Here is a 1,150,830-nt window from a genome sequence, read left to right as displayed (position 1 = left end):
GGTCTTAAAATGTTAACAGGGCTCCGGGCCAGAAGATGATGCAAATCACCTAAGCTTTTGCATATGATAAGTTTGCAGGAAGAAAGCCTGGCTTGCTGCCTGACTCTACCCCTTCCCCCATTATCCTCTATGCATAACTTAAGGTATAAAAACTGCTTTGGAAAATAAAGTGCGGGCCTTGTTCACCGAAACTTGGTCTCCCCATGTCGTTCTTTCTCTCACCTTCTGGCTGAATTATTCAGCCTCTTTTCTCCACTGAATTTCCTCACTGAGCTATCCTTATTTCAGCCTCTTTTCTTCACTGAATTTCCTCACTGAGCTATCCTCATTCTATTACTCTTTATATCCTTAATTAACGTTTAATTAAGCAGTTGTTTCCTGATCCTCGCCGACGCTGTCCCCGCTTCGAATTCCCTGGATCCACTGGGGCTGGACCCCGGCACCATTTCCTGAAAGGAGGTTAAAAAAGAGCAGAGGGGGTGGTCACAGATGGGGCAGTGGGAAAGTCCTCAAATTACCTGCCCTGGTCTGGGCCAGAGGGCAGCCCTGCTGGGGCTGTGGTCCTGGTGTTGCCAGCTTCCCCGGGACCCAGCGTTGCTGCTGTCTGGGCTAGAAATCATCATCAGGCTGTGGGCCTGGGGTTGCTAGTGCCTGTGATAGGCTGAGGGTCTCGTGGGACCTTATGCGGGGGGTGGGGGGAGGGAAGGATGTCCTTTGAGCAACAGGACAGCCCTGTCTGTTGACTCCTGGAGGAATCTTCCTTTTCCTCATTTCTGGATCTTTGGTCTGTAAGCCCTCAAGACAACGACCAGGAACCTCAGGGCACACCTAGACATCTCCCGAGCTCCAGTAAGGACGAGAAGAGAAGAGATTCTTAGCGGCAGAAAGTGGCAGGAGGGACTTCTGTGGCAGTCCAGTGGTTAAGACTCCACTGCAGGGGGTGAGAGATTGATCCCTGGTTGGGGACTAAGACCCCACATGCCAAGTGATGCGGGCAAAAAAGAAAAAAAAGGGGGGGGGGCACAAAGATGACAATCCCAGTGACCCAAGTCAGAGCTGACTGGGATTAATTAACTGGCTAGAGGGCAACTCTGAGTGTCAGACTACAGTCCCCCACCACACCTCACAGAACCAGACGTGGTACTGAATACAGAAATTTTCAGATTGTACAAAGGTATGACTGCATGTGCACCACACATTGTGCAGCACGCCCAGTGAGGTCCGGGGCTGCCTTCTGTGGTCTAACGCATTCGTAGTTCTGCTGTATGCTCTGTGCATATCCGCAGCAAACGGGACAAAAGCTATAAAAAGCTTCATCTCAGTTCAGATTAAGCATTATGCCAAATGAAGAAAGATTTGGTTTCCAGATTTTTCTTGGATTCCAGGGTGGTCCCCTCTCTCCTGCTGTGGGGAGTCGGGATGGGAGGTGACATCTTGAGGAAAATCTGTTCTTCCAAGTTGGAAAGAGGGGCATGCAGATGGCTATGGTCCAAGGCTCCCTCTGGTGACTGTAAGGGGCAAGTCCTGAGTTTTATTTAACAGGTTTTAACAGTGTGATAAAAACGATGCCTCCTCAGTTTAAAATAAACAAACTGGATGCTAAAACATTGTGAGCATCTCCTCCACCTTCTACACGGCCCCACCCTTCTTCCATCAGTCCACTTGGAACCCTTCTAGACATCACACTTATGTATATATGTATCCATGTGTACACTAGATGCTGAGGCCAGTAGGAACCCAAGTTTGGTTGCTTGCTGCTCGAAAAGTCAATACTCAGAGATGAGTGTTGGTGAAAAAAAGTTGCTTTATTCAGGCACTATTGCATGGCGCCTGGCACGAAGTAAGCCCTTGATTAATATTAGCTATGATGGACTATGTCTGAGACCATCTCCTAGTTGTGGGTTAGAGGAAAAAGGTTTTAAAGGGGAGTTTCAGGAGTGCACAAGCAAGGGGCTACATGCAGAACAGCACAGTCAGTTCCAGTAATTATCTCCAGACTGATTGTGCAGCGGTGTGGTCAGCATCATCTTGAAGGTTTTATGTGTAATCAGTCAGTAACTCTACTCCAAGGGTGGGCTGTTTCCATCTCCTTAAGGCCAGCCCCTGGAATTCTCAAGTGAGCGAGATGAATTCTCTTCTACTTACACATGGAAGGACTTCTGTACCCAAGAAGGGCTCACAGGCTCCTGCTTGGTTTCCCTCTTCCCTTTTTTTTTTTTTTTGCTGCTTTTCAATCCTGAGGGGAACACGGGCAGGACAAGAAAGGGAATAAAGTTTTGGATCGAGAGACTCATCATAAACTTGTCAAGGGAACTCATTTTAGGGGTCCTTGGTAGGAGTTGAGAGCTGGGCACCGGATGGCAGTGGTGGAGCCAACACTGACAAGGCCCCAACCTCACGGGCTTTACATTCAAGTTTTGGCAGTCCCAGGCCCTGTCCTATAAATACCCCTGACATATCACGTAAGTGGTGGTAATATGGTGTAGTGTGGAGAGAACTGTCTAGAGTCAGATGTACTTATAACTGTGTGCTCTTGATCTTAGCCTGTTGTGCCTCAGTTTCCATCTCTGTAAAATGGATCATAATAATAGTGTCCTTAGGATTGTGTGAGAGTTCAATGAGATAATGTAGTTTTTTGCATAGTGCCTGGCCACAAAGTAAGCACTTGATTAATATTAGCTATAATTATTGAATACACATGGTATGTTTCATGAGTACAGGGGCCATATCATCTTGTTCCCAGTACTTACCACGTAATAGGGGCTCAGCAAGTACTTATTCAGTTAACGAATAGATGATACTTGGTTTACATTTGGAAACAGAACCATCTGGGCTTTTTATGTTAACCCAGACAGAATACCTACTATGCGCTGGGAGCCACAAGAGACACCGAGAAAGGGTCTTGCCCTTGGTGAGTGCTTTACATAGGAGATGCTCACCAGAAGAGACGCCAGATACAAATTTTTTTGAATGAATGAAGGCATGAGTGAGTGAATGCTCCTGGGCAGAGTCCCTTACCCCGCGCAGACATCTGCACACACGGCTTTCTGCAGAGTGGGCACTGCTGCTGCTGCTGCTAAGTCACTTCAGTCGTGTCCGACTCTGTGCGACCCCATGGACTGCAGCCTACCAGGCTCCTCCATCCATGGGATTCTCCAGGCAAGAACACTGGAGTGGGTTGCCATTTCCTTCTCCAAGAGTGGGCACTAGAGGGCACTAAGCATGGCGAGTCTCAGATTCAGAGTTACTCCTGGGTCCTTAGGAGAACTCCGCGCGGTGGCGTCACATCCGCTCTCCATGTCACGCTTCCGGGGGCGGGGCAGAGGAGCCAAACGTAAACACCCCGGAGTTTCCCCAGGCCGCAAGCTGCGCGGTAGCTCCACGTCTTGGTGGATTCTTGCAGTGAGTAAGAGTCCGGGAGGCGTCAGACTAGTCCGACGGAGAGCCGGTAGGCGGAAGCCCACAGCGGGGCGACTGTTTTCCGGGAGTGGGCTCAGTTGGCCGCCCTGGTGACGTATGGACGTGCGCGCCACGGGAGCGTGCGTAAGGCGGAGGGACGGCGGGCAGCGAGGAGCGGCCTCGGGTATCTCCCGCTCCGGCCGCGGACGCCACGGGCTAAGGCGAGGCTGGGTCGCGGACCATCCCGGGCTTCTCTGCAACACGGTCTCAGCCGCACCGGACGGCTGAGAGGACTGAGCGAGACCACGTGTGCAGAGCGCATGCGCCTGGTCTCAGGCGGGCGCGAAATCAGTGGCGGAAGTTAGAAAAAGTTGAAAACGTCTTCACCTGCCCAACAGTAGGGAATCGAGAGCTTTTTTTTTTTAATCATTGATTTCGTCTCAAAATCATATATTGAATGCTTGCCTTATGCGATGTATTGCTTTAGGTTTTTGGGAAACAACAGAACACGACAGAAAACCCCGTTTCTTTTGGAGTGTATATTCTAGTAGGGCTGGGGAGGGAAATTGAAATAAAGAACAAATGAACTTGACAGTTAATATTGGAGGGTGGTGAATGCCTTGAGGAAAAAGTAGAGCAGGGGCACGGGGCGGTGACATAAGAGAAAAATGCCACTGGAACAGATCGGGGGCTGAAATTGAACAAAGTCATGAAAGAGGCAAGGGAGTGAGCCACGTGGCTATCTGGAGGAAGATTATTTCTAGCATGTGGAAAAGCTAGGAGATACGTCCAGAGACCGGAAGGAAAAAGCTGGAGCTGGGGAGGCCGGCGTGGTGGAAGGAGCTGAGCAGGGGAGAGTGGTAAGACACGAGGTCAAGGCGTTGGAAGTACCGGGTATCGATCAGGTTGGACGTTACAGGGCTGTAAAGACTTTGGCTTTACTCTGAAAGGGGAACCTTTGCAAGGCTTCGAGCAGAAGAATGATGTGGCCTGTTTAGTTTTTAACAGGGTCACCCAGGCTGCTGTAGAGACGAGACTGGGGAGGGAAGCAGGGACACTTGTTACTAATAAGTCAGGTTATGAGTATCCCTGCAGCTACCAAAAAGGCTGACTTGAGAGATGGTGATGACAGCCACCGTGGAAGTGCTCACATTTTCCCGATGAGCCTGGTGACTGAGCCAGGCTGCAAGGGAGAGCTTCCCAGCCGTCTTCTCCTTTACTCTCAGGACAACCTGCAGAGGGCAGTGCTGTCAATGACGCTGTGGCTCAGGCCTATCAGAGGCCAGTCAGAAGTGACTGCTCAATAAACATCTGCTCCTTAAGTGTTTTGTGGTTTTGTTTGTTTTTTTTTTGTAAAATAAACGTAACATAAAATTTTACATTTTAAAATGTACAGTTTGTTGGCATTAAGTACATTTATATTGTTGTACAGCTATCACCATTATCCATTTCCAGAATACTGTGTGAGCCTTTGTTGTTATTGGCATCCTAAGCCCCAATCTCACTCATCTGCCTCAGGCAGCCAACTCTTCTAAAGTACTCAGTAACACTTCAAAAATAGCTGTTGTGTGCTGGGCAATAAGTGGAATGACTGAGAGTCCTGTTCTCCTTGCCCTTTTAGTTAGGGAAGACTCTGGTGGTGGGGAAAGAAGCAGTAGGTAGTCTGAAATCAGAGATACTCTTGAATATACAGGGCTCACACTACTACCAATTGGTCAGTCGGGTATTTTAGTAAGTGTTGGTTGAATATTCTGTGCCAGACTCAGTTAATATTCATGATTGTTGAATGGATGGTTGGATGTAGCTGCTTGACCCTGACTTCTCCTTTTCTCTTGCAGTCATCATCTGGGAGTGATTGGAACTGGGCCCAGAGATGTGTTTGTAAATGCTGGTTTATAGTTATGTGACTTTGAAAAAGTCCCTTTCCATGGTTGGGCCTCAGTTTCCTGGTCCCTTTAGTGGGGGGAGCAGATATTAAATAAATAGGCAATATTAAAAGACTCCATAACAAGAGAACTTAAAACAGGGTGTCAGAGGAGACCTCCTTGAAGAGATGATATTCCTGGAAGAGGTGAACTTTAAGTTAAAAAGTGAAGGCTGAGTAGGAGAGGTCCAGAGTGAGAGTGAGGTGGGAGTGGAGCCAAGGACAGGATTCTGTACAGGGGGACCAGTGTGTTCTGAGTTCTTGAAAGTCCCATATCTGTTAGAAATGGCTTGAGTATCCATTCCAGACATTCCTCTGCAGACCTTTGCTGTTGAAGCTCAGTCTTTCAGGAGGCTGCCAAATAACCCTGTGCAGGCCTGGCCTCCAGACAGAGAACAGGCAGGTTCAGCGCTGGGGGAGTCCAGCAGAGGTGCCACCCCTCATTCTCCTCTTCGTGTTCTATGTTGACTGAGAGTAAAGAAGAAGAGGTCCCAGATTGTACTCCTGGATGCTTTTATTTTTATTATTTGCATTAAGAGGCATCATGCCTGGGTGGTCTTGAGGGGACTCAGTAGCAGTTAGAATCTCTTTGTGCCTTTGGGCAGGTAGTAGCCATCTTTGCCAGCGCTCAATGTTCTCATCTCAAAAATGGGGTTACTAATAGCATTTACCTGCTGGGATCATTTTGAAGATGTGACCTAAAGTATGTGAAGTATTTAGCACAGAGCTGGGTACTCAGTAAGGGAAAATGTTTGCTGGGATTTAAATAAGAATACAGTGTCTGGCATATGTAAAATATAGAAATTTCCTTTGTGTCTATACAGGTAACATCAGCTTGACCAGAATTAGATGAGGTATTGTACTAGGAGTTCTTTTAAAAAATCAGATAGCTCAAATTATCTTTTAAAAAAAAAGTGAAAAATGGCTTATATCTTTGTAATTTTTAGCCTTCTTGACTCAAGGTAGATGTGATCAGCACTGGAAAAAGATGCCAGCCCCAGCTACCTCATATGAAAGAATTGTTTACAAAAATCCCTCTGAGTACCACTACATGAAAGTCCACCTGTAAGTTCCGTCCCTTAAGTTTCTTATTTTTTTAATTGAAGTTTAGTTGATTTACTTAAGTTTTATTTTGATTACTTTTTTATGAATCTGAGTAGTATGAAATTTAACACAGTGCATTTAAAATTTTTTTCTTACAGAGAATTTCAAGATGGTGGTGTTGGACTGACTGCTGCACAGTTCAAACAGCTGCTTATTTCAGCCCTAAAGGACCTGTTTGGTGAGGTATGAAGTCACTTGGTAGTTTGAACACCACTGAGATTTTGTAGGGACTTCCCAGGTGACACTAGTGGTAAAGAACCCGCCTGCCAATGCAGGAGACATAAGAGACTCGGGTTTGATCCCTAGGTTGGGAAGGTTCCCTGGAGTAGGGCGTGGCAACCCACTCCAGTCTTCTTGCCTGGAGAATCCCATGGACAGAGGAGCCTGGCAGGCTGCAGTCTATAGGGTCGCACAGAATCAGACCTGACTGTAGCGATTTAGCCTGAAGATTTTGTAAGACATACTGGAAGGAAGGACATTTTTCCAAAAATTAGTTTAAAACCACATTTGAAACTGCAGAAGCAGAGTTTTAGAAGTGATGAGTTTTGAGTAGGCTTTTTCTAATATGGCTTTTAGTTGACAAGAAACTTGTGAAGCAGACGATTTAGTGTAGTGCTACTCAAACTGTGGTGCAGACTGGCAACCTACAAACTGTTTTCTTTTTCTTTTTCTTGCCCACTGTGAGGATTAGTGGCTTGTACCAGAATGTCAGGCAGCACACCATTTCCTTTACTGAGAGTCTTCAGTGAGAAAATGTGACCTGAGCTAAACAGTATGTCCACTGATATTGTCAATTTCCACTCTGGTGTGGCTCCTTATCACAGACCAGCGCTTGTGAGTAGCGCTGTTTTAGCATTCACTTGAAAACAAGTAGAGTTTTGAAGAGAAAACAAAGACAGATGATTCTCAGGAAATTATTTCCTGGTACATGTGTTTTATTAAATTAAGATCTGTCAAGCACTCATCAAAATGAAAACCTTTTACTTTGCAACAGCCTTGGTTCAGAGGCTGAAAAAACAAATTACAGACTGAGGGGAATATATTTGCAAACCACATAAGGACTGATATCTAGAATATATAAAGATCTCTTAAAACTCAAGAGAAACACAAACAGTCTGATGAGAAAATTGGCAGAAGTGGGCATTTCCTGGAGGCCTAGTGGTTAGGATTGAGACTTTGACTGCAGAGGCTAGGATTTGCTCTCTGGGGAACCATCCCACATGCCACGTGGCTTGGTGCAGCCAGAATACAAAAGCCAGTCCCCAAAAGTGGCTTGCTATGTTGAGTGATTCCATTTATATAATGCTCCCCAAATACTGTAATTATCATACATAACTATATAGTCTGGAGACAGAGGAGTGTTTGCATGTGAGGGCTGAGGACAAGTTGAAAGAGAACCTTGTGATGGTATAGCTCTTTATCTTGATTATGGTAATGGTTCCCTTAAACAATCTATATGACAGTGTTGCACAGAACTACACATATGCACATGTAAACAAATGAGTGCATGTATCACTGGCAAAGTCAGAATAAGCTCTGATTTATTAATTTTGGTTTTCCGGTGTTGATGTTATACTGTAGTTATGCAAGATGCTGACAGTGTGGGAGGCTGAGTGAAAGGTGCATGGAACCTTCCTGTACATTTCTTTGCAATGTAATATGACTTTAGTTTTTCAAAGTAAAAAGTGTGAGGGAAAAAAAAAAATCCATGCACCTTCTATATGTCAAGTATGAAAGCTGATTCCTGGGGATGTAGCTGTAAACAAACAGACATAGCTTGTGCCTCACGGGCTGTCGGTGTTGGTTATGTTAGTAGGAAACCATGGTGAACAATTAATGGCAAGAATGGTGAGTATTATGAAAGGAGTGGTGGGTCCTGTATGTGAAAGAGCATAGCAAGCTACTGAACTTAATCTTGGGCATCAGGGAAGGGACAATGTAAACAAAGACTTGAGAAAAGTAGAGAGGTCTTAGCAACATGGAAAGGTATAGGAAGAATGATCCAGGCAGAGGGAGCTGTAAAAAAGCGGGCCTCGTGCTCTAGCACCATTAAATAAAATACAGATTTTTTGGAGGAGAAAAGCAACTAGAGTTCAAGAGTAAGGATGATACTCATCTGCTAACGGCATCATTCTCTACTTAGGTCGATGCTGCCTTACCTCTGGACGTTCTGACCTATGAAGAGAAGACCCTGTCAGCTATCCTGAGGATATGCAGCAGGTATGACTGACGGTGGAGCCCTTCTAGTGTAACAGCAGAGACGGATGGTAAAAAACAGAAGTGCTCCCTTCTGAAAATGAGGAGAGTTTTGTGCCTGTGAACTCCAAGCAGCTTTTGAAAGTTTAAATGGGGGAGAATGTGAACAGTTACCCACCAGGAACTTACAGTCCAAAGAGCCAGACTTGGGATTTACTTACTGTTGTAGTGTTTCCCAGTTGATAGTCATGGTTGCAGAATCAGAAGTGGGAATTTTACAAACATGCCTGATTGAGGTTCATTCTGTCCTCTGCCTTGACATGGTATGCTTTTATTTGTAAAGTTTTCTTATTTAAATCAGGTTTCTGGTAGAAACTACTTTCTGGACCATCACAGAAAAAAGTATGAGTGAGATGCTGCAGGAACAAATCTTTACTGACGCTTTCTTGATCTTTCCATAGTGGTCTTGTCAAATTGTGGAGCTCTCTGACCCTGTTAGGATCCTATAAAGGCAAGAACTGTGCTTTCAGAGTGATTCAGGTAAAAACACCTTCACATACTCCAGTTGAAGCTGAGTAGTAGACCAAATTGCTTATTAATACATGTCCCATTTCGGCTTGCATAAATCTAGTGTGGCTAATGCCATCCAGCTGGGAGGGGGAAACCCAGGGTGTCAGTAGTTATGAAAACGTGAGACAGAATGCTTAGGCTTTAGGTGTATGGGAGAGGTTTGGGGATAAAACTTGGAACACCTGTGGAAAAGTCTTTTATTGCTTAATGCCTCGTGCCTAATGTATTGAAATGTTCTCTCTGAGCTTGTCATGCCCATTTATTTATCTCAGGCTAGCTCTCAAGATGCTCTTTAAAATGCTACTGCATCGATTTGGCTTATCCTATAAAACAGGGCATATTTCTACACTGTCCTGGATTTCCAGGCAATTTTCTCCTGATACTGCCTTAAAATTTCTTTTCCTCTCTTACAGGTTTCTCCATTTCTCCTTGCATTATCTGGCAATAGTAGGGAACTAGTATTGAATTGAGTAGTCTTCAATTTGAGAAAATATTCCTCACTCTCAAAAGTACTTTTTGGTGCCAGCATAATGTTTGGAGACCGAAGCAGCCCAAAAGCTCCTGTCGATGAGATTTGAGAGTGCTGAAGATGTTCCCAGTAATGTCCAGCCATCGCCTTTGGTGGGGTAGGCTTCACAGGAGAATCTGCCTGAGCCAAACAGTGCTGAACAGGCAGCCCTTAGGGCACATGCACCTCAGAGTTGGAGACCGGGCTGAACTCAGGAGGGCCTTCACACAGAGGGACGTGGCCACCTTCTCAGAATTAACAGGGGATGTCAATCCTTTGCACTTAGACGAAGATTTTGCAAAACACACCAGATTTGGAAAGACAATTGTCCATGGAGTTTTGATCAATGGACTTATTTCAGCTCTCCTCGGTACTAAAATGCCAGGGCCAGGCTGTGTGTTTCTTTCCCAGGAAATTAACTTTCCAGCCCCTTTATATGTTGGGGAAGTTGTTTTAGCTTCTGCAGAAGTGAAAAAGCTGAAGCGGTTCATTGCCATTATTGCAGTATCATGTTCTGTACTAGAAAGTAAAAAGACCGTTATGGAAGGCTGGGTTAAAGTTATGGTCCCAGAAGCTCCCAAATCCTGAAATACGTCTTTAGAGGTACAAGTTCAGGCATCAGTGTTGTTATTGAAAGCCTCTGGGGAAAACAGGGATTGCTGTTCGTCAAGTGCAGGCTCATAAACCTGTACTGGGGGAAGGGAGCAGGTAGAGAGATGTTCCAGTGTCCACTTAGGCTTCACTCCTGCTTAAGTATATTCATCATCTATCTAGGTTTTCAGCACTGAAAAAAATAGGCAATTCCCTGGTGGTCCAGTGGTTAGGACTCTAGGCTTTCACTGCCAGGGGTATGGATCCAATCCCTAGTCAGGAAAGTAGGATCCCACAAGCCATGTGGCACAGCACGCCCGTGTGCACACAGACACACACACACAAGTGAACAGAGGAGATCAGAGGTGATTCTAAGGTTGCACACTGTTAACCAGGCTCCCATAAGGTGCCATTAAAAAAGAAAAAAGAAAAAACTGAAAAAAGTGTTAGGAAAGTTATCGTTTAGCTTAATGTTCTACTTTTAGGATTTCAAACCTAATTAGATTTGCATTCAGATAACACAAACCTACCTATATCCGTGTAGAATAAGAATTTACTAAAGTCACTGAGTTTATAAATAGCAAGCATTTAATTATTAAAGGCAATGATGGAAGATAGGTCATCTTTGAACACCTATCTTTTAACAGTAAATATTGTTAGATCTTGTTCTTCAGCAGTTTCTGAATCAGAGTTTATTATAATTTGTTACTGTTTACACCAACATGGTGATTTATTGACTCTTCAGTGTCACCTGCCCTTCAGATTGTTTTCCTGTCACTGGGGGAGGGCTTGTGTGCATCTTTGGACTCGGTTCTGCAAGCTCTCTTGGTTTCATCTATAAAGCAGTGATAACGACTCCATACAGGAGTGCTGGAGATGACAGATAAAAATAGGTAAGCACAAGGCCCAGCCTCTGAACAGCAGCTACTGCTGTTGGCATTCTCATCTGTGAGCAAGGCTACAGGTTTCCTGAGTTTGGAGCTATCTGGCCAAAAATTAAAGAACAGATGAATCTTTCAGGATGTCAGCCAGTCTCCATTGGTTTTCTAAACCTGGAATAGATCTTGAGTGCAGAGTTTCTATTTTAGCAATCCAGGTGATTTTCTCTCTCCCTTGAAAATATTTTGGGGGTCCCCACCCATTATATAAATAATACATGCTTTTATTAAAATAATTATAAGATTAAAAAAATTGAAGGAACACTGTGGTGGCCAAGTTCTTAAGCATTGAGGGGTGTTAGAGAGGAAACGTGCCTAATTTGTTATTATTGGTCATCCTGTACACAGCCAGCACTATTAAGACAATCTATGGTAGAACATACAAGTAGTCCATCTGTGCTCTGTGGCTTTAGATGGTGGCTCAGACCACAGCTGGTTGCTTTGATCAGGAAGATAAGATCAAATTAATTGGTTGCATCCACCCACATTTCCTGGAAAAAAATTTTCCTGCTGCTGGATGGGTTAACTAGATTTTTTTTGTTGTTTGCATCAAGGGGATCCTTAAAACAGACTACTAGAAAGAATTGTTCTCATCACCAGAGGGCAGTGTTGTGTATAAATGAGTAGTTTAATATTGTACCATAGTCCAGTTTGTGTTGGTAATGTGGAAAATACCAAAATCAGGGTGCAGAGCAAGGATACCGTTATCATGAGTTTCAGAAGGGAAAGCTTATACGGCTTCAGGTTCACCTAAAGAAGGTGTATGTGTAGGTGAAACACGATACATGCAGATAATTGGATGTGACACTGGAAAACAAAACGGAGAACTTGAGTCCCAAACACTTGATGCTGAGACCATCTGTTCCTGCAGAACTCATTCTCTGGGACTTAATGGGAATCTTGAAGGATGGGTCTGCAAGTGGAGTGTGGTGTGATCATTGATACTATAAGTTACCATTCTTTCAATGATAAGCCAGGTTTCTACAGTAATTCTAATCCTTTAAACAGTTTTATGAATTTACTGTTCCATTTTATGGGCTCTATGACTTGCCCAGGGTTGTCAGCTAGTATGCAGTGGAGCTGGGATTCACACGGGCATGCCTGGCTCCAGAGCATTTCTTTTTTCCATTACCCTGTGGGTCTTAAAATGTTCCCATACTGGAACACTATCAGTTTCTATAATAGTATATTATGTTGCATTTGTATTTGGAACTACCATCGTACATAATTTTTTTTCTATTTAGAATATTCTAGATCTTATTCCCTGTTACAGTTTTAATGTTTTCCTCGCTGTTACTTGATGGCTTCTACCAATACGTATCGCCTGCACTTCTTCTAAGTTGATGTTCAGTGCGTGTCTTCAGAGCAGAATTACTGAAAGAGTTATTCAAGGATGAAACTGTGTACAAGTCAGGCATGGTGGGGACTGTGTACACGAGATCTGATGGATAGCTGATTAATAGTGTGTAACTTAAAGTAGCTTCTCAGTAGGAATGTTTCTTTTTTTTTTTAATTCTCCATAGATGTCATGGTCTTTGATCTTTATAAACCGAAAAAAGATGGAACAGAGAAGTAGGCAAGGATTTAGGGAGACTCTGTAAATGATGACTTGTTATTTTTAACGCTGAGCCAAGATTCTCAGACCACTTACGCTTTGTTGAAGCTGACTATAACACAAACTAGCTGGCTGGCTTTTTCATTTTGAGCTCTCTACAAGTTGCCAGAAAGAGTGACTCTTCTAATGAAAGCACGAGTGACTCTCATATAGGAAATCCTCTTCCAAGTAATTGAGAGTGGCCTTGACTGTCCAGGGTCACCAAGAGAAGTGAGTACCCAAGTACCACCTGAAAGACCAGGGCACATTGTCCCAGTGCTTGCCATGTAGGGGCGTTATAAGACTGCAGTTTATAGGATGTTTGATCACCACAGAAATACACCCATCGTAAGCAATTGCAGCCTAATGGACTGGAAAATTGCTTAACAGATTTTTGTTTTTGATTAGAAACATTTCCATATTGGTGAAACGCCACTCATTTCTTTTTCTGAGCAGTGAATCTTAAGTAGCAACAGGGAGAAAGCCTCCCCACAGCCACCATTCATCTTGCGTATTCAGCTAGAAAAATAGAACTGCTAAAGGCCCACTGGTACCTCTTAGGTAACCACAGGTTTTCATTTTGTGCTGAATTATTAGACATTTTTCTTTTTACATTCTTAGAGCATGATTAAGAGACCAATTTACTCCCAAAGAAAATTGCTACTAAATTACATCTATTAAGTTTTTATATTAAAACATACTCTACCAAAGGTTGACAGTCACTGAGCAGCTGTGCCACTCTGAATGCGTCATGTGCTGGCATAATTTATTAACTGACTGTATGCAAGTGCCGTGAAATTACTCTGGGGCTGCATTTGAGTATCTCCAGGGTCCCGGATGTTTCACTCCCTTTGTCCTTGGATTTTCTTCCTATGGATTACACACAGAGACCAGAATTCTCAACATCTTCAGAGAAATTTTGGTTTGCAGAAAAATCATAAGAAAACCCAAGACGAATGTGGACACTACATAGATAGAAAAGAATTAATAGAAGGCTCTACAAACAGTCGATTTCTAGGCCACAGTCAATTTCTTGGGTAGCTCTTAGTGAGGCCACAGTTCACATGACCTTATAAACCATGAGCAAAATTCCTCTGCGATATGATGAAAAATTCCAGTATGTAAGGGAAGTAAGAATGATCACAAGTGACTTGAATTTTTTTTTTTTTAATCCAGATCATGAATATTTAAAGAAAAAATAATTCTGAATGGGGAGGCGATGCTGCTTAGGAACCACTGAGTTTTTCACTAGGTTCTATGAGGATTTGTAGAACAGTTGCCAGGTCCAGAAGCGTCTTCACTAAAAATCATTATTTTCAGTCAGTCTGGCCAAATGTCAAGCTCTTTAACAACCTGTGGACTATCTAAACATTTGGCAGCATACAAGAATATAAATCTTTCTTTATTTTCCCTTGCAGTCCTGAGTAGTTATGTATATAGCAACAGAAGTACTGCATATCTCATTTGCTTTACCCAGTATGAGACTGGAAGCAAAGTAGATTTGATTCACATCAGCTCTGGACTAGGGAGTTTCGCCACATTCACTGTGAGCCACTTCAAAAGCCAAATGGCTTTTCAGACTATCATAGCCTAGTCTCCAGAGGATCCAGGGATCCAGTTAAGTCTAGGCTCTTTAGGGCACTGATTTGGGTAGATGAGATTATAAGGCTGCTATAGTATTTTATTCTCAGAGGCTTCAGGCAAGAATTCCTCGAGAACAGGAAAGCCTAGATTTAGAGTTGTTAGTCCCTGGCTTCATTCCATCAAATACCTGATTTCTGACTTTCAGTTTCATTTCCTTAGTAAGGAAGAGGACAGGCTGTCATTTGATGACCTTTGCAACTCAGTTGTATATTGTTATGTTTTTTCCTAAACATACAAGTAAAATATTTTTAGAGACATTTTGAAAAGTGCAGAAAAACAAAATAGCATCATGATTCTGTTTACTAAAGACCCTCAGCTAATATTTTGGTGGGCTTCCTTCTGATGTTTTTCCTATGAACATTTTAAAATCTTGAAATCATAAAATGCATATATTGGGTTTTTTTCCTACTTACTGTTGTATCTAGGGCTTTCCCCAACATCATTAAATATCCTTTGATAATCTAATTTTCAACCTTTGTAAAATACTTATGATTGTATCACGATCTGTCCAGTCTTCTGTGTTAGATATATACCTTTGAGTGCTATGTATTTGTACTGATCTCTGAATATCTCCTTAGGATAATCTACAGGCAGGATTACTGGGTGAGGACATTTTGATGTGTGTGGTCAAATCCCAGCTGCTAGTGCCAGACCTCTTACATGGTTAAGTACTCAGTAAATAATTGTTGAGTGCATAAATGCCCCAATTTATATTCCCCCAGCAGTATGCAAGAAGAGCCTTGTCTCCGGTCAGCCCACATGATACGAATAATGATTAAAGCCAAATTTTGGTTTCTGTGAATCTGTTAATGAAATAATGCATTTGCCTTAAACAGAAGTAAAAAGTGAACCCTCCCTAAGTGATACATAGTTTTAATAGGCTGCTGCTTTATTATCTGGGTGTTACAGATGGGGAGCTGGGGCTCAGAGGGGTTGGGTAACTAATTCAAGGTCACACAGCTGTTAATTCCAGCTCTCTCTTTTGTCCTGGGATGCTGCCTTGGGAAACAGCACTGTGGGTGGGTCAGAATCATGGCCTTGGGTTCAGGCAGATTGGGGCAGATTTGGGTCTGAGTTGATCGAAGTTCTCTGGCTCTGGGTTTTGAAGTTGGAGCCAGTACTGTGGGATGGAGCACCCCAAGTCTGAGGTTGAAAGTTTGAAGGCCTTGTGTGCTGAGCTTAGAATTGGGCCAGAGGGTAGAGACTGGGAGTTCTGGACCAATGCCCAGGTTTTAGGGGCTCCAGTTCAAAGAGCTTTGGGTCTGAGTGTACTGGAGTCTTAGGGCTTCAATTCTGAGGGCCCAGCTCTTAGGTTTTTGAGTCTGAAGAGCCACGTTCGAGAATTCCCCACAAAATCTGAATCTGAGGGGCTTGTAGAAAGTTTGTGGGTCTGCAAGGCACAGCATGAGATTCCCATTCTGAAGGTCCATTTTTCTGGGTCTTAGGGTTCTTTGGCCTGGGAGGCCTGGAAAGGGTCAGTTGTAAATCAGGGTGTACAGTTTTGAGGGCCTAATATGAGAAATCCATCAAGGAAATGTTTGGGATTGTTTGGGCCTGAGCGTTCCGGGAGCCTTGAGCCTTGAGCCCAAGACGCCGTCTCTTAGGCTCTGAGGACCTCTGGGGGTGATGGCTTAGGGTGAACTGTCCCGAGATCTGAGGCCGGTGCTGAGGGTACTGAGCTCGCAGTGCGGCTACGTGGAGCTTGGAGGCGCAGATCCAGGACAGCTGTGACAGCGACGGTTTGGCCCTAGGACCCCGCGGGAGGTGGCAGCGCGAAAGGGTTGCCTGTGCCGACAGCCAAGGCGGAGGGGGCGGGTCGGCGCTAGGACCCCGCGGGCGCGGCGGGCGGCGGCGGCGGCGCGTGGGGCGGCGCGTGTTGACAGCGGCGGCGGCAGCAGAGCCCGGCGGGCGGCAGGAGTCGGCGCCCCCGGTTCCTGCCCCAGGTCCCGAGGCGGTGGCGGACCCGAGTCCCGGGATGGCCTTCATGGAGAAGCTGCCGGCCGGCAAGGTGCTGCTGGACGACACGGTGCCGCTGACAGCGGCCATCGAGGCGAGCCAGAGCCTGCAGTCTCACACGGTGCGCGGCCCGCCGGTCGGGGCGGGCGGCGCGAGGCGGCCCCGGGCCTTGAGAGGGCTGCGGGCGGCCGGGCAGGGTCGCCCGGGAGGGGCCCGGGGCAGGGGTCGGCGGTCCGGGCCGAGAGGGCTTGGGCGTGGCGTCGCTTCTGGGCCAGGGTCCCCGGGGCCCAGGCGGCAGCCGAAGTCCTGAGGGGACGAGGGTGGTAACCGCAGCCCCTTGGGCCAAGGGAGTGGGAGGGGCTCGGCGGTGCCCTGGGAAGGGATCCCGAGTCGGGGGAGGTGAGGGACCCCCGGGCCCACCTCGGGCCGACTGAGGAAAGGGACCACTCAGGACCCTCTCCATTTCTCCTCTTTGGGGCGGCTGAGTTTCCCTCCTTTCAGCTGGGCATCCGAGTGGTGGAAATGAGGGTGTGCCGGGTCAAATGGAAGGATGACTTTATAGAGCCTACTTGTTGGGATGGCAGAGTGGCCGGTGTCTGAAGCTCCCTTTCCAGGTCAGCTGCTTGCCTGAGGCACGGGGAGATGGTGAGGGAGGCAGTTTGGGCTCCTGCTGAGGCAGGTGTTTGAAATTGCTCCTTCCCTCCTCTAACTTGTTCTTTAGCAGGCAGTGGTAGCATTCAATTTAGTTTAAAACCCACTGGAGTAGCATAAAGGAGTAATAGGTCCTCATAGTAAACACAGACAGTTCATTTCTGTTACATAGTGTTTTTTATGGGTCTTTAAAACCGTGGTTGTTTTCATGTGCCTGTACCTTTTTTTTTTTTTTCTTGAAAAGCACACTGTGCATTATAATTTACCAGCAATAAACCAGTAAAAAAAAAAACCCCAAAAAACCAGGAGCTGCTAGCCAGTGGGACTTTGTTTGGGAAATAATGAATGGGGAGAGAGAGATTCCTTGGATTGTAATGTTTTGTTGGGTCACCAAATCAGATTCCGGCTAAGAGGCTTGTTTGTTTACCATTGCAGGGTGTTTGGGGTTCATCATCTGGAGCCTAAAGCCCCACAATAGCCTTCTGTTTCTCTTCTTGCTCAAGCTGTTCTGGCGACTTCAAAGATATCTTTTATTCTGTTGTATTAAAGTGGGACTTTTTTGAACCTCAGTTTCCTCTTCCAACAGTCATGCTTTGTAGGGTTTGGATCGTTCAGAGTGTTCACTTCCAGTTTAGGAAAATGATCATGTATTTTTTAAAGTGCATTTTATTTCACTGTGCATGTCTTTAATTCTGTTCTACAGACTTGTGAGAAGGCACTGTGTGGGACAGAATTTGTTAACCCCTCTGTAATTTGTGCTAAGGGAATAGGGGTTAGGAGTTGAAATTTAGTGCTGGGAATCAAGAATAAATTCTGCTTTTTAAATTAGATTATTATTTTAACTTAGCTGTTGACCAGTACATCTTATAACCTTTCAGGGAGTGGGGTTGGGTCTTAGTCTTATTTTGTACTGAAAGTCCAGAGAGAGTTGGTTATAAATGCTCACAGACTACTTCTTCCAGAAAGCATTTCATGATGGATGGCCATTGCCCCACGCCCTGTGTTCACCTCCACCTTAACCTTGATCAGTTTATTCTGTATTTACTCCTTTAGTTTTCCACTCTACCGGGCTGTGAGAGGAGGGATGATTATTGTTCATTTTTGGGCCCCAGTTCCAGGCATCTGATAGGATTTCATGTGTCTGTTGAATGACTAAATGAATGAATTGTAACCGTCCTTCGTCTTCTTTTCTGTTTGTGTTAAACTGTAGTGATAAAAAATTGAAACAGCATGACATCTGAGGCTCTACATTGAGGGGTCAGTGCTTCAGCAAAGTGGTGAAAGATGTTATAGGATTCTGTTTTTGCAGAGGTTTTCTTTAAGAAATAAAATAATTTAGGGTAGAGAATGGGAGTTCCTATAATGATGACTGAACACCAAAGACAGTGACTCACAGGAGACACATAGAGGCAGATGTGGCGGAGTAAAAAAATTGCAGCGTTGTCTTGCGTAATTTTTTACTGTTCAGTGTTCTTGTCATTTTAGCTGTAAAATATGAGACTGAAAATTATTGCATCAGCCCCGAACTTTATTGAGAAAATCCTATGCTGATGCAAACTTTTTGGACTAGTAGACTCTTAAGGGTAAGTCTCTTTAAAACAGGAACTGTTGGAAATTGTTTTGAAAAGCAGTAGTTGTTAAAAGTGGTATACAGAAGAAAAAGGCATTGTTTTCTGTTGGGAAGTTGGAAGATGGTTTTCTGGCTTGTTAACTGAAGGGAGACGGTATCCCCAAAGTCAGAGGATCATCCTCCCTTTCAAATGCCAAATCTCTGTGAAGTTACTCCTTGACTGTATGTAGGACAGAAAGCTATGGAGAGGGTACATGGTAGACATCCTTTGGGTTGGACGAGGCAGGGCCCTAATATGGGTTTGGGGTGACATGTCATGTGATGACATTGGTTGGGCAAGGCACTTAAGCCTTTTTTTTTTTTTTTTCCACTTAAGCTTTTTGATGTTTAGTTTTGTCACCTGTAAATGGAGTAATAAAATGCCTGCCCTGCCTGCTTCCCAAGGTTGTTAAGAAGATCAGATGAAAAAGTCCTTACGAAGTATTTGTAAAGTACATTCCTTCCTCCTTCCATCTATTCATTGTATGGCCACATATATGCAAAGGGTTAAATACATTAACATGTTTTGATTGCAAGTAAGCTAATTTCTGTCCATGGTTGCCTTTTTTTTTTTATCAAGGTTTTATAGCAGAAAATGTTTTGTTCCATATGATTTAGAATTTATGGACTTGGGAAGGGAAAATTGTGTGGATTGGAAAATAGAGATGCCAGAAGGATGAAGGGAACACAAGGTCACCACCAGAAAGGCATGTTGGGATGAAAAACCGGCAGAAGGTGCAGGTTGGTAGGTGGTTCTGTGCCTGAATGTGGTTTGAATGATTTTATTTTCACATTTATGGAGCACGATGAATTTAGCTTCAGGAAATAGAGCAGGCTTCTGCTGCAAGGAAATGAAACTTCCATAAAATCAGAAAGGACAATAGTTAGAGATGCTTTCAGCAAGGGGAGTAGGGGAGTGGAAAGGGAAGAATTTTCCAGACAAAAGAGATTATGGTAAAAGAAGCCACCCAGGTAAATTGTGGGAAACTTTGGGAGCATTATGAATGAGATATGTAAGTTCTCGACTACATGAAAGGGAAAACTTTGGAAGTCAATAGACTGAAGAAAAATGCTTACCTAGCTGAAATAGAAACCAGAGGAGAACCTCCAGTTTTGGAGAAGGTTGTTGTCAAATGTCTGTATCCAATTTTTGCTGGTCACTATGCTGTAGTTTGATGGGTCTTAATCTCCATTTCCTCCCTTTTTAACTGTTCTTCCTTGAGGTTCATCAGAATTAGGGTCCATTGACTCTGCATTTGGTGCATTTTGTTCTTGAGAAACAAAAGATGATTTAGTGGTATTTGAGGCGTAACAGAGTATTTTACAAGTCGGTGGAAAAGATAATATTTCATGTTAAAATCTTTACTGAAAATGGATCTTACCTTGAACTTTGATTTTGGAAAGTGCATTCCTGCACAGCTTGTTTATTCAACAATACACGTTCCCTTAACAGAGATGTGCTGAGCACCTAGCATGTGCCAGACACCTGCTGGAGGTGAACTTCACAGCTCCTGTTCACATGGAACTTTGTTCTGTCAGATTCTGAGGTCTTCTGTTTTCCAGGGTGTTTGCAAGTCGACCTGAATCTTTACCTGTCATAACAAAGAGTTTTGAAGTTCCTTTTGTGGCTTGGTTTATTGAGCTTCAAGCTCTTCTCACCTTTTGTTTTTTAAATAGTCTTTTAAACTCTATTCCCATATCACCAGAATACCTTTTCAAATGTGATGCCAAAACCGGAGACATGGTTGCTTGAAGGCCTTGGCAGTTTAAATAGTCCAGTGCTCAATATCAGAATCCATCTGGGCTTCCTTTGGAGATGTTATTTGGAAACTTATTTTGATTACCAAATTATATTGAATATTAAAATTTTTTCCAGGGTGTTTGCATAGACAAGTGGAAGCAGAATGATCATTACCTGGCAGCACTCGCACACATTATAATAAGATAATAATAGTGATTTTCTGGGAACTGAATCACTCATCTTCGACTTGGTTATATATTTTTCTGTGATTGTCCTTGAAACTCCTGATGGATGCAGTCAGAAAACTGAGCTGGATGCTTAGAGACGTGTAATTAGTTAATTCATAGATTCAGTCTCTTCTTCAGTCTCTTTCTACTAAAGAATCAGTTGTTTTGTACCTTGATGTAGGGGCTGAGGACTCATAATTCTCATACATCACCTCTTTTGAGGATTATCCCACTAGAAAGCTTTCTTGCCATAGGAATACAGATAATAACCTGGCTGGAGTTACTGGGAGGAAACAAGGATTCTGGGGCTGAGGTTTATTTTAAGTGAAAAGATACTTACCTGCTTTGCTCCCCTGGGGGAATAATGAAGACAGCCACCCACGTGTACATAGCTTCCATGTGTACTGTGATCTTGAGATTGTTCAAAATACAGGTTGTTGATTGAGCGCCTCAGTGGGTGCATCTGGGGCAAGTTAAACAAACCCTCTGTTCTCCACGGCAAGCAGGTGGTGTGAGCGGTTTCCAGGCAGCTTCCTATGAAATGAAGCTCCTTTCTGTTCCATCCTGAAAATGGGCAAGCTAGACACACAGGCATTGTTTCAGAACTCGTAATTGATTAAGTGTAGGGGGGGGTGTTGTGGCAGGAAGAGCAGTAGGCTTTTCCTATTGTTTTTCCCCTTAAACTGGCATTTGTCCTTGTCAGTGACTTCTTTCATGGATAACGTGCCCACGGTTTGGGGAAATTAAGACAGCTCCTCTTCAGAGGTGATGAGGGGGGCCCTGTGTTTTCAGCTTGAAACTTTTAACGAAGGGCTAAGAAACAATTACTTGACCTTGGATAAGTACTGGGACCTGAGTCCCTGCAGGTTGGCCACTTAATCTACGGCTGACTTTCTGACCACCAAATTTGAGGTAAATCTGGCCATTTCTAGCTCAGGATCACGACATCATGCATTTCCCCCAAAAGAGGACAGTTGAAAGCAAAAAAGAATTCCATTGTCATTATTGTCTTCAAATAATCCAGTAGTTATTTTTTTAGTGGCTAACAGAGTATTCATTAACATAATGTTAGCTTGGGAAACTCACTGCAGAGTAACAGGCGTCTTCCCCGGAAGCTGTTTGCTTGTGTCACAGCTTTATGTAGTTCACATACCATACAGTTTACCCATTTAAGGTGTATAGTCTATGGCTTTTGGGTATAGTCACAGAATCATATATCTGTTGCCATACTCAATTTTAGAACACTTTTTATTATCTTGAAAATAAGCCCCTGACCCCTTAGCCCTCACCCTGGAAAGTTTTATGACATTGCTGGATGCTAACCCCAGGATATATTCTGAGTCTTTTATCTCTTTGGGTCCAGCTCCTTCCAGGTATCTGATTCATCAGAGGGACAGATTCTCTGTAAACACGTGTAAATGTGTAAATGTGTATATATGACCTCTTAGCACCTCACTGACCTGAAACCTGCTCATGGGCTCTGGGTCTTCAGGCTGGAATCACTGGAAGAATTTTGAAAACTGTTAACTTGGAGAGTTACTTATTTTAATTGGTGAGAGATGTGCATTTTAAAAATGCACTGCACTGTCACATATATTACCACTTAAAGAAAATCCTCTAAAAATGACTTTTGACCAACACAGGGGTTTGGGCACTGACCCTTCTTACACTGGGAAATCTGCATGTGACCTTATAGCCTGCCCTTTGTATTGGTGGACTCAACCAATCTCACGTGGTGTAGTACCACAGTACATATTTATTGGGGGAAAAAAAAATTCTCGTGTAAGTGGACCCACACAGTTCAAACCCATGCTGTTCAAGAGACAGCTGTGTTGAAAACAGTAGATGAATTATGTCCTGTGAGTGTGAAGAATTGCTCTGGGTCGCAGCCTGCCTAGTGCATGTAGGTGTGAGTGCCAGGTGACTTAGTGATCAGAGTACACAGGGGAAGGGCAAAGGGCTCTGGGCCAAAAAGCCCTGGCCTCAGACCCGCCTTTTACCACAGCACCTCTGTTTATGATATTCAAACAAGGCTGCCCACATTTCTTTGACATGGCTCATCAGAAAGAGGCCATTTCTCCTCATTTTTCAGCTGAGGCTTTTTCAGGGGGCCGGGGAGAAGTGGGGCTATGCTTAGACAGCTCGCCTCTTCCCCTTCCCACTCCCTAAATGGAGAGGGCCACATGGGCCGCTGTTCAGCCACTGTGGGTGCTTTTCTTTCCTTTTTTTTTTTTAACTTGAAATCTAGCCTTTCATGTCTGTCTATGTATTACTATTTTGATTCAAACTAGCACAGTCTCTGCCACAGACAGGAAGCATTCAGTAAGTATTGCTGAACCCATGAGTTTGTTGAATGAATGCATTTCTTCAGGGCTCAGCTCAGGAAGCCCTGCCTGTAGACGGCTACCTACTGTCTTACCTACCAAACTACATGTCATTTCCTTCCTCTGTCATTCCCACTTGGTTTTATTTGTGTGAAAGTCACAAGCATTTTACACACAGATTATTTCTTATTCCCTGTTCTCTGTTTATGGCCTCTCTCTCCAACACAGGGGAAACTGTAAATAGCTGGAGGAGCGGGGCAGTGCCTTAGTGATCTTGCTTAATCTCTCCAGCCTCAGTTTCTTCTTTTAAATTTATTTGGCTGCATTGGGTCTTAGTTGCAGCATGCGAGGTCTTAGTTGCAGCATGATACAGGGGTTCTCTAGTCGTGCTCGTGGGCTCAGTAGTAGGGCCGCAAGGGCTTAGTTACCCCTTGGCATGTGGGATCTTAGTTCCCCAACCAGGGATTGAATCCATGTCCCCAGCATACAGGGTGGATTCTTAACCACTGGATCACCAGGGAAGTCCCAGCCTCAGTTTCTTCATCTGTGAGGTGGGGTTAGTACGAAGATGCTCGGGCTCTGACGATTAACTGAACTCAGACACATGGGTCATTCTGAACAGAACTCAGCACATAGATGTCACTGTCTTGGTTGTAGTTTACCCTCTGTATTTGTTAGCGCCTAGTAACTTTTTAGGTATTTGTACTTTTTTAGGCACTGAATGGAAAAAGGAAAATTATTTCTTTAAAAGTTCGTCTCACTGTCACCTGTGACTGCTAGAAAATAGCAAAAAAGACCAGTGACATTTCAAAGACCCCCTCAGCCCCACCCCCTTCCCCGACTCCTTGTTTTTCCCTTTTACCCTGGAGGGACACGTTCTGGCAGCCAGGCTCAGAGATAGAGCACAGGGTCTCCTTACCAGGCCGGCCTGGCAGCAGAGCTGGCTGTTGTTGTTCAGAGACGGCAGGGGAGGTGGAAGAGGCAAGTGGGCAGGCCACAGGCTCAGCCACCAGACCAGCAGAGGAGTTCCCGGAGGCCAGGCCCACAGGGAGGTCCTTGGCCAATGCCCACTTCAGCTCCTTGCATCCCAGCTTTTGTTCATCATCAAAGGAATCCCAACATCAGGTCACACACACTTGATCTCTGGTAGCAGGGTGAAAAAATAAAATAGAAAGCCCTCTGCTTTGTTCTTTTTCCTGCCACTTTCTCTGACAAGTGACCATGCTCATCGCCATTCGTAGGGGTGAAGGGGGAACAGGGAGCTGACATCTTCTGAATGCTGCCTCCTGAGAAACGTGTGAATATCCTGTGGCCTGACTGCCTTCCTTTCCCCTAAGACGAGCACAGTCAGGCTGTGGGCTCGTGTCCCAGGCTTGGACGCAGCCTGCTCGATGAAGTGCACAGTTTCTGCCCTGTCAGAAAGCCTCGAAGACGTTGGGAACATTAGCAAGCACTTAGTTTTCTGTGTGCCAACCACTGTGTTGAGTATTCAGCTAAAAAGATGAATGAAATAGTGAGCTTACAACCCTGGTAGATGTGGTAGACCCATAAGCCAAAGGAGAAGTAGGTATGGAAAGTGCCAGTCTGCCTGGGAGCAGGGAGGGCAGGTGGGTATGGCCCCACCCACTTCTCCTGGGGGAACTAGGAAAAGCTTAACAGAGCCTTCCAGAGAGCTTGTTGTAAATCAGCATTCCACGGGCCTTTTTTTCCCCTTGCAGACTCTTTTCATAATAATACTGAACTGTAAAAACCACCTCTGGAAGTGATTTTTAAATTTAAACAATATTCTATTCAGATTAGCACGTTTTTAAAAATTATAGTATTTTATCTTTGGGATCTGAATTATACTGGCTTCTGAAATCTTACAGTAAGAAATGTGATAAGGTAAATACACCTGCTGCTTCAGACAGTTTTCAGAATAACCATTTTTACAATGATTCCCATTTCTTGTCTTACTAACTCATATTTTGCCATTGGCTTTTCCTTAAATCTGCCTTTAGTCACAGTCCATTATGGGTGTAAATGAAACCCTATATGACTAAGAAGAAAATAATTTTAAAAGCTACATAATGGTCAAAACCATCTTAAACCAACTGGAACTATGAGCACTTGGAGACCTTTTGTTTTGAGTTAAAGGGAAAAAAATACTTCAATATTTATTGACAGATTTTTTTAAGTAGAAATAGAAGCCTTATAAGCTTCAACACATAAATTTTGAAACACTTTCCAGAACCCCTAGTTGTTTATCTTGTTCCAAACTATTACTAACCCACCAAAAGGATCTCAGTTAAAAAAAAAGAATGAGAGAATGAGCAGCTGTGTTCTCTGAGGTCAGGATGCATTTTCAGGGTGCAGAAGGTCTTTAGTTCATTCATCAGATGCTGCTGAGTATACCCCTGTGTTCCTGGCACCATCCTAGGCACTTGGGATGTGGGTCTAAGCAAGGCAGACTCAGTCCCTGCCTTCATTGGTTCATTCATCACACAAAGATTTATTGTAGAGGATTCTGGTGTCAATGAAAAGATGGAAAATGAGACTAGAGCCAATTGTGGGGTCCTTCGGATGCCACACTAAAGGATCTGAATAGCAGGGAAGGGCTCAAAGCACACATGTGGCAGAAGGTGGTATTTTAGGAACTTCATTTGTTGGCAGTGTGCAAGGCTCAGTAAGAAAGGTGGAAGGAAGAGAAGAGTCCAGAGTGATCATGAAGCGGTGAAGTCAGAAAAGCCACATCTCAAGTCGGTGGCAGGAGGGAAACAGGGACACTAGAAATGATTACAAAAAGAGTATAAGGTAAGCAGTGGGTAGCTGGTCTTCCCAGAAGGATGGTGAATCTGAGTTTGGTTTTAGACAATACTTGTCATGAGAACAGTTAGCATTGTTAAAGCACTTTTTATATGCCCTGTGCTAGTTTGATAAGTTTTAACCCATGCAATTCATGGGGTCGCCAAGAGTCAGACACGACTGAGCAGCTGAACTGAACTGACACATGTAAATGTAACCACTGTGTAACGTTTTCATTACTTGAAATACTTTCTTGGTCCTCTTTGCAGTCAGTACCTGGCAACTGCTGATGTGCTTCCTGGTTACTGTTTCACCTTTTCTGGGATGTCACAGATAAATGGAATTTTGTAGGATATAGTCTTTGGTGTCTGGCTTCTTTCACTTAGTTTAGAGCTTTGCGCGTCCTCCATACTGTTGCATGCTTGTTGTTGTTTTTAAGGGGAAGCAGGTTTATTAAGAAAGATACTCCATAGGTAGAATGCGGCTCTTCTGTTGCCTGTTTTGTTGTTGTTGTGTGTTTTTCATTACTGAGTAATGTTCCACTGTTTGAAGGTTCCATAACTTGTTATCTGTTGACCAGTTGGTAGACTCTGGGTTGTTTCCAGGCTGGGGCTAATCACGAATAGAGATGCTGTGAACATACCAGTCTTTTGTAGATGCGTTTCCATTTCTCCTGGGTAAGTACCTAGGGATGGAATTGCTTAGTCACGTGCTAAGTGAATATTTAACTTTATAAAAAATTGCCAGACTTTTCTAGATTCTCATCTGATCCTCATAATCCCTCTGAATTGTGTCTGTTATCATCACCGTTTTTTCAGTTGGAAAAAAGTCAAGTGCAGGAAAATTGGAGGAAAGTAAAGTACATAATTTGCTCCAGGCCGTAAGGCTGCGGGGCAGCAGAATGAAGGTTTGTCTGATGCCTTTGGGCGATGTTGGGAGCCATTCCCAGCCTGATCTGTTGTTAGGGCCACACCTGTTTGGCGGCTCCCCTACGCCTAGGCCTAGCCAAGGACAAATCAGTGGGCCTTCCCTAATCTACAGAACCAGACACTAGCTTGAGTGACCATTTTCTCAGTTCCTCTATTCGAGTTGCTAGGAATGGAAGTATAAAGAAACAGGTGAAATTAAATAGTACGTTCTGCCTAACCCACTCTCTCTGAAATACTGTCATTGGTTATATGCAACCAATGTAAAGGTTGTTAATGTATTTTACATTGCTTGTCATATGAAGCTTTTGAAATCTGGTGTGTATTTCCCAGTTACAACATATCTCAGTTAGGACTAGCCTCATTTCAGGTGTTCAACAGCCACACATTTTTTGCGGCTACTGTACAGGACAGCACAAATATAGATATTAAAAATAATATCCAGAGGTACAGTTACTGAAATGGAAAAAAATTCATGTTATATTAAGTGAAAAAAAGCAAGTCGTAACACTGTATTTAGTATGCTTATATTTTTATAAATACATGTTTACATCTGCAAATATGTCATCTATAACCATATTGGCCAGTACTGTAGCCACTGGACTACTTAATTTTTTAAAAAATAGTTTTTCTTTATTTTTGGCTGTGCTCCGTCTTCGTTGTTGCTCGGGGTTTTCTCTAATCGTGGCGAGCGGAAGCTGCTCTCTAGATGCGATGCACGGCTTCTCAGTGCGGTGGCCTCCCTTGCTGTGGGGCACAGGCTCTCGGTGCGTGGGCCACAGTAGTTGTGGTCCCGGGCTCTAGAGCACAGGCTCAGAAGTTGTGGTGCGCGGGCTTAGTTGCACGTGGGATCTCGGATCAGGGCTAACACGTGCCTCCTGCATCAGCAGGTGGATTCTTTACCACTGAGCCACCAGGGAAGCCCTGGACTACTTAAATTTAATAAAGTTAAATAAAAGTTAAAATTCTGTCCTTAAGTCAAACATGGGGCACGTGTGCCTGGTGGCCGCCACATTCAGCCTCACATCCTTGGGTCACTACTCTCTTCAGTCTGCCAACCCGACTGAGCAAGACTGAGTGAGACAGTAGGGTCTGCCAGCCCTGCCTCCAGCAGGGCGTGGTGACCTTTGAGATCCAGAGCCTCCACGGGCTTTAACAGTGAAACACAAGGAAGAGGTTCACTTATCCTGCAGCCGCTGTTAGCGTTTAATGGGAGCAGCGTGTGGAAACACGGCAGTCCAATCAAAGACCCTGTTCTGCTTTGGTGCAACTGCCATTCAGATTGCCGAGTATTCAGAGCATCCACTTCAGGCACGTTCATGTAAAAGTGTTCCTTTCTGCTTAAGAACATGCCTAGTATTCATGGTGGGGCTTGTTTAAAATCATTTTCTTATTTATACACACTTTCTATGCAGTGCCCAGATGACATCCATTCTGGAAGCGCATAGACAACAGTTTGTGTACATGTAGCAGGAAGTGGGTTGCAAAGTGCGGGGTATTAGTGTCTGGGGGGTGTTGTGAGAGCTCCACAGCTGCGTTAACTCAGATCCCTCAGGCCCCAAGTACCCTCCTCGTTTGGCCCTCACTCTGTCCCAACCTCTTCCCAACTTGACGGACTGGTTCTGCTCGTTCAGCCAACCTCAGAATGAGGGGTAGATGGTATGAAAGCATTCTGCCCAAGGCCATAGAACCGGGGAACTCCTGTGCCCGTGGGTCAGACAGGCCTGGGGTAGAGGCCGTTCTCAGCACTTACTAGCTGAATGCCCTTGTTTAGGGCATCTACCCTCTCTGAGCCCCGGGATTGTTGTAAAAGAGTGACATCTGTCTCCATGCATTGCTGGGAGATGGACTAAGCTGAGGAACAAAAGGCGTAGAGTAAGCGCTCCATGAACAGCAGTTATTACCTTCAGCTCTGAAGACAGAAGTGGCAGCATGGTGTGCATAGTCACATATGTGGTTGGTTTGAATTGGAAGTAGTGTCTCAGGATAACACGGTGACATTTTTAGGCCAGGCAGAACGAATTTCTGTGTAGTCAGCTCTCTGTTATCCTTAATGATGGTGACCAGTCCTACTGCAAATTATTGAAAGCAGGAGGGACTCCCCTAGATTGACTTCTACTTTCAAGCTTTTTTTTTTCCCTCCCACCAAATGTTTTACTGCCCCTGATACAAGGAGAAGAGTTCATTTGTTTGACTTTCATCTTCTGGTTTTCCAGTCTTCCCAGCATAGTAAAAGTGCTGATGAATTGTAAATTGACCAAAAGTTCCCTTGCCAAAGGAAAAAAGATGCTACTTTGCTTTTATCATTGATAACATACTATACTCTTATCCAAGCTTGGATAATTTTGATCCTTATCTTACTACTTGAGATTCTTTACAGTACCATGTTTTAAATGATATATATGACAAACCAAGGAACTTAAAAAAATGGTTTTTCCTGATTTGAAATGTAATATATGCTCATTGAGGATAAAGTGAAAAACAAAAAACAGAAAATAGCTATGAGAATTTTAATCACAGATAATTTCACCTCCGGAGACAACAGATGTTAACGTTTGGTGTAGTTCCCTCTTTCTATGTCATCCCAGAATTTTTTGTCCTTTTTTTTAATAATTAACATCAGAGCACATACCTTTTCCCAGGTAATGAAAATCATTTCAGTACGTCCTTTTAAAGTCTTGCACGTTCTTCCACTATGTACATAAACCATAAATAACTTGCCCATTCTCTTATTTCTGATATCCAGGTTATCCTGGGCTGCCCTTGTGGCTTAGCTGGTAAAGAATCCACCTGCAATGCCGGAGACCCGGGTTCAATCCCTGGGTTGGGAAGATCCCCTGGAGAAGGGAAAGGCTGCCCACTCCAGTATCCTGGCCTTGAGAATTCCATGGACTGTATGGTCCATGATGTTGCAGAGAGTCAGACACGACTGAGTGACTTTCACTTTCAGGTTATCTTAGGCAGGAGGCTTTTTAATTAGCCTGCTTTAAAATTGGGTGTAGAAGCAGGGACGATTGAGGCCAGGGGAATGCTATTCCTTGTTAGCAGTCGGAGACTGATGAAAATTGTTTTCCATGTTCCTAGGGAATGGCTGTTCCTTCTTCCCTCGGTGTTCTTGGTGCTGCTGCTGACTCCTGTACTTGCAGGTTAAAGCTGTGACAGATTCCCCCTTGAACACCTTGCCTTTGCTATTTTTTCTTTTAATATTTATTTTGCAGAGCTTCCCAGGTGGCTCAGTGCTAAACAATCTGCCTACCAAGCAGGAGACTCAGGTTCAATCCCTGGGTCGGGAAGATCCCTTGGAGTAGGAAATGGCAACCCATTCCAATATTCTTGCCCGGAGAATCCCATGGGCAGAGGATCCCGGCCAGCTACAGTCCAGGGGGTTGCCAAGAGTTGGACACGACTGAGGAACTGAGCCCGCGCGCACACCGGGTCTTAGTTGTGAGATGTAAACTCTTGGTTGTGTCATGTGGGATCTAGTTGCCTCACTCGGGATTGAACCGGTGCCCCCTGCATCAGGAGCCTCAGCCACTGAGCCACCCAGGGAAGTCCTTCGCTATTTTTTTAGCAGGAAAGAAAACGAAGTTACAAAGCTGGCCTTTGTGCTGGCTGCTTTAAGTATGCGATGTCACTGAATATTTGCCACAGCCCTTTTGGAAAGGTATGATCTTGCAGATGAGGAAACCGAGGCTCAGAGGAGTTGGGTCACAAAACTGGTAAGTGGCAGAGAGCCGCTGTGCCTTCCCCTGAGGCCCTGTGGTCGTGGCTGATCACCACACAGTGACCAGCTAGAAGGACTTGGGGTGGCCTGGCTTCCAGGCAGTGGCAAACGAGGATAGAGCGAGAAGCAGCCCGAGGGAGATGAGTGCTTCTGCCCTGGTACTTAGGTTGGTAGCAGCTGAGAGTGCGAGGGGTGAGAAGTTGGCCATCTGAGGCACCAGAACCCACATAAAAGTCACGATCGCCAGCCAGATCAGAATTTGTGTGTTTGTGTTTTCTAGCCAATTACATATGGTGTGTGTGATTCTGAGTTCATGTTGTCTGCATCTGTTTCTACCCTTTCAGGGCATTGGCCTAAGAGATGTGAGGGCTACTGAACAAGCAAAGGTCATATTTCATTTTTAATTACTATTTAATTGAGTCTCCAGATTTTCTAGGGTTTATTTTCTTTGCTCTGATGTAAGATGGAATTCATGAGTTTCCATCCTAGCAAATTATGTAATGGTTTTGGTGTCATTTAGGGGTCTCTGTACTAGAGAGCAGCTACAGGAACTGCTGATTAAAACACTGCATCCATCCTGTAGTCATGTCTGAGGTCAAAAGCATTTTTGAACGCTGCTTTGCAGTATCTCTCCTGGCTGGAACGTGGGCTGTCTTTGAAGTCGGCGTGGAGACCAGCTCCCCCTGCAGAGCAGCAGACCATCTGGAAGGGGAGAGCATGGGCTTCAAAAGGCCTAAGAGAAGGATGCATGCGCAGTCGTTCTTTTAAGGACGCTGACTCAATTCCGGGATCAAAGCATGTTTGTGACGTGGTCCTTGTCCCTTCTGTGACCGCTGAGTGGAAACTGGAGACTTTGTTTTGCATAAAGTTAAAGCACAAGGTTCTATGATTCAGTCAGTTAGGTGTTTTTTTTTTTTTTTTCCAGTTAGGTTTTAAATGAAATTTATTTCATGTGGTTGAAAAGGAGATACACTTGACTTCACTCAGTTGCCAAAACCTAGGTGAACATAGCAGTGATTCTTCAGATGGCTTTTTTTTTTTTTGGCCTTTATTTATTTTACTATGTTTGTTTCTTTAATTGGAGAATAATTGCTTTACAATATTGGATTGGTTTCTGCCGTATCAATATGAATCAGCCACAGGTATACATATGTCCCCCCTGTTTTGAACCTCCCTCCCATCTCCCACCCCACCTCACCCCTCTAGGTTGTCTTGAGCACTGGGTTGAGCTCCCTGCCATATAGAGCAAATTCCTACTGGCTATCTGTTTTACATATGGTAATCTGTATGTTTCCACGCTGCTCTCTCCTTCCTACACTGTGTCCACAAGTCTGTTCACTACGTCTGCATCTTCACTGCTGCCCTGCAGATAGGTTCATCAGTACTGTTTTTCTGGATCCCATACGTATGCACTATTGACAACAGCTAGGACACGGAAGTATCCTACATGCCCACTGACGGATGAATGGACAAAAAAGCTGTGGTACACAAATACCATGGAATATTAGTCGTAAAGAAGAACGCACAGTCAGTCCTAATGAGGTGGATGAACCTAGAGCCTGTTATACAGAGTGAAGTAAGTCAGAAAAACAAGTATCGTATACTAATGCGTGTATATGGAATATAGGAAGATGGTACTGATGAGCCGATCTGCAGGGCAGCAGTCGGGATGCAGACATAGACAACAGATGCCTTATTAAAACCGTAATGCTTTCATTTGTTTGGGGGCAGGTTTTGTACATTATTGGCTTGCACAGCAGTTAAAGCACAGGCACATTCTAGCTCTGAAATCTGCAAGTGAAATGATGATAATGATTATTTAGTAGAGCAAGGAGTAATCATTTGTTCTCAGTGAAATGTTAAGGATTGTAAGCAGGTGGCCTGCACACTGAGCAGAAGTCCTGCAACCGTGAGAGTTTCTTCAGGAAGCTTGCTGTCCTGCAGGGTTGTGCCACCCACTGCCCTGCTATAACTGTGTGATGGCACAGGTCTGTGTATTGATTTCCGTGAAGTCTGAGGGCCTGGGAGATTGTGGGGATTTTCTGGAGAGCACGTTTAGACTTTACCTGGATGCGGGTGCACATGAGGGTGGCAATATGCCACCTGTTCCCCGAAGGGGCATGTGATCAGTTAACAGACACCCTTTACCGAGCATTCACTGGGCTCCTGCCCCTTGGCCTGACCTTGTGTCGAGTGCTGTTTGGAATACAGAGAAATGTGTGATTTTAGCCTTTGAAGAGCTCAGTCCAGTTGGAGAGAGACTCCCTCCCCAAACGTAGACAGACGTGGAACAAAGATAACCCTGATATAGTTAAAATGCTGGACGTCCCAAGTTTTGGCGAGGCAGAACAGTGAAGGGAGAGAAATAAATAATGGGTGTTCAGGCTGTGCGGCGTCTGATTAGGTGGAGGAGGGATCAAATACAAAGAAAGGGTTAGGACAGTTCGGGCAGGCGATAGAAGAGCATGGACGCCAGGCTGCGGAGTTTGGGTTTTATCCCGTGGCCAGTGGGAGCCCCTGCAGGCTCCTGCCCAGGGAAGTAGCACAGTGTTGGCTGTCCAGCAGGGTCACTTGTGCTCAGCATTCCCTGGGGGGTCTGGCAGTGAACTGGGAGTGCTGTGGTGCCTGGTTGCTGGAGACCCAGACCTGGCCTCCTACCCCAAATCTCCTGTTTTCTAGTCAAGGTATTGATCATTTCGGAGACTCTGCCCCTGGCTGTAAATGAAGCTTCCTGGTTCTTCCTTGCTCTCCTGAAGGGACACTGATGAATCCTGTGAGTGGGGCCACCACCGAGGGACTGTGCGGGGAGTGCTAGAGGGCTCAGGTTAGGCACCTCCCATACCCAAGAAGCGGAGAAGGCGATGGCACCCCACTCTAGTACCCTTGCCTGGAAAATCCCATGGACGGGGGAGCCTGGTAGACTGCAGTCCATGGGGTCGCTAGGAGTCAGACATGACTGTATAACTTTCAAGTAGACAACCTGACTGACTTCACTTTCACTTTTCACTTTCATGCATTGGAGAAGGAAATGGCAAGCCACTCCAGTATTCTTGCCTGGAGAATCCCAGGGACAGGGGAGCCTGGTGGGCTGCCGTCTCTGGGGTCGCACAGAGTCGGACACGACTGAAGCGACGCAGCAGCAGCAGCATACCCAAGAAGAAAGGAGAGTTCCTGCGAAGAGGCGGGGAGGGCTGGGGATAGGGGGCAGAGGGCACTGTGGATTGTGGCCGGTGCTTGGTTCACTGGTTCCCTTCCTCTCAGGAGAGGGTTTTTATTTTTGTAGTGTGAAGCTGCTTCCTATCTACAAGGTTTAGAACAGTGATTCTTGCCTCTGGCAGCACATTGGAATCACTGGGGAACTTTTAAGACTTACTAATGCCTGTGCTTCTGTAATGAAAGGGCATCTTTTTTTGGGTGTTAGTTCTAGAAGGTCTTGTAGATAGATCTTCATTGAACTGTTCAACTTCAGCTTCTTTAGAGTTACTGGTCGGGGCATAGACTTGGATTACTGTGATATTGAATGGTTTGCCTTGGAAATGAACAGAGATCATTCTGTCATTTTTGAGACTGCATCCAAGTACTGCATTTCGGACTCTTATGTTGACTATGATGGCTACTCCATTTCTTGTAAGGGATTCCTGCCCACAGTAATAGATATAATGGTCATCTGAGTTAAATTCACCCATTCTAGTCCATCTTAGTTCACTGATTCCTAGAATGTCAATATTCCTGTTTGACCACTTCCAATTTGCCTTGATTCATGGACCTAACATTCCATGTTCCTATGCAACATTGCTCTTTACAGCATCGAACCCTGCTTCCATCACCAGTCCCATTCACAACTGGGTGTTGTTTTTGCTTTGGCTCCATCCCTTCATTCTTTCTGGAGTTATTTCTCCGCTGATCTCTAGTAGCATATTGGGCACCTACCGACCTGGGGAGTTCATCTTTCAGTGTCCTATCATTTTGCCTTTTCATACTGTTCATGGAGTTCTCAAGGCAAGAATACTGAAGTGGTTTGCCATTCCCTTTTCCAGTAGACCACATTCTGTCAGACCTCTCCACCATGACCCGCCCATCTTGGGTGGCCCCACATGGCATGGCTTAGTTTCATTGAGTTAGACAAGGCTGTGGTCTGTGTGATCAGATTGGCTAGTTGTCTGTGATTGTAGTTTCAGTCTGTCTGCCCTCTGATCCCCTCTCTCAGCGCCTACCATCTTACTTGGGTTTCTCTTACCTTGGACGTAGGGGTCTCTCTTCAAGGCTGCTCCAGCAAAGCACAGCAGCTGCTCCTTACCTCAGGATGTGGGGTAGCTCCTCTTGGCTGCCGCCCCTGCCCTCATCGCAGCCACCCTGCCCGAGCACCGTCGCAGCCGCCCAAGTAGGAAGTCAAGAAACACCTGGAGTAACAGGCAAATTTGGCCTTGGAGCACGGAATGAAGCAGGGCAAAGTCTAATAGAGTTCTGCCAAGAGAACGTACTGGTCATAGCAGACACCCTCTTCCAACGACACAAGAGAAGACTCTACACATGAACATCACCAGATGGTCGACACCGAAATCAGATTGATTATATTCTTTGTAGCCAAAGATGGAGAGGCTCTATACAGTCAGCAAAAACAAGACTGGGAGCTGACTGTGGCTCGGATCATGAACTTCTTATTGCCAAATACAGACTGAAATTGAAGAAAGTGGAGAAAACCACTAGACCATTTGGGTATGACCTAAATCAAATCCCTTAAGACTATACAGTGGAAGTGACAAATAGATTTAAGGGACTACATCTAATAGACAGAGTGCCTGATGAACTATAGATGGAGGTTTGTGACATTGTACAGGAGACAGGAATCAAGACCATCCCCAAGAAAAAGAAATTCAAAAAAGCAAAATGGCTGTCTGGGGAGGCCTTACAAATAGCTGTGAAAAGAAGAGAAGTGAAAAGCAAAGAAGAAAAGGAAAGATATACCCATTTGAATGCAGAGTTCAAAAGAATAGCAAGGAGAGAGAAGAAAGCCTTCCTCAGCGATCAATGCAAAGAAACAGAGGAAAACAACAGAATGGGAAAGACTAGAGAGCTCTTCAAGAAAATCAGAGATTCCAAGGGAACATTTCATGCAAAGATGGGCTTGATAAAGGACAGAAATGGTATGGACCTAACAGAAGCAGAAGATATTAAGAAGAGGTGGCAAGAATACACAGAAGAACTGTACAAAAAAGATCTTCACGACCAAGATAATCATGATGGTGTGATCACTCATCTAGAGCCAGACATCCTGGAATGTGAAGTCAAGTGGGCCTTAGAAAGCATCACTATGAACAAAGCTAGTGGAGGTGGTGGAATTCCAGTTGAGCTATTTCAAATCCTGAAAGATGACGCTGTGAAAGTGCTGCACTCAATATGCCAGCAAATGTGGAAAACTCAGCAGTGGCCACAGAACTGGAAAAGGTCAGTTTTCATTCCAATCCCAAAGAAAGGCAATGCCAAAGAATGCTCAGACTACCGCACAATTGCACTCATCTCACACGCTAGTAAAGTAATGCTCAAAATTCTCCAAGCCAGGCTTCAGCAATATGTGAACCGTGAACTTCCTGATGTTCAAGCTGGTTTTAGAAAAGGTAGAGGAACCAGAGATCAAATTGCCAACATCCGCTGGATCATGGAAAAGGCAAGAGAGTTCCAGAAAAACATCTATTTCTGCTTTATTGACTATGCCAAAGCCTTTGACTGTGTGGATCACAATAAACTGTGGAAAATTCTGAAAGAGATGGGAATACCAGACCACCTGATCTGCCTCTTGAGAAACCTATATGCAGGTCAGGAAGCAGCAGTTAGAACTGGACATGGAACAACAGACTGGTTCCAAATAGGAAAAGGAGTACGTCAAGGCTGTATATTGTCACTCTGCTTATTTAACTTCTATGCAGAGTACATCATGAGAAACACTGGGCTGGAAGAAGCACAAGCTGGAATCAAGATTGCCAGGAGAAATAGCAATAATCTCAGATATGCAGATGACACCACCCTTATGGCAGAAAGTGAAGAGGAACTCAAAAGCCTCTTGATGAAAGTGAAAGAGGAGAGTGAAAAAGTGGGCTTAAAGCTCAGCATTCAGAAAACTAAGATCATGGCATCCGGTCCCATCAGTTCATGGCAAGTAGATGGGGAAACAGTGGAAACAGTGTCAGACTTTATTTTGGGGGGCTCCAAAATCACTGCAAATGGTGATTGCAGCCATGAAATTAAAAGACGCTTACTCCTTGGAAAGTTAGGACCAACCTAGACAGCATATTAAAAAGCAGAGACATTACTTTGCCAACAAAGCTTCGTCTAGTCAAGGCTATGGTTTTTAGGTGGTCATGTATGGATATGAGAGTTGGACTATAAAGAAAGCTGAGTGCCGAAGAACTGATGCTTTTGAACTGTGGTGTTGGAGAAGACTCTTGAGAGTCCCTTGTACTGCAAGGAGATCCAGCCAGTCCATCCTAAAGGAGATCAGTCCTGGGTGTTCATTGGAAAGACTGATGTTGAAGCTGAAACTCCAATACTTTGGCTACCTGATGTAAACAGCTGACTCATTTGAAAAGACCCTGATGCTGGGAAAGATTGAGGGCAGGAAGAGAAGGGGACGACAGAGGATGAGATGGTTGGATGGTATCACTGACTCGATAGACATGGGTTTGGGTGGACTCTGGGAGTTGGTGATGGACAGGGAGGCCTGGCATGCTGCGGTTCATGGGGTTGCAAAGAATCAGACACAACTGAGCAGCTGAACTGACTGAAGTGAATGCCTGTGCTTTGGCCCAAACAAGTTAAATCAGAATCTCTGGGAGGTAGGGTCAAAGCATGGGTATCTTTTTTTTTTTAAAGTTCTCTGGGTGATTCTAGAATGTAGCAGGGTTGGGACCCTTTGCATAGATGTAGAGAAGTAGGAACACCGACAAGTGGAATACCTCCAAACAGCTTCCTGTTCTCTCTGTGCTCTGAGTCTCAGTGAATATGATTGTTGGGCCTAAGGGGAAGAGAAGAATGCTGTCGATTCAGTGGATTTGAAATTTGGCTTTAAGTTTTGACTTTAGCTTCTTTTACACGCTTCTTTCAAAGTGGTCTGTTTGTAGCCTCACTAAAGTAATTTGGGGCCAAAGTAAGTTTTCCTCCCTAGTTTTTCCTGAAATCTCATCACACCGATGCAACTTTGAATAGCAGCTACAGTGCAGTAAAATCTTGAGTATCTTTTCGGAAACTCAGGAAATACAAAATGTCAGTCAGAATGCTTATTGGGGAAATGCCTACACTGAGGGCATTGATCAACTCTTGTGGAAATGACAGCTTCTACCCCTGCCCCTTCAGAGTGAGTCCATCTGAGTTCCCTAGACTGGTGAGGACCCCCATCATTCAGGACTGCAAAAGAGCCAGGCTCAGGGCATCCCCAGGGCCCTGGGGGTTGCCAGCCATGCGTGGTAGGTTGGAAAGTCCAAGGAATCGATGTGGGTTCCAGCTCCCAATCAGCTGCTTCCTGGCTGTGCAACCCTGGACAGCTCACTTAATTTTGCCCATCCTGTTTTATCAGAGCTCTTGCCACAAGATCAGTGCTTATCTGTGGCAATTCCATCTTCTGTCCCCTGGCTTAAGTCAGAAGTCATGTGGTCCCAGTGCCTTTCCAGATTGAAAAACTTCAGCCCCCACCACACTGACTTGCTGCGATGCCCACATGCTAGGGCTCTCTGCAGGGCAGCCGCCCCACCCCCGGCCAAGTAAAGGGATGTGGTGTCCTGAAGAGGAGCAGGAAGGAGGTCCTTTGGGGAAGTGGCCGCAGATGGCAGCCCGGGCAGCCGGCATAGATCTGTGATGCAGAGCCGCCCTGTGGGGCCCTTAGCTCTCCCTTCTGTGCCAGTGCTCTGTCATCTCTTATAGAGCCTGCAGGTTCTGTTCCACATCAGAGAGGGTGGCAGAGATGGAGGTGATACACTGAGAGATTCTGGGCTGCTAACTGTGGCTCTGGAGGTGGAAGCCTGCCTTCAAATGTTGGGTTTCTGCTGGTCTCCAGGGCTCTCTTCTCTCGGTTTTCATCAGAGCTTCAGCCTGGTAGCAGCAATAGAACAGCTGTGTTCTGTTTGCTCTACAAATCAGGGATTTGAGGTGAAGGTATTTCCTTTTAGTAAGGCTTGGTGGTGACATTCAGGCACTCTGAAAAAAAAATTTTTTTTTTTTTAATATTTAGGGGTGAACTTGCTCCTTTCCAGTGGAATGAACATATTTCTGAGCAAAATCACCCTACAGTATTCCACTGTCTTTCTATATCTGTAACCACACGGCAGATGGGACCTGAGGGCAACACTGGGGCCTTAAGGTGTCTTCATGTGTCTTTACAGGGGAAGCACGGTGAGGTTTCTGAGGCCACCAGTGATTAAGTGAGCCCTCTGGTGGGTGTGCACGTATCACCACGGTGTTGGTGTGGAGCAGGCTGCGGGAGAGGACAGGTGATGACTCTTCCACCCGCTGCGTCCCCAGCCTTCATGGACTGGACTGACCTGTTTCACTCGATGACTCTGGACCTGGGGTTCTCTGTCAGCACTGTCGACGTGTAGGGCCAGGGTGTCTTTTGTTGTGAGGCTGTCCCGTGTGCCTTGTACATGTTTAGCAGCATCTCTGGCCTCTAGCTTTCAGGTTCCCATAGCATTTCTTCATCCTGTGACAACCAGACATGTCTTCAGGCATTGCCAGATCTCTGGGGCAGATCCACCTTCTTTGGGAAAAAACACTGATGTCAACATAAAGAGTGTCTTGGCAGAAACATTAGTTAGGATGTCCTTTGGGGACATCCCAGTCTGACTATTTGTGACCCCATGGACTATATGGTCCATGGATTTCTCCAGGCCAGAGTCCTGGTGTGAGTAGCCATTCCCCTCTCCAGGGGGTCTTCCCAATCCAGGGATCGAACCCAGGTCTCCTGCATTGCAGGCAGATTCTTTACCAGCTGAGCCACCAGGGAAGCCCAAGAATACTGGAGTGGGTAGCCTATCTCTTCTCTAGGGGATCTTCCTGATCCAGAAATCGAACTGGGGTCTCCTGCGTTACAGGTGGATTTTTTTTACCAACTGAGCTACCAGGGAGACCCCTCTGACCTCAGGATCCCAGCCCCATCTTGTAGTTATTGACTTTCCTTTTGCTAAATGCTTCCCTCAACATTATTGCATGCCATTTTATAGCCAAATTACAAAACAAAACCCCCCTAAACTGTATATCTACAGAGGGAAGATTGGAGTCAAACTGTGGGAGTTATACCCCTAGTATGAACAAAAGTGCAGGAATTGGGACGTGATAACTGTTTAATTGATGTTTATCATTTGCAGCAACATCTTTGTACAACACAGGTCTAAAGTTTAAACTCAAAGTATATCAAGCAGGACAGCAGTGTTTGTTTTGCATCTACCAAGTGCTCAGCGTTGAACTGCACTTTATTTATTTACTTTTGACTGTGCTGGGTCTTCGCTGCTGCAGGGCTTTGCTCTAGTTGTGGAGAGTGGGCTGCTCTGTGGTCGCGATGCACGGGCTTGTCATTGCAGAGCATTGCTCTTGTGGCAGAGCATGGGCTCTGGGGCGGGAACCAGTAGTCGAGGCACGTGGGCTCAGCAGTTGCGGCTCCTGGGCTCCAGCACGCAGGCTGAACACTTGTGGTGCGTGGGCTTAGTTGTTCTGTAGCATGTGGAACCTTCCCCGATCAGGGATAGAACCTGTGTCTCCTGCATTGGCAGGCGAATTTTTTACCACTGAGCCACCAGGGAAGCCCTTGAACCAGAATTTTGAAAGTTAGTATTATTCCTCTGACAGATCATAGTGAAGCAATGGATGCTTGAAGTGATTTTTGAGAAATAACAATTCCCCCCAATTTGAACATCAAAACTTGTTTGTGTGTAGTTGTTTGGAAGTACTCAATTATATGTGCTGATTTTAGCTTTACTATAAGACTATAAAAGCCCAGACAATCTGCCAGTAAGAGAACCCTGAGAAAAAAGAAAATGTCAGAGCTAACAGACTGATCTCCAAATACAAGAAAGCCAGGTATTTTTAGCATTTTATCTTTATGTATTCAGAAATAATTGCATTGGCATATTGCTTAAGGGATTTGCCATACTACACAAGCCAGTTTTGAAATATTCATATTATAACCTGACATGAAACCAGCTAAGCAGGATGCCAGCCACGTAGTTGATTCACTCGTAATTGAGTGGATATTGTTGAATGTATCATTCTTAACATAGTCGAGAGTAGGCAGAAATTTCTGCTTATGTGAACTTTATCAACCTTTGCAAACTAAACAGAGTGGAAATGAATGATAGTGTAATAAGATCTATTTTAAAATTCAGCTGCCAAGTTAACAATGCTTATTTGGCTTTATTTTCTCCATAACCTATTTAATTCAGAATTAATTCAGTAGAAAGGATTTGTTGAATTCTGTGTTGATTAAGCATTTGTTGAGTAGTTACTGTGAGTAATACCTGAATCATTACCATCCCAAAATGTTAAAACAATTCTGAGCATTTGAGGAAAAAAACGTTTCTGTTTTTTTCTGTGCTTCATCCCTGTGTGTGTAAGCAGAAGGCTGAGCAAGGTCTCTTGTTTCCTGCTTATTTGATTACCTGGGGAAGCTCTGAAAACTTCTGATTCCTAATTTCTATCTTGTAGATTCTGATTTAGCAAGTCTTGGGAATGGTATTTTTAACTCTCTCGCTTCTCCTGGCTCCCCAGGATCAGGCAGCTTCCAATGATGAGGCAGCTTGGGAGGAGGGGGAGGTGTCACTGAATTTGGTTTCTTTGGAAAATGCTATAACTGCATACCTATTACTACCTTTTTACCTATTTTCTTAACCATAGCCTTTTCTAACCGAAAAGCTTATATGCAAACTTTGAGCAGGAAAAATCATTGATCTTAGTCCTCTGACTCTACTAAACTAATTTTGAATGCTAAGGTTAATTTTTAAATTTGAGATAATTGCAGATTCACATACAGTTGTAAGAAACATTGAAGAGATCCCATATCTCTGTTATCCAGTTTCTGTCATTGGTAGTGTCTTGCTAAACTTGATATGCTATCACAACCAAAATATTAACATTGACCAGTCAAGATACAGCACCTTTCCGTCGGCCCAGACATGCTCATGTCTTAGTCCATTCAGACTGCTCTAACAAAATACCAAAAACTGAGTGGCCTATCCACAATGGATTTGTTTCTCACAGTTCAGGAGGCTGAAAGTCCAAGACTGAGGTGTGAGCATGGCTGCCTTCTGATGGTCCTCTTCCTGGTTCAGAGCTAGCACCTTCTCAAATGATCCCATGTGGCGGAAGGAGTGAGGGACCCCTCTGGAGCCTCTCTTGTAAGGGTGCTGATCCCATTCTTGAGGGCTTTGCTCTCATGACCTAAGTAACTCCCAAAGGTCCTCCCACTTTCTAATACCATCATTTTTGGGAGTTAGTATTTCAGTATGTGAACCTTGTGGGGACTGAGACATTCAAACCATAGCACATCACCTTGTCCTTCTGTAGTCACACCTGATTCCCTTCCACACACACCCTGCTACCCCAGCTGTAACTGTTGACAACCAACAGACTGTTCTCCATATCTGTGATTCTGTCATTTCATAAATATTGTATAAATGGAGACATGTAGTTTATAATCTTTGGGGATTGTCTTTTTCACTCTGTGTAATCCTCCAGAGGGGCTTCCCTGGTGGCTCCGATGGTAAAGAATTTGCCTGCAATGGGGGAGACCTGAGTTTGATCCCTGGCTTGGGAAGATCCCCTGGAGGAGGGCATGGTAACCTATTCCAGTATGCTTGCCTGTATAATCCACATGGACAGAGGAGTCTGGTGGGCTACAGTCCATGGGGTCGAAAAGAGTCTGACATGACTGAGCGACTAAGCACTCACACACAGGATCCTCCAGAGATTCATCTAGTTTGTTGCATGTATCAATAGTTTATTCATTTTCATTGCTGAGTAGTATTCCCTGGTATGGAAGTAGCAAAGTTTAAACATACACCTGTTGAAAGACATCTGGCTTTTCTACTTTAGGGGTATTACCAATAAAATAGCTGTGAACATTCATGTAAAAGTTACTGTATAGACATAAGTTTTTGTTTCTCTGGAATGAATGTCCAGGGGTGTAGTTGCTGGGTCATAATAATGGCTGCATGTTTTAATTAAAAAAAAAAAAAAGTTGCCAAACGATATTATAGAGTTTCAGTGCCATTTAAAATTCCCACCATTAATTTATGTGATCCAGTTTCCCTATTTGGCTGTTTCCCTAGCCAACATTTGGTGTTATCATTATTTTTTTGTTTGAGCTATTCTGATGGAAATACAGTGATATCTCATTGTAGTCTTACTTTGCATTTGATTGATGACTGGTAATGTTGAATATCTTTTTCTGTGCTTATTTGCCTTCTGTATGTCCTCTTGAAAGGAATGTGTATTCTGCTGTTGTCGAATGGCGTGTTCTATAAATGCTGATTATATTTGTTGGTTGATGATGACATGAAGTTCATATTTTATGACAGGACAAGAAAAAAATGAGATGTAAAATTTTTTTTGCCCATTTGGGCCTCCCAGAGCACTCCCCTATAGTATGTATTCTGCTTCTGCATTAACTAGACCTGTTTAGGGAACAACATTCCTTCTTCTTCTAGTAAGAAGTCACCATAATCACGACTTGCTTTGTGTGACTTGTTTCTTACCTGCAGATCTGGGTTGTGTAAACAGTTGATATGTCATTTGGTGAATAACTGTCCGTAAAACTTGTGGAACTGTGCCTTGACCTCTAACAGGCCCAACAGTCCTCAAGAGCTTTCTGAAAGAATGTCTCCTGGGTTATAGTCCCCAGGTCTTCAATAAAAATGTTCATTGTTTGCTTAGGTCAACTGTTGATTAATTTTTCATCAGCAGTGGTTTTGTTGAATTCTTCTCTACCCTTATGGGTTTCTGTTGTTCTATCAGTTGCTGCGCAAGGGGTGTTGAAATCTCCGACTCTAATGGTGTATTCGTCTGTTTCTTCTTGCAGTCCTTGTCAGTTTTTGTTTCACGTGTTTTACAGCTCTGGTGTGTGAATGTGCATACACATTCAAGATTGCTGTGTCTTGGGGACTTCCCTGGTGGTCCAGTGGTTAAGACTCCATGCTTTTAATGCAGGGGGCACGGGTTCATCCCTGGCTGGGGAACTGGGATCCCACATGCCACAAGACTGCTGTGTCCTGCTATGACATTACCCTTTTATCTTTATGCCCCTCTCTGTCTCTAGTAATCTTTTCTAAAGTTTACTCTGATGCTTTCATATCATATTTTTGATCCCCTAATTTGGGTTTTATAATAGAGACATTTTTGTCCTTCTTTTTTAGGAATATATCATTCGGGTACAAAGAGGAATTTCCATAGAAAATAGCTGGCAGGTAAGGTTTTTTTTTTTTTTTTTGGTCATAGGAAAAATATTTAAACAAAATTCTGGCCTGGAATCATCTAAAAATCTGCAAAAACTAAAACACACAAAAATATACATCATATTTCTTTTATAAACTTTAGATCTAAGACATCTCTTACAAAAGGCTTTTCTGTTCTCAGTTGTTTGGTTTAATTCATGTAAGATGTTACCACAGAGAGTAGGAATGTGTTCCCCAGTTGGACACAGAGTAAGCAGAGTAGGCAACTGACTTGTTTTGTTCCTCGTGTTGAATAATTCAGGCCTCCTCCCCTGAAGCCATGGTGTGGGTAGGGCAGGTTAGTAGTCAGTCCACCAGTTTGAAAGATGAGATAGTGCCCTAGTCATTGTGCAGTTCGGAAGCTGCATTTCATGGACTCTTAAATCTAGTCATAGGCAGTTTCTAGTGCTAGGTCCCTCACTGACCACAGGTGATGTCTGTTCACAGCTCCAAGGCCTGCTTTCCTGATGGATTGCCTCAGAGAAAGAGAACTTGCTATATAGATCTAGAGGTCCTTTCTAACCCAGTTGACTTGCAGAGAGTGGCTGAATTCTATACAGGAGCCATTTCTTTCCTGTTGTAGTAATTATAATGACCTTTGTATTCCGTTTTCCAAAAATCTTACCTTGTCCTTCACAGCCCGGCTTGAACCTTACCTCTCACCTTAAGAAGTCTTTGACCTCAAAGGCCGGTACTTAGTCTTGTATTGGCCTGAAAATTCTAACTACTTTTAGTTGGAATAATTATAACATCACAGACTTGATGGACATGAGTTTGAACAAGCTCCTGGAGTTGGTGATGGACAGGGAAACCTGGTGTGTTGCAGTCCATGGGGTCACAAAGAGTCAGACACAACTGAGCGACTGAAGTGAACTGAGCATTTATTGTTAGGCACTGGCTCAAGCACATTAATTCACTTAGCCCGTTAAAGCCAGTTCTGTGCCATCACATTAGCCCCATTTTGCATTCAAAAGGCAAGTAACTAGTCCAAGATCACACTGAAGTCTATGATGGAACAGGGTTAGAATTCAAGTATTCTCTGTGCCACCTTTTGCTCCCTTGCACTTATTAGGTATGACCCCATGTTTAACTTTTTGATATATATGTATGCCAAGCAGGCCCAAGGACAGTGTCCTACGAGAAAAATCAACCTTATATGTAGTCTTGTAAATCCAGTACTTTAGAGGCCTGGGGAATACTTAATAAAAATGTAGATACTTAACCTCCTGAATTTGTTTCCCTTTGGGTGGGTAGGGTCCTCGATGATCTCCAAGTAATTCTTCTGCACACTAATATTTGAAAATCATCAGTAAACATTAGAAAAACTATTTGAAAGCCAAATAGCTTCCTTCCCCTCTGACTGAAGAGCTAGTGTAATTTGCGGTGGCATAATCAGTGGCATCAAGATAACTAAGAGAAAATGTGTGGACAGTGGGTATGGACCGTTAGCCAGGAGGGGAACTAGTGAAGGGTGGTGCCAGCAGGTGCATCCAGTCTCTAAACTGGTGTGGTCTCAAAGAGGGCAGTTTTATTCAGGGCAAAAATGGAATAGGTTCACAACTGTCTACATCCATTTACTTTGTTTTCATGTTCAGTTAAACTTTTTTTTTTTTTTTTTGGTAAATTATTAACTCATCTTTCTAGTTAACTAGGTGCCTAGGTAATTGAAAAAAAAAATTAAAGGGCTATTCACCCTCAAAACATCATCCTTCTCTCTTACCTGTTGGCATCTTGCGAGTTTGGCTGTCATTAACCAGTTTCCCACAGCCCAGCCAACTCTGGGACACTGCTCGGTCTGTTTTCTGGGGCTGCCAAGTGAAACAAGTTAGGCTCCAGGTATAAGCCCTGCAACCCTTAATGCAAGTGCCTTGACTCCCTTGATGCAAGTGCCTTGACTCTAGAATGCCAATAAGTATTAAATAAGGAAATGAAAATTGATGGGTTGTGCTGAATCAAAACACCACTGTTTTCTTTCTTACAGATTGTTAGGAGATACAGTGACTTTGATTTGCTGAACAACAGCTTGCAGGTAATTATTCTAAAACACCAATGACACACATTTATTGTTTGGGGTATCTTAGAAATGGGTTGGAAATGGCAATGTCAGGAACAAGAAGTTATTAGATTTCCCTAGCAAAGGAGATAAGCTCATACTTCAGACAGATGATGTGTGACTCTAAAAATAAACTTGGGGAATAAATGTCATTTATAATAGTCACCGTACAGCCGGCTACCTTTGTGCCAGACTGCGTCCTTAACTGCAATCATGGGATGCTGTGTGTTATCTCCTTTTCACAGGTTAGAAATGCCTAGATGGATAATAGAATTGTTCACTGAGAGCGGGGACTCTCAGACTCTCTTAAACTCGGCCACATAGTCAGCAGTACAGATCAGCACTCAGCAGTAACTAGAGATGCAGCCTTTTTTGGCATTAACTTTTTTCCCTTAAGTATGTATTTCTAGATCTCTTTGGTTAAATGTTTGTAACTTGGTGGCCATAATGGAAAGAGGGGTGAGCTGGAAACACATCTCGCACTGCTAGTGTCGCAGGGTCCTAGAGAAGTGTGGCCCCGGGGCAGTGCTGGCAGCACTACCACACCTTCACCTGGCAGACGGGTCTTCAAGTGCCAGGATTATTGAAGCCCACTGGGGCTTCCCTAAGGCCGTGATTCAAGAAAGATCTGCCTGTAATGCAGGAGACCCGGGTTCCATGCCTGGGTCGGGAAGTTCCCCTGGAGAAGGAAGTGGCAACTCACTCCAGTATTCTTGCCTGGAGAATTCCATCGACAGAGGAGCCTGGTGGGCCACAGTCCATGGGGTCGCAAAGAGTCAGACAGGACTGAGGGACTAACAGTTCCACTGTCACTTTCATCGGGCCTTTATTGTATCTCAACTTTGAATGGTGGCATAAACCCTTGAACCGGCTTGCTAGCTCATGACTAGCTCACCCGGGAGGTGCACTGTCTCATCACTGATTCTGAGTGATCTCTGATCCTGTCCACAGAGGGCAGGAGGATGGAGGGCTGGGAGGGAGTGACATGCTGCCTTTCCATCAAAAGGCCGTTTTTTACTGACCAGCCTTTGGAAAAAGAGCATTTGTAGAGTCCAGACTTTCACGTTATTTACAACACTGCTGAATGCCATGTTCTCCATCCAGTAGAACTGGCCTGAGTGTCTGCAGACCCTTATGTCATTGACGTATGGTCTTCTTCACACATGTTGTCTGTCTCCATTTTAATTGTAGTGTGACCAGTTTAAATATTCAGATAGAATATCGGCAGAGGTCAGATTCTCAGAGATGGCTTTAATTGGTTTCACTTGTGGATTTTAAGAGCCTAGTCTTTCCACTCAGACAAAAACTGGGCTTCTGATGACTATTGTAGGTAAGCCACTGACTGACATGCTGTTTATTCCAGCAGTGGATCTTCCCCACAAGGCTCTCCAGACATTTCCATGTGCTCAAAGTGGCATGAACATCTGGGAGCTAATGTTTGGCCTACTATGTGCTTTCACCTTTATGCACAAGTGAAGCCTTGCCTGGTTTTAAAAGAAACGGTCGTGATTTTATGCAGTGCTATTCAGCCAGGGCGGAGTAAGAATCCTGAGAGAGATCCTTCTGAAATGGAAACTGCCTGGGCCTAGACCCCACGAATATGGGGTGGGAAGGAAAGTCTTATCTCCTGTTTGTTCTTACTTTGGACATATAAAGTTGAATCTCCATGACTATTCAGTTACAGCCTTATTTAATATAATAGAAATTTATTTTTATATCAGTGTAATTTTCCCTTATAAAATGGGCACTTTCAATGTGCATCTTATTTCAAATGCAAATATCCACATGTATTGATGCTGGCTTGTGTTGGGCAGGATATGGCCAGACAGCACTTCAGTGGGAGGTTTTCCTGGATCCAAGTAAACAGACAGAAGAAAGTACATACAACTTTTTGGCAGCAAAATAATTTCAAAACAACCTCCATAAAACAGACCCAAAAGACTCCAAAACCACAAAATAAAACTGTGACTATGAATTTCAGTTTCTGATTACCCTTCTGACAGATAAATGAGTTCCTGCTGAAGGAAGAGAAATATAATACACATATGCAGGGTTGTTTGAACCCAATAGAAAACATATCTAAGTGAAATAAAGCACTGTGTAAAAGTATACATGCAATATAATAATTACATGAAATGTTTAGGAAAAGTGGTTGGGAGGAAGTATGCCAGAATGTTAACAATGGGGACCTCCAGGTGGCAGGATTATGGGTTCTGTTGTTTTTTTTTTCCCCTGGTCCTTTGTACCATTCTGTACTTTCCAGGTTCAGTACAAATAAGCACAGGCAAGTTATATAAGTGGAAAAACAGAAGAAGAGCTGTATTTTCCCAATTTTTTATAGCAAATATATCTTGTGATAACAGTGAAGAGAAACCACTACCTTATTTTAAAGGTACCATCAAATCAATGACCATACAGGGAGATAGAATGAGACACGGGAAAAGACAGCAGCAGGAGCTACAGTGATGAGAACTGTAGGGGACCCTCAGGCTTGAGACGGGGACCCAGCCTCTGCCTGGGCTCTGGTACTTCCTCTCTGTCCTTACTGTCTCCCTATGAAGCTAAGAGGCTGAACCAGATGACTTTTCAGGTCTCTTATAGCACAAATGTTTTGTGATTTGGTTTCACTGCCCATTTTTCACATGGGAGAGGCTCTACTGAACACTGGAGGGAAATGGGGACAAATTAGGGTCTGATGAGCACTTAGCACTCCTTGGAATACTTGCTGGAATGGAGTTCAAGGCAATTTGCAGATCATTAACGGAAGTAAGACATTAGCTGATTAAGAGGTAGAAGATTTTTTCCTCCAGACAAAAAAGCTAGTTTTCTTGAAACTGATAGAGTTTGCCATGGAGTTTAGAAGTTTTGGCTAGGCTAGCAAGAGTCAGGTTACGGGCTCAAGACCCCACTTTGCCTGTCAATACCACTTTGCTTTGTCACTCTGCAGGTGTTGCGAGTAGAGGAACTCTGGGGATTCTCTGCTGGCTTTACTGTTCTCTTTCCTTTATACAGGGAACTCAAGAATGGAATCCAAAGGGCACTTTAAAAAGGGAACAGTTTTTTTAAAAAATGTCATGATGAGGTGCCTTTGCTTGAAGCCGTCCCTGTGGAGGTGTCTAGGAAGTCAGTGGCTGAGGGGCTTCATCATATGTGTGCTAGTATTCTCTCACCCTCCTTTCTAACAAGTCACAGGAGTTCTAAACTTTATATTCTGTGATGGGTAAGCATTTGAGAAATTCTGGGAGAAGCTGAAAGAGAAAGTTAACTTCTCTTGAATGCTAGCCTCCTGTCAAAGGCAAGACTTTAAAATCACACTCAGATTGCAAGGTTTCAACACTTGGATAAAAATTTCTTGTGAGAACCCAAACCAGGGCAGAAAAACACCTGCCATGTGCCTAGCAGACTGACATGGCAGAGACACTCTACTCACAGCTATTGGCGAAGAAGTCTTTGTTTCACCTGCTGATTTGGAAGAGCTGATGAGGTATCTGGGCAGAACAGTACATTTCAGTTCAGTTCAGTTCAGTCACTCAGTCATGTCTGATTCTTTGTGACCCCATGGACTGCAGCATGCCAGGCTTCCCTGTCCATCACCAACTCCTGGAGCTTGCTCAAACTCATATCCATCGAGTCGGTGTGCCATCCAACTATCTCATTCTCTGTCGTCCCCTTCTCCTCCTGCCTTCAGTCTTTCCCAGCATCAGGGTCTTTTCCAGTGAGTCAGTTCTTCACATCAGGTGGCCAGAGTATTGGAGCTTCAACTTCAGCATCAATCCTTCCAATGAACACCCAGGACTGATCTCCTTTAGGATGGACTGGTTGGATCTCCTTGCAGTTCAAGGGACTCTCAAGAGTCTTCTCCAACACCACAGTTCAAAAGCATCAATTCTTTGGCACTCAGCTTTCTTTATAGTCCATAGTCACGTCCATACATGACTACTGGAAAAACCATAGCTTTGACTAGATGGACCTTTGTTGGCAGAGTAATGTCTCTGCTTTTTAATATGCTGTCTAGTTTACCTAAAAAGAAATGATGCTTGACTTAAAAAATAATAATAATTTTTTTTAAGCTTGTAAAAAAGGCCACAAAGTTTGAAACAGATAGCTTGTCTAATTCATTCTGACATCCCCACTGTGAGTGAAAAAAATAGCCCTTTTGGGGTTTAAATCTGATCTTGTCAGATGTGACTTTCCATTCTGAGTAACCTGGGCTTCAGCTGAGTCTGCTCTTGAGTGAGTAACGCAGGCAGATGTGCTGATATTGGCTGATGGTACCCACTCCCAGAGGTAGCTGCTCTAAAGCAGGTAGAGCAAGTGCTTTTAGACATTTTTCGTGTATATGTAACTGTATGCCTGGGCTTACACATAAGTGCACACAGACACGCAAATGAGATTATATCCTGCAACTTATTAAAAGAGTTTTTAAAAGAAATAAATCAATTATAACACATTAGCATTGATTCCCTTATATTACGCAGTGCTCCTGAACAAAAATAATAATAAAACAATTGACCTGGATGTGTACCAGAGGAGTGATGTGCTTTCTTCATAACTTTGCTTTTCTATTTAGTTAATAAAGAAACTGCTATTCCATAAAACGTAATTGTATGAGAGAGGAAAACAGCCTGAAATTGAGTGTCTTATCTGGCAGTGAATTTGGCCATGGTTGAAAATTCACTCTAAGTGTGTTCTGACATATTTTCATAAGTATGTTGTAGAAACAGGCAGTTCAGAATTATCAGCCAACCTTTTCATCTTGCCTAATTCAAGTTCAAGGCCTAATTCAAGTTCAAGGTTCAAACTTGCCTAATTGCCAAGTTCAAGATCTTCATTGTTTGAAAAAATGGAGTGAAGCAGGCTCAGTTAGGTTTGCTCACATGGATGATTTAGATGACGTGCTTGTCTGAATTCAAGATGCCTTTCTGTTTTAGACCTTTCCCTCGATCCGTACACATGCCACTTGGACCACTCTCAGCACAAGGGTAGACTAGTACCGCTCTTTGAAAGCAGTTTTTTTTTTTTTTTTTTCTCCAATTTTATTTTATTTTTAAACTTTACATAATTGTATTAGTTTTGCAAATATCAAAATGAATCCGCCACAGGTATACATGTGTTCCCCATCCCGAACCCTCCTCCCTCCTCCCTCCTTGAAAGCAGTTTTTTGCTCATTAAATTATGATACCAATCGGATATTTTGTTTTTACGTTTAAAAAATAGACTTAAAGTTTTAAATGATCTGGAAAATGATAGTAGATTGCACACCTGCATTTCTTTTTCTTTTCTCCCCAAGCCACTCTAAAACAACAGTAAATTTGATCTTGTGTATGTACACACACACACACACCCCTTCAAGGACAAATAGGAGAGGAGAAAATTATAACAAAAACATTAAAAACTAAAAATCCAGTGGATGAGAGCTAACTAATTAAGCAGATATGGGAAGGCAGAATTACGAGATGGCAGTAAGGGTGGATAAACCCACTGGGTCCCAGTTTTCACCACAGAACCTCCAAAAGGTTGACAGCACCAAGTGCTACCTCCAACGTGGGGTGAGGTCAAGCTAAAATCAGGAGTTGAAAGTATGTTTAAACAGTTGGATCCCCACAGCTCCCCATCTGAGCAACTTATGCCTGCTCTTCTCCAGTGGAGAAACTGGGTTTTTTCCCTCTGCAGAGGGTTGAACATTCTTTGGGCTGGAGAATGCAGGCACAGTTGGAAATATTTACATAATAAAGAGGAGACCTGTCCAAATAAAGACATTTTTTATTAACGTGCAAGGTTTCAAACAATTCTCCCTTTCTAGGAAGCTGACAGAGGGTATCTCCACCAAAAGTGAGGGGATTACCTAAGATAAAGGCAGGCATGGATATGGAAATGGGGTTTAGCAGGAGAAAGGACAGAGGCTTCTCTAGCATGGTGGTGAAGGAAGGTCCTGGGATGCCAGTCTTGACGCAGGTCTAGGGACCACCTGTCCTGCGTGGAACAGGTTGCTGGGTTCTGGAAAGTGCTCTTCAAGAAGATGACATTGATTCATCTTTGTATCTCAGTGTGTTGAAGAAAGGCTTAGATGGAGAGTTTGGAGTTGAAGAGAAAACTAGGAAAAAAGAAGTTGACAGAAAGGAGTAGTAAGCATGCTCTTTGGCTCAGTTGTATCATTTACCTAATGTAAGTGCATGCTGCACTTATTTAAATGATAGCATCATGATGGTGGAAGAATTAGGTCTAGAATGTGTGTGGATGAGATCAGGTTGTGAAAGAGAACTTAACCCTCATCTCCTATAATGAGAAACTTGCAGATAATGCCTAAAAGTGAAAAATCGAGGCATAACAATGTAAACCGTCACTTCTTCCAAAAGATCAGCTGAAAGAGTTAGATGTGGCCACCTTTGGGGAGTGGGGAATGGATATGTCACCTTTCGGCTGGGGTGGTTGGGGGCGAGCATCATGGGACTGCCAGCAGTAATAAACAAAAGTATTTGACTCTCGGAAAATATGTTCATGTGTAAATTTCATTAAAAAAATTAAGTCTTAAAGTGCTACACTTAGTATTTTATCAGTTCTAAGATGCACAGGTTTTCACATTTTTACAATACAACTGATTAGGATGTATCCTGAAATGTTGTAGACCTAACGAAACCTGTTGGCACAGGGATTCTGCTGTTCGGTCTTATTTGGGGATGACGTGAGTATAATACTTTTCTTTTTTCTTTTTAATTAAAGATTGCAGGCCTAAGTCTACCTCTTCCTCCCAAAAAATTGATTGGTAACATGGATCGTGAATTCATAGCTGAGAGGCAGAAAGGTCTTCAGAACTATCTCAACGTTATCACCACAAATCATATCTTGTCTAACTGTGAGCTGGTTAAGAAGTTTCTAGATCCAAACAACTATTCTGCCAACTACACTGGTAAGTAGAAGGATCTTATCAGCTACATTCCTGGGACAAAAGAGGCACTTTTTTTTGCCGGAGATAATATATGTGGGACAAGCTCTCCTTCCAGATGGGGAGATGTGTTCTAGGACATTATTCATCTGCTAATACTTACCTGATTGTAATTTACTGTAGATATCTAAGAAGAACATATTTTTAAACTGGAAGATAATTGCTTTACAATGTTGTGTTAATTTCTGCTGTACCATAAAGTGAATCAGCTTTATGTATACGTATATCCCCTCCCTCCTTAGCTGCTGACCGCCACCCCCAACCCACCCTCTAAGTCACCACGGAGCGCTGAGCTGAGCCTGCTGTATTTTATTGCAGTTTCCTACTACCTCTCTGTTTTCCTTATGGTAGTGCATATATGTCAGTCCTAATCTCCCAACTCATCCCACCTTCTCCTTCCCCCACTGTGTCCACATATCCATTCTCTTTGTCTACATCTCTGTTCCTGCCTTGGAAATAGGTTCATCCGTACCATTTTTCTAGACACACTTATATGTGTTAACATACGATATTTATTTTTCTCTTTCTGACTTACTTCACTTGGTATGACAACACTCTATGTCCATCCATGTCTCTATAAAACAAAAATTATTCTAAAATGTTTTTAATGCCTGTTTAGAAAAATACAGAAGGGAACTTGTCTGTGTACAAAGTCTTGTCATCATTATCTTCCCTGACAAAACTGAGAGTAAATAGTCCACAATGATCTGTACAGTAATGTCAGTTTGATTTATATTTGCCTGTTTTTGTGTTTACAATATATATTATGCCTGGCTCTTCTGGGAATTACTTTAAACACAATAGTGATTCAGAAGGGGCCTTTCTGTGTCTTCCCAGTTGCTTGCTGAAACCTGCTGTGAGCAAAGCCTAGGGAGCAGGTGGTTCCTTTCCAAACCTTCCCTGGACAGAACAGCAGCCAGAGGCCTGAGTGGGAAAGGGTGCCAGTCACACACACGGCCAGCAGCAGTTCTGTAAGCCCATTGTCAGCAGAATGAGTGATTAAATGTTTAATACACTCTGGCATGGTCTTGAACAGGCCAATAGAAGCTGTTGTAAAACCAAACCAGTGACTAGAATTCAGCCAATTTGTTAAAGCTAAACCATGCTGAGAGTCTAAGTGGAACACTGGGTATCATTAATAAGCTGATTTCCTTGCTAAGAGAATAGACTGTTTAGAGACTACATTTTGGGTCCTTAGAACACTCCTTTTGAAGTAATTAGAAGGAGACACTTTTATTCTTGTGTCAGATAGAGGGAAACAGAGGACTACTTATCAGGCACGAAACTTTTCTTTATCTTATTTTTAATTAATTAATTAATTAATGTTGGCCATGCTGGGTCTTCGTTGTTCGGTTGTGATGTGCGGGCTTCTCACTGTGGTAACATGTCTTGTTTCCGGGCACGGGCTCTAGGGCGTGAGGGCCTCAGTCGTTGTAGTACATGGACTCAGTAATTGCAGCTCCCAGGCTCTGGAGCACAGGCTCAGTAGTTACGGTGCATGGACTTTGTTGCTCCTAGGCCTGTGCAATCTTCCCGGATCAGGGATCGAACCGGTGTCTACTGCGGTCTACCAGGGAAGCCTGAAACTTCTCTGCATAATGGAATCACCTGGGGAGCTTAAAAAAAAATGCCAATGCCCAGACTGCATTCATGCCAGTCAAATCAGAATCTCTGTGGATGGGGTTCATAGTTTGTAAGCCCGCCCTCCCCAGAGATTCTAATATGCAGCTGAGTTTGAACACCACAGTTGGAAATTGCTACTCACTTCATGGGTCCTCTGACCAGCCGCACTGGCACCATCGGGAGCTTGTTAGGGATGTAGCATTCATGCCCCACCCCAAACCTAGAATCAGGATGTGGTTTTTAACAAGGTCCCCAGGTTGTGTGCATGCATATTAAAGTTTGAGAAGCCTTGCACGAGAACATGCCTGTCATCTTCTAGTGAAAGTACCTGCAGGAGTAAGAAAGTGCCTTTATAGAAAGCAACCCACTAAGGGGAAGTTTATTTCAAACTCATATTTGCTGTAAGTTATGAAACTGAACAAGGCTTGCATTTTTACCCCACTTGTTTCTTGGAGCTCATTGGAAAAAAAGCATCACCGGCCTGGAGCTCCCAGGACAACTCGTGTTCTTGCAGAGCAGGTCTCCCTTGGCTTTCATTTCACCTTACTTCACCTCACTTGTTCCAGGACTGTCACACCATGGACTCTGGGTTGACTTTTATCGAGTCCCTTGCAGCTCAGGCCTGTTCACTGGTTTGTTTGTCCACGTCGTTTCCTGACAGTGTCTGCTAGTGTCCTCCTGAGGTCAAGCGTCACGGTGTACTGTACATGTGATGATGCTGTCCATTCTGTACGCTTGACTCTCTGCTCTGCCATCCATGTGCTAGGTGCGGGGCTGGGAGTTGGGGTACAGGTGTGAGGAAAATGTGCTCCTTGTTCTCAGGGAGCTTGTACTAGAAATACCTTGAGTTGCCAGGGGATCAGAGCTAGCAGGGACCTTGAGCAGATGCATCTAGACTAACCCTCTTGTTTTATTTATTTTTTAATGTAAGTTTTTTGTTGTTTTCCTTCCAGTTTTATTGAGATATAATTAACATACAGCACTGGGTATGTTTAGGTGTACAGCATAGTGATTTGACTTACATACATTGTGACATGAGGATCACAGTAAGTTTAGTGACCATCCGTCATCTCATAGAGATGCAGATTAAAGTAGGAGAGAAAAATTGCTTCTGTGTGATAAGAACTCTTAGAGTTTACTCTCTTAGTAACTTTCATGCATAAGGTACAACAGAGTTAGTTACATTTATCGTGCTGTGTATTGCATTCCTAGTACTTATTTATCTTATAGCTGAAGTTTATACCTTTTGGCCACCTTCATTCAATTCCCCATCCTCCTACCTCCAGCCCTACCACTGGTAACCACAAATCTGATCTCTTTTTCTGTGCGTTTTTGAAGAATAATTGACCTGCACTACTGTGCTAGTTCCTGTTACACAACATTATGATTTGATGTTTCTATACCTGTCAAAATAGTCATCATGATGAGTCTACTTACATATGTCACCATAAAAAGATATTACATAGTTATCAACTGTATCCCTCCATGTTGTTGCAAATGGCAAGCTTTCATTCTTTTTTGTGACTGATTAATATGCCACTGTGATACTTAGGTTGCTTCCACATCTCAGCTTCTGTAAATAATGCCACAGTGAACACGGTGGTGCGTATGTTTTTTTCTAGGTAGTGTTTTCCTTTCCTTCTGGTAAATACCGAGGAGTGAAATTGAATAACCGTGTGGTATTTCTGCTTATAAAGTTTTTGAGGGCTCTCCGTATGGTTTGCTGTAGTGGCTGTTTCAAGTCACCTTCTCATCAGTAATGCACAGGGGTTCTTTTTCTCCGCATCTTCACCAAAACTTGTTATTTATTTGTGGTCTTTTTGATGATAGCCATCCTGATGGGTGTGAGGTGATACTTCACTGTGGTTTTGATTTGCATTTCCCTGATGAGTACTGATGTTGAGCATCTTTTCATGTACCTGTTGGCGATCTGTCTTCTTTGGAAAAATGTCTATTCAAGTATTCTGCCCATTTTTTAATAGTGTTTTTTGTTTTTTGATATTTAGTTGTATGAGTTCTTTGTATATTTTGGATATTAACCACTTGTCAGATACAATGTTTGCAAATCTGTTCTCCGATTCAGTAGGTGGTCTTTTCGTTTTGTTGATGGTTTTCTTTGCTGTGCAAAAGCTTTTAAGTTTGATTAGGTTCCATTGGTTGGTTTTTGCTTCTTGTGTTTCCCAAGGGGACATATCCAAAAAAACATTGGTAAGACCAATGTCAAAGAGTTTGCCACCTGTGTTTTCTTCTAGGAATTTTATGGTTTTAGGTCTTCCATTTATGTCTTTAATCCATTTTTAGTTTATTTTTGTATATGATGTGAGAGAGTAGTCCAGTTTGGTTCTATTGCGTTTAGCTGTCTAATTTTCTGGAATTTATTGAAGAGGTTGTCTTTTCTCCATTGTATATTCTTGCCTCCTTTGTCGTATTGATAGATTAATTGCTGATAGAAGTGTGGGCTCATTTCCGGGAGCTCTATTCCGTTTCTTCACGCTCTGTGTGTGTGCTTGTGCACGTCCTAGTACCATGCTGTTTCGATTATTGTACCTTTGTAGTGTGCTTTGAAATCAGAAGCATGATACTTCCAGCTTTTCTTTTTCAAGATTGTTTTGACTATTCAAGATCTTTTCTGTTTCCATAAAAATTTAGAATTATTTGTTCTAGCTCTGTGAAAAAAGCTAGTGATAGGGATTGCACTGAATCTGTAGATTGCCTTGGGCTGTACAGTCATTTTAGCCATATTAATTCTTCCAGTCCATGAACACAGTATATATTTCCATCTGTTTGTGTCTTCTTCAATTTCTTTCATTAGTGTCTTGGAGTTTTTAGAGTACAGATCTTTTACCTGTTTAGTTGGATTTATTCTTCTTGATATGATTGTAAATGGAATTGTTTTCTTACTTTCATTTCTTTCTCATAGTTTCTTATTAGTATACAGAAATGTAACCAGTTTCTGCATATTAATTTTGTATCCTGCAACTGTGCCAAACTCATTGAGTTCCAGGAGAACCCTCTCATTTTATACATGAGCAGTCTCCCAAGAAGGGCCTTACCTAGGGTTGCACATTTGTATGATTGTACAAGTGTCTAGTGTCTGAATGTTTCCCAATTAAAATGCTGCTCAGCCCCTGGAACATTGTCTGATCCCTATATCTCCTCCTCATGTGCCTCTCTACATGCTGCTCTTGTCCTGATCTTTCCCCTCTCTCCCAGGATGCCAGACAATCAGGAATCCAAAGGAGATGAGCATGGGAGTGTGAGAAAACTGTCAGAGACTCCTGCCAGAACCCAAACACTTAAGTAGCTGCCACTATTTAGAGGGCACAGTCCTGATGAAACAATAAGGGTTGGGTGCTGTTTTCAGAGAAGTGCTGATTAATTTCCCCCTTTGCATGAAATTTAGAACTTTGTCTTTTCTCTGTGCTGACTCACCAAGTGTCTCAGGAAAGGGAAACCCAGGCCATCTCCTCCACATCAGCTTAACTGAGCTGTTCCCCAAAGAGCAGGGCAGTCTTGTCTAGGTTTCCCAAAACTTACAGTGTGGCCCATGGCCCCCAAGGGCACCCTCTGCACCTCCAGCTCCCGGCATTTCCCCTGTAATGTGGATATTGTCTGCACCTCTCCTTAGTTTCTGTGGTCACTGTCCAGCTTCCCTTCAGCAGGATCTGAGTTCTGTGTTCAGGTGTGGCTGAAACCACCGAGGCCACGTTTCCTGCCTGTTGCTCTGACTGAGCCTGTGGGTGTTTCATCAGAGGAGACTCGTTGACGCCACCCATTCCCCAGGGGGTGGGTGACCAGTGAGAGAGTCAGTTCCTAGGCAGGTTGATAGGGAGTCTAGGGGTCCCCAAGGAGAGAGGGCTCTGGAATTCTTAAGGAGGAAGAAAGGACAAACGTTTTTTCTTTCTCCACATTCCTTAGGATTATATAACAATAATGTATCCTGCCTAAGGACAGTCTTTGGATTAAACCTTCTGGCTAATTCTGTCATCTTAAAATGTAAATTATGGGAGTAGGTCTGATGAGGTCTTTACAACCTCCAGATATTCTTTGGATTCATTGGAGAGTATATAACTTCATTGTTAACACTAGCAAGCGGGTACTCTTTCTGCCCCCTTCTGATGCCTATGTCAGAAGCTTTCTCTATCTCCTTTATACTTTAATAAAACTTTATTACACAAAAGCTCTGAGCGATCAAGCCTCGTCTCTGGCCCCGGATTGAATTCTTCTCCTCCGGGGGCCAAGAATCCCGGTGTATTCGCGTGATTCAACAACAACCTCTCACCAGCAGCTCTCAGGACATCAGCAGCTCCCTGCTCTCCTCTCTGGGACCCCAGCCTGGGATTGCTGGTCCTTTTCTTCCTTTCCTTCTGTTTTTGTTGTTGTTCAGTCGTTCAGTTGTGTCCGACTCTTTGTGATCCCATGAACTGCAGTATGCCAGGCTTCCCTGTCCTTCATTATCTCCTGGAGTTTGCTCAGACTCATGTCTATTGAATCCATGATGCCATCCAACCATCTCATCCTCTGTCATCCCCTTCTCCTCCTGCCCTCAGTCTTTCCCAGCATCAGGGTCTTTTCCAGTGAGTCAACTCTTCTCATCAGGTGGCCAAAGTATTGGAGCTCAAGCTTCAGCATCAGTCCTTCTAATGGATATTCAGGATTGATTTAATTTAGGATTGACTGGATTGATCTCCTTGCTGTCCAAGGCACTCTCAAGAGTCTTCTCCAGCACTACGTTTTGAAAGCATCAGTTCTTTGGCTCTCAGCCTTCTTTATGGTCCAACTCTCACATCTGTATGTGACTGCTGGAAAAACCATGGCTTTGACTGTATGAACCTTTGTGGGCAAAGTGGTATCTTTGCTTTTTAATATGCTCTTTGGGTTGGTCATAGCTTTCCTTCCAAGGCGCAATCATCTTTTAACTTCATGGCTGCAGTCACCATCTGCAGTGATTTTGGAGCCCAAGAAAATAAAATCTGTCACTGTTGCCATGTTTTCCCCATGTATTTGTCATGAAGTGATGGGTCTGGATGTCATGATCTTCATTTTTTGAATGTTGAGTTTTCAGCCAGCTTTTTCATTCTCGTCTTTCACCATTATCAAGAGGCTTTTCAGCTCCTCTTCACTTTCTGCCGTTAGGGTGGTATCATCTGCAGTTGGTATATCTGAGGTTGATACTTCTCCCAGCAATCTTGATTCCACCTTGTGATTCATCCAGCCTGGCATTTCGCATGATGTACTCTGCATAGAAGTTTAATAAACAGTGACAATCTACAGCCTTGATGTACTCCTTTCCCAATTTTGAACCAGTCTGTTGTTCCAGGTCTGGTTCTGACTGTTGCTTCTTGACCTGCGTACAGGTTTCTGAGGAGGCAGATAAGATGATCTGGTATTCTAATCTCTTTTTACTACCAAATTCACTGAAAGGAAATATGGGTCCTTGGTGCTTTGTTGAGGGTTGGTTTGGGGTTGTTCATTTGAATTAAAAAGTCTAATTGAGGGCCAGCTATTGTATAGGGAAATCAGTTGTCTCTTGGCCAGTCAAGCAGGGTTTATGTTGAGAAACACATACACACACATCGCTTTATTCATCTTGTTAGCAAAGTATAGCCATCACTGCACTGTAACCATCTTCCCACCTTAAACCACTCTGTAAATAAGCTTTTTAATGTCCATGCAGAAGTCACTTGGACCAGAAATCAAGAGGCCTGCATCCTGGCCCCAGCTTTCTTATTAGCAGCAGCATCTCCACTCTGTAGGCCTCGGGTCCTGACTGATAACATAAGAGATGGAGGTGGGGAGAGTGGACCACATAGCATCCAAAGCTCTCTTCTAGCTCTAAAATCCCAAGAGTCCTGTGAACAGGTCAGATAGTAGTGGGCTCCAGGATGGAGTGGAAGAGAGAGGGAGGGTTTGGGCAGGAGGGAAGGGTGGGAGGGAAGGTGAGATTATATTCAGAACAAGAGCAAGGTGCTTCAGAAAGGCTGCAGTTTGCTGTAGCATACCAGCTGGTCTGTATTGCCTGCAGTCACTTCACGGGGCTGAGATCCAGGGGGTCAAAGGCTGCACACAGTGGGGGCAGCTGGTACTTTCTGAGCTGAGAAGCCTGAGGTCTGTGGGGAGCATAAGGTAGACTTGAAGGCGTCACTCTGCGTTTCCTGTCTGGGGCTTGTTTGTCAGCGTCTAGAGGGCATGAGCAATGGCACCCCACTTCAGTACTCTTGCCTGGAAAATCCCATGGATGGAGGAGTCTGGTAGGCTGCAGTCCTTGGGGTCGCTAAGAGTCAGACATGACTGAGCGACTTCACTTTCACTTTTCACTTTCATGCGTTGGAGAAGGAAATGGCAACCCACTCCAGTGTTCTTGCCTGGAGAATCCCAGGGACGGGGGAGCCTGGTGGGCTGCCATCCATGGGGTCGCACAGTCGGACACGACTGAAGTGACTTAGCAGCAGCAGCAGAGAGCGTGCAGTTTTCCCCTGGGTCAGTCAGTGCTAATGAAATGGAGGGCAGACGCCTTCCTTTTCATGGATTTCCTGTGCTCATGAGTGAGTGTGCACACCCATGCGCATGAATTCAACCCTTGCTACTGTGGTGTAGTCGCTTAGTCATGTCTGACTCTTTGCGACCCCATGGACTGTAGCCCTCCAGGCTCCTCTGTCTATGGGATTTCCCAGGCAAGAATACTAGAGTGGGTTGCCATTTCCTTTCCCAGGGGAATCTTCTCAACCCAGGATCAAACCCACGTCTCCTGGTTGACAGGCAGATTGTTTACTACTAAGCTACTTAGGAAGCCCATTGAACCCTTGGTTAGTTCTTACTTCATCAGATATTTATTGAGCACCTGCTGTGTGACAGGTACTGTGACTGCAGCACCAAACAGGGCATAGTCTCCTAACCCAACTCCTGCCCCAGGGCACTTCTGTAGGGAGATTGACAGGTAAAGGCTGTGCTAGCTTAAAGACGTGATAGCACCTCGAGGGTGGGGGTCCAGGTGGGGATGACCCAGCTCTGAAGGTGGAGGAAGGCTTCCCAGATGAGTTGACACCTGCATGGAGCCCTGAGGTGAGTAGAAATTAGCTAGGCCAAGAGGCAAGGGCCAGTACTCCAGGAGAGAAAGAAGTAAATATTTCTGTATGGCTGTGGGCTCTGCCATGTCTAAGATATTTCCTTCTAAAGCCAACGATCACAGTCTCGTGGAAGACTAGTAGGACAGAATGCCATAGGAGAGGGCCATGTGGAGCACTGGAGAGTACAGAGGAGGGAAGGAGGAAGCCCTGGCTAGGGGAGCAGCAAGTTTGGGTTGAGCCTCAAAGGTTGGATGGGCAGGAATAGAGAATGCTGAGGATTAGGGTAGGCCAGTCTTCAGGGGCCATGGTAGGTACACTCTCAGTGACAGGAGTGTGAGGCTCACACATTATTGGTCGGTGGGGGTAGGGGGGCTAAAGACAGAAGGTGTGAGGTTTAGAAGCTTGGTCCTAATTGGTAAGGACATGGGGCGCCAACAAAGACTTCTAAGCAGAAGACGTTTAGGATTGAAATGTGTTACCTGAATCTGGGGAGGGAAGGGATTAATATTGGGAGCATGGTGGTCGTGTGGCTTACTTGAGAATAAATCATACTTCAGAGGAGAGAAAATATCCTGTCTATAATTTCCTGATCCCAAAGATAAAAAAGAAGGAAAAAAAAAAGCTATTTTCTAATCCTTAATTTGTCAGTAACAGATCTAAACATGTTCCATTTGCTCACAGCTACTTCCCCCACTCCAAAAACAATGAACAATGCGCAGTAGCAGACAGTAAACGTGGTGGAATAATGAGATTGTAGGGGATTATGAGTCACTGTTAGTTCTGAAGCAACTGTCCTTTAAAGTCTCTGAGAATGACAGTGTATCGCATTTAGAAGATTATTTTTCATAATCCTTCTCAATGTTGTGATTTTCACGTAAAAGAATATCTTTTGAAGTAGCTTACATTCAGGTTATTTTGGAAATTCTGAAAGCCTTTTATATCAGCATTACTTACAGAAAAAGTTCAGAGCTTCCAGTGTTGGTTATGAAAATTCATCTGCTGCCGCCACACCCGACCTCTCCAAGTGGTTGTCACAATGGAGTAGTTAAAGCAAATGTAAATGAAGTCTGTTCTGTGTCTGTCATCTCATGTTCAAAATTTAGGTGCAGACAGCACTGACACTTTACATATTGAGTCAATAAGATTGTTTTCTTCCCCAAATCTCTTAATTGATAATGTACTCTAAAATATATCAAAATAATATTGTCTGCCAAGCTCTAGGCATAGTAGTTCCAGACTAGGTCATTTCAACACATGGAAAGCGTTTCTGCGGAATCCCTGGTGCCTGGGATGTAACTGATGCTTTGGCAGCAGTGCAGTTCCACAGTGGATGTGCAGGATTGCTGTTTGCTTTCAGGGATCCAGTGTGGCTTTCATTCACTCACTACACTGAGGGGGAAAACAGCAAATTACAGATGTTGCTTTGCGCAGGAAATGTAAAAGCACAGTTATTCTGATGATTTTTTATACTGTGAACTTTAAAGAACTTCCTCTTTTCATTGTCTTCGTAGAAGGGGGAAACGTTCTCATGATAAACACAAAGAGAAGGACGGATTTTTTTTTTCCAGTAAGCAGATGTCCAGTGGTTTCCCACAGCAGAGCCATGTTGTTGCTGTGCATCGGTGTTTTTCTAAAACACTGGCTTTTATTCCCAATATATATATTTAAGGCTAATCGCTTCTTTGTTGGTGAAAGCTATAATTTCATGAAGAATGAAGATGGGATAAATACCACTTGAAACAATGTTTAATGCTATTCCAGGGTGACCTTAGGACACATTTTGAGTTTTGTGCTCCAGTTGTTGTCTGGTACATATATTGAATTCTTGGCTTAAGACAACTAGTTTGCATATTTTAGATCTTCCAGTTTAATTATTCTGTTACTAATTACTTTCTTTAATAAACTTTTGATTTTAGAATAATTTTAGATTTACAGAAAAAATAACAGCAGTGATAGTATAGAATTTCCGTATATGCCCTCACCCAATTTCCCCTAATGTTAACATTTTATATAAGCATGATACATTTATATAAAAACTAAGAAATTAGCATTCACACATTACTATTAATTATAGTTTTATTCAGATTTGATTAGATGTTTCATTAATGTTGTTATTCTGTTCCAGGATCCAATCTAGAGTCCCATGTTTTATTTACTCTGTGTTCATTTTTTTATAATTAAATTTTTAAAGAAGGTCATAGACCATAAGAATTTCACTTGCAAGAATAACATCTTAAGCGTATGGCACTTTCCTGATATGTTTGTCTAATAAATACGTTTCCAAAATATCTTTGCAGAGATTGCCTTACAACATGTTTCCATGTTCTTCCGATCAGAGCCAAAGTGGGAGGTGGTAGAACCATTGAAAGACATAGGTGAGAAACTGGTGTGCCCATTGTGTTAAAAAAGGATCACAGACAGAACTGGGTTCTTTGTCATGCTTTCTTATAAGTATCCCAGAAAAGCTTTTATGCAGGTAAAATGTATAAGGAATGCAGGTGATGTCTTTTTTTTGTGTTTCCATACTATTTGAGGATTCAGTCCTTAACTTTTATTGGTGAATGAATCTTGGTTACAGACGCATCTGGGGATTTGGATGGTGGTAACTAAGTTTCAGAACCATCATTCATTCCTCTTATCTTTTCCATTAAATCTAAACTGAAGTGCTGTTTTCCTTTTTCCATGAGTAATTTCTTTTATTTTTTTATTTATTTTAGTGCAGCTTTTACTATTTCAGTATTGCCAAATGGTTGCTTACAGGTTCCTATATATCTATGAATCATATTTCTGAACTTAACTTTTATTAATTATTTGGTCAGTAAAACAGAATCAGTTGGTGTTAGATCATGTAGCTATAAACACATCTCCTTTTATGACAGGTTGGAGGATAAGGAAGAAATATTTCTTGATGAAGATTAAAAACCAGCCAAAGGAACGGCTAGTGTTAAGCTGGGTAAGCTAATTTTGTTTTGTTTTGCTTTAGACTAATTTCAGGGACTTCAGGTGGGTTTATGAAAAAGCAAGAGAACTGACAAGACAAAATTGTACTGTGCTGCCGAGAGATGTAAAGGGCCCCTTGCTGCTGCTGCTGCTGCTAAGTCGCTTCAGTCGTGTCCAACTCTGTGCAACCCCATAGACGGGCAGCCTACCAGGCTCCTCCGTCCCTGGGATTCTCCAGGCAAGAACACTGGAGTGGCCCCTTAGTCATACATCGAAGAGTCATTTTCAGTCACTTTGTTTATGCATTTGGTAATACCAGTGTGACTACATTTCATCAGCTAGTAAACGTTTGGAAAGAAATACGAACAGCTTAAAATAGTTTTTTTGAACCTCTTTAGGACTGACACTTTGGCGGTTTTTTTTTTTTAATGCTTGAGCATTATTTTTGTTTTATCTATCACTTTGAGAGCTCTAGTGATACACTTGGTTAATAAAATTAGGTAACATTACAGTTAGGTGCTAGTATTTGTATGTTTATGTACTCCAGAAAGGCCATGAGGCAACACGGATTACTGTGGTTTTCATCTTCGGTTTATAGTCATGTATTTGGACAGATTTTTTTTTTTTAAGGAAAGGCTTGTAAGGAATTTTTCTTTTGATGACCAAAACAGCACCCTGATATTTCCTCCCGTGTTTGCAGGCTGACCTTGGTCCAGACAAGTATCTGTCAGATAAAGATTTTCAGTGTCTAATCAAACTTCTGCCTTCCTGTTTGGTGAGTACAAGTCCTTCTGTTATTCTTGATGCCGATGACAGATTCACAATGTTTTATTGTGGGTGGGTGGAGCTGGAAACACTCTACAGGCTTGAGAATGGAGAGGTAGAGTGGATTTCTCTTCAGACTAGAAGTGCTCAGGGCTACTCCCACAGACCATTGGCCATTTAAATGACATTCATGACTTCCAGACCACCCACAAAATGTGGTAATTTATTTAATTTTTTTATTCATTTGGCCACACCAAGTGGTATGCAGGATCCCTACCAGGGATCTAATTCGCACCCCTTGCAGTAGAAACACAGAGTCTTAACCACTGGATTGTCAGGGAATCCCAAAATAGTATTTTTGTGTTTTAAGCAAATATCAGAGTAGGAAAGCACCCACTTCTCTGAGCCTCTTGTTCCTGGTGAGGATGTTTATTATCAGTGAGTTGAGAGATCTGTTTCCAGCCTGAGAAAGCAGAACTGATGCAGATTTGGATTAACTGGAAAAGGGATTCTAATCCAAGGCTTTCAGTGGTAAGAACCTCATGAATGTCTTTCAAAAGATATGCAGATATTCTTAAGGAAAAGACTAACCTGGCCAGAGAAAATTGAGTTAGTGTTTTTGAAGAGAATGTCTTGTCAAGCTAGCAAGACCATGTGTTTCATGAGGTGTGATACCTGGCAGAGAAAAATACTGTGGTCTTTGAGTGTGATAGGTTGTGTCACACAGGCTGTGAGCACTCAATCCTAAATTTCTTTTCTTGGATATGCTTTTTTAAAAAAGAAGATAATGCAAGGCTAGTGGTGCATATTAATAGCAGAAAGTCAGAAAGCACAGATAGGGAAAAATAAAATAAAATTTGCCCATAATTCCAAGTAACCTGAAGTATGGGCCAAAGTGTCATGTTCAATTGTTACTTCTCTAGAATTTTATTTTATTTTTGGCTGTGCCTTGTGTCTTGTGGGCTCTTAGTTCCCCAAACAGGAATTGAATCAAGGCCACAGTAATGAAAGCCCAGAATCCTAATGACTAGGCCCACCAAGGAACTCTCTTACATGATTATTTTTGAAAAAATAGATACTGTTCTAAAGCTTGATTTTTGTTGTTGTTAGTGGTATACCCATGAACATCTTTTGTTGTTAATAAATTCAGTATAATACATCATTATTACTGACTGCATAAAATTATCATTGGCCATACCTCATTCACTCAGCTAATCCACTAGACATGTGGATCACTTCTAGTTTTTTGCTCTTATTTTTTTAAAAAACGCCATGGTGAACAATTTTAGCTGAACATTTGTACCCATCCTTAGTTATTTTTATAAGATAACTAGAACTAATTAATAAGCAATTGTAGGGAGTTTTTTTTTTTTTTTTGAGACTATATAAGTAGCATGCTGCTGCTGCTGCTGCTAAGTCGCTTCAGTCGTGTCCAACTCTGTGCGACCCCATAGACGGCAGCCCACCAGGCTCCCCCATCCCTGGGATTCTCCAGGCAAGAACACTGGAGTGGGTTGCCATTTCCTTCTCCAATGCATGAAAGTGAAAAGTGAAAGAAGTTGCTCAGTTGTGTCCTACTCCTAGCGACCCCATGGACTGCAGCCCACCAGGCTCTTCCGTCCATGGGATTTTCCAGGCAAGAGTGCTGGAGTGGGGTGCCATTGCCTTCTCCGTCTTTATCAAACCCACTAGCTGTAGCATTCATAGAGATTTTCTTTTATTTTTTTTTTTAGATTTTCTGACTCCATCATTTCTCTTATATTTACTGGTTGTCATTCTACTATAAGGAAGAGCTTCATGTTCTCTTTTCTTTATTTATATCAGTATGAATTCCAAGGATTTTTATTTTATTCATTGGGTTTCATTTTGCGTTGATGAAAATGTTCTAAAATTAGACTGTGTGATAGTCACACAGCTCTGAATATATTGAAAACCATTGAGTTGTATACTTTAAACAGGTGAATTATATTGGGATGTGAATTGTATTTCAGTAAAGCCATGAAAATATCCACAACAATTGCTTTGTTGTGATGATCAGGAGGAACTTCATGATCAATTTTCTGTATTTCCCTGGGCACCCCCTTCCATCCCATTCCCATCCAATCCTCACACAATCCAGCTCCCAAGGGTTTAAATCTTCCTGGTACTCCTTTGAGCTCAAGGCCATTGTAATACTTGAAGTCAGTTGGTCCATGTATCCACAATTCCAGGTCACATGAGGACTTTTCTTTTAATCATTAAATAATTTGCCTTACTCCCCACCCTGCTTTGTTGACACCCATGTCCGCCTCTCAGGAGGGCAGTGTCACTCAGACTGCACACTCCAGGGGGGACAGGAAGACGCATGCTCACTGCCCTGGAAAAGGCCACGGTGCTGAAAGATGCTGCCATTGCTTGTTTTCTGGCTGTCGTGCTCCCTGGCTTATCCCCAGACAGCAGTGTGGAGTGTTAGGCAGCACTGTGAGGGGAGACACATGTGTCCTGGTTCCCACTTGGCTGCTCTAGAATTTGGCTGTTTTTCTTTTTATTTATTTATTTTTTTTACCAATTTACAGAGGGAGAATATTAAAACCACCTTTCCTGTCACCTGAACTGTGAGACCACGTTAAAGCAGATACCTTCCCTTGGAGAGCTTAACTTCTAGCCACTTTGCTTAATCACTGTAGTTTACCTTACTTCTCTCATCTAAAAAATGATTTAGTAATTGATCATCTGATAACTTGAAAGTATCATGTGTTCAGGGAACATTCTGCGTTTACGTGCAATTAAACTACCAAGCTGGCAATTGATTCTGTATAACCAGATCCTGGATCTAAAAGGAACCTAGATGCTGATGCAGATTAAATGTGAATTTCCTTTTTTTTTTGTTTTCGCAGCACCCTTACATCTATCGTGTTACCTTTGCCACAGCTAACGAATCCTCAGCATTGCTAATTAGAATGTTTAATGAGAAAGGAACCTTGAAGGACCTGATCTACAAGGTACTGCTGGTGCAAGTTCCTGGTCATCAAGAAGTTCTCAAATCCCTTAAGAGCCTGTGATTGATACTTGAACCCTAAGCTTCTAGAAGCTAGGCCCTGAGGATTTAATTTTAATTTTATTTGGAATTTGAATTTATTTTAGCAATAGAAACTACCCAGTTTGGCTAAAGAGCATTCCTTTACGCACACGAGGAAAGGTTGAGCATTTCACGATTATATTCATTAGATTGTAGGCTGCTCTTAGGTCAGTTTTAAAGTTTAAATTTTTTTTTAAAGGAATACTGAGAAGCTTTACAAACTCGTAGAAAAAGAGATCAGATTTGTGGTTAATAGAGGTAGGAGAGGATATTTAAGGGAAATTAGATGAAGACAGTTAAAAGAGTAAGATGGGTAAATACTAGAGGTGTAAAACACAACATAATAAATATCATTAACACTGCACGCTTGCTAAGTCACTTCAGTTGTGTCTGTTTCTGTGCTACCTTGTGGACTGTAGCCCACCAGGCTCTTTTGTTCATGAGATTCTCTAGGCAGGAATACTGGAGTGGGTTGCCATGCCTTCCTCCAGGGGATCTTTCCAACCCAGGGATCAAACCCATGTTTCTTATGTCTCCTGCAATGGCAGGCGGGTTCTTTACCACTAGTTCCACCTGGGAAACCCATAATTAACACTGCTATGTGGTTTTTTTTTTTAAAAAAAAGCAATACTGAAGAATTCTAACAGTATACAAGACTTTGGGGTCTGCTAAAGTGAAGACCAGGCACATTTTCACTGGACTAGAAAAAGGCTGGAACCCTGGTCAGCCTCTTTCTATTAACTGTGCAGGCTGCTGTATTTAACAGTCCACGTCCTGCCAGCTGGACTCATCTGATGCCCCCAGCCCCTTAGTGTGTCCTGTCTGTTCAAGGAGGCCATGTGCGTGTAGAGTTCAACGTCTATACTGCCTTCTTATGTGCTCTTTGTTCCTTTCCAAAGGCAAAACCAAAAGACCCATTCCTGAAGAAGTACTGCAACCCTAAGAAGGTTCAAGGCCTTGAACTCCAGCAAATAAAAACATATGGGCGGCAAGTATTAGAGGTAAGAGGTATCTGACTTTTGTTTAAGTTGCACTGGAATTTCACCGAGCATCCCAGTATTCTTTTGGGAAAGTTTTCAGGCAATATCTAAAATAGTTGAAATTATCTGGTCACATACAAACTGGTGGCATTGTCATATTTTACCCCCAAAAGCAAATATTTGAGACTAAAGCAGTAATCTAGACCAACACAGTTCCAAAATCTTAGCTATTGGAAATTCCTAAATTACTGTGTGATTTTTAAGAACTTTATTGTGTGAATACCAAGTTTTGTGTTATTTCTGGTTGATTTATCTTTGTGCCAAGATTCTTGCTTTTGTTATATCCTATACGTAACCACTGGCCCCCTTACAGAAGTAAAGCTAACGTGAAAAAGCCTTTCCCACATCACTCTCTAGAGCAGCATTCACCAAACTTCTTGGATTATGCAACCCTATCAGTGAAAACAATTTAAGCATAAACACTCCCATGTTATATATGTTTAATTTATATACATATATATTATATATATTCTATTAGTAATGTATTTTGTCCAGTATAAGTTAAGAAAGAATGAGATTAAAATCAAAACAGACAGGGGACTTCTTAGGTGATTCAGTGGTTAAGACTGTACTTCCAACTCAAGGGGTGGCAGGTTCCATCTCTGGTCCGGGAACTAAGATCCCACATGCCACACGGCATGGCCAAAAAGTTAAAAAATAAATAAATGAAAAACAAAAACCAGAAAAGCTGTAATACTTTTCTTCCGGTTCTCAACGGATCGTCCTGGGCACCTGCTTCCGCAGGGCACTGCTGTGGTTCCCAGGTCTTTTGCAGGGCTGCATCCAGGTGTCTCTGTCACTGGCTGAACCACTGTTTATGAAATGGCAACTGAAAAGTTTGCTTCTTTTTGTGGGAGGCTGTCATGTGTTTCTATTAATAAACAGCCAAATATATTCTGAGGTGAGACAGGACTAGAGATGTTTTCAGCTCAACCCTTCTTCCTGAATAATTGGCAGAAGCCCTGGCAGGATATCTTTATTCATCTGTGCGGGAGGATCTTTGCCCTGAAGAGAGCTGGGATGTGGTGCTTAGGTAGAGAAAGTGCTTACAGTAGAGGCTTTTGGCTTCAGAGCTGTTAACCCGAGCAGATACAGGCTGCTTCTCTGTTCTTTGGAAATGAGGGAGCTTGGCTTGGATTGGCTTGGCGTGTCCACAGCTGGAAAGCACTCAGCGTCCGTCTCTTTTCCAAAGAAATGCACAGACATGTACTCTTTCTTTAGGAATCTCCCCGGTGACCGGTTTGGTCTTGTTTCAAAATATATTGACTGAAAAGGCAAAGTTTAAGTTTGTCTTGTGTCGAATGAGTTGGAGGGGAGTGTAACCACTACATACTTTTCCATAGGTCCTAAAGTTTTTACATGACAAGGGATTTCCTTATGGGCATCTTCACGCTTCCAACGTGATGCTGGATGGGGATACCTGCCGGCTGCTGGACCTGGAGAATTCCTTGTTGGGCCTTCCTTCCTTCTACCGATCGTATTTCTCACAGTTCAGGAAGATCAATGTAAGTTGATGAAAGTGGTGAAACAGCAGGCTTATTTTTAGGTGTAAATTATCCCTGCGGCAGGATGCATGATCTGTCCCTGTAAGAAATGTGTGCTAAGCAGGGTTGGGTATGGTTGAGGCAGGCAGGCCTGTTGGCCCTGTCTCTCCCACGGCACTGCTATATCTGAGAGGCTGGTTGGGCAGGGCCAAGGAAGGGTAGAACCTCTGAGTGCATCATCGTGAAGGTAGGACCAAGACTTTTGCTCAAAACGATGCTTTGTGAGCTTTTACAAAAGGCCTCAAGTGGTCACTACCAGTTGTGGGTGGGGTTGCCCCTGGGCCATGTTTCTTAGTGGAAGCCCAGGGCTAGGGATTCACAAAGCCAAAGCCTTCTGCTGTCTTTTCTTCTGCAGACATTGGAGAGTGTGGACGTCCACTGCTTCGGCCACTTACTATATGAAATGACTTACGGACGACCGCCCGACTCAGTGCCTGTAGACTCCTTCCCTCCTGCACCATCCATGGCTGTGGGTCAGTATGGGGTTTGTAAGGGTCTCTGGGCCCTGGTCATGCTCGGAGCTTCTCATCCCCTTTTCCAGAGTCCAGGGAAGGTCCAGAGGAAGTTACTGTGCTCCATAGCCAGGAAGTCTTACCAGGAAGTAGAAGTTACGGAAGTAACTTCTTAAATGTATTTCACTGAAAATTCAGATCGCTCATCTGTTTGTCAGGCTGTCTGAAATCTCAGGAGTCCTTCTGTAACATGCATCAGAATTTTGGAAGCAAGAGGATGTGAAGTATGGCTAGTGAGAGGTCGAAGCAGAAGCTAGGAGCAGACAACTTGCATCCAGTCTTGTGGACTCAGGCAGAGTCGGGAGGTATCCCAAGGCTGGAGGGTGACCTGCGAGGACAACCACAGACTGGACACCCAGCAGAGGACAGCCCACCAGGCCCAGATTAGGAAAGGCGGGCAGGAAACCCTGGATCCAGGAGTTCTCCCAGCATCACTGAGGGGCTCCTGTAGGAAGGAGGGATGTCAGGGCTGATGCAGAGTCACCCAGGGACCCTTTCCTCCCCCCAACAGCCAGCTTACAACCCCTTGGGGCGGGGGTGGCAGGGGGCAAGGCAGCTCTTGGAACATCACACCTTCCACGCATTCGGGTCAACCTCCACCAGCGTCTTTTTTGTGTCGTGAGATGGTTCCGAGAACAGGCCCCGAGACTACTTTGGGTTGAGTTTGAACAGCTGAAATGGAACAAGTGACCTGCAAAAAAAAAAAAAAAAAAATCTGGCTGTTTTTGTAAATAAAGTATATGGGAGGATGTATATAGTTTGTATGCAAATATTATATACCAATTTGTATAAGAGACTTGAGCATCTGCAGATTTGAGTATATTTAGGGATGGAGAGGTTCCTGAACCAGTGTCCCAGGGAGACTGAGGGATGACTGTATGTAATAAACGATAGTTGTGAAAACTTGCTCTGTATGAAATGTCTTTTTCATTTGTGATAATTTTTTTTTTCCTGGTATAACCAAGTATTATATTAAGTTTAGAAGTTTGCCCCAGTTTCCTTGAATGTATCTCTTTACATAAAGTAAGAATTCATTTGGATATGTGAAGAATTAAATGTGTGTATTTGTGTGGGTAAAAAGCATAATGTTAATAATAGTTATTTCTGAGTGGTCAAATTATGAATGGAAAAAAAAATCTGGCTGCTTCTGTTTACACTGTCCAAGGTGTTGGATGGTGAGATACCAACAGTTGGCACTTCGTATGTTGGTTTTGACTAAAAGCAGGCAAGCAGAGACATGTCTTTCAAGTTCAGAATTTTACTCATGTGTGGTGTTTACTTCTCTTTTATGAGAGCAAACACATTTATGAATGATATCTTGAGTCCTTCCTCCAATTATCTGTGCAATATACTTAGCTTTCTGTCAGCATGTGGTTCCTAAATCTTTTTTTTTTTGAGTCATTGGGAGTTGTCAGCATTGCCAGCAGCCCCCCTTCCCCCTCCGCCCCCTGCCACCACGTATGCCATCTGTCTGTGCGTGAAGAGTTTTGACACTGTCCTGATGAGCCCACAGACAGTTGTTGAGAAGTGGTGTCAAACTTTTCATCACCAAGTGGGTTTGCCAGCATGTTCTGTGGAACTAAAACGTGTGTCTGTTCATTTTAAGTGGCCGTGTTGGAGTCCACGCTGTCTTGTGAAGCCTGTAAAAATGGCATGCCCACCGTCTCCCGGCTCTTGCAGATGCCGTAAGTCAATCCCACGCCTTGGCTGTAACCTTCCTAACCGTGTCGAGCCCCGGACCACTGGCCCAAGTGTCCAGGCCCAGTAGAGACTCATCTGCAGTCCCCGCAGAGCCTGGGTGGCCTGCTTGCCGGTGGTCACTTGCTACATGACATCCTGACCTTCCCTCGTGGCCCCTGCGCACCATAGTCTGACTGCTCTGTCTTCACACCCGTGTCGTCTTCACGTGTGTCTTCATGTGTGTCTCTCCCTGTCCACGCAGGCATTGTGTGTGTGGACACATGGCAGCCCCACACTTGGGAAGTACTGAAGAGGGGCAGCCCTGTTTCCATTCATCGCGCGGCCCACAGCGGTGGCTGCTTCACTCGGCGCTGGTCGGGCAGGGTCTGGCCTCCAGGAGGGGGGCTGCCTGGCTTCGGCCTCACCTGCATGTGTTTATTCATTTCTTCACTGGGTAGCATATGTCTGACATGTGCCAGGCCCTGTGCTGGGGCTTAGAGATGAATGGTCAACTGAGGCGGGTCAGATAGTGCTTTGGGGTCTTTTTTAAGGTGCATGTTCCGCTCCTTCATGGAAAGGCAGCAGGATGGTTCAGAAACATGTGTCTGAGTTTAGACAGACCTGGGTGTGGGCACAGCTTTAGCGCTTTCCCCAGGTGACCTTGGGCAGGTTTCCTAACCTCTGGAAGCTGAGTTTCCTCATCTATAAATGGGGATAATAATAGTCTCCACCTCAGAATGCTGGTGGGAGGATTTATTGGGATGATTCCTCGTACAGGCCCAGTTACTTAAGAAGTGCTTATTAAAGGATAGTTAGGCAGAGTCTATTTTGTGCTCTGAGATGTACCCAGTGCTCTGTCAGCAGAGGTATTCGGGAAACAATTACATGAGGAAATGAGGCAGGACAAAAAAAGTACATAAAACCCGAGTTCAGGGGAGGCGGTGATACTTCAGATTCCTGTGTCCCAGTGGGTCTGTTCCAGTCCGAGGCCCTGGGGAGGATGCGCTGTACAGAGCAGCCCGAGCCCCTGCCCCGTGAATGTGACTTTTCAGTGTTTCACTGACATTGGGGCATGCCTCTGTGAACCAGGCACAGTCAGCAACAGTGCAAACGTGGGAAAATTATTCTAGTCATTTTCACCATTCACTTGTAGAACACATGCCTTTGTAGTTAGGAAACGGCCTCTATCCACGTCAGTTTACTTGGGTTTGTATTTGCACCCCCTGCTCCAAAGCGCTTACGTTTTCCTCCCAGCCTTCCAGTTCTAAAGCGAATCCAATTTTTTTTTTCCTTCACTTAAGTCTTTCTACCCTGTGGGCTTCAGCCTGGGATAGCATTTGGCGAGGTGTGAATTCTGCTCAGTTAAAAACGTGTTGTCTGGGAAGTAAGTGGACCCCTTGGCCTCGAAGGGGAGAGTTTTGTTTCTACCTCTAGGCCGCCCAGGGAGCGCTGTGGGGAAACGCTAACCCTGTCTCTTCTACTTGAGATGTAGTTACCCTTTTTCAAAAGCGGCGTAAGGAGAGACTTACGCCGAACCATTTGGGCAGTGCCCAAACAACCATTTAGTCAGAACAGTTCAGAATTCCTCACACTATTCTTTTTAATAGCATACTTTCAAGGAGAGAATTGATATTCTCCAAAAGCTGCTATTTCTTCTTAAGAGAGCATGAGAAGCACTACTTATCCTTAAAAGAAGATTATTTTATCTTGTTGGATTCCAATCAAAACAATTCCTTTTTACTTACTCACACATTTTTATTATATTGAGCTCTAGAATAAATTTTATCCTCCTCTGGGACCAAAAAAAAAAGGAAAATCAATCATTCTGTTTAGAAATATCTGCTGCATATATTAATTGCAGTATAATATAAATAATGGGTTCTGTGGTGGGTGGCTGAGGGGTAAAGAATCTGCCTGCAGTCCTGGGGCCCCAGGTTTGGAAGGAAATGGCAACCCACTCCAGTATTTTTGCCTGGGAAATCTCATGGACTGAGGAGCCTGCTGGGCTGCAGTCCATGAGGCCACAGAGCTGGGACAAGTCTGAGTGACTAACACTTTGACTTTTCATAACCATAATAAGTAACTTGCAAATTTCTTTTCAAAATGTGAATTAATTTACATGAGAAGACTGTTGCCACTCAGTGGGGAAGTCACCTTCCCTACAAAGCTGACCCAGCCCTCCTGCTGAGCTCGGAAATAATGGGGAGTTGGGGTTTCTGGAGGTCACTGTGGGTGGCCTGGAAACTCCTTTGAGTTTATTGATAAACCTGAGGTGGTAGGTTGGACCGGGGCTGGGGGCAATGTGGGGGTGGGGGACTTGATGGGCTAAAAATGTTGTCTCATTCTGCTCTGGTTCTGTTCTGAAAGTACACCTTGCTTAAGAAAGATATTTCTGTTTCTTTTCTTTACAGATTATTCAGTGATGTTCTGCTTACAACTTCCGAAAAGCCACAGTTTAAGGTAAAACAAATTATATCATTTCTTGGTTTGTGTCATGAATGTTTTCTTAGAAAGTTAGTTTTTTATTCAATAAAGAGAAGATACAATATTTATAATAGATGTGGAGTGGGAAAACACATACTTAAGAGTGTTTTTATTGATTTTGGGGGACCTAAGTGAGGACAATAGCTGGGGAACAGCCTCTCTCACAGCTCTAAGGAACAACTGTGAAGAGGCAGGGGAGCAGCCAGAATATGTATGAACTTTTTGCTGGAAAAACCACTTGTAGTCAAGCATAAAAAGATTGCTGCTAATCACAAAAGACAAACATCTCTAGTTAATGATTTTAATCGCTTTTTTTGGTATGAAAGATGCAGGAATCTGGGGTCATTGAAAATTTTCCTTAGGTGTGCATCTTAACTCTCTAGGGTCTGCTTTCCTGTTTTTCTCCACCCTGAGTTCTTATACCCCCCAACCCCCAGGGGTGGGCAGTTGCAGTGGGTTGCAGCTTAATCCTTGAGGAAGAGGAATGGCCAGCAACATTTTTCATTTTACATAAAGAAAAATTGAAAAGAATCTAAATGTTTTACAATCTTGAAGTAGTTTAATAATTTACAGTACATGGATTGAGTGTGTTTTATCTAATGAAAGTGAAATTTACGAAGACATTCTAGTAGCATGGAAAGTGATTATTATTTGGGCTAAGGGAGGAAAGCAGAATATAAAATACAGTGTGTAGGGACTTCCCTGACAGTCCATCGGTTATGGGTCTGCACTTCCAATGCAGGGGCACAGGTTCGATCCCTGGCTAGGAAATTAAGATCCCACATGCTGTGTGGTATGGCCAAAACAAAAATAGTGTGAAAAAATACTTCTGTCTAGAATAAGGACTGGAAGCAAGTATCCTGGGAAGTAGCCATGCTATGCAGTGTTGTGGAAACAGCAGGAGATTTAGAGCTCCCCAAAACCAAGTTGATGCCTTATTTGCTTTGGTGATAGCCTCTAATCACCTCCCAAAGGTTCCATGACATTTGACTCTTTGGACCAGGTCGGTTTTTACTGCTGGGGCTGCGCTGTGCATTGTGGGATGTTGAGCAGCACCCTGGCCTCTGACCCCACTAGAGGGGAGTGGTACTCCTTTTCCACCTCCACATTGTGTGGCAATCAAAACTGCCTCCAGATGTTACCAGCTGTCCCCTATAGAGGGGAGGAGGGCAAGATCACCCCCATTTGAAAGCCGCTGATGTATGGGCAAAGACCTGTTCTGTGGGTCTATGTTTACTCGTGTAGAGTTGGTGAGTAAAACCTGACAGCTGTCAGTGGACAACTGAGGTGATCCAGAATACCTAGTACAGGGCTGGGCCCCCCTCAGCGCTCACTTTTAGCATTGTTTTGGATAGTAGGGTGTTGCGAGTATGCTCAGTCATGTCCGACTCTTTGTAGCCATTTGGACTGGAGCTCTCTAGACCCCTCTGTCCATGGGATTTCCAAGGCAAGAATACTGGAGTGGGTTGCCTCTTCCTTCTCCAGGGGATCTTCCTGACCCAGGAATTGAGGCTGCGTCTCTTGCATTGCAGGCAGATTCTTTACCACTGAGCCAAAGGAAAACCTTTGGGTGGTAGAATGAAGGGTAATTCTCTTTCTCCTTTCTACAGTCCCCCCAAACCCATAATCTTACAATGAAATTAAATTTACTGGGAAAAAAGAAAGAAAACACCAAACAAGGTGGTGTCTGAAGACTTTATAGGCAAGGGAGAGGCTTTCTGCTGTCCTATTTTGCCAGTTAGAAGGGGCTTCCCTGGTGGCTCAGATGGTAAAGAATCCACCTATAGTGCAGGAGACCTGGATTTGATCCCTGAGTTGGGAAGATCCCCTGAAGGAGGGCATGGCTACCCACTCTAGTATTCTTGCCTGAAAAATCCCCATAGACAGAGGAGCCTGGTGGGCTAGTCCGTGGGATTGCAAATAGTCAGACATGACTGAGTGACTACGAATAGCACACAGCAGAAAGAATAGCTTCTTTGGATCTGAAGTTGGAGCGAAGGAAAAACTTTGGAATTCATGTCTTTTTTACTGAAGCTCTTCCGGAAATGCATTCAGCCTTGTAAATATACTCTCCTCAAGTCTAGTAGTCCAGCCCAGGGGTTATCATTAGCCCTTGTTCTTCCCCCAAGCTAGAGAGTCTGTGGCAAAGATACTGTGATCTTAAAAACCATGTTAATCTCTTGTGTGTCTGTTTTCTTTCTGGAAATATATACAAGAGACTGGTGATGTTGGTTGTCTCCATGGAGGGGGACTAGGTGGGATGCTTTTTTCTGTGGATATACCCTTTTTATGCCTACTGAGTTTTGAACCATATCACTGCATAGTACCTACTCAAAGCTTTTTTAAAGTTAAATTTTTTGAAGAATTTGTTGTTCTTGTTCAGTAGCTAAGTCATGTCTGACTCTTGCAACCCCATGGACTGCAGTATGCCGGGTTCCTCTGTCCTTCACTATCTCCAGGAGTTTACTCAAATTCATGTTCACTGAGTTGGTGGTACCAACCAACCATCTTATCCTCTGTTGCCCACTTTTCTTCCTGACCTCAATCTTTCCCAGCATCAGGGTCTTTTCCAGTAAATCACCTCTTTGCATCAGGTGGCCAAAGTATTGGGAGCTTCAGCTTCAACATCAGTCCTTCCAATGAATATTCAGGTTTGACTTCTTTTAGGATTGACTGGTTTGATCTTGCAGTCCAAACGACTCTCAAGGTCTTCAGCACTGCAATTTGAAAGCATCAGTTCTCTGGCACTCAGCCGTCTTTATTGTCCAACTCTCATATCCGTACATGACTACTGGAAAAACCATGGCTTTGACTATATAGACCTTTGTTGGCAAAGTGATGTCTCTGCTTTTTAATATACTGTCTAGGTTTGTCATAGCTTTCCTTCCAAAGAGCAGGTGTCTTTTAATTTCCTGGCTGCAGTCACCATCCACAGTGCTTCGGAGCCCAATAAAAAAAAATCTGCCACTGCTTTAAACTTTTCCTCTTGTATTTACCATAAAGTGATGGGACAGGATGCCATGATCTTAGTTTTTGAATGTTGAATTTTAAGCCAGCTTTTTCATTATCCTTTTTCACTCTCATCAAGAGGCTCTTTAGTTCCTCTTCATTTTTGCCATTGGAGTGGTATCCACATATCTGAGATTGTTGATATTTCTTTTGGCAGTCTTGATTCCAGCTTGTGTTTCATCCAGCCTGGCATTTCACATGATGTACTCTGCATGTAAGTTAAAATAAGCAGGGTAACACTGTACAGCTTTGTTGTACTCCTTTCCCAATTTTGAACCAGTCCATTGTTTTGTGTCTTGTTCTAACTCTTGCTCCTTGACCCCCATATAGGTTTGTCAGGATTCAGGTAAGATGGACTGGTATTCTCATCTCTTTAAGAATTTTCCACATTTGTTGTGATTCACACAGTCAAAGGCTTTAGTGTAGTCAATGAAGCAGAAGCAGATGTTTTTCTGGCATTCCCTTGCTTTTTCTATAATCCAACAAATGTTGGCAATTTGATCTCTGGTTCCCTTGCCTTTTCTAAACCCAGCTTGTACATCTGGAAGTTCTCGGTTCATGTACTGCTAACACCTAGCTTGAAGGATTTTGAGAATAACCTTACTGGCATGTGAAATGAGCACAGTTGTGCAGTACTTTGAACATTCTTGGGCATTGCCCTCCTTTGGGATTGGAATGAAAACTGACCTTTTCCAGTCCTGTAGCCAACGCTGAGTTTTCCAAATTTGCTTGCATATTGAGTGCAGCACTTTCAAGCATCACCTTCTAGGTTGTCTCTTTGTTCCATAGGTCCGTCTTTATGCCAGTATCACACTCTTTTCTGTAGCTTTACAATAGGTTTTTGATATAAATTTATTTATTTGCAATAGATTTTTGAAATCAGGGAGTGTGAGGCCTTAGGTTCCAACCTTCAAGATCGTTTAGGTAATTTGGGATCCCTTGAGAATTGACACACTTGAAATTATCCATCATGTTTATGTGTTCATTTAGTAATATACTTCTTGCTGAAAAATGCTAATGAGGTGAGTGGGTTGGGATAGCAAGAGTGGGCAGGATAGGAGTGAAGTGGACGGCTTGTAAGTGATTTCCTTCCAGGAATCCTCCTTGATGAGCAGCCATTTCTTCATTCAAACCATGACTTGAGAGAACCTCCAGCCAGTTTCCTCTGTAGATTATGTACTTTCTCTTTTTTCAGATCCCCACAAAGTTAAAAGAGGCATTGAGAATTGCCAAAGAATGTATAGAAAAGAGACTGATTGAAGAACAGAAACAGGTAAACCGCTAATAGTTCCTCTTTGTCTTTTGGTGTTTTAGCATCCCCATCCTCTGCTGTGGTGATCACAGTGATTTACTTTTAACAGATCGTTCATTCCATAAACATGTCTTGCATACTTGCTCTGGACCGGGCTCTGTGTTCAGTGCTGTGAGACAACTGAACACTTCACAGTCCTACCTGCAGAGAGCTCAGCCTGTGGCAGAAACAAACGTGTTCACAAAGGATGGTCACTCTTTATGACTGGGCAGACTGGGTGGTTGGGGGGTCATACATGTTTCATACTCTGATGGTTCTGGGGGCCACACTCATTTTCTCTGAGAGGGAAAGGCATGTAAGGACCTGGGGGTGCAGAGGGAACAGTCTTCATCTGCTGGCATACTCTTCTCCCCGACATCCAGACCCAGTGTGGAGGCAGACAGGCTGAGCACGGAAAGCGTTTTCATCCAGATAATTTGATTTGGTGAAACATGGTAGAAATTTTCATTAGCGTAGGATATGCTTACATTTGTGGTGAACTGTGGTCTCTTAAAGATCCACCAGCATCGAAGACTGACGAGAGCTCAGTCTCACCATGGATCTGAAGAAGAAAGGAAAAGGAGGAAGATTTTAGCTCGAAAGGTAAGCCTGATGTCTCTGTGAATTCTTTCTTGTGAATGCTTGACTCCACGTGAAGAAAGTTCTAGGTCAATGACGTGCATTTAGTTCATGACAGATCTCTGTGCTATATCTTTCTGAAAGCTTAAACTTTACAGATGGCTGGTTAGCTGCTTCTCAACAAAAACCATATAATAGTGTCAGCAGAGAAACGGACCATAGAATTTCCTGGCTTGCTGGCCTGATGATGGCCTTACTGTAATTGTGGGGAAGGGTTGGCCTGAGATTGTAAACTCAGCATTCTTGGTTTTTATTTCTCCCTTTAGTTTTGGCTTGTGGCTTCTTCACTGTTATGAGGCCCAATATGACCTTGTGTGTAGCTAGTTTATAACTCTGTGCCTATAAAATGTTTTTATTCCGGTATGTTCATTCTTTGCTTCCTCCCCCCTTTCTTTTTTTTTTAAAGAAGTCAAAACGATCTGCTGTTGAAAATAATGAAGAACATTCAGCAAAATACAGCAACTCCAATAATTCAGGTAACTGATTATAGGTTATAGTGGGGCCTGGGTCCCAAAGATTAGTACCAGGAGTCTAGGTTCTTGGGTTCTTCTACTGTATATAGCACAGGGAACTGTGCTGAGTGCTTTGTAGCAGCCTGGGTGGGAGGGGAGATTGGGGGAGAATGGCGTATGTATGGCTGAGTCCCTTTGCTGTCCACCTGAAGCTTTTATAACATTGTTAATTTGGCTATTCCCCAATATAAAATAAGTAAAAAAAAAAAAAAAGAGTTCCTGGGTTCTACTAGGTGGTGTGGTGACAATTACAGAAAACAAAAGAACTCTGTTCCCAGGGAGGAGTTGCCATAGCATTGAAAGTCTCACAGGACTCATGTACTAGAAGGGACTTCAGAGCTTAACGGGCAACGAGCCTCTTCACCGATCACAGGACTCGATCTGTCAAAGATGAGCATCAGCCCTGGAATAAAACCCCACCCAGTAATGCAGTGCAAGGCCTCCTGCTTATCAGGAGAGGCTACACTAACTGAAATGGCCCTAAAGCCTGCCCTCCGCTCTTTCCCCACGTGGCAGAAGGGCACGCCCTCCTCCATTAAGGAGAGGTCTTCCCAGTGTGCGGGGATCGAAAAAGGAACATTCCAGAAGGGCGAGCAAGGCACAGAGAGCACTGTCCCTGCCCCACCCAGCTGGCTTTGGGCCTTCATGTCCCCATCTCTGGAGATCAGATCAAGGGACCCCCTGGGACCTTGCAGTTGTTCTGCCTTTTGAGTCTGTGAAGTGGAGTTCCACATGGAGAAGGGAAGGTTTCATCCTCATAGGTGCAGCTTTGGCTCAGCCCTGGAGGCCAAAGGAAGGGGATTTTTTTTTGTTTTTTTAGGTTGAGGGATAGTTGCACATACTTCCAGTCAGGATAAGGACCCAGTAGAGACAGAGAACCTGAAGATGCAAAAGAGAGAGTGATTGTTGAGGGAGGCAAGGTGAGAGGGTGCTGGAAGGCCACGGAGTTAGGATCAAGAGCCCAGCTGTCAGTCTCAGCCTTGGAGAAAACCCATGCATCCTTTCCTGGTGTCAGGAGCAAGTGGAGTAGGTGAAGAGGCAGAGGCATTTGAAGTAGAAGGGAGAGAGGAAATTAAGGGTGTTCACAGACCATGCCTTCTCAGACCTTTTCAGGGAAGTCAGTGAGGAAGACATCTGCCAGGGGCAAGAGAAGAAGTGAGGGGTGTGCTAGACCTAAAGGCTGGGCTGGCCGCCACCAGAGGATGCAGGCTGTGTAGGTAGAGCTGGAGCTAGAAGAGTTGGGGTGGGAGAAGATTCTAGACTCCGGGAGGGTGGAAACTATGCTAGCACCACTGCTTGGAGAGTCAAGCCAGAGAAGGGCTCAGGGGGAGCTAGCAGGGAGGAGAAGGAGCCCCTGGAGGTCCGTGTGAGGACCAGGGCTGGCTCCCTGGGGATGGAGGCTGGGAGAGGAGGAAGGGGCTGGAGGCTATTGTGGCTGGTGCATAATTTCAGAGTTGGAGGTCTGTTTTCTCATGGTTGATGGAATGGACATGGGCCAGTCATTTTCATCATTAGCCTGAGACTCGAGTCTTCAGTCAGCCTGTCACACTGGCAGACACTCTGTCTGATGTCTGCTTCTTTATAAAGTGGAGAAAGCCTGGCTCAGTGTCTCCACCTGCCTGCTTGCAGGGCTCTATGCCAGATACATAGGGGCTTCCCTCATAGCTCAGTTGGTAAAGAATCCACCTGCAATGCAGGAGACCCCGGTTCAATTCCTGGGTCAGGAAGATCTGCTGGAGAAGGGCTAGGATACCCACTCCAGTATTCTTGGGCTTCCCTTGTGGCTCAGCTGGTAAAGAATCTGCCTGCAATGTGGGAGACCTGGGTGCGATCCCTGGGTTGGGAGGATCCCCTAGAAAAGGGAAAGGCTCCCCAGTCCAGTATTCTGGCCTGGGGAATCCCATGGGCTGTATAGTCCTTGGGGTTGCAAAGAGTCAACTTTCACTTCACTTCACTTATGCCAGATGCAGCCAGGTGGGAGGCTAAGGACTCCAAGACACCACCTCAAGGAATTTAGGAAAGCCAGGAAGCTGTTGATAGAAATGTATAGATCATCTCCAGATCCCACTGAGTCACAAATGCAAACCTTCTCCCCTTTAAAACCCATGTTAGCACTATAAGCAGTGTCCTATCACAGTGGGCTGGATTTTGCCATCTTTTTCAGTAAAACACCTCCCATGTTTTATAGAAGATGAGAGAATATTGCAAATAGTGGAAAGGGATTCAGCCGGGGGGAGGGATGGTTTAATTAGGACATTTCTCCTTGTGCTCAGTGTCTGTGATGTGGATGATGGGAGAGCTGGTGGCAGGAGGCGCCCCCAGGGCAGGTGGTGGCCTCAAGGGGCGAGGTCTCAGTTACCTGCAGGGAGCTCTGGTAGTCCTTCGCTAGGACATCCATGTGAGGGAAGGGGCTTGTGTGGGCTATTCTATTTGTTCACTGGGCTACTTCCAGGTTTAAGTCAGGAGGGTGTATTCTGGGGATTTCTGAGCAGTGGAAGTGATGCTGGGGAATTTGGGAATATTTGAAATATAACAATGTTACTAGGTCCAGGAAAAGCATACAACTTATGGGAATATGCACCTTATTTTGTAAATAAGGGTATTTGCTGAACTTCAGGTAAGAAAAAGCCTGGGAAATCCACACACTGAGGAGGCTGATCCTATCCAGTTTGGTGTGCCTGCTGGTAAAACGGCACTCCACAGGGAGCATTGCCGGGTGGATGCGCTGGAGAACTCTCGCTTCCTTTGAGGAGGCCTCCACCAGAGTGCCCTGCGCCCCTCTGTCACCTGTTCTGCTGTGGCTCTCTCATTTGTCGTTCATTACCCCGGGATAGGGGTTGGGTCCACAAGAGAGGCTATAGCTAATTGCATAAACTGTTGGATGGCACAAAGCTGATTTCAAACCAGGCAGGCTGTGGGGAGCAGTGGGAGGCAGCGAGGCCTGGGGAAGGAGACGTGCCCTGCACTGCGGTGGACGCCTGCAGTCATGGGTCCAGTCCCTGCACTCTGTCCCGCCTGCCTTTTCCCACCAGGTCCACACGTGAGCCAAGTGCAGAGGTTCAGACAGTGGTGGGTCCCAGCTCAGGCCACATTCCAGATGTCTTTCTTTGGTCCCCATGAGGGTTTTCTCTGTTTTCTCTCTTAGCAGGATCTGGGGCCAGCTCACCTCTCACATCCCCGTCCTCACCGACTCCACCCTCCACAGCAGGTCAGTGACAAGGCAGAGTGACCTGCTTGCCTCCCCTTCTGCACCAGTGGGGAGAAGTGTGGGGCTCTTGCTCTTTGTACCTTGGCTCAGACATTTGAGGTGTTAGAAGGGACCATCCTCCTCCAGAGAAACCAGTCGGGGTGCAGATCAGCAGTGTCACTTGGGAGAAATGAGGGTCTCGATTTCCAAACTCAGATTTCAAGGGGAACGAAATAGTTGGTTTTAGGGCCACTCACCTACCCCCTACCTCCAGCTCGCTCTCTTTGCTGTAAAGCCTCATGCAGGCTCCTTAGATCAGACCCTGTCTTGGTATAGGCTCAGGCTGAACAAAACAACTGTGCTGCTGCCCAGAGGCCCTATCCTGCCAGGACTCTCTCCTCAGGGAGCCCAGCCACACTGCTGGCTTTGTCACAGAGCGCAACTGGTGAAATGCCCGCCTAGGAGTGAAATACCCACGGAGCTTCTGATTTCCTGATAACCATCTGTGCTCTGTTCTGCTCTGCATTTCATCATCTGACTACTTTTCTGTGGCTAGCCAACCTTTGTTTCACTTTTCTGACTTAAATCAGGTTTCTTGGAGTCTTTTGAAAAAATGTAAAGAGTACCCCCCCCCCAACCCCAGGGAATAACCTCTAAATGTGTGCAGTGGCCTCATAACGCTATCTTTTTTCTTTTTTTTGGAACTAATATCTCTCTCCTAACTACTTTGCAAGCCCCATAAAAATGCTTTGGGGTACCAGAATCTCCTTTCAACTCCTTAACTGAACCAGATGTTCTAGATGTCAGAGGAACTGGTTCTACCACTCAGAGCTTGCTGGCTGTGTTTGGAGGAGTCTCTGCAGCCATTGGAAGGGAGAGTGGGCTGGGGTTGATTTATGAGTTGACAATACCATACTCATTAAAGCTTAAAGTGGTGCCTAGCAGCTACCAAGAGCATTACCCAACCCCTCTCAAATGCTTCTAACAGACCTTCCAAAAAGAAAAAAATAAAAAGATGACCATCAAATGTAAGGGGACTGGTTTGAAGGGCTTACATCTGGCTGTCGGGTGTCTTGATCATGGAGGCTGGTTACTGGTGGTTTGTTGTGGAGTGTTCTGGGGCTAGGGTTTATTTTAATAAAAGTGCTTGTCTCATGGAGACGTAATATCCTATTTCCTATCTGACTTTGTCAGCAGATTTTACAAGAAGGCCCCCACATATTGATCCATATAGAAAGTAGACTTCTTCTCTGTCTTTTGTAGAGGTGACCTCTATAGGCTGATCAGAAATTTTTGGAGAGCCACTGCCCACGATCATGTTGAACCATTTTCTAGATGAGAGGATGGATATTGATTTCACACTGCTTAGACATATTAAGGAAATAGGAGAGAACTAGTAGTGAGAATCCATGAAGCCTCCTTTGAGTAGTGAGGTGTCTGCTTAGAAGTGCAGACCACCTTGCTGTGTGCATTCGAGGTGGGCAGTTACCTGCCAGTTCTCATTTTTAAATACCTTGGAGAATTCAGTCCATTTGGATTATTTTCGATGAATCCTCTAATCTGAGTTCTCAGTTGAGTTCTCAGTTCTGATACAGTAGCTGGTTTGCATGAAATGAGGCAACTTTTAGAATGAGAAGAAAAAGAGGAGTCTTTTGTAATTAGAATCAGTGTTGGAATAAACTTCATCTGAGGTGAGAGGGAACAGTTGGGAATATAGTTCCATGTCCTGAAGGGTAGTCACAAGTATTCAGAGGGAAACACATGTGAGGCCCCAAGCACAATGCCTGGCAGAGATGAGAGGTGCCCAGCAGGTGTTGGCTGTCTCTTTTCCTCTATGTTCTTTAATGTTTTATTGATGAAATGATTGACTCAGCCCCAGAGACTATACTCTGACCTCTGCTGGGCATTTATCATTAATGCGACTCATAAAAATAATAACTGGCATTTGCCTATCAACCTAGCATTTAAGGCCCCAAGCAAGCCACCCACAGGGAGTTTATTCATTCAGCTACTTTCGATGTATTTATCCAGAGCCTGAAGTATGCTTGGCACTGTGCTAATAAGTCCTGGGTCACAGAGATGAGCACGCAGACAAGGCCCAACTGAGTGGCCTGGCTTTGCCAGCACCTCTCAGGAGCTCCAAAATGATAGATACTGATCAGGCAAATGCTTTCCTCAGGTCCCGTCCACGGTAACTTCCTCCCCCAATAGTTCTTCTTAAATAGAGAATCTCCTCCTGAAAAAAACTACCAACAAAGCAGCATCTCGAACTTCTGTACTGTACAGGGCCGCACAGGTGGTACCGTCATGCTACCGTTCCCATGGGAAGTGCTCCACCAATGCTGGGGAAGATGGAGAAACTCTATACGCAAAAACAAGACTGGGAGCTGATTGTGGCTCACATCGTGAACTCCTTACTGCGAAATTCAGACAAATTGAAGAAAGTAGAGAAACTAGACCTAAATCAAGTCCTTTACAATTTTACAGTGGAAGTGAGAAATAGATGCAAGGGATTGGATCTGATAGACAGGGTGCCTGAAAAACTATGGACGGAGGTTCGTGACATTATACAGGCGGCAATGATCAAGACCATCCCCAACAAAAAGAAATGCAAAAAGGCAAAATGGTTGTCTGAGGAGGCCTTACAAATAGCTGAGAAAAGGAGAAAAGCTAAAGGCAAAGGAGAAAAGGGAAAGATACATCCATCTGAATGCAGACTTCCAAAGAGTAGCAGAAAAAGATAAGCCTTCCTAAGTGATCAATGCAAAAAATAGAGGAAAACAATAGAATGGGAAAGACCAGAGATCTCTTGAAGAAAATTAGAGATACCAAGGGAACATTTCAGGCAAAGATGGGCTGTATATTGTTACCCTGCTTATTTAACTTATACGCAGAGTACATCATGCGAAATGCTGGGCTGGATGAAACGCGCTGGGATCAAGATTGCTGGGAGAAATATCAATAACCTCAGATACGCAGATGATACCACCCTTATGGCAGAAAGTGAAGAGGAACTAAAGAGCCTCTTGATGAAAGTGAAAGAGGAGAGTGAAAAAGCTGGGTTAAAACTCAACATTTAAAAAACTAAAATCATGGCATCTGGTCCCATCACTTCATGACAAATAGATGGGGAAACAGTGGAAACAGTGAACAGACTTTATTTTCTTGGGCTCCAAAATCACTGCAGATGGTGATTGCAGCCATGAAATTAAAAGACGCTTGCTCCTTGGAAGAAAAGCTATGACCAACCTAGACAGCGTATTAAAAAGCAGGCACTTTGTTACTTTGCTGACAAAGGTCTGTCTAGTCAAAGCTATGGTTTTTCCAGTGGTCATGTATGGATGTGAGAGTTGGACCATAAAAAAGCTGATCATCGAAGAATTGATGCTTTTGAACTGTGGTGTTGGAGAAGACTCTTGAGAGTCCTTTGCAAGGAGATTTAACCTGTCCATCCTAAAGGAAATCAGTCCTGAATATTCATTGGAAGGGCTGAAGCTGAAGCTCCAATACTTTGGCCACCTGATGCAAAGAACTGACTCATTGGAAAGACCCTGATGCTGGGCAAGATTGAAGGTGGGAGGAGAAGGGGACAACAGAAGATGAGATGGTTGGATGGCATCACCGACCCGATGGACATGCGTTTGAGCGAGCTCTGGGAGTTGGTGATGGACAGGGAAGCCTGGCGTGCTGCAGTCCATGGGTCACAGAGAGGCATACATGACTGAGCGAGTGAACTGAACTGGACTGGGTGAGGGCAAGGCTTTCAGCCTGCTCGCTGCCTGGGCAGCCCTTACTTAGACTGGTCCTTTCCCTTTCAGGACAGGCGGCCAGGCTTCTCACTGGGCTCATCTCTCTTGCCGCCTCTCTGCACTCTACCTGTCTTATTGCTGGAATCACAATTTATTCCAATTTATGTCTTTACTTCTAGGCCACATTTATGCTGTATCTGGAAACTAAGTCAAGCATAGTATTAATATCTTCTGGCTTTATAATATGCCATTTTCTCAAGAAATGAAGGAAAAGTCTTCATTTTCAAGGGCTAACTTTGAAAAGGAATTCCTGCTGAAGGTAGCATCTCAAACACAGCTCCATCTGGGAGCCCTTGAGATCTACATCTTGGCCTGCAGAACGTAAACTTGAGGGTCACCACTCTGTAGTTCTAGATAGAACCTTGGAGAAGACACTTGACCTCCCTGGGCTTCAGATTTCAAAATCAAGTGAGGCCCCATAGGGCTCCTGGGCATGGAGCCCCTGTTGTCCCTTGTTTCTTGTAGGCAGGACACCAGCCTGCATGACCTTCCCGGAGTTTCAAAGGGTAGAGTTGCTAATCAAGGGAGGAGCATCCAGAAACCTGCTGAGACGAGATTAAGCCCTGCACACACCTAAATCTTGTCAGGGACCCCACCCTTAGACTCTTGTTACAAAACCCCTTACCAAATCCCCTGGGGGTAGAGATACATAGCTTTTCAAGGCAGGAGCCCTCTGTGTTACCTGTGCCTGGCAAACTAATAAGGCTGTCCTTTTCTGCTTTCACCCAGAGAGGTTTGATTTAGTTTGATTTAGCTTGGGCGTACAGAGAGGCAGAGCTTTCACATCAGCTTTCCGATTGTAAACAAAGATAGCAACAATGCCTGTCTAGTGGATTTACTCTGAGGATCCAGAGAGTCCCAGGCCTAAGAGGCTAGAACAGCACCTGATACACAGTCCGTCCTCAGGGCACTGTGCGTTACTGGGAGGCCTTGAATAAGTCGATTTCTGGGTTTGGGTTGTTGTTGTTTATTTGCTCAGGCACGTCTGACTCTTTTTTGACACCATGGACTGCAGCCCACCAGGCTTCTCTGTGCGGGGGATTTATCAGGCAAAAATAATGGAGTGGGTAGCCATTTCCTTCTCCAGGGAATCTTCCTGACCCAGGGATTGAACCCTAGTCTCCTTGACAGGAGGATTCTTTTGGGTTAAAAAGGCAAAAGGGAGAGGGTTAGAGGAGCCCATCTCAGTTCTTTCTAATCAAGTATCCTCTAAACCCACTGTTTGCTGGAAAATAACATCATTTATACCAGTGGCTCAGCAGGTAAACAATCCTCCTGTAATGAAGGAGGTACAGGAGACATGGGTTGGATCCCTGGGTCAGGAAGGTCCCCTGAAGACGGAAATGGCAACCCAGTCCAGTATTCTTGCCTGGGGAATTCCATGCACAGAGGCGCCTGGCAGGCTACAGTCCGTGGGGTCATAAAGACACAGCTGAGCATACACACACCTACATAAACTCACTGTGGACCCACCCCTGGCAGTTTGCTCAGCAATAGATCAGTTGAGGCAAGATCAGTTTGACAGCATTGACTTTCTTCCTGAAATCATCAGTTTTAAAAGCATTTGTGGTACCTAAGGGTGGTTTTAAGCTCAGTTACTTTCAGGACAGGGCAGAAGAGACAGGTGTTTCTAAGCAAAGGAGTCTTACTCTCCTGAGTCCTTTCCAGCATTTGTGTAAGGACTGGGGCCTCTCCTGTTTCTCTCTGAACCTCCCTGCCCTGGGCCTTTTCTTGAAATCCTTACCAGATTGATGGGAGAAAGAGTAGAAAGATTTCCTTAAGTTTGTTGGTAGTTCTATTGGGTAGGGTGGAATTCTCTAAAGCCTTTTTTTTTTTTTTCCCCAGTGAGAACATTCCTAGCACTTTCTTTTTTCTAAAGGATAGGTTTCCTGCCTCTAGAAGGCCATTCTTTCAAGAACTTTGAGATACTTTATTCTGACTGGTTTCTGGGTCAGTGTCACCAGCTAGTGTTTACACTCTGTGTTCATGGAGCTGAGTGGTTTAGAAGGTCCTGATTTACATGCAGATATTTGCTCCTACTCTCCCTTTGGGAGGAGACAGGCGTGCTGTCTTGCTATTGTGTGTGTGTGTTTTTAAAAAGATTTGCAAAAAAACCCCAAAAGATTTGCAATAGAGTATAAAGAGTATTTGGGGAAATCTTAGGTAAGCAGGAAACCCAAATTATTGTTGTTGTTAATAATCATATTTCACATGTTTTGAGTGCTTATTTTGTGATAGGCACTGTTCTAGGAGATTTATAGTTACTGTTTTATTTAATCCTCATGAATACCTTCCTATCCAAGGAGCAGGGATTGTACTTATAGCTCCATTTCACAGACAAAGACATTGAGGCTCTAGTGGACCTTGACTAAGGTCACACAGTGGGAGATACTGGAGCCAGGACTCAGTCTTGGTTTCTGCCCCTGTTCATCTCCCTGGTTTCTCCTGAGCACCTGCTCTCTTGGTGCACTGCAGGGCCTGTGCTGCTAAAAGCTGTGCTTGGCTGGTTTGGTAAGAGCCCTGAAAGTAGCCCCAGGCTTGGGACGTAGCTCCACCACTTGCTGGGTGACCTTGCACAAGTAATTTCCATTCTTTGAAGCTGTCTTTTAAGAGAATTCCTGGTCTTTATGAGGTAGATAATGTACACAGGGCTTAATAAGCAAGAAAGTACTGTGAAGTTAAGCTGTGAATACCTTGCAAGAGAATTTAGCCCTTCTTGCTTGCAGTTTATCATTTTTAAGCAATAATTTTGAAGAGGGAGAGCTGGCAGTTTGTAGAAGGCTGGTCTGTGAGAGTGACTAAAAAGAGGGAAGTTTCATGAGTGCAGGACTGGAGGAAGAGGCAAAGCGGGGCCTTGTGGGCACAGAAAGACTGAGAACTTGAGTAACAAGAAGGAAGATTTAGGACAAGTAAGACACAAGCTATGATGTGTAAAATAAGCTACCAGGATATACTGTACAACACAGGGCATAAAGCCAAAATTTTATAATAGCTGTAAGTGGAGTATAGCCTTTAAAAATTCTGAATCACTATATTGTACTCCTGTAACTTATATAATATTGTACATCAACTATACTTCAGTAAAACAAATAAGGTACAAGAAAAGGGAGAGATTCTTTTAGAATGTTGCAGCTCCCAGGATTTATCTAGCCACATCAAAGTCTGAAACCCACTCTAGGCTCAAAATAGACATATGTGGCCCTAAAAATTGCCTTTTTCTCAAAACCACAGAAAGCAGTTTCCATGTGGGGGATGACCAGGTCTGTCTGTGGTGCTTCTTTGCACAATGTGTTGGTTCTGCTCTGCTGCCTGCCTGCAGCCCTCCTCCCTGCCTCCAAGCCCAGTGTATGAGCTCCTTTCCTGGGTCCTCAGTTGCTGGAGTGTGGTGGGCAGGCAGTGGCCCTAGCATCCTCCTGAGCTGCCCCAGGTCAGTGGTCAGCCTGCTGCACCCCACATGGGCCTCTGACCGGCCCCTTCTCAGAGGAAGGGACTCTCCTTTAGGCGAGGGAGCAGGTTGGTTCATTCAGAAGTCAGGGATTCACTGTCAGGGAAAAGGTTATCTTTCACAATTAACCTGGAATCTAGTCAGTTAAAAGGAGACAAGAAAAAAAATGTGTCCTGTTTTTTTTTTTTTTTTTTTTCGGCATAATCTTTGGTCCCCTGGCAGTGAAAGTGTCAAGTCTTAATCCCTGGACTGCCAGGGAATTCTTTCCCCTCGCCCTTTTTAAAAATAGTTTTCTAGTCTTAAGTAGATGCTGATGCCAAGGTAAAACTCCGGCCACCTGATGCAAAGAACTGACTTACTGGAAAAGACCCTGATGCTGGGGAAGACTGAGGGCAAGAGGAGAAGGGGGCGGCAGAGGATAAGATGGTTAGATAACATCACTGACTCAGTGGACATGAATTTGAGCAAACTCAAGAGGATGGTGAAGGACAGGAAAGCCTGGTGTGCTGCAGTCCATGGGGTCACAAAGAGTCGAACATGACTTAGTAACTGAACCACAAGCAAGTCTTAAGTAAGCTACTTCTGCTCACTCTCCTGTTTAGCCTCTGGATCTAAGCACCTTCAGGGAAGGGGCCCCATGTTCCTGCCCAGGTTAGACTTCCCCATGCTTTTGCTCTTTCCAGCTTTAAAAAGACACATCCCTATTTTAGACTGTAGAAGACTTGTGTGGAAAAGTGATCAGTTCTCATTGTTCTCCCTTCTTCATAAACTGGTCTTATTTAAGTAATAGAACTAGGTACACTCCCAGGACCCATTCCACTTTTCAGGGGAGATAAAACCATGTGGGTCTTCTGAATAGCACCTAACTGGTTCAGAAGAAAGAAAAAGAATGAAGAGAAAAGTGACTCATCAGTTACTCTGTTAGTATTAATATGTTTGCCATGTTCTTAAGAGGATCACTGTCGTATTTACAAACCGTGCTTCTTGTGATTCACTTAAATATACCCTAGTTTGCAATGAGAATAATCAGCATGTGATTCAGACTAATATTTTATTGTCTCTATTTGATTAAATGACACTAAATAATGTCACTAAATAATGACACTGAATAATGACTTGTGTCCCCCCTCTCTCTCTCTTTGCTATTTTCAGTAGAGCATGCACCATTTTGAACGTGAATTTTCGGTAAAGTAAGCTATACTGATTTTTCTAACTTTAAAGATGCTCTGTTTCTGTCTGTAAAATGGGACAGTGTGTCTAGATCACTGAAGTGGTGAACAAACAGGAAAGCTGATTGGAGATGATTTCCTTGCCTGGATATTTAAATGAAATACAGCATCTTTAAAAGGCGCCCCAATGACTTCATTTACATTCATTTCATTTTCATCATGACCTTCAAAATTTTCATTTTCCACTCTGATTTTAGTTTTAAAATACAGCCCTAAAACCTACACATCAACTGCATGGGCATTTTGGTATTTTAATTTTGGAAGCCAGCATCTCACAGTCCTGTTGTTGCAAACGTGCTGGTTCCTTGTTACTCTGACGAAAGGGAAAGGACGTTGGGCAGTTGCATTCCTGGTCACAGGGAAACCACTTACTGGCTTTATAACTGATATTAGGGAAAACAGTTCTTTTTAAAGCATCCTTAATAATAATTGTGACATGAATACAGCCTCCCCATCTTTCTGAGGTAAAAGCAAAGGCAGTTTCAAACAGCTGGGGGCTGCCTGCTTTGGGGGTCGCTGGCCTCCAATTCCCTCTGAGGGTCGCTGGTTGGTCTGAAGGCCAGGTGGTCTCCCCTCCCGAGTGTGGGGACCACGAAGGAACCCAGATCCGCAGGCGGGAGTTGACTGCCCACTGTCAAAGTTGGCCCAGGGAAAGGGACTCTCAGAACTCCTTTTGACACGGCTGGGGAAGGTGTTTCTACCTGGATCTAACCTATGATCTTGCTGCAACAGTCTGTGGCCTGTTTCAGGGCCACTGCTGGGCTGCTAGCCTCCCACTGGGGTACTGCGGAGGGTGGAACAGTTAACTCTAGGGGTTTTTGTCTAAGAGAGGTGAGATTGGACAGATCATGACTGACCTGGTTATCACTGTAGATAAGCTGTTTTTGAGCGTTCCTCCACCTTGAGTGTTGGAGGCCAACATTTTTGAAAGCTAGATCCAGTTGGCAGTCATTCTGCTTTGGAATTTGGTGGTGTCCACTACCTCGGGATGGGGCTTTAGGAAGCCTCTGGAGGGGCACTCACTCACATCTGGGGAGTAGGGGAGCTCAGGCATCAGGCAGTTGTCCCAGATTCATCACAGGCCCAAGAGACAACTCTGAATTTGGACGCTGGTAACATTTCCAACCCCCCCCCCCGCCCCCCCGCTCTGACATTATTGGCCATGTGTTACAGCTTAAGTTCCAGTGAACCTTTAAAGGAATTTTGTGGACCATAGAAAAGGCAAAAAAAGAAAAACTAAAAAAGGACAAAAAAAATCAATGGGACCTGTAATTAGACTGAGAGTCCCTAGGGTGTGTGTTTTTGCCTCCTCCAAGGTCAAGTGTTGACCTGGACCTCCCTGCCCGCCCCCAACCTTCCTGAGGCTTCTGAGCTGCTCCTGGGCCTGATCCTATGTATAGAGATCTGCCCTGGTTGTTGCAGGCCCAGTGAGGAGAGGCGGACCTCATGGGACATGGGGCCCTTTACGATTGGTCTGGCCCTTTGTGAGAGCACCTCTGGTGACCTTAGTTTTTTCCCTTTGGATGAGCAGACTCTCCTTGCACAGCCCCCAGCAGCACAGGTTACCCTGTGGCACTTTGGACAGTGGATTTATTTATGCTACCTACATATTCAAAGCAACTCATTTAGACAGTCTTAGCCTTTACTTGGGAGAAGGCAATGGCAACCCATTCCAGTACTCTTGCCTGGAAAATCCCATGGGCGGAGGAGCCTGGTGGGCTGCAGTCCATGGGGTCGCTGAGAGTCGGACACGACTGAGCAACTTCACTTTCACTTTTCACTTTCATGCGCTGGAGAAGGGAATGGCAACCCACTCCAGTATTCTTGCCTGGAGAATCCCAGGGACGGGGGAGCCTGGTGGGCTGCCGTCTATGGGGTCGCACAGAGTCGGACACGACTGAAGTGACTTAGCAGCAGCAGCCTTTACTTGGACAATGAGGGTCCGTTTCCTGAGCACCACCCCGTCCCCAAACTGTGGTAGTGAATGTGCACTTCTAATCTTGAGTGCCAGGTAGTATTGAGGCCACAGTCGAGGGTTGGTTCTGCGTGAGAGCCGAGCAGGTTAGTTCTGTGCCAAGATGGCAGCCTGTACCAAGTCTAGTCCCTGAGGCCCATCTCTAGCCTCCCAGAGTCCTGGGCTAGAAGGGTGGCTGGTCTCTGGATAGTCAGTCCCATGCCTTTAGTGGGACAAAGTGTTGTTTCAGCCCTGTCTTCTGGTCTGTAACCCACCCTGACGCTTCTGCCGGCGTCAAAGCCCAGAGCTGGGAGGCAGAAATGCTGGCGCTCATTCAGGTACATGTTGGGCCCTCCAGGTCAAGTCCAATTCTGCTGCCCTTTTTTGGCCATTGGCTGAGAGTGCTGGGGAGGGGCGCTGGGAGGGTATTGGCATCCACTCAGTCCTCTGGGCTCTGCACTTGAGTTCCAAGAGGCTTCAGAGGCCATCTCCCCTCCTGGTATTTCAATGGTCACTTTCCAAGAACACCCTTCAGAGGAACGCTTATATGACACACCGGTTTTCCCTGTTCTTCTCATCTCCACAGTCATGTCAGGTTGCAAGTCCTTTTTTATCTCTGTAACCCTGTAACACCAGGCTGGGAGCATCTTCCCATAATCCACCCTGGCATACAACATAATAGAACTTCATTAGTTGTCATTGTATAGAACCAGTGAAAATGACGTTTTGTTCATCTGTCTGTGTTCACTCTTTATTTGTATTGTCATATTATTATTTGAGAATTTCAAGAACTCCAGAGCATGAGTGTGTGTATCTGTGTGATTCTTTAATTTCAGCTGCCTTTAGGTTTGGGTAAAAGATGTAAAGGAAGGTAAGTGGTTTTCTATGAAATACTTTAACCATGGCTTCTCACAGTTGGTAAACAAAGGTTGCTCTTGCTGAAGTATGTTATTGATGGTCCTGAACACCCATCCATATAAAGTCAAGTTGTGGCGGGTATGTCCTCCTGTTGCCACCACAGCTGGGGAGGCGGTGGGGGAGCCACCCAGCAGACTGTCTTGCTGGGGTGGCCCTAGGATAGGGCAGAGGGTGAGGCTGGAACAGAGGTGGGGCCACAGGGAGCTGCCCGGGCCACAGGGAATGGGGCAGCTCCCTGTAGCACAGGCAAGTTCTTTGAAGCAAGGCCTTTTCTGAACCGAGTGTTTATTTTGTTCGAAGAGGATGAAATTCATTTGTTGATTTAAAAGTATACAATTCAAGTGCACAATGTCTGTGTGCCTGGAAGGAAGACAAGAGAAGTTTCAGATACCTGTTCAGTTTCCTTCTCCTTGCCCACCAGGGTAGAGCCCGCCATTCCAGTCTCCCCCAACACTTCAGCAAAGATGTAGGGTTAGTGCATTTCTGTCTTGTAGGGTTGGCTCCCAGTGGATACAAGGGTGTTTGAGGAAGACGCCTCCTTGAGAGTGCCATTGTGGGAGAAAGTCCTCTGTCCCTTGCTGAGCATTGCTGACAATTATCAGCATTTTATATTTCTTTCAGGCAACCTAGTATATTCAAGACAGATGGAAAAAAATAAAAAGACCCTGAGGAGCCCATAACCCAGCAGACAGTGGTTCCTTGCTGAGAATCCTTTGTCATTTCATGTTAAATCACATCCTTCAAATACAGTGTGCTTTGCAGCAGCTAAAGAACTGTTCATCCCTTTCTAGTAATCGATATTTTAGGTAGCCCAGCTGTGCATACAGATGTCTGTCTTTCATTGCTAGCTCAGGAGTAGGTGGAGCTGTATGGAACCTGGAAAAAGTAGGGAAGGGAACCTTTCTTTTGGGATCATTTTTAAAATCTGGAAATTCATCTATGCAGAGAATGTTACTGTGTAATTTTATGTAATCTGTGATATTTGTTTAGTCTTTTCTCACATGAGTGTTAACTTGGGAGAAATGGCAACTTCAAAAAAAAAATCACACAGTTACAAAGTATCTCGGCCCCTCTGAGGGAAAATGTTTGCAGTCTTCCCCAAGTCCTTTCTGCCAAGGACTGAGCAGTAGCACGTGTGCAGGGTGCGTGCAGAAATACTGACTGTCCCTTCTCCTCCACAGGGATGTCCGCGTTACCTCCACCTCCTCCACCTCCACCTCCACCAGCAGCAGCTCCCTCACCTCCTTCGAGCACAGAGGCGCCCTCACAGTTTCCACCCCAGGCTGTGAATGGCGTGAGCCGAGGGGCCTTACTCAGCTCCATCCAGAATTTCCAAAAAGGAACTTTGAGGAAAGCCGAAACCTGTGATCATAGTGCTCCTAAGATTGGCTAAAGCTTCGTGTTTACACTCGGAGGGAAAAGTTCTTTTTTTTTTTTTTCCTTTCACCTCCACCCCCTGAAGTATCCTCCTTCTGGATAAATAATTGCTGAGCCAGTACAGCCACATACGACTTTGCAGATGCTCACATAAGGGGCTTTTCAAGAGAGAAACACAGTCTTCAAGTAGAATGAAGTCAGGCTGGCATTGCTGCCTTAAGAAATATTTTGCTCCTTGGTTACTATCGGAATCTGGTTCACCCTCTTTTGGTGGGCAGCAGCATATCAGAATCAATTATTTCCACCAACTGAAGGAAATGGACAAAAAAACAAAAACGATGACAATATTCAGTCACCGAGGTGAATGGCCTTGGTGTTACAATCCCTCCCATCCCACTAGACAGCTCCTAGAACTGTTCCTCTCATAATTTCTCTATTCTAAAGCATTTTCTGGTTATTTCTTAGATAAAACTGTTTTTTGCTACCTTTAATTACATCTTAGACATTAACACCATAGCCCAAAGCATAGTGATGTCGCTGAGAGTCAGAGAAGCAACCGAGTTCTTCATTTCCCCCTCAAGTATAAGGTGAAAGTTCGCAACATTCTCTCAAGTTCAATCAGGAACTCCATTGTGGTTACAGAACTCAGGGCTGCTATAGGAACTACTCTAGGCTCTTCATTCCTTTTAGTTAGTACGTGTTGAACAGACAAAAAAATGTTAACATCAGGAAAAGCTCTTGCCAATTCAAGGATCTTCTTAATCCTTAGCATTTAAGTCAAGTTTGGGGTTTGTGGGGGGGTCATTATTACAAGTAAATTTGGCATCTATAGAAATCAGTTCTGATTTTTAAAGATTTATCCAAATATATCATCTTTTTAACATTACTCATTTATTAGAAAGATCCTTTATCCTATGATTTGCTTAAACCCTTAAATAAATTGCACTTTAAAGGATTATAAGTAATCCATCTAAAAAAATCAAGTTATACCCATCAGTGTTGGTTACTATGCAGAGAGAATGTCATTGTGTATAGTTTCATGTAATCTGTGATAAATGTTCAGCTGTATTTTTTATTAAAATAAACTGTGTCAAGAAAATGTGTTGTTTTAGCTTGGCTAGATATTTTAATGCGAAGTTTTTGTACCACTTACGTGCTTCTGTAACTAACTTACATCTATCTTTTCCATCTCAACTTCTGAGGAGAGCAGTGTATGGCAGAATATTATGTTTTTTGGCAGTGGGAAAAATACCTGACATGGATCTTGGTTTAACTTTGAAGAGAACCTACTGGAATTAGGCATCTGAAGAATCGGTGGGCAAGTTCCTGTTGTAAGTAAGTGATGCAGTTTAGGAGATTAGCGTTTAGTTCCTGATGGCACTAATTTCTTAACAGAATTTTAGGACTTCTATGCCACATTAATTATCTCAAGAATATAAAAATACCATTAGTCATAGTTAGGAATTCCTTTATTCCTTATCAAAACAATCTTAACAGTAAATGTAGATTAAATGCTTTTATTTTTTACATATAAGTTATCCTTTTTTGGATATATCTTTCATCAGGACTCTGCCACATTTACACCATGTTCTTCCAGTGAGAGGGTAAAATTGCACATGAATCTTATTCAAAGAACATGGTACTGTAACAGACCAAAAAAATATGTAACTTAGGAGAGTGGAAAGTTTTACCACAAACACATTTAAACTTCTTCCCAGTAAAAAAAATCTGTTGTTGCTTCAGAGATAACTTTATGAATTAAAAGGTCTTATGGGATAATCCAGATGAAGAGTCAGCAAGTATTTTAAGTAAATTCCAATGACCTGAACTTCAAGTCCAAACTAGATATTCAGTGTTTTCTTTATTGCAAATATGATGTCCTTAACCTGAGGTACAGAGTTGTCTTCTAGAATCTTTGCATAAGGCATAGGCACATCGGCACCAGTGACGCGAACTGCAGGAGCATCCAGGAAATTGAACGCGGGGCCTAAGAGGGAAGGAGGTGCAAGTCAGAGAGGCAAGGAAAACCAGCTGAGCACCACCACCTCAGCACAGCAGGTATGGCTGCCCCGAGAAGGGAAGTCTGAAATCTATGCTAATTACAAAGAATTGTTTATGGTTTTGCTTTTTTTAATTACCCAAAGGAAAAATAGCAAGCTGACAAGTTGAAAATTTCAAGTCATTTGATCATCCCTAGCTTTTGCTTGTTTTGTCCTATAATAAACAGTGTTTATTTCAGCTTAACTCTTCTGGAATCAGTGTCTCTGAAATACCTTCCATGATCCTGGCACAGATTTCAGCTCCTACTCCGAACTGTGGCCAGCCTCCTTCCACGGTTACAAGGTGATTGGTCTTCATGACACTGCCTTCTATTGTTTCAATGTCCATTGGCCTGATGGTTCGCAAATTTATCACCTAGACAGAAAATACAGTAAATAGCTTTATAGAGCCACTGCCTCACAAATACATTTTATCCCCATAAAGCCACTTCCCTTATGTGTGCGTTCTCAGTCGCACAGTTGTGTCTGAGTCTTGACAACCCCATGTACTGTAGCCTGCCAGGCTCCTCTGTCTGTGGGATTTCCCAGGCAAGAATACTGGAGTGGGTTGCCATTTGCTACTCCAGAGGATCTTCCTGACCCAGGAATGAAACCTGCATTTCCCATCAATCTTTGAGTCTAGGGAAATCTGACTATGTCAAAAGGGGAACTAATTAAAACTTTATCTCTACTACAAGCAGCTCTGTTCACTTACAGAACTCACTTGTCCTCCCTTGGCTTTAACTTCCTCCTCATCAAAATAGTAACTAACACGTGACTGCTTACCAAGTACCAGACACTACAATAAGTATAATTCCACAACCACCCTGATGGGACAGTAAATATTATCCTCATTTTATGGCTGATGACACTGAGATTTATTAAAGTACATAATAACTTGCTCAAGCATAACCAGCAAGTGGTATCTCCTGGATATCAAAGGGTTAGACTCAATGACTTCTAAGTTTTCCATTCTCCCAACCTCCAGCTCTAAGTTTGGATCTTAACTTGATAATACAGATACTAAAAAGATCCAGACACTAGTGTGGTAAAAAGCTAGGTGTTTAAAAACCAAGTAGGTTCCCACTGTTAAGCTGAGACAGAACTAAATGACAAAGCAAGATTTTATATCTAATTAACCTGTTAACAGAATTCAAACTCATCTTTCTGGGTCTCTTTAAATTTAAAGGGATCTTTCTGATTCTTTAAGAACATGTGTATGTCCACTTACCTCACATTCAATTCCCTCTTTAGACAGTACTGTTGCAGCTTCTAAGCAGTGGCCCACAGGTCTTGAATGAGCAACTATAGTTACGTGTGTTCCTGAAACAAAGTTGTCACAGATCAGAGGTCAGGTTGAAACCAAACACACTGTCCTTCTCTGTAGCCAGCTGTGGTTCTTGTTCATTTGTAAAATCTTAAACTCAACTTCATTCCAGTGAGATGAGGAACGTGATAGCCTTCCTGGAAATGAAGTACAAATCCACTAGGCTCGGATTTAGAAAAGCACAAATACGCGGTGCAGTCAGGGCATAACACACTTTAAACTCATCCTGTAATTTTCTAGTCAAAGTTAAGGCCAGTAACTTCTAGATCGAGTCTGATCAACATAAACAGAAGGAGCAGAGTGCTAATACTGTTGAAGTATATACTGATTTCACTTACCTTGCCTTTCTATTTTGGCTTTTCCAATAGGGATCAGAAAATCTTTTGACTGAGCTTCTGAAGGAAGTTCAAAAGGTACTCCGTACATCAATTCATTCTCCAGCACCACCACTACAATATATAAATATTTAAACCAGCGTAACCACATGACTAAGAATATCTATAAACACAATCTATTCATTCTGTGAGACGTTTCACTGTGCTGATTAGGAAGCATCATAGTGTCCCGTAGCCTTATGGATGGCTTAGATACAAACGTCTGTAGTCTGGTCAATCCTGATTTTACCTCTGGGGTTAAATCAGTGTTATAGGTGTGTAGTAAATTTCTCTCATACCTAATTGGCCCCCATATAGTCATAGATAAGAAAAACACTATTTTTCCCCTATGTTTACGACATCTGAGATCTCTAACATATGTCTATGCCTAACTTAATGGTCTTCAATGGTTCCTTCCATGCAGATATTTCATTTTAGTACTTTAATGTTCAAAAGAGATGCACGACACACCCCTCTACTGACCTGGGTTGTTATCCCGAATGGCTGATTTAATAAGCCCTTTTGCATCCTCTGAACTCCAGGGGCTGACCACCTTTAAGCCTGGGCAATGCCCATACCAGGCAGCAAAACACTGTGAGTGCTGGGCAGCTACACCTGCTGAGGCGCCATTGGGCCCCCTGAAGACTATGGGCACAGACTGAAGGCCCCCTGACATGTAGTACGTCTTGGCAGCTGAGTTTATGACCTGGTCGATGGCTTGCATAGAGAAATTGAAGGTCATGAATTCACAAATGGGCCGTAACCCAGCCTGTCAAATCAAAAATGTTGAAAAGACGTTGAAAAGACTGGAAAACATCAGTTTAGAGTGGCAAATAACTACTTTGCCCCCCCCCCCAACACTCAAGCAATGATTTTAAAAGGTCTTGTTAAAAGAAACCCTTTGGGTGAGATTCACAAAGAAGACTACATACCATAGCGGCACCTACAGCAATTCCAGCAAAGCCCATCTAGAAAGTAAAATGCAAATATAAGTAAAAACCCACAAAAATTAGAGTAGTATCCTTTAACAGACATGCCCCTCCAAGGTCTGCTTCCTGATGGAAAGCTTACCTCAGATATGGGAGTATCTATGATCCTCTTATCTCCATATTTCTTCCACAGGCCTCGACTAACCTATAATTAAGCAATGACCCATTACTTCTAATTGTACTGGGGGCAAATGACCACCTCAATTCTGTATAGTGGTTGTTTTTTTTTTTCCTTACTTACCTTATATGCCCCATCGTACTGGGCAACTTCTTCCCCAAGGAGAAATACCTTCTCATCTCTTTCCAGCTCCTCATCCATGCCTTGATTTATAGCCTCACGAACTGTCACCTGTCACAGGCATGGGAAAGCAGTCAATAAACTACAGGATTACTTAGGATACTACTGAGATTCTCTCTTGACCTATGCTGCCCACAGCACACGATACAAAAACCATCAGTAGAACAGGCTTCTCTTTAAAAGTTCAAAGAATTTAAAAAGTAACATTTCTATTGCTCATTGCCAGTCTATGATTAGATCTATGAATGAAAAATATACTGAACACTTCCCTTTTTAATATTTACTGGCTGCACTGGGTTTTAGTTGCACATACGGGATCTTCCGGTTGTGTCACGCAGGATCTTTCATTGTGGCTCACCGACACAGCAATTGCCATACAAGCTCAGTAGTAGTGGTGCACAGGCTCAGTTTCCCATATGGGATTTTGGTTCCCTCAACAGGGATTGAACCCACGTCCCCTGCATTGCAGGGTGGATTCTTAACCACTGGACCAGCAGGGAAGTCCCCTTTTTCTTAATGACTACCTAATCTTGAAAAATCTGCTTGCTGGCCAGACCAGTTCACAGGTGCTTTCCTAAGTAGAGAGTACACTGGATAATTTTATTTCCACATTTGGTATACTGTGGGGCAGAGAACAGTCAAGGAAGCCTAAGTAATACTACATACTGAGCACTAACTAAGTGCCAGACACTGCCAAACACTTTGCCTTCAGGATCTAGGAATTTCTCAACTATAAAGGTTGGTAGAATCCTCCAGTAACAAAAATGAGAAAAGAGGGAAATTCCTCATAAACTTGAACACAGAATTACCATATAATCCAACAATTCTAACTTCTAGATTTTATACCCCAAAGAACTGAAAGCGGGGACTCAGATAATTGCACATCAATGTTCACAGCACCATTATTCAAAATCCAACAGGTGGAAACAACTCAGGTGTCCATCAATGGTGAGTGGGTAAGAAAAGGTGGTATATGCCTACAACGGAATACTATTCAGCCTTAAAAACGAATGAAATTCTGACACATGCTCCGACATGGATGAACCTTGAAAACTTGGTAAGTGAAAGAAGTCAGACCTATAAGGAAAAATATTAAATGATTCCATTTATAGGCCATCCCTGCTGCTGCTAAGTCGCTTCAGTCGTGTCCGACCCTGTGCGACCCCACAGACAGCAGCCCATCAGGCTCCTCTGTCCCTGGGATTCTCCAGGCAAGAATACTGGAGTGGGTGGCCATTTCCTTCTCCAATAGGCCATCCCTAGAATACATGAATTCATCATCACAGAAAGTGCCGAGAGGTTAGAGGTCACCAGGGGCTAAGGGAGAGTTACTGTTCAATAAGTACAGTTTCTGTTTGGGACGATGATAAAGTTCTGGTGGTGAATGGACGACGTGCTAAATGCACTTAGCGCCACTGAATATACAGTTTAAAATAGTAAATTTTGTTATGTATATTTTACCACAATAAAAAATTTTAAGGGGAGGTGAGGGAAGAAGTGTCACGTCTTGTTCCCTCAGATCAGCCAGCTGATTCCATTAAGCCTCGCATGGGTGACATGCGACCCCAGCCTCTGCCCTGGAACCAGGGGCCCCTCCCGGCCCGACTAGAGTCCGGGCCAGTTACCTGCAGTGCAGCCGGCGCGGTCCGGTGGAACCGCCTCCTCAGCAGCCCGGAGACCTGGCAGGGAGAGAGAGAAGACGCTCAGAGGGCAACAGAGTGGGCAGGGGTCGCGCAGGGTCATAGCAAGGGAGCCGTTGCCTACCTGCTCAAGGGGTTTCCGCACCAACACAGCAGCCACCGCCATCTTGGCCGTGTCCTCTAGCCGCTGCCAAATGACAGCACGGCAGGGCCGCGGACCAGTCGGACCCCGCTCCCCCGCCGGCGCGGGCCAATGGCAGGGCACGACGCCTGCGTGCCCCGCCTCCCGCAGCGCGTCATGGGCCGAGGGGGCGGGCCGAGGGGGCGTGTGGGTGGTCCCAGTCTGCGGCGGCCGGAAAACAGCTAGGGAGCGCCGGCGGTTCCTGGCGCTAGGGCTGCACGCCCGGAGCGCGTCCGTCCGTGTTGGTATTTTGGACGCGGGGACCGAAAGTCAGACGCTGAGGAGCGTAACTCGAGGCCGTGAAAACTGCAGGCACAGAAACGCTTTGGTACGAAGCAGCACTTTATACATAATCTGGTGACTGGGTATTTACAGTCTGACAAGTTACCCTGGAAACACTGTCTTTTGGTTCCTTAGAATGTGAACTGGAGCTAGCTTTCATGTGTGCCAGGCATTATGTTAAGTGCTTTATGGCTCACTTTATTCTCATAGGAGCCCTTTCAGGTAATTAGTGTTAGTATTATTAGCTCTATTTCTCAGATGGATAGAGTGAATGAAAGGGATTGGTTAAAGGAGCCAGAATTTGACTTTACGACTCCTGACTGTAAAAGGTAGTCTTTCCCCACTGCTTCGTAAAGCGGAATTTGGGGTCCCTACCTGGGAGGGAGTTACAACAACCTGCATTTCGAGAGGGCCTATCACCTGAGAAGAGGGCGTCAGAGAATGAGATGGCTGGATGGCATCACCCATACAATGGACATGAGCTTGGGCAAAGTTTTGAGAGATGGTAAGGGACAGGGAGGCTTGCCGTGCTGCAGTCCGTGGGGTCACAAAGAGTCGGACACGCCTAGTGACTGAACATAACCTGTCTAGGGAAGCCTCTGGAAGCTTTATCTCATTGGTCTCATTTCGACTTGGTGGTGAGGGGAACGGGTCAGGTAGGACCTCTGGGGACTCCCCCAGCCCTCACTGTTATCCAGGACATTTCAGAAATGTCTATGAGGGCTGCGAGCTGCTGCTGGTCTGCAGCCTGAGAATCTGGGTGTACTGTAAGGGCCCCGAGAAGCCAGTGCCGCAGGGAGAGACTAGGTCACAGGAATCTGGTTGCTAAGTGAGAGTGAGAGGAGAGGGGTGAGGGCAGAGGCAGGGAGACCCCAGGGAGTCTTTGGTAGAGAGAACTGGAATAGAGGACAGCTTCAGCATGGAGAGGAGGTGACAGGTTTAAGATCTGTTTGGGACTGGAATCAATAGGGTTGCCATGAGGGAAGGGGAAGAGTTGAGGAAGATTTGAGTCTTCTTTGTTTTTGTTGTTGGATGGGTCGGGGAAGGGAGGCGCCTAGATGTAGGTGAGAGGTAAGACTATTCTGAATAAGCTGTATTTAGACAACTGGATCATACTCAGGTTGAATGTTTGGAGCCTAGAGCTAGAGGCTAGGTAGTGCTAGAGAGAGAAATTTGGACACAGCTGCTTGGGCATGGCTTTTAGTCTCTGGGCTTTCGCTTCATCATCTTTAAAATGGAAAATTTGTCTCTAAGATGTGAAGTCAAGACGTTCTGTATTCCTCACCTGACATCATTGCCTAGTCCCTTCAGTCTGTGGACTGAAATAAAAACATACAACGTGAGAGCTGTGAGATTCGTTTTATTTGGGGACTTAATGAGGACTATACCCCAGCAGACTGCTCTCAGATAGTGCATAGTGATTTGGAGAAGGGTATGCAGTCTGGCACACATCTGGGTAGAAGATTACTGCTAGTCATGAGTAGATATTTTAGTTAATGATTTTTAGTGCTTTTCCAAGTATGGTGAGATGCAAGAAATGGGGTTCATAAGCTTGTCTCCTGAAATTATCTGAAGGCCTGTTTTACCAGGTTTTCTCAGACCTTGGAGTGCCTCATTTTCAGTCTTTGTCCTCAATTCTTTCAGGGTATGTTGATGGTCAGCAGTGGCAGTGGCTAATAACTCAACTGTTGTAGAGCAAAATGGCAAGCAACGGTTTTTACTTGTCAAGTCCTTGACAGGAAACTAGTACTTCTCTGGCAGCCACACAGCATCCTCGGGAATAGCCTCAAATTTGAGATATCACCCCTCACTGGTTCCTGGGTTCTGCTTAGAACAAAAATGTAAGTCAGTGCTCTTGCCTGTCTCACCTCTCCCACCGTCCAGCACTAAAAGATTTCAGAAGTAAAATTACAAAGCAAAAGGAGGTATTAAGGTAAAGGAAGAAAGGCCTAAAGAGAAACCAAAAATATGGACTGTGATGTAGACGGAGGACAGTATTCCTGGACTTTATTCACACAGAGATCCTAAAAAGCCAGGAATCCTGAGACTGTGTAGCCAGCCTGGCCACTTGAGTCAGAACGGCAGTAGCAACTCCAGAGGACTCAGCTGGCCTCAGGTGAGAATTTCCTTTAAAATAAGACTGCAAACAGTTCAGACACATTGAATATCTTTATCTGTATATATACATTCCTTTCAAACTCTATAAATGGCCAGTTTGGGAAAACCCAGCACAATTTTATGTTTTGGAGTGAAAAGCACAAAAGTTGGAAGTGGTAAAGTATAAATCCATAATCTTTTTAAAGAGAATCTACATTCATAGGCTCACTGAATTTTACAGAAAAGGACTGGAAAGTGTAAGTTGGCTAACCACTTCACTCTTGCAATTAAATCTTTCCAAAGTTCCAGGAACATTTGTCCTCCAGTATCTTTGGGCTGTCACTCATCAGAAAGTCCTTCATCCAAAGTTTCAATCTCCACAGGGTTCCACAATTATTATTATTATTTTGGTCATTGCAATCAGGGTTTATTAAAGATTTTTCACTCCAGCTTTTTAGCTATAACTTAAACACATTAAAATGCACATTTCTACCACCTCAGAAGTTCTCTCATGTCTCCTTCTAAGTAATTCTCCACTCAATTCAACAGGCAACCACTGATGTGATTTCCATTGGCCTGTTTTAGAACTTGAAACAAATGGAGTTATATTTGTTTATATATATAATTATATTTGTTATATACCTTGTGCTCTTGTGTTTGGCTTCTTTAGCTTAGCAAATGTTACTGAAATTGATTCATTCATGTTAAATCTTAATGCTTTACTCCTCTTTTTATTCTCATAACTTTTTCTTTTGGGAGATCTTAAGACCCACAAGAAGTATAAAAATACGAAGAGTGTACAAGAGTTTTCCTGTATCTTCCTTCCAGCTCAGTGGTAATATTTTATATTGTTTGTTGTTATTGTTCTGTCACTAACTCATGTCTGACTTTTTTGTGACTCCGTGGACTGTAGTCCTACCAGGCTCATCGGTCCATGGGATTTCCCAGGCAAGAATACTGGAGTGGGTTGCATTTCCTTCTTTAGGGGATCTTCCTGACCCAGGGACTGAACCTAAATCTCCTGCTTTGCAGGCAGTTTCTTCACTGCTGAGCCACCGAGCAACCAACTCCAGTCTTGCCCGGGAAATGCCATGGACAAAGGACCCTGACTGGCTACAGTCCATGGGGGTCACAAAAAAGCTGGACATGACTTAGCAACTGAACAACAACAAAAATATTTTATGTACTATAGCTTGTTGTTGAAACCCAGAATTAACATTGGTACAATACTAGTTAGCTAGACACGAACTAATGTTGGTATAATACTAGTTAGCTAGACACTAACATTGGTACGATACTAGTTAGGTAGACACTCTATTCTGCTTTCACCTGTTTTTATATGCATTCTTACGTGTGTGCGTGTGTGTGAATAGTACTACAAAACTTCATCATCTGTACAAATTTATGTAGCCACCAGCACAATCAAAGTACAGAATCGTTTCATCACTGTAGAGAAACTCCCTCTGCAGACGCAGGTAGACACCTTCTCCCACCCCTAACTCCACTGTTCTCTTCTTAACCACTTTAGTTGTTATTTCAGGAATGTTTTTTACATGGAATCATGCAATATGTAATTCTTTGAGACTGACTATACTTACTCACCCTAATGCCCTGGGGACCCATTCAAGTAATTCTGTGTATCAACATTTCATTCTTTTTTATTGCTGAGTAGCTGTATGGCTTTGTTGGTTTATCCATTCGTCCACTGAAGGACTTCTGAGTTGTGTTCATTTTTAGTTATTTCCAGTATAGCTGCTGTGAACATTGGTTTACAGGTTTTTATGTGAACTTAAATTTTCATTTCTTTGGGTATCCAGCAGTATGATTGCCTGTTAAGTGTATGTTTAACTTTTAAAAAATTGTCAAACTTTTCCCAGAGTGGCTGTACCATTTTAGGTTTCCTCCAGCAATGTATGAGAAATACAGTTGCTCTGGGATCCTTCCCAGCACCTGATATTATTAATAATTTTTATTTAGGCATTCTAATCAATGTGTAATGGTGGCCCTTGTGAATTTAATTTGCATTTCCCTAGTATTTAATGATACTGAACACCTTTTAAAATCCAGCATCTCACACGATATATCCTGCATATAAATTGAATAAGCAGGGTGACAATGTACAGCCTTGACGTACTCCTTTCCTAATTTTGAACCTTTCCAGTTCAGTTCAAACTGTTGCTTCTTGACCCACATACAAGTTTCTCAAGAAGCAGGAAAGGTGGTCTGGTACTCATATCTCTAAGAATTTTTCAGTTTGTTGTGATTCCCACAGTCAAAGACTTTAGTCAGTGAAGCAGAAGTAGATGTTTTTTTGGAACTCCCTTGCCTTTTCCATGATCCAGTGAATGTTGGCAATTTGATCTCTGTTTCCTTTGCCTCTTCAAAACCCAGCTTGTACATTTGGAAGTTCTTCGCTGATGTTCTACTGAAGCCTAGCTTGGAGGATTTTGAGTATTACCTTGCTACCATGTGAAATGAGTGCAGTTGTGCACTAGTTTGAACATTTTTTGGCATTGCTTTTATTTGGGATTGGAATGAAAACTGACCTTTTCTGGTCCTGTGGCCACTGATAAGTTTTCCAAATTTGCTGACATATTGAGGGTAGCACTTTAACTGCATCATCTTTTAGGATTTTAAATAGCTCAGTTGGAATTCCATCATCTCCACTAGCTTTGTTCATGCTTCCTAAGGTCCACTTGACTTCACATTCCAGGATGTCTGGGTCTAGGTGAGTGACAACATCATCGTGGTTCAGTCAGTTCAGTTCAGTTCAGTCGCTTAGTCGTGTCTGACTCTCTGCGACCCCATGGACTGCAGCACTCCAGGCTTCCCTGTCCATCACCAACTCCCGAAGCTTACTCAAACTCATGTCCATTGAGTCAGTGATGCCATCCAGCCATCTCATCCTCTGTCATCCCCTTCTCCTCCTGTCTTCAATTTTTCCCAGTATCAGGGTCTTTTCTGGTGAGTCAGTTCTTCGCATCAGGTGGCCAGAGTATTGGAGTTTCAGCATCAGTCCTTCCAATGAATATTCAGGACTGGTTTCCTTTAGGATAGACTGGTTGGATCTCCTTGCAGTCCAAGGGACTCTCAAAAGTCTTCTTCAACACCACAGTTCAAAAGCATCAATTCTTTGGCCTTCAGCCTTCTTTATAGTCCAACTGTCACATCCATACATGACTACTGGAAAAACCACAGCTTTGACTAGACGGACCTTTGTTGGCGAAGTAATGTCTCTGCTTTTTAATATGCTGTCTAGGTTGGTCATAGCTTTTCTTCCAAGGAGCAAGCATCTTTTAATTTCATGGCTGCAGTTACCGTCTGCAGTGATTTTGGAGCCCAGAAAAATAGTCTCACTGTTTCCATTGTTTCCCCATGTTGGTTATCTAGGTCATTAAGACTTTTTTGTATAGTTCTTCTGTGTATTCTTGCCACCTCTTCTTAATCTCTTTTTCTGCTTCTGTTAGATCCTTACTATTTTTGTCCTTTACCTTACACATCCTTTCATGGAATGTTCCCTTGATATCTCCAATTTTCTTGAAGAGATATCTATCTAGTCTTACCCATTCTGTTGTCTTCTTGTAATTCTTTGCATTGTTCACTTAAGAAGGCTTTCTTACCTCTTCTTGCTAATCTCTGGAACTCTGCATTCAGTTGGATATATTTTTACCTTTCTCCCTTGCCTTTTGTTTCTCTTCTTTCTTCAGCTATTTGTAAAGTCTCCTCAGACAATCACTTTGTTTTCTTGCATTTCTTTTTATTTGGGATGGTTTTGGCCACTGCCTCCGGTACAGTATTACAAACCTCTTTCCATGGTTCTTCAGGCACTCTGTCTACCATATCTAATCTCTTGAATCTATTTGTCACCTCCCCACTATATAATGTTAAAGGATTAGATTTAGGTCATACCTGAACAGCCTAGTGGTTTTCTCTACTTTCTTCAATTTAAGCCTAAATTTTGCAATAAGGAACTCATGATCTGAGCTACAGTCAGCTCTAGGTCTTATTTTTACTGACCTTATAGAGCTTCTTCATCTTTGGCTGCAAAGAATATAATCAGTCTGATTTTAGTATTGACCATCTGGTGATGTCCATGTGTAGAGTCATCTCTTGTTTTGTTGGAAGAGGGTGTTTGCTATGACCAGTGTGTTCTCTTGACAAAACTCTCTGTTAGCCTTTGTCATGCTTCATGTTGTACTCCAAGGCCAAACTTGCCTGTTACTCTAGGTATCTCTTGACTTTTTACTTTGCATTCCAATCCCCTATAGTGAAAAGGACATCTTTCTTTTGGTGTTAGTTCTAGAAGGCCTTATAGATCTTCACAGAACCATTTGACTTCAGCTTCTTTGGCATCAGTGTTTGGGGCATAGACTTTGTTTACTGTGACATTGAATGGTTTGCCTTGTAAATGAGCTGAGATCATTCTGTCATTTTTGAAATTGCACCCAAATACTGCCTTTCAGACTCTCTTGTTGACTGTGAGGGCTACTCCATTTCTTTAAGGGATTCTTGCCCACAGTAGTAGATATAATGGTCATCTGAATTAAATTTAAACATTCTTGTCCATATTAGTTCACTGATTTCTAAGATGTCACTGTTCACTCTTGCCATCTCCTGTTTGACCACATCCACTTTACCTTGATTCATGGACCTAACATTGCAGGTTCCTATGCAATATTGTTCTTTACAGCATCAGATTTTACTTTCACCACCAGAAAGTAGAAGTGTTAGTCGTTTAGTCGTGTCCTTCTCTTTGTGATCCTATGGACTGTAGCCTGCCAGACTCCTCTGTCTATGGTATTCTCCCGGCAAGAATACTGGAGTGGATTGCCTTCTCAGTGGCTCTTCCTGACCCAGGGATTGAACCTGGGTCTCCTGCATTGCAGGCAGATTCTTCACTGTCTTAGCCACCAGGAAAGCCAGACACATCGACAATTGAGCATCATTTCCACTTTGGCCGAGCCGTTGTATTCTTTCTAGAGCTACTAATATTTGCCTCTGCTCTTCCCCAATAGCATATTGAACACCTTCCGATCTGGGAGGGCTCATCTTCCAATGTCATATCTTTTCCCTTTCATGGGTCACAGCCTTGTCGTAGCGAAGGGGACTGGGCAACTCAGTGAAGCTGTGAGTTATGCCGTGCAGGGCCACCTAAGATGGACGGGGCATAGTGAAAAGTTGAGAAAAGGTGCTCCACTGGAGGAGGAAACGGCAACCCACTCAAGTATTCCTGCCTAGAGAACCCCATGGGCAATATGAAAAGAAATTACAACCAACTAACAATAACTGCATGCGTGTGCAGCTGGGGCAAAACATGAACGTAAGATACAAAAAGACCAAAACAGAACCCGTTTCTTTATTCTTAACTGGAAAATCCCATGGCCAGAGGAGCCTGGCGGGCTATTGTGCATGGGGTTGCTAAGAGTCAGATACAACTTGGCAGCTAAAGACAACTGCCACTTCTGTGGTGTGGGGAATGAAAGCAGGGTACCATGCGTGATCCCTGCACACAGTACCTCCAAGGGTGTGGGCAGAATCCCTTAACCACCCCCCTCTATCTTTGCGCCATTTAAGGAGCCACCTCACAATTCTCCCTTGGGGAGGGGGGACGAGCAAGAGCATCAGTCACTTGTCAGTCCCTTGTGCTGTGGCCCGAGTCCCCATAAAGCTTTACCCAAAATTCCTTGTCTGGCTTCTTACCTATTTCTGTTGATTAAAGAGTCCAAGGACGCTGACTGGCAACAGTAGGACTTCTGACATAATGCTCTGTTGATTGAATCTGCAGGTGTGGAATCTGGATACTGAAGGCTGACAGTATATTCTCCTAGTCTGTGGCATATCTCATCATTTTTCAACAGTCTTTCAGAAAAAAAGGGTTTACATTTTGATGAAATTCAGTTTACCGGAGTTTTCTCGTATGGATCATGTTTTGATGTCATCTCTAAGAACTTTGCCCAGCACCAGGTTGCAAAACTTCTTTGATGCTTTCTTGTAAAGTTTTACAGTTTTCCATTTAGATCTGTGGTTCATTTTGAGGTAATTTTTGACGATGAAGGACAGGGAAGCCTGGTGTGCTGCAGTCCATGGGGTCACAAAGAGTTGGCCACAACTGAGAGGCTGAACAAGAACAACAGTGAAGTTTAGGTCCAGAGTTTAAAAAATTTTTTAAATTATTTATTTAATATTTGATTGCACTGGGTCTTCATTGCTGTGTGCGGGCTTTTTCCAGATGTGAAGAGTGGGGACTGCTCTCTAGTTGCAGTGCATGGGCTTCTCTTTGCGGTAAAGTTTTCTTGTTGATGAGCGCAGGCTCTTGGCACACAGGCTTCAGTAGCTGTGGCCCTCGGGCTTAGTGGCTGCATGGCATGTGGAATCTTCTTAGACCAGGGATTGAACCTGTGTGCCCCTCACTGGCAGACAGAGTCTTATCCACGGTTCCACCAGGAAAGTCACGAGAGTTTCTTACGTGTGCATATCCACTTGTTTAACGTTATTTGCTAGGAAGACCATCTTTTCTCCACTGAATTGCTTTTGCACCTTTGTGCAGAAATCAGTTCGTTGTTTTGAGTGCTGAAGTGGGACTCTTCTGTCCCATTGGTCTCTGTGTTTATCCCTTTTTCAGTCTTACACTGTCTTAGTTACTCCTGCTGTGAGGTAGTTTTTAAAATCAAGTAATGTGAGTGTTCCAACATTTCTTTTTCAAAGTTGTTTTTTTAACAATCAGCTTATCTGAAGCTACCCAAAAAAATGTTGATAGAATTTTTATTGGAATAGTGTTGAATCTGTAGAACATTTTAAAAAGAGCTAGTATCCTATTTATTTCAGTCTTTGATTTTTTTATCAGCCTTTTGTAGTTTTCAGCATGCACATCTTACACATATTTTATTTCTGTCCTTTTTAGGCTATTGTAAATGTTATTTTTAATAATTTTGGTTCCTAGGGACTTTCCTGGTGGCTCAGTGGTTGAGAATCTGCCTGCCAATGCAGGGGATGCGGTTTCAGTCCCCTATCTGGAAAAATGCCGCATGCTTCTGGGTAACTGAGCCCGAGCGCCACAGCTGTGAGCCCAGGCACTGCAACTTCTGAAGGCTGTGCGCCCTGGAGCCCATGCTCTGCACAAGAGAAGCCGGCACGCTGCAGTTTGAGAGTAGAGTAGCCCCTGCTTGCCACAGCTAGAGGAATCCTGCACGCAGCAATCAAGGCCGAGCGCAGCTAAAAACGAACAAATTTTAAAAACTTTATATTTTTAGGTTTCTGATAGTTTACTCCTAGTATGTAGAAATGCGGTTGATTTTCAGGTGTGGACGTGATGTTCTGCCACTTTGCTAAACTCATTTGTTGTTTCCAGAAGAAGCTGGTTTTGTATGTTCTATGGGATTGTCTGCTTAGACAATTATGTTTGTGAAAGATAATTTTTTTCTCTCTTTCTAATATTTTGCCTTTTGTTTCTTTTTCTTCCCTTTTTTGCTGCCATTCTAGTACCTATGTTGAGTAGAAGTGGTGAGAATGGACATCTTCACCTTGTTCCCCACATTAGAGGAAAAGCATTCACTCTTTGACCAGTAAGTGTGATGTTTGTTTAACGTTTTTGTATGGATGCTTATTCAGGCCAAGGAAGTTCCCTCTGTTTCTCAGTTGCTGAGTCCTTTAATCATGAATGGCCATTGCATGTTTGTCAAATACTTTCTCTGCATCAATTTATTAATATATAATCATTTGATTTTTCTTCCTTGGTTTGTTAACATTGTGGATTATGTTGATTGCAGCAGTGTTGCATTACTGGTATACACCGTCCTGGGTCATGGTGAGATACATGTAAAGACACACGTGTGCACGCATATATATTGCTGGCTTTTGATTTGCTAGTCTGTTGTGGAATTTTATGTGTATGTTTATGGAAGATTTCTTGTGTTGTCTGATTTTGGTATCAGTGTCATGGTGGCCTGCCTCAAATGGAGTTGGGAAGTGTTCCCTCCTCTTCTGCTTTGTGAAGGAGGTTGTATAGAATTGGTTTTATTTCTTCCTTAAATGTTTGGTAGAATTTATATTTGAAACCGTCCAGAGATTTCTTTCTCATGGAGCTTTTGACTACAAAATCTGTTTCTCTAATGATATAGAGTTATTCAGGCTATCTATTTATTCTTGGGTAAATGTCAGATGCTGTTATTTTTCAAGGACTAAGTCCAGTTCATGAAGGTTGCCAAATTTACATATGTTGATTTGTTCACAAAATTCACTTTTATGTTCTGTAGGGTTTGTAGTGATATCCCCCTTTTCATTCCTGAAATTGGTAACCTGTGTCTTTCTTCCTTATTTTTTTGTCAGTCTGGCTAGAGAATATTCATATTTTACATTTTTGCAGGTAATCAGATGATTTGGATTTCCACCTGCCTGCTGTGGGCTGTGGTTCCAAAGTCAGCTCAGTTTTTAAAGTTCCAAATTTTTAAAAACATTTTTATTATTTCCTTCTTTTTGGCTGCACTGGGTCTTTGTTGCTACAGGCAGGCTTCTCGTCACATTGGCTTGTCTTGCTGCAGAGCATGAGTGCAGGCTCAGTGGTTGTGGCTCAAGGGCTTAGTTCAGTTCAGTTCAGTTCAGTCGCTCAGTCGTGTCTGACTCTTTGTGACCCCATGAATCGCAGCACACCAGGCCTCCCTGTCCTTCACAAACTCCCGGAGTTCACTCAAACTCATGTGTATCGAGTCAGTGATGCCATCCAGCCATCTCATCCTCTGTCGTCCCCTTCTCCTCCTGCCCCCAATCCCTCCCAGCATCAGAGTCTTTGCCAATCAGTCAACTCTTCGCATGAGGTGGCCAAAGTACTGGAGTTTCAGCTTTAGCATCATTCCTTCCAAAGAAATCCCAGGGCTGATCTCCTTCAGAATGGACTGGTTGGATCTCCTTGCAGTACAAGGGACTCTCAAGAGTCTTTTCCAACACCACAGATCAAAAGCATCAATTCTTCGGCGCTCAGCTTTCTTCACAGTCCAACTCTCACATCCATACATGACCACTGAAAAAACCATAGCCTTGACTAGACGAAGCTTTGTTGGCAAAGTTATGTCTCTGCTTTGCAATATGCTATCTAGGTTGGTCATAACTTTCCTTCCAAGGAGTAAGCGTCTTTTAATTTCATGGCTGCAGTCACCATCTGCAGTGATTTTGGAGCCCCAAAAATAAAGTCTGACACTGTTTCCACTGTTTCCCCATCTATTTGCCATGAAGTGATAGGACCGGATGCCATGATCTTCGTTTTCTGAATGTTGAGCTTTAAGCCAACTTTTTCACTCTCCACTTTCACTTTCATCAAGAGGCTTTTAAGTTCCTCTTCACTTTCTGTCATAAGGGTGGTGTCATCTGCATATCTGAGGTTACTGATATTTCTCCCGGCCATCTTGATTCCAGCTTGTGCTTCTTCCAGCCCAGCGTTTCTCATGATGTACTCTGCATAGAAATTAAATAAGCAGGGTGACAATATACAGCCTTGACATACTCCTTTTCCTATTTGGAACCAGTCTGTTGTTCCATGTCCAGTTCTACCTGTTGCTTCCTGACCTGCATACAGGTTTCTCAAGAGGCAGGTCAGGTGGTCTGGTATTCCCATCTCTTTCAAAATTTTCCACAGTTTATTGTGATCCACACAGTCAAAGGCTTTGGCATAGTCAATAAAGCAGAAATAGATGTTTTTCTGGAACTCTCTTGCTTTTTTGATGATCCAGTGGATGTTGGCAATTTGATCTCTGGTACCTCTGCCTTTTCTAAAACCAGCTTGAATATCAGGAAGTTCACGGTTCACATATTGCTGAAGCCTGGCTTGGAGAATTTTGAGCATTACTTTGCTAGCATGTGAGATAAGTGCAATTGTGTGGTAGTTTGAGCATTCTTTGGCATTGCCTTTCTTTGGGATTGGAATGAAAACTGACCTTTTCCAGTCCTGTGGCCACTGCTGAGTTTTCCAAATTTGCTGGCATATTGAGTGCAGCACTTTCACAGCATCATCTTTCAGGAGTTGGAATAGCTCAACTGGAATTCCATCACCTCCACTAGCTTTGTTCAAAGTGATGCTTCCTAAGGCCCACTTGACTTCCCATTCCAGGATGTCTGGCTCTAGGTCAGTGATCACACCATCGTGATTATCTGGGTTGTGAAGATCTTTTTTGTACAGTTCTGTGTATTCTTGCCATCTCTTCTTAATATCTCCTGCTTCTGTTAGGTCCATACCATTTCTGTCCTTTATCAAGCCCATCTTTGCATGAAATGTTCCCTTGGTATCTCTAATTTTCTTGAAGAGATCCCTAGTCTTTCCCATTCTGTTGTTTTCCTCTATTTCTTTGCATTGATCGCTGAAGAAGGCTTTCTTATCTCTCCTTGCTATTCTTTGGAACTCTGCATTCAGATGCTTATATCTTTCTTTTTCTCCTTTGCTTTTCGCTTCTTTTCACAGCTATTTGTAAGGCCTCCCCAGACAGCCATTTTGCTTTTTTGCATTTCTTTTCCATGGGAATGGTCTTGATCCCTGTCTCCTGTACAATGTCACGAACCTCTGTCCATAGTTCATGTTGGATTAGGCCATGAACCATGTTGGATTAGGCCCTCCCTAATGACTTCATTGTACCTTCATTACCAACTGCTGTGACATTCTGTGATACTGAGGGTTATGACTTCAGTATAGGAATTTGATGGGGATACAAGTCCGCCAGTAACAGTGTGGCTTTAGTTCGTCTGCTCTGTTGTTCACTGCTTACTGCTGTTTCTGCATCTGGACCAAGGAGGACAGGAGAGAAACAGCAATGGTATTCTCTCCCTGCTCTTGGAATCCCAGCTCTTCTGCTTAGAGACAGAATCCCCCCCCCACCCCACCTTAGAATGTTAAGCCAGAGAAGGCAATGGCACCCCACTCCAGTACTTTTGCCTAGAAAATCCCATGGACGGAGGAGCCCTGTGGGCTGCAGTCCATGGGGTCGCTAGAGTCGGAGGCGACTGAGCGATTTCACTTTCACTTTTCACTTTCATGCATTGGAGAAGGAAATGGCAACCCACTCCAGTGTTCTTGCCTGGAGAATCCCAGGGACGGGAAGCCTGGTGGGCTGCCGTTATGGGGTCGCACAGAGTCGGACACGACTAAAGTGACGCAGCAGCAGCAGAGTGTTAAGCATCTGACCACCCACTGCTGCCACCAGCACTAAGGTATTGCATGCAGGCTAGGGCAGGAAACAGAGAAAAGAAAACCAAGATTGAAATGGAATATTCTCCCAATGCCCCCACCCGCCAGATCAGAAAGAGAGGGCTTCTCTTGGAACTCTTTCTGTCTGCACTCAATGAAAACTTCTGAGTTTTAAGCAGGTGCCTTTGAATTTAGGCCAGGCAGTGCTGAAGGGAGAAAACCGAACTCCCCACCAGTTTTATGGACTTTTGAATTCTGGTCTTTTTTCTGATTCTCCTGATACCATTTGCTTTCCACCATCCTTGGGTCATTGCTGTCTACGTTGAAAGGGTCTGTAGTTGCAGTTAGTATGATAACTAGGGCAGCGTGTGCTTGTCTTTCCTTGAATCCTCACCATGTACTTTGGCATATGCGTTAACTTTTCTTAAAAAAAAAAATATATATATATATATTTATTTATTTATTTATTTATTTTATTTACTTACTTGGCTGCACCAGATCTTAGTTGCGGCACGTGGGATCCAGTTCCCTGATCAGGAGTTGAACCCAGGCTCCCTGCATTGTGAGCAAGGAGCCTTAGCTACTGGAACTGTGCATTGTAAATTGTGTTCAGTATTGTTTTGTTGATTTCCAGATGTAAATTCCAATAAAGAGTATCTGAAAGTGGCTTTTCCCCTACAGCTTTGCTGATACTCGTAAGTACACATTTCTACATTGACATCGGTATTAAAGGTCCACAGGCAGGAGAAGGCATCCCAGCGCTGCCACTCACCTTGAGCTCATTGCTTATGGCATCTGTACATCATCTCTCATCTGTCAAATGAGTGTCTTGAGTCTACTTGGGCCACTGTAACAAAATATGGTAGACATGGTAACTTAGAAAACAACAGAAACTTTTTTTCAAATTTCTGAAGACTGGCAAGTCCTAGATCAGGGTGTCAGCAGATGTGGTGTCTGGTGAGAGCCTGCGTCCGGGTTCATAGCTGTCCATTTTATCAGTGTCTTCGATAGCAGAAGGCATGAGGCAGCTCTCCAGGGTCTTCTTTTTTTTAAAATAAGGGCACTGATCCCATTTATGAGGGCTTTGCTTTGGGACCTAATCACCTCCCAAAGCTTTCATCTCTATCACATTGGGGATTAGATTTCAATGTATATATTTTGTTGGGGGGGTGCAATACGTTCAGTTTATTGCAGTGGAGATAGTAGTGCCTACCGTTTAAGACTGAGGGGCAGGCGAGTTCCCCAGTTCTCTCTCTACAAGGACTGGAGGAAATCTCTGGGTTCGTGGGCAGCTGGCAGGCCCATGAATATCTGTAGGCCTGAGACCTCAGAGAGATATTGGTCATGTCCAGCAGAGCAAGTGGTGACTCAGCTGGTTTATCTACGGCTTGTTTCCCCACTAGGGTGGGAAAAGTGTTAGTCTGACCAAATATAGTTCAGTATGTGGTAAAAACCCACGTAGTCAGAGATGCTCAGTAGGTCTATAAATTGATCAATCGGTATATAATGTAAATAAAGGAACATAATGTGTCATATATTGCATTTAAGTGTGTAGAGAAAAAGAAAGGCCTAGCTAGCATTGAATCTCTACTTCATTTTTACCACATACTGAATTGTATTTTCCCTGGAGAATTTTATGCATGGAGGAGGCTGGCGGGTTACAGTTCATGGGGTCGTAAAGAGTCAGACACAACTGAGTGACTTTCATTTATATATATATATTATCTGATAACATGTATATTATTTATACATGTTAATATATATTAATATATGTATATTGTATATATGCATATTATGAATTACATGTTATTTGACATATTTAGAAATCTAGATTGGAGAAGGCGATGGCACCCCACTCCAATACTCTTGCCTGGAGAATCCCATGGGCGGAGGAGCCTGGTAGGCTGCAGTCCATGGGGTCGCTAAGAGTCGGACACGACTGAGCGACTTCACTTTCACTTTTCTCTTTCATGCATTGGAGAAGGAAATGGCAACCCACTCCAGTGTTCTTGCCTGGAGAATCCCAGGGATGGGGGAGCCTGATGGGCTGCAGTCCATGGGGTCGCTAAGAGTCGGACACAACTGAGCGACTTCACTTTCACTTTTCTCTTTCATGCATTGGAGAAGGAAATGGCAACCCACTCCAGTGTTCTTGCCTGGAGAATCCCAGGAACGGGGGAGCCTAGTGGGCTGCCGTCTATGGGGTCGTACAGACTGAAGTGACTTAGCAGCAGCAGCAGCAGAAATCTAGATAGCGTGTTTGTTTTTTTTACTACATACTGAGTTGTATTTTATATTTATTGTACTTTTTTTGAGATCAGAAAACAGTGAAAACTCATTACAAGATGGTCTGTGGGAAGAGGTGAATATCTGTAGTCATGGAGGGATTTTCCCAGAGCAGCCCAGAAGGGTCTAGTGTCATGGCCACCCCCTGCCTCCTCCCTGCTCTGCGGCCTGCCTCTAACAGGGTGGTCTGTAGGCTTTGTCACTTTCCTACGACTAAAGTGACCCTTCTGCTCTGGACCTGCCAGGAGCCTTTCAGGAGCTGAGAGTTTGGAAAAGTGGGGAAAAGGCTACATTGGGAAAAGGCCCAGATGCCAGGCCCTGCTGGGGGCCCTTGATGCCTGGACAGGTTGGAGTCACTGAGCTTTTTAGAGCCCTGTTGTCTGCTCCATAACAGCCGTGTCCTGTCTGTGCTGCTCGCTTTGGGCTAAGCAAAGGCGATGAGTTGACTATGGAATCTAAGAGTAACAGAAGGGAAATATAAGAATGATTATGCTGTTGCTGCTGTTTACTCGCTAAGTCGTGTCTGACTCTTTGCAACCCCATGAACAGTAGCCTGCCAGGCTCCTCTGTCCATGGAATTTCCCAGGCGAAAATACTGGAGTGGGTTGCCATTCCCTTCTCCAGGGGATCTTCCTGATGCAGGGATTGAGCTCGCATCTCCTGCTTGGCAGGCAGAGTCTTCACCACTGAGCAACCAGGGAAGCCCAAGAATGACTGTAGGTAGCATTTATTTATCGAGCGGGTGCTCTGTGCTTGGCACTATGGCAGGTATTTATATACTGTATATCTTATTTTGTGTGTGTGTGTGTGTATATCTTATTTAATGTAGTGTTCCCTCACAACTTCTCTCAGAGGTGGTTGTTATTACTAATATATTTATTTCTATCGATGATATACTCTACACAGAATTCAAAGGGCATAAAGATTTTTGCTGTGAGTCTCTAATTGAATAATTCTGGTAAATTAATAGTAGAGATAAAACAAATATGGTAAATGGTAACAGTTGTAGAATCTAAGTGGTCAGGATGGTCGTTATACTATTATACTATTCTTTCAACTTTTCTGTATGTTTGAAACTTTTTCATCCCAAATTTGGGGATAGAGAAAGTGAATTTCCCCCCATCCCCATCTCTCTTATGACATTTACCTTGCAGGAGACAAGCATTGCTACTAATTTCCTGCTTCTCCTTGGAGAGATAATGCGAATTTTATGAGTGTGTTCACACACACTTAGATTATGTCTGGTATTGCGTTGATAGACATTAGGTTTTGGAAGCTTATAAGGGTGCTGCCTAGAAAAGGCCATGCAGGTGAATTCCCACAGACCCTTTCCCGGGGGTCGGAGACCGTTTTGTTCCCCAGTTTCACCTGTAGAGGGCACTCTCTCCTCTTGACTGGCAGCAGCAAGCTGCAGCAGGTTCAGAAAGGACCTTCTCAGGGCTGCTGCCACGTGTCTCACGAAGAAGGGGTCCTCTAAAAGTATAAATACTTGTGTTCTCTGGCCTTAGCCACATTTGTTGTGGGAAGCAAAGCTCAGACTCTGAGCGCACATTTTGGTTTTGCAGCAGCAAAGGGAAAGGTTGCTCAGAAAGCCTCACCCACGTGCTTGCTGTACCACGAACTTTCACAGGATGGATAAAACTCTCCATTTCCAGGCCCGAGAAGCACTTCATAGCATCCTGGACATTTTGATGTAGATTACTTGACTAGAGTTAAAAAATTCTTTTTTGACCAAAGGAAAGCCATTGTGTTTAATATGTTGAAGTGAAGTGAAAGTCACTCAGTCGTGTCCCACTCTTTGTGACCACATGGACTATACAGTCCATGGAATTCTCCAGGCCAGAACACTGGGGTGGGTAGCCTTTCCCTTCTCCAGGGGATCTTCATTAGACCTCCTTTATGAAACCCTGGGGTTGGAAGGTGTCTGTGAATTAATAATACTAGCCTTATTCTATGTCTGGTTGTTATGTAACTTAGGGAGACAAGATTGCATCACATTATCTCCGAATCTGTATAAAAATGAACAGTAGTATAATAGTGAGTACATAACTTAAAGTTTTTATTTATTTATAAAAATGTTCGTGTATTTGGCTGTGCTGGGTCTCGTTGTGGCGTGTGGGAACTTTTTACCTGTGGCATGTGGGATTGAGTTCCCTCACCAGGGACCGAACCTGGGCCCCTGCACTAGGAGCGCAGAGTCTCGCCTCTGGACCACCAGGGCAGTCCCAAGAGCTTTGTCAGTTTGAGAATGTTACATAAGTGGAATCATGCAGCATGAAATTTTGTTTTTTCCCACTTAGCATAAAGCCCTTGAAATCCATCCGAGTTATTGCCTGTATCACTAGCTTGTTCATTTTTATTGTTGAATATAATTCCATGGTCAGGATGTACCACATGTGGTTTGTTTAATCATTCACCTATTGTAGGACATTTTTTGGTTGTTTCCAGTTTGGGACTATTGCAGAGCAAGCGACTCTGAACAATCCTGCACAGGTTTTTGTGTGAACATAAGTTTTCATTTCGTTGGGATAGATGCCCAGGATTGCAATCGCTGGGTTGTAGGATAAGTGTATGCCTAGCTTTTTAGAAGCTGCCAAATATTTTCCAGAGTGCTGTACCATTTCACATTCCCATCCACAGTTTTCTTTTCATACAAAATGCTATTGACTAGTGTTAGCACAACGGCACGAGGCCAAAGCCACGTGAGACTCTGAGATATTTTTAATTTCTAGAGAAAATTAATATACATTAGATGGAGAAGAAAAGAGAGCTCAGGACTAATCTCTTTGTTAGTCCACAAGGCCTCATGTTTATTATCCTGGGTTTTCAGAATGATTCTTCCCTCACCATCAAGCTAACCTTTGTTGGAAAGCCGCAGCACATTGCACAGGCCACTGGGGTGTGCCCCTGACCTCTGACCCCTGCTTGTATTCTGTCCCAAGGCTCCCTAGGAAGCTTGGTCTCATTGTGGAATCTTCTACCTCCGAGAATAGTCATTCAGACACCTTTCATTTCAGGAGTCATTTCAGAACCACCTCCTCCCAGGGGCTTCTGTACTTAACCTGCTCACCAGGTCCCCAGCACTAAACAGCATGAATGTGTCTGTCCACCCTGACCCCTATCCTCCAAGCTTTAGTTAGGGTCCAGATGTCAGGTCACGCCCTTCCTCGTGTCAAGAATGCAGGCTCCAGGTCATGCTGCCCTTCCTGATGTCCTTGGACAAGTAGTAACAGCTGAACCTGAATTTGCTCCCCTGTACAGTTGAGATGATAGATTATAACAATACCTACTAGCAGGGCCATTTGGTTGTCCTGAAGGTAGTAACAGGGCATCTACCATGGGCTGGCTGAGGACACAGTGGTGAACAAAGATGGGCCTTGTCCTCAGGGAGCAGAACTAAAAGAGAACAAAACTACAGTGTTCAGCCCAGCCTTTGACATGTAGTTGACAAACGTTAGTTGTTTGATTATTGTAGTTAAACTCAATACTTGTATATGGATCTGAATGGAATATGAACCCAGTATTATACATCAGGTCTAGTATAGACTCGTTCATTGTAGTCAGCCATTAATTACCATTAATTGTTAGGAGGTATGCTGGTTAATTGCTGACCAAGGTCACTCCATTTTGAGCTTAACACTTAGAATTATTCTGAATTTAATATCTTATGTCAAGTTCAGTAAAAGTCTCTCACTGTAAACATATAGCTTAGAAAAAAGTGTTGTTATTCACACTTGCAAAAAAGTCCCTAACAGTGTGTTCAAAGGTTCATATATTATCAAAAGCCTCCCATAACAGTAAAGAACAATTTTATTGTTCATAAAAAGTAACACATTCATAAATAATTAATCAGAATACAAAATTTAGCAGGGGGAAAAAACCCTTAGAGGAAATTAATTTTTTAAATTTGTAAAGATGTCCAAAAGTTGGCAAGAAAAAAAAAAAGAAGCAGCAGCAGATGACAGCTGAATGAATACTGACAGAGTATTTGACTTTGAGGCAAACTGTTCATTATGCACTTGGTTACTGAGCAAGCTGGTCACTAGGACATGTAGCTCTGGCCAGAGTACTCTGTTCGTAGGCCGGAACCAACATGATGGCCATGGGCGGGTTGGCTACTGTTGGTAGGGCTGGATGGAAGTGTCCTCTTGGATGAGTCTTAAGCTACACCTCTGCTTCCAGGAAGTGGGGAGAGGGATAGGGGGCCTCTCTGACTTCCACATGGTAAACTGGGGCCTTGTTCCCGTCACAACCACAGATCAGATCAGATCAGTCGCTCAGTTGTGTCCGACTCTTTGCGACCCCATGAATCGCAGCACACCAGGCCTCCCTGTCCATCACCAACTCCCGGAGTTCACTCAGACTCACGTCCATCGAGTCAGTGATGCCATCCAGCCATCTCATCCTCTGGCGTCCCCTTCTCCTCCTGCCCCCAATCCCTCCCAGCATCAGGGTCTTTTCCAGTGAATCAACTCTTGGCACGAGGTGGCCAAAGTACTGGAGTTTCAGCTTTAGCATCATTCCTTCCAAAGAAATCCCAGGGCTGATCTCCTTCAGACTGGACTGGTTGGATCTTCTTGCAGTCCAAGGGACTCTCAAGAGTCTTTTCCAACACCACAGATCAAAAGCATCAATTCTTTGGCGCTCAGCTTTCTTCACAGTCCAACTCTCACATCCATACATGACTACTGGAAAAACCATAGTCTTGACTAGACGAACCTTTGTTGGTAAAGTAATGTCTCTGCTTTTGAATATGCTATCTAGGTTGGTCATAACTTTCCTTCCAAGGAGTAAGCGTCTTTTAATTTCATGGCTGCAGTCACCATCTGTAGTGATTTTGGAGCCCAGAAAAATAAAGTCTGACACTGTTTCCACTGTTTCCCCATCTATTTCCCATGAAGTGGTGGGACCGGATGCAATGATCTTCGTTTTCTGAATGTTGAGCTTTAAGCCAACTTTTTCACTCTTCACTTTCACTTTCATCAAGAGGCTTTTGAGTTCCTCTTCACTTTCTGCCATAAGGGTGGTGTCATCTGCATATCTGAGGTTACTGATATTTCTCCCAGCAATCTTGATTCCAGCTTGTGTTTCTTCCAGTCCAGCGTTTCTCATGATGTACTCTGCATATAAGTTAAATAAACAGGGTGACAATATACAGCCTTGATGTACTCCTTTTCCTATTTGGAACCAGTCTGTTGTTCCATGTCCAGTTCTACCTGTTGCTTCCTGACCTGCATACAGGTTTCTCAAGAGGCAGGTCAGGTGGTCTGGTATTCCCATGTCTTTCAAAATTTTCCACAGTTTATTGTGATCCACACAGTCAAAGGCTTTGGCATAGTCAATAAAGCAGAAATAGATGTTTTTCTGGAACTCTCTTGCTTTTTCTATGATTCAGCGGATGTTGGCAATTTGATCTTTGGTTCCTCTGCCTTTTCTAAAACCAGCTTGAACATCAGGAAGTTCACGGTTCACATATTGCTGAAGCCTGGCTTGGAGAATTTTGAGCATTACTTTACTAGCGTGTGAGATGAGTGCAATTGTGTGGTAGTTTGAGCATTCTTTGGCATTGCCTTTCTTTGGGATTGGAATGAAAACTGACCTTTTCCAGTCCTGTGGCCACTGCTGAGTTTTCCAAATTTGCTGGCATATTGAGTGCAGCACTTTCACAGCATCATCTTTCAGGATTTGGAATAGCTCAACTGGAATTCCATCACCTCCACTAGCTTTGTTCGTAGTGATGCTTTCTAAGGCCCACTTGACTTCCCATTCCAGGATGTCTGGCTTTAGGTCAGTGATCACACCATCGTGATTATCTGGGTCCTGAAGATCTTTTTTGTACAGTTCTTCTGTGTATTCTTGCCATCTCTTCTTAATATTTTCTGCTTCTGTTAGGTCCATACCATTTCTGTCCTTTATCGAGCTCATCTTTGCATGAAATGTTCCTTTGGTATCTCTGATTTTCTTGAAGAGATCCCTAGTCTTTCCCATTCTGTTGTTTCCCTCTATTTCTTTGCATTGATCGCTGAAGAAGGCTTTCTTATCTCTTCTTGCTATTCTTTGGAACTCTGCATTCAGATGTTTATATCTTTCCTTTTCACCTTTGCTTTTCGCTTCTCTTCTTTTCACAGCTATTTGTAAGGCCTCCCCAGACAGCCATTTTGCTTTTTTGCATTTCTTTTCCATGGGGATGGTCTTGATCCCTGTCTCCTGTACAGTGTCACGAACCTCATTCCATAGCTCATCAGGCACTCTATCAGATCTAGGCCCTTAAATCTATTTCTCACTTCCACTGTATAATCACAGAGGCCCCCAAATAGTAACCAAAAGATGTTCATTATGGTAAATGAATAGACAGAGTAAGGTAACATTGACTCCAGTCACTGTTCCTCAGCCATCCAGCAATGTGACTTTGCAAAAGTACTCTAAGCTCTCCTCAGCCTGAATTTACTCATGCATAAAATGTCAGTGGACTTAGATTGTCGCTGCCATCCCTGTAAGCCCAAGATTTCCTGAGATTTCACTGCTGTCGGGACTCCTCCCATGCTCTGACCTTTCCAGAAGGCTGGAGGCTAGAATGGAGATAAGGAGTACCATTTTTTTTTTTTTTTTGAGGCGTTTGAAGACAGGCATGACTTTGCTATAGCAAAGGTTAATGTTCCGTGTCTCTAAGATCCATTTCCCTAGGCTCTCAGAATGTAAATGTTAAAGCGATGAAAACAGCGAAATCTAGCTCTGGTTCATTTGAATCAGGGCTCCTCACCCCTCATGGTGCAGTCCTGGAACAGAAGGCCTCCTCTGTGGCCTGCAGCTTCATAAACTTGGGTTTAGGTTGTCAGCACTGATTTAAACAGATTTGGTAGTTCAGTTTGCTTCTGGGAAAGAACTGACATTCACAGTGGGGTTTGGGGGCTAACAGTGAAACCTGAGCTGGCTTCTTCCCTCCCTGGAGGGGCAGAGTGAGTCAGATGTTTGCACAGAAGGCTGTGGTGTCAAATCCTCAAATTCACAGGCCTTATGCTTTCTCCACTTCAAACCAGAAAGGTGTTGCAACACGGTTTTAATTGCTAAACCCTAGCTGCAAACCCAAATCTTGGGATTTATTAAGAGTTGGGTGTGAAAGGCTATGAATACTGGCTGTTTTCTGCCAGGTGTGTTTCTTTGTTCCTCCTTCACTCATTTGCTTCTGTGTTTGTGCCTAAAACCCCGGATCAAAGGGCTGCTGTCCTCCAGGCGCTAGGCCTGTAGTGGTGGCTACTTTTTGCCTTCATTTCGCTTCCTTGCTGGAGTCTGTAGACCTTGTATTCATTCACCTCAGTCTGTTGAGAACAAGCAACTCTTGAAATCTTCTTGCCGTAGCTGGTATGCATCTCAGCCCGCAACTCAGGTGGGCAAGAAATAAGGCTTGCTTTCCTAGAACTGCACTCTGAGTGCAGGTCTCTGTCCTGCTAAGCTGGTGTAAAGCCTCTAACAGCAGTCTGTCCCGGGCACATCCACCGTCTCCTCGGCAGTACATACATACTGAGTGTCTCTCGGTCCTGGGGTTTAACCAAGGAGGAGAGGGAGAACTCTGGCTCTGGGTCATTAGTCACATGGTTGTCATTCGTCACAGGACTTGTTGGCTTCGCCCATGTTGACTTAAAAATATGAGTAGTCACGATCTGAAAGTTGAGAGTTATGTTTTATTCAGTAGGAATTTTTAGGACTTCAAGCCTGGGAGACAGCATGTCAGATAACCCAGAGGGCACTGGCTGGGAAGGGTGGGGCTGTTGGATTATATGGAAATTTGCAACAAAGGGCAGGTAGTCTAAATATCAAAAATATTTTTGTGAATTAAAGAAAACCAGATATCTCAAATTAAGGAATTTAGTGCTTCTCTGTGTGTGGGAAGATGCAAGTGTCTGGGCTCACTGAAATCATCCCTTTCAGCTGCACCTCAGCTATCTGGGGCCAGTATCCTGTGGTTTTCCTCAGTGTTCACCACAGAGAGTGGCTGCTGGATTGCAGGTATCCTTCTCCTTCCTGGTTGCTCTTAGGGCTCAGAAATTCACAATTGGAGGGCCTAAATTGCAGATGACTGTGACATCCTTGTTTTTGGATATGACAAGAAATACTCCATTTCTCACCTGTGTGGCCCCTTTGGCTCCAGGGTTCTCTGCTGCTTTCCTGACATTTTGGGGCCCCAGGAATATTTGAGGTTGTCCCTCAGGCTCTTTGCACCACCTTTCATAGGCTTGCAGACTCCAGGCAGCATTCCCAGAATCATTTCCCTTTTCAGGTAAGAGGAAGGAAGAAAGGAAAACACAGGAAGAACTGACGGTATGGATTAACAGTCTTGGCATAATCCAGGCTGGTAGTCAGTTCACCCTTTACTCCAGCTCTGTGTTTCTACATGGGAGATTATAGGCATCTACTTTTTAAAAAGGGATAATTAAATGTTAAAAAGTAGTCTCCTTTTAACATCCATTGAATACATTCTGAACCCTGGCATTATCCAATTTAATCAGCACACCTGCCTTTTGAACTAAGAACTATGGTTATATCCATTTTTTACAGATCTGCACACTGAGGTTCAGGAAGATAAGAAACTTGCCAAAGGTCACACAGTCAGTAGTGAGAGAGTTGGGATTTGAATTTCAGTCATCTGGACTCTAAAATCCAAATCCTTATTTGTAGGCAGTGCTCAACTACATCCTAAATGCTCAGCAGTAATGCCAGACCTGTAAGCCTAGGGTAGAGTTTAAAAACTTCTGTTTCTATGAAATTTGTAGTATAGTTTAGCCCTTCTCTCAGTGGGCTGTAAAACAGCACCCAGCAGTTACTCCAGCAGCCAGGCCCATGTTATGAGCTCCATAAATGCTTGTTACCTGATTGATTATGCATCTCACAAGCAATTTTGCACTTGAAATACTTTTGTGACTGGTTCAGAAGTGGCCAAAAAAGTGAGAAGTTGCTGGCGGCATTGTGTTCCCTAAAAAAAGTAAGAAATACCCTTCTAGATCTGTTAATTTTTTTTTTTTTTGCCTGTTGAGGTTCCTTCAATTCTTCTTTCATTTGGATTTCCTAGTCCTGCCAGACTCACTCAGAATGGGATGCCCTGCAGGGTTTTGGCAAGACGGTAAGAACTGGCCTTTATATTTGGCTCGGACACTTGCTGTTTGTGTGATCTGGGCTCATCATACACCTGTCTGAGTCTCCACAAAATTTCTATAAAACAGGGGCAATAATAATAACCTATGTCAAGGATATTATGAGTGTACATAATAGTTACTCGATTCCTAGTTCTTATCTTTATTAATTAAACCTGTCAATTTAGACATTAAGGTCCTTCTGAAAACTCTTTACAAATGCCATGCGTGAGAAAAAAGAAGAAGAATGTCATGGATGGATAGATTAAGGAATTCACGTTAACCAATAGAGCTTAAAGATGACATGCCAAAAGGATGTTTTCAGCTGCAAGGAAGAGAAAATGCCGACCCAGACTGGCATAAATAGTAAGAAAATATGTCATCCAAAGGTGTGGCTGTTGAATCAGTGGCTCACTGGTGTTGGTAAGGACCCAGGTTTCCCTGCTCTCTCTCATCCTTCTCTAGAGTAGGCTGTGTCTACTGGTGGTCACAGGTTAACTGGAGCAGCAGGTAAAGGCATCCTACCTGGATACAGCAATATCCAGAGGTAGAGCAGGGGGCTTTTATTCCAGTTTCTTCTTCTTAGGAGGGCTTCTCTGATAGCTCATTTGGTAAAGAATCTGCCTGCAATGCAGGAGACCCCAGTTGGATCCCTGGGTTGGGAAGATCTGCTAGAGAAGGGATAGGCTACCCACTCCAGTATTCTTGGGCTTCCCTTGTGGCTCAGCTGGTAAAGAATCCATCTGCAATGGGGGAGACCTGCGTTTGATCCCTGGGTTGGGAGGATACCCTGGAGAAGGGAAAGGCTCCCCACTCCATATTCTGGCCTGGAGAATTCCATGGACTGTATGGTCCATGGGTTGCGAACAGTGGACATGACTTTCACTCACTCACTCACTTTTTGGAAACCAGGAAACCTTTCCCACAGTCATCCCATCAAATATACTTTACATTGCAGTTGGCAGAACTGAATTACATGCTAGAGTCTAATGAGACCCCTAAGGTGGAATTAAACCAGTTAGGATTTTAACTCTGAGCTGGGGATAAGTCATGTTAGGGAGGATGACTCCTTGAATGAAACGCAGGTTCCATTAGCAAAGGAAAATGGGGGGGGGATTGTTTTGATTACCTCCTCTTCTCCCCATTAGTGGGAGGTATTCCTACCCTATGGTTGTGGGGATGGCCAGACACACGACCCTTGCGCTGGGCAGATGAGACTGACAGCAGTTGTTAGTCCCTGGTTCTCTCAGCCTTGGGAGGAGGACGCCACACACCCACGCAGGACCACATGAGAATACACTTGGGGACCAAGAATGCGTCGTCACAAGAGGCGAGGTGCCACTTAGCTGCTGCAGGAGGATCTGATTGGCTTTTTGGAATAATTCCATGGGCTGGCAGGAACTGAAGCCCACTGCTCAGGGTTAAGCAGGAACTATGCCTGATGCCCTCAACAAGAAGGGTTATATGGCTAGGGGACCTTATGGGTGCAGAAAAATGGATAAGGAGACTTGTGGTTAGGCCATTTAAGGTCCTCCCAATTTTATCAGATGTCAAGGCAGCACATAATACAGAGCTTTAATTTTAGGACTTAACAACACAGGTATGGATGTGGAATATCTTACATGTGGCAGATGACCATCCATCTGAGCAGCCATCCTTTCCTGCCTTTGTCATCCATCCAGCTGTCCAGTATCCGTCTGTCCATGCAGCCATCCTGCCGGCCTCTATATCTTCCACAATGGATTGACACTATGACTGCTTCTCTGGTTAGTTTCCATGGCGTCCAGTGCATAGTTGTTTGAGAGTAGTCAACATTTGGATCAGCCCTTCTAGTCCTGTTGCTAACTCTTCACCTTTCTCAACTCTGCATTTGCCAGTAGAATCAACTCTTTTGACCCTGGAATATGTTTGTTTTCTGCTCTACTTCTGCTTTTGCTATAACCATCCTCCTTTCTTTTAAACTACTGTCCAAATTTCCCCTCCCTTGAGCCAACCCCCTCATCACTCAAACACACTTTCTCTCCCTTCCCTGAATTCTGGTTCTTTCTCGTGTCAGCCCAGAACTGGCTGGGCAACTGCTTTGTGAGAATGCATAACCACACACTCCTGTTGTCACTGCATTTACCATCAGAATGAAAATGAAAGTGTTAGTCGCTCAGCCGTGTCCAATTATTTGTGACACCATGGACTGTAGCCTCCCAGGCTCCTCTGTCCATGGAATTCTCCAGGCATGAATGCTGGAGTGGGTTGACCATTCCCTTCTCCAGGGGATTTTCCAAACTCAGGAATCAAACCCACGTCTCCTGAATTGCAGACAGATTCTATACTGCCTGAGCCACCAGGAAAGCCCATTTACCATCAAAGTCCAGTAAAAAATATTTATGATGTAGATACAAAAGTGGTGTGACTAAAATCTCTAAGTGAGCATTTATCTAGCATCTGGCATGTAGAAGGCACTCAATAAAAAAGTGTAGAAATGGTCAATAAAACACCTGAATAGCCCTAAAATTCTAAACATTATTTTTAAAAGCCTGCATATTGATTGATCTGTAGAGAATTTCAGAGCTCAGAGAAATGATTTCTCTCAATCTAGGTCACTATTTGACTGGCTTCAACATTTGCTGCACACACCCTTAGAATTTTCACGTTATCTATGGACTATCTATGTTATTATCAACATGTTTTTTAAAAATTGATTCATTTTAAAACCTATTCTAGCTCAAAGCAACAGTATCTGTGATACTGAGGGCTTTATGTCGTAGTTATTTTCCGGTATCTTAGAAAAAAACACAATTCAGGTATCAACTAATTGTCTAGGTGACACCTGAACGTCTTTCATGCGCCACAGTTAGGAAACTGTAATCTTGCTATATTCATATTTATTCTTTTATGATAAAAAGCCAGTCAGACACAAACATACCATTGGATGTTGGCTTCTGTATGCTTCTCTATGAACATTTTATTAGAGGCAAGAGACAGCGCATCAGTGGTTGCCTGGGGCTAGAGATGGAAGTGAGGTTGGCCTTGAACAGGCACCAGAGGACTTTCTGGGGGTGATGGAAGTATTCTAACACTGGGTGGTGGTGATGTTGTACACTATATACGCTCAGTCATGTCTAACTCTCTGTGACGCCATGGACTGTAGCCCACCAGGCTCCTCTGTCCATGGGACTCTCCAGGCAAGAATACTGGAGTGGGTTGCCATTTCGTCCTCCAGAATATCTGCCTGACCCAGGGGTCGAATCCACGTCTCCTGTGTCTCCTGCGTTGGCAGGCAGATTCTTTACCTAAACTAGCGCCACCTGGGAAGCCCCCCGCACACTGTATGAATTTAGAAGAATTCATCAAACTGTGTATTTTAAATGGATACATTGAGTGGTTTGTAAATTGTATCTCAAAGAAGAGGAAGGAGGAGGAGAAGTAAGAAAAATGGTGTATGAGGGAATTTCTGGCGTCCTGGTGGTAGCCTGTTTCTTGATCTGGGTGTTGGATACAAGGTGTGTTCACTTGGTGAAAAATTCATCAAACCATTCATTTATGTTTTATGCACATTTGATATATGAATGTTATATCTCAGTGACAAAATTTACTAAAAACAAACAAAATCAGCCAAGGTTGGGGAGGGGGACACAGTTCCTCTCCAAATGATAAAAATTTATTACTTTCCTATGTATTATTTTGTATAATCACATTACCCTGCCAATTTAGTCTCGTGACATTACAGGATCAGGTTTGGTCTATCTTTATAACAGAAAGGGTTATAAGAAGATAATATTTAGCTTGTTACACAAATGCTATAAGAATGTCAGCGGAAGCCATTGTTTCTTAATTATCCACTGCTGTTATCAAGATGGACAATATTCAACTTGCAACCAAAATAAATAGATGTCTTAAGAGACCTTGGTGGAACAATCACATCACCAAGTCTCAAAAAGTAACCCCCTCTCTTAGCCCAGTTCTCCTGCTGCCTGCCAGAGTTTCGATTCTATATTTATCTTTCCAGATCAGCAGTAGAGCAATTAGTTATTAGAATAAGAGCTACCAATTTATTGTGTGCCGACTTTATGCCAGGCTCTGCATTAGCAGAGTTTTTCATACTCTAATTGCCTCACTTCACTGTCATAACAGTGAGTTGCTTTATTCGACTTTATGATGGAAGAAACTGTGGCTGAGGGTCCAGACCCATACTGCTGGTGACAGGGCCAAGTGAGTCAGCTGGAGCCCCACCCCGCGTGCTCCGCTCTGTCTCGGAACCTGACGTCAGGCACAGGAAATCAGTGACACGTGTAGAATTCTGAATCCTGAAGCATGGCTCTTTACACGGTTACTATAGTTACTTCTCTACATGATGCTGTCTTTTTTTTTTTTTTTTTGGCCAGGATAACAATGGATCCAGTATTAGCCAGTGAGGTTTGAACCCCCACCATCATCATGAAACTCAAGGACATTTCAGTAGGCTTAAAATAATGTTCCTGCCTTTTAAATAGACCTTATATTTCAGAAGTCCCTGGGACATGAACAGATCCTTTTCTGTGGCAGCTTTACTAATATTGTTATTTGCTCCTTGTGTAAAACATAGGGGCTTCGAAAGGTAATACAGCTATAGTTCAGGCAGAGTCCCACAGGACTCCTTGATAAAAGCAATGCATTTGGGTGTTGGGGGCGGGGTACACGGGTGTTCCCATAGTACATGAGGTTAGGGGGAGAGCATCCAGGCAGGAGGGCATGTGGAAAGAGAGGCCTTGGATGTGTTAAGAAGAAGAGACTCAGCCTGAGAGGGACTGGACAGAGAGCAGTGTGCTCTGCTAAGTGAATAAGGCTCTTGCTAAACTAGGACTCCCATGCCGAGGAAATGGTTTGGATTAGCAACAGGCAGGAGGGCAGCAGAGGCCTGAAATGTGTTACTGACAAGCATTTAGAGCACTGAGCTGTCAGGGAGGGTGAGAACTCAGAATCGGGAGTTGTCTTGCCTCCTGCGTGGCAGCTGGCCATGCCATGGTCAGGCAGTTTTCTTCCCTTTTGGCACAGAAGGACTCTCAAGGCCCGTGAACTTCTCACATGTGGCCCACTAAAACACTCGGGGGACTAAAGACAGAAGCTGACCTCCTGATCCCTTTAATTACAGAGTCAGAATGGTGAAGAGGCTGGTGACATCCAAGGACGACCACAGGGCCTCTCTCTCAACACTGGTGAGAACCAGATTCCTTCCCCTGGTTCTGTAGCTCCAAGCTGAGTTTTGGAAGCCGATTAAAGAGAAGATTAGACGTAATAGGTAATTAGAAACCTTATAAAAAGGAAAAACGCTCTTGTCAAATTTACCAAAGTGTCTCCATGGCTGGAAGTGGGGGAGGCGTTGGAAACCTTGCCGGCTGCAAGAGGGTGGCTCAGGGGCTGGGGCAAGCGTGCGGAGGAACTGGAGCCAGGCCCCAGGGTGGAGCCAGGAGACTGTTTAGAAATGGATTTCCCAGTCAGGGCAGCCAGTGGGCAAAAGGCTAAGGAAGCCTTTACCAGTCCCAGGAGAAGCTGAGACAGTGAAACCAGTGGCCCAAGGACTGAGGGGGAGAAAGGGAGAGACGCACACACAGAAGAGACAAGACCGAGCACCGAGAAAGGCAGAGTGGAGTGGGTTTCTCCACAGGCCATCCCCTCGGCTGTTCAGCAAACCTCAGGAGGGGTAGTTGGGAGGAGTTCAGCCAAATCTTGAAAAGTGAAGCATAAAAGTCGATCAGTCCTGTGACTCCTTGCGACCCCATGGACTGTAGCCCACCAGGCTCCTCCCATCCACAGAATTCTCTAGGCAAGAATACTGGAGTGGGTTGCCATTCCCTTCTTCAGGGGATCTTCCCAACCCAGGGATCGAACCCGGGGCTCCCACATTACAGGCAGGTTCTTTACCATCTGAACCACCAGGGAAGCCCTCAGCCAAGTCTTGGGTCCAGATAATTCACACAGCTGCTTTAGGGTCCCTTACCTCCTGAGGTCCCGAAAGAATGTCTCCATCCTGGGAGGGGTTGTGAGGAGGGTAATTGAATCACCCCAAGTGGCCTAATGTAGGTTTAGCCCCCAGATGACTTGCTTGGACTCTCCAAGCAGTTGATCAGCATCCCCTAACTTTTGGGGGGCACCTTCCAACCCAGGGGATTTTCTCAGCCTCTCTTGGATCTTTGAGACATACACTCCCTCTCTGGTTCCCACAGGACCCCCATTTGAACGCTCCACAGTCTGTTTGGGGGAACCTCCTGAAGGCGCACAGACTTTCTTTTTGCATATGCCTGGCCCACCCATCCTAGGGCCCCAGGAGGCTGCGGGGACTCTGGTGCCACAGTTGAGGTAAGGTGGCAGGGGTGCTCCCTGCTGTGGTAATCATCCAAGAGATTCATGCTGCTCTGGGGGCCACATTTCATTTGCTGGTTCCATTTCCCATCTTGTTTGAGCTTTTCTCTTTGGTGCTTTTTCATTTCTCCGCTCAGTAAACCTCACCACCCAGGCTTGTGGCTGAGGCTGTCCCAGGTGAAGCCAGACTCCCTGAATGAAGGCTGAGACACGGCCTGCTCTGTCAGCAAAGTCACATTCCACTGGGTATCTGACAGTCATAAACTGAGTGTTTATGCTCAGTGGGGGCAAGCAGAGGGGATGGTCTTGGAGCCCAGGAATGGGGAGGGGGTGAGGCAAGGGAGGTCTCCCAAAGGAAGGGGGAGCCCGTGCTCATTCCTGCTAGAGTTCCCAGATAAAATACAGGACCACTTGTTATTTAGTGCAATATTTGTGACATACTTAAACAATTATTCGTTGTTTATCTGAAATTCAGATTTAACTGAGCATCCTGTGTTTTCCTTTGATAAACCTGGCAGCCCTGGTTTCTGATGAATTATACAAGAGTTAGCTGAGTAAACAGAGCGACTGGAGGGAGGGGCACCCCTGTGGCGGGAACAGCATGTGCAAAGACGCGGTGGTGACTGTGCTTCACTTAAGGAACTAAACATCGTCCAGGGGCAGAGAGGCATGGGGTTTGGGTTGGGGGGAAGGGAGGGCGTGGAGGGAACGCACTGAACTGTCACATGGGTGTCGAGCAGGTGCTCAGCACCAGGCATGTGGCGAAGACCTCGGGTGCTGTTGTGAACCAAACGGACAAAACAGCTCCTGCTCTCAGGGAGGTCACGGTTCAGCTGAGAAGCAGTGAGGTGGACAGGAAAGGACTGACGCTGTGGAAGTTATTGCTGGGGGACGTCAGCTGGGCTGGGAGGTCAGGGAAGGCCTCTTTGGGGAGATGACAACGTGCTGAAGGAGGAGGAGATGGGCTTGCCCCGGGGGCTGGGGGAAGAGTGTTTTAGGTAAGGGAACAGCATGATGGCAGCCCTGAAGTGAAAATGTTTGCTGTGGATTCTCGATACCAGAGGGGCCGGGAAGGTGAAGAGCGTGAAGAGGTGCCTCGGGGAGAAGCTGGGCCAGTGGGCAGGGGCCGGATCACACGGGAGGGAGGGGATGGGGACCGGCTCCCCAAGGCAGTGGGAGCCAGGGACAGTGAAGTTGAAAGGAGACAGGGTGACACAGCCAGCCCTGTGTTCTTGAAGGTGACTCACGCTGGAGAGAGGAGGACAGAGGGATAGCGTGGGGGCAGAGAGCGCAAGGGAGGCCTGGGTGGGGCTACGGCAGATGCCCAGGATGGACAGTTGGGTGGCTCGGCCCCGCGCAGTGGTAGTGGAGACAGAAAGAAAGGGAAGGCGAGATGGATCCCAGCTGCACTGAGGAGGAAGACTTGGCAGGGCTGGGTGATCTGGTGCTGGGAAGTGAGTGGGTGGGAGAAGCAGGCGTGACTCAAAGCTGCTGGTTTGGACAGATGGGAGGACGGTGGCGCCACTTGCCCAGCTGAGCTGGGGACTTGGGAGGCTTGGGGGTGGTGAGGCGAGAGAATTCAGGTTTGTACATGTCGAAGGTGAGAGAGCCGGTGGTGGACTGCGGAAGGGGAGCCAGGCAAAGCGGTGTTCAAACCTCTTTTCTCGGACTTGGCCGTGTGGCCTTCATCACCAACTTGACCTCTCCTTGCCTTCGTTTTCTCATCTGCATTCATGGGATGAGGTGGGTCGTCCTGCTGGTTGTGAGGGTGCAGCGGCCTCCAGGATTACCTCTAATGATGCTGTCTGCCGGTATTCGCTCCCATGCTGCAATAGTATTGGTCTGTGAGACCAAGAGACTGTGGGTGTGTCACTCAAGGCTAGGCTATAAGAGGTGCAGGACTTTCCTGGTGCTCCAGCGGCTAAGACTCTGCGCTCCCAATGCAGGGAGCTGGGGTTCCAACCCTGGTCAGGGAACTAGATCCCACATGAAAATTACATGAGTTAGCTAGAAGCACATGTCTGTGCTCCAGCCAACAGCAGTTCTGACATCCAGACTGCAAGATCTTCTACCTACCTAATCCGCTTTCAAATTCTTGACCTTCAGAAACTGTAAGATAAAAAAGCATTTGTTGGGAATTCCCTGGCAGTCCAGTGGTTAGGACTTGGCACTTTCACTGCCCTGGCCTGGGTTCAGACCCTGGTCTGGAAACTAAGAGTCCACAGGCTGAGTGGTGTAAAAAAAAAAAAAAAAGGAAAGTTTGTTGTTTTAAGCCCTTAAATTAAATTTTGGGACAATTTATCACGCAGCCACCCTGAAAATTCATTGGAAGGAATGAAGCTGAAGCTCCAATACTTTGGCCACCTGATGCGAAGAGCTGACTCATTGGAAAGGACCTTTGCTGGGAAAGATTGAAGGCAAGAGGAGAAGGGGATGACAGAATGAGATAGTTGGATGGCATTGCTGAATCAACAGACATGAGTTTGAGCAGACTCCAGGACATAGTGAAGGACAGGGAAGCCAAGCATGCTGCTGTTCATGGGGTCGCAAAGAGTCAGGCACGACTGAGGAACTGAACAGTAAGAAGTAGATTACTGATACAGAGGATAAAAGCATTTAGCATAGGTCCTTGGCACATAGCAGGGGCTTTAGCATACACAGCATTTGTTGGTCTGGAGTTCAGGAGAGAGGCCTGGGCTGGAGGTATGGATTTGGGAGGGCTTTGGCTTTAGAGACAATAATGGCATTCATGGAGGTATCTGAGTTAGTCCACAGGGAGGGTAGATGGAGAAGAGGGTACAGCCTCGGCCAGACACCGGGGCATAGGAGTGGGTAAACCAAGAGGAGGAGCATCTTCATGAGTCTGAGACGGAGGAGGAAACTAGAACAGGGCTGGGGAAGAGGTTGTCCCCAGGAGAGTGTGGTCAGTGATGTCACTTCAGGGAGATCTGAAGGGTATCTTTCAGATTCAGCAACAAAGAGATTCCTGGTGGCCCCACAAGAGCTCTGCAGGTGGAGAAGTGGGCCCTGAGATCAGGTTGAATGCTGTGAGTCAGGATACAAGGGTAAACTCTCTACCCCCAGGCCCCAAATCAGGATGACCTATAGGAGAATCCTCTGGAAAACCCAAACAACAGAAAAATCTCAGTCTTACAGAGCCTGCTCTAATGAGTAGACACCCACTCCTTAATTTATTTTATGAGGCTCATGTCACTTTGATAATGAAACCAGACAGAGAGAGAGTATGATAGGAAAAATCGTAGGCATATCTTGTTCATAGCAATGGATACAAAAACTCCAAATAAAATATTAGCGAATGAAATCCAGTACTATACGAAGAAGAAAAAAAGCACACATCATCAAGGTGTGTTTATTCCAGGAATGCAGGGATGGTTTAATACAGTCAAAGCCATGATTGTAATTAACTACATTGGGGGGGAAATCTCACATTTGATAAAATTCACCAGGGCTTCCCTGGTGGCTCAGATGGTAAAGAATCTGCCTACAATATGGGAGACCCAGGTTCAATCCCTAGGTCAGAAAGATACAACACCCATTCATAATAAAGCAGAATAGTACTCCCTTATTCTGATAAAGGGAATCCACCAAAAATCTGCAACAAACACCATATTTAATGGTGCCATATTAGAAACAGTCAAGAACAAGATAGAAATGGCCACCATCATCGTTATTCAAATTTGTGCTGGAGGTTTTAGTGCAGTAAAATAAGGAAAAGAAAATAAAGACTGGACAAGAAGATTCCAAATGTTATTACTTGCAGACTCTATAACTGCTTACATAGAAAATTCAAGAGCGCATATAAACTTATTAGAACTCAATTAGAACTAAAGGAGTTGCTGAACATAAAATTACAGAAAATGAACCACATTTCAGTAACTATCAATATGTTATAAAATGTTTGATAAGTTACAATAGCAATAAAACTTCTAGATATGTAGGAATTGTAGTGACACAACCACTGAAAAATTAATTCCTCTGAGTTTTTAGATGAGGAAATAGACGTCCTGAGAGGGGAAATGACTCCTTCAGGGATACCAGTAAGAAAAGGGCAGTTTTGGATTTTCATTGGCACCAAATCCTGGAGGTCTGAGTGTTGGGTAATGTCAGAATTATCTTTCTTAAAAAATAAAACTTTTTTTTCTAATTATAAATTCAGCATCCACGCACTCTAGAAAAGATAGAAAATTCAGAAGAACATTTGAAAGTAATGTCACTAATATTCCCATCCTACTGCCTAGACTATGATCAATGATTTGATATATTTCCTTCAAAATGTTTGTCTATGGATATTTACATTTTTGAAAATAAAATCAGGATTGTACCATATATACCATTGCGTGCACTGCTTATTTTTACACACATTCTCCTGTATCCTCACCTAGTCTTTTTGAATATAATGGTGCACTCAGGTATATTAATGAAGCGTATGCCATTTATGGAACCTATTCAGCCAGCCAGGCTCCTCTGTCCGTGGGATTCTCCAGGCAAGAATACTGGAGAGGGTTGCCATTTCTTTCTCCAGGGGGTATTCCTGACCCAGGGCTGGAACCCGCGTCTCCTGCTTGGCAGTCAGATTCTTTACCACTGAGCCACCTGGGAAGCCCACTGAGTTTTTCAGAGAAAACCAAATATCATATAACTGCGATGATCGTGCAGATAAACACCAGAGGCAGTCACATACTCGAAATGGTGACGCACAGGTGAGTTTCCAAGGCAAGTGGTTATACTGGTAAAGTTCAGTACAGTTCAGTTCAGTTGCTCAGTCATGTCCAACTCTTTATGACGCTATGGACTGCAGCACACCAGGCCTCCCTGTCCATCACCAACTCCCCGGAGTCTATCCAAACTCATGTCCATTGACTCAGTGATGCCATCCAACCATCTCATCCCATCATCCCCTTCTCCTCCTGCCTTCAGTCTTTCCCAGCATCAGGGTCTTTACCAGTGAGATAGTTCTTCACATCAAGTGGCCAACGTATTGGAATTTCAGCTTCAACATCAGTACTTCCAATGAACTCTCAGGACTGATCTTTAGGATGCACGGGTTGGATCTTTTAGTCCAAGGGACTCTCAAGAGTTTTCTCCAACACCACAGTTCAAAAGCATCAATTCTTTGGCACTCAGCTTTCTTCATAGTCCAACTCTCACATCCATGCATGACTACTGGAAAAACCATAGCCTTGACTAGACGAACCTTTGTTGGCAAAGTAATGTCTCTGCTTTTTAATACGCTGTCTAGGTTGGTAATAACTTTTCTTCCAAGGAGTAGGCGTCTTTTAATTTCATGGCTGCAGTCACCATCTGCAGTAATTTTGGAGCCCCCCCCAAAATAAAGTCTGTCACTGTTTCCACTGTTTCCCTATTTGCCATGAAGTGATGGGATGGGATGCCAGGATCTTCATTTTCTGAATGTTGAGCTTTAAGCCAACTTTTTCACTCTCCTCTTTCACTTTCATCAAGAGGCTCTTTAGTTCTTCACTTTCTGCCAAAGGGTGGTGTCATCTGCATATCTGAGTTATTGATATTTCTCCCAGCAATCTTGATTCTAGCTTGTGCTTCATCCAGCCCAGCGTTTCTCATGATGTACTCTGCTGCAGCTGCTAGGTCGCTCCAGTTGTGTCCAACTCTGTGCGACCCCATAGATGGCAGCCCACCAGGCTCCTCCGTCCCTGGGATTCTCCAGGCAAGAATACTGGAGTGGGTTGCCATTTCCTTCTCTGGGATGATGTACTCTGCATATAAGTTAAATAAGCAGGGTGACAATATACAGCCTTGCCGTACTCCTTTTCCTATTTGGAACCAGTCTGTTGTTCCATGTCCGGTTCTAACTGTTGCTTCCTGACCTGCATACAGCTTTCTCAAGAGGCAGGTCGGTCTGTTATTCCCATCTCTTTCAGAATTTTCCACAGTTTATTGTGATCCACACAGTCAAAGGGTTTGGCATAGTCAATAAAGCAGAAATAGATGTTTCTCTGGAACTCTCTTGCTTATTGTGAAGGAGAAATGGCAAAAACCCTATACCTGATCTCACCTGGAAAGGGATGGGGATTTGGTTAGCCGGAAGTGAGTTCCGTTTGGAAGGAATCTATGTTTGGAAACCAATTAGCTCAGAGACTTTAGGTAATTCCCCACTCTTGCAGCCTTGGCTTCCTTCGTGGTGAAATGAGGACAGTATTGGTGCCAGCTTCCTCTCGGGCTGGCTCCTTCAATCCTCAGAGCCTTTGCACTGGTCGTTTTCTCTGCTGCCCTTCTCTCCAGCTGGCTGTCTTTCCCTACTCCGCCCACAAAAGACTGGAGAGGTGACCTTATCAATCCCACAGAGGGCAAGGCCAGGAGTCCTGGGACCACAGTCCCAGAGTCCAGATCTTGTATAGTCAACCGTATCTGCAGCAGAGGCCCCCTCCGCTTATTCTCCATCGAATTCATGTACCTCCCAACATTTTATAATCATAACTTTTTTTGTGTGGTCATTGTTTTGTCGGCTGTTTACTTGGGTCTTTAATGTTTCTCCTTTCATTAGGAAGCCCCTCCTTCTTGGTGACCGCTTTACTCGCCAGGCCTGGCACTTGGTCGGGGTCCCTTAAGTAAAATGACAAGAGAAACTAGGCTTGAGTCCTAGCGAAAAGTGCCGGGGGCTGGGCAGATCCCCCAGTGCGGGCGGAGGCGGGACGTCGGGCGAATTCTGGGCGGAGCACGTGGGTCTTGGGCCCGAGCTTCGGGGGCGGGATCGGGCGTCGGGGCGGGGCTTCAGGACCGCCGCGGAGCCAGGATGAAGGAGCCGCCCAGGCTACGCCTGGTTTGAGTTTCTCCAGCCGCTCGGCCCTTCGGTCACTAGCCCGCGCCGCCGTTAGGGGGCGCCCGCGCCTGTGGCGCCGCGTCTCCGCTGGAAAGGCGCCGCCCGCGCCGGGCGGCAACAGCCGCAACTCCGGGCGCGGGCTCAGTCGTCCCTTCTGCCGCCGCCGCCGCCGCCGTCGCCGCCGGGCGCGGGCTTGCTCGTCCCCGCGCTCGCGCTCTCCGGCCGCCGGCGTCTCCCGGCCCGGCAGCCACCGCCGCCGCAGCGCAGTGAGTAGGGGCGGGCCCACGGCGCGGAGGCCCGGGGCTCGGGAGGGCCGGGCTCTAGCAGAAGACCGCGCGGAGCGGCCGGGCAGCGGGGTTGAGGGGAACCCGGGTGGTGGCGGGGCCGCGCTCAGGGGACCTTGGGGAGTCCAGGCGGCGCGCTCCGGGGCTGGCACGAGCCCGCCGCGGGCTGCCCGCGATCAGAGGCCGGCCTTGGGCGGAGGATCCGGGGCCTGCCCCGCTGGGACTTGCGGGTTCGGCGGACCCGGGTTCAGGGCTCGGGTGCGCGCCCCATGCCCGGGCCCCAAGTGTCTCCCGTCCCACGCCCGGGGCCCGGGTCGGGGTGGGGGACTCTGCCAGTGGGCAGCAGTGAAGCCGGGACGGGAGCACCTCGAGGTTTGCTGGAAAATGATTGATTGTGGGTGGTGCTTATTGGCTACAGTTTACCTTATTTTAAAGCCTCCGGCAGGACTTCTGAACCCTGCCTTAGGGAATTTTTCTGCCCCAAAGAGAGACTGACCGCAGCTGAGTTAATGCCCAGATTTGTGTGTGCCAGGGCATTTTTAATGCTGGACGTCAGAGGTGATAAATGGCCATGGTAATGAGGAGCCCCTGAAGCACCTGCCGGGCTGTCAGTGGTGGAGGCTGTGTCTGAGGGGTGGGACTCGAGAAACGAAGCAGAGATCCTTTTTGGATATTGTGCTGAAGTTATCATGTTTCTGCAACTATACCAGTTATAGAACAAGTTGGATACTTCCAGTTTTAGGGCTTTGTGATGGAAGAGGTTTGAGTGCCAAGAGACCCGAGGTAACTTGGTTTGGCTAAGAGCGTTTGGGGTAGCCTGAGCGTGTCTTACCGTTTCCCCTTGGCATGTTCATTTTCTTTGCTGTCACAAACGCCCGAGTATATGAACGATTCCAAGATAGGAAAGAAGGGAGGGGACAGCGTTTAGCACAGGGCTGAGCCCAGGACTGAGATGCTTTCAAATAAACAGATGTGTAGCTAGGAAAAGGAAAATCTCTTTTTTAACTTGCATGGTTGGTAGGTTGAGACAACTTGCTCTTTGGTCAGACCATACTAGTACTTCATTTTGCATAACATCATAAATATTAAGAATTGAGTGGTGAGGACTACCATAGATGCTGTTTCTAAGGTTCATGTCATTTAAATTTTAATTTGTTGCAGCTTAAAGCATTACTGCATAAAGAAATTCTAGGGTGAATCTGTGAATCACTGAACGTGTCTTGGATTCTGATATTTGGAGTCTATTTAAAATGGAATCCAGATATTTATTTGGATTTGGCTTTGCCTTGGACATAATCCTGAGTCATGCTTTAGAGTTCCTTCCTTCTGTGACGAAGAGTTCAGGCGTCTGGTGGTCTCTGTGAAAGCCAGATGCTCTCTTTACCTGTGGTTCTCCCTTGTGGTGCTCCGGGAAAAGGAGGACTGATGAGGGAGACTGGAAGCACATTAAGTGCCCTCCTCTTCCATACTTGCCCGGTCTCCATGCCCAGGCTCAGAATTGCTTGTGTTCACTCGCAGGTTTCTCAATTAACCACAGAAACTGTATGTATGGTACTGCCACTAGCATTTTCACACTTGCCAGTTTACCCATAACTGTGGGTAAGTGATCTCACTTATTTTTTCTCCAAGCAGCAGCTGGGCAATACAGAGTGATTTACTCTGGGTCTTATAATTAGTAATGAAGCCAAGCTGGCTTAAGGATCCTCACCTGTGGCTTCTTCTCTCTCTCCTGCTCTGGCCTGCCCGTGACCTCAGACCCCAAGCTCCCATCTGTCACCCTATAGGCCAGGTGTTGCCTCTGTGCTGTGCTTAAGTGGTACTGTTCTTTTGGGAATGTGGTATTATTCTGTTTTATCTTACAGAAATTAAGGTAAGAGGAATGGTATGGTTTTGTGACTATTTGTGGTAGCTCTTCAGTAGGAAAAGTCACTTTTAACTTACAGCACCTTTTTTGTAGACCACATGGAGAGAGCAGAGAGAAAAAAGGATTCGTTTTTGGATGAAATAATCTGTTTGTGTAGTGGTTGTGGTCAAGCATCACCTAACACCATAATCATATTCTCCTTCTGTGCCTGGCTACTTAAGCCAGCCTGTATGTGAATGTTAACCCCAAAGACTCCTTTAGATGTTGCGGAACTAGTTACTATAAAAAGTATTTCACTTTCAAAAACTCCCACATTTCAAGAACAGAGAAATTCAGCACAAAGGTGATTTTGAAGGTATGTATAGATGGAATTTCTTGAGTTGTCTCTTCTGAATGCCAGCCACAAAGATTTCAGTAGAAAGAAAGGTATTTTAAAAGGGCTACCTGGAAACTTAGGGAAGGAAATAGTGATGTGTTTATTATTTATTCAAGTTTGGAGGTGTGTATTGCAATGTGTAAGTTATTATGTAGGATAGGAGCAGGAGTTTTATTCCAGAGAATTCTTAGTCTGTAGCAGAAATGATAAGCCCAGAATGTGTGTGCTAAATTAGTTCATCATAACCACGAACCCTGTAATTGAGTTCTGCTGTGGTAAGGAAAATGAGTGTCAGGGGTTCTTAAGTTATTCTTTAAGTCATTCACTTGTTGAATTGTGTGTTTTTCACATTTGCTAATGTAGAAAATTGTTAACAGTTTTTTTTAAGGCTTCCATAAATTCTTGAGTTTGTGTTTTCCTTAACATAATTATCTGCTAACACTACACTGTCAGAATTTATATATTAGTCATAATTAACCTTTGAAGTTGCATCTGGGTGAATTTTCAGAACTGCTGTACTTCCTTTGGGAACACTCTGCTGGTTGTTACCACATGTATTTTATTTGCACCAAAGGTCAGATCTTTTCAGGTGAAGTTGATTTTACAGGCTCAGAAGTCTTTGAATTTTTGTGTTTGGTTGCATTCATTGTTTTTTAAAACAAGTTTTAGTAAGGCAGGTCACTATAAAGGAAAGATGTTTTTCATGATCTTTTTCATGATCATGTACCTTCATGATCTCCATTCCTGTCTGTTTTTCTGAAATATTAGGGGTGTGTTCCTCAAATAAGACAGGCACATTTGATGCCCATTTCAAGAGCTTCCTTCTGCTGTCTGTCTCGTGGTCCTTCAATTTCTCATTAAGTCCTCCACTGCTGAGTGCCAGAAGGGAGAGAAGATGAAAAGCAAATGAATCATTTCTAATTGTTAACGGCTCTGGAAAATGACTTAGTAGAAGAGATTGAAGCTATTCTGGAAATTCTTTTGCACTGTGTTTTATTTCATTCATCTGCATTGTCTCTAAGATGGTCCTGCTGCTGCTGCTGCTAAGTCGCTTCAGTCATGTCCGACTCTGTGCGACCCAATGGACGGCAGCCCACCAGGCTCCCCTGTCCCTGTGATTCTCCAGGCAAGAACACTGGAGTGGGTTGCCATTTTCTTCTCCAGTGCATGAAAGTGAAAAGTGAAAGTGAATTCGCTCAGTCGTGTCCGACCCTCAGCGACCCCATGGACTGCAGCCTACCAGGCTCCTCCGTCCATGGGATTTTCCAGGCAAGAGTACTGGAATGGGGTGCTATTGCCTTCTCCTAACAGTCATCAGTTCAGAGGTTGATTATCCGGCTATTGGTTGACCAGGAATGTCCTTGCTTTTTTTGTTTGTGCTGTATCTGAGCATCTCTACAGAGGATGTTTAGAAGTAAGGCATAGAGATAAAATGTAAATTAATCATTACTATTTTTCCTGCTCTATAGCTCTTAAGTGAACATTTTCATTTTGAGGGTACAGTTTAGTAGTTGTTGAAAGTGATAGTAACTTCATCTTATTTTGATGTATCTTATACAGGAATGAAGGGAGGCTTTTGGGTACTTTTTAAAGAAACATGGACTTATGTAGATCTCCATAATTACTTTCCTGAATTATTAAGCTTTGAGGTTTTATTACATCTTTGTACAGGAATAGAACCTTGCCTTTTGCTGTAGAACAGATTCAGGAGCATCATCTAACTGTGTGTGTGTGTGATTGCCCAAAAAGCTATCTTGTTTTGATTTAGCAGTAAAAAAAGAAAGGATTAATAGTGGATGGTCCTTGCATAACAGCCGTGACTTTGATGATACGTGTTTCTTCGTTTGTTTTTTACTTGTCTTTGGTCTCCTTTTTTTCTTTTTTGGCATCTCCGATGTCTTATTCAACTGTTTGGATATTCGCAGAGTGGAGTTGTTTAAGATCGAAGATAGCAGTCTCGAATCACACTGGACAGTAGGTCCTTGCTATTTTGCTTCAAGGGAATTTTACAAATCCATGATAACTGCTCACTTTGGCTGAGTTACTGTTATATTTGTAAATAAACCTTTACTAGGTGGATAGCATTAATAGATGGCTATTAGGGGTTTTTAAGTTAGTCCTTTGGATTTCTCATTTCTTGGATATTATTCTTTCAGTTTCTGTTGGAGGAAGAGGTTTGTGGAAAGATTTGGACTAAGAATCAGAAAACCCCAACTCCTGTTCAGTTACTTTCTAGCCATGGGCCCTTGAGCAAATCTCTTAAAGTGCCTCTTTGTTACATCTCCGAAAGTGGAAAGTGAAATTCACTTAGTCGTGTCTGACTCTTTATGATCCCATGGACTATAAGGTCTGTGGCGTTCTCCAGACCAGAACACTGGAGTAGGTAGCCTTTCCCTTCTCCAGGGGATCTTCCCAACCCAGGGATTGAACCCATGTTTCCCGCATTGCAGGCAGAAACTTTACCAGCTGAGCCATGAGGGAACCCCAAGAATACTGTAGTGGGTAGCCTATCCCTTCTCCAGGGGATCTTCCCAGCCCAGGAATCGAACCGGGGTCCCTTGCATCGCAGGCAGATTCTTTATCAGCCGAGCCACCAGGGAAGCATCTCCACTGCTACTGCTAAGTCACTTCAGTCGTGTCCGACTCTGTGCGACCCCATAGACGGCAGCCCACCAGGCTCCCCCGTCCCTGGGATTCTCCAGGCAAGAACACTGGAGTGGGTTGCCATTTCCTTCTCCGATGCATGAAAGTGAAAAGTGAAAGTGAAGTCGCTCAGTCGTGTCTGACTCTCAGCGACCCCTTGGACTGCAGCCTACCAGGCTCCTCCATCCATGGGATTTTCCAGGCAAGAGTCCTGGAGTGGGGTGCCATTGCGTTCTCCGAATTATTCACATTCGGCTTACTATATCAGGGATGTTGTAGAGGAGCCCTCAGCCCTTTACTTAAATTGTTTCTTTATTCTAGAATCCCTTTTCAGGTTGTCCAAACATTCCTGCTGAGTTCCACTGAGACGAGCCCTTCCCCAAAGTCCTCCGTTTTCATGTTTGGCGTTCTCACTGGCTCCCGAAGCTCTCTGCCGGTCCATCTTTTATATGGGACCTTCGAATTCTGTACTTGAGTTGTTGCGTGTGGCCCTTCTTCATAGACTGAAAGCCCCACCGGGGCAAGGACCATACTTTCCTGTTTCTGTGTATGTGGATTGCACACAGGCCCCCTACCTCCCCTTCTACCCTCCAGTAAATGTTGGTCGACTGAATTATTTTTGAGGCTGCCAGTAATGAACCCTTTGGGTGATGGGAGAAGGCCAGAGGTGGGCATCTTAGCAGAACTTTTGGGTGACTGACCTTTTAAATCACTCAGTTGTTCCATCTGCTGATCTGTCTGTTGCATCAGTAACTGAATTAGGTGCACATAATACAAATTGGTAAAAACCTGTTTCTTGGTTCTCTTAAAATTCTGTTGTTGAAGTCAGTCAGAGGAATGAGAGATTGTCATCGCAGCCCTGCATTTGATGTTTGCTCCATTTCTCACCCTATAGCATGTGGAGCCCTACCTATTCCCAGCTGCTGAGTGTGGAGAATAAAAACTGACCGCACAGTTGTCTGGTTTACATTTTAGCTTGTTTGCTTTGAAGAATTTGCAAGGTAGAGAAATGGATGCTTGAGGCTCTGATTTCAGCCCCTGCTGTGCTATGCAAATGTTCTCTACATGCCTGAGTGACCTTTTGAGAAAGAGCCTTTGTGATCTTCTGTAGCCAGGGCCTGTTCTGGGAATTAGTGTGCCAGATTCCTCTAAAAGTGGGAAAAATGAATCCGTTAAAAAAACAAGACCAAACAAACAAACAAACAGTGCTTTTCCTGGTTAAATACCCTTAAGTCCATGTTTCTTATTGTCTCTTGCCAAAGCTTTTGAAATTTGCCCTGGAGTTTGCATTGCCGGGAGGTTTGGGGATTAATGTGTCTGAAGGAGAACGGACTGAAGCAGTTCAGGAGCTGAGAAACTGTTTAAGTGCTTTTAAATTGTAGATAAAAATAAAATAAAAATGGCATCATGAATATCTGGGTGTTTATCAATGTCTTCAGGCTGTCCCTTCCTAAGTGCCAGCCTAGTGACTCTCATGATAGATTGGTAAGGTTCTTTTCTGCCCCAAATTGTGCTCTAATGGTTCGGCATTTAACTTGTTTTGTATTTGTTTTGATTATTGTAGAAAATGAAATGTAATTAGGTTTTCTGTGTTACAGCAGAGCTACGTTTCTGGTGTATTTCTCTTGGAAGGACATGCTAGTGTCTTGGAGGTTTATGGTTTTTAATGCTTTTACTAAGATGTTTAGTTTATGTAGCTGAAATGCTTATGAAAAAGAGTTTACTGTTTCCCTCTGTTAACCTTTTTGATAAGGATCGTCATAGTTTTGTACCAGATAAGGTTGTAGGGTTAATCATAATGTTCTCCTGCAGGAATTCTAAAAATTGAATTTTCAGAGAAGACAGGTAGAATTTTAATAACTGGTTTACTCCCTAGACTCTCTACCTTCCTCTCAAAGTTTAGGATAACTCTTTCCTCTGTATAAACATTTGCCGGTCTCTTAGGTACCCATTGTGGTAAGGATGTCGGGGGACCCCAGAAGACCTTTGGGAAATTGTTTCTCCCCTAGATCTTTGCCTTAGAACAAAGATGAGTGTTTCTCTGGTGTTTGGCCTGCTGTTGGGTGAGAAACCTGTCTTCTGTTTTCATAGTGATATGCACTGTCTCATGTCTTTTTCTCTTCCCCAAGTTTCCCTGGAACCTGGGCTCCCCGAGACGCAGCACTGGAGCAGATGGATAATGGAGACTGGGGCTATATGGTGAGAGGCTTTTGAGGATGCGTTCTGAAGGCTGGCAAATTATTGCTGTGTGTCTTTTCTCGCTTCATATGTATTCTTAGGTATAATGCATCTCAATGAGAATGGAACTTACGAATGGTACAACCCTTCCCTCCCCCGCAATTAGTTCCTGTGTATTTTTGGGTGTTTTAACTTTGGTGTTTTTAAGTAAGCGAGCTCAGCGTGGACTCTCCATGTAACTTGTAATAATCACTGTGTTTTTGGTCTTAAAGTATCTTTCTCTTAAGACGCTTGCTTCGTAGAGTACTGACTGGTAAATGAGTGTGCGGTGGGTGACAGTCGGCAGGCCGTTTTCCTGTGGTGGGAGGTTAATGGTTGAGAGCCACTTGCCCGCTGGTACTTTTCTTTTGCATGTGCATGTGTCTTCCTATGTTTTTTTTTCCTTTGGTAAGAAATGTTTTATTTGCATATTACCTGTCTTTACCTGTCTTGCTTTATTTCTTAAGTATGGTTTTAAAAGCCAAAGGTATGTATTATTTAGAGAAGCTTGCTTTTCAAAATTAAAGGTCAGATTGTGACATTAATGTTACAAAAGTGATTATACTATCAGATTATGAAATTTGAAAGCTGCTCTTAGCCTTTGGGTATGTGAGAACCCACTCCAGTCTTCTTGCCTTGAAAATCCAATGGACAGGAGCCTGGCGGGCTGCAGTCAGTGGAGTTGCAAGGAGTTGGACATGACTTAGAGACTGAACAACAACAAAATATATGAGATTGTTTTGACCAAACTGTGTATTTTAAGTTAGTATTTGGCACTATTTCTTCCATGAAAAGTTGAGATTAAGTCCACACAAACTTTTATTTTTAAAATTTCATCTTAAAAAAAAAAAAATTTCATCTTTTCCCTTCTTGAGGGGGAAAAGACAAAAATACTGAAAATAGGTATCTTTATGTTATTCAATCATTTATATTGTTTTATGTTAAATTGAATTAAGAAACATAGAAGTTTTGTTTTTTTTTTTTTAAACTGGGGAGAAAATGAGTATATTTTAAGTTTCTCTTCCTCTTCCCATAATATACTCTAACCTGAAAACCTCTAGACCCTGGGCCTGAAATTAAATGGCTTCGGAAGTCATGCCCTCCTTTTTCAGTGTAAGGCTCTGAAGCGGTGGACATAGCTCTTTTTTCTGTTGGAAGTGAATGTTCGATCCCTTCATCTGGGTGGGTTTCTCACTGAAACTAAAGCTGTTTTGCATCAGTGGCTTGCTGGATGTGCTGTAGCCTGAATCTTTCGCTTTGCTTGTTGCCACTACTTTTCTTAATTGGTCAAAGTTAGGATTTAAGAAAAATTTATTTTCAGATGACTGATCATGTTTTAAACAATTTCAGATGACTGACCCAGTCACGTTAAATGTAGGTGGACACTTGTACACGACATCGCTCACCACATTGACGCGTTACCCGGATTCCATGCTTGGAGCCATGTTTGGGGGGGACTTCCCCACAGCTCGAGACCCTCAAGGCAATTACTTCATTGATCGAGATGGACCTCTTTTCCGATATGTCCTCAACTTCTTAAGAACTTCAGAGCTGACCTTACCCCTGGATTTTAAGGAATTTGATCTGCTTCGGAAAGAAGCAGACTTTTATCAGATTGAGCCCTTGATTCAGTGTCTCAATGACCCCAAGCCTTTGTATCCTGTGGATACTTTTGAAGAAGTCGTGGAGTTATCTAGTACCCGGAAGCTTTCTAAGTACTCCAATCCGGTAGCTGTCATCATAACCCAGTTAACCATTACCACCAAGGTTCATTCCTTACTAGAAGGCATATCAAACTATTTTACGAAGTGGAATAAGCACATGATGGACACCAGAGATTGCCAGGTGTCCTTTACTTTCGGACCCTGTGATTATCACCAGGAAGTCTCTCTCCGCGTCCACCTGATGGAGTACATTACAAAACAGGGTTTCACGATCCGCAACACCCGAGTGCACCACATGAGTGAGCGGGCCAACGAGAACACGGTGGAGCACAACTGGACTTTCTGCAGGCTGGCCCGGAAGACGGACGACTGACCTCAGCCCTGGGGGAGGTTCCTGGAAGTGGACTTCCCAGGACATCCAAGAGGCTGACTTTTTTTTTTTTTTTAAATCACAGTGTGAGATTTTTTTTTTTAATATTTGTATTTATTTGAAGGCGTTGGGGACCAGAAGGAAGTACTCCTCTATATTTTGTTCCCTTCACCCCAAGTGTGCATGTGCCTGTTCCGAGCCTCCAAATACCGTTTTTTTGTTTTTTTTTTTAATACAAAGAAGTCTGAAAATCATTATGGTCTATAATGATTTAACAAAGCTTTTTTTTTTTTTTTTGCAGTGCTAAAATGATTTCTGATTAAATAGCCCCTAAATCAACTAGAAGGCTAAAAATGCAGGAGTGAAAGAATAAACAGAGTACTCATGATGCCTTGGGGAAAAATCAGAACATCATGTAGGGTGACCTAGTTTTCAGACCAATAAGCAGTATTGTAATATTAAAGGAAAACTATTCCAATCATGTAAAAGTACTTGTTAAGTACTGCTTTTTACAGTTATGACAACTGTTTCTTTCTATGCATATAAATCAAGCAACCAAATATCTGTAGCCATGGAGATGTCTGACTAGAAATATTTATATTGGATTCTGAATACAAAACGTCCCTGTGGTAGAAATCTTAACATCTTATGCCTGGTGCAGTATAATTGTCAAGTGGTACTGTCTACCAGAAAAAAAAAAAAAACCAATAAAAATTGAAATATGAGAATTAGGTGTGTATTGGTTGATTATTGTTAAGGGGGGAAATCTTAATCCTTGTCTAAAAGGTGAATTGTTTTATGTCCTAATAAATACTGCCTATAGCATGTTTGTATTTGATTCAGAAGGACCCAGTGGGAGCTTCAGGGTGCAGTTTATGGAATTCTACTGTGCTGTCGAGTCAGGAATTGATGAAATTACTAGTTTAGTTTAAAACAGCGCATAGTTGGACAGCGAATGTACAGCTTGACAATTTTTTTTCCAATAGGACTTATTTTGAAGATCATAGATTTTTCTCCGGTTGTCATTGCTCTGTGACCCTTGTTCTAGCTTTGTATTGAGCACAGGGACAAACCGACTCGAGCCATTTTATTCTCACGTATTAATGGTGACCCATGAATGCAATTTATTATTAAGATTAACTTTCTGAGGAGAAGGAAACTGGAGTGAACGAAGGATCTAGAACAGTTGGAGATACGGTGTACTTTTATTTATTTCACTGTAGTCTTATTTTGCATAGTTCAATGGATTCTGTTTCTTGGAAGTTGCTCACAGGAAGGATTATGTTAACTATAGTGAAACTTCCTAGTTTACTAGAACACCTTTTAAATGACAGTTCAGAAATTTCCCTGTTGTCTAAGGGAGGAGTAGGGTTCTGAGGCTGTGCACCCCAGACTCCCTTTTCTTCTCTGAGAAGATTCTGAAATTCTCTTCTTTAAAAGGAGGATGAGAACACTGTCTTACATCCGTGTTTGCCCACTTCGTTCTGAAAATTTAAGGTTTGACAAGTGACCAATATCTAGAAACCTGTAATTACCCCCATTTTCACCGTTTTCAAACTAAAATCCCTTAACGTTAACTATTGGTAGGTGGCTGTGGTTTCATAAGTATGAGGTTATCATTTTAGAAAATTGTCTCCTACTTCAAATTGATTAGGGGTTACCTAAAAAACAAACAACAAGGAAAGGAACAGCTTAACCAGTCAACGCATTGTTAACAGAGGTGAATGAAAGATAAAATTAATTTGGACTGAAAACTGGTATGAAGTATGGCTATTAGTTGTTCCAGGGTTTTAAGAGTTAAACGTTTATGAGGCCTCTCCCTTGTCCAGATTACTGGAGATAAGTTTGCTTTTGGTAAATTTTCTAAGATTTATGTTATTAACGATTAAATGATTATATGAGTATATTAGGAAAAGTAGCCTGCTGAGGTTTTTTGCCATTTGTTTGATAATATTTAATTTTGAGTGTGTTAACTTGGGCAGTTGAAAATGATGTGAAAAATGTAGCGTGGTTATATTTGGATAATTTGAGACAGTTATGTCTTTTATGAAATTTTAAATGATTTTTATTGTAGAACAGTTGATTTTTAAACATTTATGTTGTATCCCTAGGGCTGTTTTTTTTCTTTTCAGGTTTTAAATTGAAGTATAGTTGACATACAATATTGTGTTGATTTCAGGTGTACTACATGGTGATTGGACATTCATATTCATTATGAATCGATCAATCACGGTAAATCTGGGGACCATGTGTCACCAGTCTCCACAGTGTTGCTGACTGTACTCCCTGTGGTATCCGTTACATCCTGTGACTTATTTTATAACTGAAAGTTTGTGCCTTCTAATCTTTCACCTGTGTCCTACCTCCCCAACAACCACTGCTGTATCTTTGAGTCTCTTTCTGTTTTGTTTGCTCATTTTTTTTTTGATAGAATTTAATAGAATTGAAATTATATGGCCTTTGTCTTTTGTCTGATTTATTTTACGTGGCCTAGTACTCTCTAGGACCGTTCATGCTCTTGTAGATGGTACAGTCTCATTCTTTTTTACGGCTGAGTAATATCGCTGTTTATGTACACCATAATTTCTTTGTCTGTTCATGTGTTGGACTCTTAGATGGTTCCCATATCTTTGCTGTCGTAAATAATGCTGCAGTGACTGTAGGTGTACACAGGTATCATTCAAGTTAGTGTTCTTGCTTTCTTTGGGCACATACTCAGAAGTGGAATTGCTGGACTGCATCATAGCTCTATTTTTAACTTTTTGAGGAACCTCCATACTGTTTTCCACAGTGGTTGCACCAACTTACACTCCCCTCCAACGGTGCACAAGTGTTTTCCTTTCTCCATATCCTTGCCAGTACTTGTTATTTATTACCTTAAAATTTTTTTTTTTAATTTATTTTTAAAGTATTTATTTATTTGGCTGTGCTGGGTCTTACTTGTGGCATGTGGGATCTAGTTCCCTGACCAGAGATCGAACCCCTGCCCCCTTGAGCTGGAAGCAGAGTCTTGGCCACTGGACCATGAGGGAAGTCCCTATTTCTTATCTTTTTAGTGACAACCATTCTGATTGGCGTGAGGTGATTGACATTTTATTTAGACTATGGCAAGTATATACACTTTTAGAAGAGGATTGTTTAGGTGCGTGTGTGTGTGTGTATCAGAGAAGGCGATGGCACCCCACTCCATCACTCTTGCCTGGAAAATCCAATGGGCGGAGGAGCCTGGTAGGCTGCAGTCCATGGGGTCTCGAAGAGTCTGACACGACTGAGCAACTTCACTTTCACTTTTCGCTTTCACGGAATGGAGAAGGAAATGGCAACCCGCTCCAGTGTTCTTGCCTGGAGAATCCCAGGGACGGGGGAGCCTGGTGGGCTGCCGTCTATGGGGTTGCACAGAGTTGGACACGACTGAAGCGACTTAGCAGCAGTGTGTGTGTGTGTTTTCTTTTAAGCCCTGGGATGAATAAATGTGTGCTGTGACAACACAAGTGATAACTAATAGATCTGTTGGCTTTTGCTAGATCTAAAGCAAAACCCTGGGATTTCACAAAACAGATGCTACAAATGGATAGTGCTTTGTTTTTAATTGTGGGAAATTTCAAACATTCGGAAGTAGAATAGTGTAAACACCCACATACCCATTAAACAGCTTTAACAATGATTCACTCCCCCTGTTTCTTCCCCTGGATTATTTTGGAATAAATCAGATATTTCATATGCTTCAGACTGTCTCTGAAGGATAATGATTCTTTTAAACAATACGTGCATGTGTAGTTGTAGATTTTAAGGACACCTGCGCCGTAGCATGACGAGCACACGGTGCTGCCTCTCCAGTGCTGCGGGTTGTCTCAGAGCCTGGCTCTCCGGCCTTGTAATAGTGGTCTTATATATTTCTCATAGGCAGGGTTCCCCTGTGAGTAGAAAGAAGTGCATTATTAAAACAGACTTTTTCTGCCAGGATTAATGACTTTCACTTTCACATTAAGTTTGTAATTTCAAAACAGTAATGTTACATAAGATTCTTAATTTTTAAATGTATTTTTAAAATCCATTTTGTGATGAACATATGGGGAAACATTTTTTTCCAAAGGGCATCCTTGCTTTTCTCATGCAGATTTCAAATTGTGGATGCAGGTGGCCAATTAAAAAAACACAGCTTACCATTTTGCTTTGGGGATTTAATACAAATAAAAGGCTTGACTCTTTGAAATTGAGCACATTAACCAAAAAACAAGAAACCAGAAGGTGGAATGAAATAAGCAGCATTCTGTGTCAGAATTGGGTGTTCTTAATATACCTTGTTCTCTCTCTCTAAAAATATTCATCTATTTATTATTTTTTGGCCCCATCGCACAGCACGTGGGATCTTAGTGCCCTACCAGGGATCGAACCTGTGCTCCCTGCGTTGGGAGTGTGGAGTAGTCTTAACCACTGGACCACAGGGAAGTGCCTACCTTATTCTCTAATGTGATGTCTTCATTTCACTGCTCTACCCTCATCTTTTATGATATTGTTTCACTTTTTTGCCTGTCTGAGCTGAAACTGTAAGCTCCCTGATGACAGGGGTTCTCCACTGTGTCCTCAGCACCTAGCATAGCTTCTGGTATACCTCATATGCTCAATAACTATTTGTTAAATGATTGAATGAGCGAATGAATCGGTAGGTGTGTTGAACATCTGGCAACCATTTTAACAGATTTCTACAGTAGAATAATTGGGGGGAGATAGGATTCTTGTTTAGAAATTATCCCCAGTGGTGTCTCTACTGCTTACATCTATAGGTAATCTCTTAGAGGAGTTCTAGTGGGTAAGGGTTAGGGTCACTGCAGATGGTGACTGCAGCCATGAAATTAAAAGACGCTTACTCCTTGGAAGGAAAGCTATGACCAACCTAGACAGCATATTAAAAAGCAGAGACATTACTTTGTCCACAAAGGTCTGTCTAGTCAAGGCTATGGTTTTTCCAGTGGTCATGTATGGATGTGAGAGTTGGACTGTGAAGAAAGCTGAGCGCTGAAGAATTGATGCTTTTGAACTGTGGTGTTAGAGAAGACTCTTGAGAGTCCCTTGGACTGCAAGGAGGTCAGTCCTGGGTGTTCACTGGAAGGACTGATGTTAAAGCTGAAACTCCAGTATTTTGGCCACCTCATGTGAAGAGCTGACTCACTTGAAAAGACCCTGATGTTGGGAAAGATTGAAGGCAGGAGGAGAAAGGGACGACAGAGGATGAGATGACTGGATGGCATCACCAATTCAATGGACATGGGTTTGGGTGAACTCTGGGAGTTGGTGATGGACAGGGAGGCCTGGCATGCTGCAGTTCGTGGGGTCACAAAGAGTCGGACATGAATGAGCGACTGCACTGAACTGAGTGGGAAAGGGGAACAGCCTTTTGCAGTTCATTACAAAGAAACGGGCTTGAGATAGCATCCAAATCAGGGGGAAAGACGGAAGACACCGAGGAGAGAGTAAACCATGAGAGTGCATCCTGCTGTCTGGGTTAGAGCTCAACACTTAACCTCCCCTAGACAGAAGAGATGCTTCCAGTTCTAACACATTTCACTCAGCATAGCATTTTCCTTTTGGTAGGAATGTCAGGGAAATAAATTCCCGTTTGTACTTTTGTGTCTGACGAGGCATATTTCAGAGTAGCTTTCATTTAAATTGATTTGAAATACCTGTAGTGTTCCTTTTTCTGCTAGGGCAAACGAGGGGGGCAAATGTCTCTTTCTGCAGTTTAAAAATTACCTACAGCAGATTAGACAATAACTCTTTAAAAGTGCTATTTTGGTAGTCCGTAGAGGAGCTGCAAATGTAAGATGAGGGGGCTGAATATCAGTAGTCAAACAAGTGTCATTTCAACTAGCTGGAAACAGTCCTTCAAGGTCAGGTGTGAACTCATGTTCCTGAAATCAGCATGTGAGCAAGAGCCACACTGCTCTCCCTTTCCCCTTTTTAGCGAGGTGAGGTGCACTGGGGTGGCGGGAGTGGCGTTACTGTGTGTGCAGCAGGGTCCTTGCCCCCTGTGCAGGTCGCAGAACCATGTTCATTTACTCCGTAATGAAAGCATCTACTCTGGTAGACCCTGGAGTTGGGACGATGAATTCCATCCTTGTTCACAGTCAAGTGGCAGGAGATCGGGGAGGGTGCCTGGGGTGTCGAGCATCCACATCCCTACCCAGTGTGCTGATGCCCTGGGTCAGTGACGCCCCTCACTTAGACAAGCCTGCAGTCATACAGTGTCCAGAGTAAATTCTTTCAAGAAGAAGGGTAGAAACAAGTAAAAGACAGAGAGCCCCCTCTGTTCTTTGGTGAAGATGAGGAACAGGAGAACTGGCATGCTTCCTCGCATTGCTGCTAAAGCAGCTTTGAGCTGGATATGGCAGTGCTCCCTGACAGGTGTTAAGGCAGGGGAGGTTTTTCTCTCAAGCATCAAAGGGCATGTGTGTCTCTTTAGATCACAGGGGCTAATCTAGAGGGATGGGATCGCTGTAGCTCTTTGCCAGGGTTTAAACGTTAGAAAGTAGAGATCTAATCATTAGAAAAAGTAACATAATGTAAGTAGCTTGACTGTGCTAACCACTAAATGTACAGTCTTTAGGTAAGTTCTTGATATTTCCTTGCTGAGTTAGAAGGGTGCCTTCCTGGAGACAGGCAAGGACCGAAACGGATTGGCCTTCTATCTGATAAGCTTCTGGGGGGTAACTGGTTGTGGTGCAACTTAAGATAACCATGTTAAATTAAGCTGTGAGGTATGACAGGATGCAGAACGTTAAGAGCAAGTCTAACACCATGCTAAGTGTGAATGGACGCCTGAGAGGTGCCAATTTGATGAGGTGTTAAGACACTTTTTCTGAAATTTGACAGAAGAGGTAAAAAAGTAAGCTTCATCATCTGAATAACACATTTGCAGTATAGAATTCAAAATAGCCTGTTGTGTAGCTATAGAGAGCCTTTGTTTTGATCATCTGTATCAAGTCAGCTGTTAAATGTTGGTTTCCCAAATTCTAAATGCAGGATCCATTTCTCTCCTCCAGTTAATGTACCCATTGATTCCTCGAGGCTCACAGCAGAGAGTCTGGGACCCTGGCCCTAGGCTGTTAGGATTTATTGGGTCCTCCGCCGCCTTCTGTTAATGAGTTCTGGTGGTCTCTCCTAGGCCGGCTGGGGATCTTTTCACCGTCACCTATGTACTTGTCATTCACTTGGCTTCCTGGGACACTGATGCACTGCGGCGGCCCCTCTGTCCCTGGGGTGCTGTTCCTTAAAGAGGAAGGAGGGCGTCTCTCCCAAGTGGTGAGATCTGAGAGAGACACCCCCCCGCCAAGCTTCCTGTCCCTCTCAACACCTGCTGTATCAACACTAAACTGAGAGTTAAAAGGCTGAAAATAAGGTGGTTAAATCAGTGCAGCCGTTTGTCTTCTTATTTCTGTTACTTAAACGCCAGCCTGCCTCTCTGTGTGTATGCCCTTGGGTATGTCAAGCTGTGATTTAGAGCTTGGTCCTTCCTCCTAATTCCCTTCACCAAATTCTGAGCAGTGCATTTTGCTGATTACAGTTCAAACTCAGAGACGCTGCCAGGCCACATCCCTGCTCCTGTTTTTTGGGTTTTTTTTGTATTCTTAAAATACTGTAAATAGATATACTATGCCAAGCAATTTCTAACCTAATGGACATCGATTGCCATGGGAAAGCATGGAGGTACAGTCACTGCTTGTTCCCTGCTCTCTTAGGTAATTTATCAAGTGTTCTAGTCAGCTACCTCAGTATTGGTGGGTGACTTCTGAGCCCACTGGAACAGACGTTCATAGGCATGTCCATCATAACAGCCGAGTGCTGAATTTAAACACTGATCCGTGAAGTCAAAAGCATCAGTTAACAAGATAGCATCCTTCCTGAGAGGAAAAAAGAGAGTTTGTGAGTATATTAGATTGCTTGATTCATCTGGAATGGTGAATAATAACATCTAATTAGAAGTTGCACCATTATCCACTTTTTGAACAGCTCAGTTTTAATTTTTTTTGCAAGTTTTAATTTTTGATCAGTTATATAGGCACAGTAGAAAGAGTCAAATAGGTTTTCAAGGCTTGTTATTTAAACTCAGCATATCCCTGCCTCTCACCTCCATTTCTTCCCCCCAGCCCCTAGAGGCAGTCGAAGTTTTACTCTCTTAGCGGCTTTTTAGGGAACTGACCTGAATGCCTCTCAGTGTCTTGTTTGTATTACTACTTCCTGTTCAGTGTTGCTAGATATCATCTGTGCCTGTTACAGAAGATTGGATTTGTTTTAGCACGCCTCTCCTCGCTTGCGCCACCGTGCCCTCCCCACCCCCAGCCTCTGCCTCCTCTCCTTGGTCGTCCTGCCTCCTAGTATAGTTAGTTTCGGCCAGACTAACATTCAGTGCTTACCTTGTAACGGCTGTGTATTCTATATGTTATTATGACTTTAGACGCTCTCTGTTCACAGCTCGGCCGTGCTCCACCAACGCTCTCCTGACACAGGGATCGCTCTCCTGGCCCTTCTGTCATAATTCTTAGTGATTTCACTGTCTGTGTGGATCCTCTAGAACTTGATGCCTCAGTTCCTTGACTCTCCTGCACTGATCTGCAGCCTCCCTCTGACTGCCAGGGTCACACACCCGGGCTCGTCATGCATGTCTTCATTTCACCGTAAGCCCAGCCATTTTCTTTTTCACCGTTTCTTGTCTTTCTAGCTTACTCCCTCTACTGCTCTGACTTCTGTAATTCTCATTTTACCTTTCAGGCAGCAAAATTATTTTCTTTTAACCTATGGAATGAAGTTATTTAAAAACTTGTTTACATGCTTCTCTTCCTTTTTTAGCAGAGGATATGAAATAAAATACATGACTGTTTACACTCTTCCTTAACCCTCATTTCACACGGCATTTGAGGTGCGTGGGATACTGTACTTACTTTAATCCTGGATGGCCTTTCCTCATCATTATGACATGGTTTTCCTACAGGGCTGTTCATAATTCTTTGACACTACTGGCACCTACTGCCTCAAGTCCCCTATCTATGTGAGCTGTCTTTCTTCATCCATCTGAAATTCCATGGTCTGTTATATTCACTCGCTGCAAGATACATTCAACAGGTTTCTTGCTTGTCATACTTGTTCAGCAAAATACCATCCCTTGTTATATCCCGTTTTCCACCGACTTTGTCCCACACCTTTGTAACAATATATGCCTGAAAAACCAATACTGACTGCCCTGAAGACTCGAGCGGGCCCTGATCGCTGCTTGGCAGTCACTCTTGGTGGCTTGAATTCATTCACTTGTTCATTCTCTTACCTTCTCTCCCACCTGCTCTTTGATCCTCAGATCTGTGGTGCTCACTTGCCCATCTCTCTTAACCTAGGTGACTTTGAGTCCCGTTTCACTGGTGTGAAAATAGAAGTGGTAAGAGGAGTCCACAAGTTCCCAAGCGTGCATGTAAACATACGGGGTTTTCTCTCTGAACAGGTGCACTGTCCTAGTTACCAGCTCCGGCCAGTCCCCCTTGTGCACTGATACCTTCCCCGCTTGCCCAATAGAGCCGTGTTCCAGAAGTCCTCCTGTATTTCCACCGCAATGTCGAAATTCCCGTCTGTACTGGGTCGTGTCCATCGGTGTACAAACAGGCTGCCATTTCTCCCATCTGTATCAAAACACTCATTTGACTCTGTTTCCCTCCCCATCGTCTCACCTGTACCTCGCCTCCCCTTTGTGACAAAACTCCTTGAAAGTGTCCAGCTTCTTTATGCTTGCTCTTTCCAGTTGTTCTTGTCTGGCTGTTCTCCTCAGCTAGATTCAGGTTTCCATTCCCTCCACTCCGCTTAAGCAGCTTTTGTCAAGGTCGTCTCCTCCTTGTCTTTGAAGGGTCCTGAGACTCAGTGCCTGGGCCTCTCCTCTTCATACACTCACCCCTCGTGATACTGTCCTTCTGGTGGCTTTAAATACCAACCGCACGCCAGTGGCTTCTGCATTTCTCTCTCCAGCCTCACCTGCTTACTAACGGTTTACATGATTTCTAGCGGGCTCTTCAAACTTGAGGTATTCAAAAACAGCCTCCTGATCTTCGAGAAATTCTGTCCACCCTACCCAATCCTGGCTCTCCTGTAGCCTTCCCCGTTTACAGTAAATGGTGACTCGGTCCTGGCCCCAAACCTGAGCTCCTCTCGGTCTCTTACTTTCCACGTCGGATCTGTTAGTAAATCTTGTTCTGTCTCAAGAATAAACCCAAACTTGGACCGCTTCCCCCGACCTCCAGTGCTGTCACGCTGGTCCAGTCCGCCAGCATCTCTCACCGGGCTTATTGCGGCCTCCTAACTGGTCTCTCCAGAGAAGGCAATGGCACCCCACTCCAGTACTCTTGCCTGGAAAATCCCATGGACGGAGGAGCCTGGTAGGCTGCAGTCCATGGGGTTGCTAAGAGTCGGACACGACTGAGCAACTTCACTTTCATGCATTGGAAAAGGAAGTGGCAACCCACTCCAGTATTCTTGCCTGGAGAATCCCAGGGACGCGGGAGCCTGCTGGACTGCCATCTTTGGGGTTGCACAGAGTTGGACATGACTGAAGCGACGCAGCAGCAGCAGCAGCAACTGGTCTCTCTGCTTTTCACCCCTCCCCAGTCGGTTCCTAACATGGCAACTGGAGTGATCCTTTATATACACACCTCAGATTCCCTCAGATTGCGTGTGTTATGCTCAGAACCAGTCACAGCGAAGGGCAGAGTCTTGTCTTTGCCGTGCCCTCCAGCCCCTGCACTGCCCTTGCCAGCACACCCGCAGCTCGCCGACCTCTGCTCTCATTCTCCACCTCAGTCATGCGACTCCAGCTGCTGCGGCCTTTTCTCTTTCCCTGGGTGTACGTGCCGAGCGTGCTCTGCCTGCCAACGTTCGTACTTCTCCCTTGCATGGAGTGTGCTTTTCCCAGCCAGCCACATGCTCCTCCTACCTCCCCACCTTCAGATCTTTCTTCAGATCATCACCGTCCCTGGGAGGCCCTCTCTGACCTCGTGAAACTCCGGTCCTCCGTCCCCAGCCGCAGCGTTCCCAATCCCCGGCCCTGTTGTCCTGCCTTTGTAGTGTTTGTGACCGCTGCCTAAATGTTTGGCCTGGTTCATGGGTGTGTGTTGCTTCTCCTCTGGCCTTTTCAGCCTGAAACTCGTATGCTTCATTTGAGGAATGTTTTCTTGCACTGTTTTATTAATGATTTGCTCCCTTCGGTATTTTCTGTCTTCTCTTTCTAGTCCCATTCTTCAGATGGACAGTTAGAATCAGTGCTCTCACTATTTTTTGTCTTCTGTCCTTTTTCTGTCGTCTTCGGTTTGCTTGCTTTCTATGAGATTTCTGCAGCTTTGTCCTCCGGTCCTTCAGCTGAGCTTCTCATTTTCGCTGTCATTGATTTCACAGAACTCTTTCTGTTGCTCTTCTCTGAATATTACTTCTTAAGAAATGACGTTCTTTTCTGCTTGCCATACGTCCTGTGAACTCTTTGAGGATGTTACTGATCTTTCAAAAAAGTTTTCACCCGGAAGATTCTCTTGTGTCTTTGGAGTTGCCTTGTTCTTGCTTGGTCTCTGTCTTTTATGACGGGTTTTCCTCGAGTGCTGGCAATCCCTGAGTGTCTGGTCATAGCTAAGAGTAGGACAGTCTAGCTGATTACAAGTCTGGTGTACTTGTCAGTGTGGAATTCCCTGTGGGCTGAACTGGGTGGACCATTGGGGAACCCTGGTGTCAGTATCTTCACATCTCTCTTCTTTGGACTGGTCAGATTCTCCAGAGGACCATGATGGCATTTTCCTACAGGACACTGACCTGGCCGCCAGTTTGCTGGGCACTTGTGGGAAAAGGGAGCTTGCCAGGTGGTGCCAGGGGTACAGAACTGCCTGCCAGTGCAGGAGACATAGAGAGGCAGGTTCGATCCCTGGATCGGGAGGATCCCCTGGAGGAGGGCATGGCAACCCACTCCAGTATTCTTGCCTGGAGAATCCCAGAGACAGAGGAACCTGGTGGGCTACAGTCCGCAGGGTCACAGAGAGTCGGACATGACTGAAGCGACTTGGCACGCATGCACATGTGTGGGAAAAGAGGGCTGGGGGAGACGGCTGTCAGCATTAGCCTATAAACATGTCTTCAGGCCCCTGGTTTCTGTAGGGTGGCCCAGTGGTCCTCACCCTCAACTAAGCCTGAGGTCTTCTAGTCTGCAGACCCTCTGCTCAGCCTTCGGCCAGGGTTTGGTCAGGGAAGGTCTTACCCCTGCTCAGAGAGGAGGAGGGGAGCGGGGATCCGGCTCCTTCTGAAGTAGACTCCAGCCCACCCTGTCGGTCCTCCCTTCACCCCCGTTGCCAGAGGGACCTGGTGCTGCAGCTCTTGGGTTCTGTGGTGGCCCTTGATGGCTTCTCGGCTTCTGCTACTTTTGGTTTGTGATTCAGTGTAATCAGGTCTGCCGAGTCACTGTTTGTCCATCTCCTCTCCAGAGTTCCTGTTTCCCTCTCCTGCGCTCTCTCTCTGGGGGTTTATGCCTTTTAACATTTTAAAATTAATTTATTGATGTTTTTAGTAGGGTTTCAGGAGGGAACAGAAGTAAATGCACATGTTCAGTCTGCCATCTTTGCCTAAAAGTGTCACCCCTGGGATTTTAGGACTGTTTAAACCACTAAAAACTGTTTTAGTCGCTAATTACCATGACGCAGAGAGCTGGTTCTTAGTGTCACTTAGAATAGTGTGCCATCCTTCGTTTGTCAGCTCAGAAATCTGAGGGTGATGCTGAATAATCAAGGCGTGGAGTGTGGCACAGGACTGTTAAAAGCCTGGAGTCTCTTAGGCTCCTAATTACCCGGCCGCAGTAGGAAGGTTACTTTAGAAACCGTAATGTGAATAAATCCGAGTGTGGGTTTGATGCACGCACATTGTTTGCGTCAGTGCTGTCTTTCTTGTCTGAATTGTAAGTCTCTGGGCCCAAGGGAAGCACTCAGCATGCTGTTGCAAATTAAAAAAAAAAATCATGCTTATCGGTGATCTTTTGTGTTTCATTATCACCAACAGTCAGGGCTAGAACGTTATCATCTTCATGTGCTTTAAATGCCAAGCGTTTCAGAAAGTTAGACACACTTGGGCTTGAAGTGTGCAGTACTCAATTATGCTATTAATGGTTTTAACCACTGGATTCTCTCTATTAGGGACAGTTTCATACCTGGGACATAATTTTACATCTGATATAGTTTTGATAATTTTTGAGTTTCAATTCACTGAGCATCAACTTGGAGTCACAAGTAACATGTTGGATATTGTTCAAAATGAAAAGAAGTTGGTCTGCTTTTTTTTTTTTTAATCTCCTTCATGAATATCTTTTTTTTTTTTTTTTTTAAGTTCAACTCTTTATTGGCTGTGCCTTGCCGGATTCGGGATCTCATTTCCCTGACCAGGAGGGATTGAACCTGTGGCTGCTTCCTGCAGTGGAAGCGTGGAGTCCTAACTGCAGGACCATCAGGGAAGTCCCCTTTTCTTTTGTTCTCCTATTCTTGTTGATGGTGTGAACTACTGGAGGTTTTTGGGGAAGAGTCGTACACTTATGCGTCATGCCCTGCGTGGCTTCCAACAAACAAAGCAGGCATCGTCTTTTCTCAGAAAAGCAATGTCACAGATTGTTTCCTTTTCCATCTTACGGACAATGGTTACTAATTAGTAATAATTTCTATTTCTTCCAGTATCCTGGTCTTTTGGGGCTTTGGTTTTCTTAAAGTGATCATTTTGATTATATATAAAGTGACAGGATGAATGTATTGCATTAGTATGTCATGGCGGTCAACTGCACTGCTTATGCTGTCTGTAAAAACTATATTATTGTTGAGCAAAGTCCAGGAGATCATTAAGAACAGCGAAGCCTAGCATGCTGCAGTCCATGCAGTCGCAAAGAGTCAGACATGACTGAGTGACTGGACAACAACAAATTGTTTTACAAGTCAGGACACGAATTACTACATTTTAAAAATGTCATCTTGAAGCTGAGGGAGTATTAAAGTGAGTTTAGTCAACTAAGCACATTCAACAAAAATAAGGATATATTTGAAATAAACAATAGCTCAGCCTTCATTTTAACATGCAGTTTAAGAGCACGTGCTCTGGAGGTAGATGGGTCCTAGACTGTGCCCTGCCCCTCTTCTGGCTGATTGTGTGACCTTCAACCCTAAGTCCCAGTTTTCTCCCCTTTATAAAGTAGGGAAATTAATAGTATCCACTTCGGAAGCCTATCAGGATTAAATGAGATGATGAATATAGAAGCTTTTGGCATACTGTCTGGTAAACATAAGTGTTCCTTAAGTACTGCTGCTGCTGCTAAGTCGCTTCAGTTGTGTCCAACTCTGTGCGACCCCATAGACGGCAGCCCACCAGGCTCCCCCGTCCCTGGGATTCTCCAGGCAAGAACACTGGAGTGGGTTGCCATTTCCTTCTCCAATGCATGAAAGTGAAAAGTGAAAGTGAAGTCGCTCAGTCATGTCCGACTCTTCGAGACCCCATGGACTGCAGCCCACCAGGCTCCTCCGACTGGAGTGGGCTGCCATTTCCTTCTCCAATGCATGAAAGTGAAAAGTGAAAGTGAAGTCGCTCAGTCGTGTCCGACTCTTCGAGACCCCATGGACTGCAGCCTACCAGGCTCCTCCGTCCATGGGATTTTCCAGGCAAGAATACTGGAGTGGGGTGCCATCACCTTCTCCATCCTTAAGTGCAGTGTCAGACTTTATTTTTTGGGGCTCCAAAATCACCGTAGATGGTGACTGCAGCCATGAAATTAAAAGACACTTGGTCCTTGGAAGAAAAGTTATGACCAACCTAGATAGCATATTACAAAGCAGAGACATTACTTTGCCAACAAAGGTCCGTCTAGTCAAGGCTGTGGTTTTTCCAATGGTCATGTATGGATGTGAGAGTTGGACTGTGAAGAAAGCTGAGCGCCAAAGAATTGATGCTTTTGAACTGTGGTGCTGGAGAAGACTCTTGAGAGTCCCTTGGACTGCAAGGAGATCCAACCAGTCCATTCTGAAGGAGATCAGCCCTGGGATTTCTTTGGAAGGAATGATGCTAAAGCTGAAACTCCAGTACTTTGGCCACCTCATGCGAAGAGTTGACTCATTGGAAAAGACTCTGATGCTGGGAGGGATTAGGGTCAGGAGGAGGAGGAGACGACAGAGGATGAGATGGCTGGATGGCATCACTGACTCGATGGACGTGAGTCTGAGTGAACTCCAGTAGTTTGTGATGGACAGGGAGGCCTGGTGTGCTGCGATTCATGGGGTCACAAAGAGTCAGACACGACTGAGCGACTGAACTGAAGACTAAGTAAGACTCATTAATACTATTCTTGATACACAGTATTAATATGTAGTATGCTTTATTTTATTCATATTCTATGGATTCTATCATTGCCGGATCATGTTAGAGTTTGAGGTAGCTAGATGATTTACTCTGAAACATTTTAGTTGTGATTTTTCTCCCCTTATTTTTTCCCCTTTCTTAATCCATAGTGTGTCCAGGACTGTTGCTGCTTTTGCCAGACCCCCATTTAGCAAGAATCTTGGAGCTGAAGGTTTTGGTGTTTGAAATGAACAGAGGGTTGAGGGTGAAGGGCAGCCACTCACCGGATGAAGGGGAGCAGGTCCAGGTAGGCTTTTCTCGCCATGTCTATTTGGGCACCAGACAGGAAGCCGTCATGGAGGAAGTCGCCCGCGTTAGTCAGGATGCCATGTAGGGCATACAGGTCAGAGAGGCGTTTGAGCACCTGGTGAATCGCTGGCTGGCTTTCCAGTTTCTCCAGAGCTTCTGTGAAAATCTTCACGGTGACATAGTAGAGGTGCGCCTACAAAGATGCAGAGATGCGTTAACCTCTGATTTCTGCCTCCACAAATCATCCCGGAAGCTTGGCAAGACTGCTGGAAGAAGGTTGCTGTGGCCGTGTGTTTCCCAGCAGTCTGACAAGCAGCCGCCTCTCTCCTAGCCCACTGCGTCTGGCTAAGCCTTTTCGACGGTGTCCGTGTGCGTGCTAGCGGCTGGTGGGCTCTGGAACTTGGCCCTTCGCTTCTCATTGTGCTTGGGGCAGTTTCAAGTTGGTTTGAAAGAAAGAATACAGGAGTGTTGGAGGCTGACCTGGGCCAGGGGGGGACAGCACCGCTTTTCTCGAGAAAATAGCCGTTTATTGTCTGCCGTGTTCACCGCCTTGCCGCCTGTACCTGGGCCGCTGACCCCGTGCCGAGTTCGCAGCAGTTGGATGTGGTTAAGGAGCGGAGGTGCTCCGCCGCCCTCCCGGGTCAGATGCCTTGGTGCTCAGGCTGCACCCGGTGTGGCAAAGTTAGAGACCCTCACTTTCCCACTTACACCCTGGGTCCCTTTTCTCACCTGAGAGCCGCATCCCTGAATTCTCAGGGCTCTGGATTGAAGAGTGGAGTGATGAAGAGCTGCCCGAGGGTGCCCGCCTCTGCCTTACGGAGCAGGAGGGGGGCCAGAGAGAGGAGGGGCTCCTTGGGGCAAGGCTGAGCTGCACCCTGGCACCGTGCTCTGAACACAGTCAGCCTTAGTTTGTGACTGTATTGGTTTCAAGCTTCTCTCGTGTCCAGGTTGGGGTGGGAGTGGGATTTATACTCTGTAGCATTTATACTCTGTGATCGGTCATGTCTGACTCTTTGCCACCATTAGACTATAGCCCACCAGGCTCCTCTGTCCATGGGATTTCCCAGGCAAGAAGACTGGAGTGGGTTGCCACTTCCTCCTCCAGGGCATCTTCCCAACCCAGGGATCGAACCCACGTCTCCTTTGTCACCTGCATCGCAGGGGGATGGATTCTTTACCGCTAAGCCACCTGGGGAGCCCTGTTTATGTACTCAAGCTGGCTCTCTAAGTTTTACATCTATTAACTCATATAACCTTCACAATAATCCTACAAGGTAGATCCTATTGTTAGCTCCATTTTGTGGAGGAAGCGTGTGAGGCATCTAGAGAGTAAGTTCCTCACCTAGGCACTGGCTAATGAGTGGTAGCAGTGAGTTCTGAACCAGGGCAGTCAGTCTCTCGATTAAGAATTGGTAGCATTACTCGCTACCCTGTGTTGCCAAAGCCACCAGAGACTGAGGCTGGATGTTACTGGGCCAGGACCAGAACTTGGGCCAGGGTTTGCTCCTGCTTGCCCACCCCTCTGCCACTGTTCCCACCAGCCCCTTGTGTTGCTCTGCTGGGCACGTCTGGTTTCCAGATGAGACCCCGTTGGGTCCTTGAGGTTTCTGTAGAGGACAGGGCCTCCCAGGGCCCAGAGCCCAGAAAGTGCGGGTTTCCCTGCCCATTATGACTTTAGAGGGTCGGCATCAGCACCGCCTTCCCAAGAAGCTGCTCATCCTTAAAACTGAGATTACGCGTCTCTCCCTCTTGGGGTCATGGGTATTAAATGAGGTAACCCCGGCAGGTCGCGCCTGGTGCCTTTGAAGGCAGGGCATGGGTTTGGAAAGCAGGTGAACAGTGGGCAGGTGCGGTTCCTTTCTAGGTGTCTGGTGAGACTGCAGCCTTTGCTTACCCTCTCCTGTGCCGATGGTGCATTGAACACAGCAGGCAGCACCTCTATGGTGGACAGAGTGGAATGGAGGTGGCAGAATCACACCCACCCCACCCATGCAATGGAGGTGATGGGCCACCAGGTGGCGCTCCTGTCTGCCTGCCGCCGGGAGCTGCTGCAGAACCCTGGTGGGCTCTCCCGTTCTAAGGCGGCTGTCTTCTGGGCGTGCTGCCTGAGGATTGAAGCGACCACCTTGGTTCTCCAGCCATAGGTAGGCCCAGAGTCCCAGCGGCCTGAGCTAGAGCTCAGGAGCCATTCTTAGCTCCATGCCACTCCACTGCTGTCTGAAGCCTGTCCCTTCTTTCTTCCACACCCTGAATATTTCATCCACCCATCATGCATCCACCCACTTCTCTCCTTGCCCTCTGGCAGGTTCATGGTCTGGGGCACCCTCAGCCCTTTCCAGACTGCTGCCTGCTCTGTACTGGCCTCTAGCCTCCAGTCCTCTCCTCCCCCTGCAGCCTGTATGATCCTTCTAGCATGAAACTCATCGCTATACTCCTCTGATGGAAACCCTGCAAAGGCTTCCCACTGGAGTGAACACAAAACCCAGACTTCTCACAGTGCTGTCGGAGGGGCCAGGCCGTGCCTATCTTTCCTTCTCGCCTCCCTCCTTCCTCTCCAGATTCGTCGTCTTCCTTTAGGTTCTCCTTGGAAGGACGTGCATTTCCTCCCAAACGCTGTGCCTTTCCTTGCCTCCACGTCTTGCATCTCCTGACCCCTTTGCTGGAAATCCTTCCTCTCCAAAGCCACAGCCTCCACCCACTGCCTGGCTGATTGCAGCTCGCCCTTGCAGTCTTGGCCTGTATGGTTTTTCTGAGAAGGCTTTCTGACTCCTTAAGGGGGGTGAACTTGGACCTGCTGTGGGACCTTGGGGCAGCCTGTATTTCCCCGTGGCAGTGCTTTCTTGATCGTAGCCATGCATGGCCTCTCTTGAGCCCCCCAGAACCCAGTCTGACGGCGGGTGTTGGAGTGCTCTAGTATTTGCTGGCAGACAGTGAATTATGCACAAACACAAAATACAGTGGAAACGGAATCAGACATCTATGGATTGTCTGTGGGGCTAAGGGGAGACTTGACCTGCTTTTCTCTCTGGGAGGAAATATTTGAACAACCTGAAGCAAATCCAATAACACTGCCTCATTACGTTTTTTCTCTAAGAGCTGCCAGCAAGACTGCTTTGGAGTTAAGTCCTTTAATTAAAATACCCGGGGCTAAAGGCTTGAAAGTGAAATGAGGGCAGCCACTGAGCAGGGCTGAGGCATGATGGCAGGTTTTCTCGGCCTGGCAGCTTGCTGGGGAAACAGAACGGGGCCCTTTCAGCTCTGGCTGACTGGCAGCTCACCTTGGTGGCCTGGACATGGATGACAGTGGTCTGGTTCCACGCATCGTGCTCATCGGCCCCGGCTTGCCTCAGCGTCTGTAAGTGATGCACTGAGTCCTTTATGAGCCTAAAGGCCGGAGAAAATAAAGGTTCTGTTTCTTGACTGAGTGGAGAAGGGATTGATGGCATTTGATCCCAGGATGCCTGGGGTCCCACAGAAGTAGAACAGTTCTATTTATTGACTGTTTGTTGGTGTTGGAAACCTAAACAATGTCCTTGTTGTATATAAACTCCTTAACCCTTTTAAGGGTAAGGCATTCCCGGTTTGCAGTGGGAAACGTGGAGTCCTAGAGAGGTTAATTAAGCAAGTCACGCAGTGAGGAAGGAGTTCATAACCCCCTAGCTGCGCCAGGCGCCCTCCGCTCTTTCTGATGTGGTCTCCACCCTGATCCCAGTGTTTTCAGGCCACTCAGTTGACTGGCTTCTGTGCCGAGCAAGGAGAGTGATTTTCCTCTAAGGCTAGTTGAAGCCTGCCAGTCACCCACTGTGCTCCAAGTTCCACCTAAGGGACTTTGGAAAGGAGGAAAGAAAACCATCGTTTGTTCTCCAGACTACAAAATTGGTCATTTGTTTAGTTAACCTTTATTCTCTTATCTTCTGTTCCCTGCCCATCCGCTCCTGACCCTTGGAATTTGTATGCAAAACAAGCTATTTATTAGGCAATACTTACGTTGCTTTGTCACGGGATATATAAGCACATGACACATCTGAGTTCTGAGCAAAAAGCAATACACAGCCATCCCTTGCTATCTCTGGGGGGTGGGTGGGGGCAGGGAGAATGGTCCCAGGACCCCCACAGATACCAAAACAGAGATGCTCAAGTCCCTGTATGAAACAGTGTGGTATGGTCACAGGCTCTGCGTCCGCGGATATGGAGGCCAACCGGGGTGGCATTTTAATTACCCCGAGCAGCCTTCTTTTGCCCACCCCTCCACTCCAGCTGAAATGTTACTTCTGTGAAGCCTGAACTTTGGTTTCTATCAGACTGGTTTACTGATGGATCCTCAGAGCCTGGTGGATTATTAAGTACTTGCTAGATATTTGTGGAGAAAATAGATGAATGTTCCAAGTTGTTTGAATGATCCAAGTTTTGATCTTGAAATAACTATTAACCATCCCTGGGATCACCAGTTGGGATGTAAGACCTCTTATTATGTACTTAAGCTGTTTTTTTCCAGGTTGTTTTTGGTGTGCTGGTTGGGGAGGGCTCAGAAGGTGTCCCTCCTAGGTAGTTAAGTCTCTTCTCCGTGGGACTGTCTGTGTTTGGCCACGCCCAGTCTTTATTCCCAGCCCCTGGCACATGTGGATGTTCTTGGAACATAGTCAGTGTCTGACAGTATTTACTGAATGACAGAGTGGAGGAGTCTTTGGTCTTGTCTATGTGCCCTGAAGCTTACTAGACCCTGGAAATAAACAAAATCCTTTGTTATACTCATATTTTAAGCATTATTTTTAGATTGTGGGATGTTTTGACCATGCAAGTACCATTATCCCTCTGTATCCAGTTTTCACATCTTCAGATTCAACCAAGGATCAAAAATACTTGGGAAAAACAAACTCCTGAAAGTTAGTTCCAAAAAGCAAAAGTAGAATTTGGTGCACACTGGTAACTATTAACGTATCAGTAACGTATTTATTCCTGTTCACATAATATTTACATTTTATTAGGTATTATAAGTAATCTGGAGATGATTTAAAGTATATGGGAGGGTATGCATAGGTTTTATGCAAATACCCATAATATTGCAAATTTGCAAATATTCCATTTTATGGAAGGGATTTGTGTGTGTATCCTGAGAGTTTGATATCTATAGAGATCCTGGAACCAATCCCCTGCCGATACAGAGGGATGACTGCAATGCTTTATTAGTATTAATATTAGTACTGGTAGCAGTACTAGTATTATCAGTATTACATTATATAATTATATATAACTATTGCATATATAATTATTATGTTACATTGTCATATATAATTACATTATTATGCTATAATATTGTCAGCATTAGTACTGATAGTTTTTGTTATTTGCATTGTATGGGTACATTCTCTGTATTTCAAACCATAATAAGAGCCTAAAGATTTAAAAAATTCCTTGCACTGGTTTGAGAGCTAATGTCTTCCTGTTATCTTGAGCAGGATGGGGAAGTGACAGGTGTGAATTTGCCTTCTCTCTGCCCCTCATGGCAGAAACCGAGAGGAGTGAGGAGGTTGGAAAAGGGGGCTGGTTTTTGGAAGAGTATTCAAGACTGTCCCCCCCAGCCAACCCCAGAGGCCCTAAGTGTAAAGGAGCCTGCCTCCAGGTGGGATAGTTGGTTTCTCCGCATGGCTCACCTGACTGCCACGTGTGCCCAGGCCGTGGTGTAGAGCTCGGGTTGGAGGAAGTCGGCTGCCGTTTGGGCTGGACACCTGGCCAGGTCAGGTGCGGTCAGGTATGCGACAGACTGAGGGAGAGACCCCTTCGATGCGGAGCCTGGGGACTTCTGAGTGTTCAGGTAGCTCTTTATCAGAAATCTGGGGGGCAGAGGTACCAAAAGGTGAGAGGGTTGGGGGGCCCCATGGGACAGCCCAGCACCCCTCTCTCCCAGCATCGTGCACCCTTAGGCTCCCCATGGGAGAACCAGGGCCACCCACGCTCTTTCCTGGGTCCCTGCTGGTGGCTGCTCCTCACTTAAAGCCACAGTGCATCTGAGGCTATAATTTCTTTCACAGTGAAATGGGCCTGGAGCCGCAGACCTTGGCAGACATCTTCAGATCCTGAACGTAAAGCCTTTTGATAATGGAACAGAATCTTCTGTCTTGGCTAGGATCTTGTGATTTGGGGATTTATGACGATTATACTGTGACTGCGGAAATTAAATTTTCTTAGCTGATAAAGGGATAGAGGCAAGATTGTGAACGTGAATGGGAGAATTACAGGTGGCTCTTAGCTTCTTCTTTATGATAATCCAGTGATTGGAGGCTCTGGGCCAGAGAAGCCTGGATTCCCATGCCACTCCACTGAGACCTCTGTGACCCTGTAGAAGTCACTTCCCTTCCCTCAGCCTCCTTGCTTCCAGCTCTAGATGACGATGATAGTCGTCTGATGGGTCTGTGAAAACTGGATGAGATAGTATTTTCTGAGCGCTTGGCACAGTGTGGGGCATTTGTATTCCTTTTGTAATTTGAAAAAAAAAAAGTAATGTTGTATAGTTACAAGTTTTTAAAGAAATGTTATATAGCAAATTTGCCAGTCCTTTCTCCCTGCCTGGAGAAGTATTTGCCCTCTGTAGTCCCCTGAGATGGAGGCACGTGAAAGGCCCCGTCAGCCACAGACGCACGAGAGAAGAAACTGCCTGTTGAGGGGATAAGGAATGAGTCATTCCTCCCTGCCTTTCAGGGTGGGGCCTCCGGCGCAGACCGTGCGCTAAACCTGGGCATGCCGCAGGGAGCCCCCCAGCACACAGAGAGACGCTCAGATCGTGTAACTGCTCCAAGGGAACGGCAGTTGCTGCCCTAGACAGAATGGTGCCCTAGACAGAGTGGTCAGGGGGAGCATCTGGAGGAGGTATCGTTTTAGCTGAGACCTGAAGGGTGAGGAGGAGCCAGCTGGAGGGGAGTGAGGCCCCGCAGAAGTGAGCAGAGGAGGAGGTGGGGAGAGGATGGAGGGAGGCAGGGCCAGATCGAAAGGTCCTTTTAGGCTGCAGTGTGGGGTGTGGCCTTTTCCTGGGAGCTGAGGGAAGTGATTGAAGAATTGGGAGCCAGGGAAAGAGGTGATCTTCTTTAAGCTTTGAGAAGGTCCCTTGGCTGCCTGTGGAGAAAGGACTGAAGTGAGGCAGGTGGGAAGCCGCAGAGCAATGAGGAGACTGATGCTGTGGTCCAGGGGGCGGGGCTGGCGGCCTGGCTGAGGCTGCAGGGTCTGGGGAGAGGGGATGGATTGGAGACACGGTGTGGGAGCTGGGCAGCCCCCACGTGGCTTTCCCAAAGTCTGCTCCCTCCGTGGGCGTGAGATGATGCTTCAACCCAGGCAGCAGCTCGGTGGGGTCCCTGGGGGCCAGGCAGAGGCCTGGGCCTTACCTGGCCGTCTGCAGGTAGAGCACCGTGTTCTCGCCCTCATAAGTGCAGGAGGCCGTCACTCTGGTGAGCAGGGAGGGCAGGCCGCTCAGCTTCGAGTAGCCGTGTCCACCGCAGGCCCTGCGGCACTGCTCGACCCCCTGGGTGCAGAAGTCCGACAGCATGGCCTTCAGACCTGCGCTCAGCGCGTGAAGCTGCGAGAATAAGAAGGGGGTCAGGTGGCGTCAGGAACGACGTGCCTGCCACTCACAGAGCGCCCACGGGTGCTGAGCACCGCTCTGTGCGGTGAGAACTGTCTCCTCAGCCCATGACTTGATGAATGAGAAGACAAAGGCTCGGGCCATAGAGAGAGGCAGTGTCACTGGAGGGCTGATAAGAACAAAGGATAAGTGTCCAGGCCAGTGTCTCCGGGATCTCAGGTAGAGAGTGCTTCCCAGGTCGGTCTCGCCATTATCCAGGAGCTGCAGATTGTCCCCACAAGCAGAGATTTGGAGAGCTTGTCTGTGAGCGTGTGGGTCCACTGTCAACCCACTGTTTCGGGTTGTAGGAGTGGCCGCCAGGCAGTAGACCTGGTTTGAGTTTTTGGTTCTTGGAGACCCTTAGCCGTCTGTCAGACTTTTCAGGTCCTTGGGAGGAAGGGGCATGTCCCTTAACCTCTCTGTGCTTCACTTTCCTCATCTGTAAAATGGGTATGGTGCCTGCTGTAGCGTGGACAGATTACTGAAGCAATGCTCATAAAACACAGGGCCTGGACGGACTAAATCTTAGTGTGTGTGTGTCCACAGTCCTTTATCTGAGAGGGCCTTGGAGCCAGATGTGTTTTTGGAATCAGAATATTTTTTGAATTTTAGAAAGGTAAAACAGGGCATTTAAGGTGGATTAAATATAACACACTTATAGGAGCCAGGGGCATCTTAGTGAGCTGATTGATGTACTGGTATTTCTGCTGCAAAATGTATTCACAGCGAGTGGGATAAATCTGGGCAGTTGCGGTCAAACCGTGCCACTCGGTGAGTTCTACGTGACTTTTGGTTTTCAGAACTTTCTGAGTTTCAGAGACACACCAGGGATTGCCCCCTGTGTTCTGTACACCGTCTGTGATTACTTCATCTAACATATTTAGAGCTTCCTGGGGGCCAGACCTGGGAGGATTCTGTGTCAGAATACGGTTCACCCGGGGCGGGGGGTGGGCTGGGATGTTGGAAATCTTCTGTGGGCGGGGAGGCAGGAAAAGCCCAGGGCGGGCAGGACTGGGGCTGTGTCCCGGGGGAGGACAGTTTCAGCCACGGTCCCAGCTTCTGCCCCTCAGGAAGCAGGCACCTCAGGCAGGAGTGCGAAGTCTCCGTCCAAAATGAAGCTGTAGGAATGGTGGAAGAAGTCCAGGAGGCTGTTGGCCACGAAGTGGAACGCATAGGCCATGGCCAGCGGGGGGCAGAGTTTCTGCTGCTGCGTCTGGTAGTCTAGGACCTTCGCCTCTGGGTCGCTGAGGGAAAGGAAAGCAGACGTAGAAGGTTGCTACCTGCCCCACCCACCTTCCCCGAGGCCATAAAAGCCTTAAAAATGACAGTTGATAACTCACTGCCAGACTTGACGTAGAGGGACATGGTACCACTAATAGCCTTAAAATTCCATCTCACATGAACACCCACACGTTTCACTGTAGAAATGCTGGCGTGTTTGCTGGTGGGTGCTGCCCCTTGTGGAGGTTTACAGAATTAGAGCATATGTACCTGCGAAAATCTGGCAAGTTCTGAATACCAACATACCTGGTCTCAAGGATTTGAGGTGAGGGCTTGTGGCCCTGAAGCCCAGGGTATTTGACCCTTGACCTTTCACTGTCCAGCTTCATGTGCTGTGTGCTGGGGAACACCGTGAAGCCTAGTCAGTACCTCTTAGGCTGTGAACGTGGGTTTGATGCAGTTCCGAGGTAGGGATTTCTCCTGCCTCGTCCATTACTGTGTCCTCAGCGCTTGAGACTCTGGTCAGCATTTGGGGCCTGTGGTAGGTAACTACTTGTGGGTTGAGAAAAAGTGTGACCGTGAGAGGCCTCCCGTTGGGGATGGGGCGAAACCTGGTGTCTCTTCCTCAGGCCAGCAGCCCCTCACCTGGACATGCACTGTTATAACCATCCTCAGGGCGTTTCTGCAGCCCATAAACCCGGGCCCCAGCAGGACACCACTGGCGATACCGTCTTCCCAGCTCGCCTGTCACCAGAGACGACTCCCTCAGCCCAGGATTCTGAAGCCAGGCTGGCCAAGGTGCCTTGGGCTTGCCGGCGAAGGACCCTGGACTGAGGGCCTGGCGTGCCTCACTGCCCTGGAAGAGCATTCTTGTCAGGCCCATTAGTAGATGGAGAAGCTGAGGGACGGGAGGGTTGGGCGGCTAGTCTGAGGTCCCGCAGCTAGCGAGCAGCCGAGTTGAGGGTGGCCCCAGGCCTGCCTGGTTTCGCCTCTCAGTCCACTTTGCATTAGTCACCTGTGGATCCTTGAGCCCATGGTGTGAAACTCCACCAGATTCTTAGACCAGATGTTCGCAAGTTCCGGTCCTGGTGGTCTCGCTCTTCCCTTTAGAAGTGAGGAAGTAGGCCTAGAGAGGGCAGAGGACTTGCCCAGGGTCACTTAGTGGAGTTGGGGCAAGAACCGCCCTGACCCCGCCTGTCTCTGCCCCACAAGTTCAGTCAGCTGTGCCATGTCCAGCCCAGCCTCTCTCCCTGAGCTCACACTGCAGCCCTGTAGGCCCAGACTCCAGTTTGCTGCATCGTGGGTGTGTGCCCGTGTGGTTTATTCTAGAAGATTCTTTGTCTACCGAAAATTGAAATGTAATGGGCAGTTCTATATTTTTTTTCTGGTGAATCTGATAACTGCGTGTGTGTGTGTGCGCCTGCATGCTTGAGGGAACATGGCTTTGTACACGTACACATATTAAAGCAGAAAAACTTATGTTTTTCTCCTGTGGATTACCTGCTACTTTTAAAATGAGAAAAATAAGTGCAAATCATTAAAAAAAAAAAAAAAAAAAGAAGCAGAGGGTATAGTCAGCCCCTCAGTGCCGTGGAGTAGACAGAGTATTGGCCAGACACAAGCGCAGACAACAGAAGGACCTGGATGTGGACATACCACAGCCAGAAGCCGACAGCCACAACCAGACAGAACCGTCTCCAATACAGTCGGATGTCACAGCGGGCTTTTCTAGACACAAGCATTCACAGCTGACAGAACAACCTCCAGGGCCATGTTCACCCACAGCATGGCGCCCAGCCCATCAGATGGCACTCAGCCTGGCACAGCCATACGGGACCCGTGTGGACAGACTGAGTCCACCCTGGCGGTGCGGGGCAGACACTGACCCGTGTGGACAGACTGAGTCCGCTGCAGGGCAGACAATGACCTACAGATACAGGTCGGGCCGGCTGGTCAGCCAGGGTTCCAGGGAGCCAGGAAGACCCCACAGACCGGATGGGCCAGGCCCAGGCGACTGTGTGTGCACGAGGGGGCTCACGTGTGCTCCTGGCACCCCACTCTGGCAGAGGGCTGGGGTCAGGGGGCAGACACTGTGGGACCGAGGGGGCCCCGGCTGCTGTGGTTCCTCTGGGCGCCCCTTGCCTGGGCCGGAGGCGGGATTGGCGGCGGATGACGGCGTAGCGGACGGCAATGGTGCAGGCCTTCTGCAGCAGCGGGAGGACCTCGCCCAGCAGAATGTCCACACGCACCACCACCATGCTGAGGTAGTTACTCTTCGGCACTCCGAGCTTGACATAGGTGCCATCTGGTAGGACCTAGTAGACGGGGGCCAGGCAATGGGTCTGAGCTGGGACTCCCCAGCCTTCCCGCGCCCAGAACTGCGGGCCTCCCTGCACTGTAGACACTGGCGTCCTCGGGCTGCTCACCCGGAGTAGACCCAGCCAGCACCAGCCGTGTGCTGGTACGACCATTGTTAAAACTGACACTCGCCTGTACTTGCTGACACATACCCACTGCCCACATGCCTCAGCTCACAGCTCCTCCCTGGTACACCCCAGACCCCCCACAAGCCACAGCTTCCCTCATATCCATGGTCATGCCTGGCAAAGTGGGGACCCCCCCAGAACTTCCTCCAGCACTCAGCTGATGTCTGTTCGAAGATTGGTTGTGTGCAGGCTGTACTGGAGGTGCGTACGCACACCATCCTCAACCTGTTTCTCTTTTCCTCACATGGCCTTGCCACCCTACCCCGTGACTGCTCTGCCACCTAATGCGGTGAGCATTTACTCTGAGGTTCAGCGAGGCCAAGTGACGTGCCCAAGATCACACAGCTCCAAAATTGGGACCTTACTCAGGTCTGCGGGACGCTAGAGCCCCTCTGGGAGGGATGCCCCAAACCCAACTCTCTAGAGAAGGACCCAGGGGCAGCAGCAGCTTTCTGTGGGGTGTCTCTGCCCCCTCGCAGGCAATGCAGGCTTGCGCCCTCCCCAGGACCCACCTGTGCGAAGCGATTCAGCATGTTCTCCCTGGGGATGCGCACGTGGTCCAGTTTGAGGAAGCCATTATCCGTGTGTTCAAAGTCCATCTTGGGCCCAATGTCCCCAATGGTGGTCCCTAGGAGGATACGGAGGAAGGGGTGGCCGTCAGTTGAGGGGTCGTATGTCAGCACACAGCCACATGCTGGCTCCTCCGAGCCTCACAGCGGCCCATGGCGTTGGGGTTATCACAGCTGCTGCAGGTGAGCAGGCTGAGGTCAGGTGCTCAATCTTGCTCGTATCCACCCAGCCTGTTAGAGCCAGGTCTGTGCAACTGGACCGGTCCCTGCCCAAGGGAGACAGGCCCCAGTTTCCCCCATGGACCTCTGGGGCCCAGGACAGGGAGGCCTGGTGGGGTCTTCTGGCAGGGGTCCTAGAGGAAGGAGCAGGAGCTTACCTGGCAGCGGGCTGTGGTCGTCGAGGCTCCGGATGGGGACAATAAAGGCATGCATGCCCTGCCGGGCTCCAGAGCAAATCAGCTGGGCCTGGACCAGGGCATGGGTGGCTGACCGTCCCACTGCAGGCAGAGAGGGGAGAAACCCAGTGTGACCCCTCATGTTACAGAGGAGCAGGCCAAACCTCCTCATCGGGACCCTGGAGGAGGGCCCAGTCTGTAAGGAGGACCAGTGTGGTGGCTTGGGGGTGGGGGATGCTCTGTGAGGCTGGAGTGGGGCTTTGTTTGGTCTGCCTAGGAGGGTGGGGGTTGGGGAGGCTGGAGGGCAAAGAGTATTTTCCAGGGGAGCCACACAGGCCAGAGTGCAAAGCAGAGGGAGCAGCATGTTCAGAAGCTTGGGGACCAGGTCAGCCTGGTGGGTCCCAGGTCGTGGAGTTGGTGGAGCCAGGGAAGCTTAGGGGTGCTTAGTCAGGATACCCCTCAGTTTATACAGCCTCCATTCATCCTTGGAAATGACTGGAACCACCCCAAGAACTTTAGTGTGAGTGTCTCGCTTTAGAATGGATGGGGTTGGAGGGATTTATGGAGAGTTGGTGGCTGGGGCTACAGAGAGTTCCGTCTAAATGTTTGGTTTGTATAGCAGCCACCCTGCGATACACGGGCAGAGTCCCCATGGGCTCGGGAAAGGAGGAAGGCTGATGGAGATCTTAAGAGGGCCCATTGCCCTCCATCCCTTCTGGCTGCTCTTCTAAAGGCAAAGCTTGACAAAGGCTACGGATTTTAATGAAAATGCCCTGAATGGAGCAATCTGGGAAAGCTTGGCATCTTTTAAAACTTGATCCTGCCACAGTCTTCTGACTGGAGTACATGCTCTTGATTATTTTCTTTGGGATCAGGGGGACAGGATTTTTACACCATGGCTGTGGGGGGGAACGTATGTAAGGATCTGTGGTCGGAACACGGGTCCCAAATCACAGGGAGATGTGTGCCTTGCTGCCCCCACCCCAGCAGGTGGGCACCTTTGAGACCTCAAAGAGTCACTGATTGCAAAGAGAGGGAGCTACCCTCAAAGAACCAAACAAATCTAGCAGTGACTTGCAAAAGGCATTGTGACAAAAGCAAGCTATTTTTTTTTGCTCCCTGTCCTCAAAAACCTATCAATGACCCTCTGTGCCATCAACCTAATAGTAGTGAATACAGATAACCAGCATTTCCAGTCTTTGCGGGCAGGTGTGCCCAAGTCCCATTTTCCAGAAAAGGAAACTGCGGCTGAGAGAATAGAGGGCTGTGCCCAAGGGCACCGACCTGAAGGAGGCTGAGCTCAGACTTGAACCCTGCCTGATTTCAGGGTCCCTTCTTCCCTGCAGTTTTGTCAGTGGTCGCTGCTCTCTTATTTCTCTGGCCTCTCTCTCTCCACTGGTCTCTCCTCTCAGTATTCATCCCTCTCTGCTTGCCTCACCCCTCTCTCTCCCCCCTCTCTCTCTCTCTCTGCTTTAGTTGGACTGCTCACGTGTGTTATATCTGTTTTTTCCAAAGACAAGTGAAACTCACTCAGTTGTGTCCAACTCTTTGCGACCCCATGGACTATACACTCCATGGAATTCTCCAGGCCAGAATACTGGCATGGGTAACCTTTCCCTTCTAGAGGGGATCTTCCCAACCCAGGGATCGAACCTGGGTCTCCTGCAATGCAGGCAGATTCTCTATCAACTGAGCTACGAGGGAAGCTGCTTTCCAAAGAAGTATTCTCAAATCAGAGGAAGAGGGCCCTGGTGGAACCCGGCTCCTCGGGTTTTGGCAAACCGCCCACACTCTGGGAGGCATCGGGTGGGGGCACAGCCTCCACCCACTGTCTGCAGGGGTGATGTGGCGCCAGTGGCCTGATGGACACTGGGGTGTCCGAAGCAGAAGAAGGCAGGCTCGTTTTTCTCCCTGGTGTGTACCCTGTGCGCTGGCTGCTGGCAAGCTTAATCATTAACTTGGAAGACAAGAAGAATGGTGAGTGCCTGGGGCCAGGCCAAGTGTGTGTAGGGTGGCAGCGTGCACATGAGAGAGGCCTTGACCTTCATCCCCAAGGTTGGGGTCAGTTTCCTCAACTGTTTCAAAGTGCCTCTGGTGGCTTCTTAGCCACTCAGTGATGAAATTTTTCATATCCCAACTGTTCTACCACGTAAGAACCTGGGGCTCTGGGAAGGGACTTGCCCAATGTCATCAGCCTAGAACAGTGCCTCCGTCTGAGGTCTGCTGGACACCACCGTCAGCGCTATTCTGCGGTCCAGCTTCGCTGTCCTTGGGGGATGAGGGGGGATACTCACGGTCCCCAGGCCACCATTTGATGGCCGTCATCGTGGGGCTGTGCACCACAAACTCCTGGGTGGCTGCATCGTAGGTGGCTTCAGTCTCCAGGCCCTGAAGATACGTCCCTGGGAATCAAGGCGGGTAGGTAGACGTTGGGCCAGGGCGGGAGTCTGCTGGGCTAGCAGCGTCTGGGTGTCCCTGGAGCTCCCAGGCACCAGCCAGTGTGGAGTGGGGCACACTCCCACTCCAGTGTGTTCCCGGCATGTCTCTCCCTTCACTGGTGGGCTCTGCGGGGACACATGGCCAGCCCACGATAGCGGGTGGTGGCTGACATTTCCAGTAGGAAGGACTTGTGCCACCACCAGTTCATACGGTATGTTCGTGTAAATTAGAAAAAAATCACCCCCTCTTAAGACCTTTACACTGCCACCTGCTGTGACATCTTGCTAGTATATCAGCCTGTGACGACTGAGATGGAAATGGGCCCTCTGGAGCTGAGCAGGGCATTGCCTGTACGCTGCATGCAGCAGCCCCTGCTCACCGTGCCCCAGTTCTGTCTGGGCGTATGTCCCCAGGATCTGGAACTTGCTGCAGAGTGGGTCCCACTTTGCAATCTGCTCCTCTGAGCCCAGGCTCCTGATGGTTTTCTGGAAGATGTGATGTATCGCGAAGCCCAAATCTCCAGAAACACTTCTGTAGGGGAGACACACAATGGTTGAACAGCCCAGCGGAGACAAGTTCCCCAGTACCCTCAGGCTGGCAGGGGGCAGGAGAGAAGGGATGCCTGGCCCTGGCTTCCCAGGAAGTGGTACCCTTGGCATAGAGCTGACTCACTCCCAGACCCTGATGCTGGCAAAGTGTGAGAGCAGGAGGAGAAAGGGGCGACAGAGGATGAGACGTTTAGATAGCATCACTGACTCAATGGACAGGAGTTTGAGCAAACTCCGGGAGATGGTGAAGGACAGGGAAGCCTGGCGTGCTGCAGTCCATGGGGTCGCAAAGAGTCAGACACGACTTAGTGACGGAACAACATCAACAACCAGTATCTTTGCTAGGGAACATAGCTCATGGGCTGGGTTTTCTGGGGGCTCCCAGGTGGACCCGTCTCTGGTGGAGGCACCCTGCGAGTAAGCACCTGGAGGCGTACTGTAATTCACTGCTGCCTTCGGACCAGCCCAGGCGCTGTGCTAGCATGAGGATGTGGAATTTCTTCTTAATGGCGGCTTCGTAACGTTCATTCTGGGTCATGAAGTAATTATCCTTCAGGCTAAGCTCTGGTTCACTGTGGATGATGCTTTCTGTGAGAGGGACAGAGAACAGAGAGCGTAGCGTCCTGGGTGAGGTTCCGGGTACCTTCACAGCTTCCCATCCACGTGCCTCATGAGTGTGGAAAGGCAGTCAGTGTACAGATGCAGTCAGAGGTCCTGAGATGGGGAAGCGACTCGCCCAAGGCTGCGAAGCTATGCCGTGGAAGAATAAGGACCTCAGGGAATACTGACATGTTAAAGCTTCCTTCATAGTCCAAAGGGACAAATCTCTAATAGTGGAATTTTAAGAGCAGAATTTGTTATTTGAAGATGTATACCGTGTGCTAAGTCGCTTCAGAGGGTGTCCGACTCTCAGCGACCCCATGGACTGTATGTAGCCCGCCAGGCTCCTCTGTCCACAGGGATTCCCCAGGCAAGAATACTGAAGTGGATTGCCATGCCCTCCTCCAGGGGATCTCCCAACCCAGGGATCGAACCTGCGTCTCCCACGTCTCCCGCACTGGCAGGCGGGTTCTTTACCACTCGGGCCACCTGGGAAGCCCATCTGAAGGTGGGACTGCTATGAAGGGACTGTCTTTCCAAGAAACGCACGTGGGCAGAAAGCCGGGGCTCCGTTCCCCAGCCTGCTCTTACCCACTTTCCTCCGGAGTGCGGTGTTCTGGGCGCCTCCGTCAAGGATGTTGGTGAGTTCCTCCACGTTGAAGGACTGCGAGTGCCTCTCGCTCTCTATGTCAGGATGCATGCTACTGCTCCAGGCGTCCCCCGCTGACACTCGGTGCACTGGATTGCCCTCCATCGCCTGGCTCTGCCTGGCATCCGAGAAGAGATACTTCCAGTCCAGCTGCTCTGAGCCTTGGACTGTGCTGAGAACCTGTGTGCAGCACGAACTGCTCAGGGCCGAATGTCAGCTCAGCCTGCTTGGGAGGAAAGCAGGTTCCTTTAAAGGCTTGCGGGCCCTTCCTCCTGCACACCCTCCCCTGGGGCCCTCGGTGGTGCGCTGGGCGCTGTCCAGCGGGCCTGCAGTGACTGCTCAGTACCCGGTGCCGCAGTCAGCTGCGTTCCAGCTGAGGTTTCGACAGAGTCTGAGGACACAGCTAGTGTTCTGCCATTGCGGCTAGTGTTCTAAGCATTGCCTGCGGGGCGGGGGATTCTCAGAAAACATCAGTGAAGGTCATGCATGAAGAAATTTCACCTTAGGGAGGCGAGGTGTGTGGCCTCTAGCCACACTGCTGGAGCTGACCAGGAACTGGGTGGTGTCCAGCCACAGAGCACACACTCTGTCGATGCTATAGCCGCACCTAGGGAGTGGGGAGGTCTCACCGGGGGGACCGGTGACCCCATTCACCAGTCCCAGGCTCAGCTGGCCCATTCCTGTGAGCCTGGAGGGGTACTGTGGAGCTGAGGGAGGAAGCTTGCCTCTTGTCTGTGACGTGTTGCCCCCAAACCTGGGTGTCCCCCACAGCCACGGTGGACCCTGCATCCTTCACAGCACCCCCTCGGCCTCCTAGAGCCCCTGTTTCCCCACAGCAGAACAGCCCCCAGGTTGAGTCTCTCAGACCCCCTTGTCCGGCCACCCATCCCCTCTGCTAACCTCCTGTGCTGCCCTCGCCTTGCGCTCGCTGCCTCCGAGCCTCCGCCCGCTCTCCCCGCGGCCAGGGTGAGCTCTGACACTGCAGTCTCCTCTCCTGCTGGCAGTCTGGTTCCGGGTGCTCACTGTTCATGGGCTGGAGTCCGTGCCCTCTGCCATCTCACCACCTCTCACCCACATGCCCCTTGCCCCGTATCCACGCCTCCCCACTCCCCTCCTGCCCTTTGCCCCCTGCTCTTTCCCCCACTTTTCCTAGTGAGCCCCAGCCTCCAGGGCCACCCCTTCGCCTCCCTGATGGCTGGGCCCCCTGGGAGAACCAGGCCCCCTTTTGGTTACCGCCCCACCCCGGCTGCTATTAGAGTGAACAATAAGGAAGGATTCCTTATTCATTCAAATGTCCCTCTCCCAAAGTGTGAGTGCCTGGGTGGCCAGCGCTGCTTTTCTGGGGTCCCCAGAGTCTAGCTCACAGGACGCCTGCTGTAAAGCTTTCCCACAGGTGGCCTCTGTTGATTCCCACTCTTCTTCACAACCCTGCAGATGCAATGGTATTATCACTGTTTATTAGAGAGGGCAGGCGCCTCGGGAAGAGAGGAGACTTTGTAAGGTCACACAGCCACCTGTGGCACATGGGATTCATGCACGGACTGAGTGGGGGAGGTGGGGAGTGCCACGGGCTGCAGACAGAGGGCCCGAAACCTTCGAAGAACCCTGTCATCTAACGCCTGGATCCCCGCAAGCCCTCATGGCCTGGCCTTGTCCCCTCTGCCACTTCCTCCCTGCGCTCCAACTGCTGCTCGCTGTGCTCAGATACACGCAGCCTCACCCCCTCCAGTGGCCAGGGCTGTGTCCTCTGCCCAGAACATTCTTTCCCGATGTTCTCACCGCTCCCTGCCTCCCTGTGCAAGTCCTTGGTCTGTGCCATCTTGTCAGTGAGGCCCACCTGACCGCCGTCTTTAAAACCCCACACCCCTGCCTCTAGCCTCCCCAGCCCCCCTCACCCTGCTCTGGGTTTCCTCTGCATCCCTTATCGTAACATACAAGATAATTTGCTCATTTACTGTTTTGTTGTTTGTTTATTGCTGTGTCTACCTGAGGGCCAGGATCTCGGTCACATTCGAGCCGTGGCGCTCATACTTGGCTCCCAGGGAGCGTCTAGGAGCAGGTGGCCGGGGAAGGACGGACTCTGAGAGTCCGTAGGGGTGGCGGCAAGTGCGCAGTGAGTCCCACTCCCTCCGGTGCCCCTGACTCACCTCTGTCCCATGCCTGCACGGTAGGCCTGGCCTGACCTCCGCAGCCGTGGCCCAGGCCTCTCAGCGCGGCTCGGCCAGCCCCTGTCTCCTCCCCGGGAGGGGCTGGACCACAGAAGACAGAAGGCGCTGCCTGGCAGGCTCCCAGCTGTCCACTGCCTGCCAGGCTCCCTCTGCTGGGTGTGGCCGGGCTCTGCCTCGCCCGGGTCTGCCCTGGGAGGATGGCTCAGAGGGTGTGAAGTGGGACAGATAGCTTAGCACCAGGCTGGCCCAGCACCTCAGTGCCAGCCTCCAAGCCTCTGTCTTCCCCTTCCTCTCACTGCCCATCCGGCAGCCTCCCAGAACCTGGTGCTGGTCAGATGCACACGGTTTCACTCTGTGTAAAAAAAAAAATAAACACCACAGGTTGTACCCAGAGTCAGAGACCAGGGTGCAAATCCTGGAGGCGTGCCTCTTGGGGGACCACTTCTCTTAACTCCTTTCCCTTAACTATAACTCACAGGATGAAGGAAAGCTCTTTTTGTTTTTTTCTTTTTTAAAAATAAATTTAAAAAGCTCTTCATTTTTGGCCGTGCTGGGACCTCGTTGCTTCATGGGCCTTCTCGAGTTGTGGGGAGCGGGGGCCACTCTCGTCTCTCGTTTCCGAGCACAGGCTCTCGGGCGCTTGGGCTTCAGTAGTTGTGGCTCGGGGACTCTAGAGCACGATAGTTGCGGCACAGGCTTAGTTGCTCTGCATGTGCCATATTGGGCTTCCCAGGTGGCACTAGTGGTAAGGAAACTGCCTGCCAGTGCAGAAGTTGTAAGGACATGGGTTTGATCCCTGGGTCAGGAAGATCCCCTGGAGGAGAGCATGGCAGTCCACTCCAGTATTCTTGCCTGGAGAATCGCATAGAATGAGCCTGGCAGGCTGCAGTTTATGGGGGTCGCAAAGAGCCGAACACGACTGAAGCGACTTAGCACGCGTGCACGTGTGAAGGTTCGGCTTGTGCAGGATGCGCAGATTCGGTTATTTGTCAGTATTTATTTTTAGAATCCACGGTGATCTGAGTTCTGGGCATAGCAGGAAGCCCAAACCAGCCCTGCCCTTGGGAATCTTCCAGACTGGGTCAGGGAGCTGCTGCGGGAACAGAGGATCCCATTAGGAATGGGCAGGCTCGCCTAGCTGGATACTCACAGCCGCTTCTAATGAACTTATAACTTTTTTGAACTTAAGGTCTCCTTGCCCTCTCTTGCTGCTGCTGCTGTTCCCAGGGTGTTCCTGCTTTGCCCGTCTAGTTTTTGTCTTTTTGGCTCACCACAGTGTCACACTCTTCTGGGAAGTCACGCTAGTCTGGATTAGAAACTCTGGGACTTGCTTTCTTAGCTCCAAGCTTTGGCTCCTTGTGGTATAATAAAAGTTATAGATTCAGCCTTTGCCCTTGGTTCCTGGCAAAGAGCTCCTAAAAATCCTTGTCATCTCCTGAGTGATAGAATTCTCTTTTGTATCCTGGCTGGGGGCCTGCACACACCTTCGGGTTGGGCGGGGGGAGTTGCTGTCAGACAGACCAAGCCTTAATAATGCTAGGGCTGGACTAGCAGTCCTTCCTACCTCCCCCACCGCTAACCGCCTGGCTGGGAGAGTTGCTGGAGACTGAACAAGTCACCAGTGGTCCATGATATAACCATTTATACCTGCATTGTGAAGCCTCGGTAAAAATCCCTAAAACAGTGGGCTTTAGGGCTCTTCTGAGCTGGTGAACACATGGAGACACTGGGAGGGTGGCCTCCCAGCCATATCTTGTCCTACCCGCCGCCTCTTGCCCTGCCTTCCCCCCACCCCGACCCCCGCACAGTGGCTGTTCCTGAACTGGGTCCCTTACAATAAACCCACAAATGCAATTCAAGTGGTTTCTGAATTCTGTGAGTCATTCTGGCAGGTTATTGAACCCCTGGGAGGGGGTCATGGGAACCCCTGAATTTATATGTAGCTGGTAGGTCAGAAGTCCTGGTGCCCCCGGGCATTTGCAGTTGTTGTCGGAAGCAGGGGCAGTCTCACGGGACTGAGCCCTGTTCCCCTCGGGTCTGCACTGACGCCCAGAGGCAATTCGAATGGAAATGTTTGGACGTCCAGTGTTGGGGAATCAGAGAACTGGTTGCTGCTGGGATGGGATACCTCATGTTTGGTGTCACAGGTGGAGGTGGAAACAGACACCACACCCTCGGTATGAGAAGTGGCTGTTTTTCCTTTAATTACTGGTTTTTGTCTGAAGTATCATTGAAAACAAGGACTGTGTCTGCTTTGCTCTTGGTCCTGAATGCAGTCCCAGCCCCAGTTCAGCAAGTAGTTCAGTTCAGTAGCTCAGTTGTGTCCGACTCTGTGACCCCGTGGACTGCAGCACACCAGGCTTCCCTGTCCATCACCAACTCCTGGAACTTGCTCAGACTCATGTCCATCGAGTCGGTGATGCCATCCAAGCAACTCATCCTCTGTCGTCCCCTTCTCCTCTCGTCTTCAGTCTTTCCCGGCATCAAGGTCTTTTCCAGTGAGTCAGTTCTTCGCATCAGGTGGCCAAAATATTGGAGCTTCAGCTTCAGCATCAGTCCTTCCAATGAATATTTAGTACTGATTTCCTTTAGGATGGACTGGTTGGATCTCCTTGTAGTCCAAGGGACTCTCAAGAGTCTTCTCCAACACCACAGTTTAAAAGCATTAATTCCTCGGTGCTCAGCTTTCTTTATAGTCCAACTCTCACATTCATTCATGGCTACTGGAAAAACGATCTTGGACTAGATGGGTTTTTGTTGGCAAAATAATGTCTCTGCTTTTTAACATGCTGTCTAGATTGGAAATAGCTTTTCTTCCAAGGAGCAAGCGTCTTTTGATTTCATGGCTGCAATGACTTTGGAGCCCCCCAAAATAAAGTCTGTCACTGTTTCCATTGTTTCCCCATCTATTTGCGATGAAGTGATGGGATTGGATGCCATCATCTTAGTTTTCTGAATGTTGAGATTTAAGCCTACTTTTTCACTCCCCTCTTTCACTTTCATCAAGAGGCTCTTTAGTTCCTCTTTGGTTTCTGCCATAAGGGTGGTGTCCTCTGCATATCTGAGGTTATTGATATTTCTCCCGGCAATCTTGATTCCAGCTTGTGTTTCTTCCAGTCCAGCATTTCTCATGATGTACTCTGCATGTAAGTTAAATAAACAGGGTGACAGTATACAGCCTTGACGTACTCCTTTTCCTATTTGGAACCAGTCTGTTGTTCCATGTCCGGTTCTAACTGTTGCTTCTTGACCTGCATACAGATTTCTCAGGAGGCAGGTCAGGTGGTCTGGTATTCCCATCTCTTTCAGAATTTTCCATAGTCTGTTGTGATCCACACAGTCAAAGGCTTTGGCCTAGTCAATAAAGCAGAAATAGATGTTTTTCTGGAACTCTCTTGCTTTTTCGATGATCCAGTGGATGTTGGCAATTTGATCTCTGGTTCCTCTGCCTTTTCTAAAACCAGCTTGAACATCTGGAAGTTCATGGTTCACGTGCCATTGAAGCCTGGCTTGGAGAATTTTGAGCATTACTTTGCTAGTGTATGAGATGAGTGCAACTGTGCAGTAGTTTGAACATTCCTTGACATTAGTAAGTACTTGGTGGATGAGTAAATAAAAGTTGGCTGGATGCACCAGTATTCTCTACCCAAGGGCACGGCCCGTGCTTGAAAGGATCTGGAGTTTGCACCCTCTTTTTTTTATTTGGTAAAGTTTATTGATTCTTCTCTGCTTTATTTTTTTCTGCCTTGATGTAATGTTTTAATTGAAGTATAGTTGATTTTCAATGTTCTGTTTCAGGTTATAACAAAGTGATTGCATTTTTTATATATAACAAAGTGATTCTGTTTTTTTATATATATGTGTATCTTTCTCTGTATAGATAGATATAGATATTCTTTTTCAGATTCTTTTCCATTGTTGGTTACTAAACTGAATACAGTCCTTTGTGCTATACAGCAAGCCCTTATTGGTTATATATTTCATTCATAATAATGTGTTGATGTTAATCCCATACTCCTAATTTATCCCTCTCCCTCTTTCCTTTTTGGTAACTCTTAAGTCTGTCTTCTATGTCTGAGAGTCTGTTTTCCAAGTAAGTACATTTGTAACATTTTTTTGTCTCCCCATGTAAGTGATGTCATATGATGTTTGTCTCTGATTTACTTAACGTGATCATTTCTAGGTCCGTCCATGTTGCTGCAAATGACATGACTTCATTCTTTTTCACGGTTGAGTAGTATTCCATGGTACATATGTATCCATCCTCTTCATCCATTCATTTGTTAAAGGACATTTAGGTGGCTTATGTGTCTTGGTTATTGTAAGTAGTGCTACTGTAGACATTGGGGTACATGTGTCTTTTCAAATTACAGCTTTCTCTGGGTATATGCCCCAAAGTGGGATTTCTGAGTCATACGGTGACCCTGTTTTTAGTTTTTAAGGAATCGCCATACTGTTCTGCATACTGCCTGCATCAGTTTGCATTTCCACCAACAGTGGAGCAAGATCCCTTTTTCTCTACACCCTCCCCATAGACTGTGCAGTCGACTCCATATACTATACAGTCCATGGAATTCTCCAGGGCAGAATACTGGAGTGGGTTGCCATTTCCTTCTCCAGGGGATCTTCCCAACCCCGGGATCAAACCCAGGTCTCCCACACTATAGGCAAATTCTTTGCCAGTTGAGCCACCAGGGAAGCCCACACCCTCTCCAGCATTTCTTATTTTAGGATTTTTGATGATGGCCATTCTGACCAGTGTGAGATGGTACCTCACTGTAGTTTTGATTTTCATTTCTCTAAGTGTGTTAGCCATCTGTATGTCGTCTTTCAAAAAAGCATCTATTTAGGTCTTCTGCCCACTTTTGGATTGGGTTGTTTCTTTTTTGGATACTAAGCTGCGTGAGCTGTTTGTACATTTTGGAAATTAAGCCCTTGTCAGTCGCATTGTTTAGCAAATATGTTCACCCATTCCATAGACGGTCTTTTAACTTTGTTTATATCAATTTAATTGGATCCCATTTGCTTGTGGAACTTGAAAACAAATGACTTCTTTGTGGCTGCGCTAGCTCTTCCTTGCTGCGTGTGGACTTCCTCTAGTTGAGGCTGCTTCCTCTAGCAGGGGCTGCTTCTCGTCGCACTGGGAGGCTTCTCACCGTGGTGGCTTCTCTTGTCGTGGAGCATGGGCTCTAGGCACGTGGGCTTCAGTAGTTGTGGTGTAGGGGCTTAGTTCCTCAGCCTGGGGGATCTCCCTAGACCAGGCATCGAAACTATGTCCCCTGCATTGGTAAGTGGATTCCTATCCACTGCGCCACCGGGTTTGCTGTTGTTGGACATGCTCTCAAATGGTGCCGCAGGAATAAGACAGACAGTTGAAAACGGCTCAGCAAGGCGGTCTTGACTTCTGTAGAAGGGTGCGCTCCAGACAGAAGTCTGGGAAGCAAGCGCACTGAGTGGGAAGCCCCCTAGATTTTTATCCCGGAGACGCAGGTTCCCTTCTCTGGCTCCTCATAGGTTGAGGACCACAGGATTACAATCTCTCCCGGATGTTGCCTAATTGTGTTTTTGTTTTTAACAATTGGTCTCCATGAGGGCTTGTAAATTCCTGCTTGGAGGATTTATGCTAACTGTTTTCCTCACCCTTTTAGTTCTTTGTGTCTGTCCAGGATAAAGCCTGAGAAGTTAGCCTGCCAAAATGTTCTTCTGAGGAAGGAGAATCAGGAAGTGAAAAGAACAAAGGCTTGGAAACTAGCCACCAAGATTTAGGCAAAAATCTTACTCAAACATTTTAGGCATCTTATACCTTTCTGTTCACCTCTTCTAAGAATGAATCGCTTCTTCATTTCTGACTTCTGCTTTGATAGAAAAGACCGCACCTTTCTTACAGCGTGTCTGTGCGTGCGCACACGTGTCCACCCTGTTTATACTTACCCAGTCCTCTAATCTCAGAGCCGACGCCTCTGGGACTAAAAAGGCTGTGTACCGAGCTCTGTCTCCAAAGGGGTCTTAGCCTTTCTGCTGCCTCTCCTGAAGGCTTCTGTCCCCTTCAGGAGCTCAAGTCGTTAATATTCCGGGACCTTAGAAGGCTGCCCTCCCTGTTTCTTCAGTTAAAGAGTTGCTGTGTCATGTGAGCAACCATGGTTCTGCTCTGAAGCTTGTCTCGTCTCGTTTACACCCAGCATTAGTATTCGCACACTCCCGTCCTTTGTTCCCTGCACGGATGTTTGTGGAGCATCTGCAGTGCGTTGGGCACAGCTTTGAGTAGGACCCAGAGGGGAGCCGGGCCTCAGGGAGTGCGGTGGGCTGTTTATAGGTTCCCTCACTTCCGTTGCACAGCACCCCTGCAGAGTAGGACGCAGCTCCACATTTTGCAGGGGAGGAAACAAGCTCGGAGAGCAACTGTCACTTGCCCAGGTTTGCACAGCGACTAGGTTACAGAGCTGGATTTTGAACCAGGTCTTTTGATGGTAAAGACTTTGTCTTAACCCGTTTGTGCACAGTTGGAAAAGAAGTCAGGAGACCCAGGGCTCCTGTCATGGCAGAGCTTCTAAGATATGGGGGCTCTGAGAGGGCGCCCTCTCCTTGTGGGTCTCTGCTTTCCCATCTGTGATGTGCAGTGTTTGCTCAGGAAGAGGCCTCGCTCCTCTCCACATGCCCCCGAGGTAGTGTCCAGCTTGTGTCCTGAGGGGAGCAGGATCCAAACTCTGAGGCATCACCTCCCAGCTGCTCCTGGGACTGGGGGGCCTGGCCCACTGGGTCTCCTGTTGCCCCTGGCAATTCTGCACACAAGGTGGTGGCCACAGGGAAGGTGGCCTTGACCCTGCTGCTTGCAGGGCACTTCTGGGGTCCAGCCTGGGCTCTTCCACTACTGACTATGGGATCAGATCAGACCAGATCAGTCACTCAGTCGTGTCCGACTCTTTGCGACCCCATGAATCGCAGCACGCCAGGCCTCCCTGTCCAACACCAACTCCCGGAGTTCACTCAGACTCACGTCCATCGAATCAGTGATGCCATCTAGCCATCTCATCCTCTGTCGTCCCCTTCTCTTGCCCCCAATCACTCCCAGTATCAGAGTCTTTTCCAATGAGTCAACTCTTCACATGAGGTGGCCAAAGTACTGGAGTTTCAGCTTTAGCATCATTCCTTCCAAAGAAATCCAAGGGCTGATCTCCTTCAGAATGGACTGGTTGGATCTCCTTGCAGTCCAAGGGACTCGCAAGAGTCTTCTCCAGCACCACAGTTCAAAAGCATCAATTCTTCGGCACTCAGCCTTCTTCACAGTCCAACTCTCACATCCATACATGACCACAGGAAAAACCATAGCCTTGACTAGACGAACCTTTGTTGGCAAAGTAATATCTCTGCTTTTGAATATGCTATCTAGGTTGGTCATAAGTTTCCTTCCAAGGAGTAAGCATCTTTTAATTTCATGGCTGCAGTCACCATCGGCAGTGATTTTGGAGCCCAGAAAAATAAAGTCTGACACTGTTTCCCCATCTGTTTCCCATGAAGTGGTGGGACCGAATGCCATGATCTTTGTTTTCTGAATGTTGAGCTTTAAGCCAACTTTTTCACTCTCCACTTTCACTTTCATCAAGAGGCTTTTGAGTTCCTCTTCACTTTCTGCCATAAGGGTGGTGTCATTTGCCTATCTGAGGTTATTGATATTTCTCCCGGCAATCTTGATTCCAGCTTGTGTTTCTTCCAGTCCAGCGTTTCTCATGATGTACTCTGCAAAGAAGTTAAATAAACAGGGTGACAATATACAGCCTTGACGAACTCCTTTTCCTATTTGGAACCAGTCTGTTGTTCCATGTCCAGTTCTAACTGTTGCTTCCTGACCTGCATACAAATTTCTCAAGAGGCAGGTCAGGTGGTCTGGTATTCCCATCTGTTTCAGAATTTTCCACAGTTTATTGGGATCCACACAGTCAAAGGCTTTGGCGTAGTCAATAAAGCAGAAATAGATGTTTTTCTGGAACTCTCTTGCTTTTTCCATGATCCAGTGGATGTTGGCAATTTGATCTCTGGTTCCTCTGCCTTTTCTAAAACCAGCTTGAACATCAGGAAGTTCATAGTTCGCATATTGATGAAGCCTGGCTTGGAGAATTTTGAGCATTACTTTACTAGCGTGTGAGATGAGTGCAATTGTGTGGTAGTTTGAGCATTCTTTGGCATTGCCTTTCTTTGGGATTGGAATGAAAACTGACCTTTTCCAGTCCTGTGGCCACTGCTGAGTTTTCCACATTTGCTGGCATAGTGAGTGCAGCACTTTCACAGCATCATCTTTCAGGATTTGAAATAGCTCAACTGGAATTCCATCACCTCCACTAGCTTTGTTCGTAGTGATGCTTTCTAAGGCCTACTTGACCTCACATTCCAGGATGTCTGGCTCTAGGTCAGTGATCACACCATCGTGATTATCTGGGTCATGAAGATCTTTTTTGTATGGTTCTTCTGTGTTTTCTTGCCATCTCTTCTTAATATCTCCTGCTTCTGTTAGGTCCATACCATTTCTGTCCTTTATCGAGCCCATCTTTGCATGAAATGTTCCTTTGGTATCTCTGATTTTCTTGAAGAGATCCCTAGGCTTTCCCATTCTATTGTTTTCCTTTATTTCTTTGCATTGATCGCTGAAGAAGGCTTTCTTATCTCTTCTTGCTGTTCTTTGGATCTCTGCATTCAGATGTTTATATCTTTCCTTTTCTCCTTTGCTTTTCACTTCTCTTCTTTTCACAGCTATTTGTAAGGCCTCCCCAGACAGCCATTTTGCTTTTTTGCACTTCTTTTCCATGGGGATGGTCTTGATCCCTGTCTCCTGTACAATGTCACGAACCTCATTCCATAGTTCATCAGGCACTCTATCTATCAGATCTAGGCCCTTAAATCTATTTCTCACTTCCACTGTATAATCATAAGGGATTTGATTTAGGTCATACCTGAATGGTCTAGTGTTTTCCCTACTTTCTTCAATTTAAGTCTGAATTTGGCAATAAAGGAGTTCATGGTCTGAGCCACAGTCAGCTCCTGGTCTTGTTTTTGCTGACTGTATAGAGCTTCTCCATCTTTGGCTGCAAAGAATATAATCAGTCTGATTTCGGTGTTGACCATCTGGTGTCCATGTGTAGGGTCTTCTCTTGCGTTGTTGGAAGAGGGTGTTTGTTATGACCAGTGCATTTTCTTGGCAAAACTCTATTAGTCTTTGCCCTGCTTCATTCCGTATTCCAAGGCCAAATTTGCCTGTTACTCCAGGTGTTTCTTGACTTCCTACTTTGGCATTCCAGTCCCCTATAATGAAAAGGACATCCTTTTTGGGTGTTAGTTCTAAAAGGTCTTGTAGGTCTTCATAGAACCGTTCAACTTCAGCTTCTTCAGCATTACTATTCTCCAGCATAGACTTGGATTACTGTGATATTGAATGCTTTGCCTTGGAAACGAACAGAGATCATTCTGTCGTTTTTGAGATTGCATCCAAGTACTGCATTTCTGACTCTTTTGTTGACCATGATGGCCACTCCATTTCTTCTGAGGGATTCCTGCCCGCAGTAGTAGATATAATGGTCATCTGAGTTAATTTCACCCATTCCAGTCCATTTGAGTTCGCGATTCCTAGAATGTCGACATTCACTCTTGCCATCTCTTGTTTGACCACTTCCAATTTGCCTTGATTCATGGACCTGACATTCCAGGTTCCTATGCAATATTGCTCTTGACAGCATCGGACCTTTTTCTATCACCAGTCACATCCACAGCTGGGTATTCTTTCTGCTTTGGCTCCATCCCTTCATTCTTTTTGGAGTTATTTCTCCACTGATCTCCAGTAGCATATTGGGCACCTACTGAGCTGGGGAGTTTCTCTTTCAGTATCCTATCATTTTGCCTTTTCATACTGTTCATGGGGTTCTCAAGGCAAGAATACTGAAGTGGTTTGCCATTCCCTTCTCCAGTGAACCACATTCTGTCAGATCTCTCCACCATGCCCGCCCATCTTGGGTTGCCCCACAGGCATGGCTTAGTTTCATTGAGTTAGACAAGGCTGTGGTCCTAGTGTGATTAGATTGACTAGTTTTCTGTGAGTATGGTTTTATTGTGTCTGCCCTCTGATGCCCTCTTGCAAGGGCATCTTACTGCCATCTTACCATCTTACTTGGGTTTCTCTTACCTTGGCCGTGGGGTCAGGGGGGGCGGCCGAGAGGAGATACCCAGCGTCCGAGGTCAGGGGTGGCGACGAGAGGAGTTACCTCGCGTCCGAGGTCAGGGGCTGTGACGAGAGGAGGTACCCTGTGTCCAAGGTCAGGGGCAGCGGCCGGGAGGAGATACCCCATGCCCCAAGCTCTTGGCCAGGGGCGGCGGGTGGGAGAAGCTACCCCACGCCCCCACGCCCGAGGCCAAGGGCGGCGGCCGGGAGGACCAACCCCACACCCGAGGCCAGGGGTGGTGGCTGGGAGGACCAACCCCACATCCAAGGAGCCTTGGCTGCACAGGCGTAGGAGAGCCTAGAGGAGCTATCCCACGTTGAAGGTCAGGAAGGGCGGTGGTGAGGAGATACCCCTCGTCCAAGGTAAGGAGCAATGGCTGCGTTTTGCTGGAGCAGCCGTGATGAGATACCCCACGCCCAAGATAAGAGAAACCCAAGTAAGACGATGACTATGGGAAGTTAATGCCTAATTTCTCTCTGCCATAGTTTCCACCTGTTGGTTGTCTTAAGATTAAGCTCGTTTTTTTTTTAATGTATATATTTTATTATGTAAGTTTCAGATATATGGCATTATAATTTGACATCTATGTACACTACAAAATGACCACCCCCAAGTCTAATTACTGTCAGTCACCATACGATTGAACTGCTTTACCCCGTGGTTCACCCCTACATTCCCCTGTTCTTCTGGTAACTGCTTATCGGTTCCCTGAATCTATAGGTTTGTTTGTTTTGTTTTTGTTTCAGAGTCCACATGAGGGTAAAACCATATGGTATTTGTCTTTTTTCCTTCTGACTTATTTCATTTAATGTAATACCGTCAGTGTGTATCCATGTTGTCACAGATGGCAGGATTTCCCATTTTATGACTGAGTAGTATTTTACTGTATACAGATACTCTGCTGCTGCTGCTGCTAAGTTACGTCCGACTCTGTGCGACCCCATAGACGGCAGCCCACCAGGCTCCCCGTCCCTGGGATTCTCCAGGCAAGAACACTGGAGTGGGCTGCCATTTCCTTCTCCGATGCATGAAAGTGAAAGTGAAGTCGCTCAGTCGTGTCCGACTCTAGCGACCCCATGGCCTGCAGCCCACCAGGCTCCTCCGTCCGGGGTTTTCCAGCCAAGAGAACTGGAGCGGCGCCACATAGGCGTTATTCACTCTTCCGCTGATGCACGTTTAGCTAAGCGTCCAGTGTAAGTAATGCTGCAGTGAACAAGTGGTGCGTGTGTCTTTTCCAGTTAGTGGTTTTGTGTTCCTCAGGTAAAGATCCAAAAGGGTAATAGCTAGGTCGTATGACAGTTCTGTCCTTAATGTTTTGAGGAGCCTCCAGGCTGTTCCCCAGAGTGGCTGCACCAATTTACAATCCGACCAACAGTGTGCGAAGGTTCCCTTTTTCCCACATCCTCTCTGTTGCTTGTTAACTTTTTGTCTTTTTGATAGTAGTCGTTCTAACAGATGTGAGGTGAAATCTCGTTGTGGTTTTTATTTGCATTTCCCTGTAATAATCCCACTCCTCATAAGCCAGTTTTGGGCTTCCTTGATGGTTTAGATGGTAAAGAATCTGCCTTTAATGCCAGAGACCTGGGTTTGATCCCTGGGTTGGGAAGATTCCCCTGGGGAAGGAAATGGCAACCCACTCCAGTAGTCTTGCCTTGGAAATCCCACGGACAGAGGAGCCTGGGGGGCTGCAGTCCATGGCGTTGCAAAGAGTCGGTCGTGCCTGAGTGACTAACACTTTTGCTTTCCCTAATAGTGAATGTTGACCATCTTTTCCTGTGCCTGTTGGCTGTCTGTGCATCTTCTGTGAAAAGGTGTCTATTCAAGTCCTTTGCCCAGGTTGTTTTGTTGTTGAGCTTTATGGGTTTTTTAATTACTGTTTTGAATACCGTTCTGATGAATGTGATTTGCAGATATCTTCTCCCATTCAGTTTGGTGGCCTTTGCAATTTGCTGACCGTTTCCTTCGCTGTGCAGAAGCTTTTTAGTTGGATGTAGTCTCATTTGTTTGTTTTTGCTTTTGTTTCCCTTGCTTTTGGAGTCAGTTCTGCAAAAACATCACTAAGACCAGTGTTAAGAAGCTTACCACCTAAGTTTTCTTGAGGATTTTTATGGTCTCAGGTCTCATATTCAATTCTTTAATCAATTGTCTTTAGCTCACGGTGTGTTCTAGGCTCCTCTGTTGTAAATGAATTGTCCATATAGTGTGGATTTATTTCTGGGCTCTCAGTTCTGTTCCTTTAATCTGTGTGTATGTTTTTGCACCAGAACTGTGCTGATTACTGTAGCTCCATTGGAATTTTCATAGAGATTGCATTGAATCTGCAGATTGCTTTGGGTAGTATGGACATGTTCGGTTCAGTTCAGTCGCTCAGTCGTGTCCGACTCTTTGCGACCCCATGAATCGCAGCACGCCAGGCCTCCCTGTCCATCACCAACTCCCGGAGTTCACTCAGACTCACGTCCATCGAGTCAGTGATGCCATCCGCCATCTCATCCTCTGTCGTCCTCTTCTCCTCCTGCCCCCAATCCCTCCCAGCATCAGAGTCTTTTACAGACATGTAAACGGTGTTAATTATTCCAGTTCATGAGCAGGGAATACTTTTTTCATTTCTGTTTTCTTCAGTGTCATCAGTATTTTAATTTCCAATGTGCTGTCTTTTACCTCCTTGGTTAAATTTATTCCTAGATGTTTTATTCTTTTTGATGGAATTGTAAATGGGATTGTTTTCTTAATTTCTCTGATAGTTTGTTGCTTTATAAGTGATTTACCCACTACCGTTAGTATACATTTACCTTTTCCAACGAGAATTTTACTTTCATATGTTTCCTTATTAATCACTGCCTTTTCTTTTCAGCCTAAAGAAGTTATTTGAAGATTTCTTGTAAGGCTAGTTTAGTGGTCATAAACTCCTTTAGCTTTTGCTTATCTGGAGAACTTTTACTGTCTCCTTCAATTCTGAATGATAACCTTACCAGGCAGAGAATTCTTGGTTGTATTTTTTTTTTCCCCCTTCTCTTTCAGCCCTTGAAATAAGCCATACCAGTCCATTCTGGCTTATAAATTTTCTGCCGGAAAATCTGCTAAAGCCTTAAGGAGTTTCCCTTGTACATAATAAGTTGTTTTTCTCTTGCTGCTTTCATTCTTCCTTTCTCCTTAACTTCTACCATTTTAGTTGTATAGTGTCTTGGTGTGGGTTCTCATGGGGTTTCTCTTCCTTGGAAATCTCTGAGCTTTCCGGACCTGGATGTCTGTTTCCTTCCTTAGGTTAGGGAAGTTGTCAACCATTATTTCTTCAAATATTTTTTCTGGCCCATTCTCTAGTTCTTCTGGGGCCTCTTTAATGGAAATGTTATTCTACTTGATGTTTTCCTTGAAGTCCTTTAAGGCCTCTTCACTTTTTAAAATTTATTTTTCATTTTGCTGCTCTTCCAAGGTGATTTCCTTTGCATTGTCTTCCAGCTCACTGATGCATTCTTCTACTTCATCCAGTCTGCTGCCCAACCCCTCCAGTGTATTTTTCGGTTCTTTTGTAACTTCTTTCTGGTACTTTGTTATATTTTATCTCTGTTGAACTTCTTACTGTGTTCCTCCTTTCTCCTGAAACTGGTGAGCACCTTAATGATTATTACATTGAACTGTTTATCAGGTAGATTGTTTACCTCCATCTTATTAAGGTCTTTTTTGAGGGATTTATCTTGTTCTTTGGTTGGGAACATGTTCCTCTGTCTCCTCATTTGATCTGTCTGTGTTCGTCTGGATATATTTTTCAGGACAGCTGCCTCTCCCAGTCTTGAAGGAGTACTCTTGTGTAGGAGATGATTCGTGGGGCTCAGATGCACAGTGGACGCTCAGGGGGTGTCCCTCATGTGGGCTGCACAGCCTGCTGGCTGTGGCGGGACTGCAGCGGCGGGGCGGGGTGTGCACACGTGCCCGGCCAGGCTCGCAGCTGCGCAGTGCGCTGGGCTGGGGGCGCTGGCCTGGGCCCGCTGGCGTGCAGCTGCTGCTGGGGCAGGGGTGGGAGGTGGGGGCGGGCAGGATGCCGGTTCCTCTACGGTTTAGTGAATTCTGTGTTTAAAAGGTTTCTTTATCGACTTTGCTGTTGACTCTGCTTTGTATGTTTTGGATGGGATCCTTTCAATTTGTTGCACCAAACTATTGACTCCTCTAGTTAAAAAAATAATTTTTTTTATTACAAAAAATTAAAAACCTATGCACAAGTGGAGAGAGCAATATAATGATTCCAGATGTACCTAACAGTCAGCTTCGACAGTTATCTCATGCACCCCTATTCTTTGCTTTTAACTTTTTGTTTCAAAATGACTTTAGACTTTCAGAAGGTTACACAAATCTAGGAGAGGTTCTGTATGCCTTTCACCCAGCTTCCTCTAGTGTTAACATTTTACATAACTGTAGTGTAATTCTGGAAAACAAGGAAATACCACAAGGAGCTACTGTTGACTAGTCTTCAGAACTTAGTTAAGTGGAACTATGTGTAACTTTGTTCTGTATCTTCCACATCTCCTGTAAATGTGTTATCATACTTTCGTAATTAAAAACCAAACAAACTGCAAAAACAACAACAAGAGAACTTACCTGAGGGTGTTGGAAGGTCCCCAGCTTCACCTGCTGGTTCAGGGATTTGCTTGAGGGACTCAGAACTCAGGATAGCTATTTGATTTGTGATCATGGTTGTTTACTGCAAAAGGATAGAGATTAAAATCAGCTAAGGCAAAGGCATGCAGGGCAGAGTCCGGGAGAGAGCGGACGCGGCCTTCCAGTGGTCCCTCCCGGCTGAGCTGTGTGGACAGCATTTGTTCTCCCTGTGTGGCGGCAGGCACACAGAACCTACGCCCAGGCGAGCTCAGCGCAGCCTTGGTGCCCAGGGCCGCAGTGCACGCGTCCCAGAGCCGTGGGAGGTCGGTGTGGCTCATCTCAGTTCCTCGGTCTCCAGCCCGTCCAGAAACAGTGGCCCAGCATAGCCCACGGCCACACAGAAATCACACTGTTAGTGGAGACTGCCTGGCACGGCCCAGCCCAGGTGAACAGAGGTTCTCTTTTCAGACAGGGTGTCCTGAGAGCTTAGAGGTGATCTCCCAGGAGCCGTCAGGGGTCAGTGCTTTCTCGGGAACGTGCAAGGTTTGAAATCCTGCTGACTTCATTCTTCCTGCACACTAAATTTTGCCAGGTTTCCGCTCATACCTTTTTCCTGGTTCAGGATCCATCCCAGGATCCCACACCGCATTTGTTTGTCCTGTCTCCTCCAGTTGGTACAGTTCCTCGGTCTTTATCTTTGTCTTTTATGACCTTGAGACTTTGGAGAGTACTGGTGAGGTGTTTCTTTTAGAATGTCCCTTATTTACATTGAGGTGTGAGAAGGTGTGGATGATAACTCCCCCGAAAGAGGGGACTGGGAGAAGGGTGGAGGGTCTTGGGGTGGTGGCCAACCATGAGGGAGGGGTAGGTGCCAGACTAGCTAAGGACTAAGAGGAATGAACCAGGGAAGTGGAACTTGGAGGGGTCTGGTCAGTGACAGATGTGACAGAGGGGTGACTGTTGAGGACGAGGAGGACGATAATTAACCTTCCTTGAGTGCCGGCCACATGCCTGCACCTGATGAACACTTTGTTAATCCATTCCTCTTAGCAGCCTGTGAGACTGGCACTACTGGAGCCCTCACTTAACTGATGAGAAACTTGGAGATGGTAAGTGAGGTGGCCGGGTCACCACCCGTCTGACGAATGGCAGAACCAGGTCCCCTGTGCCACCCCAAGTCCAAAGTCTGTGGCCTGGACTCTTAACAGCTATGCTGTGCCCCCGTCACGGTTTCCCAAGAAGGGACGACAGAAATGGGGGCAGAAGGAACTTCCACCCCTTGAAATGTGCCAGGCCCTGGGCACAGTACCCTGGGTCTATTCTCTTGTGTTCTAAGAGCTGCCGGGCGTATAGTAGGTGCTTAATGCCTGTTTTCCTCTTTCTTGCTCCTTCCCTGAGCTTCCTGGGCCAGGAGCAGGCATGTGGATTCCTGTGCCCTGTTTGGACGATCTGATCTCAAAGCTGTGAGTGGGATGGGGCTGGGATTCTGGTCCCCGGCCTGCTCTTCCTTCTCAGATTGGTTTTGGCTGGGCCACCTGCTGGAAGAGAAGGAAGGAGGAAGGCCATTTGGCCTCGGTAGGCTTGCGGGATGTTTCTGGCAACAGATGGGAAGGCTGGAATGTGGGTGCTTTGCAGAACGTTGTCCTGCAGCCTCTATCCGCAGATGCTGTTAATGCCAGAAAGACGTGCTGGCAGCAGGGCTGGGGAAGGCCGGGTAGAGAATTCATGGCTCGCTCCCTGCTGGTGGTGTGCTTTTGTGCGCTAGCTTTGCCTCTAAACCTTGGATTCTCCTGTAAAATGGAGGGAACGACAGTCCTGGGGGATTAAATGAGGAGATTCACAGAGTATTTAGCCCAGTCCCTGGCACAGACACTAAATTTCAGTGAGTACAGGTATCATTGCCTGTGTCACAGCTGTGGAAAATCTGGTTCCATTGAGTTGCCCAGACTTGTGACAAGTAGTGATTGGCAGAGCTTGAGTCCAGAGGTGGGCCCAGAACCAACCCTCTTTACAGGGCAAGCCTGGTACTGACCTTGCAGGGGGAAGTGAGCAGTTTAGTACAGGCACACACATGGGAGAGCTGGGTGCCCCGGGCCTGGGGGAAGTCCTCCCTTGGAAGGGGAAGCCAGCTAGCTTAACCATTGCCCAGCAGCCAGGGGTTGCCAGGGCCTCTCCCCAAGTGCTTTCTGGGAAATGGATGGGCAGAGTTACTGAGGGGTCCAGCACTGGAAAACAGCCCAGCCCCTCGTCCTCTCTGGGGGAGTGCCAGCCAGTCATCAGCGTGGGCCGAGGTGAGGGCAGCAACCACGAGGATGAAAGAGTTCTGTTCTCAAGAGGCGCAGCAAAAGGGAGCACTGTACAACAAGGCCCTGCTGGGCGCAGGGGGTTTGGGGTTGGTTGATGAGAACATCAAACGGCTTAGGCCACTGCTCAGTCACAGGTCTGGTTCTGCAAGGGGACGGGAATCCCGCCATGATGGTAGATGTTAGCCTGCTGGTCAGGCCCTGAGACTGGCTGGCTGTGGAGCAAGGGTGTGTACTGGGGGTGGGACCATGTCTACACACGTTCCTCACTGCAGGACTCAGGTCGCTGTACACTGGCCTGCGCCTGTAGGTCAGAGGGGCAAATGGAAGGTGAGCTTGGTTCCTGAATCCTGTGTCGAGACGGATGGCAAAGGGGCCCCCTGTGAGCCCTTTCTAGGAGCACAGCCTGGCTGTAGTTGGGAAAGCTGTAGACTTCTCAGAGAGATGGCTGTGAATCTCATCTGCCCCACCAGGGATTGTTTTGTGACTTCTATCAGGTCCAACTCAATGAACGTGAATTTGAGCAAGCTCCGGGAAATGGTGAAGGACAGGGAAGCCTGGTGTGCTACAGTCCATGGGGCCACAGAGAGACAGGCACGACTGAACAACAACAGCAATCAGGTCTTTCAACTTACCTGAGCCTTGGTTTCTTCATCTGCACCACAGGGAGGATGACACCAAATTGTTATGGGTGGTGACCTCGCTGGCTGTCCTTAAATGCAGTCACAGTGTGGATAACGTGTCACATTTATGGATAATCATAAATGACAGCTAGTCACAGCTTTTGTGAACACGTACTGTGTGCAGAGCCCTGGTTGGGACTGCTGAGGGGGAGCAGTCAGATGGGTCCCTGCTCTCCTGAGGCCTGGAATCTGTATAATGTCAAGTGTGGTGAGCTTGGCCTGTAAACCAGGCGGGAAGCGTCCCTTCACCTCCTGAGCTCTCCCGTCTCTCTCCCAAGGTTGTTTTTTTTTTTTTTTTTTTTTTTTAACATTTCTTTGGTTGCTTTGGGTCTTAATTGTGGAGTTCCCTTACAAGGGATTGAACCTGGGCACTCTGCATTGGGAGTGTGGAGTCTTAGCCACTGAAGCACCAGGTAAGTCCCCCAGGTTTTGTGTTTAGTGCTGTGTGTGTGTGTGGGTGTGTGTGTGGGCACACGCGCGTGCTAAGTTGTATCAGCTCTTTGCAACTCTAGCTGCCGGGCTCCTCTGTCCATGGGATTTTCCAGGTAAGGATACTGGAGTTGCCCTTTCCTCCTCCAGATCTTCCCGACCCAGGGATCGAGTCCTTGTCTCTTGTGTCTCTTGCATTGCAGGCAGATTCTTTACCACCAGCGTCACAGCCGGTCTGCCATCGAAGAGCGTGTCTCAGCACCAGACCGGGACTTGTGGTCTGGTGGGTGTGAGTGTGGCCTCAGTGCCAACAGGGCTCGCTGCTCTTGGCTCCCCGTTTAGGGCACGGTTTGCCGTCTCAGCTACAGCTTCAGGCCTCTCCTTCTCCAGGATCTCTAGGACAGGGTGATGCCTGACCTTGGCCTTCAGGGGTGACCTAACTCTGGGGGAGCCCAGAAAGTGGGGTGGTGGGAGCCACGCAGCTCCAACGTGCATCTGGAAGGTACAAGTGCTGGTAGGACCCAGGCATGCCGACAGAAGCCCAGGAGGCCAGAGGGGAGCTTCTGGACCACACTGACAGCTCGGCGAGGGTCAGCATGGCAGAGGTGGGTGCGGGCGGTTGCTGCACCCTGTGCCTGGGAGGAGGCTGGAGGTGTTGCGGCAAAAGAAGTGGGGAGGGGGAAGGGGTTCTCGCTCTTCCATTCAGCAGACATGTATTGAGCACCCGTGTGTGCCCTGTGCCCTCAGTGGACAGTACCTGTTCTCTGAGCCGTGAGCGGGAGGCCTGCGGCCCAGCTGCCAGAGTGGCACCAGGGAGGCCACCTGCTGGCAGGGAAGGAGGATGGCCGTTTGAGATTCAGCTGTAAAGCAGACAGACACAAATCTGTGCCCTCGTGGAGCCAGCATTATTGTTGGGAGAGATGCACAGGGGAAGTGAAATACATGGTAGATGGGGATGAGTGGCGAGGAGGGAAAGAAGGGACAGGAAGAGTGTCAGAGATGTTGAGATTCTGAAAGGGTGACCAAGGGGACCTGGTTTAGCAAGAGCATGACAAGACCTGAACGCCAGGGAGTGTGCTGTGTGGCTCTGGGAGGGAAGGCCGGTCCTGGCCCTGGCCGGGGAAGAGCAGGTGAAAAGGCAGGGCCTGCAGGGCTGGGGCGCCTGGCTGGAGCTGGGTGAGGAAGGGGAGGGCAGTGGGAAGTGGGGCAGAGGGGAGAGAGCGAGCAGGACGCACAGGGCCTTCTAGGTCACAGGAAGGACTCGACTGGGAGCCAGACGAGCGGCGCGATCTGCCTTAGATTTTAACAGGATTTTTAGCATTTCAGCTGCTCTGTTACAGGCAGTGGGGGGCGGGGGCCCGAGCAGGTGGCGTCCCCCCCACGTGGCGCGTTGCCTGCCACAGAGCAGCCTCTCGACACATACTTAGGATGTGTGAGTCGGTGATGCCCAGACACCTGTTCGCAGACCCGTGCCGTGCAGGCTGCCTGGCAGAGGTGCAGAAACAGGTCCCTGCCACTGTCGCTGGGGGTCCTGATCCAGTCGGTTTCTGATGACGGAGGGGAATCTGAGTTTCAGGACAGTCTCCAGGCAACTCTGGGCCGCAGAGCTGGGCTTCTGTTAGGGATGTTTTTCCACAGAATAGAGACCGACCAACAGTAGCTTAAACAAGGGGCATTTATTTGTATTTACAAGAATCCTGGAGGAGGGTGGCTTGGTCACAGGACAGTCAGGCCCCTGTCTTGGAGATTCTCTTGGCCATTTTCTCATGGTAGCAACATGGCTGCTGTGGCTCCAGGCACCTCAGCCTCGACGAAGCGGGGGAGAAGGGAGGGGCAAGGGCGTGTTACCCACTCGGTCTCTTTTGTCAGAAAAACAAGCTTTCCAGGAGCCCCTGTAGACTTTGTTGTAAATGTCATGGGCCATACCTGGTCACGTGGTCGCCCCAGGCTGCAGCGGAGGCTGCACCAGGGAGACGCTGAGTCTGCAGCCCCGACTCAGCCCGTGCCGTGCCGTGGGAGATGGCCAGAGAGGAGTGGGGACGGAGCGCTGGGCGGGAACAAGGGTGTCTGTCAGGCTCCGGGGCGCCATGGTACTCGCGGTCTGTTCTGATACTTCCGGGGCTTTGTCTCTGTGCCCTGCTGCCCCCGTGGAGCACCTTGGGGCCCACAGTGAACCCCCAAGCATTCCCTTGGGGGCTGCTCCATCCTAGAGGCTCAGTCTCGTTCTCCTCACACATCTGAACGACATGGGGCGACTTCTTTGGGGAAGTGGTGGTCTTTACTCAGGAGTTGTGCATTTTTAGCATGACTCTTGCCGGACAGACATGTAAAAACAGCATTCCCTCCTTCTCACCAAAATGGTCACATTCAAGAGCCTTTTAGCGTCTCCCTCCCTCCCCACACGCAGCATGTCTACATTCACGCCCCTCAGCTCACACAGGAGAAGGACAATGTCTCTGGTCACCCTCCAGCCACCCAGGTAGGAGTAACACCAGGGCGGTGTCCCTTCCCTCCCATCTTCGGTCCAGGTACCAGACTGCACCCCAGCGGCAGCTCTGTCCAGCAGTCTTGGTGGGCGGGGTGGGGGGTAAAAGGAAATGCTTTTTTACTAGTGCCCTGTTACCTTGAATGATGGGTTTACAAAGCCAGAAAAGAAAGAAAGATAGCACTAAGTCGTGTCCGACTCTTGCGATCCCATGAACTGTAGCCCACCAGGCTCCTGTGACCATGGGATTCTCCAGGCAAGAACACTGGAGTGGGTTGCCATTTCCTTCTCCAGGGGAGCTTCCCGACCCAGGAATTGAACCCAGGTCTCCCACATTGCAGGTGGATTCTTTACCGCCTGAGCTATGGGAGCAGGGGTTTTATTCTTCAGGGGAAAAGGAAAAGGCCTGATGGGTCTCCAGGTCTTTAAATATGGGACAGGAGCGAAAGTGCAAACATTTGGTCGGTGCTGGGAGGCGAGTTCTCAGAAGGAATGGGTGAGTGAGCCCACGGAGTTGGCACCGGCGACAGATCGAGTCGGGCATAGGCCTCAAGCCCACTCAGCAGGGCCAGTGTGTCAGGGTGGGGCTGGGGCCTCAGACTAGTTTCTTATGTTTTCCAAAGCCTGTTGAAAATCACTATATATTTGCTTTTTGTAGGCTTTGGGGACAGGTTCTTTTAAAAAAGTTTTGTGAATTTTTTGGCTAGAATTGCATGCATCTCTGGTCACATAACCAACACCGTTTCCTAGCTAGGGGTGTTCCCCGGCCCGGGGCCCCTGGGGTGGAGGAAAATAAAGAGCGCCTTGGGGCTGTGGAGGCGGATGGGAATCTCCAGGATCGGGGTCCCGGGAGCTGGGAGGGCTTTTATTCGCCACCCCTGGATGCTCCAGCCTTGCCAGGGACAGTGTGAGCCTCAGCGCGGCGGTCCAGGAGCTTGTTAGAAACAAGATTCTCAGCTCTCACCCCAACCTGCGGGATCAGAAGCCGTCTTCCAGCAGAGGGCCCTGGTAATGCACAGGCACAGTAAAGTTCAAGCAGCGCTGTTCTAACTTCCAGAAGCGGAGCAGCTGCAGCCCTGGGCTGCTGTGGGTACAGGGTCTGGACGGGGGAGAAAAGCGTGGAGGGAATGAAGGTGAAGTGGTGGGGAGAGGCTGGCAGACCATCCGCAGCTGTCTTTGTTAGTGTGCGTCGACCTTGGAGGGCCTTGGGCCGCCCCGCCCGTCCTGAGGACAGGCCATTCTCCCCTCAGGCTTTCAGGGTAGGTGCCCCCAAGATGCTCTGCTTAGCTGCCCCACACCTGGCTGCAGCGACCACAGTAGGGCAGCTCTCTGAGACCTGGGCTGTCCAGAGAAGCAGGGCCCCATGGGGCCTGGGCAGAATGGACGGCTCGTCCAGCCAGAGGGGCACCTGTCCCTTCTCAGCTCTGCCGGAAGCATCTTGGCAGGGCTCAGCAGCCCCTCAAGGAGGGAGCCTGGGGAAAGTTCCCTCAGCAGCGGCTGCTTCTGGGAGCAGGAGCGATGAGTGCTAGAAGGAAAAGCCTGCATTCAGGATCCCCCATCTTCTGGGGGTCAGGTGGGGGGCTGCCCTCTGGGGAGATGCGTTTTTCCAGGAGCAAGCATGAACACCGCAGAGCCGAGTCTGAGGGTCAGGGCTGCCAGGTACAGTGGGGCTGGAGGGCATAGGGGCCAGGGTGGGCTGCCGGGGCGCTGGAGCTCCGGAGCCAGCTCTACAGCGCCCTCTCTCCACTGGTCAAAGTGGTGATTCTCCGCAGGTTTTCCCTGACTTTAATGAATTCAGGGGCATGGTCCTCTTCCTTTTCTGGTGGTTTCTCCAGCTGAAGGAGAGAGAAGCAGAGATGTGAGGTGGGTGGGCTAGGGAGATTCCCACTCAAAAGCCACTGGGTTTGGACCCAGGGTCCTCTCTGGGGAAACAACCAGGATCAGTTCTGCCACCAGCTTGGAAGCTGAGGGGACAGAGCACGGGACTGTTCTCCCCAGGAAGCCTGCTTCAAATTGCAGACCTCAGCTGAGCCCTAGGTTCCTCATTTCTCAAATGGTAACTCCACTGGGCTCACAGGGCAGCTGTGAGAAGATAATCGGAATCAGTGTGCAATAGATTGGGCCAATGAGAAAACCCATTCAGAGAGGGGAAACCACTGGTCCAAAGTCACACAGCGAAGGGAGTGGCCGAGTGAGGACGCAGGCCAGGGTGGACTCTGGGTCCAGTCCTCGTCCGGCTCCGCCTCGTCAGCTGTGACTGCTGGCCGAGCGCCTCCCTGGGCCAGCGGGTAGTCTTGGAGGAAGCAGGGGCTGGGTCTGGGGGCCCTACCCACCTGGTTCAGCCTCTGCTGCCGTCTCAGCAGCTCCTGCTCAAAGGGGCACTGCAGCCGCTTGGCCTCCAGCTCCTCCTTCTTCTTCTTGATGAGCTGGTTCCGCCGGCGGTGCTCCAGGACGCGCTGCAGCTCGGGCTTGCTGTCCACGCCCAGGCCCCTGGGGAGGAGGGAGGCGTTAGGAGACTCCCACCGCCCCGCACCCGGGGCTGCAGCCTGCACTGACAGCAGCCAGTACCTCGTGCCGTCTGGTAGCCCAGGATGGGAAAGCATTACTGTCCCAGCGTACAGGGAGGGGGGGGCCCTGGACTTGAGTGAGACTCCAGTCCACGTCACAGGTGTGAACAGACTGAAGGAGGATCTCTACCCCAGCCTGTCTTGAGTGCAGAGACCAGGCTGTAGGATATTAGTGGTTATTTTCTCAGGGTAAGTTTCTAGAATTGCTAGGTCAGGCTCTCTGCAAAGATTTTGGTTACATGTTCCCATCTGCTCCTTAGAAAAGGTTATCCAATTTATAACTTTTGTCAACAGTATTTCAGAGCCTCTATTTCTCCTTACTGTCCAGTCTTCTTGTATTGCAGACTCTGGTAGGCAAGAAGGGTCTGGTGGAGCAGCTTGGAGATGGGTGCCAGCTGCTTTCATTTGTTCTGTGAATTAACTGTACCTATCTTCTGTTCATTTCTTCTTTATGGGTTTGTAAGAGATAACGTACATATTTTTGTCATTTATATTGCAAACATTTGCCCTGATTTGTCTTTAGGCTTCTGTTTTTTAAACTGTGGTGATTTTAAAAGGGACGACTCTAAAAGGGATCTTGACGAAGTACTTACAATACACAGTCAACCCTCCGTTTCCACAGATTGAATTCGTGGATACCGGGGGCGGGCTTGTGCAATGCCACTTTATACAAGGGCCTTGAGTTTTGGGGTTCTGTTGGGAGGGGGTCCTAACCAGTCCCGGCGGATACAGAGAGACTAGTGTAACCAAGGGGCAGGAGGACAGCATGGATAAAAAATGAGATCTGCTGGACGGTATGTTAGTTGAAAATAAGGACAATCACAGCCGGTGTCAATACCAAAAGCGACCACTAGAGGGAGCAGCGGAGGCTTTGCAACCTGCGTCCTGGGGCTGCTGAGCAGAGACCCTAGGGAGGGATGCTCAACCTCCCTCTCCCCTCGCCCATGCATGCTCAGTTGCCTCAGTCGTGTGTGACTCTTTTTGCAACCCCATGGACTGTAGCCCGCCAGGCTTCTACGTCCGTGGGATTTTTCCAGATAAGAATACTGGAGTGGGTTGTCATTTCTTCCTGCAGGGGATCTTCCTGACCCAGGGATCAAACCTGGGTCTCTTGTGTCTCCTGCATTGGCAGGCAGGTTCTTTACCACTGTGCCAGCTGGGAAGCCTGCCCTTCACCACAGTCCCTCAGTAACCCAGTAGTCCCAGGCCCAACACCTCCAGCCAGCCTTGCCCACTGCATGCTCCTGGCCTGCCTGTTCCACTCGTACCTCCTCTACCACGGTGACACCCAGCATTGGGACCCTTCACAGGCCCACATTCTTCAGTCTCTCTGAGCTCCTCCAAGTTCCTCTGCACTCTCACATTCTCATCCATCTGCTGCTCGTGGCCAGTGCCGACCTCCGACACTGGCTGACTCCCACCCACCCTTCGAGCCCTAGTCTGAGGCATCACTTCGTCCTTGGAGCCCAGGCTGGTGGCTCCTCTGGGGTTGCAGGCCATTCGTGCCTCCCTCAAAGCACCTGTCCCACCATCTGGTCAAACATCTGTCTGCTCTGTGAGGGCAGGAACTGGGTCCCATTCCTCTGTGTACCCCCAGCTCTGGGCACAGTGCATCCACGTAGCAGACGCACGTGGAGGGCAGGCACCTGTGGCTGACTAGGAGGGATTACGAGGCTTCTGGACCTCCATGGTGTCTGCTGCTGACCACACGGGGCACCCTCAGACCTGCCCCGTCTCTCAGAGCCCCAGGGTGGCTACCAGGCCGGCCTTTCACAGCGCGGGGGGCTCCTCTCCCACCTCCTGTGGTTCATGAGCAGCTCGCGGTGCATCTCCTGGTGGTTCCGGGAGGCCTTCACGGGGTTCAGCAGCTTCTTGGGCTTGATGAGCTCTGGGTTCCATTCTCTGTGTTCTGGCCGGGCCATCAGGCCTCCGATGTCGGCCCGCTCCCTCTGGATCTCCGAGTACATGGAGGCTGTGGAAACAACACAGCAGGGACGGGTGAGCTGGTCAGATGAGCACACACAGCCTCAGCCATTCTCGCGGCACAGCTGAAGGGCAAGGCTTTTGGTGTTTGATGGGATCTTAGCAGCCCTGGGGAAGCTACCTGACTTTCCGAGCCTAGGTTTCCTCATTTGTGAGAATGAAATAGCCTGTGCCCAGGGTGTAAGGATTGGGGATCATGGCTGAAAAGTGCTACTGGATCACAAAGTAATGGGTTGACACATGCAAATGTTTTTGACCTTTGAGGAAAAAAAATTTTTTTCCCTCCTGCAAGAGGAATTCTGTTTGAGTTTCTGTTTCTCAGGGAGCTTGTATCAGAGACAGAAAAGATATATAAAAAGAGCCATCTGTACTTGTTAAAGGTAATTTGGTAAGTGCAGTGATGTAAAGAAAACATCACCCCATATCTTCCTGTCTGTAGTTTCCTCACAGACGTGTCCAGCTTTTCAGTTTCTCCAGATCAAAGAGAAGGGTGTGAAATCCCAGGACTGCCATGTCTAATTACAAAGGGATGCTTGTCATCTTTTTTTTTTTGGTTGTCATCTTTAATGCAGATGTCTGCCTTCTTCATGGCCTCAGTTCCACCACAGTAGCTTGAAATGTCAGTGCGTCTGAAATCTGGCAGAAGGGCTCACTTCTCTCCAGGTGGGCTCCATATCCTTGAAATGCCCTCAACTAAGCAACTATGAGGGTGAAGGTAAGAGAAGAGAGTGTGTGGGGGTGTGTGCGCATGCATGTGTGTGTGAGAGAGAGTTAAAATTCCTCTAGAGAGTGACCCAGGCTGGCTATGAGCTGCATACAGTATTTTGAGTGAAACTTTAGGCCCTGGTTCTGACCTCTTCATGGGTCCTGTTTTTCTGAGGCAGAGCCTCTACAACACACTAGGCGTGGCAGTGTCTGGCTTGGTAATTGATCATGAAACCTTTGAGGTTGTACAGATGAGGAAACTGAGGCTCAGGGAGGTTGGTCTCAGGGAACCAGTGCCTTAAGGCCTGTGGGCTCCACGTTGGAGCTAAGGGGGCGTGTCTGTACTGCGCACACGAGGCTCTGGTTCCCCTCTTTAAACACCAGCCACAGCAGTGTGTATGCACCTACCCCACTCTCCCAATTCACCCCCCAGACATATTTACACTACTGTACTACTGTGTATATAGCACAGGGGGAAGAGAAGTACAGTCTGTTTATAGGAAAAATATCAAATTAACCTTAAGAATGCATTCCAATATACATTAGGTGCAGACATATACTGTTTGATTCTACCTGTGCGATAGCTAGAATAGTCAAATTCATAGAGTCAGAAAGTACATTGGTTGATTCCAGGGGCTGGGGACAGAGTTTCAGATTACAAAGGTGAAAAATTCAGGTGATGGATGATGGTGCCCGTTGCACAGCAGTGTGGATGTATTTAGTGCGTCTGAACTGTACAGGTAAGTATGGTTAAAATATATATTATGTGACTTTCACGACACCAACCACCGTGTTGCCTGTGGACAGGCCTTTACTTCTTTCCTACCTCTGGGAAGAGGATGATGCCATTCTCTGCATGATGAACAGCAGTTCTCCAAGTAAACTAGACTGGGATGGAGGTCTGTGCAAGAACCTAGAGGTGGGTAATAGGTTCGGGGGGTGGGGTGGAGAAAACAGGAGGAGAGGGTTTGATGGGCTGTGAAGTGCAAGGTGATGTGTTAGGGAATGTGGGCATCAAAGCTCTACTATGGGGTGCTGTTATGATGACTAAGTGAGACCCCCTTTGTAAGATGCTGGGAAAAGTGTTATATTTTGGATGTAGACAGACCGTGTCAGAGCCTAGAGCCATGGTTGCCAATTTTCTTCAATTCCCATTCTCAAAACCATGTCTACAATGAGAATTCTAATTTTCTCACTTCCTTTTTCATAAGGCTATTGATTTTCAGGTGTATCCTTAATTTGGGGGGCCTTAAAAAATGACCGTGGTAGTTAAAAATGGGCACTAGACAAACAGTTGGCTGTATCAACTCCTTCCTCCTCTAAAAAATGTGGGTGGATATTCTCTTAGTCTGAGATTACGTTGTCTGGGAGCCAACGCATTGAGAGTATCTTGACTCAGATTGGAGTTTGGAGAATTTTCCCCATTTCTTCTGCCTTTTCCCATTATCAAGTCTCACCAATCCTTTATCTGAGTAATTGCCAGCCACTCTCTTTCCTTCCTCTGTCTTCAACACAGGCTATTATCACAACATGCTTAAAATAAGTGCTTCCACTCCTCAGCTAGTTGTCCTGCTGTTAGTTCCTGTATGCGCCCAGAGCTTTATAATTTTCATCAGTCACACTGTCTTGAAATCAACTAACTATGGCACCAAAGCAATGAGACAGGAAATAAAAACAAATTATATAACTTTGGGAGAGGGCAGAGTTAATATCTTCTTTGTAAGATGTCATTATTTATACCCAGAATTCCCAAATGAATTAACAGAAAAGCATTTGAAACTAATGAGGAAATTCAATAGTGTGCCCAGATTCAAAGCAAACAAATAAAACCAAGAGGTTCCTGCGTAACAGGAACGACCGTTGGGAAAGTACACAATCACACAATCACTCATTTATCCCACAGTATGTTGGAGTTCCTGTAATTTACCAGGTAGGGTGGTAGAGATGAACTACGCAAGCAAGGCTCCGCCTCCCCCAGAGCTGAGATTCTGCGAGGGAGGCAAAAATAAACGATTGCACGTGGAGAGGAGCAAACGCAGGGGGCTCACCGGAGGACCTCCTTCAGCCAGGTGCAGCGGGAGGGCCTCTCGGCAGCTGACCTTTAAGAGCTGAGAAGAAAGAGGGAGGCTGGCGGGGCAGAGGAAACAGCCTGTGTGACTCATGTACCTTGAACAAGCTCGGTCTGTTCAGGAAACAAAAAGGCACAGTGTGTCCGGAGTGGCGACGGAGCGGGGCCGTGTTTGGAGTGAGGGTGGACGGGTGGTTTCAAGTGGCGGAAAGATCGGGTTTGAGAAGGTCATTCTTGCCGCTGTGTGGGGAGAACCTGTCAGCAGGTTTGGGAAGTCTTTTATATGACTTTGCTTTTTTTTCCTTCCAATGGGCAGCCTCTGTCTTTCCTGTTAAATTCCAGAGGGAAAACATCCGATTGGCCGGGCTGAGGACCTTTCACCCCATAGGTCAGCAGCGAGCCAATGAGTGGGCTGCCCGGGGCCAGTCCCCCACCCCAGCGCGGCCCACATAGGATGCGCTTACTCGCGGGTCCTGCGTTCTCAGCTTGCACTGCCAGCTAAGTCGCTTCAGTCGTGTCTGACTCTTGGCGACCGCATGGACCGTAGCCTGCCAGGCTCCTCTGTCCATGGGATTCTCCAGACCGGAATACTGGAGGGGTGCCATTCCCTCCTCTAGGGGATATTCCCAACGCGGGGCTAGAACTCAGTCTCTGATCTCTCCTGCACTGGCAGGCAGGTTCTTTAGCATTAGGGCCACCTCCTGCAAATTATGTAGCCAGCCCTGCACCCCAGGTCCAATCAATGACGAGCTCTAGGCTTTTAAAACATATCAGTGGTGAGGTGTGGCAGATGATGATTTGCTGAGACCAGGGTGGTGTGGTGATTGAGGCAGGAGTCTGAAGGACGTTACTGGTTCTTCAGCCCAGACCTGCAAGCTGGGAAAACTGCCTCTGCCAGTTAATGTTCTGAATTCCAGTAAACACGTGTGAGATCCGTGGGTGGTGTGTGTGTCTCCCTGTCCCAGGATTTAGAGAGCTGCAGATCATCCATCCTACCTTTAGTTTAACTAAAAGAGGCCTCAGACACAGTGGGGGAAGGAGAGGGAGGGACAAATTTAAAGAGTAACACTGAAACATATACATTACCATATGTAAAATAGCCCGTGGGAATCTGCTGTGTGACACAGAAGGTAAATCGGTGCCCTGTGACAACCCAGAGGGGTGGGTGGGAGATTCAAGAGGGAGGGGACATATGCATACCGCTGGGTGATTCTTGTTGATGTATGGCAGAAACTACAACATTGTAAAGCAATTATCCTCCAGTTACAATTAAAAAAAAAAAAAGAGGTCTCCATGTAGAAGAGCCTCACATAAGTGCTGGAATAAAAGAGGCTGCTCAACAAAGCACAGGAGGTAGGCCAGGGAAATCCAGCTTTCCGGGGGGGGGTTCATTTCCAGGGCTGCTCTGGCCTGGTCTCTCAGGTTGCTGGGGTGTCCTGAGCAGGGAGGTGGCTGTGATGGGGGCAGTAATGTGAGGCGAGATGAGCATAATAAGGTAATCTCTGAAAAGAGGTGAATTCTCTGAGGAGCCAGCGAGCAGCAAAGAGAACCTATTGAGAAAGTTGAGTGGCTAATGCATATCCTTCACTGGTCGTCAAAGTGAGAGGGAATGACGTTGGAGCCATTAGAACCTGGACTGAACGTTGGCTCAGCCCCTTCCTAACCTTGGGCAAGTGTCTGCAGCAGGAGTCCAAAACTCCAGCCTTTGGCTGAAACCCAACCCCTCCGGAACGCAGCCATGCCCACTCATTACTTACTGTGTGTGACTGCTTCCTAGAGAACAGCAGTGCTGAGTAGGTGTGACAGCTGCTGTTGATCAGCACCCTTCTTCATGAGGTTGTTGCAAAATAAAGGAGGTGGTGCTTAGCTCGTAAGTGCCTGGCACTGAGTTGAGGACTCAGTAAGTGCCGGCTGCTGGGGCCTCTCTCTGAGTGGGGCCACCTCATTAGGTGTTATTAGTAATCACTATTAAAAGACCCCCACTTCTCCAGTTGACAGCATCGACTGACTGACATATACTACCATGCGTTAAACGGCTAGCAGGAAGCTACTGCATAGCACAGGGAGCTCCGCTTGCTGCTCTGTGATGACCCAGATGGTGCGATGGCGGGGTGGGAGGGAGGCTCACAAGGAAGGCGATGTATTATACATATGGTGATTCATTGTTGTACAGCAGAAACACACACAACACTGTAAAGCAATTATACAGTAATAAAGTATCCCACTTGTCTCCGATTGAGCTTTCGCAGTCTTCTTAAAAACTGTACTGGTCATTTGTGTTAGAATTTTAACAATCCACATACCACAGCCACGAGGGAGAACAGAGTCTTAATAAAGTAGGTGCACATTCTTCCCAGGTGTCATTGATTTCCAGTGAAGTACTGTGTTCACTTGGGCTAATATTTCTGCACTACTCTGACCATGAAAGGTAAAGAGTAGGTAACAGCCCTATTAGGCTAAGATTTCATTATACTGGAAAATGATTTGACAGTGAAAAAAAAAAATACAGAAAAATCAGGGAAAGAGGGGAAAGTGAGTTGCCAGAAACAAACTGTTTGGTAGCATGGCTATATTTTGTTTTCTGTGCTGTAATGAAGTCTCATGAGAAACTGTCAATATTCCCACGGACCTGATATTAAAAAACTATTTTGAATCTTGTAAAGCCTTCATATATATGCTCCAATACAGAGGCAATTACCTTGTCCGGAGTACTGGCTTGTACATTTTAAAGTATTTCCAGACTGAGGGAGGTCAGGGGACTGTACTGGTTAAATCAGTTGATATTAACCCTGGCTGTATCATCCGAGGGACTTTAATAAATATCAGTGCCGGAATCCTCCCCCTGGATTCTGATTTAACTGACCTGGGAAGCAGCTAGCAGAGGACCTCAGACACCTAAGAGGACAAGAAAGATCCCCTGATAAGACAGGAGGTCGGAGGAGGAAGAGGAGAAGCAGCAGAAGGTGGGGAGATGGGCTGGGACAGAAGGCCAGCTTGGAGAAGAGCCCAGCAACCAGGCTGTGGCCGTCAGGACAGGGTGAGCGCCACGCAGGTGGTCGCAGTGTGACATAGGTGCCCACGGGGGCTGGGACGTGGAGTTTGAGAGCTGTCCGCCTCCTGGGGGGCCCGCTCGCCTTGATCCCCTGGGCCCCAGCTCCTTCCTGCCTGGTGGGCTCGTGTGCTCTGGAGCAGAGTCCAGTGGGAGGAACAGCTGCAGGGGGGTACTGAAACCACAGCCGAGCTTCCGGAGCCACCTCTGTCACTGGTTTCCTAAATTGAGCGCCTGTGAAACCCCTCAAGGAATTGTACTCCTGCAGCTGGAACAGGTCTGGCTTTTGCAGCTTCGGTCTCTGTGGACACACACTCATGGGGGTCGGGCCAGGCCGGAGGCTGCACCGCCTCCCTGGGTCCTGCAGCGGGCCCGGGTGCATGGCCACTGCAGTCCCGGGACGCGACCTCAGTCAGGGGACCCGCTCCCGGGGCCTGGTGCATAGGACCTGAGGGGCACCAGGGCCGATTGCTGGCACTCGCACAGTCATGGTGGGGCCAAAAGCAGTGCCAGCAACAGAGTGCTTGCTGAGTTCGCACAGCAGAGCTCACTCACAGGTGAACAGCTCCCGAGGAGGGACACTCAGTGGCTTCTCTCCCCGTGACGGTGCTCCAGTCCCGTCTAGGGGGCTCCACTCCCACAACTGGGGAGCAGACCCCACCCCTGACAGGGCAGTGACAACCAGAGGGCAGTTTCTGGTCACCACACCATCCCCAAACCCCCTATCAAGGGACAGAAGCACAAGCCTCTGGACCAATCTCCCTCAGCAGGGGATACACAGCAGAAGCAAGAAGAACCACAGTCCTGCGAAGAGGAAATATGATAGCAAACCAGTAACTGTAGGAAATGAGATCTGCTTTTGAAATTAAGAGACCAGGAGCTTAAAACAGTCTTGTCTGTGTGTGTGTCTTCGTGTGTATGTGTATGTATAGTGTGAGTGTCACTCAGTCATGTCCAACTCTTTGCAACTGCAGCCCTCCAGGCTCCTCTGTCAGTGGAATTCTCTAGGCAAGAACAGTGGAGTGGGTTGCCATTCTCTTCTCCAGGGGATCTTCCTGACCCAGGGATCGAACCCAGGTCTCTGCATCACAGGTGGATTCTTTACTGTCTGAGCCACCAGGAAAGGTATTGGGGGTGTGTGTGTGTGCGTGTGCGTGTAGACTGCTTTATCAAAAGCTCATGGGAAATGAAGCAAAAAAAAAATAGGTACACACACACAAGAAAAAAAGCAACCCACACACAGCACTAAATATGGTCACTAAACCACAAGAGATGAGAACAATAAAGAGAAGAAAAAAACCTACAAACTCAAAACAATTAAGAAAATGGCATTAGGAACATATATATTTATATGTTCAGTGCCTCAACCAAAGACACAGACTGGCTGAATGGATACAAAAACAAGACCTGTACATATGCTACCTGTGAGAGAGGCACATACAGACTGAAAGGAAAGGGATGGAAAAAGGGTTTTCGTGCAAATGGAAATCAACAGAAAGTTGGAATAGCAGTATTTATATCAGACAAAATAGACTTTAAAATGAAGATTGTTACACAAGAAAGAATATGCATAATGATCAGGAGATCAATTCAAGAAAAAGATATAACAGTTGAAATATACATAGCTCAGTCAGTAAACAATCTGCCTGCAATGCAGGAGACCCAGGTTCAATTCCTGGGTTGGGAAGATCCCTTGGAGAAGGAAATGGCAACCCACTCCAGTATTCTTGCCTGGAGAATCCCATGGACAGAGGAGCCTGGGAGGCTACAGTCTATGGGGTCGCGAGAGTCGGACACACTCACTACTAACATAAGAACACCTGAGTATATAAGGCAAATGCTAACAGCCATAGAAGGGGGAACTGACAGTGACACACCCTACTTACACAAACAGATCAGACGGACAGAAAGTTATTAAGGACACGCAGGCTTTAAATGACACATTAGATCAGACAGACCTAATTGTTACTTATAGAACATTCCATCCAAAAACAATACACTTTCTTCTCAAGGGCACATGGAACATTCTCCAGGACAGATCACCTCTTGGGACTGAAATCACATCAAGCATGTTTTCCAACCACAATGCTAGAGTATTAGAAATCATTCTGATATTACAAATCGAATTACTGTATTACAAATCAATTACAGGAAAATCTTAATACAAATACACTGAGGCTAAAAAGTATGTTACTAAGCAATGTATCTTGAAGAAATCAAAGAGGAAATACAAAAATGTCCACAGACAAATGACAGTGAAAACATCCAAAACCTGTGGGATGCAGCAAAAGCAGTTCTAAGAAAGACCTCTAGAGCAATGCCATCTTACCTCAAGAAAAATCTCAAAAACCTAGCTTTATACCCAAAGCAACTAGAGAAAGAACAGTAAAGCAAACCCAGAGTTAGTTGAAGGTAAGAAATAAAGATCAGAGCAGAAATAAATGACAGAGTCAAAGAAAACAATACCAATGATCAGTGAAACTAAAAGCTGGTTCTTTGACAGGAAGTAATAGAAAATATGAACAGACCAGTCGCAAGTACTGAAACTGTGATGAGAAAGCTTCCCACAGACAAAAGTCCAGGACCAGATGGCTTCACAGGAGAAATCTATCGAACATTTAGAGCAGGGGTAACACCTCTCGTTCTCACACTGTTCCAAAAAGCTGCAGAGGGAGGAACACTCCCAAACTCATTCTGTGAGTCCACCACCATCACCCTGATACCAAAACCACACAAAGACGTCACACACAAATTTACAATATCACTGATAAACACGTGTGCAAAAATCCTCAATACTAGCAATCATTTCCAACAACATATTAAAAGTATCGTACATCATAGCCAAGTGGGATTTATCCCGGAGGTGCAAGAAGTTTTCAATATGTGCAAGTCAACCAGTGTGATACACTGTATTAGCAAATTGAAGAATAAAGATTATATGATCATCTCGTTGTTCAGACATGCTAAGTCATGTCTGACTCTCTGCAACCTCATGAACTGCAACACGCCAGGCTTCCCTCTCCTTCACCATCTCCCAGAGCTTGCTCAAACTTACATCCATCGAGTCGGTGATGCCATCCAACCATCTCATCCTCTGTCTTCCCCTTCTCCTCCTGCCTTCAGTCTCTCCCAGCATCGGGGTCTTTTCCAGTGGGTCAGCTCTTAATGTCAGGTGGCCAGAGTATTGGAGCTTCAGCATTAGTCCTGAAGCTCCAGTACTTCAGGACTGATCATCTCATTAGATACAGAAAAAGCTTTTGACAAAATTCAACAGCCATTTATGATTAAAAACTCTCTAGAAAGTGGCATAGAGAGAGCCTATCTCAACATAATAAAGATCATATATGAAAAACCCACAGCTAACATCATTCTCAAAGGTGAAAAACTGAAAGCATTTCCTCTAAGATGAGGAATAAGACAAGTATGTCCACCATTATTCGATTAAGTCCTAGCCACAGCAATCAGAGAAGAAACAAAAGGAATCCACATTGGAAAAAGAGTAGTAAAACTGTCACTATTTACAGATGACACGATACTATATATAGAAAATCCTAAAGATGCCACCAGGAAAATACTAGACCTAATCAATGATTTGTACAAAGTCACAGGATACAAAATTAATAAACAAATCTCTTGCATTCCTGTAACTAACAATGAAAGATCAGAAAGAGATATTAAGGAAACAATCCCAGTTTACCACTGTAACAAATAGAATACCTAGGAATAAACCTACCTAAGGAGGCAAAGACCTGCACGCAGATAACTTTGTAAGATACTGATGAAAGAAAGAAATGATGACGCAAACAGATGGGGAGATCTGCTGTGTTCTTGGACTGGAAGAGTCGGTATTGGGAAAATGACTATACTACCCAAAGCAGTCTTCAGATTCATTGCAATCTGATCAAATTATCAATGGCATTTTTCACAACACTTTAAAAAAAAAATTTGTATGGAAATTCAGAACACCCAAGCAGCCTAAGCAATCTTGAGAAAGAAAAACAGAACTGGAGGGATCAGGCTCCCTGACTTCAGAGTTTACTACAAGGCCACAGGGGTCAAGACAGTACAATACTGGCACAAAAAACAAATACAGATCGGTGGGACAGGATGGAACGCCCAGAGATGAACCCAGGGGCCCATGGGCACCTCATACGTGACACAGGAGGCACGGAGTATACGATGGAGAAAAGACAGTCTCTTCAGTAAGTGCTGCTGTGAAAACTGGGCAGCTCCATGTAAAAGAACCTAGAACCCTCCCTAATGCCACTCACAAACTCAAAGAGGATTACAGACCTGAAGGTAAGGCCAGACACTGTAAAACTCTTAAGGGGAAAACACAGGCAGAACACTCAAAGAAACTGCACCAAGATCTTTTTTGACCCCCCTCCTACAGTAATAAAAACAAAAACAAACAAGTGGGGCATAATTAAGCTTAAAAGCTTTTTGCAGAGCAAAAGAAACCACAAATAAGATGAAAGGACACCCCTCAGAATGGGAGAAAATATTTGCAACCAAAGCAACTGACAAAGGATTAGTCTCTAAAATATACAAACAGCTCACATAGCTCATCAGAAAAACAACCCAATCAAAAAATGGGTGGGAGACCTAAATAGACATTCTGCAAAGAAGATATTCAGATGGTCAACAAACACGTGAAAAGATGCTCAACATCACTAATCATTAGAGAAATGCACATCAAAGCTACAATGAGGTAGTACCTACAAGTGTGTCAGAATGGCCATTGTTAAAAAATCTACAAACAAACGCTGGATAAGGTGTGGAGAGAACGGAACCCTCTTGCACTGTTGGTGGGAATGTAAGACTGATACGGCCACTATGGAGAGCAGTATAAAGGTTCATTAACAAAATAAACAGGTTCTTAAAAAAACTATGTTTTTATGAAGGTTCATTAAAAAAAAAGAATAGAACTACGTCATGACCCAGCAATCCCACTACTGGCCGTGTAACCAGAGAAAACCATAATTCAAAAAGATACGTGTACCCCAGGGTGCAGTGCAGCGCTGTTTACCGTAGCCAGGACATGGAAACAGTCTAAACACCCACTTACAGATGACTGGATAAGGAAGATGTGGTGCTAGATACAGTGAAGTATTACCCATAAAAAGGAACAAAACTGAGTCAGTAGTAGTGATGCAGATGAACCTAGAGTCTGTCATACAGAGTGAAGGAATTCAGAAAGAAAACAGTATTTATATTAATGCACACATATGGAATCTAGACAGTGGTACTGATGAGCCTACTTGTAGGGCAGGAAGAGAGATGCAGACAGAGAGAATGGACTTTCGGACATGGGGAAGGAGGGGGCTGAACGATTGAGAGAGCAGCTTCGACACATACACCACTATGTATAAAAGAGCCAGTGAAGGGCTGCCATATGGAACAGGAGCTCAGCTCGGTGTTCCGTGATGACCCCTGGAGGTGGGTGGGGGCCTGGGAGGGAGGCTCAGGACGGAGGGGATACATGTATACATGTAGCTGCTTCACTTTTTGTATTATCTGTTGGGTCTTCACTGTGGTTCATTGCAGCTCATGCGCTTCCTTACTCTGTGGCACGTGGGATCCTAGTTTCCTGGCCAAGGCTTGAACCCTTGCATTTGAAGGCAGACTCTTAACCACTGGACCACCAGGAAGTCCCTGATTCGCTTTTTTGTACAGCAGAAACTAACAACATTGTACAGCACTTATACTCCAGTGCGGGGGGGGGGGGGGAAATGTGGTACATAAACAGTAGAATATCAGTCATAAAAAGGAATGAAATGGGGTCATTTATAGAGGTTGGTTGGACTTAGAGACTGTCATAGAGTGAAGTAAGAAAGAAGAAAACCAAATATTGTCTATGAACGCATATGTACGTGGAATATAGAAAAATGGTATAGACAGTCTTATTTGAAAAACAAATAGAGACACAGAAGTAGAGAACTAGGAAATGGACACCAAGGAGGGAAGAGGCGTGGTGGGATGAACGGGGAGACGGGGTTTGACATCTTCCACTCTTCATACTGTATTTAAAACAGGCAAAGAAGGAGAACCTGCTGTATAGCTCAGGGAACTCAGTGTTCTGTGTTGACCTAAAGTGAGAAGGAAATCTAAAAATGAAGGGATATATGGATACACGTAGCTGATTCACTTTGCTGGGCAGTGGAAACACAACACTGTAAAGCAACTATAATAAAAATAATTTTTAAAAAATGGTTCTTTGAGAAGATGAACAAAATTTATAAATCTTCAGCCAGAATCATCTAGAAACAAAAAGGAGAAGGCTCCAATCAGTAGCATTAGAAATGAAAAATAAGTTACAATGGACTCCACAGAAATAAGAAAAAGATCACAGGAGACCACTACAGGCAAGTGTGTGCCAACAGAATGGAGGACCTGGAAGAAACGGGCAACCTCTTAGAAAAGTACCGTCTTCCAGCTGAACCAGAGGAAGTAGACAATACGAACAGACCAGGCACACGTACCAAAACTGAAACTGTGATCGAACAGCTCTGAACACACAGAAGTGCAGGGCCAGACGGCGTCACAGGCATTCCGTCAAACATTTAGAGAAGAGTTCATGCCTGTGCTTCTGAAATTCCCCAGAACACTGCAGCGCAACGAACACTCCCATTCTGTGAGGCCACCATCACCCTGATGTTAATAGCAAAAGCAGACAGAGATATCACAACAGGAGAAAATCACAGGTCAATATCACTGATGAACACAGACACAAAAATCCTCAACGAAATAGTAGCAAACCGATGCCACCAATACATTAAAAAGGATCACATAGCACGATCAAGTGGGATTTATCCTAGGGTTGCAAGGATTTTTTAATATCCACAAAACAGTCAGGGTGATATATCACAGTTAGAAAGTGAATGTAGATGGAATCTACTGCAACGTGGTAAATAACACATGAAACAAACCTCCTGCTAACGTATTCCACAGTGACAAGCTGACAGCGGTTCCTCTAAGGTAAGGAGTGGGGCAAGGCTGTCCACTTTCGCCACTTTTACTGAACATGGTTTTGGAAGTTCTAGCCATGGCAATCAGAGAAGAAAAAGAACTAAAAGGAATCCAAATTGGAAAAGAAGTAAAATTCTCACTGTTTGCAGATGACAGGACACTATAGGGGACCAGGAAACACCAGTGGTCATCAAGGAATGTGGTAAAGTTGCAGGATACAAAATCAATACACAGAAATCCATTGCATCTGTACATTAACAATGAAAGACCAGAAAAACATTCCCACCCAAAGCAATCTACAGATTGAATGCAATTCCTATTATATTATTAATAGCATTCTTCACAGAACTAGAACAAAAAGTTCTAAAATTTATATCAAAACACAAAATACCCCAAATACCCTAAGAAATCCTGAGAAAGAAAAATGGAGGAGGAAATCAGACTCCCTGATCAGACTAGACTACAAGGCTACAATCAGTGTAGTACAGTACTGGTACCGAAACAGATACACATCCAAAGAACAGGCTAGAAAGGCCAGAAATAAACCCACACAGATATGGTGAACTAACACGACAGAGGAGGCAAGGATACGCAATGAAATCAAGTCTCTTCATAAATAGTGCTGGAAAAAGTGGGCAGCTATGTGTAAAAGAATGAAATTAGAACATTCTTTAACACCATGGACAAAAATAAACTTGAAATTGATTAAAGACCTAAAGGTAAGACAACACCGTGTTTTCTTAGAGGAAAACAGAGGCAGGACGCTGTTTGACGTAAATCACAGCAGTATCTTTTTCGACCCGTCTTTAGAGCAATGACAATAAAAACAAATGGGACCTAATTAAACTTAAAACCTTTTGCACAGTAAAGCAAACCATAAAGAAAACAAAAAGACAACCCACAGAATGGGAAAAAATATTTGCAAAGGAACTGAAAAGGAATTGATTTCCAAAATACACAAACAGTGCGTGCAGCTCAATATCAAAAAAGCAAGCAAGCCAATCAAAAAATGGGCAGAAGACCTAAATAGACATTTCTCCAAAGACAGCCAGATGGCTAAGAGGCACGTGAAGAGATACTCAACATCACTGATTATTAGAGAAATACAAGTCAAGACTATAATGAGACACCCACCTCACACTGGTCAGAACGGCCATCATGAAAAGCCGCAAATGATAAATGCTGGAGAGGGTATGGAGAAGAAGGAACCCTCCTACATTGTTGGTGGGAATGTAAATTGGTATAGTACCAATTTACAGTATGTACCAATTTATAGAATGTAAATTGGAAAACAGTATGGAAGTTCTGCAAAAAACTGAAAAGTTTTAAAAACGAAAAAGAGCAATCCCACTCCTGGAAAACGGAAGGAAACTGTAATTCAGAAAGATGTATGCACCCAAATGTTCATAGCAGCACTGTTTACAGTAGCCAAGATATGGAAGGAACCTAAATGTCCGTTTAACAGAGGAGTGGATAAAGAAGATGTAGTACATAAATACAAGGGAATACTACTCAGCCATAAAAATGAAACAATGCCATTTCCAGCAACATGGATCAACCTGGAGATTATCATACTGAGTGAAGTCAGTCAGAGAAAGATACCATATGATATTGTTTACATGCAGAATCTTAAAAAAAATGATAGAAATGAACTTTCTTGACAGAAACAGATTCAGGCTTAGAAACATGGTTGCCAGCTGGTAAAGGTGGGGAGTAGGGATAAACTGAAATAAGCATATACACCCTGCTACATTCAAAACAGATAATAAGGACCTAGCGTATAGCAGTGAACTTTGTTCAATATCCTGTAATAACCTAATTGGGAAAAGAATTTTTAAAAATGCACGTGTGTGTGTGTGTATGTATAACTAAATCACTTTGTTGCGCACCTGAAACTAAATCAAGGTAAGTATAGTTCAATATGACATAAAAAGTAAAAAAGCGTCCTAAGTGAGTCTAATAGTCAGACAACTTTGTAACACAGAGTTTTAAAAAAGCTGTTTTTGCTTTGGCCTGAGTGATTTCAGCTGACTACCTGGACTGGCTCTTGGGAGTGGGTCTGATTACAGTCAATGTGCTTGGCAGCTTTGTGACCTTGGATGGGTACTTAATTTCTGGATCCTTCTCCTCTCTACAATCAAGATGCTGTGAAGACTGGACAGGCTGAAGTGGTGGGGGTGGGGCAGAGGCAGCCAACGACAGACTCTCTGCAACTGTAGCCCGCCAGGCTCCTCTGTCCATGGGATTCTCCAGGCAAGAATACTGGAGTGGACTGCCATGCCCTCCTCCAGGGCATCTTCCTGAGCCAGGGATCGAACCCGCATCGCTCATGTCTCCTGCATGGACAGGCAGGTTCTTTACCACCGCCGCTAAGGGGCACCCGTGTTGAACACCTGACATCTGATGAGGGCTCGTTCGCCTGCATCTGTATCTCACAGTCGCCCCCAGGAGGCAGCCAGTGGTACTGTTTTATTATTCCCATTTTCTAAATGTGAAAACTGAATCTCCGAGAGGCCAAGCTACTTGTCCAAAGATACACAAAACAAACGGCGAAGTCAGAAGCTTTGGGCCCCAAAGCCAGTGCTCTTTCTACCGCAGCAGTGTCTTCCAGGTGCAAGGCATCGCCTCAGTCAACCAAGCAGCTTTACATCCCTTTCCTCTCCGGACACTCGAGAAACCCCAGTAAAGAGGCAGTGGGAGCCCTTTGATAATGAGAAACCGGTGCTCCTAACCGGGGAACTCTGCGCCCTCTCATTGGGGAGCCCGGGCCGGGCCCTCACTGCTCTGGGCTTAAGCCAGAATCCACCGGCCTGTCTGCCCCGCGCTGGGCTGCCACGAGAGTCCAGCCGGTGGCCGTGCCTCCCAGGGTTCTGTCCGAGTCTTCACTCCGCCCTCCCTCCCCCTGCCCCTGTTCCTCATTACTGTTCAAGCTGCCGCGTTTATAACACAGCCAGTGATCTAGTCGGTTCAGCGTTTCATGGGATGGAGGCGCAGAGGAGAAGGGAAGCTTTGAAAATAACTACTGACCAAGGAGAAAGAGGCATTCAGTAAAAGTGACGAGCGTGGCCATCACATTTCCGAACCTTCGTACCTCTTTCCTCCCAGTCGGCAGAGTACCCATTTGTATTTCCCTGGCCTGCAGCCACAGCGTGGCATATCTGGGGGCCTCCTCCACACTTCCAGCCCCCCCCCACTGATGCCTGGCAGCCCCCGCCAGAGCGGCTCGATCACAGCCTCCCCCAACCAAACTGACTCAAGACAAACTTCCTCAACATTCTGCTTGCGTCTCCCGTGACCTCCTCGTTTGTGAGATGGGCTGGTGGGTACACAGGGTTTCAAATCAGTTCCACAGCAGAGTCCAGGGCTGGACGTGGAAGGTCCTTAGCGGTTGGGGGCGGGGGGTGGTGGAGAGCCCCGCGCAGTTGATTAAGGCGCAGTGTCGGCCCCCCAGTGGCATGATGCCAGGCACCCCACTTGACCAGTGCCTCTGGCGGGGGGATCCTGGCAGGACTTACCGCCAGTGAAGAGCCACTCAGGGTCCAAGCTGGCCAGAGACGCAGGTACGGGAGCTGCCCCACAGCTGGGAAACCGCTGGGTTTAGCAGCAGTTCAGAAAAGTGACGCACCCGACCCCATAACCCCCCGATTTCTGGCCCAGTACCAGCTTTGCCTCACACTGCAAAGTGCTGAAGCCAAATCCAGGCGGGCAGCACACAGCCGTGCCCTCACCCTGTGCCATGAGCTGCACTCAGCATCGCGGCCTCACCTCATGAAATCCTTAGGACAGAATGAGGACGTGGTGCCCTTGAGACCCCTTTGTGCCAGTGAAGACACCGAGGCTGAGGGGTCTTTCCCAGATCACACGGCCGGCAAGTGAAGGCTCCGGAGCCTGAGCTGAGCTGTCTGCCTGGGGCCGTCTGCTGGCCTCTGACCTGTCGGTTCTCAAGAGAACTACAGCTGCTACGAGGTCACACCACGCATGAACTCAGGCGCATCTGAGCATTCAGAAGAAAGAGATCAGCCAGAGCAGGACGCGGGGGAGGCTGCATCTGGGTGCTCCCTGCCCGGCCTCTCCGAGCCCTTTCCCAAACCCAGGTCCCCAGAGGCACCCGAGTCATTTCGCAGAGTGCGGTACCTGGGCTCAAAGAGCTCTGCCCCACTGCCGGCCTCCCTGGCACTGGGAGGCTACCCTCCTTACCCCGCCACACCCCTTCTTGGCACCACACCCCAGCTCAGCAGCAGGGGGGACAGAAGAGAGACGGTCTTACTCCTCAGCTGAGCCCGTGTCCTTGGGAAGAGAACTTCGGAGCGCAGCGCTGCTGGTCCTCGCTCCACCAGAGTCCCGGGTGAGCCAGGAGGGGCCGCCTCCACAGGGCGGTTCATCAAGCCCTGGGGATGAAGAGAGCCAGCGAGTGGGGCGGCTCTGCGTTCCTGTTTATTCTGGTATCATTAGAAAGGAACTGTTACTATAGTAACGGGTATTACACTTGGTGCTCGGCCACTTCCTCCATGCGGAACACTGTGTCCGAGCCCCACTGCCGGGGAGGCAGGCACAAATAAGTATCGATTTGGTCAGATCGTTGAGGGGCAAGGACATGCCAAGCTTTGTTCTGAGCAGGGTGGCCCAGGCACAGGCATTTCCCTTGTTTCTGATGGGAGCGTCAGCCAGAATGCCTTCTGGTACCTCCCTGACCTGGTGGGGGTTGGGAGGCAGGCTTCCTGCTGCCCAGCACGACTCCCCAGGGGAAAGCGGCTCTTGGTGCAAAAGGAGGGGAAACTAGGCTGGGTCAGTTCCAGTCACCCACTTACAGGCCAGCAACTCCATCCTTGGTGTTTCCTCAGTACCCTGAACCTCAGTGGGGAGCCACAGGATGGTGCCCAGGGGAGGTGGGTGAGTGGATGCTGACGGGCTCTGGGCCAGACCAGCCCTTGTGTTCGTCCCTGCTTAGCCCGGGTGTGAGCCCCTTGGGCAGCTAGTCAGCAACCCCTGAGCCTTGGTTTCTGTGTCAAGTGTGGAAAAAAACAGTGGTTGAGAAGAAACACAGATGAGCTGACACAGGGGAAGCCGGCGGTCAGTGCATGGCAAGGAGGACTTTTCCCGCGGAGAGAGCTGGACTCGGTGTGAACGGCGTGCAGGGCCTGGCGTGCAGCGCTGTGCCTGGCGGGGTCTGTGCTGGGTAGATCTCGTCTCAGGTAATCAGTGTATGAGTGTGAAAATAAAGAGCATATGTAGATACCGAAGGCCAGTGTGGGTGTTTACAGATAACAGAGGCATTCTCCTAGTTTCACAATCGGCTCACTTGAAACGTGGACGTGTTTTCTAGCCTGTGTTGTCATTCCTTAATCCCCTAGTGAGGAAGCTGACCTCCACTTAAGCTTGGCCCTCTTCCCACCTCTACTTTCTCATGAAGAGTCTGGGTGGGCTGGGACGTGATTAGACCCAGGGCATACATCCAGCATGAATGCCAACGTTAAAAATGCAATTTTGCTTCAGTAAAATATTAGCAAACTGAATCCAACAATTCATAAAAGGATCATACACCATGATCAAGTTGGATCCATTCCAGGTTCACAAGGATGGGTCAATATATGCAAACTGGTCAGTGTGGTACCCCATATCAACAAAGGACAGAAACCATATGATCACTTCAGTAGATGCAGAAAAAGCATTTGATGAAATTCAACACTGGTTCATGATGAAAATTCTCACCAAAGCGGGTACAGAAGGAACATATCTCAAAGATAAAAGCCATTGGTGACAAACCCAGCATAATACTCAACCGTGAAAAGCTGAAAGCCCTCCCACTAAAGTCTGGAACAAGACAAGGATGCCCACTCTCACCACTTCTATTCAGCATGGTATTGGAAGTCCTAGCCATGATAGTCAGGCAAGAAAAAGAAATACAAGGCACCAGATCAGAAGGGAAGAGGTAAAATCATCATATACAGGTGACACGACACAGACAGCCCTACAGATTCCACACAAAAGTGTCCGAACTGATCAACCGAACCCATCAAAGTAGCAGGACACAAGGCTGACATACAGAAATGTGTTGGATTTCTTGCCATTTGCAGAAACGTGGATGGACTCAGACATTGTCATACTGAGTGAAGTAAATCAGCCAGAGGAGGAGGAATATCGTATGACATCCCTGAGGTGTAGAAGCCAAAAAGAAATGATATGAATGAACTTACAAACAGAGACAGACTTTTGGTTGCTGGAGAGAAGGGCAGGGAGGATGGAGGGAAGGGATAGGTAGGGAGTTTGGGATGGACATGTACACAGGGCTGTGTTTAAATTGGATAACCAACTAGGACCTGCTCAGTGTTATGTGGCTGCCTGGATGGGAGGGGAGTTTGGAGGAGAACTGTCCACAGAGACAGACTCACACCATCTACAAAGACAGACTCAAAATGGCTAAAAGACTGAAGCACAAAACATGACCCAACATAAAGTACCCAAAAAACTCACAGAAAAGGACATCGGCAAAACGTTCTCTGACATAAATTGCAGCAAGATCTTCTTAGTCTCCCAGTGCTAAATACATAAAAGCAGAACCCAGATGGCGGAAGGCAGGCCGTGGAGCTCACCAATCTCCACAAATATGTCAGAGATGCAAGTGGAGTGACTGGCAGAGAAGACCACTGAATGCTGGCTGAAGACCTCCAACCTCCAAAAGGGAAAGAAAACATTAACCCACACAGGAGGAGCATAAAGAGTGATGTCTTCACAAATGGAACCCTACAAAACAATAAAGAAAGAGTAAACTACTGTTGCAAAAACATGGATGTTGAGTCCTGCCTCGGGCCAAGGTGTGAGTCCCTGTACCAAGACCGCAGAAGTGGAGCCCAGAACCAAGGACACCTCCGAAGCTATTTGGGCCCCTTTGTAACCGTTGCCAAAAGCCCCTGATCGTCCCTGACAAGCTTCCTGACTTCAAATTGGCAAATATGCCCACTCCAGTAAACACGCTATTAGCCCCCTAGCCAGTCACCTAATGCCAGCCTTCCAGCAGGAATTTTCTTTGTCTTGAGCCTATAAACTCACAAAATTGGCTGTTAACTCAGGAGAACCGTCGACTCTCCGTGGCCTGTCAGGAGGCCAGCCCGCTGCACCTGCCGTGCCCACATGGTCTCGTCTGCTCTTTGTTCCTAATTCACTCTCCTCTGCAATACTGTGTCTGGAAATTCTTTTCCAGCCTGCGCTCAGATTGCCCCAACAATGGATGCCTCGTGGAAAAAAGGATGTTGAGAGTCAGATGCCACAAGAGAATACATACTCCGTGATTCTATTTATATACATTTCAACACAGAACGCATGGTGATCGGAGTCAGAATAGTGGACACTGATTGCATAGTGTTAATCAGACAGGTGACTGTGCAGGTGAATTCCATTTTAAAAAATACATCAGGCTGACCATGTAAGATTTGTGCACTCAACTGTAGGGGTGTTACACTTAAGCAAAAATTTTGATATTTTGGTTTTCACTAATATCTAGACAAACCAGAAGTTCTCTTCAGCCAGGAATGACATCCATGATGCAGTGAATTATAAATACACTGTGCTTTTTTATCCGATGAGAATCACATGAATATTTATGAAAACTCATTTATGTCTAGGACACAAATGACTTCCAACTTCTGTCCTCCATAACCCCATAGGCTAAATTTTGATCATTTTTTAACAAGACACGTGCACTCCAGTGTTTGCTGCAGCACTATTTACAATACCCACAACGTGGAAGAAACCCTAAATGTCCATCGTCAGAGGCTAGCGATGGAAGATCGGAAAAGAAATCGAGATGATGAGATTGCTTCCCACGGCAACGAAAAGAAAATAAAGGTCCACTGCCAGAGGAATGGGTAAAGAAGATGTGGTACATACATACAAGGGAATATTACTCAGCCGGGAAAAATGAAGTAACGCCATTTGCAGCAACATGGACGGACCTAGAGAGTGTCGCACTGGGTGAAGCGAGTCAGACACAGAAAGGCAGATATGACAGCACTTACATGGGGTGGAGCCAAAAAAAGGGCGCAAACGAACTTACACAACAGAAGTCAGGTCACAAATTTGCCCGTGTTAAACAATTTTCTGGAAACAAGGTGCGTTCCTTTTATTTCTTCTTCCGAAATTGTCTCTTAACGTCCTCGTGCGTGGCGCCTCTCCCAGCTTCCCATCCTGCTGTGGCTTAGCCTGATGAGATCTGACACTGGGAGACCATAACCAGGTTCTTGTCCCACCACTCCTCCCTGTCACTGGTCCTCACCACGTGTCCCACTGAGCAGACAACTAGTATTGGGGGCAGCACTTCTCAGGGCCCACGGTGTCTTGTCTGAAGCAATCCCAGTGTCCTCTGACAAGTGAAGAGCAACACGGATGCTGGGGCAGGAGGACCTGCTGAGTGTCTGCTCACCGCCCGGGTCAGACACACCCCCGGGCCATCTCAGCCCAGAGCAGCCGGCTGTGGCCGTCCATCCCCACTGTGTGTTCCCTTTATCAGGGGGTTCTGATGGCAGCACCAGAGCAATCGAGAGCCAAGGACAGTCGGGCAGGAAACGCCCCCAGGTTGGGTGCCCTTTTCCCCAGGCAGTTGGGACCCACTGTTCTTCTTTCACTAAAGCTCTTCTTTCAGTTCAGCCTGTGTGTAGACCCCTCAGGCTCTCTCACCAACCATCAGCAGAGGGCAGGGCTTCACCTTATGCTTCTTAGTACCCTGTGCCCGTACCAGCTGCTCAGCCCCTACTGCTGACTTGCAGACAGCAGAGATCTGGATATCTCTGAACTAGGGACAGCACCGTCTTGCTGTGTGTGAGTACACACGTGTGAGCATGTAACTGTGTGAAGTCAACAGCCACCATTTCCCAAGCCATACCTCATCAGTAAGAAATTATGCTACGTCTTATAATGAGATGCCATCAATACCATATCTATTGATTAACCTAAAGAAAGATGTCTACTGCGTATTTGATGAAAAATCAAAGGGCAACATCATACATAGTCTGATTCCTCTATCTTTTTTCCCCTCCAAGATAAAGTTAGTATATACACAGAGAACCAGTCTGCAGGCATATACACTGAACTGTTTACAGAGGTCAGTTCTAGACCAACGTATCTCAGATGTCATTACTAGCCTTCACTGGGCATGAGTGTTACAGTCAAACTACTGGGCCAGGTTTTTGGATTTCTGTGTTAGAACCTAAGAGGGAGGGGCCTAGGAATGTGGAATTTTAGCTAGTTCCCCCGGGGGTCTGTTTATATTTGAGAGTCTGAGAACCACTATTCTGCAGCATAAAATTACGGGCCTTTCTCTTTTGTCCCAGTATATATGTAATGTTTATGCCTAAAAAAAACAAACAAAAAAAAGCATGTATTGCCTTTGTTATCAGAAAAAAAAACAAGATGAAAAATATGGGAAAAGAGCAACCTTTTCCAACCATAGTTAAACTTCACATCTGGTTCAGTCATGTACATTTTACATACTGAAAAATAGAGGCCTTTTGGTCAAATGAGCCTGTTAAGAGTGTACTCCAGGCAGTGGCCAGATTCAACCCAAGATGCTGCCTCCTGCCTTGGTCTGTGCGGCTTTCCCATTCTCCCATACAGCAGGACTCCAAAATACAGGGGCCTGAGGACTGGAGTTTTTGCTCAGTCCCATGGAGGACCCGAAGGGGATTCCAGAGGCTGAGCACATCTCTCCCACACTCCCCTTCCTGTCCCTCTGAAATCTGTTTTCTTGGGAAATAGATGAGCTAAAAAGAAGGTGGGTAGTGAAGACCTATCTGAGCCACCAGGGAAGCGTGAGGAACAGTCCATGGGGTCACAAAGAGTCGGATACGACTGAAAAACTAACACTTTCACTAGTCTAAGGCCAGGAGAGGCAGTCATGAGTGGGAGCTGAGGAATGTTCCCACATCTGTCGTGGGCTGGGGCTGCAGCTTGCACTGCTGCTGCTGTTGCTGCTAAGTCGCTTCAGTCGTGTCCAACTCTGTGTGACCCCATAGAGGGCAGCCCACCAGGCTTCCCCATCCCTGGGATTCTCCAGGCAAGAACACTGGAGTGGGTCGCCATTGCCTTCTCCAATGCATGAAAGTAAAAAGTGAAAGTGAAGTCGCTCATGTCCGACTCTTCGCGACCCCATGGACTGCAGCCGACCAGGCTCCTCTGTCCATGGGATTTTCCAGGCAGGGGTACTGGAGTGGTGTGCCATTGCTTGCACTAAAAACTCCAAAAACCCCTTTTCCTTTGATTTTTTGACCCCCCCACCCACAAGCAGACAGATGCCTGGAACAGCTTATCTGGGCCCACAAACACCAGACAAGAAGTTTCCATGGCAACTGCAAACTTCCTCAGCTCTGTATTCAGTCTAAATCTCCAAGGCCCCCTTTCAAGGCCTCAGTGAGGTGTCTGAGAAGCCACCCACAAAACAGCCTTAGGATCCAACCTCCCCCCCAACCACCCCCACCACCCTGGCCCCCAACCTGCTCCGCTGAAAGGACATGGCAGGAGAAGCTGTACTGGCAGAAAAACTTGTCATGGGGTCCCTGGAGAGACTATAAAAGGAAGAGAGTTGCCTTTACAACAAATTTGAACGGGGAAGAATTTACCCTGTGGAGGGATTGAAGCATGAAAACAGGAAAGCAGGAGGGAGGGAAAAGAACCAAGGGGCTTGTTTCAGAAAGCTGGCTCTCAACCCAGCCACAGTTAGGCGTGCTGAATCTGGTCTCTTAGATGCAGAAGGACTCGAAGGGACCCCGGACCTCCAGCATATTTTAACTCACTTGCAGCCAGACAAAATATGGACAGTAGACTCAGATACCAGAAAGGGGATGTGAGAGTATGTGTCTGTGTGTCAAGGGGAACCAGGACAGACCGTGGCTTATCAAGCCAAGCAAACTTCCATGATGCCTGGCAATGGGGCTGCTGCATGTATGATAGCCAACAAAAATGCAGCATCCCAACATGTGTAAATCAATGAAGTTAGAACACACCCTCAGACCATGCACAAAAATGAACTCAAAATGGCTTAAAGATGTAAACCTAAGACATGATACCGTAAAACTCTTTGGAGAGAGCGTAGGCAAAAACATTCTCTGACAGAAGTAGTACCAATGTTGTCTTAGGTCAGTTTCCCAAAGCGATAGAAATTAAGAAAGAAAAAAAAAAAAAGACAGATCTAATTAAAAGCTTTTCGGAAGCAAAGGAAACCATTAAAAAAAAAAAGGCAGAAAAAAAAACAACCTATAGAACGGGAGAAAATATTTGCAAATGATGTAACCGACAAGGGCTTAATCTCCAAAATATGCAAACAGCTCATACAACTCAGCAACAATAAACAGCTCAACTGAAAAATGGGCAGAAAATCAAAGACAGGGGTCCCCAATTCCCAGGCCTCAGACTGCTACTGGCACCTGTAGGAACCAGGTTGCACGTCAGGAGGTGAGCAGCAGGCTGATCAAGGGAAGCTTCATCTGCCCCCCTCCCCCTACAGCTCACATTACTGCCTGAACCGTTCCTCCCCTACCCATGGAAAAACTGTCTTCCACAAAACCAGTCCCTCAAGCCAAAAAGGTTGGGGACTGCTAAGCTAAGACATCGCTCCAAAGAAGACATAGGGATGACCAGTAGGCACATGAAGGACGCTCAGCATCACTAATTATTAGAGAAACGCAAATCAAAACTACCATGAGGTGTCACCTCACACTGATCATAATGGCTGTCATTAAAAAGTCTATAAATAACAAATGCTGGAGAGGCTGTCGAGAAAAGAGAATCCTACACCGAGTGGGAATATAAGTTGATGTAGCCACTTTGGAAAACAGTATGGAGATTCCTCAGAAAACTAGAATTACCATGTGATCCAGCAGTCACACTCCCGGGCATATATCCAGACAAAGCTATAATTCAAAAAGATCCATGCACCCCTGTGTTCATAGCAGCACTATTCACGACAGCCAAGACGTGGAAATGCCCATCAGATGCCAACAGATGTATGGATAAAGAAGATGCAGTACACATACGCAATGGAATACTACTTGGCCATAAAGAAGAAAGAAAGAATGCTGTTTGCAGCAGCACAGCCGCAACTAGAGATCACCATACTAAGTGAAGTCAGGAGAAAGACAGATACGGCACGGTATTGCTTGTATGTGGAATCTAAACTGTGACACAGATGAACCTGTCTACACAGCAGACACAGACTCACACAGAGATCAGACCTACAGGTGCCAAGGGGGAGGGCTGGAGGGCGCGTGATCGGCTGGGAACTGGGGGTCATCAGATGCAAACTGTCACATACGGAATGGATGAACAATGAGGCCCTACTGTATAGCACAGGGAGCTGCATCCAATCTCCTGGGATAAACCATAATGGAAAATAATTTTTTTAAAAAGGAATGTATATATGTGTAAAAAAAAAAAAACCACACAGCAGGTCCAGTTAAATTTGAATTTCAGATTAGCAAACCCATACAATATTTGGGACATATTCACGCTAAAATATTATTCATTGTGTATCTGAGATTCAAATGTAACCATTTTAATTTAACTATTTTATCTGGCAGCCTTGCTTGGCAGGCAGCAGTGAAAACGATGACCATCATCTGGGTGCAGAGAAGCACAGACGCTGACATCCACGGGCATCTGGGAAGGCGTCCCTTCGTCCATGCTGCGGAGACGCTGCCCTGCCTCGCAGGAACCTGGGCTGAGCTCCAGGTGGGAGAAGAGCCTCAGGTGGACTCTTACTCCAGCACTGCCTCGCTTACCAGGCATGGCCAAGCATAAGTTGTTCCCCAGAGGTGACCCTTTCCAGCTCAGTGGTTAAGAACATGGGCTCTGGTGTTGACCCAGATACCAATCCTGGCTCCAGTGTTGGGCAGCTCGGTGACCTTCAACTTCCTGCTTCCCCATCTCTAAACTGGGGCAGACGTTCTTTGGGGAATAAGCGGGGCATGGCGCAGGAACCACTGCACACGGTGCCTGCCGTAGCGTCAGGCTTCCAGCGTGGTAGCTGTTACCTCACTAGCCCATTTAGAAACAGGAAGATAGAAGATATTTATGCAAGTGAAGAAAGATGGGATTGAAAACTAGAGTCTGTACCAGCTCAGCAACGTGAAGCACACACCCACACACAAATCTTGCACAGCAAAGACCAGGAGACCGCCCCTAGATTACCAGTGGCTGCTTTACGGCTAGTGGGATTGTGGGTGAGCCTTCCCCGTCTTCATTCTTAATTTTCCAGAATATCCGTGATAAGCCTCTATTACTCTAATACTGAGAAATTGTTTTCAAATAATTTGGAATGAGACTTTCTCTATAAGTATTACATTACTTGAGGCTGGTGTAAATGAAAATGGGTTTGATCCTATCATACCGGTCCTCGGGGGGGCTTCTAACAGGAGGGGGCTCTTGCCTCTTTCACTCAGTGGCCCAGTTGGCTCCTCACCCCCAGCCCTTATGTCTTCCTTGTGGGATACGGCTAGAGCAGTGGCCCCAGAGGCATGTGGCCTTGAGTTTGAATCTCGGCTCTCGCCCTTGACTGGCTGTGTGACTCTAGACAAGTCATGTTACCTTCTGAGCCTCAGTTTCCACATGTTTAAAATAGAGCTTAATACCACTTAGCTCCCTGAAAGGAGGGACTTCTCTGTGTATCAGCACATGCCTGTGCCTTTCACAGGGCCTAGTGTATAACAGTGGTCAATACACACTAGCTGAATGAATAAATGAAATTGATGATGGCAGATCTACAGCATTTGGCAGAGAGTGGCAATAGCTAGTGACCAGAAATCATTTAGGGCTTCCCAGATGATGCTATTCGGAGAAGGCAATGGCACCCCACTCCAGTACTCTTGCCTGGAAAATCCCATGGATGGAGGAGCCTGGAAGGCTGCAGTCCATGGGGTCGCTGAGGGTCGGACACGACTGAGTGACTTCACTTTCACTTTTCACTTTCATGCATTGGAGAAAGGAAATGGCACCCCACTCCAGTGTTCTTGCCTGAAGAATCTCAGGGATGGGGGAGCCTGGTGGGCTGCCGTCTATGGGGTCACACAGAGTCGGACACGACTGAAGTGACTTAGCAGCAAATGATGCTAGTGGTAAATAATCTGACTGCCAGTGTAAGAGACTCAAGAGATGGGGGTTCAGTCCTTTGGGTCAGGAAGATCCCCTGGAAGAGGAAATGGCAACCGACTCCAGGACTCTTGCCTGGGAGGTCCCATGGACAGAGGAGCCTGGCGGGGTACAGTTCACGGGGTTGCTCAGACACGACTGAGCAGACACACACGCAGCAGTCATTCACCATGATGACTGTTCTGAGATGTGCAGACTTGGCATAGATGCACCAGAGTTTGAGTGTTTTCTACACATTAGTGGGATAGAAAAGTTCCCCTAGCAGGACTATGGGCATGCTGCTTAAGCTCTAGAGCCTCAGTCTCCTCATCTACTAAATGGGGATAACAGCTGTGACTTTGTAGGGCTGTGAAGACAGTCAGTGGCACAGCGCCTAACGCAGTGCAAGCGCACCCTCTGTGAGGCCCGCAAGCCAGCCTCCGCTCCCTTCCTGACAGCTGTGAGTTACCGGGCAGTGTGTGGCCCCAGGACGATATGTCTGCCCGTATCTGCCACTCTGGATGTATGGCCAGGAGAAAAATGTTCCTGTTTGAGTGAGGCTCATAGCTGTGGTTCCAGGTTAGAGAATGCAAGATCTTCAGATTAGAGCTACCTTCTCCTCACCTTAGTGAGCAGGCAGCAACTGGATAGAGGCCCTTAGGAATAGGTGTCTTGTACGGAAATCCCTGGAGCTGAGGTTTGCAATCAGCTTCTTCCAATTTCAGAGATCGCTTTCTGCCTGCTGTGGTTCAGCCAGATTTAAGGTACCCACCCCTGCACCTCCCACCCCCTCTTCCGGAAGGCGCCTCAGACCTTGGCCAGACTGTGCTTCTGGACTCAGAGAACCGTTGTTTCAAAGTTCCCAAGCAGTAACTCCGCGTGAAATCTCCCCGGGGTGGGGCCCATCTAAGTAGGCAACGCTCAGTCCCGTAGCAGACTCCGTGAGGGCAGGGGGCAAGCGCCGCAGCTGCGGACGCGCACCCACCGTCCACCGCGCCGCTGGCCGCGCTTTCAGCTGCAGGGCTGGGCGCCCAGGACTATCCTTGGGCTCCTCGCCCAAGGCAGAGGGTAGCTGCCTCGGAAGCCTAAGTCCCTTCACATTTCCTTCTCGCCTGGCCGGCAGGGAGCCGGCAGGGGGCCGATTTTCACCTCCTCTGAATGCCTGTCTCCAAGCACTAAGATAGGAATGAAACGCCCTAGATGCTTACTGCGGGAGTTCTTTTTCTTCTTTCCACATCCTTGTATTTTCCAAATTATTTTCACACAGACTCTATATTACATTTGTTTTATTTTCCTAAAGTAAAAAACAAAAAAACTATCGTCCTGAGTAGAAAAACAGTATGTGTTTACTGCAAATGACAAAAAGACAAATAGAAAAAAACACCTAAACTCGAATCCTCAAAAACCACCACCCTGTGTTTCTTTCCAAGTCGTTTTCTCCTTAAATGTGTACATCTAGAAAACTGGTTCCTCGCCTTCCTGGAACTTGTCCTCACCGTCCCTACCCTCTCCCCCGCGCCCCCCCACCAACGCACACTCTCCCCTCACAGAACAGCGGAAGCCCTTCACTGGCTGGCGTGTGCTCCTTTAGGCCACCAGTCTTACCCATATCCGGTCTCCCGTGCCTACCAATGCCTTCCCGCACTTGAGCGAGTGCAGGAACTTTTGTAGTTATCTAACGGTGAGTGTCTGTGTATATGTGTGTGTGTGTGCGCGCACCACACGATCATATGAAAGGATAAAGCAATATATCTAAGAGTAGATCCCCAAAAGAACGAATGTAGGGAGGAAAGAAGGAATGAAAGAAAAACAAAAGTAATTAAAAAGAATGAAAGACGGGAGGCAAGAAGGAAAGCACAGCAGTGAAGGACCACGGCGCCCTGCCGGCCAGAGGCTGAGCGCGGTGCGCCCGCGGTGCCCTCCTCGCGCCCTCCCGGAGGCGGGGGGCCGGGGAGACTTGCCGCCACTTACCGGACCGGAGCAGCACCGCCCGGTAGAGCCCGGTGGCCTCAGTGGGCCCCCGCACCCGCTCTCCCAGCCTCTGCGCCATGCACTCGTGCGCTGGATTGCGGAGCTGGGAGCGCACCGCGGAGCGCAGTCCTCTGTCGGAGCACCTTCACAACCGTGACTTGCCGGAGATCCAAACCCCGCCGCAGATCAGGTTACACAGGGCAGCAGCGCCAGGCCCTGAGGCGCCCGCGGGGGAGGGACTGGAGGCCGGGGCCAGGCCGGTATCTCTGCCCAGGCTGGGCATGGGTAAGCCTCTGGCGTGAGGACTCCTGGCTTCACGGTTCCAGGGCCAAGGCGAGAACCCCGTGTCCTGATTTCCAGCCTGGTCTCCTACCTGCTCTTCTCTTTCCCTGGCTGCTGGCCTTGCTGAATGCCGCAAGCAGGTGTGGGGTTCTGGAGTGCCATCTCTGGGATCAGGTCCAGCGCCACTAATTCATAGCTGTGTGACCCTACGAATCAGTTATCTAACCTCACAGAGCCTCAGTTTCCTCATCTGTAAAATGGGGATATCCATAGAATTCATCTCTCAGGGTTGTGAGGGTAACCAACACATTTTTGCTATCTCTTAGAACAGTGGCCAGCACAGAACAAAGGCAATGTATTGTTTTTATTTTTTTTATTTTTTTTTTTTTTTCAGTGTTTCAAGGCATCCTGGGGTGGGTGACACTGAGAAGCTGGGGCTTCACTGGGGGAAGTAAGTTGTGGTGGGAGGCCCCTGGGATTCCACAAGATTTCCTTCTCTGGCTTCATGGAATACCTGTAACATCCAGAAATAGGAGGACCAGTTGAGTTGAGTCACTCAGTGGTGTCCGACTCTTTGCGACCCCATGGACTGTGGCATGCCAGGCTTCCCTGTCCATCACCAGCTCCTGGAGCTTATTCAAACTCATGTCCATTGAGTCGGTGATGCCATCCAACCATTTCATTCTCTGTTGTCCCCTTCTCCTCCTGCCTTCAGTCTTTCCCAGCAACAGGCTCTCTTCCAAGGAGTCAGTTCTTCACATCAGGTGGCCAAAGTATTGGAATTTCAGCTTCAGCATCAGTCCTTTCAATGAATATTCAGGATCAATTTCCTTTAGGATGGACTGGATGGATCTCCTTGCAGTCCAAGGGACTCTCAAGAGTCTTCTCCAACACCACAGTTCAAAAGCATCAATTCTTTGGCGCTCAGCTTTCTTTATACATGACTACTGGAAAAACCAAAACTTTGACTAGACGGACCTTTGTTGGTAAAGTAATGTCCCTGCTTTTTAATAAGCTGTCTAGGTTGGTCATAACTTTTCTTCCAAGGAGCAAGTGTCTTTTAATTTCATGGCTGCAGTCACCATCTGCAGTGATTTTGGAGCCCCCCCCCCTCCAAAATAGTCACTGTTTTCATTGTTTCCCCAAGAGTCTAAAGGTGGTTGGGCAAGGTCCACCAGGCAGTTTGGAAGATGTAAGAAAACAACCATTTTGATTATCTACCCTGTGACTGCTGCTGTGCTATATATCTTCTAAAACAAAAACTAATCTTCATGTGCTTTATGTCCTCTTCTGTTTCACCTTCACAGTCCTATGAATTAGGGTCTATTAGCACTCCAGTGTTCTTGCCTGGAGAATCCCAGGGATGGGGGAGCCTGGTGGGCTTGCGTCTCTGGGGTTGCACAGAGTTGGACACGACTGAAGCGATGCAGCAGCAGCAGCAGCCTTCTTTCCAATTTTACAGATGAGGAAACAGGCTCAGAGGAGTTAAGCAATTTATCTGAGGTCACACAGTGTGGGGTTGGCATACAAACTCAGGGGCCCTGACCTAGAAATGGGCCACTCTCCTGCGTCTCTGTTATTTTATGTGCTCTTCATGCAAACATTGGAAGGTAGGTATGATAACATGAATGTAGGAATCCCATTCAAGATACCACCTTAGAGATGATGCAATTGAAACGCAGGGAGGTAAGGTAGCTTGCTCATGCTCAGAGCTAGCTGGAGAAGCCAGCTCCCAATTCAGTTTTCTACCCACAAAATGAATGCCCCTGAAATCTACAGAATCCCAGCACCCGCCCCCAGAGCTTCCCAGGCTCCTGAACAGCCTCTGTTTATGGCTGCGTCTGCGGACCACAGAGTCTTGAGCCAGCTGCTGCGACCATGGCCACACAGTACCATCTTCCTCTGCCTCCGTGTCCTCCCCGGCCGTGGTGCCACAGAGGCCAACAGCCAACTTGCCTCTCGCTCTCCCTTGACCACTGCCCAGGCCCAGCTTCTGCTATGACTCAGAGGTCCCTGTCACCACACAGGATCCCAAGGACCCAAGTACACACTTTGATTTTGGAGACCTAGTCACTGGCCAGACTGGTCATGTTTCTCATCAACAACCAGCCACCATGAAAGCCAGGCATGATGCCAGACACTGGGCATTCAATATCTCGTATCCATTCTTCAGAGGAAACTGTATCTCATGTAACCCACTTTTTGATTAAGTATGGTTATACGCATTTTAGAGATGAGGAAAATAAGGTTCAAGTGACTTACCCAAGATCACTTTTTATCTAATTATACTGTAAAATATGTTGAAATGACACATAAAGGAGTAAAGAATGAAGTAAATGTGATTCATGAACTTTCCAACCAGACATAATCAGTATTATATTGGGGACACTCCTTCCAGACTTATAAAAAATGCATATACAAAACTTACCTCTTTCTAATATTTCAAGTAGTGGAGAAGGCATTTGAACCCAGATGGTGCCAAAGCTTTTACTGAAGGAGGAAAACCAAGCCAGGTGTCGAACAAGGTGCGGGTTCAGGAAAATTATGACTAAGGAATGTGCTTTTACAGAGCATTGCAAAGAGATTAACATTAATTGCATCCCCAAGGAATTCTAGGTGAATCTGACTTACCTGAGCCATTTAGTCTCTGCTTCTCATTTTCATTATGAAATATGGCCTGGGGAGAGTATTCCTTCTGTGAACACAGAGAAAGTAAATGGCAGAGAGGACCCTCTGTTCCTTGGCAGTGAGGGGGAGTGAAGAGAAATTCACAGAGTCCCTGAGTCTTGACCATAGATGGGACTGGCCAGGATCAAAGTCCTCTGCAGAGAAACAAAGTACTCTAGTCCTTGGAGAGTGTGTGTGTTTGGGCATCATTTGTGAGACTCACTTCTTTTTTTATGAGACTCACTTAGAAAAAAAAAGTAGTTTTAAAACAGTTTTAGATTGAGAGAAAAATTGAGAGATAATTCCTTGTACCCTGCATGCAGATTCTCTATTATTTCTCTTGTTAACATCCTACATGTATGTAGATATACATGTACATAGTATGGCACATCTGTTCTAATTAACAAATTATTAGACTTAACTAATTAGTAAGTAATAACATTATTTTAAAAATATTCTCACCTCCCCCCAATTCAGGATGGAAATCACTTTACTGAGTCTGACTGGGTTGTGAAGATGCATATTCTTTTTTTTTTTTTTTTAATTTTATTGGAGTATAGTTGATAGTGTTGTGTTAGTTCCAGGTGTACAGCAAGTGAATCAGCTATACACACACACACACACACACCTTTTTAGATTCTTTTCCATATAGGCCATTACAGAGTACTGAGTACAGTTCCCTGTACTATGCAGTAGGTCCTTGTTAGTCATCTACTTTACATAGAGTGGTGTACATATGTCAACCCCAATCTTCCACTTTATCCCTCCCCCTTTACTTCTTGGTAACCATAAGTTTTCTACATCTGTAACTGTTTTTGTAATAAGTTCATTTGTATCCTTTTTTGTTTTCTAGATTCCACATATAAGTGATATCATATGCTATTGCTTGCAGCATTCTTATTAACTAAAGTCCAAGAGATAGTGGAGGACAGAGGAGCCTGGCGTACCGCAGTCCATGGGGTCACAGAGTCGGACACGACTTAGCAACTGAACAGCAACAAGAAGACCTTATTCAGAGTTCCTTAGTTTTTACCCAATATTCTTTTTTCTATCTGAGAATCTCATCCAAGATACCATGTTACATTAGGCTGTCTTATCTCCTTAGGCGCCTGTTGGCTGTGATAGTTTCTCAGACTCTCTTTTGGATGAACTTGACGGTTTTGAAGATTACTGAGAGCTGTGTTCTTTTGTGTGAGGTTTCTTCTACCTGGACTGCCTTCTCCCTACCTTCCTGGCAAACTCCTTATCCCTCAAGGGCAGTTTCAGAAGGCATCAGGGTTCAGTCCTCAACGCTGGTTCTTAGACATCTTTTTTTCTCCCTCTACTCTGTCATGACTTTAAAAAACTCTGTCAGTGATTCCTAAATGTTTATTTCTAGTTCAGACTTTCACCCTGAGCTTACACTCCATCCAGTAGGCTACTTGGCATCTCCACTTGAAAGAGGCCCAACTCACCACGACCCACATGGAATTCCTGACCACTCCAGCCCGTTTCTCCCATCACCCCATCTTAATTAACAAGGGCCTCCGTTCCAGCCCTGTGGCTCAGGTGGGAGCTGGAGGCTGCCTTGCCCTGTCTTCCTACAACCCCTCAGATCACAAAAGCATGATCAAGTCTACCTCCTACAATCTCATCAGTCCATCCACTTCTCGCCCCACCACAGCCCAGGCACTCCCACTGTGTGCCTGATGCCTGCGGTAGCCTTCCCCCTTCAAACCACTCTCCACAGATTCTAGAGCAAGGCTTTAAAATGTGATGCAGGCTCTGACCCTGTCCCTACTCGAAACCCTTTGGCTCTTCCCACTGCACTTGAAACCAAACTCACATGCCTTCCCCTGACCTTCAAGGCCCCTGCAATCTGACCCTCTCCTTGCCAACCTCTCAGACCTCATTTATTTGTTCCTTCATATGTTCAAGGACTTGGGAGTGCGTCTTTGAAAAAAACAGACAGGGCTCTTTGACCTGTTGGCACCGACATTCTATTAATAATGAGGGAGACAGAAAATAGGCATAATGTTAAAAGGGATAGGTCGGTGGAGAGAAGGAAGGTCAGAGCTGGGGAGGGGTGGGGAGTGGGGCCACACGTGATAATAAATGTCTGCTGGTGGTGCGGGGGGCGGGGGGGGGGGGCGGGCGGCGGTGCTCATGGAGAAGCTGAGATGGGAGCCTGGACCTGCAGGAAGTGGGGGAGTTAGCCACACAGGTATCTTAGGGAAGAGGGCTGCAGACAGAGGAAGCAGTGAGAGCGAGAGTCCTGAGGCTGGAGTGCGCCAGACATTCAGGGAACAGCAGGGCGGCCCGGGGGCCCAGGCGAGGCTTGTGCAGGGACAGTCACGTGAGGGGAGGCCATCGAGGGACAGGGCCACCTTCCTCCCACCGCACACTCCAGCCACCAGGAGCCGCCTTCGCTCCCTGAAAGCCATGCTGTCTTTCACTTTCCCCCTCTGTTATAAGCTGCCCCGCTACCCAGGGAGCCACTCCTCAACTCTGCCTGACTATTCCTTTTTATAAGTCTCGGCTGAAATGCCACTTCCTCAAGGAGGTCCCACTGATCACATGACCCCACGGCACCCCAAGCTCCCCTGTGTTAATATTCACCACTCAGTTATGATCATCTGAACCCTGTCTCCTTCACCAGACTGTACTCAGCTTGAAGGGGCACTGGGACCTGTTCATGGCTGTCTCCCCAGCTGGGCTTGGACTGGGTGCCCAGTAATGGTTTATTAAAAGAATTAATGTCAGAAACACAAACAACCCAATAAAAAAAAATGGGTGGAGGACCTAAATAGACTGTTCTCCAAATATTCAGAGGGCCAACAAACACATGAAAAGATGCTCATCATCACTAATTGTTAGAGACACGCAAGTCAAAAGTACGCAGTATCACCTCACATCCATCAGAATGTCCATCATCAAAAAGTCTACAAACAATAAATGCTGGAGAGGATGTGAAGAAAAGCGGACCTTCTTACACTGTTGGTGGGGATGTAAAATGATATAGGCACTATGGAGAACAGGAGGGAAGTTCCTTTAAAAACCTAAAATAGAACTACCACATTACCCAGCAATCCCACAACTGGGCATATACCCTGAGAAAACCATAAATCAGAAAGACACATGCACCCCAGTGAGTGTTCACTGCAGCACTATTTACAATGGCCAGGATGTGGAAGCAACCTAGATGTCCATCAACATAGAATAAAGAAGATGTGGTACACATATACAATGGAATACTACTCAGCCATAAAAAGGAACCAAGTTGGGTCAGTTGTAGAGAAGTGGATGGACCTAGAGTCTGTCATACAGAGTGCAGTAGGTCAGAGGAGAAAAACAATATTTGTATCAATGCCTATATATGGAATCTAGAAAAATGGTACAGATGAACCTATTTTCAGGGCAGAAATGGAGACACAGCAGTGGACTTGTTGACATAGAGGGGAAGAGAAGGGTGGGATGAATTGAGAGATGGAGACTAATATATATACATTGCTGCTGCTGCTGCTAAGTCGCTTCAGTCGTGTCTGACTCTGTGCGACCCCATAGATGGCAGCTCACCAGGCTCCCCCATCCCTGGGATTCTCCAGGCAAGAACACTGGAGTGGGTTTCCATTTCCTTCTCCAATGCATGAAAGTGAAAAGTGAAAGTCGCTCAGTCGTGTCAGACTCTTCGAGACCCCATGGACTGCAGCCTACCAGGCTCCTCCATCCATGGGATTTTCCAGGCAAGAGTACTGGAGTGGGGTGCCATCACCTTCTCCGATATACATACACTACCATGTGTAAAACAGATAGCTAGTGGGAAGCTGCTATATAGCACAGGGAGCTCAGCTCTGTGGTGACCTAGAGGGGTGGGGTGGGAGGGAGGCTCAAGAGGGAGGGGATATAGGTACACCTACAGCTGATTCACGTTGTTGTACATCAGAAACTAACACAATATTGTTTTTTTTTTTTTTCAAATTGTATATATTTTTATTAATTTTGCAGAGAGATAAAATTTGTGATATTCAAGTACATCAAGTTTGTGAAGAAATGGATCCTTTGATATATTTCTTATGGGCATCACAAATCTTTTAATCAATTTTGTAATACATGTTAAAAAGCCTATACATGATATTTAAAGATTTAGATCACAAAAGTCTACTTTTATTTATTTATTTATTTATTTTCATTTTTTGAATGTTGAGTTTTATTTTAATTTTATTTTATTTTTAAACTTTACATAATTGTAACACAACATTGTAAAGCAATTATATTCCAGTAAAAAAAAATAGATGAGTAAAGTGAATGAGTGAATGAACGGATGCACCCACACGGTGAGCCCTGGGCTCTATGAGGGAAGTGTGTGACTCCACAGTGAGTGAATCAGGGCTGGAATGCGGGATGCCTGCCGCTGCCGGCCCAGAAATTGGAACGGGGACAGCAGGGCCCACGGTCCTGGCATCTCCCTGGGGCACTCTGCCATTGTGAGCTCTGTCGCCGAGGAGGGTATAGAGAAGGGAGGCTGTTTGAGGTCTGGCCAAGCCTTTCATGGTTTAAGCAGAGAGAGCAAGAGGACCAGCAACTTGATCTCTAGAATAAAGTCCCAGGACAGAAAAAATGACCTTCTCCAGAGGCTTGGGAGGGCGATCAGAGCTTCTCCTCACATCTCCCCACACACACCTGGAGAGGGAGACTGAGTCCCAAGGGTGGTGTGAGCATTACAGAGCCAGGCTTCCCCAAGGAGCAGCTCCCTGGACTTGGAGTTCAAACAAGTGTCCCTTGCATGCCTGCCAACCACCCTTGCACAACAGATTTGTTGGAAATCAGGCCAACTTGTGTCCAGTAAAAGCTCAGTGACCACGAAAGAGTCCTCTCCCTGCAGTCACTGAAGTTTGCTGATAAAGAAAACATTCCACGTGCCCACAGCCACTTGCCAAGGCAAAGCCGATTTGAAAAGTCGCCTGGACCTTTGCTGACGTATTACAGGTAACTGACAGTCTTTTCCAAGGACTGTGCTGATAAATACAGCCAATTCTCATTTGCTCACACCACTGAGGGACTGGAAGATGCTGGCCTAGTTCTAAGGTTAGTGAAAGTTAGCACATACAATTTCCAGAGGAAACACCACTATATATTGTACAATATACCCAACTATGACTGAACGCAACTCAGTGCAAAGACATCTCCTGTGGCCACCGCCTGCTTCCTTTCATGTCCTCAACTTCTGAGAACAGTCTCTTGGGGTGGGTCCTTGGGGACCTTGGGCGAGCCTATGTCCCATCTCCTTTTCTCCGTTTGCTCCAGTGCTTCCCCCGGAGGCTGATGCCTCTGTCTGATAAGGATCAGGAAGACCTCAACCCCATCACTCATCCATTCCAGCCTTCCCCACAGGATGACACATGTACCAAGTAACACCTCTGGGGGACTTCCCTGGTGGTCCAGTGGTTAAGAATCCACGTGCCAATGCAGGAGACACAGGTTTGATCCCTGGTCTGAAAGATCCCACAGGACAACTAAATCTGTGCCCCCAACTCTTGAGTCTGTGCTCTAGAGCCAGTGCTCTGCAATAAGAGAAGCCATTGCAATGAGAAGCCTGCACACTGCAATCAGAGGGTAGCCCTTTCTAGTCACAACTAGAGAAAGCCTGCACACAGCAACGGAGACCCAGTGCAGCCAAAAACTTACTAAGTAAATTCATAATAACACCTCTGGGACCTTGCTTTGTCTGTCTATAAGCATTTTAGAAATCAAGCACACGGCCATGAAGTGCACTCACCTTCAGTAGCCCAGTGAAGGCTTACATGTGTGTTCACCCTTACAGCCACCTCCACGTTCAAGCTATAGAACATCCTCTGCACCCCGGAGGGCTCCCCATGCCCCTTCTCAGTCAATGCCCACCCTCTCCTAGAGTAAACCCTATTCTGACCCCTATCACCACAGGCTCATTTATCTTGTTCTAGAGCTTCGTATGAATGGAATCGTCACAGTCACTGTTTGGGCAGCCTGTGTGAGCTTCAGCAGGGTTGTCGCCTCTGTCAGCAGATGACTCTCCACTGCTACGTTCCCTTGCTGCATCCCGGTGTGCAGGCCTGCTCTTCTTCAGCTTCCAGGTCAGGGCGTGACTAATAAGGCTGCTATGAATACCTTCTGGTTGGCTGTTTGGTAAACACAGTGCTGTTTCTGTTGGGTAAACAGCCAGTGGTGGAAGTGCTGGGTCCTAAGGTAGGTGAATGCTTACCTACAGTAGATACTGTCTACACTGATTTTATCAGTGTATGTGCTGTGCTTTTAGTATCTTCACAACAGGGTTTTTTGACACATTGGTGTCCCTTCTTGTGCACCGTCCTTTGGGCTGGTGCGGGAGAGGAAGGGAGAACTGGAAAAATGGCATCTTGGATAAATATGGGACTTCCCTGGTAGCTCAGATGGTAAAAAGTCTGCCTGCAATGCAAGAGACCTGGGTTTGATCCCAGGTCAGGAAGATCCCCTGGAGAAGGAAATGGCACCCCACTCCAGTATCCTTATTCGGGAAATCCCATGGACAGAGGAGCCTGGTAGGCTATAGTCCATGGGGTTGCAAAGAGTCAGACATGACTGAGCAACTTTCACTTGGATAAATATACAAGAGTCTGAATTCTGCCCTTAGAAGAGATGCGGGTAGGACCACAGACTATTAGTCCCTGTAGCCTGTGGTGAATCCAGGGGGAGGGATGTCTCTGTGCATCTTTGTTTCCGTGCCCCCTCCCTGCCCCTCCATTAAACTGTAAACACCGTGAGAACAGAGACTGTGACATTCGGGGATGTGTCTTCAAAGTCTAGCACCATGTGAAGCAAGGCAAAGTTAGAAGTGAAAAAGGAGAAGTTACAGCTGATACTGCAGACATACAAAGGATCATAAGAGACTTCTATAAGCAACTATATGCCAATGAAATGGACAACCTGGAAGAAATGGACTAATTCTTAGAAAAGTACAACCTTCCAAAGACTGAACCAGGAAGAAACAGAAAACATGAATAAACCAATCATAAGTCATGAAATTGAAACTATGATGTAAAAACTTCCAACAAACACAAGTTCAGGACCAGATGGCTTCACAGGCAAATGCTAGGAAACATTCAGAGAAGAGCTAACATCTATACTTTTGAAACTGTTCCCAAAAAACTGCAGAGGGAGGAACACTCCTGAACTCATTCTGTGAGGCCACCATCACTGTGATACCAAAACCAGACAAAGATATCACCAAAAACAGGACTTCCCTGGTGGTCTAGCAGTTAAGAATTTACGTTCCAACTCATGGGACAGATTTGATCCCTGGTCAGGGAACTAAGATCCCACATGCCACAGAGCAACTAAAGACCGCATGCCCCAACCAGAGAAGCCTGTGTGCCGCAAGTGCACCGTCTGTGCATTCTAGAGCCCGTGTGCAGCAACTGCAGAAGCCTGCATACCACAACTGGAGAAGCCCGTATGCTGCCAAGAGCCCAGGAACTGCAATGAACACCCAGCACAGCCAAAAAGAAAAAGAAAATCACAAGCCCATATCACTGATGAACACAGATGCAAAAATCCTCAACAAAATACTAGCAAGCGAATCCAAAAACACATTAAAAGCATCATATGCCACGATCAAGTGGGATTTATCCCAGACAAGGATTCTTCAACATATGCAAATCAGTCAATGTGATACACCATATTAACAACTTGAAGAATAAAAACCATAAGACTTTGACCAAATTCCACACCCATTTATGATCAAAACTCTCCACAGAGTGGGTACCGAGGGAGCCTACTTCAACATAATAAAGGCCATATATGACAAATCCATAGCAGACATTATTCTCAGTGTTGAAAACCTGAAAGTATTTCCTCTAAGATCAGGAATGAGATAAGGGGATCCACCCTTGCCACTATTATTCAGCATAGTTTTGAAAGTCCTAGTAGCCACAGCAATCCGAGAAGACAAATAAAAGGAATCCAACTTGGAAAAGAAGTAAAACAGCCACTGTTTGCAGATAACAGGATACTATACATAGAAAACCCTAATGATGCCACCAGAAAAATCACTGAATCAATGAATTTTGTAAAGTTGCAGGATAGAAAATTAATACACAAAAATCTCTTGCATCCTTTACCCTAACAATGGAATATTAGAAAGAGAAATTAAGGAAACAATCCCATTGATCACTGCAACAAAAAGAATAAAATACCTAGGAATAAACCTACCTAAGGAGACAAAAATCTGTATGCCAAAAACTATAAAATACTGAAGAAAGAAATCAAAGATAACACACATATGGAGAGATACATATGTTCTTAGAAGAATCAGTATTGTGAAAATGGCTATACTGTCCAAAGCAATCTACAGATTGAGTGCTGCTGCTGCTACTGCTAAGTCGCTTCAGTCGTGTCTGACTCTGTGCAACCCCAGAGACGGCAGCCCACGAGGCCCCCCCACCCCCACCCCTGGGATTCTCCAGGCAAGAACACTGGAGTGGGTTGCCACTTCCTTCTCCAATTCATGAAAGTGAAAGTGAAGTCGCTTAGTCATGTCCGACTCTTCGCGACCCCAGCCTACCCCCTGGTAGGCTTCGCAACTGCAGCCTACCAGGCTCCTCCGTCCATGGGATTTTCCAGGCAACAGTACTGGAGTGGGGTGCCATTGCCTTCTCCAACAGATTCAGTGCAATTTCTATCAAATTACCAATGGCATTTTTCAAAGAACTAGAACAGAAATTTTTACAAATTGTATGTAAACTCAAAACACCCTGAATAGCCAAAGCCATCTTGAGAAAGCTAAATGAGCTGGAGGAATCAGACTACCTGACTTCAGAGTATGTTACAAAGCTACCATCATCAAGATGGTATGGTACTGGCACAGAAATATAGACCAATGGAACAGGATAGGAAGCCCAGAGATAAACCCATGTACATATGGTCACCTAGTCTATGACAATCTGCCTGCAGTGCAGGAGACTCAGTTTCGATCCTTGGGTCAAGAAGATCCCCTGAAGAAAGGAACGGCTACCCACTCCACTATTCTTGCCTGGAGAATTCCATGGACAGAGGAGCCTGGTAGGCTACAGTCCTGCCAGGGGTCACAAAGAGTCAGACAGGACTGAGGGACTTTCACTAATCTATGACAAAGGAGCCAAGATTACACAATGGAGGAAAAACAGCCTCTTTAATAAGGGAAGATTAGACAGCTACATGTAAAAGAATGAAATTACAATACTCCTTCATATCATACACAAAAATAAACTCAAAATGGATTAAAGTCCTGAATGTAAGGCCAGATACTATAAAACTCCTAGAGGAAAACACAGGCAGAACAGTCTTTGACATAAATCACACCAAAATCTTTTGTGACCCATCTCTTACAGTAATGAAAATAAAAACAAAAATAAACAAATAGGACCTAATTAAACTTAAAAGTTTGTGCACAGCAAAGCAAACCATACAAGACAAAAAGACAACTCTCAGAATAGGAGAAAATATTTTCAAACAAAGAATTGATCTCCAAAAGATACAAATAGCTCATGCAGCTCAATGTCAAAACACCAAACAATCCAATCAAAAAATCGGTACAAGACCTAAATGGACATTTATGCAAAGAAGATGTAAAAATGGCCAACAAACAAATGAAAAAACGCCCAACATCGATAATCATTCAGTTCAGTTCAGTTCAGTTGCTCAGTCGTGTCCAACTCTTTGCAACCCCATGAATCGCAGCACGCCAGGCCTCCCTGTCCATCACCAACTCCCGGAGTTCACCCAGACTCACGTCCATTGAGTCAGTGATGCCATCCAGCCATCTCATCCTCTGTCGTCCCCTTCTCCTCCTGCCCCCAATCCCTCCCAGCATCAGAGTCTTTAGAGAAATATAAATCAAACCAACAATGAGGTATCACCTTACACTGGTTAAAATAGTCATCATCAAAAAATCCAGATGCAATAAATACTGGAGAGGGTGTGGAGAAAAGAGAAGCCTCCTGCATCCTCAGAAAACTAAAAACAGAACTATCATATGAGTCAGCAATCCCACTAATGGGAATACACTTAAAGAAAACCATAATTTGAAAAGACACATATATCCCAATGTTTATTGCAGCACTGTTTACATTAGCCAGAACATGGAAGCAACATAAATGTTCATCAAAAGAGGAATGGATACAGAAGGTGTGGAACATATATACAATGGACTATTATTCAGCCATGAAAAGGAATGAAATTGGGTCATTTGTCGTGATGTGGACAGACCTAGAGTTTGTCATACACAGTAAAGTAAATCAGGAGGGGGAAACGAATGTTGTATATTAAAACATACACACGGAATCTAGAAAAATGGTAGAGACAAAGCTATTTGCTGGGCAGGAATAGACATACCTGTAGAGAATGGACACAGTGAGGGAGAGGGAGAGGGAGAGTGGGACAAGTTGGGAAGTAGCGTTCACATACATGCACTGCTGCTGCTAAGTCGCTTCAGTCGTGTCCGACTCTGTGCGACCCCGTTGACGGCAGCCCATCAGGCTCCCTCGTCCCTAGGGTTCTCCAGGCAAGAACACTGGAGTGGGTTGCCATTTCCTTCTCCAATGCATGAAAGTGAAAAGTGAAAGTGAAGTCGCTCAGTCATGTCCGACTCTAGTGACCCCATGGACTGCAGCCTACCAGGCTCCTCCGTCCATGGGATTTTCCAGGCAAGAGTACTGGAGTGGGGTGCCATTGCCTTCTCCCTTACATGCACTTCCATGTGTAAAACAGACAGCTCGAGGGAAGCTGCTGGATAGCACAGGGAGCTCAGTTCAGTGCTTGGGTGATGACTGAGAAGGGTGGGGTGGGAGGTGGGAGGGAGGCTCTAAGGGAGGAGATACAGGCACAGAGATAGTTACTTTGTTACACAGCAGAGACTAATGCAACATTGTAAAGCAATTATACTCCAATTAATTAAACTTTTAAGCTTCTGCACAGCAAAGGAAATCATAAATAAGATAAAAAGACAACCCTCAGAATGGGAGAAAATATTTGCAAACAAAGCAGCAAAGGATTACTTTCCAAAATACATAAGCAGCTCAGGCAACTCAATATCAAAAAAAACATACAGCCCAATCAATAAATGCGTGGGGGAAACAGACATTTCTCCAAAGACGACATGTAGATGGCCAACAAACACATGAAAAGATGCTCAACATCACTAATCATTAGAGAAATGCAGATCGAAGCTACAATGAGATACTACCTCACACTGGTCAGAATGGCCATTATCAAAAAATCTAGACACAACAAATGCTGGAGAGGGTGTGGAGAAAAGGGAACCCTCTTGCACTGTTGGTGGGAATGTAAATTGATGCAGCCACTATGGAGAACAACATGGAGGGCCCTTAAAAAACTAAAAATAAGACTACCACATGGCCCAGCAATCCCACTCCAAGGCACAGAGAAAACCTAGAGAAAACCACAACTCCAAAAGACACATGCACCCTGGTGTTCACTGCAGCGCTAGTCACAATAGCCAAGACACGGAGGCAACTTAAACGGCCAGCAACAGTGGAATGGAACAGACCTGGGTCATCTGTAGAGAGGTTGATGGACATAGAGGCCGTCATACAGAGTAAAGTAAGCCCAAAAGAGAAAAACAAATACCACGTATTGATGCATATGTGTGGAATCCAGAAAAACAGTATAGATGATCTTATTTGCAACCAGAAATAGAGACACACTTAGAGAACAAATGCATGAATTGTGATGGGGTGGGATGAACTGGGAGATTGGGATTGACAGATATACACTGTTCATATTACATATAAAATAGGTAACGAATGAGAAATTACTATATAGCTCAGAGAACTCTACTCAATGCTCTGTGGTGACTTAAAGGAGAAAGATACTAAAAAACAAAAACCAAAAAGTCCAGCACAGTTGCTAGTACATAGGTGTTCAGTAAAGAAAACTACCTTAATACGGTAGCAAATGTTCACTGAGCACATCTCAGAGCTGAGTGCCGCGTTAAGAATGTACCTGTATGCAAGTGGAAGTGAAGTCGCTCAGTCGTGTCCGACTCTTTGTGACCCCATGGACTGTAGCCCACCAGGTTCCTCTGTCCATGGGATCTTCCAGGCAAGAATACCGGAGTGGGTGGCCATTTCCTTCTCCAGGGGATCTTTCCGACCCAGGGATTGAACCTGGGTCTCCCGCATCGCAGGCAGATGCTTTACCATCTGAACCACCAGGGAAGCCTGTACGGTCTCACTTAAATTTCATAATGCATAGTTTGTTTGGTTTTTTTTAAATCATATAGTGAATATTTACAAAGTATGTACAGTGGCATCAAGCCAACTCAGTAAGCACCGAATGTTGATATGATACAGACATTTTCGATCACTGTACAATTAATTAAAAACCTAAGATAAAGAACTTAAAAGCCTCAGATTTTGAGATTAGGGAACAGCTGGGTTCCTGTTTTGCAGATAAGGAAGGAAGCTGAGGCCTTGGACAGGTTAGGATACTCAGCTGGCAGTGGCAGCAATGCAGTCTGACTCTGGAGCCCGGGCCCTAGTCACATTCACAAATCACGTGTGAGTAAGTGTGTGTGTGGTGGAAAAGAAACTGTACCCCATTTTACTGAAAAGGAGACTGAGGCTCAGAGAGATTAAGGAACACTTTTCTGTGAATTCAGTTGGACCAGCGTCCCTCTCAAGCTACTTCTTTTTTTTAAAATTTTTTGGCTTCCCTGAGTGGCTTGCAAAATCTTAGTTCTCCAACCAGGGACTGAACCAAGTCCCTCGGCCGTGAGCGTGTGGAGTCCTACCCACTGAACCACCAGGGAATTCCCGCAAGCTAATTTTTAAAGATGGAGTACTTCTAACATGATCCTTGGCTCCTACCCATCCTCTCCCGTTCCCCATTCCTGAGCTCATGAACACAGGGCTCGCAGGGCCCTCCGTGAGCCTCTGCCTCACTGCCTCGCTGTCACAGAGCCACTGTGCTGTGTGAGGCGACACCTGCCGCTTCTCGCTTCCTTCCCCAGGGACAGGGAGAATCACAACCAGCCACCCTTTACTTACAGTGCTGGGCACTGCTTGGAGAAGTGCCAGACCCTGGGACCTGTTCCTTTCCAGAGGTCCATTTACATTGTACCAGTGTTGGGTCCTCAAGGGCACCACCTGTCATCAAAGAGAGCCCCCAGGGTCCCTGTCTCCAGGGTCTGCTCACTGTCCATTCATTCCAGCCCCTAGGGCTTCAGAGGCCCAGAGCACTGCCCTCCTGGAACCAGGCTGAGGCCCTGGACAAGGAACTACCCCCCATCCAGGAGGCAGAGGGACAGCCTTCTGTTCCTCGCCTGCAGTTGGCAGGGGGGCTATCTAGTTCACCTTAAAACCTTGTAAAATAGTTCCCACAAGAATATATAGATCCACTGCTGCTTTAAACATTTTGAACAACCCAACTGCATATAAAACATTTCTCCTTTCTAGCCCCTCTCAACCTCAACATCACCCCTTCCCCAGAGTTACCACTATTTTTTATGACGTCTGTGTGTTTTGGTCATTTATTGTAGCTTGTTTAAGCTCTATGTCTTGTAGATAGTTCTATGTTAACATATATAGATCTGCTTTTCTCTTTTGATCTACTGAGTTTGTAATACAGCGTGATGCCATAGTTCGTTCGTTTTTAAACAAACCCCTTTAGTTCAACATTTAGGTTGTTTCCAGTTGGTCCCGATTACAATTAAATCTGTTCCGAACACCCTTGAGCTTGCCTCTCTGTGCAGGGATGTGTGTTTCCCTCGGGTAGACTGTATGAGGTAGAAAGTGCTGGGCTAAAGGGTACATATGTTTTAAGTTTCAGCAGATGCCACCAAATTACATCTGTAACCAAGCAGGACCCTGTGGGGCCTTCCCGGGACAGACCCCTCCCCCACCCCCTCTGCTGCAGCTCCTCCCTGATAACAGTACCTAGATAACAGTATCTGGTGCACACTTCCTGAGTTGTTTCACAGATGCTAAACCCCCACCAATGGGAAGAAGCCAAGGACTTCACAGCCCAAGGGCTGATGACGTTGACTCCTGTGATGCCTCCTGTTGCCTCACCAGCAGCCAGAGGACTGTGCACAAGCGGGTCACATCCCCCGGAACTCCTCTTCCTCACTCTGCCTTTAAGCCTCCTTTGGTGAAGCTATCGGAGAGTTGGGGCTTACACCCTACAATAAACACTGCACGTCCCTTCACCCCAGCCTGATATCCTTAGATTGGCTTTACTGCGAGCTGGCAAGCAGACCAAGCTTTCGTTCAGTAACAGTTTTGGTGCCCAGCGTGGGGCCGTAGTCCTGAGTGGACATCTCGCCCGTGGCACATGGGCTCTTGACCAGTGGCAGCTCCCAGGTCCCATCTAGCACCTGCCTGAGCACTTGTGGCCAACTGGTGTCCTTGGCCCGTGGTGCTTCTGATTTTTTGTTGTGAAGGAAGCAAGGCGCTCACACTGGCGGGTTGAGACATCTCCAGTAAGTGATGGGAGGCTCCCATGTGACAACGCCAGGGTGTTCTTCCCTACTGTACTGGTTTTGCCTATGGTAGAGGGTTAGGGGAAACACACTGAAACTGCCCACCCTGGCCAAGCACCAGAGGAACCATGTGCATGAGTTATTTTATGACAGGAGGTCCTGGTAAGGAACACAGAACTAACAAGCCACCCCCAACTGGAAGAATTCAGAAAAGGTCAAAGGGAGACACCACATGTCCCACCAACCTCCCAGAATCCTCCTCACTGGAATCCATCCTGGCTGAGCAATGAGTGCACCACTAGGAAAGACTCTGAGTCAGAATGATCAGCCAGAGACAACCAGGAAACTACCTGGAAACTAATCCCATCACCATAAAAGCCGACTGTGAGCCACGAGGCAGGGAGTCCTCCTGGGGTCCCTCACCTGCTGCTCTCTGACCGGGCCTCCCCGCCCAGTAAAGGCTCTCGCTTCGTCAGCACGTGCATCTCCTCGGATAATCCACTTCCAAGTGTGAGACAAGAGCCCCTTTTGGGCCCTGGAAGGGGTCCCCCTTCCTGCAACAAATGGCGACCATGAGCACAAAAAAAGCGATTTTCCCTTTTGGACCAAGGCTTGGTCCTGCAGGCTTCGCCTCTGAGGGCCACTGGTTGGGGTACTCCCCTTTGGCCTTGAGCATAGCTTTTGGCTTTGTTTCTGAGTCTCTGGGCACGGGCTGGGAATTTCCCTTTCTGGGATTAAAGAACTGTGACCCTCAGAGACCATTTTGCATTGGTCTGGTTTGTGTGCCTGCTGTCTGATATACCTGCCACGAATAATTAAGTGCGGATAATCAGAGCTCTCTTCTACCTTGTGTGCTGCTAGGGTATATTTTGCAGAACTGGGAGACCTTCAGCTATGCTCCTAGAAATGAAATAAAATGATTTTTTTTTTACAACTGTAACACTGTTTGGCCTCAGCACATCCAGAAATCTAGAGAACAATGGTCCCGATGGCTCTGAGGTAGGAGATGGCTCCAAGTTAGACATTTACAGCCAGCCTCCTGTCTGCATTTCTTGAGACAAGAGATGGGTGGGCTCCAGTTGAGGCATTTACAGTCAGCCTCCTATTTGCCCTCTGAAATGGAAACAGGGTAAATAGCCAGTGTTTGTCTCTTGTAAACACCTTAAAGTAACAGTCATGCAAGGACAAAGAATTGATGCTTTTGAACTGTGGTGTTGGAGAAGACTCTTGAGAGTCCCTTGGACTGCAAGGAGATCCAACCAGTCCATTCTGAAGGAGATCAGCCCTGGGATTTCTTTGGAAGGAATGATGCTGAAGATGAAACTCCAGTACTTTGGCCACCTCATGCGAAGAGTTAACTCATTGGAAAAGACTCTGATGCTGGGAGGGATTGGGGGCAGGAGGAGAAGGGGATGCCAGAGGATGAGATGGCTGGATGGCATCATTGACTTGATGGACGTGAGTCTGAGTGAACTCCGGGAGTTGGTGATGGACAGGGAGGCCTGGCGTGCTGTGATTCATGGGGTTGCAAAGAGTCAGACACGACTGAGCGACTGATCTGATCTGATCTGATCTGAAGGACAAAGAAGGGCAAACTCCTGTTTGAGTAAAGGATTTAGAGATCTCCACTTCCCCGTCTTTTGGGACAAGGGAGACACTACACATGTGCAGAAGGGCTCCTTGTAGGTCAAAGGTCAGGGGATAATGCCAGGCCATAATGAGTCTTGCTCCTGCCAGAAGCCTTCCTGCTCCTTCAAGATCCATCTTGGCTGAGGGGTTCGTGCACACCCCAGAGGAGAGTCCCAGGGCAGGGCAGGTGTAGAAAAAGAAATCAGAAAATTGGCCTGAAGGAAGACAAAGTCCTGGAAGAACTGCCTAATATAAATGACCTAACAGCCTGTTTCCCACACTCCTCACTAGGGGGGTTGCCTACACCCTTTCTCTCTGCGTGTGCATCTCTGCCTTGCTTCTATCTCAATAGTTTCTCTATATGGTCTCCCAGCTGCTGTTGTGTTGTCTCTCTAATAGTAAACTTTGTACCTGCGTTTACAGTTTCTGCCTCTGTGATAAATGAAGTTTTCACTGGGGGCAAAGATCCAGGGGAAAACAGCTTCTAGCCTCTAGCTCCGGGCTGGTTTGGTGGCTAGGATTCCTGGTTTTCATCCAGGCCACCCAGGTTCAGTTCCTGGGCAGGGAATTGAGATTGGGATGTATGCCACTGCTCGCTGCTGCCTGGCCAAGACCAGCTCTGCTATTATATCAAAGTGAGCCTTTTGGAACTGGTTTGGATTTTACTCTGGGTGTGTGTGTGCATGAGTGTCTTGGTACCTGAGGCCAAGTCCTGTTCTCTCTTCCTGGTTTTGACCTTCATTAAAGGTTCTAATAACTTGAATGTGGATTCATATTCCTTTGAAAGTGAAGCATGTGAATGTGACTGAATAATATGTATTATTGTCTATTACTGTCCTTTGCTTGGACTTCCCTGGTAGCTCAGCTGGTAAAGAATCCGCCTGCAATGCAGGAGACCTGGTTTGATTTCTGGAGAAGGGATAGGCTACCCTTGGGCTTTAGTACTCTTGGGCTTTCCTGGTGGCTCACATGGTAAATAATCTGCCTGCAATGTGGGAGACCTGGGTTTGATCCCAGGGTTGGGAAGATCTCCTGGAGGAGGGCATGGCAACCCACTCCAGTATTATGGCCTGGAGAAGCCTATGGACAGACGAGCCTGTTTCCAAGGAGGAACTTGCATTTCTCTCTCTGTGCTTTTAAAATGAAAATGTTCTGCCTGGACTCTGAGGAACTTATTGATCTTCTGTAGTCTCTGAGACTGAGGGGAAAAACAGATCTTTATAATCTGAAGCTGAAAACCTGTAAGATCTCTGGTTCTGTCTTTATGTAAAAATAAACTTGTAAATGAACTCTATTTAATTGACTCAAAAGCAAGCTCTTAACTAATTAAATACTTTGTATAATAGAAACTGGCCAGAAAAAGTTTCAGGTTCACGTGATCTAGGAAATAGTCAATACGAAATTAACATCTGATATTAAAGCTAGCTTAAACTCACTTGTTTAATCAATACAGACATGTTTTACTTTTACTCTACTGAGGTTTATTACTGGCCAATAAGTTCATGTTATTTCTGTTACATAGTTTGTTGGGAAACAAATGAACTTCGTATGAATTTAATGATTTATAAAATTCATTACTCAATTCAAAGTTCAGCTAACTTTGGGATGTTACATCTAAGTCATATCAGAAAGAAATATGTAACTAGGATTCTGTGGTATGTTAAATTACACAGGAAGCATTGTTGAGTGAGTGATAAGCCTTCTCAGATTATACTTTACAGGTCAGATCAGATCAGATCACATCAGTTGCTCAGTTGTGTCTGACTCTTTGCGACCCCATGAATCACAGCACGCCAGGCCTCCCTGTCTATCACAAACTCCCGGAGTTCACTGAGACCCACGTCCATCGAGTCAGTGATGCCATCCAGCCATCTCATCCTCTGGCATCCCCTTCTCCTCTTACCCCCAATCCCTCCCAGCATCAGAGTCTTTTCCAATGAGTCAACTCTTCACATGAGGTGGCCCAAGTACTGGAGTTTCACCTTTAGCATCATTCCTTCCAAAGAAATCCCAGGGCTGATCTCCTTCAGAATGGACTGGCTGGATCTCCTTGCAGTCCAAGGGACTCTCAAGAGTCTTCTCCAACACCAGAGTTCAAAAGCATCAATTCTTCGGCCCTCAGCTTTCTTCACAGTCCAACTCTCACATCCATACATGACCACTGGAAAAACCATAGACTTGACTAGATGAACCTTTGTTGGCAAAGTAATGTCTCTGCTTTTCAATATGCTATCTAGGTTGGTCATAACTTTCCTTCCAAGGAGTAAGCGTCTTTTAATTTCATGGCTGCAGTCACCATCTGTAGTGATTTTGGAGCCCCAAAAAATAAAGTCTGACACTGTTTCCCCATCTATTTCCCATGAAGTGATGGGACCGGATGCTATGATCTTCGTTTTCTGAATGTTGAGCTTTAAGCCAACTTTTTCACTCTCCACTTTCACTTTCATCAAGAGGCTTTTTAGTTCCTCTTCATTTTCTGCCATAAGGGTGGTGTCATCTGCATATCTGAGGTTATTGATATTTCTCCCGGCAATCTTGATTCCAGCTTGTGTTTCTTCCAGTCCAGTGTTTCTCATGATGTACTCTGCATATAAGTTAAATAAACAGGGTGACAGTATACAGCCTTGACGTACTCCTTTTCCTATTTGGAACCAGTCTGTTGTTCCATGTCCAGTTCTAACTGTTGCTTCCTGACCTGCATACAGATTTCTCAAGAGGCAGATCAGGTGGTCTGGTATTCCCATGTCTTTCAAAATTGTCCACAGTTTCTTGTGATCCATACAGTCAAAGCCTTTGGCATAGTCAATAAAGCAGAAATAGATGTTTTTCTGGAACTCTCTTGCTTTTTCCATGATCCAGCGGATGTTGGCAATTTGATCTCTGGTTCCTCTGCCTTTTTGAAAACCAGCTTGAACATCAGGAAGTTCACGGTTCACATATTGCTGAAGCCTGGCTTGGAGAATTTTGAGCATTACTTTACTAGCATGTGAGATGAGTGCAATTGTGCGGTAGTTTGAGCATTCTTTGGCATTGCCTTTCTTTGGGATTGGAATGAAAACTGACCTTTTCCAGTCCTGTGGCCACTGCTGAGTTTTCCAAATTTGCTGGCATATTGAGTGCAACACTTTCACAGCATCATCTTTCAGGATTTGAAATAGCTCAACTGGAATTCCATCACCTCCACTAGCTTTGTTCATAGTGATGCTTTCTAAGGCCCACTTGACTTCACATTCCAGGACGTCTGGCTCTAGGTCAGTGATCACACCATCGTGATTATCTGGGCTGTGAAGATCTTTTTTGTACAGTTCTTCTGTGTATTCTTGCCATCTCTTCTTAATATCTTCTGCTTCTGTTAGGTCCATACCATTTCTGTCCTTTATCAAGCCCATCTTTGCATGAAATGTTCCTTTGATATCTCTAATTTTCTTGAAGAGATCCCTAGGCTTTCCCATTCTGTTGTTTTCCTCTATTTCTTTGCATTGATCGCTGAAGAAGGTTTTCTTATCTCTTCTTGCTATTCCCTGGAACTCTGCATTCAGATGTTTATATCTTTCCTTTTCTCTTTTGCTTTTTGCTTCTCTTCTTTTCACAGCTATTTGATGCTATCAATATTTGGCAACTACATATCGGCATTTGCTATGGGCACTGCCACCTCCCTCCACAAGGATTGGATCATGCACTGCTGCCGCTGCTGACATTCAGCATGCCCTGAAAGGAGTTCAGGGTGGAAAGCAGAAATGAGGCTCTCTGTGCTCAGGGAAAAACTGGCAAGAAAAACAGGTCTTCAGAGAGTTAGATATTCTTAGGAATTGATTTTATGAGCTCAATTCTTGTGTCTCCTCTTATCTAGAAAACCACTAAAATGCTTCACGGTGATTACTATTTCTGGTGACTAGCAGAAGCTTCATGAGACTAGTAGAAACTTTTTGGAAAAACATGTGCTTGACTACATGAACTCCCCCTTCACCAAAATAACATGCATACTGACCTGCCCTCTGCCTCTTTGGAGCAGTTTCTCAGAGCTATCTAAGGGGCTGTCTCCCGGGCTGCAGTCCTTACATTGCCCCAAACAAAGCTTGACTCACAACTCTCAAGTGGTACATTTTTTTTAGCCGACACATTCTAGAAACTACAGGATGTTTATGAAATTTGGATATGTCCTGGATATAATGTTACCTGTCATAATCCTAGTTATCTTAAAATGCTGTGTGTCAGCAACTTGTTTAAGCTTCTTTTGTCAATAACACTGAAATCATATCTTTAACCTTGCTTTTTTTTTTAAAGTATTTTGTAATTCCTAGCTAGTTACACTGATGTTTTGCAAACATGTTTCATCTTCAAGAGTCATAGAAAGGACTTTTTGATGAGTATGGATTTCTGGTAACTTTCAGATCATGCTGCTGAACTTAGATAAGAAATTTTAAACATGTAATGGAGACTGATTTCATAAAGCTTATCAAAAAGGATTAGTTACCTGGGATTGGTGGAACTAATGAAAAGTCTGTCCTTAAGTTGTGTCCAACTCTTTGTGACCCCATGGACTGTAGCCTGCCAGGTTCCTCATCCATGGGATTTTCCAGGCAACAATACTGAAGTGAGTAGCCATTCCCTTCTCCAGGGGATCTTCCTGACCCATGGATCGTTGAACCTGGGTATCCTGCATCGCCGGCAGATTCTTTACCATCTGAGCCACCAGGGAAGCCCAAACTAAAGAAATGTAGTTGTAGTTTTTTAGTTTTATCTGAGATATTACTGGCTTTTATCTGTGTTTTCCAAATGTAGGAAACCTTTTTTTTGCCTAAGCTAATTATGCTTTGTAGGAACTTGGTTAATTATACCTTTGTAAGTAGAACTGAAACATTGATCTTTTTTCTCTACCTCAATCCTACAGAAACTGGAAAACTCTTTAGGTTCCCAGCAGCTTTATCAGGTAAACAAAGAAGGCCACCTCCTAACAGATGCAAGAATCCTAAGATATTTTGGGGAACTTGGGAAGGGAGGAATTCACCCAAAGCTATAAGATGCAATCTTTGACAAGCCCTTGGTGTGGCATTCCTGGCCTTGAAAGGCCTTTTAAAAGTTTAATCTGAAATTCCTTATGAAAAGTTCCAACATAGTCCATTTAAAAGAGCCCATGTGATCTATTAGATCACTAGACCATTCAGGTATGACCTAAATCAAATGCCCTATGATTACACAGTGGAAGTGACAGATTGAAGGGATTAGATCTGATAGACAGACTGCCTGAACAACAGAAGTTCATAACACTGTACAGAAGGCAGTAATCAAAACCATCCCCAAGAAGAAGAAATGCAAAAAGGCAAAATGGTTGTCTGAGGAGGCCTTACAAAGAGCTGAGAAAATAAGAGAAGCTAAAGGCAAAGGAGAAAAGGAAAGATAAATCCATCTGAATGCAGAGTTCAAAAGAACAGGAAAGAGAGATAAGAAAGCCTTCCTCAGTGATCAGTGCAAAGAAATAGAAAAAACAATAGAATGGGAAAGACTAGAGATCTCTTCAAGAAAATTAGAGATACCAAGGGAACATTTCATGCAAAGATGGGCACAATTAAGCACAGAAATGACATGGACCCAGCAGAGCAGAAGATATTAAGAAGAGGTGTCAAGAATACACAGAAGAACTATACAAAAAAGATCTTCATGACCCAGATAATCATGATGGTGTGATCACTCACCTAGAGCCAGACATCCTGGAGTCCAAAGTCAAGTGGGCCTTAGAAAGCATCACTATGAACAAAGCTAGAGGAAGTGATGGAATTCCAGGTGAGCTACTTAAATTCCTAAAAGATGATGCTGTGAAAGTGCTGCACTCAATATGCCAGCAAATTTGGAAAACTTAGCAATGGCCAAAAGACTGAAAAAGTCAGTTTTCATTAGAATCCCAAAGAAAGGCAATGCCAAAGAATGTTCAAACTACTGCACAATTGCACTCATCTCACACGCTAGCAAAGTAATGCTCAAAGTTCTCCAAAGTAGGCTTCAAAAGTACATGAACCAAGAACTTTCAGATGTTCAATCTGGATTTAGAAAAGGCAGAGGAACCAGAGATCAAATTGCCCACATCTGATAGATCAGAGAAAAAGCAAGAGAATTCTAGAAAAACATCTGCTTCATTGACTATGCCAAAGCCTTTGACTGTGTGGATCACAACAAACTGTGGAAAATTCTTCAAGAGATGGGAATACCAGACCACCTGACCTGCCTCTTGAGAAATCTGTATGCAGGTCAAGAAGCAACAGTTAGAATTGGACATGGAACAACAGATTGGTACCAAGTAGGAAAAGGAGTACGTCAAGGCTGCATATTGTCACCCTGCTTATTTAACTTATATGCAGAGTACATCATGGGAAATGCTGGGCTGGATGAAGCACAAGCTGGAATCAAGACTGCTGGGAGAAATGCCAATAACCTCAGATATGCAGAGGACACCACCCTAATGGCAGAAAGTGAAGAGGAACTGAAGAGCCTCTTGATAAAGGTGAAAGAGGAGAGTGAAAAGCTGGCTTAAAACTCAATATTCAGAAAACTAAGATCATGGCATCTGGTGCAATCGGTTCAGTTGCTCAGTCGTGTCCAACTCCCTTTGACCCCATGGACTGCAGCACACCAGGCTTCCCTGTCCATCACCAACTCCTGAAGTTTACTCAAAGTCATGTCCATTGAGTTGGTGATGCCATCCAACCATCCCATCCTCTATTGTCCCCTTCTCCTCCTGCCTTCAATCTTTCCCAGCATCAGGGTCTTTTCAAATTAGTCAGTTCTTCACATCAGGTGACCAAAGTATTGGAGTTTCAGCTTCAGCATCATTCCCTCCAAAGAAATCCCAGGGCTGATCTCCTTCAGAATGGACTGGTTGGATCTCCTTGCAGTCCAAGGGACTCTCAAGAGTCTTCTCCAACACCACAGTTCAAAAGCATCAATTCTTTGATGCTCAGCTTTCTTTATAGAAAGCAGTCCCATCACTTAATGGCAAATATATGGGGAAACAATGGAAACAGTGGCAGACTTTATTTTCTTGGGCTGCAAAATCACTGCAGATGGTGACTGCAGCCATGAAATTAAAAGATGCTAGCTCCTTGGAAGAAAAGCTGTGACCAACCTAGACAGCATATTAAAAAGCAGAGACATTATTTTGCCAACAAAGGTCAGTACAGGGAAAGCTATGGCTTTTCCTGTAGAGTAGTCATGTATGGATGTAAGCTGGACCATAAAGAAAGCTGAGCACCAAAGAATAGATACTTTTGAACTGTGGTGTTGGAGAAGATTCTTGATAGTCCCCTGGACTGCAAGGAGATCAGACCAGTCAATCCTAAAGGAAATCAGTCCTGAATATTCACTGGAAGGACTGATGCTGAAACTGAAGCTCCAATACTTTGGCCACCTGATGCGAAGAACTGAGTCATCGGAAAAGACCCTGATGTTGGAAAAGATTGAGAGCAGGAGGAGAAGGGGACAGCAGAGGATAAGATGGCTGGATGGCATCACCTACTCGATGGACATGAGTTTGAGCAAGCTCTGGGAGTTGGTGATGGACAGGGAAGCCTCGCGTGCTCTAGTCGATGTCACAAAGAATCACACATGACTGAGTGACTGAACTGAACTGATATGATCTATTAACCAGAGTTATTATGCAAACAACACCCTTAACTTGGGCATACTGGTAAAAATCAGGGTAATTTTATAAAAAGATTATGTTTCAGTGGACCTTAAATTCTAGTGTTGTTAACTGAGGTCAGTATTTAAGACAGGTCAGTGCCTAAGACTCACTTCCCAGATGGCTCTTTGTTGCTTTATTATTGTCAAGTTTGGCTGAGTTACTAAGAGGATATTCCAAGTTTGTTTCTGAAACTTATCACAAGTTTCTCTTTGGATGAGGACTGGGTGCCCCATGGCTTGCAGTCAGGGGGTTGTGCATGCTGGAAGGGACATCATAAAGGACTGTCTCCAACCTGGATTAAAGGACACCTACCAGGTACTATTTTGGCTTATGAGGACATCAGAGGACGAGATGGCTGGATGGATGGACCATCTGCTGGATGGACCGATGCAATGGACATGAACCTGGGCAAACTCTGGGAGACAGTGAGGGACAGGGAGGCCTGGTGTGCTGCAGTCCCCGTCGACCCTGAGTGTCATTTTTTTATTTTTAACCACACTGTTGTCCTCAATGTTTACAATGGGGAAACAAGTAGAGCTGTTGCAGAGTATGATGTATTGGATTGCCCAAAAAGATGATTCAAGTTTTTCCTTAAGACGTTATGGGAAAATCCTAACAAACTTTTTGGCCAGCCCAATGTAATACTGCTTGCTGTAAGTCTGTTCCTGACAGTACATGCACCGTGTTTGTGCGACAGTTGGGTATGACTGATGAAATGTATAGCCTGTATAATCTTTCCCTGGTAACAAACCTCTGAGCTATTGACTATGTCTGATTAGTTTCCCCCAATGTGGACAACTCGGAAAATGTATATAAACAAAAAATAGGCCTGGCACTGAAGGATAGGATGGAACCAGGACAGGTGGGGCCACTGTGGCATCGGGGGCCAAATACTTTGGTCTATCCAAAGGGGAAAAGATGGGGAAAAATCTTCACATATTGAGGCATGGGAATGTCATTCTGGCTTTATATATGGTTTAACTGTACTGACCAGAGTGGCCTGCTTTGTGGCTTATTAAACATACATTGTTGGGCTTCCCTGGTGGTCCAGTGGTTAGGGGTCCTCAGGCCAATGCAGGAGATACAAGTTCAATCCTTGCTCTGGGAAGATCCCACAAGCCTCGTGGCAACTACGCCCATGTACCGCGCCTACCGAGCCTGTGCTCTAGAGCCCGGGAGCCTCAACTACTGAGCCCTCACACCCCAAGTACGGAAGTCCGAGTGCCTTGAGCCTGTGCTCTGAAACAAGAGAAGCCACCACAGTGAGAAACCTGCATACTGCAGCTGGAGAACAGCCCCTACGTGCCACAACTAGGGAAAAGCCCGTGCAGCAATGAGACCCAGCACAGCCAAAATCAAGGAAGTATTTTTTAAAAACCCATACATTGTACATCTGGTTTGGCCATTGAGGAGAAGGACGCATTTACCAATCAAAACAGTCTTTTGTTCAGATATCCGAGGTAAAAGAAGGTGGCTGTTGTGGGCCTGATTTCAGACATGATTGTGTATGGCTGAGAACTTGAATCTTCTGAACTGTACGGGACTTATAAACACCGGCAACCATTCTAAAAACAGCATCTGCTAGCAGCTGCCAACTGCAACCTTGCTGTCTGAAGGTCTCCTCTTATCATCGTGAACCTTTTCCCGTAACTTTAGGAAGAGCAGTGACAAGATAGCTCAAACTATAGACCCTTAGCAGAAGGCCCCAGATTATTTAGGCTTATATTAATATCCCTGGAAAAAGTGAAACCCAAATAAATAGAGGAATTCAAAACACTGCTTGGGTTACAAGACATTTGTACAGAGGACCCTCTCCATAACTTACTGTCCTGGGTGCCATATGGAATAGGAAGACTCCTTTGGGCAACACCGCAAGGGTACATGCTGATCATTATCCTAACTGTGATATGTTTGAGTGAGTGAGTGAGTGAAGTCGCTCAGTCGTGTCCAACTCTTTGCGACCCCGTGGACTGTAGACTACCAGTCCATGGGATTTTCCAGGCAATAGTCCTGGAGTGGATTGCCATTTCCTTTCCAGGGGATCTTCCCAACCCAGGGATTGAACTCCTCTGTCCATGGGATTTTCCAGGCAATAGTCCTGGAGTGGATTGCCATTTCCTTCTCCAAGGGATCTTCCCAACCCAGGGATTGAACCCGGGTCTCCTGCATTGTAGACAGACGCTTTTACCGTCTGCGCCACCTACTAGTTTTCAAATGCTGGTCTGGGTTCTATGACAAAGCCATGAAAAACAGAGGTAACGTTTTCATAATACAAAATACTGATGCTGAGGGTGGGATTCAAGAATTCTTTGAAAGTTAATGACTTTCTCTGCTCTAATCCTGGAAAACTGACTTCACCCCTGTTCACCAGGAAGTAGCTATGACACTGGTTGCCCCTGTTCTCCTTCTCAGGATTGAGGAGTATCAAAGCAAAGGGGGGAACTGTAACCGAGCTGGATCCTATGGGCCTTCCCGGGACAGACCCCTCCCCCACCCCCTCTGCTGCAGCTCCTCCCTGATAACAGTACCTAGATAACAGTATCTGGTGCGCACTTCCTGAGTTGTTTCACAGATGCTAAACCCCCACCAAAGGGAAGGACTTGATGACCATGAGCACGTAGCCCCAGGCTTACGCAGCCCAAGGGCTGATGACGTTGACTCCTGTGACGCCTCCTGTTGTCTCACCAGCAGCCAGAGGCCTGTGCACAAGCGGGTCACATCCCCTGGAACTCCCCTCCCTCACTCTGCCTTTAAACATCCTTTGCCGAAACCCATCGGAGAGTTGGGGCTTTCTGAGCATTAGCTGTTCCAGACTCTGTATGGTGCCTTACAATAAACACTGCACTTTCCTTCCCCACCCCAGCGTGGGTTGATTGGCTTTACTTCGAGCAGGCGGACCCAAGTTTTGGTTTGGTAACGCCTCCAGCACGTGTGTACCATTTCAAATGCCCACTGTCTGAGACCACCGGATGGTCTACACCCTAACTCTGGGTGTTAGGGATCTAAGTCTGTCTACTAAAAACTAATCTAATCTATGGGAACTTCCCCGGTGGTCCAGCAACTAAGACTTCACGCTCCCAATGCAGGGGGCCCCGGTTCGATCCCTGGTTGGGGAACTAGACCCCACACGCCACAACTAAAAACCTCGTGTGTCACAACCAAGACCCGGTGCAGCCAAATAAAAATAAATACTTAAATGTAAATAAATAAAATATTTTATCAAACCCAGGTCTTTTGCATTGCCGGCGGATTCTTTACCAGCTGAGCCACAATGGAAGCCCAATATTTAAGTATAAATAAATAAAGTAAACACTCATCTGCGGTATTGGAAGTCAGGACAGCCCTGGGTGACAGTGGTTGGGAGGGGCACAGTAGGGGCTCTGGGGAGTTGCTGACATTCTATTTCTTGATCTGAGGAGTGGTTAAACAGACACTTTCAGTTTCTCAAAGTTCATTGAGTGGTAATACTTAGGATGGTTGCAGTTTCTATTTGTTACCCTTGATGAAAAGTTCAAACTATTTCCTCCCCTCCCTAATCTGATGGGTGACAAAACAGCATCCTGTGATTGTTATATTTTGAAGGCAGAGCTTTCCTTTGTTGGCACATTGGTCTTCTGGATTCCTTATTCTGGAATCCTTTATTCCCAGGGCTCATGAGAATGCATTAACTGACAGAAGCTGCCTTTTCTCAGACAGAGGAGAGAAGGACCTTGGCTTTCCCTGGGCGCAGCTACCTACAGCCTTTCAGGGTAGGTGACGTCCACCCTGTTTTACAGTTTAGAAGGCAGGGGCTGGGAGCAGCGAGGAGACTTGCCCAAGGTCGGGAAATTGACTGCAGAGCTCTGCCTTCCTTGCTACCCTTTCAGCTGCTCCTGTGACAGGCCTTGGCTAACCATGCGACAGGCATGATCTCAGTCCCTGAAACAGCCAGTGAAGTAGCTATGCGTGTGTGTGTGCTCAGTCGTGTCCGACTCTGTGACCCCATGGACTGCAGCCCACCAGGCTCCTCGGTCTATGGGATTCTCCAGGCAAGAAAACCAGAGCGGGTTGCCATTTCCTTCTCCAGAGGATCTTCCTGACCCAGGGATTGAACCTGCGTTGGCAGGGGATTCTTTACCATTGAGCCACCTGGGAAGCCCGTAAGAACTAGGAAGTAGCTACAGTGCATCCTCTCTTACAGATGAGAACACAGGGGCTCAGAAAGCTTACATAACTTTCTCAGCTGACTCTGTTAGTAAGTGGAAGAGTGTGCTGAGTCCAGGTCTGCCTGGCTCTAAACCTGTGACGAGGCAGTGCTATCCGGGAGAACCTTATATGGCGATGGGAACGCTCCCTATCTATGCTGATCATACAGCAGCCACGAGTCACATGTGGCTGTATAGACCTTGAAATGTGACCAGTGCCATGGCGGGTATGAAGTTTTATTCTTATTTTTCATTAAATTGAGTAGCCTGTATTGGACAGCCCAACTGTGAGGAGTGAGGTGGGGGAAGGAGAAAAGTCACAGATCGTAGGCACAGATGGCAGAGCAGCTGCCCCTTGGGATCCAGCCTACCAGGAGGGACCCAGTTGCAGAGGTCCTGACAGAGCCCACACACAGGGCTTGTTGGGGCACCAGAACCACACCCTGAGCAAAGAGCCAGGGCTTTGTAATGACATGGAGCCTTAATCAGCCTCTTAACCTAGGACTCAGGTTGCCTCGTGTATAAAATGGGTATCAAAATAGGGCTGGTTTTAAGAGTGAATGATGGAAAACACAGTGCCCGGCACACAACTGGCGTTCAGTCAGCTATTTAACAACCATACTACTATCACAATTACTGATGATCAGGTCATTATTGATCACAACTATTATTGTTGATCACAACTAGTATTATTCATTTAAACTTTTATGTTTTTTTCATTATATAAAAGTAGAGCACATTCATGCTAGTAATTTAAGCAATGCAGATGAGTATAAAGTATGACTTAAAAAAATCTCCAAATACTCTAACCCCAAATCTCTCTGCAAGATGAAACCTTTATTAGTTTCCTACCCGCCCCCGCCATCCAAGAATCGTCTCCACTTCCATAAACAACTAGAACTCTCTCCTTTTGAAAAATGCAAACATAAAACTCTCTTCGGGAACTTGCTGTTCTCACTTTACAGCGTCTCGAGGGCATCTTTCCACACAAGCACGTTCAGTCTCAGTGTATTATTTTACTGTCTGCACAGTGTTTCCCGGTAAATGTCATTCGTAACTTTTTTCTTTGTAGGTCCTTACTTGCACATTTAGGATGCCACCTCTTATTTTGCTGTTGTGAGCATTTTACATATGGCCTTCTGTACGCCCACCTGGAGGGGAAATTCTTACCAGGAGGATCCCTGGGTCAGTGGTTGGGGCATTTTCAATGGTGATAGATCTTGGCATGAGTACAATCTCATTTTAACCTCTCAGGAGCACTGAACTTTAAAGGAATGTTTTGAAAAAAGACTCAAGTCATGCTAATAATCAGCCCTGGAATTTGTTTGCTGGGTGGGTTTGAAATTTGAGAATAGATTTCTTTTTTCTTTAAGCAGATCTGGTTTCTAAAATCTCTTTGGTGTGGGGATGTGGATGGGGCCAAGAGGGGACTTTGCTGGGGCAGAGGGAGGGTGCACCTTGAGGGCAAGGAGTGGACCGCACTAATCTCAGCTCTGGTTGCCTGGGGGGATCTGAGAGTGAGGACTCAGCTTCCCTGGGAGGCTCGTCTTGTAGGAAGCACAGCTTCCTACAAGTAACACTCCAGGGGAGCCACTGAGCCTGTGGCCTGGGGTGGGGAAGGGCGGAGAGAGGAGACGCCCACAAGGCCCTTGCCAAAGAGGGGACAATGGCATTCATCAGCCAGCAAAATCCAAATGGCCTGCAAATGTAAGAAAAGATACTTGGCCTCTCCGGAAACTAAGGAAATGCACACTCAGTTAACAATGGAGTATTGTTTTTCACCGGTCAGATTGGCAGAAATTAAAACAAAATGGTACGTAGTGTTGGAGAGTGCTGGACACCTGGTGTGGGGCGATGGCCACGCAGGCGCACACCTGCAGGGAGTTGGTGGTATAGGCCTCCTGCAGGGAGGGCCATGCCAGTATCTATTCCATCCATCCCTAGGAATTTGTGTTAGTAGCTGAACACATACGCAAAGAAACATTGTCAAGGATTTGCATTAACCAGCATTATTCGTATGAGGAAGAGCTTTCCTCATGGCTCAGTGGTAAAGATTCTACCTGCCAATACAAGGGACATGGGTTTGATCCCAGATCTTGAAGATCCCACATGTAGTGGAGCAGCTAAGCCTGGCCGCCGCAACAACTGAGCCCACATTCCACAACAGCTGAAGTCCGAGCGCTCTAGAACCCATGCTCTGCAACAAGAAAAGCCACTGCAAGGAGAAGCCCGTCACAGAGCAGCTAGACAGTAGCTCCCACTCACAACTAGAGAAAAGCCCTCGCAGCAATGAAGACCCAGCACAGCCAAAAATAATAAATAAAATTCATAACAGTAAAAAACATTGGCAAAAAGGTAAATGTCTAGATAGGGGTCTAGTTAAATAAGCTGTGTTATCTCCATAAAATGTAACAATTTGTGGCTACAACTGATACTGTAGATCTGTGTTTACTAACACAGAAAATACCCAATACCTATATGAGAAAATGAAGTGGGAAAAATTACTTATTAAATATGCAGTGTTATGGATTTAGTGTTTTATATATACATATCAGTTCAGTCTCTTAGTTGTGTCCGACTCTTTGCAACCCCATGGACTGCAGCACACCAGGCCTCCCTGTCCATCACCAACTCCCAGAGTTTACCCAAATTCATGTATATTGAGTCAGTGATGTCATCCAACCATCTCATCCTCTGTCGTCCCCTTCTCCTCCAGCCTTCAATCTTTCCCAGCATCAGGGTCTTTTCAAATACGTCAGTTCTTCACATTAGGTGGCCAAAGTATTGGAGTTTCAGCTTCAAAATCTTTCCAATGAACACTCAGGACTGATCTCCTTTAGGATGAACTGGTTGGATCTCCTTGCAGTCCAAGGGACTCTCAAGAGTCTTCTCCAACACCACAGTTCAAAAGCATCAATTCTTCAGTGCTCAGCTTTCTTTATAGTCCAACTCTCACATCCATACATGACCACTGGAAAAACCATAGCCTTGATCAATATGGATATGCTTGCCTATACAGATATTGATATTATGTGTATATTTCTATATGTATTTTATGTGAACTTCTGTGGCAAATGTTTGAAAGAGTATGAATGAATGCCCTCAGTGATTATACTCAAGTGGTAGGGAATTTTACTCATTAATTCATTTTTGCAATTCTCTGCATTTCCTTGGAGTGTTTTTTTTTTTGGCAATGAACTTGTATTGTTTTTATAATAGAATAATTTTCTAATATTAGCTTAGGAAACAAAGAAAGTTAATAACTGTTTTAAATGTATTAGCCAATCTAAATGCAAATCTTATCCTCTCATACTAAGATGGCCTCTAGCTCTTGTTCACATTAGAAGCACCCTCTGATCCCAGGACTATCTTTAATTATAATAATAAAGATAAGAGGAAGAGTTAAGATAATGATGGCCCTTTACTGAGCACATCCTGTGTGCCAGGCACTAGTGGGTACTTCATACAGTCTCTCACTGGATCCTCACAGTGGCCCAAGACATAGCTACTCTCATGGCTTTGGATCTCCCAGTCTCCCCTGAAGTGGGGAGTCCAGCCAGGTGATTTGTTGAAGGAGAGCTCTCTCAGGAAATCTGTGAAGCAGTAGGGAGGGAAGCAGGATGGGGCAGGAGAGGTTAAGCAAGGAAGTGGGTTCTGCTGACGTCTTGGTTCAGCGTGATTCTGTGACCACAGCTCTGCCCCACTCTGAGGCAAGGACACTGGGCTCTTATTCTGCCCTAACAGTTGGTCACTGGCTATAGGACAACAGGAAAGGATAACCAGGGAGGTGGGGTCAACCCCCCAAATGTCTCCGGGTGATGTCTCTCCCATCAGCGAGGGCAAGTGTTTTGAGGAGAGTGCAGTTGTTAGCAGCGCACGCTTACAGCAGCTAGGAGATGGGTGTGCCAGACCAGTAAAGGAGATGTGGGTGGAGCACCAACCCTCTACATATTATTATCCCCATTTTGTAGCTGGGGAAACTGGCTCAGAGAGGTGAAGTAACTTGCCCAAGGTTACACAGCTAATCTTCCAGTGGTCATGGATGGATGTGAGAGTCGGACTACAAAGAAAGCTGAGCGCCGAAGAATTGATGCTTTTGAACTGTGGTGTTGGAGAAGACTCTTCAGAGATCCTAGGACTGCAAGGAGATCCAACCAGTCCATCCTAAAGGAGATAAGTCCTGAATATTCATTGGAAGGACTGATGCTGAAGCTGAAACTCCAATACTTTGGCCACCTGATGTGAAGAATTGAGTCATTGGAAAAGACCCTGATGCTGGGAAAGATTGAAGGCAGGAGGAGAAGGGGATGACAGAGGATGAGATGGTTGGATAGCATCACTGACTCGATGGACATGAGTTTGAGCAGGCTCCGGAAGCTGGTGATGGACAGGGAAGCCTGGCATGCTGTAGTCCATGGGGTCACAAAGAGTCGGGCACGACTGAGCAACTGAACTGAACTGAACACAGCTAACAAGAGACAGAAGCAGGTTTTGAACTCAGATGTGAAGTCCTAGCTCTGAGCCTTGAAACTAGACAGCTGGTAGTCCCACGGAGGGAAAGGGGATTGAGGCTGTGGGTGTGTACCATCCCACATTCCCTGCCCACTGAGTGCCCTACCATACACTTTCTGTGCATCACATTAGCATCTTGGCCAATAGTCAGTTCCAACCCGGGCTTTTGAAGAAGGGAGCCACAGAAAGCCTTTGTGTTCCAGCTGAGGTCCCTGAAGCTTGTATGTCGGTGGAGCTGGTTGCTAGGAGATGCTTCTCAAGAAAGTTTCCTTTGGAAAATGAGCCCAGGCTCTGCCCGCAGCCCCAAGTTATTGTACCTCGGAGAGAGACATTCTACCACTTGTTCCCCTCAAGGCACTAGCAGCGGATCCAGTTCCTCCTCCAACACTCCTTCTGGGCCCCAGCGCAGAGAGGATCCTGGCTGAGAACAGCTCCTGTACCAGACAAACTAAGAAGCCTGGAGAGAAAGGGCCCTTTGAGATGACCTACCTGTTCACCCCATTATATAAATGGGGAAACTGAGGCACAGAGGATCAAGGGACTCCACAGTGAGTTGCTGATAGGGTCATGGCTCATCTCTGTCGTTACTACACGAGCAGCCCTCCCACCCCAAGCCCTGCCTGGTGACACAGAAAGAACTCAGTATTTGGAGACAGAGTACGTTTCCCTTTATTTCTTTACCATTGGGTTTCAAAGCCTTCTGGGGGACAATGATTACTTTGCTCAAGTGGAGAGGAACAGCTGCATTCATTGGGCATCTGCTAAGTGCCAAATCCTGGAATAGGTGTTTTCGGGTCTGTATCTGCTAAACTGACCTCTGGACGGTCTTAGGATCACTGTCTATTGCCTGTAGGATCTACTTGACTAAGGACCATATTTTCCTGGTGGTTTTTTTTTTTTTTTGCATGTCTAGAAAATTTAGCTCACATACTGGATGCTTGTGTGTGTGTGCGTGTGTGTGTGATGTGTTGTAGGGACTCTGGGTTCTATTTTCTTTTGAACAGTGTTAAATTTTATGTTAGCAGGCAGTTCAATTAACAGTTGATCCCTCTGAAATCTCCTGGGCTCGGTTTTACACTTTGCTAGGGGAGGAGCTAAGCCCAAGTTCCTTCCCAAGCCTGCCTAACATGAAAGGTCTCGCCTCCCAACTCCCTCCTCTGAGGACCTTGAAGTATTTGGCTCTAGGCTGTGTTTAGGCAGGCCTGGAACTGCTTTCCACTAGAGCACAGTCCCCACTTGTAGGGCCTTTCTCCTGTCTTGGCCTGATGCCTCGGGTGAAGGTCGGTCCTGTGTCTCCCAGCTCTGCCTGACTTGAAGTATCTCAGTCTGCTCTCAACCCCCTGCCAGCGGCCCTCTGGCAAACCGTGGATAGTCCTGCTCTGGGCTGGCATAGCCAAACCTTTAGACAAGGACCTGTGGGTCCTGGGAGACCTGCACAGACTTCTGGGGCCCCCTGGCTCTGCAGCTCCCTCCCCTCCAGTGTCTTGGCCTGTACATTCCTCCTTTGGTTGCCCCAAACTCTGACCGCTGCCCCTTGCACTCAGCAGGACGGTCGTGCTCTGCTTGGCCCCCTGCGCGCTGAACCACGCTCTGGGCATTGTCGCAGGATGAAAGACTACGTGGTGAGGGACTCAGCTGGTGAGTTTCCCTTCCCTCAGGATCGAAGCACCAGCGGCGCTTGCTTTCCTGGTGGCTCAGTGGTAAAGACTCTGCCTGCGGTGCAGGAGACCTGGCTTTGATCCCTGGGTCGGGAGGATCCCCTGGAGAAGGGAATGGCTACCCACTCCAGTGTTCTTGCCTGGGAAATCCCACAGACAGAGGAGCCTGGTAGTCCATGGGGTGGCAGAGTCAGACACGACCAAGGTGACTAACACACACACAGACACACACACACACACTCTCCACTCTCTGAGAGCAGCTGCCTTTTACTTTGTCGGGTGTTGTGATATTTCGGGTTGGTCTGGTACCAGATTCTCCATCATGGCTGAGCAGTGTCTCTCCCTGTATTTGTCTTGGAATACTCGCAAGATCCCTGAGAAAAAGGACTCGATGCCCTCATTTAACAAGTGAGGGAATCCCAGTGTGTGCGGACACAGTAACATGCCCAAATGGCAGAGCTGGAGAGCCGAAAACCAATTTTTTGGACTTCCAAGCCCATGTGTTGTCCCAATACTGCCCCTGCTTTCAGTGGAAAAGCTAAAATCAAAACCAAATTTCACTGTCACCATCGCCAAAACAGCAGTTTTTTTCTGAACCCACTTACATACTTTCCTATGTCCCATCTCTCTCCGTGTACCTGCATTCCTACCCACTTACATACTTTCCTATGTCCCATCTCTCTCCGTGTACCTGCATTCCTACCCACTTACATACTTTCCTATGTCCCATCTCTCTCCGTGTACCTGCATTCCTACCCACTTACATACTTTCCTATGTCCCATCTCTCTCCGTGTACCTGCATTCCTACCCACTTACATACTTTCCTATGTCCCATCTCTCTCCGTGTACCTGCATTCCTACTTCTGCCACTGACCCCCTGGTCTGGGCGATCATCGTCCTTCATATGGATGACGATGGTCATCCCCAAGTGGGCTTCCGTTGCTTTCTTCCCAGAACACGTTTGCTGACTTGCTTCCTTGCTCTGCTGCCTTCAGCGGCTCCCTACAACCCACAGCAGCACTTCTCAAAATGAAGTATTGAGAACTACTCTTTAGGGGATGCTCTGCTCTCAAAGATTCTCTGCTGGAAGCGCAAACATGCAGGGGCTCTGCAGGAAAGACACTTGTTTAGCTGGCCTTCACCCAGACTGCGGGCCGGAAACTGCTGGCTCATGTAATCCCTGCTAAAATCTTGTGGAAGGCACTGGAAAATGTTGGCCCACAGAGTCAAGGCGAGTCTTGCTGTCTGCATTTCAGTCTTTCTACATTTCAACCTCCTCTCTCAAGTTCATTTACAAAGACTTCTTGTCACAAGACATGCTCCCGCCCATCCCTTTGTCTCCCTTCTAGCTATAAGAATGATATAAGTCTGCAGCCCCTGGAAGTTTCTTTGAGGGGGACAGGCCCAGAAATGGGGCCACCAGAGGAAAGTGCAGCCATGACGAAGAGAGGGACTAGGTTTTGAAGACTTTATAAAGACCTTGGATGCAGCCTTACCTGAAGCCATTACTCCTGGACTTTCTGCTATGCTGCTGCTGCTGCTGCATCACTTCAGTCGTGTCTGACTCTGTGCGACCCCATAGACGGCAGCCCACCAGGCTCCCCCATCCCTGGGATTCTCCAGGCAAGAGTACTGGAGTGGGTTGCCATTGGCTTCTCCGACTTTCTGCTATAAGAGCTGCTAAATTATCTGCTATAAGAGCTGCTATATTATTATTTATTCCCTCTTAACCCAGGGCTCCTACAAAAGAGCACTTGGCTGGTATATTTTCCCAACTGTCTGGCAACTCTTCTGAGATTGAGCACGATGTCCTGCCCATCTGTGCTCTGCCTCTGGACCTGTGGGACTAAGGGTCGGGGGGTTCAGATGTTTCTTAAATGTCATGAGTCATTATCCCACGAGGGCCACTTTTCTTGGCCCAGCATATGACCAGGAGTTGGCCGTGTGAGAGTTACTTCACAGTTGCCAGCTCTGAGCTTTCTCCTGGAGGGTGGGGGTGAGGAAACTGGTGGGGAAAAGAGCATGAGATATCTCAAAGTAACCCTGCCTTCTGTTTTCACACCTCGGTATAAGCCCCTCCCTCCGAGTGTGGATGGGATCTGTAACTTGATTCTAACACTAGACTATGCCATACATAACTATGGTAATGGGGGGGTGTGTGTGTGTGTGTGTGTGCGCGTGCGTGCGTGCGTGCGTGCATGCCTTGCTCACATGCAATGCCAAAGAGGTTCTCCTTGCTGACTTGATGGAGTGAGCAGACCTGCTGAGACATACACAAGGCCGGGAACAGCTTGCAGCCTCCAGAACTGTGGGTGGCCTCAAAGAGCTGAGGACAACCTCCAACAGCAACCGGCAAGCCTCTGGGCCCTCTGTCCTACAACCACAGGGACCTGAACTCTGCAAACAACCTGAATGAGCTCAGAAGTGGATTCTGCCCCAGTCAGCCTCCGGATGAGAGCCCAGCCTGACCAATCCCTTGTGAGGTTCTGAGCAGAGGATGTGGCTAAGCGAGGCTAGGACCCTAGCCCATGGGAACTGTGACAGATATGGAAGCTGCAGGTTCTGTAGTAATGTGTAACACTATAATCGGAAACCAGTGGGCTTTGGAGAGTGAGAGGTCTGTGTTTTATTTCTGCCTCACGTACCAGCAGTGTGACCTCACGTGAGTCCCATCATCTCTCCAAGCCCCAGTGTTTTCCTTTCTGAACAGGAGTAGATTTGGGAGAATTAAGCGAATGCATGTAAAGCACCCAGAAGGGTCTAGAACAGAGTAGATGCTCAATAAATAGCAGTTAAGAGTTATGATTAAATTTTCTTCATTCACTTAAAAAAATTTTTTTAATATTTATCATAATTACTTTGATACACAGAAAAAATAACTTTGCTTCAAATAGTTAAGGGGATTTCCCTATCTGGGCTTCCCTGGTGGCTCAGATGGTTAAAAAAAAAAAAAAGAGAGAGAGAAATACATCTGCCAATAAAGGAGACACAGGTTCGACCCCTGGGTGGGGAAGATCCCTGGAGAAGAAAATGGCAACCCACTCCAGTATTCTTGCCTGGGAAATCCCATGGGCAGAGGAGCCTGGCAGGCTGCAGTCCACGGGGTCACAAGGAGTCGGACACGACTTTCACTTTCCTTATCTAAGAGCACAGAGCGCATCAGCAGAGTCAGATGACCGCCCGACAATCCCATGTGGGTCTCTTTCCGGAACAGCCCCTTCCTCACACCTGGAATAACACCAGCTGCCCAACAACAACTAGCCTAAGAGCCAGACACCTCACCGCCACCAAACCTGCAAGGTGGGGTCATTATTCCCATGTTGCAGATGAAGAAACTAGGGCTCAGAGAGGTTGAGTCACTTGCCCAGCATCCCACAGCTACATGTGGTGGAGGTGGGGTTTGGTTTCACACCTGCAAGAAACCACCTATTCCACAGCATCCATACCTGGCCTGGATTCTCCCTCCCTAGTCTCCCGTGGGGGTGGCCTGGGGGACACTGGGGCTTTCTGGAACGGGGCAGGGACAAGGAAATCAGCAGTGAGGCCTGGCCCCAGATCCTGTTACACCAGGGGAGATTGCGTTTCCCCCGTTCCGGCGCCGTGAGTGGGGCAGAGAGGCGGGCAGGCAGCCACTTCCCCGGTTATTCAAGTAGAAAATTACAGGTGCCCAGAATAGCCTGGGCATTCTTTTATTTATGAATAAGCGGCGAGTCCATGGAGCTGGAATGGGGGCTTACATGTATTTTTTTCCACTGGCCACGTTCCCAAGATCTGCAGGGATCCTTAGTTCTCTCAGGGGACTCTCTGGGGGAGCCAGGGGAGCTGGTAGGATTGGGCTGTTTTCAGGGCACGGTCGTGGGAAAAGGAGAGACGGCCATGTCCTTCTTGCTGTGTGACCTTGGGCAAATGGCTTGGCCTAAATGAACCAAATGGCTTCATTTCTTTTATAAAATGGGGTGGGTGCTGAACTTACAGAAATATATTATTTTCTTCTGAGCATAAAATTAACATTTGCTCATTGTTAACAATGTAAAAAGTTCAAAAAACAAAATCACACAATGACCATTATATCCCCCCATGGCCCCTCCATAATTAAGATAATCAAGGTTAACATTTGGTACATATACCCTTCCAGTCTTTCTTTCTATGCTTTCTATGCATATAGAAAAAAAAGTGAATATTCACTAGAAAGACTGATGCTGAAGCTCCAATACTTTGGCCACCTGATGCAAAGAGCCAACTCATTGGAAAAGACCCTGATGCTGGAAAGATTGAGGGCAGGAGGAGAAGGGGATGACAGAGGATGAGATTGTTGGATGGCATCACCAACTCGATGGACATGAACCTGAGCAAACTCTGGGAGAGAGTGAAGGACGGGGAAGCCTGGCGTGCTTACAATCAACAAAGGCTTTCAGAGCGCTGCCCCAGGCCCCACGGAGGCTTGGAAGCCAGTTCTCCCCAACACTTTCCACTTTCTGTTTCTCCAGCCCTGTGCAGATCACCCCAATCCCAAACCATCAGAACTGCTAGTGAGGTGGTAAAGACATTTTTCCAGCTCCCAGAAGTGGATGTGGGGCCTGGGGTCTCCTGGGAGGACACCCCCCAGGCCTGAGGCACAGATGGGCTGGCCTGGGCGTGGCTGCTGACCCCGCCTCTCCTCCCTGGAGGGTCAGTGTGGGGAGCTGCCACCTTCTCCCAGGGCTGGGTCTTGAATAGTTAATATGTGAAGTGCTGAGAACTGGCGTCTGACTCACAGTCCGCAGTCAATACATCTTAGCTGTCTCCATAACTGTTTTACGTCATTATTCCTAGTTGAGAGCTAGACAGCCTGAGGTTGTTCCCTGTGGAGACTTTGTATCGAACCCGAGGAGGCAGCAGTTCAATCACTCGCAGGATGGAGGTCATTCCAGCTCTGATGACAGCCACTTCCTGTGTCAGGCACAGTATGGAGCCGGGTGGGCAGGAATCACGTCTGATTCCTGCTCTGCTGACTCATCTGGCTTGCTGCCTGAGGCCTCCACACTATCAATAAATGGCCACAACTAGTCCCCATTCACAGATGATGAAACTGGGGTGGAGAGGGGTTAAGAAACTCTCCCAAGGCTGCACGGCTGGCAGGTGGCAAACAGGGGCCGCACCCCAGGCTTGTCCAGTGCAGCATCCTTCGTCCGGCAGGCTTGGTCTGTAGGGATGAGGAAGGCCTGGTCCCTGCCTCCAGGTGCTCACTGCCTAATTCTGCCCAAGTCTGGAACTTTCCCAAGTTCCTTGGGTTTCCTGGGGGTTTCGGGAGAAAGCTGTGGGCCTGGGGTCAAGACTGCCTTGGTGTCGATCCCTACTGTGACACCGCCTAGCTCTGCCACCCACTTAGGTGTGGGGCACAGTAAGTGTGCTCAGCAAGTCCAGCTCTTGGAAAAGTGCACTGGTATTGTTCCCAGAGGACTCACTGAATGTCCAAGGGCCACCGTGCTTTCCGCCCGAGTGGCGGGCAGAGCTGTGGCCGTTTTAGCTCAAGGAAACACGGGTCTCCCCCAGCATGTGGGGTTGATTGCTATGTGCCAGATAAAGGTGTCCTAAGTCTGGGTTGCTCCATACCCCAGCCTTGGTGGAGAAAGAGGTGGCTGGACAGGGAGGGTGTGTGTGCGGGCGGGGGGTATGTTTGTGAGACACTCAGTTGTGTCCGAATCCTTGTGACCCTATGGACTGTAGCCCGCCAGGCTCCTCTGTCCATGGGATTCTCCAGGCAAGAATACTGGAGTGGGTTACCATTTCCTTCTCCAGGGGATCTTCCCAACCCAGGGATCGAACCCAGGTCTCCTGCACTGCCGGTAGATTCTTTACCGTCAGGGAGGGGGTAGTTCTGCCCAAAGAATCCCAAATCTGCTACATCCTCTCTACGTTTGACCACCATGGGTCAGGCAGGTGCTCTTGACTTTCTGCAGCACGTGTTTACGGGACGTTCCCTGGAGTAAACTCAGCCCAGCGAGCCGTGACAACCTGACCTAGAGAAGCAAGGGAACGGCTGCTTCAGGGCATGCTCCCTCACTCTGGGAACCACCACTGCGCTGGGTGGTGATGCTGGGCCAGGCCCACGGCTGAGGGAGTGGGCCGTGAGCCTGCCGCCCGCCTGGGGCTGATTCCTGCATTCACCATTGCCCTGCTGTGTGACCTGGGGCCAGGCACCTAACCTCTCTGAGCTCTGGGGACCACAGGAGTTCCGATTTCATGAGGTTGCTGTGAGACGGTACCTGGCGCATCATGATCACTCACTAAATGGGATATTATTATTTCCTTGAAAAAAAGTTATTTGATGCCCTGTGGGTCCAAGTTGCCAAAGTGCTCAGTATGAGAATGAATGAGTCGAATCACATTCTGGAGATTATGGTTTCTGCGGCTGAGATTCTCACCTCTGGGAAACGAGCTCCGTCAAAATCCTGACATGGCCCTGCTCCCTCTTCTTGAGGAGTCTGAACATCCTCATATACACATAGCATTTTATATGTTACTTCATGGAAACCCACCCATGAGCCTAACGGTGGAATTTATCCCAAGGAAAGGACAAGGGGTGGGTACCAAAATACATCTACTGCGATGTGGAAGCACAAAAACAAACCGAATACCTCCAAATCAAGGGCTGGCTAAGCACACCGCAGCAGGCCCGTATGCACGGGACTCGATGCACCCACGAGAAAGGAGCCACAGCAAAGGATGTGTGACCTACCGCAGAGTGGGGGGCAAGTCCTCACGGGTCCGCCTCCCACACTGACAGCGTGGACCGCCAGGTCTGAAAGGATTCCCACCGCGTGTCAGCAGTGGTTATCCTGGACGCAAGAATAATGGGTGATTTTAGTTTTCCTTTTCTGTACTTTATGATTTTTCTATCATATAGTATTTGAGTAATACATGAGAAGACTTTTAAATTAGAGGAGCAAAGTCCACTTTTAAAAATGATGAAAATGGAGTGTTGTGGAAAGTTAGGAAAATAAAGAGGGAAAAAAGCCAATTCATCTGGCTTTGATCACGAACGGCTGCTACTACAATCTGTTCCTGCAAGGAAGCAAATCTGCTTGACCTTCCTCTCTCACTCCCCGGCCTCTGGTGGAGCACAGGGATCCATTTCTCCTGTTCCCCGTTCCTCTGTTACCACCCCCGCTCCTGGGCTTCAGTTATCATCTCTGAAGGATACATACTGCTGATGGTTGGCAGCTCCTCATGGCCAGCCGGAAGGAGCTGACCAACTTTGATCAGATAGAATAACAAATAGTAAGCAGCCCTTTGCTAAGCCTTTACAATGTGTCAAGTGCTGTGTTTTGTAGGTTCTTTTATTAACCCAGTTTCATACATGGGAAAGCTGAGGTCAAGGAGGTAGCCAACGTCATGAAGCTAGTGAGCGGGAAAGCCAGGATGCAAACCGAGTTTCTCCGGACTTCATGGCGGGGCCCCAGGTGTGAAGCTACTGCTGACTCCCAGCTGCCTAACCTCAGACACGTCTCACGCCCAGCTGCTTGGCCCAGTTCCCCCAACCTCTGGCCCCCCCGCCCCCCCATCCTCTCCTACAGCACTGTCCCCTGCCCTAGTCCTGCCCAGCTTCTGCCTGTCTCCCTTCACCTGGAACACTGTCACCGTCCCCTTGGCCTGACACATCCCTCCAGGGGTCTGCTTAGATAGCACCTTCTCCAGGAAGTCTTCCCTGATGGCTCCCCTGCCAGGGTTGGGTACCCCCAGGCCATGACCCACCCTGTGCGGTGGTGAGCCTGGGAGGAGGCCGGGCTCTCTGCAGGAGACTGTCCCCACACAGCCCTGCCAAGGAGCCCAGCCTCCCATGCCGGCCAAGCCCTTGCCCTGGGATGGTCGCAGGAGGTGGAGGCAGAAAGCTTGGGCCCTGAGGGCCAGTCCTTGGCCTGAGTGTCACATCTGCGCCCGACAGTCTTCAGTCTCAGCTCCTGCAGGTGTCTGCAGCTCCTGGGGACGCAGGCCCAGGCTTTGTAGCTGGGAGGCTCCTGGCTGTGGGCAGAGCAGGGGCAGGGGAGTGCCCACAGGCCACATGCCAGTGGACAGGACCGGGCCAGCGAAGTCACCCTGGGACATCTCTCTCCCTTTCCCCCAGGTTCACCTGGCTGAGCCTGGATGAGGCATCCCTGGAAAAACTGCCACTGGAACTTTCCACTGACTCTGGCCTGGTTCTGGAACGGCAGGATTCTGAGACGGAGCCTGTGGTCATTTCTGGCCAGAGTCCCTGACCTGCTCAGGCACAGACTAGACCCACAGCAAGGAGACGGCTGTAGCACATGGGCTCAAAGTAATTCCAGGGCCACCAAGCCCTGGCTGTGGGATTTTGGAGCCTTGCCTAGAACTTTTTTTTTTTTTTGCATCAATGGATGAGTGCATCACCCTGTAATTTACTTTTCTTTACTGTCCTTATTGAATTTTGATAAACATTATTTTATCATAAAATGAAGTGGGAAGTGGAAGTGTCCCCTCATTTTTTTTTAATACCAAAAGACATTTCAAAAGTTCAAACACACTTAAAACCTTATGAGACAACTAAAAGTTGCAGATTTTAAAATCATCACTGTTAAAGACTTATTCTTAAAGAGGAAAAGCTGAAAAAGGCCAGAGTATATAATGGACAAGAGACAACCATTTCGCTAAATGGTGCTGGGGAAATTGGACAGCCACGTGCAGGACACGAGACCAGAGCATTCCTCCATGCCATGCACAGACGCTCAAAATGGACGAGAGACCCAAAAGCAAGACCTGAAACCACAGAGCTCCCAGAAGAGGACACAGGCGGAGCACCACACGGCAACAGTCCCCTAGTCTCCCAAGGCAAAAGAGACAACAGCAAAAACATACCAACTGCACCCAAGCTGACGCAAAAGCCCCTGCACAGCAAAGGAAATCATCCGCAAGATGACGGCAACCCTCTGAATGGGAGGAAATACCCGCCAACCACATGACTGACAAGGGGTCAACACGCAAAACACAACAGCGCCTACAACTCAACACCAAGAAAGCAAACAACCCAATCGAAAAAAAAAAAAACAAAACAGCAGGACACTCAACCATTTTTTTCCAAAGACAACATACAGATGGCCAATGGGCACATGAAAGGACGCTCAACATCGCTAACCATCAGAGAAATGCGGATCAAAACCATGATGCAGTATCACCCACACCTGCCTGAATCGCCATCATCAACAGGTCAACAAATAACAGATGCTGGCAAGGAGAAACGCGAACACGTGTATGCTGTTGGTAGGAACGTAAATTGGTTCGGCCATGATGAAAAACAGGATGGCGGTTCCTCAAAACAAAAAATAACTGCTATATAATTCAGCAACCCCACTCCTGGGTATATATCTGGAACAAATAAAAACACTAATTGGAAAAGACATGCACCCCAGTGTTCATAGCAGCACCGTTTACAATAGCCAGTAGATGGGAGAGACCCAAGGGCTCATCAACAGACAAGTGGATTAAGTGTGGGGTATATATACACAGTGGAGTGCTTCTCAGCCTTAAAACAGAACGACATTCAGCTATTTGTAGCAACATGGAAGGACCTGGAGAACACCATGCTTAGTGAAATAAGTCAGACGGAGAAGAACAAACATGCAGATGTCGCTTATACATCAAATCTAATATACATATATATACACACACACACACACATACATACACACACGTATATAGCAAAACAGACTCACCGATGTAGGAAACAAACCAGTGATTACCGGTGGGGGAAGGAGGGAGAGCACTGGGCTACCCCCGCAGGTCTGCAAGCCTTGTGGTTGCCCAGCCTCGAGAAAGAAGAGCCCGGAGATACTGACAGAGTCGTCAAAACGTGCATTTGGTCTAACATTTCTGAAGCAAAAGGTCCCAGAGCGACATGCCAGCGTGTAAAGCAGCCAGGCCAGCAGACAGGTCATGGCCGCCACCTTTGCTACTCAGGGAAAAAGGCGGCTGCTATTTATAGATGAATGGACCAATAGGTTGGCTCATCGGTTACCAGGGAAACCAGCAGCTGGGGCATAGCCCGCAGAGCCCCTTAGGTTAAGGAGCATCATGAGGGCAGGTGTTTCCTTTTAATAAACTAGCAGGTGGAGCTGTTCTGGGCTAAGGATTAGAACCATCAGGAGCTGGGGCAGAGGGCAAGCACGTCCCTGTGCACAGGGGATCGGTGGAGTAGAAGCTGGCCGAGCAGCGGAGGAACACAGGGCAAGACAGCAGCCGCCATGCGTGTCCTGACCATGCGTGTGCGCTAGGCCCCTTCACTTTGCCCAGCCCTTTGCAACACTACAGACTGCAGCCTGCCGCACACTCCACCTCAAACAGCCTGACTGACCCTTACAATCTTGGTCCTCCCCTCGTCCGAGATATCCGTGGGGTAGGTATGTGGAGGCATACTGCAACCAAATACAGTACTAGCGCAAAACCAAATACAATACAAATGCAGAACGAATGCAATGCAGAGGCCAAGGGGTGGGCAGACTTTGGAGCCAAGCACTTACTGGGTCAATTTTCCCAAGTGCAGAGGAGGACAACAGCGGCATCTCACTGTAGATCCAGCAATCAAGCTACTGTCTCCTAGCCGCTCAGACTAGGGTGAAGTGGAAGGTGTTTACCAGGCGCAATCCGGGGAAGATCAAGACCATTAAGGAATACAAGCAGCAGCAGCATGCTGAGGTAATCCCACCCCTGCCTGTGGTTTTATCCTGGCCTACGCTTCCATGCCGCCTGTCTGCTCTCGGGTCCCACAGCGGGTGACGGACACCAGAGGGGTGTGGTAGGACACACCGCATGCATGCTCGGTTGTGTCCAGCTCTTTTGTGACCCTATGGACTGGCCCTACAGATTCCTCTGTCCATGGAATTCTCCAGGCAATGGAGTGGGTTGCCATTCCCTTCTCCAGGGCATCTTCCCGACCCAGGGATAGATCCTGGGTTCCCTGCATTGCAGGTTCTTTACCGTCTGAGCCACCAGGGAAGCCACAATTAGAATTTTCAGTATTTTCTGGCAGCTGGTGGTGAAGGCCTGTGTGAAGGGCTCCCTTTGCTAATCCTGTCGGTCAGTCATTCAGTGCAGCCTGTAGTCTGTCTCCCTTGGGCTCTCTTCCATGCCCGGGGCCTGAGGCAGCGTCGGACTCAAAGTGGGTGCTTAGGACATACCTGTGGAAGGAAGGAGTGAGTTTCCTGGATGGTAGCTCTGGATTCACTGAGTCTCCTTCCTAGGATATGTCCCCTGGCATCCAGACTGAGTGACAGGGAGGTTCCTGCCCTCATAGAGCTGACGTGGAGCTTGGGAAAGCCAGCTATGAAACAGTTAAAGAAACAGCCAAGGGACTTCCCTGGTGGTCCAGTGGTTAGGAATCCATCTGCCAATGCAGGGGACACGGGTTCGATCCCTGGTCCGGAAAGATCCGGCATGCCTCTGGGCAACAAAGCCTCTGTGCCAGTACTGTAGCCCACGCACCTAGTGCCTGTGCTCCACGAGAAGCCACTGCAACGAGAAGCCCGAGCACCACAATGAAGAGTAGTTCCCTCTTGCTGCAACTAGAGGAAGCTTGCATGTGCCAACGAAGATCGAGGGTGGCCATAACATTTTTAAAAATAAAGAAATACTCAAGTAAGTTCTGTGTAGCAGCTGCAGGACTGGGGACCAAGATCGAGGTACTTTAGCTGGAGGGGTCAGGGGTGGCCTCTCTAAGCTGAAGCCTGAAGGACCTGGTCATGGAAAGAGCCAGGGAAGAGCGCCCTGGGTGGAGGGCACAGCAGAACAGAGGCTCTGAGGCGGGGAAGCTCTTGGCTTGTTGGAGGAAGCCGTGGAGTCCAGCATTGCTGGAGCAGAGTCAGTGTGAGCGTCTTAGGTGGCCAGGCCGGAGTAAGGGCACAGAGGGCTCATACCCTCTTCTCTGTGGTTGTGATTTCCTTGTAACGGCTCTTGAAGGGCTTTACTCAGGAGAGTAGCGGGTCAGATTCTGAATCAAAATGAAACTCTCTGGGTATCCCACGTGGGAAGCCACTGCCAAGAACAGAAGCTAAAATGAACTGCAGGCCCCAGGAGCACAGCCAAGAGAGGATGAACGGGGTCACGGTTAGGGGTTGGATTGAATTGTATCCCCTAAAAGCTATGCTGAAGCCCTAGCCCCTGTACCTGTGCATGTCACCTGAATTGCAAACAGGGTTTTTGATAATGTACTCAGTTAAAATGAGGTCATGAGAGTGGGCTCTAAGCTGATATGACTGGTGTCCTTTTAAGAAGGGAAGAGACACAGACACACAGGAGATGCCACGTGACGACACTGGCAGACCCGGGTGAGATGCATCTATAAACCAAGGGGTGACAAAGATGGCTCAAAGTAGCCGACGCAGTGCTAAGGAAGCCACCTGCTCATGCAGGAGATACAGAAGACGCGGGTTTGATCCCTGGGTTGGGAAAATCCCCTGGAGAAGGAAATGACAATCCACTCCAGTGTTCTTGCCTGGAAAATTCCAGGGACAGAGGAGTCTGGTGGACTACAGTCCATGGGGTTGCAAAAAGTCGGACACAACTGAGCAGCTAAGCACACACATACCCCGGAAGCAGAGAGAGAGGCAGAGCACAGGTTCTTCCCAGAGCCTTCAGAGAAACCTGGCTCTGCCGACACCCTGATTGCAGGCCTCCAGCCTCCAGTGCTGTGAGGGGATACGCCTCTGCTGCTTTCAGCCACCCAGCCCCAGGGAACCAAGACGTCACTTCCCCGTGCTTGCTTGTGATCACAATCTCTGTGGGACCTTCACTGATGCTGACCTGATGGCAGGACTCCCCCTGAACGTTTGCCCCATCGCACACCCCAAAACTCAATGGACATGAGTTTCAGCAAACTCTGGGAGATACTGAAGGACAGGGAAGCCTGGTGTGCTGCAGTCCGTGGGATCGCAAGGAGTCGGACAATGACTGAGCAGCTGAACACCACCACCCCAAAACGACCCCAAAGTGTTCCCAAGAGTGTAAGTGCCTAAGGACAACCCTGCAGGGAGGCCCCTCTGAACAGCAGTCACCCCCTGGTTTCTGGCTGGGCCCCGTGGGTTCTGTTCTTATGGGTAACAGTCCTGTGGGACACCCCAGGCCCCATCGTGACTTGCACCTTGGGAGCAGGGAAACCAACACCAAGCCTGCCTCCCATGGCTTCCTTGGCGTGGCTTTGCTGGTTGCGTTTAGCCCCTCTCAGATTTTAGATGAAGAAACAAGGCTCCAGCCACCTGCCCCTCCCTTCCACCGCAGGCCTGAGATCTGATCTCTCACTCTAACAAAGCCCCTCGTTCACGTGGGCTTAGGAGACACAATGTTCCGAAAGCAGATCCCCCGGGCCCCGCAAGGGAGCTGCTTTTGGGTTTCTGCCTTCTCAAAAGCCGGCTTTTGATTTGGCCCCTCCTGCCCCACCTCCGAGTTCTTTCATGATGGAAATTAAATTCCTCTGAACTTTAAAGCCCTTCTTTGGTGCTGCTCCCAGTGGGGCCGGAATCAGCACCAGCTAGTAACTCTACCCACAAGGTGAAGATTTATTCTGGATGGAGATGTGGTTTCATCCTGATGATCGAAAAAAACAAGTCAAAAAAGAGAAGGTGGTCTTAGGAACCAGACAGATTTGGTTCAAGTCCCAGCCCTGGTACTTGAAGGGTGCCTCCCTGAGTCTGGGTTTTTGCCCTGGTGAAACAGGGGCGTCGGTACCTTTGTGGTGAGGATTCTTAGCACATTCACAAGAAGACCATTACCCCCTGCTCATCTCCCTGGCCCCTTCTCGGCTACCCCTGCTAGCCCTTCAGGTTTAGTAAAACATGCAGACCTAGTTAGGCAAATACAGCTCTGCAACAGGCTTGCCCCTCCCCCTGCTTACTCAGCCCCGAGTCCTGTGTGGGCATTTGAGACCCACGCAAGGAAGACATCCTAGAAGAAGTGCCAGCTGGACGGGCATCTTTCTTTCTCCTTCAATGTCGTTCCCTCCCAAGCTGGACTTCCAGCCACAAAGACGGACAGGAAAAGTTTTAGTCTTAGGAAAGGTGGTTGAGGGGCTTTAAGCGATGGCATTGCATCATTACATAGAGCAATACTCTTGCCTCTGGGCAGACTTAACCAGCACCCGGGGACAAGGCTCCACTGGCAGATGTGGGATGGATTCCCACCCCTACGAACCCATGCACTCATCGCTTCTGTGCAGTGCCCGACCTGTACACCTGTTCAGGGAACTCCTGAACCCAGCCTGGGAAGCCAAGAGCAGCAGGGAATGACAGCTTCATTAGGTGGCCTAGGGCCCTTAGGAAAACGGTGCCCTTTCTCTGCTTCCAAAGGTCATTCTACCTGCCTTCAAAAGCCCCTTTCAGCTGCTCAGAGCGCCGCATCCATGGGTGTCACTCATCCATGATGTGGGCATGGCATCGTCTGCCTTGCGGGGCTGGGAGGCTGGAGGGAAGCCTTTGAAAGCCCCGAGCGTGGTGGCTGGCAGGGTCAGTGCTCAGAAACTGCTATGTCCCCTCCTCCTCGTCTGCCCTCACACCTTGTGACGGAACGTCTGCTGGGGGTACAGTCAGAATTCAACACATGCCTGGTCCAAGAAGAGTAGGTGGGCAGGCCCTGGGCCTGGAGCTCAGAGATGGGCTGGACGTGCGGGCAGCCGTCGGGAGGCCTTCCAGGCATCAGCCGCTGGTGTGAGTGAGGCCCGGGAGGCTGGTGGGATGCTGGGAGTCAGGGCTCAGCCAGGAGCAGGTCTCTGCTTTGTTGGGGGTGAGGAAGGGGCCTCACCATGGGCTCCTGACCTCCTTCTCCTCTTGGCCTTGAGCCCCCCATTCTGAGTCCTCTGGGAACCTGGTGGTGAACTTCTTTCCCCTCAGAGAAACGGTCTGAGGTGGTGGGCAGAGTAGCAAGGGTAGGTTGGCTTGGATGGCGAGGGGCTCCTAACGCAGCCCTCAGGCCCGGCTCAGCTATGGGCTGGCGAGTGGAACCCTTCCCTGGGCCTGGGCTAAGAGCACCCATCCATCATGATGGGGATAACTGTTCAGGGAGTCAGAGGGGCTGTGCCAGATGGGTGCCTTTTGGGCTCTGTAAGAACAAACACTCCCTTCCAGGATGTTTATCAAAATTAGCCATCTCTCCCAATTTTCTTCCCTTTTGTTTCAGCCACGGAAACGTTCTTCTAATGAAAATGAATGCAAAGCAATGAGCGTCTTGGCAAACATCAACAGAGCTGTTCACGGAAGTGAAAAACCCGGGTGGTGCTGAGTTCGGAGGACTGTTTTAGAGAATGCTGTGTGCATGCCCTCAAGGGCCGTCTGAGGTCCACGGGAATTGCTTTTCCTGGACCCTTTCTACCCAAGGACCTGCAACCTCATTGTCACAAGAACTTAAAGCAAGGCTCCAGGCAGGACATTGTTGTCTGCTCTCATCTCTCTAAAATTAACGTATGCCAGGACTCTGGCGGTCCTGCGGCCTTAGGGCCCAGGAAAACGGTCATTAGGTGGCCTTAGGGCACAGGAAAATGGTGTCCACCAGGTCCATGCCAGGACCCTGGTGGTCCAGTGGTTAAGAATCCACCTGCCAATTCAGGGCACATGGGTTTGATCCTTGGCTGGGGAACTAAGATCCCACGTGCTGTGGGGCAGTACCTAAGCCCGTGCACCACAAGCCGTAACTACTGAAGCCCATACGCCTTACAGCCGTGCCTCCGCAGCAAGAGAAGCCACGAGAAGCCAGCACATCACAACTAGAGCAAGCCTGTGCACAGCAGCCAAGAGCCCGTGTACCACAAAAGACCCAGTGCGGCCAAAGATAAAAAATAAAGAAAATCAGCGCACACCCAGCTGGCCAATATTTCCAGCTTCTGGAATGTTCCAAACAGAAACACTGCTTCCGTGTATTGAAAATGCCTTCATCTGATCCTTTGCAAAAATCCTGAGTGTGGCCTGGGTCCCCGCTTTGCAGATTACAACATGCTGAGTTCAAGGGAAGTTCAGAACTTGCCCAGGACGAGTAGGGGCAACTGTATCTGCTTTTTGACTCTTGGTCCAGCACGCTTTCTGCCTCCCCCTTGAACTTCTCAATTTCTTTCCATTCTGTTCACACCATGGTCAGAGATACCACCAGCTCCCGCACGGAGGTGGCAGGCACATTATGACTGAATGCCCAGCATCCATCTTACTCTCTCCTGTTGGGTTTTGGGGGGTGACATTGGGGGCCTGATCTCCAGCCCCAAGGGGTCTCTGGTTGGCCTCAACCAATCCCATGGTCCTGCTTCCATCCTTTGCCAGCACCAGGTTCAGGATTCCAGGTGAAGCCAATGGCCTTGGTGTTCCCCAGGGGAAAAGGGTTGCTTTAGGGATGGCATGTGACTTAATCGCCCCCAATGAAATTCAAGGGAACCTTGCTTGTGCGTTTCTAGGAAATGCCCTGGAGACATCACTGAGCCATTGGACCTCCACTTAGGGAACCCAATAAATTTCCTTATGGTTTAGACCAACTGGTTTTTGGTTTTCCCTTCCTCGAAGCAGATGGCATTCTAACTGAAATACAATTTGTGGGAATTTCAGCAGCTGACTTCAACCTGGATTCCTCATACCTGGCGCCCCCAACTGCAGCTGGAGATGGTCCTGACAATTCCGACCGGTCAGCCCCATCTTTACCGTCACACACGCTGTTTCCACTTATCATTATTTGCCTGCCTGTCCGTCTCCCCAACTCACAGAGACGGCTGTGAAGGCAGGAACCATCCCTTTCCATCCCTGGCTCAGTTCCTGGCACAGGGAAGCAGGTGCAAGTGTTCTCAGTCACTCAGTTGTGTCCAACTACTTGTGATCCTATGGGCTGTAGCCCGCCAGGCTCCTCTGTCCATGGGATTCTGCAGGCAAGAATACTGGAGTGGGTAGCCATTCCCTTCTCCAGGGGATCTTCCTGACCCAGGGATCGAACCCAGGTCTCCTGCATTGGCAGGAGGATTCTTTTTTTTAAAATTTATTTATTTTAATTAGAGGCTAATTACTTTACAATATTGTATTAGTTTTGCCATACATCAACATGAAGGAGGATTCTTTACCACTGAGCCACCAGGGAAGACCCAGGGGAGCAGGTATCCAGTTACTATTTTGCTGGGGGAGGCTGGGGCGGGAGAGATGAAGATGTGGTGGGTGGAGTTGGGTACCCGAGAGCGCACTTTGTGGGCAGGAGTCATCTCCAAGGGGCAGCTCTGTCCTCCCTTCCTGGTGCTGGGGAAGGAGCTGCAGGCTACAGAAATGCCCTGGCCCTGGCTGCATGGCCCTGGGAAGTCCTTCCCTTCTCTGACCTCAGTCTTCCCAGCTGTTTAGTGAGGCGGGGCTGGACCACATCATCAAGGCTTTTTCAGACTTGTCATTTTATGATTATGATTAAACCATAACTGGGGGCGGGGTATGGGATGCCTCTGAGGATAGCAGGGTGCATTTCATGGGACAAGCCTGTGGGAGAATACATGCATAGGTGACAGGGATTACTTTCCACACAGAGGCCAGCGGGGTGTTGCTTCTGGAAAGAGGGAGGTGGGCATGGGGGAGGTCTGGTGGGGTGGTCTACCGAAGGGGGAGCCTGGCTTGAGGCTTGCTCACAGCCTTCGCTCCAGCCTGGCTCACCATGACCAGTGGGGGAAGGCACAGCTGCTGGGTGTCAGCTTTTATGCCTGCCATTGGCTGTGCTGGCTCGAGGGAAGTTTGGTGAGGCTCAGAAGAGGACGCAGGCACGGGAGGAGCCGGTTCAGGGAGAGACTGAGCGCCCGTTTTGTTCCAGGCATGGGATCATTTGGGTTTTACGATAATCTGAAGAGGGTCTTTTATCTTTCGTTTACTAAAGTAGAATCAGAGAGGTGCAGTGACTTGCCGAAGGTCACAGAGGGTGAGGAGGAACTGACACAGGCCTGTCTGACTGTGTAGCCCATGTTCCCAATCACTGTGCCCAGCTGCCTTCTCCCTGGAGGGCTTTCCCCTGGGGTGGGGAAGGGGTGGGGGTCCAGGGATAGCTGTGGCTTTCAACCTGGGGGCAAGTTCTCACTGACCCGTTAGGCTACGTTGAGGATTCTGAAGCTGTCTGGACTTAGTGGGAAAGGGTAGGGGATCGATTGCCGATGTCTGCCAGGGGGTGGGGAGGAACAGCGAGAGGCAGACCGTGAGCTATACTCCGTCCTTCCTGGGACAGACCTTATTAGGGTCATTTTTAGGCCTGGGAAGCTGGCTTCCATGATGACTCCCTGCCTCAGGTTCAGCACAGATAGGATCCAGAGGGGAGGAGTGGAAAGAATGTTTCTGAAAGAGGGGATCGGCTGGGGCCAGGGCCAGGGCCCGAAGCTTGGCTGGGAGGGCAGCTCTGCGACTCCCAGAGGCTGTGTCCGATCACCTTCCTGCCCTGACTGCAGGTGACCCACACTGACCCCTGCAGGCAGGAGTCAGCCTTGCAATGGGAAGCGAGGCCAGCACTAGGAGGCTTGGCGGCTCAGATGGTAAAGAACCGGCCTGCAATGCAGGAGATCTGGGTTCAGTCCCTGGGTTGGGAAGATTGCCTGGAGGAAGGCTCGGCAGCCCACTGCAGTATTCTTGCCTGGAGAATCCCATGGACAGAGGAGCCTGGTGGGCTACAGTCCATGGGGTCATACAACTTAGCATGCATGCAGGGGTTATCGAGCCCAACACTCCTGTTTTGCAAATGGAGAAACTGAGGACCAGAGTTCTTCCTCCATAGGTCTACGGTGTACTCTTCTTTAAATCTGAAAAGTGTGGGATGGGCTGGGTTGGCAGAAAGCTTGCAGTTAAGCAGAAGGGAGTCAAAATCCTGCCCTTTTTCACACTGGCTAAGAAGTCACGCTTGGCCTCTGAACCTCACTTCCCCGCCTTTAATACAATAGGTCATCACAGCTGGGTGAGGATTAGTGTCTCCGTGTATGGGGCCCTCTGGGGGTCAGGAAGCTGATAAGCACTTTACCGGCAGCATCTCAGGGAACCCCCCAGAGACGGGTACCCACCCCACTTCCCAGGTGAGGACTGGGATGCAGAGGGTGGGGTTCCTCACCACAGTAAGCGGGTGGAGGAGCTGGGACCTGGCAGCCTGACCACATTGCTGGTGGGCAGTCCTGGTATGGCTGTGAACATGTGCCAGAATTCCCCAGCCCCTCCTCAGAGACTCTGACCCAGGAGCTCTGGGTGGGCCCTGAGAAAGCGACAGGTTAACAAGCCCCCTCCCAGACCTCCCCCTCCCCATGTTTAAAGCCAACACAAGGGGTGTACAGACCTCGTTTTCAGAAATGCCGCACTGGATGTGCTACCTACAACACTCCCTCCCCCCACCCCACGGAGACCCCAGACTTAGAAGGATAATGGATGGATAACATGGATAGATGGATAATATGAAGACAAATCTACCAACAACAGGCCATATATAGCCCACTATGTGCCAGGCACTCTTTCAAATGCTTCGCATGTTGTAATTCTTTTAATCCCCACCACAAGCCTGGGAGGTAGTGACTACTATTGTCCGATTTCACAGATGAGGGAATGAGCTACAGATAGCTTCAGTAACTTGCCCTTGGCTCTACCTCTGGTGACCACTGGTTAGCCAAGTTAATTACAATGGTCGTTATTGTTTTCTTGCCCCGCCTTCACCTGTGCCAGGCTCCCCTGGTGCTGGGGGTGGGGCTGGGGGGAATGGTCGGGGAACCGAGGTAGGGCAGGAAGCGGGTGTGTGTGTGTATAAGACCAGGGAGCCTGAAAGGCCGGGCGGCCCCAGGTCTGATTCAGAGACGGACAGATTGGACGCCGGCCTTGCCCTGAGCCCCAGCCAGGTTTCTACATGAAATCTTAGCTCTGAGCTCAGGGAGGGGGCTGGCGAGCAGTGTGTGAGGGACCCCACCTGGCGGGCGCAGCCTCCCTCCCCATGTCCAGGGCCTCTGCAGGACCCTCGGGGGCTCCTACCTTCTTCCCCTGGGCAGCTCCCATGGCACAAAGCGGGCACAGGGCTTGGCTGGGCCCGGGGCAGGGTGGGGCGGGGGCCAGGCGGGTGGTCCTCCCCTCGGTGTTATTTCAGGATCCGAGGCCCAAGGGGTGCCCTGGGCCAGGGGCCCACGTCCTCCTGCGGCTCATTCTCCTTGGGCACAAAGGCGGCTTTCACGGCTGCTCCTAAGCCGGCTGCTCCTCAGACAGGCTTAGGGTGATTGATCCTGACGAGGGGCCGGTGTCCCCAGGCAGCCGCATGCCCTCCTGGGGTCCCAGTGGTTCCTCACCTTATGCACTCCTGCCCTTGCCAGGGAGGGGCAGAGCGGTCCTGTCCCCCGGCAGCGGCAGCTGGGGCGTGGCGGGTGACCTCTGGCGGCCCGGAGGGCAGGCCTTGACCTTCAAGCCAGCAGACAGGCCGGGGTGGGGGATCGGGAGGGTCTGTGTGGGGATGTGACCCTCAGGCTGCTCAGCCCTGTTTAGGACAGATCTGAGGAGGCACTTGGGGCTGGGGTTCTCCGGAGCAGAGATGCCCAGAGCGGAATGCTTCATTCACCAGAGCAGCAGTCCAAGCAAGGCGGCCAGTTTGGGCTCAGGCCAGGAAAATATCTGGAGGCCGGATTCCAGGCTGGGGGCCAAGGTTTCCGCGTTGCCCAGCAGTCACCCTCCTCCTCATTTCACCCCCTCCCTGCTGGTTGTCACCGGCCCGGGCAAGATTAAGGCTGGGCACCTTGGGCTGGAGTCACAGCTCTTTTCCTCACATGACTTGACCTCTGAGCCATGGGTTCTTCACCTGTGTGTGTGTGTGTGTGTGTGTGGTGGTGGTGGTGGTGTGGTGGTCAGATAACCACAGCTCACGGGGGTTGCTGCTCTGAGGGCTGGAAGGGAAGGTGCGTGCAGCTGAAGCCATTGTCCTGTTAAAGCTTAAGTGTCATTCCCTGCTTCACAATCTTCCTCTTGACCAAACTGGGATGACAGTGGTCCCACATCCCACAGGGCTGTGAGGTTGAAATGAGGTAATTCACATAAAGCTCTGACACAGGTTTCGACGACAGCAATTGTCCACGGAATTTAGATGCTGCTGTTATCCCACTGTTACTAATATGGATGATTGACCCACTGCCCGCTGGCGAGCCCCAGGCAAGCAGTGTGATTCGGCACAGCGTCCTTTCCCAAGAGCTGGCTGGGTGGGGAAAGCCTGGTGGCCTTCCCTTTCCTCCAGCACAGAGCCTGGCACAGTGATTGTGACCTGGATGACATATGAGATGGCAGCTGGTGGTGAAGGGTGCAGGATCAGATGTTCTAGACCTGACTTTGCCCATGGATTGGAGTCCCCCATGGTCCACGGGCTCTGATTCATCCGGTCTTGCCTGCCTCTGGGGCCTCGCCTGCCGCAGCCCTCCTCTCCCTGACAGTTCCTGCTCGGGCTACCTGCCTCTGGGGCCTCGCCTGCCGCAGCCCTCCTCTCCCCGACAGTTCCTGCTTGGACCACTTTTATTCTCACCTCGGCACCTTTCCACTGGCTGCTCTTGCTGCCTGAAATGTTCCCCATCTCTCTCCCTTGAATTCATTTGTTTTTAAAATCTTGGCACGATTCTTTACTCTGTCTTTTAGGCTCAGTTATCACTGCCTCAGAGAAGCTTTCCCAGACTTCCTGCGGCCTCCAGAGCTGTTGAGTATTCATTATAGCACTCGTCAGAAACCGTGTTCATTGTCTGTCATCCCTACCCGAATGGCATCTTCACAAAGTCTGGGACTGGCCTATCTTGTTCCTCAGTTTACTCCCCTGCGTCTAGAATAGCGCTCGGCATGTTGCAGTCACTCAGTACATATTGGTGGCTCCTCGGTCCATGGGATTTTCCAGGTAAGAATACTGGAGTGGGTTGCCATTTCCTTCTCCAGGGGATCTTCCCGACCCAGGAATTGAACCGGGGTCTCCCACATTGCAGGCAGACTCTTTACCATCTGAGCTACCAGGGAAGTCCATATATTGGTGGAGGGGATAAAGAAATGATGCAGGATTCGATGAAATAGTCTTAAGTATGTAGAGTGCTTAACACGGCCCTAACTCATCGCAAGTGCTCGGTGCATGGCGATTATCAATACTGTTGTTATTGTTGTTGCTGATTTCCCCCAGCACCTATGCCCCATCCAGCCAAGCAAAAGTGTGGCTTCTTCCCTCTGCTGCTTCTCCTGGGTTCAGCCCCTGCCTTTTCTGCCTGTCCCAGTCACAGTAGGGGTACAGCTTCTGATCTCCTGCAGTAAGAACACCCACAAAACTGGACAGAGTGGTGACTAGACTGGCAGCCAGCCACAGAAGTACAAGCGCCATCAGTCAACTCTGAAGACCAAACTCTGTTGGCAGCCATCCCATAATTATCCACTGGCTTGGTTCTTGGTGGCATGGGAAGGGAGAAAAAGGAATTTTACACATTTATTAATTTTCCCCCACCTGCTTGGAGCCCTGCTGAAATAGGGCTTATGAACCACACTGCAAGCTGGCTTGACTGGATGCCTCGATTGACTGAATGTCTGAAGCCTAGCTCCTGGCAAGACAGGGGTCTGAAAACCAGCCTTTGGACCCTGTGCCTTGGGCAGGAGGAGTGGGGTTGGTGGTCCCTGCAGGGGCGATGCTTGGAATACACGAGTGGTTTGTGAAACAGCGGCTGGTGGTGGAGGATCAGGACTAGCCAGATCCAGCGTGGCCTGGTCTCACCATGTGGCCTGGGCACAGCGCTTAGCTTCTTTCTTCATCCGCAAAAAAGCAGATAAACATCTGCTCCTTCCTGGCCCACAGCCTTGTGGAAAAAAGCAAGGCCTGCGCTACGCGGCAGGGATCTAACAGAGGAGTTCCAGATCTCTCAAGCCCAGCCCCCTCCATCTCTCCCAAAGAATGATGGTAGATGGTGAGACCTTTGGCAATTTTCAGAAGTCTTCAGAGGCACGCAGGAGGAGGAGGAAGGGAGAGGGAATCAAGGGGGAAGAGTAAAGGGGAATAGAAAACAGTAGTAGTTTCAGAGTAGTTTTAGGGCAAGTTTTTCTGAGTCTGTTTCCCGTAGTGATGGAGATAGATTGGGATGCCAATCTTTATTTTGAGGCTCTTGGCTGTGTGACTTTGGACAAGTTACTTGACCTCTCTGAGCCTCATTTTTCCGTATGCATAAAAGGAATAACAAGGATCCCCACCCCAGGCGGCTATGAGGATGAAATGAGGTAACTCATGTAAAGCTCTGTGCAGAGCCTATTTATATGACAGCCAAGTCTCCATAGAAGTTAGGGACGTGCTGTTGTGACGTGCCTCATAATAGTGGTGGTAAGGCCACTGCCCATCAGCAAGTCCCAGGGGACCAGTCTATTAAGCACCACGCCTTTCCCAAGAACTGGGTGAACATACCAGCCTTCCCTTTCTATCTTGGGCTGCCACCTACTGGTGATGACCAGAATTACAGCTACTGGAAAGCCCTTGCTGTGACTTAGGGAACACCAGCTCCACTCACAGCCCCATCCTCACTCCTGGGAGAGAGGAGAGGCACGCTGGTGGGAACGATGAAGAGAAATACGAGCCCCAGAGTCCGAGGTCATGAGTACCTTGCAGGGGTTCCTGAAGGCTTGTCACCCCGATGATGACAGAGTCAGTCCCCGAGTCTTGTCCATTTTACTTCCCGAATACCCGAGACTGGTCCCTTTTCCCCATCCTGTCTCTGGCCAGGCCACCACCCACTATCCCCGGATGACACAGCAGCCTCCTCACTGACCCTCTTGCCTCCGCTCCCTTCTCCATACAACAGCCAGGAGGAATGTCTTAAAAACTGCAAATCCGATCATGCCAGCCTCAGCTTAAACCTCTCACTGATCCCCACAGCTCCTGGGCAGAATCTGAGCCCCTTCGCCTAGCCAACAAGGCCCCCTCACCCCGTCCGCTCAGCGTTTGGCACCCACTCTGTGCCCCTGGCAGGCCTCCTTTATACTCTTGCCTCGCCTGGCATATGCCACTTTCCCCTCGTTGCCTGGTGAACTCTGGCACATTCCCAGGCTTGCCGAGCATGCTGCCTCCTCCAGGATGCCTTCTCTGACCCTACAGCCTTTCCCCAACATAGCTGTTTCAAGCTGCATTGCATCTTCATCTGTGACCCTCCTGGACTATGCCTCGTTTCCTTCATCGAGGTGTACCCAGTAAACACCCAGTTTCTGACATACAGAAGGTGAGTGAGGGAGCTGAACACACTGAAACCATAATCACAGAAAACTAGTCAATCTAAACTCATTGGAAAAGACTCTGATGTTGGGAGCGATTGGGAGCAGGAGGAAAAGGGGATGACAGAGGATGAGATGGCTGGAGGGCATCACCGACTCAATGGACGTGAGTTTGAGTGAACTCTGGGAGATGGTGATGGACAGGGAGGCCTGGCATGCTGCGATTCATGGGGTTGCAAAGAGTTGGACACGACTGAGCAACTGAACTGAACTGAACTGAACTGAGGGAGCTGACCCTTAGCGGGGCAGTAGACTCTTGATGGCTGGTGTTTTGGACTCTCTGTCCTGCCCCAATCTTGACCTGACCCGGGGGACCCTACAGTGACCACAACGCCCTGAAGATGAGTCTGATGGGTGGTTGCTACTTTGTGATGCCAGCCCCAGCGAGGCCCAGCGTGGCTTTGAGAAGTGGCGTTTAAGGAAAACTCGTGCAGACAGGGTGGTCTTGTCTCCTAGTCCAGGCCTGCGCTCAGCCCTACCCGGCTGGCCATGCCCATCGCCTCTCCTAGGGGAGGAACCAAAGTCCCTCAGAAGCCGACTTTGGGATACGACTTCATGCCAGTGATTTATGAAGGACTGGAAGACATAGTTAAGGGAGCACGGGGGCAGGAAGGGGATGCTTTCAGGCAGAGTCCCAGCTTTAACTTGAGCCCACAGGGAACTCTGGGGTGTGTGCATTACCCCTCGTGGCGGTCCTGCCCCAAGACCAGGAAGTCATCAGCTATGGACCCTCCGTGCTCCTGTGAACTCTGGCACTTCCCGGCCTCTCTTCTTTGCACTCGGGAGCAAAGGTTTGCGTAGCCCTGGGGCAGTTCTCTAAAGGAGAGTGCAGACTGCCCAGCCAGTCTGAGCACAAGCTGGGAGAGGGGGTGGGTGGGTGGGGCACCAACCTTCTCGCTGTGCTGCCTTTCCAAGCTCCCATCTCCAGGAGACCCTTCCTCAATTCTCTGATTCATCCTGTTGACGTTTTCTCAATCTTCTTTGAAGTGCTGTGCAAATGCAGCTTCTAGAAAAGTACCACAACCAGGTGGTCCTTTTTAAAGAGTGGCCCCTGCCGAGAACACTGCCCTCTTCCTGGTTATAGACTCACTTTAGCAGTCTTATTCATCCTCGTTTTATTTTATGAGATATTTTTGCTTGTCTTAAGGAAAAAAAAATCCCAAACCCAGGAGTAGCGTATGCTAATAATGCAAACTGCCTGCACCTTCATCCCCAGAGGGGCTGTCTGGCCAGATGTTTTCCCAAACATCGGACATACGTATGTTCTTCTTTGACTTCTGGTGATATGGCTACTTTATCATATTTAGTGCCCACAAGCCCCTGAGAGACTGATGCCCTTTGCCCCCGTTTCTCAAAGGAGAATTCTGGCCTAGAGGTGACATGACCTGCTCGTCCGGCTAGAGTGGCAGAGCAAGCACTCAGGTCTGGGCCCGGCCTTTCTGACCAGCCACCCTGCCTGCGGTGGCTAACCACCCATTACAGTGAGTCAGCTAAGAGGGGCTGAGGGGCTTGGTCAGGGTCCAGGGCCTTCAGAAGCACCCCCACGTGGCCCCGCCCCAAGATTGACCCGTTGGTCCTGGGGGGTCAGGACGGAAGGGCACTGGGCGTGCAGGGGCAGCCCTCTGTCAGCATGTCAGGTGTGGGGAGAGGGCCTTCCACTTGGAACAAAAAGGGAGGAATGGGGCAAATTTGTCTACTCCCGGGGCTGCCAGCGTTATATGGATGGGCAGGTGGTCGGGTCGGACTGGCAAACTTGCCCTGAGAGTGAGCTGCCATGCCTGGGGAAGAGGCACGGGGCTGCAGCATTGGCAGGGTGGCCGGCCAGGCACCTTCTGACTTCCTTAGCCAGGCCTGCTCACTGCCGTCTTACCAGGCTCTGATCACTGATCTTGACCCCACGCAACTGCAGCCCCCGCCTCCCCCTCCCCCCGCCAAGGCCCCTGCTGAAGGTTCCCACAGTTCGTCCTCCTCTAGCCCAGGCCCTCTCGGCCCTTCTGAAGCCCTGTCTGTGCCCAGAGCTCGGTAACTGTGAGCCCCACACCCATGGAGTGCACAGGACTTTGGCTTCTGCTGTCCCACTGCTCGGTGTCTGCTCTTGGAGCCTGGGCATCTTCTCCCTGAGCCTTGCGTTCTCCCTGGTACACACTCCAGGAGCCCAAGGGCCAGTGCTTTCTGCCCCCATGACTCTTCCCAGGCTTTGGTCTGCTCTTCCCTGGCCCTTCTCAGAGACCCCAGGCAGGGTTTCACCACCAGATCCCTCGGGCTTCACCACTTCAGTGGCCTCCCGTGGTTGGTATTGACATCTCTTGGCTAAGGACTCTCCGCGAAGTCCAGATGGCTGCTCTCCCCGACGTAGGGCAGACTAGATGCGCCCAGGAATTTCGCAACACCCGCAGCCGATGGGCAGTACCCCAACTCCCTCACCTCTCCTGAGATCTCTGAGGTGCGTGTGTGACACCAGTTCCTAGGGGTTCCCCTGCGATTAAGTTCCACTCACCCACAGCGGTAGCTGAGTCGACAATACACCCCTGCTAGGCTGCCTTCTCTTCCCTGTCTTACTTACCTGCCCATTATGGGTGTTTTCCAGAATCACTTCCCAGATAAATAACCTGTACTTGGAGCCCCACACAGAGATAGCCAGGATGTCTTCCCCGAAGCCTTGCAGCCTGGCTTTTCCTTCAGCCTTTCTCAGATCTCCCTGCGTGCCCTTCACCAGCTCCAGATTTTCCGCAGCTCTCATTCAAACAGCAGTGGAAGACCGTGTTCTCTGTGTTTGGCCCCCGGCCTGTCTGCTCCTGGGGGTCTTACACCTCATGCTGGAACCACGTACGCTTTCATATCTAAACGAGATCCCTGTAAAACCAACCTCCCTTCCAGCTGCCTAACCGGGGAATTGACACCATTGCTGACCTGTGGGAACATGGGGCTGAGCAAACCCTGTCTGGACCATTCCCACCCCCCGGGAAGTGCTGCACAGCAAGGGGGTGGGAAATTTGGTTCGAAATCATCAAAAATAAAGTTTAATTGTGCTCAGTTGCAGGCAGTCTGTCCTGTCCTTCCCCCGGGAGCGACAGTCAGTGGTCCCCTAGGGAAAGCACACCTGTTCTCTCCACAGACAGCTGGCTCCGGAAGGACCCGTGGACGCTGGCCAACTCCGGAGAGGATGCGTCTACCCAGGAGGGTTTTGTTTCCAGCAGAGGAAGCCGGCAGAGTACTGGAGGGCCCTCAGCACTTTCCATTTCCCGTGGCTGCTCCTACTTCTCCCCTGCGTCTGTCAGCTCCTGCCCATCCGACTCGCAGTGATCCTGGGCTCCGATTCCCAGGTCAGGCAGGAGCAGCCTCGGGGCCCAGCCCAGGAAGGGCCACAACCACCCTATACCTTCCGGGGCACACAGCCCTCCAGCTCCAGCAGCTCTGGCCAGCCGTCATATTTGTTCGTTTCTGGGTTGTTCTTTAAGAACTAGAGAGACAGAAGAAAGAGAGAGAGAGACTGACTGTGTTAGGACCCATGCCTGCATGTGCCTTGTGTGTTAAAACCTACATGGCTTCATTTCATCCTCACTACTGCCCCATGGGGGGTGGGGGAGGGCAGGATATTTCTAGCCCATTTCACCGACAGGTAAACTGAGGCTGGTGGAGGACAACTAGCCCAAGGTTTCAGAGTCTAGTCACTGCTTGTCATGCCCTGGAGGGTGGGGGCGGTGGCACCAAGCATTGGGGAAGTGGTGCTTGAAGAGCTTCAGCCCTGCTAGGACATCCCAGGTGACAATAATAATAATTATAATAATAATAACTAACCCCTAACACAAACTTAGAGAAAATCTAAAAATCAAACAAGGCAAATTCCCAAATTAAGTAAAATATATTTATACGATAGAATATATATTTATGCATCGCGAACAGATTTTTTTTTCATTTTTTTCTGCTTTCAATATCAATACATTTTTCTGCTTTTAATTATCAATAAATCAATACTGAATAAAAAATAATACTAACCATAATAAAATAAACAATTAAATTAAAGTAACAACCACAAGAATAAAAACCAGCATCCTAGCTGCAAACTATTATATATAGGATGGATAAGCAACAAGGTTCTACTCTATAGCACAGGGAACTATATTCAGTATTTTGTAATAAATCATAATAGAAAGCATATGAAAAAGGATATATGTATATATGTATAACTTTGGTGAATCACTTTGATGTACAGTGGAAACTAATACAACATTGTAAATCAACTATTCTTCAATAAAAAAAAAAAAGAAGCATTCTAGCCATTCATGAATGCCTCTATGTCAGGCAGAATGCACTTTATGCAGTTAATCTTCACAGTGGCCTAAGAAGTGCCCGCTGTTATCATCCCGGCTCACAGATGGGAAAACTGAGGCACAGAGGGCCAAAGTCACTGCCTGTGGCTGCCCAGCTAGCAAGTGGTGGAACCACTGTGTAATATTAATTAATATTGAAGAGAAATGTGTAAAGAGCATACAATCAGTTAAGACTATGTTTAAATGAACCTACTTACAGCATAGGGAGTTTACTCAGTGCTCTGTGGGGACCTAAATGGAAAGGAAATCCAAAAAGAGACGATATATGTACACATATAGCTGATTCACTTTGCTGTACAGTGGGAAGTAACATAACACTGTAAGGCAATGATACCCAATAAAAGTTTTTTTAAAAAAAGAGACTGTGTTTAAAATGCTCAGGCTTTTATCAAGCATGGTAGAAAAGCTTATGTATACATATATACAAATAGTATGTATGAGACATATATCTTAGAAAACTTAATGAATTTTTTCCTGACTAAAAAATTTATGATATTTTGACTCTATTTGTTTGACTTAGTATGAATAGAATGCCAGATTTTTAGTTAAAAAATAGATATGCAACAAGCAACAGAGATTTACTATATAGCTCAGGGCACTATGGTCAGTATCTTATAATAACCTATAAGGGAAAATAATCTGAAAAATAGTATATGTGCATATGTATAACTGAATCAGCTTGCTGTGTACTGGGAACACTATACTTCAACAAATAGATATAGTACAAAATTTAAAAATAAAAAACATAAAACGCTCAGGCTAATATGTGGAAGAAAGATGTAAATGGTAAACATCTCCCAGTGGGATAACTGTGGCTAACGAACCTTTAGGAAGAAAAAATAAACGGTAGGTGTGGCTTCTCTAAAACCCAGCTTTCCATGTGTGAGAACAAGGGACAGGATGCTTTTAATCAGTTTGGGGTCTTTGGTTCCTATTTGGGTGTTGGGTTGCAACCAGCTGATCATAGAAACCAGGGAAAAGGTGGTGCTGACTTTTGTCTACTTACGTGCTTCCTCTTTGCTGTAACTGGCCCAATTTTGCTGGGTCTGGAAGCTGCGCTTTAAAGAGGAACAGTGCCTCGTCAAGCCTCTTCCTAGGGAGTCCTGCCTCGGCACCACGCACAGGGGCACTCTGGAGCCCCTGCCCCCAGAGGGTGAAGCTACTTTAATCTATTCCTTCTTTTTTTTAAAAAGTAATTTCTGACTACCTGAATACGTCTGACACACATACAAACCAGGCCAACATTTTCCAAACAAGGCAAGACCCCTTGCCGCCCACTTTGGCTCAGCCCTTTCCCCGCCCACCTCCGGGAGCTCCGCACTTGGCTGCTCGACTCCGCCCCTTCTCTGCCTCCCGCAGCCCCGCCCCCTCCTGGCCTCCTTCAGACGCGTGCCCCTTCCACAGTGCTCTCTACACAGCCTGGGAGGCCGTTCTTAAAGTATCGGGACAGGAAGGCGTTGGGGAGGCTGCAGATCTGGATGAGACATGCGTCCCTATCACAGAGCAAGACGGTTAAAACGTCTCCAAGGTTCTGGATCTCCGTCTGTGAGATGCATGATCACTGTCTGTCTGGCTAAATGAGACCCTGCAGGTCACTTGCTCAGCCGTACCTGCACAGAGCAAGCACTTGCTGAATACTAGTCTTTCTTATTATCAATCTGATCTGGTCACTCTCCCACTTAAGCCTACCGTGGCTCCCCATTGCCTTCAGGCCAGCGTTTGCGTTCCTCAGTGGTCCCAGATGCCTGACCCTTAGCTTCCTGTCTTGGGTCCTGGCAAAGCTGAATGCTCTCACCACCAGAGACTGGCCAGCTTCATGCTGGGGAGGCCTGGCCAGTTCTCCCAGGTTTTGGAATTGCTCTGAGCTGGGGATGCACAGATGACTGCATGGGGGGGGACAAGGTGCAGCATTTCCTTGGGATCCCCAACCCTCCACTGGCTTCCTCTTCCTCCGGTGAGTGCACCTCAGGCCCCACCACTGGGTGCCTCCCAGGTGCCCTCTGCTTGGGCCGCCCCCTGGGTACTGACTATGGAGCTCAGATCACGGGTCCTTCTTGACACCTCCACATACTCATGTGGGGCTCTCCTTGTGTCTCCTCTTTGTGCAAGCTCACCCTCTCCACAGGGAACTTAGAAGGGAACCTGGGGCTCCCCTGGCCAAACCTGCCCCTTTACAGGTGGGGTGGAGGGGCTTGCAGCGGGGACCAGAAGATAGGCATCCACTCTCTGCTCTGGACTCCCCCTTTCCCCATCGTGTCACTAGAGCTTCATCTCCACATTCCTTTCCCTTTCCTCCATGCCTGAATTTCCTTTCATCTTTTTCCCCCTTTCCCTTCTCCTTTTTGGTACTTATCTACTTATCTATGTGTTTATACAGGACCCACCTCCTTGCACAATGGCCAATGCTGCTTCCTACTTGAGAAGGAGCCATTCGAGCCACCCTGACCTCCAGGGTGGACGACAGCTGGGTGGCCCTCCTCACACTGACTCGTGTGTTGTTCCCAAGCCACCCCAGCCCTTGTCTGTCCGTCCCTGGCATCGTCGCCTGCACGATGGCGACGTGCATCCCCCCTTCACTGGGACAAGGAGGCTGCCAGGAACTCACCTGCTCAAAGGGGCTTTTACTCTTGAGGTTTTGGGCCCCTAAGAAGACCCAGCTGTCCCGGAAGCCCAGCTGCTTTGCGTGGGTGCTGCCCAAGTTGGAGAAGAGCTTCCTGATTTCATCATTCATCCTGCAGGGGACCAGAGAGGACGATGAGGAGGGATGGGAGAAAGGGAGCATCTCCTGGGCTCCCCTCCACCCCACCTCCAGTGTGGGTGGCAGTGAGGAGCTCTGAGTGGGGAGCAGCCAGGACACCCCTCCAAAAGCCACCCCGTAAGGCTGGAGAGGAGTTAAAATGGCCCTGCTTTTGCTTACAAATATAATGCAGGTTCACTTGGAAATATGGAACTTTACAAAGTAACTAAAAACGACTTACAGTCTCACCTGCCCTTGACATAATCATTGTAAAATTTCATTATATCTCCTTCATGTTTCTTTCCCTCATGCACTGTGGGATTATAGCGACTCTTTTGTAACCTGATTTTTAAAAAAATTAATGCTAAAGAGTGATTCTTCCAGATCCTTAAACATTTTCTACATCATCATTTCTGATGGAGTATTTTCTCTTTTATGTCTATATAATAATACATTCTATGTTGCCATACAGCATGGTTTCTGTCACCAGTTGGCTATTACCAGACAGAGAAGGTGGCCAGTTTTTTTTTTTAATTAATGTATTTTAATTGGCCAGTTTTTCACTGTTGTGACCACGACTGTCATGAATCCCCCAGAACATCTCTTTGTGCGCCTGTCTGGTTGGTTTCTTAGGAGAAGTTGCCAGCAGCTGGAGCCGCAGGACAGTGGGAAAGGGCCTGCATATGGTAAGTGTTCGATTCACTTTTCCCCCTTGTCTGTGTGTCCCTGGCATCGTCAGGGACGGTGCAGGTGGAGGTTCCCACTTACTTGGTCCCTGGGTCGTCGTAAGAGGCCACCAGCACCAGCATGTCCTCGGAAATTTCTTTAAGGAATTTTGTCAGGAGGCTAGCATCTGGGGGAGAAACGAAAAATGAGGTGCTGGTCATTTAGGGGAAAGATGGCTGGCCATCCTCATCTTCTCCTTTGGCCCTAATGATCCTGGGGGGCCCGGGTGGCCGGACACTGAGCTCCATCTGCAGAGAGTGAGGGGACCCTCGTTCAGCTGGCCTGGGGCGGGCTCTGGATATTGAGCGTTTCCTGAGCGATTCTGAGCTGCAGCTAGGGTAAGAGCCTTCAGGGGTCTAACCCACCGCCCCCACCCAGGGTCTGAGCACAGTTCTCTCCCAGGGCTCTGGGCTCTTTTCACACTGCCAGCTGCCCCCTTCTACACTGCTTCAGATGCACCCAGCTTGTCTGTGCTGACTTAGAGGGTGTACCCACTGGGCAACTCTGGTTACAGAGAGAACAACTCTCCAGCTTAGGTCAAGCAGCAAGTCTCCTTTGCATCTCCAGTGCATGCCCGCACTTGCGAGATCTCTGGAATGGACAGAGAGCAGGTCTGGGCACAGCACCTGGGCAGCATCAGCATGCAGCTTGCTTCAGTGACAGATGATTTTTTTCTGTTGTGCTTATGTTTATGGTCACCTTCCCTGCATAAAAAATGATAATGGCTTTCAACTTAGGACAGTGATATAATTTCCTTTTAAGATCTATTTGTTTAGGTTAAAAAAAAAAGAGAGAGAGAGAGCTGATTTAAATGAGCATACTGAGAGTGCAAATAGTACTCTGGATACAGCATCACTTATGCAGAGGGCTCTTGAACGGTAGAGGAAGTACAGGCAAGAGTGGCCTGGTGGGCAACGCCGGGGCTACATCTGTCAAACGAGGAGGATTAATAGCCCTGCTCAGAGCATTTTTGTAAAGATCAAAGGTGATGATGACTCTGGGCTTACAGTAAGTGCATTATAGTAGAGTTATAACTACCAGCAGGATTGGCTACATGATCTTTCGGGTCCAGTGCAAAATGAAAACGTGGACCTTTTGTTGAAAAAATTATTAATCATTTCGAGACAGTGAAGGCAGAGCATCGAATCAAATTTCTTCTAAGCAAGAGGCCCTGTGTGACCGCCCTGCTCACAGGCTGCGTGCCCAGGAAGCTGCCCTGATTCTTATTAATTCTGTGGGGATCCCCTGAATTCAGAGGCAAAGTCAAGTCCCCCAAGCAAGCCCAGCCGCCAACCTGTCTGTAACATGGAGGCCTCCAGTCAGTGACCACAGTGGCCCTTCAACTCTTGAGACAAAGGTGGGAGCTCTGAAAGAAACACTCATTTGTTTGAGCTGTCACCAGATATCAAAATCTGGCTCTTGTCTGGGAGGAACAGCGGATGTTTGGAAGAATGAAGTGTGCCTTCTGATATTTTCTCACTCTGAAATGTCACCATTTCTTTCTTTTTCCTTTTGGTCTCCTGTGGGAAGGGGTGACTTGCTCTCAAAAGGCTTCTGTTTCTGGTTCCCTATCAGTTATGGTTCACTTCAGTTCAGTTCAGTCGCTCAGTCGTGTCCGACTCTTTGCGACCCCATGAATCGCAGCACGCCAGGCCTCCCTGTCCATCACCAACTCCCGGAGTTCACCCAGACTCACATCCATCGAGTCAGTGATGCCATCCAGCCATCTCATCCTCTGGCGTCCCCTTCTCCTCCTGCCCCCAATCCCTCCCAGCATCACAATCTTTCCCAATGAGTCAACTCTTCGCATGAGGTGGCCAAAGTACTGGAGTTTCAGCTTCAGCATCATTCCTTCCAAAGAAATCCCAGGGCCGATCTCCTTCAGAATGGACTGGTTGGATCTCCTTGCAGTCCAAGGGACTCTCAAGAGTCTTCTCCAACACCACAATTCAAAAGCATCAATTCTTCAGCGCTCAACTTTCTTCACAGTCCAACTCTCACATCCATACATGACTTATGGTTACATCCATGTGTATAATAAGGCGCTATAAAACTTGGTTTACCCTTATATTTTTTTCCCTCTCCGTTTTGACAGATAACTGTCTTGCTTCTGAACGACAGTGATGGAATGAGGGAGGTGGGGAGGGAGGTGAAGCCCCTCTGGGCCCCTCCCCCTGATTACTGCAGAATATTATTTAATTCTCACATCCATCTCATGACGTGGACTCTATGGTGACCCCTATTTTATAGATGACAAAACTGACGTTCAAGAGATGTCACCCACCTCGGGTCTCACAGACTGAAATCTCTGAATCCAGACGCTGGACCTTTTCCATAACCTGGCCCCGGCCACCCTATCTGCAAGATCCTGGACAGAGAACAAAGGAAGGCCCCTGTCCTCAGTCTACAGTCTGCCCCCCTCTCTTCTCCCCCGTCCCCCACTCCATCCTGCACCGGGAGGGGCTCTGCATGCTTGCATATGGACCACCCGCCCTGCCTGCCCACGCTCTGTCACTGCCTCCCCTCCGGCAGCAGTCACCATCCTCAGTCTTATGGGCATGTCTGCAGCGTGGGGGCAAGCCTGGAACAGCAGTGAATGGGCCCTGATGTGGGTTCCAGGGGGGCACACCCTCTGGCCCTGCAGACGCTATCTGTGAGGTGGGACTTGGCTGGAAGATGGCCGTGGTGGGGAGCCCTGAGCCTATGGCATGGGTCACCACTTCTGTCCCTAAGGATGCTGCCACTGATTGCCTTCCAAACACCATCTGCCGTCACTTTTGGGCATCAGATTTCCATTTCCCACATTTCAGCCCCTGCTCTGCGTGCTCCTGCTTGGTGATGTCTCCCGACTTGGGCTCATGTACTTAGGTGGGTGCAAGGACTCCCACAGTGGTCCCGGGCTGGATAACGCCCCCTACTGGCTGCTCTTCCTTTCCCCGGCTCACTCCCCCAGTCCCACTGCCGGTCCCTTAGAGTACCTCCTCACGTCTTGGTCTTAGGATCTGCATCCGAGAGAGCCCAGTGAGACAGTAGCAAGGGGTTTCAAAGGCAGCAGGACGGCCCTCCACCCCCCAGCCCCTTCTGCCTCTGTCTGTTTGTATCTCTGAAGATAGGAGCTAAGCTCTCTGGCACACAGGTGGCCTCCATGCCACAGGCAGCAGCTCAGCCCACCCTCAACTTTGGGGCCAACAGAGGGGCCTACCTCCAGAGTACATGTCAAAAGATTTCTGTGTCAGCACCGCTCCCGTGGTTCCTAAGGGATAAGAGAGCAGAATTACTATTTGCTGTAATGTGTCGTTCTGCCTGTCATTGTGTGGAAATGGCTACTTTTTAGTCTAAGGTCTAAAAATAGGAGAGAATAATAGTGGAACAAAATTAGGTCCTGCAGAAATGCATGCAGGACTAAATCAGTGAAAGTGAAAGTCGCTCAGTCATGTCTGACTCTTTGTGACCCCATGGACTATATACAGTCCATGGAGTTCTCAAGGCCAGAATACTGGAGTGGGTAGCCGTTTCCTTCTCCAGGGGATCTTGCCAACACAGGGATTGAACCCAGGTTCTCCTGCATCGTAGGGGGATTCTTCATCAGCTAAGCCACAAGGGAAGCCCAAGAATACTGGAGTGGGTAGCCTATCCCTTCTCCAGTGGATCTTCCTGACCCAGGAATTGAACCAGGGTCTCCTGCATTGCAGGCGGATTCTTTACCAACTGAGCTATCAGGGAAGCCCTAGGACTAAATTAGGTGCCCTGTAACCACTGGGCTGATCTGAGAGGTACGAGCACACAGTCGTGACGGTCTCTGCAATTGAACCGAATCCAACCAACGGAGAAGGCAATGGCACCCCACTCCAGTACTCTTGCCTGGAAAATCCCATGGACGGAGGAGCCTGGTGGGCTGCAGTCCATGGGGTCGCTAAGAGTCGGACACGACTGAGCGACTTCACTTTCACTTTTCACTTTCCTGCATTGGAGAAGGCAATGGCAACCCACTCCAGTGTTCTTGCCTGGAGAATCCCAGGAACCGGGGAGCCTGGTGGGCTGCCGTCTCTGGGGTCGCACAGAGTCAGACACGACTTAAGTGACTTAGGAGCAGCAGCAACCAATCTAGATTGATGTTCTGCCTTACCACTTCCTAATGCAGGAATTAGCATTTGACCTGAATTTTTGCATCGGTACTATGGGATGTGGGAACTAAGTGAGATGTATTTAAAATATGAGCATGCAAGATAAATCTTACCTGCAAAAGTGTAACTAAGAAAATACAGTCGTCATCATTATTATTCTCACCTAAACTGGGAAGCCTGCAATGTGAGTCCTCTGACTCTTGAAGGCAAAGGGATTTGCAGTGGGCTGACGTGTACTCAGTGTCCTGAGTGCAGTGACCCAGATTGCGTTTGTGGGCTTTGCAAACGGTCCAAATTCTACAGGAAATCAGGTGTTCCGGAGGAACATGCAATTCTTGCCTTTGGCCACTAGATGGGGGTGTTGCAGAGGGGATGGCAGTTCTATCCTCCCCCGTCACTGCCCACTCCCTCTAATTCTGTTTGCGGATTTGATAAGAGGGTGGCGACAGGGGCCTGGGTAGTGGCAGCTCTCCTGCCGGGTAGGGGCAGGCTCTCACTGTAGCTCCTCCTGAATTCTTGGAGCCACTAGTGTCCCAGTCCCTCCTGGCACTTCACCTGGGGCTCTTGGAAGGGAGTCTGTGAAATTGTTTTTGCGATCCCGTGCATTTATTAATTTTTCTGGAACTAGGGGAAGGAGGTGTAGTTTGGGTAGTTTCTCAAAGGGATCCCTGCCGTCTAAAAGGTTGAGAACCATTATCTTTAGCAATCCTTTTGTTGTTCTGGCTCGATGAGACCCCAGAGGCCCTGAGAATGGTGTGTTAGCTTTTCCACAGCTGGCCGGCAGGGGGCGCTGCACACGTGCTTGGAGACATTTCTAGTCTAGCGGGCAGTTTTGCTGAGTGATTAAGACCTGGAGTCAGCCAGATCTGAGTTCAAGTCTAGATGATTCTGTTGGCTGTGTATCCTGTGTCTCTCTGAGCTCGTTTCTTACCTGCAGAATGGGGATGCTGAGCATAGCACTCCCTGTTAGCATTGAGAAGAAGGTCAGTGATATAGCTGGAACACATTACACAGTAAGTGCTCCCTAAATGTTAGCTCTTAGTGGAGAAGGAAATGGCACCCCACTCCAGTATTCTTGCCTAGAGAATCCCATGGACAGAGGGGCCTGGCAGGCTACAGTCTATGGTATTGCAAGAGTCGGACACGACTGAGCGACTAAGCACACACAGTATTATCAGTGGGTATTTTTATCTCTGGGCTTTGTGAGGGGTGGGGAGGCTTGGCCTGCCGCTGGCTGCCTGTTCACCACCTACTGGAGATGCAGGGTTAGTGAGACTGTCGGCCTCCCTGGGTCTCCCTGCTTCCAGCCTCCCTCTTCCAAGCTGGAAGCAGGTTTCTGGATGCAGGGCTGAGCCCTCAGGATCTACTCAAAGCCTTTCCGAGACTCCCTAGTTTCCTCTGCTTCAGGTCCACACTTCTTAGTTGGACACTTAGCCCCTCATCCTCTGGCCCTGCCTCACCTGTCACCACCCTGCTTCTGTGTTACAGCCAGACAGAGCCTGTGTGGACCCCCAAGCCCCTCTCCTCCTTTCCCTGTACCCTGCACAGTGATGTCGCTGCCTGGAAGGCACCTCCCTCTTTTCTCCTGGTCACTCTCTACTTCCCATCAGGCCTCAGCTGACCATCACCTCCCTCTGGGAGAATTCCCTGACTACCTCTGCCAGCTCTGTGTCCCATTCCCAGAGCTGTTTCCTTTTCTTCCACACGTGCTCACCACATTCTGATCATCTGTGAACCTTACGGACGCCCACATGTCAAGCCAGGGTCTGTCCTGGTTCACAGCTGACTCCCAGAGCCCCACACATACAGGGCTTGGCCCGCAGAAGCTGCCATCACTCTGCTGAGTGAGTGACTGGAGGTGTGCACTCAGCTTGTGACCTCACATTGTACCCTGTGGGTTCACGTGTGTTGATTTGAGCTGGGATGGCCTTTAGGATGCGGTCATGTTTCATAGGAGCAGCGTATCTTCCTGAGAAGCATATCCTTCCTGACAGAAGCAGAGGAGATTAAGAAGAGGTGCCAAGAATACACAGAAGAACTGTACAAAAAAGATCTTTATGACCCAGATAATCATGATGGTGATCACTCACCTAGAGCCAGACATCCTGGAACATGAAGTCAAGTGGGCCTTAGGAAGCATCACTATGAACAAAGCTAGTGGAGGTGATGGAATTCCAGTTGAGCTATTTCAGATCCTGAAACATGGTGCTGTGAAAGCACTGCACTCAATATGCCAACAAATTTGGAAAACTCAGCAGTGGCCACAGGACTGGAAAAGGCCAGTTTTCATTCCAATCCCAAAGAAAGGCAATGCCAAAGAATGCTCAAACTATCGCACAATTGCACTCATCTCACACGCTAGTAAAGTAATGCTCAAAATTCTCCAATCCAGGCTTCAGCAATACATGAACCGTGAACTTCCAGATGTTCAAGCTGGATTTAGAAAAGGCAGAGGAACCAGAGACCAAATTGCCAACATCTGTTGGATCATTGAAAAAGCAAGAGAATTCCAGGAGAACATCTATTTCTGCTTTACTGACTATGCCAAAGCCTTCGACTGTATGGATCACAACAAACTGTGGAAAATTCTGAAAGAGATGGGAATACCAGACCACCTGACCTGCCTCCTGAGAAATCTGGTCAAGAAGCAACAGTTAGAACTGGACATGGAACAACAGACTGGTTCCAAATCGGGAAAGGAGTTCATCAAGCCTGCATATTGTCATCCTGCTTATTTAAATTTATATGCAGAGTATATCATGAGAAATGCTGGACTGGATGAAGCACAAGCTGGAATCAAGATTGCTTGGAGAAATATCAATAACCTCAGATATGCAGATGACATCACCCTTATGGCAGAAAGCAAAGAACTGAATAACCTCTTGATGAAAGCCAAAGAAGAGAGTGAAAAAGTTAGCTCAACATTCAGAAAACTAAGATCAAGGCATCTGGTACCATCACTTCATGGCAAATAGATGGGGAAACAGTGGAAACAGAGGCTGACTTTATTTTTTGGGCTCCAAAATTACTGCAGCCATGAAATTAAAAGACGCTTACTCCTTGGAAGAAAAGTTATGACCAACCTAGACAGCATATTAAAAAGCAGAGACATTACTTTGCCAACAAAGGCCTGTCTAGTCAAACCTATGGTTTTTCCAGTGGTCATGTATAGATGTGAGAGTTGGACTATAAAGAAAGCTGAGCGCCGAAGAATTGATGCTTTTGAACTGTGGTGTTGGAGAAGACTCTTGAGAGTCCCTTGGACTGCAAGGAGATCCAACCAGTCCATCCTAAAGGAGATCAGTCCTGAGTGTTCATTGGAAGGACCGATGTTGGAGCTAAAACTCCATTACTTTGGCCACCTGATGCGAAGAGCTGACTCATTTGAAAAGACCCTGATGTTGGGAAAGATTGAAGGCGGGAGAAGGGGACAACAGAGGATGAGATGGTTGGATGGCATCACTGACTCAATGGACATGGTTTTGGGTAGACTCCAGGGGTTGGTGATGGACAGGGAGGCCTGGTGTGCTGCGGTTCATGGGGTCACAAAGAGTCGGACACAACTGAGTGACTGAACTGAACTGATTCTCCTGAGACAGGTGCACAGCAGGGGCCTGGCTGCGACTGTGGGGTAGAGCTGGTCTTTTAGACCTGTTCCCACAGGGCAGCCAGGCTTATGAGCATGCTGGAGGCTGTCTGGGAGTGGGTCAGCAACTCACCGTCCACAAGGACGACGTTCAGGCCTCTGCCCACGTTGTTTTTCACAGGACTCATGATCCTAAAGGAAAAAAGAGAAACAAAACACAACCATTGGTCCTGAGTGTAGAACAAGCACTGTGTTCCAGACTCTGGAACTCTGAGAGGGCCCACATGGTGCAATGCAGAAGTATCAGAGGATACACAGCATCATTTGGGCCATCTGCTTTCTCCTGGAAATGAGCAGTGGGCTGGATTCTCTGAGAGTCTCTTATGGCACGTTTGGACCAGAACAGTCTGCTTGGGGAAGAGGGAGGGTCCCTGCCTGGGGCTGGGAGGTGCTGGAGGGGTGGCCAGCCCGTCTCCCCAGGCCAGGAGGAAGGCAGAGTCCGGCCATGTCTGGGGTCCCCAAGAGGAGCCCAGCTGTGTTCCTACCACCCAGTATCCTGTCCTCTGGTGTCCTTGGGAAAACTGTCCTTCTCTGTCTCTAGCCAGGAGGTTCTCAGCACGGACCTCTCTCCCAGGCCTGGACAAGCGAGTATGCTGTGCTGCTGATCTCAGTGATCAGGCCAGCGTGGTCATGTGACCTAGGCCAGCCAATGAGCCCCAGTCCCGGGGCTTTCACAGGGTTAATTCACAAGGGGAAGCTCTTCCCAGTGGGGTACTAGACAGGGCTGTTACGTCAACCCAGCTGGTAGCCGCCCTCCTTCACCATATGAAGAAGTCCATTTTCAGTAGAGAAAACCAAATGCAATGACAGAGGAAACCAGAGCTGAAGGTGGTATGAGGGGGAGCCTTGATGACTAGGTTTGAACCCCTGGATTCAGCTGTTTCTGATGGCCACTGTCTCTGGGCTTTTGGGCACATGAACTGACAAGTCTCCTTGTTCTGCCTAAGCAATTTGGAGCTAGGTTCAGATTCCAGATTCCTGTCTCTGGCTTCTTTTGTAGGGTGGACTTGCTGCCTAGAAAGCCTGGCACACAGTCTTTGTCCTACACCTGGGCCGAAGCCCTGGCACCGCTGCCTCTGAGCTTTGACGCCTGGCCTTGATCTTGAACACTCCCCGTAGGCACGCCCCTCACAGGAAGCCCAGCAGCTTGGCTGTCAGATAGACCTGCGTTCACACCTGGCTCTACCAATGGTTAGCTGAGTAACTCTGTCTGAGTTTCCTCATCTTTATAAAGGGGAGAATTGTCGCCCACCTCTAGGAGTGCTGGGGTGTAAGGGAGATGCTGCTGCAAGGCATCTAGGAAGGCGCTGGCAGATTTGCAAGCCATCAGGATTATTATTATGTCTGACTAACCCATCCAGAGTAAAAGGAAGTGTGTGGAAGGTGTGGGCTGGTCTCAGGGCCACCCTGAGGCCTCTGAACTTGCTGATGAATAAAGGCATGAAAGTAATGAAATGCCAGAAACTTACGTTTGGTCCTCAAAGCACATGGTGGGGCCCACGACGTTGGCGGCCCCACTGACGATTTTAAACGCAAAGAAGTTGTCTGGGCAGGATTTGCTGAGGCCACACTTGTTCTTCACCAACTGTGAAGCTGGGGAGGGAACGCAGCAGCTTTGGTGGTGGCACGAGGCCCTGGAGGAGTAGGGGAGCTGGGAGTGGGGTGGTGGGAGGGTGGGGGAGTGGGGGGTGAAGGGCGGCTAAGGGCCTCTTCCCAGAGACATCTTCCCTGACTACCTAAGTCTACGGACTTGCCCCTTTCTGGGCTCCCACAACCCCATAAAGACACAGGATACCATGTGTCTGACCATCCAGAGTTCATTTCCGGGCTTCCCATCCCAGCCTCAGCCCGGACACAATGCCTGCCTGTCTCCACACCCCTGGCAGCTGTGTGCGAAACAGTGAGTGGTGGGTTAGTGACCAGAGTCTCCAGAGTGATTAGGGGATTCTCCTGAGAACTTCCTCTTGAGCCACAGCAGCCTTTTGAGCTCTCAGAGGCCCCTGTGGACAAGTCCCTGGGGGCCCAGCATGGTGGGTGGGAGCATGTCCCACTAACTGGGTTTCCTTGAGCAAGCCCTCAACCTCCTTGCACATCCAGTCCCTCAGCTGGGAAACGGGCTAATGATGGTGCCTCCCCGCTGGGTCGTGTGTGGGCTTAATGAGTGCAGGTTAGTGTTCAGAGCTGATTGGCTGTTCCTGTCACTCACTCACCGTGCGCCTACTATGTCTGGACCCTGGGACTCACAGGGACTAGGCAGGTGGTTCTGGGACCTCCCACTGGGCTTAGCATGGTCTCTGGAGCCCATTGAGGACTCAACAGGTGAGACCTCTGATTTCTGTGGCTGCTATGAAGCCCTATATCCTCTTCACATGGCCCTCCCCAGGCAGACCCTGTGGAAGGCAGGAGAGGCAGAAGGGCCCTCAAACAGCCGCCGAGGTGTCACGCGTGCTGTCAGCCTGGCAGTTTCCAACTTGTATTAACGCGTGTTTTGTTTTTTTTTTTAACACCACCTAACTTTGGAAGTTGCCCTTAGGAGGACTGAATAAATGGGGAGTTAGAGCGCTTTCACCTGCAGAGGGAGAGCTGTGGCCGGGCAGCCTCGCTCTCTTCCAGGCCCCGGGCCAGGCATCCAGCTGAGCCACGCCAGGGGCACTTGGAGCAGACCCACAGGCTTCCTAAAGATGCGGCACATGCCAGGGCCTTGCTGTGTGCTAGGCACTGTGTCGAGCACTTTTTCTTTACTGTCTTGTTAAATCTTCCCCCATAACTCCCGTGGCTGGCACACAGTAGGCACTCAATAAATCCTCACTGAATGATCACCTAGAGCATCTGGGTGGGTCTGAGTCCAAGCTGGGAGGGTGAGTAGGGTCTCCATGCCCTTGCCGGCCTAGAGGGGGGCTTCGTGGGAATCAGAAACTAGCACCCCTCTGCCAAGGGGGGACACGGCCCCTAGTGCCAAGCTCAGCGAGCCGCTGGTGCCTCTGAGTAGGTGAAGGCACCCTTTCCTAGGAGTGAATGCCGCCCGCACCAGGGCTCCCCTGGTGGAGTGGGTGGCCCTGACGATCTGAGTGGAATGCCCATCCTAGGCTCTCACCCCTCCACCCTGAGTTCCTGTACACCCGCCTGACAGGTGTAACTAGAGCTCCAACCGGGACATCATCACCAGAGAGTGAGGGCCGGGAGTGGAGATGCCCCCGAGGAGGTGTCCAGAGAGAGGGCCTGGCATGTGAACCGGATGTCCCTGCCCAGCCCTCTGGACAGAAGCTCCCACAAAACTGCTGGTGGAGGGTGAAGCTGGGAGGGGTCCTCTTCTCCTATGAGTCTTGGGGCCCCACCTCCGGCCACCTTCCCCCTCACAGGCAGCCCAGTTTACTTGAGTCCAGGGGGTCTCACCTTGCTGGACAGGTGGTTTCAGGCCTTGGGGACCACCCTGGAGTTGGCCCAGGGTCTGATCACCTGCGCTGAGTCTGACAAACCCCATGTCAACAGGCCAGCTTAGCAGGCTTTGCTCAAATTGATTTTCTGACCATCCAGGCTTCACAGTCAAACTACTGGATGTAGGGGAGGAGGCCCAGGGGTCTCAGGCACTGAGGGGCAGGTGATTTGCTGTGTGGGTTTGGGTTCTGGGGGCTTCCTAAGCTGTCCCACCCCTCTGGGAAGCCCAGCGCTATTGCTCGGGGCATGCAGCTGACTGCTGGAGGGGTGCGGTCAGGGGGAACCTGGGCCAGTTTCAGGAATCTGCTGTGTGACTTGCCATAAATCTCTCCCTTTCGCTTTGCCAACTATAAAATGAGGGGATTGGTTTAGATCAGGAATGGAGAGGGGGACCCGGAGGTGCTGTCTCTGGTTGAGGTGTGTTGAGAGGGTGGGCTCCGGACTACAAGGAGAGGTTGACTCCCACTCTGCCACTTAGAGCGATGTTGCCTTGGCCAGGAGATTTCACCTCTCTGAGCCTCAGTTTCCTCATCGGTAAATGGGGGTATGTACAGCACCTACCTAGGGTTGTGGTGAGGATTGGGGAAGGTGCCCATAAAGTTCGGAATGCAGTGCTGGCAAGTGGACACTCAGTCCCTGTTACTATCATCATCACCATAATTGTCCCCTCCTCCTATCTTCTCTGCACCTCTGGAGCTGGGTCACTGTGAAACGCTGTTCCGACACCCAGCATTCCTGGGCTCCCACTGTTCTCTCCATTCCCATACTCGCGTACCTGACTCTGCAGGTTCTCTCCTGGCATCCCAGCACTCCTGCCCCTAGGCCTTTGTACAGCATGGTACCTCCTGTGCAAGGAGCAGCTAAAAAGCCACCTCCTCCTTGAGGCCTTCCCAGACCCCATCCCAGTGGAAGGGGGTGGCCCTCCTGGAGCCCTGGGCACTTGCTCCCTCTCTCTCAGCACACACGGTTCTTCTACCCAAAGAGACAATCAGCACCCTCTTCTGATTGCTGCTGGGGCCCTTGTGGTGCCAGCATGGCCCTGGTCCTCTGAATCAGGAGCCATAAGCCAATTCTGAGGTCATTGCAATGAGGATAATAAGCACAGCCTGCATCCTTGGAGCTTCCAGCCATGTAGGGGATGAGAGAGCGGAGGCAGGGTGGCTGCAGTCCATACTGTGGGCTGGGGGCACCGGGGAAGGGAGAGAGTTGAAGCCTCCCTAAGAGTCTGAATGGCTGAGAAGGGGCCACAGGGCTTGGGGGCTTCACAAGGCACCATCAGGCCAGGAGTGAGAGTTGGGCGGGCTCTGGGAACCCAGGTTTCTCTCAAAGCTTCAGGGCTGGGAGTAGACACCCTGGAACGCCTCACTCTAAGAGCATCAGGGCTGAGTTGACACTCACAGTTCTTGTGGGCTGAACCTGTTGGAGAGAAGACAGAATCTGGTGAGAAAGTGTTTTGAGCTTGCCCGCATAATGGAGGTGGGTCCTGGGTGGGGGTGGGAGAAGAAGGGAAATCAGAGTGGTGCTGGCCTGGCCAAGCACAGTCCCCCTCCTGTGGCACAGGGGTGAAATGAGCTGAAAGTCCTATTTTATCTGGGAGTCCTTCTGCACTTGCTGCTGCCACCTCTTCACACACACGCACACACACACACACACACGCATGACTCTGTCACAGTTGAAAAGAAGCAAGCCTCTGTGGTGAGGCCCACTGGACTTGGAGCCTGATGATGTGTGACCAACTGTGTGGGAGTTTTCTCCTCTGGGGCTGAGCCTCTGCGCCTGCACAGTGGGTGTGGGGAAGGTCCAGTGAGAGGAGCCCCAAGGGCCTGGCTGGGTGCCTGGAACCGTGGCCTCTGGGAGGGTCAGGACTGTGCCGGAGCCCCGAGGGCCTGGCCGGGTGCCTGGAACCCTGGCCTCCGGGAGGGTCAGGACTGTGCCAGAGCCCCGAGGGCCTGGCCGGGTGCCTGGAACCCTGGCTTCCGGGAGGGTCAGGACTGTGCTGGAGCCCTGAGGGCCTGGCTGGGTGCCTGGAACCCTGGCCTCCGGGAGGGACAGGACGGTGCCGCTGCCACTGTTGAGCTGCCTTGTGGGTCCCTTCCTGACTCCTGCAGCCCCGCCTGTCTGCACTGGGCTGCGCATCTCAGCTACACTGTGTGCAGGTTATTCCTGCGCTTCTCATCAGCTCTCCCACTGGCCTGGTGCTAAGCCCTAGAGGACAGGGCTCCTAGTGGACAGAGAAACGTCAGTGCAGCGGGGGAGCTCTCCTTCTCTGGGGGACGCCCTCACTGACACTTTCTATTCGGTCCTCAGGAGGCTGCCCCCCACCCCTGCCTCTGAGGCCCAGGAGTATCCCGTGCCCCGGCTGGGCCAGCCACAACAACATCATATCCCCCTGGATGCTGAGCCCTTCTCAGGTTTATATGTGGTCCCAGGGGACAGAGCTGAAGGGTGAGCAACTGGGAAGCTGGTGGCCAACATGCCTGTTGGGAGAGAAAGCTGCCCATGGAATGAGGTTAAACAGCAATGAGCGGAGCCCAGGGCACAGAGATTGACTCTGGGGCCTTTGTGGGAGCCCCTAGAGCCAGCCACACCTGAAATCCAACACCTTGGGCTTCCCAATGACCCAGGAAATGACATCCCACTTCGTTTAAACTACTTACAGTGGGGTTCATCACTCTCATCTGAAAGAACCCTGCCCAGTTTATCAGCCAAATCAGGAAATCTTTAATTGCCCAATTTCTGTGCCACAGACCCCTTTGGTGATCTGGAAAAGCCTATGAACTCCCCTACAAATAAATTTACTCCCACTTTTTTTGAGGCACTCAGTGTTTCTTACTCTACCAGGCAGCAAGTTATTAAATGTGTAAAATAAAATAGGTTGGATTAAAAAGGAAACCAACCATATACCAAGATAATAACAAAAACAGTAGGAAATGTGGTGCTTCCGTATTAATGCATTAAATCACTGTATGTGTTTTGCAAGACTCCAGTCATGTTAATATACTTCCATTTTTCTATATTCTATAATGAATTGTGTTTGTACCCCCCATTCAAACCCTGAGCTGAGGCCACATTCTGGAGTGCTCCTCATTCCAGGGTCTTGGGGGCCCAACACAGAGCAGTTGTGTGTTGAGCCTTGGGGGGATGTGTTGATTTTTCACACCCCGGGTGGCTCAGTTCTGAGAGGGAGACTACCTTGGGGGCTCCCTTCAAACACTCCCCTCCTACCCCAAGCTGGGGCTCTCTTCTCCACAACTCACTCCTGCTCTGAGCTGCCTGCACGGATCTGCACTGATCTCCTCCAAGGCCAGAAGCATGGCCAAGTCAGTCTCTGGTCTGTGAAAGTGGTGCCCAGGGCCCACGGACCTGGTGGCCACCACGTATCTATATCGATATAAACTGCTCTAAGCTGGTGTGGGGCATGCTGGACAAGGAGCAGACGGGGAAAGGGCCCGCTGAGATTCCACTGTGCGAAGCTGGTGGTAAGAGCAGGGTGCCTGTCCTCTCGCTGCTGTGAAGGCGTGAGCTGGCCAGGGCCACTAGAGGTTACTATGTTTGACTGCGTCAGTGGAGGTGATTCTTAGTCTTTAAGGAGGACAAATCCAGAGGTATAAATTTCCCTCCCTTTCTCTCCTTCCTTTGAAAGGATTTAGATCTGGGAGACCTGGGTTCCCAGTCCTGTTCTGATATCTACAAGGGACATTTCAGGAAGTTTCTTAACCTCTCAGAGCTTCTCTTTTTCTCAGACCACACATGAAATGACAACATGAGGTCCTGCTTGAGTCCACCCCACAGATATACTGTGAATCATTCCATGGGGCATTCATGCAGGTCCAGTGAGAGCACGCATGTAAAGCTGCTAGCAACCATCACCCATCCATCATTCACCCATCCACCCCCCACCCATCCACCCGTCCATCCATCCATCCACCCATCCATCCATATTTCTTTCACTTATCAAATGTTTACTGAGCATCTGGTCCAAGGTGTTAGAGAGATAGATAAACCCAGGACAAAATTCTGGCCTTCAGGAAGCTCACATTATATGAGCTGGAGATAGGTAATGATGAAGTAAACAAATAAAGAGCACAATGATGGATAATAATGATGATCTGAAGGGGACAGGCTACACGAAAGACTCTACAGGAGGAGGAGCAGGCGCAGGTAGAGCTGGGGTGCTCAGGAAGGTTTCTTTGAGGAGGAAACGTTTGAGCAGAGGCCCCAGGCTGAGAGGAGCCGCCACAGGGAGGTCTGAGCAAAGAGGAACCGCAAGCGTGGGTGGAATGCGCTCAGGGCCCGGGCAGTTTTCTCCCCCGCTCTGTCCCTCCCTTCTTCTCTTCTTCCCTCTGTCCTTCCTTCTTGGGTCATATTTCCAAAATGGTCCTTGATGCAGGTGCATGTTCTGACCAGGGCCTTGGAACACTTCTCTGTTCTCCGTGGGTTCTCAGCCTTCCTGACATTGGATTGGGGTGCGGTTTCCTTTTCCCTGACCCTGAATGTGTGGGGTCCCAAGGGCAGCCCTTTGCCATGTCTGGCCACCTCCTGGGTCACCCAGGGCTGGACTTGATCCTTGGCCCCTGGCCCCGGCTCTTGCCCACTCACCCATCCAGCGGGGCAGGCGGAAGGTTTTCATGTTGAAGTTGATATATTCTCGGATGAAGAGCCATGTGGTAGCCATGGCAAAAATAAGGGCCAGGTAGCGAAGCAGACCTGCAGAGCAAGGAGATACTGCCCTGAGACCACAACACTAGACCACATGGCAAGGCCTCACGGTAAGACTACACGTGGGTCCTTCCCAAATCCCCTCAGTGAGACCTCTTCCCAAGATCCCATGTTGGAGGGAGAGTCACAAGGATTAACATATTGATAGTCTATCTTTTTCCTGGATGCAAATTTGCTGGGGAATTTTGTGAGCACAGAACTCCACAGGGGTTAATCGGAAGAAAAAAAGAAAGCTAGGAGCCTTGGAAATGAACTTCACCAACTTCATATCTGAATGCACAGATGATAGGAAGAGTTAATCCTGTGTGTCAGTCGTGGTTGAACCTTATTTTCTCTGAACGTCACGTGAAAATGGAGCAACTCCCCCATGCTGCAGGTCCGGAGCCTGCCCACACCATGGACCAGTCCCCGGCCTGCATCCAAGACCATTGTGAATCCACGTGATGACCCAATGGGGGATCATGCTGCAAAGTTACCTGGTGACACTCCCCAGGGTGGGGCCGCTGGGAGGGAGGCTTAGACACACACTTCCTGGGCTCCTCTTAGCCTTTTGGAGAGTGTCTCAGGAGGTGAGGTCTGGGAATTAGCACCCTGAGGGGAGGCCTGAGGACTCCGGCAGGAGAGTAGGAGGCAGGTGAGCCTCGGCTCGAGAGGCAGGAAGGCTCGGGGTGGCCACCCCCTACTGTGTGACCTCGAGCAGGGGCTCAGCACCTCTGAGCTGAAGCCCCTCAGTCACAGAGTGGACAGAGTAACGTGCCTGCTGCCGAGTCCATGGCTGGTGGGGAAAGATGTAGTAGTTGTCCCCACTAGGCGGCCTCTAGGGTGGCTTTGGGGGGTGGGGTTGGTCCCTTGTGTTTTCCATCAACTCCCCCCAAAAGCCGTCACAAGCAACGCGTGGCGCTCTGCAGGAGCGCACACCCGCCTGCCCAGAGTGGCCTCCCCGCCTCACAGCCAGGCTGCTCCCTGTCTTCTCTCCTGCACGTGTGAGCCGGGCCCGGAGCTCCCTGTCTGCTCCCTCTCCTCGTGATTCTGCCAGGGCTGCAGCAGGCCGCACCACGCCTCCCATCTCAAGGACTCTGGAGACCCCCATTCTGCCTTGAGAGTCAAATCTGACCTGCAGGCAAGTTCCCTCGCTCCGTGCCTGACCTCCCTCTCTGTCTGTGGCCACAGCGCTCTGAAGGTGCCGGGTCTCGTCTGACCTCTCTGTCTGCACCAGCCCTGCTCCTCAGCCCTGAATTCAGCTGTGGCTTTGTGCTGGCGAGGGAGAAGGCCCTCCGGATCCCATGGGTGGGGCTCAGGTGTGCGGGGTCCCTCGTCTTCGAGGGCCTCGGCTCGCATCATTCGGCACTCCTTTTGTGTGGGGTGCTAGGCGAGCGGCAGACACGCATTATCTCAGTCCCCTCTGTGCTGTATGCTACTGCTTATCCCTGCTGTCAGGTGGGGAAGCCGCACCTCAGAGATCTGGTCACCGGCTAGTAAGTGACAGGAGGTGGGACCTGAACCTGGGTAAGTAAGGTGCCTATAACACCCGTGCTCTTCAGGGACCTACATTCAATATCCTTTAATAAACCACAATGGAAATGAATATAGAAAATAAGGTGTGTATATATGTATATAACTGTACCACTGTGCTGTACAGCAGAAATTAACACAAGGTTGTAGATCAACTGTACTTTAACAGGCTTCCCTGGTGGCCCAGACGGCAAAGAATCTGCCTGCAATACAGGAGACTGGGGTTCAATCCCTGGGTTGGGAAGATCCCCTGGAGAAGAGAATAGCAACCCATTCCAGTATTCTTGCCTGGAAAATCCCAAGGACAGAGGAGCCTGCCAGGCTACAGTTCATGGGGTTGCAAAGAGTTGGACACAACTGAGTGACTAACACACACTTCAATAAAAATAAGTAAAAGTTGTGCTCTGAACTTCCTCACTGGTGTTTGGAAATACAAATGAATTGTATCAGTTTTCTGTTTGGTGAATTCCTCAGTTCCCCTCTCTCTCTCTACACAGAGGGTACAGTCTGAGGGTGGAAGCTTGGAGCAAAGTCCTCTCCTGGTGCCCAGCCCTGTGGTGTCAGGAATCTAGAATAGTCCTCTACAAATGCTTTGTCTGTACAAACATTTACAAATGTTTTGTCTGTAATTTCCAGCCAGGGTGAAGTGTTTCCCAGAGCAGGTGAGTCTCCATGTTCCCAGCCAGGTGGGCCAGTTTCTGCAACCCTTAGCCTTGAGGCAGGAAGTCTCCTCTTTACACTCTTCCAGGCTCTCCCTGGATTGGTTTTTCCCTGGAATTCTGGCCTGACTAGCTGAGAACGGATGAAGCCAAGTAGGCTGTGAGTCCAGGATGGGCAGACACTGCTGACAGAAAAGCGATTCCCAAACCTGATTCAGACTCAACCTTGAACCCTGGAGTCCTCAGAGCCTGGCCTTACCTGACAGTCTCATCCTGTCGAGGTGAAGAGCGGCTGGGGGTCAGGGTCGGTCTGTGGAGAGAAGAAAATAAGATTGGAAACTGGTATCCAGGGTATGAAAGTGAACGAGACTGAAGATGAGGGATAGGTTCCTAAAACCCAGTGCGTCGTAGTTCTCTTGGTTTGGTGCCGTCTGTTTCCTCTCTGCCTTCACCTCTTCTTCGCTTTTGCCCCTGGAGTTTCATATTCAGTTCAACATGCCTTTTTTGGAATGCAGAGATTAGGATGCAGAGGAAGATGCAGTCTGCCAGCCATCATCCCTTGGAGGTTTGATTCATCCATGCATCTACCCATCCATTTGTCCGTCCATCCATCCATTTATACACTCATCCATCCTTCCAACCATCCATCCATCCATTTGTCCATCTGTCCATTCATTTGTACATCCATGCATCCTTTCATCCATCCATCATTCTGTCCCTCCAGCCAGCTGAGAGATATTGAGCTAGCCAGCTCCAGTGAAACCATTAGGAAGCAGAAGCTCAAGTGATCTTTGCTGATGGGCCCACATTATGAGTAACAGGGACTCACACAGCATACAGGTGAGTTTGCTCCGGATACCATATGTGCATCATCTTCTTTAATCCTCATACCCACCCCGCCTCCCTTCCCCCACCCCCCCATGCCTCCACACTCCCGCTTTAGGGGTTAGTAAGCTAAGACTCTCCACTGTTAAGCCCAGAGCTGTTCAGTGTGCCAGGGTCAGGGGCAGAATCTCGATGCAGGTCTCAGCTGCCTCGTTTCCATGATGTCACCCTGTCAGTGCTGTCTCAGAGAGAGATGAAACTGAAGTTTCCTCCCTTCCTGAGTCCTGGGCAGGGGCAGGACTCGGTCCCACCTTGCCCCTCTGCTGCCCCAGCTACTGGTAGTTACCAGGGATTTGACAGTGCTGAGACCCCTCAGGAGGTGTCTGGAGATGAAGAAGAGGGGAGAGCAAGGCAGGTGGGAACTGTTCTGGGTCTTAGACCCCTCCAGCCATCTGGAGGGTCTCTGACTGCAGCGACTTGCTTCCACCACTCTTCCTGCCTCCTCCCCACCCTAGAATCCTCTTTATCCTAAGAATCCATTTCAACAGACTCTGTATCCAAAGCCCAGCAGCCAAGGATCCAGACAGGAGACAGAAGACCTGGACAGCACCTGGTACCAAGGTGGTCAGGTTGGGTCTGTCCTTGTTATTTCATCAATGGCAACAGCAAATGCAACCCATATTTCCTTTCGAGAATAATGAAAAATCCTCTCACGCACCCTGGCCCTCTACCCTTCTAAGACCTTCCAGGTGAGAAAGCTGAGCTATCACCTGGCCTCACCTGCAGGAATTTTGTAGGACTTTAAATTTCTGAAATTTGTATTACCAAGCTTTTCTTCTTTTAGATAAAAAAAAATATATATATATATTTAAATTAAATAAATAAAATTTTGGCTGTGCTGGGTCTTTGCTATGGGGGCTTTTCTTTAGCTGTGGCGAGCAGGGGCTCGCGGTGCTCTGGCGTCTCGTTGCAGTGGCTTCTGTGGTTGATGAGCACGGGCTCTAGGGTGCACGGGCTTCTGCAGTTGCAGCTCTCAGGCTCTAGAGCACAGGTTCAATAGCTGTGGCACAAGAGCTTAGTTGCTTCGCAGCATGTGGGATCTTCCCAGACCAGGGACTGAACCCGTGTCTCCTGCCTTGGCAGGCGAATTCTTAACCATGGAGCCACCAGGGAAGCCCTACTGTACTCTTGAATGTTCTCAGAATATTTCCTACAGAAAGCAGCCCAGGCTCCTGGGTGAGGCTTAAAGGACATTCTGTCGGGTCCCCCATGTGTGGAGGAGCCAAGAGACCTGGGGGCTGGACAAGATGGAAGGACAGCGACAGGGTCTGACAGATGAAGGGACAGACATGGATATTGATGGAGATAGAGACTAGAGAGACAAAAACAAGGACAAGAGGGAGAGGAACGTGGCAGAGATACAGGGACAGAAGGAGAGAAAGAAGACAGAGCAGAGAGACAGGATGAGAGAGACAGAGGGTAAGTCCTCATGACAGGCTTATGCCCAGCTTCAGAGGGAGCAAGTGAGACAGGCAGAGGGCAGGGGGCATGTACCTGGGCAGGGGGCTAGCCTCTCCCTCTGGTGCCCACGCCGAGCAGGGCTTTTCCGGCCTGACGTCCCTCCTGGCCAAGTCCCTGGTGACCCACTCAGCCCTTCAGAGCTCGCTGGGCGCCTGAGTCCCCAGGTGGCTCATTCTGCCAGCCAGCAGTGGCGGGGGGGTGGGAGGGTCTGGAGCTCAGGTCAGGCCTACTGAAGGTGGAGCAGGATGGGGAAAAGCTCCTGGGGCAGGTATGCAGGGTGAGGCAGGAATTCTCTCTGCAGCCTCCCAGACCTGGAACAGTTTCCTTCCTCTTTGTTTCTAGGATTACCTCAACCTGTTATTCAGGTTATGAAATTGTGAGGCAAAGGCACAGGAAGAAACATCCTGTTCCCCTGCCTGCTGGCTTGAGTGGCCTAGGCACAGACTCAGTGGAGAGTGGAGGGTGGGAAGCAGGAGATGGGGGTGGGGAGGTCAGAAGTTAGAAGGCATGAGTTGCTAACAAACTGCTTCACTGCGAACTGAGCAGATTGCCCATAGTCCGCCTTCACCATCCACGAGCCTCTCTGTTTGTCCTGCCCTCTCCCCCGGACAGCTTTTGACTTCTGGCCTCAGGTCCAACCCTGTGTACTGGACCCCGGGCATGCTCTGCTTTTCCATGCCAGGCCTTGTCTTCTGCAGGCCTGGTAGGGTGCTGAGCATTCAGGAGGTGCTTGCTGAATATTTGAGGACTGATCGAATTGGACTTCTTGCATAGTCCTGGAAGGTTAGGATGATGAAACCACCAGGTTGAGAAGGAAGCTGAAGTTCAGAGAGGGCAAGTGACTTGTCTGAGACCACACAGCCAATTGTGGATTTTATTCCTAAAGCATTCTCTGAGGACTGGTTGGAAGCAGGCTGGAGGTGCACTAGGAATGGGGATGTGACTGTGAACAAGAGGCACTCTGGAGCATCCCTGGGCCTCTGGTATTGCTCGTCCCTCTGTCTGAACACTGTTGCTCCGCCTCTTTGCCTGGAACACTCCAATTCATCCTTCCAGTCTCAGTGTAGCAGCCACTTCCTCTGGGAAGTTACCCGTGACCTTCCAAGATCAAACACCTACCTGTGGTTTTGAGTGGGAGAATGTCCTTCACGGTACCCTAGCTTGTCTAAAGGGGCTGACCACTCAGAGCACTCTGATTCCTTGTGATTGGTTCAGGAGGGAGCATGTGACCCAAACAAGACCAATCAGAGTTTTTTCCTGAGGGGTCTCTGGGAACTCAGGAGAGGGAGGCCCTTTTCTCCTTGATGATGCTAAACTTGATGTCTGTAATCCTGGGGTGGCTGGAGTCCCTTTGGTAACCCCTGCCAGTAGCTGCTGTAGACAAACCTCCCCAGAAGATGCAAATACAAGGGGCAGTGCCCGCAGTCTTGAAAGAATCAGGCAGCAAAAAACCTGTGAGGTCAGGAAGGAGGATGGATTTGGGGATCAGACAGGCCTGGCTTTGTCACTTAGCACTTGTGTGTTCTGGGGCACATGGGTCTTAGCTGCCTCCTTATAAACTCCGGCCAATGCTATCTACCTGTCCTGAAAAATGTAGCCGGCAGGGAGACCACCTGCTTAGAAGGCGTCTGCTGCTCTGACAGCATCCACACCATTTCCTGCCTGTTGGCAGGTCCCATTTGCCCTGCGGCTTCCTGCAAGGGCACCCTCATGGCTGGATTCCTTTATGAATGTTTGCCGTTTCTGTGAAACCAGAATGGCATCACAGTATCTTTCTGTCTGGTTATTTGTGATATTTCTTAATGGCCCTACAGAAGCTGGGACAGCTTCCTGCTTCCTGTAGCCCTCTGTAAACAAGTGTCTTGAAGCTCAATCTTGACCTGTCACAGAGTCCTGATGGATGAAGAAAGGGTTACTTTCTTTCCAGACTGAGAGGGTTGAGGTAAGCACCCTGATGCAGAAATAAGTGGGTACTTCCTCTGATTAAATCTGGTCTATGGTTCCTGTTGATCTCAGGATAAAAGTTGAAGTATTTCACGTGGCTTATATGGCCTTGTATACAGCAAAAGGAGAAGAGGGCAGCAGAGGATGAGGTGGCTGGATGGCATCACCGACTTAATGGACATGAACTTGGGCAAATTCTGGGAGACAGTGAGGGACAGGGAGGCCTGGCAGGCCACTGTCCATCGGGTTGCAGAGAGTCGGACATGACTTAGCGACTGAACGACAACAATGCGGCCTTGTATGATCTAAGCCCTGACGTGAGGGTGACCTTGCCAGCCTCATCACTGCTGTCTCTACTTCCATTCTGCTCTCACCCCCAGAACTGCCCTGAGTGACGCGCTCTTCCCTTTCTGCTTTGCACACGTGATTTCTCTCTACCTGCCTTCCCTGTATGGCTCGTGTCTTCAGGCCCTTACCTAGCAGCCCTCTGTTGTTGGAAAAACAAAACTCAGAAGCGATTTCCTAGCCCATCACAGGCATGCAGGCTCAGCCAACAGTCATTTCAGAATCAGCCCTGAGTTGCAGAGGAAAGGAACGCAGGGCTCTGTGAAAAAGCTCTGCGTCTTGCCTGGCGTGGCCGTTGGCCACAGGTCAATGCTCTGTGCTCTGTTTACCAGGTCATTGCTAAGGGGGTGTGAACTTGAGGCCAGAAAAAGAACTCGGAGACATTGGGTGACAATTAGCACCAGCTGAAGCTCTATGTCTGCACCTTCAATGGCTTTAGTCCTTCAGACTTTTTAGCACCTCTTGGCAATCAGGTTTCCTCCCATCTGCCCAGACCGAACCTCAGATTACAGACACAGGGGGTGATCTGGCGGGTTTGCTTTCAGACCACTGCAGTCAAGTGAATATTGTGATAAAGCGAGTCACACGAACTTTTTTGTTCCCAAGTACATATGCTATGCTATGCTAAGTCGCTTCAGTCGTGTCCAACTCTGTGTGACCCCATAGACGGCAGCCACCAGGCTCCCCCGTCCCTGGGATTCTCCAGGCAAGAACACTGGAGTGGGTTGCCATTCCCTTCTCCAATGCATGAAAGTGAAAAGTGAAAGTGAAGTCGCTCAGTCGTGCCCGACTCTTAGCGACCCCATGGACTGTAGCCTACCAGGCTTCTCCATCCATGGGATTTTCCAGGCAAGAGTACTGGAGTGGGGTGCCATTGCCTTCTCCAAGTACATATAAAAGTTGTATTTACACCATATTGTAGTCTATTATTAACAGAAGCAGAAGATATTAACAAGAGGAGGCAAGAATACCCAGAACTGTACAAAAAAAATCTTCACAACCCAGATAATCAGGGTGTGATCACTTACCTAAAGCCAGACATCCTGGAATTAGGAAGCATCACTCCGAACAAAGCTAGTGGAGGTGATGGAATTCCAGGTGAGCTATTTCAAATCCTGAAAGATGATGCTGTGAAAGTGCTGCACTCAATATGCCAACAAATGTGGAAAACTCAGCAGTGGCCACAGGACTGGAAAAGGTCAGTTTTCATTCCAATCCCAAAGAAAGGCAATGCCAAAGAATGCTCAAACTACCGCACAACTGCACTCATCTCACACGTTAGTAAAGTAATGCTCAAAATTCTCCAAGCCAGGCTTCAATAGTACGTGAACCGTGAACTTCCAGATGTTCAAGCTGGTTTTAGAAAAGGCAGAGGAACCAGAGATCAAATTGTGGACATCCTTTGGATCATCGATAAAGCAAGAGAGTTCCAGAAAAACATCTATTTCTGCTTTATTGACTATGCCAAAGCCTTCGACTGTGTGAATCACAGTAAACTGTGGAAAATTCTGAAAGAGATGGGAATACCAGACCACCTGACTTGCCTCTTGAGAAATCTGTATGCAGGTCAGGAAGCAACAGTTAGAACTGGACATGGAACAACAGACTGGTTCCAAATCATGAAAGGAGTATGTCAAGACTGTATATTGTCACCCTGCTTATTTAACTTCTATGCAGAGTACATCATGAGAAATTCTGGGCTGGATGAAGCACAGCTGGAATCAAGATTGCTGGGAGAAATATCAATAACCTCAGATATGCAGATAGAAAGCGAAGAACTAAAGAGCCTCTTGATGAAAGTGAAAGAGGAGAGTGAAAAGTTGGCTTAAATCTCAACATTCAGAAAACTAAGATCATGGCATCCGGTCCCATCACTTCATGGCCAATAGATGGGGAAACAGTGGAAAGAGTGGCTGACTTTATTTTTTTGGGCTCCAAAATCACTGCAGATGATGACTGCAGCCATGAAATTAAAAGATGCTTGCTCCTTGGAAGAAAAGTTATGACCAACCTAGACAGCTTATTAAAAAGCAGAGACATTACTTTACCAACACATTACTTTACCAACAAAGGTCCATCTAGTCAGAGCTGTGGTTTTTCCAGTGGTCATGTATGGATGTGAGAGTTGGCAGTAGAGGGGCCCATTTCTGAGGTCAGGGCCCCTGAGTTTGTATGTCAGCTCCACACTGTGTGACCTCAGATAAATTGCTTAACTCCTCTGAGCCTGTTTCCTCATCTGTAAAATTGGAAAGAAGGCTAATAGACCCTAATTTGTAGGATTGTGAAGATGAAATAGAACAGGACATAAAGCACATGAAGATTAGCTTTTGTTTTAGAAGAAATATAGCACAGCAGCAGTCACAGGGTAGATAATCAAAATTGTTGTTTTCTTACATCTTCCGAACTGCCTGGTGGACCTTGCCCATCCACCTTTAGACTCTTGGGGAAACAATGAAAACAGTGACAGACTTTATTTTTTGGGGGGCTCCAAAATCACTGCAGATGGAGACTGCAGCCATGAAAATAAAAGATGCTTGCTCCTTGGAAGAAAAGTTATGACCAACCTAGACAGCATATTCAAAAGCAGCGACATTACTTTGCCAACAATTGTTCATCTAGTCAAATCTATGGTTTTTCCAGTAGTCATGTATGGATGTAAGAGTTGGACTATAAAGAAAGTTGAGCGCCAAAGTACTGATGCTTTTGAACTGTGGTGTTGGAGAAGAGTCTTGAGAGTCTCTTGGACCGCAAGGAGATTCAACCAGTTCATCCTAAAGGAAATCGGTCCTGAATATTTATTGGAAGGACTGATGTTGAAGCTGAAACGCCAATATTTTGGCCACCTGATGCGAAGAACTGACTCATTTGAAAAGACCCTGATGCTGGGAAAGATTGAAGGCGGGAGGAGAAGGGGATGACAGAGGATGAGATGGTTGCATGGCATCACCAACTCAATGAACATGAGTTTGGGTAAAGTCCAGGAGTTGGTGATGGACAGGGAGGCCTGGAGTGTTGCGGTCCATAGGGTTGCAAAGAATTAGACACGACTGAGCGACTAAACTGAACTGAATTGTAGTCTATTATGTGTGCAGTGGCATCATGTGTAAAAAAATAATGCATATATCCTAATTAAAAATATTCTTTGCTAAAAAATGCTATCATCTGAAATCTTTTTGTAATAGTGTCACCAAAGATCACTGATCACAGATCTCCACAATAAATACGATAATAGTACAAATGTTTGAAATATTGCAAGAATTAATGAATGTGACACATGAAGTGAACAAATGCTGTTTGAAAACCGGCACTGAGAGTTGTGATTGACACAGGATTGCCGCAAACCTTTAGTTTGTAAAAAATGCAATATCTGCAAAGTGCAATAAAGCAAAGAATAATAAAATGAAGCATCTTTATATTGCTTAAATTCCAGACCCTCAGTTTCTACAAAGCAGGACAATCCCATTCAGACATACCAGGCAGAAGAAATGGCCCACACACAGCATACAAGCTTGTCTTGGCTGTCCTGTGCCCACAGCAGACATCAACAATCAATCACAGTCTTCACCTCAGTACCTTTTCAACCTAGCACTCTAGGCAGAAGCAATCTACTCCTACTCTTATCTTACAGGTTTCCCAAAGTAGAAAATAGCAGACCCTTGGTGTTGTAGGACATACTCCTCGTGTTCTCTCACAAGATCCTGTGACACCCCACCTGAGGGTTTCTCTTGGACCACCTTGGGGCAGGGTGAGAAAGTCAGGGAGTCTATGACCCTGGAACAGTCCTCGGGTAGTAGGGCTGAGACCGTGAGGGTAATATCCTAGCTTTCTCATGCCTAGACAGGTGACTGAATTACGTCCTCTGAAAATTCATAAGAAGTCCTAACCACTTGCAGTATCTCAGAATATGGCCTTATTTGGAAATGAGTTGCTGGTCAGTAGGGTGGGCCCCAAGCTACCATGACTGCCATCCTTCTACAAAGGGGCTATTTGGACACAGAGACACACACACACAGAGGGTGTCACAGGAAGTAGGAGCCACCCTGCCACAGACCACGGAACTACCAGAACTACCTCCTTCCCCTTAGCACCTTCTGAGGGAGCAAGGCCTGCTGACACCTTCACCTCAGGCTTCCGGCCCAGGACGGGAGACAACGCATTCCTGTGGCATAAGCCGCTCAGCCTGTGTACTTGGTTATGCAGCCTGCCTGAGGGGACTGGCACAGGGGGTCGGCCCTGAGGTGTGCCCACTCTGTTGCCCAGACCCTGCTGGAACACTGGGGCTCGGTCACCTACAGCATCCTGTTGCATACAACAGCACCCTCTATGCCCCCCGCCCCCAGTACCGCCTGGTGTCACGTTCCACATAAGCTACATTCCCTAGGGTCTACCGCGGAGAAAACTGACTCAAAACAGCATGAAACTGACCTGCCTTCCCTCCCCTTGGGTTTTGCAGTCCTGGGCTCCCCGGCTTCCCACAGCCCCACCCTTCTTCCCACTTCTGACCAAGTGGTCTCTCCAAGAACTTGCCTGGCCTGTGGGTGGCATGCGGAGGGTCTCTGCTTCTCCTTCTGGCCTGCTAGGCCTCCCCACCTGCCTGGGAAACCCCCTCACCTTCATGTGACCACTGCCTGGGGGTGACACCCTGTGTGATCCCAGCCCCAGGACGGGGAGCCCCCACCCAGCCACCACCTCCTCTTCCCAGGAGACATGACATTTCTTCTTCATAATCCCAGTCACCAGGGATTCTCCTCCTGGCACCTCTATTAGGAGACATTGACCAGACTGTTTTCTGGGTGATCTCTTGAGCAAGACTTGTTTGAGCTAATAATAAAAATAATACTTATAAATAAAATAATACAAATAGCTACCATTTACTGAGTGCTTAGGAGAAGGCAATGGCACCCCACTCCAGTACTCTTGCCTGGAAAATCCCATGGTTGGAGGAGCCTGGAAGGCTGCAGTCCATGGAGTCGCTGAGGGTCGGACACGACTGAATGACTTCACTTTCACTTTTCACTTTCATGCATTGGAGAAGGGAATGGCAACCCACTCTAGTGGTCTTGCCTGGAGAATCCCAGGGATGGGGGAGCCTGGTGGGCTGCCCTCTATGGGGTCGCACAGAGTCAGACACGACTGAAGTGACTTAGCAGCATCATCAGCAGCAGCATTGAGTGCTTAGCATGCACGTGGAATCAGGGGGAGAATTTTCCACACCTATCTTACCAAATCCCCATAGCAACCCTAGGAGTTGGATACACTAGTGTCTCCACCTCTTACAGGAGGAAGTTGAGGCTTGAGGAAGGTGAGGTGTGGCCGCAGAGCTGAGATTCACACCCTTGGCAGCAAATAGCAGAGGGTGAAAATGCCGGGCATGGCAACCCAAGACTGACCTGCACTCACTGCGTCCCAACATGGAAGGGCAATGGGTGAGAGGGAGTTTGAGTGTGTAGGAATAAGACCTGATGCGTGAAAAAGTAGGTGTCCGAATTCAAACGATGAGCATTCTCTGGGATAGATCACATCTTGGGTCACAAATCAAGCCTTGAGAAAGTTAATAAAACTGAAATCATATCAACCATCTTTTCCTACCACAAAGGATGGTTCTACATACTAAGTACAGTAAGTCAAACAGAGAAAGAAAAACATCATACGATATCATTCAGATGTGGACTCTAATTTAAAAAAAGAAGAAACTAGCAAACTTATAGCTACCAAAGGGAAAACACTTCTGGGGAGGGGGCGGGTAGATAAATCAGGAGCTTGGAATGAACATACACACACCACTATATGTAAGATAGTAACCAACAGGGACCTACTATACAGCACAGGGAAAAGTGAAAGTGAAGTCGCTCAGTTGTGTCCGACTCTTTGCGACCCCATGGACTGTAGCCCACCAGGCTCCTCCCTCCATGGGATTACTGGAGTGGGTTGCCATTTCCTTCTCCAGGGGATCTTCCTGATCCAGGGATCAAACCCAGGTCTCCCGCGTTGCAGGCAGATGCTTTAACCTCTGAGCCATCAGGGAAGAGTTTAGCACAGGGAACTCTACTCAATATTCTGTGATAACTTATGAGAAAAGAATCTACACAAGAATGAACACATGTATACATATAACTGAATCATGCTGCTGTACACCTGAACTTAATGCAACGTGGTAAATCATGGTAATCCAGTAACATTAAAATTTAAAAAAAGTTTTCTTCTAAAAATAAAAAAGACTAAGGTAGAGAGACATGAAGAGAATGCAAAAGCAGAGACACGGAGACTGAAAGTGACAGACACATGTGAGCTCACTGGCGTTCACCTGCACACGCACACACACGCATGCACACAAACACACCCCCCATCAGTCAGGGTGTCGCTGAGTCCCTCCTGGAAGGAGGATGATGTGTGTGACCCCACCCAGACCCGGTCCCCTCTACCCTGAGTTTCCAGTCGCCCCTCAAGGCCGTCGTGAACGCTGGACTGTGGTGGCTCAGGCCTGCGTGAAGTCATCACAGTAACCAGAGGCAGCCTCTCATTCTCTAAATGGTCCTTCTTGTAAACTCCCGGTATTTATAGGCAATTATTGATCGTGTCACCAATACAGAGGGAGATAAACAGCCAATAAATCCATAGGCAATAAGGCTGGTGGCTGGAACAATTTGTTCCAGTGACATTTATTTCAGAGGGAAATAAACCCATTACTTCCATTATGTCCTGTTTTCCTGTTTTCATGTTATTTATTGGTTTTAACAGTCTTCTCCAGCTCTGGCCAATGGTAGGGTTGCTGGGCCACGCAGCTGGAGGTGCAGGAAGATGTGAGGAGATGCAGACGGGTATGTTTGCCACTATGTGAGGAGATGCTGCGGAGAATGAAGCCGCGTGGAGGAAAATATCCAAGATAGAGACAGAACCCTGGGGATGTCATCTGAGCCCTAGATCAAGCCTTGCTTGAAATCAGAGTTATGTCTGGACTTTTCCATTATGTGAGCCAGTATAGGTCCTTCGTTGGGGTGGTTTGAATTAGTTTTTGTCACTTGTACCTGTAAGAGCATTACCTGACACAAAGATTTTCCTATTTCAAACAACAGCCACATTTACGAGCAAGACTCAAATTCCCATCTGACCCCATCCCTCCTGAGGCTTGAATGCCTCAGCCCCTGCAGAGGCATAACAATTCAGGCCAACACTTGGCTTTTCCTCTGTGTTCTCCTGATGGCTTTCCTACCAGAAGCCAGATTATTCCTGACATTTTCATAGAACATTCCTCTAACACACAACCCACCACGTGTTCAGAATGACCCGAGTCCCTGGTGCTGTGCCTGCTCGCACCTCTCTCTCGCCCTCCTGTTGACTTCTGGCTCCCACCTCCGGGCCTCTGGTCCTGCAGTTTTCTCTGTCAGGGCTGCCCCCACCTCTCTTGGGGGGCCTGTGCTTTGTGGAGTGCTGCCTCTTTTGTGGGGTGTCCCTGCTGTGGCCTGAGTGGCTCTCTCCTCAGGGTGTGTGTGTGAGGACGGACGTGGGCACAGGGCAGCAGAGTGCATGGTCCCTGGAGCTGGACGGCCCAGGTGGAAAGCCTCTCTTTACCCTTCAAGCCCTGCCACCTTGACCAGGTCACCTCACCTCCTTATTCCTCAGCGCTTCATCTGTAAAATGGACATGAGACCTACCATGATATGCTATTATATTGAAATGAGATAATAATCCATCTAAAGCCCTTTGCACCATTCCAGGCACACAATGAATTCTCGATACGAGTTGCCTAGGATGATCACTATTGCTAATATTGATCACGTAGAACCTGTACATATCTCTCTCGTACTGCTCCCCTTCTCCTTACCCTCAGTCATCCATCTACTATTTAATCTGATAGACTATGAGCTCCTGAGATAACATCTAATCATTTCTAAATGCCTAGCACTGCACAGAGCATCTGGCATGAGGCAGTGCTCGGCTCTGTCACGGTTCCATCCTGTATTCTGCAGCTACTAGGGGCAGGCATCCCGCCAGGCTCCTCTGTCCATGGAATTCTGCAGGCAGGAATACTGGAGTGGGTAGCCATTCCCTTCTCCAGGGAATCTTCCTGAACCAGGAATCGACCCCAGGTCTCCTGCATTGCAGGTGGACTCTTCACCATCTGAGCCACCAGGGAAGCCCCAATAGCCACATTATATAGTCTTTTTCAAAAGTCATACCAGTCAAACTGCCAAGGAAGTTATGAGTGTCCTCGTTTTTCTGAGATAAGGAGGCTCAGACAGGCGAGGGTCCTCTGAGAAGGAGCAGCTGCCCAGCCCAAGGACATGCTGGCAATTCACGGCTTCAAGTGCCCCCCACCCTGGGAAAGGCCCATTGGCTCTGCAGACTTTCCAGTTCCTACTGGAATGGAGGAGCTGTGCCTGTGTGTACACACGGAGTGGAGCTCAGGAAGAGATATGCAAACAAAGACAGCAAACCCAGTGGCAGCTGCTTATCCTGGGTGAGACTGGCACGTCTGATATCGGCTGGCCTGGCATGACTTTAGGCGGGCAGGGGCCAGCCTGTATGGGGGTTGGCAGATGCACTGAAGCAGACAGATGGACAGACTGGAGCAACCCTGGGAAAACACTCCTCACAGCTGTGCTCAGCCTGGGTATGAGCACCTCACTGACCTCACCCCTCACCACCAGCTCCTGCCCTCTCCTTTACCCACTCCATCCTCCTTCTCTTAGATCCCACAGGGTGCCAAACACTCCCCTCCCCTCCACTCCTACCCTGAAAGCACTGGTTTGCACATTTCATCTCAGAGAAGTCTGCTCTGACTTCTGAGCTATCTCCTGCATGGCACATGTCAAACCTGTGTTACAATGATTATCCATGCAAGTTCTGTCTGACTTTCTGGCTAGAACCATATGCCTTTTGCTGTCATGTCTGGTTAGTCATTACATCCTTGTACCTGACATGCAGAAGGTGCTCAATTAATGCCTGTTGAGGGACGCATCTGGATGGATACTCCTGCACCATCTCTCTTCCAGCCATGGACTCAGGATGCACCATTGAGGCTGCAGAGTGGGGGCGGGGAGCACAAATTTTGTAGCCGCAATGCCCTAGAGAGCAGTTTAATCTCTCAGTGCCTTGGTTCCTCATCTGAAAAGTGGGAGTAGTACTGATGCCTTCCTCAGAGAGGTGATATGAAGAGTAGAAGTGTTGTTACCTAGACAGTACTTAGCACAGAGCCTGCTTTAGTGATTATCATTATTTTCTCTAGACAATGAGAACTACAGGGAAAAACAGGGGAGATCCAGAAACGATCACTCCCATTTAACAGATGAGAAAATTGAGGCTTAGTGAAAGGAAGGGACTAGGTTGACATTACACAGCTAGAAAATCTCTCAAGACCATATACTTTGTTGCACCTTTTCAAGTAATTATCTTCAGAGAAAAATGAAAGGTGGGGCAAAGAACAACACTCTTTCCTTCTTCACTCATTCTTAAAGTATCTGTGTGGCTCAGAGTTGATGGTCAGACATATCTTCTGAAGAAACAGATGAGTGCATGCATGAATAAACATCAAGGGGTCCCTGTGGTTAAGGAACAAGAGCCCTGGCTTGCATGTCCCCTACCTCCTTGTGCCCAGATGTAACTAACCAATCATGGCATGCCTTTGCACTGCGCCTGAGTCTAACTTCAGAATCCTCATCACAGTCCACTATCCATGCCTCAGACTTGGTCCCTCAGATGAAATCTGCTACCTTCCTGAGTCTGATCTCAGAAGTCTCTGCTTGTGCAGTTTCCTTCTTCCTCCCCTTTCAGGCCTCTCACTCAGGCTCTTTTACTCCTCATTTTCTACCTACCCTGCTTCCATGCTTCTTTCTCTCAGTAATGTGGACCCAGAAGTACAGCTCTTTCCATTTTGGTGGAAACATACCTGAGGGCTCGTGGCTCCCTCTTCCCTGCTTCAGTGCAGAAGGTGAGATGCCTGGCTGGAGCCTTGGGTCCCTGACTCTGCCAACCACCGCCTTGGATCAGCCTGAAGGAGTTGGGGTCTCTGTGGGGGGTCCTCTAGATGCGGCCAGTCCAGAGGGAGGGCAGAGTGACTCAGAGGCAACTTGGGTGGCCAGCTCCTCCTGGCCCTGCCCAGGCTCTGCCCTCTTTTGAAGAGGCCTGCCGTAAATGTTCCCTGCCCTGTTAAACAATCTCACCAGGAAAGAGGAAGTTAATCTCAGGGCTCAATAGGAAGAAAAGAGTCTAAAGTCTTGTCTGGTTGAGGAGCCACCTAGAGTACTGGCTTGGCTGGGTTGTCGCTGTGAGTATCTATTCCACGGAGATTTGGGTGGTGATTTTGGCAATTTAATCAGGAATGAAATACTGCAATTGTGGCCTGAAAAAGTGAGACAAAACACAAAAAGACAATTTCTAACAAACAAAAGTTCAGGACCAGATGGCTTCACAGGAGAATTCTATTAAACATTTAGAGATGAGGTAACACCCATCCTTCTCAAACTCTTTCAAAAAATTGCAGAAGGAAGGAAGGAAAACTCCCAAACTCATTCCATGAGGCCACCATCACCCTGATGCCAAAACCAGACAAAGATATCACAAAAAAAGAAAATTACAGGCCAATATCACTGACGCACATAGATGCAAAAAATCGTCAACAAAATACTAGCAAATTGAATCCAGCAACACATGAATCATACACCATGATCAACTGGGATTTATCCCAGGCATGCAAGGATTCTTCAATATACACAAACCAATCAATGTGATACGCCATATTAACAAACTGAAGAATAAAAAACATATCATCTCAATAGATGCAGGAAAAGTTTTTGACAAAGTTCAACATCAATTTATGATAAAAAAACTACCCAGGAGGTGAGCATACAGGGAGCCTATCTCAATATAATAAAGGTCACATATGAGAAACCCGTAGCAGACAGTATCCTCAATAGTGAAAACCTGAAGGCATTTCCTCTAAGATCAGGAATAAGATAAGAGTGTCTACGCTTGCCACTATTATTCAACACAGTTTGGGAAGTCTTAGCCATGGCAAAGAGATGGCGGCGGGGGGCGGGGAATAAAAGAATCCAAATAGGAAAAGAAGTAAAGCTGTCAAGGATTGCAGATGACGTAATACTATACATAGAAAATCCTAAAGATGCCACCAGAAAGCTACTAGAGCTCATCAGTGAATTTAGTAAAGTCACACAGAAATCTCTCGCATTCCTATACACTAATAATGAAAGATCAGAAAGGGAAATAGAGGAAACAATCTAATTTACCATTGCAACAAAAAGAAAATAAAGGTCCATTGACAGAGAAATGGATAAAAAAGATGTGGTCCATATGTACAATGGAATATCACTCAGCCGTAAAAAATTTGCAGCAACATGGATGGATCCAGAGATTGTCATCCTGAGTGAAGTCAGTCAGACAAGGAGAAATATCATATTACTCACATGTGGAATCTAATTTAAAAATTATACAAATGAACATATTTATAAAACAGACATAGATTTACAGATATTGAGAGTAAACTTATGATTACCAGAGGGGAAATGTGCGGTGGTGGGGGCTTAGAATGTACACAGACACACACACACACACACACACACACACACACACACTATATACAAGATAGATAACCCACAAGACCTACTGTATAGCACAGGGAATTCTACTGAATATTCTGTGATAACCTATACAGAAAAGAACCTGAAAAAGAATGAATGTATGTATAACTGAGTCACTTTACTGTACGTCTGAACCTAAGACAACACTGTAAATCAACTATTCTCCAATAAAATTAAAATAAAAAAAAAAAAACAAACCCACAAGAGGACAACATTCTTCCAAACAAACCACCGCATGCTAACAATCATGCTGACGATGTCCTCAGCGGGGATGCTTGCACCAGTTGTGGATGGGGGCTGAAGAGCAACCTGAGAGAAGGTGAACCTGGGGGAGGGGGCACAGCCAGACAGTGGGCGGGGCAAGGGGGCAAAGAAGAAGGGGTCAAAGGCAACCTTAAGACAGTAAGCACAGATGATGGAAGAGGGATCCCCTCAGTCACAAATGAGGAAAATGGGGAGAGGAAGCAGTCTTGGGGAAAAGATTCTGGATTTGGTTCAGGGCATATCAAGTTAGAAGTTAAAGCTAGTGAAACGAGGAAACCAGTATTGAAAGAGACATGTGTACCCCAGCGTTCATCGCAGCACTGTTTACAATAGCCAGGACATGGAAGTAACCTAGATGTCCATCAGGAGACAAATGGATAAGAAAGCTGTGGTACATATACACAATGGAATATTACTCAGCCATTGAAAAGAATGCATTTGGATCAGTTCTAATGAGGTGGATGAAACTGGAGCCTATTATGCAGAGCAAAGTAAGTCAGAAAGAAAAACACCAATACAGTATATTAATGCATATATATGGAATTTAGAAAGATGGTAACGATGACCTTATATGCGAGACAGCAAAAGAGTCACAGATGTAAAGAACAGTCTGTTGGACTCTGTGAGAGAGGGCAAGGGTGGGATGATTTGAGAAAATAGCACTGAAACATGTATATTATCATGTGTGAAACAGATTGCCAGTCCAGGTTCAATGCATGAGACAGGGTGCTCAGGGCTGGTGCACTGGGATGACCCTGAGGGATGGGATGTGGAGGGAAGTGGGAGGGAGGGTCAGGATGGGGAACACATATACACCCATGGCTGATTCATGTGAATGTATGGCAAAAACCACCACAATATTGTAAAGTAATTAAGCTCCATTAAAAAAAAAATAAAGCTTGTCAAAGGAGGAGGGAGGAGGCAGAGGAGCAGCCCATGGCCGGACGCCAGCACTGCGGGGTGTGTTGCCTCTCCCCCACTTCTGACTCAAGGTGCACTGAGAGGGACTCAGTGTCCCCCCTCCCACTCCTGCACCCCAGGCTTCCCCTAGGCTGAGTTCTTCCCTAGGAGGCGTCCCTGGGGGCCTCCTCACTTGTTTGCTGCCAGGGGATCCTGTTACTCTGCTGTCGCTCTGTCACGTCCGACTCTTTGTGACCCCACGGATGTAGCCCACCAGGCTCCTGTGTCCATGGGACTCTCAAGGCAGGAGTACTGGAGTGGGTTGCCATGCCCGTCTACCCTGACTGCTCCAAAAATGACGTACAGCCTCCTTGACAGGAATATCTGGGGACATAAGGTCAAATAGCTGCTCCAAAGGAAAAGGCGAGTGAGTGCCCAGGAGGTGGTGTGAGGGGAGAGCAGGGCCAGTCCCTCCGGGTGGCGGGACTCTCCCTCTGCTGCCCCACCCGGCCAGGGTTCTGGCTGCCCAGCTGGTCCCGAGGAGGCAGGAGGTGAAGTGGGGCCCCTGCGGCACATCCGTGGGGCAGGCCGTGCTTTCCTGAGTTCTAACTGATTTGCTGTCTGGCCGTGGGCCTGCTCCTCCCTTCTCTCCTCTCCTCCCCACTGCCTGGTCAGTTTTGCGGACAACGAGTGCCTTCTCGTTTAGACCTGACCTCCAATGTCACCTCCTCAGGGAAGCCCTCTGTCCCTGCTTCACAAAGTGAAAAAGCAGGTCATTGAATAACCCAAGAGAGCAAAAGCAGGAAAACTTTCTTCTGAAGAGAGGCAGGGAAGGCCTCCAGGATGAGGGAACACTGACTATCTGCACCAGCACTCGGATCCCATTTGTGCAGAATTAGACTGTATGAACTTAGCGGCCTTAAATAAGACACATTTATTATCTTACAGATTCCGAAGTAGGTCAGAAGTCTGACACAGGCCTCACTGGGCTAAAATCCAAGCATTGGCAGGACTGTGTTCTCTTGTGATACATCTTGTAATTTTCTAATTCCCTCTTGCATACACTGAGCCCACCTGATGCTCTGGGTTCATTTCCTCCTGTTATGACCAGCTGATTAGCAACATTCATTCCATGTGCAACTTTAATTTCCTTTCGCCATGTAAGAAATGTCATACCCACAGGCTTCAGGTTTTAAGACACCAGGGTCATTATTCTATTAATCATGGGTCCAAAACTTATTTATGGTATTTAAAACAGCCTGAAAAGATATTTTCTGAATAGGTGTTTACTTCTCACTCGTCTCACTCTCCTGGAAAGTGAACCCCACGAGGGCAGGGGCCTTGGGCTGCTGCTAGAACACGGCCTGGTGCTCAGCAGGTGCTCGGTTCAGGTTTTCTCAGTGAATGGGGAAATTCATGAATGAGCAAGTGCACGATCATCTCTGCAATGGTGTCAATACAGACAGCACTGGCCCGAGAGCCAGGAGCTGCGACCCCCGACTCTAACCTGAGCCCAGCAGCCTCACAAGAGCTCTGGGAGGAAGGGAAGGCTCTGCGCAGCTGCCCTGCGGGCTTCATGTCTTGGAGAAGTTAACAACCATCGCGAAGTCACCCTCCAAGGGGCGTTCTCCCCATTGTTTGCTCAGAGAGGAATCAGCTGGGGCTCGGCACTGGTGGTGCTCCCTGCATGTGCCGGGGGCTTCTCCACTGCCCGGCCTGTCACACGGGTGGAGAACGTGAGACCAACAGCCCTGAGTGTTCCCCACTCCACTCTGGACCCTCTGGACCCCTGGGTGAGTGTCCTCCCCCTCCTAAGCCTTGGTTTCCCCTTCTGTGAAGTGGGATAATCCCTGTGTCGTGGGTCAGTTATGAGAATAAAGTCAGAAGAGAGCGTGTTTGAAGGGCTGGTCCTTAGTGGATGCTCAGTGAACTATTACTCTGCGGGCTCCTTATTGGTGTAACGTCATTGGTGAACCTGACCTTCCTGAGAGGGGTCAGGGATGCCTTCTCTTGTGTCTCAGGTGAGTGGGGGTCAGTGTCCTGTCTGGATATGGGGTTGGCGGGAGGGCTTGAAAGGGCAGCGACTGGCGTCTGTCAGCTGATTCATTTCCGTGCGGAATGTTGCTGCCGTGTGCTGTCCTGGCAGCCAGGTCACTACCCGTCCTGTGGGTGACCACCCCGCTTCCCTCTCCACCATCCCACCACCCCTCCCGGGGTTGACAGGCTCAGGGTGCTGGCTCTTCAGCCAGCCAGATGCATGCACTCAGTGGAGTAATTGCAACTCAACAGCTTCTCTTACTTAATTATAAAAAGAATATAGCTCCAGCATGAAAATTCTGGAAAACATTGAACAGCAGAAAGGGAAAAACACCAGACAACTATAACTTTCCCAGGGCTTCTTTGGTATTCTGGTGGTTAAGACTTTGCCTTAAGATGCAGGGGCTGTGGCTCTGATCCCTGGTCGGGAAGTTAAGATCACACATGCCTCCTGGCCAGAAAAAACCAACACATGAAACAGAAGCAATATTGTAACCAATCCAGTTAAAGACTTAAAAAAAGCCCACATCAAAAAAAAAATCTATATAAAAAAGTATAGCCTTCCTTTGGGGATGATGTTAATATTTTGGGGGAGGCTTTCCCCCTCCCCCTTGGTTGTATAATAGAAGTTCTCCTGGGCATCCAGTTTGCACCCTTCTCTTCTCACTTATCATTGTAGCTAAGGCATTTCCCACATCACTGAAAACGTATAGATGTGATTTCTTAATGACCATGTGTTACAAAGTGCTGTCTTCATTGACCCTTCACAACTGCTGGGTTTTTTGATCGAGTGTGTGTGTGTCTGTGTGGTTATAAGTACACTGCAGTGAACTGTGTTTGCAGGCACATTTGGTGACCTTTGTCCACCTTTATTTCCTTTTTTAAATAGGACCAAGAATTCCAGGCCTCCTACCTCACAAGGTTTTATGAGGCAAAAAGGAGAAAACGGTTACCAAGCAGCTTTCAAAACAATGGAGCAAACAGCCAACTAAATTGGAAGGCCAGATTTTTGACCACTGCCTCTTCAAGCATGACATCTCCTTGTGTGTGTGTGTGTGTGTGCGCGCAATTAGATGTGTGTGGAACTAGGAGTAATAGAACAGCACCAGCATTTGTGGAGTATGTACTATCTGCCAGGTGCTCCATTTAATAAGCACACGTGTTATCCGAACTCACCCTGACAACAAATGAAGAACAGGCACAGAGACGTTAAGTAGCTTGCCCATGGCGACACAGCTAGGAAGTAGGGAGCTGAGGAGGCTCACTCACACACACACACACACACACACACACACACACACACACAGCCCTCTGAACGCTGCAGGCAGCCATGAGGGTCCCACAACACTGCAACAGCACCTTCCCTGGGCTCCAGAACACCTGGAGGCTCCCAGCATTCCCTGAAATGAGGTTTTTGTTTTTTTAAATCAGGCATGGAATGGCCCAGTGCTCCTGGCAGGCAGGCAGACTAATCTGAAGATTTCCCCAGAGATGGGGAGTCTCTGAATTAGAATGCTTCATTCAGAGGGAACAGCCAAGAGGTGCAGACACCACCCCTGGCCTCTCTGAGCATCAGTGCCTGTGTGCATGTGTGTGCATCCAAATGTGGGTCCCTCTGTGTGTGTGACTGTGTTTCTTGGGTACTCACGAGCCCGTGTGTGTGTGTCCCCACAGGGGTACCCAGATGTGCATGCTTATATAGGCTGTGTTTGGCCTCCTGGCTGCCCACAGACAGAAGGGTAGCCTTACCAATGAGATGAGGTCCACTACACCGATCTTCCTAGTTCTAATCTCGGAGAAGGGAGTGGACAGGACCCAGGCAGGGATTTCTCTGTACCCATTTCAGCATCAGATCAGCAGCGTTTTTCACAGCAACCATGGGCCTTGATAACAAAAGGAAGCCAGGTGTGCACCGCCATGAAAGGAGAAAGGCAGAGTGTTACTGCTGCCAAGCGGGGCCATCAATACATTACTGACAATTTACAGTTTTCCTCACCCTCGTTAATCGAGCAAATCCAGTCTGGCCAGGTGCGCCCTGTGCCTTGATCTGCTGGTGGAATAAAATCAGTGTGTTGGCATGAGAGACACAGCTAACGATGGAATACTAATCGGGTCAGAAATTTCTTTTTGCGGGCATTAATAATTCACCCTCCATTCATTTCCTATAGTGCTGCTGCTGTCCCTCTGCACGTCAGCAGTGACAACAACAGTGGGGATGGAAGTCTTTCTGTCGATGCAAGGCCTGGAGCCGGCAGCTGGGGCAGAAGTTCTGGGGCTCAGAGGCCTGGGGCACCCGCAGGCCAGCCAAGCTGTCCACGGTGCGAGGCTGCCGCTCTTGGGTCGGCGGGGAGGGGACAGAGTGGCTGAATCAGGTCAGAAGTCTGACGGGGGTCTCACTGAGCAAAATTCAAGGTGTCACCTGGAGGGGTGGTATGGGGGAGGTGGGAGGGGGGCTCAAGGGGGAGGGGACATATGTGGACTCGTAGCTGATTCACTTTGTTACAGAGCAGAAACCATACAACATTGTAAAGCAACTGTCCTCCAATTAAAAATAAACTAAAAAAAGAAAAACAATAATAATGCTAATAATATCAGACAATTAAAAAAAGGCAAGGTGTCACAGGGCTACATTTTCAGGCTCCAGGGGAAAATTGGTTCCCTTCCCTTTTCTAGTTTCTAGAGGTCACACAGCTTTCTTGGCTTGCGACTCTTCTTCACATCTCTTTCTCTGCCTCTCCCTGCCTTCCTTTTCCATTTTTAAGGACCCTTGTGGATAATGGACCCATGTGGATAATTCAGGATGATTTCCCTGTTTTAAGGTCAGCTGACTAGTAACCCACATTCCATCCACAGCCTTAATTCCCTTTGGGGCAACTTACAGTATGGCTTCGTGTTAGTCACTCAGTTGCATTTTCCTCTTTGCGACCCCATGGACTGCAGCCCATCAGACTTCTCTATCTGTGGGATTCTCCAGGCAAGAATACTGGAATGGGTTGCCATGCCCTCCTCTAGGGCACCTTCCTGACCCAGGAATTGAACCCTGGTCTCCCACATTGTGGGCAGAGTCTTTACCGTATGAGCCACCAGGGAAGTCCAGCATGCAACTGAACATATTCATAATGTTTGGAGTGAGAAAATCACTTCCAATGTTTTCAGAATTATAAAAGTAATGTTTGCTTATGGTGAAATATTCAGAACAGAGCAGAGCTATAATAAATAATCCTTTAAATACCCACTGTCTACAATTTCTATGTAGCTTTCTAGAATTTTCTACGCACATACAAGCACGTACATGTGCATCTCTCTTGTTCTCTGTTTCTCCTGTCTTTCCTTTTCTGCTCCTCTTCTTCTCTTTCTGCCTGCTATCCAAGCAGCCATCCGTCAATCCACCCATGCCTTCAACTGGTATGAATTTCATTCCACACCACGGGTATAAGAAATGTCATATTTCTGTATTTTTCTAAATCAAGTTAAATCTCACTCCAAACCTCCACTTGTCAGGGTGGCAAGAACTTTAGTATCAATCATACTTCACCTCAGTACCAACAATAATTCTGGGACTCTGCTCAACCTTCCTGGCCGTCAAAAAAATGGGAGTAGGGAGGGGCTCGGTGATATTATGGAAACGGGGTCTGGCATTTCCTTTTCTTTCCACAGATTTGATGGGTTGGAGCTGGAGGACAAGGGAAAGGCACATGGCACTTGGATTTTCACATGAGCACTGGGTGGAGCCAGAGAGATGCCTTTCCAACCCTTATGTTTCTGCAACGTCTCTTTGCTTTTTTTGTTTGTTTGTTTGTTTTAACTTTTTTCTTTTGTATTGAAAGAAAGTGAAAGTGAAGTCACTCAGTCGTGTCTGACTCTTTGCAACCCCATGGACTGTAGCCTGCCAGGCTCCTCCGTCCATAGGGTTCTCCAGGCAAGAGTACTCGAGTGGGTTGCCATTTCCTTCTCCAGGGGATCTTCCTGACACAGGGATCAAACCTGAGTCTCCTGCACTGCAGGCAGAATCTTTACCGTTTGAGCCACCAGTATAGCCTATTAACAATGTTGTAACAGTTTCAGGTGGACAGAGAAAGGACTTGGCCATACATATACATGTTGGGGAAACAGTGGAAACAGTGTCAGACTTTATTTTTCTGGGCTCCAAAATCACTACAGATGGTGACTGCAGCCATGAAATTAAAAGATGCTTACTCCTTAGAAGGAAAGTTATGACAAACCCAGATAGCATATTCAAAAGCAGAGACATTACTTTGCCAACAAAGGTTCGTCTAGTCAAGGCTATGTTTTTTCCTGTGGTCATGTATGGATGTGAGAGTTGGACTGTGAAGAAAGCTGAGCGCCGAAGAATTGATGCTTTTGAACTGTGGTGCTGGAGAAGACTCTTGAGAGTCCCTTGGACTGCAAGGAGATCCAACCAGTCCATTCTGAAGGAGATCAGCCCTGGGATTTCTTTGGAAGGAATGATGCTAAAGCTGAAACTCCAGTACTTTGGCCACCTCATGGGAAGAGTTGACTCATTGGAAAAGACTCTGATGCTGGGAGGGATTGGGGGCAAGAGGAGAAGGGGACGACAGAGGATGAGATGGCTGGATGGCATCACTGACTCGATGGACGTGAGTCTGAGTGAACTCCAGGAGTTGGTGATGGACAGGGAGGCCTGGCATGCTGCGATTCATGGGGTTGCAAAGAGTTGGACACGACTGAGTGACTGATCTGATCTGATCTGATCTGATTCTTTCCCAAGGGGCTTCCCAGGCGACTCAGCAGTAAAAAATCTGCTTGCCAATGCAGGAGACACAAGAGATGCAGATTTGATCCCTGGGTTGGGAAGATTGCCTGGAGGGGGAAATGGCAACCCACTCCAGTATTCTTGCCTGGAGCACCCCATGGACAGGGGAGCCTGGCAAGCTCTAGTCCGTGGGGTTGCAAAGGGTTGGACACAGCTGAGCACACACACGCATTCTCCCCGCCAAACCCCCTCCCAGCCAGGCTGCCACATAACACTGAGCAGAGTTCCCTGTGCTCTACAGTGGGTCCTTGTTGCTGCAACCTCCCTTTGGTACAAGCCAGTGATGTGCTGGTAAAAAGCCTCCCACTTCCTTCCACAAAAACCCTCAACTGTAGTGTTTGCTGATTCCTGTGCTGTCAGTACTCTCACTGCATCCAAATCAAGCTATTACCAGCTTGGAAGAATCCCAAGAGTTAAAAGCCAGATCCCGGAGTGGGTAAAAGCCATCTCCGGCATGCCAAACCACCACTGGGCCTCAGCACATTCCTCTCTTGGGGCAACTCACCGGGTGGTGGCCTCTTCCCCGCCCCATTAACATATACCTCTGTCTCTTTGTGTTTTCCTGTGGCCACCTGAGGTGGCAGCCACAAAAGACAGCTTACTCTCTCATCGCTGATTGCTCACAGGGAACGGTTCCATAGGTTTAGTTACAACTGTCTAATTGTGTCTTAGAAGCTCATTTCAAAAAAAGCTGATAGATAAATTAGTGCAATTAATAGGTCTTTATAAAGCATGTAGGAAAACCCTGGCTGTCATAAAAGAGCCTCCATCTAAAGAGTATGTTCTAATTGAACCTGCTGTGAAGGGAGAGAGGCAGGAGCTGCAGCCCAGGGGTGAGCAGAGGGTGGCCCCTGAACCTGCCGGCCCAGCCCTGCCCTGAGAATTCCCTTGGAAGATGCTCTTTTAGAACCTCAACCTCCATATGTCCCAAGTCAGATCCATCAGTGTCCTCCACAGACCAGGTTCTCTTTGGATTTTTCCACTTCTGTTGAACACACCACCATTATCCTGGTGTCTCAAGCTCAAGACTGTGGAGGTGACCTTGACCCAGCTCTCTTCCTCTCGTCCCCCACACAGACTGCATGTGTTGCTACTCTCAGAACTTTGAGTCTCCAGCATCTTTCACCTGGTCTACTCTGCTTCCAATCCTTGGCAACCCATGCTTCCTAATGGCCTGTGGGGCCCTGGAAGGCACCCCCAGCTCTTTAGCTTCATCTCATGTCACTAGCCCTTGGTGCTCTTGTTCCAGAAAAGAGAGTATTCAATTCCTCCAAGTTCTCTTGCCTTTCCAATTTCTGTTTTCCCTGCATGGAACACTCTTTCCTATTGGATTAGTCATGCTCAGTTAGGGTCCGTGGTGATAATAAACTAACCCACAAATTTTAGTCACTTAATGCACTGAAGTGTATGTCTCACTCCTGTGAGGTGCAGTGTGGGATGGGTGGTCCTTCTCCATCTAGAGAAGTGACCTCTAAGGTCACCGTGCAAAGGGACAGTTGGATGAGGCATCTGGCACTTTGCTGACTCAGCCTGGAAGCGTCAAAGGTCACTTTCTCTCGCCGTCTATTGGTCAGAACTGGTTACATGGCCCTAACCTAACTGCAAGGCAAGCTGGGTAATGTTGGGCATGCCTGGTGAGCACCACTGCTTGCTGCCGCACTCTCCTCCTTCCTCTGACCCACTCTTCTGGTCATGAAGAGTCACTTCCGCCAGGTTCGCCCAGGGAATTCAGGACGGAAAAAAATAAGATACTGGCCTGAAATAGTAAAGGTGCATATCAAAGGAATAATTTCAATGAGCCCAGACACTTGAATCTTCTCACAGACAAGCACTAAAGTCATTGACTTGAGATGTCTGTTTTCTTGTGATTACTAGAAATCTTTTGATGTTCAACTATACGTTTTTATTTTTGTTTTTCAGCGAAATTCCTATGTATCCTGGCTCCTCCTTTACCACTTTGGGACAGTCCCTTACGGCTATCTGAGAGGCTGTTTTCCAGGCTATCATCCTTAGTAAGGTCCCTGAATAAAACCTAATTCACACTTTCAGGATGTGCGTTTTTTTTTTTTTTTCTTTTCCACTAGACGTGTGTGCTGTGCACACCCTCACTCTTAAACGTTCTGGCTGGATGTTGACCCTTCTCCCAGCCGTGAGCTCCATGAAGGCAGGGACCTGCTCTGTGTCTTATTCAGGGCTGCCCTCCCCACAGTGCCTGCCGTACAACAGGGCTCAGCAGGCGATTCTTGGGGGCAGGATTCTGGAAGGGGTGATTCTGGAGGGGAGGGCCAGCCCGCACCCTGGCATTCAGGGCTGTCTAGGACCTGAGCCAGTCCACGGCCTTCTCCCTGTCCCTCTCACCCAGCTGCTCTGGGTTTCAGGTCTTTCTTGTAGAGCACAGTGTATATGCCCTTGAACTTTTTTGCCAGGCAACTCTGAACCTGATTGCAAGCTCCAGTATTTACTTGTTACAGAACATTAAGCCAATTCATTATACCTCAATAGATTCCATTATACCTATTTAATGGTGGGCATTCAATGAAAAAAAAAATGCTTTCAAAACGTGTTACCATTATTACAGACTATGGCACATACCATACTTCACTGATTCTCAGATGTACATTTTACCCCACCTTTCAACATATCTGAAATTGGATGCATCTTACAACTGCTGTTAAAAAAACACTGTGTCATTGTTCAATTTGTGGCTTTTCTTCTTTTTTGATGGTGCGTGAAATATTGTGTGTCTTAGATTCCATGACACATGGGTGGCGGTGGTTTAGTTGCTCAGTCCTGTCTGACTCTGCGGCCCTATAGACTGTAGCCTGCCAGGCTCCTCTGTCCATGGAATTCTCCAGGCAAGAATATTGGAGTGGGTTGCTATACCCTTCTCCAGGGCATCTTCCCCACCCAGGGATTGAACCTGTGTCTCCTGCATTGCAGGCAATCTCTTTACTGACTGAGCCACCAGGGAAGCCCTATGACACATGAGTGTTAATAATTAATCATTATTAACTGTTGCTTTTGTCTCTTAAAATGACCTCTACCTCTGGTAAATTTTTATCTGCATACATTTCTCTTATCCTTTCAAATCTTTTTGATGAAAATGAATGTGAAGATTCAAGACGAGGATACCTTCCCATCAGTACCATAGTGTGGGACAGATGTTATAAATTTTGCCTGTGTCTCTTCATCTAAGAGGTCTCTGCTTCTCTCTCACTCTATTTCTCTTTCTTTTTAATTTCTTCCAGTGTGGCACTCACCAGAGTCTACCTTGGATCTTATTAAAATATTTACTAAAATTAGTCACATCTAATTTTTAAGCATTGACAATGTGCACTGTTACGTTCCTTACAATATTTACATATACTGTCTCCTTGAATCTGCACAATCTAGGATACAAGTGTTATTTCTAAGATGAAAAGACGAAGGCACAGAGACATCTGATAAACACAAAGGACACAGCCAGTGAACGAAGGAGCTGGGATTTAACTGGGCTCTGTCTGATGGGAGATTGCACTAAACAGTCTCTCATATGTTCCCGATATACACAGCACAGGGATCACACAGCAGGTGCTCAAATCATCTTATGCGCTAGTGAGAGGAAGAGGTCAACGTGGGTTGGCACCTTAGTACCACTGGCAATGTAAATCTTCAGTTTTCAAAAGCCATATCAGATTCCGCTGATCTTTGCCACAAAGAGAAAGGTTCGGTTTTTAAATTTGCAGCTTTTGCCTTTTCCAAAGCCATCTTGACCAGATATTACTACTGTTTTCTTTTGAATACTCCGCCACGCACATCTCGTACACAATCCCATTATCTCTTGGTAATTCCCACTCTATGAGCCCGCCCAGCTGTTTCAGAAGCATCTCCATGCCAGCAACCGGGACTATTGGATGGCTGCCCAACAGCACAATACAGAACAAGAAGAGCGTGCTAGAGTTACTGAAAATGCTTCCACGGACCATTCACTCCCCCGCTCCAGCATATGCCAGTCGCTGCCTCTGAAAGCCAGAACAGTGCAGGCTCCAGGGCTGCTGAGAAGGCAGATCTTCTTATCTGTGACCTCGTGATATGTACATGGAAGCAAAGAAGTGAACCCCCACCTCTGAGCACTGAGGGTGTGCTTACAGAGTGGGAGATCCTTCCCTTGGAGGGCAAGCGGACAATACAGTGGTGTTGATATGCTTATTAAAAGTGGCCTCCAGTGGCCAGTCTAATGGGGACTCCTGCACACATCAGATGAAGCCCACTCTCCTGCTAGCTGGCTTTGGTAAGTACAGACAAGTTTTCAGAAGCAGGGCAACAGAATGAGCATTCAAAACCACCTCTGCATTTAATGGTGGGAGCAAGGTGGCAATAAAGGCCACAGTCCCAGGACTGCAGGACATGCTGGGTCTGGGCCCTGTATGATATGCTCCCAAACATGCTGTGGAATCAAGCCTGTGCTTCTACTGGCCAGGGTTCTGGGCCGAGGCAGAGGCAGCACTCAACCCATCTACTCCTGTTATTCTTTCCTCTCCCTCATTTGCTTCCTAGTCTTCTCTACCCATTTCTTCAGGAATGTACCATAGGGGAGAGGCAGTTGTGGCAGGATCTGTCCATTTGAAGGCCTTTCTGCATTTAGCTTTGCCTGAGGGCTCCTGCTCTATACCCAGCCTCCTAAAATCTCAATTTAGGGCTCAGGAAGAAATGAGCCTCCAATAGGATCTAATATCCTCTAGGTGTTCCCAATTCCCACATGTGTTCCCATGGAAGCTGGATAAACTCTGGACAATCCAGAGAGAGTTTCTGGTACTGGTGGGGGACTGGGAGAGAATGGGGTGGGTTCTGGGTCCTTGCAGGCTCTGATGTTCCTTTTATCCACCTGTTTATCAACCCACCCAGGATGATTCATTGAACTGAGGTGGAGATGAGTGCTTCCTGCCCAATCTTTCCTTTTGAATATTACCCTTGACTACCCTGATTTGCCTCCTTGATATTTAACACCTTCCCCTTTCCCGTCCTAAATGTGTTCTAAGGTTGCCACCCCAGTTTTCAGATCTTTTGTCATTTATAGTCTTAAGGAAAGGTAGAAAGATGGGCAGAGAAGAAAGGCAGAAAAACGTGATGATCCAAAAACCTATGATGCAGCAAAGGCAGTTCTTAGAGGAAAGTTTATAGCAAAACCTCAAGAAACAAAGTGAAGTGAAGTTAAGTGAAAGTTGCTCAGTCGTGTCTGACTCTTTGAGACCCCATGGACTATACAGTCCATGGAATTCTCCAGGTCAGTATACTGGAGTGAGTAGCTGTTCTCTTCTCCAGGGGATGTTCCCAACCCAGGAATCGAACCCAGGTCTTCCACATTGCAAGCGGATTCTTTACTAGCTGAGCCACCTGGGAAGCCCCAAGAAACAAGAAAAATCTCAAATAAACAACCTAACCTTACATCTAAAGCAAAAGGAGAAGGCAGAACAAAAAAAATGTAAAGTCAGTAGAAAGAAAGAAATCATAAAGATCAGAGCAGAAATAAATGAAATAGAGATGAAGAAAACAATACAAAAGATCAATGAAACTAAAAGCTGGTTCTTTAAGAAGAAAACAAAATTGATAAACCTTTAGGCAAACCAGTCCATCCTACAGGAAATCAGTCCTGAATATTCACTGGAAGGACTGATGTTGAAGCTGAAACTCCAATACTCTGGCCACCTGATGTGAAGAGCTGACTCATCTGAAAAGACCCTGATGCTGGGAAAAGTTGAAGGCGGGAGGAGAAGGGGATGACAGGGAATGAGATGGTTGGATGGCATCACCGACTCAATGGACATGAGTTTGAGTAAACTCTGGAGTTGGTGGTGGACAGGGAGGCCTGGCGTGCTGCAGTCCATAGGGTTGCAAAGAGTCGGACACGACTGAGAGATTGAACTGAACTGAACTAGGCAGACTCATCAAGAAAAAAGAGAAGAGAACTCAAATCAATAACATTATAAATGCAAAATGAGAAGTTACAACTGACACCACAGAAATACAGGGGATCATAAGAGACTACTACAAGTCAATAAAATGGACAACCTAGAGGAAGTAGACAAATGCTTAGCAATGTACAATCTTCCAAGACTGAGCCAGTAAGAAACAGAAAAAAAAAATATGGACAGACAAATCACAAGTACTGATTGAAGCTGCGGTTAAACAACTCCTAACAAACAAAAGTCTGGGACCAGATGGTTTCACAGGTGAATTCTATCAAACATTTAGCGAAGAGTTAACACCTATCCTTCTGAAACTCTTCCAAAAAAGTTCAGAGGAAGGAATAATCCCAGGCTCATTCTATATGGCCATGATCACCCTGATACCAAAATGAGAGAGATATCACAAAAAAGAAAATTATAGGCAAATGTCACTGATGAATGTAGATTCAAAAATCCTCAGCAAAGTACTAACAAACCAAATCCAGCAATGCATTAAAGCATTATATACCATGATCAAGTGGGATTTATCTCAGGGATGCAAGGATTCTTCAGCACATGTAAATCAAACACTGTGAAATACCACATTAACAAACCAAAGAATAAAAACTATATGATCATCTCAATAGATGCAGAAAAAACTTTTGACAAAATTCAACACCCATTTATGATAAAAAAAGCTCTCTAGAGAGTGGGAACAGAGGGAACCTACCTCAATATAATAAAAGTCATATATGACAAACCCACAGGAATCATTCTAAATAGTGAAAAACTGAAAGCATTTCCTCTAAGATCAGGAAGGAGGCAAGGATGTCCACTGTTTTCAGTTTAGATCAACGTAGTTTTGGAAGTCCTAGCCATGGCAATCAGAGACGGAAAAGAAAGAAAAGGAATCCGAATTGGAAAAGAAGTAAAACTGTCAGTGTATGAAGACAAGGTGATGCTATACACAGAAAATCCTAAAGATGCCTCCAGAAAGCTGCTAGAGCTCATCAATGAATGTGGTAACGTTGCAGAATATGAAAAGTAATACACAGAAATCTCTTGAATTTGTATATACTAACAATGAAAGATCAAAAAGAGAAATTAGGGAAACAGTTCCATTTATCATCACATCAAAAGGAATAAAATACCTAGGAATAAACCTACCTAAGGAAGCAGAAGACGTCTACTCAGAAAACTGTAGGATACTAATGAAAGAAATAAAAAATGACACAAACAGATGAAGAGATATACTATGGTCTTGGACTGGAAGAATCGATATTATGAAAATGTCCATACTACTCAAAGCAATATGCATATTCAATGCAATCCCTATGAAATTACCCATGGCATTTTAACAGAATTAGAACAAAAAAGTTTACAATTTGTATGAAAACATAAAGAACCTGAATAGCCAAAGAAACTTTCAAAAAGAAAAACAGAGCTGGAGGAATCAGTCTCTCCAACTTCAGACTAGACTACAAAGCTACAGCCATCAAAACAGCATGGTACAGGCAAAAAAGAAGAAATAGAGACCAATGGAATAGGATAGAAAGTACAAAGATAAACCTACACACCTGTGGTTACCTAATACATGACAAAGAAGGCAAGAACATACATGGAGAAAAGACAGTCTCTTCAATAAGTGGTGTTAGAAAAATTGGACAGCTACATGCAAAAGAATGAAATTATAACACTCCCTAACACCATACACAAAAATAAACTCAAAATGGATTAAAGACTTAAATGTAAGGCTGGATACTGTATAACTCAGAGGAAACCATAGGCAAAACACTCTCTGACATAAATCACAGCAAGAGTTTTTTTGACCCATTTCCTACAGTAATGGAAATAAAAAAAACAACAACAAGAACAAATGGAAACTTATTAAAGTTAAAAGCTTCTGCACAGCAAAGGAAGCCATAAAACAAAATTAAAAGGCAACCAACAGAACTGGCAGAAAAGATCTGCAAATGAAGTGACTGACAAAGGATTAATCTCCAAAGTATACAGACAGCTCATGTAGCTCTATATGAAAAGCAAACAAGCAACCTAATCAGAAAATGAGTGAAAGATTTAAATAGATATTTCTCCAAAGAAGTATTACAGATGGCCAAAAAGTACACGCAAAGATGTTCAACAGCATTAATTATGATAGAAATGCAAATCAAAACTACAATGAGATATCACCTCACATGGGCCAGAATGGCCATCATCAAAAAAATCTGCAAACGAGGAATGCTGGAGAGGGTGTAGAAAAATGCAACCCTTCTACATTGTTGTTGGGAATGTAAGTTGGTACAGTGACTATGGAAAAGAGTTCCTTAAAAAAAAATAAAAATTGAATTACCATATGATCCAGCAATCCCACTCCTGGACATATATTTGGAGAAAAACCAGAGTTCAAAAGGATACATGCACCCCAGTGTTCACTGCTGCACTGTTAACAACAGCCAGGACAGGGAAGTAACCTAAATGCCCATCAACAGAGGAACAGATCAAGAAGATGTGATATACACACAGAACGGAATATTACTTAACCACAAAAAGAGTGCCATTTGCAAGGACATGGATGGACCTAGAGGCTGTCATATTGAGTGAACTCAGAGAAAGACAAATAGCATATGATATTGCTTATATGTGGAATCTAAAAAAAGGATACCAATGAACTTATTTACAGAACAGAAATAGAATCTTGGGATTAATATACACACACCACTATACATAAAACAGATAATTAATAAGGACCTACTATATAGCATACAGAACTCTACTTAATACTCTTAATGACCTATATGGGAAAAGACTCTAAAAATGGATGTATGTATACAAATAACTGATTTGCTTTGCTGTATGGCAGAAACTAACACAACATTGTAAATCAACAATGTTCTGATAAAAATTAATTAAAAAGAAAAAAAAATTTACTATGTGAGTTCCCTGAGGGCAGGTGATATGTCTGTCTGTCTTGCTCACTGCATAGGACCCCAGTGCATAGGACTGTCCCCAAAGCATGGTAGACACTCAAGAAACATCTGTTAGTTGAACAGATAAAGTAATAGTACCTTTTTGCATTCAAAAAAAAAAAAAAAAGAAGAAAGGGAGAAGGTCATAGCTGGAGAGGCCAAGTTGAAATGTTATTTAGGGCTGGGGATGAGGACAAGAAAAGGAGAGGAGAGAACTACCTATGAGGCCAGGAGTGGAGGGGCCTGGGGAGATGCCGTGTAGAGAGGCTGTGCTGGGGGAGAGAAAACTGGGAGAAAGAGTCAGCAATACTTGGGGTTAGTAATTTGTTCCCCTTTTAGTTCCCTAAGGAACACAGATAAACAGAGAAATTCTTAAATTTTTTTTTTCTTCCCTTAGAGGCTGGATCTCTCTTATTTGAATATGACTCTGTAAGAGATTCGGCCAGGGATGCTCCTAATATATTAGGGCTGCAAAAAAAGTTTCATTACTTCTACTCTGCCAGACTCTGTGCTAGGCACTGAGGGAACAAATCTGAGTAAGAAATGATCCATGGCCGAGGAATTCATGGAATTCAGTGATTCTAAGAGGTGATGATTCAAAGATCCTAGTTTTTTAGAATTTCATTGTGCTGAAATTCTCAACCCCACTGCAATGGCTGGGCAGTACATTTCCAGCACTTGAGCCAGAGGGCAGGATTTCTGGGAGGAGACAGTTTAGGTCTCCTCTTCCTTTTCTTAGGAAGAGTCTGCGAGATGCAGAGGTTCTGGGAGCAAAGGCCAGGTGCCTCTGGGAGGATCCTTATCACCAACTCAGGGGACTATTTCTGCTCCTGAGACAAAAAATTCATCGTGGTATAATCATTACTCTGGTTCCAGTTCCGGTTTTTGTCCCAGCTGTCTTCACTCTTTGGCTGTCTCTCAATTCACACTTGGCCACTAGAACAATGCTTGAAATCCACGATAGAGGCCAACCTTGACCTAAATCCGTTAAGAGACCTAAGTAAATTCATTGAGTTGGGTGTCTTTTAATCTCTGTTGAAAGATAATAGCTTGTTAGTTTAACTAAGCCTCTGTACCTTGATGAAAAATGTTGTTTAGAGAAAATATTGATTGAAGTTTCATCCCTATCAGAAGGCTTATGTGTGTGTGATTTGCCAACATTTGCTTGTGAGTCTTGATGTTCCAGGGACTAGTAAAAGTGGCTGAGACCCCAGAAGATGTGTAAACAGGACCTAACTGAGTGGGTATTTCAACGGTTTCCTTTTGCTTAACATTAATCCCTCTTGTATCTCTTAAGTTTTCACTCATCTGTCAGTATTTCAATTTACTTTCCTCCCCTCTTGTGTGGCTTCCCTGGTGGCTCAAAGAATCTGCCTACAATGCTGGAGACCAGGGTTCAATCCCTGGGTCAGGAAGATCTCCTGGAGGAGGGCATGGCCACCCACTCCAGTATTCTTGCCTAGAGAATTCCATGGACAGAGAAGCCTGGCAGGCTACAGTCTATAGGGCCAGAAAGAGTTGGACACGACTGAAGCGAATTCACACACATGCACAGAGAAACTAGAGGACTTCCCCAAAGTCATACACTCCCAGTCCTGGGTTCTTTCCTCCCCAGGAGGCTGCCTGGCATTCCTCCATGAGGACAGGCACCAGTGTATCCTGTGGCTTGAAATCCTTCTGAAAAGATGAAGTCAACACTCACCAAAGCACTAGGGGATTGCCTTTTTTATGTTTCCCAGTGGGATGAAATACAATGTCTGGTGATACATAGACTTTGCCTCTCCCAGCCCCAGATCAGTGTTTCCCCATCTCCTACATACCTGACCCAGGCCAGTCAGGGCTTGGTGGGGATCCCACCCCTTATGCCACGACTGGCAGGGAGTTCTCTTACTTCCTGCTCTGTCCACACCCACAAAGTGTAAACATTAAAAGCAAATGTTTGAGAGGATGCTTGTTCCTAGAGCTGGGTGGTTTCAGGTTTATAGAGAGTAATCATTACCAAATACACTCCTATTCTAATTTCCTTATACTAAACATATGTTTTACAGCTGGGTGGATTTCCTTCATACCGGATCTGCCTCTATCAGAATGCGGGGCTTAGCCAAGACTTTCACAAGGGTTTAGCTTTCCACCCTGGCTGCCAACTTGCACCTTTGTTCCTGGAACTAAAGTAAAAGTAGGCAGGGAAGAACCAGTGATGTGTGGACAAGGGGAGGGTTTCCTGTCCTCCCCCTAAAAAAAACAGGTTAGACTCTTCCTGAGGGATGAAGGGCCTTAAAAGCCAGGTATTCGACTGAAAGCAGTTGGGGAAATTTCAGGCATTTTTGCCACTGGTAAGGAGAGCCAATGCACTTGGCTATTCACGTCACCGCCCTTCCTCTGTCCCTCATCATTTCAGGAACCCCACCATTCCAGGGATCCAAGGTGCTTGATGCAAACTCATTTTACTGTATATCTTGGGATCTGACCCTTAGGGGAGCACAAAAAACAGGAACCCATGTAGCTCTGTAATACACAAACTTTAGATTCAATATTGACATTCTGTGCAATCAGTTCTGCTTCCTGTAATAAGGAGGTTGGCATGTGGTGAGGGCTCTGGGCATTTTGTGTGTGTCCTTGTGCTCATTGGTCCCCCACCTCTGACAGCTTTGTTAATGGGTAAGTCAGTCTCAGTGCTGCTGCTGCTGCTAAATTGCTTCAGTCGTGTCCAACTCTGTGCAACCCCATAGATAGCAGCCCACCAGGCTCCCCCGTCCCTGGGATTCTCCAGGCAAGAACACTGTTGCCATTTCCTTCTCCAATGCATGAAAGTGAAAAGTGAAAGTGAAGTTGCTCAGTCGTGTCCAACCCTCAGCGACCCCATGGATTGCAGCCTTCTAGGCTCCTCCGTCCATGGGATTTTCCAGACAGGAGTACTGGAGTGGGGTGCCATTGCCTTCTCCACAGTCTCAGTGCATTAGTTATCTATTGCCATTTAACAAAATACTCTGAAATTTAGTAAAAAGACAATGAATATCGATTATCTCACATAGTTTCTGTGGGTCAGGTATTCAGGAGCAGTTTAGCTATGTGATTCTGGCTCAGAATCATAGGGGTACCAAAACAGGTTGCATGTCCCCTAAAAATCATGTTTTTTTTTTTAATTATTGGAGAATAAAGAAGGCTGAGCATTGAAGAATTGATGCTGTGGTGTTGGAGAAGACTCTTGAGAGTCCCTTGGACTGCAAGGAGATCAAACCAATCAATCGTAAAGGAAATCAGTCCTGAATATTCACTGGAAGGACTGAGGCTGAACCTGAATCTCCAATACTTTGGCCACCTGATGTGAAGAACTGACTCACTGGAAAAGACTCTCATGCTGGGAAAGATCGAGGGCAAGAGGAGAAGGGGGTGACACAGGATGAGATGGTTGGATGGCATCACCGACTCAATGGACATGAGTTAGAGCGAACTCCAGCAGATAGTGAAGGACAGGGAAGCCTGGTGTGCTGCAGTCCATGGGGTCGCAAAGAGTTGAACACAACTGAGTGACTGAAAAATACACAACATAGTTGATTTTCACTGTTGTGCTGGTTTCTGCTGTACAGCAAAGTGAATCAGTTATACATAGATGTATGTCCACTCTCTTTTAGGATCTTTTCCCGTATAGGTCATCACAGAGCACTGAGTACAGTTCCCTGTGCTATGGTAGGTCTTCATTAGTTATCTATTTTACATAAATCAGTGTGTATATATGTCAATCCCAATAAAATTCATAGGCTAAATCGTAATGGCCAATGTGATATTTGGAAGTAGGCCTTTACGTCATGAAACTGGAGGCTGCAGGAAGAGGACTTCTTAAGAGAGAGCCCAGGGAGCTCCCTCACCCTATGTACCATCTGAGGACATTGATAAGACAGACATCTGTGACCCAGGAAGTGAACTCTCATCAGACACAAAATCTGCTGACACCTTGGTCTTGGACATCCAACTTCCAAAACTGTGAGAAATAAATCTGTATTGTTTATAAACCACCCAGTCTATGGCACTACTGTTATAGCAGCCCACATGGGCTAAGACAAGGTCACAGGCAAAATGCTAGCTGAGGCTCTGAGGTTGTGATTAGGGCGGGATGATTCTATTCCAGGATTGCTCACTCACATGTCTGGCCAATTTGGCCTGATTGTGGGTGGTGGCCTTAGTTCTCTACCTTCTGGGTCTCTCTGTAGGGTGGCTTGAGATTTACCACAACATGCCAGCTGCCTCCTCCAGAGAGAGTGATCCAAGAGAGGGTAGCATCATACCAAATGTCTTTTATGACCCAGCCTCAGAGGTCACATGCCATCATTTCTGCAAAGTCCTACTGGTGACACAGGTCAGTCCTATTTCGTAAGTAAGGGAACCACACATGGGTGTGGGAACCAAGAGGTGAGCGACCTTGGAGGCTGGCTACATTTGGTTTACACATTGTAACTCCAGTTCTCTTATCTACATTTTCACTATTTTCCTGAGCAGCATTAGTTTTGAGACTGAAGCGTGAATATACCTGCCGAGAAGCCTATCTACATGACCCTCCATGCAGCTAGGATCTGTGGGGGACAAGGGACTCTCTTGGCACTATGGAATATACAGAAGAGGTAGTAACAGCTCTGTTAGCTTCCGTTTACCTATGTTTCTCAGAAAACTGTGTTGGAGTTAATGGAGATGAGAATCAAACATTTAAGGGGGCTTGCATGCAAACAGGAAAAATAGCCAAATTTTACTGAGCACCTATTATGTGGCAGGCATTGTGTTAAACAGCTCATACGCTCCTGTAAATGTGTATACCTGCCATGTCTCTGATGAGGCCCCCAGTCTGTTATCTCCCCGCTCACTTTCCATCATAGTGAGAGTTAACTTGTTCAGCCTCCATGTAATGATTACTGCAAGTCAGGCTTCCATCTTATCAAAAATACAGCTAAAGTTAGGGGGCTTTTTACATGCCCAGTATGTTCTATCAAAGACTTCTGGAAAATATTTCCTTTAAAGAACAGGAGCTGTAACAAACTGCCACAAACTCAGGGGCTTAAAACGATACAGATTTATGACCTCACAGCTGTGTAGGTCAGAGGCCCAACACGGCTCTGCACTCAAGACGCGGGCAGGGCTGCACTCCTTCTGGAGGCTCTGGGGAGACTGTTTCTTTGCCTTTTTAGCTTTGAGAGGCTGCCTGCATTTCTTGGTTCATTGTCCCTCTTCTCCATCTTCAAAGACAGGAAGGTGACACCTCTCTGACCGCTCTTCTGGTCCTCATGGTCTCCTTCTCTGTCTACAGTGGGGAAAGCTGCTTTTAAGGACTCTTGTGCCTAGACAGTGCCCACTCAGATAATGGCTAATCCTCCACCTCAAAGTCCCTAACCTTCATCACATCTTCAAAATCCCATTCGCCATACAAAATTAATACATTCACAATTTATGGGGATTAGAATGTGGACATCTGGGGGGGGCATTATTCTTCCTACTATTACTATAAGTGAAGGAACTGGGACTCGGCTTACAGTACAAACACGGTCATTAAGACATTGTGTTACTGGAGGAGGATAGACATATAGAGTAACTGAACATGAAAGTCCAGAATAGACACACACAAGTATGGCCAGCTGGTTTTTGACAAAAGAGCAAAATGGAGGAAGGATAGTTTTTTTTTTTAAATAAAAGGTATTGGAATAATTGGACATCTTTAGGCAAAAAAAAAAGCCTAAAGATGACCTAAAGCCTCTCATCTTGTACAACAATTAACTCAAAATGGATTATAGATCTAAATATAAACTGTAAAACTATAAAACTTTTAGAAGAAAATCTTGTGACCTAGGCTAGGGAAAAGAGATCTTAGACATACCATCAAAAGCACAATTCATAAAAAGAAAAAAAAAAAGAAAACATTGGATTCCATCAAGACTAAAAGCTTTGCTCTATAAAAGTCCCTGGGCATCACCGACTCAATGGACATGAGTTTGAGCAAAATCCGGGAGATGGTGAAGGGCAGGGAAGCCTGGTGTGCTGCAGTCCAAGGGGTCACAAAGAGTTAGACACAACCTAGCGACTGAGCAGCAACGAAAGGATGAAAAGACAAGCTAAAAAATGGTTGCGGGGTGGGGGGGGGGGCGGTAATTTGCAAGTCTCATATCTGACAAAGGACTTGTATACAGAATATATAGAGAACTTTTTAAACTCAAAAGTAAAGAAACAAATAATCCATTAGAAAATGGACCAAGGAGTTGAACAGACATTTCAACAAATGGAGATATAGATAGCAAACAGATGCATAAATGTATGTTCAACGTCATTCGCCATTAGTAAAATGCAAATTAAAACCATGATGAGATACCATGACTCCTCTATTAGAATGGCTACAGTAAAAAACCTTGACGAATCAAGAAAGTGGGGCACGAGTACATATCTGGTGGCGATGAAAATGGTACAGCCACTCTGTAAAACAGTGTGGCAGTTTCTTATAAAGTCGAGTATATGTTTACCTTGCAACCCAGCAACTGTGCCCCTGGATATTTATCCCAGGGAAATGAAAACATTCTATTCCCACAAAACCCATTTAAGAGTGTTTATAGTGGCTGTATTTGCAATAGCCCCAAACTGGAAGTTGCCCAGACATCCTTCACCAGGTGAATGATTAAACAAATGGTGTTAGAGTATTATTCAGCAGTAAAAAGAAATGAACTGTTGACACAGGCAACAATTTGGATGGATCTCAAAGATATGCTGAGTGAAAAAAAAAAGCCAACCTCAACTGTTATATATATTTACATTTATACAACAGTCTTACCGAACAATAGTGATGGTCGCTGGCAGGCAGGAGTGGTAGAAGGTGTGGCTATCAGGGGACAGGCTGATGGAGCTTCTTTGTGGAGGTGGAACAATTCTATATCCTGATTGTAGTGGTGGCGGCACAAATCTATACACGTCATAAAATTTCATAATATATATACCCATAAAATGCAAGTAAAAACTGGTGGAATCCAATTCATAATTAATAGTGTTGTTTCAATTTTTTTGATAATGTGTTTATGTTGATGTTATCATTACACTGTGTGACCTGTGCGTCTTAACTGTCTGTGCTGTTTTTATAATTTCCTGTATTAATTTTTTCAAATAAAAATTAAGCAAACAAACAAAACCCCCAAACACAACACCCTGGCTTTTCTCACTCCACGCCTGCGCTCTGTCTGGGTAGCACTGATACTCCCCATCTCATGCTTTCTCACTTGCCTTTGCCACGGAATCTGAACTGAAAAAGAGAGTAAACCACATCTGGGGTGAAACAGTGTCTCCCAAAGGACTCCGTTGAGTACTCATTCGGCAGGATTTCATATTAGGCAAGAATGAAGCCCTTTGAGTTTCCACTTTGAACAGAGACATAGGAGAGAACTCTTTCTCCCCTTCTCCGTTCCTCCTTCCTTCGGGTTGGAGGCCCTGTTCCCCGTCTGACGACGGACCTGCATGAAATACAGAATGACCAACAATCCACTCTGGAAGCTGAACGTGAGGGGCAAGGCCTTTGGGAAACTGAGGTGGAGGGTTACGAGGAAGTAGATCCAGGACTATTACATTTCCTGGTGACTACAGGGTTGGCCACAAGGTGAATCCTAAGTTTTTAAAGACACCTCCTTGTGTGGAGAAAAGGGAGCCCTCCCACATGGCTGGTGGGGATGCAATAAAAAGTAACACTTTACAAACGCCTTTGAAGAGGAATTCAGGAGTGACTTAAGTGGTTCTGGGTCACGGTCCCTCACCATACTGCGGTCTTTTGAAGGGAGCCTGGGAGATCTGATTCCGAGATGGCTCACTGGCATGGCTGCCCCATTTGTGCTGGTGGTTGGCATGACACTTCAGTTCTTCACCATGTAGACCTCTCATAAGGCTGCTTGACTGCTCTTACGACACGGTGGCTGGCTTCTTCCAGGAAAAGGGATCCAAGAGAGAGCAAGGTAGAAGCCACAAAATTATATATGATGTAGTCCTGGATGTCATGCACCATCATTTCTGCAATATTCTCCTAGGTTACACAGGTCAGACCTATTCAGTGGTGTGAGAGGGACTGACTGACTACACATGGCATCAGCTCCAGCACGAAAGAATCACTGGGTGCCATCATGAAGGCTGGGTACAAAACCTTCTAACAGAAAGAAATTACTGAACGGAACAGCCTTAAGTGGATGACAGGAGTTCTCAAATGGCTGAGTGGTCTTTTTCCAGAGGCCGTACCACTCTTCCTCTCCACAAGAACTGGCGTGGGATTCTGGGGTCACAATCTGCTCATTCTTTCAACAGGTATTTACTGAACACCTACTGTGTGCTGTCAGTCTGCTTAGGACCTATGCAGGAGCCCTGCCAGAGAAGCACATCCCAGGAGCACAGTCAGAAAGCAGACACACAGCCCGGGAAGAAGTACCGCCTTGAGTCATGAGCAGGCGTGCATGTTTACCGTTCTTCCTAGTTATTCTTTTAAGTAGGGGCTCCCACGAAGTGTGCCATCCTGAACAGCACTTCTGCCCTCTGTTTGTTTGCTGGGTAATGACTTCGTTTCACGTGCTCTGCTTAAATGGATGGACTCCCCTCTCCCGCTCCTCTCACTGGTCATAACTCTTTCTGTTCCCATTTCATCGGAGACAGGTGCCCTCCAAACCACACTCCCCACATTTATCACAGCTAAATAGCTTCCTGATGCCTTTTCCCATATTTCTGAAAGCAAGCGCCTCTTACCTTACACACAGAGCCTAACCAGAACAGGAAATGTGATTAATGCACAACTTACTTCTTCCCTCAGGTTATTTATGTCTCAGTCAAAAGTCCAGGTTGCCAGTGAGAGACGGACTCTGGCCATTTTCAGCATAAAGGAATTTATTAGAAGGACATCTGAGTTCTTCGAATGAAAGGTGGTTTGGAAACCAAACTTGGGAGGTGGGTGAGAACCAAGGCCTTTCTGAAGAGCCAGGTGGCAGGGGCAATGCGGTCAGTGTGCACTGAGTCGCTGCGATAACGCACCTTCCAGGGCTCCTCCTGTCCTGACTTCATGGCCTTAAGATTTAAAATCCTGGGAGAGAGCATCTGTTCGGCTTGGCCAAGGTAAACACTGGTCCCAGGCTTCAGAGGCAAGAGCTGACCCATTTTGTCTTAATAAGGAAGGCAAATATTTCTACACGTTTACTAATTCTCTAGATGGCTCTAGTTCAGATTCTCTAAATGGCTCAGTCACCATTCTACTCAAATGGAAGCTCTCCACTGCTCAATGAGGAGTCAATTACTGTACTGTCCTTAGGATCCACCCACGGCTTGTATTAATATTGTCCGCCAATGAGCCATCCAAGATAGCAAACGCTCTTGAAAGTATTTCAATGGAATGTTCTATCAGTTTACCAATACTCATCTTCTAATGTCATTTATTACAGAAAATTAGATGACTGTAGCATGAGCAGAAGAATATTGATTGCCAGCCTCTGAATTTTTAATATGAGTATTTGATTTATAAATTAATCCTTCATTTCATTAATTAGAGTAGCAAGCCCGTCTCTCATTCAAGCTATGGTGCTGAGGATTACTGTGACTTTCCTGTCGGCAATATTACATAATCATAATTTGTTAATATGAGTTTCATCTCTGGTCCAGGTTTTGTGTCCTGCTGTGGCAAGCAGCCTCATGCTTTCTGGGTTTGTAGTTATCCTTCTGTGGTCCACATTTCATCTTTTGTTCTCAATCTACTTGCCCATTTTGGCCAACTTTTTTCTGAGCATCTTCCACAGGTTGATCTCTCCCTTGCCTCAGGATCTGATAATGTTATCAGGAAGGTATTCAGCTCTTGTTGGCTCACAGGGCCTCTGATTGTCCAAGTGAATGTCCCTTAAACTATTGTCCAAGTGAATGTCCCTGAACCCCAGCTTGCGTTCAGGCACAGGCACAATTGGTTCCCTGTTGAATGTTTGAAAGAATGAGTAAGTGAACAAATGCTTTCTGTTCTCCAAGCATTTTCCACAGTGAGTATCCTGTTTCATCTTTTACAACACAACACCCTCGGATTGTTGCTGATCAGAAGCTCAGGTTCTGGAGTCTGACAGAATCCTATCTTTGTCATATAGGAGCCATGCGATCCTGTTTCTTTGTCAATAAAATAGGAATAATCAGACTCCCCATCTCACAGGGTTAACTGTGTGGTCACCCTGTGCGGAGGGCAGGACGAGCCTCCTGCTACCCCACATTGTTACTGGGCTTTCTTATTGGCTTGCCCAGATTGGGTGGACAAAGGGAAAGGGGAGTGCTGGGGGCTTAAAGGCTGTCAGAGGTCAAACATACGAAATGGAGTCTGACTCCATTTATAGGACTGTGGTGAGAAAATCACAGCTGAAAGCATTTAGATTAGCGTAGGGCTATAGTGTTTCATAAACGGATTATTAATGCAGTGACGGTTTAATTTTTTTAAAGAAGCCTTTGCATCTGTTGCCCCATTTCCTCTTTATATCAACCCAAGCAACTGGGAAACCTGGTCAGAAGCAGGTCTGGCGCAAAGGAAGCATTTGACAAGTGACAGCTGCTGTCCTCAGGATCACTGTATCCACCATCAATCCCAGTTTAATCATCGTCACCATCACCACCATCACTACCATGGTTACTGCCACAGTCCCCCACGACTAACAGCAGCAGCATCACGACATCATTATCTTTGTCATCATCATCACTATTATCAAAAGATTTCTCATGGATCATCAACTTTTTTAGGTTTGAGAACTATCTTTTCTCTGTCACTGCAGACCAAATGACATGAGGTATTAGGAACAAAAAAAATATAGACTTACCTGGCTTAAAAATAATTAGTGCCTCAATTAGCAAGAAATCCAAGAAGGTGATTCTCAGAGGCTCAGAGACATTATTAAAGACTCTGGCTCTTTTCTCCTTTCTGCTCTGCTGTTCTCATTGCATCACCAGTTCCTCAGCTGGTTAATGACATGAAGTGGCAGCAGCATATAGAAATGTGTGTTTTGGTAGAAAAAGGGACTAATTCTTTCATGAGTTTTCTTTTGCTAGCACATCAGCTCTTTTACCTGTCTCCCCTCAGTCCTTCTCGCCTTAGCAGCCTGGGCTGCATGAGCACTTCCTGTGAGAAGGGGTAGGAGGGTTTCTCCAGAGGTACTGGGCAAGGGAGGAAACGACTGTCGGAGGAAAGCTGGGGCTCCTCTCCTGCTGTGAATGACTAAGTAAATACCCTGGAGTCTGCTTACCACAGGCGTAGCCACAGCTCTCTCGAGGAAGCTTCTGGTGGCTCCCTCACATGTGTAATGTCTAGAAAGCCAAGGCCCATGTGGCTCAGTCCCCAAAAGGTACTGCAACGACAATCATATAGGCAACACCATCAAGTGCTTTTATAAATAAGTTCTTTTCTTTGTATTATTCTGAGCATTCTCATAATGACAGAATCCTCACTGATTTCCTTGAAATTTTGTTTTATAAATCTTCTCATGCCATGATGTTCTCTAGACCCTTGACCCTCCACACACAAGAAGCAAAAGCTTCCTTCAGATCTTGCCCCTGCCTGTTACCCTTCTTCACTCCCTTTGCCTCTTAGCTTTCTCACCCCCAAACCCACCCAGCTGGTCCAGCCTCTCCTTGGAGGGTGGAGCCCGGAAGTAAGCTATAATGGTTAATTTTATGTATCAGTTTGTTTGGGCTATAGTGTCCAGATATGCTCAAACATTATTCTAGCTGTTTCTATGAAAGTATACACACACACACACACACATATATGTATTTTGTTTTTGGATAAGGTTAACATTTAAGTCTGTGGACTTTGAGTAAAACATTGCCTTCTGTACCGTCAGTGGGCCTCCTCTAATCAGTTGAAGGCCTTAAAAGAACAAACTGAACCTCCTCTGAGCAAGAAGGAATTCCGCCAGCTGATTGCCTTTGGACTTGAACTGCAACTTTCCTCTGAGTCTCCAGTCTGCCAGTCTACCCAGCAGATCTCAAACTCATGAAGCCTCCACAACTGCATTATTCAATTCCTTACAATAAATCTCTGCCTCTCTCTATACACGCATTTTGCTGGTGCTGTTTTTCTAGAGAACTCTGTCTAATACTTTGGACCAAGCTTGAGACCTCTTTTGTGGGTGGGGGGTGAGGAAAGTCTGAGAGTACATTAATGGTTAATTTTGATTACAGCACAGATAGGAAGATTCTGGATACTGCATTTTGTTTTCTGTAGGTGCAGGTCAGATTTACTGCCCTGAGCAGATTCCCTCCTGGGTAGACACTGAACACCCAGCCAGCTACATGGAACAGCAGAGACAGTATGTCCTGCCTACCCCAGTGATAACCCCTGAGGACCCAGGCTTGGCCCTAGACCGGTGGTCCTCAATACCGGTGGTTCTGTCCCCTGGGGACATCTGGCAAAGCCAGAAGACAGTTTTGATTATCACGACTGGGAAGCAGGGGATGTTACTGCTACGTCTCTAGGAGGTAAAGGTAGGGACATGGCTAAACGTCCTACGAGGCACAGGACTGCCCCACAGCCACCCCCTGACAAAGGGTGGTCTCACACAAATGTCAGTAGTGTCAAGGTTGGGAAACCCTGATGTAGACAATTAAGTAACAATACAACAATACAGTATTAATACTTAATACTTAACAATACAGGCCTTCAACTCTACCTTCCATGCGATGCCTGTTCTCCTTCTCTTGCCTGTTCCTGCCTCGCTTACTCTCTCTCTCCTTTATTTCCCTGTCTCTGTGTGTCTCCATGTCTGTCTGTCTCTTTCTCTCTCTCTCACACACACAAGCTCTTTTTTCTAGAGGGATTCTATGAGCTGAGAGAATTATGACAGAGATCGAAAAGACAGCAGCATTTATTTCACTATATCTCTGTCCTCTAACACCTCAGTGCTTACAGCCCAAGGCTCTGGTACCCTAGCATAAAATCTGTGAGATTTAAACGTATACTAGGAGATGCCTTGTAAAACATACAGAATATGATCTGACAAGGTCCTTTCCCAGTGTCCTACTCCACACAAATCTCCGGGCAATAATTCAACTTCAGGGCTTTTCTCCTCTTAAAATAGGTGTGTGACGCCACCCAGGCCCTGGCCTGAAGTGCAGATTGTAGTTAACATTGAGCACTTCCTTCTCTGGGTAATGGATTTTATTTCACCAAAAATGAGCATTAAAGAGCTTCTAAGGAGACACCATTGTTTTTAATGATGGTTTTGTTTGCCTTAGAAAATGTGAGATGTTGCTTCATAGTGATAATAACCATTAACTCTGGGTTTATTCTGGGGTTAATGGATTATTATAATGCTGAGGAAAATTATTTTCCAATAAATGTTAAATTTCATTTTTTTCTGAACCTCCTCTCTCTTTGCCACATGTTCAGTGTCTTTTCTTCTGCTGTAAAAATGTGCAGATCCCAGATAAATGGGCTGACAAATCTGGCCGTTTTTTCTTTATCACTTCTGATACTTGAAAAAAAATCCCAAGTTAATTATTAATGTGCATTGGCAAAAAGGAAAGGTATTCAATATCTTTCCTTATTAGGATAAATTTGGTGACCTTTCTTTAACAGAAATCCTGTTTCTGTGAGTTTCATATGCATCAAAAATTGGCCATTTCCAAAAAACACATGAAAAGATACTCAACTTCACTAATTACCAGAGAAATGCAAATCAAAACTACAACGAGAGGGGATATATATATACCTATGGCTGACTCATGTTGAGGTTTGACAGAACACAACAAAATTCTGTAAAGCAATTAAACTTCAATAAAAAAAATAAATGAAAAAAACCAAAACTACAACTAGGTATCACCTCACACCAGGCAGAATGGCCATTACCAAAAAACCTACAACCAATAGATGCTTAAGAGCTTGTAGAGAAAAGGGAACCTTCTTACGCTGTTGATGGGAATGTAGGTTGCTACAATTACTACAGAGAACAAATCCCACTCCTGGGCGTATATCCAGGTAAAATCATATTTTGAAAAGATACATGCATCCCAATGTTCATAGCGGCGTTATTTAAAATAGTCAAGATATGGAAGCAACCTAAAGGTCCATCAACAGAGGAATGGGTAAAGAAGATGTGTTACATATATGCAATGGCATATTACTTAGCCATGAAAAGGAATGGCATAATGCCTTGTGCAGCAACATGGATGGATCTAGAGACTATTATATAAGTGAAGTAAATCAGACAAAAGGAAGACGAATATCGTATGATATCACTCACATGTGGAATCTAATTTTAAAAAAGGATATAGGTGAACGTACTGACAAAACAGAAATAGACTCACAGATAGTCTGTTTGTCATAAAACAAATTTATGGTTATCAAAGGGGAAATGTGGTGGGGGTAAGAGAAGGACTTGGAACTAGGAACTTGGTATTAACATACACACACTCCTCTATATAAAATAGATAACCAACAAGGACCTACTATATTGCACACGTAATTCTACTCAATATCCTGTAATAAACTAAATGGAAAAACAATGTGAAAAAAATGAATATATGTATATGGATAAACGAATAACTTTGCTAAGCAACTGAAACTAACACAACATTGCAAATCAACTATATTCCAATAAAACTAATAGAAAACAGGCAACCAGCAAGGATCTGCGTACAGCACGGAGATCTACACTCAATATTTTGTAATACCTTACAAGGGAAAAGAGTCTGAAAAAGAATATCTATATAAATATATATATACACAATGGAATCCCCTTGTTGTGCATCTGAAAGTAACAACACTGTGAATCAACTATACTTCAACAACAACAAAACCTGTAGCTTATATGCCTACTTTTTTTCCAGGGGAATTCTACCTTCTTTACATGCTTAGACTCAGATTTCCATGCTAAAGATGTTACCTGCAATTAAATGAGCTGGGTTTTAACTTGTCATTTGTTTTACCTAAATACTAGAGAGACATTTATAAATGCCAGATCTATCACTACGTAGTTCTTGGACTTTGAGCAAAACATTTAACCTCTCCAAAGCCTCAGTTTTCCCATATGTAAAAGGGGCTAAGAATAGAAACAACCTCACAGAATTGTTACTAAGATTCAACTAGATTCAGTGAACACTTTAAGAGCATATTGAAAGTGAAAGTGAAGTTGTCAGTCGTGTCTGACTCTCTGCGACCCCATGGACAGTAGCCTACCAGGCTCCACCGTCCATGGGATTTTCCAGGCAAGAATACAGGAGTAGGCTGCCATTTCCTTCTCCAGGGGATCTTCCCAACCCAGCTGTGTGGTTCTGAGCATTTCTGAACAAGCCAGGCCCGCTCACGTGAGGCCTGAGGGGGGAGCGTGTGGTCAAAGTCATGACTGGGTGAGGAGGAGAAGACTCAAACCAGCGTCCCTGGGCTCCAGGGCTTTCCATCCATACTCCTATATATGTTACTGGTTACAAGTTCAGACTCTGGAGTGAAATAACATGAGTTCTCTACTCCTCACCAGTGGTGATCATGCCCAGGCTCCCGAGCCTATAGACACCCAGAAACGGGGAGGACAAGGTCAGACTCTATTTTTCCACATGCTGGGCTCAGTGCCTTGCACCTCCTACCTGATCTAATTACTCCCCGCTGCCCTGTGGTAAGCAGGGATCTTATTGCTATCCTCATTTTGCAGACAGGGAAACTGAGGCCCAGGGAGGTTAAGTAACTCACCCACGGCCACGTATCTTAAGTGTGTGGAGGGGGTAGTGACAGTTGACACACTTTGACTGCGGCAATTCAGTCAGGCATCTGGTTTAATTAGAAGGGCTTCTTTGCCCAAGCGGCTTCATCAAGGTCCCCAGCAGTCCTCTCCAGCCCCCTTTTCTCCCTAAAGTAATGAGTTTCCACATGGCTACCTTTCATTTCCTGTCCCACGGAGAGTGAACGGCTGTTAGAAGTATAAAGCAAGGTTTGTCAAACAAATTAAAGAAAAAACAATGCAAAGTACAAGTGAAGACTTGAGAATGGATTTTACATGTCAAGCCACTGCTGAAGCAACATTAACACCAGTTTGCTGGCAAAAATCCATGTTTTCCAGACGGCCATCTAAATGCATTGAACTACCGCTTACTGGGGTCAAGTAGCAGTAACAGCAGCCTGGCGGAAACAGAACAGGCTCTGGCCTCCAAGCCTGTCAGGGCCCCTGTGACCCTCACCCAGGGCCTTTACCTCCCCTGCACTGCCCACACAGGCCCCTGCTTCTCTACCTGTTGGATGAGATGGCCCTTTAGGGGCTGGCCCAGTCCTGCCCGCTCTGATCTGCTATGCAGTTAACCATTTCCTCTACTGGCCCTCCAATAGCATCTGATAGCATTTTGGGAACACAGAAGTCTCACAAAAATTAGGGGCAGTGGCTCTGTTGTTTTGGATTTTTGATCCTACTTGGGAATCTAATGCACACTACAGATCCTCTTGCCAGAAAAATCTATGTATAGACAACATTTGACTCATAATTTCAGGAAGTTCCAAGAGCCTTCCCCCAACATTCATGGGTTTCAGGTTAAGAACCACTGGAGTTAGGAAACTGTATGCATGCAATCTGGAGACAGAAGCACAAGAAATTGGGTTCAGAAAATACAGTGCATGAATGAAACATGAACAGATTTCCCCCAGACTCCCCACTGTGGTGGGCAGTTTCTTGGATGGGGCCCAGTGACTCTTGCTCCCCGGCGCTTACGCTTTTGTGAGTGTGAGTCCCTCTCCTTGGGTGGGAACTGGGCCCAGTGGCTTGCCTCTGAGGCACAGAATGCAACAAGTGAAGGAATGGCACTCTGGAGCTCAAGTTATAAAGACTCTGGCTTCCATCTTGTCACCCTCTGTCATCTCTGAGCGAAGCTGGCAGCCAGGTTGTGAGCTGCCCTGAGGAGAAACCCATGTGGCTGGAAACCACCCAACAGCCAATGAAGAACTGAGGCCCAGGAGCAATTAAATTCTGCCCACAGTCACTTGAGTGAGTGTGGAAGCAGATCTTCCCTCAGTCCAGCCTTCAGACAAGGCTTAAGCTGAGACCGTAGTTACGGTTGACACCTTGATTGCAGCCTTGTGAGGCCGGGGCCCTTTAAGCTGTTCCTGGATTCCTGACCATAAGAATGTTGACTGTTTTAAGCCATGAAGTTTTGGGGTAATTTGTTATACAGCAGTAGACACCTAATACATTCACAGTCTAACTCCAGGAGCATAATAGCACACAGGAAGCCTCTGAGAAGGACATTCACCAGACTCAGTGCCCTTAAGAAGCATGAAAACAGCATATGTATCTCAGGATCCCAGCCTGGGGGCAGTATATGACCTTAACTCAACCAAGGTCCCATGTCTACCAGCCACTGTCAATGCCAGGCCTCCCATGGTTGTCTGATATCTTCTGACTTTTCCTTTCCAGTCTCTGGCTCTGTACTATGGCCAAATACAAAAGAAAAAGAACATTGACTGGCTTTCAGCATTATGAATGATGAAGGGGTCATCAATTCATCTCCTGGGGCAGACTTTCTGTTGCCACAGAGAAGAGGTGACCTTTGCTCACCCTGTAGATGTGACATACGATTTCTTTTGGCTCCCTGGTCGGCCTGTGGGAGTCATGACACAAGAAGCCAAGAGGCTGCGGTCTGGACAAATGGCTCGGGGTAGATTGGCAGCTGTGATGAAGGACAGGTCGTCCAGAGGTTGGTCACGCCAAGTTGGATAACCATCAGAGCACAAATCACGCCAGCAGGAAGACATGACATCAGCCACCATAAAGCATGGAAACGGCCGCAAGACTTGCACGGCTGCTGCTGGGTAGGGATGGGGTGGGGTGGGGTGTGCGCGATGTCTGAGAATGACAGCACACGTGGGGTAAAGCCTTCATTAATTCTGAAACTTCACTGGCCCCAGGGGAATCGCATACTGACAAGAAGGAAGCCATTTTCCACCTCATCAGCTGGATGTTGTCCTGTGAATAGCAGGAAGACTTGTGAAGGCAGCAGAGACACTGTGTACCTTCCTGTCAGGTCTCTGAAGGCACCTGAACAGGGGACTCGTAGGGTCAGGAAAAAGAAGTAAGATCGAAGGGAAATGAGCTGCAAAGATTGCTCTTGATGCATGAGTCTCTCTACTTTTGCTTTCAGAAATCATCACCCTGCAGGGTTGCCGGGGAATCAGTTGGGGAAAGCGGGGGATCAGTTAGGAATTCTGTAGTCCCCTCATAGAGAAACCTGATCACAGTGCTTAACTCAACAAAATCGAGATTCTGCACCTTTTTTGAACTATAACCGCCTTTGGTAGGCAGGGAAATTCTGTGAAAGAATGTTTTTATATGCATAAAATAAAATAATTCTATGATGGAAGCAAATTATATTGAACTAGTTATCAAATATTTTTCCAAAATACAAATTTGGGACATAGTAATATATGTCCTTTTCAAATTAATGCATTAAATAACTAGATCAAGCAGTGAGTCTAATAAACCACCAGAATTTCAAAACAGCCATAACTACAAGTGATAAATCAAGATAAAGACAGTAACTGCAATGTTAAATGAGAACATCTGTGATTTCCAGAGACAAAGTCTGCAGGCATCACTGATACTGCACCAGTCTGTTGCCCATATTTATAACGGAAGGGAATGCTTCATCTCAAGTTTGAGATTTGTAAAAATGATATAACCTTTCCCCCTCTCAAGTTCATAAAATCCTGAATTCTTTCCAAGGATGGTTTGGGATCAATAAACCTAGAAAAAGAGGTTTATTCTTCTCACATGTAACATGTTCTGGAGGGTGCCGCCCAGGGCTGGAGCAGCAGCTCCAGGAAGAATCAAGCACTCTGATGCCCTGAGCATGTGACTTTCACCCTCATGGTTGCAAAATGGCTGTTGCATCTCCAGGCACTGCTTCTGCATTTCAGTTAAGAAGAAGAGGGAGTAAGAAGAGAGAGAGATAAAGAAAAAAGGTGTGTGCCAGCCTGTCTCTTGTTATCAGGCAGACAACAATTTCCTGGAAGCCCTACTTCCTTTACTTTAGTTGACACTTCATTAGCCACAGTTGGTGACCTGGTCATCTCCAGCAACTTGGGATTCTGGCAGGAGAGTATTCTAACATTGCTGTTCAAACCAGAGTTGGAAGTAAGATGAAGGAGAGGAGGATATTGCGTAGAACAACCAATGTTGGCTATGACTAAAGTCTGACTTAATAAAATGTCTTCACATAGCTTCTCATTTTTACCATTCCAATGTGCATTAGCTATGGAGGAATTCAAGGCTGGCCTCATTCATTTCTATGTTCATTCATGACTTACTTGAAGTCAGTTTTGTGTCTGGTCTGGTTAGGCACTGGATCAAAGTTGAACAAAACAGCCATGGCCTGGAGTCCCTTGGATCCTACAGTCTAGACTCGGGAGAGATGACAAGAAATGTATCAGTTAAGTTCAGTTGCTCAGTCGTGTCCGACTCTTTGCAACCCTATGAATTGCAGTACGCCAGGCCTCCTTGTCCATCACCAACTCCTGGAGTTCACTTAAGCTCATGTCCATTGAGTTGGTGATGCCATCCAGCCATCTCATCCTTGGTCGTCCCCTTCTCCTCCTGCCCCCAATCCCTCCCAGCATCAGAGTCTTTTCCAATGAGTCAATTCTTCGAGTGAGATGGCCAAAGTATTGCAGTTTCAGCTTTAGCATCAGTCCTTCCAAAGAACACGCGGGACTGATCTCCTTTAGAATGCATTGGTTGGATCTCCTTGCAGTCCAAGGGACTCTCAAGAGTCTTCTCCAACACCACAGTTCAAAAGCATCAATTCTTTGGCAGTCAGCTTTCTTCACAGTCCAACTCTCACATCCATATATGACCACTGGAAAAACCATAGCCTTGACTAGATGGACCTTTGTTGGCAAAGTAATGTCTCTGCTTTTGAATATGCTGTCTAGGTTGGTCACAACTTTCCTTCCAAGGAGTAAGCATCTTTTAATTTCATGGCTGCAATCACCATCTGCAGTGATTTTGGAGCCCAGAAAAATTAGTCTGACACTGTTTCCACTGTTTCCCCATATATTCGCCATGAAGTGATGGGACCAGATGCCATGATCTTTGTTTTCTGAATGTTGAGCTTTAAGCCCACTTTTCCACTCTCCTTTCACTTTCATCAAGAGGCTTTTTAGTGCCTCTTCACTTTCTGCCATAAGGGTGGTGTCATCGGCATATCTGAGGTAATCGATATTTCTCCCGGCAATCTTGATTCCAGCTTGTGCTTCTTCCAGCCCAGCGTTTCTCATGATGTACTCTGCATATAAGTTAAATAAGCAGGGTGACAATATACAGCCTTGACGTACTCCTTTTCCTATTTGGAACCAGTCAGTTGTTCCATGTCCAGTTCTAGCTGTTGCTTCCTGACCTGCATACAGGTTTCTCAAGAGGCAGGTCAGGTGGTCTGGTATTCCCATCTCTTTCAGAATTTTCCACAGTTTATTGGGATCCACACAGTCAAAGGCCTTGGCATAGTCAATAAAGCAGAAATAGATGTTCTCCTGGAACACTCTTGCTTTTTCCGTGATCCAGCGGATGTTGGCAATTTGATCTTTGGTTCCTCTGCCTTTTCTAAAACCAGCTTGAACATCTGGAAGTTCACAGTTCATGTATTGCTGAAGCCTGGATTGGAGAATTTTGAGCATTACTTTACTAGCGTGTGAGAGGAGTGCAATTGTGCTGTAGTTTGAGCATTCTTTGGCATTGCCTTTCTTTGGGATTGGAATGAAAACTGACCTTTTCCAGTCCTGTGGCCACTGCTGAGTTTTCCACATTTGTTGGCATATTGAGTCAGCACTTTCACAGCATCATCTTTCAGGATTTGAAATAGCTCAACAGGAATTCCATCACCTCCACTAGCTGTGTTCGTAGTGATGCTTTCTAAGGCCCACTTGACTTCACATTCCAGGATGTCTGGCTCTAGGTGAGTGATCACACCATCGTGATTATCTGGGTCGTGAAGATCTTTTTCGTACAGTTCTTCTGTGTATTCTTGCCACCTCTTCTTAATATCTCCTGCTTCTGTTAGGTCCATATCATTTCTGTCCTTTATCGAGCCCATCTTTGCATGAAATGTTCCCTTGGGATCTCTCATTTTCTTGAAGAGATGTCTAGTCTTTCCCATTCTGTTGTTATCCTCTATTTTTTTGCATTGATTGCTGAGGAAGGCTTTCTTATCTCTCCTTGCTATTCTTTGGAACTCTGCACTCAAATGGGAATATCTTTCCTTTTCTCCTTTGCTTTTCACTTCTCTTCTTTTCACAGCTATTTGTAAGGCCTCCCCAGATGGTCATTTTGCTTTTTTGAATTTCCAAGACCACAAACTTCACTAATGCAACTCCCAGATATGGAAGAAAACACCACTTCTTTATTTCCTATAACCCATCTGATCTTCCTCATAACCTCCTTCTGCCAGTGAGGGTTGAAGCTTAAAGGAGACAATTAATAATACCTCATGCTGCAACCCACTCCAGTACTCTTGCCTGGAAAATCCCATGGACGGAGGAGCCTGGTAGGCTACGTACAGTCCATGGGGTCGCTAAGAGTCGGACACGACTGAGCGACTTCACTTTCACTTTTCACTTTCATGCATTGGAGAAGGAAATGGCAACCCACTCCAGTGTTCTTGCCTGGAGAATCCCAGGGACGGCTGAGCCTGGTGGGTGGCCGTTTATGGGGTTGCACAGAGTAGGACACGACTGAAGCAACTTAGCAGCAGCAGCAGCTGGAAGGTGGACATGGTAGGGCCCCACTGTATGAATGAAATGGACCTCCTGACCCCCTTGACCTTCCAGCCTGTACCTTGTGTCCACACTGGTACATCTAGTACCTTGGGATTGGGACAGATCAGCCCAAGAGCTGATCACACCCAGAGTGGTGAGTCTGTTAGGGGAAGCACACTGATTGACACTGCCCACCCTGGCCAGGCACCATAGTAAACATTTGCATGAGTTGTTTTATGACAGGAGATCCTGATAGGGAATACGGAACTAATAAGCCACCACCAACCGGAAGAGTTCGGGAAAGGTCTAAAGGAGACACCGCGTGTCCATCCACTTCCCAGAATCCCTCTCGATAGCATCCATCTTGGCTGAGCAATGCGTGTGCTGCCAGGAAAACTCTGAATTAGAATGATTGGCCAAAGACCACCCAAAAACTAATCCCATCACCACAAAACCCGAAACTGCAAGCCACGCGGCAGAGCAGTTCTCCTGGGTTCCCTCACCCTACTGCTTTCCACCCGGGTGCCCTTTCCCAATAAAATCTCTTGCTTTGTCAGCACATGTGTCTCCTTGGACAATTCATTTCCGAGTGTTAGACAAGAGCCCAGTTTTGGGCCCTGGATCCCCCTTCCTGCAACAAGTCTGGAGTGGGCAAGTCCTCTGACCCGGGGCCACTGTCACCTGTCAAGACCCCTCCCCATTCTGAGGCCTGGGCCCAGAGGGGGAAGCCCCACCCTGATGTCACTATCTGCTCCCGTTGTCCCCCTCCATTGCCTGCATGGAAGGGGTGGGTACTCCACTTCTTTTTGGCCACATTCCCAGTCCTCCCTGTCCCGGCACAGTGGGAACACTCTGGTCCCATCCACCAGCCTGCTCTTGGTATGTTAAGGAAGATCATGTTGATTAGAAATCAGCATTGGTCTCTTCCACTTGCAAAGCCAAGCCAGTAAGCTCAGATCAGTTTTAGCATTCTCAGTGAGATGATAACACTGATGATAACACTTCCCTGGTGTTCCAAAGGTTAAGACTCCACCCTTCCAATGTAGAGGAGTCCAGGTTCGATCCCTGGTCAGGGAACTAAGATTCCCACATGCTGTGGGGTGTGGTCAAAAACAAAGTGATAACACTGAAAGCCAAGATCTCAGGAGCAGAAGTTCGGGGTGTGTGTGTGTGTGTGTGTGTGTTGCTAAGAGAGGTGGGACTGGGGATTAAAAGACATTGCTTTGCTATTTAAGCCTGATTATTTGGAGAAGGCAATGGCACCCCACTCCAGTACTCTTGCCTGGAAAATCCCATGGACGGAGGAGCTTGGTAGGCTGTAGTCCACGGGGTCACGAAGAATCCGACACGACTGAGCAACTTCACTTTCACTTTTCACTTTCATGCATTGGAGAAGGAAATGGTAACCGACTCCAATTTTCTTTTCTGGAGAATCCCAGGGACGGGGGAGCCTGGTGGGCTGTCGTCAATGGGGGTCGCACAGAGTCGGACACGACTGAAGCGACTTAGCAGCAGCATTGGAGGAAAATGATGTTTACAAACTGTGACTCTTTTTATGGGTGTGCTGGCACACCTGTTACAACTGCTTGTAGTACAAATTCAACTAATCAATAAACACAGAGGCAGGGCAATGGTCTGATTAACTCTCTGGCTAACCAAGGATTAACTTGACTTCCTATCACTTCCATAATTCTAGTGAAGAATGCTTGTAAAACATTTGAGTGCCCTCCCTGTTCCCTCTCCCTTTGTTGACAGCTGCTAGTGGGGACTCTGGAGAGATGAGGTTGGAAATCCCTGCTGAGGTGACTGCTCCCAGTGCTTCTTGGGAAAGCTGCTGTTTTGACTGTTTGCCTGATGCAAACTACTTCTGCCATGTGCTCCTGTATCCCGAGTTAGACGAAACCATGTCCCCAGTGAGCTGAGTTCTACTGACTCTGGGTCGCACTTCTCTGTCAACTCTGTGCAGGTGGGGGCAGCATGCATCTGTGCACCGGATTCAGCGCCTATCTGGCACACAGTAGATGCTTTATTATTTAAATGAAAGAATGAATGAAATGTATAATGGCTTGTGTTAGCAAACAGTTTGCCCTGCAGGCATGGAAGACCTTGTGCTCTGCTCAGATTGTTCAGCTGCAACCCCCTTAGGTGCTTTTTTGTCAACAGCTCAGTTTGATAAAACGGACTTTCGCCTGGCTGGGACTGGACTGGAGAACCAGTTTCCACTCAGCTCTCTTTCCCCCATTACCTTCATGGTTTGGGAGCAGGTGTCCCCCAAGAAGAGCTGGAACCCAGGGCTTGGCTTCCTTCTCCCCAGGAACCCTCTCAGGCTTCCCTTTGTTATTTCATTGGGCTGTGAGACTGTGAAGCACAGCGGTTTGGACCATGGGCTCTGGAGCCAGGCAGAATCCAGCTCCCAGGCATTTCCCTTCTCCAACGCTACCTGCAAGCCACTCCGGCCCCCTGCCTTGATCATGCCAAGTGCAGTCCCATCTCCAGGGCTTTGCAACAACTTCTTCTACCTGGAAACCTTCCCTCAGGTCTGCCCCTCTTGAGTTTTCCAATCTCTGGTCCTGTGTCTCCTCAGGGGCTCTCCTGACCTCACCTTCTCAAGTGGGAGCCTCCTTCCTTGGGAGTTCCTCTCTAGCCAGCTCTTTTTCAGCACACTCCCTCAGTGGTACGGTCCATGCAGATGCCCCCCAGGATGAATGCGTTCTGAGGACAAAGCCTTTGACTTGTTCTCTTTTGACACCCCAGTGCTCAGAACAGGGCCTGGCACACACCAGACATATGAAAGTTGTTTGCTGAAATGAATGGAGGAATGAACAAAGTTGTTTAAGCTCTCCTGGCCTCGGTTTCCTCATCCATCAAGTGATGATAAAAATACCTTAGAAGGTTGTCATGAAGATTAATTGAGCTCATGTTCGAAGGTGACAGTCTTGATACAAGTTCTTTATACAGGATGGTGATTTTGAAGATTTCCTTGGCCACCCAAAACCTTCTGGTCTCCAACAGTCAGCAAGATAACTCCACACTTCATCAACAGCTCTGACATTCAGCCTGCACACAATGAGATGGCTGAAAGGATAGCACTGTCTCTTGCACAGGGCTATTTCCAGCTGGTGCTTTAAGAGGTTTGGAAACAATCTACTGGAAGGTATTCTTCCAGCTAGGCATTACAGCAGGGACTATAATTTCACTGCAAATGTGTCTATGCTCTTTAAGCAGTGCATCATTAAGTTTAACAATATCAAAGTACTCTCTGTGTTACATACAACTTAATTAGTGTACATGGTAACATTAAACAGGCCTACTCACACTGAGACACATATTTATACTTTTTTCTTGGCTTAGACTGATTCATCCCACAACCAACACCATAAATGCAAGTTACAGAGGAGTAATTATTTGCTCCTAAAGGAAAGGAGGGACTTGAGAACCTCCTTGGTGGGGGGGGGTCTCACCCTAAGTTTGGCTGGGGGTGGGGATGGGGAATGAAGAGTGGGGGTGGTGTGGTGGAGAGAAGGGTTTCATGGAAATCTCATTTCAAGAAAGCCTGAGATTCTAGGCTAGGCTGAGTACCTTACTTTTCTCTCAGCACAGCATTCCACAGGTCTGCTTATGGTCTGTCTCCCGGTCTAGCTGTGAGTTCTAATCTGGCAGATGTGGGATCATCTCAGTAACTGCTATGTTCCTACCCCTTCACATGGTGCCTGGTGGGCCTGAGATGCTCAGCAACCGTATGCATCTATTCCAACAAATGTTTATTAAACCCTTTCTTTGGGCCAGGAAGTCTCTAATTGTGTGCATGCATGAGGCGGGGTGGTCATGGTGGTGGTTACAATGGTCATCAAAAATGGAGTTATTGACCTCACAGACAAGATAAGGAGATAAGACACTAAATATTAAAACAAAATTATAGTCGTGATAAGCTGTGTAGGGCTATGAGTATCTGTTCTGGGAGTTTGATCTGGTCAGAGAGCTCAGGAATGTTTTGCACAAAGAAGTGATGCTTATTTGAGATCCAAAGCATGTATGGGCATTAACAAGCTGAAGAGGGGAGGGAGCAGGCTTGGGCAAAGGCCATGGGGCAGAGTCTGGGACTCACGTGAGAGAAGCTAAGGCAGGCCAGTGTGGCTGGAGAGAGGAGGGTCACGTGACTTAGATGAGTCTTGGGGGTTGGGGTGGGGTGGGACTATATAACATAAAGCTTTAACAGCCATGACACACACAGTAGTTAGCTTGTTGATTTTTCCTTCCTTGGGACTTTTATTTCTTTCTCAACACTTTCCTTTCAGGGCACTGGGGCAGGAAACCCAGGTGGAGATGGCCATGCTCTGGTCATACTCTCGATGATGGTGTTGTTCCAAGATCACTGCAACAACAGCTCCTACTGCTCACGCTCTTCTGCAGTGTGACCCTGCCACAGCGCCCTTGAACCTGACGTGTAGCCAGCAGAGTATACTGGGAGAGAAGCCATGTGACTTGTGAGCTGAGCTCAGAAAGGGTGGTGCAGCTCTCACCCGGGTCTCCTGGACTATTTGCTTTCCGGAGGGTCCCTCTGGGGAAGTCCTAAGCCATGTGGGGAGGTTGCGTGTAGATGATCTGGTCAACAGTTCCAGTTCCAGCCCAGCCCAGCCCTCAAGTACCCCTGTCGGGGCCCTGACATGTGTGTGAAAAGCCTCCAGATGACTCCAGTCACAGACCCTGGTCGCCTCCACCCATTTGAACCTCTCAAGCTGAGGCCCTAGATGTCGTGAGGCTGAATAAAGCTATCCGGCCAACGACCCCTCTGAACTTCTGACCCACAGACTCTGTAAGCGTATCAGTAGTCCCCTGGCTGTGGGTTTATACCTCGTAGTTTTGGGGTTGACTGGTACACAGCAGTAGGGAATCAGCACACACATCCAGGGAGACAAGACTGATCATTGTGCCAAGGGCAGCGGGGCGGCAGCTACAGTTTCCTGGATGCTCAAGGTCACACTGGGACTCAGAGGTTCTGCTCCCAGAACTTGAGTTTTGCTTTGTGATGGGGCAGACGACCCGAGAGAGAGCATCTCCAAATCAAGAGCCCACCCGTCACATTTTGGGCAGGGCTGAGGAGGAAGACAGGCCACTTTCTCGGAGTTCCTGTCTACCTTTCTTCCTCCAGGTGTGAATGTCACACGCCGGCTGTGACTGTCTGCCTGAGTCCTGATTTAATTGTTCGTTTGGGATCAGTTATTTCTGAAAGATTCCCCCAGCTGATACACACTGCTGGTGTTTTGCCAAGAAAGATAAACAGCCTCACCTTGTAGTGCAGATGGATTCAGTCTTCACTAAATCCAGCAGCTGTCTTCCAGGACAGCCCTGAAAATACGGGAGCACTCTGATTCCAGCTCACCTTTCAACTCTGCCATGTCACGTTTGGTGAGGTGCAGCTGCCAGATTCGACACCATGTCCATCACCACGTAATCCGGCTTCTAAATCCTCAAGCAGTCGTGGTCCCTGTAAAAAAAAAAAAAAAAATGCCAGTGAGAGACTCGTCTTGATCACCTCAAACACTAGTGATTATTCTTTTCAACTGAAACATGGAAACAAGACTAAGCAGTGCTAAGCAAACGTTCACTTTGGTGGTCTTTAAAAATGTCATGAATTAAACTGAAAATCGGAATTACTCAGCACAATAAGAAATGCTTACTGAGTGTTGTGATTTTGCACATCAGGTGGTAAGGCTGTAACTGTGAATAAATTGCTTATAGTAAGATTTCTCCCCCTCTAATGCTGTAGTGGCAGATGGGTTAATAAATATGCAACACTTTGTACCCATATTTGCAATTTTAGAGGGGTAAAGGCTTTTCCTCGCCTCGCTTTCACACACACAAAATGCACAGTCATCCAATATTATACTTTTTAATGGAGAAAACTTAATTTATGGAATGGAAGTAGCATTCTGCTTGCAACAATTTTTAGTTTAGCAACAGTTATCCTGTGAGACAACACAGAAGCTGGTACTTAGGTTCTCTCTCCACAAGAAACTTTTCCCTCTTCCCTGGAAACTTTTCTGACTTTGGAGTGCGGGAGCATTCTTGCACCTTTTTTGGTGACTAAGGTAGGTATTGATAAGCAGCAATTTATTCTGTGACCCTGTTTGCTTGATGGGAGGCGATGGGAGCATCGTAATGAGTGGACTGTGCTGACAGGCAGGTCTTTGTCTCCCCTTACCCCGTAGCTCGGTGACCTCGGGCAGGTCGCATTCTGACTCTGGTCCTCGGCTTTTGCATTTGCCAAGTGCAGTGTAAGTGGAACTTCCCCTCAGGGCTAGTGTGACAGTTAAATCATGCAAGCAATGCCTGGTCTGTGGTATTCTCAATGACTGTTTTCTCTATGGTTAAGGTGGTGGAGTGGGGGAGAGTTTAACGACACCTTTTTGTCTACGAGGAGGGACAACCGCAGCTTAAAAAATAAAGCTGGTGACATCTAATGGAAAACACAGGCTCTGAAGCACCATTTTTGCTGTTATTCTGGGGTATCTAACATGGATACGGGGCGGGGGAGGGGGGGACATTCACTTGCTGGGCTGTTTTTCTGCAGTATCTGATGTGGAAACGGGGACATTCACTCGCCCGGCTGGGGGAAGCAGCACAGCAACAAACTCTTTGGTGCAGGATGCTGTGCTTCAGACCTTTTGAAAGGATGGCCTCCCTGCTGGTGAGAGGACTGGGGAGTTGCAGGTTGGGCTGTAGGGGTCAGGCGGCTCTTCCTCTCCCCTTAGGGGACTTTCTCAGGCCTGGAGACTCCCCCCAAATCTCATTGTTTGTCTTGCAGATGGTGACAAGGGTAACTAAAACCTTGGGAGCAGCAGTGTTTGGGATTCGGAGATGGGCCTCAGCAAGCAGCTGACTGAGCTGGATGGTAGAGCCAGTGAGCCCCGCACCCGTTCGGGGGGTCCCAGGAAGAACTGGGCTACATTTTGGTCAGTTGGGTGAGAGGAACAGAGGCTCTGCTACTGTTACTCCGGAGGGGACTAGAGAACTGTGAAATATTTGCATCATCTCAATACCAATGACAATGGTGCCAGGTATAGCTTGGAAGGTTTCAGCACTCTTAGAAGTTCAAGTAATTGCTTTATTTATTTATTTTTTAAAATTTATTTTAATTGGAGGCTAATTACTTTACAATGTTGTGGTGGTTTTTGCCATACATTCACATGAATCAGCCACGGGTGTACATGTGTTCCCCATCCTGACCCTCCCTCCAAGTAATTGCTTTAAAGTCACCACTTTTAGACTAAAACAGAGTTATTTATATTTCTAATTCTAGACACACTGAGAGACTTTTATTTCTACCACGTCCTTAACTTCTTCACTCAGTTGTGTCCGTCTCTTTACGATCCCATGGACTATAGCCTGCCAGGCTCCTCTGTCCTTGAAATTCCCCAGGGAAGAACACTGGAGTAGGCAGCCATTCCCTTCTCCAGGGGAATCTTCCCAACCCAGGGATTGAACCCAGGTCTTCCACGTTGCAGGCAGATTCTTTACTCTGAGCCACCAGAGAAGCCCTATTCATCAGGAGGGCAGTTCAATGAAAGTTCCTTAGCTGTTCTTGAGAGTTAGTGAGAATGAATACTGATTAGGGGTTTGGGTTGGTATCTGAGGATTTCAACACCATTTTAGCTCAGTGAGGAAGGCACATGGCTTCATCATCAGAATTGTGTAAGGTAAATAACTAGAATTTCTCCAGAGATGAGATTCTTGGTTCCAAGACAGTCTCAGTGAGAACCAGGTTATGCTGCAGAAACAACCCTCAACTCTAAGCTCAAAACAATGAAGGCTTATTTCTTGCCCTCACTAGCACACTCATAGTCTGTCAAGGACCCAGGCTGACAGACCCACACAGATGTCCATGCTAGGAAGGCAAGAAAAATGCTCAGTGGGAAAGTGATCCATCACTTTTACTTGCAACTCACCAATCAAATGATGGTCGGATGGCATCACTGACTCAATGGACATGAGTTTGAGCAAGCTCCAGGAGATGGTGAAGGACAGAGAAGCCCAGCGTGCTGCAGTCCATGGGGTTGCAAAGAGTTGGACATGACTGAGCAACTAAATAACAATCAGAAGAGACGATCTGGTGCCACCTAACCCCAGAGGGACCGGAAGTGCAGCCCTACCACTCTGGGAGGCAAAGAGCTGGACGTACTGCTGAGCTGCGTTAGTGACAACAACTGTCCACCCTTCTGCTAGACAAATGTTTGGTCTGTACTCCAACCTGCAGGCAAAATGCACTCACCTTTCCCCAGGGAAAACATCCGAAGTCTCATCCTTCAACAGCGTCCAGCTTAAATTGCAGGGTCTTAGGGTAATGGGTGTGGTCTCTCTGTCAGGTCTGAATATGGGTTTTGTTAATCCGGAGATCTGGGAATTAAAACGACAAGTTACATATAACACCCAAAATACACTGGTGGAAGTGGGACAGCGTAACTGCAGTGGGGGTGGAGCAGCTGCTCCTGCATGGCGATTCTGCATTTTGCTGGCAGACGTAGAGGGCCAGCCCCTGTCCTGCGAGTCGGGGATCTTCTTTGATTAGGTCTGGATTCTGCTGCTTTCCTGTCCATGTAGATCCATATTCTGGGAGGTTTTCCTTTACCTTTAATTCTTTGGCCACCTCTGAAGTAAGCATTGGAGCATGTGTCTCCTTGGGGGCCAAACAGCTTTATCAGCCTCCTTCCTATCTGAGGAAGACTGGAGGTCAAAGAGTGGTTTTAAAATTTCAACAGTCATAAACGTTTTTACTCCAGACTCTTGCTTTCTCTGGCTATTACAACTCTCTCAAAAACTTAATCAGATTCTTATCTATTTGATTCTGATCAGCTTCATGTTCCATAGTTACATTCACAGTTCTGTTGAAGATGTGCCGCTCTTGACTACTGAGACTACTGAGCCCTATTGAACCTGCTGGGCTTGCCTTTCCCATGGTCAGTTTATTCTCCTCCTTTCAGGATCCAGGCTGATGGAGAAATCAGCACCTCGAATGTTGTAGTTGCCAGAAAGAGAAGCAAGTGGCAGACTGTGCCAGCTTTTATCTCCCACCTGGAAGTGACACACGTCACTTCTGCTCACATTTTATTGGCTAAAGCAAGTCTTGAAGCCATACTTCACTTCCAGGGGGCAGCAGAGGGCAGGTAGCAGTATGCAGAGTGCAGAGAGAGCTAGCAATGTGTATTGAGTTATTGCAACCTGATGAACATGTAGCTACATAATCAGAAAGTAAGAAGTGAGAGTAAAAGGTAAGAGCCAATGATTACTCTAAGTAGGCTAAATTCAAAGCAGCCAGCATGTTTACAAAACATATAGAGTACCCAGGTACCTGTCTTGAAGGTTTTGCATGGGTTAGGTCAAGGTTAGATCAAGGTTATGCTAGTCTCATAACTGAAAGTGTTTTTCTTTATTTTCTGGAAGAGTATATACAAGATTAATATTATTTCTTTCTTTTAAATATTTGGAAGAAGTCACTAGGGAAGCCAACTGGACTTGAAAGAAGGCCCTCACCAGACACTGAATCTACTAGTATCTTGATCTTGGAATCCCAGCTTCTAGAACTAAGAGAAATAAATGTTTGTTTAAGCTACCCAGTCTATGGTATTCTGTTATAGCAGTCCAAAATGACTAAGTTTTTGTTTTTTTTTTCTTTTGTTTTGTTTTTCTTTTTCTTCTCTTTTTTTCTGTTTTTGGAGGCTTTTCAGTTGTTAACAAAGAGAGGCTTGGTCTATAATGAATTAGTTCCAACTATTATTGCAAGTTGAAATCTCCTGGAAGGTTTGAGTAGATGAGTGACCTGATATGTTTTTAAGGGCTCACTCTGGCTGTCATCTTGAAAATAGAATGGTGGTGTTTGCCAGGGCGATGGGCAAGGCAGGCAGAGCAGTGAGTAGGCTACTGCAGTGAGACCATGACAGAGGACAGCGGTACTGGTGCAGGGTGACGATGGTGAACATGGTGGGCAGCAGTGGGACTCTGGATATATTGAGGGTAAAGTCTGTAGGATTTCTTGACAGTCTTAAAGTGGAGTGTGAGAGAAAGGAGGGAAACAAGATTCCTTCCAAGTTGTCTGTCTCAGCAACCAGAAGGATGGGTTTGCCATTGCTTGAGACAGGGGAGACTATGCTTGGAAAAAAATTACGAATGGAGCTTATCTGGATAATTTGAATGTTTTCATTGGATCAATCAACTCTTTCCATCTTCCCAAGTGACAGATGCAATGTACTTGAGGTATTCATAAAATAGTTTATTTTTTAAAAAGTAATTCATCCTACACTACAGGGAGTTGGTTCAGTAATGTAAGCTCGTTTTGAAGGTGAAGGAGGGCCATTTTCTCTGCTGGAGGCTGTGAAGTGTCCCTGCTGGTGTGTCCGATCCTGCTTGGAGATGATGTGAAGGCCTTTGTGATCACGAGGCCCAGTGTGAATGGCTCTTATGCCTCTTCCACGACCAGGCCAGAATATAGAATTTGCTTGATTATGGATGTGTCAAAAAAGCTCTATCATATTCTGTTCTGGAGACCCAGAGGCTTCTTACAAAGGTAGGGTGGGGGGGGGGGACACTGACTTTAGAAAAGATGTTTCTGAAACTTGAATTTCTTGGATGTGACTGCATCCCTGGTCAGTTATAGTCTTCATGGAGAAAGCAGTGGCAGAAGGTAACAGGCATGAGGGGCTGAGGCTGACTCCCAGGATCCCAGAAACCAGCGTGGCTCTTTTCCATTAGCTGTGAAACTGAAAGCTAAATCTGACAGCACGACGTTTCTTGATATTTTCACTCCTCTGAACATGTGAGTTTAACTCAAGATAAGAAATGCTGCGGGTCCTGTTAAACTTACACACTATCTGTTGTGTTATGAATTGAAAGGCGCAATTGCAGAACAAGTGGAGGACTGATTATAAATGATCTTTTAGTGCCAACAAAAAGGTGGGAGCTGAGGATGCCAGGTTACTATAGAAACACCAGGGGGAAGGCAAGAGTAAGAAGGATGCCTTGAGGAGGAGAAATGGATTTTTGAAAGGACACCTACACTCCATGCCTAACATTTCTCCTTTACAAAAAATGCTCCTAATGCGAAAAACAGCTGTAAGCTTAAAATGTATTTAGAATATATAGTACATTTCTTATGGACTGAAAAAAAATTTTAATTAGACTTTTTAAAAAAAGTATACATGCAACAGATAAGCAGGAAAAAATATTTTTCAAGCTGCAACCATGGAGGTAACATCTATGTAGGAAGCAAGTGAGATGAACGCTTTCCTCCATCTACAACCAATATGGATTGTGGCCAGCACAGCAACCATTGCTGGTCCATGGTGTTGCCCACAGGTGAGGCACGAGATCTGATGTCAGCCAGTCTTGACAGGTCCCTATGTTATCACTCAGGAGAGCTCCTGAGCCTGTCTGTGCCTCAGTGTCTTATCTGTTGTACGTATACTTTTTTAAAAAGTCTAATTAAAATTTTTTTTCAGCCCATGAGAAGTGTACTAAAATTTATTAAATGGGCTACTGCCTATTTCAAAGAATTATTGTAAAGATTGTCATTGTCATTCATTATAGTGATTTACTGACATTTGACAAGAGAGTCATTTTTATTCAGAGGTCATGGTTTAAATCTGGGGGCAGAAAAACTATTGAGCAGTTGTCGTCCAAAGTCTGCCTTGAGGAATCATTAGGTTAGATGAAAGAAAATGAACAGTTTTCCCTTCAGTGTATAATCTAATGGTATTTGTCAAATTCAGATCAGTAGAAACGCTACAGGAATACCATAGGAATGCATTTTAAAAAACCACTGCATTTTGTATATATACTTGAAACTAATTGTTTATGGTAAGGCTGTAGACGGCCTGTGACCATGTGGCAGAGTGATACCAGAATCTCGGGTTGGTCTAGGATTAATAAGAGAGATCTTTTAAATGCCCTTTATCACTTCAGGTGGATGAAATTATCGTGTCAGAAAGCATTATGAGGAGTTTATTATACACACTTTCAGAGGCTGACGTGCACAATTTTTTTTTACAGCTTGGTGTTGGAGATGGAAATAAAACCTGATGGTGCTGGAATTAGCTGGAGAACAGAGAGTCAGGAGAAAAACTGCTTCTCACCCTTACGGGTTTATAACACCCAGTGTGGCAGGAAAGTCTTAGTGAAAACCGCGGCGGAGGGAATTGTGAATTACCTTCCTTCTGTCAGTTGTCAAAGGCAGCAAACACCACCGAAAGTGGTGGAAAGCCATGGGTTCTGGGGCATCAGTATTTCTTTGGTGAACTTTTCTGTATCTATAACTTGTCATGAAGTTCTATTATAGTTAGAAATTTGGGGAGAAACATATGTAGTGGATTGGCTGGCCTTCCAAATAACAAATAAAGGCAAAGCTGAAAATAGTTATCTCTGTAACTTTTTCACATAATCTCATCCAATTATTAGAACACCTCAGTAATGTGGCCAAAGAGGAAGAAAGCCAGACAGAAATCATACAAAATCTGGACTACAGACTCTGTTTAAACAGTTCAGTTCAGTTCAGTCGCTCAGTCGTGTCTGACTCTTTGCGACCCCATGAATCGCAGCACGCCAGGTCTCCCTGTCCATCACCAAGTCCCGGAGTTCACTCAAACTCATGTCCATTGAGTCAGTGATGCCATCCAGCCATCTCATCCTCTGTCGTCCCCTTTTCCTCCTGCCCCAATCCCTCCCAGCATCAGAGTCTTTTCCAATTAGTCAACTCTTCGCATGAGGTGACCCAAGTACTGGAGTTTCAGCTGTAGCATCATTCCTTCCAAAGAACACGCGGGACTGATCTCCTTCAGAATGGACTGGTTGGATCTCCTTGTAGTCCAAGGGACTCTCAAGAGTCTTCTCCAACACCACAGTTCAAAAGCATCAATTCTTTGGCACTCAGCTTTCTTCACAGTCCAACTCTCACATCCATATATGACCACTGGAAAAACCATAGCCTTGACTAGACGGACCTTTGTTGGCAAAGTAATGTCTCTGCTTTTCAATATGCTATCTAGGTTGGTTCTAACTTTTCTTCCAAGGAGTAAGCATCTTTTAATTTCATGGCTGCAGTCACCATCTGCAGTGACTTTGGAGCCCAGAAAAATAAAGTCTGACACTGTTTCCACTGTTTCCCCATCTATTTCCCATGAAGTGATGGGACCAGATGCCATGATCTTCGTTTTCTGAATGTTGAGCTTTAAGCCAACTTTTTCACTCTCCTCTGTCACTTTCATCAAGCGGCTTTTTAGTTCCTCTTCACTATCTGCCATAAGGGTGGTGTCATCTGCATATCTGAGGTTACTGATATTTCTCCTGGCAATCTTGATTCCAGCTTGTGCTTCTTCCAGCCCAGTGTTTCTCATGATGTACTCTGCATAGAAGTTAAATAAGCAGGGTGACAACATACAGCCTTGACATACTCCTTTTTCTATTTGGAACCAGTCTGTTGTTCCATGTCCAGTTCTAACTGTTGCTTCCTGACCTGCATATAGTTGTTTAAACACATACAGTTTAATATTTCAATACTCTTCATATGCCCTCAGATAAAATGTATATTTACAGATAAAATGAGTTGAGCTAGAAAGACTGCTTTGAATAATCCTACACCAACATACACCATGAAGAAAAAAACTAAAAACCTTCAACATACAAGAGCTGCGTGGCTTGGAATGGATCATTTTTGAAATCTTTGTTTTGCAAAGGAGCTGTTGATTGGCCTTTACTCAGGACTTAAGACTGAAAATACATAGTGGGAGTCAATTATTGGGGTCAGATCTGCATTGTTACAAATATTGAATAAATATAGCTTTGGAGAATTTCTGGCATATCCAGAAATTTTCCAACTGCATGGTCTCAGGTGTTACATCTGTAATTGGCATTAGCTTTATTTTCCTCAATTCTTAGGCAACTGTTATTTTCTTTTAAATGGTCTATTTGAGGAGCTAATACTTTCATGCTTTCAGAGTACTGACAAAACACTTTTAAAAGCTTAGTCTCACAGTGAACTATGAAATTCTAACTTATATACTTACATATATATATATATATATATACCATTCATACTTCTAGGAATGATGCCATAGCTGTTGTAATGTATCACCAGATGTTCAAATCTGAAAGCTCCTGGCCCACCAGGATCAGGCATAAATAATAACCACAACAGTGAGCATACACTAAGTGCCAATTACATGCTAAGTGCTTTTTCATAGGCAGTTCATTTATCTGCATCCATATTGCTGGGGTGAAACAGTCCTTTAAAATTTTAGACAAAACTGACCTACAATCTCACCCCGCAATGGGTGTCACCCCATGTATGCTCAGCAAAGATTCTTCGGTCAGGACCTACGGTCCTCCAGTCCCCGCTGAACTGGTGAGAACTGGTTTGTTGACCTCCATTCTTACTTTCCCTTCCCAGTCTTTTCTGCACAGTGTCACCTCACTGTACAGCGACTGCCTTATTTTCTTTACAGTCCAAAGCACCTCCCATTCACTGCTGTGTAAAAAAGACTTTACAAAAGGGTTGTGACTATTATAGGACTGATTCAAACAAGCTTTTAATTCCCCGTGCTTCTTCCATAATTCTCATATTGAGAAGTATGCCACACGTACAGAAACACGGAAAGCTATTGCTCTGTATCTTTGCTCAGATTGGGGAAAAGGACATTTTTATGTGGAAGAAAAATGCATCTGACTCACTAAAAGCTACTATTAATGGGAAGACTCTTAAGACTTAACAGTATTTAACTTAACAATACCAAGTCAAGAATGGTTTTGTGCACTGATGGATTCTAGTTATAGAATACACATTCAGACGTGTGCACTCATAGTAATTTCAAGATCTTAAGACAGAGGTTTCAATGTGGACGGACCTAGAGATACATGGTCATGCAGAGTGAAGTACGTCAGACAGAGAAAAACAAATGTTGTATATTAACGCATCTATGTGGAATCTCGGAAAATGGTACAGATGATCTTACGTGCAAAACAGAAATAGAGACACAGACATAGAGAGCAAACATATGGACACCAAGGGGAGCGGGAAAGGGGGAGTGCGATGAATTCGGAGATTGGGATTGACATATATATATATATATATAGACTATAGATACTATGTATAAAATAGATAACTAGTGAGAACCTACTGTATAGCACAGGGACAGTGCTCTGTGGTGTCCTAATGGGAGGGAAATCCAAGAGAGGGGATACATATATACATACAGCTGATTCACTTTGCTGTACAGCAGAAACTAACACAACATTGTAAAGCAACTATACTTCAATAAAAACAAAAAAAAAACAAGCAACAAAGATGACAGAGGCTCCAATCACTTCCCTGCAGTCGCTCAGTAAGCCTTCTGTCCTTGGTTGATTTGGAAGCTGGAACCCAGGTATGGCCATTAACAAAATATATAATCTGACACCAGCAAGCAGAATGAGTAATTTAGTTTGAAATGTATGTAAGACCAGAATGAAGAGAGTAAAGCAAAAAAAAAAAAAAAAAAAAACAGTCGCATCTTCCATTCTGGTGGTTGTCAACCACATGGGCTAAAGCAAGTTTTTAGAACAGTATTAAATTGCCCACAGGTGAAATTCATCAAGTGATGGTTAGTTTGTTGACTGAAACTGTCAAAAGCCATTGACACCACACGCCCTTGGGAACCTTTACACTCTTTGTCTGGCACCACTGCAAGTAAAGCGGAGATGTAAAAAGGAGAAATGAGAATGGGTCGGGTCTCAGCCTTGGCTGCTTTAAAACAGGTCACAGCCCAGGTTAGAGGAGGTAGGAATCCCCAGGGGTGGGACCCAGGTAGCAACATTTTTTGAGTCTCCAGATAACTACAACATGCAGGCAAGGCTGTTTTCAGATTAGACAGAAAGTAGCAAGTGGTAAAACATGGAACGATCTCAAAGATTATAGCAGAAATGAAAACGGTGATATCCCTTTTAAACTAAGGCTATAGACATTACCCAGAGAAGGCAATGGCAACCCACTTCAGTACTCTTGCCTGGAAAATCCCATGGACGGAGGAGCCTGGTAGGCTGCAGTCCATGGGGTTGCTGAGGGTCGGATATGACTGAATGACTTCACTTTCACTTTTCACTTTCATGCATTGGAGAAGGAAATGGCATCCCACTCCAGTGTTCTTGCCTGGAGAATCCCAGGGATGGTGGAGCCTGGTGGGCTGCTGTCTATGGGGTCGCACAGAGTCAGACACGACTGAAGCGACTTAGCAGCAGCAGTATAGACATTGCCAGGGAAACGTATCTGCTAAGCAGAGCAAATTACAACAGGAATCTTCTGGAATTAGTTATTATTCTATTTATCTGGTCTTTGGAGCAACCATAGATTCTTATGTTTAGCTAACAAATGATGCCACCTTTATTTCCCCCTGGTCAAACCTCTTTTGATAATGGCAGATGTTCTTGAGAAGTACCTGACCTAAAAGGATTAAAAGCTTTTGAGGGATTTCCTTGGTGGGCCAGTGGCTAAGACTCTATAATCCCAATGCACGGGGCCCAAGGTTCGATCCCTGGTCAGGGAATTAGATCTCACATGCCACAACTAGGACTTTGAATGTTACAACTAAAGATTCCCGTATGCCACAACTAAGACCGGTGCAGCCAAATAAAAATATCAATATTAAAAAAAAAAACCTCTTGAACTAAGTGAATTAAAATGTACTATAAGTATGTTGTGTGTATCTAGACACCTAGATTAATTTTTAGAAATATTTAGATATCAAAATTCAAAGACAGACAAGAATTAGGGGTAAAAAGATATTCTGCTTACTAGAATTAGCCCACAAAAGGATACTATCAATTTAATTTCTTTGACCAGCCAAAGGTTTTAAAGAAAAAGGAAAGCTCTCTTGGATTGAGTTGGTTAAAAAGTTTCTAAGTCTTCAGGGGTTGAAATGTCCAAATCATTTTTTTCATACAGTAGGAAAAACAAAAGGGGAAATTTTGACTGATTTTCTTTCAACTAAGATAATTTTGAGTTTGGGAAGCTGAAAAGCAAAACTGGGGATGGTATTAATCCCATCTCATGACTTACCTACAGATTACTGAATCGTCACCATTAATATAAATTATATTTCAGAGTGATATATTATCAAAAATAAATGAACAGTAATTTCCTCTCCTAGACTTAAGCCAAATACTCCTTACTATGTTTATCTCAATTATTAAGGTCCCCAGGGTAACCCTCCCTCCCCTGCCCCGTTTCTTTGGAAGTATTATGTACAACAAATGAGAGATAATATCGCTTGATCCACAGGTTAAAATATTGGCAATACTTATTACTATTAGGAGTGAGTTTATGTGCTTAAATCTTGCCGGGTTCAGCATAAACACTGACAGTGATAAGTTAGGCTGATGAAAACCAATCAATACCATCTCCACACTTCACTTCTGTACTGCTTCACAGGATTACAGGTGATTAACTACAGAAGAATATGTCAGGAGTAAAAATTAGTGTTATCTGTGGCCCATGTTTATTGGTTATTTAATCCTTATAAGTCAAATTATTTTGACTTAATGTGATTCTAGATTACATTATAGCCACCCAAACCAGAACTCAAATATTCATTAAGATGTAAAGCTCCAATATCCATGATGAATGAATTGTAACTTAGATTTATCCTTTGTTGTACGTTAACTGTATCACCTACTGTTAAAAGTTTGTACAATTTAAAATACGTGAGAAAAATTTCTTCATCTTAGGTGACCAAAGTCTCTGGCTGAGGCAAAGCTCAGGCTTCAGCATACCTTGTTTTACATGCCAGGTGAGTCTGGAGAGTGATCTTACAGTGTGGTCAGGGATCTATGAAATATCTGGGCAACAGAAAAAACAAAAAGCAAAACCCCTACTCTCACTACCAAATGACCCACGTACACTCACACGACCAGCCAACCCACTTGCGGAGACACATTTCTGGGAGTTCTGGTGGAGTCAGGGCTTGCTGGCACGGGAGAACTGATCTATTAGCTTGTCTCACAGGAGGTTCTGTGGGAGGATCAGCCGTGCTGAGACAGAAGCTCTCTTGGAAGACTGTTCTGAGGACAGAGGAGTTTGAACATATTCCACTCCTTGGACATTCCCTATGCTTGTTAGATTATTACAGCCACCGAGACTTTCTCCAGTAAAGACCAATGACCCATTTTTGCTTCTCCAGTATTTTCCAACATTGTGTGACCATGGGCTTCTTCCGCTCTCCCAATACATTTATTCACATCGAATGGAATTTGTTTCTTGGAACACACTTTAAAAAATGCTGATCCTTGAAGTATAAAAAGGCTATAATATGGACGGAAGAAAAAATCTGCGTAAACAAAAGAGAAGAAAACACTGAGACCAGAGAACCCAAACTCCCGACACTCTACTGTCCTCTAGTGGCCACTGTACAATAACTGTGAAGTCCACCTGTCATTTGAATCATCTTAATTCCCTAGATAGCATATTGAAAAGCAGACATATTACTTTTTCAACAAAGGTTCGTCTAGTCAAGGCTATGGTTTTTCCAGTGGTCATGTGTGGATGTGAGAGTTGGACTATGAAGAAAGCTGAGCACTGAAGAATTGATGCTTTTGAATTGTGGTGTTGGAGAAGACTCCTGAGAGTCCCTTGGACTGCAAGGAGATCAGACCAGTCCATTCTGAAGGATATCAGTCCTGGGTGCTTATTGGAAGGACTGATGCTAAAGCTGAAACTCCAATACTTTGGCCACCTCATGTGAAGAGTTGTCTCATTGGAAAAGACCCTGATGCTGGGAGGGATTGGCGGCAGGAGGAGAAGGGGATGCCAGAGGATGAGATAGCTGGATGGCATCACCGACTCGATGGACATGAATTTGAGTGAACTACGGGAGTTGGTGATGGATAGGGAGGCCTGGCGTGCTGTGATTCATGGGATTGCAAAGAGTTGGACACAACTGAGCGACTGAACTGAACTGAACTGAATTCCCTCAGAGTGGGAAAAGAACTGTATTTTAAGTGAGAAGTAGAGGTTTCCATTCTCCCTTACACAAATTGCCTTTGGATAATTAACTTTCCAATCTGAACTTCACTTTTCTCAATTATAAAATCAGAGTTTAAAGAAATGAACTTGATTATCCTTTCTAGGCTCAATTAGATGATTCTATCTCAACTAGTATAATGGGAGAAAAAGAGAAAACAGGATTTGCTTGACAAGAATTCTCCTTATGATCAACTTTTCTTCAATGCAAAATGAATGATGTATGAAATAGAACTCCTAAAGCACAACCATATGTGGATAGGTGATCCTTAAACCTCATTATTCTGGCCATTTTGATTGGTGACTGAGTCACAGGAGGCAACCTGGGATAAACCTAGTTTTAATACTGTACTTGCTGTCATTAAACAGCTTTTTAAAAAAGAACAACCCAGAAACTTTCAGCAGCTATATCTTTAATTAAAGCCAAAGGGCAACTTTAAGATTAGTTCTTTTAATTAATTGTCCTTCGGGTCAGACAATCTGTCACTACACTATTCTTGGGTATTAAAGTTTGTACTTAAAAAAAATCAAGATGTGGTTGAAATGACTGATTCAAATGAAGCTAATCTAAAAATATGGAGAAATACAATGGGGCAAATTATTATGCAAGAGTATCTATGTATTTTTCATATGCCAATATTTTTCCTTTAATAGAAAATAAGAGAAAAATTATAATTGCCAGAGAAGCTAAATCATTGATTTGATGCCACAAATCATCTGAGTTATTTTTCTATAATTCTTGGGTTCTGTAATTAAATAATAATTTAGACATTGAAGACTTAAAGCCACTTGCAAGTTGCACCCCAAATTATATGAAACAAGAAACTAATTCTCAAATTGATACCAAATAATCGTGAGATGCATTTTCATATTGAATCAAACTATTTTTTTCAGAATCCACTTGCAGTGCGTGCGTTCACCACACATTTGATGAGGAAAGTAGAAATCCAGGTCTTAAAAATGGAAACTAATAATATAAACTTTCCCTCACTGCTACATGTGATTAGGCAAATCTGTCCTCTCATCACACTGGATCTAACATACAGCAGTGGTCTCAAGCACTGACTACACATTCAAATTGCCAGGGGAGGTTTTAAAAGTTTCCAATGCCCAGGTTGCATCCAAGACCAGTCGAACAAAACATTCTGGGGGTGGAACCTAGGCATCAATATTTTTATAAACTTCTCAAGAAATGCTCATATTCAGCAAAATTTGATAAGTGAAGCCATACAGTCCAAGCAATGAATTTCCAAGTAAACTGGATATACCATTTTGGTTTAAAATTGGCAACATGGGGGCACACCTATTTCTATTTTTCAATTCTTCTTAAAAATCTTGTCAATAGAAATTGAAGCTACTCTTTTTAAACAAAGTGAAAAAAGTGGAAAATATGACATTGTGGTAGATAACTTTTGGAGCATCTGCTGGGTTTGTCAGAAACTCCTTAACTGCCTTTGTCCACCATCCACAGAAGAGGGTTCTTGACGGCCACTGGACCAAAGTGGGCCAGTTGGAATCCCAAGTCTTGGATAGTTGAATCGAAACTGCAAGTTAATATTTCTGTGTGGTTGGATGTATGGGCTATGGTTCATTAAGTGTTCCCATGGGTGGACTGAATTGCTGAGAAAATCTTGGGTAGAGAAGAGATGGGCAAAATGGATGAGAGGTGAGCCGCTGAGACATTTTAATTTTTAATTTATTTTGAATGTCATTTTTTAAAAAAAGACAATCTTTCTAAAAGAAAGTTTTTAACAAAATTGAGAGGAAGGTTAAGAGATTTCCCATACATCCCCTACCCCTATGCATATGTAGCTTCCCCCGTGATCAACCTCACTCACCAGAATGGTGCTTTTAACCAAGGATGAACCTAAAAAGACACATCATAATAATCCAAAGTCCACGGCATTACGGTTCACTCTTGGTGTTGGACATTTTCTGGCTCTGACCAGGTGTATAATGATATATACCTATCGTTACAGTATCATACAGAGTAGTTTCACTGCCCTAAAAAATTCTCTGCTCTCTACTCATAACCAAGAAACAAAATCTTTAGATACCCAGGGTAGACATCTGTTGTTTTTGCCTGCTTGGTGTCCCTCTCCAAGTTTTGACAGGGCCCTCTTCTTTGGGGACTACCTAGTTCCCATTCCATGTGGTCCTGGGGAAAACTGACAAGTCAGCTGAGAGACTCAAGGCAGAGTCTCAAGGCAGAAAGAGGGGGCACCATCATCCTGGTGACCGTCATTGAGAGAAACTGTTAGTTCCTACTATAGGATTCCCAGAGCTTCCTGATTCCTGTGTCTCCTGTAGTCTGAATGTTCAACAAGTCTTTGGATTCTGGGATCAAGCGTATCTGTTGCTTGCAGTTCAGGAACCCCAACAGAGTTTTCTAGGTCCTAGCTTGAGTCCACTCAGAGGCCTTGCAGCATTCTGTTAAGAGGCTCATGAGGCACTCTTGTATCCTTAATTACTTTTAGCTCATGATTTTTCAATATTTGCAACTTTACATCTCAATTAGTATAGAATTTTAATTGGCTTCTATTTATGTGGATGATCCCGATACTCATGAAAGCAGTAATAAGGCTTTCCAAGTTCTGCTCCAATCTTCAAGGTCACAACCAACTCTTTTTATCATTCTGCATGTTTTACGAAGCTGTAGTTAATTTTGGTATTTTGTAAGTATGAGGATTTTGAAGAAAGATTCAAAACAAAGGTATTCTTTGTGAATTAATAAAAGTTTACCAAATACCAACATGGTTCTAAATAATGTATAATCCTTTGAACAGGAGCCCAAATCTACTCCTGAAAAAAAAAAAAGAGCTCTTATTTCCTTTATCAAGCAACATTAAATGAAATTATAATATTGCCATTAAATCCAACTGTACACCAATAATTTTTCATTTCTGATGGTACTCTTATTATAAAATTTTTATTAAATAACAAAATATGCCTAATACAATAAGCTAATACAATAAGTACTTCCTTGAACTCACTATTTATATATTTGGCGCACAATTCAAGGCTAGTCTATTCAAATTCAGGAAGCACGTGATTTTTTTCCCTTGTGATGGAATGAGCAGGGTTACAATGGCGTAGTCTTCAAGACCAAAGGAAGTCTCCTCCATTTCTCCAGGTCTAAGTCACAGAAGTGGTAAGGTATGTAGAGTGCTCAAATGGGTGGCTTCTTACTAAATATGGATCCATAGAGATAGATTTGTATTCATAGATAATTTTTTAAAAAGCACAGAGCTAAGTAGCTGAAGTTATTAACAATGTTATGATCTTTGGCAAACTATGGATGAACTATAATGAAATGGAAATTGTGGGGCCAGTGCCAATAAAATACAATCATAAAGTCTGACTAATTCACAGTAATTCCTTTTCTAGAAGTCTAAGGAAAAGTAAATACCATCTAGGAATATTCTGGCAAAGAAAGTGGGTTAAGTAAAAAGAAGCAGTTTAAAAGGCATTCTTCTGACCATCATATTTTATTTTTAATACAAATAGGTAATAAAAGAAAAGGCATCTTTTAAATATGAATACGTTTTCTGTGTATCAAGCCATCATTTACACATTAACACTGCAAAAATTTGAATAACTCTTAATTCATTTACATAAAAGTATATGAAGTAAACAGAATTATATATAGGATAAGAACCAACAAATAAGTAGCAATTCAAAGTCCTACAATCTTGTCTCTATATTAACTCCTTCACAGTTCTGAAGTCACACCCATCTACATAAAGAATGTAGGCAGTCCTAACATTGAACATTATGTACAAACTGACTTCATCTCTCTTAGTTCTTTCTGATCCTGTAGGCCTACCGGAGACACACTTGTGACGCCAACTTAACAGAATCAGAGCTGCTCTCCTGCTCCACCTGGGGCAGCCATCCTTGGCCCTGGAAGCAGGCGTTATACCAACTCGTAGTACTTCCCAGTTTGGGGATCAAAGTAACAGTTCAAACATGGGTCATACAGCAGAGTCAGCACTTCCTCATCCTCTTCCACACTCAGCTCCTCTTCACCTGTTGGGGACGGAAAGCACAGTCATGTTAGCTGCTGGCCTCGCCGGGAATTCTTAAACTGCAACAGAGAAGGGCAAGGGAGCAGGAATCACCATTTGTCCTGGAGGACCATCCTTGTGTGGGCGGGACGTCAACGCTGGGAGGCAGGAGTGCTGCAGATGTGATGGCTCTATACTTGCCGTGTAAGATAGAGAAGAAACGGTGATCAGAGGGGCCAGATTCACTATAAAGCACAAGAAAAATGAGCGTGCACAACTGGCAGGGAGGAGAGAGGACTAAGGAAGAGGGCCAAAGGACTAAAGAGTTATGCTAATTAGGGTTGAACGGGATTCAAAATTTGATTATCTTTGATTATCACAGCTCTAGCCTTCTTCATGGGCCAGAGCTGCAGAAATGCCAAACAGTGCAAATGAAGTAATACAGTAAAGAGCTCAATCCCCATTCATACATCCTAAAAAGGCTACCACAGAAACATGAATTAAAATAACGTTTAGAAATATAAGCTATGCAAAGCAAAGAACACATGAGGAAAACAATGTCAGATGATCTGTAATTGTATTAGTGGTAGCAAGATGTGTCAAATTTTCAGGGAAAATGAACACGTCAAATTTTTTTCCCTGTGGTAATTATTTAGATGATTTGGTTGTAGAGAATGCCTACTGCCTACGTCATTAGCAAGGTTTGGTTGGTTTTCAACAAATGAAAAAACAAAAACAAAAAGCTGCTTTACTAAAATGTTACCTGAGCACCTTATATGTGTCCAGTGCTGTGCTCAGCACTTGTGTTCCTTATGCCATCACCAGCAAGCAAGTGCCCTCTGGACATCTCAAAATATACAGGATAGGAATTCAGAGGCTGGGAGAGCAAGACTTCCCTCGGCTGGAGACTCCCAGAGCAGGCTCAGGAAGGAGGAGGTGATGAAGACACTACCCCTGTCTTTTTTCTTAGCATGGGCTACTACGGACCAAAGAAAACCAAACCTTTGGCCTGCATGCTTACCAGGTCAGCTTTGGATAGGGCTTGGATGGTGGGCACGGGCATGGCTGGCCCATAATAGAGACTCCATAAATACTGAGCCCTTTTTGAAAGGACGAATCAGTGACTGTGAAACAAAATCTGTGGTCTTAAGTGTCCTGCCCATGAAACAAAAGCGGCTATTAAAGATTAGTGAAGAGTTAACTGGATGTGGCTAAGAGCACCCCTGGGCTCTGGAATCCAAGGAACCTGGGGATGGATAGGAGAGTGCTGTTCATCACCTGAATGCCCTTCAGCTCAGTTCAGTTCAGTCCTCAGTCGTGTCCGACTCTTTGCGACCCCATGAACCACAGCACGCCAGGCCTCCCTGTCCATCACCAACTCCCAGAGTTTACTCAAACTCATGTCCATTGAGTTGGTGATGCCGTCCAACCATCTCATCCTCTATCATCCCCTTCTCCTCCTGCCTTCAATCTTTCCCAGCATCAGGGTCTTTTCAAATGAGTCAGCTCTCCACAGCAGGTGGCCAAAGTATTGGAGTTTTAGCTTCAGCATCAGTCCTTCCAATGAATATTCAGGACTGATTTCCTTAAGGATGGACTGGTTGGATCTTGCAGTCCAAGGGACTCTCAAGAGTCTTCTCCAACACCACAGTTCAAAAGCATCAATTCTTCTGCACTCAGCTTTCTTTATAGTCCAACTCTCACATCCATACATGACTACTGGAAAAACCATAGCCTTGACTAGACGGACCTTTGCTGGCAAAGTAATGTCTCTGCTCTTGAATATGCTATCTAGGTTGGTCATAACTTTCCTTCCAAGGAGTAAGCGCCTTTTAATTTCATGGCTGCAGTCACCATCTGCAGTGATTTTGGAGCCCAGAAAAAAAAAAGTCAGCCACTGTGTCCACTGTCTCCTCATCTATTTCCCATGAAGTGATGGGACCGGATGCCATGATCTTTGTTTTCTGAATGTTGAGCTTTAAGCCAACTTTTTCACTCTCCACTTTCACTTTCATCAAGAGGCTCTTTAGTGCCTCTTCACTTTCTGCCATAAGGGTGGTGTCATCTGCATACCTGAGGTTATTGATATTCCTCCTGGCAATCTTGATTCCAGCTTGTGCTTCTTCCAGCCCAGTGTTTCTCATGATGTACTCTGCATAAAAGTTAAATAAGCACGGTGACAATATACAGTCTTGACGTACTCCTTTTCCTATTTGGAACCAGTCTGTTGTTCCATGTCCAGTTCTAACTGTTGCTTCCTAACCTGCATATAAGTTTCTCAAGAGGCAGGTCAGGTGGTCTGGTATTCCCATCTCTTTCAGAATTTTCCACAGTTTATTGTGATCCACACAGTCAAAGGCTTTGGCATAGTCAATAAAGCAGAACTAGATGTTTTTCTGGAACTCTCTTGCTTTTTCCATGATCCAGCGGATGTTGGCAATTTAGTCTCTGGTTCCTCTGCCTTTTCTAAAACCAGCTTGAACATCTGGAACGTCACAGTTCACATATTGCTGAAGCCTGGCTTGGAGAATTTTAAGCATTACTTTACTAGTGTAATTGGATTTAGGTCATACCTGAATGTGCCCTTCAGCTGGTGACAGGTTATTTTACCTCACTGAACCTTCCTTTGCTCATTTATAAAATGGGAATAACTCTATTTCACAGAGTTTTGTGGGTGAAGTTGGATGCTAGATAATATGCATACCAAGAACACAGTAGTTGTTCAATAAAAGATCACTACTATTAAGGTTGGTAATAAATGCAATAAATCATAAACTGTAGGCTAGAGTTTTAAATAACTGAGAACAGCATTGATAAAGCTTAAATATAAAGGAAAGGCTTCAGAGACAGGCAGCGTGACATGTAGACAATGAACTCAGCATGTGGGTCCAAATCCCATTTCTACCACTTCACAGCTGTGGGGCACTGGGAAAATTCACTACTTAGCCTCAGTTTCCTCATATGTAAAGTAAGGATAGTAACAGTGCCTGTTATAGTACCTATGAGAACTAAATAACACTTGGCACACACACAGTTATAATCATTATGGAAAATATAAGACATGAGAGGGATGTGTTCATTTATAGCTCAATTCCCTACCCCTAAGCTGTATCTATTTGATTTTTTACTACTAAAGAAAAAAAAAAAAGTTTGAATGAAACACAAAACCCCCTACTAGTTTTATGTGTGTGCTAGTCGCTCAGTCATGTCTGACTCTTTAAGACCCTGTGGACTGTAGCCTGCCAGGCTCCTCTGTTCATGGGATTCTCCAGGTAAGAATACTGGAGTGAGTTGCCATGACTTCCTTCAGGGGATCTTCCTGATTCAGGCATCGAACCTGGGTCTCCAACATTGCAGGCAGATTCTTTACCATGTGAGCCACCAGGGAAGCCCTACTAGTTTTATACAGGATATTATAATCAATTCAGCTTTAAATAAAAAGCTCTTATACCAAAAATCATGTAATTTTCAAAACAGTAAAATAACACTCATTTTTTTCCCATCAGGTGTGATATTAAAACCAAATATCACTGAGGTAAATAATTATAAGTCAAATTATCTCGAAGACCTGCCATCTGATGTCTTGTTACTGCATCAAACGCTGGGGGAAAGTCTGACCTCTGGCACATAAGAGTTATACACTATATAATTGTTTAGTGCATTCTGTGCTTGCAGTTTCCAAAAAGATAAAATTTTAAGCTGGTGTTATCAAATTAGAAAACTCAAAACATTTTACAGTTAGTCAGGAATCTTTCAAGATGAAAATAACCGTTGTAATGGGCCATGGGTCTTTATCACCCAATTGCAAAGGGATCAAGGTGGATCCAATTCATTAGTAGAGATTTGGCTATATAATGCTTGCAAACTGAAGCAGTAACTGCTATATAAGTGCATTTGTTCCAATACATATCACTATAGAACTGGCATTTCATGCATTATAACCATGGGTCTAAGAGGGGTTTTGTGGTTTTTAGTTCAAAAGCTTTCAGTTCAGTCACTTAGTCATATTTGACTCTGAGACCCCATGGACTGCAGCATGCCAGGCTTCCCTGTCCATCACCAACTCCCGGAGTTTACTTAAACTCATGTTCATCGAGTCGGTGATGCCATCCAACCATCTCATCCTCTGTTGTCCCCTTCTCCTCTTGTCTTCAATCCTTCCCAGTATCAGGGTCTTTTCAAATGAGTCAGTTCTTCACATCAGGTGGCCAAAGTACTGGAGTTTCAGCATCAGTCCTTCCAATGAATATTCAGGACTTATTTCCTTTAGGATGGGCTGGTTTGATATCCTTATAGTCCAAAGGACTCTCAAGAGTCTTCTTCAGTACCACAGTTCAAAAGCATCAATTCTTTGGCGCTCAGCTTTCTTTCATGTTCCAACTCTCACATCCATACATGACTACTGGAAAAACCATAGGTTTGACTACACGGACCTTTGTTGGCAAAGTAATGTCTCTGCTTTTTAATATGCTGTCTAGGTTGGTCATAGCTTCTTTTCCCAGGAGCAAGAATCTTTTAATTTCACGGCTGCAGTCGCCATCTGCGGTGATTTGTCTCACTGTTTCCATTGTTTCCCTATCATTTGCCAAGAAGTGATGGGACTGGATGCCATGATCTTAGTTTTCTGAATGTTGAGTTTTAAGCCAACAAAAGCTTTAAATGGGTGAATTTTAAAACTCTACCAACAATGACATTCATACAAAAATTGGGTGATATTATGTATACTTTTATACGGAAATAAGTGTTTTAAACTTGCAAAAAAGGTTTTGTTTTCATTATAACTTAATTTTCAAAGCCTCCAACTTATATCATTTTGCCACTGTAATCTCTATGTAATGAAATTATCATATTGTTAAGCAATTACAAGTATGATGTCAAGCAATGGGAAATGTTTTGAAAGGTAATTATTGTGTATGGGTATAGGGTAATTTTCAATTATATTCTTGGATAGCACACAGTTTGTTTTTCTCCCAAGTGCTAAATTGCTCTATTTAAAGACTGGCTACAGAAACTCTAAAAGGACAAATTAAGAAATAAAATCATTCTCTGCTACCAGACCAAAAGCATCTGGACAGGGGTCTAAATTATGTTTTTATTCTTCTTCACATAATAAAGCCATTACTAGTGAACTAAAATTGCCTTTCAGATAATAATATATTTACAAACTTTCAGCTTCATCCACTTTGAAGTCAGTTAACAGCAATAACAGAAGGAAAACCAATGGAGCCAGACCAAACACAGCAATATTAGCTGCCCTCCCCTTGGTTAGATCAATGTGAGCAAATAATCCCTCTAGCTCACCTTCTGAAAGTCAATTAATATAAATGCTTAATTATCTATATTTGAGGCATTTTAACTGTAGATAATAGAAAACCTATATGCACAAGCTCAGTCTTCAAGCTTGAAAATAAATGATGTGACACCAGTTTATCAGGTTTAAAATCTCACAGTGAGGACATTATACTTGATTTTCGATTTTCTGACGCTGCCATCTAGAATTTTTTTTTTACAAGTTAATGCATTTTCTCTCTTATAGATTTTGAGAACTGATTGACTGTATTTTTATGTGCATACCAATACACTATGGTTTAGACAATTCAACGGTGGGGGATCACCACTGGGAACAGGCAGCCTTAGGATCAATAAAGATGACATTTTAGATACTATTCTGCTGAGGACCAGGTGCTGGCAAACGCTTCCATCAACTTCTATAACAGTAGGGCAGAATTAACTTTCACTAAAACTCAAGAAAGTGAACTGTTGCGATCTGCTTCTCAGCAAACATGTGCCCTCAAATGAGAGAAAGGTAAATGGCCAAAAATGCGATAAAAAGATGGAAAGGTACTTTCTTCTATTAGCAAGCTGTATTGTCTTTTTGGGAAGGCAAATGATATGCTAACATTATAGTTCAGGTTACATTTGGGAAATAAGTACATCACTCCTTTTGTAAAATCTGGTGGCTATATTTTACTTGGAACATGCCATTTAAAACAACCAGTTGAAAAATTTGGATGATTACTTAGGAGTTCTTGCAATTTCATTCCTTCTAGGTAGTCTCTACTTATAAATGTGATTCAAATGTGAACTTGTGTATCAGAGCATCATGTTGTCACCTTAAACTTACATAATGTGACATGTCAATTATATAATAATAAAGCTGGGGAAAATCTCACAAAACATATATGCACTTGTAAATGTGTGGCCTACCACTCTGAATGCTTTTTGTTGCACGTGAAGGAAGGTCCCTAGTCAGACTATTGAGCTCTGAAGCCTACAAATCCCATAAAAGTCTCCAGTGCCTGATTTCAGACAAGGTGGCAGCACTGCAGACAGGTGGAAATGCATCCCAATTCCAGCAATGGAATTGAGGACCACACCCTGGGTCAAGACCCTTCTGTTGTACACTTGGGGAACAAGTAGGTGTGGGTGGTTCTGGAAGAGGGACAGAACCTCAGACACCCATTGGTGTGTTCACTTCTATACTAGAGGGTTCACGTCCAGTGTGCCACAAAAGAAGACATTTCTTTGTATAGTGTCTCCCCCTCTCTAATCACAGGAAAATGGGACAGAGCGCTGGGTACAAAGCAGGCACTTAATTAATGCTGGCTTCTATTACTACTCTGATTGCCAATATTGCTTTTTTTGGCAGAGGGTGGGTGGGGGGAAGTTCTCCTTTGCATTTTAAATAAATCTTCAAGATACATGGAAGATCCAAAGAGTATACCAAGTCATCCTCCTGTTTCCCATAGGCAGAAGATTCACTCATTCTACTCATCAAGCATTTATGGAGCATTTACCGTGTCCTATGGGTTCCCTGGTGGTTTAGATGGTAAAGAATTTGCCTGCAATGCAGGAGACCCAGGTTCAACCCCTGGACTGGGAAGTTCCCCTGGAGAAGGAAATGGCAACACACTCCAATATTCTTGCCTGGAGAATTCCATGGACAGAAGAGCCTGGTGGGCTACAGTAATTGGGACCCCAAAGAGTTAGACAGGACTGAGAAACTAACACATGTGCCATGTCAAACACTGTGGGTACCATGGTTCGATGAAGCAAGATGTCTGGTGAGATAACTAATAAAACAGATTTTGGAAGACTGTTTTTAGATTCAAGGTGTTAGGTAAATGTCAAATAACTTCATGGTGGGAAATAGGACTATGAAAGGATTCCTGTGTTGGACCCAGGACAGGTGGCCATGCTCCCCTCTCTCTGGGTAGCTGGGAGGCATCATGAGATTTCTATAAATTATTTACCAGTAATTTGGATATTATATGCATAAAATAAACATGCATGAGTGCTAAGTCGCTTCAGTCATGTCCGACTCTTTGCGACCCTATGAACTGTAGCCCACCAAACTCCTCTGTCCATGGATTCTCCAAACAAGAATACTGAAGTGGGCAGCCATTCCCTTCTCCAGGGGATCTTCCTGACATAGCCTCCTGAGGCTCCTGCATTGCACGCTGATTCTTAACTGCATCTGCTGCCTATTTGTGACTCATGGAAGACTAATTAATGTTCATAAAGGAACATCTTCTGTGGCTCTGCTGAACAAAAGGTACAAGGATGTTATTTTCATGAGACCCTGGCAACTCTAAAAGGTCTTCACTCAAAATCCACGCAAACTATAAAAAAGGTTTATAGGCCTGAAGAGAGAGGCATTATTATTCCATTTTGGAGCTGGTAAGCATGAATAATTTAAGGGTCATATCTGTAAAGGAACAAATGTCAAAAAGAAATTGACAACTATTTTTCAGGCAGTCTGGTTCATTTTTAAAAGGTCAGTTTGGTAGTTTTCTTGAGTAAGTTCTGAAATCTTAACTTCCCATTTTTAACATTTTCACGGTCTCCAGGAAAACACATTTTTAGGAAGTGTTAAGGGCACCCGTGCCCATGGTGATTGATATTCGGCAAGTGTGTTGTGGCCCAAGAGGAACGGCTGACAGCTGCCTGCTTCTCCATCCAGTCGAATGGCACGGAGCTCAGTGTTATTCCTGCCGGGTTGGTTGCTCTGCTGGGAGCTGGGCTGTTCGCTTCATGGCAGAATTCACACACTTGAGACATTCTGGCCAAACAGAAACTGTGGAATTTGTACTGAATAAAAGAAGGGGCTCCGGGGCCTGTATAATGCATGTGTTTACTTCTGTATGGCCTGGGGAAAGTCTTCCAGAGTTTTGTGTTGGTCAGGCCATCTTCCCGTTATGCCACTAGCTGCACAGGTACATCTCAGCCTCTCAATCTCTGATGGACGTGGTGGTTCATCACATAAGTCTCCTGCTTTAAGTCCCAGGGTTCATGTGTAAAAGTGGGTAACAATAGTATCTACATATCTGTAGGCTAATTCTAAGAATTAAAGTGTACATGGAGGCCTGGGTAAAGGAAGGTGATATAAATGTTTTTGTTATTTTCATCCGAGAAGTCTGAAGATAGAAGAGACTTTTTCCTTGTGAATCAGTCTTCAAAATTACCTTCACGTCCCAGTGTGATGGTTCTGCAGAAAGGCACTGCTGTGGAAGAAACCTGGATCCAAATTCTAACTCTGATTGAGCATTTGACCTTGGGCAAGGTCACACTGAGGGCAATGGACTTCATCAGTGTTTTTAACTGGTTCATTAGGGCCCCATGGCAGGGTTCTGAGACCCTAACTCGCACTCAGTCAGAGAGATTCTACTTGTAACTACTTTACATACTGGGATTTCATATGAGATTTCATTTGACAGAAAGTCTCTTCACTGCTTATACATAAAGAGCCACTGCATATGGTAACCTACAACTGTTTGAACTGCTACAGTGTATGGGTCTAAGTTCAGTACTCTTATTGTTCCATTTTACAGATATACCAAAAAACTGGAACTGGGGGAAACACTGAAAGTTGGGTTTCAATGAACTACCTTGATTTCCTTTCTTTCAAGGTTATTATTACAAGAAATTACCAGTTGGATGACATTTCTCTCCCTCTTTCCTTTCCTGTGTTCTAACGAGAACCCACAGTATCTATTATAATATATACCAGAAATTACACAGGTACTAGGGATCTGGGGGTGTGTAAACTGATGGTCTCTGCTTTTAAAAACTCTTAGACTACCTGGGAAAAAAGACAAGAAACAACTAAATGAATCATGAGTTACAAACTGTGAAAAGGCAGTGATAAAAAGGCACAGGGTAAAGTGAGAGACAGACTGACTCATAAGATCGTCTAGAGAGGCCTTTGAGAAGGCGGGCCCAGTGACCACCCAGGCCCGTCAGTCCCGCACCCCAGTCATTCTACTCTTCATTCGGACCCTCACTCCCTTGGCCTTGCCCTACATCTGGTCAACACAGTAAATGCACCCCTCGGCGACCCACCCTGCTGGAGACCTGTGACAAGACTGCGTTGGAGGGGGAGGCAGGGCTGCAACACGGGACCAGAGATCTGCCTTTTGTTTTTTCCCTGAAAGAACTTAGCTACTCAGCCCTTGAGGTATTTTCATTTGTTTTCTTGTAGATTAGGAATTCTCAAAAGAAAACTTATTTTTCAATTGCTGGTTTTATATACAGTATTTTTTGATTAGGTAATTTATTTACTTGGTTCTAAACCAAAAGAGGCAGCTGAGAGGAGCAACCCAACGTCCAAGGAGTGGCGGCTGCCCGGCCGCAGGAGGGCTGACAGGAGCTACTCCACGTTCAAGGTCCGGAGGGGTGATCTTGAAGGAGCAGTGGCAGCACTTTGCTGGAGCAGCCGTGAAGAGATACCCCACGTCCAAGGTAAGAGAAACCCAAGTGATACGGTAGGTATTGTGAGAGGGCATCAGAGGGCCGACACACTGAAACCAGAATCACAGAAAACTAGCCAATCTGATCACTTGGACCACAGCCTTGTCTAACTAAATGAAACTAAGCCATGCCGTGTGGGGCTACCCAAGATGGCTGGGTCATGGTGGAGAGGTTGGACCACAGAATGTGGTCCACTGGAGAAGGGAATGGCAAACCACTTTAGTATTCTTGCCTTGAGAACCCCATGAACAGTATGAAAAAGCAAAATGATAGGATACTGGAAGAGGAACTCCCCAGGTCGGTAGGTGCCCAATATGCTACAGGAGATCAGTGGAGAAAGAACTGCAGAAAGAATGAAGGGAAGGAGCCAAAGCAAAAACAACACCCAGTTATGGATGTGACTGGTGATAGAAGCAAGGTTCAATGCTGTAAAGAGCAACATTGCATAGGAACCTGGAATGTTAGGTCCATGAATCAAGGCAAATTGGAAGTGGTCAAACAGGAGATGGCAAGAGCGAACGTCAACATTCTAGGAATCAGCGAACTGATCTGAATTGAAAAAATGGACTGGAATGGGCAAATTTAACTCAGTTGACCATTATATCCCTTAGAAGAAATGGAGCAGCCATCATGGTCAACAAAAGAGTCCGAAATGCAGTACTTGGATGCAATCTCAAAAACGACAGAATGATCTCTGTTCGTTTCCAAGGTAAACCATTCAATATCACGGTGATTAAGGCCTATGCCCCAACCAGTAATGCTGAAAAAGCTGAACGGTTCTATGAAGACCTACAAGACCTTTTAGAACTAACACCCTAAAAAGATGTCCTTTTCATTACAGGGGACTGGAATGCAAAAGTAGGAAGTCAAGAAACACCAGGAGTAACAGGCAAATTTGGCCTTGGAATATGGAATGAAGCAGGGCAAAGGCTAATAGTTTTGCCAAGAGAATGCACTGGTCATAGCAAACACCCTCTTCCAATAACACAAGAGAAGACTCTACACATGGACATCACCAGATGATCAACACTGAAATCAGACTGATTATATTCTTTGCAGCCAAAGATGGAGAAGCTCTATACAGTCAGCAAAAACAAGACTGGGAGCTGACTGTGGCTCACAACATGAACTCCTTATTGCCAAATTCAGACTTAAATTGAAGAAAGTAGGGGAAACCACTAGACCATTCAGGTATGACCTAAATCAAATTCCTTATGATTATACAGTGGAAGTGAGAAATAGATTTAAAGGACTAGATATGATAGACAGAATGCCTGATGAACTATGGATGGACGTTTGTGACATTGTACAGGAGACAGGAATCAAGACCATCCCCAAGAAAAAGAAATGCAAAAAAGCAAAATGGCTGTCTGAGGAGGCCTTACAAACAGCTGTGAAAAGAAGAGAAGCGAAAAGCAAAGGAGAAAAGGAAAGATATTCCCATTTGAATGCAGAGTTCCAAAGAATAGCAAGGAGAGATAAGAAAGCCTTCCTCAGCAATCAATGCAAAGAAACAGAGGAAAACAATAGAATGGGAAAGACTAGAGATCTCTTCAAGAAAATTAGAGATCCCAAGGGAACATTTCATGCAAAGATGGGCTCGATAAAGGACAGAAATGGTATGGACCTAACAGAAGCAGAAGATATTAAGAAGAGGTGGCAAGAATACACAGAAGAACTGTACGAAAAAGATCTTCACGACCAAGATAATCACGATGGTGTGATCACTCACCTACAGCCAGACATCCTGGAATGTGAAGTCAAATGGGCCTTAGAAAGCATCACTATGAACAAAGCTAGTGGAGGTGATGGAATTCCAGTTGAGCTATTTCAAATCCTGAAAGATGATGCTGTGAAAGTGCTGACTCAATATGCCAACAAATGTGGAAAACTCAGCAGTGGCCACAGGACTGGAAAAGGTCAGTTTTCATTCCAATCCCAAAGAAAGGCAATGCCAAAGAATGCTCAAACTACTGCACAATTGCACTCCTCTCACACACTAGTAAAGTAATGCTCAAAATTCTCCAAGCCAGGCTTCAGCAATATGTGAACCGTGAACTTCCAGATGTTCAAGCTGGTTTTAGAAAAGGCAGAGGAACCAGAGATCAAATTGCCAACATCCGCTGGATCATAGAAAAAGCAAGAGAGTTCCAGAAAAACATCTAGTTCTGCTTTATTGACTATGCCAAAGCCTTTGACTGTGTGGATCACAATATACTATGGTAAATTCTGAAAGAGATGGGAATACCAGACCACCTGACCTGCCTCTTGAGAAACCTGTATACAGGTCAGGAAGCAACAGTTAGAACTGGACATGGAACAACTGACTGGTTCCAAATAGGAAAAGGAGTTCGTCAAGGCTGTATACTGTCACCCTGCTTATTTAAGTTATATGCAGAGTACATCATGAGAAACGCTGGGCTGGAAGAAGCACAGGCTGGAATCAAGATTGCTGGGAGAAATATCAATAACCACAGATATGCAGATGACACTACCCTTATGGCAGAAAGTGAAGAGGAACTAAAAAGCCTCTTGATGAAAGTGAAAGTGGAGAGTGAAAAAGTGGGCTTAAAGCTCAACATTCAGAAAACGAAGATCATGGCATCTGGTCCCATCACTTCATGGGAAATAGATGGGGAAACAGTGGAAACAGTGTCAGACTTTATTTTTCTGGGCTCCAAAATCACTGCAGATGGTGACTGCAGCCATGAAATTAAAAGACGCTTACTCCTTAGAAGGAAAGTTATGACCAACCTAGATAGCATATTCAAAAGCAGAGCTATTACTTTGCCAACAAAGGTCCATCTAGTCAAGGCTATGGTTTTTCCAGTGGTCATGTATGGATGTGAGAGTTGGACTGTGAAGAAAGCTGAGCGCTGAAGCATTGATGCTTTTGAACTGTGGTGTTGGAGAAGACTCTTGAGAGTCCCTTGGACTGCAAGGAGATCCAACCAGTCCATCCTACAGCAGACCAGTCCTGGGTGTTCATTGGAAGGACTGATGCTAAAGCTGAAACTCCAATACTTTGGCCACCTCATGTGAAGAGTTGACTCACTGGAAAAGACCCTGGTGCTGGGAGGGATTGGGGGCAGGAGGAGAAGGGGACGACAGAGGATGAGATGGCTGGATGGCATCATTTACTCGATGCACATGAGTTTGGAGTTGGTGATGGACAGGGAGGCCTGGCGTGCTGCGATTCATGGGGTCGCAAAGAGTCAGACATGACTGAGCGACTGAAATGAACTGAAACCAAAAAAAAATTAAAAACTGAAAACAGTGGTTGGGCTCTGGGGCCAGGCTGCTTGTATTTCAATCTCAGCTCTGCCAATGACTAACCTTGGGCAAATTATTCAAGGGCTTCCAAGTCTCAGTTTCTCCGGCTGTAAAAATAACAACTGCATATACAAAAATAGTATCTTCTTCATTGTGCTGCTATGAGGACTGATTTTTTTTTTTACATTTTTTACAACTGAAGTATAGTGATTTACAATGCTGTGTTAGTTTCTGGTGTACAGTGATTCAAACATATATATGTATATAAACATATTATATATATATATATTCTCTTTCAAATTCCTATTATAGTTTATTAGAAGACAATGAATATATTCCCTGTGCTATACAGTAGGACCTTGTTGTTAATCTATTTTATATACAGTAGTTTTTATATGTTAATCCCAAACTCCTAACTTACCCCCCACCCCACCTTCCCCTTTGGTTAACCATAAGTTTGTTTTCTGTGTCTGTGAGACTGTTTCTGTTTTGTAAATAGTTCATTTGTATCAAATTTTAGATTACACATATAAGTGACAACATACAATACTTGTCTTTCTCTAAAAGACAAAATCAACCACTAAATCAACCACTGAGCACAGTGACTGGCATATATTAAAAGCTGAGTTAATAATTAATAATAAATACCGAGCAACAGGAACCTAGGAAGATTCCCAGACTGCCACACCTGTGTGGCCCCTTCCTTCTGATGATACATACCTGAGGCTTGAGCCCAGTATTTTCCTTTGACAAACATTTTATTAGAACAGACGGAAACAAGTTCAGTGTATGCTATGTTGTTTAAAATGAAGTCAATGACACGTAAAGATTAAGCAAATTAAGAAACACTACTTTTTGACGGTCTTAATTAGCTACAAACTATCTAAGCCTATCAGAAAAGGGAAAGGCTCAGAAATGGAGATCTAGGGTAACAGGGAGAAGGGGTGCCAGCTCTGGTTAATAGTGGCCAGAATGTTTCTACAGTCCTCTGAATTTAATGTGTTTCTTTGTCTTCGATGCAAATTTATTTACCTTCAACATAATTTGAGCCCCTGCTGTCAAAACACCACTTTGCAAAGGCAACCTTAAGACATCCTTTCGGCCACTCGTCAGCACCATAGGTCTTCAGTGCCTCTGCTTAAGGACCACATTCTCAGTTCCTGTGGCTTATGCAGGACACTTCACATAACATATTATTTGTTCCCTCACAGCAAGGTCTCCTTCTGACAGCCAAGATTGTTTTTCTGTCATAAGTAATTATAAACGTGCACCTCTAAACAGAGTCTCAATTTGAGGGGCATCATCTATTTCAGACAGTAAATCACAGTGACAGTGCCATCACTTGGGCGGCCAAAATGCACAACTCAGATGTATGAGCTCTCACTCTGGATTCTCCGTACCTGAAGAAAAATGGGACGCTCCGCTTTTTCCCTGGGGCAGTTAGGGAAAAAAAGTAAAACTGGCAACTTTGTTAGAGAAATTTATCCCGGTTTCAGTTCCTTTTTTTTTTTTTTTTTTTTTAAGAGACTATAGACAGAGGGCACCCATCTTTACAATCCAACTTGGAAAACGATCTCAGGGAGTCCCACTCTGATGTCTGTCATTCCGATTATGCATTTTAGATCTCTCCCCACCCCTCCCATCTCAAGCCCTCTGATTCCACTAAAGATTCTTTTCTGTTCCTCCTCTACAACACTCCTGACAGTCACGTTCCCTGCTCACAGTCAGAATCTAAATGGTTCATCTTAGAGGCTGTCATCAACAAAGAGAACCCCAGGCAAATTTTCATTCCTGCTTCCTTCAAATTTTTCCATTACTAATACAACCCATTATAACTCCGTGTCAGCCTCTGCTTTAATGAAAAGGCTGTATCTCTCTATTAACAAAAACATGGAATATTTGGTCTACCTTGTAACAGTACTAACAGCTGGCATTTTGTAGGCGTTATTCCAAACGTTTCATATACAGTACACCTCACTGAATCTTCATGAAAAGCTTGCAGGTGGGCACCATCTATTATTAGTCTTATTTTATAAAACTGAAATTCATAAAAGTCACACAGCAGGAATTTCTAGAGCTGGAATTCAGATGAAGGTCAATTTGACACCAAAGCCATGCTCTTATGCTTTAAATTATATTTTGCCCAGGGATTAACCTTCAGGAGAACAAGAACAATTTCTCTTTTAAATTCCTTTTAGTTGCAAAGAACCTATCACCCTATAAAATGAGGCACAGATTACCTCATTTTCAATGCGTGAGTCTAAGTGATTATCATTTAATAAAAACAGTGGAATCTCAAATTTTCTCTATTTATAGTTAATTATTTTTATTTTTTTATGCTTGGCATTTTTCATATTCCCACCTTGAACACTCAAGCTTCCAGAAGAATCCTGATGCCGCTCTGGGGACTCTTGACTGGGAGGAACAATTGGTGGGCTCAGCATATTTAACCAGTCCCTAAAAGGAAAAGAAGAAAAAAATGAACCACATGTTTGTAGTTCCATATATATAGATTTTTACCTTTCCCCTGGATTTTTAACTCCCTGGGGCTTCCACAAAGAAACATTTTTCCTCCTTCATACTTCAGAAAATAAGATATACAGAAATTAATATTCAGTTTTATAAATCTGTAAATACAAAGTCAGTTACTTCACTAACTAGTTGTTCAATAAACATACCATCTTAATGATGACCACAATTCCTTTGAAAAACATAGTATTAATCTTCAACTATAGCACAGCTCCACTCACCTGAGAAACTTATTTAAACGAGTCAGAAGAAATACAGAGATAAAGCTCCTTAGGACCTTTGCATAAGAAAGCCTGACAAAGCCACCAGTCACATGTCATGGATGACAAGAATCCGCTCAGTGATTCAGAAGAGAAGTTAGTCTTGGAGCTGTCTGGACCAGCCATGATGGTGGGAGCTGGTATGCATTTACTCCAGGCATTGGGGCAGGGGAGGGCAAAAGAGGAGAGAGGGCCGTTGGGCCCTTGAGTGGCTCAGTACTTCAGTTCTCCCAGTGTGAATGGGGGCAAAACCACTCCATAAAGCACCTCCCTCTGCCCTCCATTCCCCGTCCCTCTGCCTACAACTTCCAACCTCATTTCCCAGTCTCTTTATTTTCCTTCTTTCCATTCTTCTGTCTCCCTGTTCCTCTAGCAGATACCTGGTGGGGGTGACGCAAGTCAGTGACATTCGGAAGGCATGAATCACTGCGTGTTCTAATTCAAGCCTTTCTCATCTCTAAACTCGCTACTGAGCTTCCTCGTGGGAACAGAGCATGAAAGGGAATGTGAAGGATTTTCCAAAGTGAATTCTGTTTCTTGCATTGATGTTAGCGCTCTGTATCACTGACCTTGTTCTTCTCAAAGGGGACATGTCCTCATGACCCCAAATTTTCTTTCTAAATGTCTGCATTTCCTGCTGTCTTTGTCTACAATGGGAGAGAGTCCCAACAAGAAACTAAGAGGACTGGCTCCCCAGGCCAATCCTGGCCCCATGTTTCCTAAATATAAGAACTTAGCCAAGTCATTTATAACATTGCTAGGCCTTATCTATAAAAAAAGAGATAACTGTTAACTCGTTTTTTTTTTTTTTTTGGTTAAGATTAAATGAAAAAAAAAAAGGATGAAAAACATTTGGTGTGGATCTGGATATAGAGCTGCACTCAAAAAATTTCAGCTATGACTAATACCATCTTCATTATCAATGGAGTTAACAGAATGGCTTTACCTACAATGATAAGCCGAGGCAAGACTGGATTCTGTTGGAATTAAACCAGCAAAGAACTGTAGAATGATTTCAAGTCTGTACAATAGAGGTTTTCTTTGCAAGTCGTTTACTCTTCTTGTATAAAAAGTATCTTAATGTAAAAATTATCCAGTTCATATTTGTATTATCTTAAGCACTCATCTCACACATTAGTAAGGTCATGCTCAAAATTCTCCAAGCCAGGCTTCAGCAATATGTGAACCGTGAACTTCCTGATGTTCAAGCTGGTTTTAGAAAAGGCAGAGGAACCAGAGATCAAATTGCCAACATCTGCTGGATCGTGGAAAAAGCAAGAGAGTTCCAGAAAAACATCTAGTTCTGCTTTATTGACTATGCCAAAGCCTTTGACTGTGTGGATCACAATAAACTGTGGAAAATTCTGAAAGAGATGGGAATACCAGACCACCTGACCTGCCTCTTGAGAAACCTAAATGCAGGTCAGGAAGCAACAGTTAGAACTGGACATGGAACAACAGACTGGTTCCAAATAGGAAAAGGAGTACGTCAAGGCTATATATTGTCACCCTGCTTATTTAACTTCTATGCAGAGTACATCATGAGAAACACTGGGCTGGAAGAAGCACAAGCTAGAATCAAGATTGCCAGGAGGAATATCAATAACCTCAGATATGCAGATGACACCACCCTTATGGCAAAAAGTGAAGAGGCACTAAAAAGCCTCTTGATGAAAGTGAAAGTGGAGAGTGAAAAAGTTGGCTTAAAGCTCAACATTCAGAAAACGAAGATCATGGCATCCAGTCCCATCACTTTATGGGAAATATATGGGGAAACAGTGGAAACAGTGTCAGACTTCATTTTTGGGGGCCCCCAAATCACTGCAGATGGTGACTGCAGCCATGAAATGAAAAGACACTTACTCCTTGGAAGGAAACTTATGACCAACCTGGACAGCATATTCAAAAGCAGAGACATTACTTTGCCAACAAAGGTTCGTCTAGTCAAGGCTATGGTTTTTCCTGTGGTCATGTATGGATGTGAGAGTTGGACTGTGAAGAAGGCTGAGCTCTGAAGAATTGATGCTTTTGAACTGTGGTGTTGGAGAAGACTCTTGAGAGTCCCTTGGACTGCAAGGAGATCCAACCAGTCCATTCTGAAGGAGATCAGCCCTGGGATTTCTTTGGAAGGAATGATGCTAAAGCTGAAACTCCAGTACTTTGGCCACCTCATGTGAAGAGCTGACTCATTGGAAAAGACTCTGATGCTGGGAGGGATTGGGGGCAGGAGGAAAAGGGGACAACAGAGGATGAGATGGCTGGATGGCATCACTGACTCGATGGACGTGAGTTTGAGTGAACTCCAAGAGTTGGTGATGGACAGGGAGGCCTGGAGTGCTGCGATTCATGGGGTCGCAGAGAGTCAGACACGACTGAGTGACTGAACTGAACTGAAGATACTTTTGCTCACTCTTCACCTTGGCTATCACCAGGTTATGGCTAGTGAAATAAGCAAAGTGAGTTTGCTGTGAAACTGAATTTCAAAATAATACATTAAGGACACCAGAAAGGATATGTCACAGATTTCCAAGCTAATGGGGCATTTTCTGATAAGCACCTTTTTTTTTAAGTCCATTTAATTATAGCAGACCAAAAAATTACTACATTGTAGAAAATTACAAGGTCACATACAAATTACCAGCCCAGTGACCTCATTACTCGTTAAGAGAGATGGAGAGCAAGGATGAACAGGAGAAAAATAACCCCCTAAGCGACAAATTAGAAACTTGATACAATGGCCGTAGTAGCTTCTAGCCATGGTCCACGGACATCCAGGAAAAAGAAGATGCTGTAAAAGAAGTAAGACATTACTTCTTAGGCCAATGATTTGGTTAATGTTGCCTTTTTTTTTGTCAGCAGTAGCTATAAAAAGTACAGAGTTATTACTTTTGTGATTTTTTTTTTGCTTGTTTTAAAGTAATTTCAGGGACTTCCCTGGCAGTCCAGTGGTTAAGCCTTTGCCTTCCAATACAGAGGGTGCAGGTTTAACTTCTGTTTGGGGTGCTGAGATTGCCCAAATCCCTTGTGGCCAAAAAATAAAAACACAGAAGCAATATTGTAACAAATTTAATAAAGACTTTAAAAATGGTCACATCAAAAAAAAAAATCTTATCATGCTGAGGTTTGACAAAAATCAACATTCTGTAAAGCAATTATCCTTCAATAAAAAAATAAATTAAAAAAATACCTTAAAAGTAATTTCAGATTTATAGAAAAGGTTCAATAACAGTACAGAGAACTATATCATCCTTCAGACAGACTCTCCAATTTAAACATTTGGTCACATTTGCTATCTATCTATCATCATCTCTCTATCAAGGGTTGGTAAAATATGCCCATGGGCCACATCTGGCCCACTGCCTGCTTTTATAAGACCTGTAAACCAAAAATAATTTTAATATATTTTAATAGTTGAAAACAATTAAAATAGTAATGTTTTGTGATACATGGAATTTATATAAAATTCACATTTCAATGTCCATAAATAAAGTTTCATTGCAATACAGCCATGTTCATCAGTTTATATACCATCGATGACAGCTTTTGCGCTATGATTCAGAGTTTAAATATCTGTTATCTTGCCTTTTACAGAAAATGTTTGATGGCCCCCAATCTATAACCATGCACTCATATTGATTTCTTTAATACTAATATAATACCACAGAGTCATTTTCATTTTTCCCTTTTCTGTATTTGTAACTCCCTTCTAACACTTGGGAAACTGCCTTCCATTAGCCTCAGTATATTTATTTTCTGGAGTACAGAACACACCAAAAGTAGTTTCAGAATTCTTAAGCAAACAAAACAGCCAATAAACACACCAAACCTACTCTCTAGGATTCTGTTTATGGTTCTTTTTATCTTCAGTCAAAATACCATGTTCAAAATTTACTCAGGCTAGTACTTTTTTTTTAACTGCTATTATTTTTATAAGTAGTATGTTAAACATTGCTAATATGAGTAGTAGTATTAGATCATTATTACCATATTATTAATATTATTTTAATTAATTTTAATTGGAGAATAATTACTTTACAGTACTGTGATGGTTTTTGCCACGCATCAACATCACTCTGTCACATGTATATATGTGTCCCCCAACCTACCACTTCAGTGTGGTTACATTATTCATTTGAAATACAGCTAGTGTCATTTGCTTCTGTTTGTGTTATATTTTAGGTCTTTCCCCTTGATTTTTATTACTTTTGCTGCGAGTATGTATTAAAATATTAATAGTTCAAAAGTCAGACGTTCACAGAGAGACATAGTTCGGTGAACAGATTTCTCTCATCCCTTCCAGTTTGTTTCTGTCCCCTCATCACTTCAACACCATCCCTACCCACTCCTCCAGAGCTAATCAATTTCATTAGTTTTGGTATCTCTACCATTCTTTTTGTAAAAATTCAGCTGATACACATCTATTTTTCCATTCCTCTTCTTTCTAATGCAAAAGGTACAATACTATAATCACTCTTTTGCACTTTCATTTTTTTCCAACTTAAAATATATCTGGGAAATTATTCATACCAATTCATAGAGAATGTCCTCTCTTTTTTTTTTAAACAGCTGCCCACTACTCGCACTTGTGTGTGTGTGTGTTCAGTCATATTTGAGCCTCTGCGACCCTATGGGTTGTAGCCCACTACCACTATGTTCCTTTGTCCCTGGATGGCAAGAATACTGGAGTGGGCCATTTCCTCCTCCAGGGGATCTTCCCAACCCAGAGATCGAACCTGTATCTCCTGGGTCTCCTCCATTGGCAGGCAGATTCTTTACCACTGAGCCACCTGGGAAACCCACTCCACGATGTGACATACATTTATTTCACCACTCTCCTTTCTTTGGGGAAGTTTTAAATATTTTGTGATTACTGCAATTCATGCTATAATGAATAACTTTGGGCATTTCTATTTTTGTATACTTGAAGATATATCTTCAAGGTAAATTGCTGGAAGTGGGATTCCTGCAACAAAAGGTAAATGCATACTCGGCTTTGTTAGATACTGACAAATTTTCTTTACAACGATTGTACCCTTCAGCATTCCTACCAGCAACATCTGAGAGTGCTCATTTCCCAAAGACATGTCACAATACTATGTAGTCAAGTTTTTAATACTTTCCAATCTGAGATATAAGAACTAATATCTTATTTAATAATTTCATTTTTTAAAGAGCAATCTATTTTTATGGGGTGACTTGTTAATAAGCAGAAATGTGTAGTCTAGCACCTATACCTTCCATGTTTATATTTTTATAGGAGATATTTAATGCTAAGTCATTGTCTTGACCCTTGATCAATTTATTTAAGCCTCTGTCTTCTCAGAAGCATGCCACAAACATCTAGGGATGGGGGAATGTCAGTTCAGGCTCACTCACACATGTCAAGCCCTAGCTCAGTTCTGAACCATGTCCTTGGCCTGCTTCTCACTCTGGCTGCCTATGGGCTGGAACCTGCTCCTGCTCTTTGTCTCGCATTTCCACGTTGTTTGGACTTGATACTCTGTTTTGTTTGGCTCCTTCAGCTCTGACTAGAAACCTTTTCTCTCAAGGACAGATCCTATCCATCTGTAGAGAAAACCCCCAGCTCCTGTGGTGCAGAATATCTTCTTCAGTCAGGCTTGCTCTCTGAGCAGGTTGGGGAGCTACTTCCTATTCCTGCTTTCCTCATGAACCCAGGCAGGCCTCCCACCCCTGCCCCTCCTCTTGGAACTGAAGAGAAAGGGCTTGCAGGCACATCTATACATGGGGAGCACCTCTGTCACCAGAAGGTGTGTTTTATTCAAGAGTCAAGACATGGGTTCACTTTAAATCACATACAAATCTAGTGTAGATGAAGAATAAATACCATCTTGTGAATCCTCACGACAGACAAATTTATCTAACATTAAAATCTCACCCTCCCTGCTAATACCATGCTCTTTTCATTCAACTTGCATGTTAGATTTTTAAAGTGGGGGAGTGAGCTTTAACTGAATCAGAAATGACTTAGATATGTTTATAACTGAGGATAATGTCCTCACTTTAGAGTATGGTTTCAGTTTCTTCACTTAAAAACAAGATTATGTTTACAAGAGAATTTTACACACCTGCCAAGCTCCTCTGTCCAAGGAACTGTCCAGGAAAGAATACTGCATGAGTAGCCATTCCCTTCTACAGGGGATCTTCCCAACTCAGAGACTGAACCCAGGTTTCCTGCATTGCAGACAGATTCTCTTCCATCTGAGCCACCAGGGAAGCCCTTCACATATATGGTAAACACTTACTAAACTGCTGTGTTTAGTGACTTCTGTGTCAGACCCTGGGTAATCAGAAAGCTCATAGTCAGATGGAAGAAACATTCTAAGCAACAGAAAATGACATGGGCTGATCAGCTTATCTGTTTATTCATTAAAGAAATTCCCTTCTAAGGAGACTGCCTACAATCTTGTATACATTTAAGTATTTATTAGGGGGAGTAATTATTTGAGAAATCTAAAACAAGACAATTATTACATAGCTCTCGTATATAGGACTGAGGTACCTACTATCAAAAGTCCTCGGTCAGAGAAGATAGTTTAGTGTAAGATACATATACAGGAGGTCTTCTCTTAGGGATTAAGCAACTTGCAGACATTTCTATCCACTACTTATTGATATTTATCATTTGGTACCAGTGCACATTTATTATTCACTGAAAGCACTCTGGGTTTCAAAAATTGTGGCCATGGAACTGACTGGGGAGATGACTAGGAAGCATCTTACTTTGGGGAGAATTCATAGATTCTTTTAAAAGCTGGTTAAAACAAACAAACAAACAAAAACCACCGTTTTCCCAGAAAAATAACCAAATGACCAAAAATAACAAAGAAAAATGACCAAAAATAACAAATTTTGCTTTTGATTTTAGTAGGTCAGAAATCAGCTGAAGCCCATTCATGGACTTCTGGACCCTGACTTAAGAACTTCTGTACCTTGGACTATCACAGAGATGATGTTTCTGAAGCATAAAACCCATGGTTGGCAAAGTTTTTTATAAAGGACCAGATGGTAAATACATCACAACTATTCAACTCTGTTGCTGTAGTGTGAAAGGAGATATAAACAATAAGTAAATGAGTGGCATGGCTGTTTTCCAAGAAAAATCTTATTCACAAAAAAAAAAAAAAAAAAAAATTCCACCATGGCAGGATTTGGCCCATAAACTATAGTTGAATGACCCCTGTCTTCGAGGAAGGGACTGTGAAGTGGAACATTCTCAAGGCTCTTATGAAAAGTTCTGTCAATTTTCCTCCTAAATGCCTTCTGAATCCACCTTTCTCACCATCTCTTCTTCCACAACCAAAGTCCAAGCGACTACCTTGCCTCCTGTTCTGTAGTAAAAGCTCTTAATTTATCCCCTTTAGAGTTGTTCATTCTAGCTTCACCTCACTGTTCTCCACACTATGACCAAAATGCTAATCTGATTATGTCAACCTCTTTTTAAAACCCTTCAGTCTCATTGGGAAGCTCAGGAGAAAGATCAGAATCATTATCTTGGCCTTTGCGGCTCGAGGCTATGGTTTTTCCTGTGGTCATGTATGGATGTGAGAGTTGGACTGTGAAGAAGGCTGAGCTCCGAAGAATTGATGCTTTTGAACTGTGGTGTTGGAGAAGACTCTTGAGAGTCCCTTGGACTGCAAGGAGATCCAACCAGTCCATTCTGAAGGAGATCAGCCCTGGGATTTCTTTGGAAGGAATGATGCTAAAGCTGAAACTCCAGTACTTTGGCCACCTCATGCGAAGAGTTGACTCTTTGGAAAAGACTCTGATGCTGGGAGGGATTGGGGGCAGGAGGAGAAGGGGACGACAGAGGATGAGATGGCTGGATGGCATCACTGGCTCGATGGACGTGAGTCTCAGTGAACTCCGGGAGTTGGTGTTGGACAGGGAGGCCTGGCGCGCTGCAATTCATGGGGTCGCAAAGAGTCGGACACGACTGAGCGACTGATCTGATCTGATCTGATCCCCTCATCTCTTCATGTTTTTCTAACCTCATCTTGAATTGCTGTCCCTCTCACTCACCATGCTGCAGCCACACAGGGCTTCTCTTGATTCCTGGAGTATACTACACTCCTACCATCACAGGGCCTTTGACCAGGCTGTGCCCCCTTGCCTATACCATGCTCTCTCAGGTTTCTACCACGCCCCCCTTTTATCCTGGTGGAATCATCTCCAACCTTCATATTTCGGCTCAAGCATCACACTCTTAAGAAGTCTTTTTGGATGCTCCCTCTCCAATCTAGCTGAGATCCTTTGTTACTTCTTCTAATAGAGCAACTGTGATCTTCTTAGTAAGAGCTCTTATTTCAACTCATAATTATACCTTCATCTGTTTCGTCATTCAGTGAATGTAGTCTCCCCCACTTGACTTTCAGTTCAGTTCAGTCACTCTTTTGTGTCCAGCTCTTTGCGACCCCATGAACTGCAGCACAACAGACCTCCCTGTCCATCACCAACTCCTGGAGTCCACTCAAACCCATGTCCATTGAGTCGGTGATGCCATCCAACCATCTCACTCGCTGTCGTCTCCTTCTCCTTCTGCCCTCAATCTTTCCCAGCATCAGGGTCTTTTCAAATGAGTAAGCTCTTCGCATCAGGTGGCCGAAGTATTGGGAGTTTCAGCTTCAGCATCAGTCCTTCCAATGAACAACCAGGACTGATCTCCTTTAGGATGGACTGGTTGGATCTCCTTGCAGTCCAAGGGACTCTCAAGAGTCTTCTTCAACACCACAGTTCAAAAGCATCCATCCTTCAGCGCTCATCTTTCTTTATAGTCCAACTCTCACATCCATACATGACCACAGGAAAAACCATAGCCTTGACTAGATGGACCTTTGTGGACAAAGTAATGTCTCTGCTTTTTAATATGCTGTCTAGGTTGGTCATAACCTAGGAGCCCATTCCAAGGAGTAAGTGTCTTTTAATTTCATGGCTGCAGTCACTATCTGCAGTGATTTTGGAGCCCAGAAAAATAAAGTCAGCCATTGTGTATACTGTTTCCCCATCTATTTGCCATGAAGTGACGGGACTAGATGCCATGATCTTAATTTTCTGAATGTTGAGCTTTAAGCCAACTTTTTCACTCTCCTCTTTCACTTTCATCAAGAGGCTTTTGAGTTCCTCTTCACTTTCTGCCATAAGGGTGGTGTCATCTGCATATCTGAGGTTATTGATATTTCTCCTGGCAATCTTGATTCTAGCTTGTGCTTCTTCCAGCCCAGCATTTCTCATGATGTACTCTGCATATAAGTTAAATAAGCAGGGTGACAATATACAGCCTTGATGTACTCCTTTTCCTATTTGGAATGAGTCTGCTGTTTCATGTCCAGTTCTGATGTTGCTTCCTGAGCTGCATACAGGTTTCTCAAGAGCACCTAGCAAAATGCCTGGCACAGAACAGGCACCTCCTCAATATTTACCGAATGCATGGAAGAGTCTTTCCGGTAGTCCAGCATACTGAGTGCCACCTGGAGTTGGAATTTTCCATAACAATAAATAATGCTGCTATTGCAACCATTTTGCCTCTATGTTATTTTTTCTCTACTTGCTACCAACACACTATTGTTTTCTTATATGTGTTTGGTACACACACAATTTGGGGTCAGCCTGAGGACACACATCTACTGCTTTGCAGCTGAGGCAGAAAAATTTAAATGTCTGCCTCAGAAAATAGAATATTGGTTCATAAATATGTTTTAGTAATACGAGAAACTAAGAAACTCTATTTTTTCTTTGAAACTTAAACATACACCAAGAGTTCTTAATAGCTTTTCTTCATAGGATTCATCTCTCATTTGAAGCAGGAAGATCAAACAATAAGTTGGAAACACAAATTCTGTGTTGGGAACTCTTCTGTATGTCTCTTAAGAGGGATTGGAATAAGTATTACGATGCTATCGTTTCATTTTGGTTGTTTCCTGCAGAAGGTCTCTAACCAGTTTCTCAGTGTTCTTATTTTGAAGGCCTTTTACAACATTTCCACCAAGTGCTTATCTAGTCTATGGATTTAATTACCATCACTGACTGTGCACTTACTACTTTCCAAGATCATATTTCATCTTCAAATAGCTTTGACTATTAGAAAGTTTTTCTTAATGCTGAGGGAAAAAATTTAATTTCATTTCCACGCTTCTCCTACAGCTACCCCTTGGGGCTCCTAAAGAACAATTTTAATCTTTCTCTAAGACACAGTAGGAGAGAGTTAAGGAACTGTCCATCCAGAACTCCTTCCCCTCTCTCTCCTTGCAACAGCTCCCTCTGGCCATATGATCTGGAATGATCCTGTTCCTGCATGAGCCCAGAGGCTCAGCACCTGACTTAATCTGGGTCAATCACTGTGCTTCCCTAGAACTTCTGAAACTGGATATGAAAAAGAGCGACAGTCCCAGAATGAAGATGGACGCCCAAAGAAGTGAAACTCAGAAGCCACTGGTGACCACACTCCCTGTCATGTGGTAGAAGCCAGTCTGAAGAGAGAATGAAGAAGCCTAAAGTCCGGGTTCTGGGAATAAAACAGTAGTGGTACAAACTGAATGTACTGGCAAACTGGGGAGATGATATAGGAGTTTGGTTTAGTACATCAAGAATCTGAGGTCTTGCTCTTTTTTCTACGTGATGATATGTTAGAAATATTTAGGATCCATTACCAGGTCTCAGTCTTAGCTCTTGTTTATGCTGACACTGCTCCACATCCATCTGCTATCATCTGCTTCTATGCTTTTAGAATCTCTCCCCTGCAATCTTCCCCCAGCCAATCTGGACTCCCTTGAATCCAGAGCGAGCTTTTTAAAATTTTCTCTTAGGGCAAAAGCCCAAATTCTACAAAAAGCCCAAATTCTTAAAGCTCTGTATAGTCCGATCCTTACTATCTCTACAGCATATTTTTGTGCCTCCCCTCACTGTTACCGCCACTCTACCCCCAAGCGTCAGAGGGAGAGCCCATCCTTACTTCGTCTCTTTCCCCATAATAGCCTAATCTATAGACCGAATGTTTACATCACCTCCAAATTCACAAGATGAAATCTAACTCCCACTATGATGGTGTCTGGATGTATGGTCTTTGGGAGGTGCTTAGGCCATGAGAATGGAGCTCTCACAAATGGGATTTAGTGCCCTAGAGGGTCTTGACTCATCTGCCATATGAGGTCACAGTGTGAAGATAGCGGTCTATGAAACACGAGGAGGGCTCTCACAAAATACAAAATCTGCCAGGACTTTGATCTAGGACATCTCAGCCTCCAGAACAGTCAGAAATAAATCTCTGTTGTTCATAAGCCACCAAGTCTATGGTATACTGTTATAACATCCTAAATGGACTAAGAAACCTAGTTTACTTTCTCCATCTTTTGTCTCAAATTTTACTTCAGAGAATCCCTGCCTGAGTTCTAATTCTACTGCAGCTTTAAAATCAGTCAACGTTCCAGCAGAAAACACTTGGTACACTCAAATTAGGATGATATGAGGAGGGTTTAAGAAAGGGCTTATTACAAAGGTAAGGGTGGGAATGGGGAAACCAAAGGGATAGTCTAGAATTCCAAGGCTTTCGCCATCTCCCCCCATCCACCCTCAGCCCCGAGGGAGAAGAAAAGAACAGTGGGCAGAATCCACAGAGAGAGAGGGTGTCCTTCACAGGGGCTCTGCCAGGCTGTAAGATCCATAAGGCAGACAATTGTGTCTGTCTTCTTCACCTTTGGTTTGATACAGATACTCAATAAATGTTTGTTGAATGAATGAATGAACAAATTCTTGTAGGAAGGCTGAGGCTATACGAGAAAGATAAACAAGTGAGAGTGAAAAGATTGGAAAACAGATCATTCTCTGAGGAAGAACCAGAGAGGAGGTTAGGAGAACACACCCTGGGAGCAGTAGGAGAAATAACAGGAGTCATAAAAGGCAGCTAGCTGAGAACATTATGAGAATGATTCTTTCCAGATACTTCTTCCTGTCTCATCATAAAAGTGCTCCCAGAGGATGTTTACATTATGGCGACATCTGGAATAGGACTATGTCTCTTCTGCAGCAAAAGTTGGGAAACGCGTTATGTAAACAAGTACTGTATTTTTATCTCATATAAACCCAGGTTTATTTAGACATGTAGCAAACAGTCATACAAAAGGAAAATCATATTCTTTCTTCTGGCCTCTACAAAATGACTTCTCCTGCCCATGTCTTTGCAAGAAAACCCATAAAACAAAGAGAATCTGGCTCCCCTAAGTGTTCAGTGCTATAAGAAATCACAAAAATCATTATCTTATTTTACTCTGCTAAATACTTTATACATTCTCTGCAGAACTGAATATCTTTCCAGTGTGGCAGTATTTTCCCTTAGGTTAAGAAAATATTAATGACATATCATCTTGAGATTATTTTACAGACATTGACTCATTAGATATAGCAGGTAATTCAACTCTGGAGGCACAAATCCAGGCATCAGCCATCAAATATAACTATAACACGTGACAGTAATATCCCATCTACTTGAAACAACATGGAAAAAAGGCTTTTCCACACTATTATCAGCTTAGCTGCCTTATAATTTTACACTGAATAGATGTTTATCAAGCCCCTGCAGTGCTGCAGACTTTGTGCTGTGTATTGACGAGTAAGACATGACTCCTACCCTTGAGGAAATCAGTTTCCTGAAGACAGACTGTTAAGACCAACATTTATAAGACAGTAAAGTAACTATTGCTAAACAGAGGTAAGCCCAGGGAACCTCTTAGGAGGAGGGCTGTGATAAGGACTTTTCTGTTTATCAAAACTGATGAAAGGATTCCTTCTGAAGTACGAGAATGAGGTCACAAGACAGAGAAGAGAAGATGGAAGGGTGTTCTAAAAGGAATGGCATGCACCACAGTAGAACGGTGTAGAGTGTTTGAGGTCCCTCTAGCAGTGTGAAGTGATGGGCAACGGGTATTTACACATGTGCTGAATGAGGAGATACAACAATACTGAAGAAGGCAGTGGTTTTGAACGACAAGCTAAGCAATTCCTACTTTATTTATAAGGCCCTGGGAATCTACTGAAGGCTTTTAAGCCAGAAGAATCTTGGATTTGCATTTTAGAAGCATCATGGTGGCGTCTGTGTGGAGAATGGGATGGTGGGGAATAAGAGGGGGGCCATAAAAGTCATTTAGAAGTTTGCTGGATAATCTAGGAAAGAAAGAACAATTTCATTTAGGAAGTTTAGTTCACATGTGTTTCAAAACACATATGAGGAACACAGAACCTTCCCCTTGACAAAATTCACTTTCCACTGTATCCATCTGCTGTTGTAATACACAGCAATCTCCCAGGAATATATCTTGTTTTTGTAATCCTGTGAGAGTGAAGGTCTCTAGAAATGGCAGTATACTTCAAGGACCTTAACACTCTAACAAGGAAAGTTCTAGCTTCTTTCTGTGTGTCCCATATGTTATATAAGTTAAATTCAAATAGTTATTGAGTATCCTTGTGCCCAACAGTGTATTGGATATATGAGGATACTGAACAAATACAAGACAGGGAAGTAGTCAAAGACATGAATAGGCAAGTGAGAAGAAAAGATAGAAATGCTCCTGTCTCCTCCAGATAGGGGAAGATACTTGGCTACAGAAATGCAAATTAAAATGAGATACTATCGACACATAACGGCTTGGCAAAAGTTCTAAAGTTTGATGATACTCAGTATGAGCTGAAGGGATGTAAATTAGTGAACAATTTGGTAATACCTATCAAAATTACCTTTGACCAAGTAATTTCACTGTTAGAAGCTAGTTACTGTAGGACTTCCCTGGTGGTCCAGTGGTTAAGAATCCACCTGCCAATGCAAGACACATGAGTTTCATTCCTGTTCTGGAAGGATTCCACATGCCTCAGGGTAAATAAGCCCGTGGACCACAACTACTGAAGCTGGTGTGCTTTGGAGCCCATATTCCACAACCAGAGAAGCCTACACGCTGCAACTGAAGACTACCCCCAACTTGCCACAACTAGAGAAAGCCTGTGCAAAGCAATGAAGATGCAGAGCAGTCAAAAATAAATAACTATTTAAAATTAAATAAAATGAAAAAAAAAACTTATTGTAAACATATATTTGCCCAAGCTCATAAAGATATGTGTGTGAGGATATTTACTATAGCATTGTTTACAGTCACAAAAAGCTGAAAACCCCTGAAACGTCTAGAAGCAGAGAACTTGCTGAAAATATTATGATATATCCAAACAATTAAATAATATCCAGCGGCTAATGAAGAATGTTTTGATTGTCAGGTGAAAATTTAGAAAGAGGTTAAAAAACCTATTCAGTAAAAATCTAAAAATCAAGTTGTATTGTAGAAGAGTACACAGTTTTATCCCATTTATGTCAAAAAATCCATTGTTGTTGTTGTTCAGTTGCTGAGTGGTGTCCGACGCTTTGCAACCTCATGGACTACAGCACGCCACACTTCACTGTCCTTCACCATCTCCCAGAATTTGCTCAAACTCATGTCCATTGAGTCTGTGATACCATCCAACCATCTCATCCTCTGTTGTTCCCTTCTCCAACTGCCTTCAATCTTTCCCAGCATCAGGGTCTTCTTTAGTGAGTCAGCTCTTCGCATTAGGTGGCCAAAGTATTAGAGTTTCAGCTTCAGCACAGTCCTTTCAAGGAATAGTCAGGGCTGATTTCCTTTAGGATTGACTGGTTGGATCTCCTTGCAGTTCAAGGGACTCTCAACAGTCTTCTTTAGCACCATATTTCAAAAGCATCAATTCTTTGGTGCTCAGCCTTTATCACGGAGAAGGCAATGGCACCCCACTCCAGTACTCTTGCCTGGAAAATCCCATGGACGGAGGAGCCTGGTAGGCTGCAGTCCATGGGGTCACTAGGAGTCGGACACGACTGAGCGACTTCACTTTCACTTTTCACTTTCATGCATTGGAGAAGGAAATGGCAACTCACTCCAGTATTCTTGCCTGGAGAATCCCAGGGACAGGGGAGCCTGGTGGGCTGCCGTCTCTGGGGTCGCACAGAGTTGGACACGACTGAAGCGATTTAGTAGCAGCAGCAGCAGCCTTTATCATCATTCAGCTCTCACATCCATGACAACTGGAAAAACCACAGCTATGACTATACAGACCTCTGTAGGCAAAGTAATGTCTCTCCTTTTTAATATGCTGTCTAGGTTGATCATAGCTTTTCTTCCAAGGAGCAAGCATCTTTTAATTTGATGGCTGCAGTCACCATCTACAGTGATTTTGGAGCCCAAGAAAATAAAGTCTGTCACTGTTTCCATTGTTTCCCCATCTATTTGCCGTGAAGTGATAGGACCGGATGCCATAATTTTCGTTTTTTGAATGCTGAATTTTAAGCCAGTTTTTCACTGTCCTCTTTCACCTTCATCAAGAGGCTCTTTAATTCCTCTTCACTTTCTGCCATCAGGGTGGTGTCATCTGGATATCTGAGATTACTGATATTTCTCCCTGCAATCTTGATTCCAGAACAGTATGAAAAAACACATAAACAAAACATATTTTCTTGTATATGCATAGAAAGTTTCTGAAAGGTGCACAAGAAACTGTTAATCTGCGAGGAGGAATGTGAAGTTGGGGATGGAAGAGTAAGACTTATTTCTCATAACTATTTTTCTACTTTGGCTGAATTTTTTTTAAATTACTTTTCTTTTTAAAGGCAGATTCTTGTTCTTCAGTAGCTTCCAATTTGATGGCATCTATAAGAAAACTCCTCTGAAACACAGCTTAAAAATATCTACCAAAAAGTGCTTTAGGTTGACAGGTGCTTACTGGAAACAAAAGTCTCAATTGGTCTCTCAACCAATGGAGGAGGAGGGAAGAAAATGGGGTGCCTTCCTCATGCCAACACACACCATCTGAGCTGATCCTAGCAGCCTTCCCCATTGGAAATACCAACTTCAGCGATGAAAGCAGAACGTTTTGGGTCTTTATAAATGTTGGTAAAGTTCCTGGAAATTGTCAAGATTTCATTTGCATAAACAACAGCAGCTTTAATGCTATGGATATGACTAAAAAAAATAGGTGGTGGCTTATTATTTTTAACACATCATCCACTAGCCTGGGTATGAAAGCAAAATGGTTCCTGGCTGACATTAGCAATGTCAGGTCTGACAATTCACTGATACCACCTGACAAAGAATAGTTACAATGGAAAAATCAAAAGATGCTCTACCACAGAGGGGAGGCCTGGCTTAGAGCTCAGAGGGAACACATAGCCTCTTCTCATTTTAGGAGATATAGTCATGGGAGTGTGTGAAAAGAAATTTAAAATTATGTTTTAATCAGCTTTTCAAAGAGTTTCTTTTCTTTTTTTAGTTACTGGAAGATAAAAGGTCTTAACGTCATGGAAAACTAAGCAGTGACTCACTTATCCTTTACCTTTTGTTGGAGGGGAATAATTTTGGGGTGAAAATTCTCAAGGAAGTCAGTTTATCTCCTCAAACCAGAAAAAACTAATCAAGCATTGTCTGATTAATTAGAGAAACTTGAAAAAAATGCTATCAAGGCCTACAGCTGTAATCAATTTAATCAACATGCAGAGAGCCAATCTGGTTTTCTTGATTAACAAAGCTGAATGTTAAACAGAGAGTGTGACATTGTAGTGCCATTAGCTAAAAGCTACAAATTGAGCATTTTCCCTAAATACTCAAAGTCAGGTCAGGAAACAGTGAAAACTTTCTTTCTTATGATGAGGACCATGGGAATGAATATTTCAATTTTTTCCCTTGATACTTTCATGCCAGAAGTTTCATATAAATAGAAATGTGTAGAAACTTCAGAATGCTTCAATTAAGACAAAAAAAAAAAAAATCAACCTCCTGGAAAGACCACATACTAATAAAATAAAGACAAAAGAAGTGATGTGAGATTTCTCTGTTTAATATCATCCAAGTTGGTATGGAATTCAGCAGGAACAGACACATGCGACACACAGAGATGAAATTTCTCTTATTACATTTTTAAGATGTGAATGCAAAATGCATCTATATAGTGCCTAATGAGTAAATTGGAAAATTCAATTTGCTTATTTTATTTGCATGAAGTCAATTTAAATGTCTCATGCAAGATTGCCTTATTAATGGTTTGTTTCTTGCTCTTAAAAACTGTAGTAGTATAGCTATAAAATGATGATTAGATTTTGTGTGGCAGATCTTTGCAATGCAGTCTGGAGTTTTATCTGTTAAAACAGTAATTCTCAATCTTTTTTTGGGGAGGGTAAAATTCTCTTTTTCTGTGCTTGAAATTTAGTAATACTGCTAAATGCTGCTAACTAGTGTGTGGCAATCAGATATTATATTTGTCATGTATAATTTTACCAAAATAGGTTTGTTATGGAGATATGTCAGTGACTTCCCTAAAAATTATATTGAAAATAATTCAAAGTCCTCTTACTATCATTCCCATTCCCATTTTCTTGAAGAGAAATGGAAAGGAAAGAGTACATAGGGCATGGAGGGAAAATGTACAGAGCGAGCTGGTGGAAGAGCTAAAGTCTACCCATTAGTACGTATAATCATAGTTTTGATTTTGGTTGGCAGAACACACTTTTCTGCTATCTCTTCTGCTGCTGCTGCTGCTGCTGCTAAGTCACTTCAGTCGTGTCCGACTCTGCGCGACCCCAGAGACGGCAGCCCACCAGGCTCCCCTGTCCCTGGGATTCTCCAGGCAAGAACACTGGAGTGGTTTGCCATTTCCTTCTCCAATGCATGAAAGTGAAAAGTGAAAGTGAAGTCACTCAGTCGTGTCCGACTCCTAGTGACCCCATGGACTGCAGCCTACCAGGCTCCTCCATCCATGGGATTTTCCAGGCAAGAGTACTGGAGTGGGGTGCCATTGCCTTCTCCGATCTCTTCTGAGAACCTAGCTTTTCTTTCCTATGGGCAACTCTCATCATGTGCTTTGCGATATAAACCTTCCTTCACTCCCAGTCTTGGGACAGGCTTGAGACCCAGGGTGGGCTAGAGTTTACTTTTGGGCTTTTGTTGGGTTTATGAGGAGGGTCCTGACTCAAGTTCACCAAAACATGTACAGGTGAATGACATCTATTGAGTGTATTTTCCAAACAGGAAAAAAAAAAAAAAAATGGCAGCGCAAAACTGTGAAAGGTTATGGTGTTTTTCAAGAAGTCCTTCAGAACCTATTTCTATGGGAAGTTTGAATATTATTTTACAGCAGAAGGATACACATAGAATGAGGATTTTTTCATTACAAATAAACATCTTTGAAGATGCAGAGCAAACAACTGTCTCTTCAAATAACAGATTTACCTTATCTTTGGGGGACATTCAAAATATCTGAATGCCATAAACCTCACTTGTAGGTGTTGACAACAGAGTGGTGACAAAGCCACAGTCCATGCTTACATGGAGCTTACAGTTAGGGGTGGAGACAATATATATATATATATATATATATATATATATACATTGTAAAAAATACATATATATATAGAAAAAGAATATATATTATATATTCATAAAGAAGTGAAGGAGTTCAGTAAATCCTAAAATATGCCAATTTGACATAATGATTATCTTGACCTGAAAGCAATGAGAAGAAACAGACAGAAGAAAAAATCTACTCACCCCATTTCTTCCAGGATGGGTAGGATGATTTTAATCATTGGAGACAACTCTAGACTCTAATCAGAGGTGGCACCAGAGGAAATCTATTAAGATGTAACAAACTTTACTAACTAGCCCTCCCTTCCATTAGTTTCCCCATATATTTACCCTCCCACAATTTGCTATCTAAGAGTCTCAAAGTTTCTTTTCTTTGTCTTACCACTTTGCTAAAAAATTTATTGTTCTCTGGTTAAGATGCTGTGAAGCCAAAGTTCTAACCACTCCTCTGAGTTCCATCGCTGAGTTCTTCCATGTGTACGTACACTACATAAGTGTTAGGAAGCTCTTGTTGGTTTGCTTTCCTGTTTGTTTTGTTAGTTTGTCTTTTGTCAGTCTAATTTGCAGGAGAACTTGGGAGGGTAGAGGGAAAAAGTATTTTCTCTCCTACAGATAGCAAAAAATGCTATTAAAATTTTTACAATGAAGATTTAATGAGTATTTCATACTAACAGCTCTAGCATAGAGTTAAGGTGCTAGGTTTTCATGAAAACTCCAACCTATTGCATATGGATTGATTTCAAATGCACAAGGAGATCGAGAACCACAGAATATCTGATTTGGAGTCATTTCTCAGAGATGGGTATTTCTAACCATACTAGGCTTCTCAGATGAACAAATTAAATTCACATTTAAACTGTTTACAAGGGAAATCCTACTGCTAAGAATCCACAGGCATTTTCATGTGCAGAGCACTGTGCAAGGAGTAAAGGGGAAGCAATGGGAATCAAATAGAAAAAAATGCATTCTTTTAGACCGACCACTTCAACTTCTAGGATTGATTCCCTAAAACCAGCAAGGCTTGGTTGGTCACTGAATGGAACACTAACATGTTCCTATGCTGCATTTCTGGATGAACATTTATTTAATCCATGTGGAAAATGCACTGACAACTGGGTGTAGTGTTCAGCATTAGGGGTGACGCATCTATTAGGGGTACCAACAGAGCACGCAATTTAAACTGCACAGATTTTGCTTTGACCTTAAATTTCCTTTTAGCTTTGCAAATTTGGGGTTAAACCCTGTGCCTCTGTCACCTCACCTGGAATATTGGAATTATAGGACTGACAACACCATGCTGTGGTAGGGATTAACTAAAGTAATACAGCATATGGAAACTCTCACCACTTAGCGCCTGCTACAGAAATGGAGTGAATAGTGATAGGTGTAGTAATAGTAATAGCGTTAGTAGCTATTGTTATTTGAAATTACAGAAAAAGAGTCACTCTCAACTTTATATAACACCTTTTAGAGAGTCATAACACAACTATGTGTTAAAGTGCTTTGTAACTAAGCCCTTTGTGCAAATCAACAGCATAAAACTTTGCAGCCTTTTCTAACTTTAACTAGAGAATAATTGCCTTAAAATTAGAATACAAAATAAAACCATCTAAACCTTTCTACAGAATGATTGGGACTTAATGGTGCAGAAAGAGTAGGTGGGGTTTAATTTAATGCTCTAATTTAGCTCTCTGGGCTTTTGTAAAGAATAACTACAGGGTATCATTTTCATCATTAAGTGTGTCAGATTATCAGATGCCATATTTATGTACTGATTTCCATTTTCTTTTCAAAGTTTGGTTATTCCTTTATGTTCACTAGTCAAATAAAACAATGATATGCTAAAAAGAAGGCTTTGTGAGGTGAGTGACAATTTAATTTTCCCTCAGTGTTGGGTGGCTGCACAAGAAAATAAAGAACTGGAAAAAGCTGACAGAATCTTAAGCTGACTCAATTTATTTTCCAGTAGTTGCAGGGTGTATTAATTGTAACATTTCGGTTAATAAAAATATTATGATAGGATGCTGATCTGGGTGATAAACGGACTTTTGATCAAATATGATGGTAAGATGCTATTTTTAAAACATAGGGAGGAAATAATCAGATTTCTTTTGTGGCTGGGACCATTCTAATGCATAAATTGGACTTGTCAAGGAGGGTGATAATTCTTTACTGTCACCAGGCTACCATTATCACCATTATTATTACTCATGGTGTTACCCCAGTTTCTATTCAACCTAAAGATGGTCCTTGTTCCATAGAAAGCTTACATGCTAAACTGTAAGCTTAGCAGGAAGATACAGAAACACTTGAACATCAGAAAGGATGGAAGGTACAGAAACACTCAAATACCAGAAAGAGCAAACTGACTATTATCAGATTAAGAATTACACTAATGGTTCTTAGCAATAAATTATCTTATTAAATACAACATACACACAGAAAAGTGCACAAATAATAAATGTGCAGCTCAGTGAATGACCTGAAAGTTACTATAACCATCAGCTGGGCCAAGAATAGAAGCTTCCCTCCTTTTCCTAATTACACTTCCTGCTCCCCTAAAGTAGCTCAGATGGTGATTTCTAAAACTACCAATTAATAGGCCTGTTTTTGAACTTTGTAGGAATGAAATCATGCAATATGTATTCCTCAGCTGTTTAGCTTCTTTCCCTGAAAAGTGTATTTGTAAAACTCACTGGTGGTTTTGAGCATAAATAGTATTCTATTGTATATGACAGTTTACTTATGCCTTCTACTGTTGAAGGAGACTGAGTCATTTCCAATTTGAGGCTATCATGAATGTGTCTATGTTGAAAAGTTTCCTGTTCCAACTCGGGTCAAGTGGTGGGATTTCTGCAAATTAACTAATGACAGTCAGATCAGCAGGAGAAAAGACAAAGTTTATTCACATGTGTACATGAGAGTTTCTCAATAAGTAAATCATTAAATAGCCAGAGATGAAAGTTTATAAGCCAATTTGACAAAGTTTGCAGGAGTGTTGGGTGTGGTGGGTGTTAGGGCTTCAGTGCGCAAGTATGGAAGGTTCTACTGAGTTTTTTGATGCTATTGGAAATGGGCAGTTTGTCTTCAAGACACCTTAATGGCAGCTGTATTTTCAGGAGGCTCTGCTTCAGTCCGATAAGGAAAGTTCAGATAAGATTTCTTTCTGTATCTCTGAAGCTCAAATGTTTTCACTTTAAAGCAACCTTTCTATCAATTCTGGGGGTCTGATTATGTCCTCATTATTTATGCATGTCTCTGGGTACACATATGTATGCTTTCTCCTGGCTGTATATCTAGGAGGTAACTGCTGGGTAGAAGGATATGGTATGTTCAGCTTAAAGAGATACTGTCAAAATAGTTTTCCAAGGTAGTTGTACCAATTTGTACTCCCACCTGCAGTATTGAGTTCCAGTTGCTGGGTATACTGACCAAAATCACCAATATTGTCTATCCCAAATCATTGTGATAGGATATAGTGGAATCACAGTGTATTTTAATTTGCATTTTTCTGATTTTTAATGAGTTTTTTGTGCACGTTTTCCTATGTTTACTGGCTATTTGGATATCTTCTTTTGTGAAATGCCTGTTCAAGTCTCTTGGCCGTTTCTGCTTTCTTTTGAATTGCCTTTTACTGATTTGTGGCTCTTCATATACTCTAGACATATATATTTTGGAGTACTTCCTCTATTGGCAATGTCTTCTTCCACTCTGTAGCATGCCATTTTATCTCTTAAGTAGTATCCTTTAATAAGTTCCTACTTTTAATAGAGTCCAATTTATCAATTTTTCCTTTATGATTACTGAAATTTGAGACCTGTTTATAAAATCTTTTCCTATTTCAAGGTCATGAACCTATTCTTTGAAATTGCCCTCTATAACTGAGCACTTGAGATGGAGCTAGTCTGAATTGAAATGTGCTATGAATATTAAACAAACACTGGATTTCAAGGACTTTATATGAAAAACTGATTGTAAGATATCTCATTAATACAATATTTTATACTGATTTTGAAGAGAGCAGCAACCAACCAGATAGGCATAAAGACTCCTTTAAACTGAAAACATATGGACAGATGCAGAAATAAATCTTTTATGATTTTCCCTTATCTGACTAACACAGAGCTTTTCAAGAGTCAGATGCTACAAACCCCTAACTCTGGTACTCCCCAGTTAAGGATGGCATCTGACCTTAAGCTACTAAAACTGTGTAAACAGAGCCTTATCAGAATCTTCTGTCCTTTCCCACTGAAGTCCTACCCACTCCCAAATCCCCCTTATTAAGTTTATATATAAACCCTTACTCTGGCTATTCAGAGAACTACTTATTGAATGCTTTCACATGTATGTGTAATAAACCTTTTCTCCTGTTAATCTGCTGCAATTAATTCATAGCCACCTAATCCCATTACTCAAACACAAGCTGGTAGGAAAAAAAAAAAAGATCTCATCTACAATTACATGTTCAAAAGATGTTAATAATATTTCAGACGAGTGCGTGCATGTGTGCTAAGTCATTTCAGTTGTGTCTGGATCTTTGTGACCCAATGGACTATAGCCTGCCAGGCTCCTCTGTTCATGGGGTTTTACAGGCAAGGATACTGGAGTGGGTTGTCATTTCCTCCTCCAAGGGATCTTCCCAACCCAGGGATCGAACCCAGGTCTCCTGCATTAGCAAGTAGATTCCTTACCACTGAGCCACCTGGGAAGCCCCATATTTTGGATACACTGGGCCAAATAAAATACATTACTAAACTTAATTTTACCTGTTTTTAAACTTTAAATGGGTTACTGGGAAATTTTAAATTATATATGTGACTCACATTCTATTTCAGTTGTTTTCTTCCTCTAGGTGTGATTGCTTTGCCTCTGGTAGGCAATCAGCATGCGGTCAGAGAGCTATCAGTGATTAGAATGGTTCAAAATAAATGTGTCTTGAGTCCTCCAGAGAACTGGTCTATTTTTGGTTAATTTTGCTGTCTAGGGTGTGGCACTTTGGAGCCTCCAATTTTTGTCCCCCAAGCCCATGAGACTGTCGGAGGCTATGTTCAGCTCCCCAGCCTCTCAGCGACTACTTACTGAAGTGGAATACTTTCTGAGAAAAGTGTCACAACATGCAGGTTTGCCTTTCCTGGCTTCCCTTCTTTTTTGGAGCAGGGCTCCATAAATTCTCATTGCCTTGGAGGTTTGCCAGTGGCTTCAATCAGATGATTCTCATATTTTGGCTTTTCTGGTTGTTCTCAGAAGGAAGTTCAGTGTGAAACAACCAAGCCTGCCATTGCCACAGGCAGAATTCATGTTAATTAATTTAAAAATATATCGTGCCTGTCATTTAACGTTGCAGGATTTTCATTATGGTTGATGTGGAGAACGGAGTTAGGGTTGTGGAGGAAAAGCAGTCCTAATCTCACTTCAGTCAAGGAAAATTTTATAGAAGATGGATGACTTTTAAAGTAGGGGATAGTGGTATGGTAATAATTTCAGAGTTAGGGAGTGTCACATAAAACTAGGAATAAATTCCATTTGATAATCGAGCTGACTAAATGAATAATGGAAATTCTAGCTAAAAGGAGACAAATGGATCATAAATCACATGCTAATTCTGAGTGATAGCATTGTTTGGGGTACCTTATTAAGAAGGAATTTAAGTTTACGGTGAGGCCCAGGGGCAAGAGGATTGTGATCCACTAGCAATGTAATGTCCGCTATGGACAAAGGAGGGGAGATAGTGGGTGTGAATCATAACATCCTAGAAATCACACGCTAGTGACTGAATTACCAGGCATCAAAAGCATGATGATATCGGCCTGTTCGTAAATTTAAATACTTTAGATTCATCATATAGTGGTTCCTAACACACCACCCAAAAGGTGTTGTTTTGGCATATTGATTATTTTGAGCTGAAGACACTTGAGAAATAATAGATTCAGGAGGTGTTCTCTGACCTCTTTCATTACACTCAAAAGTAGGCAGAAATTTACTGTGAGGAAGGTGCCCTTACTGGTAAGGGTATGATTCAATCACGAGAAACTCTTATCAGGCCACACAGAGTACAGACAGGAATCTACATAACAAATTTTACTAAAACAACCCTTATCTTCCATTAGTTCCCCTATCTATTTACTCTCACATAGTTTACTATTTCTAAAGCTTAAACCCCTTTTCCTTTGTTTTGTTACTTGTCTACAGATTTATTTTTCTGTGTTAAGATGCTAGATAAGTTCCAAGTTTGAATCCCCGCTTTGAGTTTTACTCATTACTGAGTTTCTCCCATGTGTATGTGTAAAGCACACATAAATAAAGTTTGTATGCTTTTCTTTTGTAAATCTGTCTTTTGTCAGTTTAATTTTTAGGGCCCACTGCAGAACCTAGGGGTGTAGAGGAAAAAAGGATCTTTTTCTTCCCCTATAATCATATCATTTTAATCAGCTGCTGATCAATATTAAGCTGGTAGAAGTTCTTTAATGGAGGACTATATAACATATATCTGTAATAAATGTTCTGCTGGGTCAGTGAATGTAATTTTCAAAATTATGGAAAACATTGAGCTGAGACAGAATAGGTTGGGGCTTCCCTGGTGGCTCAGATGGTAAAGATCTGTCTGCAATGCAGGAGATCTACGGGTTGGGAAGATCCCCTGGAGAAGGGTATGGCAGCCCACTCTAGCATTCTCGCCAGGAGAATTCCATGGACAGAGGAGCCTGGCAGGCTACAGTTCAAGGGGTTGCAAAGAGTTGGACATGACTGACCTACTAACATGCGAGCATGCACACACACACACACACACTCACACACACAAATGTGTGTGTCATAGACTGATGACAGAGCTGAGATTAAAAATGATCTTGATAGTTAAGGGTAGTTTAGACAGCAGTATCTCTTTTACAAGTATTTACCAAGATCCAGTTCTGTGTCAGATACTGCTATGAAATGCAATGATGGGCAAAAATAGAGTTACTACCCTTTTAGAGTCTCAGTGTGGATGGTGACACTAAAATCAGTCAGATAATCACAAAAATATGTAAGTTCTGTGAAGTTAAATGGTGCTATGATAAAACAGGGATAGGGACTTGAGGGCTCCTTAGGGGAAGTGTCACTTGAAACAAAATCTAATATATGGAAAGGTATTAACCAGGTAAGGTAGAAGGCAAAATAGGAGAAAATATTCTAGGAAGATGGAACAATGGGCAAAGACCCTGACGCAGGTAAACATGAGAAAAGGAAAGGAGGTCAGTGAGGCTGAAGCAAAATTGCCAGAGGGAAAACGGTGCCAAGTAAGACTGGCACAGTAGGCATGGGACAAGGATCTAGAGTATTGTCTTTACCCTATGGACAATGAAACGTAATCGAAGGGTTTAAATATGGGGGTGTCACAGTCAGATCTGTGCTTAGAAAAGGTTACTCTGACCACTCTATAGGGAATGGGTATGTGTTGTGGTGAAAAAGCACATGTGGATACTGGCACTCCACTTAGGAAACTATATCAATGGTCTAGGGAAAAGACGGTGATAGTTTAAGGTGACCAAAGACAAGCCACCAGAGGGATATGGGTACTAGAAAATGATTCAAGCTACACTAATATACACAGATGCCCTTTTCATTAAGGGGACTGGAATGCAAAAGTAGGAAGTCAAGAAACACCTGGAGTAACAGGCAAATTTGGCCTTGGAGTACAGAATGAAGCAGGGCAAAGGCTCATAGAGTTCTGCCAAGAGAATGCACTGGTCATAGCAAACACCCTCTTCCAACAACACAAGAGAAGACTCTACACATGGATATCACCAGATGGTCAACACCAAAATCAGACTGATTATATTCTTTGCAGCCAAAGATGGAGAAGCTCTATAGAGTCAGCAAAAACAAGACCGGGAGCTGACTGTGGCTCACATCATGAACTCCTATTGCCAAATTCAGACTGAAATTGAAGAAAGTGGAGAAAACCAGTAGACCATTCAGGTATGACCTAAATCAAATCCCTTATGACTATCCAGTGGAAGTAAGAAATAGACTTAAGAGACTAGATCTGACAGACAGAGTGCCTGATGAACTATGGACGGAGGTTCGTAACACTGTACAGGAGACAGGAATCAAGACCATCCCCAAGAAAAATAAATTCAAAAAAGCAAAATGGCTATCTGAGGAGGCCTTACAAATAGCTGTGAAAAGAAGGGAAGTGAAAAGCAAAGGAGAAAAGGAAAGATATACCCATTTGAATGCAGAGTTCCAAAGAATAGCAAGGAGAGATAAGAAAGTCTTCCTCAGTGATCAGTGCAAAGAAATAGAGGAAAACAATAGAATGGGAAAGACTAGAGATCTCTTCAAGAAAATTAGAGATACCAAGGGAACATTTCATGCAAAGATGGGCTTGATAAAGGACAGAAATGGTATGGACCTAACAGGAGCAGAAGATATTAAGAAGAGGTGGCAAGAATACACAGAAGAACTGTACGAAAAAGATCTTCACGGCCAAGATAATCACGATGGTGTGATCACTCACCTAGAGCTAGATATCCTGGAATGCAAAGTAAAGAGGGGCTTAGGAAGCAACACTACGAACAAAGCAACTGTATTCCTAACAACCTAATAATATCCCTACTATCACTACAATCACTTTCTACCATTTAATGAAAATATATGTGCCAGATGCTGCCTAAAACTCCTTATGCATATTATCTCATTTAATCCTGACAATGGCACTACAAAGTTAGACATTAAAATATAACCTCTATCTTTTTAGATAAACTAATTGAGGTTTAGAGAAATAATTTCATAAAGATACAGAGCTGGCATTTTCATTCCATTCACTGTACTTTTGACCAGTACACGGTATCACTTCCTAAAACCACATATTCTACTCTATGTCAATGAATCATAACTGATCTCTACAATTTTAACAAGTTCCTAAATCTTCAAATATGAAAATATATGAAATCCCATATTTCCAGTGACAAAATGTATTCAATGTCATATTTACCAACTGTGTCAGTCAGAATAAGGCTAGGTTATTCTTGATAACAAAGCACCCCCCAAATCTCAACGGCTTAAAACAACAAAGGTTTATTTTTTGCTCATGTTAAATGTCCATAACAGATAAGCAAGAGAACTCTTTATTCACAGTCATTAGCAACCAGGCTGACAAAACAACCACCATTTTGAATGTTTCTGGTAGTTGTCAGAGGAAAAGAAAACTCTGGAGAAAACAATAAAATGTTCTACCCAAATAATAACATAAGTCACCTTGCTCACAATTCATTGGCTAGAACTAGTTAGGCTAATTGGCTCCACACAAAACGAAGTGGACTTAGAAGTGCAATCCAACAATGTGTTTGGGACTAGGAGAGCTGGGACTATCTGGCAAACGGCGTTAGTAACCACTACAGACCATGCACATGCAAGGAGGCCAGAAATCATGCACATATCTGTCGCTGAACAAACTTCAGAATTTATACCAAGAAGAATACTACTTCTTACATTAGCTTTTTAACTTAGCCCAAGTTGAGAGTATTAATATTTGAGAAGAGGAGAAATGTACAAAACATGCTGAATAAAGGTCTTCCCTATATATATATAAAGGTGTCATATGCATATCTGAGGTTATTGATATTTCTCCTGACAATCCTAATTCCAGCTTGTGCTTCATCCAGCCCAGCGTTGGATACTTCTATGTACTTATATGTACTCTGCATATAAGTTAAACAAGCAGGGTGACAATATATAGTCTTGAGGTACTCCTTTTCCTATCTGGAACCAGTCTGTTATTTCATGTCCAGTTCTACCTGTTGCTTTCTGACCTGCATACAGATTTCTCAAGAGGCAGGTCAGGTGGTCTGGTATTCCCATCTCTTTCAGAATTTTCCACAGTTTATTGTGATCCACACAGTCAAAGGTTTTGGCATAGTCAATAAAGCACAAATAGATGTTTTTCTGGAACTCTCAGATATGCAGATGACACCACCCTTATGGCAGAAAGTGAAGAACTAAAGAGCCTCTTGATGAAAGTGAATGAGGAGAGTGAAAAAATTGGCTTAAAGCTCAGCATTCAGAAAACTAAGATCATGGCATCTGGTCCCATCACTTCATAGCAAATAGATGGGGTAACAGTGGAAACAGTGGCTGACTTTATTTTTCTGGGCTCCAAAATCACTGCAGCCATGAAATTAAAAGACGCTTACTCCTTGGAAGGAAAGTTGTAACCAACGTAGACAGCATATTAAAAAGCAGAGACATTACTTTGCCAACAAGGGTCTGTCTAGTCAAGGCTATGGTTTTTCCAGTAGTCATGTATAGATGTGAGAGTTGGACTATAAAGAAAGCTGCGTGCCAAAGCATGGATGGTTTTGAACTGTGGTGTTGGAGAAGACTCTTGGGAGTCCCTTGGACTGCAAGTAGATTGAATCAGCCCATCCTAAAGGAAATCTGTCCTGAGTATTCCTTGGAAGGACTGATGTTGAACCTGAAACTCCAATACTTTGGCCACCTGATGCAAAGAGCTGACTCATTTGAAAAGACCCTGATGTTGGGAGAGATTGAGGGCAGGAGGAGAAGGGGACGACAGAGGATGAGATGGTTGGATGGCATCACGGACTCAATGGACATGAGTTTGGGTAAGCTCGGGGAGTTGGTAATGGACAGGGAGGCCTGGTGTGTTACGGTCCATGGGGTCACAAAGAGTTGGACATGACTGAGCGACTGAACTGAACTGAATATATGTAGAGGGGCTTCCCTGATAACTCAGATGGTAAAGAATCTGCCTGCAATGCAGGAAAGCCTGGTTCAATTCCTGGGTCAGGAAGATCTGCTGGAGAAGGGATAGGCTACCCACTCCAGTACTCTGGCCTGGGGAATTCCATGGACTGTATAGTCCATGGGGTCACAAAGAGTCGGACATGACTGAGCAACTTTCACTTCACATGTATGTAAAACATAATGTGAGTCATAATTATGTCTGGGATTGAAGCACTGGGCATGCAATATTAGTATATTTATTTGCAGTTGGGTTAGATACAAGTGCTTAGACAGAAAATATAACATTTCCCTTACAAGTTACACTATACCTAATTATGTTAAAAGTTATCATTGCTGAGCTGAGAGAAGATAATAGGAAACAAATCAAGTTTTATATTAGGCTTTGAAGATGATGATATTAGAGTAAAAACCATTTAGGTGCATTACAGAAATTTTACTCTGAAAATTCTTGACAATGGCAGTTCATCCTTGTCAAATTAACTAAGGTATGTTATTCAAATCTCAATTTTTTTTTACATAAAAGTACAAACCTCTTAAAAAGTTCTGCTTTCTGAGAAATATTTGTAATAATACAAAATAAAGCAGGTAATTCATCTTATTTCTTGCTATGATTCAAGAGCATTCAGTGCAAATTTGAACTACTTTTATCTTCTATCTGTGGACAAATTAATAGGTTTATTCATAAGTACGTCATGATCTTAATCGCAGAACTAAAAACCTGCAATGAAAATACGAAGGCCACACTTGGTAGTGGCATCTACAAAGTGTTTCACTGGAAATGGCTGTTAGAAGAAAACAATTTGTTGTTAAGTGATTTAAATGCCCAAAGAGAAAGGGCATGTGGTGTTAGTGTGCTTAAAACATAATTAAAATTTGCATTACAAATGCTAGTTTAAGAAAGAACTGATTTTAAAAGCCAATAATATTTCCTGTAAGGCTGTTGCTGTGATATTTTAGATGGTATTTTTTTTTTTCTAATTTGAAAGCTACATATTTTAATAGAGAACAGTTCAAAATGTTTTTAAGGTCAAACTGGAAATATGTTGATGATTTAAAAATGCAAGGAAAGTGCTTTATTATATTATACTACCAGAGTGTTATTGTAGTTTAAAAATATCATTAAATCAGCACAAACCCACACTTATCATTTCCTGCACATTTTTCACGCTGAGCTGCCTTCTGACTATGAGTAATCTGTTAATCTGCTCTTTGCCTTACAATCCGTCAAAGTGACAGATTCATTCCTTCTCTAATACATAATATCTTCATTTACTGTATGCCTTGCTGCATCTTTCTTTTTTGCTAGCACTGAAATTTAGAAGATTACAAGCAAATTGAGAGAATGTCACATGGTGGTTGTTCTTGTTTGTTTCCCATTTCTTCTATTATTTCAGCAGAAGAAACTAAAACTTTCTGGACTCTTAATGTGACTTACTAGTATTTCCAAAAGGCAGGCAATTTCAGGTTTCAATAAAAGTACTGTGAAAGAGGTCAGAAGAGGGCAAATGGTAAAATACAAAGTAACTGCACCCTTCACTAAGTTAAAGTACTGACCAAAATGGAATTTTCTTGCAACGCTAGTGGCCAGTGAATAGATTCTCACTTTCCATCTCCAAACCTGTGATGTACAGAGAAAGATATCACAGGGGGAAAAAAGGAAGGAAGGAAGAAAAGGCCATACATCCAGTAGTTTAAGGATGAATTGCCCCCTTCAAAGACAGGGTTTCATTAGCACAAACATCACTGTTTAATTGAAAGCTACACAGATTTTATTGAAAATGAGACCTTCATTTTTATCATGATTTTCATTGACATCAGTTCAGTTCAGTTCAGTTGCTCAGTCATGTCCAACTCTTTGCAATCCCATGAATCGCAGCACGCCAGGCCTCCCTGTCGATCACCAACTCCTGGAGCTTATTCAAACTCATGTTCATCGCATCAGTGATGCCAGTCAACCATCTCATCCTCTGTCATACCCTTCTCCTCCTGCCTTCAATCTTTCCCAGCATCAGGGTCTTTTCAAGTGAGTCAGTTCTTTGCATCAGGTGGCCAAAGTATTGGAGCTTCAGGTTCAACATCAGTCCTTCCAAGGAATACTCAGGACAGATTTCCTTTAGGATGGGCTGGTTGTATCTTCTTGCAGTCCAAGGGATTCCCAAGAGTCTTCTCCAATACCACAGTTCAAAAGCATCTATTCTTTGGTGCTTTTTCATCTATTTCTCACCAACTTTTTCACTCTCCTCTTTCACTTATATCAAGAGGCAGCCTTCGGAATGGGAGAAAATAATAGCAAATGAAGCAACGGACAAACAACTAATCTCAAAAATATACAAGCAACTCCTATAGCTCAACTCCAGAAAAATAAATGACCCAATCAAAAAATGGGCCAAAGAACTAAATAGACATTTCTCCAAAGAAGACATACAGATGGCTAACAAACACATGAAAAGATGCTCAACATCACTCATTATCAGAGAAATGCAAATCAAAACCACTATGAGGTACCATTTCACGCCAGTCAGAATGGCTGCAATCCATAAGTCTACAACCAATAAATGCTGGAGAGGGTGTGGAGAAAAGGGAACTCTCTTACACTGTTGGTGGGAATGCAAACTAGTACAGCCACTATGGAGAACAGGGTGGAGATTCCTTAAAAAACTAGAAATAGAACTGCCTTATGACCCAGCAATCCCACTGCTGGGCATACACACTGAGGAAACCAGAAGGGAAAGAGACACGTGTACCCCAATGTTCATCGCAGCACTGTTTATAATAGCCAGGACATGGAAGCAACCTAGATGCCCATCAGCAGATGAATGGATAAGAAAGCTGTGGTACATATACACAATGGAGTATTACTCAGCCATTAAAAAGAATACATTTGAATCAGTTCTAATGAGATGGATGAAACTGGAACCTATTATACAGAGTGAAGTAAGCCAGAAAGAAAAACACCAATACAGTATACTAATGCATATATATGGAATTTAGAAAGATGGTAACAATAACCCTGTGTATGAGACAGCAAAAGAGACACCGATGTATAGATCAGTCTTATGGACTCTGTGGGAGAGGGAGAGGGTGGGGAGATTTGGGAGAATAGCATTGAAGCATGTATAATATCATGTATGAAATGAGTCGCCAGTCCAGGTTCGATACACGGTACTGGATGCTTGGGGCTGGTGCACTGGGACGACCCAGAGGGAGGGGAGGGGAGGGAGGAGGGTGGAGGGTTCAGGATGGGGAACTCGGGTATACCTGTGGTGGATTCATTTCGATATTTGGCAAAACTAATACAATATTGTAAAGTTTAAAAAAAAAAAAAAAAAGAGGCTCTTCAATTCTTCACTTTCTGCCATAAGGGTGGTGTCATCTGCATAGCTGAGGTTATTGATATTTCTCCTGGCAATCTTGATTCCAGCTTGTGCTTCATCCAGCCCGGCATCGCTCATGATGTACTCTGCATATAAGCTGAATAAGCAGGGTGACAATATACAGCCTTGACGTACTCCTTTCCCAATTTGGAACCAGTCTGTTGTTCCATGTCCAGTTCTAACTTGTTTCCTAAACTGCATACAGATTTCTCAGGAGGCAGCTCAGGTGATCTGGTGTTCCCTTCTCTTTAAGAATTTTCTATAGTTTGCTGTGATCCACAGTCAAAGGCTTTGGCATAGTCAATAAAACAGAAATAGATGTTTTTCTTGAACTCTTGTGCTTTTCTGATGATCTAGTGGATGTTGGCAATTTGATGTCTTGCTCCTCTGCTTTCTCTAAATTCCAGTTTGAACATCTGGAAGTTCACGGTTCATGTATTGCTGAAGCCTGGGTTGGATAATTTTGAGCATTACTTTGCTAGCGTGTGAGATGAGTGCAATTGTGTGGTAGTTTGAGCATTCTTTGGCATTGGAATGAAAATGAATGAAAACTGACCTTTTCCAGTCCTGTGGCCAATGCTGAGTTTTCCAAATTTGCTGGCATATTGAGTGCAGCACTTTCACAGCATCATCTTCCAGGATTTGAAATAGCTCACCTGGAATTCCATCACCTCCATTAGCTTTGTTCATAGTATTGCTTCCTAAGGCCCACTTGACTTCGCATTCCAGGATGTCTGGCTCTAGGTGAGTGATCACACCATCGTGGTTACCTGGGTCATGAAGATCTTTTTTGTACAGTTCTTCTGTGTATTCTTATCACCTCGTCTTAATATCTTCTGCTTCTGTTAGGTCCATACTTTTTTGTGCATAATTGTGCCCATCTTTGCATGAAATGTTCCCTTGGTATCTCTAATTTTCTTGAAGAGATCTCTAGTCTTTCCCATTCTATTGTTTTCCTCTATTTCTTTGCATTGATCACTGAGGAAGGCTTTCTTATCTTTCCCTGCTTTTCTTTGGAATTGACATCAGGCCAGGCTAGATCTCAGGTTTCCTGTTCTTTGTTATTTCAATAATACAAATGGCTCTGATGCTTAAAAATTGTTCACTATTAATTCAACAGAAGATATTTTACCCTCCCTTCATTTCTTGCTTTAATTCAGTTGCTTATTAGTCTATACATTCTACAAATATAGAGAATTAGGAACTGAAAAGGGCTTCCCTGTTGGCTTAGCTGGTAAAGAAGACACCTGACAACACAGGAGACATAAGAGACACAGGTTCAGTCCCTGGGCTGGGAAGATCTCCTGAAGAAGGAAATGGCAACCTGCTACAGTATTCTTCCCTGGAAAATTCCACTGATAGAGGAGTCTAGTGGGCTACATTCCATGGGGTTGCAGAGCTGGACATGACTGAGCACATACACATATACACACAAGAATTGGAAAATATGAGAATATGTATAATTCTAGCTAGTTTCCTCATCTCAAATAAGTGATAAAGGTCATTATCTACAAGTAACCATTTAGCTTCAGTTCTTACTAATCCCAGTTTTCACATAATAAAACAAAGGTCACTATTGTTACCCTCAAAAGTTAAAAGCCAAGTTGTTTACCACAAAATATGAGAAACTGCCTTCTAACCACTCTTGTTCCAGCACATATATACGTTCTTGTTTCAGCACATATGTAATTTTCTTCCATGCATACACCCAACACCCATCAGCATTTTCTTGTCCTAAGCACGAAATTACATCTGATTTGTCTTAACGAATAGCAAGGGAGCTGAAGGCTTTTAAAAATCAATGGACAAGAAAGAGTCAATAGAACAATAATGTTAGTGTTAATTCAATCAAATCCAGCTAAAAGTCGCTTGCCTTTTCTCCTTCAAGTAATTTTAAATAGGTTGGACATTTGACTTGTATGATATTTATTATACTGAGTAGGTTTTTATGAGATAATGAACAGCAAAATATGAAGCTGTAAAGTCTGGTAAACATAATATATTGCTAGAGTGAAAAATTATGTACTCTAACGTTAATCAGTAATGTTTTTGGTTAACAAGAGAAATAAAAGAATTAAAGGGAAGAAGTAAAACCAACTGCCAACAAAAGCTGTTTGTGAATGGGTACTCCTAAAGGAAATCGACCCTGAATATTCATTGGATGATTAATGCTGAAGCACCAATACTATGGCCACTCGATGAGAAGAGCTGATTCACTGGAAAAGACCCTGATGCTGGGAAAGATTGAGGGCAGCAGGAGAAGGGGTGACAGAGAATGAGATAGTTGGATGGCATCATCAACTCAATGGACACGAGTCTGAGCAAACTCCAGGAGATGGTGAATGACAGGGAAGTCTGACGTGATGCAGTCTGTGGGGTCACAGAGCTGGACATGACTCAGCAACTGAACAACAACAACAGGTTTGGAAAAAGCTATCATTTCTATGTGCCAGGTATGGACAAGGCTCCCAAACTCCAAGGCAACTTTCTTAAAGCAGTCACCGTCTGCTGTGATGACAGGCAGGGCACAGACTGCCAGTCCTGGGAGGCCACAAACTCACGAAGGGAATATTAAAGTCATCGCTCCATGGTGCTCTGCACACAGTGGGTGCTTCAAAAATACTCACTGAATGTTACTTCATCCTGAGGTATGAACTGCAGCACACTTTCAGTTGTTACCTGTTACAGTGATTGCTTGTTTAATAGCCAGGGGAGCTATTCTGGGTGAGGTAACAAAGTGAATGGTAAGGCAGAGTCTATGGACGCGACTGGCCATAGATATTTAACCAAAGTCATGGTCTTCCGTGTCTTAGGTTCACATCATTATCCTGAATCTCAGCCTGTATTCCTCTCTTCTTTCCCTCAGACAGAATACAGGTGAATGTTATAAACTGGAATTAGCACTTCGATTTTTTAAAAGGTGCTCATTACTCTAGAAGAGGAATCTGAATCTTTTAATTAAAAGCTGAAACTGTAAAATGTTGGAATGGTAAATAATTCCTTTAGTAATTACCTTCTTTACACTGGCCCTGGGCCAGAGGTACTCTGAGTTCATCATCTGGATGGATAATGGTGACTGGGTACGCCTGGGTAATTGCAGAACCCCACATTTTTTACAGTTAAAAGTGCTAAGATTCTTCAGGGATCTTAAAATTTTTCAGGGATGTAGAAGTTTTGGGGAGGTGGGAGGGGAAGATGTAATACGTTGTTCGGAAACTCTTGCGGAAAAGGGTTTTGTGAATTTGTAATTCTGGAAAACATAAAAATACCTAAAATATTCAACGAGTACTTCCCCAGCCCTAATGGCTTAAGACTTTCTTGGAGTACAGCTGGAAAATTAGGAGACTCAGGTTGAAGAGTTAAGCCCTAGTAGCCCGAGAGAGGAGAAGGCAATGGCACCCCACTCCAGTACTCTTGCCTGGAAAATCCCATGGATGGAGGAGCCTGGTAGGCTGCAGTCCATGGTGTTGCTAAGAGTTGGACATGACTGAGCGACTTCACTTTCACTTTTCACTTTCCTGCATTGGAGAAGGAAATGGCAACCCACTCCAGTGTTCTTGCCTGGAGAATCCCAGGGACGGGGGAGCCTTGGTGGGCTGCTGTCTATGGGGTCCCACAGAGTTGGACACAACTAAAGCAACTTAGCAGCAGCAGCAGCAGCAGCCCGAGAGACATGGTCAGAGAGCACGCAGGCATCTCAACTGAGAAGCTGAAGGAGGACTGGTGGGTGCCCAGGAAGGCAGGGCTACAAAGGACAAGTGGAGAGAGTGAAGAAAAAGAAATATGGGTCCAGTGGCAGGGGTGGTGCCCAGTCCTCTGGGGTGACAGCCAGTTAGGGCCTGGAGCAGGGTGATTTGAGCAGGTATGCACTCGAGTTAACAGGCTCTGGTAGAATAAATGACCAAACCAGGCCTGAAAGTAGGCTGGGCAGGCCAAATGAAAAGAGCAGAGGAGGAAGGAAAAGTGACGGGACAGGGAACGCCTGTCCAGCCCTGCTGGTGAAATGCTCAGCCCTCTGAAACACAAGGGGAATGGTGGCCCTACAATTGAGTAGGGCATGGTTCTAGCTTCAGAGTGGTCAGCAGGGAGACACAGGATGATTCCCCAGTGATTCCATTTGTTACCGAGGGTGCCTTTGGCTCAGGTCTTCACTGGGGTAGGGCTAGAGACACCATTCTGAGCCTGGCCATTGCTGTAGACCGAGGAGGAAAGGGGCCCAGCTAAGTCTCTCTGTACAGGTGTTTTTAAAGTCTGCTGTGAAGGTTAGACCAGTGAACCAAAGACCCCTCCAGAAGCATGAGGGGTAGGGAGTCACTTAAGTTAATAGTGTACCTGTACCACAGGCTCAGATTTGTCCCCCAACCGCCCCCGCCATATACACGTATATTTTTTTCCCCTTCTTTTCCATTTGCCTATCCAGATTCTGTTCATTGGTGAAGCTTTAAACACACATTCTACAGAAGTGCCAACCCAAGCAGGTTTCTAGCCACTGGCACTCTCTATAAGATGGGCTGCTGCTGCTAAGTCACTTCAGTCGTGTCCGACTCTGTGCAACCCCATGGACGGCAGCCCACCAGGCTCCGCCGTCCCTGGGATTCTCCAGGCAAGAACACTGGAGTGGGTTGCCATTTCCTTCTCCAATGCATGAAAGTGGAAAGTGAAAGTGAAGTCGCTCAGTCGTGTCCGACTCCTAGCGACCCCATGGACTGCAGCCTACCAGGCTCCTCCGTCCATGGGATTTTCCAGGCAAGAGTACTGGAGTGGGGTGCCATTGCCTTCTCCTAAGGGATCATTTAAAACAACTCATGATCAAGAGGGAGGGGGCATATGTCTACCTATGGTTGATTCATGTTGATACATAGCAGAAACCAACACAATATTGTAAAGCAATTATCCCTCAATTAAAAATAAATAAATTTTAAAAAAATTCATGAGAGAGATTTCATTTGTTACAAGTAACTCCAGACTCCTTCAGGAGAGAAAAGTATATAGGTGCTCCTGGGTTCCAGCTAGCAGTTAAGTGTTCAGTGATGTAGCTAGTGTAGAGAGATGGGGGGGGGAAGTCATTTCTGTGAGGTGAGATTCAGTGAATTCAGCAATTCCTAAGAGTCTCCTCTGTGCTTGGCACTGTTTCAAGAGCTAGGGATACAGTGAGCAAGAAAGATATAGGCCCTATGCTCATGTAGTTTACATTCTAGCATATTCTCGAGGGGCGTGAATGTGTGTGTGTCTGTGTGCAATAAGCAACAAGTAAGTAAGTGGTATCAGGTAGTGAAATGTACTATAGTGAAAACAAAAACAGACTGTAATGAGGCTTCCTGGGGCTACTTTGGGTTAGGTGTTTAGAAAGGGGGCCTCTGAAGAGTTGAAACTTAGATGGAGACCTGAATGACAGGAAGAGGCTATGGCCCTTCTAGGCTAGGGAACACCAGGTGCAGAGGCCATCTCATGCAAAGCTCTTATGGTGAAACCAAGTCTGGAGTATCTGAGAGAAAGAGGCAGGACTGTGGCATTTGAGTCAAGGTACATGATGGCAGGAAACACAGTGTGAGTGACGGGCATTCAGGAGAAGGAGACGACCCGACCCAAAAAGTAAAGGGACACCTTCGGGAAGTTTTACACTGGGGGAAGCTTCAGTCCATTTTAGGGGTAGCAGCACCACACTGGTTGCTGAGTGAAACAAAGGGGCCAAAGGAGCAGAGAAAGCAGGTAGGAAGCAATGGTATCTGTCCAGGTGAGAGTTTGTCCAGGTGAGAGATGACGGCTATTTGGGCAACAACTGTAGCAGTAACAAGAGGGCAGTGGCTACATCTGGCATATACTATGATTGGAGGCAGTACCAGTACTACTTGCTGAGGCTGAACATGGGGTTAGAGAGAGAAACCAGGTATTGCTCTTGGTTTCTGGCTTGAGTAAAAGGGGGATGAAGGTGGCATTTTTGAGATGGAGAAAAGAGAAGAAAGAACAGATGTGCAGAGGTAAAGAAAACAAAGTTATGTTTTGCAATGGATTTGAGGTACGCATTAGAGATCTCAGTGGATTGGACATCTGTCAAATTGGCAGCTTGGACAGATGAGTCTGGAATTCAGAGGCGAGGCAGGATTGGACATATAATTTTGAAAGTCATTAGAATATAGAAGGTATTGGAAACTACTATTAAAGATACAGTATAAATAATACTTTATATATACTTTATATATTAAAGATTAGGGCCATTCTAATGGTTATCACTGTCTATGGCTCTCCAGGTTGGCAGGGAGTGGAACATGCATGAAAATTAAACTTTGTCCAAACAAGAGCCTTTCACAAAAACCCAATTTTATCCTGAGAGTAAATAAAGCAATGCCACTGTCCTTCTATTTGCAGAAAGGGAAGTGGGCAACTCTTGTAAGGATGAGGGAAAATATTTGAAACATAACTGGCTAACATTCAGGATGCAGAATTTCATCTCTTCATGGCATCTGGGCATGCCTCTCTGTTCCCTCCCTCAGTGTACATTGTGATGGAGCCCTTACCCCGTCAGGCTGTGCTGAGCACCACAGGGAGGAGAGGCACCACCCCATCCCCACGGCATCGGGGAACACCGCGACGGCTCCTCAGTCAAGGAGCTGAACTCAGATCCAGGGTTCAGAGTATGCAGAGTGAAAGTGAAAGTGTTAGTAGCTTAATCCTGTCTCTTTGCAACCCCATGGACTGTAGCCCTCCAGGCTCCTCTGTCCAAGGGACTTCTCAGCCAAGAATACTGGAGTGGGGAGCCATTTCCTTCTCCAGGAGATCTTCCTGACTCAGGGATTGAACCTGGTCTCCTGCAATGCAGGCAGAGTCTTTACCAGAATCTGAGCCACCAAGGGACCCCCAGTATGGAGAGTCACCCCCTTGAAAGAAGCAGGTGTGAATTTGTGGGAAGGGGATTATGAAATGAGGGGCACTAATATTGATAGCTTTTCCTAGGTAAACCTATCGAGAGAAATGATGAAAGTAAAAACGATGCCTTTGGTTTTATAAACAAATCATTAAGATTTAATGCTAAAGTATGTGCTGTGGGAGGCAGCATAGTGTAGTGGCTAAAAGTGTAGATACCAAAGTCAAGGAGTCTGAAATCAGCTCTCAGCAATGACATTTGTTGACAGGGTGACTTTCAGTGAGCTCATTAACTTCTTGAAACCGCATCTGTACAGGGGGGTTAATAACAATTCACCTCATTGGATTGTTGCTGGGATGAAGTAAGACAACATTTTTGAGTTGCACACAGAAAGCATTATCTGAGTATTTCATAAAGTAATTTATGAAAGAGTAAACAAACACTCAATGTCATTGATGTAGAGATAAGAAAATTTAAGTTGATAGAAGCCAAGTGCTTTCAAATTTGGGTCTGTCTGACTTCACTAAACTACAGAAATGCTTGAAAGAATGTCCTGGTATCTATACTTTATTTTGAAATGGATCAAAACTTATGTGGATTGGTGGATGGACATAAGAGTAGATAGGTGATTAAAAATTTCAATAAAATACTAATTGTAGGCTCTAGGTGAGGACATATGACTGCTACCTGTAAAATTTGCTGTACATGTCATTTTTTTCATAATAAAATATTGTGGTGATAAAACCAAAATAAAGCAAAAAAGATTTAATGCCAAAATACAGATAGTAAGAAAAAAGCAATGACATTACATTTAGAGAAACTGTGTGCACAGTTAATCAGGAAATCCTCTGTGGTGCTTTGGTCTAAGGAGGAATATTCCAATATGACTTGTTTTAAAATGATTCAAACTTAATCATTTAAAGAGAAACATGACATTTAAGTTCTGTATTTAATTTTATTTATTTATTATACATTTTCTCTCTCTTGTGTTGGTGGGGGGAAAAAACCTTAAGCACGAGAAGAGAAGCTCACCAGGCGGAGTCCCGACAATTGGAGAGAAAAGAAAAATGAAGCCATTGTGGTCAGCCCAGAGCAGCGCCTGTAGGTTACAGTGCCAGGCCAGCTTGCCTCAGTCAGGCCAGCTGAGCCAGCATGAACTGAGGTCAGCAGTTATTAATCATCTGTCAAAGTCTGCAGGGATTTATCAGATAATTATAGTTATAAGTACATTCATATCACACAAACATGTGGCAAGGCTGCAAGGGATTCAAGCCCTAACACAATCTGCAATGACATTTTGAAAACTATGGATAAATGCTAAATCATAAAGCAAACACTTTAGAAAGAAAACCATGCCATTCATGACTATTTGCGCAGTCTAGAATTATTTTCCATATTGTTTATTTCTATAAACATTTGAGACCTTACAGAGCCTTTGACTACCTTCCCTCCTCTTTAATTTTCTTATGACTTGTAAAAACAGCAAATGTGATCATCATTTGAAACGAAACACTGGTTATTGACTCCATCCATATGAACAGACAACCAGAATGTAATCACAGCTTACTTTATAAAACCCGTCCCTGAACAAAAATATCTCGAGTTGTTCTGAAGAATCTACATAAACACATAAATAGATGTGCCTGAGGGACAGCTCTAAACCCTACAAACCAATAGACGGCATATTAAAATAAATGACTGAAGACTGTGAACAGCATCCATTTTGCTCAGTATGGCAGCATGTAAGTTTACATGCTAGGAAACATTTCTCAATATGAATGAACTGTGAAATTGTTTCCTCCTACCCAACACTCCTGTAAATTGTATTAGATTATGTTAGCCATTTCTGCATCTTGTCATAACAGGCTGTCAGTGCCCCAAGAGACAGTGTGGGTGAACAAAGGAGGCAAGGGCCCCAGCAACTGAGATGCTAAGTATCAATTGGTATGTTAGGCAAAAATAATGGAAAATATCACTCCCCTCACGCCTACCAAAGCAAGGGAGAGTGACTTCTGCAAATCTAAACACACAAAGAGATGAGGTGAACCATGTGTATTTCAGTCCCTAGACTGTAAACGTTTCAGGAAAGGATTACCATTTTATCCCACAGCATCCAATGTCAAGCACTGCCCTATGAGTGCAAGTGAACGCTTTATTTAGAGGAAACCAATATATGAATATATGCAGTGTTTTAGCCATTTTAACCCTAGAGATTACTTTTCAAAACACAAATTTGTCTGATTTGTGGACTGCATACTATCTTTAATTTTACTCATCAACACATAAAACTAAGAAGGTAAATATGGTACAGAAATAAAAGTCTTTCCAGGATAAAAAGTAAATAAAAGACTTTAGGGATATTGGTTATTCTGTTACATTAGTAAAGCTAACTGAAAGTTGACTCATGTGGGTATGAGTACATATGATGTTAAGTCTCTGGAGTAGTTGCAGATATTTCACTGAAACTAATGTGGCCATTTTACCTCCCAAAGGGCACCATCACATGCTTCTCTTGGTGGCCTGCACAGACACACGTTCCCCATCCCCACTATGTTTGTATTATTTTGATCACAACAGCACTTAATTCAGGAAGTGAAGGGCCTACCTGCTTCTCACGTATTGTTCAGAGCCTCTGCATACCAAGCTTTCAAGATTCAAGCTACATGCTTGTGTATCTAAGGGGGCAGACTCAGAGACTTATCTTTCCATTTCTTAGTTTTTCAGTAGTCATTATCAGTATCTTTTAACTTTAAATTTTAACTTTAAAGTTCGGTGTTTTAGGGTCTAAAGCATGGGATACTTATAAGGAATATAATAAAGATGAATCTTAAGAATCATTGCTTCGGAGAAGGCAATGGCAACCCACTCTAGTACTCTTGCCTGGAAAATCCCATGGATGGAGGAGCCTGGTGGGCTGCAGTCCATGGGTTCGCAAAGAGTCAGACACTACTGAGCAACTTCACTTTCACTTTTCACTTTCATGCACTGGAGAAGGAAATGACGGGGGAGCCTGGTGGGCTGCTGTCTATGCAGTTGCACAGAGTCGGACACGACTGATGCGACTTAGCAGCAGCAGCATGCTGACCTCATAATTTTATCATCTTCTTTATTTATGGCCCAATAATGCCTTTTTGCCAATTCTCCAAGCTACTGGATTCATTTACGAGCAAAGAATTAAGCCATGTAATCTGTAGGCTTTCTGAACAGCTATATAATTTTCTAGGACTGGTGAATAACCTGCTGGAAAATGGGATTGGTGGCATTTGATTTTTTGCTTTGAAATTTGACTTTTAGTTTTATTATGCAAAAGTGTAATTAATTTTTCCTAAATGAACAAACATTTAATTGGTTAAATGAAATATGCTGTCTGTTTAGTTGGTGAATTTTCTTATATTCTATTTTTGGGAATCAAATTTTAAAAGAGATATTTAAAATCATACACTACCACACCTAAACATTAATTAATATATTCAACATTATGAAGTATGTTTCCTATACAGGGCACTGTTCCCTTTAATAGTAAAACTGGTTTTCATATGGAAAGTCTATAATGAGTCCCATCAAAGTCACAGACTCATAAATCTGGAAGTAACCACAGATAATTTGTAACTGAAATCCTTTCCTTTACACATGAGGGTGTTCTTGTTATCAGATGAGGTCTGAACAGGTTGAGAGGCTCGCCTGAGATCATACACTGGGTTAGTAGCAGAGGTAGGATGAAAACTAAGCCCCTGTTTTCCTTTCACTGAAACAAAATGCTCCACTTTCTAACATAACTTTCTATCATGTTCATTTACTCAGCTTACAAGTTCTATTATAATTTGGACCAAAGTTAGGGTTTCCCTAGTGGCTCAGATGGTAAAGCGTCTGTCTGCAATGCAGGAGACCAGGGTTCGATCCCTGCGTTGGAAAGATCCCCTAGAGAAGGAAATGGCAGCCCACTCCAGTATTCTTGCCTGGAAAATCCCATGGACCACAAAGCCTAGTAGGCTACTGTCCACGGGGTTGCAAAGAGTTGGACACTACTGAGCGACTTCACTTAGACTTCCAACTATCTTGAAAGTTTATTCATATAGAGATAGTCTATTGGTCAAATCTAGATGAGCTGCAAATTAGGAAAGACATATTCACATATCAAGAGAGAACTATTCTGAAGAATAAACATCCTTCTATATACACTGAAATTACAGTCTCAATTTTCAACTCCTTATTATATCTATTTATGATAGTGACAATTCTGCCTACTAGGTAACATGCAAGAAAGACAGATTGAGTATATAGACAACCAGAAACACTTAGAAGAGATTACTAATAAAGAATACTTATGAACATTCTGGGCTCCATTAAAAGTCCTGTAAAACATGTAGATGGTTTTCTGGTAGCCATGTTAGTTTGACATGGCTTGGTTGGTTGGTTCTTCATTGCTGATTGGACCAGAAGTGAATACTTGGCCCAAGCTAGGCCAACCATATTCTTTCTCCAGGAAAGGAGGAACTGCGATTCAGGCATAGACTGTCAGCCTCAGCATTATTCTGAACTGTAATATGTAAACTCAAGATAGCCATATGTGACTGAGAAGTAAAGAAAGCTGGTGCTTGGAAGAATGGAGCAGATAGGAAGAAGTAAACAGAGATGGGGTGTAGGATACTGCCTACCTGCCTCTCTGCTTTCTAGTTCCCTATACAGATCCCTCCTGAGGCCTGGCTGCCCTTGGCTTCCAGGGTACAGCCCTGTATTCTTATTTAACAAATCCTTCCTGTCTGTTTCACTCAGATGAGAGAGCTTGATAATGAGAAGCATTTAGATAATGAGTTGTACTGTAATAACTAAGATGCTGAGGGTGGTTTTCAGTAAATTCCTAGTATTTAATAAACAGTAATAAAGTGATATTGAATTATATGGATAAACTGTCAATAGTTTATTTAATTATTTTTAAAAACCCATATAATATTACATATATTTCAAAACTTGAATTTAGATACACTTATCTCTAATGAGCCTAATAAAATAAGGTTCTTCTATATTGACAAATGACTTGTATCAATGACATTTTTGAAATAATGAAATTATTTTGAGATTATGAACTTTGAAATTATGAAAAAGAGAACAGCCATTTGAACTCATATAAGCTATCTTGATGAACGTAAAAGCATCAGGTGATACAAAGATTTATGTCTAAAATGCACTGAACATCAAGTACCTATTAAGATGAAATATCCATGCAAATAGAATAATACTGAGTAAATGAACACTTAAAGAGAGTTTGTTATGTTGCCAGGAAATGTGCTAAGGATTTTTCATATATTCTCAAAATACAACTGAGGTAATTATTATGCCTGAATTACTTTGACTTAAAGGACTTTCTCAAAGTCCCCCAGCTAGTAAAAGGCAGAAGTGCCATATAAATCTAGTTATACTATTAGCCATGACAACAGAGTTTGATTAAGAAGAGTAGACTAAACTAAACTTCTAACAAAAGCCAACTTTGCAAGCTCTTCAGAAGTTTGGAAAACAATTTTAAGAAACCAAGAAAAATGGACAGTCAATCCCTAAATAATCACCCATGGTGGATTCATGTTGATGTATGGCAAAACCAATACAATACTGTAAAGTAATTAGCCTCCAATTAAGATAAATAAATTTAAATTAAAAAAAAATAAATTTAGCTTATTAATGATTCTTACCGGGGGTTAGAAGGAGAAGGTGGGTTCATTTCTTTCTGATAGTGACGGCCCTGGTTGACAGGCTGTAAAAGACAAAACATTTCTGAGACACTAATCAGCATAATGCTCTTTATGTATCATGCACTCTCACTACTTTAATTTTTTTCCTGAGAAACAACCCGCAAGAAGGTTTATTTTATGAAGAGTTGAAGGTTGTTTGGGAGATCCAGGAAGTAACAAAGTGGTATATGAGGGAAAGCAGAGGTTATTTTAATGGCCAGTCACTGGATTAGACAGCATCTATGGTGTAATTAAAGTTCATGTGTGGAATTCTCCTCTTTGTGGAGTTTTTACACTGCTAACAAAGGTTGCTCCTTTGTTAACAGTGTAAAAAAACCAAATGTCTCCTGGAACTAATGCTGCAGAGCAAATATCAGCAATAGACTGGAGACTCAGAGATATGGAATATACATATATTTATATCTCAATGTTATTAAATTTGCAAGGATAATATCTATTTTCATTATTAGATACAGCATATACATATATTTATATCCCAATGTTACTAAATTTGCAAGGACAATGGCTACTTTCATTTTTGGAACTGCACATATAAATCTTAGGTCAAGGCAGTCAGTTTCCCCTAGCATAATAGAACCTCAAGCATTAATCACAGAACCGAAAGAACTGACTGATACCAATATTCAACAAAAATATGAAATCGGAATTTTCTCCTCCATAAGAAATCTTTAAGTTACTACTTTTTCAAAACATCGCTAAACAACTACATTTCATGTAAGCCTTAAACACTTGCCTCCAACGCAACTCGATGTTTTTCCTTTGTTCTATAAAGGGAGAAAATTCCATTATATCTGATAGAATTCTTTTTGAACATCTCCTCAAAGTATTTCTTTTATGTGGTTAGCAACCATGTAATTCTAATATGAAAACCAAAGAAAGCTGTGGTACATATACACAATGGAGTATTACTCAGCCATTAAAAAGAATACATTTGAATCAGTTCTAATGGGGTGGATGAAACTGGAGCCTATTATACAGAGTGAAGTAAGCCAGAAGGAAAAACATAAATACAGTATACTAACGCATATATATGGAATTTAGAAAGATGGTAACAATAACCCTGTGTACGAGACAGCAAAAGAGACACTGATGTATAGAACAGTCTTATGGACTCTGTGGGAGAGGGAGAGGGTGGGAAGATTTGGGAGAATGACATTGAAACATGTAAAATATCATGTAAGAAACGAGTTGCCAGTCCAGGTTCGATGCACGATACTGGATGCTTGGGGCTAGTGCACTGGGACGACCCAGAGGGATGGTATGGGGAGGGAGGAGGGAGGAGGGTTCAGGATGGGGAACACATGTATACCTGTGGCGGATTCATTTTGATATTTGGCAAAACTAATACAATTATGTAAAATTTAAAAATAAAATAAAATTAAAAAAACACAACATTCTCATTTCATTACAATTTGGAATTTGGTATACATTTTTGAATTGCATTTGAAGGACTTCTGTTTTTTCCTTACTTAATGGGGTTGATGTTAAGATTTTCTCAGCCATAATGTGGCCCCACAGTGTTGACCCCAGCTGAAGAAAACAGCGTGGCAATGATGCCTGTAGGTAAAAGGCACATATTCCTTATTTTCCACATATTCCTTAATTTAATGGGTCCTAAAATATTAATGACATGGGTGATGGGAATTCTTTAAACCGTCTTTCTTTATAAATAATCTCTTGGAAGTGTTTCTTTAAATCAAACACCCTGTCTGATAATCACAGTCAGTTAGCCTATCTGTGATGCACCATGAATTTAAATGTGCTCAGATACTTTGGTAATTGAACCAATATCAATACATCACCATTTCAGTAATAAGAAAAACAGCTGGGAGAACAGTAGAAGGAAAAACATATCATAAGACATATTTGATCTCACTGGAGAAATAAGACTTCCAGCATTCTGCAAGTAAAATTTAGTACTATGATTTAGGCTTTATTATTTCACAGCAAAAAAGGAATTAGTAAGCAAAGGGCCTAACAGGTTCTCTAGACCAACTCACAGTGGTGTAGAAATACTCCCAGTAATATATTCATTAGTATTCATCCAGAATTTCAGCTGTACTCAGGCCTCTACTGAATGGATCTCCACCTATTTACTTTTTGAAGAATTTAAATAACTCTCTAAGTATCACAGTTCTGCTATTCAGACAAATTTCCATTTTCCTAATTTTATGCTGTTAATTCTATTTTATACTGTCCCTACATTTATACTGTCCCTACATTCTGGCCCCTAGTGGGGCCAGAATTTGAACCCATCCAATCTCATTCCTCATTTTCCCTCTTAATCAGTAAGTTGCAGGGCTTAATCTAGCTCAGAGGTTCACTTAAATCAGTAAATAAGTTTTGCAAAACAAATACGACAAACTCAGTTCAGTTAATGGCAGGAACTCCCTTCTTCCAAATGACTCACTCCACTCTCTGGAGAATAGAAATGGTTACAGAACGCTATTTGGTTTGTGACTGAGTTCTCACTTAGATGATACAGACTGCCCTTCCATGTTTGCTCATGTTTCTATAAAGCAGACACAATGATACAAGGAGTAAAAAAAAATATACTAACAGAAAAGATTCACATTCAGTGATTTTTAAAGTGTAAGAAAACAGAGAAATAATCAGTGTAAACTTTTTGAAGTAATAAGGACTACTGACATGAATAGACAGAAAGGTAAATTTTAAAAATCCAGTTAAAAATAACTGCAAGGTGGTGGAACCAGGTCTGAATACCCAATTCTTTAACTTAATTTTTACTACTGAAAACGAACTTTTTACCTGCACATGTTTTATTCAATAGCTAATTTAAATTTAATAATAGCATATCATGGTAAAGCATTCTGACTCATACATGCAACTGTTAAAACTGACATAAACCCCAACTGCTAATGACTCTGTTGGGGAAGGATCCAAGTCTTGCTTTCAGGGGGGTACAATACAGAATTGGGTGGCCTCAGTTCCCTCTATGTACATGTCTTCTAATTTCATAATCACGTTCAGGGACAGGAATGGATTATGGCAATGACGCAGCTAAAAAACTCCTTTAAGATATTCCAGTTGCCATGACTTTGTTTTTAATGCTTTCTAAAGGCAGAGCTTTCACTTCAATAATGTCTTTTCGTTTTCCCGGCACACATCAGAATGGCCTACTTGTTTCTAACAGCTCTCTGAACGTGATGGGGGTGGAGGCAGGGTAACAGATGAACTGTCTGAAGCCAAACACCCCCATCCACAAATGGAATAGATACGTTTCTGTGCATGTGCAGCAGTAAGTCATTTTCGACTACTTCTAGGTAGGGAACATTCCATGAAAGCACCAGTTAAAAAAATAAGATCTTTTTTTTTATTTTGGAATTCAGCAATAAGCAGCACAGGAATAATAATGAACACCTATAAATGACCAGTCCATGGAATTCTCCAGGCCAGAATACTGGAGAGGGTAGCCTTTCCCTTCTCCAGGGGATCTTCCTAACCCAGGGATGGAACCCTGGTCTCCCGCCTTGCTTGCGGATTCTTTACCAGCTGAGCCACAGGGGAAGCCCTACAAATAACCAAGACAACAATAATAATAGTAGTAACCGATATTTATTGAGCACCTACTCTGTGTTAAATCCTTGTTGGACTTCCCTGGTGGCTCAGAACGTAAAGCATCTGCCTACAATGCAGGAGACCTGGGTTCAATCCCTGGGTTGGGAAGATCTCCTGGAGAAGGAAATGGCAACCCACTCCAGTAGTCTTACCTGGAGGATCCCATGGACGGAGGAGTCTGGTAGGCTACAGTCCGTGGGGTCGCAAAGAGTGGGACACAATTGAGTTACTTCACTTTTTCATTTTTTTCAATTTTTCACAATTCTATGAAATAGGATTAACAACTGCATCTAAAGGGGGAGGAATAGGACTCTGTAAGCATTTCTGTTCTCCAGAGCGTGGAGTGACCATTTGGAAGAAAGGAGTGTTAACCTAAGGTCATGCCAGTCAGGAAATAGTGGGGCCATAATTTGAACCCATCCAATCTCATTCCTCATTCTCCCTCTTAATCAGTAAGCTGCAGGGCTTAATCTAGCTCAGAGGTTCACTTAAATCAGTAAATAAGTTTTGCAAAACAAATATGACAAACTCAGTTCAGTTAATGGCAGGAAGAAAAAGTGGTCCTGAAATACATGTATTTGATATATGTAGGACTATCTCCTTACCATAAATTAAATTCATTTGATTTCATTCTTATGACATGTAACTATATATTTAAAATCAAAGAAAATGTTTTGCCACACTGCTGAATTTGGGACAACATAAGATAAAACAGACAATCCTCTAAGAACGAGAAAAGTTTATTTCATGAGGTGACTTTCATAGTCATTAAACACAGAACAACTCGCACGTTTTAATATTTTCTCCTGACAGCACAGATATTACACTGACTTCAATATTAGTTTTCGTATATCATTTCTATAGTGGTATAAAGAACAGCTTGCTCATCTGATTTATCTGCAGCTTAGCACAATCAACCACTTACTGTTTTTAGTTCAGGAAGATTAAAAGAAAACTCATTATACCCAAAGAGAGCTAAGAAGTTAATGAATCTGTAGATCAGAAAAAAGTAAGACCTATTAACTAGGAAGAGCCTGAAATGCTAGTATATTACACATTGTACACATAGCAGCCAGCAACCATCATGTAAAACACTGATACGTTTATGAGCCAAGGAATGGAACAGATCCTAGAAACTTGGAACCTTGTCCTCTGGGTGGCGCTGTTGCTATGCACTAGAGTCGGGAAAACACCACAGATGTAATGAACTGCCACCGAGCACAAGAAGCTCTGCTTTTCCATGATCAAGCTGCTAGACGTTTTGGGGTAAGGGAGAGAAGTGAAGGCTAAATTAAAGAACAGGAGATAAGATAATCCTGTCATGTTAAAAGGTAAAGGAAATATTTTTCTGTTGTTATGTTAAAACTATGAAAATGGCAAAAAAATGTTGCAAGGTTAATCAAGACCATAAATAACTTGTCTGAGAACTTCACCATATGCTTGCAATTTTATTAAGTGCGTTTTGCCTCGTTTTTCTCCAAATATTATGCTCTGCAGTATGCCACGTTGATGGATGCATGCGAAGATTTTTTTTTTTAAACAAGCTGAGGAGACTTATGTGCTTGATATTAGGTCACGGGAAATAACTTAGAGGAACAATGGCTTTGAGGCATCTGCTTACAAAGTATCACATGAGGCATGCTTTTCTTCAATTTAGATTAGAGGCGGGACAGAGAAATAACAAAACACTGGAACAATGAGTTAAGTCAAGCTCTGAGGGGTCAGTCTGAATGCTAAGCTCACATCAAAACAGGCACACTAGAACCTCAGCCCACCCTTACAGCCTTCAGTGGTCACAAAAAGAGAAAATATCCTAGGAATCTTTTCTGATCACTCAAGTGGTCCTTTGAGGAGAGCATCTTTGGGGGAGCAGCAAATTATAGTTAGTGTCAGCTCATTATGTGAGGCACTAAGCACACACACTCCGAGTACACAATCAGTTCCCACCATGCCCACACAATGAAGGGCCTCTACTATTCCCAGTTTATAGGTGATCATGCTAGCAAAAGGCAGAGCTGGGATTTGAGACCAGGTTGGCTGACAGAGTCTAAATTATTTTGGACGTCACTTTTTCCATTAACAGCTATTCCTCTTCCTGAAAAGGAACCGTATACCACATATACATACACACACAGACACACACACACTCCTCAAGACATAGCTTTATGCTCCTATCAATCAAAATCCTTCACCAAAATAAAATTCACTTAAGAATCCATTATAACTAATTCCTAGCTCTCTTCCAAAGGCTGCCTAGAGCCCAGTTTTTCAATAAATCTCACGAGGGCTACTCCTAACAGAACCCTCCAAAATTGATTACTTGCAGCCTGGTTTCCACAGAAGTTGAAAAGTATTGTTTTAATTGAATTTGGTTCTAAGTTAGAAACTTCGAAAAATTTGTCTGTCAAATGCCAATGGATTTCTCAGTAGGTTTGATTTATTTAGCAAGAGATGCCTACAAAAGCCAATTTGCTATGAGAAATATGGTTACATTTAATTACACTTTTAAACGATTAACTTATTATATCTAAACACTTTTTAAATAGTACATATTACTCTGAACTGCACAGATGCTGAGGAAAGCTGAGAAGCCAAAGCTTGCAGTAAACACAACAGACTTTACTAAAGACTTGTTTTACTCTCTGTAGGCTTCCTGGTTTGACTGCAATGTGTATGAAATCATTAAGTAAAGATGCCAAACTGAATGTGACCTGCCTAAATCTTCTTTAGAGGGAGATTTTTCCTTTTTGTGTGTATTTAATATCCATTTATTAAATCTTGAATGTAAAATACTACCAGCATCATTCAGGACTTATTTATGCAAAGTACAGCTGATGTTTATTTTGGAATTTTGATAAAACTACCTTTAGAGTAAAAAAGGAATCTTTTAATATTATTGACTGATTTACTCAACCAAACAACTAACAACCAGTGCTGACTGAGTGTGACCTCATGCTAGGCCCTGTGCTCGGCACAGTCCTGCCTTCAAGGAGCTCACAACCAGGCTCGAGGGATGCTGATGACAGTGGTTACCTGATGTGGTAAGTGCTATCACCAAAGATATTGGGAGCCAGAGAAGAAAGAAAATAATTCTATGCAGGAGAAAGGGTTTCATGAAGATGGGACATTTGAGTTGGGCCTTCAAACACAGGAGTGTTCAAGGTATAGAAGAGGGAAGGAGGGTCTCCAGGCAGAGAAGAGGGTATGGGTAATGGCATCGCTAACAGAATGTGGACAAAAGGCAGGGCCATGATGTGTGAGCTGCAGTGTAGCTGGAGTAAGCAGCAGTGTTGTTGGGTCAGGGGTGGGTGGGCAGTGATTATGAGGGAAGCAAAAATTCATTTCAAGTCCTGTTTGAGGTGATGGAGAAAAAAAGGCACTAAGAGGAGGTAATCTTGTTAAAGGAGACAATTGGTTCTGCTCCTTTTCAGAACCTGGAATTCCTTTTCTCCTCTCTTTATGTGATGAGCTTACACTCATTCTAGAACCCTGGCTTACCTGCAGCCTTCTCTGTGAAAACATCCCTGAAACCAACAAGTAGAATTAATTATTAATTAATTATTATTAATTACTCTTTATCTTATTATCATTCTCTTGTTATCATAATAATGATATCTTGTTATCACTCTCTTACAGTGAGCTGTTTATCTCCAATATGGTGAGTATCTCAAGACTTTTCAGTTCAGTTCAGTTGCTCAGTCATGTCCAACTCTTTGTGACCCCATGGACCGTAGCACACCAGGCCTCCCTGTCCATCACCAACGCCTGGAGTTTACTCAAACTCATGTCCATTAAGTCAGTGATGCCATCCAACCATCTCATCCTCTGTCATCCCCTTCTCTCACCTTCACTCTCCCAGCATCAAGGTCTTTTCAAATGAGTCAGCTTTTCGCATCAGGTGGCCAAAGTATTAGAGTTTCAGCTTCAACATCAGTCCTTCTGATGAACACTCAGGACTGATCTCCTTTAGGATGGACTGGTTGGATCTCCTTGCAGTCCAAGGGACTCTCAAGAGTCTTCTCCAACACCACAGTTTAAAAGCATTAATTCTTTGGCACTCAGCTTTCCTGTCCAACTCTCACATCCATACATGACCACTGGAAAAACCATAGCCTTGACTAGACAGACCTTTGTTGACAAAGTAATGTCTCTGCTTTTGAATATGCTCTCTAGGTTGGTCGCAACTTTCCTTCCAAGGAGCAAGCGTCTTTTAATTTCATGGCTGCAGTCACCATCTGCAGTGATTTTGGAGTCCCCAAAAGTAAAGTCTGCCACTGTTTCCACTGTTTCTCCATTTATTTGCCATGAAGTGATGGGACCAGATGCCATGATCTTAGTTTTCTGAATGTTGAGCTTTAAGCCAACTTTTTCACTCTCCTCTTTCACTTTCATCAAGAGGCACTTTAGTTCTTCTTCACTTTCTGCCATAAGGGTGGTGTCATCTGCATATTTGAGGTTATTGATATTTCTCCTGGCAATCTTGATTCCAGCTTGTGCTTATTCCAGCCCAGTGTTTCTCATGATGTACTCTGCATAGAAGTTAAATAAGCAGGGTGACAATATACAGTTTTGACATATTCCTTTTTCTATTTGGAACCAGTCTGCTGTTCCCTGTCCAGCTCTAACTGTTGCTTCCTGACCTGCATACAGATTTCTCAAGAGGCAGGTCAGGTGGTCTGGTATTTCCATCTCTTTCAGAATTTTCCAGTTTATTGTAATCCACACAGTCAAAGGCTTTGGCATAGTCAATAAAGCAGAAATAGATGTTTTGCTGGAACTGTCTTGCTTTTTCAGTGATCCAGTGGATGTTGGCCAAGGGCAGACAGACTGAAAACCACCTCACAGAAAACTAACCAATCTACTCACACGGACCACAGCCTTGTCTAACTCAACGAAACTATGAGCCATGCCGTGCAGGGCCACCCAAGGCGGACGGGTCATGGTGGAGAGTTCTCACAAAATGTGGTCCACTGGAGAAGGGAATGGCAAACCACTTCAGCATTTTTGCCTTAAGAACCCCATGAATAGTATGAACAGTATCTCTAGGGTGAGTAAAGACTTTTTTGTATCCCCAGCACAATCCACAGAAGATTGTACCACTCAAAAAAAATGTGGGATGAATTAATGTGGGACAGACAAGCTAGGCTGCGGTGAGTGTTAGCATGGAGATAATCCTGGCTTTTGTGACGGAAAGGAAGCTACCTCTCTCAGTGAGCCAGGAGAAGGATTACAGAAGGCTTTGGAGCTGAGTCTTAAGAGATAAACTGGTACAAGGTACAAGGATGCGTAAAACTGCCTTTAGCGGATTACCACTGGGATTAAAGCATGGAGAGAAAGGTGGAGAGCAGTGAGAGATGATCCTGGAGAGAGGGGCAGGTCTCAGATCATGGTGGGGGGACTGTGTATGCCAGGATAAAGAGGCAATGAGGAGTTACAAAAGGGCTTCATGTAGGGATGAGATCACATCAGATGTGGTCTTTAGAGAGACAGCCAGCATGAATAATAATGACAACTAATCTTAATTTATTAATTGCTTATCATGTCTCAGACACAGTGCCATGTGTTTGACAAGGTCACAGCTTGGATGTGAACCTTGGCGATTTGACTTCAGAGCCTATGCTCCTAACCACCACGCTATAGTGCTTGGATTGCAGGCACCTTAGTATTAGGAAATTGATGAGGGAATTTGGATAAGAAATGAAATACCAAAGCTATGGTATTAGATGAAGGAAAGTGAAGTCACTCAGTCGTGTCCTACTCTTTGAGACCCCATGGACTGTAACCTGCCAGGCTCCTCCATCCATGGGATTTTCCAGGCAAGAATACTGGATTGTATTGCTATTTCCTTCTCCAGGGGATTTTCCCAACCCAGGGATCAAACCCGGGTCTCCCACACTGCAGGCAGACTCTTTACTGTCTGGGCCACTTTTGATGTGAGCATGGTATTAGATAGGGAGGGTTAAGAGGTAAAAAGGAGAGGGGATTCTCAGGATTTGACGATCAATTGGGTGTGGTAAATGAAGGGGTGGGAGAAGTGGACGTCTTTCAAATTTCTGGTTTGAGTGTCAGTGTGGAGGATCAGTGTGGAGGATGGTGCCATCACTGTGACGTAAGAAAAGCAGGATATCACTGTGATGAAGTTATGTCTTCTTCCACTGCTTCTTTTTCATTGCCCTGGTACAACTTCTAAAAAGAAAATTATGAGCTCCCAGAAAAGACCATAGTAGTTCTTGTAAATTGCTCTATTTAGACTCTATACGAGCAACAAGATGCAGAATTCATTAAGGAATGCAATTTTCCATTTGTTGATAGTTTCAATATTGAAATAGACTGAGTTTGATGGAATAATAAATATATCTTACAAATACCAAAGGTAGGTTTTTTCAATTATTTTCTCTGTCTAAAAAAATAGACTGTTTTCAATTTCTCATTTGGTCAAATAGAGGGGTTATTAAGTTTATTACCAATGGTTATTTTCAGCTGTAGACTTTTAGAGTGAAGTAGTTGTGATGCATGGGGACTTCAGCCCTTGCCACAACAGGACAGTGATGGGGACATGGTATCCTGGGCAACCGAGAGTTCAGCCTTTTCAGTCTTGAATAATCACTTTCCAGCTTGCCCTTTGTAATGCTGGGTCTCTGAGCTACTTCATGACAGAATGGGTTTGTTCAGGAGGCTACTATTCTCTTTGTTACTATGGTTTAAATGGCTGCTAAGAAATATTTTATAAGAAAGGCAGTATTTCAATTCCACTGTAAATTGCATTGGCAAAAATCTGCAACTTACTCTTCTGTTCTTAGCTCTGGCTATCAGGATACTCTGAGTAACTAGTACACAGGGGTATGTTTTTCTGGGTGGGTAGGTACTCTCTGGGACCACGGTTGCTTGGTGTGTTATGTATGCTTGATCATCCAGTTTAATGAAAGCACAGCTAAATAAGGCAAGACCAACTTGGACGGTGGTCAAGGTGGTAAAAAGAACACTAAAGAAAAACTAATATAATTGCCCCCACCACCCCTAATCCTTAGAACCAATTTGTATTTCTCATCTGTGATTTGGAAGTTCTCTCCAGAGTAGAAATCTCAACTTCTGCTAGATATTCATAGCACTCAGTTGACAATTAAGTCACATATCAAGAAGTCCTTATCATGGAGGCTAGAAGCTTAGAATTGAGAGTCATGCCAAACTAGTTCTGTGTCACTCTACTCAAGAGTCTGTTTTCTCATCTGAAAATGGGAACTCAATAGTGCTTACCACATAGGATAGCAGCAAGGAGTAGTAAGAAACACAAGGCCTAGTGTCAGGGCCTCTGAGATTTCTAAGAGCTACAAAGAAGGTGGAGATCCGGAAAAAAAAAAAATTACTTTAAAATAGAAAATGAAAACTGAAAAATTGATATTTAACTCAATACTTAAAACATAGCTTATCCACTGTTAACTACACTTAAACTAACCTTTATGTAATTTTATATAAGCATGAACCAAAGGTGCACAGTTTTATATTTCCTTTCAAAAATTGTCTGGTAAAAAACTATATTTACTACTGGATTTGAAAGTACATTTTAATATGTTTGATCTGATGTTGAATGTAGCATTATAAGTAAATGTTTGTTTGGTCTATGGAGATCTTAAATGCTTTTAGGTCTTAAAGAAATGGCAGCTCTAATTGCCATTATTATAATCATGATTTTATTCTTCTGCCCCATGACATTTCTTAGACTGTTCTGTGAATGTTTCTGCCTTGTCTTTTCAATTAAACCATAAGATCCATGAGGATTGTACTGAAGAATAGACGCAGTAAAATCACTGGGCTTTGTTCTGGGCTCTACCACTGAGCAGGTGTGGAAGCTTGAGTCCAGAATTTAGTTACTTCAACTGAAAAACAGGCAGACTGTGGCCTGCTTCAGGTCGCCTGCTAGTCTATAGAAAAAATGAAGGGCTGCATTTAAGAGTGCTTTAACCGTATAAACATACAGGATAGTATAAGCTGCTGAAGCACTTGCAATGCCTCTCATGGCCAGAGACACAGGGAGGAGTCAGCAAAAATCCGGTGACTTCCAAAAACGTTTTTTCTGCCACTGTATCCAAGCCATACTTGGTTTAGCTATAGTCTCTTCCTTTTTGTTCATTCATTTAACGGATACTTTTAAAACACATATTGAGCCTGTTCTATGTGCCAGGGCTTGTGCTAGGGAGCTGAGAATGCAATGAAATACCTAGAGTCTATAGTAAAATTATTCTTTTTCTTTCATTTTCATGTAGGGTTTTATATCTCACCACACAATTAACATACATTATCTGAAGGTGCAAACTAAGTCACTTTAGTAGTGACACTTTGCAACCCCATGCACTGAAGCCTGCCAGGCTACTCTGTCCATTGGGTTCTCCAGGCAAGAATATGGAGTGGGTTGCCAGGGCCTTCTCCAGGTGATCTTCCCGACCCAGGAATCGAACCTAGATCTCCCGCACTGCAGGCAAGATTCTTTATCGTTTGAGTCACCAGGGAAGCCCATTATCTGAAGATAAATAAAATAATTTAAAACAAGACAATGCCTCCAGTATTACAACACTATTTCAGAACAGTTTTCATGGGAAGTATTCTCATTCAGCCCTACTTTTCCCAGGCAAGGCTGGGCTTTGTTACGGAGAGGCTGGATCCCTGATTAAGGCAGTAAACAGAGTCGCAAACCCCTGGACTCACCGGTGGCAGGCAGGAGTTCCACGTGGTTGTGTCGTCGCTGCTGGTGCTTATGCTGACGTTACAGTTGTCAACCTGGGATGCGCTCAGGCCATAGGGAGCCCCAGTATCCTCCAGTTCCTCATTCTGTTGCCGCCGTAGGCTGGCGAGCATTTGCAACTCAGATTCACTAATCTCACTGGGCTGATAGTTTCTCCAGTCATACTGCTGAGCAAGAGAGAAGAAATTGAAAGAGCAATGAGTCACTTGGCCTTTCTTAATTTTATGGGCTTCTGTGAATGCTACTCTACAGCCTTAAGCCCTACAGTGGTTCCCCACTGACAGAGGCCCAGATCTTTAACAGGCCTTTATATGCCGCCCCTGCCGGCTGCCTCATCATGTCTCCTTCTCCTGACGTGCCGGCCACGCTGTCCTCTATTCAGGTCCTCAAAAGCGTCACACCCACTCTTGCCTTAGTGCCTGTGCACACGCCATTTCTTGTGTGCGAATGCCCAGCTGTCCTTTAGGGCCCAGATTATGTGTTTTTCTTCAGAAAAGCTTTTCCTGACAGTTCAAAACTGGGTCAGTTCCTCCACATTATGTGCTCTCAGAGAATCTTACAGTGTACATTTTTAGCACCATCACAGCCGCAGGTACCTAACTGGTTTTGGAGTCCACAGGTAGTGTGTGAGTGCTACAAAGGCAAGCTCCACGACTGTCTTACTTCCATTGTATTTCTCACACCTGGAGCCCAGCCAGTATTTGAGGACTGACTAAATAAACAAAAATTCAAAACAGCTTTTTGTAAAAGAAAAAATCACCTTCCATAAAAATGTCTGGTTTATAAGAGAATTGACAAATTTCATCAGTGTGAACACTAGGACCAAATAAATTCAACTAACAGTAAGAATGAAGATAACTAATGTTAAAAGCCACCAAATAAAATATGAACTGAAGATGGGAACATGTAAGGTCTGAAAGCCAGAAAGACCTCAGAGCTACCATAAACACTTAAATTCATATGGACTTTACTATACATATGTAATCTGTCAAGTCTACTACTATAAATCTTCAGAGCTAGTATAAATATTATTTCAATGTATAGGGAAGAAACTGGCATATGGAATTTTCAAACCTCTTCCCTTTTCTCTGGCTTAAACCAAATTTGGTAGCTAACATTAACTTCAACATTGCTGAAATGTTAGCATCACATATGAATGAGCAGTGTGATTTACATCCAGGACTGGCATACAACTTGAAAACAAACTTGAAATATTTTTGTACATCTGGAATCAGTGATAATGCTCAAAAAGTTTTTCCATGATACATAAGACATTTTAAGATATTCAAATTTCTAAATTTGTTTTCTTGGATGACTCTTTGAGATAGCTACTGTCTTTTCTTCTGCCTCATCAGGATGTAAAAGGTTAAGAAAATAACAATTGAAAAAAATTCTTAGTGTTTCTATGACACTAAAAGCTTTTTAATAAAGCATTATCATCATCATAACTTTGGGGTTATGAAAGCCTGTGATCTAATAATGTGATGTAGAGATTTTCTGTGAAGTTGAAACTCACTTCAATGGAAACTCACTTAAATTCTTATAGTTCATGGCTTCAGCTGCTTGACACCCTTAATGGATGTCATGAGTAATGAGTCCATGAGCATTTAATATGCTTAGAGACTTCTTTGAATAAAACAGATATTACAAGAAGAAAAACAAAGTTTATATTCCCAAAAAAGGCACTTTAAAAAGGGAAAAATAAAAACAATTTAAATTCAAAATAAATAGGGGGGTAATAAACAAAAAGATGCCCAACATCACTGTCATTAGAGAAAGCAAATCAATACAACAATGAGGGACCATTCACATCCACTGGGATTGTTATAATACAAAAGACAGACAGTAACAAGTGCTGGCAAGGATGCGGAGAAACTGGAATCCTCACACATCACTGGTTGTGATTATAAAACGGTGCAGCCACTTTGGAAATGTTTGGTGGTTCCTCAAAACATTAAACATGGGCCCTGGGGCCAGCAATTCACTTGCTGGGATATATCCAAGAGAACTAAAAATATACATGCGTACAGAAACTTCCATATGAATGATTAGCAGTATTATTCATAATAGCCCAAAAGTGGAAACCACCAAATGTCCATCAGCTGATGAATGGATTTTTGTTTATCCATACAATGGAGTATTATTAGCCATAAAGATACATGCTACAAGATGGGTGAATGTTGAAAATATTATGCTAAGTGAAAGAAGCCTGAGACAAAAGGTCACGGATTATATGATTTCATGTATATGAAATATACAGAAAAGGCAAGTATACAGAGATAGAAGGGAGACAGGTGGTTGTCCAGGGACTGAGGAGAGACGGAATGGGCAGTGATCTCTAACAGGTAAGGGGTTTCTTTCTGGGGTGATGCAAATGTTCTGAAAGCAGGCTGTGTTGTAGTGATGGTTACAGAATGTCCTGAATATACTAAAAACTTCTGAACTTTATGGTATATGAATTAATTATTATTATTATTTTTTTTTTGCTAACTCAATGCAAGACTTTATTTAGAAATATACAGCGAGCATGAAGGAGTGCTGGATCTAGATATATGAATTAATTATAACTCAATTGAAAAAAAAAAGTAGTTCAGTAATCAGATGTGAAACAAAGACTAGCCATTTGACTTTGGGGTCAACAGTAAACACATGACTTTCTGCCCTTCAGTTTCTCTGTCAAGAAGTAGAACTGAACATTCTGGCATGTCGCGTGGTGGTGGTGTAGTTGCTCAGTCGTGTCCAACTCTTGTGACCCCTCTGTCCATGGGATTTCCCAGGCAAGAATACTAGAGTGGGTTGCCATTTCCTCCTCCAGGGGATTTTCCTGACCCAGGGATCGAACCTGGGTCTTCCACATTGCAGGCAGATTCTTTACCACTGAGCCACCAGGGAAGCCCAACATGTCACACAGGTATGCACTGATGATACATGCTTTTAAAATGAAAAAGGAAACTTTGTTTTCACAATTTTTATTAAGAATAAAACTTTTATATGTACTTAGTATGATTAATTCAGCCATTTTATTTATTTAATCTACAAGCCTGAGGTACAACCTTGGGTGCTAAGACAGAAAAACAAGAGCTAACGGGCCAGTGGTTAAGCCACACAGATCTGAGTCTGGGCCCTGGTTTCACCTTTTACCAGCTGTATGTGATTGGGAAAATCACTTTATCTTTCCATGCCTTCGTTTCTTCATCTGTAAAATGGGAGCATAGTATGTAACTCGTGGGATTTTCAGTGTACTAAAATACTGAGTACCAAATGCTTAGCACAGTACCTGACAAACAGCTCTACTAAGTGTCTCCAAATTGATGATTTGTGCCCTGTTGTTATTATTCTTTCCTCTCATTTCCTCTGGCCCCTTTCACCTATTCTGTACTATGCTAGGACCTAGGAGCATAAAGAAAATGAGACACATCTCTGTTCTCATGGAGCTCACAGTCTAGAAAGGGAGAGATAACAGGTATTATAAACTGGGTGTCAACACATATATATGGGATCTAGAAAAATGGTACAGATGAATCCATTTTCAGGACAGGAAAAGAGATGCAGACATAGATAACAGACATGTAGACACAGTGGGGAAGGAGAGGGTGACACAAATTGAGAGAGTAGGATTGACATATATTTATGTCAATTATATATATTTTGTACAAATTTACAAAATTTTGTACAAAATTACAGAGCAATTATGCTTCAATTAAAAAAAATCAGGCTATTATAATGTATCATCATCAATACTACAACAGAGATGTGACTAAGATGCAACTGCCCAGCAAAATTAGAAAAAAGCCTCACAAAACCAAAAGTGAGCAGAGACACCAGGGTCATGAATAGAGCAACTGGTGGCGGAGAGATAATTAACTTAGTCCCTTGATGTATTCTTGATGTGAAATCTCTTGAACCATTCCAAAACCCCAGAAAAGGCTAAATAATTTATATAAATATAAAGGCTTGCAATAAAGTCTTCACATTAAAGTAGACCCAGCACAAGATGTCATCTAACTAAATTATGCAACTCCTAAGAGGCAAAGTGCCTTATGTAATTCCATCTCTGAAAGGCTCAAACTGTTACGTATAACCCAATTTTGTCTCAAAATATCCTTGTAGGACAGAGGAGAGACAATATCAATCAGATTTATTTTAGGAGCAGGTAATGGGCTTGGGGCTATATAATTCAGCTGTGCTTAGATTCCCAGGCAAGTCCTTCCCTTATAAAGCCATTCAATCCATTCATTTTCATTGATCTTTTTTCAGACAGTTTTGGGAATGTAAGTCTGTGAAGCTACAAAGGTTAAGATGTGGCCCTTGCTTTCACAGGTTTTACAATCTAGGAGGGATAAAGAGTTCTAAAGAAATGAGTATACAATAAGGAAACATATACTGATGTATGGTATTAATAATCACACAGAGTTTTGATAGTGATTAAAAGGAAAACCGGTAACTTCAGCAAAATGATAAGACACAACAAACAAAAATAATCTTTCAACTTGAAGCCCTCCGCTTAATCTGTCTTCTCAAGATTTTAATGTGGAATAGCTTAATTGAGCAAACTTCTGCCTATAGAATCTGTGCTAAGAACCAACTCTACTGAACTGAGGGGGACACAAGGCTGAGTTTACAATGGTGGTGTAGAGGCAGAATCAGACATGGCCATGGGTTAATAAAATGAGATGACCAACCTCCTATTTTACACGGATGGGAGAGTAATAGAACTGAGAGAAAATTGGGTCATTATTCTCACTCTGGAGCCTGTAACATTTTCGAGACTCTGAATCAGGTTTGCATTGTGACAGTGCCTGATACCTAGGACACAGGGGACATCATGTTGTAAAAACTCTTAGTAAAAGCTCTAACAAGCAATCTTCTTTGTATTCTTTTAGTTAAACCAAGACTCGAAAGGCACTACTACTACAAAAGGGATGGTGGCTCTTAGGATATGAAAGGTAACATGAGAAAAGGTAGATATACCAAATAGTCTGGTATTTCAGAAAAGAGAGAGGTCATTTCCTGTAGGATCAGGCATCATGGAGGAGATGGTCTTTAAGCTTGGCATTGAAGGACTGATTGGAAGCGTGATAGGGAAGCCTACTGTAAGCATCAGGCAAGAAAACATGGGGCAAGCTAGACATATGGAGCTCATATTCATAGAAAGCACTATTTACTTAAATATATACTGTTTTAGAAATGAAATCTATAATACTGTTCCAAAGTAACAAAGATGAAAATACCTAGAATTTAACTTAAATCTTATAAGACCAGATGGCTTCTACTTCCCTGCCCAAGTCTTATTAAAAAATCTAGGATTCTATCACAAGACATAATTTTAATAGCTTCCAAACAGAAACTACTCAAATGCCCACCAACAGTAGAATGGGTAAATAAATGGTATGAGAGCCACACAGGAGGGTACTATATAGCATTGAAATGAGTGATATACTGACTCTTATAAAAGAAATGCTGAGCCAGAGAACCCAGACGTAAGGGAGCATTCACTGGTAAAACCAGTCTTGGCGGGTAGGGGGTAGTCCTGAGGGCACGAAAGCACAGGATAGTAACAGGAAGGGAGGACAGTGGGGCTGCTGGGCAGCTGACACTGTTTTCTTTCTTGATTCAGATGATGATCAGTTCCTTCAGTTTGTGAAAATCTTCAAAGTATGTGTTCATGATATGCATATTTCTTTGTGAACAAGAGCACAAAAGTCTGAGAATCAAAAAGAGATTTCCTAAGAAGTGATTAGTTATTACTCACTGGCACCTTACTATGAACTGTATCAGTAGGAGGAAAAAAGGCAATTTTCCTTTTGGGAGTCAGTATCATGGTAGTTTCAAATTTGTATTTACTGTTAAGAGTTTAAAAAGATATAATTAGAAAGTTTTGGAAGTTTTTTTGAACTTCAACATGACAACAAGAAAAGCAGAAGTCCATTTTCCAAAACTAATTTTAGATTTTAATTGGCATTTGAAGATTAATCTCCTCCTGACTGCTATTTGCAGACAGTGTTTAATCTCTACACTGACATTTTTAATACTAATAGCTGACAGTAAATTAGTGTTCTAGGACATCTCTTCTCCAACGAGCACTCCTTGGAAGACTTGCTTCAAATTCCTAAGCTACTTATCCCACATAAGAGTTTGCTCTGATTCATTGGGGGCACTGGCCGACTAACAACAGGAATGAAGAGAAGACAGAAGCCACAAACATGAGCTGTGAGTGGCACATACTTGAACACACAACTCATTCGCAATATATGGTAGCTTTCACCATGTGTCTTCACCATGCAAAGATATAAATCAAAACTTAAAGACCAAGCCACAGTACAACTTGAAAAACTTTGCTAAATGTAAGAGATGCAGTGTCAACTTGCACAGTGTAAATCAAGAGTCAGGCTATCCAAAAGAACCAACTGGTCTGAACCTAGAACATGTTTTACGCTGACAGCATTCGCATGGACACAGGCATAACCAAACCCAATGATGCCTCTGAAACGTCTGTCACAAAAATTTTGGCATGTGACCTGGAGACACTCAATCCATACTTCATTATTCAGGAATACTAATCTCCCAAAATGTCTTAGGTAAAGAATTCTTGGGTAATTAAATCCAATAGTGCTAAAATTCCTTGCAAAGAGATAACTTCTATCTTGTATATGTGGCTCTCCTCTCTCTTTTGTTTGGCATGAAAGGATTTAAAGAAAAAAAAATCTTTATATTCATGTGCTAAATTTGTATAGAACAGTCTTTTAATCCATGACCTAAAAAGAAATATACTTCCATACATTTCTGCCTTGGTAGTCAGCTTGCTAATTTTCAGAAAGAAATCTCTGACAAACACAGCTGTGCTCTTATTAACGTTAAACAACTGATAAACAATTTTTAATTTTCCAGCATTTAACTTCTAAGTTTTAACAATAATAGACTAGAAGGAATCTACTAACAGCCAATTGAAGAGGTTTTATATTATGCCCAAGGATATGCCATCTACAAGGTGATTGTAGTTTTGTACACTGAACAAGCATAAAGCCATTCAATAAATGGTAGTTTAAAAATTATTTAAAGAATCAAAAGGAAAACAATAAAATTTCTTATAGAGATGAAAATAGCAGAGGTAAGACAACGGATGCTTCTGGAATGGGAAGATGACACCTTTAGATAAGTTTGAACTGTTTAGAATATACAACTGGTTGTAAAACAGTAACGACAGATAAACCAACATCTGCAGTATCTGCACATTAAAATACTATAAAGCTTTAAGTGGCAATAGAAGTTAAGTTGCCACCTGATCACAGAATTTTTTCAGTGGTCTTTAACTAGGGGTGATGGTCCAGTGTGGTGGGAGTTACAGGCTTTTCTGGCCAGAATTCCTGGGTTTGATACTCTGCCTTGTCACTTATTATATGTGAACAAGCCAAATCTCTCTCCTTCCTTGTCTGTCAAAGAAGTAAGTCCTCTCAAGGGGGGAGATGGAGACTGGAGATAGTGTGGGACACCCGTAGAGAGCCTGGCACACAGCAAGTACTCCTGATCTTTAAAGCCACCCTGCTGGATTATGGGCTAAATGTTCTACATGTACTCATTTAATACTTAGAACACCCATGAGGAATAAATATTGCTATTTTTTCCAAGTTTACACATGACATAACCAAGGTTCAAAGAGGTTGAGAAATGTGTCTGGGTCACAGAACTAAAAAGAAGCAAAGCTAGGACTCAAATCAAGTCTGACTGAGATCAAAGACCTCGATCTCAATGTGCTTAGAAAACAGCCTAGTATCTCTTGCATATAGTAGGAAAATGACAAATTTATTTAATTTGCTCCTCTTTAGAATTAGGAAAACCAAGACATCAAAGAAGATGGATTTCTTCCATAAACACGTAACTAGTAGGATGCCATCTAACCCTTAGCATTAGAATATTGGAGAACTGACGATGAAATGCCAAAGTGTGCTGGTTAAACCACTAATGTCTTCTCATTGATTCATACTTCTGATAGTCTCAATTTTTGCCAAGACTTTCTAGCTACAACTTCTGAAACTTTTGAGAATTTGAAACTGCTCCTCTTTATCAAAGTAAATGGCATGTTGTTTGCACAACTACTCAGAAATGGAGACATAAACATATCCTAATAACTTCTGCAATTCGATATCATCACCTGGATCTCAACTGTAATTCCGTTTTAAATTATTTTAACACACATCTACTCGAGACCATTTTGCCCTGGTGAGCAACTAAATTAGACACTAGATACAAAGAAAGTGAAATAAACAAACCACACTATATATCAGTCAGACTGAAAAATATTCAAAAAGAAGGCAGAGGGCTAGAAACGCGTTCCACCTGGGAAATTTCTATGTCTAATTCAAATACTTCTACTGGTGACACAAATGTTATTTAATCGCCAAATTCTGTAGCTTCAGCAATATCCCCAGCAATACATTGACAGATAAGACTGAGATAATGACCTTTTTTTTTTTCGGAGACAAGGAAAGAGTGCAGCTTCAACAAAACATCAAACATCAGACTCTTTTCCCAAAGACTATAAATTGGCAGGAATGTCCAATTTAATAAATGAAACTTTCTTCCCATGGATAACACTACGGTTTATGAAATGCTACTAGTCCTGCCCAAGTTCAGTTTGCTCTATCAATCATGAAGCTACGCATCTCCAATTCAGCTCTGGGAACATGGCAGGCACACTGAGGGTGGTCTCTGGGGGAGGACTGGAGAGATACCACAGCCCGCTTCTAAACAGTTTTCTCTCTTCAGTGTATCCTTGAAAAAATATCAACACATTACCTAGCAGAATTAATTTACTCATTTGTTAACACTTGATTCAACTATAAGCAAAGGACAAAAAGCATATATAGTCATCATTTACTGAACAGTCTCAATAATTAGTTTTGAGAATTTGATTTGAATTTGACAGGTTCTAACTACTCAGAAATAGATATAAGAAAATACCCTGTTGGATTATGGGCTAAGTGTTCTACATGTACTATCTCATTTAATACTTACAAAAACCCTGTGGAATAAGTATTGTTATTTTTTCCAAATTTACACATGATATAACCAAGGTACAAAGAGGTTAAGAAATGTGTCCAAGGTCACACAACTAAAAAAAGCAAAGCTAGGACTCAAATCAAGTCTGGCTGATTTGAGCTGGGGCTCTGAACCATGGTGTCCCCTGCTCCTGATTTATCTGTTTTGAAGAATGAAAATGTGGGTAGATATGACATAGAGCCCTGATTGGGGAAGGTCTTAAAGGCTGCAAGGGGGAAGGCTCAAGGCAGCATGAGGTCAGTGGGTACCTATGGTGGAAACTGCTGCAGGAGGGAGAGTTACCCCTAAGAGAGTCTGCACAATTGGACCAGGATGATGTCTGATATACAGAGTTACCTGCCCCCAAGACAGGTGTTTTGGAACACTGGAATACTGCTGTTGATGAAGCAAGTCAGGGGTCAGAAAGACATTTATGAATTCTTCAAACAATGTGGTATTGTTGGAAAGACAACTGCAAATGGCATACTTGAATGACAAATTCAAAGACAGACAGATGGTTTCACTTTGAGCAAAGGGTACCTTAGAAAATGCAAATATTTATGTAATGGAATAATGCCTTTAGAACTTTAAAATAACTTACAAATTTATTTTCTTCTAAGTTTTCTGAGCATAAATTTCACTGAATAGCAAACTGTTATAACTTTAAAAATATATGATATTTTTAGATATAGATAGATATTCACTGCTCCAATACTGGGACTCAAGTTATCAGGGAGGCAATTAATCCTTTTTCATTATCCAAAAAATGACTTGAAAATTAAAAGAAAAATTTGCTCACATTATATCACAGCCTAAAATATCTTTTTAAAAAAGGGCCTTTCCATAATTCAGTTCTGATTTTCAAAAATGGAAATGTGAAAATTAAGCTCATTATATATGATTCATTTTACAATGTTTTCTCTATAAAAGTCAAGCATTTAAAAAAAAATACCTGAATTTGTGATTGGTAGCATATTTTGTCTTTCTTATGAAATAATTCTTCAGTAAGCTCTAACATTTTCTGGAACCACAAAGATTGCTATACATGTCTTGTTTACTTGTTTTAAGATGCACACAATGACATCTGCAGGTTTAAAATGATTCATTCAAAATTATTTGAATGCAGTTATACATGTGGAAAAGTTTAATTACCAGCTATATATATGACTGCAATATTACCCAGAGGGCTGTATTTCTTTCTTAATTAAAAATATTTGAACTTAATAATAGAGAACTCTATTAAAATATGAATAACACATTGCCAGAAAGAAGTTTACCAAGCAGTTAGCAAATTAGTTTCAGTAAGTGTTCCTTTAGAATTACTAGTACTCTTCCGTATCAGGGGGATAGGAAGACAATTTCGCTGCACCTCCTTCTGTAAGAGCCTTTTACTGTTGCCATAAAGTTATTTCACGTCAGCACTTTCAGAGAGCACAGATTTTAGAAATGTCCATTTACAGTTCCTGATTGTGGTACCCTGATGACTAAGTTGATGACTCAGATACATCCAATCTGCTACAGCCCAGACTGACACAACTATCTGACTGTTCAAGTCCCAAACTTAAGTTTCCTAGATTCTTAAGAATCCTAGATTCTGCTTCCTTTTTCTTACATCCTATCAGTGCTACACCCAGTTATTCCAGTAATCTGCTACTTCTCTTTATCTCCACTCTGAACTCCAAGAGTACTGCCTCAACTGCCCTCGCTGCTTCTATGTCTGCCCTACTACATCTACTCTGGAGGAAGCCAAAGGAGACTGAATATAAATGTCACTGCCTTGCTTAAAAACCTTCAAAGACTTACCACTCACTGCGTTTGGAATGAGGGCCACTCTCCTCACCATGTGCTTCCTGACTTTATATGATCTGGGCTTGTTTACCTCTCTGCTCTCATCTTCTTCTAATTTCTGCCTGCCCATATGTCCCAGCTCCAGGAGCCTCTTTTATTCCTCAATGATGCTCATTTCAGGAGCTTTGAACCTACTAATCCTGATGCCTAAAACATTAGCCCCTGGTTCTTTGCATGGTTGCCTTCATCTTAAACAATCTTAGTTAAAATGTCACCCATTCAGGCAGATACTAGGTAAAGTACTCACAATTCTGCCCAAACTACCACTCTATCACCCTGTTTTTTCCTTCCCAAGTCTTTATCATAGTTTAGAATCATTTTATATACTTGTTTACTTGTTGTCTGTATCTTTCAACAGATACAAGCTTCCTGAGGAGAGAGGCCTCACCTTTCTTGGTCAGTGTATTATAGCAGTTAGAAGAACATCTGATCTGATAGGCTGTCAGCAGAACAGATGCTCTTACTTATTTAGAAGTAGAACTGGAATAAGTATATCCCATTCCCCAGAGGCCCTGTATTTTAGAAACCGAACTTAAGTGGTAGAAACCCCCATAGATGTTAGTACTGTACATATATGGACTACAATGCTAGCCAGCAAAGGTTAATTTCACACCTGCATTCATATTAATATTAAATGGATTTCTAGTTCCACAATAATTCTCAAAATGTTCTTGCATCAAGCACATTTCTTATGAATCATACCAACAGAATCTTTCTAGGCCTGTTTGAATACACCATGTCTGTGTTAGAATTCAATATTGGGGCCACTCTATTAAGTACTAAATCTTATATATATTGAAAGAAAAAAATGTTTTCACCCAAATTAAATCCATTTGTGGACGCAATTAAGAAGAAATAAAAAATATCCATTAATGTATAGCACATGGAACTATACTCAATATCCTGTGATAAACCATAATGAAAAAGAGAATGTATATATGTATATAACTGAGTCACTTTCCTGTACAGCAGAGATAGGCATCTTGTAAACAAACTATGTTTAAATAATTAAAAAACCCTCTAGATTGGAGTGGAAATAGAACTATCTCTATTTGCAGTGACATGATCTCATACATAGAAAATCCTAAGGAATTCACAAAAACACTATTAGAACTAATAAATGTTCAGCAAGGTTGCAAGATCAATTGTATTTCTATACACTAGCAATGAACAAGTAAAAAAATGAAATTAAGAAAAAATTACATTCACAATTGCATCAAAAAGAATAAGAAAGGGATAAACTTAACAAGAGAAGTGCAAGACTTGTACACTGAAAACTATAAAACATTGCTGACAGAAATTAAACACACAAAGAAATGGAAAAACAGCCAATGGACTAAAATACTGAAGATTGAAAGACTGTAAAATTGAAATATTCCTCAAATTGACCTAAAGATTAAAGGCAGTTCCTACCAAAACCCCAGCTGCCTCTTTTGTAGAAACTGAGAAGCTGATCAGCAAACTCATATTAAAATGCAAGGAACTCAGCATGGCAAAAACAATCAAGATAAGAAAGAATGAAGTTCTTACTGATTTCAAAACTATACTACAAAACTATAGGAATTAAGACAGTGTAGCACTGCAAAATGATAGACATACAATAAATAGAGCTGAGAGGTCAGAAATAAACTGTTACATGTATGGTCAACTGATTTTTAGAAAGGGTGCGAGACAATTCAATAGGGAAAGGATAGTCCTTCAACCAATGGAGCTGGCACAACTGAATACAAACATGCAAAAAAAAAAAAAAAACACAAACTGTAGGTGAGTATCTATTTCCCACTATATACAAAAATTAACTCAAAATGGATCACAGAGTGAAGCGGAAACAGGAGTACATTTTTGCGACTTTGGATGAGGCAACGATTTCTTAGATGTAATTCCCAAAGCACAAGCAACAGAAGGAAAAAACAGATAAACTAGACTTTATAAAAATTAAAATCTTTTGACCTTCAAAAGACACCATCAAGAAATGAAAAGACAACCTACAGACTGGGGTTGTCTCAGCATATATCTGACAAAGAACTTGTATCCAAACTCTTACAACTGTATAATATAAAGACAAAAAATCCAATTAAAAAATAGGTAAAGGATTTGAATAGGTATTTCTCTAAAGGAGAAACACAAATGGCTAATAAGCACATGAAAAGATGCTCAATATGTTTAGTCATTAGAGAAATGCAAACCAAAGCTACAATTGAGACACCACTTCACACACATTAGTATGGCTTAAATAAAAAAGACAGACAATAAGAAGTGTTGATTATGATGTGAAGAAATTGCCCTATTGCTCATGGAATTGTAAAATGGTAGAGACACTTTGGAAAACAGTTTGGCAGTTAGTCACAATGTAAAGTTCCATATGACCTACCAGTTCTAATCTTAGGTATATACCCAAGAGGACTGAAAACATATGTCCACACAAAAACTTTGACATGAATGTTCATATTGGCATCAATTCATAACAGCCAAAAAGTGGAAACAACCAACTGTCCATCAGCAGATGGACAAATAAACAGGGTATATCCATATAGTGATTTATCATTCCTGCATATAAAGGGGTGATGTGTTACAACATAGATGGGACCTTGAAAATAGTATGCTAAATTAAGGAAGTCAGACGTAAAACGTTGTATATTATATGATTATATTTAAGTGAAATGTCCAGAATAGGCAAATCCATAGTGACAAAAAATAGATTAGTGGTTGCCAGAAATTTGGGGGAAAGGAGGTATGAGGAGTGACTGTTAATGGGTATAGAGTTTCTTTTGGGGTGATGAAATGATCTAAAATTAGACAGTACTGATGGTTATACAATTCTGTAAGCATTGTAAGAAAAACGTTGACGTCTATATTGTGTGAATTAAATCTCAGTAAGGCAGTTATTTATTTATTTTTCTAAATCACTCTGTGGTTTTCCAGGATCTGAAGAAAAATCCCTTTGTAGAGTTAGTAAACACACGGCATTCTTGAGGAAATTAGTTTTCATAGATTTTTAGCAGCACACATCAAGCAGGGAGAATGTCAATTATTAGAATCCTCTCACTAGGACCATGAAGTTCTTTTTTAAAAAACAAGGGTTCTCTGGAAGAACCCTTCATTCCCATTGTAAATTCACTTTGGAATGGGATAGAATGCCTATGCCTTCAATAATTTTATGTCCTGTTAACCTGAGATTATCACACTCCCAAACATGAGTCACAGATTGTAACGATCATGTGGGCTGATAGAGAGTGAATTTTATTAGCTTGAATTTTGACACTGAGGTCAAACCTCTGTGCACAAAAGGGAAGTAGTTCCTTTGTGTCTTTATCCCCTCAAAAAAGATAAAGCTCCTTCTCTATTTCCAGTGAAGTGATTGCTCTGTCAAATGGAAGAGGAATGTCTCAGAGGGCTCTCGTGTGGAACACATACCTGTCAGGCTTGTGTTTGCAATCTGCACTGAGCAGCTCTAAGAAGGGTTTCCCAAGTGGTTTCTGAGAACTGTCTTATCCTAAAAGCTTCTTAAGATAATGGGTGAGGGAAAGTCTCCTGCTCTCTCTCCAAACTTTGGTCCCTTTCCTCCTTTCATTATTCCCTGATATCATCAGAGAGCGCTATCTTTCAGCCAGAATACTTTACTGAGTGGACAGGTATTTAAAGTTCATTTGGGCCGGAGGCTCCCAAGCTCAGCAACCATTTCTGATAAAAAACTTTATTCAATAAAGTAGGTATACATAAAAAAACATACTTTGACATAATTTAAGTCATATATGACAAACTCAGCTAACATCACACTCGACGGTGAAAAACTGAAAGCTACCCCTCTAAATTCAGGAAAAACACAAGATGCTCAAGGATGACCACTCTCGCTACTCTCATTCAATGTAGTACTGGAAGGCCTAGCCAGAGTAATTAAGCAACAAAATGAAATACAAGGCATTCTAATTGGAAATAAAGGAGCAAAACTGTCACTATCTGCAGATGACATGCTTTTATATATTTGTTGCTGTTGCTCAGTTGCTATGTCTGACTCTTTCTGACCCCATGGACTACAGTAGATCAGGCTTTCCTGCCCTTCAGTATCTCCTGGACTTTGCTCAAATTCATGTCCATTAAGTCGATGATGCTATCTAACCATCTCATCCTCTGCCTCCCCCGGTCTCCTTTTGCCTTCGATCTTTCCCAGCACCACAGTCATTTCCATTGAATCAGCTCTTTGCATCAGGTGGCCAAATTATTGGAGTTTTAGCTTCAGTATCAGTCCTTCCAGTGAATATTCAGAGTTGATTTCTTGTAGGATATTGGTTTGATTTCCTTGATGTCCAAGAGACTCTCAAGAGTATTCTCCAGCACCACAGTTCGAAAGCATCAATTCTTTGGCACTAAGCCTTCTTTATGGTTTAACTCCTACATCTATATATGACTACTGGAAAAACCATAGCTTTGACTATATGGACCTTTGTTGGCAAAGTGATGTCTCTGATTTTTAATACACTGTCTAGGTTTGTTATAGCTTTTCTTCCAAGGAGCAGGAGTGTTTTAATTTCATGGCTGCAGTCATCATCCACAGTGATTTTGGAGCCCTTTTATACGCAGGAAGACCTTGAGACTTCACCAAAAGAACCCATTAGAAATAATAAAACAAATACAGTATAATTTCAGGGTAAAAAAAATCAATGTACAAAAAGATCAATTGCATTTCTACATGCTAATAACAATGAGCTAGAAGAAAGAAATGTTAAGAAAACAATCCCATTCACAATCACAACAAAAAAGAAATAAATTTAAACAAGAAGGTGAAAGACCTCCAATCCATAAGACATTGTTCAAAGAAATTGAAGAAGACACAGATAAATGGGAGGATATTCTGTGCTCACAAACTGGAAGAATTGACATTATTAAAATGTCGACATTATCATAAGTAATCTACAGATTCAATGCAATCACTATCAAAATCCAAAGAAATAAAGAAATATTAGTTGACAGTAATGATATATATATATATGTCTATCACCTTACTAAGTAATCCACTATAACATGCTTAGAACATAACTGAACCAAAGTTTTACACTGTAACACATACAGAATACTTAGGACATGGCAAATCAAAAAAAGCTTTACTGCTTAAAAAAGGAATATAAATGTCATTTTTTCTGTATAGCCTCATTTGTTCTCTAGTTTTTTAAGTGCAGCTATGGGGCAACTGAAGGGAGAAAAGTACTCATACGAAGGAAAAAAAATCAATCTGATGGACATGAATATAGTCACCAGGCTAGCCTAGGGATTTATTCAATGACACTGCTTTACTGTTAACCTTCACTCATATCATTTATTATTTGGGGAACGGCTGTAAAGAGACCAGAAAGTGAACAGAATAATGATGTTTTTATGGCTCCTAATGTAGATTGTTATTGAAAATCTGTCAATTTTACTGGCAAGCCTTTGGCTCAAAAATAAGATCTTCATTTATAATTTGCAGGCAGTGATAACTCAAATTATGAGAACTAACTGGGAAATAAAAAATAACTATTATGATAATTATCTTTCTCATTAAAAACATGAGGCATTCTATTATCACTGGGATGTGCAAGATACTCTTTAACAGCTGCTGTTACTGAGCTAAAACACATCTAAATAGGAAAGAAAATACATTAGTGATCACCAAAATGATAAAAAATAGATACTGCTGAAAATGTGTGCAAAGTAGAACAGAATAGAACCCAGCAGGATGTACTGCCCACATATGTAAACCAGAATGAAACCACTTACAGATAACTCAGCAATTGGTTTCAACTTCTCCTCTGAAATTTCCTTTAGGAAGGTTTTGTTTATTGAAGCTGACACTTGATGGGTTGGTAGGTCCTTTGGTTTAATAACAAGATCTGGAATTTTCGGAGATGACTCATGTCTTCCAGGTGGAGAAAGGGATGGTTTAGGCACAAAACTCGTTTCAAAGTCTTTTATATCTATCTGCTTCACCAAGGAATTCTGGTTTTCTGAAGTTCTTCCTTCTGCATACGCATTTTTTAGATATTCTTTACTTGCACACTTTGCAGCCTTCCCCAGCATGCTCTCTAAACTTAACTGAGTTAACCCTGGAGGACTAGTTGTTGGGCCTGGAGAACCCTGGACACTGTGGTTATCCTACACAGAAGAACAAAGGGAAATCACTTTGAGCTGAAACTTGTGGTGAATAAGTTACTGAATATAAGTTCTTAATAAGTTCATGTATTCTCTTAATAAAGTGAAAGGATACATACATATACTTACACACATAATTTTATTCTATAATAATAAATAAAAAAACTAAAAACAGCAATGCAAACAGGTATAAATCATTTGCTATGATGCCCTGCTATGTTTGCCTCTGGTCTTGGTAAGGCATGTATTTTTACCACTAAGTAATAAGAGTACATTTAGGAAACAATAGCTCAAATATATTCATTTCAAAGAAAGTATAAAAAAGAAGAGGATCCATACAAGATGAGAGAGAGTTGTGTCCGACTTGTGATCCCATGGACTACACAGTCCATGGAATTCTCCAAGCCAGAATACTGGAGTGGGTAGCCTTTCCCTTCTCCAGGGGATCTTCCTAACCCAGGGATCGAAGCCAGGTCTCCTGCATTGCAGGTGGATTCTTTACCAGCTGAGCCACAAGAGAAGCCCAAGAATACTGGAGTGGAGCCTATCCCTTCTCCAGTGGATCTTCCTGACCCAGGAATTGCACCAGGGTCTCCTGAATTGCAGGTGGATTTTTTACCAACTGAGCTATCAGGGAAGTCCATAAGAAGGATACATAAGAAGTTACCTAAAATATCTAGGAATTGTATGCTTTAACTTCCTGATAAGCTAATTCCATGAGAAGAAAAAGAACAAGAACTTACAGAATGTACCTTATTTAAGTAGGGAAATGCTACTCTTTTAACACGCTGGCATATCAAAGTATTTCAGCCTTATATTGTTGTATGGAAATTTTACCGTTAAAGAACAATAGATAATAGAGCATGTTTTGTGAAATATTTTTCTTAAATGAAAATTTCAATTATAGAAAGTACTTTTCCACAAGACATGAACCTCACTAAATATAATCATTTGGAAAGTTTAAAGTAAAAGCTGGAAACATTTTAATAACGTATAGTTCTGAAATTAGCCCTAACAATTTTAATTTTTAAAATCTGAGAAAGGAGATACTACAAATGAAAACATCAATGGCCATGAAGGTAAATAACAAAAAAGAGAAATATGTGCTATTTCACTTGGTAGTTTCCTGCTATAAAACAATAAATATAAATAAAAAGTAAATGTGATAATCACTTATATTTGTCATAAGATTTTTCTAATTTGTCTTATCTATTTAAATGTGTAATAAGTAAACTTATAACAGAAAAAATAATAAAAGCAGAGTACAATTTAAAGACATTATCTGATGTCTGAGATTGTACTATCTTACATTTTGTTTTAGTAAGCTCTTCCAGTATCCTTTCATTTACAGCTGCATAGAACCAAATATTTGCTTTTGCCAAAGTTTGGCATTTTTAAACAAAATATTTGTATGACTGATAAAACTGGTCAGCTTCTTCTGAATGTTTGGCCATCATACACCTCAAGATACAGATCACTGTCTGAGGTGAAATTTCCGTTTCGGTAGAAGTTAAGTATCTGTAAAGGTGAGATAGAATTGCTTTAGGTTGGGCACTGGACAAGAGAAGAATTTATCGAATCTTTTAATTAGAAAGGATTCATCGGTCTGTGTGTCTGTCACTGTTCTGTCTCTCTTCCTTTCTTCCTCATCATAGGCTAGGTGCTGCTCTAGGCGCTGCAGATGGTGGGAATACAATGGCAGGCCAGAAGTTAAACCCTGCCATCCAGGATCTTTGCCTGAAAGGCAACAAAGGGTCACTGAGTAATTTGATGGGGCGGGGGCAGGGCTGGGGAATGTCATGATGGCACAAAACAGAAGGCATGGGGATGAGTTTGAGTTTGTGTGGATATTGTTTGTGGATATCAGAAGTGTCTGTAGAGATAGTAGCAAGGGAGGCAATTATGAGAGTATTAAATTGTAATGATTAGAAATGCTGAGGTGGCTGTGGTAATTCAATGGTGGTGACAATGGAGGCAGGACTGATTTGAGAGTTCTGTGGAAGCCAGAGTATGCTGTACTTGGTGCGTTTGGGAAGCTTTTACATGGAGTCTGCAATTTCTAATCCTGTCATTTATGATTCACCTTCTTGTGGAAAGCAGTTGGGATTATCAGACAACTGTGCTTTTAAGAAAGGTATACTTGGGTCTAAGAACCTCTCCTAAGAAACAGCTTGGTTATCTGTAGTAAAGAAAGAACAGCAGAGTGCCTAAGGTTCTTTTACAAACATTTCTTCTTGGTATTCATCCTGGGTCTTGTTTTCTTTGTCTATGTTGACTTGATCTTCTGATATATTTATTTCCTTATAAATGATGGAGGAGAAATTTATTGTTCAGAGTGCCAGATAGGGGAAAGAAAAGATGGTAATTGGGTGTCAGTCCATGACTTACTTTATGTCCCAAGTGGAAAAATAAGAAGTGTAAGAATATCTCTGCCCTTGTGAAGTACCACATGGCTGAGCTGCAGGCACTGGGCGACTCTTTTTGCTGTACATTTACTGAGTAAGCTTGTCCTTCACCATATCCTGGGAACCCTGAGGATGTTTATATGATTGAAGAATTCTGCCTTCAGGCAGAAAACTGGAAAGAGTGCAAGAGACCTGAAAAATACCTCATGCTCTGAATTACTACAGAATGGAGTGGTGACTCTTATAATTTTTGTTTCACAAAGACAAAAAGAGAATAAAAGTTTAGCCAGTTTTCTAGAGAAAGGTAAACAGAACACAGAACAAACATCTTTCGAGCCTTAGTTTTAAGAAAGTGCTAGTGGAACTAGGATTGATTTTTAACAATTCAGTCTGGTTGTTAGACAGTGTTATATCTTTTCCAACTCTTTAAAAAAAATCCAGTCTAATTTCTTATAATTGTTATATACAATTGACAGTGGGATTTCTGTGACCAAAATACCCTTTACTTATTCATTTCCATCATGTTTTCACAATAAAAAATAAGGACATGTACTGTAGATTTAAAACAAATTATTGGCTAACAGATTCCCCTTAACAAAAACAGGCTGGTTATAGGGAAAGGTATAATTACAACTCTTTGGATCAGAATCTCTGGATCACTATGGGATTCCATTTTGTATATGACATAGGGGGAAACAGTGAGCTTTTACAATAACATTAGTTCAATAAATATTAAGCTCCTATTAGGTGTAAGGTATTTTCTAGAAATGATATACAAGATACACAGGTAAGAAGAACAAGGACAGTGCCCTCGAGAGGCATAAAGTCTAGTGGCAGAGGGGTAGATACCTACAAAAGTAATAATTTCATAAGGTAGAAGGAAATATATTTCATTTAAAAGTTTCAGATGTACTATTATGAGGACTGGTCTTCCCTGGTGGCCCAGTGGTAAAAAATCTGCCTGCACTGTGGGAAACACGAGTTTGATCCCCCTGGGTCAGAAGATCCCTGGGAGAAGGCAACCCACTCCAGTACTCTTGCCTGAAAAATTGCATGGACAGAGGAGCCTGGTGACTACAATCCATGGGGTCACAAAGAGTTGGACATGACCAAAGTGACTTAGCACTCATGCAAGCAAATGTAAATAACTGTGCTCTTTAGTTGACAACCAAGTATACACCTGTACCATCTCTATTGTCTGCTAGTGCTGTTGATCATCTAAAAGTTTTTGTCAGTTCACAAATTTCACTACTAAAACATTCAACAGAAGTATTTTTGTCTACCTGCAAGTCTATTTTTTTCCATCTGTAAGTAGGTCAGAGCACAGCCTTTTCTTCTTTATGCAAGTTTACTCAGATGTATTTCCTTTTGTATGGCATGGGCAGGAATTATATACACAGAACTATTCATGAGTATGTAAAGGGACAGTCTTCTCACATTTTCCCTAAGATACACCCTGATTTGGAAATGGGCCAAGAAATGGACAGATTTAGCTGTGTTCCTGATAATCATTCACTCTCTTCATAGTACTGAATTTTCACGATAATATGTTTCTATGCTATTTTAAATACATGGAAAAGACAAATAAGTGCAGAATCTGGACAGAGCACAAAAGGCTTGCCTATTTTGGCTGCCCTGGAACCAATAAATCTGATCTATCCCAATTTTGAAGGAGGAATTAGGATAAATGGGAAAGGTAAGACAATATACAAGACTAATACTTTAAGTTGGGTCAGCTTCTATTTTAGAGAGGAAATAGATGGAAAATAAAAAATAGTATTTCTAAAAAAAAAAAAAATAGTATTTCTTAGTAGTGGTGCACTGACAAAACCTTCCTCTTTTCTTCAGTAATGTTTCGACTTACTAAAATAGATGATCTAGGCATAAATGACTTTTATTACTTTCATATATGTACCATGTGGGCTCAACATGCTTTTGGATTAATCTGTACTAAATAACATATATATTTATTATATGCCTAAGAAGTTCACTATAATCTGATTTACTATGATCTGATTGAAAAATAACCACTTTCACTGATTTGGTTTATCACTGAACTACTGGAAACCAGCATAGCAATTGAATAGACTTTGTCAGAGTAGTAAAGGATTTGGTATGCCATTTTCATATACCAATCATGTGTTCATCTGTTTTTCAGAAGAACAAATACAAAATCTTTTTGATTTAACTTATTTTTTTAAAAGTCCAAATCTCTTGAACTGTTTGTCTTCTGGGCTCAGAAACATTTGTTTGTTAGATATTCAATCAGGCCCCAGTGCCGGGAACATCAATAGAGTTTGTCTGATTAACTGTAGCACAGCATATGTATGCTGAAGATGAGAATGATTTCCCCAAGGGCCCAGCACTTCCTCTGCTGAACTACGTTTCTTGAAAGGACATGCAGATGGGCATTTGGACAATAATTTCTGGATGCACAAAACGAATTGCTCTTGCCGAGTTGTAATTTTAAAAAGATAATTTTAATGACTCTTGAGGGCCATCTATTTGGAGCAGATGGGACCCAGGCTCTTTTGTATCACACCTTTAATGTTGAGTGCTTCAGGATAGAACTCTATTTTAGCCTTTGTATAATAAAAGTGGATGATCATATTTATTTATATTCCAATTGTCTTTTGTAATTCAGTCCACTGTGAAAAAAGTCTTATATAACATTATTAAAAGTTCTCAACAAACACATCTGCAATATTCCAAACATACTTTTGATGGCAGTTCTTAATTTGTAACTGAGATAGAATCAGCAGGAGTTTCTACTTTGGTCCAATGTTGTAGTGACTAAATGTGTGAACTGACAGAACCTTTTAGTTGAACAGCACTAGCAGACAATAGACATGATGCAGATTTATAATCTGTCAACTAAAGAGCACAATTATTTGCACAAATACAGCTAAAGGTATCAGTCATAACATCTTTATAAAAAATAATTTCTTCTTTGATGACAGCAAGATCGACCATTCAAATGTATCTTAAAAGTCTTCACTAACAACTGTCCCTAAGGAGTATTTCTTCTACCTCTTGAATTTAATAGGAAACTATTAAAATAATGCCAAATAAAATGAAAGGAAGATGTGACTGCTTCTAACAGCCAACTAACTTGCAGCATGCTTGGTATGACAAGGACCTGAGCAAATTATTTATGTAGAGTCCCTTGGACTGCAAGGAGATCAAACCAGTCCATCCTAAAGGAAATAAGTCCTGAGTATTCACAGGGAGGACTGATGCTGAAGCTGAAACTTCCAATACTTTGGCCACCTGATGTGAAGAACTGACTCATGGGAATAGACCCTGATGCTAGGAAAGATTGAAGGCAGAAGGAGAAGGGGACGACAGAGGATAAGATGGTTGGATGGCATCATTGACTTGATGGACATGAGTTTGAGAAAGCTCTGGGAGTGGGTGATGGACAGGGAGGCCTGGTGTGCTGCAGTCCATGGGGTAGCAAAGAGTCAGACACGACTGAGAGACTGAACTGAACTAAACTGAAACATCTTTACCTGTAGCTGGCAATGCCTCACAGACAAATCACAGCACAAGTTAAAGGGACGGTATTGGATGGGCAAATATCATCATGTGAATATTTGGGGAAGATAATGAGATTCCTTTACTTGTTTAAGGTAAAAATACATTTTCCTTATAAGCTAGACTTCATGCTCTTTAATTGAATAAAGCAAAGATTTTTTTTTGTGAAAATTCTTATTTATAACTAAATAGTTATCTGCAAATATTTATCTTTTAGCAAAAGCTGTATGATGTTATTTTAAGGAGACAAAGAGTTTTATAACCTACACTATGTGCCTATACCAAAGAAGGGCCAAGTTACAGGAACTAACTTTTTCAGAGAGGAAAAAAGCTTCAAAAGAGAATAATAAAGATATGCAGATGCCAACAGCCTAAAAGAATTACTCACATGGAATAAATATTAAATTTGCCTGATAGGTTTAGAGAGTACGTTATGTTGTAACTCATGATATACAGAAATAAAAATGCAAGCATTACATTCAAAATAGAATTCTTCCATTTTTTTCCCAAGAAGTAAACTGACATTTAAAGTTTTTTAAAGGCTTCACAGAAATATAAGTGGCCTCATGTGGAGTAAATATCATTTCTATTGTGAGTATGTAAATGTGTGTGAGAATGTAACTCCAAATTATTAGTCAAGCATGCAGGGGTGACAGGATAACAGTGTGCATGCCATCAAGAAGAAAAATGAAATAGTTTAACTACTGAGTGTTAAAAAAACAACCCTTGAAAGCAACAATACCAGGAAAGCTGAAAGGGCTAAAATGATCCTTTTAATTTGTTGTTTGTAAATCTGTCCTTGATAGGCTTCAACAGAGTTAAATGAAGAGAAGATCTAGAAGATTCCTAGCTAATTTGAACATAGTAAGTAGTCAGTCTACATAAGTCATGTCCAAATATGGATAATTCTTTGGCTCAAATATTCTTGTTTGGACTGTTACGTAAGACAAATTACCTAGCTTTGTAACTATCTACTTTAGAGTATGTGATACACGACAGGGTTTAGGGAAAAATGACTATATCTCTCCCTAAACAAAAACTGAATTAGAGAAGTAATAAAATATTAATATAAAGCCATCTATTTCAAATTACAAACTGGATATGTATACTTGAAGCCACATTGGGAATAATGGCATAAAAAACAAAATAGTGATGATAATAGTAACATGCCCTTTTTTTTAAAAGATGCTATAATCCTATGAAAGGTTTTAACAGCTTTCCTAGAAAATTCATTTTACATGGTAGTCCTGATTTTACAACTCACCACAAGATATATTTCCATAATGTGTCTTCAAATAAGAAGTACTAATTCCAAATTAATTGAGTATCAGGAAAATTAGTATTATATATCTGCCTAGGTAATAAAATATATAGTAAAGCAAAGATTAAAACGATATGAAAAAATAAAAACTATGCTTTTGAGTCTTTCACATTAATGAAGATCTCAAATGTGAACTGATGATAAGGAACTTAAATTACAAAGACCATTGTCTTAGCACTGAAAGCTTATTTTAATTACTCTTTAGCATCATAAGTGTATTTTTTTCTGTATCATGATAACATGATCTTGCCTATTTTTTTTTTGCTTCTGAATACATCTCATCAGTTCAGTTCAGTTGCTCAGTCGTGTCTCTTTGTGACCCCATGAACCGCAGCACGGCAGGCCTCCCTGTCCATCACCAACTCCCGGAGTTCAGTGAGACTCATGTCCATCGAGTCAGTGATGCCATCCAGCCATCTCATCCTCTGTTGTCCCCTTCTCCTCCTGCCCTCAATCCTTCCCAGCATCAGGGTCATTTCAAATGAGTCAGCTCTTCGCACCAGGTGGCCAAAGTACTAGAGTTTCAGCTTCAACATCAGTCCTTCCAATGAACACCCAGGACTGATCTCCTTTAGGATGGACTGGTTGGATCTCCTCACAGTCGAAGGGACTCTTAAGAGTCTTCTCCAACAGCACAGTTCAAAAGCAGTAATTCTTTGGCATTCGGCTTTCTTTATAGTCCCAACTCTCACATCCACACACATCCGAAATGCAGTACTTGGATGCAATCTCAAAAATGACAGAATGATCTCTTTGTTTCCAAGGCAAACCATTCAATATCATGGTAATCCAAGTCTATGCCCTGACCAATAATGCTGAAGAAGCTAAACAATTCTATGAATACATCTAATTTCCCTTTAAAAATACTTGAAGTCTAACACCAAATAGTCTTTCAACTACAAGTTGCAAACTTCATAATAAATAATGTAATTATTACTAATTTGTCCACCATTATCTATAGTATGACATTATATTTTCCTTAGGTACAATAGTGTTACTCTAAGAATACTGCATTCTAAAATAATGCAACTAAGAGTAAGAATGTCTAAATCAACTGATTTTTCTTCAAAGACTATATGTAAATAAACATTTATAATATGTAATCTAATTTTCCATTGACTTATATCATTAATAAATGGAAGACATAATCCTACAGAAAAATAACTTACAAAAATCCCCCAAACAAACCCATTTGATAAAAAAGGGATCAAGCCAATGTGTAGAACTTGTTTAAACATAGCCCAGCACTTTTGTTGGTCATCTGTATTTTAGTTTGTATCTTGTTATTGCCTCTAACAGCAAAGCTTGCATGGTATAGAAGGCTTCTGCCCTTTTCTTTGGCTGCCCACTCTTGGTAGGCTCTGACTAAAGGTGGAGCAGGGCAGGTGTTAGCAATGAGATGGTCACACTACAGACTCAAGCCATCTTCTGATGGTCTTGGCACAGGGGTGACCAGAGAGCTATGTCAATCACAGCTTTGAAAATGCATAATAAATTAATTTTCAATTTAATGTAGTTGGTAACAAGTACATGTCTGCATAATAAATGGTGAAGGATGTCAGAAGTTGAGTAGCTAGTAGCAAAAGTGAAGTGAAGTCGCTCAGTTGTGTCTGATCCTTTGAGACCCCATGGACTGTAGCCTGCAACGCTCCTCCGTCCATGGGATTTTCCAGGCAAGAGTACTGGAGTGGGTTGCCATTTCCTTCTCCAGAGGGTCTTCCCAACCCAGGGATTGAACCTGGGTCTCCCCCGCATTGTAGGTAGATGCTTTATCATCTGAGCCACCAGGGAACTAGTAGCAAAAGAAAGCATATAAAGGGAAGATGAATTGAAATATTCAGAACTAGTATTCTTCATTTTCTCCAAAAGCCCTATTGCTTCTTCTCAAGGCTCATCCTTCATTATAGGTGGAGAGGTATCTTCCTAATGTGGTGTTATTTAAAGGGTAGTTTCCACTAATACTTCCCTCAAAGTTTCCATGGAACTGTCACTTCCCATCTGCCATAAAACTGCCACCACCAAGTCATTCTTTTGGCTCGGGTAAGTTGTGCACATGGGAAGGGGATGGGCCTGCCCAGTTGGCAAATGGTGTGGCTGCCAGACTAGCCAGGTACTACTGCACGAGAGCTGACAGCTGGGTGGAAGCAGTACAGATGCTCAAAGCAAGTGCTCATTTTACAGTTTATAGGTTAATTTTATTCAGGGTGAAAGGGACAAACTTTTTCCCAACACATTTAAAATGTACTATTTATTCATTTATGCATAAAGCGGTTTGCAGTAAGTTTATGTTTGGTTTGACTAACAGTTTCATCACACTCAGAAGCAAGAATGTTATAAAAAAGGAATTCCCCATGCACTTTTGCTATAGAAACTCATTAAAAGTTGGAAAAAAATCATAATTACTGTCTTAACGATCTCACCATATTCTCAACTGGTTCTGAAGGTAGGAGTTATGGACTTACGTATTTCCCCTTGTCCAAAGGGGTATTCTTAATCAGATATAGCTGTTAAAAATAAGTTTGTAAGCATACAAACATGTTTTCCTAATTATTTCTATAATTTCTACATATAAATAATTTGTGTAATTTCACTAAGCCATAACTTAACTATAATCTGCTTTTAAAATAATTATTTTTTTCTAGAAAATATCAATGCCTATCAATAAAGAACAATACTAAAGAAATTTCACAAATTCATTTTCTATGGAGAAAAGAGGTATAATATATTAAGTTTTAAACAAATGTGTCAAACTCCATTCAGTTTGGTATTTCACAAGGTATTAAAAACTTTTTATGAATTTATTGATATATGAGATACATTTGTATTCTAAATAATTGCAAACAGAAAACCTCCTGTAAGGCAAGTCCCAGCAGTAATCCATGATTCATTATTGCAACTTTAATTGGCACAACTCCTGAAAATTCTGGGACCATATGGAAAATAATGAGTCCTAATAGGTCTAAGGTGAGAAGATGGCAGGGGAGTAAGGAAGGCAGGAAACCCTCAACTCAGAATGCTTAGCATCTGCAACACAATTTCCCCAGAGATCTAGAACAATGTGCTCTCAGTGTTTTACTGGTCATGCTATCATATTACTAAACTGCATATTATTTCTCATTCTGTGAGACAAAGATTAAAATGAAAAAACAAAATCAAACCAAAAACTGGTTTCCATAATTAAAAATGAAATTGGCTGACTGTTAATAAAAAAGGCAACAATTTAGAGTTACCATAACAACCTGAGGCAACTGTTGACTGACACTGCAATCTGCTGCATTTTTATAAATAGCAGTTGATTTTCCCTCTTTCAACTAGTTTTAGTGTTTAGTTGAAGCTAATAGAACAACTGTACTTTACAACTATTTCCCTCATCAGGCAATGTACCTCTTCGTTGCTGTCAGCACCGTAAAAATCTTCCTCTGTTTGGGTGTCACTCCTTGTCACACTGGTATCTTCTTTTAGATCCAAAGTAAATGGGCACCCTTCTGGGGACATACTCTGAGTCTTTCCATGAGGTGCCGATCGTGGTCTGGATGAAAAAGTGAAAACACCCTTTGGAACAATCTGGGTTTCCTCTGTCTGTTGATCCTGTTCACTTTCCTTGCTGGCTTCTAGCCACAGGCATGAAGTATGGCAGGAGTCTTCATCCAAAAGTAGAGACTGCGGGGTAGAGGCCAAATAGGGGATGTGATCGCCATTTTCGGGAAATACCCACTCATCTGACAATTGCAAAAGATGACAGAAGTTAGAGCAGTATTCCATAAGTGTTATATTAGGCAGGTAGTTAGAGTAACACTTCTTGTTCCTGAAACAGGTTTATCAAATAATGCAAAAGCCAAGGAAGGTAATTTATCCCCCATCTTGTAACCTGCTAAACTTTTAACCCACAGTTAGTGCTCAGAGCTGTGGGCGACTCATTTGTACTTACTTCCACTCCATCTGAGTTGAAACACTGGCCAGGAAATTTGGAAGTCTGAAATAATTATCACCTATCTTGCAGCAAGTTCTTTATAGCACAGTCTCATTAATTTGATAATCCAGAGGGGGGGAATCTTCCAAATTTAAAAGGGTTTGAGTTAGGAATTTCTTTTAACTTCAGGAGGACAGAGTACTTAAGCTCTTTAAATAAAATGTCTGGGCCTTGTTCAGATTACAAAACTGCAGGAGGAGAAAAAAAACAAACTACAAAAAGCTGACAGTCTTTCCCTCTCCATTCTACTGATTGGAATAAGACAATTCATAAATTAAACTGAGAAGACCTGTCAAGTAATAGTAAGTCCACAGAAATATTTGTTAGTGTGACTGGTGAATTCTGCTGCTGAAAAGGACCTTTGGATTTAATTTTAATTTTAGGAGAGAGTGTTTTGATATGAAAATCTTTTCTGCACATTTTTGTTTTCTTTAAAAATACTATATACCACCACTAAGATATATTGTTATCAAAACTTTAAAAAAATTAGTCTTTTACTCAATATTGGGATAGATCTTATAATTTTATGACCACAAAAAACTTGAAAAAAATTTTCTATAAAAAGCATTATTAAAAGCAGGATTACTTTCTTCTTTAGAATGACATCAGGAAAAGTTGAGCATTTTCTCAACTGAATCTGATTTTTTTTAAATTTTTTGCTACACTTGGTTTTTTTTTTGGTCAAAATCTTACAAGAATTTATGTTCTGCAGAACCACAATGCAAACATGGTAATTTTACTCCTGATTCTTGAATCATATTATGTTCATATCATAAGAAGAATATCCAAGAGCTAAGACTAGCTAACTTGAAACTTCAAAGCTGATACTAAAAAATCAAAAGCAACAAACAAACAAAAAGGCCTTTAATAAAAATTAAATTGACGGCACACATAAAACTGTATTCTTCTCAAGTGAATTCATCTGTTTCTTAACTTATGACTATGATTATATAACATAACTTGCCTATAAAAGAGCTGTAAATACGCATTTCTTAGATAAAACCTATTAAGGACGAGACTTCCCCATTTTCTATAGGTAAATGGACAATAGCAGGTTGAATCTACTTCATCCGACCACGTTCACAGCAAATGCGGAGAGTCTTGAGTCAGCATGGCTGTGAGTGATGGTCGTTCAGTCATGTCCAACTCAGCGTCCCCACGGACTATAGCCCGCCAGGCTCCTCTGTCTTTGGAATTCTCAGGCAAGAAAACTGCAGAAGGTTGCCATTTCCTTCTGTGGTGGATGAAATTAATATATTCACTGGCTTGTCCTCTTCTGGACAGCAAACTCTTTGCCTGGTGCTAAGTGCCTAGCAGGTGCTTTGTAAACATGGTAAATGCTTTAGTAAATGTTGAGTAAGATTACAAAAACCAATGTGTTTTGTTATGTACAGGAGTATGTAAAGAAAATGGGAGGAAAAGATCTTGGGAATCTACATTAGATAATTAAACAACTTGTATGACCTAGCACCAAACATATTATTAACTGTCAAAAAAGTCAAAGTAAAAGAAGTATTTTCACACTAAAAGAACTCTAATTATCTCACTACCACATGCTTTTTTGGAATTTGCAGTTTTACCTCAAGTATTTCCATATCAATTGTAATGAATAATTTGGTATGTTTTCTTAGGAAAATATGTAAATTACTGTGTAATCACAATATTGCAGCAAACAAGATAAATGCAAGAATGATCACCTAAACATCTAATTAGCTTTTCTACACAGTCAGATTTATGCTAGACACACTAATTGCGCCTAACATTTTAATGAAGGTTTCAACACTGCATAAATAAGACTGACAAACTACAAACAATTTTCATTTATTTTCTTTTTTCCCTAGCTTAAAAACAATTTGCTTTTGTAAAAGTACCACACACCTGCTAGGCAAGATATGTTGATGGGCTCAATGCACTATACTCCAATATCTCCATTATAAAGAGGACTGGAGAATTGCAACAATAGATAATCTTTGGGGAGGGTGACTATGTCATAGATAATCTTTCGAGAGGGTGACGATGTCATGTGAAAACTTTACAGAGTTTTAAACTTTTATTCTGAACAGGGTAATTTGTGCATTAAAATTTGAAAATAAAAATACTCTTTCATCCATTAAAGTCTGATGTAAAACTGAGTTAAAAAGAGATTTTAAAAAATGATAGATTTTAGGAAATGTCTGTATCATGACTTTTCAAAATGCCCAGGCTTGAAATATTTAACATATTCATATGTTATTAACTATTAGCAATTATGGTATAATAAAGATGCTAACCTGCTTGATCAGGAGACTGGGGTACTGGAGAGCTGGGGTTCATTGTCTTTGCTCTTTGCTGGGACATAGCGGTGAGGACAGTTGCTGCTTTATGTTCATCATTCCTGTTATTGTCTGAAGAATTGCCTTTAATGGAATAAATATTTTCTTCTATATTACTTCTTTTTACATATATAAATTAATTTTTGAAAATGGCATTTGGTATACTTTTCTATATGATTATTAAAAAGAAAGTTTGATGTGACAATATAGATTATATGCATTTTTTTTCCAGTAGAATATTTTAAGATGAACTCAGTTGCATTTTTTGTAGAAGTTCATCTTAAAATTCCTTGATATTTGCATGGGGACATTTTAAATTTAAGTTTTATGATATGTGATAAAAGGAATTCCAAAACCCATATAATTTTTTAAAGGTCCTATATTTTTTCCTTAGGTTCCATGTAAAATGGAGTGTGTTTTTTCTAAATGACAATTCTTATTGAACTCAACTCTTTTAAACAAAGCTTGTTCCTTTAGCACCTTAAGAAAAATGGATACAGGCATTGCAGAAGTAATTTTTCTACCTACTGTTTTACAAAAATAATATGAAACCTAGCAAGCAGAATTTTGGCCTCCCCAAGAAAGCTACACTTTCGAGAAATTATGCTAACAGATGTGTATATCATAGATTCTGGGCTTGATTCAGGATAGACTAATTCATGTGTATACAAATTTGTACACACCCGACTCAAATCTAGTATTTTAAGAAATAACAATTAATAGAATAGTTGACTATATCTCTCTAATGCTTTACCGGTTGCAAAGAGTTAAAATTTTAATCTACATTATAATAGACGTCAAGAAGTCCAAAAGGAGAGACAGCAAATATAACAACAATCTAAAATGGGCCCAATTTAAAAAGAAGAGAGATAAGTGAAACATGAAAAATTGTGAGTTAAGTTCAATTTCAGTAAAGTCTGCAGGCAGGAATCTCCATCAAATTTGGGCCGTTTTTAAAAATCAATAATTTAAGCTTATTCAGCCTTTGAGAGTACAAGTAGGAAGTCCTTTACTTTTGTGGCACTGTCTATTTAATCCAACAAATCTCTGTTAGGGCTCTAGAGCAATTCTTTTGTAGAAAATTTGATTTCCATAATCCTTGTAGAACAGACATTTATATTTTAAATGAATTGGTTCATAATCCTTTGAAATTTACAACCTGCAGAGAGAGATTCCATTGCTCTGAATAATATACAGATATAAGATAGTATTGAATTAGTGCCATACCGCTGGGTGTCTCTGTCCTTTCTCTGCTGGTGCTTTTTAACCGTAATCTTCTCCTGTTATTATTCTTATCGGCTGATGGTTCTTGAGGGGGATGTGGATGCATAATATGCAGACTGGCTGGTACATTTTCATATCAAAGAACAAAAAGCCAGAACAGAAAGCACTATATAGTTTGAAATAAAACTCTAAATGTAATTATAGCCATAATGAGAATGTTCATGTATCATTTTGACAAAATGTAAAGCTGTACAAAAAACACAACTTATTTCTTTATAGGAACTAGATATTTATTTCTATTCCCTATATTAGAACTGTATCAGGTTTTCAAAACTACTATTGTATTTTATTCATGTAATGTAACCATATAGAGAACTAGAAATAATTCAGATTAATGCTAATCATGCAACATGCTATATTAGAAAACATAAAAAAATAAAATCTATGGCCAATGCAGAGAAATTATTTTTTTCCTTTAAAAGAGTGTGGCCAGCTGTCATTCAAGAAGCACTTAGAGGGTAATTTCCAAAAGAACCCTGGAGAAGTGAGATCAATCTTGAAGAATTTTAAATTTCTGTAATAATAATAATAATATTCATAGAAGCAGCATTTGATATTTACTGAACACTTACATTCTTGGCACAATACAATGTGCTTGAGGACTGACTGACCTCACTGAATCCTCAAATTGACACTTTAAGGCAGCTGTTATTACTACTAGTGATAGTAGGTACTGTATCCTTACTGATGAAGAAACTGAGGCTCATAGTTTTTAAGAAATTGATCAAGGTCTCACAGACAGTGATAAAACTGGGACTGAATATCTGTTATTAATTCCCTCATCTGAGTTTTATATTCCAATGGAGATACAGTCTCTAACAGTGATCATTAATTTCTAAATCAAATGAACCCAAATGTCTCTCCCCTTTTCAATGCTGATAAAAGTCAGACCAGGAAATGTGGACAAACTGACAGGGAGTGGTAAGCCTTGGGTTCTGATTTCCATTCTTTCCAATAATTACCAATTGGAAACAAATTGCAAATCACTTAGTCTGTTAGCCCTGAACTCTCAATCTTATATAACTTGGGGTAAAAGTCTTTTCTTTACTAATGGGGCTATTTTTTGTAACAGGGAGGGAAAATAAAGAGCACTTTACAAATGGAAGATTAATTAAAAGACAAAACTAAGAAAACTTAAAATGCACATGGGGTTTGCAAAACATAGCAATAATTGGATACTACATTTTATCACTAGCCATCAGAAAGTAAAAACATGGGGTACTATAGCAATGTAAAAAAACAATAAACAGAATGATAGGTTCCAGAAAATTATATATATATATATATAAAAGCACACTATTCTAGACATATTTCAATATCTACCATCATTTTCATTTTTAAATGATAATTCTTGAACTTAAGATCTAATCAAGAATATAACTATGACTTTCTTATTAACATTTCTCACTGTTTTCACTAACTATCAATTTTTATGCAGAATTCTTACCAAGAACAGGTACAGTTTGCTTTATTTGGCCAATATTTTCTTTATCTCCTTGTGCCTCAGACTCAGATAACAGCAAAGCTGACATTTCTGCACCGTTAACACGCTTCTCTACTGTAGACTGCTGGTGTAATCGGTTACTTTTGGACCCAACAGATCTTACTGTCTATAAGGAAAAAAGAATTAATTTATATTTTAAAATATAGGAACTGCATTTATTTCTTGTAGAATCTACATAGAAGAAATAATAGTTGGACAAATAAAGTAAGGTTCAAAAAAAAAAAACAAACAAAGGGAATGAGAACATTAAAAAGTTGGAGAGGGAAATTATGGTAGAAAATTAGAAAGAAATGGAAGGATAAATATGATGTGACATAAAACAGAAGACAAGCAAATCTTATAGAAATATAAATTAAAATGTGCTTATTTGCCACACTCCATCTTTAGTAGGTAGGAGTTGAAATGAAAACCACTGTGTATGTCAGATACTCAGAGGAAACTAAAAATAAAAATATAACATTTGATAATCTGTTCATTGTAAGGTATCTGGTGATGATCCAACTCCTTTTTGAAGGAGACCACAAAATGTGCTCACATATATTTGTCTTTAAGTTTTGTGAACATATTTAATGAAAAGAATACTCAAAATTGTTAACTGTGTTGACATGACAGAAAGAATACAGTTTTGGGGTCTTCTAAAATCCAGAATTTCTGTTCCAAATTTATTCAAGACTTATGCTTTTGGCATGTAGTCTCTCTCCCTTCTGTTCCCCCTCTGAATGGGAGAAAACCCTTCCCCTCCCATACCACCTATGCTTAGGAAAGCTCTTCAAACCTTGCTCCTACCTCATTGGATAGCCTCATGTTATTTCTTCTGCCAGAGAGTGGAGGTGGTCCAAGAACTTTGGATCCAAAGGCAATATGACAAACATCTTGATGTTTACTGTTCCGCATGCTAACTGTTCCTCTGTTAATGAACTGATCTGTTTTGTAAAAGGAAGGTAATAATAGTCCATTAATGGGCGTAATGGCAAACACTATGTTGCAGTATTTCTGAAAGTACAATCGAGGGGACACATGATCTGAATCCTCCCCTGCTTTAACCTACCCACCTTCCCAGGGCACTTACAAAAGCACAGATACTGAGGTTCAACATCAAATCTATCAGATATGCATTCAAGAATTAGAATTTTGTTGGGGAGTCAAGAAATCTATAATCTTCACAGGTTCCCCCAAGTGGTCTTTGTGCTAAGTATCTTTTGAGAACCTCTACCACAAATGTTTTTCCTCATAAAAAAAAGAGAAAAAAAAAAAAAGAAAAGGAAGCTACTGAAAAATATATTGTTTTTTTTTCTCTTTAAGGAAATAATTAAAACTAACTCAACTGAACAAGTATTTCAGCACTCAGGCATTTCCTAGAAGTTGTCAGTGACACAAAATGGATAATACACACTGCTTGCCCTCAGAGAGTCTGAAGGGAAGTGATAGCATAGGTAAACAGGGAGCTACAACATAAGGAAGACCAGTGAGAATCAAGAGGAAGTGACTTCTTGAATAAATCCTGAATGAATAGTAAGATCTCAAGAATAAGAGATATATAGGCTAGTGGCTCAGACGGTAAAGAATCTGCCTGTAATGCAGGACACGCAGGTTCGATCCCTGGGTCGAGAAGATCCCCTGGAGAATGGTATGGCAACCCACTCCAGTGTTCTTTCCTGGAGAATCCCATGGACAGACCAGTCTGGCAGGCTACAGGTTATAGGGTGGCAAAAAGTCAGACATGACTGAAACACCTTACCACCACGTGTCCAAGGCAGAAGAAAAGTAACTGAATACAGGCATGAAAGAATAAAAGAGTAAGGTATGCTTGGGGGATAATGAAACCACCAGCCTAGCTGCAAGAATAGGGTTGGGTCACAACGAAAAGGGCCTTAAAATTATAACAGCCTATTCTAAAACTGGTAGGCAATCACAGAATAGGTAGGAAATCACTGAAGGTTTTTGATTCAGGGAATCATCTCCACTGAAATGCTGGAGAGGGTGTGGAGAAAAGGGACCCTTTCTACACTGCTGGTGGGAATGTAAATTGGTACAGCCACTATGGAGAACAGTATGTGCTGTGCTTAGTAGCTCAGTTGTGTCCAACTCTGCAACCCCATGGACTGTAGCCCGCCAAGCTCCTCTGTCCATGGGGATTCTCCAGGCAAGAATACTGGAGTGGGTTGCCATGCCCTCCTCAAGGGGATCTTCCCAACCCAGGGATCGAACCCAGGTCTCCCACATTGCAGGCAGATTCTTTACCATCTGAGTCACCAGGGAAGCCCATAGAGAACAATATGGAGGGTCCTTAAAATACTAAAAATTGAACTACCATATGATCTAGCAATCTTACTCCTGGACATATACCCAGAGAAACCATAATTCTAAAAGATATATGCATGCCAATGTTCGCTGCAGCACTTTACAATAGCCAGGACATGGAAGCAATCTAAATGTTCATCAGAACTGATAAAGATGTGGTACATATACCCAAAGAAACGTTAATCGGCCATAACAAGTAACAAAATCTCGCCACTGGAAGAGACGTGGATGGACCCAGAGTGTCATACATAGTAAAGTAAGTCAGAAAGAGAAAAACAAATACCATATAATATTACTTATGTGTGGAATATAGAAAAATGTACAGATGAACTTCTCTGCAAAGCAGAAATAGAGACACAGATGTAGAGAACAAAGGTAAGGATACCAAGGGTGGGGGGGATGGGATGAATTGGGAGATTGGGATTGACATATACACACTACTATGCATAAAATTGATAGCTAATGAGAACCTAGTGTATAGCACAGGGAACTCTTCTCAGTATTCTGCAGTGACCTAAATGAGAAGGAAATCTGAAAAAAGAGGGGATGTGGGCATATAGCTAATTCAGTTCTTCGTACAGCAGAAACTAACACGACATTGTAAAGCAACTATACTCCAATAAAAATTAATTTTAAAAAAGCTTTTAGTCCAACATAAGGAACATCTTTCTTTAATTAAAGCATGTCTAGTTGTTGTGGTGGTGAATTTTCTGTCATTTTGAAGGTGTTTGAACAGAAGTGTGGAAAGCTATTTTGGATATTATAAGGCAGATTCTCTAATTTCTATTTTTAGCCTAGTCCTCTCTTCTGAGAGTCACTTGTTCTATCCAGTGGCCTTCTTCATCAGCTTCTCCTCAATGTATCAGAGACACCTAAAACCAAAAATCTGGTCTAATGAATGGCATCATAAACAATTCAGGTTGAAATGTCAGAATCTTGACATGAACCTTGATCCAAGAGACCATCATCCCTCTCCTGGATGATCACAAAGCCGCTCAACTGATCTACCAAGTTCACTCTGGCTCCCTGTCCCATGGTCTCTCCAAAACGTAGCCAAAATGGTCTTATATAAACATCTGATTGAATTATTCCTCTTTGTCACTTAAAACTTTTCAATGGCTTCCCTGCCAATCTTAGGATTAAGAAGGAAGTCCTTAACATTGCCTGCAATAACTTGCATGTTCCAGTTTCAGTTCAGCCTTAACACCTCCCATCTTCTGCTCTGGCCTCTCAGTTCTTCCTACATATTAGAGCATTCATACATGCTGTTGCCCATGGCAGGAAGGATTTTCCTTCCCCTCTTGGCTCTTATGTTTCAGATCATGTATCACTTTCTCAGACTAGTCTTCCCATACTCCTCTGATTAGGGTACCCAAATTAAGTACTCCCATAAGCTTTCCCTCACAGAACTTGTCAGACTTGTGCTTTCACATGTGTTTATGGAATTCTCCAATGATGTATATTTCAGTAGATATAAACTCAGCGGTCTGCTTTGTCATCCCTGATTTGCTAGCCTACTGCTTGACACAGAGCAACAGACCTTTGCTGAGCAAACCAAATGAATCATAAAGTATAAGGGGTCAGAACGCAAGTTGGATTAAATGACTGACTATTTCTAACTACTGTTGAAACTTATTTTTAAGAAAAAAATCTACCTAAGAGTTTTATGTGTGAATTGAGGAGGACGACTAGACTGAACAACTGCCAAGGTATGGGGGATGAAAAAGAAGGGTCAACAATGACCAAGACATTGACACTTACAAGAACTGTGTGGCTTTCAACAGCTGCAGTGCTATGGCACCAGAATCAGATGCCTAACTCAGCTTACATGTGAGATTTCCTAGTGTTAGCAAATGGACTTGGCTATGTGTGCAACTGCATCTTTTTCAGTCATTTACAAACAACCATTTGGAGTCAATAAAAATATTGCTAGTTTCTTAGGATTAGCAAAAGAAAGAAATGACCTTCAAATTCCAGACCAGTTGGAAAAATCTATTTCAGACTTATCATTTGTACCTTCTGTGACCAAACAGGAAAAATCCTAGACTACTGAGTTTGTTCTCAAATGTGGATTTTCCTAGAAAGAAGAGCCACTGAGAGTCCTCACGGGGTATATGGGATATGGCACAGGCCTATATGGGAGTTTTCAATACCAGAATAGAAGCTTTTTTTCTTTTTTTAACTTCTAATCATAGAAACCATTTGGCCATTGGCATATCTTTCCGTTCAAACATCATACATGTGCAGTTTCTTTGATTTTTTTCATATTCTTCATCTATATACAGGTTCCCCCCACTCCCCACAACAATGTAAGTTTCTTTGAGTAGAAAGACCATTTATTTGGTACTCCATGTACAATCATCTGCTGAGCCCAGCAGAGAACATGGTACACAATGAATAAATATCACCACAACTGTGGATGGTATCCAAGATTAGAAGATAAACTTTTTTTGGGGGGGGAGTATCTTAAAATATTATACTGTCACAATTCCAGCTACAAATTCCTAAATACTGTGAATTTCTCAGAGGAACCTCTAGCTTAGCAATGGATAGCCAATAGCTATTAAAACTATAATTAAGCTTGATATAATTCCTTGAAGCACAGAGATATGATGTATTTTATAAGAGAGTCTACTATCAGATCAGATCAGTCGCTCAGTCATGTCCGACTCTTTGCGACCCCATGAATCGCAGCACGCCAGGCCTCCCTGTCCATCACCAACTCCCAGAGTTCACTGAGACTCACGTCCATCGAGTCAGTGATGCCATCCAGCCATCTCATCCTCTGGCGTCCCCTTCTCCTCCTGCCCCCAATCCCTCCCAGCATCAGGGTCTTTTCCAATGAGTCAACTCTTCGCATGAGGTGGCCAAAGTACTGGAGTTTCAGCTTTAGCATCATTCCTTCCAAGGAAATCCTAGGGCTGATCTCCTTCAGAATGGACTGGTTGGATCTCCTTGCAGTCCAAGGGACTCTCAAGAGTCTTCTCCAACACCACAGTTCAAAAGCATCAATTCTTTGGCGCTCAGCCTTCTTCACAGTCCAGCTCTCACATCCATACATGACCACAGGAAAAACCATAGCCTTGACTAGACGGACCTTTCTTTAAAGAGCAATCTACTACTATGTGGTTAAATGGATATATATTTTTTAAGTTTTACAAATTTTAGTGTACCTTTTTCCCTCCACAAAGCAAAGTATACAATACTCCACCATTCAGTTATTTCTTTAATTAGCAGGCCTTTAACAATTTATTAGTACAATTAACACATACACATTCTTAAAGCCTGTTTCACTTTAATGATTCTGTTTATAATCATATAAAAATTGTCATAATTATCCATGTAAACATGCATCATGCTCTGTATCCACTGTAATAGGGTCCTAATTAAAAGCTACAAGAAAAGCAATTTAGACCTTTGGTTTCTAAAATAAAAAGTAGAACGGACAAAGTTTCTATAATGAGAAAAAATCTTAATGAAAGAAAACTACAAGCAGAAATTCATGCCTTTTGAATTCTAAAAGGAGTTCTTTTAAGAGCTGGTATCAATATGCATGACAGAAGGTTAAAAATCAAGATTAGATTAAAGCCATGCTCTAGGCATTTCATTTTCTTGAGTTTGCGGAAAATGAACTTGGTGTAGGTCAGAGATGTTACCATTAATTATTTTGCTATTTTACTGAGGGGTACAGCCTTTGTAGTTAGATTATAAAACCTGAGGGTCTACTCTCTAATTGTCTTTTAGAAAAATAAACATTCATTTTTGTCCCAAGATACAATGTTCTAATTATTATAGTCATTTAAGTTTGAAAGGTTTTCAAAGTTTAACTAGAAAAACCTGCTGAATCTTCAACTCTAATCATTGAGAGGTCATGCTTAAGACTTACATCTATTATCTAACAATCAAATCAGAATTAAACCTGCTACAAGAATCCAGATTTTGAATTGGATTTTTATTATAGGTGTATTGTTATAAGGAATATCAAAAACACAAAAAGGCTGATCTAGTACAGAAATATTATTTTAGACAAAGTACTCAAACTTTCTGAGCCTCACCTTCTTCATTCATAAGATTGAGATAATAATAGTACTTAAGTCAGGCATTTTTGTTAGATTATCTGAAACAATCCATGCAACATACTAAATACTGTGCTTAATAGGGAGTGAATGCCTATAAATATGATATTAATATCTTTCGTCTTGAATAAAATTTAACAATTTATGAAGTCCATTCACCATCATTTATTCCTTCATCCACCAATTTTTTCAGCAGTGATTGAACACCTAGCCTGGGCAGCCACTGCTCTAAGCACTGAATAAGACAAGGAATAAGGCAGACACATAACCTCCTCCAAGGCACTCACAGTCTCACAAGGGAGATAGATACTACAGCAAATAAATCATAAATAACTACATGATTACAACTGTGGTAAGAGCTATGAAGGGAAGGTTCAGTGTGTTTGACAGGGGGCTGGTATCTAGTCTTTAGGGTCAGGGAAATGCCATTCAATTTGAGATTGAAGGATGATGGATATGATGTGTACATGATCTCTATGGAATTTTCAATCACTTGGTGTGATATTATTCCACCTCTACAGATGAAGAAACTGAGGCTCACCATGTTTAGAGATCTGTCCACTCGGAGCCTGAGCTCAGACCCTTGGTGCCCTCTTTTCAACACATGTGGTGGTGGGCTGTAGGTGGGCCGGGGGCATCACAGGGGATTCTTTCCTTGTCCACTCTTTATATTCTGGGCAGTTTTGTAAAACCATCTAACTGAAAATTTTTGTTTTGCTATCTGAAAAGTGTGTCCAATAGTAATGATTTGGATAAGTATGAGAACTTTATGAATATGATAATTAATATATTTGATGAAGACTAATGGGGTTCATGAGAAATAAAGAATAGAATATAATACTGTAATAATCTTTTCTAGAGAGAATAAAGTAGTGGTATTGGGGAGGGCCAAATGAAGTGGACTGAACGCCAGGCAGGCAAAATATAGTGACAAGAACTCACATGGAGAATGTGGGGAGAAATGTGGCTAAATTGAGAATGCATATCCCATGCAAAGTACTTTCATTACAAGCTTTTAAAATTTAAGAAAAATGTCTATTCAGGTTTTCTGCTTATTTTTTTTTTTTTTTTAATTGCAGCCTTTCTTTAACCAACAACCAAAAACAAACCAGGGAATACCAGCAGTCTGGCTTTAGAAAAGAACAAATTAGAGTGTCTCGCTTGTTCCCGAAGACAGAATCTAACTCTTTTTTCTTTAAGATTCTACTTTACAGTAGATTTTGTTGTTTGACTTGAAATTTGCTTTCATAATGTCCAAAGCAAAGAAGAAATTCTATTAAAGATCTCACCAATGCCAACTATAGTTAAATCACTATGTCATGGTTTTGCTAAATGCTTTCATTTATGTGTTTGCAATTGAGCTAGGAGATAGGGATGTCAGTCTCTTCTTAATTAAAAAGGAATAAAAATCCACTAAGATTGCTGCTGTGGAAAGGAGGGCACTTGGGAAAACTATGTCCTAATTTTTAAGCAAATTATTGGTTTTGATTTGTGCTTAGTGGACCACTGCATCTTGTCATTAGTAGCTGAATGCTCAACTTCAATAATAGATCTGATTCTCTGGTTCAATTAAAGTGGGGTTCCATTAATGAAAATAAGATCATCGGATCCTACAGTCCTCTGCAGACTAACAATCACTAGCTAATGTGCACTGGGAGCTGACAAAGTGAACAGTGCGAACGTGTGGCAGCAGACTTTTTGGAAACACAATTATTTTATTAATTTCATTAAATGCTATTGATCAAGTTACATGACATTAAAAAAATGCACTCTAAAACAGAAGGTTCAAGGTTTCCTTTTTAGCTCGGATGAACATGCCAGAAAGCATCCATAGGAAGCAGCTACTTCGTTCTGTAGTGGCATACTGGGATCTCTTAGCATGCACATTTATAATAAAATATCACAATTTACATAAGTACTGTTAGTTACAAGAACACCCAGCCACTTTTCATGCAATTCAAATCTCATCACAGGGAGCCCTCATTTTAGAAAGACACAAAAATAAATACTTAAAATGAAGAAATACCTCCTGGTTTTTCCATGATTAAAAAGTCTGTCCTTGGGCATTAGTCATTAGCTACACCGTTCAAATAAAATCTCTCACACAGAGAACAATAATTTTTATTGTAATCACTTACAATAAGGTTCAAAGCCCACAAATGTCAAAAAAAGCAACTGAAAAGTATTTGCAGAAAGCGAACTACAAAGTTTATGTAAATTTTAGCTGCTGTACATGTGCTATGAGATTTACTTCAGATGAACAATCATAAACCGTATGGTTATAAATGAATATAAGTACATTTGAGTTTCATAGGACAGAAGAAATAAGCTTTTCAATGGTGATTATTAATTTTCTGTATAAACAACTCATGTTGACTATACTTATGCACTGAAAGTCCAATTGTGGAATTAGAAAAATATATACTAACTTAACCCTCTTCTACAGGCTGAGATTGAACATGGCCTATGAAAAAGTTTGTTTAACTGTAATATTGAGTTAATGATGCATTTAATATTTATTCAAATTTCTCTTTATTCTCTGGCATTACAAGTGTCCTTGAAGTTTAAATTTAAAATAAAGACACAAAATATCTGGATATAGACTTGCATTTTCATTTAAAGACACAATTCTTAAAACATTAAGCTAGAGAGAGAGAAGAAAAAAGGAGCATTTACAACTACAAAGAGCGACATGATAGGCTTTGCAATCATTTTTGTTATGGAAAGTTATCACAGCCTGTTAGATACAGACAGAATGTTTGGTTACGCGAAACACTCTTACTCATTGTACCCTGTGGAGAATTTTCCATTAAGACTGAATTACGATGTGAGGTGTTTACAGTGGCTACCTGGGTAGTGAAAACTTTTATATATTTTCCAAAGGTTCTGTAATGAACATAGATTGCATATATTCTCTTTCTCTCCCTCTCTATCTAAAGATAGTACATATAACAAATACACAAATTCTCACGATCAGGGTTCTCCTGCTGCCGCCGCCAAGTTGCTTCAGTCGTGTCCAACTCTGTGCGACCCCACGGACTGCAGCCAATAGGCTTCTCTGTCCATGGTATTCTCCAGGCAAGAACACTGGAGTGGGTTGCCATTTCCGGGTTCTCACTGCTATCATAAATTCTTGCCTAAAGATGGCAACTGTCAAAGCAGGTGATGGAAATATGGGGGATTCACTATATAGTCTACTTGTTTGTGAGTTTGGAAATTTCATTACAAAGGACTGAAAAATATAGTGTCAAATTCTCTTACAGGGTTTATACTGAAAAAGTTAACAGAATAGTCCCAAATCTCCAGAAATATGCAATAAAAATATACCAAGAATAAATGAATTTTGGATAAACATAGAGAGTAAAAGTGAGTTATGAGTTTGAGCAAGCCCCAGGAGTTGCTGATGGACAGGGAAGCCTGGTGTACTGCAGTCCACGGGGTCACAAAGAGTCAGACACCACTGAGCAACTGAACTGAACTGAAAAGTGAGTCTGTTTTTGTTACTCATTCTTCTCACCACTGGAGAAAGAAATGGCAGTTCACTCCAGTATTCTTGCCTGGAAAATCCATTGGAGAGAGGAGCCTGGTGGGTTACAGTTCATGGTGTCGCAAAGAGTCAGACACGACTTAGCATGCATGCAATACATCTCATCATGATCATCTCTTTTCTCCTCTTTCTACTTTGACCACTCTTGAATTTTGACAACTCTCTCTTCCCCACCTGTTATCTGAGAACCAACACACCCTACAAGTTCCCCCACCCCTCACCATGATTTCTCTCAAGGTTATCACCTTTGTGGGGATAAGTGATCCAGTCACTCATTCAGGGTTCTCAAACCTGGTTGTGTGTCACAATGGCTGGAGAAGTTTAAAAAAACAAACAGAACCCAACCGAGGGCAACTAAATCAACATTTCTGGGGGTGAAGCATAGACATTAGGGGAAAAATTTTTTTTATATCAGTTATTTTTAAAATGTCGCAAGTGATTCTAACATGCAGGAAGCTGAGAACTGCTCATCTGAATAACAGATTTCTTGATCTGTAAGTACTATTCACTTGTTTGGTCAATAGCTATGAGTGTCCAATACAGAGGTAGAAAACTGGCAGCCCTGGCGTGTTTTGTTTGACGCTAAGAGTGTTTCAAAAATGTTGAGAGTTTAGACAATATATTAAAATTGTCAAAGAGAAGGAGACAACAGAGGACGAGATGGTTGGATGGCATCACCAACTCAATGGACATCAGTTTGGGCAAACTCCAGGAGATGGTGAAGGACAGGGAAGCCTGGCGTGCTGCAGTTCATGGGGTTGCGAAGAGTTGAACAGGACTGAGTGACTGAACAACAAATACTGTTACAAACACTGGGATACTGAGTTCCTCTTGAAAAAAAAAAAAAAAGAGATCTGGTGAGACTGTGCCTGTGTTCTTGCAAGGCAAAATTTGGCTAGAACTGAATTGCAGCTGTCCCTTCTAGGCTGAGAACGAGAATCCAGTTTGCTGTAGTTCTCACCACTCCCTTGTTAACTGCCATGTACTGTATCATTTGTATCAGTTGTTGATACTACTGTTTCAACAGTAGAGAACAGTTTGTTTGAAGCACTATCTTACTCTTCTTCCCTAATTGCTCCCCTCCACTCCCAACAGGGCTCACTGCAGAAGTAGAAAATGTTTCTGTGGGTTGGATGTCCAGGCATCCGGCTCACTTCACTCATTTCTGTTATCTGACTGGCTACTGTCATATGAGTGTGCAGCACCAGGCCAAATATATGGCAAACACTGTGTTAGGTGGTAGGGATATAGAAGAATGATGTACAGTGCTCTTTTTGAAAGAGTCACGTTTAATTGGGAATGAAAGAATATTAATTAAAAAGTACTGCAAGGAACAAAAAAACCATCACAAAAGGAGAACAATGCTTGTTAGGACAGAAGAGGTGGCATTTGAGTTGGATTTAGGAAGACAAATTGAGTGTTTTTCCAGGCAGAAAGGCAAAGAAGCCATTTTAGGCCAATGAAACAGCAATCTCAAAATAAGAACATATGAAAGCTGCAGAGAGTGGTCAGAAATTAACACATGGGGAATGAGAGAAAGGGTCTGGAGATGAAACTGTGGAGTAAGTTTGGAATAAGGGAGACTGACTTTGTGTGAGTTCCCAGGGGCTTTTTTCATTTTGTCTTCTAAGATAGTAGGAAAGGCATTAAAAGTCTTTAATCAAAGAGCACCATGGTTACATTTCTATTTCTATTATCAGAAAGAGAAATCTGACAGCAATGTAAAGATTAACTGGGAGGGTAAGGTTAAGTGACAGTGGGGACCCAAACAATGAAAGTAGAATAGGATCAGATTTGAGAGCTGACTTGGAGGTGTAACTGGCAGGGCTTGGACACATATGGGAAGACAGGAACGACCAAGGATGTTTGACTTAACATATAAAAATTGAGAAGCTATTCTGGCTGCTAAAAAAGAAATTTAAAATGATTTATCACTGACAAGAGCTGATGTTAAAGTGATTTAATATATAATCTCAAGCTATGAAGCATCATTGCCAGGCTGTTCCACCACCCTTTACTTTTTGGCCTTAAAAATAAAGAGGCTTATACTTTAGGACTTGAGTACATACCTGATTCTGTTGAGTTCAGAGGATGACCCCCAAATTTTATTTCAGTTTGGCGGAGTTTAGTCATGTTTAGCAGCTGTGTGACTTGTGGAACATCTGTCGTTAGTTGGCAGCTTCGTGGAATAATGTCTATAGGTTCATCTATTGGAAAGGGAGCATCATGTCCAGCTGGAAATAAAGACAAACATTCATTCCCCAAATGTAAGCAATTTCTGCCAAATGGACATACCTTATAGATGAAAACAGCTAAAGTAAAGCATTTTAGAGTACGACTTTGGATGGGTTACTCAGTGTTATACAGTCTTGGTTACCTCATCTGAGCATAAATAATTTTAAGGTTTACTTTCTGGGATTGTAGAGAGGATTAAACGAGATAGAGTATCAACATATGGAACAGATTCAGAGACTTCTGCAATGAATGAGAGCATTGATTGGAAATATTTTATATTTGTTTTTTTAATACTACATTAGCACTCAGAAGAACCAGCTCAGTATGCTCAACGAAGGTTTCTGGGATTACACTGCCTCATTTATAGAAGGTCACTAAGTACAATGACATTATTGAGTAACCACCTAGAGCCATCATACGAGTCATTTTTCTAACTTTTCATTTTGAAATAAATTTAGACTTACAGAAAAGTTACAAAAATAGTACAGAGTTCCAATATACCCTTTACCCAGCTTTCCCTAATGTTAACACCCAATCTTCAAATACTTTCAAAGAAAAAAGTAGTTTAATTAAAGTAGTATTTTTATTATTATAGCTTGCATTTCTAATGAGATTTCATATTATTCATATAAATTTATATGGATATTTAAGTTTTCATTATAATAAATTTTCTGTTCATGTTCTTAACCCATTTTACTACTAGGTTACTTTAAAAAGTTATTTATATGACCTATTTTGTGGCAAATATATTAAGCTTTGTCATATGTAGCAAGTAGGAATTTAGTTGCTGTTAACATTCCAAAAAGCAGTTTTACTATGTGCATCAAAAGCCTTAAAAATGTCCATGATATTTCACTCAGTAATTTCACTTATGAATCTTTTCTACATTAAAAAAATCAGAAACTCAGATGGTCAATATAAACGTTTATAATTTCTGAAACAACTTGAATTTCCAGTTAAGAGTTTATAAGACACTGTATTTACGAAGATGGGAAAGGTTCAAGATAAGGTGTTAAATGAACGTAATATATCCAAATCCCAACTGTAGAAAATTGTTCAATGAAACATATAAATAGGAAAAGGACTAGAAGGAAATATACCAAAATGAAAAATTACTTTTCCTGATTAGTCTAGGCATAGTTTTTATTTCTTCTTCATAATAATTTTTTAGTAGGAAAAAAATTATATTTTTAGAATCTAGTGGAAAAAATTTGATTTGTGCACATGTGAATATGAATAGTAAGAAAAATTCAACCAAATTCATCCCTCAAAAATATCCTTATGTAAGTATAAACTCTAACCATATTTATAAAGGCAAATGATGTTAGGTTTTTGTGCATCCAAGCTGTGGCCATTCCCTAATTAGATTTTAATGTCCTAATCTTGAAAAGGAAAATGAATCATTTAACTAAAAACTTAAATGCTCATCAGTAATGTAATGGTTTCCAAGTGTCCTAACGTTCCAGTCATTACAAATGCCACTGAGCTTACAAATCTTAGTTTTCAGGTATTCTTTGTCCATTCATTTCTTACTTGTCATTGCATTCCTATACACTAATAATGAGAAAACAGAAAGAGAAATTAAGGAAACAATTCCATTCACCATTGCAACAGAAAGAATAAAATACTTAGGAATGTATCTACCTAAAGAAACTAAAGACCTATATATAGAAAACTATAAAACACTGGTGAAAGAAATCAAAGAGGACACTAATAGATGGAGAAATATACCATGTTCATGGATTGGAAGAATCAATATAGTGAAAATGAGTATACTACCCAAAGCAATTTATAGATTCAATGCAATCCCTGTCAAGCTACCAACAGTATTCTTCACAGAGCTAGAACAAATAATTTCACAATTTGTATGGAAATACAAAAAACCTCGAATAGCCAAAGCGATCTTGAGAAAGAAGAATGGAACTGGAGGAATCAACCTACCTGACTTCAGGCTCTATTACAAAGCCACAGTTATCAAGACAGTATGGTACTGGCACAAAGACAGAAATATTGATCAATGGAACAAAATAGAAAGCCCAGAGATAAATCCACGCACATATGGACACCTTATCTTCGACAAAGGAGGCAAGAATATACAATGGATTAAAGACAATCTCTTTAACAAGTGGTGCTGGGAAAACTGGTCAACCACTTGTAAAAGAATGAAACTAGAACACTTTCTAACACCATACACAAAAATAAACTCAAAATGGATTAAAGATCTAAACGTAAGACCAGAAACTATAAAACTCCTAGAGGAGAACATAGGCAAAACACTCTCTGACGTACATCACAGCAGGATCCTCTATGACCCACCTCCCAGAATATTGGAAATAAAAGCAAAAATAAACAAATGGGACCTAATTAAACTTAAAAGCTTCTGCACATCAAAGGAAACTATTAGCAAGGTGAAAAGGCAGCCTTCAGAATGGGAGAAAATAATAGCAAATGAAGCAACGGACAAACAACTAATCTCAAAAATATACAAGCAACTCCTACAGCTCAACTCCAGAAAAATAAATGACCCAATCAAAAAATGGGCCAAAGAACTAAATAGACATTTCTCCAAAGAAGACATACAGATGGCTAACAAACACATGAAAAGATGCTCAACATCACTCATTATCAGAGAAATGCAAATCAAAACCACTATGAGGTACCATTTCACACCAGTCAGAATGGCTGCGATCCAAAAGTCTACAAGCAATAAATGCTGGAGAGGGTGTGGAGAAAAGGGAACTCTCTTACACTGTTGGTGGGAATGCAAACTAGTACAGCCACTATGGAGAAGAGTGTGGAGATTCCTTAAAAAACTGGAAACAGAACTGCCTTATGATCCAGCAATCCCACTGCTGGGCATACACACTGAGGAAACCAGAAGGGAAAGAGACAAGTGTACCCCAATGTTCATCGCAGCACTGTTTATAATAGCCAGGACATGGAAGCAACCTAGATGCCCATCAGCAGATGAATGGATAAGAAAGCTATGGTACATATACACAATGGAGTATTACTCAGCCATTAAAAAGAATACATTTGAATCAGTTCTAATGAGATGGATGAAACTGGAACCTATTATACAGAGTGAAGTAAGCCAGAAAGAAAAACACCAATACAGTATACTAACGCATATATATGGAATTTAGAAAGATGGTAACAATAACCCTGTGTACGAGACTTCAAAAGAGACACCGATGTATAGATCAGTCTTATGGACTCTGTGGGAGAGGGAGAGGGTGGGGAGATTTGGGAGAATAGCACTGAAACATGTATATTATCATGTATGAAACAAGTCGCCAGTCCAGGTTCGATACACGGTACTGGATGCTTGGGCCTGGTACACTGGGAGGACCCAGTAGGGGAGGGAGGAGGGAGGAGGGTTCAGGATGGGGAACGTGGGTATACCTGTGGCGGATTCATTTCGATATTTGGCAAAACTAATACAATATTGTAAAGTTTAAAAATAAAATAAAATTAAAAAAATAGAAAGCCAATGTAAAGTAACTGAGTAAATGAACTCTCAAAATAAAAAAAATTTGGAAATTAAGTAAACTAACTCTCTCTCTCTATATATATTTGACACATCATTTCAGACTTCTTGAGGTAGAAAAAGATAATTTCCACATTGGTGCCAATATTGATAAACTGAGATTTTTTATATTAATAGAGAAAGAAAATTCTGTGGGCTAATAAGAACCTGAAATAAAATGCTGTATTCTGAACCCTATGAAGAGAAATTATAGAAACTTTAGCTCAGAGGGCTTGTGTGGATGGTACAGGGTACAATACCATACAAAGTTTGAAATGTATCCAAAAGAAAAGCTGAATTTCCAACTAATAAGAGACAAACAGCAAATTCTGGTAACCAAAAATCCACAAGTTTTTATGAAAGAACAAGACAGAGACTATTACAAAACTCCAATCCGAATCTTACAGGAACGTGGTTGACATGCAAATCAGATTTCACATTAAAAGTCTCAAATTCCCTCTACATCATTTTTCCTTTCTCTATATATACTCTCTCTTTGTTCTCAGAATTGTCTTATTACTTATTGGATTATTTTCTGAGGGAATGAATATTGTGGGCAGTATAAAATAAAACCTGCAATAAAGGGATAAATTAGAGAAAAAACTACTGATGTATTATTTTAAAATAGAGCTTAATCATTAAGTGACTAGTGACTGTCAAACTTCCAGAGATTTTGTATGGAAAGTTTCATTTTTGAGAAAGAGGAAAGAAGCTTAAGTCTCATTTTTCTGTGATCCCGAACTATGAAGGGGCTTTAAACCAGGTAGCTGGATGTTCTGATAGACCTAAATAGAACTTAACTCATCTCCCCACCAACCACTCCCCCTTCTCTAGGCTCAATTACTAGGTTATATTATTTTGTATTTTTAGCATTTATGGCTTAATTTAAAAATAAAGACTAATTCCAAAAATAGTACAGATCCTACACAAAAATTAAATAGTGCTGAACTGTATTATAGGGCATGGTCTACCTGTAGTCATTCATTTACTCATTTTATCATTCAGTAAATTCTTACTGAGCCTCTACTATGTGCCAGGTACTCATCTAGTGGCTGGGAATTTAGTGGTGAGCCAGAGTTGACTCTATGATGGCCTTATTAAAGCTTATACCCAGCAGAGAATATGAAACAAGATATATCACAGTTAATTATAATTGTGTTAAATGCTCTGAAAGAAAAGCTCAAGATGTTATGAGAGAAGTAGTAGGGGAATCCAACTTCATAGGTTGTTAGGGAAAGTCTTCCTGATAAAAGACACATTTAAGCTGAGTCATAAAGGATAAGCAGAAAGTGGCCTGGTGAAATGGGGTAGGAGTGATCATTCAGGTAGATGAAACAGCTTTTGAAGACTCTGAAGACAGAAAGACTTCGGTACATTCTAGGAGGCGAAAGAAAGACAGTTCTCCCACACTGAATAGTGAGAGAATCCCAGTGATACATTTAGTAAAACACTTGGCTCAAATGGGGTGCTTAATAAATGGTCATGAACAAAAGCCCCTTAATAACAGTCAACTTAGATTAAATGCAGCTGCCCAGTTTTCGGTTCTTCTTCGGTTGTTCTTTATTCAGCTATATCCTGAATAGTACTCCATGCACATTTTATTTGGATATTTTTCTCCCCAGATGGCAAATAACAAATCAAGCAGGCAATCAGATACTAAGGGACGAGAGCCTGTCTTATTCTTTCATACAAGTTCTATCTCCAGGGCAGGGGCTTTGTATGGAAACACTCAGACTGCTTAGTTAATGTTTGAACTACGATACAATAGAATTTGAACTGCTTTTGCTAACACATCTGAAAGAACATTATGTTGGCTAGAATGGTAGGCTCAAAAAGGCAAAATGGATAAGGCTCTGAGAAAGCTGACAGATTTGCTCATGCAGCATCCAGACACAACCAGATGGTAGTTTTTTTTTTTGACACCTTTACTCCCAGTATGAGATGGTGTATTACTGCAATGTTTGAGTGACTTGGTAACCCTGTCTTCCTTTCTTTGGACATACAGTCCTCATAAAACGAATCATTCTATGGTGTTTAATACCCTTGATGAGGATCTTTACTAGCTTTAAAAATTAAGTCATCAATTTTAACACATATATAAAGCATTAAGAATAATCATGCCCATTTTATTGGGGGGGGGGAGAATGCCTTACAAAATAGTTAGATTTATAGATATGTTTCCAATACAGATACTCATAATTCACTGTCGTTTAAATAAGAACCAATTCTGTAATAATTCACTGATTCTGGATTCAACTATATTCATCTTACTCACTTGTAGTGCCTAGTAAAGTGCCTTACTTATATCAAATCTCACCTCTCTGAAACATCACTGAGAACGAAGCAGAAAACACAAATGTTTCCTCACTGCCAAAGTATTTGTTTTTGTTTGGGCTGCTATAACAGAATACTGTAGATTGAGTGGAAATGTGTAGAAATAACAAATTTACTTCTCATAGTTCTAGGGGCTGAGAAGCTCAAGACCAAGGCACTAGCAGATCTGATGTCTGATAAACCTCCTAACCCTGGTTCACAGATGGCTGTCTTCCTTCTGAGACCACACATGGTGGGAAGGGAGAGGGAGCGTCTGGGATCCCTTATGTGTGCATGTGTTAGTCGCTCAGTTGTGTCCGACTTTTTGCAAACCCATGGACTGTGGGCTCCTCTGTCTATGGAATTCTCTAGGCAAAAATACTGGAGTGGGTAGCCATTTCCTTCTCCAGGGGAACTTTCTGACTCAGGGATCGAACCCAAGGCTCCTGTATTGCAGACAGATTCTTTTACCATCTGAGCTACCAGGGAAATCCTGGCTATCTTATTAGAGAACATATAAATTTTAGGGGGACACATTTAATCTAATTAATTTAACAATATTGGTATAAAGTTGATTCATTTTTTCATTCATTCATTCATCTACCATATAACTATCAGATTTGTCCCTGGGCCTGATATGGATTCAAATCCCTGCTTTATGGAGTTTAACTGTATTAATGCAGAAAGATTTTAAGCTGTATATCATAGCAGTTAACAGCACAGGTTCTGGAGCAAGGCAGCCTGGTCTCATGTTCTGGCTATAGCAAGCGGTTGTGTGATCCTGGCATTGTAATTACCTTGCTCTGCCCTGTTCTCCATATCTGTGAAACATGGATATGAAAATAACACTTCCTTACAGGGTTACTGTGATGATTAAACTAGTTAATGTATAAAAGGATAAGGATACTACCTGGTATATAGCAAGTGCTATATAAATGTTTATTATTAGTAACAGCAGATACTTATGAAAATTATTTCATTACAATAGTAACGACACCACTGTATCCTGGTATGTGTGTTTTTCTTTTGTTTTGAATAATAAAAGGTTTTGATGTTTAAAGGAACTACACAAAATTTTCACAGTTTTTTTTAATTGAGAAGAAATTAATTTTAATAAAATTAATCATTTTATAGTAAAATATTCAGTGGCATTTAGTACATTCATAGTGAACTTACCCATTAACCCGTATCTCCCCATTCTCTCTGGTCCCTAGTCCCTGGCAGTCACAAATCTACAATCTGTCTGCATTACGGATATTTCATGTGAATGGAATCATACAGTATGTGACCTTTTGTGTCTGTGTAAATAGTACTTAACAATTTTTGTCAATCTACTCATCCAGAGATGGACATGTGGGCTATTTTCACATTTTGGCTATTGGAGATAATACTGTTATAAACATGCATGCACATGTATCTGTTTTTTGTTTGGGGAAGTATATACTTCGGAGTGGAATTGCAGGGTCATATGGTATTGCTATGTTTAAGTTTTTAAAGAACTGCCAAAATGTTTTCCACAATGAGAGAACAATTTTGGTTTCCTATCAGCAATGCTTGAAGATTCCAATTTCCCTCCACATTTGCTAACACTTATTTTCTATAAAACAAAATTATAGCCATCCTAGTAGGTATGGTATCTCACTGTGGTTTAAAATTTTATTTCCCTAATGAACAATGATGTTTAGCATCTTAGGTTTGTTGGCTGACATTTTTATTATCTTCTTTTGTGTACCTTCTTTGGAGATATATTTAAGACTTTTGACCATTTTAAAAAATTGGGTTGTCGTTTTGCTTTTGTGTTATGTATTTCAGATTCTAGAATGTATCAGAATATATATGTATACTTTATTTATGAAACAGAGTATATATTCTATCAGATATGTGTTACAAATATCTTCTCCCATTCTGTAGGCCATCTTTTTATGTCTTCACTTGATCTTAGTCAAAAGCTCAAGAAGCGATTTTTCACCATCTAGATAATGTCATCTGATACACAGTTTTTAATTTTGATAATGTATAGTTTATCTACATCAAACATTTTGTTACTATGGTTTTGGTAACATATCTAATTGCCAAATTTAAGGTCATGAAGATTTATCTCTATTATTTTTTTCTAAGACTTTAATGGTTTACCTCCTACATTTAGGAAACTGATACACTGAGTTAATTTTTTTAAATTGGGTGAGGTAGGGTTCCCCATTTGTTGAAGACACTATTCTCTCCCCATTGAATGCTCTCGGTGTCCCTGCCAAAATCTGATGCATGCCTTTATTTCTGGATTTAACTCTGTTTCATTGGTCTATATGTCAGTCCTAACAGCAACTCCTTTGATTTTTGTAACTTTGAGACAAGTTTTGAAATTGAGAAGTGTGAATCCTCCAACTTTGTCCTTTTTTAAAGAAATTTTTGGATATTCAGTCCTCTTTCAATGCCATATGAATCTGAGGATTGTTTCTTCCATTTCTGTAAAAAGGCCACTGACATTTCAAGAGAGACTGAATTTATTCTCTAGATCATTTGGCATGATATTGAAAATCTTAACAATATCACGTCTTCCAATTCATGAATGTGGGATGTCTTTCCATTTAGGTAGCTCTTTCTTAATTTCTTTTAGCAATGTTTTATAGTTTTCAGTGTACAAGTCTTTACATCCTTGATTAAATTTATTCCGAGGTACTTAATTATTTGGATGGTAATGTAAATGAAATTGTTGTCCTTAGAGGTTTTGAGAAATAGTATTTTATTATAAACAGTATTTAACTTATATGCAGAGTACATCATTAGAAACGCTGGACTGGATGAAGCACAAGCTGGAATCAAGATTGCCAGGAGAAATATCAATAACCTCAGATGTGCAGATGACATCACCCTTATGGCAGAAAGCGAAGAACTAAAGAGCCTCTTGATGAAAGTGAAAGAGGAGAGTGAAAAAGTTGGCTTAAAGCTCAACATTCAGAAAACTAAGATCATGGCACCTGGTCCCATCACTTCATGGCAAATAGATGGGGAAACAGTGGAAAGAGAGGCTGACTTTATTTTTTGGGGCTCCAAAATCACTGCACATGGTGATTGCAGCCATGAATTAAAAAGATGCTTTACTCCTTGGAAGGAAAGTTATGATCAACCTAGACAGCATATTAAAAAGCAGAGACATGACTTTGCCAACAAAGGTCCATCTAGTCAAGGTTATGGTTTTTCCAGTGGTCATGTATGGATGTGAGAGTTGGACTATAAAGAAAGCTGAGCACAGAAGAATTGATGTTTTTGAACTCTGGTGTTAGAGAAGACTCCTGAGAGTCCCTTGGACTGCAAGGAGATCCAACTAGTGCATCCTGAAGGAGATCAGTCCTGGGTATTCATTGGAAGGACTGATGTTGAAGCTGAAACTCCAATACTCTGGCCACCTGACCTTGAAGAGCTGACTCATTTGAAAATACCCTGATGCTGGGAAAGATTGAGGGCAGGAGGAGAAGGGGACAACAGAGGATGAGATGGTTGGATGGCATCACCAACTCGATGGACATGGATTTGGGTGAATTCTGGGAGTTGGTGATGGACAGGGAGGCCTGGTGTGCTGCGGTTCATGAGGTCACAGAGTCGGACACAACTGAACTGAACTGAATTACAAAATATAATAAATATCTTAGAATAATTCTGAGTCTTGATATAGGGACACCGGTGACTAATTCTTGTGGGATCTTCTATTGGCTGTTAGGCACCTCACCCACTTTACTTCCCCTGGCATGGTTTGCTAGGCAAGGGCATTGTGAGTTCAGTGCTCCTCTCTGGAAAGGAGTGGAAATGTAGCCTTAAACTGACAAGATTTGGGTATGATGTACATTCATCTCACCTGCAGGTGAGGAGAGAAGTGGGAAAAAAAACTCAACAATGTCAATTATTAAAAACACTAAGTCATTTTACTTATTGTGGATGGTAAACTTGGGCAGCACTGACAAAATGGCAGTCAGAGGGTTGGTGTTGAGTTCTGCAGTCTCAGCACAAGATGCCTCATTTCCATGGACCTTCTTTTCCTTATTTGTATAATTAAGACACTGAATTAGATGATCTTTAGGGCCTTTTCCTGATCAATGAGTCTATGAAGACATCAGTACTTCTAATTTTTTTCTGTCACCTTTGAAGGGATAATTTTCTTCAGATTGTTAGACACCCAATAAAGGTTTACTATATAGAGACAGTAAATGAATAATTGAACAGTTAGCTAGCCCTTACTTCATTAATTCATGAAGCATTTATGACACGTTACTGGTGCCAGGTCATTTAGTAGAAATACAAATGTGGAGATCCAATTTTAGCCCTCAAAGGGCTCCTAGTCTTAAATCATAGTTCTTCTCTTCTTGCATTACTGAACACTGAACACATACTCCCCAGTCCTGAGACTTCAGGAAGAACAATGAACTGGGGAGACTGGGGAACCAGGAGACCTATAAAACTGTGATTGGCAGTATAAATTCATGATTAATGGATCCTCACTTGTTCTTTTCTCTCTTCCATCTTTCTCTGATCTACACATATATCATGTTTTATAAAAAAAATGCAAAATGATACAAGTTAATCAATAATTCAGTCATGCAAATGTTAGTCCATGTTCCCTTGGGGATCATAAAAGTAATAAACTAAACTGAATCATCATGCTTTACTACTTGTCCAGCATAAGTCATTCTGCTGGACAACGAAGAAACTGGTTAACTGCTGGGTCCTAATAACTCATTTTAGGGTCCTAATAACTCATTTTCTATTATATCCCACTGTGTAACAGAGAACAGCAATGGAATTAGGCAACATATCCTAGCGTGGGTGAGTCTGAGAGGTCCTAGAGTAAAATAATAGTAGTTTAAACGAGCCAAGGACAACACAGGACTGAGCTTAAGCATGCATTTAATATGATATTTTAAAACTGAACCTGAGAATGGAATTAAGAAACACATACAAAATTTTCCTTGGATAAAAGTCTCAATGCTATGACCAACTAATCTATTTTTGCAGAAGGCAATGACCCATCCTTCAGTAAGAAAGACAAAGGGACATTCATCACTTACTGTAATACAGATATCAACAGAGCAAGTCACCAAATTCTTGAATTCTTATTACATGACATCTCTTGTACATTTCCTTTTAAAATCATCCCTCTTTTCCATCCTTCCTTGAAAGGCACTGTACTATAGAAATTGTGCTGTGTGCTTAGTTGTTCAGTCATGTCCGACTCTTTGCAACCCCATGGACTGTAGCCTGCCAGGCTCCTCTGTCCATGGGGAGTCTCCAGGAAAGAATACTGGAGTAGGTTGCCATTCCCTTCTCCAGGGGATCTTCCCAACCCAGGGATCAAACCCAGGTCTCCCCATTGCAACAGTAATTAGGGCAATGAAACTATTCTATATGATGCTGCAATGGTGGATACATGTCATTATTGATTTATCAAAACCCACAGGACATATTAGGTTGGCCAAAAAGATTGTTTGGGGTTTTTCCTAACATGTTAATTTTACTATTTTTGGAACAATATATTTTAGTTTTTTGTCTTTTAAGTTTCATGCTTACTTTATAAGTGACTGACCCTCTACCTTTATTATATATTTATCTTTTCGAGTGAGATTTTTGGGGCGGGGGGGCTTCCCTGGTAGCTCAGTGGTAAAATAATCCACCCGCTAACGCAGGAAATGCAGTTTGATTCTTGGGTCAGGAAGATCCAATGGAGAAGGAAATGGTAACCCACTCCAGTATTCTTGTCTGGGAAATTCCATGGACAGAGGAGCCTGGCAGGCTACAGTCCACAGAGTCTCAAAGAGTTGGACGTGACTTAGCGACTGTACAACAACAATCGTCAGATTCTTACTTTCATGTGTTTCTTTTTTAAAAATTTATTATTAATTAGTGCTATTTCTTTTCAGCTTACAGAAGTCTCTTCAATATTTCTCGCAGGGTTGGTTTAGTGTTGATGAATTGCTTTAACTTCTGTTTATCTGGGAAACTCTTGATTTCTTTAATTCTGAACAATAACCTTGTTAATAATTCTTGGTTGAACTTTCTTCCTTTTAGCACTTTGAATATGTTAAGCTACTCTCTTCTGGTCTGCACAGTTTATGTTAAAACATCTAATAGCCTTGTGGGTTTTAGTATGTAACAAGTTTTTTTTTTCTCTCTCTTGCTGCTTTTAGGATTTTCTCTCATCCTTAATTTTTATCATTTTAATTATCATGTATCTTGGTGTGTGTGGCTCTTTGGTTTCAACTTATTTGGAACTCTGTGCTTCCTGGATCTGGATGTCTATTTCCTTTCCCATATTAGGGAAATTTTCAGCCACTATTTCTTCAAATAATTTTTTTTGCCCCTCTCTCCTCTTGTGGGACTCTAATGGGAATGTTATTTCACTTGATGCTGTTCCAAAGGTCTCTCAAGGTATCTTCACCTCTTAAAATTCTTTGTCATTTTGCTAGTCTGTCTGGGTGACTTTCATTGCTTTGTCTTAGCTTCTTGATTCCTTCTGCTGCCTCATCCAATCTGTTGTTGAACTCCTCTAGTGTATTTTTCAGTTCAGTTATTACTTCTCTTTGGTACTTTCTTTTATTTTCTCTCTCTCTGTTGAAGTTCTCACTCTGTTCAACCATTCTTCTTCCAAAATTAATGAGCAACTTTATGATCATCATTGAACTCTGCCAGGAGACTGCCTATCTCTGTTTCCTTTATTTCTTTTTCTGAGGTTTTGTCTTATTTTTTTATTTGGAACATATTCCTGTCTTCTTATTTTGCTTAATTCTGTTTGTTTCTATGTAATGAAACCCACAAGGCTATACGTGAACCGTGAACTTCCTGACATTCAAGCTGGTTTTAGAAAAGGCAGAGGAGCCAGAGATCAAATTGCCAACATCCATTGTATCATCAAAATAGCAAGAGAGTTTCAGAAAAACATCTATTTCTGCTTTATTGACTATGCCAAAGCCTTTGACTGTGTGGATCACAATCAACTGTGGAAAATTCTTCAAGAGATGGGAATACCAGACTTCCTGACCTGCCTCTTGAGAAACCTATATGCAGGTCAGGAAGCCACAGTTAGAACTGGACATGGAACAACAGACTGGTTCCAAATAGGAAAAGGAGTATGTCAAGGCTGTATATTGTCACCCTGCTTATTTAACTTCTATGCAGAGTACATCATGAGAAATGCTGGGCTGGAAGAAGCACAAGCTGGAATCAAGATTGCTGGGAGAAATATCAATAATCTCAGATATGCAGATGACACCACCCTTATGGCAGAAAGTGAAGAGAAGCTAAAAAGCCTCTTGATGAAAGTAAAGAGAAGAGTGAAAAAGTTGGCTTAAAACTCAACATTCAGATAACGAAGATCATGGCATCTGGTCCCATCACTTCATGGCAAATAGATGGGGAAACAGTGTTAGACTTTATTTTTCTGGGCTCCAAAATCACTGCAGATGGTGACTGCAGCCATGAAATTAACTCCTTGGAAGGAAAGTTATGACCAACCTACATAGCATATTCAAAAGCAGAGACATTACTTTGCCAACAAAGGTCTATCTAGTCAAGGCTATGGTTTTTCCAGTAGTCATGTATGGATGTGAGAGTTGGACTGTGAAGAAGGCTGAGCGCTGAAGAATTGATGCTTTTGAACTGTGGTGTTGGAGAAGACTCCTGAGAGTCCCTTGGACTGCAAGGCGATCCAACCAGTCCATTCTGAAGGAGATCAGCCCTGGGATTTCTTTGGAAGGAATGGTGCTAAAGCTGAAATTCCAGTACTTTGGCCACCTCATGTGAAGAGTTGACTCACTGGAAAAGACTCTGATGCTGGGATGGATTGGGGGCACAAGAAGGGGACGCCAGAGGATGAGATGGCTGGATGGCATCACCGACTTGATCGACATGAGTTTGAGTGAACTCTGGGAGTTGGTGATGGACAGGGAGGCCTGGTGTGCTGCGATTCATGGGGTCGCAAAGAGTCAGACACTACTGAGCGACTGAACTGAAGGTTCAGTTCAGTGGGGCTCAGGAGCACAACCTTGTTTTCCACCAGAGCCAAGAATTCAAGGGTCTGCCCAACTATTTGGGCTGTGTGTGCCTTCCAGTTTTGGCAGCGCTGTGGCTGTGGGTGGAGCTGGTCCCCAGACTGGAAGCAGTGCCCAGTCAAAACACAGCCCTAAGGCTGAGGCTCCCAGCAGGGCAGACACACTGGCGTAATAGACGAGAGAGAGAATTCCAAAATGGTGCTTGACAGTTCTGATATTACAAAGTAGCCTGAGATCACAAAAAGGTCTATTGCTAGAGTTTCAAACCTGGGAGATTATTCCAGCTAGTTTCTGACTCTCCAGCATATGTTTCAAGGTTAGTAAGTAGGACCCCTTCACCTATGATCCAGGCACTTTTCAACTGGTGTTTGTGTCCTGTGGGTCAACTGGTTTTGGGGTCTAGTAGGTCTGCAGGAAGCTCTTTAAGAGTGGACTTCTCATCCCTGCAGTTCTATAGTTTTCCTGGACATACTCCCCACTGGTTTTCAAAGTCAGTTAGTTTAGGGGCTCACCTCTCCTATACAGGACCTAGGGGTTGGGTTCCTGGCATGGAGCTCAGATATCCTTTTCCTCAGGGGAAAGGTCCATAGCTCTGTGACCTTTCCCATTTGTACATTGCTGTGGCTGGGGTGTAGTTCTTTTCCCTTGGGGGGAGACTTTATCTCTGCCTCTCATACCTTTGTAGCTTCCCTTGTGGGTCATCTGGTAAAGAATCCACCTGCAATGCGGGAGACCTGGGTTCAATCCCTGGGTTGGGAAGATCTCCTGGAGAGGGGAAAGGCTACCCACTCCAGTATTCTGGTCTGGAAAATTCCATGGACTGTACAGTCCATGGGGTCACAAAGAGCTGGACTTGACTGAGCGACTTTCACTTTTCACTCACTCATAGCTTTGAGGCTGTTTAAATCCTTTGTTGTGGAGTTGCTATTCTTCCAATTTGAAGGTCCCTTTCCAAGAGATTCATTCCAAGTGCAGCTGTAGATTTCTTGTGTCCAGGGGAGGAAGTGAGTACAGGATCTTCCTATGTCTTTGTATTGAACCCTCTCCTAAGGACAGTCAGTTCTTCATCTCCCGAGGTTCTATGCTATGAATCTTACTGGTAAATCCCCCTGTAAAACTAAAAGTTTCAGCCTTCTCTGCTCTTTTCAGTTGTCATGTCTCAATCTGACAAAATTTACGAACATCTTTTATGTTTTGTTGTCTCCTCTTCACCCTGGTGGGTTTATACCATTTTTATTCCCATGTTACAATTTTATTGCAGCTTTAGAAAGAATCAGAGACAAAAACATGTATTTAATCTGTCAAGTTTTGATTCACTTTATCCTTACATTTATTAAAAATTTCAATTAGGTTATCATTTACCTCTTATGATCTGATATGGAATTCACCCAAATTTATCTATATTTCTATAAATTTTGAATTTTCTTATTAACTGGGTACTATTTTTTTTTTTTTAATGAAATCTTTCACTTTCTTGTACAGCCTTTAAGTGGTATATAAGATGACTAGCCATACTTCCTGGCTTTTGATCTCTTTGGGGAGCTGTAAATGCATTGCTGTGTTTTATTACCAAGTGAATTTATAGGCACAGTGTTCTGTTCCACAAACACTCATCCAGATGCAGCACAAATCTAAAGTCTACATATAAACTTCTAAGAAATCACTTTTGCCATCTAATGTGCAGTCCTATTTCCTGGGCTTCTAGGAGAATTGATTTTGTTAAAAGTAATCCCAGATGAAAATAAAAAGAAGCAATAGTAGTCCCTCAATATTTTAGTTGTTTAAGATATCTTAGCAGGATAGTTTGTACTGCCTTATGAATTCTAGATGGCTCTGTTTCCTGCAGAGTACAGTTATTAACAATTTAGTGAGTAGTTACTGTATATATTTCCAGTCTCTTTAAAAATCATATGAGGAATATCTCAGCCATCCTTCTATCTTACCATGATCATTAGAAAACTATTATTATTATTTCAGTCAAGATGAATATGCTTTAGAGACCTGCTGTATAACATTGTAACTATAGTCAAAATAACATTTATTAACAATAAAATTTGTTAAGATAGACCTCATGTTAAATGTTCTTTCCACAATTAAATAAAGATAAATTAAAAAAAAGAAAAACACCTTATACTCTTACTTTCCAAAGACATGTCTATCTTTTTTAAAAACTGGAGAACTAAAAAATCTTGATAGTAGTTTGAACATACCATCTTTATCAGCAGTGTCTTGAGGCTTGTATTTTAAAGTGAAGATCTTTCGTAGCTTACAGTTCGCTGAGACAGTAATTCCATCCAGTGACTGGAAAACTGCTCCTTTGAATATTTCATTGGTAAATGCCACCAAGTCAATGCATAGATTGCACCACTAAAATTAAAAAGGGAAAGAGGAGTAAGTACTTTTTACAATCACATAAATGAAGAAGCCATTTTAAAAGTGGGAAGTTCAGCGATTTGAGGCAATCAACCGGGTCAACCAGCCCCAAAACCAATTTTTCCCTTTAGGTAAATCTATCTGTTTTGGCTTCAATTTTCTTAAAAACTATTTTGATTCTTCCAAAGAAATCATCATACTATGAACTGAACATTGGTTACCTGGCTACAGAGTTCCTATCATGAATCAAGGCTTTGACAACTTAAGAGAAATAACCCTAGATTTGTAGGCAGTTAACTGCAGATGTTTTAGACCACTTAAATTTTGAAAATCAGAGATAAGTAGCCAATTGTTCCTTCAAGAGGACTAATTTGATCACAATTAGCCACTTATATTTGTTTTTTAAAAAAGCACAGATGAAATTGAAATTGGAAACTGGGTCTAAAGTGTGGCCAGTGCTGTCTACTTACCAATTAACCTATTGTACAGAAATAGATTCTTCTAAGGAATCTGTAATTATGCCTTGTATTTGCCAGTTTTTAAAGTACTCTTGCAGGGCCTAATTTCTGTCCATTAAACAATTAGAACCCTCAATACTTCAGCAGATGAATTCTCTAAATGGTCTTACTGAGTTAAAGAAAAAGAGAAAATAATCATTTAGTAAAAAATTAAGACATTTAAAACTGCAGGACAAGAGCAGAAAAGAGAATTTTTGAAGTTAAAAGAAAAGCAGTATTTAAAATGGTCTGTGCTTATAATAGGCTCTTCCATTATCTGCTTAGAAGCACATTTTATATAAGGTCTATTTTATTAATCTATCAAAATCAAGATATATATTAATTGACAAAGGAAATATAATGTCATTTTAAAAGTCAAATTCCATTTAAGAGTCTTGGTTTTAATATGGTTGAGAATCTGAGTTTGTTTCCACAGTACAAGAGTAAAAAAGAGTGCAGTAAAATATTGATTAAACATGGAAAATTATTTTCTTTGCAGATGTCTCAACAGTAACATCGTATTTCCAGGTGATGGGAACGTTCTGATCTTTTTGGGGGGAAAGGAGCCTGGTGTAATGAAAGGTAGGAGGTAGGACTGAGTGTAATAAAATGAGGCTGGCCTAACAAGCAGGAGGCACTCTCCTGGGAGATGTGGGAAGTAATGTGGGATAGGGCCCTGAGGCCAGGTTGTGGAGTTGTTGGAAGATCAAGAAGAGAAATGTGGACTGCAGAGGGTCAAGTGCCACTGTGGTTCTTGAAGGAGAATGTAAGAAAAGTAGGGTAACTGGGAAGTCTGAATTAACCTCAGTGAAGGAATATTTGGGGCGGTAAAGGGGTACTGGGGGAGAAGGCTGAGGTAGAATACAGACAGACAGAGGCAGACCAGTTAGTCCCCATCAGTCATTTAAGCATGAAGTGCTAGCATAGGAAGTGAAATGCATGGGACAAATTCAGTATGTATGCCATATGACGAAACACTATGGCTTGGTAAAAGCACGCTGTATGGAAGTTTTGGGGTTTTCAGCTATCTAACAATAATTATTAATATTATTATACAAGTATTATTGTTGCAGAAACCAGTAATTGAGAAACCAAACACCACACTTGAAGAGTTGAAGAACTCAGGTTTATTATGCCAGTGGGCCCAGAGAGTTAACACTCTAAGCTCTGAGCCCTGAACAAAAGGGTTACAGAGTTTTTATAGACCTACTCCAGTGGGCAACACTAGCTGCTAATAGGCTGGTTTAAGGAACAGTGATCAAGATGTGGAGGGGGATGCTTGACTTTTACATGGACAGGCATGATTAACCAAGTTTGCAGGGGCTGGGCAATTGCAAAGAGCAGGACAAGGGTGAGTAAGATAAGTTCCAGACTGTAGTATTGTAAGTCCGCACTTTCTGAGACTATGTGACCTAAGTGACCCAGACTTTGCAAGGAGCAAGCTGAGTTACAGAGGCTGGAGGTTACGTGAAATTTTAACTTTTCCTTTTCATTATGATTATCGTTACAAATTTTGGTCCTACTCCTTAAAAATTTAACATTATGCCCCAATTTCAATCTTTCAGCTGGTTTGTCCCATTAGTAATCACATTTATCCATTCTCTTTCATAGGTTGTTGTTGTTTAGTCACTAAATTGTGTCTGACTCTTTTGTGACCCTATGGACTGTAGCCTGCCAGGTTCCTCTGTCCATGGGATTCTCCAGGCAAAAATACAGGAGTGAGTTGCCATTTACTTCTTCAGGGGATCTTCCCAACCCAGGGATCAAACCCACATCTCCTGCTTGGCAGGTGGATTCGTTACCACTGAGCCACCAGGGAAGCCTTCATATAGGTGCTACATGCTTATCAGGTGTTGAGACACTGGGCATAGCTCCAAGGATAGAGCACTGAATAAAACTCCTTCCAGTCTGGGAAGGAAATCAGACATGTGGCATCTGTTATGTACAGTGAGTACAGAGGGCGGGAAGGTGGGGATGTTCAAGAAAGGCTTCTTTTAAAAAAATTAAATTTTTTTTTTATCATGACAGTGTATGCAAATATGTTAAATATAGTGCCAATAGTTTTACACAAAATGTAGCCCTCTGTCACTTTTTCACTCATCCAATCATACTGTCAACTCTTAACCATTCCTTCTCATTGTATTTTTAAATAATACTTCTTGATTCATCAATTTTGGACATTTATCTGCTGACTTATTACGGTAAATAAGACTTTTAGCTCATTTGCACACCTTAATTTCCGACTTCTTCCTCCCAAGATAATTATCTCTCATTCTCTTTCTCCCTTTTCTTTAAAATATATATTCTGTGTTCTCTTTATTGTGACTATGTAACTATTATGAAACCTGAACCAAGTATAGCTCTATGATTACCTTCTCCCCCTATACAAGTTCTTCATATTTCCACAGTTAATAACTGCTTTTAAAATTATCTCTTTTTTGAAATAAGTATTTTAAGTCTCTCTACATTTAGAAAATGCTTGGAGGTGACATCTGAGTTTGGTTTTGAGCAATTAATAAGCATGTCCAGGGCCAGGGAGGCATGGGAATGTGCTGGGCAATTTTTTTTCTCAGGAACCTGCCCCTTTATTCTCTGCTTAGATGAACTCTCCAGTTGGCTGCATCTGAAGACCCCACTGGACTCTGCCAGCTCTGCTTGTAATTGGAGTCCACTTCCTTCACACACTGTGAGTACAGGAAACCAGGCCCTTACCTACTAAATGCTTTTCTCCCCCCATACAGCTTTACTGAGAAATAACTGACATCACTGTACAAGTTTCAGCTGTGTAGCTTGATGGTTTGATTCACTTGTATTGTGAACTGATTACTACAACAGGTTTAGTTAATATTCATCATGTCACACAGATACAGTAAAATGGAAAAAGATTTCTTTTTGTGATGAGAACTCTTAGGATCTACTGTCTTAACAGCTTTACTACAGTTCATCAGCAGTCATCATGTTGTACATGACAACCCTCAGTTCAGTTCAATTCAGTTGCTCAGTCGTGTCCGACTCTTTGCAACACCATGGACTGCAGCATGCCAGGCCTCCCTGTCCATCACCAACTCATGGAGTTTACTCAGACTCATGTCCGTTGAGTCAGTGATGCCATGCAACCATCTCATCCTCTGTCTTCCCCTTCTCCTCCTGCCTTCTATCTTTCCCAGCATCAGGGTCTTTTCAAATGAGTCAGTTCTTTGCATCAGGTAGCCAAAGTATTGGAGTTTCAGGTTCAACATCAGTCCTTCCAATGAATATTCGGGACTGATTTCCTTTAGGACGGACTGGGTGGATCAACTTGCTGTCCAAGGGACTCTCAAGAATCTTCTCCAACACCACAGTTCAAAAGCATCAATTCTTCTGCACTCAGCTTTCTTTATAGTCTAACTCTCACATCCATACATGACTACTGGAAAAACCATAGCCTTGACTAGACGGACCGTTGTTGACAAAGTAATATCTCTGCTTTTTAATATGCTGTCTAGGTTGGTCATAACTTTCCTTCCAAGGAGTAAGCGTCTTTTAAGTTCATGGCTGCAATCACCATCTGCAGTGATTTTGGGGCCCAGAAAAATAAAGTCAGCCACTGTTTCCCCATCTATTTGCTATGAAGTGATGGGACCAGATGCCATGATCTTCGTTTTCTGAATGTTGAGTTTTAAGCCAACTTTTTCACTCTCTTCTTTCACTTTCATCAAGAGGCTCTTTAGTTCTTCTTTGCTTTCTGCCATAAGGGTGGTTTCATCTGCATATCTGAGGTTATTGATATCTCTTCCAGCAATCTTGATTCCAGCTTGTGCTTCATCCAGTCCAGCATTTCTCATAATGTACTCTGTATATAAGTTAAACAAGCAGGGTGACAATATACAGCCTTGATGTACTCCTTTCCCGATTTGGAACCAGTCTGTTGTTCCATGTCCAGTTAAATTGAACAGTTCTATGAAGACCTACAAGACCTTCTAGAACTAATAATTCAAAAAGATGTCTTTTTGATTATACAGACTGGAATGCAAAAGTAGGAAGTAAAAAAATACCTGGAGTAACGGGAAAACTTGGCCTTGGAGTACAGAATGAAGCAGGGCAAAGGCTAAACAGAGTTTTGCCAAGACAATGCACTGGTCATAGCAAACACCCTCTTCCCGCAACATAAGAGAAGACTCTACACATGGACATCACCACATGGTCAATACCAAAATCAGAATGATTATATTCTTTGCAGCCAAAGATGGAGAAGCTCTATACAGTCAGCAAAAACAAGACTGGGAACTGACTGTGACTCAGATCATGAACTCATTATTGCCAAGTTCAGACTTAAATTGAAGAAAGTAAACTAGACCATTCAGGTATGACCTAAATCAAATCCCTTATGATTATACAATGGAAGTGACAAACAGATTCAAGGAATTAGATCTGATAGACAGAGTGCCTGAAGAACTATGGATGGAGATTCGTGACATTGTACATTGATCAAGACCATCCCCAAGAAAAAGCAATGCAAAAAGGCAAAAATGCAAAAAGGCCTGAGGAGGCCTTACAAACAACTATGAAAAGAAGAGAAGTGAAAGGCAAAGGAGAAAAGGAAAGATATACCCATCTGAATGCAGAGTTCCAAAGAATAGCAAGGAGAGATAAGAAAGTATTCCTCAGTGATGAATGCAGAGAAATAGAGGAAAACAATAGAATGGGAAAGACTAGGATCTCTTTAAGAAAAGTAGAGATATCAAGGGAACATTTCATGCAAAGATGGGCACAATAAAAGACAGAAATGATATGGATCTAACAGAGGCAGAAGAGATTAAGAAGCAGTGGCAAGAATACACAGAAGAACTGTACAAAAAAGATGTTCATGACCCAGATAAATGAGGGTCTGATCACTCACCTAGAGCCAGACTTCCTGGAATGTGAAGTCAAGTGGGCCTTAGGAAGCATCACTACAAACAAAGCTAGTGGAGGTGATGGAATTCCAGGTGAGCTATTTCAAAATACCTCATCCTAAAAGATGATGCTGTGAAAGTGCTGCACTCAATATGCCAGCAAATTTGGAAAACTCAGCAGTGGCCACAGGACTGGAAAATGTCAGTTTCCATTCCAGTCCCAGAGAAAGGCAATGCCAAAGAATGCTCAAACTACCGCACAATTGCACTAATCTCACACGCTAGTAAAGTAATGCTCAAAATTCTCCAAGCCAAGCTTCAACAGTATGTGAACCGTGAACTTCCAGATGTTCAAACTGGATTTAGAAAAGGCAGAGGAACCAGAGATCAAATTGCAAACATCTGTTGGATCATTGAAAAAGCGAGTTCCAGAAAAACATCTACTTCTGCTTTATTGCCCATGCTAAAGCCTTTGACTGTGTGGATCATAACAAAGTGTGGAAAAATATCATCCCTACGGTTAAGATAGAAGTGCCCACCCCTGCCTCCCACTGTGTCTAGTCTGTGTCTGATCTCTTTTCTATGAGTTTGTTGTTGTTTTGCTTAGATTCCACATGTAAGTGAGGTCATTCAGTATTTGTCCTATATTACTTATTTCACTTTAGCATATAATGTCTTCAAGGTCCATACATGTTTTTGCATTGGGTAGGATTTTCTCACTTTCTTATGGCTGAAAAATATCCCATTGTACATATATACCACAGCATCTTTATTCATCCACAAATGGACACTTAGGTTGTTTCCATGTCTTGGCTGTTGTAAATAATGTTGCAGTGACTATGGGGGTGAAGATATCTTTTCAAGTTAGTGCTACTGTTTGCTTTGACTACATCCCAGAAGTGGAATGCTGGATCATTTGGAAGTTCTATTAAGTTTTTGAGGCACCTCCGTACTGTTTTCCACATGGCTATACCAATTTATAATCTTATCAACAGTGCACAAGGGTTCCCTTTTCTCTACATTTATACATATTTATCTCTTGTCTTTTTGATGATATCCATTCTAACAGTAGGAGTTGATGTCTCATTGTGGTTTTAATTTGCAATTCCTTAGTGACTAGTGATGTTGAACATTTCCCCGTGTATCTATTGGTCTATTGTATATCTGCTTTGGAAAAATGTCTATTTAGGCCCTTTGCCCACTTTGCTGCCGCTGCCAAGTCGCTTTAGTCGTGTCCGACTCTGTGCGACCCCATGGACTGCAGCCTACCAGGCTTCTCTGTCCATGGGATTCTCCAGGCAAGAACACTGGAGTGGGTTGCCATTTCCTTCTCCAGTGCATGAAAGTGGAAAGTGAAAGTGAAGTCACTCAGTCGTGTCTGACTCTTAGTGACCCCATGGACTGCAGCCCACCAGGCTCCTCCATCCATGGAATTTTCCAGGCAACAGTACTGGAGTCGGGTGCCATTGCTTTCTCCCTGCCCACTTTAACTGATTTTTTTTTTTTGCTATTGAGTTATATGAGTTCTTCATATATTTTTGACATTAACTGCTTATCAGATGTATGGTTTGCAGATTTTTTTCTCTGTTTCATAGGTTGTCTTTTCATTTTGTTAATGTGTTCTTTTGTTGTACTGAAGCTTTTTAGTTTGATGTAGTCCTACTTGTTTACTTTGGTTTTGTTGCTTGGATTTCAGGTGTGATTTACACACTTTTTATACATCCCAAATCAAACTGCTTTTATTTCCTCTGCCTAGATTAATGCTTCATGAAAAGTACTCAACAAATAATGGTATGCATATGTGTGTAAGCGTATATGAAGATAAGCATATAAATACATGCCTGCACACATATTTTCAGTCTTTCACTTTATTATCATTCAACAAACCATAAATGTGTAAGTACTGATAAGTTATTTACTGAATCTATCTTTTAGAAGTACAGATGGGAGTAGTTCTTGGAAAAGATGAGGATAACTTTCACAAATCTTCCTTGGTTAGAAGAAATAGAGGTTTGTTGCCTGCTTTTTGGAAGGAAAGTTATGACCAACCTAGATAGCATATTCAAAAGCAGAGACATTCCTTTGCCAACAAAGATTCATCTAGTCAAGGCTATGGTTTTTCCTGTGGTCATGTATGGATGTGAGAGCTGGACTGTGAAGAAGGCTGAGCTCCGAAGAATTGATGCTTTTGAACTGTGGTGTTGGAGAAGACTCTTGAGAGTCCCTTGGACTGCAAGGAGATCCAACCAGTCCATTCTGAAGGAGATCAGCCCTGGGATTTCTTTGGAAGGAATGATGCTAAAGCTGAAACTCCAGTACTTTGGCCACCTCATGCGAAGAGTTGACTCTTTGGAAAAGACTCTGATGCTGGGAGGGATTGGAGGCAGGAGGAGAAGGCGACGACAGAGGAGGAGATGGCTGGATGGCATCACTGACTCTATGGACGTGAGTCTGAGTGAACTCCGGGAGTTGGTGATGGACAGGGAGGCCTGGCGTGCTGCGATTCATGGGGTCGCAAAGAGTCGGACACGACTGAGCGACTGATCTGATCTGATCTGAAGCTGATATTTGGAAAGGTTACAATTTTCATAAGCTTTCACAAATAAATCATTATTCTTATCATTTCTGTGATATATTTTCTGAAGTTATGGAAAAGTGTTCTGAGTTCTCTGCTACCAACAGGTGGACTATCTGAATTACAGTTGATCTTTATAAAATATTTTCATTATCACTGGGGATCATTCACACTTAAAATCCCCCTTTTCTGACATTTTCTTGATCTCTAATCACTTTACCCCTATGTGAAACTCTAGTCCAGCAAGGAAGAGCTCCTGATACAAAATATTTACAATTACAGGTCCTTGAGAAATAGACACAGGAAAAACACAAGTCTTGATAGAGAACAGACAGTTCTGCTTAGTTTGTTGCTTGGATTAATAAGAGAGTTTATGCTATTTAATTTCAACATGGAATTTTCCATGAAAGAATTGACTGGCAAAGGGTGAAATCATGATTCAAAGAATTTAACTTCTAGTTTTTACTGAAATGTTTTGGCAATATGGCTTCACTGTATTGGTGAAACACACACACACACACACTCAGTGCATGCAATAATAAGCTCTTGGTTGTCCCCGAATTTTTTTGATTGTTAACAGTACACAATGCTAGCCAGCAATGCCTTGCTAAAAAGAAAAAACAAACAAAAAACTACAATTTTGTAACCCAGCAATTCTAAAGTACATCTCTTTCCAGAATTTTAGAACTTCTTTCTGTTTTCATGCTCCCAAAATAACAAAAAAAGAAGCTTTTGATACTTTTATTCTTGTGCCTTTTAAAATAATTTTTCACTTCAGTTTTAACTTCTCAACAGAAAATTTGCTTACAATGACTTTGTCCATCTTTTTTATCAACATATTGTGTTTATTAAGTGATGCAAGCTGAGAGACTGAAATAGTAATTTCCACATGGGCAGGAGAAGTAATTACCTATTACTAATTAAAAGTAATTTCCCCATGAAAAGCAAGTCACTGCAACCCCTTAATATGGAAAGCATGTAGTTGAGGACTGGGATTTGGGGCTGCCAATGTAGCTCATGACTACATCAACAAAAACCAAGTTCCTTGCAGAAGTACCATCACTATACCTGTTCAGCAATCAATTCCTACCTTCCAATTCCTACCCTCCTTCAGCAAGCTCTCTCTTCCTCAAATAGCTGTCCCATCAATCTCTTGCTAATCCTCAAGTCGCCCTTTCACTGTGCCCTTAGAAATCCATACTACTGAAAAGTACTTATATTCTCTATATTCTTTTAAGGGTCCTACGAGCTTCCCACATGGCACTAGTGAGTGGTAAATAATCCATTTGCCAGTTCAAGAGATGCAAGAGATTTGGGTTTGATCCCTGGGTTTGAAAGATTCCCTGGAGAAGGAAATGGCAACCCACTCCAGTATTCTTGCTTGGGAAACCCCATAGACAGAGGAGACTGGTGGGCTACAGTCTATGAGGCTGCAAAGAGTTGGACATGACTGAACACACATACAGTTTAACAGTCCTACACACTTTACTTTAAATGAAACCTGGCTTCTCTCTGAGGTATTACTTCCCCTTCAAGTCTAGAGTTGAAGTTCACTTATGGAGTTTACCTGTGGTTCTACAGCCTTCAGTTCTGAAGCCATGGGACCGTGGCACTGGGAGAGAGTCTGCTCTTCTGACTGTGAAACCCTACCTTCTTTGAAACCTGAGGCATTGCACAGACAGGCCCTTCCATCCTTTCAGCTTCACATCACCCTCCACTCACTCCTTATACCTCCTCAGACATACCACTTGAGAACACACACTTGAGTAAAACCACACCATCCTATACACATTCTTGGAAAACACTGGGACCAGGCTCATCTTACCTTCTGATATACTGTTCGACACACTAAAAGTCCCTTAACCGCCTTTCCTTCAAAAGTCTTCCTCTCCTCTTTACTCCTTAATCCAGTCACATGGTCACATCTTGAGATTTAATTTCATTACTCTGAAATACTTAAAAAAATTTGAACTATATTCTGTTTCTTAATCTGGCAACTCTTTCCAGTTAACCTCTAGTGACAATACCTTTTAAATATATTGCTCCCAGGGATGCAAGAATTTGGGCTCTAGAGCCAAACTGTCTGGATTTGGATTCCAGTTCTACCACTTACTAGTTATATAATCTTTGCAGTTATGTGTTCTCTCTGTCTCTCTTTCCTTATTTGTAAAATGGTGATAATAATGACGCATCTCTCATAGAGTCTGTTAGGACTAAATGTTTAAATACATGTAAGCACTTCTAATAGTGTCTGCTGCTGCTGCTAAGTCGCTTCAGTCGTGTCCGACTCTGTGCGACCCCAGAGACGGCAGCCCATCAGGCTCTGCCGTCCCTGGGATTCTCCAGGCAAGAACACTGGAGTGGGTTGCCATTTCCTTCTCCAATGCAGGAAAGTGAAAAGTGAAAGTGAAGTCGCTCAGTTGTGTCCGACGCCTAGCGACCCCATGGACTGCAGCCTACCAGGCTCCTCCGCCCATGGGATTTTCCAGGCAAGAGTACTGGAGTGGGTTGCCATTGCCTTCTCTAGCATATGGTAAACGTTCAATGTACATTAGCCATATAAGGTCTCTGACTTTCACACCATGAAATGCAGACTTTGAGATACAGTTTAATGAGTTTTGATCATCTCATACATCTGCATACCATAACTCATAAAGGTACACAACATTTCAATCACCCCAGACAGATCTTTTGTGCATCTTTTCAACCAGTCTCCACATTCATACCTTTTAAGGGAAAGCACTAATTTCTCTTACCGTAGATTAATTTTGTCTATTTATATAAATGAAATCACAGTAAATGGCTTCTCACACTCAGGCTAACATCTGAGGCTCATCAGTATTGATGCATGCATTGGTAGTTTGTTCTTGTTTTGCTGAGTAGTACCTCACTCTGTGCATAGAGCACCATTTGTTTGGTCTTCTGCTATTGGACTTTTGAGTTATTTCAACATTTTGGCCATCATAAATAAAGCTGTTGTGAAATGCAAATTTGTATATACATATTTTCATTTCCTTAGATAGACAGCAAGAAAAAGAACTGTTGAATCAAAGGGCAAATATTTAACTTTATGAGAAACCTCCAAAGGTATTTTCAAAGTAGTTATACCATTTTCCACTTACACTAGACATTCATGAAATTGCTTTACATCTCAACAACATTTAGTACTTCTTGTCTCTTTTAGCCATTCTTAGTGGGTGAAGTAGTAGAGGTAACTTTTTTTAACTTGTACTTCCCTGACTGATAGTATAGAGCTTTTCTTCATATACTTATTTAATCAACTGTAAAAATCTCTGTTGAATTATTTTTGCCTTAAAAAAGTTATGTCTTTTCATTATAGAGTTGTAGGATCTAGTCTCAATAAGTCTGTTGTCAGTTATATATATTAAGAATATCATCTCCCATTTTGTGGCTTGCTTATTCATTTTCTTAATATCTTTTTGACGCATAGTTTTAAATTTCATTGAAGCCTATTTTGTCAATTAATTTCTTAATTATGGTTAATGCTTTCTGGGCCCTAAGAAATATCTTAAAGTAGCTTTTTGTATTTACATTCAGATCTATAATCCATCTCAAATTAATTTTTGTAAATGGTATGAAGTATGGGCTGAGGTTCATTTTTCTTTCTTGTATATACTCAGAATTTCCAGTTCTCAAAAAAAAATTTTTTTTCTCTGCCTATTGAAGTGTTCTGATGCTTTGGTTGATGTATACATGTGTGGGTATTGTGAACTTTTTATTGGTATCTATGCCAGGTACATAATATCTTGATTACCGTAACCTTATATGAAGTTTTGAAATCATTAGATATAAATTTTACTTTTTGAAAAGGTTTTGGCTATTCTTGGACCTGTGAATTTCTTTGTAAATTTTAGAAGTAGCTTATTAAATTCTGAAAAAAAAAAAGAAAAAGCAGCAGCCTGCTGGGACTGTAATTGGGATGAGACTGAATCTACAGATTTACTGAAAAAGTATTGGCATCTTAACAAATATAGTCTTCTCATTCATTAACAACGTGCTCCCGTTTATTTAGGTCTTCAATTTTTCTAAGCAATGTTTTACAGTTTTCAATGTAAAAGGCTAACATATATTTTGTTAAACTTACTCTTGAATATTTTTGATGCTGTTGTAAATGTCTTTAAAATTTATAAAGTTTTTAATTTTCCATGCTATGAATACATCTATATAGAAATATAAAATTGATTTTGGTATACTGACATTGTGTTCTGTGACCCTGTTAAACTCACTTATTTTAACTAGGTTTTGTTTGGTTTTTGTAGGTTCCCTAGAATTTTCTACAAGATGGTTATGTTGTCTGCAAAAATAGAAATTTTTACTTATTTTTCAATCTGTATGCTATAAAATTTCTCTTTGTTATCTTATTGCACTTGCTGGGGGACTTCGAATACAATGCTGATCAAAAGTTGTCAGAGTAGATATCTTTGACTTGTTCCCCATCTGAGGAGTAAGTACTCAGTATTTCATCATTAAATATGATTGAATTGTAGGTTTTTATAGTGGTCTTTGATCAAGCTGAACAAGTTTCCTTCTGGTAATAGTTTGATGTGAGCCATCACAATGGCTGATGAATTTTCATCAATTGATTTTTCTACATTCACTGAGATGATTTTACAATTTTTTCCCTTTATTCTGTTAACATTATAAATTACACTGACTAATTATGAAATTGTAAGATTAACCTTGAATTCTTGGATAAACACTACTTGGTCATGATGTTAAGGATCCATATGTCTATGCTCACGAGTGATTCTGATTTATAGTTCTCTTTTGGGAATTACATTTCCTGGTTTTGGTATAAGAATTATGCTAGCCTCATTTTATTAAGTGAACTGGAAAATGTTATTTCTCCCTTATTATCTAAGAGCATTATTTTTCCTCAAATGTTTGGTGAGACTTACCCATAAATCTATCCGAACCTGGATTTTCTTTGTGGCAATGTTTTAAATTACAGATTCATTTTCTAAATATAGATATAAGGCTACTCAGATTTTCTACTTCTTTTAGTATCAGTTTTAGTAATTGTTTCTTTGAAAAAATTTTCCTACTTCATCTGCTGCTGCCAAGTCGCTTCAGTCGTGTCCGACTCTGTGCGACCCCATGGACTGCAGCCTACCAGGCTTCTCTGTCCATGGGATTCTCCAGGCAAGAACACTGGAGTGGGTTGCCATTTCCTTCTCCATACTTCATCTAAATTGTCAAATTTATTAGTATAAAATTGTTCACACAAGCATGTGTGCTCAGTCGCCTCAGTCATGTCTGATCCTTTGTGGCCCTATGGATAGTAGCCTGCCAGGCTCCTGTGTTAACTGGATTCTCCAGGCAGGAATACTGGAGTGGGTTGCCATGCCCTACTTCAGAGGATCTTCCCAACCCAGGAATTGAACCTACATCTTCTGTACTGCAGGAGGATTCTTTTATCCACTGAGCCACCTGGGAAGTTCAAAATCGTTCATAATATTTCCCTATTTCCTTTTCCTTTACATCTCATCTTCATACTGACATTGTGTGTGTGTGTGGTCTGTCTTTTGCTTGATTAGTCTAGGTTTGTCACCTACTAAATAGTTTTTAAAAATCCACACCTGGTTTTATTGATTTTTTTCTCCATTGTCCATTTTGTTGACTTACTCTCTTGATTACTTCTTTCTGAATACTTTAGATACCTGTAATGCATCTCACAAATTTTGGTATGCTTTAACTACTAGTTAAAATCAGTAAAATATCAGTTAAATTATTTTCTAATATTCCCTGTAATTCTTGCTTATCTATAGGTTATTTAGAAGTATGTTGCTTTATTTTCAAGTACTTGGGGATTTTTCAATTACCTTTTTTGTTATTAACTTTAATAATCAAAGAACATACTTTGTATAATTTCAGTCTTTTTAACTTTGTTGAGGCATACACACTGAGGAAACCAGAAGGGAAAGAGACACGTGTACCCCAATGTTCATCGCAGCACTGTTTATAATAGCCAAGACATGGAAGCAACCTAGATGTCCATCAGCAGATGAATGGATAAGAAAGCTGTGGTACATATACACAATGGAGTATTACTCAACCATTAAAAAGAATACATTTGAATCAGTTCTAATGAGGTGGATGAAACTGGAGCCTATTATACAGAGTGAAGTAAGCCAGAAGGAAAAACAGAAATACAGTATACTAACGCATATATATGGAATTTAGAAAGATGGTAACAATAACCCGGTGTACGAGACAGCAAAAGAGACACTGATGTATAGAACAGTCTTATGGACTCTGTGGGAGAGGGAGAGGGTGGGAAGATTTGGGAGAATGGCAATGAAACATGTAAAATATCATGTAGGAAACGAGTTGCCAGTCCAGGTTTGATGCATGATGCTGGATGCTTGGGGCTGGTGCACTGGGACGGCCCAGAGGGATGGTATGGGGAGGGAGGAGGGGAGGAGGGTTCGGGATGGGGAACACATGTATACCTGTGGCGGATTCATTTTGATATTTGGCAAAACTAATACAATTATGTAAAGTTTAAAAATAAAATAAAATTGGAAGAATAAAAAAAAAAAAAAAAAAAAAAGAAAAAAAAAAAAAAAAAAATAATAAAAGCCAAAGTCATTACAATGGGCTAGAGTTCTGACTTCAAAAAAAAAAAAAAAAAGAATAAAACAGCCTAATATATCATATATATTGGTGGAAATTCAATGTGCATTTGAACACAGTGTTACTCTGCAGCTGTTTGAGTAAACATTCTAGAAATGTCATATAAGTCAGGTTGATTGATAGCATTTTTCAAGTTTACTGATTTTCTGTCAATTTCTGAGAGGGGAGTGTTGAAATCATCTATAATTGAGCATTTATTTTTCTTCAGTTCTGTTAGTTTTTGCTTCATGCAATTTCAAGCACTGTTATGAGGTGTGTACATATTCAGGATTGTTCTATCTTCTACATGATTTGATCCCCTTATCCTTATGTCCTTATGTTCCATGTCCAGTTCTAATGGTTGCTTCTTGACCTACATACAGATTTCTCAGGAGGCAGGTCAGGTGGTCTGATATTCCCATCTCTTTTAGAATTTTCCAGTCTGTTGTGATCCACAGTCAAAGGCTTTGGCGTAGTCAATAAAGCAGAAATAGATGTTTTTCTGGAACTCTCGTGCTTTTCCAGTGATCCAACGGGTGTTGGTAATTTGATCTCTGGTTCCACTGCCTTTTCTAAATCCAGCTTGAAAATTTGGAAGTTCACAGTTCACATACTGTTGAAGCCTGGCTTGGAGAATTTTGAGCATTACTTTGCTAGCATGTGAGATGAGTGCAATTGTGTGGTAGTTTGAGCATTCTTTGGCATTGCCTTTCTTTGGGATTGGAAAGAAAACTGACATTTTCCAGTCCTGTGGCCACTGCTGAGTTTTCCAAATTTGCTGGCATATTGAGTCACAGCATTATCTTTTAGGATATGAAATAGCTCACCTGGAATTCCATCACCTCCACTAGCTTTGTTCATAGTGATGCTTCATAAGGCCCACTTGATTTTGCATTCCAGGATGTCTGGCTCTAGGTGAGTGATCACACTATCATGGTTATCTGGGTCATGAAGATCTTTTTTTGTATAGTTCTTCTGTGTATTGTTGCCACCTCTTCTTAATATCTTCTGCTTCTGTTAGGTCCATACCATTTCTGTCTTGTATTGTGCCCATCTTTGCATGAAATATTCCATTGGTATCTCTAATTTTCTTGAAGAGATCTCTGGTCTATCCCATTCTATTGTTTTCCTCTATTTCTCTGCATTGATCACTGAGGAAGGCTTTCTTATCTCTCCATGCTACTCTTTGGAACTCTATATTCAAATGGTACATTTTTCCTTTTCTCCTTTGCCTTTTGTTTCTCTTCTTTTCATAGCTGTTTGTAAGGCCTCCTCAGACAACCATTTTGCCTTTTGCATTGCTTTTTCTTGGGATGGTCTTGATCACTGCCTCCTGTACAATGTCACAAACTTCCGTCCATAGTTCTTCAGGCACTCTATCAGATCTAATCTTTTGAATCTGTTTGTCACTTCCACTGTATAATCGTAAGGGATTTGATTTAGGTCATACCCGAATGGTCTTCCATACTTTCTTCAATTTAAGTCTGAATTTGACAATAAGGAGTTCATGATCTGAGTCACAGTCAGCTCCCAGTCTTGTTTTTGCTGACTGTATAGAGCAGAATTCTCCATCTCTGGCTGCAAAGAATATAATCAATCTGATTTTGGTATTGACCATCTGGTGATGTTCATGTGTAGAGTCTTCTCTTGTGTTGCTTGAAGAGGGTTTTTGCTATGACCAGTGTGTTCTCTTGGCAAAACTCTGTTAGCCTCTGCCCTGCTTCGTTTTGTACTCCAAGGCCATATTTGCCTCTTACTCCAGTATGTCTTGACTTCCTACTTTTGCATTCAAGTCCCCTACAATGAAAAGGACATCTTTTTGGGGTGTTAGTTCTAGAAGGTCTTGTAGGTCTTCATAGAACCATTCAACTTCAGCTTCGTCAGAATTACTGCTTGTGACATAGACTTGGATTACTGTGATATTGAATGGTTTGCTTTGGAAATGAACAGAGATCATTCTGTCATTTTTGAGATTGCACCTAAGAACTGCATTTCAGACTCTTCTGTTGACTATGAAGGCTACTTCATTTCTTCTAAGGGATTCTTGCCCACAGTAGTAGATATAATGGTCATCTGAGTTAAATCCACCCATTCCAGTCTATTTTAGTTTGCTGATTCCTAAAATGTTGATGGTCACTCTTGCCATTTCCTGTTTGACCACTTTCAATTTTCCTTGATTCATGGACCTAACATTCCAGGTTCCTATGCAATACTGTTCTTTACAGCATCGGACTTTACTTCCATTGCCAGTGACATCCACAACTGGGCATTGTTTTTGCTTTGACTCCATCTCTTCATTCTTTCTGGAGTTATTTCCTCACTCTTCTCCAATAGCATATTTGGCACCTACCGACCTGGGGAATTCATCTTTCAGTGTCATATCTTTTTGCCTTTTCATAGTGTTCATGGGGTTCTCAAGGCAAGAATACTGAAGTGGTTTGCCATTCCCTTCTCTGGTGGACTACATTTTGTCAGAACTCTCCACCATGACCCATCTGTCTTGGGTGGCCGTACATGGCATGGCTCATAGTTTCATTGAGTTGGACAAGACTGTGATCCATGTGATCTGTTTGATTAGTTTTCTGTGACTGTGGTTTTCATTCTGTCTGCCCTCTGAGGGATAAGGATAAGAGGCTTATGGAAGCTTCCTGATGGGAGAGACTGACTGTGGGAGAAACTGACTGTGGAAGAAACTGGGTCTTGTTCCACCAGACATTTACCCTGTTGGTAACACAACTACTTTGCCAATTCCAAGTGCCAGAGTAATTCAGTGCCATTTTCTCCCTTTGTTTTTTTTTTCTCACTGATTTAACTCCTGAAGTATCTTTTATATGTCTTTCTCCTCTACTTGCTACTATACTCATTTTCAGGTTAATTATGTCTCACCTGGATTTTGCACAGACTTTTAATTGGTCTCTCTGCCTCCAGCTATTTTTATTCTGACAATGTATTCATTTTCTAGAACACAGATGACATTATGAAACTTCTCTATGTTAACATTTAAAAAGAAATCTCTAGTGGACTGAAAAACAAAGTTTTTATCATGGCTTTTAAGGCCCTTCATGATTTGTTTCATCCACCCTTCTTTTCCAGCATTGTGAGTCTGTACATTCTCATTATATATCCCAGTTAAGGGATCAAACATGACATGAACCTCCATGCTTTCATTTGTGTGTATTCACAATTTAGCTCCAGTATCTCCACTTAGAACAAGCTCAAACTTGGCTAGGCAAGTCTGATACTTCCTTTTACCGGCATTCCCCACCTAAGACTAGTTTGGTACTAACACAGTCCATCATCATTAACTGTTTATACGGTTGCCTCCTCTGCCTACTATAATCTCCTTGATGAAAAGACTGTGTTTCATTCACCTCTGGATTCATTTGTCACAGACCTTGGCCTACAGAAGGGGCTCAACAAACATCTGTTCACTGAAACAAACTGCAAATTTAGACTTTTATTATGATAACATATTCATAAATTATAAAACATTGATTCAGGTCAAGAGAAAATAGTAAAATGGTAATAAGTATGAACTAACATTAACTAAAGCACTTACTATGAGCTTGGCAAGGTTCTAAGTAATAACCTATTTAATACTAGCAACTCTATAAAGCAGATTCTATAGTTGCTATGACCTAACCTATGAGGAAACTGAAGCACAGAGAGATAACTGACTTGCCCAGGGGCCCAAAAACAGGAAATGACAACTAGGAGTCAAACCCTCCTACAATCTAGCTTTGGAGGCCCACACTTTAACAATATCTGCCTGTTCATATGATTTGAAAAGACAGTGATCCTTATACTAGGTAATCATTCATTTCTCGGAACAAACATTTTTATGTGTAGTTGTTCCCACTACACATAACCATTCAGGGTCAGCAGAGAAAAGCATGAAAGTCCTCTTCTTTGCCCAAATCTCTTCAACAACCATACTAGACAGGTGAATGGAGTGAAAAACAGATAATAAATAATTTGCACATGAAAATATTTACAAACTGTCAAATTTAAGTACCATAAATACTATTTTGGATTCTAGGTTAGAATGATCTTACTGAGAAGCCATTCTCTAATTATATATTGAATATAGATCTAAAAAGTCTGTCTCCCCCTTTCTCTGTTCATTCATTGACACTCATGAAATTAAATATTGTTGAGAATGAAAAAATTTCTAAATAATTGGCTCTATGGGAAAAATAATCTTTAAGGAAAAAATTTAAAAACAATATGCCACACTTTCAGTTTGTAATAAAATCTATAACATATTCCATCAGAGTTGTGGTACAAGAAAATACAACTCCTAAAGAGTAATTCTATCTATTTAAATGACAAACAGTGGGTGTTGAGTGGTAAAAATTACTAAAAGAATTTGGTGTTGTAATTTATCATACTACTTTGTTATATCGCCAATGAAAGATTCATTTTCAGCAGTATCTCATCCTCAGACTTCCTATTCAAATAGAATTAAATTCACTGTACATTAATACATACTTTGGTGGCAAGACATTGATGTTCATCTGATACCATCACCAACTAATTGAAATTATATTAAAGAAGAAGTAAGATTGATTTCAGTGAGTCCTGACTAAGTGGCTACCTCCACTGTTTAATAGGATGGTTATTAACTTTTAAAACTGCTCTTGTCATTGAAAACCTAAATTAAAAGTATAAAATGTTATAAGCTAAATGTTAAGATGAATCCATCATAATTAAGAATAACATGAAAAATAAAATTTTTTATTAGATAGGATGAACATTCTACAGTAACTGGAACAGTAAGTAGCCTCTAAATAAATATTCATGTCAGTGTGGCTATAAAAATATCAACTCTATTTGCTGCCTCTGGTTATGTGAAGGCTTTAGCTAAGGATCCAAGGAAAACTGGACCATTTGGCAATTTCCTCAAAATTAGGGGTTGCAAACTATAGTTGAGAGGGGCCAGGTAGGTCACTTAAATGAGTCAACCAGAAAAGCTCTGACTGTACCCACATTCTTATGAATGGAGAAGATTAAACTTCATAGGAGAACTTAAAGCTCCATTATAAGTGTGCAGTTGCCACTCAGCTCTGACTTCCTGATGTTCAAGAAAGCAGAGTCAGTTAATGTCTCAATTTTTTAAAAAAGAGGTCAGAAATATTATGTGAAATTGCCTGATTTAAAATGTCAGCTGAAATGCTTTTAAAATACTATATTTTGAAGTTTATCAACAAAATATCTATGGCTCTTTAAAAGCAGAAAAAAGTGAAAAGTGCTTTGGCAAAAAGCAGAGAACTGGGGCCAATATCACCCCAACACCAGGGAGAACCCTAGTCATGGCATTTTGAATGAATGGAGTGCTCTGTGTCACCTTACTGCTCTTTGTGGAAATTTCCCTTAAAACATGACTCAGTTTTGATTCAATAAGGACTCATTTGGAACAGACTATATTAGTAGTGGAAAGGAAACACCCTCTACTGCTGTAGCATCTCCTAGACGGGGTTGGGGGTGGGTGATGAGGAAAAATGAGATAAAGTTTTAGAATCGAGTTTCTTAATAGTTGCTTGAATACTCCTGGACATTTATAGAACATGTAAGCACATTAGAAAGCTTATACAATTTGTCCATGATAAACTCATTATTTTATGTCCCAAGTTACTAGGCATATTAGGACCTGTCAATTGTTCAACAGTTACTAAGCACTTAATATGTTCTACACTCATAAGGACCAGGAATAAAAGCCAAATGAGACATGCTGACAGTCTAAAGGGGGAGACAGACATGTAAACACAGAATTAAAGTGCTGGGTGAACAAGTGTTATGAGAATTATGAATCTGTGGACGGTAATGATGATAACTGTACCCAAAAATGTCTAGTCAACAGAGGGGAAACCATGGAGGACTTCCTGGAAGATGTAGCACCTAAAGAGCAAATAGGAGATAAAATCCTTATCTAAAGTTTGGCCTATGTGTGTAGATTATAATTATGTACAGAATGATTACTTCAGATTTCAAAACTATATTCAGACACTTCAGTTAGTCAATCGACAAGGGTGACTGAAGTCACAAAAGCAAGGTAATGACAATCCTAAACCACACACAGAATAATGTATGGGTCTTACATATGATTTAACTCTTGGAAACTACCTAACACTGAACTCTAAACAATCTTAGATGAATAAGGAAATCATACCCAAATATAAGACAATGGATACAATTTTATTTGTAAGGCACTAAAGCATTTCCTTAATGTCTTAAATAATTAAACCTTAATAACTGAAGTATTTGCATTTAATCTTTTGCATTTGTGAATGTTTAATATACAATGAATTAAAATAATTCTTCTATAAACATAAACCATCAATTTATTCCACAGTCCAGCTCTATGTGTTATTGGTTCAGTCTCCAAGATTTCTCAGACTCAAAACCTCAGTTTTTCTTGATTCCTCCCCTTCCCTATTTATAGCCACTTTAGCATCAAGCCCTAAAAACAATGATCAGGATGTTCCCATGTCTCCACCTTCCATTTGCTCAGCCCACTGCACTGATTCATACATCAAAACTTGTTAATGAAGTTACTTATGGCCTCTTGATAGCCATATTCCCAAATATTTTCACATACTGACTTTCTCTTAGCAAAACTTTGTTGGTTTCGACACACTTTACTCTGCTTCATGCTTCGCATCACTTTCTCATTGTTGCCCTGCCTCCTTCATGCATTCTTCTTCCTTTGCCCATCCCTTTTCCTGGGCAAGTCCTTGTATTTCCTCCTCTAGACTCTTTTATTGTTGCTGCTGCCACTCTCTATTCTCTTTGCAGGCAATTTCATCCATTCTCATGATTTTAGGTGCCACTTGTACGCTGAGTTCAGTTCAGTTCAGTCACTCAGTCATGTCCAACTCTATGTGACCCCATGGACTGCAGCACGCCAGGCTTCCATGTTCATCACCAACTCCCGGAGCTTACTCAAACTCATGTCCATAAACTCGGTGATGCCATGCAACCATCTCATCCTTTGTTGTCCTCTTCTCCTCCCGCCTGCAATCTTTCCCAGCATCAGGGTCTTTTCCATTGAGTCAGTTCTTCACATCAGGTGGCCAAAGTATTGGACTGAAACTCTTCCAACGAATGAAAGTGAAGTCTTTAAGTCGTGTCCGACTCTCTGCGACCCCATAGACTGTAGCCTACCATGCTCCTCCATCCATAGGATTTTCCAGGCAAGAATACCGGAGTGGGTTGCCATTTCCTTTTCCAGAGGATCTTCCTAACCCAGGGATTGAACCCGGGTCTCCCACATTGTAGGCAGATGCTTTACCGTCTGAGCCACCAGGGAAGCCCTTCTAATGAATATTCAGGACTGATTTCCTTCAGGATGGACTGGTTGGATCTCCTTGCAGTCCAAGGAACTCTCAAGAATCTTCTCCAACACCACAGTTCAAAAGCATCAATTCTTTGGTGCTCAGCTTTCTTTAAGTCCAACTCTCACATCCATACATGACTACTAGAAAAATCATAGCTTTGACTAGATGGACCTTTGTCAGCAAAGTAATGTCTCTGCTTTTCAATATGCTATCTAGGTTGGTCATAGCTTTTCTTCCAAGGAATAAGTATCTTTTAATTTCATGGCTGCAATCACCATCTGCAATGATTTTGGAACCCCCCAAAATAAAGTCTCTCACTGTTTCCCCATCTATTTGCCATAAAGTGATGTGACTTGATGCCATGATCTTCGTTTTCTGAATGTTGAGTTTTAAGCCAACTTTTTCACTCTCCTCTTTCACTTTCATCAAGAGGCCCCAAAATCAGCCCGAATTCTCAATCTGAATGTTTCAGACTCCTTTACCAACATTTCCATGTTTCCTTTTTAACCTTTCTCCTGGATTTCTATGTATTGATTCTGTCGCCAGTCATCCAAACTAGGAAGCCAACTCAGCGTCATCCTTGACTTTTCCTTCTTCATTTCTAATTAATTTTCAATTAAAACTATTACCTATAGTTATTTTCCAACTCCGCTTCCTCATCTACACTCTGATTTCTATTTTCCAACTTCAGGACCTCATTTCTTTTACCTAGATTATTCATCTACTCATTCATCCATTTTTATAATTATTGACTGTCTCTGTGTGTGTCTTCATTGCTCAGTCATGTCCAACTCTTTGTGGCCTCATGGACTGTAGCCTACTGGGAGAGTCAATTCCTAGGTAGGTTGATAAGAAGTCTGGGGTCCCTGAGGAGGAGAGAGGGGTCTGGGGCTCTCAAGGGGGATCAAGGGGTCTGGAGTTCTCAAGGAAAAGAAAAGGAAAAAAATTTTTTTTTTTTTAAAGCCCAGAGCTGATGATTGCACAACAAAACAACTCATCTTGCTCAAGGATATGTTTTCCCTTAAACTCTGTAACAATGATTATATAACAACAATGTATCCTGCTTGAGGACATCTTTCTCCCTCTTAAGAACCTTCTGACTAATCCTGTTATCTTAAAATGTATATTCTGGGAGTGGGTCTGGTAAGACCTTTACAACCTTTAGACATTCTTTTGACTTAATGTAATAACCAATTGAAAAAGTATATAGCTCCCTTGTTAAGACTAGTGAGGGGAGCACTCTCCATCCCCTTTCTGATGTCTATGTCAGAAGCTTCCTCTGTCCCTTTATATACTTTAATAAAACTTCGCTACAAAAAAGCTCTTGAGTGATCAAACCTGGTCGTTGGTCCTGAAGATAAATCTTCTTCTTTGGAGACCACGATTTCGACATCATTCACAGTAAGCTATCACTATCAGGCTCCTCTGTCCATGGAATTCTCCAGATTGCTGTTCCTGGAGTGGGTCGCTAGTCCCTTCTCCAGGGTATCTTCCTAACTCAGGGATTGAACCTGGGTCTCCTGCACTGCAGGCAGATTCTTTACCATCTGAATCTCCAAGTGTCTAGGAGGAGTCAGGTCCTGCTATAGGCACTGGGGATACAAGACTGACAAAATGATATAAAACCCTGCTCTCATGGAGCTTACCTTCTTGCTACAATTGCACTGACTTTCTAACTGGTCCTGTTGACTTCTAGTCTCATCCTTCCCACCCATCCTCCAAAGTGATACTCCATCTAAAATGCAAATCTGACCAGGCACTCCTCCTGCAAGCCCTTCGGTAGCTCCCTATCACCTATGAGATAAAAGTTCAGGATCTGTGGCTGTAAACACAAAGCCTACCAGGAGGTTGCCCGGTTTTCCTCTCCAGCCTTACTACTTTCCTACTGGTCTCTTTTCAGCAACACTGAATTATTGGACTTACCTGCGCATCTCATGCAGCTACTCTTACTGCTACTATTTCTCTTCTAGGAATACCACCCCCACTCAACCTGGTTAATGCCTTCTTATCTTTCAGGGTCCAGCTCAGGCATCCTCTTCTTTAGGAGCCCTTCTCTGATCATTCCCCTGGTGCTCCACAGTCACTGTGGGTTCTGCTCACGCAGCATGTACTACATGATACAGAACCGCTCTGTTTAAATATGTCTTAGTTCATTGGACCATAAGTTTCTGATGTTATTTCACATCCATTCCTCTACTGCTACTGCCCTAGTCCTCATTATCCCAGTCTGGAGTACTGCATATGATATCCTCGTCTGCACTTTTTAGTCCCCTCAAGCCATTCCAAATGTCACTACCAGATTAATCTTCCCAAGCACAGAATTGACTGTATGTTCCTCTTCAAACCAAGCTTAATAGTTTCCTTTTCTCTCTAAAGTGGCTCCCGAAGAGTGGAATATGCATTGCATGCGAATGGTTTTAGACTGTTCATGGGCATGGCATTAAATGGCTATGGATCACAGAATACAAATTTCCCTCTATCAGTTTTGTTTCAATCCTAATTATGCCCAAGAAAATGTTTCAACATGTATCTAACTCTTGATAAGTTCCTATTAATTTAAGAGTAGGCCTCAGGACAGAACCCTTAACAGGAAATAGTACTTAACTAGACTCTAAAATACTGTTTGTTTTCAGTATGTTCATTGTTATGGCTAATTTCTATTTCTGTAAAGTTATACTGGTTTTCCATTCATAAGTGTGATATAACTTAAAAATAAATTTAAGTAAAAAAATAAAGTTGAGTTCGTTTAAAAGTAAAGTATTATTTACACTGGAACAGTTAGTATCCAAATATGGTAAAGTCATGAGAGTAGTACTGAAATGACTGACATTTGAAAAAGACTAGTCAGTCATACTAGGCCAAAATTTATTAGCCTGTTACCTACTGCTTACCTACTTATACATTATGCTGCTTGGGGTCTCAGAGGTTATAAAAATCTCCCAACCTGTATCAGGCTATTGGATTACAGAACTGAGGTTTCCTTAAGGCTACTTTAAGAAATCTGGCAACAATGATGTATCATCCTCTCTTCTTCAAATATGCACCACTTTCCAGCCTCCACATTTTCACTTATGCTAGAAATGCTCAGTTTTGCATCTCTACCTGTTGAAATTCTACTAATACAGTCCTTCAAAGTCAATGAAAAGAACAATCTCCTTCATGTTCAGTGTTCACTCAGTCGTGTCCAACTCTTTGCAACTCAATGAACTGCAGCACACCAGGCCTCCCTGTTTATCATCAACTCCTGGAGTTTACCCAAACTCATGTCCATCGAGTCGGTGATGCCATCCAACCATCTTATGCTCTGTCATCCCCTTCTCCTCCTGCCCTCAATCTTTCCCAGCATCAGGGTCTTTTCAAATGAGTCAGTTTCCCGCATCAGGTGGCCAAACTATTGGAATTTCAGCTTCAACATCAGTCCTTCCAATGAACACCCAGGACTGATCTCCTTTAGGATGGACTGGTTGGATCTCCTTGCAGTCCAAGGGATTCTCAAGAATCTTCTCCAACACCACAGTTCAAAAGCATCAATTCTTCAGTGCTCAGCTTTCTTTATGGTCCAACTCTCACATCTACACATGACTAACTGGAAAAGCCATAGCCTTGACTAGATGGACCTTTGTTGACAAAGTAATGTCTCTCCTTTTTAATAAGCTGTCTAGGTTGGTCATAACTTTCCTTCCAAGGAGTAAGCATCTTTTAAGTTCATGGCTGCAGTCACCATCTGCAGTGATTTTGGAGCCCAGACAAATAAAGTCAGCCACTGTTTCCACTGTTTCCCCATCTATTTGCCATGAAGTGATGGGACCAGATGCTATGATCTTCGTTTTCTGAATGTTGAGCTTTAAGCCAACTTTTTGACTCTCCTCTTTCACTTTCATTAAGAGGCTCTTTAGTTCTTCACTTTCTGCCATAAGGGTGGTGTCACCTGCATATCGAGGTTGTTGATATTTCTCCTGGCAATCCTGATTCCAGCTTGTGCTTCTTCCAGCCCAGCGTTTCTCATGATGTACTCTGCATATAACTTAAATAAGCAGGGTGACAATATACAGCCTTGACGTACTCCTTTTCCTATTTGGAACCAGTCTGTTGTTCCATGTCCAGTTCTAACTGTTGCTTCCTGACCTGCATACAGGTTTCTCAAGAGGCAGCTCAGGTGGTCTGGTATTCCCATCTCTTTCAGAATTTTCCACAGTTTATTGTGATCCACAGTCAAAGGCTTTGGCATAGTCAATAAAGCAGAAATAGATGTTTTTCTGAAACTCTCTTGCTTTTTTGATGATCCAGTGGATATTGGCAATTTGATCTCTGGTTCCTCTGCCTTTTCTAAAACCAGCTTGGACATCTGGAAGTTCATGGTTCACATATTGCTGAAGCCTAGCTTGGAGAATTTTGAGCATTACTTTACTAGCGTGTGAGATGAGTGCAATTGTGAAACCTTTTCTTATCCTGCAGTCAGATCGATTTCCATCCCTTTCACTGTACCAACAGCACATTCTCTCTCTACTGTGCTTCCTATCACAGTTTTGGTGATACTCTAGATATTCAAACAATTATATTTTTCCACTTCATAAATCTTAAGCTCTTTAACTGGAGGGAAGAGAATACATCTATTCATTTTTAATACAATCATGTAACCTAACAAATGCTTCATATACAGCATAGGCCCAGAATTAATATTTACTGAAATGAATTTAATATTTTAAGCAATATTCATGTGACACTTACAATTTTGCGCTTAATCATGAAGAGTGGGATTTTTGCATGAAGAGGGGTTGAAGACAATTCCTTATGGACTGTAGATAAATACAATCTTCTTTTTATGTTCCTCAAATCAGTAATTCTGAAAAAAGAGAGAGAAGATAAAAAGATTCCCATCAATATAATAACCACTTTTTTGGATAATCATCAAACTGATGTAATCTATCATATAGGCCCTTTTCAACAGGGAGATCAAATGCAGAATTTAGAAATTGCCTTTTTCTTTGAAGAAGTAATAAAATGTCTTCCTTAAATTCAAAGTGCACACATGCCTGAGTGTATAAATTCACTTAATATGCTAATTTATTTCAGTACTCTACCCTATATTACTAGTCTTCCAGCCTATGAAAAAATTCAATTTGTATGAACTGAGAAGCTGCTAGCCTTTAATAACCATGCTTGTTCCAGCCCCTTAAGCTTGTGCTATCTTGGGACATACTGTCACCTACTAAATAGGAAAACATTATGGGTTTCTTTTCCTAAAAATCCACCTGTCATTTTATATAGGCTCTTGGCCTGCTTAGAGACAGACACAAAACACTGACTGTCGGTTTCACTTTCCAAGCACATATCTTCAAGCCAGAATTATAATACACAAGTTTATTGCTCACTACTCAGGTCAACCCACAGTGATACCAAGGACACTGAATTTGAACATCTTTAATAGATTTAGACCACAGCTATGATCACAGAGATTAGGTTTGCTTCAAATTGATAGAGGCTCATTTTTATGTTCTGCTTCTTTTAGGTCTCAGAGGTAACAGAGCAGGCTTAAAATAGCCAAACCTGTCTCAAGCTGCATACTGAAGCATTGATGCTTCCTTAAAAACTGTCTTTTTATTCTCCAATAATAGTGATATTTACCCCATTTTTGAGCAACTTTGTCTGGGTGCACTAACTGCAAATTTTCTACAATTAGCAATTCCTCAAGAAGACATTTCATTCAAATATACTGCTACCAATATTTATAGTGTAATTAACTATCGTGTAAATCAACACAGGCTTTTCCAGACCTATCCCTTGCCTCCCCTTCACACTTTTCTAATCTCATTAAAACTATCACTAAACAATGTTAAAAAATAGGTACAATAAATATTAGGAGAAATGATTTCAGAATATTCCCCAGACCTAAAAATTCTACCCTACCTGCACTAAACAATACCATAAATTCATTTAAAAAGCAATAAAGCGTTTCAAGTCATTGTCAGAGTCAAGGTTTAAAATGTAAAAGTGTTAACACTACTGAGGTTTTACCCTTACAGAGATTAAGAAAATGTAGAATATTTGCCCTAGGGTACTATATTCAAAGTGGGAGGAACACATGGAGGGGAGGCAAAAAATATTAGATCACCTTTCATACCAACCTTTTAAAGTGTATTTATGTAACTTTCATTACATAGATAGTGCAGCAATATGTTTATATATATTTGAAATAATAAATGTATCCATATGGTTAGTGTTCTCAAACATTTTACCATAGGATTCAGGATCAAATATGTTTGTAAGGCATTGTCAAAAGGGCTGCTATTAACTCTCTTCAGTATCAAGTACTGATTAGGAAATGAAAAACTATACATACAGCAATTTTGCAAAGAAAATGAGAACAAAAAATTCCCTTGAATCAAACAAAATGTTTGATTGCCATCAACCAAAAACTTATTTGAGACACCATTTTATTAAGGTTTGCTTTGCTTGTAGGGATAAGACTATGTCATTTTTATTTGAAGAGGTATGGATCAAATTCCAAACAGAGGACTATCTGAGTATACTCCCATTTCATCAACAGATGGAACAACAGGAACATTCATTCATTCACTTTTTCAACCAATATTCCCTGAGCCAAGCCAACATCCTGGGTATATTTTGGGGAATACAACAGTGAAAAAGTCAGGATTTCGACCTTCCTAGAGCTTCTAGTCCTGTGGAAAAGGCAGGTAAAAAAAGTATAATGAGACAAAACAAATGCGAGTTATCCCAAACGCAATGAAGGAGACAAAAAAAGAGACTGAACTAGAAAATATCAAGAAATAAACTACTTTAGACAGTAAAGTCAGCAGGGCTAGGACTTAATATGTAAGAGAGAGACATGAGATAGAAAGGAGAGGTAATAGACCAAATCATGCTGGGGCTTTATGCTAAGGTAAGGAGTTTATAATAATGTATTGTGCACAACAGGAGCCTACAAGAGGGTCAACATTCTACCATGCATGATGAATAGATATCATAAAGATAAACAGATATGGTCTCTTTATTTATTGGGGTAAGATATGTATAACTGAAATGTACAGATTTTAGTGTTCAATCTCATTTATGTATATGTGTTTGTGTGTTTATATATATATAAACTGAGTATTTTCTTGCATGTTATCGTAATGGTATCTTTTTATTTGGAAATAATCTCTAAGTTAGAGAAAAGTATCACGAATAGAACACAGAAGACTCACATATGCTTTATCTCGATTAGCTTATTGCTTAACGATGAGTTTTAATAAGCAGAAGTTTTTAATTTTCATGATGTCCAGTTGATCATTATTTATAGCAGTGCTTTCTGTCTTAAAAAATCCTCACCTACTTCAAAGTTGTGAAAGTACTTTTCTGTTTCCTTTCACATCTTTATAGCTTCAGTTTCTACATTTAGCCCACGATTCATCTCACATCAAGTTCTCTGTGCTGTGTGAGGTACTGGGTATGGTTCTTTCCTTTCTGTATGTTTATCCAGCTGTCCTACCATCACTTATTAAAGACTTCTTTACTCACTGAAATGTCTTGGTGCTTTGCTGAAACTCAATCGACTATAAATATGTGTGTGTGTTTATTTCTGGACTCTTTACTCCATATTAATCCATTTGCTTCATTTACCCATTCTTACACCAATGTCACACTGCTTTCATTACTGTAGATTCACAGTTAAGTCTTAAAACTAGGTAAAGAAACTCTTCAAGTTGGTTTTGTCTAAGATCTGTTTGGCTCTTGCTTTTCCATACAGATTTTAAGATCCTCTTATTTTCTGCTAAAAAAACAAGTTACTGAGAGTTTAACTGGATTGTGTTGAATCTATTGATCAATTTAAGGAGAACTATACTGAGTCAATCACTTGCATGATATCTCTCTCCATTTATTTAGGCCTTGTTTAATTTGTTTCACAATGCTTTCAATTCAATTCAGTCACTCAGTCATGTCTGACTCTTTGAGACCCCATGGACTGATGCACGCCAGGCCTCCCTGACCATCACCAACTCCCATAGCCTACTCAAACTCATGTCCATTGAGTCAGTGATGCCATCCAACCATCTCATCCTCTGTCGTCCCCCTCTCCTCCCGCCTTCAATCTTTCCCAGCATCAGGGTCTTTTCAACTGAGTCAGCTCTTCGCATCAGGCGGCCAAAGTATTGGAGCTTCAGCTTCAACATCAGTCCTTCCAATGAATATTCAGGACTGACTTCCTTTAGGATGGACAGGGTGGATCTCCTTGCAGTCCAAGGGACTCTCAAGAGTCTTCTCCAACACCACAGTTCAAAAGCATCAATTATTCAGTGCTCAGCTTTCTTTATGGTCCAACTCTCACATCCATACATGACTACTGGAAAAATCACAGCCTTGACTAAACGACGCTTGTTGGCAAACTAATGTCTCTGCTTTTTAATATGCTCTCTAGGTTGGTCATAACCTTTCTTCCAAGGAGTAAGCGTCTTTTAATTTCATGGCTGCAATCATCATCTGCAGTGATTTTGGAGCCCTGACAAATAAAGTCAGCCACTGTTTCCCCATCTATTTGCCATGAAGTGATGGGACCGGATGCCATGATCTTAGTTTTCTGAATGTTGAGCTTTAAGCCCACTTTTTCACTTTCCTCTTTCACTTTATCAAGAGGCTCTTTAGTTCTTCTTCACTTTCTGCCATAAGGGTGGTGTCATCTGCATATCTGAAGTTATTGATATTTCTCCCAGCAATCTTGATTCTAGCTTGTGCTTCTTCCAGCCCAGTGTTTCTCATGATGTACTCTGCATATAAGTTAAATAAGCAGAATAGTATATAGAAATACCATTGAGTTTTGTATATAGACCTTGTTTCCTATGACCTTACTTCATTCATTCATGAGTTTTAGTAGTGGTTTGCTAGGTCCCTGAGAATTTTCTACATACACAACCATGTCTTCAGTAAATAAAGATTTCAACTTTTGTTTTTTTCAATTTTTATACCTTTTATTTATTTTTTCTGGCATTACTGTCTTGGTTTAGGATCTCCACAATATATGGAACAGAAGTGATGAGAGTAGAAGATCTTGCCTTGTTCTTGATCATAAGGGGAAAATGTTCACTAAGTTTCTACTAAATATGATTTTAGATGTAGGTTTCTTTTATCAGAGAAACTTTCCTTCTATTTCTAGTTTTTTGAAACTTTTTAAATCATGAAAAGGTGTAGAATTTTGTAAAATTTTTTTTCTGTATTGATAAATGATCCTATTATCTTTCTCCTTTATTCTGTCTATATACTGAATTATGGTGATTGCTTTTCAAATGTGGAACCAACCTTATATTCTGGGTGTAAGTTTCAATTGTGCTAGCATTTCTGTTGAGGATTTTTACACTTATGTTCATGAGGGACACTGGTACATAATTTTCTTGAAATATCTATGTCAGGTTTTGATAACAGAATTTAATTTCATAAAGTGATTTGGAAAGTGTTTCCTCCTCTATTATTTAAAAATTTGTTCAAAATGCTGCTAATTATTCTTGAATGCTAAATCGCTCAGTAGCTTCTGACTCTTTGCAACCCCATGGACTGTAGCTGGCTAGGCTCCTCTGTCCATGGAATTCTCCAGGCAAGAATACTGGAGTGGGTTGCCATTTCCTTCTACAGGAGAACATCCCAACCTAGGAATCAAACCCAGGTCTCCTGTATTACAGGCAGATTCTTTACCATCTGTGCCTGAAGTTTTCTTTCTAGGAAGATTAAGGTTATACTTCAATTTAATAGATTTACAGGGCTACTCAGATTTCCAATTTTTCTTGTTTCAGTTTTGGTAAGTTGCAATTTTCATTTAAGATTGTTGACTTTATTGCGATAAATTCCTTTTTTGTAGGATCAGTAGGATCTGTAGTGGTATACCCTCTCATTCCTGACACTGGTAATTTGTGACTTCTCTCTTTTTAAGTAAATCAATCCTGCTGTGGTTTACGAAGTCCATTTTTTTAAAAGAAACAATTTTGCTGTTGAAAAACTTTTCTTTCTTTTCAATTTTACTGCTTCCTGATCTTATTTGTATAATTTCTTTCCTTCTACTTATTTTGGGTTTAATTTGTTACCTTTTTTTCCCATTAGCTTCCTAGGATGGAAAGTTAGATAATTAATTTTAGATCTTTCTCTTTTCTCATACAGGCATTTAAAATGACAAACTTTCCTCTAAGCATTATTATAGCTGCATCCCACAAATTCTGATTATGTTGTATTGTAACTTTTATTCAGTTTGAAATATTTTCTAATTTCCATATGCTTTTTTTTCTTTGAATCTTGGATTACTTAGAAATGTGCCATTCAATTTCCAAACAGTACAGTATTTTTTCCCCTATATATTTAATTACTATTGATTTTTAATTTAGTCCCACTGTGATCAGAAAACATACTTGTAAAATTTGTTTTTCATTAAAAAAAAAATACTAAGACTCTGTATGACTCAGCATAAGACTGGTGAATGGTCTATATGCATTTGAATTTGATGCTAACATTTTAAAACCTTAAACCATTAAAAACTATTTTCCCTTAAGTCTAGGCTATAGTGATTTGTCATCTACTGCTTTTTTTTAGAACATTTCTTCATACTTACGAGCAATTCTAGCACCTGAATCACAATTTTCCTCTTATGTCATCATTCTTGGTGACTTTAAAGAGAACAAGTTTTAATCTAAACCTAAACCTCTTCCTCAATGACAACCAATTTTTTTTTTTTCCATTTTAGTGACATAGATGAACAGTCCTACTCTGTAGCCCAGCATCACTAATAATGACTCAACTTCAAGGTCTTCTATTCAAATTTTCCTACTGATTCATTAATTAATTCAACTAACATTCAGTCAATGCCTTAGAGATACAGAACTAGGTACTAGAGATATGGAAGTAGCTAAGAGATGGAAATGTACTCTGGAGGGAGTGTGGGGAAAACAACTATTCTTAAGTAGCTGTTCTTAGCACATTCCACAGACGTTCTCTTATTAAGTCTCACATCAATTCTTCACTACAGGTAATATATTCATCCTCCATTTTGTAGATGAGGAAACTAGATTCTAGACACTAGATCAATTTGATTCTAGATCAAATTGATCTCTGCAGCTGCAGCTGACACCAGAGGTGAATCCAGAGGACATATGATGGGACATTGGAGTGGGCTGCCACAATGACAATACCGGCACTCTCACTCCTACTTAAACATACTCCATTCTTTTGTATTTTCCATGCCTTTGCTTATGCATTTCCCTTGGAAAGTCCCTTCTCTTATTATGTCAACTGAACTATATTCATCCATCACAGTTTGGGTTAGATATGCCACTTACTCCTTGAAAACATCTTGGATCTCCAAATTAAAAATAATCACTTTTATTTTCTTACTTACAACAGCATGTTTTCAACCTTATAACTGAATTTTTTCTACTCCTCCTTGGTGTTATTAGGTCAGTAACTAGAGTCAACTTTATGAGTCATCATGTCCAAGGAAAGGCAATGCCAAAGAATGCTCAAACCACTGCACAATTGCACTCATCTCACACGCTAGTAAAGCAATGCTTAAAATTCTCCAAGTCAGTCTTCAGCAATACGTGAACCGTGAACTTCCAGATGTCCAAGTTGGTTTGAGAAAAGGCAGAGGAACCAGAGATCAAATTTCCAACATCTGTTGGATCATCTAAAAAGCAAGAGAGTTCCAGAAAAACATCTATTTCTCCTTTATTGACTATGTCAAAGCTTTTGACTGTGTGGATCACAATAAACTATGGAAAATTCTGAAAGAGATGGGAATACCAGACCACCTGACCTGCGTCTTGAGAAACCTGTATGCAGGTCAGGAAGCAACAGTTAGAACTGGACATGGAACAACAGACTGGCTCCAAACAGGAAAAGGAGTACGTCAAGGCTGTATATTGTCACCCTGCCTATTTAACTTCTATGCAGAGTCCATCATGAGAAACGCTGGGCTGGAATCAGGATTGCCAGGAGAAATATCAATAACCTCAATATGCAGATGACACCACCCTTATGGCAGAAAGTGAAGAAGAACTAAAGGGCCTCTTGATGAAAGTGAAAGAGAGAGTGAACAAGTTGGCTTAAAGCTCAACATTTAGAAAACTAAGATCATGGCATATAGTCCCAACACTTCATGGCAAGTAGATGGGGAAACAATGGAAACAGTGGCTGACTTTATTTGTCAGGGCTCCAAATCACTGCAGATGGTGATTGCAGCCATGAACTTAAAAGACGCTTACTCCTTGGAAGGAAAGTTATGACCAACCTAGACAGCATATTAAAAAGCAGAGTTAAAAGTTAAACTTTTAACTTTTAAAAATTTTAAAAGTTAAACTTAAAACTTTTTAAAATTAAAAAGTTGACATTACTTTGTCAACAAAGGTTCGTCTAGTCAAGGCTATGGCTTTTCCAGTGGTCTTGTATGGATGTGAGTTGGACTATAAAGAAAGCTGAGTGCTGAAGAATTAATGCTTTTGAACTGTGGTTTTAGAGAAGACTCTTCAAAGTCCCATGGACTGCAAGGAGATCCAACCAGTCCATTCTAAAGGAGATCAGTCCTGGGTGTTCACTGGTATGACTGATGTTGAAGCTGAAACTCCAATACTTTGGCCACCTGATGGGAAGAGCTGACTCATTTGAAAAGACCCTGATGCTGGGAAAGATTGAGGGCAGGAAGAGAAGGGGACGACAGAGATGAGATGGTTGGATGGCATCACCGACTCAATGGACGTGGGTTTGGGTGGACTCCAGGAGTTGGTGATGGACAGGGAGGCATGGCCTACTGTAGTTCATGGGGTCACAAAGAGTTGGACACGACTGGGCAACTGAACTGAACTGAACTGAAAATGTGGTCTCATATATCTCAGTTTTACCACTTGCTAGTAATATTTTAATTGAGTTTAAAAGGGTTACTAGAATTTGGTATTCCAAAGCCCGTATTAGAGTTTCAAGCAATCTCTCCTTCTAAATTCCACAAAGTAGTCTGAATTTGTAAACTTCCTTATATACAAATGCATAAGCACAAGAGAAGTAGAATTTCTGCAATTTGGAGGAAGAAAAAATTGTTAAAAATTCATCAGTATTATCATCTTGAGTTGGAAACATAGTTTTCAAGTACTGACATTTTTGCTTTTTTAGCAGTAGTTATTATTTTAGAGTAATCATTAACAACAAGTAGGGAAATAGGCCATGAAGATTAAGAGCAATAATTCTGAAGCCAGATGTTTTGGGTTCAAATTTTGGCTTCACCATTTTTAGCTGTGTGACATTGGGCAACTTACTTAAACCTTCTGTGCATTAGTTTCCTCACCAGTAAAATATGGAAAACTAATAGTACTCACAGGATTGTTGTGAGGAGTGTATAAATAAATATACATAAAATGTTCAGACCAGTGCCTGGCACACAGAAAACTCTACCTAGGTACTAACCACTGTCCATCTGGGTGGCGGTGGATTGCTTACTAAACGCTTTGTATGTTTCTGCTTTAATATTCTTATAACTAAAATCTGACTGGCCTATATGTGACCACAATATCCTCTACTGATGTACCAACCTCCAAACTGGAAAGTGGGAATGGGTAGGGCTGTGAGCCATGACATCCTTCATCCTGCTGCTGTGAGTCTTGGTGAAAAAATATGGGTGTCACTGTAGGTTGCTATCTACAATCTGTCTATTCTATTGGCCTGAGAGGTCCCTGAGGACTGAGACCATATCCTGGTTATCAAAGAATCTCACAGAGCTTGGTTGAGAGTTTTGTAGTAAATTGGGAAATAGATGCTGAACTGTCTTTGTTGAAGCCCTACTGGAATCATATATTTGCGTATCTATTTACTATGCTCCTGTGTGTGTGTGCTTAGTCACTCAGTTGTGTCTGACTCTTTGCGACCCCATGAACTGCAGTCCACCAGACTCCTCTGTCCATGAGGATTCTCCAGGCAAGAATACTGGAGTGGGTTGCCATGCCCTCCTCCAGGGGATCTTCCCAACCCAGGGATCGAACCCAAGTCTCCCACATTGCAGGTGGATTCTTTACCACGTGAGCCACCAGGGGAGCCCTTTTTATGCACCTACTTAGTGTCAAGTCTGGAAGGAAATACTGGGGATGTCATAGTGAATCAAACAAAGTCCCTGCCCTCATGAGGCATATGTGTTAATCGAAGAAGATAGTAGTAATAAACAAGAAGCAAGTGAACAATGAGACATATAATGTGTTAGCTCTCAATAAGGACTATAAATAAAAGTAAAGCACAACAAGCTGATGGAGATGGGGTGAAAAGTATTATTTCAGAAGATGTAGTCAGGGATGGCTTCCCAGAGAAGGTGCCATTTGCACAAGAATTGAGTGAAATGAAAGTTAGAACCTGACAGATTCCAGACAGAATATTCCTGAGGACTACGTAGAAATATATTCCTTTCTATAGCAGGTCTTTTAACATAATCCAATATATATATTAAGAAAAGTGAGCCCCCTGGGCTAACAAAGCTTGATAAGAACCACAAGATGGGTGCATGGCATGACTTTGCCCTTATGGAGGTCAGGTTTGGTTTACACAAAACAGGTCTCAGTTAAATCTATTATGACTCTGATTTCTAGAAGAAATTCTAAATGATCATGTGTCCTGCTTAGGACAGAGGTATTAGGACTAAGCCACTCAAATGATGATGATGTTTTATTCTACTGTCTTTGCAAAAATAAATACGCAAACCTTCTCTATCTCATAATCAAGAGTTGGTTTTGAAGGGAAAACAAAATCATGTGCTAAGCTTAAATGGTTCTGAAAGTAAGCTGAATTGCTACTTAAAAAAAAATTAAAATTAGTCAGTCATGAGAGAGACAGAATATAAATGCATATGTGTGACGACTTAAAAGCTTCATTACGCTTATGTGCTTTTTTGGGGACAATTTAGTTGCTAAGGAAGGCTGCTTGTAAAACATCTCTTCACTTGTAATACAGGCTTGATTTTCACCATCTAAAACCTCCTGTGACTTAACAAAGCAGAAAAAGACAAGCAATACTTGCATCACTCCTCTTGCACTTAAATACACATTTTTTTTTTTAAAAGTACGAGTTAATACATTTCTTACATCTGTAAGTGAGCACTGATAGCTAAGGGTCAGCCATGTGATAGAAAAAGTAATGAGACCACATTAAGAAAAAATAGGGTAGTCAACGGGAAAATCAACCTCATTTATTATACTATTTTAGTGATCAGCAGGTATGTAACTCTCTCAGCTATGGTCATTAACGACACTCATTTCAAACTTAACATTTATATTTGCAAACCATTTGAAAGTAAAATTACTTTTCAATTGAATTTTCAATTCACTTTTATATCTTCATCTTGATTGACAATTTTTTTCCCACAATGGCAATCTCAGTGAGTATCTGAGTAAATGGTAGCAACCTTCCAAAAGCATAGATATCCTTATCTATTCAGGTTACCTAGTCACTTTTCTTCTGTATATATACAGTCATTTACAATCACTTGTGAATGTTCACTTCAGGTCAGAATGAACTTGCAAAACTGATGTCAGACTTCTAATGACTTAATTAATTTATTAGAATCATTCATTTTTAAAGGTAAAATGCTGTTTTTCCTGTTGTGAACAAAATTGAAATGTACGTCTTTAGTGATGCTATGAAATAGCTCTAGGTATAATTACTATTTATAATTAAACAGTATATTTAAATATGTGCAATGATGTTTAGGTACACAGCTGATAAAGCTGTATACTGAAGTTTAAAGTTTTATAGGAGGTGGTTTCATGTATAAGGTCTGCCTTATACATTCATTCCTAGGCTTCACAATCATCAAAAGGGAGTTTTATTTCATTAGCTTTCCTTGGATCACTTCTGCTAAAGTTTAAATTCATTAAGGATTCTTCTGTCCTTAATGAAGCGGAGTAATTCTGCACCTAAGATGCCTTCATGTTCTATTTAAAGCACAATATAGCTTTCTATTGTTAACATTTATTATAATAAATATTTCACATTTGGTTTTATTTTATTTTATTTTTTCTAATTTTATTTTATTTTTAAACTTTACATAATTGTATTAGTTTTGCCAAATATCAAAATGAATCCGCCACAGGTATACATGTGTTCCCCATCCCGAACCCTCCTCCCTCCTCCCTCCCCATACCATCCCTCTGGGCCCTCCCAGTGCACCAGCCCCAAGCATCCAGCATCGTGCATCGAACCTGGACTGGCAACTCGTTTCCTACATGATATTTTACATGTTTCATTGCCATTCTCCCAAATCTTCCCACCCTCTCCCTCTCCCACAGAGTCCATAAGACTGTTCTATACATCAGTGTCTCTTTTTCTGTCTCGTACACCGGGTTACTGTTACCATCTTTCTAAATACCATATATATGCGTTAGTATACTGTATTTATGTTTTTCCTTCTGGCTTACTTCACTCTGTATAATAGGCTCCAGTTTCATCCACCCCATTAGAACTGATTCAAATGTATTCTTTTTAATGGCTGAGTAATACTCCATTGTGTATATGTACCACAGCTTTCTTATCCATTCATCTGCTGATGGACATCTAGGTTGCTTCCATGTCTTGGCTATTATAAACAGTGCTGCGATGAACATTGGGATACACGTGTCTCTTTCCCTTCTGGTTTCCTCAGTGTGTATGCCCAGCAGTGGGATTGCTGGATCATAAGGCAGTTCTATTTCCAGTTTTTTAAGGAATCTCCACACTGTTCTCCATAGTGGCTGTAGTAGTTTGCATTCCCACCAACAGTGTAAGAGGGTTCCCTTTTCTCCACACCCTCTCCAGCATTTATTATTTGTAGACTTTTGGATCGCAGCCATTCTGACTGGTGTGAAATGGTACCTCATAGTGGTTTTGATTTGCATTTCTCTGATAATGAGTGATGTTGAGCATCTTTTCATGTGTTTGTTAGCCATCTGTATGTCTTCTTTGGAGAAATGTCTATTTAGTTCTTTGGCCCATTTTTTGATTGGGTCGTTTATTTTTCTGGAGTTGAGCTGCAGGAGTTGCTTGTATATTTTTGAGATTAGTTGTTTGTCGGTTGCTTCATTTGCTATTATTTTCTCCCATTCTGAAGGCTGTCTTTTCACCTTGCTAATAGTTTCCTTTGATGTGCAGAAGCTTTTAAGGTTAATTAGGTCCCATTTGTTTATTTTGCTTTTATTTCCAATATTCTGGGAGGTGGGTCATAGAGGATCCTGCTGTGATGTATGTCGGAGAGTGTTTTGCCTATGTTCTCCTCTAGGAGTTTTATAGTTTCTGGTCTTATGTTTAGATCTTTAATCCATTTTGAGTTTATTTTTGTGTATGGTGTTAGAAAGTGGTCCAGTTTCATTCTTTTTACAAGTGGTTGACCAGATTTCCCAGCACCACTTGTTAAAGAGATTGTCTTTAATCCATTGTATATTCTTGCCTCCTTTGTCAAAGATAAGGTGTCCATATGTGCGTGGATTTATCTCTGGGCTTTCTATTTTATTCCATTGATCAATATTTCTGTCTTTGTGCCAGTACCATACTGTCTTGATAACTGTGGCTTTGTAGTAGAGCCTGAAGTCAGGTAGGTTGATTCCTCCAGTTCCATTCTTCTTTCTCAAGATTGCTTTGGCTATTCGAGGTTTTTTGTATTTCCATACAAATTGTGAAATTATTTGTTCTAGCTCTGTGAAGAATACTGTTGGTAGCTTGATAGGGATTGCGTTGAATCTATAAATTGCTTTGGGTAGTATACTCATTTTCACTATGTTGATTCTTCCAATCCATGAACATGATATATTTCTCCATCTATTAGTGTCCTCTTTGATTTCTTTCACCAGTGTTTTATAGTTTTCTATATATAGGTCTTTAGTTTCTTTACGTAGATATATTCCTAAGTATTTTATTCTTTCCGTTGCAATGGTGAATGGAATTGTTTCCTTAATTTCTCTTTCTGTTTTCTCATTATTAGTGTATAGGAATGCAAGGGATTTCTGTGTGTTGATTTTATATCCTGCAACTTTACTATAGTCATTGATTATTTCTAGTAATTTTCTGGTGGAATCTTTAGGGTTTTCTATGTAGAAGATCATGTCATCTGCAAATAGTGAGAGTTTTACTTCTTCTTTTCCAATTTGGATTCCTTTTATTTCTTTTTCTGCTCTGATTGCTGTGGCCAAAACTTCCAAAACTATGTTGAATAGTAATGGTGAAAGTGGGCACCCTTGTCTTGTTCCTGACTTTAGATCACATGTGGTTTTAAATTAATAACATATTCTTAGACTCTTTGAATATCACTTGATTCCCTTTTTTAAAATACCTTTATTGAGGTATAATTTACATGTGCTAAAATTCACCATTTTTAGTGTACACATTTAGAATATTTAAGGAGCTATGCAACCATCATCAGAATTCAGTTGTTGAACATTCTCATCACCAAAGATCCCTCAAGACTGTATGCAGTCAAACCCCATTCTCACCTACTATCACTAATTTGATTTTGGTCTCCAAACGTTTGCCTTTTCTGGATATTTCATACAGATGGAATGAAAATGTACAAAATCTTTTGCATCTGACTTATTTTGCATAATTTTTTCAGGATTCACCCAAATTGTAGCATGTATCATTACTTTTTATTGCAGAATAGTATTCCAATGTATGGATAAGTCACATTTTGTTTATCTATTCACCAGCTGAGTTGATGGATCTATACATTGTCTTTAGTTTAGCTAACTTAAATACCACATACTAAAAACATTCATGTTTAACTCTGTGTGTGGACATAATGTTTTCATGTTCTTATGTACATAATCAGAAAGACAGTCGTAGTGGGTATAAGGTGGTATTTCACTGTGGCTTTAATTTGTATTTTCCTAATGACAAATGATGTTGAGAATATTATCATGTGTTTTTTAGCCATGCTTCCCTATCTCTTTTATAAAATGCCTATTCAAATCTTTTACCAAGTTTTAAATTGGATGATGTGTTTTTGTATTTAATGACCAATTGGTCATTTTTATATTCTGGGTATAAGAATGTAATCACATGAATGATTTGTAAATGTTTTCACCTGTCTGTGGCTTGTCTTCATTTATATAATAGTGTTTTTTTTGAAAGGCAAACTTTAAAATTTTTATGAAGTCCAATTTATCATTTGTTTCTTAACTTAATGACTGTTTGTCATACCTAAAAACAGAGAAGGCAATGGCACCCCACTCCAGTACTCTTGCCTGGAAAATCCCATGGACGGGGAAGCCTGGTAGGCTGCAGTCCATGGGGTCGCGAAGAGTCGGACACGACTGAGCGACTTCACTTTCACTTTTCACTTTCATGCATTGGAGAAGGAAATGGCAACCCACTCCAGTGTTTTTGCCTAGAGAATTCCAGGGATGGGAGAGCCTGGTGGGCTGCCATCTATGGGGTCGCAGAGTCGGACAAGACTGAAGAGACTTAGCAGCAGCAGCATACCTAAAAAAGGCTTTGCCTCTGTAGAAACCCAAAGGTCATGGAGAAATTTTACAACTTTAACTCTTACATTTAGGTCTACAATCCATTTTGAGCTAATTTTTTATATACTGTGTGAGGTAAGGCTTTAAATTAATTTTTTTGTATGTGGATATCCAAATGTCCTAGCACCATTTGTTGAAAAGACTCTTCTTTTACCCACTAAATTACCTCAATTACAATACTTTGTAAAAAAACAAAACAAAAACAAGTGATAAAAAATGAAGGTTTATTTCTTGATTCTGTTAGCTGCTTCATTATTTTCATCATGCTATTATTATATTGCCTTAACTGCTATAGCTTTACAGTAAATTTTGAGTTAAGTGTGAATGGTCCATGTTTGTTCTTCTCTTACAAAACTGTTTTCCTATACTTTTGAAATCCCATATAAACTTTAGGATAAGGTCATCAATTTCTACACAACACAACCACCCATCTGCTGGTGAATCTTCGGAGCAATTTGGGGAAAATTGTCAAGAATATGGAATCTTTTAATAAAATGGCTCTCCATTTACTTATATCTTTAATTTCTCTCAGCAACACTTTTTAATTTTAGTACACAAATCTTGTACTAAATTTGTTGAAGTATTCCTAAACTTCTTATTCTCTTTGATGTTACTGCAGAATTAATTTTTTTCTTAATTTCATCTTCAGACTGTTCTTTGTTAGTGTATAGAAATACAACTGATTTTTGTATATTGATTTTCATATTCCTCAGCCTCACTGAACTCATTACTTTTCTGCAGACACTCATATTGTTTGTGATTAAAGACAGCCTTGCCTTTTCCTTTCCAGTATGAATGCCTTACATTATTTACACATTTTTTCTTGCTTTATTGCATTGACTAGAATCTCCAATACAATGATGAACAAAAATGGTGAAAGAAAACAGCCATGTTTTGTTTCTAATCATAGGGAGAAAGCATTCAATCTTTCCTCAGTAAGTATAATAAGCTATGTAATATATGTTTTTCATAGATAGCATTTAACAAGTGGAGGAAATTCTCTTCTTATTCTAGTTTATAAAAATGGATCAACAGTGTAAATTTAAGGGCAAAAATAGTATGGCACCTAAAACACAAGCTACAAAGGGAAAAACAGATGTACTGAGTTTCATAAAAAATTTGTCCTACAAAGGACACTATAAGAAAGAATGAAAGAAAATTTTTACAAACCATATATCTGATAGGGTCTAGTGTCTAAAATGTATAAAGAACTCATACAAATCAATAATAAGAAGTAATCCAATTAAAGAATCAGCAAAGGATCTGAGCAGACATTTCTCTGAAGAAAATAAAAAAAGACCAATAAGCAAATGAAAACACGCTCAACATTATAAACCAGTAGGGAAATAAAATTCAAAACCATGAGATACTGGGACTTCTCTGGTGGTCCAGTGACTAATCACTAAGTTACTAAGTCCTGTTCGACTCATTGTGACCCCGTGGACTGTAGCCTGCCAGGCCCCTTTGTCCATGGGATTTCACAGGTGAGAATACTGGAGTGGGTGGCTATTTCCTTCTCAGGGCATCATCACAACTCAGGAATCGAACCTGTGTCTCCTGCTTGGCAGGTGGGGAGGATTCTTTACTACTGAGTCACCTGGGAAGACCCCATGAAGTATATTGCTGCTGCTGCTGCTGCTGCTGCTAAGTCGCTTCAGTCGTGTCCGACTCTGCGTGACCCCACAGACGGCAGCCCACCAGGCTCCCCCGTCCCTGGGATTCTTCGGGCAAGAACACTGAAGTGGGTTGCCATTTCCTTCTCCAATGCATGAAAGTGAAAAGTGGAAGTGAAGTCGCGCAGTCGTGTACGACTCTTCACGACCCCATGGACTGCAGCCTACCAGGCTCCTCCGTCCATGGGATTTTCCAAGCAAGAGTACTGGAGTGGGGTGCCATTGCCTTCTCCGATGAAGTATACTAAAACCCACTAAATCATATACTTTGAAAGGGAGACTTTTACGGTATGTGAATTACATTCCATGAAAAATAAGCTGTTACTAGTTCAATGACTTATTGGTGATGGGCTTTTGATAAATGAAAATTTAGAAAAAAGTATAGAAAAGAATAACTATTATTCTTTTATATAGAAAAAAACTATTATTTCTATCCCATTAGTATAAAATATATAATTTAATTGGTGATGCTCTTGTGCTCCTACATTCATTCAGTGACTTACAGTCATTGTTGGGAGTTGAATTGTGTCCCGCAGAAGGTATGTTCAAGTCCTAATTACTGATACCTGTGATTGTGACCTTATTTGAAAATAGGATCTTTGTGCATATCATGAAATTAAATAAAGTCATGTTGAATTAGTATGGGTTGTAATCCAATGATTGATGTCCTTAAAAAGGTGGGAAATTTGGACAAAGACAGGAAAAGGATGGAGGCAGAAACTGGAGTGATGCATCTACAAGCCAAAAAATGCCAAAAAGTCTGCTGGTAACTGCCAGGAACTAGGAGAGCGAGGCAAGGCAGATTCTTCTCTGTGCTTTCAGAAGGAACCAATCCTGTTGACGTCTTGATTTGGGAATTTCAGCTGTGAGATGATAAATTTCTATTGTGCTAAGCCATCCAGTTTGTGGAAATCTGTTACCGGAGATTTAAGAAACCACCACAGCAATAGTTACGTATTTGTTATTAAAGACAAAGGGCTATAGGAATTGAGCCAAACTCTTGGAGTCCCAACTCCTTTACATATAAACTAGGGATAATTACATCTATCCATTCATCTGCTGAGAGAAAACAACATGAAATGATTTATAAATTTAGAATATTATTCCTCCAGATGTATGCTTTTAATTGATTTGTCAGCTCTAATGTATTGTCTCTTTCTCTTTCTTTAAGATCTTCTTTTTTCGACCAACATTCACCTTCCTTAGAGAAACTGCAGTTTGGGTATGCAATATCTACTTAATCATCTCTAACATAAAAGTGAGAATTAATATTATGGAACTCTTACATCACGTACTCTCCTAACCTCCCCCCTGTCCCACTGCTAAAACACGCTGCCATAAATTGCCAATGAACTCATGTGTAGTTTAGGAAATACAACACCAAGCACTGTACACTTTTGTTGGTACATAGGTTTACAAAGAGTCAATTCACTGGAAAAGGCCCTGATGCTGGGAAAGATTGAAGGCAAAAGGAGAAGAGGGCAGCAGAGGATGAGATGGTTAGATGGCATCACGGACTAAATGGACGAGAATCTGAGCAAACTCTGGGAGAAAAGGAAAGGGAAGCGTGGCATGCTGCAGTTACTGAGGCCACAAGAGTCGGACACGACTTAGCGATTGAACAACACCAACAAGGGCATTATTTGTTCCAGTTAATTGCTGATTCTGTTGAACTCAATCAGATAAGATCAGTTGCTCAGTCGTGTCTGACTCTTTGCGACCCCATGAATCGCAGCACGCCAGGCCTCCCTGTCCATCACCAACTCCCGGAGTTCACTCAGACTCACGTCCATCGAGTCAGTGATGCCATCCAGCCATCTCATCCTCTGTCGTTCCCTTCTCCTCCTGCCCCCAATCCCTCCCAGCATCAGAGTCTTTTCCAATGAGTCAACTCTTCGCATGAGGTGACCAAAGTACTGGAGTTTCAGCTTTAGCATCATTCCTTCCAAAGAAATCCCAGGGCTGATCTCCTTTAGAATGGACTGGTTGGATCTCCCTGCAGTCCAAGGGACTCTCAAGAGTCTTCTCCAACACCACAGTTCAAAAGCATCAATTCTTCGGCGCTCAGCCTTCTTCACAGTCCAACTCTCACATCCATACACGACCACAGGAAAAACCATAGCCTTGACTAGACGAACCTTTGTTGGCAAAGTAATGTCTCTGCTTTTGAACATGCTATCTAGGTTGGTCATAACTTTCCTTCCAAGGAGTAAGCATCTATTAATTTCATGGCTGCAGTCACCATCTGCAGTGATTTTGGAGCCCTAACAAATAAAGTCTGATGCTGTTTCCAGTTTCCCCATCTATTTCCCATGAAGTGGTGGGACCGGATGCCATGATCTTCGTTTTCTGAATGTTGAGCTTTACGCCAACTTTTTCACTCTCCACTTTCACTTTCATCAAGAGACTTTTGAGTTCCTCTTCACTTTCTGCCATAAGGGTGGTGTCACCTGCATATCTGAGGTTATTGATATTTCTCCAAGCAATCTTGATTCCAGCTTGTGTTTCTTCCAGTCCAGCGTTTCTCATGATGTATTCTGCACAGAAGTTAAATAAACAGGGTGACAATATACAGCCTTGATGAACTCCTTTTCCTATTTGGAACCAGTCTGATGTTCCATGTCCAGTTCTAACTGTTGCTTCCTGACCTGCATACAAATTTCTCAAGAGGCAGATCAGGTGGTCTGGTATTCCCATCTCTTTCAGAATTTTCCACAGTTGATTGTGATCCACACAGTCAAAGGCTTTGGCATAGTCAATAAAGCAGAAATAGATGTTTTTCTGGAACTCTCTTGCTTTTTCTATGATCCAGCAGATGTTGGCAATTTGATCTCTGGTTCCTCTGTATTTTCTAAAACCAGCTTGAACATCAGGAAGTTCACGGTTCACATATTGCTGAAGCCTGGCTTGGAGAATTTTGAGCATTACTTTACTAACGTGTGAGATGAGTGCAATTGTGCGGTAGTTTGAGCATTCTTTGGCATTGCCTTTCTTTGGGACTGGAATGAAAACTGACCTTTTCCAGTCCTGTGGCCACTGCTGAGTTTTCCAAATTTGCTGGCATATTGAGTGCAGCACTTTCACAGCATCATCTTTCAGGATTTGGAATAGCTCAACTGGAATTCCATCACCTCCACTAGCTTTGTTCATAGTGATGCTTTCTAAGGCCCACTTGACTTCACATTCCAGGAAGTCTGGCTCTAGGTGAGTGATCACACCATCGTGATTTTCTGGGTCATGAGGATCTTTTTTGTACAGTTCTTCTGTGTATTCTTGCCATCTCTTCTTAATATCTTCTGCTTCTGTTAGGTCCATACCATTTCTGTCCTTTATCGAGTTCATCTTTGCATGAAATGTTCCCTTGGTATCTCTGATTTTCTTGAAGAGATCCCTAGTCTTTCCCATTCTGTTGTTTTCCTCTATTTCTTTGCATTGATCACTGAAGAAGGCTTTCTTATCTCCTTTTGCTATTCTTAGGAACTCTGCATTCAGATGGGAATATCTTTCCTTTTCTCCTTTGCTTTTCTCTTCTCTTCTTTTCATAGCTGTTTGTAAGGCCTCCCCAGACAGCCATTTTGCTTTTTTGCATTTCTTTTCCATGGGGATGGTCTTGATCCCTGTCTCCTGTACAATGTCACGAACCTCATTCCATAGTTCATCAGGCACTCTATCTATCAGATCTAGGCCCTTAAATCTATTTCTCACTTCCACTGTATAATCATAAGACATTTGATTTAGGTCATACCTGAATGGTCTAGTGGTTTTCCCTACTTTCTTCAATTTAAGTCTGAATTTGGCAATAAGGAGTTCATGGTCTGAGCCACAGTCAGCTCCTGGTCTGGTTTTTGCTGACTGTATAGAGCTTCTCTATCTTTGGCTGCAAAGAATATAATCAATCTGATTTCGGTGTTGACCATCTGGTGATGTCCATGTGTAGAGTCTTCTCTTGTGTTGTTGGAAGAGGGTGTTTGTTATGACCAGTGCATTTTCTTGGCAAAACTCTATTAGTCTTTGCCCTGCTTCATTCCGTATTCCAAGGTCAAATTTGCCTGTTACTCCAGGTGTTTCTTGACTTCTTACTTTTGCATTCCAGTCCCCTATAATGAAAAGGACATCTTTTTTGGGTGTTAGTTCTAAAAGGTCTTGTAGTACTATCATAAATGATTACTTCCTGAAGACTTCAATAAAGAAGATATTTGACATTAAAATTAGTACGTTTTTCACAAATTACATATCAGTTAGGATGCTCAATTATCAATATAAAACACTATACAAACTATTACTATTAGAGATTTCCAGTAACTGACAGTCTTGAAAATCTAAAAAAAATTGCTGTAAGTTGCCACTCATTGAAAATCTGACTGTCTGACAAGAGGGTGGGGGATATACCCTAAATATCTTTGAACACCTCCAACATTCATTCTTTAGATTTTTATCCCCCTCCTCACCTCTGCTTTCTTAAATGTTTCATTACAGGTATAGAAGACTTTGACTCTTTAGGTAATATATACTTTCTCCAGTTCTATTTTCAGTTCAGTTCAGTTCAGTCGCTCAGTCGTGTCTGACTCTCTGCGATCCCATGAACCGCGGCACGCCAGGCCTCCCTGTTCATCACCAACTCCCCCAGTTCTATTTACTACATGAAAATCTCACATATCTTTTAAATGGAGGCAATTTCCCAAGCACATAAAGATATATTTAAATGGGTGTTAATTATAACAGTAATAGAAAAATGAAGAAATGGGGAAAATTTAGAGGTCCATCACAAGAGAATAGATAAATATACTAGGCTATACCCATGCAATGATACATATGATAGCTAAAAAAGAATAAGATTAATATACAGTATTATAGAAAGATTTCCAAGACAGATAAAGTAGAAAGCCCCAGTGTCAAAATACCACTCAGTCCTGTCTGACTCTTTGCGACCCCATGGACTATACAGTCCATGGAATTCTCCAGGCCAGAATACTGGAGTGGGTAGCCTTTCCCTTCTCCAGGGGATCTTCCCAACCCAGGGATCAAACCCAGGTCTCCCGCATTGCAGGTGGAATCTTTACCAACTGACCTATGAGGGAAACTCAAAATACCACACCAATTCCCAAAGAATATAAATGGTATGATTCTATTTGTGGAAAAAATAATTGTTACATCATACAGACAATCTCTGAAGGTACTCACAGAAAAACTATTAAAAACAGTTACCTCTGGAGAATGATTCTCCAGATTTTCTTATTATGGGCATATAATGTATGCCCATAAATAATATAATTATTAATAAATTATATGTAATTTATAAATTAAAGAGTTTTAGCTCATAAGGACAAAACAATGATTAGTGGTTAACTATCTGAAATAAAATAAATATTCTATGCAAGCAGTAATAAAAAAATGTTAAAAAATGCTTTACTTCTGGGTACTTCAAAAAAGACATTAAGCAACATTTTACAACTATCACAAGGGAATTGTCGCTAGGGTTGTTCTGCTAGGCCCAGACTAGTGTGGGGAATCAATAGACTATCCTTTGAAGTAAGAGCACAACAATTTACTTATAGTGGTTTATTGAGTGCTTAGTTCAATACAAGTGGACATTTTGTCAATACCATTCTAATGGGTGCTATAGATGACAGTTCAATGCTATAATATACAAGCTAGAAGGCCATATAATAAAATCTATATGCCCCTGGAGTCAAGGGATGATCATTTGCAGAAGACCTAAAGAAAAACACCAAGACATCTCTCTGTGCAGGGCCTGATAGTTGCTCTGAAGTAAAAAAGCAAACAGATTTGGTTATTACGGACTGCATTAGTGGTAACACATTGGTGCCATTTTAACACATTCTTTTATCTTAAAAAATTCTAGTAAATGAAAGGTGAAATTAGAAAGCTTTCCTTCATTTAAATTAGGCTAGAAGCTTATCATTGTAAACACATTTCCCAATTAGGTTAGACAGTATGCAGAATTCACCACCTGAGCATAATCCTGTTGGTCAGAAATAAGAGCTTGAGATGAGGAGAGAAATTAACTCATTCAGTTCTCCGGTCAAGTGACAAGTTTCTAGCACAAGACTAGGTGGATACATGAGATGTTAATATATGTGTGCCAATGTTCACAGCAGGAGTAAAGCAGTGTTCCTAGAAGGCAAAAGACTACTGTTCTTTTAAAAAATATAACCACTTAGATATTAAGTTTATTTTATAAGGAGAAGTATAAACACAGAATTTTCATATTTTATTTCTGAAGCATTCATCATTTTCATTCTTTTTTTATCTAAAGCTGATTTTCATATTATTTTAGTAATATTTGAGAGGAACTAACATGTGCATTCAAACAGCTCCTGAAGACTTTCAATCAGGGAGCTCTTGGATTTTCTCAGTTGTTTTTTTTTTTTCCTAAAACATTTTTTACCTTGGTGACTATTTCCATTCCTATGTCTGGTTCTAAATGTTATCCCTATGTTGACAGTTCAATCTACATTTCTAGCCCTGACTCATTTCCTGAACTTCAAACTGCCTACTTGAATCTTTTCCTACATATTTCACAGACATTTCAAATGGACCTTATTAAGAAAAGAGTCTAAATTCCCCATCCTCACCACTCCCTAGAAGCTCAAACCAGAAAGTTAAGAGTCACCCTCGATTCACAGTTCCTCTCTGCAAGTCTATCAGTTCTGTACTGAATCTATTTGTTTCTCTATCTCCTATTCTAGCTCAAGCACCATTGTTCCTTGCCTACAAAACCTCCCAACTGGCTTCCTGATTCCATTCTCATCCTCCCTTCCAGTATCCTCAAGAGCAGCCAGAGTGACCATCTTAAAGGAGGATCAATTATCCCATCATATTTCAGTGGACTTATGCTTCTCTGAGTAAAAATAAATAAATTCCTAGCTCATAATGTCTATAAATTACCCACCCTTCTTCACTCATCAGACCTCATTTTCTATAATCAGGGACCTCAAAGGGAACAGAGTTCATACCACATGGTTCAAATGGACAGGTGATTATTAAATGATTCCTTACGGAGGTATGGGCAGGGCTGAAGAAAGAATGTACAGTTAGACACGGAAAAATAACAACAGTGGGCAGCCATTACTGTTCCTAGGTCTGCAGGGGAAAGGGGAAGACTGGAGCCAGAGCAACTGCATCTTCATAGGTGCGGGCATCAGCAGGAAGAAAGGAAAGAAGTACACTGCCTTTTCTCCTCCTGTCTGCTGATCTTCAGATGCTACTTTCTGTTGCTTGGGATATCCTGAGGTCAAAGGAGCCTGGGTGATTAATATAGTGTGATGTGGGAGAACAGGAGGGATCTAACTCCCAGGACACATAGCACATGCTAGAAGGCAGTGCACATATCTGGAGGGGTGGAAGATTAATCAGCTACGTGCCTATCTCATTCATAACTATCCCTCCTCCTTATTGCTCTCTAAACTTCATACTTGGTGTGTGCGTTTAACAGGAATTTGCACAGGTTTTTTCTTTCTACAGGTACCCTCCCTCTTCCTCTTGATATGGCTAGCTCTTCATCCTCCTTCAAGTCTTAAATATCTTTATCACCCTATCAAGAAGCAGGTACCTCCTTCTTCTCCTTGGAATACAAGGGCAGTGGTGATGTGTCTAGCAGATACCTGGTACCTAGCAGGTACTCAGTAAATACTAACGGAGTGAATGGTGGCCAAATCATATAGCAAAATCTTAAGACTGTGTCTACAGACAATAGGTTTATATAAATATCTGCATGAATTCTAAACTGAGGCAGCATTTAGAAAAAGCTACTTAATCTTTATTTTTCTATGGTTTTAGCTAAAAAAAGAAGATTTGTGTAAAGTAAAAATCTACAATGATAGATGCTCAATTTCTTATTCACTTAAAAAGAGAATGTCTATTATGGCACCAACAGTCTAAAAGAAAATAATTGAATCATTTAAAAGCAAGGTTTAAAAAAAAAAAAAATAAAAGCAAGGTTTATACTCATTTCTTTTACTGCTGTTTCTATAGCAATAGCACAAAATCACCTGTTTTGGTCTGTTATGTTCTTGGTACTAGAATATTAGTCATTTCAACATCTTTTTCTTTTAATTGAAGGGAACAAAGGAACAGGGAGTAGTTTTAAATGTAGGAACATTTGTAGATAACATTTTTTTAGATGTGCTAAGTTGGCAACTGCAAAGCACAATCTACAGTGGTGACAACACTTCCGTATTATTGTATATTTAAAGATTCAAGTGCTTCTCTTACCTCCTCTGAAAGAGCAGCATCAGCTGATCCTAAATTTCAGAGCATTTTAACCTTCATTATGAATGACAAGGGCCTATTTGCTTTTGCAGAAACAATCTGTAAAGAGTAACCTTTGGCTTCACTTATACAGCATTTTATTTTTAAAGGCAACTGCATTTATAATGGGCAATCTCTACTTCAGATTCATTCAACCAAGTGCCCCTCAACATCTAAGCAGTTAACTGAGATTAAAAGTAATTTTGACTCTTGGCAGCAGAGGGAAAGTCAGGAAATACTCTAATTCCAGAAGGAGGTGAAAGTGTAAGTAAAACTAGGAGAGGAAAAAGAGGAGGGTCAAGGAAAAACGGAGGGCTAAAAATTGGATGAGAAAGAATGCTGCCAAGACACTGGGTCGCTGCTAGCAGCAGGTCTGATAGCATCACCATCCTGGCTGAAGGAGCAAGAGCAGAGCACAGGCTGAGAAGAGTTGAGCTGTCCATGCTATTAGAACCATTAACATCTTCACCTGGCATCCTGAAAGACCAACTGGAGTGACCACAGGTCACAGACACATACCAAGTTGGCTTTAAATCCGGGTCCTACCACTTACTATCTGTGAGACTTCAGCAAGTAAGTAGTTGTAAGAATATTAGTTTTTTCATCTGCAAAATGGGGCTAATATCTAAATTACCAGGCTACTGTGAAAACAGCAGGCTTGCAGTTTTAAAACCATTTGCTCCTATGCTTGACCAAACCCTTGCTGCCCTTCCTTTGTTTGATACTTAAATTAGACAACATTACCCAAACCAAACTCAACATTCAAAAAGCTAAGACCATGGCATCCAGTCCCATCACTTCATGGCAAACAGAAGGATAAAAAGTGGAAATAGTGACAGATTTTATTTTCTCGGGCTCCAAAATCACTGTGGATGGTGACTGCAGCCATGAAATTACACTTGCTCCTTGGAAGAAAAGCTATGACAAATCTTGACACTGTATTAAAAAGCAGAGACATCACTTTGCCCAACAAGGCTATGGTTTTCCAGTAGTAATGACAGATGTGAGAGCTGGATCATAAAGAAGGCTGAGCGCTGAAGAATTGATGCTTTTGAATTGTGGTGCTGGATAAGACTCTTGAAAGTCCCGTGGGCAGCAAGGAGATCAAACCAGTCAATCCTAAAGAAAATCAGCCCTGAATAATCACTGGAAGGACTGATGCTGAACCTAAAGCTCCAATACTTTGGCCACTTGATGGGAAGAACTGACTTACTGAAAAGACCCTGATGCTGGGAAAGATTGAAGGAAGGAGGAAAAGGGGATGACAGAGGATGAGATGGCTGGATGGCATAACTGACACAATGGACACGAGTTTGAGCAAATTCCAGGAGATAGTGAAGGAAAGGGAAGCCTGGTGTGCTGTAGTTCATAGGGTCTCGAAGAGTCAGACATGACTCAGCGACTGAACAAGAGGACAGGGTGCAGAGATGTCCACACAGCTCTGTTCTGAAGTGGAGTAGGGAGAGACCAAAAAGAGTGACACAAGGCAGCTTCTTACATTCCCCTTCCTGCCCTTCTTTCAGTTTCTCAATGTTAGTATGCCAACTCTCTGGCCTCCCCATTCCCTTGCTCTCTCATACCTCCTGTATCTGACCTTCGCACCTCTAATCTTTCTAAGCTTCAGAAGCCAGAAGGTTTTCTCCTTTCCTATTTTCTGAGGCTGCAAACCTCAACTATAAACTATCTTACTGCCTCATAGTTTTGATAGCTCCTCAAATGCATAAGTGTTAAGAAAAGTCTTACTTTGTTAATTATAACAAAGCAATATGGGGGAGATATTTCTGGATCTGGAACTTTATAGTACTTCTGATGCAGGTGGTCCAAAGACTACATTTTGAGAAACAAGGCTTACTTCACTGGGAAAGTACTTTTCTGGTTTTTAGTTCTCATCAATCCCTGCTTCTTCTTGGCTAGATAATGAATAACCACTCTAATCCCAGGGCTGGAAGCACTCTTGCTATAGTCTTCCAGCCTAACCTTAACTGGAGTTCTTTATTATCCTAGTGGTGGCGGTGAGGCTATGATTCATCAGTTTCTTACTCTAGGGCTAAAGTTCTAGAAGTTACTACCCAAAAAGGTCCTGCAGGACCAAAGGGCTTGCTTCATCAAAACCAGAGTCAGTACTGGATGAAATTTCCTTCAAACAAAGAAAATTACAAAACCTGGAATGCAAACAAAGGAGGGGCAGGGTGAAAGTTGATCAGGCTTTAAGCATGACGAACAATATTAATGTCTTACAACCTATAATGGTAAAGAATTTGAAATGGAAGCACTTTGCTATACACCTGAGACTAACACAACTTTAAACATTTACTGTATTTCAATTAAAAATGGTTAATAACAGATAAAAGAAGACAGGCTCTGCAGTCACAGTGGACCAAAACCATGCTTCTTCCACTTAAAAACTTCAAGCAAATTAGGGTTCCTTCTTTTCAATTTCCTCACCTTTAACCTAGGAATAAAAGTAGGCTCTACCTTATGGAATTGATATAAGGATTACATTTAGTGAGGATAATGTATGTAAATTGCATAACACAGCCTAATGTATGTATGCCTTATGTATTAGCTGACTGAATTTTGTACATATTCCAGAACTCTGAGGTTGTAGCCAAGTACTTATCCAAGTGTTTGCATATAATCAAAGTTCCTGAGAAATGAGCCTCTCTTCTTAATCCATCTTTGCACAAAAGATGAGGACTCTCAGTCTGACAAAAATGAAGTTCAGTTCATCTCTGCTTCCAGTCTGGTACCTAACCTATATTGATCCCATCTTAAGCAACAGCACTGAGTTTCAGCACTTTCGACACTTGTCAGAAAATTCAACTATGAATTAACTAAATCTAGCACTCGTCAAAGGCTTGCTTGAGATGCCTGATATTCTGAACCATGTTATATTTCCTCCCTAAAGAAATGTCTTCATGAAGTTGAGATTTAATGTTTTGGTCAGAGTTTTTTTTTTTTTTTTTCTTTCTTTTTTTTTATGGAGAATCAATATAAGAAAAATCCATTTGAAGAAAACTTTATGCCCTGCAAAAAAACATCTCCTGGAGAGCAAATAGGTTTCATATTGAGTTCCAGCACTGAAAGGCTGGTAGTAACTATGTGGAGTGTCTGTTACGAAGAAGTACAGGGTTGTCATGATTGATTAGCACTGTCTGCCATGGCCATCAACAAGGAAGTGTGGGGCCTTTGTGACATGTTTACTTAGACTGTTATTACTACAGGTGAAAGCATGCCACAGGTACAACATGCTGGACCTACTAAATGCATACGTCTCTTCTTAAATTCAATGCCATAAACCTCTCACCACTGAGCCTTTGTCCATGTTGATCCCTTTGTGAAGTTTCCCCCTTCCCACAATCAAGTAAGCCTAAGAAGATGAAGATAAGGCTAGCCTAAGAGTTACTAAAGTCAACTCAGAAAGGATGGAAGTAGAAGACAAGGTGTTTTTCAAATCAAGGCCAAATGAATAGGGCAAGAAAATCCAATGGATGATAGATCACATGAATTAAACCTAAGCCTGATTAGTGGTATCAAGAAAATGCATATGAGAGAAGTTTAGAATAGAAACAAGAGAGCTGGAAAGGTGGAGGGCCAGGGGGAAGACATTTGAAGAAAAATGTTCTAACTGTGGGCCATTAGGATAATGATGGCATTTCAGACAGTTCAAAATGGTAAATCATTATAGTTTGTTTTAAAGAATTCTTTACCAGAACCATTTTAGTGACATTAAATTGTTTAAGTGGCCATCTGTGGAACAGCACAGCAAGTAGGTGGGTTTATGGACCAGTCTGGTATATCTATTAAAATAGCTACACCTGCTACATGTAAGCTGTTAACAACTTTCCTTTGCCAATCATAAATCTGGTTAATCCCACCTTTCTTGTCATTTTAATTTTCTATAGATCACTTAGAGCAGAAGGAAAGTGAATGCACTAAACTCTTTCCAAAATACATTTTAAAAGCACAAGAGTCATACTCAATTTATATAGCAGTTTTAGAACTTATAGTTTCAGTTTTAAATATTTTCTACTTGAAAGACACAACAAAATCAGAATAAAACACCATAATGGGTAAGCATAAAAGAGAAATCCATTCTTATTATACTCAAAAACTTGCTTATTGGAAATAACAACTATTGTATTATCTAAGTTTAATAATAATCACCATAATTACTTGGAATAGACATTATTGCTTATAAATATCAAGACTGATAGCATCAACAATAAATACTTATACAGAACTCACTCTGTACCAAGCACTAAGTTCTTTACATATATTGTGTACTCTCCAAAGAAGTCTGTGAGATATGTCTTCTTATTATTTCCAGTGTTATAGATGAAGAAACTAAGTCACAGAGACAGTAAGCAAACTGCCTAGGATTACATGGCTAGTGAGTGTTGAACCAGGGTTTAAAAGCATACAGTCTGTTTTTCTTTCTGGCTTACGTCACTCTGTATAATAGGCTACAGTTTCATTCATCTCATTAGAACTGATTCAAATGTATTCTTTTTAATGGCTGAGTAATACTCCATTGTGTATATGTACCACAGCCTTTTCATCCATTCGTCTGCTGATGGACATCTAGGTTGCTTCCATGTCCTGGCTATTATAAACAGTGCTGCGATGAACACTGGGGTACACGTGTCTCTTTCAATTCTGGTTTCCTTGGTGTGTATGCCCAGCAGAGGGATTGCTGGGTCATATGGCACTTCTATTTCCAGTTTTCCAATACAGTATACTAATGCATATACATGGAATTTAGAAAGATGGTAACAATAACCCTGTATGCGAGACAGCAAAAGAGACACAGATGAATAAAACAGTCTTTTGGACTCTGTGGGAGAGGGAGAGGATGGGATGATTTGGGAGAATGGCATTGAAACATGTATAGTATCGTATGTGAAACAAATCGCCAGACCAGGCTCGATGCATGATACAGGATGCTCGGAGCTGGTGCACTGGGATGACCCAGAGGGATGGTATGGGGAGGAAGGTGGGAGGGGGGTTCAGGATGAGGAACACATGTACACCCGTGGCGGATTCATGTTGATGTATGGCAAAACCAATATAATACTGTAAAATAATTAGCCTCCAATTAAAATTAATAAATTTATATTAAAAAAAAGCATGCAGTCTGGTTCTAGCATATGTCTTCTAAACCAAGGCTCCTCAACCTCGGGGATCTAATACCTGATGAACTGAGGTGGAACTGATGTAATAATAATAGAAATAAAGTGATGTTATGCACCTGAATCATCCCGAAACCATTCCCTACAACCTCACAGCTGTGAAAAAACTGTCTTCCACAAAACCAGTCCCTGGTGCCAAAAAGGTTGAGGCTTGTTGTTCTAAACCGTTGACTGTATTCATCTTTGAACTCAAAATTCTAATTTAACCTATGTAAGGTATTATTTCAGGAGCAGGCTCAGGAGATTTCTGAACTTCATAATTTCCTTGTTTCCTTAGTTCCCATCATTAGCCTTCAACGGAAAATGGGGGGAAATGCTTGTGAATTTGGTTGGGAGGAAAGGAAGAATCCACTTGGCTGGAAAAGCTGGAAATAGTATTCCAATTGCTTAGTATAATCAGATCTTTGCTATTTACTCATATAAAACTTTTCTTTTGAAAAGCCCCAAAGAATTTCTCCTGCAATAAACCATCAATAATTGTTACTGGCCTCCTATTTCTTCAATTTATGATCACACTGTATTTGTCAGACATCCCTGAGTGATCACTGTTTTCTGAACTGTGAACTAGCTTAGTGCTGAAAGTACAGCTTCTGAATTAGTTTCTGATAAATTTCACCAGCAGGTCTGGGAATAATCATTACCCTTAGTCCCACAAACCACAGGTTGACACTAACAGAAAACTGGGGCAGGCGGGGGGTGGTGGGCAGAACCATCACAATGCAAAGATGGATGGAGCTTAATGACATGGAAAGAGATGCCAAACCGTTTCCAACTTTAGAGGGGCTAACCCTGCAAGCTTTAATTAGCTTACAGTTGAGAAATAATTTGAAGTTTCAAGTTACAGTTATTTAGAAACTCTTGACTTGTTCATCATTCCACTTTATAAAACTATAATATGAGGCAGACTTCCATGGGAAAAAAACAATCAGAATTCGAAGGAAAAAAAAAAAAATTCCCAAAGAGAAGTAACAGAAGAAGTGGAAAAAAACTCAGCTTGGGAGGCTGACAGCTCTGGGTTATGGCTCTCCAGGAGTGCTGCTGGGCTATTCATGAACTTCTCTCAGCCTGTTTTCTCACCTTTAAGTTACCACTTATCTTCCAGAGTTGTGAAAGTTCACGGAAATTCTTGATAAAATGCCTGGCATGGTGTCACTGCTTAAGAAATTTTAGCTTTCCATTCTCTGCTTCTACTAACTCTGAAAATTTTCTCTGAGTCCTCATTTCTTAAATCCACTGCTTCTTTCTATTCATCTTCACTTTTCCTCTTGCTTTACAAAATACATCATCGCTAGCCTGACTTGACAATAACAGCCTCCCAACTTGATTCACTGCTTCCAGTTTTTCTCTCAGTAACTTAACATGTCTTTAGAAAGATAACCTCTAATGTTATTTTCCTGTATACAAAAATACATGAAACCTTTGTCTACAGAATAAAGTCCAAAAATCTGTGCCTATTTCTCCTCAGATCTGTCTGCCACCAAGTCTTCACTCATCCCTAATTCTCTAGCCATACCAAGACACCCCACTAGTTTTGCTATATGTTTGCTCTTGTCCTAAAATCCCCTCCTTGCCTTTTGTGAGTTTTTATTTCTTCTACACGATCATTTAAAAACATAATCTACTCCATCAGCATATCTCTAACTCTAAAAGGCAAAAATAAGAACTGAATTTTACTTAAAGGCTCCATGGCAATTACATTTACTTCTATCTGCATTTCTTTCACTGCATTCTATTTGTTCTACATCATTCTCTTCAATAGACTATGAACACTCCCTAAGGAAAGAAAATTTTATCTTATTCCTCTTTGTATCTCCACAGTCTAAAATAGTTACTGGGATCTTCTTTAGTATTACTTTGAATAGCTATTAAAAGAAAGAATGCCTAGGAAGTTTTTCCCAATTAGTTCACTCTCATTCTTGAGTCACTTTGTCAGCCATAAGCCATCCCTACATTTCCGTATCTCGGTTAAAAACTGTTCAGTTCAGTTGCTCAATCATGTCCAACTCTTTGCAGTCCCATGGACTGCAGCATGCCAGGCCTCCCTGTCCATCACCAACTCCTGGAGCTTCTCAAACTCATGTCCAACCTGTCGGTGATGCAATTCAAGCATCTCATCCTCTGTCGTCCCCTTCTCCTTCTGCCTTCAATCTTTCCCAGCATCAGGGTCTTTTCAAATGAGTCAGCTCTTCACATCAGGTGGCTAAAGTATTGAGGTTCAGCTTCAACATCAGTCCTTCCAGTGAATATTCAGGACTGATTTCCTTTATGACCGACTAGTTTGATCTCTGTGCAGTCCAAGGAACTGAGTCTTCTCCAACGCCACAGTTTATAAGCATCAATTCTTTGGCGCTCAGCTTCCTTTATAGTCCAACTCTCATATCCATACATGACTACTAGAAAAACCATAGCTTTGACCAGATGGACCTTTGTTGGCAAAGCAATGTCTCTACTTTTTAATATGCTGTCTAGGTTGGTCATAGCTTTTCTTCCAAGGAGCAAGCATCTTTTAATTTCATGGCTGCAGTCACTATCTGCAGTGATTTTGGAGCCCCCCAAAATAAAGTCTCTGTTTCCATTGTTTCCCCATCTATTTGCCATGAAGTGATGGGACTGGATGCCACAATCTTAGTTTTCTGAATGTTGAGTTTTAAACCAACTTTTTCACTCTCTTCTTTCTCTTTCATCAAGAGGCTCTTTAGTTTTTCTTCACTTTCTGCCATAAGGGTGGTGTCATCTGCATACGTGAGGTTATTGATATTTCCTCCAGAAATCTTGATTCCAGCTTGTGCTTCATCCAGCCTGGCATTTCGCAAGATTACTCTGCATATAAGTTAAATAACGGAGTACCAAGAGATAACAGATGGAGAAGGGAATGGCAACCCACTCCATGGAGAATCCCATGGACAGAGAAGCCTGGCAGCCTACAGTCCATGGGGTCGCAAAGAGTTGGACACGAGCAACTAACACACACAGGTGATAAAAGAGAGGATGAGAAGGGTGGATACAATTGGAATCAAAGCTTTCTCCTTTTGTGTAAGGGGATGAGCTATTTAATTTCAGTGATGTTAAGACAAATGTGAATGTTATAAATTTAAAGGTGACCTCTAAAAGGACAGAAGTGAAACACATAACTTCCAAAGCCGCCAAGATTAGATTTCAAGATTTCACACATAAAAATCTGATCTACATCATAATGTATAGCTTTAAGTTGCCTGTAAAAAGATTAAGCTTCTTAGCTTAAATATTAATATTTAAATATTCAACTTAAGAGGTTAGAAAAATAATATACTCATAAAAGTAGAAAGAAAGTAAAAATTAAAGGAATAATCAAAATAGAAGCTAGAGTACAACTAAAGCAAAAATCCAATTCTTTCAAAAGACCAATGAAATAGAAAGTTTCTGGAAAGAATAGTTAACAAAAGTATACAACTAGAAATAAAAATACAATATTAACACTGTACAGACACAATAAAGGACAAAAACTTTATATGCACCATTCTATGTATAATATAAAGTATATTTCTACATAAAACATGTAATTTCTATAATTCTTTATGCTATTGAATTTGAAACAAAGCTACTTCTTAGAATAATACAATTATTAAAACTGACTCAAGAAGAAATAGGAAAGCTCAAGATACGTGTAATCACTAAAAAACTGTTATCAAAGGTCAAAAATCCATCCACCAAAAAGTGCAAGGTTCAGATGTTTTAATGACAAGTTCTATCAAAACTTAAAGGAACTCAATACAGATTGTTTGAGGTGAGAAAAAGAATAAAAGCTTCCCAAGTTCATCAAATATAACCTTGTTACTAAAACCATATAAGGATGTGAAGAGTAATAAATTAACTTATTTAATGAACATATATTTAAAAGACCTAAACAAATAGAAACCTGAATTTAGCAATGTATACCAACATATACCATATATGATGATCAATGGGGATTAGCTCAGGAATGGAAAGATGTTTAAATATGAGAGTATCTGTAAAATAATTCACAATATTAACAGATTAAAATGAAAAAATAGGAACAATTCAATAGATACAGAAAAAAGTATTCAATAAAATTCAACAATCATTAATGACAACAAACTTTAGTGAACTAAGAAAATAAGCACTATATAATCTGTGACTTTTATTTTTTAAACCTTGTATCAGTCAGGATACAAGGGCCAAGCCACCGTAATAAGTAATCCCCAAATCTGAGAAGCTTAACAAAATAGCAAAAAAATTATTTCCTGTTCACACTAAAGTCTTATAGGGGCAGTAAGCAGTTTTGCTTATTCTAGTAACTCAGGACCCATGGATGCTACATTCTTCAGAAATAACCAGAGCACTGAGATGGGAACATGGTGACTGGCACACTAATTTCTAAAGGTTCCTCCTCATGTGACAGTGCCACTTCTTATCTTTACCAGCTAAAGCAAGTCATATGGCCAACATAATAAAAGGAGAGAGGAGTAAAATTCTACCATATGTCTGGAAGGGAAAATATAATATTTGGAAACAATCCCAGTGCCTATCAGCGGTATGGTAAGAAAGATATTCTTGCCTGGAGAATTCCATGGACAGAGGAGCCTGGTGGGCTACAGTTCATGGGTTGCAAAGAGTATGACACAACTGAGCAACTAACACACACACACATACACACACACAAGAAAGATATATCTGGTCTTTGTCTTCTAATTCCTGGCACAGAGCTCCTAAAGACCTTGGAATTGCCTGAGTGACAGGCACATTTTGTTTGTTCGTTTGTAATTCATAACAAGTGCCTTCCAACCTTACCTAAGTTGGTGTCAATGAGGTGACTCAGTGTGTCCCTAGATACTTCAAGATGGGGGCTGACTGCCACAGGAGCTAGCCATGTGGTTAAAAGACTGGAACTTACGAACACAAATGGCCAATGATTTAATCAAGTGTACCTATTTAGTAGAAGGTTTGTAATAAACCCCTAACCAATGGAGTTCATAGCGTTGCTGGGTTACTGGGGTAGTGGTGTGTCCTGAGGGCTTGGAAGCTCTTCACCGCATTTGCCAGTCCTGAGTTGTACCCTTTATGATAAACTGCTAGCAAATGCTAGTAGAGCATGTTCTTTCCTGAGTTCTGTGAGTTATTTTAGCAATTACTGAACCTCAGATGCTGCAAGAGGGCATCAGAGGGCAAACACACTGAAACCATACTCATAGAAAACTAGTCAATCGAATCACACTAGGACCACAGCCTTGTCTAACTCAATGAAACTAAGCCATGCCCGTGGGGCAACCCAAGACGGGCGGGTCATGGTGGAGAGGTCTGACAGAATGTGGTCTACTGGAGAGGGAATGGCAAACCACTTCGGTATTCTTGCCTTGAGAACCCCGTGAACAATATGAAAAGGCAAAATGATAAGATACTGAAAGAGAAACTCCCCAGCTCAGTAGGTGCCCAATATGCTACTGGAGATCAGTGGAGAAATAACTCCAGAAAGAATGAAGGGATGGAGCCAAAGCAAAAAGAATACCCAGCTGTGGATGTGACTGGTGAGAGAAGCAAGGTCCAATGCTGTAAAGAACAATATTGCATAGGAACCTGGAATGTCAGGTCCATGAATCAAGGCAAATTGCAAGTGGTCAAACAGGAGATGGCAAGAGTGAACGTCGACATTCTAGGAATCAGCGAACTAAAATGGACTGGAATGGGTGAATTTAACTCAGATGACCATTATATCTACTACTGCGGGCAGGAATCCCTTAGAAGAAATGGAGTAGCCATCATGGTCAACAAGAGTCTGAAATGCAGTACTTGGATGCAATCTCAAAAACGACAGATGATCTCTGTTAATTTCCAAGGCAAACCATTCAATATAACAGTAATCCAAGTCTATGCCCCAACCAGTAACGCTGAAGAAGCTGAAGTTGAACGGTTCTATGAAGACCTACAAGACCTTTTAGAGCTAACATCCAAAAAAGATGTCCTTTTCATTATAGGGGACTGGAATGCAAAAGTAGGAAGTCAAGAAACACCTGGAGTAACAGGCAAATTTGGCCTTGCAATACGGAATGAAGCAGGGCAAAGATTAATAAAGTTTTGCCAAGAAAATGCACTGGTCATAGCAAACACCCTCTTCCAACAACACAAGAGAAGACTCTACACATGGACATCACCAGATGGTCAACACCGAAATCAGATTGATTATATTCTTTGCAGCCAAAGATGGAGAAGCTCTATACAGTCAACAAAAACAAGACCAGGAGCTGACTGTGGCTCAGATCATGAAGTCCTTATCGCCAAATTCAGACTTAAATTGAAGAAAGTAGGGAAAACCACTAGACCATTCAAGTATGACCTAAATCAAATTCTTTATGATTATACAGTGGAAGTGATAAATAGATTTAAGGGCCTAGATCTGATAGATAGACTGCCTGATGAACTATGGAATGAGGTTCGTGACATTGTACAGGAGACAGGGATCAAGACCATCTCCATGGAAAAGAAATGCAAAAAAGCAAAATGGCTGTCTGAGGAGGCCTTACAAATAGCTGTGAAAAGAAGAGAAGAGAAAAGCAAAGGAGAAAAGGAAAGATATAAGCATCTGAATGCAGAGTTCCAAAGAATAGCAAGAAGAGATAAGAAAGCCTTCATCAGTGACCAATGCAAAGAAATAGAGGAAAATAACAGAATGGGAAAGACTAGAGATCTCTTCAAGGAAATTAGAGATACCAAGGGAACATTTCGTGCAAAGATGGGCTCGATAAAGGACAGAAATGGTATGGACCTAACAGAAGCAGAAGATATTAAGAAGAGATGGCAAGAATACACTGAAGACCTGTACAAAAAAGATCTTCACGACCAAGATAATCACGATGGTGTGATCACTGACCTAGAGCCAGACATCCTGGAATGTGAAGTCAAGTGGGCCTTAGAAAGCATCACTACGAACAAAGCTAGTGGAGGTGATGGAATTCCAGTTGAGTTATTCCAAATCCCGGAAGATGATGCTGTGAAAGTGCTGCACTGAATATGCCAGCAAATGTGGAAAACTCAGCAGTGGCCACAGGACTGGAAAAGGTCAGTTTTCACTCCAATCCCAAAGAAAGGAAATGCCAAAGAATGCTCATACTACCACACAATTGCACTCATCTCACACGCTAGTAAAGTAATGCTCAAAATTCTCCAAGCCAGGCTTCAGTAATACGTGAACTGTGAACTTCCAGATGTTCAAGCTGGTTTTAGAAAAAGCAGAGGAACCAGAACAGAGATCAAATTGCCAACACTCGCTGGATCATGGAAAAAGCAAGAGAGTTCCAGAAAAACATCTATTTCTGCTTTATTGACTATGCCAAAGCCTTTGATTGTGTGGATCACAATAAACTGTGGAAAATTCTGAAAGAGATGGGAATACCAGACCACCTGAATTGCCTTTTGAGAAACCTATATGAAGGTCAGGAGGCAACAGTTAGAACCGGACATGGAACAACAGACTGGTTCCAAATAGGAAAAGGAGTACGTCAAGGCTGTATCTTGTCACCCGGCTTATTTAACTTATATACAGAGTACATCATGAGAAACGCTGGGCTGGAAGAAGCACAAACTGGAATCAGGATTTCCAGGAGAAATATCAACATACAGAAAACGAAGATCACGACATCTGGTCCCATCACTTCATGGGAAACAGTGTCAGACTTTATTTTTTTGGGCTCCAAAATCACTGCAGATGGTGACTGCAGCCATGAAATTAAAAGACCCTTACTCCTTGGAAGAAAAGTTATGACCAACCTAGATAGCATATTCAAAAGCAGAGACATTACTTTGCCAACAAGGGTCTGTCTAGTCAAGGCTATGGTTTTTCCAGTGGTCAGGTATGGATGTGAGAGTTGGACTGTAAAGAAAGCTGAGCACCGAAGAATTGATGCTTTTGAACTGTGGTGTTAGAGAAGACTCTTGAGAGTCCCTTGGATTGCAAGGAGATCCAACCAGTCCATTCTGAAGGAGATCAGCCCTGGGATTTCTCTGGAAGGAATGATGCTAAGGCTGAAACTCCAGTACTTTGGCCACCTCATGCGAAGAGTTGACTCATTGGAGAAGCCTCTGATGCTGGGAGGGATTGGGGGCAGGAGGAGAAGGGGACGACAGAGGATGAGATGGCTGGATGGCATCACTGACTCGATGGACGTGAGTCTGAGTGAACACCGGGAGTTGGTGATGGACAGAGAGGCCTGGCGTGCTGTGATTCATGGGGTTGCAAAGAGTCGGACACAACTGAGCGACTGAACTCAACTGAACTGAACCTCAGGAGGGGTCATGGAAATTCACAAATTACAGATGGCTGGTCAGAATTATGAGTGGCTTTCACCTTACTGCAATGGGTGTCTGAAGTGGGGGCAGTATTATGGGACTGAGCCCTTAACCAGTGGGATCTATCACTCAATGAGTCAGTGTCAGAACTGAACTCAACTGCTGAACACCTATTTGCAACTCTAGGATTGTTACATTAACCCCCTGTCCCACCTCACTACCACTAAAAGCCTGACAGATGATTATTACATACACTAGTGTTGAGGACCATTGTGTTCAATTAGTTACTATTATATTTCTATACTTTAAGTTGGTCCTAAAAGGAAAATATAAATGCAGAATATTTAGACATCTTTACTCTTAAATTTCCTCCCACATTTATTCTGTTTCTAAAGTACTGCCATTTAAAAATACTTCCCATTTTAATACGATATTTTTATTATGAGTTTACAAACTGAAGTCTGAAGAAAAAATAATAATCGGCAATGAGAACATCAATACCTATGATTCTAAATGTTACTACGATGTCTTTGGCCAGGAGTTTTAGTAAACTTTTCAGATAGTAATCATTCTTTTTTTTTTTCTCTTTTTTTTTTTTTTTAAAAATTTTTAATTTTTTTCATTTTTTAAATTGAAATATAATTGATTCACAGTGTTCTTTAGTTTCAGGTATACACCAAAATGATTCAGTTACACATATTATTTTCAGATTCTTTCCCTTACAGGTTATTACAGAATACTGAGTAGAGTTCCCTGTGCTATACAGTAGGACTTTGTTGCTTTTCTGATTTATATATAGGAGTGTATCTATTAATCTAATATCCCTAATTTATCCCTCTCCCTCTTTCCTCTTTGGGAACCATAAGTTTGTTTTCTATGTCTTTGGGTCTGTCTGTTTTGTAAATAAGTTCATTTATATCATTTTTTAAGATTTCACATATGTGATATCATATGTATTTGTCTTTCTCTGACTTTGTTCACTTAGTATGATCATCTTTAGGTCTATCCATGTTGCTGCAAATGGCATTATTTCACTCCTTTTAATGTTGAGTAATATTTCATTGTATACATGTACCACATCTTCTTTATTCATGCTTTCATTTCTTGGCTATTGTAAATAGTATTGCAATGAATATTGGTTTCTTTTTTTTTTTTTTTTTTTTTAAGAATAAATTCTTAATATCATCAAATATCCAGTGATGTTTAAATTTCCAGTTGCCTTACACACCTCTTTTTTTTTTTTTTTCCTTGCTAATTTTCTGTTTAGTTGATCTATCCATAGGTGTGAGTGGGGTATTAAAGTCTCCCACTATTATTGTGTTATTGTTAATTTCTCCTTTCATACTTGTTAGCATTTGTCTTACATACTGCGGTGCTCCCATGTTGGGTGCATATATATTTATAATTGTTATATCTTCTTCTTGGATTGATCCTTTGATCATTATGTAGTGACCTTCTTTGTCTCTTTTCACAGCCTTTGTTTTAGAGTCTAATTTATCTGATACGAGTATTGTGACTCCTGCTTTCTTTTAGTCCCTATTTGCATGGAAAATCTTTTTCCAGCCCTTCACTTTCAGTCTGTATGTGTCCCCTGTTTTGAGGTGGGTCTCTTGTAGACAACATATGTAGGGGTCTTGTTTTTGTATCCATTCAGCCAGTCTTTGTCTTTTGGTTGGGGCATTCAACCCATTTACGTTTAAGGTAATTAGGTAATAAGTATGATCCCGTTGCCATTTACTTTATTGTTTTGGGTTCGAGTTTATACACCATTTTTGTGTTTCCTGTCTAGAGAATATCCTTTAGTATTTGTTGGACAGCTGGTTTGGTGGTGCAGAATTCTCTCAGCTTTTGCTTGTCTGAAAAGCTTTTGATTTCTCCTTCATACTTGAATGAGATCCTTGCTGGGTACAATAATCTGGGCTGTAGGTTATTTTCTTTCATCATTTTAAGTATGTCTTGCCATTCCCTCCTGGCTTGAAGAGTTTCTATTGAAAGATCAGCTGTTATCCTTATGGGAATTCCCTTGTGTGTTATTTGTTGTTTTTCCCTTGCTGCTTTTAATATTTGTTCTTCGTGTTTGATCTTTGTTAATTTGATTAATATGTGTCTTGGGGTGTTTCTCCTTGGGTTTATCCTGTTTGGGACTCTCTGGGTTTCTTGGACTTGGGTGATTATTTCCTTCCCCATTTTAGGGAAGTTTTCAACTATTATCTCCTCAAGTATTATCTCATGGTCTTTCTTTTTGTCTTCTTCTTCTGGAACCCCTATGATTCGAATGTTGTAGCGTTTAATATTGTCCTGGAGGTCTCTGAGATTGTCCTCATTTCTTTTAATTTGTTTTCTTTTATCCTCTCTGATTCATTTATTTCTACCATTCTATCTTCTAATTCACTAATCCTATCTTCTGCCTCTGTTATTCTACTATTTGTTGCCTCCAGAGTGTTTTTAATTTCATTTATTGCATTATTCATTATATATTGACTCTTTTTTATTTCTTCTAGGTCCTTGTTAAACCCTTCTTGCATCTTCTCAATCCTTGTCTCCAGGCTATTTATCTGTGATTCCATTTTAATTTCAAGATTTTGGATCAATTTCACTATCATTATTTGGAATTCTTTATCAGGTAGATTCCCTATCTCTTCCTCTTTTGTTTGGTTTAGTGGGCATTTATCCTGTTCCTTTATCTGCTGGGTATTCCTCTGTCTCTTCATCTTGTTTAAATTGCTGAGTTTGGGAGTCCTTTCTGTATTCTGGCAGTTTGTGGAGTTCTCTTTATTGTGGCATTTCCTCGCTGTGTGTGGGTATGTAGAGGTGGCTTGTCAAGGTTTCCTGGTTAGGGAAGCTTGTGTCGGTGTTCTGGTGGGTGGAGCTGTATTTCTTCTCTTTGTTCAGTCGCTGTGGGGGGGAGGGAGGGAGGATGCTGCAAACAAATGACACTGGCGTGCGCTCGCAGTGCCTCAGCCACACTGGGTCTGCCCGCTCATGGCACGTGTAGCCTCCTGCCCACACTGCTCAGGCTCTAGATTGTTCCGCGGGAACAATCCGAGGCTGGCCCTGGGTTGCATGCACCTCCCAGGTCCAAGCCGCTCAGGTTCAGGCACTCAGGTAGTCCTCAGAGGCGCAGACTCAGTTGGGCCTGCGTTTTGTGCTCTTCCCAGGTCCGAGCAGCTCAGGTGATGAGGTGTTTGGCGAGCGCCAATGCTGCGACTTATCGCCTCCCCGCCACTCGGTTATCTGGGCGTAAAACCGGCGCACCTTCTCAGGCAGATGTTGACCGTCCAGACCCCCAATAAGTTTTAGCTAGCAAAGAAGCCAGTTTTATAGATAATGTCTCTCTGGGGCTGCGATTGCCCCCTTCCGGCTCTGGCTGCCTGTCACCAGAGGGGGAAGGTCTGCAGCCGGCTATCTCTGTTTAGTCCTTTGTTCCATGCGCAGGCTGGCGGTGTCTTAGGTTAGGGCTGGCTTTTCGCATGGTAGATATCCCACAGTCTGGTTTGCTAGCCCAAATTATTTCGCTCAGATAGTGCTCAGGGTATTCAGGCCAGATTCTTACTCTCAGCGATGCAGCCCGCGCCGCGCCTCCCTGCCCAGCCCCCGCTTGCTAATGGCGGATGCAGGCGTCTGCGCTGCTTCTCCGCTGGGGGAGTTACCGTAGGGCTCGCAATCTGCGAGTTTTAATTGTTTATTTATTTTTTCTCCCTGTTATGTTGCCCTCTGTGCTTCCAAAGCTCGGCACGGATTCGGCAGTGAGAAGGTTTCCTGGTGTTTGGAAACTTCTCTCTTTTTAAGACTCCCTTCCCGGGACGGAACTCCGTCCCTCCCTCTTTTGTCTCTTTTATTGTCTTTAATATTTTTTCCTACCTCCTTTCGAAGAGTTGGGTTGCTTTTCTGGGTGCCTGATGTCCTCTGCCGGCATTAAGAAGTTGTTTTGTGGAATTTACTCGACGTTTAAATGCTCTTTTGATGAATTTGTGGGGGAGAAAGTGTTTTCCCCATCCTACTCCTCCGCCATCTTGGCGCCTCCCTCCGTAATCATTCTTAAAATATTTACATTCTATGTTTTTAAAACCATGTTCCCCAACTTAGATAATAACAAGAGATGAAGTTAAGGTATTACATTTTAAAAAGACTCATTAAAAAATAAACTGCGTTAAGTCAAGAAAAGTCATGATAAAAGGTCAGTGAATATTTTAGACTTTCATCACTCAAATCTATCAATAATTGAAATTAACATCATGTTTATTTTTTCCTTTTATAGATTTACTGTTACTAAAATTGAGACTAGTTTTAAAAAATCTAGTTGATAATGTATAAGACACACAGAATCCAGGCCATTCTATTGGAATTTGCATTAGCTCTTCAAGTTAATAGTAGCATATCTTATGTGAAGAAAGCAAATATATAGAATTAAAATAGCAAGGAAGCCAAAGTACTGAGTAAGAACATGCCAGTTTTAGAACTGTTGCTAATGATGATTACATTTAAAATTCTTCTTAGAGTTTCACTAGATACAGCATTACTCATATCCTGTCTTTAAGAGGTATTCAGTATCATTGAAGTATGCTAAGAGGACAATGTAAGCAGTTCATGACCAAAGTTTTCAAGATTCATTAATGAACTTTTCTTGGCATTTCTCACGCTACTCAAGGAAGATAAATTTTGTAATATAAATCTCTGTTTTATAACAAATCTATAAAAATTAATACAAATAATACAAAAAAATTATACAAATTAGTACAAATAAAGAAAGTTTGACTTGAATACTACTTTTAAGAAAATAAGCCAAAACTTAGTTTACACTACACAAGAAAATGGTTATTTTTCAACAATGGAAGTAAATTGAGTTCCAAGTTTACATGAAAATTTCAAACAGCAGTAGGGTTTTTGGACCAAGAAAAAACATTTTTTTTAAATTCATGCTTACCATATATGGCTTAATTTGGGTGAGAATAGAAATGAGGAATTTTTTGATTCATTATTAGCAAAGGACAGAGCAAGAAATGAGATACAGCCAAAATGGAAAGAATTATGACCTCTGAGAAAGGTGTTCATCAAGTTTCAAAACTAGCTAACCCTGTGGATAATGTATAAAAATTAGGGTAAATGAAAGTAATTTGTATCAAGAAACACTCTTAACGGAATTAAGGCCTGAAAGGTACCTGTAGTGTACTGATGGATAGCATGCGATAAAGTCAGGAGCACATGGAATGCATTTTGTGCTCTGACAATGCCTTGGTAACGCTGAACTGCACCCTGGATCAGCTCTCAGAGAGGTCTTGGGAGAATGTGGTACTTCATGAAGAAGTTAACAATTCCAAAGAGGCGGTGATGGAATTCCAGTTGAGCTATTTCAAATCCTAAAAGATGATGCTGTGAAAGTGTTGTATTCAATATGTCAGCAAATTTGGAAAACTCAGCAGTGGCCACAGGGCTAGAAAAGGTCAGTTTTCATTCCAATCCCTAAGGAAGGCAATGCCAAAGAATGCTCAAACTACCACACAATTGCATTCATCTCACACGCTAATAAAGTAATGCTAAAAATTCTCCAAGCCAGGCTTCAGCAATATGTGAACTGTGAACTTCCAGATATTCAAGCTGGTTTTAGAAAAGGCAGAGGAACCAGAGATCAAATTGCCAACATCCACTGGATCATGGAAAAAGCAAGAGAGTTCCAGAAAAACATCTATTTCTGCTTTATTGACTATGCCAAAGCCTTTGACTGTGTGGATCACAATCAACTGTGGAAAATCCTGAAAGAGATGGGAATACCAGACCACCTGATCTGCCTCTTGAGAAACCTGTATGCAGGTCAGGAAGCAACAGTTAGAACTGGACATGGAACAACAGACTGGCTCCAAATAGGAAAAAGAGTACGTCAAGGCTGTATATTGTCACCCTACTTATTTAAATTCTATGCAGAGTACATCATGAGAAACGCTGGGCTGGAGGAAGCACAAGCTGGAATCAAGATTTCTGGGAGAAATATCAATAACCTCAGATATGCAGATGGCACCACCCTTATGGCAGAAAGTGAAGAACTAAAGAGCCTCTTGATGAAAGTCAAAGAGGAGAGTGAAAAAGTTGGCTTCAAGCTCAACACTCAGAAAACAAAGATCATGGCATCTGGTCCCATCACTTCATGGCAAATAGATGGGGAAACAGTGGCAGACTTTATTTTTCTGGGCTCCAAAATCACTGTAGATGGTGACTGCAGCCATGAAATTAAAAGACACTTACTCCTTGGAAGGAAAGTTATGACCAACCTAGACAGCAGAGACATTACTTTGTAAACAAAGGTCCATCTAGTCAAGGCTATGGTTTTTACAGTGGTCATATATGGTTGTGAGAGTTGGACTATAAAGAAAGCTGAGCACAGAAGAATTGATGCTTTTTAACTGTGGTGTTGGAGAAGACTCTTGTGAGTCCATTGGGCTGCAAGGAGATCCAACCAGTCCATCCTAAAGGAGATCAGTCCTGAGTGTTCATTGGAAGAACTGATGTTGAAGCTGAAACTCCAATAATATGGCCACCTGATTCGAAGAGCTGACTCATCTGAAAAGATTCTGATGTTGGGAAAGATTGAAGGCAGGAGGAGAAGGGGACGACAAAGGATGAGATGGTTAGACGGTATCATCGACTCAATGGACATGAGTTTGGGTAAACTCCACGAGTTGGTGATGGGCAGGGAGGCCTGGCGTGCTGCGGTTCATGGGGTTGCAAAGAGTCGGACACGACTGAATGACTGAACTAAAACTGAAAGGTGCGGAAGTATTGGCACAATAAATTGAAGTAGAAATGACTTGTTTTGGCAGTCATTTCTGTATTCTTTCACCACAGGTTACAAACAGCTGGAGAAAAGACCCAGCGTCTACAACTACTGAGGAGTTTTTGAAATGCCTGGTACAGGTAGTGCAGAGTAAACAACAGCTTTCCCACCTGCTGGAATGTCCTTCCCAGCTCTTCACAGGGCAGGCATCCTCTTATCCTGAGGGTTCAGTTCAACTGTTACTAGAAGTGCTTATCCTGACCACTTTTCCTAAAGTAGATCTTTCAGTGTACCTCCTTATTCCATACTTATGGAGTGTATGCACTCCATAATATCTTAATTTTGCTTTTTTTAAAATATGCTTTTCTTTCCTGCTTCCATACTAGAATATAAACTTGATCACTGAAAATACGTAGTGGCATATCACTAATGCAGAACTATTACTGATATTTCATTACAAATAACTCAGAAAGCTAGCATTTGCTTTAGTCTATACAGTACCAAGCATACTAACAAATATTTTCAAGGCCAAGTAAAATAATTCAAGTGAAGGAACTTGTAAATAAGATCACTGTGACTAAGAAAACATATATACCCATCTCTAGCCAGCGTTATTCAACTGTGACCTGGAGAGAAGCTCAGTGACAAAGCAGTCACCTTCTGGGAACCTAATGGCATATCAATTAAAAGGCTGTTCAAATAGTATCTAATGTCTAAATCATTCACTCATATTAAATGAAGGAATCATATCCTTCTAAAATGATATGACTTAGATTATTTGCTTTCATGACCTGTATGTGCTTAAAATACAAGTTTATCTCAAAAATACACAAGCAACTCCTACAGCTCAACTCCAGAAAAATAAAAGACCCAATCAAAAAATGGGCCAAAGAACTAAATAGACATTTCTCCAAAGAAGACATACAGATGGTTAACAAACATATGAAAGGATGCTCAACATCACTCATTATCAGAGAAATGCAAATCAAAACCACTATGAGGTACCATTTCACGCCAGTCAGAATGGCTGCGATCCATAAGTCTACAAGCAATAAATGCGGGAGAGGGTGTGGAGAAAAGGGAACCCTCTTACACTGTTGGTGGGAATGCAAACTAGTACAGCCACTATGGAGAAGAGTATGGAGATTCCTTAAAAAACTGGAAATAGAACTGCCTTATGATCCAGCAATCCCACTGCTGGGCATACACACTGAGGAAACCAGAAGGGAAAGAGACACGTGTACCCCAATGTTCATCGCAGCACTGTTTATAATAGCCAGGACATGGAAGCAACCTTGATGCCCATTAGCAGATGAATGGATAAGAAAACTGTGGTACATATACACAATGGAGTATTATTCAGCCATTAAAAAGAATACATTTGAATCAGTTCTAATGAGATGGATGAAACTGGAACCTATTATACAGAGTGAAGAAAGCCAGAAAGAAAAACACCAATACAGTATACTAATGCATATATATGGAATTTAGAAAGATGGTAACAATAACCCTATGTACGAGACAGCAGAAGAGACACTGATGTATAGATCAATCTTGTGGACTCTGGGAGAGGGAGAGGGTGGGGAGATTTGGGAGAATGGCATTGAAACATGTATAATATCATGTATGAAACGAGTTGCCAGTCCAGGTTTGATGCACGATACTGGATGCTTGGGGCTGGTGCACTGGGACGACCCAGAGGGATGGTATGGGGAGGGAGGAGGGAGGAGGGTTCAGGATGGGGAACACATGTATACCTGTGGCGGATTCATTTCGATATTTGGCAAAACTAATACAATATTGTAAAGTTTAAAAATAAAATAAAATAAAAAAATAAAGTAAATTAGGTTACAAAACAGCTATTCTAGATAAATTGACAAAATATGGAAAGGTTAATCACTCAAAATTCAGCTTGAGTGATTTAGTAACAATATCAATGCCAATAATATTACTATGGCTAAACATGTAGCAAGCACACTATTCAGGGACTAAGTATTTCAGTCATACAACACTTATGGCAGCCTTCTGAGATGGGTTAGCACTGCTACTACCATTTCACCAGTAAGGAACCTGAGTCACAAAGAGGTTAAATGATGTGCCCGGGGTCTCTCTGACAGCAAATGGCAAAGTCAGTATTCAAATCCAGGCACTCCGATTCAGGCTGTGTGGCCAACCACTGAACTATCCAGTGCTACCTCAAAGTCCTTGCCTGCAAACAAACTGTTATCAGTTCACAACCATGTAAGTATCATATCAAAATTGAGAGAAAAGAATTCAGAAATATACAGCAATTTGACACTGCTGTTACATCCAAGTATGCAATCACTGGACAGGATACAGACCAGTTTAGGATTTGTCAAAGGGACATAATTAACACGTGCTGTGTTGTTTAGTCACTAAATCATGTTCTACTCTTTCGTGACCCTGTGGACTACAGCACGCCAGGCTCCTCTGTCCATCGTACTGTCCAGGCAGGAGTACTGGAGTGGGTTGCCATTTCCTTCTCCCGAGGATCGTCTCACCCTGCACTGGCAGGTGGACTCTTTACCATCGAGCCACCAGGGAAGCCCAGCCCTCACTATGCACTGGTACTGTGTATAGTCAGTTGAACAACATCTGTCTTAGAAAAACAGGGCATTAAAAAAAAAAAAAGCACTTGCTACTTTAATTAGTCCGAGAATTCCTGATCTACACTAACCTCATTTGAATTCTCAGATTTTCTCATCTCAGATGGAAAAGAACACCAAGGGTGTCACTTTTGGCCTACCTCCATCAGACAATAAACACAAAGTATTTTGAGATTTGTTCAATTTTACATTTATAAATTTAGTACATATTTTAATAAAGATGTTATATAAAAACTTTCAAGTATGAAACATATAAATAATTTGTTGCCCTTCCTACATGATAATACAACATTTAGGCATTTAAGGTACATTAAGAAAGACTTACATAAACATCCATCCAGACTAAGTTTTCAGTTCTACTCTCAAACAGAAAAACTTTCTTACAAGTGGCTAAATACAATGAAAAATATTTAATTTACACTTTTATTTCATAAGTCACACACACCTCTACCCCTTAAAACCAGTTTTCCAAAAACTCCTTGTTTTGACTTTACAGTTATCTCACTGGGGAAAAAAAAAAAAAGCACAAACTAAAAACTGAGAATTATGTTTTACTTAGCAGACAAAACTGAAGACTAAAGCCCAGGACACAGACACTCAGCTCTGAGAAACTGCTATGAAGACGTAAGTGAGGAGCCAGGATACATAAGAGTTTCTGCAAGACCGGGTAGTCAGAACATCAAAAGATGACTGGTAATTAAAGAAAACCAGATATCTCAAGTTAAGGAATCTAGCACTTTTCTGTGTATGGGAAAATGCAAGAGTCTGAGCTCACTGGAATCATTCCTTTGACAGCACCTCAGCTACTGGACCAGTATTTTGTGCTTCTCATCCTGAGTCTCAAGGCACACTGCTGTGTGGAAAGGAGGCTGCAGCAGCTGAGGGCTCGGCACTGGGCAGCTCTGTTACATCCTGAGTTCCCTCAGGGCTCACAGTCTGGGGTGGCTGTGGGGGCTTGATGATGACTGCAACATCCTTTGTTTACTGATATGGCAGGCAACATTTTCTCACCAATAACAGTGACCTGGAAAGTGATTTAAATTGGCAGAAACCACAAGGAAAAACCTGGAGAAGTAATTTTCCATTTAATTGAGGAAATCAAATATATATCTTTAAAAATACAGTGATATTGAATGTATCCACTAGGAAAAAATTAGTTCATACATGTCGATTTTCATCATCAGATCAGATCAGATCAGTCGCTCAGTCGTGTCCAACTCTTTGCAACCCCATGAATCGCAGCACGCCAGGCCTCCCTGTCCATCACCAACTCCCGGTGTTCACTCAGACTCACGTCCATTGAGTCAGTGATGCCATCCAGCCATCTCATCCTGTCGTCCCCTTCTCCTCTTGCCCCTAATCCCTCCCAGCATCAGAGTCTTTTCCAATGAGTCAACTCTTCGCATGAGGTGGCCCAAGTACTGGAGTTCCAGCTTTAGCATCATTTCTTCCAAGAAATCCCAGGGCTGATCTCCTTCAGAATGGACTGGTTGGATTTCCTTGCAGTCCAAGGGACTCTCAAGAGTCTTCTCCAACAACACAGTTCAAAAGCATCAATTCTTTGGCGCTCAGCCTTCTTCACAGTCCAACTCTCACATCCATACATGACCACTGGAAAAACCATAGCCTTGACTAGACGAACCTTTGTTGGCAAAGTAATGTCTCTGCTTTTGAATATGCTATCTAGGTTGGTCATAACTTTCCTTCCAAGGATTTTCATCATAAATAATATATAATCTTTAAAGACTTTTTTTTTTTAATGGAACTCTTTCTAAAATACAATGCAAACATCTTTGTAAAAGAGCATTCTGGATATGATTCAGAAAACTTCTGCTAAGGTCTATAATTGTGTGATTATAAGGTCTATGCTGCTGCTGCTGCTGCTAAGTCGCTTCAGTCATGTCCGACTCTGTGCGACCCCATAGACAGCAGCCCACCAGGCTCCCCTGTCCCTAAGGTTCTCTAGGCAAGAACACTGGAGTGGGTTGCCATTTCCTTCTCCAATGCATGAAAGTGAAAAGTGAAGTGAAGTCGCTCAGTCGTGTCTGACTCCTAGCGACCCCACGGACTTCAGCCTACCAGGCTCCTCCGTCCATGGGGTTTTCCAGGCAAGAGTGAGTGGGGTGCCATTGCCTTCTCTGTATAAGGTCTATACTAAGGTCTATATAGTGTGATTACTTGAAATTCAGAAAGCTGTTTACTCTCAATTTTAGCCATAGAATGCTGCTGGGGTTCTGCAATCTCTTCTCCAGTTACTTTAATGATGAATTTCTAAGGAGAAACCTATACTCACGTCATCATCCTTTCCTATCTTTCCATCATAAAAACAAACAAACAAAACAACAAACCAAAAACTGTTTTCCTAGGTTACTACAGGGAAGGAAGAACTACAGAAAGAACAACAGAGAAGAAGCACACACAAACACACATATACCAGCTTTAAACCGCAGACCTTACTTTTACACATAATTCTAAGTCAAGGGATTTTGCTTTCTTAAAGCATGCACTCTCCTGGCTCACAGGCCTTTTTCTGCCTGCTTCTGAGAATCATTACAGATGGTCGAGACTGGAAGTATGATGGCTGGATAAGTGGGACATTACTTGATCTTCTATCATTCTGATAAGAATTCTATGAGGCAGAGAAAAGGCATATGCCATTATCCTCATTATTTTTTTAAATAGAGAAACTGCAGCACACAAGGAAAGTTTAGTAACTTGCCCAAGGCACCAAGCAAATTAGTTTTAGAGAATTCAGGTCTTTAAAATCTTTACTCTTCTCCTCATCAGATAACAACCTTGTCTTCCCCCTTCTTGGTCTTTCTCACACATAATTTATTCAAGTATGATATATATCTAAATCGTATTTTATGTGCTGCATTTCCAGACACCTCAACCAAATCATCAAAGTATAATTTCCTATTATGTTTTCTTTGAAATGTTAGCTTTTAAAATGATACCCATAAATCTTTCACACATGAAATTATTAGTAGGAAGAGGAGAGAAAGATTGGAAGCAAAAAATAAACACAGTTTCAATGACTTGAGTAAATAACCAAAAGATAAAAAAAAACCAAAAATACCCTGGGGTTAGGGGGAGAAGGTTCTGACTGACAGTATTTTGCCTCTTTGCTTCTCTATACAGTAGGTGGAGCTATAGTACTATTCATTAGGGTTACAAGAGGCTGTGAGTGGAAAACAATCCAATTCATTTCTAGGATATCCATTTTCTTTTGCACTTTCAAATGGTTGTTTTCTGTTTTTGAAACATTTTTCCTCCATTCCCCAAGAACCTTCAGCCTACACTGCCTACATTCCTTTTTCTTTTTCTGGAATGGCAGAGGACTATGACCTCACTGCACATCCTTACAATTCATTTTGAGGAGAATATTCAGAGATACAGTTGCACAAAGCAGCCTGCTTTCCCCTGCCCCATTACTCAAAAGGTTTCCTTTACAATCTATCAAATCTTTTAGCTGGGTAACAGGATTCTCCTGCAACCGAAAATCTTTCAGAATAATCGATCACATGTATCTTTAGGTCCTCAATTATTTAAGTAATACAGCAGAAATGATGCTTAATAACCTGTCATAAAAAGACTACCTGTAAAAATTAAAAAGAAAACAAAAATTTTATTCAAAAGTAAGGAATTAAAATCCAAAACTAGGCTAAGTAAATTGACTTTGAGCAGGAAAAGCATTCATCTTTAAGAGTATATAGAAATCAAATAAGTTGACTTTTGTAAAGGGGGCACTGTGTCTAATATTATGATGATGGTTGGTTAATTCTATGTGTCAACTTGACTGGGACATGGATTCCCAGATATCCAGTTGAATACTCTTCTAAGTCTGTAAGGATGCTTCTGGATGAGATTTAACATTGGAATCTGCAGAGCAAAGCAGACTGCCCTCCCTGATGTGAGTGAACCTCACCTAATCTATTGGAAACCTGATTAGAATGAAAAGGCACAGGAAGGGAGAATTCTTTTTCGTCTTCAAGCTGGGACAGTGGTCTTCTGCCTTTGGACTTGAATGAGGATTCAGACAACCTTCTGGTTCTTAGGCCTCTGGACTCAGACTTGGAATTTTATTATGGGCTTTCCTGGGACTTGAGCTTGCCAACTACAGACTGTAGTTGTAGGCTGGGATTTCTCAGCCTCCATAATCTTATGAGCTAATTTCTTACAATAACTCTTATACATAAAATATTATATTTAATAATGTGTGTTATGTTAGTCACTCAGTCATGTCTTACTCTTTGCAACCTTATGGACTATAGCCTCCCAGGCTCCGTTGTCCATGGGATTCTCCAGGCAAGACTACTTGAGTGGGTTGCCATATATAACATTAAATATAACATATTTATTATTATAATATGCATTATTTAACACAGATATTATATATTCTAATATTTTATATTATGAGAAGATGGTCAAAAGGTACAAACCTCCAGTTATAACTAAGGATGAGGGATACAGTGAACAACATTATAAACATAATTAACACTGATGTATATTATATATGGAAGTTAAGAGAGTAAATCCTAAGAGTTCTTATCAAAGAGTTCTCATCACAAGGAAAATTTTTTTTTCTCTTTCTTTAATCTTGTAACTATATGAGTGATGGATATTTCAATTCAGTTCAGTTCAGTCACTCAGCCATGTCTGACTTTGTGACTCCAAAAACTGCAGCACACCAGGCTTCCCTGTCCATCACCAACTCCTGGAGCTTGCTCAAACTCATGTCCATTGAGTCAGTGACGCCATCCCACCAACTCATCCTCTGTCATACCCTTCTCCTCCCTCCTTCAATCTTGCCCAACATCAGGGTCTTTTCCCATGAGTCAGTTCTTCGCATCAGGTGGCCAAAGTATTGGAGTTTCAGCTTCAGCATCAGTCCTTCCAATGAATATTCAGAACTGATTTCCTTTAGGATGGACTGGTTGGATCTCTTTGCAGTCCAAGGGACTCTCGAGAGTATTCTCCAACACCATAATTCAAAAGCATCAGTTCTTTGGCACTCAGCTTTCTTTATAGTCCAACTCTCACATCCATACATGACTACTGGAAAAACCATAGCCTTGACTAGATGGACCTTTGTCAGCAGGGTAACGTCTCTGCTTTTTAATATGCTATCTAGGTTGGGCATAGCTTTTCTTCCAAGGAGCAAGTGTCTTTTAAATTCATGGGTACAGTCACCATCTGCAGTGATTTTGGAACCCTCCAAATAAAGTCTCTCACTGCTTCCATTGTTTCCCCATCTATTTGCCATGAAGTGATGGGACCGGATGCCACAATCTTAGTTTTCTGAATGTTGAGTTTTAAGCCTACTTTTTCACTCTCCTCTTTCACTTTCATCAATAGGCTCTTTAGTTCTTGATGAATATTTACAAAATATTTATGTTCTTGATGGATATTTAGTTCTTGATGGATATTTATAAAACTTATTATAACCATTTCATGATGTATATAAGTCTAATCATCATGCTGATATCTTAGACTTACATAGTGCTATACGTCACATATCTCAATAAAACTGGAAGAAAAAACACATTATTGATTTTCTTCTTCTAGAGAATCAAGACTAATACGATTACTAGTTTCACATTAAATTGCTTTGCTATAAAGGAGGTTAAAAAGTTAACTTATAGTATTAATTTCTTTCTACATAGCAACATGTATAGATTTTTTGCTAAACAACTGCCATAGTACCAAACTTTTATATAAATAAATCTTACCTGCAAAAATTATGCTTAGTTTTTTTATGTTTGACTCTGTATATAATGGAGAGGGAAATGGCAACCCACTCCAGTATTCTTGTCTGGAAAATCCAATGGACAGAGGAGCCTGGTGGGCTATCCTCCACAGGGTAGCAAAGAGTCAGACATGACTGTATATAAACACTAACATGATGACAAAAAAATAATAAATAAACAAAATGGGATCTGGTAAAACCCATTCTAGGCTTCCCATGATGGCCTATATGGCTGCTTTTATCTACTCACTGCTGGAATAAAAAAAACATCGAAAAAAAACATTCATAGCTTTTACAAAAAAAAAAAAAGAAGGCTTGGATTTACCTTATTTTTAAATTGAAGATACAGAAAAACTATAAATAAATATAATATAGATTTACAGTGTGTGACATACTAGGAACTTAAAATTTACAAAGTTCATTAAGTAGAAAATTTATTCATTTACCTTAATAAGATATCTCAAAAAGGTTTTTATCAGGCTAGAGCACATAATTAAATTTACTGACTGCCTACTATGTCCTAGGTCAGGAAACAAAAGGAATGGCTGTGAACTGTTTATAAAGAAGACAAGCAGCTGCAGCCGGAGTGTAAACCAACTTTATCTCCAAGTACAATTTTTTTTTCCCTCCTAACAAGGGTTTTTTGAAGGAAGGTGAGTGTTGATTTACCTCATGACCCAAGTTCCTTAGCTCAAAGCAGATGGCAACTCTGAGTAGCACTGTTTGGGAAATTCTAAGTGCTTTCACCTCTGTTATTTTGTTATCTGTAATAGTTAACATATCTTGAAGCCTTACTATATGTGTACAACACTAGTACTAACATTTAATATTCACAATAAGTCTGTAAAATTAATACTATTATTATTCCCACCTTATAGATGAGAAAATTCAAGCTCAAAGTTTTCACAGACAATATGTAGGGAGCGGGGATATAAAACAGGCAGTCTGGCTCCAGGATATACTCTTACCACTTCCCTATGCTTCCTTCTCCTTAAATCTGAAACCTTGATTTAGTGATACAGATATAAGTCTCTATTTAAGAGTTGAGGGATAATACGATGCATAAAGACAGGAGCTGCACCTAAGTTACCTCTGCATGTTCTCTCTGCAGACTCTAAGGATGTCCCCAAGCTTGCAGGCTTTGTGGGGAAATGCAGAAGATCATGAAACATGATCTCTCCCTTCATGAAGCTTACATCCTCATGGAAGAAGCACTACCAATAAGTTAACCAAGTATGAGATGGCAGGGCTAGCCCTGATCTGGGCTTGAAAGATGAGGGCCAACATGCTTTCACAAGGGCATACTCTAAACCTTAAATCTTGGAGGTGAACAGATCTAACCTCACGGGACTGCAGATGCCTACATTCCTTATTCTGCCATTTGGCCACTAATGAGATACAGAGAGACTAATAGATACCTTTCTCAACAACAATATCTAGATGGACATCCTGTGGAGTCTTGCTTCTGTCTTGAGTAGAGGATATTCCAGCAATTAATTTGACAAGTTGGATTGCACAGAAAGCAAAGTTGGGGTGGTATATAAATTTAGCTCTCCAAACATGGGAATAAGAGGTTCAGAATCCAAGTACCAATCACTCAGCTGGTCTTGCACAGAATCTACCTCTATGTTGCTTGAATAAAATAACTAATGACAAATTTGAAGTTCTTTATAGCCAAAGTCAAAGGCTTTGGCATAGTCAATAAAGCAGAAATAGATGTTTTTCTGGAACTCTCTTGCTTTTTCCATGATCTAGCGGATGTTGGCAATTTGGTCTCTGGTTCCTTTGCCTTTTCTAAAACCAGCTTGAACATCAGGAAGTTCACGGTTCACATATTGCTGAAGCCTGGCTTGGAGAATTTTGAGCATTACTTTACTAGCGTGTGAGATGAGTGCAATTGTGCAGTAGTTTGAGCATTCTTTGGCATTGCCTTACTTTGGGATTGGAATGAAAACTGACCTTTTCTAGTCCTGTGGCCACTGCTGAGTTTTCCACATTTGCTGGCATATTGAGTGCAGCACTTTCACAGCATCATCTTTCAGGATTTGGAATAGCTCAACTGGAATTCCATCACCTCCACTAGCTTTGTTCATAGTGATGCTTTCTAAGGTCCACTTGACTTCACATTCCAGGATGTCTGGCTCTAGGTCAGTGATCACACCATTCTGATTATCTGGGTTGTGAAGATCTTTTTTGTACAGTTCTTCTGTGTATTCTTGCCATCTCTTCTTAATATCTTCTGCTTCTGTTAGGTCCATACCATTTCTGTCTTTATCGAGCCCATCTTTGCACGAAATGTTCCTTTGGTATCTCTGATTTTCTTGAAGAGATCTCTAGTCTTTCCATTCTGTTGTTTTCCTCTATTTCTTTGCATTGATCGCTGAAGAAGGCTTTCTTATCTATTCTTGATATTCTTTGGAACTCTGCATTCAGATGGGAATATCTTCCTCTTCTCCTTTGCTTTTCGCGTCTCTTCTTTTCATAGCTATTTGTAAGGCCTCCCCAGACAGCCATTTTGCTTTTTTGCATTTCTTTTCCATGGAGATGGTCTTGATCCCTGTCTCCTGTACAATGTCACGAACCTCATTCCATAGTTCATCAGGCACTCTATCTATCAGATCTAGGCCCTTAAATCTATTTCTCACTTCCACTGTATAATCATAAGGAATTTGATTTAGGTCATACCTGAATGGTCTAGTGGTTTTCCCTACTTTCTTCAATTTAAGTCTGAATTTGGCAATAAGGAGTTCATGGTCTGAGCCACAGTCAGCTCCTGTTCTTGTTTTTGCTGACTGTATAGAGCTTCTCCATCTTTGGCTGCAAAGAATATAATCAATCTGATTTTGGTGTTGACCATCTGGTGTGTCCATGTATAGAGTCTTCTCTTGTGTTGCCAAAGCCTTTGACTGTGTGGATCATAATAAACTGTGGAAAATTCTGAAAGAGATGGGAATACCAGACCACCTGATCTGCCTCTTGAGAAACCTGTATGCAGGTCAGGAAGCAACAGTTAGAACTGGACATGGAACAACAGACTGGTTCCAAATAGGAAAAGGAGTACGTCAAGGCTATATATTGTCACCCTGTTATTTAACTTATATGCAGAGTACATCATGAGAAACGCTGGGCTAGAGGAAGCACAAGCTGGAATCAAGATTGCCAGGAGAAATATCAATAACCTCAGATATGCAGATAACACCACCCTTATGGCAGAAAGTGAAGAGGCACTAAAAAGCCTCTTGATGAAAGTGAAAGTGGAGAGTGAAAAAGTTGGCGTAAAGCTCAACATTCAGAAAACGAAGATCATGGCATCCAGTCCCATCACTTCATGGGAAATAGATGGGGAAACAGTGGAAACAGTGTCAGACTTTATTTTTCTGGGCTCCAAAATCACTGCAGATGGTGACTGCAGCCATGAAATTAAAATACACTTACTCCTTGGAAGAAAAATTATGACCAACCTAGATAGCATATTCAAAAGCAGAGACATTCCTTTGCCAACAAAGGTTTGTCTAGTCAAGGCTATGGTCTTTCCTGTGGTCATGTATGGATGTGAGAGTTGGACTGTGAAGAAAGCTGAGCGCCAAGAATTGATGCTCTTGAACTGTGGTGTTGGAGAAGACTCTTGAGAGTCCCTTGGACTGCAAGGAAATCCAACCAGTCCATTCTGAAGGAGATCAGCCCTGGGATTTCTTTGGAAGGAATGATGCTAAAGCTGAAACTCCAGTACTTTGGTCACCTCATGCGAAGAGTTGACTCATTGGAAAAGACTCTGATGCTGGGAGGGATTGGGGGCAGGAGGAAAAGGGGACGACAGAAGATGAGATGGCTGGATGGCATCCCTGACTCTATGGACGTGAGTCTGAGTGAACTCCAGGAGATGGTGATGGACAGGGAGGCCTGGCCTGCTGCGATTCATGGGGTCACAAAGAGTCGGACATGACTGACTGATCTGATCTGATAGCCAATGTCTTGGGACTTTGGCTGCTGTGTTTCTTGGGAGGGCAGATGCCTACAGGCAAGTCCTTCAAGGTCATGGCAAGGTCTCTGCAAGGGTGGCAGAGACTGCAGTGGCAGCAGTGAAACAGGCTCATAAAGTTTAGGAGAAATCTTCCCAGTACATGTTTACTAGACTAATAAAAGGTCAGGAACAAGGATTTTGAAGGCAGGCCTGGCTTAAAGGCCCATTCTGTCCCTTGCAAATAGCATGACTGTGGACAATTCAACCTCTGTAAGCCTCAGTTTATTCTTTTTTAAAATTGGGATAATAATATCAACTTTGAGGAGTAAACTGTAAGATACATGTAAAATGCTTAGCACAGAAACCTAGCAAAAAACTTACAATTAAAGTAACAACAACAGACACTTCTTTGAGACCTTACTGTATGCCAGGCACCCTTCTAAGCACTCACATCTATTAAACTCACTTATACCTTGCAATAACCTATGAGACAGCATGGTGGACTACATTATTGTTCACAAATACCCCTTGGTCCTTTCCCCGTGGAAGGAGAATACACTCCTACTCCAAAGACTCTAAGGTCAGTCTTGTGATAGACTTGGCCAATGTGACCCATCCCAGCCAAAGTTCTAAGAGGCACTTGAGGTTCCATCACAATGCTGACCCTGATGATGGCATGTCAGCCTGTGTCCTGAAATGAAAAAGGCAAGTAGAGTGGAGCTTCAACCCACATGTACCAGGAGCAAGAAATAAATGCCCATTGTTGTAAGCCATAGAGATTTGGGGATCATTTGGTACTCTTAATATCCTTTTTAGTTGAGAAAACTGAGGCACAAAGTGGTTAAGTAATTCACCCAAGGTCACACAGCAGGCAGGAAGGGCAACCACTGCACACTGACTCTTTACTGCTTATCAACAACAATATCATCGATGAGAAGCAAAATCTGTATGTATGGTAAGAGTGGATGCTACCGTGAACACAGAGTATGGATTATTTGCATAAGGCCAGTGGAACTTATGCTTATGTGGTGGAAAATTAGAAGCCACTAAAGTTTGGTGGACTAGGGAAGCTGCAGTAAGACTAAGAGGCATCCTAATAGTTGTGAAAAACATGAACCAGAAGATTGGGTAAGGGGGCTGCTCCAGGCTTGAGACAGGGACCTAGAACAGCGAGCACTGGCAGTGTCAAGAGGTGACAAGACAGAAGACGGGAAGTGACTATGTAGATGTATGAGAGTCACACCCCACCCGTGTTTGTTAAGTGGAAAGAGGGAGGGATAGACAGAGGGATTCCTACTGTATCAAGCCTGGGAGAGCTATAATAATGATGGTACACAAGCCTGGGAGATATGTGTCTTGCACATTTAAATGTACCCTTGGCCCTCTCAGAGTTTTCTTTTTGGGCTGTTCCCAGAAAAGGACCACACTGTGGTTAGTCACTAAAGCTAACTCAGGAAATGTTTTAACAGGTCTTATCAGGTATCTAGAGTTTGCACTTACTGATATTTGGTATCTGACATTTCAGATAACAAACTTATAATTTAACACACAAATAACACATCTGAAGTTCCACTTCTTTACCCTTTTGTACTATATCGCTGCATTATTCTCCATCTGTGAGTTCCCTGCAATGGCCAGGAAAGGGGTGTGGATAAAATCTGAGGTGGAGGTACAGAAATGAAGAAATGTTTCGACTTCAAATGCCAGTCAAAATTTTTAGCCATCCAATTTGGCTGGAGTCAAAGAAACTGAGCTGTGATAACAGTTAAGGACTCTAACACTATGCTAATTTATTCAGTAGAGGAAACAGTGACCTGATGATAAAATCTGGAAATGAAATCCTTATCAAGGAAGACAGGGAGGGGTTGTGATGCCTGCTAGGGAGATTTGGGAACATTGATGGAGGTCTTCCAACTAGGTGTCAGCAGAAATTGGAAACATTTCAGGACCTGTCAGTTCATGAGACAGTGGGGACTCAAGGAGAATCCAAGAAGACTGCAAGGGTTGGAAAATTTAGACTGACAGAAATGGAGGAAGAAGAGTGGGTGCGGGGATGGGGGAGAGGCACACTGGCGCGCTTTGAGGAGGTGACGAACAGCATTAGAAGTTTTATTCCAGGGTATAGAGTAGAGTGCTGAGTCCCTCCAAAATGGAAGGCCCATTTTGGGAATTTGTGAGACAGAGTTCAAGAGGGCCAACTTAAAAAAAAAAAACTATGGACAAGGAGCAACTATTAAGAAACACACACATACACACACACGCACAAGGCATCAAGTTGGGCTTAGGTGAATAAAATAGGAAAATACCATCGTTTTGAACTAAACTGAAGGCACTGATTGGACACTCAGCCATAAAAGGACATCACCCAGTGAAACAGTTAAATGGGGTGAAGTGAACCTGACGGAGGAGAAATAAAGACAAATGGATTTAGAGAATGAAAAATTAAGAATTTGTCTTTTCTTAATTTCAAGAGGATTAAAAAAATTAAATGTTACTAAAACTAGGACACGTATTGGGATCAAAGAAATGACAGAGTTAGAAAAAAATAAGTTCAAAGGGCTAAGGACTGCTGAATAGAAACAGAAAAACAGGAAAGAGAGGAGACCCAGAAGACTTAAATCAACGGTAAAATAATTAACACGGTATTGTAAACTATACTTATGTAGTTAATATTGACATTTGATACTCAAAGATTCTTTCTAAAAATCCTGGGTTCAGTATACCATCTCTACAGGACAAGAGGGACAGACAAGAAGGTACACAAGGGAGAAGGGGGTGGCACCCTGAGGCCTAGGGGTTTGGCCTTTGAAGGAGAAAGTCTTCTAATTTCTCCAAAGTGGGGAACTAGCCAACCTTACTTTTAAAAAGGGGCATGAGGGAGGAAGGAGAAGCACCTGATGTTACTATCTGGTCTCAGAGGAGTCAAGGGCTCCCCGTGACCTCAGCCAGTTAGTGTGGCTTGAGGGGACAGACATAAAGGTGATTTATGGTAAACAAAGGATTCTACAACTGAGAATATTCTAAGGAGAAAAAGTGAAGTTCTAGACAAGACTAACTTTTGGTATTAAATATGACTAACATTTGGCATTTAAAAATATCCTCAGTATTACTGCTTAGGAACTGGTGGCTCAGACAGTGAAGAATCTGCCTGTGATGGAGGAGACCAGGGTTCAATCCCTGGGTTGGGAAGATCCCCTGGAGTAGGAAATGGCAACCCACTCCAGTATTCTTGTCTGGAGAATTTCATGGACAGAGGAGCCTGGCAGGCTACAGCCTATGTGGTCACAAAGAGTCAGACATGACCGAATGAGTAACACTTCCACAGTGTTACTAAAACCAAGTGACTGGATACCATCTTAACTATTTGCGTAGAAGGCAGAATAGTGAAGTTAAAAGTACATGGCTTGTCAGAGCTTGACAGAACTGAGTTGGGGTCCTGGTTGCGTTAATCTGCTGAGAATCCTTGGGGAAGATACTCTAAGAACCTCAGTTTCCTCATCTACAAAAGAGAATTAATAAGTATTTCTTACTCCCGAGTGGCTGAGAATATGCTAATATGTGTGCTTCTCATACACATATGCTGAGTAAACAGTAGAGTCCTTCCTATGGGATACACGATCTTATTCCAGGGTCACCTCTGCAGTTTTTAAACAAAGGTCATTAAAAAAAATTAATATTTTCTTAAACAATGTATTTTACATCCAGCATAACTAAAATGGCTTTAAGCAAAAAAAGGGGGTGGAAGTATTTTTAATTGTGAAATCATGTACTAGTCCATTCAATAAATTTTACAGGGCAACTGTTAAAGTCTCACTCAAAATTCTAAATTCTAAAAAACTTAGTAATTTAAGTATTAAGAACTATCGATGATACTACAACTCTGAATATAGGAATTACTGATATAAATGCATGATGAACACCATATGGAAAAACTGATCAAGTTTCTCATAAATTAATAATACCACAGAGAGAACTACTGAATTTTACATTCTATTTTTACTACTGTCAACTGCAAATCTGATGTGCTTGGTGTGAAATCCAGTTGTAATGAGGGATGCCAAATCCATGTTCTTGGACTTACCAATTGGGATTGCTTCTACTTTTCTCTACCTTTGTTCCTCACTAAAGAGGCTGTCATTTAAAGTTCATATGAAAAGGAGACGGCTTGTGACCTTCTTTTAACATGAACTAACATTTGCACAGCTTAAAAAGCACTTTCTTTTTACCACTGAACTTAATCCTCACATTAAGTAGGCACTTTCTTCTTTTACGCATAAAGAGACCGGGGCTCCGAGAAAATTAAATTGTTTGCCCAAAGTCTTGGTTAATGACAAAGCTGTGAGACATCCATGATTTCTGACTGAAAATCTTAAGTTCTTTCCTAAGGTTATATGATGAATCAAAAGACCTATTTTACAAACATTTCAAGAGTTACCAGAGTTCAGAGTGGGTGGAGAATGCACTGATCACTCATACTAAAAATGCAGCATAGTAGGGAGGGGACATGACCGAGCGACTTCACTTCACTTTTCACTTTCATGCATTGGAGAAGGAAACGGCAACCCACTCCAGTGTTCTTGCCTGGAGAATCCCAGGGACGGGGGAGCCTGGTGGGCTGCCGTCTATGGGGTCGCACAGAGTCGGACACGACTGAAGCGACTTAGCAGCAGCAGCAGCAGGGAGGGGAAAAGACTGAAAGGCTTTAAGAATTATGAACCATTGTGGGTAAGATTCTCAGTCATCTGAAGGCAGATATTCATATTATGCATTTTAACAACCCAGTTTCTTATTTCTCTTTTTCCTAAAGTCAATGATATAATGAGTGTAACAGGGCAAGCAGGGTGTCACAGTTCTATAAAAGTTCTAAACAGGAAAGAAGGAAATGAAATTTGCTGCACAGATTTATTAGCTGGAAACTTGTTCATTCTTATAGGTGTTATATAACCTAATCTATTTAACAGACTCAGACAGAGTTAATACTTGGAAAGTTAGATGTGCTTCAGAATAGCAAGCTATAGGCTGCTTGCATAGTTGGATTATATTTATAGTACTATTCTTTATTTCACTTTCATTGCCCCCAATTATTAACGGCTCTTTCCAAAACTGATTTTTGCTTAAACTAAATATAGAAGAAGCTCTCTTAACCCACCAACTGAATTAACTGACACTCTTCTCTTGGCAAAACATACATGCTGGGAAAGGCAAACTCATGTGTGTCGTCTTTTGTCCTCCTCTAGGCTGCACAAGTGAAAGTGAAAGTTGCATCCAACTCTCTGTGACCCCATGGACTGTAGCCTACCAGGCTCCTCTGTCCATGGAATTCTCCAGGCAAGAATACTGGAGTGGGTTGCCATTTCCCTCTCCAGGGAATCTTCCCAACCCAGGGAACGAACCCATGTCTCTAGCATTGCAGGTGGATTCTTTACCATCTGAGCCACCAGGGAAGCCCCCTGGTGAAGCCACCAGAGGAGCTGAGTAACAGGCACAGCTTCAACAAGGCTCTTTTGCCCTGTGATCCTCAGCCAGCTAGTGGAAACACCAGTTACTGATAAAAATGAACACCTGTGTGCCTGCTTAAAGTTCTGTCCTTTGGGAGTATTCCTTTCTCTGTTGTCCTCTTGGGTTTCCCAAAGACTGAGGATGTTGTGCTGTAGTTGTGCAGAGTTCCAGCATATCATACAATATCATCTATAAACCTGAGTCCCAAATGTTTCTTCTTTAAGTCAACTGGACATAAAAAACTCCCCATGAGGTCATAGTGGGAAGTTGAGAGAGAAGAGGCAGTAAGTATAGGAGGGATAGCTGTGAGGAGATACCCCTCGTCCAAGGTAAGGAGGAGTGGCTGCATTTTGCTGGAGCAGCCGTGAAGAATACCCGACGTCCAAGGTAAGAGAAACTCAAGTAAGATGGTAGGTGTTGCGAGAGGGCATCAGAGGGCATACACACAAACCATAATCACAGAAAACTAGTCAATCTAATCACATGGAACACAGCCTTGTCTAACTCAATGAAACTAAGCCATGGCAGCTGGAGCCACCTACGACAGGCAGGTTATGGTGGAGAGGTCTGACAGAACATGGTCCACTGGAGAAGGGAATGGCAAACCACTTCAGTATTCTTGCCTTGAGAACCCCATGAACAGTATGAAAAGGCAAAATGATAGGATACTGAAAGAGGAACTCCCCAGGTTGGTAGATGCCCAGTATGCTACTGGAGATCAGTGGAGAAATAACTCCAGAAAGAATGAAGAGATGGAGCTAAAGCAAAAACAATATCCAGTTGTGGATGTGACTGGTGATAGAAGCAAGGTCCAATGCTATAAAGAGCAATATTGCATAGGAACCTGGAATGTTAGGTCCATGAATCTAGACCTAGAAAGGTCCAGACTGGACTGGAAGTAGTCAAACTGGAGACAGCAAGAGTCAATGTCGACATTCTAGGAATCAGCAAACTAAAATGGACTGGAATGGGTGAATTTAACTCAGATGACCATTATATCTACTACTGCGGGCAGGAATCCCTTAGAAGACATGAAGTAGCCATCATGGTCAACAAAAGAGTCCAAAATGCAGTACTTGGATGCAATCTCAAAAACAACAGAATGATCTCTGTTTGTTTCCAAGGCAAAGCATTCAATTTCATGGTAATCCAAGCCTATGCCCCAACCAGTAACTCTGAAGAAGCTGAACAGTTCTATGAAGACCTACAAGACCTTTTAGAACTAACACCCAAAAAAGATGTCCTTTTCATTATAGGGGACTGGAATGCAAAAGTAGGAAGTCAAGAAACACCTGGGGTAACAGGCAAATTTGGCCTTGGAATATGGAATGAAGCAGGGCAAAGGCTAATAGAGTTCTGCCAAGAGAATGCACTGGTTATAGCAAACACCCTCTTCCAACAGCACAAGAGAAGACTCTACACATGGACATCACCAGATGGTCAACACCGAAATCAGATTGATTATATTCTTTTCAGCCAAAGATGGAGAAGCCCTATACAGTCAGCAAAAACAAGACCAGGAGCTGACTGTGGCTCAGATCATGAAGTCCTTATTGCCAAATTCAGACTTAATTTGAAGAAAGTAGGGAAAACCACTAGACCATTCAGGTATGAACTAAATCAAATTCCTTATGATTATACAGTGGAAGTGAGAAACAGATTTAAGGGACCAGGTCTGATAGATAAAGAGTGCCTGATGAACTATGGACTGAGGTTCATGACACTGTACAGGAGACAGGGATCAAGACCATCCCCATGGAAAAGAAATGCAAAAAAGCAAAATGGCTGTCTGAGGAGGCCTTACAAATAGTTGTGAAAAGAAGAGAGTGAAAAGCAAAGGAGAAAAGGAAAGATATAAGCATCTGAATGCAGCGTTCTGAAGAATAGCAAGAGAGATAAGAAAGTCTTCCTCAGCAATCAATGCAAAGAAATAGAGGAAAATAACAGAATGGGAAAGACTAAGAGATCTCTTCAAGAAAATTAGAGATACCAAGGGAACATTTCATGCAAAGATGGGCTCGATAAAGGACAGAAATGGTATGGACCTAACAGAAGCAGAAGATATTAAGAAGAGGTGGCAAGAATACACTGAAGAACTGTACAAAAAAGATCTTCACGACCCAGATAATCACGATGGTGTGATCACTCACCTAGAGCCAGACATCCTGGAATGTGAAGTCAAGTGGGCCTTAGAAAGCATCACTACAAACAAAACTAGTGGAGGTGAGGGAATTCCAGTTGAGTTATTCCAAATCCTGGAAGATGATGCTGTGAAAGTGCTGCACTCAATATGCCAGCAAATTTGGAAAACTCAGCAGTGGCCACAGGACTGGAAAAGGTCAGTTTTCATTCCAATCCCCAAAAAAGGCAATGCCAAAGAATGCTCATACTACCGCACAATTGCACTCATCTCACATGCTAGTAAAGTAATGCTCAAAATTCTCCAAGCTAGGCTTCAGCAATACGTGAAGCACGAACTTACAGATGTTCAAGCTGGTTTTAGAAAAGTCAGAGGAACCAGAGATCAAATTGCCAACATCCACTGGATTATGGAAAAAGCAAGAGAGTTCCAGAAAAAACATCTAGTTCTGCTTTATTGACTATGCCAAAGCCTTTGACTGTGTGGACCACAATCAACTGTGGAAAATTCTGAAAGAGATGGGAATATCAGACCACCTGACTTGCCTCTTGAGAAACCTGTATGCAGGTCAGGAAGCAACAGTCAGAACTGGACATGGAACAACAGACTGGTTCCAAATAGGAAAAGAAGTACGTTAAGGCTATATATTGTCACCCTGCTTATTTAACTTATATGCAGAGTACATCATGAGAAATGCTGGGCTGGAGGAAGCACAAGCTGGAATCAAGATTGCCGGGAGAAATATCAATAACCTCAGATATGCAGATGACACCACCCTTATGGCAGAAAGTGAAGAGGAACTCAAAAGCCTCTTGATGAAAGTGAAAAAGGACAGTGAAAAAGTTGGCTTAAAGTTCAACATTCAGAAAACAAAGATCATGGCATCTTGTCCCATTTCTTCATGGGAAATAGATTGGGAAAACAGTGGAAACAGTGTCAGACTTTATTTTTCTGGGCTCCAAAATCACTGCAGATGGTGACTGCAGCCATAAAATTAAAAGACACTTACTTCTTGGAAGGAAAGTTATGACCAACCTAGATAGCATATTCAAAAGCAGAGACATTATTTTGCCAACACAGTCTGTCTAGTCAAGGCTATGGTTTTTCCAGTGGTCATGTATGGATGTGAGAGTTGGACTGTGAAGAAAGCTGAGCACCGAAGAATTGATGCTTTTTGAACTGTGGTGCTGGAGAAGACTCTTGAGAGTCCCTTGGACTGCAAGGAGATCAAACCAGTCCATCCTAAAGGAGATCAGTCCTGGGATTTCTTGGAAGGAATGATGCTAAAGCTGAAACTCCAGTACTTTGGTCACCTCATGCGAAGAGTTGACTCATTGGAAAAGACTCTGATGCTGGGAGGGATTGGGGGCAGGAGGAGAAGGGGACGACAGAGGATGAGACGGCTGGACGGCATCACTGACTCAATGAACATGAATTGGGGTGAACTCCGGGAGTTGGTGATGGACAGGGAGGCCTAGTGTGCTTCAGTTCTTGGGGTCCCAAAGAGTTGGACACGACTGAGCGACTGAACTGAATTGAGGGTGCACAAGAATGGGCCTTGGGCCTGGAATACTTCCTTACAAAAAAATAAAGAACATCACTTCCTGTACTGAACTTGTCACCTTTTTTGGGAATATCTTTGCCTGCTTCAGGCTCAATGTGTGCTCCTTTTTGTTCTGCTTAAGCTTGGGTGGCATTATGGCATGTGGCCAACCCCACCACTATTGTTCCCTGCGGGAAGACGACAGAGCCCTCCTACTGCAGCATAAGAGAAGGTCGCAGAGGCCACCTGCCCAGCATGGCTTCAAGCACAGTGGGCCAGGCAAGCCCAGCCAAGAGCAGCCGACTCCACTCCACCCCGCAGATACATGAGAAATAATACATAATACTTGTAAGCCACTGAATCTTGCAATGGTTGGTTAGGTAAAAAGAGCTAACTGATACTAAGTCATTTATACAATACTGTGTTCTGTGGTAAATACCTCTCTACTGAGAGACTATAGCATACATGAAATATAATTGTATAAATTTTGCTCTCAAATAATTTTTAAATTTTGTTCTTATGTAAATTTGATATGAATTAAACTTCACGTTTGTAGTCAGTCATTTTTATATCACTTTAGTCACTTGAGATAAACCCAACTGATATGAAATAATACTGATAGCATCATGTTTAACATCCCACCTCTCTATTACCAGGCAGGCAATAACTGTCATAAAACTATCATTAGCTCTTATTGTCATAAAAGTTTCAATATGTTAATGTTAATTAAACATTTTCATCTGATTCTTAATCTTCCTTGTGGTCAATAGAGACCACATTATTTGTGAACTAATCAAATTTAAGTGCTGATTATTCTAATTCTAGATTTTGATGAAGCCTAAAAGACATTGTTGCTGCTACTGCTAAGTCGCTTCAGTCGTGTCCGACTCTGCGTGATCCCATAGACAGCCTCCTACCAGGCTCCTCTGTCCCTGGGATTCTCCAGGCAAGAACACTGGAGTGGGTTGCCATTTCCTTCTCCAATGCATGAAAGTGAAAAGTGAAAGTGAAGTCGCTCAGTCGTGTCCGACCCTCGGTGACCCCATGGACTGCAGCCCACCAGGCTCCTCCGTCCATGGGATTTTCCAGGCAAGGGAGTGGGTTGCCATTGCCTTCTCCCTAAAAGACATTATGAACCAGTAAATCCTTATCTGCAAAATATCCAAGATACCAAAGGTGGTAAAACAAAGGTGATTTTCACTGAAAATAATTTATTTCCTTGGGAAAGCTGCAACTATTTCCTTCTACATGCGATAGATACAATACCAAGAAAATAATTTTGATAATTTGGGGACATAGAGAAAGGAAGATGATACACAAGATATAGTGTTTTTCATCATAAAAAGTATATACAATATTCCTACATTAAATAATATATACTTGTGTACATACACACACATAAGCATGGATGGATGGACAAGTGGAAGTGGGGAAGGGAGGCTAGGATGTATAAAGTGGCAAAAGATCCTTACCTTCACTCCAGTAACCAAAACAAGTTTGGTAAACAAAAAACCATTAAAAAAAAAATATCCATCAGAGATCTGAGGATGCAAAAAGACCTATACAAACTAAATTCCACTAGTAAATGAGCCCTTCAGAGGAAAGGAGAGACCCATGGCTGTTTTATTTCTAGCAGGTTAGAAGGGAGACAAAAAATTGGCTGTGGTTGGGGGTAAGGTGAAATCAGCCTATTTTTTACCAGTTGCATGCAGGCTGAAAGGATGGATCAGAATTCAGAGAAACCCCACTACAAAGCAAGCTTCTTACTACCTGCCAAGTTTTTCCCATGGTTTTCACCAAGTGCTTGGGGTAGTGCTCTGAACGTAGAGGGTGGAGCAGAGAAGTGGAGAGAAATTCATCTAAGGTACTCTGGGATTTCATGTGATGGAGGTTACTGGTGTCCAGGAGAACAGGGAGACCTTTCTAAGGGAGTCCAAGCCTTCAGAGTGTAGAGCATCCTTCCTCAGTAGGCGTGGGCCAGTCATCAGAGAAAAAAGTTCTTCAGAGATAAAGAAAGCCAGTGGCAGGACTGAGAATGGAAATCCCCTAGTGGCCCAAAGACCTGACACCTAGGTTATAAAGCAGAGAGACGTCTGTCAGTTTGCAAAGGCATGCTTCTGCTGATCTGTTAAATCTGCTGGTGGTCAGAACTCAATCCCTGCTGAGGGAAAAGATCTGACCTTACCCTCAAAAGATTAGTAACAAACTGAATCATATTGAAGCTGCAAAAAAGCATGACCCCAGCCCAACCACAGACTGACTCAACCCCCACACCCTCACCAGCCTGAAAGAAGGGACATGCTCTTTTCTGAAGGCAAAGGCTATTTACTTCAGGCTTTACTGTTCTTAACACACAATGTGTGGTAGGTAACCCAAAAATTACAGGCAAAGAAGCAAGAAAGTCAGTCAAAAGTCAATAAAAGCAAATGCAGAGGTGACCCAGATGGATAACTATTTTTTATGTAATTGATGAATATTCTTTAATCACCAGCAGCATATCCTTCACAGGATATATTTAATAAACTGGTAAATAATACTAGTATTCAATGAGAAGTATAGAAAGTTTATATTTTTTATTTTCTTTTTATAAAAGCATACTAAAATTCTGAGTATTTATTCCACTCCAGATACTAACTTAAGATACTGGAGCTGCAAAATAAAACATAGCTCATCTAGCACCTCATGGAACTCACAGGCTACTGGGAAAGACAGATCTGTAAAGAACCATAATCCAATCTAAGAAATGCTATCAAAGAAGGGTAAAAAGAGTATTATGGAAAGCACAGAATATGAAGTTGGAAGAGTTACAGATAGCTTCAGAGAGAAAGACACCTAAACTCAGTGTTTTAGAATGAGTGGGATTTCACAGATGGATATGAAAGGGTACAGCAGTAAAAGGATGAGGAAGGACATGAAAGAATAAAAGTATGCGGTAGTTTTCAGATCCAAGAAATAATTCAATGGTTTTAGACTCAGGTTTTAGACAGGGCTGAGAAATATGTTGGGAGAAAGGAAAGGAGGAAGGAAGGAGATGTGATTAAACAAGTAACCAGAGCCAGAATGAAGCAACCTTTAATACTACATCAAAGATTAGGGAAAGCTTTTAAGCAGGGAAATAATAAAATATATTAATATTTGTGACAAATATTTCTAGGACTTATACTACTACATTATAATTATTTATAAATTAGCCTCTGACTATGAACAGGGTAAGAAAAGGTGATAGGGACTGATCAAAGACTAAGGGAAATATGATTTGATGGATGAGATTAAGAAAATTATCTGATCTTTTTCCTGCAATTGTGATTTTTATTACAAAAATTATTAATACCATCGTTATATTTATCAATAACAAAGCTTATTAATATGGCAATTCTAGTTTATTTCCTCACAAAGATATGGGCTCCCTTGGTGGCTCAGACGGTAAAGAATCTGCCTACAATGCAGAAGACCTGGGTTCATTCCCTAGGTGGAAGATTAGGGAATGTCTATCCACTCCAGTATTCTTGCCTGCAGAATTCCAAGGACAGAGGAGCCTGGAAGGCTATAGTCCATGGGATCACAAAGAATCAGACATGACTGAGTGACTAATACTAACAAGGAGATATACATAAAAGTTATTTTTATAATTCCCAAGTATTAAGTTTATTACGAGAACAATGCATAATTTCATTCTGACTTAGAAAACTTAGAAAGAGAAGTGTATCAGTTAGAAATGTGTTAGATTATAAGTAACCTTGAAAAACAGAGGCTTAAACAAGAACGAGGATTATTTACCCTTTCAAGTCTAAGGACAGGCAATTCAGGAAGGTTAGTGGCTCAATAAAGCCATCAGAGACTCAGGTATCTTCTCCATTTTTCCACTGTGCCATCTTCAGTATGTAGTTTTTGCATTCATTCTCCTAAGAAAGCTATTGTACTTTCATGTGTTGAATTTATATTTTAGGCAGAAAACAAGGAAAAAGCAAAGTGCCAAAGATGCAAGTTAGCTAAGCCTGTACCTTTTAAAAGCCTGTACCTTTTAAAATGCTACCAAGTAAATTCTACCGGCATGTCATTTGTGATTATTAGCCATAATGTGGCCAGCTTTAGCTAAAAGGGAGTCTAGGAAGGTGAGTCTACTTAGCTAGGGTCATGGCTATCCTGATCAAAATTCTATTAAAAAAAGAGAAAGATGGATACGGGTAAGCAACAAGCACAGTGTGGCAGAGAACGTAACATAAAATCTTGACCAGCTTTTCTGTTAGGTTGCAATCCAACAACTAAGAGACATAAGCTACTGGACACCCTTGTGTGCCTTTGCTACTGCTGCTGCTGCTGCTAAGTCGCTTCAGTCGTGTTCGACACTGTGCGACCCCCATAGATGGCAGCCCACCAGGCTCCCCTGTCCCTGGGATTCCCCAGGCAAGAACACTGGAGTGGGTTGCCATTTCCTTCTCCAGTGCACGAAAGTGAAAAGTGAAAGTGAAGTCGCTCAGTCGTGTCTGACTCTTTGCGACCCATGGACTGCAGCCTACCAGGCTCCTCCATCCATGAGATTTCCCAGGCAACAGTACTGGAGTGGGGTGCCATTGCCTTCTCCTCTTTGGTAAGCAGTTCACGTGTGTTATTAATGTGGGTTTAGGTACATGTCATCTACTTGAAAGAATGTTGCCAGCATAATATAATTTGAAGAATAAACTCAAGACACAGAGAGCAATTTTGGAAGTTTACCTAAGTTCATTACATACAAAAAGGCTCCTAGATTTATTACAAACGGCTGGCATTTTATCTGTTGCATTTATCAACACCAGTGAAAGTATGCACACTTGTTACAACTCCAAGTAGCAGAAGAACAAACACCTGCACAAATTCAATATTCTAGATGCTTACCAGGAAAGGCAGGGCAAACCAGATGCTACTTCCCTTCTTGCCCAAATATTTTCCAAATATTAAGCTATTTTTGTTACTGCAAAGAGGTAACAAAATTCACAGAACTAAGCATTTAACAATTGGCTACTATATTTATGACAGATGGCTACATTTACAATTACTAACAGTCATACTACTGTTTGAATATGAAAACCAAAAAACCTACATAAATTACATGCTCAGTTGCCTTACTTCTAATTTAACTTAAGGGAACAAGAATTAATTTGATCTAACTATTTTCAATATTTGCCAACAGGATTAACTCAATGACGTATGGAAGGATAATACTGTATTCACCATCTTCCACTTCTTACCACTAAACAATGTATCAGCTTGCTTTTCTACTAAAATTGCATAAAATAGATAGGACAGCTAATTTAAACAGTTGTTTGCACATTCAATATTTATAACCTGAATCTTGCATGACTGACTGAAAGCAGTGAGTTAGAAGGTTTAGCTCAGCTCCTGCCTGGAGTGATGGATGGCCTCGAAGAATTTCTTGTTCACTGACCAGATCAATCACATAACAGAATTAAAAAAAAAAAATCAGCCTTAAACTAGATTCCCAACATTTCCATCTGTATGCAAGTGTTACAGGAAGAAATATATCATAAAACACAATGTGAAACTACTTAAAAATAACAAAAATCCACCAAAAATGCTGTAGAATGCAAATACAGAAGACAAGGCAACTGAATGACAGTCTACATTTTAACTGAATATTAATTCAAACTTTGTTACATAAACAAACATGTTACATATAACCCAAAAGGTACTATAATTTATAATGATATCTTGAAACAGCTCAGACTCGTAAGTAAAAGGGTTTGATAAACCGAAAGAGCTGCAATTTTGAAAGTATTTAGAGTTAATTTTATTTAATTAAACTAAAAGGTCGTGTTGTGGCAATTATTATATACTGTGCCATTTTTAATTATTCCAATGGCTGTCCCGAAAAATGAATGTTAAAGAGTAAACAAAAAACTGATGGTTCAACTTAGAGTAATTCATTCATTAATGGTTAACTCCCAAACACCTACAGTGATGAGGGAATGAGCTGTACTGTGTACGGACCATGGCTAGCAAGGCCCTCCTCAGTGTGTGCTACAACAGGTTTGACTGGTTTGTGAGAGGCTCCTGTAAGCTTCTTTCCCAGCTCTGCATTCAGTAATGTCAACTTGGTAGCTTGAAAGTGGTCATAGTAGGAGTATATTTGTACTACAGATATTTTGTTGTTGTTCAGTCACTCAGTCGTGTCTGACTCTTTGTGACCACATGGACTGCAGCACACCAGACTTTCCCTTCCTTCACTAACTCTCAGAGTTTGCTCAGACTCATGTCCATCGAGTCAATGATGCCATCCAATCATTTCATTCTCTGCTGTCCCCTTCTCCTCCTGCCCTCAATCTTTTCCAGCATCCAGAGATTAGCAAACTCTAAACACCAGAGCTTCTGAACACCCTACCTCCACCCTAGAGGTAAATAGTAAATATCTGGCATAACAGGACAGTGAGAGCTCATTCCTAGGTTCGGGGTCGGGGAGTAGGCTAGGAGGCTAAGGGAGCTGAGAATTGAAGGGCATAAAGTTTAGGTCTTGAGGAACATGTGAAAAATAGGCAGACTCAGGCCTCAGATAATCCTCAAGGTGCCCTGGGTGTTAGAACTATAGAAATGCCATTTATCACCTTCTATGGCTTTCAGGCATTAGCCTTCTCTTCTTGAGTAAGTTTAACCCCATTAGGAGTAGAAGTGAGAGGAGGAAGAGGAAGAACAGGAGGAGAATGAGGACCAGGAAGAAGGAAAAAAATGAGAAAGAAACATGAAAAGAAAAAAAGAAGTAGAAGGCAAGGAACAAGAATAAAGAAAGATGGAGAGAAAAGAGGCAAGGAGAAGTAAAAGAAGGGAAAGAGGAAGGATGAGGAAGAGGAAGAGGAAACAGAAATGGAGGGAAAGAAAGAAAAAAGAGGAGGAAGAAAGGAAAACAGCAGGAGTAGAAAGGAGGGAGAGCTGGGAGGTGGAGGAGGAAGAGGAGATACTCATGCTTCATGTGCATAGGCAGAAAAATGTCCAAAAAATGCCACCACATGGAGGTCTCTTGGGGATAACCTGAAGCAATGGAGGCTGCAGAACTGGAGACAGTAACCTTTGTGCTACAGGAGTCTGTTTTACTCTTCAGGGGCCAGAGACTAGGTTTCTCTTTTGCAGCAACAAGCAAATGTTCACCACGATTCTATATGCAACCAGCACCACTGTGCCCAGCTAGGAGGAGATGCCGGAAAAAGGACAGACCCCAGTTTGTGGCCATCTTTTGGGGGGCAGTGGTTTTCAAACTTCAAGTACCTCAAGCATCACCTGGAGGATTGCTGGGTTGTGCCCCCAGCTTCTATTTCAGTATTTCAGGGCTGGAACCCAGGAATCTGTAGGTCTAATAAACTCCCAGATTGTTGATGCTGCTGATGTAAAACTGTTATTTAGTAAAACTAAAAAAAAAAAAAAACCCTGGAAAGGATTACAACCCCTATCCTAAAGTCTTATTAGTCAGCATCTTGGCAAGAATTCAAATCAGAGAAATACAGGCTAATAATGAGGGGCAGGAGTCCTGAGAGGGAAGCAGAAAGGCATCACAGGGCCATTTTCAGCTGGCTGTAGCATATATACATGTTTCTTCAGAAGCCAACTCTGCAGTCTCTTTCTGAATCAGCCCCTGAAATCTTCTCCATGCCCTCAGGGATAGGTCTTCCAAAGCCATTTTTACACCAATGAGCACAACTGAACTGAATAGGAGAGAATGCTTGACTCACACTAACACAATCATATTCTCTCTCTATGTATTTGAAATTGCCTGGTTAGACTGGAAATGAAGCAGAAACACAGGAAAAGCCAAGATGAAAAAGACAGTGAGTGCTTAAGGTTTTTAGTGTTGGGTGCCATGCCAAGATCCTTACTGCTCTTGGACTTTGGATGACACCCCACATACCTGGCATTTGACGCCTCCACTACTATATGTTAATTCACTCAAGTTGGTTTGGTTAACTGAAATGAGTCCAAATGAATCTAAAGCCCCTCTCCATGACTGTTAACAACTTAACTACTAAACTAAGCCCATGTATTCTCTGGAACTCGGGATACGCATTGTGGAGTGTGATACATTAAGCTTCCTTAGTAGCCTATGCCAGGGTTCTACCACCAAGCTGGTGAGAAAACACATAAATAACAACAATAAAACCCCCTAATACTCATTTCTTTTTGCCGGGCATTGAGAAAGTTTTATGCATACATCTTTCTTACCATTTTCTAAATTTAAAGCAACACAGTCATTACTATTTGTTACTAGGAATATCACTTGGTATTCTTTATGTCAAAAGTTAACAGAATACCAACCCAAGCTAGCTCACTTAATAAATGGAATTTAATAGCTCACATAATTGGAAACCACAAATGTAGGGTAGGCTTCAATGGTGACTGATTTAACAGCTCAAAACAGTCATCAATGAACCAACTTCTATTTCTCTCTTCCTGCCACCTGGATCAACTTTATCCTCATGGTCACATCATGGGTGCTAGGTGGAAATGGTGCTCCCAGGCCAGCATTCTAAACAAGGCTCTGATTGGGCCAGAGAATGTTGGGTTCATCTCCTAAAAGAATAATTGTAGCAAAACTGATGGAACGTGCTAAATGACCTACCAACCAGAGCCCATATATTCCTTTCTCTAGGGGATCTTCCCAACCCAGGGATTGCATCTGGGTCTCCTGCATTGCAAGCAGACTCTCTACTCTCAAATAATTTGGGGGGAATCTGTGTATGTACACATATATGCTCCCACTTTTATGTATATACACAAAGAAAAAAGTAAAGCAAATGTGGCAGAGTATTAATAATTGGTGATTTTGGGTAAAGGGTATAATATGCAGTTCTTTGTACAACTTTGCTTTACATTTGAGATTATTTCAAAATAAATAGTTTTAAATATTTAAAAATTAATTTTAGATTTCATGTCTCTACAACTTTTCACAAAGCATGAGTCAATACTGCTTTGCACTACATACCACTTAATTTTCACAGGGCAAAAAAGTTGACAATAAATAACCAAGTTTTCTTTTAACTTGTTTAGTAGAACTTAGTTGCTTATTCTGGTAGAGGACAATATGTCTTGGTCAAACCCTGCTGCTTCCTTTTCTTCTGGACACAGAACCAGATACACTCTTCAGCTTCCAATACTGTTATGGGTTGTACATGAATTCTGGCAAGAGGAACATGACCTCATATACATGATTCTCTAGGCTCTTCCTTTGTCTGCTGACCAGATAGAGAGGATCTACTAGAAGACTCTGATGCCCTAGGGGGTGTAGGTCTCTGAATGACTGTTGAGGGGCAGAGCCCCTACTACTGACCTACACTGGACTGTGATATGAGTAAGAAATGAATGTGTTAAGTCACTGAGATTTGTGGATTCTTCTAGCAATAAGCCTATCTAACAAAGTTACGTAACTTATAAAATAGAATAACACAAGGGTGATGCTCCATGAAAATATGCTAACTAAAGATGTCATGTATTTGTTTTCATAAACACACTTTAGCACAGAAGTTCTCAAAGTGTGCTTAAGGGATCTTTGAGGGTCTCTAAGACTCTTTCAGGGGTTCTGTGAGGCCAAAACTATTTCAAGAGCAATACCAAGATGTTATTTGTCTCTTTCACTCTTACTCTCTCACAAGTATACTGCTTTCCAGAGGTGACATGATGTATTAGTATTATATCATAAGAAAGTGAATGCAGAAGCCAATATAAGAATGTTCCTGTCTTCTATCTAGCCAGACATTAAAGAGATTAGCAAAAGTATAAAATAATGCCATTGTTTTTTCTACTTTGCAAAATACAGATATTTTATGTTATAGCTATTTAGAGTTTCTTATGCTAACATGCAATGGCTTATTATTTTTAAATAATACATAGGTTTTAAATTTCTCAGTTTTAATTTCTAATACGGTAAATACTGAGAGATATAATCCGTATAAACAAAAATTCTTTTGAGGTTTTCAATAATTTTTAAGGGTTTCCCTGGTGGCTCAGACGGTAAAAGCGTCTGTCTGCAATGGGGGAGACCCAGGTTCAATCCCTGGGTTGCAAACATCCCCTGGAGAAGGAAAGAATGTAAAGGTGTCCTGAGACCAAAAAAAAGTTTGAGATCCACTGTTTTACAACAAAGTGTGAATATCTCTAAGAGTTAGAATATTTTACATAAAATAAACCCATACTGTCAAAATAGGACAATGAGAGTTCCCAGAGCTCAGGGTCCAGGACATGGCAGGTGCTCAACATGTAATTGCTATATTCATAAACTGTACAACACTGATGAAATTCACATTTATGAGTGTTGTGATAATTGAATGAGATGACGGATGCTTGTGTTTGATTATACACTATCATTGTCCATAATTATTTACTCTTTTTCATGTAGGAGATATATAACCCCTGCTCTGCTGACTCTAGACACGGCCATATGACTTGCATTGGCCAATGGACATAAGTAGAAGTAACATGAGCCATACATATTTGAGCAGAAGCTTTAAATTAGATTGTGTGGTTCTGCTCAGGTTCCTGCATTTCTGCCTTTGCATCACGAACAGCATGTTCCAGACAGGAGCTGTTTGTTCAATCCATGCTCTGGAATAAGAAGACACCTAGTTGACCTCTAGCTTAAACAGAGCTGCAGCTCACCCGTAGCTCTAAGGCAACGTGAGATAGAAATATATGAAATTGGTATTAACCACCTTAGCAAACCTGGCAAATACAATATGAAACAAGCCTAACATATTGTAGATGTTCAATAAACCAAACCATTCTAATCAGTGCTACTGTTTAGCAAGAAAGGATTAAAGAAATGTGGCTTAGTCCTTGGGTGACTGCAATGAAGCTGAGCCTTTCCTGATTAACTAAGACAGTTTATACAGCACTATTTTAGTTCAGTTCAGTTCAGTTCAGTCATTCAGTCGTGTCCGACTCTTTGGGACCCCAAGAATTGCAGCACACCAGGCCTCCTTGTCCATCACCAGCTCTCCGAGTCTATCCAAACTCATGTACATCGAGTCGGTGATGCCATCCAGCCATCTCATCCTCTGTCATCCTCTTCTCCTCCTGCCCCCAATCCCTCCCAGGATCAGAGTCTTTTCCAATGAGTCAACTCTTCGCGTGAGGTGGCCAGAGTACTGGAGTTTCAGCTTTAGCATCAGTACTTCCAAAGAACACCCAGGACTGATCTCCTTTAGGATGGACTGGTTGGATCTCCTTGCAGTCCAAGGGACTCTCAAGAGTATTCTCCAACACCACAGTTCAAAAGCATTAATTCCTCGGTGCTCAGCTTTCTTCACAGTCCAGCTCTCACATCCATACATGACCACTGGAAAAACCATAGCCTTGACTACATGGACCTGTGTTGGCAAAGTAATGTCTCTGCTTTTGAATATGCTATCTAGGTTGGTCATAACTTTCCTTCCACGGAGTAAGCGTCTTTTAATTTAATGGCTGCAATCACCATCTGCAGTGATTTTGGAGCCCAGAAAAATAAAGTCTGACACTGTTTCCACTGTTTCCCCATCTATTTCCCATAAAGTGATGGGACCAGATGCCATGATCTTCGTTTTCTGAACGTTGAGCTTTAAGCCAACTTTTTCACTCTCCTCTTTCACTTTCATCAAGAGGCTTTTGAGTTCCTCTTCACTTTCTGCCATAAGGGTGGTGTCATCTGCATATCTGAGGTTATTGATATTTCTCCAATCTTGATTCTAGCTTGTGCTTCTTCCAGCCCAGTGTTTCTCATGATGTACTCTGCATAGAAGTTAAATAAGCAGGGTGACAATATACAGCCTTGACATACCCTTTTTCCTATTTGGAACCAGTCTGTTGTTCCATGTCCAGTTTAAACTGTTGCTTCCTGACCTGCATATAGGTACTATTTAGATAACTTCAAAATTCCTGGTAAATGAAATATATCAGCTAGGACAATCATGGCATCAAAGCAGATTTGACTCTAATAAAAATTCTCACCACTATTCACTCCTAACTACCCCCAGAAGCACTCAGGAATACCTGTAGAGATAACTGGCAGGTGACTGTGGGAAAAAGGAGGTTCTAAAGTGACTACTAAGGGTCTATACTCAGTAGTTCGGTAGGTCTATCAGTCCATCTGCCTGCCCTACCCAGGCCCTTTTCTTAGGGAATGGGCTCTAGCTTACAGCCTCTGAAGATAAAAACAAAGATGAAACAGTTGGATGAAACCCAAAGATTGGTTAAGGACCAATCCTGATTGTTCTTTGAAACTTCTGAACTGGGAGATACACAGACTGAACTTGGTCTGCCGGTGATGAGTATTGGGATTATAGTGTCACAGAAGGATGTACTAGCAGCTCTATTTCCCCATGTGCACAATGACAAGCAATCAGAAAAGCTGGTTTATAGGATGAAAAAGAAGAATGACGCAAACTTACAAACAGAATGAGAGATGACAGAGTAGCTGCCAAAGAGAGAGAGAGAGACAGAAGCCACTGACAACTATCACCTCCCAAAAGGGCTGTATCAGCTTTTGCTGTTAGGTTCCATATTATCTCTCCATGTTTTTCCAAAACCTATATTTTTGCTTGACATAACTTAAATAGACCACTGTCCCAAACAATGAAATAATTCTTCTTATAAGTAGTTGTTTTGCTATTATTTGTTACAACCTTGCTAATCCTGACCCAAACATGGAATCTGACTTATTCCTGGTGATAAATTTTAGAGGGCAAGGTAGAAGGGGGAGGGGTAGAAATCTGAATTACATTAACAGAATTAATTTCCTGCAACTTAAGAGTCCAAAGTAATTGTAGAAACAATGTCACTTCTTAAAACTATCAGAAACCATGCTTATAAAATCACACTATATCTTGACCTTTTTCCAACATGAGCACTAAAAGGCAGCAATGATACTAAGAAAAGATGGCAGAGAGTCAGAAGTTGTGAATTTTACTGTTGGCTTTGACTCTAATTTCTAACATGGCTCAGACAGTAAAGAATCTGCCTGCAATGTAGGAGACTCGAGGTCGATCCCTCGGTCAGGAAGATCTCCTGGAGAAGGGAATGGCTACCCACTCCAGTATTCTTGCCTGGAGAATTCCATGGACAGAGGAGCCCGGTGGGCTACAGTCCATGGGGTTGCAAAGAGTCGGACACAACTTAGTGACTAACACGTTCACTTTGCCTCTAAAAACCTTGGATCCTGAGGAACATTCCTTTTTTGGGGGGGTCTCAGGTTTTTTTTCTATTAAAAACAGGGAGTTAGAATTGCTAATTATTAGAGAAAATGCAAGTCAAAATCACAGTGAGGTACCAGCTTCACACTGGTCAGAACAGCCATCATTATTAAGTCTACAGTAAATGCTAGAGAGAGTGTGGAGGAAAGGGAACCCTCCTACCCTGCTGGTGGGAATGTAAACTGGTGCAGCCACTATGGAAAATAGTATGGAGATTCCTCAAAAAAATAAAAATAGAACTGCCACATGATCCAGCAATTCCACTCCTGGACATATAACCAGACAAAACCATTACGTACTTTGAAAAGATACATGCACCCTGTGTTCACTGCAGCAATATTTACAATGCCAAGACATGAAAACAACCTAAAAGTCCAACAACAGATGAATGGATAAAGAAGACATGGTGCGCGCGCACACACACACAATAGAACACTACTCAGCTATAAAAAAGAATGAAATAATGCCATCTGCAGCAACATGCAAGGACCTAGAGATCATCATACCAAAAGAAGTAAGTCAGAAAGAGAAAAACAAATACATATAATGTCACTTATATAAGGAATCTAAAACAAGACACAAATGAACTTATCTATGAAAGAAACAGATTCACAGACATAGAGAACAGACTTGTGGTTTCCAACGGGTGGGGGAGAGATGGATTGGGAGTTTGAGATGAGCAATGCAACTATCATATATGTATAACTGAATCACTTTGCTGTACACCAAAAACTAACACAACAATGTAAATCAACTATATTCCAATAAAATAAATTTAGAAAAAATAAGGAACTTGGTAAGATCTGTAGATTCTCCATAATAACAGAAACTTGAGCCACTAAAATGTTTTACACTAAAACATCAATTTCTAAAATACAGTGATTTTACACTTTACAAATCCCTGTTTATGCTATATCAAGAGTCATATTTGGCTTTAAACAATGCTGAGATATTTTATTTCCCACCTTATAAATCAATATTTAACCTTAGAAAAAAATGGCATGGTAATATCTATGTGTATCAAACAGAACAGCTATTCTTATTTACTGCTAACAACCACAACAAATCCCCAACTATACATAGCACTGTCATTGTTTGAAACAGCTTATTGTAACAGCTTTTTAAGTATGAAATGGATAGAAAACGCAAGATCACTAGTCTCTTCCAATAAAAAAGGGCAGGCTATTGGTTTTAATTAAAGCTCTTTGGGAGTTCTATTATGGGCTTATAGTTTTCATCTATATGCCAAATGGGGTGTTCCTCAGCTTTAGTCCAGTCTTGAAAATATTTATTTGCATAACTTCTGCTCACGTAAACATGTTGAGAAAATTTAAAAGAATTTACTTCTCCTTCCCTAATTTCTCTCTCCTTTTTTCCTTCTTGAAATAGTTACCATCCTGCTAGGAGAGGTGTTTCTAGGAGAAACACACTTTACAGGTGGCAGGGTAAATAAAAGGCTCTAAAGAAAAACCTGCTTCCCCACCTCTTTTCAGAGATGAGTACCATGGAAATTTCACATGGACTGGAGACATGCCCAACTTGTCACAAAATGTTTCAGAAGAGAAATTTAAAAATTAAATATCCCTGCATTCATGTCTAAATCTAGAGATATAAAAATATAAATTAATATTTATTGAACAATTACCACTTGGCACTATCCAGTTTAATTCTCATAATTACTCAATGCTGCTGCTGCTGCTGCTAAGTCATTTCAGTCGTGTCTGACTCTGTGTGACCCCATAGACGGCAGCCCACCAGGCTCCCCCGTCCCTGGGATTCTCCAGGCAAGAACACTGGAGTGGGTTGCCATTTCCTTCTCCAATGCATGAAAGGGAAAAGTCAAAGTGAAGTCGCTCAGTCGTGTCTGACTCTAGCAACCCCATGGACTGCAGCCCACCAGGCTCCTCTGTCCATGGGATTTTCCAGGCAAAAGTACAGGAGTGGGGTGCCATTGCCTTCTCCTAATTACTCAATAAATAGGTATAAATATAATCTTTGTACAGGTGAGGCTTTAACACATACACGAGTCTAGTAACTTGCCCAGGTCATCAAACTAATACACGGCATAGCCAGTGACTCTCAGGCCCATAATCGGATCCATCACAGGGCCTTTGACTTTTGCCCCAATAGTGGATAAGGCAATCATTTAACTGTATAGTGCTTTAACAAATGTATGGCCTTTTATGACGATTTTATAGAGGATTTTACAGAGGAATGACACTTCCAAATATTTATATATGTGCAATTTTTTCTTGCTAATATCTTATTTAGCATGCATGCATCAGAATGCATCCAGATTATCTACAGAGTACTATAAAATAATTTAGGAAATGAAAATGAACCAAACTAAGAACCAAGAGGATAAGAATTCTCAAAGAACATTTATTTAACAGATAAAGACTCTGGCATCTGATTTATATACTTATCACATGTGTTATCTAAAACTTCCATATAAAATCTATTTTAAGGCATGCAAATTTAATATATGATGAAAGTCAGTGTGCTAAGTATCTTAAAGTGTTCTCTTTACTAATGCATGTAACAAGATATACTGATTATGCAAGCACATTTAATTGGATATAATTAAAATAATGAGATTTAAATACTGATGATTTTAAAAAGAAAAAGACAGAAGTTGGCATTAGCCACAAGATGCATTCAAAATGTTAATGAAACTTACAGTGTCATTAACATTTTAAGATATAATACTAGTAGTTTAAAAAAGAGCAACCAAAGTAGTTTGGTTTAAAGTAGTTTAAAAAAGACCATTTTTGACCAGTTCTAAACACAGCTTAGAGACATGAGTGACAAAAAAAGATTTAAACAAATAACTTAAGAGCTATTTAGCAACCACTATTTTCTTCAAAAAAAAGGCACCAAAACAACCAAAAAAGGAAGTAAACGTTCCACAGGAAGAGTTGTGCTTGGTACATGGACACAATCTCAAAAGCTCTCACCAATGTCATTCTGACCTGAAATTATCAAATTTAGGTATTCTCTCAACTCTGGTGCCTTTAAAGTGGTTGAAGAAGACCAGTGACGCGTGAAAAGAATAGGCCTGCAGCTGTGAGGCCATATTCCCTTTTCTTAAAGTTTCAAAAGAGTCTGCTGTCTCCAATATCACTGAAGAAGGGACAGTAGGAGTAAAATTCAATAGGGTAGAATAACCTGAAATTTCTATTACATTTCTTTTCTGAACTCTTTGTCTAGCTCACTAATAACAATACAGAAAAAGCGATGTAAGAGTAACTTTCATTAAATTATCCTGAGGCTAAAGCTTTTTTTTTTTTTTGTAGGATGAGTATGTTTCAATCTTCCATTTTACTGATACAGAAATTGAAAAGGAAGCTTTGAGATGCATTTGAACCTAAATCTCCCAGTATTCCTTAAGGGAAGAAAAAAAAAATCTAGTATCACCGATTAGCTCTGGCAATTGTAAGAAGAACATTCACATTACCATTTACTAAAGAGGAAACAGACAGAATTTAAGTGTCTAGCCCCAAAGCATAAAACTTGAGGATAGAGCAAAAGGACAAGACAAAAACTCTGGAATGGGCATCATAAATATTAGGCTGCATTGGATTCTTGGTTAAAAATCATTAAACTCTACTTAGACACAATTTTCAAATTCAGAAAACTGCAATGAAGACATTACAAAGGCTTAGCTAAAATTTCTAAGGACTACGGACACTTTTTTTTTTACATTTTTTTAACCATTTATCGTTTATTTATTATTATTTTTTTTTACTTTACAATATTGTATTGGTTTTGCCATACATCAACATGAATTCACCACAGGTGTACACGTGTTCCCCATCCTGAATCCCCTTCCCAGCTCCCTCCCCATACCATCCCTCTGGGTCATCCCAGTGAACCAGCCCCAAACATCCTGTATCCTGCATCGAACCTGGACTGGCGATTCGTTTCTTAAATGATATTATACATGTTTCAATGCCATTCCCCAAATCATCCCACCCTCTCCCTCTCCCATAGAGTTCAAAAGACTGTTCTATATATCTGTCTCTTTTTTTCCCCTCTCCCACAGAGTTCAAAAGACTGTTCTATATATCTGTCTCTCTTTTGCTCTCTCGCATACAAGGTTATTGTTACCGCCTTTCTAAATTCCATATATATGCGTTAGTATACTGTATTGGTGTTTTTCTTTCTGGCTTTCTTCACTCTGTATAACAGGCTCCAGTTTCATCCACCTCATTAGAACTGATTCAAATGTATTCTTGTTAATGGCTGAGTAATACTCCATTGTGTATATGTACCACAACTTTCTTATCCATTCGTCTGCTGATGGACATCTAGGTTGCTTCCATGTCCTGGCTATCATAAACAGTGCTGCGATGAACATTGGGGTACACGTGTCTCTTTCAATTCTGGTTTCCTCAGTGTCTTTGCCCAGCAGTGGGATTGCTGAGTCAATAAGGCACTTTTAAGGGTCTTTCTCTCTCTCTCTTTTTTTTAAGGAATCTACTTTATTAAATTCCAAATGGAAGCAGTACTCCAGATAGCTAAGGGCTCAACACATGAAAATTTCTGGCAATAATATTCCCTAGGATCTGCAAACTAAGAATCTCAACTTCCTCAAGATAGCATATGATGCTCCCACCAGCTTTCAAAGTGTTTTCATCCCATATATTGAAAAAACACTGGTGGAGCTGAGTGAAAATTTAAAAAGTAATGTCAATTCACCAGAGGCATTAACAGTACAAAATATCTCTCAGAATTCATCGAGATAATGACAAAATCAGGATAGACAAAGGAATTAATGCAGCTCAACAATATTTAGTAAAATGAATGCAATTCCTGTTCAAAATGTAATATTCCAAAATCATTTAGTGTGATTGGCATCATCAAATATAGTGAACCGGATTTCTATTTCAAGATGCAGTTGGTTCTCTTCCAATAACTCAGGTTCTTGGTGCTCCTCCTGTGCACCAGATGTCTGGCCCCAGGCTCTGAAACATCTAACAGCCCTCACAGGGGAGTGCCGGCTTCCCACTGCCATGATGAAATGTATGGAAAAGACCACAGAATGAAAAAATTCCTTAAAAATCTGTTGTTTATGAAATCATTTAACTTCAGGTGAAAGTGAGACACAGGTACACTAAAACACTTTGAAAATGAAAACTGCTACTGAGAAATAATCAAGTCAAAATGAGTGGTTTATCTGTAAAAAGCAAGAGAGGATATTTTCTTTTGTGGGTTTATAATGAAAGAGAGAAGTATGTGAGAATTCTGTTAGTTTAATGCTAAATATACTGTGTGCTAACACAGTAAACACACCGTTTACATGCAAAATACAACGTGCTTCGATAATTTCTCATCAGGTTATGAAGCTCTGAAGCCACCTTATCCACAGATACAGGATTTTTGAATAATATAATTTGTGTATGTTAAAGAAAAAAAAGAGGCCTAGTCATGAACCAAAGTAAAGAAACAATAAAAAAGAAGTGAAGTTGTTTCTTAGCTCTCATTTTGTGGGAAAAAAGTATAAGAAAGTATTATCTTATTTGAGATGTGAAATATTAAGTAAAAAATACCTGAGTAAAATTCTTCCTTTATTTTCAAGTATTTATCTCTTAAAAGGGTAATTATAGAAACACAAACAGCTGAGAATGAAAGACTCTAAATAAGATATACAAGTCTAAGCACTTTCATCTTGTTCTAAGATTCAAATTAAATATCCCTGCTACATATGTTTGTATGTATAGTGAGAAAGAAAATTTACAAATATGGAGGCATGGTATAGTGCTGCAGAGCACAGGTTCTAGATTTAGACTCTTAAGTTTGATTTCTGGCTCTAAGGTTATTGGTTTAAGTCAGTAACCTCTGGCAAATTCCTTAACCTTTCCGGGCTTCAGTTTCCTCAATGGTAAAATAGAGGCAATATTTATGGCTATTATTCAGGCTTATTTTGGAGATCGAATGAAAACAATTAAAATGCTTAGAACATGCCCAGTATATAATAGTTCAGTCCAGTATATAATAGCTCAGTAGTGTCCAACTCTTTGAGACCCCATGGACTGCAGCATGCCAGGCTTTCCTGTCCATCACCAACTCCCAGAGCTTGCTGAAATTCATGTCCATCAAGTCGGTGATGCCATCCAACCATCATATATAACATATGTGCTGGATATATTACATTTATAATATGTAATAAAACACCAGTATATAATAAGTGTTTAATAAACATTATCCATTATTAATTTATGTTAATTTTCTTGTTTAATTCTTTTGACAAACCTGTGAGGTAGGAATTATTACTCTCCTCCCACACCCGAGGCAAGCTTATGAACTTGCCAAAAGTCCCACTGAGATAAAGCAGAATCTAACTCTGGATCTGTCTAGTTCCAAGCCAGTGCTCTTACTTTTACCTAACCCATCACACGTTCCCTATGCCTTGCTCTTGTACCACTGTAACATTACAAATATGTACTTTAATTGCTTTTTAAATGGTTTCTCACCCTCACTGCAGACTATATGAGGACAGAGACTGGGTCTTCTATACTCATTCCACTCCTGCCCACTCATACATATTTCAGAGCTTTTGGGTAAGACACTGTATTAGGTGCTAGAATATCACAGAACTCAAAGACCATCCAAAATGACAGATAATCAAATAAATATACAAACTGGTATAGTTGTAGTGAAGGAAAATGTCAAAGTGCTAGAAAACAATGTAAGATTTATTTCTCATTTATTTATATCTCATAAGACTTATTTTTCACATAGCTGACAACAGAGCAGTATGGGATGAGCAAGGAGAGGTAAGAAACCAGAGCATATAGGAACTTTAAGGATCTGGGAGCTTGTCCTTAGTACAGTGAAGATTCCAGCTGGTTTTTAGAATGATCACTTTAGTTGCAGTATAGAGATTAGATTGGAAAAGGATAAGAAAAGAATCTGGGAAATCCACTCAGATGCTCTATGTAGCAGGAGATCAGGGGAAATGTGATGGTGGCTTGGGACTAGGAGGGTAGTGAAGGCGGGAAGAAGTAGACAGATTCAAGGTAGAGTGACGTTCCCATGCCTATCACACCGAATGACAGTTAACAATAATTCAGTAATTTGTTGACTGACTAATCACAAGGGATTCCTCAAGCAGAGCTGTTGCTGGTTCTAAGGCATCCATTAACTCACAGATGTATGACCTTCTCCTGAGCAGTATAATCACCCAGTGGACATGAGATACATAGGAAGATGCTGAAGAAATGAGTATTAAATATACACACCATCTGGCAAGACTCTGCTTGTGAAAAACTCTTGATGTGTAAGTGTATCTTTGTGAAACAAAATGCCTCTCCCATTTTGACAATGAAAAATTTTAGAAGTCAAATATCTTTCTGCTATGTGACTTTCCAAGCTTGTTAGAGAAATATATTATTTAAAATGGCCTGGAGCTATGCTGCCAGAAACACAGTAACACCAAGGGTGCTGAAAGAAAGCCCTTTCATTTAAGGAAAATAAAAAGCTGTAGTTAGAAAGACAATCAAAACTCATTACTCTACCTTCTTTCTTGTAAAACATGGGCTCTGTCATTACTTTCTAAAATAGCAAAAATATTTTGACTGTCTATAAACAACAAATTCAAATGTAGAGTTAATACATTTTCTTATAATCTGGTAATTTCACAGGGTCAGGATAGAGAATGTTTTCCCCATTTTATTTAATAATTCTGACCTTTTGTCCCAGACATTTATTTTGCGAAAACTATAAAACTAAAACCATCTGGAAAATTTGTCCTTTATATATAAGAACAAGAAACTCTATGATTATAGTCAACCAAATTCAACATCTGACCATTAGTTCTATCACCCATGAAAGTATTTTCCCATCCTTCAAGTGCATTAATCACATGGTAACAAAGGGTCAGGCTTATTTATATCAACTGCTCTCTTGCTAGGACTAAGGTAAACCTAAGATACCTACTACTTTCTCTAATTAAAGCCCTAATTATTATTAACTTAGTTAAAACAATACATTGCCCAGGCCACAGTGATAAGCTCAAGTGTTTGGGGGCACAAATAAAGCATAATTTTGCTTAGGAAGAGAGTGCTCATCCGCAGAAGATTCTGTCCCGAGGTTCAGCCAAGTTTCCTGCACAACTGTGATCAAAAGGCTAACCACCAGCATCCCTACCAGTGCTTTTGAAGAATCTCAGTGTATAGGTGGTAGAGATTAGGAGAATAAGCGGGCTGGACTGTATTTCTATGCAAGGAACCTAACAACTTTAAAAATAAAATATAGTATGCTTACTTCTATTTGGTAGGAAACCACTTTCCTCTACACTGAATATAAAGCTTTATATGGTACACTGTACCTTTAGAACGTTTTTAGAGTCTTGAAAATGGTTTTTCTGCAGAACTAGAAAAAGATACATAAGAGCATCAAATGCTGCTTGGTCTTGTTACTATTAGAAGTAGTTTAAAGAATCTTGCTGACCATGGCAGATGATAAGAGAAAATCTTAGAAGTTAACTGAGATTTAAAGTTGAATAAAATAAAAACATAAATTGTTCCATCTATTCTTTATCATTCCAGAAAACAAAACTATGTGTCATTAGCTAAAATTCATATTTTATCAACACATGCATATACTATTAATATTTTAATTCTGTTGATGTATGGCAAAACCAATACAATATTGTAAAGTAAAAAAATAATAATAAAAAATTAAAAAAATATTTTAATTCACATAAAAAAAGAAACTGATAACCTCAAATTTATATTAATCCCACTTAATTAAGAAAGCTCTTCCTTGCCCTTGGTCTGCACCAGTGTATCTAGTACAAAATTAACTTAATAGGAAAAGTCACTTATTTCAGCAGGGGAAATAAAAGACTAAAAATAAGACTTTGACCTTGGACAGCTATTAATTACAAGGAAAAATTAGAAAACATATACACTAAATATAATGTATAATTGAGTCCCTAAATAATATTCCATTCTGAGTACAGAAATTAAATGTTATTTTCATTCTCAGAATTACATCAGATAACAGCGCTCAACTGAGTAAAATTTGTATATTCTTACTTTTGCTAAACAACTTGTTCATAGCAAGGCCATTTAAAACAAATATATCCCAAGCCATCTATATGTAGACAGAAAAACTGAATATATCTCAACAAAAGTAAATAACATTAAGATACTCTACACAGAAAATCCTAAAGTGCTACCAGAAAACTACTAGACCTCATCAATGAATTTGGTAAAGCTTCAGGATACAAAAGTAATATACAGAAATCTCTTGCATTCCTATACAGTAACAATGAAAAATCAGAAACAGAAATTAAGGAAATAAACCCATTTACCACCATATCAAAAAGAATAAAGTACCTAGGAACAAATCTACCTAAGGAAACAAAAGACCTGTACTGTGAAAACTATGAAACACTGATGAAAGAAACTGAAGATGACACAGATAGAAAGATACACCATGTTTTGGGGTTGTGTGCTGTGCTCTGTAGTGTCACTCTTAGATTGCAAGAATCAATACTGTCAAGATAACCAAACTACCATGACAATCTACAGATTCAATGCAATTTCTATCAACTTACCAATGACATTTTTTTAACAGAACTAGAACAAAAAATTTAAAATTTGTATGCAAACAAAAAAGACCCCTCATAGCTAAAACAACTCTGAGAAAGAAAAATTGAGCTAGAGGAATCAGAATCCTTGACTTCAGACAATACTTCAAAGCTACAGTTATTAAAACAGTATGGCACTGGCACAAAAACAGAAATATAGATCAATGGAACAGGGTAGAAAGCTCAGAGAAAAACCTATGCATCTATTCTTAATGAATCTATGAAAAAGGCAAGAATATGGAGAAAAGACAGTCTCTTCAATAAGTGGTGCTGGGAAAACTTTACAGCTACATGTTAAAGAATAAAATTAGAACATTCTCCAACACCAGACACAAAAATAAACTCAAAATGGATCAAACACCTAAATGTAAGGCCTGACACTATAACACTCTTAGGAGAAAACATAGAGTAGAATACTCTGACAAAAATCACATCAATATCTTTTTGGATCCACCTCCTAGTATTATGAAAATAAAAACAAAAATAAACAAATGAGACCTAATTAAACTAAAAGCTTCTACACAGCAAAGGAAACCATAAACAAAATGAAAAGACAACCCAGAGAATGAGAGAATATGTTTGCAAAGTGACCAACTAGGGATTAATCTCCAAAATATGCAAACAGTTCATGCAACTCTATGTCAAAAAAACGAACAACTCAATTAAAAACTGGACAGAAGATCTAAACAGACATTTTTTCCAAAGAAGACATACAGATGGCCAAAAAGCACATGAAAAGATGCTCAATATCACTAGTTATCAGAGAAATGCAAATCAAAACTATAGTGAGATATCACCTCACATCAGTCAGAGCAGCCATCATCAAAAAGTCTACAAACAATAAACATTGGAGAGGGTGTGGAGAAAACAGAAACCTCCTACCTTTTCAAATCATAGGCTCTTCATTATTAAATTCAGGATCCTTTGATATTTTCTTAAACAGATGAAATCTGTTTTCTCCCCTTAGGGAAATGCCAGACTACAGTATATCCAGAAATACTATTAAATTAGTTTAATTACTTCATGTTGACTTGATAAGTCACTGCTCTTTAATGCAAAAACTGCCAGTTGTAATTAATGACTCTTAGCACTGCGTCAATTGATCAAATGTCTAATACACATAAAACACTGAAAGAAGTTCTATATATCTTACAGCAATTCAGTAGAGAAGTCTTGTCCCAGGGGTATGTAAATCTGAAGTACAAGAAACCTCTGGATCAGTCCAACTAAAATGAAAGGAGGAAAATATATGTTTGTATGTCCGAATCATTTATATGTACATATAAACAAAACAATCACATGCCATCAATAAGCTGAAGCTTCTATCATTTCAATAATATACACAACTGCAAGAACACTCTCCCGAGTTACAATCTCACTACAAAAGAAAAAAAATGATGCAATCAAATCCAACTCTAACAACAAATGTTGTCTTTTAAAGTCCCATCTGTGGGCTTGGTGAAATCTTTATGAAAATTTATAAAATAATACTTTTTTATTTACTGTTTTTATTAGGTTGCAAGAAAGTGTACACATTCAATAGACACATATAAAACTGAACTATAGGTTTTCTCATTAAGGCAGTCATAAAAGCATGTAGCAATTATTCTTATTCACTGACAATTTTAACTGTATTTAACAACTTAACGAAAAATAATAGATCAGAAAAACAGTTGATGAGCCATACCTAGTTCATATGGTTTTAAATGTGTCTAAAATGAGATAGATGGAGGAACATATTTTCAGTTAAATACCTTTTGTTAATTTAAAATATATTTAATTTAATGCTCACAAATTAAAAACTTATAGCTTTTATTCACCATCATCAGCTTCATCTGAATTAAAAATACCTGGAGAAAGACCTATGGCACTTTTGATAATTGAAGTCTACAACTGCTTCAAAAATCAGCTGACTTTGTATTACCTCTTCAGACCTATTCACTTAATTCTTTTCCTCTTAGCTTTTGAACTTTCACTTGATATCTCAATTATGATGCTTTTAATGAATGTTTTAGTATCACTTCCTCCTGAAACATGACTTCCAGGAATTTGTTTTTCCCTAATGTGGAATGTTGCTTAGGAAGTGGAGATGTCTTGATACAACTGTGAACCTCTCCTACAAATCTAATAGTACAAGCCAATACGTGGAGAAAACGCTTCAAGAAAGGTAACTGGTCTAACATGAATGCTGTTTTCTATTCATCCCAACTTAGTAGACTTAACAAATTTAAGTATTTTAAAGTAACAATTTTTATTTGGATAGTCTACATATAAAAATGCTCTGGTTTAGAATTCTTATGTTAAATTTTTACAACATTCCTGAAGAACTTAAATAGTTCCTATATTTTATTTCAAATCTAGTTTCTAATCAATAAACTTATTTGACCAAATGTGCTTAATATTTTAAAAATCAAACATACAAGGATAAATTTTACTTAAAATACTAAGCTGCAAAGAGTCATCAGTAGAGGTAATAGTCTCTGATCTTAGAAAATTCTCTAGGAATCAGGTTCTACCACATTTATGGGAACAGCCAACAAGACAACTAGAGCTCTGGACCACAAAACCAAAATGAAATACCCAGATGAGGCCAACTTAAATAAAACACCATTAATCAATCTCTCTCTTGTATTTTCCATTGATTGGCCCTACAGTATTTTTTCCACTGCAGAAAGGCCCCATAAAGAGAGCTGAGAGAGCACTGGGATAAATGAAATCTCTCTTTACAAAAGGTCCTAATTTATGTCACAGATCTCACTGAATCAGCAACTGTTCTCTTCAAACACAAAGAGCTACACACATAGGGCATTTCTGTATGAACATTTTTAGATATGAAAGATGCTTGCCCTCAAAAAAAATAAAGTGTTGTAATTCAACTCCCTCACATATAGAAGCCCTAGTTTCCAAAAGGCTTCACTTCTAAGATTAAAAGAAGTACGACAATACCATACGGTAATGATCTGATAAAGAAAAAAGCACTCTAATAACATTTGACAGACACTGATCCTGTCTGTCAGAAATGCTAAATAAACTCTATAGCAACATTTTTTCTTCCAGTGGCCGAGTAAATTTAAACTGACTCTTTGGCCAAGTAAATTTAAACTGACTCTTCATGTCTACATTATATTTAAAATCACTCTAAGCAATGCTGGAACTATTGTTAGTCAGAAAATGCCCATCAAGTACATAAAATTCATAAAAATTCACTTTTTTACTGAAATATGCAGGTTTCTGCAGTTTTATAACATGTTCTCTGCCCGAGACAAGAGCTACCTCTATTTTTAAGAGGTCAGATCCTTTCTTCTTTTGAATATTTTAAGACACATTTATTTAGTAAATAGATTTTTAAACAGTGGTTTTACAGTTGTTTCATTACAGCAAATTACAGTTGTATACCTCAACATACACTTTGCAAGTGTTACACTGTCCAAAGTGTTGGGACCAAACCACAGTACATTTTTTCTTCCAGTGGCCGAGTAAATTTAAACTGACACAGTACAGTTATCTTTTATAAGTAACTTGGTAACAGTAACCTGAAGGTACTTCCCGATTCTACTGGACTCCTGACACAGACAGGACACTAAAATGCACCTTAGCTGCTGTAGCACAGAAAACAGGAAACAATTATAGCTTCATAATAGGTTATTCCACACCTCTTGCGCACATCAGAAAACCTGTTTGGGCTCTTTTACTTTTCATATGTAAAACTGGGTTGATAATTTAGGTTTACCCCTCACAGAATTATTTGTGTAAATCAAATGAGATCTATCATTCAATAAAGATTTATTGAGCATCTACTATGAAAAAGACTCAGTGTTAAAGCTTTCAAAGTGAACAGGACAGACATGCTCTCTGCTCTCTTGGAACTTACATACTAGGTTTCATGAAGGAGAAGGTCACATTGCTATGAAAGCCTATATAATCCTGAGTCATTGGGAGGAAGAGGATGATGAGTGAAGGTTTTCTTGTAGAAGTAACAGTGGAGTTCAATTAGGAAGAACAGCAGAGATTGACTGGGCAAGGAAGATAGGGGTGGAAGAGAGGAAAAAATATCATATAGAGAGGGAATACTCCATATAGAAGAGGCTATAGTAGATTAGATGAACTTAAAGGACTGACAGGAGACAGAAGGGGAAAAGGAGCAGGGGATATATCTGGCAAATAAGTCAGGGACGTGGGGCTGAAAGCCCCGTGAAAGATACAGGTCATCCTAAAATCAATAAGAAGCCACTCATCCATTCATTCATTTATTCAACACAAGATCTACTGAACGTTTACTATGTGCCAGGCACTGTTCTAGGTGAACAAAGTGGACTAAGTTTCTGTGTTGGTAGGTCTTAGTTTCTGGTGATGGTGAAAAAACCAATAAAAGAACATACTAAACAGCAAGTTCAAGGTGATAATTACTGTAGGAAAATGGACACCAGGGTAAAGGAGATTAAGAATGCAGAAGGGATACAAAGCACAGGTTGTAATTTAAGTATGGGTAAGCACGGGTCCTCACTGAGAAGATGACATTTTATTTGGCAAAGGCCTGAAGAAGGGGAGAGAGTGAGCCATGAGGCTACTTGGAAAAAGAAAGCCCTAGGCAGAGGGTATGGCTTGTGCACAAGTGCTAAGGTACTAGACTGTGGCTGAAAACAGCAAGGAGACCTATATGATGGAAGAGAGTGAACAAGGCAAAGGAACGGGAGATAAGATCAGAGTTAAGAGAACATCAGATACTACAGTGCCCTATAGATGTTTGGGTTTTACCCAGAGAGAGATGGGGCATTTTCAGCAGAAGAGTGCTTGATCTAAAAGTATCAGTCTGGCAGCTAAATTGACAATGGACTGTGGGGAGGCAAGTCAGAAACAGAGACTAATTAGAAGGCTACTGCAATACTCCAAGATAATGGAGGGTGGCAGCAGGGAAAGTAGCAAGAGGCAGTCAGACTCTAAAACTAATTTAAAGATAGAGCCAACAAGATTTTCTTGATGGTTAAATGAAAAGAAGGAAAAAATTAAGATGATTTAAGAGTTTTTGGTCTGAGCAACTGAAAGACAACTTGCTAACACCTGAGATGGGGCAATCTGCAGGAGGAGGAAGAAAAATTTCCAAGGTAAAGCTATCCATGTAGAAAGGTCAACTAAGCAATTGAATATACAAATCTGGAGTTTGGGACACAAGTCAGTGATAAGAATGCAAGCTGGTATACAGCAGAGATGAAATTTAAAGCCATCAGACTAGAGTCTGAAACTAAAGAAGTAAATGTAGTTTAGTCTCAAGAAGGTCCAAGACTAAGTCCAGAGGCATTGCCACATTAAGTTGCGTTGGAGAGAAGAGGAAGAACCATGAAAGGAGACAGAAGAAAGACCAGTGAAGTAGGAAAAAGAAAAACAAAAAAAATCCAGGAGTATGGGCATCCTGAAAGATGAGTGGAGAAAGTACTATATATATCAAGTAGAGGATGTCAATTTTTGTCAATGCTGCTGCTAAGTTGAACAAGATGAGAGCTGAGAACTGGCCACTGGATTCAAGAACAGAAAGAGCAGTAGAAGCCTTGACAAGAGCACTGTCAATAGAGTGGTAAAGTCAAAGCCACTGAAGGGTTTTAGAAAGAGGAAATCATAAGAAGTTTATTTCAAAGAATTACAAAAAGTTAGGGCAGGGGTAGGCTGAGGGGAACTTCATAAAGATGACCTCATCCACCAGAGCAGCTGAAACTTAGATCAACACACAGCTTTAGGGATGCCGATCCCGAGACACACACCATTTGATTAAGATATCGCAGGCAGAGAAAAGTATGGTTTCAAACATGAGCCTCAAATAGAAAGTCCCCAGGGAGACCATCCAAATGATAGATATTTACATGTAATAGAGTTTCTTTTCATATGGGCATCTCTGTATAACACATTCCAGCCTCAATAGCAACATGGGCTTATTTAACTGGCTAATGAACTACAAGTTTCAGTATCAAGGCCAACTGTTTACTATTAGAAATTATAAAGTAAATCGTTACAGATTCTTAGTATGAGAAGTTTAACAAAATTACTGAATTCCAACTATATATGATACACTAAGTTAGGGGTACAAAGTGGAGAAATACACAATCTGATAATCGCACCTTCCTTTATTTGATAATATATAGAGTTAAAAAAAAAAACTTTGACATATTCAGAGGTGCTCAAATATAATTCAGAATATTACTATTTAAAATTAAAATTTAAAAATACTGAATTTCATTATTAAAATTCCTTCATAGGTACTTAACACAGTAGGAAATACATATGAAGTGTCTAATGTCAAGTTGGCAAAAATAAAGGGGGTTTTTACTCTTAAAATAGGAATACAAAATGGTAATTGAACTTAATTTAGAATCCTTAACTTAAAGTCAATTCTTTATTCAAAGCATACCATTAAATTTAAATTTAACCATAACAACTTCACATAGGTCATTTTACAGAAGTGAAATAATTATAAGTTGCTATTATCAAAAATTCCAAATAATTAATCTTAAAGGCATTAGTACAGGGCAGACTATATAAAACTGCTTCATTTGTTACAGGGATGTACATGCTACAGAAAAGATTAATTTTTAATTGCAGGACATTGTACAAGAAATACATTAGAAGATTTTTCTTTCTTTGAATTAAAACTATCATCTTTCCATTTTTAAAAAGCAATTATAACACATTAAATTTGCTTTATGTCTTAAAAAAAACATAGATAAAAGTAGGCAAGGGGAGCTTGTCTTTAATCACTGAGCCTTTGTTAGAGGAGAAATCTTTCTCAGGGCCAACTGAGAAAGGTTACTAGAAGTGATTTGATTTTGTCAATAACATCATCACGGGCATAGATGCTAAAGGTATCACATGGATGTAGAGGCCAACAATAATAAATTAAAAAGAACTAAAATTGGTTTAGAGCAAAGTCATGTTCCTGAATATCAGATGTGTTCACTTTACAGTCAATAGTCTTAAAAGATGGTCCGTGTTTCCTGTTAATAAATAACCTATATTTTCAGACATGTTTCCATGGCTTATCTCAGTTCACCTTATTTATCAGTACAGATTTATGGAGAAATTAAAAAAAAAATCTCTGCTATTAAAAAATGCAAACTATGAGGAAATCATGGTTTTAAAATGGTAATAAACTAATAACAATTATTTTAACAATGACTATCCCTCCTCTTTGAAGTTGTTTTTTATTTTATTCAGAAAGATACCATTTTAAAATAAATCATCTTCCAACTATAATTTCTATGACTTGATTTATGTCTTAGAAATCTAAAATATGCATGTAGTAGCTTGAAATAGTAGATAAAACAGAGTCTATAAAGGTTTAGAAAACAAGATTAAAAGGAGAAAATCAGATACCAAGACTGGGTCTTTTCATAGTTCATGGTACACAACAGGTATTCAATAAATGTTCTTAATAAAAGAAGAAGTAAATAATGAATGTAAAAAATAACTGATTACCTACATTGGTTAAAACATAATAGATAAATTTAGGACAAAGTTAATGAAAATATGGTTAATCATTTTGATAATTTATATTTCTTAAATCACATCAGGGTATGCAGAGCCTAATTTTGTGGCAGAGCACTGAATTTTAACCCTAGTTTGGCCAACAATTGGGGTTCTGATCATAAATTTAGGTGATCGCTCAGGGTTCCTTCTGCTTTAAACCACTATTCCTAATTCCCAGAACAGATAAGAATTGAAATCTATTCTGGGGTTTTTTGTTAAATCACATATTCATATCTTTACTTATTAGATATGAATATTTCTAAAGGTATATAAGTTGATATATTACTAAGTAAGCCTTATATAGTACTTCACATATATTTTCCCTCAAAAATTAATTCACTATAAGAACTCATGAGTTTATTTCAAAGTATAGCCTTAACAATCTGAGCTCTTGATGAGGAATCAACCTTAGTGTGTTTATCCATAAAAGACTTATTGTCAGGATTAAAAGAATTTAAAAAAATGAAATGCTCAGAAAGTCATTGGCACACTGCTGCTGCTGCTGCTAAGAAGCTTCAGTCGTGTCCGACTCTGTGCGACCCCATAGACGGCAGCCCACCAGGCTCCCCCGTCCCTGGGATTCTCCAGGCAAGAACACTGGAGTGGGTTGCCATTTCCTTCTCCAATGCATGAAAGTGAAAAGTGAAAGTGAAATCGCTCAGTCGTGTCCAACTCTTTGCAATCCCATGGACTGCAGCCTACCAGGCTCCTCTGTCCATGGGATTTTCCAGGCAAGAGTACTGGAGTGGGGTGCCATTGCCTTCTCCACATTGGCACACAGTAAGTGCTTAATAAACATCATTACTATTCTAATGAAATAATCTTATACATATTTTGTAATTTAGAAGGTTAAATAATCTTCTAAATCTTCTTTAAAATAGAAGTAAATTTCTAATAAACAATGAAGCAGAATCTCTTTTCAAAAGCCTGGTATAAAGTTACTCTTTAAATTAAAAAAAAATCTTATTACTATATATCAACAGATTCCAGTAAAAGCCAAACTTACACGTCTGTTTATGAGACTTAGAAGTTTCACTTTAAGCATCAAATGTTAAGCTTCAATGTTAAAAATCTTACTTACGGATTTGCTTATTCTCCTTTGGTAACTGTATTTTATTTGTTTGGCTGCTGCCTTCCAGTACAAACACAAAACTTTTAACTTCTTTATCAAATTCCTACAGAACAAAATTGAACACAGTGGTAATTGTGTGTTTTATTTGACTTTTATTATAAAATTGAAGTAGCAAGCCCATACAAAAAGCCCCACACTCAAATGACTTAAAAATAGGCCCAGGTCTTAATGATGCTGCTAAGACTAGCTGGGAATTGGAATACAGAAGCCACAATTAGCTACTTGGCAAATTCTCTTCTATATTAAGGCACTCTTCCACCAAATAATAAGTTTTCCAACGTCAGGGATTCCCAAGTTACTAATTTAGAGTTTCCAGAGTCCAGGTATCCTTCCCCTTCTATAATCAATGTATTTCTGTTTAATAGCACAGGCTGAACATCGCTCTCTGTTAACAGTACAATAAACCATCTAAATTATGCTGTATCTAGTCTGCAAGTTCCTTGGTTTCAAGCCATGGCTCATATAGAATTAATCAGTGCCTTATTTTACCAGTCTTCTAACGTGAAGTTCCATACATCATTTACTTAAAATCAGTACAAATTAAAGTGTTACAACTAAGGAAGGTTATCTAAAAAACAAACATAAACACACCTGGAAATGAAAAACTTATTATACATGAGAATCCAATTTCTATCAAAGTATTAATGGAAATGGTTATTATTATTATTTTTTAATCTTGGAGCAAATTTCCAGTCTTTAAATACAAAGACCCCTTTTTCACAGAGAAACCTTTCATAGATCCTCTTCCTTTTGGTACATGTTTTAAAAATACATTGTAACCAATGGTTGCTAAGGATTAAGTAACATTTAAATAAATCTGTATTATATTTATTACAATAACATTTCTCATGTATTTGCAATGAACATAGACTGTATTATTTATTTCATCTGCACACATGTTGGGCATACATTAAAACCTTTTAGCAGCTTATCAAAATCTTGAACATGACCATAAACCCTTGTGTAGTCCAGCCCCTGCCCAGTTTTTCTAACTTCATCTCTTGCCTCACACTCTCCTCCACTCTGCATCCTAGCCCCTAGCCTTCCAGCAGTTTCTAAAAAATTCTAAGTTCTCTCCAAAGCAAGGACTTTATACCTGCTTTTCTCATTGCCTGAAATGTTTCTCTCTCTACCAGCTCTATCTGGTGCCTAGCTAGCTATTATTTCCTCAGGGGACCCTTTCCTGACCTCTCTGCTCTATACCCTCACAGCACCAATTTACTTTCATTCATAGTAAAAGCTATAAAATTTTGAGCAAGTTACTTAACCTTATCATGCCTATAAGATAAGCATAAGTGTACTTTTATGAAATACAAGGTTATTGTACAGACTATATAACATGTAATGTGCTCAATCCTATGGTTGGCAAACAGTAAGCACTCAATTAATAGTAGTTTAAAAAACTATCCATAGAACAAAGTCTCTAGAAAGACATTTTTCTCTTAACTGTACAAGAGAGAGGAGAAAGAGAAAAAGACAGGGAAGGATATGGATTTTTAGGTCTGGTGGCCAAGAGGCTGAGGTAGTTCCTACCTGATGTTATTGGTTTTCCCTGTGAAATGGGGGGTGAAGTCTTCTGGTAAATGAGTGAGGAGGGCCTGTCTTGGGGGTGGGTTGGGGGTGGGGGTAAGGAGTTTATGGCTGGAAACCTGAAAGATACTAAAGAATCATTTTAGAGACCAGGAGAACAAGATTAGGTTCTTGGACTGTTCATACTTAATTCACAGCATTATCAACCTGAAAGACTATAGATATTTTCTCCAAAGGTATTGTGAAGCCCACATACAGACACAGGAGAGATATGATTAGGAATTCAGGAACAGTTGGCATTTGCTAGGCAGGCATGATGAAAGGAAAAGGAGCAGGGCATTCAAGGTCTTGACTGGGAAGTGACTGAAATTTTGGACCATGGATTCTGGGCTGGAGAGAAAAAGAAAGTGAAGACAGACTAAGTGAGTGATTAAGTAGGTAAGTAAGTAAATCAATCTAAACACTGAGAAAAAAGTAGAATGGTCAATGGCCTAATAGTCACAATTAGGTTGAAGAACAAATAGAGTGGGAGTAACTAGGCAAGCAACATTAAGAATCGAAGACTAGACTCAAGGTCTCAGGAATTTCAGAGGCCATGCAGTTTCAGTGATAAAGTACAAAGTGTGACAGAGGGAAACAGTGCTGAAGTAGAGTGGAGAGGTCATTAGAGAGGAAGAAATCAAGAAAATGAGAAGCCCAGGGTTTGAAGATTTTCCTCACAGATACTGAAGTCGCCTAAAACAATAGAAGGACTTGACATGTAGAGAAGGGTTATGAGCTGTGTGCCAAAGTCTTCAATGAGGAGGGGTATCTCAAAGGGCTGTAGCCAGTATCATGAAAGGGTTTTGAAGTGAATGAACAGGTAAACCAGTTCTGAGACCTTACCAAGTCCTTTTTGTTATAACCTTTAGTCTCATTTCTTTCCTGGATTTAGCTGGCTTTAATTTCTAACACTTACTTTCCAAATCACAGATGGACTGCCGAGGATCTTCCATTTTGCTCCAGGATTTTTACCCTGGGCACTAAAGATTTCAACAAATGCACCTCCCTAGGGTGAAAAAAAATTTTTTTTAAATTACAGTGAAAGACAATGCTAAGAAGGAGGAAATATTATCTACCACATAGTCTATAACCACTGTTCTGGCAATTTGTCAGTAAAGTAGATCTGAGAGGAAACATTATCCTTGTTATTATTCCTTTGTATCTTGGGTGTATCTAAGCAACAACTGTTCTAATTCAAGTCATCTCAAGTTAATAGTTTAAATTTTTTTTTGAAAGCAAACATTAAATAAATTTCAAGCTATACAAACTTTACAATCTCTCAGTATAAGATTCATTTACTTCATGTATATAGTTCATGCTCACAAAATATTTTATTCAACACACACTAAAGAGTCAAAACTCAACTCTCAGGCAAGGCTAATCAAACTGGATAATTATCTCTGGCTACAAGCTTTCTAGTCACACTAACCTGAGTTCCAATACCAGTTCTTCCATTTATTAACTGACCTTGGAGATACTTAACCTCTTGATTCTCCTTCTGTAAAATGGGTTGTCAGATTACACAGGACAGTAAACATAAACCATCACTTCAGTACCTTGCATAGAGCTCATTAGTACCAATAATGATTATTCAAAAAAAGGGCAAATTGAATAGTACTGGGTCAATTAAAAAAAGCTTGAACTTGGAGAGGGAGTGATTCTTATTTTAAGAATTCCTATAAGATTTTTTTTATATATTTAACACAACTTGGTGATCTACAAAATATGTACAAAAAAAGAGAATTATTTCTATAGACATGCTAAATGTTCCCTATTGTAATCCTGAGAACATGGAGGGACATGCTCACATAAAATCACGAAACACATTACTGAATGTCCATAAGCTTTAATTATAAAAGAGAGGCATTATAAATGATTGTCTCTAAGGAAGAGTTTACTGAAAGAAACTGAAAACCTGAGAGTAAATATGATTTATTTTATGGCCTGTTAATTTATAAGCAGTGCATAAGCAACTGTCTGATTTTCATAAAGAGTCCAGCTTTTAATTTTTCTCAATAATACAAAGATATTTTTGCTTCTGTGTTTTAACATATAATCACTTGAAGCTGAGACATTTTATGTCTTCCCGAGGGAGTGTTATGTGCAAACCAAGAAAAAGAATTACTATAGCTTCTGATGTCAGGGTGTATTTCACTATGAATTTTAAATGTGAGGAAGTTTTTTTTAAGAGAAAAATCCATACACCTGAAGAGACAGAAAAATATACCTCCCCCATGCCCATTCCTTTCTGCTATCGCCTGTTTCCCACAGTAGACACATGTTTTCATATAATAGTATATATTTTACCTATATTAAGTGAAAGAAACTCTCTAAAATTGTTCTAACACATTTAATGACATCAAATGTAATAGAAGAGAACTGCGGAATACTCTGAGGAGACTCCTAAGAAGGCAGGTAGTATATGGTGAAAAGCAAACAAAGAAGCGTGGGGACTTCCTTGACGGTCCAGGAGTCTCCGCTTCCAACGCAGGGGGCACCAGTTTCACCTCAGGTTGGGAAACTAAGCTGTCCCGCGGCAACTACTGAGCCCGCGCACTAGAGAGCCTGGACACTACGAAAATCAGACATTTGCTTATGCGCTGCTTATAAATTAACAGGCCATAAAATAAATCATATTTATTCTCAGGTTTTCAGTTGCTTTCAGTAAACTCTTCCTTCGAGACATTCATCTATAATGCCTCTCTTTTATAGTTAAAGCTTATGGACATTCAGTAATGTGCTTCGTGATTTTATGTGAGCATGTCCCTCCATGTTCTCAGGATCACAGTAGAGAACATTTAGCATGTCTATAGAAATAATTCTTTTTTGTACATATAGATCTCCAAATTGTATTAAATATATAAAAAAATCTTATAGGAATTCTTAAAGAAAGAATCACTCCCTCTCCAAGTTCAAGCTTTTTTAATTGACCCAGTACTATTCAATTTGCCCTTTTTTTGAATAATCATTACTGGTACTAATGAGCTCTGTGTTCACCCAGCGCAGCCAAAACATAAAAGCAACAGAAGAGGTGACCAGTAGAGGACTGTTCCAGCACAGGGACAAAATTGTTCGTAACAGCAGTACTAAGATGGCAGACACATGGAGAATGTAGGAGGGCAGGAGACTGGAGTCAAGGAAGGGCAGGGAGATGCCCAGTGAGTTGAGGAAAGCTGGAGAGCTTTGGAAACTATTCAGGGTAGGCACGGTGACTGAAGAGCCAGCAGCAGTTTCCCTCAGTGTGTTATCTGGACCACCTGCATCTAAATCAACTGCGGAAAGGTTCTATGAAGGTAAATTAACTATTCCATTGACAGAGATTCTCATTCACTCTATTTGAGGGTGAGGATCAGGAAACTGGTATTTTTACACGTACTCCAAATAATCTTAATGTACCGCATGTTTGAGAAATGACTAACCTCCAGTTTGGGGCGGGGGGCGGTGGCAGAAAATAGCACATGGCCAAAGTGCTTATGCTCTTTCTGGGCTTAACCCATTCATGCATTCACTTATTTACTCTCTTCTAAATAGCGTCCGAGTTACAAGAGTGCCTCAAAATTGGTAAAACTCAAGATTGATGGGTCCTGTCCTCAAGTTTCTGGTCCAGGAGGTCTGGTTGAGGGTTTAAGACTGCATTTCAGTCACAAACACAGGCATCCCTACACCTTGAGAAGCAGGGAACTGTTGAGTGAACAAAAATCAAATCATATCCCCAAACGTCAGTTGCTTTTTTTTTTTTTTTTTTGGTGGGGGACGAGGGTCAAGAGAACTTACCCAGTAATTCCTTCTTACCCCTAAAAAGACAGTATTATTTGGGGATGTGGGGTAGGGAGTGGGGTGGCTGAGAGTTGTCAACAGAACGTGAGCTACCTCACCCGAGAGGAGAAACTAGACAGGATGGACAGCGTTTCGGGTTACCTGGTACTCATTTTTGAACATTCCTGCAGGGGGCCCAGGGCTTGAGGGGCACGGAGTTCAGGGCTTCCAGAAAAATAGCTTGACACAAACGGCTGGAAGTCGGCGGGAGGCCGTGAAGCTCGGGGCCCGACGGCCAAGGAAGGGCTTCGTGCTCCGTCGCTACTCCCAGGGTCTTCTCAGCCCTTAGTCAGCTCCACCTCAGACCCGCGACCCGAACCATCACGGCCCAGCCTCCAGGGTGCCCGGGTCTGTGAGGGGACTGCTGCCTGGGGGAGCTCCCGGCGGCAGCCCGGGATGAAGTGTGTGCGTAATCTATGTGACTGGACGCACAAACGCCGAGGCTCGGACAACCGCCCGCCCGCTAGCCCGGGAAAGGCGGGCGCGTTCCCGCCGCCGTCCCGCCCCCGAATCCTCTCGGAAAAGGGCGGGGGCGAGAAGGACAGACCTTCCGACCGCGCCCATTGGTTCCTAGTAGGCGCCAGCGCACGGCGCTGTCTGAGCGTCACGCCGAGGGACACGTGAGACTACGCAATGACGTAGGCGTTGCCCAGGCAACCTTTCCCGCGGAAAGGGTGGAACGTCCAACCTGACGACCCTCACTCTGGTCAGGTAGTGACTTGTGTCTGTAAAGATAAGTGAAAACTTAACCTGGCTTAATAACTACCACAAATGCTTGGCTTTTCTAGAAAACATATCACATCGACTTGGTCTCTCGTCGTTGTGAACACTGACTAGTGATAGCTTGCTGAAGTAGAGTCATGGACTCACGGAACCAGGTTTCTAAACGTGGCTTCAGTCAGTTCTAGGGTCGCCAGACCCTTTCATTGCTTCAAAAGGTCCAAGGAGGTAAGAGTATTTACTCAAGGTCACTGCACGCTTCAAAAAGCCAAGGATTTTTTGCTCCAGATAATAAAGACGTCAGGCGGGCGCTGGCTTAAATTTGGTTCTGACTTGGAAATACTCTTAAAGTGTAAGCTTAAGAAAAACTATCTTCTCGCTCTCTCCTTTTTTAAATAGCTTGTTTATTTATTTGGCTGTGTCAGGTCTTAGTAGCAGCACAGGGGATCGTCCTTGCCCTGCTCACGCTCCAGTAGTTGTGACCGGAAGGCTCCTAGTTGCAGTGCTTGGGTTTAGTTGCTCTAGGCCTGTGGGATCTTAGTTTCCCAGGAGACCAAGGGGTAAAGAATATGTCTGCCAATGCAGTAAATGGAAGAGGCATAGGTTTGATTCCTGGGTTGGGAAGATCCCCTGGAGTAGGAAACAGCAACGTACCCCAGTAGTCTTGCCTGGAAAATTCCATGGCCAGAGGATCCTGGAAGTCTACATGGGGGTCACAAAAGATTTGGACAGTTTTGAGCACACAGCATACACGTGGGGTCTTAATTTCCCCAGGAGGAATTGAGTCTGTGACTCCTGTTTTGCAAGGTGGCTTAACCACTGAATCATCAGGAGAGTCCCCAGTGTCAGTATTAACGTCAGCTCAGTTCAGTTCACTCTCTCAGTCGTGTCCGACTCTTTGGGACCCCATGGAATGCAGCACACCAGGCCTCCCTGTCCATCGCCAATTCCTGGAGTTTACTCAAACTCATGTCCATTGAGTAGGTGATGCCATCCAACCATCTCATCCTCTGGCTTCCCCTTCTCCTCCTGCCCAACATCAGGGGCTTTTCCCATGAGTCAGTTCTTCACATCAGATGTCCAAAGTATTGGCATTTAAGCTTTAGCATCAGTCCTTCCAATGAATATTCAGGACTGACTTCCTTTAGGATGAACTGGTTGTAGCTCCTTGCAGTCCAAGGGACTCTCAAGAGTCTTCTCCAACACTGCAGTTCAAAAGAATCAATTCTTTGGAACTCAGCTTTCTTTATAGTGCAACTCTCACATCCATACATAACCACGGAAAAACCATAGCTTTGACTAGATGGACCTTTGTTGGCAAAGTAATGTCTCTGCTTTTGAATATGCTGTCTAGGTTGGTCATAGTTCTTCTTCCAAGGAGCAAGAGTTATTTAATTTCATGGCTGCAGTCACCATCTGCAGTGATTTTGAAGCCCCCCAAAATAAAGTCTCTCACTGTTTTCACTGTTTCCCTATCTATTTGCTATGAAGTGATGGCACCAGGTGCCATGATCTTAGTTTTCTGAATGTTGAGTTTTAAACCAACGTTTTCACTCTTTCACTTTCATCAAGAGGTTCTTTAGTTCTTCACTTTCTGCCATAAGGGTGGTATCATCTGCATATCTGAGGTTATTGATATTTCTCCCGGCAATCTTGCCAGCTTGTGCCTCATCCAGCCCAACGTTTCTCATGATGTACTCTGCATATAACTTACATAAGCAAGGTGATAATATACAGTCTTGACCTACTCCTTTCCCAATTTGGACCAGTCTGTTGTTCCCTGTCCAGCTCTAACTGTTGCTTCCTGACATGCATACCGGTTTCTCAAAGGCAGGTCACGTGGTTGGGTATTCCCATCTCTTTAAGAATTTGCCAGAGTTTGTTGTGGTTCACACAGTCAAAGGCTTTGGCATAGACAATAAAGCAGAACTAGATGTTTTTCTGAAACTCTCTTTCTTTTTCGATGATCTGATGGATGCTGGCAATTTGATCTCTGGTTCCTCTATCTTTTCTAAAACCAGCTTGAACATCTGGAAGTTCACAATTCATGTATTGTTGAAGCCTGGCTTGGAGAATCTTGAGCATTACTTTACTAGCATGTGCGATGAGTGCAATTATGCAGTAGTATGAGCATTCTTTGGCATTGCATTTTTTAAGGATTGAAATGAAAACTGACCTTTTCCAGTCCTGTGGCCACTGCTGAGTTTTCCAAATTTCCTGGCATATTGAGTGCAGCACTTTCATAGCATTATCTTTTAGAATTTGAAATAGCTCAACTGGAATTCCATCACGTCCACTAGCTTTGTTTGTAGTGATGCTTTCTAAGGCCCACTTGACTTCACATTCCAGGATGACTGGCTCTAGGTGACTGATCACACCATCGTGATTATCTGGGTAGTGAAGATCTTTTTTGTATAGTTCTTCTGTGTATTCTTGCCACCTCTTCTTAATATCTTCTGCTTCTGTTAGATCTGTATCATTTGTGTCCTTTATTGTGCCCATCTTTGCATGAAATGTTCCCTTGGTATCTCTAATTTTCTTAAAGAGATCTCTAGTCTTTCTCATTCTATTATGTTCCTCTATTTCTTTGCATTTGTCTCTGAGGAAGGCTTTCTTATCTCTCCTTGCTATTCTTTGGAACTCTGCATTCAAATGGGTATATCTTTCCTTTTCTCCTTTGCCTTTCACTTCTTTTCTATTCACAGCTATTTGTAAGGCCTCCTCAGATGACCATTTTGCCTTTTTGAATTTCTTTTCCTTGGGGACGGTCTTGATCCTTGCCTCCTGTAAATGTCACAGACCTCCCTTCATAGTTCTTCAGGCACTCTATCAGATTTAATACCTTGAATCTATTTCTCACTTCCACTGTATAATCGTAAGGGATTTGATTTAGGTCATACCTGAATGGTCTAGTGGTTTTCCCTACTTTCTTCAATTTAAGTCTGAATTTGGTTTCTTTGATTAAGTCCTACTAATCCTACAGAGTTTACATCAAGGGTCTCTTTCTAAGGTACTCTTCTGATATTCCTGAATTGATCAGATCCCCGTATTTACATGCTCTCATAGCATCTTAGCTCTTAGCATTATTGAAATCATTGTTGAAATTTTATATGTGTTTGTAATATTGGCCATCTCTAATGGACTGTAGATTTCAAGAGACCAGGTACCATGTCTGTTTTCATTTGCTTGTTTTTTGCTTTTTTACCCTTGAATCCCTCCCTAGTGCTTGGTATACTACTCCAACCATGTACTTGGTATAACAAAATAGTAATTGAATGAATGACTGAATGAAAATGAGAGGAAACGAAAGGCGAATATACTCTTAAAAGACAGCCGTAGTTTTCATGTTGAGACAACATGAAGAAAGCAATTGAAAACATATTTAGTTAATAACATAATTAATAATCTTAATTAGATTTGCTTTGTGCTCAGTCATGTCCAACCAGGTGGTCCAACTGCCCACCTGGGATGCAGTCCTCCAGGCTCCTCTGTCCATGGCATTTGCAAGGCAAGAGTACCGGAGTGGGCTTGAATTTGCTACTCCAGGGCATTTTTCCCCACTCAGGGATTGAATCTGCTTCTCTTGCATCTCCTTGATTCTCATGCTTTAGCAGGCAGATTCTTTACCACTAGAGCCACCTGGGAAGCCCAACCTCAGTGTATTGATAGAGAAACTAGTTACAGAATTGAAGAGATTAACCACAGTGTATCAATGTCTTATTACTCAGATATTTTTAAGATCACCTATTTATTAAGTTTAATGCTGGAAAAAAACAGTAAAATTTGCTTCAATCTCCTTATTTTCTCGAGACAAAGGATTGTCCACGGCCCAGCTGTCCAGGGTTTAGATCATCTCCTAATCCTCTTAAGTCATAACAAGTTCAGGAGACTTAGAGTTGGATTTTTGTTGTCAAGTGTGCTGTACGGCCTGTCCAGGCATTGGACAACTCAGAAGGCCACCCAACTTAGATCAAAATTATTTTCTCTATGGTGAGAACTAACCTTAATCCTGACATTGGTGGCTATAAAGCAAATATAAGCATGTACCCTACTTTAACAATATGAACTCAAAACCACAGATAGGAAGAGATTTAATTTTATAATATCAAATGCTTTTGTTTGATTTGGATGAATGCAAGCTGTGACTAAAAACTTGGATTTGGCTATGACTTCAAGAATGGCTACTAGAATTAAGCACCACCCACCCACCCACTGCCACCCTCAAACCCTGAAAAAAAGCCCAGCCTGCTCAAAGCATTTTGCTTCAGCCAAGTTATTTATGTACATTATAAATGGCAGTGAAACTGTTTCTCTAATTGCTACAATTTTTAAAGAAGCTGGTAATTAGTAATTACATTAAATCACCTAACTTAATTTGACAACATTAAGAATTAGTCACTTTACAGGCTTTAAAGTGCTTGACTTTGTTCTACAAAGAAAGTAATTTGGTAGTGTATTAATATTATTAAAGTATATTGGATGATATTTAAAAGGGAATAGACTAGAAGCGGTTTTCAAGGGTGGCAGAGTCTTTGTATGTCAATGTAGTCATTCAAGTTAGATCATATGGTTATTAATTTGACAAGAGGTAGTATTCTTTTGAACTAAGAAAGTGTAGTATTTGCCACAGTATATTTGAAGTTTATATTTTGGTTGCAGTTCACAATCAAATTATTTGGTGTAATAGGAAGGAAAAAAGATACTGGTTTGATGATCAGAATTTTTTTTGCTATGCAGTAATCTAGAAATTTTTAATACTTGGGGAGTTATTTTATTCCATATTATGAACTACCTTTATGAATGATATTAATGTCAAGTTGCTAGAATAATTTAAAAATTGTGACTGTTTTGTAGTTTCAAGCAAGTTGAAAAAAAATGCTATCTGAGTCATAGTCATGTGTTTCATTTTTGATTTGAGAATGGTGAATCTTTTTTTAGGAAGGTGCAGTGTGGGGAAAGTTTTTGAGGACTGTAAGTTTTCTCCAAAAATGTTTTTCTTTTTTTTTTTTTTCTTTCTGATCTGTGCAACTCCACAGTGACTATTTCCTGCCTGTACCTTTAGATAACCAAAATCCATGCATAAACTTGAAATTTCCAAAATGAGTTACTACCTGGAGGTTTTCTCAGCGGAAAAAGAAAAAACTTTTCCAGTAGTTGAACATTTCCCTATGTATTACCTATAAATACTTTCCTAGATAAATCAGTTTTAAATAACAAGCACAAGTTTAGAAAAATGAACATATTTGTAAAATACATCTTTGAAAAGATAAATGAAGAGAGGTGATATTTAATGCCAGTTTGTTTTTAAATAACCTAAATGCTCTTATTTGGTCATAAAAGTTAAATTAGATCTAAGTAGTAAGTTTTTCTATCCCTAATCTAAATAGCCAGCTAGTGTTGACTTGTGATAAGAGGGCTATAGAAACCTGGATAGCCACATAAAAAAGAATGAAGATGGAGCCTTATTTCATTGTATATAAAAAATTAACTCAAAATGGACCTAAACACGAAACTAGAAGAGAAAACATAGGAGAAAGATTCATGAAATTTGATTTGACAATGATTTCTTGGATATGACACTAAAATCACAGGCAACAACAAAAACAACAGAATATAAATTTCCTTCTCCAATGCATGAAAGTGAAAAGTGAAAGGGAAGTCGCTCAGTCGTGTCCGACTCTTAGCGACCCCATTGACTGCAGCCTACCAGGCTCCTCCATCCATGGGATTTTCCAGGCAAGAGTACTGGAGTGGGTTGCCATTGCCTTCTCTGATAATATAAATTAAGCTACATCAAAAACTTAAAACTTCTGTGCATCAAAGGACATGTTCAACGGCATTAAAAGGCAACCTATGGAATGGGATAACGTATTTGGAAATCATATATCTGTAATGTATATATTCGGAATATACAAGGAACTTATACAACAATAACAAAAAACACCTGGTTCAAAATTGGCAAAGATCTAAATAGACATTTATCTAAAAATGATATACAAATGGCCAATAAAGCACATGAAAATCAATATCACTAACCATTAGGGAAATGCAGATCAAAATCTCAGTGAACTATCACCTCACATACATTAGGATGGCTAGTATTGAAAACATGGAAAGGTGTTGGTGAGAATGTGGAGAATTTGGAACACTTGTGCACTGTTGGTGGCAATGTAAAATGATGCAGCAGCTATGGAAAACAATATGGCAGTTTCTAAAAAATTTTTTGAAATAGAATTATCATATGACCCAGCAATTCTACTTCTGGGTATATATCAAAGAATTGAAAGCAGGGTCTCAAAAAAATATGTGTACACCCATGCTCTTAGCAGCATTATTTACAATAGTCAAAAGGTGGAAGTAACTCAGTTGTCCATGGATAGATGAATGGATAAACAAAATGTAGCATATGGAAACAACGGAAAATTGTTCAGTCTTAAAAAGGAAGGAAATTCTGACACGTGCCACAACCTGAATGAACCTTGGGGATGTTATGCTAAGTGAAATAAGTCATAAAATTCAACTATTGTGTGATTTCACTTATATGTGGAATTAAGAGCAGTCAAAAATCAGAATTGAAAGGTGGAATGGTGATTGCCAGGGAATGTGTGAGGGAGGGAGAAATTGGAAGTTATTTAGTGGATATAGTTTCAGTTTTGTAAAATGAAAAATTTCTGGACATTTGTTGCACAACAATCAACCAAGTATATGTGAAAATGCTTAATATTACTGAACTTTACTCTTTAAAATATTTAAGCTGCCAAATTTCATTATGTGCTTTTTTTAAAACCACAATTAAAAGAAAAACTTGTTTTGTGAGGAGAAAGTGAAAAGTGAAAGTCTCTCAGTCATGTCTAGTAGAAAAAGTCTTAATTGGTAGCTCCCATCTATGTATTTTTATTTTTTTTTGAAGTCAGATGTCCACAGGTGATACAATCAGCTGTTGTACAGTTGCTAAGTTGTGTCTGATTCTTTGTGACTGCATGGACTGCAGCATGCCAGGATCCTCTGTCCTCCACTATCTCCTGGAGTTTGCTCAGATTCATGTCTATTCTTGTGCTGTCTCATCATCTCATGCTCTGCCACCCCCTTCTCCTTTTGCCTTCGACCTTTCCCAGCGCTGGGGTCTTTCACAGTGAGTCAGCTCTTTGCATCAGGTGGCCAAAGTATTGGAGTGTCAACTTCAGCAACATTCCTTCCAATGAATATTCAGGGTTGATTTCTTTTAGGGTTGACTGGTTTGACACCCTTGAAAACTTCTTTAGAAACCGCTTGAAAAACACTGGTATAGAATAAGAGTGTGTGTGGTGTGTGTGTGTGTGTGTGTTTAGCTGAACTTTTAAAATTTTCATAATGTAATGGCATATATCTCCTGAGAATAAGGATAATCTCCTACATATCATTATATACCATAATATGACATCTATACTTCACTTCAATATCATCATCACAGTCAAATAATTTAATTATGAGTCAGCTGAGGGTAGGGCATGGAGAAGGCAATGGCACCCCACTACAGTACTCTTGCCGGGAAAATCCCATGGACGGAGGAGCCTGGTAAGCTGCAGTCCACGGGGTTGCTAAGAGTCAGACCCGACTGAGTGACTTCACTTTCACTTCTCACTTTCACGCATTGGAGGAAGAAATGGCAACCCACTCCAGTGTTCTTGCCTGGAGAATCCCAGAGACGGGGGAGCCTGGTGGGCTGCCATCTATGGGGTCACACAGAATCGGACTCGACTGAAATGACTTAGCAGCAGCAGTAGCAGAGGGTAGAGCAAAGAGGGGGTGGTATAGGGTTATAGGGTGTTAACAGGGCTATAAGAGAGCATACTTTCTAAAGGGATGATGTAGAGGGAAGAAATGTTTGTCATTTTTAGTATATTCATTTTAACTCTTGGTTTTAAAAAAGCATTCTTCCCCAGTATTTTTGTTTTCATTGACATATAGGGCTTCATAAGTGGCGCTAGTGGTAAAGAATCCATCTGCCCGTGTAGGAGATGCAGGAGACTACAGTTTGATCCCTGGTTCGGGAAGATCCCCTGGAGTAGGAAATAGCAACCCAGTGGACCGAGGAACCTGGCAGGTTACAGTCCATGGAGCTGCAAAGAGTCAGACAGGACTGAGCGACTGAGCACATGCACACGTTTGACATGTAACATTCATTAAAGTATCATTTCCCCCATGGTTTCTACCTCAGTTCAGATAAAAATAATTTCCTACCTGTGATACCTCCCTTCATCCCTCATTCTATAGTTACAGTAATCCTTCTAATATATGAATATGGTCTTGTTCCTCCACTGTTTAATACCCTTCAGTGATTTCTAGTTGCTGCTAGGACAAAGGCTTGGGTTACAAGGTCCTGCTTGGTGGTTGACTGGATGTAAGAAATAAGGGAAATGGAGGATTCAAAGATCACATCACAGTTTATTGCTCAGATAACTGGTGGGGGTTGTTCAAGTGGAAGAGCATGTTATGAATTAAATTTGGCTGGATTATATTTGGGTTTCCTATGAGACATACAATTGGAGCTATTGAATAGAGAGTTGAATGTGTGATTCTAGACCCCAGGATGGAAATTTGGGTTAGAAATATAGAATTAAGAGTTATGAAAATATAAATGGTAAGTAAAGACTCAGAGATATTTGAGGAGAAAACCTGGAGAGACTGCAAAAAATAAGAGGTAAAGGTTTGGGCAGAAATGACATATAAGAGATGAGTAAAGGATCAAAAGGAAGTAGTCAAAAAAGTAGAAGAAAGACTCCCTGAATTTGCTGAGGCTCACACCAGTGGTGTAAAACTCTCTCTCAGTAAACAGGGATAGGCCATCAAATGTCTCTTCTTCTAAGATGTCAAATAAGGTAAGTCTTGCAAAGTAACACGAAGATCAACAGTGACCTCTGCAAGATTTCTTTTGTAGAGCCATTCACCTAGAAGCCACATTCTAGTAGATTAAGAAGTGATTGGTAAGTGAGGAAGGGCTGATAGCAAATGAAGACAACAGTTAAAGAAATTTGATAGTGAAAGGGAATAAAGGAACTACAAGAGCTACAGTGTTAGGCATTTTATAGAGAATTTTTACATTTGTTCCCAATGGGAGATGCATGGATTTTGAAGACAGAGACAAAAGGAAGAATAATCACAGTGAGGTGCCTGAAATGGTAGAAGTGATGAGACTTAGAGCACAGAGCAAAGGATTATGGCTAGACAGGAGGAGAAGTGTATGATCCATTTTAATGAAAGACAATGTATAATTTATAGATAAGCTAGCGCGTGGACTCTTACTACATTTCCTGCGAGATTATTTGAAATTTAATTTGATATTCTTGAATAATATCTTAGTATGTAGATTCTTCTGAAAGCTACAATTATAATATCCTTTTTTTTCCACAAAAGGAACAAAGGCAAAATAAAATCTTTTGTATTAGAGCCTTAATTTAATGTGGTTTGATTGAGTATTAAAGACTCATTCTCCCATACTGCTAATGGATGTTTTTGTTCAAGTATTATGAATAGAAATGTATATGTACTGATCTTTCAAGAAATACGCCTCTATCATAGTTTTGTAGAACAATAGGGGAATTTACAATTGAAAGTAAAAATAAAAAGTTTAGTGAAAGAACTTTTAAAGAGTCAAAATCATGCAGTAAATTAACCTAAAAGTTGAAGGACAGAGGATAACACTTATTTGCAATGATAAATTCTCCCCAAAACTTATCTTTTATGTACTTTATCAAAACCTTTAACACAATTTTAAAATAGTCTGTTTTATTGTTTTATAAAAACAGATTGTTGTATACTTGCTTAAATTTAATTTTTATTTTATATTATAGTTGATTAACAATTGTGTGTTAGTTTCAGGTATATAGCGAAGTTATTCAGTTATACATATATATGTATCCATTCTTTTTCAGATTCTTTTCCCACATAGGCTATTATAGAATACTGATTTGAGTTCCCTGTGCTATTCAGTAGCTCCCTGTTGATTATCTATTTTATTTGCAAAAGTATGAATATGCTGAGCCCAAACTCCTAATTTATCTCTCTCTCCCAGGTTTCCCATACCCGACAACCACAAATCTTCCTTCAAAGTCTGCGTGTCTGTTTCTGTTTTGCAAATAATTTTATTTGCATATTTTTTTTAATTTAGATTCCACATAAAGAGTGCTGTCATACAATATTTGTCTTGTCTCTGTGTTACGTATTTCACTTAGTATGATAATTGCTAGGGCCATCCATGTTGCTGCCAATGACATGATTTTATTATTTTTTATGACTAATATTCCATATATACCACGTCTTTATCCATTCTTCTGGAAATGGACATTTAGGTGTTTCTATGACTTAGCTGTTGTAACTAGTGCTGCAATGAACACTGAGGCTCATGTATCTTTTTGAATTATGATTTTCTTTGGATATGTGCCCAGGATTGGGATTGTTGGATCAGATGGTAGCTTTAGTTTTAGTTTTATAAGAAACCTCCCTTTGTTTCTTGATGAGTCTGGCTAATGGTTTGTCAATTTTATTTATCCTTTCAAAGAACCAGCTTTTGGTTTTGTTGATTTTTGCTATGGTCTCTTTTGTTTCTTTTGCATTTATTTCTGCTCTAATTTTTAAGATTTCTTTCCTTCTACTAACCCTGGGGTAGGGAGAAAAATCAAATCAACAAAATTAGAAACGAAAATGGAGAGATCACAACAGACAACACAGAAATACAAAGGATCATAAGAGACTACTATCAACAATTATATGCCAATAAAATGGACAACGTGGAAGAAATGGACAAATTCTTAGAAAAGTACAACTTTCCAAAACTGGACCAGGAAGAAATAGAAAATCTTAACAGACCCATCACAAGCACGGAAATTGAAACTGTAATCAAAAATCTTCCAGCAAACAAAAGCCCGGTCCCAGGCGGCTTCACAGCTGAATTCTACAAAAATTTAGAGAAGAGCTGACACCTATCCTGCTCAAACTCTTCCAGAAAATTGCAGAGGAAGGTAAACTTCCAAACTCATTCTATGAGGCCACCATCACCCTAATACCAAAACCTGACAAAGATCCCAAAAAAAAGAAAACTACAGGCCAATATCACTGATGAACATAGATGCAAAAATCCTTAACAAAATTCTAGCAATCAGAATCCAACAACACATTAAAAAGATCATACACCATGATCAAGTGGGCTTTATCCCAGGGATGCAAGGATTCTTCAATATCCATAAATCAATCAATGTAATACACCACATTAACAAATTGAAAAATAAAAACCATATGATTATCTCAATAGATGCAGAGAAAGCCTTTGACAAAATTCAACATCCATTTATGATAAAAACTCTCCAGAAAGCAGGAATAGAAGGAACATACCTCAACATAATAAAAGCTATATATGACAAACCCACAGCAAACATTATCCTCAATGGTGAACAATTGAAAGCATTTCCTCTAAAGTCAGGAACAAGACAAGGGTGCCCACTTTCACCATTACTATTCAACATAGTTTTGGAAGTTTTGGCCACAGCAATCAGAGCAGAAAAAGAAATAAAAGGAATCAAATTGAAAAGAAGAAGTAAAACTCTCACTATTTGCAGATGACATGATCCTCTACATAGAAAACCCTAAAGAATCCACCAGAAAATTACTAGAAATAATCAATGAATATAGTAAAGTTGCAGGATATAAAATCAACACACAGAAATCCCTTGCATTCCTATACACTAATAATGAGAAAACAGAAAGAGAAATTAAGGAAACAATTCCATTCACCATTGCAATGGAAAGAATAAAATGCTTAGGAATATATCTACCTAAAGAAACTAAAGACCTATATGTAGAAAACTATAAAACACTGGTGAAAGAAATCAAAGAGGACACTAATAGATGGAGAAATATACCATGTTCATGGATTGGAAGAATCAATATAGTGAAAATGAGTATACTACCCAAAGCAATTTATAGATTCAACGCAATCCCTATCAAGCTACCAACAGTATTCTTCACAGAGCTAGAACAAATAATTTCACAATTTGTATGGAAATACAAAAAACCTCGAATAGCCAAAGCGATCTTGAGAAAGAAGAATGGAACTGGAGGAATCAACCTGCCTGACTTCAGGCTCTACTACAAAGCCACAGTTATCAAGACAGTATGGTACTGGCACAAAGACAGAAATATTGATCAATGGAATAAAATAGAAAGCCCAGAGATAAATCCACGCACATATGGACACCTTATCTTCGACAAAGGAGGCAAGAATATACAATGGATTAAAGACAATCTCTTTAACAAGTGGTGCTGGGAAATCTGGTCAACCACTTGTAAAAAGAATGAAACTGGACCACTTTCTAACACCATACACAAAAATAAACTCAAAATGGATTAAAGATCTAAACGTAAGACCAGAAACTATAAAACTCGTAGAGGAGAACATAGGCAAAACACTCTCCGACATACATCACAGCAGGATCCTCTATGACCCACCTCCCAGAATATTGGAAATAAAAGCAAAAATAAACAAATGGGACCTAATTAACCTTAAAAGCTTCTGCACATCAAAGGAAACTATTAGCAAGGTGAAAAGGCAGCCTTCAGAATGGGAGAAATTAATAGCAAATGAAGCAACGGACAAACAACTAATCTCAAAAATATACAAGCAACTCCTACAGCTCAACTCCAGAAAAATAAACGACCCAATCAAAAAATGGGCCAAAGAACTAAATAGACATTTCTCCAAAAAAGACATACAGATGGCTAACAAACACATGAAAAGATGCTCAACATCACTCATTATCAGAGAAATGCAAATCAAAACCACTATGAGGTACCATTTCACACCAGTCAGAATGGCTGCGATCCAAAAGTCTACAAATAATAAATGCTGGACAGGGTGTGGAGAAAAGGGAACCCTTTTACACTGTTGGTGGGAATGCAAACTACTACAGCCACTATGGAGAACAGTGTGGAGATTCCTTAAAAAACTGGAAATAGAACTGCCTTATGATCCAGCAACCCCACTGCTGGGCATACACACTGAGGAAACCAGAAGGGAAAGAGACACGTGTACCCCAATGTTCATCGCAGCACTGTTTATAATAGCCAAGACATGGAAGCAACCTAGATGTCCATCAGCAGATGAATGGATAAGAAAGCTGTGGTACATATACACAATGGAGTATTACTCAGCCATTAAAAAGAATACATTTGAATCAGTTCTAATGAGGTGGATGAAACTGGAGCCTATTATACAGAGTGAAGTAAGCCAGAAGGAAAAACAAAAATACAGTATACTAACATATATATGGAATTTAGAAAGATGGTAACAATAACCCGGTGTACGAGACAGCAAAAGAGACACTGATGTATAGAACAGTCTTATGGACTCTGTGGGAGAGGGAGAGGGTGGGAAGATTTGGGAGAATGGCAATGAAACATGTAAAATATCATGTAGGGAAACGAGTTGCCAGTCCAGGTTCGATGCATGATGCTGGATGCTTGGGGCTGGTGCACTGGGACGGCCCAGAGGGATGGTATGGGGGAGGGAGGAGGGAGGAGGGTTCGGGATGGGGAGCACATGTATACCTGTGGCGGATTCATTTTGATATTTGGCAAAACTAATACAATTATGTAAAGTTTAAAAATAAAATAAAATTAGAGAAGAAAAAAAAAAAAAAAAAAAAAGAAACAAAAAAAAAGAAACCTCCATACTGTTTTCTATAGTGGCTGCACCAATTTATATTCCCACCCTTTTCTCCACAACCTATCCAGCATGTATTGTTTGTAGACTTTTTGATGATGGCCATTCTGACCTGTGTGAGGTGATATCTCACTGTAGTTTAAATTTGCATTTCTTTCATAATTAGTGATGTTGAGCAACTTTCCATGTGCTGTCTGCCATCTGTATGTCTTATTTGAAGAAATATCTATTTAGATCTTCTGCCTATTTTTGATTTTTTTTTTTAACACAGCACTGCTTGAGCTGTTGTGTATTTTGGAGGTTAATCCCTTGTCAGTCACTTCATTTGCAAATCTTTTCTCTCATTCTGTGCATTGTCTTTTCTTTTTGTTTATGGTTTCCTTTGCTGTGCAGAAGCTTTTAAGTATAATTAGGTCCAGTTTTATTTATTTTCATTTTCTTTACCCTGGGAGGTGAATCCAAAAAGATATCAATGTGATTTATGTCAAAGAGTGTTCTAGTTTTTCTTCTGATACTTGGAGTAACAGGCAAGTTTGGCCTTGGAGTACAAAATGAAGCAAGGCAAAGGCTAACAGAATTTTGCCAAAGAATGCATTGGTCATAGCAAACACCCTCTTCCAACAAAACAAGAGAAGACTCTACACATGGACATCACCAGATGGTCAATACTGAAATCAGATTAATTATATTCTTTTCAGCCAAAGATGGAGAAGCTCTATACAGTTAGCAAAAACAAGACCAGGAGCTGACTGTGGCTCAGATCATAAACTCCTTATTGAAAAACTCAGACTTAAATTGAAGAAAGTAGTGAAAACCACTAGACCATTCAGGTATGACCTAAATCAAATCCCTTATGATTATAGAGTAGAAGTGACAAATAGATTCAAGGGATTAGATCTGATAGAGTGCCTGGAGAACTGTGGACAGATGTTCATAATATTCTACAGGAGGTGGTGATCAAAACCATCCCCAAGAAGAAGAAATGCAAAAAGGCAAAATGGTTGTCTGAGGGGGCCTTACAAATAGCTGAGAAAAAAAAGAAAAGCTAAAGGCAAAGGAGAAAAGGAAAGATATATCTATTTGAGTGCAGAGTTCCAAAGAATAACAAGGAGAGATAAGAAAGCTGTCCTCAGTGATCAATGCAAAGAAATAGAGGAAAAGAATAGAATGGGAAAGACAGAGATAATCTTCAAGAAAATTAGAGATACCATGGGAACATTTCATGCAAAGATGGGCACAATAAAAGACAGAAATGGTATGGACCTAACAGAAGCAGAAGATATTAAGATATTGCCTCTTGGTGGCAAGAATACATAGAACTATACCAAAAAAAAAATCTTCATGACCTAGATAACCACGATTGTGTGATCACTCACCTAGAGACAGACATCCTGGAGTCCAAAGTCAAGTGGGCCCTAGGAAGCATCACTATGAACAAAGCTAATGGAGGGGATGGAATTCCAGCCAAGTGATTTCAGATCCTAAAAGGTGATTCTTTGAAAGTGCTGCACTCAGTATGTCAGCAAATTTGAAAAACTCAGAAGTGGCCACAGGACTGGAAAAGGTCAGTTTTCATTCCAATCCCAAAGAAAGGCAATGCCAAAGAATATTCAAACTACTGCACAACTGCACTCATCTCATCTCACATGCTAGCAAAGTAATGCTCAAGATTCTCCAAGCCAGGCTTCAACAGTATGTGAACCATGAACTTTCAGATGTTCAAGCTGGATTTAGAAAAGTCAGGTTAACCAGAGATCAAATTGCCAGCATCTGCTGGATCATAGAAAAACCAAGAGAATTCCAGAAGAACATATACTTCTGCTTCATTGACTACACCAAAGCCTTTGACTGTATGGATCACAACAAACTGTGGAAAATTCTTAAAGAGATGGGAATACCACCTTACCTGCTTCTGAGAAATCTTTATGCAGGTCAAGAAACAACAGTTAGAACCAGACATGGAACAATGGACTGGTTCCAAACTGAGAAAGGAGTACGTCAAGGCTGTATATTGTACCCTGCTTGTTTAGCTTATATAGTACATCATGCGAAATGCCAGACTGGATGAAGCACAAGCTGAAATCAAGATTGCAGGGAGAAATATTGGTAACTTCACATACACAGATGACACCACCCTTATGGCAGAAAGTGAAGAGGAACTAAAGAGCCTCTTGATGAAAGTGAAAGAGGAAAGTGAAAAAGCTGGCTTAAAACTCCACTTTCAAAAAGTGAAGATCACGGCATCTGGTGCCATCACTTCATGGCAGATAGATGGGGAAACAGTGAGAGACTTTATGTTTTTGGGCTCCAAAATCACTGCCAATGGTGACTGCAGCCATGAAATTAAAAGACGCTTGCTCCTTGGAAGAAAAGCTGTGACAAACCTAGATGGTATATTAAAACACAGACACATTACTTTCCTGACAAAGGTCCATCTAGTCGAAGCTATGGTTTTTCCAGTAGTCATGTATGGATGTTAGAGTTGGACTGTAAAGCAAGCTGAGTGCCGAAGAATTGATGCTTTTGAACTGTGGTGTTGGAGAAGACTCTTGAGAGTCCCTTGGACTGCAAGGAGATGCAACCAGTCAATTGTAAAGGAAATCAGTCCTGAATATTCATTGGAAGGACTGATGCTGAAGATGAAGCTCCAGTACTTTGGCCACCTGATGCAAAGAACTGACTCATTTGAAAAGACCCTGATGCTAGGAAAGATTGAAGGCAGAAGGGGACGACAGAGGATGAGATGGTTGGATGGCATCACTGACTCGATGGACATGAGTTTGAACAAGCTCCAGAAGTGATGCACAGGGAAGCATGTCCATGCTGCAGTCAATGGGGTCACAAAGAATCAGACACGACCAAGTGACTGAACTGAAGTGTTTTATGGTGTCTGGCCGTACTTTTAGGTCTTTAATCTGTTCTGAGTTTATTTTTGCATATGATGTTAGGGAGTGCTCTAATTTTATTCTTTTGCATGTAGTTGCCCAGTTTTCCCAGAATCACTTATTGAAGAGACTGTCTTTTCTCCATTGTATATTCTTTGTCACAGATTGTCATAGATTAATTGACCATAGGTGCATGGGTTTATTATTGGGGTTTATATCCTATTCCATTGATCTATATTTTTCTGTTTGTGCCAGTATCATACTGTTTTGATCACTGTGGCTTTGTATTAGTCTGAAGGCAGGGCCTCTGATTCCTCCAGCTTGTTTTCTGTCTCAGAATTGCTTTATATATTTGGGGTCTTTTGTGTTTCCATACAAATTAAAAAAAATTTTGTTCTATTCTGTGAAAAATGCCTTTGGTAATGTGATAGGAATTACTTTGAATCTACAGATTGCCTTGGGTAGTACAGTGATTTTGACAATATTGATCTTTCCAATCTAAGGAAAGATCTTTCCATCTATTTTTTTTACCTTTACTCTCTTTCATGAACATCTTATAGTTTTCAGAGTACAAGTCTTTTGCCTCCTCCAATATGTTTATTCTTAGTTTTTTTTGATACATTGGTAAATGGGATTGTTTCCTTAATTTTTCTTTGTATTTCTATTATACATGTAAGACAACGGTATAATAGCAAACTAATAACCAAACCATGGTCACCAAAGCAGTTCAAGCACCCTCAAGGTCCAATACTCTGTTTGCTATGATGTGTTTTGTTTTTTAATATTATTATCTAGTTCATAAATAATACTGTATTCATAAAAGAGTACAGATACAATTTCAATTTCTTCTCCAATGCTGATGGTAACTGAATGACTTTTAAAAGTACAAAATAGGATGGGGAACACATGTACACTCATGGCAGATTCAAGTCAATGTATGGCAAAACCAATACAATATTGTAAAGTAAAATAAATAAATTAATTAATTTTAAAAAAAGTTCAAAATAACTTAAATTTTAAAAAGCAAGCAAAAAAAACTATCACTGTTTGCAGATGACATGATATTATATATAGAAAATCCTCAAGATGCTGTCAGAAAACTGCTAGAGTTCATCAATGAATTTGATAAAGTTGCAGAATACAAAATTAATATACAAAAGTCTCTTGTATTCCTATACACTAAAAAAGGTGAAGCTGGCTCAATTATAAATGGTTGATTATTTATTGACTCATATCAATAAATAACTTACAACTCAGAGCAGATCCAGAGCTCAAAGAACATTACCAAATTCCTTTCTCTACATTCCTTCTCTAGGTTGTCTCAAGCCCTATGCTAGAGCTCTTGGGTTTACAAAATGGCTATAGCGTTTTCAATCTCATATTCTTAAAGTAGAGCATTTTGAACCAAAGTCCTGGAGTTCATCTTCATTTGCATCATCTGAGACCATATGCTTACCTCTGAACTAATCACTGTGGTCAGATAAATGTGGCTTAAAAGGCTGGATTGTGTCTGTTTTTAAATCAGTCACTGCAACAAAGGAAATGAGATATGCTGACTGACTGGGAATGAAGTCCCACCCAAATTCTGCCTGGGAATGGGGAGAAAACTCTGGGTCCTCTTATAAGGAAGGAAGAGGGTAGATATTAGGCAGCAAAGCAGATGTCCATTTTAATGTCATTATATATATGGTAATTTTTTAGACATAACGGATAAATCAGTATTTTAAAATTCTAAGTATAATGAAGAATTTAATGTAAAGAAGTTCTGTCATGTTTTTTAGGTGATTCAGTGTACATATGTTTAGTTCAAATATTAGACTCTGTCACACATTTGATTGTCCCAGGTTTCACATTAACTCTTAGACTCTTTGTGAGCCCAGCTGCACAGCCACAGGAAATCCAGTATTATTGGATGCCCATGTATTTTCCAAGGTCTGCAGGAAAACACTAGGTATCCAGAAATCATTTTTGAAGTGATTACTTGACTGCATTTTTCCTCAGACCCAACATTTTAATCAAGGATTCTGCATGGTTGCTACCCTTGCTGATGAATATCTGTCATGTTTGAAGTTGTTGAAATAGATAATGTTGTTACCAGTTTAAAAACAAAAAGACTTCTGGGAGCTGGCCTGCCACTCACAGCTAGGCCTTTGTTGGTGGTTGTTGTTGTGCATGAACCATTTCACAGAATACCAACATTAGAAAAGGCTACTCTGTGACCATGATGGATCAAGACCAAAGCAAGACCACTCCATAATCATGTCTAAATACAAACAAGAACATGAACATTATCTAGCCCACAGAAATGATGAAACATTTCTCTATCCTGGCTAATATGAATGACTGCTCTTTCTTTACCAGTTATCAGTTCAGTTCAGTTGCTCAGTCATGTCCAGCTCTTTGCAACCCCATGGACTGCAGCATATCAGGCTTCCCTGTCTATCACCAACTCCCGGAGTCCACCCAAACCCATGTCCATTGAGTCGGTGATGCTGTCCGACCATCTCATCCTCTGCCGTCCCCTTCTCCTCCTGCCTTCAATCTTTCCCAGCATCAGGGTCTTTTCAAATGAGTCAGTTCTTTGCGTCAGGTGGCCAAAGTATTGGAGTTTCAGCTTCAACATCAGTTTTTCCAATGAACACTCAAGACTGATCTCCTTTAGGATGGACTGGGATAGCTATGCCTTATTTCATTCTTCCTGTCATGTAGATAAGATCTATTTTATTTTTTTAAATATAAATTTATTTATTTTAATTGGAAGTTAATTACTTTACAATATTATATTGGTTCTATTAATGTTCACAGTTACTGAATTTACCCTGCTTCATCAGAGGATCCAATCCAGAGCAAAGCCTTGCTTCCCTACACTCTCCCCCAAATCAGCTAGCATAAATCCTATAAATCCTATAAGAAGCTCTGTGTGTGTGTGTGCACTCAGTTGCTCAGTCATGTCTGACTCTGTGACCCCATGGATTGTAGCCTGCTGGAGTCCTCTGACTATGAGATTTCACCAGCAAGAATACTTGAGTGGGTTGCTATTTCCTCCTCCAAGGGGTCTTCCTGACCCAGGGATCGAACGCATGTCTCTTGCGTCTCCTGCATTGGTGGGTGGATTCTTGACCACTGTACCCCCTGGGAAGTCATAATAAGTTCTAACACCCTGTATAGTTGCTTTGCACTACTGTGTCAATTTCTGTCATATAGCGAAGTGAATCAGCTATATGTGTACATATACCCCCTCCTTTTTTGGATGTACATATACCCCCTCCTTTTTTGGATGTCCTTCCTATTTAGGTCACCAGCGAGTACTGAGTGGAGTTCCCTGTGCTCTACAGCAGGTTCGCATTAGCTTCCTGTTTTGTACATGGTAGTTTACGTATATGTCAGTCCTAATCGCCTGATTCATCCCACCCACCCCTTACTTTCCTTCCCCCTTAGTATCCATGCTTAGTATTTATTCTCTGCATATGTGTCTCTGTTTCTGATTTGGAATAAGATCATCTATACCATTTTCAACTCTAACACCCTCTTACTGAGATGCCCATAGTTCCCCATTGGTGGGTTTTCTTCTTGTTGCAACAAGCAATGAACCTTTTCAATGACTCTGATGAAGAAGGACATGAAGGTATGTTCCTCGTCTTTGGCTGGTGGGCATTAAAACTAGTAAATTTGGAACTCAATTTTCATTTTTAGGAAGCAAATAGAATGCTGTTATGAATTCCACCCAGTTGCCAGGATTGGAGGTTGGGGATTCTTTCTTGGGCCCTAGTGTTCAATAGGTTAGCAACAAAGCTTTTTCACTCAAATACTGATGCCAGTCAAGCCCTGAGTTTGAAGCTAAGACTCCAAGAGAAGCTATTTCAATAGAGTCACCTACACTATCATGTCCTGAATACTGCTTATACTGCCTGCGACCATCACTGTTGGTGCTGATTTTTTGGCATAGATCTTCATTTATACATCCAGGCAAAGATGCCTTTTTAAGGTAGGAAAAGGTGTTGGGGATTGGTAGGGCCCAAAAGTGCAATTGATTGAGTCCTAAAGTATTGTAATTTTAGAAATTCATACACACACACACTCACACAGACTTATTTCACTAGGGTGCTTAAGTTAGCACAAATTTGGCTATTTCCCATACCCATAATCAATATTCCCCTGTCATGTCAGGTGCTGTTGCTGGTCTAACTCACTCACAGTGTAGTCTTCCCTTATGGCAAATTGTCTTCTGGCAAATCTCCTAAAAGTTGACTTTCATTAAGGCCTGCAGTTCTCTGCTGGTTATATCTCAACTTTAACAGTGGGTAGAATTTAAATCTTCTTCTTCTGGAAGGCTTTTGGCCCCAGGAGAAGAATAATTTGGCAAATTACTGGATACAAATGGATAAAAGTATGAAGGAATTCACTTCACTCCACTACCCCAAAACATCTAATCCTCACACAAACTGACACATACAGAGGGAAGTTGTCTAATTCCACTGACCAAATCCTCTGGGTTCCCACTTCATACAGATGTTCTTTTACTAGCTTTTGTTTTGCTAACAAAACATATGTAGCGGAATGGAATTTCCTTCTCTATTTTATCCTTCCTCATCCAATAGGAGTCAAGTATGCTGTTTAGAATAATCGCTGAAATTTATCAACAAGTATAGAGTTGGTAATATGAGAAAGGTTTATCTCATAGAAAGCCCAACGTGAAGGACTTCTGTCCCCTCTATTGACCTGGATCAGAATCTGCCATGACAACTAGAATGAGCTACTCATTCTACTTGACCTAGAATGGAGCTGGGGCAATGGAGTGAGTTTAGAATTGTAGAAAGGACTAAAAAAAGGGAAAAAGACAAGAGAAGAGGGTAAAAGGTAGCAGAAGGCATTCCAGGATACTCATCTTGCATGATCTTCTGACATCTCATATCTGTGTGTGTTTGTGATGTTAAAAGAAAGGATATGTCTTCTGTTCATAGACTTCCATGCATGCACTTATACTGCATGCATAATGCATACATATATACCTAATCATAGTCTTTAAATATAACTTAATCAGTTGAAAAGCCCTTGAAAACTGGAGAAAAGGTCAAAGCAAACTTACAAGATGAGATTTCTTCACTGGTGATTTGAAATTTCTTCACTGATGATATGGTTAAGACAACTTTCTTGAAAATACTAAAAGTTTTCTAAATGTTTTGTAAAAGCATTTTTAAAATGATCTTCAGGTGTATCTAAAGAGTATACAAGCCGTGTTTATCATACAGCAGTTTGTGGTTGAGTAAATTTCCTAGTCTTCTCTGATATAAACTTGGTATTAATCAGCCAAATTTAACCAGAGATTTGGGATCTGTTTATATTTATTACTGTGATCTGTTTTCCTAATAAAATTCCTAATATAATCACCAGGAAAAGCAAGTTACTTTAATGCAATGACCATAGAACCCAGCACCTTTTCCCACCATCTCCACACTGATTGCACTTCAGTTTTAAAGACTTACTGGTTGCCTCTACCTTGAACTCCTTTTCTGGCTCTTCCTCCTTTTACCCTCTTACTTCTTGAGGAACAGTTCTTTGTTTATTCAAAAGTAGATGTTTGAGAGAGAGTAAGTGTCAGGCACTGTGTTAGGTATAGTCAATGATGCAGTTTATCCTCTGCTTTCTCTATAATTAAAAGAGTTAAAATTAGCTCAGAACTTAATGGGTGTCAGGCCCTATTCTAATGGCCTTATGTGTATTCTTTCTTGTAATCCTCACAATCACCCTCTGAGGTAGGTTTTAATTTAATCCTTATTTTATAAATAAAAGAAATAGGGCAGAGAAAGGATAAACGACTTGCTCAAACTCATACAGTGAAAGGTAAACCCATGCTCAACAGCCTATACTGCTTTTCTAAAAAAATGTCATAGAAGAGGTATAAATTAGGTTTTCTTGGGTGGGGGAGGTATCATCTCCTATATAGTAGATGAAATTTGTAAAGGTAGTTATGAGCATGGGGGATGAGAGTCCAGAGTAAAAGATATACCATTTACATATGATATGCTGAGTATTGAAGTGTATTTGCTCAAAACAAAATCATCTCTATTTGGCTAATGCTGTCATCCATTAGCTTTACTTTGTATGTCTAAAGTTACAAAGCAGAATTATTTTTAAAATGTTTGATAATTCCGGTCCTGAGAAGCTCAAATGAGTTATGCTGTGCTGTATTTTCTGGTATGCATGTTTGGAAATGCACAAATAATGACTTGTACAGTCCTCTACTGCTATCTTTGGTCTCTTCCCAGTCCCTTTATTTTTCTGTTGGCCTGACAGGTTGCTAAAGATAGTCTTTGAATAGATAATCATGGATAATGCACTCACCTCAATTAAAATTAACTATAGCTATATTTGGGCTTCCCTGGTAGCTCAGCTAGTAAAGAATCCACCTGCAATGCAGGAGACCCTAGTTCAATTCCTGGGTCAAGTTCTCCTGGAGAAGGGATAGGCTACCCCCTCCAGTATTCTTGGGGTTCCTTGGTGGCTCAGACAGTAAAGAATCTGCCTGCAATGTGGGAGACCTGGGTTTGATCCCTGGGTTGGGAAAATCCCTTGGAGGAGGGCATGGCAACCCACTCCAGTATTCTTGCCTGGAGAATCCCCATGGACAGAGGAGCCTGGCAGGCTACAGTCCATGGTGTCACCAAGAGTTGGCCATGGCTGAGCAACTAAGCACACAACATAAAGCTGCATTTAGATAATAAAATGTTTCTGTTGAAAATAGGGCTCATTTTTATAGAACAAAAATTTAATCCTTATGTCATATTGTTTAGGGAATCTGCTTTGCTTGCTATTCTCCTGATATGGGATTAGAATTAAGTTACTTAATGTTTATTAAATTGTTTTAACTTTTTAGTTTTTTCTCTACTTCTTTGCCTCATTTGTTTATCTCTTTGGTTGACTTGCTTGAACATTTTTCAATCTTTGTATTTTTCACTATAATGTTACTTTTAATTCCTTTGGGCTAAAATGTAAACACTAAAGAGAAAAACAAAAATCTGCAAAGGGACTATAGGGGCTTTGCTTTTATTTATTTACTGGTTTAGAAAGTTGTTCCTTAGTTTGCCAGAAAGCAATCCTGTTTATAAACAGTAGAATCAGTATCAGAATTATGATGTTCTTTAAAACAATAAAACATAACCCAAAGTAAATTTTCAATCTATAAACATATCTAGTTACTGTCATAAATAATGTTAATCTAATAAAATATGAAACAGACATTTTAATTTTCATTTCAGTTAGGAATATACCAATAGGTATGCTGTCATACTCTCACAAACCACTTCCTTTTGTTGACATGTTCAACAAAATACAGATTATTATATGTAACCCATCTTCTGTTTTTGCTTCAGATAGTTGAACTTACTTGCAACATGCTGAGAATTGGATGGCTTTTATTTAGAAGATTCTTGGTGTATAAAAATTATTCAATGTATGATATTAAAAACCAATTCTATATAAGAAACCCCATGGATGCATTTTGGGTTTTTATCTATAACAGATTATTTTAATTTGGGAACAGTTATGCAAATAATAAATAAGTATAGTATACAGTGTTTATGTATAATAATGTTTCATTTATTTATATTTCATTTTAAAACATTTCATATGTTTGAATGTATTGAAAACTGCAAATTATCTAGTTCAATACTGGGATAATAGCATCATTTATTAATATGTTACAACCTTACAGATATTTAAGTAGGAAAGATTTAGTTTACCTAGATTAAGATTGGCAGATAAGATTTGTGCCAAACCTTGTCTTAAAATAAATCTTTTTCTATTTTTTTAGACTTTGGAATTCAGTTTACTAAAGGAAACAAAGTGTTTCTTTTTACATTATGTCCTCCTTAGATTTATTTAAAGTATTGAAAGGTCAGAAATAATTATAAAATAGTCTTCATTTTATTTAGCTGTGTTTTAGGGTTACTGTAACAAAACAGTTCAAAAATCTCAGCAACTTACAACAGAAGTTTATTTCATGGCTGCTTTATCACAGTTTGATGATGTCTTCCTTCTGAGACTCATGCTGAGGGAGAAGCCCCTACCTTGAACCCTGCCAATCCCATGATAAAGGAAAATGAAGAATGTAGTACAATTATGCAATATCCCTTAAAGCTTCCCATGTTTTACTGGCCAAAGGAAATTATATGACAAAACCTGATGTCAGTGGGCAGGCACCAAATATTTTGAACAATGATACAATATAATCTACTATACTCCACCCTCTTGGCCACAAATATTCACTTCCTTCCCTTCTACATGAAAAATATACTCATTCCATACCTAAGGTAGACAGTTCAATAGTCCCTCCAATCCAATATCAGGCACAAAGTTCAAGGTATCTTAATAATTTTTTCTATGGAGCATGGATGAGACTCCTCTTACTCCAGAGACTTATGAACTAAAAAAGCTAAGTTATCTACTCTCCATACATCCAATATGCATAGATGAAACAGGGATGGGTAACTGTAATAAACTGCAATAAATACTCCCATTTCTGAAAAGGGAATAATGGAAGATATAGCAGTCATTAGCTATGTCATTATTATCTGAAATCCTACAAATGTCAGAAGGGCTTTTTACCCTAGGGTTGAGGAATATCCCTGGATTAGCTGGTGTTTCTGCTTTCTGGGAGTAGTTCTTTAGTACAATTTTTTCCCTTGCCTTTTTGCTTGCTTCTTTTGCATTATCCTTCCTGGACACATCTGAACAAGGCTGTGGAGAATATGTCTTCCCTGGGAAGCCATTGACCTTCCTCAGCCTGTCACTGAATCAATTAATACAGGGATCTGCCCTGTCTCCGCACTTCTCTTATATAAGATAATACATTTAAACCAATGTGATTGAGGGTTCTCTTACATTCAGCAAAACACATTTTAATTTATAAAAATCTAATATCAGTCTTCTGTAATATGAGTAGAACTGTGACAGAAGTTTGTTCAGGCTGGACTACAACTGTATCAAACTGATTTTTTCAGCACTCTAAAATGGAAACTGCCTCTGAAATTCTTTTCAAGTATTATTCTGAATATGAAAAGATGATGTAAAGATTTTTAATTATTGGAAACAAATGTGGTATAGTATTATCATTATAACATCATGACTTGATGCTTTATTAAGATTCATAATATTATGATGGTGTGAAGATCATTTAATAAGGGAAAAATAATCTTTTGATCAAATGATGCTGGGACAAGTGGACGTGTGTGTGTGTGTGCTAAGTCTCTTCAGTCATGTCCAACTCTGTAGCCCATCAGGTTCCTCTGTCCATGGGAGTCTCCAGACAATACTGGAGTGGGTTGCCATGCCCTCCTCCAAGGTATCTTCCTGACTGGAAATCAAACCCGCATCTCTTATGTCTCCTGCATTGACAGGCAGGTTCTTTACCACTAACACCACCTGGGAAGCTTGGGACTAGTGGACACCCACATGCAAAAGAATAAAGTCACACCTTCATTTCACACATATTCAAAAATTAACTCACAATGGATCAAAGACCAAAATATGATAACTGAAGCTAAATTTTTTTCAGAAGAAATTAAATGTGTAAATCATTATGACCTTAGATTAAGCAGTGGTTTGTTAGGTAGATCACCAGAAGCACAAGCCACAAAAGAAAAAAATTTTTAAATAGTAATTATACCATCAAAATGGAAACATTTTTGTGCTTCAAAGGGCATAAACAAGAAAACGAAAATACAATCAAAAGAATGGGAAAACATATTTGCAAAGTATTTATCTGATAAAGGGTTAATAACTAGAATATATAAAATACTATAGAAACTAGTATTGAAAAAACAAACAATCCAATTTGAAAGTGAGTACCCTACTCCAGTACTCTTGCCTGGAAAATCCCATGGACAGAGGAGCCTGGTAGGCTGCAGTCCATGGGGTCTCTAGGAGTCGGACACGACTGAGCGACTTCACTTTCACTTTTCACTTTCCTGCATTGGAGAAGGAAATGGCAACCCACTCCAGTGTTCTTGCCTGGAGAATCCCAGGGACGGGGGAGCCTAGTGGGCTGCTGTCTCTGGGGTCGCACAGAGTCAGACAGGCTGAGGCGACTTAGCAGCAGCAGCAGCAAAGGATCTGAATAAACATTTTTCAAATAAGATATACAAATGGCTAATACACGTATGAAAAGATGTTCATTAACACTGCTATATGTCACCTATGAACTGTTGTTAAGAGGATAAATCCTAAGAGTTGTCATCACAGGAATATATTTTTAAAATGTTTCTTTTATTTTGTATCTATATGAGATGATGGATGTTCACTACAAGTATTGCACTAATCATTTCATGATGTATGTAAGTTAAATCATTAATGCTGTACATCTTAAGGTCATATGGAGCTATACATTAGTTGTATCTTAATAAAACGAGAAGAAAATATAACAGATTTGCAAAAAAAAAAAAAGAAAAGATGTTCATTCATTGAACATTTTTTCATTAGCCCCCAGTAAAAAATCAAACCCATAGTGATATACCACTTTACATTCACTATGCATGCATGCTAAGTCACTTCAGTCGTGCCCGACTCTATATGACCCCATAGACGACAGCCCACCAGGCTCCCCTGTCCCTGGGATTCCCCAAGCAAGAATACTGGAGTGGGTTGCCATTTCCTTCTCCAATGCATGTGTGCATGCTATATCAGTTCAGTCGTGTCTGACTCTGTGCGACCCCATGGACAGCAGCCCACTAGGCTCCTCTGTCCATGGTATTTTCCAGGCATGAATACTGGAGTGGGTTGCCATTTCCTTCTCCATCACATTCACTAAGATGGCTATAATAACCAGTGTTGATAAGGATATGGAGAAATAAGAACTCTCATACACAACTGGTGGGAATGTAATAGTGCAACTACTTTCAAAAACGTTCTGGCAGTCCCCCTAGAAATTAAATGTAGAGTTACCATATGATCCAACTTTTCTACTACTAGGTATGTACCCAAAAAAAGTGAAAACATATATCTGCACAAAAACTTACACATGAATGTTCGTAGCAACATTATTCATAGTAACCAAAAGGTGGAAACAAACCAAATGTCCAACAGTTGTTTAATGGATAAATACGTTATATCCATATAATGGAATATTATTCAGTCATTAAAAAGAAAGGGAGGTACTGATACATGTTACAACATGAATGAAACTTGAAAACCTTAGGCTAAGTGAAAGAAGCCAGACATAAAAAGTCACATATTGTATGATTCCATTTGTATGAATTGCCTAGGACAGGCAAATCCATGACAAAAATTAGACTAGTCATTGTCAGGGGCTGAGGGAGGGTAAGGACAAATAACTACTAATGGTCACAGGGTTTCTTTTGGGAGTGATGAAAATATTCTGGAATTAGTGGTTATGGTTACATAACTCGGAATGTACTGAAAACTACTTAATTATACATTTTTATAGAATACCTTTATGCTATATGAATTGCACAATTATAAAACAGAAAAATGCAGAGCTGTGTGTATAAGCTGAAAGAAATTCAGTTGTATTTTTATGCAATGACAAATCAGAAAATAGAAAATATTTTTCTACTTAAAATAGCATCAAGAAGAATAAAATACATTTGGAGTAAGTTTAACAAAAGAAGTACATGACTTGTACACCAAAAAATATAAACCTTGGTTGAGAGCAATTAGAGAAGTTCTAAGTAAATGGATATAGACATTCCATGTTCCATTGAATTGGGATAGTCAATACAATTTAGGTGGAAATTCTCCCTTAACTGACCTATAGATTCATTGTAATCCCCATCAAAATTCTGAGTGGCTTTTTTACATACATTGACAAACAGATTATAAAATGTATATGAAAATACAAAACACCTACAATAGACAAAAAAAAAAAAATCATGAAAAAAAAGTTGGATAAGTTTTACTTTTCAGTTTCAGAACTTATTATAATTACAGTCATTAAAATAGTGTGCTTCTGATAGACATGTGACATAGATGAGTGGAATACAATTGAGTCTTCAGATAAATTTTTAGGGTCAATTAATTTTTGACAAATATATCAAGAAAATTAATTTGGGCAAGTATAATCTTTTTGAAAATACAGTACTGGGACAATTGGATTCCCACATTCAAAAAGATGAACTCATACCCTCACTTTATGCCATACATAAAAATCATAGACTGAAATGTAAATAAAACAATAAGACTTTTAGAATAAAACATAGGAGAAAATCTTCAAGACCTTGGATTAGGCAAAGATTTCTTGCCTGTTAGCTACACCAAAAGCATAACCCATAAAAGAAAAAAATGATAAATTGAACTTAATCAAGAATAAAAACTTTTGTACTTCAAAAGTCACCATTAAGAAAATAAAAGAAGTGAAATGAGATCAAATTGATTAAAAATAATTTCTCATTTGGCGCTTTTATTTCTGTCTTTGGTGGCCAAATACCATGGTACACAGAGAGCCCTCTGTCATTTAAGAACCATACATGTGCACAGAGACTGATGCTGTCTAAAAAGTTTAGTCATTAGAAAAATGCAAATTAAAACCCCAGTTAGACATCATTTACAGATTCAGTGCAATAGGTACCAATTTCCAATGGCATACTTAACAAAACTAAAATAAATTGTAAATTTTGTATGGGACCACAAAAGTCCTCAATAGCCAAAATAATCTTTAAAAAGAAGAACAAAGCTAGAAACATCAAAGTATACTTTTGATGTTTCAAAGTATACTGAAAAGCTATAGTACTCAAAACAGTATGATACTAGCACAAAACTAGGCACTCAGATCAATGCAATATAACTGAAAGCCTGGAACTAAATCCACACACACATAGACAAGTATTTTATGACAGTAGTGCAAGAAACATACAATGCAAAAAAAAAACAAAAAAAACCCATCAACAGTCTTTTTCAATAAATCGTGTTGAGAAAACTGGAAAGCCACATGCAAAATAATGAAACAAGACTGCTATCCTAAACAATATGCAAAAAATAACTCAAAATGGATTAAAGACAAATGTAATACCTGAAACCATTAAATTTCTAGAAGAAAACATAGATGGTAAACTCCCTGACATCAATGTGATAAATGTGTTTTTGTGAGTCTGTCTCCAAAGACAAGGGAAACAAAGCAAAAAGAAATGAATGGGACTACATCTAACTAAAAGGCTTTTGCACAGTGAAGAAAGCCATCATCAAAACAAAAAGGTGATCTACCAAATGGGAGAAGATATTTAAAAATCATATTCCCAAGAAGGGGTTAATATCTAATATATATAAAGAACTCATACAACTTAACCATAGTAGCAAAACCCAAAGAATAAAAAAATGGGCAGAGGATCAGAATATATATTTTTCCAGAGAAGACATAAAGATGGCCAGTAAGCACATAAAATGATTATAAGCACATAAACATCATTAATTATTAGGAAAATGCTAATCAAAATCACAATATCACCTTACATAAGTTAGAGTGGCTGTTTCTGAAAAGACAAATAACAAATGTTGGCAAGGATGTGGAGACAAGGGAAATCTACCAATTTATAAATTGGTGCAGCCAGTATGGGAAACAGTGTGGTGATTCACAAAAAATTAAAAACAACAATAAAACTCACCTATTCCACTTCAGTTATTTATCTGAAGAACACAAAAATGATAATTCAAAAAGATAGTTGCAGTCCCATATTGTTTGCAGCATTATTTACAATAGCCAAGACACAGAAACAGCCTAAGTGTCCATCTGTGGATGAATGATGTAAAGATGTGGTATATATACATGATGGAATATTAGTTAGCCATAAAAAGAATGAAATCCTGATATTTGCAATGGTACAGATGGACCTCGATGGTCTTATGCTGAGTGACTAAGTCAGATGGAGAAAGAAAAATATTCGGAATCTAAAATATCAAAGCAAATGAACAAACAAAATAGAATACACTCAAACTTATAGAGATCATATGGGTGGGAAAGAGTTGGGGAGTGGAAGAAGTGGGTGAAGGGGCCAACTGTATGGTAGCTGTTGTTAACTAGACTTGTGGCAGTGATCACTTTGCTGTATACACAAATGTTGAATTATAATGCTGTATAGCTGAAATACTTTAAAAAAAAAAAAAAAAACCAAAGAGATACCATTTCGTATTGAGTGGAATGGCCATAATAAATAAAACAATAACAAATGTAAGGATGTAGAGAAACAGGAATACTTATATGTTGCTGATGGGAATGTAGACTGCTATGTCTACATTGTTATACAATTTGAAAGTTTTTTGAATAGTTAAAAGTAAAACTACCATGCAAACTAGCAGATCCACTCCTAGGGTATCTACTCAAGAGAAATGAAAACATAAGACCACATTAAAATTCATGTGAGAATAATCAAAGTAACCTTATTTATAATGGTCAAAAACTGGAAACAACCCAAATGTCCATCAACTAGTTAATAAATAGGCAAAATATGACATCCATATAATTGAATATTATTCAGCAATAAAAATAAACTACCTACACATTATTCATCATGGATAAACCTCAGAAACATAATGCAAAGAAGCACGTATGTTTCTATTTATATGATATGTCTGGAAAAGCTTCCTTTATAGAAATACCTTTGTTCAGAAAACAAAATATCTTTGTTCAGAAAACAAAGATCATGCCATCTGGTCCCATCACTTTATGGCAAATAGATGGGGAAACAATGGAAACAGTGACAGACTTTATTTTTTTGGATTCCAAAATCACTGGGATGGTGACTTCAGCCATGAAACCAAAAGATGCTTGCTCCCTGGAAGAAAAGCTATGTCCAACCTAGACAGCATATTAAAATGCAGATACATTACTTTGCCAACAAAGGTCCGTCTAGTTACAGCTATGGTTTTTCCAGTAGTCATATATGGATGTGAGAGTTGGACCATAAAGAAAGCTGAGCGCTGAAGAACTGATGCTTTTAAACTGTGGTGCTGGAGAAGACTCTTGAGAGTCCCTTGGACTGCAAGGAGATCCAACCAGTCCATCCTAAAGGAGATCAGTCCTGAGTATTCATTGGAATATTCATTGGAATATTCCAATACTTTGGCTACCTGATGTGAAGAACTGACTCCTTGGAAAAGACCCTTATGCTGGAAAAGATTGAAATCAGGAGGAGAAGGGGATTACAGAAGATGAGATGGATGGATGGATGGCATCACCGACTTGATAGACATGAGTTTGAGTAAACTCCAGGAGTTGGTGATAGACAGGGAAGCCTGGCGTACTGCAGTCCATGGGGTCACAGAGAGTTGGACACGATTGAGCGACTGAACTGAACTGACCTGATAGAAAGTATATTAGTGTTTTGCCTGGGTCTGAAAGTGGGAATCTGGATTAACTGTAAATAAGTATGAAGGATTTTACTCTGAGGGAATCAAAATGTTTTTAAACTAATTTATGACTGAACTACTCAGTAAACTTGCTAAAAAATCATTTAAATTGTATATTTAAAATGGGTGTAGTTCACATATGGCAATAAAGCTGTCTTTTTTTGTTTGTTTGTTTCTCTTTAAAAAAATCACAGACATAGGGTGATGCACTAAAATACAGCAAGTAGATGAAGACAGAATAATTCAAAATTGCATCGTGAATTTTGCTGACAATTTAGAAGGATCCCAACAGTGATATGAGACCAAATTGATTAAAAATAATTTCTCATTTGATGCTTTTATTTCTGTCAGCAGATACCATGGTGACCAGAGAGAGTCCTCTTTCATTTAAGAACCATACATGTGCACAGAAACTGATGCTGTGTAAAAATATTTAAAAATTAAGATCACAGAAAAAAAAATGCTACAAGATCATCTTTTTTGTCCTCTGAAATTTACCCACCTGCAACCATTTTCTAAATTCCTTTAGGTCTTCATTTTGTCAGTTACTTTACAATTCATACAGTTTAATGTGGTTATTGTTGACTCTAAATTTTGTCTAAGGTTATTTTCCAGTACTCAGATACTATTTAATGGCAAGCATTTGTGTATTGGGACTGAATTGGAATATTTTGTTCTGAAATGAACTTGTAGAGACAGCCGTTTTAAAAACAAAGCATTGTGTTTCTGTAGAGAAAATTAATTTGGATGGTTCATTAAATAGTTTATAATAACTAACACTCCTATTAAGGTCATCTGCTTGAAATATGATGGGTCTCATTTACTCATTTATGGACAGAGTCATTCATTCAGCAAATATTTATTGAGCATCTGTTCTTCCTAGTTTTAAGCTAGATGCTGGGGAAATATCAGTGAACTCTGTATGAGGAGAGAAAAAAATTAGGAAGTAAGTAGGGTAATTTTACAACATAGGAAGTGATATGAGAGTGAGTGGCCAAAGGACCTTTGGTAAACAGGCTGATATGAGAAGCCTGCATGGGGATGTGATAGGTCAGCTAAGATCTGAATAATGAGAAGAAACCCAACCATGTGAGGATCTGAGAAAGAGAAGTTCAGGCCAAGAGAATATAAAAGAAAAGATCTCTAGGAGAGATTGTAACTGGAGTGTTTCTGAGACCATGTGTTTGGAATGTGATGATTCAAAAGTTGTATTTTCCAAGTAAGAACTATAGATTTTAGTCTAATTGCAACAGAAAGGCACTGTAAGATTTTTAAGCAAGGTAGTCACATAATCTGATTTAATATTTTAGATAAATCAATTTGAATGGTAAATTGCAAAGTGGAAAGAGGAGGTGCAAAGTTAAAGCAGACCAATTAAAAGCATTTTGCAACAGTCAGAGAGAGATATGGTGGTATCTCGGACCATGATAGTAGCTATAGAGATGAAGAAAGATGACAGATTTTAGATTTTTATAGTTTAACAGTCCTTTTTAATGGGCTAAAGGTTAGGGATGGAGATATTAGATAAATAAGTCTTTTAGGTGTTTAATCTTAAGAACTGGGAGGATAGTGATACCATTTACTGAGTTGGGGAAGACTAGGGGAGAAACAAGTTTGGGAAAAAATTCTGTTTTTAATAGGTCAAATTTACAATTTGTCATCCCTCAATAGTACGACTATCGAGCTGGCAGTGGTATGTTTAAATCTAGAGTTCAGAGGGAAGGTCACAATTGGACACATACCTAAGGAGGTTAGTGCCATATAGATGACATCTGAATCCACCGTTTCAGTCTCTGGATGAGATTACCTAGAGGAGAGAAAAGGGCTCAGCTCTGAATTTTGGGACTTGCCTACATTCAAAAGATGGCAGAGGAAAAGCAAACAGGCCACATGAATGAAAAGAGCAGAGTGGAGACTGTGCTGCCTAGAAAGCACATCTCTGGTCAAAGGCTCTGCTGCTGCTCAGCTTCACGTTTGTGGCCAGGCACCACCATGTGCAGCCATAATGGAGCCCCAGGCAAAAGGAGAACATGCGCATTTATGTATATACTTATAAAAATATATTCCCATATTTTGAATTAAGTGGGAAAACTTATTAAAATCTCCACAGTTAAAACACACTAGTATATATAAAGCCCTGTGTTGCTAAGTCTGTTTTGCATATAACTGTCAACCCTCATAAAACTGAACAAAAGTAAGACTTGATGGGCAGGTGATTCCAGAACAGAGGGCTGATTAGAAATGACTGTTCGATTGCAAAACAGTGGGGGGTGGGGTGGGTGGTGGTGGTGGGGTGGTTAAAACAAATAAGCAATAGCCTGTCTTCATTTAAAACTTTTTTTTTCATTAATTATGATTAAAATATCCTTATCTTGAGTCCTGCATTTTTTAGCACCTTTTGAAATTTGTAACTATAGAGTGCCTTGTTTGCCTGACTCCAATCATGGCTCTGGACCCAAGACAAATTTCCTCCCTTTTAAAGAGAAGCTGACAATCTAGATCTTGTTGTGAAGTCTCATATTTTAAATGTGTTGGCTAATTATTCAAAAATGTTAAAAACATATTGTTGGCAACCAGAGCAGTAGAAGTTCTAACATAAAGCATCCTAGTAAGTCCACTGAACTAGCCATCGGAAGACTTGAATTCTAGTCTTAGTTTTATCCTAACCACATGGCACTTTACCTTTCCTGAGCCTTATTTTGTCATTATTAAAAGTACACTTCTATGACCCAGTGTCAGACATGATAATTAGAATTTTATGAAATACTCAGTTCAGTTCAGTCGCTCAGTCGTGTCCGACTCTGTGCGACCCCATGGACTGCAGCATGCCAGGCCTCCCTGTCTATCACCAACTCCTGGAGTTTACTCAAACTCATGTCCATTGAGTCGGTGATGCCATCCAACCATCTCATCCTCTAGCACTTATTAAATACAATGTTAGATGGAACCATATGAAATTACTAATAACTGGCCATTTTGGGTCTACAAAAACATTAATTTCAGGTGGTTCCACCTACAGTTTTGTTTCACTGTTGAGTCTGAGAGTATGATGAATGAATCAGGCAGTGCTGTGCCAAGCCATAGTACAGCCTGAGGAAAAAGGAAAAATGTGTTCTGCTAGATTGTAGAGCAAGATCAGGGATTTGGCGAGAAACCTCTAATCAGAGGACAAGGGCATGATGGACAAGCAAGCATAATGACTTGCTTTTTTTCCTACTATCAGATCAGATCAGTCGCTCAGTCGTGTCCGACTCTTTGCGACCCGAGCTCCTGTTCTTAGGGGTTCTCTCTCAGTCACTCATTCTCTCTACAGGCCTCCAAGTGGCTTATATATGAGTCCATTTAAGGGTTTCTAACTTGAATCTGAGTGACTGACACGTATGAAGATCTTGAGCCTTCATTGTTTGCAGTATAACACAGCTTCGAAATAAACAGCTCAAGTTCAAGGTGAAAAGAAATAAATGAGTCTCTACCAACACTTGTACATTCATTTTTGTCCAGAACAGTTAACTGAGTTTAGCATTAATCAAGCAAAAAATGTAGCTATGCACCAACCTCTTCCAATCTTAATGTAACTACTCATGCATACCAGGTATAGGGTACTTACAATGAATATCACATTATTTAAAAGTGGGCCTTCTAGAACTCCATGTTGTAGTCTTTTTTTCCCCCTCCCTATTCACTTAGGCAATTACTTTTAAGCTACAGCTGATGTATGCAATCCAGATATATATTGATTTCAAGCTGGTTTCCCTATTGTCCAGTTCAGTTTTTCAGTGGATAAGGAATATGAGAGTCTTACACCATTTGCATCAGTGGAGTACTTTGTGTTTAAACACGTTGTATATACATTGATAAAATATGTAGAATCTCCTCATATCATAAGGATATTAGCTTTCAATTCAGTTCAAGAAACATAGTAGGTGTTCAGTACATATTTGTTGAATAAGTAAACATATATTGAATCCTTACTGTATGTTTGTAGCTGTGATATAAAAAAAAACCTCTCCTCCAACAGGAACGTATGGAAATATCAGAGTCTGTGGATGGCATTGGTAGGACAGCAGGAGTGGTGGTATGTTTTGCATTTTGTCAGTTTTTCAGAGTAGTTTTCCATCCTTTATCCTAGAATCTTAGTCTTAAGCCTCCTTATGGTCCTGTCACTGGTCATTCTAGCAATTCTGTGAGCTTCCCAGTGTCTCTTTAATGAATATTTCTTCCGATTAATTGGCTAAAATTAGTTTCTGTTGATTGCAACTAAAAGATCTAATTCAAAGGAGAACCTCCAGTGCAAGGGAGAGACCTGTTTTTATAGATAGGAGTACACCTAAGGAGTAAACCAGGATAAAGAGTTTTGAAATAATTGGGGCAAAATGTTTTTCTGTGAGGCTTTTGAAAAGGAAATGAGGACACCTCTGTAGGGCATCTAATCTGGTAATAAAGTTCACGAACCCTATAGTTAATGGAAACGTTCAACTGATGGACAAGCTAACTTTTATTCACTTTAGTAGCATCATTATATGGAATTTCAAAATAATGATCCTGATTCATCAACAACTTTTAAATTATGTTCATGTTTGCTATGATAGTAAAGCAAACTTTGACATGTTTAGAAATATTTCACTGATACATGGTTTAAGATTAAAAGTCTCCATGAATTGATTGTAATAGCTGATTATTTGAAAATTCATTTACTTGGTTTTATTCATTCATCAGCATTGCTGGATAAACCTGCTGCTGTTGTATTTGTAAGATATTTGGTTAATTTGTTTTGGCCTAAATTCAATAGTAAATTTTTGCCAGTAGCCATGTATATAAGCTTTTCATAGTTGATCAATTTATCTAACAGAGGATAAATTGAGATGATGTCATTGAGACAATTTACTCTCTCTATAACATGTAAAGAGAAAAACGAATTAAGCACATTAACAAGATTATGTATAAAAGTAACTGTAACTTATTTAAATGTTGATTTCCTTGCAGTATTTTTCTATAGGTATAGTTTCAAAATGTTTGGTTTAAAGCACCCACTAAAATTTTTAATGTCCTAAGCAAGTCTTTAGAGATGTCAAAATTCCAATATATTCTTATTCATAAATATTTAGCATAGAAAGAATATCAGATCTGGTTGGCTGCTTATCAAGAGAGTTGTAGAAAAAATTTAATGATTGGATGGAAGCTGTTGGACTAAATAAGTGACTTTTAAAATCCTTCAAATCTTGAAATTTTGTAAGCGTCTAAATGTTAGTGTTACCAAATTAGGACTCAAAGTTCAATAAATACATTTCACATTTATGTACTTTTAATTCCATCTCAAAATTTAAATACTGGGTACAATTTTAGTAATATAGTCATTCTTTATAGAAATTACCTTTATTAAAAGAATAGTTAAGTGAATTGTGAGTCCCAGAAGATTATCTGGTCTATAAGCGCAGGCGGCTGTGACTGGCGCTCTAAGCGTGGACGAGAGGAGCCACCCCACGTCCGAGGGCGGCGGCCAAGAGAAGTTACCTCACGTCTGAGGTCAGGGGCAGCGGCCGAGAGTACCAGACTGCGACAGCACAGGAACGGTAGAGACAAGCTACCCCGTGTCCGAGGTCAGGGGGGGCGGCCCAGAGGAGATACCCAGCGTCCGAGGTCAGGGGCGGCGATGAGAGGAGTTACCCTGCTTCCGAGGGCAGGGGCAGCAGGCAGGAGGAGCTACCCCACGCTCCCACGCCCGAGGCCAGGGGCGGCAGATGGGAGGACCAACCCCACGTCCAAGGAGCCGTGGCTGTGCAGGCGCAGGAGGGCCTAGAGGAGCTATCCCACGTTGAAGGTCAGGAAGGGCGGCGGTGAGGAGATAGCCCTCGTCCAAGGTAAGGAGCAATGGCTGCGCTTTGCTGGAGCAGCCATGAAGAGATACCCCACGCCCAAGGTAAGAGAAACCCAAGTAAGATGGTAGGTGTTGCAAGAGGGCATCAGAGGGCAAACATACTGAAACCATACTCACAGAAAACTAGTCAATCTAATCACACTAGGACCACAGCCTTGTCTAACTCAATGAAACTAAGCCATGCCCGTGGGGCAACCCAAGATGGGCAGGTCATGGTGGAGAGCTCTGACAGAATGTGCTCCACTGGAGAAGGGAATGGCAAACCACTTCAGTATTCTTGCCTTGAGAACCCCATGAACAGTATGAAAAGGCAAAATGATAGGATACTGAAAGAGAAACTCCCCAGCTCAGTAGGTGCCCAATATGCTACTGGAGATCAGTGGAGAAATAACTCCAGAAAGAATGAAGGGATGGAGCCAAAGCAAAAAGAATACCCAGCTGTGGATGTGACTGGTGATAGAAGCAAGGTCCGATGCTGTAAAGAACAATATTGCATAGGAACCTGGAATGTCAGGTCCCTGAATCAAGGCAAATTGGAAGTGGTCAAACAAGAGATGGTAAGAGTGAATGTTGACATTCTAGGAATCAGTGAACTGAAATGGACTGGAATGGGTGAATTTAACTCAGATGACCATTATATCTACTACTGCGGGCAGGAATCCCTCAGAAGAAATGGAGTAGCCATCATGGTCAACAAAAGAGTCCAAAATGCAGTACTTGGATGCAATCTCAAAAACAACAGAATGATCTCTGTTCGTTTCCAAGGCAAACCATTCAATATCACCAGTAATGCTGAAGAAGCTGAAGTTGAACAGTTCTATGAAGACCTACAAGACCTTTTAGAACTAACACCCAAAAAAGATGTCCTTTTCATTATACGGGACTGGAATGCAAAAGTAGGAAGTCAAGAAACACCTGGAGTAACAGGCAAATTTGGCCTTGGAATACGGAATGAAGCAGGGCAAAGACTGATAGAGTTTTGCCAAGAAAATGCACTGGTCGTAACAAACACCCTCTTCCAACAACACAAGAGAAGACTCTATACATGGACATCACCAGATGGTCAACACCGAAATCAGATTGATTATATTCTTTGCAGCCAAAGATGGAGAAGCTCTATACAGTCAGCAAAAACAAGACCAGGAGCTGACTGTGGCTCAGATCATGAAGTCCTTATTGCCGAATTCAGACTTAAATTGAAGAAAGTAGGGAAAACCACTAGACCATTCAGGTATGACCTAAATCAAATCCCTTATGATTATACAGTGGAAGTGACAAATAGATTTAAGGGCCTAGATCTGATAGATAGAGTGCCCGATGAACTATGGAATGAGGTTTGTGACATTGTACAGGACACAGGGATCAAGACCATCCCCCTGGGAAAGAAATGCAAAAAAAGCAAAATGGCTCTCTGGCGAGGCCTTACAAATAGCTGTGAAAAGAAGAGAAGCGAAAAGCAAAGGAGAAAGGAAAGATATAAGCATCTGAATGCAGAGTTCCAAAGAATAGCAATAAGAGATAAGAAAGCCTTCTTCAGCGATCAATGCAGGGAAATAGAGGAAAACAACAAAATGGAAAAGACTAGAGATCTCTTCAAGAAAATCAGAGATACAAAAGGAACATTTCATGCAAAGATGGGCTCGATAAGGGACAGAAATGGTATGGACCTAACAGAAGCAGAAGATATTAAGAAGAGTTGGCAAGAATACACAAAAGAACTGTACAAAAAATCTTCACGACCCAGATAATCACTATGGTGTGATCACTGGCCTAGAGCCAGACATCCTGGAATGTGAAGTCAAGTGGGCCTTAGAAAGCATCACTACGAACAAAGCTAGTGGAGGTGATAGAATTCCAGCTGAGCTATTCCAAATCCTTAAAGATGATGCTGTGAAAGTGCTGCACTCAATATGCCAGCAAATTTGGAAAACTCAGCAGTGGCCACAGGACTGGAAAAGGTCAGTTTTCATTCCAATCCCCAAAAAAGGCAATGCCAAAGAATGCTCAAACTACCACACAATTGCACTCATCTCACACGCTAGTAAAGTAATGCTCAAAATTCTCCAAGCCAGGCTTCAGCAATATGTGAACCGTGAACTTCCACATGTTCAAGCTGGTTTTAGAAAAGGTAGAGGAACCAGAGATCAAATTGCCAACATCTGCTGGATCATGGAAAAAGCAAGAGAGTTCCAGAAAAACATCTAGTTCTGCTTTATTGACTATGCCAAAGCCTTTGACTGTGTGGATCACAATCAACTGTGGAAAATTCTGAAAGAGATGGGAATACCAGACCACCTGATCTGCCTCTTGAGAAATCTTCATGCAGGTCAGGAAGCAACGGTTAGAACTGGACATGGAACAACAGACTGGTTCCAAATAGGAAAAGGAGTACGTCAAGGATGTATATTGTCACCCGGCTTATTTAACTTATAGGCAGAGTACATCATGAGAAATGCTAGACTGGAAGAAACACAAGCTGGAATCAAGATTGCCGGGAGAAATATCAATAACCTCAGATATGCAGATGACACCACCCTTATGGCAGAAAGTGAAGAGGCATTAAAAAGCCTCTTGATGAAAGTGAAAGTGGAGAGTGAAAAAGTTGGCTTAAAGCTCAAAATTCAGAAAATGAAGATCATGGCATCCAGTCCCACCACTTCATGGGAAATAGATGGGGAAACAGTGGAAACAGTGTCAGACTTTATTTTTCTGGGCTCCAAAATCACTGCAGATGGTGACTGCAGCCATGGAATTAAAAGACGCTTACTCCTTGGAAGGAAAGTTATGACCAACCTGGACAGCATATTGAAAAGCAGAGACATTACTTTGCCAACAAAGGTTCGTCTAGTCAAGGCTATGGTTTTTCCTGTGGTCATGTATGGATGTGACAGTTGGACTGTGAAGAAGGCTGAGTGCCGAAGAATTGATGCTTTTGAACTGTGTTGTTGGAGAAGACTCTTGAGAGTGCCTTGGACTGCAAGGAGATCCAACCAGTCCATTCTGAAGGAGATCAGCCCTGGGTTTTCTTTGGAAGGAATGATGCTGAAGCTGAAACTCCAGTACTTTGGCCATTTCATGCAAAGAGTTGACTCATTGGAAAAGACTCTGATGCTGGGAGGGATTGGGGGCAGGAGGAGAAGGTGACGACAGAGGATGAGATGGCTGGATGGCATCACTGACTCGATGGACGTGAGTCTGAGTGAACTCCGGGAGTTGATGAAGGACAGGGAGGCCTGGCATGCTGCGATTCATGGGGTTGTAAAGAGTCGGACACAACTGAGCGACTGAACTGATCTGATTACAGGTTCCAAACTAAATTTCAAACATTTTGAACAAAAACAACTTTTCCAACATGTTGGGGTCCTTTAATGGATCGGAACCTGGTGGTCTGAAGTCGACAATAAGAAAGTGAAAGAGAGAGCCAGAGGAGGAGAGAGAGAAAGAAAGAAAGACAGACAGACAGACAGATATGGCGACCCAAGCTCTGATGGAGCAAAGGTATTTTATTAGCAGAAATGCAGGCTTATGTATCTTTAGTAAGATAATTACTGAGCTATTACACAGGATGAAATTTTATCAATACTTACAATATGGATAGTCTAATACATACAAGGTCGCTGATGCTGAAAAGAGTCACTGAAGGGAGTTACTGAAAGGAATCCAAGCAGATACTGTTTCTCATGATCTCAGTCCTGAGAGCTATGTGAAGCACTACTCGTTCTTGGAATAAGAACTGATAAGGAACAGAGAATTTATGAGAAACAGCACATAGGAATCCTCCTGTTAAACATTTCCTGACACCAACAAATACTTGCTTTTAATTCTTTGGTTTCATTTTAAATTATATATATATGCATATATATGTGTGTGTGTGTATATATATATATATGTATGTGTATATATATATATGTATATATAAAATTTAAATCTAAAATATTTCTCAAATCCTACTGTCTCTCTCCATCTCTCTTGTAACATCTCCTAGTTTAAGTAACAGTCATGTCTTATCTGGGCTATTTCTGTTGCCTTCTAGTGTTCTCCCTGCTCCCACATCAAGCCATTCTCTAGACAGCAGCCAAAGTGAACTTTTAAAACTGTCAATCATTTATCACTCCTTTCCTTAGAATTCTTCTGTGGCCTCCTTCTGCCCTTAGTACAAATTCCTAGATTCATAATATGACCTACAAAGCTGTCCAAGCTCCCACATGTGTCTATACCTCAAACCTCATCTCTTCGCCTGGTTTCTTTTTTTCTTCCTGAAATTTTTTTCTGATACAGAAATATTGAATTATAATTCACATACCATAAAATCAACCATCTAAAGTGTATATTTCGATGGAATGAAGTATATTCAGAAAATTGTGCAACCTTAACCACAATCAATTTTAGAAGATTTTCATTGCCCCAAAGGAAACCTTGTAGCATTTAGCAGTTATCCTCAATTTCCCTCAACAATCTTAGCCCTAGGTAATCATTAATCTACTTTCTATCTCTATAGATAGATTCATCTCTTCTGGACTTTTATATAACTGGAGTCAATTTATACAATATGCAGTTTTTATGACTGACTTTCACTTAGTTTCATCTATGTTGTACTGTGTATCAGGACTTCCCTGGTGGCTCAGATGGTAAAGCATCTGCCTACAATGCAGGAGACACGGGTTCGATCCCTGGGTCAGGAAAATACTCTGGAGAAGGAAATGGCAACCCACTCCAGTACTCTTGCCTGGAAAATCCCATGGACAGAGGAGTGTGGTAGGCTACAGTCCATGGGGTCTCAAAGAGTCGGACACGACTGAGCGACTTCACTCACTCACTCACTGTGTATCAGGACATCATTCCTCTTTCCCCATCCCCTGGTTTTATTAAGATAGTTAATGTAAAGCACAGTGTAAGTTTTAGTTACATAACATACCGTTTTGACTAACATGTATTGTGAAATGATTACTACAGACTGTTTAGTTAACATCTACCATCTCCTATAGATACAAAAAGAAAGAAAGAAAAGGAGAATCTTTAACTATTGAGTATGATGTTAGCTTCCCTGGGGGCTCAGTGGTAAAGAATCCACCTGCCAATGTAGGAGATGTAAGTTCAATCCCTGGGTCAGGAAAATCCCCTGGAAAAGGAAATGGCAACCGACTCCAGTATTCTTACCTGGGATCTCTTGGAGAGAGGGGAGCCTGGCAGACTATAGTCCTTGGGGTTGCAAAGAGTCACGACTTAGTGACTAAGTAACAACGAAAGATGTTAGCATGGATTTTTGCCCTTAGTTTCTTATGCCAACAACAAATAGTTTCCAAAAACTTGCTAAAAACTTTGCTATTTGAGCCTTTGGAAGCCTTATTTTTCTCATCCTCCAAATTTCAAAAAAGCCTTTGTTGACTGACTACGAAGAATTGATGCTTTTGAACTGTGATGTTGGAGAAGACTCTTGAGAGTCCCTTGGACTGCAAGGAGATCAAACCAGTCCATTCTGAAGGAGATCAGCCCTGGGATTTCTTTGGAAGGAATGATGCTAAAGCTGAAACTCCAGTACTTTGGCCACCTCATGCGAAGAGTTGACTCATTGGAAAAGACTCTGATGCTGGGAGGGATTGGGGGCAGGAGGAGAAGGCGACAACAGAGGATGAGATGGCTGGATGGCATCACTGACTCGATGGACGTGAGTCTGAGTGAACTCCGGGAGTTGGTGAGGGACAGGGAGGCCTGGCCTGCTGCGATTCATGGGGTTGCAAAGAGTCGGACACGACTGAGCGACTGATCTGATCTGATCCGATCTGACCCCAGCTAAAGTGGACTGCCTCCTCCATTTATTTTTCTCTAGACTGAAATTGAAGAAAGTGGAGAAAAACACTAGACCATTCAGGTATGACCTAAATCAAATCCCTTATAAGTGGAAGTAAGAAATAGATTTAAGGGACTAGATCTGATAGACAGAGTGCCTGATGAACTACGGACGGAGGTTCATGACATTGTACAGGAGACAGGAATGAAGACCATCCCCCTGGGAAAGAAATGCTAAAAAGCAACATGGCTGTCTGAGGAGGCCTTACAAATAGCTGTGAAAAGAAGGGAAGTGAAAAGCAAAGGAGAAAAAGAAAGATAATATCCATCTGAATGCAGAGTTCCAAAGAATAGCTAGGAGAGATAAAAAAGCCTTCCTCAGTGATCAATGCAAAGAAATAGAGGAAAACAACAGAATGGGAAAGACTAGACAAGTCTTCAAGAAAATTAGATACCAAGGGAACATTTCATGCACACATGGTCTCAGTAAAGGACAGAAATGGTAGGGACCTAACAGAAGCAGAAGATATTAATAAGAGGTGGCAAGAATACACAGAAGAACTGTACAAAAAAGATCTTCACTATGCAGATAATCACGATGGTGTGATCACTGACCTAGAGCCAGACATCCTGGAATGTGAAGTCAAGTGGGCCTTAGGAAGCATCACTATGAACAAAGCTAGTGGAGGTGATGGATTCCAGTTGAGCTATTTCAAATCCTGAAAGATGATGCTGTGAAAGTGCTGCACGCAATATGCCAGCAAATTTGGAAAACTCAGCCATGGCCACAGGACTGGAAAAGGTCAGTTTTCATTCCAATCCCAAAGAAAGGCAATGCCAAAGAATGCTCAAACTACCACACAATTGCACTCATCTCACACGCTAGTAAAGTAATGCTTAAAATTCTCCAAGCCAGGCTTCAGCAATACGTGAACCATGAACTTCCACATGTTCAAGCTGGTTTTAGAAAAGGCAGAGGAACCAGAGATCAAATTGCCAACGTTTGCTGGATCATGGAAAAAGCAAGAGAGTTCCAGAAAAACATCTAGTTCTGCTTTATTGACTATACCGAAGCCTCCGACTGTATGGATCACAATAAACTGTGGAAAATTCTGAAAGAGATGGGAATACCAGACCATTTGATCTGCCTCTTGAGAAATCTGTATGCAGGTCAGGAAGCAACAGTTAGAACTGGACATAGAAAAACAGACTGGTTCCAAATAGGAAAAGGAGTACGTCAAGGCTGTATATTGTCACCCTGCTTATTTAATTTCTATGCAGAGTACATCATGAGAAATGCTGGGCTGGAGGAAGCACAAACTGGAATCAAGATTGCCAGGAGAAATATCAGTAACCTCAGATATGCAGATAACACCACCCTTATGGCAGAAAGTGAAGAAGAACTAAAGAGCCTCTTGATGAAAGTGAAAGAGAAGAGTGAAAAAGTTGGCTTAAAGTTCAACATTCAGAAAACAAAGATCATGGCATCTGGTCCCATCAGTTCATGGCAAATAGATGGGGAAACAGTGGCTGACTGTATTTGTCTGGGCTCCAAAATCACTGCAGATGGTGACTGCAGCCATGAAATTAAAAGATGCTACTCCTTGGAAGGAAAGTGATCACCAACCTAGATAGCATATTCAAAAGCAGAGACATTACTTTGCCAACAAAGTTCGTCTAGTCAAGGCTATGGTTTTTCCAGTGGTCATGTTTGGATGTGAGAATTGGACTATAAAGAAAGCTGAGTGCAGAAGAATTGATGCTTTTGAACTGTGGTGTTGGAGAAGACTCTTGAGAGTCCCTTGGACTGCGAGGAGATCCAACCAGTCCATCCTAAAGGAGATCAGTCCTGGGTATTCATTGCAAGGACTGATGTCGAAGCTTAAACTCCAGTACTTTGGCCACCTGATGTGAAGAGCTGACTCATCTGCAAAGACCCTGATGCTGGGAAAGATTGAGGGCAGGAGGAAAAGGGGACGAAAGAGGATGAGATGGTTGGATGGCATCATTGACTCAATGGACATGGGTTTGGGTGGCCTCCAGGAGTTGGTGATGGACAGGGAGGCCTGGCGTGCTGCAATTCATGGGTTCGCAAAGAGTCAGACACAACTGAGCGACTGAACTGAACTGAACTGAGGACTTCCTACTGTCTGGGACTTCCCTGTCAGTCCAGTGGTTAAGACAGCCTTCCAACGAAGAGGGTACGGGTTAGATCCATGGTCAGGGAGCTATGTTTCCCCATGCTGCCAAAACATTGAAACATGAAACGGAAGCAATATTGTAATAAATTCAGCAAAGAGTTTCAAAATGGTCATTAAAAAAATCTTAAAAAAAGGACATGCTAGTTTCTTCACAGTACTTATTCCAATCTGTAGTTATTTTGTCTATTTGCTTGTTCATTTCTTGTCTATTTCCATCTTGTTTTGCTCTTGTAGCTCTAGTGCCCAGAACAATAAACACTTCATACATTTATGCTGGGTGAATGAATGAATAAATAAGCACTTATCATATATGTATGTGTCTTTTTAAGTCCAGCAATAGATTTGAAAAACAAAAATCCTAACTTTATCTAGTTAAAAGAACTTCTCTCAGCTGGAATGGCCATTCAAAACTACCAGTTGTTTCATCATGTTACTATTTTTCAGAATGTCTCTAAAATTCTTCTGGAATTGGCTTTAGAGCCAGTGACGTTTTCTTTGCACTATATCAATTCTTCTATGAGTTGCATAAAATGAAAATTCTGAATCTGTACTATGACACATGTAAATATCTGATGAAATGACACAGCAGTGGATTTGGCAGTGACAGTTTTCATTTTTACATTTACAGAGAGCCACCGTTAAGCATGTTAATGAAGAAAGCAGTTGTGTTTCTTTTTCATAACATATTTGAAAAACTCAATGTATGCTTCTGGAGTTAATGTACTTGAGTATGTGAAAAACAGAAAACCTATAGATTGCTCTTATTCGATTCACATCATAGATTGCTTTTCAGTTAGCATATAGATATGCAGGAAGAAATCCCAGGTAGAATTTTAAGTGGGACCTTTGATGCTATCCTGGCTCTAATATCTACAGCTCTAAGACCCTGGTAGGTTATCTGATCCTTTCAAGCTTCCGCTTCTCTCCTGTAAAATCACTCACTTTAGATGAGAGAATATAACTGCAAGAGCTCCAGGTACCCAGCTGTACCCCAGCACCAGGTACAAATGCTGTCAATAAACGGCAGCTATGTTTTTAGTATAACTCTTTAGCTGCCCTCCTACTACAATCGCCACCCCCACCCCAGCCCTCCCGCCCCATCTTACCCTTAAGGAAACTGAGAGACGAAATTTGCCAAAAATATAGACAGTTGCTAAAAACCTGAAACTTAAAACTGGGTCTCCTGGCTCACAGTGTGTTGTTGTTTAGTTGCTAAGTTGTGTCTGACTCTTTGTGACCCCATGGACTGCAACCTGCCAGGCTCCTCTGCCCATGGAATTTCCCAGGCAAGAATACTGGAGTGGGTCGCCATTTCCTTCTCCAAGAGATTTTCTCAACCCACGGATCGAACCCACATCTCCTACCTTGGCACGTGGATTATGTACCACTGAGCTACCATGGAAGCCTGGCTCACAATCTACTTCTTTCCATTTTAACCTGCAGAAGAAGCCTCAGCTTCCAAAGCCTTACAACTGGGAAGAGCAATCTCATTTCTTGGCTGTGAGACAGTCAGAAAAGAATGTGACATGTGTACTTTCCTAATGAAAAGTAAACAGGAGTGTTTTTAGTTCTTTGGCTGCAAATCAGAATCCTTTTGTTCAAACTGATTTCATTTTGTTATTGCTTCAGGATAAAATAGATTCCATTGCCATTCTCTATCACTGTTTCCCCATTTTCCTTGCTCTGAGGGTATCCTACCTCTTAGAATTAGATTGGGGGACTTTAATTGCTAGAGTAGCAATAGCATTTTAATTTGAAAACTTACCCTAAGATTAGAATATAAAGTCTTTGTGACCAATTACATATTGTATGTGTATGACCCTTTTCATGATTTTAATTCACCTGGTCATCAGGAAAAATCATATTGATAAATAATAGGTTGAAAAACAGTTTGATGGAAATTTGAATTTTTAGGGTTTAAATACGTCTTATCATGTGTTTTGAATTTTTATTTATTTATTTTTGGCTGTGCTGGATCTTCATTCTATTCGGGCGCTCTCTAGTTGGGGTGAGCTGGGCTGCTCTGTGTTGCGGTGCATGGGCTTCTCATTACAGTGGCTTCTCCTGTTGCCGAGAGCACAGGCTCTGTGGTGCACAGACTTCAGTAGTTGTTGCACATGGGCTTAGTTGCTCCATAGCACGTGGAATCTTCCTGGACGGGGGATCAAATCCATGTCCCCTGCATTGGCAGGTGGATTCTTATCCACCGCACCACCAAGGAAGTACTGTTGGGTGCCTTTTTTTTTTTTTTTTAACAGTTATTGATTATATCATTGGTTTAATATTATGATTTTTTATTGAGGTAACATAGATTTATAACATTATATGTTTCGTGTGTACATTATATTTCTACTTCTATATACCTAAAGAATGCTTGCCACCTACAATTTAGTTTCCATCTGTCACCATACCATTGATATCATTTGTTAATAGAATCTGACCTAAGGGAAACAACTCCACAAAACAAAACAGCAAGAAAGTTTTGAATTTTGGTCCTTTTTTTATAATTAGTGTTTTTATATGCTGGGCCGAGGTTATTCCACTTATGCTTTCAACATTGATTAATTAATGGGGGATGGAAATCCATCTCAGTTCCTTGCCACCTTGCCAAGTCTTCCAGGGAATGGGGCACGTTTCAGCTTTATACCAATGCTCCATCTTTCATCAAGTCACGTGCCCAAGTGGCTGCATCCATCCTTAAGGGACACCTTGTCTAATTTGTCCAAAGACCCTTTATAAGCTAGAATGGCTCTGACATAGGCATTATAGCCATAATAAAAAAATGGCACTTTAGCACAATCCGAAATTACCTTACAATTAATGCAGTTCATTTATGCATCTATTCATTCAATACACATAATAAAAAATAATGCCATTGCTTATTTAATAGATAAGAAAATTTCAGAGAGAGTTTCAACAATGGTGAAGGAAATTTAACTCCTTGTTATATGCTGGCTAAAACTCAACATTCATAAAATTAAGATTGTGGCATCCAGTCCCATTACTTCATGGCAAATAGATGGGGAAACAATGGAAACAGTGACAAACTTTTATTTGGGGGCTCCAAAATCACTGCAGATGGTGACTACAGCCATGAAATTAAAAGACACTTGCTCCTTGGAAGGAAAGCTATGACCAACCTAGACAGCATATTGAAAAACAGAGACATTACTTTGCCAACAGAGGTCCATCTAGCCAAAGCTATGGTTTTTCTAGTAGTCATATATGGATGTGAGAGTTGGACTGTAAAGAAAGCTGAGCTCTGAAGAACAGATGCTTTTGAACTGTGGTGTTGGAGAAGACTCTTGAGAGTCCCTTGGACTGCAAGGAGATCCAACCAGTCAATTGTAATATTCAGTCTTGAATATTCATTGAAAGGACTGATGCTGAAGCTGAAATTCCAATACTCTGGTCATCTGATGCAAAGAACTGACTTATTGGAAAAGACCCTGATGCTGGGAAAGACTGAAGGCAAGAGGAGAAGGGGACGACAGAGAATAAGATGATTGGACGGCATCATCAACTCGATGGACTTGAGTCTGAGCAAGCTCCGGAAGTTGGTGATGGACAGGGAAGCCTGGTGTTCTGCAGTCAAAGGAGTCGCAAGGAGTCGGACATGACTGAGTGACAGAACTGGACTGAGCTGACGTGATTGCATGTATATTAATGTGATTACCCATTGATTTATACCACTACATATTTAACATAGATTGTTGAAACCTTGCCTAGTGTTTTCTAAATAGGCTCTAAGAAAAAGCTAATATTTTCCACAACCATATGATTAGGCCCTGGCCCCAGTTTTCTGTTTCCCCTTTGAAGCAACCCCCTGCTGAGTGTTTTCCTTTCTAGCAATTGTTAGGTTCTGGACATTTTGGGTGGCTGTCTGAGCTCATTAGGCCTCCACACCCGGCTCAGGCAACACTGGCCAACAGGTTTATTTTAATACAAACAATGTTATTGAATGTGCTCTGTTGCATTACTTTTCTTGAGTCTTTTACTTCCATGTGAGCTCTTTTAGTTTATCTTTATGCTCACAAAGAAAGCATTTCAGAACTTTTCCATGAGCAACCAAATCCTTTCAAGATCACAGCTCTGACTTTCACAGTTCCCCTCTTTGAAGTCATAGCAGTTGGTGCTTTGTGTATTCATCGTGTCAGTCCAGCTCTCACTTCATAGACTAATTAATCTATCTAGAGAAAATATTCCAGGCAATTCAAACTTCCTTTTACTTAAAGGTATTTTTTTTTGGTGGGGGGGGATACTGCTGAGAAAGACTCCCCATCCCAGTGAGACTAGGGTGATACTGACATGGGTGATACTTGGCATGAAAGTCTTTACAATCTTTTAACTTGTAGTGCTTGATAGGATTACCGATGGAGGTTGTTGAAGTAATTTTGCTTCATGATACTTATTTTCCCTTCCCCTGAGAATTGTATCCCCATTTTTCTTGCAGCCCACGAGGTAGTATTGTTTCAATGTCCATGTCAGATTAAGCTTGTACATGGGCTGAGCCAGAAGTATGTAACATTTCCTAATTATAATAATTTGTTCAGAAAAAGTTGTGAGATTAGACTGGAGAAAATGAGACACATGAATTCTTGATTAGGTGGAAATACTGGGACAAGAATTCTCACTCTTTGCTACTGGACATGAATGAGGAAAGATGTAGCCCTGGGATTCCATGGAGCTGACCTGGGACCACTGTGGGAGAGCCTTTATGAGATTGGTGTCTATGCAGAGATACAGAGAAAGAAGAGCTAGGTTTGGATGGCTATTTTGAGCCATTGGATCCAGTTGTACCTAAAGTCAAATTTACCACTGGATTTTTCAGTTGTATGAGGAATTTCATTTTGCTTCATCCAGAGCAAGCAAGTGTACAGCACTGTGGATATGTGGAGGTATGTGAATTAAGGAAGTATTTTCTGAGATTGCATCACTGAGATAGTTTGGGATCCCTTCTGGTTCCCCAATATCTCAGGACTCTGCCTCTTTAAGGATACTTTGAAAGTTTCAACAGATACTCTTGAGCTAACCTGCATTTCACTTTTTCCTGTCTCAAGCTGTCTTGCATCTGTAAAAAATGTAGATAGAACCACAGGACAATCATTTCTTCATATTCCTCCTTACAAACGGAACTCAGAATCTACACAGTTGGAATCATTATTAGTGTACGAAGTGACTTGTAGAAAGGATAGGAAACCTGGTATAAAGTTATTTCACTTATTGTAAAATTAGCAAATTTCAGTCTGAAGTTCTGGGGGGTTACCTAAAGAACTAGGATAAGGAATATGCTCAATGTCACAGTTGCAGATTACCAGATATTTTTATTTTCTTACATTTGGGTTCAGCTTCTGAACATTGAGATGTCAAAGACGAAATTCAGAAGAGATAAAAATGGTTCCATATTTCTGAGAAATAAAATTGCCTGCAAATGGTTTTGATAATATTTGAACATAAATTTGGAAAACTGAAATTTTTTTAGTTGGATATATTCATAATATTTAAAACATGGTTATCTGGGTATATTCAGTATGTGATAATTTGCCGCCCTTTATATTTAAGATGTTGTTATTGTTGTTCAGTCACTCAGTCGTGTCCGACTTTTTGCGACCCCATGGACTGCAGCTCACCAGGGTTCCCTGTCTGTCGCTATCTTCCAGAGTTTGCTCAAACTCATTGGTGATGCCATTCAAACATCTCATCCTCTGTCATTGTCCCCTTCTCCTCCTGCCTTCAATCTTTCCCAGCATCAGAGTCTTTTCCAATGAGTTAGCTCTTTGTGTCAGATGGTGAAAGTATTGGAGTTTAAGTTTCAGCATCAGTCCTTTCCTTTAGGATTGATTGGTTTAATCTCCTTGCTGTCCAAGGGACTCTTAAGAGTCTTCCCCAACACCAGTTTGAAAGTGTAGATTCATTGGTGCTCAACCTTATTTATGGTCCAACTCTCACATCCATACATGACTACTGAAAAAATTAGAGCTTTGACTATACAGACCTTTACTGGCAAAGTGAATACTCTGCTTTTTAATACATTATCTAGGTATTGTATTGTCTTGTCTTGTCTTCCAAAGAACAAGTGTCTTTTAATTTCATGGCTGCAGTCACCGTATGCAGTGATTTTGGAGCCAAAGACAATAGCCTGTCACTGTTTACATTGTTTCCCCATCTATTTGCCATGAAGCGATGAGAACAGATGTCATGATCTTAGTTTTCTGAATGTTGAGTTAGGCTAGCTTTTCCACTTTCCTCTTTCACCTTTATCGAGAGGTTCTTTAGTTCTTTTTTGCTTTCTGCCATTCAGTTTAGTTCAGTTCAGTTGCTCAGTCATGTCTGACTCTTTGTGACCCCATGAATAGCAGCATGCCAGGCCTCCCTGTCCATCACCATCTCCCAGAGATCACTCAAACTCATGTCCATCGAGTCAGTGATGCCATTCAGCCATCTCATCCTCTGTCATCCCCTTTTCCTCCTGCCCCCAATCCCTCCCAGCATCAGAGTCTTTTCCAATGTGTCATCTCTTTGCATGAGGTGGCCAAAGTACTGGAGTTTCAGCTTTAGCATCATTCCTTCCAAAGAACACCCAGGACTGATCTCCTTCAGAATGGACTGGTTGGATCTCCTTGCAGTCCAAGGGACTCTCAAGAGTCTTCTCCAACACCACAGTTCAAAAGCATCAATTCTTCAGCGCTCAGCTTTCTTCATAGTCCAACTCTCACATCCATACATGACCACTGGAAAAACCATAGCCTTGACTAGACGGACCTTTGTTGGCAAAATAATGTCTCTGCTTTTGAATATGCTATCTAGGTTGGTCATAACTTTCCTTCCAAGGAGTGTCTTTTATTTTTATTTTTTAATTTTATTTTATTTTTAAACTTTACACAACTGCATCAGTCCCACCAAATATCAAAATGAATCCATCACAGGTATACATGTGCTCCCCATCCTGAACCCTCCTCCCTCCTCCCTCCCCATACCATCCCTCTGGGTTGTCCCAGTGCACTAGCCCCAAGTATCCAGTATCGTGCATTGAACCTGGACTGGCATCTCGTTTCATACATGATATTTTACATGTTTCAATGCCATTCTCCCAAATCTTCCCACCCTCTCCCTCTCCCACAGAGTCCATAAGACTGTTCCATACATCAGTGTCTCTTTTGCTGTCTCGTACACAGGGTTATTGTTACCATCTTTCTAAATTCCATATATATGCGTTAGTATACTGTATTGGTGTTTTTCCTTCTGGCTTACTTCACTCTGTATAATTTCATGGCTGCAATCACCATCTGTAGTGATTTTGGAGCCCAAAAAAATAAAGTCTGACACTGTTTCCACTGTTTCCCCATCTATTTCCCATGAAGCAATGGGACCAGATGCCATGATCTTAGTTTTCTGAATGTTGAGCTTTAAGCCAACTTTTCCACTCTTCTCTTTCACTTTCATCAAGAGGCTTTTTAGTTCCTCTTCACTTTCTGCCATAAGGGTGGTGTCATCTGCATATCTGAGGTTACTGATATTTCTCCTGGCAATCTTGATTCCAGCTTGTGCTTCCTCCAGCCCAGCGTTTCTCATGATGTACTCTGCATAGAAGTTAAATAAGCAGAGCGACTATATACAACCTTGACGTGCTCCTTTTCCTATGTGGAACCCGTCTGTTTTCCATGTCCAGTTCTAACTGTTGCTTCCTGACCTGCATATGGGTTTCTCAAGAGGCAGGTCAGGTGGTCTGATATTCCCATCTCTTGAAGAATTTTCCACAGTTTATTGTGATCCACACAGTCAAAGGTTTTGGCATAGTCAATAAAGCAGAACTAGATGTTTTTCTCTTGCTTTTTCCATGATCCAGCAGATGTTGGCAATTTGATCTCTGGTTCCTCTGCCTTTTCTAAAACCAGCTTGAACATCTGGAAGTTCACGGTTCATGTATTGCTGAAGCCTGGCTTGGAGAATTTTGAGCATTACTTTACTAGCGTGTGAGATGAGTGCAATTGTGTGGTAGTTTGAGCATTCTTTGGCATTAGGTTGATGTCATCTGCATATCTGAGGTTATTGATATTTCTCCTGGCAATCTTGATTACAGCTTGAGCTTCATCCAGCCTGGCATTTTGCATTTAAGTTATGTGACCATATGAATATAGGCAACTGATCTTGACAAAGGAGCAAAGGCTAAATACAGTGGAACAAAAATAGTCTTTTCAATACATTGATCTTAAACAACTGGACAACTACATGTAAAAAGTGAATATGGTCACAGACCTTATGTCCTTCACAAAAATTCACCCAAAATGAATCATAGACCTAAATGTAAGAAGCAAAGGTATAAAACTCCTAGAAAATAACATAGGAGAAACTCTAGATGACCTTAGATTTGTTGATGGCTTTTTAGAATTGATAAGGTAAACTTCATTAAAATTAAAAACCTCTGCTCTGTGGAGGACACTGTCAAGAATGAGAAGACAGTTCACACACTTGGAGAAAATATTTGCAAATGATACATCTTCTAAAGGACTATTATCCAAAATATACAAAGAACTCTTAAAGCTCAGCAATAAGAAAACAACCCAATTAACAAATGATCCAAAGATTGTAACAGACTCCTCAGCAAAGATACACAGATAGCAAATAAGCATATGAAAACATGCACCACATCATATGTCATCAGGAAAGTACAAACTGAAACACCAATGAGATTCCACTACACAGGTATCAGAATGGCCAAAATCCAGAACGCTGGCAACACCAAATGCTGGCATGGAAGGGGAGCAGCAGAAACTCTTATTCATTGCTGGTGGGAATGCAAATGGTACTGTCACTTTGGAAGACAGTTTGCCAGTATCTCACAAAACTAGATACACTTCAGGACATGCCCTCAGTATTTACCCAAGGTAGTTGAAAACTGCACAAAAACCCATACATGGCTATTTATAGCAGCTTTATTCATAATTGGCAAAACTTGGAAGCAAACAAGATACTCTTCAGTAGGTGAATGGATAAATAAACTGTGGTGCATCCAGACAATGGAATATTATGTAATGCTAAAAAACATGAGCTATGAAGTCATGAAAAGACATGGAGGAAACTTAAATGTGTATTACTAAGTGGAAAAAGTCAATCTGAAAAGGCTACATACTGTATGGTTCGAACTCTGTGACACTCTGAAAAAAAGGCAAAACTTTGAGGACAGTAAGTACGTCAGTACTTGCCAGGGTTTATAGGGGAGGGAGGGATGAATATGCTGAGTAGAGAGGGTTTTTAGTGCAGTGAAAATACTCTGTATCTTGCTATAATGATGGGTACATGTTATACTTCGCTCCAAATCCATGGAATGTACAACACCAAGAGTGAGCCCTAAGGTAAGATGTGGACTTGGGGTGATAATGATGTGTAAATGTAGATTCACTAATTGTAACAAGCGTACCACTCTGGTGGAAGATGTTAACTGGTGCAGGCCCGTTGCATTGACTATGCGTATTTGGGACAGAAAGAACATAGGAAACCTCTGTACTTTCTGCTCAATAATGATGTGAACATAAAACTGCTCTAAAAAAAATCTCATAAACAAACAAAACAAGGAATGTGCATTCCTCTATATGTGTATTTCACTAAAACATTTTTAACAGTCCTGGTTTTTACAATGTCTGAATGTTTTTATAAAGTCTGAACTGAATAAAATTATCTGAATCTCTATTGATTTAACTAGAATAATTTAAAATGTAGATACTATATATATGATCCCTCTCCAAGTAAATTATATGGCCCAACTCAAAAATCTGTCTTTATTTTTGAGTTGTATAAAAATACTGCATTTATTTAATTCAGAGACAATTGCTAGGGAAATTCAATTGTCATAGTTATCAAGATACCTGTTATTAGTCAGGGATCATCTAAAATAAAGCTTACAATTTCCCCACTTCTTCAAAATATTCATTTTCTTTTATTTCAACTTGTGATTGTTTTCATTACTACATTTTTCCCCCTGTTTGTTTGTTTAAACATCTTTTAGGAAAATCTCAGCATGCCTTTTCAGGTTTTTAATTGTAACTCTTCTGTGCTGCACCAAACACTCTAGTAAGATTTGATTTGGCCCAGTCATTTTTGCTAAATGATTTTGAGCAGATTATTTATTCAAGATGCTGATTCCAACTTAATTCTCTGGGTGTGGGCTGGACATTACACATAAAGCACTTTAAGAAGTCAAGCTCTGAACAAACTACAACATTGCTTTATTGCAGTTGTTCTTCTGTTTTATTTAAGCACTCAAATATTGCTAGTCTTAGAAAAGCTTTTATTTCATTTTTTTAACCTTATGGATATTATTAACTGAAGTTTCAGATTTGGTTTTTAGAACACATTTATTGCCGATTTATATCTGTCTGTCTATCTATCTAATCTATTATATCATCTATCTTTCATTCATATATGGACTAGAAAATAGCAACCCTTTCCAGTATTCTTGCCTGGGAAATCCCATGGACAGAGAGCCTGGCTGGCTATAGTCCATGGGGTCATAAGAGTCAGACACAACTTAGTGACTAAACTACCACCACTATCATCATTATACTTTAATTCTAGTTGTATTTGTCAGACTGATCTATCAACTGACACTCTTATGAAAAGTTGAGAGTTCTTAGATATTTTTCTTCTTGAAACTTTATGATGAATATTGATTCTGAGTTGAGTTGTTTGCTGGTTGTGATGAAGGGTATTTACTCTGTGTGCCTTTGCCAGTTTCTTTTTTTTATATTTTAAAAATAAATTATTTAGTATTCAGAATTTTGCATTTTACATTTAAATATGCTAACATCATGTTATAGAGTTCCTAAATTACAGTTATTCAGATAATCTGAGGGCCACATGTCAATAATTTTCAGTGATTAAGAAAGCTGATGGGCTGCAAGAATGCCAGTTTAATCCTGTAACCAGCTATTATGTTTTTGAACTAAGATGAGTGAATGGGTAACCAATTCAGGAACTCTTTCTCAGCATAATCTACATGAGTGGCACAGATTGGAAATCTGGATATCTTTATTTTTCCCTCCTTTTAAGTGGTCTGCTCCTTTTTTAGACAGCTACAGGTTCAAAGGAAAATCTGATAGTCCCAAGGCATTAGGATGAAAGAATTTAAGCCTTCAAATTTGGGGCTTAATTCTATTAAAGAAAATACAAGTGAAAATGAAAGGCTGAAGAATTTTTTTTTATACAGGTAAAAATATAACAATTCAGTGTTTTTCTAAGTTTACAAGAATCTTTTTTTTTAGTTTTTTTCACTTTTTAAAAAATATAAATTTATTTATTTTAATTGGAAGCTAATCACTTTACAATATTGTATTGGTTTTGCCATACATTGACATGAATCCGCCACGGGTGTACATGTGTTCCTCATCCTGAAACCCGCTCCTACTTCCCTCCCCATCCCATCCCTCTGGGTCATCCCAGTGCACCAGCCCCGAGCACCCTGTATCATGCATCAAACCTGGACTGGTGATTCGTTTCACATGTGATAATGTACATGTTTAAATGCCATTCTCCCAAATCATCCCACTCTCGCCCTCTCCCACAGTTTCTTTTGTTGGTGGCCCTCTGTTTGCAGTTGTAACTCTGCTGTGGTTGTGATCTGGCACTTTCCAATGATAAACCATGGGTTGGAATAAAAAAAATCTAAAGCTATTGCATAAGAGTCTGCGTATCAGTACCTTAAAACTTATTCCTTTCCATTCTTTTGCTTCTGTTTTTTTTTTCTAAATCTTAAATTTACAGTAGTATATGTTATTAATTTTCCCAGTTACTACAGTGAATGGTATTTACCAATGTCTCTATTTTACCTGAAAGTGAAAGTGAAGTCACTCAGTCGTGTCCAACTCTTTGCGACCCCATGGACTGTAGCCCACCAGGCTCTTCCGTCCATGGGATTCTCTTTGAAAAATTATCTCAGATTGAAATAACTGCTATAAAGAATCGGCTACTTGTTTGAACACTTTGTAGACACTCGACAAACTTTTTTTTTTAATCTCTTTCCTTAATTTTTTTGCTAGTTTGACCTAATGGTTAGAGAACTTTGTAGAAAACTTATCCCTTGGTGGAAGGCAGTCAAGGTGACAAAAGCTGGAAATATGAGCAGAGAACTTGAGCATTCACTGGGTTCCAAATGTGTCAGTCATGTCTATTATGCAAAACAGCATAGAACTTAGCATTCCTCTGATCACTTACAGAACCTTGTCCACAGGGGCTGCAAACTTTTGAAGTGGGTAATAGCATAGATCTGTCATGGATAATGGAAGGGAGCTGATTGATATTGACAGATTATATGGATGACAGCTCTACAAATCAGGACCAATGGCCCACATAATATTTGGATCAGATAATTGCCAAATGCAATGAATACTTTTCAGTCATTATTCGACCTTTGGATGCAGCAGCAGCATCAAGTCAAATAAATTGTTAGGCTCCAGTGCAGAGTTGATAATCTGGCCTCTACTCCTCTCTCCATCAGAGAAGACAATGGCACCCTACTCCAGTACTCTTGCCTGGAAAATCCCGTGGACAGAGGAGCCTGGTGGGCTGCAGACCATGGGGTTGCAAAGAGTTGGACACGACTGAGCATCTTCACTTTCACTTTTCACTTTCATGCATTGGAGAAGGAAATGGCAACCCACTCCAGTGTTCTTGCCTGGAGAATCCCAGGGACAGGGGAGCCTGGTGGGCTGCCGTCTATGGGGTCGCATAGAGTCGTACATAACTGAAGTGACTTAGCAGCAGCACTTCTCCCTCCATAATGCTGCTTCAAGCCATCCTTTTTTCTGTAAAACTTCCTATTCCATTGAGTCTCATTGAATTTCAGCACTCATTATATTCACTATATTTTGCTGATATTAGGCTCGTCTCTTAGCTACTCAATTTTATTCATTAAAGTTCTCATTAAGTTTATTCATTAAAGTTCTCTTAAATTCTTTATTTTGAAAGAATTCTTATTTACAAAAGAGTTGTACAGAAGTATACAGAATTCTTATAGACCAGCTTCAACCAGCTGAAGGTTCCTTCAACCAGCAGCTATAGATTCCTTCAACCAGCTTCCCCTGATGTTAACCTCTTATCTGACCATGGCACACTTGTCAAAACTAAGAAATATGCATTGGCACAACACTGTAAATTAAACAACAGACTTTTTGGGTTTCACCAGTTTTTCCACAGATGTTCTTTTCCCCAAGATCCAATCCACTACTACTTTGCATTTAGTTGTCATGTCCCCTTACTCTCCTCCAACCCTTCTCTGTAACCTTCCCATCACATCAGGTTTGGGATGCATTGTGTCATCACGACTTAGTGCTGGTGATGTAAACTTGGATCATGTGGCTTAGGTGATGCATGCCACATTTCTCCCCTGCAAAGTTACTATTTGTTTTTCTTTTTCATACCCTGTTGTGTAGAAGTGAGTCACAATGTCTATCTAGTTCACACTTCAGGGGAAGAGAATTGAGCTGCACTTTCTGGAGAAAGGAATATTGAAAAATACTGAAAAAATCTTTTGTACATACATTAAAACCACCATAATAATTAATGAATATACTAGGGAAGTAGTTTTGGCCATGTAAATATTGCATTTCTTCTTAATGTTTTGCAGCTCAAAGCTGCGTTCATCCATTCATTCATTCATGCCTAAAGCAAATTCGACTGTGATGATTTTCTATTTCATTTCTTCCAGTTTATTATTTAGAATTACTCTATATGGAAGGTTTGTTCCTTCTCCTGTATTTATTTATATCGTCATTTATTTATAACAGTAGAAAGTAATAGATATTTATTTTATGCACTATAATCCAAAACTATCATTGGTTTGTTGCTCAAAAAGCTTTGGGCATTGGAAATTTTTCAGGTTGTTTTTTATATCCTTATGACATTCCCCTCCTCATTTTGTTTTCACTTAAAGTTTGGCATTCATCACAACTTTTGCATTCATTAGCAAAAGATAATCTGTTAATTTTTTCCATTTCAATTTCTAGCATTATTCTGAGTGACTTCCATGTCTTTGTGAGCAATATATCTCAGTTCTGTGACCCTATCAACTCTCATATGCTTATCTCCACTAAACTTCAGCTATCTACTCCAGTGGCCAATCCCTGTATCTCTCCATCTCCCAGAATTACTCTGCCTTTGTTAATATTAAATTTAAGCATCTGAGTCTTCTAGGTCTCTCAATATCTTCCCCCCAACAATTATCCTTTCATTTCATAAGGATCATGCAGTTTATTCACTTCCCTTTTTTCTCCCAGTCCATGAATCTTAGAGCTTAGAGCCCACGAACCAGCCCTTCAGTCAGTTGTTGGTGAAACGCACACCTTTTTAGGCTCTTGGCAGAGTTTGGCAAGCCTTCTGTGTGTGTAGAATCAGCTTTCTCCCACTTTCAACTCTCCTCAGAATAGTTGCTCTGTGCATTCTTATTCTCACCTCTTCTCGGCTGATGAATAATTTTTCCTGCTGCACAGAGACAATAACAGTCGTCAGATAGGACACCCTCAACTCCAGCCAACAAAATTATAATTTTACCTATCCTCCTCTTACAGCTTTCTCCTTTTCTCTTATTCCTCCCATAGAGAATATATTTAACTTAGTTCTCTTCCGATCTAAGGCTAATTCCCTCCACGTGGGCTCTGAATCCCATTCTTTCCCTTAGTTTTGTGACTACCCCTCTCTCTTTTATCTTCAAATTCTTCCTTTTTCTTGTTGGATCCTTTACTTGATTTGTAAACAAAGAAAAATGAAACAAAATGTCTCCCTCAGGCCCATGTTACCTTCCCAGTACTTCTTGACAGGCACAATTTTGAGAATCATCTATTCACCTGCCTCTGTTCATTAATCCATCATGATGTACTTTTTGCCCTCCTGTACTCTTCAACTGTATTGTTTTTGCCAAAGTTGCCAATGGCCGCCATGTAACTAAACAGGATGGATACTTATCAATCCTTATTTTACTTGATCATCCTTGTTGATCACTCTGATTCTTGAAATCCTCCTTTTATTTTGCTTCAGCTTTGGAGAAGGTAATGTCACCCCACTCCAGTATTCTTGCCTGAAAAATCCCATGGACGAAGGAGCCTGGTAGGCTGCAGTCCATGGGGTCGCTAAGAGTTGGATACGACTGAGCGACTTCACTTTCACTTTTCACTTTCATGCATTGGAGAAGGAAATGGCGATTCACTCCAGTGTTCTTGCCTGGAGAATCCCAGGGACAGGGAAGCCTGGTGGGCTGCCGTCCATGGGGTCGCACAGAGTCGGACACGACTGAAGCGACTTAGCAGCAGCAGCAGCAGCAGCAGCAGCAGCAGCAGCATTTTTTGTTTTTCCTCCATGCTTTCTGGCTATCCCTCTTTTGTTAGCTATTCTTTCAAGCTCTGGTCTAGGTCCTCTTCTCATGTCAGTACACCCCTGGGAGGGATTTGCTCTCTCCAACCTCTCCAATAACTATCTCTATGACTTAAAAATCTGTATCTGCAGTCCAGAAGTCTCTTATGAGTCTCAGCTTCATGTGTCCACCTGGCCCCTAAGTAGTACTACCACTTGTGTGTTCCTTAGATAACTCAGACTCCACATCCAAAGCTACGGAATACATCTTCCTCCTCAAGCTGCTTTTATTTCTTCTTTTGGTGAATGATTCCACTACCTTCCTGGAGCTAAACCCAGATAGTTGGGAGTCTTCCTTGTCTCTTTTATTTCTTTTGTTTCCAAAACACAATATGTCATTTTATTTTTGCCTAGAATACCTTTGTCTGTGCTTTATCTTCTTTCAGTTCTTTCAAATCATTCCCCCTACACCTTCCTTAGAAACTACCTCTCTACCATCATCAAGATTAGTTAGGTGCCCCCTTTTTGTGCTTCATGGCATCCCACATCCTTTTGAGGTAGTTAGCACATTGCTTTGTATACTTGCCTGTATCCCCAGTTAGTAGGGGAAAATGAATTCTTTTTTTAAAGAATTCTTGGGGGACTTCACTGGTGGTCCAGTGGCTAAGACTCCATGCTCCCAGTGCAGGGGGCTTGAGTTCAATCCATGGTCAGGAAACTAGATTCCACAGGCTGCAACTGAAGATCCTGCATGCCACAATGAATATCGAAGATCCCATGTGCCACAACTAAGAGCCAGTGCTTTTTACCGCTCTTGATTTCCATCTTTTACTAAGAAAAAATGAAATAAAATTGATTTCATTTCAGAAAAAATTTTGACATGTTTCTCTATGGAAACATTATTGTAAGTGGTAGTTGCATTCTCAGATAATCCAATATATTAATTAATTCACAATATAGCTTATAGTAACTTATAATTTCCCTTAGAGTTTACCTGTGCATTATCATTGCTCTGTGGAAATCCATTTTTCCTTCATGCCTCTTTCCTATTTCTCTCTCATTTTCTTCTTCCATTGCATTTCAGCCACTAATGGGTTAGATAGGCTTGTATGAGTTTACATGGGACCTGTTTGTAATATTGATTGTTTGGGAATGGCAAATGGTAGTTCTTACCAAGAAGAGAATGTGCTAACACAGATAATGTTTATGCCCCTAGTTGAATCTACATCTATAGATTATTCCTTTGTTTATGGAAAAGTGGAATGGCTAGAGATTGTGACTTGCCACAATGCTTATGACCCCCCATCTATCAGTTACTGAAATGGGATTACAATTTCTCCATATACAATTTCTGAAGACCATTGTTGGGGAGTTCAGTGACCACCAAGGATAAAAACAGTTATGGCCTGGATGTAGGCCAGGTAAGCCACTTATATGTATAAATATTGGTTATTTACAAAATATTGAGGAGTCTACACACACACACCCCTTTTGTAATTAAAAATCATCTTTTTTAAAAAATTTAAATTTATTTAATTGGAGGCTAATTACTTTACAATATTGTATTGGTTCTGCCACACATCAATATGAATCCGCCATGGGTGTACACGTATTTCCCCATCCTGAACCCCCTCCCAACTCCCTTCCCATACCATCCCTCCCAGTCATCCCAGTGCACCAGCCCCAAGGATCCTGTATCAAACCTGGACTGGTGATTCATTTCTTATATGATATTATACATGTTTCCATGCCATTCCCCCAAATCATCCCACCCTCTCCCTCTCCCACAGAGTCCAAAACAGTGTTCTATACATCTGTGTCTCTTTTACTGTCTCGCAGAAAAACATCTATTTCTGCTTTATTGACTATGCCAAAGCCTTTGACTGTGTGGATCACAATATACTATGGAAAATTCTGAAAGAGATGGGAATACCGGACCACCTGACCTGCCTTTTGAGAAATCTGTGTGCAGGTCAGGAAGCAACAGTTAGAACTGGACATGGAACAATAGACTGGTTCCAAATAGGAAAAGGAGTACATCAAGGTTGTTTATAGTCGTTCTGCTTATTTAACTTCTATGCAGAGTACATCATGAGAAACGCTGGACTGGAAGAAACACAAGCTGGAATCAAGATTGCCGGGAGAAATATCAATAACTTCAGATATGCAGATGACACCACCCTTATGGCAGAAAGTGAAGAGGAACTAAAAAGCCTCTTGATGAAAGTGAAAGAGAAGAGTGAAAAAGTTGGCTTAAAGCTCAACATTCAGAAAACAAAGATCATGGCATCCGGTCCCATCACTTCATGGGAAATAGATGGGGAAACAGTGGAAACAGTGTCAGACTTTATTTTTGGGGGCTCCAAAATCACTGCAGATGGTGATTGCAGCCATAAAATTAAAAGATGCTTGCTCCTTGGAAGGAAAGTTATGACCAACCTAGATAGCATATTCAAAAGCAGAGACATTACTTTGCCAACAAAGGTCTGTCTAGTCAAGGCTATGGTTTTTCCTGTGGTCATGTATGGATTTGAGAGTTGGACTGTGAAGAAAGCTGAGCACCGAAGAATTAATGCTTTTGAACTGTGTTGTTGGAGAAGACTCTTGAGAGTCCCTTGGACTGCAAGGAGATCCAACCAGTCCATTCTGAAGGAGATCAGCCCTGGGATTTCTTTGGAAGGAATGATGCTAAAGCTGAAACCAGTACTTTGGCCACCTCATGTGAAGAGTTTACTCATTGGAAAAGACTCTGATGCTGTGAGGGATTGGGGGCAGGAGGAGAAGGGGACGACAGAGGATGAGATGGCTGGATGGCATCACTGACTTGATGGACGTGAGTCTGAGTGAACTCTGGGAGTTGGTAATGGACAGGGAGGCCTGGCGTGCTGCGATTCATGGGGTCGCAGAGTCAGACACGACTGAGCGATTGAGCTGATACAGGGTTATTGTTACCATCTTTCTAAATTCCATATATATACATTAGTATTCTGTATGGGTTTTTTTTCTTTCTGGCTTATTTCACTCTGTATAATAGGCATCCAGTTTCATCCACTCACTCAAAGAACTTTTTTCAAATGTATTCTTTTTAATGGCTGAGTAATACTCCATTGTGTATATGTACCACTGCTTTCTTATCCATTCATCTGCTGATGGACATCTAGGTTGTTTCCATGTCCTGGCTATTATAAACAGTGCTGTGATGAACATTGGGGTACATGTGTCTCTTTCAATTCTGGTTTCCTTGGTGTGTATGCTCAGCAGTGGGATTGCTGGGTCATAAGGTAGTTCTATCCAGTTTTTTAAGGAATCTCCACACTGTTATCCATGGTTGTTGTACTAGTTTGCATTCCCACCAACAGTGTAAGAGGGTTCCCTTTTCTCCACACCCTCTCCAGCATTTATTGCTTGAAGACTTTTGGATAGCAGCCATTCTGACTGGTGTGAAATGGTACCTCACTGTGGTTTTGATTTGCATTTCTCTGATAATGAGTGATGTTGAGCATCTTTTCATGTGTTTGTTAGCCATCTGAATGTCTTCTTTGGAGAAATGTCTGTTTAGTTCTTTGGCCTATTTATGATTGGGTCATTTATTTTTCTGGAATTGAGCTGCAGGAGTTGCTTGTATATTTTTGAAATTAGTTCTTTGTCAGTTTCTTCATTTGCTATTATTTTCTCCCATTTTGAAGGCTGTCTTTTCACCTTGCTTATAGTTTCCTTTGTTGTTCAGAAGCTTTAATTTTAATTAGGTCCCATTTGTTTATTTTTGCTTTTATTTCCAATATTCTGGGAGGTGGGTCATAGAGGATCCTGCTGTGATTTATGTCGGAGAGTGTTTTGCGTATGTTCTCTAAGAGTTTTATAGTTTCTGGTCTTATGTTTAGATCTTTAATCCATTTTGAGTTTTTTTTTGTGTATGGTGTTAGAAAGTGTTCTAGTTTCATTGTTTTACAAGTGGTTGACCGGTTCTCCCAGCACACTTGTTAAAGAGATTGTCTTTTCTCCATTGTATATTCTTGCCTCCTTTGTGAAAGATAAGGTGTCCATAGGTACGTGGATTTATCTCTGGGCTTTCTATTTTGTTCCATTGATCTATATTTCTGTCTTTGTGCCAGTACCATACTGTCTTGATGACTGTGGCTTTGTAGTAGAGCCTGAAGTCAGGCAGGTTGATTCCTCCAGTTCCATTTTTCTTTCTCAAGATTGCTTTGGCTATTTGATTTTTTTTTGTATTTCCATACAAATTGTGAAATTATTTGTTCTAGCTCTGTGAAAAATACCATTGGTAGCTTGATAGGGATTGCATTGAATTTATAGATTGCTTTGGGTAGCATACTCATTTTCACTATATTGATTCTTCTGATCCATGAACATGGTATATTTCTCCATATTAGTGTCCTCTTTGATTTCTTTCACCAGTGTTTCATAGTTGTCTATATGTAGGTCTTTAGTTTCTTTAGGTAGATATATTCCTAAGTATTTTATTCTTTCTGTTGCAATGGTGAATGGAATTGTTTCCTTAATTTCTCTTTCTATTTTCTCATTATTAGTGTATAGGAATGCAAGGGATTTCTGTGTGTTGATTTTATATCCTGCAACTTTACTATATTCATTGATTAGCTCTAGTAATTTTCTGGTGGAGTCTTTAGGGTTTTCTATGTAGAGGATCCTGTCATCTGCAAACAGTGAGAGTTTTACTTCTTCTTTTCCAATTTGGATTCCTTTTATTTTTTTTTCTGCTCTGATTGCTGTGGCCTAAACTTCCAAAACTATGTTGAATAGTAGTGGTGAAAGTGGGCACCTTTGTCTTGTTCTTGACTTTAGGGGAAATGCTTTCAATTTTTCACCATTGAGGATAATGTTTGCTGTGGGTTTGTCATATATAGCTTTTATTATGTTGAGGTATATTCCTTCTATTCCTGCTTTCTGGAGAGTTTTTATCATAAATGGATGTTGAATTTTGTCAAAGGCTTTCTCTGCATCTATTGAGATAATCATATGGCTTTTATTTTTCAATTTGTTAATGTGGTGTATTACATTGATTGATTTGTGGATATTGAAGAATCCTTGCATCCCTGGGATAAAGTCCACCTGGTCATGGTGTATGATCTTTTTAATGTGTTGTTGGATTCTGTTTGCTAGAATTTTGTTAAGGATTTTTGCATCTATGTTCATCAGTGATATTGGCCTGTAGTTTTCTTTTTTTGTGGGATCTTTGTCAGGTTTTGGTATTAGGGTGATGGTGGCCTCATAGAATGAGTTTGGAAGTTTACCTTCCTCTGCAATTTTCTGGAAGAGTTTGAGTAGGATAGGTGTTAGCTCTTCTCTAAATTTTTGGTAGAATTCAGCTGTGAAGCCATCTGGACCTGGGCTTTTGTTTGCTGGAAGATTTCTGATTACAGTTTAAATTTCCGTACTTGTGATGGGTCTGTTAAGATTTTCTATTTCTTCCTGGTGCAGTTTTGGAAAGTTGTACTTTTCTAAGAATTTGTTCACTTCTTCCAAGTTGTCCATTTTATTGGCATATAATTGCTGATAGTAGTCTCTTATGTTCCTTTGTATTTCTGTGTTGTCTGTTGTGATCTCTTCATTTTCATTTCTAATTTTATTGATTTGATTTTTCTCCCTTTGTTTCTTGATGAATCTGGCTAATGGTTTGTCAATTTTATTTATCCTTTCAAGGAACCAGCTTTTGGCTTTGTTGATTTTTGCTATGGTCTCTTTTGTTTCTTTTGCATTTATTTCTGCCCTTGCTACTTAGGCTTTATTAGTATGGAAGAAAAATCTGCTATGATGCAAAATCTCTTCTGACTTGAGATTGTAACTCCTCAATGAGAATCATCCAGTTGAAATCCCCCAAATTGAATTTCTAACTTATTTATTCCTGAGTGGTTAATGTTCATATTTCATTCAGATGTTGAAATCAGCCCAAGAATACACTTGGACTGCCTCTGACTAGCAGAAACTTCTAAAACTATGGATATTTGCTGCACTGTCCTTCACCTAGTTAGGTTGCCTTATACTTTTGCTGAAATGAAGCAACTCTCTCAAGCTGTCAGGTACCAAAGTTATTTGTCTCCTTGTGTTGATTTCTGGCCATCAACATGCATGCTGCTGTGCTTCTCGGTGTCCTTGTGTTGAAGCAAGAGCTTGATTGCTCCTGGTCAAATGTGAAGGTTGTATATATTAGTCCATCATGTACATGCAACTACTCTGTTGCTCTACTCACCTAGACCTAATTGCCTAAGATAAATTTTTAGTACATACTCTTGATGTAGTTTTTCAATCATCTTTATGCCCTGTAGTGTTTCTGTTCAGAAGGAATCATTCAACCTTCATATTTCAGTGGTAGCAGCTTATCCCAAACTTAGCTTATAATTTTGCTGGTATACTCACTAAGCTGTGTGAATAATAATTTTATACATAAGCTTAGCCTGTGGCCTAAGAGATCAGGGATGCTAAGAACAATCCCTGGTCAGGTCCTTCACCTGTAACTGGGATTCATGCTTGGTCTAAGAATTACAATTTGTTATTCAGTTAATGTGTATGGAACCTGTGAAATGCTTAAAGTCCTTATCATTATAGGGAAGTTTTAAGACTCTATCTTTGATATAGCCACTCCAAACACACACTCATGAAATGCTCCTAAATTAACCCCTGGATGATTGTTCATTAAGTATAAACTCATAAATTGAATCTGTAGTAAGTGTTGACATTAGAGTCAAGGAGTGATCAGAGTGTTTTCCCTCATTCAACACATTCTAGAAAAGATTTATTGAGTGCCTACTTTGTGCCAGGCACTGTGTTAGGTTAGAGGCTGGGGATACAAAGATAAATCCATACATTCACTTGTCTCAAGATCTTAAGAGGAAGAAGACAACATGTAAAAATGACATGGGCAAACTGTAGTAGGAATACAAAGAAAATTCTGAGGAGGGGTGTAACTTTCAGCGGTAGAAAGAGAATCTGTAGAACCCTATGTCTGCAATTCTAAACAGTTCTTTCACTGTTTGGCTCCACTTTGGATAGAAATGACTCATCATGCCAACTGTCCCAAACTAGACAAGCTAAACTAAACAGTCCCAAACTAAACAGATTCTATCTGTTTGTTGTCTCTGTCAACAAACTAGAATTTAGAATCCAGTAAAGTATTATAAGAAAGCTGAATTTTGCACATTTTATGTCAGCCTTTAGGATACTGATTAAATGAAAGCACGAGAAGGGGCTTTGAAATTCAGCCTGTTAAGTATTGTTTGACCAAGTGGGGAAATATGTTGAACAAATATTTGGACATGTGGTGAAGTAGCACAGGCAACATCAAGTGGGGCTGGGGAGTATCGGAAGATAGAAAAACAGTGCTAACAGAAGGAGATTCTTCATGACTTCTTACAGTATTCAAATCCATGTGAATAGTTTGTCTCACTGTGTCATGCTTATCTTCAGGCAGTATCATCCTGAAATATATAAGCCATCACAGCCCATAGAAATACAATATATTTTAAATTTCCTAGTAGTCACATTAAAAAAGGTAAGAAGAAGTAAAACTAAGTTTAGCAATGTATTTTTAACCCAATATTACCAAAATATTATTTCAACATGTGATCAATATAAAAAGTATTGATCAGATATTTTACTTTTTTTTTCAGGTCTCTGAAACCTGTAGTGCATTTTATACTTATACCACATCTCAATTAGGATTAGTCAGATTTTAAGAACTCAATATCCCCATGTGGCTAGTGGCTACTATATTGAGCAGTGCAGCTCTAGACAGATATAAATATATCCTGTTTTAAAGTCTCCACAGGTGATGATTCTTCAGCCTTTTTTTGGAGCTCCATTGCAGTGTTCATTGGTGCTTGGGAAATGCTCTTAAATGTAACCTAAATTGCATATGGCAGCATTTGACCATTTCTCCTCATTTCAGGCTATTATTATGTGACAAATATTTAGAGTTTCCATGATATACTGGGTTTTATGCTAAGTGTTGGAATAAAATAGTGAGCTACACTATCATTGTTCTTGCTTTCAAGGAGCTTACAGTATGATGTAGAAGGAAAATATTAAATAAATAAGTGTAAAATTGTGACACGTGTTGGAACAGAACAGTACAGAGCTATGAAGGTTTTTAATAGGAGAACCTCTATGCCAGAACCAGGAGGCGCTGGCAGACTTCCTTAAAGGAAGCAACCTTTAATCTGAAATCAGAATGATGTTTGTGAGAAGGTACTGAAGTGGGGGGAAAAAAAAAGGTCTGCACTTCCAAGGAACTAACAGGAGAATGATGTGTTTCAAGTGGAAAGAGTAAAGGCAAGAGTGGTATAAGATGAGGTTGGGGAATTAGGTAGAGGCCAAAATACATACATTTGTTAGCTCATGTTGCTGCTGTGTCGCTTCAGTCGTGTCCGACTCTGTGCAACCCCAGAGATGGCAGCCCACCAGGCTCCCCCGTCCCTGGGATTCTCCAGGCAAGAGTACTGGAGTGGGGTGCCATTGCCTTCTCCTTAGCTCATGTTAAGACCGTTCTAAGGGCAGAAAGAAGCTGCTGTGTATTTCCAAGGAATCACTTTACTGTAGACTGGAGAATGGATCTGAAGGGAAAAAATGTGAATGTGGGGAGAACTTTCAGGAAGCTGTTTTGTAATCCAAGTAAGAGGGTTAGGAAAGTGGCTACCTAAAGCAATAAACTGATGACTTCGAGACACATTTAGTATATAAAACTGATAGACTCGATTGATTGGATGATGGGGCGTGGAAAAGGATGGTGTGGAGCATGGGCAAGTGGAATGCTGAGGCTGACTCCCAGCTTCTCCGACCTGCTTAATTAAGTAGATATGAGTCCTTTGAAGAGTTCTGTTAGAAATGCAAACCAAAATTACAGTGAGGTACCACCTCACACCAGTCAGAATGGACATCACCAAAATATTTACAAATAGCAAATGCTGGAGAGGGTGTGGAGAAAAGGGAACCCTCCTATACTGTTGGTAGGAATATAAATTGGTGCAGCCACAATGGAAAACAGTAAGGACGTTCCTCGAAAAACTAAAAATACAATTTCCATATGATTCAGCAATCCCACTCCTGGACATATATATGGAGAAAGCTACAGTTCAAAAAGATATGTGCATATATATGCATCACTATGTTCACAGTAGCACGATTCACAGTAGCCAAGACATGGACACAACCTAAACATCTATTGACAGATGAATGGATAAAGATGTGGTACATAGAACAATAGAATCTTACTCGGTCATAAGAAACAATGAAACAATACCATTTACAAAACGTGGACGGACCTAGAGATTTTCATACTAAGTGTAGTAATTCAGAGAGAGAAAGACATATACCATATGATATAACTTATATGTGGATTGTAGCATATGATACAAATGAACCTATCTACCAAACAGAAACAGACTCACAGACATAGAGCACAGACTGGTGGTTGCCAAGGGAGTAGGTGGCTGGAGGAGGAATGGATTATGAGTTTGGGATTAACAGATGCCAGCTATTATGTGTAGAATGGATAAGCAAGGTCCAACAGTACAGCATAGTAAACTGTATTTAATATCCTATAATAAACCATAATGGAAAAAAACATGAAAAAGAATGTATATATATATATTCATTTATATATACACATATATATATTATATATATATAACTGAATCACTTTGCTGTACAGCAGAAATTAACACACCATTGTAAATCAACTATACTTGAATAAAACAAAGAGTTCTCTTAGTTCTCTTCTGGCATGCTGGAAATTTTAGGGTGAAATATCCATTATCTAAAATAGAAACTATGGTGTTAATTTGCCTGTCATCTTTTTCTTTTTTGCTTGAATCAGAAATTTGTTATTTTTGGTATTAATGTTAGGATAACATAAAGAAAGAAAAATCAATAGTGAGCTTTCCACATCTCTTAAGCTTTACTTACTGAGTAATCACAGGGTGAGTCACTTAATGACTTCACTTCCTTGAATGCCATTGTCTTTTCCTTATAAGTTATGTAGTCTTTTCATAGACAAACAGTATTTTTGCCATGATATTGTCATGAGTAGAGCTTGATGACAGACTTTATAGAGGCGAGCTAAAGGGAAACAATAAAGGAGACAACTTTTCTGACTCTGAAGTTTTTAAACCAATTAAGAAACCACAACAATAAAGCTTTTTTTTTTTTAACAACTGCTTTGTACGGGTTTATAATCATTCTTAGCTATCCATTGCATTCTACATTGCTGTCCTTTTTAACACTAGTTATGAAATAGTTCATTTATTTCATATTCAAAATCTAGTTAACATGAAAAATTCAAACTGTTACATAATTCAAAATAGTTGAACATTGAAAATTATGTTTATTCATTCATAGGATAATTATTAATCTTCAGGATACTTGACAGGATAGATAACCTTTGAGGGGTTTACAATATAGTGTGGAGTCACAATGAATAAACATATAAATAATTATATAATTTAATGTCAGTAGTGATAAGTTCTATTAAGAAAGAAAAAGAGATAAACAGCTATACAGCAATAGTGGGAGTTATGTAGAGATGGTAATGAGGAAAGAATTCTCAATAAGGGAATATGTGAATTGTGCCTTGGAAGGAAGCCAATGATGCTAACTCTTGTGAGAAAGAGAGCAACTGAGATCAAAAAGGTGATGAATGACTGCATTACAAAGAGCCTTAAGGTGAAATAAAGATTTTGGATTTTATTCTAAGTATTATGGGGAGTTATTGGAGGGTTTTGAACAGGGGGTAGATTTGAATTTATACGTAGGGTACATGAGAAAGAGGAGAGACAGGCATGATTCCTAGGTATTTGGCCCAAGCATTTGGATTCATGGTGATACCATTTATTGTGGTGGGGGAAAACTAGGGAGAGTTTGTAGGAGAAATTAGATTAGCTCAAGTTGGGACATGTTAAATTTGAAATGCCTTTTAGAAAAAGTGGTACACATTCTCACTTACAAAATACAGGAGTCACAGGCATGAAATGTACAATATGTGGAGTCCATGATTATATAATATCTTTGTATGGTGACAGATGGTAAATAGACTTATCATGGTGATCATTTTGAAATACACTAAAATGTTGAATCATTATATATCAGGAGCTAATGTAGTATTATAGGTCAATTATATTTCAAAAAAATGGCAAACTCATAGAAAGAGAGATTAGAGGCTAAGTTGGGGAGGGAAGAATTAGATGAAGGTGGTCAAAAGGTACAAATTTCCAGTTATGAGATAAGCAAGCCTAGGATTGTAATGTACAACATGATAAATGTAATTAGTGCTGCTGTATATTATATATGAAAGTTGCCGAGAGTTCTCATCAGAAGAAACTTTTTTTTTCTATTTTAAAAATGTTGTGTCTATATGAGATGATCAGTGTTCGCTAAGCTTATTGTGGTAATCATTTCATGATATATATGTCACATCATTATGCTGCACACCTTAGTGCTGAATGTCAATTATATCTCAATAAAACTGGAAGAAAAAAAAGAAATTCAAGTGGAATAGACATTTAAATTTGTAGTACAGGTTGAAAGCTAAAGATATACATTTGAAACTAACACATAGAATTTAAAGTAGCTGTTGAAATTCTTGTCCATGGATCCCAGGGGGTGTATTCTGCGGCCACTACTACTGTTTTATTTCTCTCCCTACCTTGCCCTATTTTTTACCCCCATCTTTGACCTGATTGAGACACAGAGAAGATTCTTCCCATAGGAGAAGGATTGTAGTCCCTACAAGATGATGTTAGTAGAGAGTGGTAATAGTTGCTCATTTGTTGGCATTTGTTGGATGCTGAAACTGTGTGTGCAAGAGCAAACAGAGTTGTCCTTGCCCTCACTGGGCTTATCTGGTATAAGATAGGGCCTAGGGACTTTAACAGACACTAATCAAGTAATCACAGAAACAAGCATATCGTTGTAGTGGCAGTATGTAAAAGGACTGAGATGCACGTTGCCAGAGTGCTTTTAATAGGAGGAGTAATGTCTTCATATGGAGGTCAAGGAAGGCTTCCCAATGCCATGATTATGAGTTGTTATGTGAAAGGTAAGTAGGAGTTAACTAGGCAAAGAGTGATCCTGGAAGACGGAACAGCATATACAATGGCCCTGTGGTAGGAGAGAGTATGGTACATTTTCATGTGTGACGAAGACCTGTGTGTCAGGAGCCCCCAGGATGAAGGGTATCATCGTGCAGGATGAAGGGTAGCATCGTGCAATATGAAGGTGGATAGTCATGTAGCAAACAGATCGTGGCTTATAGGCCACATGGTTTGAGGAGATCATTGTGTTTACAGTGCGGAGAATGGATTGAGGCCAGGGGAGTGGGTGGAGGAAAGGGACATAAAGAGTTAGGAAGACCTTGAGACTCATAGATAGGAGTCTACTGCAGAAGTCTAGGTGAGAGATGAGGGTAGTTTAGACACAGTGGGACAGAACTAGGGCAAGTTCAACTAACCAGTGGGAGCTGAAAAGTAGGGGGGAACCAAATCTAACTCTGTGTTAAAGGCAGACCCTGATGCTAACGCACAGTCAGCAGGATGGTTAAGACTTTGGACTTTGGAATAAGTTCTTCCTTATTTCATAGGTTTGAAACATGGCTTTTCTACCTACTGCCATGTGACTTTAGACAAATTCCTTTTAAACTGGGGATAATAGCATGTATATGACAGATTATTGTAAGGATTAGATCAGATTAATATATTTTGTTATATAAAAATTGTATAAATATAATTTTGTTATATTAATACAACTATAATATTTTGTTGTATTAATATAACAAAATACTGGGCCAGCATTCAATAATTACATTATTGTCACTTTATGAAATTTAGCAATCACCTCCAGAAAAAGATGTTAGAAGAAAAAACAGCTTTTTCAAGTGTGTTGGAAATCTTTATAGAAGAAATCCACAAATATGTAAATTTGCTGAGCATCCACTTTGTGTACTCACTTGCAAAAACAATATATGCTTGTTATTGATTGTAGTTTTGATTTCAATATATGCTTTCACAGAAAATGGAGCTCTATGTAAAGATATTGACACAGATATGAAATTTGCGATTCTAACTCTGTGATCAGTGTGATTAAAATTTTTCTCCATCTTTATTTTATGTAACATAAAAAGCAAACAAACAAAACCAAACTGTGGAAAAGAGTCCCTTTAAACACAATTATGTTCTATCATTTTCGAAACTTATTTACTTACTATTAAAGGCTTATATGAGTTAATTAATGTCCTGTGAATCACAAATCAATTATTTTACAACGAAGCATAAAATTAGTTTAAGAGATTTATACATCAGCAGGACATGGTGTATTGGCTTCTCTTCAGAAGTGGATCAAATAAAAATGTGTGACGAAAAAAAAATAGATGGCATGTTAGGTGGTGGGTAACTAATTGTGCTTTTAGCGTAAGAGCAAAAAATGTCTGATTGGAATTCTAAAAAGCATGCTTTAGCATTTTTGCCTTAAACTTACAACGGCTTCAGAAACATAAAATTACTCTCCAAATGTGATTCAATTCAAGGACATTCTTATTTTACACACCTAAACGAAGTAATGCATGTTAGGTGCCCAGCCCAGTGACTGGCATCCAGTATTTGTAGAATATTCTTTCTCTTCCTCTAAGATGCCTTCTGCAGCACATGAATGTAAATTATTTAATTGTAAATTTTACCAAAATCACATTTTCTTTTATTATTATTATTATTATTTTGTTACCTTTTGAAATTCTATGTGTACTACATGCTCATTGTGGATAACTTGGAAAATACAGAAAGCAACAGGAAGTTCACCTGTGATTTCACCCTAGAGAGAGGTACTTTTGATATTTAAGCATATGTCCATTTTACACATTTTTCTAGAATATTCAATTTGGAATTCATAATCTTGGCTTTTAGACAGTCTGTTCAATAAAGCACATGATGAGGAGACTTAGCTAATTAGTAGATAATTGTTATTTTTGAAGAGCAGAGTAGACCCTAATTGCTAAATTGCCAATCTGAATATATATATATATTTTTTTTCATTTGTTCAAAATTTTGAAAATAAGCTTTATTTTAAAAAGTAGTTTTAGATTTACAGAAAAATGCAGAGATAGTACAGACTGTCCACGTACCCTGTTTCTAGTTTCCTCTATTATTAGCACCTTACATTAGTGTGGCATATATGTTATAATTAATAAACTAATACTGATATGCTATTTGTAATAAAGTTCATACTTTATTCAGGTTTCATTAGTTTTTACCTAATGTCCCTCCTCTGTCTGGAATCTCATTCAGGATATTATATTTAATTATCTATCTTTAGGCTCCTCTTGGCTGTAACTGTTTCTCAGATTTTCCTTATTTTTGTTGACCTTCACAGTTTTGAGGTGTACTGGTTGAATATTTTGTAGACTGTCCTCCAACTGGGATATGTTGATGTTTTTCCTCATGATTAACCTGGAGTTAAGACTTTTTGGTTGGAAGACCAGAAAAGTAAAGTACCGTTTTCATCCATCACGCCAAGTAAATATTACGAACATGACTTTCTCATTATTGATGTTGACCTTGATTACTTAGCTGAGGTAGTGTTTGTCAGGTTTCTCCACTATAAAGTTATTCTTTTGTCCTCCTTTCCATAATGTACTTTTGGGAAGGAAGTCACTATACACAGCTCACAGTTAAGTGTGGAGTGGCTATAGAAATTATTTGAAATTCTTTTTCTTCGGAAATTTGTTCTTTCTTTCCTCTTGCTTTCTTTCTATCAATATGGACTCATGTATTTAATGTATACTTTGGGCTAATCTAATATTCCTTTATTTTGTTGCTAAAATTCTTACATCTTTGACCATTGTGAGCTCTTTCAGTTGGCTTCTATATCTCTTTGTCATGTACCCATTATTGAAATTCTTTTCGGAGTACTTTTTTACATTCTGTTACTACAAGATGCTTCAGATTCATTTTAGAAGTTTCCTGCCCTGTTCTCTATCTATAATTAAAATTAAAATCAGTAGGCTCTGGGGCAGGGTTTTTTTTTTTGGTCTCCTTTTCTCTAGTGTATCCCCATTACCTAGAATTGTGTCTGGTGCCTAGTGGTGTTAAATAAATATTAATAGGTATTTGTTGAATGAATACATTAAAAGTGGGTAGGAATATTAGTCTATAAATTCAGATAAACAATAAAATATGGCTGTTCATTCTTCTTTTGTCCTGAAATATCTGTCTAGTTTATTATTTTCAAATTAATTTCATTAGCATTAAAGTTATATGTGCAAATAACTTAAAGATTCAAATAGTTGTGCAAGATTTTAAACAAAAGGATAGTCTTCTAACTTATTCTGTAAGGCAACCATTTTCAGTTTCCTTCAGTGATTCTTTTGATGCTTATCTCTCTATGTTTAAATAGCATGCTTTTATTGTTGCTTTTTGGTTTATATCTTATGCATCATCTATTCACTTCCAACTATGGAGGATAAGAATCTGTCACCACATACTCTATTCTTTCTGTCTTCCCATTCTTCTTTCTTTATCAGCAAGAGACCGTTAGGAACACACCTGAAATCAGCAGTTAGTCTTATTATTTGCTGCAGCAAAGGAGACCCCACATTATGCAGAACAAAGATGAGTCTCAATAGGAGGTAGGAAAGGGGTATTATAAAATTTATGGTGATTTTAGCACAGATTGGTCAGACCTCGCTTATGGAATATCAATGATTTTATTTTTTAGAAACCTTGAGACCATGCAGAATTATCCTTGCATCAGTTTATCAGTGGTCCAATCTTGTAAATAGGAGTCTGATGTTCATTGTGACAGTTTATTGAATATGATTGTTCAGTTTGGTATAACTCCACGAGTCAATGTACATTTTATAAGATGTGATTTCTGACTTAAATCTTAATTTCTCTCTAACATCCTAGCTTCCGGAAAATAGAGAGTATTTCAATTAATCCCTTGATATAGTTCTATCACAACTATGATTAAATTAATTTTCAGTGTTTAAATTTCTACAACAGTGTTAGCTGTTGAGCCCTGTATTATATATTCCTTTTCCTTTTTTCACTTTGCTGTCTTACATACAGACTTGTAGTTGACAAGTGTTGTTAACAAACCAGACTCAAAACAGTTCTTACAACCTGGGCTGTAAACTTGATGAAGTCCCTGCTCTCTGTGTTTTAATTTGTTCCGTGTTGTGCACGAAAGGTTGAATTGAAATGGATTAAGCAATATTCCTGAAACTTGGTGCTTTTACCTCTACCAGTGTCAAGCGGTCAGCAGTCCTGCTAAGCTCTGGTCATGGGACCAGGTTTGGACTCAGAATACATGTGTGCGTGCTCAGTTGTGTCTGACTCTTTGTGACCCCATGAACTGTAGCCTGCCAGGCTTCTCTGTCCATGGAATTTCCCGGGCGAGAATACTAGAGTGGGTTGCCATTTCCTACTCCAGGAGATCTTGCCAACCCAGGGATGAAACCTATATCTCCTGCCTTGTAGGCAGATTCTTTTACCCCTGCACCACCTGGACTCAGGATAACAGATACCAATTCATAAGGGGTATAGAGTAGTGGCCTCACTGAGTTCTTTAATGAAATCAACCTTATGTTTATTGACTGCTAGTCTTATTATTATTGAATGCTAAACTATTCCTTATAAATTCTTGATACTAGGTCTTTTTCAGATATATTTATTTAGATATTTTCTTTTTTTTTTTTGATTTGAATATTTTGTTAGTCTGTGGCTAGCAGTTTCACTTTCTTCATTGTATGTTTTGAAGGATGGAAGTTTTTCCTTTTATGAAGTCCAATTTATCATTTTTTATAATGAGATATTTTTGTGTTTAATTTGTGACAGACACATCTGATCCAAAAAACATAAAGATTTTTTCTTATTTAAGTTTTATAGTTTAAACTTTAAAATTACAGTTTATGACATTTTTGAGTTTATTTTGGCACATGGTGAGAAGTGGGGATTGAAGTTCATCTTCTGTTTTTTTCTTTTCCTATACAGAGATCCAGTTCTAGCTCCATTTACTGCTACTGCTGCTGCTAAGTCGCTTTAGTCGTGTCTGATGCTGTGCGACCCCATAGACAGCAGCCCACCAGGTTCCTCTGTCCCTGGGATTCTCCAGGCAAGAATACTGGAGTGGGTTGTCATCTCCTAGAAAGAACTATAATCACACTATTGAATTGTCTTGGAATCTTTGTCAAAAATCTGTTGATCAGATTTATGTGGGTCAATTTGTGGACTCTTCCACTAATCTATATGACTATCTTTATGTCATACTACACTCTTGATTCAGTTCAGTTCAGTTCAGTTCAGTTCAATCGCTCAGTCGTGTCTGACTCTTTGTGACCCCATGAACCGCAGCACGCCAGGCCTCCCTGTCCATCACCAACTCCCGGAATCCACCTAAACCCATGTCCATTGAGTCAGTGATGCCATCCAACCATCTCATCCTCTGTTGTCTCCTTCTCCTCCTGGCCTCAATCTTTCCCAGCATCAGGGTCTTTTCCAATCAGTCAGCTGTTCACATCAGGTGGCCAAAGTATTTCCCAATCTATTTGCCATGAAGCAATGGGACCAGATGCCATGATCTTCGTTTTCTGAATGTTGAGCTTGAAGCCAACTTTTTCATTCTTCTCTTTCACTTTCATCAAGAGGCTCTTTAGTTCTTCTTCATTTTCTGCCATAAGGGTGGTGTCATCTGCATATCTGAGGTTATTGATATTTCTCCCGGCAATCTTGATTCCAGCTTGTGTTTCTTCCAGCCCAGCATTTCTCATGATGTACTCTGCATAGAAGTTAAATAAGCAGGGTGACAATATACAGCCTTGATGTACTCCTTTTCGTATTTGGAACTATCTTGATTACTATAGCTTTATAATAAACCTTGAAATCAGATCGTTTAAATCCTCCAACTTTGATTTTTGAAAAGTAGTTTTCACTATTTGAGGACCTTGGATTTCCATACAAAATTATTTGACTTGCTTTTTATTTCCTTTTCTCTGTCCTCAGATTTACCTTAATTTTTTTACCCAATTTTTTTTTGTGTGTCCAAATGACAGTATAAAATAAAGGACAAAGTAAAAGATGGAATACTTTGAGTGATAAAATCAATACAGTCTGGCTATCAAGATAAAATCATGTGACGTAATGGATAATTCATAGTTTAGCGCTGCAGTTCTTTTTATTTATTTATTTTTTTAATTTTTCAGCACTTTATTTATTTATTTTTTTATTTGATAAATTTAATGCCTTTTATTGCCATACCTCATTTTACTGTGCTTTGCTTTAGTGAGCTTTATAGATACATGTTTTTTTTTTTTTTTTTTTCCTTGTTAATTTTCTGTTTAGTTGATCTATCCATAAGTGTGAGTGGGGTATTAAAGTCTCCCACTATTATTGTGTTATTGTTAATTTCTCCTTTCATACTTGTTAGGATTTGTCTTACATACTACGGTGCTCCCATGTTGGGTGGATATATATTTATAATTATTATATCTTCTTCTTGGATTGATCCTTTGATCATTATGTAGTGACCTTCTTTGTCTCTTTTCACAGCCTTTGTTTTAAAGTCTAATTTATCTGATACTGAGTATTGTGACTCCTGCTTTCTTTTGGTCCCAATTTGCATGGAAAATCTTTTTCCAGCCCTTCACTTTCAGTCTGTATGTGTCCCCTGTTTTGAGGTGGGTCTCTTGTAGACAACATATGTAGGGGTCTTGTTTTTGTATCCATTCAGCCAGTCTTTGTCTTTTGGTTGGGGCATTCAACCCATTTACGTTTAAGGTAATTACTAATAAGTATGATCCCGTTGCCATTTACTTTATTGTTTTAGGTTCGAGTTTATACACCATTTTTGTGTTTCCTGTCTAGAGAATATCCTTTAGTATTTGTTGGAGAGCTGGTTTGGTGGTGCAGAATTCTCTCAGCTTTTGCTTGTCAAAGCTTTTGATTTCTCCTTCATACTTGAATGAGATCCTTGCTGGGTACAATAATCTGGGCTGTAGGTTATTTTCTTTCATCATTTTAAGTATGTCTTGCCATTCCCTCCTGGCTTGAAGAGTTTCTATTGAAAGATCAGCTGTTATCCTTATGGGAATTCCCTTGTGTGTTATTTGTTGTTTTTCCCTTGCTGCTTTTAATATTTGTTCTTTGTGTTTGATCTTTGTTAATTTGATTAATATGTGTCTTGGGGTGTTTCTCCTTGGGTTTATCCTGTTTGGGACTCTCTGGGTTTCTTGGACTTGGGTGATTATTTCCTTCCCCATTTTAGGAAGTTTTCCAACTATTATCTCCTCAAGTATTTTCTCATGGTCTTTCTTTTTGTCTTCTTCTTCTGGAAACCCTATGATTCGAATGTTGTAGCGTTTAATATTGTCCTGGAGGTCTCTGAGATTGTCCTCATTTCTTTTAATTCGTTTTTCTTTTATCCTCTCTGATTCATTTATTTCTACCATTCTATCTTCTAATTCACTAATCCTATCTTCTGCCTCTGTTATTCTACTATTTTGTTGGCTCCAGAGTGTTTTTAATTTCATTTATTGCATTATTCATTATATATTGACTCTTTTTTATTTCTTCTAGGTCCTTGTTAAACCTTTCTTGCATCTTCTCAATCCTTGTCTCCAGGCTATTTATCTGTGATTCCATTTTAATTTCAAGATTTTGGATCAATTTCACTATCATTATTTGGAATTCTTTATCAGGTAGATTCCCTATCTCTTCCTCTTTTGTTTGGTTTGGTGGGCATTTATCCTGTTCCTTTATCTGCTGGGTATTCCTCTGTCTCTTCATCTTGTTTAAATTGCTGAGTTTGGGAGTCCTTTCTGTATTCTGGCAGTTTGTGGAGTTCTCTTTACTGTGGCGTTTCCTCGCTGTGTGTGGGTATGTAGAGGTGGCTTGTCAAGGTTTCCTGGTTAGGGAAGCTTGTGTCGGTGTTCTGGTGGGTGGAGCTGTATTTCTTCTCTTTGTTCAGTCGCGCTATGGGGAGGGAGGGAGGGATGCTGCTAACAAATGACACTGGCGTGCGCTCGCAGTGCCTCAGCCACACTGGGTCTGCCCCCGCTCACGGCGCGTGTAGCCTCCCTGCCCACACTGCTCAGGCTCTAGGTTGTTCCGCCGGGAACAATCCGAGGCTGGCCCTGGGTTGCATGCACCTCCCAGGTCCAAGCCGCTCAGGTTCAGGCACTCAGGTAGTCCTCAGAGGCGCAGACTCAGCTGGGGCTGCGTTTTGTGCTCTTCCCAGGTCCGTGCAGCTCAGGTGATGAGGTGTTTGGCGAGCGCCAATGCTGCGACTTATCGCCTCCCCGCCACTTGGTTATCTGGGTGTAAAACCGGCGCACCTTCTCAGGCAGATGTTGACCGTCCAGACCCCCAATAAGTTTTAGTTAGCAAAGAAGCCAGTTTTATAGATAATGTCTCTCTGGGGCTGCGATTGCCCCCTTCCGGCTCTGGCTGCCTGTCAGCGGAGGGGGAAGGTTTGCAGCCGGCTACCTCTGTTTAGTCCTTTGTTCCGTACGCGGGCTGGCGGTGTCTTAGGTTAGGGCTGGCTTTTCGCATGGTAGATATCCCACAGTCTGGTTTGCTAGCCCAAATTATTTCGCTCAGATAGCGCTCAGGGTATTCGGGCCAGATTCTTACTCTAAGCGATGCAGCCCGTGCCGCGCCTCCCTGCCCAGCCCCCGCTTGCTAATGGCGGATGCAGGCGTCTGCGCTAAAGACTGGTTTTTTAAGAGCAGTTTTAGGTTCACAGCAATACTGAGCAGAATTCACTGGGCTTTCCCATATTCTCTATGCCTCACATATGCTAAGCCTGCTCTATTATCAATATCCACCTCCCCCGCCCCAGGAGTGGGACATTTGTTACAACTGATGAACTTACACTGATGTATCATAATCACCTTGAGTCCACAGTAGACTTCAGGGTTCACTCTTGGTGTTATACATTCCATAGCTTTGGACAAATGTATGATGACATGCACCATCATTATAGTTCCATACACAGTATTTTTTCAGTCCTAAAAATCCTCTGTGCTCCACCTATTCATATCTTCCTTCCTAAACCCCAGCTTCTGGCAAGGACTGAATTTTTAGTGTCCCCATAATTTTTTTTTCTAAAATGCTAATAGTTTTACAGTTTATAGGTTTTTCAGATTGGATTCCCATATAATATGTAGCATTTAGAAATGGATTTTTTTTCACTTAGTTATATGTATCTAATTTCCTTCTGTATTTCTTTCATGGCTTCACAGCTTATTTCTTTTTAGCATTGACTAATACTAAAAAGCCTCTTGATAAAGTGAAAGAGGAGGGTGAAAAAGTTGGCTTAAAACTCAACATTCAGAAAACGAAGATCATGGCATCTGGTCCCATCACTTCATAGGAAATGGGGAAACAGTGGAAACAGTGTCAGACTTTATTTTTTGGGGCTCCAAAATCACTGCAGATGATTCATGGCTGGTGACTGCAGCCATGAAATTAAAAGATGCTTACTCCTTGGAAGAAAAGTTATGACCAACCTAGATAGCATATTGAAAAGCAGAGACATTACTTTGCTAACAAAGGTCCGTCTAGTCAAGGCTATGGTTTTTCCTGTGGTCATGTATGGATGTGAGAGTTGGACTGTGAAGAAGGCTGAGCGCCGAAGAATTGATGCTTTTGAACTGTGGTGCTGGAGAAGACTCTTGAGAGTGCCTTGGACTGCAAGGAGATCCAACCAGTCCATTCTGAAGGAGATCAGCCCTGGGATTTCTTTGGAAGGAATGATGCTAAAGCTGAAACTCCAGTACTTTGGCCACCTCATGCGAAGAGTTGACTCAATGGAAAAGACTCTGATGCTGGGAAGGATTGGGGGCAGGAGGAGAAGGGGATGAGAGAGGATGAGATGGCTGGATGGCATCACTGACTCGATGGATGTGAGTCTGGGTGACCTCTGGGATTTGGTGATGGACAGGGAGGCCTGGCATGCTGTGATTCATGGGGTCGCAAAGAGTCGTACATGACTGAGCAACTGAACCAAACTGAACTGAACTGAATACTCTCACATCGTAGATACAGGGGCTTCCCAAGTGGCTCAGTGGTAAAAGAATCCACCTGCCAATGCAGGAGACACAAAAGATGTGGGTTTAGTCACTGGGTTGGAAAGATCTCCTAGAGTAGGAAATGGCAACCTGCTCCAGTATTCCTGCCTGGAAAATTCCATGGACAATGGAGCTGGTGGGCTACAGTCCATGGAATTGCAAAAATGCAGACACCACTAAGCTATTGAGCACACAGTCACATCTAGATGGACCACAGTTGATTTATTCATTCACCTGCTGAAGGGCATCTTGGTTCCCCCCAGGCTTTGACAATCATGAGTAAAGCTACTGTTAACATCCATTGCGAGTTTTTTTGTGGGCATAAGTTTTCAACTCCTTTGGGTAAATACCAAAGAGTGCGAATACTCAATTGTATGGTAAGAGTATATTAAGAGTACCTGCCCTGGTGGCTAAGATGGTAAAGAATCTGCCTGCAATGCAGGAGACCCAGGTTCGATCCCTGGGTTAGGAAGATCCCTTGAAGAAGGAAATGGCAACCTGCTGCAGTATTCTTGCCTGGAGAATTCTATGGACAGAGGAGCCTAGGAGGCTACAGTCCAAGGGGTCTCAAAAAGGCAGACGCAATTGAGCGACCAACACACACACATGGTGAGAGTATATTTAGTTTGTGAGACATCACCAAACTACCTTCCAAAGTGACTGTACCGTTTGCATTCCTACCAGCAATGAGTAAGAGTTCCTGTTGTGCCACTTTCTCTCTGCTTCTATCCTCTGAAAAAGATTTTTAAAAAGTTGATATGATTTCTTCCATCAATGTTTGGTAGATATCACCAGTGAGGCCATCTTGGCCTGGTGATTTCTGTCTTAAAAAGTTATTAATTACTGATTAAATATCTTTAATAAATATAGGCCTATTCACATTGTCTATTTATTCTTGTTTGAGTTTTGGTCTTCAAGGAATTGATCCATTTCATCTAGGTTGTCAGATCTGTGAGAATACAGTTGGCTGTTCAGAATATTCCTTTATTATCCATTAATGTCCATGGGTTTTGTAGTGACATTGATAATTTGTATAGCTCATTTCTGACATTGGTAATTTGTGTCCTCTTTGTCTGGAAGCTTATCAATTTTACTGATCTTTTCAAAAAAGCAGGCTTTAAAAGATTTATTTATTTACTTTTTGATTTATTTTTTAGGCTGTCGTGGATCTCTGTTGCCATGTGGACTTTGTTTAGCTGTGGTGAGGGGGGACTACTCTCCAGTGGCAGTGTGCTGGCTTCTCATGGCAGTGGCTTCCCTGGTTGTGATGCACAAGCTCTAGGGCACTCAGGCTTCAGTAGCTGTGGCACGTGGGCTCAGGAGTTGCAGTCCCCGGGCTCTAGAGCACAGGCTCAGTAGTTGTGGCACATGGACTTCGTTGCTCCACAACATGTGAGATCATCCTAGACCAGGATCAAAGCCGTGTCTCCTTCATTGGCAGGTGGATTCTTTACCATTGAGCCACCAGAGAAGCCCCAAGAAACAGGTTTTGATTTCATAGCTCTTTATCTGTTGATTTCCTGTTTTCAATTAAATCTATTTCTACTCTATTAGCATTTCTTTTCTCCTGCTTGGTTTAGTGTGGTCTTCTTTTTTTAGAGGTTTCTAATGTGGAAACTTAGATTATTAATTTACACTTTTATTCTTTTCTATTATATAGATTTATATAAATATCCTTCTAAGTACTGCTTTCACCATATCCCACGAACTGTAATGAGTTGTGTTTTCATTTTCATTTAGTTAAAAAACAGTTTTAAGTTTTTCTTAAGATTTCTTCTTTGACCTATGTGTTTATTTAAAAGTGTGTTAGTTTATCTCCATATATTTTTGAATTTTCAGTTAGGGAAGAATTGGTAGCTTATTAACATTGAGTCTCTTAACCCATGAATGTGCTTTCTCTCCATTTACTCAAACATTCTGTAATTTCCTCCAGCAGTGTTTGTAGTTTTCTATGTGTAGGCCTTGCACATATTTTGTTAATTTTACCACTACATGTTTTATATTTTTTGTTGCTTTGATTATTAGTGTCACTTCTTCTAAATTTTGCTTTCCAACCATGTATTATTATTCTGACCCACCCTCTTTACTAAGTATAGGAAAACTCATTTCCCCTAAATATGAATACCAAAAAAGGGATTACAGTTATTAGAAGAAAAAAATCTCTAGTAAAGTGAGCAGAATAATGTTCCTATATATAGGAAGACAGTATTTGGGACATATTTATACTAAACATGGCAACTATAAACACATTATTAATTTACACTGCGTTGCGATATTAACAAAATCACTTAAGTAAGTTGTGTCCTGGGACACAGCTCTGAGGCCTCTGAAGGTGGCAGCACTTAGATAGGAGAAAGCAGTTAGAAGCATAAGAATTTGAAAAAAAGAAAAATGATCTCTATTTTCAGATGATATTCTTAGTTATCCAAAAAGCCCTACGCATCAGTGGAAGGCTAATACAAGGAATAAAATGATTGAGTAAAGTAGTAGATTATAAATCAACATTCAAAGCAGTAGCTTTATTATATAGAGAAAGAAATTGTGTAGGAGATGTAATAGAAAAAATGTAATAGAAAATAGAAAATAGGGATGGTATGGGGAGGGAGGAGGGAGAAGGGTTCAGGATGGGGAACATGCGTATACCTGTGGCGGATTCATGTTGATATATGGCAAAACCAATACAATATTGTAAAGTTAAAAAAGAAAAAAAAGAAAAAAAAAAGACTCACTTTATTATACCCAAATTAAAATAAATAAGAACAAATTTAAAAAGAAACATCCAAAACATATAATGAAGAAATGGAGAAGGGAATGGCCATCCACTCCAGTGTTCTTTCCTGGAGAATTCCACGGACAGAGGAGCCTGGTGGGCTACAGTCCATGGGGTCACAAAGAGTCGGACACAGCTGAGCGACTAATACACATAATGAAGAAAATTATAAAATGGTCTCAGTTCAGTTCAGTCGCTCATTCGTGTCTGACTCCTTGTGGCCCCATGAATCACAGCACGCCAGGCCTCCCTGTCCATCACCAACTCCCAGAGTTCACTCAGACTCACGTCCATCGAGTCAGTGATGCCATCCAGCCATCTTATCCTCTGTCGTCCCCTTCTCCTCCTGCCCCCAATCCTTCCCAGCATCAGAGTCTTTTCCAATGAGTCAACTCTTCACATGAGGTTGCCAAAGTACTGGAGTTTCAGCTTTAGCATCATTCCTTCCAAAGAAATCCCAGGGCTGATCTCCTTCAGAATGGACTGGTTGGATCTCCTCGCAGTCCAAGGGACTCTCAAGAGTCTTCTCCAACACCACAGTTCAAAAGCATCAATTCTTCAGCGCTCAGCCTTCTTCACAGTCCAACTCTCACATCCATACATGACCACAGGAAAAACCATAGCCTTGACTAGACGAACCTTTGTTGGCAAAGTAATGTCTCTGCTTTTCAATATGCTGTCCAGGTTGGTCATAACTTTCCTTCCAAGGAGTAAGCGTCTTTTAATTTCATGGCTGCAGTCACCATCTGCAGTGATTTTGGAGCCCAGAAAAATAAAGTCTCACACTGTTTCCACTGTTTCCCCATCTATTTCCCATGAAGTAATGGAACTGGATGCCATGATCTTAGTTTTTTGAATGTTGAGTTTTAAGCCAATGTTTTCACTCTCCTCTATCACCGTCATCAAGAGGCTTTTGAGTTCCTCTTCACTTTCTGCCATAAGGGTGGTGTCATCTGCATGCAAAAATTAGTTTGAACATATGGAATGTCATATTGTAAACTTGAATAGATGGAGGAAACATCATATAGAGGTCAATTTTCCCTAAGTTAATTTATAAGTTTAACAAAGCCCCCCTCCAATGACTATCAGATTATTTTTCTTGGAAATAGAAAAATGGATTATAAATTTCACTTAAAAGAATCATATAATGTATGTAGGAAGTCACTGGAAAAGTAGAGCAATGGGAGTGGGATAGACCAACTACATATTAAAAAAACGAAAACTTATCTAAAACAGAGTGATCATGATGTCTGAACAGATGGCCAGACTAATGGAACAAGATGGAAAACCCATGGACTTCATTGTGAATGGCAACACTATATGCTATTATGTACACTATAAAAGCAGCATACCAAACCTATGGAAAATTATGAACTTTTAATAAGTGGTATTGGAATAAACTAAACAGCCATTGTGACATATATAAAATTGGATATATTCCTCATAATGAATATTAAGATAGATTTCAAATACATAAGAGATTTAAATGGTAAAAAAAAAATCATGTGAGTAGTAGGAGCAAACATGAGTGGAAAGTTCATGAAATCCAGAAGGGAAAAGAGTGGTTAGCATGGTAAAAAGAAAGAACTTAGCATGGCAAAAACAAACAAAAGAAATATTTTTACCTGTTGGGGGCCAGAGTGACGTACTCCGCCCGTGGCAAAGGTCATGAGGAAGGAGGCTCGACATACGCAAAGGCGGGATCGAGCCTCAGGAGTCCCCCTGGAAATTCTCAAGCATCTACCCCCATAACCAGAGCCTGCCTACTTTACTACTTTGTGCTCACCTACACCTCTGACTTTACAGGGGGCTGTCCCCCACCACCTCTTTCGGAGAAGGAGTTAACTTAGAGCTCCAGTTAATAATAATTCCTGGGCATGATAAGAGTGTTTTAACCTACAAACTCCTCTGAAGGTTCTCTAGCCTGCCTGACAGGCTTGTCCGGCCACATGTGATTGCTCACAGCCTCCCAACCGTGAGAGGCACGAGATGCTTTAAACCTTCTAAAAACAGGTTCCTTAGAAAAGTTAGAAAACTATTAGTATAAGTATAATGGGCTGATTAGAAATTGTATTGGTGAAGGGTTTTTCATTTGTTGAGCCAATGTTTGTTGCTAAGTCTCCACATCCCCTGCCCTTTCACACATTAATGAATATATAGAAGAAATAAGTATTAACCTTTGATATAAATCACGTTAGACCTTAGGCTAAGTAAATTCTTTCCTTAACTAAAACCCACTCTATCCTCACCCTATAGGAATGTAACTTTATTTGGGTGGCGTCTGTTTTAAGAATAATCACCCCTGGAGAAATAAGTGTCCTGGTTGACTGACCGTTGTCACAAGGAGAGGGTCGTAAATTGTCAGCAGCCCCCCCCCTGGCCAGAAGATGATGTAACACCCCTAAGACCTCTGTATACATTTGTGTGAAGCACCTGACTTTAATAAAAGTCAGGACTGCTGTCCCCACGTGACTTTTGTATAACATCTCAGTGTATAAAAACAGACTCTGGAAAATAAAGAATGGGGATCAGTTTCTCGAAATACTGGTCTCCCCATGTCGCTCTTTCTCCCACTCTGGCTGAGTGTCCATCTGGAGCGCGGAACCCACCATGCTTACTAATTATGCCTGGGCTTCTAAGATCCGACCGGGGAGGCCTCAGTGTCTCCTCTCCTTCGGGAGAACGGAAGGACGCCTGTGGCCTACATAAGTGGTGCAAGCTTCTTGTCTTGAAGTTTTATTGGTCTCCCGCGTAAACCAAGCTACTCAGCCTCTTTTCTCCACTGAATTCTCCTACTGAGCTATCCTCATCCTATTACTCTTTATATCTTTGATAAAATATTTAAATAAATAGGTCGCCGACGCCGTCCCCGCTTCGAATACCCTGGATCAGCCGGGGCTGGACCCCGGCATTTACCAAACATAGAAACACAAAAGAAAAATTGAAAAAAAATTGCAATTTTTATCACAGACCAAGTATAAAGAACCTCTAAAATGGAGAAGAAAAAAGTCAACCACTCTGTAGAAAAAAAGGGCTAGCAAATTAAATAGCTCATGAAATTGTTCTTAACAGTAAAACAATGCTCCACTTCATTTATAATAAGAGAAATGCAAATTAACATACTGTAAAAACTAATTTTTACCTATCATATTGGCAAGAATTCAAAAGTTTGATAACCTATGTTATTGGTGACACTATGGGAAAAATGGATATTCTTATATATTTCTGATAGGAATCAAAATAATACAATAATTTGGAGGGGAATTTGTCAACATCTAGCAAAATTACAGTGGCCCAGATGGCAAAGAACCTGCCTGCAATGCGGGAGACCTAGGTTCGATCCCTGGGTCTAGATGATACCCTGGAGAAGGGAATGGAAACCCACTCCAGTATTCTTGCCTGGAGAATCCCCATGGACAGAGGAGCCTTGCGGGCTACCGTCCATGGGTTCACAAATTGTCAGACATGACTGAGTGACTATCCACACACAGCAAAATTATACATACATAACCTTTGAGCTAGTGTTCTAATTTCTAGAGCTCTAGAAGGTACAGTAGCAAAATGCAGTAAAGCAGCAAAAATGCAAAGAACCCAAGTGAAAAGCTCTTTAGTTCAGCATTATTTGTGATAGCACAAGTCTGGAAATTTCTAAACTTTTCCCTGTTCATCAACAGGACACTGTGGATGCTACACAAGAAATTATCATGCTGCTGTAGAAGAAAATAAGGAATATCTTCTATAGAGGATCTCTAGTATGTGTAGTATCAATGGAAAAGAAAATGAGGTGGAGAAAGTGTGCATTTATGTTACTGTATTTTTAAGGGGAGAAAGTAGAGAATACACACGTATTTGAGTGTGTGTGTGTCTTAGTTACTCAGTTGTGTCTATCTCTTTGCACCCCCAAGGACTGTAGCCCACCAGGCTCCTCTGTCCATGGGATTCTCCAAGCAAGAATACTGGATTGGGTAGCCATTCTCTTCTCCAGGGGATCTTCTTAACCCAGAGGTGGAACCTTGATCTTCTATACAACAAGTGGATTCTTTGCCATCTGAGCCACCAGGGAAGTGTATGTATTTAATGGAAAGTTAAATAAACAGACAAAAATACTTATTATTCTTTGGGAAAGAACATGGTATGAAGGAGACAGAAGCTACATTTCTGTGAACATAATTTGATTTATAGATTTGACTTTGTAACAATGTATTTTATATAATTATAAACAAAATGACATTAAAAATAATACTAAAAACAAAAACAACATAAAATAAATTAATCTAAATGTATGAAATTGGTGAAAGTGTTAGTCACTCAGTCATGTCTGACTCTTTGCGACCCCATGGACTGTAGCCTGCCAGGCTCCTCTGTCCATGGAGTTTCCCCGGCAAGAATACCGGAGTGGGTTGCCATTTCCTCCGCCAGGATCTTCCTGACCAGGGATAGAACCCAGATCTCCTGCATTGCAGGTAGATTCTGTACCATTTGAGACTGGTAGCGCAATCACAAAGAAGGGTGTTATGTCTATTAAATTTGTATTATAGTTAACTAAACCAAAGTTGACTGTATATCTCCAATGTATTATATACAAAGGACCAAAGGAGAAAACAAAAAAGACAAAATAATATTAAACTGGTTTTGGTAATCATATTGTTGGTGGTAATGCAGGTGCTATTTTGAGACTGGTGAGTATGTGTTGTGGGATAAAATATAATAACTGGATATTAACAGCTGGAATATTTTACATAGGAGAAAAAATATAGATACTAAGATGAAGTATCTTAAAAAATTAATAAAAGTTACAGTTACTTATGAAGTATCTTGATGAAGTTAGTAGTTCTGTAGTTCTGTAGTTCCAATTCAAATCCTGTAGTTCTGGATTTGAATTGGAAATATCAGTGAAAACACATGCTTTATTATATCATTAAAAAAACAGTTTCCTAGCCCTTTCCACTAAAGTGCTCTGCGAAACAATAATGATCCCAAATCATTGAATATCTTTAGGTACTGATTGTGGTCTCTGTATCTCAATTTCCATTTAAAGAAACCAGACCTTGATGAAGAAACGCAGATTTCACAATCTTGGGCAGAAAATGTACAAGGTAAGCCTGAAATATCTTGTTATATCAGAAAGTAAAGTAATTATCAAAGACAACTAGTGTTGTATCAAAAGGATGAAGGAACCATCTTGAATAGACTCTTTTTGGATGAACTGTGTAACACTGTCAACATAATTATGAAAAGAATTGCAGTGATCTGAAACACGTCAAACTGGTTTAAATCCATGAATGCGTGATAGCAAAGAAATCATTGGTCACTTTTGGATTATCTAGGTTATCAACTCATTGTTCTGGAAAAAAGATTGCTGCTAAATGGAAGGTATCAAACAGATATTCTTATTTTCTGATTCAAAATATATTCCTGGGTAACCAGATATTTGGTGATGGGAAATGTGTATTTATGAGTATTTCAGCTAATTATGAAGATGGAATAAGTAGTGTATCACTCTTTTGCAATCCTAATAAATTAATGGATCTCAATAATGATCTTCATTGGTTCTTGACATACCATATCAAGAATCAACTAGGTGTTACACACCTCCTACTGAAAGTAAATTATGTCACTTATGAGATACCTTTGCCAAGAAATAAAAAAAAATCTCTAGATTTAGTGTCCAATTCATAGGAAATCCTAGAAGGAGAGGAACATGCTGAATTATACCTTGGGGATGTAATCTGCAAAATCATACTGTGGAATGATCCACAGGGGAATAGACAGCACTTCTTCAGCAAATAAATTGAAAAGAAAGAAAGAGATAAGAGAAGGCACATAACCAATTACAACGTATTGACCTTATTTGGATTCTGATTGTAGCATAAGAACATAAAGAAAAGTGGTGAGGAAAAGAGGAACAGAAAGAAAAAGACACAGACATGCAGAAATTTGACACTTCTAGAGATTTGAACATTGTGTGTATTTTTAATAATATTAAGGAATTGTTATAGACTAGAAGCAAGATACCCTAATAACAGTAAACACATCAAATGCCATGTTTTATAAATATCATCCTCTACTCAACAAATGGCTGATTCCAGGTCTGGTTTGGGGAAAGGACAAAATGTCTAGTGCTGAAAAGCGAGAAAGTATTCAAAGACTAATGGTGATATTTCAAAAAGAAACAGAAGCCTATAGAAAAGTTCTTACACTGTCAGAATTTGGAATACTTTGGGCATCAAAAATGAAAGATGTAAGTAATGGCTTACATATTAAATGCAGGAGATTTCTGAGTCCATGATGTACTTGCTATTGTGTCAGTCACTCAGTTATGTCTGACTCTTTATGACCTAACGGGCTGTAGCCCACCAGGCTCCTCTGTCAATGAGATTCTGCAGGCAAAAATACTGGAGTTGGTTGCCATTTCCTTCTCCAGGGGATCTTCCCAACCTAGGGATCGAAATAGCATTTCCTGCATTGGCACGCAGGTTCTATAGCACTGAGCCACCCGGGAAACATGATGTACTTAAAAAAAGATAAATATAGAGAAAGGGAAAATGGAGAGAAACTCCTTTTTTGGAGTGTGGGGAGGAAATACAAACTAATAAAAGTAGAATAGGAGATTCTCCTTTTGAAACTATGTAATACTTGAGTTAGGCAAAGATCATTAATAAATGCTGTAACTATTGGATCAAAGGTTTCTGGTTAATGGAATATTCATGTGATAGTGTGGTATCTTCTCACAGATTAACTTCTTATCACAAAAAGAAAAAAGCATGCCTTTAGCAAGTGATCAAATTTATTATTACTAGTACAGGTACTGCTACCAGTGACAATAATATCATGACTTGGTATCAAGCAAGAAGAAGTGCATATCATTTATGTACTTAGTGTTCTTGGGGGAAAAAGTTTGAATTTGAATCTAGTACTGAGAAAATAATCTGACATCTCCATATATGAGATAGGCATTAGGACAACTGTTGTAGACTCTTCATAAAAAAAAAATAAGAATGTCATAGAAAAAAAAAAGAAAATAAAAAAAGCTGCTCTAAAGAGATTAAAGAGACATTACAAGCAAATGCTTTGTGTAAAACTTGACTTGGCTTTTGGATGTGACAAAAAGAACTATTGAAAACATTTAAGAAGCTTCTGGAATATTTAAGTAAGGACAGGATATTAGGTGATATTATTGATTATTATCAATATGATATTAGTGCTTTGTTCATGTAGGAGAATGTCTGTACTCTTAGGAATGCTGGCTGGAGTATCTAGGGGTGAAGTGTTTCAGTTTCAAATGGTTCATAAAATGTGCACATATGGATGAATATATGTGTCAGTTCAGTTGGGTCACTCAGTTGCCGACTCTTTGTGATCCCATGGACTGAAGCACTCCCTATATGTATGGAGAAAGATAAAGAATGTGGCAAAATAGTAAAGCTGGTGAAACTTGGTGAAAGTATAGAGGTGTTTTTAGTTCTGTGAATGTATTTTTTCCTATAGATTTGAACACTTTTCTAATAAAAATTTGGAAAGAATGAAAACCAAAAATAATACTTTGTGTATATTAAGAATTTAATGTTTACTTAGATTTGTATGAATAATTTAAAAAATCTTGTAAAGTAGGATTAATTCTTTCTCTTTAGGCAAGATATAGTCAATTGGAATTCTGAATCTATCTTGCATAAATCCTACCATAATTATAAGGATGTCCATTTTCAGTTATTGTAAAACTAAGTAAAGTCATTTCTAAAACAATTAGGTAAAATTACACTAAATGTATTTTTTTCCTTTAATATTTTACATTTCTCTCCTACAATTCACTTTTATTTGAATCTTTCCAAGGCATTCAGACTAATTTTTTATAAAAGAAACAACTCTTTCTTCTCACATTTACATTTCATTAGTCTATATGATATGTAATTAAATATAATTAAAACAACAGGTACAACAAATATTAGCAAGTCTGAGGACAAATACATTTAATGCTTGGTTTAATATACAATTCAACTAGTGAGATCTGAAGAAGTACATGGATGTCTAAAAATACTATACCAGATGTAAGGATTTAATATACTGTAGTATTAGCTGAGATATTCCACAATAACACTGTGAATAGGTGGTTAATTCAACAGATTGCTTCAGTGGTAATTGGTTAGAGAGGGTGCAGCATAGTGCATACTCCCCAAACCTATGTTGCAAACAGGAGTCAATATTGTTCATACACAGTTAAGTTCTGTTTATATTCATCCTCTGGTCAGATTAGTTTATGAGTAACCTCTTCTGTCTAAATTACTGTCATGGCCCTTCCCATAATTGAGCTAAATAAAATGGCTTTAGAGTTTGTGACGGTCACAAATGGGCACTTTATGTCACTTTTCTTTCCTTTTATTCTGTAACGCTCCACCCACAATAAATTGAAGCTGCTCACTTGGGAATTACTTAGCTTTAGTATCGCAGAGAGCATTGCATAGACTCTTAGAGCTGTTAGTTTTAGTAGTTTTATTGGTTGTTTCTGAGGCAACTCCAACGAATTTCTGACTCTGTTAAAGCAGTATTGTAAGTTTTATAGCTACCACATCAGAATCCTCTCAGAGCTGGGGCTCACTGTGAGAGGACTGTTGCTTTTCCTATTTGACCTTTCCTTCTAAGACAAGTTTTCCCCGCTCTGTGAGCCCGGAGAATGCTGTCCTGAGGAAGACCCTTTCCTGCCAGAGGCACTCCAGACAGCAGGGCTTAGGTTTCTGTCTCTGTTCACTGAACTCGCTGTTCTGCTCTTTGAGGAGACAAGGCTGAGAAGCTGTTGAGGGAGGCTTTCAGCAGATTTGTTAAGAGCCAGCATTTCTCTTCTCTAGAGCATATTGTGCGTAAACGCTACTCTTCCCCTGAGGGCACCTTTCAGGTTCTGGCTTTTTCGGGCAAAGCAACAGACCTTAATTATTTCACTTTCAATCAATTCTGAAGCCTCAAAGACCAAAATTGTCTCTTCAGATCCACTCAGACACCAAAGAGAGGTGTAGGAAAGAAATTGCTGCACATTTTTCAGCAGCTGTAAAACTCAAATTCATCTCTGGCTTTCATTTTCTATGTGGTGATCAGGAATTGAAGCTAACTCTCAAATTAGCAAAAATAAAATGTTTCAGGAAATACCTTAGAGAATACATGAGATTTGGCATGGGAAAAGCTCCTATAGTCACTATGGCAGGCTTTACTACTTACTGTTCATTAACCTGCAAGCCAAGCGGAACAGCCAAAAAAAAAAGTTGAATGCATATACTCTTTCCCCGGTGGCTCAGTGGTAAAGAATCCGCCTGCAGTGTGGGAAACATGGGTTCGATCATGGGTCAGAAAGATTCCCTGGGGGAGGAAATGGCAACCCCCTCCAATATTCTTGCCTGGAAAATCCCACAGACAGAGGAGCCTGGCAGGCTACAGTCCTATAGTCCGTGGGGTCACAGAGTCAGACACGACTTAGTGACTAAACAAGAACAACACCACCACCAACAAATTCAATGTCCAGTTCACTTCTTATACATGGGAGAATTATACTGTCTCTACCCTTAAAGTCAGATGTGGTCATGGGACTTCCCTTTGGCCAGTGAAATGTGGATGCATTTAATTTCCAAAGCTTGAATCTCTACCTCTCTGACTATTGACAAACATAGTTTTCATGTAGTCTTTGAAGATGAACCATCCGTATTCTGAATCTGATCACTTGTTCCTTTTGGAAACTAACTGAATTTATTATCCATTTTATACATATACCTCAATTTATTTTTTAGGGGAAAAAAACAGGAATAAATGGATTAAAAAAAAATGCTTATGCCTTAAGGAAGTCCAAGTGAATTCTTTTGTGTAATCAAATATATAAATATGCATATTATAACATTTTCACACACTGACTTTGTGTAAAGGAGAGCATATCAGATAATCTTCCCTCCTTAGCTGTTGTGTAGCTGTGCTTACTCATCAAACAAATGCTTCTTGAGCACCTGTCACATTCAAAGTCCTGTGACAAGTCCTGCGTGTACATGTTTAGATGTCACTATAGCTGTGCGTAAGTACTGTGTGTGATTTGCTGCTCTGGACTCAGTCGGTCCCCCCATTCCCCAGTTGATTTGTTGAAGCCCTAATCTCCAATGTGGCTGCATTTGGAGCTAAGGCTTTTAGGTAAATTGAGCTCGTAAGGATAGGGTCCTAATGAGACAGTATTGGTGGCTATAAAGAAGAGAACTTTCTCTACCTCACTCCACATGCACATACTAAGAAAAGTTAATACGAGCACACAGCGAGAAGGCAGTAAGACGAAGAAGCCATAGCTTTAGCTTAGCCCCCAAGATGATAGCTTACACCTTGTCTTGGGATCCCAGGCGAGATGATAGGTGAAAGATGATAGATAAAGCTTATGGTGTTTGGTGAATGCCGGATTTGTGGTCTCCGAAGGAGAAGATTTAACTCTGGGACCAACGACAATCTCAGTCACTTATAGCTTTGTGTACTAGAAATTTTATTAAAGTGATAGTAACAGAAAAAAAAAGCTGACATAGACATCAGAAGGGGGTAGAAAGATTACCAGCCTTGCTAGTTTAAGTAGAGCATTATATACTTTTGTTAGCTGCTGAGAATAGAAAAAAATGCCTCAAGGATGTGAAAATTTTTCCCAGGCCCTATCCCATAACACAGTCCTAGGATGACATCAGCACAAGAGTAGCCAGAAGGAACAGGTTAACCCAGAGCTCAAGGTTGTGGGAGAAACCAGAGCTCAAGGCTGTGGAAGTTTTACCCAAACCTTCTCCCATAACATACATTCTGAGCTTAAAAAAGCATGTCCTTGAGCAAGAGATACTGCTGCCCACGAGGTCTACGTGTCTAAGGTAAAAGAATGTGAAAAATGAAGAATGTTCATTTCATCCTTAAAGGGCCTTGGTCTCCCTAGCAACATGCCTAAGTTAACTCTCTCAGAAGTCTATGAGCTTGGAAGAGGGTGTTCATCAGAACCCAACCATGCTTATCTTCTCACTTTGATCTTCTAGCTTCCAGAACTGTGAGGAAATAAATTTCTATTGTTTAAGTCAGCTAACTTATGGTTCTTTGTCATGGCAGCCTGAGCTGACTAATACATTTGTCAAATCCAGGGATTTAATAACTAGAGCACCTGTGACTCTTATAAGAAATTAAGGGAAACACAATAATATAGAACTATAATTTGTATGAATGGCTGTAAACTTATGAAATTTATAACCGTAAGAAGTATTAAAGGGAAATAAAATTATAACAAATCTAAAGAACAGAAAAATTCATGAACAATCTGATTCATAATAGTATATTAAGGGAAATCAGAATTCTATACTTTTAAAAATAAAATGGGGAAGAATTAAAAAAAATCTAGCAATGTAATCAATTCATTTTTTCTTGAAAAGGTGCTTCAAAGTCTCCTTAGACAATAATATCTCTACTACGGTTCAAAACTACCTGAGTCAGAATCACATTGGTGTGCTGTTAGATGGATAGTTCTCAGGACAGTATCACAGCATATTCAATTTCTCTGAGGGAATTTTCATTTTAAACAAGTTCTCTTAGTGATCCTTAGACACACTAAAGTCTGAGATCTCCTATTTTAGGCATTGTGGGGCTGCATAAAAATGTTAGTCTTTGTCCCTGCAATGAGTCATCTACTGATGCATGAAGTAAAGGCAGACCAAGATGGAAAGTGATCAAGTGTTCTAATGTATGATATAGAATATAGGAGTAGTATTTTTAGTTGAAGAGATCAATAGGGAATAGAAAGTAGCTACTAGTGATCTGTTCCCAGAACTCTGGGACCTGAGAAAGAAAGGGACAATGGACCAGAGCAGTCGGGGAGGCCTCAGTGGCGCGTGCCACCACTTGAAGAGTAAAAATGCTCTCTCTCTTCAACACTTCTTAGAAAATGGCAAAAAAAGAATAAAATTAAGTTTTTCTTTCACAAGGACAGAGAGTGCAGAGAGACTATAGGCGTGGATGAAAAATTTTTGGAGGACAGAAAGAAATGAGGAGGTAGCACTGACTAGACTAGAAGTATGCCAACTACCCTAGATTATACCCGATTACTATAAATATACCATGAACACCCTCTGGAGGCTCAGCCCTTGGAGTGCCACGTGTTGCAGAAGTTGAGGGAGAGGGATATATAAAGATAAAAGGGGACATGTAAGTGGTTGGACCCTGGCCACCTGTGTTTCAGGAGCACTAGATTTATTCTCTGGATTTAAACTGGAGGAGACTTGAAGTCAGTGACATTAAGCAGAGTAGAGTGAAGCAGCAGGTCAAGGACTAAAATAGGAATTATTGATCCATTTACTGAACAGTGAGATTCTCAGCACCATCTCTCATCTGTACTCTAATCTCAATATCTGACACACAGATATAGTCTCTCCAGTCCTTTACCCCCAACCTTAATACTAAATGGCATTGATTTTTCAAATCTAAGTAAAGATTTGAAGTATCCATTCAGGTATGACATAAATCAAATCCCTTACAATTATATGGTGGAAGTGACAAATAGATTCAAGGGATTAGATCTGATAGATTGCCCGAAGAACTATGGATGGAGACTTGTGACATTGTACAGGAGGCAGGGATCAAGACCATCCCCAAGAAAATGAAATGCAGAAAGGCAAAATGGCTATTTAAGGAGCCTTAAAAATAGCTGAGAAAAGAAAAGATGCGAAAGGCAAAGGAGGAAAGGAAAGATATACCCATTTGAATGCAGAGTTCCAAAGAATAGCAAGGAGAGATAAGAAAGACTTCCTCAGTGATCAATGCAAAGAAACAGAGGAAAACAATAGAATGGGAAAGACTAGAGATTTCCTCAAGAAAATTAGAGATACCAAGGAAACATTTCATGCAAAGATGGGCACAACCAAAATCACTGCAGATGGTGACTGCAGCCATGAAATTAAAAGATGCTTACTCCTTGGAAGGAAAGTTATGACCAACCTAGATAGCATATTCAAAAGCAGAGCCATTACTTTGACAACAAAGGTCCATCTTGTCAAGGCTATCGTTTTTCCTGTGGTCATGTATAGATGTGAGAGTTGGACTGTGAAGAAGGCTGAACACCAAAGAACTGATGCTTTTGAACTGTGGTGTTGGAGAAGACTCTTGAGAGTGCATTGGACTGCAAGGAGATCCAACCAGTCCATTCTGAAGGAGATCAGCCCTGGGATTTCTTTGGAAGGAATGATGCTAAAGCTCCAACTCCAGCACTTTGGCCACTTCATGCGAAGAGTTGACTCATTGGAAAAGACTCTGATGCTGGGAGGGATTGGGGGCAAGAGGAGAAGGAGACAACAGAGGATGAGATGGCTGGATGGCATCACTGACTTGATGGACGTGAGTCTGAGTGAACTCTGGGAGTTGGTGATGGACAGGGAGGCCTGGCGTGCTGCAATTCATGGGGTCGCAAAGAGTCGGACATGACTGAGTGACTGAAATGAACTGAACAGAACAGAAGCAGAAGAGATTAAGAAGAGGTGGCAAGAATACACAGAAGAACTATACAAAAAGGATCTTCATGACCCAGATAACCACAATGGTGTGATCACTCACCTAGAGCCAGACAACCTAGAATGCAAAGTCAAGAGGGCCTTAGGAAGCATCACTATGAACAAAGCTAGTCGAGGTGATGGAATTCCAGTTGAGCTATTTCAAATCCTAAAAGATGGTGCTGTGAAAGTGCTGCCCTCAGTATGCCAACAAATTTGGAAAATACAGCAGTGGTCACAGGACTGGAAAAGGTCAGTTTTCATTCTAATCCCAAAGAAAGGCAATGACAAAGAATGCTCAAACTACTGTACAATTGCACTCACCTCACAACACTAGCAAAGTAATGCTTAAAATTCTCCATGCTAGGCTTCAACAGTACGTAAACTGTGAACTTCCAAATGTTCAAGCTGGATTTAGAAAAGGCAAAGGAACCAGAGATCAAATTGCCGGCATCCACTGGATCATGGAAAAAGAAAGAGAGTTCCAGAAAACCATCTATTTCTGCTTTATAGACTATGCCAAAACCTTTGACTATGTGGATCACAACAAACTGTGGAAAATTCTGAAAGAGATGGGAATACCAGACCACCTGACCTGCCTCCTGAGAAACCTGTATGCAGATCAAGAAGCAACAGTTAGAGCTGGACTTGGAAGGACAAACTGGTTCCAAATCAGATCACATCAGATCAGTCGCTCAGTCGTGTCCGACTCTTTGCGACCCCATGAATCGCAGCACGCCAGGCCTCCCTGTCCATCACCAACTCCCGGAGTTCACTCAAACTCAACGTCCATCGAGTCAGTGATGCCATCCAGCCATCTCATCCTCTGTCGTCCCCTTCTCCTCTTGCCCCCAATCCCTCCCAGCATCAGAGTCTTTTCCAATGAGTCAACTCCTTGCATGAAGTGGCCAAAGTACTGGAGTTGCAGCTTTAGCATCATTTCTTCCAAAGAAATCCCAGGGTTGATCTCCTTAAGAATGGACTGGTTGGATCTCCCTGCAGTCCAAGGGACTCTCAAGAGTCTTCTCCAACACCACAGTTCAAAAGCATCAATTCTTCGGCATTCAGCCTTCTTCACAGTCCAACTCTCACATCCATACATGACCACTGGAAAAACCATAGCCTTGACTAGACAAACCTTTGTTGGCAAAGTAATGTCTCTGCTTTTGAATATGCTATCTAGGTTAGTCATAACTTTCCTTCCAAGGAGTAAGCGTCTTTTAATTTCATGGCTGCAGTTACCATCTGCAGTGATTTTGGAGACCAGAAAAATAAAGTCTGACACTGTTTCCACTGTTTCCCCATCTATTTCCCATGAAGTGATGGGACCGGATGCCATGATCTTCGTTTTCTGAATGTGGAGCTTTAAGCCAACTTTTTCACTCTCCACTTTCACTTTCATCAAGAGGCTTTTGAGTTCCTCTTCACTTTCTGCCATAAGGGTGGTGTCATCTGCATATATGAGGTTATTGATATTTTTCCCGGCAATCTTGATTCCAGCTTGTGTTTCTTCCAGCCCAGCATTTCTCATGATGTACTCTGCATATAAGTTAAATAAACAGGGTGACAATATACAGCCTTGACGTACTCCTTTTCGTATTTGGAACCAGTCTGTTGTTCCATGTCCAGTTCTAACTGTTGCTTCCTGACCTGCATACAAATTTCTCAAGAGGCAGATCAGATAGTCTGGTATTCCCACCTTTTTCAGAATTTTCCACAGTTTATTGTGATCCACACAGTTAAAGGCTTTGGCATAGTCAATAAAGCAGAACTAGATGTTTTTCTGGAACTCTCTTGCTTTTTCCATGATCCAACGGATGTTGGCAATTTGATCTCTGGTTCCTCTGCCTTTTCTAAAACCAGCTTGAACATCAGGAAGTTCATGGTTCACATATTGCTGAAGCCTGGCTTGGAGAATTTTGAGCATTACTTTACTAGCGTGTGAGATGAATGCAATTGTGCAGTAGTTTGAGCATTCTTTGGCATTGCCTTTCTTTGGGATTGGAATGAAAACTGACCTTTTCCAGTCCTGTGGCCACTGCTGAGTTTTCCAAATTTGTTGGCATATTGAGTGCAGCACTTGAACAGCATCATCTTTCAGGATTTGGAATAGCTCAACTGGAATTCTATCACCTCCACTAGCTTTGTTCATAGTGATGCTTTCTAAGGCCCACTTGACTTCACATTCCAGGATGTCTGGCTCTAGGTTAGTGATCACACCATCGTGATTGTCTGGGTCGTGAAGATCTTTTTTGTACAGTTCTTCTGTGTATTCTTGCCATCTCTTCTTAATATCTTCTGCTTCTGTCCTTTATCGAGCCCATCTTTGCATGAAATGTTCCTTTGGTATCTCTGATTTTCTTGAAGAGATCTCTAGTCTTTCCCATTCTGTTGTTTTCCTCTATTTCTTTGCATTGATCACTGAAGAAGGCTTTCTTATCTCTTCTTGCTATTCTTTGGAACTCTGCATTCAGATGTTTATATCTTTCCTTTTATCCTTTGCTTTTTGCTTCTGTTCTTTTCACAGCTGTTTGTAAGGCCTCCCCAGACAGCCATTTTGCTTTTTTGCATTTCTTTTCCATGGGGAGGGTCTTGATCCCTGTCTCCTGTACAATGTCATGAACCTCAAATCAGGAAAAGAGCATATCAAGGCTGTATATTATCACCCTGCTTATTTAACTTATATGCGGAGTACATCATGAGAAATTTTGGGCTGATTGAAACGCAAACTGGAATCAAGATTGCTGGGAGAAATATCAAAAACCTCAGATATGCAGATGACACCACTCTTATGGCAGAAAGTGAAGAACTAAAGAGCCTCTTGATTAAAGTGGAAGAGGGGAGTGAAAAAGTTGGTTCAAAACTCAACATACAGAAAACGAAGATCGTGGCATTTGGTCCCATCACTTCATGGCAAATAGATGGGGAAAGAGTGGAAACAGTGGTCAATTTTATTTTTTTTGGCTCCAAAATCACTGCAGATGGTGACTATAGCCATGAAATTATAAGACGCTTACTCCTTGGAAGAAAAGCTGTGTCCAATGTAAACAGCATATTAAAAAGCAGAGATATTGCTTTGCCAGCAAAGGTCCATCTAGTCAAAGCTATGGTTTTTCCAGTAGTCATGTATGGATGTGAGAGTTGGACTGTGAAGAAGGCTGAGCGCCGAAGAATTGATGCTTTGAATTGTGGTGTTGGAGAAGACTCTTGATAGTCCCTTGGACTGCAAGTAGATCCAGCCAGTCCATCCTGAAGGAAATCAGTCCTGAATATTCATTGGAAAGACTGATGCTGAAATTCAGTACTTTGGCCACCTGATGCGAGGAACTGACTCATTTGAAAAGACCCTGAAGTTGGGAAAGATTGAAGGCAGGAGGAGAAGGGGACGACAGAGGATGAAATGGTTGGATGGCATCACTGACTCAATGGACATGAGTTTGAGTTAGCTCTGGGAGTTGGTGATGGACAGGGAAGCCTGGCGTGCTGCAGTCCATGGGGTTGCAAAAGTCAGACTGAGTGACTAAACTGAACTGAGCTGAAGAATTGATCCTAAAAAATATTGGAACAATACCTTCAAAATTTTAAGAGTCTGTGCCCATACTATTAAGAGATTAATCAAATAGGATAAATCAAGTAGGTAGAATAAAAGTATTTTTCAGATATATATGTATTCCAAACATTTATCTTTTTAGAAGACAGTTGGAGAATGTATTTTAACCAGAATAAGGGAATAAACCAAGAATAGGAAGACACTGAATCCAGGAAATGGGTTTGAATATAGGAGAATTTCAAAAGCAAATTCAGCATACATCTACACAACCAGGACACAATTAGGTCTAGAATGCAGTTGAACATAGATTGGAAGAGGGGCTAAGAGAAATGGGACTGAAGATGAAGTCAGATGCTCATAGCTTTTGAATCATGCATATATTCAATAATATTTCAAGAGACTGCTAGCAGTGTTCCATCCTTCCATTTTCTTTTTACTGTACTTGGCTTTGTATAAAATGAATATTTTTATACTTATCTTTTCATCTTTCTTTATGGCTTCCATTTTTAATGTAAGAAGTATTCCTTCTTAAATGATATAATCAAACATTATCAGTGATTGGAGTGATTAGCACATAGTTTTTTTTAATATTACGATTTGAATCATTTTTCATGGACCTTATTAAAGAGTAAGAAAAAAAAGCTACTAACATTTACATAAATAAATCTAGGTGATTTTTTGTTACCTTTTATTTACAAATATTTTAGAAGTTTAGTACAGTATTCTCCAGATTGGTCACTAACTTGGTAAATTGGAAAGACTGATTTTCCATTTTTATGGGGAAAAATAACAGTAACCACCATTTACAGCAAGGAATTTGCATTAAGCAATGCCTTAAAATAATTTTGAAAGGTATTTATTTACATCTCAAATATGACTTCTTTCTAAAATGTTCAAAGTCTCATTTCACAGCTGCAATTAAATGACTTTTTAGGATAAGGCTTCATTTGGCTGTATTATGTTAATAATCAGCTAGATGATGTATATCTTTTCCATCCTTATGTACCCATGAATTATTCAGAAGTGCTCTCTTGCAAATGAACAGTAGAGAAATTCAGTTCCCTTTTCCCCCAAAAGGGTCAGACACGCTTTAGTTTAGAGAAGAGAAAAAGAGAAAAAGTAGATTCTTTCCTTTTTAGATCTTTTAAAATTCATTGAACAGTCAGAAATTACCTAAAAACCCAAAAATGAGAAAATGCCCAAGTAAACTATAATACTTCTACATGACAAAATGATGCAGCTCTCAAAAACTGATTGGAAAGGCAACATAGCTATATGGGAAAACGTTTACATCAAAAAATAACCAAAAAAAGAAAACCTTTGATATAAAAATGTATGCACATGATCATTTCAACTGAAAAATAGTCATAGAAAAAATTCCAAAAAATACAACAAAATAGTAATGACAGTCATGTTACTACAATAGGACTATAGGTGATTTGTTTCCTCTCTGTATTTTCTGAATTTTCTTTAACCTAATAGTATCCTTATGATGAGAGAAAGCAAAACAAGCACACCCTTATTGAATGACTAGTGTTTGCTAGAGACTGGACTGTATGCTGAAGATATAAAGATGAAAAGATATGCATAGCGATATATAAGATAAATCAAACATTGCCTGGTGATACTAAAACGTATTCTGTCAAATTACCACAAATTTTATTGATATTTTGTTAAGGAGAATGTTAAATACCTAGTAGGTGCTTTTCATGTGTCCCTTGTCCAGTCAACTCCACAGTCATATGAAGAAGATGATTCTATTTTATAGACAGCAAAGTCAATCTTAGAGAGGCTGTGTAACATGTCCAAAGTGACATTAGTTAAAAAGAAACTGAGTTTGGCCTGATTAAAAGTCCATCCTCAGTCATTTAACAAGAATGCATTAAACACCGACTCTGTGTTTTAAGTATGGAGATTGCTCTAGATTGCTGCTGCTGCTGCGTTGTCACTTCAGTCGTGTCCGACTCTGTGTGCGACCCCATGGATTGCAGCCTACCAGGCTTCTATGTCCATGGGATTCTCCAGGCAAGAACACTGGAGTGGGTTGCCAATTCCTTCTCCATGCTCTAGTACTGAAATGAGGAAATCAAACACCTTGTCTTCCTGGAGTTTGTATTCTAGTGTGAGAAGACATAAACAACAACAACAAAATTTTAAAATGGTATATTAGAAGCTAAGAATGCTTTAGAGAAGACTAAGGCAGAGAAAGGGGATAAAGTTGTGGAGCAGGGAATGAGGGGTTGTAGGTCTGTGTAGGATAATCAGGGAAGGCCTGGCTGAGAAAGCAATGTTTGCGTTGAGGCCTGAAAGAGTTCAGGGATTGATCCAACTCTTTGAGAGAGCTTTTAAGACAGGGGAATGGTAAGCATTAGGGTTTTGAGACCAAGGAGACCAGCATGCAACAGTGAGGAGAGAACAAAATGAAATAAAGGAACAGGAAGCCCGAGACTTAGAGTTTTGTAAGGCAGGAAACTACTGTGGGTTTAAGCTTTATCTGACTTAGTTTTGAATGGGTCATTCTGGCATCCATGTGCAGGAAAGCCTGTAGGGAGACCTGAGAGGAGATAGGAGATTGATTAGGAGGCTACTGAAGTGAGAGATGATGGTCAGCTGTACCTGGATAGGAGAGGAGCAGAGTCAAAAACTGGACTTCCCAGGTGGCTCAGTGGTAAAGGACACCCCTGCCAATTCAGGAGACACTGGTTTGATCCCTGGGTCGAGGAAATCGCATGGAGGGGGAAATGGCAACCCATTCCTGTATTCTTGCCTGGAGAATCCCATGGATAGAGGAGCCTGGCAGGCTATCGTCCATGGACTCTCAAAAAAGAGTTGGACATGACTGAGGACTAAACAAACTATGAGGACCAGAGCTGTCAAGTTAGCCTGTTTCTTGCATTTCTGGCAGAAAATGAGTGTCACGTTTGTTTCATCCCTAATAGCAACCTGTAATAATATGAACACCTGTATGACTTCACTAAATTTCACCAATTTTAATATTTTGTCACATTTTTAAATCTCTCTCCATATTTGTATACATATGTACACACACAATATGTGTGTGTTTTATGAACCATTGGAAAACAGGTTGTAGATACTGCAATACTGCAGCCCTAGTCTCATGGGGGATGCAGAATAGCCCAAGTGGACACTGTGCATACAGTGAGTTTCTGTCACAGCTGAGGGCCCGCAAACTTAGGAAACCCCAATCTAATGGACCACGTGCAAACTTGCCTAGCCTTTGCTTTCTTTGGCAATGTTATCTGTGTTATTCTGGCTATTCTGGGAGGCAAACAGACCTGTCCTCTGTTTTAGAGTGGACGTTATCACTATCTTCCAAGGATGTTTGCTACACAAACCTTCTTGAAAAGATAGTCCAGGACAAAACCTACCAGTGTCTTCCCTTGTAAAATTGGCAGAAGTGTAATGGAGAATTGTCTCTCAAAAAGAATATAGTGTAAAGTGGCTTAATTCTGGAGGTATTTTTCAAATAGAGTCCAGACCAGATGTGATATGTAAGAGAGAGTCCAGAACAATGCTATGGTTTTTGCCAAGCCCTATAGTCGGTGCTCCAGGTATGGTGGCAAATGAGATATTCCCTTGGAGTTTACCTCCACACTGAGAGGCAGACCCGAAGTAGCTATACATGCCACATAAGTGAAATAATTAACTTATGTTACATATAGTTTCCAGGGATTTCATTTCTGTTTAAAAACTTGTGGTTTTATTTAAACAAGATAAAATTACAGCCAGCATAGAAATGGAGGGGCAGATTAGGTCCCATCCATGTAGTCAAGTGTGCTGCCTTCTGGAGTTAATTTCATCCTTGTCATCTTTTTTTTTTTTTTTTGAGAAATATTTTTCTTAAATTTTTGCCTTTTTTCAGTAGATACACTTAGCATTTATTTTTGTCAGTAACCTAGAGAGGCTTAATTTGGAGAAAAGACATTAAAATTGTAAAAAGATTCTATTTTAGGAACAAAATTATTTTACTCAACTTGCTTACAGACATATTTGGAGGTTGACTGTAATGAGACATTGTCATATGTGGAAAGCCATCATTAATTTTATTTCTTAGTGGTTTCTTGTGTATCTCTACCAAATAGAATAAAAGCTCTGAAAAGGAAGTTTGTTTTGTTTGTGGACACATTCTCAGCTCATAGAATATTTTTTTTTTTTTTTTAGATTTTTATTTATTTTTTATTTTTTTAATTAATTTTATTTTATTTTTAAACTTTACATAATTGTATTAGTTTTGCCAAATATCAAACTGAATCCGCCACAGGTATACATGTGTTCCCAATCCTGAACCCTCCTCCCTCCTCCCTCCCCATACCATCCCTCTGGGTTGTCCCAGTGCACCAGCCCCAAGCATCCAGTATCGTGCATCGAACCTGGACTGGCATCTCGTTTCATACATGATATTTTACATGTTTCAATGCCATTCTCCCAAATCTTCCCACCCTCTCCCTCTCCCACAGAGTCCATAAGACTGTTCTATACATCAGTGTCTCTTTTGCCATCTCGTACACAGGGTTATCGTTACCATCTTTCTAAATTCCATATATATGTGTTAGTATACTGTATTGGTGTTTTTCCTTCTGGCTTACTTCACTCTGTATAATAGGCTCCAGTTTCATCCACCTCATTAGAATTGATTCAAATGTATTCTTTTTAATGGCTGAGTAATACTCCATTGTGTATATGTACCACAGCTTTCTTATCCATTCATCTGCTGATGGACATCTAGGTTGCTTCCATGTCCTGGCTATTATAAACAGTGCTGTGATGAACATTGGGGTACACGTGTCTCTTTCCCTTCTGGTTTCTTCAGTGTGTATGCCCAGCAGTGGGATTGCTGGATCATAAGGCAGTTCTATTTCCAGTTTTTTAAGGAATCTCCACACTGTTCTCCATAGTGGCTGTACTAGTTTGCATTCCCACCAACAGTGTAAGAGGGTTCCCTTTTCTCCACACCCTCTCCAGCATTTATTATTTGTAGACTTTTGGATCACAGCCATTCTGACTGGTGTGAAATGGTACCTCATAGTGGTTTTGATTTGCATTTCTCTGATAATGAGTGATGTTGAGCATGTTTTCATGTGTTTGTTAGCCATCTGTATGTCTTCTTTGGAGAAATGCCTATTTAGATCTTTGGCCCATTTTTTGATTGGGTCATAGAATATTGTCTGGTATACAATAGGTGTTTAATAAGTAGCTTTTAAATGAATATATGATATATATGTATTATTTTGTATTTTTCTTAAACAGATTTATTTCCCTAGTATTAATTTCATTTGTAGATGTTTTAATGTCTATTACCTTTTTATTTCTTTTTTGTATCATTACTGTTCTTTAAGTATTGGGTATTTAGATGTTTCCCAAATGTTTACAGTGATACAGAATAATGAATGTTTTTATGTATATTAACTTTTTTTAATTTATTTTTTTAACTTTACAATATTGTATTGGTATATATCAACATGAATCCGCCACAGGTATACATGTGTTCCCAATCCTGAACCCTCCTCCCTCCTGCCTCCCCATACCATCCCTCTGGGTCGTCCCAGTGCACCAGCCCCAAGCATCCAGTATCGTGCATTGAACCTGGACTGGCGACTTGTTTCACATATGATATTATACATGTTTCAATGCCATTCTCCCAAATCATCCCACCCTCTTCCTCTCCCACAGAGTCCAAAAGACTGTTCTATACATCAGTGTCTCTTTTGCTGTCTCGTATACAGGGTTATTGTTACCATCTTTCTAAATTCCATATATATGCATTAGTATACTGTATTGGTGTTTTTCTTTCTGGCTTACTTCACTCTGTATAATCGGCTCCAGTTTCATCCACCTCACTAAAATTCCTTTTGAACTGTCTCTTAAGTATAAACTCAGAGCAATGAATCAGAGATAGTAACATCATCATTATGTTCCCTGCATGTTGTCTTTTCCAAAAGGGCGGGGACAGTTTTCACTGGACGAGTGCCCCTGTTTCACCTCAACCTCCACTCCATTAGCACTAGTGGTGATTTTTCTCTTAAATCTCTCCCTCTTTGCAGGCAGAAATAGAGGATCAAGTATGGTTTTATCAGTTTTTATTTCTTGTCTCTTGATGCTGTATATATTTCCGTGTTTATTAATTTTTTCCTCTGATGTGAGCTGTCTGTTCATACACTTTGCCCAGTGAGCTGCTTGTTAAATCATCTAGTTCCTAAGTTGTAGGCAGAATGAGGACATTTAGGTTTTCATGAAGCGTTCTCCTTGGTGGCGGGATTGTCTCAGATGGCAGCTTCAGGTGAAGTTCTCCTGGTGAGGCTGGGAGGCAGGAAGCTAAGAGAGGGCCTCTTTGAAGCTAACCCCCCGGGCATAGAAGATTTCCTTGCCTGGTGAATACCTCAAGCTACCACCATGTGGTTACATTTCCTCTTTCAATAGATATCTATGGAGCTTTCTGCTTTGTAAATGGAAAAGTAAATACCCAGTTATATTGTGTTGTAAGTATGATACAAATGGGCAAGAGAACATAATGAGGAAGGGATGTGTGCTCGAAAGCCTTACTCAGTCAGCGGAGTCTTTCTGAGGAAATGGCGCTTAGCCTGAAACACAAAGGAAGAGATATCCATAAGGTTATCTACTATGGCATATCTCTGGTAGAAGCACAGTGTGAAATGCCATTACTCTAGCCTATAAGACCAGCCTGTTCAGCTGAGTTGTAATATCCTGTGGGTCAGAAAGTCGCTTTCATCTTCGTGCCACTCCAGATGATTGTGCTAGGTCAGAGAGATGAAAGAATAATGTTCCTCTTTAAGTCCCTCACACGTCCGGCCACTCGGTGATATATAGGAAATAACCTGTGCTTATTTGAGACTGGCCATTTAGTTAGATAACCTCTGCTTGTCTGAGGATCAAATAATAAGATAATCGCTGTGTATCTTTTCCTCCCATTCTTTCCATATGATTGAAATGGTTACAATCATCAGAATTCAGACGGATTCACTTTCTCCTGATTTTATGAATCATGCTGCAAGAGCAGCTAACACAGCATAATACACAATACAGTCATAAGGCAGTCTGCATAAAAGCAATCTCAAGTCACATAAATGCTTCATAAAGAGTCCCTATCTGTACACAACATCTCCTACAGTATGCAGGAAAAATGATAATCAGTATCTTATAGCTGACTTCATTTGGTTTTCTGACTTTGATTACTTCTGTATTTTGTCTTATCTGTTTACACTTACACTTAACATATGGATACTTGGGGGCCAGGTTGGTCCTTTAGAGGTAAGAAGGGTTTGAAGCCATCTTGCTATTACTGTTAATTTAAATATTCCTATAAAAGTCCACACTGTAATGAAGCAAGAATACTACCAAGTATAAAATAGGAGATTTTATTTTTAGAACATTTATCAGTTTATTTCACATTCCACATGTAACTCTCTCTCTCTATTATAGTCTGTAATGTCTGAGGAAGCATGCATGTATAGTCCATTGACAAGAAAAAAATATGGTCTTACTGGTAACTGCAAACATTCTCAGAATCCGATGCACACGTGTGTGCTCAGCTATGTCCGACTCGTTGCAACCCCACGGGCTGTAGCCCACCAGGCTCCTCTCTTTATGGGATGTTCCAGACATGAATCCTGGAGTGGGGTGCCATTTCCTTCTCCAGGGGATCTTCCTGATCCAGGGATTGAACCCATATTTCCTGCATTGATAGGCAGGATATTTCACTGTTCTTATTGCACTGTTAGTCTGTTTGAGTCCATTTTAGCCCCCTTCTCCCCACACATCTTCTGTCATCCCTTCTTCTTTTACTCTTCTGCCCACTCCATGTGGCCAGAGCTGGGAAAGCTACTGTTCCTGGGTCTATTCTGGAAGGCAATGAGGAATCAGAGTTGGTGGCAGCTCAGAGCCTTCCCTGGGATTTGGGTTAAACTTTTCAGATTCTATGGAATGGAATCTGGTATATAAGATCAGTCTCTCTGGTGTTACTAGCACAACCCTCATAGCAGAAGTCTGATGTAACTGTGTCAAAAAGGACCCTGTCTACTGAGAGGGAGGCAGAGGAAGAAAAAAAAAAGGTGAAGGGGACAGAGAACCTGGATCTGTCATAGATGATTTGCCAGACTTCTTTGAAGTCGATGAATTCCTTGGTAAACCTCTCAGAGCCACTTCACCAGAAGCACATCTTTACTAAAAAATGCTTTTTAAGTTCACACGAGGTAATCACAGTTCCATTCTAGCAAAGAAATTTAGTGAAGCAAGCACAATCAAGTTATTCGCACAATCAATAAAAATGACTCGGGTACTTATCTTTTCTCGGTTCTCTGTAATGTGTGTAAAAGAAATTATTAACCCAACAGCAAAACATAGTTTTACTCCATAGGTGGGAAGAAAACAATTATTCTTAGAAGCTGCTATTTGTTAGTCTGAAAGATTCATTTAAAATCGTAGTTGCACTGATACAGCACGGTTAACTTGACAGCAAAAGTAACCGCAAGTTAAGCTCTCACACACTCTGACCAGCTCTCCAGGATGCCGCCAACTGCAGACTTCCCAGTGGCATTCTCAATGATTCATCCTCATATAAAAGACAAACCGAACACTGAGCTATATTCAAATCTTAATTCTTTCAAGTTTAATCCATCATTAAAAAATATACAGGTGAAACTGTCTAAACCTTAACATCTTACTGCATTAAAACTAACTTGCATTAAGATAAAAGTTACTTGTCTAAATTGTTGAAATATGTATTCATGAATGCCTAATTTTCTAGATTTTTCCTGAAAATATATTAAAGTTATATCATGACCAAGAATTTGTATGCATTTATCTTGTAATTATCTTAATTACACTAAATATCATCATTGCTTTTCAAAGAGACTGCCATCTAGACTTTATATCAAGCTTTTACTCCAGGAACTGAAGAACTTTTTCCTTTGTAAACTATATAAAAAGATGCTGCATATTATGTACCAAGAAAAATGGTTGTTTTTGTTCCCCCTAAAGTGCCAGAAGAATCTCTTTCATCTCCTGGCATGCTCTCAAGCTCATTACTGCTTCAACATTTGAACTTGTCACCTCTCCAGACTCATCTATTTGCATTTCATCATCTTCTGACAAACCGTAAGGTTTTCTAAAAAAACTCCTTGGATTTTCTGTATAAGTCCTTTTTGTGAGATTCAGAAAGTGAATTTTCTGAATTCAGATTCAGAGATTCTTTAAAGCTAATTTTTAGTAGATTTGAATAAAATAAGTCTATGAAAGGATGACCACACTTTAAATATCTGTCCATATTTCAATTTTTATTAGAACATTTTTCTTTGCTTACAACTTTGACTCTGTTAGAACTTATTTTTTTATCCTACCCCTAAGAATGTGAGAAGATGGGAATATGCCTTGATATCTCACCAGAAACAAACAGCAGAAAGCCCTGGGGATCCAGGATTTCCAACACTGCATTCTAGTGAGAAATATATAATTAATTTTAGAATTACTCAACTCATTGAATTTGCAGCTCCTCTACTACCTTAATGTATTTTTTCTCCTTTACCCACCTTTGGAGAATTACTCCGCTTTGAACTTTTCCTTTCATGTAACTTTTAGGTTCTCTGAGTATGTGGAGAAGGAAATGGCAACCCACTCCAGTATTCTTGCCTGGAGAATTCCATGGACAGAAGACCCTAGCGGGCTGTAGTCCCTGGGATCGTAGAGTTGGACATAACTGAGCGACTTTCACTTAGGTTCTCTGAGTATAGTCCTGCGAATTTCTGGGGCTGTTATTATACTCTGAAGGTGAAGGAAAGACTGTCTTTACATGTGTTTGTTTGAGTGTCCCCAAGCTGGGCCTTCTTCATCCTGACGACCACAGTACTACTAGGCACAGTAAATATTGCTAGAATAGGGTTCAATGTATTCTGTGTAGGCTGCAGACAACGTTACATATTCAAAGGATCATTGCTGGGTTCACGTCTTTCAGAGCGTTTCATGTTGACCCCATCCCATTGTATAGCTGGAGCCACCCTTTCTACGAGGAGCAATCCACATTTGCTTAGGTGCTGTTGTCCATGAGGTTGCAAAGAGTTGGACACAACTAAGCGACTGAACTGAATTGAACACCCTCTTTCTGTATCATTTATTTTAATAGATTAGAAGAATACTTCTCTTTGTGCCAGCTCATTTCTCAATTTAGACAGAAGAATATCAGTTTGCCTTTGGCTTCTTTCAAAGCCTTTCCGCTATGGTTTGGAATGCTGTTTTGAAGACATGGCAGGGTCAACTGGAAAAGCCAAGGGCCTATCTAGGTCTCATCCTCAAATTGCCACTGAAGGAAAGTACCTCAGGACTCCTTGGTGAAAGTAAAAAGGTCCCTAAATTCAAAGAAGTATTTCTGGAGGAAATAAGAACATTTTTGATGAAGTGACAACATTTTGCTCTCTACTTCAAGAAGTTGAGGAAATATTGCTTTTGTGGGAGACTCTCTCTCTGGGCAGGGCTACAGCTGAGTGGACCACTTCAAACACTTGGGAAAACTTGTGAACAATTGAGAGAAATCACTAAAAATCAAGAAATACTGCCTTGCTTACAAAGATTTCCATTCTCCTTCCTAAACATCCCCAACTCCTTTGATTTGTCACAAAAGCATCTGCTCTGGCAAACGTAATTTCTCTCCACACAACCTGACCTGCATGAAAATGAAAAACAAAGGAACAGAGTTAGACAGGTTTATTTAAAGTTGATTTATTAATTCTCATTAGGATTTCTCTGACATAGAGCCCTTAAGCATAAGTTTATATCCTGTCAGCATCCCTTTATAGAGTTTTTATACTTTAGGAACATTTTCTAAGGGAATTATAAAGAAATAGAAGATATGGCCACTAATTTCCCCTACTAACTGGTGGTGGAAAATATAACTGAAATGGCTTGAAACTAAATATGTCAATACAACATAATAATTCCACTATGCAATTAAGGTAGAACAAGCTCTCGGGTGGCCTAGATGCTCCCAGATTTAAAGAGTTTCATGCTATGCACTGAAGTCTTAATAACCTCTCCCTCTGCCTCAGAACCACTCCATCAGAGTTTCAGATGCCCCACAGCCGCTGGACCCTCAGATCAGGTTCAGGTCCCACAATGTACTCCTTTCTTTGACATTATGAAGGTCATTTTATTGGCCAGGGAAGCTGCCTCATGTTGTTGGTTTGGAATGATAGTTCAAAGGTGACTTGAAGTATGTTGGATAGTCAACTAGAACACTTCTATAAGTCTGGATGCTGCTGCACACTTGGGTGACATTTTTGGGGTATTAATTAATATTGCTCTCAAGCGTTTTATTAGCAATGTTATTTTAAAAAATTCCCTTTGTTTCTCAAATTCCAAATATTATATGAACTTGTGAATAATGCAAATGATTCAAGTTATGTGTGTATGCAGATGTGTATATGCTTTATATGAAAATTGAAAAAATCTGTATCTCTCTCTCCTGATAGCCTGAAATAATACATTCCATAACCTTCTCCTTCTGTTTATAAATATGTTGAAGCATACAAGCACAGATTGTTATTGAAATAAAATCAGGCTGTATACTATTTGCCTTTTCACCTAAAATCACAGCCTTACAACTCACTAGTCATGGTAATAATATTATTTTTAAGGACTTACCAACATATATATTTTAATTTTCTATAATTGAGATCTTAATACTTCCTGTAGGACATTTATTTTTGATTTTAACTTTTATCATTATTAACATTGTAAATTTTCATTTCAATAATGCTGTACAGATCACAAACTCTTCTTACATACACCATTTTATTTATTATTAAACACTCTGTGATATGGTTATTAATTCTATTTTACTTGATCAGAAACCTTAGAGAAGTTGACGCCTTCCATGCATCTTAAAGCTAATAAACGTAGAATCAAGATTCAGATAGGTCTTGTCTTACTCACTCATCCCTTCAGTTCAGTGCAGTTCAGTCGCTCAGTCATGTCCGACTCTTTGCGACCAAATGGACTGCAGCATGCCAGGCCTCCCTGTCCATCACCAACTCCCAGAGCCTACCCAAAATCATGTCCATTGAGTCGGTGATGCCATCCAACCATCTCATCCTCTGTCATCCCCTTCTCCTCCTGCCTTCAATCTTTCCCAGCATCAGAGTCTTTTCAAATGAGTCAGTTCTTCACATCAGGTGACCAAAGTATTGAAGTTTCAGCTTCAGCATCAGTCCTTCCAATGAATATTCAGGACTGATTTCCTTTAGGATGGACTGGTTGGATCTCCTTGCAGTCCAGGGGACTCTCGAGAGTCTTCTCCAACACCACAGTTCAAAAGCATCAATTCTTCGGCACTCAGCTTTCTTTATATGCAACTCTCACATCCATACATGACTACTGGAAAAACCATAGCCTTGACTAGATGGACCTTTGTTGGCAAAGTAATGTCTCTGCTTTTCAATATGCTATCTAGGTTGGTCATAGTTTTTCTTCCAAGGAGTAAGCGTCCTTTAATTTCATGGCTGCATTCACCATCTGCAGTGATTTTGGAGCCCAAAACAATAAAGTCTGCCACTATTTCCATTGTTTCCCCATCTATTTGCCATGAAGTGATGGGACCAGATGCCATGATCTTAGTTTTCTGAATGTTGAGCTTTAAGCCAGCTTTTTCACTCTCCTCTTTCACTTTCATCAAGAGGCTCTTTCGTTCTACACTTTCCGTCATAAGGGTGGTGTCATCTGCATATCTGAGGTTATTGTTATTTCTCCCAGCAATCTTGATTCCAGCTTGTGCTTCCTCCAGCCCAGTGTTTCTCATGATGCACTCTGCATATAAGTTAAATAAATAAAGTGACAATAGACAGCCTTGATGTACTCCTTTTCCTATTTGTAACCAGTCTGTTGTTCCCTGTCCAGTTAGGACTGTTGCTTCTTGACCTGCATACAGGTTTCTCAGGAGGCAGGTCAGGTGGTCTGGTATTCCCATCTCTTTCAGAATTTTCCACAGGTTGTTGTGATCCACACAGTCAAAGGCTTTGACATAGTCTATAAAGCAGAAATAGATGTTTTTCTGGAACTCTCTTGCTTTTTCCATGATCCAGTGGATGTTGGCAATTTGATCTCTGGTTGCTCTGCCTTTTCTAAAACCAGCTTGCGCATCTGGAAGTTCACGGTTCACATATTGCTGAAGTCTGGCTTGGAGAATTTTGAGCATTACTTTGCTAGCGTGTGAGATGAGTGCAATTGTGAGATAGTTTGAGTATTCTTTGGCATTGCCTTTCTTTGGTATTGGAATGAAAACTGACCTTTTCCAGTCCTATGGTCAGTGCTGCGTTTTCCAAATTTGCTGGCATATTGAGTGCAGCACTTGAACAGCATTATCTTTTAGGATTTGAAATAGCTCAACTGGAATTCCATCACATCCACTAGCTTTGTTCATAGCGATGAGTCCTAAGGCCCTCTTGGCTTTACATTCCAGGATGTCTGGCTCTAGGTGAGTGATCACACCAACATGATCATCTGGGTTGTGAAAATTATCTTTGTATAGTTCTTCTGTGTATTCTTGCCACCTCTTCTTAATATCTTCTGCTTATGTTAGGTCCATACCATTTCTGTCCTTTATTGAGCCCATCTTTGCATGAAATGTTCCCTTGGTATCTCTAGTTTTCTTGAAGAGATCTCTAGTCTTTCCCATTCTATTGTTTTCCTCTATTTCTTTGCACTGATCATTGAGGAAGGCTTTCTTATCTCTCCTTGGTAATCTTTGGAACTCTGAATTCAAATGGGTATATCTTTTCTTTTCTCCTTTGCTTTTTGGTTCCCTTCTTTTCACAGCTATATGTAAGTCCTCCTCAGACAGCCATTTTGCTTTTTTACATTTTGTTTTCTTGGGGATGATCTTGATCCCTGTGTCCTGTCCAATGTCATGAACCTCCATCCATAGTTCACCAGGTACTCTGTCTATCAGATCTAGTCCCTTAATTCTATTTCTCACTTCCACTGTATAATTGTAAGGGATTTGATTAGGTCATACCTGAATGGTCTAGTGATTTTCCCTACTGTTGGGGGCCAGAGTGAGGTTCTCCGCCCGTGACAAAGGTCATGAGGAAGGAGGCTCGACATACGCAAAGGCGGGATCGAGCCTCAGGAGTCCCCCTGGAACTCCTCGAGCATCTACCCCCATAACCAGAGCCTGCCTACTTTACTACTTTGTGCTTACCTACACCTCTGACTTTACGGGGGGCTGTCCCCCACCACCTCTTTCGGAGAAGGAGTTAACCTAGAGCTCCAGTTTATAATAATTCCTGGGAGTGGTAAGAGTGTTTTAACCTACAAACTCCTCTGAAGGTTCTCTAGCCTGCCTGACAGGCTCGTCGGGCCACATGTGATTGCTCACAGCCTCCCAACCGTGAGAGGCACGAGATGCTTTAAACCTTCTAAAAACAGGTTCCTTAGAAAAGTTAGAAAACTATTAGTATAAGTATAATGGGCTGATTAGAAATTGTATTGGTGAAGGGTTTTTCATTTGTTGAGCCAATGTTTGTTGCTAAGTCTCCACATCCCCTGCCCTTACACACATTAATGAATATATAGAAGAAATAAGTATTAACCTTTGATATTAATCACGTTAGACCTTAGGCTAAGTAAATTCTTTCCTTAACTAAAACCCACTACACCCTCACCCTGTAGGAATGTAACATGTCTGTTTTGAGAATAATCAGCCCTGGAGAAATAAGTGTCCTGATTGACTGACCGCTGTCACAAGGAGAGGGTCAGAATTGTCAGCAGGCCCCCTGGCCAGAAGATGATGTAATACCCTAAGACCTCTGTATACATTTGTGTGAAGCACCTGACTTTAATAAAAGTCAGGACTGCTGTCCCCACGTGACTTTTGTATAACATCTCAGTGTATAAAAACAGACTCTGGAAAATAAAGAATTGGGATCAGTTTCTCGAAATACTGGTCTCCCCATGTCGCTCTCTCTCTCACTCTGGTTGAGTCTCCATCTGGAGCGGAACCCACCATGCTTACTAATTTTGCCTGGGCTTTAAGATCCGACCGGGGAGGCCTCAGTGTCTCCTCTCCTTCGGGAGAACGGAAGGACGCCTGCGGCCTACGTAAGTGGTGCAAGCTTCTTGTCTTGAAGTTTTATTGGTCCCCCGCGTAAACCAAGCTACTCAGCCTCTTTTCTCCACTGAATTTTCCTACTGAGCTATCCTTATTCTATTACTCTTTATATCTTTAATTAATATCTAATTGAAGCTATCGTATCCTGATCCTCGCCTATGCCGTCTCTCCTTCGAATACCCTGGATCAGCCGGGGCTGGTCTCCGGCACCCTACTTTCTTCAATTGAAGTCTGAATTTGACAATAAGGAGTTCATGGTCTGAGGCACAGTCAGCTCCCGGTCTTGTTTTTGCTGACTGTATAGAACTTCTCCATCTTTGTCTGCAAAGAATATAATCAATCTGATTTCGATGTTGACCATCTGGTGATGTCCATGTGTGGAATCTTCTCTTGTGTTGTTGGAAGAGGGTGTTTGCTATAACCAGTGCATTCTCTTGGCAAAACTCTATTAGCCTTTGCCCTGCTTCATTTTGTATTCCAAGGCCAAATTTGCCTGTTACTCCAGGTGTTTCTTGACTTCCTACTTTTGCATTCCAGTCCCCTATAATGAAAAGGACATTTTTTTTGGGGGGGGGGGTGTTAGTTCTAGAAGGTCTTGTAGGTCTTCATAGAACTGTTCAGCTTCAGCTTCTTCAGCATTACTGGTCAGGGCATAGACTTAGATGGCACTTAATTTTCTGAGAATGTTTGAAAATGATAATGGGACGGTAGCCCTACTGCATGACATTTGTAATTCCCTTCACCATATCAAAAAATTGTCAATATCATTACTATTTTATATTTCACCATTCAGTCTCCAGCAACAGCCATCACCTTATCTACCATATCTGTTTGTTTTGCCATGTCTGTTGTATAGACTAGTGGATTCTATGAGAATTTTCTGCCTTAATTCTTAAAACAGCTTCCTAGCTATTTTCCATATAATATGTTCCATTATTAGCATTGTTCCATATAATATGTATTTTCACATCTTATTATTTGCTTCTAAACTCATTTTATCTCATTTTCTCTGGACTGAGCTCAATTTACTGTACATTCATCCCAGAACCCAAATGATTCATGTGAATCCAAGTACATTATTTCTAATCATATCTTTCTTTTCACAATTTCACTTAGCCTGTAAGCTTGCTTTCTATGTATCTTCCAAATTAATAGCAGAAAAATAAACTTTTAAAGATGAAAACAAAGCTTGCTTTTGGCCTCATAGGAACATAAATATTGGTCTGAGAAATGACTTGGCTACCATCCTGGTGTATCTCAAGGGGAAATTCCTTTTTCTTTTTTTATTTGTTAATGGCAGTATAAAAAGGATTGATTATAAGGCTGAATTTTAAGTATCCAGCCTTGGAGATCTAGCCAGTAATGACTGTAGGAACTTTTAGGCAAAGATGTTGGTAATTAGTTAAAAAAACAGATGCCTACAGGTCCTTCGCCTATTTAAAAAATTGGATTGTTTGTTTTGGATATTGAGTTGTTTGAGTTTTAAAATGTTTCAGATAGTTACCCTTATTCGATATATAATTTGCAAATATATTCTCCCATTCTGTAGGTTGCCAATTTGTTTTGCTGATGATTTCCTTCACTGTGCAAAAAGGTTTAAGTTTGATTCAGTTCCATTTGTTTATTTTTGTTTTTGTTCCCCTTGCCTGGGGAGACAGATTAAAAAAAAATACTCTAAGACCAATATCAACGCACATACTGGCTATGATTTCTTTAGGGGTTTTATGGTTTCAGGTCTTACATTTAGGTATGTAATCTATTTTGAGTTTGTGTATATGGTGTGAGAAAATGTTATGATTTTGTTTTTTATAAGTAACTGTCCAATTTTACCAGCACCACTTTTATTAAAGAGACTGTTTTCCCATTACGTATTCTTGCCTCCTTTGTTATAAAATTAAAAGATGCTTTTAATGAAATTAAAAGACAGTTGTTCCTTGGACGAAAAACTCTGACCAACCTGGATAGCATATTAAAAAGCAGAGACATTACTTTGCCAACAAAGGTCCATCTAGTCAAAGCTATGGTTTTTCCAGTAGTCATGTATGGATGTGAGAGTTGGACCATAAAGAATGCTGAGTGCCAAAGAATTGATGCTTTTGAACTGTGGTGTTGGAGAAGACTCTTGAGAGTCCCCTGGACTTCAGGGAGATCCAACCAGTCCATCCTAAAGGAAATCAGTCCTGAATATTCATTGGAAGGACTGATGCTGAAGCTGAAGCTCTAATACTTGAGCTACCTGATGCGAAGAACTGACTCACTGGGAAAGACCCTGATGCTGGGAAAGATTGAAGGCAGGAGGAGAAGGGGATGATAGAGGATAAGATGATTGGATGGCATCAGCAACTTGATGGACATGAGTGAGTAAGCTCCAGGAGTTGGTGATGAACAGGGAATCCTGGTGTGTTCCAGTCCATGGGGTCACAAAGAGTTGGCCACATCTGAGTGACTGAACTCAACTTGTCGTAGGTTAATTGAGCATATGAGGGTTTCTTTTCTAGGCTGTCTGTTCTGTTCCATTGATTTCTCTCTCTCTCTCTGTGCCAGTACCATGATGTTTAGATAAATGTAGCTTTGTAGTATACACTGAAGTTAGAGATCATGAGACTTCCAGGTTTATTTTTTTCTCAAGGAAGACCTTTTCCCACAGAACATATACAGATGGCCAACAGGACCATTAAAAAGCGCTCAACATTACTAGCCATAGGGAAATGCACGTCAAAACCACAATGAGATACCAACTCATAACAGTCAGAATGGCTATTCTCAAAAAGATTTCTTAACAAACATTGTAGAGGATGTGGATGAAAGGGGTATTTATATACAGTTTAAATTAGTACAACCACTATGGAAAACAGTGTGGAAATTCCTCAAAAAGTCAAAAATAAAACTACCACACAACCCAGCAATGCCACTCCTGGGTATGTATCTGGAGAAAACAAAAGCAAATTTGAAAAGATACATGCATGTTAATATTCATGGCAGCATTATTTACCACAGCCAAGCTATGGAAGCAACCTAAGCATTAATGAACAGATTCATGGATAAAGAAGATGAATGGGTAACATTCCACTGTAAATAGTGGCATATTACTCAACCATAAAAAAGGATGAGATTTTGCCATTTGTGAGAACATGGATGGACCTGGAGGGTAATAGTTCAGAAAAAGGTGAATATTGTTTTCACTTATATGTGGAATCTAAAAAGTAAAACAAGCATACAAATATAATAAGACAGAAACAGACCCATAGATACAGGGAACAATCTAGTGGTTACTGGAGGGGAGATGATTGGGTTACTGGAGGGGAGGTGAGTAGGCACAAAATACGTGAAGGATAGAATATCAAATTACTGCTTTGTACACCTGAAACTAGTATAATATTATGTAAACTGTGCTAGTAAAAACAAACACAAAACACATGCTTACAGAATGTAAGGTAATATAGAAACAGAACTGGCTGTGGAGATTGAGAGATTCAGGCTTGAATCTTTCCTTGCTTTGGCACTGGCTACCTACGTCTTTGATATTGGAGAGTTTGGTTAGTTTCTCTAAGCCTCTTCAACTGTAAAATAGGGATAATCCTCATAAGTTTGTTGGGAGCATTAAATGATATAGTTTGCCAGTTACCATCACAATGTCTTGTACTTAGGAAATCTTGCTGCTGCTGCTAAGTCGCTTCAGTTGTGTCCGACTCTGTGCGACCCCAGAGACGGCAGCCCACCAGGCTCCCCCGTCCCTGGGATTCTCCAGGCAAGAACACTGGAGTGGCTTGCCATTTCCTTCTCCAGGAAATCTTGAGTATGTGGAAAGTTTAACCACAAGTAATTATTGATTTTAAACTCTTTTTACCTGCAAAACAGCTGTTTTATACCTATTAGATTTACTTACATGCCTAATATAACTAAACAGGTGAAAGTGTGTTTTTAGTCAGATTCTTCTGTAAATATTTCTTTTATTTTTTTCTTTGTCTCTTTTCCTGACAATATAATATTTTCCCTCATTTTTGAAGACACATTTTGGTACAAAAGTCTTCTTAAATATACCTTAATTCTTTCTGTTAAATTAGTAATGATGGGCTTCTCTGGTGGCTCAAATGGTAAAGAATATGCCTTCAATGCAGGAGACCCGGGTTTAATTCCTGGGTTGGGAAGATCCTCTGGAGAAAGGAATAACTGCCTATTTCAGTATTCTTGCCTGAAGAATTTCAAGGACAGAGGAGCCTGGGGGGCTACAGTTCATGGGGTCACAAAGAGTCAGGCAGGACTGAATAACTAACACTTTCAGTAATAGTAGTCACATTATTAAACTGAATCATCATAGTATCGTGAAGGAGTTACAAAATCCTCCTTCCCATATCCTTACCAAGTATGGGTTCAAACTTTGATGACTTATGGTTCAATTGAACAGTTTATTATGGACTTGAAATCAGATTTTATGATATTCAATTAGCAAAAGAAGGTCACAAATTTTCAAAAAAATTTTTTAGTCTTACTTTTTCATTTACTTTGAATCTAGACCTGAGGATCTAGTGTTCTTCTAAATATTTCTTTTGGTTTTAAACTTGATTTGAGTGAGCAGTTTCTTTTTTTTTTTTTTTTCACATTTAAGGATAGTGGTATAATCCTTTGCAACTTAGTTAGCTACTGTGTTGTGGTTAGTCACTCAGTCATGTCCAGCTCTTTGCAGCCCCATGGACTGTAGTCCACCAGGTTCCTCTGTAGGCTCCTCTGTCCATGGGGATTCTCCAGGCAAGAATACTTGGGATTCTTCCCAACCCAGGGATCGAACCCAGAAGTCTCCCCCATTGCAGGCAGATTCTTTATCAGCTGGGCTACTATATCTATATCATTTCTGAGGGCTGAATAAAAACTATATTCTTGTTGTTAAGGAGTTTACAATCATTTATAAGTCTATATTGGACCAGTTTCTATTTTAAGCACAAGCAGTAGTGGTAAACAAGACAGATACCCTGGTTTTGATGAACTAAGATTATAGTTGGAAAGAAACAGAAATCAACACATAAATAAGTGCATAAATAAGAATTTGAAGACAATATAGAGTAAAGTGGCATGAACTGAAGACCTCTCTTTGAATTGAAACCTGAGTGATATGGAAGCTGGGAGGTGCTGACCCAGGAAAGAATATTCTAGGCAGAAGGGAAATACTGTGCAATGCTCTGAAGTGGACACAAGATAGTTGGTATGGGGATAAGATGAGTGTACAAACAACTCTCACCTAGACAAAATGTGAATGAGCACTGTGAGGAACTCAAAAAATGCATTTGTACCTTTAAAGTCCCACATACTCAAGGTTGATGAATTCTTCTTCAAAATTCCAATTAAAACATCAATTGGTATTCTATTTTCCATCCTAAGGGAAATTTTACAAGTGCAATAGAAGAAAGAGGTTGTCCTTTCATAAAGAAAAAGACTGATATGCTTACAGATGTGAAAACAGTTTCTAGGTCATATGTACCTTTAGCTTAATGAATTTCAACTGAAATTGAAAAGCCTGAATTTCAAGATTGACTCTTTATAGCTTAGACCTGTCACTTTAGTCAAGCTGCATTTTGTCCTGCTGCTAGGCAGGAAACGGTATACTTGGAATTATAGATCCTACAGAAAAATCCCTAAGAGTGTTGAATCTCTGTTTCCTTCTCTAAATTGGCATATTCTAAGATCATCAAATTTTGGTACCAGCCTCTATGAAAATAACGCCAGAAATATTAAAAACAACTATTTTTTCACTCTTGCTCCTCCCCTAATAAAAGACATGTGTTTTAACTAGGTTAATGTTTTTCCTGGTTCTCCAATTATAGTACATCTTCATTTTAAGCATGAATAGCTTACATTTTCATTTCCTGAATTATCAGAGCTGAAAAAAAAAAAGCAGAGTTATGTAGTTCAACTGAGCCTCAGTTCTTTTTAAAGGAAGTTTTTCCCCAAGAGAGAAAAGAAAGCAGAAGGATTTGGGGTCTGTATGAACAATGTCATTGGCAAACCTTGTAATGTGTCAAATTTTGAATATAAAGAACTTATCACAAGTAATAATTTTTCTCTAGATTCCTTGAGCAGAAAGTTTTAACACCAAGACAGAATACAAACTAAAAGTCTCCTCACCTATATTTCTTCCTCTACTCACCCAGGAAAAACAAACCATATGTGAGAAAAAATTTGTCCTCCTACTTTAATACATTAAAGCATTATTATCTCATTCTCTACACTGTATTTTTTTTATTCTCAACATGAGCATTTCTAAGCAAGGTTGTAGAATAATTGGCATTAGTGGAGATTGAAATTAATATTAGATACTGTAGTAAATAATTGTTTATTTTGGCTGAACATTTCTGAGGTAGATCATTTGTTATTACCAAAGAAATCCAGTTTGCCAAATGTATTTCCCTTAGAATTAAAAAAAAAAAAGGCAGGTAGAATCTGAAACAGTAGTGAATTATATAGATACTGAAAATCAGTGCATCTGTGATTTGCTCATGGCTGCGGTTGTGACACAAGAGCACAGAGCTGGTTTTCACTGGTAGTTGAAAGTCTGATACAAACAGGTAGAACTACATTTTGCTTTTGTTGCTAACTGGCAGTTATAGAAGGTCATAGAAAATGAAGTCATGGTCGTGGAGCTGAATCTGTAAGAGGGATTATTTATTATCAAAAATGTAAGAAATGACTGAGTATCATGCAAAACATCTAGCCCTGATGGATAGAGAGTAGATTTTAAGTTTACTGTGAAATCAATCAAAACAAGTAAAAAGGTACAGTGAAAAATCTCACTCCTATATTCTCCCTTTCATCCTTTTTTTCTCTCTTCTCCCTGGGCTAAGAAACTATACTATTTTCTACATAGGATGAGATGGCTGGATGGCATCACTGACTCAATGGACGTGAGTATGGGTGAACTCCGGGAGTTGGTGATGGACAGGGAGGCCTGGCGTGCTGCGATTCATGGGGTCACAAAGAGTTGGACACGACTGAGCGACTGAACTGAACTGAACTGAACTGAATGGTTTCTTTGTGCAAATTCAAGCAAATTCATCTATGTATTTACATTCCCCATTTCTCACTACTGTATTTTTATGAATGGTACAATTATATTGTATATGTTTATGAAATGTGTAGACCTGGCATGCCGTCAGTGTATTCTTAATGCGCACAACAATCATAAAGTAAATAATCTTTTGAAGAATGGAGAGGCTCAGGGGAGTTAAAACATGCCCCAAGTGTACATATTACTGTAGCTAGGATTCAAAGCCCCTCTCTTTGCACTGATGTACTTCTTGGTGTAACCTCAGCTATTTAGCAGTTATGTATTGAAATGTCAGGATTCTGTATCTTTTGAACAACTAATTATATTATTATTTTATTCAAACAACTTTATGGAAAGTTTAATCTTTTAATTTACCACTTTAAAAATATTACTTAAAATGATAGTTTATTCATGTAAATTTTCCCTCATTTTGGGCTACAGATTTTTTCTTTAACTTTTATTTTCCATTATACTTTCCATTCCAAACTATGTATTTAAATTTATAAGGTACTCCCACATTCATAGTCTTATTTCCTTTCTTTCTGCCTCTTGGCTCCAGCATCCTGAGACTTTAGCGAGCGGGAGTCAGTTGTCCCCTATGCCAAGCATCACTGGAGCACCAGTGAAAAGAGCACCAATAGAGAGAAGAAATTGATGGTCTCTTATCCACTTTTTCTTGGTGATAAGATTCCATTTGTGGTTAGGCATAAGCCAAACAGGGTGACTAGACACTGGGCTATGAGTTTAGACTTGGATGGGATCAGAGGCAATAATTTATTCTTCACTGTTTGTAGTAAGTCAGGGTGGGCCTTGCCCATGTGCTTCCCAGAAACTTAGCTGGTTTGGGTGAACCATCTACCAATAACACCGATGCGTCCATTTTACATGGCTATTTAGCATGTGCATTCAGGCAGGGGGGAGACACCAATTCTTCCACCTTCTATGCAGTTCCACCCCAGAACAATCTACTGTTAATTCTAGGAGTGTCTTTGGTTTCCTGGGAGTGAGGATACGTCATGGATTAGAACAGATCAGAGGCTCAAAGGGAGACTTCTTCAGAAGAAGGAAACTGATAGAAACTTGCTCTGTATATCTTGAGAGGAGAATTAGAAAACCAACAAAGAGTTAGGGCTTGAATTAGTGATGAATATATAGAATGTTAAATAAATGATGACAAGTAATATAATTATTAGCTCCAGAGAGAGCAATATCATAGCAGGGAAACAGTATAGTTCGCTTCATACCACATCTGTGGATGTTACTTATATAGTCATAATATCAAAACACTTGATTATTGATCTTCCCCATTTATCTACATTAGTAATAAGCAAGGGATTCCCAGGTGGCACTAGCGGTAAAGAACCCGCCTGCTAATGCAGGAGACATAAGAGATGCGGGTTTGATGCCTGGGTCAGAAAGATCCCCTGGAGGAAGGGATGTCAACCCACTCCAGTATTTTTGCCTGGAGAAGCTCCATGGGCAGAGGAGCTTGTCAGGCTACAGTCCATAGGATCACACAGAGTCAGGCACGACTGAAGCAACTTAGCACACACACACGCATGTAGGGAGCAAAGGGACAAATATGTGAGTGTGTGGCAGGAGTAGGAAAAGGTGCTAAATCTTCCATAGGAGGAAAATTAAAAAGGAAGATTAAAAATGATACATGTTATTTAGAGATATGGAGGCAATTCTAGAATAATTGCCTGAAAGAGAAGCAAGTTATTATCCTCAAAAGGGGAAAAATCAGGGTAGAAAGGCCCAAGAAACTGTGATTTTTCATAAGCAACTCCCCTCCCTTCATAGTGTCATTTGATTCTTTCAACTATGTCTCAGGTATAATTTCATAAACTCAACTAAAAGAGAAAAATAATGTTTACATGAAAAAGTTAATAATGTTCAAATTAAAATTCCCCAGGTACATTTTGTCATATTTTAAGTTATATGAATGATTATTTTGATAACATTTAAAAATATTTTTAAAAGTAGCATGAACTTTAGCAACTCCAGCTTTCCTTAATAACAGCACAGTTTCAATATTGAGCACAGGCTCTTAGATCGCATGCATATGTCTTTCCCACCACACTAGGATGAGTATGTAAATACTTTGAGAAATGTAAATACGAGGTGGTGGTTCTGACATAGGAAATGATTCAGGTAAGTAGTTTTTCACTCTGGGTTCATTTTCAGTTTGTGGAAACACATATAAAAAGCAAGCACACCTGCTCTATTTTTGTTCTTGTTCCATTGCTGCTGCTGCTGCTAAGTCACTTCAGTCGTGTCCGACTCTGTGCAACCCCATAGACGGCAGCCCACCGGGCTCCCCTGTCCCTGGGATTCTCAAGGCAAGAACACTGGAGTGGGTTGCCATTTCCTTCTCCAATGCATAGGAGTGAAAAGTGAAAGTGAAGTCACTCAGTCGTGTCTGACTCTCAGCGACCCCATGGACTGTAGCCCACCAGGCTCCTCCATCCATGGGATTTTCCAGGCAAGAGTACTGGAGTGGGGTGCCATGCTGGCCTCAAGCAAAAGTACTAAAAATTGATGAGCTATTCTGAAATTTCCAAGTGCCAGTGTTCAGATTCAAGACGTTAATAAGTTCAAGTCAGTTTAGGGAAAGGCAGCTCAACTCTGATTCAGATTTCTGTCTTGGGAAGATTGACTCTCTGCTTTTCATCTTCTCACATCTTTTAAAAAGATATTTTCTCTCTTATACAAGCCTGCTATTAGTTTATATCAAAGCCTTTTCCTTTTCTTTCTAAAGGGATCGGTTCCATGAAGATTTCAGGAGCAAGTGACCAGCTACTATTTTATGCTGTCTCATTAAACGTGTCTCTGTGTCTTTATGCACTCTTGTAGGTTTTTAAATCTAAAGTCCCTCAACAATGGTGTCCTCGTTTCCTATTCTCTGAATGCCTCTTAACTATTGGGAAGCAGTGTTACAGAGAGGTGAAGGGATGGCATTAATTGATGTAATTCAGATTCGAGAAGTGTCATTCTGATACATAAGTGGATAAAATGTGACTTAGGTAAATGTATGTATCCTTTAATAACTGACAAATTATAATGTAATTTGGTTTCACATTTTGTTGATATCCTACGTATGCTTTTTTCCCATTAGTTATCAGTTATGTCATAAAGCTTTGGACATTTTTGGACATGGCTATTTATGGTCTTATGGTTTAGTTCTCCCCCACCAGTCACTGCCTATGTGTTTGGTCAACTATCTATAAATATATAATACGTTACATAACTAGGGAGAAAGAATCAGGATCCCTACAATTCACATACTTCTCTTTAACAATAACCGTTGCTTGTTGAAAATATTTGCATCCACGCTGATAAATATGTACAATTGAGTACACAAGTGAGTTCTAATATTGCTCAGTGAGTTCTTCTTCTTTCTTCTTCCTTGCTAAGGTAACTGGTGATAGCCCTAACAAGTATGGCTAAATGAATATTTTGTTTCAGTACAGATACTCTTCTCTATTTTCCCTTTCCAATTGGTCTGATTTATACTGTGATGCCCATATCTTGCTTCCAGACCTTTACAGCTGAATATTGTTACCTGCTCTTGTACTCATTCAAAGTGTGGCCATTAAGTCCTGAGATTTTATCAGCTCATGTCTGTGTGAGGCTTTGCTCCTCTCATGTATGCCTTGCAGATTGCTCTAAGGGTCACTAGAGTTCTGTGTCCTTTCCAGAACACCTCAAGTTTGTGTTTTTTTTTCCATTTTCCTTTGATGCTGCACTCTCTCTACAGGATTAGCATGCTAGTGTGCTTATGTCCTTTTTGCCCCCTATGGCCATTGCAGAGGATATTGAACACTCCTTTGGTGGGAAGAGTCTTTTCCTACTTAGAGTCTTGTCTTAAAGCTCATCTGTTATTAATATTTATTCAAGCCTGAGCACTTCCTGTGAGCCAACATTAGCTCTGGTCTGTACTGCATCATTCCTTCCAAAGAACACCCAGGGCTGATCTCCTTTAGGATGGACTGGTTGGATCTCCTTGCAGTCCAAGGGACTCTCAAGAGTTTTCTCCAATACCACAGTTCAAAAGCATCAGTTCTTCAGCACTCAGCTTTCTCACAGTCCAACTCTCGCATCCATACATGACCACTGGAAAAACCATAGCCTTGACTAGATGGACCTTTGTTAGCAAAGTAATGTCTCTGCTTTTCAATATACTATCTAGGTTGGTCATAACTTTCCTTCCAAGGAGTAAGTGTCTTTTAATTTCATGGCTGCAGTCACCATCTACAGTGATTTTGGAGCCCAGAAAAAGAAAGTCTGACACTATTTCCACTGTTTCCCCATCTATTTCCCATGAAGTGATGGGAACAGATGCCATGATCTTTGTTTTCTGAATGTTGAGCTTTAAGCCAACTTTTTCACTCTCCTCTTTCACTCTCATCAAGAGGCTTTTTAGTTCCTCTTCACTTTCTGCCATAAGGGTGGTGTCATCTGCATATCTGAAGTTATTGATATTTCTCCCAGCAATCTTTTTTTTTTTTTTTCATGGATAAAAGTTGTATGTATTTTAGATTTTTTTCCTTAGATGCATTAATGCGTTTTCTTTAGATCCTTTTTTTTTTTTTTTTTTATTTAATAGAAAATTATTTAATTAGTCCCAGCAATCTTGATTCCAGCTTGTGCTTCTTCCAGCCCAGCGTTTCTCATGATGTACTCTGCATAGAAGTTAAATAAGCAGGGTGATCTGATCTGATCTGATCTGATGCTATTAATTAATTAATATGGTATTTTATCTGTTTGTGGGTCATGCATACACATACATGCACACACACATGTATGTATTTTATAACTATGTGTGCATATTTGCTTGTATGTTTGTTCAATCACCCAGTCGTGTGTGAGTCTCTACAACTCCATGGACTGCAGCACCCCAGGCCTCCCTGTCCCTCACCATCTCCTGGAATTTGCTCAGGTTCATGTTCATTGCATTGGTGATGCTGTCCAGCCATCTCATCCTCTGACACCCTCTTCTCCTTCTACCCTCAATCTTTCCCAGCATCAAGGACTTTTCCAATGAGTCATTTGTTCACATCAGATGACCAAAATACTAGAGCTTCAGCTTCAGCATCAGTCCTCTCAGTGAATATTTAGGGATGATCTCCCTTAAGATTGACTGATTTGATCTCTTTGCTGTCCCGGGGACTTTCAGGAGTCTTTTCCAGCACCACAGTTCAAAGGCATCAATTCTATGATGTTCTGCCTTCTTTACCATCCAGCTCTCACAATTGTACATGTCCATAGCCTTGGTTATATGGACCTTTCCCGGCAGAGTAACGTCTCTGCTTTTCAACACACTGTCTGCATTTGTCATCACTTTCCTTCTAAGAAGCAGTTGTCTTCTGATTTCATGCTGCAATCACTGTCTGCAGTGATTTTGGAGTCCAAGAAGAGGAAATCTGTCACTGCTTCCACCTTTTCCCCTTCTATTTGCCATGCAGTAGTGGGGCCAGATATACATATTCAGTTCAGTTCAGTTCAGTCGCTCAGTCGTGTCCAACTCTTTGCGACCCCATGAACCGCAGCACGCCAGGCCTGCCTGTCCATCACCAACTCCTGGAGTTCACCCAAACTCATGTCCATCGAGTTGGTGATGCCATCCAGCTATCTCATCCTCTGTCGTCCCCTTCTCCTCCTGCCCCCAATCCTTCCCAGCATCAGGGTCTTTTCCAGTGAGTCAGCTCTTCGCATGAGGTGGCCAAAGTATTGGAGTTTCAGCTTCAACATCAGTTCTTCCAGTGAGCACCCAGGACTGATCTCCTTGCAGTCCAAGGGACTCTCAAGAGTCTTCTCCAACACCACAGTTCAAAAGCATCAATTCTTTGGCGCTCAGCCTTCTTTATAGTCCAACTCTCACATCCATACATGACTACTGGAAAAACCATGGCCTTGACTAGATGGACCTTTGTTGGCAAAGTAATGTCTCTGGTTTTTAATATGCTACCTAGGTTGGTCATAACTTTCCTTCCAAGGAGTAAGTGTCTTTTAATTTCATGGCTGCAATCACCATCTGCAGTGATTTTGGAGCCCGAAAAAATAAAGTCTGACACCGTTTCCACTGTTTCCCCATCTATTTGTCATGAACTAATGGGACCAGATGCCATGATTTAGTTTTCTGAATAATGAGCTTTAAGCCAACTTTTTCACTCTCCTCTTTCAGTTTCATCAAGAGGCTTTGTAGTTCCTCTTCACTTTCTGCCATATATATATATATATAAAATCATGAAAATTTGGAATATTATACTGAGCATGCCAATGGTAATGGGTCTTCCAGGTCAGTATTCTTTTTTCATGGCAAAAACTCTGAGGGGATGTTTTGAGAGAGAATATAGGCTTTATTCTCACAGTTCTTGTCTCAAAATGGGTAGAACTTGTGGCTGTTCCTTAGTTACCTGTTATGAACCACCTCTTCCCATCATTATGCTCTATATTAGTTTCTGAGGGGTGTAATAAAAAAATTAGCACAAACTGGGTGGCTTAAAATAACAGAAAGTATCCATTCCCAGTTGTGGAGACCAGAAGTCCAAAGTCAAGGTGTGGTCAAGGCCATACTCCTTCTGGAGGCTCTAGGGGAGAATTGACTCCACTTCTTCCAGCTTCTGGTTGCTGTGAGCCTTCCCTGACTTCTGTCTGCATCACTGTGAATACTGCCTCCATACTCACATTGTCTCCTCTCTTCTGTAGGTGTTAACCTCCTTTGGCCTTTCTCCTGGAGGATGCTTATGATGTCATTTAGGGCCCACTCAGATTCTCCTCAACTCCAGATCATTTATTTAATTACACCTGTAAAGATCCTCTTTCCAAATAAGAAAACAAGTTCTGGCCATTAGGGCTTCATATCTTTGAGTGGCTATTATTCAACCCACTACATACTTTGTCATGGCCTTCTGATCAGATTCAGAATGCTTTTCTTAAACATAAAAGTATATAGATACAGATATGTTGTGCAAGGAGGTCCAACCAGTCCATCCTAAAGGAGATCAGTCCTGAGTGTTCATTGGAAGGACTGATGTTGAAGCTGAAACTCCAATACTTTGGCCACCTCATGCGAAGAGCTGACTCATTTGAAAAGACCCTGATGCTGGGAAAGATTGAAGGTAGGAGGAGAAGGGGACTATAGAGGATGAGATTGTTGGAGGGCATCACTGACTCGATGGACATGAGTTTGGGTGAACTCCAGGAGTTGGTGATGGACAGGGAGGCCTGGCGTGCTGTGGTCCATGGGGTCGCAAAGAGTCGGACACGACTGAGCGACTGAACTGAACTGAACTGAGGTATGTTGTCAGTTTCCCTTAGACCAGCATTGTCTAATACAATGAGAGCCACATATATAACTTAAATTTTTCTCGTGTTCATGCTAAAAAGTGAGAAGAAATACATGATATTAATTTTAATAGCATATTTTATTTTACTCAGTACATCCAAAATATTATCATTTCAACATGCAATCAACATAAAAATTATCACTGAGGTAGTTTCCACCTTTAGTACAAAGTCTTTTAAATCTGATGTGTATTTTATACATCAGACCACATCTCTGTTTAGAGAAGCCACATTTCATGTGCTCAATGGCTGCAAGTGGCTAGCGGCTACTGTTGACTTGCACAGCCAACTTTAGACATGGAAAGTTGTCTTTTCAGGGCCAGCACAGTGCTTGGAACATTGGGAATTCATGATACACATATTGACTGGATGAATAGTTATTAAATGAGTAAAAGGAGACCAGGAAAGTGTCATGTTAAGCTGTATCACAATCCCTGTAATTTAGAATGGGTATGTATTTACAGAATCATATTTATCTGAATTTAACTGAGTAAAAAGTAGTAGTGATTATGATACTTCTTTGTTTCTAGACCAACTCACATTTTTGTTTGCACTGTTTCCTTGGATAATAAATTTTACAAATTTGTATTCTATAAGAATATTTGAATTTTAGAGGCATTTGTGAATGTTTAATATTCTGGGATTTGGTGAAATTGATCTTAATATATATTTATTGCAATATTTTTTCTTAGTTATGGTGAATTCTATTAACCAAAATTGCTGTGAAATTCATCCCCTTAAATATTTATTGTCACATAATATTTTAGATTCAAGCAGAGAGGAAATAACAGCAGCTCATAGAGACATTAGAAGACTAATGAAATTCAATCTATAATAGTTTATACATCATTTTGAACTGTGTAATGCTAGGCAAAGCATGCATATTCTGTTAAAATATTAAAAGTTTTTGAGGGAAAATTTTAATTTAATATTAAAATATAAAATCTCTTTAATCACTGGGAAGAATCCTCAGAAGTGAAAGGAAAACTCTACATCAGTTTAAACATTTCAAGACAACCAATTTTACTAATTTAAAACAACTTCCAGAGCTAAGGATCTAAGCAAATGAACCATTTTCTTTAAAAATTCTGACTCATCTTGGGAGCATTAAAATTAATAGAACTTATGATCTTGAGTTCTACTCATTTATGAATGTGTTTTCAGTAAGTACACATAATTGGGGTTGGGATCTGACAGTCCCTTATATATAAAACCATCATGAATACACATAGAGTTTTATACCATTAATATTTCAAGGGTCTGATTCACAACTTTATAAAATGAACATACCCATGAAATGAACTAATGCAGAAAACAAATCTTTTCCAAGACCAGTAGAATGCACTATGCTCATAAAAGGTCAGGGTTATAAGTACTAAGACAATGTATCAGCCCAGAGACTGATTCTTTTGTGTGGAACTCTGGACGAATTGGGAGAGTAGCTTTGACGTATAGTCACTACCATATGTAAAACAGATAGCTAGTGGGAAGCGGCTGTGTAGCACAAGTAGTGGTCTGTGATGACCTAGAAGAGTGGGTTGGAGGAGTGGGAGGGAGGCTCAAAGGGAGGGACATACAGATGCACTCAGCTGATTCATGCTATTGTACAGCAGAAACCAGCACAACCTTGTAAAACAATTATCCTCCGATTGAAAAAAACAAACAAACTCTGGAGCGAGGACGTGACAGAGGGGGTCCAGTGAAGTGAAGGAAGAAAGGGTCAGGGAAATTTATCTTCACATTTTGTAAGGATCTCATGGATGAGTAGGTCTGTAATTTACTTCTGGGAGCCAAGCTTGTAGCAGTGATTATCACCATATCTTTCCCTAGGCATGATTACTTTGCTTTCCATCAAAGTGTTCATTCCTCAGTCCTATCTCCTGGAGTTTCTGATACCTTCCTTCTGGAGGCCCACCCTGGCTCAGATTCTGAGCCAGTTTTGGTGAAAGCAGGAGGAATATTAATATACTGCACTAAATTCTACTAAATTCACACAGAGTAGTGTGTGAATTTAGTTTTACTGCAACAGAATCATTGTGCCTAGGAGGATCTTGAAGGGTTGGATGAAGCCACCTAACATGGTACTTTGCTTAGCTGTTCTTCTTAGTACTCTGGTTCCCCAGTGGGACTCTGCTAGTCTGTCTTTGATAGAACCCTAGTCCCAGAGGGAATTCCCAAGAGATCACATTGCCAACATTTGCTGGATCATAGAGAAAGTTAAGGAATTTAAAAAAAAAAAAAAAAAACCATCCATCTCTGTTTCATGGACTATGACAAAGCCTTTGACTGTGTGGATCATAATAAATTGTGGAAAGCTCCTAAAGAGATGGGAACACCAGACCATTTTACATGTTTCCTCAGAAACCTGTATGCCAGTCAAGAAGCAACAGTTAGAACCCTGTATGGAACAACTGTTTGGCTCAAGATTGAGAAAGAAGTATGGCAGGGCTGTCTGCTGTCACCATGTTTGTTTAATCTATATGATAAGCACATCATGAGAAAAGCCAGGCTGGATGAGTTAGGAGCTGGAATCAAGATAGGTAGGCGAAACATCAACAACCTCAGATGGGGATGATACCACTCTAATAGCAGAAAGCAAAGAGGAACTAAAGAGCCTTTTGCTGAGGGTAAAGGAGGAGGGTGAAAGAGCCAGCCTAAAAGTAAACATCAAAAAAGCTAAGATCATGGCATCTGACCCCATTACATCATGGCAAATAGAAGGGGAAAAGGTGGAAGTAGTGACTTCCTCTTTTTGGGCTCTAAAATCACTCTGGATGGTGACTACAGCCATGAAATCAGAAGATTTTTACTTCTTGGCAGGAAAGCTGTGACAAACCTAGACTGTGTGCTGAAAAGCAGAGACATTACTCTACTGACAAAGGTCCGAATAGTCAAGGCTATGGTCTTTACAGTGGTCACATACGGTTGTGAGAGCTGGACCATAAAGAAGGCAGAGTGGCAAAGAATTGATGCCTCTGAACTATAGTGCTGCAGAAGACTCCTAAGAATCCCTTGGACAGCAAGGAAATCAAACCAGTCAATCTTAAGGGAAATCAAGTCTGAATACTCATTGGAAGTATGATGCTGAAATTGAAACTCCAGTATTTTCGTCGTCTGATGAGAACAGCTGACTCATTGGAAAAGTCCCTGATGCTGGAAAAGGTTGAGGGTAGAAGGAGAAGAGGGTGTCAGAGGATGAGATGGCTGGATGGCATCACCAATGCAATGAATGTGAACTTTGGCAAACTTCTGGAGATGGTGAGGGATGGGGAGGCCTGGCGTGCTGTAAATCCATGGGGCTGCAGAGTCAGACATGACTGGGTGACTGAACAACAAATTCTCAGAGGTGAATATTACCCTCTAATTAAAACAAAAGGCAAACAGCACAAAAATCTTAGACCTATTTTTTCAAGGTTTAACTATTCTGTCTTTGTTTATTAACTCTGTGGTTTTTACGTTGATAAAATGGACCTTCAGCAATTTATAAAAGCCATGTCTAATAACATAAATGTTAGTATCAAAAGTTGAGAGGTAGGGAGTGACTGCTTTAAGAATTATATAAATTTTTGAGTAATAAGTGCAAATTTAACAGATATCATATTATGAGCTTAATATAATATCTAAACAATTTATAAGAATTTAGTGTATTTATGAAGAACTTTTGCTAAAACAATTTTAGAAACTTTCAGTATTTACTTATGTAGTCAAAGATTTAAACGTTTTAAGAAATTTATAATGCTTAACCCTGAGAACTTCTGAGAATTTGTAAAAGAAATGCTAATGAAACATTAAAGGAGAGATCAAATATATCAAGTGTCAAAAATGAAAGTTCATCACACTGAAGAAAAATATTTATGAAGAAAGAAAAATGACTGGGAATGAGAAGAAAAACTTCATAGGACTAAAGAAATAGAAAGTGAAAGTCAGTCGCGTACAACTCTCTGTGACCCCATGTAGTATACAGTCCATGGAATTCTCCAGGCCAGAATACTGGAGTGGGTAGCCTTTCCCTTCTCCAGGGGATCTTCCCAACCCAGGGATCGAACCCAGGTCTCCTGCATTGCAGGCAGAGTCTTTACCAGCTGAGCCACAAGAGAAGCCCAAGAATACTGGAGTGAGTAGTCTATCCCTTCTCCAGCAGATCTTCCTGACCAAGGAATTGAACTGGGGTCTCTAGCACTGCAGGCGGATTCTTTACCAACTGAGCTATCAGGAAAGGGTATCCATAAATGATCATAAGCTGTAATTGTGCAGAACAGCATAAAAATAGAAAATTTGTGTTATAATGTGATTTTACTGTATATTATAGAGTATATACTGTGTATTATATTACATTCAGTTCAATTCAGTTGCTTAGTCATGTCCAACTCTTTGTGACCCCATGGACTGCAGCATGCCAGGCTTCCCTGTCCATCACCAACTCCTGGAGCTTGCTCAAGCTCATGTCCATCAAGTTGGTGATGCCATCCAACCATCTCATACTCTGTTGTCCCCTTCTCCTCCTGCCTTCAATCTTTTCCAGCATCAGGATCTTTTCCAATGAGTCAGTTCTTCGCATCAGGTGACCAAAGTATTGGAGCTTCAGCTTCACATCAGTCCTTCCAATGAATATTTAGGATGGACTGGTTGGATCTCCTTGCAGTCCAAGGGACTCTCAAGAGTCTTCTCCAACACCACAGTTCAAAAGCATCAATTCTTCAGTGCTTTACATAATATTGTATTACATAGATACATATATGTCATAATACTTAATGATATAATTTTGGTAATAAATATATGAACCCTGAAATATATGTTGCATTTACCTGATACAAATATATAGTCATATTAAGAAGAACATAGTTTTTCATATGATTAGCTGTTTCAGTGTCATTCAGAATAGTACAGTATTAGTCACAATTTGCAGGGACAGACTTGACTTTATCTGTTTTTATTTTTAAAAACCCATGAATGTAGACAATTCAAATTTTGGTTATTGGATTAAGATACTGTATCTAATAAGAATTGGGTATTTAATATCCTAATAATAAACTTTATAAATATATAATTAAAATATACTCAAGTTTTGTTAATAATTATTAGTATCTGCAAGAATGGTAAATATGTCAAGATGGTTGAATGTTCATAAATTCCGTCTACTGTTTGAAATCAAGAAGTGTTTGCTTTTATAATTATCACAGCTATGAAAACTAGTTGAAATTTTTATGTCATGTCCTTTTCCATCCTTTTTTGAAGCTCTCTCACAGAGTTAGACCTCCTTGGAATATGACATCTGCAGGAAGTGGGTTCAAACTGACCAGAGTTATTTGCACTATTCACTGCTCTAAACTAGGACTAATCCTACAATAGCCAAATCAGTTTTGTTAGCTGTCCCATTTCTTCATATTTTCTGCTCATTCTTCTCCTAAATTCTAAATTAATTAGGCAGTGAAAAACACAAAGAATAATTTTTCTTTGTGTTCTTACAGATTCAGCTATTGTCCCTAATTGAATCCCCCAAGTTAGCAACTTGGTATCTCTCTGCACATCTCAAGACATGTTGCAAAATTCTCAAGACTCTTGTGCATGTGTGCTAAGTCACTTCAGTCATGTCTGACTCTTTGTAACCTTATGGCCCGTGGCCCGCCAGGCTTCTCTGTCAATGGGATTCTTCAGAAAAGAATACTGGAGTGGGTTGCCATGCCCTTCTCCAGGGGATCTTCCCTAATCAGGGATCAAACCTGCATCTCCTGTGACTCCTACATTGCAGGTGGATTCTTTACCACTTAAGACTCTCAAATCCCATTTAATTTTTATTTATTTTAATAATGAGGTGTCAGGGATCCCAAAAGTCTGGAGCTTATGAATGTTGACACTGTGAGTGGCGAATCTACCCAATAGCACAGTGGTTAAGACCTGTTCATTTCTGGGGAGAGGAATAGTTGAGCTACTTTTTCTCTAGTTTATACCACCCCCGGGGCATCTGACAGTGGGGTGTCATGTCATAGCCACCCTCTAGTGATGCACATTCTGGAAGGGACTTCAGAGTTCACAGAGGCATCAGCAATAAATTCTGCCTGTAAAAGCTTCCCTAAGTGGATGGGTTGGGGTGGATCTAGACCTACGCTGAAAAAGGAGATCAGCCCTGGGATTTCTTTGGAAGGAATGATGCTAAAGCTGAAACTCCAGTACTTTGGCCACCTCATGCGAAGAGTTGACTCATTGGAAAAGACTCTGATGCTGGGAGGGATTGGAGGCAGGAGGAGAAGGGGACAACAGAGGATGAGATGGCTGGATGGCATCACCAACTCAATGGACGTGAGTCTGAGTGAACTCCAGGAGTTGGTGATGTACAGGGAGGCCTGGCGTGCTGTGACTCATGGGGTCACAAAGAGTTGGACACGACTGAGTGACTGAGCGACTGAACTGAACTGAACTGAAGATTTTACAAATTATAAAGTCATGTGTGCACTGGACATCTTCACTCCATTCTAACTTACTCCTTATTCCACCCCCACTGCTTCCCTGGTGGATCAGACAGTAAAGAATATGCCTGCATTGTGGGAGATCTGGGTTCTATCCCTGGGTTGGGAAGATCCCCTGGAGAAAGGCATGGCAACCCATTCCAGTATTGTTGCCTGGAGAATCCCCCTGGACAGAGGAGCCTGGAGAACTGTAGTCCATGGGGTCACAAAGAGTTGGACATGACTTATCGTCTAAGCACACCACAACCTGTACTCTATCTCTGGCTCTGCCCTTGAGCTTCATTCACTCCTTGTTCTCCATTCAACCCTGGGCCTGACTCCATGTTTTACTCCATCTCTGAGTGAGGTGCTAGACACTCAGTGTTGGATGACGGATTAAGTGAGGATGAAGTTAGGGTGAGGGCCGAAGGGAGGCTCTCTTAAGGTAATCGATAGGGATATTATTGCAAGCATTGTTTGTAATTTTTCATAGTATTTTTACATTCTGATTCATATCACTCAACATGGCACTGTTGGAACAGCTGCATCAAAATATGCTGTCACTCAGCCACACAAAAATGTCTTTCTTAGCCATCATTGACCTCAACACTTCATATTGAAAACTGATAGGAAAGAGAATATTGATGCTGTTAAATATTGCTTTATAAATTTATTACAAGAAATAAAGAAAATTGCTATCCTTGGAAACGCTACCAGGATAATAGTTTACCTCTGTACCACTTCAACTGCCTTTGGCCTTTTGTCTCACAATCTCTGCCCGCTGTGGACCTGTGTAACTGCTGCCAGCAGTGTTTGCTTTGTCAAAGACATCACCCCCAGGGGTAATTATTTACACATGGAAATTGGTACACAATTAGGTGTCACTGAAAGGCTGCTTTACACACTGAGGTTGGATGAACGTGGTGGTGGTTTAGTCACTAAGTCATGTCCAACCATTGCGACCCCATGGACTGTAGCTCGCCAGGCTCCTCTGGCCATGGGATTTTCCAGGCAAGAATACTGGAGTGGATTGCCATTTCCTTCTCCTTCCTGACCCTGGAATTGAAGCGGGGTCTCCTGCACTGCAGGTAGATTCTTTACCAACTGAACTACCAGGGAATTCCCTGTATGAATGTAAATACATCAGTTCATATTGAACAAATGTAAAATACCAGCTTGGATGAATGGTGAGTTGAGCTGGTCATCATCCAGAATTTCATAAGGTAGAAGGGGCCCTGAGAGGCAGAAAGTGGTGCCTAAAATCTGAGCTCAAACTCATTTATAACGTCCTCAATAAACTGTAAGACACAGGTGACCAGGAATGCCTACCTCATAAGACGGAATACTCCATTTCCAGATGGTTCTAATTCAAGCTATTGCTTAGTTTGGGCTGAAATCTACTCTCCTCATCCTTCTTTTAGTCCAAATGTAGCTCTGCAACCATGAGTTGAGACTAACCGATCTCCCCCATAACAGCTGTTCAAGTATTTGAACACAGATATAGCTGATTTTTGGTTTAAATTAAAACTTCCCTTTAATTTGCACACTAGATGGCAGGTCAACAATAATAGAGTTTTCTGATGTTGATCAATCAAATGCTACAATTTTGATTTTTTCTCAAAATTCACCACTCTATCCATTGCAGCATAAATATCCATGAAGATGTTGAAAATCAAGTGATTGTTTCTAAAATTCCTGATTTATGCCAATTCTTAGAACATATAGTTTCATTTATGCATGATTGCTCAGTTGTGTCTGACTCTGTGTTACCCCATGAACTGCAACCCAACAGGCTCCTCTGTCTACGGAATTCTTTAACTAGTCAAATATTACATGCTAGTAGACAAGGGGAATTTCAAACAGTAAGCAAAAACTTTAGAAGACAGCTGCAGCTCCAGATAAATGTGAAATTTTTTGAAAGGCAGTTTTCAAATATTCTGGTACTTGAAAATAATATATAAATTAACAAATATTTAGGTGAATATTATCCAACTACTTCTAACTTCATTATAATTCTGAATCAAGGGAGTTGGGAATTTTGTCTCTTTTCATAGAAAATACTCAGTTAAAATAGATTTGCAGTCTGTGTCCTATATATTTTTATTAATTTCCTCTTTCTGAAATTTCTCATTTTTTGTGTATTATCTGAGTTAAAATTCTTGAGACTTTGCCTCAATATTTTGTATTTTAATGTAAAGCTAAAAGTAATCCTTTTTGAAATTATGATGACAGTAAGCCATGATGAAATATTTATCAAACATATTCTTAACCTCTTTATTATGTGCCTTGCTTATTTAATAACTGAAACTTGTTTTAGATAGAAAAGGATAAGCTTAACTGTTCTATGAAGAGAAATGAGAAGGATACATGTATATGTACATAACTTGCTGCTACTCTTTGAGTTCTTAATTACCAAAGAAAAGCAGTAAAAATACTTGCAAGAAAATTGGAGAGAGAACCTCTGCGTTTTGGGATGATGAAATGTTTTCTTCTTAGTTATCTGTAAGGATGAGTAAATTACTTTCATAGAGTTAAACATATATTTCAAATTTTCACAAACTGAGTTAGGGGAACATTTTTAGGAAGAATCGAATCTTTGTAAGGAAATTGTGATGCTTATAGAAAAGTTTATACTATCTGCTTTTCATCATTTGTTCAGTATTTATGATCATCAACAAAATGTTATTTTAATAGTATTTAATCATATTTTATCTTAGGATACTCTATATCTCTTATAATTTCTTGATGCAGGGTCTATGTCTTGTTAGCTTCCCTGATAGCTCAGCTGGTAAAGAATCCACCTGCAATGCTGAAGACCCCAGTTTGATTCCTGGGTTGGGAAGTTCCCCTGGAGTAGGGATAGGTTACCCATTCCAGTATTCTTGGGCTTCCGTGGTGGCTTGGACTGTAAAGAATCTGCCTGCAATACGGGAGACCTGGGTTCAATCCCTGGGTTGGGAAGATCCCCTGGAGGAGGGCATGGCAACCCACTCCATTATTCTTGCCTGGAGAGTCCCCATCGACAGAGAAGCCTGGCAGGCTACAGTCCATGGGTGGCAAAGAGTCAGTCATGACTGAGCAACTAAGCACAGCTCTGTCTTGTGCATATTTTTGTTAGCTCTTTCATGTATTTTTTTAAATTGAAATATAGTTGATTTAGAGTATTGTGTTAGTTTCATGTATACAGAAAAGTGACTCTGTTTTATATATATATGTGTGTGTGTGTGTGTGTGTGTTCAGTTCAGTCGTGTCCAACTCTTTGCAACCCCGTAGACTGATGCACGCCAGGCTTCCCGATCCATCAGAGCTTGCTCAAACTCATGTCCTTTGAGTCAGTGATGCCATCCAACTATCTCATCCTCTGTCGTCTCCTTCTCCTCCCGCCTTCAATCTTTCCCAGTGTCAGGGTCTTTTCCAATGGGTCAGTTCTTCGCATCAGGTGGCCAAAGCACTGGAGTTTCAGCTTCAGCATCAGTCCTTTCAATGAATATTCAAGACTGATTTCCTTTAGGATGGACTGGTTGGATCTCCTTGCAGCCCAAGGGACTCTCAAGAGTCTTCTCCACATCACAGTTCAAAAGCATTAATTATTTGGTGCTCAGATTTCTTTATGGTCCAACTCTCACATCCATACATGACTACTGGAAAAACTATAGCTTTGATTAGACGTACCTTTGTTGGCAAAGTAATGTCTCTGCTTTTGAATATGCTATCTAGGTTGGTCATAACTTTCCTTCCAAGGAGTAAGCATCTTTTAATTTCATGGCTGCAACCACCATCTGCAGTGATTTTGGAGTCCAAGAAAATAAAGTCTCTCACTGTTCCATTGTTTCCCCATCTATTTCCCATGAAGTGATGGGACCGGCTGCCATGATCCTAGTTTTTTAAATGTTGAGTTTTAAGCCAGCTTTTTCACTCTTCTCTTTCACTTTCCTCAACAGGCTCTTCAGTTCCTCTTCACTTTCTGCCAAAAGGGTGGTATCGTCTGCATATCTGAGATTATTGACATTTCTCCCAGCAATGTTGATTCCAACTTGTGCTTCATCCAGTCCAGCATTTTGAATAAATTTACACAAAATGCTGGACTGGATTTCACATATATTTCAGCATATATATATATATATATATATACACACATATGTATATATATATATATACATATATATTTTTTCCATTATAGGTTATTACAAGATATTGAATATAGTTTCCTGTGCTATACAGTACATCTTTGCTGTTTATCTGTTTTTTATATATTGATGTTGATCTGTTAATCCCACACTCCTAATTTATCCCTCTTCTGTCCTTTTCCCTTTGTTAAACATAAAGCTGTTTGCTGTATCTGTGAGTCTAGTTTGGTTATGTGAATAAATTCATTTGTAACTTTTTTAGATTCCACATGTAAGTGACATCATATAATACTTTTCATTCTCTATCTAATTTACTTCACTTGGTATGATAATCTTGAGGTCTATCCATGTTGCTGCAAATGACAATATTTCATTCTTTTAATGGTCAAGTAATATTCCATTGTGTATGTATGTATATGTATATATATACATGTAAACATATATACCCCATACCCCATCTTCTTTATCCATTTGTCTGTTGACAGACGCTGAGGTTGCTTCCATGTCTTGGCTAATATAAATAGAATTGTGTGAGTACTAGGGAATCATGTCTTTGCAAATTAAACTTTTCATATTTTCCAGATATGTGTCAGGAATAGGATTGCTGGATCATATGTTCACCCTATTTTTTTTTTTTTTAAATCTTCATACTGTTTTTCATTGTGGCTGCACCAAGTTTCATTCCTATAACAGTATAGAAAGATTCCCTTTTCTCCACACCTTTATTATTTATAGACTTTTTTCCTTATTATAAATTTATTTATTTTAATTGAGGCTAATTACTTTATAATATTGTATATAGACTTTTTGATGATGCCTATCCCTAACAGAAGCAGAAGATATTAAGAAGAGATGGCAAGAATACACAGAAGAACTGTACAAAAAGATCTTCACGACCCAGATAATCACAATGGTGTGATCACTGGCCTAGAGCCAGACATCCTGGAATGTGAAGTCAAGTGGGCCTTAGGAAGCATCACTACGAACAAAGCTAGTGGAGGTGATAGAATTCCAGTTGCGCTATTCCAAATCCAGAAAGATGATGCTGTGAAAGTGCTGCACTCAATATGCCAGCAAATTTGGAAAACTCAGCAGTGGCCACAGGACTGGAAAAGGTCAGTTTTCATTCCAATCCCAAAGAAAGGCAATGCCAAAGAATGCTCAAACTACTGCACAATTGCACTCATCTCACATGCTAGTAAAGTAATGCTCAAAATTCTCCAAGCCAGGCTTCAGCAATGTGTGAACTGTGAACTTCCTGATGTTCAAGCTGGTTTTAGAAAATGCAGAGGAACCAGAGATCAAATTGCCAACATCCGCTGGATCATGGAAAAAGCAAGAGAGTTCCAGAAAAGCATCTATTTCTGCTTTATTGACTATGCCAAAGCCTTTGACTGTGTGGATCACAATAAACTGTGGAAAATTCTGAAAGAGATGGGAATACCAGACCACCTGATCTGCCTCTTGAGAAAATTGTATGCAGGTCAGGAAGCAACAGTTAGAACTGGACATGGGACAACAGACTGGTTCCAAATAGGAAAAGGAGTACGTCAAGGCTGTATATTGTCACCCTGCTTATTTAAATTCTATGCAGAGTACATCATGAGAAATGCTGGACTAGAAGAAACACAAGCTAGAATCAAGATTGCTGGTAGAAATATCAATCACCTCAGATATGCAGATGACACCACCCTTATGGCAGAAAGGGAAGAAGAACTAAAGAGCCTCTTGATGAAAGTGAAAGTGGAGAGTGAAAACGTTTCTCTACGTTAGAAGCTCAACATTCAGAAAACGAATATCATGGCATCCGGTCCCATCACTTCATGGGAAATAGATGGGCAAACAGTGGAAACAGTGTCAGACTTTATTTTTCTGGGCTCCAAAATCACTGTAGATGGTGACTGCAGCCATGAAATTAAAAGACGCTTACTCCTTGGAAGGAAAGTTATGACCAACCTAGATAGCATATTCAAAAGCAGAGACATTACTTTGCCAACAGAGGTTCATCTAGTCAAGGCTATGGTTTTTCCTGTGGTCATGTATGGATGTGAGAGTTGGACTGTGAAGGCTGAGCACCGAAGAATTGATGCTTTTGAACTGTGGTGTTGGAGAAGACTCTTGAGAGTCCCTTGAAGTGCAGGGAGATCCAATCAGTCCATTCTGAAGGAGATCAGCTCTGGGATTTCTTTAGAAGGAATGATGCTAAAGCTGAAACTCCAGTACTTTGGCCACCTCATGCGAAGAGTTGACTCATTAGAAAAGACTCTGATGCTGGGAGGGATTGGGGGCAAGAGGAGAAGGGGACGACAGAGGATGAGATGGCTGGATGGCATCACTGACTCAATGGACGTGAGTCTGAGTGAACTCTGGGGGTTGGTGATGGACAGGGAGGCCTGGCATGTTGCAATTCATGGGGTCGCAAAGAGTCGGACACGACTGAGCGACTGACCTGATCTGATCTGATCTGATTCTGACCAGTGTAATGTGATACCTCATTGCAGTTTTGACTTGTGTTTCTCTAGCAAAATTGAGCATATTTTCACATATCTATTGGCCACCTTTATGTCTTCTTTGGACAAATGTCTATTTAGGTCTTATGCCCTAATTTAATTGTGTTGTTTTGTGTGTGTGTGTGTGTGTGTGTGTTTATATAGAGCCGTATGTGCTCTTTGTATATTTTTGAAATTGTCTGTGTCTGTTACATCATTTGCAAATATTTTCTCCCAGTTTGTAGGTTGTCTTTTTGCTTTGTTTATGGTTTCCTTTATCATGCAAAAGCTTATAAGTTTTGTTAGGTCCCATTTGTTTATTTTTGCTTTTATCTGTATTCCCTATGGGGATTGACCTAAGAAAATATTGGTACAATTCATGTCTGAGAATGTTTTGCCTATTTTGTCTTGTGGGACATGTTTTATGTTGTCATGTCTTATATGTAACTCTTCAAGGAATATTGAATTTATTTTTGTGTTTGCTGTGTGGGAGTGTTCTAACTTCATTGATTTACAAGTGCTGTTCAACGTTTCCAACATCACTTCCTAAAGACACAGTTTTTTCTCCATTGTATGTTCTTGTTTCCTTTGCTGAAGGTTAATTGACTGTAGGTTTGCAGGTTTATTTCTGGGCTCTCTCTGTTCTGTTCAATTTGTGTGTCTGTTTTTGTACCAAGACCATGCTGTTTTGATTACTGCAGCTTTGTAGTATTGTCTGAAGTCTGGGAGGGTTATAACTTCTGCTTTATTCTTTTTCCTTAGGATTGCTTTGATAATTCTAGGTACTTTGTGGTTCCATATAAATTTTAGGATTATTTTTCTAGGTCTGTGAAAAATGTCATGGGTAATTTGATAGCAATCATATTTAATCTGTAGATTGCTTTGGGTAATTTAGCCATGTTAATGATATGAATTCTACCAATCCAAGAGCATGTCTTTTCATTTCTTTGAATCATATTTAGTCTCCTTTATCAGTGTTTTATAGTTCTTGTGCATAAGTCTTTTACCTCCTTGGTTAGGTTTATTCCTAAGTTTTTTTTTTCTTGTTGAGATTTTAAATAGGATTTTTTTTTTACTTTTCCCTTCTGATATTTCATTGTTAGTGTAAAGAAAAGCAACAAATCTCTGTGTATTAATCTTATATCCTGATATCTTGCCGAATTTGTTGATCAGTTCTAGTAGTTTTTGTGTGAATTCTATAGGTTTTTTTACATAGAGTATCATGTCATCTCCATATAATGGCAATTTTATCTCTTCCTTTCCCATTTGGATACCTTTTATTTCTTTTTCTTGTGTGATTGTTGTGGCCAGGACTTACAATATTATGTTGTATAGAAGTGGTCTTTTTCTAGAATTCAGTGGGAGGGCGTTCAGTTTTTCACCATTGATTATTATGTTTTCTGTAGTTTATCATAAGTGGTTTTTATTATGTTGAAGTATGTCCCCTCTATACCCACTTTGGAGAGAGTTTTTATCATGAGTTGATGTTGAATTTTATTAAATTTTTTCCTGCATCTATTGAGATGATCATGTGATTTTTCTCTTTTCTTTTGTTTAGTGTATCACTTTGATTGATTTGCCTGTGTTGAACCATCCTTGTGACCATAGGATGAATCCAACTTGATCAAGCTGTATGATCTTTTTCACGTGTTGTTGAATTTGATTTACTATTATTTTATCAATGATTTGCATCTATATTCAGCAAAAATATTCCTGTAATTTTCTTTTTTGGTAGTGTCTTTGTCTGATGTTGGCGTTAGAGTCATGGTGGCTTAATAGAGTGACTTTGGGAGTGTTCCCTCCTCTTCAGTCTTTTGGAAGAGTTCAAGGAGGATAGATATAAATTCTTCTTTGTATATTTGGTAGAATTCCTCAGTGAAGACATCTGGTCTTGAGCTTTTGTTTGCAGGGAGTTCTTTTTTTATTATTATAGATCCATATTTTTATTACATATGAGGCTGAGTACATGGTACACATTCAGTGTGATTTCTATTTCCATGGATTTTATATATTCCTACAAAAGTATGTTTTCAATATATTTTTAATGTATCATCAGTGATTATTAAAGGTAGACTGTTATTTACAATATGTTTATTTAGCTGGAAAAGATTAAGTGATATATGTATTCTAGATTTCAAAACTCATAAGAGCCCTATGAAGAAGAGCACTTCAGAATGTATTTAACTCATCTTTGTTTTCTGAGTGATGCACACTTGAAAAGAGTGTGGAGGACTGACATTAAATATCCAAACCATAAAATGTGAATGATTCGTATGACAGTATAGACAGAATACAATATATGTCCTTTAGCTTCCATGCTAAGGTTTTTGAATTTGTATCCCACCTCAGATTTTATATGCCTTGCAAAACTATTTCTTGATTTGGAACCATTAGCTGCCTGATTGGAGGCTATAGTGTTTACCCAACCAGATCCAATGAATTGAAAATTGGAGTGAATGAGTTTTAGATAGCAACATATGAACAGAGCGGCATTACAGAAATCACACCAACAAATAGCAGAGTTGCTCTACTAAAAAAAGTCCCTGGAAGCTCTGGTGCAGATTTATTCATGACAGTGATTGGGGTTGGTTTTTATCCAGACTAATTGAAAAAAAGCAGATTTTAGGAAGTAGTAAAATTTTAATTCAATGAAATTGAATGGCAAGAAATCATTGAACTGAATCTTTTTACATATAATAGATGTGATTTTAGATTTTAAGTAATATAATACATGCTATCTATGAACAGATACTCTTTTGATGGCATATTAATTCTACAGGGTGCTAAACCATGACACAATTGTATAATTCAAATCAGTATTGATCAGAGAACAGCTTCAACCAAATTTATGCCACTATATGCTGCTAAGTCACTTCAGTCGTGTCTGACTCTGTGCGACCCCATAGACAGCTGCCCACCAGGCTCCCCCATCCCTGGGATTCTCCAGGCAAGAACACTGGAGTGGGTTGCCATTTCCTTCTCCAATGCATGAAAGTGAAAAGTGAAAGTGAAGTCGCTCAGTCGTGTCCGACCCTCAGCGATCCCATGGACTGCAGCCTACCGGGCTCCTTCATCCATGGGGTTTTCCAGGCAAGAGTACTGGAGTGGGGTGCCATTGCCTTCTCTGATGCCACTGTATAGGGATATGGAAAACATGAATTTTTCAAGAATGATTTGAAAACCAAGAATTATATGAAAGGCTGTTACAACAATGAATTTTCCATCTGTGATTCTGATAGCTCATTAGTTATTTCCAGATAAATCTTTTGCCAAAGAGAAGACAATCTGTTCCCTTTATGTGGAAGACTTGAAGGAGACAGTCCAATAAAAAACATGCCTGTGAAAGAAATGGGTGTATAGATCATGAAATAAGTTAGAAAAGTTGTTTATGCAGAGTTCTGAAACATGGAGGTGTTGGGTCCTGCAGAAAGACCAGAAGATATGAAATCACTGTTATCATGGAGTTGACATGTTAGTGCTGGTGGTAGTGAGATGTCAAACAGAAAATAAGTGAGTTGCATAGTGTGTTTAAAGTGAAAAGTTACATGGGGAAAAATTAAGTGGGCAAGAATGATGAGAGTGAGGGTAGAGGCAGGAGGAGGGATAGGGCTTGCTCTGTCCCATGGGATAAGTGAAAGCCCCAGATGAAAAATGACATTTGGGCAAAACCTTGGAGGACTGAGGGAGCCGTGTAGATATCTAGGGGAGGAGAGCTCCGATTAGAAGGAACAACAAGAGGGAAGGCCATGAATTAGCAATGCGCTTATCCTACTGCGGAGAAAGGAAGGAGATCAAGGTCAGTTGGCACACAGTAAGAGAGGTGGGGAAAGATGAAGCGGACAAAGCCTCAGAGATAAGGGGATGAGGGAAGATCATGTGGAATGTTATAGGCCATTTTAATGACTTTGACTTCTACTGTGAATATCATTAGAAGATTTTGAGCCGAGGACTTAAATTTATGCGTAATTTTTATTTTCAGTTTTAGTATAGAAATTCTGAACTATATATTACATTTGGAAATATTCCTGTGATTTTTTAAATGAACAGGTTGAATATCCTTTATATGTGTAGAAAGATGAAAACAACTTGTTATTTAAAACCAAATGTGTCTATAGTTGATTCTGCCTTCTAAAGCAAGTGACATAGTTTGTATCTGTTGGTGAATAAATCTTTATATTGCTCTTCCATTTTCAGAGGTCGTGTAGGAAGAGAATTCTAATGGATTACTGAATTGGAATTTGTCAGATGTTATATTCAGAAACGTTTAATTTTTTTAAAAAACTGCAGGGAAGTGCTCTTTTATTCTTTGTACTATATTTTAGCCATTGTGTGTTAAGTGGGCTTTATTAGACCCTTGGAAGCATTTGTTGAATCATTTCTATGAAAAAAATGCTATCTGATTTCTATATTGTTAACTTACATATGAACTTTAGGAACACAAGTCATTTAAATAGGTATAAGCAGGTAGATAATGCTATTGATTGACCTTCACTAGATCAAACTGTTCTAATAAATTTTTAAAATCATACATTCTTAAACATTGTGAAATGACTTTTGGTGTTTAGTATGTAATCTTGGATACACAAAAAAGTTTTTCTTGATTTGGATTGAAATTTAAACTGCCTCAGAGGTTTCATCTTTAAGCTGAAATCTAATGCCCAAGGTAAAGTTTGATTCATAGAAGTTAGGGATAGTAAAAGCCTTCCACTTTCTCCATCTTATCTATGCCATCTGTGAAACAGTTTCTGGTATCTTTTATGGAATTTTATTGAGATGGTGGCCTAGACTTTCAGGCAGCCTGATTGGAAGCTACAGTGTTTACCCAACCAGATCCAACAAATTGAAAATTGGAGTGAATGAGTATTACGATAGCAACATATGAGCAGAGCTTCTTTACAAAAATCACAACCAATGATGTGAGATCGCCTTGAGAATAAGCTTGGGGCAGACTGCTGGAGGATAAGAGAGCCCATGGCACTGATCTGAGCTGTCACATTTGAGTATACCCTAGATCAAGTAGGCCATTGCTAGTTTATCAACCCAAAGGCTTGTCAGAAAACAAAAATGTTGGTTGTTGTTACTCTTTGAAGTATAATTGACATGCAGTAATCCTCACATATTTAAAATATGCAGTTTGATAAATTTTATGTATGTAATGATATGAAAATTCTATACATGTGTGTGTGTGTGTGTGTGTACACAGCAATGAAACTATGACCCCAATCAAGATAATGAATATCATGGGAGTTTTCTTGTGACTTTTTTTGGCCCCCATTCCCAGGTAGTCATTGGTTGATTTCTATCACTTGAGATTTATAATTCCATTATAAGTAGAATCATACAGCCTGTGCTTTTCCCCTTGTTTTGCCTATTTCACTCAGCATAATTATTTTGAGATTCATCCATATTGTTCTATATGTTACTGAGTAGTACATCTTTTTATGAACATACTATAAATGTTAATCCACTTACCTGTTGATGGATCTCTTGGTCATTTCTATTAATGGTTTTTGATAATTGTAACTTAAGCTGATATAAAATTTTTTTTGCAAGTTTTTCTATGAACAGATGTTTAATTTCTTTGGGAAAATACTTAGAACTAAAATGGCTATATCATATGCAAAGTGTATACTTAACTTTTAAGAAATTGCCGAACTATTTTCTAGTGTGGTTTTACCATTTTACATTCCTACCAGCATTGGTATTATTTCCTATCTTTGCCACCACTTGATATTATTAAGCTTTTTAAATTTAGCCATTCCAAAATGTATGTAGTGATATTTCATTTTTGTTTTAGTTTGTATTTCAGTAATAACTAATGATGTTAAACATCTTTGTATGTGCTTATTTATCATTATCTTGATGAAGTGTCTATTCAAGTATTTTGCCGATTTAAAAGTTTGCTTATTTTCTTAGTTTTGAGAGTTCTTTAAAATTCTGTGTATAAGTCTTATCAGATATATGATTTGAAAAATCTTATTCCCACTCTGGGTCTTATTTTTAATTCTTTTAACAGTGTCATTTGAAGAACAGAAGTTTTTAATTTTCATTAGTTCCAGTTTATCAATTTTTTTAGTAGATAATGTTTTTTGATGTCATATCTAATAGTTATTTGCCTAATCTAAAGTCATGAAGATTTGCTTCTATGTTTTCTTCAGAAGTTGCCTAGTGTTCAGTTTTACATTTATATCTATGATCCATTTGAGTTAGTTTTTGTATATTGTGTCAAATATGGAACAAAGTTTTTCTTTTACCTCTTCTTATGCATATCCAATCTTATCATAATATATTGGAAAAAACTATCCTTTATTCACTAAATTGTCTATGCATTTTTGTTGCAAATCAGTTGTTTATGTATTTGTAACTCTATTTCTAGACTTTCTGTTCTATTCCACTGATCCATTTGCCTGTCTTTACACCAATACCGTACTCTCTTGATTACTGTAGCTTTACAGTAAGTCTTGAAATCAGGTATTCTTCCAGTTTGTTCTTCACTTTTCAAAGTTGGTTAAGTTATTCAAGAACCTTTGTATTTGTATATCAATTTTAGAAAATATTTTTCAATTTCCACAAAATAATCTGCTGGAATTTTCATTGGATTTGCATTGAACCTATAGATCAGTTTAATGCAGAGTTCCAAAGAATAGCAAGAAGAGATAAGAAAGCCTTCTTCAGCGATCAATGCAAAGAAATAGAGGAAAACAACAGAATAGGAAAGACTAGGGATCTCTTCAAGAAAATCAGAGATACCAAAGGAACATTTCATGCAAATATGGGCTCGATAAAGGACAGAAATGGTATGGACCTAACAGAAGCAAACATATTAAGAAGAGATGGCAAGAATATACAGAAGAACTGTACAAAAAAGATCCTCACGAGCCAGATAATCACGATGGTGTGATCACTCACCTAGAGCCAGACATCCTGGAATGTGAAGTCAAGTGGGCCTTAGAAGGCATCACTACGAACAAAGCTAGTGGAGGTGATGGAATTCCAATTGAGCTATTCCAAATCCTGAAAGATGATGTTGTGAAAGTGCTGCACTCAATGTGCCAGCAAATTTGGAAAACTCAGCAGTGGCCACAGGACTGGAAAAGGTCAGTTTTCATTCCAATCCCAAAGAAAGGCAATGCCAAAGAATACTCAAACTACTGCATGATTGCACTCATCTCACACGCTAGTAAAGTAATGCTCAAAATTCTCCAAGCCAGGCTTCAGCAATACATGAACCGTGAACTTCCTGATGTTCAAGCTGGTTTTAGAAAAGGCAGATGAACCAGAGATCAAATTGCCAACATCCGCTGGATCATGGAAAAAGCAAGAGAGTTCCAGAAAAACATCTATTTCTGCTTTATTGACTATGCCAAAGCCTTTGACTGTGTGGATCACAATCAACTGTGGAAAATTCTGAAAGAGATGGGAATTCCAGACCACCTGATCTGCCTCTTGAGAAATTTGTATGCAGGTCAGGAAGCAACAGTTAGAACTGGACATGGAACAACAGACTGGTTCCAAATAGGAAAAGAAATTCGTCAAGGCTGTATATTGTCACCCTATTTATTTAACTTATATGCAGTGTACATCATGAGAAACGCTGGACTGGAAGAAACACAAGCTGGAATCAAGATTGCTGGGAGAAACATCAATCACCTCAGATATGCAGATGACGCCACCCTTATGGCAGAAAGTGAAGAGGCACTAAAAAGCCTTTTGATGAAAGTGAAAGTGGAGAGTGAAAAAGTTGGCTTACAGCTCAACATTCAGAAAATGAAGATCATGGCATCTGGTCCCATCACTTCATGGGAAATAGATGGGGAAACAGTGGAAACAGTGTCAGACTTTATTTTTCTGGGCTCCAAAATCACTACAGATGGTGACTGTAGCCATGAAATTAAAAGACGCTTACTCCTTGGAAGGAAAGTTATAACCAACCTAGATAGCATATTCAAAAGCAGAGACATTCCTTTGCCAACAAAGGTTCGTCTAGTCAAGGCTATAGTTCTTCCTGTGGTCATGTATGGATGTGAGAGTTGGACTGTGAAGAAGTCTGAGCACCAAAGAATTGATGCTTTTGAACTGTGGTGTTGGAGAAGACTCTTGAGAGTCCCTTGGACTGCAAGGAGATCCAAGCAGTCCATCCTAAAGGAGAACAGTCCTGGGTATTCATTGGAAGGACTGATGCTAAAGCTGAAACTCCAATACTTTGGCCACCTGATGTGAAGAACTGACTCATTGGAAAAGACCCTTGATGCTGGGAAAGATTGAAGGCAGGAGGAGAAGGGGACAACAGAGGATCATATGGTTGGATGGCATCACTGACTTGATGGACATGAGTTTGCGCAAGCTCCGGGAGTTGGTGATGGACAGGGAGGCCTGGCATGCTGCAGTCCATGGGATTGCAAAGAGTTGGACACGACCGAGTAGCTGAGTTGAACTGAACCATCTGAGAAGCCCCATAGCTTCTTTTGGATGTTCCATAACATATTTAATAGTTCTCTCATTGATTTATACTTTTTTGATCACACGTCCCTCCCCTCAATACAGCCAGTGCTGCAGTGAACAACCTTGTGAGATTTTTAATGCTGGGTGACAGACTAACATGTGGTACATTTGCCAACATGGCCTAAGTTATTTCCTGGTTTTAACAGGCTACAGTTTGGTCACATAACATTTCTTATTGAGCATTTCAGACTTCCCCCTAGACTTTAACCAGTTTTACTGGTCTAAGATCAATTCCCTGAGTTTCAGAGCTGCGCTTAATTCTGGCAGTGGCAAACAGGAAACTGTGCCTGCACCATCGCGTCTCTCCATATGACTCAAGCAGAAAAATTAATAAAAGGAGAGGGGACTGGAAAAAGCGTGACATGTGCAACAGAGGCGCTCTGGAAAGGAAGCAGCATTTATTGGCGAGGCAATGAAGACAAGGAGAAATGAAACGCTACCACCCATATCTCCTTTCTGAAGGGATACTGGAAAGAACTCACAGACTCTACTGGACAGAACAGTCAAGGCAATGAAATCTGTCTGTTCTCCCTGAAGGAAGAAAGCATCACATGCTTGGGAAATTGCAGTTAAATTAAATGTCAAAATATGTTCAACTGAGTTGCCTGGCTGCTCTGGTGTCATGCTTTAACTGGTGTCATGCACATCTTCATCCTTTCCTGGTGACTGCCGCTCCCATCAGATCAGAGGGAAAGAGCACAGATCTCCCACAGGCAGATCCTTCTTGTAGAGCTCAGGGTGCATCGCCTGAGGCATGTGGACTTCTTGTCTTGTTAAACACTGTGGGAAAGTGTACACAACATACAATTTACCATTTAAAACAATCTTGAAGGGTACAGTCTGGTGGTAGCAGGTGCACTCACCTTGCCAGGCTGCTACTACCAATGTCCATCTCCCAGACTTGTTTATCCTATAAAACTAAACTCTACACCCATTAATAACTCCTCATTCCTTCCTCCCACTGGCCCCTGGCAACCACCAAGATCTCTATGAATTTGATCATTCTAGGTGTCTCATTTGGGTGGCATCATACGATAGTTATTTTTTGTGACTGGCTTATTTATTTCACTTAGGATAATGTCTTCAATGCTATATGTTGCAGCACGTACCATAATTTCCTTCCTTTCAAGGGCTGAGTAATATGCGTGCGCCACATTTTGCTTACCCATTCATCTGTCTGTGAGAATTTGGGTTGTTTCAACCTTTTGGTTATGATGAATAATGCTGCGATAAACATTGGTGTACAAAGATCTGTTAGAGTCCCCGCTTTCGGTTCTTTTAGTATATACCCGAAGGTAGAATTGCTGGGTCGTATGGTGATTTACTATTAAATTTTGGGGAGACCTTCCACACTGTTTTCCACAGTAGCTGTCCCATTTTGCATCCCCAGCAGCAATGCACAAGGGCTCCAGTTTCTCCACATCCTCGTGTGGCACATGTGCTTTGACCCTGCTGACAAATGGCTTTTTCCCATTTCTTTGCTTGAGTTGTATGATACTTAGAGATCTAACCAGTTGTTCTGAGGAACTGTCTAGAGTTGTTCCTCAAAGTCCTTTATTCAGAAGTAGATAATGTATGGGGCTTTCTTGGTAGCTCAGTGTAAAGAATCTGCCTGCCAATGCAGGTTCGATCCCTGGGTCAGGAAGATCCCCTGGAGAAGGAAATGGCAACTCACTCCAGTATATTTGCCTGGAAAAATCCCATGGACAAAGGAACCTGGTGGGCTACAGTCCTTGAGGTCACAAAAGAGTCAGACATAACTTATCGACTGAACAACAACAATAAGATAATATCTAGACAGTGCCTAACAAAGGGACTGAAGTAGAAAAAATGTAATTTCTCTATCCCACTTTAAATTCCTTCCTCTTGCCTTCTCTCTTTTTTGACACCATCCCCATCTCTCTTATAATGAGCATCCATACCCCATATGACAGTGTGTAGAAAAAATACTTAAAACTCTTGGGCTCCTGCAAGAAATGTCATGGAATCTTCTTTTGTGCCTAATATATACTTTTCAACTTAGATTCTACTTGGCAGTTACTCTTTGTCAAAAAGTAAGGGAGGAAACATTTCATTTTCACAAGGCAAGGAATAAAGGTACAAAACTCAGAGGCAGATGGAGTGGCAAGAGAAATATAGCCAGGACAGAGAGAGAGAGGGGGGACCTACCCCAGCTCATGAATAGAGGGTGATGATTCCAACTGGCGTTTGGCAGGCTACATTGGAGCAAAGCCACACTTACTTAAATATACCATTTGACAATATTCTGTACCTAAGAGGAGACATTTCTGCAATAGTAATAAATTCCCTGACAATGGAAATCAGAGTGGGATTAAGAGCACCCTGTGACATGGAAGGGAGGGCAGCAGGACTTAAGCAAAAACAATAACAACAATAATGAAGGAGCTATTTATTGAACTCTATGTTCAAAGTACTTACTTATTATTATTTTGCACCTTATTATTAGGTACCACCTGACAATGATAATATAAGAGCTTTTAATTGTATAATCTTATCTAGTCATCACTATATCCCTATTGTACCAACTAGGTTCATCTGTATTGTGCTCCAGTAATAAATAACCCCCAAGTCCCAATGATTTAGCAATTAAATGTTTATTTCTTGCTTATGTAAGAAATAAACTGGAGGCCCAAGATAACTCTGTAGAGCAGCTGTCCTTTGTTTCAGCTCAGAACTCCAGTCTGCTTCAATCATATCACATTTGCATATCATTGCATCCTACTATGGCCACCAAGGGCTTCCCTGGTGGCTCAGATGGCAAAGAAGCTGCCTACAATGCAGGAGACCTGGGTTCAGTCCCTGGGTTGGGAAGATCCCCTGGAGGAGGGCGGGGCAACCGACTCCAGTATTCTTGCCTGGAGAATCCCCATGGGCAGAGGAGCCCAGCAGGCTACAAATACTCCATGGGGTCACAAAGAGCTGAACATGACTGAGTGACTAAGATGATGATGGCCACCAAGGCTGGGGAAGAGAGAGAGGTGGAAGGCCAATCATAAGCCATTAAGTGCTTCTTTCTGGAAGTAGTGCATGTCAGAGCTGCTCACATTTTATTAGCCACAGCAAGCCACACAGTCAGGAGTAACTCCACGAAGTTAGAGAAGTGTTATCCTCCCTATTACTGAGAATAAAAAGGAAACAGATATTGGAGAATATATATATTCCTCATCAGTGACATAAGTTCCATTACTGTCTTCATTTTACAGATCACGAAACCAATACTCAGAGGGACTAAAATTACTCATCCAAGACCACTCTGTTATGGCCCACATCATGACTTTCATGGGCCCTGTGCACTTCTGCTTTCACGGGTCTTTTTCCTATCAAAAATACTTAAAATTTTATGAATGGATTGACATAAATATGAAAATAACCCAGGCTTGACTCATTATCTTCCTTTTACCCTTTATTTTAAAAGAAATTAACACATTTTTTGTGGACTCCTAAAAGCACTGTGGGCTCTAGGCACTAAACCTATTGTGCTTAGGGGTTAAATCAGCCCTGCTCAGATAGCTGGGACTGGAATAAGGCCTGTCTTACTCTGGAGGGTTATTTCTTTCTCCAGGGGATCTTCCTAACTCAGGGATCGAACTCAGGTCTCCTACATTGCAGGTAGATTCTTTACCAACTGAACCACAGGGGAAGACCATCCAAAATATAACAATGGTCCCCAAATTGCCCTGCAACTGCAACAATTTTGAAAATAAAGTGTAATTTTAATGACTTTTTCACAAAAATGGGGGGAAAAGCCTATGTTTATGTCATTTTAGGACTATTTAAATGCCTTGTAATATAATTTAAAGGCTAATTCTATACCTCTGAACAAAGCACGTTGCTTTATGTAAAATGAGTGTTGCTGCTGCTGCCGCTAAGTCACTTCTGTTGTGTCCGACTCTGTGTGACCCCATAGACGATAGCCCACCAGGCTCCCCCGGCCCTGGGATTCTCCAAGCAAGAGTACAGGAGTGGGGTGCCATTGCCATCTCCGAAATGGGCATTGGGTAGACACTAATCTTCTGAGTGTTTTCTGAATTAATATTTTTGTGATATCTTTTCTCATCCCAGTCATTTATTTTTTCCTTCAAACTTCTAATAATTTTTAAATTTGGAAATGTTTCTTTTTCCTTGAAGACCATAACTTTGACATTTATATACTCTTACCTGAAATGCAAAAATCTGGATTAGGGAGAATAAATTAGGTTTATTAGGAGATGAAAGGTGTCAGGGCTCTCAAGTTCGATTAACTAGTGACCCTTTGCTTTTGTGTGGTGCCTGACCAGTGTAGGTTAGGTTGCCTTACAAGGAAAACCAAAATGAAAGAAAGAAAAGAAGGAAAAAAGGATGAAAAATAGAGGGAGAAACCATTTTTATGAGAGAAAATTTTGAAAAAAAGAAACATGTTTCCCAATGAAATCAAGCTAAAAATACTACGTAGCAATTCTATTTGATAAGACATTCCCAGATAAAAGATGTTAATAAATGGTGTTATCTATTTTTATTTGAGGTTTGTATTAAATTTTTGTTCACTTCTAAGTAAAATTTTGTGCCGTTTCATCTGCCAGCTTTTGATCATGAATCAAAAGTCTTAGAGATATCTTTTTCTCATCTGGATATTTTACAGCCCTGAAGATTACTTGTATTAAAGAGAGAGAGAAGAGAACATGAACCTTGGTGACTGGTAAACTGGCCAGTAAGTCAAATATAAAGATAAGTCTTTGGTCTGTACATTCATAGCTGATTTGGGGGGATAAATTCTCTGAGGTAGGATGGGTGGCCCTATTGTTCTTTCTGCTGAAATTCTTTCTTCCCGTTGAGAGACCATGAGAAAGATACAGCTTTATATTCAGATGGTCCTGTCAATTAATTTTAGCTCAATTTTTAAAAAGCCTATTTTCATGTGAATTTTTTTATGCCTTTCTTATACTCTGGCATTCATCTGCAATGACCCAGAGAAAACCAGCAAGAAAGGGTCCAAGTGCTTGAGGCCCAACCACTTCCCTAAGGCCAAATATATTGCCCTTTGGGTACATCTTATGAACTTTTGTAAGAAGGAGAGATGAGGGAAAATCTGTTCACCTTTTATCTTAATGAAGTATCAAGTCAGAAAGAAAGAAAGCTCCAGAGAGACACAGAAAGATCATAGTGCTTTGTTTCAGCTAACAAAACTCATGCTCAAAAAAAAAAAAAAAAAAAGAATAAAAATATTTCTGGAGGCATATTGTGCCCACCAGGCATTTTGTTGTAATTAGGGAAAAGTCATACAAGGCCACTGGAGTGAATAAAACTTTAGCTATATTGGCTTCTCTCTTTGATGAATTTTCTATCTTTGAAATTGGTTTGGAGTGTACATGTGTGTGTGAGTGATCATAATAAACAGTGATCTGACAAGGAATGATCTATTTATGCAAATAATCAGAGTTGAAGAGAAAGCAAATTTGCCTCAAAAGATTAAAAAAAAAAACTCATAGAAAAGAACAAATGAAAGCTTATTTCTTAAAGGGCTTTGATTTTGCTTTGATTTCATTTTTTTCCTCATTAAGAATGATCTTTAAGCGAGAAGGACAGACAAAAACACAATAATAAAGAATTAAAGTCCAAGAGAAATCTGGAGAAAAGTGCAGGGGCTTTTATAAGAGCCCAGATCTAAAGTTATAGGCAGCTTCTATTTCATGACCCTGATTAAAGAACTGTGGTTGTTAGTAATAGTGTTTGAGAAGTCATGGAGTGTGGGAGAATTTCCAGAATTCTAGAGAGGGGTTAGTGTCTCAGTTTTCAAAAGGAAAGGATAAAAAAGAATGGTTAATAAGCTTGACCTGGATTGGAAGTAATTAAAAATGACTATTTCTGAATGATTGGGGAAAAGTTGTGATGACTCATTAATTATATAATATATATAATTATATTATATAAATACATTAACATATATTATAAATTCTATTATATATAATAATACATATTATATTATACATAAATATATAATTTATATATAAATTACATTATATATATAATTTTATTTATTTTATTTTTTGGCTGTGGTAGGACTTTGTTTTGCTCACTTTGTTTTCACTCAGCAAAAACCCATTTTCCTGAGCTGGTTTTTCTCTAGTTGTGAGCAGGGGCTACTCTCCAGTTGCAATGCAATGCAGAGGCTTCTCATTTTGGTGGCTTCTCTTCTTGAATAGCACAGGCTTTAGGGTGCATGGGCTTCAGTAGTTGTGGCCTGTGGGTTCAGTAGTTGTGACTCTCGGACTCTTGAGCACAGGCTCAATAATTGCAGTACACAGGCTTAATTGCTCCACAAAATATGGAATCTTCCTGGATCAGGGATCAAACCCGTGTCTCCTGCATTGGCAGGTAGATTCTTTACCACTGAGCCCCCAGGGAAGCCCTGATGACTTATTTTTAATGTAGAGTGTTCAAGTAAGGCCAAATTAGTATTGTTTTCTCTTTTGATTTTTCATTAGACCAGTGGACTAAGGCAGTACCATAGACAGGGTTAGTCTCACCATCTGAGGCAGCATGCAGACGGTCACCTCTTCAGAACGGCTATTCCTAAGCACCTGGTCTAAAGCAGCTGCCAGGTAATTGCCATAAAAGATTACATCATTGTTTATATTTAAGACATTTATTGATATGGAGAAAATTATATTGTAATGACCTTATTTGTTTACTGTCTGGTCCCTTTCCCACTGGAGTACAGATTCCATGGGGTTGAGAATCACGCTTGTGTTGACCTTCGCTGTATTCCTACCACCTTAAATTGTGCCCTGGCTCAACAAGTGCCCATTGAATTAATGAATGTTGCTTAAATACATTTTTTGGTGCAAATGCTTTCTTAAATATGAGGCACGGTGATTTTTTTTTGGCAAAGCATTAGACCAGGTTGTCTGTTATTTCCCTGATGGTGATGTTACCAGCCTGGATCCCTGGACTCTTTAATTAGTAGAAATTGATAAGAGGACAAGTAAGGAATTCAGGCAAGGTTTTATTGGTACTCCAGCATAAGGGAGCAAGAACAAGTAACAGATTCCCTTGGTCACTCCCCAGAAGGGGTGAGTTGGTCCCTTAAGTGAGGTGAGGATAGGGGCAAAATGGTGGGTTGGGCCAGAGGGGTGGCTTGTGTCTTCTGCCCCCTCTTTGGAGGTGCCTTCTGCATGGACCATGCATACTACCTTCCTTTTGCTCCCAGTAGCTCAGAAGAGGCAGTTGGGCTTTTGCCTTTTTGTACCTTGTTGTTCATCATTTGCCCCAACTCTGCATGTTATATAGTTATTTTCAGTCCCTATGGTTTCTTTGTATTTTGTTGTTCAAAGAGACTTTTGTCCAGGTACATGCACTGCTATCAAGGGTCCCAGGTCCCAGATCCCAGCCTGTCTTAATGAGATGGATAAATTTATTGACTGAATTTATAGCTGCCAATTTTGTATAGCTGCCAGCTATTGTAGGCATTTCAGACCAAGACAGTAAAGAATCTGCCTACAATGCAGGAAGTCTCGGGTTCCATCCCTGGGTGGGAAAGATCCCCTAGAGAAGTAAATGGCAACCCACTCCAGTATTCTTGCCTGGAGAATCCTATGGACAGAGGAGCCTGGCAGGCTACTGTCCATGGGGTCACAAAAGTTGGACATGACTTAGCGACTAAACCAACCAACCACCCCATTCCATTGTTCATCGCAGCACTATTTATAATAGCCAGGACATGGAAGCAACCTAGATGTCCATCAGCAGATGAATGGATAAGAAAGCTGTGGTACATATACACAATGGAGTATTACTCAGCCATTAAAAAGAATACATTTAAATCAGTCCTAATGAGGTGGATGAAACTGGAGCCTATTATACAGAGTGAAGTAAGCCAGAAAGAAAAACACCAATACAGTATACTAACACATATATATGGAATTTAGAAAGATGGTAACAATAACCCTGTGTACAAGACAACCAACCAACCAACCAGGAATAATATATATAATACAGAAAAATGTATCAATATATAATATATGTATTTTAGTAGAATTTTAAATGTTTCTTACTATGATTTCTGCCCATTTCTTTTCTAAATTTATTCTTTAATCTTTACTGTTACTGCTGCTAAGTCGCTTCAGTCGTGTCCGACTCTGTGCAACCCCATAAATGGCACCCCACCAGGCTTCCCCGTCCCTGGGATTCTCTAGGCAAGAACACTGGAGTGGGTTGCCATTTCCTTCTCCAATGCATGAAAGTGAAAAGTGAAAGTGAAGTTGCTCAGTCGTGTCCGACTCTTCTCGACCCCATGGACTGCAGCCTACCAGGGTCCTCCGTCCATGGGATTTTCCAGGCAAGAGTACTGGAGTGGGTTGCCATTGCCTTCTCCTTTAATCTTTAGGTGTTTCTTATTTTCTGTAATTATTGTCAATGGGGTTATAATTAGGTTTAATGTATCCGAGTTACTATACTGTATATACCAGAGGTTGGCAAACTACAGCTCTTAGGCCAAATCTGACCTGCAATGTCTTGGTAAATAAAGCTTTATTGGAACACAGCCTTGCCTATTTAATTATGTATTGCTTATGGCTACTTTTGTGCTCCTAAGGCAAAGTTGAATATTTGCAAAAGAGACTCCATGATCCACAGAAGCTAAACTACTTACTATCTGGATCGTTACAGGAAGAAAAAAAAAAAAAAATTGCTAACCCCTGCTGTTAAGTTCCTTCTTTGAAGACTTATTCAATTCTTTAACTATTCAACTCTTTGTAAACAGCACATAGTCAATACTCTGAATAGTACATAGTTTGTTTAGTTGAGTAAAGCAAACCTTAAGCATTTGCTGATCATTTTATATATATATGATCTTCTCCTAACTGATGCTGGCATATATTTCACAAATATTTCCTGGGCATCTCCTATATGCCTGGTGCTGTGGTGCTATGGATATAGCAATTAACAAAGTACATAAAAATTCCTATCTTCATAGATATCATAAAGTCACTGGACATGGACAATTCTGATTTCACTTGTAAATGAGAATTACATTTCAACCTATTGTCTAAATAATCATTATTAGTATGTAATAATCCTATATGTCATTTGTTGATTAGTTGTTGTTAAAATCAATTTGTTAAATATGACATTTTAAACATTAATTTCATAGCATCATTAGTCTTCTATATGTGCAGTGTTCAGTAAGGTAGCCACTAGTTACATGTAAAACAAGCATTGAATTTTAAAGGATTATTACAAAAATATATTTGTTTAATTATTTTATTCTGATTCTATGTTGAAGAAATATTTTGGATAGATTGACTTAAATGAAATAGGTTAATAAATTAATCTCAACTCTTTTTTTTATATTTACATGGCTATAAGAAAAGTTAAAATTACCTATATGGCTTACATTATATCTCTATTGTATCTTGTATTCTAGATACCACCTTTATGGTTAGCTGGTGTTTCTCAAATATGGATTTTTAGTAGATGGGAACACCAGATTAAGCAAAGGTTTACATGGTTATTTCTGGGTTCAGAGTCTTTAATGTATTAATTTGCAACATGAATTTCCATGGGGATAGAAGTTGTTTATAGTGTTTCCCAAATCCCTTTTATGGGGAACGTTCTTGCAATGCTCTTTGCTAGTCTCTGATCAAAGTTGCAGCAATCAAAGTTGCTAACCTTGGAACCTGGAGTAAGACATTGATAGCTGAACAGGCGTTAATTCACAAGGCCAGTCTTCAGTTCATTTTCTGAATTTTTCTAAATAAAAATCAATACTGAGTATTTTTAAATGTAATTATATAGTTTGAATATAATTCACCAAATTTTGGAAAGTTCAGTTGATTAAAAAAATTGAGATCAACTGAACTTGCAAAATTGATTCATTTTCACAAAGTGTAGTTCTAAATGTGCTTGTCCATTTAACTGGTTATACAGAGAGAAGTCCAGACTTATTACCCTATAAGTCATATTTTTGACAGAAGAATATACCGGTCATAAGACCTACACAGTAGGAAATGATAAATTCCCAAATGCAGTTGAAGTGGGAATTACTTCACTGACAAAGGTCATCATGTATTATATTCAGAACTTGTTCTTATAGAGGCACCCAGGAGATGGCTAGGTGTAAGCCACAGTGTCATAAGCCTTGAATGAGCTTTCTGTCATTCAACCCATTTTGCAGTATGAGAGTCTCTTCTCTGAAGACATCAATATCACACTTTCAGATCGAGGGGCTTGCAGCCCTGCACTTCCAGTAACTCAGAATGGTTCTCAGGCCTTTCTTAAAACATGTCCACCAGCCTGAAATCCAGTAGTTACATGGCCCAGGGACATACTGTATTGTTGGCAAAGACTACACAGACTTTTTTTGTTACCATGTTGAATGTGGATTTTGGTTTCTGGCAGAAACTAAATCAAGTGGACACTGTCTATCTTAATGAGTCACCAATGGTAGCCATTCCCCACAGTGAAAGAAAAGAATCAATTGCCTTGTTAAAGTCTCCGTTTTGATTCATCCTTGTGTTGTCAAGTTCTTGTAATTGAACTTAAAAAAAAGTGTAATCCCTTCTTTCCACTCTTGGTTTTTCTCCTTTGTGGAGCAAAGCTTACCAAGTAGAATAAATAAAGGATAGTGTAAGAAAGTAAGACTGTAGAGAAGCTGAACAAGTGAGCTCTTCGTGCCAAAAGCAGTGTCATGGCAACGCCTGCAAAGTGGACACAGCAGAGTCGATCTGATTGTTGGTCCTTCTGGGTGATGGATTTCTGCCCGGACAGTGGACTCAGCACAGCAATGCCCTGAACTGACCCTTAGAGTGGACCAGCCCCGATAAACTGGGCCTGACCTTCGGTCCACTGCTTTCCGGTCGCAATCAAATTAAATCAAATAACCATCCAATTATTAAATCAAAACAAACCAGCAAAGTATAAAATGAATAACATAGTTGAAATATTCTTTTCCCATTTGATGTTCACATGATAGATCCTGATGAGGTAGTTTTTTTTGTTTGTTTTGTTTTTTAATTCCGTTAATGGGCTGGTTGTGCACTGCTGTGGACTTATAGATGCTGGGAACTTATTTTCAAGGTTTCATTGAAATTGTAATCTAAAATTGGAATTTATTGCCTTGTAATGAAGACTGTCACTTCATTGTATTTATATGTATGTGTCCTTGTGTGTGTGTAAACACATCCACTTAATGAAAACTGAAAATGCCATTTCATACACTAATAATTAGATTGTGATAAAACTGATCCATGAGGACACTTTTCACTTTCATAGGGAAAAACCAGTTTTTGAATTGCTTCCATGTCTTGGGTACTGGAAATAGTGCTGCGATGAATATTGGGGTTCAGGTGTCTTTTCAAATTATGATTTTCTTTGCATATATACCCAGTAGTGCAATTTATGTATCATAGGGGGGCTTGATTTTTACTTTATTAAGGAACCTTTATATTCAGGCCTGGGTGTTCATTGGAAGGACTGATGTTGAAGCTGAAGCTCCAATATTTTGGCCACCTGATGCGAAGAGTTGACTCATTTGAAAAGACTCTGATGTTGGGAAAGATTGAAGGCAGGAGGAGAAGGGGACGACAGAGGACGAGATGGTTGGATGGCATCACCGACTCAATGGACATGGGTTTGGGTGGACTCCAGGAGTTGGTGATGGACAGGGAGGCCTGGCGTGCTGCAGTCCATGGGGTCGCAAAGAGTTGGACACAACTGAGCAACTGAACTGAACTGAGCTGAACTAATATTGTTCTCCATAGTGTCTGTTACCAATTTACCTTCCCACCAACAGTGCTGGAGGGCTCCCTTTTCTCCACGCTCTATCCTATTGTTCATAGACTTTGTGATGAAAGCCACTCTGACTCGTGCGAGGTGGTGCATAGCTTTAGTTTTGATTTGCATGTCTCTGCTTGTTAGTGATGTGGAATACATTTTTGTGTGTTTTTCTCTTTTTTTAAAAATAGTTCTAGTAAAATTTACCTCTTGAAATTGGCTTCTTCAAAATCTTTCCGCTTTCGAATTCCTATTCAGTGACCTACCCTGGGATATTTCTTGGGGTAAGAGCTATTTATTTACCACCCTGCAGTCCTTATGAATATTAAGTGCCCCTAAGAACCAACTTGAACGTTGCAGTTGTGGGAAACAGCTGCAAGACAGTAGGATTTCTTCGTGGGGATCTCTGGTTACTGGGCAACCAGAGCCTTAGCAAACGCTGTGTTCCTGGGTTGTAAATTAGATAGCACAGAGCCAGAATGACACCCAAAGGTGTGCGTCTCACTACTTCTGCCCCTGCCCTTCACCTGTCCTCCATCCCAGAGCAATCCCATTGCAGAGGTGCCACGCTGAGGGTGAGGGTGCTGTGGTCAGTAGGTGGGGTGACTCTAAGGAAGTAAGGACCCCACGGATCAGGAGCCATGGAGACCAGGAGACTTTTCAGAGCTTTTCCTGCCTAACAGTTCCATCCCCCTTTGGGTGCACTTGGCTCAGTTGATAGAGGACCACCTACATCATGAATCTGTGGTCCCATCCAGAGGGGACGAGGCACTACAGGTCCAAGGGTAGCTCATTTGCTGACACATTCCCCCAGTTCTCTCAGCGCCACCCCAGTCTAGCCGTGGGACCCAAGGCTGCTCAGGTTCCAGGGGTATGATGGCAGCCCAGCTCACCCAGGCCTGGGGGGAATACGGTGCCCTTTCTTTTCTTGTCTTCTCTTTTCAAAGTTAATTTTTATTGTATATTGGAATGCAGTGAATTTACAATCTAGTTAGTTTTCAGTGTACAGCCACCTGTTTCAACATACAAATATATCTATTCTTCTTCAGACAGTTTTCTATATAGGCAATTACAGTGTTGAGTAGAATTCCCTATGCTATACTGTAGGTCTTTGTAGGTTATCTGTTGTCTGTGTGTATACATACACACACACACACACACACACACAATATATTAAAAAGCAAAGACATCACATTGCCAACAAAGGCACCTATAGTCAAAGCTATGGTTTTTCCAGTAGTCATGTACGGATGTGAGAATTGGACCATAAAGAAGGCTGAGCGCTGAAGAACTGATGCTTTCAAAGCGTGGTGCTGGAGAAGACTCTTGAGAGTCCCTTGGACGGCAAGGAGATCAAGTCAGTCAATCCTAAAGGAAATCAACCCTGAATATTCATTGGAAGGACAGATGCTGAAGCTGAAGCTTCCGTACTTTGGCCACCTGAGGTGAAAAATCCAACTCATTGGAAACAACCCTGATGCTGGGAAAGATTGCAGGCAGGAGAAGAGGACAGCAGAGGATGAGATGGTTGGCTGGCATCACTGACTCAATGGACATGAGTTTGAGCATACTCAGAAAGATAGTCAAGGACAGGGAAGCCTGGCATGCTGCAGTCCATGGGATGGCAGTCAGACAGGGCTTGGTAACTGAACAACAGTCACCAATATATATGTATATATATTACTGTGGATATGTTAATCCCAGCTGACTAATTTATCCCTCATTCTGACCCACCTTTCCCCTTTGGTAACTGAAAGTTTGTTCTAGAAGTTCAAGAATCTGTTCCTGTTTTGTAGATGAATTCCTTTGTATCAGTCTTCAGATTCCACGCATAAGTGATGTCATAGACATTTTATCTTTCTCTATCTGACTTCCGTCATTTCCTGTGGTCATCTCCAGGTCTGTCCATGTTGCTGACAAAGGCATTAGTTCATTCTTTTTTATAGCTCAGTTATATTCCATTATGTATATATTATAACTCACCTTCTATACCCATCCATCCTCCATGGACATTTTGCGTACTTCCTGTTTGGATGATGTAAACAGTGCTTCAGAAGATGTTGGGGTGCATCTTTTTGAAGTATGGTTTTTCTCTCATTAGAGGGACAGGAGTGAGAAGGCCAGATCATGTGGTTGCTGATATTAAGATTTTAAGGAACCTCCATCTATTCTCCAGTGTGACTGTAACCAGTTTGAATTGTCCAAAACAGCTTAAGAGGATCCCTTTTCTTTTTGCCCTCTCCCACATGTACTGCTGGCAGTATTTTTTCTCTAACCTTTTACTTTATGTTGGATTATAGCCAATTAAAAATGTTGAGATAGTTTCACAACAGAGAGACTCAGTCATACATTTCCATGTGTCCATTCTCTCCCAGACTACTCTTTGTGTTATATTTGAGGATGTGCATTCCAACTGGTGCGAGGTGATACTTTGCTGAAATTTCTGTTTTAATTTTTCCCACAGTAAGTGATGTGGAACACCTTTTCAGGTGGTTTCAAAACACAACAGTATACCTTAAATGTACCTCTCGAGATTGCATTCTTGACGATCCACCATATTTTGACTTGTTCTTTGATTACCTATGGCAGGACATTGCTTGAGGTCAGATATCCTTTACAGCACCATAGGCTTTGTGAATATTGTTCAGTCACCCAGTCGTGTCCAACTCTTTGCAACCCCATGGACTGCAGCATGCCAGACCTCCCTGTCCCTCACCATCTCCTGAAGTTTGCCCAAGTTCATGTCCATTGAATCAGTAATGCCATTCAGCCATATCATGCTCTGACAACCTCTTTTCTTCACTCAATCTTTCCCAGCACTGGGGACTTTTCCAGTGGGTCAGCTGTTTGCAGATGACTGAAATACTGGAGCTTCAGTATCCATCCTTCCAATGAGTATTCAGGGTTGATTTCCCTTAAGATTGACTGATTTGCTCTCCTTACTGTCCAAGGATTCTCAGGAGTCTTCTTAGCACCACAGTTCAAAGGCATCAATTCCTTGGTGCTCTGCCTTCTTTATGGTCCAGCTCTCACAACCGTATGTGACCACTGGGAAGACAATAGCCTTGATTATACGGACCTCTGTCAGCAGAGTATTGTCTCTGCTCTTCATGAGAAGTGACATAAAAGCTCTGGTTTTCGAGTCTTTATGGAAAACATCTCCAAGGCAGCAGCACTTCCTCATGCTGCATGTGGTTTCCTCTGGCAACAGGAGTCCTAGAGAAAGCTGTGGTCCTAGTGATGCTGAGGGTGTTGTACTTCTCAGGTGGGGGCAATTTTCAAAGCTCATCCATCCCAGAGAGCCCACCTTCCCTTATGTGCAGTGGCTTGCTTGAGCTGTAGGAGGGCCCGGCTGGATGTGGAGACCGAGGTTCCATCCACAGAGGACCAGACAGTCCACGTGCAAGGCTCCATTGCTGGCACATCCTTCCCAGCTCCCTGAGCTCCACTCCAGGCCAGCCTTGGGACCCAGCGTGCTAACTTATCCCTCCCCTTTCATCCACCTTTCCCCTTTGGTAACCAGAAGTTTCTTTCCTAAGACACTGAGTCTGTTTCTGTTTCCTGGACGCATTCACTTGCACTGATTTTTCCATTCGACCCATAAGTGATACGCTAGACTTTGAGTCCTTTTCTGTATGACTTCCTTCACTTAGTACGATCTCTCCAGGTCCATCAATGCTGCTGACAAAGGCATTAGTTCATTCTGTTTTATGGCCGAGTCACATTCCATTGTATAGACATACCACAGCGTCTTGAGCCATCTATCCTCTATGGACACTTTGGATGTTTTTTCTGGCTAATGTAAATAGTGCTGCAGTGAATTTTGGCATGCACGTGTGTTAGCTAAGTATGGTTTTTCATCCTTGTAGAGATCCAGGAGTGAGAAGGCCGGATCATGCTGTTGCTCGATTTGTAGTGTTTTAAGGAATCTCCATACTGTTGTTCGTGGGGACTGTTATCAATCTACATTCTCCCCCAAAAGCATAGGAGGTTTTTCCTTTTCTCCATGCCATCTCCTTCATTTACTTTCTGTAGTCTTTTTGGTTTTTTTTTTAACTTTTTACTTTATACTGGAGTATAGCCGATTAACAATACTGTCATAGTTTCAGATGTACAACAGAGAGACTCAGTCACACATTTCCATGTATTCATTCTCCCCCCAAACAACTCTTTGTGGTCTTTTTGAGGATGTGCCTTCTGACTGGTCTCAGGTGATACCTAGTTGAAGTTTCTATTTTCATTTCTCCCATAATAAGTGATGTGGAGCATCTTTTCAGGTTTTTTTTTTTTTTTTAAAGTGTGCGTTAAACTGACCTCTTCACGATGGCTTCTTGATGGTCTGCAGTGTTCTGACCATTTTTCGATTACCTATGGCAAGACGTTGCTTGAGGTCAGGTGTCCTTACAGCCCCACAGACTTTGTGAATATGAAGTGACCCTGCTGCTGCTAAGTCGCTTCAGTCGTGTCCGACTCTGTGCGACCCCATGGACTGCAGCCTACCAGACTTCTCCATCCATGGGGTTCTCCAGGCAAGAACACTGGAGTGGGTTTCCATTTCCTTCTCCAATGCATGAAAGTGGAAAGTGAAGTCGCTCAGTCATATCCAACTCTTGGCGACCCCGTGGACTGCAGCCTACCAGGTTCCTCCATCCATGGGATTTTCCGGGCAACAGTACTGGAGTGGGGTGCCATTGCCTTCTCCATGAAGTGACCCTAAGCGCTGGTTTTCAGGTGGTTGTTACAGAATGCGTCCACAAGGCGGCAGCACTGCCTCATGCCCCAGGCGGTTTCCTCTGGCAACAGGCGTCCTAGAGAACAGTCCTGTTCCTGGTTTGGAGATTAGAGTGAGAAACGCCAGGGCTCCTGTGTCATTACTTCTTCCCCTTCTCCCTGCACCTGCCAGACAAATCCCAAGTTCTGCTGAAACAGTGATGCTGAGGGTGCTGTTCTACTTCGATGGGGGCACTTTTCAAAGCTCTTTCAGGCTCCAGTGTCCAAAATCCTTTAAGCACAGTAGGCTTGCTCGAGCTGTGGGAGGGCCCGCCTGGATCTGGGGATTGGGGTCCTATCCACAGGGGACCAGGCATTCCACCTCCAAGGAGGGCTCCTTTGCTGGCACATCATCCACAGCTCCCTCAGTTCAGCCCCCTTCCAGTCCGTCCTTGGGACCCCACGCTGCTCAGGCTCCAGGGATGTGACCCCAGCCCAGGTCATTGAGGCCCGGGGGGAATGCCACGGGCACTTCTTTTCTGTTGTTTTCTCTTTAAAATTATTCTTTACTGTATACTCGAATAGAGTTAATTTACAACGTGGTGTTTGTTTTGCTTGTTGAAAAGTGTGTTTCAGTTACATGGATACATGTATGTAGCTGTATCTTTCAATTCCTTTCCCATCTAAGCTATTACAGAGTTTTGAGTAGAGTCCCCTGTGTTATACAGTAGGTCACTGTGGATTCTCTATTTTATATATATTACTGTGCATATGTTAAACCCAACCTCCTAACTTATCCCTTCCTCCACATCACCTTTCCCCCTTTTTAACCAGAAAAAAGTTTTTTCTAAGTCTCTGAGTTTTTCTGTTTTGTAGATGCATTCATTTGAATGGATTTTTCAGTTCAACCCTAGGCTTTTCGTCCTGCTCTATATGACTTCCTTCACTTAATACAGTCACCTCCAGATCCATCAATGCTGCTGACAAAGGCATTAGTTCATTCTGTTTTATGGCTGAGTTGTATTCCATTGTATAGACATACCACATCTTGTTCCATCTCTCTTTTGCGGACACTTTGGGTGCTCCAGTCTTCAGCTAATGTAAATAGTACTGCAGGGAACGTTGGGGTGCATGTGTGTTTTCGAGGTATGGTTTTTACTCCTCATTGACACCCATGAGTGAGAAGACCTGACCATGTGGTCGCTCTATTTTTTTTTTTTTTTAAGAACCTCTGTACTATTCTCCACTGGAACTGTTACCAGTTTACATTTCCCCTAGAATCAATTGAGGGTTCTCTTTTCTCCAGCCGTCTCACCCACCCATTTACTTTTTGTAGTATTTTTTTAAAAGCTGTTATTGCCTCTTTATACTGGAGTATATCCGAATAACCATGTTGTGATCGTTTTAGGTGCACAGCGGAGAGACTCATATGTTTCCACGTCTCCATTCTCTCCCAAACTACTCTTTGCGGTCTTTTTGAGGATGTGCCTTCCAACTGGTGTGAGGTGGTATCTCATTGAAGTTTCTGTTTTCAGTTATCCCATAATAAATGATGTGGAATGTTTTTTCAAGTGGTCAAAAAACAAAGCCAAGTGTGTTACATTGACCTCTGGATATTGGGTTCTGGAAGGTCTGCTGTGTTTTGAATTGTTTTTTGATTACAGACGGCAGGACACTGCTTGAGTCGTGTGTCCTTTACAGCCCTGCAGGCTTTGTGAATATGAAGTGACCATAAGCTCTAGTTTTCAGGTTGTTGTTACAGAAAATGCCCACGAGGAAGCAGCACTTCGTCATGCCCCAGGCGGTTTCCTTGGGCAACAGGAGCCTTAGACAAAGTCCTGGCTTGGAAATTGCAGTGGAAAATGCCGGCGCTCCGGTGTCATTACTTTCCCCTGCTCCCTGCACCCTCCAGACACATCCCAAGTCATGCTGAAGCAGCCCATGCTGAGGGTTGCAGGCGTGCTTGGGAGTAGTAGGCAGGAGTGCAGTGTTCCTGCTTAAGCTATAGGAGGGCCTGCCTGGATCTGGAGTTTGGGTCCCATCCACAGGGAATCAGGCATTCCGCATCCAAGTGGGGCTCCGTTGCTGGCACACCCTCTGTAGCTCCCTTGGCTCAGCCGCACTCCAGTTCAACCTTGGGACCCAGGACTGCTCAGGTCCAGGGATGTGACACCAATCCACGTCATCGAGGCCTGGGGGGAATACCGTCAGCATGTCTTTTCTGGTGTTTTCTCTTTAAATTTAATTATTATTGTATATTGGAGTAGAGAAGATTTACAAAGTGGTGTTTATTTCGGCTGTTGAGCAGCCTGATTCAGTTAAACAGACACATACATGCATCTGTATTATTACAGAGTACTGAGTAGAGTTCCCTGTGCTATCCAGTAGGTCCCTGTGGATTATGTATTTTCCACATATTACTGTGTGTATGTTAAACCCAGTCTCCTAACTTCCCTGTCCTCCCCAGCCCACCTTTCCCCTTTGATAACCAGAAGTTTCTTTCCTTAAGTCTAGGAATCTGTTTCTGTTTTCTGGACGCATTCACTAGTACTGAGCTTTTGATTTGACCCATAGTGACATCCTAGGTCTCTGTCCTTCTCTGTCTGACTTCCTTCACTTAGTACAATCATCTCCAGGTCCAACGACGTTGCTGATGAAGGCATTCGCTTGTGCCTTTAGTTTTATGGCTGAGTCATATTCCATTGTATAGACACATCACGCCTTCTTGATCCATCTATCTTCCATGGACATTCTGGGTGGCCTTTTTTTGACTAATGTAAGTAGTGCTGCAGGGAACATTGGGGTTCACGTGTGTTTTCAGAGTACAGGTTTTCCTCCCCATAGAGATCCAGGAGAGAGAGGCTGGATCATGTGCTCTACTGCTCTATTTTTAGTGTTTTAAGGAACCTCCGTACTGTTGTCCATCGTGACTGTTACCAATTTACATTTGCCCTGAAATCGAAGAAGGCTTCTCTTTTCTCCAGGCTGTCCCCTCATTTACTCTCCGTAGTCTTTGTTTAAAACCTTCTTTGTTGATACTGGACTGCAGCGGACTCACAATGTGATGATTTCAGGTGTGTGGCAGAGAGACTCAGCCGCACGTTCCCATGTGTCCGCTCTCCCCAAACTGCTCTCCGCGGTCTTTCTGAGCAGGCGCCTTCTGACTGTGTGAGGTGCTCCTTCGTTGTGGTTCTCATTTTCATTTCTCACGTAAGTGATGTGGAACCTCTTTTCAGGTGTTTCAAACAAGCAAAACAACACTGTGGGTGATATATACTGGCTTCCTGAAGGCCTGCTGTGTTTTAATTTTTTTTATTTTTGTACCCCAGGACATTGTTTTAGGGCTAATTGATTTTTTAGTTCTTCTTCTTACTGTTCCTTTTCACTTTGTTTTATATTTGTGGTTTGATAATTTTTTTAGAATGCTCTTATTCTCTTTATTTTGGTTTTTGTGTATATATTTTATGTTTTTGATTTGTGGTTACCCTGTTTTTAAAGTATGTTAACTTATTACTATATCTTCTTTTGCTAAAGTGGTAGACCCTCAAACATATTCTTAAAAAACATCCACCTTTCCTTACACTCCTGTTAATATTTTATGATTTTTTGCTGTCTTTTACATTTCATGTTTATCTTTTGTCATTTATTATAGTTATCATTACTTTCTCCCCCCAATTTTTTGTTTCTTTTTCATCTGTGTACTGGTTTATTTAGGAGATTTACTTGCCAAGTTTGTTTTCCTCTTTCCTACAGACTCTTGCTTCTTTTGTATATAGAGACAACCCTAAATATTTATTTTAATATGCATTTAATATTGCTGTATTCTTTTAGTTTTTGCTTGTCTGAGAAATGCTTTATCTGTCCTTGATTTCTAATCCATAATCTTACAGGTAGAGTATCCTATGTTGAAGTTTTTTTTTTTATTTTTCCTTTCTGGACTGTGGATGTATCTTGCTGTTCCTTCTAGCCTGGAGCATTTCGTAGAGAAATCAACTGATAGCCTTATGGGAGTTCATTTGTAGTTTCAGTTCAGGTCAGTTCAGTTGCTCAGACGTGTCCAACTCTTTGCGACCCCATGAATCGCAGCGCGCCAGGCCTCCCTGTCGATCACCATCTCCCAGAGTTCACTCAAACTCATGTCCATCGAGTCGGTGATGCCATCCAGCCATCTCATCCTCTGTCGTCCCCTTCTCCTCCTGCCCCCAATCCCTCCCAGCATCAGAGTCTTTTCCAATGAGTCAACTCTTCACATGAGGTGGCCAAAGTATTAGAGTTTCAGCTTTAGCATCAGTCCTTCCAAAGAACACCCAGGACTGATATCCTTTAGGATGGACTGATTGGATCTCCTTGCAGTCCAAGGGACTCTTAAGAGTCTTCTCCAACACCACAGTTCAAAAGCATCAATGCTTTGGTGCTCAGCTTTCTTCACAGTCCAACTCTCACATCCATACATGACCACTGGAAAAACCATAGCCTTGACTAGAAGAACCTTTGTTGGCAAAGTAATGTCTCTGCTTTTGAATATGCTATCTAGGTTGGTCATAACTTTCCTTCCAAGGAGTAAGCATCTTTTAATTTCATGGCTGCAATCACCATCTGCAGTGATTTTGGAGCCCAGAAAAATAAAGTCTGACACTGTTTCCACTGTTTCCCCATCTATTTCCCATGAAGTGATGGGACCAGGTGCCATGATCTTCGTTTTCTGAATGTTGAGCTTTAAGTCAACTTTTCCACACTCCTCTTTCACTTTCATCAAGAGGCTTTTTAGTTCCTCTTCACTTTCTGCCATAAGGGTGGTGTCATCTGCATATATGAGGTTATTGATATTTCTCCTGGCAATCTTGATTCCAGCCTGTGTTTCTTCCAGCCTAGCATTTCTCATGATGTACTCTGCATATAAGTTAAATAAGCAGGGTAACAGTGTACAGCCTTGATGTACTCCTTTTCCTATTTGGAACCAGTCTGTTGTTCCATGTCCATTTCTAACTGTTGCTTCCTGACCTGCATATAGGTTTCTCAAGAGGCAGGTCAGGTGGTCTGGTATTCACATCTCTTTCAAAATTTTCCACAGTTTATTGTGATCCACACAGTCAAAGGCTTTGGCATAGTTAATAAAGCAGAAATAGATTTTTTTTCTGGAACTCTCTTGCTTTTTCTATGATCCAGCGGATGTTGGCAATTTGATCTCTGGTTCCTCTGTCTTTTCTAAAACCAGCTGAACATCTGAAAGTTCACGGTTCACTTATTGCTGAAGCCTGGCTTAGAGAATTTTGAGCATTACTTTGCTAGTGTATGAAATGAGTGCAATTGTGCGGTAGTTTGAGCATTCTTTGGCATTGCCTTTCTTTGGGATTGGAATGAAAACTGACCTTTTCCAGTCCTGTGGCCACTGCTGAGTTTTCCAAATTTGCTGGCATATTGAGTGCAGCACTTTCACAGCATCATCTTTCAGGATTTGAAATAGCTCAACTAGAATTCCATCACCTCCACTAGCTTTGTTCATAGTGATGCTTTCTAAGGCCCACTTGACTTCCCATCCCAGGATGTCTGGCTCTAGGTGAGTGATCACACCATCGTGATTATCTGGGTCGTGAAGATCTTTTTTGTACAGTTCTTCTGTGTATTCTTGCCATCTCTTCTTAATATGTTCTGCTTCTGTTAGGTCCCTACTATTTCTGTCCTTTATCGAGCCCATATTTTCATGAAATGTTCCCTTGGTATCTCTAATTTTCTTGAAGAGATCTCTAGTCTTTCCCATTCTGTTGTTTTCCTCTATTTCTTTGCACTGATGGCTGAAGATGGCTTTCTTATCTCTCCTTGTGTTTGTTTTTCTCTTGCTGCCTATAGAATGCTCTCTGCTGCTGCTGCTAAGTCACTTTGGTCATGTCCGACTCTGTGCGACCCCATAGACATCAGCCCACCAGGCTCCCCCGTCCTTGGGATTCCCCAGGCAAGAATACTGGAGTGGGTTGCCATTTCCCTCTCTAATGCATGAAAGTGAAAAGTGAAAGTCTAGTCGCTCAGTCATGTCCGACTCTTAGCGACCCCATGGACTGCAGCCCACCAGGCTCCTCTGTCCATGGGATTGCACCAAGAGTACTGGAGAGGGTTGCCACTGCCTTCTCCTATGGAATCCTCTCTAGCTTTTATTATTTTAATTCTAATCTGTTTTGTTGTAGGTCTGTTTGGGTTCATCTGCTTTGAGATCGCTCTGCTCCCTTACCTGGCATCTGTTTTCTTCTTTGGGTTTGTGGCATTTTCAGTTGTAGTTTCTCCAAATCTATTTTAAATCTCCATTTCTTCTTATTCTCCTTCTGGGATCCCTAGTATGAATATATTGACAGCTTTATATTATTCCATAGGTCTTGTATATTTTTTTTCATTTTAAATTTGTCCTTCTGTCTGCTGTTCTGATTTGGCGATTTCCATTATTCTATTTTCCAAATCATTTATTCATTCTTCTGCATTAACCAGTTTGCTGTTTATCACCTATCATTTGGCTTTTGTTTCAGCAAAAGAGTTTTCTACTTTTACTTGGCTCCTCTTTATAATTTGTACTTCCTTTTTCCAGTTATCTACGTTTCTATTGATTGCCTTTTCTTAATTCCTTCCGTATTTTTATTACCTCCTTTTTGAACTCAGAGTGTAGTAGACTGCAAAGGTCTATTTCACTGTTTATTCTTTCAGGGGAACTCTCTTGATCTTTTGGGAGTGGTTCCACTGCTTCTTCATTTTACTTATATTTCTCTGACTCTGTGAGTTTAGGAGGAACAGTTATCCACTGTGTTCTTGAAGGGCTGTTTTTATGTAGGAGTGTCCTTCTGCAGCCTGCCTGGGTGTAGTATTTTTGGTGTGGGAGTTGTTCTTAGTATGGATGCCTGCCGTGTCTTTGTGTGGTGTGTTCTATTATTGCCTTGATAGAGGATGTGACTGGTGTCATGGTGGCCAATGCCTCCTCTGCTCTGTGGTCATCACAGACCTGTCGGGGACAGCATCTCCCCAGTTGTTGAAACAGAAGCCCTTGAATCTGTTTCTGAGCAGAGATGTGGAGTTGGCAGGACTGGAGATGTCTGCTGGGAGGGGAGCCACGTGCTGAGTGTTGCTCCGCGAGAGCTGTCCCCCAGGGGTGCCCTCCTTGGTGTTGCCTGTCACCTGTTGTGCAGACTCACAGGGCTCACTGTTGCCGGCACTGCCCTCAGCTACACCTCAGCTGTGGGAATGTCAGCAGTTGGCCTCAGTGTCCCTGAGGCTCTGTACTCACGAAGCCGGCATCACAGATCCACTGGCGTCAGGTACCAGGGCCACACTGGCTGTGCACTTAGAGCAGCTGTGGGAGCTGCCAGCACCCCCAGTACGCGTGCACACAAAGCCCGGGGACCCACTCCAGTCGCGGGAGCGCCGGTAATCCACTCGGATATCCCTTAGGCGCTGGGTTTACAAAGGCCTGGCAGCATAAACCCATGGATTGGTGTGAAATCATGGATGGCGTAAATTCATCTGTGTCATCTAAGGGTTTATTTCTATTGTCTTTTATTGTTTTGATTTTTAGCTAAGTTTTTGTCATGCCGTGTTACTTTTAGTTGAACGCTGGTCATTGTTTATAAAATTTAGATTAATTTCAGTCTCTGGATCATATCTTACTTGAGAGAAGATTTACATTTGTTTTTAGCATGCAGGTAGCCTAGGAACATATAATCTCATTTAATCCATTCATTGAGCAGATTCAAAGCTGGGCTTCAGTTTCTGTGAGGGTTCTTCAATTTAGAGTTTATACTCCTAAGTTTGAGCTTCCCAAGTGGCACAAAGAACCTGCCTGCCAATGCAGGAGACATAAAAGATGTGTTCAACCCCTGGGTCGGGACATACCTGCCATACCCTGGAGAAGGGTATGGCAACCCACTCCAGTATTCTTGCCTGGAGAATCCCAGAGACAGAGGAGCCTGGCAGGCTACAGTCCATGGGCCTGCAAAGAGTCGGACACGACTGAGGCGACTTAGAACGCATGCACGCACTCCTAAGTTTCAGCACTTCTTGCTGTTGTTCAGTCGTTCAGTCATGTCCAACTCTTTGCGACCCCACGGACTGAGGCACGCCAGGCTTCCCTGTCCTTCACCATCTCCTGGAGTTTGCTCAAATTCAACTCAAAGGCTGGAGTGTTTACCGGGGCCCTTTCTCCTGAGTGGACTCTGAACCCCAAGTTTTCCCTTAGCCTATGAGACTGAAATAAATTATGTTGAACTCTAAAGACTTTTTTAGACATTTTATTTTCTGTTTGATTTTTCTTGTCTCTGAGCTGCTCCTTGAGAATTTACAAGTATTCAAAGGGAAAAGTGAAAGTTGCCTAGTCAACTCTTTGTGACCCCATGGACTATACGACAGTCTATGGAATTCTCCAGGCCAGAATACTGGAGTGGGTAGCCTTTCCCTTCTCCAGGGAATCTGCTTAACCCAGAGATCGGACCCAGTTCTCCCGCATTGCAGGCAGATTCTTTACCAGCTGAGGAGCCACAAGGGGATCCCAAGAATACTGGAATGGGTAGCCTATCCTTTCTCTAGGGGATCTTCCCAACCCAGAAATTGAACTGGGGTCTCCTGCATAAGAGGTGGATTCTTTACCAACTGAGCTATCAAGGAAGCCCTTAAAAGGGAAAAGTGTGCCAAATACCAGTTTACCTCACTGGGTTTCTTTTCTCTGTAACATCTTAGCCTTTCAAATCTTCACTGTCTCGGTCACTTTCTGATGCCTTCAAATAAATGTTTGTTTAATTTTATCCAGGTTTTATTGTGCTTTATGGCAGTAAGATTTCATCTCAAATAAACTAGTCTGCCATTTCTGAGAAGGGTAAAGTTGGTGCCACTTGGATTTATATGTTGTTTTTACTTCTGTTTTCTCATATTTTTATTTCTCTTTGATAGTAAAAGAGACTGGAGCATACAGAGATTTTGCTTCAAGCCAAATTCCTAGTTAATGAGTCAATTGAGATTAGAACCCGTATTTCCAGACTTCTGGTACTGAATATAGTGCTTTGCCCTGGTATGCACAGTAGAAGCATTGCAATAATGGTGGGCATAATATTCTTCCAGTATTGCATATCATGCTTAGAAGCATTCTTTTCCATCAGTTTACCTGTAGACGAGCTAGGCTTTGTTGATTGCAACATTCCTAGATTAACACCACAATATCCTAAAAATATTGTATCTGTAAGTTCATGAATATTTCACATGTACAAATGCAATCTACTGTTTGATGGATTTCTGCAGTGGTTGCTTTTGTGAAGTCAGGAATAATTGTAGAAATGTAAATTATACCCCACTAATTTCTCTGTTCTATAAATTTGGCTTTTAATATTTCCTTAAAGTTGATTGGGTCTGATGTTGACTCCTCCATCTTCAAAATGTCTTCGTGTTGATAAGCTATTGGTACTTCAACTAATCGAAGTTGATAGTACTCTAAGGGACAGCTGATGTTAAAATCCTCTAGGGTAAATTGCTTTGAATGTCTGTTATAAGTAAAGGAACATGTAAAGTCAATGAAACTGTGGTAGCAGAATTAAATTATCTTGAGACTGTTTTCTTCAAATGTATGATTCATTTGAACATTTTCATGTTTTGTTCCAGAGAGACATTTAGATTACAGCTATGTCCACAGCTTCCCTGATAGCTCAGTTGGTAAAGAATCCAGCTGCAATGCAAGAGACCACGCTTCGATTCCTGGGTCAGGAAGATCCACTGGAGAAGGGATAGGCTACCCATTCCAGTATTCTTGGGCTTCCCTGGTGGCTCAGCTGGTAAAGAACCCCCCTGCAATGCAGGAGACCTGGGTTTGATCCCTGGGTTGGGAAGATCCCCCTGGAGAAGGGAAAGGCTACCCACTCCAGTATTGTTGCTTGGAGAGTTCCATGGATGGGCAGGCTACAGTCCATGGGGTTGCAGAGAGTCGGATGTGACTGAGAAACTTTCACTGTGTCCACAGCAGGGTGCTGCAGTGATGAGGTCCATTAGCTCAGTGGACCCTGATGCAAAGGTAAAGTGGTCCTCTGGACAGGCAGGGGTGTTTCTTAACTTTCTTAAGAAGACAACAACTATACATTCCTGCATCCAGTTGACTAGACAATTCATTTTTCAGGCATCTGGAGTTCCCTTTAGTCCAGGTCTTATCAAGCTCAGCTGCTTAACTATACTTACACTTAAGAATATTTAAAGGATCTTTGCTCCATCCCTTTGTCCATATCAGTGGCCTCAAGTCTTTCTCCTCAGACTTCCTTTCGCCTTAGAAGAAAGCATTCATGGTGCAACATACCTGGGTTGCTGAAGCTGCTCACTGTCTGTGTCTATGGCACAGCTAGGAGGCATCAGTCTTTTAAAAAGAAATTACAAAAAATTTAAATCTTTTGGCTGTGCCATATGGCATGTGGGATCACCTCCTGCACTGGCAGCTCGAAGTCTTAGCCACTGGACTGCCAGGGAAGTCCGGATGAGGTGTCAGTCTTCAAGTGCTGGCTCGAGCTCCGCTCCTTTCTCTGCCACTCATCTGCAGCCATCCAGTGTATTGAGGACATGTGTTAAAATGTACCGTTTAATACTTCTGGTCCTGTATTCCCTACAGTGATTTGGCCTTTCATCAAATAACTTTCACTGAATTCTTCTTTGCTGTTGTACAATTAGCCTTTGTTGAGGAAGAGTAAAGAAACAATCATGGGCTGGGAATTCCCTTGTGGCTCAGTGGTTAGGAACTTGCCTTCCAATGCAAGGGATGGAGATTCGATCCCTGGTCTGGGAACTAAGATACCACATGCCTCAGGGTAACTAAGCCCCAAGCTGCAACTACTGAGCCCACCAGCTGCAACTAAGACCCAACACAGCCAAAATAAATATTAAAAAAAAAAAAGTTAAAAAGTAAAGTAGATAAAAAAAGAAACAACCATGGGAAATTCATTATGAAGTCTAGGGATGTTCAGCCATTTTTTAAAAATTACCCAAAGTTGACAGAAAACAAATTGCATTTAAATGATGGGTAATACGCATTTTTTGATTGTTTATGTAAATTAAAGGGCAACTTAATTTCTACCATATGAGCCCTCTGGCTCAAAGGTTACTGAAGGTTTCAGTCCTTCTATTTTCAAGGGTTTAAGGGAAAATAAACAGCTGCTGCCCCATAGACGGCAGCCCACCAGGCTCCCCCGTCCCTGGGATTCTCCAGTCAAGAACACTGGAGTGGGCTGCCATTTCCTTCTCCAATGCATGAAAGTGAAAAGTGAAAGTTAAGTCGCTCAGTCGTGTCCGACCCTCAGCGACCCCATGGACTGCAGGCTTCCAGGCTCCTTTGTCCATGGGATTTTCCAGGCAAGAGTACTGGAGTGGGATGCCATTGCCCTCTCCAATAAACAACCTACTATTTGCCAATTTTTTTTTAATTGAAATTTTTTATTGACATATACTTGATGTACAAATTATATAAGCCACAAGTACACAATATATTGATTCATATATTTAAAAGATCATTCTATAGTTATTATAAAATATTTGCTATATTCCTTGTGTTGTACAGTATATACTTGTAACTATTTTAAAATTTTTTTTATTAATTTATTTTTAATTGGAGGATAATTGTTTTACAATATCATGTTGGTTTCTGCCATATGTCAACATGAATCGGCCATGTATCTTCTCCCTCTTGAACCTTCCTCCTATTTCCCACCCCATCCCACCCCTCTCGGTTTTCACAGAGCACCAGGTTGAGCTCCCTTTGTCACACATCAAATTCCCACTGGCTATCTGTTTTACATACGGTAATGTATGTTTCATGCTACTCTCTCCATTAGTCCCACACACGCCTTCACTCCCATCCCTTGTCTGCAAGTCAGTCCTCTGTGTCTGTGTCTCCATTGCTGCCCTGAAAATGGGCTCATCAGTAGCATCTTTCTAGAGTCCATATACAACGCGTTAATATATGATATTTTTCTCTGTATAATAGTCTCTAGGTATACACACACACACACTCCACAGCTTCTTTATCCATTCGTCTGTCGACGGACAAAAAAGATAGGTAATACATCTATCAGGCCCCCCAGGTGGCGCTAGTGGTAAAGAGACCTGAGACACGGGTTCCATCCCTGGATCAGGAAGATCCCCTGGAGGAGGACGTGGCAACCCACTCCAGTATTCTTACGGAGAAGCCCACACACAGACGAGCCTCGTGGGCTACAGTTCATGGAGTCTCAAAGAGTCAGACACGACTGAAGCAACTCAGCATGCAACACATCTATCGGTGCCTCAGATCAGCGCCTCCTCCTCCAAATCAGTCGTGAAACATCTAGCAGCTGACTACCGGGTGCTGTCGAAGATGCGGTGTTACAGGTGTTACAGGAATCTGTGGGAGAGCTTTCTCTCAGGTCTTGAAGCAACTGAAGGTGTCTTCTCTTCAGACACGTCTGTTTTAACTTTTAGAACTCTGTGGGTATTGTTGCTAGTCATGTTTCTTCTTTGCTTTGCCTGCTAAGTAAACTCAGAACCAAATGTCCAGCAATTTCCAAAGAGAAACATGTGTCCCAGGACCCTTCTGGTTTTCCCACTGTTGTTTTTATTTAGTTTTCCTTCCTTCCTTCTCTCCTCCTTGCTCCCGCTCTCTCTCTTTCCTTTTTCCTCTGTCTTCCCCCTTCATTTCTTCTGTTCTATGTTATATATCTTTTTTCTATGTATTATCACATGTATGGATGTAACTATCTCTAAATACTTTAAAAGTACTGTGTAGGTATAAAAACAAACAGTACACTTTTCTGTATACTCTTGTGAGTATATATACTCTTAAAGGTATTTATACTCTTAGGAGTAATTGATTTCTGAGGGAAGGAGATAGGGGGCCGAGTGAAATAGGGGAGAAAAATTAAGGGGTACAAACTTCCAGTTACAAAATAAGGGAGTCATGGGGATGAGATGTACAGCATGGGGAATATATTCAGTAATAATGTATTATCTTTTTATGGTGACAGATGGTAACTGGACTTACTGTGGTTATCATTCTGTAATGTACAGAAATACCAAATCACGATGTTATGCACCATGAATAAACATAGTGTCATAGGTTAATTATACTTCAAACACACTCACAGAAAAAGAGATCAGATTTGTGGTTACCAGAGGTGGAGGGTGGGTGTTGGGGGAATGGGAATTGGATTAAGGTGCTCAAAAACTATAAACTTCCAGTTCTAAGATGAGTAAGTGCTGGGGTGTAACATTTGTTGTTTAGTCACTAAGTTGTGTCCAACTCTTTTGTGACTCCACAGACTGTACCCAGTCAGGCTGCTCTGTCCATGGGATTTCCAAGGCAAGGATACTCGAGTGGGTTGCCATTTCATTCTCCGGGGGATATTCCCAGCCTAGGGATCAAGCTAGCATCTCCATATCAGCAAAACGTAATTAACATTTCTGTATACTACATGTGGAAGTCAAAAGAGTAAAGCTCAGTTCAGTCACTCAGTCGTGTCTGACTCTTTGCGACCCCATGGACTGCAGCATGCCAGGCTTCCCTGTCTATCACCAACTCACGAAGCTAGCTCCAACTCATGCCCATTGAGTCGGTGATGCCATCCAACCATCTCATCCTCTGTTGTCCCCTTCTCCTTCTGCCTTCAATCTTTCCCAGCATGAGGGTCTTTTCCAATTTCTCTCATTACAAGGAAAAAAATACATTCTTTCTGTTTCTTTTGCTTGTATCTATATGGAGTGGTGGATATTCACTAAACCTGTGGTAATCATTTCAAGATGTATATAAGTCAAAGCCCTATACTAAACTTACACAATGCTATATGTCAATTATATCTCAGTAAACCAGGAAGAAAAAATAGGAGGGTAATTCATTTTTATGGTTTATTGCCTTACTTATATGTTTTATCCTGGAATAATGTCTCTTAAGGCTTCCTCCTGCTTTAATGTGACAAAACTTATGAAATTAAAATATAATTTAGATCTGCATCAGTTCAGCAGAGAAGGCAACGGCACCCCACTCCAGTACTCTTGCCTGGAAAATCCCATGGATGGAGGAGCCTCATGGGCTGCAGTCCATGGGGTCGGTAGGAGTCGGACACAACTGAGCGACTTCACTTTCACTTCTCACTTTCATGCATTGGAGAAGGAAATGGCAACACTCCAGTGTTCATGCCTGGAGAATCCCAGGGATGGGGGAGCCTGGTGGGCTGCCATCTATGGGGTCGCATAGAGTCGGACACGACTGAAGTGACTTAGCAGCAGCAGCAGCAGCATCAGTTCAGTTCAGTTCATTTCAGTCACTCAGTCGTGTCCAACTCTTTATGACCCATGGACCACAGCACGCCAGGCCTCCCTGTCCATCGCTAACTCCCAGAGTCTACTCAAACTCATGTCCATTGAGTTGGTGAAGTCATCCAACCATCTCATCCTCTGTCATCCCCTTCTCCTCCTGCTTTCAATCTTTCCCAGCATCAGGGTCTTTTCCAATGAGTCAGCTCTTCGAATCAGGTGGCCAAAGTATTGGAGTTTCAGCTTCAGTATCAGTCCTTCCCATTCACACCCAGGACTGATCTCCTTTAGGATGGTCTTGTTGGATCTCCTTGAAGTCCAAGGGACTCTCAAGAGTCTTCTCTAACACCATGGTTCAAAAGCATCAATTCTTCAGTGCTCAGCTTTCTTTATAAGTCCAACTCTCACATCCATACATGACTACTGGAAAACCATAGTCTTAACGAGATGGACGTTTGTTGGTAAAGTAATGTCTCTGCTTTTTAATATGCTGTCTAGGTTGGTCATAACTTTCCTTCCAAGGAGTAAGCGTCTTTTAATTTCATGGCTGCAGTCACCATCTACAGTGATTTTGGAGCCCAAAAAATAAAGTCTGCCACTGTTTCTACTGTTCCCGCATCTATTTGCAAAGAAGTGATGGGACTGGATGCCATGATCTTCGTTTTCCGAATGTTGAGCTTTAAGCCAACTTTTTCCCTCTCCATTTTCACTTTCATCAAGAGGCTTTTGAGTTCCTCTTCACTTTCTGCCATAAGGGTGGTGTCATCTGCATATCTGAAGTTATTGCTATTTCTTCTGGCAATCTTGATTCCAGATTGTGATTCCTCCAGCCCAGCCTTTCTCATGATGTACTCTGCATATAAGTTAAATAAGCAGGGTGACAATATACAGCCTTGACGTACTCCTTTTCCAATTTGGAACCGGTCTGTTGTTCCTTGTCCAGTTCTAACTGTTGTTTCCTGACCTGTATACAGGTTTCTTAAGAGGCAGGTCAGGTGGTCAGGTATTCCCATCTCTTTCAGAATTTTCCACAGTTGATTGTGATCCACACAGTCAAAGGCTTTGGCATAGTCAATAAAGCAGAAATAGATATTTTTCTGGAACACAGCATTATCTTTTAGGATTTGAAATAGCTCAACTGGAATTCCATCACCTCCACCAACTTTGTTCATAGTGATGCTTCCTAAGGCCCACTTGACTTCACATTCCAGGATGTCTGGCTCTAGTGATCACACCATTGTGATTATCTGGGTCATGAAGATCTTTTTTTGTACAGTTATTCTATGTATTCTTGCCATCTCTTCTTAATATCTTCTGCTTATGTTAGGTCTATATCATTTCTGTCTTTTATTGAGCCCATCTTTGCATGAAATTTTCCCTTGGGATCTCTAATTTTCTTGAAAAGATCTCTGGTTTTTCCCATTCTGTTGTTTTCCTCTATTTCTTTGCATTGATTACTGAGGAAGGCTTTCTTATCTCTCCTTGCTATTCTTTGGAACTTTGCATTCAAATGGGTATATCTTTCCTTATCTCCTTTGCTTTTCACTTCTCTTCTTTTCACAGCTATTTGTTAGGCCTCTTCAGACAGCCATTTTGCTTTTTTTGCATTTCTTTTCCATGGAGATGGTCTTGATCCCTGTCTCCTGTACAATGTCACAAACCTCTGTCCATAGTTCATCAGACACTCTATCAGATCTAGTCCCTTAAATCTATTTGTCACTTCCACTGTATAATCGTAAGGGATTTGATTTAGGTCATATCTGAATGGTCTAGTGATTTTCCCTACTTTCTTCAATTTAAGTCTGAATTTGGCAATAAGGAGTTCATGATCTGAGCCACAGTCAGCTCCCTGTCTTGTTTTTGCTGACTGTAGCTTCTCCATCTTTGGCTACAAAGAATATAATCAATCTGATTTCGGTGTTGGCCATCTGGTGATGTCCATGTGTAGAGTCTTCTCCTGTGTTGTTGGAAGAGAGTGTTTGCTATGACCAGTGTGTTCTCTTGGCAAAACACTATGAGCCTTTGCCCTGCTTCATTCCGTATTCCAAGGCCAAATTTGCCTGTTACTCCAGGTGTTTCTTGACTTCCTACTTTTGCATTCCAGTCCCCTGTAATGAAAAGGACATATTTTTTGGGCATTAGTTCTAAAAGGTCTTGTAGGTAGAACTGTTCAACTTCAGCTTCTTCAGCATTACTGCTTTTGGCATAGACTTTGATTACTGTGATATTGAATGGTTTGCCTTGGAAACAAACAAAGATCATTCTGTCGTTTTTGAGATTGTGTCCAAGTACTGCATTTTGGACTCTTGTTGACTGTGATAACTACTCCATTTCTTCTAAGGGATTCTTGCCCATAGTAGTAGGTATAATGGTCATCTGAATTAAATTCACCCATTCCAGTCCATTTTAGTTCGCTGATTCCTACAATATTGGCGTTCACTCTTGCCATCTCCTGTTTGACCACTACTAATTTGCCTTGATTCATGGAGCTAACATTCCAGGTTCCTATGCAATATTTCTCTTTACAGCATTGGACCTTGCTTCCATCACCAGTCCCATCCACAACTGGGTGTTGCTTTTGCCTTGGCTCCATCTCTTCATTCTTTGTGGAGTTATTTCTCCACTGATCTCCAGTAGCATATTGGGCACCTACCGACCTGGGGAGTTCATCTTTCAGTGTCCTATCTTTTTGCCTTTTCATACTGTTCATGGGGTTCTCAAGGCAAGAATACTGAAGTGGTTTCATCTTCTCCAGTGGACCACATTTTGTCAGAATTCTCCACCAAGACCCGTCCGTCTTGGGTGGCCCCACACAGCATGGCTTAGTTTCATTAAATTAGACAAGGCTGTGGTCCGTGTGATTAGATTGGCTAGTTTCTGTGATTGTGGTTTCAGTCTGTCTGCCCTCTGATGCCCTCTCTCCGTGCCTACCGTCTTACTGGGGTTTCACAGAGTGTATTTACTAAGGGGTCATGAAAAAGCTTGGAGAATTCATTTATCACATATATTATCTAGACATACATATTTGTTATATATATCTTACAAATTCTAAATGGAATGTAAGTTCTGAGAGGACAGAATGTATCTCAAGTGTCCAGTATTGTATCTTGTGTATAAAAGGCATTCCATGAGTATTTTTTTTAAGTTAATTTATTTATTTTAATTGGAGGCTAATTACTTTACAGTATTATAGTGGTTTTTGCCATATGTTGACATGAATCAGCCATGGGTGTACATGTGTCCCCCATCCTGAACCTCCCCTCCCACCTCCCTCCCCATCAGGGTCATCCCAGTGCTCCATGAGTATTTTTGTATGAATGACTAAATGAATAATTCATGAATTTTCTAATGCTCAGTCATTATGAATACATTTGGTTTTTAGTGATGATAGTATACATACACATACACATATTTGAGAACTTTCTTTTTGTTCTAATCGCTTCCATTTAGGCTCTGTTTCTCCAGATTATAATTTTTCAATGAAGTATTCATTGCTGATAACATTTTTTCATTATTTCTCTATAGAAATATGGTCACACATCATAAAGAGGAGCAATATGACATTTTCTACTCATGTGGAAAGAGGAATTATCTTGAACTAAGCCAAACATTTAATACCTCTATGTCTCAGATGGTTCTCATGAATCATTCACTATAATTCGGTTGCTTTATTTGTTCTTATATTGGGGAAGGAGAGGAAAGTAACATTTATGGAGAGCCTACTATGTGATAAGTGCTTGCCATGTATTTACTTATGTCTATTTCATTAACCTCTACAACAACCCAGTGAAGAAGATACTGTTTGTATCCCCGTTTTAGTAGACCAGGTAATTGAGGCTCAAAGGGAAGACATAAGATAATCACAGCTGCCTGAAGCCCCAGCATGCCTCTCAGCCACACTGGACTCAACTCCAGGTCATGCTCACCGCCCCCCATCCATTGCCTCTGCCTCACGCTCATCTTTTTCAGGTCTCCCTTATAGTACACTGCTTTTATTCCTTTATTCAGTTGATAAGGGACTGTTTTCAGTTATTTGACAGGAACGCCAGGCTAAGCCATTTGGTGTTCAGTGAGTGGTTTCATCACTGAGGATTTTGAGCAGAGGACTGGTGTTATCTGGGCGACAGAAAGGAGGATGTATTACAGGCCCTGGGAGCTGGGCATATATTGGGCCAGGTGAGAGATGCCAGGTTGGCAAAATAACACCCCTCCAAATGTCCATATCCCAATCTCTGGAACCTGTGAATATCACCCTACATGGCAGAGGGGCTTTGCAAATGTAATTCATGTTAGGGACCTTAACTACAGGAGAGAGTATCCAGGTGCATCCAGGTGGGCACAATCTAATCACACGAATCCTTGAAAGAAGACAGAGGGGTGACTGCGGAAAAATGAGTAGAGGGATGCAACATGGCTGGCTTTGAAGATGAAGCAAGGGACCCAGGGGCCAAAGTATGCAGACAGCCTCTAGAAACTGGAAAAGACAAGGAAAGGAATTCCTCCGTAGTCTCCAGAAAGGATGTCTGGCCTACTGACTCTTTGACTTGACCAGTAAGGCCTGTGTCCGCAGAATTGTAACATAGTAAATTGGTGTTTTATTGAACCCATCCAAGTTTTGTTACAGCAGCCATCAGTTCAGTTCACTCGCTCATTTGTGTCTGACTCTTTGCGACCCCATGGACTGCAGCATGCCAGATTTCCCTGTCCATTTCCAAGTCCCGGGGCTTGCTCAAACTCATGTCCATCAAGTCGATGATGCCATCCAACCATCTCATCCTCTGTCATCCCCTTCTCCTGCCTTCAATCTTTCTCAGCATCAGTGTCTTTTCTAAGGAGTCAGCTTTTTGCATCAACTGGCCAAAGTATTGGAGTTTCAGCTTCAGCATCAGTCCTTCCAGTGAATATTCAGGGTTAATTTCCTTTAATACTGACTGGTTTGATCTTGCAGACCAAGGGACTCTCAAGAGTCTTCTCCAACACCACAGTTCAAAAGCATCAATTCTTTAGCATTCAGCTTTCTTTATGGTCTAACTCTCACATCCATCCATACTGGAAAAACCATAGATTTGACAAGATGGAGCTTTGTTGGCAAAGTAATGTCTCTACTTTTTAATATGCTGTCTAGGTTGGTCATAGTTTTTCTTCCAAGGAGCAAGTGTCTTTTAATTTCATGGCTGCAATCACCATCTGCAGTGATTTTGGAGCCCTAGAAAGGAAAGTCTGTTACTGTTTCAATTGTTTCCCATCTATTTGCCACGAAGTGATGCGACCGGATGCCATTATTTTCATCTTTTGAATGTTGAGTTTTAAGCCAGCTTTTTCACTTTCCTCTTTCACTTTCATCAATAAGCTGTTTAGTTCCTCTTTGCTTTCTGCCATAAGGATGGTGTCATCTGCATATCTGAGGTTATTGATACTTCTCCCGGCAATCTTGATTCCAGCTTGTGCTTCATCCAGCTCATCATTTCACATGATATACTCTGCATATAAGTTAAATAAACAGGGTGACAATATACAGCCTTGATGTACTCCTTTCTTGATTTGGAACCAGTCTGTTGTTCCATGTCTGATTCTAACTCTTGCTTCTTGACCTTAATACTGATTTCTCAGGAGGTGGGTAAGATGGTCTGGTATTCCCATCTCTTTAAAAATTTTCCGCAGGTTGTTGTGATCCACACAGTCAAAGGCTTTGGCATAGTCAATAAAGTAGAAGTAGATGTTTTTCTGGAAATCTCTTGCTTTTTCAATGATCCAACGGTTGTTGGCCATTTGATTTATGGTTCCTCTGCCTTTTCTAAATCTAGCTTGAACATCTGGAAGTTCTTGGCTCTCATACTATTGAAACCTAGCTTGGAGAATTTTGAGTGTTAATTTGCTAGTGTGTGAGATGAGTGCAATTGTGTGGTAGTTTGAGCATTCTTGGGATTGGAATGAAAACTGACCTTTTCCAGTCCTGTGGCCACTGCTGAGTTTTCCAAATTTGCTGGCATATTGAGTTCAGCACTTGAACAGCATCATCTTTTAGGATTTGAAATAGCTCAGCTGGAATTCCATCACCTCCACTAGCTTTGTTCATAGTGATACTCCCTAAGGCTCACTTGACCTTGCATTCTGGGATGTCTGGCTCTAGGTGAGTGATCACACCAACATGGTTGTCTGGGTCATTAAGATCTTTTTTGTATACATCTTCTGTGTGCTCTTGCCACGTCTTCTTAATATCCTCTGCTTCTGTTAGGTCTATATTGTGTCCTTTATTGTGCTGATCTTTGCATGAAATTTTGTTTTGGTATCTCCAATTTTCTTGAAGAGATCTCTTTAAGAAGAGCCATAAAGAACTGTTAATAGTATAAGGAGAGATTTAGACTTTAGTTGGGAAGTAGGGCTTTCATGCTTCTGCTCAGAAATCTTTAGCAGCCCTCTTTCTCACCACTTTATATCTCACCTGTCTTACCAAACTCTCCAGGTTCTGTATGACCCGCCCATGTTGTGTATTTCTCAATGATGGCCCCTCCTTGCTCAACTCTGGTCATGCTTCATCAACTGACCATGCTCAGTCTCCTATCTGCATATGATGGTTACATGTAGGCAATGGAATATTACTCAGCCATAAAAAGGAACAAAATTGGGTCATTTGTAGAGATGTGGATGGGTGTACCTAGAGACTTCCATATGGTGTGAAGTAAGTCAGAAAAACAACCATCTTGTATTAATGCATATATGTGGAATATGAAAAAATTGGTATAGATGATCTTTACAAAGCAGAAATAGAGACACATAGAAAACAAATGTATGGATACCCGAAGGGGGAAGCGGGGTGGGATGAATTGGGAGGTTGGGATTGACTCATATACACTACTATGTATGGAATAGATAACTAATGAGGACCTATTGTATAACACAGGAAACTCTTCTCAGTGCTCTGTGGTGACCTAAATAGGAGGGAAATCCAAAAAAGAGGGCGTGTATGTATAGCTGGTTCGCTTTGCTATACAGTAGAAACTATTTAATAATACAACATTGTAAAGCAACTATACCCCAATAAAAATAAAAAAAAATACAACATTCTAAAACTGTTAGTTCCTATGCTCCTGGAGGGCACAAGCAGCATCTTGTTTCTCTGCATGCTATAGATGGCCACCACAGTGCTTAGGCTTACTGTAGGCCTGAAGACTAACCTCAGCATGTTGTCAAAGTTTTGCCTCTCGTTATAGACTTTGCCCTCATTTCTGTACTTGTATACTCACCATGAACCTTTTATATAGCCCTCTACAATGGCTGTCTTAAAAGTCTTAGCTTATTGTATCATCTGTTTAACTTCTGACAGTCCTCTAAATTAATTTTACAAAATATTTACCGAGCTCGACCTCCTCCAGATAAATCTTCCCCACGGGTCCGTGACTGCTGCTCTTCAAGTGACTCATTTTATATCATTTCCTTATCACAACAGTCTAACTCCACAAAGCCAGCCTGCTATTTCTTGCTGCTCTCTTCAGCTTTCATTTGATACGGGTGCCATTTGGGGTTTACTGCCCATGGATCCTGGGGTTTCTGTGATAGGCAGGGTGTTTTATAATATACGATACTTTCACTGCCTGCAATCTCAAGATTTGGGGAAGCAGGTTATCTGCTTCGGAAACCTTTGCTTTTCATGGTTCTCAATCTCATCTCTATTTCAAGAAGCATTAACCCCTGGCTCCTCTCTTCGGCTACTTTTTTCAGTTTTAAATGTGCTTCTATTGCCCTGAGGAACCGGTGAGCAAAGGCTTTCCTTTCTTCAGGAAGTCTCTGTCCTTCCCTCTTTTCTGCTTACATCCTGCTGATATTCCTATCAAGTCTGGATCTTTTGTGGGTGAACTTTTCTTCATACCATTGTACTGCGATAATTTTTTGTGCTAGCGTTATACTGGCTGATATTTGCCTAGCTTGAACTTGTTGGAAGAAAGCTGTATAGACAAGATGACTTCTTGCTAAAAATTGAATTCCAAATGTGTCTTAGGAAACCTTTTTTTGGGGAGGTGCAGATTTTAGGACAGACCTTCTTTTCATCTTTCATTGATTTCCTGTGGCTGGGCGAGTTTTACAGAGTTTCAGACTAATACCTGTTTTTGGAAATCAGCATTCATATTTGTGTAGGATTATTTTTAGCTCTACAATGCCTAATAATTCTTCTTCTCTGTATATATGGTAAGTATAGTTATTCTTAAGTGTTATGCCTGGGAAGTTGTATATAGCAGGGCCCTTATAGGAATGTTCCTAAACTTTGATCAGTGTATAAAATTTATTTTTCTGGCACTGAATCATAGAGTTATGCTTTTAGGATATTGTCTGTCAGATTAATCATTTACTTGAGCAGACCATGTAATGCACTCCATTTTGGGATAGAGCTTGTGGCAAATATGCATTTATAAATATAACATGATGTCAACCTAGTGCCAAGGAAAGTAAACCCATTTACTAAAACATTAATTCTTAGTCTCATTAATTCTGAGAGATTGTGGTCAAGGCAGAAAACAGTTCTCAAAGACACAGAATGCTGCAAGGTGACTAAGTGTAGTAAGACAACCATGGATACTTTTATAGAGATGTAAAACATAGCTGTATTGTGATAATTAATACTTTGTGAATATTGCATACTTTTTTATAATGCTATTTTTAGGCTTTTGATAGTTTCAAATATGTAATCGTGGAACTATAAGACGTGAAGACATGCTCTGAACATCAGATCAGATCAGATCAGTCGCTCAGTCGTGTCCGACTCTTTGCGACCCCATGAATCGCAGCACGCCAGGCCTCCCTGTCCATCACCAACTCCCGGAGTTCACTCAGACTCACGTCCATCGAGTCAGTGATGCCATCCAGCCATCTTATCCTCTGTCGTCCCCTTCTCCTCCTGCCCCCAATCCCTCCCAGCATCAGGGTCTTTTCCAATGAATCAACTCTTCGCATGAGGTGGACAAAGTACTGGAGTTTCAGCTTTAGCATCATTCCTTCCAAAGAAATCCCAGGGCTGATCTCCTTCAGAATGGACTGGTTGGATCTCCTTGCAGTCCAAGGGACTCTCAAGAGTCTTCTCCAACACCACAGTTCAAAAGCATCAATTCCTTGGCGCTCAGCCTTCTTCACAGTTCAACTCTCACATCCATACATGACCACAGGAAAAACCATAGCCTTGACTAGACGAACCTTTGTTGGCAAAGGAATGTCTCTGCTTTTGAATATGCTATCTAGGTTGGTCATAACTTTCCTTCCAAGGAGTAAGCATCTTTTAATTTCATGGCTGCAGTCACCATCTGCAGTGATTTTGGAGCCCCCAAAAATAAAGTCAGCCTCTGTTTCCACTGTTTCCCCATCTATTTCCCATGAAGTGGTGGGAACATAGCAGTTTCTAATATGAGCATATTTAAAGGGAAGGAGGCTTTGCTAGGTTGTATATTTTGTGTTAAGGAAGGAGTGTCATTTTACATTTTCAGTTACTCTTCAGGAATCCTATTCTGATTACCCTTTAACTTTTTGAAAACAGGTGGCAATATACTTATAATTATTTCCAAGAATGGTACTAAGACTTTCTTAGGCATTTTCACACTTGTTTTTCCACTCCACAATACTTTGGGCTTTCCTTTATTGAAACTTCCAGAGCTATAGCACTTGTGATATAATATAATTGGTTTTTGAATTTTATTGAGGGCCAGAGTTTCAGAAATGTAACTTTATTTCATTGATTAATTTATTCATTAAATATTTAGTAAGTGCTCATCATTCAAGGCCTGATAGGAAATCTCCAAAAAGCCAAGATAATAAAACACCAGATACCCGTATAAATATTAAATAAACAAAGCATCAAAAATCTTTACAATGTTCTTTATAATTTAAATGCTCACCTTATTCAGAATGACAAAACTCCCTCATGGAAACAAGTCTCATGCTGAAAAATCTCTTGCATTTGTCACTTAAAAAAAAAAATCTCCAAGTGAGGTCGTTGCTATGAACTCTCACACTTGATGAGGCAACCAGAAGCAAACCCATTTGCAGATTATTCCCAAGGAACCAGAGAAAGAATGTTGCCTGGACTTTCATCTGTACATTAGTTTTCTTTCTTTCTTTCTGACCAGAAGGGTGCACTATTGTATTTTATTTACTGCTTTGGGTGGGGGGAGAAAAAGAACACAATGATGTTCTTTATACAACTTAATTTATATATCCTTGTAATTTACTTTTTAAAAAAAAATTTTTTATTAGCATTCTAGTTTCCATTCTTGACTTCCTGGATTTTTTTTTAGCCCTTTCTTGGTACCAGTTAGCCAACAGATGGTTCACAGGGGGAATGGTACTGGCTTCTAAAAACCTGACTAAGCAATATTGTTTCACCTTTTCTGGTTTCCTCTCCTCTGAGAGAGGAGTTTATCACCTTTGTTACAGATGGGACTGTTTTGGCAGTAGATGCCTCCAGATGCAGCAGTCTGGAATGTTCCCAACCTTAACATCTGGGGTTCAGTTGGCTCATTCTCAATTTTCTTTCCTGCTTTCCTGGTCTGAGGTTATTGTTGTGAGGGTTAATTACACTCTGGCTCTGATGAGGAAGAGATAGTCATCCTCTACTTGTCATGTAGGTCCTCCAAATTGTTACTATGATAGTAGATTTTCGTAGGAAAGTGGGTATGTGTTATACTTCCTAACCAGCTCTTTTTTAAAAAACAAATAAACAACATAACAAAAAGAATCCTTTATTCTGTGAGCTTATTGCTAATGAATCACTTTAGATAGACCATGCAAGAAAATAGCACGACACACACATTTTTTTTTTTTTTGAAACTTCTTTGGAGATAAAATTTCTGGTCCTCATTGCACAGATATAGAAATTCATGCATGATGTCAGATTTCCAAGCTTGGAATTTACACAGTAGTCTTCTGGCAGTGTATTTTCAGTCCTTGGTGAGCAACATTATCTTGTAGTTCTTCCAAGAATTTTTCCAAGTGTACAGTATCATGATTTTTAGCTAATAATATATGAAAATATGAAGGAATTGCTTTTTAAATAAGGACAAAGAAAATGGTAGTATCAAACCACAGGGATGATGTAGCAATAGGCTACCATAATCTTAACTATAAGATGTAAAGCAGAAAATTAGAAGAAACCATAATCTAGATGAACCATATTGTTGCCTTAGGGTGGTAGTATTAAAGGAGATTTCTTTCTGCTTTTTGACACTTCTGTTGTATTCAAGTTATCTCTATGAACATACGTTAAAATCATCATTTGAAAAGAGAAAGAAGAATTTCTTTTCCTGCACAAACCAAAATAGTCAAAGCAATTTAATAGAAAGCCTCCCAACATCTCTCGTTACAAATACCACATTTTAACATTTAAAGGCAAAAGTTTAAGAATGTAAATAGTCATATGTATTTATGGATTTAACATTTCAAAACCAGCTTAAATTCACCCATGTCCAATTTCTGTGGGAGGTTTTGCTATGTGCACGTGGATATTGATTTGACACCTGAAGTTACCATTTTCATAGTAGCCTCTGTCTTTGTTCAGTATTCTGTAACTACAGCTAAAGGGCTGACACTTATCTGACTACAGTTCAATACCATAGCAGATGTGACTTTTTTTTTTTCTCTCTTTTAGAAACTTTTGGTCAACTCTTGGACTAAATTAACCTAATCAACTGATGACCCTGCAACATGTAAGCCCAACTCAAGGAACCGAAAATATTTGAATCTAATGCTAATCAACCAGTCTTTTTATTTTAATTTTTAAAAGATTTTTTTTTTTTTTTGGCTGTGGTGTGTCTTCATTGCCTTGTGCAGGCTTTCTCTAGTAGACGTGAGTGGGGGGCACTCTTCACTGCGATGTGCGGGCTTCTTACTGCGGTGGCTTCTCCTGTTGCAGAGCTTGGGCTCTAGGTGTGAGGGCTTAGTGGTTGCAGTGCGAGGGCTCAGTGGTTGCAGCTCACCGGCCCCAGAGCACAGGCTCGGTAGTTGTGTCACTCAGGGCTTAGTTGCTGGGTGGCATGTGGGATCTTCCTGGATCAGGGATCGAACTTGTGTGCCTTTCATTGCAAGGCGAATTCTTAATCACTGGACCGCTGGAAACCCCAGAGTCTCTAACACTCTTGATTCTGTTTGTTTCTATTATTATTATTATTTTTTTTTTAGGGTAAATGCGAGAGGTTTAAGTGTCTACAGTTAGACAAGAGCAGCAATCCCTATTACTGGATGGTTGCCACCAGGTAGGCAGAGGGTAGAAGTTTGATTTTCACAGTATGTGGACCTACTAAGTAGGGGTTTCTCAACTGGGACTAGGGTGAGGTGAGGAAGGCATTTGTCTCACTCTGGTCCCCAACCTGTAGATAACTCTGAGAAAAGTTAACTTTTTTTTTTTTTTTTTGCCATGAAAATATGATTTTAGTTAATAGCGTGTGCTTATGTTTAAATACCAAAATAGATTGTAATAACAACTAACTCATCGAACCTGGAAGCTGATTTTTACAACATTAGCAATTCAGGACACAGCCAAAGGTCTCCAGGGCCACTCAATTCACTGTGACCTAGGTCAGGCATCTTTCTCTATAGGGATAACCCCTCATGCTGTATTATGTTATTTGGCATGTGGATCTATGTACATAGTTTGAATATCCTTAAGACTTTTATATGTGTTAATGGGTTGGTGGTTGGTGTTCATGCTCTATTGGAAATATAACCATGGCCTCTAAGTCACAGGAGTAAAAATTCAAAATGATGGAATTGTATACATTTAACACCATATTTTTTCTATATTGCTACACTGTATTTCATATGAAACTCCAGATCAGATCAGATCAGTCGCTCAGTCGTGTCCAACTCTTTGCGACCCCATGAATTGCAGCACGCCAGGCCTCCCTGTCCATCACCAACTCCCGGAGTTCACTCAGACTCACATCCATGGAGTCAGTGATGCCATCCAGCCATCTCATCCCCTGTCGTCCCCTTCTCCTCCTGCCCCCAATCCCTCCCAGCATCAGAGTCTTTTCCAATGAGTCAACTCTTCGCATGAGGTGGACAAAGTACTGGAGTTTCAGCTTTAGCATCATTCCTTCCAAAGAAATCCCAGGGCTGATCTCCTTCAGAATGGACTGGTTGGATCTCCTTGCAGTCCAAGGGACTCTCAAGAGTCTTCTCCAACACCACAGTTCAAAAGCATCAATTATTCGGCATTCAGCCTTCTTCACAGTCCAACTCTCACATCCATACATGACCACAGGAAAAACCATAGCCTTGACTAGATGAACCTTTGTTGGCAAAGGAATGTCTCTGCTTTTGAACAGGCTATCTAGGTTGGTCATAACTTTCCTTCCAAGGAGTAAGTGTCTTTTAATTTCATGTCTGCAGTCACCATCTGCAGTGATTTTGGAGCCCAAAAAAATAAAGTCTGACACTGTTTCCACTGTTTACCCATCTATTTCCCATGAAGTGATGGGACCAGATGCCATGATCTTCGTTTTCTGAATGTTGAGCTTTAAGGCAACTTTTTCACTCTCCACTTTCACTTTCATCAAGAGGCTTTTGAATTCCTCTTCACTTTCTGCCATAAGGGTGGTGTCATCTGCATATCTGAGGTTATTGATATTTCTCCAAGCAATCTTGATTCCAGCTTGTGTTTCTTCCAGCCCAGCATTTCTCATGATGTACTCTGCATAGAAGTTAAATAAACAGGGTGACAATATACAGCCTTGATGTACTCCTTTTCCTATTTGGAACCAGTCTGTTGTTCCTTGTCCAGTTCTAACTGTTGCTTCCTGACCTGCATACAAATTTCTCAAGAGGCAGGTCAGGTGGTCTGGTATTCCCATCTCTTTCAGAATTTTCCACAGTTGATTGTGATCCACACAGTCAAAGGCTTTGGCATAGTCAATAAAGCAGAAATAGATGTTTTTCTGGAATTCTCTTGCTTTTTCCATGACCTAGCAGATGTTGGTAATTTGATCTCTGGTTCCTCTGCCTTTTCTAAAACCAGCTTGAACATCAGGAAGTTCACGGTTCACATATTGCTGAAGCCTGGCTTGGAGAATTTTGAGCATTACTTTACTAGCGTGTGAGATGAGTGCAATTGTGTGGTCGTTTGAGCATTCTTTGGCATTGCCTTTCTTTGGGATTGGATGAAAACTGACCTTTTCCAGTCCTGTGGCCACTGCTGAGTTTTCCAAATTTGCTGGCATATTGAGTGCAGCACTTTCACAGCATCATCTTTCAGGATTTGGAATAGCTCAACTGGAATTCTATCACCTCCACTAGCTTTGTTCATAGTGATGCTTTCTAAGGCCCACTTGACTTCACATTCCAGGATGTCTGGCTCTAGGTCAGTGATCACACCATCATGATTATCTGGGTCATGAAGATCTTTTTTGTACAGTTCTTCTGTGCATTCTTGCCATCTCTTCTTAATATCTTCTGCTTCTGTCAGGTCCATACCATTTCTGTCCTTTATCGAGCCCATCTTTGCATGAAATGTTCCTTTGGTATCTCTGATTTTCTTGAAGAGATCTCTAGTCTTTCCCATTCTGTTGTTTTCCTCTATTTCTTTGCATTGATCACTGAAGAAGGCTTTCTTATCTCTTCTTGCTATTCTTTGGAACTCTGCATTCAGATGTTTATATCTTTCCTTTTCTCCTTTGATTTTCACTTCTCTTCTTTTCACAGCTATTTGTAAGGCCTCCCCAGACAGTCATTTTGCTTTTTTGTATTTCTTTTCCATGGGGATGGTCTTGATCCCTGTCTCCTGTACAATGTCACGAACCTCATTCCATAGTTCATCAGGCACTCTATCAGATCTAGGCCCTTAAATCTATTTCTCACTTCCACTGTATAATCATAAGGAATTTGATTTAGGTCATACCTGAATGAAACTCCAATGTACCATTAATATATGTGCATTTAACTAGAAAATAATTTACATAACTGAACTTGTCACCAGTTTTTAGCTCTAACAAGTTTGAGGGGTATGAAGTTCTTCCAGTGAAGGCAGTGTGGCAGTATTTCTCCCCATCTTTTCTTGGAGGTGGGAGTACAGTAGGCATATGAGACTCTAGGGAAATATGTTTGGGTTAAAAAAATAAATGGCACACACCCTTCTTTACTCTAAGTTGAAAATCCTGAGAACAAAGCACTATGGTACCTCATCTAAAATATATCATTTTTATTATTCCTGTGTACCTAGCTTATCATTACCTGATAGCAAGCAAAGAGCAGCTGTACTTGTTCTTGTGTATTTCCTACTCCATTTTACAAACATTATGAGATGATTATCTTAGCCATTTTTTAGCCTCATAGCCTTACCTCCGAACTTTGCACACAATTGATACTTGATAAATATTTTAAAAATTATACTTGAGATATATAAATTAGTTAGAAGTTTACCAGAATAAAGAAAAATCTTTTGAATTTTAAAGGTATGTGAGGTATGAATTCAAGTGTGTATCAATAGGTGTGGAGTTGAGAGATTACAGGATGTTTCTGAGACTGGTGGTATAGGGAACTAGAGATGGGAACATCATCAGCAAAGTAGTTAGAACAGTGATGGGGATCCAGAAGCCAGTCATTCCAGTCTTCTCATGGTATTGTCTTTGTGATGTGTTTTGCCCCAAGCATTTATTTTCAGCTTATGTGTGTCTTTATATTTAAAGTGCATTTTCTATAGGCCATATATATTTGGTTCTTTTTTCTTTGCGAACCATTCTGACTCTCTTTCCTTTTAAATTGGAGGGCTCAGTCAATTAATGTCATGAAGTAATTGGGATTAGATCTACCATTTCATGATTTGCTTTTTCAACTCGTTCACTTTATTTTTTGTAACTCTCTTCCTTTTTTCTGACCTTTTGGGGAATATTTCAAAGATTTTTCCTTTAAAATTTCCTATTGACTTTTTAAAAAATGAAGTAGAGCTGATGTAATTATCATGTTAGCTTCAGGTGCACAATATATATTTCAGCATTTAAATACATTGTACAATGACCACTACAGTACGTCTACTATTTGTCACCGGGCAAAATTATTGAAGTGTTATTGACTGTATCCTTTATTCTGTATATTACCTCTCTGTAACTTACTTGTTTTGTAACTGGAGTTTGTACCTTTTAATCCCTTTCCTCTATTTTGTCCACCCCTCTCCCTTCCTCCCCTCTAGCAACCATCAGTTTGTTCTCTTATCTGTGAGTCTATTTCTAATTTTGTTTTTTATGTTCGACATATAAGTGCAATCATATGATACTTATCTTTCTCTGACTTATTTCACATAGCATAATGTCCTGTAGATCCATTCATGTTTTTGTAAATGGCAAGATTTCATTCTTTTTTATGGTTGATAATCCATTTATCTTGTTTATCCATTCATCTATCTATGGACACTTAAATTGTTTATTCATCTTGGCTATTATAAATAATGCTGCAGTGAACAAAAATGGTTAAGAATCCACCTGCTAATGCAAGAGACATAAGAGATGTGGGTTCGATCCCTGGGTCAGGAAGATCCCCTGGAGGAGGACACGGCAACCTGCTCCAATATTCTTGCCTGGAGAATCCCATGGGTAGAGTCATAGGCTACAGTCCATAGGGTTGCACAGAGTTGGGCATAACTGAAATGACTCAGCACAAGTGCACACACGAACATAGCATTGTGTATATCTTCTCAAATTAGTGTTTTTCTTTTCATAAATAACCAGAATTGGAATTGCTGGATCAGATAGTATTCTATTTTTAATTTTTTTTTAAATTTTATTTTACTTTTAAACTTTACATAATTGTATTAGTTTTGCCAAATATTTTTAATTTTTTAAGGACTTCGTACTGTTTCCACAGTGGCTGTACCAATTTATATTCTACCAGCTGTGCACAAGAGTTCCCTTTTCTCCACATCCTTGCCAATACCTGTTATTTGTTGTCTTTTTGATGACAGTCATTCTGATGGGTGTGACGTTACATATCACCATGGTTTCTTGTTTTTGTGTGTGTGTGTGTGTGTCTGTGCTGCATGTCTTGTGGAATTTTAGTTCCCCTGAGTCAGACACGACTGAAGCAACTTAGCAGCAGCAGCAGCAGCAGCAGGGATTGAACCTGAGCCCTCAGCAGTGAGAGTACAGAGTCCTAACCACTGGACTGCCAGGGAATGCACCTAATCATGGTTTTGATTTACATTTCCCTGATGGTTAGTGATGTTAAGCCTCTTTTCATGTATCTATCGGCCATGTGTCTCTCTTTGGAAAAATATTTATTTGGGTCATTGGCCAATAATGTAGATGGGTAGAGTCAACACTGGCACCTGCCTGTCCCAGACCAGCGAAGTAGAGGTGAGTAAAAAAATTTGGTGGCTACTACTCCCTTAGTATCTAGAGAAAGTTCCAACAGATCCCTACCCCTTTGGTACATGACCTAAAATTAGTCAATGAGTCTCCTTCAGGTATGATTCAGGTGCTTTTCAAACTGCCGCCTCTGTGCTGGGACTTAGAATCAGTGATGTATATAGAATAGTCTTTTGGAATTTTTGCACATATTTTTCAAGAGTGGAGTCTCAGTGTTCTAAAGTCCTCTGGCTCTCCCTGGTATAAGCTCCGTTGATTTTCAAAGCCAGACATTATGGAGACATTGTCTTCCTGGTATAAGTGTGTGATGTATTGGGTTGGTGAAAAAGTTCATTTGTAATTAGGGTGTTACAGAAAAACCTGAATGAACTTTTTGCCCAACACAATACCTTGTTCCTCAGGGAGAACGTCTGAGGCTGTGATAGCCCTGTTGTCTGTGTGTGGCCTTTCGAGGGTCCTGGCCAGACTGCCCCTCTGCCCCTCCTCCCCATCTCAGTGAGGCTTTTTCCTTTTGTCCTTAGTTGTGAAAATCTTTTCTGCTAGTCTTCAGGTCTTCTCAGAGATAGTTACTCTGTGTGTAGTTGTAGTTCTGGTATGTGGGTGGGAGGAGATGATCCCAGGAACTTCCTGCTCAACCAGCTTGTCCCCCTCCTCCCCAGATAGTATCAACTTTTCTCCTGTTGAATTTTTTTTTCTTTCTTTCTTTTTTAAATTTTATTTTATTTATAAACTTTACAATATTGTATTAGTACAATATTGTATTAGTTTTGCCAAATATTGAAATGAATCCACTACAGGTATACATGTGTTCCCCATCCTGAACCCTCCTCCCTCCTCCCTCCCCATACCCTCCCTCTGGGTCGTCCCAGTGCACCAGCCCCAAGCATCCAGTATCGTGCATCGAACCTGGATGGCAACTCGTTTCATACATGATATTATACATGTTTCAATGCCATTCTCCCAAGTCTTCCCACCCTCTCCCTCTCCAACAGAGTCCATAAGACTGTTCTATACATCAGTGTCTCTTTTGCATCTTGTACACAGGGTTATTGTTACCATCTTTCTAAATTCCATATATATGCATTAGTATACTGTATTGGTGTTTTTCTTTCTGGCTTACTTCACTCTGTATAATAGACTCCAGTTTCATCCACCTCATTAGAACTGATTCAAATGTATTCTTTTTAATGGCTGAGTAATACTCCATTGTGTATATGTATCATAGCTTTCTTATCCATTCATCTGCTGATGGACATCTAGGTTGCTTCCAGGGCCTGTTGATTTTTAACTACACTTCCTTGTGTTATTATTTCAGTGGCCAGCTTTGGGAATTGCATTAAAAATCCTTAACTTTTCATAGTCTACCTACAGTTAACATCATGATGCTTCATGTAAAATACAGAAAACTTGAAACTCTCCATCCCTCATCTTTTATGCTTCATGCTTTTAAATATGTATTTTTATGAGTTAGGACTACATATGTGATGGGACCCATAAAATAATGTTTTGGTTTTTTGCTTTAAACATTTTTATGGTTTATTTAAAAAAGAGTAGAAAAGCAAAAAGCAAAGAAAATCTTTTTCATATGCTTATACATGTAACGTTTCTGATGCTTTTTCTTTTTTGGAAAATATAACTTTTCATCTGACATTATTCTCCTTCAGCTTAAGAAATTTTGCGAGAATTTACAGTAATGGAAATTGGACAGTAAGAGTTTTTCTTTTTCTTTTATCTGAAAGTATCTCTATTTTATCTTCATTTTTGGATATTTTTGCTGGATATAGAATTTTGGCTTAACAGGTTTTGTTTTCCTTTTTCTCCCCAGCACTTTAAAATTATTGTTCCACTTTGTTTTCTGGCCTGTGTGGTTTCTTATGGGAAGTCAGCTATTAATAATGTAATTCATTTTTCCCCTCTATATAATATGACTTTTTCTCTTGCCTATAAGATGTGCAGTTTAACTTTAGTTTTTGAAAGCTTAACTACAACAAACCTCAACATAGCCTTCTTTGTTTTCACTCTGATTGGTATTCATTTAGCATATTGTATCTATAAATTCTGCTAGTCATGAAACTGAGAAATTTTAAGCCATTATTTTAAAAATTTCTTTCTGCTTTATTTTCTCTCTCCTCTCTTATGATTTCATTCACATATAGCTAAGATTGTTTGATTTTATCTAGCATGTCTTTTAGGTTCTGTTCTTTGTTTTCAGATTTTTTTCCCCTCTATTATTCTTTCCACTGGACAATTTCTACTGATTTGTTTTCAAGTTTACATATGCTTTCCTCTGTCATCTCCATTTGATTGTCAATTGAATCAATTGAATACTTTGTTTCAGATACTGTATTTTTCAGCTCTCAGTTTTCCACTTGGTTCTTTTAATTTTTCTATTTTTCTGATTTCCTTTATTTTTTGTGAGCGCATTTTATCTTGCTTCATTTAGACTAATTATAATAACCATCTAAAAATTCTTGTCTAAAATTGTAATTAAAAAGGATACATTCACGCCTATGATCACAGTAACACTATTCACAATAGCCAAGTCATAGAAACAACCTAAATGTCCATGGACAGATGAGTGGGTAAAGATGATGTGGTACATGTATACAACAGAATAGTACTCAGCCATAAAAAGAATGAAATCATGCCAATGACCCAGATAACCACGATGGTGTGATCACTCACTAGAGCCAGACATCCTGGAGTGCGAAGTCAAGTGGGCCTTAGGAAGCACCACTACAAACAAAGCTAGTGGAAGTGATGGAATTCCAGCTGAGCTATTTCAGTTCCTAAGAGATGATACTGTTAAAGTGCTACAGTTAATATGCCAGCAAATTTGGAAAACTGAGCAGTGGCTCAGTGAAAATGGTCAGTTTTCATTCCACTCCCACAGAAAGGAAGTACTAGAGAATATTCAAACTATAGTACAATTGCACTTACTTCCCATGCTAGCAAGGTTATGCCTTTTCTGAATTTTCATTATTATAAATAATTCTTTAGATAAATATCCATGTTCATATGATTGTGTAAGTTAAGTATTAATTGAAATAATTATTTTATTAGAATAAATCTCTAGGAATGATTTTTTTCATTAAAGATACATACATTTCAAACTGTGTTGTTAGAGAAGACTATTGAGAGTCCCTTGGACTAGAGATCAAACTAGTCAATCTTAAACGAAATCAATCCTGAATATTCATTGGAGGGACTGATGCTGAAACTGAAGCTCCAATACTTTGGCTACCTGATGCAAACAGCCAACTCACTAGAAAAGACCCTGATGATGGGAAAGATTGAAGGAAGGAGGAGAAGGGGATGACAGAGGATGAGATGGTTGGATGGCATCACCTACTCAATGGATATAAGCTTGAGCAAGCTCTGGGAGATGGTAAAGGACAGGGAGGCCTGGCATGCTGCAGTCTGTGGGGGTCACAAAGAGTCGGACATGACTGAGTGACTGAACAACAATACACATTTTAAAGGACTTAAATAGTTTAGCAAATTATCCTCCATAAAATTTTACTTATTTATTCTAGCACAGTGTTTATAGTAGACTGAATAATAGTCCCCAAAGGTGTCAAGTCCTAATCCCTGGAACCCATAATAATACTACATTTGGTAAAGTGGTCCTTGCAAATGTGATTAAATAAAGGTCCTGAGGTGGAGAGATTGTCCCAAATCATTCAGGTGGACCATAAATGCAATCACAGGTGTTGGAAACCTTCTTGCAAAGGCATTTTTGTGTAATGTTCTTATTAGGGGAGATTCTGAGGTATAGGATTGCTAAGGCAAAGGCTTTAGATATTTTTGTATTTTTTTTAAAAATCAATAATGGCTCAAATTTTATTGGTTCAATTATTCAACTTTTTAAAAATTGATTGAAATATAGTTGATTTACAAGGTATTTTACTTTATATAAGTGCTGCTAGACTGTTTTTAAAAAAACTACCAATTAATATATTCATCAATAATGAGAAATAAATCCATTTTCCTCTCATCTTTGCCTTTTCACTAGATAGAAAATAACATTTTATTGATTATTGTTTTCTCTTATTTTGAATGAGGTTTAGCATCTTTTTATATGTTTGTGGCCTTTTGAGGTTGCTCTGCATAAACTATCTTTCTATATTTCTTGCCCATTTTTCTATTGGGATATTTATATTTTCCTATTAATTTAGAAAGATCTCTATGTGTTATAGATATTAATCTTCCATTTCTCATTTCTGTTGCCAATATATCCTCACATCCCTCTGTATATTTTTGTGGACTCTGCTTATGTTATCATTTTGCATAAAAATGTTTAACAGTTATCTATGGTGCAGGTTCACCTATCCTTCTATTGTTAGTCACTCGGTCATGCCCAACTCTTTGCAACCCCGTGGACTGTAGCCCACAAGGCTGCTCTGTCCATGGGATTCTCCAGGCAAGAATACTGGAGTGAGTAGCCATTCCTTTCTCCAGGGGATCTTCTGGACCCAGTCTGCTGCATTGCAGGAGGACTCTTTAGTGTCTCAGCCACCAGGGTAGCCCACATTTTTTTGGCCATCCTGCGTGGCTTGTGGGATATTAGTTCCCCACCAGGGATTGAACCTGTGCCCTTGGCAGTGAGAGCACAGAGCCTTAAACCCTTAACTGACAAGGAATTCCTCCATCCTTTTATTATCTCTGGGTTTTCTGTCTCTATTTTTAACCCTCTAGATTAAATATGTAGTCTCCTAGATTTATTGCATTTTATTTTTTTGTATTTTAGTTTTTATATGAATCTTATTTTTATTTAAGTTGCAATAAATAAAGAGAGAAGTCCTCCTGAATTTTCTTCCTGATGTGTAGCCAGTTAGGTCTATACCATTTAAACCTTCCATTCTTTCCTTGCAAAACTGAAATAATTTCTGATATGTGTTTCAGTTCAGTTCAGTCACTCAGTCATGTCCGACTCTTTGCAACCCCATGAATCGAAGCACACCAGGCCTCCCTGTCCATCACCATCTCCTGGAGTTCACTCAAACTCACATCCATCGAGTCGGTGATGCCATCCAGCCATCTCATCCTCTGTTGTCCCCTTTTCCTCCTGCCCCCAACCCCTCCCAGCATCAGAGTCTTTTCCAATGAGTCAACTCTTCCCATGAGGTGGCCAAAGTGCTGGAGTTTCAGCTTTAGCATCATTCCTTCCAAAGAAATCCCAGGGCTGATCTCCTTCAGAATGGACTGGTTGGATCTCCTTGCAGTCCAAGGGACTCTCAAGAGTCTTCTCCAACACCACAGTTCAAAAACATCAATTCTTTGGCACTCAGCCTTCTTCACAGTCCAACTCTCACATCCATACATGACCACTGGAAAAACCATAGCCTTGACTAGACGGACCTTTGTTGGCAAAGGAATGTCTCTGCTTTTGAATATGCTATCTAGGTTGGTCATAACTTTTCTTTCAAGGAGTAAGCGTCTTTAATTTAAACCTCTCTAAATATACAGAGATCAGGTTGTGGATGCTCTGTTACACTAATCTCCCAGTGAATATTTCAGTGCTGCTATGATACTATTTTGATTTTGATAGAGCAGAAGTAAGCTTTAACATGTGGTCAGACATGTCATCTCTTCTTCATATTTTTCTTAGTTTCTTTTGGACTTTTAAAAAAAATTTTCTTTCAAGATTTAAAAAAATAATTATTTCGTTCCCTTAGGTCTTAATTGAGGCACTGGAGAACTTCGTTAGGTCATTTGGGAGCTTTCTTTGTGGCACAGGGGCTCCAGAGCACGCAGGCGTGATAGTTGTGGCTTGGGCTTAGTTGCTCCACAGCATTTGGGATCTTAGTTCCTCCACCAAGGATCAAACACACACCCTCTGCATTGCAATGTGGACTGTTAACCACTGGACCACCAGAGAAGTCCCTGAACTTTTTTTTTTCCTTCTTAGGTCTAAAGGAGAAGAGGGCGTAGAGGATAAGATGGTTGGATAGCATCACTGACTCAATAAACTTGTGTGAGCGAATTCTGGGAGACAGTGAAGGAACGGAAAGCCTGGCGTGCTATAGTCCATGGGGTTGCAAAGTGTCAGACTCCACTGAGCGACTGAACAACAACAAACTTAAGGTAAGTGAATCTAGTTTAAAAAGCCCTCTCATCTCAGTTTCAATTGCATTCAATTTATATATTAATTTTTGGAGTTTGTTGGTAGTTCTGTCTTCCCATTCAAGCACATGATTCTCCATTTATTCAGAGATATTGCCTTCAGTGTAATTTACATGATAACAAGTTCTTTGCTAAATGTTTCATTAATTTTAGTAGTAGTTTACTAGACTTTCTTAGGTTTTTAAGGTATACAATCCTATAATCAACCAAAACAGGTATCATTTCCTTTTCCCCCATATTTATATCTATTATTTTATTTTCTTGCTGTGTTGTATTCTTTTAAATCTTCAAGTTAATATTAAATACTAAATATAATAACAGACAGTTGAGTCTAGCTACCGACTTTAATTAAAGTGGGTTTAGTGTTGCATAATTTAGGATAATATTTTTCAGTCACTGAAAAATAACCCTTATTATGATTGAGCTTTTGTATTACTAATGGCAGCTTAATTTTATCTTGGGCTCTTTTAGTAAATATTGGTATGATCATGGTGTTTTCCCCCTTTAATTTAATGGTGTAATGTATTATAGTCACAGATTTTTTTAATATTCATCTACTGTTGCATTCCTAGTATATACCTTAGTGGGTTACATATTATTGTTAGCCTTAGGTTCCAGTGTTGAATTCAGTTGCTAATATGTTCTTTTACATTTTCGCCTTTACTTATGTGTTATATTGGTTTGCAGTTTTCTATTTAGAATTGCACTCAGTTATTTGATAACATGAACTGAGGAAACATTGTTTCGAGAAATAGTCTTTATCCTATGATCTGTAATGGTTTCTACCACCCTGGAATAAATTCTTCTATATCTAGTTATGCTTAGCTGTGAACCTGTCTAGTCCTGGTAACTTTTCAATATCATTTTAATTGTAAATTTGATTTCCTTTATGATTTTTTTTGCTATGATGTTATTTCATACCTTCAAATAAAGACATTTTATGTTGCTTGCATACATTTTTCTGTGTCTAATGGATTTGGAGTATAAAGAGTTCTCTTTTTCATTGCTTTCTAGATAATTTTTATCTTACTTTTGATTTCTTATTAGACTTAAGAGTTATATATAGGTGTGTGCATCTTAATTTCCACATGATGAATATTACTTTAATCTCTCCTTCATAATGTATTTCAAGTAGTATTTGGTTTTGATCAGAGAAGGTAGCTTGCACAAATTCTAATTTTAAAACATCCATTAAAAATATTTTATAAGGGACTTCCCTTGTGATCCAATGGTTAAGAATTTGCATTTCCACTGCAGGGGGCACAGGTATGATCCCTGATCAGGGAACTAAGATCCCACATGCTCATGCAATGTGGCCAAATTTTTTGTTGTTGTTGTTGTTCTTAAAGATTTTGTTAATCAAGTGGCATCAAATTTTGTGAATGCAGATATTTATTCATCAAATATTTATGAAACTCAGCTTCATTACAGGCTCTTTTCTTGGTCTGGAAATATAGTAGTGACCAGCACAGATAAATCTATATCTATATCTATATCTGTATCTATATCTATATATATCTCTTGCTTTGTAAAGTTTACATTTTAGTGAAATGACAATGTTCTGTTGAGAAATGCATACAAACCAAGTTTATTTATTGTTTCATTCAGTTCCTCTGTATTCATGATTTTTTTTTTTATCAGATATGGTTAACTGTTAAAGGTTTCCACCTTTAGTCTTGCTTATCAAACTCCGCTTCATTTGTCATATTTTTGATATTTTTTCTAGATGCTTTTTTTATGTTGATAGCTTTATAACTGTTGAATCCCTTCATTAGCTATACCTTTGATAGCTACAGTTTATCCTCTATATTAAATTACTGTCCTTTAATACTTATATTTCTGCCACTGCTGTTGTTTGCTTACCTTGCTCTAACATAAAGGGGTTTTCAACACTAACTGTTTTATTTTGGTTGAATGAGTGCAGTTGGATTTTGTTTTTTACCCTAAAAGGACAGTCTGTCTCTCTTTTAATGTGAAAATTCAGCTCTATCACACCTAGTATTATGACTATATAGTTGATTTTATTTCTTTCATGTGTTTCCTTTGCTGTCTGGAGTCTGTGGCTCAGCATAAAAGTTTTGCGAGTCATCCATGACATTATGTACATCAGTAGTTTGTTCCTTCTTTGTTTCTGAATAATATTCTATTGTTTGAGTACACCTCAGTTTAATTAGCCATTCATCTGGTGATGGACATTTGGGTTGCTTCCAGGTTTTGACTATTATGAGTAGAGCTGTTATAAACATTCATTCAAGTCTTTGTGTGGACATCTCTTTTCATTTTTCTTGAATAAATATCTAGGAGTAGAATGGGTGGCTCATATAGAAATTAAGCTTTATAAGAAACAGACAATCTATTTTCCAAAGAGATTGAACTATTTTGCATTCCCAATAGCACTGTTGAGAATTCCTATTGCTCTGTATCCTCATCAGCACTTGGTAATGTCAGGCTTTTAAATTTAAGTCAGTCTAATGGATGTGAAGTGGTATCTCAATATAGTTTTAGTTTTCATTGCCCTAATAACTCGTGAAGTTGAGCTTTTCATTACTTATTAGTGTATCTTCTTTGTGGAGGTTCTGTTGAATCTTTGCCTCTTATTTTTATTGGTTTGTTGGCTTCTTTTTATTGAAATGTAATAATCACTACTTTATTTAATTGTAAAAAATGGTTCCTTTATTTAATTGTAGAAAAAGAAAAAACTGAATATAAGTCCTATATCTGTGCATGTGTGTATGTGTGTAAGTGTATACCAATGTACAATAAACTACAGCCAATGTCAAAATAAATAAAATAATATGTAACTTTAATATAGTAAGTTTTAAAATACCAACCCAACACCTGTTTGGAATTCTTTTTATTCTTAAAGAATTTCTGGGACAGAACAAAAGATTATATGAGGCACAGCACTGTAATGCTTTAACTCCAGATAGGAAGTTACCATGAAATACTCGTTCATGTCTACATATTTTATAATTCACTGTACAGAAGTATATCCATTCCTGGTGGCTCAGTGATAAAGAATCCGTCTGCAATGCAGGAGACCTTAGTTCAGTCCCTGAGTTGGGAAGATCCCCGGAGAAGGGAATGGCAACCTACTCCAGTATTCTTGCCTGGAGAATCCCTATGGACAGAGGAGCCTGGTGGGCTGCAGTCCAAAGAGTAGGACATGACTGAGCGACTAAAGAGAAAGAGAGAGTGCAGAAGTATTATTGCAAATTCTTTACTTTTCCAGTTATAATGTTAACTCTCTACTGGATGCAAACAAAACAGTTTAATTCTCCTTGGCATATGTCCTTCCATTCCCTTTGGCTGGCTGAACACATGTAGCATGGTGAACACAGTACACCTCTAGACATTACATATTCCATCACAATTCAGACTGTTATTAATAGTCACTCTCTCAGCTCCTTAGTTCAACTGATCCAGAATTACCCTTATTATCCGTTTAATGTGACTTTCTGAATTCTCACAAAAATGAAGTTATATGTAAGAGGTTTAAAAAGATGCATTTATAATTTTAGCTTTTTGGGGTCAATAGGAAGAAACTGTTTTACCAACAGTTATTTAATTCCATCACATTATCTCCTTTATCTGTGATAAGAGCAATAGTACATTTCCCTGTGCTCAGCTCAGCCTGCGAGCCGCGTCCTTCTTCTTCGTTATTTCTCCTCCAAGCTCCACTTCCTGTGCTTGCCTAGTGCACAAATACCAGAAGCCAACCTTTCCATCTTCTATGAATGAGGAAATATTATCACAACCAGGATATTGTTGAAAATTAAATTTAACAAATAAAAGTGTAGTGAAATTTTAAATACAAATCACACGCATCCGTAGGATTTGACTTTAACTGCACACCTTCTAAGAAATTATATTTTTACTCCCAGCAAATTACCTAGAAGTGAAAAAAATGACAAGAGTAATCTATTTTTTCACAGCTGGTCGGTTGGCCAGAGTTTCTCATCAAGGAGTACATGCTGTTTGCTCCCCAGATGGACAGCCTGGATGAGCTACAAATCCACAGAGCCTGGGACACAAGGTGGAAATTATACTGCCAGTGCTTTTAATCTTGCACAGCTCTGCACACTTGAAATTGCAAGTGGCCCATTTCCAAACGAACATCTATTGGGACAATATCCTATATCTTGTCAGAATGAGTCCCATTAAATCCTCAGCTGGAATTAAACCAAAAACTTGTAATAATTACGGAAAACTTATTAAAAAGCTAAAGCCCTAGACTGTGACAGTGAAAACACTTAGGCGACATTAACAGTAATTGAAATCTCTGTGAGTTTTTCTTTTCAATCAGTCCTTGTTGATGGCCAAACAAAGAACACCCAAACGAGAAGGTGTGAAACCAAAACACCCAGCTTCTAAGGGGGTAAAATCTCTTTCGTCTCATTACAAAATGCAGCTTGAGAGCAGTGGTGAATTGTTCGCCTGGGGGCCGAGGTAGCAGCCAAACTACTGCCCAAGGTCCCCAGAGTGAGCTTGGGTCTTGCCTCTGCCCACCGTTAGGACTGCCGGCTTATTGGGCCTCCCCCGAATGTCGAGGGACCTCTTCTCTCTCTCTCCGCTGCTGTTCCACCATCAAAATGCACTGCTTCCCCTAGTAAGTCCTGAGCATTAAAAGAGTATTAAGGAAATAGTTTTGAAACCTGGCCTAGTAAAGATCTTGCTGGTAAATTTAGGGCTTTGTTTCAAAAGTAGGGACGATTAAAATAATCTTTTCTGTACTTCACAAGGATGATTCTATTTTCAGTTTCTCCTCAGATAGGAGACCATGAAAGAAACTTCATTAGGCCTGGAAACTTTTCCAGCTCGTTTTTCCAATTCCTTTTTCAGTTTGCTTTTCAGTAGTTTTTAAATTGAGCAAAGAGTACACCTGATCAAAGGGCCTCCCCGATGGCTCAGTGGTAAAGAATCTGCCTGCCAATGCAGGAGATTTGGGTTCCAGCCCTGGGTTGAGAAGATCCCCTGGAGAAGGAATGGCAACCCACTCCAGTGTTCTTGCCTGGGAAATCCCACGGACGGAACAGCCTGATGGGCTGCAGTCCACACGGTTGCAAAAGAGTCAGACATGACTTAGCGACTCAAACAACAGCAGCAGCACCTGATGATATGTGGCTATTTAGCTCTATATTCCTGGGGGTGATTCATAGGCAACTTTAGTTTTGTTTTCTTTTGACTTTCACAGCTCAGGACGCCTTGAATAGATAATTTGGACTCTTGAGAGAGAAACAGCAGAGGAAAAAAAAATCCCTTATTTTGGACTCATTGGAAGTCAGGACATTCTCAATGGCAAAACTGATTTGCAGAATGCATCTACTGAACGTAATTGTATCCCTTTTTTATTGAAGTTCTGATGCTTAACCAAGAGCTCCAAGGAGAAGGCCAAACCTCTGCTGGAATGCCGGTTTGGGCTGTGGACTCCAGATGACAGTATTGTTGTTTAGTTACTCAGTCGTGTCTGACTCTTTGCAACCCCACGAACTGCAGGATACCACGCTTCCCTGTCCTTCAATATCTCCCTGAGTGTGCTCAAACTCATGTCCATTGAGTTAGTGATGCCATCCCATCATCTCACCCTCTGTTGTCCCCTTTTCCTCTTGCCCTCAATCTATCCCATATCAGGATCTTTTCCAAAGAGTCAGCTCTTCACATTCTATGACAGGATTAGCAGTAACCAACTGGAATGACCAGGGTACCAGGACAAGAATGGGGAGACACTAAAAACAAGATTGTGCACGCAAGGGTCAAAAGAGATCACTGTGGGGTGTCTTGATATGGGAAAGACTTATGGGTATGCTGCAGAGGGCTGAGGTGTGACCCAAGGGTGAAAAGAAGAGACACCAAGGTAGATTGCCATCTTAGAATGAGGAAAATCATGCTGTTAAAGATGAGTATTTTCCATTTCTGTGGTCCAGAAAGTCTGGGCAGCCAATAGTTGGAATTATTGTGGAAGAGACTTACTCATGTTTGGACAATTGACATAACTCACTGTAGGTCTTAGAAGGGAAGAAATGGAATAGCCATCATAGTCAACAGAAGAGTCTGAAATGCAGTACTTGGATGCAATCTAAAAAATGACAGAATGATCTCTGTTCATTTCCAGGGCAAACCATTCAATATCACAGTAATCCAAGTCTATGCCCCACCAGTAATGCTGAAGAAACTGAAGTTGAACGGTTCTATGAAGACCTACAAGACCTTCTAGAACTAACACCCCAAAAAGATGTCCTTTTCATTATAGGGGCTGCTGCTACTGCAGCTAAGTTGCTTCAGTCATGTCTGACTCTGTGCAACCCTCTAGACGGCAGCCCACCAGGCTCCTCTGTCCCTGGGATTCTCCAGGGACAAGAGAATGTTGCCCAGTGTTCTCCAGGCAAGAAAAGTGGAGTGGGTTGCCATTTCCTTCTCCAATGCATGACAGTGAAAAGTGAAAGTGAAGTCACTCAGTCTTGTCCAACTCATAGCAACCCCATGGACTGCAGCCTACCAGGCTCCTCCGTCCATGGGATTTTCTAGGCAAGAGTACTGGAGTGGGGTGCCATCGCCTTCTCTGCATTATAGGGGACTGGAATGCAAAAGTAGGAAGTCAAGAAACACCTGGAGTAACAGGCAAATTTGGTCTTGGAATACAGAATGAAGCTGGGCAAAGGCTAATAGAGTTTTGCCAAGAGAACACACTGGTCATAGCAAACACCTTCTTCCAACAACACAAGAGAAGACTCTACACATGGACATCACCAGATGGTCAACATTGAAATCAGATTGATTATAATTTTTGGAGCCAAAGAAGGAGAAGTTCTATACAGTCAGAAAAAACAAGACTGAGAGCTGACTGTGGCTCAGACCACGAACTCCTTATTGCCAAGTTCAGACTTAAATTGAAGAAAGTAGGAAAACAACTAGACCATTCAGGTATGACCTAAATCAAATCCCTTATGATTATACAGTGGAAATGAGAAATAGATTCAAGGGATTAGATCTGATAGACAGAGTGCCTGAAGAACTATGGACAGAGGTTTGTGGCATTGTACAGGAGTCGGGGATCAAGAACATCCCCAAGGAAAAGAAATGCAAAAGGCAAAATGGTTGTCTGATAAGCCCTTACCAAAAAAAAAAAAAAAAAAAAATAGCTGTAACTAGAAGACAAGTGAAAGGCAAAGGATAAAAGGAAAGATATACTCATTTGAATGCAGAGTTCCAAAGAATAGCAAGGAGATATAAGAAAGTCTTCCTCAGTGATCAATGCAAAGAAATAGAGAAAACAATAGAATGGGAAAGTCTAGAGATCTCTTCAAGAAAATTAGAGATACCAAGGGAACATTTCATGCAAAGATGGGCACAATAAAGGACAGATATGGTATGAACTTAACATAAGCAGAAGATATTAAGAAGAGGTGGCAAGAATACATAGAAGAACTGTACAAAAATACCTTCACGACCCAGACAATCATGATGGTGTGATCACTCACCTAGACCCAGACATCCTGGAATGTGAAGTCAGGTGGGCCTTTGGAAGCATCACTACGAACAAAGCTAGTGGAGGTGATGGAATTCCAGTTGAGCTATTCCAAATCCTGAAAGATGATGCTGTGAAAGTGCTGCATTCAATATGCCAGCAAATTTGGAAAACTCAGCAGTGGCCACAGGACTGGAAAAGGTCAATTTTCATTCCAATCCCACAGGAAGACAATGCCAAAGAATGTTCAAACTACCACATAATTGCACTCATTTCACAGCTAGCGAAGTAATGCTCAAAATTCTCCAAGCCAGGCTTCAACAGTATGTGGATTGTGAACTTCCAGATGTTCAAGCTGGATTTAGCAAAGGCAGAGGAACCAGAGATCAAATTGCCAACATTCACAGGATCATCGAAAAAGCAAGAGGGTTCCAGAAAAATATCTACTTCTGCTTTATTGACTGTGCCAAAGCCTTTAACTGTGTGGATCACCACAAACTGTGGAAAGTTATGAAAGAGATGGGAATACCAGACCACTGACCCGCCTCCTGAGAAATCTGTTTGCAAGTCACGAAGCAACAGTTAGAACTGGACATGGTTCTAACTACAGACTGGTTCCCAATAGGAAAAGGAGTACATCAAGGCTGTATATTGTCACCCTGCTTAATTAAATTATGCAGAGTACATCATGAGAAACGCTGGGCTGGTTGAAGCACAAGCTAGAATCAAGATTGCCGGGAGAAATATCAATAACCTCAGATACGCAGATGACACCTCCCTTATGGCAGAAAATGAAGAAGAACTAAGGAGCCTCTTGATGAAAGTGAAATAAGAGAGTAAAAAAGTTGGCTTAAAATTCAACATTCAGAAAACTAAGATCATGGCATCTGGTCCCATCACCTCATGGCAAATAGATGGGGAAACAGTGGAAACAGTGACAGACTTTATATTTGGGGCATTCTAAAATCACTGCAGATGGTGACTGAAGCCATGAAATTAAAAGACACTTGTTCCTTGGAAGAAAATTTATGACCAACTTAGACAGCATATTAAAAAGCAGAGACATTACTTTGCCAACAAAGGTCCGTCTAGTCAAAGCTTTGGTTTTTCCAGTGGTCATGTATGGATGTGAGAGTTGGACTGTGAAGAAAGCTGAGCACCAAAGAATTGATGCTTTTGCACTGTGGTGTTGGAGAAGACTCTTGAGAGTCCCTTGGACTGCAAGGAGTTCCAAGCAGTCCTAAAGGAAATCAGTCCTGAATATTCATTGGAAGGACTGATACTGAAGCTGAAACTCCCATACTTTGGCCACCTGATGCAAAGAACTGACTCATTTAAAAGACCCTGATGCTGGGAAAGATTGAAGGCGAGAGGAGAAGGGGACGACAGAGGATAAGATGGCTGGATGGCATCACCGACTCAATGGACGTGAGTTTGAGAAAACTCTGGGAGTTGCTGATGGACAGGGAGGCCTGGTGTGCTGCAGTACATGGTGTCACAATGAGTCAGACACGACTGAGCGACTGAACTGAACTGTAGGTCTGCTCCACTTCAAATGATCTATTTAATTCTTTAAGTAGATGAGCTGTATCTTGTAATTGGTATGATCTAAATAAATGCCATAGCCTTGACTAGATGGACCTTTGCTGACAAAGTAATGTCTCTGCTTTTTAATATGATATCTAGGTTGGTCATAACTTTCCTTCCAAGGAGTAAGTGTCTTTTAATTTCATGGCTGCAATCACCATCTGCAGTGATTTTGGAGCCCCCCAAAATAAAGTCAGCCACTGTTTTCACTGTTCCCCATCTATTTGCCATGAAGTGATGTGACCGGATGCCATGGTCTTAGTTTTCTGAATGTTGAGCTTTAAGCCAACTTTTTCATTCTCCTCTTTCACTTTCATCAAGAGGCTCTTTAGTTCTTCTTCACTTTCTGCCATAAGGGTAGTGTCATCTGCATATATCAGATTATCAATATTTCTCCTGGCAATCTTTATTCCAGCTTGTGCTTCATCCAGCCCAGCATTTCTCATGATGTACTCTGCATAGATGTTAAATAAGCAGGGTGACAATATACAGCCTTGACGTATGTTGGGGTCCAGCCCCGGTGGATCCAGGGAAACTCAAAGGAGAGACGGTGTCAGCTTCAATCAGGAAACAACTGCTAGATTAAATATTAACTAGAGGCTTATAGAGTGGTTAAGTGAGGATAGCTCAGCAGGGAAATTCAGTGGAGAAAAGAGGCTGAATAACTTGGTTTATGCAGAAAAGCAATAAAACTTCAAGACAAGAAGTTTTTACCACCCTCGTCGGCTACAGGCATCTTCCCGTTCTCCCGAGGGAGAGGAGACACTAAGGCCTCCTGGGTCAGATCTTGGAAGCCCAGGCAAAATTAGTAGCCTTGGCGGGCCTCCGCGCTCCAGATGGGAATTCAGCCAGAAGGTGAAAGAAAGAATGACATGAGACCAGTCTTTCAAGGAACTGATCCCATTCTTTATTTTCCAGGGTCCGCTTTTATACACAGAGATGTATTACAAAAGTCACGTGGGGTCAGCAGTCCTGACTTTTATCTAAATCAGGTGCTTCATACAAATGTATACAAAGGTCTTAGGGGTGTTACATCATCTTCTGGCCAGGGGGCCTGCTAACAATTTACTACCCTGTCCTTGTGACAGCGGTCAGTCAACCAGAACACTTATTTCTCCAGGAGTGATTATTCTTAAAACAGATGCCACCTTCCGAAGGCACCAGATAAAGTTACATTCCTATAGGGTGAGGGTGTAGTGGGTTTTAATTAAGGAAAGAATTTACTTAGCCTAAGGTCCAACGTGATTAATATCAAGGTTGATACTTATTTCTTCTATGTGCTAGTTATATTCATTAATGTGTATAAGGGCAGGGGATGTGGAAACTTAGCAGCAAACATTGGCTCAACAAATGAAAAACCCTTCACCAATACAATTCTAATCAGCCCACTATACTACACTAATAATTTCCTAACTTCTCAAAAGAATCTGTTTTTAGAAGGTTTAAAGCATCTCGTGCCTCTCACGGTTGGGAGGCTGTGAACAATCACATGTGGACAGACAAGCCTGTCAGGCAGGCTAGAGAACCTTCAGAGGAGTTTGTAGGTTGAAACACTCCTGTCACACCCAGGAATTTTTATCAACTGGAGCTCTAAGTTAACTCCTTCTCCGAGAGAGGTGGTGGGGGACAGCCCCCCATAAAGTCAGAGGTGTAAGTGAGAGCACAAAGCAGTAAAGTAGGCAGACTCTGGTTTTGGGTGTAGATGCTCGAGAATTTCCAGGGGGACTCCTGAGGCTCTATCCCGCCTTTGTGTATGTCGAGCCTCCTTCCTCATGACCTTTGCCAAGGGTGGAGTTCCTTACGCTGGCTCCCGGCAGACGTTCTCTTTTTCCTATTTGGAACCAGTCTGTTGTTCCATGTCCAGTTCTAACTGTTGCTTCCTGACCTGAATACAGGTTTCTCAAGAGGCTGGTCAGGTGGTCTGGTATTTCCATCTCTTTCAGAATTTTCCACCATTTATTGTGATCCACACAGTCAAAGGTTTTGGCATAGTCAATAAAGCAGAAATAAATACTTATCTGGAATTCTCTTGCTTTTTCTATGATTCAGCAGATGTTGGCAATTTGATCGCTGGTTTCTCTGTCTTTTCTAAAACCAGCTTAAACGTCTGGAATTTCATGGTTTATGTATTGCTGAAGCTAAAAAGAAAGCTGAGCACAGAAGAGTTAATGGTTTTGAACTGTGGTGTTGGAGAAGACTCTTGAGAGTCCCTTGGACTACAAGGCGATCCAACCAGTCCATCCTAAAGGAGATCAGTCCTGGGTGTTCATTGGAAGGACTGATGTTGAAGCTGAAACTCCAATATTTTGGCCACCTGATGCAAATAGCTGACTCATTTGCAAAGACCCTGATGTTGGGAAAGATTGAAAGCAGGAGGAGAAGGGGATGGCAGAGGATGAGATGGTTAGATGGTATCACCAACTCAATGGACATGAGTTTGGGTGAACTCCAGGAGTTGGTAATGGACAGGGAGGCCTCGCGTGCTGCAGTTCATGGGGTCGCAAAGAGTCAGACATGACTGAGCGACTGAACTGAACTGAAATCAATGCCAACACTCTATAAAAAAATGATGTTTCCTAACTGTTTTACCTATTCTGCTGTTTTAATCTTAACAGTCTTCTTTTTCCTTAAATATTATGATATGAACATTATTCTCGTCAAATGTAAATTTATTATGGATTCTGTGTAGCTAAAATTTAAGGAACTTGTTCTTGAAATGAGAAAAATTATGATGAAGATAAGAAATTAATTTAAATAAATATTTAAGAATCAGATATTGTATTTTAAAGAGTGGAAAGAAGCTTAAGGATAGGTTTAGAATCCCCTGTGCAACATTTGTATTCTAAATATTCTATGTGGTGAAAAGATGGTTATAGTATCGCTAGATTTTCCATTACTTCAAACAGGCTTCTGATGTGAGATTAATTTAAGCTCTAAAACAGAATTAGAATCCTTGTCTTTTTAGGTAGTAAATTGATCTTGGATTATTAAGTGATAGTCCTAATAAAATGGTACTGAAAGGCCCTCTAATGGGTTCCTGTTCAAATACCAATGTGAGGTGCAGTGAGAAAGTATTGAGTGACAACACCGAACATCATTAACCCTGTTATCATTCAAACCAATAGAGCTGTGATGGACTTCCCTGCAATGAACTAGTGTGCCTTGGCCTGCCTGTGCTCAGAAAGAGATTAAATCTCAGAGAATCAGAGGACTGATAATTGGAAACAACTTAATCCTACCACAGAGGGGTGGTGGGGCGGGGGGAGAGGAAGTGAAGGAGTCGGGGGCCCAGGAAGAAGTGAAAATGACCAGAGTATGGGAAAGAGAATCCAGGGGCAGAAAGAATACATACCATTACTTCTTACTAGACAGCATTTAGCTTATACTTAGTAAACCCTTCTTTGCTGCCCTTGTCCTCCCTGTCAGCCACTGTGACATCTTGCTTGGTTTTCGCTTGCATCATTCAAGCCCCTTAGAGAATAATTGCTTCTCCTAGTTCCTTAGAGGATAAAATAAGAAAATAGTGCTGTTTGATATTCCGTTCCTACTGCTTTCTGCATCATCATCTAAGCTGTGTTTGCCCTTTAACTTGATTTCCTCCCCCAGTCTGTCAGTCAGGGGCAAGGAGAGAAGTGCTTTCTCTGTTGGTCTCCTTGGGCTCAGCCCTGCCTCATAGTGGCCCTACCTTACAGCCTGGGTCAGTTTCAGCAGGGGCGAACTCTGATTTGCCTTGACTTTTGAGTGCTGTCAGCATCTGCCTTCTTCTCTAGAGCAGATCTTTGGGGGAATTTCCCTTCCTCTGGAATGCAAATGCTGGGAAAACAGTTTGCATGCAGATTTAAAGATTCAGAGGCAAGGATCAGATCTAAAGCAAAACTGCAAAGGTGGCCACGTAGTCAGTCTCCAGTACTGTCTCCCCTGTCCAGCCACATTCTTCTCTGGGTAGCTGTGTCCTGTGGCTCCCAGCTTCTTATCCTTTCCTACCAGCACCACTGGCTAATAAGAAACCTAGTATTACAGCTGTGTACTGTTCCATTTCCAACTCAGGGCCTTCCCATTGGTGGGGGCACCCTGCCTGGCCTCATCTGCATGCGTGTGTGCTCAGTCGCTTCCATCGTGTCTGACTCTTAGTGACCCTCTGGACTGTGGCCCACCAGGCTCCTCTGTCCCTGGATTCTCCAGGCAAGAATACTGAAGTGGGCTTCCATGCCCTCCTCCAGGGAATCTTTCCGACCCTTGGATCCAACCCAAGTCTCCTGGGTCTCCTGCATTGCAGGTGGATCCTTTATTGATGAGCCACCAGGGAAGCCCATTTGCAGTTCTCTGTTTCCCTCTTGACTCTCCCACTGATATCTGACTCTATTTGAGGGTCCTAGAGCCTCCTTGCTAGGGTGGTGCATTGGCTTCCTGGTTAATGCAGTGGCACATATTGTATTGGTCTTAATATCATTCTCTGCAAATGGATTAATCAGTGAATTTTTTTCCTATTGCTGCTGTAGCAAATTGCCACAAATGTCATGTTTTAAAACAATACAGATTAACTTTCAGAGTTCCAGAGGTCAGAAGTCCTAAATCAAGGCCTTGGCAGGGTTGTGCTCCTTCTAGAGGCTTCAGGAGAGACTCTGTTTCTTTCTCTTTTAGCTCACAGAAGCCACCTAATTTCTTAGCTTGTGACCCCTTCCTTGTATTACTCCAACCTCTTGTTTCTGTCTTTAATCTCCTATTTCTCATTCTGATCTCTTGTCTTTTCTTATAAGGACGTTAATAATTACATCAGGCCCACATGGTTAATCCAGAATCTTGTCACAAGATTTTTAACTTAATCATACCCGCAAAGCCCTTTTTGTCATAGAAAGTTACATCTTCACAGGTTCCAGAGTTGGGCTGAGGACATATATGGGTGGCTGTTATTCAGACTGCTATAGTGATATTCAGGGTAGATGTTATTTTAGCTCAGTGTTTCTCAAAACTGAGCAATATATGAAGTGAAGTCGCTCAGTCATCTCTGACTCTTTGTGACCCCATGGACTGTAGCTTACCAGGTTTCTCTGTCCATGGGATTTTCCAGGCAAGAATACTGGAGTGGGTTGCCATTTCCTTCTCCAGGAGATCTTCCCAACCCAGGGATTGAACCCGGGTCTCCCACATTGTAGGCAGATGCTTTACCATCTGAGCCACCAGGGAAATCAATATATAGACTCCTTTAAAAAAAGTATTGGAGGATAAATTTGTGCTGGTATTTGCCATACATCAACATGAATCAGCCACAGGTATATATGGCCCCCTCAATTGAACCTCCATCCCATCTCCTACCCCATCCCACCTCTCTACATTGTAACAGAGCACTGGGTTGAGCTCCCTGTGTCACACAGCAATTTCCCACTGGCGGTCTATTTTACATATGGTAATGTGTATATTACCACGCTGCTCTCTCGATTTGTCCCGCCCTCTCTTTCCCACACTGTGTCCCCAAATCTGTTCTCTATGTCTGCATCTCCACTGCTGCCCTGCAGATAAGTGCATCAGTACCATCTTTCTAGATTATATATGCGTGCATTAGCATACAATATTTGTCTTTCTGACTTATTTCAATCTGTACAATAGGCTCTAGGTTCATCCGCCTCATGAAGACTGACTCAGATGCCTTCCTTTTTATAGCTGAGTAATAGTCCATTGTTGCTGATTCCTAGAATGTCGACATTCACTCTTGCCATCTCTTGTTTGACCACTTCCAATTTGCCTTTATTCATGGACCTGACATTCCAGGTTCCTATGTAATATTGCTTTTTACAGCATTGGACCTTGCTTCTATCACCAGTCACATCCACAGCTGGGTATTGTTTTTGCTTTGGCTCCATCCCTTCATTCTTTTTGGAGTTATTTCTCCACTGATCTCCAGTAGCATATTGGGCACCTACTGAGCTGGGGAGTTTCTCTTTCAGTATCCTATCATTTTGCCTTTTCATACTGTTCATGGGGTTCTCAAGGCAAGAATACTGAAGTGGTTTGCCATTCCTTTCTCCAGTGGACCACATTATGTCAGATCTCTCCACCATGACCCGCCCGTCTTGGGTTGCCTCACGGGCATGGCTTAGTTTCATTGAGTTAGACAAGGCTGTGGTCCTAGTGTGATTAGATTGACTAGTTTTCTGTGAGTATGGTTTCAGTGTGTTTGTCCTCTGATGCCCTCTTGCAACACCTACCATCTTACTTGGGTTTCTCTTACCTTGGGCGTGGGGTATCACTTCATGGCTGCTCCAGCAAAGCGCAGCCATTGCTCCTTACCTTGGACGAGGGGTATCTCCTCACCGCCACCCTTCCTGACCTTCAATGTGGGATAGCTCCTCTAGGCCCTCCTGCGCCCATGCAGCCACGGCTCAGGGTAACTCCTCTCATGGCTGCCCCTGGCCTCAGGCGTGGGTTGCTCCTCCTGGCCGCCGCCCCTGACCTCGGAAGCGGGGTAACTCATCTCCTGCCGCCCCTGGCCTCAGGCGTGGGTTGCTCCTTCCTGCCGCCACCCCTGGCCTCGGGCGTGGGGGCGTGGGGTAGCTCCTCCTGGCCGCCGCCCCTGACCTCGGACCCGGGGTAGCTCCTCTCGGCCATTGCTGCACCGTCACAGTCTGGTACTCTCGGCTGCTGCCCCTGACCTTGGACGTGGGGTGGCTCCTTTCGGCCATGCGCCTGCGCTATGGCACGCCCGTCATCTCTGTATCCATTCATCTGTCAGTGGACAACTAGGTTGCTTCCATGTCCTAGCTACTGTAAAAGGTGCTGCAACAAACACTGAGGTACACGCATCTCTTTCAATTATAATTTCCTCAGGGTATATGCCCAGTAGTGGGATTTTTGGAATATATGGTAGTTCTATTCCTAGTTTTTTTTTTAAGTAATCCCCACACTGTTCTCCACAGTGGCTGTATCAACTTCTCACCAATTGTGCAAGAGGGTTCCCTCTTCTCCACATCCTCTCCAGCATTTATTGTTTGTAGATTATTTAATGATGGCTATTCTGACTGGTGTGAGATGATACTTCACTGTAGTTTGGATTTGCATTTCTGTAATATTGAGATGGTGACTGAAGCCATGAAATTAAAAGACGCTTGCTCCTTGGAAGGAAAGTTATGACCAACCTAGATAGCATATTGAAAAGCAGAGACATTACTTTGCCAACAAAGGTCCGTCTAGTCAAGACTATGGTTTTTCCAGTGGTCATGTATGGATGTGAGATTTGGACTGTGAAGAAAGGTGAACGCCGAAGAATTTGATGCTTTTGAACTGTGGTGTTGGAGAAGACTCTTGAGAGTCCCTTGGACTGCAAGGAGATCCAACCAGTCCATTCTAAAGGAGATCAGCCCTGGGATTTCTTTGGAGGGAATGATGCTGAAACTCCAGTACTTTGGCCACCTCATGCGAAGAGTTGATTCATTGGAAAAGACCCTGATGCTGGGAGGGATTGGGGGCAAGAGGAGAAGGGGACGACAGAGGATGAGATGGCTGGATGGCATCACTGACTCGATGGACGTGAGTCTGAGTGAACTCCAGGAGTTGGTGATGGACAGGGAGGCCTGGCGTGCTGCAATTCATGAGGTCGCAAAGAGTTGGACACGACTGAGCGACTGAACTGAACTGAATATTGAGCGATGTTGAGCATCTTTTCATGTGTATGTTGGCCTTCTGTATGTCTTCTTTGGAGAAACTGGACTCCTTTGCAAAGGAATAAAATTTTATAGACTCTTGCCTGTGTTGACTTATGTTTATTACATTGTTATATAAATTCATTTAAATGTTAAACTGCTTATAAACACCTCATGTTTGTAGCTTCCATACAAAGATAAAGCTAAAGCAAATTTACAAATTAAATACAAACAATCCATAAAGTGAATAAAATTCAAATTAAGTACACAAGTGTAATGTGACAGATGATGTGGTTTTACTGAAAATGAAATTGCTGAGAAAATTTGAGTGTAGTGCTGACCATTGAAGTGTTTTTTTTTTTTTTTCCTGAATAATACCTGTTGTGTGTTGCCTTACTTCTTCCTTCTTTCCTTTCCAAACTTTATTCATAGAGGATTCTCAGACATAATGTGGCTTTTACTTATCTTGAATATATGCTGACTTTACTTTTGTTCTTTTTTCATTTGCCCAAGACAATGAGTATTATACTGGGTCCCAATAAAAATGCTGGCTCTGAATTTGCACAGCAGTACTTGACTAGATTATGATTCTCAGGAGATCAGAATATGCTTTTTTAAAAAGAAAATTATTTTTGAGTTGAAAAACCAGTTGTAATTTCTTACAGATAATTCATTTGAGGGACTTTGTCTTTACTCTGACTTCACTGGTGAAAATAGGCAGTGTAGGAAGCATTTTTTTTTCCCCCCTGAAAATATTCTTTCTGGTTAATCTTATTTCACTTAGCTTAAACTTTTTCATCTTTGAGAAATATGCTAATCTCCTTAGGGGTATACTTTACAAGACTGCTCTTTTAATAGTCTGTATTATATGCTTGATGGGGAAAAAAAAAAAGATTTTTTAGACGGGAGAGAGCAAGAGAAAGATTGAGAGTGATGGGAAGGGTAATGAGTGAAAGAGAGACTATAAATATATGAGAAAAGAATCTTAAATTATGCTTGAGTTTGGCTGTTGGGTTACATAGTCACCCTGGGAAAGATAAAATGTAAATATATTCAAAGCCTGGAGGACGCATGGGCTCCCAGTTCTCTCTCTTCCTGTCTCTGTCATCTGACCCTTGTAGATCTTATTTCCTTGGTATTTTTCCTCCATTAGTGACAACTGATGAGATGTGAATTCCAAAGCTTCTTCTGGACTAAAATTCTCTTGTTTGTTGAGCCCCAAGTTCTGAAAATATCAGTCATAACCTTCCTGCTTCTGCTGGGAAAATTCTAGTGTGCAGAATTTTTTTGTGGGTTGGGAGTCAGTGAAAATGATTAGAAATTCCAGAGGTGATGGGATGTGCATACCACCCTTCTAGTCTTGCTGAAATTCACTGGCTTCTAAATTTTACTTTGTTTTGAAAAAGGACATTTAATATTGCTCAGTTGCCACTAAGGGTTTCTTCCTTTTCCTTTGATTGGCTGATGCTGACATTCACACGAGAAAGAAATTTATGTGGCTCAGACAGTAAAGAATCCGCCTTCAATGCAGGAGACCCTGATTTGATCCCTGGGTTGGAAAGATCCCCTGGAGAAGGGAATGACTTCTCACTCCAGTATTCTTGCTTGGAGAGTTCTGGAGACTGAGGGGCCTGGCAGGTTACAGTCCATGTGGTCTCAAAGAGTTGGACACGACTGAGTGACTAACATTAAAACTTTGGAAACAAAACAATTATTTCTTAAGTGGAAGAAAGAAATCTTGAAGGAAAAAAACAACAGATATACATGATTTTTTGCCTTGCATTTGGATTTAGCAGCTGATATATACTCTAAACTACTACCTATGTAATATCAAAAGGCATCAGTTCAGTTCAGTTCAGTCGCTCAGTCATGTCTGACTCTTTGCGACCCCATGAATTGCAGCACCCCAGCCCCCTCTCCATCGCCAACTCCCGGAGTTCACCCAAAGTCATGTCCATTGAGTCGGTGATGCCATCCAGCCATCTCATCCTCTGGCGTCCCCTTCTCCTCCTGCCCCCAATCCCTCCCAGCATCAAAGTCTTTTCCAATGAGTCAACACTTCGCATGAAGTGGCCAAAGTACTGGAGTTTCAGCTTCAGCATCAGTCCTTCCAAAGAACACCCAGGGTTGAACTCCTTTAGAATGGACTGGTTGGATCTCCTTGCAGTCCAAGGGACTCTCAAGAGTCTTCTCCAACACCACAGTCCAAAAGCATCAATTCTTCGGCACTCAGCTTTCCTCACAGTCCAACTCTCACATCCATACATGACCACTGGAAAAACCATACCCTTGACTAAACGGACCTTTGTTGGCAAAGTAATGTCTCTGCTTTTCAATATGCTATCTAGGTTGGTTATAACTTTTCTTCCAAGGAGCAAGCGTCTTTTAATTTCATGGCTGCAGTCACCATCTACAGTGATTTTGGAGCCCTAAAAAAATAAAGTCTGACACTGTTTCCACTGTTTCCCCATCTATTTCCCATGAAGTGATGGGACCAGTTGCTATGATCTTCATTTTCTGAATGTTGAGCTTTAAGCCAACTTTTTCACTCTCCTCTTTCACTTTCATCAAGAGGCTTTTGAGTTCCTCTTCACTTTCTGCCATAAAGGTGGTATCATCTGCATATCTGAGGTTATTGATATTTCTCCCGGCAATCTTGATTCCAGCTTGTGCTTCTTCCAGCCCAGCGTTTCTCATCAGGTACTCTGCATATAAGCTAAATAAGCAGGGTGACAATATACAGCCTTGATGTACTCCTTTTCCTATTTGGAACCAGTCTGTTGTTCCATGTCCAGTTCTAACTGTTGCTTCCTGACCTGCATGCAAGTTTCTCAAGAGGCAGGTCAGGTGGTCTGGTATTCCCATCTCTTTCAGAATTTTCCACAGTTGATTGTGATCCACACAGTCAAAGGCTTTGGCATAGTCAATAAAGCAGAAATGGATGTTTTTCTGGAACTCTCTTGCTTTTTCCATGATCCAGCGGACATTGGCAATTTGATCTCTGGTTCCTCTGCCTTTTCAAAAACCAGCTTGAACATCAGGAAGTTCACGGTTCATGTATTGCTGAAGCCTGGCTTGGAGAATTTTGAGCATTACTTTACTGGCGTGTGAGATGAGTGCAATTGTGCGGTAGTTTGAGCATTCGTTGTCATTGCCTTTCTTTGGGATTGGAATGAAAACTGACCTTTTCCATTCCTGTGGCCACTGCTGAGTTTTCCAAATTTGCTGGCATATTGAGTGCAGCACTTTCACAGCATCATCTTTCAGGATTTGGAATAGCTCAACTAGAATTCTATCACCTCCACTAGCTTTGTTTGTAGTGATGCTTTCTAAGGCCCACTTGACTTCACATTCCAGGATGTCTGGCTCTAGGTGAGTGATCACCCCATCGTGATTATCTGGGTTGTGAAGACCTTTTTTGTACAGTTCTTCTGTGTATTCTTGCCACCTGTTCTTAATATCTTCTGCTTCTGTTAGGTCCCTACCATTTCTGTCCTTTATCGAGCCCATCTTTGCATGAAATGTTCCCTTGGTGTATCTAATTTTCTTGAAGAGATCTCTAGTCTTTCCCATTCTGTTGTTTTCCTCTATTTCTTTGCATTGATTGCTGAGGAAGGCTTTCTTATCTCTTCTTGCTATTCTTCCGAAATTTGCATTCAGATGCTTATATCTTTCCTTTTCTCCTTTGCTTTTCGCTTCTCTTCTTTTCACAGCTATTTGTAAGGCATAATCTCAAAAGGCATAATTTCATTAAAATTCTATATGTGATGCCAAATTGCCTGAATTTGTTCTCCTTTGGTGAGTTGACTCGCTTCTCCTTTCTTTCTTTTTTATATCCTCAACTCTAAGTCTCTTAATGAGATGTAACATTTGTTGTTTAGAAGTTGTTTATCCTGACCATTATGATGTAATTACAATAGAAATATCTTATTTGTGTATAATGGGTACACAATGCATAGTGAATAAATAAACAAGTGTCTAATGCTAAAAAACTTAAAAAAAAATCTTAAGTTAACAGATTGTTTTGATGCCATCGTGTGATTTTACTGTAAATAGATTCTACTTGGAAAGAGGTGGAATGGGAGGAGAATGTTGTGGTGAAGGAGTAGGTATGAGTCTTTGGTGTATGTTTGCTGAGATTAAAAAAAAAAACATTGAAAATAATAACATGAAAAACATTGAATTTGCCACAAGAAATCATTACCTTGAACATCTCTTTTTCATGTTTGCTATAGTATAAGTCATGTGTCTACTCCAAACCCTCCCTTGACTGCCCATCTCACTCTAGAAAAGTGTTAGCCGCTCAGTTATGTCCAACTCTTTGTGACCCCATGGACTGTAGCCCACTAGGCTCCTCTGTCCATAGAATTCTCCAGGCAAGAATACTGGAGTGGGTTGCCATTCCCTTCTCCAGGGGATCTTCCAGACCCAGGAAGTGAAACTGGGTCTCCTGCATTCTTGGCAGATTCTTTACTGTCTGAGCCCCCTTGCTCTGGGAGTACCCTAAATAATTATCTATGAAGGATATCTGAATACCACATGTCCTGGCATGATCTCTTCCAACCTTGCTGAGTCCTCATCTGTCACTTTCTTTTTGCTTAGTCTGTCCTGCCACTCTTTGCTGTCCCTGGAATACACCTAGCACTCTACTGCCTGTCAAAGACTTCTCTCTACCAGCCATGTCATCACCCCCTGATCAGCAAGTGTGTCTTTCTTCCTGACAGTTGACAGTGAGGCCTTCCTTTATGCAGGGAAGTTCCTTCTCTGGTCATCCCTATTCCCCTACTGTGCTTTATTTTTCTCTGTAGCACTTATCATATGACATACTATATATTTACATGGTTATTTTTTTTCTTTATTTCCTATATCCTGTCCCTAGAATTTTAAGTTCCATGAATTAGAGGCTCTTGTTTTCCACAATTATTCTATCAGTATCTAGAATTGTGGCAGGTATCCAGTAAATATATGTCATAGGAATATTATATATTTACTTCATTTTTTATAGAAAGGTCTCACATAAAACATTGCTTGCTTTTTAAAACCTAATATATTGTCAACATTTCCCATGTCAAGAACATTTTCTCTAACATTTTTCACATTGGCTCCTTGGTATTCTATTTTAGAGATGCATGACAGTTTACTTAATCAATTCTCTATTAAGGCACCTTGAGATGGTATGCAAAATTGTGTAATAAATGATAGTCTGGGGAATGAGGGTCACTTGAATATACCTCCCTTTGTTGCCTTCTCTCTCTTCCATTCTGTGAAATAACACGGTACCTAGAACAGGAGAGCTGGCAGGCCTGGGGCTCTCCTGCTGGCACTTGCAAGCTTGTAATACCATCTCCGGGCCTCCAAGTCCCTCACTTTATAAAGCACATACAGCCACCTGAATGTTGGTTGTTACTGTCCAAATACCACACAGTGTCTTTGTGTCAGACAGCAAACAAGCTTCTTATATCTTTTCTTATTCCAAACTATCATCTGACCTGGTTGATTACTACATTTCAATACTTCTCCTGAAAGGAGAAGTCCACGAGTCCATGCCTCATGGACTGAGTCTATCTTTGATTTTTTTTTAACTCCTCTTAGGAGACTCCGGCTGATCATTCAGTAATATATAACTTATTTTGTTTCTCTAATTTCATGCAAACCCCTGCCTGTCACTTAATCTTCAGCACCTGTCAAATCAGTTGATCAGAGGTAGTTTAGATAAAGCATCTGCTTTCTCTTCCTACCCAGTGATCAATAAGTGACTCTTCAGGAATAATTAAGTATCCTCAATCCTGAGCTTGTGGCAAGTACAGGTGCCTCAGCTGTGGCACACAGGCTGGTTGCTGCGACCCAACCGGACATGCTCTCTGCAGGAGGATAATCTCCTTGGTAGTGTGAGCCTGAGGATAAACCAGCCACTCACAAGCTTCAGGGAAATGGCCCTTTCTATCTTCCAGAGAAATAGCCTCTGAAGCTTCCTGCCACTAAAAGTTCAAGGAAATCTTGTTCATTTTTATTCATACATCCATATTGGAAAACCCAAGAGGGCCTTCTCAAGTCTTGTAGGATTTAAAGGTGTCATAGAGTGTATTTATCTGTAAAACATACATTATTTATATGATAAACTTGATAACGACAATCCTTCCTAGTTTTAGTGTTTTCACAGCTTATGAAAGTCTTCTGCATATTCCGTGTCATTTGACCCTGGAAACCTTTACTTTATTGGTAAGGAAGCTGCCTCTTAGAAAAGTCAGATTCTGAACATTGTTACACAGATAGTGGATGTTGAAGCCAGAATTCAAATTCCAAACCACTGACCCAGTTCTCATGACAAAGCCTGGGTGCTTGGCATTATCGAGCGTTCTCTACCCTCTTGCATGTTAGTATCACCTAGGGAGCGAATTAAAAAATCCAGGTTCCTGGGTTCACGCTTCTCAGGGGTTTGGAATCACTTGATCTGTTGCAGGGCCAGGCACCATTATTAGGTAAAAGCTCCCAAGGGCTTCTAATGTGCAGTCAGAAGGCTCTTTACCTCAGTCTCCCCAGGCAGAGATGAAACAATTGGTAATTCATCACTAATCAAGGAAAAAAGCAATTTAGCTTAAAAAAGAGAAAGGAGTGATGACTTTATTTTGTTGTCCCTCCATGTTGTGAAAGAAAATCATGATGGTTTAAAGGTCACTGCAGTGAGATTAAGCTTTTTATTAAGAATTATGGGATGGCAGAATCTTCTAGCTATAGTATGGTCCCTTCAGGGGAGAAAGCTGCCCCCCTTTCCAAGGGGAAAATGACCCCTTTAACACAACGTATGGTCCATTGATTACCTTCTCATTACCTTATCTTGACCTATCTCCTTTTGATGATGCAAAAGAATGTTAATCAAGGATGACTCTTTTTGGTTCATCAGAGGAGCTGACCTGAGTCAGTGAATCTCCGCTCTTTGTTTAAAGTTCTGAAGTGGAAGAATTTGCCTTTTCTATTTGTCTTTTCTTTCTCGTCTGGAAGGGACTTGGCACACATCCAAGGGTCCACCTGCTTGGCTCCTTTTCACACTGTGATCTCAGAAAAGCAATGGGATTCTGCTGTATGCACATCAGCATTGTTTATCTTGAGAGGGCTTCAATAGTGCCTATTCAGAGGGTCTGCTCCACGTACATTTTTTAACCAGTTCTGATGACTGATAGGTTGTGTTTCGCCTCTGCCGCACAAAAGGCCTCCTCAGAATTCTGGTCCTGTGTTGTTTATCTCTATTCATGTGCACTGTTCTTGTGGAACTGCCTACATTTTACATGATTGGCTTTGTGGAAGCGAGAGGCACCCAGGCAAAACTAAACTCAGTCTTCCGAGCCAGACCCACCTGCCTGGTTGGAATTGTAGGACTGCCACTCATGAGCCGGGTGGTCTGAGCCAAAATGCTTACTTTCTTAGAGCCTCAGTTTCCTCATTTGGTTTGAGGATTAAATAAAATAATTTATGTTAAGTGCCTGCCACACCGTTGGTGCCTAGTCTGTGTTAGTCTGTTTGCCTAGATTTGATAATTCTGTTTTTTCCAATACTATTAATTGCATGGGCTTCCCTGGTGGCTCAGTGGTAAAGAATCCAACTGCCAATGCAAGATACCTGGGTTTGATCCCTGGGTTGAGAAGGTCTCATGGAGAAGGAAATGGCAACACACTCCAGTATTCTTGCCTGGGAAATTCCATTAACAGAGGAGCCTGGCGGGCTACAGTCCAAGGTGTCACAAAAGAGTCAGACATGACTTAGTGACTAAACAACAGCAACATTAATTGCATAGCTACAGGTGCCTGTGTTATCATCTCCCCTCAATAAACAGGTCTGGCTACTCGGCAGTACAGTTTAGTCAGCTCTATATATTTAGCCCAGAAGCCATCCAAAATGTGGACAGCCCTTAAACTTGCAAGTTCCCTGAGAAGAGAAGTAGTATTTCTTAATATGTCATTCTCCTCCTCCAAAACAAACACACACACACACACACACACACACACACACGAGTGCTCAGCGTACTGTGCCACATGGGCTTTCCTCCCAAAACCTTCATGAAGTTGCATTCATATTCTAATCTTACAGATCGGGATTTGAGACTCGGTTTTGTTGTTCATGTCACACATAATTGTTAAAAGTGCAGTTCCAGATTGCTGCCTCTTCAGGAAGCATTTTCTAACTTTCAGACAGGACATCTATTTGGAGAATGGTGAGCGAAATACTCGAGCTACAATGTCCATGTCATCACGTGCTTTGCACAAGCCCCGACCTTTACATGGAACGTTTTGTTAGGGTAGAGTGTGAGACATTTGGGGGTGCCGGCAATTTTGGTGGTATAGCTGTGTATTTGTAAGTGTGTTGGCCCAGGTGTGTGTCTGCAGAATGAGTGTGATTGCATTTATCAGTGCACAGATCTCTTCACAGCCTCCACAGGACATTCCCTGCCCTGCTCTGTGTGTGACATTTGGGTGGTTATCTAAGTGGCACAACCCCGCATGTTGAGAAGCTCCAGAGAGCCTTTAAATAAGAAACTTCTCACAGGAGTCAAATCTCAACCAAGCATCTGTGTGCCTAATCAAGGAGGTTTAAGGCCACACTTAGTCAACAGGAAGATTCCCTATAGGAAGACATCACTAAAAGAAGTGCCATATGATTTATTTGCTATAACTCAATTTCCATCTGTCTTTTAACATGGATTGTGTACACACTGCACTCCAGGCATCCAGCCAGGGAGGAAGCATATCAAAGAGCAGAAAACCTTCTCCTCCCTTGGGCTTCCAGTGGCATGCTCTGCTAAGAGCCTGCCATGGCCAGGATGGTCTGCAAGGAAATGCCGTGGACCACCTCATTGATATCTCAGACCTTGGGGAGTTGGCTGGATCATGGGCCTTTGAACAAGGGGTCCAGAGCAATAATTGGGGTCAGGTGGGTTTTGAACATTCCTTTTTTTCCCCCCAGGTATTCCTTTAACTTCTATTTACAGACTCCAGATGGTAATTTTGCCAGTTCAGGCAAGATGCTATTCACAGTTGCTTATATTTCTTACAGAAATGGAGAATGGGCCAAACATGCTTGCTTGCTGTGGTGTGTTAGAGCAAATAAGGTGAAACTGAAACCCTTTGTCTTTCTGTAAACAGAGTTTAGAAGCTGCATGTTGTTGCTAGTTGCTAAGTTGTGTCCGACTCTTTGTGACCCCATGGACTGTATGTAGCCTGCCAGGCTCCTCTGGCCATGGGGTTTTCCAGGCAAGAATACTGGAGTGGGCTACCATTTTCTCCTCCAGGTGATCTTCCCAACTCAGGGATGGAACCTGTGTCTCTTGCATCTCCTGAATTGCAGGCAGATTCTTCGTCACTGAGCTCTACCCATGTGCTAAATGCACCACCTGGATCACGTGTAACATAGGGAAATAACATAATTCAGATCTGGCCTACTGCCTGTTTTCATAAATGAGTATTATTGGAACACACCTATAGTCACTCCTTTGCATGGAAATAGTTTCAGACTTTATTTTTCTGGGCTCCAAAATCACTACAGATGGTGACTGCAGCCATGAAATTAAAAGATGCTTACTCCTTGGAAGGAAAGTTATGACCAACCTAGATAGCATATTCAAAAGCAGAGACATTACTTTGCCAACAAAGGTCCGTCGTCAAGGCTATGGTTTTTCCAGTAGTCATGTATGGATGTGAGAGTTGGACTGTGAAGAAAGCTGAGTGCTGAAGAATTGATGCTTTTGAACTGTGGTGTTGAGAAGACTCTTGAGAGTGCCTTGGACTGCAAGGAGATCCAACCAGTACATTCTGAAGGAGATCAGCCCTGGGATTTCTTTGGAAGGAATGATGCTAAAGCTGAAACTCCAGTACTTTGGCCACCTCATGTGAAGAGTTGACTCATTGGAAAAGACTCTGATGCTGGGAGGGATTGGGGGCAGGAGGAAAAGGGGATGACAGAAGATGAGATGGCTGGATGGCATCACCGACTCGATGGATGTGAGTTTGAGTGAACTCCAGGAGATGGTGATGGACAGGGAGGCCTGGCGTGCTGTGATTCATGGGGTCGCAAAGAGTCAGACACGACTGAGCGACTGAACTGAACTGAACTGAACTGATGGCCACTTTTGCCCTAATGTGACAGAGTTGAGTACAGTCAGTTCTGATTTAACATGGCACACATTCCTAAAAAATCACCGGACTATGCAAGATTGTGCAATAACATTCAAAGGACCTAAGGGGAAGTGGCTTTGAGGACAACATTTAAAAGCTTGGCCAGGGACACATAAAATGGTTAGGAGCCTAATAAAGAGGGCCACACAGTTTTGCACATGTTAAATGGTTAAGAAACATATAAATACCACAACAGATTTGGAAGTTCACCTTAAAAAAGACCTGGTGTTTAGCAGAAAGGTGTCAGCTTGTGAGCTGTTAAGCAGTGGGAGAAGGCTTATGGGAAACTGGCAGAATTCTGTGGCACAGGAAGCGGGCAGTGTGGTGCCCTTGGGCGGATGCTGGAGGTGAATGCATGTGTGTATTTTGTGTGTCTCTGTGTATCTTGTTTCAGCAGGCTGCAGTTTTCTTCCTTCACCTAGTGTTTCTCTCAGAGGAAATTGTACACAAATAAACATGAAATTCATGTTATGCTCACGCTGTTAATCACATTGGAACGAATTCACGTTTTTGAAGCACGTTTTGTAGCAGAACTGATTGTTGTTGCGACAGAGACCATATGGCCCACAAATCCTAAAATGCATACTATTTAGCCCTTTCTGGAAACATGCTTGCTGACCCCTGGTGCAGAGGAAGGAGGAGTTAATTCTGAGGGCTCAGGAAGACACCCAGAGTGTACCATGTCTGAAGTGTGTTCAGAGCTGAAGAGGTGAAGTTTGACTGGAAGACACAAGGGAACAAGAACATGGTGCCACTTTATTATTCCCTCTCATAACCGATACGGACTTTCCCTCATCCCCGCCGCCTTTGCTGAGAGCAGAGCTCTTCTGAGTTTTATACAGAGTGAACCCAGATACTGTACCTACGGATCAGAAAATGGTCCTCTGATTTAGGAGCACTTGGAGTCACACATGTCCCCAATATGCTTCTGCCAGCAGCCTGCCCCTGGGAAAGACATGGGCTCTGGGCAAGCCTCTCCTTACAGAAAAGCAGATGGATAGCCAGGAAGGCCAGCAGAGCATGCTGTCAGTGCCATTTGCACCTGTGACATCGTCTTCCCATTTACACCCACTGTGTGAAGTCCAGCTCCTTTCCTGGGGTGTCCTCCCGTCAGGCCTTTGCAGCCACATCTCCCAGAACCACACAGAACAGCTTTCTATTTCCGTGTGAGAGTTATGAAGCTGAGTAGAGACATTCGAAAGCAAATGGGCTGGTTTCCAGATCAGCAAGGTGTTTATGATGTAATTAAGATAATTGACTTAGAAAAAAGCCAAAGATGGGTCAATTAGAAAGAGGTGGCTTAGAGCAAAAAGAGCAAGAGGGCATCTTGGTCATCAGGACTTATCAGAGGAAACCTTAGCGTCATGTCAGAAAGCAGGTGCATTACATAACTCTCCTTGATCTGCTGTCATGGTCAATCAACTTTCTGATGATTTGAAAACATACGATGGACATACTGATGTGAGTACTCTAACCCAAGTAATTGCTCTTTGGAAGCAGTGTAATGACTATCTGGTGTTGTACATCAGGTTCCAGAGGGCGGTTAATGTGAATCTACCCTGCGTAAAGGCTCCCACCTCAGGCTTCTGAATTAACCCATTTTCTGAGTCTGCAAAGTAGAAGACTGAATTGGGCCCCAGCAATTATATCAATAGTGTTTATCCCCTATAAGTGTCTCCACCACATACTGTGCTCTTCCCCATCACATCCACATCTTTGGGTCAAGACCAGTGAATATGGCTTTTATGGCTGGCATTCTCCCTCTCTCAGCCAGTGCTGTTCTCTGAAACTTTACGTGCATTATTTGTATAGATCTGTCTTAGCACCTTCCAACATTTTATCTTGCATTATAGCTATTTTCCCGTGGGTCTTCTCTTTGCCTGGATGTAGGACTCTGAGAAGGTAGACTCTTAATTCCCCTTTGTGTGCTACTTTGTGCCCAGCCGGCTGGGTGCCAGGTGAACCAGCAGCACATTGAGAGCACTGATAGGCATAGGAGTTATGGGGTGTGTGTGTGTGTGTGTGTGTGTGTGTGTGTGTGTGTAGAGAAAGGCTGCATGTGAAACAAAGGGATTTTGCTGAGGGAGGGTATATCTAGTCGTAATGTCATATGGAGTGGGAGGAGAGAAGGCTGGATAGTTGAACACAGACTGAGAGCCCAGATCCTTGGACAAAGAGCTACTATTATAAATACTCTTCTGAGTACTTGGCACACACCACCTCCCTTACCCTCTTAATGATCTTGCAGGGCAGGTGATGTTTACTCTCCCACTCCTGCAGCTGAGGAAACTGAGGCTTAGGGAAATTAAGGAAATTGCTTGACATTAAGTAACTAGTAACTAGCCTGGCTCCATCCTCTGGCCTCCTGAGCATCACGTGAGAGCATCCTGCCACACTTTGCCTTGGACCAGCTCCATGTAAAAGGAAGGTGATTTAACCAACACTGTTCAACAAGCCTGCAAGAGAAGAATAAAAAAGAAAAGGACTCTGAGGTTCAGACTCCCCGGCCAGTGCCTTGCCAATGGACTTCTGTGGAAACATGTCCTGTAAAATGACTTTTGACCCTGAACAGCACCTGTATGCCATCCCGTAGCAGTCCTTACTTGTGTATAAGAGACCAACTTAGTGCAGGCCCCATGACATACATCAGCTGTCTTTGGAAACAGACCCTGAAGAGTAATGCCTGTCAGTGGTTTAACTATCAGTGTGCCTGAGCCCCTGGAAATATCCATGCACAGTGTCCATGCACAAGTGACGGGAATGCTTGGCAGGCAGGGCGTGGGGGTGGGAGAGGGTGAAATACTTCATCCTTTTCCAAATGATTTGTTAGACTTAGGAGCCTTTGATTGCATCTTTCTTTTCTATCTTGTGTGTGTCTGTGTTTTACAAAAGCTATAAAGAAAGTATAGCTGATAAATGTCAGGCAGTGGAAAGAGAAGTGGACAATTGTTCTCTTCAGTTGCTGGTGGCTCCCTAGGTGATGGGGAAGTGGGACACAAGTCAGCCAGCCATTCTCCTTCAGTCTTCTTATTTGCAACTAGGAATAAACTGCCTTTCTTATCTGACAAGGTATCTTTGGAGGAGAAAATCAGATTATAGGTGTGAATGTGTTTTGAAAAAAATTGTCAAAAAGACAGCATGGCACGTTCTGCATCTTTTCTAGAAAAGACATTCTAAAAAGCCATTTTCACAACATGACTTGAAGGTCATTTGCTATCAGAGTGGTGTAGAGATTCCAGTTGGCATACTTTTCATGTTCAGTTGGCAAAGTTTTAAATGCCTGTGGCAGACTGAATGATGGCCCCTCAAGGATGTCCACCTCCCACCCCCTGGAACCTGTGACTATATTACTTTACACAACAAAAGAGATTTTACAGATATGAGCAAGTTCGTTAATAATCTTGAGATGAGGAGATTATCCTGGGTGACCTGGAGGGGCTCAGTCTCATCACAAGGCTTCTCCTAAGAGGAAGGCAAGGAGGTCAGAGGCAGAAGAAGGAGCTGGGACAAAAGAAGCAGCGGTTGCGGAGAAATGCTCTGAGAGTGGAGGAAAGGGCTGTGAGCCAGGGGATGCAGGTGGCTGCTAGGAGCTGGGAAAGACAAGGAAACAGATTCTCCCAACGAAACCTCCAGAAGGAGTACAGTCTTGCCAACACTTTGATTTAGGCTTCTGACCTCCAGGTCTGTAAGAGAATAAATCTGTGTTGGTCTAAGCGACTAAGTTTGTGGCCATTTGTTACAGCAGCCACTGGAAGCTAATATAATTTCCTGCCTCCCTCGTTCCTTCTCTCTGTCTGTCCCTCTCTTCTTTCATTTCCCTTTCCCCATGTTCCCTTCTCCCCAATCTTTCTCCCTCAGCTTCTTCCTCCCATCATTTTATTCCTCCTCTTTTCATCTTCTCCTCCCCTCTTCCCCCATCCCTTTGGGTAGTAAACAATCCAAGTAGTAGTTAGAAAAAGATCTGATGATTGAATACTGATGTTTTTTATGATTTTATGGGGTTTTTAAGCTTTCTGCTGATTATTATGACCTCCGGTGAAGAGATTAATTCAGTTCCTATGATTTGTTTCCTTGTCTTGACTTCATAAAAATCACAGGAATACAATAATACAGTTATACATCCCCTGGGCTTGAAAATGCCCAGTAATTACCAGTGATTCACGAGAGCAGCTTAATGTGTAAGGGATTGCGTTGTGCTCCATAGCAAGCCGTCATTTATTAAGTTTTAAAAATGCTTTTGGAAGGGATATAATGGGCTCATCAATTAAAAGTGTGTTTGGGAAAAAAATAAAACAAAACAAAACAAAACTCCAGGGCTGTCAGTAGTAATTCTTCTTCCCCCAAACTCCAGTTTTTGGAGCTGCCAGCTTGTGTGTAGGTGTGGAGTGCGTGCCCTCCTTTCCTAATGTACCCTGATAGTGGTGGTTCCACCTGAGGGGCACCGTGCAGGCCTCACTCAGTGCCGAGTGCAGTTCAGACAGCCCAGCCTTCCAGGGCTTCTCCTTCACAGGCTGGCCATTCATCATCCGATTAGAGCAAGGGTACCAAGTTGACACGTCCTAGCTAACACGCCTGATGTCGCAGTGGAGATGCGCTGGGTCTCCTCGGGCAGCTGGGTGGCTGTCCACATTACTGATGCTCAGCCCTGCCGCACACAGATGGCTGAGTGCGGTCTTCCAGGGGAACTCGGCACTCCTGTGGCAACTGATGCTTCCAACACACAGCTTCTAAAAGTCCTTTTCCTCTGGTTTAACCCAGAAGAGATCTTCATAATGCGAGTGGGACAGTTTGCTTTTCCCTCCTCTCTTTGCAGACAAAGCAGGAAATGCCTATTTTCCAGGCTTCCTGTCTTTCTGCAGACTGGGTTTACACCTGAAGCCCCTGCTTCTTACTTCCTGAAACAGACCAAGGCTACACCATGCCTGCTCTGCTGGATCCTCTGTGCTTCCTGCCCTCTCTTTGGTTGGTGCTTTCCTGGGAAGCAGTCTGCCTCTTCCCACAGCTAACCTTTCCATCAGCATCCTGCCTCACGTGGTTTACTGAGGGACCTAAATCCTTGTCTGCTGCTTGGACACGTAGCCACTTTCCAGTCTTCTGCTGCTAACTCAGCCTCACCATGAATTCCTTCCTCTCTGCTTATCATAGATCCATCTCTTCCATCTTGAAACACCTCTTCGCCCCACACTGTGTAGCTGGTAAATGTTGGTTGATTTCTGTCTCTTGATTCATAGCCAAATGTTTTCTTTTCTTTACCTGTTTCCTCTTACATCCTTGTCCTTGCAGTCTGGCACCTGTGCCCTATACTCCATCGAAAATTATGTGTCTCTCTACCCTCTTAGACAAATTCTCCACTCTCTCTTGAGCTATTCCTGGTTCATGTTATATCGGACACTTGATTACCACCACCCCCACACCCCCAATTTATTCTAGGTTTTCTGCCTTGAAAATCCTCCATACTCTCTCATCTCTCTTGACTTTACCCTTCTAAATTATTATAATTATCTTGTATTGTCAATGATGACTACAAGCGATATTATACTCTCTCCCATCGAGCTCAAGTACACACACTCCACGTTAGTTATTCTTGTTCCTGCACACATTACTTATGTATTTAGTTTGTTTTTATTTTTTAAAATTTTATTGGAGTATAGTTGATTTATAATGTTGTGTTACTTCCAGGTGTACAACAACATGAATCAGTTATATGTATACATATATCCCCTCTTTTTTTTTTTTTTTTAAACTGTACTAGAGGGAATACAATGGCAAGTAAAGCAGATGGATTCCTGCCTTCATGGCGCTTGGAGTCTGGTGTGAGAAACCAGTGTTAAGCAAGTAATCACACAAGTAAGAGTCCAAATGCAACTGGATTAAGGGCTTTGAAGGAGTAGAATGAGATATGCTGAGAGAATAACATGGGTGGGAAGGGAGCTGGGGAGAGGGATCTAACTTAATTAGTTAGATCAGCAACTTAATTAGTTAGATCAGGATCTTGTCTATGGGAGGTCAGAGGAAGGGAAAGTTGAGTTGAAATCTGAAGTTTGGTTAGATGTTAACTAGGTGCAAGGGGGAGTGAAGAGTTCTATGAGCATCAGAAACAATGTGTACGAAGGCCCTCTGGTGCAAGAAATCAAGAAAAGCCTGGAGTTGAGCAGAGACCTGAACATTCCGGGTTTGCAGACCATAATGAAAGGTTTTAAAGGGGTAGAGGAGGGAGTCATGATCAGACTTGTCTTTTGAAAAGATCCTGCTCATTTAGCCTGCTCTCACGGAGTCAGTCACCTTTCACTGAGCACACGTTTTTGAGACATGCCAGGGAAGAGGATGGGCTGGACTAGTTATGGTGAATGCAAGGTCTGTGGAGAATTTTCAGTGAAGAAGCATATGGCCCCAGGGAATCGGCCTAACAGATGTTGTCAGCAAGGCAGGGAGGGGGAGAAGTGCTGTGGTTTATCCAGGTTTCTCTGGGGACCTCTCTTAGACTCAGCTTCTCTGGTTGTGTAAACATCACCCTGATGTGATATTCAAGAACGACAGCTGGGACCAAGAGAAGGAGGTGGTGGTAGTTGTGTGCAGGTTGCTGTGGGTAATTGGAGGTAAAAAAGGAAGAGTGGCTCACCTAATTGCATTTCTAAATTACAGCCATTGTTCAATTCCTTTCTTAAAAGTACTTGGTGCATTCAAGAAGAAAAGGCCTTCTGGAGTTGGGGGAACAGTGTGGTGGGGGCAGAGCGAGATGGATGCATATAACACTCATGTCCCTTCACTCAGGGTGTTATGTTTATAAGTGCAGATTTGAGTGGCTTGCTCAATTATTTTCACTGCGTGCATGCTAACAGTAATAAACTTGGAAAACTGAAACACATGAGTCTCCAGTAATTGTTTTTTAGATAGTGTAATAATTCACGATAATTGCTTGCAAAGCATTTCCCCCTGCTTTGTCTACAGGGGTAAATACATTAAAGCCACATTCTTGTATACTATTTTACAATCTATTAGCATAATAACCCCTTGTAAAATAAGCCCTGCTGCTGTAGGAAAGTGTGTGATATTGGTTCATTAGACACGTTTATCTTATATATCAATATAAGCAGCTAATGGCGCTATTTATGGGCATCATCTTAGCCTGGTATATGCTTGTTACCCACTAATAGATCCAGGGCATGAGGTGCTGTTTGATAAAACGTTATCCAATGCTAACAATCCACCATGACTCTAGCCTCTTGCCTGAAAATTACTTTCAGCCCCATGTGAATGGAAAAGTCATCTTGATAGATTTAGCCGCAAGCCAAGTTATAACCAATGTTCACAGAATATAATCAAATTAGATCTTAAAGCCTTTAATTTCATCATTAGCATGTATTATTTCTTCCTCAAACCATGTAATTAAATAGCATATTAGGAATAGATTTTCCCCCCTTTTATACATTTATTATGTAACCAGGGTTAAATTTAGAGCTCTGTTATGATACACATCTGCTTATTCTTAAATTAGAGTAGCTTTAATGATACCTGAAGAATTAGAAAAGTAATTGGTTAACTCAACTAAGGGAATTCGTGGCAAGTAAGATATCGTTATGTTTACCCAAGCACTGTTATAGTCTGAAAGTTGCATAATTAGCTAAATTATACAGAGGGAAATTAGACACTCATTATTTACTTTCCGTGGACATTTTGTGGATTTGCACACAAATTTTTGCCACACACATGAGATTAATTCTTCTTAAGGTTTACATCTGGTTTACCACAAGTCCAGAATTTCTGCATAAATGCTCTTTTCCAGTTCCCAGTTAGCAATAAGAAGCCCATGCTTTTGCAATTATGAAGCAGCAATTGCTGTGGAGAACAGAGGGCGTGTGGGCTACACACAGAGGTAGCGCATCAGATTCTGTTACTGCAGAGGGTGCAGATGGCCCAGGTGGACTGGTCTGGGTCTCCGAGAAGGTTCTCCTCTTGAGGCTTCCTCCCCTTTCAGTTGTCCCTCTTCCCATTGCAAACAGGACTTGATGCTGGGCCTGACCAATGAATTCCCAAGAAGCTGGTTGCTCAGTGTTTCTTGATTCCCAGCTGCAAGTCAGAATCACCCATGAAGTTTTAAGCAGTATGAAGGCCTTCCATGCCCCTCCACTTCCACCCTGCCCCGGTCGAATTCAGTGGGTAACCTGAGTTGCACTCACATTAGGAGCTCCCTCAAGGGTGGAGGATGAGTGGCAGAGGCCTGCCGTCTCCTTCCTGACTGCAGAGCCAAGTGGCATACTTCCACTGGGCCTACACCCACCTTCTGGGAGCTGCAGGTTACTGGTCATACCTGACACACACACGTGATAAAGCAAATCAGTTTAAGATGTTACTTTCTAGGTGCCAGAGAGAATTTTCTCATTCTGTTGACAGATATTTAATGAATGCTTACTTGCTGGGTTCCAGGAACTCTTATAGAGTAGGAGATATAATAGTGAAGATCACAGGCATTTTAGGGGGGAACCTAGTTGGGGAAAGAGAAAAAAAGAAATAAAGGAAAATGCATAGAAAATAGCAAGTCATTTCCTAGAAAGGAAGCAGACATGAAGTGAAGGTAAGAATAGTGATTTCATGTCTTTCTTACAGAGACTCTCTCCTGGAGGTGGAGCTCTGGTCATTGGAAGACATTCTAGTAGGAGCCAGGCCAGTCCAAGAAACTCATTCTAAACAGCCAGGCGCAGAATCCTACTCTCTTATTTTGCCTTTTCATTAAATATACTTATATTTTTATCATGTCTGTTTTACGAGAACATTAGAATAATTTGCTTTTCCTGGAAGGACCCTTTTCCATGTCCATTTGATGTCTCGCTTAGATGTTAGTGGTTTGCATACTTGGGGGGTGGGGTGCTCCCATGTCTCTATCTACTTAATTGGCAGGTTGGGTTTCGATTTTGTCCGCAGAGAGCAGCCTCCTGAAAAAAAAGAAATCTCAAATTACAAAATGTCCTCTCCTTCTCATTATTCCTTTGTCCCTGGCCCTCAACAGAGCTGAAGCTCCTAGAATCGGGTTCCTTTTTCCAAAGACCCCCTTTAGGGCACAGGACAGCAAGGAGATCAAACAAGTCAATCCTAAAGGAAATCAACCCTGAATACTTATTGGAAAGACTGATGAGGAAGCTGAAGCTCCAATACTTTGGCTACCTGATGTGAAGAGCCAACTCATTGGAAAAGATCCTGATGCTGGGAAAGATTGAGGGAAGGAGGAGAAGGGGGTGACAGAGGATAAGATGGTTGGATGGCATCGCTGACTCAATGGACATGAGTTTGAGCAAACTCCAGGAGATGGTGAAGGTCAGGGAAGCCTGGTGTGCTGCAGTCTATGGGATCACAAAGAGTCAGACACGACCTAGCAACTGAAAACAACAATAACAATCCGTGGAAGTAGAGTAACAAAGTTCTCAAGGGCTTCTCCCCACTCATGCAAGGGAGGTCCTTGGTGCCAAAATTATTGACACTGCCCCATTTTCTGCCACCTTGAATGAATATATTTTAAATGGGATTAGTTTGTGAGTCCTTGGCTTAATTTATAATACATTTTCTATTCAGACGTGCTAATACTGTTTATCTCCACAAAATAAATATTAAAATTGCATGTGAGCTTCACATTAAATTTTTATTTATGCTATTACAATTTTATTTCTGTTGAGTTATATTCACTTTTCAGACATAAGGCTGAAATAAGAGCTCATAGGCAAATAAAAATAGCTATTACTCCAGTTTCTCTTGATTGTCTCCTTAAGATGTTACTCTGGGCTTATTCCTTGTTCACACACAGTCTATGTAATGAATATTGGGGAGATTACTATGAGCTTCTTGATTCTCACGTTGTGTCCAGGTGACTTGTTTCTCTTAATGAGAATGAAATGAATTGTTTCTCTTAATGTTTCTGTTTCTTGAGACCTAGACAGTTTTTGGAGCAATAAGTCCCTTGCCATCTGTAGTTGTTGTGTGTCCAGTGGGTGCTGGAGACCCACAGTTGGTAAGGACATGGCTTTGGGTTTGTAGTTCCAGTAATGTGCGTGGTAATTGCCAGCAGCATACATTTGTTCACTCGTTGCTCTTACAACTAGCGACCAGTGACAACTTCACTGTGGGATGACTAAAGTTAAGAGTACAGCTCTGGTCATGGAGCAACCTTTTGTCCAAATCTGTGAGGTGATCTGGTCAGCACACTCTTCTTTGCCACTGTACCACAGCATCTTACTTCTGCCTATAGCAGCAATGACAGTAATACTTGGGGGATTAGACTTTACTAGATTAGAAATCTCAATTGCAGACCTGGTGTGAGGAGAAAAAGAATAATTTACAAATCATAAGAAGCCTTCTGTCTCAAAAAGTGAACACTACTCTAATTTTGGGAGAGTTCAGTACCATAACTTTGGAAACTATGGTAGTATAGTTCAAATACCTGAATCTCCTTAAAGCCTTATTTTCAAGTTGTTTTTTTTTTTAATTTGAAAACATGTGCTTTCAAATAAGAAAAATAAGTAACATGTCTTGTCTTTAGTCATGTCTTTGACAGTCCCTCATGGATAATATTAGGAATGAGAACCCACATGGTAGATACATAAGCACTGTGATGAACGCTCCACACATTACTTCCTTTCATCCTCTCAGCAAGCTGGTGAGCTAGGTAGTATTATTGTACCCATTTTACAGATGAGAAAACCAAGTCTTAGAGAAATTAAGTAACAAGTTTAAAGTCATCTCAATGACTCAAGGTGGAACTGAGATTCAAAAGCAGATCAGTATCATCCCTAAACTGACATTCTCACTCATCCATTATGCCCTATAGGGAAGATTAGTAAAGTGTGTAAGATAAAACTGATATAAATTTTTAGCTGTTTGATCAGTTGTATCTTAAGAGTACTGAAGTAACAGGGAGTCTTAGATTTCAGTTTTGGCTTAATCACTTATTAGTTTTGTGTCTTTGGACAAGCAACTTTAGTTTGGGATCTTAATATCCTCATCTGGAAAAAAAAAAAACAGGTCTAACGGTATCTAACTCAAATAAGAAGGCAGTTAAGCATTTACAATTTAAGGACACTCCATGTATGCCTCAAATCCTCTCCTTGGTTCTATCTTACTCGCATTTCCATTATCTTGAAGACAAGTAGGTCATAATTATAAAATTCGTGGATAAGACAAGCCTAAAAAGGATGGCTAATTTGTTGTGAAATAATCAGGACACAAAAATGGTTATCTGTAAAGTAAACTAAGAGAGCAAGCCCTTCAACATGAAGTGTAACCTTTTGAGAAGGTCACATAAAAGACAGTTCTCTTTAGTTCATCCCAAATCAAAGCCTACTAACTGAGCAGTTGCCATGTGCCAGGTGCTATTTTCAGCTCTTTATATTTATTGGTATACAATTTTCACAGCAACTGTTAGGAGTAGGCACTGTGCATATTTTTTTCCCTTTATGGGTAAAGAAACTGAATCACAATGGGATTATTTGCCCAAATTCGTACAGCTAGGAAAGGATGGAGGAGACAACGTATGAGCCCAGGAAACCTAGGCTTTTTAATTCCACACCGAAGTGTGTTGTAAAAAAAACTAACAGTTTTGTGTCATGTTAATAGAAACACTGCACCTAGGTGAGAATTAGTGTCAGACATCATCCTCTTCGATGTTCCACAAATTTAAATGACTATATCCATGTATTGAGGGGCCTTGGCAAACCAGAAAACATGCAGAGAAGGGCTGTCAGGATGGTGCCATTCAAAGGGAAGTTTGGAAGATGTGAAAATGTCAAACTTGGAGAAGAGGAGATATGATGGGACAGCTGTCTGCAAATGTTTGCTGTATGAAACCTGTTGTATTGAACTCTTCTGTGAACTCCAAAGACCAGACCCGAGCATGGATAGATGTTTAGAGGAAGGTATTACTTCATGGCAAATAGATGGGGAAAAAATGGAAATACTGACATTTTATTTTCTTGGGCTCCAAAATCACTGCAGACAATGACTGAAGCCATGAAATTAAAAGACTCTTGCTCCCTGAAAGAAAAGCTATGAGAAACCTAGACAGCATATTAGAAAGCAGAGACATTATTTTGCCAAAAATGTCCATCTAGTCAAAGCTATCATTTTTCCAGTAGTCATGTACCAATGTGAGAGTTGGATCATAATGATGCCTGAGTGCCAAAAAATTGATGCTTTCAAATTGTGGTGCTGGAGAAGACTCTTGAGAGTCCCTTGGGCATCAGGGAAATCAAACTAATCAATCCTAAAGGAAATCAGTCCTGAATATTCATTGGACGGACTGATGCTGAAGCTGAAGCTCCAATATTTTGGGTACCTGATGGGAAGAGACAGCTCATTGGAAAAGACCCTGATGCTGGCAAGGATTGAAGGCAGGATGAGAAGGGGGTGATAGAGGATGAGATGGTTGGATAGTATCCTTGACTCAATGGACATGAATCTGAGCAAACTCCATGAGACTGAAGGACAGGGAAGCCTGGCATGCTACAATTCATGGGGTCACAAAGAGTTGGACACACTTAGGGACTGAATACCAACAAGCAAACATATCTGAAGATGGAATCTTCCCACTAGTAGAATGACCCTCTGCTAAAAAGTGGGCACCCAGCCACAGGATGTATTGTAACTGAGACTGCAGGTGGCTTTCTATTAGGAAAACAGAGCTGTTAGGGGACTTCCATGTCAGTGGGAATATCCACAGGATCCTCAAAATCCATCACTCCATTCATGACGTATACCTGCCTCAAATTTCATCCTTATAGACATTTCTCTTTGGGGTAACTCCAAAGGGTTAAGGATTAACTGGGTTTAATATTAATATGTGCATGTTTCATTGATGAAGCAGCCACAGTCAGTTACAGCTGGGGTGCTCGCTCACCTGAACCAAGTTGGTACTCTTGTGTTCTCTCCCCAAGGATTTGCAATTGGTTGTCTTTCTGGAGCTGGAAAGTATGCAATCTGTGGAGCTGGGGCCCCAACCTATTTGTTCTGTTAGTGGGGAAATGGAAAACAGTCATAGACAAGAAAATGTGAATAAAGCAGATACATAGCAGGATCTTGCGTGAAATGAGAAATCACACGGTTCAAGGAGGGAAAGAGAGATGTTGAGAGAGGGTAAGTTTGATTACTTGGATTCCCACTGGTTTGCAAATTTCGTATTCCAGTTCCCCATGCTTGGCTGCAATGCAAGGATGCATTGGATACTCCCAGTTGGTTTCCATTATTTTGCACAAACCAATCTGAATAGGTTTCTATAATTTGCCATCCAAAGTTTTAAAATTTTAGACCATTCTTTTTACATAGGATGACTCTGCTACCTTTGTATCAAAAACTTACTTTCACTATCGTCAGTTGGCCACTTAATAGTGGCAAGTCATTACAGATACACATTTCCCCCCAAGACATAATGGTTATAATTAAGTGATTCAAAAGTACTTTAGTGCAGAAGGGCGAGGGCTATCCAAATGTCAGACTGAATTATAAAGTGAGCAGAGCTAAAACGCCATAGGACATAACCATCCATAATTTACGAGTAGCAAGCTCAGATCAGTCCATAAAATGAGCTGAAAGAACTGTTTCACAGTTTCATATGTTTTTATTAAAAGATATTTCTCAGTAGCAGTGAAACAATGAAGACCGATAACAATGCAAGAGTGAAGCATCCTGACCATATTGCTAAGACCTCATGTTCTTGATTGTGTAGTAGGGGAAATGTCAGTAGCTGAGGCACCACTTCATCAGCCTTTGGAAATCTTAGTTGTGAATATTTTAGGTGGGATGTTGATTCTCAGGAGAATCTCATGCTGCTGCTTTGCTGTGGCAGAAATCTCGTTTTTGGTTTTTTTTTTTTTTTGGTAAGAGAGAAACCCTCTGAGATGTAGACAGTAAGAGGAATCCTCATAGGGTTCTGGAGCAGAGCCCTGCCTACCAGGAATAAATCCAAACTGGAGATTGTTTGCAATGGGTCTATGTGACAGAAACATTTGCAATCATGTCACTGAAAATGTTTGTTTTGCTGGGTCTACATGGCAAATAGGATACAGATCAGTGAGCAAAGAAATGGCTTGCTGAGTAGGCTGGACACAGTTGATGGAATGTTTGTAGGAAGCCTGTGCCGTGAGTCTTGCTTCTGCACCCCATCTAGGGGTGGCCACGCTGGCTGACAGCATTTCCAGCCTCAGCGTTGATGAGAAACGAGCTGAAGTATTTATCATCATTAAGGTCCTAGATTGTTTTCTAGGAGCGTTAAACCTTCTGACCATATTATAACTCGTGGAGTTTGACCCACATCCCTCTTGAAGTCTGGATCAGATAGAGGACAGCTCTGCTTTATTTTTATGGAATAGGTATGTTTTAAAGAGCTGCCAGTAAAGTACATTGGGTAAAGTAAATCCTATTTCCCTACTGATTTTTTATATATATATATATATATATATATATATATATATATATATAATTTGGGATGTGTATCTTGGAAAGAAGCCCACTCTCTGGTGAGGAGGCAGTTTAGGTGGCTTCCACTGCTGCCTTATGGTGCGTTCCTCCAAACGCCAACATTCATCAATGCCTGCAGAAGATATGAGTGCTTCCATTTTCTCCTATGCAGTCTCCCTGCACCAGGGCGTCTCCCTAACCATTGGATATCTGCTCTATATTCCATATATTGTAAGATTTTTCATGCACACTGGCAATTTCCTTATGCTATACTCATGATTTTAATCTTCTCTTTCTCCTCTAATCTGAGTACTTTATACCATTTGGCCAAGCTAGGTCATGATATCATATGGCAGTTTAAGTCTCCAAAAACATCATAGTTGTTATAACAAGATGCAAATTGGAAACCCTAGTGGATACTACAGTATTATTTTAAAATCAAGGAGCAACACGAGAGAATAATACCTGAGAGATATAGCTTCAATTAACAGTAAATCTCCCAGATAACAATTGTACATATTTGTAAGATATTATGAATGAACTGAGGAAAAATGAATTCGACTTCACTAAAATAATAACCTTTTCTACAAAATTATGTAAAACCACATGTTGTTTACTCTTCAACATGTTGTCTTGGGTCTAGGTGGACATGAGTTATTAATTGCCCTTTGATTAAAGAACTTTATCTTTTCTTCGCGGTTGACTTGTGAGGGAGTGGGCCCTTACCTGTAGAAGTTTGTAATGAAGACTCTGCTTGGTTAGTGGCAGCGAGCACACTATTCCTTTCCCTGTGAGGGAAAGAGAATGTTTTGCAAAGTGAGGAAAAGTAACTTCTGATGTTAACTAGACTCCTCAGAGTGATACCACCTAGATTTGGTTTGTTTTCCTGAATTTTAATAAGTGGCGCTGGGATTTGTTCAATTTCTCTGTTTCCAGGTTTTGTTGTATGCATCCAGAGAGAATGATAGAAGTTCTCTAGTTACAGAGGCTTAGCATTTCACAAATTTAGTTAGCTCGTTATAGTAGCCCTTGCTGTTCCATGAATCCAGTTCATACATGGACATGTCATGTGCTACACGTGGAAAGTATCTCCTGCAGTTGTTGTCTGCGCCGTTGACACCCCTGTGACAGAGGTTCATGGCACCTCACTGGGCCTCCTTCTCTAAGAGCTTACATTCATTCAGCACTCACCATGTGCCAGGTACAGTGCCAGACACTTTCCTTGCCTCACCCTGGTCAGTTTCTCTACCTAACTTATCATCATGTCACAGATGGAGAAATCAAAGCTCAACCGTTGAATTTACTTAAGCCCACATAGCTAGTGGTAGGTGGCTGAGTAGGAACTTAAAACCAGATCAATCCCAGGGCCTAAGCTTGTTATCACTTTTCTCTGGTTGCCATTTAGTACCAAGCTATTAGACCGTGTCACATCAAAATGGACACAATATGAAACATCAAAATAAGGCATTCCATCAAGAGGTTTGCAAAGGAATCGTGACAAATTATAGACCTCAGCTGGTTCAAATTTCTTTGCTTTAAGACATAAAGAATATCACAGATTTTTTTCTTTCTTAACTGACTTCATGATATGTCTGTCATGTTTCATTGACCTATGAGAGGACAGTAACAATCCAGAAGGGCACTTTCATTTCTAGGATATTCTAAAAATAGCCTATTTGATTAATGGCTGTGTCCAGGGAGAACAGAAGTCTACACTGCGGCTGAGGACAAGGACCTACTTCTTACCCTCACTTCCCATATGTTTCTCAAACTGATCTACTTACTAGGATCACCTACTTATTTTGACTTTTTTTCATTTAACCTTTATGTATCTCTGGGATTTAATTTATTCAGGGCGTGTAACCTCAGTTCAGGGGATGTTTTTGCCCAAAGCAGGATAAAGATAACCATTTCTCTGAGAAATAAATGTTGCTGGCCTTTGCACTGCAGTTTAGGATATTTAGAAGTCTTTACGATGAACACTCAATCAACATATGGCAACAAAGGTCATCCTGAGGCCCAGGGACCTTGTCACTATCATCATATCGCTCAGTTATCCAGTAAGAGAAATGGGGAAGCCCTGAGGGTGGTAACCAGGTGCCTCAATGAGATGATTAGGCGGTGTTGACTCAGGGCAGTTAAAGAACCCATTATATTGGGAAAGGAAAAAATAGAAGTTGAATTGATCTATTTACTCAAAAAATTGGCTTTGGGAGCTGCAAGGAGTTTTTCCTTAGAGAAAAGAAACAGCGTTTCTTTTCTTTCTTTTTTAGATAAGGATTCCTCTATCTGAGACATAACAGTCTTAAAGGGCGGTGGACAGTTTTCTTACCCAAATTCTCTTGACTATATTTTCCAAGCGTAACAGTTTATAAATATTTGGTAGAAAATTTCAAGTATAGTATTTATTGTAGATAATAATAGTAATAATAGCCATGGGTTCCTCCTATCCTTGCACACATGCACCTTTGCCATGTGAACTTGCTGCCACTCAGCTCAAGAATTGGAGTCACTTTCTCTACCCATTTGCATCTGGATGGACTTCTGGCTTTCTTTGACCAATAGAATGGGGCAGAAGTAATGATGCCATAAGAGTTTCAAGTCTGAGCCTCAAGAGATCTCATAGTTCATCTTCTCATGCTTTTCCTGCTCTTATATCTCCTTGTGAAAAGGGTTAGGCTAGCCTTTTGAGAATAAGAAAACATGAACAGCAGAGACATCCCAATTTGGGCTCTAGAAACTAACCTGCCTGTCTACAACACATTCGGTTTCCTTTGGTCCACCAGCTGTGTTCAGAATCACCCAGTTGACCCACAGACTTGTGAACATAATAAAATTTTTGTTATTGTAAGCCTTTAATTTGGGTATGGTTTTATGCAGTTATAGATGATGGTCATATATATAGTGTCATCCTAATCACAGATACACACTGAAAATGTCAATGTATGTCTAGGTGGTGGGATTATAGGTGATTTTCACTTACTTTTTGATACTTTTATATATATTCTAATGAACCTGTGATACTTTAAAAATAAGATTAATGACAAATGATACTGAACACAATATTGATTTTTAAAGAAGGAGTCATTTCGAACAACTGACGGGGCAACTCCATCACTTTCTTTGGGAGTCCTTAGAACAATATGTTCCAGTAATCCATTTTTGTCCAATAAACCACTCCAAAGCTTAGTGGCAGAAAATAACAGCCATTTTATTATGCTCATGATTTTCTGGATCAGAAATTTGGCCCCGGGCATCATGAGAGAGACTTATCTCTGCATCTTGATGACTGAAGTCTCATCTAGGGCACTGAAATGGCAGGAAATGGTTGAGAAAGCTCTGCTGGGATCATGAGCCCAGGGCCTTGGTTCTAGCTGTGGGCCGAGTTCCTTACTTCTTCTATGCGTTGTGTCGGGTGGAGCGGGAATGTTTAAGAGGGCTTCTTCAGTCACATATCTGGTGCTTGAGCTGAGATAGGTGAAATATCTGGGGTTGGCCAGGACTTGCTCACTCTCTCTCTCCCCAAGACTTTTCCGCATGTCAGGCTTGAGCAGCAGGGTAGTCTCAGTGTGGTCATATTTCTTATCTGAGGCCCGACTTCACCCAGGATAAACATTCTAAGAGGTGAAAACTGTAATCTTTCTCATGACCTAATCTTAGAAGACCCAGAACATCACTCCTGTTGCATTGAACTGGTTGAGCAAGACCCTAAAGCCAGATCAGCTTCCAGGAGAGGAGAACCACTACTCAATAGGGTAGTAGCAAAAAGGTTATGGCTGTCTTAAAGCTACCAAAGCCCACCCTCTGGTGACAAAGAATTTACATACCTTCCACAAGCAAAATGCATTCACTCTTTTCTAAGGACTCCTTGTCCCAAATTACATCATATTGCAGCATTGACCATCATGGATCTCTTTACTGAACTCAGATCTGGATGTAGATGAGTCTCTTTGGATGTGAGATTGAATTGGCTAATTGAATGTGGCTCCTTAGGTACAGATTCTTCTTGATCTGAAGACCAGTGAACTACAGAATCTGTACCTACACACTCTCAACATGCTATGGTCAGAAAGGCACAGTATAACTACAGTAGATATGTCTGTCACAAAAGGAGAGGGACAGAGGGCCCATAGCAGTCATTGCTCATAGCAATTCTGAAATCCAGTCAGGTGCATGTCATCAGTGATCTTTCTCGAAACAGTGAATGTTATGAACATTTGTGTCCTTCCAAATTCATATGTTGGAACCCTAATCCCCTCTGTGATAATACTGGGGGTTGAGGCCTTTGAGAGATGATTAGGTCATGCAGGTGGAGTCTCATGATTAATGCCCTTATACAAGTCATCTCAGGAAGTTGTCTCACACATTCTTCCACGTGGGAACACAGTGCAAGGTTTGCATCTGGGGAAGAGGGCCCTTCCCGACCGTGATCTCAGACTTCCAGCCTCCAGAACTGTGAGCAGTAATTTCTATTTACAAGTCGCTCAGTCTGTGGAACTTTGTCAGAACAGCAGCCTGAACTGCCTAAGACAAGGAATATTTGAGGCTCAGTGCTACTTCCTGGGAATAGATCCACTTGAGATTATTTCCTTTGTATCAGCAATCCGGGAAGAATCAGGCCTCCCTGGGTTTGAATTTGAGCTTCATATTTACTTGCTATGTGACTATATAAGTTATTTTATCTCTCTGAACTTTTCATCACCTATAAAAAGCATTTAGTAATACCACCTTGTAATGTCATTAAAGAAATACTTACTATGATACTTGACATCCAACAACTGTTAGTTTTCATCTCTTGGTGATACTATGTTAAATGGTGGAAAAATTGTCATAGACTTTGAGAAGACCAAAGGAACTTGCTCAAACAGAGGCTATCTTGTGGGAATCTCCCATAAAATTACTGAACCATGAATTGGAACATGTTCCACACAGTTGTTGAATAATGGACTTTTACTGCAGAAAGGAAATTTTTAAAGAATCTAGTTAGCACAGTAACCGAAGAAAAGAATACTGAAACATTCAGAAATTACCATGCCTGATGTCACCGGCTGCTGTGCTTTAGCCTATAGTGGCATTGTTTGTTTCGTGGATGACAGTTTTCAGTATAGCTTTATCCTTTCATCTGCCATAAAAGAGCTGTTGTGAACAGAATTCCAAGTGTGGAGAATGGACACTTCTCCAAATTTTGGTGCCAAAATTTGACTAACCTGGCTAAAATGTTTGACCCTGCCATCTGGCTCAGAGTTGAGCAGTTGTTCAGAAAAGCCTCTGTAGTTTCAAGTAGTTGGCTGAGATCTTGAGGTTGCCTTGCAGTAATAGGAGAATATAGTATTTAATATCAACAACTGAATGCAGAAAAAGAAGTTCATCTGGTTTGTGTGGCTCCATGTCTGGGGAGGCCTTACAAATAGCTGTGGAAAGAAGAGAGGCGAAAAGCAAAGGAGAAAAAGACAGATATAAGCATCTGAATGCAGAGTTCCAAAGAATAGCAAGAAGAGATAAGAAAGCCTTCTTCAGCAATCAATGCAAAGAAATAGAGGAAAACAACAGAATGGGAAAGACTAGAGATCTTTTCAAGAAAATTAGAGATACCAAGGGAACATTTCATGCAAAGATGGGCTTGATAAATGACAGAAATGGTATGGACCTAACAGAAGCAGAAGATATTAAGAAGAGATGGCAAGAATTTGGGAGAATGGCATTGAAACATGTATAATATCGTATATGAAACAAGTCGCCAGTCCAGGTTCGATGCACGATACTGGATGCTTGGGGCTGGTGCACTGGGATGACCCAGAGGGATGGTATGGCGGGGGAGGAAGGAGGAGGGTTCAGGATGGGGAACACATGTATACCTGTGGTGGATTCATTTTGATATATGGCAAAACGAATACAATATTGTAAAGTTAAAAAAAAAATACACAGAAGAACTGTACAAAAAAGATCTTCACGACCCAGATAATCACGGTGGTGTGATCACCCACCTAGAGCCAGACATCCTGGAATGTGAAGTCAAGTGGGCCTTAGAAAGCATCACTATGAACAAAGCTAGTGGAGGTGATAGAATTCTAGTTGAGCTATTTCAAATCCTGAAAGATGATGCTGTGAAAGTGCTGCACTCAATATGCCAGCAAATTTGGAAAACTCAGCAGTGGCCACAGGACTGGAAAAGGTCAGTTTTCATTCCAATCCCAAAGAAAGGCAATGCCAACGAATGCTCAAGCTACCACACAGTTGCACTCATCTCACACGCCAGTAAAGTAATGCTCAAAATTCTCCAAGCCAGGCTTCAGCAATACGTGAACCATGAACTTCCTGATGTTCAAGCTGGTTTTCGAAAAGGCAGAGGAACCAGAGATCAAATTGCCAACATCCGCTGGATCATGGAAAAAGCAAGAGAGTTCCAGAAAAACATCCATTTCTGCTTTATTGACTATGCCAAAGTGTTTGACTGTGTGGATCACGATAAACTGTGGAAAATTCTGAAAGAGATGGGAATACCAAACCACCTGATCTATCTCTTGAGAAATTTGTATGCAGGTCAGGAAGCAACAGTTAGAACTGGACATGGAACAACAGACTGGTTCCAAATAGGAAAAGGAGTACGTCAAGGCTGTATATTGTCACCCTGTTTATTTAACTTCTATGCAGAGTACATCATGAGAAATGCTGGACTGGAAGAAGCACAAGCTGGAATCAAGATTGCTGGGAGAAATATCAATAACCTCAGATATGCAGATGACACCACCCTTATGGCAGAAAGTGAAGAGGAACTCAAAAGCCTCTTGATGAAAGTGAAAGTGGAGAGTGAAAAAGTTGGCTTAACGCTCAACATTCAGAGAATGAAGATCATGGCATCTGGTCCTATCACTTCATGGCAAATAGATGGGTAAACAGTGGAAACAGTGTCAGACTTTATTTTTTGGGGCTCCAAAATCACTGCAGATGGTGACTGCAGCCATGAAATTAAAAGACACTTACTCCTTGGAAGCAAAGTTATGACCAACCTAGATAGCATATTGAAAAGCAGAGACATTAGTTTGCCAACAAAGGTCCGTCTAGTCAAGGCTATGGTTTTTCCTGTGGTCATGTATGGATGTGAGAGTTGGACTGTGAAGATGGCTGAGTGCTGAAGAATTGATGCTTTTGAATTGTGGTGTTGGAGAAGACTCTTGAGAGTCCCTTGGACTGCAAGGAGATCCAACCAGTCCATTCTGAAGGAGATCAGCCCTGGGATTTCTTTGGAGGAAATGATGCTGAAGCTGAAATTCCAGTACTTTGGCCACCTCATGCGAAGACTTGACTCATTGGAAAAGACTCTGATGCTGGGAGGGATTGGGGGCAGGAGGAGAAGGGGACGCCAGAGGATGAGATGGCTGGATGGCATCACTGACTCTAAGGACGTGAGTCTTAGTGAACTCCAGGAGTTGGTTATGGACAGGGAGGCCTGGCGTGCTGTGATTCATGGGGTCACAAAGAGTCAGACATGACTGAGTGACTGAACTGAACTGAACTGATGCTCTTATAACACAGCTCTACAAGCCAATGAGACGTGATCTCCAGCACAATGTTTGGATCATTATATGAGGTGATTTAAAGAAATTCCACTGCAATTATAAATAAGTGCTCATGAGTAAGAAGGGAAATAAAAAAATTGAAAAATGTATTCTAAGTTTTACTATCATCCTGCCTCCCCCACCTGCCTTCCTTTTTTTTTTTTAGTTGAACTGTACTCAGTAAGCCAGATAGGGGTTCAGCAAACACAGCCAGCAGTGTAAGTACTCTGCCGATATGCCCTTAATCCCTTCACTGCATCATCTTCCATCCCTGGTCCCTTAACCATCTTCATGCATTCTGGCTCCCCCTGTGTTTTTCCTTCCAACATCTAGAAACAGGATCTCTTTCTGGAGTACTGCACACAGACTGCTGCCGCCTACGTTACTGCTGAAAAAAAATTTTGTTTAATGAAAAAAAAAAGGGGAGGGGCCTGGGAATTCACCTTTGCTCTTCCCCAGTAGCATATTGGACACATTCTGACATGGTGGGCTTATCTTCCGGTGTCATGATGTCATATCTTTTTGCCTTTCCATACTGTTCATGGGGTCTCACAGCCAGAATACTGGAGTGAGTGGCCATTTCCTCCTCTGGTGGGCCACGTTTTGTCAGAACTCTTCATTATGACCTGTCTGTCTTGGGTGGTCCTGCACAGTATGGCTCAAAGCTTCAGTGAGTTACACAAGCCCCTTCGCCACGTCAAGGCTATGATCCATGAAGGGGCTGTGGGAGTAGCCCCTCACCAATGGCTGAGTGGTACAGGGGTGCAATACTCTTAAGAATGACTCTGAGGAGCAACTTCCACTATCTGTAGACTCCCTGCCCCTCCTTGCAGGGTGAAGGCAGTTATTTTCCATGGATGTTTGATATTTCACCTTTGCTTCCTCTCCTTCTCTATGAAGAGAAGACTATGAAGTCTCACCCTCTCAGTTTTTTTAAGGAATACTTTCCATAAAGTCATTTAGGGAATGATTATTTTCACATGAAAATAAATAGTTTTCACATGAATCTTCATCTCAGGGTCTGCTTCTGGAGAACTCGCAGCATGAAAGATGCCAAAATTACCTTTGAAAAGCCCTTGTATTTCCCATAAGTATAAGACATATGGCATATGTATACAATACTAAAAAGATTTAGCAAACTAAACTTTGGAAATCACTAAAATATATAAATCAAGGAGTAAAATAAGATTCTGTACAGAGATATCTGGGTCCTTAAGATAGCTTGCAAATATAAGGCAGTAAATGAAGATGGATGGAGAAATCTAAAGGGTTCTGCTTGACTACATATTTTATTTCATTATTTCTTAATATTAAGCCTCTATAACTTGGATGCAAATTAATAGATTTGTTTGTGTTATCATTGAGAAGATTAAGTAATGTTATATGGGGCAGTCAGGCTCTAAAATCAGCAGGGAATTTAAATGCACGTACGTTGATGATGGGAGAAGGAAATGGCAACCCACTCCAGTATTCTTGACTGGGAAATCCATGGACAGAGGAGCCTGGTGGCCTGCAGTCCAAAGGGCTGCAAAGAGTCACACTCAATGGAGTGACAAAGCATACATGAAAAATGATGATATTAACCTGTGTTTTTTTTTTAATTTTATTTTTTCACAACATATATTTAATAAATTGAGCAAGGTCGATGTGTTATGTTATTCACAATATTTTAAACACTGGGAATATAGCAGCAAACAGAATTGACAAATTCTTGCCTTCATGAAACTTGCACTTCAGTGGGAGAAGAGATGAAAACAAGTTATTATATTATATGTCATGATGGAGAGAAGCACTATAAGGAAGAATAAACCCAGGTAAGGTAGACAGGAAGTGTCAGGGAAAGGGCGCTTTTTTGTTTGAGTAGTCAGGGTGGGCCTCACTGATAAGGTGACATTTGGATAGAGACTTAAAGGAAGTGGGGAGACTAGCCATGCTGATATCTGGTGAAAGATCATTCCAGGTAGAGGGAACAGGTGATTGACATAGGTCTCCTACTGGGGAACATAACTGACTACTAGCTGGCTGCCACCTGCTGGATCCACAACCATATTCAAGTGATGGCCACCCTGTCCTGAGCCTCTCCCAGCCAGTGACTGAGCAAATTGGGTACTAATTCAAGACTATACCATGAGATGGAGAATGCCTCTGACAGGCAGCTGTGACTCAAAGACAACCCGCTGGCCTACCCAAAGCTTCCTTAGGACTACACTGCACTCTGAAACCTTCCTTGGCAATCCTCTTCACTTTCCTTCTCCTTCACAGGTGCCAGCCTGGCATTATGGGCAAAGGTCCTTCTCACCTTCTCCCTCTCCACCCTCTTTATCCCTCACCCACATTTCCTCTCAGTCCATTTATTGGTTATCAGTTCCATCTCGAAATCTGCTATTGGAGGGCCCAAACAAACACAAAGAACAGATGTGAAGGACTGAGGCAGGAGCAAGCTGAAGTGGTTGGGGATCATCATGGCTGGCACAGCAAGAGAATTAGAAGTGAGGAAGGTGGTAGGGCATGAGAACAGGAGCCTAGCAGGGGGCCAGGTCCTCAGGACCTGGCAGGTATCTTGAGGACCTAGAGTTTTCTCCAAGACAGGGACACCTTTGGAAGGTTTTGAGCAGTGGGGGATGCAGTCTAACATTTGAGAAGGACCATTGTCACTGCTGAAATGGGAAGAGATCATAAGAGGAAAGGGCAGGGACAGGGAGATCAGTCTGGGGACCACCAAAAAGTTCAGATGAGAGATAGAGACCTTTGAAGGAGGTGGGGACTGGGAGAGGTAATGAGCCATGGATGGATTCTAAATATGTTTGAAAACAGAGCCAAAGGGATTTGTTGATAGTCTGGCCATGAGGTATGAAAGAAAGAGGAGCCAAAGATAACACCAAAATTTTTTTGTCTGTGCAAACAAAATTAGCATTTACTAAGACAGGGAAATTCTGAAAGAGATGGGAATACCAGACCACCTGACCTGCCTCTTGAGAAATTTGTATGCAGGTCAGGAAGCAACAGTTAGAACTGGACATGGAACAACAGACTGGTTCCAAATAGGAAAAGGAGTACGTCAAGGCTGTATATTGTCACCCTGTTTATTTAACTTCTATGCAGAGTACATCATGAGAAACGCTGGACTGGGAGAAACACAAGTTGGAATCAAGATTGCCGGGAGAAATATCAATAACCTCAGATATGCAGATGACACCACCCTTATGGCAGAAAGTGAAGAGGAACTCAAAAGCCTCTTGATGAAAGTGAAAGAGGAGAGTGAAAAAGTTGGCTTAAAGCTCAACGTTCAGAAAACGAAGATCATGGCATCTGGTCCCATCACTTCATGAGAAATAGATAGGGAAACAGTGGAAACAGTGGCAGACTTTATTTTTGGGGGCTCCAAAATCACTGCAGATGGTGACTGCAGCCATGAAATTAAAAGACGCTTACTCCTTGGAAGAAAAGTTATGACCAACCTAGATAGCATATTCAAAAGCAGACACATTACTTTGCCAACAAAAGTCCGTCTAGTCAAGGCTATGGTTCTTCCTGTGGTCATGTATGGATGTGAGAGTTGGACTGTGAAGAAAGCTGAGCGCCGAAGAATTGATGCTTTTGCACTGTGGTGTTGGAGAAAACTCTTGAGAGTCCCTTGGACTGCAAGGAGATCCAACCAGTCCATCCTAAAGGAGATCAGTCCTGGGTGTTCTTTGGAAGGACTGATGCTGAAGCTGAAACTGCAGTACTTTGGCCACCTCATGCGAAGACTTGACTCATTGGAAAAGACTCTGATGCTGGGAGGGATTGGGGGCAGGAGGAGAAGGGGACAACAGAGGATGAGATGGCTGGATGGCATCACTGACTCGATGGATGTGAGTCTGGGTGAACTCTGGGAGTTGGTGATGGACAGGGAGGCTTGGTGTGCTGTGATTCATGGGGTCGCAAAGAGTCGGACATCACTGAGCAACTGAACCAAACTGAACTGAAGACAGGGAAAACTAGATATTGTGAAATATTATTATAAATTGCATTGTTTAAATTGATCTCTCTTGCCTGCATGCTGCCATAGTTGCTTTGTCGATATTTCTACATCTATATGTATATAGTACATCATACAGCAGTTGCTGCTGATGCTATTGCTACCTGTCAATGAATACATACTTATTGCCTACTCCTAAAACTATTATAGATATACACAATCTTAAATATATGTTTTCTGTATCTCTCATTTAATTCTTATTAAAACCTCATTAGAGCAACCCAAGGAGTATGTCAAAGCTGTATATTGTCACTCTGCTTATTTAACTTGTATGCAGAGTACATCATGAGAAATGCTGGACTGGATGAAGCATAAGCTGGAAACAAGATTGCCTGGAGAAATATCAATAACCTCAGATAAGCAGATGACACCACCCTTACGGCAGAAAGTGAAGAAGAACTAAAGAGCCTCTTGATGAAAGTAAAAGAGGAGAGTGAAAAAGTTGGCTTAAAACTCAACTTTCAGAAAACTAAGATCGTGGCATCCAGTCCCATCACTTCATGGCAAATAGATGGGGAAGTAATGAAAACAGTGGCAGACTTTATTTTTGGGGGCTCCAAAATCACTGCAGATGGTGACTGCAACCATGAAATTAAAAGGCACTTGCTCCTTGGAAGAAAAGTTATGACCAACCTAGACAGCATATTAAAAAACAGACACTACTTTACCAACAAAAGTCCATCTAGTCAAAGCTATGATTTTTCCAGTAGTCATATATGGATGTTAGAGTTGGACTATGAAGAAAGCTGAGCACCAAAGAATTGGTGCTTTTGAACTATGGTTGAAGAAGACTCTTCAACTATGAAGAGTTGAAGACTCTTCAACTAAGAAGACTCCTCCAACTATGGTTGGAGATGACTCTTGAGAGTTCCTTGGACTGCAAGGTGATCCAACCAGTCTATCCTAAAGCAAATCAGTCCTGAATATTCATTGGAAGGACTGATGGTGAAGCTGAAACTCCAGTACCTTGGCCTCCTGTGAAGAACTGACTCATTTGAAAAGACCCTGATGCTGGGAATGATTGAAGATGGGAGGAGAAGGAGATGGCAGAGGATGAGATGGTTGGATGGCATCACCGACTCGATGGATATGAGTTTGAGTAAGCTCCAGGAGTTGGTGATGGACAGGGAAGCATGGAGTACTGCAGTCCATGGGATTGCAAAGAGTCGGACACAACTGAGCCACTGAAGTGAAGTGTTTTTTCTTCTTTTCTTCTTTTGGTTGAGATTACTTCCCTCTGCCCTATGTGGACCTTCTGTGACCGCACTGCCCCCCCCCGCCCACCATATCCCTATCATCCTAGATCCCAGTGCCTGAGGACAGGATGGCAGTGCCATCAGCTTTGTACATGCCAGTTCAGCTATTGTTTCCTTGCCTAGAATAGATCTGATAATTTTTTCATGGAATTTTGTCACTTTTGTGTTCCTGAACCTCTCTCACCACCTTGTTAGTGACTAATAAAACTTTATTAGAATTCTTAAAAATAATCAGATCTGTTGGCCTAACTATATCCAGCAGCTCCTTACTTGCCCCTTACCTAGTTTCCTTGTACAGAATAGGGCTGGTAATTTTTCATGGCATTTTGTGACTTCTGTGTTGCTGACCTTCTCCTCTTGTAAGTGACTAATAAAACTTTATCAGAATTCTTCAAAATGATCAGATCTGTTGGCCTAATCATATCCAGTGGCTTGCTTGCTTCCCCTTACCTGTGTGACATTATCTGGCCCCACTTCAAACTTGGTCCTTGGACTTGAACTCCCTAAGGACTTTGGGCTCCACCTGTCCCGGAGACATCAGGGAGAAGATCTGTATGAAATCTGGAACCCTGACATCTCACTTCTGATGCCAGTCATGATGCTAATGTCCTGGTTAAAGAGAGATTTAAGCACATTCACCTCTCTACTTATACATTCTCCTTCCCCAAATAACTGAAGGGCTCCTTTTTAGCCAACTCAGTTATAGCTTGAAAACACTTGTGCTATTTGATATATATGAATTATATAAGCAAGTTGGGTTTCAACTCCTAAATAAATCCAGAACAGCAAAAAATGACTAATTGCTGAAACACTTTTTCCTATCCATTCCTATCTTTTATATAAACTTGAATGTTAATTCCTCATTGTTTGGCAATAAAGGGCATTCGTTGAAGATTCACCTTCAAAGTGGCCAGCACATTCTGACACTCTGCAACTAATAATGACTCTGGACTGTGGACATCTGATCAGAATTAATTGCAGCAGACTGGAGCCCTGCAAATGTTAAAATGTCTTTAGTGTTACAGACCAAGAGATATTATGGTTCAACAACTCTGCATTATTATTAGTAAGCTCCTTGAATCTTGAGGGAGGTGGCCCAACAGACCATTGTAACCTTTATAAATTAAATTAGAATTAGTCACTGTGCTTGTTGATTGTATTAAGAATATGATATAGAATAAAAATAGCACCCTCTTTTATATCTGCCAAACAATTTAGTATATGAAAAGCTTGCTTTGCCTGAGAAGTAAAAATAAAGTGATCAGTCATATATAAAATGTCCATTGTACGCAGGGGAAATATCTGACATGTTTGGGGGCAATAGACTGACAAACAAAGAAGAAAACCCTATTTAAAGATCAGAACATCACTGAAGAGATTAGTGGATAGTATATGTGCCGAGAAGACATTAGTCTCCACATTGAGGTGAAGATCTATAGCCTAAGTCATATCTAAGCTTCTACAGGACTGAAAGGCTAGAATTTCTACACATTACTGGTTCTTCCTGTATGTTATTTCTTCACATTACAAGTAGAACAGCTTTATTATTGGAAATAAAATGAATATATAGAATGTCCCCTGGGTGGATTGTCAACATTTAAGATGGTCAGGCTGCCTAAACCTGGGATGGAACAGTGAGGGAGTGTGTGTGTGTGTGTGTGTGTGAGAGGGTGGGGGTCATTTTCCAGGTGGGGGTGAGAAAGAAGCCTGAGAGACTTGGCGCGTGTCAAAAGACTCTGGTGAGAAACAAGAAGCAGTTTTCAAAAACCGTTGAATTAGATTGGATTGGTGGATATAAAGGGCTCTATTAGTATCTTTTGCAACAAAGCATCCTGATACACAGCTGTTGATTAACATTCTGTGGTCTAGAACATTATGCTTAGTTTCTCAGAGAAAGTGAGACATCCATGTCAATTTTTCATTCATTTAGCATCCCTTATTAAGGGCACTCTGTGTGGTAAGTACTGTGTTAGAATGCTAGGGCAAGGCTGGCAAATTCTGGTCCCAGAGCCGCCCACTGGCTCATTATTCCCATGGGAGACATCACCAGCAATGGAACTGATGCTGTTCTCACGGCTTTGGAGTCTTTCTAGCACAGATATGTTGACTTACTATTGTCAGAGACCACATTGGAGGTTAATAAGGTAACAGACGGTTGGGATAGAGAAATGAATAAATTTGAAAGGTACCAAAGAGATGGAAGAGACGGGACAGCATCAATGACTGAATGCTGGCTGGGGATGAAAAGTTGCTGGGCTAAGTCAAGAATGGCATCATTTCTAACTTGATCAGCTTGGTGGATGGTGATATAATTTATTGAAGCTTGTAAGGAGAAAGGTAGGGAGAAAGGTAAGCTCAACTTAAAGTACTTTGAGTTTTAGGTTCCTGTGAGCCATCTGGAGATTAAGACGTTGGATATATGGGTCTGTAATTCACATGCATGAGGCTAATGAGACAGTGTAGGTGAGTTGTTACAACACTTGGAGACTGGAGTCCATTATCTTCACTCCACAGGGCACCAGCTGGGTGATCTTGTCAAGTTCCTTAATATCTTTACTTCCCCCCCCCCCCTTATTTCTAATGTGGAGACAGTATCTATTTTATAGGATCATCTTGAAGATTAAATGAATGCCTGGCAAACATGTAGTGAGCACTATGTGAATTCTAACTCCCATGAGCATTTACAGAAGCCAGTGCTGGTGACTGACAGCCCCATCAAGCCCAAAGTCCTCAAGTTATCCTTGATTCCTCTCTTTGCTCTTCACCTCTTACATCAATTCATTGAGTCCTGTTGACTTCAAGTTCCAAGGACATCTCACATTCATTATGCTTTCTTCATCTCCACTCGTCTCTCTGGTGCAAAGCAGCGTTTTCTCTCATCTGGGTAGCCTACAGCAGCCAGCAGTCTCCCTGCTTCTCCCCGTAATTCACTCTCAAAATCAAACCATGTAACTCCCTAATTTAGAGCAAAATCCAAACTCTTAACCATGAGGCATGGTGTGACCTTGCCCCTGCCTGCCTCTTCATTTTGTCCCTCTTCCCAACTACTGTGCTTCAAGCTGACTGGCTGTCTTACTTTTCTGAAATGCGCCAAACTCTTTCCAGCCTGAGGGATTGTGTATCATCTGTTCCTCCTGTGAGGCCTCTAGATTTTCAGAAGACTGATTCCTTCTAGTCATCGAGGTTCTCATGTCAAGTGTGATCCCTTCAGGGAGTCTGCCCTGGACACTCCCTCTGTACAGCCCCATTTTCCTGACCACTTTCTAAAATATCTTGTTCAATTGTCTTCACTCTACTTTCTGATACTTTCATTTTGATTTATTTGTAACTTCTTTGTTATTGTCTCCCCCTCAAGAATGTAAGTTCCAGATGGTGGAGACCAGAGCTGACCAGCTTACCCACTGAGTAGATCCTGGGATACATGATACTTTAAGGGGCTCATGAAAATCCTTTAATTTACTTTTTAAAAAATAGAAGAAAAAGAACATCATAATAACGAATATAAAATAAAGAATTTACCCTAGATTAAATTTATTTTTAAACACAATCGTAAAATATAATTTTTGTATTTTTTATGAAAGAAGTAGCCCATGAATGTCATAAGGCAACCATGGTGGGAACCCTGTCAGTCTTGTTCGCTACAGACTCTTCATCCCTTAGAACTTTACCTGGTACATAGGAAGCCCTCCAAATGAATTTGCTGTCTAGATAAATGAAATCACTTGAGAACTTTGGGGTCTAGCCTAATAGAACTCATGTTGCGTGTGTGTGTGTGGTGTGTGTTTTGGAAACCTTTGGTGTGCCCCGTAGGTCTATTTTCTACCCTTCTCCAGTTGAATTAGGAGAATTATCATAATGCTGCTGCTAAGTCACTTCAGTCGTGTCCGACTCTGTGCGACCCCATAGATGGCAGCCCACCAGGCTCCCCCGTCCCTGGGATTCTCTAAGCAAGAACACTGGAGTGGGTTGCCATTTCCTTCTCCAATGCATGTAAGTGAAAAGTGAAAGTGAAGTCGCTCAGTTGTGTCCGACTCTTAGCGACCCCATGAACTGCAACCTACCAGGCTCCTCCATCCATGGGATTTTCCAAGCTAGAGTACTGGAGTGGGGTGCCATTGCCTTCTCCAAATTATCATAATATCTGCGTCAAAAGGAAGGTAATGGAGTTTCCAGTGCTGATAAAGGAGTAACTGACAAGAAGACAGGGAACATGGGCTCATCGAGGAAAGAAGTAAGGCCAAATGTATGGACAAGGCATGGGTTGTATCAGGAAAGGAAGGAGTAATGCCAGATAGGAGTTTAAAAGCAATGGAGAAGCAGGACAAGTGGAGAATTCAAAGTGCTTAGAGGGAAATTTCAGAACTGAAGTTTTGAGAAGAGGATGACCCTGGTAGTCATGTTGAATATCATTGAAACACATGAGTGCACAGAACTTGGAAGCTAGGGCTTTGGTGGAGTCCTTAGTGGGGAGATTGATATGACATTATGGGCAGTGGTAGCACTCAGAGTGCAAAGAAAATCCCCAACATATGCAGGAATGTGAAGAAGATGTCAGGGGATGCTAGGACTAGGGCAAAGCAAACGAGCTTACTGATTGAGAGCGCTGGCTGGGCTTGTATCTCGCCCCCGTCACTTCCTGATTGTGCAGCCATGGGGCAGTTAGGGCCACCTCTCTGTGCCTCTGTTCTCTCATCTGCAAAGTGGAGATCATCCTCATAATAACTGTTGCACAAGGTCACTGTCAGTATTACATGAAAAGTATTACTCAGAACAGTGCCTAGCTCATAGTAGGTGTCCAGTAAATGTTAGCTATTATAACTAAGAGCCTCCTCTTAGTTATAGAGAAGTAAAGGTTGTTTTGGGGAAGGAGGCAGGGGAATATTTGCTCTCCTTCCTGATAAGGGGAAGGAAACAAGTGCTCCAGAAAAATATGTATCCATATTTAAAGGAGACTTGTAAGGAAAAAAAAAGCATCTTCATGTATAATAAGCATCATTGAGAATCTAAGGTAACTTCTTGGCGATAAACTGAGCTTCCAGAGTGCTCAGGAGTATGGCAGTTCATTTGACTCATGACCCAGACTGTGGAAGACAGTGACAAGAGAGGCAGAGTATTGAGATGCAGACACAAGGTATAGTCAGGCCACTCAGCCTTGGACTTTCAGATGGAACTCTGAGGAAGGGTGATCTGAGAGGCATGGGTCCCATTCTATGATTACAACCATGTGGTTAGGCTATAGGAGCCTCAGAATGGAGGTTCACTAGAGTACCCTTTAGTGAGTGTTTTCAGCAGCCAGAGATGCTAGAATAAGATGTAGACAGTTGTACTCCCTTTGCTCTTTGAACTTGTCCTTAACAATTTGATTTTATCTGTGTCTTAAACCTCATCATTTGACTTTGGGTTATTGAGTTCAGTCTGTAGCTTTTTGCATGTAACTGCTTGTCTTCCTGGTTGTAACTCTTGCCTCTTTGGGGAATGATTCGGCCACCCTTCCTTGTGACACAACAGTCTCAGACTACTCTGGGTAATTCCTATCTTAGATTGGGTTCCCTGGGAATACATTTAAAGATGAAAAGTTGGATGCAGAATGCTCATTGTGGGGTGTTCTCAGAAAATCACCTGTAAGGAGGCCAGGAAGGCAGGATTGGGCAGAGAGAGAAGCTTATGTGCAGCTGAGCTTTCAGCCAATCCTACAGGAGCTCCAGAGCTGGGGTGGCCCTTCAGAGTTGTCTCCGTCGAGGCCAAGGAGCCAGATATTTATATCCCAGCATTAGCCGATCGTTGACTGTGGGCTGCTTCCAGGGAGTGAGCATTACATGAGGTGAGATAGTTCCCTGAGGCTGAGGTAATGTTCAGTGAGTGATACTGCTGGGAGCCTTCCTTAGCTGACATTCCCAGCAGGTGAGAGATGGGTCTGTTGGCCCTGGAAAGCAGCCCTGAGTGGAGCATCACTTAGTGACTATCCAGCTGGGCCCAGGGCCTTTAGACTACAGTAGTGTGGGGTGAGATGGAGGATGAAGACAGAGAAAGGGAGCCACCAACAGGGAAGGTCGGAGAAGGCTGAGGTTTCATTTTTACATCCTTCATAGTTTTTTCCAGGTATGCCCACAAGAGACAAGACTATAAACATCACAGAGAATCAAGGCTGGTGTAACAGGTGTGGAAATCTCCTCCACATGCATGCAGGAAGGGAAAGAAGCTTGTACATTCTATCCACTCACTCTGTTCCTAGTTGCATCTGTATTGTCATTTAGTTGCGAATTCGTGCCCAACTCTTTTGCCACCCCATGGACTGTAGCCCTCCAGGCTCCTCTTTCCATGGGCCTTCTTAGGCAAGAATACTGGAGTAGGTTGCCATTTCCTCCTCCAGGGAATCTTCCTGACCCAGGGAGACAACCCACATCTCCTGCATGGCAGGTGGATTCTTTACCATTGAGCTACCTGGGAAGCCCTGGGCATGTACACATTATCTTTAAATACCTTTGGGTCATCATTCCACTTAGCACTACTCTGGGATTGCAAAGAAACATTTTTATAGCCTTTCTTTAAAAAAGAATTATTTATTTTTAGCTGTGCTGTCTTCCTTAGAACATTATGTTTCAGTTATTCACTTTTGTCTAAGAAACCACCCCAAAACTTAGTGGCGGAAGACAACAACCATTTTATTATGCTCATGATTTTGTGGGCCAGAAATTTGGCCTGGGTATAGTGAGAAAGGCTTATCTCTGCATCTTGATAATTGAAGTCTCATCTGGAATACTCAGCTGGGGTCATGTGCCCAGGGCCTCGGTTCTAGCTGTAAGGCTGGGTTCCTACCTTCTTCTATGTGCTGTGTCTGGTGGAGCTTGACTTTTTTTGGTTGATTAATTATATTTTTAGCTGTGCTGGGTCTTCTTGCTGAACGTGGGCTTTCTCTAGTTACGGCGAGCAGGGGCTACTCTTTGTTGCTGTGCACGGGCGTCTCATTGCCATGGCTTCTCTTATTGCAAAGCATGAGTTCTAGGTGCACGGGCTTCAGTAGTTGTAGCACATGGGCTCAGTAGTTGTAGTGTGTGGACTCTAGAGAGCCAATAGAGAAGTCCAACAAAGAAATGGATATAAATGTCATATAGCTGTTAACAGCGAGAATGAAATTTTGGAAATTATCACAGAGTGAAGGGATGAATTATGACAAAACTGCTGTCTCTTCTAGAGAAGTCAGCCTTACAGAAGAAAGAAGAGCACGTTCTCTTACTAGGAATATTTCTTAGAAGATAAGTGCTTGGTGACATATTAAATTTAAGTTAATATAGGAAAGAGAGTTCCAGAAGAACATCTATTTCTGCTTTATTGACTATGCCAAAGCCTTTGACTGTGTGGATCACAATCAACTGTGGGAAATTCTGAAAGAGATGGGAATACCAGACCACCTGACCTGCCTCTTGAGAAATTTGTATGCAGGTCAGGAAGCAACAGTTAGAACTGGACATGGAACAACAGACTGGTTCCAAATAGGGAAAGGAGTACGTCAAGGCTGTATATTGTCACCCTGTTTATTTAACTTCTATGCAGAGTACATCATGAGAAACACTGGGCTGGAAGAAGCACAAGCTGGAATCAAGATTGCTGGGAGAAATATCAATAAGCTCAGATATGCAGATGACACCACCCTTATGGCAGAAAGTGAAGAGGAACTAAAAAGCCTCTTGATGAAAGTGAAAGAGGAGAGTGAAAAAGTTGGCTTAAAGCTCAACATTCAGAAAACGAAGATCATGGCATCTGGTCCCATCACTTCATGGGAAATAGATGGGTAAACAGTGGAAACAGTGTCAAACTTTATTTTTTTGGGCTCCAAAATCACTGCAGATGGTGACTGCAGCCATGAAATTAAAAGACACTTACTCCTTGGAAGGAAAGTTATGACCCAACCTAAATAGCATATTAAAAAGCAGACATTACTTTGCCAACAAAGGTCTGTCTAGTCAAGGCTATGGTTTTTCCAGTGGTCATGTATGGATGTGAGAGTTGGACTGTGAAGAAAGCTGAGCACCGAAGAATTGATGCTTTTGAACTGTGGTGTTGGAGAAGACTCTTGAGAGTCCCTTGGACCACAAGGAGATCCAACCAGTCCATTCTAAAGGAGATCAGTCCTGGTGTTCTTTGGAAGGAATGATGCTAAAGCTGAAATTCCAGTACTTTGGCCACCTCATGCGAAGACTTGACTCATTGGAAAAGACTCTGATGCTGGGAGGGATTGGGGGCAGGAGGAGAAGGGGACAACAGAGGATGAGAAGGCCGGATGGCATCACCGACTCAATGGATGTGAGTCTAAGTGAACTCCGCGAGTTGGTGATGGACAGGGAGGCCCGGCGTGCTGTGATTCATGGGGTCGCAAAGAGTCGGACATCACTGAGCTACTGAACTGAACTGAATATAGGAAAACTTAAAAGTCTGAAATGCTAAAACAATGACAGACACCTGATAGGAAAATACCATTTGGACTGTGCCAAAATTGTAGAATTAATATCCACTGACTTGTTTGAAACATGGTCTTGTGGGGAATCGTGTCCTCAGCAAGTTATTTGACTTTCTCTTAGCACCAAAGAATGTGCATCTTGCACCATAAGGAGCTAAAGATCTCCTTTTAGGGTCCATTATTTGAGTTATTTCCCCAAGATTCTGGAGAATTATTGATCCCTTGACCACCAGGAGGCAACTTTTGATATTTCCAATGCCAAAAGCAAAAGTCACAGCAATCTCCCATTCATTCACTGGGAAATTTTCTCAATGATGACAAAATTCTTATTCCCTAGAAGAGCATAAAGGAATATGGAAAATGTGTTAGAAACTTCAGATACATCTCTCTTCATTAAAGGGTGAATTTCAGTCTAAACACGTTCATTTCCTAAGTTGTAAATTACAGCTAGGAAAAAGAAAAAAAAAAAAAAGAACCTGGCCATTCTCGAGTTTATGAGATCATGTAGTCTTTCCTGATGAAAAATTCCCTGTTCAACAACCAGTTTGCCACTAATGATAATAAGGTCATCCAAGTACACAGCTGTTGGGTTTCTGTGGTATACACAGTGACTGATTAAAATTACCCAGCGAAACCATGGAAGTGGGCTATTATACTGGTTGGAGAATTGTGCATAGAGTGAAGCCTTAGGCATTGATGGGAGCTGGTTAGTCAGCCTGCCATTAATTAGCAAGGGAAACCTCTCTTGTTTTAAATAATTTATATCTGCATCTAAATTAGGTAATAGAAGGAGTATAATAATGAGGAAGCATTACTGATCACCAGGAGACCTTCTCCAAACACAGTAATTATCAGCACAAGAAGTACCTAGGTTTGAACACAGCCTAAACAACTGACTCTTCTGATAAGATTATTGAATATACAACTGAAATTAGTTAATCTACTAATCTAGGTATAAGGAGAATGTGGTGCTTTTTTATCTTTGGTGGGCAAACTGCAACAGAAATTTCATTGTTTATTTTATTCTTTTAAGGAAAAGAAAGATACCTTTGACTTAGATCCTAGACCATTCTTTTTTGTGCATTTGGCTTAAGTAGCTGGCAAAGCCATTGAAATAAGTGCCATATTATTAAATGGGGAAAATGTAGATTGATTCCACTCATATAAAAAATAATAAATTCTCCGAACATATAAAATATTTCTTGAGCTGCATTAATGCACATTTGCATTTCTCTTTAATATGAAACAGCTGTTGTATTTTTCATTTTATGGCATTTTAAAGAGATGGAAAGGATTGGGAACCAACATGAATCACAAGTCCCCACTACGTTTCATTAAAGACAATATCGCATTAATTCCCATTGCTCCTGAGCCTGATGGAGAATAGAAACTTCCTTCATTTTTAAAACCCTGAAAGTTAACATAGAAACTTTAATGTAAGCATTTAAATTATCAACTTAGAATGAGAAAGTGAGTCAGCTCTGATATGCATCAGCTTAACTGCACTGCTCTGAATTTAGGAGCCAGAAAGGTATAGAATTTACTGACATAAATCAAATCATCATAGTGAAAGGTAGCCATGTAAGTCCCCATTTCTCACCTGGCATTCTCATTTGGAGGGAAGAGTTGATTCTCTTAGCAATGGAATAAGCTTCTCTCCTTCTCCTTTTGCTAACATGGTTTCTCTACAGTTATGCAAACTAAATTTGCAGTCATCTTCCTTCTCATGGCCTTGGGGAATAAAAAAGTCTGGTTGTTTTTTTTGGCCGATGTTTTCACTGCAGTTTGATAACCTACATTCTACATGTATAACAATAACTGAAACTAAATTTTTTTCTGATATGCCTGAGCTGAAAACAAAATTAATTTTCAGTCACCGTGGACTTGTGACTTCATATTTTCAATAGGATTCTGAGTGCACGCTCTGAGACCCTTTTGTCCTCCTTTTCCCCTTCTTTCTTGATTCTATACTTCAGCATTATGGCTTAGCAGGGGAAAAACACAACATTGTATTTTAGAGTCAAATATATGTAGGGCAGAACTGTGACTCCACTTCTGATCTGCTGTGTGAACTTTGGCAAGTGAAACGAACACTGAGCTTTAGGACCTTGGTTTATTAAATGAGAATAATAATTGTTGCCTTTCAAGATTGCTTTAGGAGTTAAGGGAGATATTCCCTAGTGGCTCAGCTGGTGAAGAATCCACCTGTAATCCGACCGATCCCTGGGTCGGAAAGATCCCATAGAGGAGAGAATGGCTACCTACTCCAGTATTCTGGCTTGGAGAATTCCATGGACTGTATAGTCCATGGGGTCGCAAAGAGTCTGACATGACTAAAGCAGCTTTCAGTTCAGTTTATGAGTGAAAACATTCACCATGGGGCCTAGGACTCAGTAGGAGCTCACATATGGTGACCTTCTCTTTCCCTGTGTTTCCCCTCCCTGTCCCGTCACTCCTTAGCTCAAAGGGACAGTGACTGGACAGTTGTCAAGGACCCTCTGAGCTGCAGGCTAAAAGTGTCTCTCACAAGAGTTTGTAGAGTGGCATGAGAGAGCTTCCTGAGGATGCAAGTCACTGCAGCTGTCTACGTGATAGCATCCCCATTTGTGTAGATTTCAACCCCAGGCTTAGCATGATACATCGTTTTCTTGAAGGTAAATCACGAAAGGCATCCTGAAGGCAGGAGAATCTCAAAGTTCTCCAGTGATGCTTGAGAGGAGGGCACAGTCCCAGAGTTAGGGTAGAGTTTCTCAGTCCCTCTCAAGGCTTCTAGGAGCAGAACTTGGAAAGCTCTTTGACTGGAAACCAAGTAAGACAGCAGAAATCTGCTAGGCTAGGGTGTGGCCACGGTCAAAGCCAGAGTATGCAGAGTTAACAGAATCAAGAATATATGCCAGATTTTAGTGGCTGGAAATGTAATTTTTTTATTGTTATGAGCAACTCTGTAGTACAGGGAGAATTTCCCATTTAACCACATTGATTCTTAAAACTGTTACATGGTGAATATTATTTACCTAGTTTTATAAATGGGGAGAGAGGAACTCATTGAGACAAAAGCAGTACCATATTGTGTATTGGGAGGCTTTTGAACTATGGTGTTGGAGAAGACTTGAGAGTCCCTTGGACTGCAAGGAGATCCAACCAGTCCATTCTGAAGGAGATCAGCCCTGGGTGTTCTTTGGAAGGAATGATGCTAAAGCTGAAACTCCAGTACTTTGGCCACCTCATGCGAAGAGTTGACTCATTGGAAAAGACTCTGATGCTGGGAGGGATTGGGGGCAGGAGGAGAAGGGGACGACAGAGGATGAGATGGCTGGATGGCATCACTGACTCGGTGGATGTGAGTCTGAGTGAACTCCAGGAGTTGGTGACAGACAGGGAGGCCTGGCGTGTTGTGATTCATGGGGTCACAAAGAGTCGGACACGACTGAGCGAATGAACTGAACTGAACTGAACTGAACTGATGTGTAGGATTGCATGTTGTGGGTTCTAGAATCAAACATTTTACCTCAAATCCAAGCCCTGGCACTTCCTTGCTGAGTGTCCTTGGACATGTTATTTAACCTGCCTAAATTTCAATTTCCTCATGTGAAATCCAGGAATAACTATACAGGGTTGCTGTGAAGGTGCAGTAAGTTGTTCAAGCCAAAACCTAGGAACCTTTCTTTTCCTCTCAAACTCTTCATTCTTCGTTGTCATCAACCCCCCAAGCTTCTCCTCTTCCAGTCTTTCTCATTTCAACAAAGGGTACCCTGTCCACCCATTAGCTGTTCAGGTCAATAGCTTAGATGTAATCCTTGATTCCTCTCTTTCCCCCGTTGTCGTCCCAATTTTCCCAGCCATAGTCCAATCCACAAGTCTCTCAGCTCTGCCTGCAGAATATGTCCTCAGGAATCTCTCCGCTAGTCTCCATTTATGCTTTCCAACACCACAGTCTCTGACTGGGCAGCTGCAACAGCTTCTGCTTTTACACATACCCTTTACAATCTTTTCCCCACCTTACAGCCAAAGTGAGCTTTTATAAATGTAAATCTTACCCTGTGACTCTAGTGCCTAGAATCTTCCGGTGGCTTCTCGCTGCACTAAGACTAGAATCCAAACAAACTCCCTGCGTGGCTCACGCTTCTCAGTCCAAACAGATCTCATACTCTTTCTTCTCTTGTTACCACACCCCTGCCAGCCTCGTCATTTCAGAGCTTTTGAACAGCATGATTTCTCTAGGTGGAATGTTTTCTCTCATTCTTTAGATTTTAGAATCCGAAAGCAAAAGTGAACATATAACCTCAGAGAGGTCTTGAGTTGTCTATCTACTCTTTATCATATTATTGCCATGTACCTTTTCCCCTTCCTATTTATAAACCTTAACATTATCCTACTTGTTTGTGTTTTAACTTTATTTCTTTGGTGTTAATTTGATGGTTTGTTGCTATGTGTCTCTGTCTACTAAGACCTGACTCCAAGGTGTTTCCTTGGGACTTGCGTTGATAATCACGGAATAGGGCTGGGGCAGAGAAGGCATTCAATAGATATTTGTTGAATGAATGAATGAATGTGAATATCAGAGTACATGCAGTAAATACTCAATAAATGATATATTTTGCTTCCTCTACTATAAGCAAAGGCTGAAAATAGTTTTGAAATCAAGCAGAAAATAATGTTGTGTATGGGACACTAAAGGAAAGAAGATATAATTTGGAGTCAGATCAGCCAGGGTTCCAACTCTTCCTCCCTAAGCCTCAATTTCTTTGTTTGTTAAATGGGAATAATTATAGTCCATGCCACACAGAGTTGTGAGAGTGAAATGAAAAGACTTAAAAAGTGCTTAGTACCAAGACTGCTCTAAATTCTAAATAAATAGTCTTTTACCATTGAGACCTTGACAATTTGGTACAATAAAATTTTGTTGATTCACAAATATTTTCATGTTTCCTTTCTCCTTTCAGAATTGAACTTGCTCATTTTGAGAGTCAGGCTTGTTTTGGTTAAGAATTTTCAGGGTAGGGACAATTGCAAGGCAGGGGAATAATTATCCTATGGTTTTCTTCTATAACTTTTCAGTTATCTGCATAATTTATGGTTCATTAATCTTGACTGGGGCTTCCCTGGTAGCTCAGATGGCAAAGAATCTGCCTGCAGTGCAGGAGATCCTGGTTCAATCCTCAGGTCAGGAAGGTCCCCTGGAGAAGGGAACGGCTGGCTACCCACTCTAGTATTCTCGCCTGGAGAATTCTATGGACAGAAGAGACTGGCTGACTACACTCCATGGGGTTGCAAAGAGTCGGACACGACTGATTGACTGAACAACAACAACAGTCTTGATTGACTAGAGTCTCTGAAACTAAGAGTCATCTTGATTTTACTTAATTGATGCTATACTGATATATTGGGCAAAAATAGTCAATTTTAACAAATAAATCTTAACCGAATCAGATTGGGTGCCTTTCAATTATATGGGATATTTATTATTGTGGGAAAGATGATTTGATTGAAAAATATAGTTGATGTGTTCCAGGTCATCTGTATGAGATTGGAAGTAAAGGAGTGTAAACCCATGGGCCCATGATGAAATGGCAGACCAGAAGGTAGGTGTACCCAGTATTGCCTTTCTTAGACAGGAAGCCTCTCATTCCTGGGTATGGCTCTTGGGTCCTGCTCTTTGTTTTTGCTGTATTTTAGGCAAATATTAAAACAATGACTGTTTAGTTACCTTGGAGCTAGTATCCTTTGAGTGTTAATCAGCCAAATCCATGGCAATTCTACGTTGTTGGATAGAAAAAGGAACTAAAGATCCCCAAGATAAAAATTCAAAATTATAGCACATGCATTCTTTTTTTTTTCTAATTTTATTTTATTTTTAAACTTTACATAATTGTATTAGTTTTGCCAAATATCAAAATGAATCTGCCACAGGTATACATGTGTTCCCCATCCCGAACCCTCCTCCCTCCTCCCTCCCCATACCATCCCTCTGGGCCGTCCCAGTGCACCAGCCCAAAGCATCCAGCATCGTGCATCGAACCTGGACTGGCAACTCGTTTCCTACATGATATTTTACATGTTTCATTGCCATTCTCCCAAATCTTCCCACCCTCTCCCTCTCCCACAGAGTCCATAAGACTGTTCTATACATCAGTGTCTCTTTTGCTGTCTCGTACACCGGGTTATTGTTACCATCTTTCTAAATTCCATATATATGCGTTAGTATACTGTATTTCTGTTTTTCCTTCTGGCTTACTTCACTCTGTATAATAGGCTCCAGTTTCATCCACCTCATTAGAACTGATTCAAATGTATTCTTTTTAATGGCTGAGTAATACTCCATTGTGTATATGTACCACAGCTTTCTTATCCATTCATCTGCTGATGGACATCAAGGTTGCTTCCATGTCTTGGCTATTATAAACAGTGCTGCGATGAACATTGGGGTACACGTGTCTCTTTCCCTTCTGGTTTCCTCAGTGTGGAAATCAAAAAGAAATCAAAATTTGCATAGAAACGAATGAAAATGAAAACACAACAACCCAAAACCTGTGGGACACGGTAAAAGCAGTCCTAAGGGGAAAGTTCATAGCAATACAGGCACACCTCAAGAAACATGCATTCTTTTAAAGTAATATTTCTTTTAGGAAATGGTGTTCCTATTTTCCTTATTCAGTTGCGTCTACTTGGAGTGTTGTTTCCTGGTTTCCCTCTGAATGTCTGAGTGCTGCCTGTGTCCTAAGCCCCTGTTGCTTTCTCCATATATACATGAAGACTTTCTCTAAGCCTGTGTTGGTCGATATGGTAACCACTAAGCATAGGTGACTATTTACTTAAAATTAAAAAAAGAAATCTTAATCACACTGGCCACATTTCAAGGGCTTGATGATTGATAGCTACATCTGGATAGTAGCTACTCTTTTGGACAGTGAGGATAGAGAACATTTCCAACAGTTCAGAAAGCTCTATTGTATAGTGCTATCTCAAGCACCTTAGGTGAACATGCTCACAGCACTGTGCTCTCATAGAAACCTTTTTGTTCCTTTATGGAACAAGTCACTTTCTACCTTGATTGGCTGTAGCAGAGTGACTGTTTTCAAATGATGACGTACAGAGCTAGAATCTACAACTCTGGCTTTCTACTTCAATAAGAAGAACAACATTTTTGTCTGTTTCACCTGCTGGAATTCTATGTGAGATCACTTTTGCTAAAAGTTTGAAAACCTCTGTCCTCTTTACATCTGTTATATTTTCTGCTCAGACCATTGGAGGGCAAGATTTACTTCTGATTCATTTTTTAGTTCCTCACAACCTGGTCTGAGGGTTACTGGAGTAGGCACTCAAACATTTCTAGTTGGTTGCAAGGAGTTAAGTTCTACAGTTTATGGCCTGATGCAGATCTATTCCATAGACACCACAGTACAATTATTGCAGTCAGATCGCTGCCCAGCCAGGGATTCAGTGCCTTCCCTAGCATCCCCATCTCTGTAAGTGGAAGGGCACACAAACACACAACATTTTCTGCTCCTGTAAATTATTTTCTCTTCCCTCTCTCTCTCTCCCACAATTACTTGGGTTTTAATTTACAGGTTGGTTTACCTTTTCTGATCTGTTTACACCTCTTAACAACCTTCCATTCATCTAGTTCTCTCTCCAGGGAGTTTAACCAGATTGGCCAATTAGCACTTCATTTTTAGCAAACAGATAAATATATCACTCTACTCAAGTATGGAGAACACCTTGTCATGATGAGATAAATCAGTACTTTCTTAGAGATTTTCTTTACCTACAGTGACCATATCACTTGAGATAATTACATCAGTAATAATAATAATAATACACAGATATATATATTTTATGTTTCTATCTCCACTAGGAGCTTTGATTTCTCCTTGGAGTCAAGGACTGTGGGATAACATGAGACTTTTCAACATACTTAAGCTTAGACAGGCTATGTTGTTCAACAATTTTAATATATGATGAATATTTAGTGCAAAGTGGGTTTAATCAAACTGTATGATATATGATATCTATTTTTACACCTCCCCCATAAGATCACTAGCATCATATAGTATTCTCATATATTGTAACAGAAAATTTAATATCTTTACACATTCCAGATAGTTCTGACCTCCTTACTAATTAGCCTTTCAAATAAATTAGGTGACAGTTTTAAGGAAGCATCATTGATATATTAAAGTGTTAGTTTATTCTAAAGAATAAATATCACATTTTACCCCTTTGCCCTTTTATTTAGAGTTGCTTCCTATGTCTCCTAATGAATTAATGGTTTTCCTGAAACACTAAATTGTCTTTGTTCAACTGAGGGACAATAATCAAGTGACTCACTAGTAATTTATAGCTGTGCAGGTGATGATCCGAGCATCAGTCTGCGATGTATTTTCATCAAGACTAATTTCAATGTAATATTTCAATTTAGTTTTCACTAAAGCGTTCAATTTGCATTTAAAAAGCAGTCAATATAGGTTAATAAAATGGTGTCAACTGATCACTAATGAACCATTCTGCTTGTAAAACACTGCCCTTCTCACCATGAATTGTCTTGGACTGATGTTTCAGTACCCTGGGTACAGGCCGAAACACATGTGAGTGAAACAAGACTTGGAGCTGACTGTGGCTCAGATCATGAGGCCCTTATTTCAAAATTCAGGCTTAAATTGAATAAAGTAGGAAAAACACTAGATTCATTCCAGTATGACTTAAATCAAATCCCTTATGTTTATACAGTGGAAGTGACAAAAAGATTTAAGGGGTTATATCTGGTAGACAAAGTGCTTGAAGAACTATGGACAGAGGTTCATAATGTTGTACAGGAGGAAGTGACCAAAACCATCCCAAAGAAAAATAAATGCAAGAAGGCAACGTGGTTGTCTGAGGAGGTTTTACAAATAACTGAGAAAAGAAGAGAAGCAAAAAGCAAAGGAGAAAGGAAAAGATAGTGAATGCAGAGTTTCTTGAATGAACAATGCAAAGAAGTAGAAGAAAACAATAGAATGGGAAAGAATATAGATCTCTTCAAGAAGTTCAAGAGGGAGGGGACATATGTATACCTATGGCTGATTCATGCTGATATTTGGCAGAAAACAACAAAATTCTGTAAAGCAATTATTCTTCAATTAAAAAAAAGAATATTGGAGATCAAAGGAACAGTTCATGCAAGGATAGGCACGATAAAGGACAGAAATGGAAGGGACCTAACAGAAGCAGAAGAGATTAAGAAGAGGTGGCAAGAATATGCAAAAAGAACTATACAAGAAAAAGTCTTAATGAATCAGGTAGCCACAATGGTGTGGTTACTCACCTAGAGTGTGTGGTTACTCATCTTGGAGCGTGAAATCAAGTGGGCCTTAGGAAGCATTACTACAAACAAAGCTAGTGGAGGCGATCGACTTCCAGCTGGACTATTTGAAATCCTAAAAGATGATGCTGTTAAAGTGTTGCCCTCAATATATCAACAAATTTGGAAAACCCAGCAGTGGCCACAGGACTGGAAAAGATCAGTTTCCATTCCAGTCCCAAAGAAGGACAGTGCCAAAGAGTGTTCAAACTACTGTACAAATGCACTCACTTCACATGCTAGTAAGGTTATGCTCAAAATCCTTCAAGCTATGCTTCAGCAGTATGTGAACCAAGAAGTTCCAGATGTACAAGCTGGATTTAGAAAAGACAGAGGAACCAGAGATCAAATTGCCAACATCCACTGGATCATAGAAAAAACAAGAGAATTCCAGGAAAACATCTACTTCTGCTTCATTGATTACTCTAAAGCCTTTGACTGTGTGGATCACAACAAACTGGAAATTCTTTCCATAGACATGGGAATACCAGACCACCGTACTTGCCTCCTGAGAAACCTGTATGCAGGTCAAGAAACAAGAATTAGAAGCTTATATGGAACAACTGACTAGTTCAAAATTGGAAAAGGAGTAAGTCAAGGCTATATATTGTCACCCTGCTTATTTAACCTCTGTACAGAGTATATCATGTGAATGCCAGTCTGGATGAATCAAGATTGCCTGGAGAAATAACAACAACCTCAGATATGCTGATGATACCACTCTAATGGCAGAAAGTGAAGAGAAACTAAAGAGCCTCTTGATGATGGTGAAAGAGGAGAGTGAAAAAGCTGGCTTGAAACTCAACATTCAAAAAACCAAGATTGTGACATCTGATCCCATCACTTCATGGTAAATAGATGGGGAAAAATTTAAACAGTGACAGATTTTCTTTTCTTTTGCTCCAAAATCACTGTGAATGTTGACTGTAGCCATGAAATTAAAAGACATTTGCTCCTTGGAAGGAAAGCTATGACAAACATAGATAGTGTATTAAAAAGCACAGACATTACTTTGACAACAAAGGTTCATGTAGTCAAAGCTATGGTTTTTCCAGTAACCATGTATGGATGTGAGAATTGGACCATAAAGAAGGCTGAGTGCCGAAGAATTGATGCTTTCAAACTGTTATGCTAGAGAAGACTCTTGAGAGTCCCCTGGACAGCAAGGAGACCAAACTAGTCAATCCTAAAGGAAATCAACCTTGAATATTCATTGAAAGGACAGATGCTGAAGTTCCAATACTTTGGCCACCTGATGCAAAGAGCTGAGTCATTGGAAAGGACCTTGATGCTGGGAAAGATTGAGGACAAGAGGGGAAGCAGGTAACAGAGGATGAGCTGGTTGGATGATGTCACTGACTCAATGAACATGAGTTTGAACAAACTCTGGGAAATAATGAAGGACAGAGAAGTCTGGTGTGCTGCAGTCTATGGAGTCACAAAGAATTAACATGACTGAAGGACTGAACATCAACAACAATGAAGAGGGTTGAAGAACATTTTTGTTAATGTATTGGTTTTCTATTGTTGCTGCAATAATGAAAGACCAAAAATGTAGTGATTGTTTTAAACACCAACTTATTATCTCACAGTTTAATGGGTGAGAAGTCTAGCACTAGAACTCTGCTGGTTCTTTGCTTAGGTTATCACAAGGACAAAATCTACAGACTCTCTGAAGACTCTGGGGGGATAAAAAATCCACCTCCAAGCTCATTGAGATTACTGGCAGAATTTAGTTCCTTGGGCTTGTCGGTCCCAGTTTCCTTGCTAGGTGTCAGCTGAGAGCCTCTTACCTCCTAAGACTGCCTGCATTCCTCATCTTGTCCTTTCCATCTTGAATCTCTCTGCCTTCTCCTTTTACTGCATCTTTCTAACTTCAACCAAGGAAACTTCTGTTTTAAGGGGCTTGTGTGATTAGATTAGATTGAGCCTTCCCAGATAACTCAGGATAATCTCCCTATATTTGCAATGTCTTCTTTTGCTATCATAATATTCACAGGTTCCACAGATTAGGGAAAGGGCACATTTGGGGGCTGTTATGCTTACCACAGACAGTGAAACAGAGGGGCTCTTCACCCTACTGGTGGGGAGTCAGGTAGGTGCAGAGGGATGGAGCTGGAAATAGAGATAAGGAGAGCAAAGTTAAGTACTTCCATCCATATGTTCCCATAACACTTTGGTGACCCCCAGTAAGTATAAACTCCACTATACGGAGTTGTTTTCCCATCTGCTCCCTGGGGCCAGGGACCTAGATTTATTCAGTTTTGTACTCTAGAGCTGGCATGCTTCTTTCTCTCCCAATAGGTGACTGATACATGTTTTTGAAGTATAGTTGAAGGAGCATGATGGCAATTGATGATAGCGAAAAAACATTTCTTATGCTGAGGAGTATGTCTCTAAATGAGAACTGTCAGACAGAGCAGTGATGGGGGTAATTTTAACAAGGGTCTAGTTGGCCAGACTGGACTTATACCATTGATTAGACCCCATCTTCCCCTCTCATCCTTGCTGCTTCCTACCTTCCTAAACCCTGCACCATCTTGAAACCCTGTGATTTTGGAGTCATTACTGTATCCCCTTTTGATATTTTCAGATAGTTCATTGTTTCCCAGTCTTCTTAATAGTCCATAGCCCTTCCATACCGTAAAATGAAAGTGAAAGTCACTCAGTCTTGTCTGACTCTTTGTGACCCCATGAAATTTTTCAGGCCAGAATACTGGGGTGGGTAGCTGTTCCCTTCTCCAGGGTATCATCCCAACCCAGGGACAGAACCCAGGTCTCCTGATTTGCAAGAAGACTCTTACCAGCTGAGCCACCAGGGAAGCCCTCCGTACTGTAAAGGGTCCCTCATATTGTGAAAAACTGTAGCTTGATTTCATCTTACCGTCTAAGAGTTGTTCACTTAACTTGTTGAGTTCAACAGAATTAACATCTGACTAGGTCATTATTAGAAGAAGGCAATGGCACCCCACTCCAGTACTCTTGCCTGGAAAATCCCATGGACAGAGGAGCCTGGTAAGCTGCAGTCCACGGGATTGCTATGAGTTGGACACGACTGAGAAACTTCACTTTCACTTTTCACTTTCATGCATTGGAGGAGGAAATGACAACCCACTCCAGTGTTCTTGCCTGGAGAATCCCAGGAATGGGGGAGCCTGGTGGGCTGTCGTCTATGGGGTCGCACAGAGTTGGACACGACTGAAGTGACTTAGCAGCAGGTCATTGTTAAGTGTAAATCACTCAGTCATGTCCAACTCTTTGGGACCCCATGGGCTGTAGCCCACCAAGCCCCTCAGTCCATGGAATTTCTTTCTCCAGGGGATCTTCCCAAACCAGGGACTGAACCCTGGTCTCCTGCACTGCAGATTCTTTACCGGTCATTACTTGGGGTTAAATATGGAGGCAATGCTTTGGAAGTCAGCTATTCTAGATTGTGGTTGGTCTATTTTGCATGACCTCTCCAGGGCTTAGTATTCTCACCTTCATAATGAAGATACGATACCTCAAAGATGGGCATATAGATGAAATGGGAGCATAAGTGTTAAGTGCTTGTCCTTAATTATTAATTCAGTTGATTAATGGTAACTGAGTACTAGTCTGCGACACTTCCTTAAAATAACTGTGGTGCAACTTACACATGTGCAGTGTGAACAACTAGAAACACAATAGCAAGTGAGATGGTACTGACAGGACACCTCCTTTCTACCCAACTAATCCCTCCATTTTCACACACCTCTCCCTCATTCGACACTTGCCTTTGTCTCCATCCTGGAAAAGCAAGGAACGGACTCAGTGTCAGAGTTTGACAACCTGAGGGAGTCCCCACTCCAGCCTGCAGTGATCTCTCTTCCCTCAAGCCCTGGTCTTAATTTTCATTCAGCACCTCACATGCTATTTGGGAACAGCTCTTCTCTTGTCAATCAGCTTTTCACATGTTTGTATCTTTCCTCTTAAACTCTTCTATGCACTTCTAGTCACTCATTTGGGCTTCCCTGGTGGTTCAGATGGCAAAGAATCTGCCTGCAAGGCAGGAGATTCAGGTTCGATCCCCAAGTTAGGAAGATCCCCTGGAGAAGGGAATGGCAATCCACTCCACTGTTCTTGCCTGAAGAATCCCATGGACAGAGGAGCCTGATGGGCTACTGTCCATGGGGTCACAAAGAGTTGGACAAGACCGAGTGACTAACACTTTTCACTTTCATTTCTTTCCCCAGTCACTCATTCAGACACATATTTTGAGCACCTACTATGTGCTAAGCATTGGAGAGGTAGTGGGATCAAGATAGACAAAGTCTCATTCCTCAAGTTGGCAGGCTGCATGGAAGGTGGACAGTCAAACCACAGACCATGATCAGTGTGGCTTATTGTTATAGGGGACAGCAAGGGAGTCATAGGAGCCCAGGTATCTTTATGCAGTACATAGTGTTTTGGACTGAGTAGGTGCTCAGTAAATACTAGTAGATTGAAAATGTTTACAATTTTACCTTATTAGGAACTCAATGTAGTTGAAAATAGGCAATACTATTAATATGATAGGTTGGTATCTCTCAACTTGAGGTCGGACTTCATCAGAGATTTCCCAGAAGGTCCTGAGAATGATGGACATCTCTTTGCTCTCTCGTCAGCACTCACAGCACTGCCCTTGCTAGGCTTAGTCCAGGGCTGACTACCCACAATCTCTTTGCTGCCCTGCTAATGGATTAATTAATGGCTCTATCCATGAACTGAGGGACCCTCTTTGTTTTTGTTGCCCAGTTCTTCCTGTTTTAACTTTTGTGTCTTTGCTAATATTGGTTGTAAATAGACAGGCCTTATTTCTCAAGCAGAAGTGTATTTAAGGAACCAGTGAAACAAAAGCGAACTATTTTTGCTCTTTCTTCTCAACTGCCCTGAAATTCTGGTTATTTTGTGGAGGATTGGGGGAGAGGTCATGGGCACTCTCAGAGGACCCACAGATGGACAAGTTCACAGGCCATGATACCCAGGATAACAGGTCTTTTATTCATGACGCTTATTCCATATGCATGCGGTTCTCAGAGACATCCCTCACTGTACTCGCTTCTTCCCCTTGAAGTCCCAGAACATTTCTCATGCACATCCAAGGGCAGTGTGCCTTCTAACTCCCTTCAAACTACCGAGTGTTCTCCAGGAGCAGTGACGAGAGTATGGGAGAGGAGAATTATGTTACTCTGATCTTTTGCTCCTGACAACCTTCTTTTTATGTGGTGAACTATAAATAGTATAAACCATGATTCACTATTAAACCTGGAAGACAAATGGCACTGAGATTCATAAATTAATGTTAGATTTATTTTCCACTGTGATTGCAGGATTAGGGAGATCTCACTCACCTGTACTTAGCAATGACAAATGATCACTGAAGAACTGCATTACTCAGTCTTCACTGACAATATTAAGAAAAATATTAAAAATACATTGTGGAATCATGAATGTAGCATTTGGTAAAGTGACTTTTTTTCCCCCAGTGCCTTAAAAAAATCACATGGCCCCATAAGTACCTGAACTTCTTGACATACTAATTAACTCTGATTTAAAACAGCCATTACTTTTAGAGTTAAGCTTAGTGAACATTGTCTACTATTATTATGCAACCATTAATATGACTAGGAAAAATGAGATAAGAAAAAGAAGAAGGCAGTAATTAAGGTGAGTAATTTGGTAACAAAGTTGAACTAAAGCAGGTTGGTGACCCTTCAGTGTGTGATAGTATACATTATTGGTGTAATTTATCTTTCAAACTAAATGACTGTACTTCTCCCCAAGCCTTCTGTTAGATTTTTGTTCTTATTGGCAAATGGTGTGATAGACTTAAGAATGAGTCCTGGGAAGTTATCACTCTGTAAGTTCAGGAATTTTGACCTCTGAATGTTTTATGAAAATAACTAGATCTTGATGCTTTCCTAATAAGTAAAAATAGGGTAAATTCAGTGTGCATTTAATGGGGAAAACAAATTTTTTGCAAAATACAATAGAATCCAAGGCAAAATGTCATTTCTTATTGTTAAAAAGAGTGGACAAGCTACCAGAAGAGTCAGGATCACATTAGGGAGATGAATGAAATTATAAATGTCTGCCATGACTGAAATTTGCATTCCTCATTCACTCAATGAGGACTGTGTTTCTTATGATGAGGACATTCAATATAAAAACAGAAAGTAACTAAATAATCTGAATATTTTATCTAAGTGGTTCCAACTTGTGGATGTACAATGATGCATTCATACATTCAAAAAATTTGTTCATGTATTAGAAAAGAGCTTATTATGTGTTAGATTTTTAAAAAATCTAACAGATAATAATTCTAAGTGCTAGAGGTTAACTAAGGAATAGACAGATAAACTCCTTGAATTCAAGGAGCATAAATTCTAATGGCAGGAATCAAAAAATAAATCAATTAACATATATAAAATGTCAGACTATGATAAGTGCTATGAAGCAAAAAGGAGAATGATGACAGGAAGAATAAGTGGAGGACTAAATGCTTTAGATAGAGACAACAGAGAAAGCAAGCCTGAGGAGGTGGTTTTTTAAGTTGTGTTGTTTAGTTACTAAGTCATGCTTGACTCTTTGCAATCCCGTGGACTGTAACCTGCCAGGCTCCTCCGTTCATGGGATTCTCCCCAGGCAAGAATACTGGAGTGGGTTGCCATTTCCTTCTCCAGAGGATCTTCCCAACCCAGGGATCAAACCCATGTCTCCTGTGTGGGCAGGCAGAGTCTTTACCATTGAGCCACCAGGGAAGCCCCCTGGTATTTAAGCTAAAATCTGAAATAATTCAAATGTTCAGGTTGTAGGGGAAGAGCGCCCGGGGTAGAGGGGACACAGTGTAAAATTTGAGGTAGACATGCCCTTGGTGTGTTTGGGAAGGAAGAGAAGACCAGAGAGGTTGAAGCCCAGTGAGTGTGGGGGTAAGTGGTACAAGCTGAGATCCCAGAGATCTCAAGGGCATGTGATGTAGAGCCTTCCTGGTTGAGGTGGGAATTTAGTCCAAGTGCATGGGAAGCTCTTAGTGGGTCTTAATCAGAGAATGGCATGGTATGACATGTATCATTAAAAACCATTGGTTGCTGGGGAAGAACTACTTAAGAGGCTATGGTGACAGCCTGGACTCAAGAAGTGGGTTGGAGTGGGGAGAGAGAGAGAAGTAGGTGGGTTTGGGGCATGCTTTAGAAATAGTGTTAATAGCTCTTGCTAATGAAGTGGGTGTTGGGTAGGAGAGGTCAAGAATGATCCTTAGGTTTCTGGCTCAAGCACCTAGGTAAGTGGTATAGTGCTTCTTCCTATGGGGGAATGCTGGAAGAAGAGCAGATCTCATGAAGGGGAGATAGTGGGAAAGAAGATATCATGTAGAAATAAAGTATTCTGTTTTAGACATATTAAGTTGCAAATGCTTATTAGACAGCTGGTCATTTGTGCAGTTTTTTAAAGTACAGGTTCTTACAACTACCTGTATCACTTAGAAATGTATTGGTTTCAGGAAAGAAAAGCACCAGATGGAAGTGGCTTAAACCAATAGGGGCTGATCTTCATATGAAATCGTGTATGGCGATGCGTGGCACAGAGGTGGGCAGGCTTTGCTACTATGCTTTACTATTCTTAGCTTTTTGGTAATTTTATTTGACTATAAGACAGTGGTTGTTGCTCTACACTTCCATGCCCACATTTAAGTCAGGAAGAAGTGGGAGGAGGGGTTCTGGATTTTATGTATATACCCATATACATAAGTGGAGACATCAATCTATCTCCTCCTTTGTTCTAGCATCCAGAAAGCAAGTTTTCTTAGGAACTCTAATCAGAGACTTACACTTGCTCTCATTTATCAGTCTCATGTCAAATAGCAAGCCATAGCTGCAAGGGAATCTGGCAAAGAGAGTATTTAGCTGGACATATCAGTGCCCTGTACGAAGTTGGTGTTGTTTTAGCAAGACAGAAGGGATGCTTAACATTGGATAGGCAATCAACAGTGTCTACCACTCTAGGATATTCAAATTTAGAATGTCTGTGGCAGGAGAAGGTGGAGAAGCTGATGGTGCGACACATTCTGATGCAAGCTGGGGCTGCATGAAAGCTGGGGCTGCATGAAAGCTGGTTCAGACAAAAAGAGCTGGAGAATGGAGTGAGCAGGCCTTCCGGTTACTCTTCAGTTCGTACACAATACCTTTTATACCACCATTTACCTCATGGCAGATTAATGGCAGCAATAGATGTGGGCCGCTGTGTTTTCTGAGGCTGCCCTTTAGGCACTTGTGGGTAACAAGAGTGGAGGGCAGGCCTGGTTATCTTGAGCGTGGGTATAATACAGTGTGTCACCCCTGCCATTATGGAAATTATCATTAATTATTAACAGGAGCATCTTTGACATGATGCATTGTCTACACTGTCAGTGCCAAGAATGGGACAGTGATTAATGGATGCCCCCTGGACAGAATACAGCAAAGTGCAATGTATTATAGAATAAAAGCTCAGAAATTTAGAAAAGAATCACAGAGTACCAAATACCTTGGTGTTTCTCTCTTTCTTTCTTTAAACACACACATATACACATGCTCTAAAAGGTGAAATATAGTCATTTATCCAAGTTAGAAATCAAATTTTTTTCTTAAATTCTAGGAAACTGGACATTTTAGGCTTCCTCTTTTTTCATCTAGTCCTTTAAATCTGATATTAATGTAGGGCCTGCTCAGAACAAAGTTAATCTTTGGAGCTATGGATTTCTTTTATGTCCGTTTCTGCATGCTTTTAGGGCTATCGTTTCTATGTGTCTAGGTCCTTGAACTTTCCCAACTAGCGTCTCCACCCACCAGAACAAGGACTCTCAGAGCACATAGTCTAGAACTGGTTCAGGGGCTGTCTCACGCTATGAAAAAACTAGCTTCCTCTTGAACTCTACTGCATCATCCTTATTGGCTGTTTCTTCGTGGTTGCTGCTATGTACAGCTGCTGCAACTCCAAACATGCCACATTCAGAACAGAAAGTAGAACAACAGCATCTGTTTCCTTTTCATTAGCAAAGAAAAAGCTTCCCCATGAATCATAAATTCCCAAACTGTACAAAGAAAGCTGGAAAAGAGGACTTGGTTCAGCAAAACTCAAATTCTGGATGCTAGAACAAAGGAGGAGATAGATTGATGTCTCCACTCAGCTTGGTGATGACTGTATTGATGTCCATGAGTCACGGGTGACAGATGCTTTCCACCACACAGATGACAAGTGAACCTTCCTGCATAGATGCATATCATTGTGGGAACACTAGGCTTGAAGGCCGCTTGCTGAGGGGTGTGGGTCCTTTCAAGTCAGACCTTGTAAACTTGTGCTATGGACAGGATTGGAGCTTCATTTTCTGTGAACTTTGGCAGTAAATCAGTGGCCCCTATCTGGGGTCTTTGGGAGCATTTATCACCCTGAAAAAGGCAGGAAAGATATCTGATCCCAGAGTCCATCTTTCTTCTAAAGGAAGATGTAATTCTCTGACACAGGGTATAATATTTTCTCTTAGCTGGAGGCAAGCAATTAACATTATTTTATCATAAAATGTCAAAAGAATGTTAATGTAATCATCTGGGTTAAAATAAAAATAAAAATTGCCACTATATTCAGAACAATACTGGCATTTTTTCCTTGCAGACTAACGGTTATTTATTCTTGTCCTTTCACTTCCTCACACTCATTTTTAAAACTGATGTTATCTGTGCAAAAGCTGTATCTGGTTATTAAAATCATCATGGATCTTCTCTGGCTGTTTTCCCCCCATTTATAAAAATGTGATATAATTTATATACAGTGAAATCCTCAGATCTTAAGTATATACCCAGTAGGTTTTACTGAATGTGTATCAAGGCACAGAACTTTTACTGACCGCCCCAGAAAGTTCTCTTATCCCCTTTCCCATCATTTCTTCCTCCTCTTCCCCAGAAGAGGCACTCATTTTATTTTTATCACTAAATGTTAGTCTTGCCTATTTCACAGTTTCATATGGATGAAGTCATACAGAATATCCTTTTATTTAATTTGCTACACATTTTTTGAGGTTGATCCATGTTGTTACAAAGATCTGTAGATTATTCCTTTTTATTATGAGTGTCTGATTATACAATTATACCACAATTTATGTACCCAGTATCCTGATGATGGACATCTGGCTTGTGTCCAAACTACTATGAATAAAGCTGCTATGAACATTTGTGTACAGGCTTTTGTAGACAGGTATTTTGACTTCTCTTGGGTAAAAAGCAAGCAATGGAATTGTGTTCTAAGATACTGCATATTTAACTTTTGAAGAAATTGTTAAACAGCTTTCCAAAGCTGTACCATTTTACACTCTCACTAGCGATGTGTGAGGGTTCTGAATGCTCCATATCCTCTCTAATATTTCATATTACCCGTCTTTTAAATTTATGGTGGGTGAGTTTTAGTGTTTAATGATTTTAATTTGTGTTGCCTTGATAACCAGTACTATTTAGTATGTTTCTATCTGCTTATTGTCTATTTATATACTTTCTTTTATAAAGCATCTGTTCAATATTTTTGCTTGATTTTTTGAGTTGCCTTTTTATTATTATTTTAAAGGCATTTATTTATTTATTGCTGTGCTGGGTATTTGCTGATGCACGTGGGCTTTCTCTCTGGTTGCCGCGAGTGGCAGCCACTCTCTGGTTGTGGTGTGTAGTCTTATTGCAGTGGTTTCTCTTGTTGTGGGGGAGATGGGCTCTAGGAGCATGGGCTTCAGAAGTTGGAGCATGTGGGCTCAGAAGTTGTGGTACACGGGCTTAGCTGACCCATGTCATGTGGGATCCTCCTGGACCAGGAATCAAACCCATGTCCCCTGCCTTGGCAGGTGGATTCTTTACCACTGAGCCACCAGAGATGCCCCTATCTTTTTATTATTGACTTGTAGGAGTTCTTTATATATTCTGGATACAACTTCCCTGTCAAATTTATGCTTTGTTAATATTTTGTCTCAGTCTGTGGCTTGCCTGTTGATTTCCTTTACAGTATTTTTGATAAGCAGAAGTTTTTGATTTGAATTATTCCAAGTTACTAATTTTTAAAAATGTTTTATGCTTTCTGTTTCTTCTCCAAGAAAGAAGAGGACATATTCTTCTATATCTTCTAATGAGGTCTATTGTTTTTGCTTTCATGTCTGTGTTTTATTCCAACATGAATTGATTTTTCTGTCTATGTTGTGAGGTAGAGGTCCAGCTGTCTTTTTTTTTTTTACTCAAATGTGCAGTATGATAATACTTGGAAAATCCAGCAAGCTTTCAAAATCAGAGTTAGTTTCTTGTCTACTCTCCTGCGGCTAGTGGGACAGGGAATATATATAGTGTAGTGGTTGTGATTTGGAATATCAGTTTTGCCAGTTAGGGTTAGGGTTCTAACTATGTGATGATTGCAAGTTAATACTCTCTCTTGATTTCTTCATCTATAAAATAGCAATAGTATCTTATAGACTTCACATAAATTTTCTATCTGTGAAGTAACAGTAGTACCTGCTTTATGGGGTTAAGAAGATGTAGAGAATCATGTAAAGTACTTGAAAGAGAACCTGACACAAACCATTTTATAACATTAGCTATGATATATAATATTATGTATATGCATAACATAATATTATAATGACAACCCACTCCGATATGCTGAGCTTTTCTAGTGGCTCAGACAGTAAAGAATCTTCCTGCAATGTGGGAGACCTGGGTTAGATCCCTGAGTCAGGAAGATCACCTGGAGAAGGAAATGGCAGCCCACTCCAGTATTCTTGCCTGGAGAATTCCATGGACAGAGGCGCCTGGTGGGCTTGCAGAGTATTGGACCTGACTGAGTGACTGACACTTTCAATTTTAATAATATGTAATAATGATATATATGTATAATGAAATAACTCAGTTTTCCCCTTGATCTTTTTTCCCTTGTCTATTAATAATTACTTTTTTTGCAGTTGAATATTTTTTTATTGAAGTATAGTTGTACAATATTCTACAAGTTACAAGTGTACAATATATTCACAATTGTTAAAGGTTGTACTACATTTATAGTTATTATGAACTATTGACTATATTCCCTGTATTGTAAGTATATCCTTTCAGCTTATTTTATAGTTAATAGTTTGCACCTCTTAATTCATTGCCCCTATATTGACCCTCTTTTTCTCTCCCCACTGTTAACCACTAGTTCGTTCTCTGTAGCTATAAGTCTGCTTCTTTTCTGTTATATTCACTAGTTTGTTGTGTTTTTCAGATTCCACATTTAAGTGATATCATACAGTATTTGTCTTTCTTCATTTGACTTGCCCTCCAAATCCATCCATGTTGCTGTGGCAAAATTGTGTTATTTTGTGGCTGAGTAGTATTCCATTAAATATCTCTGCCATGTTACCTTTATCAATTCATCTGTTGATGGACATATAGGTTGCTTACATATCTTGGCATTTATAAATAATGTTGCTATGAACCTTAAGGTGCATGTAATGTTTGAATTAGTATCTTTGTTCTTTTCAGATATATACCCAGGAGTAGAATTGCTGGATCATATGTTATTTTCTTGAGAAACCTATATGCTGTTTTCCACAGTTTTCCTATATGCTGTTTTCCAATTTACTTTCCCACCAATAGTGTGCAAGGGTTCCCTTTTCTCCACATCCTCACCAACTTTTGTTATTTGTGTTCTTTTGATGACAGTCATTGTGACAGGTGTGAATCTCACTGTGGGTTTGGTTTGATTTTCCCTGATAATTAGGACTGTTGAGCATCTTTTCATCTGCTTGTTGGCCATATGTATTTCCTATTTGGAATAATGTCTATTCAGTTCTTTTGTCCATTTTAAAGTCAGGTTGATGTTAAGTTTTATGAGCTTCTTTTTATATGTTGGCTATTAATCCCTTATTAGTATTATCACTTGCAAATATTTTCTCTGATTCAGTAGATATTCTTTTCCTTTTGTCAATGATTTCTTTTGCTGTAAAAAGCTTTTAAGTAGGTCCTAGTTGTTTATTTTTGCTTTTATTTCCTTTATTTTAGGAGATGGATCCAAAAAATGTTGCTGTCATTTATGTAAAAGAGAGTTCTGCTTGTGTTTTCCTCTAGGAGTTTTATAGTATCCAGTTTTATACTGAAGTCTTTAATAAATTTTGAGTTTGTTTTTATGTATGGTGTTAGAGAATATTTGAATTTCTTTCTTTGACATGTAGCTGTCCAGTCTTTCCAGCACCATTTATTGAAGAAACTGTCTTTTATCCATTGTATATTCTTGCTTCTTTTTCATAGATTACTTGACCACAAGTGTGTGGTTTTATTTCTGGACTCTGTCCCATTCCATTGATCTATGTGTCTGTTTTGGTATCAGTACCATACTGTTTTGATGCCTGTAGCTTTTTAGTATAGTCTCAAATCAGGGACCATGATACCTTAAGCTCTGTTCTTCTTAAAATTATTTTGGCTATTTGAGGTCTTTTGTGTTTCCATACAAATTGTCAAATTGTTGTAGTTCCTCCTTGATCTTTTTCATTTCAGACTGGCCATCATTGAGTGCTTACTATGGGAGAATCAGTGTTAGGTACTAGTAATGGCACAGTGAACAGGATAGACGTGGTCCCTGATCTCATGAAACTTTCAGTTTAGTGTGAAAGGCATTAAGCAAATATGAAAAGTACTTTAATGGAGGTGAATAGAGTGTTAGGACAATCTAAAATGAAAAGGCCCCATCCTATACTGGGGAGACAAAGAAAGTCTTTTTGAGGAAGTAAAATTTCAAACACTCCAGAAATAAAGAGTATGGAATAGTGTAATGAACAGCAACCTCATTAAGAAGAGGAACTAAATATGCATATTATTCCTCTAAATATCAAGCTGAGTGATGTTCTAGAGAGGATTAAATGCTCTTTAAGAATCTATGAAAGTGAAAGTGAAAGTTGCTCAGTTGTATCCGACTCTTTGTGACCCCATGGACCATACAGTCCATGGAATTCTCCAGGCCAGAATACTGGAGTACATAGCCTTTTCCTTCTCCAGGAGATCTTCCCAACCCAGGGATCAAACCCAGGTCTCCCACATTGCAGGTGGATTCTTTACCAGCTGAGCTACAAGGAAAGCCCAATACTGGAGTGGGTAGCCTATCCCTTCTCCAGCGGATCTTCCCAACCCAGGAATTGAACTGGGGTCTCCTGCATTTCTGTTGGTTTCTTTACCAACTGAACTATAAGGGAAGCTGAGAATCTATAATGTCATTTAATGGGAAAGAGGTAAAAAGCACTGCCTGATGATTGTTTCCTAAATGAATAACTGAATGAAGGAGTTAAACAAATATATTTATTGTACGCCTAAAACACCAGGGAGAAAGGGAGCCAGGAGCAGGCAGGTTGGGTTTTTGCAAGTTCTTCCAGGAACAGTGGCAAAGTTTGTTCACTTTGTCTTCCCTGATATATGGAGTATCTTGTCAGGAAGGGCCACCTGTGTCTGAAGTTCATCATCCAACGTCAGAGAAAATCAGAAACGAACGGAAGAGTGTTGTCAAAGACACCTAACAGAGCATTCTCTAATATTGCTTAGAAAAGGTGACCCCTGAGCTGGGTCCTGAAGTGTCCCAGGAGTTTCCGGGGTGAAAACAAGGGAAAGGAACAGGGTGGGTACTTGGCAGAATTATGATAGAGCAAGGCATACTGCTCCTCCATTATCTCCTCCTGAGTCTGGCATCTGTGAGAGCTAGCATCTCTGAGTGGAGCTGGACTATTTTGGGGGTAACTACATTTTTGGTGTGCACCACCTCTTGGGATAATAAATTTCCACGAGTTTTACACTCATGGGGAAAGACAGACTTCCTTTGATTTGTTCCAAATTTCTTCAAGGGCTTCCTAGGCTAGTATTCCCTTCCCATTGCTGCATATTTTTCCTTCTTTAGTCTAAATTAAGGCTCAGCCATCTTAGAGATGCACCTAAAATGTATCAGATGCATATACTATATATATATATATATATATATAAGATTTTAAAAATTGGTATACATTTATTAAAGAAGAAAAATGAAAATTAGCTTCCTTAGTGAGGAAATAGGAAGTATTTTTACTTGACATATATTTAGACTGTAAAGTTTTATGCAATTTTTACAAAGTTCAAAAACTAAAGGGCAGTCAATTTTATTTCCCTCTTTAGAAAATAATCAGTTATTAAAAGAATGAAGGTTTAAGAGAAACAATCTGCTTCATATTTAAATATTTCAAAAATTTTGTTTCAGAATGTGTCATTCCAGAAATAATGGTGAAAATCAAGATTACCATGAAGTTTACATGGGATTTTGAGTTAACCACCCAAGCTAATTAAGCAAAATTATCCTAATTTGTTTATTATGTTAATGATCTGAATTAATTTATAGTAATTTAGCATGTATAACTAAAGATTTATTATGTTTCCTACTAAATGACTTAAGAGCTATAAATCCCACGGTTAAATGTAATTAGTGGAGACATATTTATCGAAAGGGATAATTACATCTGATAAAAGTTCTTCAGTTAGGCTTAATTAAAACAGATTATTCCCCCATAAATGAAAAGTAAATATGGTAATTACTTAGATTTTCATAGCAAAAATGAGTATCTCAGCATTTAAATTTTCTGAAAGGGGTGGGAAAGCAAACTATGTTACTGATTACTTCCCAATAAAGTATGATTAATAATCCCTGGGAAACAGGCATTTTCCAGAAGTAAACATTTTCCTACTAAATTACTACAGGGGGAATTCTGATCAAGAAAATCTATCATTAACTCAGTTCTAAAATGGACTGTGCTATTTTTGAACATAATGAATTGTGTTTTAAGGAAAAAATGTTTTCCTGTGATGATTATCTCTAGCTCAGCTAAATAGCAGAGTTAGGAAGAAAAATGAGTATTGATTATTCTGAAAATAAAGTTTTCTACAATAACCTGGATGGGCCTGGTTATGCATGCACAGAACGTGTAAGACCTCAAGTTCAGAACAGGTTCAGGACAGATAAGTGAGTAGACATGTAGAGATTATATTGTAAATTCATGTTTCACTTATATGTGTGTATGCATATTAAAGTGTGAAACTATATAAAGGGCATATTTTGGATTACTTTTATATTTAATCACTATTTTTTCAATGCATGTTTCAGTCATGTCTGACTCTTTGTGACCGTATGGACTGTAGCCTGACAGGTGTCTCTGTCGGTGGGATTCACCAGGCCAGAATACTGAAGTAGGTTGCCGTGCCCTCCTCCAAGAGTTCTTCCTGACTCAGGGATCGAAGCCGGGTCTCCTGCACTGCAGGCAGATTCTTTACCACTGAGCCAGGGGGGAAGCCCAATAGCAGCACTATTATTGAAAATTTTCACTTTACCATTTTAAAACACTTTCAGTACAGTATTAGTTCATTGAATCATTCTCCCCAGGAACACAGATGAAGCTAGGGTTATTAGCTTCAAAGAGGCCAAGTTCAAGGTCACACGGTTAATTAGTGGATGAGTTAGGACTTGAATTGATATTTTGAGCTTAGTAAGTACAACATTCTCTCTTCAATATTATTAAAGTGTAAAAGTGTTCCCGAACAAGATGAGAAAGTGGAGTTAGCTATATGCTATTGTTAATTACCAATTGATACGTATACATTCATCTTTGTACCATGGCCAGATGGAAAGTGTCGTGCTCATGGTATGGCTTTAGTATGAAAACAAATGGTAAAACAAACAAGCTTGGTATGGTAGATCCCCTTTAGACCAGAGCAGCCGGATGACCCTCTACAGACCAGATGATCAGTGGCATGCAGTGGTCTGTATGTGGATGGTTTTCAGAAGCATGAAGGCAGATAGGTCACCATCTACCACTGTCTGCCACTTGGGGGAACTGAAATGACCCTGGCTATTCTGACAGTCTCACTCCTAGGCTTTTGCCATATTTTAGTAAAATATCATGTAAGAAACGAGTTGCCAGTCCAGGTTCGATGCACGATACTGGATGCTTGGGGCTAGTGCACTGGGACGACCCAGAGGGATGGTATGGGGAGGGAGGAGGGAGGAGGGTTCAGGATGGGGAACACGTGTATACCTGTGGCAGATTCATTTTGATATTTGGCAAAACTAATACAATTATGTAAAATTTAAAAATAAAATAAAATTAGGAAAAAAAAAAAAAGTATGTGCTTTCTCTGGAGACCTGAAAGTGTTATCACAGACAACATTGCATTTCTCCTTGCAATATACTTTCGCATTCTACAGAGCTCAGGTGATCTATCAAAGTCAGTAGCTGTGGCTAATATGTGCTCTGTCCTCCCAGAATTACATAAATGCCTAAGCACAGGTGCTGAGGTTTGCTGCCAGAGCTATAGAAGTGAAGGATTTTAAAGAAGGACCTCGAGCAGTGGCTCTCCTCTTTTGTGCATGGCTTTAAAAAGGTCTGTTGTTGTTGTTTTCCCTCCACCCCTTCCCCTCAAGAATAATTAATTAATGGTGTAAAATAGATACTGAATGCTACACATTAGGAAATTCCATTTTAATCTGTGTCTACATTAGTTTCAGGGACCTACTTGATTTATATTGCTGAAAAATGTAAAGTTGTGTTGGTCAAATGCAACTGAAGGACATCTCAAACATTTTCAGTAAATTTGGCTTAAGTACACTTATAACAGATCCAAAGGGTGTCCAGGTTCTTTGGGCATATTGAATAATACCATTTGTGGTGCCAGTGTGTGGGCCACAGTCTCTGACTATCAGGTCATAGTTTTTTTGTGTGGAGAGGTTAACTGTCTTTGTAGAAATGATAACTGGGTTCTTAAGATTTTTAAGTGTGTGCATAAAAGCCACATCAAACAAGACATACAGTTGAAAATAGAAGTCTCTGGTGAAAATTCCATATATATTAGTGAAAACAAACAGCTTTTTGATAAAAAGAATGTCTTTTGGAGATCAAAAATGTGATTTTAAAAGACTGTAACTACTGATGGATTATTTGAGGACAATGCACTGCGTGGGGAAGGCCTGATAAGTGTTTTGGTGAGAAATAGCGGGTGGGCACACAACTCCTATCCCAGCAGAGACACCCCAACCCCCGTGCTCATATCCGTGCATCAGGGTTCCATGGCTTTTTCATGAGAGATCTAAGTTTATTCATGGAAAAAGGATGACAGATAAATAAGTACAAGAATTTCCATAGGGATTGTATAATCGTGTCATGGTTAAGAGTATGAAATATGGAGTCAAAGTACCTGGATTCAGGTGTGATTTTGCCAGATATCAGGTGTCTGTCTTGAATAGAGTTCCTGAACTCTGTGTCTTGTTTTCTTCATTTGCAAAATATGGTTAAAATTAGTGTATTCCTCATAGAGTTGTGAAAGTTAAGTGACTTTAGGTCTCACTATTAATACTCATAGATGTAGGATTAGATTTATTTACATTTGGCTGATATCTGTGTGTTCCTGCAAGATTTTGTGTTGAAAGACACTTGTATATATATATTTTTACCTCATATATATATATATGAGGGTATATATATACCTTTTATATATATATATATATATATAAAGATATATATACCTTTATATATATATACCTTAATATAATGTATGGGTTAATCCCAAGGGGCTCAGTGGTAAAGGATCTGCCTGTAGTGCAGGAGACTGCCTACTAAGCTGGAGAAGTGGGTTCAGTTCCTAGGTTGGGAAGATCCCCCGGAGGAGGAAATGGCAACCCACTCCAGTATTCTTGCCTGGAAAATTCCACAGACAGGGCAGCCTGGTGGGCTACAGTCCATTGGATCGCAAAGATTGGACATGTCTTAGAAACTAAGCAACAATGATAAAACATATGCTAAATGATGTGAACAGATTGATTCAGGAAAGGCTAATTCTGGCTCCAGACTGTACGATTCTAACTAGCATTCATCATTCTGTTACACCCCCCTATTCTCTACATGGCTTTCATTTTGAAGGTAGGCAGAGTAGATGTGCCCCTTATAAGTCAGTGGTATGAACGATTATTAACAAGAGAAATCTGTGTCCACCAAAAGCGGGCATGGGCTGAGTAGCCAAACAAGAGCCCCATTTGTAAAGTCTGTTTCACCCTCCTGTTTTATATTCATGATTTGCTTTAATGTATTTTGATTCTGAATTCAAAAAGATCAGTGTCATTATCCTCAAAGTATATAAGGTATGTCTAATCTGCTCTGCTTTTTCATAGAAGATAAATCAGTTTTACAAGCCTTTTCCTTTGCATTTGCTCATTGACTTTGTCGTCATTAATTTTCGCTATTTCCAGAGCATGGTTTGCAGCCTAAGGATACATCAGTTTCTCAGCTGTTGCCCATAATATTTTAATATTATCTTCCAATTTCACTAAATTGTCCACTAGTTTAACACAGAAATTTCAGAGGAATACTTTTTCTTTTTTAATCATGAACCCTGTCCTATAACTGCCTTTACATTCCAAGACACTAGCTAACCCTGTCTCTCCAAGGGGAAAAATGCCCAATACTTCCACAGGTTAAGGAACTGATTAGCTATTCATGAGTTCAAAAATGCATTATGCATTAATTTATTTATCTTCTCAAAGTTCAGCTTCTGTCTCTGGGATGCTTTCTCCCCAATCTAATTTCTTTAAAACAAAATCCAAATATAGAGCATGATTGAATATCATTTATTAAGGAATTACGACCTCTTGGTGTTTTTATTTTCTTAAAGGTGAAAGTGACCAAGCATGTGGATTCTTTTCAGCTCTGTAATTCCCCTTAAACCAAATAATTCCACTTTAAGTATGAAATTACTGCAGTAACTTTCCCTAACGTTAACAGTAGGGTATATGAAGGGGGAAGAATGTGCAATTTGTTAAAAGTAATTCCAACTGTTTTATTGCCTTCCAATCCAAGATAATTGCACAAAAAGAAATTCATTTAAATTATTGACATTAATTCACTAACTAGAACTTTAAGTAATAATTTCGTGAAAAGAAAAATTCACTGAAGTTCCAGAAATAAACTAGATTTAACAACTTATTAGAACTGTTTCTACATTATTTTAAATCAAAACCACATTCCTGTAATTTTGGCAGTAACAATTTTCTTTTTACGGAGTATAGAGTTAAAATATTATGTATAAGATACAACTTAGTGACTACATATTTTAGTTCTTATTAAAACAACTACAGGGGCAAATGGAACTTTTTCCTCTTGTTTTTTGTTTTTTGTATGATTTACTTCTAGAACCTGTAAACTGAAATCTTATCATAACACATTTACTCCAGAAGAGAAGCCTGTGGTCATTTTGTGATTTTTTTTTTTATTTTTTAAACAAATATTTGAGTACCTACTGTGAAAGTGCTAGTTTTTCAGTTGTGTCCGACTCTGCAAACTCATGGACTGTAGCCCACCAGGCTCCTCTACCCATGGAATTTTCCCATAAGAATACTGGAGTAGGTTGCCATTTCCTCTCCAGAGGAGCTTCCTGACCCAGGGATTGAACCTGCATCTCCTACGTCTCCTGCATGGCAGGCAGATTGTTTGCTCGCTGAGCCATCAGGGGAGCTTCAGCCCAAGTACCTACTATGATTGCTAGTTATTATTCCAGGTGCTGGGATACAGCGCTGAATGAAAACTGACACCTGCCCTCAGGAAATGTACTTGGTAGTAGAGGGAGACAAACAAACAAAGGAAACCTAATATGTGAAATCACCTCAGCCAGTACAGAGTTCCATGGAAAAATGAAGCTAGTAACGGGGAAAGGGGGTGGGGGTGTAGGGAGGAGGTTACAGACGAAGACATTTCTGAGGAGGGCAGTTCAGCAAAAGGGGAGAGAAACCAACATCTGGGGGACGAGTGTTCCCAGCATAGAGGCGGGGACAGAAGATAGGTCAGAGGGCAGAGGGGACAGAGAGTACAGTGGCTGCAGCACAGTAAGAAGGCATAGTGGTGTCGGGAAGCCCGGGCAGGAGATGGCATGGGGATGATCAGCGGCAACCAGCACCGGCAGGCCTGTGGGAAGGAGTCTGGATTTTATTCTCAGTGTTACGGAAGGGCGTTGGGAATTATGAGTAGGTGACTGACCTGTGAAGTGTTTCATCTTTTAAGGTCACTCTGGCTCTCAGGTGGAGTTGGCAGGGTAGGGACAAGAATGAAAACAGTAAGTGGTCAATTCTGAACAAGAGATTCACTTGTAATTGTCAGAACTTCTACCCAGTAGCTCCATTCACAGAGACAACACGGTGTGTGTGGGAGTTCTAGAATAATGTTGCCTCATGTTCTCTCTTGACTCTGAGCTTCAGGATATTGGGCCAGTAGCTCCATTCACAGAGACAACACGGTGTGTGTGGGAGTTCTAGAATAATGTTGCCTCATGTTCTCTCTTGACTCTGAGCTTCAGGATATTGGGCCAAACAGTCCCTTCCAGTTCCAGTGTCTTAAGAAGTCTAATATCAGGATGCTAAGAGATTCCCCCAGGTGCAGCAGTCTCACTGCCCTGCTCTGGAACACTAAGCGTTCTTAGCTCTGGAATGGATTTTAGCAGGTCAGGTGTGATATTGTAGAGAAGCAGAAATGCAGTGTACAGCCAGGGTGGGAAGCAGGTGAGGGCATTAGGCATGGCTGAAGAAAAGGCCCACCGGATAGTTTCAAAAGCAGGTGCAGAAGGTGGGGGTGAGATGGGGCCAATGGCCGTGAGGAGCCAGGGTGATGGAGGAAAACCATGTCAGAGGATAAGCATGGCCTGGCCTCTTTGTCAAGTTTGGGGCTCTCAGAGAAGCAGGAGCCAGAGATGGAGACAGGCCGGGAGGAGTTGAATCTGAGACAGGGTCACTTCAGGGGTCAAGAGCTGGGAACCAGCAAGAGACATGATTCTTCCGAGGACTCAGATTTCCGTCTATAGAAAGAGCGGCTTTGAGCTTCTGATCTGACTTCATTGCATAGTAACAGGCATTGTCCAGAAGGTCTGGAAAATATTTGGAACCTAGAACCTAATTCCTTCTCATCTCCAAGGAGGGCCACCTGACTGCAGAGTGTGAGAATAATCTTGACCTGAGGACAGGCAGGAGGTGACACTGAATCAAACCTGTTTCAATGTTACTCTTGCCACAATCATATGCCTCTGTTCTCCAAAAGGGGCAGCTATTCCACTTAGTCTGACAAGTTCCTCCTACACAGAAATGGTGAATAGCTCAATTTGTGAATCTCAAAATCTTTTGTTGATTCCTGGCACAGGAAAGTGCCGGCAGCCTGAATGAACCACCGTGCTCAGTACAACCAAGCTTCATCTGTACTCCAGCTGCTATCCTAAGGGTGTGCTTTATGCTTGTGTCTCTAGCCTATCACAAAACTCTGCTACACTCTCTTCTTCAAGTTTTAGTGCCAGCTCAGGTCTGACCATCTTTCTGTCCCTAACCTGTCCCCTAATAAGTTTCGGGGAGTGAATCTCAGTGATGGGGTCCTGCATAGCCAGGCCACCCTGTCACATTGAGCTTTCTCTCCCTTCCCTACCCTTCCTCCTGACCAGCAGACCTGTCTAGCACTTTCCTCTCTAACCTCATCAGAACCACTGAAGGTACCTGGCAGCTCCTAGGAATCTCCTTGCCCTCTGGGTCTGCAAATATCTGACCTGACTCACTGTCAGCCCAGCCTCTGGTCCATCAAGTCCATTCTAATAGGACTCAGTCTAAACTGGTAAACTCAGTAATAGGGTCATAACTTCAAAACTGAGCTTTCTGTTCAGGCTTCCACAGTGAGGTGACCCAGTAAATTAACATTTCTCTTCAGTCCACATTCATGACCCAAGATCGATGAATCGTATTTATTTATTTTTAATTAATTTATTTCTTATTGAAGAATAATTGCTTTACAGAATTTTGTTGTTTTCTGTCAAACCTCAAAATGAATCAGCCATACCTATACATACATCCCCTCCCTTTTGAGCCTCCCTCCTGTCTCCTCCCCATCCCACCCCTCTAGGTTGATACAGAGCCCCTGTTTCAGTTTCTTGACCAATACAGCAAATTCCTGTTGGCTATCTATTTTACATATGATAATGTAAGTTTCCATGTTACTCTTTCCATACATCTCACCCTCTCTTCCCCTCTCCCCATGTCCGTACGTCTATTCTCTATGTCTGTTTTTCCACTGCTGCCCTGCAAATAAATTCTTCAGTACCATTTTCTAGATTTCCTATATATGTGTTAGAATATGATATTTATCTTTCTCTTTCTGACTTACTTCACTCTGTGTAATAGGTTCTAGGTTCATCCATCTCCTCAGAACTGTCTCAAATGAATTCCTTTTTATGGCTGAGTAATATTCTATTGTGCATATGTACCACAACTTCTTTATCCCTCGATGGACATCTAGGTTGCTTCCATGTTCTGGCTGTTGTAAATAGTGCTGCAATGAACAATGGGATACATGTGTCTTTTTCAGTTTTGGTTTCCTCAGGATATGTGCTTAGGAGTGGGGTTGCTGGATCCTATGGTGGGTTTATTCCTAGTTTTTTAAGGAATCTCCATACCGTCTTCCATAGTGGTTGTATCAACGTACCTTCCCACCAACAGTGCCAGCGTGTTCCTTTTTCTCCAGCATTTATTGTTTGTAGACTTTTTGATGAGGGCCATTCTGACTGGTGTGAAGAGATGTCTCATTGTAGTTTTGATTTGCATTTCTCTAACAATGAGTGATACTGAGCATCTTTTCATGTGTTTGTTAGCCATCTGTATGTCTTCTTTGGAGAAATGTCTGTTTAGGTCTTTTCCCCACTTTTTGATTGGGTTGTTTGTTTTTCTGGTATTGAGTTGTATGAGTTGCTTGTATATTTTGGAAATTAATCCTTTGTCAATTGTTTCATTTGCTATTATTTTCTCCCATTTTGAGGGTTGTTTTTTCACCTTGCTTATAGTTTCCTTTGCTGTGCAAAAGCTTATAAGTTTAATCAGGTCCCGCTTGTTTACTTTTGTTTTTATTTCCATATACTCTAGGAGGTGGGTCACAGAGGATCTTGCTTTGATTTATGTCAACGAGTGTTCTGCCTATGTTTTCCTCTAAGAGTTTTATAGTTTTTGGTCTTACATTTAGGCCTTTAATCCATTTTGAGTTTATCTTTGTGTATGATGTTAGGAAGTGTTCTAGTTTCATTCTTTTACATGTAGCTGTTCAGTTTTCCCAGCACCATTTATTGAAGAGGCTGTCTTTGCCCCGTTGTATATTCTTGCCACCTTTGTAAAAAATAAGGTACCCATAGGTGCATGGGTGTAATTCTGTTTTTGTGCCAGTACCATACTATCTTGATGACTGTAGCTTTGTAGTATAATCTGAAGTCAGAAAGGTTGATTCCTCCAGCTGCATTCTTCTTTCTCAAGACTGCTTTGTCTATTCAGGGTATTTTTGTTTCCCTATGAATTATTAAATTTTTTTATCTAGTTCTGTGAAAAATGCCATTGGTAATTTGATAGGATTGCATTGAATCTGTAGATTCTGTGTGGTTATATAGTCATTTTCACAATATTGATTCTTCCTACCCAGGAACATGAAATATCTCTCCATCTGTTTATGTCATGTTTTATTTCTTTCATTCAGTTCAATTCAGTCAACAGTCATGTCCGACTCTATGCTACCCCATGAATTGCAGCAAGCCAGGCCTCCCTGGCCATCACCAACTCCCAGAGTTCACTCAAACTCAAACACCTTTCTGGTAAACACCAGGTCTTTTTTAAGGTAAACTTCCCAATTTGTTGTGGTATTTATATGTTTCTTAACCATTTAACATGTGCAAAACTGTGTGGCCCTCTTTATTAGGCTCCTAACCATTTTATGTGCCCCTGGCCAAGCTTTTAAATGTTGTCCTCAAAGCCACTTCTCCATAGGTCCTTTGAATGTTATTGCACAATCTTGCATAGTCTGGTGATTTTTTAGGAATGTGTGCCATGTTAAATCACAACTGACTGTACTCATCTCTGTCTAGTTAGGGCAAAAGTGGCCATCGGTTCAGTTCAGTTCAGTTCAGTCGCTCAGTCATGTCCAACTCTTTGCAACCCCATGCATTGCAGCACGCCAGGCCGCTCTGTCCATCACCAACTCCCAGAGTTCACTCAAACTCACATCCATCGAGTTGGTGATGCTATCCCGCCATCTCATCCTCTGTCATCCCCTTTTCCTCCTGCCCCCAATCCCTCCCAGCATCAGAGTCTTTTCCAATGAGTCAACTCTTCACATGAGGTGGACAAAGTACTGGAGTTTCATCTTTAGCATCATTCCTCCCAAAGAACACCCAGGACTGATCTCCTTTATAATGGGCTGGTTGGATCTCCTTGCAGTCCAAGGGACTCTCAAGAGTCTCCAACACCACAGTTCAAAAGCATCAATTCTTCAGCGCTCAGCTTTCTTCACAGTCCAACTCTCACATCCATACATGACCACTGGAAAAACCATAGCCTTGACGACGGACCTCTGTTGGCAAAGTAATGTCTCTGCTTTTGAATGTGCTATCTAGGTTGGTCATAACTTTCCTTCCAAGGAGTAAGTGTCTTTTAATTTCATGGCTGCAGTCACCATCTGCAGTGATTTTGGAGCCCCCAAAAATAAAGTCTGACACTGTTTCCATTGTTTCCCCATCTATTTCCCATGAAGTGATGGGACCACGTGCCATGATCTTCGTTTTCTGAATGTTGGGCTTTAAGCCAACTTTTTCACTCTCCTCTTTCACTTTCATCAAGAGGCTTTTTAGTTCCTCTTCCCTTTCTGCCATAAAAGTGGTGTCATCTGCATATCTGAGGTTATTCATATTTCTCCCAGCAATCTTGATTCCAGCTTGTGCTTCTTCCAGCCCAGTGTTTCTCATGATGTACTCTGCATAGAAGTTAAATAAACAGGGTGACAATATACAGCCTTGACGTACTCCTTTCCCTATTTGGAACCAGTCTGCTGTTCCATGTCCAGTTCTAACTGTTGCTTCCTGACCTGCATATAGGTTTCTCAAGAGGAAGGTCAGGTGATCTGGTATTCCTATTTCTTTCAGAATTTTCCACAGTTTATTGTGATCCACACAGTCCAAGGCTTTGGCATAGTCAATAAAGCAGAAATAGATGTTTTTTTCTGGAACTCTCTTCCTTTTTCCATGATCCAGCAGATGTTGGCAATTTGATCTCTGGTTCCTCTGCCTTTTCTAAAACCAGGTTGAACATCTGGAAGTTCATGGTTCATGTGTTGCTTAAGCCTGGCTTGGAGAATTTTGAGTATTACTTTACTAGTGTGTGAGATGAGTGCAATTGTGCAGTAGTGTGAGCATTCTTCGGCATTGCCTTTCTTTGGGATTAGAATGAAAACTGACCTTTTCCAGTCCTGTGGCCACTGCTGAGTTTTCCAAATTTGCTGGCATATTGAGTGCAGCAGTTTCACAGCATCATCTTCCAGGATTTGAAATAGCTCAACTGGAAGGCCATCACCTCCACTAGCTTTGTTCATAGTGATGCTTTCTAAGGCCCACTTGACTTCACATTCCATGATGTCTGACTCTAGGTGAGTGATCACACCATTGTGATTATCTTTGTTGTGAAGATCTTTTTTGTACAGTTCTTCTGTGTATTCTTGCCACCTCTTCTTAATATCTTCTGCTTCTGTTAGGTCCATACCATTTCTGCCCTTTATCGAGCCCATCTTTGTATGAAATGTCCCCTTGGTATCTCTAATTTTCTTGAAGAGATCTCTAGTCTTTCCCATTCTATTGTTTTCCTCTATTTCTTTGCATTGATTGCTGAGGAAGGCTTTCTTATATCTCCTTGATATTCTTTGGAAGTCTGCATTCAGATGCTTACATCTTTCCTTTTCTCCTTTGCTTTTTGCTTCTCTTCTTTTCACAGCTATTTGTAAGGCCTCCCCAGACAGCCATTTTGCTTTTTTGCATTTCTTTTCCATGGGGATGGTCTTGGTCCCTGTCTCCTGTATAATGTCATGAACCTCCATCCACAGTTCATCAGGCACTCTGTCTATCTATTTCTCACTTCCACTGTATAATCATAAGGAATTTGATTTAGGTCATACCTGAATGGTCTAGTGGTTTTCCTTAGTTTCTTCAATTTAAGTCTGAATTTGGCAATAAGGAGTTCATGATCTGGGCCACAGTCAGCTCCTGGTCTTGTTTTTGCTGACTGTATAGAGCTTCTCCATCTTTGGCTGCAAAGAATATAATCAATCTGATTTCGGTGTTGGCCATCTGGTGATGTCCATGTGTAGAGTCTTGTCTACAAGTGTTGTTGGAAGAGGGTGTTTGCTATGACCAGTGCGTTCTCTTGGCAAAACTTTATTCGCCTTTGCCCTGCTTTATTCTGTAGTCCAAGGCCAAATTTACCTGTTACCCCAGGTGTTTTTTGACTCCTACTTTTGCATTCCAGTCCCCTATAATGAAAAGGCCATCTTTTTGGGGTGTTAGTTCTAAAAGGTCTTGTAGGTCTTCATAGAACCGTTCAACTTCTGCTTCTTCAGTGTTAGTAGTTTGGGCATAGACTTGGATTACTGTGATATTGAATGGTTTGCCTTGGAAATGAACAGAGATCATTCTGTCTTTTTTGAGATTGCATCCAAGTACTGCATTTCGGACTCTCTTGTTGACCATGATGGCTACTCCATTCTTCTCAGGGATTCCTGCCCACAGTAGTAGATATAATGGTCATCTGAGTTAAATTTACCCATTCCAGTCCATTTTAGTTCGCTGATTCCTAGAATGTCGACATTCACTCTTGCCATCTCCTGTTTGACTACCAATTTGCCTTGATTCATGGACCTAACATTCTAGGTTCCTATGCAATATTGCTCTTTACAACATCGGACCTTGCTTCTATCACCAGTCACATCCACAACTGGGTATTGTTTTTGCTTTGGCTCCATCCCTTCATTCTTCTGGAGTTATTTCTCCAATTTGGGCACCTACAGACCTGGGGAGTTCCTCTTTCAGTGTCCTATCATTTTGCCTTTTCATACTGTTCATGGGGTTCTCAAGGCAAGAATACTGAAGTGGTTTGCCAGTCCCTTCTCCAGTGAACTGCATTCCGTCAAACCTCTCCACCATGACCTGTGTGTCTTGGGTGGCCCCATATGGTATGGCCTAGCTTCATTGAGATAGACAAGGATGTGGTCCATGTCATCTTTGATTTCTTTCATTAGTGTCCTATAATTTTCTGTCTACAGTTCTTTTGTCTCCTTAGTTAGGTTCATTCCTAGATATTTAATTCTTTTTGTTGCAATGGTGAATGGGGTTGATTCCTGAATTTATTTTCCTGATTTTTCATTGTTAGTATATAGAAATGCAAATTATTTCTGTGTATTGATTTTGTATCATGAAATTTTACCTAATTCACTGATTAGTAATTTTCTGATACTATCTTTGGGGTTTTCTATATACAGTATCATGTCATCTGCAAACAGTGAGAGATTTACTTCTTTTCCAATCTGGATCCCTTTTATTTCTTTTTCTTCTCTGATTTCTGTAGCTAGGACATCAAGAACTATGTTGAATAATAGTGGCAGAAGTAGATACCCTTGTCTTGTTCCTGATCTCAGGGAGAATGCTTTCAGTTTTTCACCATTGAGAATAATGTTTGCTGTTGGCTTACATATATGGCCTTTACTATGTTGCGGTAGGTTCCTTCTATGCCAATTTTTTGAAGAGTCTTGTTCATAAATGGGTGCTGAATTTTGTCAAAGGCTTTTTCTCAATCTATTGAGATTATCATATGGTTTTTATCTTTCAATTTGTTAATATGGTGTATTACATTGATTGATTTGCATGTATTGAAGAATTCTTGCATCCCTATAATAAACCCAACTTGATCATAGTGCATGAGGTTTTCCATATGTTGCTGAATTCTGTTTGCTAAAATTTTGTTGAGGATTTTTGCATATATGTTCATCAGTGATATTGGCCTGTAGTTTCCTTTTTTGTGTTGTTTTTGTCTGGTTTTGGTATCAGGGTGATGGTGGCCTCGTAGAATGAGTTTGGAAGTGTTCTTGCTCTGCAATTTTTTGTAAGAGTTTTAGAAGGATAGGCATTCAGATCAGATGAGTCGCTCAGTCGTGTCCGACTCTTTGCGACCCCATGAATCGCAGCACGCCAGGCCTCCTTGTCCATCGCCAACTCCCGGAGTTCACTGAGACTCATGTCCATCGAGTTAGTGATGCCATCCTGCCATCTCATCCTCCCTCGTCCTCTTCTTCTCCCGCCCCCAATCCCTCCCATCATCAGGGTCTTTTCCAATGAATCAACTCTTCGCATGAGGTGGCCAAAGTACTGGAGTTTCAGCTTTAGCATCATTCCTTCCAAAGAAATCCCAGGGCTGATCTCCTTTAGAATGGACTGGTTGGATCTCCTTGCAGTCCAAGGGACTCTCAAGAGTCTTCTCCAACACCACAGTTCAAAAGCATCAATTCTTCCGTGCTCAGCCTTCTTCACAGTCCAACTCTCACATCCATACATGACCACAGGAAAAACCATAGCCTTGACTAGATGAACCTTTGTTGCAAAGTAATGTCTCTGCTTTTGAACATGCTATCTAGGTTGGTCATAACTTTCCTTCCAAGGAGTAAGCATCTTTTAATTTCATGGCTGCAGTCACCATCTGCAGTATTTTGGAGCCCAGAAAAATAAAGTCTGACACTGTTTCCACTGTTTCCCCATCTATTTCCCATGAAGTGGTGGGACCGGGTGCCATGATCTTCGTTTTCTGAATGTTGAGCTTTAAGCCAACTTTTTCACTCTCCACTTTTACTTTCATCAAGAGGCTTTTTAGTTCATCTTCACTTTCTTCCATAAGGGTGGTGTCATCTGCATATCTGAGGTTATTAATATTTCTCCCAGCAATCTTGATTCCAGCTTGTGTTTCTTCCAGTCCAGCGTTTCTCATGATGTACTCTGCATATAAGTTAAATAAACAGGGTGACAATATACAGCCTTGATGAACTCCTTTTCTTATTTGGAACCAGTCTGTTGTTTCATGTCCAGTTCTAACTGTTGCTTCCTGACCTGCATACAAATTTCTCAAGAGGCAGATCAGGTGGTCTGGTATTCCCATCTCTTGATAGGCATTAGTTCTCTAAATATTCAATAGAATTCTCCTGTGAAGCTGTCTGGACCTGGGCTTTTGTTTTTTGGGAGATTTTTTATCACAACTTCAATGTCAGTGCTTGTAATTAGATTGTTCATAATTTCTATTTCTTCCTGGTTCTGTCTTAGGAGACTGAACTTTTCTAAGAATCTGTCCATTTCTTCCAGATTATCTATTTTCTTTCTATATAGTTATTCATAATCTTTTCTTATAATCCTTGTATTTATGCACTGTCTGTTGTAACCTCTTCTTTTTCATTTCTAATTTTGTTGATTTGATTCTTCTCTCTTTGTTTCTCGTTGAGTCTACCTAAAGGTTTGTCAATTTTGTTTATCTTCTTGAAGAACCAGTTTTTAGTTTTATTAATCTTTACAATTGTTTCTTTCATTTCTTTTTCATGTATTTCTGCTTGGATGTTTACAATTTCTTTCCTTCTACTAATTTTGTATTTTTTTTGTTTGTTTCTTTCTTTTTCCAGTTGTTTTAGTGGTAAAGTTAGGTTGTCTATTGGATTTTGTTTGTTTGTTTTTTTCTTGAGGTATGATTGTATTGCTATAAACTTCCCTCTTAGAACTGCTTTTGCTGCATCCCATAGGTTTTGAGTTGTCATGTTTTCATTGTCATTTGTTTCTAGAAATTTTTTGATTTCCCTTTGACTTCTTCAGTAACCTGTTGGTTATTTAGAAACGTGTTGTTTAGTCTCCATGTGTTTGTGTTTCTTACAGTTTTTTTTTCCTTGTAATTGATATCTAGTCTCATAGCATTGTGGTCAGAGAAGATGCTTGATACAGTTTCAATTTTCTTAAATTTACTGGGGTTTGATTTGTGACCCAAGATGTGGTCTATCCTGGAGAATGTTCCATGTGCACTTGAGAAGAAGGTGTATTCTTCTGCCTTTGGATGGAATGTCCTGAGGATATCAATATAATCTCATTAGATCCATCTCATCTAATGTATAATTTAAGACTTGTGTTTCCTTATTAATTTTCTGTTTTGATGATCTGTCCATTGGTATGAGTGGGGTATTAAAGTCTCCTACTATTATTATGTTACTGTCAATTTCTCCTTTTATGTCTGTTAGTGTTTGTCTTATGTATTCATGTGCTGCTATGTTGGGTGCATAGATATATACAATTATTATGTCTTTCTTTTGGATTGATCCTTTGATCATTATGTAGTGTCCTTCCTTATCTCTTGTAATTTGATGAATCATATTTATTCTAAACATTAACAAATATTTTCAAATATAAGCATCAGAATTCACAACTGAGCTCTGTTATATGACCCTGGTTTGTGCAGAAAAGAATTTCATATGAAGAAATTCCAGGCCAATTTTCAGAATAGGTCAACACATGCAATTTTAAGACACATTCATTTTTGATGCTAGGAAGAGGATAGAAAATAAAGTACAAGGTAGAATTCCCACTGAAGATGCCCTCTTGAACCGATACATAAGAAGATATTTAACCTGTTGAATAGTAGTGGAAGGAGTGGGTAGGGAATAAATAAATTGCCAGGACCATGAAAACCAGGTACCTGACTGAGCATTCAGAAGAAGATCTAATTTAATTTAGCAAGCTCATAGAGTGGTTAAGGATTTGAGCTTTGGAGACTGGTTTTATGAGTTCTTATTGCTGCTAAGTGCTAGGTGTATGGCCTCAAACAGCTTACTGAACCTCCTTGTGCCCCAGTTTCCTTGATAATAAAATTGAGATGAAAATAGTACCTCGTTATCAGGATTGTGAGACTGAAATGAGTCAATCATTGACAATGTCTAAGCACAGAGAATGGCACTGCAAATGGGAGTCCTGGTTATTGTCATCATTACTTAACTCTCACCATCTCTACTGTTGCCTCTCTAGACCAGGCCACAATCCTGTGTCACCTGGAATATGGTATCTGTTGGATAATAATACTGAAACAGACTCCTCATTGGTCATTCAGCATCTATCCTTGCCTCACTTAAAGCTTTTCTCCTCAGCATGGCCCCAATTAACATTTATGAAAGATCTTACCTCATTTCTAGAGGAGAATCCTAGAAAACCCTAGAGTAGTTGCCCACAAATCTAGGATCAAGTCTATATTTCTTCATCAAGTGGTGTTATCATTAAAAGAATTGATCTATACTTGGCTTCATGATCTGAATCATTATCTCCATGAACTTACTAATGTGTGATCATTTAATGTCTATGACCTCCATGATCTTGTGGGGGAAGAGTTTTCTGCTCCACCTCTAGTATCTAGTACACTGCTTGCCATGTGGTAAGTACTCGGTGAATATTTGTTGAGATACCCACTAAGTATAATGAGTTGTTGAATGAGTGGATGTCACCAAGTATAGAGAGAGTATAAGAGAAACTTTTGATATAGAATAGATACAATGGAAATTTCCCTTATGGTTGTGTCTCAGTTTTGATGTAAAAACTCTAATTTTCATTCTCTTTAATGTCACGCACAGTAGAGGAGGAATGAAGAAAAAGGGAGAGATAGCAGAAGGAAAGAATAGTCACAAAAGCAAATTAAATATTGAAAAACACAAAATAGTTTCACTTAAAATGTAAAGAGTATGGTATTGAGAATCTAGTGGTTGTTGTTGTTGTTGTTTTTTTTTTTTGCCAAGTTGCTAATGTATTTTTGTATTTCAAGTCTGCTGGTGATATTTTATGGTGAAGGCATTTTCTCTTATTTTTCTACATTAAAAAAGTCTTTAGAGTTTACATAGTTATCCCTCAAATATAACTCTGTGCTCAGCATAATTAAGGAAAATATCTAGACCAAGTTGTTTTTCTTACAATACCAAGAACTGGTAAAGAATCTTCCTAGAGATTATATGTGCTATGCTTAGTCACTTCAGTCTTGTCTGACTCTTTGCAATCCCATGGACAGTAGCCCTTCAGGCTCCCTTGTCCATGAGATCCTCCAGGCAAGAATACTGGAATGGGTTTCCATTTCCTTCTCTAGGGGAATCTTCCCAACTCAGCGATTGAAACTGTGTCTCTTATTTGTCCTGTATTGGCAGGCAGGTTTTTTACCACTAATCCTATCTGAAAGTGAAAGAAAGTGAAGTCGCTCAGTCATGTCTGACTCTTTGCAACCCCATAGACTATAGCCTACCAGGCTCCTCTGTCCATGGAATTTTTCAGGCAAGAGTACTGGAGTGGGTTGCCATTTCCTTCTCCAGGGGATCTTCCAAACCCAGGGGTCGAACCCAGGTCTCCTGTGTTGCAGGCAGACGCTTTACCATCTGAGCCACCAGGGAAGCCCAAGTTTCTCTTACAACACCAAGAACTGATACCCTCTTCCTAGAGATTATATAGATTTCTCAATTTTGTTTTATACTTTAGGGTTTTGTCTAGACACATAAGTGCTATCCACTAGTTCATCTATTCACTTACTCGTTTATCCAAAAAAGATTTACTAAGTTCCTAATCAAAGGAGAAAATGAAAGATAAAGCCATTTGAATGCAGAGTTCCAAAGAATAGCAAAGAGAGATGGGAAAGCCTTCCTCAGTGATCAGTGCAAAGAAATAGAAGAAAACAATAGAATGGGAAAGACTAGAGATGTCTTTAAGAAAACTAGAGATACCAAGGGTATATTTCATGCAAAGATGTGCACAATAAAGGACAGAAATGGTATGGACCTAACAGAAGTAGAAGATATTAAGAAGAGGTGGCAAGAATACCCAGAAGAACTATACAAAAAAGATCTTCATGACCCAGATAACCATGATGGTGTGATCACTCACCTAGAGCCAGACATCCTGGAATGTGAAGTCAAGTGGGCCTTAAGAAGCATCACTATGAACAAAGCTAGTAGAGGGGATGGACTTCCAGTTGAGCTATTTCAAATCCTGAAAGATGATGCTATGAAAGTGCTGCACTCAATATGCCAGCAAATTTGGAAAACTCAGCAGTGGCCACAGGACTAGAAAAGATCAATTTTCATTCCAATCCCAAAGAAAGGCAATGTCAAAGAATGTTCAAACTACCACACAATTGCACTCACCTCACCCACTAGCCAAGTAATGCTCAAAATTCTCCAAGCCAGGCTTCAACAGGACATCAGCCGTGAACTTCCAGATGTTCAAGCTGGATTTAGAAAAGGCAGAGGAACCAGAGATCAAATTGCCAACATCTGTTGGATCATTGAAAAAGCAAGAGAGTTTCAGAAAAACATCTACTTCTGCTTTATTGACTACACCAAAGCCTTTGACTGTGTGGATCACAACAAACTATGGAAAATTCTTAAAGAGATGGAATACCAGGCCATGTGACCTGCCTCCTGAGAAATCTGTATGCAGCTCAAGAAGCAACGGTTAGAACTGGACATGGAACAACAGACTGGTTCCAAATTGGGAAAGGAGTACGCCAAAGCTGTGTATTGTCACCCTGCTTACTTAACTTATATGCAGAATATATCATGTGAAATGCTGGGCTGGATGAAGCACAAGCTGGAATCAAGATTGCCGGGAGAAATAGAGTCGCAAAGAGTCAGACACGACTGAGTGACTGAACTGAACTGAAGTTGCTGATTGGCCACCCACTGTGTTAGGTTGGATAACCTTGTGCTTAAGGTGTGAAGCAGATCTTAATGGGTGACCTATACTTGCTGGTAACTTTTAAAATAGCAACCTTTTTTGCTATAAATTCAAAATGCACAACAGCTTTTAAACTCACTGTCCACTTTTAATATTTTAAAGCTTAAATTGACCACAGTACTGTGTGTGTATGTGTGTGAGTGTTAGTACATGTGTGTGTGCATATGTTGGGGTGGGGCTCAGTTTCCTCTTTGAACTAGAGATATTTATAAGGTCCACTGCTTAGCAGTGTCACTGGTGACCTTATTGTCCAGAGTTGCATAAAGTACAGCTGTTCCCATTTCCTTTGAATAATTTCCTAAGAGAAAGAGCTGACTCAGTTTCTTTCAGCTATATTCCTTTGGACATAGATATCCTGAAAGCCGGAGTCTGTAAGTTGAAACAATGGATGAACTATTTGCTTTTACCTTTAGGACTTAGAAAATCTTCAAGTGCATAATACAAGCTTCTGATTCAGAATAAACGATGCTTAAATCTCTCATCTTGGTGTTACAGCTGTCTGTAGACTACTCCCTTGGTGTTGGCTCTTGATGGCTTCAGGCACTGCTGAGCTGAATCATTCCCTTTCTGGTGAGAGGATTTCTTGTTTTAACATATGGTGGAAATTGTTAAATTTCCTTCTCCCCAAATAACCTAATTCTATGCCCCAAAGTAACTTAAATGATGGCAGATTTTTGCTGATGCATGTTGTCTGACCAGCAGCCAGAATAGGTAATGGACATCCCCTGGGGAAGTCTGGTGGGTGAAGAAGTTGAGGAAGATAATTTTCAGTAAGTGAAGCTGTGGGTGTGGATTAGCTCACTTGCATTTCAACTCACCAATGAGATCAAGTTTTGGGAAAAGGCAGAGTTCGGGGGTTGACAGTCTTTAACATCCCCAAGAATCTCCTGTGGAACTTGTTGGTTCAGGTCATCACACCACCACCTTGCCCAAAGATACATCTTTACTAGGTCAAGGTTGGGATCCAGGACTCTATTTGGTGATCAAGCATCCCAGGACATAGTAACTGAATACCAGTAATGGCAGTGAGGTCTTTCCTGAGGGTGTGTGCATGCGAGCGTCCGTGCCAAGTCGCTTCAGCTGTGTCCTACTCTGGGTGACCCCACGGGCTGTAGCCTGCCAGGCTCCACTGTCCATGAGATTCTCCAGGAAAAAATGCTAGAGGGGGTAACCATTCCCTTCTCCAGGGGATCTTCCTGACCTGGGGATTGACCCCAGGTCTCCTGCATTTCCTGCATTGCAGGCAGATTCTTTACTGCTGAGCCACGGGGGAAAGCCCGTCCTAAGGGTAGTTTGTTTTATTATATGATTTATACTACAATGTATATACTATACATTTATTATACGTAAAATATTTCCCTCTTTTCTTTGGCTACCAGGAAACTGAAGAGAGTGATGGGAATACCTCCCATTCCCTTATTGCACTATCTCATTTGAGTTAATGAGAGATAGTACGGAAGAAGGGTGAAGAGCACGGACTTTAGAGCCAGATCCCCAGCTCCAAATACTGACTTTGTTTGTACTTGTTTGTGACCTTTGACATCTCATTAGATTTTCTATGTGTCACTTTTCAAATGATTGAAACTGGAATTAGTCAAGAATCTTAGAATCCTTGTTAGAAGGAAATGAAGTGATATGTGCAAAGTGCCTGGCACATGGTACATGGTTATCACCCTTGTATTTATTTTTTATTACATCTGTGTTGTCATTTTACTCCTCATAACAATTCTATGCCATGCCTGTTATAAGTGTTGGGGTAGAAAAAACAAATTCAAAAAGAGTCGGTAACTTACCTGAATTTTCTCATTAAGTGATCTGAACTCTTATTTGTCTTAATCCAAATCTTTGACTATTCCAACAGATCACAATGATTCCTGTGCTGTCAGAGATAAAGTTAACATGTAGCCTGGCAGGCTACAGTCCATAGGGTTGCAATGAGTTGGATATGACTGAAGCAACTTAGCACATAGCATCCACATGCCCCCATCTTAGTGTAGTTGTAGTGTGTATACTTCTGCTCTCTTGGCATGGTTCTTGATATCTCCTTTCTGTTGTTTCTTGGTTGCACTATCTTATACATCTCTCATTGTAAGTTGCCTTGGGTATTTTTTGAAAATAGACATAGGATAATTTTCAAATAAATTAAAATATCAACATATGTGTCTGTTGCTCGAATAAGTGGACATGTAAGTGCCTTAAGACTGACAGTAGAAGTTGTGTCATTGGATTTGTGACCTAGGCAAGCATGTTGATATTTCTGGAGGAGTTCCTCTCTACAGAGAACTAAGAAAAGCAGTTGCTGAGTAAATCCATTGTCGTCTGTTTTCACTGTACTGGATTTACCAACAAAATTCTATAAAGCCTATAGAATGACAGCAATATATAAATAAGAATAAGAAGTTGTATTTTTCTTAATGGTCTGTGGCAAAAATTGGTTGCAGAAATTGTGGTTTGGCCAGCTCAATAATTGGCTGGAACTTGGATATTGACTGAGTCTAGTTCCTGCAGTTTTTTCCCTTACAAAGTAAGGAAAGTAGGTCAAAGCAGATAGCATGGCTGGAATGCATAACAAGTTGCTAAGAAGTAGATACTAAAATGATTTAGCACAGACTGTGGTAAGAACAGCCTTACCAATTCATAAATGCATGGAATGTATGATTTTGTTTCATCATCCCTATTATCTTTAATCCTAAGGCTAGAGACACACACCAGAAATAATCTCCAGCTCGTTTGGTCTTTGTCATGAAGCTCAGAGTTTTCCATTCCTTATGGGGATCCTCATCTTTTTTCTCTTCTGGACAACAGTTGATTGTTTCCTGCAGCTTCAAACCTCAGGAAGCTCTTTTATAAGGTTCTGGAGCTGAAGTGCACTTTCTGGAACTCTTTAAGACAACTGCCTACACCAGAGGAGCTAGTCTTCCCACAGGACCTCTGAAAGTGTGGTCACTAGAATCACTAGAAGTTAGTGTGCCTGGTATGCTGTGGCTGTGACTTTTAGCCCCAGCCACTCAGCCTCTGAGCTGCTGCTAAGTCGCTTCAGTCATGTCCGACTCTGTGCAACCCCATAGATGGCAGCCCACCAGGCTCTGCGATCCCTGGGATTCTCCAGGCAAGAATTCTGGAGTGGGTTGCCATTTCCTTCTCCAATGCATGAAAGTGAAAAGTGAAAGTGAAGTCGCTCAGTCATGTCTGACTCTTCACGACCCCATGGGCTGCAGCCTACCAGGCTCCTCCGTCCATGGGATTTTCCAGGCAAGAGTACTGGAGTAGGGTGCCATTGCCTTCTCCTAGCTCTGAGCTACTGACCAACAAAGATCTGCAGGCATCTGTCAGGGGTTCTGACAACTGCTAGAGTCTACTTGGAGGATGATACAGACCTCATCCCAGGGAAGGGCTTTCTAACAATCTGTAGAGCCATCTCCAGTACTTTGGTAAACAGCCCTCTTCATTCTAGAGTTGCCATAAGCAGGAGCTTCTTACTCTCAGAACAAAAACATGTGATATGAAGCAACAGGGACTTCTTTGCCAGAAAGAGCATAGATCTGCTCAGAGCATCACTTTTAGGCCCTGGAGATCTCTCAAACTGAATGCTAAAAACAAACTGTTCTGTTGGATAAACTAGAATTTTTCGGTTTGCTCCATGGGAAGACTCTTCCTTATTTCTCCTTGAAGAAACTTCCATGAAGTTCCCAAATGCCCTGGAAAAACCATCTTCCATTTCAGTATGGCAGAGGGGGTGCTTCTATGAGATCCTGATGAGGTTATTAAGAAAAATTTAAAATTTTGAAGCACCCTAAGTAATAAGAAATGGGGAAATGGTTTTATGTTGTGGATAAATATTAGGTAATATAATATTAGGGCTTTCCCAGTGGCACAGTCAGTAAAGAATTTGCCTGCAATGTGGGAGACCTGAGTTAGATCCCTGGGTTGGGACGATCCCCTGGAGAAGGGCATAGCAACCCACTCCAGTATTCTTGCCTGGAGAATCCTCATAGACAGAGAATCTTGGTGGGCTGAAGTCCATGGGGTCACAAAGAGTTGGATATGAATGAGTGACTAAACACACAGTATAGTATAATATTATATCAACAATGCAGAACAGAAAATAATAGAGTGCACTCTTCATTTTCTAAGAAGCTTGGAATAAATCAATAAAAATGTATATAGCATTACTATGTGCCAGGAATGATGTTAAATCTTTTCAAAGATTATCTCATTTCATTTTTATATTATTTATATATATTTTTAAATTTATTTATTTTAATTGGAGGCTAATTACTTTACAATATTGTAGGTTTTTTTGCCATACATTGACATGAATCAGCCATGGGTGTACATGTGTCCCCCATCCTGAAGCCCCCTCCCACATCCTTCCCCATCCCATCCCTCAGGTTGTCCCAGTGCACCGACTTAGAGTGCCCTGTTTCATGCATCAAACTTGGACTGGTGATCTATTTAATATATGGTAATATACATGTTTCAATGCTATCCTCCCAAATTATCCCACCCTCGCCTTCTCCCACCAAGTCCAAAAGTCTTTTTTATATCTGTGTCTCTTTAGCTGTCTCATATACAGGGTCATCATTACCACCCTTCTCAATTCCATATATATGCATTAATATACTGTATTGGTGTTTTTCTTTTTGACTTGCTTCACTCTGTATAATAGGCTCCAGTTTCATCCACCTCACTAGAACTGATTCGTATGCATTCTTTTTAATAGCTGAGTAATATTACATTGTGTATATGTACCATAGCTTTCTTATCCATTTGTCTGCTGATGGACATCTAGGTTGCTTCCATGTTCTAGCTATTGTAAACAGTGCTGCGATGAACATTGGGGTACATGTGTCTCTTTCAATTCTGGTTTCCTCGGTGTGTATGCCCAGCAGTGGGATTGCTGGATCATAAGGCAGTTCTATTTCCAGTTTTTAAGGAATCACCACACTGTTCTCCATAGTGTCTGTACTAGTTTGCATTCCCACCAATAGTGTAAGAGGGTTCCCTTTTCTCTGCACCCTCTCCAGCATTTATTGTTTATAGACTTTTTGATAGCAGCCATTCTGATCAGCGTGAGATGGTACCTCATTGTGGTTTTGATTTGCATTTCTCTGATAATGAGTGATGCTGAGCATCTTTTCATGTGTTTGTTAGCCATCTGTATGTCTTCTTTGGAGAAATGTCTGTTTCATTCTTTGGCCCATTTTTTGATTGGATCATTTATTTCTCTGGTATTGAGCTGCATGAGCTGCTTGTATATTTTTGAGATTAATTCTTTGTCAGTAGCTTATTTGCTATTATTTTATCCCATTCTGAAGGCTGTCTTTTCACCTTGCTTATAGTTTCCTTCATTGTACAAAAGCTTTTAAGTTTAATTAGGTCCCATTTATTTACTTTTGCTTTTATTTCCATTACTCTGGCAGGTGGGTCATAGAGGATCCTACTGTGATTGATGTCAGAGTGTTTTGCCTATGTTTTCCTCCAGGAGTTTTAGATCTTTAATCCATTTTGAATTTGTTTTTGTGTATGGTGTTAGAAAGTGTTCTAGTTTCATTCTTTTACAGGTGGTTGACCAGTTTTCCTGGCACCACTTGTTAAAGATATTGTCTTTTCTCCATTGTATATTCTTGCCCCCTTTGTCAAAGATAAGTTGTCCATAGGTGTGTGGATTTATCTCTGGGCTTTCTATTTTGTTCCATTGATCTATATTTCTGTCTTTGTGCCAGTACCATACTGTCTTGATGACTGTAGCTTTGTAGTATAGTCTGAAGTCAGGCAGGTTGATTTCTCCAGTTCCATTCTTCTTTCTCAAGATTGTTTTGGCTATTTGAGGTTTTTTGGTATTTCCATACAAATTATGAAATTATTTGTTTTAGATCTGTGAAAAATACTGTTGGTAGCTTGATAGGGATTGCATTGAATCTATAGGTTGCTTTGGGTAATATACTCATTTTCACTATATTGATTCTTCCAATCCATGAACATGGCATATTTCTCCATTTATTTGTCTTTGATTTCCTTCATCAATGTTTTATAGTTTTCTATATATACGTCTTTTGTTTCTTTAGATAGATTTATTCTCATTTAGTATTTGAAGCAAAGCCTATGGGAAGTATGTTTTGTTTATCTTTTTTTATAGATTAGGAAACTGAGGCTTAAAGAGATTAAGTGATTTGTCCAGAATCATTGTAGTATTTAGTTTCTGCTACCAAAATATATGTGTTTTAAAACAATGAACACTATTTGGCATAATTCTTTGGCTTGACTGTGATTCTTCTGGACTGAGATGACCTGGCATGGGCTGAATGGTCAAAGATGGCCAGACTCTCACCTCTGGGCATTCACTGGGACTTTGGGACAGCTGGTCCTCACTCTGAGTGGTCACTCATCCTCCAGGATGCCAACCTAGGCCTGTTGACATGGTGGTAGAGGAATTCCCATGAGTGGCCAAATCCAGATACCCAAGAATTTTTCAAGTTTCTGCTGGTGTTATGTTTGTTAATATCCTATTGGTTACATAAAGTAAACCATGCTGGACCAAGTTCTTATTCAAGGGGTGGAGAAATAGATCTCACCTCTTGATTATAAGAGTGGCATAGTCATGTTGCATGGGGCTTGCATATAGGGATGGGAAAAATTTGTGACCATTTGCAATCTGTCCTAATCACAAAACCAATAAGTAGCCAAAATGGTATTGAAATTTAGATGTTCTCATTGCAAAGTCACACTGCTGCTACTGCTACTGCTAAGTCACTTCAGTCGTGTCCAACTCTGTGCGACCCCATAGACGGCAGCCCACCAGGCTCCCCCGTCCCTAGGATTCTCCAGGCAAGAACACTGGAGTGGGTTGCCATTTCCTTCTCCAATGCATGAAAGTGAAAAGTGAAAGTAAAGTCGCTCAGTCGTGTCCGACTCTTAGCAGCCCCAAGGACTGTGGCCTACCAGGCTCGTCCATCCATGGGATTTTCCAGACAAGAGTACTGGAGTGGGTTGTCATTGCCTTCTCTGAAAGTCACACTACATTATGGAAATATGTTATGATAGTCTTCTTTGGATATCTTAATGCTTTGGGGAATTTTTTTCAGTTTTATATAATGAATATGAATTACTATGAGAATTAATGTAGCAAAAAGAAAAAACTACTATGAATGTATTTAGATGTTCTAGGCACTTTGAATAAAAGGCTAATGTCACAGGCACCTCACTTTAACCTTCTGTAGCACATCTTCTGGCTTCTCAACCTCTGAGGTGTCTACAGAGTTGACTACAGACTATTAGACGTCACTATGAGTTATGGCATAGTACCTTATATGAACTCTGCCAGAAACAGCAGAGAAGCAGCCCTTTTATTTCCACCTGAGTTTCTCATGTGAGCCAAACCCATGTTGTCTGAGCTGCTCTCTACTGTATAACTATCCCATCACCAATGGGAATGGAAAGAAATAGCCAAAGAACCTGCAAGATTGCAACTAATTGCCTTCTGTCTCCACTAAGCTTTGGGAGGCTAGGTTTAGAAATAGCCTTATGCTGATTCTTCACATTGTGTGCACTTAAAGTGTTTTATAAATAGAAGTGGTGAGTTCATACATTTATTCATTTCTTCTTCAAATATTTATTGGGTGCCCACTGTGTGCTGACTCTTGAGACAGTCCTTGGCCTCAGAGAGCTTCCATTCAAATGAAGGAAATAGACAATTAACAAGTCAACAGAGAATAACTGAACAGTTGAATGTGATGAGGTGGAGGGCCACTAAACACAGCCACTGTAGACAGAGAGTGGTCAGGGAGTGCCTTTCTGAGGAAAACACTAGAGCAAGAACTTACATATATATGTGCGTATGAAGTCGCTTTAGTCACATCTGACTCTTTGTGACTCTATGAACTGTAGCCCACCAGGCTCCTCTGTCCATGGGGTTCTCCAGGAAGAACTTAAAGGATGACAGTGAGCTGGTCCCATGAAGTGCTGGGAATGGGGCATTTCAGGGAGAGAGAAAATAAAATGCATGGGCCTGGAAGCTGGTAAGGGTTTGCTTGTGTGTTGGAGAAACAGACACAAGGCATGTGCTCCCCCTTGTTCCTTCTCCACCATGTCCCTGCCTCAGTTGATACATTGGCCATGCAGGAAAAACACAGGACTAGATCAAGCAAAGTTAGTCAAAATGTGGCAGATGAAACTATCACTTTTTAAAGTTAGAAACACAACTTGCTATTCAAAATAGTATTTCTTCACATCTTTGACAACTTGCACCATCAACAACAGTATTCATGAGAAAGGTGATCATTTCTTGATTAAGCCTCTAATACCTAAGTGTGGTTTTAATATTAGTGAATGACTGTTGGAGCTCTTTTCCATTCAACAGTACTGAATAAATCTGTATGTGACTGTCACTCTAATTATACATGATAAAATCATATACTATGAATGTTTAAATTTGAAACTGAGTAAAAAGCATAAACCTTATAGCTTGATTTTTTTTTTGTCTTACAAAGCATTAGACTCACTTAGAAATTTTCTTGACATAAACATTTTTTCCACAAAGTGTATTTTTCCTGTCTTCCTGCTTCTTCCATAATTATTCTGTACTTTGTCAGTGAGAGGAGTGTCTGCCTTATTGCTCCTTTTAAAAGACCTGTGCTATTTTCCTTTATTTTGGACATACAAAACGCCCTTGATTCCACAAGTATTTATTGAATATCTCTCTATGCCCAGCCTTGGGCTAGGTATAGGGAATACAAAGGCAGAATGTTTATCCCCTTGGACATGCCATTATGTGCCTTTTAGGGCAAGCTTCCAATTACAAACAGACAGTTTCACATTTTCTACTCTCCTAAAATTCTTCAGTATTACCTAACTAGCTTCTATAGCAGTTTATCCCCAAGCTTACATGATAAACAGAGAAATATGATTTTACCACCCATTCTCAGAGATGAAAAATAAAAACTGAAGTGAAAACAAATTCCTACCTAAACAAAAATTTCTCTCAAACCCAGTTTTCAAAGTGATAGGCCCTGACATCAGGTGCATGGGAGGGACCAAATGCAGGTGCTCCTGCCTATTCCCTACATGCACTAAGTACTCCTGCCATCAGTGTGTGCAATGGAATAGACATCCCTGCTGAAAAGGAGCTGCAGATGTTGACTGGAGCATTAGAGTTTAGGCCTCAGCCTTATTTTATTTTAACATATTTTTATTTATTCATTTTTGACTGGGCGAGGTCTCTTTTGCTGCATGGGCTTTCTCTACTGTGGCAAGTGGGGGATACTCTGTAGTTGTGCGCAGGCTTCTCACTGTGGTAGCTACCATTGTTGAAGGGCACAGGTTCCAGGTGCACAGGCTCAGTGGTTGTAGCACATAGACTTAAGGATCTTCTCGGACCAGGCATCAAACCTGTGTGCCCTGCATTGGCAGGTGGATTTTCAACCACTGGATCACCAGGGAAGTCCCAATCTTAAAGGCGTGGTCTGCAATCTAATTTCTGGAACTCTTACATCTCAGAGATACAGAAACCAAGGTAGTAAGAAGACTCAGTTAGACTTGGGTCCCAGAGGTCAGAAGCTGATCAACAGCCTCATTATCTATTGGCCGGTGTAGCTAACAGAGGAACATTTATTAGCGAGGTTAGCTGGCAGGCGGCTGGAATCTGATTCTGGCTGTGTGTGTGTTTTTCTCAATAAAATGTCTACCTTTGCTAGGACTGCTGCCAAGAATAAAAAAAGTAGGTTGAGGAAAATTGCATGTTTGAATGCAAGTATACTGAATAATACTTCTTTGTCTTAAAGACGTTGCCACTATCGCTGTTCATTTTTGCTTGAGAAAATTTCTTGTTTTAGAGTGTTCAGTGTTAAGAGGCACTATGAGAAAATCCAGAATGTGCAATTAAGTAACTCACAAAGCCAGTCAGCAAAAGAAAATAAACTAGCTTCAAAGGTGTTTTTTTAAACTCAACAATAACGTTTGGCCAGACTTTATTATTACAATCAAATGTTCAGTGGTTGCTAGATGGGCAATTTCTATCATTTTAGTCTCAAATGGGAAAACTCTCACTGTGGGAGAACCATGAAGTCATGGTGAAAGCAAACTACAGGTATTGTATAATGAGAGTTGGCATAGTTCTGGATAAAAAATACTGCTTATGAACCTGAAAATGTTATGTGGAGTGAAAGAAGTCAGAACAGAGAAGTGCGGGTGTCCTTTGATATCCAAGGGGGGATTGGGACCAAGACCAGCCTGGATACCAAAAGTTTGTGGATTTTCAAGGTCCAACAGTTGGTCCTCCTTCCTACTAGGTTCCACATCTGCAGATTCAGTCAACCATGGATCATAAATAAAGTACACTATCTGCCAGTGCAGAAACTGTGGATACCAGGTGACTGTATGAACTATACAGTTTCAATCATATGAAGTCTAACAACAGACTAAATTTATCACTGACTAGAAAGGGACATGATGGACCTGTCTTGGATGATGGGAATGCTCTATATCTTGTTTTAGGGGGGTGGCTATACTTTAGAAAATTCTTAAAGAGAATTGGAAAATTCTTAAAGAGATGGGAATACCAGACCACCTGACCTGCCTCCTGAGAAATCTGTATGCAGGTCAGGAAGCAACAGTTAGAACTGGACAAGAAACAAACGGTTCCAAATAGGAAAAAGGAGTACGTCAAGGCTGTATATTGTCACCCTGCTTATTTAACTTATATGCAGAGTACATCATACAAAATGCCAGCTGGATAAAGCGCAAGATGGAATCAAGATTGCTGGGAGAAACATCAATAACTTCAGATATGCAGATAACACCATCCTTATGGCAGAAAGTGAAGAAGAACTAAAGAGCCTCTTGATGAAAGTGAAAGAAGGGAGTGAAAAGGTTGGCTTAAAACTCAACATTCAGAAAACTAAGCTCATGGCATCTGGTCTCATAACTTCATGGAAAATAGATGGGGAAACAGTGACAGACTTTATTTTGGGGCTCCAAAATCGCTGCAGATGGTGATTGCAGCCATGAAATTGAAAGATGCTTACTCCTTGGAGAAAAGTTATGACCAACCTAGACAGTATATTAAAAAGCAGAGACATTACTGTGCCAACAAAGGTCCATCTAGTCAAATCTATGATTTTTCCAAAGTCATGTATGGATGTGAGAGTTGGACTATAAAGAAAGCTGAGCACCAAAGAACTGATGCTTTTGAACTGTGGTGTTGGAGAAGACTCTTGAGAGTCCTTTGGACTGCAAGAAGATCCAACCAGTCCATTATAAAGCAAATCAGTCCTGAATATTCAATGGAAGGACTGATGCTGAAGCTGAAACTCCAATACTTTGGCCACCTGATGTGAAGAGCTGACTCATTTGGAAAGACCCTGATGTTGGGAAAGATTGAAGGCGGGAGGAGAAGGGGACAACAGAGGATGAGATGGTTGGATGGTATCACTGACTCAGTGGACATGAGTTTGAGTAAACTCTGGGAGTTGGTGATGGACAGGGAGGCCTGGCATGCTGCAGTCTATGGGGTCGCAAAGAATTGAACACAACTGAGAAATTGAATCTGAACTGAACTATACTTTAGATCCATACATTTTAACATATATAAATTTTGCCTCATTTCAAAATGAATAAAATGCAGCTAAACATTTCACACTTGAGCATTTTAATGTATGTAAGTTATATCTCAGTTAAAATAATTAAAATTATACACACACAAAGATATCTGTTAAATATAGTTAATTTCACACATTATTTTATTTTTCCTGAATTGATATGCAGGCAAATAAATGGATCACTTATAATTTAAATAGTTCTTTCTTTTACCTGTTTGCCAAATGACATTTTGACTAAATAAGGATTGTGTGTGCTAAGTCACTTCAGTCATGTCCAACTCTTTGCAACCCTATGGACTATGGCCTACCAGACTACTCTGTCCATGGGATTCTCCAGGCAAGAATACTGGGGTGGATTGCCATGCCCTCTTCTAGGAGATCTTCCCGACCCAGGGATCAAACTCACATCTCTTATGTTTCTGCATTGGCAGGTGGGTTCTTTACCACCAGCATCACCAAAATCTCTATAAGCTCACAGAATTTTCTAATTATAACTAGTCTTACTGAACTGTGGTTTACATTCTAGGTCTTATTGACTATTTGTTTAGACAACATTTATTTTTAAAACTCTCTGAATGTTAGTTTTTTCATCTGTACAATAAAGATGGTTAAGCTTTCCTGAAGACTGTGAAAAATAAGGTACATTCAGTTCGGTTCAGTTCAGTTGCTCAGTCGTGTCTGACTCTGCAACCCCATGAATTGCAGCATGCCAGGCCTCCCTGTCTATCACCAACTCCCGGAGTTCACCCAAACTCATATGCATCGAGTCGGTGATGCCATCCAGCCATCTCATCCTCTGTCGTCCCCTTCTCCTCCTGCCCCCAATCCCTCGCAGTGGTGCTATTCCAGTGTCATCTGTAGGTTGTTGGCCTAAGCAGCACTCAGGAGCTTGTCAGAAACACAAAATTTCGGGCCCCACACTGGATCTACTCAATCAGAATCTTTAACAAAATGTCAAAGTAATTTATCTGCACACTGAAGTTTTAGAGGTACTGTCTTAAAATACACTGTAAGTTATAATGTGAGATAAAGTATTAAAAACTGTTATTAATACAGTTTCTGAGGTAGAAACATGGCCCAGAGTTTTGCGTGTCTGCTTCCCATGTTTTTGCCAGGATGTTGGGCTGAAATACTGCACCGCCACTGTGGGTGGCATCTTTGTGAAAGGTGGCTGCTGCGAGTTGTGGGGAGGCACCTCGTAAGTCAGCCTGGGACACGTTCCTAGGACCAGCCAGCAAACTGCATTTCCAGCCATTTCTAGCTTCTCATGATACTGTTTTGTGTGGAATGAGAGTGGCCTAAGATCCATAGGAATGTATACACCCTGTCAGAGCACTGATAGTGTCTTCAGACTCCAAGATCAGTGAGAAATTTCCACCCTGGAAATTTAGTTTCTTCCCCAAGAATCTGTTTCTAGCCAAGGTCAATAAAAGATGCTGCCATTCAACCCATCAGTGAAGGCAGCAACCTTCAGGTCATCTATGGTTCTCCTGTATCATGATTCCCACCTCTACTCAATCCATCAACAGGTCCCATCAAGCCTGTCACCAAATTTACCTTCAGTTTCCCTGGCTACCTGCATTTTCACCACCGCCATCAGCATCTCTTACTTGAACTACTGCCCCCTAGTGGCTCACCGCGTCCACTGCGTACTCTTTCACCATTGAATCAGTTCCGTTCAGTTGCTCAGTTGTGTCTGACTCTGCAACCGCATGGACTGCAGCACGCCAGGATTCCCTGTCCATCACCAACACCCAGAGCTTGCTCACACTCATGTCCAGGAGTTGGTGATGCCATCCAAACATCTCATCCTCTGTCATTCTCTTCTCCTCCTCCCCTCAATCTTTCCCAGCACCAGGGTCTTTTCCAACGAGTCAGTTCTTCACATCAGATGGCCAAAGTATTAGAGCTTCAGCTTCAGCATCAGTCCTTCCAATGAATACTCAGGACTGATTTTTTTTTTTTTAGGATGGACTTTCTGGCTCTCCTTGCAGTCCAAGGGACTCTCAAGAGTCTTCTCCAACACCACAGTTCAAAAGCATCAATGCTTTGATGCTCAGTTTTCTTTATAGTCCAACTCTCACATCCATACATGACTACTGGAAAAACCATAGGTTTGACTAGACAGATCTTTTTCCGCAAAGCAATGTCTCTGCTTTTTAATATACTGTCTAGGTTTGTCATAGCTTTTCTTCCAAGGAGCAAGTGTCTTTTAATTTCATGGCTGCAGTCATCATCTGTAGTGATCTTGGAACCCAAGAATAGAAAGGCAGTCACTGTTTCCTGTTTTTCCCCATCTATTTTCCATGAAGTGATGAGACTGGATGCCATGATCTTAGTTTTTTGAATGTTGAGTTTTAAGCCAGCTTTTTCACTCTCCTCTTTCACTTTCATCAAGAGGTTCTTTAGTTCCTCTTAGCTTTCTGCCATAAGGGTGGTGTCATCTGCATATATGAGGTTATTGATATTTCTCCCAGCAGTCTTGTTTCCAGCATGTGCTTTATCCAGACCAGCATTTCACATGATGTACTCTGCATATAAGCTAAATAAACAGGGTGATAATATACAACCTTGATGTAATCCTTTCCAAATTTGGAACCAGTCTGTTTTTCCATGATTGGTTCTAACTGTTGCTTCTTGACCTGCATACAGGCTTCTCAGGAGGCAGGTCAGGTGGTCTAGTATTTCCATCTCTTTAAGAATTTTCCACAGTGTGTTGTGATCCACAAAGTCAAAGGCTTTGGCATAGTCAATAAAGCAGAAGTAGATGTTTTTCTGGAACTCTTGATTTTTCTGTGATCCAGCAGATGTTGGCAATTTGATCCCTGGTTCCTCTGCTTTTTCTAAATCTGGCTTGAACATCTGGAAGTTCACATTTCACATGCTGTTGAAGCCTTGCTTGGGGAATTTAGAGCATTTCTCTGCTATATATGAGATGAGTGCAATTTTATGGTAGTTTGAACATTCTTTGGCGTTGCCTTTCTTTGGGATTGGAATGCAAACTGACCTTTTCCAGTCCTGTGGCCACTGCTGAGTTTTCCAAATTTGTTGGCACATTGAGCGCAGCACTTTAACAGCATCATCTTTTAGGATTTGAAATAGCTCACCTGGAGTTTCATCACCTCCCCTAGCTTTGTCGAATAATGCTTCCTAAGGCCCACTTGACTTCACACTCCAAATGTCTGGCTCTAGGTGAATGATCACACCATTGTGGTTATCTGGGTCATGAAGATCTTTTTTGTAGAGTTCTTCTGTGTATTCTTGCCACCTCTTCTTAATATCTTCTGCTTCTGTTAGGTGCATACTATTTCTGTCCTTTATTGTGCCTATTTTGCATGAAATGTTACCTTTGTATCTCTGATTTTCTTGAAGAGATCTCTAGTCTTTCCCATTCTGTTCTTTTCCTCTATTTCTTTGCATTGATCACTGAGGAAGGCTTTCTTATCTCTCCTTGCTATTCTTTGGAACTCTGCATTCAAATGGGTATATCTTTCCTTTTCTCCTTTGCCCTTTGCTTCTCTTCTTTTCTAAGCTATTTGTAAGGCCTCCTTAGATGACCGTTTTGCCTTTTTGCATTTCTTTTTCTTGGGGATGGTCTTGATCATTGCCTTCTGTTCAATGTCATGAACTTCTGTCCATAGTTCTACAGGCACTCTATCAGATCTAATCCCTTGAATCTATTTGTCACTTTCACTATATAATTGTAAGGGATTTGATTTAGGTCATACCTGAATGGTCTAGTGGTTTTCCTTACTTTCTTCAGTTTAAGTCTAGATTTGGCAATAAGGAGTTCATGATTTGAGCCACAGTCAGCTCCTGATCTTGTTTTTGCTAAATGTATACAGCTTCTCCATCTTTGGTTGCAAAGAATATGATCAATCTGATTTCAGTATTCACCATCTGGTGATGTCCATGTGTAGAGTCATCTCTTGTGTTTATGGAAGAAGGTGTTTGCTATGACCAGTGTGTTCTTTTGGCAAAACTCTGTTAGCCTTTACTATGCTTAGTTTTGTACTCCAAGGTCAAACTGTCACTCCAGGTATCTCTTGACTTCCTACTTTTGCATTCTAGTCCCCTGTGATGAAAAGCACATCTTTTTTGGCGTTAGTTCTAGAAGGTCCTGTAGGTCTTCATAGAACTCTTCAACTTCAGCCTCTTCAGCAATAGTGGTTGGGGCATAGACTTGGGTTACTGAGATATTGAATGGTTTGCCTTGGAAACGAACAGAGATCATTCTGTCATTTTTGAGATCGCACCCAAGTACTGCATTTTGGACTCTTTTGTTGACTGTGAGGGCTACTCCATTCTACTTAGAAAAAACGTCACGTCACTCCTCCTGGCCAAAACCTCCTATGTGTTTCTGTTATACCTAGAGTAAGTGTCATACTTCACACCTGCTCATAGAAGGACCCACAAGGTCTTGCCAAAATTGGTTCCTGTGTATCTCAGCAGCTGTGCCTTGCTTCTCTTCCTGGTTGCTCACCTCAGCTTTATTGACCTTTAGATCTGCAAATGAGCTGTGTTCCATGCTTTGTACCTTGCAAATGCTGCTCTCTTTCTGATATCATTCTCCTCTCCTTTGGATCCATAGCTCATTTTAGTCCTTCTAGTGTTGGTTAATCCCCCCATCTGTGAGTGTCCTACCTAAAGGAGGCCCCTCTGTCAGTCTCCATCTCAGCCCTGTGTTTGTTTCCTTCATAGCATTTTGTATAAGTTGCAACCTTTCTGCATATTTGTCTATCTTTGTTTTATCTCCCCCTTTGGAATCGTAGGGCTCGTGTCTGTATTGTCCACCACACTATTGTGTCCCCTGGTGTCCCCCAGTGCCAAGCACATGGCAAGTGCTTAATACATACTGGTTATGACTGACTGACTACCTGACTGAAGGAACGAGAGGATTTATTATTTTATGTCACTAAATGGTTCCTTAATTATGTGATGCTGTCTGAAATTTATCTCCAACCAAAGTAAAAAATGCCCACCTCTTAATTCAAAGCTCATCACCTTCACTCCAGCTTGCTGAATGCATTGTTAAAATTCTCAGAAAAGCACTTTAAAAAGAAAGAAAAGCAGAATTCATTTTCTGCAGAGCTTTTCACTTTGTATCCCTGATCTTGCCACGACCTCATCTTGCTTTCGGAAAGGGCGGTTCCCTCGCAGTGCTTTCATCAATCTTTGGTCCCTGGACCCCTGCTGTTGGAGACCGCAGGAAAAGCAAGCACAACATCACCTTTAATTAGCAGGAGAGGAGCCTGCCTGATATACACAGATAGCACCTTAGAAACAAGGAACAGAAAAATGTAACACAGGACCAGGTTCTTGGGAAAGACATGAAATGAAAAAGAGTAATTATCCTGCTTTAACATAATGTTGTTAATCTGTATTGCCCATTATCATCTAGAGTGTCTTGCCTATTGAAGTATGTGAGCTGTGGCACTGTTCTTTGCTCCAGCAGTGTAGCTAACGTTAGGGACTGGCTCCCCATCCATCATAATAATTAGTTTGTCATAATTTTCTGCCCTTCTTGGCTCTGCAGTAAAAAGATAGAAGAGGCATTTAAAGTTACTCAGGAATTGTTCACCAAATTTCCTCCCTGTTCTTTATGGGAATGGATAGCTGTATTTCTGCCCTATTTATTTTATGTTTGGCCTGTGATAATGAAGCATATTTCATCTGGAAGTATATAGCTTTAATTTTCATGTTCTACTTGGAAACATCTCATGGTTTCATTCTGTTTTAGCCATACAGTATATAAAGAGAGCCCACACTTCTTTCTGAACTCACCCATCACCCACCAGAGTTAATTCTAGTTTCAAGACCAACATTATGATTTTATGAGCTGACTACATAACAACACACACTAGTTCTATAGTCCTTTAGAGTCTGCAAAGTGCTATCCTTGTTTTATCCCTTAATTCTCACAACTGCCTGGGGATGTAGAAAAGGCAGGATTTATCCACATGTTCCTTTTGTAGAATGAGGAACTGAGAGGTCAACTGACTTGACCAGTGGCCAAGGCTTGAATTTAGGTTCTCTCATTGTAAGTTATGGGTCTTTGCTATTACTCTAGCAATATCTCCTTTTGCTTTAGTCTATGCTTCTGCTGAAATGGAGATGGGGAAATTTTCAGTTATTCTTTCTTTCCCTCAGCATCATGAGCACAATAAGCTTTCCTTGTTTGGTAGAAAAAAGGGAAAGAATGTTTGCATAGAAATGTAGAGCTTTAAAGGAATTATTTTTTGGCTTAGGGCAGAGGTTCTCAAAGTGTGGTCCCCAGACCAGTAGCCTCAGCAGTTGTAGGAAGCTTGTTAAAAGCATAAATTTCCAGATATACTAGAATATACATCCTAGATATACTGGTCGGAAACTCTAAGGTGAGGCTCAGCAGTCTGTGCTCAAAGAAGCCCTTCAGGCAATTCTGATGTAAGCTCAAGTTTGAGAATCACTAGAGAAGGCAATGGCACTCCACTGCAGTACTCTTGCCTGGAAAATCCTATGGACGGAGGAGCCTGGTAGGGTGCAGTCCATGGGTTCGCAAAGAATCAGACACGACTGTGCAACTTCACTTTCACTTTTCACTTTCATGCATTGGAGAAGGAAATGGCAACCCACTCCAGTGTTCTTGCCTGGAGAATCCCAGGGACAGCAGAGCCTGGTGGGCTGCCGTCTATGGGGTCGCACAGAGTCGGACATGACTGAAGTGATTTAGCAGCAGCAGCAGCAGCAGCCTAGAAAAAAGATGGGGAGACACAGGAAGGACAGAGAAGAGAAAAATAGCATTGTGTGCTTTGGAGAGGAAAACTCTCTTAGGTTTATTATCAGGGTTGTGTAGATTAAACTAACAAAGGTAGAGTAACGGAATAAAAAGCACATAATTTTTATTTGATGTACATTGTCATTTGTGTGTGTATGTTGAGGGTCTCATAGAAAGAACATGAAAACCCAAAGAAACAGTAGGGCCTGAGAGCTTATGCACTGTTTAAACAAAGAGCCGTACATTTGTGAAGAAGTGATAAGCCAAAGGAAAAGAGTTTGGATTTCTGGGGCAGTAAGGTGTGAGAAAGTAAATATATGGGGGAAACTAATTGAAGATGAGATGTCAGTGATAATTGTTTGTGCAGATTCAAGTAGAAACTGCCTCCAGTAGTAAAAGTTGTCTCCTGTTCCTGGTGTGGGAGAAGGAAGGGGACACATCTTCACAAAGGGAAGTTTATGCCCTGCTTTGAGACAGGGAGAGTAGAGTGCTTTCCCCACATCTGTTTTTCAGTCACCTTCAGTTCAGAATAACTCCTACGCCAAAATGGCATGTTTTGGGGTGGCATATTCTGACCCCCTCAGTAACAAGGGTACAGACTCTAGAGCCAGACTGCTGGGCTTATGTTGCACTCTTGCTTTATTAACTCATAAAGTATTTTCTGAGCATTTACTATGTGCCAGGCACCGTGCAGAAGCCTGGGATATAGCAGGGGAAGAAAACAACCCCAAAGATCTCTGTCCTCATGGACCTGGCATTCTGCCTTACACTGGCTGACTGTGTGCTCCAAGGCACAAAATGCTTCCCCTCTCTGCCCTCTGCTCCCTTGCCCATAAAAGGAGAATGCCAGTTGTGCCTCCCTCAAAGGGGTTCATGTGAGGACGAAGCATAAAACACCCGGTGCCCAGCACAGAGTTAGAGCTCTGTGTGTGCTTGCCTCCTCCTTGAGGAGCACGCCTCTTAGTCGCTCAATGCTGTCAACAAACTGGCGGAGACATTTCTTGCCAGCTGTCCCAAACTATGATAATAAATCCTAAAGAAATGTACCGCTTCCTAGAGGCACAAGATTGACACCAATATCCCAAAGATGCTTAAAGTAGATGCTCAAAGTATTCAATTTAGAAACATCCCAAAGATATATTTTGCAAAGAGGTGACGGGTGCCTCTTTGTGAGATATCCAGATCCTGCGGTAATTTCTAGTATCTCTATGGCAATATTGGCCCAGAATCTCTGGGAATAAATGTGTTCCTGGCACTGCTTCTGAGTCCTCTAACCTGACATTAGTGCAGGGCTGAAAGATGATGAGCTTATAGGATGATTTCAAGCAGCACAAGGATCAATTCAAGGTGCCTTAGGTTTCAAGGTCTGGCTGCTCCAGGAGGGCAGAGATGGAGTGAAGAGATGAACCTTCCTTGGTTTAAAACTCAAGGTCTGCTCTTCCCCAGATAGAAAATTGTTTGTGCTGTATCCAAAATGTGCCTCACGTCTCAGCTCCTCTAAGACACACTCTCATGTTGTATCAGCCAACACGTGAACTTCTCCAGACAGGGGTTTGCTGCCTTGGCACCACCTCCCTTCGTCTTCCACCCCCAATGGAGCCAACACAGCTATCTATCCGGGGGGAAACAAAGTACTGCATTGTTGTATTATTCTGTGCTAGTTCCTTGAAATCCCTCCCAGCTCAGGACAAGACTATAGTGAAAGCTGTACTGTAAAGACAGCATAGGCAAAAATCTAACCTCAAGCACCTATGGTTCCTTCCCTAGATAGAAATTGTGTGGCCTGTTTATTATGTGGTATGTTTGTTGGATATGTTGAAGAAAAAGCCAGACACAGACAGAGAGTGAGTGGGGTATGTGGGCTTCTGAGTGAGAGAGAACAAGCAGAGAGGAAGAAAGGGAGAGAGGGATGTGGCAGGAAAGAAGATAGAAAGGGAATGAGGATGGGGAGGCTAGGGGGAAGGAGAGGGGGATAGAAAAGGAGGAATGGAAGGAGGGAAGAAGGAAGGAAAGGAGCAAGAAAGAGAAGGGGGAAGGGAAGGGAAAAGGAGAGAGAGGAAGGGAAGGAAGGGAGATGACCTGACCTGCAGAGCCAACTCCGAGTTCACATCCCTGACCTGCTTCCCAAAGGAGAAGGGAAGACAGAACACTCTCCCACCCTGCCTCCCCTGCTGTCAGTGGGCGTGGCTGGCCCCGTGTGCCTCTGGGAAGAGCCCGAGGTGGCAGCAGGGTGCATCTTGCATCGGGACCCCTTTGATTCAGCACCCCTCCCACTTCTGTTATGTGGCCCAATGGTTGAAGATCTTCTCATCCTCTGCCCTCTCCTCCCCATGGGACCATTGCCTTGAGCCTGGGGACTCAGCCATGTGGACCTTGTGATCCACATGCACCCGCACATCTGTACTTGCCCCTGGACTCTGGGATCTGGGAGGGTAGGGGCCACACATTAGGCACTATTTTATTTCCTACACTGCCTAGTGCTTTGTGCTTAGTAGGGGTCATGATGTTTCTTTAATGTAGTGGAATTGTTTACTGGGCCCTATCCTACTTCTTGGAGAAATATAGACCCATTGGGGTGCAGTTTTTCTGGTGTGCTCCGCTGATTATAAAGGGCAGAACTGTTCTTCCTTTTAATACTTCCTTAATGATGAAACATTACTGAGTTAAAGTTTAGTAGAGCATTTTATTTTGTTTTGCTTTTACACCCACTGCCAGCCCTGCCCCATTCCAACCAGAAGAAAGCTCTGAAGGAACCCCTCACATTTCAGATCTAAATTTAAAGAAGTCTGGCTCAATTGCTCAGTTAATTAAATTTTCAGTAGTCTCTTAAGGGATATTTATGGACTTATTTTCACACTTTTGCATTTTCCTTTTCTTCTAGTTGAGAAGTAGCAAATACGAAGTGACAACTACATTACTGTACATGGAGTTATTTACAGACCGAGATGACTGGTTTCCTAATGATCATTTCATAAGGTAATTTTCTTGGGATGCAAACTCTGGCCCCCTTGGTTTGCCCTGTCCACGTGTTGCATTATGTGTTCTCGGAATCTTGTAAGACATCCCAGGTAGAGCTATAGCCCATTTGAGTTTGGCAGATAGCAGTTTTTGAAATTCGGGGATTTCCTTTGTGACTTGGGGAGAAAAGCTAAAGATTTGGACCTGGGGCTTACCACTCAAACATCTTAAAAGTAGAAGCCACAGGATACAGTGAAGCTGTCAGAATATCCATTGCCCAAAAACCAAGGACTACATTGACTCCCAGTTCCAGGACAAGCTCGTATTCAGCTGTGAAATATTTAAGCCGGTTTCTCCAATAATGATATTAAACACTATATAGCATTTAAAACATTTAAGCCTGTTTTTCATGTGTGCAGCTTCTAGTAGCTCTGCAAGTGTGACACAGGAGCTTTGATAAAATCTTCATTGCTTTCTCTTATAGAATCCTCACAATACCTCATAAGACAGGTTTTTCTTATCTCCGTGTTATAAATGGACAGACTGGGGCTCAGGAAGAGGAAATGCTGTTTCCCAGGTCATAGACCTGGTGGACGGCAAGTCCTGGTTTCAAATCTAGGTCCTCCAATTACTCAACCAATAGTGTTTCTACTCCCCCATTTTTATTATATAAACAAACAGAATCTGAGATGAAATAATAGTGTTGGACATCATAGATGCTGAGAAGCAGTACATAAACTAGAGATTAACATTAAGAAATATATAAACCAATAGACTTTGAAACTCAGCTTTTTTGTAAAGAAATTTAATATGGATTTCAAACATCCAAGAAAAAATTAGGGAACAGAGGTCTTGCCCTACTGTTTATCAAAACATACTATAGAATTATAGCAATCGGAAAAGTGTGGCATTGTCAAATGGATCAAAACAGAGAGCCTGGAAATACACTCAATAAATGGAAACTTTGTATATGATAAAGTTGGCATTTGAAATGAACAGGCAAGAGATAGCTGATGATTCAGCAGGTGGTGTGGGGATATTGACTCTGTGTTTGAAAAAAAGTTCCTATCTCACATTACTTGCAGAAATGTTGGCTTAGTCAACGCTCATACCACCTGGAATACGTCCACTCTTGTCTGATCTTAGAAGTTAGGCAGAGTCAGGCCTGGTTAATGCTTGGACGGGAGAAATGTTGATTTAAAAGCCTAAATGTTTTTCTTTCTGGCTTACTTCACTCTGTATAATAGGCTCCAGTTTCATCCACCTCATTAGAACTGACTCAAATGCATTCTTTTTAATGGCTGAGTAATACTCCATTGTATATATGTACCACAGCTTTCTTGTCCATTCATCTGCTGATGGACATCTAGGTTGCTTACATGTCCTGGCTATTATAAACAGTGATGCGATGAACATTGGGGTACATGTGTCTCTTTCAATTCTGGTTTCCTCGGTGTGTATGCCCAGCAGTGGGATTGCTGGATCATAAGGCAGTTCTATTCCCAGTTTTTTAAGGAATCTCCACACTGTTCTCCATAGTGGCTGTACTAGTTTGCATTCCCACCAACAGTGTAAGAGGGTTCCCTTTTTTCCACACCCTCTCCAGCATTTATTGCTTGTGGACTTTTGGATCGCAGCCATTCTGACTGGTGTGAAATGGTACCTCATAGTGGTTTTGATTTGCATTTCTCTGATAATGAGTGATGTTGAGCATCTTTTCATGTGTTTGTTAGCCATCTGTATGTCTTCTTTGGAGGAATGTCTATTTAGTTCTTTGGCCCATTTTTTGATTGGGTCATTTATTTTTTTGGAGTTGAGCTGTAGGAGTTGCTTGTATATTTTTGAGATTAGTTGTTTGTCAGTTGCTTCATTTGCTATTATTTTCTCCCATTCTGAAGTCTGTCTTTTCACCTTGCTTATAGTTTCCTTTGTTGTGCAGAAGCTTTTAAGTTGAATTAGGTCCCATTTGTTTATTTTTGCTTTTATTTCCAATATTCTGGGAGGTGGGTCATAGAGGATCCTGCTGTGATGTATGTCGGAGAGTCTTTTGGACTCTGTGGGAGAGGGAGAGGGTGGGATGATTTGGGAGAATGGCATTGAAACATGTATAATATCATATATGAAACAAGTTGCCAGTCCAGGTTCGATACACGATACTGGATGCTTGGGGCAGGTGCACTGGGACGACCCAGAGGGATGGTATAGGGAGGGAGGAGGGAGGAGGGTTCAGGATGGGGAACACATGTATACCTGTGGTGGATTCATTTTGATATATGGCAAAACCAATACACTATTGTAAAGTTAAAAAATAAAATTAAATTTAAAAATAAATAAATAAATAAAAGCCTAAATGTTGTAAAAAAATAAAATGGTATATTAGAATACATCATTCCCTATCACCCAGGGCATTCCCATGAGTACTTGAGGTTAAGTTGTAAAATGTATTTGCCTATAGATCAACTCTTTGTCCTCAGCCATATTGACCCCACGATTTGTATCTGAGTGGGTGCTGTCAACTACACATGTAACACACTGATATTGGCACATCTTCCATTTGCTTACCTGGCCCCTTTGATAACCAGAGACTTGTACTTTGGAGATAGCTGGCTGGGCTTGGGGGTGCAAGACTTTGCTGTGGAAGGAAGCTAAGTTCCCTTGACTGCCCATCCATACCACCCAAGATGAGATAAATGGCCCTACAATGTATTCCCATGGCAACTCCTATTTCCTGTCCTGATTGTTATCGCTGTTGACTGTTCTGTGTCTTCTGCTGGACTATCAGTTTCAAAAGATCAGGAGTTCTGTATGCTTTGGTCACCTCTGCATTTATTCCAGAGTTTGGTCCATCCAGATGCTCAACAATGCTGGAAAAATGTATAAACAAGCACACTGTTGCCTCTATGAATAGAAATAACAGAGGTTGGTAGGGGAAAAGGTAAAGACAGCTGTGTAATAGCAATGATAGCAGGCCTTAATGAACAATCTGGGCTAAATAGGAGATGTGTGTATCTGTGGTTTCTGAGAGGGTCCAGACAAATTAGAAGAAAGCATGGGAAGGTGCCAGCCCAGGTCAGGATGATGGCACGTGGAAAACAAGATAACATAATAACCACCCCTTTCAGAATCCTTACATCACACAGGCACTGTGTTAAACACTTTATGTGCAATATTCCATTTACTTCTCATAGCAACCTTAAGGGCTAGTTGATATTATTATCATAATTTTCCAAGTGAACAAACTGAGGTTCAGAAAGGGTAAATAACTTTTACAAGTTCACTAAGCTAGTAAGCAGCAGACTCAAAATCAAGCTTGTTTGACTCCTAACTGCTTCCCATAGACTGAACTGAGTCTAATGAAGGAATGCCATTTAGGAATAATAAGATTCTACATCCCCAGATCAACATCCTGGCTTTTCAGTCTTGTCCTACCCACTTCATTAAGACAGCCAGCAAGAACAATTCAAAGAAGAATAGCCCTAGCAAAGCAAACCCAGCCACTAGAGACCTTAGCCCTCCCAGAAGGTGGGAAGTGATTTCTACTGCTCTTGTCCCAGGACCCACCTGGTCAGTACTTCCACGTTGCAAAAGGATACCTTCTAGATAGATGCTGTTCTCCATCTCCCCAGTAGGCAGGCCTGCTTTTACACCCTCGTGTAATTTACATAAGAGCATGGAAGGCCTAAGCTCTGGACACCCACAAAGAGCTCACCTGGCCCGGATGAGATGCTTCATCAGCCTGTAGCCACCTGCTCATCTTTTGCACTGGACCACACTTTAGTCTTACCAATGGCAAACTAGTACTCACTATTAACCAACTGCATCGTTGCAATTGATGGTCTACATTTTTAATTTGCCATGACTAGTTGTCTCGGGGTTGCAAAGAGTTGGACACGATTGAGCGACTGAACTGAACTGAACTGAACTGAGCTGTCTATTCTACAGCAAGTTAGTAGTATCAACCTGGGCAATAATTACTTGGTTTCAGTTAAAGGTATCTGGGTCTCCTAAGTGAATTATAGGAACTGGTGTCAGTATTCTTTAGTTTCTTTTCCATATTAGCATATAGTTTAAAGTTTGCAAAAATTACCAAAGCTGAAAAAAATGGAGCAATTTCCTTTGTTTAAATTGTCCATTTCTACCAATACTTATGATGAATAGATAAAAGGCAAACATTTCCCAACACTTTTAATAAATGTTATGATTTGAATAATGATTCTAAGAGGTTCGAGTTCCTAATTGGAAAAAAGTGACAGAAAATCAATGAGCTGTGTGGGGGAATGAAAATAAACTACTTAAATTAGCTTTGTGCGCCCAATGGGTGTTTTAATCCTAAAAAACCAAAACTAACAAGAGTAATTTTAGGAGAGAATAGTGCCTATGCAGGTGTTTCTGACTCACACAAATGATTTTACATAGGAATCAAACATACATGTGGTCAGTAAATCCCAAGAAGTGACCACCCTAGAAGGAAAATGAAATTGGTGAAATAGATGCATTTTTTTCTGTGACCTACACTCACATAAGATGGCATTGACCTTCTTAATATAAAAAACAGTGACATTAATTCCATCAGATGGGTTTTTGGCTCAGTCCATCTCTTACAGAAACATGTAGCTCAGTTCCCTCAAGGAAAATCTGGTCACCACTCCATGGCCCCTCTTCAGTGGGCAGGTTCTTTAGCACGGAATCTGGAGGTCAGAAGGAGCAGGACCTCTCTCTTTTTCACTTAGAGAGCTAAAAAGCAGCTTTTTCTGGAAAAGGTTTGACAATCTCTGTCTCGAGTGTAAAGGGAAGGACTGGGAAAAGAGACCCCCGAGGAGCCTTCTCAGACAGATCAGTCTTGGTACTGGCAGACCTGGTGTTCCTGCTCTTCTCTTTATTGACTGTGCGTTGCAGACACTGTGTACTTTAGAACCCTGCCTTGAGCAAGCCTATCAGAGCCATTTTTCTAAGAGCACTTGCTCACTCTTTGTCTTTGTGTCACATTTTGATAATTTTCACAATATTTCACGTTTTTTCATTGCTCTGTGTTTTCATTTGTTATGGTGTTGTGTAATCAGTGATAATGTTACCACTAGGACTCACTGGAGGTTCAGATGATGATGAGCATTTTTTTTCAGCCATGAACTGTTTTTAAATTAAGGTATGTACATTGTTTTTAGGGCTTCTCCGGTCACTCCATTGGTAAAGAATTTGCCTGCAATGCAAGAGACCCTGGTTCAATTCCTGGGTCAGGAAGATCCCCTAGAGAAGGAACAGGCTACCCACTCCAGTATTCTTGGGCTTCCCTGGTGGCTCAGTTGGTAAAGAATCCACCTGCAATGAGGGAGACCTGGGTTCAATCCCTGGGTTGGGAAGACCCCCTGCAGGAGGGAGAGGAAACCCACTCCAGTATCCTTGCCTAGGGAATCCCCAAGGACAGAGGAGCCTGAGGGGCTACGATCCATGGGGTTGCAAAGAATTGGATGTGACTGAGTGACTTTCACTTTCACATTGTTTTTAGACATGATGCTGTTGCACACCTAATAGACTACAGTGTGATGTAAACAGAAATTTTATATGCACTGGTAATCTAACAAAGTCTTGTGACTAGATTTATTTCAGTGGTTCGGAACCAAACCTGCAGTATCACTGAGACACAGACCTATTATGAGTTGAGGATCTAGAAGCTGATTCCCTTAAACTCTTCATATTCTGCTTGTCTTGCCAAGTTCTTATGTACCCCACCCAATGTGGAGTTTCTTGTTTTTATATAAGACTGCTGGTGAAAAGTGAAAGTGTTAGTCACTCAGTTGTGTCTGACTCTTTGTGACCCCATGACTGCATCCTGTCAGGCTCCTCTGTCCATGAGATTCTCTAGGCAAGAATACTGGAGTGGGTGGGTAGCCATTCCCTTCTCCAGAGATCTTCCTGGCTCAGGGATCAAACCTGAGTCTCCTGCATTACAGGCAGATTCTTTACCATCTGAACCACCAGGGAAGCCCATGAGACTGCTTAAGGACTGTCGTTAATGAAACCTCATGGGGACTAATTCATAGACAAGGGTACGCTCATTGAGTATCTGAGTCAATGCAGTTTAGCCCACTTAAGACCTTCTGTTTATGAAGTCAAATAACCCTGAGTCAAATCCTGGCTCAAGGTACTGTGTGACTGCAGAAAAAATTATTCACCCTCCCTCAACCTCAGTCCCTTCCTCTTTTAAGAGAAGGGACTATCAAGACTTTCTTTGTAATGCTATTGTGAGGATAAAATGAAATAATATGACTACTTCTTTGCATTTAAATTTCTAGCAGTCAGTTGATGAATTGTCATAGATGATGCAAAACTCAACTCACATAAATTAGTGGCAAAATGACCAACACATGTGATCCCAAAATCTTTTACTAAAAACTCAGCTTTCTCTGTACAGTATGTGACTTCACGGAAAGGCTCCCTGACGAAGACACTCAGAGATACAGCTCAGTCATGTTTGTTTGGAGTTTGGGATGTTCTTTGAAGAGTAGAATAGTTCAAGACTTTTAGATTACATAATGAAAGACATCTGACCTTAAACTGGTGAAAGAAGATGGAGGGATTTCTGCAAAATATATCTTCGCACCCTAATTTACTATCAGTTATGTCATGAATACAGAGAATAGCTAACTTCTATGTAAATAAACAATAATATTAAAAGTTAATTAATTGTAATGGTACTAAATAGTTAAATCTGAACAAATTAAACTGGAAGTTATGTGGTTCACATAGTCTCCTCTTAGATATCAGACAATGTTGATAAGCACAAAACACCCATAAAAACGAAGGCTCTGAGGCCTGCCAGAGAGCATCTCATAGACAGAACTCATTCATTCAAGTTACAGTAGTAGGTCAATTCAGTTTAGCATGATAGCTCATAACTGTCCAGGCTGTTGTATTTACTGAGCCATGCACTGCCCTTTCTTCAAGCATGCTTGAGAAAATTACTTGTAAGACTGTTTCTCTTCTGGGCACAATCAAGTGCTTTAGAATGAACTCCATAACTGCAGATTCAACATTGCATTAGGCTTGGTAATAATATCAAAAAATATTGCTTTAATAATGCCTTGAAGTTGCCTGGAATTCCGTTACATTCCTTCTCCTAGTAATTCAGCCAGATAACCTTTTTCTGTGAGTATGTTGTGAGCACAAAAGAGCAAGGTCTGATTTCAGGGATGAGAAAAACCTCAAGGCTATGGCAGGAGAACTAGAAATTACACTCTCTAAAGGAGTTGGCTCTTTGCAGGGAGACCACTGCCCTCACCCAGAACCTAGTATACCCTTCACAGGGATAAAACAGGGCTGTGTGATCAGGAGAGGCTTCCCAGTGGGTGGTTTTGTTCCTTTTCTAGGACCTTCCAGGTATTCCTCTCCATTGTCAAGTTTACACAAACCTTCAGGGAGGTTCTCTCCAGTATGTTCTCCTTGCCAAGTGTGTCGAAGTGCTTTGAAAGCTATAAAGCACCATACAAATGTAAGGGCTGCACATACCGTGTGTGTGCCCAACGTGATGCCAGGTGCTGCCGGGGGTATGAGAGAATCAAGCAATGTGGAAAACACAGAGATATTCATCCCCAGAGCCAATGTTTCCAGAAATGGAAATACCTGCCACTGGTGGTAGCTGGGATGGTTTTAGATGATATAGTGCAGGAGTATTTTTTATTATAGTAGTATAATTTATATTTCAATAGGTATATATTTATTATATAGTATATTAACATACCTGTGATATTATATAATAGGTATTATTGTGAAGGACAAGGCTAAGTAAAAGTTAGTTGATTCAGTTGAAGTATAGAAAAAATAATAGTATGGGGCCATGTAGACATGATAAGAGTTATGAAGATAGAAAATAGATTACTGAGATTTGGAGAATATTGAGGTGCAGAGGAAAGGATAGGTTTGGCTTGCTCTACGTGAGGCAGAAAGTGAGAGGCAGTGCTAGGACTGTTTGCTCATGACTTCTAACCCCCAGGATCTTCCTGGTGTTTTGACTGTTGTGGGGACTTCTTCCCTTTCTACTGGTCATATTTCCACTTCAAGCATTTGTTCACCCTGAAGAAGGTATGAAGCTTTCTTATGTATATCAGTTGAAGAGCTTAATCTAGATTGTGAAGTGTTAAAATCTTCAACAGTGCATTTCAGACGTAGGTGGTCTTAAACATGTTATTATCGGTAGCTCGTAGTACAGGTGCTATGAACACTGAGCTCAGGTCGAGAATGGGACCTTTCCCTGGCCCTCGGCAGAGCCTCAGAAGCTGGACACTAGAGAGAAGCAGCAGCATCTAAGCCAACTCAGCCTGTGATGTGCCTCCTGGTCTACAGACTAGGATCACCACCATTTCCAGTTCCCATCCACATAAAAAGCAAATGAGGGAGAATAAAAGTAGGAAAGCTTGGATAAACACTGAAAAAGAAGTCCCTGTCTACAAGAATGTAGTCTAATTCCTATCTACCACTCACTTGGCATTGTGCTTACATAATTTCTGAGCCTCAGACCTCTGGCTTCCCTGATGGCTCAGCCGTAAAGAATCCACCTGCAATGCGGGAAATGCAGGTTTGATCCGTGGGTGGGAAAGGTTCCCTGGAGGAGGGTATGGCAATGCGCTTCAGTATTCTTGCCTGGAGAATCCCATGGACAGAGGAGCCTGGAAGGCTATGACCCATTGGGTCACAAAAAGCTGGACACGACTGTAACGACTAAGCGTGTATGCATGCAGACCACTATTAGTAAGCGTCCTTATGCTTGTTTTACAAATGAGGTAACAGAAATTTAAGGTAAATTAACTTGCCCAAATAGAAAAGTTGGGTCTCAGTTCCAGCCCTATCTGACTGCAAAGTAACAAGATCCATGTTTAATATGATTTTATTCATGGAAAAATAAGAGATATGAAATTATATTGAATAATACAAGAACATGAAATGTACTGTTAAATTAGATAGTAGAACCTTTTAGAGCTAAAGGAATTCCAAGCAGGACAAATCATTGTTTCATTCATTTATCTGTCTAAACTCATTTTGGATTCCTCACTATGTGCCAAGCACTTGGTATTAATTTGAAGTAGCGCTAAGCAAACTATAGTCATTTGGTGAAATCTGGCCCACTGCTTGTTTTTGTAAATAAAGTTTTATTGAAACGCAGCCACAGCTATTTGTCCATGAACATCCGGTGGCTGCTTTTGTGCTATAATAGCAGAGGTAAATATTTGAGACAGAGTCTTTTGGGCTTGAAACACCTGAAATATTTATTATCTTTAATAATTAAATTATCTTTAATAGCAAAAGGTTGCTGACCTTTGATCTAAGAGTTTTAGAAATTTTCATATAAGCAGTGCAACTTGATTAATAAAGGAAGATTAAAACTCTGAGTACAGGAGAGGAGGTCACAAACTCTGTATTTTAATGTGGCCCCACTGCTTCGTCTTTATTTCACCTACAGAAAATAGCTGTGCCTTTGACCTTCATTTTTCTAGTTTGTAAGATAGAGAATACCACCTGGTCAAATTGCCTTACTTGTTTCAGTGGGTGGAATGACACAGTGAGTGATAAATAACAATTAATAACTATATTTTGTTGCGTATTTATTGACTAGGTATTTTTTTTCTAAGCAATTTACAGGCACTGTCTTATGTAAGTGAAAGTGGCTCAGTTGTGTCTGACTCTTTGTGACCCCATGGACTATACAGTCTATGGAAGTCTCCAGGCCAGAATACTGGAGTGGGTAGCTTTTCCCTTCTCCAGAGAATATTCCCAACCCAGAGATTGAACCCAGGTCTCCTGCATTGCAGGTGGATTCTTTGCCAGCTGAGCCAACAGAGAAACCCAAGAATACTGAAGTGGGTAGCCTTCTCCAGCAGATCTTCCCAACCCAGCAATCAAACTGGGGTACCCTGCATTGCAGGCAGACTCTTTATCAACTGAGCTACCCGGGAAGCTCTATGTAACTCAGTTAAAGTGTTGCTTGATACAAAGGAGTATACTTTGTATACATATTCCATGCTCTTTTGTAAATAAAGTATACTATGTAAACATAATATAGAAGCAGTTGATGTGCTTTTTCCTGTTGTCTTTCTGGGAGTCTAATCTTTGTTCTCATTGGCTCCAGTCTGGCATGTTCCTGGGGTGGAGAGACATTACTTTGCCAACAAAGGTTCGTCTGGTCAAGGCTATGGTTTTTCCAGTGGTCATGTATGGATGTGAGAGTTGGACTGTGAAGAAAGCTGAGCGCCGAAGAATTGATGCTTTTGAACTGTGGCGTTGGAGAAGATTCTTGAGAGTCCCTTGGACTGCAAGGAGATCTAACCAGTCCATTCTGAAGGAGATCAGCCCTGGGATTTCTTTGGAAGGAATGATGCTAAAGCTGAAACTCCAGTACTTTGGCCACCTCATGTGAAGAGTTGACTCATTGGAAGAGACTCTGATGCTGGCAGGGATTGGGGGCAGGAGGAGAAGGGGACGACAGAGGATGAGATGGCTGGATGGCATCACTGACTCGATGGACGTGAGTCTGAGTGAACTCCGGGAGTTGGTGATGGACAGGGAGGCCTGGCGTGCTGTGATTCATGGGGTCGGCAAAGAGTCAGACACGATTGAGTGACTGATCTGATCTGAGGGAAAAGATCAGAGACAAACAAGAAGATAATCCTTAGGTTATGAGATACAAAGGCAGATTGCACAGCAAGGCAAGTTGCAGGTTGGATAATTTCCTTGCAATAATATTTAAAATTTTTGTGGCTTCTTTTGGAGTACTGGAGAGGGAAGTAAGCATGGAGGATCCAGTTTATAACCATGTCACACACTGGGGAGCAAATATAACCTGATGCTCAGGTGACTAGGCTGCCTCTAGGGAAGGAGGATGTAAGGATAGTAAAAGGCCAATAGCCTGTCCCTTTCCTTGCCAGCAAATTGTAGGAAGAAGTGAGCTAAGACAAAAAAAGAGCAACTGGAACAGGATGTTGTAAATTTCCTCACTCTGGGCTTCAGGGAGGGAAGGAGGCAGTTATGTCACATAAGTAAGGCCTTAACTGAAGAAAGGGGGTTCTCGTTCAGGCCACTGAGGCACTTAGACAAGGATATCTTGGATGGCCCCAGAATTCATCTGGGTGTGTTGTAACCAGTGCCCCAAACCTTGAGTTTCATGATCTCCTGATATCCTGTAAAACTCACATCTAGGTGTCTAGCGTGCAGGGCACCTGCATCCCTACTTAGGGAAGGAGCCTCTGAGGGCCTGGCATTTTCAGAAAGAGAGAATGAACTGAAGAGATGGTTTAATTTTTAGATTCAGTAGCAAGATTGCATATTGAGTTTCCCTCTTCAACCCCCCAGCCCTGCCACTATTCCCGCTAATGGTGATGGAGGAGTGGGGGATCAGATTAAGTTTGTCTACAGTATTTACATTTGTGCATATTAAAATTGTATGTGTATTATAGACATTACAATTACATATATTACTACATATATATTCTGTACAAACAAGTTGTATCACCAGCTAGAAGTTACGACCCTTTTATATTAGCATCCTCTGCACCTTCACTCCTCTGTCTGGTTCCAGAGCCAAGATGTCATTGAAAACTTTAGACTTACACACACTTAGAGAGGGCTGTTTCTAACATCATTGTGACTGTAATTGTAATTGTTAGGATACAGGTTATCGTGCTAAAATTCAAACAGCAGACATTACCACTGAGGCTGGAACCAGTATCTCAGAAGATACCAGATGTATGCCAAGGTGAAGCAGTGTTCTAGAAATCAGTTCATAAAAGCAGCAACGGGCTACTAATGTAGAAGACCCAAACCACAGGCCACTCTGGGGGTCACAGGGCAAGGAAGGGAACTGTCCTTCATGGACATGCATTTTTACCCTTCGGTGTTCTCAGTTTCACCTTAAAGAAAAAGGTACAAAGTGGAGTTGGAATTGGAAGGACTCTAGACCAGGAGGAGAGCTTGCATGGAGGCGTTTCTCTCCTGGCTCTGCAGTCTGAGACCAGTTGCTCAGAACTGGTGGTGAGGGAAGAGGAGGTGGCGTTGGCTCGCAGATGGGGAGGGGAAAGCGCGAGGGCTGGAGAGGTGAGGTCTCTGACTCACGGTCATGGAGAAGTGGTGAGGAAGAACGGAGCTTTTCTTCCTGTGGAAAAGTCTAAGGTACCTTTGGAAACCCTAGCTGTGGTCTAACTAGCTGGAAAACCCTCCCCATGCCAGAAAGAGAAGGAAGGCTGTGTCCTTGGACACCATCTGCTGAGCACGTCCTGGCACCTGCCGGCTGCCCAACTCTGAGCAATTTGAAAGTTGTGAGCAATTTGAAAGTTGTGTGTTTTAAGCTCAAACTTCAGTTCTGACTCTGTGTTCCTACCAGGAAGTTGTTTCTCTCCTTCCTGGAGAGGGCTGAGAGCTCTCTGAACATTTCAGTAAGGAGGAGAAGCTGTCAAGACAGTTCATCTGGAGCTTCCAGATGGGAGGAAAAATATATTTTTTTTAAGTAGGCAGAGTTGTGAAGTGTATATAATGAGGCCTGACTTTGGCACCTGGACACAGAGCCTTCATTCCAAATTTCTTCTAGCAGGTAGACAGATTTCCAAGTTATAAACTACAGGACTAACTGAAATGTAGGTGAGTCTGGGGTGGAAGCCAGCCATGCCTGGTGACTCCACCTACAGAGCAAGTGAGGAGAAGAACCGATCACCAGTGGGATTTAGGCTGAGGATAGTCAGGCAGCGTTTGTTCCACAAACATTCATTTGTATGCCTTGGTCTCGGTGAGATTCTTAAAAAGAAAAAGATGGATTTGGATAGATTTTCACTGTACTGTCTACATTTTCTATAATGAGCATATATTTCTTTGCTTCTCATAAAAAATCTTTAACAAATAGAAGTAAAAATCTTGGATCTTAATAGCCAACTACAGCCCTTGCCTTTAAACTGTGGTGGGGAATGGGGAGAGGTGAGGGAACAATGATGCTTAATTTATAAAATAAATTCTATAATTAAAAAAATGGAGATGAAACCAAAGACTCCCTTCATTCTTTGATCATCTTCTATTTTTCTTGTTTAGTCTTACTTCTTTCCTTCCTTGTTCCCTTATCAGCCTGAACCAGCATACAGATAGGACTCTCAGGGAAGCCTGTTCATGGTGGGAAAGAAGAAGCCAATTTTTTCTGGGTTCTCATCAATGCCATGCTCCTCCAACACTGTGTTTGTGCGAGACTGTTTATTACATTATTGTTTATGGTGCTTTTAAATTGGAAATAGCCTTTATTTCCATCATTAGAAGAGTTATTAAAGAGTTTAAGGTACTCTATACAATGAAATACCATGTAGACTAGAGCAAGTCTCTATGTGTTTTTATTATTTTAAAAAATTTTAAGTAGTTTGTAAAATAGCAAATGGGAAATTAAAAAAAAACACAAGTCATTCAATTTACCACCACTCAAAAATACCCAACAAGAAAAACACAGGCTGCTGCTGCTGCTGCTAAGTCGCTTCAGTCGTGTCCGACTCTGTGCGACCTCATAGACGGCAGCCCACCAGGGTCCCCCGTCCCTGGGAATCTCCAGGCAAGAACACTGGAGTGGGTTGCCATTTCCTTCTCCAATGCATGAAAGGGAAAAGTGAAAGTGAAGTCGCTCAGTCGTTCCCGACTCTTAGCGACCCCATGGACTACAGCCTACCAGGCTCCTCCGTCCATGGGATTTTCCAGGCAAGAGTACTGGAGTGGGGTGCCACTGCCTTCTCTGAAAAGACAGGCATCCAAATACAAGTATGGATGCTTTAAAAAGACTTCCCAAAAGAGAATATCAACATGGCTACCAAACATAAAAAAATGTCCAGCATTTAGTCAGGGAAATGAAAAAAAAATAGGGAAATGAAACTTAGAACCACAGTGCGATACCTCTATAAGCCGATTAGATGGACTACAATGTAAATGCTTGATAATATGAATTATTAGAGAGGATATGGAACAACTGGAACTCTTATACACTAGTGTTGAGGATGTAAATTAGTACAACTGCATCAGAAAAACAGTGGCATTCTGTACCCAAGTTTAAGAAATACATATTCTTATGATTCAGAAATTCCATTCTTAGGAATATATCCTAAAGAAATTCATGCATAAATATAACAGGATATATATATATATATATATATATATATATATGATAATTTTATAAGAGCTTATGTGAAAGAGCTAGAAATAGGCAGCGACTCAAATAACCATCAATGGTAGGGTCAATAAATAAGTTGTAATGGGTTTACGCTATAGAATACTATACTGAAAGAAAATGAACTAATCATAGCCCTGGGAAATGATTTGGATTAGTCTTAACATACATACTATTAAGGAAAAAGCAAGAAAAATAACAATACCTATAATATGAGTCCATTTATGTAAAGTTCAAAAAGTAGGCCAGATTAGATGATATTGTCTAGACTTGCTAGCATAGAAAGTTAATTCATAAAATAAATCAAGGAAATAATCATAGTAGTTAAAATTGGCATAGGGAGTGAGTTAAAGTTGATGAGCAATAAGAAGTCTGTGAGTCTGTGATTGCTATAGACACAGTGGGGGCCTCTGGTATTTGGGGTGCTGGTCATCTGCTGGTTTTCTCCTGGCAGTGGTTACTCAGGGGTTCATTTTTAGAACTGACATATGTAAAATGTGATCATATTCTGTTCTAATATTTCTCTGTGTATCTTTTATCTTTATATGTGTGTGTGTGTGTAAAGATACTGAGCTTTTCATGTGCTTATTGGTCATCCATATGCCTTCTTTTATGAACTGTATGTTCAACTATTTTGTTGATGTTAAAATTGTTTTATTTAATTTATATGACTGAATGGTAAAGGAAGATATTTTATATATTTAGCATACTAGTTCCTTGTCCAATGTATAGTCATATGTATATATGTTTTCTGCTCATCTGTGGCTGTCATTCTCATTTAAAAATTTTGACTTTAGAGTTGAAAAAGTCTTTAAATTTGATAAAGTTCAATTGACCAGCTTTTCTTCATTGTCTTTTGTTTCTTTTAAAAGAAAATCTTTGTTTATCCCATGTTTGTGTGAAGGTTTCATCCTATGATTTCTTTTGAAAATATTATGATTTTAACTTTTATGATTAAGTCTATGATCCAGTTCGAGTAATTTTTATGTCTGGTGTATGCTAATGACAAAGTTTCATTTTTCCCATACTAAAACCCAGTTGTTCTAGCAGTGTATGATTTCAAATTTTTATTATATATTGTTTTTAAAATTTCACTTTCCATTTGTTCATTATCTGTTTTTAGAAACAGTTGATATTTGTGTCTTGACTTTGTATTCAACAACCTTGCTGTACCAGTCAGGATCCAGTCAGGAAATAGAAACTATAGCAGTAATTTAAACAATTTTAATAAAATGTTTATTTATGTTATAAAATATTGTAGTAACAAGGTTAGCTACCAAAAAGAGTTTCATTTACTTCATATTGTATTGCCTTGTTTTTAAGATAAACTATAATTTCTTCTGCAGGTCAAATCTACTGTAAAATCTAATAATACATTTTTATTTCAGATATTGTACTTGTATCTCTAAAAGTTCATTTGCTTTTTTATATGTTTGATTTCTCTTCTCATTATAGTTATTTTTCTATAAATATGAGTATATTGCTATAACAACTGTTTCAACTTTTAACTCATCCTTGCCTGAGAGTTCCATAATTTCTGTTATCTCTGTGTCTGTTTCTATCAGCTTAATTTTCTCCTAAGCTAATGGGATTGTGCTCCATTACTCTTGCCTGGAAAATCCCATGGATGGAGGAGCCTGCTAGGCTACAGTCCATGGGGCCGCTAAGAGTCGGACACGACTGAGCGACTTCCCTTTCACTTTTGGCTTTCATGCATTGGAGAAGGAAATGGCAACCCACTCCAGTGTTCTTGCCTGGAGAATCCCAGGGACAGGGGAGCCTGGTGGGCTTCCATCTATGGGGTCGCACAGAGTCGGACACGACTGACGCGACTTAGCAGCAGCAGCAGCAGCAATGGGATTGTGGATCCCATTCTTTTGATTTTTATCCTAGTAATTTTTGATTGGATGCTGCACATTTTTAATATGTTATCTAGTTGAATGTCTTAATTGTATTGTCTTCCTGTAAAGAACTTTGAAATTTGCATTGAAAGACATATATTTTTCTATTACTTTGAGGTCACTGAGTCTTCATTTTAGGATTTGTGAGGATTAATGTACAGTAGACTAGACATAGATCAGCCCTATTACTAAATCATGACTCCTCTGGGTGTCCACAAAATTGTCCAGATGTTCACTGTGGACACCTTGTTCCAGCTCACTGAAGCTAGAATAACTCTCAGTCCTATGTGAGGTCTGACAATTGTTCTGCCTTCACAATTTAGTCAATCGTTGCTCTGTCTTGTGGAGTTTCACTCTATTTATGCGCAACTGTACTTACCAAAGACTCAAGGTAACCTTTATGCAGATTTCTAGAGCCCTTTTATTGTGTACCTTAATTCTTTCTGAAGCTCCACCCATGGTTTCCAGGCATTTCATCTTCCTGAATATCGGACTTGTATTTTTTTAGTTGTAATTAAAAAAATATTTGTTTATTTATTTTATTTTTGGCTGTGCTGGGTTTTCACTGCTGCTCTGGCTTTTCTCAGTTGCAGCAATAGGGGCTTCTCTAGTCTTGGTGCTTGAGCTTCTCATCGTGGTGGCTTCTCTTGCTGTGGAGCACGGCCTCTAGGGTGCATGGGGTCAGTAGTTCCGTGCTCCCTGGCTCTGGGCAGGGGCTCAATAGTTGTAGCACACAGGCTTAGTTGCACCGCAGCATGTGGGATTTTCTCAGATCAGGGATTGAACCCATGTCTCCTGCATTAGCAAGCAGATTCTTTACCACTGAGCCACCAGGGAAGCCCTGATGTACATTTTAATAAGGGCGTCAACCTATAATTGCTTATCCTTTCTCTACTGTTGGTCTCTACTCTTGGTCTGCCCGAAATTGCTTCAGGCAGAAAACCGTAACAATTGTAGAGATCACCTTATTTATTTCCCCCTCTCAGGGATCCCAATCTGCGTTGCCTGTTTTGCAGCGTCTGCAAATGATTATTTCATATATATTGTCCCGTTTTCCAGCTGATTATCATGAGAAACTAAATGTATATAAACTGCTACTTTTTGGCCTATACTGCTACTGCTAAGTCACTTCAGTCATGTCCGACTCTGTGCGACCCCATAGACGGCAGCTCACCAGGCTCTGCTGTCCCTGGGATTCTCCAGGCAAGAACACTGGAGTGGGTAGCCATTTCCTTCTCCATTTTGGCCTATATATACATAGAATTCTTTCTATATGTTTGAAGCATTTTCAGGATATCTCCATATATTTTTCCTGAGTTATGATGTGTCTTTTTTTGATATAGATTTGCAATCTTTATTTTAAGAAAATATTCTTGCTCATTAGAGCTTGTTCTCTTGGACATCCCTATGTTCACTTCATCATTATTTATAATAGTCAAGTTGTGAAAATCACCTAAGTATCCATCAACAGGTGAGTGAATAAAAAAAGATGTGGCACACACACACACACACACACACACACCAGAATACCACTCAGCTATACAAAGAATGAAATCCTGCCATTTATGACAACACCTTGAAGACATTATGCTAAATGACATAAGTCAGATGGGGGAAAACAAATACCATATGATTTTACTGATATGTTGAATCTAAAAGACAAAACAAATAACAAAGAAAATAAAACAAGAACAAACAAAATAAAACCAAAAGAAAACTTACAGATACAAAGAGTAGACAGTGGTTACCAGAAGGCAGTGGATGAAATGGGTAGCAAGGGTCAGTTGTATGGTGATGGATGATAAATAGACTTGTGGGGATCATTTTGTAGTGTATACAGATGTTGAATTATAATGTGTTGTATAGAAAAATGCAAAAAAAAAAAAGTGCCAACCAAGTATTTGTTTATAAATAAGAACATGTGGTGATGAATGGGGAGGGTAAACTGCAGCTGCCATTATTCAGGTTTCACCACTGTTTCCTCTGCTGAATGATGTATCCTTTTGGGTTTCAGTGATTTTAGCAATACTGTGACTCAAAGGGAATCCTTGAAAGTTGCAAAATCCTCTGTTTGTAATCCAGTGGCTAATGCTGTCTTTCCTCAACTCCAGTAGGCTCTCTTAGCAATAAGTAGAAATGCCACAAAATTCACTGTTTAAATTATCATTCACTCTGTAGTGAAAGGAGGCTTTCTATCTACAATTGCACTAGGGGAGTAGGCATGCCTTGGAGAAGGCAATGGCACCCCACTCCAGTACTCTTGCCTGGAAAAATCCCATGGATGGAGGAGCCTGATAGGCTGCAGTCCATGGGGTCATTAAGAGTCAGACATGACTGAGCGATTCACTTTCACTTTTCCCTTTCATGCATTGGAGAAGGAAATGGCAACCCACTCCAGTGTTCTTGCCTGGAGAATCCCAGGGACGGGGGAGCCTGGTGGCTGCCGTCTATGGGGTCACACAGAGTCGGACGCGACTGAAGCGACTGAGCAGCAGCAGCAGGCATGAAGTGGGCCCCCGGGTGATCAAGCCACCTTGTTTATATAGACAGGTGTTGTTAACAATAAAAGATGATGGGAACCTGCTTAAGCTCTACCTGCTTAGCTTTCCAGCTATGGAGAATGGAACAGTGCAGGACAGCCCCCCTTCTCCTTCGGTCTGCTTCTGTCCCTAGTTCTCATTGTTTCTATGAATTCTTAGACTGACTTTTCAGACCTGAGTCACCAGCATGTCGACAGAATTCCATAATTCCTAGGGAGGTTATATGTAGCCATCGTGATTTTTCACATTTTGGGCCACATTGCAAAGCACATGGCTGAGTTCATGGTTTGTGGTTCACAACGTATAGTTTGGAGTTTTGTGTATTTACTTCTATCATTACTATTGAGGTATACTTTCCTTCCATTTTAATTTTTTTAATGTCTTTGATAGGCTTAGTGGGAAAGAATAGAATTAAAATGTCTTACTCTATTATCTTTAACCGAAAGACTATTGTTTTGGAGATATGACCTTGATATAGAGTCAAATACATGGAAACAGATTATAGTAATTAGTTATAGTATATATCCCTTTGTGTTCTAAAAATACACTTTATATTCATAACATATCACTAGGAGTATTCATCCTAGTCGTAACTGAAGTTATGGGCTGAGTAGAATGTATGTAATGTATGTGATTGTGAAATGTTTACAAAGGGCATGAATTAACTAAATGAATTAGCAAAGAAATCAATAAGGATCATTTCATTTTGAAGGAACATAGAAATACTTAAGTCTCTGTGGCCTTTATTGCATTGTGGTTAAGGACCCATGCCACTAACAAGACATCCTGTGGTTAAGAGTGAAATGTCCTTTTATTCTGATCCAATAGCCTTTCATAAAAATTTCCCCATTGAAGACTTTACAGGGAATTTTCTTTCTTAGCTGGAGAAAATATAAGAATTGCCAGGCAGGGAACACTTTGATCCCAAAGATTAGAGGTTACTAGGATAGGACTGGATTAACCACAGTAACAATAAAAAGACAATCCCTGTCTGTGTAGGATGGTTGACGCCTGCTGTCTGGGCTTCTGGGTCTGAGGTTGGCCTGTTCCCGGACTTATTCATTTCCCTAGCTTGCGTTACCATTCCCCTGCCCATTGTTCTCTGCCATCTTCCATGTCCTGAGATGGAGCGTTGATATTTTAGCAATGGTGGTTTATCCCTTAGTATATGCAGGATGGAGGAGGCCAGCAATAAATAATAGTGATAAGCCTGTATGCCAGCTCTTCCTTGCACACACCAAGAAATGGATTAAGGAAACTTCTTTTGGTGGAGTGGAAAGGAAAACACAGAAAAGAAATACAGTGGTGTACATAGCTGTCATACCCGTGTCAGAAATCTAGACAAGAAATGTAAATGTCAGTGGCTCAAAGACTTTCCAGGGGAGAACAAGGTGGCTATAGTACGTCAAGCAGCTGACCCAGGAGTGGAGCTTGACAAGTCATTTTGATGCTGGTCTGGAAAACTCCTTGGAAAGAAACACATTGTTCAAAGAGGACAAACCCCCAAATCAATGCAGAGAAGAGAGCTGAGGGAAAAAGTAAAAGTCAGTGAGTGAAGGGAAATGACTGCCCCTGCCCCCTTTCCTGGTCATAACCAGGATCCCAGCAAGTAGAGATGTTTGATTTTTCAGTTGCCAGGCTGAGTGGTGCAGGAGAAATGCAGCCTGAAGAGTCAAGCAGACCTGAGATCAAACTTAACTACTTGGACTTGGGCTCTTGGGCAAGTGATTTCTCTCTGCTCATAGAGAAATTCTCAGCTGGCTCTGTTCTGTGGCACTATTCTGAGTTTGGGTTTATCTGTAGTTTACAGATAATTGTATCTTCCCTGTGATGTCATTTGCAGATTGAATGAGATAGTGCCTGTGAAGTGCTAGTCCATAGAAAGTGTTTAGTGAATGCTCATTTCTAATTCTCTGGAGCCTGTCCTCTGTCCCAAAGCTCTTGGAAGTACAGCCTTACCCCAACCTCCTGACTCCTCCTCTTTCTCCTCTTCTTCATTCTTTTTCTGTTCTGTAAGGAAGGTGAAGCCCTGAGCTGGCAGATAAATTGGGCTCCAGCTCGGGTGAAGCAGAGAGACTTCTTGATGGATTTGTCCTGCACCTGAGGAAGGAAGCTGTGCTTGTGCTCCTGGTTTCCATTACTGAGCTGGTCATATTTTATCTTCCCTTAAGTGGCAGCGAGATCCTTCCTGCTCAGGACATCACAGACTCTGACTGAAGGAGAGAGAAGCGAGCACTGAAGCTGGTCAGAATTATTTATATCTGCTATCCTACCAGGCTACCTAAGAGAGGCGCTGGGATCTTCAAGCCTGAACTTGGGAGTTCTTTAAGTTCTGGGCATGTTTTCACCCAGGTGTGTGATGATGCCAGAAGTGTTCCTTTGCACAGCTTTTATCATGGTGTCCACCTTCTCAGGGCCATCACTAACTCCCCATTGCCCATGAAGTAAATCCTAATCTCCTTACCTTGGGGTCTAGTACCCTCTACTTTCTGACTCCAATTCACTCTCCTTAATTTCCCACTGTTTCTAAGCATGAAGTGATCCATAGTTTAAGCTAAACTCTTCACTATTTCCCTCACCCTCCCTGCATCTTCCTGCTTCCATGCCTTCCTGCTGTTGTTTCTGTGTCTAGAATACTCCTCGGTCCTCCTCCTCCTTCCACGGTCAAGTCATACCTGTTCTGCAAAGCCCAGCTCAAATGCTCACTCCTCCAGAAAGCTTTCTTAGTATGCCTTCTAGCTGGAGGCAGTCTTGCCCTTCTCCAAACTCCTTTGGCTTTCTTTGAGCAGAGTACCGATATCTGATGCTTAGAATTCTCACTTTTGCAGTACCAGGTTTTTGAATCTTAGTCTTCTTTCCTAATAGAATGTTGGCCCCTTGAAGGTAGAATTTATGCATAATCCCTGTCTATTTTTTCCACAATGTCTAATGCACATTAAGTGACAAGATGAATGAATTTGAAGGCAGTAGTTGAGCTGTTGTATGTATATGTAACTGTTGGTGATGCACAGTTTAATATAACAGATATGCCAAATCCCTGTTACGCGTGCCCTCATGGTCCTTTTTGTGCCTGTGACAAAATTCTACTCATATGCCAACCCCTATCAGTAAGTGGGTGTCTAGAGAAGTAGGTTGAGAAAGATTCTAAAGTTGTGCCTTGTGGCAATAGAGTGGAGTGCTATGATTGATTAGTGATGTCTCCCATTATCCTGTGTCAGAATTGATAGAGAGGTGGAATCTTTATGCCACATAACGTCTAATGTCTCCATATTGGTAAAAAGTTACAATAAATGGCATGAATGTACTTGCAAAAAAACTGACTCCCCTAAAATTATAATCACATCACTATATGAAGAAGTTATGAAAATAACACAAGATTGAAGTCATCCAATCTGGCTTCTTCCACTTGGGAGCTGTTGATAGTAGCAAATTGCTTCAATCTTTTTTATGTGCATGTACAGTGAGTTAATACCCATTTTACTATCTCATAGTCAAATAAAAGGATAGTTCCCCTGGTTATGAGGACAAAATATTATATATATGTATACATCTATATTTATATACAGATATCTATGTATGTATACATCTATATTTATATACAGATATCCATGTGTGTACATATATACATGTTAATGGGTAATTAAATTCATAAATGATTTATTATTTCTCACTTTGGAAGGCTTGCATAGTCTTCAAATTAAAAAAAAATAGAGAAGGAAAAAGAAACCCACTAAACTAGTATTCTTGCCTGGAGAATCCCATGGACAGAGGAGCCTGATGGGCTACAGTCCATGGGGTCACAAAGAGTCAGACATGATTGAGCAACTGAACAATAATGATTCTTCTTTAACACAGACAATCACTAGTAATAACTTAGTGTACATCCTTCCAGATCCATTTCAGTGATATGCATAGCTTTAAAAATTCTTTCAAGGCCTCTTTTTTCTTTTTATCAATATTGAGCAAACATTTTTGGATGCTGCTAAATATTCTTCTATAACATTGCTTGCATGTTAAATAGTATTTTATTGTATTTTAATGGCATGCTGTCCACTGTGAAGTATAACACAATGCAATCTTGATTCGATGTTTGTATGATGACCACAAACGAGGCAGACCCTAGAAACTGACAAATTAAATTTGTAGTTTGCTTGGAACAGCGGGTTTTCAGGTTGTGTTATGGTCTGTTACCCAGAAATCCTTATGGCAATGGTAATTGTCAGGTGTGTGGATCTGTAGTGAAGTTTAGTACATTGACTTTGACGGAGCTCCAAGGACAAATAAAGAGTGAAGTTGAACCTTCCTCAAGCAGGGTTTATGTGCTCATTGGATGTTAGAGTCAGTTTGCAAATATACCTGTAGGAATGGATTCATTTTTGAAAAGTTGTAATCAACAAGAAAGAAAGGGCAGGTATGGTTTTGAACTCATATTTTTTGTAGGACTCTTGTTTACTTTTTGTTTTTTTAAAAAAAGCAGAAATTGAGTAAATTTAGAAAAGGGCAACAGGCACTATGCTAGTTTCTACTGACTCAAAAGAAATACTGCTTTATTGAATATAGGAGCCTTTTTTGGTCTGGAGTACCCAACTGAAACATAGATTTCTGAAAACATTAGAAACCTGAGAAAATTTCCCAGTTTAGGATTCTGTAGTGTTACTGTAAAATGTATCTCACTCTAAATGGCCATTCCATAGGACACATCTTGAAGGGCTTTTTCTTATTTACCAGCTGCATGATCTTGAACAAATTACCCAACCTCCTTCAGCTCCAGTTAACTTGTAGAATGGAGATGACAGTACTTGTATCACATGATAGTTTTGAGAGTTTGATGAAAAACCACGGCTTTAAATTTCTTGGCATAGTGTAGATTCTCACTGAGTGTTGATCACTCGTTGGTGTGTTAGGCTCTAAATAGGTCGTGTAGGTAGACAAGCTGGCTCACTCTTTCTCCTCAGGAACCTGATGACTGAGCCACCAGAACATTTTATTTTCTTGGCTATATAAATTATTTGTTACCACATGAGTAAAAGAGGTGATAAACACAGTCTGTAAGAAGGCTCTGAAAAATTAGATTATTGATCAAAGCAAGAATGAAAGGAAAAGAATTTAGGCATTTTAAGATGGCCTTGGTTGCATTCCAATATTTTCTCCTACCATCAGTTTGATAGTGTTAGTCACTCAGTCATGTCCAACTCTTTGCGAGTCCATGGACTGTAGCCCACCAGCCTGTTCTGTCCATGGAATTCTCCCAGCAGGAATACTGCTGTGGGTTGCCATGTCCTTCTCCAGAGATCTTCCCCATCCAGGGATCGAACCTGGGTGTCCCGCATTGCAGGCAGATTCTTTACCATCTGAGCCAAGAGGGAGGCCCTAAAGGAGACGCTGTGGCTGGGTGACTGGCGAGAATTATACCACTGAACCACCCATGCTCCACTATCAGTTTATTTTAGGTTGATTCTAATTATTTTCCTTTTGGTCTAGGGACTTCCACATTCTCCACGTCTAGCCATGCCTGTCTGCACTCATCTCCTTTTGTGGCATCTCATCTCAGGCCTAACTTTAAGCTTTCTGGTGCTTCAAGCCTCCTACTGCTTAGGGGATGCTGCAATTAACAAGGATGGATACTTTGTAGTGTTTTATCATACTTGTTTTAATATCCAACCCATTCGCTTTGACTTTTTTACCCAGTTAGAGAGGAAATAAATGGCTTATGAGGACAGAGCAAAGTCCTCAGTTGTGCATAACTTTTCCTGTCTCTACTCCTCAACGTATTACAAAAAATTAGTCCTTAAAAAGATCACCTTTTCTCTTAAACATCATAACTTATCTCAATATGAATGAAATTATTTTGAAAAGTAACTTTAGATTATGTACAATTTCTCTCCAGTATGATTTCCAACACTGATATGTTGTGAAATTCTATGTGCCGAAGAAGTTATTATGTTTGGAAATGCACTATGTATATCTAATTAGGGAGAAGGCAATGACACCCCACTCCAGTACTCTTGCCTGGAAAATCCCATGGACGGAGGAGCCTGATAGGCTGCAGTCCATGGGGTCGCTGAGAGTCGGACACGACTGAGCAACTTCACTATCACTTTTCACTTTCATGCATTGGAGAAGGAAATGGCAACCCACTCCAATGTTCTTACCTGGAGAATCCCAGGGACGAGGGGGCCTGGTGGGCTGCTGTCTACGGGGTCACGTGGAGTCAGACACTACTGAAGCGACTTAGCAGCAGCAGCAGCAGCATGTCTAATTCGTTTATCATATTTATATCATATCTCTCTCTTTTAAGGAGTCTAAATATTGACTCTTTTAAATATTAAACCTATTTTACTGAATCAGTATCAGTTGCTTAAACTTTAAGTGAAAGTCAAAGCACTAAAAGTGGTTCCAGCATTTAAATTCCATTATAATTGCCACTGAGTTGCCAAAAAAGTGGACTTTCAAATATTGAGCTTTTGTTACATGAAATCTTGTGGGGTTTTCCTGATCTGCACTGGAAAATCACCACAGTCCTTTGGGCCTGAGGCTGAAATGGACTCTTTCCACCGAGAAACATAAATTAAATCAAAAGATTGGTGTTCTGGAAAATCTCCTACCCTCTACCCCACCCCAAGGTCACAAAAGAAAATAAAGTAGCAAGAGAAAAAAGCTTCACAAAATAGCAAGGATGCTAATGAACACTGGTTACCTAAGACATTAAATCAAGGAAATTAGCATGGGGAAACCAAGCTTCAGATATAAGAAAACATTCGGGAGGCAGTGGCTTTCCCCATTATTTAAAGCCTGGGTCATTTTCACCAGCCAGGTGGTGTTCCTGCTGGCAGGTTGCCTCATGCTGCTATGCAGAGAGTTTTGGTTGGCATTTGTTACCATCAGAATATAGACTATTTTGTAGTCTGGAAGAATAATGTGATTGGCTGCTTTAGTGATTATAATACTGACTTGTTCCTAATGTTACATTTGTTACATCTGAGTTACCATCCCAGGAGACACAATGCAGTTGTGATTTATTAGGTGTCTATTTTGGGCATAAAAGCTAGAAGTTTCAAGTTTATTTGTTTGTTTTTTCCTTTACCAAGCAAAGCTGTTACCCAATAATTTACTGCACATTGGACTTAGGAAAGAAACAAAGAACATTAAAAAAAAAAATCTCCTACACTATGTGAAAGAAATTCATTCATGTAAGCGCAGGGAGAGAAGACATTTCAAGAAATTGCTGTACAACACGGTTAAGAAATGTCTCTGTGATTATAAAATCATAAAAGAATAATTAGATGGAGATACCACCTGAGTCTCCTGGGGGACTCTAATGACATTTCTGAGAGTCGAGAAGGCCCTCTACATGAATCTCAGAAACATTCTGCCATTTTTTCCCTCATCTCTCTTTCAGCTCAATGGGTTCCTGGCCAAGCCCCAGGACTAGGAGCTGAGAAAGAGGCTGAGAATGAAGCGAAATGCCAGACTTGCTGAAACTCCTGTCTGAAATCTCCAGGGAAATTTTTAAAGCTTCAGAGCCGTGCACTTTGTGAACAACATTCTAAATTAACCATTTCAGGGTTTCACTGACCCTTGTGTCTTTTTCTTTTGTGACATGGTTGAGAAATGCAATTCCAGCTCATGTGGGTTTAGTTGGGAAGGTACATCAGGATTTAGGTGGGAAGGATTCAGATTTCAACTGCAGAGCTGAAAATCTGCACAGCATGAAAAAAGAGAGAAGCCTCATCCACAGTAGAAATATCTTCATTAGTTTTAACTAAAGTATTGACATTTCAATTGGATTGTCGGTGGTAATAGCTCTGTTGTGCCAATACGAAATGTCCAGCTTGGCCAGCACTTAGAGCACCTGTCCTAAATGCCTAAAAATAACTAACAAAAATGGAATGGCTTGAAAGTTGGAGGAAAGTTGAGCATGTGAGAAAAAAGACGCAATGATGGCAGAGGAACTCTTTTTCCTTTTGGTACTGTTGTTCCGTCTTTGCATTTTTAACAATACTGAAATGGCTAGCATTCCTAAGTCCATTGGGTATGTAAGGGCTTCCCATACATTATGCCAGTCAGTCCTGAGTGCTTACTTGTTTACAGGTGTCTGTTTGTAGATAAGGAATCCTTTTTTTTCTTTTTGGACCTTTATATTTTATATAAAGCAATATAAACAAAATTGATTTATAAGCAATAAAAGGATAATTCATTACCTTGTGTATTCAGCTCTCAGCAAATTTCTCAAAGTACAACCTTTGAGAGCCATCCTGTAGTCTGGGATGAGCAGTTTATGCCTGACGATGGGCTATGACTGAAGGAGAAAGCCAGGGAATCAGTGAAAGAGCCTGAGGAAGAGAGAGACAAGCAGTACATGTGACATGGTCATCTTTGACCCCTCACCATCAATAAGGACACTGCAGCGCTCCTCTCTTTGCTTTCTATGGATTTGTTTTTAAAACTTTTGTTCCAGTTTCTAGTCCCTAGCACAACTTGTCACATAAGGTAGATATTCCAACATGTTTTATTTTATGACTACAAAAATGTTTTATTGTTGCCATAGTACGGAACACAGCCTGGACTTGTTAGGTGCAGGTGAGGCTAAAACTTAAGGTGTGGGCTGAAGTGGTATGGGGTCTGGATGGCTGGACTCTGTAGTTGATGGGAGATGAGGAAGGAACGGCATGCTCTCAGTGCCTTGCACACCTAAGGCCCTTTCTTGAGTCATTTGATTACCCTCTGTAGCTTTTCTCCAAAGTAGCTTCCATTACACACACTGAACGGATGAGCAACACATTTCAGTTAGGACTGGCCACTTTTCCAGTTCTCAATATCCTCATGTGGCTGAAGGCTGCACTGTTGGATGGGGCAGGTATAGGCAATCAGCAGTGCTGTCAGTACACTTGACTTGGACTGATGTGGGAGAACTCAGTATTGGGAAACCCAGGAGGAGATGATGCGCTGAAGGGTAACTAGGTCAGGCAATGTGGCATACAGAAAGTGTATCACTAATTCACTCAGCATATATTAGTGAGTACCTGTGAAGCACCAGTGGAGAAGGCAATGGCACCCCACTCCAGTACTCTTTCCTGGAAAATCCCATGGACAGAGGAGCCTGGTGGGCTGCAGTCCATGGGGTCGCACAGAGTCAGACACGACTGAGCGACTTCACTTTCACTTTTCACTTTCATGCATTGGAGAAGGAAATGGCAACCCACTCCAGTGTTCTCCCAGGGACAGGGGAGCCTGGTGGGCTGCCGTCTATGGGGTCGCACAGAGTTGGACACGACTGAAGCAACTTAGCAGCAGCAGCAGCAGCAGCAGTAGTGAAGCACCAGATACTGTTCTAGGTCCTAAGCAAGACAGGCTAACAAGATTAAGTGCTTTCACTACTGGAACCCACCCTCTAGGAGGAGAGATAGACAAAAGCAAATAAGCACATAATTCAAGTGATTGGAAGAAAAATACAGCTCACAGGCAGGTAGACTGTGGTAGAGACCATTTTGTATAAGGTAACGAGGAGAGGCCTTTCTGAAGATAAGTCATTTGAGCAGAGACTGAGGACAGGCATAGGAATAAGCTGGGCTTAATGATGTTCTGAGAAGAGGGAATACTGAGATGGCAACATGCTGAAAAGGTCTGGGAATGGCCTGTGTTTGGAGAGGGAGTGGTAGGAAGTGAGGGTTGAGAGCGAGACTGGGGACAGCTCATACAAGGCCTCCCAGCGTGTATTAAGGACTTCTCCGAGTGCGATGGGAAGTCTTCATAGGGTTCTGAGTCAGAGAGTAGGTTTTCTGAATTCACATACCTTGTAAAGGATATTCTGGCCATGATATGGAGAAGAAACTGGAGGTGGGCGAAGGGTGAATGGCAGATTGTTTCTGCCAGCAATGGGTAGAGCTATGAAGAGTAAGTCTCGCTTCATTGGGATAGGGATGAGCAAGTACTAGATATGGTTCCATTCACATGGCACAGGCGTTACCAAATGCGGTTTTATATTTTACATAGGCGTATGTCGATAATTGGAGAGCATTTCTTCAAATTGCACAATTGAATGATATTAAATGTCTTACCCAGACAGGGACTCAGAGAATTAGATCATGATCTATTGCCAAAACTGGGGTAGGATGGATGAGTGTGGTTGACATTAGAGGGCAATTTGGTCTGGAATACCAGAAATGCCAGAACCTGCCTTAGCCCAGTGAATTCTCTTCTTTGGGAGGGTCCCAAGGAACACTGAGTTACAAAAAACAAGAGAAGAGTATCACTGGATTGTAAACTGACCAGTGTACAGTTATTGAGTAAAAGTATTAGCACAAGAGGCATGGAAAGAACTCTAAAGGTGGGAGGGCAACGCTCATAGTTTCATGCCCACATCTTGAAATCTTACCACTAGAGACAGGGACACCCCTTAATAGATTGTGATCTTCTGTTGGGAATCCAGTACCTGGAATCCTACTGACCTTCTACTGGAAATCCAATAGATTGAGGTCCTGTCTTAATTACAGCTGTATCCTAAGAGATAGAACCTGGTATCTAAAAAGTGCTCAGTATTTGCTGCATCCATTCGTCCACTCATTCAATGACTCATACGTCTAATGAATGTCTTTGCTACATACTGGGATAGAGCACGAAGGAGACACAGCCATTGCATTCTGCATTCACATTCCACCATCAGAAGTGGAAACGCTTCTCTACCTTATGAGGAGCTCTTTAGGGAGCAAGGACAGTTCGCTGTGGGAGCACACGTGAGGGTTCCCAAATTCAGGGCATGGGGGACAGGGAGCCTTCCTGGAGACAGTGGTGCCTGCAGAGATCCTTCCTGGGCTTAGACTGAGGATATATGCACTTGTAAACAATAAAGATACACTCTTTTGGCAGACTTGTTAGCAGTATCAAGGTCGCTTGAATGCAGAACTGTATTTTCAGAATAATAGCCTGTAGTTGGCTGGCAAGTTTAAATGGTGATAGAGCCTTATTAATATGTATGACCTACATTTTTCCCAAATTTGGTAGAATGAAAAGCTGGAGTATATGATAATTTTTTAAATTCTACATTCATTCCATTCATTTGGGTAATCTGGCATATAATACCTGATTATCATAATTTTACCTAAATAATGAATAAACTAGACAGGGGAAAAATTAAAATCTTTCACATTAGGTATAATTATAATTTTTTACAGTAACATCCACAGTTAAATTCTTAATTAAGTCTGCATGCCTCTTTTACAAAAGTGTGTTTTGTAGATATAGCTTATTTTTTAACATCTGCATTAATGAGAGGAAAGAATAGCAGAGATAATTCCCCAAAACCAAAGCTTAAAATCCATCTCCACTGGGTTGTGCGATAAAGTCTGTCCTGTGCAAAGCCTGATATTTGCTTTCCTAATGATGCTCTTTGTGGAATAATATTAACATGCGTTTGTGTTTCCTGAAAAGAAAAAAAAAATGGCTGATGTAAATCAGGGAAGAGAATATGGCAGCAGCTGAGGGATGGGGAAGTCTGTTTGGGACTGACATTTTTCCAGTGACAATAGTTATATAGATAACTGACTAGCCCATATGTCATAAGTTGAAAGAGAAGGTATTTCTTTTCTTCCTCCCTCTCTTTCTTCCTTCCTTCACTCCCTCTCTTCCCTTCTTGTATCCTTCCTCCCTTCTCTACTCGCCATTCATTTTATTTTCAGAAATATTCAGTGTCAACAAAAACACACAAACTCATTCAGATTCAGATGAAACCTTAAAAATGAACCTGGGGAAGCAGCTTATCAACATGATCACCTCCCTGGGAACTAAATACTTCTGCCCATTTCCAGCCTAAGACCCTCCAGGCACATGGTCATAAACCTGAGAAGGGTTTACTGTGCATATGTTGTGCACATGTTGATGCTCCTGCTGTGCGTGTGATGATACCCAATACAGTATTTTTTGAAAAATTGCAAAGAATTCAGCAAGCATCTCCAGCAGTAGGGCATTTTTCAGATTTGTTGCTGTCATCATAATAAAGATTACAAATGATCTCCCTGCTGCTCAGGGTACATCTTCTAGGATCAGACATCAAACCAAAGATGGCAGAAATGCATTCAGAGTCCCGCTTTATGAATTTGCTTTGCTTATTGCATTTCTTTTCTTAGAAATGTAATTGCTTTGGAATTACTGGGATCATGGAGAAAAGCATGCCATCAAGAGAGTAAGCTATAGAGTGGGAAGATGTGATAAAGTCAATTTAAGTTTAACAGAAATCTTGGGGGTTTTTGAGCCACAACTTCTAAGTAACTGCTTCAACTTTTGCAAAGTTGGGAGAAATACTTTTATCCATTTCTATTGTTGTTGTTGAACACATACACAAAAGGGCAGATCTTGTGTGTTACCAGAAACTTGATAGCAGTGTGGAATAATAGCCATCTCCAAAAATGTATCCCGTAGTCCAATTATCACAGAAATGTAATTGCACTGATTTTTGGTTATGAAAAAAAAAAGAGAAATGAACAATGAAACAATGTATCAAGGGCTCAGTTCAGTTCAGTTCAGTCCCTCAGTCATGTCCAACTCTTTGCGACCCCATGAATCACAGCATGCCAGGCCTCCCTGTCCATCATAAACTCCCAGAGTTCACTCAGACTCACGTCCATCGAGTCAGTGATGCCATCCAGCCATCTCATCCTCTGGTGTCCCCTTCTCCTCCTGCCCCCAATCCCTCCCAGCATCAGAGTCTTTTCCAATGAGTCAACTCTTCGCATGAGGTGGCCAAAGTACTGGAGTTTCAGGTTTAGCATCGTTCCTTCCAAAGAAATCCCAGGGCTGATCTCCTTCAGAATGGACTGGTTGGATCTCCTTGCAGTCCAAGGGACTCTCAAGAGTCTTCTCCAACACCACAGTCCAAAAGCATCAATTCTTCGGCACTCAGCCTTCTTCACAGTCCAACTCTCACATCCATACATGACCACTGGAAAAACAATAGCCTTGACTAGACGGACCTTTGTTGGAAAAGTAATGTCTCTGCTTTTCAATATGCTATCTAGGTTGGTCATAACTTTTCCTTCCAAGGAGTAAGCGTCTTTTAATTTCATGGCTGCAGTCACCATCTGCAGTGATTTTGGAGCCCCCCAAAATAAAGTCTGACACTGTTTCCACTGTTTCCCCATCTATTTGCCATGAAGTGATGGGACCAGATGCCATGATCTTCGTTTTCTGAATGTTGAGCTTTAAGCCAACTTTTTCACTCTCCTCTTTCACTTTCATCAAGAGGCTTTTTAGTTCCTCTTCATTTTCTTCCATAAGGGTGGTGTCATCTGCATATCTGAGGTTATTGATATTTCTCCCGGCAATCTTGATTCCAGCTTCTGCTGTACTCTGCATATAAGTTAAATAAGCAGGGTGACAATATACAGCTTTGACGTACTCCTTTTCCTATTTGGAACCAGTCTGTTGTTCCATGTCCAGTTCTAACTGTTGCTTCCTGACCTGCATACAGATTTCTCAAGAGGCAGATCAGGTGGTCTGGTATTCCCATCTCTTGAAGAATTTTCCACAGTTTATTGTGATCCACACAGTCAAAGGCTTTGGCATAGTCAATAAAGCAGAAATAGATGTTTTTCTGGAACTCTCTTGCTTTTTCCATGATCCAGCGGATGTTGGCAATTTGATCTCTGGTTCCTCTGCCTTTTCTAAAACCAGCTTGAACATCAGGAAGTTCATGGTTCACATATTGTTGACACCTGGCTTGGAGAATTTTGAGCATTACTTTACTAGCATGTGAGATAAGTGCAATTGTGCTAATGGACATCAAATTCAGCCGAACTTCTTGTTCATCCCAACAAGAAACAATCTTAAATCCCCATTTAAAATGCTCATATAAAATTTTTTAGCATGTTATTTTTAACAATTATTCAGAATATCAGGTATTAGAAATAAAAATTGCAAAGCATTTTCTCTTGGACATGTGATCTGAACTTTTAAGAGTAAAAGCATGTTCTTGTGCACACATGCACACACACACACACACACACACACACTGGGCTCTCATCAGTCATCCTGAGGGTACCAATTTACACAGAAAGACACAGATTGGTTGGGTCAAGCTGTTGTTTGGATTTCAAGTAACAGAAATGGATTTTGGCTAATTTAACCAAGGAGAAGTTTGTTGCATAGAATAGGAGTACTCACAGAATCAGTGGGAGACTGAAGAAGTGAGCTTGGAAATGGACAGTGAACCAAGGTAGTCTACTTAGCCAGAATTACTGTGTAGCTCCAGAGTGCTGGGGCTCCCTGAATGACCCCCAACCTTTTTTCATCCTGTTCTTTTCTTGGTTGAAATTGAGATTCCTGGAAGCGAGCAGGCAGTTGGTTGGCCTGTTTGCTCATATGCTCAACCTTGGAAGGAGAGGGTGAAGTGCTTCCATCAACTGTCCTATGAGATCTATCTAACGGGGGAAGGCTGGGTTTCTAAAGGATGGATGAGGGCAATTCCAAACAGCAAACAAACAGTCCAGGGTGTGAGGGTGAAGATGTGTTACTCCTTGGAGAGATATTTCTATCCCTGAATGGAGACATGATTGTCTCTTCTTGGACCATTTCACAGTAGAGCACAGCTTGGGATGATGTAATGAATGTCCTACATGGAGTGTGAAGACCTGGGACTTATGCAGCTTAGTTTTGTGACTTCTTCCAGTTTTCTTATCTACTTTGCATCATAGTTTCCCCATCTATCCTATCTCACAGAGTTATTGTGGATACTAAGAACAATATATAGACAGCTTATTAAAGAGCAGAGACATCGCTTTGCCAACAAAGGTCTGTCTAGTGAAAGCTATGGTTTTTCCAGTAGTCATGTACAGATGTGACAGTTGGACCAAAAAGAAGGCTGAGTACCTAAGAACTGGTGCTTTCAAACTGTGGTGCTACAGAAGACTCTTGAGAGTCCCTTGGACAGCAAGGAGATCAAAACAGTCAATACTAAAGGAAATCAACCCTGAGTAGGCTGATGCTGAATTGGTAGGACCGATGCTGAAGCTGAAGCTCCAGTTCTTTGACCACCTGATGTGAAGAGCCGATTCATTAGAAAAGACCCAGATGCTGGGAAAGATTGAGGGAAGAAGAAGTGGGTGACAGAGGATGAGATGGTTGGATGGCATCACCAACTCAATGGATATGAGTTTGTGCAAACTTGGGGAGATGGTGGAGAACAGGGAAGCCTGGTGTGCTGCAGTCCCTGGGGTCGCAAAGAGTTGGACACGACTGAGCAACTGAACAACAAGAACAGTTCGCATTAATATGTGTGAAAGCACTTTCTAAAACTGGAAAGTGGTTTCCAAATGTTCCTATGAGTTTGAGAATCTTCTGTTAGTGACTGCAAGAGCCCAAAGGGCAACACAAAGGCCCAGCAGCATGTGCTAGACCCCATACATGCCCTGGGTTCTGAGCCCAATGCCACTTCACGAATATGACCTTGGCAGATTAGATGGGTGAAAAGACTATCATGAACTTTAATTTCAGATGAAGGCTGGTATCTACCAGACATAGGCCATACCTCGTGGAGCAAAATCTTCATTTTCTTCTTTCTAGAAGAGTCTGTTTCATGATGCTGGTTCCCAGAGTACTTAGGTTTCAGGCATCTGTCTGGATTTTGTGTTCTTACATGATAAATAAACAACATATACAGAGAGGTTATGCTTTATTTGAGGACTATGTCCCTGGAGTCCTTGCATAATTCAGAATTGACCTATTTCAAGGCAAATGCCATCGAAAGGTAGGAGGGAGCTTTGTTTACCAGATAAAATGGGCGTCCTCATATAGACCTAGCATAGATTGAGTTTATAGTTCACTTGCTTCCTTCAACTCTGATATTAAACTATGTGATTGTTGTCCAATTTTTACTTTGGAGGAGGGTTAGTGTTTCATTATTTCAAATTTTGCATATACAGAGAATTTCAACATATTTTATGTCAAACTGTTCTCAATTCACACAATTCAAACCTTCATTCAATGTGGTGGCTCTATCCTTTGGTGTAATTCTCTAATGCCTATATTGTCAATAATGCCCCAGATTTGGGGAGCACATTTAGTTTAAATCAGCAACACATCCACTGTTGAATATACCCTATTTTGCAAATGCATAAGAAGGAGAATAGCAAAGCTAAGATACTATAGGATACATTTCTTCTTGACCCATCTGTGGAACATTATGATTTTAAGAAACACTTGTGTCGGATGACCATGTCTGGCTTTCATGTGGGCCAACATCAGGGAAAGCTATGATTTTTCCCATAGTCATTTATGGATGTGAGAATTGGACTATAAAGAAAGCTGAGCACCAAAAAATTGATGCTTTTGAACTGTGGTGTTGGAGAAGACTCTTGAGAGTCCCTTGGACTGCAAGCAGATTCAACCAGTCCATCCTAAAGGAAATCAGTCCTGAATAGTCATTGGAAGGACTGATGTTGAAGCTGAAACTCCAATACTTTGGTCACCTGATGCAAAGAACTGACTTATTTGAAAAGACCCTGATGCTGGCAAAGATTGAAGGCAGGAGGAGAAGGGGATGACAGAGGATGAGATGGTTGGATGGCATCATCGACTCAATGGACATGAGTTTGAGTAAACTCTAGGAATTGGTGATGGACAGGGAGGCCTGGTAGGCTGCAGTTCATGGGGTCACAAAGAGTCGGACATGACTGAGTGATTGAACTGAACTGAACATCAGGGAACTGCATGAAGAGTTTGGTTTTCATGCTAGGCCAGCTTCTCAGTTATGAAACGAGTTTCTCTGGTTTTGGTGAGGTGTGGGTAACACAGTCAAGGGAGTATACCTCAGCCTATCAAGATATTGGTTTGCCTGTTAATTTTGTGGAAGGCGTTGTACTAAGGTAAGCAAAGGGCCAATAGAGAAATGTCAGAACCACCTGTAAGAATTTAGACCACCTTTGAATTCCTCGTGCTCACATTTACCATTTAATAGATGTGGGAACTGAGGTCTCAGGAAGTCTGTCACTTTCCTACAGTCGTACAGTGGTGAAGTGGTGAGGTCAGGGCAACTGTAGAACTGAGTTCTCATCCACAAATAGCCTACTTCTCCATTCAAAGGCAAGCCTTTAAACTATTTTATAAAGGAGCCCCTGAGAACTCACCTCTTGTTTTCTCTGATTCTTGTTCCTTACCCATGTCATTAAAAAAAAAAATTATTTGTTTGTTTATTTTTGGCTGCACTGCTCAACTTGCAGAATCTTAGTTCCTCAATCAGGGATTGAACCCGGGCCTTTAGCAGTGAAAGCACAGAGTCCTAACCACTGGATAGCCAGAGAACTTCCTCCTACCTATATCTCTGAATCTTACTTTAAAAAATGTTTTCCGGGCTGTACCTACAAAACTCATCTTCAAACCAATCGACCCATAGGCCTTCTTTCAATGTGGTATAGATAGGAAAATAATACATTTCAAAAAGAGGTGACTAAGCACAATAAACTAAAAATTTTTAAAAGAGAACGATAGAAAAGTTCTTGGATGAATGATAGAAAAATTCTTGGATGAACGTACAGCTTTCAAGTGGAACGCTTTCCAGTATGGAATTACATGAGCATGGCATAGACGAGGGCTTCCCTGGTGGCTCATGAATCAGGTAGTAATTTTCTAGACTCCTATGCCTGTATCTTTGGTTCTACTTGCAATGTCTCTTTCAGGTTTGTTCACCTTTATTTATTTGTGTGTGTAGGTTGCAGTATGACTTCATCTAACATGGCACTGGGGGCTTAATAAATGAAGCTGCTGCTTCTTATTCTTGATTCTTCATGATATTGCATACCTGGGTCTTATCAATTCTTAAAATAAAAATCATCTCTCACAATAGCCTGGAGGTCATAGTCTGCAAAGTCCTTTCTGCCTATCTGCCTCCCCTCTCCCCTCCCCTTTTGGCTTACACAGAATGGATAAGCAGCTTGAACAGCAGACTATTTTGTACCTTGCTAGTGGAGGGAGAGCTGGAATCCATCCCATGTCACCTGATTCTCTGCTCTATATTCTTTCCCTTTGGCCACACAGCTTCTCCCTGGGGTCATTCCAAAGACTCAATCCACTTCTCCCTACTTGGGGTCTAGGTCATGAGCTTTGGATGACCACATGAGGATCAGTGCCTGCTCTTCCCTTAACTTTAATCATGTGTGCCTCAGTTCTTTTCTCCGACCCAAGACTCATGTCCAAATGGTGATTGATGTGTCTTAGAACTCAGGCATTGTCAGGGTGATGGGTACTGCCTTGCCATCATGCCCCCACCTCTTTCAACTTGTTAACTCACTGCTCCAGCAGAGCAGCTTCATACCGCCTCCTTCCCAGAACCCACCGCCAACATCACATGCAGGCTTTGCTGTAATTAAGTATTGATTTCATGTAATGTGTGTGTACGGAGGAAGTGCATCTCATTTGTGGGCTGCTGTTATCTGTCGGTAGAACAAAATGTGTGATTATCAGTGGCTATCCTATGGCTATCTATGACGAACTATAACCTCCAACTCCAATCCATCTAATTGTGGTGACATTATGGTATGCCATGCGAGAGTGGATTGTTTGTCTTAACATGACCTCTGCTGCTGTCGGCCTGCTTTTGTGCCCAGAAATAGCTGCACAGATTCTTCACTGCAGCTCCTTCTTAGTTCCAATTTGGTCCTGCTGGAAAGAAGACTGCAAAGTCCATTTACTATAATGTAACATTGCTGTGACTTCAAATAAATGGAGCGCCGGGTATTATTTGTTTTCTGCTTTTTCTGTAGTGGTCATACCTCCTTACATTTTTTTTTTTTTTTTGGTAACCTTGTTATTCTCTGGAGAACAAGACAAGAAATTTTGGATAGAAAATAAATTCATGTCTTCAACGTCTTTTGGAAATGCTGGTGGCTTCTTGAGTCCCCTGTCACCTTTGGGCAGCATTTGCAGACCCTGGGTTGAGTTGACGTTGCTCTGATTTGCAGATTTGATGAGGCAGGTATATTGTAGGGGGAACCTCTTATGCCCACTGCAGAAATGAGAGCCTGAAGAACTGGGATCTGAGTTCCTCTTCATCGTGTGATTTCTCTTTCCATCTGACAGCTTCATCTCCACTGAGCTGCTGACTGTCTTGATTAGGAATTTTCTCCCGGCAGTGGGATGGAAGTTTCTAAATAAAGACATGAGCTGTCTGTGTAGGTGTCTTTGCCTGTTTGGAGTTTTCCATCATGAGATGGAAGGTTGGATGGAATAGCCTGTGTAGGTGGTGACTTCGTTTTCCCCTCCTTGCTCAAAATATTGGCCTGGAGTATCAGGAGATGAACCAATTAAAAACTCTTGTTTCTTAGCACCAGTCTTCTCTCCTTTAACAGCAGTTTTATTTCCTGCCTTCTGCTTCCGAAGGTTACTTCCATTAGGTGCTTTTCTTCCTGCTGCCGCATAAAGTGACTATAGATAACATTGCAGACAGATGAGTGTTGAGAGGAACGTTTCTAGTCCTGTGCACCATTGTGTTATCCCTTTGAAGCTCACAGTGAGCTCCTCAAGCTCCATTTCAAGTGCCACATTATCACAGGCCATTTACCTGGGCAAGCTAAGAGTACTGAACTAGGGAGTGCAGGTAAATGCCAATCACACTGTAGAGGTGTCACCTGCACCTTACATATGTCACTCAGAAATCTGGTGAAGTCAGAAACAAAGTGTCAGATGCGATAACTTTCTTTGAATGCCCTCCTCTCATTGTTGCCGTTTAGTTGCTAAGCCATGTCTTACTCTTTGTAACCCCATGGAGCACAAGAGGCTCCTCTGTCCATGGGATTCTCTGGGGAGAAATACTGGAGTGGGCTACCATATCTTCCTCCAGGGGAACTTCCCACCCCCCCCTCAAGGGATCAAACCCGTGTCTTCTGAATCGCCAGGCGGATTCTTTACCACTGAGCCACCAGGGAAGTGTCATACATTTCAACATTTAGGGACCATATTGACAATAATATTGCACAAATCGAGAATGCTATCTTTGGTACTTTTAGGTAGGGAATGGGGAAGAAGATTTGGGCTTTGGGGTAGGAGGGATCTGATTTCCTGGCTTTTTGATTCTGAACAAATATGTTACTTATGCTTTCAGAGCTTCCATCTTCTATCTAAATAACGTAAGTCATGGAGACTGAGTAGGCAGAACCACACAGACCGTGAACTCAGTGCCTGACACGTGGTAGACTGAGGCATCCCGCCGTTCATCACATCGCCTAGTCCACTGGACATGTGTCATTCTGAGCTAATTATAGCTCAGCTATGTAGACCGTATCCAAAGTTCAGCTGTGTTTCTTTCATAAACAACCATTTGAACTGTCTACAGGGTGTGTCTAAGACAGTTCCTATACCACACCTGGAGTATTAGAAAACATCCTGAATGATAATTCAAAAGGGCCCGTCCGAAGGTGAGAGATGAAGCTGGTGAGAATTCTGTGGTATGCTTAAGAATCATCTGGGCACATGCTAAATGTGGGCAGATTCTAGGGCCCCTTTCCATAGAATCTGATTCAGTAGGCTTGAGTGAGGAGTTCTTCTGATTTGCATGACTAATAATGTGCTCCTCAGATGATGATAATGTCTGGATCACACTTAAAGGAATACTTCTGCAAGCATGTCAACAGTGGAACTGCTGGGCATCTGAGACTGTCAGCTGGGATAAGGCCACTCATGGGGGACAAGATGGCAGCCTTCCAGTTGCCAAATGTGTGTCATGGACATGATGCAGTTTGTTCTAGAACACCAAGGGTCATGGAACCTCATGGGTAGACATTTCAGGGAAGAAAATTTAAGATTAATATAGATATTTTCTAAAAACTTAAAGCCTATCTAAGGGTAGAATATATTGCCTCCAGGAGTAGAGAGCACTCCATCCAGCTCAGGAGGAATTCAATTTTGTCTATCTGTGTGACTCTGGGAACTTTACGTGGAAGAAGTTAGCTCGTGCTCTTATTCTCCATAGTACTTAAGTACTTTTATTGTAATTGCTTACCTGTGGGTCTAGTGCATTCAACTCTCACAACTGTTTATAAACCATCTGCTTGGTACCTGATTCTGTGAAGATGAAGCACAGAAGTACTGCATGAATCCAAGCAAAGGGTGATCTTAGCAGATGCTACTGTCAGGAATGGAGAAGGAGCTGGACTTCCATTTCCACGTGGGAGAAGGGAGAGAGGGGGGGCATGGTTTTGCTTTGAGAAGAAAGGTTCTTTCACACCAGCATTTAACAGATTAATTAAGTGAAATCAGTTCAGTTCAGTCACTCTGTCGTGTCCAACTCTTAGTGACCCAATGGACTGCAGCACGCCAGGCCCACCTGTCCAACACCAACTCCCAGGGTTTACTCAAACTCATGTGCATCAAGTCAGTGATGCCATCCAAACATCTCATCCTCTGTCATTCTCTTCTCTACCTGCCTTCAATCTTTCTCAGCATCATCTTTTCAGATGAGTCAGTTCTTCATATCAGGTGACCAAAGTATTGGAGTTTCAGCTTCAACATCAGTCCTTCCAATGAATATTCAGGACTGATTTCCTTTAGGATGGACTGGTTGGATCTCCTTGCAGTCCAAGGGACTCTCAAGAGTCTTCTCCAACACCACAGTTCAAAAGCATCAATGCTTCGGAGCTCAGCTTTCTTTATAGTCCAACTCTCACATCCATACATGACTACTGGAGAAACCATAGCTTTGACTAGATGGACCATTGTTGGCAAATTAATGTCTCTGCTTTTTAGTATGCTGTCTAGGTTGGTCATAGCTTTTCTTCTAAGCAGTAAGCATCTTTTAATTTTATGGCTGCAGTCACCATCTGCAGTGATTTTGGAGCCCCCAAAAATAAAGTCTATCACTGTTTCCATTGTTTCTTCATCTATTTGCCATGAAGTGATGGGACCAGATGCCATGATCTTCATTTTTTGAACATTGAGTTTTAAGCCAACTTTTTCACTCTCATCTTTCACTTTCATCAAGAGGCTATTTAGTTCTTCTTCACTTTCTGCCATAAGGGTGGTTCCCTCTGCCTGTCTGAGATTATTGATATTTTTCCTGGCAATCTTGATTCCAGCTTGTGCTTCATCCAGCCCAGCATTTCTCATGATGTACTCTGCATATAATTTAAACAAGCAGGCTGACAATATACAGCCTTGATGTATTCCTTTCTTAATTTGGAACCAGTCTGTTGTTCCATGTCCAGTTTTAACTGTTTCTTCTTAACCTGCATACACATTTCTCGGGAGGCAGCTCAGGTGGTCTGGTATTCCCATCTCTTAAAGAATTTTCTACAGTTTGTTGTGATCCACACAGTCAAAGGCTTTGGCATAGTCAATAAAGCAGAAATAATGTTTTTCTGGAACTCTCTTGCTTTTTCGATGATCCAATGAGTGTTGGTAATTTGATCTTTGGTTCCTCTGCCTTTTCTAAATCCAGCTTGAACCATCTGTATGTTCACGGTTCATGTACTGTTGAAGCCTGGCTTGGAGAATTTTGAGCATTAATTTTCTAGTGTTGTGAGATGAGTGCAATTGTGTGGTAGTTGGAGCATTCTTTGGCATTGCCTTTCTTGGGATTGGAATGAAAGCTGACCTTTTCCAGTCTTGTGGCCATTGATGAGTTTTCCAAATTTGCTGGCATATTGAGTGCAGCACTTTCACAGCATCATCTTTTAGGATTTGAAATAGCTCGACTGGAATTCTATCACCTCCACTAGCTTTGTTTGTAGTGATGCTTCCTAAGGCCCACTTGACTTCACATTCCAAGATGTCTAGCTCTAGGTGAGTGATCACACCATTGCGGTTATCTGGGTCATGAAGATCTTTTTTGTATAATTCTTCTGTGTATTCTTGCCACCTCTTCTTAATTTCTTCTCCTTCTGTTAGGTCCATACCACTTCTGTCCTTTATTGTGTCCATCTTTACATGAAATGTTCCCTTGGTATGTCTAATTTTCTTGAAGAGATCTCTAGTCTTTCCCATTCTGTTGTTTTCCTCTATTTCTTTGCATTGATCACTGAGGAAGGCTTTCTTATCTCTCCTTGCTATTCTTTGGAACTCAGCATTCAAATGGGTATATCTTATCTTTTCTCCCTTGCCTTTATCTTCTCATCTTTTCTCAGCCATTTGCAAGGCCTTCTCAGACAACCATTTTGCCTTTTTGCATCTCTTTTTCTTGGGGATGGTCTTGATCACTGCCTTCTGTGCAATGTCACAAACCTCTATCCATAGTTCTTCTGGCATCTCTTTGTCACTTTCACTGTATAATCATAAGGGATTTGATTTGATCATACCTGAATGATGTAGTGGTTTTCCCTACTTTCTTCAATTTAAGTCTGGATTTGGCAATCATGATCCATTTTCCTCCCTTTCCCTTCAGTGCTATGGAGTTCTAGTTGTCTCTTGTAGATAAACAGATTTGTTAAACAGTTATTTTTCTTGGCTCCACATGTGTCTTTCCTTCTCCCTTTACATTTGTGGTTTCCATTATTGTATTTAAGATGCACTCCCTACTTTTTTCAGAAACTGTTCAAAAGTGTCTTATCCCTCATGCTCTCCCAAGAAAAGAAAAGCATGGTCCTCCGTGGCAAATGGTCACTGCAGCACAGAACACCAAGAGCTGGCTACACTCTCAAGAGAGAACCCTGCCCCTCGACCGTGTTCCCCTTCTGAACGTCTACAAACTTGTTTGAATCAAACAGGAGACACAGAGTAGTTTCCATGATTTCAAAATCACAGCACCATATTCCAGAGTCTAGACCTAGTTTCTGTTTTAAAGCTAGATGCTGACTATTGATGCCAAGATGGCATTATGTATGTTTAGAGTTGATCATGCATGTTACATTGTGTTCAATGCGTACATCAGCCAATTATTAGAGCTACAGGGTTTTATGATTACCTGCCCTTAGAGACCTTGTTAAACCCCATATGCAGGTCCATGTCAAGTGTTTACTCAATTCGATCATGCTTTGTTGAATCTCCTTTCCCTCATTCCTTGATAGTTGCTATTTACTTGGTATTTTAAAAATATTTCCTCTTGTTGACATATAGATCCATCTACCAAAAAGTCATAATGATACCTTGATCTATAAATGTTCAGAGTTTCTTAAAATCCTAATATAGAATGAGATTGTCTAAAAGTTCTGGTTTTGGAAGTTGCCATCAGCAGCAGATTTTGCTGAATAGTGCTATATGTGTTTAATAATAAGCTTTTCTTTTTCTCTAAACTATTTCTTGTGGAACAATTCTCTCTGATGCTGAGGTTACAGAAAAATATCATTTTTCTGCCACTGTTGGTGTTCTTCAGGCCCTCACTTTAAAATGGATGTGCTTTTGGGAACCTAGGTGGTTATCTACATCAGAAAAACACCTTATCCTGGGCCCCATTGGGTGATTTGGACAAAGCAATGCAATTTATATGGGGGAAATGGTATGTATTACGTTTTGTAAGAGCCAGCTTCCGATAATAGCCATCTGACCCTTGTGATCCTATGTTTTCAATTTTGCTTTTAAAGAATGTAACAAGCAATGTTGCCAAAGCATATTTTTCTGTCAAGTGTTCACTGATTCGCGAGTTGCTGGATGGATTTTCCATCTTCAGTGTGAGAAGACAGGAACATCAAACACTTTTCCCTTCAAGTAACTTCTTATGCGGTTGTTTCATGGCATATTCTAAACTCTGGGTTTGTATCTGAAAAGAAAGTCCCTATGTATGAATGAAGAGAATTAGGGGCATGGTTTAACCTTAGTTCTAGGCTTTTGTTTTGGTTTGGTCTTTTTGATTTGGACATGAGCTCAGTATCTGCTAATTAAGAGAATAAAAATAGCAGCCTATTGCTAATACCAAAATATATTTATTGAGTGCCTACGTTGTGTATATTCCTTTTCTAGGCTTTATTCTGGGATATCTTATACCACTTATCTTATTTAAAAGACTGTTTAATGAAGTAGTAGTTTGGGAATCCCTGGTGGGAGGTGGCTGAGAAATTCAGTATAGCTTCCCCAACTGCCATGCATGGCATCAGCCTGAGGATGTCTATGTAGGAAGATGAGTAATAAAAATATTATTTCTAGGAAGCGTCCTGTATTTCCTGGCCTCCAGGGAAAGAAGTCCAGGTAACTTGAAAGTTACTTGACTTGGTAAAAATGTTGACGTGAACTATGATCACTCTTCCTGCCTTTTTCTCTCTGAATCAAAAAGCAATTTCACATTAGCACACTTGTATTAGTTCTCTGTTGCTACATAACATGTTACCCCCAAAATTAGCAGCTTAAAACAACTTACACGTAATATCTCCTAGTTTACTGAGGGCCAGGGAATCAGGAGTAGCCGGGCTGGATGGTCCTGCCTCAGGGTCTCTCGTGAAATTACGGTGAGGAAGGCAACAGTGCTTCAGTGACCTAAAGAGCTTCACCTGGAACAACTGAGAGACTCTGAAAGATCTGAAAGACTATGATTGGAAGATGCGCTTCCAAGAAGGTGCACTCACTTGACTCCTGCAGGAGGCCTCAGTTCCTTTGTGAGTCTTTCCATGACGTCCACAGGATAAGGCAGTTGGCTTTCCCCAGAGTGAGTGATCCGAGAGGGAAAGTGAGAAAGTGAGAGAGAAAGCACCAACAGGAAACACAGTGGCTTTTATGCATTAGTGTCCAAAGTCACCTTCTCTTTATTCTATCTGTTGTGATCTACTAATTCCATCCCACATTCAAGGGGAGGAGAAATAGCCTCCAACTCTTAAAGGGAGGAGTAGCAAAGAATATGGGAAAATGCATTAACACTACCACAATTGCTCAGTTCAGTTCAATTCAGTTGTGTCTGACTCTTTACAACCCCATGGACTGTAGCACAGCAGGCCTCCCTGTCCATCGCCAACTCCTGGAGTTCACTCAAACTCATGTCCATTGAGTCGGTGATGCTGTCCAACCATCTCATCCTGTCGTCCCCTTCTCCTCCAGCCTTCAATCTTTCTCAGCTACAGGGTCTTTTCTAATGAGTCAGTTCTTCGCATCAGGTGGCCAAAGTATTGGAGTTTCAGCTTTAGCATCAGTCCTTACAATGAATATTCAGGACTGATGTACTTTTCACTTAAAGTTTACAAGAGTTTCCGAACTTTATTCCTTCAGAAGAGTTCACAGTGGCAGTAGTGACTTTCTGTCCCATCTTTGAGGTGCAGGCCTCTTGCTCTGGAAGAGATGTACGCATTATCAGGATTTTGATAAATCTCTGCCTCTTAACTGTTATTCTGTGGCATTCCGGCCAGAATTTATATTAGCCAGTGGAGAAATGACAGTGTGCTCAGACATTTTGCTGTGTTCTAATAGAGTGCTTCCCAGTGATTTAAAGATTCTCCACTACCTATTTTTATTATTATGAAGATGATATCACTGAAGAGACTGATTCATTTCATGAGCATTGAGGAGAGAGAGGAGCATCTGTCTAAATTTGTGTTTCTCTATGGTAGGACAATTTAAACATACCACATGTTCATTAAGAAAGTTTAGAGAAAAGCATCAGAACATACTGGAGTAGATTTTATATTTATTAATATAAAAAAGCCATTGTTTATATTAACCTGCTGAGAAATATTAAGCATTTCTAAGATACTAACTAAGGGGCCTGTTAATGAGAAAGGTGATGATTTGGAAAGGTTTTTTTTTTTGTTTTTTTTTTTTTCATTTTAATCTTTTATGTTAACATAAAGTAAAATAACTAGTTTCAATACACAGATCTATGAATTATAGCACATTCTTATAACCACTGCCACAATCAAAACAGCAAACAGTCAACCCCCCTGCAAAATCTCCTTCTTGCTCGCCCTTCCTGGTCATATCTAACCCTGCCGTGAATTATCTCAATCTCTGATCTATTCTCCATGACCATAGTTTTGTCTGAAAGTGCCACATAAATGGATTAATGTGGTATCTAATCTTTTGAGCCTATGTTCTTTCATTCACCACTGTGGTTTTGCAACTGGTGCTCTCTCAGAAGTTTATTCCTTTCTATTGTTCAGCAATACTCCACTGTGTGGATGTACCACAGTTTGTGTATACATTCATTCTGCTGAAGGACATTTGAGTTATTTCTGGCTTTTGGCAATTATGAATACTCATTTATGTACAAGAGTTTTAGTGGACATCAGTTTTCATTTTCTTAATGTAAATATGTAGGAGTGGTTTTAGTGGGTGACCTGGTAATTGAATGTACAATTTTATAAAAACTGTGAAACTGTTTTCAAGACTAGCAGTATCATTTTGCGTTCCTACTAGCAATGTATGAGAATTCCAACCAATTCACACTATTGTCAACATTTGGAATTACCCAATTTTTATTTCAGTCATTCCTTTAACTGTATAGTTGTATGTCATAAGTCTTTTTTTTTTTTTAATTTGCATTTCCCTAATGGCTAATGATGGGCTTCCCTGGTGGCTCAGTGGTAAAGAATCTGCCTGCAAAACAGGAGATGTGTGTTCGATCCCTGGGTTGGGAAGATCCCCTGAAGAAGGAAATGGCAACCCACTCCAGTATTCTTGCCTGGGAAATCCCATGGACAGAGAAGGCTGGTGGGCTACAGTCCATGAGGTCGCAAAGAGTCAGACACAACTTAGTGACTTAACAACAATAACAATGGCTAATGATGTTGAAAATCTTTTTAATAAAAGACGTCTGTCCTCTGTATCTCCTCTTTGATGAAGTGTCATTCAAGTTTTGTTTATTTTTAAATAGACTATTTTCTTACTGTTGAGTTTTGTGAGTTCTTTTTACATTGTGCTCTGGTTGTCATGTCTAAGAATCCTTCATCTACATCCAGGTCAAGTATATTTTTCCTGTGCTTTCTTTTAAAAGTTGTATATTTTACATTTAGAACTATTGTTCATTTTAGTTAAATTTTGCATAATATGTGAGGTTTAGATTGGGGAATATTTATATCTGTCTGTTTGTCTATTTATCTATGTATCTATGATATGATGAATTGTCCCAACACAATTTGTTGAAAAGATTATACTTTCTCCATTGAATTTCCTGTGCACTTTCATGAAAAGTCAACTAGCCATATTTATGTTGGTTTATTTTTGGACTCTCTATTCTGTGGAGATTTTTCAGGTCCTTAATATGCTGGTTGATATTTCATCATATCCCAGGCATTTTGAATCTAATGTTATGAGACTGTGTGTCTTGTTTAAACCCTATGAAGTATATTGATAGGTTTTGTTCTTGCAGGCTTTTATACTAGGTAAGTTCAGGTCACTCAATGCGGCCAGCCTTCTAGATTGTGGTTTTAATGCTGAGTCCATTTTTGAAGGCTTCAGATCACTGCATAGCACCACCCAGCAGACCATTCAATATCTCAGTGATTGACTATGATTTGCTGTCTATGATATGGTCTATGCATGAGCTGCTTGAGATGAGTCCGGAATTCAAATCCACCTTCATGGGTTTATTCTCCCAAGCTTCAGCTCCACATGTTCTCCCAGCATTTAATTGTTCCATTTGTCTCCCCATTTTCCATCTTCTGCTCAGAAAACTGGGACTTTACTTGTCACACTCTGCTGCACCTTTCCTGTGAATACACCCTTGTCTGGGGCCATGTATATAATGAGAGACAGGAAAACACACACACACACACACACAAACACACACACTCTCTCTCCTAGTAGTCAGGGATTGCTCCCTACGTTCTTCAGATGCTTTTGATCAGTGAAGAAACATCCATTTTCACAGAGTTTTAGGCACCTGTGGACCAACACAGTCTATGTATGAGAATGGAGAACAGAGAACAATAAAAGAAAACTGGGGGATTCCCTGTATTATCTCTAACCCCTAAGAATCTCCTTTCCTACTTCATCTGCAAGAACTAGAGCGCTTCTCCTGGAGCGCTCTCTGTGCCCTGTCCCCATTTCTAAGTTTCAGGCTTTCCTGAGTTTGGGCAGGAAATACTGGAGAAAAAGTGGTGAACTATTTCCATTTCCTGAGAATGGGTCAGAGACAAAGATCCTTCAGTTACAAGGGGAGGAGAAACAGACTCCCATCTGTTGTCATGGGTCTGGAAACTAAATATTGTTATTTCTTTTTTTGGAAAAAATAATAGCCACAACCAATTAATCAAAGCTTCCAAAATCGTATTTAAATATTGTTTTTTATTATGTATTTTCTGGAATGGTTATATTAAATAATATAACCTTCCCTGGTAGCTCAGTCAGTAAAGAATCTGCCTGCAGTGCAGGAGACCTGGGTTCAAGCCCTTGGTTGGGAAGAACCCCTGGCAATAAAATGGCAAACCACTCCAGTATCCTTGCCTGGAAAATGCCATGGACAGAGGAGCCTGGTGGACTGTAGTCCATGGGATTGCAAAGAGTCAGGTACGACTGAATGGCTAACACTTTCACTTTATATTAAATAAAACTTCCTCTCATCTGTACTCAGTCACTGTAAAGATCATATAGAAAAGGCAAGATAAGCATCTGAATCTTCCTGTTTATTGATAGTTTTCAAACAATGGGTTAGTCTACCAGTGTCCTCAAATGATGACTTATTAGAGTTGTTCTTTCTTTTTAAAGAATCATTATGATCTCATAGATTTAAACATATTTGATATGCTTAATCCAGTGTAATTATTAACTTTATCAATGAGTACAAGTTCAGTAAAGAACTTTTCATTATCATTTGACTGCCTTTGCATTTGGCCAAGTCACTTGCCTGAATTATAGTGGAAACAGATGATGATAAATGAGTAAGTCTCCCAGAAGATGGATCTTTTCCTTAAGGACTCATTACCATGACTGGCCAGCGAGTTTTCAGGAATAAAGTCCAAAGTCATCCACCCATTCATTTTTAACTATTCACTCATTCTTTGAACCAACAAACATGTAAAGAATATCTGCCACGTGCCACCCTCTGTGTTAGGCAGAGGCATCTCAGTACCAGTAGAAATAGGCACGTTCCCTGTCCTCAGGGGGGTTACATTCTAGTAATCTAGATATAAATTACAGGGAGATAGAAACAATAGTGACATAATTGCACAAATACTCATTAAATGTTGATGTTGCAAGAACTAAAAAAGATAACTTTGAGGAGGAGGTATGAAAGTGGTCAGTAGACTTGGTCTTTTCTGAAAGGCCGCCCTTAGAGAAGATAATTTGTCTGATGTCTGAGGTAGGGAAGAGGCTGACCAAATAAGAGGGGAGGTGTAATAATAAATGTAACCTTGAATACTTGCATATCAAAATCTCTTTATGTTGTTCCTGTTTATTATAATCTGACCTCATTCAAACTGTAATCCTCCTAAGCCTAGATTGAAAATATATGTATATATGAATATATATATATATATATATATTTGAAGGTTTCCATTGCTGTTTAAACAAATTTTTGTCCCTCAACCTCTTCAGGTCATCAAGTCGAGCATACAGAATAGGCTGTTTGGACAAATATGCCATCATGGACTTTGCAGTCACTCCTTACAAAAGAAAAATCCATCTGAAGTGTCTTAGAAAGATTCCTGTCCTTTTCCTAAGTTTTCTTTGGAAACTTAAGTTCCTTCAGGAAGAGCTCAGGAACACTTAATTATCTGCAGGACAAGTCGAGTTATGTCTCCACACTTGGTTTTGACTAGCTGAGCCCTCTGAACAGTGGGCTCCATGGGGCTTGCTAAGGCTGCTTGCGTCTGCACTGCTTACTCCTGGCAACCAGGCACTGATGTAAAGGAAGAGAAGCTTGAACAGTGGCTAAATAGGTAGCCAGATACCTCGCTGTTTACCCTGAGAATCATCCTCTTAGAGGTGGACCTGGCCTTACAGTGAGTAGAGAAGCGTGACACAGAGAGAGGGCTGCTACTGCTGCTGCTAAGTCGCTTCAGTTGTGTCCGACTCTGTGCGACCCCATAGACGGCAGCCCACCAGGCTCCCCCATCCCTGGGATTCTCCAGGCAAGAACAATGGAGTGGGTTGCCATTTCCTTCTCCAATGCATGAAAGTGAAAAGTGAAAGTGAAGCTGCTCAACTCTTAGCGACCCCATGGACTGCAGCCTACCAGGCTCCTCCATCCATGGGATTTTCCAGGCAAGAGTACTGGAGTGGGGTGCCATTGCCTTCTCCAGAGGGAGGGCAGGGGAGAGCAAAAGAATGGATGAACACAAAGGTGGTGGTCTTCTACCTTAAATTTGGAGGCCTGATCCTGACAAGCGCTCTAGACTCTCCTCCACTGTTCACAACAATGCTGTGTATTCTGAGAGTACACTGAAGCCAGGACTGCAATCTTTTCATTTTATTCCCTGTTTCTCAGGCTCGGCTTTTGGCCACTGCATGTGGATGTAGTAAGGTGCCACCCTGGGCCTGATACAAATATGCTTCTAGTCAGAGTGGCAAGTTGCCATTCTGTGGATGTTCATGGCTTATTACAGGTAAAGAGCCTTATTAGGACCCTCCTCCCCACAGTAACAACCACCAAAATATCTTGGTTTGTTGCTCAAGGCTGTTTGGTTACAGTTAAAGACCTGTAAATGTCCGTAGAGACTCAGCCAGAAAGATCTGGCTAGCATTACAATTTCGAGAAAGAAATATTTCATTGGTGACTCTTTTTCCAAACTCAAGTGAGCTAAAGCCGAAGAGGATTTTATTGCTGTCACAACCGAATATTCCCTGGGAAGATATGGCTTCAGGCATAACATGATTCAAGTGATGTCAGGAGACCTTGATGTTTTTCCTAAGCTATAAAAAAATGGGGTGCTGTTACCAAAAGAAGAAAAAGTGTTGTTGGATTGTCACAAAATAATAAACATGCAATTTCAGTTAGTTAAACATACATAGTATGCTTGAGTAGGATTGTTTTTTCTTCCCTCTCCTCCCTTTTTCTGGAGCCTGGCACTTTTCATGGATAAAGAAATGGAGCAGAATGTTTGTAATGCAACTCCAAGAAAAATGGAAACATAAAATATAGAAGATAACCTGCCTGGAAGTTAACCTTTACAGGGAAAGATGGCAAGTTGCTCCTTTAAAATAATCCACCCAGACCTCAGATACTATAGAGGTATCTTGATTTGAAGCTCCTTCTTCATAGGAACAGAACTGGGTAGAAAAGAGAGTGACTGCCAGCTCCCAAAGAAGAGATGATATCTGGGTAGTGGACAGAAGGAGACAAAAGGAAACAGGGAGGTTGTGAGATGGGCAGAGAAGGTGAAAGAGAGGGTCAGTAGCTAAAATACTGGTCCTGTGGGGATGCTCTAAAATCCCTGGTGAGGCTAAGAACCATCTCTAAAAGGTGCAGTGACATGTCACAGAGCCTGGACATTACTGCCAAAGCCTGACCATCCTTTGAACTCAGTAGAGGTAGAAGTAAAGAATTTATGAAACACTCTTTGGGTTCTGTACGTGTTGGGCTGGCTGAAGGAGGTAAGTACCAACAGGTGCCTGGATCTTGCCTCGTGGAAGTTGGGAGGTGAGCAGAGTCCACAGGATGGATCAACCAGCTGATTGTAAATGATTGTCCCACTCACTGTCCTCCAAGATCAGACTTACATATACTACTGCTCAGTGGCTGTCTTGTAAAGAATTAATTCTACGGAAGGCACAGTACCCGAGTAATTACACTCATAGTTTTGGGTTCAGCTGAGTCTCTGTTCCACAGGGTGCTACTCGTGTGATCTTGTATTACCTGTGTGACCTTGATGTGTTATTTCTCCTCACACTAGTTGGGAGAGACAATGATGGTACAGACCGCTTTTATCTTTGCTGAGTTTGCCTGTGTGGGATTTTGAGACTTGAGCCTGAGTGTCAGATTGGGGAAAAAATATGTATATATATTGAAATAGAGACTTCAGTGTTTGGGATGAGGGCCTCAGCTTTGCTCCGGCCTGGGTGTGAGAGCACATGAGCTTTGCTTTCTGTATCTGCACAGTGTGTTTGTATGTGGAGGGGAGGAGTGATCAAAACTAGTGACACTCCTCATCTCATGGGACTGTGTTGGAACCTGGGTTGGATCTTGCTTTAAAAATTTTTGCTGGGAAAAATGGAAGGGGAAAGGAGTGAGAAGGCAGGGTGTGGATCGGGAAACACGGGGGAAAGGGATGGAGGGATGGCTCCAACTAGTAGGTATTGAGAATAGCATCACCTGTCCGCATCCTGGGACTTCTCAGGATGGGAGGCGGGCAGCATAGGCTGAAGGGCATGTCAGCCTCCCTGTGTGCGACACCTACCCCAGCCTCCTGGGGAGCTGACACCTGCAGCCCAGTGACCTCCTCTCCTCAGCCCAACTCAGAACCTGATACGAGCCAATGTATTTAAATCCATCTGTTCCGATTCTGAGTAGTGAAAAATCATTTTATGTGCTCTAAGCTGAGAAGGGAGAAAAACTTCATATAATGTTTCCTTGCAGTCTAGGGAGTCACAGGATGGCTTCTATAATTCTAGAAATTATGACAAGGCATCCATAAAGATGAGGCAGAACCCCCATGCACCAGTTCAGGTAGCTTAAAGGAACATTATTTAATCCCCATCCGTGGCAGCATGGCAGCACTGAAAGACTTCCTTTAATTCCTTCGTCATTGTTAGAGAATGAGCAGACGGCGGGCCGGGCAGGCAGAGGCCCGAAGGCTCCTCTGGCTCCCCCAGACTGAGGCCCTGGGATTCGTGGCTGCTTGGGCTTTGTCCACTGTTACTCTGTGCACTTCTAAAGAGTGATTAAGCCTGTCTAATCCACACTTAGAGCTTTCTCAGCTTAAAGCCAGGTTCTACCAAAGATGCTCTGAGTTAATTTAGTTCCATTGCATTTAAATTAATTCAATCAAAGGAACATTTGGGGAGCAACTAGTTGTCACTGTGCTGGGCCCACGGAGATATGAAAATGAGCCGAAACAGGCCTCTACCTCCCCAAAGCTAAGTGGACGTCCAGCAGTTGCTCCTTAAAACTCCATAAACCATAGGATGAAGGCACATTGGAAAGTGAGCACAGTTCAAGTCTCTCAGTGACCAGACTTGGCCAGTTCTTTTCCATCTTCCTTTTTTTTTTCACTCTAAGCTGCTTCCTTTACTGAATAAAGAACACACTTATTAATTCAGCAGATATTAAGGACTAATTGTATGCCCTGCACAGAAATTGTATGGGAGGAAAACTAATTGTTCATTCATTTGCAAGCTTATTTGATAGTATCAGGAACCTGCGCTAAGGAGTCAGATGGTCAGGTCTTGAATAAAGGCAAGTTGATGACTTCTCTAAGCTCCAGTTCCTCATCTGCACATGGAGATGATAATAACATGTACCCTCATGGCTGTGAGGACTAAAGGAGCTAGTATGTATAAAAATTCAGCGTGTTTCCTGGCATGCAGGAGGTGCTCAAGAGCTGCTTTCTATCATCATCATCATCATCATTGCCTATTTTAGGATAGAAATTCCCAGAGGTCAGTGGCAGTTGCATAGTTGCATTTCATGGATGACAGCCTCTGACACATGTTAACATGTGATGAATTGTTAATAAATACTAATAAAATATCAGAAGTTAATCTCTCCCCCATGCCTCTATCAGTAAGGAAGACTGTACTGAGTTAGTTTCAATAATACCATCCTTTGTAGCACTGAATCTGGGCCTGGTAAACAGGAAAAGGAAGGAAGCAAGAGGCTAAGTGCAGTTACTTGATAAGGAGCTGAGACAGTGCCAGCATGGAGAGAGACCAGGGAGGGCTCTGCAGACCTGGTTTGGGAAACAGCATGGAAAGGCTTGGGGTTGGGTCGCTTCTGTTTGAGATTGAGGAAAAAAAAGAGAGAGAGAGACAGAATGAATGAATGGATGGACAAAAGAAAGAAGGAAGGAAGGAAAAACCTCAAAGCAGCACAGGTCTCCAAAGGTCTCAGAAGGGCTCCACTCTCACTTTCAGGAAATTTTTAGTAACTCGCGCACATGGGGCCCTGCATTTTCATCTTGCACTGGGCTCTGCAAATTATGTAAATGGTCCTACCTTAGGGAAAGATTTGTGAAAGTTTCACTGTATGAAACGAATGGAATCTCTTTTTAGTGTTTTCTTGAGATTTAAACAGCTTTCAATTAATTGGGGCGGGGTAGGTCAATTGTGAATCCTTTGACTAAAACGCCAGACTGGGCCGGGCCTCAAGCTGGTTCCACTTTACCCAGATTTCATAGCTGAAAGGCACTCGTCCCTCCATCCTGCTGCAGGCGACCTCCTATAGCCGTCCCAGCCCAGTTCCCTTACAAAATCTTTGGGAAGCCTGTGGGCAGCCTTCACTGTGTGTGCACTCCTTGCTGCTGCTGCTGCTAAGTCGCTTCAGTCGTGTCTGACTCTGTGTGACCCCATAGACGGCAGCCCACCAGGCTCCCCCGTCCCTGGGATTCTCCAGGCAAGAATACTGGAGCAGGTTGCCATTTCCTTCTCCAATGCATGAAAGTGAAAAGTGAAAGTGAAGTCGCTCTGTTGTGTCTGACTCTTAGGGACCCCATGGACTGCAGCCTACCAGGCTCCTCCATCCATGGGATTTTCCAGGCAAGAGTACTGGAGTGGGGTGCCATTGCCTTCTTAAGCCTGCAGAAACTCGGTACAATGCTCCATCCTCCATTTCATTATCCTCACAGGATGCTGAGAGTAGGCTGTGGGTGCTCCTTCGGCGGTTCAGATAGAGGAAGCAGTGACCCTGGCCATGCTGTGTAGGATGCTGGTGAGTTCTCTCTGCAGGAGTTCAGCTTGGGCAGGCGCACACTTCTGCATCTGCATGGATTTTGCAGCTTTCTTGTCTTGCCTTATGTTTGGACAGAAAGGTGCCGTGTAGTGAGGACAAGGTACTGTGAGTTCAGCCCATTATCTAATGGCTTCGAGGGTCATTTTGATCTTGTCAGGATCAGCAGGCCTCCTTTCAGCCGACCTAGAAAGGCTGACAGAAACAATAAATGGACAATTTTGAAAACTCTTTGTCTGAGTTATATTTCAGGGCAAACTCTGCCGTAAATTCTGATCTCTCGCCGCCCCCTCTCCATTTACCAACCCACCATTTTCAGATATGATTTCCCCTCACTCCATCTCTGACCACCAGCTTATCTTGCCAACATGGTGTCAGCGAGTGATTTGCCGTTGCTTCTCTGTCTGCCTGGAGCGCTTATACCACGAAGAGCACACTGTGATGTATGCCTAGAAGTATGCTTTTGCCTCTAATTTAGTGCCTATATAGCTGTAATAGCTGTATTGAACTGAAGCTGAGAAAAATCACCATTGCCACCCTCCATTTTTAGGGAGTCTGTGATAGCTCAGAGGATTACGCCATTGATCACTAGTCAGAAACCATTACCTCTTACCCACTTCGTCTCATCAGTACATGGCACCAGATTTCAGTTCCAGGAGACACATTCAAAACAGGGGTGTCTAGAGCCATGCATAGAATTATAAATATGGTGAAATCTAAAGGAAAGGGTTTAAGCCCAAGTGACAGATTATAGGGTATGCCACACCCTATCAAGGATTTAGACTTCTCCAAGTCTTAACATCTCTTCTATAACAGATTGTTCCACTCATGGAAATTACAATTACTGTCATTTTTTTTTTTTTGATACTGACAGTGAAAATTACATATATTTTCTTCAGACATGGTATTTTTAACTAAGTAGTCAAATAAGGCAGCAAGCACTTATAAATGGATTTCAGAGTCTGTATCTGGATCTGTATGTCTTTATGAAGAGTTTCTTATGCCTTGTTTAAATGCCCCAACTCCAGAGCAGAGCCTGATCTAGTTGGCCTGAAATACCATCCAACCCCTAATAATGAGGTCAGTTTGGCGTGAAAAACTAGTTTTAAAGAGCACTTGATAAAACAGTAAACATCTATACTCCAGATGTTATAGTGAGACCAAGAAATATCCCATTAAAGCTGCAGTGGGGATGAGGGGGCGGGAGCACAGAAATCCACACAAGGTGGATGCTTCTCATTTGAACTAAAGACATTAGTGCCAGCCAGGGCTTCTATGTTTGGTAGACTGCTTGCTTCACACAATCTTAATAGAAATTGCATTAACAATAAATAAAAGGGGCTCTGTGGTAAGATAGACTTAAGATCCTCTGAGCTAAACAAAGCCCAAAGGGTTTTCTTTTCATAGGAATTGTGCTATTAATTTGTTAAACTGTCTTGAGAATGAGCAAGGGTGGAGGGAGAATCTGGGACAGAACACTCCCCAAACTTGTGGAGACCTAGAAAGATATTCTGGGGAATGTTTGTGGGGCTCTCTTGAGAAAACATCCTTGGGGCACATCTGGAGGGAAAGCTGACCAGGTGGTGCTAGTGTAAAGAATCTGCCTGACAATGCAAGAGACATAAGAGATGGAATTCCGGCCCTGGCTCTGGAAAATCCCCTGGAAGATCTCTTAGATCTGCTTTATGAAATTGAGATAACCATCCATGGTGATTTGGCAAGAGGAAACACAGGTTACAGCTCCCAAATATCAGGTTAATTTTCTTGTGTTCTTTGAAGTTTGAAATCTTTGAAGTTCTGTTTTGCCTTGAGAGGTGAGGATCTGAAAACAAACATCTTTACACATTGTGAAAAGAAAGTACAATTAAGAACCATGCAGTGCTGCCAAGATGCCTCGGCTGGAGTGCTGGATTTCCAGTGTTCACCAAAGTTTGACCCTGCTGGAGTTTTAATGGGGTGATAGTCCCCTGGGATCCAAGAATTCTGGAATCCTGCCTTGCCAATCGCTTTCCCACTGCCAGCCTCTGTGAAGTTCTGAAGAGGGATATCTACCTAAGGAATAGGAATATGTTTCATGCTATCACTTTATTTACAGGTGCTTGACTGCTGAGCTCTGGTAAAGATCTGACTTCTAAGTGGGGTCCTCTGGTGCCATTCTCTTTCACAGATCTGGACCTCAGTGTCCACCACTGTTCAACTGGCAGAGAAGGTGAGGAGTGAGAGGCCATGGGTGGTTGGAGAATAAGCCTGGCTCAGTATGTTGCTCACCAGCTGCCTGCCTGGAGAGGCTGGGAAGGCAGGAGGGAAGCTTGACAGGTCAGCATCAGACCTGTAAGGGACTCACCTTGACAACAAATCCCGCCCCATTTGATGTAATAGCTAAGAGGAGGGTTGTCGCAGTCCAGTCTGGCTGCTCTAACACAATACCACAGCTCTGTAGCTTTAAATAACAAAAATGTATTTCTCACAGGCCTGGGTGCTGGCAGTCTGAGGTCAGGGTGCCAGTTGGGTCCGGTTCTACTGAGAACCCTCTTCCAGGTCCCAGGCTGCTGACTTCTGGCTGTGTCTTCACTTGTGGAAGGAGCTAAAGGAACTCTGTTGGGCCTCTTTTATAAGGGCTTTAATCTCATTAATCTCATTTCTGAGAGCTCCTCCCTTAAGACCTAGTACATGTGTACTCAGTCATGTCTGAGTCTTTGTGACCCCATGGACTGTAGGCTCCTCTGTCCATGGGATCCTCCAGGCAAGAATACTTGAGTGGGTTGCCATTTCCTCCTCCAGGGGATCTTCCCAACCTAGGGATCAAACCGGTGTCTCCTGCATTGTAGGTGGATTCTTTACCACTGTGCCACGTGGGAAGCCTCTTTAAGACTTAACTATCTCCCAAAGGCCCACCTCGTAATAGGATCACATTGGGCACTAGAATTTCAACATATGAATTTGGAGGCAACACAAACATTCTGACCATACAATAGTATAGACTGGCCTCTGACGATGAGGAAAGAGAGAAATAAGAATCAGTAGATTCTGGTCATCGCCTGCTTGATTGGATGATTACTGAGACCTGATTCTACGTCTAGCTTCCCTTCTTCATGCAGTACCTAAAGCCCTAGTAAGGACCAAGCCAGCATCCCTATGGTAGCCATCAACATGACATCAATCACCAGGTATCATCTGTCTGGATCATAAAGGTGTCTTACCTTGGGACCAAGACTGAGGGATGAGAGATGGGATTGGGGTCTCTGCCATCTTCTTTGCCTCTGAAATGAACCCACATAGATATCCTGGCCCCCATTCTTTAAAGGAGCTGAGTATACAACTTGACCCGAGTAGATGGATCAGAGAAGACTAGAATGAACCATTTCCCTTACTTCTTTCCTTTTCTGGGTAACTTGAGTCCCCTCTATGTTTCTGTTTCTGAGCCTGGTTTGATTCTGATCCTGACCTTGGGCTCATGGACTCCGCATTGAATAGTATTCTGAAAGGTCAGTGGGTCTACTTATGCTCTCTTAGGCACACTGAGTCTGCCCCAGAGACATAGAGTTCTTCTGTTTTTTAACAGCTCTTTTCCTATTAAGAAGTGCTTCCTTGTATGTAACCTCATGCTTCTGTACTGCTGTTTGTGGAGGCAAAAAACAGCTGGATGTTATCGGTGATTGAGTCTCCAGTATGATCAAATGATTCTTGGTCTAAACTTTTCTAGGTTGAAAACTCCAGTCTTAACCTATTTTTTTGTAAGTCTTATTTTCCTCCTTTTCCACCATATTGTAAGCATTCCAAGAAAAAGCTTCCTTAAATTTGTTAATCACTAGAATCATCTTGAGACCTTTCTAAATATGCCAAATTGCACATCATTTTCCAGACTTCCGGTACAAGAATTACAGGGCCTGCGGTGGTTTGGGGGAGAAGGCAATGGCACCCCACTCCAGTACTCTTGCCTGGAAAATCCCATGGACAGAGGAGCCTGGTAGGCTGCAGTCCATGGGGTCGCTAATAGTCGGACACGACTGAGCGACTTCACTTTCACTTTTCACTTTCCTGCATTGGAGAAGGAAATGGCAACCCACTCCAGTGTTCTTGCCTGGAGAATCCCAGGGACGGTGGAGCCTGGTGGGCTGCCGTCTGTGGGGTCGCACAGAGTCGGACACAACTGAAGCGATTTAGCAGCAGCAGCAGGGGTGGTTTGGAGCTTGGGCAGGAATTACCATTATTAAATAGAAAAAAAAATTATTGAGATCTTTTTGAAGCATATGCCTGGCTTACTGTTCTCCCTTTCTCAGGGAGTGGCACCCATTCTTCAGATGTAGGTCCTTGGTATCCAGGTTGGTGCTAGCATTGTGGGTGCAGGGATTTCTGGTCCAAATAAGGTCAAAGAGAGTCTTTTTCCCAGAATTCGTAAATGGCACTTAGAGATAGGAGACCAGTCTCTAAGGGTGACTAGAATTACGACTTGAAAAACACAGACACCAAATTATGACATGAAGATGGACAGCAGAGAAAGATGGGCTGCAGAGAGGAAGTAGAATGAAACAGCTCTCTGAGATATTCAAGAGAAAAAAAAAACAAAACATTCCAGGGACTTTAGGCTCTGGTTCATCTCTGCATTCCTTCTCCAGAGTTGCACGAGGAGATCTGTGCCCTGTGTGGTAGACCTTCCTTTCCTATCTAACCTAGATAAAGCAGATTGTCATTACCAGCCACCGGAGAGCTAACCAAATATGGAGTTAATGGCTCCAGCAGTATTGATTTTATTGGGCTTCCCGTGTGGCTCAGCTGGCAAAGAATCCGCCTGCAATGTAGGAGACCTGGATTTGATCCCAGGGTTGGGAAGATCCCCTGAAGAAGGGAAAGGTTACCCACTCCAGTATTCTGGCCTGGAGAATTCCATGGACTGTATAGTCCATGGGGTTGCAAAGAGTCGGACAATACTAAGTGACTTTCACTTGCATACATCTTAGGCACCCCATTCCAGTGTTCTTGCCTGGAAAATCCCATGGATGGAGGAGCCTGGTGGGCTACAGTCCATGGGGTTGCGAAGAGTTGGACACGACTGAGCGACTAACACACACACACCCTTCCCCAGGGCCCCTTGTGCTGGATAGGCTGTCCTCCAGGAAAATGCCTTATTTGTCAGAGGGAATCCATCCCCCTTGCCAGTAATTGAGTATGTACCCAACTTAGGCCAGTGAGAGTCAAAGAGAGGTTTTCTGGGGAGTTTATGAGACAACTTTGAATAGTATGGAAAAACAAAATTCAGAAGAGATTCTCTCTTCTGATTGGGGTGTTATTCTATCACTGAGCTATTGCCACAAAAATATACATAGCAAAACCATATACAACCTCAGCACCATGGAGCAATAAACATCTATTTAGTTGATCTAGGCCTTGCTTGTTGGGACAATTCCGTTCTCCTGACATTAGCTGAGCGCACTAATTAATTAGAGTCTGGGGATCAGCTGAGTTAGTTCATGTTCCACACCAAAGTTTCCCATCCCATCCCAGGACCAGTAAGCTAGCCTACACGTGTTTTTCTCAAGACAGTCGCAGAGGTGTGGGAGCACCAGTGGAAGTAGACACGTCTTTCTCAGGCCTAGGCTCCATCACCTCTACCAACATTCCATCGGCTAAAGAAAGACACATGACTACGCTTAGTGTCAAGCCCACCACCCCTCCTGGCAGTGATGGGGAGAGTGTTAAATATTTATGAGAAACAATCTAACCTACCAGAGGGCCGTGCGTAAATATGAGACCCAGGAGAATGACAGCCCACCGCGTTTTCAGCCTGTAGATAAACCCACATACATGGAGAAGCGGGGCTCCAAGATCTCGAACTCCAGGAAAGCAGAGCTGGAATCACTAGATCAAATCAGCCTGAAGTTTTAGTCAACACCTGGACTTTCTGTAATCTTGGCCATGTTTGATGTTATTTAAGCAAGTTTGAGGTAGACTGATAGCTGAAGCTCTCCCAATTCAGATTTTTCCTTGCAACATTTAGGTATAAAGGCTTAGAGGTGTGAATAAATGTAGCACATTGGGGAAAAAAATGATACAAAAAGCCTAGAAAAATAAATTGGCCAAGTGTTCTGTCCTTGAAAACCCAACCATCCCTTTCTCTTATCACCCACACACCTTGCAGCAGATCTATTCCTTCTTGATTTTATGTAATTTGATTCAGTCTCAGATGTTTGTTCATCTGGCCTTCCAGTTGGTATGGTAACAGCCTGAGTGAACTGTGGCATTTATTACATTATTCACTACAAGCCCTTGTCAAGTCAGCTTTGCTTTCTTTCAAGCAATCCGGGGGATGGAGTCATTTAGGAGAAAAGGTGGCCCTATAACTCCACGGAGCCTGATGCTTGAAATTCTCCTATTAAAACTCTACCATTTTCCTCTGCTCATGTTGGCAGAAGTGCTTCCTTCCTTTCTGTAGTGCTCTTATTTCCTAGCTGTGAAGGTAACATTTATTTCCACCTTCCACCCCCATCACGTAACAGTAATAACAGTACATAAACCGAGTGGGCCTCTAGTCAAAAGTTTTTATAAAAATCACATTTAAAAAAATACTGTGAAGGAGCAAAGGGTAATATCCCAGAATAAGAATCGATCATCTAAAATAATACTTACCGAGGCTTACTGTGTGCTGATAACTCAACTAAGAATGTTTTTGACACCCTAGAGGGTAAAACTTTGACCGAGAGCATGGTTAGTATTCGCTTGAAACCTAGCATGTGCTGGGCACTGTATGGGGCCCACCATGTATATGATTTGTTCTGTCTTCACAATGACCCTGGAAAATAAATATGTCCTTTCCCATTTTAGAAGAAAAAGTGACCAACTTTTCCAAGGTCCCACAGTAAGCGCAGGAGGGAATTCGAGTTTGAATTTGGACTCGTGAGTCAGTTTTATCAGTGTTCACAGGGCACTGTACTTCCCTGAACAAAACAGACTTGGTTCAGTGATCACGGGGCATGGACTAGCCTATGGGAATAGTGAAATCTCTGGCCCCGCTGTCTGCGAGTTGTATGACTTTGGCCAAATTACTTAACCTTTCTGTGCCTCAGTTTCCTCATTTGTAAAATGGGGATAATCCTATTATTCCATCTGAGTGTAGCTCTCAGAGTTAAATGAGACAATGTACATAAAACGCTTAGCACAATGCATACTGCATAGTGAACTCTCAAACAAAGAGTAATTTTATTATGTAGTGAATGCCTGGGCTGTCCATTATAAGGTTCTGTGATGATGGAAAGTTCTATATCTGCATTGTTTAATACTGTAGCCCCTAGCCCCATGTGGCTATTGAGAACTCAAAATGTGGCTATTGAAGATGAGGAGCTGGATTTTTATTTTATTTCATTTTTATTAACAACAATTTAGTGACAGATGCATAGCAGCTACCATATCGGACAGCTCAGGTGTAGTATGTATCAGATACTGTATGTACAAAAAAGAATAAGATGCAAGTCTCACTCATGAGAAGCTCATGGTTTAATGGAGGCTGACAGGCAGGTGATTAGTAGGCATGTGGTCAGTGTTACGGCTATAAGGGCATGGCTACCCACCCCAGAATTCTTACCTGGAGAATCCCATGGACAGAGGAGCCTGACAGGCTACAGTCCATGGGGTCACAAGAGTCAGACACAACTGAACGACTAACATGTTGACTTTCACTGTGGAACTCAAAGAACCTGAGACTAACTGTGCCTGAGGATCAAGACAAGCTTTTTAGAGGTCATGACAGTTGAGCAAGGCCTTGAAGGGTCAGTAAAGATTCAGTACATTCATTCAGCAGATTTATGTTGAGTGCCTTCTCTGGGTCAGGCACCAAGTTTGAGAGAGTATATGATTGTCAAGTGAGAGATAAAGGTAGTGTTTGGAGGAAGCACATATATTGAGTAGACTGTTCTGGAAGGTCTTGTAAAAGGTAGAACTTTAAGTGACCCTTGATTCATAGGTAAAATTTAGATGATCCTGGGAGCTAAGAGGGGGCATGCCAGGTAAAGAGAACAGCATGAGCAAAGAGGTGAAGTTGAGAAGAATTGACAACCATTAGACCACGCTACCTGAAGCAGGGGTTTCCCAGGCTGCGCTAAGTGGTAAAGGATCTGCCTGTCAATGCAAGAGACATAAGAGATATGGGTTCAATCCCTGGGTGGGGAAGAGCCCCTGGAGGAGGATGTGGCAACCCACTCCAGTATTCTTGCCTGAAGAATCCCATGGACAGAGGAGCCTGGTGGGCTACAGTCCAGAGGGTCGCTAACAGTTGGACATGACCGAAGCGACTGAGTGTGCAGGCATGCACCTGAAGCAGAGAACAGGATTTGAGGACAGCAATGGCCTGGTCCTGCTGGGGATGAGCATAAAGTGGGGAGGGCACGAAGCCAGGCGTTGAATGGTGGTTAATGGAGTTTTACCTCTATGCCCACTGGAGCCATGTGTTGTGAGGTGGATAAAGTAGCCTGACAGGTGGGCTCAAAGTCCATTTGGAAAACAAAGGCAGAAGGTTCATTTGAAAAGAGCGCCCCATGTGGGAAAGTTCAGCTCAGTGTTTAAAACATGTCCTGGTATTCTGACTGTCAGCATCCACTCCTCTTGCCCATATTCCTATGAGAAAGGGTCGCATCTGCTTTGCATGTCTGGTCCTGGAAGTCTCTCTAGTGTCTACTTCCTCCCACTGCACTGCCTCAAGAGCCTGGTGCCAGGGAGGGGGCAGCTGGAGGTCAGAGTGGCACTGTGGCAGTGTGGCAGGAGCAGCAATGCAAAGGCAGCATGTCCCGAGCAGACTGTGGCAGCACGCTATAGCCCTGGTAGTCAGGTCGCCTTTGGCTCCTGCCTGTTCTCAGAGGCTGACCCTCTTCCTCCTGCAATTCGGACACCTTTGCAATGGAATCTCCTTTCTCTTATGATCGTCCAAGTCAATTTTGGTGGCTCACAGTCAAGAATCCTGGCTGATACATCGAAGATAATAAACCTCAGAGTGAAAACACTCGGTCGTGGCCCTAATTCTGCCCGAACCTGTAATCTCAGGAAAGCCTTCCACCCCATGGGCCTCATTCATCCTGTCTCTCTCACAAGAGATCGGCACGAGTGGTTTCTAAGGGAGCTTTTATGCAAACATGAACTTCGCGCCATGGCTCAATTTCGGTGCAGGCAAGTTTTGGAAATAGAAGGGTGGCTGCAGTATTTTACAAACATATAAGACATAGTGACTGATTGATTGCACAGAGAAGGCAAAGAAGAGTGAGTGGACGATGATTCAGAGCTTTAGGACCCGAAAAAAGGAAGCATTTGTTTTTAAAATCACCCAAAGCTACTTTCGCCATTCTGTTAGTTATTGTCTCCATTTGGCCAAAGAATCAGGGTTTACAAATATCCCTTAACCCACCTTCCTTTATTATTGCCCTGTGAACAGGCTTTATCTGTAACCATCTGAATCCATCAGAAGATTTGTGACTCACTGGTAATGGAGTCATTACTGTAATCTGGGCTAGAAAGCTGAAGGGAAGGGCGCCTGGTGACAGAGTCCCTGCAGCGTTTGAGTACGTGTGTCCTGACAGATGCAGCCGGTGACCGTCTGCTCCAGATGGACCGGTCTGCTGCTTGTCGGTTCCTCACACACAGCAAACCTTGGCTCAGCTTTTCACCACTCTAGCGAGGACTTCCAGACTACTCTCTGGCAAGAAAGATCTCATCCCTCCTTTAAATATAAGTTCTCACCATTCACTGAGTAAATGTGTATTGAGCCAGGCTCCTGCTAGGAACCAGAGGCGCAAAGTTGGAAAGACACCCAGCCCAGTCTCAAAGAGCTCCCGTCAGTTGGGCCTGGGGTGTTGTCCCCAAGTCCCCACCTTGTCATTCCTTCTGCCTGTAGATGCACAGTTCTTGACACGGGCACTTTTCTGCATTCTTCACAATGCCTGCTTGCCCAGAACAGGTGTTAAGATGAATTCACTGAGAACCCCACTTTGCTTTGTTTGGAGTAAAAGACTTAACTCCAAAGTGTATAGTAGCCAAGAGAGCAAGCCATGGGCTTATACCGATTGGGCTCAATTCCCCCCTGCAGACCTGGCTCTGGACTTACCAAGATGGCAAGCTATTTGCCTCTGTGGGCCAGCCTCAGTTTTCTCATCTGGAAAATACAGGAGGGGTAGTAACAGCACTGCTTATTGGAGTTTAAGCTCTATATTGCGAGTGGCATATAGAAAGGTCTCCTTGTATGTGGCTACTGTGTCATCTTAATGATTAGAGAGCTTTGATGATGCCAGGTATAATTCAGAGCCACAGGGACAGAAGCCTGCCTGCCTCCTTATGCTCCTTTGTTCTTTCTTTTTTCTGTCCTTCTTCACCCTTCCTTTTTTTTTCTTCCTTTCTTTTATTTTTCTGTACATTTCTCTAAGCCTATTCTCTTTCTGCCTTTCTCCCCTCCATATCTATGAGAATAAGGGAAGTTATTAGTTATAAATTATATTTCAATGCAAAAAATATTAAACATAGGCTCAATGAATTAAATAATAGACTGTTTCCTCGTGACTCAGTGGGTAAATAATCCACCTGCCAGTGCACGAGACATAAGGAGACAAGGGTTTGATCCCTGAGTTGGGAAGATCCCCTGGAGAAGGAAAATGGCAACCCACTCCTGTATTCTTGCCTGGAGAATCCCCATGGACAGAGGAGCCTGGCAGGCTACAGTCCATGTGGTTGCGAAAAGTCGGACCTGACTAAGCGACTGATGCACTCATGCACGTGTCCTAGGTCCATCTTCCTAGGAAGATAGACCTTAATTTTTTCTTCTCATGATGATGAGGCTCAAGCATCTCTTGTGCAGTCAGTTTACTCAAAATTCCCCACCACTGCAGACCCACTTAGGAAATGACCCAAAAGGAAGGTAAAGACTGCAGGCCACAAATATATGCTTTTTTTTTTTCCCCCTTTTCTCTGGGATTGCTAACTGATTTTCTAACAATAGTGTGCTGGCTTTCCAGGAAATAAAAAGCCTCAGTCCTTGCCAATTTCCGTGGTGTAGTTACTCCCACCATGGTTGAAATCAAGCTTTCAGCAGAAAATCACCGAACGTGGAGTTGGGTGAAGTATGCACAGCGAGCTTTAAGAGCTGCCCTTGTGTGTGCCTGTTTGGGTTCAGGAGCCCCTGCTCAGGAACACGTGGACTCGCCCCTGACTCTCACCCTACCTGCTGGCCTTTCCACACCCACTGGGCCCAATACCATGCCCCAGGCAGGCCTCCTGCCTCCATTCTTCCACCCTTCCTCCGCCTGCCAAAACAGTGTTCTGAAACCCAGATCAGAACGCGTACTGCCATGCTCTGTACTCCCCAGTGGCTCACCTTTGCCGCGCCCAGGCCCTGCACCTCTGCCTTCACTGTGGGGCTCCTCCCAAGCCTGTCATCTTGATGAAAATGCTATGAGACCTCTCTGTCTTTGCTTATGTCTAACAGGCGGCCCGGAGTGCCCTTCCCAGAGCTCCTGGCCCTGCTCCTTTGTCTACCTGGTGAACCCCCATCGTCTCCAAGCCCTCACTCGAAGGGGAAAGTGTTAGTTGCTCAGTCATATCCAACTCTCTGCGACCCCATGGACTGTGTAGCCTACCAGGCTCCTCTGTCCTTGGAATTCTCCAGGCAAAACTATTGGAGTAGGTCACCATTCCCTTGCTTAGTGCCTCGTTCCTAACAGTTCTTCTGACTGTCCTGGAACCTCAGATGGCATCAGTTACTCCCTTATCTGAGTTCCCTTGATGTCTCCCTGTCACATTCTATGGTAAGGCATATCTCCAGATCCTAAGATTGTAAGGGGATCACAGGTCCAAGACTGACCATTCGTTCATTCATCCATATGTGCATTCAACAAGAATTTATGGGTGCCAGTCATGTGCCAAGCATTATGGGTAGGACTGGGAGTAGAATGGAAAATAATATACACCCTCCTTTTCTCTGGTAGAGTTCATAGTGTACAGAGGGGTATAAGCAGAGAACGAATAGACAAAAATAAATATGTAATTGCAAATCTGTTTGATGGGAAAAAAAAAAAAACAGGATGGTGTGAAAGTCCCACCAGTAAAAGGATTTAAGGTTTTAAGAAACCTGGAATATAACCTTTTAAGGGATGAGGGCCTCACTCAGGGAACTTAACACGGTGACATGAATTGTACTGTGTGGCAGGCACTCTGCCTTGCCAGCTTATAAATGAGACTGAGAACCATGCAGTGCTTGCGTCTGTGCCACGCTGCACTAGACTTCCAGCCCAGCTCTGGTGTAAGCGGCTTGGACTGAGATAGCCTAAAGAAGGTAAGGGGAAAGCGAAATGTGGGACACAGGCTTATGAGATAAAAGATTGAAAAGCAGAGAGAAGTGCACGAGAGAGCTCGGTAAGCTGCAGAACAAACTCATCGCTTGTGTAATTCTCTGGCTCTGTCCTTTCTCTACTGAGATGACTGGGAGAGGATGGTCTGAGTGTAAAGAGAGGATTTAGATGAGGGCTGTTATTTATTGAAATTGATAAAGTGAGGGGAGATGGCTGAGCTCTATTTTATACTTTGTATATCTATTAATTTATTTTTAAATCTCAAATGGCAGAAAATTCAAATAAAGTAGACTTAAGGGAAGAAAACAGAGGTTGGATGAATTGGCTTACATAATTAAAAAAAAAAAATCCATAGCTACACCCAGTGCCCAGATTTTCATTTCTAATATCATGCTCTAATAAAAGGAACCAGGGCTCCTTGGAGAAATGACTGATTCTAGAACTGAGGCAGAGAATGTACAATAATGAGCCTGGAACATCTTATGGTGCCAGAAAGTAAGAAAGTGCTCAAAACACAAGACGTACAAACCCACACACGTTCAAGGATGAGGTTAATCAAAGGGACACAGGAGCTGACTGAAAGAGTCACAATGATCAAAGCTAGAACAATTTGATCTGCAAAAATTTTTTTAAGTATTAAATTAAAAACCAAAGTATAAAACTAGTCCCTACTAACATAAAGAAGCAATTGAATAAATAAATGAATTAGGCACAACAAACTGTGGAAAATTCTGAAAGAGATGGGAATACCAGAGCACCTGACCTGCCTCTTGAGAAATCTGTATGCAGGTCAGGAAGCAACAGTTAGAACTGGACATGGAACAACAGACTGGTTCCAAATAGGAAAAGGAGTATGTCAAGGCTGTATATTGTCACCCTGCTTATTTAACTTACATGCAGAGAACATCATGTGAAATGCTGGGCTGGATGAAGCACAAGCTGGAATCAAGAATGCTGGGAGAAATATCGATAACCTCAGATATGCAGATGACACCACCCTTATAGCAGAAAAACTAAGAAGAACTAAAGAGCCTCCTGATGTAAGTAAAAGAGGAGAGTGAAAAAGTTGGCCTAAAGCTCAACATTCAGAAAACTCAGATCATAGCATTTGGTCCCATCACTTCATGGCAAATAGATGAGGAAACAGTAGAAACAGTGGCAGACTTTATTTTCTTGGGCTCCAAAATCACTGCAGATGGTGACTGCAGCCATGAAATTAAAAGACACTTGCTCCTTGGAAGAAAAGCTATGACCAACCTAGATAGCATTTTAAAAAGCAGAGGCATTACTTTGCCAACAAAGGTCTGTCTAGTCAAAGCTATGGTTTTTCCATTAGTCACATATGGATGTGAGAGTTGGACTATAAAGAAAGCTGAGCACCAAAGAATTGATGCTTTTGAACTATGGTGTTGGAGAAGACTCTTGAGAGTCCCTTGGACTGCAAAGAGATCCAACCAGTCCATCCTAAAGGAAATCAGTCCTGAATATTCATTGGAAGGACTGATGTTGAAGCTGAAACTCCAATACTTTGGCCACCTGATGCGAAGAAATGACTCATTTGAAAAGACCCTGATGCTGGGAAAGATTGAAGGCAGGAGGAGAAGGGGACGACAGAGGATGAGATGGTTGGATGGCATCACCGACTCAATGGACATGAGTGTGAGTGAACTCTGGGAGTTGGTGATGGAAAGGGACGCCTGGTGTGCTGCAGTCCGTGGGGTCTCAAAAAGTTGGACATGGCTGAGTGACTGAAGTGTACTGAACTGACTGAACTGAGGCAGAATAGACAAATGTCTTATGAAGAATAATTCCAAATAATTTTTGTAGATGCTGCATTCACAAGAGGTAGAGCATAGTGTCCCATGCAATAAGTGTGAGCTATACAAAATTACTTTCTTCCAAAGAGTACAGTATAGAATGGGGGGGAAAAAGAGAATAATTTGGGGGGGAGAAATCTAAAAATATTACTTAAGTGAGGTGATTAAGATTAGCTTCAACAATGAGAAGTCAACAAAGATAAGTTGCTAGCATGTACCCTTGATGTCATATGATGAAAGTAGAGCTTGACCATGTGATCTTTCTCCCTCAAACCCATATATCCCAGTCTAATGATGAGATAAATGTCAGAAATCCCAACCATGCAACATTCTACCAAATATCAGGTCAGTACTTCCCACAACTGTCAAGGTGGCCGTAAACAAGGCAAGTCCAAGAAACAGTCACAGTTTAGAGGACCCTAAGGATACATGTTGACTAAATATAATATGGCATCTGGGATAGGATTCTGGAAGAGAAAAAAGGAACATTAAGTAAAAACTTAGGAAATCTGGATAACTCATGGACTTCAGTTAATAATGTATTGATATTGGCTTATTAGCATAATGCATTATACTGCTGTGAGATGTTGATGACAGGAGAAACTGAGGCATAAAGGAATTCTCTGGACAATCCTTACAATTTATCTGTAAATCTAAGACTACTATAAAATTACATCTGTTCAGAAGTTTTTGTTTAAAGTCCATAGCTCAACACACTTTGGATTTGGTTAGATCTTTCCCAGGTGGCGCAGTGGTAAGGAATCCACCTGCCAAGACTGGAGCCACAGGAGACGTGAGTTCTATCCATAAGTCAGGAAGATTCCCTGGAGAAGGAAATGGCAACCTACTCCAGTATTCTTGCCTGGGAAATCCCACGGACAGAAGAGCGAGTCAGACATGACTTAGTGAATAAATAACAAGGATCTCAAGTCATGTTAACCAGAACCAACCTCTCCACATTTTATCTGTGTTGGCTTAGTGCTCAGACAGACTCCCTTCACTCACTGAAACCCTAAAAATTCCAGACTTACATTATCCTTAGTGGAAGAGAAGTTCTTCTCCTGATAGTTTTAACCAAAGCCTCAGACTTGGGTCACATGCCCATCTGGAACTAATCAATGTGGCCAGAGGGATGCGGGACTCTTACAGGTCAGGTCAAGCCACCTCTGGAGTGAGGGTACAGTGAGCCCGACCAAAAGGCGAGAGTGAAGAAGCGTCATTACTTAAACAAAGTGGGTCTTCAGTCTGTTACCCTGCTGCTGATGGGACCATCTGTCTGCTCCCCCTCCACTCACCACCCCTTCTCCAAGCCTCTAAGAATTTTTCCAGATTCTACTGAGAAAGGAGAAAACCTCTTGGCTAATGGGCAGATTCCTTTGTACCAGGACATCTTGATAGTCTCTGGCCAGGATATAGGTGGGCCAACCCTGGGTCAGTGGCTACCTCTTCCCTCTCCAAGCAGTAGCCCTCAGGGACCGCTACTGTTTACCTGAGCTGTGGTATAGACAACTAGTTCCAGCAAGAGACAGAAGCTGAGGCCGACCATTGCTGTGATTGGGGAAGTATGTTGCCTCACATAAATTTTCCCCATGTTCCAATCTGCATCTACTTCAGGAATATCTAATCATCTCATCAGTTCATTCTAACGATAATGTCATTGTCCTTCCGTTGCGTGTGTGCATGCTAAGTCACTTTAGTCATCTGTGATTGTTTGCAACCCTTGGACTGTAGGCCACCAGGCTCCTCTGTCCATGGGATTCTCCAGGCAAAAATACTGGAGTGGGTTGCCATGCCCTCCTCCAGGGAATCTTCCTGACCCAGGGATCGAACCCATGTCTCTTAATCTCCTGCATCGGCAGGTGAGTTCTTTATCACTAGTGCTACCTGGGAAGTCCCTGATCTTCTATTACCCTGGGGCAAAATTGCTGCCTTTAGCTTATTGCTGCTCTCCATGAGTTCCCTCATTCAACTTTAGGCTCCATGCTTTAACTAGGGTATACATGAAATAGGGCACAAAAGCCTTCTCTTTCAAAGCATTGTCACCTGTTTGTCAGCTCACTGTCAAACTGGCTCCAGGGAGAAAGATAGAAATAGTTTGGTTCCATCAATGAGTGCTAGAAGTGTATATTAAAAGTTCCCAGTATTAATTTCTTTGTAAAATATTTTTTTCAAGAAGTTGTATATTGCAAAATACAATATAACATTCATATCAAGTGATATAGGGATTGCTTTAAGCAAAACTTGTTCTCTGTATAATGAATACTGCCATAAAAATACATATTCATTTCCTGATCACAAATCATAGCAATTTAAGCCATCTTCCCTCTAGCTCAACTATGAGGAGAGGAAAATGTGTGTGAGCCCTCTCCTCTTTGGACAGAGATGCGTTCTTCTCTGGAAGGAAGCTTCTCTGCATGCCAGGTTGCACGGAGAAAAGCCTTTCTCTCCAGGGCTTCTCATGAGGGCTCTGGGGGTGCTGGCGAGGCCATCATTTGAAATACCACCAAGGAGGTACTGAAATGATCACCACACGGCAGGGAAGTAGCCTATTTTTCAAACACGGGTCAGCATAAATTCTCTCAAAACATGTCACCTTGAATACATCATTTCAGCCCTGGTTGAAAGGATAGACAAATACAGGTTGTTTTGATTTTCTTAAGTGAGAAAGATCATTCTTTGGGTATTGTTGAAACTACTTCAGTGACATAATGGTGGGTTTCAAATCAGAGGATTTCTGGGATCACTCCAGAATTAGGGGACCAATGATGCACAAGGAATCTTTTTCTTTTTATCAAGGGAGTGAGTAAATGTCGGTGACCTCCATCAGTGGGAGCCATGGGGTGTTCAAAGCACTCCTTCCTGGTCACCAGGGGTTCCCAGTCACCTGGTTTCCTAGAGGTCCATACCCTGCTTTTCTCTTCCCAGATCTGTAAGGAACTCTGCTAAGCACATGACACCCGTTTGCTCTGTAGCTTCCTCCTCAAGCTTTAGCACAGGGCCTGGTACCTGGTTGGTGCATGGTACATAGTACATATCTTCCCAACCCAGGCATCCAACCCAGGTCTCCTGCACTGCAGGTGGATTTTTTACCAGCTGAGCCACAAGGGAAGCCCAAGAATACTGGAGTGGGTAGCCTATCCCTTCTCCAGGGGATCTTCCCGACCCAGGAATTGAACCGGGGTCTCCTGCATTGCAGGCAGATTCTTTACCAACTGAGCTATGAGGGAAGCCCTTTTATTCACCCAGTTTTCATATGTTTATGAGGACCAACTAAGTTATTAATTCCAGAATCTGGGCTCTTAACCTCTCTGCTATGTTCTCTTCCCTGAGAATGAGGTCTTTGAAACCAAAAACTATCTTTCATTAAGGGATGCCTGAATGTTCTAGGCACACAGGAAATACTAGCAGGATAAGTGAGTGAACGGATGGATGTATCTATTTAATCCTTTCACATCACTGATGAGGAATCCAAGTCTCAGGTGGCATGCATGGTAGGTTTGAGTACAGATGATCATTGGGCTTTTTCTAGAACATCTTATCATCCTTGGAAGAAGATTTTATTTCCTCTAAAAGAAAGCCCTCAATGCAAGAAGATAAAAATAAAATCCAGAAGTTCTTGGACTTCTCTTTCATCCTGGAACCAGTATATGTTCCTCTTAGTTGAGTCCTGAATGAAACAGATTTTCTCCACCCTGTCTCCAGAAGCCAGGTCACAGCTTCTTTTGTTAAATCTTTTTAAATTGTTAATGACACCTAAACTAATTTAGGGTGAAAAGAGAATAGATCCAAATATATTCAAGTTCTGAGTTGGGAAGCCTGTTTATAATTACATAAGACATCAGGTTTTGAAAGAGGAAATGGGGCTTGAGAACAAAATTTAAAAAAAAAAATTGAAAATAAGAAATAGACTCCCACGTCATCCTAATTAGCTAGCAATGGAGTAAAAATTCTGCACTTCTGTTGTGCCATGCAAGAGCAAACTGTGACATGAGTTTAATTACATAAATTTATGAGATGAACAAATTTCAAATCACTCAGACAAAATTCCTATTCAGATTGCTGTGCAATATCTTTATTTAGTCTTTAAGTATTTATTAAAGTGATTCATTTTTCAAAACTCTCAAACTTACGTGTATTTTAATGACTTGAGGGGTACTTTTAATTTCCCTCTTCTAATTTCTTTCAGTGTGTGTCTTCATCAAATGCCCACATTCCACAAGCTTGTCAACCTGTGTACCTTTAATATCTGGTCTCAACACTTACTGGTGACATTGAATCACCTAGAGAAAGAGCAGTGAGAAGTCCCCTGGAAGGAAGTAGTTCTCTAGGGGTTGGCTCACATCCTGAGTAATGATAACTCTCCTTCATCCCCTTTGTGGCTACCATTTACTGACCCCCTACTTGATTCCAGTGTTGCATTGGCAAGGCAGTCTCCATCAGTCATCTCCAAGCCTCTTGGACCGAATATGAGAGTCACAGTGCCTGCTCTGCTCACGCCTCTTGCTATGGGACACTGCCCCACTCCCAGGGCTACTGCCCAGGGGATCATGTTCGAAGTCACAGGACTTGGCTTCACCCTTCCCCTGCACCCCCACTCCATCATGGTTGATCCAGCCCAAGACTGAGAGCCTGACCCAAGGACAACTAATCCATGCAATGGCTAGAGAGTGGGATTTGCATGGCCTAATTAAAAATATTAACTTAGCCAAATAGCATTGTCTTGGGGATTTAAGCACAGAAACGCTCTGCCTATTTCAGTGGGAACTGAAGCAGAAAGGATAGAGTATTGAACTTAGTTTCTTAGCTTGGGGTTCATGAACCCATTTATATTATGTGTGAAATTTTGGATTTATGTTTATGTGTGCTTGCTAAGTCACTTCAGTTGCGTCCAGCTGTTTGCAACCCCATGAACTATAGCCCACCAGGCTCCTCTGTCTTGGGGATTTTCCAGGCAAGAATACTGGAGAGGGTTGCCAGGCCCTCCTCCAGGGGATCTTCCCAACCCAGGGATTGAACCAGCATCTCTTACCCCTCCTGCATTGGCAGGCAGGTTCTTTACCAGTAGCGTCACCTCGGAAGCCCTTTATATGTATAAACGGTATGAATTGCCTCACAAATTTAAGGTGCAAGATCACATCTCTTACTTACTGATAATTGCTCTGTTACTCACACACCTCTTTGGCTGACGTTTCACTATCATTCTCTTAAGTTTCCCTTACTCCTGAGTAAACCAAGAACCGTGAGTTTCCTGAGTCTTAAGGGCTGTGTCTGGAGAAGGCGATGGCACCCCACTCCAGTACTCTTGCCTGGAAAATCCCATGGACGGAGGAACCTGGTGGTCTGCAGTCCATGGGGTCGCGAAGAGTCAGACATGACTGAGCGACTTCCCTTTCACTTTTCACTTTCATGCATTGGAGAAGGAAATGGCAACCCACTCCAGTGTTCTTGCCTGGAGAATCCCAGGGACGGTGGAGCCTGGGGGGCTGCCGTCTATGGGGTCACACAGAGTCGGACATGACTGAAGTGACTTAGCAGCAGCAGCAGCAAGGGCTGTGTCCAGTTCTCACAGCCAAGTCAGCAGAACTCTGGAAAGTGGCCCATCCGCTGCTGATGCTCCCCACCCCCCGAGTCTCAGTGGAAGCCCGTACCCACACCCCACACCCCCACCCCCGAAGCAGAAGACACCATTGTTGTTCTGTTTTGATGATGCTTGTGTTGCTCGTGCAGGGGTCACCTGAGCAGAACCTTAGAGCCAGGCTCCCAACCTTAGGGCTCTGCAGCCACCAGAGGGCTGAGTCAGTGTCCTGTCCTCATTTACCAAGAGACGCAAACGCCTGAGTGAGGGCCTCAGAACACGAAGCGCCCTGCCACACCCTGTCTGCCCCCACCACAGGGGCACATGTCCTCACCTAACCATTCAGATGAAGCTAAAACTAATAACAAGGTCTTCTCTCCCACCCCTTGTTTTTCTAAGAGAGACAAGGCTTCATGATCCAAGATGGATTTCTGACATCTCTGTCACTGACAGAGGGAGAACAAAAGTAAAAAATAACAAACAACAGGAACAAAAGTTAATCTTTGAGCATTTCACTATCTAAGCATTTACCTGAGAAGACGATCCCCAGCTCTGGTCAGATTTTCAGTGGTATCTGTGGTTCAGAAATAGATGAGAGGGAGGTGGAGACAGTGACAGACGGACAGACAGAAGAAACGCCGTTGCAGAGAGGGGGCTCTGAGCGCCGCTGGGGGCCCTGTGGAGCCAGTGACAGGCACACCTTCTGCCAGTGAGAGCAGCCAGCCTGCTGTGTGGGACAGGGTGGAGGATGCCTGGAATGTCACTGTCACATTTGTGGTGATGCTCGAGTGAAAGGGCCTCAGCACACGGATGAGTCTCACAGTCATGCTGAGTGAATAAAAACTACAGTATTCCATGCATGTGAAGTTCAAGACAGGAAAACCTAACCTACAGTAACATATGTCAAAAGAGTGGTTCTCCCGGGGGGAAATCAATAGGGGAGGGACATAGGGCAGCCTCTGTGTCAGTGAAAGTGAAAGTGTTAGTCGTTTAGTCGTGTCTGACTTTTGCAACCCCGTGGACGGTAGTCCACCAAGCTCACCAGTCTCCTCCGTCCATGGGATTTTCCCCAGGCAAGAATACTGGAGTGGGTTGCCATTTCCTTCTCCAGGGGATCTTCCCGACCCAGGGATCGAACCCAGGTCTCCTGCATTGCAGGCAGACTGTTTACCATCTGAGCCACCAGTCAGGGGTCGGCGGATTTTTTTTTTTTTCTTAAAGGGCCGGCTAGTAAGGATTTCAGGCTTTGAAGCTGAATAGCCATAGACAAGACACAAACCATAGTGAGGTTGTATTCTGATAAAATTCTTTTTCACAAAACTGTGGCAGATGCAGTTTGGCTTACAGGTCTGAGTTTGCTGACCCACAGTGGGTATCTTGCTGTGGGTGGTAGTTACATGGATGTGTGCAAAAATTCACTGAGCCACACACTTCTATTTTAAGCACTTTGTTGTATGCTGACTAACTCAGTATTATAAAAAGAAAGAAATCCTTTAAAAGATTAATCCAAAAATAAATAATAAAGGGTTTCACAGATTCTGGGTAAGTAGGACCTGGAATGAACCAGAATCTGAGATGAGCTGGTCAGAGCTTCTCCTGTCGGGTGCTGAGAGGCTCTGTGAGCATCTTCACATCACCTGCATGGACCCCTCTTGATCTAAGCCAGAGGCAGTGGGCCTCTGTTCTTGGCTGCAGGGAAGCCTTCCCAGAAAACCCCATCGCCATCAGTTGGCCAGGTAGTAACCAACCACTTCCCTGGCGCTGATAAGACAGGCTCCTGGAGGCTGAATAAACCGGCCCCAGATCACACAACTCACAAACGTGCCTGGCCTCACACCTCAGTCCTCGAAACCTGAAAACCGTGTTTGTCTTTAAAACCCTCTGGAAATATGTCTGTCTTTCCCCCGCGTGGTTATAATAGAGCTGCGTTTCCTAGGACTCGATTCAGCCTCACCTCGGAGTCAGCTCATTGCCGTCTGCCCTTTCCATTCTCATGTTCCAGCTCATCAGCGATTGTTTGTTTTTCCTGCTCGACTTGACAGGAGATGGAGAAAAGCACACAGCCAAGGTCAGAGAGCAGCAGACTCTCCTCCATTAAGTCTGTCTTCATCTCTAAACAGTGCCCGGTCAAAAAAGCGTCTGAACCTTTCCCCTGAGCAGCCGGCCAGCCGCGGGAGTGTCCTCCGCGGACTCTGCCCTCCCCTGTCCACAAGCCCAGGCTTCTTCACACAATCTCACTGGGCCTGGAGTGAGGACACAGGGGAGAAAAGGCGTGCCGCCACTAGGGAGGACCCTGAGTGTGTCCCAAAGCTGTCCACTAGGCAAAGCGAAAGAGGGAAAGAAACCTTTCCTGGTCTCACTTCAGGTCTCAAGAATCCCACCTAGCTGAATCAGAGGAGGAGGGTGGGTGGTAATTGTTGCTTTGATTTTGTGTTAAATTGTCTCTATGATGTAGAGGGCTCAACCTGTGTCGGGAAATGCACTTTGTACCTTTTTATTTTGCACCCAAACCTCGAGAAAGGCCCTCAGGTGGCAGGAAGGGTGCTTGGCAGTGCACGCTGGATCTGTCTGTCATGGTCAGCCAGGGGAGAGTGAGCCCTGCAGACTGTCACCTTCCCAGGCTGGACCGTCTCAGCTTCCTGCCTCGCCTCACACCATGTTAGTTTCCCATTACCACTAGCTTAGTGGCTTCAAACAACACACATTTATTTTCCTACAGTCTCAGAACGCAGCACGGGCCTCACTGCACTAGGCTAACATCCGAATGTTGGCAGAGCTACCTTCCTTCCTGGAGGATCTACTTCCTTACACTTTCTGGCTTCTAGAGGCTGCCTGCATTCCTTGGCCAGTGGCTCCCTCCTCCCATCTTCAGAGTCAGCCCTGTTGTGTCTCTCTCCCCTGCTTTTATTCCATAGTCATATCTTCCTCCGACTCACTCTCCTGTCTCCCTCTTGCACTCTGAATGATCCTGTGATTATCCTGGGCTCATCTGGATAATGTGGGATAATAAGCAATCCACAACTTTAAATCTATCTGCAACCCAGTTCCCTTTGCCATGTAGCCTACCATAGTCACAGGATCCAAGGATCAGGGAAAGATATCTTTGGAGGCCATTTTTCTACTTGCCATCCCCCGACCTGCCCTCCATGTGAGTGGGTGTCCAGTCTGTGCATGACACACTCGTCTTCCCTGAACCTAGGCACCAGGGCATGTGGTTGTGAGTTTCCTTCCAATTTCTGAATCAAGATTAACTAAAGCATGTGTTTATTATCATTCAAAGAACAAAACACTGCTGGTATTGACAGGGTTCAATGTGACCACAGGCCTCTATTAGGTCCTTCTCACAGCATCTTCCTATGTCTCACCCAGAATCCTACTTTTACCAACCAAAAATTGTCCCCCCAAACACTTAAGAATTTGTCCTAATCCTGTATCTAAATGTACGGTTCACTGGAGGGGAATGTGTAAAGCTCATATGGAAGATTAAAATTGCTTACTAAGAGAAATTCATATAGCACTTCCTGTGCAAATAGGAAGTTAGATTACTTGCTGTTATCTCCAATGACTGTTGGAGAATTTGCTAACTGCCTACAGGTATACAGAGTGTCAAGCACTTCTCTGTCTAGTCCAGGAGGCATTCTCTCATGGTTTAGACTTGACATTTTTATTTTTACACAATAAAATTATAAGTGAATGAGTAGGTCAACATGTTCAGGAATCTATAGCATATTAAAAAGTTTTGTGAAGTGCTTAATAGTAACCGTTTATACACAAACTGCCTAGGTTCAACTTTCAGCTCTTTCTCTTACTAGCTGTGTGCCTCAAGCAAGTTTATTTGCCTCTCTGTGCTTCACTTTCTTCTTCTGTAAAATGAAGATAGTAATAGTACCTATCTCACAGAGTTGCTGTAAAAATGAAATTAGTTAAAGCTTATAAAATGCTTAGAACCATGTTTGACCCATTGTCATCGCTCCGGAAATGTTAATTCTTACCGGGGTCCTAAGCGTTAATGTTGTTACTACCTGAGAGACCCTGGAAGGCTGACTGGGTTCGGTCTCCTGTCCTCCATGGGCTTATCATCTCCAGGAGGAAACAGATAGATAAACTGGTAAGGAGGAAAGCGCCAAGGGAGGAGAGAGGAAGGGCATAAACTGGGAATGAGGAACAAGGTTTCTCAGAAGCAGCAGCATTTAAGGTGAGACTTGAAGGAGACTGGAACTCAGGCTGAGCAAGCTCTAGGAGATGGTGAAGGTCAGGGAAGGCTGGTGTGCTGCGGTCCACGGGGTTGCAAAGAGTCACACGAGACTGAGCGACTGAACAACAATGAACAACAACAGACCAGAGGATGACACATTGGCCCCCGCACACCCCCGCTGAAGGCACTGTATCTAGACCAGAGGCAATCAGCTTGTCCTGCCTGAGAGTGCCACTGGGGCCAAGGCTTTACAAAGCGAGAAGGCAGAGAAAGAAGACAAAGAGAAGGTAAGGAACCATGAGGAAGGGAGAAGCAGGAGAGGCAGCTGCCGCCGCAGGGACTCCCATCCGGCCACGTGGCCCTAACAAGAGAAATACTCGTCCTATGGCAGGAACTCACACACAGCACATGGCCCAGCTCCTGCAACACTCCCAACCCTGCCATCAGCCTCAGTTACTTGGCTCTTTCCTCCTTACCAGTTTATCTATCTGTTTCCTCCTGGAGACGATAAGCCCATGGAGGACAGGAGACTGAACCCAATTAATGGCAACCCACTCCAGTGTTCTTGCCTGGAGAATCCCAGGGACGGGGGAGCCTGGTGGGCTGCCATCTCTGGGGTCACACAGAGTCAGACACGACTGAAGCGACTTAGCAGCAGCAGCAGCAGCAAGTGAGATTGTGTGAAAGTTCCACATACATTGTATTGTTACCGCCATCATCACTGATAACGACCAGCTGGTCTCCAGAGGTTGCTGAGGAAAAAACACCTCACTGTTGCTTAACACCCTGGAGGCAGCTGTGAATGTGAAGCAACTCTGTCAGAAATCCAGACCCTCTGATGCTCTAGACTTGAATTGTCTACCACAGTACCTTCTACCCGACTCCCTGACCACTTGCGGCTATATAAAATTAAATTTAAAATATACTTCCTCAGTCACACTAGCCACTTTTCCATGGCTCATGGCCAATTATAGCTGGTGGCTACTGCGTGTGTGTTTGTGCTAAGTTGCTCGGTCATATCCGACTCTGCATCTCCATGGACTGTAGCCCACCGACTCCTCTGTCCATGGACTCTGCATCTCCATGGACTGTAGCCCATGGACTGTATTTCCATGGACTGTAGCCCACCAGGCTCTGCATCTCCATGGACTGTAGCCCACCAGGCTCCTCTGTCCATGGGATTTCCCCAGCAAGAATAATGGAGTGGGTTGCCATATCCTCCTCCAGGGGATCTTCCTGACCCAGGGATTAAACCCACATCTCTTGCACCTCCTGCATTGGCAGGCGAATTCTTTACCACTGTACTACCTGGGAAGCCCCAGCCACTGCATTGTTCAGTAAAAATATAGAACGTTTCCATCATCCAGAAGGTTCTACTGACAGCTTCAGACTAAAGTATGAGCCCCCATCCCCATCTCTTTGGTGTTTCAGAAACCCTTAAGTGAGTTTTGAGGATGCTAGAGAACCTGCAGAGCATGTTTTTAAAGATAGATCATCCCAAGTACACTCTTCAGAGTTACTGTTAATAAAAGGATGTAGAAATGAACATTGTTGCTGTGAAAATAGTGGTTAGAAACTCAGAGACCCTTGAACCAAGGGGATGAACACTAGTTACTACACACATGAACATTTCAGGGATACTCCTCAGGAAGTGGGCATGGGAAGTTAATGTCATAGAAAATTACTAGGTTTAAAGCCGAGACCCTCTAGAAACCAAGATGTAACTTTTTTGAGGAAAAAAAAAAATCAAGTTAACCAACATCCAAGAAGCTGACACACAGGAGAAGGTGATTGGCCAGCTCTTAGAGAAGCTATCAGAAGATAACAGGAGATTTGCTGCAGCCTGTCTGCATAACTCCAGGGCCCCGAGAGGAACTGGCAGCTACCTAGTGTCACCACAGAGCCTCACTGAGGAGGAAGGGGCAGGCGTCATGTCAGATGCAGCGACCAGTATTACTTGCCCTGGTAAATTGAATTCAAAACATCTCCCTGGTGAGTGCGCTTTGCTTTCCACTAGAATTTCCTTCTTCAGGGAGATGCAGATGAGGACTGGGGCAAAAATCACTGTGGTTCAGTGAGGTTTTCTACTAGAAGGTCTTCCCTGGTGGCTCAGACGGTAAAGAATGCACCTGCAATGCGGGAGACCCAGGTTCAATCCCTGGGTCAGGAAGATCCCCTGGAGAAGGGGATGGCTCCCCACTCTAGTACTCTTGCCAGGAAAATCCTGTGGACAGAGGAGCCAGGCGGGCTACAATCCATGGGGTTGCAGAGTCAGACATGACTGAGTGACTAATACTTTTCCCACTAGAAAGGTCCCAAGGGTGGAACAATGAGTGCTGTTTAAGTTTGTTGATCTTTAAAAATAAATATTGTTATTACTTTATGACATTATTGTCCTTGTTTGTGTGGGTCGTATAGATGGAAATGAGGAACATGGAAGTAGGCAGTCTTCTGTGATGTCACACCTTTGCAAAGATTAACTGAGCGGCCTGTGAAAAGTCTTACCCTGGGCATGGCATGGGCTAAACATTTACAGAAACATTAGCTTGAATAATGAACAGTATACATACTTATTAGTAGTCAACATTAATATTTCTTAGCGATTTTGATAAATAGTAGCAATATTTAATGCTATTAAATACTAGTTAAAACATTAGTAGTATTTTTTATTCATTCCACTGATATTTACTGCATGTCCACTTGGTGTCAGTCTGTTTTAAGCACCGGGGCAAATCCAGGAGGGGAGACTGCCTAGTGAAATAATTAGGGATGCTGATACATGCTGAGAAAAGTGGCTGGGTGGAGGGGGCCAGGGGGTGCGGTGGGGGATAGACGTTGGAGGCTGGATGTGATAGTAGATAATGTAGGTGAGGATGTAGAGAAATGGGAACCTGCATATGCGGCTGTGAGAATGCAAGGTAGCGCATCCACCTTGGAAAACAGTCCTTAGCATTTTCCTGATGGTATCCTTGAGGAAAAAAATCTTCTCATTTTGATGAAATCCCAAGTTACTTATACATATGCATTTTGGAAGTCCCAGAGGAAAAGAGAGAAGAAAAGGGGCAGAAAGAACATATGAACAAATAATGGATGAGAATTTCCCAAATTGATGAAACGTTTAAACACTGAGTTACTATATGACTCAGTAAATACCACTCCTAGCTATATATCCAAGAGAAATGAAAATGTAGGCCCACATATAACGATATTCATAAGTGTTCACAACAGCAGTATTCATAATGCCAAAAATAGAAACAACCTCAATGTCATCAACAGATGAATAAATAAACAAAATATGGTATATCCCTGCAAGGGAGTATCATTCAGCTACACAAAGGAATGAAGTATTGAGATATATATATACACACAACACTGACAAACCTTAGAAACATCATGCTAAATGAATGATGGTCACACAAGACCCCATACTGCCCATTTATATGAAATGTGCATAATAGGTCAATCTAGAGGCAGAAGGGAGATCACTGGTCATCAGGGCCTGTGAGGTCAGGAGAAGTGAGGCATGACTGCTAATAGGTGCAGTGTTATTTTTTTGGCTGATAGAAGCTACCTAAAATGGTGGTGATGGTTGCATACATCTGTGAACATACTAAAGACCACTGAATTGTATCCTCTAAATGGGTGAATTGGAGGGAACGTGAGTTTTATCTCAATAAGACTGTCATAAGAAGAAAGGTAAGACTGGAGAGGTGGAGGGAAGAGGTGGCCAGGTTCTGCTGGGTTTTGCAGGCTTCATGGGAAGGTTGGCTTTACTTCAGGTAAATGGGAGAAGGCTGGAGGTTTCAGAGCAGGGAAGTGATGTAATATGATTTATATATTTTTAAAAAATGTCTTCTTACTCCTTGCTCATATTAACAATATTATTACCAATGTTACTGTCCTCTTGACTTTCTGGTTTGGATAAAGTGAGTTCATTGAATGCCTGTTCTGTGGCTTCCAGGACACCAGTGGCCACTAAGCACCCAGCAGCTGAGAGTCCAATGCCAAGTATGGCTACAGAAGATCCTGAATAAGTATTTAGTATCAGCCAGGGCCTCATCTGGCTTGCTAGATGGTGGATCCAAATCGAATGCACCATCTGCTCAGCCTTAATGCAGTTTTAGGGGCAAAGCAGAGAAAATTGTGTAGTAGGAGCATCCCTCTAGGACCCTTTCTAGCCTGACTTTTGCCATCAGCATCTCTGTCTGATGCTGATCAGGGAAGAAAAAACTTCTCGCCCCACCTGAGCCACTCCCCAAGTCAAATCACTCCACAGTTGAAGAGCATGCTGGGTGAGCTCCCATGAGAGTGTACTCAAAGGCTCCTGGACCCTCAAGAATGTGAGCAGTAATTCTCAAAATGAATAAATAGTTCTAAAGGAACATCTCCTCTGAATGTGTGCGAGAGAGAGACAGAGAGAGAGAGAACAGAGTCTCAAACAGCTCTTTACATGTGAGGCCTGGCAGCTCTGAGCAAGGAAGGAAGTAAATATCTCATTTTGCTGTTGTCTCATTACATCATTTGTTGGCAGCCTCGGATGATGTTAGTTCTGGGAACTGGCCATAGGTTTTTGATAAGATAAGGACTCTTTCTCCAGATATATTGATGGCAATGAGATCATGACTTGAGAAGGTGGGGTTGTAATGGTAAAACCGAGAATCAAAAATTTAGACCAGAAGTCAGCTACCCAGTCAGAGCCAGAATGTTAGCAATGTGTAGCCGCTTTTCATCAAGACAACAGTGAACTCTGGTTACCTGATAGGCTGTGGCTCAAATACATTCAAAATTTTTAAAAAATCCTTTAATAATTAAATCTAAACCCAACTGTTGAACCCATTGGCCTGTAATTTATAAGTCAACGAAATGGGTTTACTGACTCACTTTTAACCTTGAGACAATTTTTCAAAATGCTAATCAGCACCCCCACCAAAGTCTACTTCACCATTCATTGTAAACCTAGGCAGTTGCCTCAGGAGTGCCTCTATGAAAGTGAAAGTGTTGGTTGCTTGGTTGTGTCTGATTCTTTGCGACCCCATGGCCTGTAGCCCGCCAGGCTCCTCTGTCTATGGAATTCTCCAGGCAAGAATACTGAAGTGGGAACCCATTTCCTTCTCCAGGGGATCTTCCCAGCCCAGGGATTGAACCTGGGTGTCATGCATTGGCAGGCAGATTCTTTACTTTCTGAGCCACTGGGAAAGCCCACAGCTAGTCAATTGCCTCAGGATTCCCTCTATAAATTTTGACTAATTTTATTATAAGTAAGAAACTCTCCTCATGATAAGGTGTCTAGTGGTGACAGGAGAGGTTAACGGTGATGATCCTGAGCATCTTCCACGCACCAGGCACTGAGGTTAGAGCTTTATATCACTGATTTTTGTATGCTGACTTAATTCTCATGAAACAGAGACTTCTAGAGCCTGGAATTAAACTGAGGCGGTAGCTAAAGTTCAGAGAAGGTAATAAACTTGTTTAAAATCACACAGCTCCACAGATTTCAAACCTTCCAAAGAAATTCATTATTTGTCATAACACCTGGTCCTTGGAGAAGGAACTGGCAACCCACTCCCGTGTTCTTGCCTGGAGAATCTCAGGGATGGGGGAACCTGGTGGGCTGCTGTCTATGGGTCTCACAGAGTTGGACACGACTGACATGACTTAATAGCAGCAGCAGCAGCCTGGTCCTTTAATATTAACTTATTTTTGTCTTTCATAATATGTCCCAAGCCTTTACATGAATTTTAATTTAAGATTTCCAGGCATACCCATAGATATAAATAGTTATTGAAATATGCTTTTAAGGACAGTAAATTCACAAGTATCTGTAGAAGACAATAACATATAAGGCAGAATAGGAATTCTATCACTATATATAACTAAACCTGGACCTTCTAGATATTTGCCTAAAACAGGAGTCAACAAACTGTGGCATGTGAGCCAAAACCAGTCTACCAGCTGCTTTCATAAATGAATAAAGTTTTATGGGAACACTCTTTCATTCTGTATTGTCTATGGCTGCTTCCACGCTATAACCACAGAAGTGAGAGGTTGTAACCAAGACTGTATATTCTACAGAATCAAAAATACTCTTTATCTGGCCCTGTGCAGAAAAAAGTTTGTCTACCTTTGGTCTAAAAACCATGATAGCATAAACATTGTACATGTAACTCCCACCAATTCTATAATCGTGCCTGCTGTGTTTACCCAGATTTTGGCTAAGAAGCAAACTACCAGGGCAAGTAAATACCTTGATGAAATTTCCATCTCAGCCCCTGAAATGGGTACAGACCTTCTTGTTTTCTTTCTACTGGGAAGAGTGAACCAGCATTAGGGAGGCCAAGCCACTTTCCCAGGTCACAGGGCAGGTGGGGGACAGCTTGGACAACACAGGCGTCAGTGAACACAAAGCTGCTCATCCTGATGCCATGCTAGGACACTCTGCTCTGTGTTTTGTGGCAGCATCTCCCTGAATCTCTGTTAACAACCTTCTCGAGTGATTACTATTATTACATCTTCCTGATAGATGAGTAAAATGGGGCTTGGCTAGGAAATTCCCCAAGATCATACAACTTACTGCTGACTTCAAAGAGAATGCTTTCATGGTGATATATTGGGTGGCCAAAAAGTTCATTCAGATTTTTTCCATAAGCCCTTATGAAAAAAACCCGAAGGAAACTTTTGTCCAATTCAGATACTATCAGAGCATACTGAGTGAGAGCTCTGCCTGCAGGCCCCCTTGGGGACTTGGTGGCCTCAGAAACAACAGGTGTGGCTGCCCTTGTGGCTGCCAAGCCCACATTTGTACTGATTGCCCACACCACAGGCCAGGAAGTGGAAAGGCAAGGTGTTAGGGAGCCAAAACCAGCTTCATTTGGAAAGTCAGCAAGCCAAGACGACAACGAACTAAGTCACAAAGAACCATCTTAAGCTGGGGTTGAATTCCAACTCCTTTTATGCTAGGAAAGGAGGAAGCAGGAAGGGGTTAAAGTCAGGAGGTGCCAGGCAACAGCAAGCCTCTGGGAGCCAGCAAGGATGAGAGGAGGGTTGTGAAAACCCTTTGTTCTTGGTCAGTTGACTCTAACCGATGGGGGTCTGGCCATGAAGTTCCTATAAATCTTGACAAGACAATCGTTATTTTTGTTCATACTTCCTTATCTCCCCATGGGAGGCAAATTTCAGGTAAGGAGCTGCGTGCATGAATCTTAAGCTGAAAACAGAATTCCTTTCATGACTGACATGTCTGAGTGCAGGGTTAAGCAGGGGCTTACGACCCAGGTTAAAGCAGTAGAAGAGACAGACAAAATAAGAGCTCAGAGATGCCAAGCTTCTTTCCTATTGTGAGGAAATGAGTTTTTGGTGGCCACAAAAGAAGGAGAGGTAGGGAAAGGGGAGAGCCTTTGGACAGAGGATCATCTGCTAGGGCGGGGGTCTCCTAAAACCACTGAACCCTAGTCGCTCCCAGCATGCTCGGGTCAGTAGAACTTCTCAAGCTGAACGCCGGGTGAAGCCAGTCTCCAGTAGTAGCATGTGCACCAATGCCCTTGGATCCCTGGGAAAATACTGAAAAGACCATTTCATTCAGAGAAACCTGGGTTGACGCTGGGTGGCAAAGGGAGCCCATCTTCCTGACTGTCTCCACCGAGAGCTCTGCAACCAGATGGTCTGCTTGAGAATGGTAATGTGGTGAGTAGCCAAATTTTGCTTTCAGAGTAGAGCAGGGAGGTATCAGGACAGAGGAGGGAAAGGAAAGGGAGAAAATAAACAGGGCTTCTCTCTCCTTCCATTTTTAGCAGTGGCCCATCCAGTATGATAAGCCCTGCTCCTAGGTAGTAGCTGAATAACGCACACCACCCACTGCCTACCAATGGTGTCCATTGCTGAATTCCTGGAACCTAGAAACATGTTACCTTATAAAAGAAAAGGGATTTTGTAGATGTGATTCATTTTTATTATTATTTTGGCTGTGCTGGGTCTTCGTTGCTGAGAGGGCTTTTCTCCAGCTGTGGCAAGAGTGGGCTACTCTCTTGGGGTGCATGGGCCTCTCATCACACTGGCTTCTTTTGTTACAGAGCATGAGCTCTAGGGCACACGGATTTCAGTGGTTGAAACACTTGGGCTCAATAGTTATGGCACACTGGCTTAGTTGCTCCGAAACAAGTGGGAAATCTTCCCAGATCAGGGATTGAACCCATTGCTTCTGCATTGACAGATAGGTTCTTTACCCCTGAGCCACCAGGGAAGCCACTGTAGATGTGATTGAGGTAATAAATCTCGGGATGGTAAGATTACCCTAGATTATCTGGGTGCACCCAATGTAATCAGACAAACCCTTAAAAGCAGACAACCTTTCCTGGCTAAATCGGGAGAGATGCCACAAAGAAGTGCCAGAAGAGGCAGGAGGGATTTGAAGCATGTGACCCTGTGCTGCTGGCTTTAAGAAGTGGAAAGCAGCACAAGCTGAGCAATGCAGGGAGCAAACCCGGACCTCAGTTCTCAGACTGCAAGGAGCTGAATCCTCCAACTAGCAGGGACACGGGCTCCCTTCTGGAGAGCCCTGCCCACGCCTTGATTTTGGCTTACTGAGCCTGAGTTACACTTCTGACCCATAAAACTGTAAAATAAGAAACTCGAATTGTTTTAGCCTCTAAGTTTGCATTGGTTTGTTAGGGCAGCAATAGAAAATAGCATTAAGCTCTGCTGGCTGTAGCTGGAACGTGGTGCAGGTTGGAGGAATTTTGGGAGAAAGAAAATGGAAGAGAAGCTTAATTTTGAGTCCCTTGTGAAGAAAGTATACATACTTATTATCTAATCTAGTGACAAACCATCAGTCCAGTTTAATCTGTCCCGAACCCCTGAAATGGGAAACAGGAAGAAAACTGACAGAGAATGAATGCTGTAAGCAAAGCTTCCCTGGACTCACCCTCAGAACGTTTAGGAGAGAGAAGAATCCCTGCCAGACTAGAGACCATCAGTGTCAGGACGCAGAACTTCTACTCCTTTCGGGCATCAAATTGTTTGGTTACAGTCACACCAGACAGGCGCAGGTCCTGAACTCTTAGCTCTTTGGTACAACTGAGGGATTTCTTTGTCACAAGGTAGAACTCCAGCCCCTAACACTTGGAGTGACCATCTGCCCCATCCTTCACCTCCCCCAGGAACTCTTAGCAATGTCAGAGGGGATGGTGGCCAAAGGCAACGTGGTCCATGTCCTTGGGGTTCTTCTTCTCTTGTCTCCGGTTCTCTTGAGCTGCTCTTTACATCATTGTCTCCGTTTCTCCTCTACCTGTCTTTATCATGTGGTGTTCTTTTTCCAAGAAGGGAAATAAATTTATTGTTTAATTTACTAGGATATAATAATAGTATATCCCTCTGCCCGAAATGTATTCTTAAGCATTACCTTGGTCTGTACTTTAATTGAATTAGACAGAGAGGCATGTCCCCATTGTAAGGTTAACAACCCAATGATTTACAAGACAAGGCACATTTACTGGCAAATAGATTTTAGTAATTGTTCCGCTCCACAGTGAGAAGAACGGTCTGTGCATTGATTTGTCACGACCAGGTTTGTGTATTGATTGGTCATGTTGTTTAAAGCCAGGACGTGGGGCTCACCTAGAGGAGACAGAAGATCAAGGTTCTGAAACCCACAGCCTAGTATGGATAAGATTAGTAGGCCCCATAAACTCTTCCTGCTAAGAGGACTTTTGCTTGGGGAAAGACTCAGTTGCCCTCAGGTGGAGGCAGTGATGGTCCCAAGGTGATAATGGCTTACAGATGATACAGGTGCCAGAATTAAAATCCAGAGACAAGTAACATGGGTTTATTTTTGTTTTAACCTAAGGAAGATGACTTATGCCTGATACTCTGAATGTTTCTAACAGAGATTCAATTTGACACTTTTAAGGGAAAGGGGGTAAAATTAGGAGACGAGGGAAAGTACATGCTAAGGTGGTTTGACTTCTTTAAAAAAAAAAAAAAAAACTCATTGAATGGTTGCAGCATCAAGCTGGAGGTCTGGTTTGCAAGTCGACAAACCTGCTTTCGCCACCCCTGCCTCAGGGTGGGTTGAGAGCTGAAGAATCATCTGGAAACCTGGCCATTCTAAAGAAACCTCAGTAAATCTGCCACTTTTTATTTTCTTACCTCTCTCCAAGAGTATGAGTCCAGGAGTCCTGTTGCAAGAGATGCAGAGGGCTTACAAGAATAGAGGGGCTAGGCCCCTCAGGCCACCAGCTCCCCCAGGTCCTCTGAGCTCCGTGACTATGGACTGCAGGTCCTGCTTCCCTTTGGTCTGTGCTCCACGCAGAGAAAGTGACTGAGATGAGTCAAACACAACAACGGCTCTCCTTGTTTTATTTCTCCAAGGATGATATTCATGTCATAGGTAAAATATGTAACCTAGAGATCACGTAGGACAAGATATGAGGGAGGAGCCGAGCTGTAGAGAAAAGATCAACAGAACATGGTCCCACTTGAAAGAGCTCAGGGTTAAAAAGCAAGTGAAAGGCTGTGCTTTAATATCACACATGCACAGAGTAATTGGTTTTTTTTCCTTGCCAAAAACTCTTTAAATTGTGAAATAGTGTACTTAAACATCAGGACATACACTGTATATTTATAATTTAAGTTAAATAAGCCCCTGGGAACCTACCACCCAGTTTAAGAAAACAGAACCTGAATCCTATTCCCCAGGATTCCCTCCCCAGGCATGTCCACCTCCCACCCTCAGAGAAAGTGCCCACTGAATTTTGTGTGATCATTTAATTTTTAGGAGATAACCTCTTTGCATTGCTAATATTGTTTAGCTGGATGTAACTTCATTTCGTTCTTCTTAAATGTTCTGTATAGTTTTTCACAACTGATTTAACCCCCTCTGGTGTGGATAGAAACTTGGATCATTTCTGGTTTCTGGTATCTTAAATGGGGCTGTTAAAAGCATTGCTGTGCATGTCTCCCGTCATACACAGGCAAGAGTTTTCTAGGGTAGATAACCCTGTGAACTGGCTAACTCGCTCTTTGTTATGGGCATGTTCAGTCTTAACTGCCTAATTAACTGCCTAATGCCAAACTTTTTCTAGAAGTGGCTGTACCAACTTTTACTTCCACCAGCATTCAATATCAGAGTAATCCAAGCCTATGCCCCAACCAGTAACGCTGAAGAAGCTGAAGTTGAACGGTTCTATGAAGACCTACAAGACCTTTTAGAACTAACACCCAAAAAAGATGTCCTTTTCATTATAGGGGACTGGAATGCAAAAGTAGGAAGTCAAGAAACACCTGGGGTAACAGGCAAATTTGGCCTTGGAATATGGAATGAAGCAGGGCAAAGACTAATAGAGTTTTGCCAAGAAAACGCACTGGTCATAACAAATACCCTCTTTCAACAACACAAGAGAAGACCCTATACATGGACGTCACCAGATGGTCAACACCAAAATCAGATTGATTATATTCTTTGTAGCCAAAGATGGAGAAGCTCTATACAGTCAGCAAAAACAAGACCAGGAGCTGACTGTGGCTCAGACCATGAACTCCTTATTGCCAAATTCAGACTGAAATTGAAGAAAGTAGGGAAAACCACTAGACCATTCAGGTATGACCTAAATCAAATCCCTTATGATTATACAGTGGAACTGAGAAATAGATTTAAGGGCCTAGATCTGATAGATAAAGTGCCTGATGAACTATGGACAGAGGTTCATGACATTGTACAGGAGACAGGGATCAAGATCATTCCCATAGAAAAGAAATGCAAAAAAGCAAAATGGCTGTCTGGGGAGGCCTTACAAATAGCTGTGAAAAGAAGAGAAGCAAAAGCAAAGGAGAAAAGGAAAGATATAAACATCTGAATGCAGAGTTCCAAAGAATAGCAAGAAGAGATAAGAAAGCTTTCCTCAGTGATCAATGCAAAGAAATAGAGGAAAACAACAGAATGGGAAAGACTAGAGATCTCTTCAAGAAAATCAAAGATACCAAAGGAACATTTTATGCAAAGATGGGCTCGATAAAGGACAGAAATGGTATGGACCTAACAGAAGCAGAAGATATTAAGAAGAGGTGGCAAGAATACACAGAAGAACTGTACAAAAAAGATCTTCACGACCCAGATAATCACGATGGTGTGATCACTGACCTAGAGCCAGACATCCTGGAATGTGAAGTCAAATGGCCTTAGAAAGCATCACTACGAACAAAGCTAGTGGAGGTGATGGCATTTCAGTTGAGCTATTCCAAATCCTTAAAGATGATGCTGTGAAAGTGCTGCACTCAATATGCCAGCAAATGTGGAAAACTCAGCAGTGGCCACAGGACTGGAAAAGGTCAGTTTTCATTCCAATCCCAAAGAAAGGCAATGACAAAGAATGCTTAAACTACTGCACAATTGCACTCATCTCACACGCTAGTAAAGTAATGCTCAAAATTCTCCAAGCCAGGCTTCAGCAATACGTGAACCGTGAACTTCCTGATGTTCAAGCTGGTTTTAGAAAAGGCAGAGGAATCAGAGATCAAATTGCCAACATATGCTGGATCATGGAAAAAGCAAGAGAGTTCCAGAAAAACATCTATTTCTGCTTTATTGACTATGCCAAAGCCTTTGACTGTGTGGATCACAATCAACTGTGGAAAATTCTGAAAGAGATGGGAATACCAGACCACCTGATCTACCTCTTGAGAAATTTGTATGCAGGTCAGGAAGCAACAGTTAGAACTGGACATGGAACAACAGATTGGTTCCAAATAGGAAAAGGAGTATGTCAAGGCTGTATACTGTCACCCTGTTTATTTAACTTATATACAGAGTACATCATGAGAAATGCTGGACTGGAAGAAACACAAGCTGGAATCAAGATTGCTGGGAGAAATATCAATAACCTCAGCTATGCAGATGACACCACCCTTATGGCAGAAAGTGAAGAGGAACCCAAAAGCCTCTTGATGAAAGTGAAAGAGGAGAGTGAAAAAGTTGGTTTAAAACTCAACATTCAGAAAACAAAGATCATGGCATCCGGTCCCTTCACTTCATGGGAAATAGATGGGGAAACAGTGGAAACAGTGTCAGACTTGATTTTTTGGGGCTCCAAAATCACTGCAGATGGTGACTGCAGCCATGAAATTAAAAGACGCTTACTCCTTGGAAGGAAAGTTATGACCAACCTAGATAGAATATTCAAAAGCAGAGACATTACTTTGCCAACAAAGGTCCATCTAGTCAAGGCTATGGTTTTTCCAGTGGTCATGTATGGATGTGAGAGTTGGACTGTGAAGAAGGCTGAGCGCCGAAGAATTTATGCTTTTGAACTGCGGTGTTGGAAAATACTTGAGAGTCCCTTGGACTGCAAGGAGATCCAACCAGTCCATTCTAAAGATCAGCCCTGGGATTTCTTTGAAAGGAATGATGCTAAAGCTGAAACTCCAGTACTTTGGCCACCTCATGGGAAGAGTTGACTCATTGGAAAAGACTCTGATGCTGGGAGGGATTGGGGGCAAGAGGAGAAGGGGACGACAGAGGATGAGATGGCTGGATGGCATCACTGACTTGATGGACATGAGTCTGAGTGAACTCCGGGAGTTGGTGATGGACAGGGAGGCCTGGCGTGCTGCGATTCATGGTGTTGCAAAGAATTGGACAGGACTGAGTGACTGATCTGATCTGATCTGATCTGCAATGAATGAGAGCTTTCATTGCTCCATACCCTTGCCAATAGTTGATTAGTATCAACTAATACTAATAGTTTAGAGTTCTTACATTTTCCTAACCTGGTGGCATAAGATATGTCTCAGGGCAGTTTTAGTTTATAATTAATTTGGATTATTTAAGATTGACCATCTTCTGTTGGCTATTTGTTTCTTCTGTGAAATATCTCTAAACTTTTTCCTTTTTTTTTTAAATCAAGTTTTGATCTTTGTTATTAACTTATTTGCTGTCATGTCATTAAGTCATGTCTGATGCTTTTGCAACCCCATGGACTGTATCCCACCAGGTTCCTCTAATTTCCCAGGCAAGAATACTGGAGTACCGGGTTGCCATTTCCATCCGCACTGATTATATATTCTAGATCAGTGCTGCCCAATAGAAACAATGAAAGCTACATATGTAATTTAATCATTTCTAATAACCACATTAAAAAAGTAAAAAGAAACTGGTAAAATTGGTTTTAATAACTTGTTATTTCATTTACCTTAGTTTATATTATCCACATGTACCTGAAATATTATCATATAAAATTATGGATGAAGATTTGAAATCTGGTGTGTATTTTAAACTTAGGGTAAGTCTCAATTTATCCTAGTCACATTTCAATTGCTTAGAAGCCACATATGTGTCACAGCTACTGTGCAGAATAGCGGGTGTCCAGAGAGACTCCCTTGTGAATCATACTCTTGTCCAACCTGTATCTTTTCACCTTGTGGTTTCTTTTTATAAGCAAAAATTCTTCACTGTACTGTAGTCACATTTGATCGATCTTTTTTTAGTGCTATTTTGCATCTTGTTTAAGAAATCTTTCTCTATGGTGAAGTGATAAATAGTTCTTTATTTTTTTTCATCTATTAAGGTTTTCAAGGCATGTCCTTCATATTTAAGGTTTTGATGCGTGCAGACTCGGGCATGCAGGCTTGGTGTTTGTTTTTTTAAGATAGAGATTCAATTTTACTTCTTCATGTAATCAGCTCTTCTTTGAATAACCCTCTACTGGTCTGCATATCAGCCCTGTTATAGTCCAGTTCCCATTACAAGCATTGGTATGTTTCTGAATTCCCTCTTTACTTCCATTTCTCTTTTTGTCTTCTTTCAAATACCAAATGTCTTAATTACAGTAACTTTAAAATAAACCTTATCTGGTGGGACAAGTCCCTTGGCTTGCTTTTTCCTTAGGAGTTTCTTGGTATATTTGGACCTTTGCTTTCAGATATAGTTTAAAATCACTTTGTCATGATCTGTGAAAATCCTTTAGCAGTCCCTTCATTTTCATGGTCAAGCTTCCATTTTCAGATGAATCATGTTGCACTTCCAGTCTGCCTTTTCATCTGTAAAATGGGAATCTGTAGTCTCATTTTTATAAGATTATTTCTAAGATTAAATGAAACAATGCACATATAGCATCTAGCACAGTGCCTGAAACTTGGGAAATTTCCAGGAACTGAACAAGTAGTTTTATTATTGTTAGAGCTGAGACATGGTCACCCCATTGTGTAGAGTGCTGGAATTCTCAGAGGAAGGCTGGCTTTTAATTGTGCAGGACTGCAGTACAGGAACCACAGACTTGTTGCCACCTTGTCATCACATTCTGATGTGGGCTTTCATGCTTAATAATACACATGTGTGGTACTTAACACTTTTTAAAGTATTTTCCCTCATTTGGTCACATTGGATTATTCAAGAACCGTGAGAAGCAAGTAGGCATGCACACATTTGGAAATACTTGAGGCTAGAGCTTCAATCAGAGTCAGACACGACTGAGCGACTTGATTTTCACTTTTCACTTTCATGCATTGGAGAAGGCAATGGCAACCCACTCCAGTGTTCTTGCCTGGAAAATCCCAGGGACGGGGAGCCTGGTGGGCTGCTGTCTATGGGGTCGCACAGAGTCGGACACAACTGAAGCAACTTAGCAGCAGCAGCAGCAGCAGAGCTTCAACCAAGCTTTAGGGGCTCTAGCAGAGAATTGAGTATAAATAATGTTTCTCTACTTGGCCACCTACTTGCCAGCCGTCAGCCAAGATAATGTGTAGGCAGAGGTGAGAGTCAGATTGCCAAATAAAATAGAGAACACCTGCTACATCTGAATCTGAGATAAACAATGAATAATTTTTTAGTGTAAGTATGTCCCAAATATTGCACAAGATACACTTACATTAAAATTTATTTATTCATCTGAGATTCAAATATAACTGAGCATTTTATGTTTTGTTTTGCTGAGTCTGGCAATGCTAAATGTGTGTGGGGGGTGCAGGGGGTGGGTTGTTACCGTGACTACTTCAAATTGGGACTGTGCTCTAGTGACTTACTGCAGCAGTTGCCTTTAGATGGCATGAGGTCCTACCCCCACTTTTGGCAAATGTAGAAATTGAGATCCAGAGGCTTAGAGCGGTTAACAGCAAAAAAAAAAAAAAAAAAAAAAAAGGATGCTTCTTAATTCTGGGTGTTTTTCTGATGCTTCTAAATGGACAAATATACACAGCCAAATTTTCTTTATCCTCCAAACCATAGAGAAGTAGGGACCTTTACCACACTGACCCCAGACCTTTGCCCATATATGGGTTCTGTGGCAGGTCCTGCTCCCCAGACCAGTCACCCATGGAATTAATCCAGGTCTGAAATGCTCAGGATTCTAGAAAGTACCATGCTGCATGGGAGTTGAAGGGCATGAGGGTAAGTGACTGGTCTTTGAAATGATAGCCTTGTCAAAGTCTTAGTTACCATGGTGATGGGGATCAGAGATACCTATAAAAGCATAGAAATCTTCAGATACAAAAAGGGAATACAAAATGATGAAGGGGAAGGACAAAGTAACTGATGAGGAAAGATAATGCTTCTTCCTAGCATCTGGAAGGGCTGAAGGACAGATTGGCAGAGAAGAAGTGGGGCTCCACTGGGAGAGGCAAGTGGTATAACAAGACTTAATATCAGAATATTTTTTTTCAAATGAAGGCTCTTAGACTGAGAAAGGGCTCCCGTGGGCCTCTTAGACTGATGAAGAGTCCCATTGCCGAAGTCATTTAAAACCAGAGCTGAACAAGGCAATGGAAAGTGAATCGCAGGAAAAAGTCCCCTGGTTATCTTTTGGGATGGACTTGATAATCTAATAGGTCTCTTCCTTCTCTCAATTCCTGTGACTCACTGGCTCATTTGAAAACATGATGCTTAAAACTTTCAGGGAACCAGAAATTGAGAATTTAATTGAAAGTAATTTTCATACAAGTGAAGCATGGTCCAGAAATTCACAGTGTGTATGTGCAAATTTTTTTTTTCTTAAATTCAGTTTAAGGTGAGAAACTACTCTCAAATCCTTACCAGGTCAAGGCTTTATTTTCAAACTTGATGAGTGGTTGCTATTCCTAACCTCTAGTTTCAAATTATTCTTTGTGACACTTGGCTGATTATGTCTGTTTGACTTCATTTTTCTAACTAAATAGTCTTTTCAGGAAATAGATCTTCCAGCTTACTTCCAAGCTCTAAATAAACATCCAGAGTATCTGTGTGCTATAAAATCACTTTGTCTATGATGCTGATCCAGGGCATGAAAATTGCCCTCCCGGTGCTAGATGCCAAGCCTGGTTGACCTTCTCAATTTCTCTGCCACACATCTGAAAAACAAACCCAGCTGTTGTGGAGAAACATCAGGAGTAGACACCCATTATATAAACATTCATGTTTTCCTTCCATTGCAGATGGCCTCAAAGGAGATGAATTACATAAAAACTCTACCTGTTAGCAGCCCTTGATTGCTGTCACGTTCTTTTCCTTACATCATGTCTAAGATCCCTGGTAATAGATGTCTTTTAAAGGGAATTTTGGTAGCAGCTATTATCTTTTGCCTCGTATCTTGCTTGCCCTCTGTGAAATGAATGAACAAATACTGCTGATTCTACCCTTTCTCCTCTGACTCTTCGCCTCCATGCCAGCTGCTGCAGCCCATTGTCACAGCCTGAAGGCCTCGCTTCTGCCTTGCTGCTGACAGCTATATGGAGTTTCCCAAAGCAGAACCTTGATCCTATCTCTTCCCTGCTCAAAATTGTCAGTAGCTCCCAGTTCTCTTTGTATGAGACATTTTCCAAACATTAATCTTTCCAATACCACTTCCATGGTTTGTTTGCTATTTTTCCTGCTATCTGTACTGTTGTTTACTTCATATTTATCTTTAAATGGAACTTTTTTACTTAAATGTATTCTAAAAGGAAACTTTATCTGTAAGTAAATGGAAAACCAGTACTATCTATCATAATAGAAGCTAACAATAAATACAATGAAAGCAAAACAAAACGGAAATAGTATCTCCTGAGACAGAGCTGCCTGAGGCTATAAGCCCAAGGCCTGCTCTCTCTGTGTTTACAGGACTACATTTATTCCTCCAGATCCATTTTCCTCCCTTCTCTTTGCTCCCTGCCCCAGGAGGCTGAACCCTATGCAGTAGCCTGGGAGCTCTGTCAGGACCTTGTTTCCAGTTGGGCTTTGACAGCCCAGCGGGGTCTTGGAGGGAGGGAAGATTACTGTAAACTCTGCCTCATCTTCTGCCTTGACATCTAGAGACAGTGACATCTGGGCCTTTCCTAACCCTGGGTTACTGCCCTTGTGGTGAGCTATTCATGTATGTGGTCAGTAGCCCCTTTGTTAACCCTTCCCGGATTCTCCTACTTTTGATAGTGACATCTCTCTCTCCTTGTGAAATCGTGTATCTCAGATTGGGACTTGAACTCATGTGCTGGGACTCAAACCCAGGCAAAACCCTGCTTAGGACTGGTATTGTCTCCACTTCAACAAACCCTGTGTATCATTTGCTCCATGTCTCCCATGAAGTACACAGTTAAATTCCTGTCTCCTGGCTGAGCTGAGACTTCTATGCAGGCTTTCTGGCCACTTGTACCCACCTCTGACACCAGTTGGTTATTCTTCCACAAAGTACATTGTGTTATAGCTTGTTTTATCATCAGGCCTTCTCTCTGTTTATGAGCCTCCATTCATTCACTTAGCAAAGTGGTTAAAACCTGCAAACTTTCAGGTCCATGCTAGGTATTGCGCCTACAGTGATGGGTAAAACATCCCTGTCTCACAGAGATAAAAGGCCTAAAGAGGACTGCAGAAACCCTTATGCTATGCTATGCTAAGTCACTTCAGTCGTTTCCGACTCTGTGCGAACCCATAGACGGCAGCCCACCAGGCTCCCCCGTCCCTGGGATCCTCCAGGCAAGAACACTGGAGTGGGTTGCCATTTCCTTCTCCAATGCATGAAAGTGAAAAGTGAAAGTGAAGTCGCTCAGTTGCATGCGACTCTAAGCGACCCCATGGACTGCAGCCCACCAGGCTCCTCCATCCATGGGAGTTTCCAGGCAAGAGTACTGGAGTGGTGTGCCATTGCCTTCTCCGCAGAAACCCTTATAAGAAAGCCATTACCTTGAGACTCCTCATGGTGATTTGTGCACACAAGACACACATGGGCAACATGCAGCCATTGGTTTACCATCTGGGATGAAAGTGTCCTGTTTGGAGGTCATCCTTCCTTGGGAGACAGTTTCCATCACGTACACTCATCAGAGTAAGTCAGAGGGTAAAGATACCACATATAAAAGCTCATCAGGGCTTCCCTGATAGCTCAGTTGGTAAAGAATCTGCCTGCAATGCAGGAGGTGGTTTAGTCGCTAAGTCGTGTCCGACTCTTGTGACCCCATGAACTATAGCCTTACAGGTTCCTCTGTCCATGGGACTCTCCAGCCAAGAATGCTGGAGTGGGTTGCCATTTCCTTCTCCAGGAGAATGAGGAGTTCAGTTCAGTTCAGTCGCTCAGTCATGTCCAACTCTTTGTGACCCCATGAATCGCAGCACGCCAGGCCTCCCTGTCCATCACCAACTCCCGGAGTTCACCCAGACTCACGTCCATTGAGTCAGTGATGCCATCCAGCCATCTCATCCTCTGTCGTCCCCTTCTCCTCCTGCCCCCAATCCCTCCCAGCATCAGAGTCTTTTCCAATGAGTCAACTCTTCGCATAAGGTGGCCAAAGTACTGGAGTCTCAGCTTTAGCATCAGTCCTTCCAGAGAAATCCCAGGGCTGATTTCCTTCAGAATGGACTGGTTGGATCTCCTTGCAGTCCAAGGGACTCTCAAGAGTCTTCTCCAACACCACAGTTCAATAGCATCAATTCCTTGGTGCTCAGCCTTCTTCACAGTCCAACCCTCACATCCATAAATGACCACTGGAAAAACCATAGCCTTGACTAGACGGACCTTTGTTGGCAAAGTAATGTCTCTGCTTTTCAATATGCTATCTAGGTTGTTCATAACTTTCCTTCCAAGGAGTAAGTGTCTTTTAATTTCATGGCTGCAGTCACCATCTGCAGTGATTTTGGAGCCCCGAAAAACAAAGTCTGACATTGTTTCTGCTGTTTCCCCATCTATTTCCCATGAAGTGATGGGACCGGATGCCATGATCTTCATTTTCTGAATGTTGAGCTTTAAGCCAACTTTTTCACTCTCCACTTTCACTTTCATCAAGAGGCTTTTTGGTTCCTCTTCACTTTGTGCCATAAGGGTGGTGTCATCTGCATATCTGAGGTTATTGATATTTCTCCTGGCAATCTTGATTCCAGCTTGAGCTTCTTCAGTTAGAATGGGACATGGAACAACAGAATAGTTCCAAATAATAATGAGGAGACCCCAGTTCAATTCCTGTGTCAGGAAGATCTGCTGGAGAAGGGATAGGCTACCCACTCCAGTATTCTTGGGCTTCCCCTGTGGCTCGGCTGGTAAAGAATCCTCCTGAAATGCAGGAGACCTGGGTTTGATCTCTGGGTTGGGAAGATCCGCTGGAGAAGGGAAAGGCTACCCATTCCAGTATTCTTGCCTGGAGAATTCCATGGACTTGCAGGCTATAGTCTGTGGGGTCACAAAGAGTTGGACATGACTGAGTGACTCATTTAAAAAAAAAAATTGAATCCAGTTTGGGTACAAAATGCCCCCAACCCAATTTGAGGATGGCAACAAATGCAATCTCTATTTTAAGTATATCTTCCCTGAGATAACTTACAACTGACCCATTGACATAGCTCATCTTTTTGTCTTGATCAAAAGAATATAACTTGAGGAAGACTGTAGACGTTAACTCTGGCTTCTCTAATATTTTAGTGGACAGAAGAGCGTTAGTGTGTGGGCTTGCCTTGGGTCATTCATCTTGGGTGGCTAGATATCTGTTTGTGTCCAGGAGAGGAGGAGGAAGTGGAGAATCCCTATCCTGGTTTCCAGAGAGAGCCTGCCTCTATGGAAGCCTATGGGTACCTTTCATGCTATCTCCCTATAAAGAATGAGGAATTGAGTTTCCTCAGCAAGAATCACAGCTCTCTGTTTACTTATTTTGTGTGACTAGAAATGAATAGATGTGATGTATTTTATTGGTTCATTCTGACAAGACCACTCTAAAATTGGCACACTTGTTGCATTTACATGTGAGGAATCTCAGGCTCACTGAGCTCAGGTGCCTTGCCCAGAGAACACCGAGCTGGCGAGTATCCAGGTCCCTGCTGCTCAAGCTTGTGCTTCCTGTTGTCTCACACTGCTTATCAAGACACTGCGTTCATGGTATTTGGTTAGACTGACCTGACCTTGTGAGTATCTGACAGCTTAATAACTGGGCTAACCTCTCTAGCCGTTGCCTTGTTGGTACAATGAGTGATGTTCTAAACATAAGTCAGGCCCACTGCTATAACCTGAAGAGAGAGATTGGAGCACTGTTGCTGCTGCTGCTAAGTTGCTTCAGTCGTGTCCGACCTTCGCGACCCCATAGACTGCAGCCTACCAGGCTCCTCCGTCCATGGGATTTTCCAGGCAAGAGTACTGGAGTGGGTTGCCATTGCGTCCAACTCTGTGTGACCCCATAGATGGCAGCCCACCAGGCTCCCCCGTCCCTGGGATTCTCCAGGCAAGAGTACTGGAGTGGAGCCATTGCCTTCTCCGTTGGAGCACTGAGCAAAGTCCATAAGAAGGGACTCTGAATCTCACCCCTGCATGTGCTACCATCCCTCTTTGTCCTTTTTGTTGCTAACCACCTCTCTGTCCACACCATAAATTCCACAGGAAAGGGTCATAATTGTGATGTTCACTCTTCTATTCTTGGTGCCAGCAATAAATACCTGTTGCATGAATGAATTGCATAAATGAACTCTATCTAAATTATCCAGGTATAATACATGTTATTTAATTCTATTTACCAGAATTTTTCAGCAAAGAGTTCTGTCCTTTTTGACACAGCATATTACAATTTGTGTAATTTATTCATAAAATCCTTCATAGACTACTAGTAAATTCCTGAGGGACACAGTCCCTTTGTATGCTATGGGATCCACCACCATAAAGTGTTCACAAGAAATAACTTTAAAAACTCTTCTTTGAGGCTATGCTGACTATGGATTTCTGAATAGCTGTGTCTGGGTTTCTCTTTGTGTCAGAATATCCAATGTGGGATGTTGGCATCTCTTTGTCTAGGACACTTAGAGATTCTGTGTTAAACAATGGTTGAGAGGTAGCAGAGGAGAAAATTGAGAAATCTCCACTCCCTGAAGTGTACACCCTTCACACACCCAGGAGGTAAATTCCTGGTGTGGGTTTTAACACACATGTAGCATCTGTACACAGTTTGCTATGTGTCTGGATGACAGGATGATCTCTGAACGGGGGCTCCACACCTCTTACCGCGTCTTGCGGCTGCCATGAAACCCAGGGCACTATAAAGTTTGTTTTCATCCCCAGATAAAATTGAGGCAAACCCACACATCCACTGAGACCTCAGTTTGTCTGTGAACTTGCAGCCCCCATCCCCCATTCAATGGCATCCCTCCACTCAGCAGATGGGGAACAGGAGAAGGGCCCCTAGAGAGCCAGCATTCCATCGCTTTCTTTGAATTTTGCCAAATGGCTTTGCAAGCGGTCTCAAAAGTCACTTATTACCTCTGCGGGTGTGAAAATACCCTGTGCAGTTCAAAGGTTTGTGAAATCACGTGAAACAGATTTGAAAGCTGCTCTGGCAAAGTGATTGCAGTCCGAATTAACTGTGTCACCAAGCCATATCCTGGCTTAAACAATGTTATTTATATCCAACTGCACTCAACAACTGCTGAAGCCATCTGTGGAGGACCAAACTCTCCCCATAGCATTGTCGCCTAGCCCCTCCTTTGTGTGAGGACAAAAAGGGTTGCTTCTCTAAACCTGTGCTTGAGCCCATCCCACACAAGGAAAAAAAAAAAGTCCCTCATAGTGAAGTGCATAAACTCATTGGGATTTCTGGCTGTGCTATACAAACCCAGAACATTGTAGATTAAGAGGCAGAAAAAGGAGAAGTCATTGCCTCCTCATGCCTTTAAATGGGTCTCTCTCTGGAAAGAGGAAATGTAGGTATATACAGCAATAACTAGCATCACTGAGGCTCAGTGTTTATTTAAATGGAAGAACAGCATCCACTTCCCAGGGTTGGTGAGAGGTCCTAGGAGATGATGCACTCAGGGCTCTTAGCACAGTTGTTCTGGGTGGGTAATGAGCTCCTGGTGCACAGCCACCACTGCCGGAGGTCATCAGAAAGGCTATGCGGTGTCTGCGCATGTGCAGGCTAAGAGCGTAGCAACAGCTATCAGGCTACGAGATCTGGTCACGTGGGGCCTGACCTCTGGCAGCCATTGGGTACTGGTTCCAAAACTGAAGACTCATTCATCTGGGCGTAAAATCCCATGTGATGCATTTTCCTGGGAGCTCAAAAGGTTCTGTGTGGCCACCTTAACTAGAGACCAAAAGTACAGCATTTGCATTTTGATGCCTCCATCTGCTGTTTGATGATCTCACTGTTTGCTTTATCTGTTTTTGTGTCTGCCTGTGTCTTCTGTCGGAAATGATGCGGTGGCGGATAAAGAACTGGTGTATGTTAGGGGCCTAAATCTGACATCATTTAAGGGTGGCAAATACAAATACCTGTTTCTCACTACTGCCCTAAAAATAGAATTACTTTGCCTTCTTGCTAATGAACCACATTGCTTTCTACATTTGTCTGACCTCATAACCTCATCCCCGTGTTGGGAATCTGTATAGCTCCCTGGTGAGATACCAGCAGCCACAGTTGGGGCAGAGTCACTCCCTTAAATGATTCCAAGATTTCCCCATACAGTGTCCCAGTGCTGAAGAGGGTAAGAATTACTGCTGAGGGTGAGGGTCTGGGTCTGGGAGAGGAGCCAGAGCAGTCTGCCAAGTGCAAATTTATTTGGAAGGGTCAGTGTTTAGCTAAAAAAGAATTGATACGAAGTTTTCATTTTACTTCATTCAGTATCCATGTTTGTTCTAATATTGATATTTACAAGTGTTTAATTTATTGTCCCCCAACACAAAAATGTTTAAGTAGAATTAAGACTGTAAGAACATCTATATTAAGTCTACAGTTTCGCTGACTCCCAGCATATGACATTTGCTGACTCCATGATTATTAGATACGAGATTTGGAACTGTAAGTCAAATTCTCAATCACCCGTTTACTCCATATTCAAACTAAACTGGGTTTATGTAAGAATAAGTGGGAAGGAACCTAGCTATGGTTTTGGGAAAAATTAGAGGAAGTGTATCTGCAGTAATAATGAAGTATATGAAGTTCTATGTCTGCTTTAACATCTAGGGGAGAATTGTATGTTAGGTTAAAACAGAAACAGATCCAGCCTTAGTTGTCATTCAGTATTTAATCATTTAGCCACCACCTCCTAGTCTTATCTGGGCTTCCCTGGTGGCTCAGATGGTAAAGAATCTGCCTGCAATGCAGGAGACCCAGGTTTGATCCCTGGGCGGGAAAGATCCCCTGGAGAAGGACATGGCAACCCACTCCAATACTCTTGCCTGGAGAATTCCATGGACAGAGGAGCCTGGAGGGCTATAGTCCATGGGGTTGTAAAGAGTTGGACATGACTGAGTGACTTAACACTCCACTCCACTCCTGGTTTCATTTAGGCTCTTACCATGAAAAATATTAGATAGTAGATGCTCCAGATATTAAAGGTTCAGATGACCTTTCTGAGGCAACTTGCCTTGGACTAGATAGGTAGGGAGTGTTCATCGTGTGTTCAGAGGTTACTTTTCTGACCCTCCTCCAATGTACAGGATGAAATAGCTTTAATTCTGCCCAATATAACTTTACTCACTGGAAAAGTGTGTGTGTGTGTGTGTGTATATATATATATGTGTATATATATATATATTTATACAAATAAATATATCAATACAACCTATATACATCTAATATATGAAGGCCTCCTGTATATTAGGTATGAGGATAACCAGTATACCAGTAAAATATCAATAAACTATACAATTAAGGCCTCTGGTCTGATGGAGCTCATATTCTAGGGTATGGAGAAAGATGATAAACACCCTAAATAAAATTTCAAAACCTGATATGTGCAACAAAGAAAAATTCTAAGTGTGTAAGTTTGCCTGCTTTTGAGAGGCCAAAGACAGCCTGTCTGAGCAGGCATCCTTTAAACCATGATCTCTCTCTTTTTTTTTTAATTATTTATTTTTGGCTGTGCTGGGTCTTCATTGCTACGCATAGGCTTTCTCTAGCTGCAGTTAGCAGGAAGGACTGATGCTGAAACTGAAACTCCACTACTTTGGCCACCTGGTTTGAAGAACTGACTCATTGGAAGAGGCCCTGGTGCTGGGAAAGATTTACGACGGGAGGAGACGGGGACGACAGAGGATGAGATGGTTGGATGGCATCACCGACTCGATGGACCTGAGTTTCAGCAAGCGCTGGGAGTTGGTGATGGACAGGGAAGCCTGGCGTGCTGCAGTCCATGGGGTCACAAAGAGACACGACTGAGTGACTGAACTGAACTGAACTGACTCTCTGGTGGCAGTGCATAGGTTTCGCATTGCAGTGGCTTCTTTTGTGGGGTAGTTGCGGCTTGTGGGTCCTCAAGCTTGGGCTCAGTAGTTGTGGCACATACGCTTAGTTGACCCATGGCATGTGGAAGCTTCCTGTAGCAGGGATTGAACCCATGCCCCCTGCATTGGCAGGTGGGTTTTAAACTACTGGGCCACCAGGAAAGTCCTAAACCATGATCTTAATAATAAGTAGATGTACTGACCGTGGGGCTTCTCTGATGGCTCAGTGGATAAAGAATCTGCCTGCAATGTAGGAGACATAGGAAATGCGAGTTTGATCCCTGGGTCCGGAAGATCCTCTGAAGGAAGAAAATAGCAACCCATTCCAGTATTCTTGCCTGAAAAAAATCCCTTAAAAAATGGACAGAGGAACCTGGTGGGCTACAGTCCAAAGAGTCGGATACAACTGAGTGACTAAGCAAGCAAGCGTATGGACTATTGGGGAGAAGAGATTTCAAGGCAAAAGGTAGAACCAGCTTGTTTTTGTTTTGTTTTTTTAAAGAAGCCTAGAGAAGGCCACTATGTTGGATCCTTAAAGAGAAGATTGTGGCATGTTCCTGGAAATATAGACACCCTTTAAAGAAAGTAATTCTATGTGAATATAGTATTTGAGTTCTAAATTATGGATTTTTAAAGTAAAACAGAATATATTTTTTTTTAATTTTATTTTTAAACTTTACAATATTGTATTAGTTTTGCCAAACATCGAAAGGAATCCGCCACAGGTATACCCATGCTCCAAAGCTTCCAAAAGACAGAGGGATTTGCAAAATGTCTAAACTTCTCATGTGTGTCTTGTATACTCTATATAAGCCATCAGAAAAGAATGTATGGCTTAAAATAGAGTCAGCACTGTAGGTGGGCTAGCCATTGTCTCCCCTAACCCAGCGGTTCTCATCCTTTAAATACATAAGGCCCTGTTAGAACTCACTAAAATTTCAAGCTTCAGGGCTTGATTTCTTTGGAAATCTGCAGTTAACCTGCTCCCCAGGTGGGAAACAATGCTACACCTTATGGGTGACACTGCTTTTTGGGATTAGACCACCCACCTGTTCTAGGTCAGAGTTTCTGGCCATTCAGAGTAACAGCAGAGCCATCATGGCTGAGCCCGTACTCAAGATATAGGCTTCCCTGCATTAACTGGATCCTCGTAAGCTCATTAAGTAGTTGGTGAATGTTGTATGCATGTTGCACACGAAGGGACTAAGGCTCAGACGAGGCAGTGCATTTGTATCTATTATTAAACAACTAGTGATGGACAGAGGCTGTTTCCAAGGGGCTGTCCCCCAAGGCTACTCCTCTATCAGATTGCTTGCCAGATAAGCGTTCATACTGGGACCTTCCATCCCTGCTGAATCAACTGAGCTAACCCAAGGGTCACCGTGGATGCAGGTTGTTTCCAGACCTGTAGGTGTGGCCTGGCCACTCAGTGAAGACCCCACCTGGCTCTGGCTTCACAATCAGCTCATGTGCATTCTCTTCTATCCTTGATCATCTACTGTTATTCATATCTGGCCTCTGCCAGACTTGTCCTCAGATCTGAAGTCTCTGCCTTCCATTAATGTTGGCATGAATGAGCTTGATAAACACATTCATTTGAGAAGGCAAACTGCCTCCCTGTGTATATTTTAACATGAGTTCAGTAGAGTGACACTTCCAAGAGCTGACTCTTTGGAAAAGACCCTGATGTTGAAAAAGATTGAAAGGAGGAGGAAAGGGGGGTGGCAGAGGATGAGATGGTTGGATGACATCATCAACTCAATAGACATGAGTTTGAGCAAACTCTGGGCAAGAGGGGAGGACAGGGAAGCCTGGCATGCTGTAGTTCATGGGGTCACAAACAGTTAGACACAACTTAGCAACTGAACAGCAACAACAAGAGTGGCATTGCTGGGTTTAGCATAGATAATAATGTTTTGAGCTGATGCTGGTCTAAATCATTGTCCTGCTTGGACTATGATAGGTTAAATGTCATAGATACATGAATCAGAGACTCCCCACCCCCCACCCCAGGATAAAGGGCTGCCCAAAGAATTGGGAAGCTCTTGCCATCAGTGTAAGTGAACATGAGCTACAATATGAATACATTGCTATTGCTTTTGAGAGTGCTTCTATTAAAGCAGACTTAGAAGGAATCCTAACTAGACATCAGTCTGATGCTGCAGTAATCACCTTATCTGACCCACTGGTAACTCAGGTTGGATAATGGATCAATGGATCCTTCTGTGCCTCTGGAGGTCTCCTGATGGGCAGTGAGGGATCTGTAAATAAGCCAGAAATCCAACTGTGAATATAACCATGAATATATAGAGGCTAATTCATAAAACAAAAACACTTATCTAAAATTAAAACAGGACAAGGCAGAATTGAGATATCGCTTTGTTGTCCAGAAAATTGGCTGTCTAAGTTCCACTTTAATCCTGCAGAAGGGCATTTCTTGTGGAATTACATAATTATTTTGATGTCTTAATAAATGATTTGTCTTTGGAAGGTTAGAGTAGAAAGTCAGCATAAAGTATAAAGTCAATATTAAGTCAGTGTTAAGTCAGTATAAATCATATAGAAGGGAGGGGGCTGCTTCAGCAACAGTAGCTAGGGAACCTACCTGCCCTGCCATGGTGGGAGGGGGGTGGGCAGGGGGGAAGGATGAGTAGTTATGGTGGAGATAAAAATCTATTAACACAGGAGTTTGTTTTATTTATTTATTTTTAAGTCATTCTCCATCCCTTTGAAGAAGCTATTTTCCGTGCTGGCTCAGTTTCTCTTCTGCATTTTTAAGGAGAATTACTTTGCTGGCCCAGTTTCTAAGTTTTTGTGATGCAGAACGTTGGGATTGAATGTGTGTGCTTGCAATATACAAACACGTGTATGTATATATGTATAGAGAAATGCACTTATATGAGTACATGCCATATATATATACATATGAGTGGTATATCTGACATATATACATACAGGTATATATGTGTTTCTATGTCGATAGTTTATGTTTCTCTCTCAGAATCATGTGGGCTAGAGAGTTAAGAGCATTTCTGGTTAAAAATTGAGAGTAAATGATTTTGGAGAGGTTCTGGAATAGTTGTAGAGTTTATGAATTGGAGATAACAGGAAAGAGGATTTTAAGAATCATCTTAAAGAGGACTTTTTAAGAATCACGTGTAAATTAGGGTTTCAGTCATATTCTTTGAGAGCTGCAAGACTGAAACTTTGCAGATGCTTTGGCTGATGGACCCGTGTCTCTGTTATGAGGCAGTACTGGGACTGAATCTCATGGGGCCCCGTAATGCATTTGATTTACACAAACATAAGCTACTGTTCCCTGACCCCGACACATGCAGTCCTCCTTAGGCATGCTATATGCATTTTACTTCACTGGGAAACATAATTGGTGGGCAAGACATCTGGAAAGAGAAAGAATGATTTGTAAAACTAAAACAAGTTGAAGTTTATCTTCCAGAAAGACAAATTTCTTTATTGGCATTCTCAAAGATACAAACAGAGATACTGTTAGAGAGAAAGAGACAGGAAAATGAAGTGACTTGTCCAGTCAGCTCCTTGCTTATGGAGAGGTCTTCTTTCCAACCAGTGCCCCCTTTTCAAAGGAAGAGACAAAAGAAAGGTGAGCTGTGAGAACACACATGTGTGCTGCTAGTGAAAATGAGGATTCCAGGTCAGGAGATAGTTTTGGATGGGTTATCTTTTTTGGTTTTGTCTCTGATTTGAGTATACTCCATAAAAAGAATGCGGAGTGTGTGTGCAGGCATGTGTGCATGCAGGTTTGTACAAGTGCATCATTTTTCTCAGGATCTTTCTTATGGTATCTACATCCTAGATGATGCTGGTTGTTTTCCAGTCACAGGGCTAAGACCTGATGACAGACTGAGTACTAAGAGCTTTGGGCTTCCCAGGTGGCTCAGATGGTAAAGAATCTGTCTGCCAATGCAGGAGGTGCAGTTTCAACCCCTGAGTCAGAAAGATTCCCTAGAGAAGGAAATGGAAACCCACTCCATTATTCTTGCCTGTGAAACCCCATGGACAGAGGAGCCTAGGGGGATGTAGTCCATGGCATTCCAGAAGAGTTGGACACAACTTTGCAACTAAGCAACAACAAACTGAGAGTTTTGTTGAATCACTAACCTAGATTCTATAAATCTTAAGAAGTTGTTTAGGAAAGAACTTGATGATGGACTAGAAATTATGGCAACTTCTTGTTTATTATAGACTCAGTACAGAAGAAAATGGCTATTGGTCAATTGTATCTTTAGATTGCCTCCAGTCCTAGCCCCCACCACTCCCCCACCAAAAAAATTTTAGCTGTTATAGGCTTCATATTTATCTGTGTGGAAGCTTGCTTTGTGAGGCCACGAATAAATAGTTAACAAACTGGGAAATAAAAATATAGGAACAATTCTCTTGTGTGTCAGAAAAAGGGAGGAAAAAAACCCCCCATGTACTTGTGTGCACGTGTGTGTATGTGCAATCTCAATTAAATTAACTGCTTTTAGAGGACTGTTTCTCTCAACACTTCAGGCAAGAACAAACTCTACCAGCAGGGAGAAGAAATCCAATTGAGGGGTGCATGGCACCATCTATAAAGGGTGAGAAATCACTCTGTCAAGCAAGAGAGGATTGAAATTAAACAGGTATGAAAATTACATGCTCCCTGGAAGAGGGGCTTACGCTCAGAAATTGACTACCGAGTTGGGGGTATGGTAGTAAACTGCTGTCTGTGTAATTTCATCCTGTCACCAGGTAACTGCAGCTGTAGTCGACATGCTCATACAACAAAGGGGCCTGTCTGCTGTGTGCGCAGAAGGAGCCAGCTGACGGGCCATCTGGGTTTCTGCAGTAAAGAATCAGGATCCCTTCCCGGCTCTTAGACCACCACTAGCATTCTGAAGGACAGCCACTGAGAGCAGTGAAGTCGTTTACATCGACTAATACCAATCACACACACACCAATTCCCTGTGAAACTGGATGAATGAAAGTACCCCACATCTGGTGAAACTTGGGGGAACAGCTGCAGGGTAAGCAGCGCACTATAATTAGAGATCACAGTTGTCACAATGTAATGTGACACACATTACACACACCAGTAATGACACACCAGCCGCAGGCCCATGTCCACAGCACGGTTGCCGAGAAAACCCAAAGTACTTCCAGTAGCTGCTGAATCTCTCTCTTTGCTACTCCACTGAAGGAGGCTTCTTACATGTCTCTCATAAGGATGATCTAGATTTCAAATCAGAATATTCTGCATTCTAACCATCATTAGTAACTGAAGACTTGAGACATACCTCCTGGCTGGCTGGAACCCAGCCGACTGTGGTCATCCTGCCACTGAGAGTCAACTTTGAGGATGCGGAGGAATCATTCCTCGTGAAACTTCTGTGAGCCAACCCCAGTGTAAGCTTCCAGACTCTTCTGTACTGTAAAAGGGGGAAGATGCATATAAGCCTATATGGATGGAGAAGAACCCTAGATGTTTGTATTTATGGCTGGAAAACCTTGGGAAATGTGGTCCCCTTTTTTTTCTCCTACAAATAATTTGCAGAAGCTTAGAGCAGGGGTCCCCAAACTCTGGGATCTAATGTCTGATGATCTGGAGTGGAGCTGATATAATAATAATAATAGAAATAAAGTGCACAATAAATGTAATAGCTTGAATAATCCTGAAACCATCCCCTCCCACAACAGTCCATGGAGAAATTGCCTTCCACAAAACCAGTCTCTGGTGCCAAAAAAGTTTGGGGATGACTGGCTTAGAGTATTCAGGTGACTTGCCCAGAGATGCTTGGTGGGTTGGAGGATGAGCTGGATCTGTAACTTGATGCTCCAGGGAACACGCTGAATCCCAAGATCAGTCTTTATTTTCGCATCACCGCTTTGGGCTCTGAAGTTAGCTTCTCATAGTCAGATCCTGTCCTTTGTTTACACTGACTGAAATACCTGTATCATGTAACAAATCTATTATATGATCAGGCTTATTAATGCTAGTTGCCATAACAGACAAATCCCCCCAAACTTAATACCCCAAGATTATCTCTTGTTCGTATTAGATCAACTGTAGTTTGGTGGCCCCCGTAGCTATGCTGCCAGGAATATGTGACCTGCAAGGTCTTGAGTGCAGGGGTAGAGAGAAATGGATAAGACATACTGGCTCATAGTCCAGTGGTAAAATTTACGACATGGCCCTGACCTCAGCATTGGGGGAGGGGGCTGAGCGGGGAGGGAAAGTGGAGGTGGAAATGCAGGAGGGGCACATGGATGTCTGGAAAGCAATCCAACTCAAATTCCAGCATCTCTATGAAGGAGGAAACAGAACAGGCTCTATTTTGAAAGCAGGACTCCATCTTGGGCCCGACTGTGGACTTTGAGCTACATGCCCAGTATCTATAGAAACAACATACCAACTGGAAAACCAGGCCCCCAGAAGGAAGAGCCCCAGGGCTCATACCCAGATTCTCTGTTGCCTAAAAGAATACCCTAATTATCTGTGTAACCGAATAGAATTATACATTCTATTAGGCTTGTTGGGATATGACCACAGGCCTATGATAATTGTCCACTGTTCACTACCTAGGCTTAAGGCATATGAATCACAGGTTAACTTTTTGATTGTATCTTTCTTTTCTTTTGTTCAGACTAGTTTCAGGAAATTTGGGGAGGTGGGTTTGGGCACGTACACTTAGAGTATATAAGGTTTTCACAAAAACTGGTCGGGGTCCTTGGCTAAGAGGAGACTCTACCTTGGGCCCGCTGGTGTAATAAACTGCACTCCACTATCTGCATTGTCCTTCTGAGTGAGTTTGTTTCCCGGAACGTGTGGCTACAACATGTAGACAGTGCTGTAAAAATAGCTCTCAGGTTTGGAGATGGCAGCTCTTATATGGAGATCTAAAAACTAAACAAACAATCAATCTGCCTTCCCTTACTCATCAGTATCAAGGGCAGGCAGGATACTCATAATAAGCACCCTTACTGAGATTCCAAATAATTTCCTACTATTTGGAAAAAGACAGAATGGAGTCACCGAATAGCCCCTGGTCTCCTGTAAGCTGAAATCCACCAGACATTGTAAGGTATCCTATCCTCCTATATTAGGGGGATTCCTTGATTAAGCTCCATTAAAGGAGTTCCCTTGCCCATTGTTCTTTAGTGGATCCTGGCCTCCAGAGACATTCTGGGGGATTCTCTTCCTTTCCCTGTCTTCTTTTTGACCATGTGTAAAGTATGCATGGGGGATCATTGCCTCCCGCAGAGCTACACAGATTCCTCAGTCTACTTCCTGTGTGGGGGAGGGAGATGCAGATCTAAGAGTCATTTTCAGTCAGAGGAAGGATTTTTAGTTCCAGCTTCCAGTTTCTTTTGGCAGTACATTTCCCTGGAGAATTAAGTAGGCTTCCGATAATTGCTTCTACTGAGTTCTATGTGTCGGTAATTATACAGTACTCAAATCTACTTCCTTTTTTTTTCCTTCCTCCCAAATTAATGGCTACTACCTCCAGGCTATGGTAGGGGTGCCATACAAAAAGTAGGAAAGCCACAGCCCCCTCACTTTTTTTTTCCAGAAAAGGGCATAAAGTGTTTAACATGTAACTTTCATAAATCAGAAAGACAAAGATTAGTAACTCAATAGAAACAAAATAAAGTGTATAGGGAGGCATTTCACAAGAAGTGATATAACTGACCAACACATTTAAGAAAAACATCTTCACAAATTTTAAAAAATGACCTATTTTCTACCTATTAACTTAGTATGGATTTAAAATTGTATGTATTTTTAAAATAAAAAATTATATGCATTTGAGGTGTCCAACATGGCGATTTGATACACATTAAAGTAATAAAATGATTACTACAGCCAAGATAATACATTACCTCAAATAGCTACCTTTTATTTGTGTGATAAGAATGCTTATGAGAGATCTATTCTCTTAGCATGTCTCCAGCATCGAGTATAGTAGTATTAACTGTCATCATGTCTGTGCATTAGGTCTCTAGACTTGTTCATCCTGCTACATCCTTGAGTCTTTCCTCTGAAGCATTTTATCCAGTTGAAATATTTAATTGGGCATCTGAAATGTAAGACCCCAAATGTTGAGGCCTTATATTTATATATTTTTTAAATTTTATTTACATATTTCCTTGTACTTATTTTTATAAACTGACCCCTTCTTCCCCTAGCTCATCTTTCTAGCAACATCTTGCCACATGTAGCCAGTTGCAATGAACACACACTAATCATATGTTTTCTGTATGATAAGCATGTAGTCTGCTTGCTAAGACAGCATGGACACAGACCCACTAAATTTGCTGCCCCCACAAAACAGCAGTCACAAACTTTCTACCATCTGCCGTCCAGTCCCTTGTTACCTGCTGCCCGACAGCTACTCTGATGCTTATATTGTGTGGTTTTTTTTTATGACAGCACCTTGCTTCTGAGTTTCAATTTCTGTATAAGGAAAATTAATACCAAGATTGCAGGAGTTTAACACAATAAAAGCATTTGGGCCTGCTCTGTCTGGTAGCTTTTTGTTGATCAGTCTCTAAGTCCTGTCTGACTCTTTGTGACCGCATGCACTGCAGCATGCCAGGCTTCCCTGTCCTTCACTATCTCCCGGAGTTTGTTCAGATTCATGTCCATTGAGTTGGTGATGCTATCTAACCATCTTATCCTCTGCCACCCTCTTCTCCTTTTGCCTTCAATCTTTACAGGCAGCAGAGTCTTTTCCAATGAATCAGCTCTTTGCATCAGGTGGCTTAAGTATTGGAGCTTGAGCTTCAGCATCAGTCCTTCCACTGAATATTCAGGGTTGATTTCCTTTAGGATTGACTGGTTTGAATTTGCAGCCCAAGGGACTCTCAAGAGTCTTCTCCTGCACCACAATTTGAAGGCATTAATTCTTTGGCGCTCAGCCTTCTTCATGGTCCAACTCTCACATCCATACATGACTATTAGAAAAACCTTAGCTTTGACTATATGGACCTTTGTTGGCCAGTGATGTCTTTGCTTTTTAATATGCTGTCTAGGTTTGTCATAACTTTCCTTCCAAAAAACAAGCATCTTTTAATTTCATAGCTATAGTCACCATCCCCAGTGAATTTGGGGCCAAGAAAATAAAGTATGTCATTGCATCCACTTTTTCCCTATGTATTTACCATGAAGTGATGGGACTAGACGGCATCACTGACTCGATGGACATGAGTCTCAGTGAACTTCCGGAGTTGGTGATGGACAGGGAGGCCTGGTGTGCTGCGATTCATGGGGTCGCAAAGAGTCGGACACGACTGAGTGACTGATCTGATCTGATCTGATGGGACCAGATGCCATGGCCTTAGTTATATGAATGTTGAGTTTTAAGCCAGCTTTTTCCCTCTCCTCTTTCATCCTCATCAAGAGGCTCTTTAGTTCCTCTTTGCTTTTTGTCATTAGAGTGGTATCATCTGCATATCTGAGGTTGTTGATATTTCTCCCAGCAATCTTGATTCTACCTTGTCCAAGATGTATGCTGTCCATAGCACATGTCTCAGTCTAGAAGGTTCACTTCCACCCAGAGTCCATTAGGTAGAACCAGACATGGGGAACCAACCTAATGGCGAGGAAGCCTAGGGATCTGTAGGGAAGCCTAAGAATATTGTCACATCTCTGCCATGTACACTCAGACACTGCCAAATGGGGCTTCCTGGTCAACCACTACTTGAAAGAGTAGCCACAGCATCCAAATTCCTTCTGTTTTCCCAGATAACCCATGATTATTCTCCCTGAATTTTGTCTTCAAACTCCTGCCTGATCCACTATAGAGCTGGTGTTGTAAAGGAGTGTGGTCTGGGTTGGTGGTGGCAGGCAGGGGTCTCTCTTGAGGTTCTGCAAAGCTCTTTCAGCTTCACTTTTTGGTATTCTGCTGGGTGACCTCCCGCCCCTCATTCTAGTCTGTTAACTGAGAAACTCCTCTGTTATTACTTATTACTTACTCTTCCTCCCCTTCTCCTCACCTAGCTTCCTTTTCAGGTTAGGAATACTAGAGTGGAAAGAGCTTTAGGGTTTCTGCTTATTTAATTTTTAAAATAAGGTCTCTTTGCTGTTTCTGATTTTAAGAGGAAAGCATGTTGAGATAAACACAGAAAATCTGTTAGTATATAAAGAACAAATCACCCATTATTTTATAACTCAGGATGACCACTGTTAGTGTTTTGCATTATTTTCTTCCTTTCTTTTGTTGTAGGCATTCTATTTATACGTATTACTTTGTGTCCTGCTTTTCTTAACAGTGAGCCATGAACATGGGTATTGGGTGTTTCTGTAAGCATAACTGGGGGGGGGGAATTAATATGTCATGCAATTATCAACCATTTTAAAGTGTATAATTCAGTGGCATTTAGCATGTTTACAATGTTGTGCAACTATCATCTCTGCCTAGTTCCGAAATCTTTGATCACCCAATAGGAAGTTGTACCCATTGAGAAATCACTCCCTATTCCCCCAATTTTCCCAGCACCCAGAAACTACCTATCCGTTTTCTGTCTCTATGCGTTTGTTTATTCTGGATATTTTTTTGAAAAGTGAAATCACGTGACATACGACCTTTTGTGTCCAGCTTCTGCTACTTTGCGTAATGTTTTCAAGCTTCATCCGTGTTATATCACGTATCAGTCAGTGCTTCATTCCTTTTTATGGCTGAAACCTACTCTGTTGTGTAACTATAATATATTTAGTTTATCCATGAATCAGTTGATGGACATTTAAGTTGTTTAACCTTTTGGACTATTAGGAATAGTGCTACTATGAAAATTAATGTACAAATTTTTGTTTAAATCCCTATTTTCAATTATTTTAGGTGTACATCTAAGAATAGACTTTTTGGTAATTCTGTGTTTACGTTTTTGAGAGCCCATCAAGCTACTTTCCATAGGAGCTGTATCATTTTACATTCCCATCAATGTACAAGGTTTCCAATTTGTTACTTTTTTTATCAATACTTTTTTTCTTTCTTAAATGATAACCATCTCAGTGTGTGTGAGGTTGTGTCTTGTGGTTTGAATTAGCATTTCCCTAATGACTAATGACATTGAGGATCTTTTCATGTGCTTATTGGCTATTTGTCTATCATTCTTGGAGAAATATCTTTTCAAGTCCTTTGTGTACTCTGAGTTGTCTTTTTGTGGACACTTGGAAGATCTTTATTCTGGTTATTAGATCCTTATCAGATACAGCTCTTCCAAATATTTTCTCCCATTCTATAGGTTCTTTATCACTTTCCTGAAGCACAACAGTTTAGATTTTTGTGAAGTACAGTTTATTGATTTTTTCTTGCTTGTGCTTTTGGTGTCATATGTAAGAATCCATTTCCAGACCCAAGGTCATCAAGAATTTAGCCCTGTGTTTCCTTCTAGAAGCTTTATAGTTTTAGCTCTTACATTTAGGTGTTTAAACCATTTTGAGTTATTTTACATGGTGTGAGGAAGAGGTTCGGTCAAAATCATTCTTTTGCATGTGTTTATCTAGCTGTCCTAATGGCATTTGTGAAAGAGATTATTCTTTCTCAAATTGAATGGTCTTGGCACCCTGTTGAATTCAACTGACCATAGGTATATGGTCTTATTTCAGGACTCTCAAGTCTATTGTATTAATCTACATGGCTCTTACTATGCCAGCAACACCTTATTTTATTTACAGTGAGTTTTGAATTTGGGAAGGGTGAGTCCTCCTACTTTTTTTCTTTTAAAATAGTGCATAAATATACTAGTTTTCAATGCCCCACATTGAACTGTGTGGATATACCTCAGTTTATTTTTCTAGTCTTTTATGGTTGGAAAGTAGATTCATCCATTCAGGTATCAAATATTCATTGTGGGCCACCACTGCTGCTGCTGCTAAGTCGCTTCAGTCGTGTCCGACTCTGTGCGATCCCATAGACGGCAGCCCACCAGGCTCTGCCATCCCTGGGATTCTCCAGGCAAGAACACTGCAGTGGGTTGCCATTGCCTTCTCCATTGTGTGGAAGTGAAAAGTGAAAGTGAAGTCACTCAGTCGAGTCAGACTGGTAGCGACCCGTGGACTGCAGCCTACCAGGCTCCTCCATCCATGGGATTTTCTAGGCAAGAGTACTGGAGTGGCTTGCCATTGCCTTCTCCGGGGCCACCACTAGCCAACATTAAAAAAAAAAAAAAATACAGCTTTGGGAAGCATAGTAATGCTTGCAACAAAAGTTAAAACTGAAGGATGTTCATATACAAAATTGCATTAATAGAATTGTATGCAAATAAAATATTAAAAATCAAAACAGAAAAGAGTACAAGTAGAAAACATTATATTTTTTCTGCTTAATACTGCAGAAAAGTACTCTCAAATTACCTTCAAATATACCACATGTCCATTCAGACACATTTTCTATATTTGGCCTAAGTCATATAATCATTTCCACAAGAATCTCAGACTTAATCCCTTCACTGAGATTTTCATTGCCTTCCACACATAAGGACTATCATCTATCTGATAAAGATAGAGGGAATAAACTGTGACATTCTATCTTATTGATAGTGCAAATTCTAGTATTCTGGATTTTCTATACCTATGTGAACTCTTGAGTTGTCTTATATCAAGGGTGAGACTAGTTTATCTTTATTGTCATTCCTAAAAAACTGCAGGTAGACTGGGATGGTGCACGCACGTGTGCTCAGTCGTGTTTGACTCTTTTGCGACCACGGACTGTAGCCCACCAGGCTCCTCCATCCGTGGGATTTCGCAGGCAAGAATACTACAGTGGGTTGCCATCTCCTTCTCCAGGGAATCTTCCCAACCTAGTGATTGAACCCAGGTCTCCTGCATTGGCAGGAGGGTTCTTTACCACTGAGCCACCAAGGAAGCTCTGGAATGGAATGATGGCATTCTGTAAATAAAGAAAACTAATTTTCTCAGATTTCTGCTTAGATGATATACAACATACAAATCCCTTTGAACAATTTCTGGTTCATAGTAGTTAATAAATGTTTTCCAGAAGTTTCCCCAGTTTCTACTCTGCCACCCCCCCACCCCCGACCTGTGTTCCTTTACCAGTGTGACCTAGTCTAGCCAGAGGTCATGAACAAGGATGTGCTCTTAAGAATACCACTTTAATTCTGACCCCAGAGAAGTTTTCTTTCTTTCTTTTCTTTCTTTTTTAATTTCCTCCACCTCCTAGTTCTGTGTTCAAAGCTATCTGAGAGTTTTGGATGCTTTCTGACAATGGCAAGTTCAGTAAATTTAATATCCAGCTTTTTGGTCTGAGCACAGTAACATTTAAAAAGATATTACACAGGACCATTCCTCACTGATACTCCAGTTGAAAGGTAGCAGAATATACCATCCCCAAATATTCTACTTTTGCATATGGATTATTTTGAGCCAAAGGCAAGTGAGAAGTGGCAGGTATAAAGAAAAGCTCTCTGCTCTTCCTAATTTGCTCAAAATTAGGATATAAATTTGTACAGGTGTACCCCTTCCCTCTCTACCAAAAAGGACAGAAATTAATCACTCTAGGCACTTACGAGCCAAGAGATGACATAAAGGGAATCCACAGAGCAAACCTTGCTGACACTGGTACTTATCTACCACTGTGCTCAGTTGCTCAGTTGTGTCTGACTCTTTGCGATCCCTTAGACTGTAGCCTGTCATCTACCACTAGATTCCTTATATATTTGATTTTCCATGATCAGTTACCCCTTGAAGCAAAAAGTCCTTTACTTTTGTCTTTTCAAATTTCTAAAAATTTATTGTTCTTTTGTTAAGATTCTGTATAAGCCCATGTTCTAACCGCATCTTTGAATTATTGTCACTGGATACTCCCATGTGTGTGTACAGTGCAGATGTTAATAAAACTTTTTCACTTGTTAAGCTCTTTGTTTTTTTAGTCTCATTTTTTCAATCTCATTTCGTTAGGGCTACAGTCAGTATCTTTTGTCTAAGCAGAAGGTTGTGGTGTTTTCTGACACCAACAACCAATTCTCCAATGCCAGCTGAGTGTCCTCCACCTCAATTCAGTTCTGACATTGTCTACCTAGGGTTAGCACTATCCCACAAGTTAAGGGCTCAGCCTTACAAACCCGCCTTTACTTCAATGCCGGTTGAAAGTCACAAGTTTCTGATAGGCTATATATTCAGGGGTTCCCACCACCCTCTCCTCAGCTTCAGTAATTTTCTATAAACAACTCATAGAACTCAGTAAAGCGCTTTAGTTACTATGACCAGTTTATTATAAAGGATACAACTCAGGAGCAGGGGGAAGGGATACAGAGCTTCCATGAGCGCTCCGGTGTGAGACCTTCCTAGCACCTTTCTGTGTTCACTAATTGAGAGGCTTTCCAAGCCTGTTACTTTGGAATCTCTATAGAGGTTTCATTATGTCGCCCTGAATGATTAAGTCATTGGCCATGGGTGATGTGACTCAACCCCACCCCTACCCCAGGAAGATTTTGGGGAATCTGAGTTAATGTAGAGGATGACAAGAAAGAAGCTAACTCTGGTTACTCACTTTCTCCCCACCCTTCACCTGGCTTCTTTGTACAGCTGGAAATAAATTTGGAGAAGAAACCGCATCAGAACTGCTTTAGTTCATCTTACTGCCCTGATGCTATGAGCAAAAGCAAGCCGTGTCTACAAACCATCTGAATGTGAAAAATCTTTCTACTGAAGGCAAAATCGAGAATGGGTGAGAGAAAATCACTAAGGGTGAGAAAGTACTAGAAAGTTTTGAAAAGTTGTTGAGTTACAGCCTGCTATCGTTCTCTGCCCTACACTCCTGAAAGATTATGAGAGATTCAGATAGAGCTCTTTGACTGCACAGTGCTTTATAGTTGCAGTGACCTTGTGTTTGAAACTAAAGCAAATATAGCAGTTAAAAATGTTTCTCTGAGTTCCTTACATTTCCCCACTTTTAATAAGAGTATTTTCCTTACCTGTAATTCTTCGGTTTTTATCATGACCCTTTATCACGTTCTTCTTCATGTTACTCAGCCTTTTTAATTGATTTCCCATCTCAAATCTCTGGTTGCCATGTGATGATCCAGTGCTGCTTGCAAGGTTATTCTTTTATTTTTTTGCAAGCTTTTAAAACTCACCTTTCTGCCTCTCAAAATTCACACTATCTATCATGAATAACACAAGAACACCACCACAGGCCACCCGTATCTACTGTGTTACCCCTCCAAAAACAGGTCAGTAATAATTTATTTTGATTTCTTAAGGCTTTCATTCCAATATGCTTTTTTCTTATAGGGCTGCTTTTTCATAAAAATTAATAACTATTTTCGTTTTAGGCTAACAGAAAAATTGAGTGGAAAGTACTAGTGAAGAGGAAAAGTTAAAATTTTACATAACCTCCTGCTCCTTCTGCCTCTGTAACTCAGCTTTCTCCTTGCAATGTCTGGATCACGGAGGTCACAGTCTCAGAAAGTGGGGACTTATAATGCCAGGAACTGGAGCTTATCTCATACACCCTTGTCCTGCTCTTTGCAATTGCCTAGCCACAGCAAACCTGCTTAATCATGCCTGTCCATGTAAAGGGCAGGCATCCCCCTCCCCATCTTGACCACTGTTCCCGCACACGCGAAACCCTTTGGTTTAAACCAGCCTATTAGCAGCTAGTGTTGCCCACTATAGTAGGTCTATAAAAACTCTGTAACCCTTCGCTCGGGGCTCAGAGCTTGGACTGTTAACTCCTCTGGACCCACCGGCGTAATAAACCTGAGTTCTCCAACTCTCCAAGTGTGGTGCTTGGTTTCTCAATTACTGGTTTCTGCAACACTAAGAGTTCCTATATATCCTGTCAAAGCTCCTCCCATCACCCTCACCACAGATTCCCCAGTTATTAACACCTTGGATTAGTGTGCTTTATAAAAAGCAATTAATTACAACTTATTTGCTGATACTACTACATTACAGTCCGTAATTTACATTAGGGTTCATTCCTTACACATTCTGTTGGTTTTGACAAATCTATGTCAGGTATCCATGTGCATGCTCAGTTGCTCAGTCACACGCTGCTCTTTGCACTCCATAGACTGTATAGCCCACCAGTTTCCTCTGTCCATGGAATTTCCCAGGCAAAAAGTCTGGAGTGGGTTGCCATTTCCTTCTCCAAGGGATCTTCCTGACCCAGGGATTGAATACATATCTCCTGCATTGGCAGGCAGATTCTTTACCACTGAGCCACCTGGAAAGCCATTATGTACCCACCATTATAGTAGATATAAAGAATTATTTCACAGCCCTCCACTGTCCTCTGTGCTCTACCTATTCAATCTTCCCCTACATAAATCTGGCAAGTACTGATCTATTTAGATAGGCTTTTTTTTTTTTTTTTTAACTTTGCCATATGCTTTTAAGTTTCCTGATGTCTTCTCATGGCTTGATAACTCATTTCTTTTTATTGCTGAATAACATTCCATTGAAAGGATATACCATAGTATAGTCATTCATTCAGTTCAGTCTCTCAGTCATGTCCGACTCTTTGCGACCACATGAATTGCAGCACGCCAGGCTTCCTTGTCCATCACCAACTCCCGGAATTCACCCAAACTCATGTCCATTGAGTCGGTGATGCCATCCATTGATCCAGTGATTTATTCATTAGGGCTTCTTAATTGTGAAATCTGAAATTCTGGCTTTCTTTAGTACAACCAAGAGATTAATTACTCTAGATTACAATTATAACATAGTCATCTTGATTTCTATGGAAAGTCCTAATTTTTAAAAATTCAAGATTCTGTAAGAAACAAGTGAGAACTGTACTTCATCTTCATCCCCCATCTGATCTCACATGAGGAAAATTTTGTCTGAACATCAGCAATATACTGGACATGCTAGAGGACATTGTGAATTCTATCTAAGACAATATTCTCATTTGGAAAGCATCATACAAGGTAGAGAACGTTCCCCACTGATTTCTTTTGGTAAGTTGTCATCTTTCTCATTAAGAAAGAAAATGACAAATTATAATACTTTTGATGTTTGTACTTATCTCAGATATATTTATGTGTACTCTATGCCATCGTCCATTCTTCATTTATTTTGTGTCTTGGTCTAGTACAATACCAAATTGAGTAGTCTATGAAGAACAGAAATTTATTTCTTACAGTTCTGGAGGCTAGTAGTCCAAAATCAGTTTACCAAGCATGGTCAGGTGAGGTCTCTCTTTTGGTTTGCTGACTTCTCATTGCATCATCACTTGGTGGAAGGGGTCAGGGAGCTCTTTGGGATCTCTCTCCCTAAGGGCACTAATTCCATTCATGAGGGATTCATCCTCATGACGTAATTACTTCCCACAGGTCCCACCTCCTAATACCATCACCTGTGAGGGTAGGGTTATTGGGGGACATAAGCATTCAGGCCATAGCGTTTGGTAGATGGTCTACCCATCAGCACAAAGCTGGATGAAATCCAGGTGACTCACTTGACAGATTCTTTCCCCCCTCACCCTTCAGTGAAGCTCATGGGCAGCTGAAAAGATGGAGGCAATCCTGGTGGGCAAGTTTGTCCCTAGGTAACCCAGGTAGGAGGACTAATCTAGTGAGTTCTGAAGTAACATGTGAAGCACACTGTGAGGAGGAACATAGTCTAAGTTCTTAGAGAGCAATTTCTGTGTCTTCCATCTCATCCTCTGTCCTCAGAAGCTAGTGGAGTTACCTTTCATTGATAAAAACTCAGTGAGCATATTCAACTTACTGGAATAGGACAGAGTTTTGGGCCTAGTGGATATAAAAGTTAGTCTTGTTTAAATAGGGTCTGATTTGTTCACCCAAGGTGGTAAATTAGGAATGAAGAAACCTGAATTTAAACTTAATCCACTGATGATTTATTGAGGACCTAATAGGTGCTAGAAATTGTGCAAGGTGGATTAGGAGACAGATGAATCAGAAATGAATTTCAGTCTCAGAGTCTACAGTTTTAGGAGGTCTGATTTATTCACAGTAAGTAGAAAGAAATCTATGTTGTGAGAAAAGAATGATAGAGGTAAAGGAGCTGGTAGAGACTTCTGCATGGGAATATCCTGCAGCATGAATACCATGAAGGGAGAACTGGATATTCCTAGAGCAAAATGTCTGAAGCCCCAAGTGGTGAAAGCTGAAAAGGCAAGAAGATGGGCAACGGTTCCCATCCTGGTAATAAGCAGGGCTGAGTATGAAACAGTGTCTCTCTACCTGCTGTTTCCTACTTCATCCCACTAGAATTTCCTCTCACTGATTCTTTTCTCTTGCTTCTAATATCCGTTTCTTTCCTCTGTCTCTTTAAACTGGCCACAAATGACTCAAGATTCAGTATGTATTGACTATATTGAATACATTTTCATGTGGCTTGTTTCCACTTTTCGAAGACATGTGAAGTAGTTTGTATGTCTCATAATACTGAGTTTTATTTAATATCTGTGGAGAGTGACTATGCTAAGCTCTTTTAGGCAGGAATATGTATATCTTATTCACCCTATGTCAAGAATAGTGCCTGGGTTGCAGCTGGTGTCTCTAAGCTACATTGGATAAAGATTTCAGGCTGGACAATCTGGGCTGTGTATTTATGAGTTCAGCGGCAACGGAAATTCTGCCCAATCACTTTTAAGTATCTCTCCTCATTTAAAACATGGGATGAATAACCATGTTTCAAAGTTTACTTGTAAAAATCAGAGAAAATAAAAGGGTAGGAAAACATCTGAAACCATGAAGTATTGCATGTTGCTATTTGTGTGCATGACATCAGGAGCTCTCAAAAGAATCAAATTTCCAGGCCTGAAAAAGGCCCCATCCAGCCTTTCTAGTTAACTGGGTTTGATATGTTTTTGAAGTTTCTTCAAGCCCTATAATTGCACATTTCAGGGTCATCTCATTACACTAAGCTCAAGACACGTCTCCTGTGAATCTTTTCACTTGGGCCAATATTTCTAAACCTATTTCCTTTCTTCTCCCCCCCATCTCCCCACTACTGAGTACCTTAATGCATGTTAGAGAAAGGTAAAGTCTTTGCCTTTCTAACTTGACACGGACACCAAGGTCCTACAGGTTTATTTGTAAAGGGGGTCATTATGCAGCACAGAGCTCAAAGTTGCATAAAGAATACCTGGAACCTTTTCAAGTTTCAGCCCATTAGCAGATCTGTCCCCCGACGTACATCATTAGAATCTTCTGTGAAGTGAATTTAAATGTCACTGCCTTTGTAAGGGCTGTATGGGTGATGCAGCATGTCAGAAAGATGCACACAGATGAGCCAGTCTCTTCCAGACTCAAGGCTGCAGGGATCTGGCCCCAAGATGTTCTCTTGACATGCATGTGTGGATTATAAAAGGCTTCTGAATAAAAGATGCCAGGAGAAGAGGAAGGGAAATGACATGTTGAATAATTTCCAGGCTCTTAAAGAATTTGAGAGAAGAGCAGACAGGAGGTTGGGAGTTCTAGGCCACTCACTGCCCCAGGAACACATACACTTGGGCATGTGCACACACTTACATACCCCACCCAAACTAAACAGCACTGGGAATGGACAGATCACTTCTTTTTTTGAGTTTAAACAATTTTACTATTAAATAAGATTTATTATCTTACTGTTCTCCAGTCAGATATCCAAAATCAATGTTTTGGTAGGGCCAAGTTTCTTCTAGAGAATGTGCTTCCTTTCCTATCCCAACTTATGTAGGTCATCTGAAGCCCTTAGCTCACGACCTCCTCCTCCATCTTCACAGCCGGAAACAATGGATTCTGGCCCTCTCATACTGCCATCTTTTTGGTTATATGATGCTCTCTTCTGCCTTTCAAAGACCCTTGTAATTAATTGGGCCTACTGATGGAGGTAATCTAGAATGTCCTGCCATTTTAAGACATTGATTTCATGGACAGGTCACTTTTGAGTGAAGTGATCACTCAGGAATAGTGTCAGAGCAAGGGTGGATTTGTGCTTCCCTTGCGGCTCAGCTGGTAAAGAATCTGCCTGCCATGTGGGAGAACTGGGTTCAATCCCTGGGTTGGGAAGATCCCCTGGAGAAGGGAAAGGCTACCTGCTCCAGTATTCTGGCCTGGAGAATCCCATGGACTGTATAGTCCATGGCGTCACAAAGAGCTGGACACGACTGAGCGACTTTCACTTTCAAGGATGGATTCACACTGTTAGTTCCTGCCCTCATTTACTGTGCCCTGTACAATTTCACAGACTCTTTCTCAGGTGTTTTGGGTTGTCAAGGTGAGCTCTTCTGTGGACCAAAGCACTGTCTTCACGTTGCAGCAGACACATCCTGAGGTGGCATGCCTCAGTCATTCTGTGTCATAAACAGGATAATAGGCTAATAACAGGATAATCAGTTTCCCTAAGTCTGTCCTCAGGGGTGGTGCTCTCCTATCACTTAAGGGAGCCCACCAGCTCTAGCAAAGATAAGGCAGGATAAGGACTCAACACAAAATGCAGTTCAGAATAACTTAGTTTATCCCAAACTCCCAGCTGGTTGGCACTAAGATGGCATTTGCTAATTGCTGCCTTATGGAATGAGAACCCAGCAGGCATATTTCTTAAGGGAAATGAGGCAACCGAGAGTGTGCAAGAGTGGGTATGATGAAGTGTCAGGGAGAAAGAAATTTCCCTCTACTCTTCTAGGCTCTTCTGGCTGATCTGAGAATTAACTGAACATGAGGGATATTAACAGGAGAAAATAAAAAATTAATAACGTGTACACGGGAAAGACCCAGGGAAACTGACTAAACGTGCCAAAATAGCTGAACCCTTCCCCTTAAATACCATCTTCAGCTAAAGACAAAAGAGGATGTTTGGGGGTAATGGCTTGGGACTTCAGAGGGGGGAAAGCAGTTCACATGATGATGGAGAATCAAATATATGCTGGGCCAAGCAGAAACAGGAGACACTGAGTGGACCCTGAATTTCCTTCTTTCCATGTACTCATATAGTCTATATATTTTGCAGATATGCCTGGTGATGGCTCTATTCCTGGAACAGCCTTTATCTAAATTCTCTAGCCAGCTATGCTATGCTATGCTAAGTCACTTCAGTCGTGTCCGACTCTGTGCGACCCCATAGACGGCAGCCCATCAGGCTCCACCATCCCTGGGATTCTCCAGGCAAGAACACTGGCGTGGGCTGCCATTTCCTTCTCCAATGCATGAAAGTGAAAAGTGAAAGTGAAGTCGCTCAGTCGTGTCCGACTCTTAGCGACCCCATGGATTGCAGCCTAACAGGCTCCTCTGTCCATGGGATTTTCCAGGCAAGAGTACTGGAGTGGGATGCCATTGCCTTCTCCGCTAGCCAGCTAAGGGGGAAGTAAAAAGAAAGACTTCCTGACTATCCCTTTTCTTAAAAATAATCAACCTAAGTTGATCCTCATGCCAAAGAGATACATTTGGCTGGGAACATTTTGCTCTCCTACACTGGGTTGTCAGATAAAATACAGGATGCTGGTAAAAGTTGAAGTTCAGGTAAATGATGAATAATTTTTATATAAGTAGGTTCCACATATGCCCACTTAAATTTGAGCTTCAGATAACCAACAAATAGTTTTTTAGTGTGCTGTTGTTGTTATGTAGTCACTAAGTCGTATCTGACTCTCTGTGACTCCATGGACTGTAGCCCTCCAGGCTCCTTTGTCCGTGGGATTTCCCAGGCAAGAATACTGCAGTGGATTGCCATTTCCTTCTCCAGGGGGTCTTCCTGACATAGGTATATTCCAAACATGCCAGTTACATTTAAACTTCAGATACACGAATGAATTTTTAGTATAACTATATCACAAACAAGCCCAGTTGAATTGAAATTTCTAAAACAATGATTTTTTTTCCCCCCACAAGTATAAGTATGTCCCATGTAATATTTGGCCAAGGGGGGTCAAGTTAGGTGGAGAGAAGGGAGGCCCATGACTGCTAGTCCTTCAGTGTTCTATGGAATTTGGGAAGTTTCAGATGGAATCAGAAGAAAGTGTGAGGAAAAGTGTTGACGTAAAGAAACGCTACCCTTGTCAAAACGGAAAGACAATTATCACAGTCACTACAAATGGAATAGTTGGAATTAGGCTGAAGAGGAAAAATAAGTAATTATGGTAATCCCTAAATGTTTTGGTTATACTTTTAATTTCTAAATTTTGAAGCATTTTTCTTTTAGTATGTTCTTATAGTATGAGTGCTTTACTTTAATTCAAGTAAGTTCCACTATTTACTCTAGAATTTCTTTCTTGGAAAACCTGCCCAGCAAGAAATATATCATTGTCCAAAGTCATTTTATTCTCTTTCTCCCTGCTTCCTAAGGGGCTTCCCTGGTGGCTCAGCAGTAAAGTACCTGCCTGCAATGCAGGAGATGCAGGAGACTTGGGTTAAGTCCCTGGGTTGAGAAGATCCCCTGAAGGAAGAAATGGCAACCCACTCCAGTATTTGCTCCAGGAAAATCCAATGAACAGAGGATCCTGGTGGGCTACAGTCCATGGAGTCACAAAGAGTCAGACACGACTGAGTGACTGAGCACACACGCTGCTTCCTAAAACCTGTTCTATTTATTTGCACGTGTAAAAAAAAAAAAAAATGCTCACCATTTCTTCCCATGACCAGAACCAAACAAGTAGTTAATCATTTAATGTGGTTTCTCTCCCTGACATCTCGGAGGGGACTCTGGGCATTTTTTAATGGAAACACAAGGTGATGTTTCTGTGCCCCTTGCCTACCTTGGATCTGGCTTCCTCCTAATTTATGCTTTTCTTCTCAGAAGCAGTTCATTGCCAACCTCTGCCTTCTGCTTCATTACCAGATATGCACCTCCCCTGGTATGTTTTTCCTCAGGTGAGAGGGTGAAATGTCTCAGTTTAATAGCTTGTGAGCAGAGATGGCACCTGAGTAGCAACATGATGCGCGGCCGCCTGCAGCTTCAGTGGGAAAGGATCAATCTGGCATATAAAAGCAGGCACAGATAAATTGCTAAACACTGTAGTACAATGATAGCATACATCTCTGAAATGAGAATCTTGAAAATCAATACGAATTGAAATTGAAAAAGGAAGAATTGTAGCTGTCAAAATGCAGGATGTCGGCAGGATATTTGAGTCGAGGTCCATGCTGGCGTCTCATCTTTGGTGCCCAGGAGGATCATCTGTTAAGAAAAGTTGTCTCCAGGGTGACCTTTGTCATGTCTCTTTGAAAAACACTGCATCTCAGCTCAGGGACTGGATTCTTCCCCAAATCACGATTGACCTACACATCAGGACGTCCAAGTGTTAGAGGGTGTTTCCTGAGCGTGGGAGGGGTGTCCGAGGACAGATGTGAAGCCAGGGTTCAGAGGTCATGTGGGGAATGGGGTCTGGATATAGTGAGGCTCATTTGAATTACACGTATGATTAAAAATAATAGTCTGTTTGGCAGATTTGCTAGGAGTACAAGCTGCAACAGGGCACAGTGAGAAAGTGAGTTACGATAAAAACACTGGGCCCAGAGGCCTCTCTTGTCTCTGTTATAACGTGAGATTCAAAATAAGTAGCTTTACCTTTTTTAGTCTCCTTTTTAATAGATTATTATTTTTTCCCCCAAATTGTACAAATTTATATTAATACAAACAGTTCCTATTGCTTCATATTCTTGCCAATCCTTGATCATGTCAGTTACTTGTGTTCAGTTCAGTCACTGAGTCGTATCCGACTCTTTTTGACCCCGTGGACTGCAGCACGCCAGGCCTCCCTGTCCACTGCCAACTCCTGGAGTTTACTTTGCGTTGGTTTTCCATTTACTTTTGTTTAGTTATTCTAGTGGTTAAGTAGTAGTGGTTTGGCATCATAACTTTCTCTCCTTATTTCTGATAAGATTGGACTCCTCTGTATTTGTGTAGCACCATTTACAGATCTTTATTTGTAAACCGAGAATGTTTTTTCAAATTTTGAATGCTGAGTCTTTCTTTTTTTCTTATTGACTCATTCTTTATATCTTCCAAATACTTTATCAATTATATTAATTACAAATGTCATCTCCCTTTCTATGTGTTTCCTTTTTCCTCTTAATGGTGTCTTCTGATAAACAATTCTTGATTTTAATGTACTCCAATTTATATATATTTTTATGGCTCATGTTTTGTCAGATTCTGTTTGGATCTTTATTTTTCCACCCATTATTTTTTTAAGAAAGATTATGTTACAGCATATCTCTTTGTGCATTGACTACCTCAAGCTATAAACTAGCATATCTGTTCAAGAGAACAGTTTTGCTTTTGCAAGGTAAATCATATAGCATAATTCGCAGACCAAGCAATACTATCAACTGCTTTAGCAAACTGTGCTTTGAAAATGTACAGACTGTCATTGGCTTGAAGGTAGAGAGATGAAAGCCCATACACGTGCTTTTGATTAGGCCCATGTTTATCTTTCACAGTTAAGCTTTCCCGAGTAACATTCTCTCCAGCAGCACTTCCCAAACATCAGCATGCCTCTCCAGCACTTAGGGATCTAGTTACAGGCAGCTCTAGATTCAGTAGGTCTACAGTGGGACCTCAGCCTCTGCATTTCTCCTGGGTGACGCGCATGCAGCTGGTTTGTGAATCACACTTTGAGGAGCAAGGCTTTAGCACAGGGCAGATTTTGCTAGCATGGAGAACACACAGGAACTTATGCACTAGGTGCTGCCTCGGTAAGACTTTAAACAGATTAAAATGTTCTTTCTGCTTCCCCCCACCAAGATGTAGATAAATGAACTACACAGACCTGTAGTCTTGCTTTTTCTTTTTGTTGGGTATGAAGTTGACAATTTCAGTTAGCAATTGCTAATTTCAACATAAAACTCTAAAGTGGTTCAGCTTGCCTTGCTCACAACTAACAGAAGCTTCTGAGGCTGAATCCTGTACTGCTGAAATCAACCAGTTGTTCAGCGTAGATTAGTATCTGAAAGAAATGTCTTACTATAGAATTTGGAAATAAAAGTTTAACTTGAAGTAAGTTTATATCCTTTCTCTTTTCTCCTCCAAATACTTTCCACTCTGCTTTCCCCAGCCTACTATGAAGATTAACATAATAACGACACTTTACATTTTAGTATCTTGAACAACACAATGTTTAGAAATACCCTCTGAATCTGATAACTGCATTTTAGGCTTCAGTTCAGTTCAGTTGCCCAGTCCTGTCCAACTCTTTGTGACCCCATGGACTGTAGCACACCAGGCTTTTCTGTCCATCACCAACTCCCAGAGCCTACTCAAACTCACATCCATCCAACCATCTGTCATCGTCCCCTTCTCCTCCCACCTTCAATCCTTCCCAGCATTAGGGTCTTTCCCAATGAGTCAGTTCTTCCCATCAGGTGGCCAAAGTATTGGAGTTTCAGCTTTAGCATCAGTCCTTCCAATGAATATTCAGGACTTATTTCCTTTAGGATTGACTGGTTGCATCTCCTTATAGTTCAAGGGACTCTCAAGAGTCTTCTCCAACACCATAGTTCAAAAGCATCAATTTTTAAGTGCTCAGCTTTGTTTATAGTCCAACTTTCACATTCATACATGACTACTGGAAAAAACCATAGCTTTGACTTGGCTGATTTCAAAGAAAAGAAAAATAAAAAGGTTTTCAGGGGAAAACCTGGTTAACACTGTCTGGCCAGGGGATCAAGGTTGGCATTGCCAGTGATGTTACACTAATAGCTGGTACCCCATTTGATATAACACAGTGAGCAAGTCACTTTAAATCTGCAGCCTCTTTTCCCAAAACCCATAACCCCAAGGTAATCATGAAAAAAACTCAGACAAACCTAAACTGAGGGATGTTCTATGAAACACCTGACCAATTCCTCTTCAAAAATGTGAAGGTTATTAAAAAGACTATGAAACTGTCACAGACCAGGGGAGACTGAGGAGACAGGCTGACTAAATGCAGTATCATTCCCTGGATTGAATCTTGGAAAAGAAAGAACATAATTGGAAACCTCATGAAATCCGAATCAAGTCTAGATGTATCTGTACTGGTGTCCTAATTTTGACAAATGTACTACAGTAACTGATCTGAATGTTAAAACATTAGGGGATGGTGAGGGGTATATGGGGAATTAAGTAATACAAAAATCAAAACTACCATGGCTTCAAAGACAAAAAGCAAAAGAACACCTCAGAGTCTTAAAAAACTAAAAAAAAAAAAGTCCTTAAATCATGAAAGTAGCTGAATCTCTCAGCTGACATTTACCAAATTGCTTTGAAAGAAAGCAGAGTCTAGAGGAACTGTTGAAAAATCTGCTGCGTGACTAATCCCAAGTTGGATCCCATTGAAGGGAATTGGAGAGATCCATTAGGTGGACGAGGCCGTCCATTTTCCCGGGAACTATCGACCACGGCGGTGCCCTTGTTCTCCGCGCATGTGCCATCGAAGAAGCTCCCCTGCCGGAATCGAGTTAAGAGGAAACATCACAATCAATAAAAGACACTCTATTTTCCATTTGCTCATTGTTTTTTAAGGGCTTATTTTATAACAGCACAAAAAGGATTCAATTTAATATCAATTCACCTTCTGGGTGGGGAGAGGACTCTAGATAATTGACTTTTAGTGCCTGATAAGGCTTGTGACAAGGCTCGCGTTTGCTAACATTTTGACCAAATGGCAACCTCAGCCATGGAGGACCCAGGGTAAGCGGATGCTCAGCATTACTCTGTGACATCGGAGCCCCTTTTAGCGTAGCAGCAAAGTCAATGAATGTCGCTTGAGCACCCATTGGTTGCCGAAATATGCTGGTCAAGCACCTCTCATAGTTCTGTTAGGTAAGTTGATCCAAAAGAGTTCCTACAAATTTGCCTGCTAGGCTCTTCTGCCTCTGGGATTTTATAGGCAAGAACACTGGAGTTCCATTTCCTCCTTCAGGGGATCTTCCTGATCCAGGGATCCAACCCGTATCTCCTGTGTCTCCTGCATCAGCAGGTGGATTCTCTGCAACTAGCACCATCTTTCATTAAGCTTAAATGGTAAGATCTGTACGTCTTTGGTTATAGCCCTGTCTTCAGATGCTGAAATATTTGTTGACATGAAGTGTAGAAAAGTTCTAGGAAAATGTTTTCTTATTAGCTTCTTTGTGCTGGGATCTTTGAGGGACCCTAATAAATAATAACCCCCTCTTGAATTTTGACCAACCTGAGAAATAAGACAGAGCAGATGGCAAATGTAGACTAAAATAACTATTTTATTACTCATAAACTGAGGTTACAGGACATGGCTCATCTGTAAACCAACATGTTCCTAACTCTCAATTCCAGAATTAAGAGAATGAACCCACCCAGATACAGTCTGTATTGTACTAGACAGTGTTTGAGTGGAGTTGAAGGTCACCTACCTGTCCCTCCCCTGTCACACTCCACTAGAGTCCACTCCACTGCCTTAATGTCCCCAGTGGCATTTGCTGTATGTCTGTTCTGGTGTTCACAGCACTCCTGGTAGTCTTAATAAATTGCGTTATAAATTATAGGTCTATCTTCCCCAGCCTCCAAGGCAAGGTTATAACTATTTTAGGTCAAGGCGGCATCTATTATTTCTATGTCTTTTGTGCCCAGTGGAGTTCTAGGCACAGAGTTAGTTTTTAGTAAATATTTGTTGAAAGACTAAGCTCTGTAATTCTGTGATTCTGGAGGTAGTTTGACATCAGCTTTCTCACTTCATTTGCATTGAAATCATCACAATTATTACATGGCAGCTTCTTTATGACACACAGTAGTGTAGGGACAGAAGGGGAAACTGAAGCTATATGTGATACCGATTTTAATAGGCACATGTTTGCTTAAGGAAAACAGCTGGAACTTGACGCAATAATAAGTAGTGATTAGCACAAGTGTTTGCTGCCTGTGTGCTAACTTAACCACCTCTCACATTTGCAGTGTGTTTTTTTTTAAAGACTTAAGGACAATGTGAACATAATAAGTTCTGAAAACTGAATAGAGTTAAAAGTTGACTTTTTGTTCTTCATATTCTCATTAACTGTTATATGCAAAATGCCTTTGAAGGTATTTCTGTAAGGAATGTTGATCTTAGATTCCCGTGGGGTATGTGGTGCTTGGTAAAAATGTGGATCCCCGGTATGCATCCCTAGTGTTTTCTGCTTCAGGAGGTCTGGAGGGAGACCAGTGTTGAGTGTGTTTAACCATCATCCAGGTGACTCTCATTCAGGCATCCTATCCCTCATCGTAGCAGTAAGGGATCTTCCAGTTGAGGAACAGTGCATGCATGCGTGCTTAGTCGTGTCCGACTCTTTATGACTCCATGGACTGTAGCCTGCCAGGCTCCTGTGTCCATGGGATTATCCCAGCAAGGATGCTGAGTGGGTTGTCGTTTCCTCTTCCGAGGGATCTTCCCAACCCAGGGGTCAAACCCACATCTCCTGTAGCTCCTCCATTGGCAGCAGATTCTTTACCACTGAGCCACCTGGGAAGCCCCTGAAGGGAGCAGGGACCTGCTCCACTAGCTCAAGGTTAAAGGCCATCTTTCTTCTGTACAGAAGTCTCCCAGGAATCTAGGGGATGGTACACAACCTAACTTCTATAAGGTCCAGACCAAGGCAGCTCCTGGGACTGACGTGACCTTCACTTCTGTTTCTCTCGCTTTCTCTAATATTTTTTTTCCTATATATCTGATCTCTTCTAACCCTCAGCCACTTGCCTTGAAGTCTTAAGAACCTTTGGACTTTGTGCGTGTGCCATCACCCGCTGCATCCCAACCCTTCCAAAGTTCTCAGCACCACCTGGGAACTTAACTGTGTGGTTTGTTTTAAATTCCTAAGAGAGAATCTACTTGGTGTGGTGCATCTTCTGGAGGCTTGGGACACAAATCAAAGGTCAGGACAACCTCTGGAGAACCATTCCTGGCTGCCTACTCATTCCTTATCAGGGCAGCTGGGGCTGGTGGCAGAAGGGAAGGATCTGTAGAAGTTAGTAGCTGGAAGGTGAAAGGGCTTCCTGGGTGGCTCAGCGGTACAGAATCTGCCTACAATGCAGGAGATATGGGAGATGCGGGTTCAATTCCTGGGTCTGGAAGATCCCTTGGAGGAGGAAATGGCAACCCACTCAAGTATTCTTGCTGGCAAAATCCCATGGATAGAAGAGGTGGGTAGGCTATAGCCCATAGGGTCACAAAGAGTCTGACATGACTGAATGAACACACAAGTTATGGTCAGGAAGGTGAAAAGTTCAGTACAAACACTTGTACCTTCTCACAATTTCAACCTTAGGCTTTGTGACAACTGACAAAATAGGGACTGGATTCATCTTAACAAAAGACCTTTACCTTAAGGAAAGTTTGCCACAAGGTAGGCAAAAGATACTGCTATAGAGATTGATGTTTTAATAGCAGAAGTACTTGGAGGGGGCTGTTCTAAGATGTCTCCATATTGAGGAGCTTTTAGAATGCAAAGGCTAGTAGATAGGTCATACTCAACCAGGGAACAGCTTCCAGTCAGTTGAGTCCAGCATCCAGTGCTTTTAAATATCAATACTCCTGGGATTTAGTTATAGTAAGCCCCATCTTATCCAGGTAGAGTTTTCCATGTGCTTTTTTTTTTTTTGGTGGGAAGTGATTTTATTTTTTATTTGTCAGAGTCAGTCTGAGTATAATTTACATGATGCAACTTTACTTGGATCAACTCACTTCACATATTAGGAGTAAAAATTAAAAAAGCCTCATACTCAGATTTGATTTCCTGGGTAACATAATAATTATTTTGAATTTTATGTGTATTTATGCAATAAGAAAAGCTACAAATTTTAGAATCGAGAACCAAATTATTAAAATTTGAAAACTGTCCCTAGGTTAGAAAGATTTCATTTTGGACAATGCAATGAAACTTAATTATCCACGTTGTGTGTCTGTGCATTTGACAGCAGTGCCTTCAAAATATTTTGATATGCAACCTTTCTTCTTTCTCTTTGTGTTGTCAGACAACATGCCAGCTGTCAGATGGAGAAAAGCAGGAAACTTTGGCATTGCTATTCCTGCCACCTTTACCACGGAGTCCCTATAAATAGCACAATAGGATAAACCCGCCGCAGAGGGAGAGCAGCAGGTGGCACTCGCTGTAGCAAGAGCTGAAGGTGTAAATGAATTTCAATGTCTTCATGATACCAAACAACAATCAGATAACAGAGAATGAAGCTTTTGTTATGGGAGAGTCCAATATTTCAAGAAAATAATAATGATGGTGATACTTTTCATTATCATGCAGTGTCCCCTTTGTAAGAGGTTTCAAAGAAGAAAGCACCTTGTTTTCACAAGAGCCAGTTTCCCCTCTTCTGTCTGGAGTCTCTCTGAACTCTGTCTATTCAGAAAGAGGAGGTGACATTGATCTGAGCCAGGTGGTAGGTGGAGGGAATTAAGTGTATTGTTGAAATGTTACTGTAAAATACATCTTGCTCTAATTACCAGAGAAGGAAGCCACAGTGGCCTCCCTCAGGAGTGTTCTTACTTGTTACCCTACTTCTCAGCTTGTCTGTTTCCTGCCCACTCTTTGCCGTTTCAAATCTGTCATGACTTCTAAAGCCCATCTTAAGTTCTTTCTCCTTTCCTCTCTGCCCTGAGTGTTCCATATTAAAGGAGACTTCCTCTGACCGCTACACCACAACAGAGCCACAGTACGTCACCTGATTCAGCATCTGTATTGTCCTTCAGCTGTGGCTTACACCCCGTGTTTATAACTGCTTGAGAAAACAGGAGGTGACTCGGCCTCCAGCGGACCCTCACAGCCTCCAGCATGTGTCTAGATGCACAACAGTCACCTTGTGCTTTAATTCCAATCATACCAACCAGAGCATCTTCCAGCCCCACAGAGAGACAGGTGACAATAGAAGCCGTGGCCCTCTCGCCTTCTGCTGTCTTTTCTTACCTTCTGCCGCTATTTCTGTCTTCTCAGCTCCCAGCCGTGGCCCTTCTCGCACCTCTGGTCCTGCACTTGCCCCTCAGGCTCAGTTTGAGGTTCAGCTCCCTCAGTTTGGTCAGACCCACTCTCCCCCACCCCTACCCTGCTGTATTTGTAAGTCCCTCTGAGTCCTGGTCCCTCTTTCTCCAGCCTCCAAGATGAGGAATCAAACCACAGATGCTCAGCTGTAGACATTTAACCTTATCTCTTGCTGCCAGTCAAAAGCAAGGCAAGCTTTGTGTCAGTGCCAAATCTGGGCAGGATCTGACGCCCATCTATTTCTCCAGCCTTGTTCTTGTGCTTCTCTCCCCTTCCCTCATGTCCTTTTGGCATTTCAACCCCTTGAAACTTCAGGACCCTTGCACTGCCATCCCCAGAAGGCTTTCCCTGCGGCTGGTCACATGTCTGGCTCCTGTTCCTCTTTTCAGGTCATGCTTAAATGTTAGGTCACCTTTCCTAAACTGACCTCATCCAATCACTCTCAACCCATATTTACTATCTTCGTAGCATACATTACCATCTATAATTAACTGTCTTATTTATTACTTTGTTTATGGCATCCCACTCCAGTATTCTTGCCGGGAAAACCCCACTGACGAGGAGCCTCTAGGTCTACAGTTGGTGGGGTCACAGGTCACAAAGAGTCAGACACGACTGAGCACACACGCACAGTATAGTGTGATGAGTGCAACTGCAGGTCCTTTGCTTTACCAGTTGTCTCTTGCCATCAGGAGAATAGAGGCTCCTTGAGAGTAGGGATTTTATTTCTTCTGTCACTGAGAAGGCATTGAATGTGGAAAATGCTTCATCATAGTTGAATGGTTGCACATACATGGAAGGAGTAAAAACTTAGAAAAATAAAGTTCTTTATTGATCTCTGCTCTCTATTTTCTTTCACTCTAGAGACCAGGCCCTTTCTGTTGCTCTGTATAGTTTGGCACCTAATTGAGAACCAAATTGTTAATGTCAGAGATGCCAAGTTGTCTTAGTAAACTGGGGCTGGATATCCATGTCAAGCCTTGATTAATTACCTGGTTTCCTCACATTTAGAGAGTGACACCAATTCTCATCGAGCATTTCCTGAATCTACCATGTGAACGAGACAGTGGTGCCACCTTTACTAACTGTGTGGAGACTGAACTCCACCAACAGCTCTTTTTGCTTGGCCCTATTTAAAGTTCAGGTGGGGTTCTGAGCAGTTGTTCTGGTTGATGTATACACCAATGCAGCCGACTGGGAAGATCAAGTAACATTAATTACCTGCATTGCACGGACCAGCAATCCAAGGCTCAGTCACAAAGCTAAAACATAAGCAATAAGAAGTCAATATACATTCTGGTTGTGAAAGCCACTTTTACGTGATTCCCTTTATACCACTGTCTTTCTCTTGATTCTCTGCCCCATTTTTCCAGTTTCTTCCATTCCTTACAATCAGTCTACCTGAATGACATTTTCATGACCAACAAAAGGTGACTCCCATGGTTGCATGATTTCCCTTAATGAACTTTCCCTTAGTGTTTATGGGAAAGTGTTGGAGGCAGTCTCCTTTCTTCACTCTAGAGTGAGATCCGCAAGCATTTTTTTTTTTCCTCGTAAAGAACTAGATGGGAATTTTAGACATGACATGAGATACAGTGAATTTCTGCATTTTTTCCAACAATTTAAAAATGTAAACTTATTCTCTGCTCCCAGATAATTCAAAAATAGCCCAGTTGGTCCTATAAAGTATAGTTTGATGACTTTTGCTCTTAGGGAAGAGCAGAAATATTAGCCCTGGATTCTTAAGCCAATACTATGTTGAGTTTAGTATAATATACTAGGTATGTAACATAACATATACAGTGTATAATATACATATAATATAATAAACATGCATTTTATATGCACACACACTCTGAGATTTCCCAGGCAATGTCAGTCTCCTAAATGTGTTGACCTTGCCTTCTGCCACAAACACACGTCTCTTTTGGGGGGCATGTTTACTTCTACACGTATGTCCTGGCAGCCCTCTGAGATTCTTTAACATCATGGAAGGTTAGAAGCATTAACCACAGGAGAAATGCTCTCCCTGGGGTGTTGCAGGACCTGGCATAAGCTTTATCATGGTGTTCCCTACCTGACTGTTCTTTCTTTTTCACCTTCTCTCCTTAGAGGTCCAGCAGGGCCCTTCTGCTCATTCATTCTCCCAGCTCCTTTCTGGGACACATCACTTAACCAAATCGTCATTTGACTTAATTCCCAGATTTTTAGTAAACAATAAAACTTTGTCTTGAGAGCATTGCTGTACCGGCAAACCACTAAGGCAAACAGAATTAGGACTGTCTAGAGTCATTTCTCTCTGTGTATGAGTTAAAGGCCTCATTTTTAATGGAAGGAGAAAGTAAGAGGTTTAAGAACTTCCAGACTACTCCGGACTGAGTTGTTGGATCGTGCTTTAAATCATTTTTGACTGTAACACAGTGACTTGACTTATTTCTATGAAAAGTTCTTCTCAGTGGGTTCTTTTGTTTTCACTAATTTTTTACTAGAGTATAGTTTTGATTAATTTTTGTTGGAGTATAGTTGATTTACAATGTTGTGTTGATTTCTGCTAACCCTAAAAAAAAAAAAAAGATGAACTAATGCCCAGTGATTTCTAAGAGGACTTTACACACCATCCAGAGACAAAGCTACAAGGATCCCCACGCATGAGTCCAACACAGAGCTGCATGCTGGTCGTCAGGCCTGGTCCCGGGTACTTGATTTTACTGCCTCCTTCCTGGATAGGGATGGTTACACTTCTTGCTACCTTGCAGTTAGATGAGGTCTATGACTTGCTTTGGGTGAGTCAATGTGAGAGGAAATGACATGTATCTCTTCTAGGTGGAAATATCTAGTTGCCAGAAGAAGACAATGAAGTGCTTCTATTTTTCCCCAGCTTCAGGGAATGTGGGAGCTCTACTGAGATGAGACTTCCATCCACTAGGGCCTTGAGTAACTACAATAAGTAGAGTTCCCCCACGAGCCATACATAAAAAATGTGGTGTGTCAGAGAAATAGACCTCTGTGCTTGTAAGTCACTGAGATTTGAGGCTTTATTGTTACTGCAGCATGACCCAGCCCATCTTGACTGCTATAATCTAGCTAGCCCAGATGCTTGAGAGTTGAATAAGAAAAAAATACCTCTTCAGCTGCTTGTTTGGAAGAATCACTGTTAATAGTGGTTTTCAGGTAGACAGTTTCTAAAGACAGCTGTGCCATGCACCACCCTTGTTGAGCTGGAGCTATGGGCAGTTGTATCTCTTTGAATAGGAAACCAAAGGCCAAACCTCTATCGCAAAAAGGGAAGAACATGCCCTGGCAAAAAATAAATAATGCAGGTACTGGGAGTGAATGCCATTGCATTTTATTCTGCAAAACTTACAGACTGCATCTGTATGCAGGGCACCATTAGAACCTCCGACTGTTTGACCAGGCAGTTTCTGAAAGAAGAATTGTAAATATTCTCTGGTTCTTTTTTTTCTTGTTTTCTTTGTGGTCAAGAAATCTGCTCTGAGGACATATAAATAGCAGCTACTGTATCTCTGTGTAGATAATTTATAAGTGTGTTCTCTAAAAAGGGAGACATTGATGAGAGGAGAATCCTGTGGCTGAACCCTGGAAAGGACCACCGTCTCCTTTGCTGTATGCATGGGGCGGCCGGTCCCTTCAGTTTGCTGAGCTTGATCAGAAGAAGCCCCTGGCTACTCACATGACTTGCATTTGTTTTGACCTCCTTGGATTGAAACTTATTGCTAGTTTAGTAGGCCCTCTCTGCCAGCATGAGCAGGTAATGTGAAAAATCAAAGCTGACAGCACATTTAAATCAAACCCCTATGCCAGATTGTGTGTCTGTACATCTCAGGGAACAATTTAAATCCCTAGATGGAAAAGCAAACAGCTCTACTGCAATTGCTGGAGGGTGTGTATTGAAGGGAGAACTTACTAACCACCGAGAACCTGGGGCCTGGCGGACCAGGTTTAGATTGCAAGGAGGGAAATTTAGCCACTGACCATTCAAGAAACCTGGAAAAGCCGCAAAATATTAACGCAGCTGTGCTTATTTTGTCCTCCCCACACTTGCAGCCACTTCAGAATTTCCTGCCCTAAACAATATCACGAAAGCATCATCCTTTTATCCTCTTACTGCAAAATAACCAGACTTATTCAATACTATTTTTTTGTAAATATAATTTTGTTAGTTAATTAAAGAAAGGTCAAACTCATGAACAAGTAGTCTCTTCAGCCCAGATGTTTATGATATAACCTGGGACTGAGTTCCCTCTGCCTGCAGGTCTTCTGTAGTTGTATTTTACCACTGTATGAATATAGAGACGAAACTTTGGAATTTTTGAATCATAAATATTTCCGTGTGGGATAGGAGAGTAGAAATGTGGCAAAGGAGGCAAATCAGAGGCTATTCTGAGGAAGAGGAAAGAATAAAAATGTCTATGTTGGCAGAACATTCAGTATTCGCCTTTTCTGTCCAAAATCATTACATGAGCCATGATGTCAATACTTTTGATACAGGAGCCAATACCGGATATTAGAAGTAGAGAATCTCTTTTTTGTTAATGTAAAGAGGCAAGGAAGTAGCAGTTCCTTTAATAATATGAGTTCCATGGTTAACATGCTCAGAATTGAGCAGACACTCGATTTTGAACACCTTTGCCTCATGAGGTGGGATTAGATGAGTGTGTAGCTTCACGTGTAAAGCTTTGTCAGTATCCAGTCTGTGTATTTCAACTAGTGTAGCCGATGGGCCCCAGTCAGCTCAGAGCTGGTATGTCCCCTGACCTCTGGTTCTACCATGGCTGCAACAACCAGTTCTCATGGGCTTTAAAGCAGGCTTGCACAGGTATAAGTAGACAGTGTCTTGCTTGGGTGCACGCCACCTACCTCCTGTGTTTGAGGTAGGGATTCTCTGACCCTGTGGCACAGGGTGACTGTCAGAGCTGCTTGGTAGTTACAGCTTGGGGGTCTGAAAGTTAATGCACCTTAGGGTCAGCCTTGGCCAGTGGGAGCTGAGAGTCAGGGATACATACTTGCCCTTCTCACCTCCAGCGGGACATTTCCAAAGGCACATTTCAGAAGGCTTCACAGAAGATCCTCGGGGATCAGACATCACAGTGCCCATGGTGGGGGCCACTCTGATAGCACATCTTTGCATTCGCCTCCCCCATTCCCTGTCTCCACCTCCCAGCCCCTCACTCCTGCCCCAGATACCCATTTGCCAAAGAAACCGCCTGCATACAAAGTTTGTCTCAAGATGTCTTTTAAGGAAACCTGTCCTAAGATCCATTTCTATTCGTAGGCCTCTCCCGCCTTCTGCAGAAGTGTACCATTTTAGACTAAATTCAGTGTGACTGCTGTCGGGACATTATTAGTGAATATGAAAGAGCCCCTCACTTTTCCATTTCTAATATGGTTTTAGCACCAGGGGCCAGTGGACTGAAATGATCCCATTAAAATGGCCAGTGACCTATTTTTCCCTTTTGATAGAGGAGAGGTTCTTTTAACGTGTGTTTCTAGTTCACTGTATTGCTCCTCTGTGAGCCTCGTTAGAAAGCCTTGACCTTATGAAAGAAATTAAAGTATAGGGCCATTTCTTGATATTCCCCTCCATTATCTGTATGCTTTTGATCTTTGTAAAGTGTAAACAGTCTGGGGAGAGTGCTGACGAGGACAGCACTGTAGCCTTGATCCCCACATGAGCTGATCAGACTTGCATGGCAGAAAACCACCACGCAGTCTGAAGCTGCATTCTGAATTCCGGTGGACCATGGTCTAAGCGTTTGTTCTTGGTCTCTTGGTAACCCTGGGTGGCAGATGACAACACACATTTCACTCTCCCTCCTGAATGCTGCATGCAATGCCCGTGATTCGGACACGTAGTGTTGCCTGTCATGAGGACACATTTATGTAATGGGGCATATTCAATTGAGGGCTTCCCAGGCAGCACAGTGGTAAAGAATCTTCCTGCAACGCAGGAGACACAAGAGACATGGGTTCGATCCCTGGGTCGGGAGGATACCTTGAAGAATGAAATGGCAACCCACTCCAGAATTCTTGCCTGGAAAATTCCATGGACAGAGGAGCCTAGCGGGCTACAGTCCATGGGGTCACAAAGAGTCAGAGATGACTGAGCACACACACGTTTAGCTGGCTGAGCAGGGCCCAGAAGAGACTCCTGTAGGCAAAGATGGTTAGGTGCCCACGAGTGGCAGGGATTAAGCTCTCCACACTGCCTGATGCCTCTGCTGCATCAGTAGGGTTGGTTCCCTGCTAAGATGGCACAGCCACCTAGACACCCATGTTTGTGTGTGTGTTTGTGTGTGTTAGAAAGGGCATGGGGACTCAGCTGAGAGAACTGCGGAGTGCTCTAAAACCCACGAGCTCAGGGTGCGTTGACTGTGGTGCTTTTCTCCCTCACTCCAGATGAGCTGACGCTGCTGCCATATTTCTAGTGGCAACGACTCATTTGGCAACTCAGGAAGCTACCATTGTCCATGAATTTCGGAAAATGCCCAGCGGCCCCGCAGGATGTCTGCAGCTTGGCAGAGACCTTGTTAAACGTAGAATCGATTCTATAGGGCAAAGTATGTTTGTTTTTAATCTTGCGGTCCAGAATGTGGGGTGTTGTTTCTTGGAGGAGAGATTTGTACAACATAAAGTTAACTGTTTTAAGCTGTACAAGCAGTGGCACGTGGTACACCCCCAGTGATGTAGGACCACCATCCCTGTCTAGTTCAGGATACTTTCATCTCCCAAATGAGACCACACAGGGGAGTGGTAATGTGGTTTTAATGTCTGAGAACCTCGATAATCGCCTTTTTGTGAGGAGGGAAAAAAAAAATCCAAGAACAAATCTTATGCTTTTTAATTTTATTCTATTTTAAAATAACATATAATTTTGGGCTCCTTCAAATTTATAAAGGCAATACATTTTCAGTGCAAAAAACTAAAAAAAAAAAAAAATCACTAAAATCAGAAGTACCACCAGACACATAGCAAAGTACATACAAGGCCGGTTTGGAAAAAATAATCTCAAAATCTTCTGTGTCTGGGTAGAGGTGTGGACCTGTGAAGGACTTTGCACAATGACTTTTTGTCAAGCCACTGTGAGATTTTCCTAAGTCTTTTCTAGTGTATGTGAAGGTGGGTTAGGATCAGGTCAGACCCGAGGCAAAAATCCGAGCCCTGCAACTTTCTAGCTGTGTGACTTCAAATAAGACGGGTAAACTTTTTCTGAGGCTTGGCTTCCTTGCCTGTAAAATAGGGTTAATAACCTGCTTCATGAGGCTATCTTGAAAAGGAAACGCCTTGCACACAGTGTGAGTGATGAATAAATGACAGTTTTTAAAGGAGAAGCAAGAAGGACAAAACCAGGCAGAGAGGCAGATGTTTGGGGGCTCACTCGGCCCAACCCCAGGCTAGTGCCCTTCCCAGTCGTTTCATCTTCACAGCAGGTTTGATTTAAGCTCATGCCTCCACAAACAGACTCCCACATACTGAAGCTGGAATGCCAGACATCTACTGCTGGGCACTGTCATCTACTGCCAGAGCCCGTTACCCAGCTTAAAGCACCATGACCCTGGCTAGCGAGTGATGCCGTGGTGTGCCAGCCCCAGGGGGGACGATCAGAAGGTGCCAGGTGGCGCAGCTGGGTTGTGTGCTCTGTGCCCAGCTGACTCCGTCAGTTGCAGGGAAGGCTTTGGAACCAGCACCTTCCCTGGCTTCCTGGGGGTGGCGGCTGTCTAATTCATGTAGCTGAGAGGAGGCTCACGTCCTAGGTTCCCAAGAGCTGGTTTTGTGCAGGGCCTGAGTGCCCCATCTTCTGTGGTCCAGTTATGAAATGAAATTTAGAATCCCACTACTTCTGCCTGGGTGATGTGTCCCGCCCCTTCAATTTGTAATGCATTTAGCAAATTGTCAAACACCTGTGTGTTAGATACCTTTCAAGGTGTTGACATCTGGAAGTCAGAAGACATGGTCCTGGGCTTCTCGGGAGTCCCTGTCTAGAATAGTCATGCCCAGAGTACCCTATAGATTTTTCCTCTTGCAAGGTGTTGTCCTTGGCCAGACAGGTCTGAGTAACTGTGTACAGGACATGACTCTTGAAGAGTCCTAGCACACATTAGCATTTGAAACTTCTAAGATGTCCCACAGTAAAAGCAAAAAGGACAATTAAGTCTAACTTGATGTTTGCCACTCTTGTCTAAACGTGAAATCTTTTTGCCACTTAACACTTATTAACATCTCTGGGAACTGGTGTTCCCTGCTGGTCTGGAAGAAATCTGTCACAAGCTAACAAAGTTTTACAGAGACTGATACACAGAACTCTCTAAAGATTATCCTTCATATAGTCGAAGCTCTATGGAGTACCTTCAGAACCTTTGAGATCTGATTCCATTTCAGAAAGTTCTGAAGAGAGAAAGATTGCAAACTGCAGTGTTTCTCTTGCAAATCCGGTTCTGTATGTCAGAGAGGCTAGCAGGTGTGTGTGTGTGTGTGCGTGTGTGTGTGTGTACACCCACTGACAAGTTGTTGGTGCCATGGGGACCTGGATGCTCACATCCCTCAGCTCCAGACAGTCAGTTGTTTGATGGGAATTTGGTCAGAACACTGAGAGCTTAAAGTTTCTCAGGAGAACATAGAAATCTGTAATGTTTAAATATGAAGTTTCACAGCATTAATTTGTCTTCCAATTTATTAAACATTGTGCTGCCCAAGCACAAAGAAAATGACACCAAAATTCTACAGCTGAGTCCTGTAGATGAGCTGCCAGGTTGTGACCTTGCGCTGGGGAGATGGGGTTGTGACCTATTTGCAAAGTAGTGAGAGGCATAGAACCAGAGGGTCTGCGAGGCAGACTCCACGCTGACATAATTACATTGGTAGCCAGACCCTCCACGCACTGCTGGTTTTCCACATCGGTCTGCTTTGCCTTGTCAGTCAGTGGCCTTGATATTAACTCATATGACATTTCTTCCTCCCTGATGCAGTGTCTGCAACTAGCTTCCAGGATAGCACAGCCTCCTCCATTCTTGCTATTCTTTCTTTCCTCTCCAGTGTTGGAAAGCACCAGGCTTTCATGTTTGACCCTGATTCCTTCTTTATTTGCACTCACTTCCTTAGAGATCTCACATGGCCTTGTGGCATTCAATGCCATCTCTATGCCAAGAACATGCATATTTATCTTTCCAGCCCAGTTCTCCTTTCTGAACTCCAGACTTGTAGATCTGAGTCTCTTGACATCTCCAGTCTAGTAGCTCTTGAACCTGGCAGAGCCCAAGTGGACATCCTGGTCTCCTCAGCCCCCTAAATCTCCTCCACTCACAGCCTCCCCACCTTGATCAGGGGCTTGGCACTAGTTGCAATGGGACCATGCAGTTAACTCTCTCACTTCCTTCAAATCTAATTAAATGTTCCCTTCTCCCCGAGTTAGAC

General features: G+C 42.1%; 9 protein-coding genes and 1 long non-coding RNA gene across 62 annotated transcripts; 5 read left to right on the top strand and 5 right to left on the bottom strand.

The window, feature by feature from the left end:
- Positions 1-3,319: 3,319 nt before the first annotated feature.
- Positions 3,320-9,745, top strand: RPP14 (ribonuclease P/MRP subunit p14). 12 transcript variants are annotated; one of them, XM_070360376.1, is made up of 7 exons: positions 3,337-3,448; positions 6,148-6,177; positions 6,271-6,388; positions 6,526-6,610; positions 8,571-8,647; positions 9,085-9,163; positions 9,607-9,745. In XM_070360376.1, the coding sequence occupies exons 3-7, from the start codon at positions 6,312-6,314 to the stop codon at positions 9,661-9,663; spliced, it is 375 nt and encodes a 124-aa protein (XP_070216477.1). In that variant the 5' UTR covers positions 3,337-3,448; positions 6,148-6,177; positions 6,271-6,311; the 3' UTR covers positions 9,664-9,745. The 12 variants fall into 12 exon arrangements, with proteins under 12 accessions (XP_070216481.1, XP_014334687.1, XP_070216478.1 ...); XM_070360379.1 differs by lacking the exon at positions 3,337-3,448 and adding an exon at positions 3,469-3,796 and having other exon boundaries at positions 6,286-6,388; XM_070360374.1 differs by lacking the exon at positions 3,337-3,448 and adding an exon at positions 3,470-3,796.
- A 37-nt stretch (positions 9,746-9,782) lies between these two features.
- Positions 9,783-15,323, top strand: HTD2 (hydroxyacyl-thioester dehydratase type 2). Its single transcript, XM_070360373.1, has one exon. It carries the CDS (start codon positions 9,783-9,785, stop codon positions 10,287-10,289), a length of 507 nt encoding a protein of 168 aa, XP_070216474.1. The 3' UTR covers positions 10,290-15,323.
- A 1,003-nt stretch (positions 15,324-16,326) lies between these two features.
- Positions 16,327-98,258, top strand: PXK (PX domain containing serine/threonine kinase like). 15 transcript variants are annotated; one of them, XM_070359746.1, is made up of 20 exons: positions 16,329-16,545; positions 43,799-43,849; positions 45,858-45,905; positions 52,650-52,836; positions 63,860-63,937; positions 64,442-64,515; positions 65,203-65,277; positions 68,144-68,248; positions 69,225-69,326; positions 70,709-70,870; positions 71,265-71,382; positions 73,028-73,106; positions 75,513-75,561; positions 79,790-79,867; positions 80,402-80,488; positions 80,931-81,000; positions 84,185-84,244; positions 91,451-91,459; positions 95,507-95,531; positions 96,760-98,258. In XM_070359746.1, the coding sequence occupies exons 1-20, from the start codon at positions 16,444-16,446 to the stop codon at positions 96,944-96,946; spliced, it is 1,746 nt and encodes a 581-aa protein (XP_070215847.1). In that variant the 5' UTR covers positions 16,329-16,443; the 3' UTR covers positions 96,947-98,258. The 15 variants fall into 15 exon arrangements, with proteins under 15 accessions (XP_070215834.1, XP_070215833.1, XP_070215847.1 ...); XM_070359745.1 differs by having other exon boundaries at positions 16,330-16,545; positions 84,182-84,244; XM_070359743.1 differs by lacking the exons at positions 91,451-91,459; positions 95,507-95,531 and adding an exon at positions 92,633-92,667 and having other exon boundaries at positions 16,330-16,545; positions 96,760-96,902.
- Positions 98,259-98,406: 148 nt separating this feature from the next.
- PDHB (pyruvate dehydrogenase E1 subunit beta) lies at positions 98,407-103,849 on the bottom strand. Its single transcript, XM_005898985.3, has 10 exons — positions 103,747-103,849; positions 103,608-103,661; positions 101,926-102,033; positions 101,767-101,829; positions 101,628-101,663; positions 101,179-101,464; positions 100,660-100,770; positions 100,226-100,317; positions 99,229-99,370; positions 98,407-98,942 (listed from the first exon to the last, which is right to left on the bottom strand). Exons 1-10 carry the CDS (start codon positions 103,786-103,788, stop codon positions 98,797-98,799), a joined length of 1,080 nt encoding a protein of 359 aa, XP_005899047.1. The 5' UTR covers positions 103,789-103,849; the 3' UTR covers positions 98,407-98,796.
- Positions 103,850-103,994: 145 nt separating this feature from the next.
- KCTD6 (potassium channel tetramerization domain containing 6) lies at positions 103,995-153,770 on the top strand. Of its 7 annotated transcripts, none has more exons than XM_070359750.1 (5): positions 103,996-104,131; positions 105,730-105,926; positions 113,662-113,744; positions 149,204-149,273; positions 150,642-153,770. In XM_070359750.1, the coding sequence occupies exons 3-5, from the start codon at positions 113,689-113,691 to the stop codon at positions 151,326-151,328; spliced, it is 813 nt and encodes a 270-aa protein (XP_070215851.1). In that variant the 5' UTR covers positions 103,996-104,131; positions 105,730-105,926; positions 113,662-113,688; the 3' UTR covers positions 151,329-153,770. The 7 variants fall into 7 exon arrangements, with proteins under 7 accessions (XP_070215850.1, XP_070215851.1, XP_070215848.1 ...); XM_070359747.1 differs by lacking the exons at positions 103,996-104,131; positions 105,730-105,926 and adding exons at positions 133,883-134,029; positions 134,955-135,087; XM_070359748.1 differs by lacking the exons at positions 103,996-104,131; positions 105,730-105,926; positions 113,662-113,744 and adding exons at positions 128,733-128,747; positions 133,883-134,029; positions 134,955-135,087.
- Positions 153,771-154,895: 1,125 nt separating this feature from the next.
- Positions 154,896-185,802, bottom strand: ACOX2 (acyl-CoA oxidase 2). Of its 4 annotated transcripts, none has more exons than XM_070359183.1 (15): positions 185,661-185,802; positions 183,456-183,631; positions 182,690-182,852; positions 182,096-182,247; positions 181,572-181,679; positions 179,260-179,379; positions 178,826-178,941; positions 177,970-178,142; positions 175,688-175,850; positions 174,371-174,561; positions 172,649-172,828; positions 170,276-170,381; positions 166,973-167,190; positions 159,091-159,223; positions 154,896-155,239 (listed from the first exon to the last, which is right to left on the bottom strand). In XM_070359183.1, the coding sequence occupies exons 1-15, from the start codon at positions 185,669-185,671 to the stop codon at positions 155,177-155,179; spliced, it is 2,073 nt and encodes a 690-aa protein (XP_070215284.1). In that variant the 5' UTR covers positions 185,672-185,802; the 3' UTR covers positions 154,896-155,176. The 4 variants fall into 4 exon arrangements, with proteins under 4 accessions (XP_070215284.1, XP_005899045.1, XP_014334684.1 ...); XM_005898983.3 differs by having other exon boundaries at positions 183,456-183,736; positions 185,661-185,768; XM_014479198.2 differs by having other exon boundaries at positions 183,456-183,693; positions 185,661-185,762.
- A 19,745-nt stretch (positions 185,803-205,547) lies between these two features.
- LOC102286768 (actin-associated protein FAM107A) lies at positions 205,548-239,979 on the bottom strand. 4 transcript variants are annotated; one of them, XM_005898982.3, is made up of 4 exons: positions 239,798-239,979; positions 210,741-210,915; positions 208,710-208,866; positions 205,548-208,211 (listed from the first exon to the last, which is right to left on the bottom strand). In XM_005898982.3, the coding sequence occupies exons 1-4, from the start codon at positions 239,874-239,876 to the stop codon at positions 208,104-208,106; spliced, it is 519 nt and encodes a 172-aa protein (XP_005899044.1). In that variant the 5' UTR covers positions 239,877-239,979; the 3' UTR covers positions 205,548-208,103. The 4 variants fall into 4 exon arrangements, with proteins under 4 accessions (XP_005899044.1, XP_014334685.1, XP_070216472.1 ...); XM_014479199.2 differs by lacking the exon at positions 239,798-239,979 and adding an exon at positions 227,985-228,143; XM_070360371.1 differs by lacking the exon at positions 239,798-239,979 and adding an exon at positions 227,915-228,076.
- A 63,911-nt stretch (positions 239,980-303,890) lies between these two features.
- FAM3D (FAM3 metabolism regulating signaling molecule D) lies at positions 303,891-341,749 on the bottom strand. 3 transcript variants are annotated; one of them, XM_070359020.1, is made up of 11 exons: positions 341,513-341,749; positions 327,251-327,301; positions 324,701-324,808; positions 321,500-321,517; positions 318,136-318,259; positions 316,740-316,798; positions 312,099-312,149; positions 308,939-309,023; positions 308,039-308,165; positions 306,440-306,491; positions 303,891-304,562 (listed from the first exon to the last, which is right to left on the bottom strand). In XM_070359020.1, exons 2-11 carry the CDS (start codon positions 327,261-327,263, stop codon positions 304,528-304,530), a joined length of 672 nt encoding a protein of 223 aa, XP_070215121.1. In that variant the 5' UTR covers positions 327,264-327,301; positions 341,513-341,749; the 3' UTR covers positions 303,891-304,527. The 3 variants fall into 3 exon arrangements, with proteins under 3 accessions (XP_070215121.1, XP_070215120.1, XP_014334688.1); XM_070359019.1 differs by lacking the exon at positions 306,440-306,491 and having other exon boundaries at positions 303,913-304,562; positions 341,513-341,745; XM_014479202.2 differs by lacking the exons at positions 306,440-306,491; positions 341,513-341,749 and adding an exon at positions 329,371-329,573 and having other exon boundaries at positions 303,913-304,562.
- A 60,916-nt stretch (positions 341,750-402,665) lies between these two features.
- On the bottom strand, positions 402,666-670,307 carry CFAP20DC (CFAP20 domain containing). Of its 14 annotated transcripts, XM_070359614.1 has the most exons (18): positions 669,914-670,307; positions 666,912-667,001; positions 664,373-664,466; positions 656,933-657,005; positions 566,529-566,643; positions 539,719-539,875; positions 523,468-523,632; positions 512,261-512,397; positions 511,418-511,580; positions 509,914-510,030; positions 508,645-508,770; positions 505,789-506,123; positions 494,770-495,144; positions 478,098-478,301; positions 465,759-465,820; positions 420,250-420,344; positions 404,979-405,055; positions 402,666-404,886 (listed from the first exon to the last, which is right to left on the bottom strand). In XM_070359614.1, exons 1-18 carry the CDS (start codon positions 669,932-669,934, stop codon positions 404,872-404,874), a joined length of 2,421 nt encoding a protein of 806 aa, XP_070215715.1. In that variant the 5' UTR covers positions 669,935-670,307; the 3' UTR covers positions 402,666-404,871. The 14 variants fall into 14 exon arrangements, with proteins under 14 accessions (XP_070215715.1, XP_070215714.1, XP_070215712.1 ...); XM_070359613.1 differs by lacking the exon at positions 404,979-405,055; XM_070359611.1 differs by lacking the exon at positions 465,759-465,820.
- A 182-nt stretch (positions 670,308-670,489) lies between these two features.
- Positions 670,490-1,006,763, top strand: LOC138984737 (uncharacterized). The gene is made up of 6 exons (XR_011462021.1): positions 670,490-670,759; positions 760,416-760,576; positions 761,549-761,606; positions 829,288-829,356; positions 878,643-878,818; positions 1,006,664-1,006,763. It is a non-coding gene; the product is annotated as an uncharacterized lncRNA (long non-coding RNA).
- Positions 1,006,764-1,150,830: the final 144,067 nt, after the last annotated feature.

The sequence above is a fragment of the Bos mutus genome, chromosome 22 (genome assembly GCF_027580195.1).
Source record: "Bos mutus isolate GX-2022 chromosome 22, NWIPB_WYAK_1.1, whole genome shotgun sequence".
In the NCBI taxonomy this organism is placed as follows: Eukaryota; Metazoa; Chordata; class Mammalia; order Artiodactyla; family Bovidae; genus Bos; species Bos mutus.
The sequence above is the reverse complement of the archived record's forward strand: the minus strand, read 5'-3'. Positions and strand labels throughout refer to the sequence as shown.

Bases quoted from the DNA above. Each gene is read 5' to 3' on its own strand.
- RPP14 (XM_070360380.1), top strand. From the start codon at position 6,312: ATGCCAGCCCCAGCTACCTCATATGAAAGAATTGTTTACAAAAATCCC. The intron at 6,389-6,525 runs GTAAGTTCCGTC...TTTTTCTTACAG, and splicing joins CACTACATGAAAGTCCACCT to AGAATTTCAAGATGGTGGTG. The intron at 6,611-8,570 runs GTATGAAGTCAC...TTCTCTACTTAG, and splicing joins TAAAGGACCTGTTTGGTGAG to GTCGATGCTGCCTTACCTCT.
- HTD2 (XM_070360373.1), top strand. From the start codon at position 9,783: ATGTTCCCAGTAATGTCCAGCCATCGCCTTTGGTGGGGTAGGCTTCAC.
- PXK (XM_070359732.1), top strand. From the start codon at position 16,444: ATGGCCTTCATGGAGAAGCTGCCGGCCGGCAAGGTGCTGCTGGACGAC. The intron at 65,278-68,143 runs GTGAGTACAAGT...TTGTTTTCGCAG, and splicing joins AACTTCTGCCTTCCTGTTTG to CACCCTTACATCTATCGTGT. The intron at 80,489-80,930 runs GTAAGCCTGATG...TTTTTTTTAAAG, and splicing joins GGAAGATTTTAGCTCGAAAG to AAGTCAAAACGATCTGCTGT.
- PDHB (XM_005898985.3), bottom strand. From the start codon at position 103,788: ATGGCGGTGGCTGCTGTGTTGGTGCGGAAACCCCTTGAGCAG. The intron at 100,771-101,178 runs GTCAGTAGAGGG...TATATATTGTAG, and splicing joins CATTCGGGATAACAACCCAG to TGGTGGTGCTGGAGAATGAA. The intron at 99,371-100,225 runs GTAAGTGGACAT...TTTTCTGTCTAG, and splicing joins AAGAGGGAATTGAATGTGAG to GTGATAAATTTGCGAACCAT.
- KCTD6 (XM_070359747.1), top strand. From the start codon at position 135,026: ATGCCTGGCCCACCCATCCTAGGGCCCCAGGAGGCTGCGGGGACTCTG. The intron at 135,088-149,203 runs GTAAGGTGGCAG...CTCTTCCCCAAG, and splicing joins ACTCTGGTGCCACAGTTGAG to TTTCCCTGGAACCTGGGCTC. The intron at 149,274-150,641 runs GTGAGAGGCTTT...AAACAATTTCAG, and splicing joins ATGGAGACTGGGGCTATATG to ATGACTGACCCAGTCACGTT.
- ACOX2 (XM_070359183.1), bottom strand. The intron at 182,853-183,455 runs GTAAGAGCAGGC...TCCCTCTCACAG, and splicing joins CGCACTCCGGAGGAAAGTGG to AAAGCATCATCCACAGTGAA. The intron at 172,829-174,370 runs GTAAGGCCCAGG...TCTGCCCCCCAG, and splicing joins CTCTACCTGCAGACGGCCAG to ATTTCTGATAAAGAGCTACC.
- LOC102286768 (XM_014479199.2), bottom strand. From the start codon at position 228,099: ATGAACCGCCCTGTGGAGGCGGCCCCTCCTGGCTCACCCGGGACTCTG. The intron at 210,916-227,984 runs GTAAGACCGTCT...TTGTTTCCACAG, and splicing joins GACACGGGCTCAGCTGAGGA to CCTCCATGTACTCGGAGATC. The intron at 208,867-210,740 runs GTGGGAGAGGAG...CCTCCTCCCCAG, and splicing joins CTGCTCATGAACCACAGGAG to GGGCCTGGGCGTGGACAGCA.
- FAM3D (XM_070359020.1), bottom strand. The intron at 308,166-308,938 runs GTAAGTGGGAAC...GGTCCCCTGCAG, and splicing joins TACGACGACCCAGGGACCAA to GATGAATGATGAAATCAGGA. The intron at 304,563-306,439 runs GTAAGTAGACAA...CTGTCTCTCTAG, and splicing joins TTACAGCAAAGAGGAAGCAC to TTCTTAAAGAACAACCCAGA.
- CFAP20DC (XM_070359611.1), bottom strand. From the start codon at position 669,934: ATGTTCAAAAATGAGTACCAG. The intron at 566,644-656,932 runs GTAAGATATATA...CTCTTTTTTCAG, and splicing joins GACTTCTCTACTGAATTGCT to AATTACTGATTTGAGGAACA. The intron at 523,633-539,718 runs GTATGTTCAAAC...CTTTATTTCCAG, and splicing joins AGACACTGCTGATAAAGATG to CTGGACATGATGCTCCCTTT.